The following is a 1,016,420-nucleotide window of genomic DNA, read 5'->3' as shown; positions in this document are numbered from 1 at the left end:
TATTTGAAGAAAATTTGGGCTGTAAAAGACTTACTTAACCCCGATATCTAGAAGTCATTTAGTAATGATTGGTTTTGTCCCTTTTTTATACTTTTTTTTACATAACTACGAGTAGTACTGGTATTAAAAAGCTATTTTCTTCTGTATCTCAAAAACTCACGTGAAAATTTGCGTTTGCAAAAAATGATTTATTATTTTCTTTATGTACATATGAGTATTTTTTGTGATTTTTTTTACAATTCCATACAATAAAATTATTATCAATAATTCAAATAAAAATACATATTAATACTAGTGTTAATAAAATTAAAATATGAAAACATTAATTCTTCAAACTGTCATTCTAAAACAAACGATGCTTAAATAATATTTTGTACAAAAATTTAAAGTCAAAACCAAAGTTCATTAAATGTCCAAAATACGTATTAAACAAAATCTTCTTACGGTAAATACAAAAAATACAAAATCTGAAAAAATCAAAGATAAGTTTCAGTAAAATGTTTATTCCTAAAAAATGGTTAAGCAAAATAAAATAGAAGCAAAATAATTTAACCGACAAATTTCAGTGCTAAAATGTTCAAAAACAAAAGTAGTTTTTGACTATTTTTTTTTGAAATTAGTTGGTTTTATGATTGAACATTTTAATTTTATTAATTTTGTTCGTTCTGTTCTGTTCATGTCATCACAGTACATCTTCCCCTACGTTTTTTAAATTATTATGAATATTTGTTTAAAATTTTAATAAAAAAATATCAAAACAATTTTTTCAAATAAGTGTTACGTTGTCTCAAATTCTAATTATTTAAAACACTCAATTCCTTTTATCGATTTAAAATTGGATTACAAATATCGCCAAAAATAAAAAAGTAAATTTTATTACTACTTGTTTTAGGTAAAACTATTACTTGAAATACTGAGTCTGTTGGCAACACGGAACTTAAATTTTTAAGGATATCAATAGAGTACGCTTTCTGTTAACAACAATTTAACATTCTTGTGGGGTTGTACGTCAAATAATTGTCAAAAAAAATCGAATTCGGTTGCAATTTTGCAAATTACGAGCACAAATACTTTCAAATCTATTGCCAACTGACTCTGTATTTCTGGATCAGTCTATAGTAAAATAAATTTTATTACTACTTGTTTTTTAGCCCAGTCAAATTAGAAAAATCGGTGGAAAAAATTCCTAGAGAGTTGGAGTTTTTTTTTTTTAAAGCTTTCTTTACACTTGGGTAGACATATATCAAAAGTCCCCAAGGTTGGAGGGCGAGCTTGAGGAGGGGGAGGGGGTTAAAGCAGTCTTTTTTTGGTTTTTTGCTTTAACGGAAACTGTTACTTCTATCAATTTTTGTCTTCTGATCAAAATTAAAGCCAATAAAAAGCATTTTTCTTGTAGGACTAACCATAAGCGAGTTATAGAGCTGGAAAAAAATAATCGTATAAAATGTGGGTCATCTTCAGATGCTGAATTGTGGTCTTCATCTGGAGAGCCCGAGGGAAAAAAGTATTTTTCTCCCTTATTTCCCACTCTTAGCTTAGGTGGGAGACCCTTTATACAGCATGCTCAAAAACTGGCGCACCAACTCAGTAGTACGTTGTTGAGAAACATGTGTACATTATGGGAAAAATCTTGAAAAAAATCCTAAAGTCATATTTTAAAAAATCTCAAACCACAAACTTTTTTTGTTAACTTCCTCAATTTTTATTATTTTTTAATGTTTTTATGTTTTACAGTAAGTAATCGTTCCGTAACAAAACGATGAATAATTATTTTTAAATTTACTATCAGATTTTAGCAGTTTTTTTAATTTAAAAAATTAAAATTCATCCAAAAAATCACAATGTGTAGATGTGACAACACTGGGAATTATTTCCTAGGAAACCGTTTCAAAAATAATTTATTTTTATTGTTGCTCAAATTCTATTGCGATCATGGCTGTTAGACAACGTTGCCACATATCATTTATCTAAAATTAGTTATTTATCAATAACTTTAATACAAAAATTTTTTTTACTATGTACCATAAAAATCAAGTATTCCGTATTTAAAATTTCTTAATTAAAACGTGTTCTTTTTCAATTAATAGTGATATTTTAACAATTATTTTTAACTTTTGCTTATTTTTTGGTTAATGAGCTAACGAGAGATAAAGACAACATTTCCAAGGCTAATAAAATTTTACGTTTTTCAAAATTTTCAATTTTTTTAAGGTTCGATTAAATTAAGGTATACATGTGTTATACCATAGAACTCAGAAAAAATGCTCTTTTCAAAAATATTAATTTGACCCTTGTTGTTATTCAAAAAAATCAAGTTATCCTTGTATCCGAAGAACAAATGGAAATATAAATTTAATAAACATCTGAAACGATACAATTTATATACTCTTAAGCATATGCCCAATTTTAATAAATTTTGATTAATAGTTTTTATAATATTTAACTGTATCCATATTTCAGTGATCCTGTATAAATACTTATGGTATACTAATGTTTAGTTATACAATGTCATGTTGATACCAAACTTCAAAAGCTAGTAGCTCGCTTACGGTTAGTCATACAACAATAAGGCTAGGACCATTTTGTAGGAAATTTTATCTACTTTAATTTTGATAAGAAGATAAAAATTGCTAGGGGTGACCGTTTTCGAGATATAAGCAAAAAAAAACAAAAAAAACAGTTTGAACCCCTCCCTTTCCTCGAGCTTGCCCCCCCATCTTCGGGGACTTTTGGTATATGTCTGACGAAATGTAAAGGAAGCTTTTAAAAAAATTACTCTCTAGGAGTTTTTCCACCATTTTTGTCTAATTTGATTGGGCTATTTATCGCACATTGGGTTTAACTCTATTGTCCTCTTTAGCCTTAATGCTCTATCTGCCTATATTTAATTTTGTTTGCCTTGTTTTTATTTTTTCTGAAAACTGCGCACTCTGGTGACAATAACAGAACTATCGTGTACCGAGACAGGCAACCAACAATACACTATTTTTTTAATTTTGATTAAAAAACTATTTTCAATGAAATTACCGTTATGTACGTTCTTTCACTAGTAGAATAATGTAATTGAAACAATGTTACGCTTGATTAATTAATAAATTGTCTGAAAATGTCAAAAAATATATCCCTTTTGACAGATCGTGTGGTGGGGGAATCTTCAATGACTGGAAACTTCTCGAATAAGAATCGTCGAGAAACGTGTTTTTGTGATTATTAAGTGCCGGTCAAAATGGAACAAGTAAGTACACATTTATTTAATGCAAAAATCCTTTTACGATGTTTCGTTTAGGTCGCCGCTTTGAAAGACAAAGGCAATGCCGCACTGGCCGCCAACAAGTTCGAAGAGGCAATCAAACACTACACCGAAGCCATCAAACTCGACCCCTCGAACCACGTCCTGTACTCCAACCGTTCCGCCGCCTTTGCCAAAGCCAACAACCACGAATCGGCTCTCGAAGACGCCAACAAAACGGTCGAACTGAAGCCCGACTGGGCCAAGGGCTACTCGCGGAAGGGGGCTGCCTTGGCCTACCTGGGGCGCCTGGACGAGGCCATCGCCACGTACGAGCGCGGCTTGCAGATCGAGCCCGCCAACCCCCAGCTCCAGGAGGGGCTGCAGGAGGTCAAAGCCCAGAAAACAGCCAAGGGGTTCCCCAATCCTTTCAACCGACCTGACCTCATGGAGAAGCTTCGCGGGGACCCCCGGACCAAGCCCCTGCTCGATGACCCCAACTACGTCGCGACGCTCCACATGCTCAAAACAAACCCCAATCTCCTCGGCCAGAAACTACAAGACCCCAATATTTTGACCACGTTGAGTGTCTTGATTGGAATCGATCCGGGGGAAGAACCGATGGAGACCGAACCGGTGTACACGCCACCGAAGAAGCCCGAACCGAAGAAAGAACCCGAGCCGGACTTACCCGAGAACAAGAAACTGGCGAAAGCGGCGAAGGAACAAGGGAATGAATTTTACAAAAAGAAGAATTTTGAAAAAGCGATCGAGTTTTATAATCAGGCGATTGAACACGATCCCACCGATATCACGTTTTATAATAATTTGGCGGCGGTTTTTTTCGAACAGAAGGATTACGATCGATGTATTAAGGAGTGCGAGAGGGCTATTGATATAGGGAGGGAGAATAGAGCCGATTTTAAATTAATTGCAAAGTCGTTTCTTAGGATTGGGAATGCGTATAAGAGACTAAAGGATTATCAAAATGCGAAAATTTATTACGAAAAGTCAATGTCCGAACATAGGACGCCTGAAATTAAAACTCTGTTGTCCGATGTTGAGAAGATTATCAAAGAAGAGGAACGGAAAGCTTATGTTAATCCAGAATTAGCTGAAAAAGAGAAGGAAATTGGTAAGTTTTAATTTTCGATGGAAAACAAGTTGGTAAAATTGCATAATGTGTGGCTCTATTTATTGAGCAAGTGAACATGCTCAGGTTCCTTGTTAAAATGATCAATTTTTAAATAAAAACACGAATTTCAAAGTAATAAAAAAGTTTACTCAATTACCAAAAATTTTAAATAAAGAAACATCTATTAGCTGTTTCAAAACTATAAAAACACCAACCTCGCATTTTACTAAATTATTTTTAAAAATAAGGTTGATAAAACTGTAAAGTAATTATTAATAATTTGTCATTGAATCCACAAATTACATTATCTATTAACTTTTTGAAGTGCATGAATAATTTATGACAGTTAGTTTTTAAAGAAAATGCGACGTTGGCGTTTTTATAGTTTTGAAACAGTTAATACTTACATTTTTATTCATACAATTTAGAGCATTTACTTGCAAAATTTGAAGTAAAAGCTTTTACTTAATTTTATTCATACGGCCCTTTTTTTATCGGTTTTTATTTTTTCTTCAGCTGTCATTTCGAATTCGTAAGAAAAATCATTGCAAGTTCATATAAACGCGAACTATTTAATTAAAATTCTAATTATTAGAACATTTTTTGATTTTATTTTAGAAATTGTCACCAAAAACTAGAAAATGATTTAACAATTTCTTCACTTTTTACCGATTTCTATTGCTTCTTAGTTATATATATTTTTTGTAAAATTACGTAATTCTTGACTAATTTTACTTAAGAAAAAGTGGTTATGTAATTAACAAATTTAGATCAAATTTTTCTCTGAATGTAATTAAAAAAAATCACAAAGTAGCAAATTTTAAATAAAACAAATGTGCCAATCTTAATTGCAAGAGCAAATAGTTTTTATTTTATCTAAAAGGTTTTTATGTTTTCTTTAGCTGTTGTTACAAATTTGTAAGAAAAACCATTTAAATTCTGATAAACTCGAATTATGAAATTAAAATTTTGTATATTAGAACATTCTTAAATTTTATTTTAGAAATTACCACCAGGAATTTAGAAATTTGCCCAAACCTTTAAACGCTTGGTTTTAAATTAAAAAAAAAAGCGATTTAACAATTTATCTGCATTTTTGGCCGATTTTTGTTGCTTTTTAGTTGTATATATTTTTTTTATTACGTAATTCTTGGCAAATTTTTCTTAAGAAAAGTGTTGTGTAATTAATAAATTTACATCAAACTTTTCCTGCCCGTAAATTAAAAAAATAAACATAAAATAGCAAATTTAAATTAAAAAAATGTACCAATCTTAAACCCAAAAAATACTAATTATGGTATTGCCAACCCGATGGCTATTTGACACTTGATTACAAGAACAAATATCTTTATTTTATCCAAACGGTTTTTATTTTTTCTTCTCCTGTCACTTCCAATTTGTAAGAAAAATCGATTAAATTCGGATAAACGCGGATCATTTAATTAAAAATTTATTTATTAGAACATTTTAAAAAAGAAATTAAAAATTTTTTGAACAAATTATTAGAACGCTTGGTTTTAAAATTAGAAAATCATTTCTATTGCTCCTTAGTTAAAATTGCGAAATTTTTGACATTTTTTCTTAAAAAAAGTGGATATTTAATTATTAAATTCAGGTCAATTTTCCTCTGCCTGTAAGTTAAAAAAATACACATAAAATAGCAAGTTGTTTTAGACAATTTTATACGAAGGGCTTCATCATTCGGTTCCTTAAATAAAAAGCAATTGCTTCTTACAAAATACGGCAAGAACAAAAAAAATGTCAGTAATTTTATTTTATTTTTTATTTTAATTATTTTGCTTTGTCTTTAGTTACATTACTTTTATCTTTTTTAAATTTTGTTTATTTATTTTGTCGAGATCTCTGAAAATATGTGAATTTGTTGCTCCAAAACATTTTTGTTCAAAAGACTCAAACTTTTTCGTTATATAATTGTATTTCCGGCATTCGAATATACAGGTTGAGTCTAGAAAAAGTATTTTTTACAATATCTTAAAAACTAATTTGTGGAAATGTAGAATTTTGGCTTGTGTTGCTTAAATCTCTTGAGTTAAATGAATTTTTGCGTCAAAAACAATCCATTTTTCTTGAAATTATCAAAAAAAAATTGTAATATAGTTCCATTTAAACGATTTGTTTGTTTGTTTCGAAGAAAACTTTCGAATTACGATGACATGCTAACACAATAAATTGATTACTTCATGAATCGCCAGTTATCCGACCCTTTATTTAATTTATTCTCTATAAACAAATTGCTATAATTTGAAAATTACTTAAACAAACTACGGGATTATCCAGGAATTGTTTATTTTTTCATGCACAGTTTTACAAATTTACACCATTTTTTTGTAATCCTTAGTTTTTATGAAAAATTTTTTTTTGTTAAATACAACTCTGTGACAAAATTATTGCATACTTCTAAATTCATAAATATGGACTTATGCTTTTCGCTAATTATTTTTTTTAAGAAGATAAAAGAGAATATGCCCTCTTGTTCTTACCAATCCAATAATAACATAACTAATATGTTTTCTTGTTTAAAAAAAATCCCTAAACTCGTTGTAATTACTATTTTTAGGTTCTACTAAAAATTCTTAGTTAAATATATTTTTTCTAAAATTGCGTAATTCTTGACTAATTTTACTTAAGAAAAAGTGGTTATGTAATTAATAAATTTAGGTCAAATTTTCTCTGACTAATTCTTGACTAATTTTACTTAAGAAAAAGTGGTTATGTAATTAATAAATTTAGGTCAAATTTTCTCTGAATGTAATTAAAAAAAATCACAAAGTAGCAAATTTTAAATAAAAAAAGTGTCAATCTTAATTACAAGAGTAAATAGTTTTTATTTTATCTAAAAGGTTTTTATTTTTTCTTTAGCTGATGTTACAAATTTGTAAAAAAAAACATTTAAATTCATATAAACTCGAATTATGAAATTAAAATTCTATATATTAGAACATTCTTAAATTTTATTTTAGAAATGATCACCAGGAATTTAGAAATTTGACCAAACCCTTAAATGCTTGGTTTTAAAATAAAAAATAACGATTTAACAATTTCTCTGCATTTTTGACCGATTTCTGTTGCTTTTTAGTTGTATATTTTTTTTAATTACGTAATTCTTGGCAAATTTTTCTTAAGAAAAGTGTTATGTAATTAATAAATTTACATCAAACTTTTCCCGTCCGTAAGTTAAAAAAATTAAAATAAAGTAACAAATTTAAATTAAAAAACTGTACCAATCTTAAACCCAAAAATTACTAATGTATTGCCAACCTGACGGCTATTTGACACTTGATTACAAGAACAAATAGTCTTTATTTTATCTAAACGGTTTTTACTTTTTCTTCACCTGATACTTCAAATTTGTAAGAAAAATCGTTTAAATTCAGATAAACGCGGATCATTTAATTAAAATTTTATTTATTACAACATTCTTACACTTTATTTTAGAAATCATCATCAAAAATTTAAAATTTATTTGAACAAATTCTTAAAACGCTTGGTTTTAAAATTAGAAAATCATTTCTATTGCTCCTTGTATTTTTTGTAAAATTGCGTAATTCTTGAATAATTTCTCTTAAAAAAAGTAGATATTCAATTATTAAATTCAGGTCAATTTTCCTCTGCCTGTAAGTTAAAAAAATACACATAAAATAGCAAGTTATTTTAGATAATTTTATACGAAGGGCTTCATCATTTGGTTCCTTAAATAAAAAGCAATTGCTTCTTACAAAATACGGCAAGAACAAAAAAAATTCAGTAATTTTATTTTGATTATTTTGCTTTGTCTTTAGTTATATTACTTTTTTTTTTTTAATTTTGTCTATTTATTTTGTCGAGATCTCTGAAAATATGTGAATTTATGGCTCCAAAACATTTTTGTTCAAAAGACTCAAACTTTTTCGTTATATAATTGTATTTCCGGCATTCGAATATACAGGGTGAGTCTAGAAAAAGTACTTTTTTACAATATCTTAAAAACCAATTTGTGGAAATGTAGAATTTTGGCTTGTTTTGCTTAAATCTTTTAAGTTAAATGGATTTTTGCGTCAAAAACAATCCATTTTTCTTGAAATTATCCAAAAAAATTGTAATATAGTTCCATTTAAACGATTTCTTTGTTTCGAATTACGATGACATGCTAACACAAAAAATTGATTACTTCATGAATTGCCAATTATCCGTCCTTTTATTTAATTTGTTCTCTATAAACAAATTGCTATAATTTGAAAATTATTTAAACAAACTACGGGATCATCCAGGAATTGTTTATTTTTTCATGCAAATTTTTACAAATTTTCACCATTTATTTTACACTTACAAGAAATTATAAGTTATTTCCAAGGCACATCTTACGAAAATTAAAAAAATGTTTTTACGGTTTTCAATTTTTCTTTACAAATTTGTAACCTTTGGTTTTTATGAGATTTTTTTTTTGTTAAATACAATTCTGTGACAAAATTATTGCATACTTCTAAATTCATAAATATGGACCTATGCTTTTCGTTAATTATTTTTTTCAAAAAGATGAAAGAGAAATTTTAGGTTCTACTAAAAATTCTTTTCTAAACATTTATTTTACATTATTTTAGATTTCACTTTACATCTTCTCAAAATTCTTTTTTTTATTCGTTTCAAATTTTACTTGAATATTCTCTTGCTTTGTTTCTGTATTTTCTTTTAGCTTTTGCTTGATTTTTTCCGTTTCTTATTATTTTTTAAAACCATTTCTTTACAATTATTTTATAGATTCTTCAAAATTATTTCATAAACAAATTTTTTACATTTTACACATTTTTCAAATTCTCTTTTAGATTCGACTCTACGTCTATTCTACTTTTTTAATTATTTTTTGGTATTTTTTCTGTATTCTTCTCGAGATTTTTTTAATTTTATTTTAATTTTTTCAATTTAAATTTTTTAACAGTATTTATTTGTATTTGGCCTCCAGTTTTTTTAATAGATTTGTAAGTACATATTTACCTCTACATATTGAATAATTAGATAATTCGATGTTACCAACTTGTTTTCAGTTTCATTCGGATCGGAATGTATTCATTGCTACCAACTTAATTTAACTCAAAATTACAAAAACAAAAAAATTGTTTTCAGGTAATGAATTATTTAAGAAAGGTGATTACGCCACTGCCGTCAAACACTACACCGAAGCCATCAAACGCAACCCAGAAGACGCCAAACTGTACAGTAACCGTGCTGCCTGTTATACAAAACTAGCTGCCTTTGATCTTGGTTTAAAAGACTGCGACAAGTGCGTTGAGCTCGATCCGAAATTCATCAAAGGTTGGATCCGAAAAGCACACATTTTGCAAGGAATGCAACAACCGACCAAAGCCATGTCAGCTTTCCAAAAAGCGCTCGAAATCGATCCGAATAATGCCGAAGCTATTAACGGATATAGAGCATGCAGTATAGAAAATGCGAGCGGTTCAGGTGATCCTGAAAAGATAAGACAACGTGCGATGGCTGATCCTGAAGTTCAGTCGATTTTGAGAGATCCCGCAATGAGGATGATCTTGGAACAGATGCAAAATGATCCAAGAGCTTTGCAAGACCACTTAAAGAATCCTGATATAGCTGCAAAGATACAAAAGTTGCTAGAGTCGGGGCTTATTGCTATTCATTAATTTTTGGTTTAGTGATGAGGAACGTGCGATTATGTTTGTGTTGAATAGCGATCGAAGCGCATTTAGAGTGGTTGCAGTATCCAGCGTTTGATCTTTTTACTTAGCTTAATAACCGTTTAAGTAATAAATTTACGTTTTTAAAGCACATTTCTATTTATTTACTTACCAACAAGTCTGACCACAGTGCCCTCTACTTACTGATTATAACTTATAAGTATTGTATTCATTTCTTTTGTAATCATTAAATTAAGCTTCAAGTCTCTTCAAGTTGATTTTATTTAATGATTCAAGTTCAAGCACTAAAATCTCACACTAATACTACTTGTCTTATTTAAAAAAATATAGCATTTTTTTGTTGGTGTTTTAAATTAATGTTTTCACTATTTTAAAACACGCTTTCCTTAGCAACGTGTTGTAAATTAAACTGTTCTAACAAAAAAAAATTGAATAACACTAAAATTTCTTGGGTATCTAGGTACGAAACTCGCATTCGCTCGTTGCATAACGTCAGCCCTCGAAATATTTAAGCTTGTGTTTTCATATTCGTATTATTAATAGCTATAAAACATATAATAGGGTTTATAGAAAGCTTTGTCAAAATTTAATTCGTTGTTAAAAGTTAACACGAATGGACCAATTACATTTGTTCAATTTGGTCACATGATCACGCATTTAATTGCGAATTAAATTAATAATAATATTAAGTTTGTTGATAAAAAAAATATCAATCAAAAACCAAGGTTGAATTATGAATTCTTGAAAGTGCAATGTAATTTAATATGACTCTCTGGTTGTTATTTATTAATTTTGTTGTGAACTTGGCGTTTGTTCCGTTAGCACCTGGTATTTTTCGCAGTTTTCGATTCACTTATCTTGACAACTGTCAAAATAATAACAAAAATTTGTGGTTATGTTGTGAAAATTTGTAATTTTGGAAGAATTAATGGACAATTGAGTGATGTTTTGCAAAAAATGAAACCAAAAACAATCAGCTGAACTGATTTATACAAGTAAATTTTGTGTTTTGTGAAATAGCTGGAAACGAATTTCTTCCTGCTGTTCCTAGGACCTAGAACCTCAACAAAAGGCAAAAAGTGTATTAAAAACATTTCGTACAGTTTTTATTAATAAAAAAGCTAAAAATAAATAAGCATTGCTAAGGTTTTTGAAAAAATGATAATTATAAATAAACTGTTGAGAAAATGGCAACAGCGCATTTGCATTTTTTGGGGCGAAATAGATCATAAATTTTTAAAGGAAAACAAAATCTGTGTTATAATAGATTCCAGTGCCAAGAAAACCCACCAATTTAAGTAAGCAAAATAATTATCCACGTTTTCATCCTTTTCACATTTATTTTTTTTCTGTTTTGTTTGTTTGTTTTTCTTGGCACTAAATTTGTCAATGGTATTCAACATAACACAGAATTATTTTCTTCTGAATAATGTCTAGTTTTCTGCCCTTTTTGATCTCAAAAATTTTATAAATGCGACGTTGCCTTTTTTGCTAAACGATTGAAATGGATTTCAATTGTTTAATTTTAGACAAGTTTTATTGTTAAGAAGCAGTTTTGTTTACTAGAAAACAAGAAACCCCAAAAAAACTTCTATATTGGCCAAAAAATAGAACAGCAAGGTCATTTCTGGATTGTCAGTGATATACAGACTGATCCAGAAATACTGAGTCTGTTGGCAACACTGGGCTTAAATTTTTAAGGATACCAATAGAGTACGTTTCCAATTACCAACAATTTAACATTCTTGTGGGGTTGTACGTCAAATAATTGTCAAGAAAAATCAAATTCAGTTGCCATGTTGCAAATTACGAGCACAAATTCTTTCAAATCTGTTGCCAACAGACTCAGTATTTCTGAATCAGTCTGTATAACGTTTTGTTGATTTAGAAAAGTGAACTTTGACTGTTCTACAGTGAATTTTTTAATTTATGAAATTTAATTTTTAAAGAATTAGGATTTATAATACGGTTTTTACATTTTTTTACAACTCAATTTTCTAAAACATTTTTTTAACATTAATGATGAACTTCTAGGAACAGCAAGAATTAGAAATGCCAACCAACATCGCATTTTAGCAAATACGTTGTTTAAATAATGTTGATAAAAAATTATGCAATAATAGCCATTCTTCTAAAATTTTTCTCTTTTCTTGCAGTTAGAGAATTTAAATGAAAAATGCGATTTTTGCCGAAAAAAACATCTCGTCGAGGTTGGTATTTCAGAAAGAACAGGTTAGGTTATTGTTTATACATATTTGTTGATTTCCGAAACGTGAAAATTTAAAATCTAATTACTAATAGCAAAAGTTATTATCATATTCCTTTCAGATCAGAAACAATTTCTCTGGTTGTCAATAATACGACGGAAGACTAAGTTTTTCTTCTATATTTGAAGAATATCTAATTGAAGATTTTATGAAAACAGTTTTCATATTTTATTGGTATTATTGGCTTTGTAAGTTTTTATAATGCAAAGAAGAAAAAGATGACCTTGATTATAATTCTTTTCTGAACTTAAAAGTTTTTGGAAATGAGTTCTCAGGCAATGGATAATGAAGCTAAAGGGTAAGTGTTTTTGGCAATAAAAATTCTCAGTTCCTAATAAATAGTTTTCCAACTCATTATTGTTTTTTACAGATACAAAATGCATCATCTTGTCAGAAATTCTAACACCGGACTATTAGAACTACATGAAGAACTGACAGAAGAAATTTTAAAAAATGGAAGCATTATTCGTTCGAGTTGGAGTCAGTTATAACCAACTTTCGTAAAAATTCTAACTATTTAGAATGGTGATTTCAGGTAGAGAATCATTGGTTGAGCATAAAAAACAACTTGAATTAAGCCAAGAAATTAAACCAGAACCTCCTGAACAAAAGGAACCGCAAATAATTCAAACTTACGGTAATTTTGATTGACTTGCAACGTTCGTTCGTGCGCTAAAATGCCATTTCAACTTTTTAGCACAAGATGATTTGCTAACTGAACCATACATAAAAGAAGAAGTTGTGGTTGATGAAGAATCATCATTTGATGCACTTCCGGACGTATTTCCTAAAGAAGAAAACATTGGGCAAGACCCTCTCGAAATCACAAGATACGAAGCGAGCACTAGCGAAAATTTCGACAAAAACAAAACTCTCTTATCGCTATCAAAATTTTTAAAAACCAGTCGTAAAAAAATAACAATGGACGAGTTGGAGCAGTTTTGCATCGAGAAGAAATGTAAAGTGATTGTGTGCAAAAATGATAGAAAGAAACTGGGCCTTGTGAGCAATCACCTAAAAATGCAACAACAAATCATCAAAAAAATGGATAAGAAAAAAGTTGAACGGTTACAACAAGGACCGTTTCGTTTAGATGTTAACGAATCCATGCGAAGTTTACAAGTTTCGGACGCACCAACAAGTCAAGTAAGTGTTCAATTATGATACAAGGTATAAATGGCACATTTTTTCCTCTACTTCATTTTTTAGCCTTGTAATATTTTATTTCCTTCTCCGAAACCAATTAAACGTCTTAAACCTCCAACACGGCCTACTTTAAGTGCCAGAAAAGTGGGAACAGATGTTGTTCTCAAATGGAGAATGCCTCATTGTTCTAGTGATGTTTACGCACCTGTTGCAAGCTATGAAGTTTATTGCTATATATTGACTACAAGTAATAAACGTCACAAGTGGCGGAAATTGTCCAAAATGGAAGCATCTCCCATTTTTACGACTTTAACTTTAAAGGATATTGATGCTGAGGTGATCAATTCTTTTGTAGTGCGTGCGATTGATATTTATCAAAGGCGGGGTTTGTTTAGTAAGGTTGTGTCTGTTTAAAAAATTTCTATTACATGCTTTAAATAAATCATAACTGTGTTTTTATAATTAATCCCTAAAAACAATGAACTTGAATTTATTTCCTTCTAGCCTTTGGAACATGGATTTGTTGCAAGAAAGTTAAAAATATATTAATTAGCACAAGCACATTTTTTACAGAAAAAGATGGACGAAGATACCGATAAGGAAACAGAAGAAAAAAAATCCAATCCTTACGACAGTTTTAAACTAAATGGAGAACCCCGTAAAGGGAAGAAAACTAGCAGTTTTTGTTCGTTTTGTAATCACCATCTTCAGCGCAATCACTTAGACGAACTCGATCTGCAAAAAATTCTTTCATTGCTCACGTTTGAGGAACAAAGGCAACTATTTAATTAGCAAAACTACGAAAACCTATCATCAATCAACAAGTTTTACCGTGCACTAATTGCTTGGGCCTTTTTTCCTGAAAACAACTTTGGAGACGATCGAAAAAATTGTACTTAAAACAAATATTACATAAAACCGAACTAACAATAAGCAAAAAAAATATGATTAGTTTATAACATATATATTCCACTTTATGTAGTGTTATAAAGTTTTTGCTCAGTCTGTTTATAATTTAACTGTTAATACATGGAACATTGACAAGTACATTACAAAAAAATGAAGATATCACAATACATACAATTTTCTTGGAATTCGCAAAATACGAAGAGTTTGTCTTATAACTTTTGTTTAGTTTGAGATAATTTTTACAAAAATTTTCATTCAAAACGTCTTAAATGCGTGGAAATGTAAAAATAGCACGATCTGTTTAACTTTTCCGCCTTTTTACAGAAAAACGTATTAGGCTTGACTACCAGAGAGCGCTGCAATCTTAGTTACATGTTACCAACCGAAGCAAACATTTTGGATCATTCAGTACATAACCAGGCCCCTGAAAGTGTATACAAATTATGTGTTCACGGGGAGGGGTGGGGCAAAGGGGGGAAACGGCTAAAATAGTTCGTGCACTCCAACTTAGAGGTCGCGCCAGTTGCAAAGAAATCTGTAAATTTAAAGGAATCTGTCACACATTTTGCTAGAAGTAAAGAAGATTCACTTAAAAATAATCGACGTGCGCACACTTCTCTTTTTAATTTATAAACAGCCGATTATTTTGCTATCGTTGCGGTTTTTGGCGACATTTTGTTTTAATGTGTTTCAAAGACTTTAGAAAACGATTTAACGTGATTTTTTGGATGTTTTTGTGATCAAACGTCTCTACTTTTATATGGATCTTTTATTTGAATCTAGTGTATAGTGCAATGATCTGAGAGAATGTGTAGATGCAGCGTGAAGAGAGAGACGTTGTTCACTACACTAACATGAGATAGCGAATGCGATCAGCTGGGTATGGTCAAAACACGGTAGTTTGACAGCTAGGTAACTGATTTTGTATGCGCTGGGAGCTTTTCGTTTTACCACGTTTTACAAGATTTTGATTATCCTACTTGCGTTTCGACTTGTGTTTTGTGTTCTTGTGTACGAAATGCCTGCTACTTGTGCAGCATATGGCTGTACAAACCGCCATAAAAAAGGGGGGAACATTTCTTTTCACAGGTAAGTTGTGCCACAGATTCAGGTTATGCGGCACCGATTGCTGCAATTAACTTATATTACACTATGCTATGGATATTCGGAAATAAAATTAACTAGACGCCCTCTGGTGATGACTTTTGAACTATGTCGAAAACAGTAAAGAAATTTTCGTAATGCCACATTTAACTGACATTTAATGAATTGTTCAACAATTTTGAGTGTATAGTGTTAATTACTTACAATAGAAAGAATTACTTTAAAAGTATGTGGTAGTAAATACTAGCGTTGACTTTGGTTCTGTAGTTTTTCGTGGTATAGTGTTTATTGTTGGAACTTGAAAAAGTGGATAAAAAGTGAAAAATATTTAAATTTTGATTACAAAGTGTTATCAAACAGTTGTCTAATTAAAGATTATAAGTAATGGATCACAGCGAACACAAAGTTTGGCTCAAGAAACCAATAAATTAGTGAAGTGTTATGAATTTTAGGTTAGAATTTTCCACTGAAAAAATCATGAAATGCTGCGGTAAATCTACAAAACTACAATAAAGATTAACAACTGCTGATACATTTAAACGTAAATTATGCCAAAAGGTAGGTTCTTCAATGTCTTTGTAATAATTTTCCAATAAAGAAAGTGAACCAAACAGTCATTCGTTATTCGTGTTTTCCTCGTCATCTCTCATTTGTCAACATAAGTTTCTTGCATCAAAGATGCAATTATCATTCCGCATAGGCAATGTAATCATTGTGAAGCCCCAAAATTCGTACAACGCTCAAAATATCCGAATAAACATTTTCCCGCCATTTATGGTTACTGTTTTCGACCTAGCTCAGTGGCGCCCCCAACGGTACTTTTACTTCCGAATACCACTGTATAACAAACATATAAAATCTAATTAACCTCCGTAGTTTTCCAAATGATGAAAGTTTGCGACGAAAATGGGTAATTGCCATGAAAAGGGAACATTTCGAACCGTCAAAATATTCGAAGCTGTGTTCAGATCATTTCAAAGAGGAAGACTTTGTTTTTACTTTTGGCTTAAAAACATTAAAATTGGGCACAGTGCCTACGATTTTTAATTTTCCATCGCATTTATTAAAGAAGGAACCCAAGGAACGCTCCACTAGGCTCCGAAACTTTGAAAATGATGGTAATTCTGTTGAGACATTGGTTGAGACGGTTGTGACCAATGTTGTGACAGAATCAGAAACTGGCGCATCTGAAGTATCTGTGACCAGGTGAACTAAAAATATATTTTTAACAGAAGTTAATAAAACAAATTTCAGTTCTTCCACTTCCCATCAAGAGCAGCAGCCATCAACCTCCACGGTACCGAAAGAGACTTTAGAACCACAATTCGTTTCAAAACAAGAAGGCACAAAAAGGTATATACATTATTAACTTTTTTTATTAAGAGACTAATAAAAAAGTTTAGAAAAAGAAGTCAGCCGATATATGTAGGAGATTTTTCTGAGGCAGATATGGAGAATCCAAAAAAAGCCAAACTTATGTGGAAAATATCTAACAACACCATTGTTAGACAGAAGAAAACAATAGCCTATTTACGTCAAAAGGTTTACAGGCTACTGAAACGAATTAAGTCTTTGGATCAATTACAGCTGAAGAAAAAGCAAATTTGGTGAGGGGTTGCTTGCTTATGCTGCATAAAGCTGGCGTTAAGGTCATCTCGTTAACCTTTGATGGTGCTGCTACTAATTGGACCATGGCATCTTGTTTAGGGGCGGATTTAGAAATTTCAAACATGAAAACTTTTTTCTTGCACCCTCAGACACAGGAAGAAATTTTTATAATTTTTGATCCATGCCATATGGTCAAATTATTGCGCAACGCTTTGGGAGACTGGGGTGCAAAAACCGAAGAATTTTGTGGCAATTTTTTAAAGAGTTGGTAACACTCCAGGCAAGTCAGGAGCTACATTTAGCTACAAAAATAAGATCTCGGCATATTCACTATCATAATGAAAGTGAAATTAGCTGTGCAAGTCTTCAGTACAAGTGTCGCGGATGCGTTGGAGTACTGCAATAAAGATTTACGACTGGCACAGTTTAATGAATTGTAGACCAACTCTTTGATCTCTTTAATACCAGAAATTCTTTGAGCAAGAATATGTTCAAGAAACCCATGACTGAAGGTCGCTTACCTTTTATTACATCGTTTTTCAAAGAGGCGAAATCATACATTGTGGGTCTAAAAACTGTAGAAGGAAGTCAACTTGTTTTATCTGCCCGGAAAAAAGGCTTTCTTGGGTTGATAATTAACATGACTTCTTTCGAAGGAATTGTGCAAAAATATATCATAGAAAAGAAATATTTGTCATACCTGCTTACCTACAAGGTAAGCCAGGATCACATAGAAACTTTTTTCTGTGCCATTAGATCCCGAGGCGGTTTTAACAATAACCCGACAGCTTTGCAGTTTGAAGCAGCTTATAAAAGGCTTTTGATCCATGTCGAAATATCATCAAAAGCAACGGCAAATTGTTTGCAACAAGACGAAACTTATATTTTGAACATTTCGTCAAATAAACAAAGACAAATAACGTCGGTTATTGATAACTTACATGAAGTTGACGATAACATTGACGATGCATGTGACGAAATTATTAATGTGGTCGACCAATCATTGTACATTTCGGACATTATTGGATACATTTCTGGGTTTATTGTTCGCAAATTGAACAATAAGATTAATTGTCAAATATGCTGCTCTGCATTGGAAGACAATTTGATCTGTTATAAATTTTTGAACAGGAAAAATAAGGGGGTTTGATTAAACCTTCTGCAGATGTTTTTTTAATCTGCAGAGCTGTCGAAAATGTATTCAGAAATTATGAGATGATCTCATCAGGAAACGTTATTTTACGGCTAATATATTTAACAAAAAAACAACTGAAAATTTGTGAATTATTTGTTAAACTGAATGACCACATTCTGGATCAAGATCCTCTGAACAATCATTTGTTGCAACTTGTAAATTTAATTTTAAAAACTTTTTTTACGATTCGGTTGCACCACAAAAATATGTCAATCAATGAAACCAAAGAAAGAATTCGGCACAAATATTCAAAATTAATTTTATTTAAAAATCAATGAAAGCCGTTTACTTTGCGTTTTTTCTCCTTGTTGTAATCTTTAAACTGTTTATGCCGCAATAATAAAATTTTAAATTAGAATTCACGTTTTTGTTTTATTTAAATAGTTTTAAAGCTAGAAGTGCTTAGTTTTATTTGTACTATTAACATCTACCAATAATACATGAATTAATAAATCATTCGTTGTGTATAAAGCGTTTTTTTTTTCAATTTTATACGTGTTGCCAATGCAACGCAATGAGAAATTGACCAAACCCACGTGATCTCATTATTGCGTTCTCCGTCTTTGTTGTGAATTTCCCCATCATGTTATCTCTCTCACATGTTGAAGTCAATGTTCAGTTAAGCCGAGATACGCAACGCTTCATCCATACAATTCTAACGTCATTGGTATAGTGTGAATTACAGTGTTTTAATGAAGGATGAATCAACTTAAGGCAAATTAAGGTAAACGTTACTGAAAGGTGTCTATACAACAATTAATTGCGATTTCTAGAGATTAATATAATCATATTACACCAAGAAGGATCACACAAACTTCTCTAATGAGGGAATTTCTTGATGTTTAGAAGATGAAGACCGTCCTTGGAGATGATTGGAAATTGGGATGTAATTGAAAATTCCATGAAGAGGAGTTAAATGTAATGTGCAGTAATTATTATATCATAATAATAAATAAATTTATTGTAGTTGCGAAGCTAGTATTTTGTGAAAGCAGGGAGTTTAGGACTTGCTATGGTTCAAGGTTTTCAAATCCGCCATGTCCCTCTATGTCTTAATCTTTTATGTTGTTTTACACAATCTTATAACGCCTATGCCGGTTAAAAAAACAAGGTTTTTCCTTTTTGTGATTGCTTAATTTAGAAACTAAGTGAAAAAACGTATTCTACAAGTTTTATACAAGTTAAACAATATTAAAGACTCCTATTATAAATTTAAATGATTACATGGTAGTTTTAATCAGTTAACTTTCAGTTATAGTTATGTATATCAGATATGTGGCTTTTTATTTAAAATAATTTTAGCACACTTGTAATTCTCTTGTGTTTGAGTAATTTACTAATAACTATGATGCAATCGAGATTACTTTTAAAAAATTTCAAAACTTATCAAGAACTTTGACATCAAACTCTTATAGTACGTGTTAGGGCCGCTTTTACAAACGTCCGTAAACCTTATAACCGCGAATAAATTTCGAAAAATAGTTGTTTAAATTTAGCCTTAGGGACTTAAAAATTGGACTATTGTCAAAGGTTACAAGCAAACTTTTGATATTTTTTTGCTTTTGTGAACAGTCTGTAGACAAGTAATCGAACCAACAAAACTGATGTATTTATACAGACTGATCCCGAAATACTGTGTCTGTTAGCAATCTGAATTTAAATTTTAAAGGATACCAATAGTGTACACTTCCAGGTAACAATTCATAATTTACTCTGATGCCAACATACTCAGTTTTTCTGGATCATTGTGTATATTTAGACAATGTATTTACATAGATTACTACATCTGAGTATGTTCATGAAGAACAATTCGAGTTAAGTTAATTTTGCCTATACATTTTTTGCACATAATTTTTTTAATAAAAGACTTTCTTTCATTTTATTAAGCGATGTTAAATGTTTTTGTGCTATTGCAACTGTTACAGATGCTTTTTTATTAAAATGTCTCGTAACTGTGCATGTGTACAGAAACATTTAACATTTATAATTCTTTAAATTTGGAAAATAAATAAAATGTTTTGTTTGAATTTCCCGCTATTATCGAATTAGTTCGTTCTCTCAGGGTTAGGTAGCGCTTTCGCGAAAAACGAGGGGTAGACAGAGAGATACGCTTCTCCCTCCCTCTCTCTTATTCTATGGTACATAACCAAAATCCTGATTTTGCCAATTTACAAGTTGGTCGCTTTTCGTAAATTTGCTCTTGTAATTCCAGCATATTCTGTTTTAAGCAATTCGTTTGTAGAAAGTGGTTACAATACAATAAAACAAAGTGAAAGTTTTAATAAAAAATCCAGGTAATTTGGCGGTGGATATTTTTGGCAATTTGGTCGATTGTCATCCTCCCATTTGACAGAGTTGTCAAACTGTTATTATTTATATTATATGTAACAATGGGTCGGAGAAATAAAAAGGCAAATGTGAAAAAATTATGGTGGGACCGTAAAAGGTGAGAATACCTCCAGTTTACAGACAGTCAATTATTACATTAGATATATATTCAATTATAATTAATTCTATAACAAACTAATTAACTTATCAAGTGTTGTAAGTTTATCAACTGTTCGGATAAAGTAACTGTCGGCATAGAGCATAGAATAAGAGAGAGGAAGAAGCGAATCTCTCTGTCTACCCCTCGTTTTTTCGCGAAAGCGCCACCTAACCTGGGGAGAACAAACTAATTCGATAATAGCGGGAAATTCAAACAGGACATTTTATTTATTTTCCAAATTTAAAGAATTATAAATGTTAAATGTTTCTGTACTCATGCACTGTTACGAGACATTTTAATAAAAAAGCATCTGTAACAGTTGCAATAGCACAAAAACATTTAACATCGCTTAATAAAATGAAACAGTCTTTCCAATAAAAATTTATTAAAAAAATAATAACGTGCTGGAATGTATAGACAAAATTAATTTAACTCGAATTGTTGTTCATAAACATACTCAGATGTAATAATATATGTAAATACATTGTCTAAATATACACAATGATCCAGAGAAACTGAGTATGTTGGCATCAGATTAAATTATTGAATTGCTACCTGAAAGTGTACACTATTGGTATCCTTTAAAATTTAAATTCAGATTGCTAACAGACACAGTATTTCGGGATCAGTCTGTATAAATACATCAGTTTTGTTGGTTTGATTACTTGTCTACAGACTGTTCAGAAAAGCAAAAAAATATCAAAATTTTGCTTGTAACCTTTGACAATAGTCCAATTTTTAAGTCCCTTAAGGCTAAATTTAAACAACTATTTTTCGAAATTTATTCGCGGTTATAAGGTTTACGGACGTTTGTAAAAGCGGCCCTAACACGTACTTTAACAGTTTGATGTCAAAGTTCTTGATAAGTTTTGAAATTTTTTAAAAGTAATTTCGATTGCATCATAGTTATTAGTAAATTACTCAAACACAAGAGAATTACAAGTGTGCTAAAATTATTTTAAATAAAAACCCACATATCTGATATACATAACTATCACTGGAAGTTAACTGATTAAAACTACCATGTAATCATTTAAATTTATAATAATAGTAGGCTTTAATATTGATTAACTTGTATGATACTTGTAGAATACGTTTTTTCGCTTAGTTTCTAAATTAAGCAATCACAAAAAGGCCAAACCTTGTTTTTTTAACAGGCATAGGCGTTATAACATTGTGTAAAACAACATAAAAGATTAAGACATAGAGGGACATGGCGAATTTGAAAACCTTGAACCATAGCAAGTCCTAAACTCCCTGCTTTCACAAAATACTAGCTTCGCAACTACAATAAATTTATTTATTATTATGATATACCTATTAATTACTGCACATTATATTTAACTCGTCTTCATGGGATTTTCAATTACATCCCAAGAACCGTTATCATCTCCAAGGACGGTCTTCATCTCCTAAGTTTGTGTGATCCATCTTGGTGTAATATGATTATATTAATATCTAGAAATCGCAATTAATTGTTGTATAGACACCTTTCAATAACGTTTACCTTAATTTGCCTTAAGTTGATTCATCCTTCATTAAAACACTGTCATTCACACTATACACTAGATTCAAATAAAAGATCCATATAAAAGTAGAGATGTTTGATCACAAAAACATCCAAAAAATCACGTTAAATCGTTTTCTGAAGTCTTTAAAACACATTAAAACAAAATGTCGCCAAAAACCGCAACGACAGCAAAATAATCAGGTGTTGATAAATCAAAGAATTAAAAAGAGAAGTGTGCGCACTTTCAGGGGCCTGGCATAGAGTTTTAAAATTTAAAACGATTCACATTGAACTTAAATACTTAACCTAAAAGCGTTTTACAATAAAATGCCAATTGATGCCAACCAAAACCCCCAAAAATCCCTGTCGTGCACAACCTCAAATGAAACGGGTTCTTATCTGTTAAAATTTAAAGGAAAAACCGAGGTGCTTTGTATTAACTTGTCCAAATTATAAAAAAACCGGAATAGCTGTATTGTCCTTTCCAAGTAATAAGCAGCTAAGACAAAAATGACTGGAAGCACTAAAAATGGACTCTTCTTAAAATTTCGATGAGAATCGTTCCTCTTTGAATTAAGTATGTTGTCAATATTGCAATGAAGAAGATATTTTTCGTTTCAATACTACAACTAAACTGAAACCAGTAGTACAGTTAAGTCTTGACTTACTCCAAAGCATCTATTAAGCTCAATATATTGGTTCTTCGAGCCGGATCAAATTATTGAGTTTTTTTGAGTGAAATAAGAGACCGAATATTTTTCTTGTTTTTATTGAACTTATATACAGGCTGGGTCATTGATATGGGCGTGTTCGATTGCTCCTACACTGTCAAAGATATAAAAATTAATCAATGGCACTGCAAATGAGAAGTCAAAGTACGCGTTCCAAAATTATTTCGCCCTATACAGGGTGTTTCATTTTTACCATGCAGCTTTTAACATAGTTTTTTTATATGACACCCTCTGTATATTTGTACATATTTAAATTTGCACTCTTTTGGGCTTTATAAATCAGTTTAGTTTTTGCAATTTACTTAAACCGTTTAGAAATTATTTAATTTTTTCTACAATCTAGTGCGTCTGCCGACACATAATTGAAAAATCGCAGTGCCCTTGATTTTTACGATATCAAGTTGAGACTTTGTCTGTAGGTAAACAAATGTCTGAGAGAGCTTTTGGTGACAAGACCATACATTTGCATTGTAGCTTCACCTTGCTGTGACACATTCATTTTGGTAAACTTTAAAGGACCATAACTTGTTTTTTTTCAATAGCATCTCCTGTATTTTGTTACTAATTATTATTCAGCGTCTCATTCTACATCTTTTCTACCTCTTTAGTTTTTTCCAAAAGTTGATAGTTAAGGAGATAATTCGGTTTTTCTGAAAAATGCACACAAAACCTCTCAGATACTAATGTAGCGTGCTATGAAAAACAATACATTTTGACACACTAATGTCAGAATGGCATTTATAGTACGTCATATTTTGATTTTATTGTGAAAATAAATTTTTCGTGTAGAATGCATACATAGAAATCTCATTTAGTTATAAATTTTAATAAAATTTTGCCAAGAAATTATTAAATAAAAATAACAGAAATTTACAATGGAGAAATAAGGAAATAAAAAAACGAGGTATAACAAATCAACGGCGATAACATATTACTTGCAGTTACAGAACTGATTAAAATGACGGCTTCATTAAGCAATAAAGTAATACATTGGTCTATTTTTTTTAATTTACCACTATATGTATATAGTATAATAGTAATATTTTTTAAATTTTGGTCGAATGTCGTAAAACGTTGTTGTGTTTCTCACTCTTCCGAGAAAGTAGCTAGGAGCAAGTAAGATAAACGATGGGCCGCCCTCGGCTCGAGCCAGGGATATGTTGTCTTTCTCACACTTAGGTCATTTAAAAGAGACAGGAAACTTTCGGAAGCGCAATTCGTCACCCACCCAAAATATATCAGTGATTCTCAACATGTTCACATAATGCAACAAGCGCAGACCACAAGTAAATAAATAAAACAAAAAATATTTACAAATCTATTTACAACTTAATTTATATTTCAATCTCACTTTCACTAGCTGCATCGTTAAATTCGTTGAAGTCACTATCACTATCATCATCTCAATTCACGTTAATTATAATGTCTTTTTGAACCTGGTCAAGACACATTAATTTTTTTATAACTTCCTCTATTAGTTTGTCGTAATGGTTGAAACTTCTGGTGTAACTTGATTTAAAGCACTTTGCCACATTTGTAAAATAGATTAATCAATTCATCATTCATTGTAAAAAAATAACCATTTTCATCTCAACGATATTAAATGTTATTAATATTATTATATCATATTATTGAATGTAACTAGCCATTGTTGCAAAGTAAAAAACACCGCAGTGGGGCAAAGTCCGTCTGGAAATAGCTATCTAAACGCTGTGAGTACAAAAAAGTTTTACCTATCACTTAAACATGTACCCAAGTTTTCGTTTTCAGCTAACAAAACTTAACAACATTTTTTATTAATTCACGACACTGTTTATCACACATTTTTTCGAAGTAACAGACATGTACTATCTATTACCAGACGTAGAAACAACTGACTTTGTGAGAGTGGGATAAGGGTAAAATGACCTTTAAACCCTTAAAACCAACTTTCTAAAGGGAAAAGTCTTATCTACAATCAATAACTTGTGTCTAAGAAACTAATCCTATTTTTATCTTTCATGGTATTAATATCATTATGTGTTAGAAAGTTGCTGCAGCAGTAAATTAAGTAATTACAGATGGAACATAACAATCTTTCAAGAAAATAAGATACAATTCTGTTTACAAATTGTTTACATTAAAAAGTCTTTGGGATTTAAAAGCCACTTTTAAATTGAAATTCATAATTAACATGTATATGTTTGCTGATACTAGTAAACATTTTGTTTATAGCGTTGACCAGGCAAATAAACAAAAGACATATTAATTTATTTAACAACAATAAACATAACAAATAACAAAGTGGCATTCCATAGTTTGGGAACGACTGGTAGATTCTCCCATTTTCTGCTACGCTTGACGGTTTGTATTTTGTTTCACTCATTCGCATAGTAACAACAAAGACAAAACTTTACGACATTCGGCCAAAATTAAAAAAAATTATACTATAGTCTATATATGTAAAATTGCTTTTCCTGACTGAACTATCAACTCACAGCCTAGACGGCTCAGGATAGAAACCTGAAATTTTCACAGTAGATAGCTATTGTAAAGTAGGGGTGTACTAAGAAAGGATTTTTGGAAAATCACCCCCTAAGAGGGTTAAATAGGGTGTTAAAGTTTGAATTAAAATCTGTCATTTTTTAAGTTATATCTTTGAAAATTAGTATTTGGGCTTTGGGTTAAAAATAAAGACGTGTTTCAGGATTTCTGGAAAATCAACCCCTAAAGGGGTTAAATGGGGAGTTGAATTTTGAATTAGAATTTAGAGGATCCGTCATTTTTAAACGTCCATTGAACTTATGTCCTTGAAAATTAGTATTTGGGCTTTTTGTTAAAAATTAAAAAAAACGTGTTTTAGGATTTTCGAAAAATCAACCCTTAAGAGGGTTAAATAACGTATTAAAATTTGTATAAAAATTCGTAACATTTGAATTTACATTGATTAAAGTCGGTATTTGGGTTTTCAGTGAAAAGTGAAAAAACACGTGTTTTAGTTGAAAATACCGACTCCAAGAGGGTTGAGCAGGGGTTGGAATTTGTATAAAAATCCGTAAATTTTACTTTGTATCCATGCAGTTAATATTTGAGTTTCCAGTTAAAGATGAAAAACGTTGTTTAAGAACATTTGGAATTTACACCCCTAAGAGGGTTAAATGTAAAAATCCGTCATTTTTGAACTTATATTTATAAAAATTGGTGTTTGGGCAATCAGTGAAAAATAAAAAAACACAAGTTTTATGATTTTTAGAAATTCCACCCCCAAAGGGTTCAATATCAAAATCCGTCATTTTTTTACCTGATATCTATGAAAATTAGTATTTGGGCTTTCGGTTAATAATGAAGGAAGACATGTTTTAAAATTTTCAAAAAATTAACCCTTAAAGAGGGTAAACGAAGTGGTAAAATTTGAATAAAAATCCGTCATCTTTAAAGTTATATTAAAGTTTTATATTTGAAAATTATTACTTGGGCTTTTATTTAAAAATGAAGACACACATGTTTTTGGATTTTGCAGAAATCAACCCCGAAGGGTTTTAAAAGGAGTAATAAGATTTGGATAAAATTTTGTAACTTTTAAATTTACATTCACAAAAGTTGGTATTTAGGCTTTCGTTGAAAAATGTAGTCTTTTAGTTGTTTTGGTAATTCTACTCACAAGGGGGTTAAATAGGAGATGGAATTTGTATAAAAATTCGGTTTTTTTTTAATTTCTATCTATGCAAAATGGTACTTGCGGTTTCGTTTAAAGATGAAAAATGAGTGGAAATTGGAAATTTCATCCCTAAAACGGTTATTTATAAAAATGCCTCTTTTTTAAGGTATATTAATAAAAATTGGTATTTCTGTCTTCGGTTAAAAATAAGGAAAAGCGTTTTTCAGGATTTTTGGAAATTTTACCTCATATGGAGATTAAACATAAAAATTCGTAATATGTTTATGAAAATTTGTATTTGAGTTTTCGGAATAAAATAAAAAACAAGTGTTTAATAAAAAATTTTAGAAATTCTACCCCTAAAAAAGTTAAACATTAGAATCCATAATTTTTAAAGTTATGTTAATAAAATTTAGTATTTGAGCATTTGGTTAAAATTAAAAAAAGCGTGTTTCTAGATTGTTGGAAGTTCCAGCCCCAAAGTGGTTAAATATAAAAAATCTTCATTTTCGAAATTATAATTATAAAAATTGGTATTTGGGCAATCGGCTAAAAGTAAAAAACGCATGTTTCAGATTTGTTGGAAATTTCACCCCTGAGAAAATTAAACGTAAAAATCTTTTATTGTAATCATAAAATGTGACATTTGGAAAATCCTTGCTTTTTAAAGTTATACTTATGAAAATTGCTTAAAAATGTAGAAGCCCGTGTTGCAAGTTTTTTGGAAACTGTACCCCCAAGAGAGTTGAATATCAATATCATTTTTGAAAATTAATATTTGAACATTCGATGAAAAATTTTGAAAAGAGGCGTGTTTCTGGATTTTTGGAAAAATAGTTTTAACCTTAAAGTTAACATGGCGGATTCAGTTTGTCTACGAACCACAAGTCTCTATGGTGATCAGTTGTATGTTAATGACTTTCATGGTTGATGGTTACAACTTTAGTTTCGTTTATTGAGTAAAAAGTGGTCTTAGTAAGCTGTGTTTTCGGTTTGTATTCGGTTTGAGTATAGTGTGTAGTGGTTTATTATAAGAATAAGTTTTATTTTGTTTGAGTTTACTTTGGGGTAATGATACTAGGTTATGTGGTATATAAAGAGGTTCTTAATTAGGTTAACCTTAACCTTTAATGGAAATAAAATTAATAACTTGAATATTACCTAAGAATTTATATCACTGGTGTTAGGTTATCATCTCTAAAAATACATATTCAGAAAATACAGGGTTATTCATATTTGTGCGACAAAAAATGAACCTCAAAAAGGACCTATAAAATGATGCTAATTGAGATTATAAGTCGTGTCCTATCGAAACTGATAAGAATTTAGGGGTATGGAAAGACGTTTTTGCACCATAACTTTGGAATCATTTGACCAAATATTACAAAACTTGGTAGACTTACTAAAGAGAACATGCCTTTTATTCTGGTAATTTTGAAAACCGGATACATCCATCCAGTTTCCGGTTGCAGCATTTCCGGGTCACATTTTTTGTGTTTTTCTAATTTTTTGACCTCTTAACACTACTTTTTTATTGCCTAAATCGGTAGAGTAATCAATTGCGAATAAAAAAGGTATAACCTTTTACACCGCTAAAATGCACCATTTAATAGTTATTTTAATTTAAACAGAGGCTTGCACTTGACCAAAATCAAAAAAGTATAAATTTTGAGCAAACGATATCCGTAGCAACGAAAGTGCATCTGCACTCAAAGCACTGTCAAGTCCTGTCAGACACTTGTCAACTTTAACTTTGGACAATTTGGGGCTCTAAATTGAAAATATTTAACAAAAGGGTTTAGTTCAGTCTCTTAACCTAACCTACAAAAAAATTAAACCAATCTGGTAGCATTTTTCATTGATTAATTCACCGAAAATTCACAAAAAAAGTCTTAGTCGGTACCTGATTATTTGTTCCATTCTGTACGTTTAATACACCAAATTCCAAATAAAGACATTAAAACTCTTAATTAAAACTCTTAGGTAGTAAATTCTACTGTTTGGAAAGCGATCTTTTAAACGATATGTCATTTCACATACAAAACAGTTACAAATGGCGGTGCATTTCAGAGAGCAGATGAACAATACCCATATGCGCCAAACAGTAGATTTTTACAAAAAACGCCAATATCCAAGTTATCAATTTTATTCCAGTTATAGCTTCCACACTGTGCTGTATGCACCAAAAAAGAAGCAATAAAATATAGTTTATACGAATAATAAAATTATGTGTTCCTATTATTTCTTACAAGGTTTGTCTTTTCGAAATAGTTGTGGACATGCGTGCGAAGCCGCGAGCAACTGCTAGTAAATTATACTCTTTCAAAATTTACCAAAATGAATGTGTCACAGTATGAAAATGTTACAATACAAATGGATAGTTTTGTCGCCAAAAGATACCCCCGACAGTTGTTTATACACAAACAAAATCCCAATTCAATATCTCGAAAACCAAGCGCACTGCGATTTTTCAATTATGTGCTTGCAGACGAACTAAATTGTAGAAAAAATTAAATAATTTTTAAACGGTTAAAGTAAATTGCAAAAACTAAAGTGTTTTATAAAGCCCAAAAAATTGCAAATTTAAATATGTACAAATATACAGGGGGTGCTATTTAAAAAAACTATGTTAAAGGCTGCACTGTAAAAATGGAACACTTTGTATGGGGCAAAATAATTTTGGAACGTGCACTTTGACTTCCTATTTGCAGTGGCACTTGATTTATTTTGATATCTTTGACAGTGTAGGTGCTATCGAGCACGCCCATATCAATGACTCACCCTGTATATCTTTTTATCTTGATTTGTTTTTTACAAAATTAACAACACAGATATGTTATCGTAATTGCAGGTACAAAATGCCTCATCTTATAACGAACTATAGCACCGGACAATTGGAAATACATGAAGGATTGGCAAAAGAAATCACTAAAATTGGAAACATTATTCGTTCTAACTGGAGTTGGTTATAAGCGACTTATACTAAATTGTAACCGTTTAGAACTGACATTTCAGGTAGAGAATCGCTGGTTGAGCATAAAAAACAACTTGAATTGAACCTCTCGACACAAGTGTGGATTGAAGAAACCAAACCACAATTTGCACAAACTTACGGTTAGTGAATTTTTGTTCGTTCGTGTGTTAAAGTAGCCATTTCGAAATTTTAGCAGAAGAAGTTGCTTTTGATGGAATCCCAGACGTATTTCCCAAAGAAGAAAACACTGAGCAAGATCCCCTCGAAATCATAGGACAAGAAGAAGCGAGCACAAGTGAAACCTTCGACAAAAACAAAACTCTCTTATCGCTATCAAAATTTTTAAAAACGAAAAACAATAGTAAAAAAGTAACAATTGAAGACTTGCAGCAGTTTTGCAAAGAGAAGAAATGTAAAGTAATTGTGTGTAAAAATGATACAAGGGAGCTTAGCGCACAGTTAAAAATGCAACAACAAATAATCGAGACAATGGATAAGAAAATTGAACAAATCTCGAAAAAAGTCGATCAGTTAGAGCAACAACAAAATACAACACAAGGACCATTCCGTTTAGATATTTCTCGAACGTTCGATTCACCAACAAGTGAAGTAAGTATTCAATTATATTTTTATCATGGATCACAATTAAAATGTTATATGTTTATTTCAGGCTTGTACTATTTTATTACCCTCTAGGAAGCCAGAACCTGCAAATCAACTTATCAAACCTCCAACACGACCTATACTAAGTGCTAGAAAAGTGGGCAAAGATGTTGTTCTTAAATGGAGAATGCCTTACTGTTCTAGTAAGGTTTACGCACCTGTTGCAAGTTATGAAGTCTATTGTTATATATTGAATGGTAGTAAAAGATGGCGGAGGATGTCTAAAGTGGAATCGTCTGAACTTTCTATGACTTTTACTTTAAAGAATATTGATGATGACTTGATTTATTATTTTGGTGTTCGTGCGATTGATGTTTATAAAAGAAGGGGTTTGTTTAGTACAGAAGTGACTATTAATAATTCCAAGATATCTTCCGGTTGTAGCTAGGGTTTTTTCTATTAAATAAAAGTTAAAAAATTATGACTGCGTTTTATTTAATTTTATTACCACAAACTTTATATTTGAAGGGTTATTAGCAGTGTGAGGAAATTTTATGGGGTGGCCATGAGGCCACAACCGATCAGCCGACTCGTCATTGTGCTCTCGCGATGTTTATATTTATCGATGAAATGGTCCGCTACAGCGTGTGCATTGGCGTAGTTTACTTGGGGTTTATACAATTAATGTTACCGGTCGCTTACAAAAATCTAATTAAAACATAAATATTATTGTTTTATTATAATTACGGAGTACCCAAGAAAAATTGTGGCAATAAAATAGTCGCTAATTTATTAAGACTGCGGTATATTTGTTGAGATTATTTTCTGAACCAATTTTAAAATAGTCGCTAATATCAGCTTCTGATTGGCTAGTTCAAACCCTGACAAGGCACCTAATTTGACATAATCGTTAAAAAATAACTTCATCATTTCCTCAATCTTACATGGACACCAATAAAGATGTTTAATACAGGGGAGCGTAAGTCACTATTACATTTTGAAAATGTTTCGTTTTAATTCAGTGGAAATTAAAATTAAAAACTAAATAAAAATATTTTAATCATTTTCTCTGAGAAATACGCTTGAATAACTGTGATTCTTTCTAAATTCTCGAAAACTGATTCCGTTTTGCGGTTAAAATATCTTTGAATTTCGAAAAGATCTTTCTACATCACAGCTGGTTACAGGAGTAAATAAAAAGTTTGGTGCTAATGCAAAATATGTCGAAGGTGGTACATTATTCGCTATTTGTTTTAAAACTAGAAAATTGGGATTTCTAGTAACTGCGTCAATTTTTGCATTAAATTTATCTTGTAATGGCCATTCTACAGATTTTAACTCTATCAACGTAGACTCAAGTTTCTCAACTGTAATGGATAATTTTAAATTTTACGTTTCTAGAAATTTGATTGAAGTTGGAATATTTGAAAAATTGTTTTCAATAAAATTAAGTTGAGAAACTAAATTTGTGGTTAAAACTAAAGTTTTACATTGTTTAATGCTTTGTGCATCGTCGTTTAAAGCAATAAACAAATGATTTTAATTGATTAAAATTTTTAGAAATTTGCTTCTAACCAAGTACCCCAGCTTGTAACTACAATTGTTGATTCGTCAGAAACGTTACGATTTGTATATTTTTGGACTTTAAAGAAGGATTATTTAGTTATCTACAAAATGTGCTCGAGGTGAAATCGCAGCGTATTTCCCTTTGAAACGTGGTGTGGTTGAAAACACTTCAAGGGCTAAAAATGGTAAATAGATAAAAAAATATTAATGTCACACCAAAGAATACTTCGAAATAAATTACAATTTCGTAATTTAGTTCTACTGGGTCACTTTTATGCTTTTTAAATAAGTACATGAGATAAAAATGTTCTTTTGACTTTTTAGATATTATTAAAATTAACAGAGAGTTAGGGCGGTTAAAAGTAAAGGTATAATATTAATAGATAAGTGACATTAATTATTTTTTAATTATTTACGAATTACGATTTTTAGCTCTCGAAATGTTATCAAAGGCAATGAACACGCTTCAGAGGGAAATACGGTTCGGTTTCACCTCATTTTGCATTTTGCAGTAATTTTAAATTACAATAACTTGGTGAGTCTTACAGATAACGAAATGATTGTTGCACCAAAAATTTATTTCAAGTATTAGCTTTATTTCGTTTCTATGTGGGAGTCTATCTTTTAAATTAAAAAACTTTTTCGCATCTCGAAAATTTCACTACATAATTATGCAACGTTACAAGAAAATGTAATTTTTTTGGTTTCCCTTTATCAAAACTCAACCTTGTTAAACTACGTATAAATCTGCATTTATTGAAAATTTGTTTTAAAAAAAAACGGAGTTTCTAGCTTTATCCAGAAGGAAGATATGAGTATGTAAACGCAAAATGTGTCCAATTTTAGGTGTTTGCAAATTTTTAGCTAAAACGTCTTTTCAGCCCCTTCGCGAGGGTTGAAACAAAAAATTCTTTGTCTAAACATTTTTTATTACTCTTTCCTAACTTATATCAACAATGCAAGCTGTTCCACAACATTTCGATTTAAAGGTTTATCTGACTGCAAGCGCGCGCCCATGCACTAACCTTTGCCCATAAAATTTCCTCACACTGGCTATTAGTGTAAGAAAATGATAAGCCACAAAAACAAATTAATCAGTTCTTGTTAAAATTTTAATAATGCAGAACTATAACTACAAAATCGCAGGATTTTCTGAACCTAAAAAAGTTAGTACGGCTGAGTAAAATGAGGGCGCTTCGAAGCATTTTAAATTAATTGAAATTCAACCAGTTCACTAATTACTTAAAAAAAAATGCAGAAATATTGAGCTTTGCATTCTCAACAGACTGAGGAAAACTGAGGGCTTAAATTTTTATGACAAACTTGAGAAAAAAATTATTTAAAAGTTGCGTATTTTCTCGTATTTTTCAAAACGCTGCGAATACGGTTAAAAGATACAAGAAAAATGTTTATAAGAAAGTTGTAGAGAATTAAATTTCCTTTAGAAGAATCAGCGAGACCATATTTTTATCTTCAACGGTTTAGGCTTTAAAGGCGTTCAAAGACGCTGAAGTAACGGATTTCCTTCATTTTGCCTGTGGTCAAGTAAATTATACCCAAATCGTTGAATATAGAAATATGGTGTCGCGGACTTTTTTGTAGAAAATTTAATTCTCTACAACGTCGTTCCTTACAATTTTTTGTATCTTCAACCGTATTAGCAGCGTTTTAATAAATAGGCGACGGACGGTGCTCAAAAATTATCGTGTTCCACCTTATATTTTTGCAAACGCAGCGAATACAGTTGAAGATACAAAAAAGTGAAAGAAACGAGGTTGTAGAGAATTAAATTTTCTACAAAAAGGTCCCCGACACGATATGTCTATCTTCAACGGTTTAGGTAAAAATTCATTTTCCAATATTTGACCACCGGCAAAATGAAGGAAATCCTTTGCTTGAGCGTCTTTGAATGACTTTGGGGCCTAAATGGTTGAAGATAGGAATATGGTCTCGCGGACTTTTTTAAAGAAAATTTAATTCTCTACAACTTTCTTCTAAACATTTTTCATGAAGCTGTAAGTAGAGTATAAAATGTTACTTCTGGGCCAGGACATTTGGCGTCTTAAAAATCAAAGCAAAATCTTACAAATTTAACTGTTTGCCCAAAAGCAAACAACCGAATAGGGCCTAAAACCTCTCAAAAATCATTAATTTTTATCCACTCCAAAAGTTTTCAAATATATGTAGGCCACCAAAAATTGGGCACACGAAAAACAGGGTAAAATCTTACAAATTTACCGTTTTCCCAAAAGTAACCATCCGAAAAAGATCTAAAAAACTTACAAAATGCCTTGATTTTAGACACCCCAAAAATAGCTTTTTATTTCTGGACCAAGCCAATTGCCGCATGCAAAAATCAATTAAAATTACCTCAAAACTGCTCTAAAACCATTGTCAAATCTCTAGATTTCAGACACCTCAAAACAGCTTTTCATTTCTGGACCAAGCCTATTGGCGCATGGCAAAGGTCTTAAAAATTATTAATAAATAAATTTTGCATACCCCAACTGTATTCAACTATTATATGCACATAAAAAAATACACCTAATTGTTCGAAGTCTACTAAAATATCTGAACACTCCATTATGGATTTTCATTTAGAGATCGCTATTAAAACTTTAATGTTATCGTAAACATGTTCGGTTTGTGTCTTAATTATCAAAAAATATCACACGTATACGACAACGTTAATCAAGCATTGGTAATTTTAACAAAGACGTGAACGTAAACGTTGTCATGGCATGGAAATATTTTATTTGTTTTCAACACCCTGTTGTATGCCGAGCGGAAGAAATACACAGTTGGTTTTTAATTGATTGTATGATTATCGAGATTGCACTACACAAAGTAGGAAGATTTCAAATTACAATAATAATGTCGATATTGACGAAAAATAATAGTACAGTCAGCAGTATAGTCGTTATATTATTATATTATGTTATGTCCGATTTTTGCGATGTGATGGTTCTTATATATCAAAAATGTAACAAAGAAAAGATGAAATATTGGATGATAATGGTACATTAATATTTGCTAATGAATTTGGGGTTGGTAAATACGAGTATGAAAATGAACAGTACAAAGTTATAGATAATTAGTAATGAGTCCAATAAGTGAATGATCTTATATCTAGGGTTAGCACAGATGATTATAATGAATGATATTTAAAGGTGCATTAACATGCAACAACCCCAATATTCGACTATGCCTTCATGATAAATCTTGGATACAGAATATTTACAGAATTAATAAAAATAAGTGCAAAACATTCCCCGTTTTCATTCCGACTACAATCCGATCTATTCTTACAGCATCTCCTCTTTCACGACAGCTTATACCGTTTATAGGTATGTGTCTATCGAGGAGAATCATCGGCACGACCATCAATCCTGAATTCGTCTTCGACTCATAAGCCTTTGGCGAATCAACAGTTTTGTTCAATACGCTAGTTAATTGTCACAATTATATTCAACAAATCAGCATTGCTACATCAATAAAAGTGCAACAAGCCAAGGTATAAAGACAAAAATATGCTTTTTTTTCACAAAATAAATTTATTAAATGAAGAGAAAGCAAACTCTTATCAGTAAATAACTCAGTCTCAATTTCATAACACCATTCTAACCAGTTCTATCATTTTAGATGAGTTGATATTAGTTCTACAACATGCTTTTCAGGATTAACTTGAATTACATTTTCCCATTTGGATGTATCTCGAAAGCATATGAGTAGTATAATCACCATCCACAGCCAGACCTATAAGAACGTAGTTCTCAATTTGAGACTTCAGTACCTCTAAATCTCTGCCAGTGCCAGTTTTACCGCTTGTTCCGTCTTTTGTTTTTTTTTTACCAGGTAGAAGTTCAACTATGTCCTCTGCAGTAGCAAGGGAACTTTTTGTATTACATCCAATTTTGCCAGGTTCACCGGTAGCACCAGAATTGTATTTAACTTCAAAGATAATGGCGAACTTATCCTGATGCCCCCAAACATCAATGTAGACAGATCGCCTCTTATTATTATCATCAATATAGTTTACTGGATATTTCGTCGCACCTTTCTTATATCCAGCATAAAGCGTTAAGATTGCACATATGTGGGCGCATATTGTAGCTTCGTTTATACACTGTAGAAATTCAAAAATACAATTCAAGTGTTCACAGAGGTTATTTAGTTCGTTGCAAAACTCTGTACAGTCTAGCGTTGGTAATGAGTTGAAGATCTGTCCGCAAGAAGTCAATTTTGATTTAATATCTTTTGGAAGATTTCTATAGTAAAGCATGAACATATTTTTGTAGTCTTTTAATTTCCAGATTTGGAATTCTTACATATATATTTCCGCTCTTTGCTACATTTCCTACTGGTTTCTTTAGACTGCGTGCCAAATAACCTCGTTGTAAAAAAAATTGAAAACTGCATTTGGGTTCGGGTCTATTTCCTCACGATACAGCCCGAGAATATGTTGAACATCTACTGCCCGTTGATATTCGATTTCAATGGTACCAGAATCTTCATAAAAGAGTTTTTGAATAGCACTCATAATTTCGACAGATTTCCTGAGTACTGACACAAATTTTCCAGTCAAAAAACCTCCGTCCGACCAAAAACACCAATCTTCAAGATCTCCACCATTTATGTAATTAAGGACGGAGAATAAGCAGTATCTGGCACCTTTCTTGTATTCACCAGAACACGAAGGCTGATAATAACCGTTGTATTTTGCGTTGATGTCGCTAATTATTTCCTCGGTCTTCTTAGCATCTCCCCCTAAGCCACAGAGTCTCTTCACTAAAGTTTCAACGTCTTGAGCAGTCAACCCGTAATATTTAGAAAATCTCTCGTCGCTCAAGAAGTATACCGGCGTTGTGTTGTCCATAGGTGCCAGTCCATTACTTACAAATTTGCAAATGCCAGTGACCAATGCAGCTTGAAGTTTCAACTGTTCATCTCCTGTCTTCAAAATCGAACATATCACATCAGTGATAGTAGTTCCTATCTCACGTACTTGTTCTTCAGAAAGCTTACTCTCCATGGCGGCTACACAAGGCTTGTCAACTTCATCAACCAAAAACACTGGTTTTCTATCCCAATGTATCCTCAAGCTCTTAATCAAATTTTTGAAACCATCCATCACTTTCATCACAGAGAGACTCTCAAGGTTAAGATAACTGTAGTTTGTACATATTTGTTTTACCCAGACATGTTTAGGATCATCAGACTGAAATTCTTTACTATTTTCAAGATACTCGTGTTCCGAATAACCTTTCTGCACTTGCAGAGCACAAAAAATATTGCATCTGATTCATTTTTGGCTCTACAGTCTTTGAAATTGAATAAAACTACGGGATGCCGCCCAAAATGTTGGATGACAAATTGTTCTCGTTCCAAGATCAAACATTTTTTACAGTTTGTGTCCTCAAACTGTCTAAGAAATACTTTCATGTTCTTTGAGGATTGAAGATCTTCCATTGTTGCGGTCTTTACAACATCTTCCTTTGTCTTTGCATTTTTATCTTCAATGTCGCAGAATAAACGAATCATATCAAGGTTTCGAGTTTTGCCAAATTTTGATAATGCAAAAATCATGGCGTACGGTCCCCCCTTCTTTCCCTGTAGTAACTCCTCTATGAGCATTGTTCTATCCACAAATCCGTCCATCTTGACAACATCTTCAAAATTCTGAACATGTATGTCGATGACATTTACCTGTAAAAGAGATACAGTTACCAATTAGCACAAGCCATTCAAGCCATCAGGGAGAATAATTGAAAATTTTATGTTGATAGAAGATGTTACCTCATTGGAAGCTGATACTGGGATTGTTACATCGTCAGTCTGAGTGTAAATGTCTTTCTTTGGTGAAACCTGCATGTGAAAACAAACAAAAGTTAATTACCTTGAACTGGAAAATAGTGTAGTGGTACGTAAAAAATTGCCGCCTTTTTTTATTGAAATTGCAGTTGTTCTTAAATCTGAACTGGTGAGATCTCGAGTGGCCATAGAGATTGAGGACCCACGAAGATTGACGGGCAACTCAAAACATTTCTCGGTTTTAGGACTCTTCCATCTATTCATGACTTACAGTAATATCGAACAACAATGACCTTACCTGTTGATTCGTCAAAGGCTCATGAGTCGAAGACGAATTCAGGATTGGTGGTCGTGCCGATGATTCTCCTCGATAGACACATACCTTTAAACGGTATAAGCTGTCGTGAAAGAGGAGATGCTGTAAGAACAGATCGGATTGTAGTCGGAATGTAAACGGGGAATGTTTTGCACTTATTTTTATTAATTCTGTAAATATTCTGAATCCAAGATTTATCATGAAGGCATAGTCGAATATTGGGGTTGTTGCATGTTAATGCACCTTTTAATATCATTCATTATAATCATCTGTACTAACCCTAGATATAAGATCATTCACTCATTGGACTCATTACTAAATATTTATAACTTTGTACTGTTCATTTTCATACTCGTATTTGCCAACCCCAAATTCATTAGCAAATATTAGTGTACCATTATCATCCAATCTTTCATCTTTTCTTTGTTACATTTTTGATATATAAGAACCATCACATCGCAAAAATCGGACATAACATAATATAATAATATACCGACTATACTGCTGATTGTACTATTATTCTTCGTTAATATCGACATTATTATTGTAATTTGAAATCTTCCTACTTTGTGTTATGTAATCTCGATAATCATTACAATAAATTAAACACCAACTGTGTATTTCTTCCGCTCGGCATACAACAGGGTGTTGAAAACAAATAAAACATTTCCATGCCATGACAATGTTTACGTTCACGTCTTTGTTAAAATTACCAACGCTTGATTAACGTTGTCGTATACGTGTGATATTTTTTGATAATTAAGACACAAACCGAACATGTTTACGATATCATTAAAGTTTTAATAGCGATCTCTAAATGAAAATCCATAATGGAGTGTTCAGATATTTTAGTAGACTTCGAACAATTAGGTGTATTTTTTTATGTGCATATAATAGTTGAATACAGTTGGGGTAATAATTTTTAAGACCTTTGTAACATTGTAAGTTTTTTAGATCTTTTTCGGATGGTTACTTTTGGGAAAACAGTAAATTTGTACGGTTCTACTCTGTTTTTCGTGTGCCCAACTTTTGGTGGCCTACACATATTTGGGAACTTTTGGGGTGGATAAAAATTAATGATTTTTGAGAGGTTTTAGGCCCTATTCGGTTGTTTGCTTTTGGGCAAACAGCTAAATTTGACGCTAAATGTCCTGGCCCAAAAGTAACATTTTATATACTACTGCTGTAACCGTATTCGCAGCGTTTTGAAAAATATGGAATTGGTAAAACTTTGAAAATTTTTTTAAGTATAGTTTTAGATATAATATTTGCACTATTTTTATCTCCTATTATTGAGAATTTAATGCTCTATCTGCCTGTATTTTTTTTATTCGTTTTGTGCTGACCTTTATTAAATTACAACGATTTATATAAATTTATTGCTCTGAAAACTTAGACGGTAATAGAACAACTGCGCCTCTGGCGACATTAATGGAACTATCGAAAACGGGGACGTTTTATTTGTACGGAGTTTCATATTCTTAGTTTTAGATATCCGTATGCAGGACAATTATTATAGAAGACAGTCTTCTAAAATATTAGATCAATGAGCAATACTGTAAGAAGTCACAGCACAAGTAATGTGACAGTCACATTACTTGTGCTGTGGCTTCTTACAGTATTGCTCATCTAATATTTTACCAGAATGTATGACATATATTCTTACACTAAACTCAATTATTTTTCATCAAAATATTTATTATTTATTTTATACTAATTAAAAAAATATGTAAACATCCGTCGAGATCTTCATAACTTTTGTATACATTAGCTTAAAAAAATAAATTTAATAAAAAGTTGCAAAACTATCGTTGCCTGAGGTTCTTATGATTCCTATTGATTTCTCGGAACATTTTACATTTGTAAAACTGCCAAAATATAAATGGTTAACTATAAGCTTCGCTGAAGTTCACAAATTAAATAAAAATGAGAAAAAGAAAAATTACAAAAATGATTTAAAATAATAATTATTATCCACCACAATTTGCAGTTTATTGAAGATTTTACTGTTTTCTTGAAGCTAATTGATTTTTTAGAACATTTTACTTACGTATACCTTAAAAATATTTTTTAAATATCGATATTTAACAAGTTATTACTAATAAGCAATTTTCCAGTATTCTCCGCGCCACTTGACTTCTCTGTACGGTTAGCTCAAAAAAATCAATTGTTTGCGCAAAGTTTGGCAGAAATTAACAATATAGGAAAGAAAAATAGAGTTTCCGGAGATATTTTCAAAAATGTTGATAAGTGTGTAGTTTTTATACTTTTGAAACAGCTTATATTAAATATTTTTTTGATAAAAAACAAAATTTCTTTAAAATGGTATTCTCGACACCAGTCGATTTCTCAGAACATTTTACATAAGTATATAAAAAAGTCTCAATTTTTTATCGTAGTTTTTCAACATTAAAGAATGACAGAACAATCAGTTTCTTCAACCAAAAAATATGGATTCTACATAACGTAAAATTATGTAATTAATGTATTAATTTTTTTGGCTTATTTTTGTATTAAACGTTAGGTGATTTATATTTAAAATATTCTTCGTAGTTGCATTGCAGTCAGTTTTTTAATCAATACATTAAGTAAATACATGGACATGTTTTGAATATTTTTAATTAATAATTAATCATTACATTAGCTGGAAATTAAAAAATAAATTAAATAATTAATACTTAAATTTGTGATTTGTGACAATTAAGACAATTCTTTAAAAACAACAGACCGAATTCAAGAAAGCATGTTAATGAATATTTTTTATAAAAATTAAAGTTTTTTCAGAAATAATAAACTAATATTTTAAACCCTGCAATTTCTAACAAAATACTTATAAACAATTTTTTGAAATTTTTGAAACTTAGTAGAATTGTTTATAATTATTCAAAAATATTTGGGATTACCTTCGAGTATTAATAGAGGGTACATGTGTTAATTTTACCACGTAATAAAACTCTTCAAATAAAACAACTTTTCTGTATAACGTTTTGCAAAATTCTTACTTACAATTTTCACTGCTTGTGTAAACGAACAGATCAGTGTTTAATAATTAGTTTATATTCATTTCAACAATTTTCCTTGTTGTTTTAAATTGTTTAAATTATCCGTTTCTATCACAACGAAATAATTCGGCTCTTTTATTTTTTGTACCCATAGGCGGGTACACGTTTTAGTATGTTATTTTTTTCTAGAGTTAAAGTAAGTTTGCGAATTTTTTATTGAAAATTTACAAATAGAAAAGATGTTTTATTTGTTGAGTTCTATTACCTGTTAAAATTAAGATATATTTTTGATACAGCCTGTATAATTTATCTGGAATTACTATGTACACATTATTTTTAATAAACAACTGGAATTATTTGTCATTTACTGGATTTTTTCTGGAATTACAAAAATTTTTTTGGAATAGGTAACTACAATTCTTACTGAAATATTTCGAAATTACTTTGATTGGAAATTACATTGAAGTTCTTGAAACTATCGGAATTACTTTGGAATTACTTGGAATTATTTGTGAATTTTTCATTGTTACTCGTTTTATAAAATATTTTCTTTTTGTTAATTTAAAGTAAATTAATTAATTAATAATGCAACACAATAAATTTATGGAAATTTGTATACAGGCTGACCCAGGCAGGAGCGTCTAATCGGTCAATAACTTTTTTGCTATTTAAAATATTGCCATGCCATTTTTATTATCCGACAGATTGACTTAAAGTCTACAAACTAAAGATAATTTTATTATACACAGGGTGGTGAACCAAAGTTATATTTTTTAAATGGAACACCCTATATATTTTTGCAAAGTTGAATTCTACGTAAAAAAATAATGTATGAATTATTATAGGTCTATCTTTTTTCGTTTCGGAATTATTTAAATTTGCGTTGTAAAAAATACCAATTTTTGAAAAACTACTGCGAAGTACCTATGAATATTTCTGGCAAATTTACAACAGAAAAATTCAGAATACCTTGTAGTTTTAGCAAATAGTCAACTTTTAGTTAAAGCTCGGAGATAGTATACAGGCTGTAAATATTTATTTAATGCGGCAGTTTTGACAAAATAAGAAGATACGATTTTTTAAATAAATATCGTTATTTTTAAAACTGTAGCGTTAGCTCAAAGAAAATCAATTGTTTCCGCAAAGTTTAGCGGAAATTAACAATATAAGAAAGGAAAATAGAGTTAATTATTTTTTTTAATAAGATTGATAGAATTATAAAATATAATGAAACTATAAATTACATTAGGTATTATTGTTTTGAATTGTATAAATAAAGTTTATAACAGCTAATTTTGAGAGAATTTTTGACCTTGGATTTATAGTTTTGACACAGCTAATTTTAAATTAGAATATATTTTTTTTAATAAAAAACAAAATATTTTTAAAATGGCATTCTCTATACCAATCTATTTCTCAAAACATTTTACATGCGTATATAAAAATGTCTCAATTTTTAATCGTAGTTTTTTCGACATTATAACAAAATGATAGAACATTCAGTTTTTTCAAACAAAAAAATATGGATTCTACGTATCGTAAAATTAATTGAATAAATTTATTTTGGCTTATTTTTGTGTTAACCGTTAGATGATAAACATTTAAAATATCGTAATTGTATTGCAGTCAGTTTTTTAACCAATACTTTGAGTAAATACATGGACTTGTTTTGATTTTTAATTAAAAATTCTATATTATGTTAGCTGGAAATTGGAAAGTAAATTAATAATAAGAAATCAAAGAAAAAACAAATGAAAAAATGCTATTAACTGTTGTTTTCTCATTTGTGACAATTAAGACAATTCTTTTAAAGTTTTTTTCCGAATCCAAGCAGTTCTCATTGGAAATAACAAACTAATGTTTAAAACCTTGCAATTTCTAAAATGTACCTGTTTAACAAAATACTTATAAACAATTTATGTAAAAAAAACTGATTTCAAAGCGTAGAGCCTTAGTCATTTTTAATTAGTTTCACCTACAAATTTTTGAAACTTAATGGAATTGTTTGTAATTATTCAAAAACATTTGGGATTACTTTCGAATAGTATAATAATAATATAATACAATTCATCTGGAATTACTATGTAGATATTATTATTGGAATTTCAAAAGAATATTTGATTTTTTCTGGAATTACTAAAATTTCTTTTTGGAATAATTCGGTTTTTTTTTTCGCCTCTCGTTTTATAAAATCTTTAATTTTTGTTAATGTAATGTTAATTAAGTAACTAATATGTAATAACATACAATGTGTTCAAAAATGGTTGTTCATCAAGTCACCTATGAAATTTTGACAACTTTGCCGGGAAATTCAAAAAGTCTGAAATAACATTTCTCAGAAACTACAATAGTTATTTGGACGAAGCGGCACATTGAATTTGAATTCCATAGTCGACTTGATGAACAACCAATTTTGAACACATTGTAATAAAATTATAGAAATTTATATATGTAATCTAAAAATTGTAAAGTAAGAATAAATTTAAATTACCATTTTTTTTTCCAAAAATTCTGTTAATTATAGATTGGATTTGGAATTTCTGTTAGTGTTTTCCAATCTTTCACCAGTTTCTAGTAACAAAAAGAGGGTCAACACATGATGTCTTGGAATGCCCCATCCACAAACTAATTTTTAACGGATGTTGTTGGTTAAATAAAAAAACTAGGGGATTAACCTTAGTTTAGTACAACTTACAATTATGTGAAAAGTAATTAAAAAAATACAGACTGTGATTTGACAATTATTTAATATTTAAGATAATTAAATATTTAAAAAAGGAATTGGTTACTTAAGGATTTTCCTTAACAAAAATTATATAAACGCACTTAAAAGCTTAGATTATTTTGCAAACATTGACTTTATTAAAAAACCCGACATAAATGTGACTTTACATTCGTTGTTATCAGTTTTTTTCGTAGAAGTCCATTTCGCGTCCATATCAGCAACATAAAACTCTGGAATATCCCATGATGTAAACTTTCTCCATCGATTTTTTTACCATGTTAATTCGTACTGTCGTGGGCACAGAACTTTCCTCATTCCTTTTATGCTGTGGCAGCTCCAAAAATCAGCGTTTCAAAGTTCGCAACAAACCGATGACTAAAAGAAATCCCATAAATTTTTACCAAGTGATGCAATTTATTTAATTTGTGGCGTATTGAGGGTGATTACCAACCTTGATATTTTACGAGGAAGACCAAACAACAAATTCCTTCGTGGTAGTGAAACCGCAAGAATGTTAAATAAACAAATGTTCCGCTTTGTGTTATTATTGATATGTCACGTTTGGGTCAACAACTTTTTGGTCAGATTATTTGGTTTAGAAATTGGCCAATTTTCAAACCTTTCATACTTTTCAGTGGAATTCTTCAATTAACAGTTATACAGGGTGAGGCTACTAAAAGTGCATTTTTACTGTAAGTATCTTAAAAACTAATAATCATACAGAAATTTATTATTTGGAGCTACATGTATACAGCGTGCTCAAAAACTGGCGCACCAACTCAATGGTGTGTGGTAGAGAACTGGTTAGATATAAAGGTAAAAATAGTAAAAAAATTCTTTGTATTAAAGTTATTGATAAATAACGGATTTTAGATAAATGATATGTGGCAACGTTGTCTAACAGTCATGATCGCAATAGAATTTGAGCAACAATAAAAATAAATTATTTTTGAAACGGTTTCCTAGGAAATAATTCCCAGTGTTGGCACATCTACACATTGTGATTTTTTTGATAAATTTTAATTTTTTTTAATTAAAAAAACTGCTAAAATCTGATAGTAAATTCAAAAATAATTATTCATCGTTTTGTTACGGAACGATTACCTGGTATAAAACATAAAAACATAAAAAAATAATGAAAACTAAAGAAGTTAACACAATAAGTTTGTAGCTCCAGATTTTTTAAAATATGACTTTAGGAATTTTTTCAACATTTGTCCCGAAATCTGCACTTGCTTCTTAATAACGTACCACTAAGTTGGTGCGCCAGTTTTTGAGCAGCCTGTATAAAGTGTTCTAAGAAATCTATTTTCGCCGAGAAAACTGCTTTAAAAACATCAGCGGATATTAAGATTTTCTAAAATTAATTTCCTATTTTTATTTCTTTTACCTTGCCAGTGTTAGTAAAACTGTATGTTAAAACTGATATGTTTTAAACCATACATGGTATATACAGGGTGACCCAAGGGTGCATAATCGCTCTATAACTTTTTTGCAATTTGAAATATGGCCATGCTGTTTTAATTATCCGATAAATAAACTTAAAGTCTACGCACTAAAAATATTTTTATTGTACATAGGGTGTTGTATACAAAGTGGTGATCCAAAGTTAAATGGAACACCCTATATATTTTTACGTAGTTAGATTCTACACAAAAAAATAAAGTAACTTTATATAAACTATTATGGGTCTATCACTCTTTGTTTCGGAATTATTTAACTTTTCGTTATAAAAATACGAATTTATGAAAAATCACTACGAAGTCGCCTATGAATATTTTACGATAAATTTGCAATAGAAAAACTTGGAATACTTTGTAGTTTAGCAAATAGTCGACTTTTAATTAAAGCACACGGATAATATACAGGGTGTGTCAAAACGCAAAAAGTTGAATAACTAATTTTTTTCAAATGGAATGCCATGAATTTTTTTATGTTTCCATTTTTTTTTTCGTTAACCTTTCCAATAATATGGGATTTGCATAGAAAATTTAAAATATTTTTCGATATTTTTCAAAAAAAAATTATTTTATTACAAGAAAATTTGTTAGCCTAGAATATGATAGTGAAATGGTAATTATTTTTTTTTATATGTACGTATGTGAGTAATTACATTAGCAATCTAATTATTACTTGATTCAAATGAATTTTACTCATTAAGAATTACTAATAAAATAAGTAAAAAAAGAATTTATTTTTTGAACACATTGAAAAATATTGTAAATGAAAACACGTGGTATTCCATTTAAAAGTTATTCAACTTTTTACCTTTTTACACATGCGTGTTTCACGCAAAAACCGACTACAAGGTATTCCGAATTTGCCGGAAAATTTTCATAAGCAATTTCGCAGTGATTTTTCAAAAATTGTTTTTTTTACAAAAAGTTGAATAATTCCGAAGCGAAAAATAATAAACCCATAATAGTTTATATAAAGTTACATAATTTTTTTACGTACAATCTAATTATGCAAAAATATATAGGGTGTTCCTTTAAAAAATATAACTTTGATTCACCACCCTGTATACAACACCCTGTGTATAATAAAAATATTTTTAGTTTGTGCACTTTAAGTCGATCTAGTGTATAATGAAAACAGCATGGCAGTATTTTAAATGTCAAAAAAATTATAGACCGATTACACACCCCTGGGTCACCTGTATGTAAAATATTCTAACAAACTGACTGACAACGAGCAAACTATCTAAATTAATTTATTCTTATTTCACTTATTTTCGAAAAACTACAAAACAAAAGTGTTGTTTTTAAAATGTAATATGTTCTGAGGAATCAATTGGCACCGACAAAAGTTCGAAGTGGGAGACGGTTTTGAAAACATGGACGACTATTTACATATTTTTATGTTTGTTTTATTTCTCTTACTTCGTTAATTTCGGTCAAACTTTGAGGAAACACTTTTTTGAGTTAAACGTACGTAAAATGTTCAGAGAAGATATTGAATAATTGTAATTACATTTACAATTATTTGGTCACTTAGGACAAAATTGCGGCAAACATTTGATATTTTTAAGCTATACGCATGTAAAGTGTTCTAAGAAATCTATTTTTGTCGAGAAAATTGCTTTAAAAAGATATTAGATATTAAAACATTTTCAAATTAATTTCCAATTTTTGTTCCTTTATCTTGCCAATGTTGGTGAAACTGTACGATTAAAACTGATATGTTTTAAATCAGACACGGTACTGGTACATTATGTATAATATTCTGACTAATTGATTGACTTCGAGAAAACAACAACAGTTTTGAAGATATCTAAATTAATTTATTTTTGTTTTACTTATTTTGACAATTTTGTATTTTCCTTTTTTATTTTATGAATTTCGGTCAAACTTTGGGAAAACAATTAATATTTATTGAGCTAAACGTACGTAAAATGTTCAGAGAACTTAAGTGGTGCGGAGACGGTATCGAATAATTTTACTATATTTTTTAATTTATGTTTTTTTCTTTTTATTTTAAATCATCATTTAAGCATCGTTGTTTAGAATAACACTAGAAATCATAAGATTTTGATTAATTTTATTGATATTAATATTATTCATGAATTAATTTTAATTATAAAGAAAAAAAGCACAGTCGTTGAGAAAAACAATAAATATTTAATAGTAAACGCTAAATTAGTTTTTGAAATACATATAGCGAAATATACTTTTAGTAGGCTCACTCTGTACATTTTTGTAAATATAATAATAATTATTAAAAATTTAGAAAAAGCCATCAGATTTTATATTACTGTATTCACTGTTTCAAAACTATAAAAACGTTAACATAGCATTTTCTCTCGAAATTAGCTATTATAAATTATTCATTCATTTCAAAAAAATAATAGCTAATGTTATTTATACTTTCAGTGAGAGATCATAGAAGAATAGAAGAATAGAAGAATAGAAGAATAGAAGAATAGAAGAATAGAAGAATAGAAGAATAGAAGAATAGAAGAATAGAAGAATAGAAGAATAGAAGAATAGAAGAATAGAAGAATAGAAGAATAGAAGAATAGAAGAATAGAAGAATAGAAGAATAGAAGAATAGAAGAATAGAAGAATAGAAGAATAGAAGAATAGAAGAATAGAAGAATAGAAGAATAGAAGAATAGAAGAATAGAAGAATAGAAGAATAGAAGAATAGAAGAATAGAAGAATAGAAGAATAGAAGAATAGAAGAATAGAAGAATAGAAGAATAGAAGAATAGAAGAATAGAAGAATAGAAGAATAGAAGAATAGAAGAATAGAAGAATAGAAGAATAGAAGAATAGAAGAATAGAAGAATAGAAGAATAGAAGAATAGAAGAATAGAAAAATAGAGGAATAGAAAAATAGAAGCATAGAAGTAGAAGAAAAGAAGAAGAATTTTGTACCCTGAGAATTTATACCCTGAAAAATAATTGGTTTTAATCTGATTTTTTGAATAATTGATTTATTAATGCAGAAACAAAAACTACAAATTTTTTATCAAATCAAGAAATAATTCACAAAAATTATTCCAATAATTCTAAAAAAAATTAGTAAAGAATTCCAGTAGTTTAAAAAAAAATCCAGGAAATCACAAACAATTCAATTAATTCATGAAATATTCTCACAAAGAATGATCACCCAGTAATTTCAGAAAAATTCAATTCTTGTTGTAATTTATTAGATAATTAATTCTTTTAATTTCAAATAAATGTTTGTAATTTCAAGATAACACAAGCAATTCCGAAAGTTCCAAGAATTTTGACAGTTTTCTATTCAAGATATTTCGAATTATTTCAAAATGAACTCTATTAATTCTAAAAGATTTTTTGTAACTTCAGAAAAAATTTCTATTATCAATTCAATATAAATGTAACTAACGGCCTTTTGCTTTTAAATCAGTTTTTTTTTAAATAAATTGTTTACAAGGTTTTGGTTGAATACATTTTTAAAAAATAGTTTATTATTTCTTTGATTTAGAAGAAATATAATAAATGTCCAAAAACATGTTTTCTTGAATTATCTTAATTCTCAGAAATCGCAAAATAACAGACAATAACATTTTATCATTTCTTTTCTTTTGACTTTTATTATTTAATTTATTTTCCAATTAATTTTTGAAAGTTTATAATCTAAACGTGTCCATATATTTACTCGTAAGTTTAATTAAAAAATAGATTGCAATGCAATTACGGAAAATATTGTAAATATTTATTATCTAACTGTTTTTCGTTGATTATAATTGACAACTAAACACAAAAATAAACCAAAAAAAACGAGTTGGATATTTTTAAAGTCATCTACTTACCTAAATCCTGGTTTGCATTTTCTGCGCTTGTTTTTGTTGCATCTCTGATCAAGGTTTATTCGCTTTATTTCCACATCAGTTGTTGTGATAGCGAAAGTCTTTTAAAAATGTTTTAACTAACAAAATTTGCTCAAAAATAAAGCTAAATGCAATTTAAATCACTACAGTTTATAATTTAGTTTTTCTAAAATTTTATATTTTGCCTCAGTGTTTAATTATTTAATCAAAAATTCTGGAATTTGTTTGATTTTTTTTCCTCCACGATTAAGTAATTAGCCTAAGTATAAGTTAATGAACCATTTTGGACAATATCTCTAATTTTCGGTTCCTTGAAGAAATAGAATTCCCAAATTATGTTTATGTACAATCTGCACAAAGTCACGTACGCTTTCAAACCACACAGTAAAGAATTTCAATTAAATTCATTACATTATAACGATGTAATAAATTCCTCACTTCCACACAAGAACACGTAATGTTTTTGCTCCAAAGACTCGAAACAAATTGTTCAATATACTTTGAAAAATTAAGTTTTTTTTAATTTTTTTTTAATTCGTTTCAATTGATATTTCTTTTAAAAATTGTTTTTTATAAATCTGAAACAAATGTTTTTAAGACATTTTTTTTAATAATTACAAGACAAAACAAAAAAATATTTCAGTCAAATTTTTGCTTTCTAAATAATCTTGTTCCGTGAGATTTTAAGTGATGGATTATTGACCCATGGAAAACCCTCCCATATCTCTTGACTTTGAGGAAATGCCCATCAATCTCACACACAATTTGCGGTTAGAAAACCCATGTGCAGAGATCTTACTGCATCCAATCACTCAACCACATTCTGAGAACAAGTGTTATGGTACATTATTGTTAAAAAAAATTACAAATAAAAATTACCAAACTATTACTATTAAAATACTTGTTGAAATGTGTAAGTGCGTTATCATAAGTGTGTTCATTGTTTAACTTGGAAAAACCACCAGAACGTTTCTACACACATGTGATATAATAGCAAAACCTTATCAATTATTATACATAGTGGATCTATTTTTTGATAAGATGTTGTGAAAGTGTAAGCGGCAGTTTACGAGTTTTTTACTAGTATTTTCCACGTATTGGAATTTAGTTATTCCAAGTTGTTACAATAAGTGGTTTTTTTATTCATCAGATTCGGATGATGCTTTGGAAATTTTGTTTGTTTCAAGTGACTATTTTCTTCAATACATACACAATCGGATTCATAAAACATGTATAAACTGGCAACAAAATAAATAAATGCGCAATTATTTCGCACAATTTTGCTAACAAAAAACAATTGACTCGTTTTAAGCAAAATTTATAATTATAAAAAATTACGAAGTACGGCGTTTGATAACCAAGGTATTACATTTATTAAAACTGTTAAGTTTTCAAGCTGCTGTTGGTATGTAACGATAATAATTAAGTGTAAATTGATAAAATACTTTTAAAATATTTTTAATTTTTTATTGTTTTCATTCTACGTTAATTTTGTTCCACAAAATAAAATTTGGAATCTATAACATTATGTAAATGTAAATTTTTTCCCTACTATTATTTTCATATTTGTATTACTTATTCTTATTTGTTAATTTATTCTAGAATTAATTAAGTTATTGTAATAGTAATGGTGTTTATTCTCTTTTTTGGGAATATTTACGAAGTACCGCGTTTGATATTTAACATACTCATAATAATTTTTTTGTAATTTATGAGACTTTTTGCTTTAAAAACAAGTTAGAAACTTGAAAATTTAAAATAATAGTTTTTTTGTATTTTTTTTTTTTTTTTGACGAGAGTTGAAAACAAGACAGAAACCCTAGAATTCAAAGTACTAACAAGGTTTATCTATTTTTTGAGATTTTTTTGTTAGAAATAAAGTAAAAACTTGCCCATTTGGGTCGAAAATTGCATTAAAAACATTCTAGAAATTCAAAATTTATAATATTGTTTTCCAATTTTTCGAATATTTCGTTTTTTATGTCTTCCGAGCTTTTCGTGAAATTTTTAGGTTAATTAATTCAAAATAATAACATGTTTTTTGTATATTGTAAGTTTTTTGTCTTAAAAGTGAGGAAAAAACTTGTCCAATTTGGTCGAAAATTGGGTTATTTTTTCCGTTTTTCGAGTTTGAGATCGAAATAAAAGTAAAAACTAAGTATTGTTTGAGCAATTTTTTTAAAATTGAATGTAAAATTATCAATTTTGATCGAATTCGAAGTTATTTTAGTTTGTTCTATTTTGAGCAAAATATCCCATTATTTAAAAAAATCGAAAAATTTTCAAAAGAAGCATTTTTTCGACATCTTTAGCTAAAACTTATCGGCTAATCAATGACATTCAAATTTGAAAATTAATTTTAATTTGAGCTGTTTAATTCGATTTACTTTGTTTGTAAACCATTTTTAATTAATTATATTTTATAGATTTTGGGTAAATTTTCTTCAAAAAAAAAAATTTTCAAATATTTAGATTTTGTCAAAGATAGACTAAAATATAAAAATTTCCTTTACTTTGTTTGCTAAAAAAATGGATTAATTCCGCAAATTATTGTCAAAAATAAACTAGAAATTTTTAATAAATTGTTTACTTTTCAAGTTTTCGAGTCATTCAGCATGTTTTTGAGGTAAAAATTAAGTTCTTTTCGATAAAATTTGGTAAAATTGGAAAAAATCAAATTTGATCGACATTGATCAAGTCTTAATGTCTTTTGCTTGATTTAGCTTGGTTTTGATTAAAATTATAATAAAAAAACGAAAAATTAACAATTTTGCTATTTTATATTGTGAATTTTTTAATGTGTTTTAAACCAAAATATCTTAGAGTTTTGTGAAACTATGCTAAAACCTAGGTCTGAAACAGCTTAAGCTTACTTTTTCAACCGAAAATACTATTTCGAAAAATAAAATTAAACCAAAGGTTGTTTAAATTTGCCGTTTTTTGAGTGTTTAATTTTAACAAAAAAATTCAGTTTAGAATATATTTGAACCATGTTTATGGTAATTAAACTGTAGCAATAATTGTATATGTCACTTGGCGACATATATACAATGCTATCAATATCATAATATACTACACTTTCTCCTAATATGTCTAACATTTCGTACACTCTTAGCATTTGCAGTTGTAAAAGCAGTTAAGAATATATTGGTATTAAAATCATTTTTTATTTTCATAGACTTAATACCATAGTATTTTGTATCAAGAATTTTTCCAATATAGTTCCGCTTTTCTGTTGTATTAAAAAAAATTGGAAAATAACCTTCTTAAGTTTTTTTAGACCGAATGTTTAGGGGAAGATCCTTGAATAAAATTATTACTATCAATAATTCTTAATTTCACGCTTTATACTAACTTTTATTTATTTATTTTTCATAGAAAATATTATAATGTTCTAAATATGCTGTTATATTAACTCATAACAAAAAATCATGTCACTCCAACATAAACCAATTTTGCAAAATATCTGCAAACTTCGAACCTTCGTAACTCAAGACGAAATCTTTTTTAGATCGAAAGTGATTTATTTTGCAAGAACTTGGCAAAATACACTTTAAAGTAAATGGTAATTAAAATTAGTTTCGTTCGATTTAAAATCGCTTTTGAGCGAAATTTCGTCAAAATAAATAATTTTAGTTTTGTTTTGAGCAAAATATCCCATTATTTAAAAAAATCGAAAAATTTTCAAATGAAGCATTTTTTCGACAACTTTAGCTAAAACTTATCGGCTAATCAATGACATTCAAATTTTAAAATTAACTTTAATTTGAGCTATTTTATTCGATTTACTTTGTTTGCAAACCATTTTTTAATAATTATATTTTATGGATTTTGGGTAAATTTTCTTCAAAAAAAAAAAAATTTTTTTCAAATCTTTAGATTTTGTCAAAGATAGACTAAAAAATAAAAATTTCCTTTATTTTGTTTGCTAAAAAAATGGATTAGTTCCGCAAACTATTGTCAAAAATAAACTAGAAATTTAATAAATTGTTTACTTTTCAAGTTTTCGAGTCATTTAGCATGTTTTTGAGGTAAAAATTACGCTCTTTTCGATAAAATTTGGTAAAATTGGAAAAAATCAAATTAGATTGTCATTGATCTTATCTTAATTTCTTTTGCTGATTTAGCTTGGTTTTGAGTAAAATTATAATAAAAAAAAAGAAAAATTAACAATTTTGCTATTTTATATTGTGAATTTTTTTAATGTGTTTTAAACCAAAATACCTTAGAGTTTTGTGAAAGTATGCTAAAACCTAGGTCTAAAACAGCTTAAGCTTACTTTTTCAACCGAAAATACTATTTCGAAAAATATAATTAAACCAAAGGTTGTTTAAATTTGCCGTTTTTTAAGTGTTTAATTTGAGCTAAAAAATTTAGAGCATTAAAAATTGGTATTTTTTCTACAATTTTAGCAAAAATTCAGTTTAGAATATATTTGAACCATGTTTATGGTAATTAAACTGTAACAATAATTGTACATTTTTTATTTTCATGGAATTAATACCATAGTATTATGTATCAGATATTTTTCCAATATAGTTCCGCTTTTCTGTTGTATTAAAAAAATTGGAAAATAACCTTCTTAAGTTCTTTTAGACCGAATGTTTAGGGGAAGATCCTTGAATAAAATTACTACTATCAATAATTCTTAATTTCACGCTTTATACTAACTTTTATTTATTTATTTTTCAAAGAAAATATTATAATGTTCTAAATATGCTGTTGTATTAACTCATTAACAAAAAACCATGTCACTCCCACATAAACCAATTTTGCAAAATATCTGCAAACTTCGAACCTTCGTAACTCAAAACAAATTTTTTTTAGATCGAAAGTGATTTATTTTGCAAGAACTTGGCAAAATACACTCTAAAGTAAATGGTAATTAAAATTAGTTTTGTTCGATTTAAAATCGTTTTTGAGCGAAATTTCGTCAAAATAAATAAAATAAATAATTTTAGTTTTGTTTTGAGCAAAATATCCCATTATTTAAAAAAATTGAAAAATTTTCAAAAGAAGCATTTTTTTCGACAACTTTAGCTAAAACTTATCGGCTAATCAATGACATTCAAATTTTAAAATTAACTTTAATTTGAGCTATTTTATTCGATTTACTTTGTTTGGAAACCATTTTTAATTAATTATATTTTATAGATTTTGGGTAAATTTCCTTCAAAAAAAAAAGAAAATTTTTTTCAAATCTTTAGATTTTGTCAAAGATAAAAATTTCCTTTATTTTGTTTGCTAAAAAAATGGCTTAGTTCTATTGTCAAAAATAAACTAGAAATTTAATAAATTGTTTACTTTTCAAGTTTACGAGTCATTTAGCATGTTTTTGAGGTAAAAATTACGCTCTTCTCGATAAAATTTGGTAAAATTGGAAAAAATCAAATTAGATTGTCATTGATCTTATCTTAAATTCTTTTGCTGATTTAGCTTGGTTTTGAGTAAAATTATAATAAAAAAAAACGAAAAATTAACAATTTTGCTATTTTATATTGTGATTTTTTTAATGTGTTGTAAACCAAAAAATCTTAGAGTTTTGTGAAACTACGCTAAAACCTAGGTCTAAAACAGCTTAAGCTTACTTTTTCAACCAAAAATACTATTTCGAAAAATAAAATTAAACCAAAGGTTGTTTAAATTTGCCGTTTTTTGAGTGTTTAATTTGAGCAAAAAAAATCAGAGCATTTAAAATTGGTATTTTTTCTAATTTTAACAAAAAAATTCAGTTTAGAATATATTTGAACCATGTTTATGGTAATTAAACTGTAACAATAATTGTATATGTCACTTGGCGACATATATACAATGCTATCAATATCATAATATACTACACTTTCTCCTAATATGTCTAACATTTCGTACACTCTTAGCATTTGCAGTTGTAAAAGCAGTTAAGAATATATTGGTATTAAAATCATTTTTTATTTTCATAGAATTAATACCATAGTATTTTGTATCAGGTATTTTTCCAGTATAGTTCCACTTTTCTGCTGTATTGAAAAAATGTGGAAAATAACATTTTTTAAGTTCTTTTAGACCGAATGTTTAGGGGAAGATCCTTGAATAAAATTACTACTATCAATAATTCTTAATTTCACGCTTTATACTAACTTTTATTTATTTATTTTTCATAGAAAATATTATAATGTTCTAAATATGCTGTTGTATTAACTCATTAACAAAAAACCATGTCACTCCCACATAAACCAATTTTGCAAAATATCTGCAAACTTCGAACCTTCGTAACTCAAAACAAATTTTTTTTAGATCGAAAGTGATTTATTTTGCAAGAACTTGGCAAAATACACTTTAAAGTAAATGGTAATTAAAATTAGTTTCGTTCGATTTAAAATCGCTTTTGAGCGAAATTTCTTCAAAATAAATAAAATAAATAATTTTAGTTTTATTTTGAGCAAAATATCCCATTATTTAAAAAAATCGAAAAATTTTCAAATGAAGCATTTTTTTCAACAACTTTAGCTAAAACTTATCGGCTAATCAATGACATTCAAATTTTAAAATTAACTTTAATTTGAGCTATTTTATTCGATTTACTTTGTTTGTAAACCATTTTTAATTAATTATATTTTATAGATTTTGGGTAAATTTTCTTCAAAAAAAAAAAATTTTAAATCTTTAGATTTTGTCAAAGATAGACTAAAATATAAAAATTTCCTTTATTTTGTTTGCTAAAAAGATGGATTAATTCCGCAAACTATTGTCAAAAAGAAACTAGAAATTTAATAAATTGTTTACTTTTCAAGTTTTCGAGTTATTTAGCATGTTTTTGAGGTAAAAATTACGCTCTTTTCGATAAAATTTGGTAAAATTGGAAAAAATCAAATTAGATTGTCATTGATCTTATCTTAATCTCTTTTGCTTGATTTAGCTTGGTTTTGAGTAAAATTATAATAAAAAAAAAAGAAAAATTAACAATTTTGCTATTTTATATTGTGAATTTTTTTAATGTGTTTTAAACCAAAATATCTTAGAGTTTTGTGAAAGTATGCTAAAACCTAGGTCTAAAACAGCTTAAGCTTACTTTTTCAACCGAAAATACTATTTCGAAAAATAAAATTAAACCAATGGTTGTTTAAATTTGCCGTTTTTTGAGTGTTAATTTGAGCTAAAAAATTTAGTGCATTTAAAATTGGTATTTTTTCTATAATTTTAACAAAAAAATTCAGTTTAGAATATATTTGAATCATGTTTATGGTAATTAAACTGTAACAATAATTGTACATTTTTTATTTTCATGGAATTAATACCATAGTATTTTGTATCAGGTATTTTTCCAATATAGTTCCGCTTTTCTGTTGTATTAAAAAAATTGGAAAATAACCTTCTTAAGTTCTTTTTTTTTATACTAACTTAAGTTCTTTTTCTTTTATACTAACTTTTATTTATTTATTTTTTATAGAAAATATTATAATGTTCTAAATATGCTGTTATATTAACTCATAACAAAAAATCATGTCACTCCAACATAAACCAATTTTGCAAAATATCAGCAAACTTCAAACCTTCGTAACTCAAATCGAAATCTTTTTTAGATCAAAAGTGATTTATTTTGCAAAAGCTTTAAGTAAATAGTAATTAAAGTTAGTTTCGTTCCATTTAAGATCGCTTAAGTACCTACATAATTAAAAAATTGAAAATGAAATAATTTATTTACTGAACTGATTGTAACGTAAGAAACAGATTTTTTTTACATGATTAACTAAACATAAAAATTCAATGCAATTAATTACTACATTTTGTTACAAAATTGCAAATACCAACAAAAACCAAATTCAAATTCCAAAAATGATGGGTAAATTCCAAGGGCAGGTAGGTAGCCAGAAAAACCCGGATTAACCCTTGAACCGTCCGATTTTTGCTAAGGTATGGAATGTTGTGATTCTAATTATCCAAGAAAGAGATTAACTAAAATTCCCCACAATAAAATTTGCAAATAACAGATTAAAGGGTTGGGGATTTCTCACCAGATTCTGACAGACAAAGACAATCAATTTCGAATTTCCCGAGCAAATATTCCAACATCTGCGGGCAATGAAAAATGTGTGTCCGTTGAATGAATCAGTACAAATATTTATGGTTTTACTGGCGTTAAATTTTAAGTTGAACGTGGGAAAACGAAAACTACCCATTCTTAGGACTTTAGTGGTTGGGAACATGAATGAAACGTGCTTTCTCCTTGAGAATCAGGATTATAAATAATAATATAAGCAAATGGCAAAGTTGTGTAACACATACAGGGTGTGCTACGGGTGTGGAAAATCAGTCTATAACTTTTATGTTACTTGAAACATTAACATTCCGTTTTTATTATCCGATAGATCGAATAAAAGTCTACAAACTAAAAATATTTTTATTATACACAGGGTGTTGTATACAGGGTGGTGAACCAAAGTTATGTTTTTTTTTAAATGGAACCACCTACATGTTTTTGCATAATCAGATTCTACACAAAAAAATAATGTAACTTTGTTTAAACTATTAAAGGTCTATCTCTTTTCGTTTTCGGAATGTAACTTTGTTTAAACTATTAAAGGTCTATCTCTTTTCGTTTTCGGAATTATTCAACTTTTCGTTATAAAAAGACCAATTTTTGAAAAACCACTACTAAGTCGCTAATCAATATTTTCCGAAATTTGCCACAAAAAAAATACAGAATACCTTGCAGTTTTAGCAAATAGTCGAACTTTACTTGAAATAGGCAGATAATGTACAGGGTGTCTAATCGCAAAAAAATTAATAACAATTTCCCTGTAAACAACGCTCTTTGTATAATAAAAATATTTTTAGTTTGTAGACTTTAAGTTGATCTATCAGACAATGAAAACAGCATCGCAATATTTCAAATAGCAAAAAAGTTATAGACCGATTACACACCTCTGGGTCACCCTGTATACAGTAAGACGAAATATACATATAAATAATACATCAGTATTTCAACACAACATGAGGGGGAGTGATAATAAAGCTCAAAAAAAGTGAAAATAGCTCAACTTTCTGAAATGTAAAGAATTTTAATCGCCGAATAAATTTGGAACCAACAAAAATTTTAAACAAATATGACCTCTAAGTTTAGTTCTTTTTATTACATTTAGTTAAAATTCGCAAGAACTGCCATAAAAATATAAAAATTCTGCATTGTATTTTTTATGGCGAAGATACCACCTGATAACATTTTATTCCAAAATATTGAGTAGTTTAGAAGATACAAATTTTCAAAATGTGCTGGCATCACTATTTTTGGTTATTTCAAAAACCAAGTTTTGCACAGATAACAAGAAGGTCTAAGTCAAGGCAAAGCGGCATTTTTGTTTAATGTCTGAATTACAGATTTTTGAAACTTGGTATTCCAGAGGGATTATTTTTCTCTTTACTTAAATTTAAAAATTCATATCTTTCGAACCCGACTATTTTCTGAAATGAGATTTTGCACAATTATATAACTGGACAATGGCTACTAGCTCCCAAAGTTTCGTTCGAAAATATCGATTGCAACTTTGCGAAAAAAATTCATGTTTGGTGTAAGATGGCACAAAAGTAATTTTCCTTTAACTTCACTTCAGAAATTTATATCTTACAAACCTGATTTGTTTCAACAATGAAGTTTTGTATAGTTATAGTCCGACATAATGTCTGTCAATTCCTAAAATATCATTAAAAAATATTATCTAGAACAATCTTAAAAAAAATTGTGTGAGGAAACAAAAATCTAATTTTCTCTAAATCCAAATTTACAAATCCATATCTTCCGAACCCTATTTTTTTTCTAAATGAGATTTGGTACAACTACAGATGTGGATAATGACTATTAGCTTCTAAAAATTCGATTAAAAATATAGACTAAGAGTGGACGAAAAAAATTCATGCTTGGTGTAAAAAAGAAAAAATTGAATTTTCCTTCAACTTCACTTCAAAAATTTTTATCTTCGAAACCCGACTTGTTTTAACAATGAAATTATGTACTCTCTTGCGGTTAAAGTACTACTTTATCTGTGCAAAAGAGTTGATAAAGAATAGTTTAAAATCTGCAATAGAAAAAATAAATAAGTTTAAAATAGCATCAAAGGCCTGACTACGGTTTATTTTAGATTAGGATACGAAACGACGTACACATAAAACGTCCCTGTTCCCGATAGTTCCGTTAATGTCGTCAGTCGGCGCAATAGCTGTATTTAAATAATGGGTAGCACAAGGAAAACAAAAAAATACAGGCAGATAGAGCATTAAATTCTCAACAGTAAGAGATAAAAACAATGCAAAAATTTTTATTTTTAGTTTGTAGACTTTAAGTCGACCTATCGGATAATGAAAACGGCATGGCAATATTTCAAATAACAAAAAAGTTATAGATCGATTACACACCCCTGGGTCACCCTGTATACAGTAAGACGAAATATACATATAAATAATACATCAGTATTTTAACACAACATGAGGGGGGAGTGATAATAAAGCTCAAAAAAAGTGAAAATAGCTCTCCTTGCTTTATCCGAATATTTGTAGTTTCTGAAGTATAAAGAATTTTATTCGGCGAATAAATTTGGGACCAACAAAAATTTTTAGCAAATATGATCTCTAAGTTTAGTTCTTTCTATTACATTGAGTTAAAATCAGCAAGAACCGCCATAAAAAATATAAAAATTCTGTATTGTATTTTTTTGGCGAAGATACCTGATAACATTTCATTACAAATTTTCACCACTATTTTTGGTTTTTTCAAAAAACAAGTTTTGCACAGATAACAAGAAGGTCTAAGTCAAGGCAAAGCGGCATTCTTGATTTTTGTTTAATGTCTGAATTACTGATTTTTAAAACTTGGTATTCTAGAGGGATTATTTTTCTCTTTACTTAAATTTAAAAATTTATATCTTTCGAACCCGACTATTTTCTGAAATGAGATTTTGCACAATTATATAACTGGACAATGGCTACTAGCTCCCAAAGTTTCGTTCGAAAATATCGATTGCAATTTTGCGAAAAAAATTCATGTTTAGTGTAAGATGGCACAAAAGTAATTTTCCTTTAAGTTCACTTCAGAAATTTATATCTTACAAACTTGATTTGTTTCAACAATGAAGTTTTGTATAGTTATAGTCCGACATAATGTCTGTCAATTCCTAAAATATCATTAAAAAATATTATCTTGAACAATCTTAAAAAAAATTGTGTGCGGAAACAAAAATCTAATTTTCTCTAAACCCAAATTTACAAATCCATATCTTCCGAACCCGACTTTTTTTCTAAATGAGATTTGGTACAATTACAGATGTGGATAATGACTATTAGCTTCTAAAAATTCGATTAAAAATATAGACTAAGAGTGGACGAAAAAAATTCATGCTTGGTGTAAAAAAGAAAAAATCGAATTTTCCTTCAACTTCACTTCAAAAATTTTTATCTTCGAAACCCGACTTGTTTTAACAATGAAGTTATGTACTCCCTTGCGGTTAAAGTACTACTTTATCTGTGCAAAAGAGTTGATAAAGAATAATTTAAAATCTGCAATAGAAAAAATAAATAAGTTTAAAATAGCATCAAAGGCCAGACTATGGTTTATTTTAGATTAGGATACGAAACGACGTACACATAAAACGTCCCTGTTTCCGATAGTTCCGTTAATGTCGCCAGAGGGCGCAATAGCTGTATTTAAATAATTGGTAGCACACAGAAAACAAAAAAATACAGGCAGATGGAGCATTAAATTCTCAACAGTAAGAGATAAAAATAATGCAAAAAAATTTATTTTTAGTTTGTAGACTTTAAGTCGATCTATCGGATAATGAAAACGGCATGACAATATTTCAAATAACAAAAAAGTTATAAATCGATTACGCACCCTTGGGTCACCCTGTACAGTCCAAGTTTGTCATTTTTCATTAGTTTTCTCCCAATCAGTTTAATAAAAGACACAAATTTGTTGTATCAGATTTGTCAAAAAACTAGTATAGTTAAGTTATTTATGCTCAACGATTTATTGCTATTTATTAATCAACAATGATTAAAAATATTATAAGTCATTGAGGTTTTTTTACAAAATTATTGATTGAAGCGTAGATTGCTTAGATTGATAAATCGCTAAGTAAATGATAGTAGATGCTGAATTGATAAATTGATTAAAGTTGTGCCAATCAAGTAGGTTTATGTCGCAAATTGGTTTGCAAAACCATGTTTGTAATTGAATTTGAGATTTTTTTTTGTGAATTTCGAAAAATCTGTTTGACAACATGCAGCCATTTTGACCCAGAATTATGTAAAACTAAGTTATTATCAACGATTTTAAATTTTATCTATTCTTGTATTTGTTGGGAATTTTCTTAAAAAGTATTAATCGGAGAACAATGATCTTTGTTTTAGATGATAGATAATTAAAAGAGCTTTCCAAAGATAATAAACTTAGTGGGGATACGGCTAATAGTTTTGGAGTTATTACCCGATAAATGTCCCGGAAATCGACCAAAATGTTGGCAAAAATAACTGGAAAAATCAGAAACTAAAAAAAAATTAACGTTTTTGCACGTTTAGAGATTGTAGACGGCTTTAAAGGCATAGAAGAAGTGATGTTTTTGATTTTTTGTGTTGACAACTTAGGCAAAAAATTTCAAAACTTAAAAATGTTTGAAAACCAAGTAATAATACGTAGAATTGGCTAGAATTTGCTCTAAGATATTTTTTCTGAAAAAAATAAAAATGCTTCTGTAGCCGGAACCGTTTCCTGGAGCGGCTCTGGGTTTTTACGAGAAGATAGAGAATTTTAAGCGCATTGTGATGTTTTTTTCGTTTTTACTCTAGATCTTATAGTTTCTGAGAAAAACAATAAAGACTTGTTGAAATTATTTTTTGTTGACAAAATTTTTAATTTGTTTATTTTTTCAATTGCAGCAGAACTATTTCAAAAAGTGTAACTATTTTGGTGGAGGCCTATGTAAAATAATCCGAGAAATAGTTTTTGTTAGGTTTTTTATTTTACTCAATGATTAAGAGAATTTAAGACTCGAAGAAGAGATAATAAAATTTGGAAACGTCGCAAAAAAATTTATCGTTTTTTTCAAATCCCAAACCCACATTTTTAACTTAAAAACTATGAAATAACAAAAATGGGAGAAGAAAACACTTGCTATTGAATAAAACGTTTTCTCTTCGAATAAATAATGTATTTCAACAATTTAACACATTAGTCTAAACTAAAATTTGTTGCTAGTGCACTAAAATTATGTTTAAATTAATTTTTAATTTAACATTTTTTTACGGTTTTTTTTTATTTAGAGGTAGATTTTATTTAGAATTATTGCTTAAAAAGATCAATTATAGAAATAGGAATACTAAAATTAATGTTTTTATATTTTTTATTTTATTGGAATTCATATTCTGTCGGTCACTTAGTTTTAGAGAATCTTAGGGCCGGTTTACAGAAAGCTTTGTTAAAATTTAATTCGTTGTTAAAAGTTAACAACGCGAATGGACCAATCACATTAGGTCAGTTTGGTCACGTGACCAGTTAATCACGCATTTAATTGCAGATTAACTTAATGACGCTTCTTAGTTTTTTGATTTTTTTGAAAGTGAGTTGACCACTAAAATTTTAGATACAAAATTTCAAAATTTATCAAAATACGTACAATAGACCTTAGAATTGCTTTACGACTTTTATTTTTTATTTTACTTAACGATTAAGAGAATTTAATAAGGTCTGAAGAAGAGATATTAAAATTTGGAAACGTCGCCCAAAAATTCATCGTTATTTTTCTTTGAATCCCAATTTTTTATTTTCAATTTTAAAATTATTAAATAACAAAAAATGGGAGAAGAAAACACGTTCCTGGAGCCAATGTGAAAACAAATTAAATAATAATATGCTTCAGTTCCGAGGATTAAATCAAAAACATCTTAAATAAGACACCATGTAACAAGCAAAAAAAGAACTAACAGTCTGTTAAAATTTAAAAAAGTTTTCCAACATTAATGGAGTTTTAATGGAAACAAAGTCACAACTTTCAAAAAAAATATTTTTTTCTATGATTTCGTCATAGAACCGGTTTATAGAAGCGTCATTAATTAATCCGCAATTAAATGCGTGATTAACTGATCACGTGACCAAATTGAAGCAATTTGGTTGGTCCATTCGCGTTATTAATTTTAACAACGAATTAAATTTTAACAGAGCTTAGATTTTTTTGTGAGAGACAATTATTTTAGTTAGACTCCAGTCTAAATCTAAAGTCTAAAGAAAATTTTACCCTAGGAATAATTTTGTTTCTTGTTAGATACTAAGTTCAATTTTTGTCAGAGATCAGAGAAAAACTATACTTTTCAAGTAATTAATTTCAATCATTTAAACATTGTAAACATATCAGAAAAAAATCACTTTTACGTAAAGTTTAAACTAAAAATTGTTGCTATAGTGCACTAAAATTATCTTATTTTTTATGATTTTTTTTTGCACAAAAATTTATTTAAGTACTTATTTATATATTTTATTTTAGAATTTTTGTTCGAGAAGATCATTATGTAAGCATCGTTGTTTTAGAATAACACTAGCAATAAAAAAATTTGGTTAATTAATTAATATTCTCATAATTTTTATTTTATTGGCATTAATATTCTTTCTGTCATTTTTACAGTTCTACAGAATCTTACTATTTTTTAGCTTTTTGAAATTGACCTTTTTAGTGAATTGGTTTTTTAATTAGAATATGATGTTTTAATTTAATACTGTTTTTTTCCAATTTTTTTGTCACTTTGTTCATCAGAATTTCAATCTGTCAATTTTTAAGTTTTTTGTGTTTTAGCTTTTTAGTTTCTCAACGTTAAATTTGCTTACATAGAATATCAGTTTTTTTCAGTAGAAAATACTAATTATTTTTAAGGTTTCACTATTTTTTATTTCTGATGATTCACGAGCCTTTGCAAATGCACAGCATTATTTTACTTAAGATTTTTTGAAAAATGACTTATTTTAGTAAATACTTAGCATAAAAAAATAATGAATAATTAATTAATTAATTAGTTAATGACAAACTAAGATAAACTACACAAAAAATTCTGGATATAAAAATCTTTTGAAAAAAAAAGTTAATTGAATGAAAAAGTATTGGTATTGATTGTAGTACTAGTGTTTTCAAAGAATTTCTAGGTTAATATTTTCTAGGTTTATATTTATTCTTTCAGTGCCATAGAGAATTTAAAATTTTGTACAAAACGTATTTCGTTTTTGTAATAGAATTGCAATAAAAATTATATTTTTAAAAGCTTTTATTTAACTTGCTTTGTTGTCTGTCTGTCTGTTTCATATTTTTGGAGCCAAAGTTGAAAAGGTTCCCGTTGTCCCAATGAATTGAAATTTTGCATACTTACGTAATCTGCGTAACAATACAATCCTAGGGTTAAATTCCCCTCCAATGGGTTAAATGGGGTTTTGAAGTTTTAGGTTATGTTTACAAATGGGTTTTCAATGTGTACATACCGTAACTTATACCAACATTAACGGTATGTTGGTTATTTTTTTAAACTCATTTTTTTAAACTGGTTATTTTTTTTAAACTCGCTATTTTTTTAAACTCATTTATCTTGGACGATAGAGTATAGACACAGAACAGAAATTAGGATGTGCTTTCAATACTAACAGCTGTTTTCTATCACATACTACTCAACAAGTTTGCACAAATCAACAAAATAATGGTGTTACAATAAAACTGCGAAACTAGATCTCAAAGAAAAAGACGTTTAAAATAAGTAAAGACTAAAAAGCAATAAGCAAAATAAAAAAAATGTTTTTTTAGAAAACAGTTTTTATTTAACAGATGCGTTAAAAAGTAAAAAATAATTTCTGTAAAAAATTTGTTATGAAATTCTTGCTACTTAGTACCAAAATTAGGTTTACATAAATTTTCAATTTTTTACTTACTTATTTTTTGAAGTTTATAACATTTTTTACGATTTTTTAGTGCAAACAAAATTTAGTATATCTTGATAATACTTTTCTGCAGCAATTCGCATTAATTAATTGTAGTTTTAATTATAATGAATTAAAAAAAATGTTTTTTAGAAAAATATTTTTATTTAACAGATGCGTTAAAAAGCGAAAAATAATGTTTTTCTATCAGAGGAGAATATTTTTGCTTACAAATTAGAATTTTAAAATGTATAAATGCTTTGGGAACAGTCTACGTCCTAACACTACGGAATTGCAGAATTACTTCTTAAAATTTTAAAATCCTAGTTTATAAACAAAAATATTCTGCTCTGATAGAAAAACATTATTTTTTACTTTTTAGGACATCTGTTAAATAAAAGCTTTTTTCTGAAACAACATTTTTTTTTAATTATCAATTTTCCTGCTGGAGGAATTAATAAAAATATATTTTAATTTACCACCTAAATAAGAAAAAGGAGAAAAAAATGAAAAAAATCACATGAATAAAGAAAAATATAAATTCAGTCGAAAAAATCGGAAAAAGACGGAAGTTTGTGCCCTCACTAAAGAAACAGCAATTTGGAAAAAACTACCGTATGATATCAAAGCGCAAACAGTTTTAATTCAGTGGTTTTTCCACTGATAAGACATTCGCCAAACAATTCGCACAAATCGATCACTTTTTCGGGCGAAACACTTGAACTTAGGTGTATGTTCCAGCCGTGACCCACATTAAAAATTTTGCCTTCCAACCACAACAATCAACCAAATATTTGAAACATAAATTATAGTCCGGGACATTTCTATATGAGATACGTCATAGGGCATACGTTGACGCGAGACTATATAGAGCACAAAAACTAGATAAGAGCTCAAATTTAGGGAACTTGGTTGTTTGATGTGTTTGACAGATTACAAATGTAAACAATAATAAAAATTTAAATATTTCTTTATTGTAGTAAAGTACAGCAAAATGTACCAACTAGAACACTTAAAAACAAATGGAGAAACTTTCAAATGCTTTGAAGTACCGTTGCTGGATTACTGTTGAGGTTATGTTTGACCTTGGTATGACTGTCAGGTTTAAAGTTGAAATTTGCATTAAAAAGGCCATAAAAGCCTCGAAGTGCCTTTTAGGGTAGTCATCGTCATGTTCCAATTGCATGCCCCCTCTCTGCCACATCAGTAAAATTTGCCACAAAAGTTTTAAAAAACGACTTTAAACAACAAAAAAGGCCCTATTTTCATTAACAATGAGACATATCTCGCTGCATGCGGCACGACATAGGCCTCATAGGTCAATCTCATTGTGAGTGGTTTTCGCTGAGATCACTTTGAGAGGGTTTCACTGAGACTGACGTTGGCGGAAGGGTGAAACATGCCTCGCGACAAGTCTTTGCACCAACATTCGAAAACGCTGTCAATGGCTTAAAATGATAAACTGTGTCAGTTTTTTTGTGTCTTTGAGGATTAGTCTTTGAGTCCTGTCGCGCCGCATGTAGCGAAGCAGATTTCATTGTGAATGGGTTCTTTAAGAAACAGTTTCAATGTACACCACAAGACATACACTGAGACGGCCTCATGCCTCATATCATGGCTTGTAATTGACAGCGTTTTATAGAATGATTTGGGATCATAATGCAGAGATTGTTGCGAGACAGGCAGGCAGGTCTCAAGCCTACTGCAGAAGTCGCTCTCAGTGAGTCCATGTCTTAGAGATGCAAGACCAATTTAGACCATTTACAGTGAGATTGGTGTCCGAGACCTACGTCATGCAGGAAGCCAAACTTCATCGTGAATGGACCCTTTTCAATGGGGGTGTGCTTTTTGAATAAATTTGAAATGGCCTTTTTGAAAAAAGCAGTTGTCTCTCTTTTATTCATCTATTCAACACGTTTGTATTCGATGCACTTACACCAATTTCATTATCAGTGTCTTGATTATCAGGCAAGGGCGAAGTGGGATTGGGGGCAACCTAGAAATAAAAACACTTTAATTTCCATTATTAGTAGGCTATATTTTTTCTACAAGAGACTACTCTCAGATAGAGACGTACAAAAATGTAAACAAGAGTAAAAGTTGGTTTGTCGCAATATTTCACACTATTCTTTCACACGTCCACAGTAAAATCAGAAAGCGCTTCTTGTTATAAAGCCCTTATTATGTTTTTCGACGATGGCTGAGACTTTGTGACGTATTTGTTAAACGTAAGTTTTCAAATACCCCATGCCAGTGCAAAGGAGTTATATTAACAATTTTACGGGATTATTTTTAACTTTACACCCACACTGCTTGAAACAAGAGTGGCTGCCAGGAAATAACGAACAAAGTGGACCCAAAAGGCTTCAGCTGCAAATTATAAACACAATCTGTGATTTTTTAAATAAATTTTTTAATAATTAATAAAAAACATGACAATATTAAGCTTTTCGATTTCGTTTGGTTTGAATTTTATATGAAAATAGAAAAGTTAACCCTCTACACCAGAAAAGACAAAAAACATAAAGAAAGTATCTGTAAATGTCGTGAACTTACTTTGAAGTAAACAGGGCTCTCCATCTATAACTCATAATTACTTGAACCGCAATTCCCATCATCAAAATGTGCAAAACTGCGATAAGTGAGGTTATGCAGTGATGCACTTTCTTTTCCAGTTTTTCACACAAAATATATCACAAATTGCACAAATCGTACAACCAGCGATAGTCAGTACTGTCAGTACTTCACAGCAGCTTTCTCCATCACAATCACTGACTGCAATTCTGTATTGTGCCATTCCCGTCTCATCATATAATCTGAGTAATTGTTATATGACAAGTAATGTTTCTACCTTCAAAAATACTTGCGTAAATATGTTATTATCCCGTTAGTACACACTTTTAAAGCAGCCACTGGTTATATAGATTAAAATTATAACATTTCCTTTGTTATTGTGTTATTGTTTACATCAGTCAGCTGTTTACTGTCATTTTCTAATGCTACCAATTTAAAAAATGTCCCTGTTATTAAAGCTCAAGGACCATAGAATGAGAGAGAGAACATTTTTTGTTCACACAGACGCTGAATACACGTATAAATGTCAGAAAATTCAAATTTTTTATGTCCAAATAGAAATGTCCCGGACTGTAGACGAAGCGTTCGTTTGTGATTGGTTGAAAAGCGCTCGGGATTCCCGCTTTGGAAGCGGCGGTGTGTTCAACTGTTCCACCTTCTGTCATTCTAGTCCCGACTACGAAGTGAAATGTTCCGGGAAATTACCGAGTTTGTGGTTATTCAGGAGATTTTCTTGTTGCAGTTACACATTTGAGCCCAAATGTCGCGAGTGGAGTTATACAAAACAATCTTCCTACAACAACATCATTTCAAAGGTAAGAAGTGCAAAATTAATTAACTAATTGTGTAATGAGTTTTTAATTTTTAACTAGTAATCACTGATGTCGTATACATAATAATTTTAACTGTAAACAAAGTCGTACTACTCGGAGCTATAGCTTTGATTGATTGATTTATTTTTTATGATATTTTATTTTTTTTGTTCGTTCATTGTCCCATCTTCACTTTCACTTATTTTTTGTCATTAAATTATTAAGTAATTGTTTTGTCCCTGACTTGGTTTCATGTCATGACTGTTAAAAACCGCAAAATTGGGCTTAAAAGGTATCCTGAGGTTTATTCTTTTCGTTGCAGAAAAAATGTCAAAAATTAGTTTTAAAATCTGGTAGTTTAAAATATTTTTTTTATTAATTCCTAGCAGAAAAGAATTAAAACATAATTAATAAATACGATAGCAAATAAAACGAAACACATTTTATAAAAAAATAATATTCTCTATTGCACAAAAAAACTATTAATTAATCGTTGAAGCTAAATATTATTCTTTGCTGTTGCAAAATTAGTTCGTTTTTTTTTGCAAAAATTCATCTCAACCTAAAAAGTGCATTACCAAAATTTTTTCTGGGGTTCTTGTTACTAAAATTATTCACGAGTTTAACAGCTTGAACAAATGACTAGCCTACTGTTTCTAATTGTGATATACTATTTACTAGAATTAATAAGTGAGAACGTAAGTTCTGATCTAAAAAAAAACTCAGAAACTCAAAAAAACTATAGAAACACTAATTTTAAGTATTACATTCCAAATAAAAATCCAACACAACAAGAGACTGAAAAAAACTTAGAAACTGAAAAGCTGAAATACAAAAACCATAAGATAAGACACAAAAAACTGAAATATTTAGAAGCTTAAAAACTGTGTGATGAAATTAAAACACTGAAAAACTGGCCTAATAAGAAACAAAAATTTTTTAGATATAACAAAAATAAAAAACCCTATAATTGAAAAATTTTATGTAGTTTTTTAAACTGAGTACTAATAAAAAAATTGAAAAAATATCTCATTTAAATTGGGTATTTAAGGTATTTAAAATAACATAGAAAAAATTAAAATTTTGTGAAATATTATTATAGTATATATCATTATATATACATATATATTATAATATATTTTATATATTTATTTATTTATATTATTATAAATGTTATAATAATATATACAATATAATTTTATTTTTTTTATTGTTATATATATTATTATTTGAACAAAAGAAATGCCCTTGAAAATTGCTGATTAGGAATCTGGTCTCTAGGTGGAAAATCAGAATGTTTTTTTATTGTCTATTAAAAAAACTAAAATACAGGGTGGATTTGCTTAACATATTTTTTACTATGTAGTTATATTTCAAGAACTAAACAAAGTAATCAGCGATTAATGTTACATACTTTATTTTTTTCTCTATGTGTGTAATTTTTTTCTGAATTTTTGTCCTCTTTCTTATAATTAAAATTATTAAGAATATTAATCGTGATTTTATGATTTCTAGTCATATTTTAAGACGATGACTAGCATATAACTATGACTAGCACTTGATAGCACTTAAATTATATATATTTTAATTTTTAGTTAATTAATTATTTTTTGGGGCTAGTGACATTTTTTACGATTGTTTGTCCAAACTATATTAAGTATCTGTAGATAATAATTTTATTAGAAGATACTTAATATTAATTAATTGGTTTTAAGTATGTATAAGGAACTGTAAAAATTTTCTGAAACATTGAAAAGAAATTTTTTGTGTGTTATGACTAAGTATCCTTAATTTTCGTTGGAACTAAATATTGTTATTTTGCTGTTGTAAAACTAGTTTTTTTGTATGAATTTATCTCATCCTAGAAAATACGGTACAATACCAATGTTTTTTTATATTATATATTATATATTATATATTATATATTATATATTATATATTATATATTATATATTATATATTATATATTATATATTATATATTATATATTATATATTATATATTATATATTATATATAATACACAATTACTTTGAATAATTACTTCAAATTAGGAACTAAGGGTTTTTAAAACACATTTCGGAATTTAGAAAAAATAAAAAAATTGTCAAATATTTATTTTTGAAAAAAAATATTTTGAGTGCCAAGAAAAATTTTTAAAAACTGCAAACTAAGGAAGTTTAATAAGATCTGGTCTCTTTATGGAAATTCAGAATGTTCTTTTCTATTCCCTACCCAAAAAAAGTAACATATATGGTGAATTTGCTAAACATATTTTTTACTATATAGTTATATCTCAAAAACTAATAGTCGCACTAAAATCAAACTTTTCTACCTTTTCTTATACATAGTTAAAATTATTAAAAATATTAATTGCAATAAAACTAAAAATATGAATTATTAATTATTCAAAATTTCATTATTTCCACTGATATTTAAAAAATGGTTAAATGATGTTTTGGGTAATAATTTTTAATAAATTGTTGCACTTGAATTCTACTTATTTAAATTTTTAATTTTCACTTAATTATTTTTTGGGGCTGGTGACATTTTTTACAATTGTTTGTCCAAAGTACCATAAGTACCTCTGGATAATAATTTTATTAACAGAAATTCAATATTAATTATTGATAAATCCAAAAATATGAAAATATTAAATCAACGATTGTTTAAATGATATTTTCTGTAAAGAATTTGTAATGAAATTCTTGCTACGTAGTACAAAAATTAGGTTTACATAAATTTTCAATTTTTACTTACTTATTTTTTGAAGTTCATAACATTTTTTACGATTTTTTAGCGCAAACAAAATTTAGTATCTCTGGATAATACTTTTTTGCAACAACTTCACGTTAATTAATTGTAGTTTTAATTATGATAAGGAATTAAAAAAATATTCGGAGACATTATAAAATAAGGTATGGAAAAGAATATTTTAATTTATTATTTTTATTATTATTATTATTCTACAGATTTCAACGAAATAATTAATTTCTAAGCAGTGATAGAACTTTGATTGATTTACTATTTATTTTTTAATAATTTCACTTTTTTTCTCTTTCACTTATTTTTTTGTCATTAATTTATTAAGTAATTGCTTTGTCCCTGACTTGGTTTCATGAAAACTATTACAATAAACCGCAAAATTGGGCTTAAAAGGAATCGCGAGGTTTATTCTTTTCATTGCAGGAAAATACGAGTGGTTTGGTAAAAACGTGTAACAAAATCTAAAATTACAAATATTGAATAATTTTTCTTATTATAATTATTTTTTGAGAAATTCTTCCTTCAAATGTATTATCCTAACAAAAATATATCAATTAGGAATGTTTCATAACAAAACAACTAAAAATAATAAAAATTAATTTACTAAATGTATTTAAACCATTTTTTCGTGTAATAAAAAAATATCACTAACCCTAAAAAATAATTAATTTATAATTAAACTGGGCCTAGCGATAATTTTTTACGTACTTTTAATTTTAGTTCTTTTAAATTTGCACTGATAATCTACAGGAAAACTCTTTGATTAAAATGATTTCCTAAGTAAATTTTTAGAAATGCTACTGATTAGGTAATTTAAATGATTTGTTGACTTTAGAAAATGTTTTCCTAAGTAAATTTTTAGAAATGCTACTGATTAGATAATTTAAAAGATTTGTTGACTTTAGACAAACTAAAGCAAGAGGTATTATAAAAAAATCACGATGTGGGAGATTTAATTTGCTCTTTTAACTAAGTAATTAAGTAATTAAGTACGTTTATTACACATTGAAGATACTATTGTTTCTTTTTTAACCAAAATTTGTGCTTTACAGTTTTTATGACTCTATCAAAAAAAATTGCAGTAAATTTAAAAAGTAAGTAAAAACTGAGCAAATAATTTCGGTTAAATTACAAATATCTGGTTCTGACTGTCACAATCACAATTGGCCAAAAGTGACTGAATATTTTATGGACGACACTGTATATTTTTTTGGCAATTATGCTAATATGATTCGTGCCACAAACACAAATGTAAAAACATTATTTTATTAAAAAATATCTTCGAATATGTAATAATTAACAATTTTTTCCTTTGTTTATTTCTCATTCAATAAATTCTAGATTATTTAGTTTCACTAAATTGTGGGAATTCCTACTGGTTTTTATTGATTTTTCTTTCGCAATTTTTTACTTATTTTAACAAGTGTCAAATAGATTATTAATCCGATAATTGATAATAACTGATAAACGGATTAATAAATTAAAATTTTGCAAGATCGATTTTTTAAACTCAAATTAAATATTATACAGGGTGATTCAAAAACAGACAACATTGCTACATATTATTTATTTAAAATTCGTTATTTACTCATAATTTTATTACAATGTATTTTTTTACTATTTCTATCTTTATATGTAAGCCTCTACCACATATCATTGAGTTGGTGTGCTGGTTTTTGAGCACCCGGTAGATAAACAGAAAGTAATAAAAGAATAACACACAGAACTTGAAATGAAAAAATCAAAAAGATGGTTTAATCCTAGAAAACATTAAAGGCAGAACAATAAATAAAAAAAATTAAAAATTCTAAGAACTATAGAAAATAGAAGTAAATTACGAGCAAATAATATAGAGAGAAAAAATAAGAAAAAATCCACAATGTCAAAAGACGAAATTTTCGTTTGTAATTCACAAAAAAATCAATACAATACTGAATTTTTTTATTCTATTTAAAAAATTAACAATTTTTCATTATTATTTTCCAATCGAAAATTTCTTGAAAATTTCCAAGACTAACAAGCTGATTTAAAAGTCACGGACCATCACTGATAGTATATATTCAATTCATTATTACAAAAAAATATTTGAGCTTTTTTCACTTCAAAGTTAGATTTTTGGGTTATACTTTTTTAATCTAGTTGGCGGCAGTGACAGGCCTTACAACTTACAACATTAAGCAGATACCTATTGAATGCGGTTGTTAAAAAAAAAATAAAAGATTTAAAAAATAAGAACAAGTTTCTTGAAATAAAAACCTGATAATTTTTTTATGCTTAGCTTGACTTTTTTTATCACCATGCGGAAGTTAGTTCGACACTCTTGCAGTAGTTTTTTGATAAATTTAAATTAAAGATTACATTAAAATCTGGCAATTCTGTTTCTTATACGCAATTTAAAAAAGTTATTTAGGAGGAAACAAACGACAGGAAGGAAAAGAGAAAATAAAACAAAACAAAAGATAAAACAAAGAAAAATTTATACATATGTAGAATTCATTATAAATTCATTATGAAGTAGGTATAATATCTGAGACGTAGTTTTTGCAATTTATTTAAAACTGGTCGCCAGGAGCCATGGGAATTGTACCTCAACTGATTATTGCAATTCATGTACAATTGCTGACTGAAAAAAGATAGGTGATGAATTGTAAACTGTTTTTTAAGACTCAGAAGCTTCATACAACAGGAATTAAACTTTTAAACGTTAAAATCACTAAATGTTTTTTTTTCAACAGATGGGAATTTTTATGACTTTACCTATTAAAAAAAATCATTATTTTGTATTTTATGATGTATAAAACATTTCACTAACTAACAAATTTGACAGCAAATGAAATCTGACATGGAAAAGAAAAGAGCAACAAAAGAATGCAGTTGTTAAAAAAATGTAAAAAAATCGAAAAATGAAGAAAAGTTGTTTGAAATAAAAATCTGATCATTTTTATTGTTAGCTAAACTTCTTTTATCACCATGCGAAAGTTGGTCCGACACGTTTGAATCAGCCTGTATGAGAAAAGTAGCAATTTTTTGATAAATTTAAATTAAACCGTTGTATATAACAATAATTTCATGCAATTCTGTTCACTTTTTTTATACACAATTATAAAAATGACTGGTTTTAAGCGAAATGAAGTTCTTTAAAAGGAAACGAACGACAGGAAAGAAAATAAACACCAAGGTAAAACAGAGTGAAATGAATACCAAATGAGTTAACAGTTGATAACAATATTTTTTCTTTTTACAGCAAACTCAAAGTTAACTATGAATTAAAATATGTTGTATATGGTGATAAAGTATAATATTTGAGACGCAATTTTCACAATGTTTGAAAAACTGGTCGCCAGGAGCCACAGTAATTTTACTTCAATGGGCCGTTCCAATTTATGTACAATGTGTTTAAAAAATCGTTGTTGATCAAGGTAACTATGACTATTGTAGTTTTTCTGTAAAATCTTTGAATTAGCTTTTCACTCACTTTTTTGCATTTTTTGGTACAGTTGTTTTTTTTATTTTCCGTGATTTTTGTTGTGTATTTTTTCGTTTTGGATTTTTGCATTATTTTGACAGATCTGTCACTTTGACGGTATTCACAATTTAAATTAAGCGGCACATTACGTTCAAATTTCATAGGCGACTTGATGAACAACCATTTTTGAACACATTGTACAATAATTGCTGATTTATTGTAAGTTGTATTTTGGGACTCACAAGCTCTATGAAGCAGGAATTAAATTTTTAAACGTTAAAATCACTAAATTTTTTTTTTAACAGCTGGGAATTTTTAGGACTTTACCTATTGAAAAAAATCATTATTTTGTATTTTATGATGTATAAAACATTTAACTAACTAACAAATTTGACAGCAAATGAAATCTGACATGGAAAAGAAAAGAGCAACAAAAGAATGCAGTTGTTAAAAAAAATAAATAAAAAAAAATCGAAAAATGAAAAAAAGTTGTTTGAAATAAAAATCTGATCATTTTTATTGTTAGCTAAACTTCTTTTATCACCATGCGAAAGTTGGTCCGACACCTTTGAATCAGCCTTTATAAGAAAAGTAGCAATTTTTTGATAAATTTAAATTAAACTGTTGTATATAACAATAATTTCAGGCAATTCTGTTCACTTTTTTTATACACAATTATAAAAATGACTGGTTTTAAGCGAAATGAAGTTCTTTAAAAGGAAACGAACGACAGGAAAGAAAATAAACACCAAGGTAAAGCAGAGTGAAATGAAAAGATATTTAGAATGTATTACCAAATGAGATAACAGTTGATTATAATATTTTTTCTTTTTAGAGCAAACTCAAAATTAACTACGAATTAAAATTTGCAAGAAATAAGTTGTGGATGGTGATAAAGTATAATATTTGAGACGTAATTTTCACAATGTTTTAAAAACTGGTCGCCAGGAGCCACAGTAATTTTACTTCAATGGGCCGTTCCAATTCATGTACAATGTGTTCAAAAATGGTTGTTGATCAAGCTAACTATGACTATTGTAGTTTTTCTGTAAAATCTTTGAATTAGCTTTTCACTCACTTTTTTGCATTTTTTTGCACAGTTGTTTTTTTTATTTTCCGTGATTTTTGTTGTGTATTTTTTCGTTTTGGATTTTTGCATTATTTTGACAGATCTGTCACTTTGACGGTATTCACAATTTAAATTAAGCGGCACATTACGTTCAAATTTCATAGGCGACTTGATGAACAACCATTTTTGAACACATTGTACAATAATTGCTGATTTATTGTAAGTTCTATTTTGGGACTCACAAGCTCTATGAAGCAGGAATTAAATTTTTAAACGTTAAAATCACAAAATGTTGGGAATTCTTTGGACTTTAGACCGCAAAAAATATTCTCCGATCCAACAATTTAACAGTGATTAATATTTCTCGCAAGCTTGACGTCGTTTTTTTCAGTAGCGAGCGATTCAAAGTGAATCACCAGGAAACAACAGAACTGCATCTCTGAGCGTGGTTGTTGCCCTCGTTCGAAATTCCCAACTGAGTGTAATAAAATTCCCAAAAGTGCGCACTTCGAGGTGCTGTTTTTATTTGTTGTAACATCGGGGAAAGTCCACCCACTTATTGCAAATTTTCACTTCAAATAGTCTATGTCGAATATTTGGGGAAAACCTGCTAATCATTAACAATGCTTTTCACTCATATCTAGCTAATACCTGCATATTTGCCGTTTGATAACAACTGATAGGGAAAACGCCAATGCATAAAAATACTACAATGACAGTGTTTTCCCAAGGCGTAATTTAAAAAAATGTGTGACGTTTATCAGTTACCATTTCGTGAAAATTGCTGGCGCCACTTGTCGGGTGACACATTTTGACAATAAAGAGGAATCATCCGGAAATAACAATTCTGATAATGTGAAAAAGTTGAAATAACACGACGTTTTAAACGTTTGAACTCGATCAGGTTCATCATATTCATCAAATCGTATCCTACGTCATGTAATTCAGATTCTGACGCAACTTTTAAAAATTCCAACAAAACAAATACGTTATTTGAGATAAATCCTGTTCTTGCAAAACACAATTACTTGGATTACAAAAATTTGGTTTTTCATGAAGTGATTCGTGGTGAGAGATTTTCATATTATTACAAATAATTATTGTAGACAGAAAGATGATTTTCCAATTTTGTGTTTGTAATTAAATTTGCCTACTAACAAAAATTAATTAAATTTCTAGTGTCATTCTATTAAATTACGTTTTGTGCAAGAAATACACAAAAAAATGTCGCTATAGTCCATAATTACGTTTAGTGTTTTTTACGTACATTTTACACAAATTTGGCTTAGAATGACACAAGAAATATTTTTGCAGTGAGTTAATAATTAATTAATAATTATTATAAAAAAGTGTTAAAGTGTATAAAAAATTCTCAAAAAATTTTAATGCATAGAAAAAAAATAAAGTAAAAAAACTCACCTACTTTTGTTTGTTACTTGAAATATAACCATGCCATTTTTATTACCCGATAGATCGACTTGAAATCAACAAACTAAAAATATTTTTTTTATACACCGGGTGTATACAAGGTGGTGAACCAAAGTATATTTTCTTAAATGGAACACTCTATATATTTTTTGTAATTAGATACTACGTAAAAAAATAATGTAACTGTGTATAAACTATTATGGGCCTATCTCTTCTCGTTTCGGAATTATTCAACCTATTAAAATTTTCTTAAAGCCTATGAATTTTAAAAATTAATTAATTCATGGCTTAATTAATTATACGGTTAATTAGCTGCAAAATGGGTTCATCAGAGAACAAGTAATGCTTAAATGTTTCTAGAATTTTTTACTGAAAACATCGTTGTTTCAGAATTTGGAATAACACTAGAAATCGTTAAATTTCTATTAATCAATATTTTTATAGTTTTGATACTAGTATTGATATATGGTGATTTTTATGCAACTATGAATGTCTGGAATATAGTAAAAAGTACTTTTAAGTGATTCACCCTGTATAGAATTTCTTTCTTTCTTCATCATATTATACGACTTTTTTATTTTTCATTTTGAAATTACAATTTATTGAGTTACACATTTTGAATTGGCTATTATTTATTAATGTTACTACCTTTAAGTTTAATATTAAATATTATTTATCATTTAATATTTGTATTGCACGTGTTATTTTTCATCAAATGTAGGTACACTGATTTTTTTTTCAAAGATAATCCTTTAAATTACTGAAACAACAATAATACTTAGTGAGCAAATATGCGACCATTTTTTTTTTGGCAATGTTAGGGCATTTTATTTGACGTTCAACAAACTTAACCTTAAAAATTTGGATTTGTGAACTTTTGTGGAAATCTCAAAAAAGTAAAGAAAAGAACTAAGCTTTCTCTTTCAAATGCCCTAAAGACGATTTCAAAATCTTTCCAAAATTTTTTCATGGCCTACTATAAAGAAAAAGCGAAATGTTATGTTTTTTAATATTTAAAAATAATGTATTACACAAGTAGACATATCAAATCAGAAAAAATAAGCTTTTCAAAAATATCACAGCCGCCTACAGTTAAACGAATGGTTGAAAAAAATCGCTGATAACATTATTAGATTCTCTGTAAAAAAGTGTCTGGATAGTGTCTTTGTTTCAGATGTGTATCTTTAATAATAAGGAAGCAATGAATTTTTTAAACGGACCCGAAAATGTGCCACTAGTTTTTCTCTAAACCTCTTGGTTTCGGAGATCCCCTATTCGGACATCCAAAATATCACTCTGTACATATTAGTGTTTCCCAAAGGATTCATGTTTTTTTACAATATTGTTATTTTTATTATCTCACATAAAGTAAAAATAACTGCTAAAAAAACACTGATTTTGATGCATTTTCGGAGTTCGTTATAACCGGACTCAAGTGTAGTTTGAGTTTTATCTCTTCCAAAGTTACCAATGGTACCAATTTCGCAAAGTTTAAATTTACCAAATTTACAAATTTTCTCAAAATTTTCTCATCATAAAAATGCTCCCCTGTAAAAGGGTCTTAATCAACTGTCATCTGATATTAGTAGGCTGTGTCAGTTTTGATATTTTAACAAAAATTTGTTGATATACCGAGTTGATAATAAAGACAAGTTACGATAAAGTTTTTCAAAATTTAATGAGTATTTGTGTCGAACAAATTAATTTAAAATTTTGGAACACATTAAAACGAATTGTCAACAAAATGTCAAAAATGACAAACAAACATAATTAAAAAAATGAAAAAAAAACAATTCTTAGTAATGAAATGAACCGTGATTCAATTTTATTTTCTTAATCTAAAAGAAGTTAAATAAATCATTGCGTTTTTTAGGCCATCACATAAATGCTCCTGTGTAAAGTGGGTTTAAACATTTGTCAAATTTGGCATATCTACTTGTCATTTTTGACGGTTTTATAAAACCAATCGTAAAAATAGAAAAAACTCGTCAATTTGTTAGTGTCATTCCACCCTGGCGCTCGAAAATCGGTCAAATCCTCCCCTCTTCTAATTTAAACTGGCGCCACGTCACAGCGCATGTCTGGGGAATCCCGAACTTGTGTTGGGTGTCCACCACACGCGATCGCGTTCATTTCTTCAACCAGTCGCCGAGAATCCATTTTCGCGTGTTGACGTAACGAACCCAACGACCCAAAATCGAAAAAACCATCGTCGAACCATTTCCAACCACCCCTTGGTCCAAGTCCCAAGTGTCTCACGGCTGTCTTTGCAAAAAGTCGCGTGTTGTTTTGGGGGCCGCCATTAGAAAGTAGTGCGTGCGGACTTGTAGCCATTTTGTGTAGACTGCTGTACTTTTAAGTGTGTTCGCTTATTATCGGGAAAATGTCCGGGAAACAGGATAAGAAAATCCCCTCAGTTCCAGATGAAGGCGCTGTGAGCGAAGAGGAAAAGTGCGCCCTTGACAGCGGCTTCATTTCCGGTGAGCTCCGCTCCGAGGAGAAAATCACAGAGGAGTTGCCCCAAATTGAACAACCACAAGAGAACTACATGCGTCTGGACAGTGGCGTCGACTTGTCAGAGAGTTTTTCCGGACTCCATATCAAAAATCCGGACTGGAACGATCTCTCCTGTGCTAAGAGTAAAGTGCAGGAACCACCTGTTGAAACACCAACGACTGCCAAAGACGACCTCTGGAAACAGTATTTCCAACAGGATGAGGATGGCGATACGTAAGTCTTTAGTTTATCGAAGGGAAAAACTAAATGATAGCCGGACGACCTTTGACCCACTTGTTATCGCTTAGTTCATTCAGTCTTCAAACCAGTTGAAATGAATCAAACAGTGGCGCAGCGAAATTTTTTGCTATTTTCATTTTTTACTCCACCATCCAGGTGGTTGTGATTTTGGAAACAAGTTGGCAACACTGATTACCACATTTAAACGTCACAATTTGTGGTTAACTTTCATTTTTTACTCCACCATCCAGGCGGTTATGATTTTGGAAACAAGTTGGCAACACTGATTGCCACATTTAAACGTCACAATTCGTGGTTAACTCATAACAATTTTTTATGACGTTTTAGGAAACGTATCAAAGTTGACAAATTTCAAATTAAGTTGGCAATGTCATAGTTAGATTGGCATTCGTTTACGATCAGTTGTAGCAATAGATTTTTTCATTTGTTTATTAAAAATGAAAAAAGTCTGATCATCATTGTTGCCAATTTAATTTCAATGCTTAGTTTGCTTTTACAAAAAAATTAATCTTGTGTGAAATCATCGAAACGGAAAATTAAGTTGGCAACATTAAATAAGACCTGAAGTTTTAATTTGGCAACATTGTTAAAATTAAGCGGTCCAAGTCGTGAATCAGTGTTGTCTAAGGTTTTTCGGGTTTTTTTCAAAATTATTTAAAATAATTAATATTACCAACTCAATTAACAATAAAGGGTGGCCAATTTAATTTCAGTAGTATTATAGGTCTCTTACTTAGTTGCATTTCACAAACAAGTTAATCTTGATTCTGTAAATAATAAATTTGTCCTCGTAAAGACTTCATTAATTCTATTTGTTTTGACATTTTTTCGTTTAAAATTACAATTTGCATATGGCATGAGTTGACACTGAAAACGCAATTATCCTTAATTAACAAAATGTTTTGTTTGCAACATTGATTAAAATTTAAAGAAAATATGGAAAATTAAGTTGGCAACATTAAATAATAATCGGAAGTTTTGATTTGGCAACATTGTTGAAGTTAAGCGGCACAATTGTGGATCAATGTTGCCAGAAGTTTGTTTTCACAATTATTTAAGAAGGTGGCATTTAAATATTGCCAACTTATTTCATACTAAAATAGAGAGAAACAGGTAAATAGTAGGTATGGTTTGGTAAGTTGTCATTTGTTTTCACAGACATTGTTGCCAATAGTTTTGTGAAAAAATTGCATTTCTCACTCAACACATTGTCTAACGTTTAGAAAAGGTAAAATAAAATAACATTTTAGCCTTATTTTGTGATTTTTTGGCTTGGTTTAGTAAAGTGTTGCATAAAAAAAAATGAATTTTTAGCTCAAAATTTTAATAAATTTTGGTGAAATGATTTTCTATTTACCTATTTTTAACGAAATTTTGGAACATAATTGCGTTTCTATGTGTTAATAAAATCACTTAAAATTAAGTTGGCAATATAATAGACTGTCAGTTTTAATAGTAAATTGACATTTATTTACGATCGGTGTTACCATAGTTTTTTTATTACTTATTTTTAAAAATTTTAAATTTTAAAATTTAAAAAAGTCTCATATCTGTTGTATATTTTTTACATTAATCAGAGTTGCCAATTAAACATAGATTTCTTTTGTAAAAATCGTAAAAAGTAGTTGTATCACGTGTTTAATTATTATTGCAATGAAATTAAGTTGGCAACATTAAGTAATCTAGGAGTTACTGGAAATAATTAGGTTGTCAAGTTAGCCTCAAATCTTCAATTTTTAATTTGGCAACACTGGTCGTAAAATACTGTAATAAGTTGTCATTCATTTGTGACAAATAAATCACTATTGCCAATAAATTTTCTTATTACAGTTTCAAATTTACTTCGAAATTAAGTTGGCAGTATGGTATGTCAAACTCCGTGATGCCAATAGATTTTTTAAAATTATAATAATTTATAGCATGTCTTTGTTTCGACATTGATCAATGATTAGTGTTGCCATTGTAATTTAAAAATCATCATAGGCTCTTTGCATTAAGTTGGCAACATTGAATTTAAATTAACATAACTGTGTTTTTTTGTTAAGAAACTTTTATTTAACAAGAGTGACAATTTTATAGTCAATTGTCATTTATTTGCAACAGACACATAGAAGTTGCCAGTGGTGCCAAAAGATTTTTTATCACAATCATCTGAAAAAATATTAATGTTGCCAACTTAATTTGCACAAAAAATGATTATGAATTTTTTATGCATAATTTTAAAAATGAAGTCTTGAAACTAATCAACTTAAGTTGGCACCACTGAATACAATAGAGGCAGAACATATGAAGTTTGACACATTCTACTTTGAAATTAAGTTGGTAACACTCACTAAGAAACTCAAATAATTGTTCTGGTAAATCATTGTTACCTATCAATTTTTGAACAAATTAAAAATAGTGATTTATTTTTGGTTCAGAGATGTTTGTTGTTTTTTTGATTAATTTCCGTTTCTGACTGAAAAAGTCGAAAAATATGCTTAAAAAATTAGGACAAGACTTTGAACACTTTGAACACTTTAAAATAAAATTAGCAACATTGTTTCTTACAGTTTTCATGATTCTGAAAATTGTATTTGTTCTCTTTATATATTATTCAGTATTCCCAACTTTTTTTTGAGAACGCACTTTGAAATTAAATGCCCACTTTGATCGGGAATAAAATTAAATGCTACGCCACTGTTTAACCACAAACCACACCAAAAAATGTCATCATTGAAGTTCGCAGTATACGTCGTATGACGTCACAAGGTCATCATTTATGTTTTTTTTTTTCGGTGCACTCGTTCGAATTAAACTTTCTTTTCACAATTAAGTATTAGGTAATAATAGCGCGCGGCGATTCGGTTTTTTAACACCCAACTTTCTTTTGAAATTTCGAATAGAAAATTTCAAAGTTGATTGTACTCAATATAGCGTGCAAAAATTGGAAAAACCCTCTTAACTAGGTATATATCATCAACTAAATCGTACTGGGATTTCCTAATCTTCAGAATGCAAGTGTGTGTACCTACTTAAGTGTGATTATCGTTTTTGATTAATCGATGACTAAAACACCTTAAGGCCTTTGAAAATAAAATTAAAAAATTCAAGATTATTTGTTTCGCGACCAAAATAATATACATATCTTTGAATGTGTTTTTCTCGGGATTCCCGATGTCAATAATAATTAAAGGGTTCTAGAATGTTTGTTGTAGTTGTGAAAAATGACAGTTGTGTCCGCTTTTTTGTCTTTCAAAGCCTACAAGGATGACACATTTATTTGGTCATTCGGTATAATTGTGTTTTAGGATGTGTTAAAATTATTCATGCAGGAATAATGACTAAGAGGTGTCTAGTTTTTTTTTGTGTATTTGTTTACAATTGCGTTTTCAGTGTCAACTCGTGCCATATGCAAATTGTAATTAATTTTAAACGGAAAAATCTCAAAACAAAATTGAATGACAAACAGAATTAATGAAGTCTTTTACGAAAGTTTAATGAAAGTAATGATTTAAATTGCACCAACTGTTAGCACGCAACGGGGATTCCCAAACACAGTCTAGCTGATTTCTACTTTTTGTTTTCAAACTGGTTTTTTCTAAAATACTTTTGTCTACTGACGTCGAAATTGCGTTAAGGTGGTATTAATTACTAGATATTAATTTCTTCTACGAATAGTGTTACTGGATAATATTTTAGACATTTTATATACGACATTGAACAGTATTTTTTAATTGGCCTTGAAAAATTCCTTGAAATTAGAATCCTGTTTATTTCCTATTAACCGAATGAAATGTCATCGTTTTATTTAAAATTGGTGATTTTTTTCGTCGTCATTCGATTGATTTGGTTTGGTTTTCTCTTGTCTTGTCGCATAAAAATTAATCATTGAAAGAATGAACCACTCGTAAATATAGTACGTTTTTCCAAGGTCTCCCTACCATGACATAAGCGCAAAGATGCCTCCGAATGTGAACCGTTGAAATCAACAGCCTTTCTCTCGTGTGTAGAGGGGCATTGCCCACATGCAGTGTTGCCACAATAAATAAATAACATTCAGCCAATCTAGCTGTTGGTCCTGTTAAGGTTCACAATATACTCAAAATTTTGGTAACATTTCTGTTAGCAAAGTTTCTAACCGAAAAACTTGCCAAAAGTCAAAATTAATTCGGTATTTTTTATATTTTTGACGAAATTTGAACTAATAATTGCGAAAAAAAAATGTTTTCAATGAAATGTTTCGACTGTTGGTTTTTTTTTGACGAATTTTTGACTGAAAAACGCTTGAAAACAACAAAACCGTTTCCTATCTAATTAGTTCTAACGAAGTTTTTTGCAGTAATTGAAGAATTAATTTTGTAAAGAATTGGGCAAAAATAATGTCATTTTAGACTTATCTTGGTGGAAACTCACAAAAAGTATTGTTTATCTAAAAAACGTGCTTAAATACACATTTTTTTGGCATAATTTGGTGAGTTGGTGACGTTTTGATTGGAAATCGTGTAATAATAATAACGCACCATTTTTGGAATAATTTGGCCTTTTTCAGCTAATTTTTGACGAATTTTTCGAAATTGTTGGGGCTTATATTTTTGGACAAAATGATTTTTTCTGAGACAGTTTATTAATAAACTGAATTTTTGTTCAAAAATGTGCCCGAAGGCATGAGTAATATATTTTTTTTTAAGTTTTGACTGAAAAATTTGCAAAACATTCGAGAAAATAATTTAATTTTTGCTATTATTTGTTAATTGTTTGGTTTATTTTTGATGAAATTTTTAAAGTAATTGCGTTCCTGGCTATTACAGAATAATGACATTTTTGACTTCTTTCGATTTATCAAATATTTGGCAAACGTATTTAGCTTAAAAACTGTTTAGTGAAGACTTGAAAAAGGCACAATTTTAATTTTTCGATTTATTTTTTATTAAACGTAAAACAATTTCATTTCATACCACAATTTTCAACTTCATTAATTTTTTTAAAGTTTATTTTAATGAAATTTCGCAACGTAATTGCAATTATGTCTAAAGAATAGTCTCATTGTTGACCAAATTTAGTGACATTTGCTTTATTTTTGAAACAGTTTTTATAAATAGTTTTTGACGAAAACACAAAATTAATGTAGAGCTTTTTTTAGGCGAAATTTCTCAACTGAATTTTTTGCTAAAAAATGTTCTGAAAGGCTTGAAAGAGACATAAATAATACATTTTTTGACGAAATTTTGTGAAAATCAAAATTCCGATTAAAATGTTTGCTTGAAGACAGAAAAAGTCGAAAATAATCATTAATTACGATTTTTGTAATTTATTTTTGACTGCATTCATTTTCGACCCAATTTGGTGATGTTTGGAATTATATAATTTTTTATTTCTGAGAATAATTAATTTTTCCTTAAAAATAATGACATTTTCGACATTTATTAAACTTCTCGTCTACTTTTCAACTTATTTTTGACGAAAATTTACCAAATAATTGAATTTCACATTAAATTATTTTCGACTTAATTCAGTGATTTTTCGTATCTGGCGAAATATTGGCTTATAGCCAATATAACTCATAGCTAACACTGTTTTAACTTAAATTTAGAAGTTTTGCGAAATAATTGCGTTAAAAAGGCAACAGGAACGATATTTTTGACTTTAGAATATTTTATTTTGTGTTGAAAGTTTAATAAAAAATTTGCACAAAGTATACCATTTTCGTTTTAATTTGATTATTTTTGTGCAATTTCATGAAAAAAATAATTATTTCAAATAAGATTGTGCAGAAAAAGTTCAAATAATCAAAATTCTGATTGAAAAATTTGTAAAGAAAATGCGAAAATAATGTAATTTTAGAAATCGTTTGACAAGTTTGTTGTTAGTTTTTAACTAAATCTTGTAAAATTATTACCATTTTTAAATTGCTTGTCGATTTATTGCAAAAAGTTAAAAAAAGCATGTAGGACACCATTTTCGATCTAATTTGGTTGTTTTTGGATTTTTTTTATCAAATTAGTTTCCAGTCCTAAGAAGTACACTTTTTAACATATTTAGTGACTTTTGGTTTATTTTGGCAATTTTTTTATAGTCACATTTCTGACTGAAAAAGTTAATAAAACACTCATCCAGTGATTTTTCGTATCTGGGGAAATATTGGCTTATAACCAATATAACTCATAGCTAACACCGTTTTAACTTTAATTTAGAAATTTTGCGAAATAATTGCGTTAAAAAGGCAACAGGAACGATATTTTTGACTTTATAAATTTTCGTAACGGAAAGTTTAATAAAATATTTGCAAAAAGTACTATTTTTGTGCAATTTCATGAAAAAATAATGATTTCAAAGAAGATTGAGCTGAAAAAGTTCAAATATAATCTGACTGAAAAATGTGTAAACACCGAGAAAAGGCGAAAATAATTTGATAAGTTTGTTGTTAATTTTTGACCAAATTTTGGAAAATAATTACGTTTTTGGGAAATGAATAATGACATTTTTAAATTGCTCGTTGATTTATTTTAAAAAGCTGAAAAAAATGCAAGTAGAATGTCATTTTCGATGTAATTTGGTTGTTTAGTTTCCTGTCTAAATAATTTAGTGACTGATTTAATTCATGAAACATTCTGATCAAGCAGAAATCAGTGAATGTTCTAAACTAGGTTTGATGTGATTTTGTACGCAGTTTTGAGAAATAGTTGCTAGTATTATTCGAAAATAGCAAATAGTAAGAGTAATTTCGTGCTTTGTTTAATAAAATTTTTTACCTAATTTCGAGACATTTTGGTTAATTTAAAAAAAATTGTATTGTTCAGTGACTAAGTGCAATAATTGAGTTATTGCCACTTTTTCGGTTTAATTTTGACTATGTATTTTCGAATTTCGAGTCATAAAACAATCACTGAACTTTGTGATAAATCGTTAGCGCTGGCAACACTGTCCTGGTACGTTATCGTACTCTTCGTAGTAGTGGGGAGATCGGAACTAAGCACTCAACTCGGAATTTCCAACGTCTGAATTTGACCTTTCTTTCTTTCAGGTTCCTCCACTTGGCGATTGCCGAAGGATTCGTCGAGGTAGTCCTTGCTTTAATCAGGAAAGCTCCCCACCCTTTGTTCCTTGACACCCCCAATGATAACGCCCAAACACCAATCCACCTCGCCGCTGCCAAACAGAACTGGCTAATAGTTCGGTGGTTGGTGGTGGCAGGTGCTAAACCCTGTCCCAGAAACATCCGAGGTGATTCACCCTTACATATAGCAGCACGAAATGGTGATTTACGAACATGCAGAGCCATCACCGATCCAGTACAAGAACAAGAAAGGATATCACTTGGTTTAACTTACCCCAAACAGCCCTATCAGGAGATCAATCTCGACCAATGGAACTACGAAGGTGAGTTGTGTTAATCTCTTGTTTTGGCTTGTGGGTTTTCCTATGATGTAAAGCAACAATGCTGTTATTGCTCACAGGAAAAATAATTCTTGTAATCACATAACGGAACTCGACGAATTATGACAGTTAGAGTTGAGAGAATTAATTTGTTTAACCTTGATTTGCTGGGGTTGTGGTTACTGATTGTACAAATTTGCAGTTGCATTGTTGTGTGATTCAAAAATGGCATTAAGTTACTCATCATAGGCTAATTGCCAAAACAAATTACAAATGTGTCAAGATTACAAACGTCCAGCTGTTTAAAACTGCTTTAAAATAATTGAAATACGTATGTATAGTACAGTCACGATAAAAAAATCTTTTTTGATATGATACGGATAATGTGTACATTTGGATAGTTTACAAAATAACTAACCTGTTTGTTGAAATTATGATTTTAATCGCACTTTTGGTATCCGACCCGGTTGCTAGGGGTGTCATACTTTTTGATGGTGACTGTACATTGTACTTTATTATTATTATTATTTTAAATTCAAATAAATGGTTACGTTTAATATTGCAAATTAAAAAGTTGGGTTCGATCCCTGATACCGCCATTTTTTTTTTATCTGAAATCAAGCGTCTTAAAAGTAGAGTAAAAATAATAAAAAATAAGACCAGTTTACCAAATTTTTTTATCAATTTCATAACAGTTTTTTTTTAATTTTATTGACAACTCAAACTAAATATTTATATTATCGCAAATTGAAAAAGTTGTGATTCGATTACTGATACCGTCAAAAATCTGTTGTGGTTACTGATTGTACAAATTTGCAGTTGCATTGTTGTGTGACTCAAAAATGGCATTAAGTTACTCATCATAGGCTAATTGCCAAAGCAAATTACAAATGTGTCAATATTACAAACGTCCAGCTGTTTAAAACTGCTTTAAAATAACTGAAATACGTATAGTACAGTCACGATCAAAAAGAAAACCGCCGTCACATATCTTTTCGATATGATACGGATAATATGTACATTTGGATAGTTTACAAAATAACTAACTTTTTTGTTTAAATTTTTTGGTATCCGACCCGGTTGGTAGGGGTGTCATTCTTTTTGATGGTGACTGTACATTGCACTTCATTATTATTATTATTAAATTCAAATAAATGGTTACGTTTAATATTGCAAATTAAAAAGTTGGGGTTCGATCCCTGATACCGCCATTTTTTTTTTTCATCTAAAATCAAGCGTGTTAAAAGTAGAGTAAAATAATAAAAAATAAGACCAGTTTACCAATTTTTTTTATCAATTTCATAACAGCTTTTTTTAATTTTATTGACAACTCAAACTAAATATTTATATCATCACAAATTGAAAAAGTTGTGATTTGATTACTGATACCGTCAAAAATCTGTTTGTTTTACCTGTTTTTTTTTTTAATTTTGAAAACTTGTAAGTGTTATTTTCGTTGTAAATTAAACAAGAAATGGGGTGTGATTTCTGATTCAGGCAACCTTATTTTTTTCCTTCATTCCCCCCCAGCCCACTTAACAACACTTTTAAAACCAGAATAAGATAAAAGTAAATAGAGAGTTTGTTTCGTATTTTTTTTTGCGAAAACAGTTGAATTTTTCCTGGATCTTCAGACACTTAATTTATTGCAAAATCATTGTTTTTTAATTTTCAAAACTGTTTAAATGCTTCGTCGTCACAAATTCAAAAAGTTGGGGTTTGATCCCTGATACCTCCACCTTTTTTTTCCTTTATATTAAGCGTTAAAACAACAATTAAAATTGGCATATAATAAATTTGAAATCAGACGGTTTTGCCATTTTTTTTTTTGATAATAAGTCGATTTTATCTAGATATGGAGATATTTGGATTCTTGCAAAAAAAAAATTATTTTGAAAACTTTTATATCGTTGCAAATGGAATCTTTTTTTCGTCTTATATCTTAAAACAACAAATTTAAAACTAGAATAATAATTTTAACTGGATTTCTGTCGCTTTTGTCAACAGAAAAAAAAACTCAAATTGATATTAAATATTATGCCTCGGCTTCGCCTTGGTGAGCCAAAAGCACTCATTTTGTTTAATTACTCTTTCTGAATAATAATTTATTCGAAAATCCAATCAAACACACCGTTCTTATTTTATGTTTAAAATTCTCATACAAGTCAGAAAAATAGTCTCAAAAAAACACTAATTGGTTTTTTGAAAATAACTCAAGTATTGACAAATTTTCTTTGATTTTGTAAATTTTAACTAGCTGTTTTATTGTCACTAATTTGAAAAGTTGGAGTTCAATCCCTGACACCGCCAACTTTTTAAAACAGTTATTTTGAATGTAGACTAAGATAAGTAACAAACCTCTGTTTTACCTTCTTTTTTTGAAAATAAGCACAATGTTACTTGGATTTCTAGAGACTTTTACATATCTATCGTTAAGATGGTTGTAAAACCAGAGTTTTGTGTTTTGAAAACTCAAATTAAATGTTTTTTTGTCACAAATTCTAAAAACTTGGGGTTCGATCCCTGATATCGGCAACTTTTTTTTCTTCATCTGTCAATCATTTAAACAACAGATTTAAAGTCACATAAATAAAATTTAATTTGTGTTACGATTTTTTCTTTTTTTTTTTTTTCATAACATCGAAATTTTCTGGATTTGTAAACATTTATTTATTGTACACATCTTTTAGATTTTTATAATTCACAAAAATCTGTTTTAAAACTAGAGTAAGGTAAAAGAATCACTGTTTCACCAAATTTTTTTTTTTCAAAAAAAGACGAGTTGTTTTAATTAATGTAATTCAGACTAAATGTTTTACGTTGCAAATACATAAAGGTTTGAGCCCTGATACCAATTTTTTCCTATATCGAAAAATGCCCGGTTTTTTTTTCGAAAACAGTAAAATTTTACCTGGATCTGTAGCCATTTGTCCGTAAAATTTCCCGTGATTAATACGAGATTTGTCACTAACACAAAAAATTGTTTTGGTCTTTCATTGCGATTTCTTTTACAAGAATCATTATTTGCGAAATTTCGCTGATTACTTAACTTCGTAGTACATTTCATCACACATCATTAAAGTACAAAATATGTGTATAAAATTAGAACGAATCACGTCAACAATTGAGCAAAAATGATAAATAAAACAATAAAAAAAACAAAAGAGTGATGACCTCTAAGCCGTCTATCACTCAATAAGACATTAGCGTAATTGTTGACCCTCTAAACATTAATTGCCGAAAATGACTTTACTATTTACCGTCAGTCACGTACGCATGCATCATTCGATTTGTGTGACCCCCTCAAAATAAACCACACCGAGTGCAAAAACGCCCACGAAATCACGCGCTCCGATTTTTCGTCAAGTAAAAATAGAACGACGCATTGTTTACAGGCGGGAAATTCCCAAAATTTTGAGACGCTTTGTGAATATTTGACTCGAAGTAGGATAATTTTTATTTACTATTTAAGTATAAATTACGGAGCACTATAACTTAGGAGACGAAACGAGATACAAAATCGCAGGATTTTCTGAACCCAAAAAAATAGTACTGCAGAGTACTAAATGAGGGCGCTTCGAATCTCAGCGCCAAATCGTTTTAAATTAATTTAAATCCAACCAATTCATTTATTATTTGGAAAAAATGCATAAATGTTAAGCTTGGCACTCTTAACAGACTGAGAAAAAGTGCCGACTAAAATTTTTGTAAGAAATATGCGAAAAAAATTATGAAACATTTAAAATTTGGTCCTTGTCCCATATTTTTCAAAACGCTGCGAATACAGTTGAAGATACAAGAAAATTGTTCAAAAGAAAGTTGTAGAGAATCAAATTTCCTTTAAATAAGTCCGCGAGATCAGATCTCTATCGTCAAAGGTTTAGGCCCTAAAGACGCTCAAGCCACGGATTTGTGTCATTTAACCGGTGGTCAAGTAACGGAAAGTCAATTTATACCTAAACCGTTGAAGATAGAAATATGGTGTCGCGGACTTTATTATGGGAAATTTAATTCTCTAAAACTTTGTTCCTTACATCTTTTTTGTATCTTCAGCCGTATTCGCAGCGTTTTGAAAAATATCGGGCAAAGTGCAAATTTGTGAAAGTTTTAAATTTTTAAAAATATAATGTACGATAAAAAATTTGCATTATGTTTATGTCCTACTATTAAGAATTTAATGCTTTAACTGCCTGTAATTTTTTGTTTGCTATTTGTTAACCCTTATACAAATACAACGATTTTTTCAAATTAATTGCTCTGAAAATTTAGAGTAATGCGCTCACTGCGCTCTCTGGTGACATTAAGGGAACTATGGAAGACGGGAACGTTTTATTTGTACCTCGTTTCATGTCCTAACCTTTAGATATCTTTAGTTCAACATAAAGGATATTAAGAATAACAATTGCAAGTTGAATAACTTTTTTTATTTTTTTCTAAAAACAATTCTGCACTCTTTTAGAAACCAGCTTTAACATAAACATTTTTAACATTTTTTTTCAAACATTGTTACTTCTGTTACAAAAATTAGATCCAAGTTTATCCAATGATTTGTTTTTAATAAAAACCAGTTTCTACGAGTGTTTGTCGAACAAAAGACAGTTATTAATTATAATTTTAATTATTTATTTTTAACTTTGTAGCGCATTTATGCTTTATTGTTTTTTTCCTTTTTTATTGATTTTATGTTTGTAATGTTAAAGATAGGACTTATTTATAAAAACATAATTAGCTCAATTCTCAGGCAGTTTGGCCATTTTGTCATCGAGTAGATAAAAACAATTGTAAAAACCAAAATTTTTTATTAGAATTTAAAGAGGGTATTACTGTGGGTTTACTGAATTTATTTTTGTAATAGAATAAGCTTTGTTTTCTGTAAATCTGATAAATTAAACGAATAATTCGCCAAAAGCTGATTCCCCAAGTCATTTAACTTTAAACATTATAAATATTATTAACTGCTGTTATAGTCGAATAGTGAAATTTTAGCTAGTAATAACTTTTTTCTACTTTGGTTTCACAAAATATTCACTTTTGTGCAACTGCTTTTAGTAAATTTTTAAGAGTTGTATCAATGTTGGGCTAGGTGTCAACAGCATCAACTCGTTTATTGTAAAGCCCTAATAATTAACAAAATTAAACTAAAAAAAACTAACAACAAAAATGGAAAGCAGAAAAAATAGTGTATTACACTCGAATTGTGGCACTCCTTTGTCGTGCTCCAAAACCATCTATGCCACAATAGAACGACTTATAAAACTCAACTCAATAAGATTTAAGTTTGAAATTTTCCCTTTAAAATGGAGAAGTTCCTACTCTTCTAGAATTCTTAGTTTTTGTGTAATACAGTTTTTTAAAGAAGCGTGTTTTCGTTAAAAAAATCAATCACAGTTTAGATCAAACTCAGTATTAAAATGCTGCAAAATAAAATGGTAGCTTATTTCTGGACACTCTGTATATTTAACAGGAGATGCAGGGGTATTTGCGGCTTTTGTTAAAAAATATCTCTTTTGTAGTAATTATTTAAAGGTCATTGTATAGAGTGAAAGAGCGCAGGTTATGGAACCGTAAAAAACTTTCCCTAATTCATAATTCAATTTTTTAACACAATAATAACTAAAAACAAACAGGTGACGGTAATCTAGTTTCAAGAAAAATAAAAACATCAAAGAACTCGAAATGTTATTGACACTCCTGTAAGAACCCGCCAAAACATTTAAAACTTGTTTTCGTCAAACGCGACAAAATTTTTATTTTATTTTAATAAATTTTTTTAATGAATTTTCCTTGTGACTTGTGACTGTAAACTGTCGTCATTCACCGCAATGTGTTGGAAAAATCGATCCAATCACTAGGGGATTCCCGAACTGTAATTGAACAATTGGAAAGTTTTAAAAATAATCGCTTTCATATTTTTCAACGTCCCACGTTTTTGAATTTTGTCACTTAACCCCAATTACCGGCGGATTTCCCTGGACATAGCAATGCTGTGAGTTGTTCGTTTCATTCTGAAATGCATTTCTAAAAATATTCGTGTGGATGGCAGCGCGGATTCTTGTGATGTCGGGGAAAACCAGACGCGTCTGGCACAAGCAACGGCATTGAATTCCGCATATTTTACCAAAATAACATCGATTTTATTTCGGGACACAGACGGGACGCAGTGCTTTTTTGGTCTTAAAAACTACAAAAACCAGGAAGTTTCATTGAATCGATCGGTGTTTTCGGCGGTTTAAAGTTGGCAACTTGGACACGGGTTATTTTTAGTAACGAAGGTATGTGCGTTTTTTTTTGAGGGACTCGGACCATTTTAGGTCACAGACGCGCGGTCAAAAAACCTACCGGATTTGTTCGTGGTTTTTTGTCCATAAAAAAAACCTTGAAAATCCCTAAACGAGCCTTCGAGTTTTTGCAATGTCGGGATTCCCCAAACAGCAAACATGCGATCTTGTCACGGAGGCGAAGTTTTCTCTAAAATTCGTACAGTAATGTAACGACACAAAAATGTCAGAAATTATAAAAATAAAAGAAATACTATGTTACGTAACCGGCCTTAATACAACTAACTTTTAGCATTTTTTTCAAAAACTGTTTATTCTCTGACTAAAATAGTTATAAGGACGATGAAATTTTATTTTATCTTCGAGAAATGCTGGAAAAGATAAATTTTATTCCATCCATTATTTCGATTGAATTATTATTTTGTTATTTTTTGATTGTCAAAGAATTCAACAATGAAAAAAACATCAAAAATTTTGTTTTACCATGAAGTAATCAATGGCTAAAATGCCATTTTATTATTTACAATGGAATAAAAGGATTATTTTTTTACTATTCTATTGTCTAATAATTTAGAAAATTCAAGAAATCTTAGTTTAGACCGATTTTGAGTGTCTTTTCTTAAAATTTCGAAAAAAATTTTACTGGCAAGGTTAAAATTATATGTTGTTTTACTCAAAGGACTGTTTAACTCTTCACAACTTCACATTTAAAAGAAACTATTGTCTAGGTATACTAATTTTTTTATTTATTAAAATGTTATTATTTTATTTATTATAATATTATTTATATTATATTATTATTTATTTAGATATTATTTTATTAGAATTAGAAAAAAGTCTCAAATAATGGAATCTTAAGGTATTTCTTGACCTCAAGACGCAAAAAACGCTAAATTGCTCATTCTTTCGTTATTTTATGAATTTTTATTTATTTTGTTGCAACAATTGAAATTATGTTTTTTGAGTTTATTTTTGACTTGTGATTCTAACAATTCCGTTAAAATATCAGGCAGCTGAACCTTGTTTTGGCCATTCTAACGTTGAGTATATAAAAAGACCAAAATTTTTTGTAGGAAATTTGCCAAATTTATCTTTAAATGCCAAAAAAAAAATTAAAAAAAACTGTCCAATGATTCGCCAAAAAAATAGTTCCTGTAAAGACGAACTAATGACAATATACTCGTATTGAAAAAAAAAAAAAACAAAAAATTAAAAGCCCAAGATTCAAGGCCTTTTGAATAAGTTTTGTTTTTTACAAAAATCAGGAAACCATTGAAAGCCTTAATCGCTAGTTTGGCGAAGAAAACGACGATTTATTTATTTTTAACTTATTTTATAAATTTCCATGTAGTGGTCTAGATGGTCTACGATTTTAATAAAAATAAAATAAGGATGATGTTTCTGACGTATTTTCAAGTAATTATCGATTAGAAATTAGACAAAGTGAGTGAGGATTTAAGTATTTTATTTGAAGAGTTTACTTGTAAATTATAATCCGGCTCGAAGGACCATGTAATTGAGTTACTTCGAAAGGCGAAAAAAATTAAATTAAAGGAAACTTGATTTACATCAAAACATATTTCTTTTTTTAACAAGTACATATTTAATATCGATGTGTGTTTTATTTTTGTTTCATAAGAGCAATAACTAACCAAATTTAGAACGTATGACGGTTTTGAATGGTATTGTTTTTCGAAAATTTTGATAAAATTAGCAAATCAACGAAACCGGCTATAAAAAATTGTGAATAAAAGTTTATAAAAATTATTTTCGTTGTCATGTAGCTCTTTTATCTAAAATAATCTATTTTTCAATTTTTTTCCCATTATTTACTATTATTTTGACATGTTTAAAATTGAAGTAAATTTTCTATCAAGTGATGCAAAAAATTAAGTTGACAGTCACCGATTTGACAAATGTCATTATAAAAGCTAAACTGATGATTCTGTCCAATAGATTTTATTTCATCCAAAAATATGTATTGTTTGTATTATTTTTTACAAAAATAAAAAAAGGTAGAAAAGTGTGAATACCAAACTGAAACACCCCGTATAATCTACAATTTTAAGAAAAATTAAATAAAAATGATGTTGACTGTATTTTCCAATAATTATTCTTTGGAAATTCGACAAACTGAGCGATTTATATAATAATAATAATAATAATTTATTCGTTCATCTTCTCTGAATACACAGAAATTAAACATGTCACGTATGGACACTAATTAGGATATTATAATATAATTAAAAATAATAAATATAAACATATCAAGTTAAACAGATAACAAAAGGGAGAAAAATTACATAAAAAAAGGTATAAATTACGAATAGAGAGACCGCTAGATCGCGAGGGAACTAGATAAAAATTCATTTATACTATAATAACATTCATTTATAAGGTACCTTTTAATAACGGTTTTAAAAGCATTTAATTTAAGAGACTTTGTGTTTGGACTAAGCTTATTATAAAGATTGAGGTTTAATGTATTTCTAACGGCATTGCTACTTTTGAAACGGTGTAGCAGAAGTAGTTGTGCAGATCGTGTGTAATGATTATGAAAGTCTGCATGTTTATTGAAATTATGGGATGATTGGTGGATTTCAAGCAAAGAGAAATAAATATATGTTGAAACAAGTGTCATTATGTTAAATTTTATGAACCACGGTCTACAAGAATCATAGCGGCTAATGTTAGCTGTGACCCTAATTGCTCATTTCTGAATTTTAAAGATTTTATTACCATGAGAGGCAAAAAGTCACTCCATAGGTTAAATGTGAGTGACAAATTGAATGGTATGCAGTTAACAACCATTCAAAATTTAAAACTTTCTTTAATTGTCTGATGAGATAAATTTGACCATATAGGTTTTGGCATAGGCTTTCAATGTGAGAACTCCACTTTAGAGCTTCATCCAGAAGTTTAACATGGTGGCCAGTTATATTATTATTGTTAAAAGAAAAGTCAATGTGCTGTGTCTTATCTGAATTTACCACCAAGAAGTTTGATGCGAACCACGACGTTGCTTTGTCTGTCAAAGTTTGCCTGCTTAGTTGAAGGGAAGTTTTATCTTTACCTGATACTATAAAGGTTGTGTCATCAGCATAAAGAACACTTTTAAAAGGAAGTAAATAATTACAAAAGTCATTTAAATATATTATAAATAAAACAGGCCCAAGTACGGAACCCTGAGGTACGCTGTGAGGGTTTATACACATGATTTATTGCCACCTGTTGTAACCATCTGTTTTCTGTTACTTAGATATGATTTAATAAAATTGTTTGGTTTGCTTCTAATTCCGTAAATCTCTAGTTTTTGGATAAGCAGGTCGTGATTCACACTATCAGAAGCCTTACTAAGGTCTAACAATGTTGCAGCCATGAGCTTACCTTCTTCAATACCCTGAATTATCTTATTAACAACGTTGCTGACTGCTTGGATGGTGGAGCAGCCTTTTCTGAATCCAAATTGAGCTTTATGTAGCACATTTAACGAGTCAAAGTAATTCACTAATTTGTTTTTAAAGACAATTTCAATTATCTTACTAAAAATGGGAACAATGGAGATTGGACGATAGTTATGTGGGTTATCAGTGTTGCCTTTTTTAAAAATAGGTGGTGTAAGTGGTGTAACTGAAGGGTTCACCTATAATGCAGGGTGTATCAGAAATATGTTTTGTAATTTTAACAGGTAATAGAGCTCAACAAATAAAACATCTTTTCTATTTGTAGTTTTAAAAAAAATGGCAAATAACTAATTATTTGTCTAAAATAACTTGTAAGGTAGGTTTTACCGGCCTCCTTTTTTGTCCGTTCATATTTTCAATACACAAGTTTATTTGGTTTATTTGATTAGTTGTCCATTCATTTATTTAGGTTTCTTATTAAAATGTGTTATATGAGTGAAGCAGTTTTATGATTGTCTGAACGTCCCTTTTTAGCGACTGAAAGTGCAAATAATGTACTCAATTATCGATAAAATGACTAAGCAGTGTTACTTATAAGCAGAAAACTTGACTGACTTAACGTATTTTGTAGGATTTCTACTTAAAGAATTGTACAATTTGACACTGACATATAACGTAACCTATTTTTTAAAGCCTAAATTCGCGGTAAATGACGCAACTTACAATGCCAAAATTTTCAAGTTGATGCGATTTTGTTTAATATTACAAAAAGAGCTTTTTGTGTACAATCTAAATCAACCATTCTGAGCTCAACTAAATTATTTTCAAAATGGCTGAGCTTAAGGAACTACAAACAATTGGCGCCAAGTTTGAAATGTTAAATTCGGAAGTAAAATTACCGTTGGGGGCGCCACTGAGCTAGGTCGAAAACAGTAACCATAAATGGCGGGAAAATGTTTATTCGGATATTTTGGGGCTTCACAATTATTACATTGCCTATGCGAAATGATTATTGCATCTTTGATGCAAGAAACTTATGTTGACAAATGAGAGATGACGAGGAAAACACGAATAACGAATGACTGTTTGGTTCACTTTCTTTATTGGAAAATTATTACAAAGACATTGAAAAGCCTACCTTTTGGCATAATTTACGTTTAAATGTATCAGCAGTTGTTAATCTTTATTGTAGTTTTGTAGATTTACCGCAGCATTTCATGATTTTTTCAGTGGAAAATTCTAACCTAAAATTTATAACACTTCACTAATTTATTGGTTTCTTGAGCCAAACTTTGTGTTCGCTGTGATCCATTACTTATAATCTTTAATTAGACAACTGTTTGATAACACTTTGTAATCAAAATTTAAATATTTTTCACTTTTTATCCACTTTCAAGTTCCAACAATAAACACTTTATACCACGAAAAACTACAGAACCAAAGTCAACGCTAGTATTTACCACCACGTACTTTTAAAGTGATTCTTTCTATTGTAAGTAATTAACACTATACACGCAAAATTGTTGAACAATTCATTAAATGTCAGTTAAATGTGGCATTACGAAAATTTCTTTACTGTTTTCGACATAGTTCAAAAGTCATCACCAGAGGGCGTCTAGTTAATTTTATTTTCGAATAGTAACCACACATATTTATTCCATATTTGAATTCACCTTCCTAAGCTGAGTAAAATTTACTCAAGTTGTTGGCACTTATCTGTCATACTTTTTGACATATGTCAATTTTTTATAAAATTTTTATTTTCAAGGGTTTATCACAGCCCTCGTATACAAAATTTTAAAGCTCTAGCTTTATTAGAAGTTAAAGTGTTTCTAATGTAGGCTCTAAAAGAATCACCCTATATTGGTAATCTGGTAATTCGGTAATCCGAAAATAAGTAAAAATTGTAATAATTGTCTAAAATTGTTGTAAACCTGACAATAACAATATTATTGTTTTTTTTTTGTAAAAACAATAGCTGGGACAGTTAAATGTTTTTTTTTTTTTCAAAATTCCAAAGAACCAGCAAATCAAAGGAACCGTCATTTATGAAAAAATTGGATAGTTTTAAAAAAATGGGAAGCGGAAATAAAAGTGAATTGCTTGTTCCAGGTCAGACGTGCGTGCATGTGGCTGCCATCGAAGGCCACATCGACGTTCTGCGCCACCTGGTGTGGTACGGCGCCGACATCAACGCCCGAGAAGGTCGCCAGGGTTACACCGCCCTCCACTACTCCATAGTGCGGGGCGATGAACGTCTGGCGCACTTTTTACTCTCCGAATGCACGAAATTGAACGCCGACGCCGTCACCTACGGTGGAAACAGCGCCCTCCAGCTCGGCTTCCCGGTGCCGGCGACCATCGCCGAAGCGCTCCGGTCACGGGGAGCGTCTTCGCCCTTCTCCACCGCCTCAGAGGACGAGTACAGCGACAGCGAAACCGAAAGTAACGCTTACGAGAATGCGATTTTCGTACGAAATTTAGTCGACGCCAGCGCTTAGAACACAGCGATTGAAACGACGAGGAAGAGGAGAACTAATCGAGCCTTCGGAGCGCGCGAAGCGAAGGAGGAATCAGTTGCCAAATATTAGATACTAAAACTGTGATCGATTTCGGCGGTCAAACAACAAGTAACGAAGGAATCGCATCGGTTTATTTTTTTAATTTATGATGTTTTCTTGTATATAATGGTGCGATTTCTTGCAATGGTCGAGACGAAGTATTGTGTTCTTGTGTAAATTATTTTTTTTTTCAAATTTAATCCTGTTGTATTTATTTTTCTTTTTTTGTTGTTGGATTATTTCTGTACATAGGCCACTCTAGCGTTATCTCGATTATTTTTAGTTTAATTTTAGTCCCTAAAACCGACAAATAAAATTAATAGAAAACTAAACCAGTGTTTTATTTCGCCAGTACAGGCTGTCCCAGCGTCATTATTGACCTTTAAATAATTATTAAAATCAACCGAGTTTGGGCGGTTAAAAGTAAAGGGATTATTCGGAAATAAAATTAACTAAACGCCCTCTGGTGATGACTTTTGAACTATGTCGAAAACAGTAAAGAAATTTTCGTAATTCCACATTTAACTGACATTTAATGAATTGTTCAACAATTTTGCGTGTATAGTCTTAATTACTTACAATAGAAAGAATCACTTTAAAAGTACGTGGTGGTAAATACTAGCGTTGACTTTGGTTCTGTGGTTTTTCGTGGTATAAAGTGTTTATTGTTGGAACTTGAAAGTGGATAAATAGTGAAAAATATTTAAATTTTGATTACAAAGTGTTATCAAACAGTTGTCTAATTAAAGATTATAAGTAATGGATCACAGCAAACACAAAGTTTGGCTCAAGAAACCAATAAATTAGTGAAGTGTGTGAATTTTAGGTTAGAATTTTTCACTGAAAAAATCATGAAATGCTGCGGTAAATCTACAAAACTACAATAAAGATTAACAACTGCTGATACATTTAAACGTAAATTATGCCAAAAGGTAGGCTTTTCAATGTCTTTGTAATAATTTTCCAATAAAGAAAGTGAACCAAACAGTCATTCGTTATTCGTGTTTTTCTCGTCATCTCTCATTTGTCAACATAAGTTTCTTGCATCAAAGATACAATAATCATTCCGCATAGGCAATGCAATAATTGTGAAGCCCCAAAATTCGTACAATGCTCAAAATATCCGAATAAACATTTTCCCGCCATTTATGGTTACTGTTTTCGACCTAGCTCAGTGGCGCCCTCAACGGTAATTTTACTTCCGAATAACGGTAAATAAGTACAGTCACGATCAAAAAAAATGACACCACAAATCTTATTATTTTCGATAATGTGTACTTTTAGCTACTTTATAACATTCGTTGAAATTTATGACGTAAAAGATTTTAGTCGGACTTTGCTATCCAGCCCGGTTGGTAGGAGTGTCATTCATTTTGATTGTGACTGTACAACGTAAAAATAGCATAGTTTGTTGGAAAAATGAATATTTCGTGGTGAAAATAGTAGACGAAATTTAAATTAACTGAACAACAGTTTTCAGCCAATAAGTTTTATACGGGTGTCCCCGCGAGTGCATTATTAGTGTCTAAATATTGGAAAAAAAAAATATTTTCTTAAGCCGTAGATACTACCCTCTGCCTGACCTAAAATTATTTTCAAACATACAGAGTGTTTCTGAAATGAGCTATAATACAAACTTATGTTTTTTTTTAATGGAACACCTCTATATTTTTTGCATTTTATGATGTAGGTTTTGAAACTAATGATTTTGACTTAAACCTTTATTGGTCGATTTTGCTTGATTTTTGAAGTATTGTAATTTCTTAACGAAAACACGCTCATTTTAAAAATTTGTTACTCAAAAATTAAGAGTTTTAGAAAAGTGGAACTTTCACCACCTTAAAATAGAATGTTCAAACTTCAAGACTGTATTTTTTCTTAGCTCACTTCGATCAAGAAAATTAAAAAATTAAGAGGTTTGTTTAAAAATTAAATAACTTTAAAGTTTTAAATGGAATTCCCTATTTTTTACTTTTGCATCTAAAAGACCTTTAAATTGACTATCTAAAAACAATAACAGTTAAGTGGCTAAGAATTTTAAGCTAATAATAACTTTAATATTAACAAAAGAGCTTGTTTTTGTTCAGAAAATTAAAATATTTCATAAACTAATTAAAATCAATTAATAAAAGTTTAGGTCAAAATCATTAGTTTTAAAATCTCCATCTAAAAAAAATGTAGGGTGTTTCATTTAAATAAACCTAAGTTTGTATTGTAGCTCATTTCCGAAACACCTTGTATATTTGAAAATAATTTTAGGTGAGGCAGGGGACTAGCATCTGTGGCTTATGAAGTAAAAGTTATTACTTTTCTAACATTTAGACTATTAACTTTATCAACTCACTGGGACACCCTGTATTGTCAAAATTATCTTTGTTCGATTATTTTTGATTGTGGGTTGTTTCTTCCTGGACACCCTTAAATATTAAACAAATTATTAATAAATGCAGTGTGTTTATCTGTATATATTTTTAAGCGTTTATTTCGTTTCTAAATCAGCGTTCAGCAAAAGCTGTTAGCAATGCACTCAATACTTTGCAAATTAAAATTTTAATAACTGGGGATTCCCGAGTTATTCAGACACCACCAACATTGTTGGAATTCCCTAAGTGACGACGTGTAGCACCACAATGAAGGCAGCAATAAGCTGAATACTTTGTTTTATTCCTACAATATAGTAAAACAATCGCCTTTTTTTCAATAGGATGTTCAGTTCGTTAACATCGTGATGTCATCTTAATTTTTCACGAGTTTTTAAATATCTATGGTTTAATTGTATTTTTTTCCAACGACAACCTGAACTTAGGCGCGGAATGTAATAATTAAATTAATAATAAAAAAACAAAAACTTTAAACGAAAATGTATTTATTCGAATGGGGAAAACAGGAATTTATTCACACTGAAAGAAAAAACGGTCGGAGAGAAAATGAAATGTGAGATGAATCAAGGTTGAGTTCGATAAACATGAGGAAAATTAATATTATGGATGTTTTTATGCACTGTTTATCTAAGCAAAAGAAATATTTAAAAACATGTGAGCCCAAAATATTTCACTTATTTATTTAATTATATGCGTATGAGTGGTTTGTGGTAGGCAACAAGTTATACACAGGTGAATAGGTGTTTACCTAAATAAATAGTAGAAATAACGCAAAAATTATCGAAAACAGTTATCGGTTCATAAAAAAAATCTTTAAAGAGTAATGTTTACTCGTCTTTTTCGTAAACTCAAAATATCTAACACTTCATCACAGGTTACTTCAATATCGATGCATGTATAATGCTAAGCCATTTAATCTATTTTGTCCTGTAGTGTTGCGTAAATAAGATTTTAAATACTTAAGGGAAGAAAAAGATCTTTCAGCAGTACTCGTTGTAACAGGAAGCGTCGCAAATATTTGTAAAAACTTTTTTTACATTAGGAAACAATACTGCATTACATTCATTATATAAAGCCATGGTGGTGTTTTCAAATTTCCTATTCCATAATTCAAATTGTGCCTTCAAAATTGTTTCATTTGAAATATCATTTAAAAACCCTTGCTTAGAATAAAACGAATGGAGCGCGAAAAATTCTTGAAAATTTTGTTCAATTTTTTCCAAAGATGGAATTAAACTTTGAAAATTCTGTAGTTTTTCCTTGTGTTTTCTAAATTTAAAGAATCTAAAAGAGGGATGAAAATTGAAATTTTGTAATAAATTTCTGGCTGATCAAATGGTACATTGGTTCGATGTGTTTGCCTTGAAACTAATTAGGGTACCACAATTGGTATGTTGAAAATTTCGTGTAAATGATATTGGACTGTTTTAATTTATTTTTTCAAAATGAGTTTCTGCGTTTTTTTGTAATAATTTTAAAGAATTAATGGTTTGTTCAACAAAGTCAATAGCTGATCAAAGATCTAAACTGGAAGTTAGCAGTAACTTACTTAAAGGAAGAGTATACGAAAATATAGTTTTAAGGCAGTGAAGAGAAGTTAAGAATTTTAATACTGTTTAAAAGAATCCTAGCGTCACTTGATGTAGTTTTTTCTAAGTTTATTTTGTTAACCAACTTGCTTAAAATTATTTCATTTGATGCCTCAATTATTTGATTTTGTATATTCCAACTGGTGTACGTCGCACTTGCACTAGCATTATCTAGGTGATTCTTTAAAATTGTATCACCGGCATCGATCCTAAATCTTAATAGCTTTTTAAAATTTCCTTCACTGTGCTTATTTTCTTCATCAGTGTTTAACGCTAGTTAAACAATTTTCCTTTAGATTTATTTATTTCTAACCTTAAGATTATCTTACCTTAAAAAATGAAATTAAAAGTTTTATATAAATTTTATATAAAAATAAACACACTTAAAACCAAAGCCAGTAGTTATACTAAAGTAACGACACGGACCTTGACAGGGCAACAATAACGATTATTCACTCTACAGATGGCTTCACCATCAAAATTCAAAAACGTACGTCAAAAATGTCAAGATTTTCTCACGTTTGAAAAATTGGTAAATCAGAACAATAAATTCGGTGATTGTCTATAATTCAGAAATAAAATTAACTAGACGCCCTCTGGTGATGACTTTTGAACTGTGTCGAAAACAGTAAAGAAATTTTCGTAATTCCACATTTAACTGACATTTAATGAATTGTTCAACAATTTTGCGTGTATAGTGTTAATTACGTTGTGGTAAATACTAGCGTTGACTTTGGTTCTGTAGTTTTTCGTGGTATAAAGTGTTTATTGTTGGAACTTGAAAGTGGATAAAAAGTGAAAAATATTTAAATTTTGATTACAAAGTGTTATCAAACAGTTGTCTAATTAAAGATTATAAGTAATGGATCACAGCGAACACAAAGTTTGGCTCAAAAAACCAATAAATTAGTGAAGTGTGTGAATTTTAGGTTACAATTTTCCACTGAATAAATCATGAAATGCTGCGGTAAATCTACAAAACCACAATAAAGATTAACAACTGCTGATACATTTAAACGTAAATTATGCCAAAAGGTAGGCTTTTCAATGTCTTTGTAATAAGTTTCCAATAAAGAAAGTGAACCATACAGTCATTCGTTATTCGTGTTTTCCTCGTCATCTCTCATTTGTCAACATAAGTTTCTTGCATCAAAGATGCAATAATCATTCCGCCTAGGCAATGTAATAATTGTGAAGCCCCAAAATCCGTTCAACGCTCAAAATATCCGAATAAACATTTTCCCGCCATTTATGGTTACTGTTTTCGACCTAGCTCAGTGGCGCCCCCAACGGTAATTTTACTTCCGAATTTCACCCTGATTATTACTGTTTATGGGTACAGATACCATAAAACCTTCAAACCTGTGCTTCACTCATGTAAAAATAAATCATATAGTCCCTAAATTCAACTGAACATTGCAATGAGAAAGGCTTTTAGAATGCGCAGAATACATCACCTCTTATGGACATTTCGAAGAAGGTGCTGGCGCTTCAACAGTGAATTCATTTCTTAAAGGAATTTGAACTTTGTATTTAACGAAAAATCCAAGAACACGTTTCTAAATAATAGTTGTTGAACTCAGAAAAGTTTGTTACCTACATTTCTAATTTTAATAAACTGCTCCCTTAGTGTTTTTACAGGTTATCGTATTTAATTACTCCAGGATTTTAAATTGGTCGATTTATTTTTTTTTTAAATTAAATTTAATTTTTTCCCTCAACACTATTAACTACTGCTATGAAACCAAGACATCTTTCGCAACAAGAAAAGTAAATGTTTTCAATATTACCCGAGAGGTAAACCGCAGAGGAAATCAGTGTACAAAATTGAGTAAATCAAGAAATTTTAAGGAAATCACTTTAAAAATTTAGGGAAAATCAGATGGAATCATGATTAAATCACAGGAAACCATCTGGTGTACAAAATTTGGGGTACGGTTTACACCTCGATATTACCTAAGAAATAGAAATAATACAACCTGAATTTCTCTTTATTATTTAAATTTTGTATAACATCGTTGCTGTAAATAAGTGGCTATAAAAAGTCCACTAAACTTCGATGCGCTACAATTCCCAGATTTAGATGCATTAAATTTTGTGAAACGAAGGTCAGTGTAAGCAGAGCGGTCTTAAATTCTTTCTCATCTAATCTAATAATTTTGAATGAATTTTCAAGGAAGTATTGTTTCTACCTGAAATACTTAATGAAAATTTGGTATCTTAGAAATTTCTCTTTCAAGTTGATATCTACCACTTTACATTTCTTAAACAATTTTTGTTTGAATGAGTTTCCAGTATTCTCACACAGACGTGCTTCGTAATGTGGACGACTTGGAACAGTCTGGAGGCTCCTTTGTTTAATGTTTTTGGTGTCGATTTATTATTTACGTGATTGAAGATTGAAAGTTCCATGAAATCTGTTCATAACCAATAACCACAGTAAAACTACAGATGAACACCAGAATCACTGTACTCTTTACCAATTTTTCAAAAGTGAGAGAATCTTGACAGTTTTGACGTATGTTCAAAATTACTGACAATTTGACGAACCTTTAAAATTACAGCGTTATTACAAAAAATGTCGAGCCTTGGAAAAGTAAACTGCCTGTTTAAATACATTCTCGATTTAAATCTATCATCTAATGTGACCTTTAACGAATATCTCTTTTGAGCATCCCCTTTAGCAATTTCATTTAGTGAAGATTAAACGTAGAAACAGAGACAAAACGCACTTACTAAGGCTTTTCAAGGCTAGGCATTTTATGTAAATAATGCGGTATATGTCGAATTTCGATAGTTGCGCCCTCTCTAGAGTATATAATCGTTATTGTTGCCCTGTCAAGGTCCGTGTCGCTACTTTAGTATATCTACTGGCTTTGCTTAAAACAAGAAGATGCATGGGCTAAATGCTAGGTAGCTAGACCTGTGGCTAGACTAAATGAACTGAAGAAAATTAATAAATTTTGCAGCAAGTTTCAAGATAAACAACACAAAACATGTCTTTGAGTGTTTCTCGGAATAACAAAAATCGAAAAGGGTTACGTACTTACACGATGCACATGTTTCACTTTTTTATTTTTTTATAAACAACTTTAAAATTTGAGTCACTCAGATCTTGGGGGGGCAAGGGGCCAGCCACTGCTTCCTAGTGTAATTTCTTTATATTTTGCCTGTGTAAGTTAGTCTTTAAATGTTAGGAAACGCAATTATTTCGTGAAATTTTCTCTACAAGTCAAAAAATCTATAAATTTGGTCGGAAAGGAGTTTATTTTTGTATGTTTCGAGTTTGCTAGAAACGTGATTCCAGATTAATGAAATTTTGGAAAAAAAAACTTACTGATGCGCAATTTTTTTTCGGGCACTTTTAAGTTAAAAATTCAGTTTTTTCGTTAGGCCGAAAGAGAAAATCAATAATTAAACATTTGTTTTTTCGCCAGAAACACATTAATTTACGAAATTATAACAAATTATAAATGTTGCCGAAAATGGTGCATTTTTGAAAATTTGGCAAAAATAAGCTGAAAAATTACTAAATTCCCTATATCGAAAATGACCCTAGTTTTATATTTTTAAGTTACTTTAGGAATTATTTTACAAAATGTGGTCGGAAATCGAGCGCTTTCAGTTTTGCTAAATTAGATCGAATAGCAATATTAGATCAAATACAACATTTTTCGGTAGTGTTTTCGGTAGGAAATATAATTATGGTAGCGCTCAGCTCCATTTGCGTGTGCGTCATCTGACATTTCTGTCACTACGTTTACATAGCAGGGGCATAGCGGTGACAAACTATCAAATATTTTTTGAGGTTACAAAGTGTTTAAATTATGAGTTGTTACAAAAAATACAGATTCACAAAACATAAACTAATAAACGCAGAATCAAAAACCTAACGAAACGCAAATCACAAAACACAATAAACGAACAGAAAATACTTGCGATTAACGCCGATAACACTTTCGACAACCATGCGACGACGTCTATAATTTACTGTCAATGTCAGTTTGACAAATTCGTGACACTTGACGGTGTTGTCGAAGTGCACATGTAAATTAATGTTCAAGGATACCACCCTTAGATACCCCTTAGTTGTATAAATTTGTATTGTTTTTGATAATTTTTTTACAGCTTTGTGTTGGTAATGAAAAAATGAAATTGATGACGCACACGCAAATCGAGCTGACCGCCACTATACAAGAAACTTTTTAAGAAATAGACTTAAAAACAAATTTCGTCCAAAAATGGTATTGAGTATTTTTTTTACGAAATTTTGCAATCTCTTCCAAAATTTAGATGACACTACTCAAAATAATTGCTGTTCTAGGTACAAATATTAAATAAATTAAATTTACTTAATACTGTTTTTAATGTATTTTAATATCCAACTTTTTACATATTTTTGGTTCTTTTTTTTCTAATAAAAATAAAAAATTCAAAATTTATAAATGTAAATGAAAATAACCGCACAATACACAAAAGGTTTTATCTTTCTGCTTTCGCCTTATTGGCTAAGTGGTCGTTGTTGTTGTTTACTTGTTGTTATTTATGTTTTTAATTTTTTAGGGGATAAATAACCCTGCTCTCTGCTTCTCGCGCCATCTACAATTACTCAGAAAAGCGGTAAAATTAAAAAAAGAACACAAAAAACATTAGATATTAAATTTTATTAAATAAAAACCAATATCATCAAATAAAAATTTGTTCAAAAATAATACGTAACGTTCATGAATTTAAACAAAAACCATTTAAAAATGTGGAAAAACTTTTAAATAAAATTGATCACAGAATTTAGCCGCAACCTCAAACTACCCAAATCAATCGTCCACGAAGTGCTAAAATCGGAAAAAATGCACTAAAGTGCAGGCGCTTCGTGATGAAGACTTCCCTAGAAGGAGAACTTATTGTCGATGGCTTCTTCAACAAATAGAAGAAAATTGGGATTTTATGAAAAGTGTTTTGTGGACACATGAGGCAACGTTCACGCACGACAATAATCATTATTGGTGCACTGAAAATCCCAGAGTAATGCGTGTGATGGGACATCAGGACCGCTTTTCAGTTAATGTTTGGGCAGGAATATTAAATAATCACATTCTTGGTCTCTTCATTCTTCTCCCCCGAGTTGACGGAAATGTTTTTCTGAATTTTTTAACGGGCCCTTTCCAAGCAATGTTAGACGAACTTCCTTTGGTAGCTATCCAAGTCCTTCAGTAGTTGCACTTGGATGGAGCTCCAGTACATTTTTTGGTTGAAGTTAGGGAATGGTTAAACCTAAATTTTGAAAATCGTTGGATCGGAAGAGGTGGTTCTATAGCCTGGCCGCCACGCTCTCCTGACCTTACACTATTAGATTTTTTTTTGAGGGGACATTTAAAATATATGGATTTGGTGAACCGAATTCGTGCCACTAGTGCTACAATCACTCCGGAAATATTACAAACGGTGCATGCTTACCTCCAAGCAGATGGACAAAACTTTGAGCATTTGTTGTAATTTTTTAGTGTATTGTTTTAGTTTTGACAAATGTTTTGATTCTATTATTTTTTTCTATTTTGTTTATTCGTGTTTAAAATATTACAATAAATAAAACTATCCACCGCTCTGTTGCATTCAATAACATAAAAAAAATACGATAATGGGCGAACTAATCCGACTAACAACAATACTACAACGGTGTAACCATGGGTTTGAACACTATAAATTAAATGTGTTTAACGTCTTGTAATGGTATCCAAGACTTCAATTATAATTTTTAATTTCAGTTTTTATGTGTATCTTTGAGCAGTGTTGCCTTTTTTCAAAATTTGTGTAGGCTCGGATGTAAAAACGGTGCATGTGGTTTTTTTTTAACATTTTTTCAGTACTTTGGAAGACTATCCAATCACTCTCTTTCAACGAGGTGCGCGACTTTCCGGACACCTGTATATGATTTAAATGTTTTATGAGTTATAAGTGCACTATCTAAAAAATTTATTGCAAATTACAAGTAAACAAGTGTCCGATAAAATTAATTTTTCTTATCGGAATTTGAATTTTAATCCTGTCGCAATAACTGTTTTCCACTTAAACTCTAATTTTATCTAAAAATTATCTAATCTATTGTTTGTTTGCTTGCTTGTTAACCGACATGTTTGTAAAAAAATCAACAGTTATTAGTAGTATTTATTTTGGCCTTCAAAAAGTAGTAAATCAATCTGCAGAGTTCTGTATTTAAATGTTTCATGTCGGAAGAACGATCGTTAATTTCATAATTTTCTAAACGTTTTCGGGCGAAATTTTTGAGATAGCAATCACTTGCACCCTTGAATGATACGAATATCTAGAGAGTCTTTATCTTAGACGGACAGTTTCGCGTAATTATTTTTTTTTAATACAAAGATTTTTATATCAGCAGACGAAACTATAACCCCAACTATGCCCCAACTATTGACTCGGATTTTCGCTGTCTGGAACATAATAAATAATAATTAAACGCAGATTTAGTAAAAAACCTAAAATTTTTACAACATATTTGTTGTATAGGAATATAGGAATAATATAGGAACTCTATGTTTAACGTCTTGTAGAGTTCCTATATTGGTAGGGTTGCCATACGTCCCGTATATACGTCCCATATTCTGTTAGGTCCCGTTTTTGTCCCGATAACTTAACATTTTAATCTAGCTCAAATTTGACGTAACTGGATCAGTCATCACAGAATTTTTTAAATGGAACGATATCATTTTTCTTTTGTAATTAGAAGCTCTACTAATAGAACTTTACAACTGTGCTATTTATTTTAAATATGGACGAACCAAACACGTAAAATTTTTTTTTAAATTATCAGTTTATAAGTGACGTATAAAATTTATATTTCTTTTATTTGTCAAAAATTGAAAAAATACAAAAACAGGTAACTTATCATTATAATTGACCTCAAATTTAACTAGACTTGAAATTATCGGGTTAAACAACAAGATTAAATTTATTGGCTATTTAAAAAATTTGAAAAAACCTCTTAAAATACGTTTTCTAGAAATCCTCAACTTTAGTCAAACTTAATCTACCTTTATTACAGTTTGTAGGTAACCTATCGCAAATCTAAAATGGCCGATAAAAGGAAAAAAATCTCTTTTACATGGTACCAAGTTTATGAAAATAGGTTTGATAGTTTTTGAGGTACAGGGGTAGTCATTTACAATGGAACTCCCATAAGAGATTTCGCTCCGGACGGCTCTTCAATGTGCTAGCAAGGAAAAGTATTTTTAAGAGGCACAAACACAATTTTATTAATAATGTGCAAGTAATAGACTAATAGGGAAAATTATTAAAAAATAAAAATGTTCATGAAAACAAAGCTTAAAATTGTTTTAAATTTGTAAAAAATAATCTGACCTTTCGTATTGAGAAATGCCAATCAGTTGTCAAAACTTTCTTACCACAGGAGAAAACCGTAAACTTGTGTTCCATTTCACTTCAAAAAATTCAAATGCGCAGCTGCAAAATTCTACTATGAACTGACACAGGATATACAGGATGCTCAAAAACTGGTGCACCAACTCAGTGGTACGTTATTGAGAAGCAAGTGCAGATTACGGGAAAAATGTTGAAAAAATTCCTAAAGTCATATTTTAAAAAATCTGGAGCTACAAACTTATTGTGTTAACTTCTTTAGTTTTCATTAATTTTTTATGTTTTTATGTTTCATACCAGGTAATCGTTTTGTAACAAAACGATGAATAATTATTTTTAAATTTACTATCAGATTTTAGCAGTTTTTTTAATTAAAAAAAATTAAAATTCATCAAAAAAATCACAATGTGTAGATGTGCCAACAGTGGGAATTATTTTCTAGGAAACCGTTTCAAAAATAATTTATTTTTATTGTTGCTCAAATTCTATTGCGATCATGACTGTTAGACAACGTTGCCACATATCATTTATCTGAAATCCGTTATTTATCAATAACTTTAATACAAAGATTTTTTTATTATTTTTACCTTTATATGTAACCAGTTCTCTACCACACACCATTGAGTTGGTGCGTCAGTTTTTGAGCACGCTGCATATTAGTTCGTTTTTTTTTCTCTGTGTTAATTTTATATTACTTCGTTTTTTTCGGTGGTATTAAAATATTCATTTCCATATAGCATTAAAAACAATTTTGTACACCTACCCCTGTGTTTTTTGAAATGTCCCGTATGACTACACACGAATTATGGCAACCCTATTAATATTGGGAGAGTTGAGACAGTGAATGTCAATTTTCGAAATTTTGTTTCATATACGTCGGTTGGAATGTGTAAAAAAACAAATTGGGATAGAAATCAGTGGTGTTACACTTGAAATTTGGCGAAAAGTCAAATAAATTTGTCAAAAAATGTTTCCATTTTTCGTCGACTAACTGCGTTTAGAAATGGCAGTCGTCGTCAATTCACTGTTTTTTTTTATATGAACTCCAAATTTTAAAAGAGATATCTTTGTAAGTACAAGAATTTTACGTCTAAACTCTTCATCATAAACATTTTTTCCTTAACTTTAAGAAAAGGTAATCATCGATAAAAGAGAGAGAAATTGAACCTTTCCTGTCAAGTTTTACGTTTATTATTAACAAACATTTGGAAAAGTGGATTGTCTAAATAATGTTATGTACAAAATCTATGAGATTTTGGGAATTTGTCTATGCATTTATAAAATACGTAGGTGCTTGAACCCAAAATTGGTTCTAATTTTTAGGAAAATTGAAGCTGTCGCTGCTTGGCCGCCTTTAGCATCTACGTGAACTTTAGATTCTGTTTCAAATTATAAAGTTATTGGGAATTCACGATTTTGTTACGTTTTTCATACGAGAACACCTTCAATATCATTTTTTAGAAAATTTAAAAAGACGACAGGAAATATGAAGGGTTCTTGATGACCAATTTTTGGGACGAGATGTTTAACTAAAAATTGTGACTGAAAGAAAAGCATTTTTAGCATTGAAGTATGTTTTAAGTTATGTATTTAATATTAAAATAAATATCGAAAAATTTCAGAAATGTGAACATTAATATTGGTAGGTATTCAATTATTTTCTTTTTTTAAATAGTAATCTCAAAATTATGTCATTTTATGCATTTCGAAAGTAAAATTACCGTTGGGGGCGCCACTGAGCTGGGTCGAAAACAGTAACCATAAATGGCGGGAAAATGTTTATTTGGATATTTTGAGCGTTGTACGAATTTTGGGGCTTCACAATTATTGCATTGCCTATGCGGAATGATTATTGTATCTTTGATGCAAGAAACTTATGTTGACAAATGAGAGATGACGAGGAAAACACGAATAACGAATGACTGTTCGGTTCACTTCCTTTATTGGAAAATTATTACAAAGACAGTGAAAAGCCTACCTTTTGGAAGAATTTATGCTTAAATGTATCAGCAGTTGCTAATCTTAATTGGAGTTTTGTAGATTTACCAAAATATTTTATGATTTTTTCAGTGGAAAAATTCTAACCTAAAATTCAGATACTTCACTAATTTATTGGTTTCTTGAGCCCAACATGTGTTTGCTGTGATCTATCACTTATAGTCTTTAATTACACAACTGTTTAATAACACTTTGTAGTCAAAATTTAAAACTTTTTCACTTTTTATCCACTTTCAAATTCCAACAGTAAACACTCTATACCACGAAAAACCGCAGAACCAAAGTCAGAGCTAGTGTTTACCATCATTTATTTTTAAAGTGATTCTCTCTAATGTAAGCAATTAACACTATACACGCAAAATTGTTGAACAATTCATTAAATGTCAATTAAATGTGGAATTACTGAGACTTCGTTACTGTTTTCGACATAGTTCAAAAGTCATCACCAGAGGGCGACAAGTTAATTTTATTTCCGAATTCGGAAGTAAAATTACCGTTGGGGGCGCCACCGGACTGGGTCGAAAACAGTAACCATAAATGGCGGGAAAATTTTTATTCGGATATTTTGAGCGTTGTACCAATTTTGAGGCTTCAAAATTATTACATTGCCTATGCGGAATGACAATTGTATCTTTGGTGCAAGAAACGAATGTTGACAAATTAGAGATGACGAGAAAAACACGAATAACGAATGACTGTTTGGTTCACTTTCTTTATTGGAAAATTATTACAAAGACATTGAAAAGCCTACCTTTTGGCATAATTTACGTTTAAATGTATTAGGAGTTGTTAATCTTTATTGTAGTTTTGTAGATTTACCGAAACATTTCATGAATATTTCAGTGGAAAAATTCTAACCTAAAATTTACACACTTCACTAATTTATTGGTTTCTTGAGCCCAACATGTGTTAGTTGTGATCCATTACTTATGGTCTTTAATTAGACAAGGGTTTGATTAACACTTTGTAATCAAAATTTAAATCTTTTTAACTTTTTATCCACTTTCAAGTTCCAACAATAAACACTTTATACCATGAAAAACCACAGAATCAAAGTCAAAGCTAGTATTTACCACCACGTACTTTTAAAGTGATTCTTTCTAATGTAAGTAATTAACACTATACACGCAAAATTGTTGAACGATTCATTAAATGTCAGTTAAATGTGGAATTTTTACTGTTTTCGACATAGTTCAAAAGTCATCACCAGAGGGCGTCTAGTTAATTTTATTTCTGAATACAAAATTGGCTCGGTTTGACGTTCAGTGTCCCAACTCTCCCAATAAAGGAACTCTAACGTCTTGTAATGGTATCCAAGACTTCAATTATAATTTTTAATTTCAGTTTTTATGTGTATCTTTGAGCAGTGTTGCCTTTTTTCAAAATTTGTGTAGGCTCGGATGTAAAAACGGTGCATGTGGGTTTTTTTTAACATTTTTTCAGTACTTTGGAAGACTATCCAATCACTTTCTTTCAACGAGGTGCCCGACTTTCCGGACACCTGTACAAATTATTGTTTAATCTAGTGACCAGTACAGAGCTATCCTTTAATGTTCCTTCCTACTCAATGAGGAGGGTACCGATGTTTGCACTTCAAAATCAAAAAACTAATTATTTGTTGGGTTTTCCATTTGTAAATCTTTTATCAACTTGTAATTTTTATGCGGGGTTGATTGACTTTTTTAGATTTCCGTCTTATACCTCTTTCCGTAAACATGCTAAATTTGCATTGCAATGTTAATGTTACCTTATTATTACTACCTACTGTAAAAGGCTTTTTATATCGTTAAATACAATATTATTATTATTATTATTATTTACCTGCATTTTAAACGTTTTTCCTTTTTCACTAAATAAGCTTTTCAAATTTAAAATAAAACTGTTCAAATTGGGAACATCTTCTTTCGACATACAAATATCAAATAAGACCAATCTAGGAAATGTTGTAAACCACAAATACATTCTTTGTTGTGACACAAAGAATATAGCGCACAAAAAAAATCACACGGAAAAGTACACACATTAAAAATGCTATCGCCGAATTAACAGTTCAGTTAAATTAAAACATCTTATTTTAAAATGCTTGATAATAAAAACTCAAAGTTCTAAGCAGCTTTAATTTTTTCTCATAATTTATTTTCTTTACTTATAACGTACTTGTTCGATAATTAATAATAGAGGATACGAATTAGGGTCGTCCTTCACCCATCTGCTTACGGAATGAAACTTATTTTTTATCAAATACAGATTGATCCAGAAAAACTGAGTCTGTTGGCAACAGATCTGAAAATATTTTTGTTTATAATTTACCACACTACAACCTGGTACAGTTTTTCTTGACAATAAATTATTTCACGAACAAACCCACAAGATTGTTGAATTGTGTTGCCAACAGACTTAAATTTTTTGGATCAGTCTGTATAATATGCAAAACAATGAGTTGCAAAAAAATATTTTTATGACTATGATTTAGGGAGCTAAAGTGTCAAATTTCAGCCAATTTTTTCAGTGTTTTACAACTGTTTTAACTAACATTTTTGAAACTTATTTTTAGGCTATATATTCTTCTAGAAAGTCTTTTAAAATGTGATCAGTGCTTTCTTTAATTTACTGAGACACTTCTCACGAGCTTTATAATGGCATTTCGATTACGTGTGATATATGACATTTTATCTCATCCTATCTTTGGAAAATCAAATTTCTCTCTTGTGAGTAGAAAAACAGCTTTATCTCTCTTGTGAGAGAAATTTGATTTCTCTCATCGAAAACAGTGGTATAATGTATCTAAAAAAACTGCACCTGTAAGATAAACATATTTTTAAATTTATCGATTAATAATTAAACTACATAAAATTCTGAAACCACCTAAGTTTGCGTTACATAATTCTAAAAATTAGAGTTAAAATTTGATGGTTTTTATTTTCGGTATTTTAAATCTAAGTAAATAAAACAGCAAAGTAAGTGTTAGTTGTATTAAACATAGTCATACATAAGTGTGTTAAAAAATAAAACATCTCAATTTTACAACAAAAAATAAACAACAAAATCTTTTAAACGTGAAACTATCAATTTTCCATGTGCGCTTTTTTCCGGTGCCCTTATTTCCTGTGCGTATATTTCCTAGATTTGACAGCGAGTTCGAGATTCCTTTTAACCTATTGGACCAAATGCTCGAGACGGTGACGACGTTATAATTGCTTTAAATCGAAATAACTTGAGTTAAAGAGCAAATACAGAGAAACAGTTTTCACAACTGTAATAAAAATAGGACGTAATGGAGTAAATGGAAATAGTTTAAAATTATACTAGAAAATATTCCAATTTTGGGGAAAACATTTATTAATTTTTAAGAACTACATTTTATTAATTTTTATTTTGTCTTGGTTCTGAAGCAATAATTTTATTAAGCTTGTTATGAAACTAAAATAATGTGGTTTTTTGTTAAAATCAAACATAGAAAATAAATTTTAGTATGGATTAGGTCTGGAAAAATAAGGTAAATCGGGTAAACATTTATTTAAAAGATAAAATAATGATCTGATAAACTATAAAGAAACACAAGCCCATGGTTTAGTCTGCAGCTTCGTTAGCTCCAAGGTAAAAATCTGTTTAAAATACAAAATGTATTCACTTTAGAAAAACTTAAGATATGCTAACTCACCTCTGTTGGACTTTTGTTCTTTCAAGTTTTCGTAATAGGTGTCAAAATCTTCATCATCTTTTGCAAATTCTTCAAGTTCTTTTCGTGCCAAAGTAACATCAGCTCCTGCTTCGACTAAAAGACTCACAATGGTAATACTTCTTTTATTTGCTGATATCATCAATGCAGTTTTTCCTTCATTATTAGCCAAGTCCACTTTGGCTCCATTGTTTAAAAGCTCTTCTATAATTGCCAAATTTTCACTTTCTACAGCTTTTATCAAGGGTGTGGAACCGTCACGGTACTTTTTATTGACATTGGCTCCTTTTTCTAACAAATATTTAACAATCTCCAAACACTTCAAGTTAATAGCTTCGAGAAAAGCGCTCGGAATCGTTAAATTTGCTTTATAATTTAGCAAAAGTTTCACAGCTTCGAGATTTTTAGACTGCACTGCTGCAAGAAGAGGAGTTTGTTTGTTGGAGTCTGCTTTACAAGGATCTTCTTTTTGTTCTAGAAGCGCTTTAGATTCGTCTAGTTTTCCGGACAAGATGGCTGCAGTTAAAGGTGTACAGCCCTCTAGGTTTTTTGAAATGGATTTCTGTTGAATCGGCTCTTTTTTTGTGAAAGTCTCAGTAGATGTTGAAAGTGATTGATCGTCTGGATTTTTTTTTAAGAAATCTAAATGATTGTATGATTTAGCAAGTGTGAGAGCGCTTGTCCCATCTTCATTTTCTTTGTTAATGTCTGCTCCATTTTCTAACAATAACTGAGCGACTTGCTTATCATTATACAATATTGCCAATGAAAGTGGGGTACATTGTAAAGTATCGGAAGAAAATTTTCCCAATAGATTTACATCCGCTCCATGACTTATCAGCAGTTTGATAATTTCAATTGGACATCTGTAGTATATGGCTACACATAATGGTACTGCACCAAAACTGCTTTTGAAATTCACAACGGCACCGTTATCCAATAACAATTTAATCATTTCCAAGTTTTGAAACTCAATAGCATACGAAAGAAGGCCGAAGCTTGCAGATCTTAATTTATATCCTTTCGCAATAATTTCTTTGACTTGGTTCAGATCACTGGTAATTATTGCCTTTTGTAGTAGCTGGAACACGACACAAAGTCATAATTAAAAATAATAAAGTAACAATAATAAAAACCATTCTTTATTTTCTTAGTTTAAACCAGTTATTGTAAGTTTTCATAATCGTCGACTCTTAGTGGTAGTCATTTTATTTTGCATTTTTTAATCTGTGTATTCATATTTGTAATTAAGGATTTTACGGGGGATTTTGATTCAGACATATTCTTACTTCTTTTGATATTTATTATGAACTCAAAGTGTCAACTTCATGTCACATGTGAATTATTATGTGTCTCAAAATTGACGCTCGTGCTTTTGGAATTTGATTCAGGGGATTAACACAAATCGAAAGTTAAGGGTAAATAATTTTCCAATTGTCCTTCGTTATCGAATTATTAATAAAAATGTAAATAATAAGTATTATGCTGACTTTGCAATTATTTGTGCAACATAATTCATTAGCGATGTTAGCGATGTTAAATTTTTTCTAGTGACAAGTATAATTAATTTCCTTCGGTCCTGTATGTTTAAAATAATACGATACTACTGCATTAGTGCATTCGAGATTTTGTTGATATGTTAAAAGCTTGGTTATAAGTTTTAGATGTGAGTATAGTGGCAATGCCACTGCTGTGGAGGTCCGTAAAGTTGGCCCCACAAATTAAAATTTTCATAATTACGAATACATTTAATTAAAGTGCTCTGCAAGTGCTGGCAAATGCTGTAAATTAAATAAAAAATGCTACGTAAATAAATAAGAAAAATCAAGTATATATTGGGGGGCCAACTTAACGATAGCCCCCACAAAATGTGAAATTTTAAAATCCAACTGCATTTCTAGAAAGTGCTCGACAAGTGCTGAAAGATGCTGTGTAATATTTAGAAAATGCTGTGAAAATAACTCCAAAAATTAAGGTCGTAAATGTGGGGCCAAGTTAACGATAGCCCCACAAAATGTAAAATTTTAAAATCCAACTGCATTTCTAGAAAGTGCTCGACAAGTGCTGAAAGATGCTGTGTAATATTTAGAAAATGCTGTGAAAATAACCCCAAAAATGAAGGTCGTAAATGTGGGGTCAACTAAACGGTAGCCCCACAAAATGTTAAACTGTAAAATCTAACTGCATTTCTAGAAAGTGCTGGACAAGTGCTGAAAGATGCTGTATAATATTTAGAAAATGCTGCAAAAACAACCCCAAAAATGGGGGTCACATATATAGTGGGCGGGGCCAACTAAACAGTATTACCGTAGTACTTTTTTTCTGAAAGTACTTGACAAGTGCTGCAAGATGCTGTACCTATAATATTTAAATAATGCACTGAAAGTAATCTCAAAACCGAGCGTTATAGTATATACAAGTGTGCTAATTGTAAAATTTTCTATCATGGAACAATAATACTAATTACACCTTTAGAAAATTACGAAATTAATTAATGACTGCATTGTTCTCAGTCTTGTCATTTTTTTTATTTATTTTAATTATTATTTAAAAATCAAACTCAGTATCAACCAGGGTTAGTCAAGCGGCATAGGAAAAACGGTTTATTAAATCATACTATCAACATGCGGCGCCACGTGCGTTATCTATGCAGATTTCTGTAAATTTAGAGTACGTGGCACGGTCGTTAATAGAAACTACTCATGCCATCTTTTGGTAGTGTGATTTCAAGTTAAATCCACGAATTTATCCAAAAATCCAAAATATTAAGCAACCTTTGGTGCGCAATGTCACACTACATTCAACGGTGTCAAAAAGTTTTTTCAATTAAATGTTTCAATTTCCAATTTGAATTATTTTGCTACGTGTTGTGTTCGTGGTTTTCTCTCTTTATTTTTATTTGGATTCGTTTGTTGGTGTTATCTACTCCTAAAGTAATCTCAAAAACATTTAAGTTTTGAACTTTCGAAGGCTAAAATTTGGTAAGTCGGGATTTTTTTGCCACCAAAAATACTATGTACTACATATCTCCAGCTCTGGTGTGGACCTATTATACACTTAAAAGGCAACCTACAACGTTTATTAAACAACTTTTGGCTGGCTGGAACACATGATTCTCGAAACAGTGCATCTCTCTACTTGTGAAAGCTATCCAGAAACAAATCGACTTGGGCACCAAAAATAACTTCGAGAATTTAAACCAAATTTCATTTTTCAAGTGGACATCTATGATGGACACCGTTTAAGACTTCTACCTTGCACATAGTGTCTTTTATTTAATACACGCGTTCATTCATTCATTTGTACAAAAGCCACAAAAACGTATCTTAACTCCCTCCTTTTTCCCGTTAAGTTTCAAGGACACTTAGAACTCCTGAATCCACCAAAGTGGAGTCCTTACATTAAAATCAGAAAAACCTCTTACGCATAATAAGTTCATATAAGTAAATTTGTTGTAAAGTCATCTACGTGAGCCTACTACCAACACGAAAACATACAAGAAATGTTTGCACAAACTATTAAAAGCACTATTTTTCTGTGAAAATTGAATTGGGCACATGTCTAAAACTCCAATAGTACCTTATTAGGGTCCGTATTTACTTATTTAGTTCTTTAATTTTTTTCCAAGTTACAAAATAATGTTAAATAACCGTTTTTTGAGGGTGAGGAAGTCGCCAAATTAATATGTGGAAGCCAAACACGACATTTATTTCTTATAATTGATATTTTCATAATTTGTGAAACGTTAATTTATTAATAAATTATTTTCATTCATTGTATTTATTTTTTCTTTATATTTATAATACTAACAAAATTTTGCAATTAAACACATTTAACTGATTTTCAATAAAATCGGTTATGTGTGTTTAAATTGTAAAAAAATAAAAAAATTAAATTAATTGTGTAAATAATAAAATATTTAAATTTGCCGCCAATTTTAGTTCCTCATACTACCAAGATATGGCGCTATTATCGAAATTTTGACGACCAGTGAATTACGTGTTACTTGATTTTCTATAACTACTATATTCTATGGTATCAACTGCTAGGTCGCTAGGTGTAATTATAGTTATTTATTGGATTTAAGGGGCTTACAATGTGTTTTTTTCGCGCAAAGGTTAAACGCATAGAACACATGTAAAACCAGTATGCAATACTAAGTTTTATCCACAGTCAGACAATATTATTATTATTATTATTATTATTATTATGGCTCTGCGATCGGGCAGAGGTCGAAACCTGTTGTGCCCGCGCCAATTAAGGGGTTATAACTAAGAAAACAAATTCAAACGTCTTACTTTTTCCCTAACGAGAACTTCGGTGCACGAAAATACTAGTGTTATGAGGCATAATAAGCGTCGTAGCGAATTTTGAAGACCATGGAAGAAGGGCTTGTGACAACACTGGAGGGGAGGGCGTTCCAGGAATTAAAATCCTATTAGTTATAAAATTCTGCCTGACACTTGTTTTAAAATTAGGCTTTTGCAATTTATACTGGTGCCCTCTAGTACAACTAGAATTGATTCTAAATAATCGATGTATAGGGGATTTTTTGAAAGTAATAGCTTGGAAAGTTGTCAGGAGGTCGCCTCTTACGCGTCTATGGGCCAGGGTTGGTAGGCGCATCAATGTGAGTCTTTCCTCATATGACGGACAATAAGAACTGCGAAAAGGCTGCCTAGTCACCTTTCTCTGGACCTTTTCCAGAAGTCTTATGTCACGTTGTAGCACAGGAGACCACACGGCGTTGCCAAACTCTAAAATAGGACGTATATAAGTCTTGTAAAGCTTGGAAGATGACGATAAATCGGCAAACACAAATGATTTACTAATTAAATAGAAAACCTGATTTGCCCTCTTCACAATTCGGTTAATATGCTCCGTCCATGAAAGGGTAGAAGAAATTGTGACACCTAGGTCAATACAAGAATCGCTATTTGAGAGAGAGACATTATTGATGGTATAAGAAACCTTGGGGTTATTTTTGCCCAAGTGGAGCACAGTACATTTACTAAGATTAAGTGGAATCAACCAGATCTTGGACCATTCATATATTTTAGAAAGGTCATCAGATAGCACGGAGTTATTGCTACTGCAACCGTATAACTTTAAATCATCCGCATACATCATAACGGTTGATGCTAAATTATATCCTATGTCAGCAGTATACAAAACAAAGAGAAGAGGACCTAATACAGAGCCTTGCGGCACTCCGCTCATCACCTGCCTGGAAGTGCTAAGACTGTTGTTAACACACACTTTGAAAGTTCTGTTACTCAGAAACGACTCAATCCAATTAAGCAGTGATCCATTGATTCCATTATGTTTTAATTTGTACAAAAGCCTACGTCTCGGAACCCGATCGAAAGCTTTAGAAAAATCTAAATAGATGATATCTGCTGCTTTATTAGCATCAATAATATTGGTCCAATCCTCCAAACAACAAAGAAGATTTGACACAATTGAACGACCCGGAACAAATCCATGCTGTTCTTCTGGAATCCTATTAGTGGTGACTAAAAAATCTATTAACTTATCAAAAATGAGCGATTCAAGTATTTTAACAATGACCGAAGTGAGACTAATGGGACGATAATTAAGCGGGTCAAATTTGTCACCCCTTTTAAAGATTGGTTTAACAATGGCGGTCTTCCAATCATTTGGCAATTCACCAGACGCTAAAGAATGGTTCATTATAGAACAAAGTGGCTTGGTTAGTGACGAAGAACATTTTTTAATTATCAGAGGACTTAAACCATCAGGCCCAGGAGATTTAGTTACCTTAAGTTTATTTAATTTGTCGCGTAGCTTGGCTTCCGTAATAAATATATTATCGATACACGATTCATTGGGTGCAGTAAGAGGGCAAGGAATTGAGATAGAAGGTTCATCAGTAAAGACTTCGCAAAACTTATCGGCAAACATGTTGGCATTTGTAATGTCGTTCTCACAAATGTCTCCCGACGCGTCTCTAAGTTTTGGTATGGTTACAGGACCATTGAGTTTGGTACGGATGTATTTAAATAGTCTTTTGGAATCGGCAGAGTTAATAATATTTCTCTCGTAACGTGCCCTAGCATCTCTAATGATCTTCGTCAAATTGTTTGAAAAAGCCCTATGATTTTGATAGTCTACTATACTTCCGGTGCGCCTATAAGCTCTCCAAAGCGCTCTCTTTTTATTTATTTGCCTCAATATTTTACTGTTTATCCAAGGCTTCGACGAGGATTGTTTCTTCACAATTTTACGTGAACAGCTCTTTACTAAGGAGTATACCGTATCTTTGAAACTTTCCCACATGCATTCAGTGGACAGATTCAAAAGCACTGCATTCCAATTAATCTTACTGAGTTTCTCATTCAACTCGTCGAAGTTGGTAGACAGTTTAGTTTGACGGTTGACCCGGCCAACTGCAACAAAACACAGCTGAAGATCAACCTTCAGTACGGTATGGTCGGATTTTCCAAGAGGACTGAGATATTCCAAACCACTGACGAGTGATTCGTCAGTAGTCAGTATAAGGTCAAGCACCGAAGGTGATTGATTGACCCGAAAGCGCGTAGGTTCCGATATTATTTGAGAAACCCGAGAATCAGAAAGGATATCCAAAAAGAGCTGGGAGGATGGCTTGGTAGCCTGAGGAGAAACTCGGCTCCATACTATATCTGGCATGTTAAAATCACCAAATATGAGAGAATCATACTGGTCTGAGACCTTAACTAAGGCATCATATAGCTTCAAGTCATCGGTCATATCACAGTTAGGCGGTCTATATATACATATAAGAACTAAAGTACAATTGCTATTAGTAATTTTGAGAAAAATCGCGTCAATTGCACCTAGATCATACTGCAGAGGAGTGATTACAAAACTTTCAGCGATATCATCGGCAACATAAACACACACTCCCCCTCCTCTTTTGTGTAACCTGTCCTTACGATAAAGGCCGTAGCCGCTGAGAGCTACGATAGAATCGCTCAAAGTAGGAGTCAACCACGTTTCCGAAATAAGAAAGAGAGCGGGATGGGTGGATTTAACTAGCACTGACAATTCGTCAAATTTGGCTGTTAGTGAAGCGATGTTTGTATACATTATAGGTCTAACAAGATGATGTGATAGTTTGGTTGATTTTACGGTGTTGAAGATGTTTACCAGAGTTTACGGACTTACTCCGTCTCCAAACCAGTGTATGGGGCGGGCACTCGGTCACGCGGTAAAATCTCATAAGCTTTTTTAATTCTTTTGCGCGTTCTCTTAATTCTATTCTGCATGCTTCGATGTTCAACCAAGGGAAAAATATCAAACAGCATCGCCAGCAATCCTTCGATGTCGTCAGTGTACTTCGAAACCAAGTTAAGTATATCGTTCTCACCAACAACCTTTTCCATTAGTTCTATCAGCTCGCTGAAACTTAGCGGGTACTGGGCATTTTCAACTAATTCCCTGACTGGCTGCAACAATTCCGGTGTAGGCGTCAGACTTTCTGTTGAATCACAGGATTTTTTTTTCTTAGGATGTGGTGTATCAAGGTCGTCATCATCTTCTGCATGGGAATCAGAGGATCTCACGCAATCTGGTATAGGGGAAATATCGTCTGTGGGCGGTCGCTTAGATCCAACGTCGGTGTGCGAGACATTAGGGCAATCTTGGGCAAAATGCCCAAGTTGTCTACATTTAAAGCAGACGTCGTCAAAATTTAGGAAAATGCGATAGTTGGTGTCCTCGTATTTCAGAACAAGAGAGGAGGGGAGATCAAAGGAATCTTCTGGTTGAACGTAAACCTGTCTGCGGAAACTTAAAACATGTTTGTATTCTTCATGGCTCAAAGCCGCTTTGAGAAATGACATTTTAGAGACTAAGGTAAATCCTATTCTTTTAACCATTTCTTCAACAATGGGGTGCGGAATAGACGGGCACACATTGGATAGGATAATACGTCTTGCTGGGTTAATTAAACGCCTTACATTTACCACGTTCTCTTTAACTTTAATTGCAGGGTGCTCAGAAATTATTTGATCGACGAACGATTTATTACTCAAGTATATGCAAATCCGATCATTAGACATTCTGGAAGCAAAACTAACATTCTTAGGAGCAACTATATCACCTATAGCCGCGACGTAATCAACCAATTTTAAATCTTTAACGGCACCTAGCACAATAGCTTGGTCCTTACTTGGGAACAAAGACTCAGAAGTCTCCATTGGGAGTTAAAAGATAATAAGAAAAGAAATAGAGAAATAAGGCATGTATTAGCTGCACTCGCCAACCGGCGAGCGCAAAAAGGGGGCTCGATAACCAGCCTTCCAAAGAAAACTGATATCTCGCGCTGCAAACAATATCAACGAGAAGATAAGCGCCGGCTGAGATACATAAGCAAAGTATGCCAAAATCGGAACAGACTCACCGAGTTGCAAAACGACAGATACGGAGCGCCCAAAAGCGAACCGTTCACCTTCACTTCACAAGTCGAATATAGAAAAAATCTGAGATTAAAATCAATATTTTTAAATTATTTTTCCAAATTTTCATTTGACGTTTTGAAATGACGTTTGTTAAATAATTTTTAAAATCGTAATACTGCATTAGTTCCGACTTCGTTTACAGTAAATCTGTAAACTAAATATACCTTCTCATTTAATATAGGTAAAGGTAAGTACGAGAAATGCAGTTTAATTTCGTTACGGAAGACATGGAGTTTTCATAAAACCTGTAGGTTTTATGGATATCATTAGAGGTTTCCTAATAGCAATACTATGACCTAGTAATAGACTGGCTGTAGATAAAAATACTAATTTATATTTTTAGTTGCCCCAAAAAAATTTCAGGAAAAACCACCCTCTATATGATCTAAATAAACGGCAACCCTACGAAACATCTAGGTAATTATTGGTTTTAGGTAGGTATTATCTGTTTCACAACAATGTGAAAGCCAACGTCGCATTTCACCAAATTATTTTTTTTAAATAAGATTGATAAAAATGTAAAATACTTTTTGTACTCATAGCTCTTAGGGCCGCTTTTACAATCGTCAAATAAACCCCGGATAAGTTATTCCTAGTATAGTTACTATGGTTGCAATTGTTACAACAATGTATTTTTCCAAATTTCTCCCGAGAATAAAATTATCCGACGATTATTATTATAGAAGCGGCCCTAAGACAGTTATTTCCCGGTTATATCCAGCGTGTTTCGTGGTGTTTATCACCTTCCAACAATGGCTATGGACATTTAATTTAATTTAAATTATAAAAAATATTGATTTTTAATTTTTTGTGAGAGATTCGTTACAAAAATGTTGTATCTAACTTGTTTGGGAAGCAATTTCCCATATTTGCACTTCATGCCGCCCTCACTACGCTCGTGCCGCAAACAAAGTGCTCATATGGGAAATTGTATTATCCAAAAATGTTAGGTAAATAACTATATTAATAATAATTAGATCTCTCATTGAAACTATAAATTACATCTGGCTATTAGAATTTAACATTGGTTAAAATCGCAAATCTAGGAATTTTATTGGTTATTGCTATAGCAATAACGATTAACGCCCTTTAAATTAAGAGTGATATAATACAAACAATTGATACAGAAGCAAAAATCAAGCCAAGCAGTTTCTGGAAAAAAGAAGATAAAGAAAACGGACAACAGGAAACTGAGGGGAAACACAATCTCCAGATCGAGGAGGAAAGAGCAGTAGAAAATTGGAGAGGAGAAGGAGTGACGAAACCTAAAAGACCACGAAGGTCGTACCTCGAAAATCAGGAGGAGTGGAAATTTATCGATTTATCTGAAAATAATCCAGTTATTCCAATTGCCATCTTAAGAAATGGGAATTTTACCACTCTAAAACCTATATTAGTTAACAAACAAAAGTTTGTGTTTCTTAACACCTGTTCCTTAGACAGTCTGGTCCAAATCTTAGGTAGTTCATTTTGTGATTCCAAAAAGTTTAAAGAATCTATTAATACTATGTCTAGTCAAAACGACTTGTTCGAGTTATGCATAAAATTAGTTACGGGTCGCATAACTCGAAAAGCTTATACTTTAAGAGGAACGGTAGTAAGTAAAATTTTTGAAGAAAAATTGAATCCATTTAACGTCGTTAGTATATCAGCAGTTTGTACCTTTAACGAACTGCTGCACAAGCTAATGGAAAAAAAATATTTAGATTGGACTAAAACTGAAAACAGCAAATGTGTAACTTGTTCTAATGTTGGAATTTATAATTACTGCTCGTTAAGCGTATCTTCCGATGATTTAGTAAATGGCTTAAACAGCATTTTGTCTCAAAGAACAGATTTTTGTGTTGCTTGTAACCAAAAAAGTTTAATCACTGATATCGTTGTGAATGCTAAATATATTTTTATGGAATGGCTGTCTCCTACAGGAGAAGACAGGTACCTGAAATTGTGTGACATACCACAGCGTTTAAGTGTACAGTCCAATCAAAGTGAATATACATTGGCTGGAGCAGTTGAAATATTGGCACCCGACAGTAATCTAAAAACAGTTGGTCACTTTGTAGCTTACTCCAAAAGATTAAATGGCAAGTGGGAGATTTACAACGATTTAAAAGAAAAAGTTGATACCAAATGTTCTCCCGATAAGAATATAAAGTGTGCAATGTTAATTTATGTTATCAACTAAATGTTTATTATTTATTATATTATTATTGAAGTTCTGTTTTTGTTGTTTTAAGAAGTTTTTATGTTAATTATATTTGTCCTTTTTTAATAAATAGTTTTAATAATGGACTCGTCCCACATTTTGTTTTTATTTTAATTTATAAAAGGATTTTTCAATTGGAGAAAATATATCGTTCTCTTTGACGCAATAAGTGATTAATTTTGCAATTTTCCAGCAATTCGGTACGGTCATAATTAGTATTATTGGTTGCATCCAAATTTTTTTTATAATTAACATCATATACCTATAGTCCGGGACATTTCTATATGAGATACGTCATAGGCATGTCATAGGGCATACGTTGACGCGAGACTATATAGAGCACAAAAACTAGATAAGAGCTCAAATTTAGGGAACTTGATTGTTTGATGTGTTTGACAGATGACAAATGTAAACAATAATAAAAATTTAAATATTTCTTTATTGTAGTAAAGTACAGCAAAATGTACCAACTAGAACACTTAAAAACAAATGGAGAAACTTTCAAATGCTTTGAAGTACCGTTGCTGGATTACTGTTGAGGTTATGTTTGACCTTGGTATGACTGTCAGGTTTAAAGTTGAAATTTGCATTAAAAAGGCCATAAAAGCCTCGAAGTGCCTTTTAGGGTAGTCATCGTCATGTTCCAATTGCATGCCCCCTCTCTGCCACATCAGTAAAATTTGCCACAAAAGTTTTAAAAACGACTTTAAACAACAAAAAAGGCCCTATTTTCATTAACAATGAGACATATCTCGCTGCATGCGGCACGATATAGGCCTCATAGGTCAATCTCATTGTGAGTGGTTTTCGCTGAGATCACTTTGAGAGGGTTTCACTCAGACTGACGTTGGCGGAAGGCTGAAACATGCCTCGCGACAAGTCTTTGCACCAACATTCGAAAACGCTGTCAATGGCTTAAAATGATGAAACTGTGTCAGTTTTTTTGTGTCTTTGAGGATTAGTTTTTGAGTCCTGTCGCGCCGCATGTAGCGAAGCAGATCTCATTGTGAATGGGTTCTTTAAGAAACAGTTTCAATGTACACCACAAGACATACACTGAGACGGCCTCATGCCTCATATCATGGCTTGTAATTGACAGCGTTTTATAGAATGATTTGGAATCATAATGCAGAGATTGTTGCGAGACAGGCAGGCAGGTCTCAAGCCTACTGCAGAAGTCGCTCTCAGTGAGTCCATGTCTTAGAGATGCAAGACCAATTTAGACCATTTACAGTGAGATTGGTGTCCGAGACCTACGTCATGCAGGAAGCCAAACTTCATCGTGAATGGACCCTTTTCAATGGGGGTGTGCTTTTTGAATAAATTTGAAATGGCCTTTTTGAAAAAAGCAGTTGTCTCTCTTTTATTCATCTATTCAACACGTTTGTATTCGATGCACTTACACCAATTTCATTACCAGTGTCTTGATTATCAGGCAAGGGCGAAGTGGAATTGGGGGCAACCCAGAAATAAAAACACTTTAATTTCCTTTATTAGTAGGCTATATTTTTTATACAAGAGACTACTCTCAGATAGAGACGTACAAAAATGTAAACAAGAGTAAAAGTTGGTTTTTCGCAATATTTCACACTATTCTTCCACACGTCCACAGTAAAATCAGAAAGCGCTTCTTGTTATAAAGCCCTTATTATGTTTTTCGACGATGGCTGAGACTTTGTGACGTATTTGTTAAACGTAAGTTTTCAAATACCCCATGCCAGTGCAAAGGAGTTATATTAACAATTTTACGGGATTATTTTTAACTTTACACCCACTCTGCTTGAAACAAGAGTGGCTGCCAGGAACAAAGTGGACCCAAAAGGCTTCAGCTGCAAATTATAAACACTATCTGTGATTTTTTAAATAAATTTTTTAATAATTAATAAAAAACATGACAATATTAAGCTTTTCGATTTCGTTTGGTTTGAATTTTATATGAAAATAGAAAAGTTAACCCTCTACACCAGAAAAGACAAAAAACATAAAGAAAGTATCTGTAAATGTCGTGAACTTACTTTGAAGTAAACAGGGCTCTCCATCTATAACTCATAATTACTTGAACCGCAATTCCCATCATCAAAATGTGCAAAACTGCGATAAGTGAGGTTATGCAGTGATGCACTTTCTTTTCCAGTTTTTCACACAAAATATATCACAAATTGCACAAATCGTACAACCAGCGATAGTCAGTACTGTCAGTACTTCACAGCAGCTTTCTCCATCACAATCACTGACTGCAATTCTGTATTGTGCCATTCCCGTCTCATCATATAATCTGAGTAGTTGTTATATGACAAGTAATGTTTCTACCTTCAAAAATACTTGCGTAAATATGTTATTATCCCGTTAGTACACACTTTTAAAGCAGCCACTGGTTATATAGATTAAAATTATAACATTTCCTTTGTTATTGTGTTATTGTTTACATCAGTCAGCTGTTTACTGTCATTTTCTAATGCTACCAATTTAAAAAATGTCCCTGTTATTAAAGCTCAAGGACCATAGAATGAGAGAGAGAACATTTTTTGTTCACACAGACGCTGAATACACGTATAAATGTCAGAAAATTCAAATTTTTTATGTCCAAATAGAAATGTCCCGGACTGTACATACGATGCCTGGTCTTGAGATTGCTTTCAGTGCATTATTTAAATATTATAGGTACAGCATCTTGCAGCACTTGTCAAGTACTTTCAGAAAAAAAGTACTACGGTAATACTGTTTAGTTGGCCCCGCCCACTATATATGTGACCCCCATTTTTGGGGTTATTTTTGCAGCATTTTCTAAATATTATACAGCATCTTTCAGCACTTGTCCAGCACTTTCTAGAAATGCAGTTAGATTTTACAGTTTAACATTTTGTGGGGCTACCGTTTAGTTGACCCCACATTTACGACCTTCATTTTTGGGGTTATTTTCACAGCATTTTCTAAATATTACACAGCATCTTTCAGCACTTGTCGAGCACTTTCTAGAAATGCAGTTGGATTTTAAAATTTCACATTTTGTGGGGCTATCGTTAAGTTGGCCCCCCAATATATACTTGATTTTTCTTATTTATTTACGTAGCATTTTTTATTTAATTTACAGCATTCGCCAGCACTTGCAGAGCACTTTAATTAAATGTATTCGTAATTATGAAAATTTTAATTTGTGGGGCCAACTTTACGGACCTCTGCTGTGGCTGGGGCATATATGGAAAAGTTTCCAAATCGGATTGTAGCATATTTTGTGACAACAAATATGGTAATGTCGCTTTTAATAAAATTTAATGTTAAGATTTTAAATTTTAGTTTTTTATGAATAGCTCGATAACGAAGTCCAATAGAACAATTTTTCACTCTTAACTTTCGATTTGTTTTAGTTTCCTGAAACAAATCCTAAATGCACAGGCGTCAATTATTTTGAGACAGCCTGTATATTCTTCAGATCAGAAAAAAATAAGCTTTTCGAAAAAGGCGTAGCCAACTATAACTACTATAAGTCCTATTTAAAAAATACAACCTTATGTTATTGCAAAGAATAAAACCATTTATACAGTTTGATTTAAATTTAATTTTATTAAATTTGATTTAATTTAAATTTGAATTTAAAAAATTTCAGCTATGAATAAACCTACTATTATTACTTTATTAATAATTAGGACTGGAAACTTACTAATTCATTGCTATGGAAGTGTGACATTTTCCTTATTTGTGGAATTTGAAACTGTACTGACTCCAGAAACAAGCGAAATAAATTAATGATAAGAAAGATATTACACCTCGCATAAGAGGCACGATTGTGATAACGATAAGATATTAAAAATTTGAAGAAAAACTAAAACAGATTATTTCTAAACACTTTCCCCACAAATTAAGATAAAATATTAATTTATCATTGAGGGAAAAGTAAAAGAAACATAAAGAAAAATAGGACATTAACAAAATAACATACCTAAAAATACAAGAAAAACACGAATGTGTTTGATTAGGATTGCTGATAGTAAGAAGAGAAAAAGTAAAGGGATAAAAGGGAATCAAGTGAGGTACTTTATGCAAAATTCTGCAAATTCTTCTAGCGTCTGTCGGTGTGTTAATTATAACAACAAACAGATGTAAAAAATAAAAGGGATAGCTAACTTTCTAAGACGCAAATAAAATGTAATAATAATTTGGTTAAACAAATCAAATTAAACTAAAAAGCGTATAAACATGTTTTTGAGATTAATTTTTTTTTTGAAATGAAATAGGAAAATGCTCTATGAACAAATTGAGACGTACTTGAGATTTTTTTAAAACACTCCTGAAAATAATAATAAGAATAAATCGAAATGGTGTCAGTTTGTTTGTTTCACCTGATTTAGCTCGTTTATAAGCGAAATTTATCCACCGTTCTGTGAACACACATTTAAAAATAGACATAAAAAAACTGTGTTAAAGACTGCACTGTAAAAATGAAACACTCTGTATAGGGCAAAATAATTTTGGAACGTGCACTTGCCATTTTGATTTATTTCGATATCTTTGACAGTGCAGGAGCAATCAAGCACGCCCATATTAATGACTCACCCTGTATATATTATCGGTTCACATTCATAAAAACCACTTCCTAGTGTAAATTCTTTATATTTGGCTTGTGTAAGTCGGTCTTTAAATGAGCGCCAATGTTTCTATAGTCGATTTTTTTTATAATCATCTGTCTAAGAGCCGTCAGGTTGGCATTATCATCAGTGTGAGGAAATTTTATGGGATGGCCATGAGGCCACAACCGATCAGTTGACTCGTCGTAGCGCTCTCGCGATGTTCATATTTATCGATGAAATGGTCCGTTATAGCGCGTGCATTGGCGTAGTTTACTTGGGGTTTATACAATTAATGTTACCGGTCGCTTACAAAAATCTAATTAAAACATAAATATTATTGTTTTATTATAATTACGGAGTACCCAAGAAAAATTGTGGCAATAAAATAGTCGCTAATCTATTAAGACTGCGGTATATTTGTTGAGATTATTTTCTGAACCAATTTTAAAATAGTCGCTAATATCAGCTTCTGATTGGCTAGTTCAAACCCTGACAAATAACTTCATCATTTCCTCAATCTTACATGGACACCAATAAAGATGTTTAATACAGGGGAGCGTAAGTCACTATTACATTTTGAAAATGTTGCGATTTAATTTAGTGGAAATTAAAATTAAAAACTAAATAAAAATATTTTAATCATTTTCTCTGATAAATACGCTTGAATAACTGTGATTCTTTTTAAATTCTCGAAAACTGATTCCGTTTTGCGGTTAAAATATCTTTGAATTTCGAAAAAGATCTTTCTACATCACAGCTGGTTACAGGAGTAAATAAAAAGTTTGGTGCTAATGCAAAATATGTCGAAGGTGGTACATTATTCGCTATTTGTTTTAAAACTAGAAAATCGGGATTTCTAGTAACTGCGTCAATTTTTGCATTTAATTTATTTTGTAATGACCATTCTACAGAATTTAACTCTATCAACATAGACTCAAATTTCTCAACTGTAATGGGTAATTTAAAATTTTACGTTTCTAGAAATTTGATCGTAGTTGGAATATTTGAAAAATTGTTTTCAATAAAATTAAGTTGAGAAACTAAATTTGTGGTTAAAACTAAAGTTTTACATTATTTAATGCTTTGTGCATCGTCGTTTAAAGCAATAAACAAATGATTTTAATTGATTAAAATTTTTAGACATTTGATTCTAACCAAGTACCCCAGCATGTAACTACAATTGTTGATTCGTCAGAAACGTTACGATTTGTATATTTTTTTAAAAAGGACTTTAAAGAAGGATTATTTAGTTACCTACAAAATGGTGTGGTTGAAAACATTTCAAGGGCTAAAAATGGTAAATAATTAAAAAAATATTAATGTCACACCAAAGAATACTTTGAAATGAATTACAATTTCGTAATTTAGTTCTACTGGGTCACATTTATGCTTTTTAAATAAGTACATGACATAAAAATGTTCTTTTGACTTTTTAGATATTATTAAAATTAACAGAGAGTTAGAGCGGTTAAAAGTAAAGGTATAATATTAATAGATAAGTGACATTAATTATTTTTTAATTATTTACGAATTACGATTTTTAGCTCTAGAAATGTTATCAAAGGCGATGAACACGCTTTAGAGGGAAATACGGTTCGGTTTTACCTCAGGCGCATTTTGCAGTAATTTTAAATTGCAATAACTTGGTGAGTCTTACAGATAACGAAATGATTCTTGCACCAAAAATTTATTTCAAGTATTAGCTTTATTTCGTCTCGATTATGTGGAAGTCTATTTTTTAAATTAAAAAACTTTCTCGCATCTCGAAAATTTCACTACACAATTATGGAACGTTACAAGAAAATATAATTTTTTTGGTTTCCCTTTATCAAAACTCAACCTTGTTAAACTACGTATAAATCTGCATTTATTGAAAATTTGTTTGCAAAAAAAACGGAGCTTCTAGCTTTATCCAGAAGGAAGATATGAGTATGTAAACGCAAAATGTGTCCAATTTTAGGTGTTTGCAAATTTTTAGCTAAAACGTCATTTCAGCCCCTTCGCGAGGGTTGAAACAAAAAATTCTTTGTCTAAACATTTTTTAATACTCTTTACTAACTTTTATCAACAATGCAAGCTGTTCCACAACATTTCGATTTAAAGGTTTATCTGACTGCAAGCGCGCGCCCATGCACTAACCTTCGCCCATAAAATTTCCTCACACTGATTATCATAGATAGTAATTTTTTTGAATAAAGGTTGGTGTAATTTTTTACACCAAATTTTTCAAGTTGTCTCCAGTTTAAAACACGTACAACAACACATCCAGTTATTTTAGACCACCTTTAGACTAACGAATTAACGATTAACACTAACGTCCAATTTTCAAAAATGTCAAAGCCAGTTTAAAAAGTTGTTGGACATGAACTTTTAGGGTGATACAGTCTGGTCGTTAGCAGAATATTGACACTGACAGTTGATTATTTAAAAAATGAACTATTCGGAAATAAAATTAACTAGACGCCCTCTGGTGATGTCTTTTGAATTATGTCGAAAACAGTAAAGAAATTTTCGTAATGCCACATTTAACTGACATTTAATGAATTGTTCAACAATTTTGCGTGTATAGTGTTAATTACTTACAATAGAAAGAATTACTTTAAAAGTACGTGGTGGTAAATACTAGCGTTGACTTTGGTTCTGTAGTTTTTCGTGGTATAAAGTGTTTATTATTGGAACTTGAAAGTGGATAAAAAGTGAAAAATATTTAAATTTTGATTACAAAGTGTTATCAAACAGTTGTCTAATTAAAGATTATAAGTAATGGATCACAGCGAACACAAAGTTTGGCTCAAGAAACCAATAAATTAGTGAAGTGTTATAAATTGTAGGTTAGAATTTTCCACTGAAAAAATCATGAAATGCTGCGGTAAATCTACAAAACTACAATAAAGATTAACAACTGCTGATACATTTAAACGTAAATTATGCCAAAAGGTAGGCTTTTCAATGTCTTTGTAATAATTTTCCAATAAAGAAAGTGAACCAAACAGTCCTTCGTTATTCGTGTTTTCCTCGTCATCTCTCATTTGTCAACATAAGTTTCTTGCATCAAAGATGCAATAATCATTCCGCATAGGCAATGTAATAATTGTGAAGCCCCAAAATTCGTACAACGCTCAAAATATCCGAATAAACATTGTCCCGCTATTTATGGTTACTGTTTTCGACCTAGCTCAGTGGCGCCCCCAACGGTAATTTTACTTCCGAATAGTAATTTATAGTGATAAATTTGTCAGAATTGACAGTGTCTACAAAAGTAGGTTAGAAGCTCTGAAAGTTTTTAAAATCTGCTAATTATTCACTTAAATTAAATTTGTGAGGTTCTGAGAGTGGTCCAAAATCAGGGTATCAGGACTAATATTTTGTGATGACCCAAAGGGCTCCCACTTTATATTTTTGCAAACGCAGCAAATACGGTTGAAGATACAAAAAAGTGTAAGGAACGACGTTGTAGAAAATTAAATTTTCTACAAAAAAGCCTTCGCCACCATATGTCTATCTTCAACGGTTTAGGTATAAATTCATTTTCTAATTCTTGACCACCGGCAAAATGAAATAAATCCATCGTTTGAGCGTCTTTGAATGACTTTGGGGCCTAAATGGTTAAAGATAGGAATAAAGTGTCGCAGACTTTTTTTTAATGAAATTTAATTTCCTACAACTTTCCTCTGAACATTTTTTTTGTATCTGTAACTGCATTCGCAGCGTTTTGTATAATATGGGGCAGAGTGCAGGTTGGTAAAACTTTGATTTTTTTAAATATAGTTTAAGATATAATTTTTGCACTATTTTTATTGAAAATTTGATACTCTGTCTGCCTGTATTTTTGATGTTTTGGAAGTTGCCATTTTTGACTTTTAACATTTAATCTTACAAAAAAAGCCAGAAAAAATCGCAAATGAATATGAGACCCTTAAAACAATATACTTGTTTTATTGTTTAAATCACTTTAAACAGTTTTAGTGACACTTTTATTACCTTCATAATTAAATAACACACTTTTGTCTATTACCTCTTTCAAAACTATAAAAACGCTCAAAATTTCTCTCAAAATTAGCTGCTATTCGGAAATAAAATTAACTAGACGCCCTCTGGTGATGACTTTTGAACTATGTCGAAAACAGTAAAGAAATTTTCGTAATGACACATTTAACTGACATTTAATGAATTGTTCAACAATTTTGCGTGTATAGTGTTAATTACTTACAATAGAAAGAATTACTTTAAAAGTACGTGGTGGTAAATACTAGCGTTGACTTTGGTTCTGTAGTTTTTCGTGGTATAAAGTGTTTATTGTTGGAACTTGAAAGTGGATAAAAAGTAAAAAATATTTAAATTTTGATTACAAAGTGTTATCAAACAGTTGTCTAATTAAAGATTATAAGTAATGGATCACAGCGAACAAAAGTTTGGCTCAAGAAACCAATAAATTAGTGAAGTGTTATGAATTTTAGGTTAGAATTTTCCACTGAAAAAATCATGAAATGCTGCGGTAAATCTACAAAACTACAATAAAGATTAACAACTGCTGATACATTTAAACGTAAATTATGCCAAAAGGTTGGCTTTTCAATGTCTTTGTAATAATTTTCCAATAAAGAAAGTGAACCAAACAGTCCTTCGTTATTCGTGTTTTCCTCGTCATCTCTCATTTGTCAACATAAGTTTCTTGCATCAAAGATACAATAATCATTCCGCATAGGCAATGTAATAATTGTGAAGCCTCAACATTCGCACAACGCTCAAAATATCCGAATAAACATTTTCCCGCCATTTATGGTTACTGTTTTCGACCTAGCTCAGTGGCGCCCCCAACGGTAATTTTACTTCCGAATAAATTACACATGTACATCAAAAAAATAAGAGCTAATATAATTGATAGTTTCAATGAGAGATCTAATCATTAATAACTATTTTACATTTTATTTTGAAAAAAAATTGGTAAAATGCAACGTTGGCGTTTACATGGTTTTGAAACAACTAATATGCACACGAAAAAAAAGGTAAAGAAATAAAAATTAAGATCTGATAAACTAGTTATATTTTCCCTGCTTTTGAAACTGCAGCAAGATTATAACATTCATTGCCGTTGACCCAAACAGCGAATACAAAGTGCCGTAATCAATATTTAAAAATCCACCAACTTTAAACGCGACTTGTCTTTGGCCCATTTGTTCAGCAAAAAGCAACAATTCTTTTCGTAACAATTGTTCGTTTGTAGTTTTCGGGAAAATGCCAAGATTGGATAGCAACTTGTAGCAAATATTTGGCGTGCGTTGAATTAAGTTGCTTGCTGACATGCAAGCTTTCGTTATCATTATTCCAAAGATCTGAATTTTTTTTAATAAATTTCAAAAATGTTACAACTACCAGTTTAGTTACCATGTATAGAAGTGACTCAAGGATGTATAAAATCAAAACGTAGACAACGCTAACGTTATTTTCGGGTGTTGCACTTCCACTTCCAAAAATTAACAACAAAAAGATTGTGTAAGTTGTGTAAATAACACCAACGAAGAGAATTCCCAAAATTTGCAATCCGAAACATTCATTGAACTCATCGATTAAATTGCAGATTTTGTTGTGCAAGTTTTGATGTTCCTTCACAATATCTCCACTTAAATGACTTGAATGAATCAGAGAAGTGTTCAAGTTTGATATTTTGTTTCTTATCAAAACAGTATAACTACAAATGTACAAAACTTCAATAGCTTGGACATATTCATTGACAAAATTTGGAACATCAAATATGTAAGTGTGCCAACCGAAAGTTATACCATTAGCAAATAAATCAAACGAATACAAAAAGGCCAAAACTAAATGAACTGCAACAAGTTCCAAAGTTGAAATTCTTGCCTGTTTTTCGGCAAGTCTCGTATTTTCTTTAATCTCCGATAGTTTAATTAAAAGTGTTCTGATTCGTTTCTCTTTGACAAAAACTGCATTCACAATCAGTAAAATGCTAGTTGATGTTAGGGTTACAATAGTGATGATATCAAACAAAAAGACACTGAAATTGCTGTAGCTTCGGAATTGGTTCCATTTGTTAAAAATGGACCAAATACATAAACACCCAATGGTAATTATCACACCAATGGTATAGCAAATGTACCAACTTGGCACCTCATTGTTTGTGCTTGTGATTTTTGGAACACAAATGGCACAAAATTGCCCAAAACGAAATAATTGATTCGATGCTCTCTTCACTCCAGTTTTACCAACTTCGATCATTCTGACTTGAACTGAACGTTTCTACTAAAATAAAAACTCAAACGTTGTTTATTGACATGGAAATTTGTTTACTCATACGATGAAATGGATTAATTTTCTATTAGATATTTAATAAAAGTAGTAGTAATTTTATTTGTTTGTACAGTTTTTTTTTAAATTAATAATTAGATTTTTGGGCTTAAGGGTGGAAGAAACCATTTTTATTTTTACATTTGAGTGCAGTGTTGCCAGTTATAAAAAATCTTCATACATCTAGTTTTTGGAAGCAAATAATTTGCCGTCAGTAAACAACTCAAAAGTAAAAAAACAATTATTGAAAACAAAAAGGAAGAATAATAAAATAAGATAGGAATGAATTTAAATAAATTGCCACGACAGAAGAGAAATAATAAAGACACTTTCCCCACAAATTAAGATAAAATATTAATTTATAAAAGTAAAAGAAACAAATAAAAATAACCTAAAATTACAAGAAAAACACACATGTATACAGGGTGCTTAGAAACTGGCGCACCAACTCAGTGTACGTTGTTGGGAAACAAGTGCAGATTACAGGAAAAATCTTAAAAAAATTCTTAAAATCATATTTTAAAAAATCTGGAGCTACAAACTTATTGTGTTAACTTCTTCAGTTTTCATAATTTTTTAATGTTTTCATGTTTCACATTAAGTTATCGTTCCCTAACATAACGACGATAATTATTTATAAATTTATTGTCAGACTTTGTTTTTTTTTAATTTAAAAAAATTAAAATTTATCAAAAAAATCGCAATGTGTAAATGTGCCAACACTGGGAATTATTTCCTAGGAAACTGTTTCAAAAATAATCTATTTTTATTGTGGCTCAAATTCTATAGCGATCATGACTGTTAGACAACGTTGCCACATATCATTTACCTAAAATTAGTTATTTATCAATAACTTTAATACAAAAATTTTTTTTACTATTTTTACCTTTATGTGTAAGCAATTCTCTACCACATACCAATGAGTTGGTGCGCCAGTTATTGAGCACCCGGTATGGAAAAAATAGTAACTCTATCAAGTATTAACATTAAAAAAAATATTACCAAAAAAAAGAAGTTTTGAAAAACCGGTCTTTTATTAAGCATAATAAATAATCATGTAGAAAAAAAGTTTCATTGATTTAAAAGTACAATAAAAGTCAATAGGTAAGATTTTTTTATTTTTCCAACTTTTGTGAGATTTTTGTTAACTTTCGGTACGCGGAACATTTATCGAGCAATAACTTCAAAACTGTAAGAGATAACCCAATGAAGTTTACTATCGTTGGAAAGTTCTTTTAATTCTCTATCTTTTTCAAAAAAAGACTACTGTCCTCCGACTGCTAGTTTTCGAGAAAATTGCAGATAAAAAAACAATATGTGAAATTTAAAAAAATTCGTAACTAAGAAACTATTGGTAATTTAGCAATTTTCTCGACGCCAGTCGATTTCCCGAGTCATTTCACATAATTTGAAATCAACACATTTCCATCTTCTCAAATAGTTTTGCCGTAATTGAGAAAATAAAGAAATTGTTTACATGAAAAAAAAATCATAATTCAAAAACTAAAAGTTGTAGAGCAAAACGGTTTGTCCCAGTGAATTCAGCGGCTCGTTTTCCGTATTATCCCAGCTTTGTACAAGATGTAAAATATTTATTTTTTTTTCCAAAATTTCCTGAGTAACATCTTCAAAAATGTGAAAAAAATATTTTTTAAACTCGTTCAAGCATAGTTTTATATACCTTTACATCCCTCTAAAGTTGTTAAAAGTTCAAAAAAAGTCAACACATGTTTGATTTTTTCAATTTTTGTCGCGATTTTGGTCACTTAAACATAATAAATAATCATGTAGAAAAAAAGTTTCATTGATTTAAAATATCGCACAACATTAATATGAAAATTGAATTGTGTTTTTTATCAACAATAATTTCATTGTTAATAAATTTTGAAGGGAAAGTACAGAGTCGCTAAAAATTATGGATACAGTTAAATATTTTCAGAACAATTTAACAGGAATCTTGGTATTTGGTAAATAGTTAAAAGTGTTTAAATCTGAGAGCCTTTTCAAATTTCTATCGTCATTTATTTTAAAAATACAAGGCTAACATGATTTTTTTAAATGACACAATGAGTCAAATTTAATCATTTTTTTCTGAATTCGGTGTTGTTTCATAATACCCACCTTAACTTTTATTAAAAGGAAAAAGTTCAAAAATTTTCTGGAATAGTAAAACTAAGTTAGCTTTGAAAATACTGTTATTAGTAATATATGTCACTCGTATATTAGCCAAAAATTAAACTTGGGTGCAATAATTAGTTTAATAATGGTACATTTAAGTAAAACTGACCGAAAAAAAATCTCCTGTTGATCATCTTTCATAGCATAAAAATCAAGTATTTCGTGTTTAATTTTTTTTTAATTAAAACGTGTTCTTTTTCAGTTGAAAGTGTTATTTTCACAACTTTTTTAACTTTTACTTATTTTTTGGTCAATGTTTAAACAGCAAAGAGCTAACGATAGATAAAGACAACATTTTCAAGGCTACCAAAATTTTACATTTTTCAAAATTTTTAAGTTTCGATTAAATTAAGGTATGCATGTGTTATACCATAGAACTTAGAAAGAAATGCTCTTTTCAAAAATATTAAATTTGACACTAGTTGCTGTTTAAAAAATAATCAAATGAGCCTTGTATCCGAAGAATAAATGAAGATCGACTTAAAGTCCATAAACTAAAAATGTTTTTATTATGCACAGGGTGTTGTATACAGGGTGGTGAAGCAAAGCTATATTTTTTTTAAATGGAACACCCAATATATTTTTGCATAATTAGATTCTACGCAAAAAAATAATGTAACTTTATATAAACTATTATGGGTCTATCTTTTTTTGTTTTGGAATTATTCAACTTTTCGTTATAAATAAAAAACACCTATTTTTGAAAAATTACTGCAAATTTGCCTATGAATATTTTCCGAAAAATTTGCAACAGAAAAACTTAGAATACCTTGTAGTTTTAGTTAATAGTCGACTTTTAGTTAAAACACGCAGATAATATACAGGGTGTGCCAAAACGCAAAAAGTTGAATAACTCATTTTTTTAAATGATGCCAAATTCTAACCTAAAATTTACAAATTTCACTAATTTTAGTTAATGGTCTAAATGTTTTATTAATTAATGTTTTGAAAATGCAAAGTTTGCAAAAGCCACATTCCTTGATTTAGGTAAGACATTTGATTGTGTTTCTCATACCAAATTAGTTCGCAAGATGTTCTACTATAATATTCTTCCAAATAATTGCAAATTATTATCTTCGTATTTAAGTGATCGACAACAAAGTGTCAACTTTAAAAATACTGTGTCTGAGAGTCTTCCTGTTGAGTGTGGTGTCCCTCAAGGATCTGTCTTGGGTCCTTTACTTTTCTTAATATACGTTAATGACTTTCCATATTGTTTAAAGAACACCAAAGTGACATTATTTGCGGATGATACGTCACTACTCAACAGTGGTGAGACCTTGGACACAGCTACAGCAAACAGTGATCAAGCGAAATTGTTGGCCAGCAAATGGTTTTCTTCGAATCAACTGGGCTTGAATACAACAAAAACAGTTGATATGTTGTTTACATTAAAAAACTGCAGTAACATTGATGAAAGTTTCAAAAGGTCTAGTACTAATATTTTAGGTATCACTATAGATGACAAGTTACTATGGGACCATCAAGGTAACACGCTTGCAACGAAACTAAGCAAATTTAAAATTTTTATTTAGACAGTTAGTGAACAATATATCTCTATCCGCTGTTAGAGTTGCATACTTTGCCCTTGTTCAGTCAGTTCTTTTATATAGTAGTAAAAAGATTTTTTATTGTGAATTGTGTCTATGACTTTGATGAATATTTTCGCTGTAATTTTAGTGACTTGTAAGTTTGTTTTTTTTTAGTTTGTACGTTTCTTATTTTATTGACTTGTATTATGACACTGTTTTTAGGTACCAATAAAACTATTTCTATTTCTATTTCTATTTCTACCTTTGTAATGTTTCTAGTTTTTTCTAGTTTATTTAATTTAATTTTATTTTCTGTAATTGGATGATCCGTCTGTTGAAAATAAATAAATTATTATTATTATTATTACTAAAAAATCTGAATAGAATTGATAGGAAAAAAGAAAAACAATAAAAACAAAACACAAAATTATATTTTGATTTGATTTATTATTTTGTAAATACCAGCTTATCAGTAACACTGTTACCTAAGTAACACAAGTTGGTGCCAGCCGGCTCTGGGTGTTGGGCGTGGGTGATCACAAAGAACTATAAACCGAAGTTATTGGGCGCCACTAGTTGTATAACCCCAACTAGAGGGGGAAAAAAAGAAAGGAAAGAAAAAGGGGTTTCCCCGAAATTAAATTTTAATGGATTAAAATATTATATAACAAAGATTTAGAAAATGTAGGAAATTAAAAATTATTAAAGAAATAAAAAAATACTATTCTATCTACGCTGGACAAGTAGACAGGAGAAAAGTGATTCTCTTATACCGATCACGTGCTCGGAATATTGTTCTTTGTCGGCCGCAAACTCATAGATCTATGTTTTGTGACTGATATCGATAAGCGCAAAATTAATAACCGAATCTACCAACCGATATGTCCAGAGACGATTTACAACGAAATTATATATATTAAATTACAAAATGAGATCAGCAATATTACCTTTGATCGTGAGGCGATCAAACAAAAAAAATTGGAAGAAAGAGAACACACGAGACAGCAAAAAGGCTCGAGGTTAGGGGGGTTCCGGCGCATCCGTAATTAACACAGGCTTGCCTGACCGTCTTTTCGATGAGGGGCTCCCTCAGAGGTAGCTGTTGACCTCGCAGATGGCGGGTTTGGTGATAACGGCGAAGGACCACGTCCGGAACGAGAGATGATGGGATGTTAGGTCCCCTCGAAGGCTTTACTCCCCCCAATTTGAAGCCTTTAAATCGAAATACACACTGAACCAAGAAAACAAAGAAAAGGGCTCATCAGAATCAATTCGGTACCTTTGATGTTGGGCGGCTTCCTCGTGTTAGCAAAAGAATTTTGTCCTGCGAATCCGACTATTCGGCTACGGCGATGGTGCGAGCATTTACCACGAAAATCTTAGTGAAGCTGCACTCACAACGAATCACTCCATACGATACTTAAATTTTCACACTCGATGACCGCAAATCTCCACAATAATGTGAGATGATCTAAAATCTGATCACTCGAGATGACTCCCACAACGGAGCTAGGACAAAAGTGCTAGAACGATTTCCGTTCGGAGTTTTAAAGAACGAGACTCAGAAAAAAAGTGAAACGGAAACGAAAATTTAAAATTTACGCGCTAAACAGAAGATAAGAGGAAAACTAGGGAGTTTAGAAAGGTAACTAAGATTGACAATTACAGGTTAGATTCAAATTCAAAACAGATAAGAAAATGTAAACAATGACATGGGCAATTAAACTAAGGCCCCCATAGCCCACATGGGAACCCCTAGGGCAGGCAAAAGGAAATAAGGAGGCTATCCGGCCCTAACGGATAGCATTTCCGACGATTTTCCCAACTAAGTTATCAAGGTACCAACCTACGGTTTTAACCAGAAACATTTTCAGGACAGTGGGCACTAAAAGGCTGCGACATTCAAGTTTGCCCACAACTGAATGCGGGACGCACCGAGCCACATATAAGGAAGAAAAAAACATTTCTTTGTAAGGTTGACAAAAAAGCGGACATCACAGAAGGAACAGGAACATTGACGCTCCGACGTCAGCCGTTCACTCTGACGCCGTTAAGGGCATTAAAATTACACCCTGACCCGCCCTTCTAAGTCAGGGTGGATTTTCCAAACGTAACAACACAAATAAGCAAATTTATTTAAATTGTAAGACAATAACAAGATAGGCAGCAATTGACCCAAAAATCATATACAACATTGTGTGATCAACATCAAAAAGTCCAGCTGCTGAAAATTTGACTCTTCTTTGACTCAAATGTTCGGCAAGAAGCAAAAGTTCACTCTTGTTAATTTCATCGTTTTGTGACTTAGGACGTGAGGGAAAATTCAAAAGAATTTTATAAGACAGTACTGACGTGTTGTTGGCTTCATTTGATACTTGTTGACAACAAATCGATAAAATAATACCAAAAAGCTGAAAATATTAATTTAGTCAAAAAATAGTTAAATAATCAACTAACAATATAAATGATGGAGTTCCAAGTGTCTGCAATAAGTAGAGTAATCGGCCAAACTTCACCAAGAGTTTGAACACGTAGTGCACATTTCATCATCAGATTCAAGCTTTCAATTAGACAAATTATGATAATGAAAGTGACACAAGCAATTTGTATTCCGTACGAATCGCTCACCAAATCAACAATATCACACAACTTGTCGTAAGTTTGAAGAAAAAACTTCATTTTTATTGTTGCCACTTTTGTTGTGGCCAATTGTTCGTTAACAACACTAAAATATTGTTTGATACAAGTGGAGAAAAGTTGCACCTGAGACACGGTTATCGAAACCAGAAAAACATTCAAATGCATAACAACCGAAAGACTGTACAGAAAAAATCCATGTGTCCTTATCTGCGAAACGCAATCAAACGCAACATACGAAAAAAGAAAAGTCTCCAATAATCCAAACACAATTAAAAGACTTTTCTCATTGATTTCACACGAGACTTGAAACTTTTCGTTTAAAACTCGTTCGATTTCTTGCAAGTTTTTAACCAATGACACGATTTTTCGTCGGCGGAAAATGACGGCGAAAAAAATTGACAAAACGTTGGTTAGAGTGACTGAAGCGATTGTAACACTGTCCAAAATCGAAACGGTGGCTAGTAAATTTTTGTAAAAATAAATCACTTTGAAATACAACGTGTAAACGCTTAATGCAACTAAAGTGAAGGCGATTAAAATTGAGTAGAGGATGTAAATTACTGGTAAACCACCATATGTGAATAAATCAGGCACTGATAAGGCTGTTATTGCAGAAATTGTCTGCAAGATTTTTACAAATTTTTTGCTGGTTAATTCTTTGTAACGTTTCATTTTCGTGGCACAAAAGGATGTGCTTGAAAGGATAATCGATAACTAAACCAAACTTAAAGTGGATTAAATGTTGAAAGTTTTATGACAATCCATTACAATTATTGTAAATTGTGACACAAAAAATGATATTTGTAATTTCTTAAAATACAATATGTTCAAAAATGGTTGTTCATCAAGTCGACTATGGAATTTAAATTAGTCTAAGGATTGTTATCTTTGTCAAATCTTTGAATTAGTTTTTTACTCACTTTTTTGCATTTTTCGGCAAAGTTGTTTCAAGTATAGATTTTGCCTTCCTTTGTGTCTTATATTCCCGTGATTTTTGTTGTTCCGTTCTCTTTAGTTTTTAAATTCAAAGCCTTTTTGCATTATATTGACTGATCTGTCACTTTGACGACATTCACAATTTAAATTAAGCGGCACATTACATTCAAATGTCATTGGTGACGTGATTTGCTTACACCTATCAATAGAAATTTTGATAAGCATTCTAATGATGTGCGGTTTGTAAAGCAAATTTAAAAGATTTCTCAAGATTTAAAAAAAATGTATTTTATTACAAAAAAAATCAGTTAAATTTTTGTTTTACAAGAATTACTTTTCTTGGTAGAATTGAGAATAAATAACACAATGTATAACAATATTAATATTCATTATAATTCCTATAGAAGAACAATTAACAATAACAAAAATGAACATTATTATTAAAAAATACTAAATAACAATAAAATAATAAGTAACAAAAATATTAATATTAAAAAATTTAAAGTAGATGTTCAAATAAACCACCGTTTTCCTCGATACAAAATGACTGTCTTGGCGGGTGGACTGAAATGCTTCAGAAATTCTATTCCTTATATCTTCAGCCATCGTTGGTTTAACGCTATAAACTTTGTTCTTTACATTTCCCCATAAAAAAAGTCCATTGCTGTTAAATCGGGCGAGCGAGGTGGCCAAGCAATAGGCCCTCCTCTTCCTATCCATCTATTTGGAAAAGTTTCATTCAAATACTGCCGAACAATTCTATGATAATGCACCGGAGCACCGTCTTGTTGCCACCATAACTCCCTTCTTGTATTCAGATCTGCATTTTCCAATAGGACAAGGAGATTTTCCTGCAGAAATTGTAGGTACTGGGCACCAGTGAGAACATCATCAAAGAAAAATGGACTTATTACATGTGTGCCAATAATTCCCCCCAAACATTTAGTAGTAGTGCATATTATGTCTGTTCACACTTCCATTACTTTTAAATGTCGCTTCATCGGTAAACAGAATTTTGTTAATAAAATTTCTATTTTCGCTAATCAAATTAAGCATAATTTCAGAAGAATTTATCCTTTTCTGAAAATCTTCCACATGTAGTTCTTGATGTAATTCTAAATGATATGGATGAAATTTATGTTTTAATATAATCCTGTTGATGCTGCTTTGTGAAATGTCTGTTTGCCTAGAAATTTCCCGCGTGCTTAAATTCGGGTTTTCTTCTAACATGAGCAGAACATTTAATTCAGTGTCCTGATCAATCCTCCCTCCAAGTATTTCTTTCGTTTCGTACTTAGTGCTGCCAGAGTTCTTAAATCGGTCCTTTAGCTTTTGAAAAGAAAGAACTTGTGGTGTTCTTGCATCAGGATATTTTTGACGATAGATTCTGCTGGCTAACAAAACATTTCGATCGGCTTCACCAATACAGTAATCCATGTTGATTAATTCTTGCTGAGTAAAATCCATTGTTGCATCAAGCAATTAATAACACTAGCGAGATAAAGAACTGTCTTACTTTGAAAACATTGTGCAGGAGCCTACTTGAAAAATTGATTTTTTGTAATAAAATACATTTTTTTTGAAAATCTCAAGAAATCTTTTAAATTTGGTTTACAAACCGCACTTCATTAGAAACCTTTTCAAAATTGCTATTGATAGGTGTAAGCACATACAGGGTGTTCCATTTGACAAAAATGAGTTATTCAACTTTTTGCGTTTTGGCACACCCTGTACATTATCTGTGCGTTATAACGAAAAGTTGACTATATGCTACAACTACAAGATATTCTAAGGTTTTCTGTTGAAAATTTGTCGGGGGCTTCACAGTGAATTTTTAAATGTGGGTTGTTTTTAGCACAAAAAGTTGAATAATTCAAAAACAAAAAAGACAGGCTTATAATAGTTTATACAAAGTACCATAATTTTTTACGTAGAATCTAATTATGCAAAAATATATGGGGTGTTTCATTAAAAAAAACATAACTTTAGATGATCAACATCCTGTATAAAATAAAAGTATTTTTATTTTGTGGACTTTAAGTTGATCTATCAGATAATAAAAACGGCAACGCAATATTTTCAATAGCAAAAAAGTTATAGACCGATTACACACCCCTGGATCAGCCTGTAATAGTCATCTGAAAATTTGTATTCAACCATAATCTCTTAGGTCCTGGTCAATGAAAATATTTTCAAGATGGTGACACTTCCGGTTATACCGGAATTTCAAATAAAAAGTTATATTTTTTAATGCGTTTTTGGATTACTAAAGTTATTTTAAGGTAGTTTTCATAGGCTTTCCCTATATCCAACTTTAGCCATTTACGAAATATTTAGGGCAAAATCTTTCCTTTGGTATTTCTAAATTTATAAAAAAGAATAAGAAACACCAAATGTTTAAAATTGGGTATTCAGAAGTTTAAGCACCCATAACTAATTTTTTTCAAATAAAATGCCAAGTTTTATTTCATTTAATTGTAGAAAATATCATTATGCATCGATCTACAGGCTGGTCCAGCCCAGCTCCCGTCTTCTGTAGCTCAGTTATTATTAAAGTTGGAGTTTCCATATTTTCTAGATATTATTTATACTCTATGATACTATACTAATATAATATACTAAAAGATACTATGATACCTTTTTAGCATCTTACATGTCCCTAAAAACTTGTTTAAATCGGTTCAGGGGTTACTGTTAAAAAAAAATAAAAACCAAAAAAACTTTTTTACATCTTTGCTTTGAAAAATTATTAAAAAATAGAAACAGTGGTTTTTTGATGACATTATTACCAGGTAGGTCTTGAACAAGGTCTAACAGACTTATTAGTTAAGTTCGATTGATTTGAAATACTACAGGGTGTTTATAATTTATTTCCAAACTTTTAAAACTTTAGAGTTTTTTATTTTACTTATTTTAAATGGCAACCCCTATTTATTTTTATACTCTTTGATGCAGAATTAAAAAACGAACAACTTCTTGTATTACAACACTAACGTAAATCCTAATAGAATCGGAGGTATTTGATAAAAACTTGTTTTGTCAAATATTTTAATGACAATTTTAATGAATACATACTATCGAAGATGATTTCAACACCGTTACTTTTTATGTCAATCGATGCAGAATTAAAAAAGATTTTTTTTTATTATCACAAGTCTGTTGCAAATCCTAACGCATTCGAAATTATTTGCTAAAAACTCATTCTGTCGATGACAAATGACTAATAATTAAAAGTCGAACGAGGTTAAGGTTTTTGAGAAATAACTCTAAAAGTGTGATATGCAATATGGTTGTGATAACAAAACATGTTGCTTTTTAAATTCCGAATCGAATGATATAAAAATAAAGAGGGTTAGAGCCATCTTCGATTTTTATTCATTAAATTTGTTAATAAAATAGCAGGCAAAAACAAGTTTTTTGTAAATAACTCCGAATGTTTTAAAATTTACGTTAGGGTTGTAATAAGAAAAAAATGATCGTTTTTTAATTCTGCTTCAAACGTTATAAAAATACACAGGAGTTGCCACTTGAAATAAGCAAAATAAAAAGCACCACAATTTAAAAAGTTTGGAAATAAATTGTAAACACTGTCCAAAATTGAAACGGTGGCTAGTAAATTTTTGTAAAAATAAATCACTTTGAAATACAACGTGTAAACGCTTAATGCAACTAAAGTGAAGGCGATTAAAATTGAGTAGAGGATGTAAATTACTGGTAAACCACCATATGTGAATAAATCAGGCACTGATAAGGCTGTTATTGCAGAAATTGTCTGCAAGATTTTTACAAATTTTTTGCTGGTTAATTCTTTGTAACGTTTCATTTTCGTGGCACAAAAGGATGTGCTTGAAAGGATAATCGATAACTAAACCAAACTTAAAGTGGATTAAATGTTGAAAGTTTTATGACAATCCATTACAATTATTGTAAATTGTGACACAAAAAATGATATTTGTAATTTCTTAAAATACAATGTGTTCAAAAATGGTTGTTCATCAAGTCGACTATGGAATTTAAATTAGTCTAAGGATTGTTATCTTTGTCAAATCTTTGAATTAGTTTTTTTACTCACTTTTTTGCATTTTTCGGCAAAGTTGTTTCAAGTATAGATTTTGCCTTCCTTTGTGTCTTATATTCCCGTGATTTTTGTTGTTCCGTTCTCTTTCGTTTTTAAATTCAAAGCCTTTTTGCATTATACTGACTGATCTGTCACGTTGACGACATTCACAATTTAAATTAAGCGGCACATTACATTCAAATGTCATTGGTGACTTGATTTGCTTACACCTATCAATAGAAATTTTGATAAGCTTTCTAATGATGTGCGGTTTGTAAAGCAAATTTAAAAGATTTCTCAAGATTTTAAAAAAAATGTATTTTATTTCAAAAAAAATCAGTAAAATTTTTGTTTTACAAGAATTACTTTTCTTGGTACAGTTGAGAATTAAAATAACACAATGTTTATAACAATATTATTATTCATTATAATTCCTATAGAAGAACAATTAACAATAGCAAAAATGAACATTATTATTAAAAAATACTAAATAACAATAAAATAATAAGTAACAAAAATATTAATATTAAAAATTTTAAAGTAGATGTTCAAATAAACCACCGGCGGCTGGACTGAAATGCTTCAGAAATTCTATTCCTTATATCTTCAGCCGTCGTTGGTTTAACGCTATAAACTTTGTCCTTTACATTTCCCCATAAAAAAGTCCATTGCTGTTAAATCGGGCGAGCGAGGTGGCCAAGCAATAGGCCCTCCTCTTCCTATCCATCTATTTGGAAATGCTTCATTCAAATACTGCCGAACAATTCTATGATAATGCACTGGAGCACCGTCTTGTTGCAGCCATAACTCCCTTCTTGTATTCAGATCCACATTTTCCATTAGGACAGGGAGATTTTCCTGCAGAAATTGTAGGTACTGGGCACCAGTGAGAACACCATCAAAGAAAAATGGACCTATTACATGTGTGCCAACAATTCCCCCCCAAACATTTAGTAGTAGTGCATATTGTGTCTGTTCACACTTCCATTACTTTTAAATGTCGCTTCATCGGTAAACAGAATTTTGTTAATAAAATTTCTATTTTCGCTAATCAAATTAAGCATAATTTCAGAAGAATTTATCCTTTTTCGAAAATCGTCCCCATGTAGTTGTAATTCTAAATGATATGGATGAAATTTATGTTTTAATATAATCCTGTTGATGCTGCTTTGTGAAATGTCTGTTTGCCTAGAAATTTCCCGCGTGCTTAAATTCGGGTTTTCTTCTAACATGAGCAGAACATTTAATTCACTGTCCTGATCAATCCTCCCTCCAAGTATTTCTTTCGTTTCGTACTTGGTGCTACCAGAGTTCTTAAATCGGTCCTTTAGCTTTTGAAAAGAAAGAACTTGTGGTGTTCTTGCATCAGGATATTTATGACGATAGATTCTGCTGGCTAACAAAACATTTCGATCGGCTTCACCAATACAGTAAACCATGTTGATCAATTCTTGCTGAGTAAAATCCATTGTTGCATCAAGCAATTAATAACACTAGCGAGATAAAGAACTGTCTTACTTTGAAAACATTGTGGCAGGAGCCTACTTGAAAAATTGATTTTTTTGTAATAAAATATTTTTTTTTTGAAAATCTCGAGAAATCTTTTAAATTTGGTTTACAAACCGCACTTCATTAGAAAGCTTTTCAAAAGTACTATTGATAGGTGTAAGCACCTACAGGGTGTTCCATTTGACAAAAATGAGTTATTCAACTTTTTGCGTTTTGGCACACCCTGTACATTATCTGTGCATTATAACGAAAAGTTGACTATATGCTACAACTACAAGATATTCTAAGGTTTTCTGTTGAAAATTTGTCGGGGGCTTCACAGTGAATTTTTAAATGTGGGTTGTTTTTAGCACAAAAAGTTGAATAATTCCATAACAAAAAAGATAGGTCTATAATGGTTTATACAAAGTACCATAATTTTTTTACGTAGAATCTAATTATGCAAAAATATATGGAGTGTTTCATTAAAAAAAACATAACTTTAGATGATCACACTGTATAACAACATCCTGTATAAAATATAAGTATTTTTATTTTGTGGACTTTAAGTTGATCTATCGGATAATAGAAACGGCATCGCAATATTTTCAATAACAAAAAAGTTATAGACCGATTACGCACCCCTGGGTCAGCCTGTAATAGTCATCTGAAAATTTGTATTCAATCATAATCTCTTAGGTCCTGGTCAATGAAAATATTTTCAAGATGGTGACACTTCCGATTATACCGGAAGTCGCTATCAACTTCTTTATTTTAAATAGAAAGCTATATTTTTTAATGCGTTTTTGGATTACTAAAGTTATTTTAAGGTAGTTTTCATAGGCTTTCCCTATATCCAACTTTAGCCATTTACGAAATATTTAGGGCAAAATCTTTCCTTTGGTATTTCTAAATTTATAAAAAAGAATAAGAAACTCCAAATGTTTAAAATTGGGTATTCAGAAGTTTAAGCACCCATAACTAATTTTTTTCTAATAAAATGCCAAGTTTTATTTCATTAAATTGTAGAAAATATCATTATGCATCGATCTACAGGCTGGTCCAGCCCAGCTCCCGTCTTCTGTAGCTCAGTTATTATTAAAGTTGGAGTTTCCATATTTTCTAGATATTATTTATACTCTATGTTACTATACTAATATATAATACTAAAAGGTACTATGATACCTTTTTAGCATCTTACATGTCCCTAAAAACTTGTTTAAATCGGTTCAGGGGTTACTGTTAAAAAAAAATAAAAACCAAAAAAACTTTTTTACATCTTTGCTTTGAAAAATTATTAAAAAATAGAAACAGTATTTTTTTGATGACATTATTACTAGGTAGGTCTTGAACAAGGTCTAACAGACTAATTAGTTAAGTTCGATTGATTTGAATTACTACAGGGTGTTTATAATTTATTTCCAAACTTTTAAAACTTTAGAGTTTTTTATTTTACTTATTTTAAATGGCAACCCCTATTTATTTTTATATCCTTTGATGCAGAATTAAAAAACGAACAACTTCTTGTATTACAACACTAACGTAAATCCTAATAGAATCGGAGTTATTTGATAAAAACTTGTTTAGTCAAATATTTTTATGACAATTTTAATGAATACATACTATCGAAGATGATTTCAACACCGTTACTTTTTATGTCAATCGATGCAGAATTAAAAAAGATTTTTTTTTATTATCACAAGTCTGTTACAAATCCTAACGCATTCGAAATTATTTGCTAAAAGCTCATTCTGTCAATGACAAATGACTAATAATTAAAAGTCGAACGAGGTTAAGGTTTTTGAGAAATAACTCCAAAAGTGTGATATGCAATATGGTTGTGATATTAAAACATGTTGCTTTTTAAATTCCGAATCGAATGATATAAAAATAAAGAGGGTTAGAGCCATCTTCGATTTTTATTCATTAAATTTGTTAATAAAATAGCAGGCAAAAACAAGTTTTTTGTAAATAACTCCGAATGTTTTAAAATTTACGTTAGGGTTGTAATAGGAAAAAAATAATCGTTTTTTAATTCTGCTTCAAACGTTATAAAAATACACAGGAGTTGCCACTTGAAATAAGCAAAATAAAAAGCACCACAATTTAAAAAGTTTGGAAATAAATTGTAAACACTGTCCAAAATTGAAACGGTGGCTAGTAAATTTTTTTTAAAAATAAATCACTTTGAAATGCAACGTGTAAACGCTTAATGCCATTAAAGTGAAGGCGATTAAAATTGAGTAGAGGATGTAAATTACTGGTAAACCACTATATGTGAATAAATCAGGCACTGATAAGGCTGTTATTGCAGAAATTGTCTGCAAGATTTTTACAAATTTTTTGCTGGTTAATTCTTTGTAACGTTTCATTTTCGTGGCACAAAAGGATGTGCTTGAAAGGATAATCGATAACTAAACCAAACTTAAAGTGGATTAAATGTTGAAAGTTTTATGACAATCCATTACAATTATTGTAAATTGTGACACAAAAAATGATATTTGTAATTTCTTAAAATACAATGTGTACAAAAATGGTTGTTCATCAAGTCCGACTATGGAATTCAAATTAGTCTAAGTATTGTTATCTTTGTCAAATCTTTGAATTAGTTTTTTACTCACTTTTTTGCATTTTTCGGCAAAGTTGTTTCAAGTATAGAGTTTGTGTCTTATATTTCCGTGATTTTTGTTGTTCTGTTCTCTTGCGTTTTTAAATTCGAAGCCTTTTTGCATTATATTGACTGATCTGTCACTTTGACGACATTCACAATTTAAATTAAGCGGCACATTACGTTCAAATTTCATAGGTGACTTGATGAACACACAGTGAACACAGTATGTAGATGTGCCAACACTGGGAATTATTTCCTAGGAAACCGTTTCAAAAATAATTTATTTTTAATGTTGATCACACAGCTTTCTTGATTAATAAATTTAATGCACTACTAGTTAGCTGAATAATATGAACTGTAAAGGTCAAACCACTATCGATAACTATGCCTAAGTCCCCTAATTTTACTGCACGTTTCAAGTACGGTACCATTTATATTATAATAAAAGTTAATTAAATTAGTTTTTCTAGCAAATGTGATCTTTTTACATTTTTTAATGTTCAACTCTAATGCCACCAAGAGTTTAAGACATCAATAGACAATTTTCATAAGATTTAATAGTGTGTGCAATTTTTAGGTCATCTGCATGTATAAATCTTTTACAATCTATATATAGTGGCTCAGGATAGAAACCTGAAATTTTCACAGTAGATAGCTATTGTAACGTAGGGGTGTACTATGAAAGGATTTTTGGAAAATCACCCCCTAAGAGGGTTAAATAGGGTGTTAAAGTTTGAATAAAAATCCGTCATTTTTTAAGTTATATCTTTGAAAATTAGTATTTGGGCTTTGGGTTAAAGATAAAGAAAGACGTATTTCAGGATTTTTTGAAAATCAACCCCTAAAGGGGTTAAATGGGGAGTTGAATTTAGAATTAGAGTTTAGAGAATCCGTCATTTTTAAACGTCCATTGAAGTTATGTCCTTGAAAATTAGTATTTGGGTTTTTTGTTAAATTAAAAAAAACTTGTTTCAGGATTTTCGAAAAATCAACCCTTAAGAGGGTTAAATAACGTATTAAAATTTTTATAAAAATTTGTAACATTTGAATTTACATTGGTTAAAGTCGGTATTTGGGTTTTCAGCGAAAAGTGAAAAAACACGTGTTTTAGTTGAAAATACCGACCCCAAGAGGGTTGAGCAGGGGTTGGAATTTGTATAAAAATCCGTAAATTTTACTTTGTATCCATGCAGTTAATATTTGAGTTTCCAGTTAAAGATGAAAAACGTTGTCTAAGAACATTTGGAAATTCCACCCCTAAAAGGGTTATTTATAAAAATGCGTCTTTTTTTAAGGTATATTAATAAAAATTGGTATTTCTGTCTTCGGTTAAAAATAAAGAAAAGCGTTTTTCAGGATTTTTGGAAATTTTACCTCATATGGAGATTAAACATAAAAATTCGTAATAATATGTTTATAAAAATTTGTATTTGAGTTTTCGGAATAAAATAAAAAACAAGTGTTTAATAAAAATTTTTAGAAATTCCACTCCTAAAAAAGTTAAACATCAGAATCCATAATTTTTAAAGTAATGTTGATAAAATTTAGTATTTGAGCATTTGGTTAAAATTAAAAAAAAGCGTGTTTCTAGATTGTTGAAAGTTCCAGCCCCAAAGTGGTTAAATATAAAAAATTTTCATTTTCGAAATTATAGTACCACAAATATGGTATATAAAGAGGTTCTTAATTAGGTTAACCTTAACCTTTAATTGAAATAAAATTAATAACATAAATATTACCTAAGAATTTATATCACTGGTGTTAGGTTTTCATCTCTTAAAATACATATTTAGAAAATAGGTAGTAAATTCTACTGTTTGGAAAGCGATCTTTTAAACGATATGTCATTTCACATACAAAAAAGTTAGAAATGGCTGTGCATTTCATAGAGCAGATGAACAATACCCATATGCGCCAAACAGTAGATTTTTACAAAAAATGCCAATATCCAAGTTATCAATTTTATTCCAGTTAAAGCTTCCACACTGTGTTGTATGCACCAAAAAAGAAGCAATAAAATATAGTTCATACGAATAATAAAATTATGTGTTCCTATTATTTCTTACAAGGTTTGTCTTATTAGCTTTTCAAAATAGTTGTGGACATGCGTGCGAACCCTCGGGCAACTGGCTAGTCCTTCATATTCCTCATATTTTGTTGTATGTATGTAGTCCAGTCAAATCAGTCAAAAAAGATAGTTGGAATTTTTTTAAACGCTTTCTTTTGACTTGGGTAAACATATATCAAAATTCCTCAAGGGTGTGATGTGAGCTCGAGGAGGAAGAGGGGGTTGAAGATGACTTTTTTTGTTATTTTGTTTATTTCGGAAACAATCACTCCTATCAGTTTTTGTCTTCTCACCACAATTAATGCTGATAAAATTTTCTACAAAAAAAGTACTATTCATTTTTCTTGTAGGACTAACCGTAAGCGAGCTATAGGGCTGGAAAAAAATAATCATTAAAAAAATGTACTTTAAAAGAGAATGTCTTATAGTTTGAAAAACTGACAATAAATTGAATTGAGGGACATTGAAGTCTTCAGAGTTGTCTTTAGATGCTGCAGTTTCGTCTTCAGCTCAAACATTGAATACCGAATTATAGTCTTGTTCAGTACGACATTAGTAGACAAATTATTTAATATACATGTTTTGAATAACATACAAGGTGCATTTATTTTTACCAAACTTTTAGGTTCCAACCCTTTATTTCATCAAACAACAACATACAAAAATAATTAAACGAAATCTTGTGAAACTTGAGGCAATTTTCAAATGTGGTACTCGAATGTGGTGAATTTTATTTTTCTGGGATGGCAGCACTGAACATAACATTTAATTTTATTTATTATATCGAAGCTTAACTTACAATAACAATAAAATAACTGTATTAATATTGTCACGATTAATTGTACAATTTATACAAAATTATAACCAATTCTTTCGTAATATAATAATATTATCTTAACCTCAAAATCGGCTGTCATGTGTCAGTCAAATCCAGTTGGGAAAGATGGCAGATACAGAGGTAAGAAAACTCTCACGTGTTGAATAATTTTGTAAAAACAGCAAAAAATGCAATAAATAACACACAACTAACTTGCAGCTTGCAAAAGCCCTGAAGGATCTTCCATACCGCGTCCAAACCGCGAGTTTAAAACAGCGAAAAGAGGTTATAGAGAGTGTGATTGATGTTTTGCAAAATCCCGGTAAGTATTAATATTTAAATGCATCCCCAATTCATCAACAAACATTTCCAGCTATCAATGAGAGTATCATCAAGGGAATTTGTCGGGTGATTCAGTTAACTTTGCCCCGATACCGCGACAGTTCGTCTCAAGTTCTGGTGAGAAATTTAATCGTGGCATTGCTTGAAAAACATTCCGATTTTGCCATAAAATGCCTCACTTTGATGCTTGTGGACATTGCCACCCAACACAAAAATCTGGTCGTGACGTAAGTATTGTTTCAAGAGTCGCTAAAAAGTATGGATACAGTTAAATATTATGAAAGCTATTCATCAAAACTTATTTAATTTTTTTTTATGTTATGCTTAGGACAATCTGTTTCCAGTTTTGTGACATGATTTGTGCTTTTAGAGTTATTGGACGAAATGTGGTTGATTTTAATTTTTTAAATCTTACAAAAAATAAAAATAAAATATACATTAAATAAAAAAATTGAAATTGGTCTAAAATGACTTGTAGTCTTTTTTACTAGTTAGTTATTTATTTATGAGCAAAATTTGGTGGCAATCGAGTGAAAATTGCGCAAATAAATGAATAAAACAACTTGGGCAATTTTTTTACCTATCTACCAACAAACAAAAAATCAACAAAATTACAATGACCGAGAATTTATGTCAAGAGTAGACCTATTTGACGTAAAATTGTCTGAGGATTTCAAATCTGTCTTCATTTTTGTTCTATGATTCGTGCTTTTAGAGTTATTAGACGAAACGTGGTTGATTTTAATTTTTCAAATCTACAAAAAAATAAAAACAAAATAAACATTGAATAATAAAATAGAAATTGGTCTAAAATGACTTGTAGTTTTTTTTACTAGTTAATTATTTATTTATGAGCAAAATTTGGTGGCAATCGAGTGAAAATTGCACAAATAAATGAATAAAACATCTTGGGCAAATTTTTTATCTATCTACCAACCAACAAAAAACCAACAAAATTACAATGACCGCGAATTTATGTCATGAGTAGACCTATTTGACGTAAAATTGCCTGAGGATTCCAAATCTGTTATCATTTTTGTTCCATCATTCGCGTTTCTAGAGTTATTAGACGAAATGTGGTTGAGTTTAATTTTTCAAATCTACCAAAAAATAAAAATAAAATAAACATTGAATAAAATAATTGAAATTGGTCTAAAATGACTTGTAATCTTTATTACTAGTTAATTATCAATTTATGAGCAAAATTTGGTGGCAATCGAGTGAAAATTGCGCAAATAAATTGAATAAAACAACTTGGGCAAATTTTTTATCTATCTACCAACCAACAAAAATCCAACAAAATTACAATGACCGCGAATTTATGTCATGAGTAGACCTATTTGACGTAAAATTGCCTGAGAATTCCAAATCTGTCTTCATTTTTGTTCTATGATTCGTGCTTTTAGAGCTATTAGACGAAATGTGGTTAAATTTAATTTTTCAAATCTACCAAAAAATAAAAATAAAATAAACATTGAATAATAATATAGAAATTGGCCTAAAATGACTTGTAGTCTTTTTTACTAGTTAGTTATTTATTTATGAGCAAAATTTGGTGGCAATCGAGTGAAAATAGCGCAAATAAATTGAATAAAACAACTTGGGCAAATTTTTTACGTATGTACCAACCAAAAAAAAAAAATTGTTAAAATAACAATGACCGAGAATTTATGTCAAGAGTAGATTTATTTGACATAAAATTGCCTGAGGATTCCAAATCTGTCTTCATTTTTGTTCTATAATTTGTGCTTTTAGAGCTATTAGACGAAATGTGGTTAAATTTAATTTTTCAAATCTACCAAAAAATAAAAATAAAATAAACATTGAATAATAATATAGAAATTGGCCTAAAATGACTTGTAGTCTTTTTTACTAGTTAGTTATTTATTTATGAGCAAAATTTGGTGGCAATCGAGTGAAAATAGCGCAAATAAATTGAATAAAACAACTTGGGCAAATTTTTTACCTATCTACCAACAAACAAAAAATCAACAAAATTACAATGACCGAAAATTTATGATTAGAGTAGACCTATTTGACGTAGAATTGCCTTAAGATTTCAAATCTGTTTTCATTTTTGTTCCATAATTCGTGCTTTTAGAGTTATTAGACGAAATGTAGTTGATTTAAATTTTTCAAATATTTCAAAAAATAAAAATAAAATATACATTAAATAAAAAAATTGAAATTTGTTTAAAATTACTTGTAGTCTTTTTTGCTAGTTAGTTATTTATTTATGAGCAAAATTTGGTGGCACTCGAGTGAAAATTGCGCAAATAAATGAATAAAACAACTTGGGTAAATTTTTTACCTATCTACCAACCAACAAAAAATCAACAAAATTACAATGACCGAGAATTTATGTCAAGAGTAGATCTATTTGACGTAAAATTGCCTGAGCATTCCAAATCTGTCTTCATTTTTGTTCTATAATTTGTGCTTTTAGAGCTATTAGACGAAATGTGGTTAAATTTAATTTTTTAAATCTACCAAAAAATAATAAAATAAACATTGAATAAAAAAATTTAAATTGGTCTAAAATAATTTGTAGTCTTTATTACTAGTCAATTATCTATTTCTGAGCAAAATTTGGTGGCAATCGAGTGAAAATTGCGCAAATAAATTAAATAAAACAACTTGGGCAAATTTTTTTATCTATCTACCAACAAACAAAAAATCAACAAAATTACTGTGATCGAGAATTTATGTTTAGAGTAGACCTATTTGACGTAAAATTGTCTGAGGATTTGAAATCTGTCTTCATTTTTGTTCTATGATTCGTGCTTTTAGAGTTATTAGACGAAACGTGGTTGATTTTAATTTTTTAAATCTACCAAAAAATAATAAAATAAACATTGAATAAAAAATTTTTAATTAGTCTAAAATAATTTGTAGTCTTTATTACTAGTCAATTATCTATTTCTGAGCAAAATTTGATAGCAATCGAGTGAAAATTGCGCAAATGAATGAATAAAACAACTTGGGCAAATTTTTTACGTATCTACCAACCAAAAAAAAAAATTGTTAAAATTACAATGACCGAGAATTTATGTCAAGAGTAGACCTATTTGACGTAAAATTGCCTGAGGATTTCAAATCTGTCTTCATTTTTGTTCTATGATTCGTGCTTTTAGAGTTATTGGACGAAATGTAGTTGATTTAAATTTTTCAAATCTTTCAAAAAATAAAAATAAAATATACATTAAATAAAAAAATTGAAATTGGTCTAAAATGACTTGTAGTCTTTTTTACTAGTTAGTTATTTATTTATGAGCAAAATTTGGTGGCAATTGAGTGAAAATTGCGCAAATAAATTGAATAAAACAATTTGGGCAAATTTTTTTCTATTTACAAAGAAGTAGACTTATTTGATGTAAAATTACCTGAGGATTCCAAATATGTGTTTATTTTTGTTTGTATTTTTGGAGATTTTTAGAGATAAAACTATTTTTTTTATCCGTATTCACAGCGTTTTGAAAAATATATGTGATTGATAGCAAACTTTTACTATTGTTTTCTCATGTTTATCGCTTAGTAAACATGTCATACCGAACTTGTTGCGCTTCTCATTATTTTAAATTAATTGAGTGGTGAATTTTAGTACGAACACATGTCAGACAGGGTTGTATGCCCTACACTGGTCATGTCTCTTGGTCACAGTTGGTTGGAGAGTCAACGAAAACATTCTCCAAACCCACTTATCGGAAATCGTCGAAGTTCAAGCCGTTTTTTTGACAACAGTTGTGGCAGCAGGGATTGAAAAACGCTCAACTAAAGCGTTCAATCTTGTGAGTGTTTTTTTTTAATTTAACGATTAAAATAAATTAAAACGTTTATTTTTAGTTAAATAATTCATGGAATTCAATACCAGAAAGTGAAAAATTGTATTTAGATAAATTAAGCAAGTCCGAACAGACCCAATATGTGGTTGTTTTAGCAGCAGCGATAGCTAAACGACTGACTTGTATTAATAAAAATGATTTAATCGCCCCGTACATTAATTCACTTTTGGAGACTTTTATTAAAAATTTTGTCAGTTGTAAAACGAGACCTTTGCCAAATGTTGTAATAGCCACTTATCCGTTATTAAAACAAGTCAGTTTTGATTTATTCAAAACGAATCTTTGGTCCTCACTTCAGAAAGCTATGTTGCGAAACCCCGAAGTGATTTTAGAGTGTGTTGGACTTGTGATTTCAGGTCTTAATCTAGACTTGAGCACTTGTGCTGTTGAAATTGGAAACAGTTTAATTGGTGTGTATTTAATCAAGTCAAAAGTTGTTTTAATTTTTTTCTTTAGCAAATCTATACTCAAAGGACGACCAAGCAAAAAACGAAGCCGCCGATGCGTGCAAACGACTCGCTCAACAAATTAAAGAACCCAAAGCTGTTACAGATTTATTGAAGAAGACTTTTGCCGTTTTTCACGGTTCTGAGGGAAAATTGACTGTTGTCGATCATAAAATAAGTGTTTTGCAAGCCATTGGTTATTTCAGTTATAACAATGTTCCTGAAGATCAGTTGGGGGAAGTACTGGTCAATGTGTCTGATTGTTTCTTGAAGATTTTGGAGAGTGAGGTTCATGAGAAGACGCTTTGTTTCGCTTTGGAGATGTTTGCTTTGTGGGGTTGCAAGTTTGAGAAGGAGGTGCCTGCCAAAGTTGTGGACGCATTTAAGGTAATTTTAAATTTAATATTTGCTTATTAAGCGCAAAAATCTACAAAAATCCGACTTTTTCAACTCGTATCTGCCTTCAAAATAAATAAATAAAATAAAATAAATTGATGCATTAGGCGAAAGCTATTTTAAGTTTGTTTTTTTTTTCGAAGTAATTTTATTGATACTCCAAACATATCGACAAAATCTGTTCCATTTTTTTTAATTGTAGGACTGGACGAAGCCGTTTAAGTGTTTGTTCTTATTTTTTTAGTTAGCAGTTTTGGTGATTTGTTATGGATATTAATGGTTTTGCATCTTATTTTCAGAACAACTCTCCTGCATCTAATAATTGTTTGTTTTAATAATAATGAAATATTGACTTTAAATTTTATTAAAGAATGTGCTTTCTTCTTTAGCAAGTTTAAAGCCTAAGAGGACTGTTGGACCAGATGGAATTCCAACTTTTGTCATACATAGGTGTGCTGATGTATTGTATTATCCTTTTTTTCTAATTGTTAATCTTTCTCTAAGAACCTCGGTTTTTCCTGATGCATTTAAATTATCTTCTGTATTGACAATTTACAAAAAGGGGGACAAAAGTGACATTAGTAACTACCGACCTATTTATTTAATTAATAACTTCAACAAGTGCTTTGAAACGCTTATTTACAATGTAGTTTATGTTAAAAAATACATATGTAATGAACAACACGGTTTTGTATGTGGTAGATCGACTGTAACAAATCTTTCCCGCTTTTCCCAGTTTCTTGCCGAGACTTTAGATCTTGGTATGCAACTTGATGTTTTCTATAAAGGCTTTTGATAGCGTAAACTTTAATTTACTGCTTTTCAAACATTATTATTTTGGTCTTTCAGACTCTCTGATAAATTTTTTTCAATCATATCTTAGCAAAAGAATGTTTTCCTGAATGGTTTTGTATCTGACGTATTTGAAGTTACGTCTGGAGTGCCACAAGGGTCCATACTCGGTCCGCTTCTTTTTGTACTTTTTATCAGTGTTGTTAAGTTAATGACATTAAGTTAATTAAGTTAATGACATATTCAGGTAAATTAACTGTATAAAATAAAATTCACCAAGTCAAATTTTAGTAAATTACCATGTTGCCAGGTGTATTTTGTAGGAAATTGCGGTGTTGGTGGTTCTTTAGTTAAAAAATAGGGTATAGATATTTGTACATCAAATCTTACTATTCTCCATTTATTTAGTCTCTAGTTTTGTAGCTTGTTTTGCTAAGATTTTATAACATAATAACACAACACAAATTGAAATAAAAAAATAACGTAGTGAACCAAAAAGTTGATTTACCTCTGCTGTTTTGTCAATAATATTAAAATTTACGCTAATTTTTATTATTATTATAGTTCAGCGGTTCTCAAAATTTGGGGCTTTAATTTCAGTACGATTTTTTAGGAAAACTATGCATTTCTGATTTACATAAATTTTGCTTAATCGAATTGTCTTGCCATTCTCTATCCACCTTTAAATTTTTGCCAAACCATTCCCTAACACGTTATATACTTATTTTACCTAAAATATTCTTGTCTGGATTAACCTATATTGACAAATTTTTGTAACTTTAAATGCTATAATAACTTTATTTGGGTTATTTCCGTCAATTTTTAGTTCTAAAATGAAATAAATCTGAAATTTTAATATGAATAGTTTGTTTGCTCTAAAACACAAATTACTCACAAATGGCTAAAATATCGTAATTTTTTACGCACTAGCTAAAACTAAAAAAATTAGAAAAACTGCGTTACTTTGCCCGAAAATAATATTTTTAGTCATTTGTTTTGGAAAAATCTCTTCATTTAAGTCGATTTTTAGCTCAAAAACTCACTTGTTAATTTTTATAATTTGTTTGCTTAAAAAAATTGATTCACTCCTTTGCTCCAAAATTAAAAAAATCGCTGACAACTTGATTCGCTGAAAATAAAAAATTGCTTAAAATTTTAAATAGACCTAAAACTTGTAACTTGACTTGATTTGAGTGCTTAAAATTGACTAAAAACATCAATGGTGGTTTGTTTTTAGCTAAAACCTTTTGATTTGAGTAGTTTAACGATGACATTTTAAAAATCAGTAAACTTATCCGTAGTAAAGCAACAATAATAATAAATTATGCATACTCAAATTTTATATTAAATTATTTTTTAATAAAGTGTCAAAATTGCAGTTTTCGCCAATTATCAATTTTGATTTTAAAAATTTATTTATTATAATTTTAATTATCAGTTTTTCCAAACCACCAGTGTAGTTGTGTGAAAGTCATACTTTTCTAGCATTCTTATAGTTTCTGTTGAGTAAATTTAAAAAATGTGATTTTGTCAAAAGAAAATCAGATTATTTCAAAACTTAGGCAAAATCGATCATTTTATCACCATTTAGAAGGCGAATCCCGTTCTGTCAAAGATATCTGCTCTTAAACCGGTTCACTGCTGTCTCATTTGTTACAGGAATGAGTAATTGACCGATAAAAATATAAAAAGCACCTCCTACTTGCTTATCTAATACTCAAAAAATTGCAAGACAATGCTCTGCCAACTATAAAATAGACCAATCCTAAGACGTTCAAAACTGAACAAAAAGTTGTTATTTGATTATTTTGTAAATATCGGTCAAAGCATCTAAAATTTCTCTGTTTTCTAAAAAAAAAATAAGTTTTCCATTACGCTTGTGTGTTTGATAAAGATTGATTCTCGTAATTAGTTCGTCTTTAAACGCAGACAGTTTGCAAGTTTTTCAATCAAAACTCAATTGTTTCGCAAGATGCCCTCAAAACTCAATAATGTACCAAATTAGGTGAAAAATCTTTATATCCTTTTAGTTATTAACTTGGGCATTTAAAAATTTCTAAGTTATGTTTTTATTTAGACAATTTAATAATCATTGAAAAGCAAAAACAAAAAAATGTTCTTTATATTTTCTATGTTCACAATCTTCCAGTTTTTCAATCTCATAGTTTCTTGGTGTTTCTATCACAGTTTTTAAGTTTGTTCTCAATATTTCAACATTTTGGTTTCTTTATTTTCCATATTCTATATTCATTTTCTATATTTTTTAGTTTTTTTGTTTTACTTTCTTATAATTTCAGTTTTCCAATTTGTTAATATTCTTACTCCGTAGTTCACTAGTTTTTTTTAAATTATTACTTTTTCGATCACTTATTAGATCTACAGAATTTTAGTTATTAACTTGGGCATTTTAAAATTTAGGAGTTCTGTTTTTATTTAAACAGTTTAATATTCATTGAGAAGCAAAAACATAAAATTGTTCTTTATATTTTATGTTCACAGGCTTCCAGTTTTTCAATCTCATAGTTTCTTAGTGTTTCAGTTTTCAAGTATGTCCTCAGTGTTTTAGCCTTTTGGATTCCTTATTTTCCATATTAATTTCCTATATTTTTAGTTTTTTTGTTTTACTATCTTATAACTTCAGTTTTCTAATTTCTTAATATTCTAATTTCGCAGTTTTATAGTTTTTTTAATTTATCACTCCTTCAATCACTTAGATCTAATAGTTTTAGTTGTTAACTTGGGCATTTTAAAATTTGTAAGTTATGCTTTTATTTAGACAATTTAATAATCACTGATAAGCAAAAACAAAAAATTGTTCTTTACATTTTTTCTGTTTAAAAGCTTTAATTTTTTCAATCTTATAGTTTCTTGGTGTTTCTATCACAGTTTTCAAGTTTGTCCTCAGGTTTTTAGCATTTTGGTTTCTTTATTTTCCATATTCCATATTCATTTCCTACATTTTTTGTTTCACTATCTTACAACTTCAGTTTTCTAATTTCTTAATATTCTTACTTCGCAGTTCTATAGTTTTTTTAATTTATCACTCTTTCAGTCACTTAGATCTACAGAATTTTAATTATTAACTTGGGCATCAATTCGGAAATAAGCTTCGATAATAAAAGTGTTTTCTTGCACTGTGTAACAGTGCATTTTAACGAAATTTTTAAAATCAATTAATTGAATTTTTCAACTGACAGATTTGGCATTTATTGACAGAAGATTCAGTTGAGCCGAGCGGCAGAAACTTTTTTACATGTAGATTAATTTCAAAGTTAACTTGATGAGAATTATTAAAAAACACATTGTAGAAACAAAATAAAGATTTGAGGCTTCCACACAAAAATACACTGGTTTGAAACTGCTTTCCAGGTGCACTTTGAATTACGTTTTCTTCAAATGCAGGCTAAAACTTTCAGTGGTTTATTATTATATATGATGCAGATTATTGTAGAACTTAACGTAAAACCGTTTTTTTTAAATATTTGATTTTCTTTATTTTGAAGTAAAAAAATCTTCAATTTTAAATAGTACGGCAAATTCCAAAAATCTAAGATTTTTTTACTCTTTGGAGTACAGCTATCCTTTTTAAGAAGTACTTTTACTCTATTCTCCACAATCATTATGGAGAATAAATATTGAAACATTTAGTCTTCATTTGAAGAAAACGTACTTTATAAAGTGATCTTCAAAACAAATTTTTCTTTGTGGGGAAGCCCCCAAACCTTTTTTTTTCCATGTTTGGACTACTGAAGCGATTATCTACAAAGCTCTGAACTCGGAATTCGCCAATTTTGAGATACGCTCAGTAAAAAAATTAAACCGTAAGCATTTTTAATAACTGATCTTTCATTTTAATAAATAAATTACAATTTTTTAGCAACAAAAAGCGATTTTGATTACAACTTTGTTGTTGGTAATGTTGTTGACTGTAATGTTCTACAGAAGAATATTCTTAATCTTTTAGAATGGTGTCAGAAAAATGAGTTAAATCTTAACCCGTCAAAATGTTTTTTAATGCAATTTTCTAACAAATCAGTCATAAAGTTTAATTATTTTATTAATTCTTTTCTCCTAAAAAAACTGTATTGTGTTAAAGATCTAGGTGTTACTTTTGATCCAAAGTTCACGTTTTCCAATCATATTGATAGTGTCATACTAAAAGCTTCTAAGATGTTAGGTTTTGTAATAAGAAATGGTTTTGAATTTTCACAAATTAACACTTTGAAATTACTATATTTTTCATTTGTTAGATCATGTTTGGAATATGCATCAGTTGTGTGGTGTCCTATTTACTTTGCTTGAAAATGTGCAAAGAAGGTTTTTGAAATTTCTGGCTTATAGAGATAATGGAATTTAACCTCCAGTTGGTTTCCCGCAAGAAATATTATTAAATAGGTTTCAAGTATCTAGTCTTAAAATTAGATATAAATTTGCAGCAGTAACGTTTCTTTTTAAAATTATACACAATAAAATTGATTGCCCTCAACTGCTAAAACATCTAAATTTTCGTGTACCTCGTCAAAACTCTAGAAATAAACAATTATTTTACTTGGATGCTAGTCGGACAAACTTCCAAAAAAAATCACCAATTTTTAAGATGTGCCCTGAAATGAACCAAATTAATAACGTAGATATATTTTTTTATGAATTATAATTGTTTTTGTAATATTTTACGTGCTTATTTTACTTTATAAAATGTACTTCTTCTAAATTTTACATAGGCTACACAATAATTGGTTTCGACTGTGGTGTAGCAGAGATCAATAATAATAATAACAATAACCAGTCTGCATGTGCTTAAAAAAATTGGTTGGAAGTTATTTTGGTGTTTTTTGTTTTATTCTTTAATTATGTCATTATTTGGTTATATTTATATTTACTTAATATTTGTTTTTGTGCGCAAAAATCTACAAAAATTGAGCTGTTGCAGCTCATATCTGCTGTTTGTTTTTTTAAGTACGTCATTTATGGTGATATAAATATTAAATATTTTTTGAGTGAAGAAATTTTCACAGGTCGATCAGTTCCAGCTCGTATTTGCTTCGAAAAGAAACAAAAAATATATAAAATAATAACAATAATAAAAAAGATTTCCAGTCTGTATATGATTTTAAAAAATAAATAAGATTTTAAAAGTTGAAGGATAAATAAAAAAGTGGATCTTTGATAGTTTAAAGCCAAAACTATTTTAGAACTTTCCTTTATTTTTTATTTTTCATTTTTGTGATGTTTACATTAGATATTTTTAAACACAGAAATCTACAAAAATAAAAAATGAAGGGTTCTGTTTTCGCTCATCTAGAGTTTTGCTTTATTTTGTTTGTTTTAAGTACGTCATTTATGGTGATATTGATATTAAATATTTTTTGAGTAAAGAAATTTTCACAGATCGAACAGTTCCAGCTCGTATCTGCTACGAAAAGAAACAAAAAATATATAAAATAATAACAATAATAAAAAAGAAGAATAATGTGAAAGCTGTTTCTGTGTTAGTTCTTTGTTGATTTTTTTATTTATGGCAATTTTGCTGATATTCAGACCGTTTTTTACAATATTACGCCGTTTAGCTATATTGAGATTACAATTGGATAAAAATTGTAAATATTTATATTATTATTTTTTATTTAACAGAGTAGAATGTATGGCTACATCCAAGCATGTTTTTAAAATAAGTTGTTTTATCAATCTAAAAATGGTGGATGCGCCGGGGAGTTAGTTATATTTTGAGATTACAATTGAATTAAATTTGTAAATAATTATTTGCGAAAAAAAATTGGTAGTATAGATTAAAAAAAAACAAGTGCTTAGAATTACTTGCTGAAATTACTACCTAGTCTCGCTATTTGTAAATTGGTATTACAGAAGATGATGTTAATGCATTAGGAGAAGTCGCAGTTTTTAGTAAATGGTTGACAAATAGAGCAAAAGTATAGTATGATAGATCAGGGCAGAACTTAAATTCCATACAGTTTCCTCATGTTTTTAACTTTTTATAGAGCAAAAAATATTAGACTCAATAAAATTCAAAGTTATAATTACATTATTATCTAAACGTTCTTCAAAAGGTTATAGTTATTAGATAATATGAAATTGCTTTGAACATAAGAAGCAAAACCATTTGCAATATTTGTAGGAGCACTGTACTACGTTGAAAAACATGAAAGATTGAAGAGTTCCAGTCCGTATATGATTTTAAAAAATTAAATTTGTAAATAATTATTTGCGAAAAAAAAAAGATAATATAGATTAAAAAAAACAAGTGCTTCGAATTACTTGCTGAAATTACTACCTAGTCTCGCTATTTGTAAATTGGCATTACAGAAGATGACTTAAATGCATTAGGAGAAGGCGCAGTTTTTAATAAATGGTTGACAAATAGAGCAAGAGAATAGTTTGAAAGATCAGGGCACAACTTAAATTCCATACAGTTTCCTAATGCTTTTAACTTTTTATTCAGCAAAAAACATTAGACTCAATAAAATTCAAAGTCAAAATTACATTACTACCTAAACGTTCTTCAAAAGGTTATAGTTATTAGATGTTAGATGACATGAAATTGCTTTGAACATAAGAAGCAAAACCTTTTGCAATATGTGTTGTACTGTACTACATAGAAAAACATACACAGATTGAAGAGTTCCAGTCCGTATATGATTTTAAAAATTAAAGTTAAAGGATAAATAAAAAAGTGGATCTTTGATAATTTAAAGCCAAAACTATTTTAGAACTTTCCTGTATTTTTTATTTTTCGTTTTTGTGATGTTTACATTGGATATTAAACACAGAAATTTACTAAAGTTTGTTTTTCTTTATTTTGTTTTTTTAAGTACGTTATATATGGTGATATTAATATTAAATATTTTTTGAGTGAAAAAAATTTCACAGATCGAACAATTCCAGCTCGTATCTGCTTCGAAAAGAAACAAAAAATATATAAAATAATAACAATAATAAAAAAGAAGAATAATGTTTTTAATGCTTTTTGTTTTTTCTCTAATTAGGTGTAGCAATTTTATTATTATTACACATAACAAATTAATATTGCTCAAGCACAGAAACCTACAAAACATAATGGTTTTAGACAGTATCTGTTCTCAACAAAGTATTTTAGTTGTTTGTTTTGTTTTTCTTTAATTATAGCAATTTTGTTGATATTTCAGAATGGCATGGGCTTGAAAACCTCTACTCCTCTAGTCCGTATATCATACATAAAATGCATGCTCACCTGTTTCAACCGAAACACAATTAATCAAGCCACCTGTTTAGTACCAACATTACTAAAATCAGTTGATCGAGCAGTTGCACAACCTGCACAATGTCTTCCTGTAACAGAAGGCTTGTGTGCAAGTTGCATGCTCCTGAAAATAATCGCAGTAAGTGGTGAAAAAGAAACCAACTTTCAAAACCTCTGGAACGTTATTCTCGACATGGATAAGCAGATTTTCGTCTCGGAAAAATTCCTATCAACAACTGGCGACGACGGCTTGATTCACGTTATGCATCTGTGCGAAAAACTACTAATTGATCATTCGAAAATCCTAAATGGGAAAAATTCACCACTACATCGTGCAGTTCTATACTGTGTGATTTTTGGTTCGGCCAAAGTGCGTCGTAAATGTTTGACGATTCTCAAGAGAATGGTTACAAATTCTCCGAAGGCAGCTCTGGCAAGGGCTTTGCTCAGGGAGTTGTTGAGTTTTCTCGAAACTGTTAAAATTCAAGGAGAGAATAATACGGAAATGTCCAGTCATGCACTAGTTGAGTGTATCACTTCCTTGTGTTCGGCACAGGATTTGGCACTTGAAGATGTTCAGTTTTTGGCCTTGGATGCTTTTCTTCCAGCTCATTATCCGACTGTTGTGGCCGTTGCGCCCGATTTGTGGGTCAAAATCACCAAGCATTTGAATGTGAAGCCCAAGGTTTTGATTGCGCAACAAGCTGATTTCTTTAGGAAGGTTCTGGTGCAAGAGTACGTCACTTCGCCGGTAAGTTTTTCAGTTTTTTATCGGTTATGAAAAGACGCTGCGCTCACTCGTTTTGGCAAACATTATGCTCGTTAAACAATAAGGTTTTGTTTGTGAACTTCTATTGTTTGAAAATTTGAAATCGGGGACCTAATGAGTATGATTTCAAAATCTTATTTTACTACTATTTTTTTCAATTAAATTTAATAACCAGAGCAACATTATGTGATTTTAAGATAATTTTTTGGCTTATACAGATCTCAGATTTTTTTTTGTTTTTAGCAATTTTGTTATTTTTTTATTTGTAACTAACAACTTTGAAAAAAAGAGTAAAGTTTTAAAAAACTTCAACGACAAATTTTTGAACACTAATATTTTTAAAGGTTTAAAAAAAACAATAGAAATCTCAGATTTGATGAAATCTCTAACACTTTTTTTTAGATTTTTGAAAGTGATTTTTTTAGAACAAAACTTTTATATCTAAGGAAATTCTAAGACAGTGTTTAGGAAGGTATTGAAATGTATAACTTTTTAAAAATTTTAGTAACAAAATTTAATACTTTAGGTTGTTTCGAAACAAATATTTTTTTGTTTATTTATTGGCTGAGGTTGATTATTACACTATTTTGATAATGAACTAAGATTTTCCAATATTTTTTTAATAACTTGAACACGAAGATAAAGTTAAAAGTTAAGGTAAATTATAATTAGTTTTGGGAAAAAAATAATATTTTTCGATTAACGTCGAAGAAAATAATTTTGAAAAGGAACGTAAGATTCAAATTGAATTTTCAAAAAAAAAAATTTTTTTTTACTTCTTTAATTAACTTAAACCAAAGATTTAGAGGGTCTTCTCAAGTCTTAGGATTGCCAACTGTCAAATTTCAAGTCTACTATGATTTTTTGAAAATGATTAAAAAAATGATTATAAAACACTTTTTTCAAATGGAATGACCCTGTTTTTTCCATGGACATTAAAAGAACAAGTTTTTATGCAAACTTTTATTAACATGTTCTATATTTATCTCTTACAATATTTGAAATAATCGCAAAAAACAGAATTTTGGCTCATTATTTTTATTTATAATCAAGTAAACTTAAAAAAAAAACGATAAAATGGTGCTATTAATTAAAAAAATATCTTATTTGTTCAACATTTTCACTCAAGAAGTTCAAAATTCGATGGCAGACTGACTGAGTTACTGTACATAATTAACTAAGTTATAATAAACTATAATTAAATATGATTGTTTTACTGCTTATTCGATAATGAACCATCTAAAAACTAAATAAAACATTGAAGCTTAACAGTTGTTGATTATTTTGCAAGGTCTACTTGACTAACTATGAAAATTACGAAGTAAAGTCCATTTTTTTGTGATTTTTTTCAAAAACTGTAAGAGGTAGGTATAGGACGTATTGATAACAGTCACCATAAATATCGATATTCTTTCGCTTGCCGTAAGAAAATTGGGTCACTCAATTTAAAAAAACTGGGTTATAGCAGTTTTTTGAAAACCATTTTGAAAAAATCACACTTGCCAAAAATTTTGACAGTTGACATCTTTGAAAATTTTAGAAAACTTAAAAAAAAAACTATTCATTTATCATTATCACAAAAGGTTTAAGGGCTGTGATATTTTAGATAAACTGTTGCAAATGAAAATTGTATCAAAAAAATTGACATATGTCAATAACTATATGATAGATAAGTATCAACAATTTGGCAAAATGTTACTCAGTTTGAGAAGGTGAATTCAAATACGCAATTTTTCATAACTTTTTTTATTATTATTAATTTTTAATACCTTGAATTAAAGCTCAAAAGTTAATTTTAAAAAGCAATTGTATTGTAAATTAGTAATTCTCAAAATTTTAGAAGAATTCTGAAGAACTTAGAACTATTTTATACAGGAGTTTAAGATTTACAATCCAAATAAATTTCAATTCTTTTTTCACATAAGTTAATATTATTATTAAATTAATATTTTTTAAATTGTTGTCTTGAAAAACTTTTAGCTTGGTATTGAAGTTGTTAAATATAGCCTTAGTTTTCTTTCAAAATCGTGTAAATAAAATATCAGTCTCCAAATAGGTATTTATTTCGAAACAAACTAAAAAAGTTTTTTAGCAAGTTTGACAAAAGACAGAACAATTACAGAATGAATAGTAAAATTTAAAAAATATTAGCTTTCGTTTTCTAGTGTTTTTCTCTTCAAAGTTTTGTTTCCTATCATTTTTTTAAACTTTAAATATTAGTACTTACAGATTTGTGTTAATGTTAGCTATTACATGGAAAAAGTTAGTTTTTCTTTAAAATTGTTTATAATTAAAATTTAAAAGAGAAAAAAATAAACAATGAAATAATATAAGTAACAGATTTTAATATTTGTTTTTTTCTTTCGGTTTAAAAACTTTTGTGGTGCAAATGACTAACCTGTTACCATGACAACTCATGTGAAAGTTAATGCCAACTGTATACTAATAAGTGTTTATTTAAAAAAAACTTGTTATGAAATTAAAAAATAAATAACCTTACTTTTTGACAATTAAAAAAAAGATAACAGATTTTTTTATAAATAAATATTTATTTGTTATTTACAAAAAGTGTTGGAAATGTCTTCTTTGTTCAATACACATAACACTATTGATCACTATTCATCAATCTTAGGTTATGAATTCTGGTTTGCTGATTTAGTAGGCAACCAACAATACAATGATAAAAATTGTTCAACCACATCTGTAAAAATATCAGGACATGTTGCGAGTTTTTTTTAATAATAAACACCTGATAATTATTTGCATCACAATGGTTTATATGAAAGTGAACCGAAAATACGTGTTTTTTAAATAAATTTAGGAGGAAATTTTAATGTTTCAATTTTTTTAATTATTCTAAGGATTTATTTTTGTATTTTGTAAAATTTGTGGATGTACATTAATATTTCGACATAAGCTTTTTTTTATATATCTTTATACAAATAGGTATTTGTGTTTTTTTTTCAGACGAATGAAAATGCTTTGGCAACGACTGTATCACTAAACGCCGAAGTAATTTTACCTTCTTTAATCGAAACAATTGCCACTCATTTGAATGACCCACGAATATGTCAAGTATCTAAAGACGATTATTTCACTTTTTTGACTCCTGAAGGAGAACTTTACGACAAAAGTGTTGTTCCAGGGTATTTCTCGTTTATATACTGGAATTTTAAACAGTTATTAGTTGCCAAATTTTAGAAACGAAACGAATGAAACAATGAATTTGAAACGCGAAAGTAAAGTTTACAGTTATAAAGAACAATTGGAAGAATTGCAACTGAGACGCGAAATTGAAGAAAAGAAAAAGAAAGATGGAAAAATTAAACCACCACAGTATACACCTAAACAATTGGAAGCTATCAAAAATCAGAAAATGAAAGAACAAGCGATACGATCACGACTAGCAATGGTAAGTTTTATTATTTATTTTGTTAAGTGAATTTTTACTGTATCTCAAAAACTATAATCACACTGAATTCAGCTTTTGATGTTAAGTACTTATTTGCCAAAATCTTTTTGTTTTAGTGAATTACTTATCAAAAAACGCTATAAATTGATCGAAACAAATATTTTTTGTGTTAATTTTTACATTTTTTTTGTGTTTTTTTTTTTGCAAAGTATTTTTTATTTTGTGAGCTCTTACTGAGATATTTTTTGTTCGGTTTTGATTTGATGAATTTTTTGACGAGAAGCATTCTGAAAACGGCAAAACAAGTTATTTTGGGGTTAATTTTTCACCTTTCTACTGAAAATGTATAGGAAGAATCAAACAACGCATTTTAGACCAAACTAGCAATTTTTTTGCTTTGTTTTGACAAAATCGTTCGATTTTAGTGAATTGCTTATTGAAAAACGCTTGAAATTTATCAAAGTGAATAATTTTGGATTAAAATTTCGTCTTTTTAACAATATATATTCTAATTGAATCATGCTTCCAAATTTATAGCAAATAATTACATTTCACATTTTTTTTTAAATTTTGACAAATTTCTGATTGAGACATGAAAAAAATTGACTGGACTAATACTCCGTTTCTTACTAGAAAACAGTCTAAAACTTTCAAAATAAGCAAATATAACCCAATTTGAATCAAATTTAGGGATTTTTCTTTTTTATTTTACCAAAATCTTTCTATTTATTCTATTTATAATTATTGATTAAAACATGTATTTTTGTGTTAATTTTTACAATTTTTTTTCCTTATTATTATTTCATATTTTGTGAGATCGATCTAACTGAATTTTTTTGTTTTAGTTTAGTTTTTATGAATTCTAATCAAAAAAGTTTTGGAAATTGGCAAAATATGTTATTTTGGGGTTAACTGGTCATTTTTCTAGTAAACAATTGTGAATTCACTCGAAACACATTTTAGATAGAATTTGCCATGTTTTGGCAAAATTGTTTGAATTTTTGTGGGTTTCTTATTGAAAATATTTGAAAATCATCTGAAGAAGCAGATAATGCGCATTTGAGAACTAACTGAGCGCAATTTTTTAATTTGATTTTGTCATGTTCTGATATTTTAGTATTTTAGTGAATTTGTTTCCTATTAGAAAAGCCTCTGGATGAATCGGAAGAAGCAAATATAATACATTTATTTTGAGAAAATCTTTCTGTTTTAATGAATTAGTTATCGAAAAACGCTTGAAATTTATCAAAGCCAGTAATTTTGGATTAAAATTTCATCTTTTTGACGATATATTTCTAAGTAAAAAACGTTTTGGTAAAATCTGTTGAATTCAGTAAGTTTGTCACTAAAAAATGCTTGAAACCTAACAAAGAAGCATTCTTGTTCTGATCGGATTTTTTGGATTCATAGAAATATATTCATTTTAGACTGAATTTAACGTTTTTATTTTCGCATGTTCAGTTGAATATTATAAGATAAGAATATAACCTAATTTCGTTATTTTTTTTGAAAAATTATGTGGATTTTAGTGAAAAATTGAAATTATCTGAAGCAAATATTACGTATTAGTTGTTTCAAACCTATAAAAACGCCAACGTCTCATTTTCTCTTAAAATTAGCTGTTATAAAATTCGTGCACTTTAAAAGAATAATAGCTAATGTAATTTATACTTTCAATGAGAGATCTAATCATTAATAAATATTTTACAATTTAAATCTTATTTAAAAAATTAATTCGGTAAAACGCGACGTTGGCGTTTTTATAGTTTTGAAACAGCTAATACATGTTTAAGACTTTACTGCACTTTGTTTTCATATTTTTTTTTAATTTGACTAATCTTTCGTGAAAAAATGCTAGGAATTAATAAAAACACTTAGTTTTTTTAACTTAAATTTATAAATTCTCACAGAATAGTGTTGCCAAATGTTCAAGTTTTACATAAAATTTAACCCTTTTCTAATCCCTCAAATTTTTTGCAAAAAAATATACTTATGTTAGTAGAAAGTACACATTTTAGATTCAATTTTGTATTTTGTTTTTGTAAACTCCGTTGAATACAGTTATATTCTTATTAACAATAAGCGTTCTAAATGAGAGAAAGGAAGTAAATAAAATATACAAATTTTCAAAATGTGCATTCACTACTATTTTTGGTTATTTCAAGTATTTGACAGTGTTTTCGTTTAAATTTTTAAGTAAAATTTGGCCGGTTTGTAGATAACAAGAAGGTCTGTGTCAGGCCAAAATAGCATTCTTGAATTATGTTTACTTTCTGAATTAGAGATTTTTAAAACTTGGTATTCTAGACGGATTTTTTGTGACTTTACGTAAATTTAAAAATTCGTATCTTTTGAACTCGACTATTTTCTGAAATGAGATTTTGCACAATTATATAACTGGACAATAGCTATTAGCTTCCAAAGTTTCGTTCGAAAATATCGATTGTAACTTTGCGAAAAAAATTCATGTTTGGTGTAAGCTGGCAAAAATCTAATTTTTCTTTAACTTCACTACAGAAATGTATATCTTCAAACCTAATTTATTTCAACAATGAAGTTTTGTATAGTTATAGTCCGAAATAATGTCTATTGATTTGTAAATATTGTTAAAAAATATTTAAAAAAAATGTGTGAGGAAACAAAAATTTAATTTTCCTTCAACTTGACTACAGAAATATTATATCTTTCAAACCTGATTTATTTCAACAATGAAGTTTTGTATAGTTATAGTCCGAAATAATGTCTATTAATTTGCAAAATATTGTTAAAAAATATTGGAAAAAATTTGTGTAAGGAAACAAAAATTTAATTTTCCTTCAACTTAAATTTAAAAATTCATATCTTCTGTACCCGACTTCTTTTCTAAATGAGATTTGGGACAATTGCAGATATGCACAATGACTATTAGCTTCTTGAAATTCGTTTAAAAATATCGACTAAAATTGTGCAACAAAATTCTTATGTGGTATAAAAAAGAGAAAATTTAATTTTCGTTCAACTTCACTTAAAAAAACGATATTTTCGAAACCAGACTTATTTCAACAATGAGATTTAGCACAATTATAGCCCAAAATAATTGGTATTAATTCCCAAATCGTCATTAAAAAATATTGACTACAATAGTCTGAAAAAAGTTTTGTTTGTGTGAATTGGCTTAAATTTAAAATTTAAAAATTTATATTTTTTGAACCCGACTTTTTTTCTAAATGAGATTTGGGACAATTACCGAACTAGACAATGACTATTAGCTCCCAAAATTTCATTAAAAAATAATTGTATTAGTCATGTAAATTTTGAAGAAAATACTCAAGAGAGTTGATATTGCGTTATCTTTGACGAATTTTTAGTTTCAAAAGTTAGACAAAAACGTTTGGATAACTTTTTTCAGCTTTTCTATCATAAAATATTATTTTACACAACTATCAAATTACACTGTAATTATACGTTTTCTCTGATTAGAATGTTTTCAGTTATTTGTTCATTAATTAACACTTCTCTTGCTGATTTGTCATTATCAACCTCCACATATTCCTCAAAGTTCGGTAAAAGGTTTGTTATAAACGGAAAATTTTATCATGTTTTAAGTCAGTTCTAGTTCGTTTTTTCCGGAAGTTCGTTATAAGCGGGTTCGTTATAACCGGACTCCTCTGGTTTTGCATTTTTTTATGTAAAATTTTGTACATTTCTTCTTGCTGAAAATTAATTTCAGACTTAATTTAACTTTTTCAAAATTTGTGAAAATAACACAGTTAATTTATTTATGTTCTATTACGTTTTGGCAAGAAGTTTACTGGCATTTAACCGTGCTAGTAGTGGCGGTGGCGACACTATAAAGGAAAATATGCAGTTTTCACTAAAAAAAATCTAAAAAAAACACAAACTGATTTATGTTTTTTAGTTTTTGAAATACAATAACATTACGTATCGCAGATTATAACAGCAAAACTGTTTTTTTTTTCAGTTGAACACTTCTATCATCAATTGTGTTTCGATGATAAGAGCCGCTGCAAAGGGCAATCCCTTGCAATTATCTTTATATTTCAAAGACTTGCTTCCCTACATTTTGAGCGGTTTGCAATCACCACTTGCCGCTCCTTATTTGTCCAAACTTTACACCGACCTTCGAAGTACAGTTTTCACACACCAGTTGGAAACTTTGGGCGAACTTATTGCGTTCGTTACATTGAGATTATTGAAACCACAATGTGATATTGACGCGAATTGGGAAGCCGAGAATTTAAACAAAGCAATGGTCCGAACTGTATCATTGATACATGAAAAAACCGTTGCGAAAAATGAGACTCAGAATTGTTTTACAGTTCCTGCGTTTTGTTACACTTTTGTGTTGTTGAAATTGAGTCTTTTATCGAATTATGCGAGAAATCACGACGAGTTGGTTCATGATGGCTTACAGATTATTTCCGAACATGCAAGGTTAAGGGCGACGGAACAAAATGGGTTGAAGGATCTTTTTGATCCACAGTATTTGCCCATCAAGCAGATGTTTGAGTTACTGGTGGAAATTATAAGTAAGTAGGATTTTTTTAATTGAGTTGGCAACATTGAATACTGTTGTGGTTACAACGTTTGATGGTCACTGTTGTCAATTTAAAAATGTTTGACTTAATTTTGTGATTTTTTACTTTGTAAATAATCATAATAATTATAATTATAATAATTGTTTTGGAAAATTCTTTTAAATTTCGTAAATTTTTCGTCGAAAAACGTCTTGAAAAAATCTCCGAAATTTTGTGCTGAAAAGTGACACTAATTCTTAGAGTGTAATATAATTTAGACTGAACTTAACGTTTTTGTTTTGGTTAATTTCGTGATTTTTCTACGTGAAATTACCAAAGCAAGTCATGTAGAACAAATTTTGAATTTTTTAAATAATGCCCTAGTAGCACAGTTTTACTGAGTTATCTTTCGGTTATATAACGTTTTATAACCGCAATACACGAATCTAACCATTGGTTATGTTAGACTGAGCTTAAGGCTCTAGACCCTCTGGGAGCTGGCGCATACGTTTTACGTGTAAACTGTTTTTACTGTTTTTAGCCGCAAATTTAGACTTGAAGAGTTTCTTGACATTTGCAGTGTTTCTTTAAAAGTAAATGTAGGTCGAAGAGTCATTTTTGATTGAAATAAATGCCTAGATATTTTTTTATTAAATAAAATGTCTGTTAATGAAGTTGATACGAATTTTTGATAACGGTGCATTGTATTGAGAATTTAAAAAAACCATTTTATAGGAAATTTAAAAATACAGACTTGAGATATTTTAGATTTTTGTTAACTGTTCTTAATTGTTTGATATAAAGCAAAAATTAAATTGTAAGTAGGCAACTTTTAATGCATCCTTCTTCGAATGCGTAGCTAGCTGGAAGAAGATTTATGACGGGTTTAGGACGCACCGCAGGAGGTAACCACCATTGGGGTGACCCACAAGATAATAATTTTATTGCATTTGTTCAAGACAGAGAAATGTATCGGCACAAATAGGAATTTTAGCGATTTCTCTAATAGTGGTATAAAATTAAAGCACATGATTTCGGAATTAATTTTTTTAACAAAATAATTAGGTACCTATAGATTTGCATTACGTTTTTTTTGTAGACACTGCTATCAACGTATCTTATGAGATTTTGAAATACGAGTAATCACGCTCGCTATTTTTTTGAATACTTTTAACAATAAAATTATTCCTGTTTTAAAAAATATATAAAAAAGATGATTAAAACTTTGGTTGTACTTAGCTTCGTTCTGCACAGGTTTTGTGATAGAACTACTGAGCTCCCTCACCACGACAAGGTGTCAACCCACTGAGGAAGTTTTTTTTTACTTTTATTGTTCAAATTAAAAATTATAATTATTATTAAAATGCTTATCATCATATTATGTATTTATGTAAAAATCTCTAAAACTAAACTTGAAATATTATTTACAAATCCTTTTTTATTATGCTGCGTAATGGTAAATTGCGACTATGTCTTGAATCAATTATTTCTGGTAACATGGCATTCATAAAAAAATTTTCAAGACAATCTATCATTCTTCCGTTCCAATATTTACTATCGTCTTTCTCAATATTACAATATTTTAAATCTGTAGATGTGTACACTATAAAATAACAAGTTTGGCGATTAGTAATGTGGAGCTGACCTTGTACTTGATACATGTAATTATCTTTTTCTTTTAAAACTATTTTACTATCATCTTGAGAATCTATTTCTAAGTATTTAATCAATTTTTGTTCTATGGCAGTTTTAATATTTGTGTTTCTTGCGCTAAATGGACATTTAATTTCAACAATAGCATTTGAACCCACTAACCCATCTGGTGTTGCACCTAAAATTTTTTTTTCTTAATCAACAAAAAAGCCGCATGAATCTAGCTTTATACCTGTGATCTGTTCAAACTTCTCCTTTGCTTTCTCTTCATTATCAATTCCCCACTGTAGTGGTTCGGGTAATTTTTTAAATTTAGATAATCCCACACGATACAAGATATCTTTTACAGCATTCGCTGTATTGGTCGTACATTTCATATTAATAATTCTTCCGAAATTACTAGCCGTTAATCTATTATTATATTATATAAATTTAATAAAAAAACGAGAAATAATTCCTAAATTCTAAAATAATACATAATTATAAAAGTATCATTTATTTTACTAGGCGTAACGTAAACAAATTATATCACTAAGATTGGATCTTACAATCTCTCGATACGTTATTTGTACTATAATTATTACTGGGTATAGTTACAATAAATTTTTACAACAATGTATTTTTCAGAATTTATTACCTGGATAAAATTATCAGACGAAAAAGCGGGTTTAAAGAAGTTTTCATCATTTTAATGAGATATTCCTAGTAACTTTTTTAAAGTTAAACTGTTTTCTGAAAGAACAATAATGTTTCACCAATTAATTTTTTTATTTTATATTTTTTCAATGCAAGTGATCCAATTAGAAATGCACATGACACATAATATAGCGAACAGAATTCGGTTAATTAAAACATAAAACCCAATAAATAAATGGTGTAATGGTGTATTATTTTTTACAAAACTATGCTAGTATTTTATTATTCTTTAGTATCAAATTTTTTTAACAAAATAAAAAACGTATTTTTCACTGTATGTTGCTTGAATCTCTGAAATAAGAGAAACTATCGTGGGCGATAGTGGAATTCAGTTTGTTTACATTATTTGCATTTTATGAGAAGGGACAAGACACCCCGAGGCGAAGGTCGGATGCCTATCCGATGATTGACAGCTGTCACTGAAAACAGGTCTAAAAAAAAAGTATGCAACTTGTAGTACACCAATTCTCAACAATCGCTTCGGTACCCTGAAGCCTTAAATAACGGTTATCTAACCATGGTTATGTTTAGCGTCTATAACCATGATTATATTACGATTAGATAACCGTTATGTTTCTTAAGCAATATGGCCCAAGCTAGATTTAGGTTATATATCAGTTATCTAACCATGGTTATGTCTGGCGTATACAGTAAAGGTTATGTGACGGTTACATAACTGCTTTATAAAAGCGTCACATTTGGGAATTGGCGGTTATATTGGAAGGTTTTATCTCGGTTATAAAAGTGTGCTACTAGGGTGCTTTTCAGAGCGTTTTGTTATTTTTTTTGTTTTGAAAAAATTGTTTGGATTTTAGTGAAAAATACTCAACTTATCTCAAGATGCAAATATAACGCGTTTCAGGTTTAACTCAGCTATTTTCTACTTCGTATTGGGAAATTTTTTGTATATAGCAAATTTCTCGGTGAAAAATCACAGAAATTAACCAGAACTAGCAATTACAGTATGTAGTAATTTTTTGTTTATTTTGAAAAAATTAGTGAAACTGTTTTTCCAATAATTTTCTAGAAAGTACGTTTTACACCTACCTTTTTCTATCTCCACTTTCAATTTCTTTGCTGAAAAAATTTTCTACTTTAGTAAATAGAAAAAAATTATTTAGGCTCTAATTTAGGGATTTTTCCGTTTTGTTTTGCTAAATGTTTTATGGAAAAACGCTTTAAATTTATCTAAACAAACGTATACTCATGTTTGCAATTTTCTGTTTTTTTAGTAAATTATTTCTCAGATCACAGATTTACAATTTCTTTTTGAAAAATTATTTGAGATTTCAGATATTTTTGCAATTTTCTGTTCTTTGTAAATTATTTCGCAGATCTCAGATCTAAAATTTCTTCTTGAAAAATGTTTCAGATTCTATTATGTAGCTATTTTTTAATTTTGCTAGGATTTTAATGAGTTTGTTACTGAAAATCCTCTAATTAATGTTTAGACTAACTGCCGGTTTACAGAACATTTTAATCGCGGTTAACTTGACATTTGTCAATGCATTTTAATTGGCAACTTAATTCGAATTAGTTTAATTTTGAATTAAATCTGTATTTCGATTTTTGTAAACCGACCCTTAATATTTAGTGATTTGTTTGGTTTAGCCAAAATATTTAATTTTAGTGAACGATTTCTCTGAATTCTTTAGAAGAACGAACTTTCAATTACATTCTGACTAAGTTGTTTACTGAAAGTAGTTTAAATGTAACGAAAGAAACATTTTAGGCATAATTTAGCAACTTTTCTGTTTTTTTTTCTATAGAATTAAGTAATTTTTTTATTGAAAATAAAACATTTCAGCTATAATTAAATTTGGTTTTAAATACGCATATTGTTTTAAAATCGTGAATTTCTGGAATTCTAAATTTATAAAAACACCACACTTTTACCAGACTCATAAGAATTTTTGTTAAATAAAAAAACAGTCTGAATCTATCGAAAGAAGCAAATATACTGTATTTTTTATCTAATTTACAGAACAAGTGCTTTCGGATCATTTTCCAATGTAATAAGTAATAAGCGAGCGAATTTTTAAATTTTATTTTGGCAAAATTTTTTGGCGGTTGTTTTATTGAAAAATGCCTTAAGTTTTCTAAAAAGGTACTTTCGTTTTTTTAAATAGTATTGGTAAAACTTTTTCGTGAATTGTTTGTCGAAAAACGCTCCAAATTCATCAAAACAAGTAATTTTCGGTTAATTTTTCCAATTTACTTTTTGTTTGTTTTTTTTTTTGGAAAACATCGAATTAAATGATGGTCCAAATGAAAACTGCTTCTTAATTTACAGAACATACCTAAAGCATTTTACTCTTATTTTAACGATTTCTTGTTTTATTTTGGAAAAAAATCCAAATTTATCAAATTTCTTTTTGAAAATTGATATTTTTATGGAAAAAAAACACATTTTAGATTTAGTAATTCGACTATTTTCTGTTTTGTTCGTCAAAATCATTCCAATTCAGTGAAACGTTTTGAATCTATCGAAAGAAGCACATCAGACCTAATTTTTAGATTTTCTATTTTGCTTCAGATTTTGTGATTTGCTCATGAAATTATTTCTAATTTAATGATTATTTCACTTTTTTTTTGACAAAATGTCAAAATTATTTTAGATTTATACATAGAAAGTAGTACATTTTTGGTTTCACAGAAAAACATTGTAAATCAGAAGGAAGTATTTGTATTTCAAATTCTATGAAGTCTTGCTAAAAAACAGTTTTTTATAGAAAGTAATTACATTTTGCAAGTTCTGAATTTTATTTTTTTTTCTTAGTTAAATGAAGCTTTTCGGAAACAGTTTTTACACGGAATTTAGTCAAATTGAAATATGCTCTTAATCTTACAAGGACCATTTTTAGCTGTGTAAAAAATTTCTTCAAAACAAGTTATTCTGAACTTAATTTTGTTGTTTATTTGATTTTTGGAAATTACTTTAATTTGATAAAAAAACTCCAACCAAAAATTCCAATTTTGCTATTTTTTCGTAAAATTTAATCTATTGAAAGTAAGTAAGTAAAATCTACATCTCATTTTTTCTGTTTTAGTAAATCTTCTGAATTTGGATTAGTAAATTATAGAGAGTAATAAATGGATAAAGGTCCAAAATGTTTAATGTATTGAGCACAAAAAAAATTAACTTTCTATATTGAATTAAAAAAATTGACCTAATAAAGTTCAAAAAAAGACCTAAACCTGACGTTAAATTGTCGTTTTTTTTTAATTATTATTTTGTATAAAATCAGCAAATGCCACTAAGAATTTTGTTTTATTTTATTTTGAGTTTACTAAAGTTGGTTCTTTACATATTTTTCTTCAAAAAACTTTTTCGTGAATTGCTTGTCGAAAAACGCTCGAAATTCATCAAAACAAGTAATTTTCGGATAATTTTTTCAATTTATTTTTTGATTTGAGTTTTTTTTTTAACAAGTCCAAGTAAATGAGGGTCTCAATGAAAAATGCTACCAAAATTACAAAACATAACTCATTCATTTTACTCTTCATTTAACGATTTTTTATTTATTTTGAGAAAAAAAAAGGTTCCAAATTTGCCGGATTTCTTTTTGAAAATTGATATTATGGAGAGTAACACATTTTGAGTTTAGTAAACTATTTTCTAAACTATTTTGTTCGTCACAATCATTCAAATTCAGTGAGTTTTTATCTGAAAAACGTTCTGAATCTATCGAAAGTAGGGGAGGGGAGCACCATTATACAATTTTCAGAAAATAGTAAATTTTATTGAAATAGAAGAAGTCGCACAATTCTTTGGTTACGGAATATAACACGGAACATTTTATTTGTTGCTTACAACAAAGTAAAAGTAAAGATTTTATTATGTAACAACTTAAATATTTATTAACTCCCAATTTTCTTTTTGATTTGTTTTTTTTTTGGAAAATTTCTAAGTAAATGAGGGTCTGAAAGAAAAACGCTTTCAAATTTCCAGAACATAACTCATGCATTTTACTCTTAATTTAACGATTTCTTATTTTATTTTGGAAAAAAAGTTCCAATTTTTTATTTTTATATTCTATTTTGTTCATCAAAATCATTCGAATTCAGTGATTTTGTCCTTAAAAAACGTTCTGAATCTATTGAAGAAGCACATTAGGCTTAATTTTTAGATTTTCTATTTTGCTCCAGATATAGATTTGCTCACTGAAAATATTTCTAATTTAATGGTTATTTTGCATTTTTTTTGACAAAATCTCAAAATTATTTTAGATTTATAGAATATAGTACATTTTTAGTTTCACAGAAAAACCTTATAAATCAGAAGAAAGAATTACTTGTGGAGTGTTTCAGACGTAATTTAGCATTTTTTTTTTTTTTTGATGAAATCGTTGACTGATAGAAAATAAAATCTACTATTTTCAAGTAATTCTATTTAAAATTCTATAAAGTCTTGTGAAAACAGTTTTTTATATAAAGTAGTTACATTTTGCAATTTCTGATCTCTGAAATCAGCAAAAGCCACTCAGAAATTTATTTTATTTTGACTTTACTAAAGTTGGTTTCTTAAACATTTTTTTTCAAAAATATTCAAATAGTGTTTATAAAAATGTTTCGATCGGATTGTTTTTGTTTCAAAAAAAAATCTTTTAGGTAGTTCAAGCGGTCGAGTGCAATCGCAAGCCGAAGCTTGTCTTCTGGATGTCGCTCGTTGTGCTAGTGGTGATCCAGGTTGTACAAAAGCAACAATGGACGAAATCGACGTCCTTTTGACCGGTTTACAAAACCCAGCTGTTGTCGTAAGAGATGCAGCTTTACGAAGCTTAACAATAATTGTCTCCTCACTACCGAATTACGAAAGCGATTATGAATACGCAATGAAAATTAGCAAAAGAATATGGATTGCGAAATTTGACGAAAATGAAGATAATCAAATCTTGGCAGAAAAATTATGGGAATTGGCAAAATTACAATTTCCAGCTTGTCTCAGCGAAGAATTAATGCCCGATATTGAACATCCAGTTGAGTGTGTTCAAGTTGCAGCATCGAGAGCTCTTGCTGCTCTCTTGCAAAATAATCAAGAACAAGTGCAGGAAACTTTGCAGAAGCTTTTGAAATTGTACAATCAACGATTACAGGTTAGTAATTTACATATGTGTTTTTTTCCTTAACGTTGAGGCACAATTATTGTGGCTCCTAGCGACCTGTTTTTTTACAACTCATTTTTACCAATAAAAAAATAACAAATAAAAAATATTGTATTAAATTGCAGAAATTGTACAATCAACGATTACAGGTTAGCAATTTACATAAGTGTTTTTTTCGTTAACGTTGAGGCACAATTATTGTGGCTCCTAACGACTCGTTTTTTTTACAATAGATTTTTACCGATTAAAAAATTTAAAATAAAAAAATATTGTATTAAATTGCAGAAATTGTAGAATCAACGATTACAGGTTAGCAATTTACATAAGTGTTTTTTTTGTTAACGTTGAGGCACAATTTTTTGGCTCTTAGCGACCCGTTTTTTTTTACAACTGATTTTTATCAATAAAAAAAATTTAAAATAATTTTTGATAGTACTATGAAAAAATATTGTATTATTGTGGCTCCTAGCGACCCGTTTTTTTACAAATGATTTTTACCAATTAAAAAATTAAAAAATAATATTTGGTGCTATGAAAAAATATTGTATTAAACTAGTTTGTTAATGGGTGATTAATAATCGATACTGTTTAAAGCACGAACGAGCGATAGTGAGTGAGTGCCTTGAATTGTTTATTAAATAATTGTAACTTTGTTTTTTTCTTGTGTGTTTAGATGATTCCGGCAAAATTGGACGAATTTGGTCGTGAATTGGAGAAACCAATCGATACTTGGTTTCCGAGACGTGGTGTGGCTTTAGCTTTAGCTCAGTTGGCACCACTTATAACTCCCGATTTGATTGGTGATTTGGTGCAATTTTTTGTCTCGACGTCATTAAGTGATCGACATGAACAAGTCCGAAAGGAAATGTTAAATGCGGCTTTGAAAATTGTGGATTTGCATGGAAAGGTAAGAAAAAATCGCCTATCTTAAGCAATATAAGCAAAAGTTGTTGAAAGTTGAAGCACAAAATGTTTTTAGCTGTTATTTTACTTCAAATAATTTACAATTTACGAGATAAGGTGTAAAAAAATAATACGAATCACAATTTCTGTGAAATGAGTTCATTATTTTAAAACCAAGCGAAAAATTTGAATTTTATTGCTTAAAAATTGTTTTTTTATTTTTATATTATTTCAACTATTTCAAGTGTGGCTTTATTAGAATTTTAGTTTTGAGTTTAGTTTCAAGTGTATAAATTATAATACTGAAATTGCTACAGAAAGTTTCTCTGCTCTTCTCTTCATTTTTCTTCTCTCATTTTCTCTATATTTGAATTCGTTATTTTTTTTAGATTATATTTTATATTTTTATAAATTCATCTTTCGATTAGTTTATAAATTCTTTTCTTGATTCTTCTTCTATATTCTTTAAATTTTCAGTTGGATGCGTCTTTTAAAATTTTTCTATAATTTTGCGTAAACTTTTTCGAAATTATTATATAGCATGGTTTTTGTAAAATTCGTTTCTGATTCTCTTCCAAAATTGTTTCTGAAATTTGGATCTTCAGACTCATTTATAAATTCTATTGAATCTAGAACTTAGAAGAATTTAGAATTGTTTAGACTCAGTTATATATTCTTTTGAATTCTTTTGTAGGTTATATTAAAAATTATTTTATAAATACATTGGCCGAATTCACTTTTAGATTGTATTCTGTTTTTTTTTTCATAGTTTTGTTTAGAATTTTTTAGATTATTTTGTAACTTTATTTTTCTTAATTTGGAATCTTTTTTGTAAACTTTTCTTAAGATTATTCACTGATTCTTTTGTAAAGTAGTTTCTAAATCCGGACTCTTCTTTAGGTTCCTTGTAAAATTTGCTCTAGATTTTGTGTGGCGGCTAACCTGTAATCACATTTTTTATAAACACTTCTATATTCTTCAAATTCTCTTTTTAGATTCTATTCTGTTTTTTCTAGGTTATTTTTTAATTTTTATTTTTGTTATTTTTTTAATTTCTGGACAAAACTAAGCATTCTAAAAATCAAGCTGACCAATTTTAAAAATAAATTTTCTTCTACTATTATATCAACAGGATATTCAACATTTTTTAAACAATTTTAAAATTCACCATACTTTTAAATAATCTCAAACGGTCTAAAAGTTATTCAAATATTCTTGTATTTACCTAAATTAGCATATTGTATATATTATTTGGATCTGAAAGGTTCATATTTCCGCCAAGCTTACTTATTTAAAAACTAAACGACATCATAAGCTAGAATTTTATTCTTCGCAAAACAAAACAAGACATAGTGATAGAAATTTTACTTGCATATTTAATAGAAGTGTCAAAATCTAATTTGTTGAACAAAATTTTTGACGTTGTTTCTAAAGCACAATTTGCAAAAACGCTTTTTTAATTTTAATCAGCATGTAAGATTTGATCATATCATGTGATATATCATTGTAATCAGGAACAAAAAGACTTCAAAAATACAAGTTTCATATATGGCGTTCATAAGAAAAACCTCAGTGGTGTGATGTAACCCTGACATCAATAACGCTTTGGAAGTGGCGATAAATTTAGATATCTTGTAAAAAAGGGTTTGAAAAATGTTCAACTTAAAAACGTCTAATTCTTTTGGTTTTCGTTTAAAAAAATTAAACCGAAAATTACAAATTTCCGTTTTTTTCTAATAATTCAAAAACTAAAAGCGACACATCAAATTTTCTTGCAGATAATTGTTTGCCCTAATTTGACCGACTTTGCATCTCTTATAATAACCGACATCCCTATGGTGGAGCTCAAAAAACGGACAGCCTGTAGAGTAATTCTAAAATCCAGCATCTTTTATAAATACTTACTTAAATTATGCTTTATAATTTTATAATTACTTCGTTTACATTCTTCTTTTTGTTTGAAATAATATTCTCTAAACGTTTTTTACATAATTTTAGAATTTACCGTGAATTCGAATAATCATAAAACTAGTCTAAAAATAAGTTCTTTAAATATTCTTGGAATTTACCAAAATTGTGATTAATTTATTAGGTTGGTAATATCTCTAACTTTTTTTATTTACATATTTTTTCTTTATTGTTTTTATTTATGTTACTTTTTTTGACTCGTTTTTAGAACATACCTTAAAATACGTTTGAAACAGTTTAAAAATGTAAAAATTTGGAGATATCGAATTCGAAATTTACATTAATTTTGGTCAATTTCTAATATCTTTTTTTTGTTTAGAAGTTTTTCAGGCTGTTTTTTACCATTGTTTGCGGGTTCTTTAGATTCTTCTTAAGGTTCTCTATTTTTTTTAAAGCCGTTTATAGATCTGAAATTTGGATTCGTATTCTTTAGCTTATTTAATAAACCGATGTCAAATATTTTTTTTCTTTAGATGCTTCTTTGTAATTATTTTCTTCAGTCTACTTAAAATTCTTTTATAAACGCTTCTCTTTTTTTACATTCTCCAAATTCTTTTTTATATTCTGTTTTGCGTCTTCACAATTTTTCTATGTAGGTATAATAGTTTCGTTCTTTTTTCAAAATTTTTCTTAAGATTCTTCTCTGATTATTTTCTAAAGTTGTTTCCTGTTCTTATATCCAGCTTTTTTATAAATTCTTATCTAGATTCTGCTTTATATTATTAATTTTCAGACTGTACATTCCCTCTCTATTTAAAATAATAATCTCTAAACATTTTTTACATAATTTTAGAATTCACCATGTTTTCGAATAATTATCAAACGGGTCTAAAAATAGTATTATTCAAATAGTATACTTAGAATTCACAAAAATTGTGATTAATTCATTAGGTTGGTCATATCTCTAATTTTTTTATTTTTTTTTGTTTATGTTACTTTTTTGACTTTTTTCTATAAATATCTTAAAATGCTTTAATTACAACAATCGCCAAACGTAAATTGTTTGAAAATGTGAAAATTTGGAGATATCGATCTCGCAATTTGTTTACAGGAAACTGTCAGTACATTGTGGCCAGTTTTCGATACTTTTATGAGCAAATCGAGCAAATCGGCCCATTTGGACGCCGTCAAGCAAGCTGTGGTTATCCTCATGGGTTCCTTAGCCCGTCATTTAGACAAAGACGATGAAAGAATCAAACCTATAGTTTTACGACTTATACAAGCACTATCAACACCTTCACAAACAGTCCAGGAAGCAGTTGGCAATTGCTTACCACCTCTCATACCATCAGTAAAAGACGAAGCTCCTGGTTACATAAATAAATTACTCCATCAGTTATTAAAAGGCGATAAATACGGCGAACGTAAAGGTGCAGCTTACGGTTTAGCTGGAATAGTAAAAGGAATGGGAATTCTCGCTTTAAAACAACACGATATTATGACAAAACTAACCGAAGCAATCCAAGACAAGAAAAACTACAAGCATCGAGAGGGCGCTTTGTTCGCCTTTGAGATGCTTTTCCACATGTTGGGCAAACTTTTCGAGCCGTATATTATCCACGTTTTGCCGCATTTGTTGCAATGTTTCGGCGATACGAGTCAATATGTTCGTGCAGCTGCTGATGATACGGCCAAAGTTGTGATGAGTAAACTGTCAGGACATGGAGTCAAGTTGGTTTTGCCTTCGTTGCTCGATGGCTTGGAACAGGATTCCTGGAGGACTAAGACAGGTTCGGTTGAGTTATTGGGTGCTATGGCGTATTGTGCACCCAAACAATTGTCCTCGTGTTTGCCGAGTATTGTACCAAAGTTGATTGAAGTGTTGAGCGATTCGCATATGAAAGTACAGGAAGCTGGAGCTGCGGCTTTGAAGGTGATTGGATCGGTTATACGAAATCCGGAAATTCAAGGTGAGTGTTTTGTTAAATTAAGTTAGCAACATTGTTTTATTTATCGCATAAAAAAACAGGATTATTTTGGTGATTTTCGGCGAGTTTTACGTTAAAAAACAAAAATTTACAATTTAGGAACGAATATATTTTTCATGTTTTTTCGCTCTGTTTTACTGAAATTTTATAGAAAATAATTTAACTTTCGAAAAAAGAAAACGATGTATTTTTCTTATGTTGGGCGTGTTTTGCTGAGATCTTACTTTTGACTTTCTGATTTGAAAACGTATTAAACTGGTCGGAACAAGGCAAAAAAATATCTCAAAAATGTGTAAAAACAATACTAAAAAAACGTAGTTTTCATTTCTTACGTTTTTGGCTTATTGTTGATACTATTTTTGTGAAATAATTTCGTTTCTGGTTAGAAAATCAATTTAATTTGGGGGAGAGTGTATCGTTTTAATTCCAAAAACGTGTTATCTTGATTTGGTCAGTCGATTCTTTTATTTTAATTTTTTAATTTTAATTTTGATTTAATAATTGTTGTCTAAAGGTAAACTAGGAAATCGCAAAATTTTATTAATTCGATGCTTTTTCGATCAGTTTTGGCACAAATTCACAAAAGAAGTTTGAAATTTTTGGCATATTTTGTCGAAATTATTCTCAAAATCGAAGTAAATCAAGCAAAACGTAATTGGTGATTTTTCAGAACGTTTTCTTAAACTTTTATCTCAAAAAAAGTACTAAAACACAAACTTTGATTAATTTAAGATCAAACATAATTATTGGCTGACTTAACTTATTCTTTGATATTTTTGGCTCTATTTTACCGAAATTTCTAAAAAAAGTGAGAATTTTATTTTAGAACATATAGAAACGTCTTCGTTTGAAGTTTATAGTTTTTCGAGCAAAAAAACGAGCTTTTTTTGTAATGTTGGTCGTGTTTTGCTAGATCTTGCAGAGTAAATGCGCTTCTGATTTAAAAACGAATTATATTGATCTAAACAAAGCAAAATAATATCAATCTTAATCTATAATTGTAATTTTTAAGCTATTTTTAGTGATTAAAATTTTGCAGTTTAAAGATTTGAAATTGGTAATTTCAGTTTAGACCAATGATTTTTGAAATAATTTTTCTTAAACGGACCTAAATAACACTAAAATTTTGATTTGTGTTGGTTCTTTAGTAAATTTTTGAGAAAATTTTCAAAAAAGTATACAGCTTTAACCTCTAAAACAAATTAAACACTTGAAACAACCTTCTTGATTTAGTAAACCAGTTCTTTTTTAATTTTTAATAAAAAAACTGAGTGATTGCTAAATATATTAAATTTTATGATTTTTTGCAAAATTTTACAATAAAAACTTGGAAATCGTAATTCAAAGACAAAAGTAATAAAAAGCACTATCTTTGACGAAAGTTTACGTTTTTGGCGTATTTTGTCGAAAGTTTTCTCAAAAACGGGCTAAATCAAGTAAAACATGCCAAACTAGTAACATTTAATTTCGGCCTAAATTAGTGATTTTTTAGGTTGTGTTTTTATCTAAAAAATGTGCTAGAACACAATTTTTGGTCTGATTTAGTAAATTTTTGTCTTTTCTTTTGTTTTGTAAAATAATTGTTGCATTTTTAGTTAAGTACGTGTATTGGGTAAAATGTATTTGTGAACTTATTTGATATTTTCCCGCTTGATTTATTTAACAAAATCTTATACAAAAAACCTTGAGATGTTCAAAATACAAAATTCAAAATTTGTTTATTATAAGTTTTAAAGGTGAAAATAACACTTCTTTGACTAAATTTTGAGGGTTTTTGGCTTATTATTGTCGAAATTTTGCTCAAAATCGAGCGATATCAAATAAAACACACTAAAACAACATCTAGTTTAGTGATTTTTTGGGTAGTTTTCTTACAATTTATTAAAAACGTTCACTTTTTATTTCGAAAGTCGATTATTTTATTCTTAAATAAAATTTTGGTCTAATTTTATGAATTTTCGGCTTGTTTTTAACTATATCTAGCGTCATAATTTTATTTCGGCTTAAAAAGCTAATTAAATTTGGAAATTTTTAGCGAATTCTCACTTTAAATTGAAAACTGAAACGATCTAAGCAAAAATAAACAAAATAAATAAGTTTTTAAACTGCTTAAAATGACATAATCTTTGATCTAAATTTTTGATTTTTCCTAAGTTTTGGTGAAAGTTAAATACACTCGAAAAAGGCTTAATTTGATGTATTTTTTATTTTTATAAAATATCCGCGTTTCTGACAGAAAGTCAAAATTAATGTGGTGATTTTTGCGTTTGTATTAACAAATAATTATCACAAAAACATAATATAAAACAAAAATATAATATCGCGGAAAAATTGTTTAGCGTAGGAGGGCTAAAAAACAGGATCATTTTGGTGATTTTCGGCGATTTTTACGTTAAAAAACAAAAATTTACAATTTAGGAACGAGTATATTTTTCATGTTTTTTCGCTCTGTTTTACTGAAATTTTATAGAAAAAAATAAACAAAATTTAATTTAACTTTCGAAAAAAGAAAACGATTTATTTTTCTTATGTTGGACGTGTTTTGCTGAGATCTTACTTTTGACTTTCTGATTTGAAAACGTATTACGTTTTTGGCTTATTGTTATTATTTTTGTGAAATAATTTCGTTTCTGGTTAGAAAATCAATTTAATTTGGGGGAGAGTGTATGGTTTTAATTCCAAAAACGTGTTATCTTGATTTGGTCAGTCGATTCTTTTATTTTAATTTTTTAATTTTAATTTTAATTTAATGATTGCTGTCTAAAGGTAAACTAGGAAATCGCAAAATTTGATTAATTCGATGCTTTTTCGATCAGTTTTGGCACAAATTCACAAAAGAAGTTTGAAATTTTTGGCATAATTTGTCGAAATTATTCTCAAAATCGAAGTAAATCAAGCAAAACGTAATTGGTGATTTTTCAGAACGTTTTCTTAAACTTTTATCTCAAAAAAAGTACTAAAACACAAACTTTGATTAATTTAAGATCAAGCATAATTATTGGCTGACTTAACTTATTCTTTGATATTTTTGGCTCTATTTTACCGAAATTTCTAAAAAAAGAATTTTCTTTTAGAACATATAGTAAACGTCTTCGTTTGAAGTTTATAATTTTTCGAGCAAAACAACAAGCTTTTTTTGTAATGTTGGTCGTGTTTTGCTAGATCTTGCAGAGTAAATGCGCTTCTGATTTAAAAACGAATTATATTGATCTAAACAAAGCAAAATAATATCAATCTTAATCTATAATTGTAATTTTTAAGCCATTTTTAGTCATTAAAAAAATACCTCTAAAAACTTACTACATTGGGAAACCGCAAAAATAATAAACTATTTCAGGTTTAATTTATTTATGAATTTTCGGCTTATTTTAACGTTATTTTGCAGTTTAAAGATTTGAAGTTGGTAATTTCAGTTTAGACCAATGATTTTTGAAATAATTTTTCTTAAACGGACCTAAATAACACTAAAATTTTGATTGTGTTGGTTCTTTAGTAAATTTTTGAGAAAATTTTCAAAAATGTATACAGCTTTAACCTCTAAAACAAATTAAACACTTGAAACAACCTTCTTGATTTAGTGAACCAGTTCTTTTTTAATTTTTAATAAAAAAACTGAGTAAATGCTAAATATGTTAAATTTTCTCAAAAAAAATTTTTTCTCAAAAACAGGCCAAATCAAGTAAAACATGCCAAACTACTAACATTTAATTTCGGTCTAAATTAGTGATTTTTTAGGTTGTGTTTTTTAATTTATGGGGAATAGCTTAGTTTTTATCTAAAAAATGTGCTAGAACACAATTTTTGGTCTGATTTAGTAAATTTTTGTATTTTCTTTTGTTTTGTAAAATAATTGTTGCATTTTTAGTTAAGTAAGTGTATTGGGTAAAATGTATTTGTGAACTTATTTGATATTTTCCCACTTGATTTATTTAACAAAATCTTATACAAAAAACCTTGTGATGTTCAAAATGCAGAATTCAAAATTTGTTTATTATAAGTTTTAAAGGTGAAAATAACACTTCTTTGACTAAATTTTAAGGGTTTTTGGCTTATTATTGTCGAAATTTTGCTCAAAATCGAGCGATATCAAATAAAACAGACTAAAACATCTAGTTTAATGTTTTTTTGGGTATTTTCTTACAATTTATTAAAAACGTTCACTTTTTATTTTAAGTCTTAAATAAAGTTCTGGTCTAATTTTATGAATTTTCGGCTTGTTTTTAACTATATCTAGCGCCATAATTTTATTTCGGCATAAAAAGCTAATTAAATTTGGAAATTTTTAGCGAATTCTCACTTTAAATTGAAAACTGAAACGATCTGAGCAAAAATAAACAAAATAAATAAGTTTTTAAACTGCTTAAAATGACATAATCTTTGATCTAAATTTTTGATTTTTACTAAGTTTTGGTGAAAGTTAAATACAATCGAAAAAGGCTTAATTTGATGTATTTTTTATTTTTGTAAAATATCCGCGTTTCTGAGAGAAAGTCAAAATTAATGTGGTGATTTTTGCGTTTGTATTAACAAATAATTATCACAAAAACATAATATAAAACAATAATATAATATCGCGGAAAAATTAATTGTTTAGCGTGGGAAGGCTAAAAAACAGGATCATTTTGGTGATTTTCGGCGATTTTTACGTTAAAAGACAAAAATTTACAATTTAGGAACGAGCATGTTTTTTTCGCTTTGTTTTACTGAAATTTACAAAAAAATAAGATTTAATTTTAAAACTTTCGAACAAAGAAGATGCTAAGATCTTACTTTTGGCAAAAAATTTCTCAAAAATGTGTAAATACACATCATTTTAATTTGGGGAAGAGTGTATGGTTTTAATCCCAAAAACGTGTTGTTTTGATTTGGTAAATCGTTTTTTTTTAAATTTTTGATAATAATTGCTGTCTAAAGGTAAACTAGGAAATCGCAAAATTTGATAAACTCGATGGTTTTTCGATCAGTTTTGGCACAAATTCACCAAAGAAAATTTGAAATTTTTGGCATATTTTGGCGAAATTATTCTCAAAATCGAACTAAATCAAGAAAAAACGTAATTAGTGATTTTTCACACCGTTTTCTTAAACTTTTATCGCAAAAATATACTAAAACACCATCTTTGGCTAATTTAAGATCGAGCATAATTATTGGCTGATTTATTCTATGATATTTTTGGCTCTATTTTTCCGAAATCTTACAAAAAAAGTGAGAATTTTATTTTAGAACATGTAAACAATGTCTTCGTTTGAAATTTATAGTTTTTCGAGCAAAAAACAGCTTTTTTGTAATGTTGGACCTGTTTGTTTAAACAAAGCAAAATAATATCAATCTTAACCTGTAATTGTAATTTTTAAGCCAATTTTAGTGATTAAAAAAATACCTCTAAAAACGTTGGACAAACGCAAAAATAATAAGCTATTTTAGGTCTAATTTATTCTTGAATTTTCGGCTTATTTTAACGTTATTTTGCAGTTTAAAGATGTGAAGATGATGATTTCAGTTACACAGCTTTAACCTCAAAAACAAATTAAACACTTGAAACAACCTTCTTGATTTAATGAACCGTTTCTTTTTTAATTTTTAATTAAAAAACTGGGTAAATGCTAAATATGTTAAATTTTATGATTTTTTGCAAAATTTTACAATAAAAACTTGGAAATCGTAATTCAAAGACAAAAGTAATAAAAAGCACTATCTTTGACTATCAAGTAAAACATGCCAAACTAGTAACATTTAATTTCATTCTAAATTAGTGATTTTTTTAGACTGTTTTTTTTTTAATTTATGGGAAGAAAGCTTAAGTTTTTATTCGTAAATTTTTGTATTTTCTTTTGTTTTGTGAATAAGAATTGTTGCATTTTTAAATAAATGTTCCATTTTGAAAGTAGGTATTCTGGGAAAAGGCAAAATTTGATATTTTTTCGCCTGATTTAACAAAAATCTTTTACAAAAAATTCTGAGATGTAAGTTTCAAAGGTGAAACAACACTTCTTTGACTAAATGTTGAGGTTTTTTGGTTTATTTTGGTCGAAATTTTCCTTAAAATCGAGCGATATCAAATGAAACGACTAAAACTATATCAATTTTGATCTAGTTATTTTGGTGATTTTTTATATTGTTTTACCAAAATTTATCAAAAAAGTTTGCTTCTTGCTTCCAAAACATGCATAATGCTCGAAAATTTTAAAATTTTGGTCTAGTTTGGTAAGTCTTCGTTCTTTTTTTTGAAATTTCGCACAATTTTTTCGTTTTTTTATTGATGGTAAGTTTGGAAAACACAAAATTAATACTAAAATTATTGACTTCGAATTTTTCAGTTTGTTTTAACAAAATGTCACAAAAAAACCTGAAATCTTATTTAATAATTGTGTTTGGCAAAGTTAAAAAGCACCAACTGTGAATTTTGAATTTTTTGGCTTATTATAACGACGAAATTTTGCTCAAAATCTAGATAAATCAGGTAAACAACCCAAAGTAATATTAATTTCATAAAAAAGAGGTTTTAAATCATCTTAAAATCGAAGAAGGAATAATATTTGTAATTTGGTGATTTTTCATCTAGTTTTACTAAAATTTATTAAACAAAATTTACATTTTACCACGAACTTGACTCAAAAAAATAAATATGTAATTTTTGGCTCAACTCGCCTAAATCTCGCCAACTCGACGAGATTTTATTTTATTTTTGAATTCACTTTTGACAAATTTTTACTTTGTCGCTTCTTTTTTTGTATCTCTTTTTCTTATTCTACTGGCTGGTCCAGCCCAGCTCCCGTCTTTTGTAACTCAGTTATTACTTAAGTTAGACTTTTGATATTTTGTAGACGTCATTTATACTCTGAGACGTATTTCAGGAAAATATTTTTGATTATACTGAGTGTCCCAAAAAAGTATGACGTCATATAATAATAAATTTTTTAATGGCATGCTAAAATTTTTTAGTGCTCATTTGGATGCTGTTCTAGCTTTTTACATGTTCCTAAGTTTTTTTTAATCGGTTTAGGGATTACAGTTAAAAAAAAACAAAAAAAATCGGTTTTATTGTCGATTTTTTTCTATAATCAACTGTGTAAGAGCCGTCAGGTTGGCCTTATCATAAATAGTAATTTTTTTGAATTAAGGTTGGTGTAATTTTTTACCTGGAAAATTCAATTTACAAATTTTTCAAGTTGGCTTTAGTTTAAAACACGTACAACAACATATCTAGTTATTTTAGACCACCTTTAGATTAACGAATTAACGATTAACACTAATGTCCAATTTTCAAAAATGTCAAATTTGTCGAATACAGCCAGTTTCAAAAGTGGTTGAACATGAACTTTTAGGGTAATATAGTCTGGTCTTTATCAGAATTTTGACACTGACAGTTGATTATTTAAAAAAATGAACTACACCTTAAGTTTTTAAAATTAATAAAAAATAGAAACGGTGCTTTTCTAATGACATTATTACTAGGTACGTGATGAACAAGGTCTGACAGACTTATTAATTAAGTTTGATTCATCTGAATTACTACAGAGTGTTTACAATTTTTTTTTCAAAATTTTAAAGTTTAGAGTCTTTTATTTTGCTTATTTCAAATGACAACTCCTATTCGTTTTTATATTATTCGATGCAGAATTAAAAAAGGAACACATTTGGAGTTATTTGCCAAAAACGTTAACCATGAACGACTTTTAATCATTAAAATTAAGTAATTTGGTAGAATGGTAAAAAAATAAACAAATTGAAAATTAATTGTAAACACCCTGTAGTAATTCAGGTGAACCTAACATAATTTATAAATCTTTTAGTACTTGTTCAACACGTTGAAAAAAACGTTGCTTCTATTTTTTATTAATTTTTATAACTAAAGATGTAAACCTTTTTTTTTTGGTTTTTATTTTTTTAAATAATCCCTAAACCGATTTAAAAAAAACTTTAGGGACATGTAAGAAGCTAAAAAGGTATCCTAATGACTACAAAAAATAATAGCATGCTTTTAAAAAAATTATTTTTATGACGTCATATTTTTTGGGACACTGTACAGGGTGCTCAAAAACTGGCGCTCCAACTCAGTGGTATGTTATTGAGAAGCAAGTGCAGATTACGGGAAAAATGTTGAAAAAATTCCTAAAGTCATATTTTAAAAAATCTGGAGCTACAAACTTATTGTGTTAACTTCTTTAGTTTTCATTATTTTATTATGTTCTTATGTTTCATACCAGGTAATCGTTCCGTAACAAAACGATGAATAATTATTTTTAAAATTACTATAAGGTTTTAGCAGTTTTTTTAATTAAAAAAAATTAAAATTTATCCAAAAAATCACAATGTGTAGATGAGCCAACACTGGGAATTATTTCCTAGGAAACCGTTCGGAAATTCGGAAATAAAATTAACTAGATGCCCTCTGGTGATGACTTTTGAACTATGTCGAAAACAGTAATGAAATTTTCGTAATTCCACATTTAATTGACATCTAATAAATTGTTTAACAATTTTGCGTGTATAGTGTTAATTGCTTACATTGGAGAGAATCACTTTAAAAGTACGTGGTGGTAAATACTAGCTTTGACTTTGGTTCTGCGGTTTTTTGTGGTATAAAGTGCTTATTGTTGGAATTTAAAAGTGGATAAAAAGTGAAAAAGATTTAAATTTTCATTACAAAGTGTTATCAAACAGTTGTCTAATTAAAGACTATAATAATGGATCACGGCGAACACAAAGTTGGGCTCAAGAAACCAGTAAATTAGTGAAGTTTGTGAATTTTTGGTTAGAATTTTTCCACTGATAAAATCATGAAATACTTCGATAAATCAACAAAACTACAATTAAGATTAACAACTGCTAATACACTTAAACGTAAATTATGCCAAAAGGTAGACTTTTCAATGTCTTTGTAATAATTTTTCAATAAAGGAAGTGAACCAAAAAGTCATTCGTTATTCGTGTTTTCCTCGTCATCTCTAATTTGTCAACATTCGTTTCTTCCACCAAAGATACAATAGTCATTTCGCATTGGCAATGTAATAATTGTGAAGCCTCAAAATTCGTCCAACGTTTAAAATATCCGAATAAACATTTTCCCGCCATTTATGGTTACTGTTTTCGACCTAGCTCAGTAGCGCCCCCAACGGTAACTTTACTTCCGAATTCTATTACGATCATGACTGTTAAACAACGTTGCCACATATCATTTATCTAAAATCCGTTATTTATCACTAACTTTAATACTAAGAATTTTTTTACTATTTTTACCTTTATATGTAACCAGTTCTCTACCACACACCATTGAGTTGGTGCGCCAGTTTTTGAGCACGCTGTATAATCAAAAATTTTTTCCTGAAATACGTCCTAGAGTGTAAATAACATCTACAAAATATCAAAAGTCCAACTTTACTAATGACTGAGCTACAGAAGACGGGAACTGAACTGGACCAGCCTGTATTTCCCCCAAAATCGAACTAAATACTCTGGATTACAAACTGCTTTTTTCTTACAGCCATCGTTCCCGTACTACTCAAGGCCCTTCAAGACCCCTCAAACAAAACCTCCGTGTGCCTCCAAACCCTCCTTGACACCCAATTTGTCCACTTTATTGACGCCCCATCCTTGGCCCTAATAATGCCAGTAGTCCAACGTGCTTTCATGGACCGTTCGACCGAAACGCGAAAAATGGCCGCCCAAATCATCGGCAACATGTACTCACTGACCGACCAAAAAGACCTCCTTCCCTACCTCCCGACCATTATACCCGGCCTTAAAACCTCTCTCCTGGATCCGGTCCCAGAAGTCCGCAGTGTGAGCGCTCGAGCTTTGGGCGCAATGGTTCGAGGAATGGGCGAGTCGAGCTTTGAGGACTTGCTGCCATGGTTAATGCAAACACTAACGTCTGAAAGTAGTTCAGTTGATCGTTCTGGAGCTGCGCAAGGTCTTTCCGAGGTGGTTGGTGGTTTAGGTGTTGAGAAGTTGCACAAGTTGATGCCGGAAATTATTGCAACGGCTGAGAGGACTGATATTGCACCGCATGTCAAGGATGGATATATCATGATGTTTATTTATATGCCGGTGGTTTTTACCAATGATTTTACGGTGTATATTGGACAGATTATTAATCCGATTTTGAAAGCACTAGCCGATGAGAATGAATATGTGAGGGACACCGCCTTAAAGGCGGGACAAAGGATTGTCACTTTGTATGCGGATTCGGCGATTTTGTTGCTTCTGCCCGAGTTGGAGAAGGGACTGTTTGATGAAAATTGGAGGATTAGATACAGGTAATTATATCAATTCTTCCAATCTAACATCATATCTAGCAGTTGCCCGCGGCTTCGCACACCTGTCCACAACTATTTCGAAAAGCTAATAATTATTCGTATGAACTATATTTTATTGCTTCTTTTTTGGTGCATACAGCACAGTATGGAAGCTTTAACTGGAATAAAATTGATAACTTGGATATTGGCGTTTTTTGTAAAAATCTACTGTTTGGCGCATATCGGTATTGTTCGTTAATGTTAATGTTAATGTTAATGTTTTATTGATGTTATAAATACAAAGTATCTTACATACGTCACCAAGAAAAGAAAAGAAAACAAGAAAATACACTTTAACCGTTTACAAAAGCAGATAATAATAATTATATAAGAAAACTTAGTTAAGATGACATTTTACAAAAATAATTACTGAATTCATCAACAGAGTAAAATGCCTCTTGTAGCAGGAAAGATTTAACACAGTTTTTAAAAGCCTTGAACTCGAGGTTTTTATAGGTGTCAGGTAACATGTTAAATAATTTAATACAGTAATAACTTGTGCTGTTTCTAGTACGTGATAATCGCAGAAAATTTGGTCTGAGTAAATGCCGGAATCTGGTGGAGTATGTATGATCAAACGAATCATATTTGTTTAAGTTTTGATGAGTATATAGAAGACATTGCAAAATATAAGTGCAGGGAACCGTTAAAATTTTGAAGTTTCTGAAATATTGACGACAGTCACTCTGATAGTGACAGCCAGCAATAATTCTGATACATTTTCTTTGTATTTTGAATAATTTAGCTGTATGTGGCGAATGACCCCAAGCAAGGATGGCATATGAAAGAACACTGTGAAATATGGCATGATAAACTGATAATAAAGTTTTAGTCGATAAGGTAGATACCAACTGCCTAAACAAGAACAATTTTTTAGAAAGTTTAGTAACTAAGTAGTCGCAATGAGTTTCCCAAGTCAATCCACAATCCAGAAAAACACCTAACAGCTTAATATAAGAAGGGGTAATAAATGATTTGTTTAAGGAAAAAATAATTTCTTGAGTTTCATCTGCTCTCTGAAATGCACAGCCATTCCTAACTTTTTTGTATGTGAAATGACATATCGTTTAAAAGATCGCTTTCCAAGCAGTAGAATTTACTACCTATTTTCTAAATATATATTTTTAGAAATGAAAACCTAACACCAGTGATATAAATTCTTAGGTATCATTCAAGTTATTAATTTTTTTTCAATTAAAGGTTAAGGTTAACCTAATTAAGAACCTCTTTATATACCACATTGGTGGTACTATAATTTCGAAAATGAAGATTTTTTATATTTAACCACTTTGGGGCTGGAACTTCCAACAATCTAGAAACACGCTTTTTTTTAATTTTAACCAAATGCTCAAATACTAAATTTTATTAACATAACTTTAAAAATTATGGATTCTAATGTTTAACTTTTTTAGGGGTGGAATTCCTAAAAATTTTTATTAAACACTTGTTCTTTATTTTATTCCGAAAATTTAAATACAAATTTTCATAAACATATTATTACGAATTTTTATGTTTAATCTCCATATGAGGTAAAATTTCCAAAAATCCTGAAAAACGCTTTTCTTTATTTTTAACCGAAGACAGATATACCAATTTTTATTAATATACCTTAAAAAAGGACGCATTTTTTTATATAACCCTTTTAGGGGTGGAATTTCCAAAATTTCTAAAACACTCATTTTTCATCTTTAAACGAAACCGCAAGTACCATTTTGCATAAAAATAAAAAAAACAGATTTTTATACAAATTCCATCCCCTGTTTAACCCTCCTGTGAGTAGAATTACCAAAACAACTAAAAGTCTACATTTTTCAACGAAAGCCTAAATATCAGGTAAAAAAATGACGGATTTTGATATTGAACCCTTTGGGGGTGGAATTTCTAAAAATCATAAAACTTGTGTTTTTTTATTTTTCACTGATTGCCCAAACACCAATTTTTATAAATATAAGTTCAAAAATGACGGATTTTTACATTTAACCCCCTTAGGGGTGGAAATTCCAAATGTTCTTAAACAACGTTTTTCATCTTTAACTGGAAACTCAAATATTAACTGCATGGATACAAAGTAAAATTTATGGATTTTTATACAAATTCCAACCCCTGCTCAACCCTCTTGGGGTCGGTATTTTCAACTAAAATACGTGTTTTTTCACTTTTCACTGAAAACCCAAATACCGACTTTAATCAATGTAAATTCAAATGTTACGAATTTTTATACAAATTTTAATACGTTATTTAACCCTCTTAATGGTTGATTTTTCGAAAATCCTGAAACACGTTTTTTTTAATTTTCAACAAAAAGCCCAAATATTAATTTTCAAGGACATAAGTTCAATGGACGTTAAAAAATGACGGATTCTCTAAACTCTAATTCTAAATTCAACTCCCCATTTAACCCCTTTAGGGGTTGATTTTCCAAAAATCCTGAAACACGTCTTTATTTTTAACCCAAAGCCCAAATACTAATTTTCAAAGATATAACATAAAAAATGACGGATTTTTATTCAAACTTTAACACCCTATTTAACACTTAGGGGGTGATTTTCCAAAAATCCTTTCTTAGTACACCCCTACGTTACAATAGCTATCTACTGTGAAAATTTCAGGTTTCTATCCTGAGCCGTCTAGGCTGTGCGTGATAGGTCCGTCAGGAAGAGCAATTTTATATATATATAGATGAGTCTGTTCTTTTCCAACGAACTTAATTAAAATTTTTTTGACAAAAGCTTAGTTTTTATCTCAAACTCTTGAAAATAATTGGATCAATTTATGGCTTATTTCAACGAAGTTTTCGGCTTGTTTTACTAGAGTTCCTTTATTGGGAGAGTTGGGACACTGAACGTCAAACCGAGCCAATTTTGTATTATGTGGATAAGGTATATATTTCTATCCTTTTTTATCAAAAATTTTGTTAGTAACTTATGTCATAGGTTTATGTCGAAAATAATTTCAAGCTTATAATTTTTGTCAAATGCATAAAATGACATAATTAGGTCAAATTTAACCAGGGACGTAGGAAACGTAGAAATTTTGGGATTACTATTTAAAAAAAGAAAATAATTGAATACCTCCCAATATTAATGTTCACATTTCTGAAATTTTTCCATATTTATTTTAATATTAAATACATAACTTAAAACATACTTCAATGCTAAAAATGCTTTTCTTTCAGTCACAATTTTTAGTTAAACATCTCGTCCCAAAAATTGGTCATCAAGAACCCTTCATATTTCTCGTCTTTTTAAATTTTCCAAAAAATGATATTGAAGGTGTTCTCGTATGAAAAACGTAAGAAAATCGTGAATTCCCAATAACTTTATAATTTGAAACAGAATCTAAAGTTCACGTAGATGCTAAAGGCGGCCAAGCAGCGACAGGTTCAACTTTCCTGAAAATGAGAACCAATTTTGGGTTCAAGTACCTACGTATTTTATAAATGCATAGAGAAATTCCCAAAATCTCATAGATTTTCTACATAATATTATTTAGACAATCCACTTTTCTAAATGCTTGTTAATAATAAACGGAAAATTTGGCAGGAAAGGTTCAATTTCTCTCTCTCTTCATCGCTGATTACCATTTCTTAAAGTTAAGGAAAAAATGTTTATGATGAAGAGTTTAGACGTAAAATTCTTGTACTTGCAAAGAAATCTCTTAATTTGGAGTTTATATAAAAAAACAGTGAATTGACGACGACTGCCAGTCTAAACCATTTCTAAACGCAGTTAAAAATTTAAAAAAATTTCACAAATTTATTTGACTTTTCGCCAAATTTCAAATGTAGCACCACTTATTTCTATCCCGATTTGTTTTTTTACTTGCAAAGAAATTTCTTTTAAAATTTGGAGTTCATATAAAAAAAAACAGTGAATTGACGACGACTGCCAGTCTAAACCATTTCTAAACGCAGTTAAAAATTAAAAAAATTTTCACAAATTTATTTGACTTTTCGCCAAATTTCAAATGTAGCACCACTTATTTCTATCCCGATTTATATCTATCCCGATGTATATGAAACAAAATTTCAAAAATTGACATTCAGTGTCCCAACTCTCCCGATATAGGAACTCTAGTTAGTACCAAAATTTGATTAACTTGTTTAAATTAAATTGTTGTAATTATCGACTTGTTTGATGATTTTTCGGTCAGTTTGAACAAAATCTCACCTTCGATTTTTCTTTATAAATTGAATAGTTGTGTGTTTTTGCTTATTTTTGCCGAAATATTTCAGTTCGGTGCAACTTCTCGGCGACTTACTTTACCGCATTTCTGGCGTTACCGGCAAAATGAGCACTGAAACAGCCAGCGAAGACGACAATTTCGGCACCGAACAATCCCACCATGCCATAATCAAAGCCCTAGGTGCTGAACGACGTAATCGTGTCTTGGCCGGTCTTTACATGGGCCGTTCCGACGTTGCACTGATGGTCCGACAAGCGGCTTTGCACGTCTGGAAGGTCGTAGTAACAAACACACCTCGAACTTTGCGAGAAATTTTACCAACATTGTTCGGTTTGTTGCTGGGTTGTCTTGCGAGCGATAGCTACGATAAGCGACAAGTTGCCGCAAGGACACTTGGTGATCTGGTGCGCAAATTGGGCGAGAGGGTACTACCGGAAATTATTCCGATTCTGGAAAGGGGGCTCCAGTCGGATCAAGCCGATCAGAGGCAAGGTGTGTGTATTGGTTTGTCGGAAATTATGGCTTCGACGTCCAAGGAGATGGTTTTGACTTTTGTTAATTCGTTGGTACCGACTGTGAGGAAAGCATTGTGTGATCCTTTGCCAGAAGTGAGGCAAGCCGCAGCCAAAACTTTCGATAGTTTGCATTCGACGGTTGGTGCAAGGGCTTTGGATGATATCTTACCGACGATGCTTAATCAATTGGTGAGTACTTATTTTTTTTTAATATAACAACACTTCGTTATCTTTTAATTTTATTTTAGTTAATTAGTTTATGATGGATTTGTTTATTGATGTTAAAAGTATTTAATTCACGGTTGGTCTGAACATGTTTTATGTTTGTAAAAAATGTCCAAGTCTAATCTCTGTTTTAATTATGCCTGGTACCTTTCTCATAGAATGTAGTAGTTATTCGGAAGTAAAATTACCGTTGGGGGCGCCACTGAGCTAGGTCGAAAACAGTAACCGTAAATGGCGGGAAAATGTTTATTCGGATATTTTGAGCGTTGTACGAATTTTGAGGCTTCACAATTATTACATTGCCTATGCGGAATGATTATTGCACCTTTGATGCAAGAAACTTATGTTGACAAATGAGAGATGACGAGGAAAACACGAATAACGAATGACTGTTTGGTTCACTTTCTTTATTGGAAAATTATTACAAAGACATTGAAAAGCCACCTTTTGGCATAATTTACGTTTAAATGTATTAGGACTTGTTAATCTTTATTGTAGTTTTGTAGATTTACCGAAACATTTCATGATTTTTTCAGTGGAAAAATTCTAACCTAAAATTCACACACTTCACTAATTTATTGGTTTCTTGAGCCCAACATGTGTTGGTTGTGATCCATTACTTATAGTCTTTAATTAGACAACTGTTTGTTACACTTTGTAATCAAAATTTAAATCTCTTTAACTTTTTATCCACTTTCAAGTTCCAACAATAAACACTTTATACCACGAAAAACTACAGAACCAAAGTCAACACTAGTATTTACCACCACGTACTTTTAAAGTGATTCTTTCTAATGTAAGTAATTAACACTATACACGCAAAATTGTTGAACAATTCATTAAATGTCAGTTAAATGTGGAATTACGAAAATTTCTTTACTGTTTTCGACATGGTTCAAAAGTCATCACCAGAGGGCGTCTAGTTAATTTTATTTCTGAATAGTAAAACTAAGTTAGCTTTAAAAATACTGTTACTAGCGATATCTGTCACTTATATATTAGCCAAAAATTAATTTTGGGTGCAATAATTAGTTTAATAATAGCAACATTTAAGTAAATCTAAGCAAACAAATTCTCATGTTGGTGTATCATGGAGACAAAAAGCCAAAAAGTTAGTGGAAATCATTTTGAACATCTTTTGTAGCATCGAGTATTTCGTGTTTATTTTTTTTTTAATTAAAACGTTATTTTTAACTTTTACTTACGTTTTGGTCAATGTTTAAACAGCAAAGAGCTAACGGTAGATAAAGACAACATTTCCAAGACTAACAAAATTTTCGAATTTTTTTTAAGTTTCGATTAAATTAAGGTATGCATGTGTCAAAAAAATTCTCTTCCCAAAAATATTAAATTTGACTCTTGTTGCTATTTAAAAAAATCAAGTTAGCCCTGTAACCGAAGAACAAATGGAGATAGATAGAAATTAAATAAACATCTGAAACGATAGAATTTTATATACTCTTAAGTATACACCAAATTTCAATAAACAGTTTTTATAATATTTAACTGTATCCATACTTTCTCGCGACCCTGTATATAAAAAAACACAGGAAATTCATTTTAACTTAACAACATAACATAACAAACGAAAGAGAAAATTACAGCTTTATGAGTAGTTTACTTATAGTTTTTTGTTTTCGTTTATTTTGTTTTTCATTGTTTGGTTCAAGTACGTATTTTTGTTCCTTTACAAATTTCAATAACAGTAATTTGATTTAATTTCTTGTCCCTTCTATCAAAATCATCTGCCCTTCCTGCATTTAAGAGCTGGCTACGGTCCTGAAATTTTTTACTTTTTGACAGTGAATTCTATTTTGTTGTTATTTGTATTTCTAGAACGACTCTGATCCCAACGTGGTCGAATGGACTTTAGACGGCCTCCGTCAAGTAATGGCAATCAAATCTCGCGTTGTCCTCCCTTACTTAGTACCTCAATTAACCGCCCCTCCCGCCAACACCAAAGCCCTCTCGATTCTGGCATCAGTAGCCGGGGAAGCCCTCAACAAATACCTCCCTCGTATTCTCCCAGCATTACAAACAGCCTTGGCCACATCTCGTGGAACACCAGAGGAAGCCCAACAGTTGGAATACTGTCAAGCTGTCGTTCTATCGGTCAGTGACGAAGTCGGTATTCGAACCGTCATCGACACAATGCTCGAAAACACACGAAACGAAAACGCCGATCAGAGGCGAGCCGCTGCGACACTACTTTGCGGTTTCTGTGCCAATTCAAAAGCACAGTATACAACTCATGTGCCACAATTGTTGAGAGGTTTGATACATTTGTGTACGGATAGTGATAAGGATGTGTTGCAAATGTCATGGGAGGCGTTGAATGCGGTTACGAAGACTTTGGATCCGAAGTTGCAAGCGACTTATGTGTCGGATGTTAGGCAAGCTGTGAGATATGCCATGTCGGATATGAAGGGGGCGCAGTTGTTGCCCGGATTTTGTTTACCCAAAGGTAGGTGGCAACTAATTTTTTTCAGTTTTTAAGTTTCTATTTCGGAAATTAAACCATATGTTCCATTGAGGTAAAATTATCGTGGCTCCTGGCGACCCCAAAAACACTGACAACATAAAAAATTCAAATTACGACAATTGATTATTACATTTATTAATAATACAGTAAATTTTAGAGTGTACGGTCCACGAAAAAATATATATTAAAGGTACTCATTCCCTATCGTTTGTTGGTGCTTTAAACAGTATCAATTAATAGTAGCCTTCATTAACAAATTAGAAAGAAAAGACAAATTTGTTGAATAGAAACTCTTTGACACTTAAAATTTTTAATACTTCAAAACCCTGAAATTAAAATCTTACAATACTTATAAGGAAAGATTTCTAATTTCTTTTTTTTAATTATACGTAACATTGACTTAATTTTGCAAAAGAATTAAAATTTTAAAGTTAAGGTCGATTAACACCTTAAATTTTGAAGCAAAGTTTAAAAAGTAAACTAAAATATTTTTAAAATAAAATGAATATTTTAAATAATTTTATATATAACATTTGAGATTAATATTTTGAACTCAAGACAACGCTAACTAATCGTATTTTCAATGTTTTAATATTGTTCTGAATGTTTTTTTTGTTCAACTTTGAGATAAAAAATTATTAATGCACTTCAAAAAATAATAGCTAATGTAATTTATAGTTTCAATGTGACATCTAATCATTGATAACTGTTTTACAATTTTATCAATTTTATTTAAAAAATAATTCGGTAAAATGCGACGTTGGCGTTTTTATAGTTTTGAAACTGCTAATACAATTTGAATACCAGAACAAAACTCAAAAGAAACCTATAAGAGACGTCAAAAGAAACTTTTAAAATACTAATTTGAAATTAAATAGAAAAGTTTTGAGATGAAATTTTTTTCGAGATGGTAATATTATATTATATCTTCAATGTTGCAAACTTAAATTAGTTACACTACTTTTCAGCACACTATCTAATTCAATATGTAATGTAATTTAATTTCAAATTTCGATGCTAAATTGAAACTTTTAATCACTTGTCTTTCACAGTTGGCAGTTTTGAGATTTTTTTTCACTGTTGCCAACTTAATCTAAGTTAAAACTTTTGATATTAAAACACTAAGTGTCAGTACATTTTTTTGCAAATTGGTCACATTAAACCATATTTTCAATGTTGCCAATTTAATTTAGTTTCAGCAAATTGTCAATACTGTCAATAATTGTCAGTACTTTTTTTGTATGTTGTTCACATTAAACCATATTTTCAATGTTGCCAATTTAATTTAGTTTCAGCAAATTGTTAACTAAATATGGAAGATCTACATCTTTTAATGTTTATATTAAGTCCTTAATTTACACACTTCATGGATAAAATCGCACTCGATATGGAATATTATATGTTTATGTTCACATAAACATTAACAACGAATTTCATAGAAAAAATGTTTTTACAATTTGTCTACATTTCCTTTACATTAAAAAAATAATTAATGAAAACATGGAATCATATTAAATTAAATAATGTGCTGAAAAGTATTGTAACTAATTTAAGTTGGCCATATTGAAAATATGATTCCAATATTGCCAACATAATTTACATAATTTATTTTCAATTTCGATGTTAAAACAAAAGTTTTAATCACTTGTTTCTCACAGTTGGCAACTTCGCAAAATATTTTCAATGTTGCCAACTTAACTTAGTTACAACTTTTGGTCTTAAAACGCTACTTATCCGTAGTTGCTTTAGCAGTTGGCCACATTAATCTACATTTTCAATGTTGCCAACTTAACTCAAACTTTTTAGTAGTCTTTTTTCAGCGAGTTACTTAATTTGAAAGATAAGACATCTTTTGTTTGTGTTAAATCCATAATTTAAGGATAGAATCGCACTCGATATGGAATATTTTATTACAATTATTTACGACGAATGTTTTCATAATTTTTCTACAATTTCTGACAAAAAAATACTTAATTGAATCTTATATTTAATGTTACCAACTTAATTTAGTTTTAGATATCAATATTAAAACTTGAACCGATTTATTCCATCATTTGTTTACGCGAGTTGGTTACACAACATCATTTTTTTTTAATGTTGCCAACTTTAGTTATAGCTGTTTTTTTTTAAATTCATTGTGGTGCATATAGCTAATCTGTTACCATGACAGCTATTATGTTAATGCTAATAACATGCTATTTTCACCACAATGGATTTTTAAATTAAAAAGTAGATATAGAATACTTTAGAATACTTATTTCAGCAAGTCATCAATTCAAGGTTGCCAACTTAATTTCCATGTTGTGAACGTAATTTCGATATTAAAACAAAAGTTTTAATCACTTGTTTCTCAGGATTGGCAACTAGATAATATTTTCACTATTGGCAACTTAATTTAGTTTTAATTTTTGGTCTTAAAATACTACTTTTTAGTACTTAATTTGGCAAGTGGGTCACATTAAACCATGTTTTTGATATTGCCAACTTAAATTAATTGCAGTACTTTTCACCACATTACTTAATTCAATACGGTCATAAATATTCAATGTTGCCAATTTATTTTACATGTTGCCAACTTAATTTAGTGTAGTAAAACGCAACTTTTTTAGCAAATTGGCCATATTATACCATATATTCAATGTTGCCAACTTAACTCAAACTTATCAGTAGTCTTTTGTCAGCAAGTTACTTAATTTAAAAGATAGACAACTTTTGTTTATCTTAAATCCATAATTCAAGGATAGAATTGCATTCGATATGGAAAATTTTAATACAACCACTCACGACGAATTTTGTAGAAAAAAATGTTTTCATAATTTTTCTACAATTACTGACAAAAAAAATTAATTGAATCATATATTTAATGTTGCCAACTTAAGTTAGTTATAGCTGTTTTTCTTTATTTAAAAATTCATTGTGGTGCATATAGCTAATCTGTTACCATGACAACTCATATTCAAGTCATCAATTCAAAGTTGCCAACTTAATTTCCATGTTGTGAAAGTAATTTCGATATTAAAAACGAAACTTTTAATCACTTGTTTCTCGGGATTGGCAACTAGATAATATTTTCACTGTTGTCAACATGGTGTACTTTTAATTTTTGGTATTAAAATGCTCTTTTTGGTACTTAATTTGGCAAGTGGGTCACATTAAACTATATTTTTGATATTGCCAACTTAAATTAATTGCAGTACTTTTTTACCACATTACTTAATTCAATACGGTCATAAATATTCAGTGTTGCCAATTTATTTTACATGTTGCCAACTTAATTTAGTGTAGTAAAATGCAACTTTTTTAGCAAATTGGCCGTATTAAACCATATATTCAATGTTGCCAACTTAACTCAAACTTATCAGTAGTCTTTTCTCAGCAAGTTACTTAATTTAAAAGATAGACAACTTTTGTTTATCTTAAATCCATAATTCAAGGATAGAATCGCATTCGATATGGAAAATTTTAATACAACCATTCACGACGAATTTTGTAGAAATAAATGTTTTCATAATTTTTCTACAATTACTGACAAAAAAAATTAATTGAATCATATATTTAATGTTGCCAACTTAAGTTAGTTATAGCTGTTTTTCTTTATTTAAAAATTCATTGTGGTGCATATAGCTAATCTGTTACCATGACAACTCATATTCAAGTCATCAATTCAAAGTTGCCAACTTAATTTCCATGTTGTGAAAGTAATTTCGATATTAAAAACGAAACTTTTAATCACTTGTTTCTCAGGATTGGCAACTAGATAATATTTTCACTGTTGTCAACATAGTTTACTTTTGATTTTTGGTATTAAAATGCTCTTTTTGGTACTTAATTTGGCAAGTGGATCACATTAAACTATATTTTTGATATTGCCAACTTAAATTAATTGCAGTACTTTTTTACCACATTACTTAATTCAATACGGTCATAAATATTCAGTGTTGCCAATTTATTTTACATGTTGCCAACTTAATTTAGTGTAGTAAAATGCAACTTTTTTAGCAAATTGGCCATATTAAACCATATATTCAATGTTGCCAACTTAACTCAAACTTATCAGTAGTCTTTTCTCAGCAAGTTACTTAATTTAAAAGATAGACAACTTTTGTTTATCTTAAATCCATAATTCAAGGATAGAATCGCATTCGATATGGAAAATTTTAATACAACCATTCACGACGAATTTTGTAGAAAACAATGTTTTCATAATTTTTCTACAATTACTGACAAAAAAAATTAATTGAATCATATATTTAATGTTGCCAACTTAAGTTAGTTATAGCTGTTTTTCTTTATTTAAAAATTCATTGTGGTGCATATAGCTAATCTGTTACCATGACAACTCATATTCAAGTCATCAATTCAAAGTTGCCAACTTAATTTCCATGTTGTGAAAGTAATTTCGATATTAAAAACGAAACTTTTAATCACTTGTTTCTCAGGATTGGCAACTAGATAATATTTTCACTGTTGTCAACATAGTTTACTTTTGATTTTTGGTATTAAAATGCTCTTTTTGGTATTTAATTTGGCAAGTGGATCACATTAAACTATATTTTTGATATTGCCAACTTAAATTAATTGCAGTACTTTTTTACCACATTACTTAATTCAATACGGTCATAAATATTCAGTGTTGCCAATTTATTTTACATGTTGCCAACTTAATTTAGTGTAGTAAAATGCAACTTTTTTAGCAAATTGGCCATATTAAACCATATATTCAATGTTGCCAACTTAACTCAAACTTATCAGTAGTCTTTTCTCAGCAAGTTACTTAATTTAAAAGATAGACAACTTTTGTTTATCTTAAATCCATAATTCAAGGATAGAATCGCATTCGATATGGAAAATTTTAATACAACCATTCACGACGAATTTTGTAGAAAACAATGTTTTCATAATTTTTCTACAATTACTGACAAAAAAAATTAATTGAATCATATATTTAATGTTGCCAACTTAAGTTAGTTATAGCTGTTTTTCTTTATTTAAAAATTCATTGTGGTGCATATAGCTAATCTGTTACCATGACAACTCATATTCAAGTCATCAATTCAAAGTTGCCAACTTAATTTCCATGTTGTGAAAGTAATTTCGATATTAAAATCGAAACTTTTAATCACTTGTTTCTCAGGATTGGCAACTAGATAATATTTTCACTGTTGCCAACTTAATTTAGTTTTAATTTTTGGTGTTAAAATGCTAATTTTTGGTAGGTACTTAATTTGGCAAGTGAGTCACATTAAACTATATTTTTGATATTGCCAACTTAAATTAATTGCAGTACTTTTTTACCACATTACTTAATTCAACACGGTAATTAATATTCAATGTTGCCAATTTAATTTAGTGTAGTAAAACGTAACTTTTTTAGCAAATTGGCCATATTAAACCATATATTCAATGTTGCCAACTTAACTCAAACTTATCAGTAGTCTTTTCTCAGCAAGTTACTTAATTTAAAAGATAGACAACTTTTGTTTATCTTAAATCCATAATTCAAGGATAGAATCGCATTCGAAATGGAAAATTTTAATACAACCATTCATTTTTCTACATTTACTGACAAAAAATAATTAATTGAATCTTATATTTAATGTTGCCAACTTAATTTAGTTTTAAATATCAATATTAAAACTCGAACCGACTTATTTCACGAGTTGGTTACACTTAATCATTTCTTTTAATGTTGCCAACTTACATGTCATATACTAAACCATGTTGCCAACTTAATTTAATGTATTAAAACCCTACTTGTGAGTATTTTTTTAGCAAATTGGCCACATTATTATTAATTCATATTTTTAATGTTGACAACTTAACTGAAACCCTTCAATTCCGTTGTTTCATCGAGTTGGTAATATATATTTTCAACGATGTCGACTTAATTTGAAAGATACACACTTTTAATTTTACGTCAAGTCCTTAATTTAAGGATAGAATCGCGCTCGGTATGGAATACTTTTTAATGTTAAGAACATTCCCGGCAAATTTTGCGCAATACACGAATATTTTTTCAGGTATTGCCCCAATTTTGCCCATTTTCCGTGAGGCAATCCTCAATGGTGATGGCGATGAGAAAGAAACCGCAGCTCAAGGTTTAGGCGAAGTGATTAAAGTAACAAGTGCACAAGCCCTTCAGCCTAGCGTTGTTGCAATCACAGGCCCTTTGATTCGAATACTTGGCGATCGTTTTAGTGCCAACGTTAAAACTGCAGTTCTTGAAACTTTAGCAATTTTGTTAGCTAAAGTTGGTGTTATGTTAAAACAATTTTTACCACAACTTCAAACAACATTCGTCAAAGCTTTAAACGATCCAAATCGAATTGTGCGCTTGAAATCGGCCACAGCTTTGAGTTATTTAATTGTAATCCATCAAAGAGCAGATCCACTTTTTATGGAAATGCACAATACGATTAAACAAAGTGACGATTCAGCAATTAGGGAAACAACATTGCATGCCTTAAGAGGGATTATTACGCCAGCTGGTGATAAAATGTCCGATACAGTTAAAAAACAGATTCATTCGACTTTGTTAACACTTTTGGGGCATCAGGAAGATGTGACTAGGAATTGTGCTGCCGGCTGTTTGGGGGCGATTTGTCGCTGGTTGACACCAGAACAGTTGGAAGTTACTCTAACTGAGCATCTTTTGAGTGAAGATGTGCAAATTGATTGGACTTTGCGGCATGGAAGAGCAGCAGCTTTGTCGGTGGCTTTGAAGGAATTTCCAGCGTGTATATGGCAAGAACAGTACAAAACAAGACTGATTCAGACGATTTTGGGGCAATTGGCTGCTGATAGAGTTGTTATTACGCAAACTGCAGTGCGTTCGTGTGGCTATTTGCTGCAGTTTTTGATGCTGAATGGGGAAGCGCTTCCGACGAATTTGTTGGGACCTTTTGTGAGGGTGAGTTAAAAAAAACAATTTTTTCCTAGACAAAAATTTGTTAAATATTTAAATCCACTTATCATAAAATTAACAACCAAATAAACTTGTAAAATAATGCTACAAACTGTTATTAAGTGATTTGTTTTTTCATTTTTTAGCAACTATCTAAGTTCTAATAAACATCCAACTTTTTTTAGCTCATACTCGGGATTTAGAATATGTTTGCAACCGTTTTTTTTTTTAACAATTCGTCAATTTTGAGCGCTCACTCGTTTTGGCAAACATTATGCTCGTTAAACAATAAGTGATAACGTAAGCTATTTAATTTATTTAAAAAAAATAATAATTTGATTTTAACGAAACGAAATACATTTGGACATTTTTCTGTTTTTTTTTTTTGGCAAATTCATTAAAAAGTGAGAAGTTAGTTAAAACTTGTTTAAAAACTTGATGAAAATTTTAATGATTTATTTATTTTTCAGTAAATTTCAGTAAGTAAAGAGGGAAATATGATTTATATTATTAATTTTTTTGGAAAATTTGTTAATTTTTAACTACGCACACTCGTTTTGGCAAACATTATGCTCGTCAAAAATAACTAATAGCGTAAATAACTATTTAATTTATTAAAAAAATAATAATTGATTTTTACGAAACGAATTAAATTTGGACGTTTTTCTGTGTTTTCTTTGCAAATTTCACTTAAAAAAAGAGAATTTACTTTAAAACGTACGTGTTTAAGGTCTTGAAGAAACTGGTTTGTTTAGTTTTCAGAAAATTTCAGTAAGTAGATAGGGAAATTTAACTTTTATTAAGTGATGGTTAAAATAAATTAAAATTTTTTTCATTTTCATTATTTATCTTTTTTTCCAAAGCAGTTACGTTAATTTCTTTGGCAGTTTTTACTCAGAATTTTAAATATGCAACTTTTTTTTTGAAAACTTGTTAATTTTGAGAGCACACTTGTTTTGGCAAACATTGTGCTCGTTAAACAATAACTAATTACGTAAATAACTATTTAATTTATTACAAAAAAAATATTTGATTTTATTGATGCGAACATTTGAAAAATCTCAAAAAATGTGAATTTACTTTAAAACGTGTTTAACAACTTGATGAAAATTTTAAACTGATTTATTTATTTTTCAGTAAATTTAACTAAATAAAGAAGGAAATTTTATTTATATTATTAATTTTTTTGGAAAATTGTTAATTTTGAACTACGCTCACTCGTTTTGGCAAACATTATGCTCGTTAAACAATAACTGATAACGTAAATAAATATTTAATTTATTAAAAAAAAAATTTGATTTTAACGAAACGAAATAAATTTGGACGTTTTTCTGTTTTTTTTTGCAAATCTCATTAAAAAGTGAGAACTTCTTTAAAACGTACTTACGTTCTCAAACTCTTAAAAAACTTATGATCTGATTTGTTTAGTTTTTAGAAGTTTCAGTAATTAGATCGGGAAATTTAACTTTTATTAAGTGATGGTTAAAATAAATTTAACTTTTTTCATTTTCTTTTTTATAATTTTTTCCAAAGCAGTTACGTTAATTTTTTTAACAGTTTTTACTCAGAATTTTAAATATGGAAGTTTTTTTGAATATTTGTTAATTTTGAGAGAACACTTGGTTTGGCAAACATAATGCTCGTTAAACAATAACTAATTACGTAAATAACTATTTAATTTATTACAAAAAAATATTTGATTTTATTCAAGCGAACATTTGGACGTTTTGCAGACTGTTTTTTTTTGGAAAAATTTCAAAAAGTGAGGATTTAGTTTAAAACTTGTTTAAAAACTTGATGAAAATTTTAAACTGATTTATTTATTTTTCAGTAAATTACACTAAATAAAGAAGGAAATTTAATTTATAATATTATTTTTTTTAGAAAATCTGTTAATTTTAAACTACGCTCACTCGTTTTGGCAAACATTATACTCGTTAAACAATAACTGATAACGTAAATAAATATTTAATTTATTAAAAAAAAAATAATTTGATTTTAACAAAACGAGATAAATTTGGACGTTTTTCTGTTTTTTTTTGCAAATCTCATTAAAAAGTGAGAACTTCTTTAAAACGTACTTACGTTCTCAAACTCTTAAAAAACTTATGATCTGGTTTGTTTAGTTTTTAGAAGTTTAGAAGATCGGGAAATTTAACTTTTATTAAGTGATGATTAAAATAAATTTAACTTTTTTCATTTTCTTTTTTATAATTTTTTCCAAAGCAGTTACGTTAATTTCTTTAGCAGTTTTTACACAGGATTTTAAATATGCAACTTTTTTTTGAAAATTTGTTCATTTTGAGAGCACACTTGTTTTGGCAAATATTATGCTCGTTAATAACTAATTACGTAAATAACTATTTAGTTTATTACAAAAAAATTATTTGATTTTATTGAAGTGAACATTTGGACGTTTTCTAGTCTGTTTTTTTTTGGCAAATCTCATTAAAAAGTTAGAATTTAGTTTAAAACGTGTTTAAAAACTTGAAGAAAATTTTAATTTTTCAGTAAGTAAATAGAGAAATTTAACTTATATTAATTTTTTTTGGAAAATACTTCGCTCACTCGTTTTGGCAAACATTATACCCGTTAAACAATAACTAACTACGTAAATAACTATGTAATTTATTTTTTCCTGCAACAGCTTTGAAATTATTTAACCTCGTCACTCTTGAACTTAACCTTTCAAATAACTATAAAAAAAATTATTTGATTTTAATATTTTTCCAATATTCCGTTTCTGACTAAAAATCGAACTAATATTTTGGACGTTTCCCAGTTTAAAATCCCCTTACAAGGTGTGAATTTGGTTTTAACATGTTTAAAGGCTTGAAAAAAATTTTGATCTAATTATTATTTATTTATTTATTTTAAACTCGTACTAGGGAAATTTTATGTAATGGTTGTCAAGTTATTTCAACATTTTATATCTATTTTAGTAAAATCTCAAGTCCTAGTTCGAAAACTAGCTACAGTTTGACAAAGTAAAAAGTGTTTTTGACGAAATTTAGAATTTTTTGACGAAATCTTACTCTTACAGACTAAAATACAATCAATTTCGGTGTAATTTGACAATTTTTCAACCAAAACTTATTGAAAATGTTTTGCTTTTTGTTAAACATTCAAAAAAAACATTTAGTCTTTGGCCTGTTTTTAACAAATTTCTGTGGTAAATATCAGCATTTTTCCTGAAAAGTTGTTAAAAGGAATTTATTTAGGACATTTTGTGAAAATAAGAAAATTTCAAGAGTTAGATTACGTCAAAATAGCGAAAAACTCGACAAATTCGGTATTTTTTTTCCTACAACAATGATATTTGTATTAAAGTTCTGGTTTAATAGTTATTTACGTAATCAGTTATGAAAAATCGATTTTGTTTGACGAGGATAATGTTTGCCAAAACGAGTGAGCGCAGCGAACAGGTTTCACAAATTAGGTAAGTTAAACTGTAAGCGGCTTTTAATAACGTACAAAATTCTTCCTAATTACGTCGTAAATTAAAATTTTATTCCCGCAATTTTATTTAAATAAAGAAAAAAAACCCTAAACAAGTTAGAAAATGGTCCAAAAATGACCAAATGTAAGCAACTTTTGGTACGGTTTGTAATTAATAAGGCATTTTATAAAAAAAATTGGTCAAAAGTTTTGCGGCATTAAACAAAATAAAAAATTACAGACAATGAACAACAATAACAACGATGTAAAACAACTCTTGGCTCGAGTTTGCATCCATTTGGCTAAAACCGTACCACAGGAGAAGATGTCTTCAGATTTGTTGAAGCTGCTTTTACCAACGTTAGTCAACGGAACTAAAGAGAAAAATGGTTATGTTAAGGCAAACTCAGAACTTGCATTGATTGCGGTTTTGAGGCTAAAAGATGGCGACGCTATGCAACAGGTAAATCTTCATTTTAAATGATTTTGTCTAAGATTTTACCGTTTAAAAATTGAATAATCTGGCTCCTGGCGACCCATTTTTGGACACAATTTACAAAAAAGGCGCATAATATCACTGAATTTCTATAAATTAGTCTATACTAGAGTTCCTTTATTGGGAGAGTTGGGACACTGAACGTCAAACCGAGCCAATTTTGTATTATGTGGATAAGGTATTCGGAAGTAAAATTACCGTTGGGGGCGCCACTGAGCTAGGTCGAAAACAGTAACCATAAATGGCGGGAAAATGTTTATTCGAATATTTTGAGCGTTGTACGAATTTTGGGGCTTCACAATTATTACATTGCCTATGCGGAATGATTATTGCATCTTTGATGCAAGAAACTTATGTTGACAAATGAGAGATGACGAGGAAAACACGAATAACGAATGACTGTTTGGTTCACTTTCTTTATTGGAAAATTATTACAAAGACATTGAAAAGCCTACCTTTTGGCATAATTTACGTTTAAATGTATCAGCAGTTGTTAATCTTTATTGTAGTTTTGTAGATTTACCGCAGCATTTCATGATTTTTTCAGTGGAAAATTCTAACCTAAAATTCACACACTTCACTAATTTATTGATTTCTTGGGCCAAAGTTTGTGTTCGCTGTGATCCATTACTTATAATCTTTAATTAGAGAACTGTTTGATAACACTTTGTAATTAAAATTTAAATATTTTTCACTTTTTATCCACTTTCAATTTCCAACAATAAACACTTTATACCACGAAAAACTACAGAACCAAAGTCAACGCTAGTATTTACCACTACGTACTTTAAAAGTGATAATTTCTATTCTAAGTAATTAACACTATACACGCAAAATTGTTGAACAATTCATTAAATTCAATTAAATGTGGAATTACGAAAATTTCTTTACTGTTTTCGACATAGTTCAAATGTCATCACCAGAGGGAGTCTAGTTAATTTTATTTCTGAATAGGAACTCTAGTCTATACTTGATTTATTTGTCTTTTTAGCGATGTCTGAGTATTCTGGACGTCGGCGCTCGCGAATCCCTCGCTGACGTCGTCAGTAAAGTCCTCAAAAAGATAATGTCGCAGCCTGAGGGAAAGGAAGAGGAGCTCGACGACACTTTACTGACTTGATTATTAGGGTCACGCAACGGAGCAAACAACACGTTGATTTGTTGTATCCCTGCGTTTTTGATCATTTCCGGTGTTCGTTTCTTCATTTTGTTCCCTTTGAGTTTTAATATATACGATTTTGTAAATTTTGTTTTAAATACAATAATAATAAATGAGAAAAAAAATCGTTTTATTTATTTACAATAAATTGTAAACAAAATGACAAACATTTACAAAAACAATTAATAATCGTCACCACGTGACACCACTTCTTTGCAGGTTGGACGAAGCATGATGGTGTGTTCGAATTGAGCTGTGTAACAACCCTTGATGTCACATAGAGGTGGGTATGCGTCTACGACACCTTTGTCACATAAATCCTTCAAAGCCATTTGGTATTTGGTCGCGCCTGCGCGGTCCAACCATCGCTTACAGAACGCCAATGTTCCGAAGTTCTTGTTTATAATGTTTAGAAGGGTTTTTGACGATTGGAGACTGAAAATTGCAAACAATGTTAAAATTAACAAAAATAATTGTTTAATATTATTATTCTTGTGTGTTTATTGAGACAATTTCAACAGGTTAATGAAATTAAAGATATGGTAATTTCTCTACGTTTCGCTCATTTTTTTAGCTTCTTCAGGACAGTACTGTCAAGGGCGTTGGAAATATAGCAAGAAATTACTTATTAGAAATTATATGTTAATTCAAACAAAACATATTAGTAGGTATTTATTACAAAAGACGATAAAATTTTACTTTCTCTTTGAAAAAATAATGGTGAACTTTATTGTCGTATACAATAAAAGACTATTCCACCCTCTATTATTTCGATTAAATTATAAATTAAATTTCTCAATGGTTGTCAACGATATTTCTCTAGACGATAAAATTTAATTTTACCATGAAATACTCATTAGAAAAAAAGCCATTTTACCATTTACGATGGAATTAAAACATTTAATATTTAGCTGAAATTAATAAATACTGTGCTAAAAATAAGAGCAATAATGGAAATATAATAACAAAGAAACACAAGGAAATAGAAATATTTTTAATTGGGTTTATTCTAGATTCTAGAACAATAAATAAGATTGAAACTGAAAGGATTAAATAAGTTATACGACTAGAAGATAGAATCAAGTACAAAGACAGAAGGAACGAAAATAGAAAATGTAAAAAAGAAGAAAAACGCAGAAAACACTCAGGTTTGAGTAAAGGTAAATAAACTAATAAGTTGTCAATTAATTTTAATTAGACATAAAGAGCGGAAAGTATATAAAATTTGACAAAAATTACTTAGAGGAAAAGTAGATATAAATAAAAGAACACAGAGGAAAACATGAATTCAAGAAAACAATAAATTAAAAAAATCAAGGAGCTGTAATAATTTGTACATTTGAAAAAATACAGACTTCGAAGGAAACAAAATGACGGGAAAAAATTACATAAAAGAAAATAAAACAGGCGAAAAGATAAAACCGAGTGAAAAAAATTGATATTATATTATATTTAGAACTTCAAAAAAATTAATCTTTTCGTATTAAGAATGATAAAACTGTTTTTAAAACGGTATATTCTATTCTATTCACACTACACCATTGTGAATAAAAAGACAGTTTGTTTTAAGAAAATGCAGTTAATTTAAAAGAAACGAAATAAGGAACAAACATAATAATAATCAGAAAATACTTGTAAAACAGACAAAAAGAACAAAAAAAATAAGGAATACGAAAAAAAAAACTGTAAAGAATAAAGGAAATTTATAATAGCATGATAAAATTAATTTGAAAAATGAATTTATTTTAATTTCGAAACAAAGGTTTCAGGCTAATCAAATTAACAATACTTTTATTGAGAAATTTGAAAAAAACGTGGGAATTTGTTTCAGGTTCATCTATTCATACTGTAGACGATTTTGAAAAACGACATACTTTGTTTTAGCGGTAAATAAAGTTATACTTCAGAAGGAAGTTTGTGATTAAAAGAAAATTTAAAAGCTAATAGAATACAAAAAATGTACAAAAAAGAAATAAAGTGTAACACAAAAAAAAAGAGATGAATATAGACAAACAATAACATTTTTTTAAGTAATAGATAACGTCATGGTTTATAAACATTTTACCAAAATATGTAAACTAGATATAAAAATCTGAAGATCAGATAATTTTCAAATTATCTGAATTAACAATAAAATTTTCAAAACACTGCAAAGGAGAAAGGAAATGAAATACAGAAATAAGAAGAAAGCAGTAAAACAACTAAAAATTATCACAAAAAACAAAATTTAGCTTATCATTTCAACTTTTTAATCAAGTAAACAAAAAAAATTCAAAAAATACGATAACGTTAATAATAATAAATTGTCTTTATTATGGGCGAAGTTTAGCCGAACCTACTCCAACTTAATCCAAACAAAAAAAAACTGGAAAATAAAATAATTCTATCATACCTGAACAAGAAAAAATAAATGTAATATAATAAGCTATCATAAGTCACCATAAATGTCGATGTTCTTTCGATTGCCGTTAAGATTTGCATTTGAAAAAACTGAGTTATCATTTTGAAAATATCATACTACCCTTGCAATTTGACAGCTGACCATTTAAAATATCAAATTTTGCGCCAATTTCTCACAGTTCCCGAAGTTCAGTGATTTTGAAAATAATTTAGCTAAACTGAGAATCGTCGATTTGGGTTGTGTAGAAATTTCAAATCCTTAACTGCATTATAAGGTAAAGTTTCTAACATAGGCCATAAAAATCAGCCAGTATAATGTCAGAAAATTTACTTTTGAGCTTGTTCGGAAATACTAGATATCGATAATTTTAATAACAATTATAAGTTGAATTAAATATTGTAATTATATGAAGGTTACGTACGCATGCAAAATTTCAGCATATGTGGATCAGTTAATTTAGAGAAACGAAATAAGAAACAAACATAATAATAATAATCAGAAAATACTTCAAATAAAAAGAATTAAAAAATAATGATTACAAAAAAAACTGCAAAGAATAAAAGAAATTTATAACAGCATGATAAAAATTATTTAAAAATTGAATATTTATCTTAATTTCTAATCAAAGGTTTCAGACTAATCAAATTAACAATACTTTTATTGCAAAAATTGAAAAAAAAACGTGGGACATTGTTTCAGGTTAATCTATTCACATTGTAGACGATTTTTAAAAACGACATACTTCGTTTTAGTGAAATGAAGTTGTACTTCGGAAGAAACAAAACAAGAAGAAAATGAAATGAATACAAATTTATAATTTTCAAAAGAAAATAAATGTGATTAAAAGAAAATTTAAAAGCTAATGAAATACAAAAAAATGTACAAAAAAGAAATAAAATGTAATACAAAAAAGTAAATGTAGTATGTCTTAATAACATAATAAAATTGGTTCAAAAATTTTATTTCTCATGGTTTATAAATTACATTTTACCAAAATTTATGTAAACTAGATATAAAAAACTGAAAATCAGCTATTTTTCAAATTATCTAAACTAGCAATTAAATTTAAAAAAAAATGCAAAGAAAAAAGGAAATGAAATACAGAAACAAGAAGAAAGCAGTAAAACAACTAACAATTATCGCAAAAAACAAAATTTAGCTTATTTCCAATTTTTAATCAAGTAAACAACAAAATTTCGAAAAATACGATAAAGTTAATAATAATAAATAAATAGTCTTTATTATGGGCAAAGTTTAGCCGAAACTACTCCAACCTAATACAAACAAAAAAAAATACTGGAAAATAAAATAATTATATGGGAGTAAAAAGAGGAAAGTAAATATTAATAGTAAAAAGAAAACAATAATATTTTAAAATTGTTTTGCTACTTAATAGAAATGTTTAATTTCCCAATAGTTTCATTCGGGAACTTTAAAACTCGATGATAAGAGTAACTGAGTTACTTTACATAATTCACTAAATTATAGTAAGCCATAAGTCACCATAAATGTCGATGTTCTTTCGATTGCCGTTAAGATTTGCATTTGAAAAAACTGAGTTAAGACCATTTTTTGATCATCATTTTGAAAAAATCATACTAGCCTTGCAATTTGACAGCTGACCATTTAAAATATCAAATTTTGCGCCAATTTCTCACAGTTCCCGAAGTTCAGTCATTTTGAAAATAATTTAGCTGAACTAAGAATCGTCGATTTGGGTTGTGTACAAATTTCACATCCTTAACTGCATTATAAGCTAAAGTTTCTAACATAGGCCATAAAAATCACCCTGTATAATGTCACAAAAATTACTTTTGAGCTTGTTTGGAAACACTAGAATCGATAATTTCAATAACAAATACTAGTTGAATTAAATATTGTAATAACATGGAGATTACGTACGTATGCAAAATTTCAGCACATGTGGATCAGTTAATTTAGAGAAACGAAATAAGGAACAAACAATAATAACAATCAGAAAATACTTGTTGTAAATCAGATAAAAAGAATTAAAAAATAATGATTACAAAAAAACTGCAAATAAAAGAAATTTATAATAATAGCATGATAAAATTTATTTAAAAATTGAATTGAACCTTAATTTCTAATTATAATAAGCCATAAGTCACCATAAATGTCGATGTTCTTTCGATTGCCGTTAAGATTTGTATTTGAAAAAACTGAGTTAAAACCATTTTTTGTTCATCATTTTGAAAAAATCATACTAGTCTTGCAATTTGACAGCTGACAATGTGTAGTTAACATTTAGTATTTAAAATTTGGCGCCAATTTCTCACAGTTCCCGAAGTTCAGTCATTTGGGTTGTGTACAAATTTCACATCCTTAATTGCATTGTAAGCTAAAGTTTCTAACATAGGGCATAAAAATCACCCTGTATAATGTCACAAAAATTACTTTTGAGCTTGTTTGGAACGACTAGATATCGATAATTTCAGTAACAATTATTAGTTAAATTAAATATTGTAGTAACATGGACATTACGTACGTATGCAAAATTTCAGCACATGTGGATCAAAATTGTAAGTACTTACCGTAACGGAACATATGAAGATTCAAAATTCTTCATATAGTGTGAACAATCCATATCGTCATGAACAACGCCTCTACCAGTCGATCCAAAAGTTTCAATCGCATAAAACTCATTCTCTTCCATAACAGTAGCTTCACCTCCTTTAACAATCGGAACAGTTTTCCCAGCATGTATTCCTACAATTTTTTAACAATTTAAAAACTTGACAAAAAAGCAACCACCGGAACTTACTATACGGCGAAATCGAATGTCCATTAAGATTCCTAATCGACTTAATCGGATAAGTTTTCCCATCCAATTCCAGCTCATACGACTCCATCACTTCTTGAATTGCAGCTCCAATCTCACACAGCTGTACATCAATCCCTGCAGCTTTAATCCCAGTATTGGTGGCATCACGAACCGCCTCCACCAACTTATCATACTTGGGATTAAAAGTATGCGTGAACGCACAATCAATAATCCGTCCATTGATATGAGTCCCAAAATCAATTTTCACAACATCGTCATATTCCAAAACAGTTGGATCACCAGCATTTGGTGTATAATGTGCAGCGCAATGATTCCTCGAACATCCAGTTGGAAAAGCAAGTCCAGCTTTTAGACCATTTTCGGCGATTAATTTACGAGCTGTATTTTCCAATTCTTCGCAAATTTCGATCATTGTCATGCCGGGTTTGATCCATTTTTGGATATGCTGACGCGTTTGACGGTGTGCTTCAGCAGCTAAACGTACTTCATTGTATATGTCATTGTGCATACGATCTAAAGCACGTTTCTCTTCCGATGTGAAACGATCTTTAGCTGTACGATCGTCTTGTTTCGTGGGATATTCCTGGATTTCACCGATTGGGAAAACTTGGTCGGGGAATAAATCGACGATTGGAACAGTCGGTGGATCGGTTTGAGCGAGTTTACCACCTGAGGAAATTAACATCTAACTGTTGTGTCTAATTAAAAGTTAAATATTTCAAGTTAAACTATCTACAACTTCAACATTTTGGTCCTCCGAGCCGGATCATAATGTTGGATCTGTTTGTCTCTATTTTTTATGGCAAACAATGCTTAGATGTTGTTTTATGTAAAAATTTTCGTAAAAGAGTCGATTTCAAAACAAATTTTTGAAAAAGTCTACTCGTTCTATAGATTACACTAGCGCACAAAGTAAAAGTCAACTAAGATTAATCGAACATACTTATTATTAAACATCAAATTAGAAGCGCATTAAAAATTAGAACTCCTCCGAGCCGGATGAAATGGTTGAGTGTTTGACTTTAAAGTCAATATTTTTTTTATTGGAAATAACGATGAATGTTTTATTTTCGTAAAAGAAATTGTCGCTAGGTCAAAACAATATACAAAAACGATTACTTAAAATATCCACAACTTCAACATTTTGGTCCTCCGAGCCGGATCATGATGTTGGATCTGTTTGACAATTTTTATTTTTTTTTTGGTAAACAATGCTTAAATATTTTGTGTAAAAAATTTCGTGAAAGAAAGAGTCTAGGTGAAAACAAATTTTTAAAAAGTCTACTCGTTGTATAGATCACACTGGCGCACAAAATAAATGTCAACTAAAATTAATCGAACATACTTATTATTAAACTAATTTGAATTAAAATGACATTTACCTGGCAAAGATCACATTAGAAGCACATTAAGAATTAGAACCCCAACATTTTGGTCCTCCGAGACGAATCAAAAGGTGGAGTGTTTGACTCTAAAGTCAATTTTTTTTTATTGGAAATAACGCTTAAATGTTTTATTTTCGAAAAAAAATTGTCGCTAGGTCAAAACAATATACAAAAACGATTACTTAAAATATCTACAACTTCAACATTTTGGTCCTCCGAGCCGGATCATAATGTTTGAGTTTGATCTGTTTATCTCTATTTTTTATAGCAAACAATGCTTAGATGTTGTTTTATGTAAAAATTTTCGTAAAAGAAAAAGTCTAGGTCAAAACAAATTTCCAAAGAAGTCTACTCGTTCTGTAGATTACACTAGCGCACAAAGTAAAAGTCAACTAAAATTAATCGAACATACTTATTATTAAACTATTTGAATTAAATTGACATTTACCTGGCAAAGATCAAATTAGAAGCGCATTAAGTATTAGAACTCCAACATTTTGGTCCTCCGAGCCGGATGACAAGGTTGAGTGTTTGACTCTAAAGTCAATTTTTTTTTTGAAATAACGCTTGAATGTTTTATTTTCGTTAAAGAAATTGTCGCTAGGTCAAAAAAATATACAAACAAATTTACCTAAAATATCTACAACTTCAACATTTTGGTCCTCCGAGCCGGATCATAATGTTGGATCTGTTTCACAATTTTTTTGGTAAACAATGATTAAATGTTTTGTGTAAAAAAATTCGTAAAAGAAAGAGTCTAGGTGAAAACAAAATTTTAAAAAAGTCTACTCGTAGTGTAGATCACACTGGCGCACAAAATGAATGTCAATTAAAATTAAACGAACATACTTATTATAAAACTAATTTGAATTAAATTGACATTTACCTGGCAAAGATCAAATTAGAAGCGCATTAAGAATTAGAACTCCAACATTTTGGTCCTCCGAGCCGGATGACAAGGTTGAGTGTTTGACTCTAAAGTCAATTCTTTTTTTTTTAAATAACGCTTGAATGTTTTATTTTCGTTAAAGAAATTGTCGCTAGGTCAAAAAAATTTACCTAAAATATCTACAACTTTAATATTTTGATCTTCCGAGCCGGATCATAATGTTGGATCTGTTTGACAATTTTTTTTGGCAAACAAGCAATGCTTAAATGTAGTTTTGTGTAAAAAATTTCGTAAAAGAAAGAGTCTAGGTCAAAATAAAATTTTAAAAAAGTTTACTCGTAGTGTAGATCACACTGGCGCACAAAATGAATGTCAACTAAAATTAAACGAACATACTTATTATTAAACTAATTTGAATTAAATTGACATTTACCTGGCAAAGATCAAATTAGAAGCGCATTAAGAATTAGAACTCCAACATTTTGGTCCTCCGAGCCGGATGAAAAGGTTGAGTGTTTGACTCTAAAGTCAATTTTTTTTATTGGAAATAACGCTCAAATGTTTTATTTTCGAAAAAAAATTGTCGCTAGGTCAAAACAATATACAAAAACTATTACTTAAAATATCTACAACTTCAACATTTTGGTCCTCCGAGCCGGATCATAATGTTGGATCTGTTTCACAATTTTTTTGGTAAACAATGATTAAATGTTTTGTTTAAAAAAATTCGCAAAAGAAAGAGTCTAGGTGAAAACAAAATTTTAAAAAAGTTACTCGTAGTGTAGATCACACTGGCGCACAAAATGAATGTCAACTAAAATTAAACGAACACACTTATTATTAAACTAATTTGAATTAAATTGACATTTACCTGGCAAAGATCAAATTAGAAGCGCATTAAGAATTAGAACTCCAACATTTTGGTCCTCCGAGCCGAATCAAAAGGTTGAGTGTTTGAGTCTAAAGTCAATATTTTTTATTGAAAATAACGCTTAAATCTTTCATTTTCATAAAAGACATTGTCGCTAAGTCAAAAAAATATACAAAAAAATTTACCTAAAATATCTACAACTACAACATTTTGGTACTCCGAGCCGGATCATAATGTTGGATGATGTGTTTGACAATTTTTTTTGGCAAACAATGCTTAAATATTGTTTTGTGTAAAAAATTTCATAAAAGAGACAGTCTAGGTCAAAACAAATTTTTATAAAAGTCTACTCGTTGTGTAGATCATACTGGCGCACAAAGTAAATGTCAACTAAAATTAAACGAACATACTTACTAATAAACTAATTTGAATTAAATTGACATTTATCTGGCAAAGATCAAATTAGAAGCGCATTAAGAATTAGAACCCCAACATTTTGGGCCTCCGATCCGAATCAAAAGGTTGAGTGTTTGACTCTTAAAGTCATTTTTTTTATTGGAAACAACGCTTAAATGTTTTATGTTTGGAAAAAAATTGTCGCTAGGTCTAAACAATATACAAAAACGATTACTTAAAATATCTACAACTTCAACATTTTGGTCCTTCGAGCCGGATCATAATGTTGGATCTGTTTGACTATTTTTTATGGCAAACAACGCTTAAATGTTGTTTTGTGTAAATTTTTTCGTAAAAGAAAGAGTCCAAGTCAAAAAAATTTAAATTAAATTGATATTTATCTGGCAAAGATTAAATTCGAAGCGCAGTAATAATTAAAACTCCAATATTTTGGTCCTCCGTGTCGGATCAAAAAGTTAAGTATTTTTTTATTGGAAACAACGCTTAAATGTTTTATTTTCGTAAAAGAAATCGTCGCTAGGTCAAAAAAACATTCAAAAAGATAACTCGATGTGTTAATCACTTTTTGTAGCGCGCATTTAATTTGCAAAGTAAATTTCAACTAAATTTAACAATTAATTTATTATTACTAAACTAAATTGAATTTAAATTGATATTTACTTGGCAAAAATCAAATTAGGAGCAAATTAAAATTAGAAAGTTTGCACAAAACAACACTTACGCATTATATCATTAGATGTATTTTTTCAGCGACAATTTAAATTAAATAACTTTCAGAAATTAAAAAAAAAGTCTAAATATTTAATCACATGCATAGAGAGAAAGTATTTAATATCACACACTGATTTACGATTTATGTTAAGTTTTTCAGTTGCTCGTACAATAGAAATACGTATACTTTTTCTTTAGAAACAAAAAAATTGAATTTAATATCGCTAACTTATTCCCATTTAAAATAGAAAAGAAAATGTCAAAATCATTAATCTTTTGGTCTCATTAAGAGAAAAATAAGAAAAATAACCAATGAAAAGTTCTTTAAATTGTTAGATAAAACATTAACAAATGGAATGTAATGCCAAACGACATGATTTTAAAAGATGGCAATAAATGTTAAATTTAATTGTCGGCACTTGATTAATTTTGAAATTAATATACAGAGTGACCCAGGGGTGCGTATGTGCTCTATAACTTTTTTTCTATGCAAGCTATCAATTTATTTTTTTTAACGATAGGTCTTACAATAAGGCATGTTCTAAAAATATTTTTATGTGTATACAGAGTCTTCTAAAATAAAATACCCAAGTATGTTCTGTTTTTTTAAATGGAAACCCCATTTTTTTATTATATTTTTGAAATCGTGACTAAATTGTCGACATAATGTACCTGGGTTTATAGATTTATCTGTCATAGTTTTTGTCTTTTGACAATTTGTATGAAAATTGCGTCGTACAAAGACCCACAAAAAATTGTAACTTTAAAACCATTTAAGATAATTTAACATTTTTTTTCCAGTCGATTGTCCAAGCTTAGGCGCATCTTCTACAAGAAAACTCGAAGTCGATATTCCAGTGCCAATTACGATTTTCTGAATATAACAAACTAGAAATGACAATAACTCGACTTTTTTAAATGCAACACCCTGTATTTTATTACACCATTGATCATTTACTAGAAGACTAACAGCTTGTGTGAAACAAAATGGTGACCTATTTATGCATTTTTTATAAATAGCTTTTTTAGGAAACCTTTAGATTGTTTTCTGTTTGTCCAACTTCCCTGGTTTTATAAAGACTACTAAAATTGTTTCCTTTATGATGTACTTCTATTTCTATTACACTTCGCAATTTGTTAAAAGATGCTCTTTTTAGAATGGTATTGGAGTGTTAAATTTGACAACTTGATTTTTTTTCTAAAAAATCAATATTTTTTATTTTGCAAAAATCTCATACATTTTTTAAATTAGATCCCACAAACCTTATATCGACAAAAGCTCTTAAAAAATTCCATGCAATGGTGCAATAAAATACATTTGAAAAAATCGAGTTATTGCAATTTGTAGTTTGTCATATTCAGAAAATCGTAGTAGGCACTGAAATATCGACTTCGAGTTCGCTTTTATTGCAAAAGATGCACTGAAGCTTAAGAAATCGACTAGAAAAAAAATGTTAAATTATCTTAAATGGTTCTGAAGTTATAAATTTTTTGAAGGTCTTTGCACGACGCAATTTTCATACATAAATTGACATAAGTCAAAAACTATGACAGATAAGTCTATAAAATCCGACATCATATCGACAATTTAGTCACGATTTCAAAAATACAATAAAAAATTAGAGTTTCCTTAAAAAAAACAGAACTTAGGTATTTTATTTTGGAACACTCTGTAAGCACATAAAAATATTTTTAGAACCTGTCATATTGTAAGACCTATCGTTAATTCGAGATCATTGGAAACAAAAAAGCAAAAATTGATATCGTCGCTAAGGAAAACAAATGAAAAAATATATATGTATGTATTAAAAATTAAATTGCATGAAAAAAATGACTTCATTTCTGTGACTAAATGAACATCTTTTATCACCAAAATAAGTTAAAAGACCCATATTCAAAATAAGAAAATTCATATCTTTTTTTCGTCTACATTATTGATTGTTGCTAACTTAATTTGATCCCTGATTTTGTATTATTATAAAAACTATAAAAACGTCACATTTTCTCTCAAAATTAGCTATTATAAATTATTAATGAACTTCAAAAAAATAATAGCTAATGTAATTTATACTTTCAATGAGAGATCTAATCATTAATAACTATTTTACAATTTTATCAATTTTATTAAAAAAAAATAATTCGGTAAAATGCAACGTTGCGTTTTTATAGTGTTGAAACAGCCAATATAAAAATGTAACATTTGCACACAGCTTCCTTGATTAATGAAGGGACTTTCCCTTCACTAATCAAGGAAGCTGTGCATTTGCAATTGAGAGTTGGCAATTTAAATTTCCAAATTTGTTACCAACTTCCTCATTAAATAAAACAAAATCACCAGATTTGCCTTATCAACTGATAACCTTACTCTAAAACATTACCTTTCTTCCGATTGCGCTTCTTCTTCTTCTTCTCCCCCTCGCCATCCTGTGCCCCATTTTGCCCCTCTTCAATCTTCCCATCTTCCACAACACGTTCTTCGCTATTTTCATTGGCTGAAATCCCCAAAACTTGAGCAAAACCACGCAGTTATGACACCCAACTTACCGGCTTTTTTCTTCTTCTTCTTCTTTTTCTTCTTTTTGGCCGCTTCACCGGGAGCCCCCTCTGCACCTACTTCTTCCACTTCGTTCTCATTTTCATTTTCATCCTCGTTATCTTGAGAATTTATTTCGGTTTTAAGGGCCGCCATTTTACCAGCGACAAAACCAAAATTGTGACACGCATGCGCGAAATGACAAAATGGGGGCGCCACCTTGACTAGGAATTAGTTCAGCGCCACAACACCAGGCGGCCACGACAATTTTTCACACATTTTGAATAAAATTGAAAAATCACAGGAAAACATGGTTTTGAATGGGTACAAATTAAATGTACAGTATTTTATTTAAACGACAAGTATTTTTTATCAGTGAAAATAATAAGTGCACAGTAAAAATCATAAATGCACAGTAAAAATCATAAATGCACAGTAAAAATAATAATTGCACTGATCATTTATTATTTTTTACTGATCGAAATCGAATTTATTACTGATAATAAATAAATAAATAATGATAAATAAATGGAAACAAATAGAATACAATAATAAAGGTGTTGAAAACAACACAAACGCTTATTTTTTTTTCAAGGGGTGTTTGTTCCTACTTGCCATATCAAAAGGCTTGATTTTCTGCGAAAATAAACCAAATAACTGTTTAAGAAGAGGGTGAAAAAAAAGTTTGCAATACCAAAATATTTTGAAATAATTTTAAATACTTAGTCCCAATCTAAGTCCCTATCTAAGGGCTTGATCTCCTGCAAAAATATACCAAATTTCTGTCTAGGAAGACGGTGAAATAAAATAAAGTTTAAAAATTCTTTAACTTTAGATAAACTTAAAAAATTCATTATGGTCTCAAGGTGTCATTGTCTCCATTTGATTTTTTCAGTCAATGGTCTTGTCAAAGGGCTTGCTTTTTTCCAAAAAAAAAATTTCTGTTTAGAAAGAAAGTGAAAAAAATAAGGGTAGCAAATTATGCAAGGGTAGCAAATATTTTGAAACAATTTTAAAAACGTATTAAGGTTCAATGGGCATTTAATTTTTTCACTAGTCCTATCAAAGGGCTTGATCTCATACAAAAACAAACAAAAATGCTTTAAAAAAAGGAGGTGAAAAAAAAACAAGTTTGCAGAATCAAGAAATTTTAGAAAAATTTTAAAAATTCATAACGTCTCAAGGAGTGTTCGTCCCCATTTGACTTATTTAAAATTAAAGGCTCTATCAGAGGACATAATCTCCTGCAAAACTAAATCAAATTTCTATTTATAAAGGAGGTGAAAAAAATTAAGTTTGCAAAATTGAATTATTTTGAAAATATTTTAGAAATTTATTAATGTCCCAAGGGGCGTTTCTTCCCGTTTGATTTTTTCACATTCGAAAGGCCTATTAAAGGGTTTAATCTTTTGCAAAAAAAAATTGCTGTTTTGGAAAAGGCTGAAAAAAAAAGTTTGCAAAACTGTGAAATTTTGGAAAAACTTTAAAAGTTTATTAAGGTTCCAAGGGGTATTTGTTCCCATTTGATTTTTTCACAATCGTTGGCTCTATCAAAAAGTTTAAGTTTTTGCAAAAATAAATAGAAGTGCGGTTAAGGAAATGCGTAAAAAAATAAAATCTGCAAGTTTGCAAAATCGAGAAATTTTAGAAAAATTTTTAAAATCTATTAAGGTCCTAAGGAGTGTTTGTCCCCATTTTTTACAGGTAAAGGCCATATCAAAGGGCTTAATCTCATGCAAAAATAAACAAAAATGCTTTTAACGAAGGAGGTGAAAAAAACCAAGTTTGCAAAATCAAGAAATTTTAGAAAAATTTCAAAAATTCATAACGTTCCAAGGAGTGTTCGTTCCAATTTGACTTATGCACAGTTAAATTCCCTATCAGAAGGCGTAATCTCATGCAAAACTAAACCAAATTTCTATTTATAAAGAAGGTGAAAAAAATTAAGTTTGCAAAATTTAGTTATTTTGAAAAGTGTTTAGAAATTTATTGTCCCAAGGGGCATTTCTTCCCTCTTGATTTTTTCACATTTGAAAAGCTTATTAAAGGATTTAATTTTTTGCAAAAAAACAGATTACTGTTTTGGAATAGGGTGAAAATAAATAAAGTTTGCAAATCTGTGAAATTTTGGAAAAACTAAAAAATTTATTAAGGTTCCAAGGGGTAATTGTCCCTGTTTAATTTTTTCACAGTCGAAGGTCCTATCAAAGGACTGAAAGTCATGTAGTAATAATACCAAATTGCTGTTTAGAAAGGAGGTGAAAAAATTAAATTTGCAAAATCATGATCTTTAGAAGTAAATTAAATATTCATTAAGATCCCAAGGGGTGTTTGTCCCCAGTTAATTTTTTCACAGTCGAAGGCTCTATTAAAGGGCTTAATCTTTTGCAAAAAAACCAAATTGCTGATTAGGAAGGGGTTGAAAAAAATAAAGTGTTCAAATTCGAAAAATTTTAGAAAAACTTCAAAAATTTAGTAAAGTCCCAAGAGCTGTGTGCTCCAAATTGATTTTTTTTATAGCCAAAAGCCCTATCAAAGGGCATAATTTTCTGCTAAAACAATCCGAATTTATGTTTAAGAAGAGGGTGAAAAAAATAAAATTTGTAAAATCGAAAATTTTAGCAAAACTTTAAATTCATTAAGTTCCCTAAGGGTGTATGTTTCCATTTAATTTTTTCACAACCAAAGGGTCTATCGAATAGCTTAATTACCTGCAAAAAAAAGCAAATTGGTTTTTAGGAATGCGATGAAAAAAAAAGTTTGCAAAAGCAAGATATTTTGAAATAATTTTAAAAATTCATTAAGCTCGCCAGGAGTATTTGTCCCCATTTGATTTATTTACAGTCAAAGGCCCAATCAAAAAACTTAATCATTTGCAAAAGCAAACCAAATTGCTGTTTCGAAAGGTGAAAAAAATAAAGTTTACAAAATTGAGAAATTTTAGAAAACATTTAAAAATCCTAAGAAATATTTATCCCCATTTGCTTTTTTACATTCGAAGGCCCTATCAAAAAGCTTGATCTCCTTCAAAAATAAGCCAAATTGCTATTTAGGATAAGGGTGAAAAAATTTGCAAAATGGACAACCGACATTACAATTGTTCCATACCACCAGATGTCGCACGCTCACATTTGACAATTGACATTGAAGCGGTCACCGGGAGGTCATCATAGTCAGCTGTCATTATTATTTAAGAAAATTTATTTAAAAAGATGCAATCGGCCATTCGAAACGTTGTCTCCTCGTCACTTAAGGTGAGTGTGCACATTTGCGTTCAATTAACCCACAGTTCAAGTGTCATTTGGGCGTAATGTAGTTTACGTAATATATAACCTCAAAATTTGGGGGTTTTAATACCGCTTTTAATTTACAATTATTGTGACACAACTGTTTACGTAATTTGGGTAAAATACGTGTCAGAGGTCACTCGATAATGTGAGTTTTGTCACAGATACGGTGCAATCGGGGGGCCCTGACTGTCTTCCACCACCGTCAATACTCCACAACTCACGATGCGGATTTGGTCGTGATTGGGTCGGGACCTGGGGGCTACGTTGCGTCGATTAAAGCCGCCCAACTTGGCTTAAAAGTGTGTAAAAAATGCGATTTTTTTGCCCCTATAATACCAGTTTTTAGACAGTATGTATAGAGAAAGAACCGACTTTGGGGGGCACCTGCCTCAATGTGGGGTGTATACCATCCAAAGCCTTACTCAACAACTCACACTATTACCACATGGCCCATTCCGGTGACCTGGGGGCACGTGGCATAAGCGTGGACAATGTCCGACTTGATTTGGATAAATTAATGGGGCAAAAGGAAAATGCTGTCAAGGCTTTAACTGGGGGCATAGCGCAACTTTTCAAAAAGAATAAAGTCACACTGATCAACGGACATGGGAAAATTACAGGTGTTAATCAAGTGACTGCTTTAAAACCGGATGGATCGTCGGAAGTTGTTAATACGAAAAACGTGCTAATTGCCACTGGGTCAGAAGTTACTCCATTTCCTGGAATTGAAGTAAGTGTGTCATTTGATTTTGATTTTAAGTTGGTGGTAATGCTCAGGTGACGTTTGAATGTCATAGGTAGTGGTGCCAACTTTGTTTCAATGTCACAGGTCACTTTGATCATTTGATAATTTTGATTAAAAAAGTATTAAAAATAAGTGTGATTATTTACAACTTTTTGAATTTTATCGTTACATAATTATAAATATCTGGTCTTCAGATTTTTGTTTCCCGATATAAATAGACATTGATAAAGTTTAGAACCTATAAGAAATTTAATTTGGAAAAGACGATATTTTTTACTTGGAAGATGTAATTACTTGACTGTTTTTATCTTTTCCTTCTTCTTTACACTTTTCATTTTTTCTTTCTGTATTTTTTACTTTTTTACCATTTCAATTTTCTAGTAATCATTTTTTTTATTATTTGCTGTTTTCTTTTTTTATGTGTTTTTTCTGAAATAACTGCATTTTGCGAAAATAAGGTTTTTTAACATCGTCTACAGTGTGAATGAAATTGTTTCACATTTTGCAAATTTTGCAATGAACGTATTGTCACTTTGGGTAGCTTGCAAAGTTTTTGATCTTTAGAAACCCTGAGAGAATGGATTTTTAAATCAATCTTATTATGTTATTATGAAAAGGTATTAGTTTTAACGTAAAATATGTAATTATTTGACTACTCTCTTTATTTTCTTTTTGTATTTCATTTTCTCTCTCCTTTGCAATTTTTTTTGTCGGTTGTTATCAGTCTTTTCATTCTGTTTTATTTTGGGATATTTTTTTATTTTTATTATTTTATTATTCTAGTTTTTTATTTCTCTAAGTAACTGCATTCCGCTAGTTTGTGTTTTTCGTTTGAAACAATTTCCCATGTTTTTGCATTTTTTTTGTATTTTATTTCTTCCCTGCAATTTTTTCAGTTTTTTTGTTTTCTGTATATTTTTATTTTATTTTTCTAATAAATTTACTTCTTATCAGATTATCGTCTTAAAAATTCTTAGTATGTCTTCTTTTCATTCTATTTAATTTTCGAGATGATTTTTTTTGTTATTGTTATTTTTTATATTTTTTGCAAATTATTTTTTTCCTCTTGCAATTTTTTCTTTTTTTTTTCATCTTATTTTTTTGTTAAATTTACTTGTTATCAAATTTTCGCCTTAAAAATTCTTATTATGTCTTCTTTTTATTCTGTTTAATTTTCTGATCATTGTTTTCTAATTTTATTATCCAATTCGTTTATTTCTCTAAAATAAGTGAATTTCGCAAAAAGGAAATTTGCCTCTTTGTTTGAAAGAATTATCCATGTTTTTGCAGATTCATTTTTTTTGTACATATTTCATTTACTCTCTCCTCCTTTTTTTTGTTTTCTTGTGTATTTTTTTATAAAAATTCTTAGTATGTCTTCTTCATTTTTTTTTATTTTAATTTTTTTATTATTGTTATTTTATTATTCAATTTTTCATTTCTCTAAATTAATTGCATTTCGCTAAAACGAAGTTTTCTTTTTATTTGAAACAATTTTTTATATTTTTTACAAATAATTTTTTTTGTACTTAATTTTCTCTCGCATTTTTTTTTATTTTATTTTTTTTGTTAAATTTACTTGTTTTCAAATTATTGTCTTAAAAATTCATAGTATGACTTCTTTTCATTCTGTTTTATTTTCTGATAATTTTTTTTCTAATTTTATTATCCAATTCGTTTATTTCTCTAAATTAAGTGAATTTCGCAAAAAGGAAATTTGCCTCTTTGTTTGAAAGAATTTCCCATGTTTTTGCAGATTCATTTTCTTGTACATATTTCATTTACTCTCTCCTTTTTTGTTTTTTTTGTGTATGTTTTTATAAAAATTCTTAGTATGTTTTCTTTTCATTCTGTTTTATTTTCCGATATTTTTTTGTTATTAGTATTTTCTTCTATTTTTTTATTTCTCTAAATTAACTGCATTTCGCTAAAACGTGGTTTGTCTTTTTGTTTGAAACAATTTCCCGTGTTTTTCCAAATTTTGCAATGAAAATTTTGTTAATTTAGGTAGCTTGAAAAATATCTGGTCTTTAGTAACTATGAGAAAAATAAATGATTACATCAATTTTATCGTGTTTTTACATTTTTACTTGAATAATCTAATTGCTTGACTGCTTTATCTCTATCTATCTAACTAGCTATGACTTCGTATCTCATTTCTTTCCGCTTTTGCACTTTTTTGTTTGTTTTTTTTTTAATTTAATTTGCCTTTTAAATTTTCTTATACTAGGTAATCAGTCACATTTATTTTCACTTAGAAATTCTAAATGGGTATTTTTTTCCACTGGGTTTCTTTTTGTCTGTCAAACAACTGTTTTTTCGCTAAAACAAAATGGCGTACAGTATAATAGAATTGCCTGAAACTATTGATTTGCTAATTTCTTAAGCTTGAAAAATATCTGTTTTTTCAAAACCAAAAGAAATTAAATTTTTAAAATAATTTTATCATGTTATTAAGAATATTTACTTATTTTCTACTTGAAAAAATTTGATTTTAACTGCTTTTTTCCCTTTTTTAGTATATCATATTCTTTTTTTGTTTTTCGTTTCTTTTTCTGTATTTTTTCTTTTAATTACTTTTTAAATTTTCTTGTACTCACCTTTTTTTCTTAAAATTTCTAAATGTGGATTCTTTTCACTCTGTTTCCTTTTGCCTGTTCTTCTTGTCTTCTTTTCTTTTTGTTTTGTTCTAAAATAACTGGATTTCTTTAAAACAAAGTCTGACTATTTTTAAGTTTTTGTCGGGACAGAGATCTCCGCCACCTGGGTATCCATAGAGGTGGTGGTGTGCTTATAGCAGTTAATAACAAATATAACTGTCGTCAACTCGATATATCTAATATTAGTCGTAGAAGTTCTCCTACTATTGATCTGGTTGCAATAAAAATAAATGTAACAAGTTATCAACATCTCTTCGTGTTTGTAGTCTACATTCCTCCTTCTATTTCCTTTAGTGATTTTGACAATTTTTTTGATCTTCTTAATAATTTTGACGAGATTAATAATGACAATGTTTTATTCTTAGGAGACTTTAACACTCCTTTATTCAGTGGATTTTCAAAAAACAATTTTAGTATTTCTCTCAAACACTTCGCTTCTTTTCATAATTTTAATCAATTTAATAACATACGTAATAATAGGAATAATATATTGGATCTCATCTTTTCCAACATGGACTGTGCCGTTAGCAAGTCCTCTTTCTCGTTTGTTCCTGAAGATCCTTTCCATCCGAGTTTGGAGTTTACCCTCGATATTGTAGCAAAAACTCCTGATAAGTTCTATATGAATAGGGACCACGTCGCATTTAATTTTAAAAAAGCAAATTTTGATTGTCTATACACTACTTTACAGGTAGTTGATTGGTCCGAACTGGAGAAGTTTAGCGATGTGAATGAGGCATGTCGAGTTTTTTATGAAACCCTCTACAATTGTTTTGAGTTATCTGTTCCAAAACTATTTTGTCGTAAAAACTACCGCACATTTCCTACTTGGTTCAACACTGACATTATCAATTGTCTACGTCGTAAATCTAACATTTTAAAGAAATATCGTCGAACTAAAAATATGCATTTCTATGAAGAGTTTAAGAAACTTCGATCTCTTTCAAAATCCCTAATAACTACTGCCTATTCTCAATACATCGGCCACATGGAAAACACTATCTCCAAAGATCCAAAGAAATTCTGGTCTTTTGTTCAAGCTAAAAAGCGTAACTCTAGAATTCCGGGTGTGTTGTATCATAATGGTAATGCAATATCAAATCCTAATGATATAGTAAATAGTTTCGCTAAATTCTTCAAAAGTGTTTTTTCTGACATGACTTTGACTTCAGATAGTCCCTCGATGATGACGAATCTAAATAGTTTTGTTACTGTGAACGAGATTAATGAGCATGAAATAATCCGGGTATTAAAGCGATCTAAAGACACACTTACTGCTGGTTGTGATGGTATCCCCAGCTTTTTATTAAGGGATTGTGCACATATTTTTTCTAAACCACTCGTATACATTTTTAATTTAATATTGCAAACTTCGACGTTTCCTAACATATGGAAAATAGCACACGTTTGTCCTGTCTTCAAAACGGGTGATATAACACAAATTCAAAACTACAGGCCAATTTCAATCTTGTGTAATTTCTCGAAAGTTTTTGAGTCAATTATTTACGACCGCATCTACTCTTCTGTAAAAAGATTTATATCACCTTCGCAGCATGGATTTGTTGAAAAAAGATCAACTGTTACAAATCTAGCCTGTTTTACTCAGTTCATATCTGACGCTTTGGACAGAAAAGGTCAGGTTGATGTCATTTATATGGACTTCAAAAAAGCATTTGATCAAATTGATCATCATCTGTTATTGTTAAAACTTGATCAGTATGGTTTCTCCGGTTCTTTGCTATCCCTAATAAAATCTTATCTTGCTAATCGAGAGCAAAGGGTTAAATATCGTAACTACATTTCGGATAGTTACGTTGCAACTTCGGGTGTGCCGCAAGGTTCCAATCTTGGACCCTTATTATTTTTGCTTTTCATTAATGATATATGTGGTTCTTTATCAACATGCGCTAAACTTCTCTTTGCCGATGATCTTAAAATTTACACAGAAATAAAATCTATAGAGGACTGCCTCACTTTACAGAACAATATTAACGCAGTAGTGAAATGGTGTAATGAAAATCGCCTTTATCTAAACCCATCCAAATGTAACGTTATGTCTTACACTAAAAAGCGCGAATTCCTTGAATTTGTATATGATATTTCGTCCGCAACACTGCATCGTACCTTTATTATTAAAGATTTGGGAGTTATTTTCGATACTGAACTCGCATTCAGTGAGCATATTAGGGATGTTACGGCTAGAGCGATTAAGTCATATGGATTCATCTATAGAAATTGTCGAGATTTTAAGAACTTATCAGTTATGAAGACCCTATTCTTCTCGTTAGTTAGAAGCAAACTGGAATACGGCGCACTTATTTGGCACCCGATTTATAAAATCCATATAGATCAACTCGAAAACATACAGCGACGATTCCTAAAATTCCTAGTTTTTATAATAGATGGAAATTATCCTATAAGGGGCTATGACCAGAACTTGCTTTTGAATAGATTCGGTCTCCAATCTTTACAGTTTCGCCGTATTTGTATTATAATTAAATTTCTGTATAATTTAATTAATAATAACATCGACTGTTCTTGGCTATTAAATATGTTAAATTTTGCTGTTCCACGTTTAAACTCCAGACAAGCCATGACATTTTATCCTATAGCGAGAAGGACCAATGTAGCTGATAAGTCTCCTATCGTATTAATGACTACCCTATTTAATAATGTATGTAAAGACGGTGATATCAACTATGATTCGTGGCGGAAGATTGTTTCGTCTATATCATTAGTATAGTATTAGTGTAGTTCTAAGTTTTTGTATATATTTACTGTAAATGGGATTCCTGTAGTAAATAAAGGCTTATTATTATTATTATTATTATTATTATTATTAAGTATCATAACTATTGTGAATATAGTTCCCTAAAATAAACTATTTTATTTTATAAAGAAAAGATTTTATTTTTTACTCGTAATTTAAAGGCTTGTCCGATGTTTTTTTTTGTGTATCATTTTCGTTCTTGTTTGTAGTTTTTTCTTTCTTCTGTATTATTTTATTTTATTTTCTTTGTAATTTTTTTTGTTATCATCTAATTAATTCTAAATATGAACTCTTAATTTATTTATTTTCTGTTTATTTATTCCTCTCATTTTATTTCTTCTAAATTAACTGCATTCTGATGTCTGTCTTTTATTGAAAGTAGTATAGTGTGAATGAATTGACTCATATTTTTGCTATAAATAATTTCACCTTAGATAATATGTTTCTATTAATCAAGTTTATTACTGTTAATCATTTTTTATATTTGAAAACGATAATAGCCTGACTGCTTTTGTATTTTTTAATTTTATTTTGCTTCTTTAGCTAATATTCTTTTTCTTACAAATTTTTAATATGTATTCTTTTTTTCGTCTGTTTCTTTTTTTTTTAATTCTTTTTTGTTTCTGACCTGTCCTCTTAAACGAAATCTATCTGTTTTTCAAAATTGTTTACAAGGTTCTAAAATTATTGCTATAAATGTTTATAGCTTTAGACATTGAATTTTTTTTATTTTTATATTTATGTTATAAATAAACTAATAAGTTGTCAATTAATTTTAATCAGACACAAACGGAATAAAGAGTAATAAAAAAGAGTATTTAGAACTTTCCTAAAATTATGAAGAGGAAAAATAGATAAATAGAAAGAAATAACAGAACATAAAAGAAAAAAATTGTATTTGTTATACAAATATTAAAATGGGGCTTTCACATAACAAAAGATAATTTAATTCAACAATTTATTAAACAAAATTGATTAGTTATTTATTCAAAACTTACTACAACACAAATGAACGCAGTTTTTGTTGTCACAGGAAGAGTTTTTATATTATTGAAATTCAGATTTAATTACATAAAGTATGCGCTCACTCGTTTTGGCAAACATTATGCTCGTTAAACATCTTGCATAATTTACGAAAAAAGGCACTTTTTAACATGCAATTTCAATTCAAATTGAATAATTGAATTGATTTTTATTCAATAGATCGACGAGGAACAAATCGTTTCATCAACTGGCGCTCTTTCATTGAAAGAAGTCCCTAAACGACTAATTGTAATCGGCGCCGGTGTAATCGGCCTTGAATTAGGCTCAGTTTGGTCTCGATTGGGTTCCGAAGTGACCGCTGTAGAATTCTTAAGCAGTATCGGAGGTGTAGGCATCGATGGCGAAGTGGCTAAAACACTACAAAAAGTATTAACCAAACAAGGATTAAAATTCAAATTGGGCACAAAAGTAACAGCCGCCCAAAAATCGGGAGGAGTTGTTAAAGTCAGCATTGAAGATGCGAAAAATCCCGACAAGAAAGAAGAGGTTTGAGAAATTGTAAAGAGAAAGAAAAACTTGAGTTAATATGCAAATTGAATTTTAGTTGGAATGTGAAGTATTGTTAGTTTGTGTTGGACGCAGACCTTACACTCATAATCTTGGTCTTGAAGAGATGGGGATTGAAAGGGACCAGAAAGGAAGGATTCCAGTCAATTCACATTTCCAGACTGTTATTCCTAATATTCATGCGATAGGGGATTGTATTCATGGACCTATGTTGGCACACAAAGCCGAAGATGAAGGTATGTAATTATACAGGGGGTCGCTAAAAAGTACGGATACAGTATTATAAAAATACAGATACAGGGTGACCCAGGGGTGCATAATCGGTCTATAACTTTTTTATTATTTAAAATATTGCGATTCTGTTTTCATTATACGATAGAGCGACTTAAAGTCCACAAACTGAAAATGTTTTTATTATACACAGGGTGGTGAAACAAAGTTACATTTTTTTAATTTTTTTATTGTTATTTAGTTTTTTTATTTCTCTCAATTAATTATATTTCGCTAAAACGAGGTTTTTTTTTATTTGAAACATTTTTTTATATTTTTTACAAATTATTTTTTTTGTACTTCATTTTCTCTCGCAATTTTTTTTCATTTTATTTTTTTTGTTAAATTTACTTGTTTTCAAATTATCGTCTTAAAAATTCTTTGTATGGCTACTTTTCATTCTGTTTTATTTTCTGATAATTTTTTTCTAATTTTATTATCCAATTCGTTTATTTCTCTAAATTAAGTGAATTTTGCAAAAAGGAAATTTGCCTCTTTGTTTGAAAGAATTTCCCATGTTTTTGGGAAATTGATTCATTTTTTTTGTACATATTTCATTTATTCTCTCCTCCTTTTTTTTGTTTTTTTGTGTATTTTTTTATAAAAATTCTTAGTATGTCTTCTTTTTATTCTGCTTTATTTTCAATTTTTTTTATTATTGTTATTTTATTATTCAATTTTTTTATTTCTCTAAATTAATTGCACTTCGCTAAAACTAAGTATTATAAAAATATTATTATTACATTATAAAAAAAGTATTATAAAAATAAAGATACAGGGTGACCCAGGGGTGCATAATCGGTCTATAACTTTTTTATTATTAAAAATATTGCGATTCTGTTTTTGTTATCCGGTAGAGCGACTTAAAGTCCACAAACTAAAAATGATTTTATTATACACAGGGTGTTGTATACAGGGTAGTGAAATAAAGTTACATTTTTTTAATTTTTTTTTTGTTATTGTTATTTTGTTATTCAGTTTTTTTATTTCTCTCAATTAATTGCATTTCGCTAAAACGAGGTTTTTCTTTTTAATTGAAACAATTTTTTATATTTTTTACAAATTATTTTTTTGTACTTCATTTTCTCTCGCAATTTTGTTTTCATTTTATTTTTTTGTTAAATTTACTTGTTTTCAAATTATCGTCTTAAAAATTCTTTGTATGGCTCCTTTTCATTCTGCTTTATTTTCTATTAATTTTTTTCTAATTTTATTATCCAATTCGTTTATTTCTCAAAATTAAGTGAATTTTGCAAAAAGGAAATTTGCCTTAGCCCTAATTTACTGATGTTTTGGTTTATTTTTAACGAAACATTGTGATAACGTTCGAAAAAAAGCAGAAATATTTCAATTCTCTAATTAATTTCGTAATTTTTTGGTGAATTTAACATATAAAATAATCGAAAAAAGACAAAGATCGTGTAATTTTTGGCTTTTTAGTCTATTTCCGCGAAATTTCAGAGAAAAACACAATTATTTAGTTTATAAACGCGTTTAAAAGCTTGAAAAATAAGTTTAGGGTTTTCTGCCTTTTGGGCGAAAATAGCTCAAAAATTAGTTGGTTTTAAGGGAATCAAACGAAAATAACATTATTTTTTTCCAATTTTTTCAGAAAAAAAGTTAAATTTTGTCACAAAATGTGGTTTAACATTGGAGAAACTGCTTAAATTGTTAAACTTTTACCATATTTTTAAAAATTCGATCCAATTTAATGATTTTTTGGGTCTAGCTTAGCGAAATCTTATCAAAATAAGTAATCTTCAGATCTTACGATTTATTTCTAAAGTAATTTTGCAACATAATTCAGATTTTGCCTGAAAAAAAATTCGTTTTTTGAGTAAAAAAGGCGCTCAGATGCTCGAAAAAGGTAAGGATTGCTTCATCTTTGAAGTAATTCGGTGATTTTTGACATGAAATATTGTTCTACAACTGTCCCAGTGTTATTATCAAAGCCAAAAAAAGCACTAAATCTGAACCGTTTTGCTATACTTTTAATAAAAAATTTTATAAAATATTTGCGTTTCCTGCAGTAAAACTTACAAAAACGCACGAAATAGGCAAAGATGATTAAATTTTCAAGTTCATTTCATGATGTAAAATTTCACTGAAAACTACAATTTAATTTAAAAATGTGTTTAAACATTTTTTTTAAATTTCGCCATTATTCGACTTTTTTTCGTGTTTTTTCGTCTCATTTTCACAATCTATCACCAAAATAATTGAGTTTTTAAATAAAAAAAGGCGCTTACATGCTCGAAAAAGGCAAGAATTGCTTCATTTTCGAAGTAACAACTGTCCCACTGTTATTACCAAAGCCAGAAAAAAACACAAAATCTGAGTTTTTTTACTATACTTTTAATAAGAAATTTTATGAAACATTTGCGTTTCCTGTTGTGAAACTTACAAAAAGGCACGTAAAAGGGAAATATGAAATTTTCAAGTTCATTTCGTGATTTACTTCAGCGAAATTTCACATAAAACTACAATTCAGCTTAAAAATGTGTTTTTCTTTTTCAAATTTTTTTGTTTTTTTCGGCTTATTTTTGGCGAAACGAATTCAAAAAATTATAGATTGAGAGAAAACTTAATTTTTACCTCAAATAAACAATGTGCCTAAACACTGCAAAAAAGGCAAATTTTGGTTCAAATAATTTTTGTTATTATTTTTTCACCTATTTTAAACTAATTTTGCGACATAATTATATTTTTGACTGAAATACGAATAGCAAGTTCGAAAACTGCAAATTGTCATTTTCAACTATTTTAGTGTTTTTTGGCTCATTTTGACAAACTTTCACCGAAAAAAAAAGTTTTTTGAGTAAAAAATGCTCGAAAAAGACAAGAATTGCTTAATTTTTGAAGTAATTCGGTGATTTTTAACATAAAATATTGTTTTGTTCTACAACTATCCCAGTGTTATTAGTAAATCCAGAAAAAAATACTATATCTGAGCCATTTTGCTATACTTTTAATAAGAAATTTTATAAAATAATTGCGCTTCCTGCAGTAAAACTTACATAAATGCTCGAAATAGGCAAATATGATGAAATTTTCAAGTTTATTTCGTGATTTACTTTACTAAAATTTCACAAAAAATTGCAATTGAAAAATGTGTTTTTCTTTTTCTAACTTATAGGGTTTTTTGGCTTATTTTTGGCGAAACGAATTCAAAAAATAATAGATTGAGAGAAAACTTAATTTTTAACTCAAAAATGTGCCTAAACACCGAAAGGGGTAAATTCTGGTCAAATTATTTTTCACTATTGATTTTTTGACGTATTTGTTTCAAGCTCATTTCGTAATTTACTTTAGCGAAATTTTACAGATAACTGCAATTTAGTTTATCTTTTATCATTTATCTTTTTTAAAATTTTTTACTTTTTCGACTTATTTCTGGCAAAACGAATTCAAAAAATACTAGATTGAACAAAAACTTAATTTTACCTCAAAAATGTGCCTAAACCCTGGACTTTTTATTTTAATTTTTTCAAATATTTTTTTAAACTAATTTTGCGACATAATTACATTTTTAACTGGAATATTAATAAACAGCAATTCGAAAACTGAAAATTGTCGTTTTTGACTTTTTTAATGTTTTTTCGGCTCATTTTGACAATCTCTCACCAAAAAAATTAAGTTTTTAATTGAAAAAAAGGCTTTCACTTATTTTTTAACATTTTTAACTGAATTACGAACAGTAAGTTCGAATAATGCAAATTGTCATTTTCGACTTTTTTTAAATAATTGAGTTTTTAGATAAAAAAGTGCTTAGATGCTCGAAAAAAAGCAAAAATTGCTCCATTTTCGTGGTAATTGGACGATTTTTTCGCCTAAAACATCCAACATTGCCACTACTTGAAACCAAAAATCACTAAATTTTTTAGGCATCATTTGCGTGGAGGGAATCACCGGTGGTCCCGTCCACATCGACTACAACTGTGTCCCATCTGTAATCTACACTCATCCTGAAGTAGGCTGGGTTGGACGTAGTGAAGAAGACTTAAAAAGCGAAGGAATCGACTACAAAATCGGCAAATTCCCATTCATGGCCAACTCCCGAGCAAAAACCAACAACGAAACCGACGGTTTCGTCAAAGTTCTCGCAGATAAAGCAACCGATCGCATTTTAGGCACTCATATAATCGGGCCCTCTGCCGGCGAATTGATCAACGAAGCGGTGTTAGCACAAGAGTACGGAGCGTCGAGTGAAGATGTCGCTAGAGTGTGTCATGCACATCCCACGTGTGCGGAGGCCTTAAGAGAGGCCAATTTGGCGTCGTACTTCGGAAAACCGATCAACTTTTAAAAGCTGCCCATTTTTTTCCGTTTTGTGTAAATATTTTCTCACTGCGATTAAGGTTAATATCGAACGAAAAAAGAAGTAATAATTTTATTTATAATAAAAAGTTGGTCATCATTTCAGTTAAATTGTGTTGTTGTTGTTTAAATTGACCAAAGTGTCAGTTTTAGAGTAAGTTTTATTAAATAAAGTACATACATTAATTTATCATTTTATTAATCGAAATGAAATTCCCAAGTGAGCAATTTGTTTGCAGCACTTCATCCGATTGTGCTGTAAAGACATTGTTCTTTTTTCCAAGAAAGTAACAAGATTCGAAATATTTAGTGTCATAAAAGGTAAGTTAAATAATTGTTTTTTAAACACTCTGTTTAACAAAAATAACGTGTTTATACACTGAATTTTTTTTGCTGCACTCCATCAGGTTGTGCTGTAAAAAAATTGTTTTCCAAATAAGTTAAGTAAAATATCGTTTTGTTACAAATACAAGTAACTAAAGAAAACAAAAATAAATAATTTTTTATACTTAGGGTTTTTTTTAAGTTTTATTAAATCAAGTATATACATTAATTAATTGTTTTTTATTCACCCTGTATAACAAATTTCCAAAAAAAGTCAACTAAAATAGTTGAATAGTTACTTAATTTGCTCGTTGAATATTAAAAAATATAATATCTTCCAAATTATAAAAAATACAGTATATAGTTTAAACTAGGAAAATGAAAAACAGCCCAAAAAATATACTATAACAGAAAAATTTTAAAAGCATCAGACTATACATTAAAAACAATTTAAATACTTATTTAATTTTTGAAATTGGGCCATAAATAAAAATTCTGCAGTGGCTGCCGTTAATTAAAAATCACCCTGTATAAAATCCAGTTTTTTCAGTCGTTCTAGTGCACCTTTTTGCTCGAAATTTTCACAGTTGGTATATGATTAAAAATATTGACTAATCTCAAAATTACGATTTTTTTGATTTTTTTATTTCATGACATTAGAAACTTTTTACTCGATTTTTATGATTTTTTTTAATATTGTTCTAATGTATTTACTCTTGTAAAATTTGGGCAACTGATGGACCACTACTTAGTTTAAAAAAAACCAAAAGGGCATCAACGAAAATCTTTTAGTTTCAAATTCAAAAAATTGATTTTGACGTTATTTTTATTTTTCATCTCTTTGCGAATTTTTTATTAGAATTGTTGTAAATACAACTCGGAAGGCGAAGTCTAGCAATTGCTATATAACTTAACCCCCTTAACAAAAATAGCTATATATAAAAAACAAAAAAGTAAAAAGGTAAATAATGATTAAATGAACTGAAGAAAAAAAACAAAATAAAACAAGAAGCAAAAGGAATTAAAAAAAACTTGAGATGACAAAAATATGTTTTTATTTTATTGCGAAAATTGTTCACCAAAAGTTTTTCTTTAAACAAACGACAGAAATTGTATTACTTCAAATATTGCTGTTTTAAACTTGGGTAATAAGTAATGAGTGTTATTTCCCTAACATGTTACTTAATTTGTTTGCAGCACTCCCCCAGTTGTGCTGCAAAAATTGCTCGTTATGAAAAAAATAGGAAAATAGGTAAACAGTTTATATCACACTATTCGAAGAATAAATGTTCCAAAGGACGATTAAAAATATTGAGTAAGCTCAAAATTACGATTTTTTTTATTTGACTTTAGAAACTTTTTACTCACATTTACATAAATTTTATGATTTTTGTAATATCGTTCTAATGCATTTACTCTTGTAGAATTTGGGCAACTGATAGACTGCGACTTAGTTTAAGCCAAAAGGTCATCAACGAAAATCTTTTAGTTTCAAATTCAAAAATAGATTTTGACTTTATTTTTATTTTTCATCTGTTTGCGATTTTTTTTATTAGAATTGTGGTAAGTACAAGTTACCCCCTTGATAAAATAACTATATATAAAAAACAGAAAAGCAAAAAAGTAAATAATGATTAAATAAAAATAAGAAATACAACTGAAAAAAAGAACAAAATAAAACAAGAAAAAAATAACAAGTACAAAAAGAATGTTGAAAAAAAACTTGAGATTTTATTGCGAAAATTGTTCACCGAACGTTTTTCTGTAAACAAACGACAGAAAATGTATTACTTCAAATATTGCTGTTTTAAACTTGGGTAATGACACATCAGTAATATTCCGCATAGAAACTTGAATGAAATAGTTCACGGAGTGAAACAGTAACGAACATTTTAGAGATAAACACAAAAAATATATTTTTTTTGGTGAACCGGCAGCCAATCAAAGTCGTTTATTTTTTGTGATACATTATCAATTTTATTTTTTAATTTGAATTGATTTTGAAAAATGGTATGTTGTATTATTAGTCTAACGATTAGCACAAGGTAGACAAAAAAACTGACAGATAGAGCATTAGATTTTCAATAGTTAGAGTCAAACATAATTCAAAAATTTGATCTTAAACTATTTAAAAGTTATAGTCCTCCATAAAAAAGTTGGATACGGTCCTGAAATTAAATTTCTAAATCGTCGAAATTAACTTCAATCCCACTGTTATTTAGACAATGGTAATTGTAATTTAATAGTAATTGAAAAAAAAGTGTAAAAAGGTCCAGGTCTAGCTATTTTGATCAGGCTGTCACAAAGCTTGTGCTGTAAAGACATTGTTCTTTTTTCCAAGATTCGAAATATTTAGTGTCATATGTTGAAAGAATTTAGTGACAAAAGGTAAGTTAAATAATTGTTTTTTTAAACACTCGGTGTAACAAAAATAACGTAATTATACAATGAATTTTTTTTGCTTCACTCCATTCGGTTGTGCTGTAAGAAAATTGGTAATGTGGAAAATTGGTTTCCAAATAAGTTAAGTAAAATATCGTTTTGTTACAAGTAACAAAAAAAAACAAAATTAAATAATTTTTTATACTTACGGTATTTTTGTTGACGAATTGAAATGACCGCTTGTCAGAGTAAGTTTTATTAAATCAAGTATATATATTAATTAATTGCTTTTTAATCACCCTGTATAACAAATTTCCAAAAAAAGGCAACTAAAATAGTTAAATAGTTACTTAAGTAACTATTTAGGTAACTATTTAAGTAACCATTAAGTTACTTAAAAAATTGCTCGTTATATATTAGAAAATATAATATCTTCCAAATTATAAAAAATACAGTATATAATTTAAACTAGGAAAGTGAAAAACAGCCAAAAAATAAACTATGACAGAAAAATTTTAAAAGCATCAGACTATACATTAAAAAGCATTTAAATACTTATTTAATTTTTGAAATTGGGCCATAAATAAAAATTCTGCAGTGGCTGTCGGTAAATAAAAATCACCCTGTATATAATCCAGTTTTTTCAGTCGTTCTAGTGCACCTTTTTGCTCGAAATTTTCACAGTTGGTATATGATTAAAAATATTGACTAATCTCAAAATTACGATTTTTTGATTTTTTTATTTCATGACATTAGAAACTTTTTACTCGATTTTTATGATTTTTTTTTTATTGTTCTAATGTATTTACTCTTGTAAAATTTGGGCAACTGATAGACCACTACTTAGTTTAAAAAGAACCAAAAGGGCATCAACGAAAATCTTTTAGTTTCAAATTCAAAAAATTGATTTTGACGTTATTTTTATTTTTCATCTCTTTGCGAATTTTTTATTAGAATTGTTGTAAATACAACTCGGAAGGCGAAGTCTAGCAATTGCTATATAACTTAACCCCCTTAACAAAAATAACTATATATAAAAAACAAAAAAGTAAAAAGGTAAATAATGATTAAATGAACTGAAGAAAAAAAACAAAATAAAACAAGAAGCAAAAGCAATTAAAAAAAACTTGAGATGACAAAAATATGTTTTTATTTTATTGCGAAAAATGTTCACCAAAAGTTTTTCTTTAAACAAACGACAGAAATTGTATTACTTCAAATATTGCTGTTTTAAACTTGGGTAATAAGTAATAAGTGTTATTTCCCTAACATGTTAATTTGTTTGCAGCACTCCCCCAGTTGTGCTGCAAAAATTGCTCGTTATGAAAAAAAAATTGGAACATTAAAAACAGACCAAAAAATATACTATGACAGAAATTTTTTAAAAGCATCAGATTATACATTAAAAGCCATTTAAATACTTATTTAATTTTTGAAATTGGGCCATAAATAAAAATTCTACAGTGGTTGCTGTTAATTAAAAATCACCCTGTATAAAATTCAGTTATTTTTCAGTCGTTCTAGTAGACCTTTTTTCTCGAAATTTTCACAGTTTATATCACACTATTCGAAGGATAAATGTTCCAAAGGACGATTAAAAATATTGACTAAGCTCAAAATTACGATTTTTTTTATTTGACTTTAGAAACTTTTTACTCACTTTTACATAAATTTTATGATTTTTGTAATATCGTTCTAATGCATTTACTCTTGTAAAATTTGGGCAACTGATAGACTGCGACTTAGTTTAAGCCAAAAGGTCATCAACGAAAATCTTTTAGTTTCAAATTCAAAAATAGATTTTGACTTTATTTTTATTTTTCATCTGTTTGCGATTTTTTTTATTAGAATTGTGGTAAGTACAACTTACCCCCTTAATAAAAATAACTATATATAAAAAACAGAAAAGCAAAAAAGTAAATAATGATTAAATAAAAATAAGAAATACAACTGAAGAAAAAGAACAAAATAAAACAAGAAAAAAATAACAAGTACAAAAAGAATGTTGAAAAAAAACTTGAGATTTTATTGCGAAAATTGTTCACCGAACGTTTTTCTGTAAACAAACGACAGAAATTGTATTACTTCAAATATTGCTGTTTTAAACTTGGGTAATGACATTTATTAGTCTAACGGTTAGCACAAGGCAAACAAAAAAACTGACAGATAGAGCATTAGATTTTCAATAGTTAGAGTCAAACATAATTCAAAAGTTTGATCTTAAACTATTTAAAAGTTATAGTCCTCCATAAAAAAGTTGGATACGGTCCTGAAATTAAATTTCTAAATCGTCGAAATTAACTTCAATCCCACCGTTATTTAGACAATGGTAATTGTAATTTAATAGTAATTGAAAAAAAAGTGTAAAAAGGTCCAGGTCTAGCTATTTTGATCAGGCTGTCACAAAGCTTGTGCTGTAAAGACATTGTACTTTTTTCCAAGATTCGAAATATTTAGTGTCATATGTTGAAAGAATTTAGTGACAAAAGGTAAGTTAAATAATTGTTTTTTTAAACACTCGTTATAACAAAAATAACGTATTTATACAATGAATTTTTTTTGCTTCACTCCATTCGGTTGTGCTGTAAGAAAATTGGTAATGTGGAAAATTGGTTTCCAAATAAGTTAAGTAAAATATCGTTTTGTTACAAGTAACAAAAAAAAACAAAATTAAATAATTTTTACACTTACGGTATTTTTGTTGACGAATTGAAATGGCCGCTTGTCAGAGTAAGTTTTATTAAATCAAGTATATACATTAATTAATTGCTTTTTAATCACCCTGTATAACAAATTTCCAAAAAAAGGCAACTAAAATAGTTAAATAGTTACTTAAGTAACTATTTAGGTAACTATTTAAGTAACTATTAAGTTACTTAAAAAATTGCTCGTTATATATTAGAAAATATAATATCTTCCAAATTATAAAAAATACAGTATATAATTTAAACTAGGAAAGTGAAAAACAGCCAAAAAATAAACTATGACAGAAAAATTTTAAAAGCATCAGACTATACATTAAAAACCATTTAAATACTTATTTAATTTTTAAAATTGGGCCATAAATAAAAATTCTGCAGTGGCTGCCGTTAATTAAAAATCACCCTGTATAAAATCCAGTTTTTTCAGTCGTTCTAGTGCACCTTTTTGCTCGAAATATTTACAGTTGGTATATGACTAAAAATATTGACTAATCTCAAAATTACGATTTTTTTGATTTTTTTATTTCATGACATTAGAAACTTTTTACTCGATTTTTATGATTTTTTTTAATATTATTCTAATGTATTTACTCTTGTAAAATTTGGGCAACTGATAGACCACGACTTGGTGTAAAAAGAACCAAAAGGGCATCAACGAAAATCTTTTAGTTTCAAATTCAAAAAATTGATTTTGACTTTATTTTTATTTTTCATTTCTTTGCGAATTTTTTATTAGAATTGTTGTAAATACAACTCGGAAGGCGAAGTCTAGCAATTGCTATAAAAACTTAACCCTCTTAACAAAAATAGCTATATATAAAAAATAAAAAAGTAAAAAGGTAAATAATGATTAAATGAACTGAAGAAAAAAAAACAAAATAAAACAAGAAACAAAAGGAATTAAAAAAAACTTGAGATGACAAAAATATGTTTTTATTTTATTGCGAAAATTGTTTACCAAAAATTTTTCTTTAAACAAACGACATAAATTGAATTACTTTAAATATTGCTGTTTTAAACTTGGGTAATGAGTAGTGAGTGTTATTTCCCTAACATGTTACTTAATTTGTTTGCAGCACTCCCCCAGTTGTGCTGCAAAAATTGCTCGTTATGAAAAAAAAAATAGGAACATTAAAAACAGACCAAAAAATATACTATGACAAAATTTTTTTAAAAGCATCAGATTATACATTAAAAGCCATTTAAATACTTATTTAATTTTTGAAATTGGGCCATAAATAAAAATTCTACAGTGGCTGCTGTTAATTAAAAATCACCCTGTATAAAATTCAGTTTTTTTCAGTCGTTCTAGTAGACCTTTTTCTCGAAATTTTCACAGTTTATATCACACTATTCGAAGGATAAATGATCCAAAGGACAATTAAAAATATTGACTAAGCTCAAAATTACGATTTTTTTTATTTGACTTTAGAAACTTTTTACTCACTTTTACATAAATTTTATGATTTTTGTAATATCGTTCTAATGCATTTACTCTTGTAAAATTTGGGCAACTGATAGACTGCGACTTAGTTTAAGCCAAAAGGTCATCAACGAAAATCTTTTAGTTTCAAATTCAAAAATAGATTTTGACTTTATTTTTATTTTTCATCTGTTTGCGATTTTTTTTATTAGAATTGTGGTAAGTACAACTTACCCCCTTAATAAAAATAACTATATATAAAAAACAGAGAAGCAAAAAAGTAAATAATGATTAAATAAAAATAAGAAATACAACTGAAAAAAGAACAAAATAAAACAAGAAAAAAATAACAAATACAAAAAGAATGTTGAAAAAAAACTTGAGATTTTATTGCGAAAATTATTCACCGAACGTTTTTCTGTAAACAAACGACAGAAATTGTATTACTTCAAATATTGCTGTTTTAAACTTGGGTAATGACACATCAGTAATATTCCGCACAGAAACTTGAATGAAATAGTTCACGGAGTGAAACAGTAACGAACATTTTAGAGATAAACACAAAAAATATATTTTTTTTGGTGAACCGACAGCCAATCAAAGTCGTTTATTTTTTGTGATACATTATCAATTTTATTTTTTAATTTGAATTGATTTTGAAAAATGGTATGTTGTATTATTAGTCTAACGATTAGCACAAGGTAGACAAAAAAACTGACAGATAGAGCATTAGATTTTCAATAGTTAGAGTCAAACATAATTCAAAAATTTGATCTTAAACTATTTAAAAGTTATAGTCCTCCATAAAAAAGTTGGATACGGTCCTGAAATTAAATTTCTAAATCGTCGAAATTAACTTCAATCCCACCGTTATTTAGACAATGGTAATTGTAATTTAATAGTAATTGAAAAAAAAGTGTAAAAAGGTCCAGGTCTAGCTATTTTGATCAGGCTGTCACAAGGCTCCCACTCCCGGGCGCGATCCCACTACTGAACGACACGGGGACTTTTGGCTGCTGGGTTTCCCCCCTGGCCCGGTTCGCCCCTCCTTAGCCGACCTGGACACCTCAGACTCCTCCAAGGTGTCCATATCGATGCCGATCTTAGTGCGGACGCCCAGTCAACGTGGAATACCAAGCAACAGGACTCCCAACCTCAAACCATCCACTGAACCCGACCTCCAAGAAGCTGGATTACAGGAGTGCGCCACGCTCCCAGTCGATAAACGACTGGCAAATTGGTTTTATAACCTACCGAAAAGTGCATTGACCTTTGGGTTCGAAATGAAATGTAGAACACATTTAAATCAATTAGTAGCATTTGGAGACTTTATTATTACCTTATTTGTACTATTATTTGAATATTTATTAAAAAAATCTATAATGGAATAATTCGGAAGTAAAATTACCGTTGGGGGCGCCACTGAACAGGGCCTAAAACAGTAACCATAAATGGCGGGAAAATTTTTATTCGGAATTTAGGGCTTTACAATTATTGCATTGTCTACACGGAATGACTATTCTATCTTTAGTGCAAGAAACGAATGTTGATAAATTAGAGATGACGAGAAAAAGATGAATAACTTACTTTATTGTAAAATTATTAAAAAAAAGACATTGAAAAGCTTAATTTTTGGAACAATTTAAGCTTAAATGTATCATCAGTTGCTGTTTTGTAGATTGACCGGAATTTTTCATGATTTTTTTTAGTGGAAAAATTTTACCCTCACACACTTCAATAATTTTTTTTGAGTCCAACATGTGTTTGCTATCCGCTATAATCCAATACTTTAGTCTTTGATTACGCAATGGTTTTAATAACACTTTGTAATCAAAAACTAAATCTTTTTCACTTTTTATCCACTTTCAAATTTTAACAAAAAACACTTTATAATCACAAAAAATATCACTAAATACTTTTAAACTAACTCTAATGTGAGCGATAATATATATACACACAGAATTGCTATATAATTCATTAAATGAGGAATTACGAAAATTTCGTTACTGTTTTCGTTCAGTACGATATGTCGACACTAGAGGGCGTTTATTTTTATTCTATATTTTATTCAGGAATAGGTTTCGATCGCAACGTAAGAACCTTGCCTGATGCCACTGTAAAAAGAGATGGGAATTGCGTTTTTATTTTAGCTAGAGTGAGATCGAACCGACAACTTCAACCACGGCCGACTAGAACTATCAAAATTTCAAAAGTAGTGCTTGTAGTGATTTTTTGGTTTAATTTAGCAAAACGTAGCTTTTAGTAGTAGAAAATGAATATTCTTTCGAATAATGTGTTCTTTCGGTTTGGTATTTTTAACACTCGTTAAAAGTGCAAGAAGCTGAAAAAATTGGATAGTCGACTATTTAATTATTGTGGATTTTTTAATCTATTTTGGGTAAACAGTCTACATTACAAATTTTTTAGAATAGAGCTTTAAAATTTTGTTTACGGTCCAAGTCGACCATTTTAAGTTCAACTGACTTATTTTCAAAATAGCTGAGCGTTCGGAACAACAAAAAATTGGCGCCAAGTTTGAAATTTTAAATAGTAACCACATATTTTTATTGCATACTTAAATTCACCTTTACAAGCTGAGTAAATTTACCCAAGTTGTTAATACTTATCTGTTATAGTTTTTAATATATGTCAATTTTTTATTAAAACTTTCATTTGCAAAGATTCATCTAAGATCTCACATCCTTTGAACCTTTTGTGATAAGTGAATAACTTTTCTTGTATTTGATAACCGAAGGTTCGGAAAGTCTTCTAGAATTTCCAAAATTGTCATGTTAAAATTCATGGCTAATATGATTTTTTCAAAAAAAAGTTTATCAAATAACTGCTATAACTTAATTTTTTCAAATGGAACGACCCCTATTTTTAATATCTTATTTAATTTTTAGTTGGTTCATTATCGAATAAGCAGTAAAACAATAATAATTAAGGTTTATTATATCTTAGTAAATTAAGTAAAGTAACTTAGTCAGTGTGCCATCGAATTTTGAACTTCTTGAATGAAAATGGCACAATTTTATCGTATTTTTCAAAAGTTTACTTGATTAAAAATGAAAATAATGAGCTAAAATATAATACTCCGGTGTTTTTAGCAAAATTTTGAAGATTTCGGTTCTAAAATGTGTAAAGGTGAAACAAAACAATTTTCTTGTTAATTTCTGACGATAATACATTACAAACCGCGTAAAATCAAATCAAATGAGATTTAAAATAACTAGTAAAAAAATAAAAACAAGTAGTAACAAAATAATTTATTTTATGTACAATTCGTCTGATGTGTCCTCATTTTATGTTTGCGCACATAGGTCGAATCATGGAAGGCCTTCAAACAGATGTCACACTTGTAGGGTTTTTCCCCCGTATGAAGCCTCACATGACTACCCATATTAAATTTACACCTAAATTTTTTATCACAATATGGACAAGAATAGGGTAATTCACCCGTATGACAAGTCAAATGAAACTTCAAATGATGACTCTGTATAAAACCTTTCCCACAAAAGTTACACTTGAATGGCCTTTCGCCAGTATGCCGAAACATATGTGTTCTGTGCGAATTCACAGTTCTAAATGTTTGGTTACAATGTTTACAAACGAATGGTCTTTCCCCTGTGTGAATCGTTTGGTGTGTCTCTAAACCATGTTTGAAATGAAATTTCTTATCGCAAAACTTGCACGCAAAGCGTTTATCTGCATGTACACACAAGTGTGCTTTCAAGTTGGCTTTGGAAGCGAATTCCTTGTTACAAATGTGACATAATTCGTTGCCTTGGTTTTTAGGTGTAATACCATGAGTTTTTTGATGGTTTGTAAGTCCCATTGTGGTGGTGTATGTATTGGGACAATGTGTACATATGAAGGGTCTTTCCCCTAGATGTTTGACTCGTTTATGTAAATTAAGCGACTTCTTATGCAGGAAAGTTTTCAAGCACACTTCACAATTATATGATTTTGTGTGTGTTAGTTGATGTGCAGTTAGGTGTCTTTTAGCACTGAAACTTTTACCGCAATATTCACATATGTATGGTTTTTCTCCTGTATGTCTTAAGAGATGTTCCTTTAATCTAAACTCTCGGGTAAACCTCTGACCACAGATTTCACAAATGTAGGGTTTTTCCCCCGTGTGTGTCCTTTTATGTAGAAATAATTGTACTTTTGTGAGAAAAATGCGAGGGCAAGTTTCACAAAGGAAACGCTTCTTTTGGGGTTTTTTATGCATACGTCTATGTTGCAACTTTTCTGATATGTCCATAACTTGCTCGCAAGTCTTACATTTGAACTTATTCAGCTTCAGGAGAGTAACTTCTTCTTCTTTATCTTTAGTAACTTTTGAATTGTTTAGGTTTGGAGCAGTTTCTGATTTATTTTTTATTTGTACATGGTATAAGCAAGGAGATGCTCCTTCACAAGTGCAAACGACTGTTTCAACTTGTCCATCTTTTTTCAAGTTGTTTGAAAGGAATCCCTTGTCTTCCAATTCTTTCTTTGCCGTTTTCATATCAACAAATACAATGTTTAAGTCTTTAGGGATCCCATAAGTGTCCCTGAGTGTTTCATCTTCACTGTCACTACTTATTGTGAAAGGTTCATTTTCAATGAGCAGCTTCTCATCTGTTGATAACTCTTCACATGGATCGACAATTGGTATTTGATCATCTTTTTCCCTCAAAACTCTTTGGAACGTGGTTTGGGATTCCATAAATCGTTTTTTAAAAATGTAGAAGCGTACAATTTTTGTGGTGCATTTTTCGCAGATTTTTTTAGGTAATGCATCGTCAACAGCGACCTAAAAAACTCAAATTGAATTAGAAAATTTGGTAAAATTTTACTTTAGCCACACTTAAAGTACCCAAGAGTTAATAATTTTTCAAAACAATAAGCTATGGAACTTCTTCAAAAATAAAATATAACAGAACGTAACTACCATGGGTACAAGATAGACAATTTTATGTCATATTCTGATTTTTGATATGATAACCTGTCTTATGAAAAATGCTATAATAAAATCACTCTATTTTTTATTAGTATATAATAGTCTTATGTATACAGTTAAAATAAAATATAAAATAGGTCCATAATGTATGGTGTCTATTAATGTTAAGTTGATAATTTTAGCAATAAGGACAAAACAAGAAAATACCTAGAGTTCCTATATTAAGTATCTTTTGCTTATTTATCGCCAATTGAGAAAACTGATTATTGGATTGTATTTTATTTCACTCTCATTTATTTTCATTTTCTGAAAAAAATCGTAACAAAAATACTTTTAACAGTTTTACATTCTATACTTCTTTAAATCAATAAGACAACATTTTAATATACATTTTTGTCGAAAATAAAATACAATAAGGGTAACAGATTTTTTTTATGGAAAAATCGTTTGTCTTTGTACAGCTCTGATGAGTTTATTAAATGTAATTTTAATGTCTTTTAATTATATATTTATCTAGTATCTATTGTCACTAAAAAAACGTAATTACAAGAAATTTTGTCAAAAATACGCTAAAAACACAAAACAATTGCGTTATATTTGATTTTTTGAATTGTTCAGCACACTTTTCACTTAAATCCTTATTTCATATTTAGACGCAAAAATATGCAAAACTTGTCACAAATTGGCATAAAAGTTACTACGTAAAGTCGAGAATTACATTATTTTTTAATTTATTAATTTTTTTATTTATGTTTTTTTGTTATTTTTTTACTTTCAGGAAATTTGTAAAAAAATATGCTACAAATAAGTCCAAATTACGCTATTTAAATCCTTCTGAATATTTAAGCAAAAAACGACTGTTTTTATAAATTTTGAAAAACTAAAATAAAAAAGCAAATATTAACAAGAACGTGAATATTTAACATTGCAAATTAAATATTTCTGGAGTGTGATTATGGACGTTTTAAGATTAACTCTAACGGTATTTTATTAAATAATTGTATCAAATTATGATAAAACCCCAACAAAACCTTTTCCTCCTAAACTTAAGGGTTGCTAATACGTTGTACATGTTTTTTCAATTCTTTAAAGTTTAATTTTCAACAAAAAACTTGAATGAACACAATTTTTTGTGTTAAATATAATTTTTGAATGTCTTTGTTACGAAAAAAATTATGCACAATAAAAATGAAGTAAAAACATAAGAATTAAAATAAAATAAAATCGTTTTTATAAAACAAATGAGCTGAATACATTTTCAATTTTTTTTCAGTACCAGATTTTTCTTAATTTTTACTTCCTATGTTAAAACTTCTAGAAATACTTCAAATCGTAATGTGAACTTTTTTCAAAATAATGATTTTCGCACTTAATTTCTTAAAATTTATCGATTACTAAAAAACAACTAAAATTAAAATACCTCTGAAAGTTCTCTATTTAGAAATATATAACTATAATAAATAATACAAACTTACGTTTTTACGTGCACTTTTTATTCAAAATACCTAAGGATAATTTTTAGCACACTTTTAGCCCAAAATTTTAATTTTTATCTCATTGCCTATTTTAGAAATGTTTGGTTCCATATTTTTTACTCACCCTGTATGGGACCGAACTTTTTAAGAATTTCATAAAAACCATGAGAAGGGGGCACCACATTAAACCATTTATGGTTAAGCTCACAAATTGAAAAATTGTAAAACACTGATTTATATAATTAAGATACGTTTAGTGTGGCAAAAGTACAATTTTTTCCAAAAAGGCAACTACTTACTTGAACGTTAAGGATATCCTCCAGTATTGTAGATAAGACAGCCCCCTCAAACTTTACGAAAAAAACGCTCCCAATACAATCTTTAGATAAACAGGAAAGGCAAAGATTGTCGAAATCGCCTTTTCGTATCTCGGGAATCTTCAATTTTGGCTTCATTGTTTTATTTTCTTACATTTGAATTTATTTGAGGTTAAGTTGAAAAATGAGTGAGGTTAGTTTATTCCAGACCATAGAGAAAATAAAACGGTGGAACGAGAACAAACCGCCATTGAATTTGGTCTGAAGCGATGGCTGTGTTTTAAATTAAGTGAAATTACTTATTTTAAGGATTAATGTACCTCATACATTTTTGAAAAAATTTGAAAATCTCAAACAAACCACTGAGAGATCTGAGCCACTAAAAAAAATTACCAAGTCTGCATCCAAGAAAACCACGACTTCTAATTATTTAAATAATTCTAATCAATAAAATTCTTGAAATTTTACACACCTGGCTGTAAACTGATAAGAACCACTTTATTTTTTTTGTTAGTAAATAAGGCCGGATTTTAGGAATCTTTCCCATCATGGAATTTTTAAGTGTTCTTCTAAAAACTCGAAATAAATTTGTTTTGTTAGAAATGGAATTTTTGACACCTTTTTTATTTTTCCTAAATTCCTAAACTGAATTGTATCCTAAATGAATTTTAAACATCCTACAGTTGTGTTTAACCTTTTTAATTTAAAATAGGATATTTTTTTACATTACATCAAAATTTTCAATTTCATTGTTACTTTATTTTACATCAAAATTTTTTTTTGTTTCTCAGGCTTCCAATATTTCAGTTTCAGTTAGTTTCTTAATTTCCCCATAGTATTTCATATTTTTCAATTACTCAAATTTTCAGTTTTTCGTAGTTTTACTATCTTATCTTTAGTTTTTTAGCTTTTCAGTTACTTAGAACTTAGAGTATGTGTTTCAAAACTTCAGTCTTAATATGTCTTAGTTATTTGTATTTTAGTTTTTCAGCGTTAAAATTCCTTTGTCGGTGTTTAAACTTTTAATTTTTGGAAATAACTGTGCATACTTTAATTCCATATTCAATTACTTTTTAATTTTAAATAATTTATGTATCTTATAAAATTAATTTTGGAATCAAAAAATAATTTTGTAGAAGTGTCAAAATTGCAGCGATCGCCAATTGCTAATTTGGATTTTAAAAATTTTAATTACATTATAACTGTAATTATTAATTTTTCCAAAACGACAGTGTAGATTTTAATTAGTTGTGTAAAAGTCCGCTACTATTCTAAGAATCAAAATTTTGTGTAGTAGATTTAAAAAGCGTTTTTTTGACAATCAAATTATATCAAAAACCAAGCAGAATTGACTAGTTTTCCGTTCTATGAAAAAAACCGGCCCCTAAACCGGTTCACTGATTCTCATTTTTCCCTAGAATGAGTGATTGACCAATAAAAATATAAAAATCACATCCTACTTCCTTATCTGGAGCACAAAAAATTGCAAGACAATTGAAGTGATAGACCAATCATGAGGCGTTCAAAATTAAGCAAAAAAATTGTTTGATTATTTTGTAAATGTCGGTTAAACTATCCGGAATTTCGCTGTTTTCTAAGAAAATTTCAGTTATTACACTTGGGTTCAAAATAGTGGATCGATTTGTTTTTGATAAAGATTGATTCTCGCAATTAGTTCGTGTTTAAACTCAATTGGTAAAATTTTCAGCAAAAACTCAATTGTAAATTTATTTTTTAAATGTTCTCAGGCTTTCATCCTCATAAGTTCTAACTTTTTTAATCACACAGTTTTTTAATTTATTCTCAGTATTTCAGCTTTTTACGAAAAACTATTGACTTCTATGATTATTGTGAACGAAATTCCTCAATGTAGGCACATTTCTAACCAAAAAACAACGGTTGAAAAAGAAAAAAACATTAAGTTTTAACTCAGATTAGTAATTTTAAAAAAGTAATTTTTCCGTTTTAACAAAATCACGCTTAAGTGGTTAAAGGAAGCAAAAATCGCACCAATTTCGACATAATTATGCCATTTTTCGGCGTATTTTTGAATAAATTTGGCGAAATATTACGTTACGCCTGAAAATGAGAAGAAACAATATAATTTTTATCTAATTTACCTAGTGCTTTTCAGTACTAAGTGTTTTAAAAAGCCAGAAATAACACCATTTTCACCCAACTCTACGATTTTTAAAGCAATTCGAACGTAAAATGTAAAAATAGCTGTAGCACTTGTGAAAAATCAAAAATTAGTAATTTCGATTTTTAAGAAAATTTAGATCTTCTGAATCATTTCTGAACCCATAACATACAAAAAAATTCTTGAATCAAATTTGAATAATGGAGGTGCTACAAAGGAGACAAAATAAAACAAACAAAACAAAATAAAATTTTATTTCATGTAACATTCCTTTGATGTTCCTTTCTTTTATGTTTTTGGAGATAAACAGGATTCCGGAACTCTTTCGCACAAATATCACATTTAAACGGTTTTTCCTTCGTATGAATCCTAACGTGACATTCCATATCAAATTTGCTTCTAGATTTTTTGTCACAATGTGGACACGAATAGGGTTTTTCACCAGTATGGAGCATCATATGACGTTTTAAATGTTGACTCTGTACAAAAGCTTTATCGCAAATTTTACATTTGTATGGCTTTTCGCCAGTATGGAGAAGCATATGATTTCTGTGCGCTCCCACAGTATTGAACGCTTGATCACAAAATTTGCAAACGTATGGTTTTTCCCCTGTATGGATTCTTTTGTGTACTGTGAGTTGACCTTTAGTGTAAAATTTCTTATCACAAAAGGTACAGGAAAATTGTTTATCTCCGTGTGTCAACATGTGTTTTTTTAAAATGGCTTTTGTGGAAAATTCCTTATCACAAATTTGACATAATGTTCCACTTTGGCGGTTCTCACGTTGAATGCCATGTGTTTCCAGATGATTTGTAAGTGCCAACATGGTGTTATATCTCTCGGTACAATGTGTGCAAGTAAAGGGTTTTTTCTCCCAATGGTTATTTTGTTTGTGGGCATTAAGTGATTTCTCTTGCAGAAAAGTTTTCGAGCAAAATTCACAAATGAACGATTGTGCATTAGAGTGTGTTAATTGATGCAAATCTAACTTTGGTTTAACTCGGAAAGCTTTACCACAATATTCACACACATATGGTTTTTCTCCTGTATGTCTAAGGAGGTGTCCTTTTAAATTAGCCTCTCGTGTGTAACTACGACCACAGAATTCACAAACGTATGGTTTTTCTCCTGTATGTGTTTTTATATGTCTCTCCAAATTCGCTTTTAAATGAAATGCACGAGAACAAGTTTGACAAATGTGAGGTTTCTCTTTCTTTATTGTCATATGTGTACGAAGATGTCGCTTCTTTCCTGTTAAATTCACTACTTTCTCACAAATGTAACATTTGAAATATTTTTTCTTGGGTAAAAGAATTTCTTGCTCTTTAAGATTTAAGTCTAGCGAAGATTCTTTTTCTTGTGGTTTATCTTCAATGTTTGAATGATTTACGTTTAAAGTAGTTTCCATTGTTTTAACTTCTGGATTATGATACAAACACTGAAATGCTCCATCAACTGTTTCAACTTCTCCATCATGTTCCAAATGATTTAAAACGAATCCTTCGCCACTTAAATCTTTCTTTACCGTTTCAATATCGACAAACACAATGTTTAAGTCTTTGGGAATCCCATAAAAGCCCCTAAGTGCATCATCTTCAGTATCACTACTCAACACAAAAACTTCATTTTCCACATCACTGTTTTTAACAAGAAATTCTTCATCACGTAAAAATTGTCCATTAGATGAAACTACTTTATCACCCTTTTCTCTCAAAACCCTTTGTAGCGTTGTTTGAGTTTCGTTAAATCGTTTTTTGAAGACGTAAAACTGGACGATTTCTTCGACGCATTTTTTGCAGATTTTTTTAGGCAACGCGTCGCCTGCTGCGACCTAAACAAAATAAATTAAAACAGTTGGTGAAATTTTGCTTTAGCCACACTTAACGTACGAAATATTAAAGCTTACATTAAAACTTTTCCATTTGCATTTAGTTATAAAATTTTGTTCAAACTAGATTTCTTTTTTTAATTGTTACTAATCTCATGGTGCACATATCTCAAAGTGAGCAATTATAAAAAATTATTTCAAAAAGTTGGCCGAAATACTAAAATATGTGCCAATTTTAAATATTAATAAACAACAATACATAGAAGATATCCGTTTCATTAAACAAACAAGAACGAAATGCCATTGGAGTCAATTCTATTTAAGGTGCTATTATCTATTAAGATTTTTCAAATTTTTGTGACAGTAAGAAATGTCTTATGTCTCTGTCTTCTGTCCTCTATACGTATTTGCTATCACTCTCTGTTTTCTGTTCCTCCTTTTCAATTTGTCTTTTCTTCTCTCTATTCTACATTATCGTTATTTTCTTTCTTTTATTTTCTATTATATGCCTTATTCTCTATCCGACATTAGATATTGGCAAATATTTTTCTATTCTTTATTTATCTTAGGGGTTTCCAATATTTTTTATCACTTGTTTTCTTTAACCTCTGTCTTCTTTCTTTTTTGTTCTTCGTTTGCGTATCAATGTTCTCTTCCTTCCTTTCTCTGTTCATTTTTATCACAGGAAGCTCTTCCGGACATAGAAACTTTTTCCTTATTTTAACATCATTCCCTAAAATCTTTCAATGGTCTTTCCAAATATCAATGTTCAAAGTTATTTCTTTGAAGAATAAATTGCCTTATACATTATAAAAAACTAGACACAACACAGTAACTTTTACTGTTTTTTTTATTACCAGTTTTTGACCAGGACAGAATCTACAAAAAAATAATATTGTCCTGGATACTGCCCTGTACGGTGGGTCACCTTAATGTATATCTTACAGTACCATAATAAATAAAAAAGTAATAATAAATCATGTTTAATTACAGATTTTTAAGAGGTTTAAAAAAATTGGAGATAGATATGTCTGCGATCAAAATGCTATTTTAAGAACAAATTTAAAATAGTAATTAAAAAAAGATAAACACCAAAAGGGCAAAATAAATAGATAGATTCGAAAAATTCTAAACCCCACAACTATTTCTTGCCTCTTGCTCTTGTAAGAATTTTATTCGTGTATTGCTTAAAAATTACATTTTCATTGGAGCACACATCAAGTTGCCATGATTTTTGTTACTAGTGATTTTTTATTTGACGTTTTATTTCTAGAGCAACAGTACAAGCAACGATCTACGGTTTCAAATTCATAGATGATTCGATTACAAAAAATATTTAATCGCTTGATATTCATATTATACAGGTAGAACCAAAAGTCACACATAAAATTCATATCTGTGTTTATGGTCACCATTCAAAAAAAGGTAGATTTTATTATTTCATATGTATATTTTGGCATCATAGTGACATTTGTAATGTCATGAGTTTTTGCGGTGTAACGTCATTGTTATTTTTTTTTAATGACAACTATTTTATTTACTGTTTTAAATACTACAAATCTTTATCTTTCTCGTAATAAGAAAAAAATTTAAAAATAAAATTTAAAATAAATAATTTAATAAAATAAAAAAATATTGACAGTTGAACAGAAGGCTCGATCTTTTTGCTATCATGAAAACACTTAATAAGCTGTTCCAAAACTATAAAAACGAATTATTTAACTATAAAAACGAAATAATTGTAAAATAATTATTAATGATTAGATCTCTTCTTGAAAATATAAATTACGTTAGCTATTATTTTTTTGAAATGCATGAATAATTTATGACAGCTAATTTTGAGAGAAAATGCGACGTTGGCGTTTTTTTAGTTTTGAAACAGCTTATACACACAAAAATATACACAAAAAGCAATCACCTTTTATAAAATAAAGCAAGAACAAAAAGATAAGGCTCTGTATGAAATGTTTAATAACTTTTTTTTTAACTTAATTATTGGCTTTTCTTCTTTTTTTATTATGTATCTATCTAGAACAAAAAAATGTCGTTTGGCATTAAAAAATTACGTCATTACTTAAAAACAAATGAAGTTGTAATTGTCAGTATGGTGTCAAAATTTTTTGAAAAATGACTAATAACAAAGATATGAAATTTGTTCGTTATTTTGGGTTTAGTCTTTATACAGGATGATTCAAAAGTGACGGACAAACTCTCGTATGGTGTTAAAAGACGTTCAGTTAAGCACAAAAATGAAGTCAGATTTTTTTTTACAAACAACATAATTTTGATATTAATATTTTGATTTTGATATATTTTTTAATTTGTTTTCCTTCGCAACGGTATTAATTTTTGCTCTTTTTTTTATTCCTACGATGTGGAATTTAATTTATTGTCGAATTTGCAAGTTTTTTAATTGTTTTGTACATCATAAGATTCATAAGACATTAATTGGTGATTTTTTCAACAGGTATTTGTTTCCGCTAACTAAAGTCAAAAAAATATGACTTGAAGCACCAAAAACTTAAATTAAAAATTCAATTTTGAAGAGCTATATCTCGTGAAAAAAGCTCGAACAATTTTTTGTCATGGGAACTTTTAATTTAATTTGATGTCCTTTATCAGCACTCGAGATATTGACCGATGTTTTTGAATCACCCTGTATTAATTTGTCTGATGTCAGGCAACCAAATATACAATTCATAATTTTAGACTTCTGAATATGGCCATGTGACCTAAATTTTTTAAATGCAAAGAAAATTTCCATTTATTTTGTGGCTAATACCGGGGACAAAAAAAATTAATTCCTATTAACTAAGTTAATAAGACTAAAGAACCGTTTCGAAAATTTGTGTTTTAAAAATTAAATTAAGCGTTAAAAAACACTTAATTTAAGCAAATACGTTGGTGTGGCTAAAGTCAAACTTTACTGTAATAGTAATGGCAATCACTTACGTGAAAATTAAGTAAATCCTCGAGTAGTGAAGTTAAGACAGCCCCCTCGAATGTTAGCACAAAAATGCTCCCGAGACAGTCTTTCGATAAACAGGCGAGACATAAATTGTCAAAATCGGTGGCTTGCAATTTTCCTGGCTTCATTGTTTACATTTTAATTTAGATCTGTGATTTAGGTTAAATTGGGAAATTAGTGAGGTTAGATTTCCACCAGACCACGGAGTTAGAAAGAAGGTGGAGCGGGAATATACATACAGAGTGTATCAGAAATACGTGTGTTAATTTTACCACGTAATAAAACAATTTTTCTATATAAAAAATTCAGTAGTCAATCCATTTTTCATCAGTACAACATGATGAATGATCAGTATTTAATTAATTTAAGCCTCCAAAAGTTACCCAATTACCCAAAAATACAGACTATATTTTTTGTCTTTAAAACTACTTATCCAATTTTTATAAAATTTGGTGTCCAGTCGAGAAAATCTGTTTTTTTGGGTTACTTTTGGAGGCTAATAATTCCATAAGGCAATATTGCATCACTTTATTTTTAATGCTTAATCTATGGTTAAAATATATGCACTACTTTGTAGGACATTCTGTATATTTTGCACAGAAAAAATTAAATACATTTAAATGACAATTAAAGCACGTACAGTATCTATTTTATAAAAATTTGTTCAGTATAAAGTGCCCAGTAAATAATCGTATATGCAGAGTATCTAATCTCTGTTTACACAGTTTAAAAAATAATATTAACATATTGGAGGTGGAACTTCCCAAATCCTAAAACATGTGTTTTTCATCTTTAACCTAAAACCCAACTATCAATTTTCATTAAAATAACTTAAAAAAAATTACAGATTCTTATACAAATTTTAACCCTTGTTTAATCTTCTTGGAGGTGGAATTTTGAAAAGGCGTGAGACACGTCTTTCTTTATTTTTTACCAAAAGCTCACACAACAATTTTTATTAATTTAACTTCAAAAATGGCCAATTTTAATTCGACACATTTAACGCCCCATTTAGGGGATGTTTTTCAAAAACAATCGGATATAATGTAATTAATAAGATAAATTAGATTAATCTGTAAGTCTGGTACTAGTATTGTGGTTTAATGTCAAAAAAACACCCATAAAAATATTTTTTATTTTGTATATTTTATTTTGATGTTTCTTCTTTTTATGTTTTCGGAACGCTTTCGAGTTTTTCCTTCCCATGAATCTTCAATAAGTGACGTTCAAAGGTAAATTTGCTTCTAGGTTTTTTGTCACAATATGGACACGAATAGGGATTTTCATGAAGCTTCAAGTGACGTTTTAAATTACTAGCTTGAACAAAACCTCTAGAACAAATTTTGCACTTGTATGGTTGTTCTCCAGTATGGAGATACATATGATGTTGAAGCGTCCCGTTAGCGGTGAATGTTTGACTACAAATTTTACAAAGGTATGGTTTTTCACCTGTATGGACTCTTTTGTGCACCGTGAGCTGGTGTTGAGTAACAAATTTCTTGTCGCAAAAGGTGCAAGAAAACTGTTTTTCCCCATGAATTAATAAGTGTACTTTTAATTTGGTTCTTGTAAGAAAGATTTTATTACAAATTGGACACATTGTGTCAGTTTGGTTCTTTTCACATTCAATACCATGAGTTTGGAGATGGTTTGTAAGTGCCAACATTGTATTATATCCCTCGTTACAGTATGTACACACAAACGGTTTGTCCTTCGAATGTCTATTTTGTTTGTGGGCATTAAGTGATTTCTCCTTCACGAAAACTTTCGAGCAAAATTCACAAACTAACGATTTAGTGTGGCTGAGTCGATGCACATCTAGGTCTCTTTTACTTATGAAACGTTTACCACAATATTCACACACGTATGGTTTTTCTCCTGTATGTCGAAGGAGGTGGTATTTTATACTGCACTTCTGTGAAAATCTCTGACCACAGAATTCACAAACAAACGGTTTTTCCCCGGTGTGTATCCTCATATGTGCCTCCAAATGCGCTTTTGAATTAAAGGCACGAGAGCAAATTTCACAAACTTTTGTTGTTGGCTTATGTGTGCGAAGATGTTGCTGCTTTACTATTAAATTAAATATCTTGTCACATATGTTACATTTGAACTGCGTTGGTTTGATTAAAGGACATTCTTCTTGTTTCCTATCTTTAATGTTTGATTTATTTAGGCTTGGAGTTGTTGAGACAATTGTTTCAACTTCTGGTTCATTCTTAACACTCAGAGGAGTTTCCACAAAAGTGGAAAGAGTAGTTTCAACTTCTGAAACAGTAGTTGAAACAGTGAAAACAGAAGTTTCAACTTTTGTTTCCTCCTTAATACTTCGGGTAGTTTTCACAGAAGTGGAAACATGAGTTTCAACAGTAGTTTCAACTTCTAGTTCATCCTTAAAACTGGAAACAGTAATTTCAACTTCTGGTTCATCCTTAATTCTTATAGTAGTTTCCACTTGTGGTTCATTCTTAATATGTGGAGTAGTTTCCAACGTAGTAAAAACAGTAGTTTCAACTTCTGGTTCATCCTTAATACTTAAAGTGGTTTCAACTTGTGGCTCATCTTTTATTTTTAAATGATACAAGCACTGAAATGCTCCATTACAAGTGCAAACAATTGTTTCAACTCCTCCATCTTGTTCCAAATGGTTTGAAACGAATCCTTCGTCACTTAATTCTTTCTTTGCCGTTTCAACATCAACAAACACAATGTTCAAGTCTTTGGGAACCCCATGAGTGTTCCTAAGTGCATCATCTTCACTATCACTACTCAACACAAGAGACTCATTTGCAACACCACTGTCTTTAACAATAAATTCTTCATCACTTGAATTCTTCATTAGATAAAACTAATTCACCATCCATTTGTTGAGTTTTGTTAAATCTTTAAAGATGCAAAACTCTATGACTACTTTTTTTCTTCGACAACGAATCCCCAAGAGAGGCCTAAATAAACCTACAACTATTTTTACAAATTAGATCTGAAATTTTAACAATCAAGAGTTAGTAGGATGGTGAATGTTACTCCAGGACCGGGGCATTTGGCGAAAAAGATCTACAAAATACCTTGTTTTTAAACACCCCAAAATGGCTTTTTATTTCTGGACCAAGCAAAGGTAAAAAGGTAATTTTTTCACAAAATAAATTTATTAAGTGAAAAGAAAGCAAGACCTTATCAGTTTAAGCCTCAATATAGTAACACCATTCTCAACAGTTCTATTATCGAGCAACAGCTGAAAAAAATGTTAAATCTTTAGGTTTTAGAACTGTTTTTAAAACGCCACATATGCCTCCTTGATATGGCCTTGTTTTTCCTTTTTTTTACATGCGCTAAATAAAAAGCCATTTTGGGTTGTTTAAGGTTGAACTATACTCAGAACGTCCGAAGAGAAAATTTGAAATTGGATTTTTAAGAAAAGTAATAAACAAAATGTTTTCTTTACAATTATATGTTGTTTCTAAATTCAGTCACTACCTCACAAGTCAGTTTGTATTTCATTTAAAGTATTTGTAACCGAGTTTAAACGGGTTAAAAAGTCGATTTGATTTGTTGTTCTATTAAAAAAACTGTAACTTCAAATTGCTTGAAAAAAATATGATGACTTTCTAAGGGCCTTGGTAACAATATACATAAATTTGAAAAAAATTGATGAGTCATTTAAACATAAAATGAAAAAATCTCAATTTTTAACCATTTTATTTTTTCATTAAAAAATGGTACTATGTTATTTGATAATTTTTTGTATAGGTCTTTTATATGACTTACTTGTAATACTACATTTTTTTCATGCCATTTGAACTCTAGGTTTTTCCATAAAAACATTAAGATTATTACATTGTTTACCCCGTTATAACTTGGTTACAAATATTTAAATCGAGATAAGAACTGATCTGTGAGGTAATAAGAGAACCTAGGAACATCATCCAATTGTAAAAAAAAACGGTCTTGTGTATTATTTTTCTTAAAAATTGAGTTTCAAATTAGTGCATTCGCACGCCCGCCTGGACGGTGAGCCCAGTATAGTTCAACTTTAAAAACAATGTATTTTGTGAGTTTTTAAGATCGTTTTTGGTTCTTTACTTTTAGGAAAAAAAGTAACATTTTACATCCTACTACAATCTAAATAAAAACATGATTAAGAGTGATGTGTCTTATTTAAATTATTATTAAATGAAATGAATTAACAGTACCCTATATCATCAATGGTTTTTGACAATTCTTTAGACAAAATCGTAAACTTGACAAAAAAACTAATTATCAAAATTTAAAAAATTGTGATTCATCAAACAGTTATCTCTTTTATCTACAATCTACATCTACAATATCATTGTTTCACACTTTAATATGTTGTAATTACTTGACTTTTGTTCAAAATAATTCAAAATTTTGAAAAAACCCTTACAGGAATCAACTATTAGATATGAAAAATTAGATAACTAACACAAACGCAAACTGTAGAACTATAAAAAGTAAAAAAAATTATAATAGCAGCAAATGCCAATACATATTGTTAAGAAAAAATTGAATTAAGTGCAAAAACTTATATATAATACTAATTTTAGGATTTTGTTGAAGTTGTATATATATATATATGACGGTTTAAACGTGCTGAATAACTCTTTCAGTTTTTTGCTATCAGGTATAAATTTTAAGATTTTTCTAATTTCTTAAAATATTTTTTTTGTGTAAAGAAATAGTGTAATTTACGTATTTTTTGTACACAAAAACGATGTTTTTTAAGTCAAATAATTTACGGCCCATTCCTGGAATTTTCACAAAAATGGTCTACATCCAAGTTGTAAATGATATTCCATTTAAAAATTCCACTATTAAGATGAGAGACGATATAATAATAATAATAATAATAATAATAATAATAATAATAATAATAATAATAATATGTAATTATAATATGTAATATGTAATAATACATAGGGAAATAATCAGAAGCATGTCAGAAGCAATGATAGCAGATTTTTGCTGGTTGAAACTTTGATGGAGAATAAGAAAAAAAACAACTACAACAAAGCTACTAGTTAGATTTTTATTAATGACTTTGAGTGTTTTAGAACGAATTATAACATTTGTTGCAAAAAAGTAAGCAAAAAAACTACGTTATGTTTATGTGATACATAATTTTCGATACAAAAGCATTAAATTTATAATAATCACGCACAATAATAAGGAGGAACAAAAAATAATTTTTGACAGACCAGTGTAATGCTAATGAAAGAGTGATTGTGATATGTTCTTGTAAATTTTAAACATAACTACTACATGATCCAAATGTAATCTTAAACTCTTTTAAATAAATCATTCCATATACATTTCTAATATGTTTGCTCTAGTTTTAGAAAAAATACAATCAATGTTACCAACCACAGAACCCATAAAAGTCTAGCAACGCTTCAAACCCTAATAAAAGATTCCATTAGAGCACCGACTTGTGGCTCCCTCAACGGCTGTTTATTAACACTGGACAGATTTTTTAGCCTCATACGCTGAAAAACTACACATAACACATGAGAAGTCTTAAAAAATGAAAAAAAATCCCATAACTGATTAACACTATTATTTTATTATTCAAAACATACGTTCATAAAATGTTGAGGGCACTCTTAATCACGTTTTTATTTAGAATTTAGACCGTTTATGACTTACTTCAATGTCTTCAATTATACGGTAGCCCCCTCGAAATTGGCCACAACAAAGCTCGTGTTAAATAAATAAATGGGATAGGGAAAGCTTCTCACAATCGGATTTTCATGTCTTGGGGGTTTGCAATTTTGGAATCACAGTTTCGTTAAAGTTTTTGAGGTTAACTTGTAAAATGAATGAGGTTAGTTTTCCTCAAGGCCATAGAGTAAGTAACAAGGTGGAGCGAGAATAGTTAGGAACTGACTAGTGTTTGGAGCCATTTTTAACAATTATTAGCTGTTTGAAAACTATAAAATGCCAACGTCGCATTTTACCGAATTATTTTTTAAGTAAGATTGATAAAATAGTAAAAAGTTATTAATGATCTAATGATAAAGATCTGTCATTAGTCATTATTCATTAAACTAAATTACATTTTAGATATATTTTTTTTAAAGTGCATAAATAATTTATAACACCCAATTTACAGAAAAAATGTGACGTTGGCGTTTTTATATTTATTAAACAGCTAATACATACTAATTAACAAAAAATGCTACTTTTACAAATATTTAGCCATAATCGGAATTAAGATAACTTACAAACGGAGAGTTTAAAATAAAATTTAAAATGTGGTAATGTCTTCACTAATACACTTCACCAGGATTTCTAGAAAAACCTTCCAATATTTTTTTAAATATGTAAGTACTACTGCTAATTGTTTATACAATTTGAATTGTGTAAAATTTAGTTTCGTTAAGAGAAAGACACTAATAAAATTGTATTATTAATATTATTATTTTATATTTGATACAAAATTACAATGTTTTGAACATTTAATTTTACGTAACACTTAGAATATTTACTGTAAAAAGATTATGCTATATACATTTGTAAGGAGTCATCTTCAGGATAATAGTGTTTTCTGGTGTTCATGTATTATACAGGCTGATTCTTTTAGGGCCTACATTAGAAACATTTCAACTTCTAATATAGCTAATAGAGGTTGAAGATTTTGCATGAGTGAAACTAAATTATTTTAAAAATGGCTGATTTTCCGGAACTACGAGAAATTGGCGCCAACTTTGCAATTTTAAATAGTAACCACCTATTATATTGCATTTTTGAATTCGCCAATGAGTCTTTGAGTAAAATGTACCCTAGTTGTTAGTACGTATCTGTCATAGTTTTTGACTTATGTCAATTTTTTTATACAAATTTTCATTTGCAAAGGTTCATTTAAAATACTTACAGCTTGTGAACTGTTTACAACAAGTAAGTAATTCTTTTTGCATTTAAAACAGCCAAAGGTTCGAAAGGTTTTCTTAAATCTTCAAGATTGTCATATGTCAAATTGCAAGGCTAATACGATTTTTTGAAAGTGACGATTAAAAAATGATTATAAAACAGTTTACCTTGTTTTTTCAATGGCAATCAAAAAAGAACATCAATTTGTATGCAGACTTTTATTAAGACCTTCTATATCTGGCTTTTACGGTTTTTAAAATAATCGCAAAAAACTGAATTTTATCTCATTATTTTCATTTTTAATCAAGTAAACTTTTAAAAATACGATATTGTGCTATTAATTAACAGAAATGTCACATTTCTTCACCATTTTCATTCAAGAAGTTCAAAATTCGATGGCAGACTAACTGAGTTACTTTATATATTTCATTAAGTTATAATAAACCATAATTAAATATTATTGTTTTGCTGCCTATTTGATAATGAACCAGCTAAAAACTAAATAAAATATTGAAGTTTGGCAATTATTGACCATTTTACAAGGTCTACTTAATTAACTATAAAAATTACGAAGTAAAATTCGTTTTTTGTGATTTTTTTCAAAAACTGAAAGAGATAGGTATAGAACGTATTGATAAAAGTCACCATAAATATCGATATTCTTGCGATTGGCGTTAAGGAAATAAGGAGTTATACCAGTTTTTTGAAAATCATTTTGAAAAAATCATATTAGCCATGAATTTTGACTATTGACAATTTCGAAAATTCTAGAAAACTGTTCAAACCTTCAGTTATCGAATGCAAAAAAAAATATTCAAACATGGCAAAGGTTTCAAAGACTGTGATATCTTAGATAAACCTTTGCAAATGAAAATTTTTGCAAAAAAATGACATATGTCAAAAATTATCACAGATAAGTCCCAACAATTTTAAGTTTATTCAGCTTTAGAAGAAAAATTCTCAAAACGTCCAAGCGCCACTATTTTATTTAGGAAAAAATTAACTTCTAATAAACTACCTTAATCCACAGTGGCTCTCAACAGGTGGGTTAATAAAAATAAAAATGCACTTTTTGGAAAAATGATAAGGGTTTTTAACTCGTCTGATCACGAGAAATTGTTTTGTATTGTTTAATTTTTTAAACAAGTGACGTTTTTTCTATATATGGGATGGAAATTCTGTTGGGTTTAATAATAAAACAAACAAAACTAAATAAATGTTTATTTTACGCAATATCCGTTTGATGTTCCTTCTGTTTATGTTTCCGGATATAAAAGGGATTTCGGAACGCTTTCGAGCAAATATCACACTTGAACGGTTTTTCCTTCGTATGAATCCTCACATGACATTCCATGGAAAATTTACATGTAGACTTTTTGTCACAATGTGGACACGAATAGGGTTTTTCACCAGTATGGAGCATCATATGACGCTTTAAATGATGACTCTGTACAAAAGCCTTATCGCAAAATGTACATTTGTGAGGTTTTTCGCCAGTATGGAGATACATATGATATTTAAGCGATACCATAGTGTTGAATGATTTGTTACAAGGTTTGCAAACGTACGGTTTTTCCCCCGTATGGATTCTTGTGTGTACTGTGAGTTGATTTTCAGTACAAAATTTCTTAGTACAAAAGGTGCAGGAAAACTGTTTATCTCCGTGGTACAACAAGTGTGTTTTCAGTATAGCTTTTGTGAAAAACACTTTATTACAAATTGGACACATCGTGTCAATTAGGCTGTTTTCACATTGAATACCGTGTGTTTCCAAATGATTTGTAAGTGCCAACATGGTGTTATATCTTTCGGTACAATGTGTACAAGCAAATGGTTTTTCCTCCGAATGAATATTTTGTTTATGTAAATTAAGTAATTTCTCCTCCCGGAAACTTTTCGAGCAAAATTCACAAACATACGATTGGTTATTGTGTCTTCTGAGTCGATGGATATTTAAATTTGCTTTATTTTTGAAACTTTTACCGCAATATTCACACACGTATGGTTTTTCCCCTGTATGTAGTCGGAGGTGTCCTTTGAAATTGTCCTCTCTTGTATAACTACGACCACAGAATTCACAAACATACGATTTATCTCCCATATGTATCTTTACATGTCTCTCTAGATTCGCTCTTGAATAAAAGGTACGAGAACAAATGTCACAAGTGGGGGGTTTCTCTGTTGTTGAAGTTGTCACATTATGTATACGAAGATGGCGCTGCTTTCCACTTAAACCCAATACTTTGTCACAAATGTCACACTTGAATTGTTTTGGCTTCGGTATGGAAATTTCTTGCTCTTCAACTTTAATATTTAAATGATTTAAGCTTGGAGTAGTTTCAAGTGGAGTGGCAACAATTGTTTCAACTTTTAGTTTATGATACAAGCACTGAGATGTTTCCTCACAAGTGCAAACAACTGTTTCAACTTCTCCATCTTGTTTAAAATGATTTAAAAGGAATCCTTGGTCACTTAATTCTTTCTTTGCCGTTTCAATATCAACAAACTCAAAGGTTAAGTCTTTGGGAATCCCATAAGTGTCCCTGAGTTTTTCATCTTCACTATCACTACTCAACACAAAATGTTCATTTTCAACACCACCGTCTTCATCAATTGAAAATTCTTCATTGGATAAAACTTCTTGTTTAATATCCATTTAAGTGTTTTTTCAGATTTGTTAAATCGCTTTTTGAAAATGTAAAACTGGGCGAGTTCTTTGATGCATTTTCGGCGACCTTCTAATAAAAAACGTTAAAAATTACGAGTCTAATAATACAAATAAAAACATGGTTAAGAGTGGTGTCAATTGTTATGTTTAATCAAAATGACATATACCATGAACCCAATCGAAGATTCGGAAATAAAATTAACTAGACGTCCTCTGGTGATGACTTTTGAACTATGTCGAAAACAGTAAAGAAATTTTCGTAATGCCACATTGAACTGACATTTAATGAATTGTTTAACAATTTTGCGTGTATAGTGTTAATTACTTACAATAGAAAGAATTACTTTAAAAGTACGTGGTGGTAAATACTAGCGTTGACTTTGGTTCTGTAGTTTTTCGTGGTATAAAGTGTTTATTGTTGAAACTTGAAAGTGGATAAAAAGTGAAAAACATTTAAATTTTGATTACAAAGTGTTATCAAACAGTTGTCTAATTAAAGATTATAAGTAATGGATCACAGCGAACACAAAGTTTGGCTCAAGAAACCAATAAATTAGTGAAGTGTTATGAATTTTAGGTTAGAATTTTCCACTAAAAAAATCATGAAATGCTGCGGTAAATCTACAAAACTACAATAAAGATTAACAACTGCTGATACATTTAAACGTAAATTATGCCAAAAGGTAGGTTTTTCAATGTCTTTGTAATAATTTTCCAATAAAGAAAGTGAACCAAACAGTCATTCGTTATTCGTGTTTTCCTCGTCATCTCTCATTTGTCAACATAAGTTTCTTGCATCAAAGATGAAATAATCATTCCGCATAGGCAATGTAATAATTGTGAAGCCCCAAAATTAGTACAACGCTCAAAATATCCGAATAAACATTTTCCCGCCATTTATGGTTACTGTTTTCGACCTAGCTCAGTGGCGCCCCCAACGGTAATTTTACTTCCGAATAGTTAGAATAATATACAGGCTGGTCCAGCTTTTAAACTGAATTGTTAGTGGTCAATTTGGCTTATTTTTGGGAAATAACTTTATTTTATTTGATAAAAATAGGACTTTCACGATTTAAAAAAGGAAAGGTCAAAAGATCAAAGGAAAAGATACAATTTTTTTAGCTCACTGTAGTGAAGAAGATAAAAAGTTAAGTTTGTTGCAAATTTTTAACTGGAACACGCAATTTTTTAACAAGTTAGTTAGTTGCTAACTTCACAGGCATTTGATTTTATGTTTTTAGATAGACCATTTAGCTTTAATAGTCTTTGAGGAGCAAAAACATAAAATAGGGTGTTCCATTTAACTTTTTCAAGTTATTCAACTTTTAACAAAGTTCTTATTGTTTTAAGTTCCTAACTGCAATGCGATATCAATATTCATTCTTTTTTAGAAATCTCAAAACATCAAAGGAAAGTCCTAGGTTTCCTCTTTAAAATTCATAAATGCCAGAGTTATCGATTAATTAACTGGAAGGTGCAAATCTAAAAAAAATAAAAACCCTAAATATTTCGTAAACGGCTAAATTTAGGTGTAGGGAAAACTTATAAAAACTATCTTAAAAAAACTCTAGTATTCCAAAAACGTGTTAAAAAATCTAAAAAAGCTTTCCGTATAACCGGTAGCATCGCCATCTTGAAAATATTTTCGTGGAGTAGAACCTAAGAAATAATGGTCGTATACAAATTTTCAGATGACTATCATTATTAGAACCCCCAGTACGTGTAATGTGGGGTTTAGACGGAACAGACTGTATATTTATTGTACTATTCTTGCAAGAATAGTACAAAAAATATACAGGCAAGAATAATACAGAAAAGAAATATACAGGCTGTTCCGTCTAAACCCCATATTAGAACTATTGGGAGTTCTAATAATGACAGTCATCTGAAAATTTATGTATAACCATAATCTTTTAGGTCCTGCTCAATGAAAATATTTTCAAGATGGCAGCACTTCCGGTTATACCGGAAGTCGATATCAACTTTCTTATTTGAAATAGAATGCTATATTTTTTAATACGTTTTTAAATTAGTAGAGTTATTTTGAGGTAGTTTTCATAATCTTTTCCTATACCCAAATTTAGCCGTTTTCAAATGAAATATTTATGGCTTTTAATTTTTTTTTGGAATGAGGAAGGTTCCAATTTTTCAAAATGTTATTATTTAATTTCAACATAATAGTACTCAAATCAAGAACAAGAAATTAAATGCAAAAAAATAATATTAGCTTTAAAAATAACAAAAATATAAGCTTTTTTGTCTGCCGATTTGACAGCGGACCCGCTTTGAGCCTGATGACGTCACGCGGCATAAACTGTTTACATCGTAGCGGCTATTTATACACTACTACTACTGTATTGTGTTAAGATCTCTGGACAATTTTATTGACTTAAAAGAAATAAATATTGAAAGAAAGTATTATTTGTGATTTGTTTAAGTAGATACTGTAATAAATAAATCACTAATAACTAATAATAATCCATTTTAATAATCACACAAAAATCAGCGTTTGCGAATAATAATAATAATAATAATCTTTATTGTCCAACGAGATCATCAATTACAGGGCAAAAATTAATATTGTAATGTTACAAACAATAAGAAATTATAAATGCAGGTATTCTTACAAATAAAAATAACGAAAATTAACATAAATTTAATAAAACAAACAATAGATTGAATCTAATTTAATCCCATTTACGATTGGCCAGACTTATAAATAATAAATATTAATTAATGAGAAATATTTATATTAATAAAATATTATTTTATTTAAACAAATTAAAAATATTAACTAATGGAAATTTTTATGATATATAGAACAAACAATGCTTGCAAAATGTTTTGTACAAAAAATATGTAAAAAATAAGTGTTCTACAAACTCTTGTATAAACAGAAATACAATTTCTTTATTTGTTGATGCTTTTGAACATACGTTCGATGAATAAGTAGATATGGTTTATAGTTATAAACCTAGAGTTTTCAAATATATGAAATTACGATTTTCTTGTTTTTTTAAAGTTGTAATGTTCTCATTTTTTGATATCAAACAGTTTGATAACGTGAGATTTCTAAATTTTATTTATTTTATTTAGGGCTAATAGTTTATTAAACAGTCATAAAAGATATAGGAATGCAATAGCTAAATGGAAAAAATTGAGGAACAGCGAAGTAATTTTGGAAACATGTTAATTTGAGTCAATTGTGCCGTGTGACGTCACACCTAACGAGACCAGTAAAGCGCGCGATCTGTCAAATTTCGAACTTTGAGGTCTCATAACTTTTTTATTTTTGCGAATATAACGAAATTAAAAGTACCATTGGTTTTACAATTATTAGGACTATTAATGGTATTAATTTAAAAAAAATTATACTTCCTCAAAAATCTTCTAGTTCAAAAATCGATAACTCTGCCATTTATAAAAATTTGGAAATATTTTTCAGCTTATTTGAAAGAGAAATCCTAGATCTTTCCTTTCGTGTTTTCAAATTTCTAAGAAAAAATAACAAACTCAAAGTGTGCAGAACTTTAAGCACCCATAACAATTTTTTTTCAAATGAAATGATGAAAGTTTTATTTCACTAAATGATAGAGAATTTAATTCTGCATCGATCTGTATTTAGATTCCCTATAACCTATAGGTATTTATTTGAAAAAATTTAGTTCAAACTTAACCTTAAAATTTTTTGGTTTATTAACGTCATATTCAATTTTGACTACACTGAAGAACAGATATAGGCCATCTTTTTTAAATCTCCAAATATGATTACGAAATTTCTAAAACTAAGCGAGTTACCGATTTTTTAAGTGACAAGTGTAAATACAAAATTTTTTTAAAAATACTAGATATCTCAAAAACGGTTAAACTTTAAATTTTAAATTTTTTTGAAGCTCTAGGCGCCAGAGGGATGCAGAAAAAACTTTGAAACCAAGATAAAATTTGGTCCTCCTTTAAACTAAAATTGACCTGTTTCAGCATTTTTTCCAAACTTGCATAAGATTGGAGATTTCAGGAGGTGGAAATTTTAGTTGGGACACCCTGTATTGTCTGGCTGTGGATAAAACGTTGTATTGCATACGGGTCTTACATGTGTTTTATCCGCTGAATGAAACGCTCGAACTTTGCGCGGATAAAATACATTATAAAACCCTTATACATGATTTCTATAAATATGCAACCAATAATACCGATTCCAGGTGACCAGATCGGTAATCGTTAAAAAAAAAAATAATAATAAAAGATTACATTGTTCTGTGTAGTGTCAAATTTGTCTTGACAGTTTTGCTAAAATTTCATAATGGATTATTATTATTAATAATAATATCAATCAATTAATGTTTTCAAAAATCAAAGTTCCAGGTGGTAAGTTCAGTTAGTATTTTTGGTTGCATTTTAGGACATGTCAGAAGTGACCCACTATTGACTCACCCTGTACAATAAATAACTATTCAGAAAACTATTGGTTCAAAAACAATATTATTGAATTAGAAGTAATTTCTAGAGTAGTATTTACCAAAAAATCGTCGTGGTAAGGTGCCATTAAAAAAAAATTAATAACCCGTAAACCAAAAGGAATTTCGAAACATTTTATTCTTGAAAAATGATCATATTTTTAAAGTAGTTTTTGTAAGGTATAGTTTAGGCACAAAACGCTTGCTTTTGCCCAACGCTGTAGAATTTTTTCTTTATGTATAAGCCATTTTCTACCACACAGCATTGAGTTGGTGCGCCAGTTTTTGGCCGGATGGTTTATAGTACTTTAATTTCTCCAACAATATTGGGGTAAAATGTGGGTAAATATGACTGCAATATTCTTAGTAAAAATACTATAGAATTGAAAGATCTTTGACAATACTTCTTAAGCTAAAAAGATATAATTACATCTCAAAAAAGTGGTTCAAAATCGTTCACCACAGAGTGCATACATCGTAACTTGAACCACAAATTTGATTTTTCGTTAATACAATGTGTTTCACATAATTTTACGAGAACTACGCCTGTAAAATGCCACCAACAATACATATTCCGATACGAGCTCTAGTTTGTTCACCCCTTCAAAAAAGTGCAACGATTTAAGTCAGTGATTAATATAAAAAGATTAGAATCATATTCATGCTGTCTCTTAATAGTATACATGATAATTGTTTGTGAAGAACACCAATTTGTGACTATTAATAAAACAGTCATTAGTCTGACAATTACTGTCATGGGTTTCCAAAAATTAAAGGTATATTTTTTGTATCAAGTGTTTTGTGACTTTTGTATATTTGACTGCGTATACAGCCTGTATATTGTTATGAAACGAGTAATATTCAACAACTTACATCGGTTAAGAGGTCAATAACACCTGTTTATAAAAAATGATTAATATAATTTGACAGGTCTTAAAAAATCGGAAAATTTGATTGATATTAACATGTCAACAAAATTTTCACAACACTCTTGACCATGTTCTTATTTAGACAGCATTTAACTTACTTGATTATATCCTAGAGTACGGAAGAACAGACAGCCCCCTCAAAATTTATCACAAAAACGGCCTTGAGACAACCTGTCGATCAACAGGAGAGGCAATTGTAGACAAAGTCGTTTTTTTTAATCTTGAGAGTTTGCTTCATTGTTTGGTCTACATAGTATTTTTTACAGGTTAGTTGGAGAAATAAGTGAGGTTAGATTTTCCTCAGACCATGGAGTAAATAACAAGATGGAACGTGGAAAAATAAATTGGCTAGTTCCAGGCAATAAATATGCTAACATTTCTTAGGAAATTGTATGCAAAAAATTATAATTCATTAATTACACAAGTGGTAATAAAAAATTTCTTGATTTTTCAGGCAATTTTAGGAAAATTCTTCGAAAAAAACTTCAAAAATTTGCTTAATACTCAAAAAAGACAGGCTTAGACAAAGGTACCTAACATGTTCGGTTTAATTTTATCATTTTTGACTTGTTTTAATCAAAATTTTGCGAAATTGCTTTTGTGACTGTAGAAAAGACTAAAATTCGCTAAAAAGACAAATCTAATTATTGCCTCGCTTCGACTGAAACAACGAAAATAGCAAATATAAAAAAATAGTTTTTACCAGAAAAATGTGCTAAAAATCTCTAAAAAAAATGATTTTAAGATTTATCTGTATCATTTTTAGTGCATTTTTAATGAAATATTTTTAATGACAAACGTGTTGAAACAACAAAAATAATGAAATTTTTAAATGAATTTAGTAATTTTCCAAGACAAAACAATTTCTAAGAAGATTTTCATCATCGAACTTTCAAGGTTTACTTTTTTACCAAATTTCGACTCAGTCAAATTATATTAAAATGTTCGATAAAGACAAAAAATCAATGTAGTTCATGATCCGATATAATGTTTTCATAAAAAAAATTAAGTTAATGGTTTTTTCAGGCAGTTTTCACAACTGACAATAAAATAAATCTCTGGTACAAAAATAAACACGGTTGCACGAAGTATAAGTAAAAAAATAAGATCAATTTCCGTCCATTTCGAAATTTTTGAGGCAATTTTAACTTAACATTCTGTTTATACCTCAAAACTCAGCTTAAATATACATAAAAAAATTGCGAAATAATTGCGTTTGTGACTGTAGAAGAAACTAAAATGCTCTAAAAAGACAAATGTAATTATTGTCTTGCTTCTAGTGAAACAACGAAAATAACAAATTTAAAAAAAATAGTTTTTACCACAAAAATGTGAGAAAAAATTCTAAAAAAATCATTTTTAGATTTATCTGTATCATTTTTAATGAAATGTTTCTAACGACAAACGTGTTAAAACAAACAAAAATAATGAAAATTTTAATTGAATTTTGTGATTTTCCAAGACAAAACAATTTCTAAGGAGATTTTCATCATCGAACTTTGAAGACTTCCTTTTTTACCAAATTATATTATAAAGACAAAATCAAGTAGTTTGTGATCGATGGTGTTTTTCAAAAAAAAAAAAAAACAAATAAAATTAGGTTAATGGTTATGTATTTTTCAGGCTGTTTTCACAACTGACAATAAAATAAATCTCTGGTACAAAAATAAACAGAGTTGAGTAAAAAATAAGATCAATTTCGAAATTTTTTAAGGCAATTTTAACATTCTGTTTTTATCTCAAAACTCAGCTTAAATACTCACAAAACGCCTTTTTTATTAAAAAATTTGAAAAAATAAAATTTTATGTCTTAATGCAAGTATTGTTTCAGCCAGTTGTGGTAAAATTGTTCAAAAAAAACACATTTTTGCAACAAAGAACGTGCCCAAACACTTTGAAAAGGCAAAATTGCCTTACACGCAAAATTAGAACTATGAATATTTTTACAAGAAACAATTTTAATAAAATTGTATTAGTTATTTCTCGTACAGGAAAGAAATTAGAAACACCCACAAGACAATACATTTTTATTTTATGCAAAATTGTCTTAATGTGCCTTCTTCTTATGCCTTCCGAGATAAATCGGGTTTCGGAACGCTTTGGAACAGGTGTCACATTTAAACGGTTTTTCCCCCGTATGAAGCCTGACATGACATTCCAAGTTAAATTTGCTTCTAAATTGTTTGTCACAATGTGTGCACGCATAGGGTTTTTCATCAGTATGAACCATCATATGATGTTTTAAATGATGACTCTGGACAAAAGCTTTATCGCAAATTTTACATTCGTATGGTTTTTCGCCAGTATGGAGATACATATGCTGTAGAAGTCCATTCCCACTGGTGAATATTTGACCACAATATTTACAAAGGTTTTCTTTTTCTCCTGTATGGACTCTATTATGTATCGTGAGTTGAGCTTGAGTGTAAAACTTCTTATCGCAAGAGGTACAGGAAAACTTCTGGTCTCCGTGAATCAACAACTTTTGGTTTCCGCGAGTTGACAACTTTTGGTTTCCGCGAGTTATGAACTTTTGGTTTCCGTGATTCAACAAGTGTGATTTTAATCTGTGTTTTGAGAAAAATTCCTTATCACAAATTTGACACAAGTTCTCACTTTGCTGGATTTCACGTTGAATACCATGAGTTTTCAGATGGTTTGTAAGTGCCAATATGGTGCAAAATCTATTGTTACAGTGTGTACAAGTAAACGGTTTTTCCTCCGAATGTCTATTTTGTTTGTGTGAATTAAGTGATTTCTCATATCGGAAAGCTTTCGAACAAAATTCACAAACGTACCCTATATTGTGTACAAGTAGATGCTTTTTTAACATTGGATTAGTTATGAAACCGTTACCGCAACATTCACACACATATTGTTTTTTTCCTGTATGGCGATGTAGGTGTTCAGTTAGATAGTCCTTTCGTGAAAAACTGCGACCACAGAATTCACAAACGTACGGCTTTTCTCCTGTATGTAGTAGAAAGTGTGACTTTAGACTACAATTTTGTGTAAATCTCAAACCACAGAATTCACAAACAAACGGTTTTTCCCCCGTGTGTACTCTCATATGTTCCCTTAAATGTTTTCTAAAACGAAATACACGAGAACAAATTTGACAAGTGGGAGGTTTCTCTTTTATGTTATGTGTACGAAGATGTTGCTTCTTTACTCTTAAATTGAATATTTTGTCACAAATGTTACACTTGAATTGTTCCGGAATTTCTTGCTCTTTATCTTCACTGTTTGAATTATTTAAGTTTGGAGAAGATTTCCTAGAGGTGGAGACAATTGTTTCAACTTCTTTTTCTTCTGGTTTATCTTTAATGCTTGAATGATTTAAGTCTAGAATGGGAACAACTGTTTCAACTTCTACTTTGGAAATTTCTTGTTCTTTTACTTTCAAATGATATAAGCACTGAGATGCTCCATCACAGGTACAAACAATTGTCTCAACTTCTCCATCTTGTTCCAAATGCTTTAAAACAAATCCTTCGCTATTTAATTCCTTCTTTGCCGTTTCAATATCGACAAACACAATGTTTAAGTCTTTGGGAATCCCATAAAAGTTCCTAAGTGCATCATCTTCAGTATCACTACTCAACACAAAAACTTCATTTTCTACATCACTGTCTTTAACAATAAATTCTTCATCACGTGAAAGTTGTCCATTAGATGAAACTACTTTATCATCCTTTTCTATCAAAACTCTTTGTAGCTTTGTTTGAGTTTCGTTAAATCGTTTTTTAAAGACGTAAAACTGGATGATTTCTTCGACGCATTTTTTGCAGATTTTTTTAGGCAAGTCATCGCCTGCTGCGACCTAAACAAATTAAATTAGAACAGTTGGTGAAATTTTGATTTAGCCACACTTAACGTACGAAATACTTAAGCTTACATTAAAACTTTTTCATTTGCATTTAGTTATGAAATTAAGTTCAAACTAAATTTCTTTTTGAATTGTTACTAATCTCATCTTAACTGCACTGCCATTAAAAACACCAAAATTAAGGCAAATGATAACATTATAAAATCATCTAAAAACACTTCTGGTGCCACGTGGACTGTAATAAATTCAAAACGTCGTCGGAACATAAACTGTGATAAGAGTGACTGTGATATTACTGCAAATGATTGTAATGTATATTTTACTAATGTTGCGAAAACTGTGATAGATAAAGTTCCAAAATCTGACTGTGATCCTATTGTATTTACAAGTATGTGTTATAACAATAATGTAAAAGTCCCGTATTTTGGTTTTAGTGAGTGGTTTTAGTGAGTGTATTCAAGTAAGAGATGCAATTAATGATCTGAAAAATAGTACGAGTAAAGATTGGTATGGTTTCAGTAGAGATATTGTGAAAACAGTAAAGGACGTTATTTTGTCTCCTCTTACTAAATTAATTAATTACTGTATAAGAACATCTACTTTTCCTAAATGTCTTAAAAAATCTATAATAACACCTGTTCATAAAAAATCTGACAAAAATGATATTAACAATTTTCGACCCATTTCACTAACACCAATATTTTCAAAAATACTAGAAAAAGTCTTAGTCCAGCAATTGACACGGCACTTTGAAGATAACAATTTGTTGTGTCCACATCAGTTTGGTTTCAGAATACAAAGAAACACAGTTGATGCCATTACGGACTTTACGAACGAGATTCATGATTGTTTTGAAAATGCAAAGTTTGCAAAAGCCACATTCCTTGATTTAAATAAGGCATTTGATTGTGTTTCTCATACCATATTAGTTCGCAAGATGTTCTACTATAATATGCTTCCAAATAGTTGCAAATTATTATCTTCGTATTTAAGTGATCGACAACAAAGTGTCAACTTTAAAAATACTGTGTCTGAGAGTCTTCCTGTTGAGTGTGGTGTCCCTCAAGGATCTGTCTTGGGTCCTTTACTTTTCTTAATATACGTTAATGGCTTTCCATATTGTTTAAAGAACACCAAAGGGACATTATTTGCGGATGATACGTCACTACTAAACAGTGGTGAGACCTTGGACACAGCTACAGCAAACAGTGATCAAGCGAAATTGTTGGCCAGCAAATGGTTTTCTTCGAATCAACTGGGCTTGAATACAACAAAAACAGTTGATATGTTGTTTACATTAAAAAATTGCAGTAACATTGATGAAAGTTTCAAATGGTCTACTAATATTTTAGGTATCACTATAGATGACAAGTTACTATGGGACCATCAAGGTAACACGCTTGCAACGAAACTAAGCACATAAACATTTTTATTTAGACAGTTAGTGAACAATATATCTCTATCAACTGTTAGAGTTGCACACTTTGCCCTTGTTCAGTCATATATATATATATATATATATATATATATATATATATATATATATATATATATATATATATATATATATATATATATATATATATACCACTGTCTGCTTTATGTGAAACAAAATACCCAAACTTTTCGATATCATTCTGAAAACCATGCTTATAATACTCGTATTGGTAACAAGCTCATTCCAAAATTCAATAGCCTAAAACGGAACCAAACTGGACCAAGATATTATTGCTCTAAATTTTATAATATGTTGCCAACTAGTTTTTGTAATTTACCTTTATATGTTTTTAAAAGAAAGCTAAAAGATTTTTTTATTGTGAATTGTGTCTATGACTTTGATGAATATTTTCGCTGTAATTTTAGTGACTTGTAAGTTTGTTTTTTTTTAGTTTGTACATTTCTTATTTTATTGACTTGTATTATGACACACTGTTTTTAGATACCAAAAAAAAAGTGAGCAATGATAGAAAAGGTTCAAAAAGTTCGCCGAGATACTAAAATATCTGCCAATTTTAAATATTAATAAACAATATATAAAAGATATCCGTTTCATTAAACAAACAAAAACGAAATGGCATTGGAGTCAATTCTATTTAAGGTGCTATTATCTATTAAGATTTTTCAAATTTTTGTGACAGTAAGAAATGTCTTATGTCTCTGTCTTCTGTCCTCTATACGTATTTGCTATCACTCTCTGTTTTCTGTTCCTCCTTTTCAGTTTGTCTTTTCTTCTCTCTATTCTACATTATCTTTATTTTCTTTCTTTTATTTTCTATTATATGCCTTATTCTCTATCCGACATTGGATATTGGCAAGTATTTTTCTATTCTTTATCTTAGAGGTTTCCAATATCTTTTATCATTTGTTTTCTTTAACCTCTGTCTTTCTTTTCTGTTCTTCGTTTGCGTATCACTGTTCTCTTCCTTCCTTTCTCTGTTCACTTTTATCACAGGAAGCTTTTCCGGACATAGAAACTTTTTCCTTATTTTAACATCAATCCCTAAAATATTTCAACGTTTTTTCCAAATATCATTGTTCAAAGTTATTTCTTTGAAGAATAAATTGTCTTTATGTCTAAAGGACCAAAAAAAATTTATTAAGCAAATGTTTTACTCTTTAACTGAATTTTATAATGAAACCATCGATATGCTGTGACAAATCAACCTGTACTATGTGTTTTAAATATTTTTTAAGTGTGTTTTTCAAATAGTTTATATATACTCAGTTTTATAATTTAGATATAGGATTTAATTTTTTACATGTACCGTTTTATTTTAATTATTTATTTCCCTGTATTATTTTATATTTTTGACTTGTTCTGTGCCACTGTGGAGTATTTTTTGAATAAAGTTTCATTCTATTCATTCTATTCTAAATAAAAAAAACTAATAATAAATCATGTTTAGTTAGGGATTTTTAAACGGTGTAAAAAATTTTAAGAACAAATTTAAAACAGTAATTAAAAAGATAAACGCCAAAAGGACAAAATAAATAAATAGATTCGAAAAATTCTAAGCCCCACCTTGATGATTCTAATTTTTCGTCATTCTTGCCTTTTGCTCTTATAAGAATTTTATTCGTGTACTGTTTAAAAATGACATTTTCATTGGAGCACAAATCAAGTTGCCATGATTTTGTTTCAACTGATGTTTTATTTGACGTTTCTAGAGCAGCTGTACAAGCTGGATATTCGTATTATACAGAATGAACCAAAAGTAACACCAAAAATCCATAGCTGGGTTTCTGGTCATTTTTCAAAAAAATCCTCGAACAGGTAGATTTTATTACTGTCATGCGTTTTTCAGTTGGAAGGTCATTTTTATTTTTTTTTAATTACAACTATATTGTTTACTACACACTTTTATCTTTCTAATAATAATAAAAAAAATTAAAAACGAAATTTAAAATAAAAAATAATTTAATAAAATAAAAAAATATTGGTAATTAAACAAAAGGCTTTATCTCTTTGTTCCTGCATTATTTTATAAAAGATAATTGTTTTTTGTTTTGTTTTTTGTAATAATTATCATGAAAATAATATGAAACATAAGTATAAGCTATTTCAAAACTATAAAAACGCCAACGTGGCATTTTACCGAATTATTTCCTCAAATAAGATTGATAAAATGTAAAATAATTACTAATGATTAAATCTTTCATTGAAAGTATAAATTACATTAGCTTTTTTTTATTACCTTAATATAAAAAGTAGCAATAAATCACGTTTAACTAAGGATTTGGAAATAATATATCTGCGAACAAAATGCTAAAAACTTTTGTACCTACTTTTGAGGACAAACTTAAAAAAATACCAAAAGGGCAAAATGAATAAATAGATTTGCTCTTATAATAATAATATTATCCATTTTTGCACAAATGCTAAGCCGCCACCATTTTTTTTTAAACCGACGTTTTATTTGACGTTATTTGACGACTTACGGTTTTAAATTCATAGATGACTCGATTACAAAATTTTATTTAATTTAATTATTTAAGTCAGTTTGTAAAAATTTGTGTAGCAAAAATATTAAACGAACGCTTAATTTAAGCAGATACGTTTAGTGTGGCTAAAGTAAAACTTTCCTGAAATGGCAGTTACTTACGTGAAAGTTGAGTAAATCCTCGAGTAGTGATATTAAGGCAGCCCCCTCGTATGTTATCACAAAAACATTCCTGAGACAATCTTTGGATAAACAAGCGAGACACAAATTGTCAAAATCGGTTTTTCCAATTTCGGGGGCTTGCAATATTTCTGGCTTCATTGCTTTGGTTAATAATTGTCTCAATATGGCCATCTTGACCTAAATAGTTTTTTTTAAATAAATCACAAATCTTAACAATACAGACTCTAAAGTAAAACATAGTTCAGAGTTATTTTTCAAAAAAAAAAAAAAATAGACTGAGGGCCGCTTTCACTGGTTTCGTCAATAATAGTTAAATTTATTAGTAGAATAAATCCACAGAAACGATTGTTATAATCATATTAACTTTGTTTTTAACTGAGGTTGGTGAAATCGACTATAAGCTAATTTAGTACCACAAAAAAGTTTTTAATTGTCAGGATTTTTAACACATAATAACTACATCGTAAGACAAAAAACTTCAAAGATTTGACATATACAGGGTGAGTCATTGATACGGGCGTGTTCTTGTTTTATTAAAATTTATCTCAAGATGAGATTTGTAGAAATGCATTTTACGCGGATAATTCATTTTCACAATGAAATCAAAACGTGACATACTATAAATGCCATTTTCACATTAGTATGTCAAAATGTTTTGTTTTTCATAGCACGCTACATTAGTATCCAAAAGATTTTGTATGCATTTTTTCAAAAAAGCCGAATTATCTCCTTAATTATCAACTTTTGGAAAAACCTAAAGAGGTAAAAAAGATGTAAAATGAAACGCTGAATAATAATTAGTAATAAAATACAGGAGGAGCTACTTAAAAAAATCAAGCTATGGTCCTTCAAAATTAATCAAAATGAATGTGTCACAGCAAGGTGATGCTACAATGCAGATGTATGGTCTTGTCATCAAAAGATACCTCAGACATTTGTTTACCTACGGACAAAGTCCAAACTCAATATCTCTAAAACCAAGGGCACTGCGATTTTTTTAATAATGTGCCTGCAGACGCACAAAATTGTAGAAAAAATTAAATAACTTCTGAACGGTTAAAGCAAGTTGCAAAAACGAAACTGATTTAGAAAGCCTAAGAAGTGCAAATTTAAATATGTACAAATATACAGAGGGTGCCATTAAAAAAAGTATGTTAAAAGCTGCACTGTAAAAATAAAGCAACCTGTTTAGGGCAAAATAATTTTAGAACGTACACTTTAACTTCCCATTTGCAGTTCCATTTAATTTATTTCGATATCTTTGACAGTGCAGGAGCAATCGAGCATGCCCATATCAATGACTCACCCTGTATAGTATTAATACCAGTTGTTATTAAAATTTTAAGAGCACTCTTGACCATGTTTTTATCTAGACAATCTGTAGACAACTTTCGACTTACTTGATTATATCCTGGAGTATGGAAGACAAGGCAGCCCCCTGGAAATTTATCACAAAAAACACTCTCGAGACAATCTGTAGATGCAATTGATGCAACTCTGCAATAATTGTTTCGTTACAGATTAATATTATTATTAATCAATTAATTTGTGGTTTCGTTTACTGTTTTCGAGGTTAATAGTACAAAAAAGTGAGGTTAGATGCTCCCCAGATCATGGAGTAAATAACAAGGTGGAACGTCGCCATATTGGTCTGAAGCCCAAATTTCCAAGGTTTTTGGGAAACTATTAGCTATTCTAAACAGCTATAAGTATGTATAAAAATGTCGCATCCGTCATAAGTCCTAACTACAGTCCGGATTACATTTTTTGTCGATATGGCAAATTAAACCAAATTTTTTAATGCTTATTTGGCTTTTCTATGCAAAAAACCGTTTTTTTGTGCTCTGTTTTTATCCTAGTTTTGACAATTTTCAAGTTTTTGAAGTCTTTTTATCTTTAACAGCATCTAGTAGTAAATATAGTATATAAACAATGTGTTCAAAAATTGTTTTTCATCAAGTCACCTTTGAAATTTGAACGTAGTGTGGCGCTTATTTTAAATTATGAATGCCGTCAAAGTGACATATCCTTCAAAATAATGCAAAAATACTTCAAATTTAAAAACGAAATAATACACAACAAAAATCACTTAAAAAAACTATGCCGAAAATTGTCAAAAAGTGAGTAAAAAGCTAGTTTTAAGACTTGACAGAAAAATTACGTCAGTCATTTGAACTAAGAGGCACATTGATTTTGAATTCCATAGTCAACTTGATGAACAACCATTTTTGAAAACATTGTATAAGTAAATAGGATTTCGAAAAATGAATTTTTTTAAAATTACTTGATTATGCACTAATTATGTTTTTTATGTCATAAAGGTTTATTTGTTAAACATCTGATAAATAAATCTTGTTTTGAATAGCGCTTAAGTTTTCTTGAAAAAAGTTTTGGGTGTATTTTTACTTTTTGAGCATTTTTATGCGTATTTTGCTTAAATTTTAAGCTTACTTTAATGTTTGTTTCCGTCATTTTTGTGCTAAAAAGTCCGAATTCTAGTCTTAACGTTTAATTTAATAAGTAATCATTACTCACAAGTTTAAATTAACATTCACGTTCCACTTTTATTGTCTAATTTTTTTATTCAGATGAGATCAGAGATTTGTCGTCATAACATAAATCTGAGAAACTTAGAAAAATCCAGCTAACTCCGAACAGCTATACAGAGTCGCTAAAGAGTATGGATACAGTTAAATACTTTCAAAACGGTTAAACAGATTAAATTTAATCGATTAAATTAAGGTCTGCATGTATTATCCCATAGAACTCAGAAAAAAATGCTCTTCTCAAAAATATTAAATTTGACCCTTGGTGCTATTTAAATAAAATCAAGTTAGCCTTGTATCCGAAGAACAAATGGTGATAGAAATTTAATAAACATCTGAAAGGATACAATTTATATACTCTTAAGCATATACCATCATTAACGAATAGTTTTTATAATATTTAACTGTATCCATACTTTTTAGCGACCCTGTATTAAAATTTCCTAAGGAAGCCTGCTAAGTAACAACAATGCTCATAAAAAATTAAATATTGATATTTTTTTATACATAATTATATAAAATAGTATAAACAAGCAATGCATATAAATTTTATGAAGTTTTTGGTTTGTCCAGGAAATTTTCTTAAGATGAAGTTAGCAGGTTTACACTCTAAACCAACGGTATGTTTTTTGTGACAATAAAATTGGTAAAGGAAGGAAATTTAAAACACCCACAAGACAATACATTTTTATTTTATGCAAAATAGTCTTAATGTGCCTTCTTTTTATGACTTTTGAGATATCTCGGGTTCCGGAACGCTTTCGAACAGGTGTCACATTTGAACGGTTTTTCCCCCGTATGAATCCTAATGTGGCATTCCATGTCAAATTTGCTCCTAGATTTTTTATCACAATGTGGACACGAATATGGTTTTTCACCAGTATGAACCATCATATGATATTTTAAATTTTCAGCCAGGACATAAGCTTTATCGCACATTTTACATTCGTACGGTTTTTCTCCAGTGTGGAAATACATATGATGTTGGAGTCCCGGCACAGAGTTGAATGTTCGTCCACAAGACTTACAAACGTTTTGTTTTTCTCCTGTATGGACTCTGTTGTGCACCATAAGTCGAGCTTTAGTGTTAAATGCCTTAGCGCAAAAGCTACAGGAAAACTTTTGGTCTCCGTGAGTCAACAAGTGTGATTTTAATCTGTTTTTTGTCAAAAATTCTTTATCACAAATTTGACATAATAATGGGCCACTTTCGTGGATTTTACGTTTAATACCATGAGTTTCCAGATGATTTGTAAATGCCAATAAGGTGCAATATCTTTGGTTGCAATGTGTACAAACAAACGGTTTTTCCTCCGAATGTATATTTTGTTTGTGTGAATTAAGTGATTTCTCATATCGGAAAACTTTCGAACAAAATTCACAACCGTACCCTATATTGTGTACAAGTAGATGTGTTTTTAAAACTGGCTTAGTTCTGAAACTTTTACCACAATGTTCACACACAATTGGTTTTTTTCCTGTATGGCGATGTAGGTGTTCAGTTAGATAGTCCTTTCGTGAAAAACTGCGACCACAGAATTCACAAACGTGCGGTTTTTCTCCTGTATGTTGTAGAAGGTGTGCCTTTAGACTACCTTTTAGTGAAAATCTCAAACCACAGAATTCACAAACAAACGGTTTTTTGTGGGTACGTAGATGATGATACTTTCCTGATAAGTTTAATATTTTGTCACAAATCTTACACTTGTATTGTTTTCGCTTCAGTTTCGGATTTTTTTGGTCTTTATCTTTGATATTTGAATTATTTAATTTTGGAGAAGATATCCTAGAGGTGGAGGCAATTGTTTCAATTTTTTTTTCTTCTGGTTCATTTTTAAGTTTAAGTTTCATTTTAGTTTTAAGTTCATTTAAGCTTGTTGTTTCAACTTCTATTTTGGGAATTTCTGGCTCTTCTTCTTTAATGTTTAATGGCTCTTCTATTTTGATATGATATAAGCACTGAAATGCTCCATCACAAGTGCAAACAATTCTCTCAACCTCTCCATCTTGTTCCAAATGCTTTAAAACGAATCCTTTGCTATTTAGTTCTTTCTTTGCCGTTTCAATATCGACAAACACAATGTTTAAGTCTTTGGGAATCCCATAAATGTCCCTAATTGCATCATCTTCACTATCACTACTCAACACAAAAGGTTCATCTTCAACTTCACTTTCTTCATCACTTGAATATTCATATTCTTCGTTGCATGAAACTATTCTATTATCCATTTCGGTTAAACACTTTGTAGTGTTGAAATCGCTACTTGAAGATGTAAAACTGGACGACTTCACAAATTTTCTTCGGCAACGCATCAACAGCGACCTAAAATTAAATTAAATCACAAATCTTAACAATTCAGAATCTAAATTAAAACATGGTTCAGAGTGTTGTGCATTTTCTAAATTGTTAAGTTTAAACATATAGGTACTATGTGGTCATTTGAGTTTATATTTATCCTATCTTTTATTAGTTTTTTAATTTGTGTGCTGCTTATTGTCATAATTAACCAAGCTGAAGAGTCAAATAATAAAGTTTTGAATAATAATATTTAATTATAATGCATTTTTTTACCTCAGTTTGCTCTAGTTTATCAATCACAAAGAATAGAAACCGCCTACTCTAATTACACTGGTCTGCAAAAAATCTTTTTTTTTCTCCATTGTGGTATGTGTAACATTATAAATTAGTGCTCCTGAATCGAAATTTAATAACAAAAATTCTGCATCACATATACTTTTTTTGTAATATGTATTTTTCTTTCTCAAAATTTGGTGCTCTTCAAAAAAACTAATAGCTAATTTAGTTTACAATTTCAATGAGAGACCTAATTATTAATAATAATTTTACAATGTTTTAAAAAAAATAATTCGGTAAAATGCGACGTTGGCGTTTTTATAATTTTGAAACAAATAATAGGTATATTTTGTATACAGGCTAATCCAGAGTACTTTTATTATACACAGGGTGGTGAATTAAAGTTATATTTTTATATGGAACAGCCTGTATATTTTTGCATAATTAGATTCTATGCAAAAAATAACGTTACTTTATATAAACTATTATGGGTCGATCTCTTTTAGTTTCTAAATTATTAAACTTTTTTTTTATAAAAAGACCAATTTTTGAAAAAGCCACCTATGAATATTTTCCGGTAAATTTGCAACAGAAAAATTCAGAATACCTTGTCGTTTTAGGAAATAACTTGAAACACGGAAATAATGTACAGGGTGTGCCAAAACGCAAAAGTTGAATAACTCATGTTTTTTAAACTACTTAAAGTGTTTAAAAAAATAAAAAAAATTATTTATTTTAGTGATAATTCTTGATGAGTGAAATTCATTAATGTATCAAGTAATAATTAGATAACTAATGTAATTAGTCACAGTAGAACATACCAAAAAATTAATTACCATTTGACTATCAGATTCTATAGGTTAACAATTTATTTTATAAAAAAATAATTTTTTTGGAAAATTTTGAAAAACAATTTAAATTTTCTTTGCAAACCTGATATCATTTGAAAGCTTATCAAAAATGCTATCGATACATAGAAAAATCATGGTGTTCCATTTGAAAAAAAAAATGAGTTATTCAACTTTTTGCGTTTTGACACAGCCTGTATATTAACTAAAAGTCGACTATTTGCTAAAAGTACAAGGTATTCTAAGTTCTTCTGTTGCAAATTTATTGGAAAATACTCATAAGCGACTTCGCAGTGATTTTTCACTTTTTTATAACGAAAAGTTGAATAATTACGAAACGAAAAGAGTTATAGACCTATAATAGTTTACATAAAGTTACATTATTTTTTTGCGTAAAATTTAATTAAACCTTGAAATAATTAGAAATTTGTTTTTTCGTCACATTGCTATGAAATGAATAAAATTAACATTTAACTCTATCTCCCTATCATAACAGCGGTTTTAGATACCTAACAACCTTCAAAAATGAATATTAAAAAAAATGGAACAAGATAATTTAGTACCAGGCAAAACGTTTTTAATTATGTGACGGTTTTTACACATTTGTAAGGCTTAATATTGGCCTTATAACATTAATAACAAGAACTTAAAGGCAAAATATTTATACATGTGTCTCAGAATGGTAAAGAAATGATCCAACGGTAATTTGGCGTAATTTTAAATAAAAGAAATGTGTTTTAAAATTCCATTTTTTAACTTGAGGGCATTTAATTGAAAGACCACCTCCTAAAATATGTGCATTCTAAATTTCATAACAATCCGTTGACAAATAACTGAGATATTAAGCTCGAAAGTCTTAGCTGAGACACCCTGTATAGTATTAATATCAGCTTTTCATACGAATTTTTAGGAACACTCTTGACCATGTTTATATTTAGACACTTTTCAACTTACTTGAATAATGTTTGTATCCTGGAGTATGGAAGACAAGTCAGCCCCCCTGAAATTTATCACAAAAACGCACACGAGACAATCTCTAGCTATATAAATTGGAGAAGTAAAAGTAGACAATGTCAGTTTTTCGAATCTTGAGAGTGCAACTTTGAATTAATAGTTTTACGTTTTTTTTGAGGTTTATTGGAGAAATAAGTGAGGTTAGAGTGCCTCTAAACCATAGAGTAATAAAAATGTGGAGCGGGATTTGGGGCAAAGTCAGTTTTTCGAATCTTGAGAGTTTGTAACTATGAATTAATTGTTTTATGTTTGTTTGATTATGTTACGAATGCCCCGAATTTCGTATAATAATAAGTTTTTGGGCAATAATAATAATAATATGCCAAAAATAAGAATTGCTTAATTATTAATAATTATATATCCTCTTACAAATTCACATTTTGCATTATGTACTGTAAGTTTATATATAACTGTCACTCCATTTATATCATACAAAAAAAGTAAAATTAATAGTATATTAGGATACGAGTTTTATAAGACGCATTTTGTCGCACGCACAAATTTAGCGCACGACGAGCGCAGCGAGGAGTGCCATAATAGAGTAAGTGCGACAAAATTCCTTATAAACGAGATATCATACAGTATTTTTTCTACTGCGCACTTTTTGTACCAAAAAAATTAATTTCGAAATTTAGGGAATTAAAAAAAGATTAGAAAACGGTTTTCTTCAAATGGAATGACCATGTTTTTTCAATGGTAGTCAAAAGAACATCAATTTTTATGCAGACTTTTATTAACATCTTCTATATCTATCTCTTACAGTTAAAAACTGAATTTTAGCTCATTATTTTCATTTTTAATCAAGTAAACTTTCGATATGAAAAAATTGTGCTATTAATTAAAAAAAATGTTCGATTTGTTTACCATTTTCATTCAGGAAGTTCAAAATGCCATGCCAGACTGATTGAGTTACCTTACATAATTCACTAAGTTATAATAAACCATAATTAAATGTTAATAGTTTTACTGCTTGTTCGATAATAAACCAGCAAAAAACTAAAAAAAATATTGAAGTTTAACATTATTGTTGACCATTTTGCAAGGTCTACTTGATTAACTATCAAAATTATGAAGTAAAATCTCTTTTTTGTGATTTTGTTCAAAAACAGTAAGAGATAGGAAAGAAAAATTGATAGAGAAAATAAGAAAATAATAAATAACTAATAAAGACCAATAAAGAATAATGAAAGAATAAAAAATTGAAAAAAATGTGGCCGCAGAAGACAGTATTGAAAATAGAAAGAAAGGAAGATAAAAAACTATTAAAAAATAGAAAAATATTATACTCCATTAGATATTACGATACGCAAATCGCGTATCGTAATGACCTCAGTAGTTACACAACTTTTGACTCACTTGATTATATCCTTGAGTATGGAAGACAAGGCAGCCCCCTCGAAATTTATCATAAAAACAGTTGCGGGACAATTTCTAGATAAACAGGAGAAGCAAATGTCGTCAAAGTCGATTTTATAAATCTTGAAAGTTTTTTTTGTAATATTACCGCCATCGTTTTGTTTACATTTATTTAGAGGTTAGATTTTCTGCACGAAGTCATTTTCATTTAACACGACATGATTGTAACAATTTATTATAAAACTGGTCGTTTTAACGTAAAAATACACATAAAAATCAAGCTCTTGTCACTCTAGGTCCACTCATCATTTTTTCTCTAATAGCCCACCTCAAGTCGGTTCTGTTGTCTTCACCTGGAATTTTTTGTCGCTTCCAACACTTTTGATATTGGTGGTAGAGTGCGACAGGGTCACTCTTATTAATATTTGTTTGAATTCCCGGTCTTATGACTACAAGCTTAAACGTAAAAAAACTTACAAACACTTTAAAATACTTACAGGAACTTTTAGGTTTGCTAGAATTAATCATTTTTTTCCAAGGCACATCTTTAACGGGCACAAAGTCAAGCGTGTCTTCTTGACCCTTTTCAGGGGCTGTTTGTGCCTCCAACGTGTTTTCGTGACAATGGTGTTGTGGTCCTTTACTTGTCTTGATTTTTAACGAAATTACACTTTCTTTCTTTGAAACTGTTTTGGCTCTTGAAGAGTGAGTCCCTTGTGAATGTAAAACTAGAAACACATCATCTTTATTTTTTTCGTTTTCGTTCGGCACATCTGTTTCATTTCCAAGGCTTTGTTTGCTTCTCTTGCGTTCTTCATACTTTATCAATTTTTTCAAGTCTGAAAACCAAACTTTTGTTCAATTAAAGTAACAAAAAATGACTCACCAACCGTAAACAAATTCTTTCAATTGTTGTGGGTTAATGTTGTGATAACCCAAGTCATTTAAATACGCTAATACTTCCCTAGGGCTTATTTTTGTGGTCATTTTTAAGAAAAAAAATAAGAAAACGTTGAAACAAAACCTTAAATTTCTAGGCAACATACGAAAATCAAATTCCCTAAAAGTGGGGACATAAAATAAGTGTTACAAAACCTCGCAGTTGGTTAATTTCACAATAACGTTGATTTTATTAAACACTGCTAATCACAAAATCATTTTTATCAACAAAATTGGTATTTCTTTGCAAAAAATTGCTTTCCACCCAGTCAGTTACTTTCACGAGGGTTGGTGTCCCTGCCTGTCAGCGTGACAAACATCTGATTGTCAAAAAAATGTCACGCGGAAGTGTAAGTAAACAAAAACAATCCTCTCCAAGTGTAAAAAATGATATGGACAAGTATGAAGTTATTAAATTATTGGGCGAAGGATCGTTTGGACGAGTTTACAAAGCGAAAGTAATCGCAGATTCATCTTTTGTTGCCTTAAAAGTTATCTGTAAAGTGAGTTAAAAACTGAGGCTCGAACTCGTTCAAATTTATTTCATTTAGGGTCGAAGATCGAACAAGGAAATAATTGGTCTACGAAGGGAATGTGAAATTCAAAGACATTTGCATCATCCCAATATTATACAAATGCTTGATTCGTTTGAAACTCCAAATGAGGTGAGACAATTTTTCCCAAGTTCTTTTCGTTTTTTAAACAGATTTTCAATGTACCGTACAAATGTTAGGCAACCAACACCAAATCTGGTGATTTTCGTGTTAATTTGGTGAAAACTGTATAAACATTTTGTTTAGTGATTTTAGAAAAATGCTTTTTATACAAACAATCACATTTACAAAAATTTTGATTCACTGTTCAACGTCTGTTGTTATTTTTATTTAAGTATGATTTAACAAATTAAATGGGATAGTAGAGACAAGATGGAGTTTATTTTTTTTTTAATAAATAAAAAACCAATGTAAATTAGTCTGCTATCCCAGTAATGATTTAAATCATACTTAAATTTACAAAAATTGTAAAAAGTTGTGGTGACACCAGAAATCTAACAGTATTCCTCCAACATATGTTAAATTATTTTTATGTTTAATTATTTGTAGAATTTGTGTTCGCAATGAAATTACATTTTTTCATGTTATTTTTTATTATTTTTTCAGTTTTCTTTTATTTTCGTATCGTTTAACTGCTTGTCTCATAATTTTTTCTTTCTATCTTCGTTTAATTTTGTGTGTTTTCTTTTATGCCTTTTTTGCATTTTTTTATTTTGTTTTTTTTTAATTTTGTGGGTTTATTTCTCCTGCGACATTATTCTATTCGTTGCTTTAGCATTTCTTTTTCATATTACCATTGCTTTACTTTTTGTTTTTTTTTACCTTTTGCTATATTTCTTTCATATTATATTGTCTTCAGTTTATGGCTTCGTCTTTTGTAGTTTGTCGTTTGTGGTTTATTCTGTTCTTTTTTTTCTATTCTACCGAGTGCTCAAAAACCGACGCACCAACTTATTGGAATATGGTAGAGAATTGCTTACATATAACGGTAAAATTAGTAAAAAAATTCTTTGTATTAAAATTATTGATAAATAATTATATTAATTATATTATATATAATATATATATATATATATATTATAAATATATATATATATTATAAAAAATATATATAATTATAAATATTAATTATATTTAATTAGATGATATGTGGCAACGTTGTCTAACAGTGATGATCGCAATAGAACTTAATCAACAATAAAAATAAATTATTTTTGAAACGGTTTCCTAAGTAATAATTCCCAATGTTGACACATCTACAAATTGTGATTTTTTTGACGAATTTTATTTTTTTTAATTAAAAAATCTGCTAAAGTCTGATAGGAAATTTAAAAATAATTATTCATTGTTGTGTTAGGGAACGATTACTTAGTGTGAAACATAAAACTATTAAAAAATAATGAAAACTGAAGAAGTTTACAAAATAAGTTTGTAGCTCCATATTTTTTAAAATATGACATTAGGAATTTTTTCAAGATTTTTTCCGTGATCTACACATGCTTCTCAACAGCGTACCACTGAGTTGGTGCGCCAGTTTTTGAGCATCCTGTATAGTTCTATACAGTTTTATTCTATTCTATATAGTTTTTTCTTAATCATCCTTTTTTTACATTTTCAATAATGTTTTTTGAGGCCATCTTTTCCAATTTTTTATTTTTTTATTTAAAATTTAGATTTTTTGTCTTTATTGGTTATTCTTTATTTTCTTATTTTCTCTTTCAAGTAATTTCGTAAAACAATTTTTATTTCCTTGTACTGTTTTTTCCTTATTATTTTTGCCTATTATCTATTAATGATCTTGTTGCTAAATTAAATTGTTGTAATCAGTTGATCAGACGATCTAAAAATTTTTGTTTGAAACACCAAATAAAGAGAGACAATTTTTCCTTATATTTTACTAAGTTCTTTTCGTTTTTTAAACAAAGATTTTCAATATAGTGTATAAATGTTAGGCAACCAACACCAAATCTTGTGATTTTCGTGTTAATTTGATGAAAACTGTGCAAAAATTTTGTTTGGTGATTTTAGAAAAATGCTTTTTATACCAACAATCACATTTACAAAAAATTGTATTCACTGTTCAACGTCTGTTGTTATTTTTATTTAAGTATGATTTAATAAATTAAATGGGATAGCAGAGACAAGATGCAGTTAATTTTTTTATATAAATAAAAAATCAAAGTAAATTGCTCCTTGTCGGCTATTCTAGTAGTGAATCAAATTATCCTTAAATTTACAAAAATTGAAAAATAATGTTTGTGAATTACGCAGGACTGAGTTGTGGTGACACCAGAAATCTAACACAATTTGAAATCAGGAAACCAGTTACAATCTGAGTATTCCCCCAACATATTTAAAATTATTTTTATGTTTAATTATTTGTAGAATTTTTGTTCGCAATGAAGTTATTATTTTTTCAGTTTTCTTCTATTTTCGTATCGTTTGACTGCTTGTCTCACCATTTTTTTCCTTCTGTCTGTTAAGTGAAGGGGGCGCTGCTGTTGAAATTGGCGGGAAATGATGACGCGTGAGGCGCGTACGGGCAACGCCTAGTTAGTTGGAAGGACACTGTGGAAGTGTCAATGTCGTTGTTGAATCTAATTTGCTAATAAATTAGTTTTTGGGTGAATTCCGAGTTTCATTTACAGAGCAGCGGTAGGATATTGCTCAAATAATCGTTTCCGATAGAGAGTGGTGAATTGTGGTGATTTTGTGAGGAATTTGTGGGTCGCCAAGGCAAGGGCCAAAAATTGAAGTTTTGGGAATCTGTACCGTTTCATTCGTAACAAAATTGTGTTTTACTACTTGAAATCGAACAAATCAATCGGGTGCTAGCCGAATTTATCTGATTTTTCTGATTTCTGACGAGTTCTAGGAGTTACGCAACCACACGCTGTCAATTTTCATTTGGGTGTGGCTCAAAAGGCGCGAAAAGTTTTCTGATGAGATTTTCGCAATGGGGCGTCACAGGTACCGAGGAAATGTGGACTCGGACGACTCGGACTCAAGTGACGATGAGCCACGGCCGAAAAGGTCCGCGCCTGGGGTCTCCACTACAGTAAATTCACCCCCAGTTTCGGCCGAGTCCGCTAGAATCGCGAGACTTGAGCAACTTGTGGAAAACTTGAATCGACGTTTGCTAAACCGCAATTTTGAGCACACATCAGGACAAGTTGGCATTAAAAGTGACCTGATTCCTGAATTCGCTCCAGGAAACCCCAATTTTAGTACCACTAAGTGGTTGCATAAAATTGACCAGTTGGCTCTCGTGAACGGTTGGGACGAACGTACAACGATTTACGGCATGATAAGTCGACTCAAGGGGTTGGCCAAGGAGTGGTACGACAATCTCGATCCCTCAGCATACGACCGGAGCTGGGATGAATGGAAACGTTTGTTACAAGCCACCTTCCCCGATCACCACGATTATGCTTCCACACTTCGTAAGCTAGTGAATAGGGTGAAGGAAGATGGTGAAACCTGGGCACAATATTATTTTGGGAAATTAAATCTGTTGCAGGCTTGTGACATAACAGGAACGAATGCAGTCTCCTGTCTTATTGATGGAATCACTGACGTGACTCTCAGAAATGGGGCTAGAGCAGGGCGTTACGTTACACCCGAAAGCTTGTACGCTGAGTATTTGTCGACTCTGAGATCCGAAGGTGACAAGCGGGATACGCTCGCAAAGCAGGCGCCTCGGGAAAGGAGGAGGTTCCTTCCAAGTCGAGTCGAAACACAAAAACTGTATTCGTCAGTTCGGTGTTACAATTGTCGTAATCGAGGACATGTTGCGACAAAGTGCCCGAAACCAAGAATTGAGTGCAAGAAATGTGGTCGCATTGGACATGTGGATGCTGAGTGCCGACGTGGTAACGTAGTAAAAGAAAACATGTCTAAGCAGGCACTAACGACAAGTGTAGCTGACGCAAGTAATAATAAGAATTATTACATAGACATTAAGGTTAATGGTAAGCCGACGCGAGCTTACATTGACTCAGGAGCTGAACCGGTCCTTGTCAAGCAAAGTGTTGCTAGAGAATTGGGACTGATGTGGCAGCCAAGTTTACATTTGATTCGTGGTTATGGCCAGGGAATCACCAAAGTGCATGGGGAAGTCGAAGTAGAGCTAGAAGTGGATCTTGTCAAGGCAAACGTAAAAGCTTTGATCGTCGAAGACAGTGCACAACGTGTGCCTGTCATAGTGGGACAGACCTTCCTGAATGCGGGTGCTAATACGATTATAGCAAATGAGGAAGCTGTGAGAGTAGTTGACGGAAACAACGAATCGATCCAAGCATTTCTAGGCCAACTTCCGACACGAAAAGTTGCACTTTGGGCGGAAGAGGAAACAGTGATCCCTCCTCAATCCATTGGTTGCATACGAATCAAGGCAAAAGACGATGGGTGGAAAGGAGCTTATTACGTTGAAGGGTGTCAACGTCCGAGACCAGGGTTCGAACACGTTGTTCATCGGTGTGTCACATGTGATGGAGGCCTAGTGACCGTTCGCAATCTATCGCACCAAGATCTGGTCTATCGAAAGGCGCAAATCGTTGCGAGAGCTGAGCCTTGCGAGCAGGAAAGGACAGCTACGACGGTGAGTGTGTTTTCTGTGGGGAAGGTTGAGGTAAAGAGTTTTCAACGGTGGGAACTTCTTACACAAGTCAATAAGAATCTAGACCCGGCTCAGTTCGAGCAATTGTTACAACTCGTTAACGAATTTCGAGATTGTTTTGCACGAAATGTAGCGGAAATAGGTGCCACAACTGCGGCAGAAATGAAGCTAACTTTGACTGATGATAAACCTGTAATTTATCGTCCTTATCGGTTATCGCATCACGAAAGAAGAATTGTTCGAGACATAGTAAATGACTTGTTAGGTAGCGGAGTCATACGAGAATCAGACTCGCCATATTCGAGTCCCATACTGTTGGTGCGGAAGAAAGATGGGCAACACCGTATGTGTGTTGATTATCGACAATTAAATTCGAAAACAATCAAAGATCGCTTTCCGTTACCACGAGTAGATGAACATTTGGATAAACTAAAAGGTGCAAAGTTTTTCACCACACTAGATCTCGCGAGTGGGTACTATCAGATCCCAATGGCCACCGAATCGATTCCAAAGACAGCATTTGTTACGCCTGATGGGCATTACGAGTTTGTCCGCATGCCTTTTGGTCTAGCCAACGCTCCGGCAGTGTTTCAGCGAGCTATGAATAAGGTGTTGGGTCCATTACGGTTTCAGACCGCTTTTTGTTACATAGATGATCTTCTGATACCTTCCAAAGACTTTGAAACAGGTCTTAACAATTTACGAACGGTGTTTCAATTGCTTCGACAGTTCGGATTGACTCTAAAGCTGAGTAAATGTTGCTTCTTTGGAAGTCAAATAGAGTATTTAGGGCATGAGATCAGTGCGGAAGGCATTAAGCCAGGCGAGACAAAAATCAAAGCGGTGACAGCTTTTCCCAAACCAACAGACGTACACAAACTTAGGCAATTCTTAGGTTTGTGTGGGTACTTTCGAAAGTACGTGAAAGATTACGCAACAATAGCAAGTAGTTTGACGAGTCTCCTAAAGAAAGGCAGTGCATTTGTTTGGGAAGAAGCACAAGAGCGGGCTTTTCAGACTTTAAAAGACATCTTGACGAGCAGACCAGTTCTTGCAATTTACGACGCGGAAGCTGAAACGGAGTTACACACTGACGCTTCTAAAGTTGGAATTGGTGGCATTCTGTTGCAACGACAAGGTGATGGATCTTTGCGTCCAGTTATGTTTTTCAGCCGACAGACGACCAAAGAGGAACAAAGGTACCACTCGTACGAGCTAGAAACGCTAGCGGTGGTCTGTTCTCTCAAACATTATCGAGTATACTTGTTGGGGCTTCAATTCAAGGTGATCACAGACTGTAATGCTTTACGAACAACCCTTACCAAGAGAGATTTGATTCCACGAATTGGGAGATGGTGGTTGTTGACTTCTGAGTTCGACTTTACTGTAGAATACAGACCTGGCAGTAAAATGAGTCACGTTGACGCTTTGAGTAGAAATACGCTGTTCAAATGAAGGATGCGAGATGCGCATTGTTGAAGGAAATATTGGAAAAATCACCGACTAACGCTGAAGAGCGTGCCATTCACAAAGAGTATAAACTAAAAGATGGTCGAGTATTCAAACAGACTGAGTCAGGATTAAAATGGGTCGTACCAAAAGCGGTAAGACGCCAGATTTTATTAGCACACCACGATGGAATTGGCCATTTATCGAATGAGAAAACTTTGGCATCTGTGTCGAAATCTTATTGGTTTCCTTCAATGCGGAGGTATGTTCATAAATATATTTCTAGCTGCTTGGAGTGTCTCTACAATAAGGAAGCCGGAGGAAAACAGCCAGGATTTTTGAATCCCATACCTAAGAATTCGCAACCATTTGACACATTGCACATGGATCATTTGGGACCATTTGTAAAGAGCAAATCACATAATTCTTATCTTTTAGCTATTATCGATGCATTTACTAAATTTGTCTTTCTCAGGGCCGTGCCTAATACTAAGGTGGGCCCTGTTTTATCATTTTTAGCTTCTCTTACAGGAATGTTTGGTGTACCTAAACGTATAATAGCCGATCGTGGGGCTTGTTTTTCTAGCAAAAAGTTTAAGACACATTGTACCGATTTAAACGTTAAATTAGTACTAACCGCGACTGCCACACCACGGGCTAATGGCCAGGTGGAGCGATTAAATCGTACGATTTTATCTCAGCTTGCTGCTAGCTCGAGAGAAGAAGAGAAATGGGATGACTTTGTGAGTAGAATTAGTTGGGGTATTAATTCTACGCCGAATTCGACTACGGGCAAAAGTCCATACGAATTGTTGTTGGGGTATACACCTCGACATGCTAATGACTCAATCCTCACCAACGTGGTGACAGAGGGTGTTCATGATGGTGATTTGCCACGGACACGAGCAGACGTTGCTCAGCGTGTCGAAAAGGAACAGCAGAAGCAAAAAGAGCGTTATGACAAGCGACGCTGTGCCCCAAAGAGATTTAATGTAGGTGATCTCGTGTTGGTACGCACCACGCGAGCTTCAAACGAGGGCAAAAGTCGGAAGCTGTTACCTAAATATTCGGGACCGTACCGAATTCAGAAAGTGCTCGACTACGATAGGTATGTCGTGACGGACATGCCGGGGGCGACGCGTTCCCAAAAACGATATGAGGGTGTTCACTCAGTGGACAAATTGAGACATTACGTTGTCGCCACGACGAGTGGAGACGAAACAATAGGCGATGTCAGTGACGAATGACTGAGTTCGCTGTGAAGCTGAGTGAAGTTCAACGTGAACTCACGATTTTGGGCCCAAATGTTGTTTTTAAGCGCTTTACGTTGAAACTCATGAGTTAATGATTTGTTGTTGTTGTTATTGTTCTTGTTCTTGTTATTGTTCTTCTACTTATTCTTGAGGTTACTGATCTTGTTGGTGTTGGTGTTCTTATTGTTGTTGTTGTTGGTGTTCTTATTGTTGTTGTTCTTAATTAATTCTCAACGTGAGAAACACGATTATGATTATTTTCAGATTCATTCTCAACGTGAGAAACACGATTATGATTATTTTCAGATTCATTCTCAACGTGAGAAAAACGATTATGATTATTTTCAGGTTGTTTATAAATAGTTCTTAAGTGGGACTCGGGCTGTAGATGTATACTACGGCTCGGATACATGGTATTGGTTAATTACTTGTTTTAGAAACACCGGTGGTTCCCCGAGGACGTGGAACACGGAAGCGTGGCCGACTGTTAAGTGAAGGGGGCGCTGCTGTTGAAATTGGCGGGAAATGATGACGCGTGAGGCGCGTACGGGCAACGCCTAGTTAGTTGGAAGGACACTGTGGAAGTGTCAATGTCGTTGTTGAATCTAATTTGCTAATAAATTAGTTTTTGGGTGAATTCCGAGTTTCATTTACATGTCTTCGTTTTTTTGTGTGTTTTTATGTCTTTTTGCATTTTTATATTTTATTTTTTTTAATTTTGTGGGCTTATTTCTCTTGCGACATTATTCTATTCTTTGCTTTAGCATTTCTTTTTCATATTATTATTGCTTTATTATTTTATTTTTTTACCTTTTGCTATATTTCTTTCATATATATTGTCTTCAATTTTTGGCTTCGTCTTTTGTAGTTAGTTGTTTGTGGTTTCTTCTGTTCTTTTTCTTCTATTTTATAATTCTATATAGTTTTTTCTTAATCATCCTTTCTTTACATTTCCAATAATGTCTTTTGCGGCCATCTTTTTTCCAATTTTTATTTTTTTATTCGATTTTTTGTCTTTATTGGATACTCTTTATTTTCTTATTTTCTCTTTCAAGTAAAGTTTTTCTTTCCTTATACTTATTTATATTGTTCAATTTTTTCCTATTATCTATTAGCGATCTTGTCGCTGAATTAAATTGTCGTAATCTGTTGTATGCGGACGATCTAAACATTTTTGTTTTAAACACCAAATGAGGTGAGACAATTTTTCTTTTCGTTCTTTTCGTTTTTTAAACAAAGATTTTCAATATAGTGTACAAATATTTGACAACCAACACCAAATCTGGTTATTTTCGTGTTAATTTGGTGGAAACTGTGTAAAAATTTTGTTTGGTGATTTTAGAAAAATGCTTTTTGTACCAACAAACACATTTTCAAAAATTTTGATTCACTGTTCAACGTCTGTTGTTATTTTTATTTAAGTGTGATTTAATTGTCTGGTATAGCAGACAAGACGCTGTTTATTTTTTTCTGCTAGCCCAGTAATTAATTAAATCATACTTAAATTTACAATTGTAATAATGTTTGTGAATTATTTACACGTCTGAGTTGTGGTAACACCAGAAATCTAACACAATTTAGAATCAGGAAACTACAATTTCTCGAACATATTTTACATAATTTTTGTATTTAAGTTTTTGCAGAATTTGTCTTCGCCATGTAATGTTTTCTTCTATTTTCTTAGCCTTTAATTGTTTGTCTTACCATTTTTTTCCTTATGTCCTCGTTTCATTCCGTATGTTTTCTTTATGTCTTTTTTGCATTTTTTAATTTTTTTTTTTAATTTTGTGGGTTTATCTCTCCGGCGACATTTTGCTTTGTCATTTCTTTTTTATATTATCATTATTATTTGCGTTTTTTTATTTTGCTATATAATTTTTTATACAGTCTTTAATTTTTGGCTTCGTCTTTTGTCTAGTTCGTTTTTGTGGTTTCTTATGGTCCTTTTCTATATATCCTTTATCTCGTCTTTTCTTTTTTACTATTTTTTTATAGTTTTTTATCTTCCTTTCTTTCCATTTTCAATACTGTCTTCTGCGGCCACATTTTTTCCAATGTTTTATTAATCCAATTGTTTTTAGATTGTTTTGTCTTTATTGGTTACTTTTTATTTTCTTATTTTCTGTATCAAGTAATTTTGTAAAACAATTTTTCTTTCATATCTCTTACAGTTTTTGAAAAAATCACAAAAAAGAGATTTTACTTCGTAATTTTCATAGCTAATCAAGTAGACTTTGCAAAGTGGTCAACAATAATGTTAAACTTCAATATTTTCTTTAGTTTTTATCTGGTTTATTATCGAATAAGCAATAAAACTATTAATATTTAATTATGGTTTATTATAACATATTGAATTATGTAAAGTAACTCAATCAGTCTGGCATGGCATTTTGAACTTCCTGAATGAAAATGGTAAACAAATCGAGCATTTCTTTTAATTAATAGCACAATTTTATCGTATTTTTCGAAAGTTTACTTGTTTAAAAATGAAAATAATAAGCCAAAATTCAGTTTTTAACTCTAAGAGATAGATATAGAAGATGTTAATAAAAGTCATAGTAGCCTTGCAACTTGACAGTTGACAATCCTGAAGATTTGAGAAGATCCTTCGAAGCTTTGGCTATCAAATGCAAAAAGAATTTTTCACTTACTGTAAACGGTTCACGAGCTGTGATATTTTAAATGAACCCCTGCAAATGAAAATTTGTTTAAAAAAAATGACATACGTTAAAAACCATGACAGTAGTAACAACGAAAGTACATACATTTTACTCAGATTTACGAAGCGAATTCAAATATGTAATTAAACTAATGTGGTTACTATTTAAAATTTTAAAGTTGGCGCCAGTTTCTCGTAGTTTCGGAAATACAGCAATTTTGAAAATAATTTAGTTGTATTCAGGATGGTCGATTTAGATCGTATACAAAATTTTTTCTACTTCGGTTTCGTACTCAGGTCATTACGATACGCTATTTGCGTATCGTAATATCTAACGGAGTGCTATAATAATTACACTAAAAACTAGGGTAATTTAGTTGGATAATGTTGACATCCTAGTTTTTTGACATTTTTCTGAGAGAACTGTCAGTGTCAATCGGCAAACTCGTATCATAATATATAGTTCATTTTTTTAATAAATCAACTGTCAGTGTCAAAATTCTGATAAAGACCAGACTATATCACCATCAAAGTTCATGTCCAACCACTTTTGAAACTGGCTGTATTCTGTATTTGATATTTTGAACACCAGATTTGACATTTTTGAAAATTGGACGTCAGTTTTAGTCGTTAATTCCTTGAGTCTAAAAGAGAAATTGAATTTTTCAGGTAAAAAATTACACCAACCTTAATTCAAAAAAATTCCTATTTATGATAATGCCAACCTGACGGCTTTTAGACAGACTATACTATAATTTCTCAATTTTTTTCTTTTGTTTCCATGGAAACCTATGAGATAAGGCCTATGACTACTGAATTTCTCAAAACAAAAAGTTATTGTGACTTGAAAACTATTAAACATAAGTATAGGAAATGTTAATACAGATCAATGCAAAATTAAATTCTGTACCATTTAATGAAATAAAACTTGTGGCATTACATTTAAAAAAAAATAGTTATGGGTGCTTCAAGTTCTAAAAACTAAACTTTAAGGGCTGGTTTACAGTTTAAGATTTAATTTAGAATTAAGCTAATTCTATTTAAAATGCATTGACAAATGTTTAGTTAATCTTGAATTAAAATGTGATTGCAATTAAAATGTTCTGTAAACCGGCTCTAAACATTTGGGATTTGTTATTATTTTTTAGAAATATGAAAACACCAGAGGAAAGACATAGGCATCCTATTTCAACTGAGCTGAAAAATATTTCCTAATTAAAAAAAAATAATTTCAGACTATAATTATTATTGTGGGGTTTAGACGGAACATCTTGTAGATCTCACCCAAACTAAAATTCGTTGCAGTTTTTTATTTTTTTTTACTTTTTGTTCCCTTTTCTTTAAATTTGTATGAACACTGACCACTAATACACCTCCAATTCTTGTTTCAGATTGTAGTCGTGACCGAATTCGCCCAAAAAGAACTAAATACAGTTCTGGGCAAAGAAGGTTATTTGACAGAAGAACGTGCAAGTCCAATTATTTGGGACTTAGTATCAGCTCTCAATTATTTACATTCTCATCGTGTTTTACATCGGTGACAAAACACAATAATTTATGCCAGTTTTTTTAACACGCAGTTTTAGCGACCTGAAACCGCAAAACATTCTAATTGATTCAAAAAACCGCGCGAAATTATGCGACTTTGGTTTTGCGCGAAATATGAGCACTGGAACTCACGTCTTAACCTCAATTAAAGGAACGCCTCTTTATATGGCACCAGAATTGATTGAAGAACAACCGTATGATTATAAAGCTGACTTGTGGTCACTTGGTTGTATTATGTACGAGTTGTTAGTGGGAGCGCCGCCATTTTGTACGGCGTCCATTTTGCATTTGATTCGATTGATTCGACACGAACAGATCCGATGGCCTACTTTGGTTTCGGAAAGTTGTGTCTCTTTCCTCAAAGGGCTTTTACAGAAAGATCCCTTGAAGAGAATCAATTGGGAGCAAATTTTGAATCATGATTTTGTCAAAGGACACATTTTGATTTGTAATGACTCGACTAACATGCCCTTGACTCGAGCCCTGTCTGAAAATACGCTACAAGTGCAAGAACAGCAAAGAAAAGAGCGAATGACTAACAAGGTGAAATCAAGCGAATCGAAAGTTTCAACACAAGACTTGAAAAACAATAATTTATCATCATCGGTTCGAAATGACACTTTTATTGAAGAAAATCATCCGATTGAAACTGAAGAATGGATTGTTTTTTTGCAAAAATCAATGGAGGAAGTTATCGGAGGTGAACTCACTTCGTTGACACAAACATACCTAACTAACATAATTGTGTCACCGTTACGTAACACTAACACAAGTCCGAAAGTGTTGGTTTATGTCGCTAAACTTTTATCGTTACCTTTCGCTCTTCGAGGAATTTCACACGAGACCAAGGAACAAATCAAAAAAGTGTTTCTCGAAGTGAAGTTGGTTCCAAATTTGATTTACTCCTCCAAAAAAATAATGAAAGTCTTGGACAGTTCCAATGATGAAACGACTTACAAAAATATAGCTGATTTAACAGAGGAAGATTTTGAAGCACTTGAATGTGTCTATATGTTGATTACACATTTGGTGCATTTGGATAACGAGTTTTTGAGTCAATTGTGTGATTCCATCGCTGTTTTGAATGTGTATGCGATTTTGAAATCGTTTCTTTTGATTTGCAAAAATCGATTACAACTGGTTATGGATTTGTTGGCGATTTTGACGCATGTTTTGCGCGTTTTTCCCGAACATTTTGAACTAGTCGATCGAATTGTTTTGAGTGAAGGGAAAAGTGTAAATTTTGTGGAATTGTTGCGACATAATAATCCCCTGATGCAAGAACGGACGTGTTTTTTTCTTTTGTTTTTAGGCAAACATTTGCCAACCAATAAGGTGGAAGTTTTTTGGAATGAAACTGTGAGAGAGACTTTGGAAGCTCTAATGTACGATTCAATTGGAAGTGTTAGGAATGTAAGTTTAGTTCGAATGCAGAATTTGAATTTTAATCATTTTTATTCTAGGCTGCTGATCGCACTGTTGAAGAACTTAGGTGTAAAGATTTTTATAAACTGTCTATTGTGAAACCAACTTGATTTTAATAAAAACTTATTATTTTTTGTTATGGTTTTTTATTTACCTTTTTGTGTTTTTTTTTATCAATGTAGCTTTATTTACACATTACTAAAAAAAACAGATTTTTGTTTGAAAAAATCTTATAAAATTTGGCATAAAATAGGAGTAAAGCCACAAGTTACTATTTTTTTAATTACAAATCCAGTCAATAGGAAAAATTTATCGTTCGAAAACTACCGACAAAACAAAAATGGTGGATGCGTCGGGGAAAATATTTTCTTTAAAAAATTATAAATCATTGATTGATATAAAGAAATGTTTAAAATTTACTTTAACTTGTTCGAAAACTACCGACAAAAAAAATGCAATTAAATTAGAATTAAAAATATTTTACAAAAATGGTGGATGCACCGGGAAAATATTTTCTGTAAAACATTATAAATCACTGATTGATATAAAAAATTTTTGAATTTTACTTTAATTTGTATGAAAACTACCGACAAACAAGATGCAGTTAAATTAGGTTTAAAAATATTAAAAAAAAATGGTGGATGCGCCGGGAAAAATATTTTCTGTAAAAAATTATAAATCATTGATTGATATAAAGAAATGTTTAAAATTTATATTTACTTATTCGAAAACTACCAACAAATAAGGTGCAGTTAAATTAGAATTAAAAATATTTTACAAAAATGGTGTATGCACCGGGAAAATTTTTTGTAAAAAAAATAATTTACTGATTGATATAAAAAAATGTTTGAAATTTACATTAACGTGTACGAAAACTACCGACAAACAAGATGCAGTTAAATTAGAACTAAAAATATTTTACAAAAATGGTGGATGCACCGGGAAAATATTTTCTGTAAAAAATTATAAATCACTGATTGATATAAAAAATTTTTGAATTTTACTTTAACTTGTACAAAAACTACCGACAAACAAGATGCAGTTAAATTAGGTTTTAAAATATTTAAAAAAAAATGGTGGATGCGCCGAGAAAAATATATTCAGTAAAAAATTAATAAATCACTGATTGATATGAAAATGTTTGAATTTTATTTGAACTTGTACGAAAACTACCGACAAATAAGATGCAGTTAAATTAGAATTAAAAATGATTTACAAAAATGGTGGATGCGCCGGGAAAATATTTTCTGTAAAAAATTATAAATCATTGATTGATATAAAGAAATGTTTAAAATTTATATTCACTTATTCGAAAACTATCAACAAACAAGATGCAGTTAAATTAGAATTAAAAATATTTTGCAAAAATGGTATGCGCCGGGAAAATTTTTTGTAAAAAAAATAATTTACTGATTGATATAAAAAAATGTTTGAAATTTACATTAACGTGTGCGAAAACTACCGACAAACAAGATGCAGGTAAATTAGGATTCAAAATATTTTACAAAAATGGTGGATACGACAGGAAAAATATTTTTTGTAAAAAATGTAAATCACTGATTGATTTAATCTTTGAAATTTACTTTAACTTTTACGAAAACTACCGACAAATAAGATGCAGTTAAATTAGGTTTAAAAATATTTGACAAAAATGGTGGATGCGCCGGGGAAAATATTTTCTGTAAAAAATTAATAAATCTCTGATTGATATCAAAAATGCTTGAGTTTTATTTTAACTTGTATGAAAACTACCGACAAATAAGATGTAGTTAAATTAATTAGTATTGAAAATATTTTACAAAAAGAGTGGATGAGCCGAAAAAAAAATGTGCTGTAAAAAATTATATATCATTAATTGATATAAAAAATGTCTGAAAATTTCTTTTACTTGTACGAAAACTAGCGATAAACAAGATGCAGTTAAATTAGGGTTATAAATATTTTAGAAAAATAATGGATGCGCCAGGAAAAATATTTTTTGTAGAAAATTTATATATTACTGATTAATATAAAAAATTTTTGAATTTTACCTTAACTTGTACAAAAACTACCGATAAACAAGATCAGTTAAATTAGGATTGAAAATATTTTACAAAAATGGTGGATGCGCCGGGGAAAATATTTTCTGTAAAAATTTATTAATTACTGATTGATATAAAAAATGTTTGAAAAATACTTTAACTTGTATGAAAACTACCGACAAACAAAATGCAGTTAAATTGGGATTAAAATATTTCACAAAAAGTGTGGACGCGTCGTGAAAAATGTTTTCTGTAAAAAATTTATAAATTACTGATTGATATAAAAAAAGTTTGAAATTTACTTTAACTTGTTCGAAAACTACCGACAAACAAGATCCAGCTAAATTTGGATTACAACTATTTTACAAAAAGGGTGGATTCGCCGGAAAAATATTTTCTGTACAAAAATTAAAATTATTTATTTATCTATCCTGTTCAAAAATATAAGAAAACAGAATTAAATAAAACAACAATTAATTGAAAATGATTGATATAAAAAATGATGCAGTTAAATTGGGATTATTTTTTTACAAAATTGGTGGATGCGTCGAGGAAAATATTTTCTGTAAAAAATTTATAAATTACAGGTTGATATAAAAAATGTTTGAAATTTACTTTAACTTGTTCGAAAACTATCGATAACTAAGATGCAACTAAATTAGGATTAAAAAAATATTTTAAAAATGGTGGATGCGCCGGGGAAAATATTTTTTGTAAAATAGTTATAAATCACTGATTGATATAAAAAATGTTTGAAATTTACTTTAACCACCAACAAACAAGATGCAGTTAAATTAGGATTAAAAATATTTTACAAAGATGGTGGATGTGCCGGGAAATATATTTTCCGTAAAAAATTTTAAATCACTGATTAATATACAATTTATTTTTCAAAAATGGTGGACCGAAAGTTTCAACACAAGACTTAAAAAACAATGATTTATCATTATCCGTTCGAAATGACTTTTTTATTGTAGAAAATCATTCGATTAAAACTGAAGAATGGATCGTTTTTTTGCAAAAATCAATGGAGAAAGTTATCGGAGGTGAACTCACTTCGTTGACACAAACATACCTGACTAACATAATTGTGTCACCATTACGTAACACTAATACAAGTCCAAAAGTGTTGGTTTATGTCGCTAAACTTTTATTGTTACCTTTCGCTCTTCGAGGAATTTCACACGAGACCAAGGAACAAATCAAAAAAGTGTTTCTCGAAGTGAAGTTGGTTCCAAATTTGATTTACTCCTCCAAAAAAATAATGAAAGTCTTGGACAGTTCCAGTGATGAAACGACTTACAAAAATATAGCTGAATGTGTCTATATGTTGATTACACATTTGGTGCATTTGGATAACGAGTTTTTGAGTCAATTGTGTGATTCCATCGCTGTTTTGAATGTGTATGCGATTTTGAAATCGTTTCTTTTGATTTGCAAAAGTCGATTACAACTGGTTATGGATTTGTTGGCGATTTTGACGCATGTTTTGCGCGTTTTTCCCGAACATTTTGAACTAGTCGATCGAATTGTTTTGAGTGAAGGGAAAAGTGTTAATTTTGTGGAATTATTGCGACATAATAATCCCTTGATGCAAGAACGGACGTGTTTTTTTCTTTTGTTTTTAGGCAAACATTTGCCAGCCAATAAGGTGGAAGTTTTTTGGAATGAAACGGTGAGAGAGACTTTGGAAGCTCTAATGTATGATTCGATTGGAAGTGTTAGGAATGTAAGTTTGGTTCGAATACAGAATTTGGATTTTAATTATTTTTATTCTAGGCTGATGATCGCACCGTTGAAGAACTTAGGTGTAAAGATTTTTATAAACTGTCTATTGTGAAACCAACTTGATTTTAATAAAAACTTATTATTCTTATGTTATGGTTTTTATTTACCTTTTTGTGTTTTTTTTATCAATTTAGCTTTATTTACACATTACTAAAAAAAACAGATTTTTGTTTGAAAAAATCTTATAAAATTTAGCATAAAATAGGAGTAAAGCCACAAGTCATTATTACATTACATTACATTACATTAATTACAAATCCAGTCAATAGGAGAAATTTATCGTTCGAAAACTACCGACAAAACAAAAATGGTGGATGCGCCGGGGAAAATATTTTCTGTAAAAAAATATAAATCACTGATTGATATAAAAAAAATTTGAATTTTACTTTAACTTGTACAAAAACTACCGACAAACAAGATGCAGTTAAATTAGGTTTAAAAATATTTAAAAAAATGGTAAATGTGCCGGGAAAAATATAATCAGTAAAAAATTAATAAATCACTGATTGATATAAAAATGTTTGAATTTTATTTGAACTTGTACGAAAACTACCGACAAATAAGATGCAGTTGAATTAATTAGTGTCGAAAATATTTTACAAAAAGAGTGGATGAGCCGAAAAAAAAATTGCTGTAAAAATATTATATATTATTGATTGATATAAAAAATGTCTGAAATTTTCTTTAACGTGTACAAAAACTATCGATAAACAAGATGAAGTTAAATTAGGATTCAAAATATTTTACAAAAATGGTGGATGCGCCTTGGAAAATATTTATATCTGAAATTTACTTTAACTTTTACGAAAACTACCGACAAATAAGATGCAGTTAAATTAGGTTTAAAAATATTTGACAAAAATGGTGGATGCGCCGGGGAAAATATTTTCTGTAAAAAATTAATAAATCTCTGAGTGATATCAAAAATGCTTGAATTTTATTTTAACTTCTATGAAAACTACCTTCAAATAAGATGTAGTTAAATTAATGAGGATTGAAAATATTTTACAAAAAGAGTGGATGAGCCGAAAAAAAAAGTGCTGTAAAAAAATTATATATCATTAATTGATATAAAAAATGTCTGAAAATTTCTTTAACTTGTACGAAAACTAGCGATAAACAAGATGCAGTTAAATTAGGATTATAAATATTTTAGAAAAATAATGGATGCGCCAGGAAAAATATTTTTTGTAAAAAATTTATATATTACTGATTAATATAAAAAAATGTTTGAATTTTACCTTAACTTGTACAAAAACTACCGATAAACAAGATCAGTTAAATTAGGATTGAAAATATTTTACAAAAATGGTGGATGCGCCGGGAAAAATATTTTTTGTACAAAAATTAAAATTATTTATTTATCTATCCTGTTCAAAAATATAAAAAAACAGAATTAAATAAAACAACAATTAATTGAAAATGATTGATATAAAAAATGATGCAGTTAAATTGGGATTATTTTTTTACAAAATTGGTGGATGCGTCGAGGAAAATATTTTCTGTAAAAAATTTAGAAATTACTGATTGATATAAAAAATGTTTGAAATTTACTTTAACTTGTTCGAAAACTATCGATAACTAAGATGCAACTAAATTAGGATTAAAAAATGTTTTAAAAATGGTGGATGCGCCGGGGAAAATATTGTTTGTAAAATAGTTATAAATCACTGATTGATATAAAAAATGTTTGAAATTTACTTTAACCACCAACAAACAAGATGCAGTTAAATTAGAATTAAAAATATTTTACAAAGATGGTAGATGTGCCGGGAAATATATTTTCCATAAAAAATTCTAAATCACTGATTGATATACAATTTATTTTTCAAAAATGGTGGACCGAAAGTTTCAACACAAGACTTAAAAAACAATGATTTATCATTATCCGTTCGAAATGACTTTTTTATTGTAGAAAATCATTCGATTGAAACTGAAGAATGGATCGTTTTTTTGCAAAAATCAATGGAGGAAGTTATCGGAGGTGAACTCACTTCGTTGACACAAACATACCTGACTAACATAATTGTGTCACCGTTACGTAACACTAATACAAGTCCAAAAGTGTTGATTTATGTCGCTAAGCTTTTATCGTTACCTTTCGCTCTTCGAGGAATTTCACACGAGATCAAGGAACAAATCAAAAAAGTGTTCGTCTTAGTGAAGTTGGTTCCAAATTTGATTTACTCCTTCAAAAAAATAATGAAAGTCTTGAAAAGTTCCAGTGATGAAACGACTTACAAGAATATAGCTGATTTAACAGAGGAAGATTTTGAAGCACTTGAATGTGTCTATATGTTGATTACACATTTGGTGCATTTGGATAACGAGTTTTTGAGTCAATTGTGTGATTCCATCGCTGTTTTGAATGTGTATGCGATTTTGAAATCGTTTCTTTTGATTTGCAAAAGTCGATTACAACTGGTTATGGATTTGTTGGCGATTTTGACGCATGTTTTGCGCGTTTTTCCCGAACATTTTGAACTAGTCGATCGAATTGTTTTGAATGAAGGGAAAAGTGTTAATTTTGTGGAATTATTGCGACATAATAATCCCCTGATGCAAGAACGGACGTGTTTTTTTCTTTTGTTTTTAGGCAAACATTTGCCAGCCAATAAGGTGGAAGTTTTTTGGAATGAAACTGTGAGAGAGACTTTGGAAGCTCTAATGTATGATTCGATTGGAAGTGTTAGGAATGTAAGTTTTGTTTGAATGCAGAATTTGCATTTTAATTGTCTTTATTCTAGGCTGCTGATCGCACCGTTAAAGAACTTAGGTGTAAAGATTTTTATAAACTGTCTATTGTGAAACCAACTTGATTTTAATAAAAACTTATTATTTTTATGTTATGGTTTTTTATTTACCTTTTTGTGTTTTTTTATCAATGTAGCTTTATTTACACATTACTAAAAAAAACAGATTTTTGTTTGAAAAAATCTTATAAAATTTGGCATAAAATAGGAGTAAAGTCACAAGTTATTATTTTTTTAATTACAAATCCATTCAACAGGAGAAATTTATTGTTCGAAAACTACCGACAAAGAAGATGCAGCTAAATTAGGAATAAAAATATTTTACAAAAATGGTGGAGGCGCCGGGGAAAATATTTTTTGTAAAAAATGTATAAATTGCTGATTGATATAAAAAAATGTTTGAAATTTACTTTAACTTGTACGAAAACTACCGACAAACAAGATGCAGGTAAAATAGGATTAAAAATATTTTACAAAAATGGTGGTTGCGCCGTGGAAAATATTTTCTGTAGAAAATGATAAATCTTTGATGGATAGAAAAAATATATGAATTTTATTTTAACTTGTACGAAACCTACCTGCTGTTAAATTAAGATTAAAAATATTTTACAAAAATGGTGGTTGCGCCGGTGAAAATTTTTTTTGGAGAAAATGTATAAATTGCTGATTGATATGAAAAAATATTTGAAATTTACTTTTACATATTCGAAAACTACCGACAAATAAGATGCAGTTAAATTAGGATTGAAAATATTTTACAAAAATAGGGGATGAGTCGAAAAAAATTGCTGTAAAAAATTATATATTATTGATTGATATAAAAAATGTCTGGAAAGTACTTTAACTTGTGTACGAAAACCACCGATAAACAAGATGCAGTTAAATTAGGATTATAAATATTTTACAAAAATGGTGGATGCGCCAGGAAATATATTTTCTGTAAAAAATTATAAATCACTGATTGATATAAAAAATGTTTGAAATTTACTTTAACTTGTACGAAAGCTACCGACAAATAAGATGCAGTTAAGTTAGGATTAAAAATATTTTACAAAAATGGTGGATGCGCCAGAGAAAATATTTTCTGTAAAAAATGATAAATTTTTCCGAGTCAGATGTTAGAATTAGTCGTTAAAATTTGCAAACAAATACTACAAAGATTTCCCCTAAAAGAGAATATTTTACAGAAATTAATTTGTTTAGACCCGAAAACAATTAAATTAGGTACAATACCATGTTGTAGTATTTTTTCCAAGTTTAATTGAAGATAAAAATTTACAAAATTTAGACAGTGAGTGGCGACTGTTAAGAAATACGCCACAAATTTCTTGTTTTCCAGACGACGTTCTGTTATTCTGACAAGAAGTTAAAGAATTAAAAATGGGTGACGAAACACTGTTATTTAGCATTTTATGATAACTTATGTTTTTAAGTTATTAATATTTTTTATACTACCTCATTCTTCTGTGATTAATTTAATGAATAAAGGTGAGAATTCTCACCTGAGGATGACCACTTTGTGGTTGAAACGCGTAGTGTTTGTGTGTCGGGTTTTTTTAAAGTTTGTTTTATTTAGTTTCCACGCCAAGGAAATCCAACAAGAAGTAATTTAATGAAGACAAACCAAAGAAATAAATTAGATTCAAGTACAATTTCTGGATTTCTGCATACCAAAAGTTTTATTGGCAGAAAAAATTGTCACAATTTTGAAATCATGAAAAATTAATTCAGTCTATGAACAGCCACAATTTGTACAAATTCAAATTTCGCCATATTTGAAATGTAACACCACTGATTTCTATCCCAATTTGTTTCCAACGGACGTATATGAAACAAAATTTCGAAAATTGACGTTCAATATCCCAACTTTCCCAATTCGGAAATAAAATTAACTAGACGCCCTCTGGTGATGACTTTTGAACTATGTCGAAAACAGTAAAGAAATTTTCGTGATGCCACATTTAACTGACATTTAATGAATTGTTCAACAATTTTGCGTGTATAGTGTTAATTACTTACAATAGAAAGAATTAGTTTAAAAGTACGTGGTGGTAAATACTAGCGTTGACTTTGGTTCTGTAGTTTTTCGTGGTATAAAGTGTTTATTGTTTGAACTTGAAAGTGGATAGAAAGTGAAAAATATTTAAATTTTGATTACAAAGTGTTATCAAACAGTTGTCTAATTAAAGATTATAAGTAATGGATCACAGCGAACACAAAGTTTGGCTCAAGAAACCAATAAATTAGTGAAGTGTTATGAATTTTAGGTTAGAATTTTCCACTGAAAAAATCATGAAATGCTGCGGTAAATCTACAAAACTACAATAAAGATCAACAACTGCTGATACATTTAAACGTAAATTATGCCAAAAGGTAGGCTTTTCAATGTATTTTTAATAGTTTTCCAATAAAGAAAGTGAACCAAACAGTCATTCGTTATTCGTGTTTTCCTCGTCATCTCTCATTTGTCAACATAAGTTTCTTGCATCAAAGATGCAATAATCGTTCCGCATAGGCAATGTAATAATTGTGAAGCCCCAAAATTCGACAACGCTCAAAATATCCGAATAAACATTTTCCCGCCATTTATGCTTACTGTTTTCGACCTAGCTCAGTGGCGCCCCCAACGGTAATTTTACTTCCGAATATGGGAACACTAGTCACAGATTAGAGGTTACCACAAATTTGCCGCTCTTTTCTCGCGCGCTGTGAGGCTTGTTGACCTTGGACATGTATATTAATAAATAATATCACTATATTAGTCACATTTGCTGTAACGACAAAAATATTTTTATTAATATATTTAATCGCATTTTTTTTGTCGGTAGTTTTCGAACAAGTTAAAGTAAATTTTAAACATTTCTTTATATCAATCAATGATTTATAATTTTTTAAAGAAAATATTTTTCCTGACGCATCCACCATTTTTGTTTTGTCGGTAGTTTTCGAACGATAAATTTCTCCTATTGACTGGATTTGTAATTAAAAAAATAATAACTTGTGGCTTTACTCCTATTTTATGCCAAATTTTATAAGATATATATATATATATATATATATATATATATATATATATATATATATATATACAAAGTTAATACATAACATCACATTTAAAATCATTAAAATACTCATCATATGAGTAAAAAGCTTTTTTAGAGAGGTATCTTTTTATAACCTTTTTAAATTTATTTGTCTTTAGCTTGGCAATATCATCAGGCAACGCATTAAAAAATTTTATTCCTAGGTTTCCGGTGCCGTTTTCGGAGCTTTTTAAGCGAACACTGTGTAGGCAAATTTTATCTCTGTGACGTGTACTATATTCGTGAATGTTACTATGTGATTTAAAATTCTCTATGTTAGATTTTATATAATTTAAACACTGATAAATATACATACAAGGAACAGTAAGTATATTAAAATTCCTGAAAACATATTTGCAGTCTTCTCTATATTTTAGACCTCCTACTATACGGATAGCTCGACGTTGTAATCTGAAAATTGTAGAAATGGAAGCAGAATGACCCCATACTAATAGTCCATAACTGATGTGACACTGGCATAATGAATAAAATGCAGTTTTTAGAGTTTCAGAAGGAACTTGATCTTTTAAATTGCGAAGTGCAAAAATACCACTACAACGTAATTTTGCAACCTTTTCTGAATGTGTATTAAACCTCAATGAGGAGTCAAGAAAGATTCCTAAAAATTTTGTAGATCCTTCCACAAAATGTATTTTTTTCTTTAATGAAAAAACCAATGTATTTGTTTTATTTTTGTTTAATGTTAATTTATTGGATTCGAACCAAGACAAAGCCTTTGACTGTGCATCATCTACGATTTTTAACGCTGTAGACAGATTTTCGTTTTTTTCCATTAGAGTTGTATCATCTGCAAAATGTATACTTTTATTTTCCATATATGAAGAAAAATCATTTATATAAATAATAAAAAGAAGTGGCCCAAGTACAGAGCCTTGGGGCACTCCTAATTCAACACTATTTTTGCCTGAGTCAATTCCTTTGTGTCTTACAAGCTGTGATCTGTTGCTTAAAAATGATGCTATCATTTTACAACTACTAGGTAGCAAGTTATAAAAATATAATTTTCGTAATAAAATGTGGTGATGAACGCAGTCAAAAGCCTTGGAGAGGTCAAGAAAAGTTCCTATACCATAGCTTCCTTCTTCCAAACAATCTGTCATATATTTTACAAATTTGGTAACTGCACCAATTGTATTTCGGCCCTGTCTAAATCCAAATTGACTGTCTGTGAATAGATTATTGACTTCAAAATGATGAACTAATTGCAAGTATAAGACTTTTTCAAGTACTTTGGAAAAAATTGGAAGTAAAGATATTGGTCTATAGTTATTAACAACGTTAACGTCCCCTTGTTTCAAGAGTGGTATTACCACAGCTATTTTTAGACAGTCTGGAAAAATAGAAGTAGTAATACAAAAATTAATTAAACGAGTTAAAGGAGACACTATAAGATCTTTAATATACTTAATAATACGAGTGTTTAAGTTATATATATCCATAGAGTTACTAGATTTCAGCGCAGGAAACCTCAGAGAATGCAAAATTTACTCTAGAATCTAAATCTGAACAATGAAACATCATTATATTTATGGGATCTATTGCTTTATCTGGTAGTCCCTTTGCCAGTTCTGAAGCAATAGAAGAAAAAAAGTCGTTAAAAGCGTCGCTACTAATGTTGCTGTCTTTACTATTCTCGTCAACATGTTTCCTTGACGCACAAGAATTATTTATAATATTGTCATCTAAAATCCGTAATTTATTTTTTAAAAGTAGTAAATCTTTGTCAAACCAATTCACAACCATACTGTTTTTAGATTTATATTTCACCTTAATTTCCGGGAAGGCACGATCACACTTCTCACTTATAACATCAATAAATTTTTCAAACTTACAATTTATATCTAAAGAAGCGTCATGAATAAAATCCCAGTCAGCAAATTCCAGCAATGAGAATAATATTCCTTTACCATTATCCGTTATTGGTCTAATTTTTTTTACAGTGTTACAGTTATTCAACGAACTGGGTAAACTAGCTTTTAGGACAATACCTAAGTGATCTGACAACAAAGTATTTGTGGATTCTACATGACAAGTAGTAATATTTAAATTAGTAAATACATTATCAATACAATTAGAACCTCTAGTTGGAAATTTGACGAGAGGCTCTAAACCATATTCATAGAATAAATTACATAAGTGGGTTTTTTGAGAACAATCACTATTAAAAAGAATATTAAAATCACCGGATAAAATTACATAATTATTTAAAAAGTTAATGTTATCCAACATTTCGTCCATTATTTCTATAAACATATTAAAATCACCAGAAGGAGGCCTATAAATGTTAACAAAAATGGTACTCAACGATTTTGCTTCAAGTGCTGAGTTCCAAAGTCGTGAAATTTTTTCTGGTCAGGAGCATTGAGCCACCGTGTGAACTGGTTTTTCTACTGAAAGTAGATTTTATAGAAAAGTTACTGAAGTTTAGCCCCACCACTTCTTCTTCTTTTAACCAATGCTCACTGACTGCTACTATGGAGTACATCTCATCTTCAATCAACAGTTCAAATTCGGATATCTTCGATCGCAGAGACTGAGCATTTATGACCAACATCTTCAAGTCTTCCCGCCTAGGAACTATGAAGTTTTCCTTGCATGTTGCTTCTTCTGAAAAAACTCTCGAATATGGACACCACTAGGCCACAGGGATGGATCCAAAACATTCGTTTTGTTTGTCGAATAAACGGAAACCTTGAATGAAGAATATTCTTCCGGATGTTTGGAAGGCAGAGCTTCACATTGGATTTCGGGAAAATCTGCTTTCAAGAAATCTACGATGTCATTTATTTCTGTGTCAGGATGCAGTCTATACACATGCAGATGATGCATTTTTGGAGCCAATCGGAGTTGTCCGTTTTGTTGCTGCTCACCAACAATTGTCAATTTTCTCCTTGGTTTTCTAACGACCGAAGTCCCTTCTTGGCTGGTTTCCTTGTCCCCCGTCACCGCAGTCACCAAAACCTTCTTCTGTAATTTTTTTTTTTTTCGGTAACCAAATGTCCTTTGTTCACCACTGTCGCAAAAGTTTCAGCGTCATCACCAAGTGTAGACTTGGTTGCTCTATGTTTATTTTGAGCATTTCTTTTGGGTTTATCCATGGGCACCTTGTTATTATTTACCGGCTCAGCTGATGTCGATGCCGTAGCTATCACTGCTTCTATCGCTGTTTCTTTCTCTTTATTATCATGGTTGCTGACATTGGAAGATGGGTTTTTTAGCCATTCAATGTGTTCGTTCAATAAATTGATTTTACCGTGCAATTCTTTGATTAGAGCATTCTTTTGTTTAATTACGAAGTGAAAGATGCGAATGTCAATGGCTTTCTCAGTGGCTAACTCGCTAATTGCGTCCAAAAATTCATGGTCTTCGTCATCAGCATTGACTTCGTTATCACATAAAACATTGTCACAACACGACACAGTTGCTTCGTCAATAACTGTTATCCCCTTATACAACTGGGCACAACTAGTGTGGAACACACATAAGCAATTTACACATTTTGCAATACTATTTGTTGCTGGTTTCTTGCATCTTTTGCAAGAGTTCGGCTCACATGTATGCATAGCAGTAGGCGCCATCTTTTCTTTTATACAGAGTGGCCTAGCACTGCTCCCGTCTTCTATAGCTCAGTTATTAGTAAAGTTACACTTTTGATATTTTGTAGACGTTATTTATACCTTAAGACGTATTTCAGAATAATATTTTTGATTATACAGAGTGTCCCAAAAAAAACATGACGTCATAATAATAATTTTTAATGCTTTTCTAACTTCTTACATGTCCCGAAAGTTTCTTTAATCAGTTCAGAGATTACTGATAAAAAAATAAAAACCAAAAAAAAAATAGAAACGGTGCTTTCTTGATGACCATATTAGTACGTACGTCACGGCCAAGGTCTAACAGACTTATTAATTATGTTTGATTGTCTGAATGATTACAGGTTGTTTACAATTTATTTTCAAACTTCTTAAATTTTAAAGCCTTTTATTTTGCTTATTTCAAATGGCAACAAAGAAACGTACAAATGAATGACAAATTTTTAATGATTTTTTTATTATGACAATCAGTTCCAAAGACAAAAGACAATATCCACTTATACTCTAATATACTATTAAATTTACGAAATTAGAAGAAAAATTGTACGTAATTTGTTTCCTGTGCTCACTCGTTTTGATAAAGAAATCGGTCATTTTATAACTTAGGTAATCAGTAATTTTTATTCTTTTCGTAACTGATTACGTATACAGAGTGATTCAAAAGTACCGATCAATCTCTTGGGTGCTGATAAAGAACATCAAACTGAATCAAAGTTCCTATGACAAAAAATTGTTTCAACATTTTTTCACAAGATATAGCCGTCTAACGTTTTATTTTTTAATAAAGTTTTCGTTGCTTCAAATCATATTTTACGTTGGTTGAAAACAATTTTACTTCATTTTTGTGCGTAAATGAACGTCTTACATCACGATACAAAAGTTTGTCCGTTACTTTTAAGTCACTCTGTATAACTATTAGTTCAAAAAATTCACTTTATGTCAGTTTAGTTAGTTAGATTCAAAACAAAACAATGTCAAATGAGTATAGCAAGATTAGGGAAAAAATTACCACAAAAACGTGCTTACATATTCATGAAAAAAATAATTGAACTTTTATTATCTTTTATTTTGTAAATTAATTGCATTTTCATACTATTTGTGGCACAAAAATTCTTAATTCACAAACAGGCAAAAAAACACCATTTTTAATATTGTAAAATAAATTGTAAAAAATATTTTAAAAATATATAAAAAATCTTTCATCACACAAATGCACTGAAATAATCGAATAATACACAAATGATACAATTTTTGTAATAATTAATATTTTTTCGTATTATTTCAAATAAATTTCGTAAAATAACCATTATTGTACTTTAAAATTATTTTTTTACCAACAAAAAAACTAGAATGTGGCATAATTTCAGCCTTTTTTTAAATATAAGTTAGTCTGTTAACATTAATATTTCGACAAACTAATCTATATTTAACAAAAAGAAAAAATAAAGAAAATTATAATCGAAAACAGATCGTTTCAGCAAATAAACTGGAGCATGAGAAAGGCTAATTTTAGTTAGTAATATGTTAGATAAAAACATTAAGTACCGTGAAAAGTTATCGGTTTAAATAAATCGAACGCCGTACTTCGTGAAAAGATCGACAAGTAAATCAGAAAAATTGAAAAATACAACAATTATTTTAATTTTCAGGAGAACTGAAACACTTCCTAACAATTTGTAACCCAACTTTAATCATTTGCACAACCAAATCGTTAACCAACGTCCAGAAACTAGCAAACGAGCTCGAACTCCCTCAAATTTTGCTCTTTTCTGACCTAAACAACACACCAAATAATTACAACGAGGAATTAACTCCAATTGACTTGAACCCCACCAAAAAAGTTGCCCTCATTTTAACATCTTCTGGTACCACAGGCTTCCCAAAATGCGTCCAACTAACCCATTTAAACCTACGCACAACAATGTTATATGCCATGGACCCAAACTTCCTCGACTTGAACCAGAACGAATCAACCATCGCTTTTTTACCATATTTCTACGTTTTTGGTTGTGCTGTCTCTCTTGCTTCGATTCTAAGTGGTTGCAAATCAATAGTTATGGAAAAATTTATCCCCGATTTGTTTTTGGCCAACATACAGAAGCACAAAGTTACCAAATTGTTTGTGGTTCCTCCGATTTTGCAATTTTTGGTTAAAAATCCAATGGTTGGGAAATTTGATATTTCCTCAGTTGTTGATATTTTGTGTGGGGCTGCTGTTGTTGGTAAAGAATTGGAAGAAATGGTTCAGGAACGGTTCAAGGTCAAGTCGGTTAGGCAAGTTTATGGTATGACAGAATTATGTGGTGCTGCGGCCATGATTCCCAAAAATTTTCAAAAATATGGGTCTTCCGGTAAAGTGGTTTCCTGTACCCAGATCAAAGTTTGTGACGTTGCAAATGGAAAAACACTGGCAGCTCAAGAAATTGGGGAAATACGGGTTAAAGGCGATGGAACCATGAAGAGTTATTTGAAGAATGAAGAAGAAACGAAGAAAGCGTTTGATGAAGAAGGGTTTTTGAAGACTGGTGATTTGGGTTATTATGATGAGGAAGGTTATTTCTACATCGTTGACCGTTTGAAGGAAATTATCAAATATAAAGGGTTTCAGGTACGATCATTTCGTATTTTGCTTGCTTTCAAACGACAATTTTTAGGTATCACCAGCTGAGTTGGAGAATTTGTTGATACAACATCCTGCTGTTAAAGATGCAGCTGTTGTTGGACTTCCTGATGAAAGAGCCGGAGAGTTACCTTTGGCATTTGTTGTTAAACAGGATCAAAATGTGACGGAAAAAGAATTGATTCGATTCATTTCAGGTAAAAATAACCAAGAAATTTGCATTGATTTATAGTATTTTTTAGAGAATGTTTCTGTCCAGAAACATTTGTATGGTGGAGTTAGATTTATTGAAAACATTCCGAAAAATTCCAGTGAGAAAATTCTAAGACTAAAACTACAAGAGCTGCTATGACGTGGATTATTAATAAATATTTCTTATATGTGTTTATTTAAGTAATAAAATAATAATCATTGGCTATTTGCTTTTAAACTAAACTTTTATTTTGCAAGAAAAAACATCCCTAAAATGACAAAAATAAATCATAATCCAACTTCTATCTAATGTTTATTTTAATAATTATAATAAAAATAAAAAAATAATAATAATAACAATAATAATAAAAATAATAATAAAAATAAAAACATTTTAAATTATGAAGAAAAATATTCTAGTAGTTTGATCTGTACAGTTTAGTTTTATTGAAGAAAATATCTAAATCTATTTCAGTATTATTATAATTATATAATATATTAATAAAACCTTTAAAAAATGGAGAATTCAAATGACGAATTTAATTTAAACTTAATTTAAAAGTAATATTTATTATTATATTAAGTTCTTGATCACCAATTTTAACACAAAGATAATTTTTCCAAACTAATTTGTCGAAAAATAATTTCAAAATTTTTCTTTAAATTCACGATTTTCAGTCAAAACTTCCAAAAAATACCCAGAATGAAATAAAATCAAAGATTATACTTTTGTTGATTTTTGAGACGTTTTAATAGGTTATAGCCAAAAATACAATTATTTTGCAAAATTGTCAAAAACAAACAAGAAAATCATCAAATAAGACTAAATAAACCATTTAGAACTAATAGAAATTGATTGTATTATGTTTGTTTCACTCAGTTTAGTTAATTTCTTATGCAAAATTTCATCGAAATAAGAGGCAAATGGTAGAAAAATTTTTACACTAAAATATAAAATCAAAGGTTTTTTGCGAGATTTTGTAATTTTACTGTATTAAAGCATAAAACAATCATTATTTTTGCCCTTTTCACCCGTTTTATGCCACGTTGTTCAACCATAAAACAATTCTTTCGAATGAATTTGTAAAAAGTAAGCTTAAAATTAGCGAATTTAGGTTAGTTGTTTTTTTGTTTCTAAAAAATTGTCTAAAACTGATAAAAAACTAACTAAACAAATTAAATTGAAACAAAAGGTATGTTATTTTAACTCGATTTATTAAAATCTCTTTTATAGATAACTTCTACAGCCAAAAATAATCCAAAAGAAGCAAAAATAACTCAAAATTGGTCAAAAATGTTCATACTTTAGGTTTTTTAATGTTACATAACGCATAACAATTAAAAAAGAATCAATAAAGTTTTCAAGCCCCTAAACAGATTTTTTTGCAAAAGCGTGGATTTCTTGGAAGATATAATCGAAATTAACAATATTTTGCATTTTTTACTAAATTCGGGTTCTAAACAACTTTTTGGCAAAATTAAGCAAAAAGCACACGTTTTTTAACCGGACACTCAATCACTTCAAAAATTTTACTTAAAAGCACTCCAGAATTAAGTCAGATGCAGGTGTGCGATTATCGCAAAATCGCACGCTCCTCGAGGGGACTGTAATCTAATCTTTTTCACGCCGGGACGGACCTGTCTTGTTCACGATGTGAAGAGAAGATGAAGAGGTGCAGGAAATTGCGTGTGTGTGTGACCGCGAAAACAACACCATTTACAGATCTAGATGCAGAAAAGTCACTGTTTTTCAAATCTTGTTTTTTAGATCTAATTTTGGGAAGTTGTGGTGTCGACCTCTTAAAAAACCTAATTCACTGAGAAAAAGTCTAATATGGGTTTTAAGATCTAAAGATCTAATTTTAAGTTTAAGAAAAAAAAGTGTTAATTTGTGATTATCTGTGTATATAAGCAAGTTTATCGTTGATTTAGCAAAAACCAAGTTTTTCTTTCGAAAATTGTCTTTCAAACTGACTGAAATTGACCAAATTATACCAAAACTCTAATTGTTTTAGCCAGTTTTGGATCGAAATTTCGTCAAAAATGATCCTTACAAAGGGAAAACTATGTCAAACATGGTAAAATTTTGGCTTATTTTGGCACATTTTTAACCAAATACCCAGATTTTAAAAAAACAAACAACAAGCAAAAATTATTAAAATAAATTAAAACTAATGTTTATTATTAAGATAAGTTAAAAATATTCGTTATCTTTGTTGTTCTCATTCGTTTTACTACGTGTTTCAACCACAAAGATAATTTTTACATAATAATTTGTCGAAAAATAAGTTCATACTTCTTCTTTAAATTTACGAATTTAAGTCAAAAATGGAAAAAAATAACCAAATTAAATACATACCATGAATAATATGTTTTACAGCCAGAAACACAACTATTTCGCTAAATGAATCAAAAACAAACAAGAAAATCACCAAATAAACTATTTTTTGAATATTTCGAGTCCTTAAGTACGTTTTTGAGATTAAAATACGCAAAAAAACAAAAATAAATAAAAATTGATAGTTTTTTTTTCATTCAGTTTAGTTTGTTTCTTGAGCAACATTTCATCGAAATAAACGGTAAATGCTTAAAAAGTTTTCAAACACTTGTTCGAGCTAAAATCTCAGTTTTTTTGCAACATTCTGATATCTGTTTTAAAGCAAAAGAAACCTAAATTGACCTAAACTTTTGGTTTCAAAGAATTTGTCAAAAAAACTGGTAAAGAAGAAGAAGTAAAGAACTGAACAAATTACGTTAAAACAAAACGTATGTTAACTCGATTTGTTTCAAAATTAAAATTATGCCCAAAAAACACGAAACAGAAAGATTTAATAATGATTTTAATAAAAATTACGACAGTGTTTACATTTACAGTAAATCTATATTCTAAACTTGAAGACAAAAAATTAGTGAAAAATATAATTTTTCGCCACGAATCACAGTTAAAATTAAATTTTTCTACTTCAAGTGCAAGTGCAAGTAAGTAATTTGGCCTTAAGGCAATTTTCAAATTCCACGTATTTGCCACAAAAGCCCGTATTTGTTAAGAGCTACATTGCAAAACGTCTTGGACACTTTCAGAATACATTTGTACAAATAATATTTCGCCGGGGTTTTGCTTATAATATCTATTCATTCTACAATGAAGTTCCTTTGACGTTAAAAAACTCTAAAATCAGCAATTTTAAACACAAATATAAAATGTTTTTTTCAAAATGATTTTTCTGTTTTTCTTATTTTCTTATTTTTCCTCTCTGTAATTTTGTTAAATAGAATTACATTATATTTTTTTATTATAATTTTTATCTTTCATTATTCACATTGTTTATTTTTATTTTTTATTATTTTTCATTTATTGTCTGGACCAAAACCTTAATATTATTATTATTATTATCATTATTATTATTATTATTATTATTATCATTATCATTATTATTATTATTATCATCATTATCATTATTATTATTATTATTATCATTATCATTATTATCATTATCATTATTATTATTATTACTATTATTATTATTATTAAACTAATGACGGTCCAAATTATTAATTTCTTTTCACTGTCTGTTGTCAACTGCCACAAAATTCCCTAAATTTCGAAATTAATTTTTTTGTAAAAAAGTGCGAAGAAGAAAAAATACTGTATGATATCTCATTTACAAGACATTTTGTCACACTTACTCTATTATGGCCTTCCTCGGTGCGCTCGTCGTGCCCTAAATTCGTGCGTGGGGCAAAATGCTTTTGACAGTTTGTAGACGTTATTTATACTCTAGAACGTATTTCAAGAAAACATTTTTGATTTTACAGTGTCACAAAAAAGTATGACGTCATAATAATAATTTTTTTAATGTCAAGCAATTATTTTTAGTGCTCATTAGGATGACTTTTTACCTTCTGACATCTTCCTAAAGATTGTTTTAAGTCGATTTAGAGATTACTGTTAAAGAAAAATAAAAACCAAAAAAGTCGATGCTACAATTTTAGCTAAAAATTAATAAAAAAGAGAAATGGTGCTTTCTTGACGATATTACTAGTACGTACGTCTTGAACAAGTTTTAACAGACTTATTAATTAATTATTATTATATTAATTTATTTTTAAACTTCTTAGACTTTAAAGCCTTTTCTTTTGCTTATTTCAAATGGCAACCTCTGTTCTTTTTTATATCGTTCAACTTAAAAAGTTTGGAAGTAAATTGTAAACACTCTGTAGTAATCCGTGAAACTGTTAGACCCTCCCCAACTCTCACCTAGTAACAATGTTATCAAAAAACATTGTTTCTATTTTTTAATAATTTTTAAAACTAAAAGTGTAAAACCGATTTTATTGGTTTTTATATATTTTTTTAAGTTATCACTGAAACGATATAAAAAAACTTAAGTGACATGTAAAAAACCAAAAATGTATTCGAGCACAAAAAAGTAATAGCATGCCATAAAAAAAATATTATGTTAACGTCATACTTTTAAGGACACCTGTATAATCAAAAATATTTTCCTGAAATACGTCCTAAAGTATAAATAACGTATACAAAATATCAAAAGTCCAACTTATTAATAACTGAAAAGAAAGTTAAGCTGGATCACCCTGTACTATGAAATAAATTAGCCATTATTAAAGAGATAAGAAATTAATGCGCTGGATTAAACTGGCAAAGAACTTAAAAATTGGATCAAAACTGATGTTGTTTTAACCTATTTCACTCAATTTTGTTTTTTCAGTCACTGTTTTAGCACAAAATTTCTTGAAGGATAAGGTGTAAATAAAGTATAAAAATGCAGTAAAATTTAATCAATATAAAAATACAATGATACAATATACCGGGTGCTCAAAAATCGGCGCACCAATTCAATGGAGTGTGGTAGAGATTTGCTTACACATAAAGGTAAAAATAGTAAAAAAATTCTTTGTATTAAAGTTATTGATAAATAACAAATTTTAAATAAATGATATGTGGCAACGTTGCCTAACAGTCGTGATCGCAATAGAATTTGATCAACAATAAAAATAAATTATTTTTAAAACGGTTTCCTAGGAAATAGTTCCCAGTGTTGGCACATCTACAAACTACGATTTTTTGATAAATTTAATTTTTTTTAAATTAAAAAAACTGCTAAGATCTCATAGTAAATTTAAAAATAATTATTCATCGTTTTGTTAGAGAACGATTACTAAGTGCGAAACATAGAAACATTAAAAAATAATAAAAAATGAGGAAGTTAGCAAAATAAGTTTGTTATTCCAGATTTTTTAAAATATAACATTAAGAATTTTTTCGAGATTTTTCCCGTGATCTGCACATGCTTCTCAACAACGTACCACTGAGTTGGTGCGCCAGTTTTTGAGCACCCTGTAGATACAATAAAAATACACAATTCAAGCATGTAGTTCGCATCTTCTTAGCCTCCAAGACAAAAATCTGTTTCAATCTAAAATTTAAAATGTATTCACTGCATACAAACTCAAGATAATAAAACTTACAACTGTTGGAGTTGTTCATCTGCAAATTTTGATAATAGGTGTAAAAATCTTCATCATCTTCTGCAAATTCTTCTAGATCTTCACGAGCCAAATCCATATCAGCGCCTTTCTCGACTAAGAGATACACAATAAAAATACTTCTTTTATTAGTTGCAATCCTTAAAGGAGTCTCCCCTTCATCATTAGCCAAATTCACATCAGCCCCACTGTTCAAAAGCACTTTTACTATTTTCACATTTCCATTGTCTATAGCTTTGGTCAAGGGTGTGAAACCGTCTCGATACTGTTTATTGACGTCAGCTCCGTTTTCTATAAAATATTTAACAATTTCCGAACAATTCAAGTTAATAGCTTCCAGAAAAGCAGTCGGAATCGTTAAATTTGCACCGTAATGTAACAAAAGTCTCACAGCTTCAAGACTTTTAGATCGCACTGCTGCAAGAAGAGGAGTTTGTTGGTTGGAGTCTGCTTTGCAAGAATCTGTTCCTTCTTCTAAAAGCACCTTGGCTTCGTCTAACTTTCCAGATAAGATAGCAGCAGTTAAAGGTGTAGTTTCATTCCGGTCAAATCTTCCAGTGGTTATTACATTCTTATTTAGTTTACGAATCTTTGCGACTTGCACAAGCTCGTCAGATCGATTTAGTTCTTCACTGTTTTCTTGCGCTAAAAGTTCTATACGATTCCATTGAATTGCGAGTGTTTCAGCGATTATTTTATCAACTTGGTTTAGATTACCGTTAAATATTGCCTCTTGTAATTGCTAGAACAAAACAGTCTTAATTAAAAATTATTTTCAATTCAGAAGCTGTTTCAGAAATGAACTACTATCCAAACTTATGTTTTGTTTTAAGTACAACACCCTAACTTTTATTGCACTTTTGGTAGCTTTTAAGACTAACGATATTTGATCTAAACTTGCATTGGTCAATACTGCATAATAAATTAATAAACATAAACATAAACATAATTTATGAATTTTTTTGCGTTTTAAGATCGAATAAAACGTGTACGAGACACGTAATGTTATCAGTGTTATCACTTATCAGTAGAGGGCGATCTAAGAAAAACTAAAAATACTTGTTATACACGGAGGGGTGAACCAAAGTTATTCTTTTAATAGAACACCCTATACAGAGTGTCTGTTTTTCAAACTCCACCATGGAGATCTCATGAAAATTTGTAATTTACGTTTTTATTTTTTCAAGAAAAAACCAAAAAAACTGGACGTTTTTACCGTTCTTCAGGCACTTATTTACAAGAAATCTGAATCTGTCATCATATTTTCCAAGGCGTTCTTGATTTCAGACTTACAACACTCAACTCTGGTTTTTTTTAAAAAAAGAGAGTGACAATAAGTAGAAAGTTAAGTGACCTAATTTTTCAAAAATATTTTGTCAGGTAATTTTCAAGAGATCCGTAAAACTTGAATTAAAATTGCTAACGACAACACGTTTGAGGAAAGTTCTGAAAAATAAATAATACAACACTCTGTTGTAAATAGTGTTTTTGATTATTCTTAAATCGCGTCATAAGACTGTGTCACAAATACGTGCTTAAACCTTAGAAAATAATGCAAACAATTGTTATTGTTTTCAGGTTCGACTATTCCATGGGTAAGTTATGTTGGCAACAATTACAAGTAGGTATATCTTTCGAGAAAACTGCGTTTTTATCTCAAAAACGTATTCAAAGGCTTCAATTAAAATTTTTCTGGGCGTTTTTGACGAAATTTTGATAGAAAACGTGCTAAACCAACATATTAGCTTACATACATCAATTTTGAAACAAATAATTAAATACGTTTTGTTTTAATTTTATTCGTTCAGTTCTTTACCAATTTTTTTGGCAAATTCTTTGAAACAAAAAGTTTAGGTCAATTTAGGTTAATAATGCTTTTGCTATAAAACAGATACCAAAATGTTGCAAAAAACTGAGATTTCAGTTCGAACAAGTGTTTAAAAAAACTTTTCAAGTATTTATATTTTATTTCGATGAAATTTCACTCAAGAAATAAACTAAACTGAATAAACAAAAGAAAAACTATCAGTTTCCATTTATTTTTGTTTTTTGGGTATTTTAATCCCAAAAACGAACTTAAAAACTCGAAATATTAAAAAAAATAGTTTAATTGGCGATTTTTTTGTTTGTTTTTGATTCATTTTGCGAAATAATTGTGTTTCTGGCTGTAAAACATATTATTTATGTTTTGTATTTAATTTGGTTCTTTTTCGCATTTTTGACTTAAATTCGTGAATTTAAAGAAGAAGTTTGAACTTATTTTTCGACAAATTATTTAAAAAAATTTCTTTGTGGTTGAAAAACGTAGTAAAACGGGTGAAAAGAATAAAGATAACAATTATTTTTGACCTAATTTATTAATGAACATTACTTTTAATTTACTTTAATAATTTTTCGGCTTTCCTAACAGAATTTCACAAAAAACCTGAGATTTTATTTCAAACATTTCAGAAATTTTAATTTTTTGATTTTGATTTCAATTCTGAATCTAAACTCCTTTACAAAAAATTTCTAACTCTGCGTTTGGAAGATAGTTACCATTTAAAAGTAGCCAATCACAAAAGGTTTATTTGCGGAAGAGTGCGAAAACAAAACACGTTACCATACCAAAAAAAGTGGCATAAGTAGAAAGTTAATTGACCTGACTTTTCGAAAATATTTTGTCAAGCAATTTTCAGGAGATCTGTAAAACTTGAATGGAAATTGGAAATTTCTAATTTATTCTCATTCTTGTGAGATATTCGAAAAACTAATTTTTGATGTTTCGTTCGAATTTTCCGTTAAATTTATCGTACTTAGAATGTCCGTTTTGTTCAACCGTGATGGTTTTGTTCCACAGACATCAAATTAAAATAAAATTTCACTCAAAAAAAACATCATACTTACAACAAAAATTACTGGTATATGTTAAGTAGAAAATTACCAGTACAATATTGATTTAATAAATAAGTATATGGACTATACGAAGAGACAGATAATTTGTTGGTTGATTATCCATAATATGTAATGTCCACAAATGTGCGGACGGCTAACACAAAGTTATAGTCGTCCGCACAAATGTGACGGCAAACCACAGCCTTAATTTTAACTGTGATTCGTGGAACTGGAAATGTTGAAAATAATGATTTTTATTATTCCTAAAAACTTGATAAAACTGTGTTGTAGCAACACATGCGTTCTCCGAATTTTTAATCTTATTGTTTTCAGTTTCAACTATTCCATGTGTAAGTGATGTTGGCAACTATTACAAGTAGGTAAATCTTCCGACAAAACTGCGCTTTTATCTCAAAAACGTATTCAAAGGCTTCAATTGAAATTTTTTTAGGCGTTTTTGACGAAATTTTGATAGAAAACAAGCTAAATCAACATATTAGCTTACATACATCAATTTTGAAACAAATCACGTTAAAATACGTTTTGTTTTAATGTAATTTGTTCAGTTCTTTACCAATTTTTTTGGCAAATTCTTTGAAACAAAAAGTTTAGGTCAATTTAGGTTAATAATGGTTTCTTTTGCCATAAAACACATATCAGAATGTTGCAAAAAACTGAGATTTCAAATCGAACAAGTGTTTGAAAACTTTTCAATCATTTACGTTTTATTTCAATGATTTTCAATTTTCAATTTTAAATTTTAAATTTTAAATTTTAAATTTTAAATTTTAAATTTTCAATTTTTAATTTTCAATTTTCAATTTTCAATTTTCAATTTTCAATTTTCAATTTTCAATTTTCAATTTTCAATTTTCAATTTTCAATTTTCAATTTTCAATTTTCAATTTTCAATTTTCAATTTTCAATTTTCAATTTTCAATTTTCAATTTTCAATTTTCAATTTTCAATTTTCAATTTTCAATTTTCAATTTTCAATTTTCAATTTTCAATTTTCAATTTTCAATTTTCAATTTTCAATTTTCAATTTTCAATTTTCAATTTTCAATTTTCAATTTTCAATTTTCAATTTTCAATTTTCAATTTTCAATTTTCAATTTTCAATTTTCAATTTTCAATTTTCAATTTTCAATTTTCAATTTTCAATTTTCAATTTTCAATTTTCAATTTTCAATTTTCAATTTTCAATTTTCAATTTTCAATTTTCAATTTTCAATTTTCAATTTTCAATTTTCAATTTTCAATTTTCAATTTTCAATTTTCAATTTTCAATTTTCAATTTTCAATTTTCAATTTTCAATTTTCAATTTTCAATTTTCAATTTTCAATTTTCAATTTTCAATTTTCAATTTTCAATTTTCAATTTTCAATTTTCAATTTTCAATTTTCAATTTTCAATTTTCAATTTTCAATTTTCAATTTTCAATTTTCAATTTTCAATTTTCAATTTGCAATTTGCAATTTGCAATTTTCAATTTGCAATTTTCAATTTGCAATTTTCAATTTGCAATTTTCAATTTTCAATTTTCAATTTTCAATTTTCAATTTTCAATTTTCAATTTTCAATTTTCAATTTTCAATTTTCAATTTTCAATTTTCAATTTTCAATTTTCAATTTTCAATTTTCAATTTTCAATTTTCAATTTTCAATTTTCAATTTTCAATTTTCAATTTTCAATTTTCAATTTTCAATTTTCAATTTTCAATTTTCAATTTTCAATTTTCAATTTTCAATTTTCAATTTTCAATTTTCAATTTTCAATTTTCAATTTTCAATTTTCAATTTTCAATTTTCAATTTTCAATTTTCAATTTTCAATTTTCAATTTTCAATTTTCAATTTTCAATTTTCAATTTTCAATTTTCAATTTTCAATTTTCAATTTTCAATTTTCAATTTTCAATTTTCAATTTTCAATTTTCAATTTTCAATTTGCAATTTGCAATTTGCAATTTTCAATTTTCAATTTTCAATTTTCAATTTTCAATTTTCAATTTTCAATTTTCAATTTTCAATTTTCAATTTTCAATTTTCAATTTTCAATTTTCAATTTTCAATTTTCAATTTTCAATTTTCAATTTTCAATTTTCAATTTTCAATTTTCAATTTTCAATTTTCAATTTTCAATTTGCAATTTGCAATTTGCAATTTTCAATTTTCAATTTTCAATTTGCAATTTTCAATTTTCAATTTTCAATTTTCAATTTTCAATTTTCAATTTTCAATTTTCAATTTTCAATTTTCAATTTTCAATTTTCAATTTTCAATTTTCAATTTTCAATTTTCAATTTTCAATTTTCAATTTTCAATTTTCAATTTTCAATTTTCAATTTTCAATTTTCAATTTTCAATTTTCAATTTTCAATTTTCAATTTTCAATTTTCAATTTTCAATTTTCAATTTTCAATTTTCAATTTTCAATTTTCAATTTTCAATTTTCAATTTTCAATTTTCAATTTTCAATTTTCAATTTTCAATTTTCAATTTTCAATTTTCAATTTTCAATTTTCAATTTTCAATTTTCAATTTTCAATTTTCAATTTTCAATTTTCAATTTTCAATTTTCAATTTTCAATTTTCAATTTTCAATTTTCAATTTTCAATTTTCAATTTTCAATTTTCAATTTTCAATTTTCAATTTTCAATTTTCAATTTTCAATTTTCAATTTTCAATTTTCAATTTTCAATTTTCAATTTTCAATTTTCAATTTTCAATTTTCAATTTTCAATTTTCAATTTTCAATTTTCAATTTTCAATTTTCAATTTTCAATTTTCAATTTTCAATTTTCAATTTTCAATTTTCAATTTTCAATTTTCAATTTTCAATTTTCAATTTTCAATTTTCAATTTTCAATTTTCAATTTTCAATTTTCAATTTTCAATTTTCAATTTTCAATTTTCAATTTTCAATTTTCAATTTTCAATTTTCAATTTTCAATTTTCAATTTTCAATTTTCAATTTTCAATTTATTTATATTTCATTAAAATGTGTAATTTTAACTAATTTCAAGGAATTTAGTTAGTAAGTAAACTGTTCTTTGACGTGAAAATTATTTATTATTTTATTATTTACCGTTTTTGACATGTTTGTAATTGAAAAAAATTGACTAAAAACTAAGAAAAGTGGAACGACACAGCTCGACATTTCACCTAGCGAGCTTGGTAATTATTACAGATATCGAAATGATTCTTGCAGAAAAAACTTACATATATGAACTATTGGCATCATTTCATTTCGCTTATGTAAGGGTCTATCTTTTAAAATAAAAAAATTCTCGCATCTCGAAAATTCCACTACACAAATATGACACGTTATAAGAAAATTATAAAATATGAAGATTGTTTATATACGTTAGAATCTACATATACTGAGGAATCTAGTGCAAAAAATTAATTTTCAATCTTTATTCAGAAGGAAAATATGACGATGTAAACACAAAATTTGAGCAATTTTAGTTTTTCAAAATTTTTTAGAAAAACGTCTTTTTCATAATGAAGGCAATTCCAAATCAAAAAGCGACCTACAGATTAGAATTCAACAGAAAATTCTACATAAGAATCACTTTTAAGTGCGATAAAGGCGAAATAGATCACTACAAGTTTGTGACAAACTTTGCAGTGGATGTTGTTAGTGGTGAGTTATGTTTTTTGTATTTTTTTTTTTAGTTTTTTGATCAGAAACCATTTTTGAGGTTCCCCTGAATGGGCAAATCACGAACGCAAATTACAGTCGCACCTTTGACAAGATAATGGAAGTGGTTCTTATGCGAATTTTCCGCGTGGATTATCACTCTCTTCTCCTGGACGAAGGAATACAAGGCGGAGCAGGAAAATGTGAAGCTGGTTAAGGAAACAACGCGTGATTTGATCGAGCGGAAAAAAGAGCAAATTACGTGTCAATTAGAAGTCGAAGGTTTGTGTGATTGATTTATTTCTGATTCTAGTAGAATTCTGGTTGTAGAGGAAAAAAAGCGGCCGTTTCTTGACGTCCTTGTTGAGAAATATTTGAATGAGGAACTGAGTTATCAGGAATTGGAGGATGAAGTTAACACGTTTCTCTTGGCTGTAATTTTTTGTAATGTTTTTGGTTCTGACACGAATGCGATGGCGGGTTGTTTCGTTTTGACGCTTTTAGGGATGCACCAAGACGTTCAGGTACTGAAATCGCAATTACACAAATTTTTATTTTTTTGATTTTTTCAATTACGGCAAAACTATTCGAAAACGTGGAGCTATTTTAATTCTATCGTATGTAAAATGATCCGGGGAATCGACTGGCGTCGAGAAAATTGCCAAATTCCCAATAATTTTTTAGTTATGAATTTTTAGTTAGTTATGAATTTTTTAAAATTTTACCTATTTTTGCCTTTATTTGCAATTTTCTCAATAACTATTACTCGGAGACCAATAATCTTTTTTGAAAAAAATAGATAATTTAAAAAGCTTTCCAAGATAATACACTTTATGGGGTTATCTCTAATAGTTCCGGAGCTATTGCTCGGGAAATGTTCCGAGTACCCAAAATTGACAAAAATTGCGACAAAAATTGAAAAAATCAAACATCAAAAAATCGATCAAATGGACTATTTGTGGACTTTTAACAACTTTAGTGAGATGTAAAGACACATATAAGTCCAAACAACTATGATAGAACGAATGTAAAAAAAATATTCAAATCATTTTGTGTATTACTCAGAAAATTTTGGCAAAAAAATCAAAATTTTAAATCTCGTGAAAAATTAGTATAATGCACAAAATGAGCCGCTGAATTCAATGGAACAAACCGCATTGCTCTTGGACTTTTAGTTTTTAAGTTATGAATTTTTTTGTTGAATAAAATTTTACAATATAAAAGATACCTATCTTAATTTTTAGCAAAAAATTTTAAAATGTTAGATCTCATTAAAAGTTGGTATAATACAAAAAATAAGCCACTGAATCCAATAGAATAAATCGCATTGCTCAACGACTTTTAGTTTGTGAGTTATGAATTTTTTGTTGAATAAAATTTTCCAATATAGAAATTGCCTATGTTAATTTTTAGCAAAAAATTTTAAAATGTTAGATCTTGTTAAAAGTTAGTAAAATACAAAAAATGAGCCGCTAAATCCAATAGAACAAACCGCATTGCTCTACGACTTTTAATTTTTTAGTTATGAATTTTTTAATTGAAAATCGCCTTTGTAGCCGGAACCGTTGCCCGGAGCGGCTCCGGGTTTGAACGAAAAAATAGATAAAATCAAGCGCTATCAGAGGAATTTTTGCTCATTGCTCTAAATCTTACAGTTTCCGAAAAAAACGCAAAAAAAGTTGCCATTTTCACTTTTTTTCAATTTTTGACCACCGATTACGACGAAACTATTATAGTTATCAAAATTCGAAAAAAAAAACAACCTTTTCATTAATCTATTTTTAATTGTTTGCTTAGGACAAACACTACGAAGAAATAATCAAAGTTATAGGCCCCGAAAAATCCCCAACCCTTGACGATTTACCAAAACTCCAGAGTCCGGACCAACTTTTGAGATGCCTACTCCCGGACTAAGATGTATATCGCCACACGTATAAAGGTTGGAACAGAAATTAACTGCGACAAACTAACACAATCTATAACTCTTCCAAATCAAAATATCAGGGCACAAAAAATCAAACTACCTTGTCATTGTAAATTAGAAATTAACAACGAAATTTTAATTCCAACTAGATTCCCTTGCTTTACTAATAACTCCCAAGAAGCAAAAATTAAACATATTATACCAGCGACGTGGTCAAATTTAAAATCATTTAAACTTAATCCTGTTCACAAAACTAACTTACCGACTTACAAAAATCTTTCTGAATGTATTACTCAAAATTGGATTTTAAATATCCCACACATCAAATTAATTTTTCTGATTTTCAAATATAAAAACCTCGTAATATAAAAATATAAAAAAAACCTCAAATATAAAAACCACAATGCCAGCATCAACAAATGCTTAAAATATTAGTGTACCCGGACATTATAACGTGGTGTTTGTCTTAATTTGCACCATGTTTAGCATATTTTTGTTGTATTCACCTTATTTCTGTTACTAACATTTTTATTTTTTAGGTGTTTAAGAAGCTCCGTTACAATTTTATAAGATAACAATTTTATCAGATAAGACATTGCCACCTTGGGGGAAAAATTATGTAAGAACATAGATTATTTTTTTCTATAAATTTATTTGCTACCGCTTTTGTTTTGTTTTACATTCAATATATTAAAATTTTGTTAGTCTAAAAGTTGTTTTTTCGTAACACCAGGTCCCTTCTGAAGTCCGACCAAGAGTTTGGTAGCAAAAGAAAACGCTCTACGAAACTAGGTCGTGACAATAGTTTATTTGGTAATTTTCTTGTTTGTTTTTGATTCATTTTGCAAAATAACTGTGTTTCTGGTTGTAAAACACATTATTCATGTTATGTATTTACTTTGGTTATTTTTTTGCATTTTTGACTTAAATTCGTGAATTTAAAGAAGAAGTTTGAACTTATTTTTCGACAAATTATTTTAGAAAAATTATCTTTGTGGTTGAAAAACGTAGTAAAACGGGTGAAAAGAATAAAGATAATAACTATTTCTGACTTAATTTAATAATGAACATTACTTTTAATTTACTTTTGTAATTTTTCGGCTTTCCTAACAAAATTTCACAAAAAAAACTAAGAATGTATTTCAAACATTTCAGAAATTTTAATTTTTTGATTTTGATTTCAATTCTGAAGCTAAAATTCCTTTACAAAAAAATTCTAACTCTGCGTTTGGAAGATAGTTACCATTAAAAGCAGCCATTCACAATAGATTTATTTGCGGAAGAGTTCGAAAACAAAACACGTTACCATACCAAAAAAAATGGCAATAAGTAGAAAGTTAATTGACCTAACTTTTTGAAAATATTTTGTCAGGCAATTTTCAGGAGATCTATAAAACTTGAATGGAAATTGGAAATTGTCAACACGTTTGAGATCGGTTTTTGAAAATAAATTTCTAATTTATTTTCAGTCTTGTGAAATATTCGAAAAACTAATTTTTGATGTTTCGTTCAAATTTTCTGTTAAATTTATCGTACTTAGAATGTCCGTTTTGTTCGAATTTGATGGTTTTGTTCCACAGACATCGAATTAAAATAAAACTTTCACTAAAAAGAACATCATATTTACAACAAAAAGTACTGGTATACGTTAAGTAGAAAATTACCAGTATATTATTGATTTAATTAGTAAGTATATGGACTAAATAAAGGGACAGATAATTTGTTCGTTGATTATCTATGGTATGTAATGTACACCTTCTACAATGAAATCAAATGGGATATCGATAAATAAATTTTGCTCCTCAAGAATTATTAATATAATAAAAAAAATATTTCAAATTTTTATGTAACAAATACCCATGTAAAAAATACATGATGTTCCCTCTACATGATCTGCGTGTTTGAAGTAAAAGTCGCATATAGCCAAAACTACAAGTTATTCTAAGTTTTTCTGTTGCAAATTTGTCCGAAATGAAAAAAGATAGACCCATAATAGTTTATACAAAGTTACATTATTTTTTTGCGAAAAATCTAATCATGCAAAAAATATAGTGTTCCATTTAATAAATATAATTTTGGTTCACCATCCTGAATACAACAAGGTAGTTGCATTACCGGTAGTTGGTAGTATTCCCGCCGATTTTGCTCCTGCCATGTATTATGGCCCTGTCAAATCAGAATTCAAAACGTATTGTGCTAAAGATTTACGATTAAAATCGTTTAACGACGTTTGTAAAGTGTTATTAATAGTGGATTGCTTTTGGTCATTTAAAAACATTCACAAGACAAAGATTTTTCAAATTTTTCTCGAGTAAATGTAAATATATGTGGCACCTTACAGGAAGATCATATGTAGTACCCCCCGTTTGTGGTCATGTCACACAATTTAAAGTATACAAAAAACGCGCCAATGCACGCTCACCAACAGTCCCTATGCCATGTTCCACCGATTTGTCTAAATTGACTGGGGTAATAATCATATTAATAACAATAATAATAATAATAGTTCTAAATTTGCTTATAAGCAAGCGCCTAATTTTTCTAAGCTACAATACCTTTTTATGTGTTTTATGGGTGTTTTTTTATTTAAATGCAAAGGTTCATCTGTGAGCAGATAATCTCGGCATTTTTTAGTTTTAAAGCGAGAAATTGCCTAAGAAAAAGAATAAATTTTCTCCCAAAAATAATTTGGGTAGAATATATAAAAATCAGAATAATTTTATTAATTATTATTAATTAATTAATCCAATTAATAATGTTTAAATTATTAAGATTAAACCGATTGAGAGAGGTTGGTAAATGAAAATAAAGATTATTGACAAAATTATATTTGAAGATTTAATTAAGGTTACAGTTTTTTTTGTTTTTTGCTTATATCTCGAAAACTGTTACTTCCATCAATTTTTATCTTTTTACCAAAATTAAAGCTGATAAAATTTTCTACAAAATGAATATATAGAATTTTTCCTGTTGACATGTAGGTTCTTCCTATTGTAGAAGATTTTAGAAAAAAAAATTATATGCCTTGTCATGAACAAAACAACTTAGATTTTTCATGAATACTGACTATGACTCTAATCTGCCTGATTGCTATCAGAATGTCAGCCAAACTTTATTGCTCTAAGTTCAACATTCCAAGAAACGTGAAGGAGGAACTCCTCCTGAGACACTTGTAGTTGTAGTCACAGCACAACAACTCGGTTGAAATGATTTGTTATTGTAAACACATTTACGATCATTCCTAACTAGAAAAGAAAAGACCGCCTTCGTAAGACAAACCTCGTTTGTCTCAGTTGGTTTCAGCTTCTGAGTCCAATGTTTGAGAATATCTTAACAAAGGATCTGCTAAAAAGCTGCTTGGAGTCATTCCGCCTCCACTTTTTCATCTCAAACTCAGACACCTACTAATATCACTTCCTCCCCCCCTTCTTATTCTTGTTTTCCAAAAAAACATCATCAAGGCCTAATCAGTTTTTGACGAACAAGCTTAACACAAGTCTTAATGGTGGTATTCTCTAACTATCTCTGTTGTACTGTTACGTTTATAGAATGTTAGCAACAGTGACACCGCCCTATAGAGCTGTCTAATTTGCGATTCTTAACTCTCTCTGTTAAAATAAGAGTAACAGAGTTCGAAAATGTAATTTTAGAGATATTAGAAGTCGATTTTGACATATGACGTACTACTTGATTCAAATATTTTTTCGAAAAGGTCAAGAAGTTTCCATAAAATTATCATTTCGAATTTGGCATCGCAAAAAGTTTCACTAAAATGTTAAAAAAAGTGAATGCAGAAGACGATTGCAGATCAAGGCAAAGAATATCCTTGTTTATTGAAAAAAAAATCACATTTTTTGTTTTGAGACAATTTCTTAAGTAATCAAGTTGAAATCAGATTATTTTATTCTGTGCTGTACAAAACTTATACGCAAAATAAAAAAAAACAGAATTTTCAAGAAAGGAAATAACTATTGAAAGACAAAAATGTTATTTTAAATAAATAACAGAAATTTAAAAATCTATGTTTTATTTTCACGGAATACTATTTCCACTATGAAGAGTACACAGTGTTAAAATTTTTATTTATACAAATTTTGGTTCCTGACGAATTTTATGTTGTGTTTTTTGCCACTTAGGATTGCTACTGATTACCTTTACAACATTATGGATAATTTACCAGTTGATTTTTTTCCAATCTTCGTTTCCTATACTTCAAAAACCAAAGGTCGAACTGTTCTGCGTGATTCTAAGCTTCTAGTTTTCTCCACTTATCACATTTTTAATGCAATTTCTTGTTAATTTGGTGAAACATCGTAAAAATTCACGATCTTTCACTGTCACTGTTAGTTTATGGCGAGATTTTTGCCGTTGTTATTTAACAGAAAATGTTACTATAGAAATGTTGCTAACAGAGGGTAACACAGTTTACGGTGTAATTTTTACAGTAATGGGGCAATAACATAGTAACAGAAGTTGGAGCATAGCACCATTTTTAACTCCTGCTTACAGCCAGGATTTTTCAGACACGCTTTAGGTTTCAAACTTTTTCTTTTCGTCATTTATGAGGGATATCCTTACGAAACCACTGGTTTGAGAAAAAAAGCAGAGTGAGCAAAAGCAAGTAAGCAATTATGAAGGGTCCAGTAGGCAACACGTTTCCAAAAAGGTGACTAAAGAACCTTTCATAAAAGTAATTTGTACATCCGACCAGCGGTGCTACTTTTTAATTGGGCCACTCGATGAGGATGAGTAGTTTAAATCCCTTTTTCAAATTTGTTTCAAGAACTATTAACAAAAAAGAGAAAGGTCCACCGGATCCTTTGTACCGACTCATTTGATACGAGAAAACCTTTCTGCAACTCTATGGTTGGCTTTTCTAGATTGCTCTTTAAGAGAGTTATGGTTTCTATGAGAGTTGTTGACCAGAAAGAGACCCTGGGCAGAACGCAACTCCTGAGATGGACTCCATCTTTAAAAAAAAACCTTCAAAATCAATTAAGCTTTGATTGATGACTGACTACCAATCTAGTTTCGGACCATTTAAAAGATCCAATGGAGCTCAAGACTTTTGCAAAAAGACGCTCCAGACCCTAAGAATTGTTTCAGAAGAGTCACCATTTAAGTCTAGTTTTTAGATAATAAACGTACGCCCACTGAGCGATCCTTAAAAAATAGACAAAATTTCACAACCATGTCTGAAGAATTAAAAAAAAAGGTTGGTCCACTGGACCCTCTAAAAAAATTTTTTACAAGTTATCCTGACGTCAAATGCTTCTAATCCAACATTAGATCTTGAAGATTTTTAGACTTCAATATGGGTTTTTGGCAACAACCAGACGTCCACTGGATGATTTGTAAAAAAAAATAAAAATTGTTTAGGAAAAAACATAGGTCGACCAGAACATCTCAATGCACTCATCTCACGCGTCTATCTTCTGTGTTTTATTTTTAGACCAACTCAGTAGATTCTGTTCAAAATCTTAATGAGGATTGTTGACAACGAGCTACCACCCACCAGACTATTTAAAAAATGGACTCCATTTCATAAAAAGCAATGCTCTAACCTAGATGCTCTGCTCAACATTTTTTGCTGTTCTTTAAGCGATGACAACAGAAGCTTGTCCTTATCCATCTCTTGTGTTCACGGAGCTGCCAATTTTTAGAACTGAAACTTTGGAATAGATACAAGAAACCTCTCAAGATTCCAGAACAGGCTGTAGAAACAATCAACAGGACACCCAATAGGCTATTTGGAAAAAACAATCAAATGTCTCAGTCAAATGACTGGAAAGATTAGATCCACTGGAGAGTTTCTGTAGAGTACAGGATTTCACTGACTGAAAAATTAGGTCCACCAAACCTTTTAAATAGCTCCTTCCTTTGTAGACAATAACCAGCCGCCTACCGAACCAATTGTGATAATGAACCTCATTTCACAAAACATTTACAAGTTTTCATTGGATCCAAAACTTTATTGACTTAAACGTTAGGTCCACCGGACAGTTTTTTGAGAGTCAAGAAAATTTTTGAGAGACTGAAAGATTGTATCCACCGGACTGTTTGAACAGATCCTTCAGAGTCTAGAGGTTCCTTCGGTTGTAAGCAAGTGTAAAGTAAAGTAAAGTGTTTATATCTGTAAAGAAAAATGCAATAAAAAAATTTTAAAAAATGAAGTCAAGAACTTTCAAGATCATACTTTTCGAAAAGGGAGCATTTGCACAAATTTTCAAGATCATATTTGCAAACTAGAGGTTTTTTAAAGAAAAATGCAAAAAAAAATTAAGAAATTCTAGAAGCAGCTAAAGTAAAAATTTACCCAAATTGCTAATGAAACTGATTTTGGGTGAAAGCAAACCACGCTGTTACGTGAAAAATGCCAGTTTTCTAGAAGAATTTTTTATGACCACGCCCGTCTTGTCCTAACCTCGTAAAAATTTTTGTTCAAGAAACGCACCTCCACGATTAATTTTCAATTGCCTGTGTTTTTCGAGAACAGTGGAAATTACTGACCTTTTTGGATCAAAAAAACTTTAATTTTCACTGCAAAATTATCTTTTTATTTTCCGAACATCTGTGACATGTAACACACATGTCAAAAGAATGACATATTGGGCGGGAATATTGACATGACCACAAACGGGGGGTACTACATATGATTTGACGGCAAGGTGCAAAAATATAATTAGGGGCTTTTTGATTCATCAAAACAAAAAAATAAAACGTTTTAAAGGTAAAACTACAATTTGGTTCAGAACTATACTTGAATCGTGGTGTGTTAGTCACTTATTAGTAATACTAAAAAAATGATAATTTTTATATGGATAGCCAACAACAAAATAGACGACCCATATTTTTTATTTTAACCAAAGCTCTACCGTTTTTGAGAAAAATAATTGAAAAGGTGAAAATTCCTGGCCTGACGTCAACAATGTTCCATTGTTCCAATAACGTCAGCCAGTCACAGAACTAGAACAATAACAAGAATGGGAACTAACTTACATTACTCAGAGGATCCGAAAAATACATAATCGACATTTTACTGCTTTGTTTTGTTAAATTTCTAACTGTCAACACTACACAAACTTCAAGTTGCGCGAAGTTCGAGAAAATGGAAGCTCTGTGTTATAGTTGGTATGGTACTTCGACCATATATGGTCGAAGGTATGGTAGCGCTCAGCTCCATTTGCGTGTGCGTTATCTGACATTTCTGTCACTACGTTTACATAGCAGGCGCATAGCTTCGACCATATATCATATAGACTCGCCGTAAAGCGAGTTTGTAGGCAGGTTGTTTGAAGCCAACATGTATGGGTGCGAGGAGTGAGGGGCAAGAGGAAGCTTACTCCTTGTTCAATGGCAGCTCGTAGTCAAGGGGCAAACAATTGAAAAAACATTACAAGTTTCAGAAATAATTTAAGTTTTCGAGTTTCAAAAAAAAATGCCTTAGTTAAAATACTTCTAATTCTATCTTATGACATGTCGTCAGAGTTGTAATATTCAAAAATATTCAGTATCAAAGCGGAAAATCAGAATACGTTACGACGCCACTGGTGTGTTTCCAGATTTAGGTTAACACCTGTATTTTCTTACTTACGGATGACATTACGGATGAATACCCCTTGTGAATACTTTCTCCTGTATATTTCGACGCAAGAACCAGATTTTACCCATTCACAAGTAAATTTAAGCCCAAAATTCACAATTTTATCCTTTAATCACAATCGTGAAGCACGAAGTTTGACGAATATTAACGAAACACTTGGAAATATTTTGAATGGACCAATCAGAGAAGGGGTACCTAAGAGTCAAATTCGCGTACCAAGCCTTATTTCCCCTTGCCCCACCTGCACATGTTGGCTTCAAAACAAATCTCACCTTGCCCAGTCTATATGATATATGGTCGAAGGCGCATAGCGGTGACAAACTATCAAATATTTTTTGAGGTTACGAAGTGTTTAAATTATGAGTTGTTACAAAAAATACAGATTTACAAAACAAGAACTAATAAACGCAGAATCAGAAACCTAACGAAACGCAAATCACAAAACACAATAAACGAACGGAAAATACTTGCGATTAACACCGATAACACTTTCGACAACCATGCGACAACGACTATAATTTACTGTTAATGTCAGTTTGACAAATTCGTGACACTTGACGGTGTTGTCGAAGTGCACATGTAAATTAATGTTCAAGGATACCACCCTTAGATACCCCTTAGTTGTTTAAATTTGCATTGTTTTTGATAATTTTTTTATAGCTTTGTGTTGGTAATGAAAAAATGAGATTGATGACGCACACGCAAATCGAGCTGACCGCCACTATAACAATGTTGGCAGTGTTGCCCACAATCGGTAGATTAGTTCGTGGCTTTTCGGTCGATTCGAAAAAAATGGGAAGATTGACAATTTTGGTAATTTTGCGCTAGGGCAGTTAAGACTAGAGCACAGATTAAGGCAATATTTAATTACATTATTAGAACAAAGAAATTGAAATCTGCTGCGTTTAAAACAATTTCCAGTACAAATATGGTAAAACTGTGTCCATCTTTAATTTGATCACAATTTTGCTGGTCGAAACTGTTTTCATTGTATTCCCTAGTATTAATTTGATCGTCTTTCTACAGAGAAACATTGATTATGTAAAAAATGTATTACGAATACTCATATTTAATGAAGAAAAGGTCTGATATCAAAAATTGTAACTTGTTGACCTGAATTTTTTTTATTTTATTTATTTTTTGGAGTTACAATTTTATGTTGTAGCTACTTTGGATAAATCAGGTTCATTTCTATTGTTTTCTGCTGCTTTCTGCTAAAAATAAATAAATAATACGAATGTGTAAAAAAGTGATACTTAATACTTATCTTTAAAAAACTGAACTTTTATCTCGCCATTGTTGATCTGAAATTTTTGAATTAGGTAATAAAAAAATGGTAAATGTATGAAAACTTATCTTTGGTGTTGGTGTTGATTTTCCACTCCATTCTTTTCGGATTATAATAAAAATAAACAAACAATGATTACGTACAAAAATTATACCAATACTTATCATTAAAAACTGTAAAAATGGTCTTCTCTCTGTGCTCAACGATGTGAAAGAATAATCAGTTTTTAATTTTTCACCGACTAGTCTGTAAAGTTCCTATTGGCATATTTGAGGATTTATCTTCGGTCAAGAAATAATAATAATAATAATAATAATAATAATAATAATAATAATAATAATAATAATAATAATAATAATAATAATAATAATAATAATAATAGTAATAATAATAATAATAATAGTAATAGTAATAGTAATAATAATAATAATAATTAATAATAATAATAATAAATAATAAAACAGTTGTTGCCAAATTGAATCATCTAATGTATATGGATGATATTAAATTATATGCTGCAACCGAGAAACAATTGAATTTATTACTTAAACTAACAGAAAATTTTTCATTAGATATCGGTATGTCATTTAGAGTAGATAAATGCAAAATTCTAGCAATTAATGAAGGAAATTTAAAAAAAAATAAATTTTATGACTGAGTGTTAAGAAAAAATTGAAAGCTTCAATAATGGTGGTATAAATATTTAGGATTCAAACAATCAAATAGAATATCACATAGTAATACAAAAGAAAAACTAGTTGATAGTTTTATCACGATATGTAGACAATTAGTTAAAACACATTTAAATTCAAAGAATCTTATGAAGGCAATAAATCTATTTGTACCTGTTTTAGTTTATTCATTTGAGATTATTAATTGGACGAATACTAATATTATTAATATTAATATTAAAATCAGAACACTATTTACTCGTTTTAGGAAACACCATCCAAAATCAGCCATTGAAAGATTTTCTTTATCTAGAGAATATGGAGGTCGAGGCTTTTTGAATCTACAAAATTTGCATACAAGGCAAATTTCTTCTCTTAAAAAATACTTTTTAAATCGTAGTAGCAAAAATATTCTATTCAAAGCCATTTGCTTAAGTGACCATAATTTTACTCCATTAAATTTAAGTAATCCCAATATAAATGAAATAATTTCTGATGAAAATTCAATTATTGAAACTTTAAAAGAAAAACCTTTACATGGTAGATTTTTCAAAGAGTTAGATAACAGTAATTATATAGACAAAAAAGCTTCACACTTATGGTTAACAAAAACTAATATTTTCTCAGAAACTGAAGGTTTTATTTTTGCAATTCAAGATCAAGTAATTAATACAAAAAATTACCAAAAATTTATTTAAAAAAAAAATAATGATGATGTACATCTAATTTCTTCTTGTCAAGTTCTAGTTGCATCAAATTATAAAGTAAGACATGATAATGTAGCTAAAATAATTCATTCAGAGTTAGCTTTTAATTCGGGTTTAATTCAAACCAATCTCGTTATTATAAATAAGAGCCTTACTCATTTATAGAAAATGACAATTTTAAACTCTATTGGGATAGATCAGCTTTAACTAATCTAACTATTACAGCTAATAGACCAGATATTATCTTTATTTCTAAATTAGAAAGACATGCATTTATCATAGATATTGCTGTTCCAAATACACACAACATACAAGAAACGTACAATACAAAAATATCTAAATACATGATTTTAGTTAGTGAGATAAAGAATATTTGGAATCTTGAAAAAATAAAAATTGTGCCAATAATTATTTCTGCAGTAGGAGTGGTGCCAAAAAATTTAAAACAAAATCTTGAAATTTTAAAATTAAGTTCAAATTTAATTGTTGAAATTCAAAAATCAGTTCTTTTAAAAACGTGTAATATTGCTAGAAAAGTTCTAAATAATAACGAAAGTCAGTTTAGGAATTGCAATACAATAAACAATAATTCAATAAATAATTTATCTTGTTGCGAGGCGGACGATCAGTAGTCAGGCAAGAGAATAATAATAGTAATAATAATAATAATAATAATTTATTCGTTCATCTTATCTGAATACACAGAAATTAAACACGTCACGTATGGATACTAATTAGGATATTATAATATAATCAAAAATAATAAATATAAATATAAACATATCAAGTTAAACAGAACAAAAAAAAGAAAAATTACATAAAAAAGTATAAATTACGAATAGAGAGACAGCTAGATCGCGAGGGAACTAGATAAAAATTTATTTATACTATAATAACATTCATTTATAAGGTACCTTTTAGTAACGGTTTTAAAAGCATTTAATTTAAGAGACTGTGTTTGGACTAAGCTTATTATAAAGATGAAGGTTTAATGTATTTCTAACGGCACTGCTACTCTTGAAACGGGGTGGCAGAAGTAGTTGTGCTATTACTATTACTATTACTATTACTATTATTATTATTATTATTGTTATTATTATTATTATTATTATTATTATTATTATTATTATTATTATTATTATTATTATTATTATTATTATTATTATTATTATTATTATTATTATTATTATTATTGTTACTAGTATTGTTATTATTACAATGATACAATATACCGGGTGCTCAAAAATCGGCGCACCAATTCAATTGAGTGTGGTAGAGAATTGCTTACACATAAAGGTAAAAATAGTAAAAAAATTCTTTGTATTAAAGTTATTGATAAATAACAAATTTTAAATAAATGATATGTGGCAACGTTGCCTAACAGTCGTGATCGCAATAGAATTTAAGCAACAATAAAATAAACTATTTTTGAAACGGTTTCCTAGGAAATAGTTCCCAGTGTTGGCACATCTACAAACTACGATTTTTTGATAAATTTGATTTTTTTTAAATTAAAAAAACTGCTAAGATCTCATAGTAAATTTAAAACTAATTATTAATCGTTTTGTTAGAGAACGATTACTTAGTGCGAAACATAGAAACATTAAAAAAAAAATAAAAAATGAGGAAGTTAGCAAAAGAAGTTTGTTATTCCAGATTTTTTAAAACATAACATTAAGAATTTTTCCAAGATTTTTCCCGTGAGAAGCACATGCTTCTCAACAACGTACCACTGAGTTGGTGCGTCAGTTTTTGACCACCCTGTAAATACAATAAAAATACACAATTCAAGCATGTAGTTCGCATCTTCTTAGCCTCCAAGACAAAAATCTGTTTCAATCTATAATTTAAAATGTATTCACTGCATAAAAACTCAAGATAATAAAACTTACAACTGTTGGAGTTTATCATCTGCAAATTTTGATTTAGTTCTTCACTGTTTTTTTGCGCTAAAAGTTCGAAACGATTCCATTGAATTGCGAGTGTTTCAGCGTTTGTTCCATTTTCATTCGCTGTACTGATATCTGCTCCATTTTCTAACAACAACCCAACGACTTTTACATTATAATTCATTATTGCCCAAGAAAGTGGAGTCCATTTTCGAGAAAATGAAGATCCTTTTCCAATTCGATTCACATTTGCTCCCCTTTTTATCAATAGTTCAATTATTTCTATCATACAGTTACAATAAATGGCAACACATAATGGTACCAAACCATCTCTGCTTTCGAAATTTACATCGGCACCGTTGTCCAATAGCAATTTAATTATTTCCAAGTTCTTACGCTGAATAGCATACGAAAGTACGCCAAAGTTGAGACAATTTAGATTATATCCATTCGCGATTATTTCTTCAACTTGGTTTAGATTACCGTTAAATATTGCCTCTTGTAATTGCTAGAACAAAACAGTCTTAATTAAAAATTATTTTCAATTCAGAAGCTGTTTCAGAAATGAACTACTATCCAAACTTATGTTTTGTTTTAAGTACAACACCCTAACTTTTATTGGATTTTTGGTAGCTTTTAAGACTAACGATATTTGATCTAAACTTGCATTGGTCAATACTGCATAATAAATTAATAAACATAAACATAAACATAATTTATGAATTTTTTTGAGTTTTAAGATCGAATAAAACGTGTACGAGACACCTAATGTTATCAGTGTTATCACTTATCAGTAGAGGGCGATCTAAAAAAAACTAAAAATACTTGTTATACACGGAGTGGTGAACCAAAGTTATTCTTTTAATAGAACACCCTATACAGAGTGTCTGTTTTTCAAACTCCACCATGGAGATCTCACGAAAATTTGTAATTTACGTTTTTGTTTTTTCAAGAAAAAACCAAAAAAAACTAGACGTTTTTACCGTTCTTCAGGCACTTATTTACAAGATATCTGAATCTGTCATCATATTTTCCAAGGCGTTCTTAATTTCAGACTTACAACACTCAACTCTGGTTTTTTTAAAAAAAGAGAGTGACAATAAGTAGAAAGTTAAGTGACCTAATTTTTCAAAAATATTTTGTCAGGCAATTTTCAAGAGATCCGTAAAACTTGAATTAAAATTGCTAACGATAACACGTTTGAGGAAAGTTCTGAAAAATAAATAATACAACACTCTGTTGTAAATAGTGTTTTTGTTATTGTTATTGTTTTCAGGTTCGACTATTCCATGGGTAAGTTATGTTGGCAACAATTACAAGTAGGTATATCTTTCGAGAAAACTGCGTTTTTATCTCAAAAACGTATTCAAAGGCTTCAATTAAAATTTTTCTGGGCGTTTTTGACGAAATTTTGATAGAAAACGTGCTAAACCAACATATTAGCTTACATACATCAATTTTGAAACAAATAATTAAATACGTTTTGTTTTAATGTTATTCGTTCAGGTCTTTACCAATTTTTATGGCAAATTCTTTGAAACAAGAAGTTTATGTCAATTTAGGTTAATAATGCTTTTGCTATAAAACAGATACCAAAATGTTGCAAAAAACTGAGATTTCAGTTCGAACAAGTATTTACATTTTATTTCGATGAAATTTCACTCAAGAAATAAACTAAACTGAATGAACAAGAGAAAAACTATCAGTTTTCATTTATTTCTGTTTTTTGCGTATATTAATCCCAAAAACGAACTTAAAAACTCGAAATATTAAAAAAATAGTTTATTTGGCGATTTTTTTGTTTGTTTTTGATTCATTTTGCGAAATAATTGTGTTTCTGGCTGTAAAACATATTATTCATGTTATGTATTTAATTTGGTTCTTTTTCGCATTTTTGACTTAAGTTCGTGAATTTAAAGAAGAAGTTTGAACTTATTTTTCGACAAATTATTTTGGAAAAAATATCTTTGTGGTTGAAAAACGTAGTAAAACGGGTGAAAAGAATAAAGATAACAATTATTTTTGACCTAATTTATTAATGAACATTACTTTTAATTTACTTTAATAATTTTTCGGCTTTCCTAACAGAATTTCACAAAAAACCTGAGATTTTATTTCAAACATTTTAGAAATTTTAATTTTTTGATTTTGATTTCAATTCTGAATCTAAACTCCTTTACAAAAAATTTCTAACTCTGCGTTTGGAAGATAGTTACCATTTAAAAGTAGCCAATCACAAAAGGTTTATTTGCGGAAGAGTGCGAAATCAAAACACGTTACCATACCAAAAAAAGTGGCATAAGTTAATTGACCTGACTTTTCGAAAATATTTTGTCAAGCAATTTTCAGGAGATCTGTAAAACTTGAATAGAAATTGGAAATTTCTAATTTATTCTCATTCTTGTGTGATATTCGAAAAACTAATTTTTGATGTTTCGTTCAAATTTTCCGTTAAATTTATCGTACTTAGAATGTCCGTTTTGTTCAACCGTGATGGTTTTGTTCCACAGACATCAAATTAAAATAAAATTTCACTCAAAAAAAACATCATACTTACAACAAAAATTACTGGTATATGTTAAGTAGAAAATTACCAGTACAATATTGATTTAATAAATAAGTATATGGACTATACGAAGAGACAGATAATTTGTTGGTTGATTATCCATAATATGTAATGTCCACAAATGTGCGGACGGCTAACACAAAGTTATAGTCGTCCGCACAAATGTGACGGCAAACCACAGCCTTAATTTTAACTGTGATTCGTGGAACTGGAAATGTTGAAAATAATGATTTTTATTATTCCTAAAAACTTGATAAAACTGTGTTTTTATCACAAACACGTTCTTAAACTTTAGAAAAAAATGTTGTAGCAACGCATGCGTTCTCCGAATTTTTAATCTTATTGTTTTCAGTTTCAACTATTCCATGTGTAAGTGATGTTGGCAACTATTACAAGTAGGTAAATCTTCCGACAAAACTGCGCTTTTATCTCAAAAACGTATTCAAAGGCTTCAATTGAAATTTTTTTAGGCGTTTTTGACGAAATTTTGATAGAAAACAAGCTAAATCAACATATTAGCTTACATACATCAATTTTGAAACAAATCACGTTAAAATACGTTTTGTTTTAATGTAATTTGTTCAGTTCTTTACCAATTTTTTTGGCAAATTCTTTGAAACAAAAAGTTTAGGTCAATTTAGGTTAATAATGGTTTCTTTTGCCATAAAACACATATCAGAATGTTGCAAAAAACTGAGATTTCAAATCGAACAAGTGTTTGAAAACTTTTCAATCATTTACGTTTTATTTCAATGATTTTCAATTTTAAATTTTAAATTTTAAATTTTAAATTTTAAATTTTCAATTTTCAATTTTAAATTTTTAATTTTTAATTTTTAATTTTTAATTTTTAATTTTTAATTTTTAATTTTCAATTTTCAATTTTCAATTTTCAATTTTCAATTTTCAATTTTCAATTTTCAATTTTCAATTTTCAATTTTCAATTTTCAATTTTCAATTTTCAATTTTCAATTTTCAATTTTCAATTTTCAATTTTCAATTTTCAATTTTCAATTTTCAATTTTCAATTTTCAATTTTCAATTTTCAATTTTCAATTTTCAATTTTCAATTTTCAATTTTCAATTTTCAATTTTCAATTTTCAATTTTCAATTTTCAATTTTCAATTTTCAATTTTCAATTTTCAATTTTCAATTTTCAATTTTCAATTTTCAATTTTCAATTTTCAATTTTCAATTTTCAATTTTCAATTTTCAATTTTCAATTTTCAATTTTCAATTTTCAATTTTCAATTTTCAATTTTCAATTTTCAATTTTCAATTTTCAATTTTCAATTTTCAATTTTCAATTTTCAATTTTCAATTTTCAATTTTCAATTTTCAATTTTCAATTTTCAATTTTCAATTTTCAATTTTCAATTTTCAATTTTCAATTTTCAATTTTCAATTTTCAATTTTCAATTTTCAATTTTCAATTTTCAATTTTCAATTTTCAATTTTCAATTTTCAATTTTCAATTTTCAATTTTCAATTTTCAATTTTCAATTTTCAATTTTCAATTTTCAATTTTCAATTTTCAATTTTCAATTTTCAATTTTCAATTTTCAATTTTCAATTTTCAATTTTCAATTTTCAATTTTCAATTTTCAATTTTCAATTTTCAATTTTCAATTTTCAATTTTCAATTTTCAATTTTCAATTTTCAATTTTCAATTTTCAATTTTCAATTTTCAATTTTCAATTTTCAATTTTCAATTTTCAATTTTCAATTTTCAATTTTCAATTTTCAATTTTCAATTTTCAATTTTCAATTTTCAATTTTCAATTTTCAATTTTTAATTTTCAATTTTCAATTTTCAATTTATTTATATTTCATTAAAATGTGTAATTTTATCTAATTTCAAGGAATTTAGTTAGTAAGTAAACTGTTCTTTGACGTGAAAATTATTTATTATTTTATTATTTACCGTTTTTGACATGTTTGTAATTGAAAAAAATTGACTAAAAACTAAGAAAAGTAGAACGACACAGCTCGACATTTCACCTTGCGAGCTTGGTAATTATTACAGATATCGAAATGATTCTTGCAGAAAAAACTTATATGAACTATTGGCATCATTTCATTTCGCTTATGTAAAATAAAAAAAATCTCGCATCTCGAAAATTCCACTACACAAATATGGCACGTTATAAGAAAATTATAAAATATGAAGATTGTTTATATACGTTAGAATCTACATATACTGAGGAATCTAGTGCAAAAAATTAATTTTCAATCTTTATTCAGAAGGAAAATATGACGATGTAAACACAAAATTTGAGCAGTTTTAGTTTTTCAAAATTTTTTAGAAAAACGTCTTCCTTCTGGACGAAGGAATACAAGGCGGAGCAGGAAAATGTGAAGCTGGTTAAGGAAACAACGCGTGATTTGATCGAGCGGAAAAAAGAGCAAATTACGTGTCAATTAGAAGTCTAAGGTTTGTGTGATTGATTTATTTCTGATTCTAGTAGAATTCTGGTTGTAGAGGAAAAAAAGCGGCCGTTTCTTGACGTCCTTGTTGAGAAATATTTGAATAAGGAACTGAGTTATCAGGAATTGGAGGATGAAGTTAACACGTTTCTCTTGGGTGTAATTTTTTGTAATGTTTTTGGTTCTGACACGAATGCGACGGCGGGTTGTTTCGTTTTGACGCTTTTAGGGATGCACCAAGACGTTCAGGTACTGAAATCGCAATTATACTAATTTTTATTTTTTTAATTTTTTCAATTACGGCAAAACTATTCGAAAACGTGGAGCTATCTTAATTCTATCGTATGTAAAATGATCCGGGGAATCGACTGGCGTCGAGAAAATTGCCAAATTCCCAATAATTTTTTAGTTATGAATTTTTTAAAATTTTACCTATTTTTACTTTTATTTGCAATTTTCTCAAAAACTATTACTCGGAGACCAATGATCTGTTTTAAAGAAGATAGATAATTTAAAAAGCTTTCCAAGATAATACACTTTATGGGGTTATCTCTAATAGTTCCGGAGCTATTGCTCGGGAAATGTTCCGAGTACCCAAAATTGACAAAAATTGCGACAAAAATTGAAAAAATCAAACATCAAAAAATCGATCAAATGGACTTTTTGTGGACTTTTAACAACTTTAGTGAGATGTAAAGACACATATAAGTCCAAACAACTATGATAGAACGAATGTAAAAAAAATAATAAAATCATTTTGTGTATATCATTGTGATCAATGCTCGTACTGTAACCAATAATCCAATTTTGTGCTACTTTTTATGAACATTAGTTTTTACATGTAAATTTCATATCAGAGGCGTACGCTTCTAGAATTGCTGATAATAATTATTATTCTATCCTCTGTTCCTTTTGTGTCCTTTCCGTGGCCTACCTGTGCTTGTTTTTTTATTTTGAGTCACTACGAACGGCCGCGTAGTGTGAAGCGTGTGTCCTTGTCTTTATTCCCTTGCCTGATTGTATTTATCAACTCACTCATAATGAGCGTCTGCTATAAATGCAAAAGTAGCGTCGTGAATTCTATCGCTTGCTTAAATTGCAAAAAAGCGTATCACCCCAGTTGCTTAAGAGCCTTTAAAAACTATTCTGCGATTGGTCAAGATCTGACATCAATAAGTGCATGCCCTTGTTGCGATAAATCAAAATCTTTACAAAATCCCACTTCTCCGACTCTAAATATCTCTACTAATACTATATTTGAAGACCTTGGTATCCTAAAGCAAGAAACCGACTTAATAAAAAAAACTCTTGATGATTTAAAAACGTTTATAACTGAATCACCGACTACTGTTTGTACTTTTGATAAAATAGATGAATATGTACGCAAAAGTTTTGATGATCTTGAAAGCAAATTAATTTCTTTGTTAAAAGATACCCTTAATCGTGAAATTGTGAAATTAAAAAATTCAATAAAAAACGAAGTAATAGCAGAAATCTCTACTAATTTGAACCGTACCAATGATAATATTAAAACTGCCAACTCTTCTGATTTAACTTTGAAATCTACAAATTCAAAGAATGTAAGTACCCAGTCCGTGTCTAAGACGAACAGATATAAAGTTCGTATATTTGCTGATCAAAAAGGACGTCATTGTATAGACTTATTAGAAACTTATATTCCAGTTAGCAAATATGTGATCCAATCCGTAGTAAAACCTTATTCCTCGTTACAAGAGCTTCTTAAAACTGAAAACAACAACGAGCAACTTGGCAATAATGATTTTGTTGTAATATACGCTGGAAATCATGAAGCACAAAAAGGAAAAATCCCTGATGAAAATACTCTAAATGAACTTATCAATCATAAATTTTTAAATACTAATATCATTCTTATCGGATGTCCATATTTTGTTAATCGTCCCATTTTGAATAATTTTGTTTATGAATTGAATTGTAATTTTTATAATGTGGCTAAAAATAATAAGAACATATATTACTTAGACTCAAACGATAAAATTTTTGATCAATTCAAGACGGATAACTTTGTAATAAATAAAGCTATTAAAAGGTGCATTATAAAAAACCTGGGCGACCTAATCACTGAGTGCCAAGACCATACAAATAGATCTGCAGTTGAACAAAATCCAGTAGCAACGTTTCTTGACACATCTCTGCCATCAGTTGATAAATCTGACTCTCAGTCTTTTTAAATCGCTTCGTCTGTTTACAGCCCTCACATTCTAAAATATCTATATCAATCAATAAAAAAACTGTCAATAGTTTTCATGGCATCTACCAAAATGTTAGGGGATTAAAATCAAAATCAGTTACATTTTTTAATTCATTTTTATCTACGTCTGATGAATTTGATTTAATTGTTATTACTGAGTCTTGGTTAGATGACACCGTCTTGGATGGTGAATTGTTTTCTGATAATTATTATGTTTTTCGTCGGGACAGAGATCTCCGCCACCTGGGTATCCGTAGAGGTGGTGGTGTGCTTATAGCAGTTAATAACAAATATAACTGTCGTCAACTCGATATATCTAATATTAGTCGTAGAAGTTCTCCTGCTATTGATCTGGTTGCAATAAAAATAAATGTAACAAGTTATCAACATCTCTTCGTGTTTGTAGTCTACATTCCTCCTTCTATTTCCTTTAGTGATTTTGACAATTTTTTTGATCTTCTTAATAATTTTGACGAGATTAATAATGACAATGTTTTATTCTTAGGAGACTTTAACACTCCTTTATTCAGTGGATTTTCAAAAAACAATTTTAGTATTTCTCTCAAACACTTCGCTTCTTTTCATAATTTTAATCAATTTAATAACATACGTAATAATAGGAATAATATATTGGATCTCATCTTTTCCAACATGGACTGTGCCGTTAGCAAGTCCTCTTTCTCGTTTGTTCCTGAAGATCCTTTCCATCCGAGTTTGGAGTTTACCCTCGATATTGTAGCAAAAACTCCTGATAAGTTCTATATGAATAGGGACCACGTCGCATTTAATTTTAAAAAAGCAAATTTTGATTGTCTATACACTACTTTACAGGTAGTTGATTGGTCCGAACTGGAGAAGTTTAGCGATGTGAATGAGGCATGTCGAGTTTTTTATGAAACCCTCTACAATTGTTTTGAGTTATCTGTTCCAAAACTATTTTGTCGTAAAAACTACCGCACATTTCCTACTTGGTTCAACACTGACATTATCAATTGTCTACGTCGTAAATCTAACATTTTAAAGAAATATCGTCGAACTAAAAATATGCATTTCTATGAGGAGTTTAAGAAACTTCGATCTCTTTCAAAATCCCTAATAACTACTGCCTATTCTCAATACATCGGCCACATGGAAAACACTATCTCCAAAGATCCAAAGAAATTCTGGTCTTTTGTTCAAGCTAAAAAGCGTAACTCTAGAATTCCGGGTGTGTTGTATCATAATGGTAATGCAATATCAAATCCTAATGATATAGTAAATAGTTTCGCTAAATTCTTCAAAAGTGTTTTTTCTGACATGGCATTGACTTCAGATAGTCCCTCGATGATGACGAATCTAAATAGTTTTATTACTGTAAACGAGATTTATGAGCATGAAATAATCCGGGTATTAAAGCGATCTAAAGACACACTTACTGCTGGTTGTGATGGTATCCCCAGCTTTTTATTAAGGGATTGTGCACACATTTTTAATTTAATATTGCAAACTTCGACGTTTCCTAACATATGGAAAATAGCACACGTTTGTCCTGTCTTCAAAACGGGTGATATAACACAAATTCAAAACTACAGGCCAATTTCAATCTTGTGTAATTTCTCGAAAGTTTTTGAGTCAATTATTTACGACCGCATCTACACTTCTGTAAAAAGATTTATATCACCTTCGCAGCATGGATTTGTTGAAAAAAGATCAACTGTTACAAATCTAGCCTGTTTTACTCAGTTCATATCTGACGCTTTGGACAGAAAAGGTCAGGTTGATGTCATTTATATGGACTTCAAAAAAGCATTTGATCAAATTGATCATCATCTGTTATTGTTAAAACTTGATCAGTATGGTTTCTCCGGTTCTTTGCTATCCCTAATAAAATCTTATCTTGCTAATCGAGAGCAAAGGGTTAAATATCGTAACTACATTTCGGATAGTTACGTTCCAACTTCGGGTGTGCCGCAAGGTTCCAATCTTGGACCCTTATTATTTTTGCTTTTCATTAATGATATATGTGGTTCTTTATCAACATGCGCTAAACTTCTCTTTGCCGATGATCTTAAAATTTACACAGAAATAAAATCTATAGAGGACTGCCTCACTTTACAGAACAATATTAACGCAGTAGTGAAATGGTGTAATGAAAATCGCCTTTATCTAAACCCATCCAAATGTAACGTTATGTCTTACACTAAAAAGCGCGAATTCCTTGAATTTGTATATGATATTTCGTCCGTAACACTGCATCGTACCTTTATTATTAAAGATTTGGGAATTATTTTCGATACTGAACTCGCATTCAGTGAGCATATTAGGGATGTTACGGCTAGAGCGATTAAGTCATATGGATTCATCTATAGAAATTGTCGAGATTTTAAGAACTTATCAGTTATGAAGACCCTATTCTTCTCGTTAGTTAGAAGCAAACTGGAATACGGCGCACTTATTTGGCACCCGATTTATAAAATCCATATAGATCAACTCGAAAACATACAGCGACGATTCCTAAAATTCATAGTTTTTTTAATAGATGGCAATTATCCTATAAGGGGCTATGACCAGAACTTGCTTTTGAATAGATTCGGTCTCCAATCTTTACAGTTTCGCCGTATTTGTATTATAATTAAATTTCTGTATAATTTAATTAATAATAACATCGACTGTTCTTGGCTATTAAATATGTTAAATTTTGCTGTTCCACGTTTAAACTCCAGACAAGCCATGACATTTTATCCTATAGCGAGAAGGACCAATGTAGCTGATATGTCTCCTATCGTATTAATGACTACCCTATTTAATAATGTATGTAAAGACGGTGATATCAACTATGATTCGTGGCGGAAGATTGTTTCATCTTTATCATTAGTATATGATAATGATAATGATAATGTTTTATTGATGTTATAAATACAAAGTATCTTACATACGTCACCAAGAAAAGAAAAGAAAACAAGAAAATACACTTTAACCGTATACAAAAGCAGATAATAATAATTATATAAGAAAACTTAGTTAAGATGACATTTTACAAAAATAATTACTGAATTCATCAACAGAGTAAAATGCCTCTTGTAGCAGGAAAGATTTAACACAGTTTTTAAAAGCCTTGAACTCGAGGTTTTTATAGGTGTCAGGTAACATGTTAAATAATTTAATACAGTAATAACTTGTGCTGTTTCTAGTACGTGATAATCGCAGAAAATTTGGTCTGAGTAAATGCCGGAATCTGGTGGAGTATGTATGATCAAACGAATCATATTTGTTTAAGTTTTGATGAGTATATAGAAGACATTGCAAAATATAAGTGCAGGGAACCGTTAAAATTTTGAAGTTTCTGAAATATTGACGACAGTCACTCTGATAGTGACAGCCAGCAATAATTCTGATACATTTTCTTTGTATTTTGAATAATTTAGCTGTATGTGGCGAATGACCCCAAGCAAGGATGGCATATGAAAGAACACTGTGAAATATGGCATGATAAACTGATAATAAAGTTTTAGTCGATAAGGTAGATACCAACTGCCTAAACAAGAACAATTTTTTAGAAAGTTTAGTAACTAAGTAGTCGCAATGAGTTTCCCAAGTCAATCCACAATCCAGAAAAACACCTAACAGCTTAATATAAGAAGGGGTAATAAATGATTTGTTTAAGGAAAAAATAATTTCTTGAGTTTTGGCACAATTAACGGTAAGTTTGTTACCAATAAACCAGTCTTTAATTTTGGTTTCAACACAAGTTTTTATGTGATCCAGAGCCTCTTTTGAATCAAAAGCGCCATAGATAGTGGTGTCGTCAGCAAACAGTAAGAAATTAGTATCTTTAATAGAAAGTGGCAGGTCATTTATAAAGATGAGAAATAGAGTCGGTCCTAGGACCGATCCTTGCGGTACACCAAATTTAATTTCCATTTTATTGGAATTAATATTGTGAGCAGAAACGAACTGACATCTATTTATTAAGTATGAATTCATCAAACTAATACTTCTGACACAGAATCCATATGATTTTAATTTTTGTAACAATATACCATGCTCAACACAATCAAATGCTTTTGTTAAGTCCAAACAGCAAACATAGGTATTTTCCTTATTTTCAAAACTAGACAAAATTTTTTCACTAAGGTAGTTAATAGCTAGGGATGTTGAGTGATTGCATCTAAAACCAAATTGGAACTGCGAGTAGAGACTATTATTCTCAAAATACGAGTTGATTTGCTTTTTTAAAATAAACTCAAAAACCTTTGCTAAGATAGGCACTAGAGAAATAGGTCTATAATTACTGATGTCATTCGGATCTCCTTTCTTAAAAACCGGTACAACTTTGGAAGTTTTTAGAACTGCTGGAAATATACTTTCTCTAATACACCTATTAATGATTTTAGTCAAAGGAATAACTATAAGATTTACTAACGATTTTAGAATTTTTGAACTAATATTGTAGGCATCACAACTATTAGATTTCTTCAAATGATTAATGGCATCCCTAACTTCATTATAAGTAACTTCATGGAAAGAAAATCGAGAGTCAGTTTCAAACGATGTTAAAATATTTGATGTTTTGGGTAACGCGTTAATTGTATTGGCAGCAATGTTAGTGAAATAGTTATTGATAGTGTCAGGCGACAGATTCGTAGGCAATTTAACAGAATTTTTTCTCTTTGTGTTGACAATATCCCACAATGCTTTTTGTTTGTTAGGGACGTTGTTGATCATGTTATCATGAAATTTAACTATAGCTTTTGCAATTTCACTGCGATAGAATTTTCTGAAATCAGTGTAAACCTCTTTATCAATAATCTGTTTGTTTTGAAGTTGAAAAAGCAGAGTTTGCATGTTACGTAAAGATCGCAAATTGTCATTAAACCAATTTTTTGATGCTCGAGTGGATAAAATTTTTTCAGGAAAACAAATAGATACATAATGTACTAGAATACTGTTAAATTGAGTAAATAAGTCTTCAACATCATTGTTAGTATTGTTGATAAAATCCCAGTTGATATTTTCAATAAAGTTATATAGGTGGAATAATCCTAAAGCAGTTATAGGTCTATATTTGGTATTAGAACTTTCATTTGCCACTAGAGACGAAGTAGGAACAAAGACACTCATACATACACCACAATGATCAGATAATCCTGGATCATGAGTTGTTACTTGATAATCATTGATTTGAAAGTTAGTGAAAATGTTATCTAGGCAGGAATTTCCTCGAGTTGGAGTAAAAACAGTTGAGTATAAACCATATGAAAGAAAAGTATTAACCAAAGCAACAGCAAGCTTATCCGAAGTGCCAAATTTCACATTGAAATCGCCTGTTACAATAACTTTATTATTGGTTTTGGTTAAAGACGAAAGCATTAAATTTAATTTTTTCAGAAAAACATCAAAATTCCCCGAAGGTGAACGATACAATGTAACTACATTTAAGTTGTCATTTAATAAACATCCAGAAACTTCAAAATCAAACTCAATACTATCAAAACTCAAAGATTTGCAATGAGTCATGGAATTATGAACAAAAATACTTACTCCACCATGATAGCGCAAAGTTCTGCAAAAGCTAGAAACTGTACAATAATTTCCTAATTTAAGAACCTCGATTTCATTAGCCGTCATCCAATGCTCATTGATACATAGTACTTCAAAAGGGCCATCGGACAGCAAAAAGGCTTCTAGATCTAAAATTTTGTTTTTTAAGCTTTGAATATTAAGGTGATATAAATTTAACACAGTTACGCCACTACACTCTGGTTTGGTGGATTGTTGTTTTGGGGGCGCCTGAAGAAAAAACGATTTATAGTAACTCCACAGTATTAGTGTAGTTCTAAGTTTTTGTATATATTTACCGTAAATGGGTCTCCTGTAGTAAATAAAGGCTTATTATTATTATTATTACTATTATTATTATTATTAAACTTTTATCGTTACCTTTCGCTCTTCGAGAAATTTCACACGAGACCAAGGAACAAATCAAAAAAGTGTTTCTCGAAGTGAAGTTGGTTTCAAATTTGATTTACTCCTCCAAAAAAATAATGAAAGTCCTGGACAGTTTCAGTGATGAAACGACTTACAAAAATATAGCTGATTTAACAGAGAAAGATTTTGAAGCACTTGAATGTGTCTATATGTTGATTACACATTTGGTGCATTTGGATAACGAGTTTTTGAGCCAATTGTGTGATTCCATCGCTGTTTTGAATGTGTATGCAATTTTGAAATCGTTTCTTTTGATTTGCAAAAGTCGATTACAACTGGTTATGGATTTGTTGGCGATTTTGACGCATGTTTTGCTCGTTTTTCCCGAACATTTTGAATTAGTCGATCGAATTGTTTTGAGTGAAGGGAAAAGTGTTAATTTTGTGGAATTGTTGCGACATAATAATCCCTTGATGCAAGAACGGACGTGTTTTTTTCTTTTGTTTTTAGGCAAACATTTGCCAACTAATAAGGTGGAAGTTTTTTGGAATGAAACTGTGAGAGAGACTTTGGAAGCTCTAATGTACGATTCGATTGGAAGTGTTAGGAATGTAAGTTTGGTTCGAATGCAGAATTTGCATTTTAATTATTTTTATTCTAGGCTGCTGATCGCACTGTTGAAGAACTTCGGTGTAAAGATTTTTGTCTATTGTGAAACCAACTTAATTTTAATAAAAAATAATTATTTTTATGTTGTGGTTTTTTATTTACCTTTTTGTGTTTTGTTTTATCAATTTAGCAAACTTTATTTACACATTACTAGAAAAAACAGATTTTTTGAAAAAATCTTATAAAACCTGGCATAACATAAAATAGGTGTAAAGCCACAAGTCATAATGTTTTTAATTACAAATCCATTCAACAGGAGAAATTTATTGTTCGAGAACTACCGACAAACAAGATGCAGGTAAAATAGGATTAAATTTTCTACAAAAATGGTGGATGCGCCGGGGAAACATTTTCTGTAAAAAATTTATAAATCACTGATTAATATAAAAAATGTTTGAAATTTGTTTTTACTCAATGGAAAACTACCGACAAACAAGATGCAGCTAAATTAGGATTAAAAATATTTTACAAAAATGGTGGTTGCGCAGTGGAAAATATTTTCTGTAGAAAATGATAAATTTTTGATGGATAGAAAAAATATATGAATTTTACTTTAACTTGTACGAAACCTACCGACAAAGAAGATGCTGTTAAATTAAGATTAAAAATATTTTACAAAAATGGTGGATGCGCCGATAAAAATTTTTTTTTGGAGAAAATGTATAAATTGCTGATTGATATGAAAAAATATTTGAAATTTACTTTTACTTATTTGAAAACTACCGACAAATAAGATGCAGTTAAATTAGGATTGAAAATATTTTACAAAAATAGGGGATGAGTCGAAAAAAAATGCTGTAAAAAATTATATATTATTGATTGATATAAAAAATGTCTGGAAAGTACTTTAACTTGTGTACGAAAACTACCGATAAACAAGATGCAGTTAAATTAGGATTATAAATATTTTACAAAAATGGTGGATGCGCCGGGAAATATATTTTCTGTAAAAAATTATAAATCACTGATTGATATAAAAAATGTTTGAAATTTACTTTAACTTGTACGAAAGCTACCGACAAATAAGATGCAGTTAAGTTAGGATTAAAAATATTTTACAAAAATGGTGAATGCGCCAGAGAAAATATTTTCTGTAAAAAATGATAAATTTTTCCGAGTCAGATGTTAGAATTAGTCGTTAAAATTTGCAAACAAATACTACAAAGATTTCCCCTAAAAGAGAATATTTTACAGAAATTAATTTGAAAACAATTAAATTAGGTACAATACCATGTTGTAGTATTTTTTCCAAGTTTAATTGTTTAATTAATTTAACAGTTAGTTATCTGTAGTAACTAAGTAATACAGACTGATCCAAAAATACTGAATCTGTTGGCAACACTGGGCTTAAATTTTTAAGGATACCAATAGAGTACGCTTCTAGTTAACAACAATTTAACATTTTTGTGGGGTTGTACGTCAAATAATTGTCAAGAAAATGCGAATTTGGTTGCAATGTGGCAAATTACGAGCACAAATACTTTCAACTGTGTTTCCAACAGACTTAATATTTCTGGAAAATTCTGTATTGTTTTCAAAAAATGGGTAAGGGCAAAGAAATGCAATGTGCAGTGAAAAATTGCGCTTCACGTTATTACGGAAGTAACGTTAGTTTTTTTAGATTCCCATTGGACGATTTGGACAGTTTGGAAAAATGAAAAGTTGCTTGTGGGCAGGAGGAACTCATACTGAAGAGTCCTACGAAACTTCACACCAATTTAAGGGTTTGTGGATTGCATTTTCACAAAAAATTCATCCACAATTACAGGTTAATATCTAGCTCTGTGCGTACAATAAATTAAAAAGAAAGCTGAAGACAAAAATAAGATCCAAATGAGAAGAAATGAAGAAGTTGAGGAAGAAACTGGACACAGCGAACAAGTCGGATTCCACGACATTGGGAAAGGCAATAGTAATAATAATAATAATGCATTTATTAATGGGGAAAAAAAGGCCCTTTTACAAAAAACAAATGAAAGTAAACATGCAGTACTAAAAACAAAAGCAAGATATACAATAATGCAGAATTACGTATTATAAATTCAGCTGTACACGTGCAAAACTTCTGCCAGAGACTTAAAACTAAAAAAGTCCAGTTCCGAACTACACAAATTGCAAACCTGAGTACAGTGTTTATAGGAGAATTAAATAAATAATTATTTTGTGCAAACGTAGTTCTAAATAGATTGACTGTTCTGCTATTATATTGGGGAACATGAAAACCAACTAAAGTAAGGGAGAGAATATCATTAATCAAATTATTCAGTAACTTATAAACAAAACATAAAGCAAAATATTTTGTTCTATTTTCTAGCGTAGTAAGCGACATGTAATTAAGAGACAACATATTATCTTGTTGAACAAGATGTGGAGGCAACCATTTTATAAAATTAACAAACTTAAGCTGAACTGCCTCAAGCCTCTTGACGTGAATTTTATAGTGAGGATTCCAAATCAAAGATCCATATTCGAGGATTGAACGAACATGAGATATAAACAGAATTTTTAAAGAGTTAAAATTTCTGAAATCTTTGGCGTATCGCTTTATACAACCAAGTGCCTTGTTAGCTCTGCAAATAATGTGCTCCAGATGCTGAATAATAGTCAGTTTACTATCATTAATAATACCTAGATCCTTTACAGTTTGTTTAATTGGTATATTTGTGTTATTAAAAAATAGTTCGGAGGTGTTGGACAGATTTTTCTACTAAAAACAATAGCCTGACACTTTTCTACGTTTGATGACATTTTATTTTTTTCGTACCAGTCTTACAACTTATTCAAATCCGATTGCAATACAATGAATTCAAACAAGCACAAAACGCGTTGGTTTTGATGGCACGAAGAATTGAAGAAAATTGGAAGCAGCCACTCGCATTTTTCTTCGTCAATTCGACTTGCAAAGCCCAGGATTGAATGTTGAATCAGTGTTAAGGCCGTTGTGTCTGAAATGGGATCCAATTTTATTCAACTTTTTTGTCATTTGGGTATCACGATTAAACTTAATGATTTTTAGGTGCAAGGATAAACCATCCGCTACACCTACACCTTTTGAAGTGCATGAGGAATCTTCTCTTGCAGAACACCGTTTACTTTGGAAGTTCGTCGAGCAGTTGTTCAACCTGGAGAAGAACAAGGACCTCAGGATGGCACCAAAGTTGAGTGAAGCTCACATTCACCCAACAAATTTCCAGAAGATGAAGGCGCAAGTTCTTAGTTCTACAGTTTCGTCTGGTTCTTACAAAACTAAAAAAAATATTAATACTATTGTCAACAGTATAGCCGTTTCAACGTACGGCCGGGTGATTTGAAAATGTCATGCCAATAAACTCCAGCACTTGGGATCGGTAGGTACTCCAACCGCAACCATCGGTGGCAATAAACTATATTTAGTCGTAAACTTGAGGACACAAAATAATTTTAGTTTTCAACTTGAATACAATCACTTAAAATAAGATTTCATTTGATGTTTTTAGTAAATTTCAAAGTCATTATGTTGACGAAATTCGTACTCAATGCAACTAATAATAAAGCTGATTCCAATTACAATTGTCATTAAATTCGTATTGAGAATCAAATTAATCAAAAATGGAAATTTTATTATTTGTTGATTCCAACAGTTGACTTGAATACAATTGCCTTAAAAGATCTGATGTTTCTAGTAAATTTAATCGTCAAAACCTTTGGCCGATGAAACCAATTTCAATAAAGATGTTGTTTAATTCGCGTTGCTAAATAAATTTGTTCTCCCTATGATATTCAGCGAAAACAAATTGCATCTTTTTTTGTAACAAAAATCCAAACACGATTACCAAAGTGACAAACTGTAAACAAAGTTCTGATAAAAATTTGCAAATAAAAAAACATAGTTTTGTTTTTAACTGGAGCCATCTTGTCTTTTAATATATTCTATTCCTTGTTAAAGAAATAGTAGTAATCATTGAACAAGTATCAAAATAGGTAAAATTCTTAAAACGCATAATTCACAAAGAGGCCTTTAGAGGCAATAAATTTTTTTAATTCATTAATATTTTTTTTATTTCGAAATCAATTTTATTTCACATTGAGAATTAAACAACAACTTCTTTAGAATCGGAAAAGGGAATAGAATTATTGGATTAACGGGTTTATTAACATAGTGATTTTTAAAATTACTAAGAACAATATAAAACTAAATCTTATTTTAAGCAGTTGGATTCAAATTAAAAAGTAAAATTATATCGTGTACTCAAGTTTAGTTTATTGCCACAGATGTTTGCGGTCCTAGTACCTACCGATACCAAACCGGGGTTTATTGGCATGACATTTTCAAATCACCCTACTGTACAGCTTGCACGAGAAGTAATGGCACAAACTTGAGAGCCAAGCGACCCGATAGTATTCACAGCAGAGTCGATAGATACCAACTATAACACAGAGCTTCCATTTTCTCGAACTTCGCGCAACTTGAAGTTTGTGTAGTGTTGACAGTTAGAAATTTAACAAAACAAAGCAGTAAAATGTCGATTATGTATTTTTCGGATCCTCTGAGTAATGTAAGTTAGTTCCCATTCTTGTTATTGTTCTAGTTCTGTGACTGGCTGACGTTATTGGAACAATGGAACATTGTTGACGTCAGGCCAGGAATTTTCACCTTTTCAATTATTTTTCTCAAAAACGGTAGAGCTTTGGTTAAAATAAAAAATATGGGTCGTCTATTTTGTTGTTGGCTATCCATATAAAAATTATCATTTTTTTAGTATTACTAATAAGTGACTAACACACCACGATTCAAGTATAGTTCTGAACCAAATTGTAGTTTTACCTTTAAAACGTTTTATTTTTTTGTTTTGATGAATCAAAAAGCCCCTAATTATATTTTTGCACCTGGCCGTCAAATCATATATAGTACCCCCCGTTTGTGGTCATGTCAATATTCCCGCCCAATATGTCATTCTTTTGACATGTGTGTTACATGTCACAGATGTTCGGAAAATAAAAAGATAATTTTGCAGTGAAAATTAAAGTTTTTTTGATCCAAAAAGGTCAGTAATTTCCACTGTTCTCGAAAAACACAGGCAATTGAAAATTAATCGTGGAGGTGCGTTTCTTGAACAAAAATTTTTACGAGGTTAGGACAAGACGGGCGTGGTCATAAAAAATTCTTCTAGAAAACTGGCATTTTTCACGTAACAGCGTGGTTTGCTTTCACCCAAAATCAGTTTCATTAGCAATTTGGGTAAATTTTTACTTTAGCTGCTTCTAGAGTTTTTTAATTTTTTTTTGCATTTTTCTTTAAAAAACTTCTAGATTGCAAATATGATCTTGAAAATTTGTGCAAATGCTCCCTTTTCGAAAAGTATGATCTTGAAAGTTCTTGACTTCATTTTTTAAAATTTTTTTATTGAATTTTTCTTTACAGATATAAACACTTTACTTTACTTTACACTTGCTTACAACCGAAGGAACCTCTAGACTCTGAAGGATCTGTTCAAACAGTCCGGTGGATACAATCTTTCAGTCTCTCAAAAATTTTCTTGACTCTCAAAAAACTGTCCGGTGGACCTAACGTTTAAGTCAATAATGTTTTGGATCCTATGAAAACTTGTAAATGTTTTGTGAAATGAGGTTCATTATCACAATTGGTTCGGTAGGCGGCTGGTTATTGTCTACAAACGAAGGAGCTATTTAAAAGGTTTGGTGGACCTAATTTTTCAGTCAGTGAGATCCTGTACTCTACAGAAACTCTCCAGTGGATCTAATCTTTCCAGTCAGTTGACTGAGACATTTGATTGTTTTTTTCCAAATAGCCTATTGGGTGTCCTGTTGATTGTTTCTACAGCCTGTTCTGGAATCTTGAGAAGTTTCTTGTATCTATTCCAAAGCTTCAGTTCAAAAAATTGGCAGCTTCGTGAACACAAGAAATGGATAAGGACAATCTTCTGTTGTCATCGCTTAAAGAACATCAACAAATGTTGAGCAGAGCATCTAGGTTAGAGCATTGCTTTTTATGAAATGGAGTCCATTTTTTAAATAGTCTGGTGGGTGGTAGCTCGGTCGGATGTACAAATTACTTTTATGAAAGGTTCTTTAGTCACCTTTTTGGAAACGTGTTGCCTACTGGTCTCTTCATAATTGCTTACTTGCTTTTGCTCACTCTGCTTTTTTTCTCAAACCAGTGGTTTTGTAAGGATATCCCTCATAAATGATGAAAAGAAAAAGTTTGAAACCTAAAGCGTGTCTGAAAAATCCTGGCTGTAAGCAGGAGTTAAAAATGGTGCTATGCTCCAACTTCTGTTACTATGTTATTGCCCCATTACTGTAAAAATTACACCGTAAACTCTGTTACCCTCTGTTAGCAACATTTCTATAGTAACATTTTCTGTTAAATAACAGCGGCAAAAATCTCGCCATAAACTAACAGTGACAGTGAAAGATCGTGAATTTTTACGATGTTTCACCAAATTAACAAGAAATTGCATTAAAAATGTGATAAGTGGAGAAAACTAGAAGCTTAGAATCACGCAAACAGTTCGACCATTGGTTTTTGAAGTATAGGAAATGAAGATTGGAAAAAAAATCAACTGGTAAATTATCCATAATGTTGCAAAGGTAATCAGTAGCAATCTTAAGTGGCAAAAAACACAACATAAAATTCGTCAGGAACCAAAATTTGTATAAATAAAAATTTTAACACTGTGTACTCTTCATAGTGGAAATAGTATTCCGTGAAAATAAAACATAGATTTTTAAATTTGTGTTATTTATTTAAAATAACATTTTTGTCTTTCAATAGTTATTTCCTTTCTTGAAAATTTAGTTTTTTTCTTTTATTTTGCGTATAAGTTTTGTACAGCACAGAATAAAATAATCTGATTTCAACTTGATTACTTAAGAAATTGTCTCAAAACAAAAAATGTGATTTTTTTTTCAATAAACAAGGATATTCTTTGCCTTGATCTGCACTCGTCTTCTGCATTCACTTTTTTTAACATTTTAGTAAAACTTTTTGCGATGCCAAATTCAAAATGATAATTTTATGAAAACTTTTTGACATTTTCGAAAAAATATTTGAATCAAGTAGTACGTCATATGTCAAAATCGACTTCCAATATCTCTAAAATTACATTTTCGAACAAATGGGAACTCTGTTACCCTTATTTTAACAGAGAGAGTTAAGAATCGCAAATTAGACAGCTCTATAGGGCGGTGTCACTGTTGCTAACATTCTATAAACGTAACAGTACAACAGAGATAGTTAGAGAATACCACCATTAAGACTTGTGTTAAGCTTGTTCGTCAAAAACTGATTAGGCCTTGATGATGTTTTTTTGGAAAACAAGAATAAGAAGGGGGGGAGGAAGTGATATTAGTAGGTGTCTGAGTTTGAGATGAAAAAGTGGAGGCGGAATGACTCCAAGCAGCTTTTTAGCAGATCCTTTGTTAAGATATTCTCAAACATTGGACTCAGAAGCTGAAACCAACTGAGACAAACGAGGTTTGTCTTACGAAGGCGGTCTTTTCTTTTCTAGTTAGGAATGATCGTAAAGGTGTTTACAATAACAAATCATTTCAACCGAGTTGTTGTGCTGTGACTACAACTACAAGTGTCTCAGGAGGAGTTCCTCCTTCACGTTTCTTGGAATGTTGAACTTAGAGCAATAAAGTTTGGCTGACATTCTGATAGCAATCAGGCAGATTAGAGTCATAGTCAGTATTCATGAAAAATCTAAGTTGTTTTGTTCATGACAAGGCATATAATTTTTTTTTCTAAAATTTTCTACAATAGGAAGAACCTACATGTCAACAGGAAAAATTCATATATATTCATTTTGTAGAAAATTTTATCAGCTTTAATTTTGGTAAAAAGATAAAAATTGATGGGAGTAACAGTTTTCGAGATATAAGCAAAAAACAAAAAAAACTGTAACCTTAATTAAATCTTCAAATATAATTTTATTAATAATCTTTATTTTCATTTACCAACCTCTCTCAATCGGTTTAATCTTATTAATTTAAACATTAATAATTGGATTAATTAATTAATAATAATTAATAAAATTATTCTGATTTTTATATATTCTACCCAAATTATTTTTGGGAGAAAATTTATTCTTTTTCTTAGGCAATTTCTCGCTTTAAAACTAAAAAATGCCGAGATTATCTGCTCACAGATGAACCTTTGCTTATAAATAAAAAAACACTCATAAAACACATAAAAAGGTATTGTAGCTTAGAAAAATTAGGCGCTTGCTTATAAGCAAATTTAGAACTATTATTATTATTATTGTTATTGTTATTAATATGATATAATCGGTGGAACATGGCATAGGGACTGTTGGTGAGCGTGCATTGGCGCGTTTTTTGTATACTTTAAATTGTGTGACATGACCACAAACGGGGGGTACTATATATGATCTTCCTGTAAGGTGCTACATATAATAAAGATCGAACTTCTGATAATAATCGACTAGGGATATTTACATTTACTCGAGAAAAATTTGAAAAATCTTTGTCTTGTGAATGTTTTTAAATGACCAAAAGCAATCCACTATTAATAACACTTTACAAACGTCGTTAAACGACTTTGATCCTAAATCTTTAGCACAATACGTTTTGAATTCTGATTTGACAGGACCATAATATATGGCAGGAGCAAAGTCGGCGGGAATACAACCAACTACCGGTAATGCAACTACCTTGTTGTATACAGGATGGTGAACCAAAATTATATTTATTAAATGGAACACTCTATATTTTTTGCATGATTAGATTTTTCGCAAAAAAATAATGTAACTTTGTATAAACTATTATGGGTCTATCTTTTTTCATTTCGGACAAATTTGCAACAGAAAAACTTAGAATACCTTGTAGTTTTGGCTATATTCGACTTTTACTTCAAACACGCAGATCATGTAGAGGGAACATCATGTATTTTTTACATGGGTATTTGTTACATAAAAATTTGAAATATATTAATAATTCTTGAGGAGCAAAATTTATTTATCGATATCCCATTTCATTTCATTGTAGAAGGTGTACATTACATACCATAGATAATTCACGAACAAATTATCTGTCCCTTCATATACTTACTAATTAAATCAATAATATACTGGTAATTTTCTACTTAACGTATACCAGTACTTTTTGTTGTAAGTATGATGTACTTTTTAGTGAAAGTTTTATTCTAATTTGATGTCTGTGGAACAAAACCATCAAATTCGAACAAAACGGACATTCTAAGTACGATAAATTTAACAGAAAATTTGAACGAAACATCAAAAATTAGTTTTTCGAATATCTCACAAGAGTGAAAATAAATTAGAAATTTATTTTCAAAAACCGATCTCAAACGTGTTGACAATTTCCAATTTCCATTCAAGTTTTATAGATCTCCTGAAAATTGCCTGACAAAATATTTTCAAAAAGTTAGGTCAATTAACTTTCTACTTATTGCCATTTTTTTTGGTATGGTAACGTGTTTTGTTTTCGCACTCTTCCGCAAATAAATCTATTGTGATTGGCTGCTTTTAATGGTAACTATCTTCCAAACGCAGAGTTAGAATTTTTTTGTAAAGGAATTTTAGCTTCAGAATTGAAATCAAAATCAAAAAATTAAAATTTCTGAAATGTTTGAAATACAATCTCAGTTTTTTGTGAAATTATGTTAGGAAAGCCGAAAAATTACAAAAGTAAATCAAAAGTAATGTTCATTATTAAATTAAGTCAGAAATAGTTACTATCTTTATTCTTTTCACCCGTTTTACTACGTTTTTCAACCACAAAGATATTTTTTCCAAAATAATTTGTCGAAAAATAAGTTCAAACTTCTTCTTTAAATTCACGAATTTAAGTCAAAAATGCAAAAAATAACCAAATTAAATACATAACATGATTAATATGTTTTACAGCCAGAAACACAGTTATTTTGCAAAATGAATCAAAAACAAACAAGAAAATTACCAAATAAACTATTGCCACGACCTAGTTTCGTAGAGCGTTTTCTTTTGCTATCAAACTCTTGGTCGGACTTCAGAAGGGACCTGGTGTTACGAAAAAACAACTTTTAGACTAACAAAATTTTAATATATTGAATTTAAAACAAAACAAAAGCGGTAGCAAATAAATTTATAGAAAAAAATAATCTATGTTCTTACATCACTTTTCCCCCAAGGTGGCAATGTTTTATCTTATAAAATTGTTATCTTATAAAATTGTAACGGAGCTTCTTAAACACCTAAAAAATAAAAATGTTAGAAACAGAAATAAGGTAAATACAACAAAAATATGCTAAACATGGTGCAAATTAAGGCAAACACCACGTTATAATGTCCGGGTACACTAATATTTTAAGCATTTGTTGATGCTGGCATTGTGGTTAGAACTACGAGGTTTTTATATTTGAAAATCGGAAAAATTGATCCGATGTGTGGGATATTTAAAATCCAATTTTGAGTAATACATTCAGAAAGATTTTTGTAAGTCGGTAAGTTAGTCTTGTGAACAGGATTAAGTTTAAATGATTTTAAATTTGACCACGTCGCTGGTATAATATGTTTAATTTTTGCTTCTTGGGAGTTATTAGTAAAGCAAGGGAATCTAGTTGGAATTAAAATTTCGTTGTTAGTTTCTAATTTACAATGACAAGGTAGTTTGATTTTTTGTGCCCTGATATTTTGATTTGGAAGAGTTATAGATTGTGTTAGTTTGTCGCAGTTAATTTCTGTACCAACCTTTATACGTGTGGCGATATACATTTTAGTCCGGGAGTAGGCATCTCGGAACATTTCCCGAGCAATAGCTCCGGAACTATTAGAGATAACCCCATAAAGTGTATTATCTTGGAAAGCTTTTTAAATTATCTATTTTTTTCAAAAAAGATTATTGGTCTCCGAGTAATAGTTATTGAGAAAATTGCAAATAAAGGCAAAAATAGGTGAAATTTTAAAAAATTCATAACTAAAAAATTATTGGGAATTTGGCAATTTTCTCGACGCCAGTCGATTCCCCGGATCATTTTACATACGATAGAATTAAGATAGCTCCACGTTTTCGAATAGTTTTGCCGTAATTGAAAAAATCAAAAAAATAAAAATTAGTGTAATTGCGATTTCAGTACCTGAACGTCTTGGTGCATCCCTAAAAGCGTCAAAACGAAACAACCCGCCGTCGCATTCGTGTCAGAACCAAAAACATTACAAAAAATTACAGCCAAGAGAAACGTGTTAACTTCATCCTCCAATTCCTGATAACTCAGTTCCTCATTCAAATATTTCTCAACAAGGACGTCAAGAAACGGCCGCTTTTTTTCCTCTACAACCAGAATTCTACTAGAATCAGAAATAAATCAATCACACAAACCTTCGACTTCTAATTGACACGTAATTTGCTCTTTTTTCCGCTCGATCAAATCACGCGTTGTTTCCTTAACCAGCTTCACATTTTCCTGCTCCGCCTTGTATTCCTTCGTCCAGGAGAAGAGAGTGATAATCCACGCGGAAAATTCGCATAAAAACCACTTCCATTATCTTGTCAAAGGTGCGACTGTAATTTGCGTTCGTGATTTGCCCATTCAGGGGAACCTCAAAAATGGTTTCTGATCAAAAAACTAAAAAAAAAAATACAAAAAACATAACTCACCACTAACAACATCCACTGCAAAGTTTGTCACAAACTTGTAGTGTTCTATTTCGCCTTTATCGCACTTAAAAGTGATTCTTATGTAGAATTTTCTGTTGAATTCTAATCTGTAGGTCGCTTTTTGATTTGGAATTGCCTTCATTATGAAAAAGACGTTTTTCTAAAAAATTTTGAAAAACTAAAATTGCTCAAATTTTGTGTTTACATCGTCATATTTTCCTTCTGAATAAAGATTGAAAATTAATTTTTTGCACTAGATTCCTCAGTATATGTAGATTCTAACGTATATAAACAATCTTCATATTTTATAATTTTCTTATAACGTGCCATATTTGTGTAGTGGAATTTTCGAGATGCGAGAATTTTTTTATTTTACATAAGCGAAATGAAATGATGCCAATAGTTCATATAAGTTTTTTCTGCAAGAATCATTTCGATATCTGTAATAATTACCAAGCTCGCTAGGTGAAATGTCAAGCTGTGTCGTTCCACTTTTCTTAGTTTTTAGTCAATTTTTTTCAATTACAAACATGTCAAAAACGGTAAATAATAAAATAATAAATAATTTTCACGTCAAAGAACAGTTTACTTACTAACTAAATTCCTTGAAATTAGTTAAAATTACACATTTTAATGAAATATAATTAAATTGAAAATTGAAAATTGAAAATTGAAAATTGAAGATTGAAAATTGAAAATTGAAAATTGAAAATTGAAAATTGAAAATTGAAAATTGAAAATTGAAAATTGAAAATTGAAAATTGAAAATTGAAAATTGAAAATTGAAAATTGAAAATCGAAAATTGAAAATTGAAAATTGAAAATTGAAAATTGAAAATTGAAAATTGAAAATTGAAAATTGAAAATTGAAAATTGAAAATTGAAAATTGAAAATTGAAAATTGAAAATTGAAAATTGAAAATTGAAAATTGAAAATTGAAAATCGAAAATTGAAAATTGAAAATTGAAAATTGAAAATTGAAAATTGAAAATTGAAAATTGAAAATTGAAAATTGAAAATTGAAAATTGAAAATTGAAAATTGAAAATTGAAAATTGAAAATTGAAAATTGAAAATTGAAAATTGAAAATTGAAAATTGAAAATTGAAAATTGAAAATTGAAAATTGAAAATTGAAAATTGAAAATTGAAAATTGAAAATTGAAAATTGAAAATTGAAAATTGAAAATTGAAAATTGAAAATTGAAAATTGAAAATTGAAAATTGAAAATTGAAAATTGAAAATTGAAAATTGAAAATTGAAAATTGAAAATTGAAAATTGAAAATTGAAAATTGAAAATTGAAAATTGAAAATTGAAAATTGAAAATTGAAAATTGAAAATTGAAAATTGAAAATTGAAAATTGAAAATTGAAAATTGAAAATTGAAAATTGAAAATTGAAAATTGAAAATTGAAAATTGAAAATTGAAAATTGAAAATTGAAAATTGAAAATTGAAAATTGAAAATTGAAAATTGAAAATTGAAAATTGAAAATTGAAAATTGAAAATTGAAAATTGAAAATTGAAAATTGAAAATTGAAAATTGAAAATTGAAAATTGAAAATTGAAAATTGAAAATTGAAAATTGAAAATTGAAAATTGAAAATTGAAAATTGAAAATTGAAAATTGAAAATTGAAAATTGAAAATTGAAAATTGAAAATTGAAAATTGAAAATTGAAAATTGAAAATTGAAAATTGAAAATTGAAAATTGAAAATTGAAAATTGAAAATTGAAAATTGAAAATTGAAAATTGAAAATTGAAAATTGAAAATTGAAAATTGAAAATTGAAAATTGAAAATTGAAAATTGAAAATTGAAAATTGAAAATTGAAAATTGAAAATTGAAAATTGAAAATTGAAAATTGAAAATTGAAAATTGAAAATTGAAAATTGAAAATTGAAAATTGAAAATTGAAAATTGAAAATTGAAAATTGAAAATTGAAAATTGAAAATTGAAAATTGAAAATTGAAAATTGAAAATTGAAAATTGAAAATTGAAAATTGAAAATTGAAAATTGAAAATTGAAAATTGAAAATTGAAAATTGAAAATTGAAAATTGAAAATTGAAAATTGAAAATTGAAAATTGAAAATTGAAAATTGAAAATTGAAAATTGAAAATTGAAAATTGAAAATTGAAAATTGAAAATTGAAAATTGAAAATTGAAAATTGAAAATTGAAAATTGAAAATTGAAAATTGAAAATTGAAAATTGAAAATTTAAAATTGAAAATTGAAATTCATTGAAATAAAACGTAAATGATTGAAAAGTTTTCAAACACTTGTTCGATTTGAAATCTCAGTTTTTTGCAACATTCTGATATGTGTTTTATGGCAAAAGAAACCATTATTAACCTAAATTGACCTAAACTTTTTGTTTCAAAGAATTTGCCAAAAAAATTGGTAGAGAACTGAACAAATTACATTAAAACAAAATGTATTTTAACGTGATTTGTTTCAAAATTGATGTATGTAAGCTAATATGTTGATTTAGCTTGTTTTCTATCAAAATTTCGTCAAAAACGCTCAAAAAAATTTTAATTGAAGCCTTTGAATACGTTTAATATTATATTATATTTAATAATATCAAGTTGTGATGCCGGGATGGTTATCGCTAGCCCATGCATTATTTCTTCCAATACATAATCATGTCTTTTACTATTATCATCAAGAAATAACCAAAATTTACTTTGGATTAAATGAAATTGACATCAAATATGACAGCATTGACAGCTGTGTCATTCGTAGTGAACTGTTTCCAAGGTAATGGTACGCTCAAAATTTATACTTTTCTATTCTGCAGTGCCGTGTAGAGTTTAGTTTAATCCCAAATAACTAGAGAACGGTATAGTTTGACGACATGAAGCAAGAGTACCTTTTTTATTAAAAAATAATTGGGCTTTTGAATTTTGATATCAAAAATACGTGTTTATAGGCCGAAAAATTGAGTTATCACCTAAAAACTGGAAGGGCCCCCTTGTCACCGTTAATGTATAGCTTTTACAAGATTTCCGTTTACACCATATCAAAGAGCGTCTTTGTATCTCTTGGCATGCAAAATTTCATAATAATCGCGTGAACGGTAACAAAAATATTTTCAAAAAACCATTTTTCTATACCAATATCTGAAAAATTGTAATTTTCCTATTTTTTGAGGTGGGTCAGTAAATACTATCCCTACTATTTTCATTTTTAGAGGGGTATTCGTGGTTAAAATTATGCCACATATTTTTGAATCACCCGATATAATATAATAATAATAATAATAATAATAATAATAATAATAAAAAATTGTGACACTAAAATAATTACAATGTAATTAGTTACAACAAGAATAAAAAAATACGATAACAAATTAAAATTTTCTACAAGTTGTTCCTACCACAAATTGGACCAAAAGGCAGCAAAGCCGCTCAAGGTTTTGGCCCAGACAATAAATGAAAAATAATAAAAAATAAAAATAAACAATGTGATTAATGAAAGATAAAAATTATAATAAAAAAATATAATGTAATTCTATTTAACAAAATTACAGAGAGGAAAAATAAGAAAATAAGAAAAACAGAAAAATCATTTTTTAAGAAACATTTTATATTTGTGTTTAAAATTGCTGATTTTAGAGTTTTTTAACGTCAAAGGAACTTCATTGTAGAATGAATAGATATTATAAGCAAAACCCCGGCGAAATATTATTTGTACAAATGTATTCTGAAAGTGTCCAAGACGTTTTGCAATGTATTTCTTAACAAATACGGGCTTTTGTGGCAAAAACGTGGAATTTGAAAATTGCCTTAAAGCCAAATTACTTACTTGCACTTGCACTTGATGTAGAAAAATTTAATTGTAACTGTGATTCGTGGCGAAAAATTATATTTTTCACTAATTTTTTGTCTTCAAGTTTAGAATATAGATTTTCTGTAATAAATAATTTTGAAACAAATCGAGTTAACATATGTTTTGTTTTAACGTAATTTGTTCAGTTCTTTACTTCTTCTTCTTTACCAGTTTTTTTGACAAATTCTTTGAAACCAAAAGTTTAGGTCAATTTAGGTTTCTTTTGCTTTAAAACAGATATCAGAATGTTGCAAAAAAACTGAAATCTTAGCTCGAACAAGTGTTTGAAAACTTTTTAAACATTTACCGTTTATTTCGATGAAATGTTGCTCAAGAAATAAACTAAACTGAATGAAAAAAAAATATCAATTTTTATTTATTTTTGTTTTTTTTGCGTATTTTAATCTCAAAAACGTACTTATGGACTCGAAATATTCAAAAAATAGTTTATTTGGTGATTTTCTTGTTTGTTTTTGATTCATTTAGCGAAATAGTTGTGTTTCTGGCTGTAAAACATATTATTCATGGTATGTATTTAATTTGGTTATTTTTTTGCATTTTTGACTTAAATTTGTGAATTTAAAGAAGAAGTATGAACTTATTTTTCGACAAATTATTATGTAAAAATTATCTTTGTGGTTGAAACACGTAGTAAAACGAATGAGAACAACAAAGATAACGAATATTTTTAACTTATCTTAATAATAAACATTACTTTTAATTTATTTTAATAATTTTTGCTTGTTGTTTGTTTTTTTAAAATCTGGGTATTTGGTTAAAAATGTGCCAAAATAAGCCAAAATTTTACCATGTTTGACATAGTTTTCTCTTTGTAAGGATCATTTTTGACGGAATTTCGATCCAAAACTGGCTAAAACAATTAGAGTTTTCGTATAATTTGGTCAATTTCAGTCAGTTTGAAAGACAATTTTCGAAAGAAAAACTTGGTTTTTGCTAAATCAACGATAAACTTGCTTATATACACAGATAATCTCAAATTAACACTTTTTTTTTCTTAAACTTTTCTGGAGTGCTTTTAAGTAAAATTTTTGAAGTGATTGTGTGTCCGGTTAAAAAACGTGTGCTTTTTGCTTAATTTTGCCAAAAAGTTGTTTAGAACCCGAATTTAGTAAAAAATGCAAAATATTGTTAATTTCGATTATATCTTCCAAGAAATCCACGCTTTTGCAAAAAAATCTGTTTAGGGGCTTGAAAACTTTATTGATTTTTTTTTAATTGTTATGCGTTATGTAACATTAAAAAACCTAAAGTTTGAACATTTTTAACCAATTTTGAGTTATTTTTGCTTCTTTTGGATTATTTTTTGTTGTATAAGTTATTTATATAACAGATTTTAATAAATCGAGTTACTATAACATACCTTTTGTTTCAATTTAATTTGTTTAGTATTTTTATAAGGTTTAGACAATTTTTTCGAAACAAAAAAACAACTAACCTAAATTCGCTAATTTTAAGCTTACTTTTTACAAATTCATTCGAAAGAATTGTTTTATGGTTGAACAACGTGGCATAAAACGGGTGAAAAGGGCAAAAATAATGATTGCTTTATGCTTTAATACAATAATATTACAAAATCTCACATAAAACCTTTGATTTTATATTTTAGTGTAAAATTTTTTCTACCATTTGCCTCTTATTTCGATGAAATTTTGCATAAGAAATTAACTAAACTGAGTGAAACAAACATAATACAATCAATTTCTATTTGTTCTAAATGGTTTATTTAGTCTTATTTGATGATTTTCTTGTTTGTTTTTGACAATTTTGCAAAATAATTGTATTTTTGGCTAAAACCTATTAAAACGTCTCAAAAATCAACAAAAGTATAGTCTTTGATCTTATTTCATTCTGGGTATTTTTTGGAAGTTTTGACTGAAAATCGTGAATTTAAAGAAAAATTTTGAAATTTTTTTCGACAAATTAGTTTGGAAAAATTATCTTTGTGTTAAAATTGGTGATCAAGAACTTAATTTAATAATAAATATTACTTTTAAATTAAGTTTAAATTTAAATTCATCATTTAAATTCTCCACTTTTTAAAGGTTTTATTAATATATTATATAATTATAATAATATTGCAATAGATTTAGATATTTTCTTCAATAATTTCCAAACTAAACTGTAAAGATCAAATTACTAGAATATTTTTCTTCATAATTTAAAATGTTTTTATTTTTATTATTATTTTTATTATTATTATTATTTTTATTTTTATTATAATTATTAAAATAAACATTAGATAAAAGTTGGATTATGATTTATTTTTGTCATTTTAGGGATGTTTTTTCTTGCAAAATAAAAGTTTAGTTTAAAAGCAAATAACCAATGATTATTATTTTAGTACTTAAATAAACACACATAAGAAATATTTATTAATAATCCACGTCATAGCAGCTCTTGTAGTTTTAGTCTTAGAATTTTCCCACTGGAATTTTTCGGAATGTTTTCAATAAATCTAACTCCACCATACAAATGTTTTTGGACGGAAACATTCTCTAAAAAAATATTATAAGTCAATGCAACTTTCTTGGTCATTTTTACCTGAAATGAATCGAATCAATTCTTTTTCTGTCACATTTTGATCCTGTTTAACAACAAATGCCAAAGGTAACTCTCCGGCTCTTTCATCAGGAAGTCCAACAACAGCTGCATCTTTAACAGCAGGATGTTGTATCAACAAATTCTCCAACTCAGCTGGTGATACCTAAAAATTGTCGTTTGAAAGCAAGCAAAATACGAAATGATCGTACCTGAAATCCTTTATATTTGATAATTTCCTTCAAACGGTCAACAATGTAGAAATAACCTTCCTCATCATAATAACCCAAATCACCAGTCTTCAAAAACCCTTCTTCATCAAACGCTTTCTTCGTTTCTTCTTCATTCTTCAAATAACCCTTCATGGTTCCATCCCCTTTAACTCGTATTTCCCCAATTTCTTGAGCTGCCAGTGTTTTTCCACTTGCAACGTCACAAACTTTGATCTGGGTACAAGAAATCACTTTCCCAGAAGACCCATATTTTTGAAAATTTTTGGGAATCATGGTCGCAGCACCACATAATTCTGTCATACCATAAACTTGCCTAACCGACTTGACCTTGAACCGTTCCTGAACCATTTCCTCCAATTCTTTACCAACAACAGCAGCCCCACACAAAATATCAACAACTGAGGAAATATCAAATTTCCCAACCATTGGATTTTTAACCAAAAATTGCAAAATTGGAGGAACCACAAACAATTTGGTAACTTTGTGCTTCTGTATATTGGTCAAAAACAAATCGGGGATAAATTTTTCCATAACTATTGATTTGCAACCACTTAGAATCGAAGCAAGAGAGACAGCACAACCAAAAACGTGGAAATATGGTAAAAAAGCGATGGTTGATTCGTTCTGGTTCAAGTCGAGGAAGTTTGGGTCCATTGCATATAACATTGTTGTGCGTAGGTTTAAATGGGTTAGTTGGACGCATTTTGGGAAGCCTGTGGTACCAGAAGATGTTAAAATGAGGGCAACTTCTTTGGTGGGGTTCAAGTCAATTGGAGTTAATTCCTCGTTGTAATTATTTGGTGTGTTGTTTAGATCAGAAAAGAGCAAAATTTGAGGGAGTTCGAGCTCGTTTGCTAGTTTCTGGACGTTGGTTAACGATTTGGTTGTGCAAATGATCAAACTTGGGTTACAAATTGTTAGGAAGTGTTTCAGTTCTCCTGAAAATTAAAATAATTGTTGTATTTTTCAATTTTTCTGATTTACTTGTCGATCTTTTCACGAAGTACGGCGTTCGATTTCTTTAAACCGATAACTTTTCACCTTACTTAATGTTTTTATCTAACATATTACTAACTAAAATTAGCCTTTCTCATGCTTCAGTTTATTTGCTGAAACGATCTGTTTTCGATTATAATTTTCTTTATTTTTTCATTTTGTTAAATATAGAGTTTGTCGAAATATTAATGTTAACAGACTAACTTATATTTAAAAAAAGGCTGAAATTATGCCACATTCTAGTTTTTTTGTTGGTAAAAAAATAATTTTAAAGTACAATAATGGTTATTTTACGAAATTTATTTGAAATAATACGAAAAAATATTAATTATTACGAAAATTGTATCATTTGTGCATTGTTCGATTATTTCAGTGCATTTGTGAGATGAAAGATTTTTTATATATTTTTAAAATATTTTTTACAATTTATTTTACAATATTAAAAATGGTGTTTTTTTGCCTGTTTGTGAATTAAGAATTTTTGTGCCACAAATAGTATGAAAATGCAATTAATTTACAAAATAAAAGATAATAAAAGTTCAATTATTTTTTTCATGAATATGTAAGCACGTTTTTGTGGTAATTTTTTCTCTAATCTTGCTAAACTCATTTGACATTGTTTTGTTTTGAATCCAACTAACTAAACTGACATAAAGTAAATTTGTGAACTAATAGTTATACAGAGTGACTTTAAAGTAACGGACAAACTTTTGTATCGTCATATAAAAAAACGTTTATTTACGCACAAAAATGAAGTAAGATTGTTTTCAACTAACTGAAGCAACAAAAACTTTATTAAAAAATAAGACGTTAGACAGCTATATCTTGGGAAAAAATGTTGAAAAAATTTTTTGTCATAGGAACTTTGATTCAGTTTGATGTTTTTTATCAGCACCCAAGAGATTGATCGGTACTTTTGAATCACCCTGTATACGTAATCAGTTATGAAAAGAGTAAAAATAACTGCTTACGTAAGTTATGAAATGACCGATTTTGTTTAACGAACATAATGTTTATCAAAACGAGTGAGCACAGGAAATAAATTACGTACAATTTTTCTTCTAGTTTTGTAAATTTAATAGTATATTAGAGTATAAGTGGATATTGAAGTCTTTTGTCATGGAACTGATTGCCATAATAAAAAATCATTAAAAATTTGTAATTCATTTGTACGTTTCTTGGTTGCCATTTGAAATAAGCAAAATAAAAGGCTTTAAAATTTAAGAAGTTTGGAAATAAATTGTAAACAACCTATAGTCATTCAGAACAATAAAACATAATTAATAAGTCTGTTGGACCTTGGCCGTGACGTACGTACTAATATTGTCATCAAGAAAGCACCGCTTCTATTTTTTTTTTTTGGTTTTTATTTTTTTAACAGTAATCTCTGAACTGATTAAAAAAAACTTTTGGGACATGTAAGAAGGTAGAAAGGCATTAAAAAATTATTATTATGACGTCATTCTTTTTTGGGACAACCCTGTATAATCAAAAATATTTTTCTGAAATACGTCTTAGGGTATAAATAACGTCTACAAAATTTCAAAAGTGTAACTTTACTAATAACTGAGCTACAGAAGACGGGAGCTGTGCTGGGCCATCCTGTATATTTAATATACAGCGTTAGGCAAAAGTATGGAACCAAGCGTTTTGTGCCAAAAAAGGTAATTGGTACATTATTAACTACTTTAAAAATGTGATCATTTTTTGAGAATAATCTTAGTAAAAAAAATTTTTGCATCGTTTTTGCAGAATCTTTGGAAATTGATAGTGAATTTTTCTTCGAAAAATATGTTGAATCACATTTGTGATGAAATTTAGCAATCTTCTACTTTCGCTAATGTAATAAATAAATGATAAATACAAATAAGTAAATACTTAAGTATAAAACTCTTTCCTTTAAAAATGTTCCTAAATGTGGATTTCTGTAAAGGAGTAACACATTCTAAACCTAATCTAACAATTTTAAACTATAATTACTTTAACTCAAAATTTTTATTTTCTTTGGCAAAATGTCTCGAATTTAGCGAACTTTTCGTCAAAAGAAACACATTGCGGAGTTATTTTGTTTTATTATTTTTTTTGCTTTAGAGCTAATCAATCTTTTACTGAAAAATGTTCTAGAATTGACAAAAAAGTTCCACTTTGTTTAGACAAATTCTCGAAAAATTTTAAGTTTTTTTTTTAAAATCCATTTCTGAGAATTAATCAATTTCTACATTAATATTTTTTTAATTTCTTTAGTTTAATTAGGACTTTATTTCTTGATCAAAATATTTCTGTTTTAGTGTGATTCAGTTTTTGCCGAAAATTGTTCTTAAATTAACAAAAAAATACAACTGATTTTCGATTTTTTTTGGTAAAATATTTGTAACTTAATAAATCAGAAAAAAGGTTCTTACATAATAAATTAGGCTTAATTTTGCAATGGTCTTGTCACCAAAGATACCTTTGGTGAAAAAGATACATTTGTCTACCTACGGACAAAGTCTCAACTTGATATCCCTAAAACCAAGGGCACTGCGATTTTTTAATAATGTGCTTGCAGATGTACAAAATTGTAAAAGAAATTAAATAACTTTTTAACGATTAAAGTAAATTGCAAAAACTAAACTGATTTATAAAGCCTAAAAAGTGCACATTAAATATGTACAAATATACAGGGGGTGCCATTTAAAAAAATTATTTTAAAAGCTGCACTGTAAAAATGAAACACCCTGTATAGGCTAAAATAATTTTAGAATGTACATTTTGACTTCCCATTGCAGTGCCATTTGATTTGTTTTGATATCCTTTACAGTGTAGAAGCAATCAAGCACGCCCATATCAATGACTCACCCTGTATATTCAAACATATTTTAGACGTAATTAAGCAATTTTTTACAAACCCGTAAATAATTTAGTAAAAAACTTTTTTATCTAAAAATGAAGATGTAACTCATTTTAAACTATAATTATTATAACTCAAAAATTTAATTTTTTGTCAAAATGTTTCGAATTCAGCGAACTTTTTGTCAAAAAAAAACATTTATAATTTTTTGCTTTGTTTTTACAAAATCTTTTAAATTAGTAATGAATTTTGCTATTAAAAAAACGCTCTTTAACAGTTTTTTTTAATGACTTACCTGAAGTGTAGTCAGGATTGAGCAAATTGATTGTGGCTCCAATATAAAAACCGGCAACAATTGCCAAAACATATTTCCAATGGTTTGGTGAAATTATCGTAATAACATCACCTTTTTTCACCCCCAAATGTTGAAATTCTTTGGCTAACTGTACCGAAAGTTGACGAAACTTTCCATAAGTTATTTCTTCTTCTGAATCGATCTATAATAATTTGTATGATAATTGTGTTACGAATTGTAATCCAAATTATGTTTTTTCTTACCAAAGTGATTCGTTCGGAATCCCATTGCTTGATTTTTTCGTAGAAAATTTGCCCCAATGACTTTAAAGGAAGGCAGTTTTTAGTGTAAGTAGGTCCAACTTGTACCAGTGCACTCATGATGATAACTAATTGAGGGTTTCTGGTGATGTTTCTTATAAAGGTTGACCTTTACTTATCTCTCCTAATAATAAAGTACGAATAACAGAATAATAGCCAGTTCCTCAAGTATTTTTCTATGTTTGAAAAAACTGCGACTAATTTAATGATAAGAAGCGACTAATAAACACGAGTTTTGTTTACTTATAATATTAATTGAGAGATTCTGATCCGTTAAATTAGTCGCACATTTATCAGTGTTTTATCAGTGGAGTCAACGGACTAAAACTATTACTATTGCTTGGGAAAAAAAAGAAGGAAGTGGAACTTTTGTTGAACAAATAAGGAAATTGCAAACTCATGCTTATTTTATATTGCTTATTAATTTTGGTTTCAGTTGTTTCGGCGTTTCATTTTTTGAAGCATTTAATGTTATTTTACTTTTTTATTAAATTCGTTTTTAAATCAAAGACAAACTTTATTTTGTCAAAAAATAACAAGATAATTAAAATAGATGTTACACAGTTTGTACGTTTTATTTAATTTAGATCGTGTTTGAACAAAGTAACGTCTGAATTTTTTTTTCTAAACTGAGGCTGAAATTTTATTAAATTAAAAAATACTATTATTTTAAAAGGTTTTATAAAGAATGTAAAAAAAACTATCAGCAACTTTACTTCAGCTTACTGTGTTGGAATTTTGTTGTTTGAAAAAAGTTTGAAAATAACTTTTACTTTTGTTGGCTTTATTACTATTACTGCACTGAATTAAAGACTTAACTTTAATTTAATTAACTTAACATAAATTAACTTTATGTACTTTTGTAACCTAAAAATTTTACTTTGTTTTTAACCTCGTTGAAATAATTTATATTTGCAATTTTAAACATGCTGTGCAAGTCTTTGACTTTATTATTGAATGCAAAACAAATATAAATTTTGTTTTTCGATAATAAATGAAAAGGAAAATTTTTAATTACTTTATTTTATTTATTGTTGCTCTGTCATTTGTGATTTTCTTATTTAATGTCTTTACAGTTTTTTCTCACTTTTGATTTTTCTTTATTTCTATTCCCACTTATCTTTTTTTAATAACCATGTTTTTCTCTTCTAACTTGCTTCTTTTTTTTATTTTTTTTATTTTATTGTTCGTTTCTCTCCTTTTTCGTCTTTGCATATTCTCAGTTTTTTCTTGTTTTTTTTTGTATTTCATTATGATTGTTTTTCTTCTCTTTTAATTTATCTTTTTTTCTCATCTTCTATTTTTAAAATTTGTTTTTTGATAATAAACATAAACGAAAATTTTTATTTACTTTATTTTATTTATTGTTACTCTGTCATTTGAGATTTTCTTATTTAATGTTTTTACAGTATTTTCTCGCTTTTGATTTTTTCTTATTTCTATTTCCACTTATCTTTTTTTAATTACCATGTTTTTCTCTCTCTACTTGCTTCTCTTTTTATTTTTTATTTTTATTTTATTGTTCGTTTCTCTCCTCTTTCGTCTTTGCTTATTCTCAATTTTTTTTTTGTTTTTTTGTATTTCTTTATGCTTATTTTTCTTTTTTTTTAGTTTATCTTTTTTTCATCTTCCTTTTATTTTTAAAATTTGTTTTTTGATAATATACATAAACGAAAATTTTTAATTACTTTATTTTATTTAGTGCTACTCTGTCAATTGTAATTTTGTTATTTAATGTTTCTACAGTTTTTTCTCGCCTTTGATTTTTTCTTATTTCTACTCACACTTATCTTTTTTTAATTATCATGTTTTTGCGCTTTACTTTCTCTCTCTATCCACTTGCTTTTTTCTTTTATTTTTTATTTTTTCCTTCTTTATTTTATTGCTCGTTTCTCTCCTCTTTCGTCTTTGCTTATTCTCAGTTTTTTCTTGTTTTTTGTATTTTTTTATGCTTGTTTCTCTTCTCTTTTAGTTTATATTTTTTTCGTCTAATTTTTATTTCTTGTTTCGCTTCTTTATTGGCTTTCTTATCACTCATTATTAAATTAAATTCTTGTTCACACTGTATTGAAAATTTAAAAAAATATGTAATGAACATATAAAGTCATTAATGATCATTATATCTAATTAGTTAAAACAATAATAATGGAATATTCATTTAAAGCAAAATACAATTTTGTCTATTTTTAACAATATTTTGGGAACTAATTGCTTGAAAAAGCCCAAAACAATGTAATTATTAACTTATTGGCTTACTTTTATAATAAAATAGGAAAATCCAAACTAAGCAAGTAAGAAAAGCGTAACAGTTTTTACCAACAGAAAGTATTTTATGGAAGCTGAAAAAATGTAGGTGCATACATAACTACATATAAGGGTTTTATCAAGAGAATTCTTCTAAAATAAATGATAACATAAAACTATTTTAGAAAAATATAAGAACTGATAACGTTCTACATAAATGAAAGAGTTTGAGTCATGATTTTATTTAATTTTTTTCTTTAATGTAACAACACCCTGTATAAAATAATCGTCTTTGTTTTGCTACGTTTTATTAGGACTATTTACTTTATTAGTCATTATCTGATAAATTTGATTAACAAAAATAGATCATTAAAATGCATTTAAAATTTTGTAGTAACTTTATCGACATATTTTAGAATGATCGAAATCTCCAAATTTCTTAAAAAATAAAAATTAAAATAATAAAAAATATATAATAATAAAAAATAAAATAAAAGAATTGTATGAATTTACATCGATGTAATTATCTGGTTATTTTTCGATTTGTTTAAAAAATATCTTATAATCTGTTTTTAATTTACGTAAATATCAAATAACAAGGACGTTATTAATGTTTTAGTACTAACTAATTTGAAAACTAAACAATGCTTATCAAAAGTAGGTACATTGTTTGTTTATCTTATAAAATAGAAATAGGTATTTGCGTACAATGTTTTTTTATTAGCAAAACAAATAAATAAACTGAATAAAAATGTGAACATGTACTTTCTGTTAGTGTACTATCGTGTTTTTTGGAAACTGAAAATATGTCTGAAATTTTACTATTAAATTAAATATTTGAGAGTTGATTTGGAAAAAAATATTAATTTAAAATTTTAAGGACCATATTCATATTAATATATAATTTATTAGCACTGAAATTTTGTTTTAAAAAGTAGATTTAGTCTGTTTAACAAATTATCAACAACCTTACTTGTGCTTATTGTGTGGGAATTTTCAGTTTGAAAATGACTTTCACTCTTGTTGGCTTTTTCTCCACTACTGCACTGAATTAAAGTTTTTGCATTTTATGTACTTGTTTGTATATAAAAATTTTACTTTCTTTTTGACCTTGTTGAAGTAATTTATATTTGCAATTTTTAACATACTGTGTAAGTCTTTGACTTTATTATTGAATGCAAAGCAAATATAAATTTTGTTTTCTGAAAAAAGGAAAATTTTTAATTACTTTATTCGTTTGCGTTTTTCTTTTTTTTATTTAATGTTTTTTCTCACCTTTGTTATTTCTGTTCTCACTTATCTCTTTTTGTTTATCATATTTTTGCTTTTTACTTTCGTCCTCAACTTTCTTTTCATCTCTTCTTTTTTCGTTTTCCTTTTCTATTTTTTTCTTTTTTGTTCTTTGCTTATTCTCAGATTTTTTTGGGTTTTCTTTTTTCGTATCTTTTGTTGCTTGCCTTTATTTTTTCTTTTATTTTTTTTAGTTAATTTTTATTTCTTGTTCCGCTTCTCCATCGTCTTTCTTTGCTCATTGTATCTTTCTTCTTCTTTTTGTTGTTAAAATTTTTCATGTCTTTTTTTTCGTCTCTTCTTTATCATTGTCAGATTTAAGCTTTCCAGACGTTATTATTAACTATTTTGTTTATTTATTATATTCAGTGTAATATTCTAATTCGATAAATTAGTTACAAATTCGTCAATGTTTATTTTTTTTTGACCATTTTTATTCATGTTTGTTTAGTTATTTCTAAAGCACAGCCAAATTTTTATTTAATAATAATAATATTAATAATAATAACAATAAGAAGAATAAGAATAATAATAAAGTGTATTGTTGTAAGTCTTGTAGACATCAATATGGTCAAAAAAATTAAAACATTGAAAAATAAAATACAAAACAAATTAAGACACATTTGTTAGTTAAAAAATTCGTTGTTAGTTTTTGGGTTTTCTTTTTTTTTGCAAAAGACTTACTTTATTTTGTAAAATTTTGTTAATACATGTAGAAAAAAATCACAAAAAATAATAATTGATGTTTTATTTAATGTTTTGTTTAATGTTTTATTTAATTTATATTGTTTCTGTACTAAGAGCCGTCAGAAGTATATATTTTTTTATATTTTTGCTTACCTGGTACCGAAATTTAATTCAATTAAAAAAAATTATACCTCGAGCAACGGTTTTGTAAAGAAATATAATATTGTTTCACAGAAAAGAAAAGGTTTGAATCATTGTTTTATTTTATTTTATTTTATCAAGATTGTTTACTTCATTAGTCATTGGTTATTATACGATAAATTTAGTGATAAAGAAAAATGTAACAAATAAGTACATTTAAAATTTTGTAGCGCAATAATACATATTTTTCAAAACCTTGTTGAAATAATTTATATCATGCTGACTTTGACTTTATTAATGAATGCAAAACAAATAGTAGAAATTTTGTTTTTTTTTATAAAAAAAACGAAAATTATTAATTATTTTTTCCTATTCTATTCTATTTTAATCGATTTTTTTCATTTGATATTTTTACAGTATTTTTTCGTTTTTGTTTTTTTATCTATATTTTCACTCATCTTGTTTTATTCGTTTCTCTTCTCTTTCGTTTTTGCTTATTCTTAGTTTTTCTTTTCTTTTCTTTTTTAGTTTAACTTTTTTATCTAATTTTTACTTTTTATTTCGCTTCTCTATCGTTTTTATTATATTTTTTATTTTTTGTCCCTTTTTTTTGTCATTAAAATGTTTTTGTTTTTTTCCTTTTTCGTCTTTTTTATCATTGTCAGATTTGGGCCTTGCAGTTGTTATTATTAACTATTTTGTTTATTTATAATATTAATTGTGATATTCTGTTCTGTTAAATTAGTTACACACTTATCAATGTTTATTTTTTGGATCATTTTTGTTCAGGTTTGTTTGGTTAATTTTAAAACAATGCCGAATTTTGATTTAGTTTTTATTTTTTTTATATATTTTGTATTGTCTTTAAGTTTGAATGTTGTTTCACTCTTTTAAATATAATTGGATTTTGATTAAAAGACTCAGTTTACTTTGTTAAATTTATTTGTTAAAACTTACAAAACAATTAAAATTGATATAATTCTGTATGTTTCATTTAATTTTGATCATTGTTGGACGAAACGTCTTCAGATTTGTTTATCTAACTTTTGAGGTAAAAACTCAAAAATGTCTAAACTGGTGCCGAAATTTTCTTAAATTAAAAAAATACTATTAGCTACAAAGGCTTCATAAAGAAATTTCTAATATAAATAAATAAATAAAAGACAAAAAAAGAACATAAATGGATAGGTTTGACTCATGATTTTATATCATTTTATTTCTTTAAGGTAACAGCAAAATTTATTATTAATTTAATTTATTATTAATACTGTCTGCTTGGCATATAAAGATTATGTATAAAATGTGTATTTTAGGTTGTTTTTGCAATTGTAACTAGTGTTTATTGTATTTTAGTTTTAATTGTATTTTAATTTTTTTTTCCTGTAATTGGGTTATGTACCTGTTGGAAAAATAAACTTATTATTATTATCATTATTATTATTATTATTATTATTATTATTAAAATTTGTTCTTTTGTTTTGTTTTTTTAACCGGAAAATGTAATATTTTTTTACTTTGTCTCTGTTTTTCTTCCTTTTGTCTTATTTTTTTTTAGTTTTTTTCTCTGGTTTTTAAATAAAGAAATCAACTGTTGGTCTAAATGGATCAATAATAATTATTTTTTTACTTTCGATTTACTTATTAGTTGTTTGTTCTATTCTATAAACTATATTTAACTTTTGTTAGTTAATCTTTTCTATTGTATCTCTTGTTTGTTTTATTTTATGTTTGTCTCTATTCACCGCTGTCTTTGTTCTTGTTCATTTTTTGGTTTTATCTTTTTTTGGTTAGCATTATTGGATTCATTGAAACGTTAATCAGTGCCCTCTGTTCTCAAAAAGTATTACTAACTTGTGTTTAAACAGTTTGTCAAGTATGGGACAGAGGCCGCGTTAGAAATTTCGTTACAGATTCCTATACTTTTCCGTTATTCTATGGTTATGTTTAATTATAGTCCGGGACATTTCAATATGAGATACGTCATACCGCATACCTTGACGCGAGACTATATAGAGCACAAAAACTAGATAAGAGCTCAAATTTAGGGAACTTGGTTGTTTGATGTGTTTGATAGATGACAAATGTAAACAATAATAAAAATTTAAATATTTCTTTATTGTAGTAAAGTACAGCAAAATGTACCAACTAGAACACTTAAAAACAAATGGAGAAACTTTCAAATGCTTTGAAGTACCGTTGCTGGAGTACTGTTGAGGTTATGTTTGACCTTGGTATGACTGTCAGGTTTAAAGTTGAAATTTGCATTAAAAAGGCCATAAAACTCTCGAAGTGCCTTTTAGGGTAGTCATCGTCATGTTCCAATTGCATGCCCCCTCTCTGCCACATCAGTAAAATTTGCCACAAAAGTTTTAAAAAACGACTTTAAACAACAAAAAAGGCCCTATTTTCATTAACAATGAGACATATCTCGCTGCATGCGGCACGACATAGGCCTCATAGACCAATCTCATTGTGAATGGTTTTCGCTGAGATCACTTTGAGAGGGTTTCACTGAGACTGACGTTGGCGGAAGGCTGAAACCTGCCTCGCGACAAGTCTTTGCACCAACATTCGAAAACGCTGTCAATGGCTTAAAATGATGAAACTGTCAGTTTTTTTGTGTCTTTTGGGATTAGTCTTTGAGTCCTGTCGCGCCGCATGTAGCGAAGCAGATCTCATTGTGAATGGGTTCTTTAAGAAACAGTTTTAATGTACACCACAAGACATACACTGAGACGGCCTCATGCCTCATATCATGGCTTGTAATTGACAGCATTTTATAAAATAATTTGGAATCATAATGCAGAGATTGTTGCGAGACAGGCAGGCAGGTCTCAAGCCTACTGCAGAAGTCGCTCTCAGTGAGTCCATGTCTTAGAGATGCAAGACCAATTTAGACCATTTACAGTGAGATTGGTGCCCGAGACCTATGTCATGCAGGAAGCCAAACTTCATCGTGAATGGACCCTTTTCAATGGGGGTGTGCTTTTTGAATAAATTTGAAATGGCCTTTTTGAAAAAAGCAGTTGTCTCTCTTTTATTCATCTATTCAACACGTTTGTATTCGATGCACTTACACCAATTTCATTATCAGTGTCTTGATTATCAGGCAAGGGCGAAGTGGAATTGGGGGCAACCCAGAAATAAAAACACTTTAATTTCCTTTATTAGTAGGCTATATTTTTTGTAAAAGACGACTACTCTCAGATAGAGACGTACAAAAATTTAAACAAGAGTAAAAGTTGGTTTTTCGCAATATTTCACACTATTCTTCCACACGTCCACAGTAAAATCAGAAAGCGCTTGTTGTTATAAAGCCCTTATTATGTTTTTCGACGATGGATGAGACTTTGTGACGTATTTGTTAAACGTAAGTTTTCAAATACCCCATGCCAGTGCAACGGAGTTATATTAACAATTTTATGGGATTATTTTTAACTTTACACCCATTCTGCTTGAAACAAGAGTCGCTACCAGGAAATAACAACGAAAAAAGTGGACCCAAAAGGCTTCAGCTGCAAATTATAAACACTATCTGTGATTTTTTTAATATTTTTTTTAATAATTAATTAATAAATGTCGTGAACTTACTTTGAAGTAAACAGTGAGCTCCATCTATAACTCATAATTACTTGAACCGCAATTCCCATCATCAAAATGTGCAAAACTGCGATAAGTGAGGTTATGCAGGTATGCACTTTGTTTTCCAGTTTTTCACACAAAATATATCACAAATTGCGCAAACCATACAACCACCGACAGTCAGTACTGTCAGTACGTCACAGCAGCTTTCTCCAGCACAATCACTGACTGCAATTCTGTATTGTGCCATTCCCGTCTCATCATATAATCTATAATTGTTATATGACAAGTAATGTTTCTACCTTCAAAAATACTTGCGTAAATATTTTATTATCCCGTTAGTACACACTTTTAAAGCAGCCACTGGTTATATAGATTAAAATTATAACATTTCCTTTGTTATTGTGTTATTGTTTACATCAGTCAGCTGTTTACTGTCATTTTCTAATGCTACCAATTTAAAAAATGTCCCTGTTATTAAAGCTCAAGGACCATAGAATGAGAGAGAGAACATTTTTTGTTCACATAGACGCTGAATATACGTATAAATGTCAGAAAATTCAAATTTTTTATGTCCAAATAGAAATGTCCCGGACTGTACAATATTTATGATCCTGTTTGTGTAAATCGTGAATATGTGAATATGTGTATGGAAATAGTCAGATAAGTTTTATTCCATCATTGATTAACTTGTGTATAAGAAATTAAACATTATTTAAATTCGTAGGTGACTTAAATCCTCAATTCAAAAGACGCAAATTTGAGGTTATAAAAAATAATTAAGGCAACGGATTACAAAAAACTCACCAGATATTGATGTAACTGTGAACACGAAATAAAAATTTAATCAAAAATTAATGGTTTTATTGATTGGCTTTAATAAATTATTAAAAGTAATCAAATGTGTTGTTATTCTTTATTTTGTATTTGAATTTGCTTACTATAAACTTTATTTATTATAGGTTGGTGCAGCGTAATTATCATATGTTTGGGGTAACATTTAACTATTTTCTTTTCTTTGCTTATTACGTGTTTACCATTTCTTTATATTTACACATTTTTACTTGTAGAATCAATCAATATAAATACGCAAATTCAGAGTGGAAGTGATTCATCAGATTCATCTAAAAAACAATTAAGAAAACGAACAATTTATACTTACCAAGCTTTAGACCGTTTGAATGCTTTCTTTGAACAAAATCAACGACCTTCAGGTAAAAAGAATGTTGCTTTAATGAGAAAAAATGATTAAAATTGTATTTATTGCAGGTGTGGAATTCACAAGATTGGCTAAAGAACTGGGTTATGATAGAAGAGTGATAAGAAATTGGTTTTGTAACAAGAGACAAGCACTGAAGAGAGTAATGCAGTAAAAATGTATTTTCTTAATTTAGGATAGAAATAAATAATTTGTGTCAAAATAAACTTTATTATATTAATGATCATAATATACAGGTGTAATGTGTTAGATTCACAGAATCCTTTCTTAATATCGAACTTAATTTAAAACCTAATAATAATAATAAATCACAGACTAATAACTACTTATTCGGCAATTTCGGCCGAGTTAATGTTATTGTGGACAAGTTCAAATTTTCCTTTGACTCTTTGATCCTTTTCTGCGTGTTTCTTTTTGTACTGTTTGTATTCAACGGCTGTATAACCTGAAGCTCCAATCAGCAGAAGTCCAAGAAGTAGATAGAGTTTTACGTCCGTACATAAATATGGACTATAAACGTATGTTATGACAGATCCGGTTGATTCCCACAAACGGAAGTTACTATAAGATGCTTCCTCTTTGCCAGGGAAGAGGATACCACTCAAGGCTGCAACAGAAATAGTTGTTTTATTAAATTATTAGTTAGGATTCACTATAAATATGAGAAATCTTAATTGAATTAGGTAATTAGAACAGATGAGAAAATAACAGAACATTCGAAGGAATCTGGAAATGTTCACCTAAATAAATGTGCAAAGAGAATATTTTCACAAATTAGTGTAAAGCTTGAGCACACAAAATTGCTGCTTAATTAATGCAAACTCTAAAGGAAATAAGTAAAAATCACCAAAAAAAATAGGAAAAATTGGGAAATCTAGAGTAAGAAATAGTTTGATCTTGAAAAATCATTTTGTGAAAAAATGATTTTTTTCACAAAAAAAAAAAAATGCAGCAAAATTAAAATTAAAATATTTGAAATTAATATCATTTTGTAGAATCTTGAAGGAATCGTAAGGAAATGAGGAAATATAGTTAAATTTTAATAGAGTTAAAAGAATACTTAAGGAATTCATGAAACAACTAAATTGTAGCAAGATTGAAAAAAAAACTGTGGTAACTTAAAATATAATAAGATTTTTGGGCAATCATTTTTAGAAATTTGGGGAAGTCTTAGGGAAATCATCTAATTAAAATTGGGAAGCAAGAAGGAAAAATTGCAAAATTCGGACAAATTTTTTTCTAAAATTATGGGAAAATAAAATAAAGTCAAGACAATACAATATCTAATTATCTAAATCGTGGCAAAATTAAGAGAAATCTATTAATTTATGGGAAATTATTTAAAATTACGAGAAAAATATTTTATAAATATATTTTAGAATTAGGGAAACTGTTGATGAAATTAGAAGAAATGAAGAGGAATTTGAGAACATTAATTAAATTGTGCTAATATCAGGAAAAATGAATAAGAACTAGAAGAAAACGCTTTTTTCCATCTTAAAGAGCACCTCAAAATCTTTCAGATAAAATAGATTTTAATTGGTTATAAAACACTTTTAAAATTGACCAAATTCGATTTTTTTTTATTTTCTCAATTACGGCTAAAGTATTCGAAAAAGTGGAACTATTTTAATGCCTACCTATGCAAAATGATCTGGGGAATCGACTGGAATCAAGAAAAGTGCCAAATTCCCAATAGTTTTTTAGTTATGAATTTTTGCTTATATGATCTAATTTTTGCTTTTATTTGCATTTTCTCGAAAACTATAAGTCGGACAACAATAATCTTTTTTGCAATTGATAGAAACTTAAAATAGCTTTCCGAAGATAGTACACATCATAGGGTTATCTCTAATAGTTCCGGAGTTATTGCTAAATGATCCGGGTACCGGAAATCAACAAAATTCGTGACAAAAATTGAAAAAATCAAACATCAAAAATTCGAACATTTGAACTTTTTTAGACTTTTAACAACTGTAGAGGAATGTAAGGGCATATACAAGTCCAAAAACCTACGATAGAACGAGTTTTAAAAAAATTAATTTTTTAATTTTTTTGAAGGTAAGTAACTCAGGAAGTTTTAGCAAAAAAAATTCAAAATTTTAAATCTCGTGAAAAGTTGGTACTATAATACAGAAAATGAGCCGCTGAATTCACTGGAACAAACCGCATCGCTCTACGACTTTTAGTTTTTGAGTTATGAATTTTTTTGTTGAAAAAGTATTAGGCAAAAAAATTAAAAATTTTTAATTCTTGTGAAAAATTGATATAATATGTAAAATGAGCCGTAGAATTCAATGGAACAAACCACATTGCTCTGCGACTTTTAGTTTTTTTTATGAATTTTTTTTGTGTAAAACTTTCATCGCTTCTGTAGCCGGAACCGTTGCCCGGAGCGGCACCGGATTTAATCGAAAAAATAGTTTAGTCTTTTAGTTTCTAAAGTATTCTAAAAATCATTAAAAATGAGGATTGAAATTCTGACAGAGATGAGAAATATTTTGTGCAGGAAAATCAGTTTCTAGGGAAAAATTCTTTGATAAAAGAGAAATCTGGAGAAAATTATAAACATAACCAACTTCTTATAAAATTAACAGAAATCTCTAGTAATTAATTTACGAGAAATATTTTTTATATCGTTTTTTGGAAATTAAGAGGAACTAGGGAAAGCAGATAAATTCTGATAATGAGAAATCTAGAATAAATTATTTGATGACGCAAATAAATTTTCTGAAATTACGTAAAACCTTAGAGAAATCACAAGAAATAATGAGAAAATCAGAAAGAATAACTAAACTAAATCAGTTTTAACAGTTTGGGAAAGTTTTGAAGAAATCAGTGAAAATCACTGAAGATTACGAGGAAATTAGAAGAAATATCTAAAATTTAAAAATCATAAAAAATAACTTAATTGTAATAAAATTAAAGGAACAAAGAACATTGTGGCAAATAATTAAAAATTTAGAGAACTTATTTATAAGAATTATAAAAAAATAACTAAACTGGTACAAAAGAAAAAAAAGAGTTACAAAAGAGAAATTATGAAAAATCTGTGATCACGGAAAACTTAATTGTGATAAAGTTAAGAAAAATTTACAGTAAATGATAATGGAAAATAATTTTAAAAAATCGACAGGAAATCAAAATAAATACAAGTAACTTCTCTCAGCATTAAGAGAAATCTTTGGTAGGTAATTATTAAAATCATGGCAAATTGTTTTTAAGAATTCGAGAAAATCCTTAGGAAATTAGGGGAATAACCCAGCCCAGTATGACAAAATTGAAAAATCTAGATTGAATATATACTTTGATGACAATCTTATCTGAATTAAATAAAATCTTAACTCTACATGACGAAATCATGAAAAATAATCTAGAGGAATAAATTATAAAAAATAACTAAATTGTAACAACATTAAGGGAAATAGTAACTATTTTAGTTGGGAAATCATTTTTTAGTTTTATTGAAGAAATCAGTAGAAATCACTGGCACTTAAGAGGAAATCAGGAAAGTAAGCAATTTATAACAAAAAAAGAGAAATTATTTTAAAGAATTATAAAAAACAAATAACTTGTTCCAAAAAATCATGGGAAGTAATTTGAGATTTTTAAATCAGAAGTAGCTAAATTGTGAAATAAATATTTTGATGAAAAAATTTTATGATTAAATCGGGAATATACTTAATTAATTAAAATTAATAAATAAAATGAAAATGTGATAAAGTTAACAGAAATCTATTGTAAGTGTTAAGTTAAGGGACAAGAATTTTCAAAAATTAGGATAACTTTTAAGAAAGTTAAAGGAAATTGTTAGGAAATCGGAGAAAATAACTATCTTCTTTCAACATCAGGAGGAAACCTTAGTATTTATTCAAATAATCCAAAATTACTAATAAGAATTCGAGGAAATCTTTAAAAAATCAGTAGAAGTAGGTAAATAGTGACAAAATTGTGAAATTTTGGTGAATTTATACTTTGATAACAGACAATCTTATGTGATTTAGGTAAAATCTTAACGAAATCATCAGGAATTAACGAAAAATAATTAAATAGTTTAAGAAATCTGGAGGAATAAACTATTATTGTTGCAAAAACAACTAACAGCAACTATTTTAGTTATGGTACATTATTTTTTAGTTTTATTGAAGAAATCAATTGAAATTACTGGCTTTTAAGAGGAAATCAGGAAAGTATTGTCAAATTATGACAAAAAAGCGAAATTATTATTTTATTACACGTATTATATTATTAAACTGTTGCAAAAATTGTAATAAGTATATCAATCACGGGAAATCGTTTTTTAATTTGGAGAGATTTTAAAGAAATGTCTAGAAATCACTAAAGATTAGAAAATAACTAATCTGCTACAAAAGATAAATTATGACAAAACTGAAAAATTTAAAACAAATACTTTGATTACGGGAAATCATGAGGAGATCAGAAAATATTGTGATAAAGATAAAAGGAACGTTCAAAACTTTTAAAAAATTCTTAGAATATTAAAGGAAATTCATATGAAATCAGGAAAAATTTCTTTCAAAATTAAAAGCAATTATCTTTAGTAATTATTTAAAGAAAGTAAAATTATTCTTAAGATGTCGAGGAAATCATTCCGAGATTTATAAAATTTGTCAGAAATTAGGAGAAATAGGTAAATAATGACAAAATTTAGAAATACTCTGCAGTGAATATAATATAGGTATACTTTGGTGACAAGGAATCTTATTTGAATTCGGTAAAATTTTAAAGAAATCATGAGAAAATCACGTCAAATAATTAAATGTGACATCTGGGGGTATAAATTATAAAAAATAACTTTACTAATAAAATCAGTAGAAATCATTAAAAATGAAGAGGAAATTAGGAAAGTTGATAAATTATAACAAAAATTGAAATATTTTTTAAGAACAAACTTTCAAACAAAATCATACGAAATCTTGAAATCAGAAATAGCTATGTTGCGAAAAAATTGAAAAATTTTGATTAATTACACGTAGCAGTAGTTTTTTGGATTAGAGTAAATCTTGACGAGATTAAAAGAAATCGCGAGGAATGAAGAAAGCGTAAAAATAACTACATTTTAATAAAATTAAAGGAAACATGGAATAAATAATTCTTAGGCCAAGGAAACAACAGCAAACTCTTGAGGAAATAAGCGAAAAAATTTACTTTTTGCAAAAGACATCTATAGTAGGTAATTATTTAAATTATGGGAAATGATTTTTAAGAAGCTAAAAAAAAATAAGTTTAAGAAGCTAAATTGTTACAAAATAAAGAACTAAAGAAATGAATTTTTTGGAATACATTTTTTAAATATTTTCTTCTTGATAAAAAATACTCACAGTTGATTTGCACAAGCCAGACGGCATCACAAATCCCCCACAAGGCAGCAATGGCAAAATAAACCAGTTTATTCGAATAAGCCGGTTGCCAAACAAGCAGAGTCACAATAAGCGCCACATGTAGAGACAAGGCAAAACATATGACAGGACTCCTTCCGGTTATTTTGATCAAATTTCCGATAAAGATGGCGGCAATTCCGTTACAAATGCCGAAACAGATCATCACGAAGCCAATGTTGCTGATTCCCCAGCCGCAGGAAACGTAGGCCTGGAACATTAAATAGCCCAAATAAGGATTAGGTTACATGGGAGAAATTTATGTGATCGCGTCTAGCTATAATTTCGGGGATGTCCCGACTACAACAAAAAATCGTTTTTTATATCAACCTACGCCTGCCTCTTCCGCATTTTATTATCTTTCTAGGTCCTACACACACACATGATGGCGTGACGTAAATAACTGCCCTTACTTCGGAATGAATTAATTTCAGGATTAAGAGAAAATGGGGGAAAAATATTCATAAATCGGTGCGGTTTTTTCATATTTCTGGTTGAAAAGTGGAAGCTGGGATTATCATTATTTAATTCAATTTTATATTAAATGAAAAGATTACAAATATGTTTGTTTTATTTTAATATTAATTTATCACATTATTAATTATTCTCTTATATAAATAATATTGTTTTTCTTTTTATAACACAAATTTTCAATAAAATTACAATTTTAAAGCAATATGAGCAGAAGAAATTTTAAAAAGATATTAATAAAATTTATACTTCGGTCTTTTTCAATATAATAATATTGCAAACGATAATGGTACTTTTTTGGATTTGACATTTTGTAATAATAGGCTTTTAGTAAGTAATGTTGAACCCATTCCTGCTATTGATAAACATCATCCACCTTTATGTGTTAATATCTGTGATATTATTGTACCTGATATACAACCAGAAATTGATATTTTTTATTTAGATTATAAGAATGCACCATATGATGTTATTAAAAGTTATTTATCTTCTATTGATTGGTCTGTTTTAGATAATTTTGTTGATATCAATAACTCTGTAGAATATTTTTATTCTCACATTTATTATATCCTAGATAACTTTATTACGATCAAATGTAAAAATGCGTCTAAAAATTTTCCTTCCTGGATTAACAAATCAACAAGATCTTTAATTGTAAAGAAGAGAATTGCTCACAAAAAATATAAGCGTAGTAGTCTGTTAAGTGATTATGAACAATTTTGTGTACTGAGAGATAAATGTAAAAATGCTACAAAGAACTGTAAAAAACAATTCCTTAATCAGGTAGAACATAATATTATAACTAACAGTAGAGCATTTTGGTCATATGTTAAATCTAAAAATACTGTACAGGGTTATCCTAAAAAAATGTCGCTAAATGAAAATTCATGTGATTCTCCTAATGGTATTGTAAACCTTTTTGCCCATCATTTTGAATCTGTATATCTTGATCAACCGAAGTTATCTGATTTAAATTTTTCTAAAAATGATCAAAATGCTGTATTTTTAAATAGCGTTGAAATTTCTGCTGATGTTATTTTTTCAAAATTGATACATCTAGATGACAACTATACAACCGGCCCTGATGGTATATCTCAAATGTTTTTAAAAAATTGTGCTTATGAATTGACATTGCCATTACAAATGCTGTTCAATAAATCTCTTGATCAGTCTCAATTTCCGGATATTTGGAAAATCTCATATATCAGACCTGTCTTTAAAAATGGTAGTCGTGTAAATATTTCCAACTATAGACCGATATGTACCCCATCGTATATATCAAAAGTTTTTGACTCCATTATGGCTGACATTATATCATTTTCTGTAAAACAATCTGTTATTGAAGAACAACATGGTTTTTTCAAGGGTCGCTCTACGATGACCAATCTTTTTCTGTTTACTGAATATATAACGTCAAATCTTGAAAATGGATTCCAAATTGATTGTATATATACTGATATGTCAAAACCTTTGGATCGCATTTCCATTGAGTTATTAATATCAAAATTAGATAATTTAGGTTTTGGGGATCCAGTCCTTAGTTGGATTTATTCTTTTTTATCTAATCGTGTACAGTATGTAACTATAAATGGTGTTAAGTCTCGCGCAATTCACCCATCCACAGGTGTGCCTCAGGGGTCACATTTAGGCCCTATTCTTTTTTCTCTATATATAAATGATGTCAAAACAGCGATCGAAAGCTCTGAAATCCTTCTTTTTGCCGACGATGTAAAGATTTTTAAAGTTATTATAAATCCAAACGACTGTGATATATTACAACGTGATTTAAATAGTTTTTGTATGTGGTGTAAAAAAATTTTTTAGAACTGAACATAAATAAATGTAAATCACTAAGATTTTCTAGAAAATTATATTACAATCTACCATCGTACTTTATATCAGGCAATCAACTTGAATGTGTCACTCATATTCGCGATTTAGGAGTTATTGTAGACAGCCAGTTAAGTTTTGACTATCACGTTAACCACATTTTGTCGAAAGCAAACAAAACATTAGGATTTATAATAAGACAGTGCTCTGATTTTTCAAGTTTGCGTGTTGTAATGTTATTATATAATTGTCATGTTCGTCCAATTTTGGAATACTGCACAATTATTTGGCAACCTTGTTATAATGTTCATATTAATCGAATTGAAAATGTTCAGAAAAAATTTGTTAGATTTGTATGTTACAAATTTAACATATTTTATGACAAAAATAATTATATAAACATTTTAAGTTATTTAGGACTATCCTTACTATCTTCTCGTAGAATATTTTATGACGCGTCGTTCGTATATCGTATATTGTCTAGTAATGTAAATTGTAATCCTATTCTTCCGCTATTTTCAATAAATATACCCGTTTGTAACGTTAGAGAGCCTAGAATGCTTGTAGTGCCTTACCACCGTACCAATTATGGGAAAAATTTTGTATCTTCTAGGCTGTCTAAAACATGCAACGTACTTTCTGGTAAATTAGATTTTATAGGTTTACCTAAAAATAGATTTCTAAAAGATTTAAAAACTGTTATTGAACATAGTGAACTTAGCTCTTTTAATAATTAACACTTTATTTTATATTAACTGTATTGTACCTATCTGTGTTTGTATTTATCTTTGTATTTTATATATCACTTGTACTTGGCGTGGCCGTTAATAAACATTATTATTATTATTATTATTATTGTTGATGATTATTAAAAAAAATTGGAAGAAATTTGGAAATGTAGGAAAATTAGTCAAAAGTAAACATTTGGATCTTGGGATATTATTTTCAAATAATTTTGAAGAAATCAGGAAAAATCGGGGGAAATAATGAAAATGTTAGACGAAATCAAGAGAAAGTTATGGAGTAATTTGGAAAATAGCAAAATTATTGTGACAAAATTAAAAAAAAATTTGGGATAAATACTCAGATTATGGGAATCGTTTTTAGAATTTAGGAGAAAATCAGAACAAATTTGGAAAGATTTATAGGCGATTACGGCCAAAATTAAGAGACGTCTAGAATAATTATAATAATGGAATAATTCAAGGAAGACCATTTTCAAAATTTGGAGGAACTTTTGAGGAAATTAGAAGAAGAAATTATTACATTATGTCTAAATGGAGAGGAGGAGAGATGCTGTAGAACAAGGGCAATCATAAAGAAATCAGAAAAAATCATGGTAAAATATATATGACACAATTTGTGTGAAGTAAGGATTTAGGTGATAAAAGACCTTTTTTAGAAATTAGGAAAACTTTTAAGGGAATAATAAAGAAATTAGAGAATCTAATATGAAAAATCCTAAAGAAATTCGAGTAATAAAGCAAGAATCAAGCAAAATCAGAAAAAAATTCCAAAAATCTAGGTCTAAATTTTGGTAGAATTAAGAGAAAACTAGATTAAATGAATAGGTAGATCAAGGGAAATCGTTTTCAGTAATTTGATAAAAGAAGAAATTAGAAGAAAAATGACTAGGATCTTGAGAGGAGTCTGAAGAAAAGCTGATTATTTGCAGAAGAAATTATAACGAAATCATAAATTAAAGAAATTAATCCTAAAAAATCTGAAAAATAATACGTGAAATAATCACGAGGAAATGATGAGAAAATCAGGAAAGATTTGTAAATTGTTACAATAATTAAAACAAATGAAATAAGGATTAAAGATATATGTAGTTCATAAGAGATCTTTTTCAAGAATTATAGAACATTTTAAGAAAATTAGAGGTAATTGACAATTGACTATTGTCTGTAGGAAAATCATCTTCAAGAATTTGCGAAAATTAGAAGGAAATTATGAAAAATTCTAAAAATGCGCTAAACTGTGAAAGAATTAAAACAAATTAATCTCAAGCATCTTAAAAATAGTGCGAGAAATAATCAGGAAGAAATAAGAAGGAATTTGTAAGTTGAGACAAAATCAGGAGTACTTTAAAGGAAATAGGTAATCAAATCATGAGAAATCGTACTTAATAACTATGAGAAATCTTAAGGAAATCGGAGAAAACCTGGAATGATTTAGGCATAGATTTTGCCAAAAATAAATCAAGGGTATTGATTCCTGATGAAATTAGAAGGAAAATTATATTAAACTTCAGGGAAATCATTTTCCAAAGTTAAAATAGAATAGAAATAGAATAGAAATAGAATAGAAATAGAATAGAAATAGAATAGAAATAGAATAGAAATAGAATAGAAATAGAATAGAAATAGAATAGAAATAGAATAGAAATAGAATAGAAATAGAATAGAAATAGAATAGAAATAGAATAGAAATAGAATAGAAATAGAATAGAAATAGAATAGAAATAAAATAGAAATAGAATAGAAATAAAATAGAAATAGAATAGAAATAGAATAGAAATAGAATAGAAATAGAATAGAAATAGAATAGAAATAGAATAGAAATAGAATAGAAATAGAATAGAAATAGAATAGAAATAGAATAGAAATAGAATAGAAATAGAATAGAAATAGAATAGAAATAGAATAGAAATAGAATAGAAATATAAATAAAATAATATTAAAAAATTAAAAATTTACGAGCTACTGAAATAGCTGCGAAAATAAAGTTACAGGAAATCATCAAGGAATCTGAAGAAACCAAAAAGAAATGTGCTAATTTAAATTACTAAAGAGTAATAGAAACGAGATATAAATTAAGAGTACATAGATATTTTGATCACGGAAAATCATTGTCAAGCAATAGGAAATATTTTAAAGAAATTTGAGAAGTAATATGATAATCGGGGAAAATCCTGAAGGATCCTGAATTTTGAAAATATTAAATTAAATAACTGCATCAGGAGAAAAAATTTGAAGAAAAAATGTTGGGAGTAATAACGAAATTATAAGATAATTGAGAAATTCTGGAGATAAAATATAGAGAAATTGTTTTCAAGAATTAGGGGAAACACGAAGCAATCAGAGGAAATTAGCAGAATTTTCGAAAATGTAACAGAATTAAAAGAAATCAATCTTAACAAGCAGAGAAATAATGCGGGAAATAGTCAAAAGGAAATCATGAAAAAGTAAGGATAAATCTGTAAGATGTTACAAAATAAAATATAAATATGAGGAAAGCAAGAAAAACAACTCAATTATGGCACAATTAAGAGAAATCTGGAGAAAATATTTAAGTTGGGAGAAATTAGACGAAATCAGGAAAAATCACTAATCAGGATGAATTATGTGAAATCAAGGAAACAGGAGAAATTAAAAAAAATTCTTGTAAAAAGAAAATAATTTTTAAAATGGCAATCTTACCGAATTGAAGTCGGCAGCAATGAAAGCTTGTTCAGCCCCAATAAACATTGTAATTGGAAGTATTAAAATTTGATAAGGATGAGCAAGTTGTTTTAAAGTAACTGCCAACAATTTAATACCAGAGAGCCCACTCCCACTGCCTTTGCGCCCTTTTCCATATCTACAAAAAAATAAATATTAAATAAACATGAACATAATTATTAAAAACACACTTTACCTATTCATCGGATCAACAAAAATCGCCACAACTAGACAGGCACCAACCATACAAGCCAAATAAATTCCAGTGATTAGATGAATTTTTGATGTTTCAGGAGGGTGCAGATTAGGGTTTGCCACTTCGGTTACTGTTCCTGGACAGAAATTGGCGCCACATAAATCATTTGGTCTTTCATCCTGCAAGGATGTAACCACGGTTTCGGCGGATAACAATGACGTTAGGTTTGAGACCGTTGTGTTGGTCAGAAGTGCGGTCGGTTCAGAGATACCTCCAGAAGAGAGAACTGGAACAAAAAAGAGGCGTCAGATGATGGAAGTTTTATGTTTGGGGTTAAAGGTAAAAGGGGTGTGTTTCCTTCTTTTACACAAAAAAAACGATTCTTCAAGAAAATGCTTTTTAATCTTAATAAATTTTAATAAAAAAAAACACAGAAAATTGAAATCGTTATTGACTTATTTTGTTCGTCAACACGAATAATAATCGTTAATGAGCTAATTCGTTTTCGTAATGATGTGCTCATCTTTTTGGTTTTCTTTCGAATACTTAGGTACGCCAGGAAAATATTCATCTAATGACTATTTTAATTGCAATTGTCCATTTGTTTTATAACCGTGGCTGTTTCCACTGTGGTGGTGATAAAAACCTAAATGACGCAAATATTTTCAGGTATGTCTGCAGTGTTTGCACTGCTTTTGCGAATTATAGCGTGGGATAGAATTTACTTTGGACTAAAAGGAAAACGTAAAAACTAGTTTTTATTGTAGACTAGCTGGAGTTGAGTTTCTTTTTCTAAAGATTATTTGCAGCGTCATGTTTCAGTTCTGAAAATCTACAAGTATTTATTGACTTTAGTTATATCTTTATATCTTTAAATAATTAAAGGAAAAAACAATAAGAATAATAATAATTATTATTATAATTAATTTTTAAATTGAGTTAGGATTATTCAGAAAAGATAACTTAAGTTGTGACAAAATAAAAAAAAATTGATGAAATCAGATAAAATACTTAAATTATAATAAAATTTACAGATGTATTGAATAAATACTTGTATTAGGGGAAATCAGTCACGAGATCGAAAAGAAATCTTAAGATATCAACAAAAATCAGGGGGAGATTATGAAAAAATTGAAGGAAATGGAAAAAGTAACTTAGTTATGATTGGGAACACGAGGAATCATTAAAGTTTCTCAAAAAAAATTAAATTGTGAGCAAATTAAAAACAGCTAGAATAAACACTTGGCTTCCGAAAAATCAGTCTTGAGATTGAAAAGAAATCAGAAAAAATCAGGAAGAAAACATGAAAAAATTGAAAAGGAAATCGGAAAAGAAACTTAGTTCTGATTGAGGTCACAAAAAATCTGTTTTAAAAATTTTAATAAACATTGCAAAAATCAAAAAAATTATAAAAAAATCAGAATGAAATCTTGAGGTAATTATGGAAAATATTTAAATTGTCATAAAATCAGAAGACAGCAAGGATAAGCACTTGGCTTGGAAAAAATCAGTCTTGAGATTCAAAAGAAAACTTGAGATATCAGAAAAAATCAGTAACAAATCATAAAATATTAAAAAAGAAATCTGAAAAGAAACTTAGTTGTGATTGTGATCGCAAGAAATTAGTTTTAAAAATTTGAGTAAATCTTGAAAAAATAAAAAATATGAAAAAATCAGAATGAGATTTTGAGTAATCAAGAAAAAGATCCAAATTGTTATAAAATTAAAAGATTGCAAGAATAAACACTTGGCTCACTAAAAATCAGTCTTGAGATTGAAAAAAAGTTTGATTTTAAAAATCTGAGTAAATTTCGAAGAAATAAACAAAATATCAATAATAACAGAATGAGATTTTGAGGTAATTAAGGGAAATGTTTAAAAGTTGATAAAATCGGAAGACAGCAAGAATAAACACTTGGCTTGGAAAAAATCAGTCTTGAGATTCAAAAGAAAACTTGAGTTATCAGAAAAAGTCAGGTAGAAATCATAAAAAATTAAAAAAGAAATCTGGAAAGAAACTTAGTTGTGACTGTGATCGCAAGAAATTAGTTTTAAAAATTTGAGTAAATCTTGAAAAAATAAAAAATATGAAAAAATCAGAATGAGATTTTGAGTAATCAAGAAAAAGATCCAAATTGTTATAAAATTAAAAGATTGCAAGAATAAACATTTAGCTCACGAAAAATCAGTCTTCAGATTGAAAAAAAGTTTGATTTTAAAAATCTGAGTAAATTTCGAAGAAATAAACAAAGTATCAAAAATAACAGAATGAGATTTTGAGGTAATTAAGGGAAATGTTTAAAAGTTGATAAAATGGGAAGACAGCAAGAATAAACACTTGGCTTGGAAAAAATCAGTCTTGAGATACAAAAGAAAACTTGAGTTATCAGAAAAAGTCAGGTAGAAATCATAAAAAAGAAATCTGGAAAGAAACTTAGTTGTGATTGTGATCGCAAGAAATTAGTTTTAATAATTTGAGTAAATCTTGAAGAAACAAAAAATATGAAAAAATCAGAATGAGATTATGAGTAATCAAGAAAAATATCTAAGTTGTAATAAAATTAAAAAACAGCTTGAAAAAACACTTGGCTCACGAAAAATCAGTCTTGAGATTGAAAAAAAGTTTTAAGGAAATCAGGAAAGTTACTTGATTGTGACAAAGTGTAAAAAAGTCCGAACTAAATTATTTACCTTACGGGAAAAAAGAATGTAATATTGAGAAAATCAGGTAAAACATCTGAATTATGTGATGAAATGAAATGGATAATTTAATTACAAAACTTGAAATTGAAAAGAAATTTTCAGAATAGTAAAAAAATGTAAGGTATCATGAGGAATTATAACTCCTTAGGGTCAAAATTAAAGAAAACCGGATTAAGTATTCAAATATTTTGATCACGGTGGAAATTATTCGCTAGAATTTAGATAACTTACAAAAAAATCTGAAAAATTCATCATGAAATCTAGCCTTCTTGAATCTTGTATTCAATATTTAAATATTAGTGCCCTATGTCTTTCGAAATTAGAAATCAGCCAGAAATATTGAGTAAATTATAATTATAAATTTATTAATCTAAACGGACTAAAAATAAGCGTCAAAAAATGTTCAATCTGAATCAAATTCTGTATAGACTTGATTAGTTTCTTCATTTTACTTTCATAAGAAATAAATTAAAGAAAAAAATTAAAAAAAAACATTGTTTCAAAAATTGCTTTTTTTCCTTCCTTCCATTTACCACCTGCTATAAAAAAGTTTCACTTCTTTGCATTAATATTAAAGATTGTCGAAAAACCTAGGTCAATCACCAACAAGTGTGTTAATGAAAAGTTTAGGAAAACATGGACATTATTATTTATCTGATAAACAGCTTCGAACTTTGGCAATTACTTGTTTTCAATATCAAAAGCACAAACTGTTGTTAGAATGAATGAGAAACAGTTTGTTTCTGTATAGGAATAAAAGCATAAGACATGCAGTTTGTAGAAGAAAACATAATTGAAGGTTTAGCTCGTTCCAAAATTTTTTTATTTAATTATTTTTTTTTACAGATGATCCGTTGCGGATCCTTCGTTTCTGTGCCATTGACATTTTCCAAAATGTTTTCGTCGATTTTGTACTTAAAGTTATATTTGTGTGTATTTGTGGCACAATTATGGTACAAGGCTACTACACACTGCATTACTTCGATGGGGCTACGTTTCTCAAATTTGCGCCTTTTTATTTTATCCAGTTTTATGTAAGTAACAATAGTTATATTTTCGAAAAAATAGCTATGAACAAAATTTAATCTGATAAAATGTGCTATAAAAGGGAGTTTTTATTTTTTTTATAATTTTTTGGATTCTTTTAATATATTTTACTTTCTTTTTTAGAATTTTTTAATTAAACTTTGGACGTTTACATCCGTTATATCTTTTATCCAAGTTCTTTAAGTTTTCTAGATTTTTTAAATGTACGTAATTTTGATTTTTTATTATAATATTGCTTGAGTTTCTTTTTTAAATAGTTTCTAATATTTTCTCTAGGGTTTTAGTATTTTTTATTTTCTATTAATTTTAGTTTGTGTATTTTCTTAACTTCGTTGATGTCTTAAATTTTACGCTTATTTGCTAATTTTTTATAAATCATCTTTTGGGTTGGTTGTTACGATTTATTTTTATTTTTTTTCTAGTATTTTAAAATTTGTTTTAATACTTTTTTTTTGATTAACCATTATATTAATTATTAATCTTTACATTCTTTCCTTTTTTTGTTCCTAAATTTTCGGTTTAGCACTAAATTTTAAAGTCTTGTATTTTTCAATTACGTTTTAGGTTTTCCACTTTTTTCGTGTTTTTATTTCGTCTTGTTTTTAGGTTGTTTGGTAATTTGCTTAGAAATTATTTATTTCTTAGAAATAAGTTTTGAATTATCGTTCTCCACAATGTTTTTTTGCTACTTTTATTATTTTTATTAACCATTTTAGTTTGTTGTATTGTTTTAATTATTTTTTTTGTCTTAAAATTAGCTCTTTTTTCAAATTTTTATTATTTATGTTTTTATGGATTTCTTGTTTTAATTGTATGAATTATTATTAATCTTTGTATGTTTACATTTTTGCATCAATCGACATAACATTTCAGTAAATTTAATCAAAAATAATGATAGGATAACAACAAAAAATACAAAAGCAATATTGTTTTCCTTATTTCACTGAACTTTTTTTGTACTTTTCTACGACATATTTTGAATTTCTTGTAATAGAGTCTCTTATTATGCTTTTTTTTTGTTAGCTATCTATTTTTATTAAGCTGTTTTTATGCTGATTTTAAAATTTGTTATTAATTACATTGTGGATTATTTAGATACGATTTTTTTCGTAAATTTTTCTTATTTTTTATTTTTTACTAGTATTTTTTTAGATTTTATTTTATTTATTTTTAGAATTATTTTTATATAATTCTTGATTTTTCTTGAGCACGTTGTTACCTAAGTAACACAAGTTGGTGTCAGCCGGCTCTGGGTGTTGGGCGTGGGTGATCACAAAGAACTATAAACCGAAGTTATTGGGCGCCACTAGTTGTATAACCCCAACTAGAGGGAAAAAAAAAGAAAGGAAAGAAAAAGGGGTTTCCCCGAAATTAAATTTTAATGGATTAAAATATTATATAACAAAGATTTAAAAAAATGTAGGAAATTAAAAATTATTAAAGAAATAAAAAAATACTATTCTATCTACGCTGGACAAGTAGACAGGAGAAAAGTGATTCTCTTATACCGATCACGTGCTCGGAATATTATTCTTTGTCGGCCGCAAACTCATAGATCTATGTTTTGTGACTGATATCGATAAGCGCAAAATTAATAACCGAATCTACCAACCGATATGTCCAGAGACGATTTACAACGAAATTATATATATTAAATTACAAAATGAGATCAGCAATATTACCTTTGATCGTGAGGCGATCAAACAAAAAAAAATTGGAAGAAAGAGAACACACGAGACAGCAAAAAGGCTCGAGGTTAGGGGGTTCCGGCGCGTCCGTAATTAACAAAGGCTTGCCTGACCGTCTTTTCGATGAGGGGCTCCCTCAGAGGTAGCTGTTGACCTCGCAGATGGCGGGTTTGGTGATAACGGCGAAGGACCACGTCCGGAACGAGAGATGATGGGATGTTAGGTCCCCTCGAAGGTTTTACTCCCCCCCAATTTGAAGCCTTTGATGTTGGGCGGCTTCCTCGCGTTAGCAAAAGAGTTTTATCCTGCGAATCCGACTATTCGGCTACGGCGATGGTGCGAGCATTTACCACGAAAATCTTAGTGAAGCTGCACTCACAACGAATCACTCCATACGATACTTAAATTTTCACACTCGATGACCGCAAATCTCCACAATAATGTGAGATGATCTAAAATCTGATCACTCGAGATGACTCCCACAACGGAGCTAGGACAAAAGTGCTAGAACGATTTCCGTTCGGAGTTTTAAAGAACGAGACTCAGAAAAAAAGTGAAACGGAAACGAAAATTTAAAATTTACGCGCTAAACAGAAGATAAGAGGAAAACTAGGGAGTTTAGAAAGGTAACTAAGATTGACAATTACAGGTTAGATTCAAATTCAAAACAGATAAGAAAATGTAAACAATGACATGGGCAATTAAACTAAGGCCCCCATAGCCCACATGGGAACCCCTAGGGCAGGCAAAAAGGAAATAAGGAGGCTATCCGGCCCTAACGGATAGCATTTCCGACGATTTTCCCAACTAAGTTATCAAGGTACCAACCTACGGTTTTAACCAGAAACATTTTCAGGACAGTGGGCACTAAAAGGCTGCGACATTCAAGTTTGCCCACAACTGAATGCGGGACGCACCGAGCCACATATAAGGAAGAAAAAACATTTCTTTGTAAGGTTGACAAAAAAGCGGACATCACAGAAGGAACAGGAACATTGCCGCTCCGACGTCAGCCGTTCACTCTGACGCCGTTAAGGGCATTAAAATTACACCCTGACCCGCCCTTCTAAGTCAGGGTGGATTTTCCAAACGTAACAACGTTTTCTTTGCTAATTTTAGAATATAACATTTTCTATATTGCAGTTTGTTATTTAAATTTTCTTCTAGATTTTTTTAATTTATAACATCGGATCTTTGTGCAGATTAATTTTCTTAATTTTCTTTTTCTTATATTTTTTTAGTATTTACTTTAGATTTTATTCTAATAATGTTTAAAGTTATATGTTTATGATTTTCTTAGATTTTTCTTAAGCATTGCGCGTTAAGCTGTTTATTGTTTTTTATTTGTTTATCTGTATTTGTAAAAAAATTGTTTTTTATTAAACATTTTAGTTTTTGTAGCCATTTAGGCTTTTAATTTCGTTAACTATTTGTATTGTAGATTGTTATTAATATTTCATTCTAGATTTTTTAAATCCACAACATAAAATATTTTTGTAGATTCTTTTAATTTTCTTTTTTTATAGTTTTCTTTAACAGTTTCTTTTTTTTTGTTTAATTATTGAAATCTCTAGACATCTTTTAGATTTTTTAATCGGTTTTATGTTATATATTGCACATTCATCTCTTTATTTTATTAACTATTTTAGTTTGTTTATTTCTTAGTTTTTAAATTTCGTTGATTTTTTGCTAATTCCGGAATTATTTTATCATTATATATATTGTAAACTGTTACTTGCTTATATATTCTTCTAGATTTTTTAAAATTCACGCCATCAGAATTTTTAGTAAATTTTCTTATCTTTGTTTTTTATATTTTTCACTGGTATTTTCTTGGGATTTTGCTTTATTTATCCCTAAAATTTTCTTTAGATATTTCTATCTATTTTTCCTTTATCCTTGTCTTATTTAAAAAAATATTTTTATTTTTCAAAAGATAATTTTAACCTAGGTTGTTATTTTGCATTTTTGGTTATGTTTTATTTTTAATAACAATTTTATTATAGTTTATCTATTTTCTTTTTTTTTGTTCTTTTGTATGTCTTTTTCTATTTTTTTTTTAGAATATTGTATTGTATATTTTAGATACTAGTACTTTATTTTTGTATTTTTTCTCCTAATACTCTTAAATATGTTTTATATTTTCCACTATTATATATTTTTGGATGCTTTTGTTTTTGTTTTTTTGTATTAATATTTTGTTTTTGTGCTAGTGTTTTATTTTTTTAATTACCATTTTCGTTTATTTTTTTAAACTTGTTGATGCTGTTCTAGTTGTTTTATATGTTTGTTTTAATTTTTTCTTCTTTTAGTACTTTATTTTTGTTTTTTGTTTTGTGTTTTAATTGTTATCAAACTTTTTAATTTATTACTAAATCTTGAAAATTTTGTTCGTTGTTAGATACTGTAGTTAAAAAATTTGCATTTTCAGATAATTGTGTGCATAATATTCGTTTTATACTTTGTCAACATAATCTACAAGCTCCAAGAAACCATCCCTCAATGGAAACCGAACGTTGACCCAACTTCATATCATCACAACATTCGAAAAATCTCCTTCCGAATAACAATATTTCAACTATCTTTGATCCTAGTTTGTTGCTGTGGCACTATTGTAAATCTAATTTCAACCGAACGTGACGGTGAGCTATACTTTATGATTGGATGGGTGGAAGAAAATATCCTCATAATGCAACAAATGTTCATCTACTGTCTCCGAATCACATTCGTGGTGTGTGCGTTGATTCTGCCTTTTCCATGTGCTCAGATTTGCTACATCTTGCAACATCATCGCTTTCAAATCTACTTTTTGCTACACCACTTGAACCACATCAATTCCAACTATGAGGATTTTAACGACGATTATCTCTATTGTAACAAGAATTATCAAATTACGATTCGACAAAGATTGGTGTTTTGTATTAAAAGGCACACAGATTTGTTGAGTTTGGGTCAGCGAATGACACCGAATTCAGGGATTTTTATTTTTCTGTTTGCCATCACTGGAGGATTTGTGATGATCAGTATTTTGTTGTTTGTGACTTCGGTAAGTTAATAATATTCATTAGAGACCGGATTTTAAGACATTTGTTAAAAATTTATTTTTGACTTGTACTCTAAATGTGTTCAAAACATTCTATAGTTGTGTTTAACCTTCCTAATTTGAAATAGGTATTTTAAAAAAATTATTAATTTTTAACTCAAAAAAATAACACATTAGATTTTTAGTCCAATCTTTATTCACTCTTATAGTTTTGTGTTTCGATTACATAGTTTTTAAGTTTCTCAGTATTTTAGCTTTTTAGTTTTTTATTTTCAGCATATGTCGTATTGATTTCCTAAATTTTTTAGTTTTTCCGTTTTTATTTTGCAGTTCTGCATTTTTTTATTATATTTTAATGTTGCTGTTTTTTAGTATTTTTGTTTATCAACTTTTTAGTTTCTTAGCGTTAAAGTTACCATCTTTGAAAGTCAGTGTTTGAATTTAAATTTTTTTTTGCTTGGATATTTTGGTATTTATTATTATTTATATTGTAGATTTTCAGAGATTATGTAGATTCTCTTAATTTTCGCTTTTATTATTTCTGAATAGTGTATGCTTTAGATTTTGTTTTATTTATTTTTACAATTATCTCTACAAATTTTTTAGGTTATTCTTTCATTATTTTTTGTTACGTATTACACGTTTATCTGTTCATTTTGTTTACTTTTTCTTCTTTTAATTTTGTTGCTTTTTTGCTAATTTTGTAATTATTTTATCATTATATATGTTGTAGATTATTATTTACATTTTCTTCTAGAATTTTTTTACTATTAAATTTTTCGAGTTAATTTCGATGATTCTTTGCGGATTTTAGAATTTATTATTTCTCGGATTGTAGATTGTTACTTATATGTTTTTTGAAACGTTTTTTAATCTCTAATTTTATGTTATTTTATAAAGTCAGGTTTTTTGTAGATTCTTTTAATTTTTTATATATTTTACACAAGTGTTTTTTGGAGTTTGTTTTATTTATTTTTAAAATTATTTCTATACTTTTTCTAGACTTTCCTTAATCAGTTTTTTGTTATGTATTACACTTTAATCTGTTCATTTTATTAAGAATTATAATTTGTTTTTTAATCTTTAACTTCCGTTGATCTTCTGCTAAGCTTGGAATGCACCATTATTTATATTGTAGACTTTTATTCAAATTTTTTTCAGTTCATAAATATTGAGTTTTTGTAAATTTTTGTTTAAATTTTTTCTTTTAACATTTTTTACAATTAAGTATTTTCTTTTATTTTTTTTATTGTTAATTTTTATTAACTAGTTTAATTTGTTTACTTTTTTACTTTCTTGTTTTGTTTACTTTTAATGTTCATTTATTTATTCAGAATTTTAATTTGTTTTTTTAATTTTTTAATATCGTTTTTTTTTTAATTTTGTAATTATTATATCATTATTTGTCTTGTAGACTGTTATCTACACTTTTTCTAGACTTTTCTATTTCGTAACATCTAATTATTTGCAGATTCTTTAATTTTTTTATTATCTTTAAATATTTTTTTCTTAATCAGTTTTTTGTTACGTTTTACGCGTTCTTTATCGTTCATTATATTTGTCATTTTAGAAATGCTTAAATTTTTATCTTTGCTATTTATTTTTTTAATCTCGTTGATGTTTTTAAAGTCAAAGTTTTCTATTTATTTAATTTTGATTATTATTAGACCAATATTTAGGTCTATCTTTTTTTTTAGTTTTCTTCTAGAATTTTGCAATTTTTAACTTTTTGCAAAACATATGTCATTTTATTTGTTTTTGTAATAAATGTTATTGTTGCAAAAATTATGTTTTTATTTTTTCTTCTGTAGGAATTAATAAAAAATGTTAACCTAAATAAAGTTTTTAACCTTTTAAAAATCTGGACTCTAATAATTATTGTTACAATTAATATTTTTTTATCAGGTACAAGATATGCCTTTAATTGTGTACATTCGTTTGTATTACGTTACGTTCAGTTCGGTTTTTATTTTGTATGCTTATTACAAGGAAGGTCAAGCCATCGAGAATGCAGTAAGTTGTTTGATTTATTTGTTTTATTATGACTTTATTGCTTCATTTACTAGTATGAGGAAATAATAGCGGCTTTGAGAAACACAAATTGGTATTGTTGGAATAATGCTAATCAGAAATATTACTTCAATATTTATACAATGGCTTCGAAGGCTTCGAAAATTAAGATTACCGAAAATGTTTCATTCAATTATCAATTAGGAGCGAGTGTAAGTTTTATTTTTTTAGTGACTTAATTCCAATTATTTTTTGTTGTAGGTTGTCAAAGGAATCTATTCCGGGTTTTGCCTCTTGTACCATATGAATATGTCAAATATTTAAAAATAATGAAAAACAATTACAATTATAATAATTGCAGACAACTACTTATAAATTGTTAGTTATAGAATAAATATCTTAGAATTTTCTTTGAGCTCATGAAATTTTCCAGATTTTTTTAATGTTAATGTTAAGTCGCCGCATAAAATATTATTTACTATCTCATTTTAGAACAACCGAGATTTAAGTGTTGTTTTATGTAAAAAAATTCATAAAAAATGTTTACTAATACTCCAAAAGGATCTACATGATTATGTAAAAATTAAAAATTTTAATTCTAACGATGATTTCTGTGCAGTTAATCAGATATAGTATAAAACATTTTTACAGACTCACCCTGTATTTTTAAATCGAAAACTTTTTTAGATAAAAATTAATTAAATAAAAAAAGAAAAAACACTAAATTGATTTTGCTTGTGTTGAAATAAAAAATTTTTTAAAAACCGACATATTTTGATGAAGTAAGAGTGAAATTATTATTATTTGTTTGATTTTTAAACGAGGAACCGTTGAAAATTAACAAATTTTGACAAACGAAGAAGAATGTAAGAAAAACTAGAATTACGTTTATTTACAACTTGAAAAAAGAGTGTCTTCTATGTAAATTACTTTTTTATTTTTTAAAATTTTTGTTTAAGTTCAAAATTATACCAAACTGCTAAATATGTATTTTTTCTCTATTATTTTTGTGAGAAAAGCCTATAATACGTCCTACGTAAAACAATTAATACAATAAAATAAGTGCAAAACAACTTGGTTTTTGTCCAAATTATTTTGATTTGAGATTATTTCAAGCGAGAAGTACTTGAAAATCTACATATTTTGAAGAAGCAAATTCGAAAAAAGTTATTTCTGGTATGTTTTTTAGATTTTAATTTATTGGTCTGTTCATCTGTTCATTTTTATTAATTATTTTAGTTTGGTTAGTTTATAGTTTTTTAATGTCATTCTTTTTTTACTAATTTTGTAATTATTTTATTATTATTTATATTGTAGATTGTTATTTATTGATTTTTTAATCAGTTTTTTGTTATGCTGTTATATATTACGCGTTTGTCTGTTTCTTTTTATTCATCATATTTGTTTGTTTATTTTGTAATATCAGATTTTTTTGTAGATTTACTAAATTTTCTCTTATTACTTATTTGATTTTGTTTTATTTATTTCAAAAATTATTTTTAGATAGTTGAAAATCTACATAATTTGAAGAAGCAAATACGAAAAAAGTCATTTCTAGTATTTTCTTTAGAATGTAATTTATTTATTTTTAAATTTCTTACATTTTTCTTTCAGTTTTTTATTACGTATTACGTGTATGCGTTTATCTGTTCATTTTTATTAACTATTTTAGTTTGTTTACTTTATAGTTTTTTATTATCATTGCTTTTTTGATAATTTTTGTAATTATTTTATCATTATTTATATTGTAGATTGTTTCTTATTAATTTTTTAATCAGTTTTTTGTTATGCTGTTATGTATGTTTCTTTTTATTCATTATATTTGTTTGTTTATATTTTAGACATATAGTTTTATTGATTACTTTTTGATTTTGGAATTTATCATTATTCATATTTTAGATTTTATATTTGCATTTATTCTACACTTTTTTTTCTAGATTCACTAAATTTCCTCTTTGTACTTATTTTGTTTTATTTATTTTTAAAATTATCTTTAGATATTTCTTAGATTTTTCATAACTACGTTTTTGTTATGTATTACTCTTTTATCGATTCATTTTTATTAACTCTTTTAGATTTTTTAATCTTTTAAGTTTGTTGATTTTTTGCCAGTTTTGGAATTTATTATTACTTATAAAGTAGATTTTTATTTATATATTTTTTTGCTTATTTTGCGATAATTTTATTGGTTTTAAAACGAGCAATTGTTGAAAATTAAGCTATTTTAATCAAAAAATCGTTAAAAATCGATTTGATTTTGAAGAAATTTCAGAAAACGACTTTTTTCAAAGTACTACAGTTTCTACTAATACTGTTTTTAATTGTTCTAAAAAAATTAAATAGGAATAAAAATCATCAGTGTTTGGCTAAATAAGTTAGTTAATTAAAACATTTTTAACGAAATAAATTCAAAAATAGTTGTTGAATAAATTTAAACGATTTCGATGGTTTTTAAGCGAAGAATCGTTGAAATTCAACGAAATAAAACGGAAATACACATTTAAATAATAAAATTTTATGAAGTACGAAAAAAAATGAAAATTTATTTACTTATTAGTATTACTTTTTATGTTCTTTATACCTTTCGTTTTAATTTTATTTTTATCTTGTCTCACCTTTTTTGATAAATTTTAAAGAACATGTGTGAAAAGTTTTTCATAAGAGAGAAAGTATGAAAAATAAAGTTATTTAATTTGCATTCTGATTGTTTTTTTTTTTAAGTAAAGAATTGTTGAAGGTCTACAGATTTTAACAATAATTTAAAAAATAAAAATAATTACTGAAAAAAAGAAAGGTTTGTAATGCTTGAAGGGTGAATTTCAAGTCATTGTTTTTGAATAATAAATGAAGTATTTTCGATAATGAGAATTCTTTTATTATTATTATTAAATATAACGATATTAAAAGCACAATAAGAAACATTACTGCATAAAGGGAAAAGTTTATGTCATTACAATACTTCCAAGTATCGATTGCTGTTTTATCAAAAATTGTGTCCAATATTTCTAAACTTGTTTGTATTTTTTTTTTTGAAATTTGTTCTTACCTGCTGAACTGATGAGGTTTCCCCACACTTGTGAGAACTGATAGAACATGAAAAATACACCGAAGAAACGTGTGACTGCAATTTCGGGCGAAGTTCCGGTAAGTTGTCCATAAGCTTCGGAAATAACCGTCAAATATGTACACTTTGCACACCATAAAGGACCTCCTCCAAAACCAACCGCTAAACCAGCTGGGATCATTGTGTAGAATTTTGGGTAAAACTGGGCTATGATGAAGGGCATGTAAGTGATGAAGGATAAAGCGATGGTCCATTTGCATCCAAACCATCTGAAAAATAATTAAATTAAGATGTTAATTTAATTTTTCGTGTGTCTTAAACGTGAAATTTTGTTAATTGTTCAAACGGATTAAATATTTGTGATGTCATTCCCAACCTTGGGCTGGAATGCATTTTTGTTTCCAGGCATATGTATGTAGAAAGATATGGTTCATTTAGTAGTCTGAAGGACAATATAGTGCAAGTGTGACTCAAACAAGTTAAGAGTTGTACTTGATTTGCACTATCTTACTGAAAATAAAATTTTCGATTGTTTTGTTAAAAACGGCAAAAATTATTTTATTGGTTAAAATAACGGTGACCAAAAAAACAATTTTTACAATTAGGAATGACATACAATGATAAATTTATCTACTTATTAGTTGAGAAAATAATTAGTCAATGAAAATTGATAATTCAACACTTGCTTGATATTTCTAATTATTTTTTTAACACAAAATACTTAACTAAAGCCTATTTATAAACTTTCTGGATAAGGTATGTCTGTAATTTGCTTTTTTTAGTTGAACAAACTATTTTTAGAAAATGTTGTTTTTAAAAATATTATATTTATAATCAGTAATTACCCTCTGGTCATTAATGACTTCGTGGGTAGAAATGATAAAATATAAGACTTAAGATACTTAAGTATTTTTTTTTAAACCTCGACAAAAATTAGAAATTTCTAAAAAAATTTTAATTTTTTGTTGTTTTTTTGTTGTATTTTTAGCAGACTCACCTTGTACATATACTATTTTTTAGTAATATATTTTTTCATTATTACTTTCTGATTTTCGCTTCAAATACCAAAAATCATCTAAATTTAAATTTAAGAAAGTTTTTCCAGTTGTTGGTAAATTTTTAACTTGGAGAAGCTTGTGAGAAATTTCCAAACCTATTTCTGTAATTTACATTTTTTAAAGTTTTTTGTGGTACTATTTTTTTTACTTCGCTTTCCTAGTTTGGATTTTAGAAATGTGCTTTTCGTGTTCCTTTTATTAAGCGTCGATTACGGCGAAACTGTTATAGAGCAGCTAAGCCAAAACAACCGCAAGTATTTTTTAGTTTTTTATTATAGTATTTTCGATTATTTTAAAGTAAAGTAAATCAAAACTACTGCAAATAGTTTATAACTAGTTTAGTTCTTTTCTTTGTGACGCGTTTTATTTGTTGATTCAATATTTTTTTAACATTGTATTGTATTGTAAATTAGTATCCCAACTTTTCGTATTTTTTTTTAATGTAATTACTTCAGCATCTTTTCTCTCAGGATTTAGACCGAAAACGGTTAGTTTAGAAAAACCTTTCAAGATTTCGGAAAATTGTTTCTAATACAAAATCTAATGCAAATATCACAAAAAGTTCAACTCCAATGTAATCGCCGTTCAAACGCCGATTACGGCGAAACTGAGTGTTTTATTATTTATATTTTCAGATATTTTATATTTATGTTAAACGTTCAGGAAAGTCGATTGGCCAAAAGAAAACCGCAAAATTTGTTATTCGTTTTTAACTTATTAACTGATGTTACATTTTTATTTATACAGGGTGAGTCTGCTAAAAGTATATTTTTACTGTAACTCAAAAACTGATAATAACACCGGTACCTATTTAATTCTTGACTGTTTTTAGACAAAATATAATAAGACATTTACATATTATTAAATTATTATTAATGTAGAACTAGTTACGTTTACTGTTTACTTGTAATATTGTTTTGATATCTGAAACCAAAATGGATGTAGGTATTTTATTACATCTAGGTAAAATTTTACGTATAATTAAATAAATTAAATAAATTCGTATTGGTTTTCGTCGCTTATTAAATTATCATCAATTGTAAAGCAATGATCTTTTTTAAAAGTATGGAGTCGAAAGTATTTTAAAATTTCGTCACTATTAGTAATTTACATTTTTTTACAAATTTTACAAATTCCTATCTTATTGGAGTAAGTTTGATCTGATCTAACTTTACCCCAGTTTTTTTTGCCCTGACCTGACCTAACCTGAAATAACCTAAGACTGGTTTTCTCGGGTCGCTGTAAATTTTTCTACGAATTTTTGCTAGTTCTTATGTTTTGAACTTGACTTAACTAAGCTTAACTACAGTTTTTTTTGGGTTCCTTCATTTTTTTTGTCTTTCAGCTAGTTCTTAAACGTTAAATTTATCTTGACCTAACCATATCCCAGTTTCTTTCAAAGTTATTTTTGACCAGATCTAATGTTTCACTGATTTTTTGGGTTTCTGTAATTTTTTTACCAATTTTTGCTAGATCTTAAATCTTCAATCCAACCTTAGTTTTTTTGATTTTTTTGTTTCTTTGTGGTTTTGTAAGTATTTTCAAAATTTGACCTGACCTGATCTAACTCAACACCGTTTTTTTTTCGGGTCTCTGCTAGTTCTTTCGATTTTTTTTTGTTTCTTTCTTGTTTTGTAAATACTTTTTAAGCTTTGACCTGACCTGACCTGACCTGACCTGAAATAACCTAACACCGGTTTTTTGGGTTTATCTAAAAGTTTTTTTAAGCTTTGACCTGACCTGACCTGAAATAACCAAACACCGGTTTTTTGGGTTTTTCTAGATTTTTTTTGTATTGCAACTATTGCTTTATTATTTTTTGTAAGTCTTTCCCTACTTTTCTGAGTTTCTCTGATTGTATTTGAGTTTTTCCAATTTTTAATTAATTGAGCACAAATTACTAACCAAAAATCGATGTTTTTTCGTTTTTTTTCTCAGATTTGAGCAAAGCTTCAGGTTTTTTTCGTGTTTATGCTAGTTCTTAAATCTTATACTTGACTTGACCTAACCATTCCTTAGTTTCTTTTGAATTTTTTTTTGGTTTTTAATGGTTTTTATATGTTTTTTTTTAAACTTATACCTGACTTGACCAAATCTAATGTTCCACTGATTTTTTGGGGTTTCTGTAAATTGTTTTACTTATTTTTGCTAGATCTGAAATCTTGAATCTAACCTCAGTTTGTTCGATTTTTTTGTTTCTTTCTGGTTTTGTAAGTATTTTTGTAGTTTTGACCAGTTCTGACCTGACCTGATCTGAGTTCTTAAATCATAAACTTGACCAGAACCCATTTAAAAAAATTCTTATTGGTTTTTGTAAGTTTTTCTCAAGCTTTGACATGACTTGACTAGAATCTATAACACTGTTTTAATTTGATTTTTTTAAATTGTTTTACGTATTTTTGCTATATCTTAAATCTTGAATTTGACCTGACTTAACTCCAGTTTTTCGATTTTTTTTCGTTTTTTTTTTGGTTTTGTAAATATTTTTCAATTTCTGACCTGACTTGACCTGAAATAACCTAACACCGTTTTTTTTGTTTCATTTAATTTTTTTCGTATTGTTTTTTGTAAGTTTTTTTCTACTTTTTTGAGTTACTCTGATTGCATTTTGGTTTTCCCAATTTTTAATTAATTGAGCTCAGATTACTAACCCAAAATAGATGTTTTTCTGTTTTTTTTCCGATTTGAGCAAAACTTTTGTTTTTTTTTCGTGTTTCTGTTATTTCTTAAACCTTAAACTTGACTTGACGTAACCATTCCTCAGTTTTTTCGAAGTTTTTGTTGGTTTTTTCATGCTATTTGTATGTTTTTTTAAACTTTTACCTGACTTGACCGGATCAAATGTTCCACTGAATTTTTGGGGTTTCTGTTAATTGTTTTACTTATTTTTGCTAGATTCTAAATCTTGAATTTGTCTTGATCTACCCCAGTTTCTCCCTGGTTTTGTAAGTATTTTTCAAGCTTTGACCTGACATGACTTGACTTAAACTAAAATAACCCAACATCAGTTTTTTCAGATCTCTCTAGATTTTTTTACAAATTTTTACTAGTTCTTAAATTTTGAACTTGATCTGACCAAACCTAACTCACTTTTTTCGTATGTCTCCAGGTTTTTTCGTGTTTGTGCGAATTCTTGAATCTTAAACTTGACCTGACCTAACCTATTCCCAGTTTTATTTCAGATTTTTTTAAATGTTTTTCAAACTTTAGCCTGACTTGATCACATCTAATGTAACATGGGTTTCTCCAAATAGTTTTATATAAGGTGCCCCAGCTAAGAATTTCGAGCTTAATATCTCAGTTATTTGTCAACGGATTGTTATGAAATTTAAAATGCACATATTTTAGGAGGTGGTCTTTTAGTTAGGGACAAAAAATGATTTCAAATTTTAATCTTTATCTTCTAAAATATCTACATTTTACATTTCATAAAAATCCGTTGACAAATATCTGAGATATCAGGCTCGAAAGTCTTAGCTGAGACACCCTGTATATTTTTGCTAGTTCTTAAATCTTGGACTTAGTCTGACCTAACCTAACTCCAATTTTTTAAGTTTTTTTTCGTCTAGTAGTATTTTTCAAACTTTAACTTGACCTGACCTGACCTGAAATAACCTAATCTTGTTTGTTGGGTTTATCTAATTTTTTTTACGAATTTCTGCTAGTTCTTAAATTTTGAACTAGTCCTTACTTACCCTAAATAAATTTTTTTGGGTTCCTTCAGATTTTTTTGTAATTTTTTTAGTTTTTAAATCTTAAACTTGACCTGACCTAACTTATTCTTAGTTTTTTCCGAGATTTTTTCTTTGTTTATGGTTTTGTAAGTATTTTTCAAGTTTTGACATGATTTGAAATAACACCGCTTTTTTTGGATTTCTTTATTTTTTTTTGCTAGTTCTTAAATTTTGAACTTTTGTCATATTATTTTTTGTAAGTTTCTCTGATAACATTGCTTTCAGGATTTACAAAATCGTTGTTTTTTTGTTTTTCCTCAGGTTTGAGCAAAATATCTTCTCCTTTGCATAAAATTTCCCAAAGCAGTCATTGTCCCAGACGAGTTCTCAAACTTTGTAACAATTGTGTATGCAAACTGCGTGTCACCTCTCGCTAATACGTATGACAAGCACGCATATTAATTGAGTTTCTCACCTGATTACGATAGTTGGAAGGAACACGTTGGATAATATTAGAGATGCGTAGATTGCAGCCAAAGTAAACGTTCCCAGAGCATCGTCCGCATTAATGGAGCTTTGCAAATTCGAAGTGCCCCAAAATGCGGTGAAATGTATCATGAAAGCAAATCCAATCACAAGAACATTTTTCCAAATTCGGTAAACTTCACTCGGTGCAAATTCTTCCTCTTCATCGGTATCTTTGGTTTTAACACGGTGGAATTTTGCATCCATGACCTCTTGACTTCTAAAACGGATGAAAAAAAACTTCTTAGTTTTCCGCATATTTTATGTAATCGATGGGAAAAACAGAACGAATTTTTTGTTTGTGGCTTTCCTGACGTTGTTTTTGCAAGCGCGTGGAACAATTTTTACAATTACGCAAGAATAGTAATTGTTCAATTTTGATAACCTTCAAAACACATACTTATATTTTTATAAATTATAATTAACCCCTACTACATTTTATTTAGTTTTGTTTAAGCATCCAAACATTAAAAATTGTTACATATTTTTCAAGTACTGAGTGCAAGGTTAATTAAAAAATTTACATTTCTGTGGTTGAGTTTCTTTAAATTGTTACCGCAAACACACAAAGATGATTAATTCGGTAAAAATACAGGAAATAAATATTCAGTAGACGATTAAAAAATGGTAAATAAATTTTTCCATAGTATTACTCAGATTTTGGGATTTTTCTGCACAATCTGGACTAATTACTATCTATGTTTGGTGTATTAGTTCAGTGTTGCATTTTTTCATTTCTAGTTTTCTGACGTTCTCGAAAAAATTATTTGACATGAGATAGTTATTTGGACCTAATTTGTTTACTTTTAATTAGTTAATTTTTTATGCATTTTTTTAATCAATAAAACACAACGATTTTTATATATGGTTGCAATTTTTGTTCTTATAGCACAAATAAGACATTTTTAAGGTGATAATAACCTAATATAATTTTTTTTAATTTGTTACTTCCAGGTTTTGTATTTTTTTGGAAATGATTTTTTGACCTACTGAAATTTGTTTTTGCAAAACTTTACAGCTTAAAACGTAATTTTAATGAGTGTAAAAGTTGCCTTATTTACCCCACTTTTTGATTTGTAAACCTTTAAGTTAGATATTTTTTAGAATTTGTCTTTTTCTTTAGGCTAATGAGAGGGTTTAGACATTTTCCACAATTATTGCATCTTGACATATTCTATTCACTATAATATGATTAACCAAATAGTTTATTTTTTCATTAAAAATTTATAAAATTAATGAAAAAGATGCAGATAATTATGGTTTTTCTTTCAAAATTTATATCAGAACAATAAATTCCTAGAATTGAAATATATAAAAAAAATGGATTATGTTATGTTAATTTAAATAATAGTACTTAATCAAAAATTTTTTGTTTTAAAATATAAAATAAGTTACGAGTTATTAACTCAAAGAAATACAGAAGATAATTTATTTGTAGTTTTATTATATTATTAGCTTTTTTGCTTTTTTATTTTGTCAGTTGATTACCAAACAAATTAATGAAAACATGAAACGAAATACAAATTTTGCAATAGTAAAGAGTTATTACTAATAATAAAATCACAGATTTATTGTTATTTTTTATTTTTTTACAATTTTTTTGGTTTATTTAAATTTTTTGAAAGAATTCTTGTAATGGCTTGAGTACGAATTCTTATTTTTTTTACTAAATTTAATCAGTTGTTTGTTAATGTTAACTAGAACCTTTTCCTAGTGATTTATTTTGTATTTCTCAAATTTGGATCCAATTTTTATTTTTCTTTCTCGATGGTTACATTTTTAAGGTCATAAGTAATTGTGGATTTTTATTTTCTTTTTATTCTTAGATTACCTATAAAGTTCTTAGACGTAACACTAATTTTTTGCAAAACCTATGATTTTTTAGGTTAATTAGAGGCTTTAGACATTTGAATATTATTAAATTATGAATTGTAGTAAATTTTTTGTTTTTTTTTTTAAACTAGATCTAATTTTTGGTCTTCTCTCTCAAATGTTACATAGTTTACTTCTGCATAATTATACATTTTTTTTCTTTTTCTAAATTTTTACGCAGATAAGTATTTGTTGGCATTGTGTCTCTTATATTATTCTTTAAATGTGTTTTTTTATGCTGATTTTCACTAGTTTCTGGAAAAGTTCAAAGTTTTTAAGTCAGTTCTGAAAAGAGAAAGAATTTTGACTTTACTAAGTCAAAATAAAACACAACTTTTTGTACCTATTAATCTATACTTTTTTTGATTAAATTTTTACACTAATGTCTAATTTTAAACGTCATGTAGTTTATTACTATTACAGTTTTTTATAATTTTTTTATTTCTAGATTTTCACGTACTTTTTTAAAGAATTTGTTTGGTCTTTTATATTTTATGTTACATTTCGTTTCATTTTCAGGTTTTTAAGAGTTTTTATATTGATATAATTTTATTGACACTTTTGAGTGGAATAATTGATTTGTTTGGTTTTGTTCTAAATTCCACAATTTTTTGTAGAATCGGATTGGGTTGGTTAGAGGATTTAGTTTAATTAGTTGATTTAACTAGAAATGTCTTAAACTCACTAAAAATGTATAGTTGTATTTATTCGCGGTTAAAATTATGTCACATATTTTTGAATCGTCAGGTATCTTGATATATTCGAGCTTTAATTATTGTATTATCAAGCTAATGTGATTAACCATTTCATTAAGCAGTTATTTTATTACAACAAACTTTCTGTATACCCTGAATAGGTACAAAATTTTCTATTTAAAATACGAGTTTTCACTTTTTTATAATCATTTGTTGGTGAATGTTGATTAGGTACTTTAGACATTTAATGAAAAATTAATTAAATTTTTTTAGTAATTTTCTTGTATTTCATATTTGAATTCAATTTTTGCCATTCTCTCTCAAAGGTCATTTTCAAAGTTATTCTATGTATATGTGATTTGGTTTTACATTTTCTAAATCGGTAGTTTTTTAAATGAAACTAAAGTGAACTAAATTTTTGCAAAATCAATACTTAGTTAGTGGTTTGGTTTCAGACCTTTGAATACCATTAAAATTAAAGTTTTTTAGTAAATTTTTTGCATTTTATAAAACACCTATTTTTGTTCTTTTATTTCAAATATCAAATAATTTATTTGACATTATTATCGAATTTTTTATTGTTTTTGTATTTTTTTAAAAGAGTATTTTTTTAGACCAAATTTTTGCTCTAACTCTTGAAGGTGGTACACTTTTTTACTATTGCAGTTTTTTATCTCTAAATTTTGACTTAACTTTCAAGAGTAATTTTTTATTTGTATTTTTTTAATTTTACTATGTTTGATAGAAGGTTTATTTTGTTTAACTGTTTTAAAGGCATTAAAAAATATATTCTTTAAGTGACAAAAAAGCAAGATTTACTGTTTTGATTTTAAAATTTTTGGTAAAAATGCCAACTTTTTAACTTTATTCCTTTGTTTTTTTTTTCAAATTCGAGTGGCCAACTGAATAATAGATTTCCAGAAAACAAAGAACAACCAAAACTTCTATTAACTGCCACATTTTGCTGACTTTTGTGGTGAGAAATTTAGTGGATATTAATTAACAAAATTTCCTAAAAAATGACAAAAGAGGTGGAAATTTATTAGTACTTGTTAAATAAAACTGAGTTTTATGTGTTTTTGTTAAGTAGATGTGTAGGTGTGTGTGATTTCCATAGTGTGGTTTTAAATATTGTTGCATTTGAATTTCATCCAATCATTTAGTTTTTTGTATAAATCAACTGGTTTATACAGTGTTTAAAATCTAAAACGGGTTTTTAAAGTGTCCATTTTCCAGAAACTTTTTTATTTTATTGGCAAATGACCAAAATTAGAAGTCCTGATAAATAGGTAGTTAGCATAGTTCAAGGTTATTTTTGAGTGCTAGATATTTTTTCTTTTTCTTTTTTAAAAAAGAGGAAACGAAAAAATCCTTCAATAGTACTTGAAAAAGAAGGCGCTCCAAAATCAGGGTATGAGACCTTGTTTGCAATTGATTTTAATCAGCAATGTTAAATGATTAGAAAGAAATGCAATTAATCACTGAATGAAAGTGTCTATATTGCAACACCGACCTTAAAAAAATAAAAAAGTAAGTTGAGATTTGGTTCCTTAAATTTTTGGTTTAGTTTTTTTACATTTTTTTAAATGTAATTTTTAATTTAATTTTCTTTTTATTTTCAAAAAAAAATGTTCTCTCAAGTAATCTCACTCATTTAAAGATATTTCTTCGTATTTATTGCAACAGAAAATCAGAAATAAGTCGATTTGAGTGAAAAAAAAGTTGTTTAATTTAATAATTTGCATGATTATACACTGTTCAAATATTTACGAAAGTTGAATCCCAATTAGAAAAACGAGCCTATTTAATTAATGACATAATTGTCTTTGCATTGTTAAATACGGATTGAATGTTTAAAAAAACATTGTTGTTAACCTTGAACTAGCTCGAGATTTACATGAGACTAGTATAAACTTTCATTTTTTCGATATTGATAACAATAACCTCATTCAAACAAATGCATTTTCAAGGACACATTAATTTAACTTAGCCCTTTTGTCATTTTTTGTGTGGTTTGTAAAGTTTAATTAGCGTGACGGTGTTAATTATTCAACACAATGAAACAATAAAAAACAAAAAACAAGAAAAAATAACGAAAGTGAGAAAATTTTTCACTCAAGTTTGAAAGGTTTTGCAAGAGTCAAGTTCATGGCTGCTTTATAGCAAATAAAGGTTACCTATATTCTAATTTATTCGCAATAAATTATTTAAAATAATTACACAGCTGTATTACTAAGTGTTTCCATAATGTATAAAAGGCGTAACCGGAAAAATTATTCAATTTTTTTAAATTATTTTTCAAAGATGAAAATTAAAAATTAATTACCTTAGGAAAATCGAAATAAGAGACCAAATTGGCACTAACTAACACTAAACTATTTGATAAACCGCCACTTGTGCCGACTGGAACTGGAATGGACACCTTCTAGTCGAAGACCATTGGGAAATGATGCGTGCTTCTGGTGAATGTTTGTATATATTTATTCTTATTTTAATTTTTGACGTAGGAATAACCCAGCACAGTCGTTCGTATTTTATTTCACAGTAATAAGATTTAAATATTTTAGTTGAAAGTTTCCTCGTGTTTTTATTTAATAAGAATTAATCAAATTCGAAATAGAATGATAACACAGCCAGAGCGAATTTTTATTTATAATTAAGCGTTGCATTTTAAAATTTTGTTTATGTTTGATTTCCAATTCAATTCGGTCTCGTACCGAGATTTTTATTATTTTAAAGCTGAATAGATTTTCAATTTAAATAGTTGTACACCTTGTTGTGTTCTTATACTTTAATTTTTGGTTTTTTAGTAATTTAATTACCTAACGAGAACAAATTACGTTAAAAACAAAATTGCTTAGTATTTAATATTAATAGTAAAAAACAAAAAAATTAAGCATTTGGCGTACGAATGCATTTAAAAACTTTATTTATGTTTCATTCCAATTCAATTCAATTGCGTTTTATTATTTTTATGCTAAATAGACTTCATTTTTATTGATAGTTTTGTAAAAAATTTGGACAAATATTTAATAAACTTTTTTCGTAGTGAAAACAAATTTTTATCTATTGTAAGCCTTACAATTTTTGGTAAAAAAACTTAAAAATCAAATAGCAAAGAAGAAATTTAATTTTCTAGCGTATTTTTGTTTATTTTTAAAATTTTGTTTATGTTTTATCTACAATTCAGTTCAATTTTGTTTTGATTTTAAACTTAATTTTGTTGAGTAGAATGCAATTTTTTTTTAATTTGCAACAGATAATTTGATTGGATTCCCGGTTTAATTTTTAATTCATTTTTGAGTATTAAAATTTTGATACGATTACAAATCAGTTAAAAAAATGTAAAATATATCCTAATTAAAATAATAATAATAAATTTTTAAACACTTGACGTTAAAATTCATTTCCAATATTCATTTATGATTTTATTACTTTTATGCTAAATAGATTTACACACCAATCTTAATTTGTTTTTGTTTTTTTAATTATTAATTAAAAACAATATTGTTAAATATCTAAAATTAATAAAAAAAAAACAAATCTTTAAACATTTGACGTACGAATGCATTTCAAAATTTTATTTATGTTTCATTATCAATTTAATTTAATCTCTTTTTATTATTTCTATGCTAAATAAAGATTTATTTTAACCGAATCAAATTTTGTCGGTAATTTTTTAAAAATTCAAATAAAAATTTAGTAAATTAGTGAGTATGTATTTTTTTGTAACTTTGATATTTCTAAAGGCCGAATACAAAGGTGAAATCACTGGAGCTTGCGCACCGTTGTAATCGACGTCTCAACCAAAAAAATGAGTACAAGTTTATTTAAAATCTAATTTTTCAATTTTTTTTCATTGAGAGTTTTACAATTTTTGCTAAAAATTTTTGTTATTTTTTTTTTGTATTTTTACATACCACTTACATTGGTGAAACTATTAGAGGTAGCGGTACCGTTGTAATCGGCGTCTAAATTCGATAAAATTTTATTTTTAATCAAAATTTTTAGATTTTACGTAGAGTGTTGACAAATTTAGCTAATTATTGCTAAACAGTGTAACAAAATGAAATATTTTAATGTATTTCTTTGTAAAATGTTCCAGAAAGTCGATTAGTGTCAAGCATACTTCAGCGTTTTATATAGTTTTTAAGTTATTGATGATTATATGTTTTGCCTATTTTTGCTTATTTTAGAAATTTTTTCTTTAATTGTAGGTACTATTTGTAGTCGAAGGGCAGTAATCTTTTTTTCAAAACATAACTAAATAAATAAAAGTGTTTCTAAGTCAAAGCAAATCAATAATTTATTAATCAATGAATCTTATTAAATGTGGATATTTGAATATTTGATTAACAAACTTTTGTTTTGTTACACTTTAAGATACTTACTTAGGATTTATTGTTTAATAATTATAATTTTGAAAATATTTTAGCTATACCTTATTTTTCAGAAATTGTAACACAATTTTTCTTAAAACTTTGAATTTTTAAGTTTTTTCAGAAACATTTTTTAACGTAGTTATAAAATATTCCAACACATATTACTTATAATAATTGTATTTAATGTGCTGCATATTTTTTTGATTTGTAGTCGTCATATTTTTTTAAAATTTTTTAATACAAATGTCAAACAGAATAAAATAGCACAAATTTTTAAAAGAGCCTATTACTAGTCTATTAAGAATTGTTTTTCTAAGAAAATTATTTTTAATAATCTTAAATTTTTAGACTTAACAAAACATTTTGATAAATACTATCTATCTAATCTTCTTATCGATACCAATAATAAAGTAGAAATTTAATTTTTTTCGTATTTTTATTTATTGGTTAAACGAGTGCATTTAAAAATTTTATTAATGGATGGCTCCATTGCCAATTTAATCTTATTTTTGTATTGTTTTGGTACTAAAAATATTTTAACTGTAAAAAAGTTCAACTCTAAATGAACAGTTATTGTGTATAAAATTTAATTAAAAATGTAGCCACTAATCGTGTTTCTAGTGTAGTGAAAGACACAAATTTTATTTCTAATTTGAAAACAATAAATTCAGAAATTTTTAAATTTCTTATCAATGAATCTTTTTAATTTAACAAAATTTTGCTTTGTTTTTTTATCTTTTAAACCACTTTAAAAATTTTATTGTTTCGTTATATTTTAAATTATTCTTTTAATAATTTTTTAACTAACAGGTTTACTGCCGTTTTTACGATTCATATTTACAAAAATAATTAAAACCGTTTATTCTTAAAACTGATTTCGAGTTTTTTTTATTTACTTATCAAAAATTTAAATAAAATTTTTCATATTTTACATAGGATGTTAACAAGTTGGTGCAAAAAGTGGATGACAAAATTGAAATATTTTAATTTATTTCTGTGTAAAATGTTTCAGGAAGTCGATTGGTCTGTAAAGCAAACTTTCAAAATTCAAAAGTTTTTAAGTTGTCGATAGTTATATATTTTATTAATTATTACTTGCAAGGATCTTACCTGCAAAATAGTGTTTTTCAACTTATTAATTCAATTAATAGTGATTATTTGATTAATCAAAATTTTGTTTAGTTTTGCTACACTTTAAGCTACTTGAAAAAATCGTTTCCATTTTGTAAAATGTATTATTTGGAAAATATTATTTTCAGGTAAAACTTATGTATTGTTCAAAAATCATAGATTAAAATTAATATTAAAAAACTTTGTTTTCATTTTTTCTCGAAAAAATATTTTAATTTTTTTTTGAGATGTGTATAAAATATTTTATGAAATGTTATTTAAAAAAATTATGTAGAATGGAATTAAATTTTTATTTAATTTAATGTTGCGTTTTGTATAATTTTTAAAACTCAAATGCCTGACAAAAGAAAGTTTGCAAAAATTTTTAAAATAACTGCTACACACCATATATTTAATTTCTTTAAATGTATTTTCTTATTATAAGGTTTTTGTCTCGTAATAATATTACCAAAAAACTGTAAATTATTGATTATTGATTTATTGTAAGCAATTGAAAATTAATTATTTAACGAATTTCTATTCATTTTCAAAATTTTGTTTATCTTTCAATTTGGTTTCTTTTCCAGATTTTTCTTATTTCTGTGTTTAATTGACTTTTAATTTTAATAGATTTATTTAAAATTTTTTTAAATTTTAAAATTTAAAAACTAATAATTATGTATATTTCTTGATTTACTGTTTTAAATAATTCGAATGGAATTTTTATTTTTGAAAGTTATAATTTTGATATGTATACAAATCAATTAAAAAAATATATCTGATTTAACAATAATAAATTTTTACACATTTGGCGTAGGAGTGTAATTAAAAATTCTATTTATGTTTTATTTCCACTTTAATTTATCTGTTTTTTAATATTCTTATGCTAAATAGATTTGACTACAACCAAATCATATTTTGTCAGTAACTTTTAAAAAAAGTTGCTAAAAGTTAGTATTTTTTTTGGACAAATACTAGTCTATTAAAAAAAGAATCTATTAAAAGTACAGTTACGATCAATCAAAAAGAATGACACCCCTACCATCTGGACTGGATAGCAATAGTTCTTAAACCTTTTAGGTCATAAATTCCAACAAACAGGTTAGGTTACACAATATCCAGCTAGTTTATAAACCATTAACATTAATCTTATCACACCAATTTGAGGCTGCAATTTTAGAGGTGTCATTATTTTTTTTCCTGACTGTACCTTCTTGTATTTTTACTATATCTTAAAAACAGAATTTTAATTAAACAGAATTTAGTGTTTATTATTATTAACTACTGTATTTTTTTCTATATGAATTAATTATTATTAAGTTAGCAAAAAATGATTTTTAACTGTAATAATTTTATTTCAATCAAACATAAAACATAAGTTATTGGATTTAAACAAATGTACTAAAGCAAAAATTTTTTTTTTGACTTATTCTTAATCTGAAAATAAAAAATCTGTATTTTTTAATAATGTAGTTTTATTTATTTTAACAAAATTTTGTTTTTTTTACATTCTGACTCTTGAGTGCACTTTAAAATTTATTCTTCTTTACTTATTACAAAATCAATTTTGGTTAAAACGGACTTTAATTATAATATAATTTTAAGTAGATTTTTTTTGGTTTACTGTACATTTTTTGTGGAAAAATATATCTTGCTTTATTTTTAATAAATAGATTTTTTTAACAATGTATCTTAAATGTGACTACATATTAATTATGTTTTTTCATAGTCTTTAATTTTTTTTGGACCAGAAAATGAAGAAAAAAAAAGAAAACTAGTTGTGAAACACAAATTTAAATTTTTCCTTCCTTGGTAACAAAAAATTTAAGCATTTTTATGTAGTTTTAATGCGAATTCGGAATTTTACATAAAAAGCAGTGTGAATAATGAATTTATCACAAAGTGTAATATTACCATGAAGTCTGCCACAGCTTACGTAACAAGCTTGTATACATTTGTATCCTTCCGAATTAAATTCTATTATTTTTCGTTACCTAATTCTGGTTGCAAATTAAAGGAATATTAATCATCCTATTATGCTGTTGTTCAGTTCAACAAAATGTTTTGTGCTCTTTGTATGCATTTAATTAATTCGCGGCACACACGTAAGGTCGCAAATTATTTGAAAAAAAAAATCACAACAATAAAACATTTTAACCCAATTTTCCCGATTCTTGCTAGTTTCCATAAAAAAGTCGTTCTCTATTATTCTTGTGAAAGATTATAATTCACGGCCACAAAAATGTTTGTTTAGTGATTTTCCAAACTATTGAGAGTAGTTCTGCTTGGGTAAATTTATCTGTAAAAATTTGTTAGTCCTGCAAGGTCTCATTAGTCAGTGCTTAATGATCATGCGTACGCCCAAAAATTAATTACAACTACACTTCCATTAATTTTAAAATCATCTTAAATTATTCGACGCTGCGCTGCTGAAAAAAAATCCCAAAGGATTTCATTAAAACACAAACTGGCTTTTATGAATAATTTATCGTATTTATACGATACTTAACACATCAAAGCCACGATAAAAATTTTCGTTCAATATTTAAATTGCAAATGACGGAATCGCAGCTTGCTGTAATTAATAAAGAGTTCGGTATTTACAAAATTGACAAAATTGTTTTTAATAGAAAGTTTGCGACCTACGCCAAAACTATTATATGTTCTTTCCGTTACTTTACAATGAGTCAGGAAACGAGAATTTGCGGGATTTCCATTCGCCATATGCTTGAAAAATCAAGTTTAAGGTAAATCTCGAACAGGTTGTTAACTCACTGCTAGTTTCACAGAAAATTACCCGAAGAGAATTTCCAACACAGATTTGGAAACTATCTACGTACGCACATGTCAAGTTGTGAGATGTATGACGTCAAAAACTTTAATTTATTGTTTGTTGTTAAGTGGCGACACAAATATTTTGTAACTTATGTTGATTTGTTTACTATAATGAGCAATGTGCAATGTTTGGGTTTTATGTACTATTTGTTTTTGTCGCCACTATTAAAATGTACAGGGTGTCTAAAATATTTATTAATATAAAAACTACTATTATTGGCTCCTTTGTGATGTGTTTCTATTTCGATTAGAATTTTTATTACACAATTTGTTAAAATATACTCTTTTCAGAATGGTGTGGGAGTGTTAAATTTAACGTCAACGGCCTACTTGATTTTTTTCCGGAAAAAAAACAATATTTTTATTCTGCAAAAATTTTACAAATTTGATTGTACAAACCTTATATCAATTATGCAATGAAATATAGTGTGTTGCGTTTGAAAAAACCTAGTAATTGCCATTTGTAGTTTATCATTTTCAGAATATCGTAGTAGGCACAAAAAAAAATAACTTCATAGCCATTTATAATTTATAGATAATTTATAGATAATAGATAATTTAACAATTTTTTTCCAGTCGATTCCTTAAGCTTTGGCGCATCTTTTGCAATAAAAGAGAACTCGAAGTCAATATTTCAGCGCCTACTACGATATATTTATGTTTAAACATAAATTGACATAAGTCAAAAATTATGATACATAAGTCTATAAATCGATATCAGAAATATAATAAAAAATTGGGGTTTCCAATTAAAAAAAAACAGAACTTAGTTGGGTATTTTATTTTGGAATAGCCTGTATATTGATTAAAATATTTTTAGAACGTGGCGTGTTGTAAGACCTATCGTTCAACAAAAACTTTCAACTGATAGCTTGCATAAAAATCGTAGTAGGGAATTTATAAAAATTGCGTCGTGCAAAGACCAAAAAAAAAATTATTACTTCAGAACAATTTATAATTTATAGATAATTTATAGATACTAGATAATTTAACAATTTTTTTCCAGTCGGTTCCTTAAGCTTTGGCGCATCTTTTGCAATAAAAGAGAACTCGAAGTCAATACTCCAGCGCCTACTACGATATATTTGTGTTTAAACATAAACTGACATAAGTCAAAAACTATGATAGATAAGTCTATAAATCGATTACAAAAATATAATAAAAAATTGGGGTTTCCAATTAAAAAAAACAGAACTTAGTTGGGTATTTTATTTTGGAACACTCTGTATACAGATTAAAGTATTTTTAGAACGTGGCGTATTGAAAGACCTATCATTTAACAAAAACTTTAAATTGATAGCTTGCATAGAGATCGTAGTAGGCAATTTATAAAAATTGCGGCATGCAAAGACCAAAAAAAAATTATTACTTCAGAACAATTTATAATTTATAGATAATTTATAGATACTAGATAATTTAACAATTTTTTTTCAGTCGGTTCCTTAAGCTTTGGCGCATCTTTTGCAATAAAAGAGAACTCGAAGTCAATACTCCAGCGCCTACTACGATATATTTGTGTTTAAACATAAACTGACATAAGTCAAAAACTATGATAGATAAGTCTATAAATCGATTACAAAAATATAATAAAAAATTGGAGTTTCCAATTAAAAAAAACAAAACTTAGTTGGGTATTTTATTTTGGAACACTCTGTATACAGATTAAAGTATTTTTAGAACGTGGCGTATTGTAAGACCTATCATTTAACAAAAACTTTAAATTGATAGCTTGCATAGAAATCGTAGTAGGCAATTTATAAAAATTGCGTCGTGCAAAGACCCACAAAAAAATTATAACTTCAGAACCATTTATAATTTATAGATAATTTATAGATACAAGATAATTTAACAATTTTATTCCTGTCGATTCTTTAAGCTTTGGCGCATCTTTTGCAATAAAAAAAAACTCGAAGTCAATATTCCAGCGCCTACTACGATATATTTATGTTTAAACATAAATTGACATAAGTCAAAAACTATGATAGATAAGTCTGTAAATCGATATCAAAAATATAATAAAAAATTGGGGTTTCCAATTGAAAAAAAACAGAACTTAGTTGGGTATAATATTTTGGAACATCCTGTATGTGGATTAAAATATTTTTAGATCGTGGCGTATTGTAAGACCTATTGTTTAACAAAAACTTAAATTAATTAATATGTTAATTAATATGTCAATTAATTAATTGCTTGCATAAAAAAAAATTATGGAGCATGCACGCACTCTTGGGTCACCCTGTATACCTACTATATCAGTGTTTAACGCTACACCTAAAGATGCAAATAAATATAGGGTGTTTTATTTAAAAAATCTCAAAAAGAAAAGTAAATTTTAAATCTATTGAAATAACTTTATAATTAAAAACGTATTTAATACAAAAATAATAAAAACCTTTATTGGATATGATTGCTAATAACAGTAATAATGACACAATTTTGAAATGCACTTAAGGTGTAATTGAAAACAAAGTGAAATGTGTTCACTTATTAAAAAATAGTCATATTTAATAAGTATTTTTTTCAAATTACATTTAGATTAGGTGTAAAACAAGAAAATAACATGTTTGCTTTTTATAACAATTTAGGTAAAAAAATCACAATGTTAAAAAAAATTTGTTTAATACGTAAAATAAACCGTAATTGTTTTACGATTTTTAGTTTTTATGTTATATTATTTTGTATGGAGATTTAGATAATTTAAATTAAATTCTGATGCTTTTTTGACTTTTGCTTTAAGTATTTTATTCACTCACTTTTTAGGCGTTAATGACGGCGAAACTATACATAAAGGTGGAACTATTTTAATAGAAACCTATGTAAAATGATCCGAGGAATCGATTGACGTCGAGAAAATTTTCAAATTCTTAAAAGTTTTTAATTTAATTTTTTTATCTGTTTTTGTTTTTGGACAATGTTTTTTTCTAATAAAAATGAGCTATTAAACTAGCTTTCTAACGATAATAAACTTAATAATTTCTGAGTTATTGTTTGATGAATGACAAAAATGTGATGAAATATTTACACACTCACTTTTCAAACTTTGACTACGGCAAAACCATTTGACAAAGTGAATTGTTTTAATGTAAACTTATGTAAAAGGGTCCGAGGAATCGACTGGCGTTGGAAAAATAGCCAAATTACTAATAGTTTTTAAGTTATGATTTTTTTTTAATCTGTAGTTGTGTTTGTAATTTTTCGTAAACTATTAATCGAAGTACAGTAAAAAAAAATGATAATTGAACGAGCTATCCAAACATAACAAACCTATTGATTAAAAAAAATCAAAAAATCAATGCAGTTGTTTTTGCTTTCATCTTTATAACTTGATAGGGTTGTTCTAAGAGCGTAGATGAGTCCATAGAACTTTGCTAAAGCTCTAAAACTTCCAAATTTTTTTCAAAAATTTTAAGTTTAAAAAAATACGTAAAATGAACTGTAGAATTCGCTGGAACAAACTTTTTTCTCTATGGCTTTTAGTTTTCGAGTTATAAAATTTTTGAGTATTCTTCATGAAAACGTTTGGATTCTAGCTATTTTTGCTTTTATAAGCAAAATATTAGTCGAAAGAAATTTTTCAAAAGTTAAAGAATTACAAAGTTTTTGAAAGTCTCATCAATCCAAACATTTCAAAATTGCACTTTTGCACTTTTAGGGGCTTTAGAGGGTTGTAACAAAAAGTGCATAAAGTTTTGCATGAACGAGTTTTCCAAAAAAAATATGTTTTGAATACCACTGTTTTTAAGCAAACAATTTCTGAAAAGTTTTAGTTTAATGTAAAAAATTTATGTACTAAAAATAATCCGTGTTATAAGTTTTATGTTTCAACTTAGATTGCTATCCGAAATGCGATTATACAATTAGCTACAATGTCAAGTTCAAGTGAAAGTTCTGAATTATGTTTTGGTGGCGCCAGTGTGATAGACAACCAAACGTTCAACATAATCTCAACCTTCTACAATCTAAAAATATACACTCGGAATACTCACTTGTTTTACAGGTTGCCTCCTAATAAATTAATAACAAATAAGCTGGAAAATCAATTTTTTTAAAATTTTTTCATAATGCAAACAATTAAAAAAAATGAATTTAATACTTCTCGTTTACTTTTTTGTTTGAAAAGAGATTTTATAAAAAGTGTTGGTGAATTGAAAAATGAAAATCTTTATTTTTATTTCATGTTCTTTAAATGTATTTAATTTGGTACTTGACTGTTAATGTTTTTAAAGAGACAATCTAAAGTTTTTTAAATGCGAACATAAAAAATAGGTGTTTTATTTTAAATTTTAACGTTATTAATTGCCACAAAACTTTTTTTTATCTTCTTGATTTCAGTTTACCTAAAAAACAATATTCTTTAAGTTTGAACTTTTTTCTTTAAAGTGATAAAAATTCTAGTTGTTTAAATGTTTTAGACAGAAAAATTAAACTGCATATTTTAAAACTAGCCAAAATCGACCAATAACCATTTAGCTTAATCAACAATGTTGAAAGCTACATTCGAAAATGCAAAAAATATAGACTGTTCTATTTGCAAAACATGTTTGTGTTGTAGCTAACTTGAAAATAATTTAGGGTGATTTAGAGAAAAAGTATTTACGGTTTTTTTGTAAAACCAAGATTAATTTTCTAACATTTAAATCGCTAGAACACCCTGTAGATTTTTCGTCAATAGAAGTACATTGTAATTTAATAAATAAATTAAAAAAAAACAATATTATCTTTCTACCAAATATCAGCTCAAAATTACAAAAACTTATAAAGAAAAGTAATAACCAAAATGTAGGTTAATAAAATTCTTTTCACGTTGAAAAAAATTAAATAACAAAACAAGTTGAGCATATTTTCAAGTAAATTTTATACAAAATAACTGACTTGAGTTTTATACCAAGTGAAATAAAGTTGTTAAAGTTAAAAACCTACTTAGTACGGAAGTAATAAAAATTTACACTGGATTCACTTACTGATAAAACAACAATAAAGAACCTTAATGCACTCAAGATGTAAAAGAAAACAAAGCGAAATTTGTTTTATTATTAAGAAACTAACCATATTTAGGTATTTAAAATGTATTGTTTTCATATTAGATTTAATTATGATTTACGGATTACGTGTAAAAATAAGAAAATATAATTTTTTGCTAACCTATATTAAATACACATAGTTACAGTAGATAAATAAAATGACCACAACAATTTATAGCAAAAAACGTCGAAAATATTCTGTTGTTGTAAAAAGTAAAATGAACCGTAGAATTGTTCTTGGATTTTTAGTTTTATGAATTTTTTTAGTGAAAAAGTGGAAATGCCTTTGTAATCGGATCTATTGACTGGAGTGGCTCTAGGTTTTAACGAATAGATGGACAGTTTTTTTTTAATTTAACTATAAATGTTATAGTTTCCGAGAAAAACGCCAAAAACGAGTCAAAATATTTACTATTTTGCACTCAGTTTTTAAGCGTTGATTAAGGCCAAACTATTCGAAAAAGTGGAATTATTTTAATACAAGCTTGTGTAGAATGATTCGAGGAATCGATTGGCGTCGAGAAAATCGCCAAATTTTTAAAAGTTTTTAAGTTATGACTTTTTTTTATTTTTTACCAGTCTATGCTTTTATCTGCAATTTTCTCGAAAACTGCTCTTGAATAAGGTATATAATTTAAAGAGCTTCCCAACAATAATAAACTCAATAGAGTTACGTCTAATAGTTCCAAAGTTGTCAGACGAATGAATGAAAAAAACTTATATTCACGCGATCACTTTTCAAACTTCAATTACGGCAAAACAATTTTAAAACATGATACTATTTTGATGTAAATATATGTAAAATAATTTTGGGAAACGACTGGCGTTGAGAAAATTGACAAATTCTTAATAGTTTTAATGTTATGATTTTTATTAATTTTTGCATTTTTTTTTTCGAATGCTAATAGTCGGAAATTTTTTTTGAAGGAAATAGACTATTAAAAGATTTTCCCAACGATAATAAAGTTAATGTTAATTAAAGTTAATACTTTTGGAGTTATTATTCTTCAATAAATGTTCCAGGTACTGAAAATCGATCATAATCTTGACAAAAATTTGATAAAATCAAACGCTAAAAAATCGAAGCAATTGTCATTCTTTGCAGTTTTAATAATTCGTAAGGGTTATTTTAAAGGTATAAAAGACTCCATAAAACCTTGCTAGAGCGTGCTTATTAATTTTTTAACGTACTGTTTGATTTAAGATTTAACTTAGGATTTTAACGAAAAAATTTCAAAATTTTTAATTTTGTAATTAAGTGATACATAAAATAACCACAGAATTCAATGGAACAAATCATTTTGCTTTAGGACTTTTAGTTTCCGGGTTATGAATTTTTTTATTGAAGAGTTAGGAATTTCCTTTGAAACGCCTGGAAAATTTTAATTTTTTTGTTTTTTTAATTACAGCAAAACTTTTTTAAAAAATGTGACTATTTCAAGCAAACTGCAAAATTCATAATAGTTTTCATTTTTATTGTTTTACTTCAAATTTTTTCGAAAACTATTATTCAAAGGAAAATGATTTTTTTTTAAAGACAGATAACAGAAATCTAAAATCTCAACAAACCTAACATTTTAAGTTCGAATTTTTGCACTTCTAAAGGTTTTAGAGGGTTTAGCATAAACATTTGCTAGAATAAGCTTTTAGAAAAAATATATTTTTTGAAGATCATTATTTTTGAGCAAACAATTTCAATGATTTAAATGTTGTAAAAACTATTATATCACGTAAAATAAATTGTAAAACTTTTTTTTGATCTAGGAGTCTAGGACTTTGCCAAAAAATGCAAAAAGTGAGTGAAAAGCTAATTCAAATATTTGACAGAGAAACTACAATATTTAGAGGAAGCAGCACAATGAATTTTAATTCCATAGTCAACTTGATGAACAACCATTTTTGAACACATTGAATAAAGTTTCTCGAAAGAAAGTAAAAGAAACATTGATATGTTTGTAATAAGTGTCATCAGTGATTTACAGATTTTTTAATTTTTGCAACACATTTTTACCAGTAAGACATAACTATTGATTTAAGATAATTTTAATAATCACATGTTCATTCGTATTTAATTTTTTATCTAAACTAATATAAAATGTTACAGTGTTATATTGATTATTTTAACCAAGTAATCTTACGGTAGATACAGGAGATCCATGGTCCATTAATTTTTGAGCTATGTTTGATCCTTTACTTTACTAGTTATTGAGTGGTTCCTTCGTCTAAGATTTTCTGAAAGGTTTATCAGGAAGCAGTTTTTAAGCTTGTATAAAAATACGGAAACGTTTTAGTTTAATGTAAGAAAATTTGGTACTAAAAATAATTCGTAAATAATTCATGTACTATTAGTTTCAATGTCAAGTTCAAGAGAAAGTTCTGAATTATGTTTTGGTAACACCAGTGTTTTACAGGTTGCCTCCTAATAATTTAATAACAAAGAATTTGGAAAATCATATTTTTTTAAATTATTTTAACAGTGCAAATAATTTTTTTTTTAAAATAAATTAGAAAAATTATTTAAGAAGAAATGTAATGAAAAATGTTGGTGAATCGAAAAATAAAAATCTTTATTTTTATTTCATGTTTCTTTAACTGTATTAAATTTGACAGGAATGGATTACGTATGTAGCTATACTTTGTAACTTTGTATAAAAGAATTTACATTTCAGTAAAGAAACACCGGTTCAAAAGATTACGTGATCTGATCCGTCAAACTGGCCCCACTGAAAGAACTTCAAAGAGTTGCAATGCAGATTAGTTTAAGAATGTGCTTACATACGTTTGCAAGAAATTTTCTATCTTTTGCAAATAAAGAAAGACTAAACAAAATTAAATGTATTAAATTGTACAAAAGTACCTAGCCTTCGCTACAAATTATTTCATTAAAAGCTTGTTTCTTGTTGACTCAAAAAATTGTTTTTACTTAAATTTAAGAATGGTTCAGTATATGCAAAATGTGTCTTTTGTTTTGTTCAATTTGGTTTAGTATTGAATTTTCTTAACTTTGTCGAGTTAAAGGCAAAAAAAATCACGACTGAAAGCATAACAGGAATATCTGTATTGAAAGTTTTCGGCTTATTTTTTTAAACTTTTAACTAGAATCAGTCCCATTAAAGACGTTAAAATTTATAATTAAACATTGCAAAATAAAAGGTTTTAATGTTTTAATAGCTTTCTTTACAAGTTTTAAGATTATTTTGCAGATTGATTGATTAAAAATAAATTAAGAATAAATAGAAATTAATTTAATTTGCATTTTTGATTTTTGCTGTTTTCAGTAAAATATTAATTTTGTTGTTTGCATTTTTCGCTTTTATTATGTTTCTACCTTTAAGTTCATCAAAAACAAGCTATAACATAGATTAACCTTCTACAAATAGAGAAAATATACAGAGTGACTGTATTATTTCAGTTTTGGTAGGTGTCTGGAATTTAACAGATAAAGAATAAATAAAGAATAAAGAAATTTGTTACATGGTTTTTTAAAGTGTTTTTTTGCAATGTTTTTATTAGTTTGTTAAGGCTAAAATAAAAAATTAACTTTAGGACCTTTAACCCATTAAAGATGAGTTATTTGTTCTTTTGCAAATTTAGTAATTTTTTCCTAATTTCTTTATAAGTTATTCAGGTTTTATTGTAATTTCCTTTAATTTATTCAAAATTTTCATCACAATAAAATCTCTTTTAACGGACATCTCCGAATAACGGATACCTCTTTACAACGGACATTTATGTTGGAACGTAATAGAACCTATATTAAAATTTCCTTCTCTCATTAGCGGACACCCTTTCACAACGGATAATTAAAGGTTCCCTTTCGGTGTCCGTTGTTGAGAGGTTTTGCTGTAATTTTAAAAAATATTTTTTGTGATCAAAATACATATTCGTTTTTTCTTTTCTCATAAGTTCTTGTTCTCTAACTGTTGATAATGAGTTGATTTTCTTTTTTTATTTTTCTCTGTTTTGCCTTTATTAATTTTCTTGTTTTTGTTTTCTTATTTATGATGATTAATTTTTGTTTTCACACAATTCTTGAGAATTTTTTTTTTATCTAAATAGTTAGGTATTTATTTAAGACTTTTTACAATTTTGTCACAATTTTAAATTGTTTTAGTTTTGCTCTAATTTTTTTTGTTTACGGCATTATTTCTTTTTTTTTTAAGATTTACTCCAATTTTTTAAAATATTTTTTTTCTTTTCTAACTGTTGACAATGAGTTGATCTACTTTTTTTCATCAGACATCTTCTTGTTTTGCTTTTACAAATTTAGTTTCTTGTTCTAATTTTTTTGAGTTTATTTTTATTTATTTTTGATTCCACCCAACTCTTGCGAATGATCTTCCTTGAACCAATAGTTAGGTATTTACTTAAGATTTTTTATAATTTTACCACAATTTTACATTGTTCTAGATTTTCTCTGTTTTCGTTTTGTTTGCGCTATTATTTCTTTGTTTGCCCAATTTATGAGAATGATTATTTTAATTTTTCTTTACAATATGATATTTTTTTATTAATTTTTATTAGGCTCTTCTTTAAGCCAGAAACGTATTATTGTCGAAAATAAACCAAAAAGTTAAAAAAAGAATTCATAACATAAACAGACAAAAATAAAAAATAGAAAAAAGAAATTTTGTGCAAAAATATATTTTAAACTGAGTCAATATGGCTTGTTTTGTTCAATTTGGCTTCTTTATGTATTTATATAATTATTAAGTCACAAATGAAGAGATAATTATTTAATTTCAAGAATATTTAGATTAACATTTTTCTGCTTTTTTTATTCGATTTAACTAACGTTTTAATTAGAAGTGTTTTTATTAAAGAAACTTAAATTAATAAGAATGTTGAGTTTATTTAGTTACGCATTCGGATTTGCGGAAAGCAATACTCCTAGTTATATAAATTTGTTCAATTAACGACATAAAACAATAATTTGATAGAATAAAGTAGTCATTTAGTGATTTTTTTATTCTATTGGTGAAAAAATTTAACAAAAATATTCTCCTTATAAGAGAAAACATATTATACACGTAAAGAAAAGTCGACAATATCTGCTCGTGCTCCGCACTCCTTTCAGCAACCCACTCACTCACTCATAGCTAACGAACAACTTTTCTTTACTTGTATAAAAAACTACTAATACTTTTCCTCGGTTTATTTTTTTGAAAAGTAATTTAATTTTTGCGAAAATATGCTTTGAAATGACTTAGTATTTTGGCTTATTTGTTTTTTTTTAGTTTGTTAAGTATATTTTATTGAATAAATGCCAGATTTTTTAAATTTTTTATTTAAGTCAATTATTTTTATTTTTAAATGATAGTGTTGAAAAGATCTTTTATGAAATAAATAAAAAAATAAAAAAATGCAAAAATATGCTTAATTCGAGCTCAAACTGTGTGGTTTGAAATTGGCCTAACTTTAATGAAAACTAATTACACACGAAAATGGGAAATAACATTTATAATAAAAATTATTTTATGTGAATAAATGAAAAATATTTCAAGATACTTTTGACATTGAGTGATTTTATGGTGAGTAGTGTTAGTTTTTCTAAAAAAAAAAAAATTGCTAAATAGGACATAGGTAGAGGATAAACAAAGTAATAATTTCAGAAATACAGTAATTTTGCATCCAATATAATAATTGGAACCCCTTTGTTGTAAGTATAATAATAATATTAATAAATTAAAAATAAAAACACCTTATAAGTATTCAGGAAAACATTAATTTTTTTGTGAGATAAGCATGTGCACGTTGCAATCCTTGAGATAATCCCTTCACAGTCACAAATCCTGGAGATTTGAACATTCGTATGTTTTTACTGGCAACTCATCTGGAACTTGTTTGTTTTGGTTAAGTTTTTGTATTATTACACAGACTGATCGGAAAAAGTTAGGGATATTAGATATTATTGATTTTTAAAAAAAATTTCAAAAGGCATAATAATTAAATATTTTGTTTACATTTTTGCACCCAGAAACGTAGAATCTTAAACTTTTTTCAGTCAGTTTATTTTATAAATGTTTACAACTGTTTTACAATTTTTATTGCAACGGAATTTTATGTTTTATCTATAATTTAACGAAAACCTCCGCTTGAACTTCAAGTTTGTTTTATTTTTAGTAAAATAGCCCAGTGTTTGTTTTTCTTACTGTTCCAACAGTTTAGAAATAAAGTAAAACACACAGCATTGTCCTTAACTATTGACTGTCTTTAAAACATAAATAACCATTAAAACATTCGCTTGACTGCTTGGTTGCCTATCCAGTTTTATTAGAACAATCTCCGCTTCCGAAGTTGTATTTTGTTGCGAATCGGAATGGAGCATGCGAGCGTATTCGGTACACGAACAGCCGGCACCGTTAATAAACCTCAGGTCGCAATGTTGTAATAAATACTCGTTGGAAAAATATTGTTTGTTATTGTACAACTCGAGCAAAGGTGGTAGCGATAGTGAATTAAATCAAAACAAATTATGAATCCAATGGATTTGTTATAGCTTTTCGTTCGTAATTTTAAATTTTAAGTTTGTTTTTTTTTTTGTATCGTATTTTAATCAGTCAATTAAAACATTTTTTATATGGTTTTCTAAAGTGTTTTTGCAAGTTTTTTTTATTAATTTGTTATAGCTAAAATTATTAACTTTAGGACCTTTAACTTTTGTAAAACTAGTAATTTTTTCTGTATTCTTTATGACTTATTTTGATTTGATTGTAATTTTCCTCGTTTTTTTAAATATATATCAATTTTAAAAAATATTTTTTGTGTTTATGGCCTGTAACATGAATTTTAAATTGATTTTATTCAAAAACGGTGAGTTGTATCGAAAAAATGCAAGAGGCATTTTTTGTGTAGACATTTATGAAATTTAAGGTTTTGTTGTTAAAAATGCAAAAAACTAAAGCCAAGAATAATTTATGTCTTATGCCCCCACTATTTAAGACGCCCCTGATTAAAAATTTTTACATTTGATTCTCGAATTCGATTAGGCATACAAAGATTATCGACTGTGGCAAATTTTGTAACTTTATCTGTAATGGTCTCTGAATTATTGGAAAAAAAAACACTAAAAAACACTGCCTTACGAAGGATTTTTCGATACATGGTTATAGGAAACTTTTGTCTTAGAATTAAATGTTCTAACACCTGTTTAAATTTGTAACAATAAAGACGGAACATCCTGTATATTCACTTCTACTTTTTCATAAGTTCTTCTCTAGCTGTTGGCAGCTGCTGTTTTTCACCAGACTTTTGCCATTATTTAGTTTCCTGTTCATTCTTTTTTGTTTATTATTATTTGTTCTTGTAATAGTTATGTATTTATTTCAGACTTTTTATAATTTCACCACAATATTAAATTGTTTCTTTTTGTTTACGGCATTATTTCTTTAATTGTTAAATTGTTAAAGAAATGCTTTATTCTTCCATTTTTCAATATTTATTACTTTTTTATTCCTCATAATGTTCTCTGATTATTGTATGATCTTTTACACTAAATATTTTTACTTAATTGCCTCATGATTTAGTTAATTTTAGATTTTGGTGATTTAAAAGTAGTCTGTTTTAATTAATTTCAGGTAAGATAATTCACCAAAACTTGTGGTTTACAAAAAATAACTTAATAAGTGAGTTTTTCGATTGATTTTTTTTTCTTCAAACTTTTTGACTACAATTCGTGTAATTAAATAATTATTAATTAAGGTTCAAAAATAGTTCAATAATATTTTAGAGTAGTTTATTCAGCGCTTAATTTATTTTGTACAGGAGTGGATTTAGTTGAAATATAAAAAAACAATTCCAACATAAAAATAAAAAATATTTCATGAGTTTTGATCAGAACTGTTATTTTTCCGGAAACACTTAGTATCTACGGAATGTTTTAAATACGTGGGACTTAAAAATTATTATTTTTGCTCTATAATTTCACTTAAATTAGCAAAATATAAATTTATAAAAACAATTCGCAGAAAAAAAATTTAATTTACGCAAGTACTATTTTAAAGTTTTACGTACGAATTATAGATTAAAATAAGGAAGATCTTAAAATTAGCAAAATAAATAAAATAAAAGAAAATTAGCAAAACATCTAAAAGAAATTAAAATGTTTTTGATATTCCAAGAGAATAAAATAAGAAGATTATTAAAACAATTTTTAAACAGTCATAAGATTCAAATTGTTAAAAACTATTAAAACTGTTGCTATTTTGTTGACAGCGGTTGATTCTTGGGAACATTCTATATACATACAGTTAAGTAAATATTAATATTGTCTCACAGTTTGGCCGAAATTGCTCAAATAACAAAAAAATACAAATAAATATTAGGCGATATTTGCATATTTCGGACATTTTTCACACCAATAGCTAAATTGAATCTTAAAAAAAACAAATAATGAATAATTTTCTGCTTAAAAATACTCCTTCCTAGACCAAACAAAATTGAGAAAAAAAATTCTTAAGCTGAAATATTACTTAATTTTTAAACAGTTTATTTGTACAATTGTTTTTTAAATTTTGCCTACCTACTTAAATCTTTTTCTAATCGAAAATAAAAATACAAAATATACTTATATTTTTTGTCATTGAATTTTGAAAAAGAACATATTAATAGGAAAGGATGGCCTTATATCACATAAAAAACACAAAATACGTCTGCTTTGTGGAGCCTACAAATAAAATGTTCATCTCAAAAAGAATTACTTTTTAATATTGTACATGACCTTTATTACTTGATTAATTAATTAACAAATAAAAGCACTTTTACGGTTGCCCTTCTAATTACTCGCTCACCGTGAACCAACAATTAAACCATATTAAAGTAAGTCTTGAGATGGTGAAAATAAATTCTCTTTTAAGCAGATTCTTTCTGAGAAATTTGAAAACTATTTTTCAAATAGTTGAAATAGAAATAGTCTTATAAAAGTATTTTTTATTGCATAACTAAACCAGAGTTTTTTCGCAATGTTTCGACATTTTTTATAATTAAAATTAATTAATTAAAAAGGTCAATAAAATTAAAACTAATAATTAAGCGAAATTTTATGATTTCCGGTGTCATTCTAAGACAACGATGCTTAAAGAAGGTAACAAACAAATATTTTTTGATATACTTGCGAGCACAAAAATGACATTATTAGAATTTTTATTTTTTTTACATAATTAATTAATTTTAAGGGCTAGTGACATCGATTGTTCTGAAATGATATAAAAAGTAATAATTTTTTGCACCCAATTAGAATTAATAAAATTTTTAATAATGAAAAATTTTAAATTTTGTTTTGTTAAAAATGTAATTCCTAAATTGATTTGTTGTATTTTTATTTAGAAAAGAAAATTTTTGCAATTTTATTTAATTTTGAAGTTTTTGAAATTCAGATTCAGAGATTTTTGTTTCTTGGGCTTCCAACCTTTCAATCTCATAGTTTCTTAACGTTACACTTACACAGTTTTTACGTTTTTTACTATTTTAGCTTTTTGGTTGCTTAGTTTTCCCATATTTTATATTTATTTGTTAAATTTTTCAGTTTTTTATGGTTTTATTATCTTAAAATTTTAGTTTTTCAATTTTTTACTGTTTTTGCTTTGGAGTTCTGTAGTTTTGTAATTTCTCACTCTTTTAGTTACTTCTACAGCATATCAATATCACTGTATTTATTTATTTTTTTTGTTTTAGTATTTATATTTTATTTTTAATATATGTTTATTCATAATTTTTTGAAATATTTTTGTCTACCGTTTTGAGTTACATTAATACATGATATCACGAATAATTCCCTAATTTTGTTTACTTTTAGATTAAATAATAAACTAAAAAATTGAAATTATCATGGCGAAGGTTTTTTTCAGAAGGGATATTTGATTTGACATCGTTTTTTAATAGTATTGCTACATTCTATAAAAAATATTTTGCAAAAATTGCATTTATGTTTATTTTTCAATCATATAGTTCTCTCTCAACAACAAGTCGTAATAGGATTTTAGCTTTTTTTCTGAAATGCAAAAAACATTTCTATCTTCTTGAATTAAATTAGATAAAAAATATAAAATAATAATCTTCAAATCAAATAAAATATGAAAACACTTGGTCCCAAATCTTTTGCTCATTTTAAGCCACATCTCAAAACAATTTAAAAACTATAAAAAAGCTACCAAACAATTATTTGTTGTATTAGATGCTCTACAATCTTGATGAGCACTTATTTATTAATTAATTAATTATGTTTATTATATTTATATTTATTATTTGTACCTAAACTGTAGAAGATTTGGTGTTGCGGACTTTTTTTGTAGGAAATTCAATTCTCTACAACCTTGTCGTCTACACTTTTTTGTATCTTTAACCGTATACCCAGCGTTTTGATAAATATGCGACGGTGCGAAAAAATTATCGCTTAGAATTATCAATTTGCGTTCTACTTTACTGCAGATGAATGTACAAAAAAAAGTGTAAAAAACAAAATTGTAGAGAATTTAATTTTCTATAAAAAAGTTTGCAACATCATGTTTCTATACCCAACAGTTTAGCTATAAATTAACTTTACAATACTTGACCAGTGGAAAATAAAGCAAATCGTCCCTTGAACGTTTTTGATCGACTTTTAGGCCTAAATGGTTGGGGACACATATATGGTTTCGCGACTTTTTTTATATGAAATTTAATTCTCTATAACTTTTTTTAACATCTGTAATCTCATTCGTAGCGTTTTGAAAAATATGAAGCAGAGTACGAAATGGTAAAAGCTTGAAATTGGTTTAAAAAAAGTTTACGATAACATTTTTGCATTGTGTTTATGTCTTACTATTGAGACTTTAATGATTTATCTGTCTGCATTTCTTTGTTTGCTTTGTGTTAACCGTTACACAAATGCAACCATTTTATCTGAACATTTAGACAGTGATGGATCAACTGCGCTCTCTGGCGACATTAATGGAACTATTAAAGACGGGAAAGTTTTATTTGTATGTCGTTTCGTATCCTAACCTTTAGATATCCGTAGTTTTTATCCTTCTTTACAATTGAAATTTATTAATTAAAAATGTCAGTAAAATTGTTATTACTATTATTATTACTATTATTATTATTATTATTATTATTATTATTACTATTATTATTACTATTATTATTATTATTATTATTATTATTATTATTATTATTATTATTATTATTATTATTATTATTATTAATATTAATCATTATTATTATTACTATTATTAAATAATGACTTGAGCAAACATTTATTGGTATAAATTTTTGAAGCTTCAAAATTACACGATTATTTAAACTTTTAATTTTGTTAATTAATTTTTGGGGCTAGTGGAGGATAATGTAATAAAATAGTTTTTTGTTTTTTTGAGAAACAAGATTTGATTATTTTGGGCCATAATTCTATAATATTTTTACAATAATCAAAATTTAAAATAAAATATTTTTGTTCGAAACATTCCAAAACTATTAAAAATCCACCAATCGATTATTGGTATTTGCTAAATACTACAACCTTGATGAGCTCTTTGGAGGCAATCTTAAACTAATTCAGAATTTCTCAAGACCAACCTTTCATTTCCATTACAAAGGATCTTAAAGTTCAAATTTATTTAAACTGTCACTATAGTAATTTACCAGAAAATTACAATTTTTCCTAATTTGGATCAAAATATCAATGACGAATTTTAATTTTAATTGGAAACCAAAATAAAGTAAAAATTTTCGTCGCAGTACATTTTTTGCAAAATTATGCTTGAAGTTTTCCGATTAACTTTTGTGCTTTTCGTGAAAAAAAACCGTTTTTTTAAATTTGCAGTAAATTGACAAAATATTCGCTTTGCTGTTTGTTTTATTTATTATTTTATTAGTGAAACAAATTTCTAAATGTTATTATTATTAAACACATCAATGTTTTCTAGCCAATGTATGGCTGTTTTTAATTAGAGTTAATGGAATAACTCGGTAAAAATTACTTCACGTGCATCACGAATAAAAAAAAAATAAAAAAAAAATGTAATAAATTAATTATTCACAAATGCGAGTATAAAAATACTTGTTTTAATAGTTGATGTGATATAAATATCTTATGTAAGAAGTTCAATTAATCAGATTTAACTTTCCGATCAAAGAATTAATTTTGCTAAAAAAATACCAAAAAGCGATTAATTTGTTCCAAAATTTAAACGAATTTGTTTTTTGTGTTTTGTGACATTTTGAATAAAAATTGTGTTTACAAACAATGTAAACAAATAACAATGTACGCATAATTTACTTTGAATACCTTGGTATTGGAAATTTGTAATTTCTGTAATAATATCATTGACCTGGAAATGTAATTACAAGTAGAAATATATTGCAAATTAGCTGAGTTATTTCAAACGAAGTAGTAGCTATTATAATGTAAACGATTTGTATTTTTTTTCATATTATTTTATTAAAATCAAACAATATAATGCAACAAATTTCGGTGACATTTAGTCAATTATTATTAAGTAGAGTGTTGGTGCAAGGACGTTCATTGATCCACTTCAAGTGTTTTGAAATTTTTGGGGACACCGTTCCAGATTTAACAAAAAAAAATCATAAAATAACTTACGCGTCTATGGTCTTATTATCCACCCTATCCGATATCGTATAAACCATTTTGGTCATTTGATCGATTGGTTTTCACACACTATCACTCACGCAACGAACCACTTAAACCGTTAAGTTTTGTAATCAATCTAACTCTTGCGAGATGTACTACAGATACAACCTGTGTTGGTTGTCCTTGCTATCAGCAGGTAAGCAAGCAATAGGATAATCTAATCTTAAAATGTATTGCGAATTAAGGTAACATTCTTCAGCGGAATAAACTGAGTAAACAATTCGCGGTTAATTTTATTTTCAGATAATACCCCACCTTCAAAAATTACAAAGTCACGTACTTATGTATTGTTCCAAATGTTTTTAATAATCAGCTTTAATTTTTATTGGCTTTTTAAAACAATGCATACTTAAAAGACATTAGGAAAAAAAAACTAAAAAAGACATATCTTTTTATTTTACGCAATTGTTGATACTTTTTTTATGCAATAATGTAATAAATTTGATGTAATAAAATCCTGCTCTAATTGAACAATAGAACAAATCATTCATTAATCACACTGCATATAATAAATAAAAAAATTTAATTATTAAGTTTGTTGTTTTTTGATACAAATTCCGTTAAAAATGTTTTTGGAACCACTACTGACTAATATAATAACATACAGAATGATTCAGGGAAGGTGACAATTCTGATAAATAAAATGAATAAATTATTTAGACTAAGTTATTGTTTATAACAAAACTTTATCTCAGTTTTTTTATTTAGATATATTTTTCTGAGTAACTCAGGGAGGTTGAGAGTTCTTGAAATCAAAGTGAACAATAAACGAAAAAAATATTTAAGCTAAATTAGCATTTAATGGAAAAAATGTTTATTATGTTGTTTTCTGTATTTAAATATTAAAGACGACAATCCTTACTAACATAAATAGTTTTGGAATTAAATATTTAACCTTTTTTGTCGGAAAATGTTGATTTAATTTAGACAATTTTTCGCTTGGTTTTCGTTAAGTATGTCTATTATTGTAAATTTTTTGTCAAAAAAAGCTAATGATTTTTAAAATTTTTGGAAAATTATGTATTGTAATGTAAATGATTTTGTTAATTTCAATTTTCTGTTATAATTTGGAGAATTTCTTACTAAGAAATGTTTTTCTTTTTAGACATTTAAGACCTAATTTGACTACGGTTTGTTTGGATGTAGTAAAACTATTCAAACAATGAAGTTTTTGTCCGAAAACATTTAAAATTTATTAAAGTAAGTTATTGTAAATTAAATTTTTCAGTTTTTTGGGAAAAATGATCGATTCTTCTGCTGATTATTTTTTAAACTTTACTGAAAAAAAATTCTAAATTTACTTAAAAAATTTTTTTCAAAACATATTTCCACTACAATTTAGCGGTTTTTGAATTTGGATTGCAATTTATTTTAGTAAATTTATTGTTGCTTGAAAAACGCCCTAAATTTGCCAAGGAAATATTTTTTTTGTACTTCTTGGTATACTATTTTTAATGTAGTAAACTATCAAAAAATCATTAGCGCTCTAATGATAGTGTTTTAATAGAAAAAAAGAAATAGTTCATTAATTTATTATTTTTTTACTTTTTAATCAAATAACGTACTGTCGAACAAAATGAAAATGACGCTTCAATAAACCAGCATCTCTTGTAAATACCGACTTTTCTAGCTACAAGCAAACAAAAGCGTAAATTTATCGGATTTTAAACTAGACATAGTTACAATCTAACATAAACTGATTTAAATCTTACTTGTTTTGATGTCAAATCTAAAAAAATGTTTAAGTTGTTGCTACATAAGCGTAAATAAATCGGAACTATTAACAATTTGTTCTGATTTGCATTCTAAAAGTTTAAGAAAATTAAAATAAGTTTGTTATCTATTATTTACAGTATTACTGATTTACGTTTTAAATTTACTAAATTATTACTTTGATAATTTTCAAAGAATAAATTTTGTAGAAGAACTAAAAAATTTCATATAATTTTTCGTATATTTTTCTGGTTAAATTAAATAAATAATTGTAGCTAATTTTAAATGACAATTACAAAACCTATAGAATATTGAAGCCTAGCTTACAGAACGTGTTAATCGCAACTAAATTTTTATTCTCGATTAACTTGACTATCGTCAATGCAAGATAAATAGATAAATGGCAACTTAATTCAAATTAGTTTAATTCTGAATTAAATTTCTTGTAAACCGTTTCTTATTGAAATCTATGTTGAAACTGCGTCAAGTTTGCAATTCGATAATCAGCAGGAGGTAGTTTATTGAGGCGTCATTTTCACTTTGTTTGACTGTACTTCAGACTTGATTTAACAATTTTGTAAAATCTTTCGAATTTAGTGAATTTTTCACTAAAAAACTTTTTAAATGCACAGAAAATTAAAAATCTAGGATATTAATTTATTTGGTATGAAATGTATTATTTTCTAATATTTCATATTTTGTGAACTTCTTTTATACAGGGTCGCTAAAAAGTATGGATACAATTAAATATTTTAAAAACTATTTATTAAAACTTATTGAAATTTGGTATATGCTTAAGAGTATATAAATTTTATCGATTCAAATGTTTATTAAATTTCTATCTACATTTGTTCTTCGGATACAAGGCTAACTTGATTTTTTTAAGAGTAACAATGGTCAAATTTTATATTATTGAAAAAAGCATTGTTTTTGAGTTCTCTGGTATAATACGTGCATACCTTAATTGAATCGAAACTTAAAAAAAATTCGAAAATTTTGAAAAATATAAAATTTTGTTAGCCTTCGAAATGTTGTCTTTATCTACCGTTAGCTCTTTGTTATTTAAACATTGACCAAAAATAAGTAAAAGTTGAAAATATTTGTTAAAATAACACTTTCAACTGAAAAAGAACACGTTTTAATTAAAAAAAATTAAACACAAAATACTTGATTTTTATGCTACAAAAAATGTTCAAAATGATTTCCACTAACTTTTTGGCTTTCTGTTTTTATGATAAACCAACATGAGAATTTCTTTGCTTTACTTAAATGTACCATTATTAATCTAATTATTGTTTAATTTCTTACTAATACACAAGTTTTTCAAAGCTAACTTAGTTTTATTATTATGTATATTATGTTATATAACAGAATTCAGAAAAAAAATTTCTTTTAAAAATGATCAAATTTTACCTTTCGTGCTATTTAAAAAAATCAAGTTAGCCTTGTATTTTCAAAATAAATGACGATAAAAATTTGAAAAAGCTCTCAGATGATAGATTAAACACTTTTAACTGTTCCCAAATTTCATGGTTAAACCATTCTGAATATATTTAACTGTATCCATACTTTTCAGCGACTATGTATATTTGGATAGTTTTTTTATTGTTCGTCAATTTTAATTAGTTTTTTGTACGAACTTGTAAAGTGAAAATCATATTTCCATAAATCATGACAAACTTTATAAAAATAATTGCAATCTATAAGGTAAAAAAAGAAACGGAGGTATAAGAAAAAATCTTCTCGATTTTTTAAATGAACTAAATCTTGTTAACATGATGGACAAAAGTTATATTATAAGTTAAATGCTCGAGAAATTGTTCCAAAATATTAGGAAAATTGACACTGAACCTTAATTAATGAATTCCAGTGAACTGGAGTAAAGAAACTAGTTTGATAGTCCTGTAATTAATAAGAGTTAATTACTTTCACATTTTACAAAAATCTAAAATTTTAAAAAATTCATCTAATGTGGAGTTTATTTTAGTGAAAAAACTTGTATTACTGTTTTTTATTACAACAAAAATGCAAATGTATAAGCACAAACACAAAGTTGTTTAAGGGTTTCAACAGCTGTTCCCTTGTATATTCTAAAGCTTTTCAACAGTTTTAACTCCTGGAAAACACACTTCGCTAATATAATGGAAATGAAACTGAAATTATACTTACCAGCCTGCTGCACATATTTATATAAAACCTTTACGATGATTTTGTATAATGAAGAAAAGAGAGTCAAAAAAAATTATAAACATTATTAATTTTGTTCACTTTTAGTGTCGAATATTTGAATAATGCATAACGAATTAATTAATTTGCAATCGGGCCGCAGCTATTCTCTTTTAATCCGCACTTTCACTGAATTATTGAAAAAAATGAAAAAGCCGCGTTGCATATTTTCCCGCCCTTTAACCTCCTAATGAATTAACAAAGTTTAACAAGTTTAATTCCAACTTCAAGCCGTGTTTATTAGTCAAATTAAAGTTTCACGGATCGACGCTTTCCAGACTAACTTTACAGCGTTAGGCGGATAAGAAAAGATCACTTAGAAATGATAATTGTGGTAAATAAACCGCGAGACTGCACTTTGATTACGGTATTAATGAGAGATTAAGCGTAGTAGGTTGTAATTATCACAGGAACTGTTTCCAGAATTATGTTATTTATTCAATGTCACAAAAGATGAGCGATTGCTGAAACAAGACGTGACAAATCGACAACATTTGTATGCACGGCCAGAAAAGTTTCACAATACTTCTTGTCATAAGATCGGAAAATTTTACAATTTATCAAATCAAAACTGTAATTTTTTCAAGTTTTTGCACAAATTGCTTTATGGAATACTTTGCAGGTTTTATCGCATAGGATCTGTTATGCTTAGCGACGATCGTTGCACATTTTACATTTTCCAAAACATTTTCTAATCCAAAATAGAAAAATGTATTTTTTATTGATTTTATATTTTACCTTAAAATAAAAGACAGCTGTAACTTTACGTCATTTATAAGATATTCTATTGAAAATGAAACACAAAACTGTAACCATTTACAGGGAAATTACAAATTTGAAAAAAGGACCAATAAAAGAAAATAGAAAAAATTGTCAAAATTCCTAAATATGTTCAGGATATATCTTAGAAATATTTTGCGTATTTTATGACAAAACCTTTAAACGGTTAAACAATTACAATGCAATGAATAAATGCATAAATAAATATTTGCCTATACGTATATTTTTAAAAGGACCAAAGAGCTCTGGGCAACAATTATCTTTTGTGGACATAAAATTATCTATATTTTTTTATAAAGTTTTAACGAAATTATTAACAAAATGTGAAAAATAGAATTTTAAATAACATAAATGCTTGTCGGTTTCTTCAAACGACTTGGTTGCTTATTTAGCAGTCAATCGATTTCTCAGAACATTTTACTTACGTACAGTTCAAGAAATTGCCAATCAATAAAATAATTACTTTCTTTTCAAAAAATTAAATATTGGTGGATTTTTTCAACATTTTTAAGAGTTTTGTGTTTTTTTGCGCTAATTAGCTTTTCGGAACACTTTACATATGTAATATGTTTTGTAGTTTATTTGAAATTAAATTTATTAATATTTTTATTTATTTCTTAAATATTCTTAAATATTTTACGAATTTTTCGACTCCAAGTGAATTTTTGTAAATAATACTATTTTGTTCTATATTTTTTTTAAATTTAATGAAATATCAAAATAAGTTTTATAAACAATGAAAAAAATTTGTCGCTTATATTGAAATAGGTTCAGAAATTTGTAGTTTTTTTTGACGCTGAACCTTCTTCCAAGCACTGTAGCTACTCACTTAATGCAGTTTAAAAAACATCAATTTTATTTTATAGTTTAAGCAAAAATTACAAAATAAGAAGTTATACTTGAACGGTTAAACAGTTACAATGAAATGAATAAATGCATAAATAAATATTTGTCTATTCATATATTTTTAAAAGGACCAAAGAGCTTTGGGCATCAATTATTTTTTGTGGTCATAAAATTACCTATATTCTTTTATAAAGTTTTATCGAAATTATTCAAAATGTGAGAAATAGAATTTTAAATAACATAAATATTTGTCGGTTTCTTCAAACGTTTTGGTTGCCCATTTAGCAGTCAATCGATTTCTCAGAACATTTTACTTACGTACAGTTTAAGAAATTGCCTTTTCCAATCAATAAAATAATTACTTTCTTTTAAAAAATTTAAATATTTGTTGATTTCTTTAACATTTTTAAAAGTTTTGTGTTTTTTTACGCTAATTAGCTTCTCGGAACACTTTACATATGTAATATGGTTTGAAGTTTATTTGAAGTTAAATTTATTAATATTTTTATTTATTTATTAACCAACAGACAAAAGCCCAAATTTGCTTACAAACTGAAATTACTTGAAAGTTCTTAAATATTTTACGAATTTTTCGACCCTAAGCAAATTTCTGTAAATAATACTATTTTGTTCTATAATTTTTCCAAATTTAGTAAAATATCAAAATAAGTTTTATAAACAATGAGAAAAATTTGTCGATCATATTGAAATCGTTTCAGGAATTTGTAGCCTTTTTGACGCTGAATCTTCTTCCAAGCACTGTAACTACTCACTTAATGCAGTTTAAAAAACATCAATTTTATTTTATAGTTTAAGCAAAAATTACAAAATAAGAAGTTATACTGGAACGCCTAAACAGTTACAATGAAATGAATAAATGCATAAATAAATATTTGCCTATACATATATTTTTAAAAGGACCAAAGAGCTTTGGGCATCAATTATTTTTTGTGGACATAAAATTACCTATATTCTTTTATAAAGTTTTATCGAAATTATTAACAAAATGTGAAAAATAGAATTTTAAATAACATAAATGTTTGTCGGTTTCTTCAAACGTTTTGGTTGCCCATTTAGCAGTCATTCGATTTCTCAGAACTTTTTATATACGTACAGTTCAAGAAATTGCCAATCAATAAAATAATTACTTTCTTTTAAAAAATTTAAATATTTGTTGATTTCTTCAACATTTTTAAGAGTTTTGTGTTTTTTTACGCCAATTAGCTTCTTGGAACACTTTACATATGTAATATGTTTTGTAGTGTATTTGAAGTTAAATTTATTAATATTTTTATTTATTTATTAACCAACAGACAAAAGCCCAAATTTGGTTACAAACTGAAATTACTTGAAAGTTTTTAAATATTTTACGAATTTTTCGACTCCAAGCGAATTTTTGTAAATAATACTATTTTGTTTTATATTTTTTTTAAATTTAGTAAAATATCAAAATAAGTTTTATAAACAATAAAAAAAAATTGTCGCTTATTTTGAAATCGGTTCAGGATTTTGTAGTTTTTTTGACGCTAAACCTTTTTCCAAGCATTGTAACCATGCAGTTTAAAAAACATCAATTTTATTTTATAGTTTAAACAAAAATTACAAAATAAGAAGGATGATAAAACCACAAAAATATAATATATTTGTATATATTTTAAAAATCGTTAAAATTTTTGTGATTTTGTTTATACCTATTTATTCTTCGGGACATTATTACATATAGTCCAAAAATACCGATTTTGTTTCTATGGAATACTTAAAAAAATAAAAAACAGGCTTTTAAAAAATATTAAACGTTGGACACTTTAAGTAATTTTTCTGTTTTCATGACGCCAGTCGAGTCTTCTACATATGTAATTGTTTAAACAATATAACAAATGCCAAAATTGCCAAAATAACAAAGAAAAATGAAAATAGTGCCCAAAAAATGTCAAAAGGGTTTTCTCGACACCAATCAAGTCTCATGAACATTTTACATTTGTATAGTTTAAAAAAATCAATAATGTTTTATAGTTTGGCGGAAACTGCCAATATAACAAAAAAAATGTTCTTGATAATGGAAATGCGTCAAAAGTTTTTAACACTAATAATTGGTTGTTAAGAACATTTAACACTCGTGTTGCTAAAAGCGTATATTTTTTTAAATATTCTTACCAGAATTATTAAGAAAATTAAGAAAATAATATTTTTAATAACATAAATGTTCGTCCTTATTTGAAATTGTGGATGATTTAATAATCAATCGATTTCTCGGAACATTTTACGTACGTATACTTGAATACATACTATATTTATTGTAATTCACAAAAAATATTGTATCGTAATAATATTTTGAATTTGGTGCCTATTTATGTTGGAAATATGCGTAGCATATTTTCCAAACAATGTGAAAAAATATTATGTGTAATTTATTTTGAATAAATAATTTGTAGGGGGTGTGTTTTATTTAACAAAAAAAGTTAGAAGTTGTTTGTATAGTTTGTTTATCTTACTTTTTGTTTTGTTACTGTTGTTACTGAATAAATTTCTCTTATTAATCATACTTGTGTTTAATTTTACAATTCTTCTCAATTCTGAAAGATAGCCGTAAAGGTACTCAAAAGAGTCAAATAATATGAAGTTTTGTGGTCAGAAAACCACAATTTTTTTCTTTTGGACATTTTATACTTCTCAGGTTAAAAAATACAATTTTGTTTATTTATTTTTACCGACATTATTGACAAGATAGGAAAAATAATATTTTTAACAACACAAACATTAAGTGGGTGATTTAATAGTCAATCGATTTCTCGGAGCATCACTTTACAAAACAATGAAATAATCTTTGAAAAAATTTAAACATTTATGAATATCTTTAAAACAGGTTTTTTTTGAGGCTACATGAAGTATCAATATTGTTTTAAGTAATTAATTGTTAAATTCATAAATATGAATTAAGATACAAAATTAAAATATTGGTTGTTATTTCCAAAGGCGTATTATAGAGTTTTCTGAACACTAATCGTTTCTTATAAACCTTTAAACCTTAAACATTTGTATAGTAAAAAAGTAATATTTTTGTCACAAAATTTTGCCAAAATTATTGAAAAAACAAAATATAACTTAAATTTAAAACATAAATATTTAGTGATTCTTTCAAAACTGTGTAGGTGATTTAACAGTCAATCGACTTCTCGGAGCATTTTACGTATGGTTAGTGCAAAGAATTACCACCACTGCAAAAAATAAAATAGTTTTTTAAAAATTTACATTAAGGGAATTTTTAAGAGCAATAAGAATTTTGCGATTTTCTTTCGGAACAGTTTACATATGTATGACAAAAAATATCAAATTCGGTTCGTAATTTATTCGAAATTAACTAAGTATACAACCTGTAAAATTTACATCAGAAGTATTTAAGTTAAAGGTATTTATTTAAAAGGTAGTATTCAGCCATAATCCGTTAAGTTCTGCTCAATGAAAATATTTTCAAGATTGCGGCACTTTCTGATATACCGGAAGCCGTTATCAACTTTCTTATATTAAATTGTAAACTATGTTTTTTCACTGCATTTTGGGATTAGTTGAGTTATTTTAAGGGAGTTTTTATCAGCTTTCCCTATACCTAAATTTACTCATTTTCGGGATATTTAAGATTTTTTGAAAATTTTTGGATTTGCACCTGTCATTTAAAAAATCGAAAATTAGAGATTTCGAAATAATATTTGGTAAATTAAAAAAAGAAAACCTATATCTGTTCTCCAGTGTGTTTAAAATTGAAAAAGAATTTATTAAACCAAAAAATTTTAAGGTTTACTTTGAACATATTCAAGTACCCTTAACTTAAATTTTTTAAATAGGATGTCCCAATTTTTATTTTACTAGAAGTAGGAGAATTTACTACGTATTTATGACATTTACGTTTTTATGACATTGTGGAAAATTTCTTAATAACCACAGCTTTTTTTGCATAGTTTGTCATAATAACAGTTCTGATTAAACAAGAAGAAGAAGAAGAATTTTATTAATTATTAGGAAACCTAGTTACAATAGTTAAAAATAAATAAAAAATTACATTAGTGGATAAAAGTCACACTTATTGCACATTTATCTTCACATAATCTTTGATTTTTGATTTAAATATAGGTAGAGTACCTGCATTTCTAATATTGTTTGGTAACTTATTATATTCATTAATACCCTTAAAAAATAAAGATAACATTGATAACAGTGAATTTCCCTTTCCGCATCAGCAGTTTGCTTAAATTTGCGATATTGCAGGTCTCTAGCTTGCGCGATTTTGGAGACTTCACTATCATACCATGGCAATTTTGTATTAAGCCTTTTACAACATATTGGAGCTACTTCATCAACAATATTTTTACAAACAGTAAATAAATTATTGTACAATAAATTAACATCTACTGAACTTTGATCCCAATTGTGTTTTATTATTTCATCACATATTTTTATAATGTTAATTTCGCTAAAATTTCTGTAATAACGGTAGTTTATTAATTTTTCACAGCATTTATCTTTACTATATAACAGTGTAATGAAAATTATATTATGATCACTAATTTTAGGAGTGACAAGTACATGTGAATTTAAATCAACATCATTATAAAACACTAAGTCAATTAATGAACTACTGTTTAGTGTGCATCTAGTTGGATCTTTTACAATTTGCTCCATGCCATATACTCGCGCAATGTTTTTTAATTGATTTACATAGTAACTATCTGATAAGAAATTAATATTAAAATCACCTAATATGATGCATCTATCGTTGCTAAATAAATCACAGTATTCTTCAAATAATTCAATAAATTGACGACAGTTACCACTTGGCGACCTATAGACACAGCAGATCTTAATTTTCTTGTTTTTAAGATCAAGATCAAATTTCAAGCTCCAATAATTTCCTTCACAAACTCTGGTATCAATAGACGAAACCTTCACATCATTTCTCACATACACCATCACACCTCCAGTGTACCTATTTGAAGAATCACACCTTAACACATTGTAGTTTTGTATTTGAATTTCAACGTCCTTAATATCTTCTGTCACTCTTGTTTCACTTAATATTAGTAGTTTTGGCTTCACTTGATTCACTAGAACAACTAACTGATCCTTATGCGGCAGGAAACTCTGAACATTCAGGTACAATATGCAAGGTTCTTCATTTGTCTCTGGAGATACTTTCTGATTCGTGTAGGTTATTCTGCTTTTTGGGAAAAAACTGATATCTTTTAATCAACACATCTTCCGGCCAGTTGTCTGGATTGTACAGGTGTTCCAGAAGCCGACGATCTGTGATAATTTTAAACGATATGCTCCTAGCATCATCTCTTCTAGTAAGTTTCTCTACTTCAATAGTCTCATTAGGGAATATTTTGCTTAAATAGTCTTTAACATCTTCTTCTTTAGTTGAGTTTTCGAAATTTCCAGCGTAAATATATGCCTTCCTATTTGCTGCTGTAAGACCTGAAGATTTCTCTGTATTAGCCTTACCACGCACACCGGACCATTTTTTGTTTATTCGTTTTTTTGACTGTACTTGTATCCAGCCATTAGATGAGCGGTCATTGTCCCTTTCTACTTTTTCTATATCGAAATCAGCTGTCTTCACTGTTGAATTATTATCGCGTAGTTTTTTTGGTCCTACATCGATTAGATCTTTTTGCTGTTCTCTCCTCGTTGTTAAATTTTTACTAGGAATAGTTGTCTTCAATTTACTGCTGTTGGTGTTGCTGTAACCACCATCATCCCTAGATCGTTGAATTTTAATTTCCTGCGTTAACGTATGAGTATGGTTAGGTCTTATTTCTACTCCCGAAGAAGGAGTGAGCAGCTTAATAAGATCTATATTAGATGACTTCAATACATCAACTTCATTACGTAGTTTTTGGATCTCATCTTGAAGTCCCATAGTTGCATTTGTTACAATTCCTCTTACCAGTTCAGAGAACTCTTCACTTTTTAGAAATTCAAGGACATCGTCCGATTTTTCTCCCATTCCAGTACAACATATAACTTGTTCATCATCAATCACTTCAATATTCAGTCTTTCGACACACTTAGGGTGAAATACCCTGTCACACTTGATACATTTTGGCCCTTTACTTGCTTTATTTCGGAAATATAAACAAAACAAATCAGGACGCGACATGTTGCGTTCAAGTTGTATACATATTGACGTAAACTCTGTTCAAAATTCTGATGTTCGCCCTGTGAAATCAAAATAAATTTATTAAATGTTGGTTTAAAAACTTACAATTTTTCTTTTGTTTTTATAGCAACCTATGAGAAAAAGCCTGTGACTAATGAATTTCTCAATCTCAACAAAAAGTTATTGTAACTTGAAAACTATTAAACATTAGTTAATACAGGTCGATGCAGAATTAAATTCGCTACAATTTAATGAAACAAATTGTGGCATTTTATTAAAAAAAATGAGTTTTGTGTGCTTAAAGTTTTGAAAACTTAACTTTAAACATTTGGGGTTTGTTATTTTTTTTTTAGCAATTTGACACCAACGGAAATATCAAGACTTCCTCTTTTAAATAAGCTAAAAATATTTTAAAATTTTTAGAAATGGCAGAGTTATCTAATCTTGAACTGGAAGGTGCAAATTCAAAAAATAAATAAATATTTCGTAAACAGCTAAATTTAGGTATAGGAAAAGCTTATGAAAACTACATAAAAAAAACTCTAGTAATTCAAAAACGCATTAAAAATATAGCTTTCTATTTTAAATAAGGAAGTTGATAGCGAAAGTGTCACCATCTTAAAAATATTTTCATTGAGCAGAACCTAAGAAATTATGGTTGTATGCAAATTGTCAGATGACTGTCATTATTAGAACTTCCAATACTTCTAATGTGGGCTTTAGACCAAACATCCTGTAAAATAAAAATAATGCTTTAAATCATAATGTAATTATTTGTTGATATTTTAACAATTCTCAGATATGTTGCAATTTTTTTGATATAGCAATAGTTTTGACGGAACATTTTAAACAAGTTTTGTCTTGTAGATTCGCCGATGAATTTAGCATTTGAAAATTGTAAATAATATAAAAATGCAATTGGAGAAATAGATTAAATTGGAATTGGATGGTGTCTGCATTTGGTTAACAAAATTTTAAGGTCGAACGAACGGTCAGCCAACTCTTAAATGCAGATAGATCCAAGTCGAATAATTCCCTTCGGAACCCAAAAGTTCCAAACTGACCGAAACGATCAAGTAATGAAATTAGGCTATTCGAGAGCACACCGACTGAATTAAGTTCATAACAATAAAACACGACATCAGCAACAGTTGTGTCGCAGTGGATACTTAAATCAGCAGAAAGTTGAGAGGTGAGCCCAAATCTAATGGTTTGTCCGAACTGACCCTCATAAATAATGCAAACGTTAATTTTGTATGCAAAAGTCATTTCTCCTGTGACCTAGTTGCTCTGTGCTGCTTGCTGCGGGTGATGATGCCTTTATTTTTACAAATTCAATTCATATTTTGTTGTGTAAGAACATTCTCTTTCAGTCGTCAAAACAAATTTTAAATCAATGATATCGGATGTTGTAAAAAATGACAACTTTCAAGGCGTTTGAGTCCAATAATCAACACTAAAACTCATCAAGACATAATAAAAAACATTCCAATGGTCTCATTAAGTGCTGGTGAAATATTATTGATATTTGCATGGCCCTGAACATGTTATTTCCTCTAAAATATCTAAAGTAACGTACCTACGCCATGTAAATTTCCATTCAATTAACTATTTATTTTAAGGTCAGAGCGTCATTTTGTTTTTGTATAAATATAAAAATTGTCTGATGTAATATAGGCACTGCTTTCATGATTATTTTGCATCAAGTGTTACACTTTGTGCAGAGCTAAACGGGCATCAAGAGTTGGGTAAAAGCTAAATAATGAAAACAACTTTACATAATAATGCAAGGCGAGGTTTTGTGCTGTTGAAAACTAATTTTTAAATTTTTAAAGACGTTGTGAATTGCAGTTCCAGATTTAGAAAAGTTTCCAAGCAGACACATTTTAATTATTTATTTGAAGTGCAAATATTTTAATCATAGGTTAAGCATTAAAAATAAATTGATTTGTACCTTTAAACAGAGCAAATTGCTGTAAAACATTATTAAAGGTGGTGACGTAAATTGTTTAATAACTTTATAGCACAAATTACTTTGACATTGGCGTTAGAATTTGAAAGCTTTTTCAATTTAAGATTTTTTCCATGTTTTCGAGTATGCATTTATATCAGCACAGTGTAAAAAAAGCTTTTGGAAAAAAAATTGAATTAAATTTTTTCTATTGCTTACTCTGTATTATGAGATTATTTCTCCATGTTTACAAAATTTCCAACGATTGATTTTGCGAAACATTTTACATACGTGTAACCCAAAAAACATCAAATTGGTTCCAAAATTTTTTTGAAATTTGCTTATGATTTCAAAATTGTCACAGATTTTGTAGACACCAATAGATTTTTCGGAACATTTTACGTTCTTATGAATTTATTTTTGCAAAAATTGACAAAGTAATGAAAAAGTACAAAAAACTGTCGATATTATGTAAAATAATAACTAAAAAAATAAATTTCAGATTTTTTGACACCCATCAATTTTCTAGAATGGTCTACGTACGTAATACACGTACCTTGAAAATTTTAAGGTTGGCTTACAGTTTGCCGAAATTAACAAAAAAAAATGGGATTAAATATAAACATTTCTCAGTATTTTGACATCTGTTAAGAATATTTTACGTATGTATAATACAAAAGAACATAAATCTTATTTCATAGTCATGACTGTCAAAACTGCCATCATGAGAAAAACATATTATAAAAACATATATTAATATTTGTGGATATTTACAAAATTATTCACTATTTTGACATTTTTGTGATCTGGAGAATATGTAACCTAAGAAATATTAAGCTAGTTTTAAAGTTTCGTTAAAGTTTGCATATGACTTCAAAACTGTCACAGTTTTTAGTCACGTATATTATCAACATCAATTACATTTAACTGTAAAAATTTTGCACATTTTTTGATACCCATTGATTTCTTAGATTAGTTTATGCAAACTAATCATATGTATACTCGTATTCATAACTATCAATTTAAAAATTTCAATTTTGTTTTACAGTTTTTTCGAAATTGGCGAAATAAAAAAAAACGAAAATAGAAAACAAACTTTTGTTAATACCATTTGATGTTGTAGAACATTTTACATACGTGTAATTCAAAAAATTAATTCCACTGAAAAGTTTACGTATGTATAATACAAGAATCATATTCTCTCATGATTTAGTTGATTTATAACAAAAGTAAACCTTATAAAAAACGTATAAAAATTCTTACATGTTTCTAAAATGATCAAGATTATTGAGGTTTTTGATTTTTTCGATACCAATCAATATTGCAAAACATTTACATAGTTCTAAAATTTTGTTGAAATGCGCCAATGATTTCAAAACCGTCACAGATTTTTATGATTTTATCGACACCAATAGATTTTCCCGAACATTTTACACACTTATGTGTCGCTTAAAATTTATCACTTCAGGTATTTTCGCCAAAAATGACTTTTTTATAATCTTTTCAACACCAATTTACTTTGTAGGATATTTTAAATATGTAAATTTAATGAAAGATTAATTTAGTCTCATAGCATAACCGAAATTGGTAAATTAGTGAAAATAAACGTGTAGCTGTAATTTTCAAAACCATGTGCAAAGCCAAATAGTTTGTCGTTTTCTTGGCACCAATTGATTTCGCAGAATATTTTATATATGTGTAATACAATAGTGCCAAAATTTTGTTAAAATTTGCTTACGATCTTAAAACTCTCACGGATTTATTCGATTTTATGACACCAATAGATTTTCCTGAACATTTTACGCACTTTATCAACAACAAATATCTTAATATCGTCTCAGACGTTCGCTACAAATTGACAAAACACTGAAATTTAGAATCAAAATTAACCGAAATTGGTAAAATAACAAAAATAAATATGTTGATGTCATTTTTAAAACCGTCAAACAATTTGTAATTTTCTTTTAACTTTAATTGATTTCCTAGAACACTTTACGTATGTATTACACAAGAAATCTGATAGTTTTGCCAAGATGTGAATAATAACAAAAGCAAAGCTTATAAAAAATGTATATAAACATTTGTCCATGTTTTCAAACTTATCAAGGATTTTGTCATTTTTTCGATACCAGTCGATGTTGCTGAAGTTTTTACATATGTGTAACCTATAAAATATGAAACTAATTTTAAAATTTTGTTGAAATTTGCCAATGACTTTTAAACTGTCACAGATAATTATTTCCGATCTTGTGGACACTAATTGAATTTTAGGTGCATTTTACGTGTTTATAGGTAGATAAGAAATATTAACTTAGTTTCTCTAAAATTGACAAAATAACGCAAAAACTTGAATTTTGGTAATCTTTAAAATTGTCGATTTTTTATGATCATTTGTGACCCATCGACTCTTCGGAACAGTCTACATAAGCATAGTTTTTTATAAAACAAGAAAATTCAGAAACAAAATTCATAATATCTAAGTACTCTTTCATATCTTTATATCTGTCAAGAATTTTATAATTTTTTTGACACCAGTTGACTCTGCAGGATATTTTACATATGTATATTCAAAAAGTATTATTTTGGTCTCATAGCATAATCAAAATTGGTAAAACAAGTTGGTAAAATAAACTGTGATTTTTTTTAACTCCAATCGATTGCTTAGAACATTTTACTTATGTATAACACAAGAAACAATAATTTTATCTTATAGTTTTGCCAAAATTTAATTAATAACAAAGGCAAATCTTATAAATAGTGTATATAAACAATTGTTGATGTTTTCAAACCTATCAAATATTTTGTTATTTTTTTGATACTAATCGATGTGGCAGAACTTTCTACATATGAGTAACACAAAAAAAATTCAAACTAGTTTGAAACTTTCATTGAAATTAACCAATGACTTCAAAACTGTCACAGATAATTTTTTCGATCTGTTTAACACAACAGAATTTTCGTAGCATTTTACGTCTTTATAGGAAGCTTAAAAGATATTAACTTAGTTTTTGGGAAATTAAAATTATTAAAATGGTCAAAAATTTTTAGGATTTTTTGTGACCCATCGATTCTTTGGAACAGTCTACATAAGCATAGTTTAACAGCTTCACCGAAAAGGATTAAACAAGAAAATTTAGAAACCAAATTTATATCTAAATTTTATTCCTTAATATCTTTATATCTGTTAAGAATTTTATAATTTCTTTGACACCAATCGACTCTGCAGCACATTTTACTTTTTACATTTTACGTATATATATAACACAAAAAATTATAATTTTATTTTAGACTTTTGCCAAAATTTCATTAATACCAAAATTAAAACTTATAAAATATGTATATAAACATTTGTTCATTTTTCCAAACTTATCAAAGATTTTCTCATCGTTTCGATTTTGCATTTTACTTACTATAGGTAGCTTAAAAAACATTAACTTAATTTCTTCGAAATTGACAAAATAATGCAAAGATGTTGGATATTCTTAAAAAACTGTAAAAAAATAAGGATTTTTTGTCACCCATCGCCTTTTCGGAACAGTTTACATAAGTATAGTTTAGCAGTTTTAGCGAAATTGATACAACAAGTAAATTTAACGACAGAATTAAGGTATCTAAATATTCCTAAATGTAAATTGATATCTTTATATCATACAGGGTGTCTCAGCTAAGACTTTCGAGCTTAATATTTCAATTATTTGTCAACGGATTGTTATGAAATTTAGAATGCACATAATTTCGGAGGTGGTCTTTCAATTAGGGGCAAAAAATGACCTCAAGTTAAAAAATGAAATTTTGAAACACATTTCCTTTTTTTAAAATTAGGCCAAATTACCGTTGAATCATTAAACCCAGAAAAATAAATGGCTACACAAAAAAAAACAAATCGCTCGGCTGATCCAAGAAAAAAGTTAAATTTTGTTGTTAAAAACTTAATGCAAATTTTGATAGTCACCTTTTGAAACAATTGATGAAGCATTTCTATGCGGCATTTTGTGTACCACTGAAAAAAACTGTCAAAAGGGTGCGCGCTGTCAGAAAAGTAAAATTGTTTTAATTTGGTGAAATTACTTTAAAAACCAACAACAGTGGCTGAAATTTCTGTGTTGTTGAAAAAGGAATCTCAGAACAATTAAAACGAGCGCAAGTTCTTCCTATATACAAAAAAGGTGACCCAACATTAATATCAAATTATAGGCCAATAAGTCTGCTGTCATCGTTTTCTAAAACTTTTGAAACTGTTATATCTTCCAGAATTACTAACTTTTTAATGAAATTTCAGCTACTGAATTCATCCCAACACGGGTACATTAAAGGCAAATCTGTTGACTCAGCTATATTTAGCTTCACTAATGCTCTGTTAGATAAATTAGAACAAAAAAAGGTGGTTCTTGGAATTTTCTTAGATTTCTCCAAAGCCTTCGATTGCCTAGATTATAACATACTAATAAGTAAATTAAAGAAATACGGCATAAGAGGAATTATGTTAAAGTTGATCACATCTTATCTTAATAATAGGTATCAGCAGGTCACAATAACAAAAAACAGTACTGTATATACATCAAGTAAACTTCTAATTAAACAAGGTGTAACACAAGGTAGTATACTAGGGTCTTTATTTTTCGTAATTTATATAAACGACCTATTAAACATTTTAACAGTCTCAGACAACAATAGTGCAGTTAACTTTGCTGATGACACAAACATATTAATTTGGGGTGAAAATATGACAGATACAATGAAAGAAGCACAGATTTGCATGAATAAGGTAATAAACTGGAGTAATGAAAATAAATTAGTGTTAAATTTTGAAAAAACCTACGGCATTCATTTTGCAATATGTAATCACACGAATATGTAATCACAAGAATACAGAGAAACCGAATAAAATTGTAATATCATCTAAAGAAATTGAATTAATAGAGAAAACTAATTTTCTGGGAATATGCATTGACCATAACTTAAGCTGGATTAATCATATAGATAATTTATTAAAATAATTAAACTCAGTACATTTTACAATACGTGTTTTAAAAAAATACATTAACATTGAACAACTAAGAGTAATATACTTCGCAAATTTTCAATCATTACTAAGCTACGGTATAATATTTTGGGGGCAAAGTGGTCAGATGTCAAAAGTATTTGATGCTCAAAAACAAGTCATGAGAACTATGTTTAACTTAAAATATAATGAAACTTGTAGGAACATCGTTAAAAGCAATAACTTTTTGACAGTAACTGGTTTATACATGTATAGATTACTTTTATTTTTCTTTAAACAGAATCCACTATTTAATGTCACTAACGACCATAAGTACAACACTCGCAAAGTAGACTTAGAGTATCCAAGACACAAACTTACGCTGACGAAAAAAAATTCTCATTATGCAGGAATAAAACTATACAATAGTTTACCTGTACACACCTTGCAATTTAAATTTATTTAAAAAGAAAATATTTGATTACATTTTGGATCTCGAACCATATACTTTAAATGAATTTTATAATAGACAGGTTTTTTGACTTATATCATAAAATTATTTTTATGTTATTGATATTTCTGTGTATAATACTGACGTTTTTCGTATCAATTTTGTTACTACATCTGTATAAATTGATAGAAATAAATTATTATTATTATAATTAATGAATCAATATTCGCCTATGGAATGTGTCGTTGGACTTTTTGTGAAATGTTATTTATGAAATTTAAAGCTCAAAGAATCGTCAATAATTTGAAGACACAGGAAGCGTTCCTGAACTAAATCAAGTGAGGACAAAACACGTCACTGGAAACGAAGCAATAGTTGGGCTGTAATTCAAGCTTTTGAAGAGAATCCAATCAGCAGTGTATGAAACATTTCCAAAGTCCTGAATGTTCAAGTGTCTAGAATTTTTCAGTTGCTGTTCAGTCTTTTAGTTTTTTTTGAAAGAATTAAAGCATTTAGTACCAAAAGTAAGTCAAACATATTGTTTTTTAACTTTGTATGGGTGAGAGATAATTGTGAAATGTCTCTTGCATGACGGTTACGTTTCGGGGAGTAGGAGTGACCAAAATTCAATAGTAGTGCTCATTTGTCTCATAGAGATCTACGCTTTTTAACAGTTTGTTTCTCATTTTTCTAGCGAAACAAACGTCTTCCACGAACGCGTTTTTTCTGACAGCATTTTTCACTGACGATAAATTTTTTAATATAAGTCTTAAAAGGCTTATCATTTTAAAAAGGCATGTAAAAATTAGGTTTTTAAAACTTGAGGTTTTGCATTAATTGGATTTTAATCTGTATCTTCTAAAATATCTGCATTTTAAATTTCATTGACAAATTTCTGAGATATCAGGCTCGAAAGTCTTAGCTGAGACACCCTGTATAAGGATTTTATAATTTAGTCGGCAACAATCGACTCCGCAGAACATTGTACATGCTTGCAACATGTTTCCAAACAGTGTAATATTTTTATTAAGGTTCTAATCGAAAGTTTAGTGTGACAACACATCATCCAATAAAAGGCTGTTACCGCAGAACCTTGAGTAAACCTCTTAACAAGCTGTAGGGCACAATTCAAGCCGAACGACCCTACTATCTAAATGTGTGTTCAGAACTTAACATAATGCAAACAGATTAAGTTCCAAGGAACCGTCAATAGCATGAACTCTTCTAAAATTGAAATTTCCAACAGTGGAGATTTGATTCGCTTATGTTATAGCACCGAAGTGAATAAAGCTGGAAATTATTTCCGTCTCAAGAGAGTTTTTTTATCGAAGGGTTATCGACAGATAAATGTGCCTCGTGAAAACATTTTTCCCAATTTACTGACGACTGCAACAATTTTATGGAGTAATTAACCAAGGGAGACGGATTTTTATAGTTTGCAGAAAATCCCTAAAGTGATGGTAATTTTATCTCCTGAATTATGCATCGCCTTGTGATATTTTCGCATATTCGACACGCAGCTCAACGATAAAGAACGATTTGTCGAATTCGAAAAAACTGTAATATCATAAATAAAACATCCATTAATTTTATGTAAAGACACACTGAATGTAAAATAAAATAATAAAAATTTCGCGGAAAAAACTCCAATCGAATCGAACGTGTTTAAACTTTGCACAATGTGGAAAAGTTGTGTCGCTGTGCGAAAGCCGCAAAATGTATTGTGATATATGGCAGCTACGTGTCGGAATATAAATCTTCGGCATTTCCTTTGAAAGTTGGCCACGTTCTAAAAAAAATCAATCGAGTTAAATGAACTTCCTCTTAATTAACTTTCAAAGTTTTCCTTGCAAACTTTTTTGCCAATAAAACCTGTTCACAAATTCGGAATGTTTAATGTTTCACTTGAAACTTTTATGTGTATTTATTGCTGAACAGTGTTGAAATATTGGAAGAAAAACCGTCCACCTACGACTTTCTGCTTCCGGCGTGTTAATGAACATAAATAATTACTGTATTTGCATATTGATGAATTTTGATGAGGCTGAAGAATATTTTAAGAGCTGAAGCGGTATTATAACACTTTGAATATGTTATTTATATTAATCTTAAAGGGAAAATCTGAGAAAATTATAAGAAAAGAACGGATCTTTCACAAGTAGCAAAGCACTGACGACGGATATTTAAAGGTTAGGATGGAGAACGTCATACAAATAAAACGTTCCCGTTTTTAATAGTTCCGTAAATGACGCCAGAGAGCGCATTTGTGTCATTATGGTCATGTTTTCAGAGCAATTTAAAAAAAATGGATGTACTTTTATAACGGTTAATGCAGACAGATAGAGCATTAAATTCTCAATAGTAAGACATAAACAAATACAAAAATTTGATCGTTGACTTGATTTTAAGACATTTCAAATTTTCACCGATTTGCACACTGCCCTATATTTTCCAAAACTCTGCAAATACGGTTACAGATGCAAGAAAAATGTTAGAAAAAAAGTTGTAGAGAATTAAATTTGCTGCAAAAAAGTCCGCAAGATCATATTTCTATCTTCTCCAAAGTTGTTCAAAGACGCTCGTTTTAAAATACGCTTCCCATAGCAACGTGTTTTAAATTAAAATGTTCCAACAAAAAAAAATTTGAAAACGCTTAAAGTTCTGGGATGTCGAGGTGTGTAACTAGCATACGCTCGTTGCATAACGACAGCCCTAGAACTTCAAGCTTAACTATATATTTGATTCATATTTCACTTATTTACAGCACTGGAAATATTACTTCTACCGACTCCAAAGCTGACAAAAGAAGAGAAATATAAAGGGAAAAATAAATATTTATAAATATCTTACGATACCTTTAAATCAATAACTAATTTTGAGATTTTTTTATTCCAAGCAAATCTTTAGATTTATATAGCACAAAACATTTTTGCTTCATAGTTTCGCCAAAATTAATAAATTAATAAAAGTAAAAATATTTAAATAATAATTAGTCAAAATTTTTTAAAACCTTTTATCTACTCTTGAGGTTCAAGTGCTATTTTATCTATTTAGGAGACTTGATAAATAAATAGTTTAACATCTGGTGACAGAAGAAATAAATAAATCTTAGTAATTAATTAATTAACTAAAAACTCAATTAATTTTAATTGTAATGAATTGTAGAAAAACTTTGAAATAATTTACAGGCACTAAATTATAAGTGTAATTATTAGTTTTAGAAACATACAAGGTGAGTTTACTAAAAGTACCTTTTCATAATACCTCGACAACTAATAATCGCTAAGAAATCAGCGTTTACTGTTAAATTTTTTGACTTATTCAACGTCTGTGATTTTTTCAGATTTTTCCTACAATTTGTTGTAATTAAAATTAATGAATTAATTAATTTCTATTAACTAGCTGCAAAACATTGGGACATTTAAGAGCAAGCGATGCCTAAATAAAGATGTTTTGTGAAAGATATCCGTAAAAAATTGATTAATTACTTAAATAATCAGACAAATTGTGGATTTAAAACAACTTCCACAAACAAAAACACAAGAAATATGAAAAAAGTTAATCAAAAGACTTGACAGAGTTGAAAGTACACATAAACTATACAATCATTTGGACGAAGTGGCACAGTGTATGTTAAATCCGTAATTAACTAATGAAAAAAGATTAGGGTGAAAGTATACCTTCCATATTCGGAGAACTCACTCTACATAATAGTCGGAATTAAAGTGGATAAGAAATAATTATGAAAGAAAGATACTAAAATAACGAAAAGCCAAATGATTGAAAAATAAAAATAAAAAAATCTTGTAACGGTTATTTAATAAGTAAAGCTATAGCAAAATAGAAAACGAAGGAAATGAGGAGTTCTAACAGAGAAGGACGAAAAAAAGAAGAAGTAACAAAAGTTGCAGAATGTTACAAAAATTATTAAAAATCCAGAAAAATTAAAGTAAAGTAAAGAATACAGAAACTGAAGGATCTAGGTAAGAAGCATGAAATGTACAACATAGTAAACATGTTGTTCATCTTGTTTCTGTCAAGACTTTTAAGAATTCAGGCTGTAAATTATATCGAAGATAAGAAATCTAAATTTATTGAGTGACAGAAAGCATAAATAATAGAAAGGGAAAACCAAGAAAAGAAATAAAAATGAGTAAAACTAAATAAGTGCAAAAACAAAAAAAGAATTAAAAAACTAACAGACAAGTCAAACAATGATAGGTCGACAAAAAATTACATTATAAAGCATATTGCTTAAATTATTTCTCTTAAGTTGTTTCCAGTACTTCAGGCCTAAGTATTGAAAAGAGCATAAATAACTAAGACATACGAAAAGTCACTAAAAATGATAAATTGTTTTTAATTATATTGATATGCTTATTTTTAATTAATTAAAGGAGGGGTAAAAAAATTCTGAAAAATTACACATATAATAATAAATTTTAAATATTTAATAGTGGTCTATTACATTTTGAGATATTAGGAAAGATACATTTAACAGACTCACACTGTTCAGTGACAAAATAAGATAATGTAAAAAATAGACTTTGGGAAAGAATATTGCGGTTTTTGTAAATTAAAAAATAACCATTGAAAAGGAATTGAATTCGGAAAGTACACATTAAAGAATTTGTTTGATGTGTTTTTGTTGATATACAGTAAGATCAGGATTATGCTCACTTACATTAATGTAATTCTCTCGGTATACAAAAAACAACTCTGTTGTTTGTAGGTCTGTATTTTAAATAACATTTTTATAAACATAAATCAAATAGATATGGCAAAAATGAGAAAATATGATTTTTGTTTTTGTATAATTTTGTAGAAAAATTTTATCTGAACAAAAAAAAGACATTCGTATACTACTCAATTAGTTCGGATTATTACAATCTAACTGTACCAATTTTTGTTTGTTGCAATAATGTTTAAAATTTGTTTTGTCATAATCACTACCACAAATTGATATTTTCAGTGAAATCTTTAACTACGAGTATTTTGAATTATTAAGCGCTTTCATTATTTCACGAGAGATTAAACAATATGAATGTATAAATTTATTTTTTTTGCCACGACAAAAATTGATAACGTACCTAAAATATTTGGCTAATTTATTTGGAGTCAAGGAATCTATAAAGTGTTTTACAGATTTAGAGATATGAAAGAATATTTTGTTGATTATTCTTAAATCTTCTTTATTTAACTACATATTTTCTATTGTGTCGATTATTCTTGTACATACGTATATGAAAAATGTTTCGAAAAAATCGATTGATGTCGAGAAAGCTGCAAATGTTTTAGTTTTTTTATTATTTTGTCAATTTTTGTAAAACTTTGTGACAAAATGGTTGTTGTAAATAACTATTAAATATATGTAAAATATTTCGCAAATTCAATTGGTATCGAAGATATCACAAATTTTTTAATTTTGTGAAAGTTTATTCTTTTATCTTTGAATCTTGGAGAAAAAAAATACAGAATATTATTACAAAATATTTATTTGCATATTTTATGTTATAAATAAATATAAAAGTACAAACACAATAAATTAATATAAATAAATACGACACTTCAAACAAACAATTCTTTTTTATCGTGAGAAATTTTGACCGGTTTTTTGAACAACATTTTCTCTAACACAATAATCGGAGATTCAAAGATGAGTGTCCACACTATTGCTATTGCAAGCGAGAAGGTCAAGTCGCCCCAAAATTTATGAAACTGTGAAAAAGAATTATTTATTATTATTTTTCTTAAAACAAAAAAATTACGAATAACTCACCGCGTAATAATCGCTGAAATGAAGTGGTGATCTCGTGGTAAAATTTGTCATAAAAATGAAAGAATAGTGCACCAAGTAAATACTGTACGATAATCTTGATAGAATTTGGAAAATTGGCAGTGAAAGGAATTTGTTAATGGGATTACTTAAGCCCATCACACATCCAAAAATAACCCAACAGACGGCAAATGACCAAGTTGGTCGCATCAAAGCAATGTAGAATGAATTGGCCAACCTGTCGTATTCTGTAAATTGGAGAGTATGTCCTGCATATAGACAAACCGCCATTAACACAAGTGAGAACACCCATGCCAGAAGTACCAACATCTGCAATTAAAAAAATTAAATAAACAGTTTTTTTTTATTATTCTACTATGTTTGTAATTTTGAGTCATAAAAATCGCTTTACTATTAAATATTAGCGAAATTGGCCTTGAATTGTCTCTCATACCAAGAAATAATTGAGGATTTTTTGTTGGAAGATATTTATTAAGACAAAATCATAAAAGTAAAATTGTTAGATTAATGCTAATGTTAAGTATTTTAGGTTGTATCGCTAGGTTGCATTTAAATTTGAATTAATTACTTATTTATTTTAGACGATTTAGTCAAAAATGGTGCTAGTTTTATCTTTTCAAAAATCAAGAAATAAAATTATTTTAGCTTATTTTGCTTGATTCTGCTTGTTTATAAACAATAAATATATTGTACAAAAATTTTTTCAAAACAAATTTTGATCAATAACTCACTTTTTTGCGAGATTTTGCTAGAGAAGACCTAAAAAGCACCAAGTTAAGTCTGGCACTACATTATTTTTACTTTTTTAAGTGTTTTCTAGCTTGAAATCGAAGTATTTTGCAAAATAGTTGAAAAATTGTCTTTTTTGAGAACGCAAGCAAATTTTTTGGGTTGATAAAGATTGGTCGAATGATGGTTTTATATTTTATTTTATTATGAAAAATAGAGTGAAAAATCTGAAAATTTAAACGAATAAACCACTTTTTTTTTCAAATGTTGTAATACGATTTACCGTCCATAAAACAATACTATCTCTCAAAATTTTGTAAAAGACAAACTAAAATCTTATCAAGTTTAACCAAAAATTGAGTAAATTTTTAATCAGAGATGCATTTATTGTAGAAGAACACTTTACAGCAACAAGTTTTGGTTTAAAGTAATATTATTTCTAAAGTTAATAAATTTTTAGCAAGTTTTAGAGCTCAAATCTTAGTTTTTTCGCGGGAATTCGCTACAAGAAACTTAAAAATATTTGCTTTAAATCTTAAAGTATTTTTGTTTTGGCTTTTCTTCAGTTAGAAAGACAATTATTTTTCAAAATTTTGATAAAACAGTTGAAAATTTTTTTCTTATGACTTTTAAGTCTGGAATGATTGATTTTTCAAGAACTTGTTAAATCATACCAAAAAAATTGCTTTAATTTTGTTCAGATTTTTGACCGAAATTTTATTAAAATAAACCGAAACACCACATCATTTGGTCGAAAATCACATCTTTAAGTTAAAATTTTATATTTAGAGTCGAAACTAAGTAAAAAATCTGCAAATTAAATAAAAATTACATGCTTTGTTTTTTTGTGTGTTTTTATGTTTTTCAGCCAGAAAACGCCTAAAATTACAAAAATGGAATGAATCGGATGTTAGGCGTTTAATTCATTTTGTGTTTTGGGCAAAATTTTGTCAAGAACAAGCTGAAAAATGACAAAATTTGTTCAAAAAGGACTTTTTCCAACTTTTTTTAACTCTTAAAGCACGTTTTTTTTCCTATCTAAATCCACTGAAGTCAAAACTTGGAAAGAATAATAAATTTTTGTGTTTCATTATAGCATTAGTCTTTATTGCAGATATGTAATTAATTCACAAAAATTGTTAAGGATAAACCAAAAAACGCCGAAGATTTTAATTAATTATCTATTTTGTTTAATTATTGATAAATTTTAAGCACGTTTTAGAACTCTAATCTCAGTTTTTTACGAGAAAAAATCTAACAAAAAAGAACTTTAATTTTGTTTTTTTAGTTAGAAAAACAATTATTTTTCAAAATTTTGAAAAACATTCTAAATTATATGAAAATTGATGTTTTTTTAGCTCTCTTTGTGTCTAATTAAGGTGAAATTAATGATAATGTTGTCTTATGGTTTTTCAGTGGGACTGATCCATTTTTCAAAAACTTGTTAAAACACACCAAAAAAACACAAAGTAAATGAAAATTGATTTTAGTTCCTCTAGATTAACTTATTTTTAAGCGAAATTTTGCCAAAATAAACCGAAACACTTTTGGTCGAAAATCACATTTTTAAATTAAAATTGTATATTTAGAACTGAAACTAATCGAAAAATCTGAAAATTAAATAAAAATTACATGTTTTTGTCTTTTTTTGTGTGTTTTCCATCTTTTTCCCATCTTTTGGAAATTGATGTTTTTTAGCTCTCTTTGTGTATAATTAAGGTGAAAATTATATTTTTTTAAACAATTTACTTAAAATTAGATGAGAAATTACTTCTTCATGTTATCTTATGGTTTTTCAGTGGGCCTGATTCATTTTTCAAAAATATTGTCAAAACACACCAAACAAATGTACAAAATAAATGAAAACTGATTTGAGTTTCTTTAGATTTACCTTACTTTTAAGCGAAATTTTGCCAAAATAATCCGAAACACCACAAAATGTGGTCGAAAATCACATTTTTAAGTTAAAATTTTATATTTCGTGCTGAAACTAATCAAAAAATCTGCAAATTAAATACAATTACATACATTTGTGATTTTTTTTAGTTTTTAGTGTATTCCATGTTTTTCAGCCAGAAAACGCCTAAAATTACAAAAATGTAATGAATCCGAGGTTAGCCGTTTAATTGATTTTGTGTTTTAGGGCGAACTTTTATTACAACAACTGAAAAATAACAAAATTTGTTTAAAAAATGAGTTATTCCTACGTTTTTCAAGCCCTAAATTATTTTTTTGAGTTTTTGTCTAAACCCACTCGATCAAAACTCAAAAACATTTATTATTCTTTAAGTTTTATTATAGCATTAGTTAATAATTAGTAATATTTAATTCACAAAAATTGTCAAGAATAAGCCAAAAAAGTGCCGAAGAATTTATTAAGTATAAATTTTAATCATTCATTAGAAGTGGTGGAAATTATTACCAAATTTTTACTGTCTTTCTTGCTTTAATGGCAGCTGTTAAATTAGTTTCAATTCTACGATTAATAACGTTACTCACTCGCTTTGCTTGTTCGTGTTTTAAAATACTATTTCGACTATCAATCACAATTATCAAACGCGTACGTGTTTTAATTACCTTATGAATTTTGATTTTCTTTCCTGTTGTTTTTAATTTCGAAATGGCATAACCCAGCATCAGTCCCATTAAATATGGGGTCATTCTGGTATGAGTTGGCATGTAGTAATATTTCATGTAGTCGCTCAAATTTCCACTGATATTTCCAGTCATTTGACCATTAAGTTCAAAAAACCATCCGATCAGAAAACTGCTCAGAATTGAAAGAAGGGAGAGAACTGATGTCGTAATAAAACCCCAAATTGGCCATTGGCGCATCAAAATTAGGAGTAGAGGTGATACTAGAAATAGTTGCATGTCGACTGAAAGGTACCAACTTTGAGGAATGCACTAAAATATCGAATTATTAAATTTTTAAATTGAAAGTTTGGTTAGTATTTTTTTTACTTACGATTCCATTCGGATTGTTATAATTTTGGATGTAGAGCAAAGTGGACCACCAATATTCTTTGCAAGCTTTTGATAAATATAGATCGGTGTTTTCCCAAAGTGGTCCGGACCCAAAATAATTAAAAAGGGCCGCATGTGCTAATAACATTGCTGCCAGAGATGGGGTAAGTCTTAGAAAACGGTGAAGGTAGTAGAGTGTAACGTTAAATTTTGTGCCTTTGTTCAATGTTGCTTCAAAAGTGTACATTGTTAAAAATCCTCCAATTACTAGAAATGTGTCGACTGAAACTGTTGCTCCTGTGATGTATTGGCTGTAAGTTGAGTCGAGCCACTGAAAAAGAAATGTTTTAATAAAAAAAAATTTTTTGGTGTTTTTTATTTGTTTGTTTTCCTAAACAATTTGTCAAGTGTACTAAAATCTTACAAAAATATACAAGGTGTTGTTTAATTAATTAATTAAAAAATTATCAATATTATTATTTCGAGTTATTTTAGTTATTTTTGAGCCAAAAATTTACAAAACTTGTAACTAGTTTCAAAAAATAATTAATACAAATTTACGTAATTTTCGCACTAGCAAATTTTTTATTTTTATAAAGAATTTGTTGCCAAATTATTTGTGTTATAATCAGTGCAAATCCTTATATTTCATAAGGTTTAACTATGCTAAGAATGTACGAAGAAGAGCTGTTAAAGCAACAGTGTGAGCGAAAAATTTGAAAGAAAATGTTTTCCTCACAATTAGACGCTGTTTCTAAATTGAGTCATTAGCTTACAGGTTTGTTTGTACCTCATTTTAATTATTTGTAACCGAGTCTTAACAGGTTAAAAAGTTCGATTAATTTATTTTTCTATTAAAAAAATTGAACGTCCAAATCGCATGAAGAAAATATGGTAACTTTCTAAGAACTTTAGCAACAATATACATAAATTTGAAAAAAATTTAGTGTCCTTTAAAAATAAAATAAAAAACCTCATTTTTTGGACATTTTGTTTGATAATTATTTTATGGTTCTTGTATGTCACTTATTACTTGGACGTTATTTTTTTCTATAAAAACATTAAAATCACTGCACTCTTTACTCCGTTATATGATTAGTTACAAATATTTAAATCGAAATAAAAACTCTCCTGTGAGGTAATAAGTTAACTTAGGAACAACATACAATTGTAAAAAAATGTTTTTATTTATTGTTTTCTTTTAAATTGAGTTTCAAATTAGTAAATTTGCACGGCTGTGTGGGCGGTGTGACTAGTATAGTTTAACCTTAATTTTAATTATGAGGAAAGGTAAAAAATATAAATAATTAAAAACCAAAGTAGTTTTGAAGTTTAAATAAAAAATAAGAAATCGTTTTTCTTTAGAATACAAAACTATAAAAATCATAAAATTTGGTTTTATAAATTTATTACTTTAATATTTATTATAAGAAATTGAAGAAAATTTTGAAAAAAATTACATACTTGTAAATACAGATTTCTGTGCGACTATTTGTTTTTATATGTTAAGTAGAATGAAAAAATACTTTTAGGAGACTCACTTTGTATGTCCCAAAAAACATAAACATTTAAATGTTCTTTTTTGTTACACAAACATATTTAACCATAAACAATTTTGAGGTGTTCTGTTGCGAAAGTTGCAAATAAATATTTATATTTAATATTTTTTCTTGTTCGTATTAGGTACGCTTATAACTTTCAACATCTTTAATATTTATGGCGGGTTTTGCATGTAGCTACTATTTTTAGTACTTAAAGTAATTTTGTACTTATAAACTCTAGACAATTATAACTATGTTTAAAGAATCTATTTAATGAATTTTTTAGATGCAGAAAAAATTCGAGTAGGATGTTCTTTTGATTTTTTTTACTTGTTAGTGCATTTTTATTTCCTTGTTTATATTTTTCTTTATTTTTATAGTATTTCGAGTTTTTCTATTTGTTTAAGTAAAAAATATACTAAGAAAGCAAATTTAAATTTGGAACAAACTTAAATTTGACAAAAAAAATGTTCACAATTTTTCAAATTGTTTTAAAATAGTTGTGTTACTCGTATGCATGTATAAGTACAAATTTTTCGATTATTTTATATTGTGGATTGTAGTCAAAGTGATTTTTAAAGATGGCAGACGCAGTAGAATTTTCAATTATTGCCCGATTTCATAAAAAATTAAAAAAAAATAATAAATAGTTATACAATGTGCTCAAAAATGGTTGTTCATCAAGGTGACTATGGAATTCAAATTTAATTTGCCGTTTCGTCCAAATGACTAACGTAGTTTGTGGGTCAAATCTTTGAAATAACTTTTCACTCACTTTTTCGGCAAAGTGTCGGCTTGTCTTGATTTGTGTTTTTTATATTTACGTGATTTTTGTTGTTGTGTATTATTTCGTTATTAGATTCGAAGCCTTTTTGCATTATTTTGACGGATCTGTTACTTTGACGGCATTCACAATTTAAATTAAGCGGCACATTACGTTTAAATTTCATAGGTGACTTGATGAACAACCATTTTTGAACACATTGTATAATCTTGTCATGTGGTATCATGACATATAATCATAAGAGAATGCCATTATTGTTATGTTAAAAAGCAGCAAATTTAAGATAATATTGCCAACATGTTTTTTTAATATAGCTAGGTAACATGCAACGTATCTGTTAAGAAATTAAAATCATTCATTTCTAGAAAGAGTTTACTTATAATAAAATTATTTTTAATGTCAATATTTCTTATTTTGAGATGAAGCAATTAGGTTTTACTGACGTTTTCTATTTTCTATTTTCTATTTTCTATAGATTTTATATTTATTTTATGAGTGTTACACTTCATAAAATAAAATTAAAAGTAGTTTTAAATAACTTAAAAGTCTGTTTTACACACTTCTTTTTTCAAAAACTAATAATCACACAGAATTTAGCGCTTGTTTTTAAATAGTTAATATCTTTCTTTATTTATGTGAATTTTTTCAGAAACTTTCTTCAATTTGTTATGATTAGCATTTAACTATTGTCATGTCGCAGCAAAAAAATTAATCAAATTTAATAAAAAAAAATTTTTACAGTGTGTTAGTACAAGAAACTTACTTTGGATCTAGTAAATTAAAAAAAATGTTTGTTTTGTTTCGAACATAACAAATTGTTTGTTTTAAATTTGTCGAACAATCATAAATTTTTTGGAATGATTTATATTATTTTAATCTTTTTAGATATACCAGCTTAACGTAGTTTTTTATTTGTTAACATTACACCATTAGGTGAAAATTAATAAAAGACATAGATGTTTTATTAGTTTTTTTAGTTATTCGAGATTTAACAATTCTTTTCTTTTTTTTAATTTTTTTTGGAAACGTTCTGTATATTTGAATATAATTTCAAGCATTGTAAAGGGTGATTATTGGCAAACATGAATAATATCTAATACTTTGTAAACCAAATTTTATTTGTTTAAGATTTGAAAGTTACGAATGAAAAGAAGCCAAAATCACTAAACTTGAATTTTCGAAATTTGGATAAATTCTTTTTAAGAGGTCAAATTTAAATTTGTAATTGATTTAAATTTATGTGAAAAACATTGATGACAATTGTGTTATTTATTTATTTTTTCGATTATTTTGTTCTGCACTACGAAATGCATTTTTTCAGGCCTTGATCTTGGAATAATTCATCAATATTTTAATGATCGGAAATAAATTATCTTTCGCAAAATTGAGTGTTTTATTTTCTTGTCAAGTTATAATTTTGTAAGTGTATTATTAATTTTTCTAGCCTCGGGTTCTTACCATTCTATTTAATTTACCTTAAGAAATATTTTGAAAGCTCTTTTTTTGAACTTATAAATAAAGAAATTATTTCCAAAAAAGGTTTCTTAGTACGTAATACGTTCAGACAAATTAAATGACGTCGAGAAAGCAGGATAATTTTGGTTAGTAATTGATTATTTAATTTACTTAGTAACTCGTAAAACATCGACCTAAAAAAATGGCTTTCCGGAATTAAGAATATTACAGGAAAATACTTGTTTGAATTCTTTTACCGTTAAAAATTTTTTACCCTTTACATAGCAATATCTAATGGAGTTATTGTTTTTTCAGACAAAATTCTGTGGATTAGATTCAAATACTTGATTGAATTCTTTTACCGTTAAAAAATTTTTACTTTTTACACAGCAATATCTAATGGAGTTATTGTTTTTTTAGACAAAATTCTGTGGATTAGATTCTGTATTAATGCAATTTATTAAATGTTAAATGCGTTAAGGAGTGGAAAGGCGCCGAAAAAACTTATAAATTTTGAGTAGTTTAGAAGTTTTATCGGTTCAATTTTTAATCAATATCTATAAGTTACAAAAAGGTGATTTGATTTTATTTGACGGAAAATGAAAAGTTCCGTTTAACGATATTAAAGCAGCTATGACCAATAATTTTGGAGTTATATTGGCGAATTTCCATTCCGGAATCGTCAAACTTTACTCGTTATTTTTTCGCTTGTGCAAGTTTTAGCAATTTTGTGTCCAAGTTGAATTACTTACATTATAAACATCCAAATAATTATCCAAAGGAACAAAAACATAGGCCATGTAAACATGCCCTAACACCACCCATAACATACTTAATGCCTTAATACCATTCAGACATGGAAGTTCCTGAGCATTGCCTAAACGAAACAATTTTTTCCCATTTGTATAAAACGAAAATGCTGTTGCAATCGGATGGACTACATCTATAAAGTACAAGTGTTTTATTTGTATATAGATTACAGAGGAAAATACTCACTTTTCTTCTTATATTGTACAAACACATCGTAAGTGGTAGACGTTATAGTGATTAACCCAATTATCGCAAAGATAACACTGAAATATAAACACAGTTTAAGATTTTTTTCTCAAAAATTATAATATTTTTACTAACATTGCTGCTATTGCTAAGGCGTCTAAAGCAGGACCTGAATCCTTAGTCAAACACAAATCGTCGTCAAAAGTTAGAAACTTGTCAAAAATTTCATTTAAATCCTGGGCATTGCAAGATCTTAACACACAAAACAGTGCTTCCACGTTCTGGAAAATGAAATTAAAATTTGGATTTGTTGCAGTTTGTTTACTTACAATTTTTTCGCTAATATTATTGTTGGAAGGAAAATCAAGTGTAACATAAGTCTTACAAAATTTCGTTTCAATATCTGTTATACTCAAACATTCGTCGTAATTTCCCATTGGTCTAAAATTACCCATAGCTACGCCAGACGGTATTCTAGAGCTAGAATCGATCACTGGGAAAAATAATTAAATTAGTTATGTATTATAAAAGAGGATAAAATTTTATTTTATCTACGAGAGCGGTTGAGAAGATAATGGTGAGTTTTATCGTCGTGTACAACACAAAATTTTATTTCTTTATTTAAATACAGAACCAATGATGGACGATAAAATTTTATTTTAGCATGAAAAAAATTGTAGATAAAATATCATTTTATCGTTTACGATGGAATAAAACTAATTACTTACAAAGTAGAAGGAGATGGGGTGTATTTACAAGACGAGAAACATCTTGTTGGCATTTTGATGATAATTTTAGGTTTGTGTCTGGGGTAATTGTTTTGAAAATGTCTTCATAAGGCACTTGACTGTTACTATTTTTTATTAGTAACAGAATTGTTATTACAATCAGTTCAATATACTTCATTTTTCACTCACTCTTATTCCAAATAAACAGTTGGAATAAGTGGGTGATTTATATTTATATTGTTGATAAAAATTTATCAAATGTTACATGGAATGAACTCTCAGGAGATTCCAGGTTAGCACCTAAGTATTTGATCTTGTTTGTACTTTTATCTTGTTCCTTTTTTCGAAAAATGCTCTTAAAATCAAATTTGTGTAATTTACTATGACGATGAACTATATCATTTTATCAGTAGATAAGTTCTTGTAAAAAACTAGATTATTTAAAAAAATGATACAAATATTGTTTTAGTGGAAGCAAGGTTTAAGATTTTTTAATTACTTTAAAAGGATAGTAAAACCTACAAAAACATTTTTTTTTAAAGTCTTTAAAAACGCAAAAACAGCATTATTCAGTCTTATTTGTATTATTTTTAGCAAAATCTGTTAAATAAAAGATTATTTTTTTTTAGTTTTTATTTAATTCACTGTTTTTTTGGTTCGTTTGAACAAAATTTTACAAAATGACTGAAACGTAAGTTCAAGAACAAATTTAAAGATTTAAAAATGATAAAAACGCTAAAATTTTTGAATTCACTTTTGAATTGTTGGCTAAATTTAAAATAATTTGAGTAAACCAGGTAGAGTTTTATTAATTAAATTGTTTGGTTTTTAAGATTTTTGGTTCAAATATTATAATTAAATCAAGCAAAATAAGTTTAATTACCATTTTTTCTTAATTTCTGTACCAAATTTTTCCGATACAAAGTTATTGTTTTTATGAAAAAGGTAAAAATTGTACTAATTGTGACTTTATTCGGCATATTCTAAACGAGCAAAATAATAATTATATTTCTATAGCTAACAAATTTTATCACACAAAAAGAGCAAAAAAACTTATTGTCTTACCAAATTTTGGAATTTTTTGCCACAGTTTAGCAAAATGTTTTAAATATTTGGTCTAAAAACATCTAAAAGTTAAATATTAAGCGTAATTTTTTGATTAAAATTAAAATGTTAGAATTTCTTGCCACTGTTTAGCAAAATTTTCTGAAATAAACTCAGTATTTGGTTTAAAAACGCCTAAAGGCTAAATATTAAGCATAATTTGCAAATTTTTTTATTTATGTTAAGCTAATTTAGCTATAAAGTTTAATAAAAAATTGTTTTCATTAATGTATTTTAAATTTTCATCTCACTTTGAGCAAAATTGTTCGAAAAAAACAACAGATTGTGACTCAAAAATTTGTTAAAAAAATTCTATAAAATAACAATTTACTAATGTTTAGGCATATTTTTAATTAAATTTTGTGAACTAACCTTGCAAAAGTGCTAAAACGCATAAACAAAATTGTCATTTTTTAAGTAAGTACTTTACTCAATTTTGCTAATTACTGTATTGATTAGATTTTTGCAAATAATTGAATGTTTGATTGAAAAAGACGGAATGTAAATGTAATTTTTCAATTTATTTCGAGTTTATTGGCAAATATGTGTCATTTTTAAACAATTAAAACGTACTGTATTTAAAATGATAACACTTTTTTTTTTAGGTTTTTATTGATGTCCAACGAAATCTCATCAGCAAACAAAATCACTGGATTAAAACTAAAAAAAATTTATATTTTCTATTTTTCAGTCTATTTTAAATGAAGTGTTTTAACAAACAGCATTTATTTAATTAAGATTTAAAAACAGTTCTTGATTTTCCAAAATGTTTTTCATTACAAATACATAAAAAAACACTTAATGTTATTACTCGATTCAGTCTAAGATGCAAAAATATAGCAAATTCAACAATTTTTTTTGTACTTATTTTATAAGTTAATGTCTGACTGAAAAATCTGGAAGGCAATTGAAAAGTCTAAAAAATTATTTTCGAGTTTAGTGTTTTTCGATTTATTAGTGTTTTTTTGAACAATTATTTGTTAGCTGTACTGCAATTAATTTGAATAAATGTAGAAATACAAGTTTATTAACCTACTTATGTTTTATTTTTGCCACAGTTAATTTTAAATTATTAATAAAAGTGAAATAATTCACAAAAATAGGTATGCCTAGTTCAATTTGATTTTTTAATTTTTTTCTTCATATCTCTAATGGAAATTAATTATTGTTTTTTCTCTTACAAAGATACTAAATCACGCAATAAAACAAACCAAAACTTAATTTAATGATTTTTTGGCTCTGTATAGGTAATTTTGCACAAAAAAAACATAACTTTTTTTAACCGATTTTATGAAAATAAAATCGAAAAAAACGTGCCAACTAAATTTAGTTGACATTTTTTAGCCAGGTTTACAAGGATTTATTAAACTGGAGTATATGAAGAAATGCAAGTTACTTATCTCCGATAAAGTTAATTTTAAAGCAATAGAAATCAAATCAAGTCAAACAAATATTTTTTGCATCGTATGCGTCAAAATTTTGAAATAACTATTAATTACAGATAATAATGTATTGTATTGTATGTATTCAGTATCATTGTAAAATTCCACTTAGGATATTTGTAACCAGTTTTAAAAACTGATTTTTATTAATCGAATAATCTAGACTGATAATAACGATTGCACTTTTTATTATAGTATATATTGTGTTTGAAAACTAATTTATTTACGTGTTTTGTCGTGAATTTCAGTTTAATTTAAATTCCATACTGTGTTTAGCTAAACAAGTTCGTTCGTTTCATAGAGATTTCAGATAGCAGATTCATCTTCGATTCAATTCCCAAGTCGCTTCAATTGCATAATTAAGCCATCGATTCCCCAATAATAGGGAGTGAAACACAATTCACAAGGCATTCTAATACGAAAACACCTTAAAAGCCACACAATCAATCTCGCTCTTACAATAGGTGCACCCTCTTATCTTCACTGGAAAGATGCGATAACTCGATGAGAAAACCGGATCTCATTACTCACCACTCCGAAAAATCGACAGAAAAATGACTCAATGCAAACAAATTACAAATATTATTTATGTCAACCGTCCCTTGCCGAAATATTAAAAAAAATGGGTTTTTTACAAAAGATGTACATACAACCCCTTAACTCACCTGAAATTATTTTCAAGTATACAGAGTGTTTCCGAAATTAACTACAATATAAACTTATGCTTTTTTTTATGGAACAGTCTATATTTTTTGCATTTTTGGATGTAACTTTCTACATGGATGTTTTTAAGCTAAATTGTTATTCCTTGGGGAAGTTGAGGGAGTTGACCATCTCAAAGTTAGGTTAAATTTATTCAAAATGAATAAATGGATAACTTAAAGTCGAAGCCTAACCAAAGTGGAAATAAAAAGAAGGAATTGGACTAGTTTCGGTATTTATTTATACCATCATCAGCAGTCAAAACATTCTAAAAACACAGGATAAAACTACGAAAGGATTTACATTTACGTGTTTTTTAAGAACAAAACAATAAAAATGTTACAAATTATTAAACTTTTTTCAAAAAGAAAGAAGGTTAAATCTTGCCGAGTTGAAAAGTGAAAAAAAAATTATTACACAGTACATTGCAACCAACTTGGATTTTGGTCGTCAGGTAAATGTGATATACACCGATTTTACTAAAGCCTTTGATTTAGTTAGTCATGATATCCTGCTTCATAAGTTAACTTTCTTCGGCTTTTCTTCTTCTTCCCTTCTCCTCCTTCAATCGTACCTATCAAATAGAGTTTCCTATGTTTCCTTTAATGGTTTTTCTTCTTTCAATTACTGTGTGAAATCTGGAGTCCCTCAAGAATCAAATTTGGGGCCACTTTTATTTATTCTGTTTATTAATGATTTGTTACTGTCTTTATCCTGTCCTGTTCTTGCGTATGCGGATGATTTAAAAATATTTAATTCTATCACAAATCAAAATGATGCTGACTTGTTACAACTGAACTTAAGTAAAATTGCAGACTGGTGTAACAAATATAAATTACATTTGAATATTAGTAAATGTTGCACAGTTTCTTTCTCTCGATGTCGTTCTCCTTTTCCATCTTCATATTCTATTAACAATTTTACCCTTGAAAAAAAGGATGCCATTAAAGATCTCGGTATAACTTTTGACTCAGCTATGACATTCATTATCCATATACATGTCTAATATGGTTTCCAATTTATATCTCTCACTCTATGCTTCTAGACTCAATCCACCTCAGATTTTAGAAATTTTTGTCGTTTAAACTGGATGGAACTTATCCAGAAGTGGGCACCAGCCAGGATGAGCTGCTTGCAAGACATAACATAGTTGCACTTAACATTAGAAGATAGCACATTTGTCTCAATTTTTTAGATAAATTACTCAGCAATAGAATCGACTGCTCTAACTTATTGGCTCAGATTCCGTTCAATGTCCCACGCATATGTTCAAGATATGAAATTATGTTCCGGCTCCCAACACCTAAAACTAACATTTTGAGTCGTTCACCACTCTTCATAATATGCAGTCTGGCCAATTATAAATGGGATTAAATTGGATTAAATCTATTATTTGTATTATTACATTTTAAATTTATATTAATTTTCGTTATTTTTAGTGTAAGAATACCTACATTTATAATTTCTTATTATTTCTTATTTTTTGTAACAATATTTATTTTTGTCCTGTAACTGATAACCTCGTTGGACAATAAAAATTATTATTATTATTATTATTATTACTACAATCACAAAAAGTTGAATAAATAAAAAAAATTAAATGGAACACTTGATTATTTTATTTTTGCATATAAACTTAACATAACATAACAGTTAAATGTTCTTTGCTAATTACTTATAAGGTATTTAACTTTAAACAGTAGGTACAAATTTTTTTAACTATTGTACTTGAAAAGAGAAAATTTCAGTTAATAATAATATTAATGTTACCTGTAGGCTTTTTTGCTTTACAGTTGTGAAAGTTTTGCGTTTCTAGGATTCTGTGTTTTTGTGTAATATATTTTTAAAAAAAAATTGTTTTTGCCAAAAAATTCAAATTATATAAAAAAATAAGTAGAATTGACTAATACAGTTTAAATCAATATCATCAGTATTAAAAGATGCGTCCATAAATGCTTCGGCAATAAAATCTACTTGAGTGTTCTATTTGAAAAAACAAATTTAGTGTTTTTTTAATAACTATTGAGACACTCTTTATCTAAACCCCTATATTTTGAAAATATTTAGCTGAAACGCGGCTATAATGTAGAAAAAAGAAAAAGTTACAATCTCTAACAATAAACAATTTATGGAGCTTTTTTGGATTAGGACAACCTGTATTTAAAAATTTTTTGGAAGTTTAATTTTATTTGTCCTGTAAAATTTTGTCAAAAATCAAGTAAATAAGTTCAAAAATAAAGTAATTTTTTACGTTTTTTTTGCTACACAGTAGTTAAGCTGTGCCGATTCAGATTCACTTTGTCTGCGTATGTGCGATTTTAGGAATTATTTTTTTATGCAAATTGTGGGTATCCCCCGATGTTTATGCTATTTTTAGATTATGATGTCATGGCTTGTCTTTGTATGCGCATGTGTTACCTTGGGGAATCCCAATTATGTAAATCTCCCTAAAATATCATGACGTCATAGTTATTTTTGGGTCTAAAGTAACACATGCGCATACAAAGACAAGCTATGACATCATGATCCAAAAATAGCTTTCACATCAGGGGAATCCCACGTTTTGCACTGGAGAATCCCTGAAATGGCGCATGTGCAGACGAAGAGAATCTGAATCGGCACAGCTCAACACCACATCGAAAAGTCATTAACTTGGGTTCAACTTTTGGGTATGTGTTGATTCGTTTACATATTTTTCATTTACAATGTCAATTATTTTTGAAAATTTTGTTAAAAAATCACCAAATAGAGTAAAAATCGTGCTGTACTTGCTTTAACGGAAAATGCGCTTTTAATATTGATTTATAGATTTTTTACTTCGTAGTCTTTTTCAAAGAGCTGATAAAAAAATTATAACGCAAAAACTAAAAAAAAATTATATGTTCACATTTTAATAGTGCTTTAATGATTAACCATTTAATGATTGCATCAAATTCTAACGAAACAGCTAACTCCTTCTTGCAGTTGTGACAGAGTGAAATTTTAAAAAAGTGTAGCTGTATTTTTAGTTAGTGTTATTGATTGTTAAAATTTACTTTCTTAATTGTTATTAGTATAATAATCAAATTATACAGGGTGTTTCAAAATTGGCAAACTCCAAGTTCAAAGCATTGTAGAGAATTACTTCGGTAGTCCAAACATACAAAAAAACGTAGAGTTTCGGAGCTTCCCCAAACTGCGTTTGCTTCAAAGTTTAAAAATTTCAGCGTTTATTTATATTTACAGTGATGATGAGTGTGGAGAATAATAATGTAAAACAATCTCTCAAAAAAACAGCTTTATTTTGGAGTAAAAAATTTGGAGTATTTTTTTTAAATTGCTGGTTTATTTTTTTAAAAATCACAAAAATGAAAGATTATTTGACTACAAAATGAAGCAAATTTTTTGAAAAATTGTTTCACATTATTATTTTCCACAACTATCTACATTATAAATAACAATGAACACTGAAAGTTTTAGCCTGCATTTGAAGAAAACGTAATTCAGACCTTATATATTTTTGTTGAAATGCCCCGAATTTTCATTTTGTGTCTAGAGTTGGCCTTACAGTGATTTTCTACAACGCTCTAAACTCGGAATTCGCCATTTTGAAACATCCTGTATTTCCATTATTAGAAGAAATTTTACTGGGTTTTGTAAAATAATCAAAATAATTGTTACGAACTTATTTAATTACAATACTTATTTACTACGTAATAAGTACTTGTGTGGAGACACGGAGTTAATTATTATCATCAAAGGCTAAAGATAGCGATCATTATATTAGCACATAATGAACGACACAATTAATCAAACCATTTTAGTTTTTAATTTATGTAGATTTTTTTTGCCTGTTATTAATATTTAAACTACGCGTATTCGTGATTTAAAACGGCTTTACAATGAGAAACATTGCTTTATTTAATGTATGGTTAGGATTATTTAGCCTAGTATTCATCTGATTCGTTCTCATTGTAATTGTACAAAATGGTTTAATTACATATTTATCTGAATATAAATTATTTATTAAGCTCATGAAGAGCTCATGTACAATTTTAATCGGTCCGTTTTTGTTTTTCTTCTCAGACTTTCCTCGTAGTTACTTTAGCTGTAAACTTATAGATAATTCGACTCATGATAGAGTTGTGTAGTTTCAATTGACCGGAGAGTTCTTTCTGTTTTAGATGCTCCTCAAATTTTTAAAAGCATTTCCAACTTGTTTTATTCTCTGATTGTTCCTTCCATATTTTGCGATTCAACTTTAAATCGGTTTCTTATTATTTATCCGAACTGGTTGAAATTTTGCATACATACGTAATATTTATGACATTACAATAATACAAGGTTATTTACGGAAGAACCCAAACCGACCTTAATTAATACTTAAATAATAAAAAAATTAAAAAAATGTTTTTTTTAGAAAAAAGCGTTTATTTAAAAGTTGCACTAAATAGTAAAAATTGATGTTTTTCTATCAGAGGAAAATATTTTTGCTTACGAATTAGGATTTTAAAATTAATAACGGCTTTGGGAACTGCGCTCAATTTAAGAAAGTAATTCTGTAATGCCGTATTGTTATGACTTATGACCGTTCCTCTGATGAAAAAACATTATTTTTTACTTTTTAGTGCAACTTTTAAATAAAAACTTTTTTCTAAAAAAAAAACTTTTTTTATTTTTTTAATTGGTGATTTTTAGTCTTTACTTATTCTAAACTTCTTTCTCGCTGGGATTTAGTTTCGCCCTATTATTGTAACATCATTATTTTGCTGATTTATGCAAACTTGTTTAGTGGTAGGTGACAGAAAACAGCTGTTAGCATTGAAAACAAATCCTACATTTTGATCTGTGTCTATACTCCATCGTCCAAGATAAATAAATTTAAAAAATAGCGACATTTGTTTATAACGAAGCGTAATGAAAATGATTAGGTATTAATCTATTTCCCAATGACCAACATACCGTTAATGTTGGTATAAGTTACGGTATGTACACATCGAAAACCCATTTGTGAACATAACCTAAATCTTCAAAACCCCATTAACCCCTTTGGGGGGTATTTAACCACATGGGATTGCATTGTCACACAGATTAAGTAAATATGCAAAATTTCAATTTATTGGGACAACGGGAACCCTTTCAAATTAATTTGGCTCCAAAAATATGAAACAGACAGACAAACAACAAAGCAAGTTAAATAAAAGCTTTAAAAAATGTAAAAAATATATTTAAAAAATATACTAAAATAAAAATTACTGTCTTTTATTTAGCTAGATGCAACACTTAGTATTTTCCTAGATCAATGACCTAAAAATTTTTAGTTCGGCAGGATATCAAAAAGATTAAGCAAAATTCGCCGTTTCATATGATTCCAGTTATCCAATTTTTAAAAATGATAACAGAAATACGATTGGTAGGTGACAAAATGATGATTCATTGTTCTAGTTTTATTAAATGTTTTTGACTATGACATATTTTAACAATTTTTAAATAATTTGCCACATTTTTGTTTGTTTGTATGCGTTAAAAAACATTAACCTGTGTCTAATAAAATAATAAATGTACACTATTTTTTTTATTTGATTTGTCACTGAATTTTTGAGACGGTTTGAATTTAATCAAAAATTTGTATGTTGTTTTCATTGAAGCTTTATTATTATTATTATTTTTTAATTAAAAAAGCCAAAATATGCGAAACCAGAAAACTATTTATTAATTTGTCTTGCGTCCACGTATGCGTCATTGTTTAATATTGAGGTGATCGGTGAACTATGTTCGATGATATAATCTATTCGCGTTCCAAATTTACGGTAATGTGAATCATAGTTTGAATAAAGTGGAACAAGTACTAGAGATTTACGATGTTCTAGAAATCGATCATAAATTTATATCATGTACTTGATACCTAAATAATTGACTCTATGATAAAGTTCGTTTTGAAATTAAAATTGTCATACAAGAGATTATTAATTACAACAATTTTTTTACAATTAGAACAAAATGTTGTAAATCGAGTTAAAAACAAAATTTTTAATTCAGGTAAAACTAGCGACTAGCAATTAATTAATTGAATGAGATATAGTGTAATTAACCCCAAGCTATGTAACTTCGAATACAATATTATTGCTTGTATGCCGATAAATTTAATCTAGAGTTAAAAGCAATTGTTACTAGAGTTGTAATAACAGTGTTTACGGAAATAAATTGCTTCCATTATAAAATTGCATGCAGATTTTTATCTACAGGGTTAGTCTGATGCTAAATGCATTTTTACATACATCTAGAAAAAAATAATTAATTGAGAAAAAATTGTAAAAAAAAAGAAAAAAATCACAAGTATTGAGAAAAATATCAAGTATTTAATAAATAAAAATATTTAATACTTTTACTAGACTAACTCTGTATATCCTTCAATTGTGTTTGTAAATGGTGGGATCATGAAATAACAAATACATTTACTTAAAAGTAACTTTATTTTTATGTGACCCTGAAATAACACTATTACAGATAATATTAAATGGAACAGATGAAGACTTACATTTTTCAGTCAGTAATTTTTCAATTACGATCATTGGAGATTCAAACGTTAAATAAAGAGCAACAGCTAATCCAACACTGCACATAAAATCGCCCCAAAAATTAAAAAACTGTAACGGAAAACATTACCACTATTTATGTGTTTGTTGTATTATAAAATCGATACTTAACTGTATAGAATTGCTCCAACATAATTTCAGTCTTGTAACTTGCAGCTCTGAGAATGATAAACGCATAGTGAACCAAATAGAGGGAATAAGAAATTTTCGACAAAAACTGGAATATGGAAGCTGACAAGAAGTTATTAACAGGTCCTGGAAACTGCAAAGTAACTATCATTTACATAGAAATGGCCGTAATTATCTTGCCTCCGTATCCTGAGACACATAAAAAAATTATGCCACTAATGGCCAAAGCCCAAGCTGGGCGATTGAAGGCGATGTAGAGAGAATGAGACCATCTATTGTAAGGAGCAACCATTGTGTCATGGCCTGCATAAACACACGCCAGACCACTGGCGAGACACAACGACCAAAGCAGCAAAATCATTACCTGCAGAAAAAAGTCTTTGCAATTAATTCAATAATTTTAGTAAAAAAACTATTAAGTGAAAACACTCACTTATTATCGACGCTCGTGCTTTAAACATTATTTTAAAAATTGTGTTTATTAACAATTTCCTTTATTAATTGTTATATACTATACAAGACGATAAAAAAACATATAAACAAGTTGAACTAAAATATTGTTCTAAACTTTCTGTTGTAAAATTAACTCGTTTTTCCGTTAGGATTTTAAATACAAAAATGCTTGATTTTATTACTAAAGGTATTTTTATTGAATGAGTTTATTTGCTAGGTGGAGATAAATTCTAACGGATAAACGAATTAATTTTACAGAAAGTTTAGAACAATATGTGTAATAACACAAAATTATTTTTTTATTCAATTGACAATTTTTATTTTCAGAATGTTGTGTATAATTTGCCACTAATTTTTCCACAATGTCTAGAGTACATCTACATCTTATTTACCAATTTATTGCTTCAATTAGTGACAGCTCTACTGTGTCTTATGAAACATGACATTCTGAATAAAAAACCAATACACTAAGAGATTATGAAAAGCTAAAAAAATAAAACTGGTATACAAAAAAATAAAAAAACAGTAAGAATAAATCCAAGTGATCGGAAGAGTGATAAATTAAAAAAAATATAAAACTGCAAAGTAAGGAAATTAAGAAATTAGAAAACTGAAATCATAAGATAGTGAAACAAAAAAACTAAAAAATGCAGGAGTGGAATATAAAATATGCGAAATAAAGAAATACCGACGCAAACTTAAAAACTGTGACTATGAGATTGAAAAACTGGAAGCCTGTGAACATAAAAAAGATAAAGAACAATTTTTGTTTTTGCTTCTCACTCATTATTAAATTGTCTAAATAAAAACATAACTCACAAATTTTAAAATGCCCAAGTCAATAACTAAAATAATAATAAAAAAACTATAAAACTGCGAAGTAAGAACATTAGAAAATTGAAAAACTGAAACTATAAGACAGTAAAACAACAAAAAACTGAAAAATTTAGGAAATGAATATGAAATATGGGAAATAAAGAATCCAAAATGCTGAAATACTGAAAACAAACTGTGATAGAAACACCAAGAAACTATGAGTTTGAAAAACTGGAAGCTAGTAAACATAAAAAATATAAAGAACATTTTTTTGTTTTTGCTTTTCAACGACTATTAAATTGTCTAAATAAAAACATAACTTACAAATTTTTAAATGCCCAAGTTAATAATTAAAATTCTGTAGATTTAAGTGACTGAAAGAGTGATAAATTAAAAAAAACTATAGAACTGCGAAGTTAGAATATTAAGAAATTAGAAAACTGAAGTTATAAGATAGTGAAACAATAAATGTAGGAAATGAATATGGAATATGGAAAATAAAGAAACCAAAATGCTAAAAACCTGAGGACAAACTTGAAAACTGTGATAGAAACATCAAGAAACTATAAGATTGAAAAAATTAAAGCCTTTAAACAGAAAAAATGTAAAAAACAATTTTTTGTTTTTGCTTATCAGTGATTATTAAATTGTCTAAATAAAAGCATAACTTACAAATTTTAAAATGCCCAAGTTAACAACTAAAACTATTAGATCTAAGTGATTGAAAGAGTGATAAATTAAAAAATCTATAAAACTGCGAAGTAAGAATATTAAGAAATTAGAAAACTGAAGTTATAAGATAGTAAAACAAAAAAACTAAAAATATAGGAAATTAATATGGAAAATAAGGAAACCAAAAGGCTAAAACACTGAGGACATACTTGAAAACTGAAACACTAAGAAACTATGAGATTGAACAACTGGAAGCCTGTGAACATAAAAAATATAAAAAACATTTTTTTGTTTTTGCTTTTCAATGACTATTAAATTGTCTAAATAAAAACATAACTTACAAATTTTTAAATGCCCAAGTTAATAATTACAATTCTGTAGATCTAAGTGACTGAAAGAGTGATAAATTAAAAAAACTATAGAACTGCGAAGTAAGAAAATTAAGAAATTAGAAATCTGAAATCATAAGATAGTGAAACAAAAAAACTAAAAAATGCAGGAGTGGAATATAAAATATGCGAAATAAAGAAATACCGACGCAAACTTAAAAACTGTGACTATGAGATTGAAAAACTGGAAGCCTGTGAACATAAAAAAAAAGAACAATTTTTGTTTTTGCTTCTCACTCATTATTAAATTGTCTAAATAAAAACATAACTCACAAATTTTAAAATGCCCAAGTCAATAACTAAAATAATAATAAAAAAACTATAAAACTGCGAAGTAAGAACATTAGGAAATTGAAAAACTGAAACTATAAGACTGTAAAACAACAAAAAACTGAAAAATTTAGGAAATGAATATGAAATATGGGAAATAAAGAAGCCAAAATGCTGAAATACTGAAAACAAACTGTGATAGAAACACCAAGAAACTATGAGTTTGAAAAACTGGAAGCTTATAAACATAAAAAATATAAAGAACATTTTTTTGTTTTTGCTTTTCAACGACTATTAAATTGTCTAAATAAAAACATAACTTACAAATTTTTAAATGCCCAAGTTAATAATTAAAATTCTGTAGATCTAAGTGACTGAAAGAGTGATAAATTAAAAAAACTATAGAACTGCGAAGTAAGAATATTAAGAAATTAGAAAACTGAAGTTATAAGATAGTGAAACAAAAAATGTAGGAAATCAATATGGAATATGGAAAATAAAGAAACCAAAATGCTAAAAAACTGAGGACAAACTTGAAAACTGATACAAACACCAAGAAACTATAAGATTAAAAAAATTAAAGCCTTTAAACAGAAAAAATGTAAAGAACAATTTTTTGTTTGTTTTTTGCTTATCAGTGATTATTAAATTGTCTAAATAAATGCATAACTTACAAATTTTAAAATGCCCAAGTTAAAAACTAAAACTATTAGATTGAAAGAGTGATAAATAAAAAAAACTTTAAAACTGCGAAGTAAGAATATTAAAAAATTAGAAAACTGTTATAAGATAGTAAAACAAAAAAACAAAAAATGTAGGAAATCAATATGGAATATGGAAAATAAAGTAACCAAAATGTTGAAATATAGAGAACAAACTTAAAAACTGTGATAGAAACACCAAGAAACTATGAGATTGAAAAACTGGAAGATTGTGAACATAGAAAATATAAAGAACATTTTTTTGTTTTTGCTTTTCAATGATTATTAAATTGTCTAAATAAAAACATAACTTAGAAATTTTTAAATGCCCAAGTTAATAACTAAAAGGATATAAAGATTTTTCACCTAATTTGGTACATTATTGAGTTTTGAGGGCATCTTGCGAAACAATTGAGTTTTGACTGAAAAACTTGCAAACTGTCTGCGTTTAAAGACGAACTAATTACGAGAATCAATCTTTATCAAATACACAAGCGTAATGGAAAACTTATTTTTTTTTTTTTGAAAACAGAGAAATTTTAGATGCTTTGGCCGATATTTACAAAATAATCAAATAACAACTTTTTGTTCAGTTTTGAACGTTTTAGGATTGGTCTGTTTTATAGTTGGCAGAGCATTGTCTTGCAATTTTTTGAGCATTGGATAAGGAAGTAGGAGGTGCTTTTTATATTTTTATCGGTCAATTACTCATTTCTGTAACAAATGAGACAGCAGTGAACCGGTTTAAGAGCAGATATCTTTGACAGAACGGGATTCGCCTTCTAAATGGTGATAAAATGTGATTTTCTTTTGACAAAATCACATTTTTTAAATTTATTCAACAGAAACTATAAGAATGCTAGAAAAGTATGACTTTCACACAACTACACTGGTGGTTTGGAAAAACTGATAATTAAAATTATAATAAATAAATTTTTAAAATCAAAATTGACAATTGGCGAAAACTGCAATTTTGACAGTTTATTAAAAAATAATTTAATATAAAATTTGAGTATGCATAATTTATTACTATTGTTGTTTTACTACGGATAAGTTTACTGACTTTTAAAATGTCATCGTTAAACTACTCAAATCAAAAGGTTTTAGCTAAAAACAAACCACCATTGATGTTTTTAGTCAATTTTAAGCACTCAAATCAAGTCAAGTTACAAGTTATAGGTCTATTTAAAATTTTACGCAATTTTTTATTTTCAGCGAATCAAGTTGTCAGCGATTTTTTAAATTTTACAACAAAGGAGTGAATAAATTTTTTTAAGCAAACAAATTATAAAAATTAGCAAGTGAGTGTTTGAGCTAAAAATCAACTTAAATGAAGAGATTTTTCCAAAACAAATTACAAAAAGTATTTTTTCCGGGCAAAGTAACGCAGTTTTTCGAAAATTTTTAGTTTTAGCTTGTGCGTAAAAAATTACGATATTTTAGCCATTTGTGAGTAATTTGTGTTTTAGAGCAAAAAAACCATTCATATTAAAATTTCAGATTTATTTCATTTTAGAACTAAAAATTGACGGAAATAACCCAAATAAAGTTATCATAGCATATAAAGTTACAAAAATTTGTCAATATAGGTTAATCCAGACAAGAATATTTTAGGTATAATAAGTATACAACGTGTTAGGGAAAAATTTAAAGGTGGATTCTATTAAGCAAAATTTATGTAAATCAAAAATGCATAGTTTTCCTAAAAAATCGTACTGAAATTAAAGCCCCAAATTTTGAGAACCGCTGAACTAGAATAATAAAAATTAGCGTAAATTTTAATATTATTGACAAAACAGCAGAGGTAAATCAACTTTTTGGTTCATTACGTTATTTTTTGATTTCAATTTGTGTTGTGTTATTATGTTATGAGATCTTAGTAAAACAAGCTACAAAAGTCGTCCATATAAAGCAAAATAACACTGTCTAATAATTATTATTAATTCGTTGAAGCGTGTTTAATTAATTAAAAAATTAGCTCAAATTATTGGCCTTTACTAAAACAAACTTCAAATATTCCGGGCAAAGTAATGCACTTTTTGCTAATGACTTGGATTTAGTTTGTTTTGGATCTAGAAATTAATTCTAAAGCTTAAAGAAATCAAAAGATTTTAGATAAAAAGTTACAAATATTGCCGTTTCATTTCAACTTCTTATAAATAAAAATATTGTGCTAAAACAAGTTAAAAAATCAACGTTTTTAGTCATGATATGTTTACACCTGTTTAGCAAAAATTTTCATTTCAGAGCAAAATAACGCTATCCACTAGTTCTTTAGTTTTAATTTGTTTTGGAGTTTTATTTGATTCAAATTATGAAATAAAAGTCAAAAGAAAACTATTTCACCCAGTTGTTGGCAATTAGAACAAGAAATTCTTTCATAAAAAATATTTAATAAATAGAGAATATACATAAAAAAAATAAAATTTGTAATAGTTGTGACTAAATGAAGAGATTTTATTGAAATCCTTACCTTCTTTAATTTAATTTTTATTTCGCCACTTTTAATTTTAAAAATGAAATAACCCAAAATCATGCCGATGACATACGGACCAAATCGCCCATACGTTTGCTCATAGTAAAAAAATATATAATTTTCTGTATCACTCCTACAATAAAAATTATCACCATATTATTATCTCCTAAGTTTATCATTTGTTTTCACTCACTTTCCTCCAACCATAAATCCAGTAAATTGTTTATTGTAAGCAACTCCAAATGGTATAACAATGCTAATAATAATAAGAATCACTAAACCAATCAAAGTCCATTTTGGCTTTCTTTTCAATGGGAGAAGAACAAGTGGTGATAAAACAAATAGCTGCATGTCAATGGATAAATACCATGAGTGTGGTACACACTAAAATGAAATAAGTAAAAAATTGCAATAAAAAAAATACAGTAAAGTTTACAATTTGATCGTCGTGTACATAGTTCTGAATGTATAATAAAGCTGCCCACCAGCGTTTTCTACAAGGTATTACTAAGTGTTCATCAAATGAATTCCATAGAGGACCACTTCCTAAATATTTCAGTGTTGTTGCATAAACTAGAATTATAACTCCTAAAGCTGGAGTTAACCTGAAATTCAATGATGAAATTAGTAAACAAATAACGCAAAAGTTGTTAAAAAATACATATGTGGAAAAATAAAGAAGAAAAACTAAAAGTCCCTCAAAAGTGAACTAAAAACAAATAAAAGATCACAAAAATTAGATCAGTGCAAATAGCAGGTCAATGAAGAAAGTATGGAATATATAAAACAATTGTATTTATGTTAAAAAATGTATAAAACAATTATTTACCCTTAACTTTTTTTTGTAAAATCACAATTTTTTCGAAATTTTTGTTAGTCTATATAAAAGCATGAGGTAACGAAAATTATCATTTTTATTGTTCAGTTGTACATTATTAATTATTATTTCCTTTAATAAACATTCATAAATGGTATAAATAAGAAACATATACTGAAACAATAAAAATTAAATAGGACCGTTTGTAAGAACTTTAAAAAAACGAATAAAAGTAAATAAAATAATGTGATATCAAGAAACATTTCAGACAGTATCAGAAAAAGTTTCAAATTCGAAAAATTTAAAAGGACAAAAATAAAAATATGAAAAAACCACAAAGTCGATAAAAGTAAGTAAAATAAGGAATAAATATTATAATGAATATTAATTAAAACAATATCAAATCACAAAAGAAAAATAAAAAAATGTAGAAGATAAAAAAATTATTATTTAACGTAAATATTAAAAAAAGATATAATATTTATGAGAAACAAATAGAATAAATAATTGCAACACAAAAATAAGAGCAGAAGCCTAAAAAATGAGAGATTTATAACAATCAAAACTAAAAAATTATAAAACATAAAAGAGCAGAACATAATAATAAAAAAATATAAGAAGAAAAGATTTTGGAAATAATAACAAACAGAATTTAAACAAAAAATAGTATTAAAATAAGACAAAAAAACTTTAAGAATTATTAAAAACAGAACTTATCAAAGACAAAAATTAATCGTACATTGGAGCACAGAACATAAATAACAACAAAATACCAAAAGTCTTTACAAAGTTAACAGACCAGATCACATAATAAAAATTAAAAAACGGAAAGTAGATAAAAAAATGCAAAAATCTAATGAACTTAGACTAATGCAAACCATAGGTTAATAAAAGCAGTATGAAATACATAAAACAATTATTTAGCAGCAACTTTTTTCTGAATTCGCTTTTTTTTCATCACTTTTTTCTAACAATAGAACAATGTCATAGCTGAAATAACCAATTTCGTCACAATGGAAGTTTCTAAAACCAATAACTGAAGTTTTTTTAACTTTTAAAACAAAACTTGTGTTAATTAAGAAACAAAAATATTTTTTTCACAGAAACCAATGTTACAATTCCTGACAAAATAAATAAGGTCATTAAGAAAAACACACTGGAACAATGAAATGCAGAATTTATCAAAGTTAAGAGAATGAAACAAAAGAACGCAAAACATCAACGAAAAAAGTGAGAAAACGGAACATCTTTATAAGATAAATTTAAAATAGTTATAGATACAGAGATTAATAAAATCGCAAAATAAAAATTAAAATGAAAAATTTGAAGAGAGTAAAATAAAAGTGAAAATGAGATAAAGTCGACAATGACAATAGCAAGTAAGAATAAAACAAAAAAAAAATACAAAAATATTGATGAATGTAAGAAATGAGGGTAAAACGAAAACTAAAAAAATTAGACTACCAAACATCAAGTTAAGAAAAACAAAAAAAATAAAAAAAAGTAAAAAAACTAAAATAAATTCAACAAGAATTATTTTTTTGTTACAAAATTTGAGCAACACTTTGGAATTTTTGTTACTCACATTTATTACACAACAAAATCAATCCCAGAGAGTTTTAATTACATATTATCATGATTTTTGGATAGAAAATAGAAAAAAATAGAAAAAACACAGATAAAAAACGAAAACAAAATGTAGAAACTGTTAAAAAATGCAAACACATGAATTTATAACATTCAAAACTATAGAAGTAAAACAAAAAGGAGCAAAACGACGAAAAAGTGAGTAAACGGCATTTTTTATGAGATAAATTTAAAATAGGGACACAGAAATTTAAAAAACACAAAATGGAAGGAAAAAGAAATAAAGTCGTTAATATTAAGTAAAAATAAAACAATTAATGAAAAACAAAAATATTGGAAAATGTGAGAAATTAGGAAAAAACAAAAAGTTACAAAACAGAAAAAAAATATAAAAAATTGAAATAAATACAACAAGAATTAATTTTTTGTTACAAAATTTGAACAACACGTTGGAATTTTTGTTGGTCACATTTATTACACAACAAAATCAGTCCCAGAAAGTTTAAATTACATATTTTCATAATTTTTGGATAAAAAATAGAAAGTAGAAAACACAGATAAATAAGGAAAACAAAATACAAAAACTGTTAAAATATGCAAACATATGAATTTATAACATTCAAAACTATAGAAATAAAACAGAAAGGAGCAAAACAATACCGAAAAAGTGAGTAAACGGAATTTTTTTGTGAGATAAATCTGAAATAGTTATGGACACAGAAATTAAAAAAAAGCAAAATGGAAAATAATGAGGGTGGAAGAAGAAATAAAATCGTTAATATTAAGTAAAGATAAAACAATTCTTGAAAAACAACAATATTGGGCATGTAAAAAATTAGGAAAAAACAAAAAGTTAAAAAACAAAAAAAAAGATTAAAATAAAAACAACAAAAATCAATTTTTTGTTGCAAAATTTGAGCAAAACGTTAGAGTTTTTGCACTTACTTCAATCACACAACAAAATTAATCCTTGAGAGTTTTAATTACTTATTCTTATAATTTTTGTAAAAAAATAGAAAAGTTTTAATCGCTTCAAACTGGTAACATACCGTATGTACCGATGAACGTAGAACAAAACCATATTAAATTTTTTCCCTTTCGCTTCATATTTCAGAAACGTGTACACAATTACCAATCCTCCAATTAAAAAAAAAGTGTCCACTGATACAGACGATCCCACAACAAACATGTTTGCAGTATCTTTAATAAACTACACATTTTTTTAATAAAATATTATAAGTAAGTAACTAATTGATTCACCTCCGAAATTGCAAAATAATTAGCAATTGGTGCCATAGCTCCATTCACATGTTCATGAGCTGTTACAATCCACATCATTGTGAGTGCTTTCATTCCATTTAAGCACAGCAGTTGATCTTTATTTTTTGTTGTTGCCATCAGTTTTTTCCCATTTGTGAAGTAAGAAAATGCAATTGTGAGCTCATTACCAGGCTCTTCAAATAAACAATTCGATTATTTCTTGCTACAAATACTCACAACAACTCACTGTATTTTTTGTAATATAGGTAGACATCATAACAGGTTGAGAGAAAGCAAAGTAATAGAAAAATGCCTAGAATTGCTCTAAAATTGTACAATTAGTTCAAATAATTTTTACTTTAAAAAATACATTGTTGCCGTAGTTCCAGGTGCCATTTGCGAGTTGTTTCGTGTGTAACAATAATTATTGTCAAAAATATAAAGTTTGTGTAAAATGGTTAAGTCTTCAGTGCTACACTCATTTGGGACACAAAATGCAGAATAACGATAAATTTGATCTGAAATTATTTTTGCTTGTCCACCTTTTGTGATACCAAGTGAGATGTTTTTGCCTGTAATTGGAATTTTCCCCAAACAGTATTTACCAGTCAATTCGCCATTTTTCACACCCAAACATTCGTCAAAATTTCCCAAATCGTAAAAATTCCCAGCTAAAACTCCAGTTGGAAATTTGGCTTTGGCATCAAACACTGAGAATTAAAAATATGAACAACTTTCAAAAACCAAGATAAAAACTTACTTTGCAAAGCCCATTGTTCCATTTTTAGAAGTCCATTGTAATAGAGGTCGAATTGTTTTGAACACTCTACTGAAATATTTTTCATTTCATTAGCTGAACTTGGAATAATTCTGAGAAAAATCACAAATATACCAACTGTAGACAACATAACTGAAATGTTGATGTAATAACAGGTATAGTGTATATTCACTTATCTTAATTGAGTGTCAAAAATTTTATCTGAATGAAGTATCTAAGTAATTCGTTATTGTTAGGTGTGTTTAAAGAGCGTTATCTCTATACTGAACACGTGAATGTGCACTACCATATTTCAAAAAATATTTGATAGAAATCAATCAAATTCAAGCTAATGTTAACAGGAATATGATAAAAAATTAAGGAAATGGGAGGATAGAAGCTAGAATCCTGTTCGTATAATACATTCATAAAGGTTACTTGTATCATAAGGTTTTATCTGGAATTGGATATTAACTGACGGAGTCTTTGATCATGGTTGAAAGTTGACTTGACAGATTTACACACCTTTAGTGTCGACAGAGGAAAAGGATAAGCCGCTTTCGGTGCATTTTAGAAAATTGCACGAAGGAAATTAAAGCGTTCTGTATAAATACTGGCGCTCGAAATCTTTGGAAGGTTTCAAATAATTGTAGATTAGTCAGATTGCACTTATTGACTACATTTAAGTTTTGATGAATTATATACTTGTTTACACAATGTATCATTATTTTTTTTGGAGAACTTCTTTTATCTAAAGAAAAATCCTAGTATTAAAAAAACATTGAAGGAATTTTTAACTGTAATAAAATTCATAACTTGGATGTAGGCAATTTTTGTAATAATTCCAGAAACAGGTCGCTTTTTGTTTTATCTTATCCATCATTTGTTGAATATGGTTTTTGATTGTCTGCTGTTAAAACTGCACAGCCACTTCCAACTTTTTTTTCAAATGTAACGGTGTGACATCTCATGTGAAAGAGCACTTTGCAAGGAATACAACGCAATTTTTGTTTTCTGAAGATTTTCAAAGCCTACGCGATAAAAAAATGAAAACCAATTTTTATAACTTGAAATTAGGCAAATTACATTAGAAATGAAATAACTAACTAAATAACTAGAAATAACTAACGTTATGTTATATTCCAAGAGAAGAACGGTGCCCATTTTGAACAATTGTTGCATTAAATAATGTTCAACTTATAAAATTGGTTTTTATTTTATTATTACGTAGACTTTGTAAAGATTTAAAAAACAAATAGTGCATTGTAATGCTTGCAAAAAGGGGCATTTATACGAGGTGTCACTTGATATACCATTACATTTGAAAAAAAAGTTATAGGTGGCTGTGCATTTTTAACAACAGATAAACAAAAACCATATGCACCAAAGAGTAGGCAAGAAAAATTAAAAATAGACCTGTTTTAGAAATTTTTACCAAAATCGTCTAGATCAAGCTTATGAATATTATTCCAGTTAAAAATTCGCTGTATGTTAATTGAAACAATTTCGAAAACAATACATAAAATACTCATTTTAAAAAACTGTCTTAGAAATTATTTTTTCGAAAAAACAATAAAAAAAATTTTTAATTTGAAAATGAACGTTACATCGTAGTCTACTTAAATCGATGTGTATTTTTATTATTTGTTTTATTATAACTTGATTTTTTTCACATTTATAATTTAAAATTATTTAAAATAGTTGAAGTAAAAACTTGGTTTTCACTCCATTACAGATCAGTTCTATTGAAAAATAAATGAAATGTGACTGAAAATCTGAAATTTACTGTTCAAACTAATCTGCAAAAAAAGTTGATTAATAAAACATTTTGAACGAAACTTAATCAAATGGTAGATGAGACAGGTTAAGAAACAAAAATAAAAAAAAATAAATAAGAAATGAAAGAAATAACTTTGAATCATATCTCCTACATATTCACACACCTAAAATTGATTTGTTTTTTATTACATTTGTTTGAATTGTTATACTCCACATTTATTTTTATAGTTAAATTATTTATTGTCTGCCACTAGTTAACAAGAAAAACATGGTCTTTAAACATGGTTTTTAACAAGTTGAATTGGCGCAGACGGTAGGTTGAAAAATATATTCTTAATTTTTCTTTTAGTGAAAAATATTAGACGATTGAATTGGAAACGAAAAAAATAAAAATCCAGGAAGAGGTTTAAGTTACTACACTAGCAAAGAAAATTTGCATGCGTTTCATATTGAATAATAAAAATTTTTTAAGTAAAAACTTTGTTTGTTTTCACCCCATTACAAATAACAGTTCTAATAAAAATTAATATAGGTAATTGAAAAACTGTAACGTAATTTAATGTTCAAACTCTTCTTGAGAAAAAAGTTTTTGACCGAAATATAATCAATTGGTAAAAGAGAAAGGTTGTAAAGCAAAAATTAAAATCAGACGTAAAGGATTAATTTATTTAATGTATTGAATAATGTTTTTTTAGTTAAAAAAGGCGATAAAAAATTAATTCAAGTGAAACAACCAATAAAGAAGCCAAAAATTAAAAAAACAGTAATTTGAACAGCGAAATTAAAGACTTAAAAACAAGGCTTTATTTTTTAGATCATCTTCTCTGTAAAAAAAATTTTAAAGGCTTTAGCAAGTCGACAGAAGCTTATTCATTAAATGAGAAATATTGAGAAACTAAAATTTAAATTAGGAAAAAAATTAACAAAGTTTAACAAAAATTAATTTAGAATAGATATCACTAATAGATATTTTGAAGAAACTTTTTTAGCTAAAGAAGGCTAATAAATATAAACTGAAAATGATAAATAAATTAACTTTTTTCCGGTGTGTTAAATTTACAATGTAGTCATAATTTCAAAAATGTAACAAAAAGTTGGAGTCTTTATTTAATTGCGTATTTTATTTTGGAACACTCTGTATACAAATTAAAATATTCCTAGAAAGTGTCTGATGTAACACATGTTGTTTCAAAAGATCAAATTGGTAGCATGCACAGAAAAAACGTTTTGGGGTTATGGAGCATGCACGCACTTCTAGGACAGTCTGTTTTTGTCCCAAGAAATCTTCAAAAAAAATAACAGTAACAAATAATTCCAGTAATCTTTTAATACCAACGATACAATTAATTATTCCAGAAACTTTCAAATAATTTCAAGAAATTACAAATAATTATAGATCTAATTTTTGTGTTAACAGTGAATATAGGAAAACTTTATGAACCCAGATAATTGCAATTTCCAGGCTATAAAGTAAAAATTTTGCCAAACTTGAAATATAAAATATAGGTATTTTAAAAACTTGTAGAGAGACCACAATTTTTTTGTAAGTACTTTAAAATTCACCAAGTAATTACTTCGTTAAGTAACTACTTTAATATTTAAGAGATTTTGGTTGTATTTTTCAAAAAAACTTAATTATTTTTTAAACTATCAACTTTTAGGAATAAATTTAAGAAGTAAAAAAAATTAGAATAAGGCGCTGAATAATACGTAGTTATAAAATACAGGGGGTCTTATTTAAAAATATCTAGTTTTTCTAATACAGCGTGATTCTTAAATAGACCGCCAAATTCTACCCATGATAGTATCAAAGGAGTACATGCTCAGAAAAATAGTAAAAAAAATACAACTAATTTAAACTCATGAGCGCCGTACATGACACGGATTAACGCAATAAAAAGGTAAATATGCTACAGATCGACTCTATTTATTCTTGGAAAGCTGTAATAAAATTTTGACGGTCTATTTAAGAATCATCCTGTATAATCATTTAATCTAATAATGTGCTTGCAGACGCACTCAATTGTTAAAAATATGAGATAACTTCCGATTGGTTAAAGCAAATTGCAAAAACTAAATGGATTTGTAAAGCATAAGTGCAATTTTAAATATGTTTAAATATACAGGGTGATTCAGATAAGATAAAGAGCCTGACAAAGTAAATGAAAATAGTTTTTTGTGTTGCATCGCCAGAAAGTCAGGCTCTTTATTTTATCTGAATTATCCTATATATAAGGTGGTGATTAAAAAAACTATGTTGTAGACTGCACTGTAAAAATAGAATATTCTGTATAGAACTGTATAGGACAATTTTAAAATCTGCACTTTGGCCTTTGACTCATTTCGATAGATGTAATCGAGCTTGCCCTTATAACTGACTCGCCCAGTATGTAACTATTTCTGAATTCGGAAATAAAATTAACTAGACGCCCTCTGGTGATGACTTTTGAACTATGTCGAAAACAGTAAAGAAATTTTCGTAATGCCACATTTAACTGACATTTAATGAATTGTTCAATAATTTTGCGTGTATAGTGTTAATTACTTACAATAGAAAGAATTACTTGAAAAGTACGTGGTGGTAAATACTAGCGTTGACTTTGGTTCTGTAGTTTTTCGTGGTATAAAGTGTTTATTGTTGGAACTTGAAAGTGGATAAAAAGTGAAAAATATTTAAATTTTGATTACAAAGTGTTATCAAACAGTTATCTAATTAAAGATTATAAGTAATGGATCACAGCGAACACAAAGTTTGGCTCAAGAAACCAATAAATTAGTGAAGTGTTATGAATTTTAGGTTAGAATTTTACACTGAAAAAATCATGAAATGCTGCGGTAAATCTACAAAACTACAATAAAGATTAACAAATGCTGATACATTTAAACGTAAATTATGCCAAAAGGTAGGCTTTTCAATGTCTTTGTAATAATTTTCCAATAAAGAAAGTGAACCAAACAGTCATTCGTTATTCGTGTTTTCCTCGTCATCTCTCATTTGGCAACATAAGTTTCTTGCATCAAAGATGCAATAATCATTCCGCATAGGCAATGTAATAATTGTGAAGCCCCAAAATTCGTACAACGCTCAAAATATCCGAATAAACATTTTCCCCCATTTATGGTTACTGTTTTCGACCTAGCTCAGTGGCGCCCCCAACGGTAATTTTACTTCCGAATACAACGCGACATCAGGTGATCCATCAAGTTGTCAAAAAATTTTTCACAATTTTGAAATGTCCTGTTTCATACTTTGCTAGTTATCAATTATTATCAATTTTTGTTCCTTGAAAATGTAGGTACATAACAATTTTTTAGCCACGTCTCCAGTTTCAGGATTAGCTTCCCCAAACCCATTATCAGATACTAATAATATTAACGCCTACAATATGTTTGCATAGGACCTCGGTGGTTCTTGCTTAATTGTCTTCAATTAACATTTTTTGTCCGCACAGCATTTAACGTGAAACTAAATTTCCTTACAGAGTTAGCTTCGAAACCAATTTACTTCATTATTATCTTTGTAATTATTATTGTTTACCTGGCTGTAGGTAGAATATAGAGACACAAAAAGATTTGGTTTAATCACATCCTTGTGATATATCGTCTCTGTTTATGGCTTAAAAGCCTCGAGGCGCTTTGTGAAATTCATTGCGGTCCGAAACAATGGTTTTGACACCGTGCTTAACCCAATATTGGCCGCTACAGCATATTTCACTTTTAATACTAAATGGATGGAGCTCGGTTCGTCTATGTTTATTAAATTACCATCGAAGAGCCGGTGATATTTAATATACGTATTAATTTGCCAACGAGATGACTTTTCAAAGGTGAAATATTAAAAACACCCTGTACAGGGTGCTGCATTTTAGGGGATCTCCGAAACTAAGAGGTTTAGAGAAAAACGAGTGACATATTCTTTTGAAAAAATAACTTTAGTCAAAATCACAAATGTTTACAAAAAGTTAACATTTTAGCGAAATCTTAAAAAAAATATATTTTTTTTATTATAAAACATACACACTTGAAACAAAGACATTACAGGCACTTTTTCACAGTGAATTTAATAATGCTATTAGCTTTCTTTTAACCATTTGTTTAGCTGGAATAACGTAATGTTTAATTTTTTAATCATAGGCGGCTGTGATATTTTTGAAAAATTAATTTTTTTCTGATTTGTTATGTTTATTTGTGTAATACATTATTTTTAAATTAAAAAAAAACAAAACATATCGCTTTTTCTTTATAGTAGGCCATGAATACGTTTTGGAGTTTCAAATGAAACTATGAAAATTGTATTAGCCAACAAGTACTTATTATTTATTGATTTATTAAATCTTAATTAATTCAAAAAACAGCATAATAAATTATTATTAGATCAAATTTTTGCAATTATCAGAAATTATTTGTTTTTTGATTTAAAATGGCAAGCTTACATTGTCATTCTATTTTCTAATTTTAAATATAAAATGTCGGATGAAGAAACATCTTATTAATTGTATGATTGTGTGTCAATAAAATTTTATTTTACAAAAATGTCAATCCAAACACCAAAATCAAATCCCATCTGCGGTAAAAAAATACTTAACATTGTCAACGTCACCTACATTGCACTTCACTAAATCATAAAAAAGTGTTAATAAATGGTAGTGACACAACGTTTTCAATTTTCTGCACATTTTTTATGTTATTAAAATCTACGACGATCGTAAATTCAATTGAGAATAACTTTAACATAGCTTATTTTTATAATTTCAAATTTTTCACTTTAATAACCGTTCATAAAATTCCTAGATTATTCACACCTTTTATGTGAAATAATTTTTCCATGGCCAACTACACAGTGATTCTACTAATAAAAGTAAAAAAATAATAAGCACAAAAAACAAATACAATATTTTTCATAAATTTTCAAGAATTTTTATACTCCCAAAAGTAATTAATTACGTGAAAATTGAAATTTACAGTAAACGTACCCTAATTTACCCAAATTAGTACCAAAGCTACAATTTTTCATAACAACAAATACAATGAACGTCTAACACAAAATTATAAGTTAGTATGGGTATTTTCAGATCTAAAGAGTTTATAATTTATGGTTAAAAATTTGCTAGTTTGTTAATGATAAAGGCATTCAACAGCGATATTTACACTTTATTTACTCGTTAATTCTACCTGTTACGATCACGTGCAAAACGTCAGCCATATCTTATTGTTTATTATGTAAATATAAATAACTTATATTCACTTGATAACTAAAAAAAAAGCTTATCTATACCAATCAGCTGTTTCAAAAATCAAAAATGATTTAAAAGCTGAGCGCTACCATAGGCTTGTGCTAATGTGCTATAAATAAGGTGTTACAATTTTGTGCTGTAAATAAGGTGTTGTGCATTTTGTGCTATAAACGACAGTTTTTTAATTTTTCGTTAATTATTTGTGGTAATACCTTAATAAGTAACTAAGGTTTAAGGTTATGTTAAACTGTAGTCAATAGCGTTTTGCATTTCTTTTGGACTTTCAAACATTTATACTTTACACAAAGAGTTATACTGATATAAATGACGTGATCAATGCTCGTACTATAACCAATAATCCAATTTTGTGCTACTTTTTATGAACATTAGTTTTTACATGTAAATTTCATATCAGAGGCGTACGCTTCTAGAATTGCTGATAATAATTATTATTCTATCCTCTGTTCCTTTTGTGTCCTTTCCGTGGCCTACCTGTGCTTGTTTTTTTATTTTGAGTCACTACGAACGGCCGCGTAGTGTGAAGCGTGTGTCCTTGTCTTTATTCCCTTGCCTGATTGTATTTATCAACTCACTCATAATGAGTGTCTGCTATAAATGCAAAAGTAGCGTCGTGAATTCTATCGCTTGCTTAAATTGCAAAAAAGCGTATCACCCCAGTTGCTTAAGAGCCTTTAAAAACTATTCTGCGATTGGTCAAGATCTGACATCAATAAGTGCATGCCCTTGTTGCGATAAATTAAAATCTTTACAAAATCCCACTTCTCCGACTCTAAATATCTCTACTAATACTATATTTGAAGACCTTGGTATCCTAAAGCAAGAAACCGACTTAATAAAAAAAACTCTTGATGATTTAAAAACGTTTATAACTGAATCACCGACTACTGTTTGTACTTTTGATAAAATAGATGAATATGTACGCAAAAGTTTTGATGATCTTGAAAGCAAATTAATTTCTTTGTTAAAGGATACCCTTAATCGTGAAATTGAGAAATTAAAAAAATCAATAAAAAACGAAGTAATAGCAGAAATCTCTACTAATTTGAACCGTACCAATGATAATATTAAAACTGCCAACTCTTCTGATTTAACTTTGAAATCTACAAATTCAAAGAATGTAAGTACCCAGTCCGTGTCTAAGACGAACAGATATAAAGTTCGTATATATGCTGATCAAAAAGGACGTCATTGTATAGACTTATTAGAAACTTATATTCCAGTTAGCAAATATGTGATCCAATCCGTAGTAAAACCTTATTCCTCGTTACAAGAGCTTCTTAAAACTGAAAACAACAACGAGCAACTTGGCAATAATGATTTTGTTGTAATATACGCTGGAAATCATGAAGCACAAAAAGGAAAAATCCCTGATGAAAATACTCTAAATGAACTTATCAATCATAAATTTTTAAATACTAATATCATTCTTATCGGCTGTCCATATTTTGTTAATCGTCCCATTTTGAATAATTTTGTTTATGAATTGAATTGTAATTTTTATAATGTGGCTAAAAATAATAAGAACATATATTACTTAGACTCAAACGATAAAATTTTTGATCAATTCAAGACGGATAACTTTGTAATAAATAAAGCTGTTAAAAGGTGCATTATAAAAAACCTGGGCGACCTAATCACTGAGTGCCAAGACCATACAAATAGATCTGCAGTTGAACAAAATCCAGTAGCAACGTTTCTTGACACATCTCTGCCATCAGTTGATAAATCTGACTCTCAGTCTTTTTAAATCGCTTCGTCTGTTTACAGCCCTCACATTCTAAAATATCTATATCAATCAATAAAAAAACTGTCAATAGTTTTCATGGCATCTACCAAAATGTTAGGGGATTAAAATCAAAATCAGTTACATTTTTTAATTCATTTTTATCTACGTCTGATGAATTTGATTTAATTGTTATTACTGAGTCTTGGTTAGATGACACCGTCTTGGATGGTGAATTGTTTTCTGATAATTATTATGTTTTTCGTCGGGACAGAGATCTCCGCCACCTGGGTATCCATAGAGGTGGTGGTGTGCTTATAGCAGTTAATAACAAATATAACTGTCGTCAACTCGATATATCTAATATTGGTCGTAGAAGTTCTCCTGCTATTGATCTGGTTGCAATAAAAATAAATGTAACAAGTTATCAACATCTCTTCGTGTTTGTAGTCTACATTCCTCCTTCTATTTCCTTTAGTGATTTTGACAATTTTTTTGATCTTCTTAATAATTTTGACGAGATTAATAATGACAATGTTTTATTCTTAGGAGACTTTAACACTCCTTTATTCAGTGGATTTTCAAAAAACAATTTTAGTATTTCTCTTAAACACTTCGCTTCTTTTCATAATTTTAATCAATTCAATAACATACGTAATAATAGGAATAATATATTGGATCTCATCTTTTCCAACATGGACTGTGCCGTTAGCAAGTCCTCTTTCTCGTTTGTTCCTGAAGATCCTTTCCATCCGAGTTTGGAGTTTACCCTCGATATTGTAGCAAAAACTCCTGATAAGTTCTATATGAATAGGGACCACGTCGCATTTAATTTTAAAAAAGCAAATTTTGATTGTCTATACACTACTTTACAGGTAGTTGATTGGTCCGAACTGGAGAAGTTTAGCGATGTGAATGAGGCATGTCGAGTTTTTTATGAAACCCTCTACAATTGTTTTGAGTTATTTGTTCCAAAACTATTTTGTCGTAAAAACTACCGCACATTTCCTACTTGGTTCAACACTGACATTATCAATTGTCTACGTCGTAAATCTAACATTTTAAAGAAATATCGTCGAACTAAAAATATGCATTTCTATGAGGAGTTTAAGAAACTTCGATCTCTTTCAAAATCCCTAATAACTACTGCCTATTCTCAATACATCGGCCACATGGAAAACACTATCTCCAAAGATCCAAAGAAATTCTGGTCTTTTGTTCAAGCTAAAAAGCGTAACTCTAGAATTCCGGGTGTGTTGTATCATAATGGTAATGCAATATCAAATCCTAATGATATAGTAAATAGTTTCGCTAAATTCTTCAAAAGTGTTTTTTCTGACATGACATTGACTTCAGATAGTCCCTCGATGATGACGAATCTAAATAGTTTTATTACTGTTAACGAGATTAATGAGCATGAAATAATCCGGGTATTAAAGCGATCTAAAGACACACTTACTGCTGGTTGTGATGGTATCCCCAGCTTTTTATTAAGGGATTGTGCACATATTTTTTCTAAACCACTCGTATACATTTTTAATTTAATATTGCAAACTTCGACGTTTCCTAACATATGGAAAATAGCACACGTTTGTCCTGTCTTCAAAACGGGTGATATAACACAAATTCAAAACTACAGGCCAATTTCAATCTTGTGTAATTTCTCGAAAGTTTTTGAGTCAATTATTTACGACCGCATCTACACTTCTGTAAAAAGATTTATATCACCTTCGCAGCATGGATTTGTTGAAAAAAGATCAACTGTTACAAATCTAGCCTGTTTTACTCAGTTCATATCTGACGCTTTGGACAGAAAAGGTCAGGTTGATGTCATTTATATGGACTTCAAAAAAGCATTTGATCAAATTGATCATCATCTGTTATTGTTAAAACTTGATCAGTATGGTTTCTCCGGTTCTTTGCTATCCCTAATAAAATCTTATCTTGCTAATCGAGAGCAAAGGGTTAAATATCGTAACTACATTTCGGATAGTTACGTTGCAACTTCGGGTGTGCCGCAAGGTTCCAATCTTGGACCCTTATTATTTTTGCTTTTCATTAATGATATATGTGGTTCTTTATCAACATGCGCTAAACTTCTCTTTGCCGATGATCTTAAAATTTACACAGAAATAAAATCTATAGAGGACTGCCTCACTTTACAGAACAATATTAACGCAGTAGTGAAATGGTGTAATGAAAATCGCCTTTATCTAAACCCATCCAAATGTAACGTTATGTCTTACACTAAAAAGCGCGAATTCCTTGAATTTGTATATGATATTTCGTCCGTAACACTGCATCGTACCTTTATTATTAAAGATTTGGGAGTTATTTTCGATACTGAACTCGCATTCAGTGAGCATATTAGGGATGTTACGGCTAGAGCGATTAAGTCATATGGATTCATCTATAGAAATTGTCGAGATTTTAAGAACTTATCAGTTATGAAGACCCTATTCTTCTCGTTAGTTAGAAGCAAACTGGAATACGGCGCACTTAGTTGGCACCCGATTTATAAAATCCATATAGATCAACTCGAAAACATACAGCGACGATTCCTAAAATTCCTAGTTTTTATAATAGATGGAAATTATCCTATAAGGGGCTATGACCAGAACTTGCTTTTGAATAGATTCGGTCTCCAATCTTTACAGTTTCGCCGTATTTGTATTATAATTAAATTTCTGTATAATTTAATTAATAATAACATCGACTGTTCTTGGCTATTAAATATGTTAAATTTTGCTGTTCCACGTTTAAACTCCAGACAAGCCATGACATTTTATCCTATAGCGAGAAGGACCAATGTAGCTGATAAGTCTCCTATCGTATTAATGACTACCCTATTTAATAATGTATGTAAAGACGGTGATATCAACTATGATTCGTGGCGGAAGATTGTTTCGTCTTTATCATTAGTATAGTATTAGTGTAGTTCTAAGTTTTTGTATATATTTACTGTAAATGGGTTTCCTGTAGTAAATAAAGGCTTATTATTATTATTATTATTATTATTATTATTAAAAAACTCTAAAAATGCCAACAGCGCATTTTATTATTATTATAATTTTTTTAAATATGATTAGTAAAATTGTAAAATAGTTATTACTGATTAGATCTCTTATTGAAAGTATAAATTATATTAGCTATTATTTTTTTAAAGTGCATAAATAATTTATAACAGCTAAATTTGAATGAAAATGCGACGTTGGCGTTTTTTTAGTTTTGAAACAGCAAATAGGCAGATTCTTTTATTACACTTTTTTTTTCAATGGAACTTAAAACAACATTTTTTATGCAGACTTTTATTAACATCTTCTATATCTTTCTCTTACAGTTTTTGAAATAATCGCAAAAAAACAGAATTGTATTTCATTATTTTTATTATTAATTAAGTAAATTTTCGAAAAATACGATAAAATTGTGCCACTGATTAAAAGAAATGCTAGATTTGTCTACCATTTTTGCTCAAGAAGTTCAAAATTCGATGGCAAACTGACTGAGTTACTTTACATAATTTACTAAGTTAGCATAAACCATAATTGAATATAGATAGATAGGTATAGGACATATTGATAAAAGTCACTATAAATATTGATGTTCTTTCGCTTGCCGTTGAGAAAATGGTGTCATCCTATTTAAAAAAACTGAGTTATTGCCGATTTTTGATAACCATTTTGAAAAAATCATACCAACTTTGACAGTCGACAATTTTGAAAATTCTAAAAGGCTCTTCGAACCTTTCGTTATGGAACGCAAAAAAAATTATTCCCTTATTGCAAACGGTTCAGGGGCTGTGAAATTTTAAATAAACCCTTGCAAATAAAAGTTTGGTTACTGTTTAAAATTTTAAACTGAGATGATTGGTTAAGAAGAAAAAAAAATAAGTTGTATATATTTCATACAGAAATCAGGTAGGAATGGCATCATTTGAATACTTTAAATATAATTGGTAAATATTTTCACCGATTGGAAATAACTATTTAAACTGCACCGGTTAGCTACGTTAGAAGTTTTGCCGTAAGATGACAACTCATTGTTTCTTTAATATACATAAACTCAGAAATAAATTTCCGTTACAGTCGGATACACATGATTATAATATTATTATTATTAAATATTATTTCATAATATTATATATTATAATATTATTATTATTAAATATTATTATTATTAAAATTAAATTATTATTATTATTATAAATAGTTCTATGTTTGTTCGGTTCTTCAGACAGTTTGGTTATAGAACTTGTTATTTCTGAAATTTTAGTGTTGTGAATAAACAACTATTAGAATGTCTTCTGAAAATTCTTGTGTAATGGGATTTATTGCAATAAAAATTATGTTATGTTATTTTTTCTGTAGTAGGAATTAATAAAAAATACATCCAGAATTACCAGAGCTTAATACCAAATTTCCAACTTTTTTTGACACTTAACTTCCTGACAATCCGGTCTCTACTTTTTAGTTATTACAACAAGAAGCTCCATCACTAAATAAATTTTTTTGTAAAAACTAATAGCTTTTTTGTTGCCTTCTCCTAAACTTGCAAAACGGAGTAATTAATTTCTTTAAGATTCTGAAATGTTCTGGTCATTTAAACTTCAATCTCATGAAGCAAACCATACCTACATACCTACAATAGTTTTATTCATAATCTTTTATCCTAACCAATTTTTTTAACTTAACAATAATTCTCCCATTTTCAGTAATGCCTAGCTTTAACCAACGATGAAGTTTAGCTGCAATGAAGGCCACTTTTGTCAGCAACCCCCTTGACGTTTTTAAAACTAGAATACAACTCCAAGGAGAACTGAAACTTTGAGGACAACATGAAATCCACTACAAACACGCACTGCATGCTGCTTATGTTATAATAAAACAGGAACGAATTTTTGCATTGCATAAAGGACTTGGAACTGTACTTGATGACAATACTTACAGTGCACTTCAAAGAGGCAGGATAAAAACACCAATTTTGTTTACTCTAAACATTTATAAGTTTAATTTGTAATAAATTGTATGACGTATAGGTTTTTTAAATAAATCTTAGCAAAATGTCGGACATAATTAAAAGAGATCGCCCCTTTTCTGAAACCGCTCACCGTATAATAAATGTTTCAGTCAAGGAATATTTCCAGATATGTTCAAAAAATCTAAAATTATTCTTGTACCTAAAAAAAATTGTGTTAACAACCCAGATAACTATAGGCCTATTGCACTGACACCTACATTAGGAAAGTTTTTCGAAAAACTAGTAAAAAAGCGCTTAGTAATTACTTTGAAAAATTTTCTTTATTTCATAGCTCGCAGCATGGCTTTAGAACTAAACATTCAACGAGTGAAGTGGTTCGAAAGATTGTTGATTATACTACTGAAGCCCTTGATAATGGACACCTGGCCGCTATAACTCTTGGTGATTTAAGCAAAGCTTTTGATTGCCTCAACCACGATTGCTTACTGAATAAATTAGAGCATTATGGAATTAGAGGACTATCTCTATCGTTTTTTAAGTCCTATTTGTCAAATAGACCACTATGTGTTTTGCTGAATCACGAATTATCTTCGTTTAAAGAATCTGCAAGGGGAGTCCCTCAAGGATCGGTGCTGGAGCCGGTTCTGTTTATTATTTATGTGAATGACATGTTCTATAATATGAGCCTTTCGGGTTTATTGATGTATGCTGATGATGCCTCCATTACTAATATTAGCACAAATATAGAAAATTTAAAAGATTTAACGAAAGTTTCATTGAATAAAGCGGAAGATTGGTACAATGGCAACAGTTTACAGATAAATCGAGATAAAACTCAACAACTAATAATATCTAAAAAAATTAAAAACAAAAAGATCAATAGTATAAAGCTCCTGGAAATTCACATAGATAATAGACTCAACTGGTCTCACCACGTAGATGCCCTTACCTCTAAGCTTGCCACTTATGTGTTTTTATTTAATAAATTTAAAAAATCAGTATACGTCAACACTGTTAATAGCATACGGAGTAACTTTGTGAGGGAACTGTGAAAATTCCATAAAAATTTTTATAATGCAGAAAAAAATTATGCGCATCATTGCAGGCTGTTCTTGCGATACTCACTGTCGGCCAATATTCAAGATGTACCGAGTTCTGCCTCTTCCATGTTTATTTATATTGTACACAGTTGTAGAAATACATAAACTATCAGAAATAAATTTCCTTTACAGTCGGATACACATGATTATAATACTAGATCAGCCAATCTAATGAAACTTCCGTATTGTCGTTTGGAAACTAGTAAAAAAATACACTTGACGTGAAAATGTATGCATAAAAAATTTGACCGCAATGAAATTTAAGTATATTGTTAAAAATATCTGTTACACTTTTATTTGTATTCATTAGAAGAATATATAAATACGCTTTTAGAATGATATTTCCTATCTTGTGTTATGTATTTACATGTAAATTATTGTTTTATACTCTTTCTTTCCTTTTTCTAACGATCTACACAGTATGTTTATATTTTTGTAGCAAATAAAGATTATTATTATTATTATTATACAAGTAAGAATGATTATACAGTAAAACCTCTTAACAACGGACACTGATGAGAAATCTTTAATTGTCCGTTGTTAAAAAGTGTTCACTAATGGAAGGTAGGCAATTTTAATATAATTTTTTTTCTTAAATAAATAAATGGGTGTAACTGTGACATAGCAGTGTGACAAAGTGACCACAAAGAGGTATACAGGATTTGTTAATTACTCAACATAACACCACAAAATTTGAAATAAAGCACTTTTTATAGGACTAGGAAGGCATTCAAGAAACTGCATACCAAAGGTATTCAAATTTAAAACATCAGCAAAAATTTTTTTTACAAAAAAGCTTCAAAATTTTCCGACAGCCTGAGTTTACTGTGGTGCTAAGGCAAGTTGTTTCGTTATCACTAGTGTCTTTTTCAATTTTTTCATCATTTTTTTTTAATTTTTGTATCCATTCATCGATATTTAATTCTGGATTTTTGGTATATACTTTTTCATCCATTTCTACATAATCCATCAAACAAATATTTGTTCTTTGCACCACTATTTTTTCGGTTTGTCCGTTGTAAGAGATAAATTTATATGACATTATGGTAATTAGGGATTTTTTTTGTCTGCGACCCTTATACGCAAGGAATGTTGTAGAGGGGTTATTTTACTTTCCGTTCTTACAAAAATGTCCGTTGTGGAGAGGTGTCCGTTATCGGGAGGTGTCCATTAAAGGAGGTTTTACTGTATAAGCGCAATGCAAGGATAACGAAACATAACAGTACTATAAGCAAGACATAAGGGCACTTGTTTAACTGCAATTTAACCACGCATATATGTATAAAGGTTACCTAAAGAAACATAATCGCATTATAAAAGATATACAGGCTCGCTAAAAAGTATGGATGCAGTTAAATATTTTCAGAACGATTTAACAGAAAATCTTGAAATTTGGTACAAGTGTTTAAATTCTATCATCTGAGAGAGCTTGTTTAAATTTCTATCGTCATTTATTTTGAAAATACAAGGCTAACTTGATTTTTTTTAAATAGCACGAAGGGTCAAATTTAATCATTTTTAAAAAAGCTTTTTTCCTGAATTTAGTGATGTTACATAATATCCATTTTTACTTTTATTAAAAGGTAAAAAAATTAAAATTCAAACATTTTCTGGAATAATAAAACTAAGTTAGCTTTGAAAATACTGTTATTAGCGATATTTGTCACTAGTATATTAGCCAAAAATTAAACTTAGGTGCAATAATTAGTTTAATAATGGTACATTTAAGTAAAACTGAGCGAAAAAAAATCGCATATTGATCATGTTTTATAGCATAAAAATCAAGTATTTCGTGTTTAATTTTTTTTAATTAAAACGTTTTCTTTTTCAGTTAAAAGTATTATTTTCACAATATTTTTTACTTTTACTTATTTTTTGGTCAATGTTTAAACAGCAAAGAGCTGACGATAGATATTAAAGACAACATTTTCAAGGCTAAAAAATTTTTACATTTTTAAAAATTTTTAAGTTTCGATTAAATTAAGGTATGCATGTGTTATACCATAGAATGTTATACTCCTTTCAAAAATATTAAATTTGACTCTAGTTGCTATTTAAAAAAAATCAAGTTAGCCTTGTATCCGAAGAACAAATGGAGATAGAAATGTAATAAACATCTGAAACGATAGAATTTATATACTCTTAAGCATACATCAAATTTTAATAAGTTTTGATGAATTGTTTTTATAATATTTAACTGTATCCATACTTTCTAGCGACTCTGTATAATATATAATCGATATATGAAACCACAGTTGTTTAGTCTTAATATAATCACAAGTAGATAATGCATAATTAAAATGGTTATGTAATAGTTATATCTCGGTTATAGTACAGTGCGTTCAAAAAATCTTTAGATCAACTCTTGCTGTGAAATTTTAAACGTATGTTGTTTGAAATACTGGCGTTGGAGAAAAATCGCAAGTAGCGCGTTTAACACTTCAACAGAATAAAATGATAATCTGTCAAAGACAATAATAATCTGTCAATCTAAATTCCACAGCAAGAGTTGATCTTAAGACTTTTTGATCTCACCGTATCAGTATGCTTAATTTTAAAGCTAGCAATATTTTTATAAAAAAATTTGACTTAAAGTTTTAATAAGGAATTATAATAACAACAAATTCTGAAAAGATTTACGTACTTAGAGAAAAACAATTAATATTTAGTGGCAAACGCGACTGTTTGTTTAAGAGATGTGCTAAAAACACATTTTGGAGCCGCACCCTGTATATCAATGCAGGATGCGTAAATGATCTCGAAGTTTATCTCTCCTTGTAGTACGTGATGTGGTCTGTTATTGTGTGCTGTTTTCTATTGCTTTCATGATGTATGAGTCTTAAAAAATTTCATCTAGTCCAAGCTAGAAAAAGTTCAAGGTGAGCACAGTCGGTCATAAAAATTATTTGCCCTAGATCTAATTTATTAAACTGCTTGTTTCGTAGAGAGGGATTCTATGGCAAGAGTGATGGATCAGAAAAACGCGACTTCACTTTTTGTTCTCGAGAGCAATTCATTACTTTGACAAATATTTCATAACAGCTTAGAACTTCACTAACTGTAATAAATTGGAGATATTCTAAAATTTTTTTACATTCATTTCAAAGGATTATGATTTTTAATTTAAATATAACTATTAGTGGCATTGGGTTAGATAGTGTTTTACGTATAAATTTTACATTTTTTTGTTGATCGCTTATCTCTTGGTGTATGTGAAAATACATTGTTTACGCAGACAATGTCCTTTGGGGTCCTGTGTCATTTCGATAAAGTGAATGTAAACTTTTCAACTTCTGGCAAAGTACTGTTGTTTTAAAAGTTGGGGTGTTTTCCCTCTGAAAACATTAAGATGCAAAAAATGAGCATATTTAATTGTGCTCCTTCCTTAGAGAGTTGTAAGTTTTTTGAACACAATAGATAAGAAAATATACAAAAATATTATTAATTTAAGTTTACAACATTAAATAAACACATGTTGTCACCAATCATCATTTTCTTTTGGACGATTTAATGTTTACACAAAAAATTTCAATTTCCATCGTTTTCCCAAATTTTTATTGTGATCTTTAAATATGGAAAAAATCATTTGATAAAATTAAAAAGTTTTGGTTCAAAAGAAGGAAAATCTCCCAATTTCTAACAAAAACTGCATTTTCTGTCTTATCAGAAATTTTATGGCTAGAAAATCATGTTTTAAATATTTGATGATCAAAAGTTAATTTAATTTTTTAAAACTGTGAATAGTTTAAATTTCTAAATAATTTTCAAATAAATTTTAAAATCGAATTTTTTTGAAATTTATTTATTACCTGGTCTATTATTTCTTAACTAAATCCCATAACAAATATGTTTTAAACAACTGACAAACTATAAAATTTGCTAAATACATATTTAGTTTGATTTTTCGGAATTTTCCAGTTTTAATTTTCACTTTTCAAAACAAGACGGGGTCCTTTATTTAAAATATTTTTTTTATTTCTCGTCTCACATTACTTACTGTTGGAATCTTATTTTAAAAGTTGATTAAAATTTAATCGAACTAAAGTTTTTTACGATTTTTCTAGTTGTCAAAATTATGAAAAGAAAAAAATTACTTAAAAACAAGAAAAAAACTTGAATTTTTTTGTTTTTCTGCTGCCACATAATAAACTTTTATTTTTCAACTGCAATTTTAGTTTCAGAAAATTATATTATTATATACTTTTTACACTGTTTTACTATTTAGAAAAATAAAAACACTACTTAAAAAAATGGTAGTAAATAATTATAGGTCTCTTGGATTAACTTTTGCTAGAAACTCAAAATTTTGCAATTTTGTGTGTTTATTGTTGCTAATGAAATTTTAAGTAACAAGCTAAATACTAGTTAACTGAGAATCATTTTATTAAATCTGTCTGTTTTGAGGACCGGTTTACAAATTTAGAACTCTTTAGAAATTTAAATGTTTTTTTTTTGTTTTTTTTTAAATTGTGAACAAATTTTATTTAAATCAATACAAAATTACGGAATACATAACAGTTTATCGTACTTTTTTTAATTTAATCAAACTGAGAGAAACAATTTGTGATTTTAAATGAATATTTTTAAAAAATACGACAATAAAAAAGATTTTGTTTAAATGTCAGTTTTTAAATTAAAAAAAATGCGATTAGTTCAAAAAAAATAAAGATGGGTTAACACGACAAGATATTGTGCAAAATTTTATTTTGATTCATCTTTACTGTAGGTATTTGTGAGATATAGAGCCAAACATCGTTTCTAAAATAAATTTCAAAAGTTTTTAAATGTTTCTTAGCTCTCAGCTAGCAAATTATAAGGTTTCTATTTTCCTTTTTTTCAATTTTTTTTAAACACAAACGTCAGTCAAAATCAGTGAAAAACGCATTGGTACAAACAAAAAACCCAAACATATCCATTTTTAAGTTTTGTTTCTGGAATTACACCAAAACAAAAAATTTTAATTTGTTTTAATTTATTTGTTCGGTGGCAACTTAGTTTTAAAGTTACGGACAAATTTAGTAAAGTAAAAAAAAATACAAAATTAGTGATAAAAACAATAATTCAGCAGAACAAAACATCAAAACAAAACAATTTATTTACTGTTGCCAACGAAGTTGAAAACCACATTTCCTAGACGTTTAATTGAACTTTTCTTAGTAAATAACCGAAGAACGTTTTATTTTAATTTTTATTGTTTTGAACATTTTCTGAAACAATTCATTTATCGAAAAATGAACTAAACTAAGCTAAAGAATTCTAGATTTTGCATTTTTTTTTTTTCTTGAACCGTTAGATTGCCAAATTAAATTTCTCAAAAATTTAAATGAAAGTAATACAATTTAAACATTTATTTTAAACAAATGGTAAAACTTAAAAAACTAAGTTAATTACTTTATAAAAATTACTTGTTGGCTAATCCGGCGCATGCACCATTTTTAGCTTTTTAGTTTTATAATATTTGTTTTTATTTTCTTGAACATTTTCAAAAACCACTTTGTTTAATAAAAAATGAAACTAACTAAACTAAACTATTCGAGTTTTTGCAATTTTCCGTATTCCTTCTTTGAATTGTTTTGTTTAAGTTTATCCTTCTCATAGCTTTCCCAACTCAAGTTTTTCAGATATTACATGAAAACACTTTAGACACACTAATGTAAGCTACATGTACTGTATTAAAATAAAAAAAATAACAAAAGTAAATAACTAAGTTAATTTATAAAAAAATTTGCTTGTCGACTATCCCGGCGCATCCACCAATTTTGTTTTTTGTTTTAACTCTAAATTATATTGAAATAGTTACCTAACGAGTTTGGAAATTGCTTTCCAATCAAGTTAAGTACAATATTTTTTGTTACGAATCTCTCAAAAAAGTTTAAGTTATTTTTTTATAATTTAGTGTTTTTTGTTAATGGGTTGGTAACAGAACAAACAATTAAAAATTTGAGTAAAACTGTCACTTATCCTAAAAAAACAACCGTTTGCATCTAAACGATAGCGATACTAATCAATTAAAAATGTTCCATTGTTGCAAAGTAAAAAACACCGCAGGAATGTCCAGTTTCCACACGCTGCTTTTAATATAAATACGTATTCATACGTATTCAACATATGGTGTTAAAAGTTGATGATTCTGCTTAAAAAGAAATTTTAAATATAACTGAAAATCTAATAAACACACAGAATACAGAGTTATTCCACAATTCGTATTAATTAATTAAGTCGCTACAAAAAATTATTAATTAAGTACAAATTAAAACTAAACACAAATTTTGGTCTCACGTACAATTTTATTACGAATAATTTTATGTGCAAAAGATTATTTAAGAATCATTGTTTTAGAACAGGAGTAGATCTTTTGATAATGATAACATTTATTATATTTCATTTAATGAAAAGAAATAAAAATTTGGGAACAACTCCTGTGCAATTTTAAGCCACAAACTAATTAAGTCATAAAACCCCCAAGACCGGTATAAGAATTTAAAAAACGTCACTACTTTTTTAGATTAAAAAAATTCAAGAAAGCATAATAAAACAGGGAAAAGTTAAGGAATACATAATAAATTATATTAAGTTTTAAATGTGTTTTTATTTTTTTATTGAAAAAAAGTTTAATTTGGCCAAAAGAACCGGAAATTTTGCATTTTTTTGAAGCGTTCCTACTATAAGTATTTGTGTGAAATAACATAAACAGCTTTAAAAAAACTGCTAAAGTTTTAAAGCTTTTCTTAGCTCTTAGTTGAGAAATTATAAAGATTTATGTAACAAATACAAATTGGTTCAAACAAGAAACCTCAACATTTTGCATATTTATGTGTTGTTTTTGGAAGTGCAATATCTTAAAAAAAAATTTTTTTTAAATCTATTTGAGTTCATTCGTTAATTTTAAAGTCACGGACCAGTAATTTATTTCAACTTCATTCGGTTCCAGTAAAAAATACAAAATTAGACTTTTACGAATTGAATTTTTTATTTTTTTATTTTTTTTTACATTTTAGAAACATTTATTTATTAAAGAACAAATCAAACTAAGGTTTTTTTTGAATTGATTAGTAAAATTTTATATTTCTCATTGTTTTGCCAACTCAATTTTTTCTGTAAATTAAATGGTAGGTAACAATTTAGACGAAGTATTACAAACTATACGTGAAATTAGTAAAGTTTTATTAAAAAAATTAATTGAATACCAAAAATTTCCAATCTATTTGCCCACTAACCCGGCGCATCCACCATTTTTCTCTTGAGGCAATATAAAAGTATTGAACACATTATGTAAATATTAGGTAAATACGATTAGTACATCAAATATAAATAATAATAGACTACCTAGACAATTAAATAAAAACAATTTTCTTTTACTTCATTTTCAGTATATTGATTGGATTAGTGTAGATGAGTGAACAAAAGTATTACTTAAGCTTTGTTGTTTTAGAACAGGACTAGAAATAGAAAAAATTATGGAAAAATTCTTCTGCAAAGAAAGTATTTAATAGCAATACTTTAATCATTCCTTGTTCGTATTCTTGAATTTTTGTCACATGAACGACACGAAAAGATAATGATGATCCATGCATTGTTCTTTAGAAACGAAGACAATGCGTATTTTTTTCTTTGTAGTCGTACTTTAGAGTAACCCGCTGAAACAATAATTTTTCCGGAAATGTGACGAACTTTGCTAAGTATTCACGTCCTTGTAAATCAGACCTTGAGCGCAGAATCCCGTTCTGTACCAACCGGCGTCTGTAAGCGTCGCGACGCTCCAGTGTGCGTGTCCGTGTTACAGCTTGCACAAGTTCAAGCTTCGGGTTATCGTTTCGCGAAACTTTTCCGATTGCAAAAACTTTAATAATTGAGTGAAAGTGATTCGAATGTGGTGAAGTGTCACGATGAATTATTAAGTGTAAGTTTTTGGTTACAAAAAAGTTGATTTTGTTGCCCCATAATAATGAAAAGATAATATTTGGCGCAACTATAATTAACTTAATGTAGAATAACATTTCTTGCTGTGTTATTATGAAAATAAATGTTCGGTGGTGGTAACGTTGTTTTAAGGCTTGTTGAGGTAAAAGCATTTTCCGCTTTTAAACTGGATAATTACATTCGCTAGGTAATTTTCGAGAGATGAATTTTTCACTCCCTAATAAAATTATTTCAAGTATGTAATATCAAGGATTCAGAATGTGAAACTTTTTCATATAAGGATGGAATCGGTCCCGCTTTTTTTTTAATATCTCAAAGTAATATATTTCCAACTGAATCTTTATTACGTTAGTATTAAATTATTTCTCATATTTAGATGACAAATAGAGTTTTTTGTGGCCTAGTGACAATTCACTGCTAGTCCATTAAACCGTAACTGTATCCTTGTAAATAAAACTTTCTTATCTCAAGAAAGGCTGCTTTATTATTGGAAGAATAAATAGCGCTCTGTCATTTCGCTTCCTCAGCCACATTTCGTACATTTTTCTGATTGAATTTTTTTATTAATAAATGCAAAAACAAATAAATAAGAAACGTACGTGCTCAAGATGTTTTGTGTCACATTATTCGAACCCTTGAGGATGAGAACGTATCGAAGAGCATTTTGTTTGAACGAAAGCACTTCCAAGTGACAACTTTAAAACTCTGTCTTAGTTTAGATGCCCTGAGTACATGTACACAACGGTGATAACCACGTTCTTATATCTGCTTTTAACTCAAGATATGTCGTTTCGCTTGTGATGTTGTAACCGTGCCTTGAAGGGATTTTTGTTCAGTTTAAAAATCAACTTGTGGTAAAATGTAAAATGATATTTATTTGGCAAGCATTACAAAAACTATACTTTTTACAACCGTGTTTCAGATAATGTCAGATTTCAGATTTTGATCTGTAGATCAGAAGTTAGGTAATTTTATTTCAGGAAAAATCAGCTTTGATTCAGTCTAGCAAAAATTTAAGAAGACAACACATGAACCTACAAAATAAAATTAAAAATAACTTTTATTTACAAGTCAACTATGATCTATGGGAAGACGGGTTATATTTAACGAGCATAATGTTTGCCAAAACGAGTGAGCGCAACAGACCTGTATTACATTTAATGTTTTCTAAAATAAGTTTACTAATTTGACTTACATCTAACATTTTCTGGAATATACATAACCCTCTTTGAGATACAATTGCATAAGATGTAGAAAACTTAACTGTTTAATTAAAAAAATTTAGAGATAGTTAAAAAATTATACTTAAAATAAAGATTGTCTAATTTAAGATTTGTGCATTACAACAATATGTATTTATTTTTTCATGTTTCGTAATATTCCGTTTTATATTTTTTTCTCTTTGTATCGTTTATTATAAATGCTTTTTTTAATTTGTTTATCATGTTTCATCTAGATTTTGTAGACTGTATTTTGAGTTTTAAGATTTTTACAGATTATTCTTTAGCATTTTTTTACACTCTTCTTTACATACGTTTCTTTACATTTTACTTTGATTCTTTACTACAATCATTTTTAGATCTCAAATTTGGTGTTTTTTTCTATTTTTCTATTATTTTATAAATCGACTTTTATCTTCTTTTATAAAATTTTTTCTAGATTCTCGTCTAAAAGTATTTTGCAGATTTTATTTAAGTTCTTTTATAAATACATGTTCTTGTTTTTAAATTTGACTCCGCTTTTTTCAAAGTCTGTGGTAGATCAGAAATCTGGACCTTCTTTAAATTATTTCAAAATTATATCTTTACATATTCATATATAAAATCAATTCTTGATTTTTCTTGAGAATTATTTTAGGATTATTCTAAATATCTAGATATTCTTTTCGATTCCACACTGCGTCTTTTTAAACTTCTTCAATTTTGTTTAGATTCCTTTTCGATTATATTTTTTAGTAACATTTTTCTTCTCTTCTCTTCTCTTCTCATCTCTTCTCTTCTCTTCTCTTCTCTTCTCTTCTCTTCTCTTCTCTTCTCTTCTCTTCTCTTCTCTTCTCTTCTCTTCTCTTCTCTTCTCTTCTCTTCTCTTCTCTTCTCTTCTCTTCTCTTCTCTTTTCTTCTCTTCTCTTCTCTTCTCTTCTCTTCGCTTCTCTTCTCTTCTTTTCTCTTCTCTTCTCTTCTCTTTCTTTTTTTTTAAATCATCTGTAGAACTAAAATTTGAACTCATCTCCAAATTCTTTTATAGTTTTTTGTTTGAAATTTTATTACGCTATCTTTTAGCATTAATTTGCCACTCTTCTTTAAATTGTCTCAATATTCTTCTTTTCTTTTTATTTATTTATATTATGTTATAATTTTTTTTCTATATTTTTCAAATTATGATTTAAACTTCACTTACAATGAGTTTTCTGTTATAGTTTTTTGTTTAGAATATTTTGAGATTATTCTTTAGCATTGTTTTAGCATTCTTTTTAGACTTTTTTAATTAAATTGCTGTTCATCATTTGTTTTTACTTCGATTAAGGTGTGGTTAATTATTCAGGAATGCAGACACGTTTATTTTTGGTAGGTGATTTATTGTCTACGTTTCGCTTGGTTATTGATGCTTCTTCAGGAGAAGAACTTTGTGTAGTCTGACGGGGAACCATTTTATTAAATACGATAGAAAGATTTTTTTAATATTCTTTTTTGAAGACTTCCTAAAGCTGTTTTTAGATCTGATATCAGAAATCTTTTCTAGATTATTTTATAAATACTTTTTCTACACTTCCCAAGTTATGTTTTGAATCACTTTGAGTTTTTCCAATTTATTCTATAGAATGTTTTGAGATTATTCTTTGGCATTAGTTTGGCACTCTTTTCTAGGTTTTGCTTAAGGTATTTCTCCTTTGCTGTTCTAAAGCTATTTCTAGATTGAAGTTTGGATTTTTTTTAATAGTTATTTATTTAATGAGTTTGAGTGTAAATCGGACGCTTTATCGAGTGGTTTATCATCCACGAGGCGAAATAAATGAACCGATTTGCACAAAAACGAAATGAATACAACATTTCATTCTTCGAAATAGACTCAGCAAGGCTTAAAATTGCTTTAAATTTGTTAAAAATAATTTGACGTTTCGTACTGAGAAATGCCAAACAGTTGTCAAAACTTCTTTACACAGGAGAAAAACCGTAAATTTTAACAGTGTCGAAGAATAAAAGTATTTTATAAATACAGTATTTTTTCTATAGCTTTCAAAATAATTCTTGAAAAATTATTTTGCGTCGATTCAATAGTGTTCTATAGTTTCGTTTCGAAGTTTTCCTGATTATTCTCTAGCCTTTTTCTGTTTTCTTTTCTAAATTTTTATTAAAATTTTTTTTTTATTCTGTTCTAAAGCTTTTTCTAGATTTAAAATCTGCACTTTTTTACGGTTTATTTTAAAAATACATCTGAATTATTTTTTATAAATTCTACTCTAGACTCTTCTTTAGAAAAATATTGTAGACTACACCCAAAATAAATTTATAAACACATTTTTTCTACATTCTCCAAATTATTTTTTCCAATCTACTCTAAATTTCCTTCTTTAGTTTCGTTTAAAGAAAGATCTTTTACATTAATGTATTAACAGTGTTTCTTTTCTTATTTTTCTCTATAGTTTTTTCACGATATTTTTCTTATTTTTTACTAAAGCCATTTCTAGATTTATAATTTATACATTACTCTAAGTCTTATCAAAAGTTTTTTTTATAGTATGGTTTTAAATTTTTCAAATATATTTTTTATTATTTTTTCTGTTCTTATTTCAAAATTTTGTTTAAAAGTTGCATTCTTTGTAAGGCCTCTTCTGGATCTAAAATCTGCAATTTCCATTAGATTATTTCCGTTTGTTTTACTCATCAGTAGATTCTTTTTTAAAATACTCAAAATTGTTTTGTATGCATTTTTTTCTAAATTTTCCAAATTCTTTATTCAGTTCCACTTTGCGACTTTTTTTATTTTTGTTCTTTCAATTCTATTTTCTAGTTTCGTTTGGAATTCTTCCAGATTATTTTTTAGCAATGTTTGTTCTTCTTTTTAATTTTTTTTATTTTTTGACTTCTTAATTTTTTTTAAGCCATTTCTCGATTTTAAATCGGAACTTTTTTTCAAATTATTTTAAAAATCCGTATTCACTTTCTTTTATAATTACTTGTCTACATTTTTTTTAGAATACACAGTACTTAGAATAATTTTATAAACACTTGTACAACATCCATCAATTTTTTTTTAGATTCGACTGCTTTGTTTTCTGTTATGATTTCGTTTAGAATTGTTTTAGATTATTTTTTGGCACTGTTTCAAAATTTAAGAATTCTCAGTAAACTGATAAAAAAAAATTAATAATAACTTATTTAACGGCCCAAGCCCCAAGCACCTTTATCTCATATACAAATGTATAATACAAAAAAAAACACGAATACAAAATAAATACAAAATATTTTTCGATTTTGCATTGTTGAAACAATATGTTGTAAAAGTTGTTTTACATATTTTGAGATGACAAATTGTGTTGTTGAAAAACTGAGTATGACTCTTAGATTTGTCAGTTATTAAGGGCATGAAATAATTAAAATTTATTTTTTTGTGATGTTTCGATCTTTATTACATCTTCATCAGTCTGCAATATTAAAACATGTTGCTTAAATTGACTTGGCTCAAATACTCCTTTTTTTTTTCAAAAAAAAAACCGAAAAAATATAAATTATTCTCTGCTCTCAATAAGCAGTGACTCTTCAAGTCGTTTTTTACATGTTGTAGAATCCACCGAGTTTTTGAATAAGTAGGCATCACTGGAGTGAAGACTTAATTATAATAAAAAACGACTTAAACTGAAAACTGCTAGTTTTTTAATTAAATTAAAAGTTAATTAAGTTTATTAAAGAAGTTAATTAAATATTTTTGTTTGAAATTTTTTCTTCATATTTAGGTGGATCACACACAAATCTTCTCTCGTAAATCAACGATCAACGAGTAAAAAGTAATTTTCGTCAAAATTATCAGTTTACGTAACACCATCAACACGAGTTGATTTATTAAAGTGCCGATTTGATAAATGTAACTAATCCAGCCAATCCAAAAATAACAAAACGTACAGGAAAGTATTAAATTATCCCAAAAAGGAAATCCATTTTTGTTTCAAGCGAAAATTAAATTTTTGTAATTGGTTTATAGCTACATTTAATTTTTGTTTTATTTCTCTTTCTCCACATTGATAAAAATGTTTTTAAAACGCCCAACTTAGAAATTTTATGCAAATATGATTAAATTGTGTTTCGTTGTCTTTCTTATAACGTTTAATTTAATCTTACGTATGCATGACACTGTTTATCCACAAATGAAATTTTCTTAATGTGGGAATGAGCAACTTCCACAAATTGCAAGCATCAACCCGAATCTAAATGGATCAAGAAAAGCATTTCTAGATTGAATACTTCAATTCCACTTGAAATAGTTTAAAAATTAAGTTGGCAATATCAAGATTTATGGTCATTACTTAATTTCTCTCAGGACAGCAAATCAATGAAATCAAAAAGTCGCGTTTCAGATGAATCATTAATTCCTCTGTCATTAAAATTCTCCTCCACTTGAATTTGCATAAGTTCTCGAAATATTTGAAACGGGGACGCTTAAAATTATGCCGGTTTATTTTAATGCGTTCTCTCGTAAAAATCTGTGTAATGAAATTATTTTCTAAACGAAACCGGTTGCTACATATGAATTTCAAGTATGCAAATAACGAGTGGAAACACTTCAAAAAATATTAACAAAATATGGTTTACATTTTTGAGCTCGGTTTCGTAAACACATACTTTTGGATTTAATTTGTATTTGATTTAAATTACTTTACATTTAATCTGAGCGATATTATTTGCCCGAGGTGGTGTTTGAACTCATCAGCATAACATGTCTAAAACACGTTTATTTACGCGATATTAAGCGTATTTACGACAGCTTCCAATGAGATACGTGGTATAATTGCTTTCTATTTTTGTTCCAATTATGTTTCTAATATTAGTATGAAAAATGGTGGATGCGCCGGGTAACAGCAAATAAAAATTAAATTTTTTCCGCAAATAAATGACGCTATTTGTTCAAGTTTTTGCCCAAAAATTAATTCTATTTTATTTTAGTTAAATGAGCTTATTCACATACTCGCGTGGGTGTTTCAGTGTAGGCTTATAAAAACAAAGCCCACAAAAACATAAAAATGCGAGTATTATTATAATTGCTTTTGTTGTTGCGACATTTAGGCACGCAACTTGTTTCTTATATTTTTAACATTCTTTTAAAAAACTGTATTGTATGCAAATCTGCCGACAAGCCAACTTTATCGTATTAATAGCTTTGTTTCTTATAATTAAATTACTAAAAAATTGCGAAAAAATCTATTACAAAGTTTTGCTAGTTGGCATTAAGAATTTTTTATTAAGTGTGCAAGAAGTTTTTAAGTCAAAACATGAATACAAAACATTGTGCTTTAAAATATAATTTAAGACGTGTTAGTAGTTAATTAATTTATAAGGTTATAGAAGAAACGTCTCAAACTTTTTTGCATTTTTTACTCGCTTTTAAGAAAATTAGTTAAAAATTTTGTCAGTTTTTTGAATTTTGCTAATTTCTTGATGGAAACTGGTTGCGTAATATTAGTGTTGAGGATTTTTTTAGAACTATACAACTTTTTTAAATAAAAAGTTGCTTTGTTCTACAGTTTTTAGTACAATTCAAAAACAGCACAATTGTTTTAAATTCACAAGATGATTTAATCAAAGTGGTCAGATCTGCTTATATCTAATAAATTTTAATGATGAGGAACAACAAACTGCAGAAGTCAGAGAAAAAAATTTAATTAAAATTTCTCAGCTTTTTCCACTGCATTCATTAGTTGTAAAAATGGTGGATGCGCCGGGTAACAGCACTAAAAAAATTAATTTTTTGTCCGAAGATATGACGTTATTTGTTCAAGTTTTTACCATCAGGCCAAAAAATAAATTCCATTTTATTTTAGTTAAATGGGGTTATTCATGTACTCGTTTGGGAGACAAAGAACAAAAAATATTAAATGAGAATATCATACTACAGGGTGACACAATAGTGAGTTATTTCTGATTATTGTAATATGCAAGCAGCTGATCAGATCAGTAATCATTAAAAATTTCACAATTAATTAATAGTTTGCCTTATAACTAAATTAAAAAAACTAATTTGAAAGAAAACCTATTACAAAGTTTTGTTTGTTGGTATTATGAATTTTTGGTAAAAAGTACACGATAATCTTTTTAAATCAAAACATGTGTACAACACATAGTTTGCCTTATAACTAAATTAAAAATACAAATTTGAAAGAAAACCTATCACAAAGTTTTGTTTGTTGGTATTATGAATTTTTGGTAAAAAGTACACGATAATCTTTTTAAATCAAAACATGAGTACAACACATTATGCTGTACTCTGTGGACAAAACTGATTAATTTTTTATGTTTTAGTTAAGTTCATACTGATTTTATTAGAAAAAGAATTCGAATATATACACTCAGTTTCATAAATTTTACGAGACTTTCGTCTGTGAAATGCCACTAAGAATACATATCACAATAGAAACTCGATTACAAATTTTGAAAAATTGGATAGTTTTCTGTACAGTTTGTCTACCTCTTGAAAAAATTACAACAGTTTTGAGTAGTTAGTGATTAAAATAGGTAGTTTAGAATCATAGTCATTCCGTTTCTTGGTAAAACAGATGATAACTGTTGCTGAAAAAAAGCAATTTCTAAGTATTAACAATTAAATACTGTCATGTGTTTCCAAAAATTAAATAATTAAATGTGAATGTGAATCTAGAGATCTGTGACTTTTGGGTGCGTACATTTGGTGCAGGTCTCGTTGTGTGAAACACTCTGTATAAAATTTGATTACAAACTAAAACAGTAAATTTAAACTAAATTTAATGTAATTACAAAAATTATTTTGTCATTTAAATTTAAAAAATGTTCTTGTTATTGTTTAGTTGTCGCTGGTCAAGTGACCCAGTTAAGACATTTCGCTGATCATTATTGTTGTCGTGAAAATGGTTGCATAAGTCACTCAACCGTTGCGACTTTTACGAAAAATTCTCAAATTAAAAAAAAAATTGTGAAACACCCTGTATAAAATTTGCTTACAAACTAAAACAGTAAATTTAAACCAAATTTAATGTAATTACAAAAATTATTATGTTATTTAAATTTAATTTTTTTTATTGTAATTGTTTAGTTGTTGCTGGTCAAGTAACCCAGTTAAGACATTTCGCTGATCTTTACTGATGTCGTGGAAATGATTGCATAAGTCACTCAACCGTTGCGACTTTTACGAAAAATTCTAAAATTTAAAGATAAATTTTGTGAAACACCCAGTATAAAATTTGCCTACAAACTAAAACAGTGAATTTAAATCAAATATAATGTAATTACAAAAATTATTTTGTCATTTAAATTTAAAAAATGTTATTGTTATAGTTTAGTTGTCGCTGGTCAAGTGACCCGGTTAAGACATTTCGCTAATCTTTACTGTTGTCGTGAAAATGATTGCATAAGTCACTCAACCGTTGCGACTTTTACAAAAAATTCTCAAATTTAAAGATAAATTTTGTGAAACACCCAGTATAAAATTTGCCTACAAACTAAAACAGTGAATTTAAATCAAATATAATGTAATTACAAAAATTATTTTGTCATTTAAATTTAAAAAATGTTATTGTTATAGTTTAGTTGTCGCTGGTCAAGTGACCCAGTTAAGACATTTCGCTAATCTTTACTGTTGTCGTGAAAATGGTTGCATAAGTCACTCAACCGTTGCGACTTTTACCAAAAATTCTCAAATTTAAAAAAAAAATTGTGAAACACCCTGTATAAAGTTTGCTTACAAACTAAAACAGTAAATTTAAACCAAATTTAATGTAATTACAAAAATTATTATGTTATTTAAATTTAATTTTTTTTATTGTAATTGTTTAGTTGTTGCTGGTCAAGTAACCCACTTAAGACATTTCGCTGATCTTTACTGATGTCGTGGAAATGATTGCATAAGTCACTCAACCGTAGCGACTTTTACGAAAAATTCTCAAATTTAAAGATAAATTTTGTGAAACACCCTGTATAAAATTTGCTTACAAACTAAAACAGTGAATTTAAATCAAATATATTGTAATTACAAAAATTAGTTTGTCATTTAAATTTAAAAAATATTATTGTTATTGTTTAGTTGTCGCTGGTCAAGTGACCCAGTTAAGACATTTTATTGATCTTTACTGATGTCACGGAAACGACTGCATAAGTCACTTAACCGTTGCGACAATTTTTAAAGAAAAATTTTGTGAAACACCTTGTATAAAATTTGCTTAGAAATTGAAACAGTTAATTTAAACCATAGTTAATGTAATTACAAAAAATGTTTTGTTTTTTAAATTTTAAAAATGTTATTGTTATTGTTTAGATGTCGCGGGTCAAGTGATCCAGTTAAGACATTTTGCTGATCTTTACTGTTGTCGCGGAAATGATTGTATAAGTCACTCAACCGTTGCGACAAAATTTACGAAAAATTCTCAAATTTAAAGAAAAATGTTGTTTCATCCCATGGTTAAATACTTTATATTTATATTTTTACCTTACTTCTAAGAAATACTCCATGCATATTAAATTATAAAATCAACAAGAAAATATTTTGGACTACGCATTAGGAGTTATTAATTAAAAATAACTAGGTGATAACTGACTTAGAACACTGTGAATATTGGATGAAATGTGTTACAAATGGTATTAAAATATCTTTCAACTTCCCAAAGTTTGCAAGAACCGTATGTGTGAACAAATGATCGATGTTATCAGTGTTGTCTTAATGTTTTATGGCAAAGAAGTCAAAGATTTTTGTCAGGATTGTCAAGTGACGAACAAAGCAGTTACAAACTGATAAACCAAACATTTACGCAAGCGATAATATATTATGTTAAAAAATATTTTATAATTAGTTTACAAAAGTAACATTTTTGATGGGAATTTTTGCAAATTAACTTAACATTTATTTAATTTTATATACGTAAAGTAAATACAAGTTTAAAAAATTGTAGAAACAATTCGTTTATGGTTTAGTTACATTTTTTAACCTTTATAATTTAATAATAAATCTTATACACGTGAGGGATCTGTAAGATCTCTTCTTTCTTTACAACTTTTTATTAATTATTTCATTTAAATTAATTAATTATTTTATTAAAATACACTTTATGGTAAAAAAAGAAAAAAACATTTCTGCAATATATACTGTTTTGAATCTTTTTATTTATTTATTTAGTCATCAGAGCAACATTATTTTGTATGAGAAGAAGTTTGATGTGTCTGTATAATCAGCACAAAATGTCCCAGATGGCTATGGTTACATTAATTTAATTGTGTTTACAAAATATTTTAATAAAATTTGTTTTTTCTGCATTTAGCTAGTTATAAAAATGGTGGATGCGCCGGGTTGGTTGCCGATAAATAATTATTTTATGAAAAATTAGTTTTGTACTAAGGTTTTATTATATTAATTTTAATCGTTTTTAATTGTTTTATGAATGCGCTAATCCCGGATTAAAATAGTTCGGAATTAAGTTGCTATTTATTTAACATTAATAAAAGACAAGTTAATAGCTAATTAAAATGTAAAGGCAAATTAGCTGTTTCTCAAACCAACATTATATTATACACGATGATAAATATTGTATATATAAATTTCTTCATCGTCTTGTATAATCAATAACTATTAACGTTAAATAGTTTTGGTTTAAAAAATTAGGGCATGCACATAAATTGTTTTGTTTGTTAAGTTTAAAATTTAATTCAACAGTTTACGGTTTCATTTATTGATAAAAATTGTGAATATTAGATGAAATGTGTTACAAATTGGATTAAAATTGCCCTTACAACCCTCAAAGTTTGAAAAGTTTGCAGTTTTTCCAAGAACCGTCGTATGTGAGAAAAAGGATCGATAGTTATCAGTGCTATCTCAATGTTTTATGGCAAAGAAGTCAAAGGTTTTTGTCAGGATTGTCACTTTACGAACAAAGCAGTTTGAAACTGACAAATCTAACAAATACGCAAAACTAGTTTACGCCGAAACGTTAATAAAAATTCTAAAACTGAAAAATTCATTTTGTTATTTTCTTCAGAGCGTTGCGTTTCCATAGACATTCCTTAATTTTAAGGTAAAGTGTCCTCTTAGCACATGTAAAGCACCACTAGATGAAGCTGCTTTTTTGTATTAAATAGGTCTATTTCGCACTCAACTCTCAACTCCAACAGTTCCAAGTTTTGCTTCGACCGATGTCTCGGCTGTGGATGGCATTTCTCTTTGAGATAAGTACAACAGTACCTACGGAGCTTGAAGCTGTGGCAAATTGCTACAAAGTGGTGTCGTATAAAATAATCCTCAAGTTAATATTATTCAAAAACGACAAAATAAATATCGGTTCAAAAAAATATACGGCAGAGCAAAAATTAATTTATGTTTAACCAATTTAGTCAGAAATGCTGAGTTTTAATCGATTAAAAGATAACTAATTATACAGGGAGTTCTAACTTCATATTTGAACCATTGGTAGTTCTAACAATGATAGTCATTTGAAAATTTGTATACAACCATAATCGCTCAATTAGCGTTCCCTATATTTATGTTTAATAGTTTTCAAAATGCATTAAATTTTTGTTTTGATTGAGAAATTTATTAGGTTTTTTCTCATAGGATGCTATGGAAACGAGGGAAAAAATGTGAGAAATTGAGGTTTTTTACACCAACATTCAATGAATTTATTTTGAGTTCATAAGACAGAAAACACAATTTTGATCAAAGTTTGTCGTTTGTTTAATTAGAAATGTTTATGGTAAACTTACCAAAATAACTGTAGTCATTAAGAAATTTTGTACAAAGTCAAAAAAAACAACTTAATTTTAAAATTATTACAAATATGTATAGAAAATGCTTATACAGATCATTGCAGAAAAAATATTCTCCTCCATCTAGTAAAATAAAAATAAGGACATTTGATTTTAAAAACTTAAGTTATGAGTACTTGAAGTGGTTCAAACTTAAACTTAAAATTTCTAATTTTAAACACGCAGGAGAACACAAATAGGCTTTCTTTTTGAATTTTCCAAATATGATTTTAATCTCTAAAACTAAAGAGTTACCGATTTTTTAAGTGACAGGTGCAAATCTAAAAATTTTAATTATCTCTAAAACAGTTAAACTTAGGTATGGGGAAAGCTGATAAAAATGGCCTTAAAATATCTCAACTAATCGAAAAACGCAGTGAAAAACATTTAGCTTTCGATTGAAAATAAGAAAGTTGACATCGACTTCCTGTATAACCGAAAGTGTCACCATTTTGAAAATATTTTTGTTGAGTAGAACTTAACGGATTATAACTGAGTACCAAATTTTAATAAAATAAAATAAAATTTTTATTAGAACTTTCAATACTTTATTCTGGGGTTTAGACGGAACACACTGTATATAAAAATTGCTCGAAAAATGAATCTGACTTTATTTTTGTGCTTATTTGAACTTTTTTTATCGCCAAATACATACGAAAAACATTTTGAGATTTCGAAACAATTAATTAGTTACTTTTATTTAAATTAATTTACTTAATTAATTAATTTAATTAATGGCCTATAAATGGATACTTTTGTTGGTCATCCTATGTGTTAACGTTAGACAGTGTCATAAAAACCAAATTTAGTTCTTTTTAAATGTTAATTGTAACAATTAAAACAAATATTAAAGTTTATTTACAATTTTTACGTAAAGACAATTTTATGTTAAAACCCATTTTAACCGTTAAAAATTGGTAAAACCAACAAATTTTAAATTACGTAACATAAACGCTAAAAGAACACGTAATCATTTAACCAAATAATAACGTTGCAAAATTTCAACGTAAAACGTTGTAACGTTAAAAGATCGTTAGACTTACGTCTGTGTACTTACTAGGACAAATGTTAAAATTAGTATAATAATAATTACTATTCAAATTTTATTATAGGTTAAATTAACGTTAGACAGTGCCATAAAAATCAAATTCAGTGTTTTTAACGTTAATTGTACGTTTAAAACAAATGTTAAAGTTCCTTTATGTTTTTTACGTATCTACAACTTTATGTTAAAACGTTAAAACGCATTTTAAACGTAAAATTAGTAAAAGTAATAAAGATGGTTTTTAAACCACGTAACATAAACGCTAAAAGAAAACGTATTCATACAACCAAATAACAACATTGTAAATTTTAATGTGAAACGTTATAACAACCGTTGTAACGTTAAAACAATGTTATATTTATGTCTCTGTGCTTACTAGGACAAAGGTTAACATTAGTATAAAAATTTGTTTTTTTAAGAAGGTGTTTACATGAAAATTGGTATTTGGGCTTTCGGTAAATAGTGACGGAACACGTGTTTTATGTTTTTTAAAAACTTCACCCCCATGGGGTTAAGTATAAAAGTTTGATCTTTTAATAGGGAATTTCCTGTTGCATTGCATTTTTTAACTTTAACCAAAAACCCATATATACAAATTTTCATTGATGTAACCTAAAAAAATTACATTTTTTATGAAAACATTTAACGCCCCATTCAACTTCCTCAGAAAATGATTTATTTAAATAAATGCAAAGTAATCGATTAGTTTTCAATTTAGTGAATATGTAACTTATTACAGCTAATAAAAAAAATAAATTACAATGTATTCAATACGTAATCAGATTAAATTGTAATTAGATTAATTTAGAGGTGTCCCGCGAGGTAGCGCACATACTTTTTATTTTTTACCAGTATTGCCTAATAATACTGCTTATATTTTTTATCTTTTTTATATTATATATTTACTTTTTTATTTTTTTTATTTTTATAAAATTACATCAATAACTTTTTTTTATTACATTTTAGTCTGCGTTAAAATAGTTGAATTTTTTCGTAACGAAAATAAGAAAATCAAAAAATTTCTGAGCACAATGTCTCAAAATCGATTGAAAAAAATTGGAAAATTTTTCGAACGCCAGGTTTTTCTGATGGAAATAACCTTAAAATCAACAAATAACTTTCAGCATGGCAATAGAATAAAACATTTTCGCATATTTTAAGCCAAAATTGCAATTATTACGAGATTTTTTTTACAAAATAATTAAATTCCTTAAATTAGTTAAACAGTTGTCAAGTTAATTAGGAAAATATTTAAATGCGCTAGTGGGTAGTGTTTTTTGCGTTATTTAAAGATTATAGCTTTTCTGAACTAAAAATTCTGTTTTTAGCTGATATGCTTATCTGAAGCTACAATAATTTTTGCTCATTTTTCAGCTAGAAACGCAATTGTCGACAAGTTTCATAAAAAATATATCAAAACTTACTACATTATATTAAAAATTTCTTGGTTCTTTTTAAATGAAACATTAATGTTGTGTAAGTTTTTACTGGAACAGACCAAAACAAATACCCTATTTTAAAATCAACTATTTTAAACTTATTAGTTGTTTCAAAATTATAAAAACGCAAACGTCGCATTTTATCAAATATAAGATTGATAAAATTATAAAGTACTTATTAATGATTAGATCTGTCATTGAAAATATAAATTACAATAACTATTAATTTTTTGGAGTGCATGAATAATTTAGAACAGCAAATTTTAAGAAAAAATGCAACGTTGGCGTTTTTATAGTTTTGAAACAGCTAACAGTTTTCAAAAATACAAAACTGAGATTTATTTTCTTATATGAATATCTTGGTGTAGAAGTTAAGTAAAACATGCATACGTTAATATGAATTTTTGCTGCATTTTGAGTGAAATAAATTACACTAATTGCTGAAATTGAGAGCACCTGGACAAATTAAACTCCAGCTGTGAATTAACCGATAATTTGTGATGACCGTTCCTGATTACGGTGCTGTTTCCACAGGAACCCTACTATTCCGGGCCTTCCGGAAAAGCATTCGTCTCGAGTCTAACGGGAGCCCCAATGTCTCAGTTTATGGAAAATCATTATAAATCTTGTATATCCACCATAAACAGATCAGCTAGATACAGAAAAGGATTGCCGCATCACAGACTGAAACTTGTTCGAGCTTTATTTCCTCTCTGCTTCTCTGGGCAAAAGCATAAAAGCTAATTGTATTTGATAAAGCGGTCACTCACAAGCCGGCTCATTTTTCTTTTTGTCGGAGTTTAAAATATATGCAAGGAGGAGTTATCGAAGAAGCGGGCACTAATGATTCGGAAAAAATTTTAATTAAAAAGAAATTTTTTGTTCACCTAATTATGTATTTCCGGCAAAGTAACTAATTTGCCTCTTTTTTGCAAGCTCAATCTTTGTTTCACTTCTAATTAATCTTTCAATTTAGCTAAGTAGGGAAATAATTCATGTTTGTGTAACGATATTAGTGCCTTCTCTTGTTAGCGCAAGCAACCACAACAACGACCCAAACTTTAAAATTAAACTAAAAGTGAATTAACGAATCAAGACTAGAGTATCCACTAGAAGAATCAAATGAGAAGAAAACTGTTTTTTATGTATTTAAACTTTTATCCTAAACATTACAATCAGCGTCTATTTTATCTACCAAAAAAATTAATAACGACTTTAATAAATGTTACAACAATGTAATATGTTAACAACGCACATTAATTGTACAATGTGTTCAAAAATGGTTGTTCATCAAGTCACCTATGAACTGAACCTAACTTGCCGTTTAGTTTAAATTATGAATGTCCTCAAATTGACAGATCCGTCAAAATAATGCAAAAAATTTTGAATCCAAAAACAAAAGAAAAGAACAAAAGTCAAAGATTTGACAGAGAAATTAAAACAGTTATGCAGATAAAGCGGCACACTTCAATTCAAACCATTTCAGTCCATGAACAATCATCTTTGAACAAATTGTATTACTTATACAAGTTCAGCGTCTTCTGTAGCTCGTTACTATTTAAGTTAGAGCTCTGATAGTTTGTGGATATTATTAATTTGTACTCTAGGACAAAAATATTTTTGTTTATACTGAGTGTCCCAGAAAACATTATGTCATAATAATATTTTTTAATGATTTGTTGTTAGGTTTTTGTACTCATTAGAATGCCTTTCTGGCTTTTTTCAAATCGGTTTAGGGATTACTGTTAAAAATAAAACAAAAAAATTAATTTTATAAACTTTAAATTTTAAATATTAGTAAAAAATAGGAACAGTGCCTTTTTATGCCATAATTAGTACAAACATGTTATATACAAGCTCTAACAGTCTTAGTAATTAAGTTTGACCTATTGATTGATTTATTACATGTGTTTTCAAATCATTTACAAACATTTTTAACATTGAAGTTTTTTATTTTGCTTATTTCAAATCGCAATTCCCGTTTATTTTTATATTATTTGATGCAGAATTAAAAAAAGAACATTACTTTATTACAATTCTAACGTAAATTCTAACACATACGAAGTTATTTGCCTAAAACTTTAACCATGTTCGACTTTTATTCCTTATTTTAATTAAAGTGGTTTGTTTTTGATAGAATGTGTTTTTAGCATATAATTGTGAATTTGTTAGGATTTACGGTAGGGTTGTAATAAAAAAAAAACCTTCATTTTCAAATTTTTCATCAAATGGTATAAAAATAAACAGGAATTGCTGTTTAAAATAAACAAAATAAAAGGCTCTAAATTTTAAAAAGTTTGGAAGTCATTTGTAAACATTAACATTAATAAGTCTACTAGACCTTGTTCAACATGTGCAAAAAAAGCATTGTTTCTATTTTTTATTAATTTTTACAACTAGAGGTAGAAAGCTATTATTTTTTTTGGTTTTTATTTGTTTTAACTAATTTTAACACTTTAGAAACATGTAAGAAGCAAAAAAGGTATCTTAATAAACAGAAAAAATGAAAACATTTCATTAAAAATAGTATTTTATGTTTGGGACACTTTGTATAATCAAAAATATTTTTCTGAAATGCGTTTTAGAGTATACAGTATCCATTAAAGTCTAATTTTTCAGAGTTTTTCCAGTTGGAAACGTTTTATTTGAACAGTCACAATCACAAAGAATGACATCCTCACCAACCGGGTCGGATAGCGAAAGTCCGACTCAAAACTTCAGGGTATTAAATTGTAACAAACAGGTTTGTTTACAAACTCTCCATCTAGTTGACACAATATCCAGCTAATTTGTAAATTATCCGTATCATATAGAAAAGATTTGTGGATGGGGTATTAAAGGGTGTCATTTTTTTGATAGTGACTGTACGTCGTTTTACATGCTAAACATTAGATATGTGTTGTCTTAATAAAACAGGCAAAATAGCATCGAATTAATTTTAATTTTGACAAGATCTTACAAAATAAATGTGCTTCAGGTTCAAAAACGAATTAAATTTGTAGGTAAAATTAGTATCAACGGCAATCGATTTTGTTCAACCAGTTTTACCCAAATTTTTCGGGAGAAAAACTTTAGTGTGTTAACAACTAAAAAAAAAATATAAACTATTTTGGTTAATTTTGTTCATTCTTTCATTAAATATGAATAAAATTTTGCAAATAATTTTGCTTTTTTTTGAAAAACTTTCTAAATACTCAATTAAGGTTAAAATTAAGTAATTGTTTATTTACTTTGGTGGCTATTAGTTTTTGTGTTACATTTGCAAACCTAAAATTTTGATTTCTAAACATCAATAATTTCTTTTGGTTCGGTTTGACGAAATTTTGGTCAAAAACAAATTAAAATTGGTGTTTTCTAGCAAAATTATTGTGGGAACAAAACTGAAGATTTTAGCGTTAGAACGTTCTTAAATACTCTAGATAGGCAGAAAAACATTATTGATGACCAAAATTTATTGCTATAACATGTTCTTGTACAATAATGAAACTTTGGTTGCGAGCAACATTATACAGAGGAGTCATTGATATGGGCGTGCTCGATTGCTCCTGTACTGTCAAAGATATCGAAATAAATCAAATAACACTGGAAATGGAAAGTCAAAGTGAACGTTCTAAAGTTATATACAGGGCACCATTCCGGGTTTTTCGTTTTTGCAGTGCAGTCTTTAACATAGTTTTTTCAAAAGGCACCCCCTGTATATTTGTGCATATTAAACTTTGCACTTTTTTGGGCTTTATAAATCTGCAATGTACTTTACCCGTTTAGAAATTATTGAATTTTTTCTACAATTTAGTGCGTCTGTAGGCACATTATTAAAAATTGCAGTGGCCGTGGTTTTTGAAATATCAGGTTGGGACTTTGTTCGTAGGTAAACAATGGCTGAGGTATTTTTACTTCTTTAATTTTTTTCCAAAAGTTGATAGTTAAGGAGATAATTCGGTTTTTATGAAAAATGTGCACAAAATTTCTTGGACACAAATGTAGCGTGCTATGAAAAACAATAGATTTTGACATCCTAATGTCAAAATGGCATTTGTAGTACGTAACGTGCATACCTTTAAATCTCATCTAGACATAAATTTTAATAAAATTTTGACAAGAAATTGTTAAATAAAAATGAGAAATTTACAATGAAGAAATAAGGAAATAAAGAATACCAGGTATAAAAAATCAACAGCGATAACATATTACTTACAGTTACAAAATTGTTGAAAATGACGGCATTCTTAAGCAATAAAGTAATACACTGGTCAATTCTTTTAAAAATTTACGATTTCTAATGTGGCATGATCAATTCTACAAAAAGCTTTTTTAATTCTTTCTTGTATATTTTCTCTAGTATTGCCGTCGTTTTTTTTCATTTTTATTTAAAATATCAAAATTAAAGTTTAGATCTCGATGAGATGTGTATGCAATTTATATGAAAAATGCATTTTCACAACAAAACAAAACGTCACGTACAAAAAACGTCTGTCTGATCTTTTTATGTCAGAATGTATTGTTTTGCATGGCACACTACGTTGGTATCCAAGGAATTTTATGCGCATTTTTCAGAAAAACCGAGTTATCTCTAAAACTATCAACTTTTTAAAAAAGAAGTAAATTGAGTGTCTTATGGTCCTTTAAAGTTTACCAAAATAAATGTGTCACAGCATGGTAACGGTACAATGCAAATGGACAATCTTGTCCCCGAGAGATACCCCCGACAGTTGTTCACACACAGACAAAATCCCAACTCAATCTCTTGAAAACCAAGCACACTGCGTTTTTTTAAATATGTGCCTGCATACGCACAACATTGTAGAAAAAAATTAAATAACTTGTGAATAGTTTAAGCAAATTGCAAAAACTAAACTAAGCCTAAAAAGGTGCACGTTTAAATATATACAAATATACAGGGAGTGTCATGTATATAACTATGTTAAATGCTGCACTGTAAAAATTAAACACCCGGTATAAAACAAAATAATTTTAGAACGTGCACTTTGACTTCTCATTTGCAGTGTTATTTAATTCATTTCGATATCTTTGACAGTGTAGGTGCAATCGAGCATGTCTGTATCAATGAACTCACCCTGTATTTCTTTCTTCTACAATTTAGCTATAAATTAAGTTTCCGTTACTTGAGCACCGGTAATGTTTCTACGAAAATTTTAGTTGTCAGTTTTTCTCAGTCTGTTAAGAATGCAAAGCTTAACATTTCTGCAATTTTTCTCAAGTAATTAGTAAATTGGTTGGATTTAACTTAATTTAAAACGATTTGGCACCGAGACGGTGTAACGCTCAAAGCGCCCTTATTTTTATTCTGCTGTACTATTTTTTAGTTTTTGTCTCCTAAGTAAAGACAAATATTAAAAAATAACAACTTTACATAAAAAATTGAATTTTAAACTCTTTTACAAAAATCAAACAATTGCCGAGTTGGAATTTAAATGTCTGGCAGCTTCATAGTTGAAAGTTTAGAGAAATGAGCAGTATTTTTAATTTTATGATTCTTGTAAAATAAAACCCAAAGTCACGTCTCTACTAATGAAATTTTTTCATTTTACTTATCCTTGAAATTGTTAACCGACAAAACCCATCCCACTAATTTAAATTAGATTAGAACAGAGTGTTTAAGTTTGATTCACCCTTTAATGTTTTGTTTCTCTCCCAACTATTCACATTTGCTCAACTATTTACTCGATCATTTGTTTGCACTGGTCTCGCTTTTCCTCTCAAATACTTACTTAACAAACGTAAATAGGTAACTTACCTTTTCATATTTTTTTACACAAATTATTATTTTTGCACCGTAATTTAGACGTTTACAATTTGTCATTGTTGTGGTTAACGAATCTGGAAAAACAAACCAAAAAGAATTAACTTTAATTGCTGAAAGTTAATAATGAGTGCGGCGACCCTCGGCTGTTATCCAAGCTCTAATTCTTTCAGCCATTTGAATTAGGACAACAAGTTCTCTTAGTAAATTGCTTTCTTGAGGTCTTATAGACAATTCTTGTAATGTTTTGGCTTTGTGGTCGTGGCCTCTATTTTAATTGTTGTTGTTTCATAAACAGAGACCGAAGGTTAAAAAAAACTTCTCCAAACCTGCAATTTTTTTAAATCTGTAAATAAATCTGTTTTGCTCAAAAAATAATTTTTATTTTTCCTAAACTTCTAAATTGGCTTGTTGTATCTTAAGTGTATTTTAAACATCCAAAACTTGTATTTAATTTTTTTAATAAAAGATTGGAAATTTTTCCATTTTTAATAGTTTTCTCATTTTACAACTAGAGATTTTTTGTTTCTTAGGCTTCCAATCTTTTAATCTCTAAGGACCGCTTTTTAGAAACTTCATTAGTTCAATCTGCAATTAAATGCGTGAATAACTAATTATGTGACCTAACTGACGCAATTTGATTAATCCATTCGTGTTGTTAACGTTTAACAACGAATTAAATTTTAACAGAACTTTAGAACCTTAGTGATTTAGTTTCACGGTTTTTCAGTATTTCGTCTTTTTAGTTTCTTGGTTTCTTCATATTTTATATTTAGTTTTAAATTTTTTCAGTTCCTTGTGGTTTCAGTATCTTATAATTTCGGTTTTCCAATTTCATACTTTCTTAATGTTTCAGTTACACAGTATTTAAGTTTTTCAATTTTTTAAATTTTCAGTTTTTTGTGGATTTTCTTATTTCTAAGGTCTAAGTTTTTTAAACATTTGGTGACTTAATTACTTACTTACTAATAAACTGATAAGTAAATAATATTTATTTTTAAGTAAAATATTGTAAATACTTGGTAAAATAATTCAATTGGTAAGTGGTAATGAATTTTTAGATAAGATAAGTAGGAAAAAAATAAAAATAATATTTATAAAACGCTATACTTACGAGATATTTAACAATTACTAGCTAAGGTTTTTTTAAAGATAAATGATCTGTAGTAACTGGTGCTTAGTGTTTTTACAGAGTGGAATTTTTACCTAGCGTTTACAATTTTTTACCAAGCATTTATTATGCACCTAGCGTTTATTATTTTACCAAGCGTTTACGATTTACAGTTAGAAAGTGTACTTAAAGCGTTTAATGAAAATAACTAAATAACTTTGCGTTTAATTTTTTTAGCGTATTTTTGAGTTTCTGCTTATTAGTTTCTCAGCGTCATTTAGTGAGTTCATGTTCAAGGTTGAAAAAAATTCTTACCAAAAAAACAAAAAAATTACAAAAACAATTTTTGAACAATATTTAGGTTCAACAATACATTAACTTCTTCATCGCTTTTTTGTGCAACAGAGAATTTTAAGTTTTTTAGATAAGGTATTTATTTTGTTTTTTTGCAATTTGTTGCAATAGAAACTGTTTTTATTCTTCGTAGTGTAGAAATTAATTAAAAAATATATGCTGTAAACATAGTTGGGCATAATAAGCTTATAATAAAACTATAGAGATTAATCCACAGTCATATCAATTTCTTTTTAGAATTATGATGTAATAAATAAAATTTTTGGTAGCATTTTGTTTAAACGAATTGTTATTTCTAAGTGTAAATTGTATGGTTGTAAAGATTAAAAAAAAATTATCAAGAGTTATTCGCAGGTGTACAGCATGAAAGGAAATCTTCCAAGAAAAATTTAACAAATATGCTAGGGCGATGTTGAGCTGTAGTTACCAGTAGGAGAAGACACACTGCATTAGTTACCAAAAATATTATTTTATTTTTGTTTCGGTTTTTTAATTGTTAGAACAACAAACAACAAACAACAGTTATAGAATCTAAAAAATATAGGTTAATAAATAAAAATTCGTATCAAAAAATTGACAAAAATTGCATTTACGAGACATTCTTGTTTAAGAAAATTACTAATATCCCTTGACTATTCTTGTGTGTGTTATTAATTAAAATGTAATCTTGTAATTTACAAATAAGTTAGATTACATTGTAATTACATTATTTTGTAATTAGGTACATATTAATCGATAACTTTGGGTAACTAATTTTTTACAAAGTTTGGAATTACAAATTAACATGGTTAGTTAAAATTATGAATTATTAATTAGATTACATTTTGTCTAATACGGTCTAAAAATTTAATTTCAGATTTTGCATAATTTGACACTCAACTTCACAAAAATCTTATGGAGTCTCTATTCAAAAATACAATTGTATTTTAAATGTACCAAAATTTTATGATTTATTGTACAGGGTGCTGTATTTTGGATGTCCGAATAGGCGATCTCCGAAACTAAAAGAAAAACGATTGACACATTCTCGGGTTCGTTTTTTAAGAAAATAATTTTGGTCAAAACCGCACCGCACTATCGTCTTTTGTTTTCGACGTATAAACAAAAGTTGTCTTTTTAGTGAAATCTTAAAAAATCATATCTTCCTTATTATAAAAGATACACATTTGAAACAAAGATATTATGCAAGCACTTTTTTACAGAAAATTTAATAATGGTATCAGCGTTTTTTTTTCAATCATTTGTTTAGCTGTAATGACATAAAGTTGTTTTTTTTAATGAGAATCATGGTTGGCTATGACATTTTCGAAAAGCTTATTTTTCAAATAATTTTTATTAACTGCAAATGCAAATGCAAATTTGATCTAATAATAATTTATTATGCTGTTTTTGAATTAATTAGGATTTAATAAAATATTTATTTAAAAACAGTAATACATTTTTCATAGTTTGAATTGAGAATCCAAAATTTTTTCATGGTCTGCTATAAAGAAAAAGCGAAATGTTTTGTTTTACCTTAAATATTTTAAAAAGTGTATTACACAAATGGACGTATCACATCAGAAAAAATCAGCTTTTCAAAAAAATCACAGCCGCCTATGATTCCTATTTAAAAAAATATAACTTTATGTTATTCCAACTAAACGAATGGTTGAAAAAAATCGTTGATAGCATTGTTAAATTCTCTGTAAAAAGTGCTTGCATATTGTCTTTGTTTCAAATATGTATCTTTTATTATAAGGCAGATACGAATTTTTTTAAGATTTCGCTAAAATGTCAATTTTTGTTTATAAGTCGACGAAAACAAAAGACGATAGCGGAATGTGGTTTTGACCAAAATTATTTTTTCAAAAAACGGACTTCACTTTACTTGTTTTTCTCTAAACCGCTTAGTTTCGGATGATAGTATATTATATTATAAGTGATAGAAATGCATCATTATATGCGAGTGAGAATTTTGACAATTCTCACAAGTTTTATTGTAAAAAAATCCAAGAAATTTAAGTAAATATCCGCCTGTAACATTAGCATAGTTTTATGTATCAGTTTTCGTAGTGACCTGTGTTGCTATAGTTATGAAATAAACAGTCTCATTGCTTTCCCCAATTTTCCCCAGATTTACTCATTTGTGAGTAGAACTGACAGCTTTATCTTCTTGTAACAGAAAACAATGGTATAATGTACCTAAAAAACTGCACTTGTAAGATAAAAATTGTTCAATGCTCATCATCTGTAATTCGTACTTCAAACATTAATAAAAAAACAAACACCAAATGTTTTTTGAAAAAGGGTTTTATTTAAAAAATGCACTAAAAAGTAAAAAACAATGTTTTTCAATCACAGGAAAATATTTTTTCTTTGGGAGTTGTCTACCGAATAAAGTAATCCTGTAAAGCTTTTATAAATTTTAGAATTTTAACCAGTAAGAATAAATACCCTCCTGTTATTGAAAAATATTATTATTTACTTTTTAGTGCATTTTTTAAATAAAAGCTTTCTTAAAAATAATTTTTTTTAATTTTTTATTTAAATATATCGATCGTGTTTATATTCGAGTGAAAAGAAGGTGTCCCCACTGATCATAAAGCCACTTTTAACACGTAAGGATCCACCAGGCTATGAACATATTTTCATAAGAAAGAGGCTTAAACTTGAGATAAAAGCGTCGGTTGGAGAGCGTGAGAATTACCATGACAATGGCGGAGTGGATGAAGAGAATCGTAAATATCTATTATTTTGAAATTAACAAACCTTAACGTTTTTGCAGAAACAAATTTATAAACTTTGTGGGATTACATAAATTTAATGGATATTTATAACAAACAATTGTAATAAATTTCTATTCAAAGTCTTGTCAAAGTGATAGCGTAAGCAGAACAAATACGGAACGTCAAACTTTCAATCGAAACGGGTCGGAATCAAATTTACTACGAGAGACCTTAGAAAGATGGAGGAGAAAAGCCTATTATCGTACAAAGCCGAATTTTTCGAAGCGAAGGGTGATAGCAACTATTGTGGCAAACCAAAAAATATATAACAGTTTTACATTACAAAAAATAATTGTAACGAGTATTTTATTTTGAGTGCGATTTATTCAACTTTTATTTGAGTAAATTATGACAGATTTGAGTGTAATGCAAAAGGTCGTGCGGATGCTACAGGCGACCATAATCTTTTCAGTACATGAGCCGCATTCGTGTTTCATAAAACAAATTCTTTCAGCGGCACGTGCTTGGAAAGAAAATCTGAAAAAGTTTTAAATTTTTCTCCTACTGTTGAAATGAGCACAAAACTTGTAACTCTGCAGCGAAAATCCAGCAATATTTGTACGATACAGGGTGTGACAAGTCTAGCATGCCCATATTAATGACACATCTTGTATACAAGGTGAATTTAGAAGTTGTACATGTATTTAAAGGAGTGATAGTGATATTTTTTAATTTGATTTGAACAAATATTTCTTGCAAATCAAAAGTTGTAAATTACATTTCTGAATGAGAAAGTTGTAATTTACATTTCAGTTCAGAAATCAAAGTGAATAAACTGCTATATTTATTTACGTAATCAGTTATGAAAAGACTTATTTTGTTTAACAAGCAGAATGTTTGCCAAAACGAGTGAGCGCAGTGTTTTCCGAAAAACAATTTATGATTCTGAGTTACATTAGATTACAACTAACATTCTATAAGATGCAGCACATTTATATAACCGAGATATGAGTATTTAATATAACCGCAAGCTCTCAAATGTGACGCTTTTATAAGCTAACTGTTACATAACTTTCTTATCTAACCATAATCTACGCGTGATTATACTGCGGTTATGTAACTGCCCTTATAAGCATGGTTATTATATAAGCGCAATATAAAGGTTATTTAACAATACATAAACGCATAACAACCGAGAAATAAGAATAGTTACATAACCAAAAACTTTTCAGATCACTTAATTTGTTTTGTTATTGTTTCTACAAAAAGCCGGCGACATATCAAATAAAACACTTAACAGCATACGCTATTTTGCATGACAAATATAACAGTTATATAACTACCACATAACCTTATAACCTTATACGCCAGACATAACCATGGTTAGATAACTGATATATACACTCAATCTAACATGGGCTATATTGATTAAGAAATTTAACGGCTATATAACCGTAATATAACCATGATTATATACGTTAAACATAACCATGGTTAGATAACCATTATATAAGCTGGGTCTAATATAACCAATGGCTAAAATTTGTGAATTGCGGTTATAAAACTTTAGATAACTGCTAGATAACGCAGCAAATTGTGCTACTACGGACTGTTTAAATAACAAATAGTTAGAAATGGTTTCAAAAATATACTGAAAAAAGAATGCCTTAATTTGAGACTTTTATTTCATATGTTCGGCTAAAATATTGCTTTAAACTATTTCGTTAAAAGTCTATTGAAAATGATCCAAAATCTAACAAGTTGTAAAAATTTGGCGTTTAAAAATTAATATTTGATCTTTAGAAAGTAACTACCTAAAACGTTAATAACATATACAGCGTGGTTCACAATTCAATCCCCAGCGGAAATGTACTAACAGTAAAAAATTTTTAAAAATTGATTTTTCTCTAGTTTTGTTTAGAATTCTGAGAGATTATTCTTGAAGAATGTTTTTATATTTAGGTGTTTCTGGATTTTTTTTAATATTCAGTCTCACATTTTTTCTTTATTTTAGTATATTCTATAAATACATTTTTCGATTTGTCTATAATATTTTTTCTAGATTTTATGTTGACTGTATTTAATTTTTTTTTAAAATACTTCTACATATTTTCCAAATACAGTTTAAATTCAACTCTGCGTCATATCAAAATTTTTCGATCGTTTCGTTTAGAATTATTTCAGATTACTTTTTACCAGTGTTTTATACTTCTTTATGCATATTCCTTCACAGTTTTCTTCGATTGTTTTTAAAACCCTTACTAGAGCTAAAATTTAGAAGTTCATCCGATTATTTTATAAATCCACTTTTATATCTTTTAAATCTTTTCGCCATTTTTCATCCTCCAGGTTTTCTTTTAGATTCAAATCAGTTTTTTTTTCAAAATTCTGTCGTAGATATGAAATCTGGCCCTTCTTAAGATTACTTGAAAAATGTATCTTCAAATTCTTTTATAAAATCTACTCTAGATTCTTCTTTAGAATTATTTTGTGGGTAGTATTAAAAATAACCCTAGTAGCACAAATTAACTGAGTTAGACCCAGTTTGTATAATGGTTATCCAACTTTGGTTATATCTATTACATTAAGGTAACAATCAGGTTTCTGATGCAATATGCAGAATGCGAGATTCAGGGTATATATCGGTTATCTAACCATGGTTATATCTAACGTAGGTATGTTAACAAAAGTAACATGACAGTTAATTAACTGCTATGTTTGTGATGCAATACAGCGTTTGCTAGATTTAGTTAATATATTGGTTATTAAAATATGGTTATACGTTACCTAACTGTTAAACCCATTTTGTATAACTGTTACCTAACCTTGGTTATATTGCAGTTATGTAACAATTAGATTTCTGATGCAATATGCCGAAAGCTAGTTTGAATGTATATACCGGTTATCTAACCATGGTTATATCTACCGTAGGTATGTTAACAAAAGTTACATGACACTTAATTAACTGCTATGTTTGTGATTCAATACAGCGTTTGCTAGATTTAGTTAAAATATTGGTTATTAAAATATGGTTGTAAGTTACCTAACTGTTAAGACCCAGTTTGTATAACGGTTACCTAACCTTAGTTATATTGCAGTTATGTAACAATTAGGTTTCTGATGCAATATGCCGAAAGCTAGTTTCAATGTATATACCGGTTATCTAACCATGGTTATATCTACCGTAGGTATGTTAACAAAAGTTACATGACACTTAATTAACTGCTATGTTTGTGATTCAATACAGCGTTTGCTAGATTTAGTTAAAATATTGGTTATTAAAATATGGTTGTAAGTTACCTAACTGTTAGACCCAGTTTGTATAACGGTTACCTAACCTTAGTTATATTGCAGTTATGTAACAATTAGGTTTCTGATGCAATATGCCGAAAGCTAGTTTCAATGTATATACCGGTTATCTAACCATGGTTATATCTACCGTAGGTATGTTAACAAAAGTTACATGACACTTAATTAACTGCTATGTTTGTGATTCAATACAGCATTTGCTAGATTTAGTTAAAATATTGGTTATTAAAATATGGTTGTAAGTTACCTAACTGTTAGACCCAGTTTGTATAACGGTTACCTAACCTTAGTTATATTGCAGTTATGTAACAATTAGGTTTCTGATGCAATATGCCGAAAGCTAGATTCAATGTATATACCGGTTATCTAACCATGGTTATATTTACCGTAGGTATATTAACAAAGGTTATATGACACTTATTTATCTGCTATGTTTGTGATGCCATACAGCGTTTGCTAGATTTAGCTAATATACTGATGATCTAAATATGGTTATAATTTACAATATTGCGGTCGGTACATTTGAGTTACTGAGGTATTTAAACATTTAGAAGTTTAATTTGTAATAAAATTTAGAAGCTATATTTTTTTAAGAAATCCTGAGCAAAATGTCATAAAAGAGAAATATCAGATTAGTTAGATAAGCGCAATGTAAGCGAGATATATGAATAGTTATTTAACCCCAGTATGTGTATATAACCACGCCTATACGAATACAATGGTTAGCTAAACCGCAAAATAACGCGTAGATAAAGGTTTGATAACAAAACATAACCGCGATAAAACCGAGATATGAGGGCAATTATATCAGTAAGATAACCGTGCAAAGATAACGATTAGATAAGGCCTGCGGTTATATTGAATGGTTATATCTCGGTGTTATGTGTTTTACTAGGGTGAAAAAATCTTCGGCAAAAAAATTGATGTACAATTTTAACCTTTTTATATTTTTCTATTGTGAGGACACATTTTTCTATGACTGTTTATGTTAATTTTAACGCAATTTCTTCAATGCAATTTAACAGCTCAGAAATCGCATTTCATTAAATTTAAGTTAATTTTAACTTTTTTTGAGCTCTATTATCACCTCTTAAAATATATTTACAACCTCCAAATTTACCTTGTATAGTGAAATAAAATGGTTTCGTATTGGACAAGTCGTAGTTTTAAAAATTTAATAACTATTTAGCAAATGCGTTCGTTTTTATGGAAAACGTGAATAAAAAAGAACGTTATTTCAAAGTTGGTTGCCATAAATATGTATTTTACATCGAGTGCTGAAAACTTTGGTAATAAAACAGATACAAATGGTTTCGGTTTTAAATTATGGAGGAACACATTATGCTCAACAGTACACAGTAAAGTTTATTTAGTTTGATAAATAATTTAGTTACACAAAACTGCAAAATCTTTATAAAATTTAAATGAAATTGTAATAGTCGTGTGTGGAACATAATTTATCGACTTGTTTACTATTTTCAGAATTATTGTCGTACAAAATTTAACTAAATATCGTCATTCCGACGACTAGAATTTTTACGAGACACTTAAATATTCTATCTTGCGTTTCATTTTTAAATATCAAACACCATTCCAGGCCAGTCAATACAACACAGTAGATAAAATGTACGGAATGTGTGCATTTTGTGGTATCATGTTGCTGTAAACTGTTATCAGAAAATATGACAATGTAAAAACAGGTTCGAACATCACTGGAAATGCATTACAGAGAAAAACTAACTAGCTTTTAAATTTTTTATTTAATCTCAGTCAAAAGATGAGCTAGGTAATAATATAGAGAGTTCCGTATAAACACCACATTAGAAGTATTGAAAGTTTTAATAAAGATATCTATTTAAAAGTTGGTTCTCAGCCATAATTCGTTGAGTTCTGTGCAATGAAAATATATTCGAGATGACGGCACTTTCGGTTATACAAAAAGTCACTATCAACTTTCTTATTTTAAACTGAAAGTTATGTTTCACTGCGTTTTTGGTTTAGTTGAGTTATTTTAAGAAAGCTTTTATGAGCTTTTCCTATAAGTATTTGAGTTATTTAAGAATTTTTGAAAATTTTTAAATTATATATTTAAATTATATATTAAAATTAAATTATAATTATATATTTATATTATATATTTAAAAAATAAGAAACTTGATAGCGACTTCCGATATAACCGGAAATATCACCACCTTGAAAATAATTTGTTGTATACAAATTTTCAGATTACTGTCATTATTAGAACTTGCAATACTTGTAATGTGGGGCTTAGACGAAACACCCTGTAGAACATTCGTTGCAGATTTTAGCTCACAGGTAGCAAACCCTTTAATCATTTTATAATGATTTTAGTTTTGTTCCAAGTAAATTGCAACAAAATACAATCATTTAATTATAATTCTCCCAACGATTAATATTTATTAAAACGAGTGTTTGAACACAGCATCCGTTGAGCTAAATTGATATAATTTTAATTGCCTTCCTTCCAATTTGAATCGAAGTTGAAAAATGTTTGCAAGAATTTCAGCTTCAACATTGTTAGGTAAGGAAGTCATCTTTAATTTAAATTCTTGTAAATAATTAAATTTCTGTGTTGTTGAACATTGTTTGAACAATTTATTACATTTTATCGAACTAATAACTAACTGATAAAAGTAGTAATTTCCGGACAATTAGACGATTTTTACAATTACGTTCTATGCTAGTAAGTTAGAGCCGTCTCTGCTGATTTATTCACAAAGAATTATTACAGCGCTCGAAATCGCTCGAATTCACCCTTAATCGTTGCAGTAAATTTTGAAAGTTGTAGCTATTTTATTGAGTTGCTGACAGATTCATTGAGGGATTCGATGTCATAAACAAACAAGTTAGGCGTGGATTCAATGGGACATGGAAAAAGGTGTTGAAAAACTTTTTACGTTTCTTAAATTTAAAATAATTTTTTGAAGCAACAAGTAAAAATAGATAAAACTCTAGAACAGACAAAGCAGCATGAAAATGATTAATACTGACTTACAAAGGGTTCAATAATCCGCTTAAATACAATCTTTGTTGGGGAACAAGTAATTGGCGGTTTTATGGAAATTTAAATGAAGAATCTGATACAGGGAGTTGATTTTGCACAAATTAGTTAGGTAATATGCTTACATTTTTTTTAAGATTATCGAGTTTTAATTGAATAATAATAATAATAATTTACAATGTAATACAAAAGACCGTGACTAAATGAAACAATTATAACGGTTATACAAAACATTGTTCAATACGAAGAAAAATATTTAAAGATTATTTAAAACAATAATAATAATAATAATTAAAATAACAAATTAAATTAAAAAAAAATAAAAAATGATAGAGAGAGTCAAATTTGTTTAAATTTAAAATAAAGCTAAAAAACACAATTTTATTTGTAAGATTAGAAGACAATTTAATGAATAGAGATCCCCAAATATTCATTAAAATCCACACGTAACAGCTTTTTAAAATCATTGAAAAATACGTATAATTTGAACGTAAAAAATTAAACTACGAGATCAGGTATGTTTCTGCATCTTGGAGGCTGAAAATTATTTATTTGCTTTGATTACTAAATTTATAAATGTGTACTGTTTGAAACTAACTGCCAATTTCTACATAAAAAATGTCTTGAATTTTTTTTCAGAATAATATTTTATTCTGAATAAAATATAAAATATATAATATAAAATATAATATAAAATAAATATTTTTAGAGAAAAGTTCTTTTTGAAACACCTCTTTTTATTTTTTTGCAAAATCCTATTAAGTGAGTTGATTTTTTAATTTTAGATTTTACTTTTTTGTCGTGAAACATAGTCATTTTAACTGAAAGTTTTATATATTTAACATTTTTGCTGCTATTTTTTAAGAATAGTAACTGAAATCTGTTTTTCAATACTTGTCTGAAATAAAAAAAACATATACAGGATTAGTCTTTTAAAAGTATTCTTCACTGTTCAGAGTGAACTAAAAGTAATGTACAAAATTCATATCTTTGTTACTGCTATTATTTTTCAAAAAAAATTTAAACAGGTCGATTTCATTTTTTTAAATACTACGTTATGAAGTCATCCGTTTTTGAGTTATGACGTCATTATTAATTTTTTGAAAGACAGCCGACATTTTTATTTACTGAATTAATTTACTAAATTAATAAAATAAAATAATATCTTCTTGAGTTGAAGCAAAAAATTAACAAAAAAAATCAACCCTTTTAAAATAAAGGAAAATTAAAAAATAGCTATTTACACTCGAATGCGGTAAGTCACATTTTACAGCGCGACAACTTTGTTTGAGGCACGAGCCTGAAAGGCGAGTGCCTTATTAGTTGAAGCGCTGTAAAATGACTTAACGCATGAGATTTGTATAAAACTTTTTGGCCGACAAACTTTTAATATTATTCTTTATAAAATATTATGCATAGAATCAATGACATTTGCGGTTCCCAAACGTATGTATAGGTGGCGCTGTTCCGGGGGGATTTATATTTTCACTAATTAAATATACACCATGGTCGATTGAATTAAATAATTATAGGTAACAAGTATTTCGTTATACGAACTTAATTATGGTAAGCACGGTTTGTATCTTAAACATGTCTAATCGTCCAGTGTTTTGTGGTTACTTTACCTAATTGTTTGCTACCAGTTTACAGCATCGTGTTTAAAGGTCAAGTTACCTTTCATGAATGGGCAACTGTCATTCACGTTTTACAGTACTGGAGGCCAAAAAAAATTTTTGTGTAATACTTTCAGTAAAGTTCGAAAATTTATTTAATTTCATTTTCTTCATTTTTTGGTTTATGTTTTTTTATACTTTTTTTGAAAAATTACTCAAAACTAAAATATCAATTTTGACCGTTACTTTTGGTTCAGTCTGAATCTCAAAAACTAATAATCACCAGAACTTAATGGTTGCTAATTAAAAACTAATGTTTTTTTCGACGTATGTGTTTTTTTTCAGAATTTTTTGACAATTGTTTCAAATTAAAACTAATTAATTACTAATATTAATATCAAAAACATGAAACACATGAAAACATTAATTAATCGAAATTTTGTTATTTCCAGTGCTATTCTACAACAACCATGCTTAAGTAATGTATTTGTGAAATTTTTTTTACCCAAATTACGTTTATTTGAATTTCTAGTTTATACTTAATTCATTTTTTCGACAACATTCAACCATCGCTTGTTCTCAGATGATACAAGGAATAGGAATATTTGCAGCTACTTAATAGTTAATAGTAATTAATAGTACTTAATAGTAATTAATTAATTAATTAATTAATTTTAGTTCTAAGTAATTGTAAAAATTTCTAAAATAAATCACAAGCGTTAAGAAATATTCAAACTCTTATTTATAAGCCAAGGCTGATGTCATTTGCGATCATTAGCTTTTGAGATATACAGAGTGTCTCAGTGAATTAGTAAAGTCCATTATTTCCTTTTAAATGTTAGAAAAGTAAAAAAATTTTTACCTCAGCCGTAAATACTAATCCCTTGCCTCACCTAAAATTATTTTCAAATATACAGACTGTTTCTGAAATGAGTTACAATACAAACTTGATTTTTTTAAATGGAACACCCTACGCTTTTTTGCATTTTTTGATGTAGTTTTTAGAACAAATAACTTTGATCTAAACTTTTATTGGTCGACTTTGCTCAGTTTTTGAAAAATTCTAATTTTTCTAACAAAAACACGCTTTTTTTAAAAATTTATCACTCAAAAACTGGGATTCCTAGAAATGTGGGACTTTCAAAACTTAAAGAAGAAGGTTCAAACTTTAATCATTTAACATTTGAAAAAGACATGTAAAAATTGTGTTGTTGCATTAATTGGATTTTAATCTATGCCATCTAAAATATTTACATTTTAAATTTCATAAAAATCCGTTGACAAATTTCTGAGATATCAGGCTCGAAATTCTTAGGTAAGACTTAGTCTTAGGTACTATATGTAAATTTGTTTATTTTTTTCTATTTCCTTATAATTAATGTTAAGTATTTAATTTAAAAAATTATACCAAGCAATTTATATTTTGATCAAGTTATTCATGACAGTTACCTCAGCAGTGAAATGTATTGCGTAAATAACTTCAGCTTTGCTTTATCTGTCAATATGTCTAAAATCTGTCACCACAAAACATAAAAAAATTGTGTTGAAACCTTTTTTCTGTATTGGACATCGAATTAATGTAACTTACTTCATAACTAGATCATAATTTTAGAAAATCGCACGGTAATACAAAAATAAAGTAAGTATATAGATTATTTCTTTTTTAAAGCAGATGATAAACTATTTTTGTATTTTTTTATTAACTGTTATCAATAACTAACATAGAACTTTAACTGCAAAAATAGAGGAATTGTGTTTTAAATTTATTTTATTTAATTAGCAAATTTCATCATATTAATTTGAAGCCTAAATTTTTTTGCGTAAATTTGAAATTTTGCAATAGAAAAAGAATATTATACACGACGATAAAGACACTTAAATATTCTCTTTATTGTCTTGTATAATAAATAACTATATTTTTTGCTCTTTTTCAATTTTGTTAATTTAATTTTTCGTGAGTTTTATTGGATAAATTAGAAAATGAATCAACCTTTGAACTGTGTTAATACAACATAAATAAAGGTAATGACTATTGATTAGCAATTTAATCAGAGATTCGAAGATAGGCGAAAGATAAAAAAAACAATAATTCTCAGGGCATAAACATAAATTTTACTGAATTGCTTTGTGAATTCTTATAAACAAGTAAAAAGGCTGCTGTTTTGTCAACAAAATATATTTTTTTTTTATTGGTGTTTTTATTACTAAAATCCAATAGCATGGAAACATCGCAAATTGTAAGCAACGTATTTCCACCTGATTTAACTGATGCTTTTTGAACAAAACTACACTCTAATCCGAAATTTGATAAGATAATAATTATGCTAAAAGAAAAAATCGACATTTTGTGTAATTAGTTAGATTGAACAGTCGTCATCTGAGATCTAGAAAGCAAATTTAAAGGAATGGAAGCTTGTGGTCGCTGATCCATTAACTTCTTTTTCCGTCCCGAAATGATCACAAAAAAGCATGAGTTGGTAGAAAGCGAACAACTTCATTTCATCGCAAAACCTAAAATGATAAAATGAGCTGTCATTAAAATCATGATGGCTGGAATTCGTTTTGTATTTGTGTTAGTGTCAAACAAAATATCGAAGGTTTGATGAAAATTATTAGATTTTATTTGGAGCTTTCTTGTGTTCTCTAATAATCCATTTGAACGTTCGAATTAAAGGGTATTTTTTCAAATTACTTTTTTTAATGCAAGGTTTTTAAAAGCTAGCAAGACTGGGTTTAATGTTTCATTTCAAAAATGTACAAAAAATAAATTGCTTTCGACTGATTAAAACTATCGTGTTTACCAGTTTATTTTCTACCAAAGTTGGAAATTTCAAATGTTTTAATAAACATTTTGTATTATGTGGCTGTGATTTTAAATTTTCAATTGCAACATTCAATGCATTACATACAATGAATATCATAATCACTGTAAACAATTTCTCTAAATAATTACAATGAATTATGGAAACTACGTAAACAAATCTAATTTTATTAGCACGTATTTGCTAAATATTTTAGGTTATGTCGGTTCATAATTGATTTTCTGCCACACACTGTACAAATACACTGAATTTATACATAAGGGCCTAAAGATAGATGCGATAACAAATCCAATGCGAAGCACGACTTAGGGATTGAGATGCTATAAAATTTATTATTAATTACTCCTACTAAGCTAAAGCAGGGGTAATTATCGATTATAAACACAAGCAACTTTAACGTGTGATTATATTCATTGGCACGTATGTATTTAATACCACATGATAAGGTTTTGACAGTTTTGTGGCAAATAAATGACGAAGACAAAACGACATCAATATTTTAAAAAATAACCTGTTAAGTAATAAATTACCATAACAATATTAACTACAATGCTAAAAAAATTTAGTTCCAAATTATTCGAATTCTTTGGCTTTGTTATTAAATCTTTGAAAAGAAAAAATACATACGGGTAAATGTACAGAAAAATAATGGAAGTCTCCTCACAGGATGAGTAAAAAACAAAGAGCAGTTACAATTTTATTTGAGTGAAGTTTGAAATTATTATTGTAACTGATACTAAATTTTTTTGTACTTCAGGAATTTTTAATGAAATTGCTTGAAATAATTTAAAACACTACATAAATATGTATATATATATATATTTTGAATTACCAAAATTATTTCTAGAATATTAAATTACTGGATTTTTTTTGATGTGCTGGAATTTTTCTGAAATTATGAATTCATTTTGAAATAAATAAAATTTATTTTGAAGTTCCTATCCAAGATTACTTTGGATGGAAATAACCTTGAATTTTTTGAAACTATCTAAATTGATTAGAATTCTATAAAATTTCTATGGAATTACAAAGATTAAGTTAGAATTTAAAAAATTATTAAAAACTATTTAGAGATACTATGGATTATTATTGAAATTACTGTCATTTCCGTGAAACTTTTTTGAAATTGAAATTATGAATAGACATTTTTGGAAATTACTTCAATTGCTTAGCAGTTTTTGTAATTACAAAATTATTTTTTAAATCATGGAATTATAGGAATTGTTTGTAAATTACTGAAATTTTGGATATCACTCTGGAATTACCTTAGAACTGGTTTGGAAATGGTATTGATTATACATTTTAAAATTTAGTGATTAATCTGGAGATAATCTGGATCATTGAAATAACTGGAATTTTGGTTGTTTTTTGTTGTAATTAATAGAATTTTCCTGGATTTTTTTTGGAATTGGAATTATTTGTATGTATTTGCTGTTTCAAATCTATAAAAACGCCAACGTCGCATTTTCTCTCAAAATAAGTTGTTATAAATTGTTCATGCACTTCAAAAAATTAATAACTAATGTAATTTATACTTTCAATGAGAGATCTAATCATTAATAACAATTTTTTTTATAGTTTTGAAACAGCTAAAATTCGGAAGTATATTTGAAACTATCAAAAATATTGTTTGAAATTTATGAAATTACTGGAATATTACTGAATTTTGGAATACTACTAAATTTTTCTCAAACTATTAGAAATAATTTGGAATTAGAAGAATTATTTTAGAATACGAAAATTAAGTTGGAATTACAGATATAATTTGAAATTATAATTGTAATTTGTATTATCGCAATTTTTTTGAATTTTTAATTATTCGAGTTTACTTGGAATAGAAAATACGTTTACTTTTTAGTTATTTTGTATTGTTTTGTAATTACAAAAATTATTCTTCTTATTATTATTAATTAATTATTAATTAATTTGGAATGGCGGAAATTAAGTTGGAATTAGAACTTGTAGGAAATTACTGTAATTCCGTGGATTTTTTTTTGAATTGGAATTAGTTGTGTACATTTTTGGAAATTATTTAAATTGCTTAGAATTATATGAAAGTGTTATTATAACAATTATAAATATAAAATAATCATTACAATTTATGGAATTGAAATATTTGTATATTACTTGATTTTTTAGAACTGTCGGAATTAATATTGAATTACAAGAATTTTTCTTGAAATTACAAAAATTAAGTTGGATTTCAAGAAAAATTGTTGGAACTACAGAATTCGATTTAGAAATATTAGAATTAATCTAAAGATAATATGATTTTTTGCAATTACTGTAATTTTGGTATATTATAATTTTGTAATTACTAGAATTTTAGTAAAACTGTTTGAATTGGAATTATTTGTAATTATAAATATGTTTTTTGGGAATTTATGTAGCTACTGGAATACGAGTATTCTTTGGAATTACTTAATCACCTGAAATTTTGATGAAATTACCTACTGGAACTTCAGTACGTAGAACTCCTTTAAAACTGGACTTAGATGTAATTTTGAAATTTAATGAAATTGCTTGAATTATTTGGAAGCCGTAAAATTATTTAAATTAATTTTAGAATCATAAAAATTTCATTTAAAAATCATTGCAATCTTTTGCGAAATTATTCGAAATTACTTTAAATAGAAACTTTGTAATTTTTGTTGAACTATCGCAATTAAATTGGAATTATAAATAATTTTTTTGGATTAACAAGAATTTATTAGGAATAATAATTACGATAATTAATCAATATTTGTTAAAATTATTATTATTTTTAGAAATCTCGAATTTATATAAAATTTAATGATTTTTAAAAAATTAGAATAATTAACAAATGACGTGAATTTATGGTTTAATGTGAATTACTGGAAATAATGTTGAATTTCTTAGAAGTATTGGGATTATTTTGAAACTACAAAAATTTGGGCCGATGTTACTAAAATACAATTGAAGTTAATTTGAAATTACAGCAATTAATTTAGAATTATATAATTATTAATTAATTAATTAATTAATTACTAAACTATTAAAATTTTGGTGAACTTCTTAGAACAACTGCAATTTCTTGCAATTTCTTGAAATAAAAATTATTGATACAAATGTATGTTTTTAAACTATTTTTCTTTAGAAAATAATAATTGGTGAGGAATGCAGTGCTATAATTATGTGATGGTAAAGAAGCAAAATTTCGTGAAATTTATGTTTTGTTCGAAATTGAATTTAATATACGAGTTGACAGATGTAAAAAGTTTATGGTGGTACTGAAAAAAAGTACACTAAAATGGAAACAAAATCAAGTGTTTTTCTTGTAAAAAAATTTCTTATTAAGTTTTACATTTTCAAGAGATAGTAGATTTTTCTAGTTGATAGTACTAACAATATAACTTCATAATTTATTTTTAAATATTTATTTGTAATTTGTACAAGTATCTTGCATTGTAGAAACACAATACTACTACAACTCATTGTAAGTATATTGCACACATATTTTTTAGAGCGTTTCTGATACGTTTGTGGTTTGAAGGATAAATGGCCACTGAAACAAAGACCTTGATTATGTGGTGTCTTTCTCGTTAGCAAAGCAGACAACCAGTCGTTAATCCTGTTATGCAAATTGTTAAGAAATTTTGAACTAGTCTGAAATCATTGCTTGTTCTCGTAGAAAAAATTCCACTGTTATGTATTTATGTATGACCCTTACTACAGTAGGGGTGTTGTTCTAAAGACTGGTGTAATAATTGAATCAATTTATATGCGCTCCAAGTCGGTCCGAAATTTAGCACGGTCCTAAATAATTAATCCTACATAAAGGATATTTGTCAGAATAATGAAAACATACTTGTACTAATAGCTATTACTTAGCGAAAACTTTTCAATTTGAACAAACAGTAAAAAGTAATAATTATAATTTTAAAAATTGTGTGCATTATTGACTAATTCTGTTATGTAAATAAAGCTTGTTTGATTGTCATAATAAACATTTTTGTTTACTATTGTTCCAAAATTGTTTAAAAAAACAAAGCTTAGATTAAACATAAAAAAATACAAAAATGTTATTTTAGAAAAAAGCTTTTATTTAAAAGTTGCACTAAAAAAAATTAAGTTTTTTCTATCAGAAAAAAATATTTATGCTTACAAATTAGGATTTTGAAATTTATAAGAGCTTTGGAAACGATGCTCAATTTAAGAAAGTAATTCTGTAATACCGTAGTGTTATAACTTATGACCGTTCCCAAAGCATTTATAAATTTTAAAATCCTAATTTGTAAGCAAAAATATTCTCCTCTGATAAAAAACATTATTTTTTACCTTTTAATGCAACTTTTTTAATAAATGCTTTTTTCGAAAAAAAAAACATTTTCTTCAATTTTTTTATTTATTGCTTTTTAGTCTTTACTTATTCTAAACGTGTTTATCTCTGAGTTTTGCAGTGTTATTATAACACTATTAATTTGCTGTTTTGTACAAACTTGTTTAGTGGTATGTGATACAAAATAACTGTTAGCATAGAAAGCACATCCTTCACTTTGTTCTGTGTCTATACTCTATCGTCCAAAGTAAATGAATTAAAAAAAAGCGACGTTTGTTTGTAACGAAACGTAATTAAAATGATTAGGAAAAAATATATTTCCCAATGACCAACATACCGTTAATGTTGGTATAAGTTACGGTATATACACATCAATAACCCATATGTAAACATAAACCAAAATTTTAAAATCCTATTTAACCCCGTTAGGGGGTATTTAACACACATAGGATTGCATTGTCACGCAAATTACGAAAGTATCAAAATTTCAATTCATTGGGACAACGGGAACTCTTTCAAATTTGGCTCCAAATAATGAAACAGACAGACAGACAACAAAGCAAGTTAAATAACAGCTTTTAATAAATTTGTTCAATCCTCTTAATAAAATCTCTGAAGTATCCAATACTTAGTCGAAATATTCGTGTAATGCATTATGCATTTATATCCGGTATTTAATGGTGGTTTAAGGTTTTGCTCAAAAAGGGATATTTAGAGCGAAATTATACATGTAATCTCAAAGAATAATTGCAAAAGCGGTCCGTACAAGTATTAATTTTTTAGGCAGGAAGCCGCGTTGTAATTCTAATCTCAGACTTTAACAGAGCAGTAAATTCATTAGCCATTTTAATGAATTTTCACATAACCTACTTGTACATGTACCTGAATACACTTCACTAAAACAGAAATGTGCAAGTCTTGAATATTTGATGCAATAAATTATTATCGGTCTCTAAGCCGGTAAAAGTTACAAATCAATAACTGCGGATTAGGTGAAGAACCATATGACTGTAAACAATTTATTACCAAATGAGCAACACAGTTTCCGTCCTAGCCAATCTGTTGAGTGAAATATGTTAATGTGTTTGATCGATCGATTTTCTAATTTAAATTCTGGTATTTTTATTCTATTTTATTTTGTCTTCCAAAAAGCAATAAATATTGTTATGTTGTAACGTGAAAATACAAGCAAAAATGGAACCTTATTGTCAAAAGTCAATTATTTTTCTAACATCACAATTAATGTCATTATACGTTAAAAAGAATGTTTTTTTTAAATTTGTCGTTTGGATTGATTGATTGATTGTTTTTGATATTTATGTATTTTTAAAATGAGGAAATAAAATTATGTTATGAAACGGGAGAGAAATTTTGTTGAACGGGAAAGCCAATGTTGAAAATGAAAAGATTGTTAGAAATAACTAACGTAAAACAGTAATAAAACCAAAGCACTAACATATCTTTGAAGATAAAAAAATAATTAAATGAAAAATAAAAAAGGTGGAAAAGTTATGAAAAAAGAGGGACACTTATGAAAAGTAAATTTCATTTTATAATAATTTGCCCAAATAAAGCAAAATATAACAACAAGAAAAAGAAAGCTAAAGACATTAATCAAAGAAAATTGAAAAATGTAACTAGAAAAATAAGAAAAATAATGGTTGTTCAACGAGGAAAATTAAAATGAAAAAATACAAGATCAAAACTAACTAAAACAAAAACAAAACGGGAAAGCTGAAGTTTTGTTAAAACAATATCATAGAAAAAGAATAAAACAAAAACAAGAAAATTCTTAAGCATCAAAACTTATTTATAAAAAGAGGAAACGAAAAAAACATAGAGATGTGAAGATATGAACAATTTCAAAAAAGTGCATGAAGAGTTACATTTACATATTTCTCTACTAACTTTTATAGAGATTTACAAAATAACGTTGGAATTCTAATTTAAGATTGCAAGAAAATTGAGTGCAATTTTCTGTCTGTTGAAAGATATGTTTAAAAATGAGATTTTTATTGTAAAATTGTCTTTACTTTTATTTATTGGATAAAATATGATATTTTTGTGTAAATTTTGACATTTCTTTATTTTCTGCATCGATAATAAAGCAGATAAAGGTAGTTAAAGAAATCAAGGTATATTTTCATATAAATTACTTCACAGGATTAAGCTTACAATATTTTGTGCGTTGATGGTTTAAGGTAAAATAAAAAAGAATAAACAAGAATAAGAAAAAGAAACTGGAAAAAGCCGGACTTACCAAAAAATATAAAATGGCAAAAAAGGAGTAGGTAAAATAAAAATAAAAAAAATAACTTCAAGTTTTAATTCAAAATAGTGTACACTTAGAAATAATACACAAAGTAAAGATGTTATAAAACCAAAAAAATACAATAAAAAACAGTAAAAATAATAATTACAATTGTATAATGAATTAACCAAAATTGAGAAAACGGAAGAAAATATTTTTTTAATAGAATCATGAAAAAATTGAAATAAAAGCTATTTGGGTAATTATTCAAATTAATACTTATTATGTTGTTCACATTGTCCTATAATCGGCAAAGTATCTCAAAATTTTCTGTCTTTTCTGCATCGATAAAATCTAGATTTCTAAACTTTTAATAAAAGAAATTACACTTTACTATTACATAAATTAAACCTCTGGTCTGAGCTTATGTGTTAAAATAGTTTAAGAAAAACTAAAAATGTATAAATAAGAGATCAACGGAAGTAACATTTTAATCAAAGAAAACAGAAATCAACCTAAAACAAAACTAAATAAATAAAACAATAACGAAAAAATAATATGGAACAAAAACAGAATTACTAGAAAAAAATTAATTGGCAAAAAAGGATTATAATAAAAATAAAAACTAAATTACTTTTATCCTAAATTTTAAATATAAGATACTTCTCTTCTCACAATACAAGGATATATGTAATATAAAGCAAATAAGAGCAAAATAAAAATTTTTAGGATTTATGATAAAAAAATTAAATAAAGAAAATCTTTTAATCAATCAACAAAGAAAATATTTAGAAGAAATACAATATCAATAAAAAATATATTTATTGACAAAAAAAGTAGAATACAATACATGCAAGATAACAATAGGAACGTTAAAAGTAGTGAAAATAAATAAAGAATCAAAATTACAAAAGCAGGAGAACGATCGAAAAAAACAGAAATGAAGTAAAAAAAGAGTATACAAATGTTTGAGAAAGAGAAGTTAAAAATAAAAGAAACATTTTCTTAAATACTGGAAAAAGAATAAGTATTAATTTAACCATCCAAGCTTACCACAAGTGATACCAATATTAAATGTTTGAAAAATTCGTTTATTTATTTTATTAATCATTATGTAGCTAGTCTTAGTCCAGTTATTATTTTGTTATAAAATTTATAACAAAATGTTTATATTTTAGTGTAAAAAACATTTAAACATTCCTAAGTCGCTATGTAAGAAAGTTGATTGAAATGTTCAGCAATGCTTCCTTTTTATGTACTATTATTATTACTAATTTTATTATTATTATTATTATTATTATTGTTATTATTATTATTATTATTATTACTTTGAGTTACATAATCTTGGTCATCTCAAAAAAGCATATTTCTGTAAAAATTCACCTTAATTGTATTAAAATTCAGTTTAGGTACAGTTTATCATTTTAATTGTTTTAAAAGCTGTTCTTTATTGCTATTTATTTAATTTTTATAGATGGATGTAATTTAATAATTTCTGCTAAGCAAAAATTGTAATTAATCAAAATGTTTTTCTCCAGAATTACAATATTTGTTAATAAGTAAATTATTGGTTTTTAGTTGTATTTTATCTTTTTTTTAAATTAGTTATAAATTAATATTCTTTTACTGTTTACTACGTCTTTGTAACCCGCATAAAATTTGATATAAATTACTACATTGGAAAATTACCAAAAAATTCGACTACCGAAATATTTTGACTCAAACGAAAAAAAAAATATTTATGAGATTCGACTAATTAGAGATTTTTACTGTACTTGTACTAATTTTAATCAAAAGAAAGTCTAGAAAAAATTCACATGCAATAGAATAAAGATAAAGTAAGAAGAAATTATCTCATAAGATTGTATGTTCTTTATTGTTTTCCATTTTCTCACAAATTCTGAATCTAAATAAATCTTTGAAAATGGAAGTATTATCTCATCATTTCTGGCTCTGAAACAGCCTCTACTACTTTGTGCAAAGTTGCGACAATGGAGGAAGCTATTCGAGAAGTTTTCATCTTGTTAGCATGTCAAACCCATTTTTCATCCCTTCAAATTTAACAATACCGAGTTAACAAGCAACAAAAAAATGCTCATATTACACTAAAATTCACAATTACTTTATTACAAACTGAGAGAACAAACGTGGCGATTTGACTCCTAATGTTCATCTGATAATTAAGATTGTGCCTGTTGTTTACTAAAACTGCTTTAGAACAGTTTCAGAACTCGACATAAATACGAAACATTTAATCTCCGTCATAATAGAAATATTTGGCGACCCAATAAAGTTAGAACTGAAACGCGCTTAAGTTTCTTGAGTAAACTATATCAAGAACGATTTAATAAATCTATAATAATCCGGTTGTCTCGAGTTTATTTATTGTCTTCCTTTTCCTTTCTTTTTTGTACGGGTTTTTATTACTCGCTTCAAAAGTTTTGTCTCGTAAATAAAATTTAATTTCATTTCGGTTTTTTCTCTACAGAAAAGTTGTTTATTTGATAAGTTATTATTAGCGGTTTTCACTTTCTAACAAAGAAAATTATAATTAAAAAAGCTAAGCTCTAATCTATATATATATATATATATATACAAAATTGCTTTTCCTGACCTATTAACGCACAGCCTAGACGGCTCAGGATAGAAACCTGAAATTTTCACAGTAGATAGCTATTATAACGTAGGGGTGTACTAAGAAAAGATTTTTGGAAAATCACCCCCTAAGAAGGTTAAATAGGGTGTTAAAGTTTGAATAAAAATCTGTCATTTTGTAAGTTATATCTTTGAAAATTAGTATTTGGGCTTTGGGTTACCAATAAAGAAAGACGTGTTTCAAGATTTTTAGAAAATCAACCCCTAAAGGGGTTAAATGGGGAGTTGAATTTAAAATTAGAGTTTAGAGAATCCGTCATTTTTAAACGTCCATTGAACTTATGTCCTTGAAAATCAGTATTTGGGCTTTTTGTTAAAAATTAAAAGAAACGTGTTTTAGGATTTTCGAAAAATCAACCCTTAAGAGGGTTAAATAACGTATTAAAATTTGTATAAATATTCGTAACTTTTGAATTTACATTAATTAAAGTCGGTATTTGGGTTTTCAGTGAAAAGTGAAAAAACACGTGTTTTAGTTGAAAATACCGACCCCAAGAGGGTTGAGCAGAGGTTGGAATTTGTATAAAAATCCGTAAATTTTACTTTGTATCCATGCAGTTAATATTGGAGTTTCCAGTTAAAGATGAAAAACATTGTTTAAGAACATTTGGAATTTCCACCCCTAAGGGGGTTAAATGTAAACATCCGTCATTTTTGAACATATATTTATAAAAATTGGTATTTGGGCAATCAGTGAAAAATAAAAAAAACAAGTTTTATGATTTTTAGAAGTTCCACGCTCAAAGGGTTCAATATCAAAATTCGTCATTTTTTTACCTGATATCTATAAAAATTAGTATTTGGGCTTTCGGTTAATTATGAAGGAAAACATGTTTTAAAATTTTCGAAAAATTAACCCTTAAAGAGGGTAAACGAAGTGTTAAAATTTGAATAAAAATCCGTCATCTTTAAAGTTGTATTAAAGTTTTATATTTGAAAATTATTATTTGGGCTTTTATTTAAAAATGAAGAAACACATGTTTTTAGATTTTGCAGAAATCAACCCCGAAGGGTTTTAAAAGGAGTAATAAGATTTGGATAAAATTCTGTAACTTTTAAATTTATATTCACAAAAGTTGGTATTTAGGCTTTCGTTGAAAAATGTAGTCTTTTAGTTGTTTTGGTAATTCTACTCACAGGGGGGTTATTAAACAGGGGATGGAATTTGTATAAAAATCCGTTTTTTTTAATTTTTATTTATGCAAAATGGTACTTGCGGTTTCGTTTAAAGATGAAAAATGAGTGTTTTAGAAATTTTGGAAATTCCACCCCTAAAAGGGTTATATATAAAAATGCGTCTTTTTTTAAGGTATATTAATAAAAATTTGTATTTTTGTCTTCGGTTAAAAATAAGGAAAAGCGTTTTTCAGGATTTTTGGAAATTTTACCTCATATGGAGATTAAACATAAAAATTCGTAATAATATGTTTATGAAAATTTGTATTTAAGTTTTCGGAATAAAATAAAAAACAAGTGTTTAATAACAATTTTTAGAAATTCTAAAATTAATAACTTGAATTTTACCTAAGATTTATATCACTGGTGTTAGATTTTTATCTCTAAAAATACATATTTAGAAAATAAGTAGTAAATTCTACGCTTAGAAAGCGTTCTTTTAAACGATATGTCATTTCACATACAAAACAGTTAGAAATGGCTGTGTTTCTATTATTTCTTACAAGGTGTGTCTTATTAGCTTTTCGAAATAGTTGTGGACATGCGTGCGAAGCCGCGGGCAACTGCTAGTAATGAATAAAATTGTTCACTAAAAGTCGGTTGGTTTTTCTTTTTTCTCTCTGGGCAAAGATATTTGGTTTATGTATTTTACTTTAATACAAAGCTGTCATAAATCTTGAAAGGCCGAAGGAAGTTATGATTAATGTGTTATGTGTTTGATAATGTGAAAGAAGTAGGGCTTTCCTAACGTGTTGAAAGATGGGAAATTATGTAAACAATTTGCACACCCATTTATTTTTTAAACTAACTTTAATTTTGATTAATTCTGTGTACATTTTTCCATTTCGTGGTAAGATTAGGTTGATATAAAATCAGAAAAGCAGAAGAAACGAGTTTATGATTAAAATTTCAACCTCTGCAAACATTTCATACTTGTCGTTTTTCTGTAATAAATATGAAAATACTTAATAAGTTTCAAGTCGCATCGTATTAAAGTTTATTTTAATTTGATTTCTCATATAAAGACATCTCTGTAACGAAATATGTTATTACTTTGTTTGTACGATACCAAGTGATTCACATAAGATGATGAGCTTTATTTAAATGAAATTAACATTAAAAATAATAAATTTAAACAAAAAGTTAATTATAAAAAAATGTATAAAGTGTTCTATTAAAAACAATGTAACTTTGCTTCACCACAACACCCTGCAACACCCTGTGTATAATAAAAATACTTTTAGTTTGTAGACTTTGTCAATATTTCAAATAGCAAAAAATTTATGGATCATTACAAACTCCTGGGTCACCCTGTAGTTTAGGTATATTGTGTTGCATTTTATTTTCGATCTTACGTGAAACAGCTGGTATATGAGTATGCACTAATCATAAGTTACTTTTCGTATTTTTTGTGTTTTATGTATTTTTAATTAAATTTTTATTTGTTAATAAAACTTTTATTATTATAGTGTTGTTTAAAGTCTGTCTAATCGCACATGATCCTAACATGTTTGCATAAATTTACAAAATATTGTAGTTGCTTCGTCTGGTTTAATCAGAAATTATTTCCGTTTATTTCTATGAGAAATAGTTTTTTTATTTAAACTGAATACTTTTATAATAGAAATGTCTTCAGTTATCAGTTTTCGTCATTTTCTGTGATTCTAACTTAAACTAAAGCTATGATAAATCAGTTTTTACTGCGAGGTCGCTATGGGTTTAAACCAGGATTATAAAGAATTAGTTTTTACACAACAGGATGTAACTGTAATAATCTCCCTATTTAAAAAAATAAGTTAGGAAATTATCGCTTTCAATGTTTGTGACATTTTTAAAAAATTTTGCGTTTCTAACTAAATAACTTTGTATAAAATGCACAAAAAAAGCTATAACAACGTAATTTTCTATTCAATTTGACCATTTGTAGCACTTAAATTAAGAATTTGGTTTACAAGCGTGAAAAAAGTAAAGATAACATCGGTTTTAAACGTTTTTTAAAATCTTGTTTTTGTTGAAATTTTGTTCCAAGTTATTTTGTCAAAAGTTTCTTTTATTATATCTCAAAAACTATTAAGAATTTAACGACTTTCTCGATGCCAGTCAATTTTCCAGAACATTTTACATAGGTTTACACTAAAAGAGTTCTAATTTTGCTAATAGTTTTGGCGTAATATAGAAAATAAAAATATTGATATTTTTTGCATAATCGGATGTTGATGAGTCAAAAAAAAATTATAACAGGTGAGAAAAAGCGAAAAAATGCGCTTGCAATTAACTATCTTTTCGAAAAAATCCGGAGCCGCTCCGGGCAACAGTTCCAGCTACAAAAACACTTTTCGTTTTTACTTTTTAATTTAACCGTTTAGAAGTTATTTATTTTATACAGTTATGGATAGACTTGTCGTCAAAAGTTATCCCTGACAATTGTTTTTTTTTATTATGTGCCTGTAGACACCCTGTATATGGTAAAATAATTTTAGGACGTACATTTTGACTTTCCGTTTGCAATGCCTTTTGATTTATTTTGATATCTTTGACAGTGGAAGTGCAAACGTGCTCGCTCATTTCAATGAATCACCCTGTACACGGGTTTTTTTATAACATTTTGAAAATTTGTAATTTATTTCAAAAAAAATTGTCATCAGTCGAGGTAGCCTTAGATTTTAGGTGACTTTTCCTTGAAATTTGTTTGTCCTAGAGCATTTTAACCTGTTAACATTGTGTTAACTATGTGATTTTACGTCTAGAATAATGAAATATTTTTGGTGATCTAAAATATATTGAGAATTTTTTAGATTTTTGAAAAAAAATTACAAACGTGATCCAAGCGCTGCTATGTTTTTAAAATTCTATAGAATTTTGAAATTGGAAAAAACCCTGACAAGGATTAAGAATTGAACTAATTTATTAAAAGCTTTTATTTAACTTGCTTTGTTGTATGTCTGTCTGATTTATATTTTTAGGGCCAAATTTGAAAGGGTTCCCGTTGTCCCAACGAACTGAAATAATAATAATAATAATGTTTATTAACGGCCACGCCAATTACAAGTGATATATAAAATATCAAGATAAATTGATATATAAAACACAGATAGGTACAATACAGTTAATATAAAATAAAGTGTTAATTATTAAAAGAGCCAAGTTCACTATGTTCAATAACAGTTTTTAAATCTTTGAGAAATCTATTTTTAGGTAAACCTATAAAATCTAAATTACCAGAAAGTACGTTGCATGTTTTAGACAGCCTAGAAGATACAGAATTTTTCCCATAATTGGTACGGTGGTAAGGCACTACAAGCATTCTAGGCTCTCTAACGTTACAAACGGGTATATTTATTGAAAATAGCGGAAGAATAGGATTACAATTTACATTACCAGACAATATACGATATACGAACGACGCGTCATAAAATATTCTACGAGAAGATAGTAAGGATAGTCCTAAATAACTTAAAATGTTTATATATTTATTTTTATCATAAAATATGTTAAATTTGTAACATACAAATTTAACAAATTTTTTCTGAACATTTTCAATTCGATTAATATGAACATTATAACAAGGTTGCCAAATAATTGTGCAGTATTCCAAAATTGGACGAACATAACAATTATATAATAACATTACAACACGCAAACTTGAAAAATCAGAGCACTGTCTTTTTATAAATCCTATTGTTTTGTTTGCTTTCGACAATATGTGGTTAACGTGATAGTCAAAACTTAACTGGCTGTCTACAATAACTCCTAAATCGCGAATATGAGTGACACATTCAAGTTGATTGCCTGATATAAAGTAAGATGGTAAATTGTAATATAATTTTCTAGAAAATCTTAGTGATTTACATTTATTTATGTTCAGTTCTAAAAAGTTTTTTTTACACCACATACAAAAACTATTTAAATCACGTTGTAATATATCACAGTCGTTTGGATTTATAATAACTTTAAAAATCTTTACATCGTCGGCAAAAAGAAGGATTTCAGAGCTTTCGATCGCTGTTTTGACATCATTTATATATAGAGAAAAAAGAATAGGGCCTAGATGTGACCCCTGAGGCACACCTGTGGATGGGTGAATTGCGCGAGACTTAACACCATTTATAGTTACATACTCTACACGATTAGATAAAAAAGAATAAATCCAACTAAGGACTGGATCCCCAAAACCTAAATTATCTAATTTTGATATTAATAACTCAGTGGAAATGCGATCAAAAGCTTTTGACATAACAGTATATATACAATCAATTTGGAATCCATTTTCAAGATTTGACGTTATATATAGTAAACAGAAAAAGATTGGTCATCGTAGAGCGACCCTTGAAAAAACCATGTTGTTTTTCAATAACAGATTGTTTTACAGAAAATGATATAATGTCAGCCATAATGGAGTCAAAAACTTTTGATATATACGATGGGGTACATATCGGTCTATAGTTGGAAATATTTCCACGACTACCATTTTTAAAGACAGGTCTGATATATGAGATTTTCCAAATATCCGGAAATTGAGACTGATCAAGAGATTTATTGAACAGCATTTGTAATGGCAATGTTAATTCATAAGCACAATTTTTTAAAAACATTTGAGATATACCATCAGGGCCGGTTGTATAGTTGTCATCTAGATGTATCAATTTCGAAAAAATAACATCAGCAGAAATTTCAACGTTATTTAAAAATACAGCATTTTGATCATTTTTAGAAAAATTTAAATCTGATAACTTTGGTTGATCAAGATAAACAGATTCAAAATGATGGGCAAAAAGGTTTACAATACCATCAGAAGAATTTTGCGTACTTACGTAATCTGCGTGACAATATAATCCTATGTAGTTAAATACACCCTAAAGGAGTTAAATGGGGTTTTTAAGTTTTAGGTTATGTTTACAAATCAGTTTTAGATGTGTACATAACGGAATTTTGGTCATTGAGAAATATATTAATACCTTATCATTTTCATTACGTTTCGTTACAAACAAATCTCACTATTTTTTTAATTCATTTATCTTGTAGGATAGAGTATAGACACAGAACAGAGGTTAGGATGTTCTTTTAACAGCTGTTTTTTATCACATACTACTAAACAAGTTTGCACAAATCAGCAAAATAATGGTGTTATAATAATGCATCGAAACTAAATCTCAGAGAAAATGACGTTTAGAATAAGTAAAGACTAAAAAGCAATAAATAAAAAATATGTGTTTTTTTAAAAAAAACTTTTATTTAAAAAAACATTTTTTTGTTAATTTTTTTTATTTTGTATCATTTTCAAACCTGTATCTACACAATTTCATAGATTTTAATCAATTAAAATTCGTACTACGAGTAACAAAAAAGCAGTGACCTAGAGATAAATTTCCATCAAATCAGGGCACTGTGGGCAGACAACACAGCCAATAATAGCATCTGCATCACATTAGTTCGCATGAACACCTCCACACCACTAATTACAACTGTTCATAAACGACGTTATGCTTGAATGCATGTCTACGCATTTAAACAATTCCGTAACCGAATTACCAAGCATCAAATTGTCGTCTGACGAGCTTTTCGATTCGCCAATTTGAACAACTAATTTGTACATAATCCGCAACGAGACAACATTGCAACAACTCAGAGCGTTGGAAATGATAATTTATTTACCGGTTAATACTTGCCCTGTTGGATCTGCAGGGAGATGTTTGTGGATCTGTGTGCTGTGTTAAACAACACCACTGCACGAAAATTATTAAGCTTATGAGGAGTTTCTAAATGAAAAAGAAAGAGTTCCATGGCACGCTCTGGTTTCATAGACTGAAAATTCTAGTAAAATTATTAGTTTTAGAGTGAAGCTTTCAAACAAAATCTCTTTCCACTGGCATAGACGTATTATATTTCCGTAACAGATTTTCCAGTCACTAACTTTTTTTAATCAATTCTATTCTCTACAATGAAACTTTAGTTCATTAAAACATAAATCAGTTCAAAGGTATTAAGAATTGCATTACGTCAAAGTATTAAATTACATAGTGAGGCTAAATTAAACATTTATTCAGAAACATGACATGGAACTACTGTAACACAAAGCTTTTCAAACAATCACTAAACCTTGCAGATTTTAATTTACTTCTGCTACTAGAAATTAAATATTCTGCAATATTTAAAAAAGTTAAATTTTTTCAACTTTTGTGTTTTGTTTTTTTTTTCTAAACAATAATACGTAAATAAAATATATAAAAAACATTGTTTCAGTTTTCAAAAAAAATCTCGATAAATTTTAGTTAATAAAAATTGTTTTTGGACTTAATATCGCATATGGAATACCATGGTATAAGTTAAAATGCTTATGGAGTTACAGATAAATACTTTTTGAAAAAAAAAAACAGAAAAAAACTTATATTTTATTTTTTCTTCTCCTCTTATTCTATTCTCTTTTATGGATCACAACTTTAAAATTGCTCATGTGAATGCTAGATCCTTATTTACTGGCTTTGATGCTTTTAGAGATAGTATTCTAGAGAATGATTTTGATATAATGGGTGTGTCAGAAACTTGGTTGACAAGTCAGTTGCCGTCGCAAGCGGTTGACGTACCGGGTTTCAAATTATTAAGACAGGACCGTGTCGCTAGACGGGGTTGTGGCGTAGCTGCATATATTAGAGAAAATATTTCAACTAAAATAGTTGAAAATATAAAAAGTCCTACAGAAATTGAATGTTTATTAGTAGAAATTAAAACCACATTTTGTCATTTTCTTTTGGGGGTTATCTATCGCAGCCCCTCAACTAATATTGGTGTTCTCACGGAGTTTCTAGAAGAGTTATTACCTACTTTACTTCTAAAATATGAAAAATTAATTTTCTTAGGTGGCATAAATATTGACCATACTTTTGAAAACAATGTAATAGATATTTTTGGGTCTTACGATTTTACTCAAATTATTAGTGAACCGACACGTATCTCCAAAACTAGTCAAAAAAAAAAAAAATTCTAGATGTCATTTATACCAATTTTCCAGATAAGATTATTGCTTCTGGAACTTTAAATGCAGACATTTTTTCCGATCACTGCATCATACACTGTACCTTAAAAATAAAAGTCACTTTAAACTCCTTAACTTATGTTACCTACAGAGATTACAAATATTTTTTACAATCCAGCTTCCTCCAAGATTTACAAAATTTAAACTGGGATGATATTTTTTATATAAATGATATTGACTCCAAGTTATACCTTTTTAATTACAATGTTATAAAATTGTTTGACAAACATGCTCCTCTGGTTACTAAAAAACTTACAAAAAAATTCTCACCCTGGTTAACAGAAAATATTAAGAAACTTATGAAAAAAAGAGATGTATCTTTAACCAAATTTAAACTAACTAAACTCGATGCTGATTGGGAAGCATATCGCCAACTTCGAAATTTTTGTGTCTCTGCAATTAAAAAAGAAAAAGCAGCCTTTCTAAATAAAATTAACAATAATAATAAAATGTTATGGAAAACATTAAATAAATTTGGTTTAAGATCTCGCGAGAACACCCATATTCCTTCACATTTAAACGATGTAAACAAAATCAATGACTATTTCTTATCTGTTTTTAATTCAAATCCTCCCCATGATCAAACACTTAATTATTACCTTCAAAACACTTATAGTAAGGAATTTAAATTTTCACTTCAGCTACCTACCGTAAATGAAATCCATGATATAATTTTTGACCTTCAGTCAAACGCTACAGGTTTTGATGGAATAAATGCCAAGATGCTAAAGTTTTGCAATCCATTTATCGATAAATATATAACTCACATTCTTAACTGTTGTTTAGAATCTGGTTACTATCCTGTTCATTGGAAAATTACTCTCGTAAAGCCGTTACCAAAAGTAAGCGAACCTCAAAATTATAGTGACCTCAGACCTATTAGTATTATTTCAACCTTATCGAAAATACTAGAAAAAGTAATTTTTAAACAACTTTATACTTTCGTCACTTCCCATAATATTCTTCCACCTTCACAATCTGGTTTTAGAAAAGGTTTTAGTACTAATACATCATTGACAAATATTTTAGACAATATAATCAGAAATACGGATAATGGCTTAAATACAGCATTGATATCACTTGATTTTTCAAAAGCTTTTGACACCATAAATCATGCATTGCTATGTGCTAAACTAAAATTTTTAGGCTTTGATGCAAGTTGTTTAAGATTTTTTTTTTCATTACTTAAATGGACGTACCCAAATGGTTCAACTTAATAATTTATTATCATACCGCGGAGCAGTTACATCAGGTGTACCCCAAGGCTCTGTTTTAGGACCCTTATTGTATCTGCTATATACTTTTGACATAGCTAACTCTATTCAACATTCAACCATTCATGCATTTGCTGATGATACGCAATTAGAGTACTCTTTTAAGCGCAGCACAGTTGTTGAGGCAAATCGTTGTCTCAATTTTGATCTGGAAGGTATTCAGACTTATTCATTTACTCACAATCTGAAGCTTAATGATGAAAAGTGTTCCTTTATAGTTTTCGGACCTAAATTTGATGATAGTAATCTCGTATCGACTCTCAACATACATTGCGGAAAATCTAAATTAAAGCTTGTCAAAAGTATAAAACTACTGGGGGTAGTCTTTGATCAAGACTTACGTTTTAAAAATCATGTCTCTCTCTTAGTGAAAAAAAGTTATGTGTGTCTAAGACAGCTTTATCAGAATTATAATATAATAAATTTCAAATTAAGAAAAAAACTGTGTGAAATGCTTGTTTCACCGATTATAAATTACTGTCTCACTGTTTTTTATCCTTGTCTTGACTCTAGTTATAAATACCGCTTACAAAAAATTCAAAATAATTGCTGTAGATTCATTTTCAAATTAAAAAAATATGATCATATTTCTGTTAAAATTAAACAAATAAATTGGTTAAAACTTGACCTTCATTTTCAATACCTGATGGCTGTCTTGGTTCACTCTACTCTGTCTACGTCAACACCTCCTTATCTAAAGAAAAAACTTGTACATCGCCGATCTCTGCACAGTGCTAATTTACGTCATGTTTCTCGCTTGTCCATGCCCTGTTTTCGTACAGCCTTGTTCCAGAGGTCTTTTAGTTATAATGCTGTTGTTATTTATAACAATATAGAAAATATTTTTAAATCAAAGCCAGTAAACTTCTTTAAAAAACAAATCAAATTTGAATTTCTGTTACTTTAATAATTATTTTTCTTTTGCTAATACTGTTTTTTTCTCTTTTTCACAATCTTATTTTTTGTCTATATTAAGAATGTTTCTATTACTTTTATAACTGTTAATTTACATTTTAAGAATTTTTTTTGTTATTTTCTCTTTGCCTCTATTTGTATTTTTTTTTGTTATGTAACTTTAAACTTTTTGTTATATGCGAGGTTAAGTGGAGTAGCATTAGCTAGACTTCGCCTCCTCCGTTTTTTACTTAAATAAAGGCATTTATTATTATTATTATTATTAAAATCTAAAAAGTTAGAAAACGTTATAAAAACTAATAAATTATGCAAAATGGAGCGAGGAATTTGCACCAAGTCTCTTAGTTTTTAAGAACAACGCAAAAAACAAATCGAAGAATTTATGTTATTCCAACTATCTGAAGAATCGACTGGCATCCAAAAAAATTTACAAATTTTAAATAATTTTTAAGTTATGGAGTTTTTTTCAATTTGTGTCTTTGTTTGCAATTTTAAAAATGACAATATTTTTGCAAATTTTGAAGATTTAGACACATTTTTAAACCAAAAATTCAATTTTTTCCTGTTTTTATTAAACTAGACCCAAAAAATTACTAAATTTGGTCAAAAGTGACCAAATTATCTTTTCTAAGCGTTAATGATTCAGCAAAAACTCAATTATTATGCAAAATTTTTATAAATAAGTAAGTCACTAAATACAAAATAATGTAAAAAATGACAAGTTCTGAGGATTTTAACCAAGTTTTTAGACCAAAAATCAAGTTATTTCCTGTTTGTAATAAACTACTACGAAGAAATCAACAAATTTGGTCAAAAATTTATCTTTTCGAAGCGTTTATACAGCAAAAACTTACTTTTTGCACAAAATTTTATACAAAGTAAGCGAATAAATCACAGAACTATGTCAAAAATTACAATATTTTTGCAGTTCTGAAGATTTAAACACACTTTTAGACAAAAAAATCAAGTATTTCTTCTTGTTTTTATTAAACTAGAACGGAAAAATTACCAAATTTGTTCGAAAGTGACCAAAAATTTAGATTTTCCAAGCGTTTGTTTAGCAAAAATTCGATTATTACTCAATATTTTTATAAAGTAAGCCAATAAATTACAGAATTATGTCAAAAATTACATTATTTTTCCAAATTCTGAGGATTTACAAACAAAAGTGTTTTTTTTTTGTTTTGGTTAAACTAAAACCCAAAAATTACTAAGTTTGCTTATAAAATGATCAAAAAATTACCTTTTTTGAGCGTTTATTCTACAAAAACTCAATTATTGCGCCAAATTCTTTAATGAGTAGACCAAAATAACATTATTTTTGCAAGCTCTGAGAATTTAAACAAGTTGTAAAACCAAAAATCTAGTTTTTTTCTGTTTTCATTATTAAACTAAAACAAAACAATTACCACATTTGGTCGAAAATGACAACAAATTTACATTTTTTAAAAATTTGTTCAGTAAAAATTCATTTATTGCGCAAAATTTCTTATAAAGTAAGCCAACGAATCACAGAAATATGTTAAAAGTGACATTATTTTTGCAAGTTCTTAGGATTTAAACACGTTTTTAATTCGAAAATCAAGTTTTTTACTAATTTTATTAAACTAGAACGAAAAAATCATTACACTTGGTTGAAAATGACCAAAAAATTACCTTTTCTAACGTTTATTCAGCAAATTTATTTATTCCGCAAAATTTCTTTAAAAATAAACTAACAAATTACAGAATTATGAAAAAATGAGTTTTTCCGTTATTTTTATTGAACTAGAACAAAAAAATCACCAAATTTGAACAAAAATGACCAGAAATTTACCTTTTCTAAGAGTTTTTTCAAAAAAACTTAATATTGGCGCCCATTTTCTTAAAAAGTAGGCCAATAAATCACAGAATTATATCAAAAATTACATTATTTTTGCAAATTCTGGAATTTATACACATTTTTAACTCAAAATTCAGGATTTTTTTCTGATTATTAACCTAGAACGACAAAAATCATTAAATTTTGTTGAAAATGATCAAAAAATTACTTTTTCTAAGCAAAAACTTAATTATTGCGCATTTTTTTTTAAATTAAGCAATTAAATCACAGAACTGCTTTTGCTTAACTAGAGCAAAAGAAATCACCATCTTTGATCAAAAATGACCATAAATTTTCCTTTTTGAAGCATTTACTCAGCAAAAACTTAATTATTACGCAAAATTTCTTAGAAAAAATTTTGAAGTTATTGCCCAATTAATGAGAAAAATATATTGAAATATTTACACACTCACTTTACAAACATTGAGTACGGCAAAATTATTTAAAAAAAAGTATATTGACAAGAATTTAGGTAAAATGATCTGGGAAATTAATTGGCGTCAAAAAATAGCCAAACTTTCGACATATTCGAAGTTAGAAATTTGTTTGAATCATTTTCTTGAAAACTATTAATCGGAGAACAATGATCTGTTTTTTTAATTGGTAATTAAAAACCCGTTTAGTGATGCTAATTTGATGAAGCAAATGCTAACAATTTCCAAAGTTATCATCCGATGAATAAAAAGCAATGTGCAAAAATGGTGGATGCGCCGGGTACACGCTGTATTAACCGCACATGACATATTATCTTTATTAATTTTTTGTGCAAAGCTTGTATCATTTATGAATATCTCATTTGTGAAAATGAACGAGCGAATTCATCGCCCAACGCATATCATAAATTTTAATGAACGTTTAAAACTAATGAGAGAGTTTTTATCAAGCGTAAACTAATTAAATTCGAACGAAATTAATTTTTATATCAAATATGCATACATCTACAGTTGTAAATCATTGAAATTTATGCTCTAACAACTGGGTACTTGTGACTTGTGAAAAAAACTTTTGGCTTCCAACGAGCGAGAAAATGTACCCGAAGGTATATTTTCCAAGTACATGTGGTGGAAGCTTTACGGCCACTTTGCTTAAGGATAACGACAATCAATAAACTTGAACAGAGTTGGCACTAAAGACTAGAGTAACTATAACAGTCTTAAAGATATTGAATTATAAACGACACTGTTGCACCCAAGTGTAAGTTTTATTTCAGTGATCAATTTTAATAAAGAAGAAATATTGGAAACAGACCGGACGCATCAAATCATATTAGCGTCTTCATTTGGATAATGTGCTTAATTTTAATTTAGGTAAGTAACCGGTTTTAAAAGGAAAAGAAAGAGAATTTGATTCAAATTGGGTTGGAGCTCCAAATAATGTTGAACGCAAATGGATGAAGTCTATTGTAAATTTCAGTGATTAAAAATAAAAGGAAACGCTTCAGTTAAACAACGATATTTTTATCATTTTTGTAAATGGGAAAGCAATCAAGATACAAAGGTATTGTTTCCACTACATTGTGTATTCACTAGCAGGTAATTAATTAAATGCTCGGGCGTAGTTAAACTTTTTAATCAAAAACAAATCAACTTGTTCAAACAAATTTTTCAATGAAAGATCTAGGTTTGAGTACAATAAATTTTTCTATAATATCCGGTAAATTATTGTCTAAGAATAATATAAAATATATTTAACTTGAAAGTATTTTTAATTATTTTTGTCTTCCTGTACTCACCTACTTTTGTTCTTAATGTTAATTAAGTTCACATATTTCATTTACTATTTATTTTTTTGTATGTTGATTTTTTATGTAATTCTTTGTTTCTTTACTTTTGTCAAAAACAAACTTTAAATTTTTTTACAAAATCTTACTTTTTAAACAACTACCTCTTTATTTTGGTTTGAACATAAATATTGCCACGCTTGTAATCTTACCTGAAGCACAATGTATTGTCATTAAACAAGACATTATCTTTGAAACTTACCATCAAATTGTTGTAATTTAATTTTTTTTATTTGTTTTTGTCTTTTCAGCTCTTTTATTTTATTGTTGTTTTTTTCTTCACCTTTTCTGCTTACCTTTTTTTTACTCATTATTTAAGAGAAACATTTTTTTTTCATTATTTTTGTCAGTTTTTTCTTTTATTCGTTGTTTTTACTTTTTTTTTCTAAATCTTTTGTTTCTAATTTATTTTCTGGTATTCTATTTTTGCTTGCATTGTTAAGATAAGTACATATTGTTTTTTTTTAATTGTTAGGTTTTTTTTGTTCAGACGTTTTGATTACTCAATAAATTGTTATATTTTTCTATTATCTTCGGTTATTTATTACTTCGACTGTTCCAAATCGAAATATACTCAACAATTTTGTTACTTGAATTTTTTATTACAACAGTGTTTTATTTTTGTTCTAAAAGTCTGTCTAGGTTCATATGTTTTATTTAGTCGTATTTGCTTAGTATTTCCTTTTTTGTTATTATGATTTTCTCTTAAAAAAACATCAAAATTATTAAGACAATGTTATTAGAGAAAGTATTTATGAAAATTTCTAGTGGATTTTTTTAAATAGTGTTTATCTTTTTTTTTTACTAAATCTTTACAACCATTTTTTAATTAAAAGCGAGTCACCAAACTGTCTGAAGGTATTTTAATTTTTTTTTGCCAGACTGTGTTTTTCTTCTTCGTTTTCAATTTATTTCTTTTATACATTTTTATTGCTAGGCGTTTTAATTTACGCAATAATTCCCATGTTTTCTCAATAATATGCGGTAAATTATTACCTCTTATGACTATTTCTAATTACAATATATGTAAAAATTTTTGTTTTCATCTTTCTTCTTAAAATTTACTTTAGTCTGCATTTCTTATTTAGTCGTATTTGCTTAGCATTTCCTTTTTTGTTGCTTTGGTTTTGTCTTAAAAAAACCTCAAAATTTTAATCTTATATTTTGTGAAATCTGCCTTATGAACCTAGTTTATATTTTGGGTTGCACATAATGTTTGTTATGTTTGCAGTCTTACAAGAATCACTCTGTATTGTTATTAAGGCAATGTAATCAAACAAAGCATTATTAAAAAAAATAATTGATTAAATTTTTTAATCTATTGTGTTGTTTCTATTTCTTTGTTTGTTTTGTTTGTTCCTTATTTTCCAGGTCTTCATATTTTATTGTTTTGAATTTTTTTACCTATTTTGATTCTCCTTTTTATGCATATTTTCAAAAAATAAACATTTTTTATACCATACACTGTTTATTTCTATTAATTTTTAATCAGATTTTTCTTTTTTTAAAGAAGTTTATTTTTAACAATTTTTTACGTAAAAATGAATCAATAAATTGCCTGGGAATATTTTAAAACGTTTTAACATCTTTCTATTACACCGTGTTTTTCTGCTTCGTTTTGAGATATTTTTTTTGTATATTGTTGATTTCTTTTTTAATAGTTAGTTATTTAAAGAGTTTGAGTGTAAATCAAACCTTTTATTTTACAAGTGGATAATCAAACGTGATTTATCATCCACGAACCGATTTACACGAAAACGAGTTGAATACAATATTTTATTCCGCGAATTAGACTCAACAAGTTTTAAAATTGCTTTAAATCTGTTAAAAATCATCTGACGTTTTGTATTCCAGAAATACCAAACTGTTGTCAAAACTGCCTTACACAGAAGGAAAAGCGGAAATTTGGACAGTGTCAAAGAATAAAATGTATTATTTATTTTGATTGCATTGCGGCAAAATTTGTTTAATTTTTTTAGGTTTATATTTTTTTGTTTTTAAAATTGACTTTAGTCCACATTTCTCATTTATTTATTTTTAGAATTTTCATCTTTGTTGCTTTGGTTTTGTCTTAAAAAAAAGCGTCAAAATCTATTTTTTTTTATTTGTAAAATTTGCTTTATAATCTAGTCTATATTTTAGAATGCACAACATAATGATTGTTACGTTTGGAGTTTTACATGAATTACTCTGTACCGTTATTAACACATGTATTTTTTAATCAATTTTTTATGTTTCTATTTTTTTGTTTTTGTTTGTTCTTCTTTTTCCAGCTTTTTAATTCCTATTTTGATTCATTTTTTTAACCCTAGTGTATATTTCTGTCAGTCTTTTTTAATCTTTTTTTAACTATTGACTACTTTGCTTCGATAGGTGTTCGTTTATTTTTTGGGTTTTTACTTAATTTATATTTCCATTTTTTAATTTACTCAAAAAATCTCATATTTTTTCTAGAATATTAGGTTAATTATTATAACCTTTAAAGACTAAGGTCCGGTTTATAGAAAGCTTCATCAAATTTTAATTCGTTGTTAAAGTTAACAACACGAATAGACCAATCAAATTGGCTCAATATCGTCACGTGATCCGTTAATCACACATTTAATTGCGAATTAAATTAATGACGCTTCTATAAACCGGTCTTAAATATTGTAAAATGTCTAAGAATTTCTAAATTTTTTATTAGAAACTGTTTCTTTTTACAAAAGTACTTCTTTTTATTTGTGCTTCTGTGCTTACCTAATTTCTTTTTGGTTTTTACATATATTTTCCTCTTTGTTTTTGATCTTGATGTTTATTAAGTCAATATTTTTTCAGTTTTTTGTATTTTGTATCTAAATTTAAACTTTGAAATATTTTCTAAAATCTGACATTTAAACTTAGTATTTATTTTGGGTTGCACATAATGTCACGTTCTTGTAATAATTTCTTAGTTTTGTAAAAACAAATAGATATTGTCATTACTCATTAGGCAAAGTATTAAGTTTTACAATGTTTTTGTCTATTTTGTTTTTTTGTCATCCAATCCCTAAACTTCAAAATTTTTAAACTTTTTGGTGTTTACTTAAAAACAATCTGTTTTTTGACATTTTGGCTATTTTTTTTCGCCTTTCTTTTTTATTTTTACACCAATGAAAAAGAAGAAAAATCTGTATTTTTTCAGTTTTAAGTATTTATTTTAATTATACTGTAATCTTCTCATTTGTTATATTTCCTTTTAGTGCATTAATCTTTTCCAATAGCTTGCAGAAATTGGGTTTGAAATCACTTGTTCTTGTTTCCAATATTATAATGAACATGTATGTTAAGGAGAGCGATTAATAATTGCTACATGCCGTGATTGCAGCAAGCGCATTAGTTAATTGTCGACTTGCTTGCTCATTAACTCACAACTTAGTTACAATGCTTTTCCGCTGATCGTCTAGACTCTAGACCAAAGCTTTCTATAGGTCGTGGCCTCTTAATGGATCAAAAATGAACAAAATAAATTCCTTAAGCGAACTGCGGAAATTACACGTCTTTATTATTATTTTTATTTGTTATCGATTTTTTAAACTAATGACCCATTCGTTTTGCAGGGAATTATTGGAGTGGCCGTTAGGATTCAAGTGAAGTACTCTCAAGGTAGGAATAACTATAATTAAATTACGTAAATGCACATTTACTAACTAACTATAAAGAGTTACTTACAAAAATATTTAGTTTCAACTTCCACTTTTAATGTCTAAATATTTTATTTATGGTAATTATCGTAGCAGAATCTCAACTTGTTTAAGAGATTTATTTACCATCAGTTTAGTTTTCTCTGAAAAATTCAATAATTCGAAACAGAATGAGATTTGTTTTGAAATTAATAAATATTGCGGCACGTGAAATTTCAATTTAACAAACTTTTATAAATGCAAGTTTTCTAAAAACACTGAATTGATTTGTTCTACAACTTGCGCATGAGAAACGAAGGAAAAACTTAAGCTTGAATTAACAATATAAAAAATCTAGTGTAACAATATAAGTGTGTTAATAGGTAACTAGCGGTATGCCTTTTTATGATTTTTAATTGAACTAAATAGCGTTTTAATTATTTTACAACAAAGAAGGTTACTTTTACAAAATTTGATTTATTAAACTCAAATTAGAGAAAAATTTTAATCAAAATTTTTTCGGCGCATCCACCATTTTTATCAACATTTATTAAAAGATTGATATTTTGTTCTTTTATCTGCAGTTTTGTTTTGCCAAGACATAGTAAACAAAATTAATTTCTACAATTTATTTTGACAAACAATTAGATTTATTTCATAAAATTTAAAGAAAATTTTAAATAGAAAAATTTTCCGGCGCATCCACCATTTTTCCCAAATAACGGTTACATTAATGTGTTGTTTCTGTTTTTGTGATTACTTTTTTGTAAAATCATAATTAAAAAAGTCACTTTCAACAATAAATTTTCAAACACAATATTCGAAATTAAAAAAACTGAAAGTACATATTTTTTCGCGCCAATATACCATTTTTATAAAATACTTGTTAAAAGATTAATGTCTTCTTCTGTTTTTTTTTTGTCAGAATATACTAAACAAAGTGAATTTTTACTATATATTTTCAAACATTTCGGTTTATAAATAGTTATTATGAAATTAAAGTCTTTTATCTGTATCTTCAGTTATCTACATAAAATTTAAAGTCTGTTTTTATATGTTTTTGAACAATTTAAATTTTGTTCATTTAATCAAATCTAAAAAATTCAATTAAAGTTTTCTAGCGCATCCACCTTTCTACCAGCTATTTTTTAAACGATTAATCATTGTTTCTGCTATTATTTGGTTATTTTATTACTATAACATAATAATCAAAGCCACTTTTTACGAACACTTAACTTAATTTAACTGGAAGTAAATGAAATATTGAATGAACATTATGTCAGGCGCATTCGCCATTTTTAGAAAATACTTATTCTTGTATCTTTAGTCAATTTCTTTAAAAGTTTTTATTCAAACTTTGAACAATATATTTACATTTTGTACAGTTAATAAAATAATATATTTCGCATAATAATCAAATTCAATTTTTTACCCAAAGCCATCACCAAAGTTAGTTTTTCTCTGTACAATTATTTTTCTTTTATAGAAACCAAAGAAAAGTTTGAATAAAAAATTTGGCGCATCTACCCTTTTTATAAAATTTTTGTTAAAAACTAATACCACGTTTGTGTTTCTTCGCAGTTATGTTTTTTACAAAACATAATAAGCACAGCCAATTTTTACAATATATTTCCATACAGTTAGTTTTATTTAATCTAAACTAAAAAAAATTGCTTGAAATTATTTTCTGGCGATGCTTATCAAACTCATGTTTAAAAGTTAATCTCATAGTTTGGTTTATTTAGTTGTTTTTCCCAAAACATAAGAGATTAATTTGTGCGTTATATCTTAGAAAAATTTGGTCTATGTAATGGAAAATAGAAAGTTTAAATTAAAATGTTTTTGGCTCATCTACCATTTTTTACCAATTAATACCAATTATTGCCTTTTTTCTGTATCTTCAATTATTTTTTCGCAAAATATAACAAAGTCAGTTACATTCATTATGCCTTTGAACAACTTGATTTCTTGAACAGCAACTAAAAATATGTTCAATTATGTTTGGCGCATCCACCAGTTTCGGTTTGTGTTTTTTTTTGTCTAAACATAATAATCAAATTCAATATTTGCAATATATCTTTATACAATTAAATTTATTTTTTTTAATTAAAAAAAATAATAATAAAATACCTGACCCATCCACCATTTTCAGGCCAAATTATTTTTTAAATAATAATGTTTGTTGCTGTTTCTTGAGTTTTTTTACCAGAACATTATAAACAATGTCAATTTTTATAATGTGTCTTTGAATAATATTGTTTATTTAATTGAAATTAAAGACATAATTAAATAATTTTTTTTCAGGGCTCCTTTCCTTTTTATAAAATATAAAGCGATCGAAAAGTCCTTCTATTAAGTAAGCTTATAAATGTCTGCAGAACTCAAGTCTAAAGTCAAAAAAAAAATGTCAAAAAATTAAGCAAATTAAATTATCGTTGAGATCGAGTTTTGCTTTGTAGTTTTAACAAGAATAATATCCTGTTTCTGTATTTTCTGCTGTGTCATAACTTAATAATTAAGGTGAGCTTTTATAATATATCTTTAAACAATTATTTACAATTTGTACAATTAATAAATGAATGTATTTCGTATAAGTTTTATTTTTTACCCAAACGAATAATCAAAGTCAGTCTTTGTGCAATCACTTTTTTTAGGAGAAACTAAAGAAAATGTGTGAGTTAAAAATTTTATTGGCGCATCCACCAATTTTATCTTATTCTTGTTAGAAGGTTAACGTGATGTTTTTGTTTCTTTAATTTTTTTATTTCAGCTTTTTATTTATTTATTTTTATTTCAGCATAGTACACAAAACTAATTTCTACAAATATATTTTCATACAATTAAATTTATTTAATCGAAACTAAAAAAATTCTAATATTTGTATCGGCGCATCCACCATTTTTATGAAATACTTGTTTAAAAATTAGTGTCTCGTTTCTGCTTCTTTAGTTACTTTAGTGGCAATACATAGGATATTAACTCAATTTTTACATTTAATGGAAACTAGAAAAAATTAAATGTTTTCCTGAGCATCCACCAATTTTTTTACTAACTATTAAAAAGTTATTGCTTTGTTTGATTTCCTCAGTTTGTTTTTTGCAAGACATAACAAAGTCAGTTTTGACAAAACATCTTCGAATTTCAAACAATTTCATATATTTTAACAATAACTAAAGAAAAATCGTTTCAATTATTTTTGGCACATCCACCATTTTTATCAAATTTTTGTTAAAATATTAGCGTGATGTATTTCTTTTTTCTGTTATTTTTTGGCAAAAGATAATAAACAAAGTCAATTTTTACAATTTTAGATTTATTTAATTAAAAAAACCTGGCGCATCCACCATTTTTACAAGTTATTTGATTAGATAATAATTTAGCTAAATTCGGCAAGTAGTTTCAGTAGTTTTATTCAAAAACATGGTGAATTGCAGCTTACACTTGACCAGTCTTGAACTAGCCTTGTTTGTCATGTTTTCAGAAAACTTTCAGACAATGACCAAATGGTTTGCGTTTAGTTGGTCTTACAAGTTTGGAATGTTTATTCAAACTTTGTCCATTATTTCGAGAAATTGATTTCAACAGTTAAACTTGGAAAATTTATGCGCACTCACTTTTAAGAAATTCTGTAAAATGTGCGATGTACATATTGTCTAACATTACATTATTTTCGTAGCCTTCATTCATTATGAATTTTGTAGCATTTGCACTTCCAACGCGATTTTGCGCGATCGTAAAAAATGCAGCGTTAAAAGTTTTCGTGAAGTTTTGATGCAAAACATAATTTCTGTATACGAACCTATTAATCACTTGGTCACAAAAAGCTCCCCTAGTTCAGTTTATGTAAAAGCTCGTACGATAATTAATTTGTTGAAAGAATTTTCTAGCCCTCACATATCACTGGTTCATTATAATGAACTAATGAATTACATGCCTTTCATAGTGAAAATAATGCATTAGCTTTGGACTAATGCGACATTTTAAAAAGTTAAAACAAAACTTGTAGCTTCTGGGAAAAAGAAATTGTGTTTGGATAATCCCTGAAAATTAATGAGTGGAAGGATAAAAAGTACGTACATTTAGGTTCTAATTTGTTTAACTACTATTTAAATATTGTTAGTACTAATAATTTGTCATTCTTAAATAAACATAAACAGTGTTACACAATTTTAATTTGAAAATTTAGTGTGGTCGTTGTAGACATTTTAGTAATACGTTAGGTGGTGCCACAATGCCTGGGAAATATATCATCCATGTGACTGCAATATTTCATCGAACGTTTCAAGTATTCTGCAAACAATTTTAGATACCGGACACCTTACTCGCATCCAATATTTTATAGCTTGTAATAATTAGAGACCGGATATTTAGAAAGGTTGTAGAAAAACTTCCAACAGGAAAAATAAAAACATAATTTTTATTGCAGTAAATTCCATTACAAAAACAAACAAACAGCACGAGCCACGTTTTGTCAAAAACTTAAAATTATCTGTTACGCAAAAAAGCTATAATGAAGTTAATTAATTGTTGAACCTAAATAAAATTAGTATGTTTTTCCGTTAAAATTTATTTTAATTTAGAAAATGAACTCACTGAATGGAAATACATATTAATACTAAAATCGGGCACCTCTATATTATCAATATTGTTCATCCAATTAACATTTTTATTTTCAGAATTTTTTGTATAGTTTGGCACTGAGTAATTTTTTCACAACTCCTGGAGTACACTTTACAAAAAATTTCACATTATTTACTAGTTTAGTTACTCCAGTAAGTGATAGGTTTACTGTTTCTGATTTTGTTATATATATATATATATATATAATTTTTTATATTATATAAATATAAATATAAATACAAGGGCTTGTGAATCGTTAGATGAAGATAAACACTTCTAAATAATAAACCAACACACTAAAAAAATTAAAACAGTATACAAAAAATTAAACAAACAGTAAGATTAAAATTTTGTAAATCTATAGGTAAATAAAAGTGTGATAAATTAAAAACCTATAGAAATGCAGTATAAAAACATTGAGAAAACAAAATAAAAAACAAAAAATAAACAGAAAGACAAAAGCAAAAACTGAAAAATTTAGGAAATGAATATGAAAAATGGAAAATTAAGAAACTAAAAAGTTGAAATATTGAGAATAAACTTAAAAACTGTGTGACTAAAACAATATGAAACTATGATATTGAAAAACTGGAAGCCTGAGATCATACTGGGACAAACGAGACACCAGTAAACCGGATTTAGGGCCAGTCTTTCACAAAATGGTCGATTTTGCTTAGTTTTTTAAATAACTTGATTTTTGGGACAAAAAGACACTTTTTTTATTACACAAAAATTACAAATGCTAGAAAAGTTGCACTTTCATACAACTAATTAAAATCTACACTGTCGGTTTGGAAAAATTAATAGTTACTATTATAACAATTAATTAATAATGAATTAATTAAATAAATAAATATATAAATTTTTAAAATGAAAATTAGTACAGCAATTTTGACACTTTAACGTAAATTAGTTTTTTATTCTAAAATTAAAGCTGATACAAGAACTTTATAGAAACAAAAATTGTTTAAAACTACAAAATAATTTAATATTAGAATCAGAGTATGCATTATTTCAAAAATTAAATTATCAACTTTGACGCTGAAAAACGAAAACACAAAAAACTAAAAAAACTTGAAACTGAAATTATAATGAACTAAGCTATTGATAAACTGAGAAACTAAAAAAATTAAAAAACTGGGAAAAAAGAAGTTTATAGTTTAAAACTACAAAATAATTTAATATTAGAATTACAGTATGTACATTTTTAAAAATTAAATGTTGAAACACTGTCACAGCAACTTTAACGGCGAGAAACTAAGAACTCAAAAAATTAAAAATACTGAGACTGAAATTACAACGAACTAAGGGACTGATGAACTGAGAAAGTGAAAAAAATATAGAACAGAAAAAGAGAATCTTTAATAAATGAAACATTAAAATCAAATGGTAAATGAATAATATGAAATACTATGGGAAAATTAAGAAGCTAAAAAGCTGAAATACTGGAAATCTAACAAAAAAAATCTTTAGATGTAAAATAAAATAACTACGAGATGGAAAAATTTGATGTAATGATTTTATTCTAAATAACAGTAAAAAATTTAAAAATTAGGAAGGTTAAACAACTGTAGGATGATTAAAACTCACTTGGGATATAACAATTTAGCAAAAAAGGGTGTCAAATATTTTCAGTTTTAACAAAAGAATTTTATTTTGAGTTGTAAGAAAAGTCCTTAAAAATTGCGTGTTAGGAAAGTTTCCTAAAATTCCGTCTTTAGTAATAACCTAAATCTGGAAAATAACTAGCTAAAAAACAAGACATTAAAAATGAGGACTCTAATATAAAAGACAACGCGACAAAGTTTGTTATTCCATCCACTTTCCAACTTTTATTAGTTTACAAGTGCAATGATTTAATGAGTTTATTACTGTCTTAAGTTCCACAAAACAAAGTAAAAACGAGCAAACACAATTTTTAATAAATTTGTTTCATTTGATCTAGTTATACGCGTATTGATTTTAAATTTAATTGGAGAACTGAAGGAGTACGTCATAAAAAGCGAGTTAAAAATTTAACTTGAATCAAGTTGTCATTTACTTTTACTTTGCGCTGCCAAACGTCGAATTAATTATGGGTTCGTGATCACCAAATTAAAATTTGATTTCAATTAAATATTCTGTAAACGGGCTCTGGCTGTATGTTTGTGGAATTTTATCCAGAAAGAAAAACCGGAATACTATTTGCTTAAACCTAAAGTCAGATTTATTAAACAGGTTGTTTAAAGTCGTTAGGTGCTTTAATTATATTAAAACTTTTACGGACTGGTTTACAGAAGAGTGATTAATTTAATCTGCAATTAAATGCGTGATCACATGACCAAAGTTGAGCAATTTGGTTGGTCCATTCGCGTTGTTAACTTTTAACAACGAATCAAATTTTAATAGAGCTATCTTTAAACCGGCTAGAACATTCAATGAAATAAGTAGTTTCTGAGAAACTGGAAATCATTTGGGTCATTGTTCTCTTTGTTTATATAAAACCATTATATTTTTTTATTTTTTATTTTTATTGTTTATTATTTTTATTACCATAAAAGTGTTTAATGGTTTAGTCTATATTTTTGTTCTTATTTGGATACTCAGAATCATTATTACTTCGAAAAGCAAATCGTAAATATAAAATAAGATATAACATAGAAAAATGATTCCACATTCTTGATATATAAACCTACGTCGTATGAAAAACATCACCTATATTAATACAAAGTGTAAACATTACGATAAAATTGTCCATTTCTCACTTTTTGTAAATGTAAACAATTTTTTTATGGTAAAATTATTCATTTCTAAATTTACTTTACGAGTTTCAAATAAATTTTACTTAAATGAGCATTTTCATATAAAATTATAAAATAGGATTATGTGATTATGGCTTCAAATATGTTTATTGTTTTAAAAATAAATTTAAAAATTTAATCTGGGCAGCTGGGATTGCTACTTAAGTTTCCGTTAATTGATAAAATAGTCGTTACACCTAATATTAACGAATGTAAAATTTTGTATAAATTTTGAACATAGTAAAGTCTCTATTATCATATAGTACTGAAAAATATTATATTAATACAAAACGTAGACATTTCTTTAAGAATAAATTTCTCATTCTACACTGTTTTTTTCAAATAAATTTGTATTAAATGCTTATACAAAACAATAAAAAAATTGCCATAAAACCATTTATGAGCAAAAACACGCATTTCGACCGATTTTAATCACTTGTTGTAATATAAAATAAGTTCTAGATATTTTAAGCGTTTTAATGGCACTTAAAACATTAGAAATAGAGTCATTAAAAAATAAAATTTAAAATTATATTAAAAGTTAAAAATTCAGTTTTAAGTAATAATAATAATAATGATGATAATAATATTTTTTTCAGAATTAAATGAAGCAGTGATCGTATTTTAAAAGACTTTTTACCCTAGAGCCCTAGTGAAAGAATGTATTCTGTAAAATATTTTCAAAAATGTTACTGAAAACCGCTGTAAATCACTGCGGAAAATAACTAGAATTTAATTTTTTAATCCCCTTTAATCATCTATTGGTTTACTTTTTAAGAAATTGAGAGCAATAGAATTAAGCTTTTGCTTACTTAGAAAAGGTAAATTTTTGGTCATTTTCGACCAAATTTTGTAATTTCTTCGTTCTATCTTAATTAAAACAGAAAAAAACTTGATTTTTGGTTTAACAACATGTTTGAATCTTCAGAACTTGCAAACAGTATGTCATTTTTGACATAATTATGTGATTTACTGGCTAACCTTATATGAAATTTTGCGCAAAAATATTGTTTTTGCTGATTAAACACTTATAAAAGTTAAATTTTTAGTCATTTTTTACCTGACCTGACCTGACTTGACCAAAAGAAGTAATATTTTGGTTCTAGTTTAATAAAAATAGGAAAAAAACGTGTTTAAATCCACACGATTTGCAAAAAAAATGTCACTTTTGGCATATTTCTGTCATTTATTGGCTTAATTTTTAAGAAAATTTGCGCAATAAATAAGTTTTTGCTAAACAAGTGCATAGAAAATGTAAATTTTTGGTCATTTTCGACCAAATTTTGTAATTTCTTCGTTCTATCTTAATTAAAACAGAAAAAAACTTAATTTTTGGTTTAACAACATGTTTGAATCTTCAGAACTTGCAAACAGTATGTCATTTTTGACATAATTATGTGATTTACTGGCTAACCTTATATGAAGTTTTGCGCAAAAATATTGTTTTTGCTGATTAAACACTTATAAAAGTTAAATTTTTAGTCATTTTTCACCTGACCTGACCTGACTTGACCAAAAGAAGTAATATTTTGGTTCTAGTTTAATAAAAATTGGAAAAAGAACTTGTTTAAATCCACACGATTTGCAAAAATAATATCACTTTTGGCATATTTCTGTCATTTATTGGCTTAATTTTTAAGAAAATTTGCGCAATAAATAAGTTTTTGCTAAACAAGTGCATAGAAAATGTAAATTTTTGGTCATTTTCGACCAAATTTTGTAATTTCTTCGTTCTATCTTAATTAAAACAGAAAAAAACTTGATTTTTGGTTTAACAACATGTTTGAATCTTCAGAACTTGCAAACATTATGTCATTTTTGACATAATTATGTGATTTACTGGCTAACCTTATATGAAATTTTGCGCAAAAATATTGTTTTTGCTGATTAAACACTTATAAAAGTTAAATTTTTAGTCATTTTTCACCTGACCTGACCTGACTTGACCAAAAGAAGTAATATTTTGGTTCTAGTTTAATAAAAATAGGAAAAAAACGTGTTTAAATCCACACGATTTGCAAAAAAAATGTCACTTTTGGCATATTTCTGTCATTTATTGGCTTAATTTTTAAGAAAATTTGCGCAATAAATAAGTTTTTGCTAAACAAGTGCATAGAAAATGTAAATTTTTGGTCATTTTCGACCAAATTTTGTAATTTCTTCGTTCTATCTTAATTAAAACAGAAAAAAACTTGATTTTTGGTTTAACAACATGTTTGAATCTTCAGAACTTGCAAACAGTATGTCATTTTTGACATAATTATGTGATTTACTGGCTAACCTTATATGAAATTTTGCGCAAAAATATTGTTTTTGCTGATTAAACACTTATAAAAGTTAAATTTTTAGTCATTTTTCACCTGACCTGACCTGACTTGACCAAAAGAAGTAATATTTTGGTTCTAGTTTAATAAAAATAGGAAAAAAACGTGTTTAAATCCACACGATTTGCAAAAAAAATGTCACTTTTGGCATATTTCTGTCATTTATTGGCTTAATTTTTAAGAAAATTTGCGCAATAAATAAGTTTTTGCTAAACAAGTGCATAGAAAATGTAAATTTTTGGTCATTTTCGACCAAATTTTGTAATTTCTTCGTTCTATCTTAATTAAAACAGAAAAAAACTTGATTTTTGGTTTAACAACATGTTTGAATCTTCAGAACTTGCAAACAGTATGTCATTTTTGACATAATTATGTGATTTACTGGCTAACCTTATATGAAATTTTGCGCAAAAATATTGTTTTTGCTGATTAAACACTTATAAAAGTTAAATTTTTAGTCATTTTTTACCTGACCTGACCTGACTTGACCAAAAGAAGTAATATTTTGGTTCTAGTTTAATTAAAATAGGAAAAAGAACTTGTTTAAATCCACACGATTTGCAAAAATAATATCACTTTTGGCATATTTCTGTCATTTATTGGCTTAATTTTTAAGAAAATTTGCGCAATAAATAAGTTTTTGCTAAACAAGTGTATAGAAAATGTAAAGTTTTGGTCATTTTCGACCAAATTTTGTAATTTCTTCGTTCTATCTTAATTAAAACAGAAAAAAACTTGATTTTTGGTTTAACAACATGTTTAAATCTTCAGAACTTGCAAACAGTGTCATTTTTGACATAATTATGTGATTTACTGGCTAACCTTATATGAAATTTTGCGCAAAAATATTGTTTTTGCTGATTAAACACTTATAAAAGTTAAATTTTTAGTCATTTTTCACCTGACCTGACCTGACTTGACCAAAAGAAGTAATATTTTGGTTCTAGTTTAATAAAAATAGGAAAAAAACGTGTTTAAATCCACACGATTTGCAAAAAAATTGTCACTTTTGGCATATTTCTGTCATTTATTGGCTTAATTTTTAAGAAAATTTGCGCAATAAATAAGTTTTTGCTAAACAAGTGCATAGAAAATGTAAATTTTTGGTCATTTTCGACCAAATTTTGTAATTTCTTCGTTCTATCTTAATTAAAACAGAAAAAAACTTGATTTTTGGTTTAACAACATGTTTGAATCTTCAGAACTTGCAAACAGTGTCATTTTTGACATAATTATGTGATTTACTGGCTAACCTTATATAAAATTTTGCGCAAAAATATTGTTTTTGCTGATTAAACACTTATAAAAGTTAAATTTTTAGTCATTTTTCACCTGACCTGACCTGACTTGACCAAAAGAAGTAATATTTTGGTTCTAGTTTAATAAAAATAGGAAAAAAACGTGTTTAAATCCACACGATTTGCAAAAAAAATGTCACTTTTGGCATATTTCTGTCATTTATTGGCTTAATTTTTAAGAAAATTTGCGCAATAAATAAGTTTTTACTAAACAAGTGCATAGAAAATGTAAATTTTTGGTCATTTTCGACCAAATTTTGTAATTTTTTCGTTCTATCTTAATTAAAACAGAAAAAGACTTGATTTTTGGTTTAACAACATGTTTGAATCTTCAGAACTTGCAAACAGTATGTCATTTTTGACATAATTATGTGATTTACTGGCTAACCTTATATGAAATTTTGCGCAAAAATATTGTTTTTGCTGATTAAACACTTATAAAAGTTAAATTTTTAGTCATTTTTCACCTGACCTGACCTGACTTTACCAAAAGAAGTAATATTTTGGTTCTAGTTTAATAAAAATAGGAAAAAGAACTTGTTTAAATCCACACGATTTGCAAAAATAATATCACTTTTGGCATATTTCTGTCATTTATTGGCTTAATTTTTAAGAAAATTTGCGCAATAAATAAGTTTTTGCTAAACAAGTGCATAGAAAATGTAAATTTTTGGTCATTTTCGACCAAATTTTGTAATTTCTTCGTTCTATCTTAATTAAAACCGAAAAAAACTTGATTTTTGGTTTAACAACATGTTTGATTCTTCAGAAGTTGCAAACAGTGTCATTTTTGACATAATTATGTGATTTACTGGCTAACCTTATATGAAATTTTGCGCAAAAATATTGTTTTTGCTGATTAAACACTTATAAAAGTTAAATTTTTAGTCATTTTTTACCTGATCTGACCTGACTTGACCAAAAGAAGTAATATTTTGGTTCTAGTTTAATAAAAATAGGAAAAAAACGTCTTTAAATCCACACGATTTGCAAAAAAAATGTCACTTTTGGCATATTTCTGTCATTTATTGGCTTAATTTTTAAGAAAATTTGCGCAATAAATAAGTTTTTGCTAAACAAGTGCATAGAAAATGTAAATTTTTGGTCATTTTCGACCAAATTTTGTAATTTCTTCGTTCTATCTTAATTAAAACAGAAAAAAACTTGATTTTTGGTTTAACAACATGTTTGAATCTTCAGAACTTGCAAACAGTGTCATTTTTGACATAATTATGTGATTTACTGGCTAACCTTATATGAAATTTTGCGCAAAAATATTGTTTTTGCTGATTAAACACTTATAAAAGTTAAATTTTTAGTCATTTTTTACCTGACCTGACCTGACTTGACCAAAAGAAGTAATATTTTGGTTCTAGTTTAATAAAAATAGGAAAAAAACGTCTTTAAATCCACACGATTTGCAAAAAAAATGTCACTTTTGGCATATTTCTGTCATTTATTGGCTTAATTTTTAAGAAAATTTGCGCAATAAATAAGTTTTTGCTAAACAAGTGCATAGAAAATGTAAATTTTTGGTCATTTTCGACCAAATTTTGTAATTTCTTCGTTCTATCTTAATTAAAACAGAAAAAAACTTGATTTTTGGTTTAACAACATGTTTGAATCTTCAGAACTTGCAAACAGTGTCATTTTTGACATAATTATGTGATTTACTGGCTAACCTTATATGAAATTTTGCGCAAAAATATTGTTTTTGCTGATTAAACACTTATAAAAGTTAAATTTTTAGTCATTTTTCACCTGACCTGACCTGACTTTACCAAAAGAAGTAATATTTTGGTTCTAGTTTAATAAAAATAGGAAAAAAACGTGTTTAAATCCACACGATTTGCAAAAAAATTGTCACTTTTGGCATATTTCTGTCATTTATTGGCTTAATTTTTAAGAAAATTTGCGCAATAAATAAGTTTTTGCTAAACAAGTGCATAGAAAATGTAAATTTTTGGTCATTTTCGACCAAATTTTGTAATTTCTTCGTTCTATCTTAATTAAAACAGAAAAAAACTTGATTTTTGGTTTAACAACATGTTTGAATCTTCAGAACTTGCAAACAGTGTCATTTTTGACATAATTATGTGATTTACTGGCTAACCTTATATAAAATTTTGCGCAAAAATATTGTTTTTGCTGATTAAACACTTATAAAAGTTAAATTTTTAGTCATTTTTCACCTGACCTGACCTGACTTGACCAAAAGAAGTAATATTTTGGTTCTAGTTTAATAAAAATAGGAAAAAAACGTGTTTAAATCCACACGATTTGCAAAAAAAATGTCACTTTTGGCATATTTCTGTCATTTATTGGCTTAATTTTTAAGAAAATTTGCGCAATAAATAAGTTTTTACTAAACAAGTGCATAGAAAATGTAAATTTTTGGTCATTTTCGACCAAATTTTGTAATTTTTTCGTTCTATCTTAATTAAAACAGAAAAAGACTTGATTTTTGGTTTAACAACATGTTTGAATCTTCAGAACTTGCAAACAGTATGTCATTTTTGACATAATTATGTGATTTACTGGCTAACCTTATATGAAATTTTGCGCAAAAATATTGTTTTTGCTGATTAAACACTTATAAAAGTTAAATTTTTAGTCATTTTTCACCTGACCTGACCTGACTTTACCAAAAGAAGTAATATTTTGGTTCTAGTTTAATAAAAATAGGAAAAAGAACTTGTTTAAATCCACACGATTTGCAAAAATAATATCACTTTTGGCATATTTCTGTCATTTATTGGCTTAATTTTTAAGAAAATTTGCGCAATAAATAAGTTTTTGCTAAACAAGTGCATAGAAAATGTAAATTTTTGGTCATTTTCGACCAAATTTTGTAATTTCTTCGTTCTATCTTAATTAAAACCGAAAAAAACTTGATTTTTGGTTTAACAACATGTTTGAATCTTCAGAAGTTGCAAACAGTGTCATTTTTGACATAATTATGTGATTTACTGGCTAACCTTATATGAAATTTTGCGCAAAAATATTGTTTTTGCTGATTAAACACTTATAAAAGTTAAATTTTTAGTCATTTTTTACCTGATCTGACCTGACTTGACCAAAAGAAGTAATATTTTGGTTCTAGTTTAATAAAAATAGGAAAAAAACGTCTTTAAATCCACACGATTTGCAAAAAAAATGTCACTTTTGGCATATTTCTGTCATTTATTGGCTTAATTTTTAAGAAAATTTGCGCAATAAATAAGTTTTTGCTAAACAAGTGCATAGAAAATGTAAATTTTTGGTCATTTTCGACCAAATTTTGTAATTTCTTCGTTCTATCTTAATTAAAACAGAAAAAAACTTGATTTTTGGTTTAACAACATGTTTGAATCTTCAGAACTTGCAAACAGTGTCATTTTTGACATAATTATGTGATTTACTGGCTAACCTTATATGAAATTTTGCGCAAAAATATTGTTTTTGCTGATTAAACACTTATAAAAGTTAAATTTTTAGTCATTTTTTACCTGACCTGACCTGACTTGACCAAAAGAAGTAATATTTTGGTTCTAGTTTAATAAAAATAGGAAAAAAACGTCTTTAAATCCACACGATTTGCAAAAAAAATGTCACTTTTGGCATATTTCTGTCATTTATTGGCTTAATTTTTAAGAAAATTTGCGCAATAAATAAGTTTTTGCTAAACAAGTGCATAGAAAATGTAAATTTTTGGTCATTTTCGACCAAATTTTGTAATTTCTTCGTTCTATCTTAATTAAAACAGAAAAAAACTTGATTTTTGGTTTAACAACATGTTTGAATCTTCAGAACTTGCAAACAGTGTCATTTTTGACATAATTATGTGATTTACTGGCTAACCTTATATGAAATTTTGCGCAAAAATATTGTTTTTGCTGATTAAACACTTATAAAAGTTAAATTTTTAGTCATTTTTCACCTGACCTGACCTGACTTTACCAAAAGAAGTAATATTTTGGTTCTAGTTTAATAAAAATAGGAAAAAGAACTTGTTTAAATCCACACGATTTGCAAAAATAATATCACTTTTGGCATATTTCTGTCATTTATTGGCTTAATTTTTAAGAAAATTTGCGCAATAAATAAGTTTTTGCTAAACAAGTGCATAGAAAATGTAAATTTTTGGTCATTTTCGACCAAATTTTGTAATTTCTTCGTTCTATCTTAATTAAAACCGAAAAAAACTTGATTTTTGGTTTAACAACATGTTTGAATCTTCAGAAGTTGCAAACAGTGTCATTTTTGACATAATTATGTGATTTACTGGCTAACCTTATATGAAATTTTGCGCAAAAATATTGTTTTTGCTGATTAAACACTTATAAAAGTTAAATTTTTAGTCATTTTTTACCTGACCTGACCTGACTTGACCAAAAGAAGTAATATTTTGGTTCTAGTTTAATAAAAATAGGAAAAAAACTTGTTTAAATCCACACGATTTGCAAAAATAATGTCACTTTTGGCATATTTCTGTCATTTACTGGCTTAATTTTTAAGAAAATTTGCGCAATAAATAAGTTTTTGCTGAACAAGTGCATAGAAAATGTAAATTTTTGGTCATTTTTGACCAAATTTGGTTATTGTTGTGTTTTAGTTTTATAAAAGCAAAAATTAAACTTAATTTTTGGTCTTAAATCCTGGTTAAATCCTCAGAAATTGCAAAAATAATGTTATTTTTGATATAATTTTGTGACTTCTTGGCTTACATTTTAAGGAATTGAGCGCAATGAAAAAGTTTTTGCTAAATCAACGCTTAGAGAAGGTAATTTTTTGGTCATCTTCAACCAAAGTTAATGATTTTTTTTATTCTAGTTTAATAAAAACAAAAAAAACTTGATTTTTGGTCTTAAAACTTTGTTAAATCCTTAGAACATGCAAAAATAATGTCATTTTTACATAATTTTGTGAATTCTTGGTTTAGAGTTTAAGAAGTTGGACGCCATAATTAAGTTTTTGCTGAATTGTTGCTTAGAAAGGATAAATTTTTTTGGTAATTTTATGATTTTTGTGATATATTTCTTTGGATATTACATTTGATAAAAAATAAGTTCTATCTGGTAAGCAGATAAAGCCAGGACAACATTAATTTGGATCTTAAACAAATACTTAACAATAAAAAATGAGCATCAAATCTGTTTATTAAACAAAAATAAAGTTAAAAATCTTAAAATTTGAACTGGTGTCCTTTCATATAATCTATTATAAACTAGTCAATCAAGAGATGCAACATGTATTATGAAAATCGAAAATTAAGAAAAATATAAAGTGAGATACTTACCTAAAAAAGATTTTTCCGAATTCTTGATACACATTAGGTAATATAAAACGCAAACACAAGGACATTTACAAGTTTTCTCACCAAAAATTTTTGATTGATGATTTTTAGTATTAAATAAGTCCTACTAAATATTTTGTGCGTTTTAAAATAAATTTTGAAAAAATTAACACAGAAAGAAAAAAATCTAGAATTAAGGAGCTAATTTTTGTAAAACAAAAAATAAATTTTTTTATGAATAAAGTCAAAAAAAATCTGTAATCTGGGGTCTTGTGTCTTTGTTGGCATTAATACTTAAGCTTCTTGACTTAATCTGTGCCATGTTTCTTTTGTGCTTAACGACATATTTATTCAAAGTTACTGATTTGAACACTATCTGGAGGGTTTGTTAACTACCACATTGTCCTTATTTGCATTATCCTTTAATTAAAATACCCGTTTTAATCCAACCCTTGAGTCGTAAATATAGAGAATAAATGTGCACACGGTCTGATTTGTCGCATCGAAGATACAGTCATGGTTCCGGTCATTCAGAAAAATTCAAATGTAAAACTTCGGCGTTCACTCAACAACATACTGAAGAGAAAAAAACCTGAATAAAAGCGTTCTTTTATAGGTGGTACAAGTTTACGAGGGAAAACTTTTACTACAGCCTTTGACATACTTGAATTCGACGTAAAAGTTGAGTTGAAAAAGTTTCACCCTTTGCTTTTAGAAATGTATGGTGTGACGACATCCATTATTTTAAATGCTTTATGTTAGTTGCAACATTTGAGCACTTGTAAAGTTTGTACCCACTCAATTTTCAAATAAAGGGAAAATGATGTCGTTAAGTAAAATCCCTCGTTTGGTAAAAAACACAATTCGACACAGTCCACATTTCGTTACAGCCATAACGTCGCCTTTTACGTGATATCATCACTTAAACGATACCACCCTCGGAACATCCCCCATTAACCGACAAAGGGGCGCCCTCGAACTGCCTCATACATAAAAATATAAGGCACGATTTGCCTTCTGATACGCACGATAACAGATCACAATTTGTTCGCGTTTTTTACAAATATTAACAATACAATTCAATTTTTAATTGAAGGATAATTGAGAACATTGTTCCAAGCAGAACCGCAAGAACTTTGAATAAGACCTGCATTAACAGTTTACGAAAACTATATTGGCAGTAACTAACTCAAGAGTAATTTACAAACAGGGAGACTGAAGCCCAGGTGTAGCCCTGGATTAAACATTGACTAATACCACAGAAGTTGGACTAAAAAGTTTAAAGCCAATACCACTTACCATAAATATTGAAAAAAATGTGCCTAAACTATTTTGTTCTGTAGCAAATGTTAAAGTATTTTGTTATCAACTTGTTTGAGGAGATAAAATAAAAATAATAATAATAATGTTTATTAATGTTTAAAGACTACACTGGTCATAACACAAGTCAATAAGAGGGCTTACAAAGAACATAAATGACATAAAATACAATCATCATACATAATATATATATACAAAGTTAATACATAACATCACATTTAAAATCATTAAAATACTCCTCATATGAGTAAAAAGCTTTTTTACAAAGGTAGCTTTTTATAAACTTTTTAAATTTATTTGTCTTTAGCTTAGCAATATCGTCAGGCAACGCATTAAAAAATTTTATTCCTAGGTTTCCGGTGCCGTTTTCGGAGCTTTTTAAGCGAATACTGTGTAAGCAAATTTTATCTCTGTGACGTGTACTATATTCGTGAATGTTACTATGCGATTTAAAATTCTCTATGTTAGATTTTATATAATTTAAACACTGATAAATATACGTACAAGGAACAGTAAGTATATTAAAATTCCTGAAAACATATTTGCAGTCTTCTCTATATTTTAGACCTCCTACTATTCGGATAGCTCGACGTTGTAATCTGAAAATTGTAGAAATGGAAGCAGAATAACCCCATACTAATAGTCCATAACTGATGTGACACTGGCATAATGAATAAAATGCAGTTTTTAGAGTTTTAGGAAGAACTTGATCTTTTAAATTGCGAAGTGCAAAAATACCACTGCAAAGTAATTTTGCAACCTTTTCTGAATGTGTATTAAACCTCAATGAGGAGTCAAGAAAGATTCCTAAAAATTTTGTAAATCCTTAAACAAAATCTATTTTTTGATGATGAATGAATGAATGAAAAAACCAGTGTATTTGTTTTATTTTTGTTTAATGTTAATTTATTGGATTCGAACCAAGACAAAGCCGTTGACTGTGCATCATCTACGATTTTTAACGCTGTAGACAGATTTTCGTTTTTTTTCCATTAGAGTTGTATCATCTGCAAAATGTATACTGTTATTTTCCATATATGAAGAAAAATCATTTATATAAATAATAAAAAAAAGTGGCCCAAGTACAGAGCCTTGGGGCACTCCTAATTCAACACGATTTTTGCCTGAGTCAATTCCTTTGTGTCTTACAAGCTGTGATCTGTTGCTTAAAAATGATGCTATCATTTTACAACTACTAGGTAGCAAGTTATAAAAATATAATTTTCGTAATAAAATGTGGTGATAAACGCAGTCAAAAGCCTTGGAGAGGTCAAGAAAAGTTCCTATACCATAGCTTCCTTCTTCCAAACAATCTGTCATATATTTTACAAATTCGGTAACTGCACTAATTGTATTTCGGCCCTGTCTAAATCCAAATTGACTGTCTGTGAATAGATTATTGACTTCAAAATGATGAACTAATTGCAAGTATAAAACTTTTTCAAGTATTTTGGAAAAAATTGGAAGTAAAGATATTGGTCTATAGTTATTAACAACGTTAACGTCCCCTTGTTTCAAGAGTGGTATTACCACAGCTATTTTTAGACAGTCTGGAAAAATCGAAGTAGTAATACAAAAATTAATTAAACGAGTTAAAGGAGACACTATAAGATCTTTAATATACTTAATAATACGAGTGTTTAAGTTATATATATATCCATAGAGTTACTAGATTTCATGTTATTTATAATATCGCGAACTGTAGCGCAGGAAACCTTAGATAATGCAAAATTTACTCTAGAATCTAAATCTGAACAATGAAACATTCAACCGCGTGATGTCGAGCGGTAAAGACGCTCACATGAGTCTCTCGGTAACTCAATCCAAAAAGTGTAAAAAGTGTAAATATCCCATAACATCGGGGATCAGCTGTGTAAATTGTGGGTCACTTAGCCACCCTAGCTGCTCTAAGTTATTGAAAAACGTAAAAATTATTAGTGATTCTCAGTTAATCTGTTGCGATAAGCCACCCGACGACCCTCAAACAAGTGAGGTTGCCGATACGGACGTTTCTTTGGAGGATGTCATCAATGCCGCTCTTCTGCCAATGCTAGAAGAAATCAAACAACTTAGACATGAGGTCGAAACATTGAAGCAATCTAACATCGACTTAATTAGACTGTTGTCAACTAAAAACAATGAATCGTCTCATCCTGGTAGATTAATAAATCGTTCCAATGAACTAACCATCAAAAAATCCACGGTAAAAAATAATCAACAACAAAATGTTCAGTTCCAAAAACCTTCAATTTCATCTGGGGTTCCTCGGCAAAATTCTGTAGACCTGCCGGATACAGATGCTGAAAAAGATACAGGAGGCTGGGAAATTCCGACTCAGCGTAATAGGCGTCAGCGTACATAAAAGACCCAAAATGTGGTGTACGGAAACGCCAAAATGAATCTTGAACAGAACTTTGCGGCAAAACCCAACAAGAAAGCTTGGATTTACCTAGGCAAAGTTAAACCGGAAACGGATGAAGATGTCATAAGAAACTATATTTCAAGAAAACTCCCGGAAGCAGATGAGCTTATTGTAGAAAAATTAAATTCAGCTGGAAAGAATGAATCCTTATTAATCCCAATTTTGTTTTTAAAGACAATATCTCTTCAGCGAGATTCTGGCCGGACGGTGTCTTGATTAGAAGATTCCACTTTGGCAAGAAACCTTTTTTAGGGGAAACTGGCGAACCAACAAACGAGAATTCTCAAGCACTACTAGAAGGAACTTCTTAAACAATTCCAAGGTAAAGAAACATTCAAAAAAAAGTCACATAAGTCCAGATATCTACAATCTCCGGGTATATTACCAAAATGTAAGAGGACTACGGACTAAATTAAAATCCTGTCTGTTATCCTGTCTAAGTGCAAGTTATGATGTTATCATTCTCACAGAAACTTGGCTTCATCCGGGCATCAATGATAAAGAATTTATTGATATGCGATATGTTGTTTATCGTACAGACAGAGCTTCGAATAATAGTAACAAATCAATTGGTGGCGGTGTGTTAATTGCTGTGAATAAGAACTATGTGTCGTGCAAATTAAATATTGTTTCGAATATTGAAGATATCTGGGTGTCAGTTCTCGTTGCGGAAAAATGTTTCATATTTGGTGCAGTGTATCTTCCACCAGATGCAACAGTAGACGTTTATATTAAGCACACTGAAATCGTCAAAGATGTTATTACTAATAACTTGTCTAGTTTAATATATATTCTCGGCGATTACAATCTTCCAAATATCAAATGGATACAAGATGATGAAATTCCGGGTTACATACCCACATGTATTAAATCTGATAAAGAAACTGTTATATTTGATGCATTTTTTAAATAAGATCTTTGTCAGTTTAATGTTTTTGATAATCCCATTGGTCATGTACTTGATTTATGCTTTTCTAATAGTGATAGCATTGTTATTGAAAGGCCCAATACAGTCATTGTCAAAGAGGATCTGCATCATCCTTCATATGAATTTGTGATATACAGCTGTGATGAAACCACTAATTATTTCTGTGATATTTATTACGATTTTAGAAACTGTGATTATCTACTTGTAAATAATTTTGTATCCTCTATTGACTGGTCTTTTATTGATAATTTATGTGATATTAATGCTAGTGTAGAATTGTTTTATAATTATTTATATTTTATATGTGATATTTTTGTACCCACAAAACGTAGACGTAAAAATAACTTTCCAATATGGTTTAATGATGAGGCTAGGCGCTTAGTAATTCTAAAAAAGTCATTACATCGTGAGTATAAACTGAGTAATGATCCTAATATCTACGCTACATTTGCAAAGGTTAGGAAACAGTGTAAAGATGAAATAAACAGTTGCTACAACAGTTATATTGGACAGACAGAAGATCAAATAACTTCTGATCCAAAGCATTTTTGGAAATTTATAAATCACTTAAAAAGTAGTAATGATCTCCCTAATATAATGTTTTTCAGAGGTCAGTCTATCATGGGTGTTAGCAATATTTCTAATACATTTGCGATTTATTTTGCCTCAATATACAAAGACTGCCAAGTTTCACTTACTGGTACAAATTACTTCAATATTACTAAATACAGTGTAGATATAAATAATATTTTTATATCTGAAAACACTGTACATAAAGAACTTTGCAGTCTAAACATCAGGAAAGGAGCAGGACCTGATGGGTTTCCTCCTCTGTTCTACAGAAACTGTGCTAACTCCCTTGCAGAGCCTTTGACTCACATTTTTCGTAATTCACTTGTATCTGGTATTTTTCCAAATTTATGGAAAATGTCTAATATAACTCCTGTTTTTAAGTCGGGTCTTAAGCACAAGATAGAGAACTATAGACCTATCAGTTTACTATCTGTCCCCGCCAAGTTATTTGAGAGCATTGTATCCAGTCAGTTGTTTTGTTTATTTAAAAATGTTATTAGCCCATCGCAGCATGGATTCTTTACTGGCAGATCTACTCAGTCTAATCTTTTTGTGTTTGTTAATGACATATTAGACGCTTTCGAGTCCGGGTTTGAGGTGCATTGCGTCTACACCGACTTCAAGAAAGCGTTTGATTCGGTTAGCCACTCTGTATTATTACATAAGTTAAATTTATATGGTATAAGCGATCCATTTTTATCTTGGATCAGAAACTATCTTACTCATCGAACGCAAACTGTTTCAATAAAAGGCTTTAAATCTTTTGTCATTAAAGTAACCTCTGGTGTGCCTCAGGGCTCCATACTTGGCCCTTTACTTTTTAACATATTTATTAACGATGTTGGCAGTGTTATAAAATCTAAGTACCTATTGTATGCTGACGATCTAAAGATGTATAGGGTAATAAAATCTTATAAAGATATAAAGATCTTACAAGAAGATATCAAAGCTCTTGAAGGTTGGTGTAGAAGCAATGGCATGGAGTTTAACACCGATAAATGTAAGGCAATGTGCTTTAGCCGTAAAATACATCCCAATAGACACTCGTATATGCTAAATTCAATCGAATTAAAAGAAATTAATTTTATAAAAGATCTTGGAGTATTTTTGGATACAAAACTTTTATTTACATATCATTATGATTACATCCTATCTAAAAGCAGAAAAATGTTGGGGTGTATAAAAAGATGGACGGCTGATTTTCGCAATATTAGGTCAGTCACAATACTCTATAACACTATGGTCCGTTCTATTCTTGAATATAGCTGCAATGTTTGGTCGCCTATATATCGGGTGATTCAAAAATATGTGGCATAATTTTAACCACGAATACCCCTCTACAATTAAGAATAGATAAGATAGTATTTACTGACCCACCTCAAAAAATAGGAAAATTACAATTTTTCAGAAATTGGTATGGAAAAATGATTTTTTGAAAACATTTTTGTTACCGTTCATGCGATTATTATGAAATTTTGTATGCCAAGAGACACAAAGACGCTCTTTGATATGGTGTAAATGGAAATCTTGTAAAAGCTATACATTTCCGGTGACAAGGGGGCCCTTCCAGTTTTTAGGTGATAACTCAATTTTTCGGCCTATAAACACGTATTTTTGATATCAAAAATCAAAAGCCCAGTTATTTTTTAATAATAAAGGTACTCTTGCTTCATGTCGTCAAACTGTACCGTTCTCTAGTTATTTGGGATTAAACTAAACTCTACACTGCACTGCAGAATAGAAAAGTATAAATTTTGAGCGTACCATTACTTTGGAAACAGTTCACTACGAATGACACAGCTGTCAATGCTGTCACATTTGATGTCAATTTCATTTAATCCAAAGTAAATTTTGATTATTTCTTGATGATAATAGTAAAAGACATGATTATGTGTAGGAAGAAATAATGCATGAGCTAGCGATAGCCATCGCGGCATCACAACTTGAAAACCACAAGGTTTTCACACCGTAAAACGATTTTCCCCCCAAATTGCTGATTTTATCAATACTTCACTACTTGCATTATAAAACTATAATCCAAATGAAGAATTAAAACGATCAGAGACCAAAACACAACCTCAACTGTAACAAATCACAAAATAAAATCTTATCAACTATTTGTAATGCCATTGTTGCAATTTTTCTTTAATAGGAAGTTAATTTGATCCACAAAAGAATAATGCACAGCTTAATGTTTATTTACATTTTTGAAAATTACAAGAGCATCGACAACAATGAGCACAAAAGCAACAAATGCCGCCAGCGTGCTAATTGGCGCCAGTGCTATTTTTCATAAGCGCGAATATCAAAGAAAATATGAATGATGAAGTCAATGTTCTTTTTTTAAACAACAATAATAACCTGGATCATTTTTTTAACTAGACTTACCAGTATGGGCTGATCAGGGCATCATTTCCAAAAACTAAAAGAATTTTTTTATCGTTATGACTTTATGATTTGTTTTTCGCGCTTACGAAAAATAGCACAGACGCCAGCTAGCGCGCTAGCGGCATTTATTGCTTTCATGCTTATTGTTGTTGAAGTTCTTGTAATTTTTAAAAATGTAAATAAACATTAAACCGTGCGTTATTCTTTACAGGTTTCAACAACCTGTGGATTAAATTAACTTACTATTAAAGAAAAATTGCAATAATGGTACTATAAATGGTTGATAAGATTTTATTTTGTGATTTGTTACAGTTGAGGTTATGTTCTTGGTCTCTGATCGTTTTAATCCTTTATTTGGGTTGTAGATAGTTTTATAATGCAATTATTGAAATGTTAATAAAAACAGCGATTTGGAGGGATAATCGTTTTCTGGTGGCTGGCATCAGATCAAGTTGTGATGCCGGGACGGCTACCGCTAGCTCATGCATTATTTCTTCCAACACATAATCGTGTCTTTAACTATTATTATCAAGAAATAATCAAACTTTATTTTAGATTAAATGAAATTGACAGAAATAACAGCTGTGTCATTCTTAGTCGACAGTTTCCAAGGTAATGGTACGCTCAAAATTTATACTTTTTTATTCTGCACTGCGGTGTAGAGTTTAGTTTAATCCCAAATAACTCGAGAACGGTACATTTTGGCGATATGAAGCAAGAGTTCCTTTTTTATTAAATAGTAATTGAGCTTTTGATTTTTGGTATCAAAAATACGTGTTGATAGGCCGAAAAATTGAGTTATCACCTAAAAACTGGAAGGGCCCCCTTGTCACCGGAAATGTATAGCTTTTACAAAATTTCCATTTACACCACATCAAAGAGCGTCTTTGTGTCTCTTGACATGCAAAATTTCATAATAATCGCATGAGCGGTAACAAAAATATTTTCAAAAAACCATTTTTCCATACTAATTTTTGAAAAATTGTAATTTTCCAATCTTTTGAGGTGGGTCAGTAAATACTATCTTATCTATTCTTAATTGTAGAGGGGTATTCGTGGTTAAAATTATGCCACATATTTTTGAATCACCCGATATATTACTTATGCAGATCAATTAGAGGCTGTGCAGACTAGTTTTCTAAAATATGCTAAATACAAACTGTCTACTAATAATGTTATTTTGAATAGCTTAGATGATGTGTCATCCTATCTATCTATTATACCCCTAGAAAAAAGGCGTACGCTACATAAACTTTGTTTTATGTTTAAATTGGTTAACAGCCAATTAGATTTACCAGACATATTATGTAAAATTAATTTTAATGTATCATTGGTAAACGTTAGATATCCAGAATTATTTTTTGTTTACAAGAATAAACCCAATTATTTCTATAATTCACCACTTAATAGTTTATTCTTGGAAGCAAATAAATATGCCAGCAAAATAGATTTTTTTGGTTCCTCCTTGTACAGATTTAGAGCAGATTGTGTTATGAATATGAAAGTGTAATTATTGTTTTTTTTTTGCGTTACTTATGTTATTGTAAATGCTTCTTAGCGTCAATAAAGTTATTATTATTATTATTATCAATTTTATGTATGTCATCTAAAATCCGTAATTTATTTTTTAAAAGTAGTAAATCTTTGTCAAACCAATTCACAACCATACTGTTTTTAGATTTATATTTTACCTTAATTTCCGGGAAGGCACGATCACACTTCTCACTTATAACATCAATAAATTTTTCAAACTGACAATTTATATCTAAAGAAGCGTCATGAATAAAATCCCAGTCAGCAAATTCCAGTAATGAGAATAATATTCCTTTACCATTATCCGTTATTGGTCTAATTTTTTTACAGTGTTACAGTTATTCAACGAACTGGGTAAACTAGCTTTTAGGACAATACCTAAGTGATCTGACAACAAAGTATTTGTGGATTCTACATGACAAGTAGTAATATTTAAATTAGTAAATACATTATCAATACAATTAGAACCTCTAGTTGGAAATTCGACGAGAGGCTCTAAACCATATTCATAGAATAAATTACATAAGTGGGTTTTTTGAGAACAATCACTATTAAAAAGAATATTAAAATCACCGGATAAAATTACGTAATTATTTAAAAAGTTAATGTTATCTAACATTTCGTCCATTATTTCTATAAACATATTAAAATCACCAAATAGCACATTAACCGCAATAGCAGATAAAATCTTTCAAATCTTGTTTATCCAACTAAATTAACAAATTACACCAACTTGAAATCCTACTATAGAATCATATACACGACGATGAATATTGTTTATAAAGTGTGTTAGGGAATGGTTTAGCATAAATTTAAAGATAGATAGAGAATAGCAGGACAAATCTATTAAGCAAAATTTATATAAATCAAAAATGAATTTTCCCAAAAAATGGTTCTGAAAAAAGTCCCAAGTTTTGAGAACCGCTGAAATAGAATTATAAAAATTAGCGTAAATTTTAATAATATTGAAAAAATTAAACACACTAATTTCTTTTATTGTATTTTGTTATTACATTACGAGTATTACATTGTAATTACATTTTACGAAAAAAACCAACACTTTTTTGCCTAGACTGGAATTCCGAATGTTAAAGTATTTTGTTATCAACTTGTTTGAGGAGATAAAATAGCACATTAACCGAAGGGTGTAGACTTCTTTTATCGATAAATACATAACACACGTAATAAACTCTTATTTAGAATCTTTGTATTTTTCACACTCTGGTGAAGCCGTTACTGAAAGTAAGTAAAGCACAAAATTATAGTTACCAAAGGCCTATTAGTAATATTTCAACTCTGTCTCAAATAATAGAAAAGTTATTTGCAAACAAATTTATACTTTTGTAAATTTTCATAGCATTCTTCCTTCTTCACAATCGGGGTTTAGAAAAGTTTCAGTACAAATGTTTTACTAACCAATATTTTAGATAACATAATCAGAAACGCTCATAAAAAGATAATATTACTGCTAAAATATTACAATTTTGTATGCCAGCGTTAGGACCACATATAATACATTTAATAAATTGTGGTTTAGAAGTAGAGTATTTTTCCTCACTTGTAACTACCTTTCCTAAAATAGGTTTTCAGGCTTGAGACCGATTAGCATCATACCAACTTTAGCAAAATATTAGAAAAATGTATTGCAAAAAAATTATTCGTATATTACCGGAAATGACTGTATTTAAAAAAAAAAAGTACGTCAACGGTTTTATTAAACTTAGACAATATCATAAGAGAAAAAAATGTAAGAAGATGCACTGCGTTTGTTTTATTAGATTTTTCCAAGACATTTGACACTATAGAAATAGATCATTGTCTTCTATGACTTAAGTAGTCTTTTTGTGGCCTCGACGATGTTTCACTATAATTCTTTAAGATCTGTTTAGCAAATCGCACTCAAAAAGTAAAATTAAACAATGTTCTATCTGACAGTAAAGCGGTATCAAGTGGAGTGCCACAAGGGTCTGTGCTAGGGCCTTTATTATTTTTACTTTATACTTTTGATATTTTCACGGTTGCAAAATATTTAAGAGTAACTAGTTTTGCAGATGATACGTAAGTTTCTATATCTTTTAAATTATCAAAGATAAAAAATGCTTACAACAACTTAAATGATGATTTCAAGTCAATTTTCAAATTTAGCGAAGGACATAACCTTAAACAGAACCCAAGCAAATGCAAAATAATATGTTTTGCCCTCAAAAAAGTTAAAAATACATTTGAAGTTAAAATAAGTAACAAGACATTAAAATTATTAGTGAAATCTAATGTTTGGGTCTAATCCTTGAGGAAGAAATTAGATTTGTGGGCAATTTATTTTAAATATCATATTTAATGCTTAACTGACGTCATCTCCAAATTACTTCAGAGAAAAACTTGTGTTCAGAAAGACTCTTCAAGTGGAATCCTTAAATTTACATGACACCTCTACACTGTTGGCCTTACCAAGATTCCATACTGCCTTGTCGCGGAGATGTATTACATAATTATAATGTGGTCATTCTTTAAGCTGCCAAAAAAAGTTATTTCGATTTTGGTGAGCAAAGTTCGTGCTTTTGTAAAAAATTTCTACTTTGCTGTACAAAAAAATTTTTAGTGTTAAAAAAACATTTATGATTTTTCGATAATGTACTCTCTCTTTTATTCTTTTACTGTTTCTTACTTTTTTATATGAAATTTGACTGAGTTTTATGTGTACTTAGGTTAAGTTGAAATAACCTATTGGCTAGACTTACGAAATAAAACCTGTATTATTATTATTATTATTATTATTATTATTATTACTATTACTATTATTATTACTATTACTACCATTATTACTATTACTATTATTACTATTACTACCATTATTACTATTACTATTATTACTATTATTATTATTATTACTATGTGCTAAACTTAAGTTTCTGAGCTTTAAGGAAAACTACTTATTTTTTTTTCATGATTTAAATGAAAATAACACACATTTTAAACTAAAAACAAATTTTTTTATTTTGTACCTCACATTTCTCTCAAAATTTTATTCGACTAGACCAAATAACGATTAACAAGGAAGGTCAAAAAATCGTTGACTTTGCGTTTTTCGACACGTTTTAGCACATCAAAAATATACTTGTTAAATAATTTCGCTAAAACGTGCCAAAAATAAATCGCCATATAAAGTCAAAACGGTTTTATTTTGCTTTTTTCAATATAATAAACTGTTTTTTAAATGAGGTATTTACTTATTTGGCAAAATAACGTCAAAAAATGATGAAATTACTAAAAGTAAGGTCATTTAGATTTGTTTCTGATATAACACTTCCAAAATTCCGAAATTACGTCGAAATCTGCGTAACTACGAGCAAAAGATTCGCTGCAGTTCTAGTGAAGGTCAAAAACGACGTTGTGATCTGTTCTTTACACTTCAGGATGCCAAATAGCCCATTTTTACACCACAAAAAAACTCACTTTGTTTCGCATAGTTTTGTTAAAAAGAGGTTACATAATTAACAAAATAAGTAAAAACTCTATTATCGGACCTTTTTCCCTAGCTTTAGCTGATTTTTAAATAATATAAGTACTCACATAATTTGCACAATTTCGTCAAAAAGGAACCCAATTTGTTGAAAATTACTGTCATTTTTGTTCTGTTTACAGTAAATTAGTTAATTTTTCGTAAAATTCTTTGAAATATTTTGAAATATCATCCAATTAAATCAAAAATTAGGTTATTTAATGCTGGAAACTCATCTAATTTTTATTTAAATAATTTTATTTAAATATTTTTAAGATGGCGGCACTTTCGTTTATACTGGAAATCGTTATCAACTTTCTTATTTTAAATGGAAAATTATGTTTTTTGTTACGTTATTGTATTAGCTGAATACGTTTTTATTAGCTTTCTTTACTTCTAAGTTTAACTCTTTTCGAGATAATTAAGATTTTGTGAAAATTTTTGGATTTGCATCTGTCACTTAAAAAATTATTAACTCTCAGTAGTATTAAAAATTTTAAAATCATATTTAAAAAATTAAAAAAGAATTATTATGTTCAGAATTGGAAAAGAACTTAATAAACCCAAAAATTTTAAGATTAAGTTTGGACAACTTCAAATACCCATAACTTAATTTTTTCAAATAGAATGTCCTAGTTTTTATTTCACCAGAGAGAGGTGATTTTTTTTCTGCATCGATTTGTATTAACATTTTTTTTACCTATCTGTGATGATTCGTTACTAACCACATTTTTGCATAGTTTGTGATATAAACATTTCTGATTAAACAAACGACAAACTGTGTTCAAAACTGTATTATCCGTTCTGTGAAAACAAAATAAATTATTTGTTATTTTTTTTAGAAACTTTAAAACACCAAAGATAGGATCTGGACTTCCTCTTTCAAATACACTAAAAATATTTCCCAATTTTACAAAATGGGAGAGTTATCGATTTTGGAACTGGAAGGTGCACATTCAAAAAAAAATCAAAACTTTAAATATTTCGTAAACGGTTAAATTTAAGTATAAATCCGAGTTCATTTAATAGTAGAATTTTTTAACAGTGCATTTAAATTTTTTGGAGTGAAATAAAGTACAAATTGAGATAATTATGTATAAGAAAAGAACTCTGTGTTAAGCTAAATCCTAGCGACAAATTTTCAGTCACGAAAACCCACCAGAAACTCTAAAAAATGCAAATGGGTTTTTGCAAAACTATAATGAACTGAAACTACCTTAAAATAACTCTAGTAATCAAAGACATTTAAAAAATATAGCTTTTAATTTAAAATAACGTGATTATGATTGTATACAAATCTTCAGATAACTGTCATTGTTAGAACTACGAATACTTTAATGTGAAGTTTATACGGAACACCCTGTAATGTCGTAATGAGAGACGTTGAGCATTCTTATAAAATACAATCTGACAACATTTACTTAAGGAAAAAGACAACAAGGAAGAGGAATGAATATGTTTTCAAATCTAATGTGCGTGATAGAGTTCCTTTCTCATTTCGTAGAGTGCAAAAATAAAATGTGTCCCGTGTGGCGGTGGTTCATTTCAAACAAGCCAAGCTAGAACAAACTGAATACTTTATTTAAATTGGCAATAAAATTAAGAATAAAAATATGACCACAACGAACAGGAATTAATCAAACTGATTAATTAAAAGACTGTAGATTCATCTACATACGAAAATAAGTGGAAGTCGTGTTTTGTTTGACGAAACTTTTGCTCTAATCAGCTGATTTGCAAGTACAGCCAACGTTATGTGTAAAATGCAATTTATTCGTAAATAGGAGTTTGCTTTACATGCATAGTAGGTGACATATTTTCCCTGCTTACCTAAGTTATTTTAATAATGTCCTGCAGAGTTACTGCTCTATTTTCTCCATGTTAATATCGCGTAGTGCACTACTGCAATATTATACTCACTATATTTGCTGTGCAACAAAATACAAACGCCTTGATGTTTCCTTAAGGCATTGTTTACTACATATTTGACGATTCTAGTGTCGTTTATGTTATATTTATGTAAAACGTATAAGCATGTTTTTATTTAAACGAAAAGTACGAAGCTAAAGTATTGGTGAAATAGGTAGTAAATATTGAAATTTCCAAAAACTGCTCTTATTATTGGTTCTTCGAGCCGGATATTCCACGATATGTCATTGTTTGACGATTGGTTGGTTTAATTATTTAGTTATAATCGTTCAAATGGCTTTAGTTCTGGCCTAAAAAGAAGACAAGCAAACCAATAAGTCGTTAAAGATCCGGCTCGAAGGACCAAAATAGGAGAGTCTTAATGGAACGAAAATTACAGTTAATTTTTTTGTTTGAAATTGATAATAACAGCTATTTTTTTAATATATTAGTTGACCACGTTGTTAACAAGTGTCATTTATGTGTGAATAATTAATAGGTTTTGCATAGTCGACTATTAATTAGTGGGCGAAGACAATTTGCAAATAACAGAAAAGCCAAGTTTTGCACGTTCTTGTAATTATGACCAACTCTAACAAACGTTTGATACAATTTGAGGAAAGGGATGCTTTTAGCAACCACATATTTCCAACCTTTGTGTCTCAATCGATAATTTCATGAATTCTCGACCTGTTGCACGTAATCAAATTGTGGTAATGCTAATGTTGATGTCAATATGTATAAGCAAATGACGTAGCTTATACCCAAGATTGTGCTATCAATATTGTAATTAAAAAAATGAGAGGCACTTTAATGTTATAGCATCACGCTTATAAGCTGCACGAAACTTTTAACTTTTAATAAAGAATAAAAAAATCAAAGTAAATTCCAAATTTGTAAAACAAAATATCAAGGGTTCTAGAACTGCATGGAATTTAATTAATAATCAGAAACAAATAGAGTTATTCTCCAGATAAAATTTTGCTCCCAACCTCTCCATTTAATCCCATTTATTCCATATAATCCCATTCATATCATGAAAAGTGTTCACAAAATCTTTATTTTTTGTTTTTGAAACAGTATCTCCTACTCAAGTTAGAAAAGCTTCCGATTTCTAAACAAGTTCCAACAGCAACATACAGGGTGTTATGTCTTTAGTACAAAATGTTATTCTATGCTTAAAGTTCGAAGGCAACGAGCACCTGAGAACTTTAAGGGTTTCCTATGAGTGTTATTAATTTTTTTTGTTGGAACATTTTAATTTAAAACACGTAGGGGAAGCGTAATTAAAAGTAAAATTTAAAAAGTAAAGTTTCTTCTGAGTGGTTAATGAAGTACCCCAAGGTTCAACCTTAGGACCAGTACTTTTATATCTTTTATATCTAAGTTACCTTCCTTATTTTATGACCAAAACTGCCGTTGAGATAACTGGAACAACAAAAGAAATCGTTAATGTCAAACAACAATAATGTATGGAATTAGCTGAAAAATTGTTTCTTAGTAATAAACTAACATCAATAAAGAAAAAAACTGTAATAATGCAATTTTCACTAAAAAAGCGCTAATGTAATAAATTACTCAAAAACTACAAGCTATCTATGATTCTATGTAGCTACAGAATTCACATGAAATCAGCATGGCTTCTTGCTGGAATTCTACATTCTAATTTCTACTTGGAAATTTGAATAAAAATCTAGCTTTAGATTATTTCTTCTATAGGACATCGTAACGACTGCAGAAATAATTTTAGTAATCCAAAAATTCCTACGTTACCTTCCATGTATAATATTTAAATGCTTGCAATTTATAAAAAACAATGAACTCATTTCAAACTTACGACATCAGAAGCTATACCAGGAGTCGAAACTTTACCTGGTAATAGAAGAGTGTAGAAATAAGTTAACTGCGCAAAAAACTCAGGAAATTGTTATTTTTAAAAATGTTATGTAATTTAAAATTGCTACATGATTTGAGGGTCCCTGGAATAAATTCTCTGTTAAAATATAATTTAATTGTTGTAACAAATAAGAATATTGTAACCACGGCAGTAAAAAACGTCACTTCATAAAAACACTCTGTATAATTTTATTCGAAAATACTATAAGACTATCTAAATTAAAAAAGTTTTACATATTGTTGAATAACAGATTGTCTTGTTCTTCTAATTCTTCTAAACTTCTAATATAGCTAAGGTTTTCAAATTTTTTATACAATCCAAATTAAGCATTCTAAGTTCAACTACATTATTTTTAAAATGGCTGAATTTCCGGAACTACGACAAATTGGCGCCAATTTTTAAATTTTAAACAGTAACTACCTATTTTTATTACATTTTTAATTCACTTTCTCAAATTAAGTAAAATATCTCTTAGTTATTAGTACTTTTCTGTCATAGTTGTTGACGTATGTTAATTTTTTTATGCAAATTTTTATTTGCAGGGGTTCATTTAAAATATCATGGCTCATAAACCCTTGATAAACAGAATAATTCTTTTTACATTTGATACCCAAAGTTTGAAGGGTCTTTTCAAATCTCCAGGATTGTCAACTGTCAAATTGCAAAGCTACTATGATTTTTTGCAAGTGATGATTAACAAATGATTATAAAACAGGTTTTTTAAATAAACTTTCATTTTTAATTAAGTAAACTTTCTAAAAACACAATAAAATTGTTCTATTAATTAAAAGAAACCTTAGATTTGTTCACCATTTTCATTCAAGAAGTTCAAAATTCGATGGCAGACTAACTGAGTTACTACTTTACATAAGTCATTAAGTTATAATAAACTATAATTAAATATTATTGTTTTATTGCTTATTTAGTAAGAAACCTGCTAAATACTAAATACAATATTAAAGTTTGATAATTGTTTACTATTTCACAAGGTCTATTTGATTAACTATGAAAATTACGGAGTAAAATCTGATTTTTGTGATTTTTTTCAAAAACTGTAAGAGGACATATTGATAAAAGTTATTATAAACATTATTATTCTTTCAACTGCCATTAGAAAATAAGGTCGTTCCATTTGAAGAAAGAATTGTAACAGTTTTATGAAAACCATTTTGGAAAAATCATACTACTCGTGAATTTTGACAGTTGACAATTTCGAAAATTCTAAAAAAACTCTTTAAATCTTCGGTTATCGAAAAAAATTACTCACTCATTATCGCAAAGATTTAAGGGTTGTGATATCTTAGATAAAACCATGCAAATAAAAATTTTAACAAACAAATTGATATGTCAAAAACTATGACAGATAAGTACCAACAACTTAAGTAAATTTTATTTAGCTAAAAAAGGTGAATTCAAATATGCAATAAAAATATGTGGTTACTATTTAAAATTTTAAACTTGGCGCCAATTTTTTGTAGTTTTGAAAGCTTATCCATCGTGAAAATAAGTTAGATGGACTCAGAATGGTTGACTTGGATCATACACTCCAGCTATATTAGGAGTTAAAAATTTTCTAATGTAGGCCCCAAAAAAATTACATTTAATAACAAGGTTTAAATTCATATTCACAAATAGCATCTTCTAGAAAATATACCAGTTTCACATGTGCATAGTATATTGTGTTTACACAAAGAATTATTATTACTATTATTATTAATATTAATATGTTCCACTGAGTCCATTGTTTTTCGTTGGACTTATTGAATATTAAATCAAATTAAGAATTCTAAAAATAGGTTTAAAATGGCTTAACAAAATTAACTGATAAGTTATAACATCTAACATGTTGGTCTTTCTACCTATCTTTGACAAGTATTGATTTTAATAAGAATGTTCAAAGACCACTGCAAACTCAAATCTATTTTCCCAAGAAGTGTTTCAATGGGTGAGCCAGTTATGATGAATGACACTTACATTCATTACTCACAAGAAATCCAACCGAATGAATGGTAATTGTACAAAAACCATCATAACGTGTCATTAATCATCCTCTGGGTTATTATAAGTCCACAGTGAATGTTTTAATTAGAGGTTTTATTAAAATGTTGTTATAATTAAATGTGATTTAAGCATCAGTAATAAATTTTAATTTAAACTTCAATATTGCTACTATTCTTAACAAAAAAATCATTCTGTTTTTGACTTGACTTTTTATCCATGATCTTGCTCTTCATTTTCTTCGTTTTTTTCAGAAAAAACGAGCATAGAACAAGCTTCAATATAAATAATTTTTTTTCAGACTGCATGTATAATAAATATCTCACAAGGATTACATGTTATTTGAAGGCAAACATGTAAGTGCAGTTAATGTAAATAATATTTAATAATGCAGCAGAGGAGAATACAAAGACAATTACTGTAAATTTCTGGAAAGTGCATTCTAGATGTAAGTTTTAATGCAACAAGTGGAACTACAATTTGAAACGTTATTTAACGAGTGACATTCTACCAACTGTAATTAATATAATTATTCTGATTCAAAACCTTGTGCACTTGCTAATTGCAATTGGATAAAACTAAAAATTAGCTCAAATTAATTACGTTGTGATTAATTCGTAGAAAGCTGAAGCAGCTTTACATCTAATTTAATTCTTATTGACAAGGATCACAAAATATCACAAGTTTACAACGTTTTTAACCAATAGATAAGTCTAATACTAAAGTCGAAAAAAATTTAGATCGGAAAGTTTTTCAAACATTTATTCTAAAGTATCAGTACTTGACAATTTTTGCAACATCAAAAATGCTACAGACTGCGTCTTCTGCTGTATTATCAGAGTCAGTAACATATTTTTATCTCAAAAACCTTATTAAATTTCTTTATTATACTTTAAATCTTGCTGGAAACATTCACCATGTTCTTCAGTTAAACTTTCTAGGTTTTGTTAGGATAATTTAAACACAAACATAAAAAAAAAATTTTTGGCCTTAATTTACATTTACCTGGGGATATCTTGAAGCAAATAAAATATTTAACAATTAGTGTATCACAGAAACAAAAAATGCCAAAGTGGACACCAGAAACTAAAACCTATATAAATTTTAGTGAATATTTTAAAAAAACTTGACGTAATAGACAAAAATGTGGCTGTTCCGTCTAAACTCCACATTAGAAGAATTTGGAAATATTTTTAACACATCTGAAAGAGGAAGTTGAGTTGAGTTTGCAGAAATTTAAGCACCCATAACTCATTTTTTTAAAATTAAATGCTAAAAGTTATTAATATTCCCTATACTTATGTTTAATAGTTTTCAAGTTTTCAAGTTACAATAACTTTTCGTTGGCACTGAAAAATGCATTAGCCTTAGGTCAGTTTTTAAACTTTGCCATGGAAATGAATGAAAAAATCTGAGAAATTAAAGTTTTTTAAACTACCACTCAGTGCATTTGTTTTGTTTTTGGGGGATGGGTAACACAATTTTGAACAGAGTTTATCGTTTAACTTTAATCAGAAATATTTTTATGAGAAACTATTCAAAAATAACTGTGGTTAGTAAGAAATTTCTTACAATGACAAAAAAAAACAACATAACTTAAAAATTATTACTGATAAGTATAGGGAATACTAATTCAGATCAATGCAGGACAAACTTGTCATCGATCTAGTAAAATACAAATTAGGACATCCCATTTGAAGAAATTAGTGGATATTTGAAAATGTCTAAATTTAACCTTAAAATTTTTGGGTTAATTAACTTCATTCTCAATTTTAAACACACTGACAAGCAGATATATGCCTTCTTTTTTCATTTTTCAAATATGATTTCGAAATTTCTAAAATCAACCGAGCTACCGATTAAGTGACAGGAACATTTTCAAAAAATCTAAATTACACAAAGACGGTTAAACTTAGGTATAGTGAAAGCTCCCTTAAAATAACTCAACTAATCCGAAAACGCAGTAAAAAATATAGCTCTCTATTTAAAATAACAAAGTTAATAGCGACTTCCGGTATAACCGAAAGTGCTGCCAACTTGAAAATATTTTTATTGAACAGAGCTCAACAGATTATGATTATGAGTACCAACTTTACAACAAATATCTATTAGAATCTTCAATTCTTCTCATGTGGGATTTAAACGGAACACTCTGTATATTAGCTATCAGTAAGTAAACAGAAAAAAAATCAGTATAAATCTCTTGGTACAAAAAATCTTTGTAAACTCGTGAGATGATTAATTGTCTTAATCTTAGTTATTTGTTTAGTAGATTTTGCTTCTTTGATTTTGACAATTTCGACTTTTTTAATCGGTTTTATTTTAATGTGGACCTATGTAGAGTGTTTCGAGTGAAAATCGAATAATTTTAACCAGTTTTTAAGTTATCACCAATTTTTAATTGTACTTAATTTGGTAATTTTCTCGAAAACTATAAGTCACAGGGCAATAATCTTTTGTTTAAAAGATACACAATTAAAAAAACTTTCCAAAAATAATACACTTTTTTGTTAGAAACATTTAAAGCTTTCTTTTTAATACCTGAATCTTAGATTATAGACTCAAATTTAAAACACGCTTTGTTTTAAATTAAAATGTTCCAACCAAAAAAGATTTAATAACATTTATGCGAAAACGCTTAAAGTTCTCGCATATGCTCGTTGCATAACGACATCTCTCGAACTTTAAGCTTGTCATTTCGCGCTCGTATTATTAATAACTATAATAGGGTTTTCTCGCCAAACCAAAAAAACCCAAAAAACACTTTTTTTCAATTACAGATATTTTTTTGAGTTTGACAAATACGTTATCCATGTCAGTAAGTTCAGTCCCGAATTACATACGTTATGAGGTAGCGCATTTGATTTGCAAATGGTGATGTAGATCGTCAATAATCCTAGCTAATTATAACTAGATGCATTTCCATTGTCAGTTTGCTCAAATTACTAATCAGTATGTATGCTGTAACACAGTCATTAACTTGTCGAAAAACCACGTAAATGTTTGTAAAAATAAATTTATGAGCACCTACTTTTCAATCTCTTTAAAGTAGTAGAGACATGAAAGTTTCGTTTCGTTGTAAATTAATTATACTACTCAGTGAAGACTATTTTTAGATGCTTTTATGGGAAAAGTTCTCAGATCAGTGACTAATGCAATGTCATCACAAATTCAAAGGAAATGTCGGTACGTAGATCCAACTTAAGCAAAAACTAACCAAGATTAGATTTCAGACATACTGTCTGTCACCAAGCAACATTCAGATTTATTTCTTTAGTTTAGTACTAGTATTCGGAAATAAAATTAACTAGACGCCCTCTGGTAATGACTTTTGAACTATGTCGAAAACAGTAAAGAAATTTTCGTAATGCCACATTTAACTGACATTTAATGAATTGTTCAACAATTTTGCGTGTGTAGTGTTAATTACTTACAATAGAAAGAATTACTTTAAAAGTACGTGGTGGTAAATACTAGCGTTGACTTTGGTTCTGTAGTTTTTCGTGGTATAAAGTGTTTATTGTTGGAACTTGAAAGTGGATAAAAAGTGAAAAATATTTAAATTTTGATTACAAAGTGTTATCAAACAGTTGTCTAATTAAAGATTATAAGTAATGGATCACAGCGAACACAAAGTTTGGCTCAAGAAACCAATAAATTAGTGAAAGTGTTATGAATTTTAGGTTAGAATTTTCCACTGAAAAAATCATGAAATGCTGCAGTAAATCTACAAAACTACAATAAAGAGTAACAACTGCTGATACATTTAAACGTAAATTATGCCAAAAGGTAGGCTTTTCAATGTCTTTGTAATAATTTTCCAATAAAGAAAGTGAACCAAACAGTCATTCGTTATTCGTGTTTTCCTCGTCATCTCTCATTTGTCAACATAAGTTTCTTGCATCAAAGGTGCAATAATCATTCCGCATAGGCAATGTAATAATTGTGAAGCCCCAAAATTCGTACAACGCTCAAAATATCCGAATAAACATTTTCCCGCCATTTTATGGTTACTGTTTTCGACCTAGCTCAGTGGCGCCTCCAACGGTAATTTTACTTCCGAATTAAAACTACGTAAACATCAGAATTAATTATAAAAATAAAATTGCAGCTCAAAAGAATTATAGTCACACGAATTATACTTTTGTGTTAATCTGTTTTTTGATATTGTAAACAAAAAGCTTAATGAATTAAATATTTATAACATTTTTAAAAAATAACTATAAAACAGCTTTTTCCAATGAAATGGCTCTGTTTTTTAATGATTATCAAAACGACATCAATTTTTATGCAGACTTTTATTAACATTTTCTATATCTATCTTTTACAGTTTTTGAAATACTTATTAGAGCCGGTTTACAGAACATTTTAATTGCAATTAAATTTTAATCGCGATTAACTTGACATTTGACAATGCTTTTTAAATGGCAACTTAATTCGAATTAGTTTAATTTTGAATTAAATCTTAATTTCGCTTTCTGTAAACCGGCCCTTAATCGGATATAACAGAATTTTAGCTTGTTATTTTCGTTTTTAATCAAGTAGATAAATGAAATGTCTTATTTGCTCACAATTTTCATTCAAGAAGTTAAAAATTCTATGGCAGACTGACTGAGTAACTTTACATAATTCATTAAGTTAATAAACTATAATTAAATATTATTGTTTTGCTGCTTATTCGACAATAAACAGGCTTACAACTAAATAACATGTTGGAGTTCGGCAATTGTTGACCAATTAGCTAGGTCTACTTGATTAACAAAAAAATTACAAAGTAAAATCCGTTTTTTGTATTTTTTTCAAAAACTGAAAGAAAGGTATAGGACCTGTTGATAAAAATTACCATAAATATTATTGTTCTTTCGATGGCCGTTAAGAAAATAGATTTAAAAACCATTTAAAAAACTGAGTTATAGCCGATTTTTATTAACCATTTTAAAAAAAATCATACTACCCTTAAGTTTTGACAATTAACAATTTTGAAAATTCTAGAAGGCTCTTAGAAACTTCGGTGATCGAATGCGAAAAAAATATTCATTTACCGCAAACGGTACATGGGTTGTGATTTTGTAAATTAACCATTGCAAATAAAAATTTTTATAAAAATGATATATGTCAAAAACTATGACACTAAAAAAATTAAAAAATTTAAGTTAAATTTAAATAAAACACAATGTTTTTAAATTTATTATAATAAAATTAAGATTTCTAGAGAAGTCTTCAAAACTTAAAAGTTTAAACACTGACAAAAGAATTTCAACGCTGAGAAACTAAAAACACAAATAACTAAGAAATATTGAGACTGAAATTCTAAAGAACTAAACAACTAAAAATCTAAAAAACTTAAAAACTTGAATACAAGAAAACTAAAAAACATTATGATTAAAATTTTGTAGTTCTAAGTTACTGAAAGAGTGTTAATTAAAAAAATTATGAAACTGCAAAGTAAAACCATTAATAAGATAATATAGTATAACCACGAAAAACAGAAAAATTGAGAAAACGAATAATATGAGATACTATAGGGAAATCAAAAAACTAAAAAACTGAAATAGTAAAAGCCTCAAAAAAAAACTTTTGATGTACAATAAAACAGTTATGGAATTGAAGTGATTTTAAACTAATTTGAATTAGAAAGATTAAACACAACTGAAAGATCTTTTAAACTCATTTAGAATAGAAAAATTCAATTTTGGAACCTAAGAAAAATTAAAAGGGTGTCAAATGTTTCCATTTTTAACGAAATAAATTTATTTCGAGTTTAAGAAAAAACTCTTAAAAATTGCGTGTTAGAAAAGTTTCCTAAAATTCGGTCTCATCAAATAGACAAAAACAAAATAGATTGTAAATTCAGATGATTGGTAACAAACTTTTGCTACAAGTTCGTTTATTAATAGAATCTCAAACTATGCTCCAGCAAGTTTTTTACTTTCGATTATTACATATTAACGGTTTTTACTTAACAACCTCCTTTTTAGAGAATAAAAATTTACAATTGTCTTGTCAATTATCTTTGTGCAAGTGTACAACCTTACCTATTTGTATTTTAATTCCTCCATTTAAAATTTTACAAACGCTTTTACATGCAGGGTGTTCTGTCTAAGCTCCAGACTAGAAGTATTGAAGGTTCTAATAAAGATATTCATCTAAAAGTTGGTACGCACCTAAAATTCGTTAAGTTCTGCTCTATGAAAATTCTTATTTTAAATAGAAAACCATGTTTTTCATTGCGTTTTCAGATAAAGTGAGTTATTCTAAGGCCGCTTCCATCAGCTTTTGCTATACCAAAGTTTAACGGTTTCGAGATATTTAAGATTTTTGGAAATTTTTTAATTTACATCTGTTAGTTAAAAAATCGGTAACAAAGTTTAAAGATTTCTTAAATCATATTTGGAAAAGAAAAAACTCATATTTGTACTCCAGTGTGTTCAAAATTGAAAAAGAAGTTAACAAACCCAAAAATTTAAAGGTTAAGTTTTGACAATTTAAAATACTTAATTTTTGCAATGAGATTCCCCAAATTTTATTTTACTAGATGGAGAAGATTTTTTTTCTGCATCGATCTGTATTAGCATTTCCTCCTATACCTTATCTATGATAATTTTGAAGCTATGTTGATTTTTTTAACATTGAAGAAGATTTCTAACTAACCGCAGCTATTTTTGCATAAAAACATTTCTGAACTTTGTTCAAAATTGTATTATCCGTCCTGTTAAAACAAAATAAATTGGCTTAAAAACTTTAATTTCTCACATTTTTTCTCGTTTCCATGGTAACTTATGAGAAAAAGCCTATGGCTAATGAATTTCTCAATCCCAACAAAAAGTTGTTGTAACTTGAAAACTATTAAACATAAATATAGGATAAGCTAATACAGATCCATGCAGAATAAAATTTTTTACGATTTAATGAAATAAAACTTGTGGCATTTTGTTTGAAAAAAAATAGTTTAGGGTGCTTAAGCTTTGAAAAAATAACTTTAAACATTTAGGGTTTGCTATCCATTTTCAGAAAATTAAATACACCAAAGAAAAAAATCTAGGATTTTTCTTTAAAATGAGCTCGAAAATATTTCCAAATGGCAGAGTTATCGATTTTTGAACTGAAACTTGCAAATCCAAAAAAAAAATTTAAAACTCTAAATATTTCCTAAACGGCTAAATTTAGGTATAGGGAAAACTTATGAATACTAGTTTATAATTACTCTACTAATCTAAAAACGCATAAAAAATATAGCATTTCATTTAATAGCGACTTCCGGTATAACCGGAAGTGTCACCATCTTATAAATATTTTCATTGAGCAGGAAATACGAGATTATGATTACGGTTTTATTAATAGATTATTCTTTTAATGTGGGATTTAGACGGAACATTCTACATTCATCGAAAGTTAGATAAAATTTTTCTAGCTAATTAATTTTTTTGGTAATGGGTTTAGTGACCCAAACTTATAGAAGCATATCACTTACACGGTTAAACGTGTACTCAAACTTTCAAAGTTGCAGTATCTCATTTCATACGTAGTTAAGGAACAATTGACTTTTTGGTAATTATCCCGGCGCATCCACCAAATTTGTTGCAAAAACAGTCTGATTTTTCGTGATGTGTTACCTCTTGGCTAGCTTTTTGTTTTTAAAGAGTGTGTCACTTTTTGATGCATTTTCATGTTTCTACTAACGTTTTATTCTTTCCTTTGCCAATCATCTCAGCTCAAGCGTACCAATTCACTGTTTTTTAAACTTTCGAATCTCTTATCGGATTTCTGTCATATGCAAATTCCGTTTGTTTCTTTGGTTTAAAAGATGGTAACAGACGTTTGAATTGATTTAAAAGTGGAGAAGTAAACATTGTGTTCTAGTAACAATAATTATAATTATAACGCGACCTAATTATCATTGGTGTGTTTACAACAAAAGCGTTCATCAACGTCACCGGTTAGTTAGAGTAGAGTTAATAACTTATGTCACTGTGGTGGTGTTGAATTTGTTTCACGTTTCTTAGTTGAAACATGGTTTGTCAGACCTAATTAATTATTAATACACCAGTAAATTGTGATAAACTGCCTGGCTCCAAATAATATTTAAGTACCAATGAGTAGTTACACATTTATTAAAATTACAACCACACACTTTACCATAAATCATTTCAAGCGGCAATATGTGCCATACATAAGATTTATTAAACACGGTTTCGCTGGAATTTGTTCGCGTCTTTTCTACGCATAAATTACAATGTAATACCTTGAGGCGTAACAATTTACAAAAATATTGCTCTTTTTATTAGTTGATCAATCAATCAAACGGTTACATTGGTTAGAAGAATGATTTTTTCTCAACTCGAGCGGCAAACAGTTTATAAATGAATCGCAAGATAAAACGCCTCGTAAAGTTCGAACGCTTGATGTCTCCTGTGATATGAGCTAGATGCAGGATCAACATGGATTTGCTACTGACAGGTGATTGGCCTTTTTTCGTAATGCGGCAATCAGCTAAATAGTATTAGGCAACGTTGTGACGAATGAGCAGAGACAAACAAAAAAATAACTCCAAAAAATTGCAATTTCTTGGTCTGTGGTTAAAGAAATAAAAGTTCAAATTAACTTGATTTTATTAACGTTTCAATTGTAGAATTTTCTTATTTCGCAAAATTAAAACAAAACGATTAAAAATCACTGTTACTTGTGTGATGAAAAAAAGATTAATGGTTGAATTAAAACTCAAATATACAGGGTGTCACAACTAAGACTTTCGATCTTAATATCTCAATTATTTGACAACAGATTGTTATAAAATTTACAATGCACATAATTTAGAAGGTGGTCTTTCAACTAGGGTAAAAAAAGGTACTAAAGTAAAAAATAAAATTTTAAAACACATTTTTTTATTTAAAATTAAGCCGAGTTACCGTTGGATCATTAAATTCCAAAAAATAAATGGCCACACAAAAAATTAACCAAATCGCTCGGCTGGTCAAAACAAAATTAAATTTTGTTGATAAAAACTTAATCCAAATTTTGATAGTAATTTGGGCAGTCACCCTTTGAAACAATTGATAAAGCATTTCTATGCGGCATTTTGTGTACCACTGAAAAAAACTATCAAAAGTGTGCGCGCTGTCAGAAAAGTAAAATTGTTTTAATTTGGTGAAATTGCTTTAAAAACCAACAACAGTGGCTGAAGTTTCTGTGTTCTTGAAAAAGGAACCAATATTCGCTTATGGAAAGTGTCGTTGGACTTTTTATGAAATCTTATTTATGAAATTTAAAGTTCAAAGAATCGTCAATAATTTGAACTAAATCGAGTGAGGACAAAAAACGTCACTGGAAACAAAGCAATAGTTAGGGCTGTAATTCAAGCTTTTGAAGAGAATCCAATCAGCAGTGTACGAAACATTTCCAAAGTCCTAAAGGTTCAAGTGTCGAGAATTTTTCAGTTGTTGTTCAGTCTTTTAGTCCTTCTTGAAAGAATTCAGGCATCCAGTACCAAAAGAAAGTCAAAAATATTGTTTTTTAACTTTGTATGGGTGAGAGATAATTGTGAAATGTTTCGTTTCTGGGAGTAGGATTGACCAAAATTCAATAGTAGTGCTCATTTGTCTCATAGAGATCTACGCTTTTGCATCTGTACCCACGTTTAACAGTTTGTTTCTCATTTTTCTCGCGAAACAGACGTCTTCCACGAACGAGTTGTTTCTGACAGCATTTTTCAATGTCGATAATTTTTTTAATATAAGTCTTAAAAGGCTTAACATTTTAAAAAGGCATGTAAAAATTACCTTTTTAAGACTTGAGTTTTTGCATTAATTAAATTGTAATCTTTTCTTTATCTTCTAAAATATCTGCCTTTTAAATTTCATTAAAATCCGTTAACAATTATCTGAGATATCAGGCTTGAAAGTCTTTGATGAGACACCCAGAAGAAAATTATGATCCTTCCGCTACACAAATAAACCGCAAAATTTTAATAATAAAATTAGTAAACTAGTTACAAACTAATGGTCAAAGCAATACAGGTGTCTAAAAATTGACGCCCGTGCTTTGAGAATTTGATTCAAGAGACTAATACAAATCGAAAGTTAAGAGTAAAAGACTTTTCAATTGTCCTTCGTTATCGACTTGTAAGATAGAATAAAATAGAATAAAGCTTTATTCACAAAAAAAACAAGTGGCGTAGAACATGTCAATAAAAAAATATAAAACATGACAACATAAATTATACCTACTTAAAAAAATACAGTTATAAAATACATTTACAAATACAGATTATATAAATATAAAATTAACTAAAACAAATTTAGACAATATTTTACAATACATCAATTAATTCTAGATAAAATTCATTTAAAGTATAAAAGCATTTGCTTAACAAATATAAATTTAGACTCCGTTTAAATTTTTTTAAAGAGTAAAATGAGTAGACTTTGGATGATGGTTAAAAAATTTAATACTTTTTTTGTGCTTTCTAGAACTAGTTTGATTTTTTTTATTTTGAAGCAAATGATGTTTATTTCGGGTAGGATGCTTATACAGCGTGCTCAAAAACTGGCGCACCAACTCAATGGTGTGTGGTAGAGAACTGGTTACATATAAAGGTAAAAATAGTAAAAAAATTCTTTGTATTAAACTTATTGATAAATAACGGATTTTAGATAAATGATATGTGGCAACGTTGTCTAACAGTCATGATCGCAATAGAATTTGAGCAACAATTCGGAAGTAAAGTTACCGTTGGGGGCGCCACTGAGCTAGGTCAAAAACAGTAACCATAAATGGCGGGAAAATGTTTATTCGGATATTTTGAGTGTTGTACGAATTTTGGGGCTTCACAATTATTACATTGCCTATGCGGAATAACTATTGTATCTTTGGTAGAAGAAACGAATGTTGACAAATTAGAGATGACGAGGAAAACACGAATAACGAATGACTGTTTGGTTCACTTTCTTTATTGGAAAATTATTACAAAAACATTGAAAAGCCTACCTTTTGGCACAATTTACGTTTAAGTGTATTAGCAGTTGTTAATCTTAATTGTAGTTTTGTTGATTTATCGAAGTATTTCATGATCTTATCAGTGGAAAAATTCTAACCTAAAATTCACAAACTTCACTAATTTATTGGTTTCTTGAGCCCAACTTTATGTTCGCTGTGATCCATTACTTATAGTCTTTAATTAGACAACTGTTTGATAACACTTTGTAATGAAAATTAAAATCTTTTTCACTTTTAATCCACTTTCAAATTCCAACAATAAACACTTTATACCACGAAAAACCGCAGAACCAAAGTGAACGCTAGTATTTACCACCACGTATTTTTAAAGTGATTCTCTCTAATGTAAGTAATAACACTATACACGCAAAATTGTTAAACAATTCATTAAATGTCAATTGAATGTGGAATTACCAAGATTTCCTTACTGTTTTCGACATAGTTCAAAAGTCATCACCAGAGGGCGTATAGTTAATTTTATTTCCGAATAAAAATAAATTATTTTTGAAACGGTTTCCTAGGAAATAATTCCCAGTGTTGGCACATCTACACATAGTGATTTTTTGGATGAATTTTAATTTTTTTAAATTAAAATGACTGGTAAAACTTGATAGTAAATTTAAAAATAATTATTCATTGTTACGGAACGATTACCTGGTATGAAACATAAAAACATAAAAAAATAATGAAAACCACAATAAGTTTGTAGCTCCAGATTTTAAAAAATATGACTTTAGGAATTTTTTCAACATTTTTCCCGTAATCTGCACTTGCTTCTCAATAACTTACCATTGAGTTGGTGCGCCAGTTTTTGAGCATCCTGTATAGAAATTGCTTTTCTTTAAAAAAAAATCGGATTTTTTTATAAATAGTGCACATTCGAGAATGTATAATAAGGTTACAGTTGAATTTTTTAAATAATGGCCTACAGGATGTTTGCGGGCTCACTTTGAACATTGTTCTAAAAACATCTTTTCTGTAACACTGTAACTTTGTTTATTTCTGTGGCGTTTCAAATGCCATATTTGCCATATTTGAATTTGCGTAAGCATGATATGCATTTATAAGAGTCGGGATGTTAACACTGTTTTTTTAAACTAGCATAGAGAGCTTAATTTTGCCACAATTTTTTCAATATGTGAACTCCAGGTTAGTTTTTAATCCAGACGTACGCCTAAGAACTTTACTGTGTCTCTAGCATTTATGACATTATCATTTATTGTGTTTATATAAAATACATTGTCTAGAGTGTGTGCGGAGTGAAACTCTACCAGCTTTGTTTTATTATTGCTCCAACGTATGCAGTGCCACTTCTGTTTTGTTTTTTATAAAGTTATAATCCTCACTGCTAGCTACCAAAGAGGTATCGTCAGCATAAGAAATGACATCATAATTTACATCTGTAGGAAGATCATTTGTATAAAGAATAAACAATAAAGGACCCAATATGGAACCTTGAGAAACTCCTCTTATGTTGGGACGTCACTTCGATGTTAAATTCATTTTTAACTTTTAAACAATGTTGGTTATGAAGTAGAATGTTATGGTCAAAAGCATCAAACGCCTTTGACAGATATACAAATAAAACGACTGTTTTTTTATTAGCATTAATTAAGTCTTTTATATTGTCAATTACTTGGAAAATGGCTCTTTCAGTAGAGCGATCATTCAAGAACCCATTTGTTTTTTTTAATATGCTGTTTAAAATTGAAATAGGTCTATAATTATTTAAAATACTTTTGTCTCCTTTTTTGTGTGGTAATATTAAAAAATTCTCTTTTAATTTTGAAAGAAACATAAGTTACAAATATGTGCAACTAGTTCTGAAAAGAATTCGTTAACAATGTTGTGATTTTTTATTTTTTTTGTAATGTTTATTATTTTAGTGTTATCTGTAGCAAGTAGATACATGGATCTGTTAACACTTAGAGGAACTAGTGTACCTGTTATAATGTCTATTGTTGTGTTCGATTATGTTAATAAAGTGCTTATTAATTTGATTTACTGTTTCATGGTCACTTTTTTTGCAATTTTTAAACTTTTTAATGCTGATTCCGTTTTACTGATATCAACATTATTTTCCACGCTGCATTGCTTTTATTTACAGCACTTTGTATTTGATTTTCATTAAAAAGGCGTTTGGCATTTTTTATAGTTAGTTTTAATATTTTTGTGTATTCATCAAAACGTTCTTTAGGTATTAAATTATTTTTATATTTGTAGTAAAGTTCTTTTTTTGTTTGACACGAAATTTTTTTTCCTGTAGTGATCCTATTTTTAGAATTTTTACTTTTAGTATAGATGGTTTTAGATAGAAAATGTTTAATGAGTTAATATTGTAACACAGGATTAAATTTAAAATAGGCCTCCTCTACGTTAACAGTGGCAGTGACTTCATCCCAAAAAAGGATTAAAAAAGTTATTGTGTAACATATTTATATTAAAATCACCTGTTAAAATAAATTTATATTTGTTAAGCTTATTAGATAATGACTGTAGAATAATGAATAATGTATCAAACAATTTAATCATAGTACCTGTGGGTGAACGATATATTACCATAATTATAGTGAGTACCGCAGCGAATTCCAAACTTCTTTGCATCAGTTCATCCAGCTCTATATAATTAATCCCATTACGAGTAAAAATGAATACTCCACCATGATTTCCAACTTGTCTCGAAAAGCAAGATGCATTTGTGCAGCCTAGTGGTTTAATCGATTGAAATCCACCATTCTTTTTCCAGGGTTCTGTGAATGTTTGAACGTCGTATTTGTTTGAAGGTAGTTTTAGGAAGACTTCAATTTCTTCAGTTTTATTACGAATACACTGGATGTTTTGATGGAGTATCTTGAACTTTTTTTATAATTTTTTTTCACTGTTTGATTTGTTTTTAGTTGTTCTTTTCTTCTTGGCGATAATGTTTGTGTTTATTAAAAAAGAAACGTTTTACTCCAACTTTTAAAATTTAGTGTCGTACATTTTTTGCTTTTTTTTGAAAATAGTGCCGTGACCACAAAACATTTTTTTCTCGAAGCTTCAGTCGGCAACTCTTTTGCAGTTACGTTTAAGTCTTCGAAACCTTCTTTCTTCAGTGACGTGTCTCTGTACTCTATACAAATTCAGCCAAACTTTTTTTCTCTTGTCCAGTGAAACCTGTGTTTTCTTCTGCTTCAGCTGTTCAAATATATTTTGTAAATTGTTTTTTTCTGATCCCAACTGGTGTTTACTTTGCTGAATTTTATTCTTATTAATTGTAATTCTTAGAATTTTCTTGATGTTACTACTGTTCTTGTTTTCCTTGTTATCCTTTTGTAAAGTTTCTCTTTCTATCAGATGTTCTTCTGACGTAGAATGAATTGTGGACTGTTTATTTTTTCTCGTAGCAAAGCATTATTTTTTAGAATAAAACTATTTACTTTAAGAAGTTCATTTTTTCTTCCACTTTTTTTAGCAACTGTTTCAACAAGTTATTTTCAATATATAATTTTTTATATAGTTCATTGATGTTATTGGTATTTTCCGGATCCGCTTTTCCTTGGCAACAAATCATCAATTAATACGTAGTTTTTCTTTTCGGCACTACATTGTACACAAAAAGTAGATGTTAGTTTTGATTTGCAGCATTTCCGCTTTCGGTTGATTTTCGGATCACCTTCACCACCACCCATAATGATTTGACAAGAGACAAGTCTTCTGTAAATAAGCAAGGAATGAGCAGTCTCAAGCAAAAAGACGATAAGACGACGATTTTCAAATAAATAAACAGTTACTGATTTCTCATTTGAGACAGAATTTGCTTTGTTTATAACAGCTTATACATTATCTTATTTATTTATATCACCATTTACCTTAGTAAAAATCACAATTAAACACACATGTTCCCACAGAAGATAAAAATGTTGCATGTTGGCAATACTGAGTCTAGGGCATATGCGGAAAAGTTTCTAAATCGCATTGTGGCATATTTTGTGACAACATATATAATAAATTCGCTATTAAGAAATTTAAATGTTTAAATTTTAAATTCTAGTTTTTTATCAATAGCTCGAGAATATAATTGTCTAATCGGACAATTTTCCACTCTTATCTTTAGATTTGTTTCAGTCTTTTGAAACAGACTCTAAAAGCACGGACGTCAATTTTAAGAGACTCAAAACGATTTTTGTAGTCTAGGAACATATTTATTACATAATCAAATATTGAGACTGACGTTTGCAAGATTTCTGCTGTTTTTCGAAAAAATCTGAAAGTTATAAATTGTATTAGAAGAAAAAACTGACATGATATTTAAAATGATGAAAATTTGCTGTGGATTTGATTTGTTAATAAACAAAGCAATAAATTTACTATAAATATGGTGGATGCGCCGGGATAATTGCACTCAAAGTTTTTAATGCAATTTGTTTTATTAAAAATTTTTTGTTATCAATTTTTTTTGTAAACAGTAAACATATTTTACATTCCTGGTTTTTTCATAACAAACCTATTAATTAATTACTACAGCTGACGAAGCTTTAAAAATGATCTACATTTAATTGCTTGCAGTTTCATAGTAATTAGCAGTTTTCTCGAAAATTAAGGGTCGTAAGGGTCGTCAATTTTTTAAAATACAAAAATTAATTTTTAAGGGCTTTCCAACGATATTATACTTTTAGGGTTGCGGCAAACAAGTTTAGAATTATTGGCGGATATTTCAGATAACATTATGGTATTTAAAATGATAAAAATTTGCTGTAAATTTGTGTTATCAATGAGCAGACAAGAATATTTATTTAAAGGAGCATTTACATTTGAGAGATACAAAAAAATTTACGATAAATATGGTGGATGCGCATTCAAAAGTTTTTTCAAAGCTCTTGTTTTAAAACTGTGTTACCATTTTTTTGTAGAGGGTAAATATATTTAAAATTCTTCCTCTTTTTCCTAATTAATTCGGTAATTAATTTCTACAGTTGAAGGAACTTTAAAAATTAGCTAATTTTAACTGTAGGTGGTTACATAGTTTTCTCGAAAACTAAGGAACGTTAAACAGTGCTGTTCTTTAAAAAATAAAAAATTTCATGGGCTTTCTAACGATATTAAATTTTTTGGGTTTCCGCGAAGGTATTGGCGGACATTCACTCTACAGAGGGATCCGAAAAATCACAAAATCCAAAAGTTACAAATTTTATTAGAAAAAAAAACAAACATGATGTTTAGAGTGATGAAAATTTGCGTTAACAACAAACAGCTAATTTTGACATTATACTTAATTTACTCTAGATTTATCTCAATTTTAAGACAATTTCTCAGGATTTTTTTATGATTTCAGCTAATACGTGTATCTTCATAATTTCTTTCTATTTCCTCATTGTTGCTCCAATCGCACTTACTTTTAACACTATACTTAAATTTCTAAGAATAAGTTTTTGTGGCCTAGATACAGTCACGATCAAAAAGTATGACACTACTAAAATCGTAGCTCCAATTTTTTTCGATATGGCAGAGTTGTACTTTTGGCTAGTTTATATACTAGGTAAACAGTTTTTAAACTAACCTGTTCATTGAAATTTATGACCTAGAATATTTTAGTCGGACTTTTGCTAGCCATCCCAGTGCCATTCTTGTTAATTGTGACTGTACATATTTACTACATACACAAATATTTAGTCTGATTTTTGCAAGATTTCTTTTATTTTGTTTCGAAAATTGTCAAATTTATTGAAAATTTGTACTCACAATAAAAATAACAATATTTCATTTCGGATTCTTAACATACTTTTGTAGATGAAGATGTAAAAATTATTTTTTTTAAATTTGGTTTCACAAATTATTTATTGTAAATTTGAAAGTAGTTGTGCAACGCCTTTTAGTAAATTTTTAGAATTTGTATTGGCAGTGCTGGGCTGAATGTCATCAGTCTTCACTGTCATTTAGTATGTGATTTGTCAACAGCGTCGAGTAGTTTATGGATAACGCCCGAATAATTAACAAAATTAAGGGGAAATAGTTTGAACAGATTTTGATAAGTTAAAGTAAACAAAAACAAACAACAAAAATAGAAAGTAGAAAAATTAGTATATTACACTCGTTTTATAAGACTTAATTGTGACACTCCTTCGTCGTGCTCCAAAACCATTCAGGCCCCAATAGAACATGTTATAAAACTCGTATAATGATGTACAATTAGGATTTACTTTGACGATTTTATTTTATTATTGCAACAGAACACAAGAATTAACATTGTTGGTTAATTTTCTAGATTTGACGGCGGCTGTTTCCACCATAAACAAGTAAAAGCAAACAACAAGTCGTAAATGTAATGTAGGTTTAGCTCTTAACTCCCATTTCCAGGTAGGAGTACACTTAAGTTCATATCATCCCAACTCTTTGAACGATTTAAATTGTCGTCGAAGCAAATTCCAGAAAATGTGTTGACGATGATATTAGGTGCCGTTTGCATATTTATGAAATATTACTACAACGCTGAGGAAACGTAGCGGAAAATATCATACCTCTCACCGTAAACGAAATCCGTTTGCAATTAAAGGAGGAATGCAGTCATAAAGTCTGCGACAAAAACCATAATGCATTCAAAGAGATTAAAAATCAAATAACGACGACGAGTTGTGCGCATACCACTAATTTAATTAAAATTATGCCGTCAAACTCAAAGGAATGATAATTTGGGATTTGTATGCCCGACAAGTGGTGATATTTTTTTTCGTTTAGTTTCAGGAAAATTTTCACGTTTGTTGTTCCCAATTATTTTTTGTGTGTCAACAGCTTTAATGAAATTTGTTTTTTGAGTAGAGAAAGTTAAAAAGACTACTAATAATAGCGTTGCTAAATTGTAGTGACAAGTAGGAAAGAGAATTGGAAAGAGATAAATTATTATTGGGGAAGCGCTGGCAAGGGGAGTTGGTAAACACAAACAATGCGAAGCTGATTGAAATGGATTTGTGAAGAGAAGCGACAGTTTCATGTCATCAAATCTTTCCAAAATGTGTGTGTGTAAGAACTTAAACACACGTGAATTCATCTAAACAAACTGTTATTTGTGCGAAAAATTATCACATATTCAAGAGTTATCACAACTTTAAATGAAGTTATTATTTTAACTACAAATTATTAAAATTGTTGTTCAAGTGAAAAAAATATTCAAATAGTATAATAAATACCGAAACATTAATAAGAATTAAAAAAAAATATATATTTCAATTCATAATTACAAAAATTTTTCACTAAAACGGATCAAGATAAACTAATTAAGTAAAAAATATTTACAAAAATCAGGATAAATAACTCAATTGATAAAACTACGAGAATTCCGGAATAATTATATAGACAAATTCTTAATAATTAAGGTTAAACATGACAAAATTATAAAGAAATCGTGATATAAATTTAATTAAATAAAACAAAATTACTCAAATGTGATAAAAGTGAGGTTCGGAAAAAATGTGCAAATTAAAAAATATAGGCGGAAATTATCAAGAACAATAAAAAAATTGTCAGTGTATTAAAAAACCAGCGCTTATAAGAAATTATCTTCAAAATGTCTTTGGAAATTTTATAGATTTTAAAAAAGCTCGTCTATTATTTACACTAATTTTTTTTTAATAATTAATTTCACAAGTTGATTCAAAAGTGACGGACACACTCTCGTTTGGTGATAAAAGTTAAGTACAAAAATAAAGTCGGATTTTTTTCTACTAATTTAATTTTTATATATTTTTTTAATTGTTTTCATTAGCAAGAGTGCCAATTTTTGCTGTTTTGTTTCATATGATGTCGAATTTAATTTGTTATCTAATTTGAAATTTTTATAATCCTTTTGTACATCATAAGACATTAATTGTTGATTGTTGAAACAGGCATTTGTTTAGTGTTGCAAGAGCTATCGTTTCCTCTAACTAAAGTAAAAAATATGATCTCCAGTACCAAAAACTTAACTTCAAAATTTAACTTTGAAGAGCTATACTTCGTAAAAAAAAGCTCAAACAACTTTTTGTCATAGAAACATTTAATTTAGATCTCGAGACATTGTACGGTACTTTTGAATTACCCTGTATGTTTTATTTTTAATGTAGATTGTCTAGTTTTGTTTTTTTTTCGTTTGAATGACATTATTAAATTAAAGAACAATAAAATTTTCTAAAAAAATATTTTGTTTTCTAGGTAAGTTCTTTTTTTAAGTGCTCTATTTATAATAAAATCTGAAGAAAACAAAAAAAGAAGAATTCATTTATATATAGTTTTTTAGTTAATTCTTATTATTTCAAAATAATACATTTTTCTTAAAACTCAAAATACGAGTCCACCACTTACTTTTATACTTTAAAACCTTTCTCTTTTTTCACAATAATAAAAGCAACAAAGTTAAAAAAACCTTAATCATACAAAGTTAAATAAAAAAATAATATTTGAAGAAGAAAACGTCATAAGAAAATTCGACCCAATTCAGTAAATTTTTAAATCTGTTTCATAGTCTGTCTCAAAACTGTAGTTTTGTTCTAAAAGCACAGTGTTTAACAATGTTAAAAATACGAAAAATGCAATAACTACTAAATTATTTTAAGCGAACATTTCGACTAGACACTAATTTTTTATCCAATTATTAAAAAGTCGAAAAAATGGGGCATTTTTTTAATGTACAGTCACCCAAAATGAAAATGACGCTTTTTTTATAAACGAAATTGGAAAATGTTAATTGTGGGTTTGAGCCCAGTTAGGTTAATTTTTCAGTTGGGATTATAAGGTAAGAAACTTAAAAATGTGTTTAAAAACTAAGAATAACTCTTTTTTCGACCAAATTTTCTCATTTTTCGCGCTAAACATTTTTTTGTTTATTTTTATGTTTCCATTTATTTTGCTTTTTGTGTTTTGACAAGTTAAAGATAAGATAACAGCAATTTCGATCTTATTCGGTGATTTTTCATTCAATTTTAGCTGATCTTTTCGAAAAAAAATCGTTTTTAACACAAAATAGTTATTTATGTTACAAGGCCGTGAACTTTTATGAGAATGAATATTCTCATTCAAATAAAAATAGAATAAATAAAAGTAATTAATTAAACAAGTTTTGTTCTGACCTCAAAAAATGTGTTCAAACAGATGATTTGTGACAGGAGCTGGCCGCCTCTTTTGCAATTTAAGTGACTGTACTATATCTTCTAAAACATTTTCTTTTGTTTTTATCAAAAACCATCTCGATGCAATTATGTTTTCTAAGAACTAAAGATATAATATCAAGAACGGTACTTTAAAGTAAATTTTCAGAAAATTTTGCACAATAATTGCGTTTGTGAATGCAGACAGTGTTAAAAAGTGGCAAAATAATTTCATTTATAAAAAAAAATAAATTCGAAAATTTTTAGATTAGTTTAATAAAATTTCGCGGTTTTATTTCAAAAACAAAGTTCAATGCACAAAAAGAGCAAAAACTGTTGTGTTTTCATAAAATCTTGGAAAAAAAAACACGCTTTTAGCTTGAAAACGCTTCTAAATCTGAAAATAATATAACTCTAACTCACATTAGTGATTTTTCTTTTCAATTAGACTATTACATTAAAGGGAAGAAATCCAATTTTTTCAAAGTTGGAAGTAAAACATTTCCTTTTACAATATTTTTCCTGATTTTTAATAAAAACTTATTCAAACAATCAGAAAAAACTAGATGAAAAAATTAAAGTTTTTAGAAGTGATTAAGAAGAATTCAGTGTAACGTAATATAACGTAATTTGTTTCAGGATGTCATTACAAAAAATTCAGAAATACAGGGACTCACTATCAATGAATTGATTATGATTTAAAGGAATTGCAGAAAAATTCAGAAAAAAAAATCACACGCATAGAGAATAGAGTATTATTATACGAGTTTTATAAGACTTTCCATTGTGGCTCGAATGATTTTGGAGCACGACAAAGGAGTGCCACAAACGTGCACTGCAATGTGCAATTTGTTTTACTTTCTATTTTTGTTGTTTGTTTATGTTTAGTTTAACTTATCAAAAACTGTTCAAACAATTTTCTCTTAATTTTGTTTACATACACTAAATTACAGTGACATACTTTTAGCTGACTCATTCTGTATTTTTTAAGACATAAAAATATTGTACAGGGTGTTCGGTCTAAACCCCACCTTAGAAGTATTGGTAGTTTTAATAGTGATAGTCATCTGAAAATTTGTATACAACCATAATCTCTTAAGTCCCACTCAACAAAAATGTTTCCAAGATGGTGACAGTTTCGGTTATATTGGAAGTTCCTTTCAACTTTTTTAATGCGTTTTTGGATTACTTGAGTTACTTTAAGTTAGTCTTCATAAGCGTTCTCTATATCTAAATTTAGCAGTTTACAAAATATTTAGGGTTTTTAATTTTTTTTTTGGATTCGTCACTACCTGTTCAAAAATAGATAACTCTGCCATTTTTAAAAATATAAAAATATTTTTTAGCTCATTTGAAAGAGAATGCCCAGGCCTTTCCTTTGGTGTTTTCAAATTTCTAAAAAAGAAAAACAAACTCCAAATGTTTAAAGTTAAGTTTTCAGTTTAAGCACCCATATCTAATTTTTTTCAAATGAAATGCCACAATTTTTATTTTATTAAATCGTAGAGAATTTAAATCTACTGATGTTTAATAGTTTTTAAGTTACAGTAACCTTTTGTTGGGATTGGGAAATTCATTCGCCATAAGCCTTTAGGTTAATTTTTTTTGAGTAATTTTGTACGCGGATGTTAAAATAGAATCGAATCTCGCTCGAAAATTATTTATGAAGTTATAAACCCTGTGAGAGTAAATACGAAGTGTGAAAATTTGATTTACCTTTAATAAGCCTAATCCTCGCCTTCCAGCTGTGAAATCTGAGTTCAGCATTATGCGTTATTAAAATATAGATGGAATAGAGTTTTCGCGTTTAAAATTTACTAAAATGCCATTATCTGCTGCTGGCAAATTGTGTAAAAAATTCCGAACAATCCAAACTAGATGTGAATTCCTATTCAAATTTCAGGTTAAATGTTAACACACTTTCAGCAGTTCCGACACTGCCTCTGAGCTATATTTATTATTCCAATTTCTGCAATAGGAAGTTTAGTACCCGGTTTCAGTAAACTAAATTTACATAACGAATTCAGTATTGGGGATAAGGATTTAACGATACTTCCAAATAGAATTTTCAATGGTTTTTGCACTAAAAACAACGATTGAATTTGTATCCGACGTTAAATTAAGTGCTTCAGAATGGGATAATAATTTAATTTCGTTTTTTTTGTATTAAAATATTTCATATTTAAACCAACTGTTTCAGTAAGGACTGGAATTTAATAAGTTCTTATGAAAGAAACTTCCACTTCTGCTCAGTGAAAATCGCTGAAATATTTTTCGGATATTGCTTAGCATCTTATCACAACGTCCTGTTATTTGAAACAGCAAATCAAAACTAAGTGGCACTTAATTAAGTAATATTATTTCAACGAAAAAAGACATTCTACAAGTTTTTAAATTCCAAACTTAGCTTTTATGTTTGAAAAGAAATTGATAAGAGTTAAAGTAAACAAAATCAAAGCAAATCAAACGTTAAAAATATGTTTAGTATAAACAACTTTACTTTCCTTACAAGTAACTGTTAGTCAAGTTTGACATTTTAAAAGTTAACAAAATAATTTTGTCAAACTTGATTAAAAGTTACTTGTAAGGTAAATAAAGTTGTTTATACTAAATATATCTTTAACGTTTTTGGTGATTTTTCAGTTGCATTTATCTAAACTAGCTATTAATTAGCTACTAATTACTGATTCTACTAATTTCTTAAATAATTTTTTAATGTCAGTAAAATTTATAAAACTTTTTAAATGTAAAAATGGATATGTACAAATGTAATTTCACAGTAACTTTTTTCAGTGTGTTGTTCTTTTAATATTTTCAATTGCAGTAAAATTTCTCCCGATCTCAAGAAAATTTTTCCAGATTCTAATATTTAGTATTTGCTTCAGTTTCCTTTTCTGACTTGACCTGATCTGAGTTCCATTGATTTCCTTTTGCCACAAACTTACAAATTTTCAGAATTTACTTATTATTTCCTTTGATTTATTTAAAATTTTATGACAGTTTAGTACTTTTGACAATTTTTTTTAAGATTTTCATTAATCCCTTCATAATTTTTCCATGGTTTTCCTTAATTCTTCAGTACAATTTTCTGTGTTTTAAATACAATGCGTTTTTAAATGATTCTTATCTAGTTAACTTTGAAATTAGTTTACAAGTAAAAAAATTTTTGCCGCTCTGCTCAATTGAATCCTGTGTCAATAAATGTCACACTTGTCAGTTGAGAAATTCAATTAATTTCTTTTGAAAATTTCGTTAAAATGCAACTAAATTGTTACATCGGGCAAGAAAACACTTTTATCTACGATCATCAAATAATATAACCATTACTGTTGTGAAAGTTCCACTGTAAATTTTCATTTTATCCATCGACAAATTAAAAGAAGTCTCTGATTGGTTTTCACCCATGGGTAAAATTGGCAGAATTTTTTATCCATTGGGATTGGGACCAATCAAAATTGAAAATATTGGAATTTTATCTTTTCCACCACTTTTATGTTGGCAATTGTGTGCCGTAACCGCAGCAATATAACCAAACAAGCCAAATCAGCTGACAACAAAAACAAACAGCTAATTATTTAGACGGAACTAGTAGTGAAATCTGTGATTGTTCAAGCAGTTTTTTGTGACAGAAAGTTATTTAAAATGTTGGAAGAAGAGAATGAAATGACCTGCACGCCACCTGACATTCGCAATATCGCAACGAGTGCAATAGAAAATCTTCTACCACAAAAATCGCGGCACAAATATGAGTGTGTTTATGAAAGGTTTTTAAAATTTTTTTTTTTTGGTTATTTGATCGTAGATAAAGTATAGTATTATACTCGCAAGTAGAGGTTTTTATCCACTCAAATGATTACATGCACTCGCCTTCGGCTCGTGCAGCAAACTTCATTTTTGTGGATAAAAACCTTCTTTACTTGCTCGTGTAATAATATACTATTTTCTACTCCCATAGCAGTAAGTAGGCAATAACGCAATCGTTTGTTGACTAGTAACCATGGCATTATGAAACATGCACGTAATGAAGAAAAAACCAGCACGTAATAATATTACGTATCAATTATTCCGACAAAGCATCAATTAAGTAGCTTAGACAAATTAATTTGACATTTATCAATTATTATTGTTGAATGAATGCACAAGGCATTACATTGGTGTTATTTTGGTCTAATTACTATTAATAATTAATTTATTCATTGTTAAAATGAGCGAAAGTGACTCCACACAACTCGTATTGTAAGTCACTTAGGTACTAGCTGCTCATGCGCAACTTCTTTCATTTCTACGTTGAGCTTGTAAACTCTGTATACGACCACGATAGGTGGAGCCAATGCGTACTTGATCGAGTGGAAAGATTGAGCAGTGGCGTACCAAAAAACTATTCTATGATCACGAAGGGTTTGAGATTTATAATTTGTATTATTAACTATTTCCTGTATTATAGCAAGATGAAATAATAAAAATCATGTCTAATGCTAATACATGTTGACTTCCTAGAAACACTAAGCAGAGATGTCAAATAAATAAAAATATACACAGTGAGTAACGAGTAAAAACGCGTTTATTGCAAAAAATGTTTCTACTGTTATCTTTACCATAACAGTTAATGTTGAAAAACATTTCAACATGTGTAAGTCTTAGAGTTTATCAAAACTTTAAGACAAATTTCGTACACATGTAAATACACGCCACGCCACTGCTTTATGCCAACACCTCTAATTTAAAGATTAGACTCGTCTGTGACGAGTTGCTCTCTCTAATATGTTGCTTACAACTCTCGTTATGTAGTCTACTATTCTATACTTTGGTTTCAAATTGTTGTAATAGAACTTGATAATTATCAATTTTGACAATTCCAATACAACAAAGCTACCATACATTGGTTTGTTTAATTTTATTTTTGATTTTTTTATATACTAGTATCTACGTTTTCTTTATCTATTGCATCTCCACATTCAAACTCTTTGCATCTGTCAAGTTGTTCATATTCATTAGAGCTTATTCCAAACCTAGGAGCGAATTGACATTGTCAAAAATGACTAAATTCTGACATTAAACATGTGTTTACTATTAAAAAAATATTGCCCATAGGCGTCGTAATAAAATGTTGGTCAAGCCTACTTTAAAAAATTATAATAAGATAAGTAAGATGAAGAATAATGAACAAATTATTAATAATAATAGGAACATTTCTATATATCTTTGCCTACAAAATTTATAATGTTAAAATGACAACTAAGTAAATTTTGGAGAGAAAAATGCACGCCCATGTATTTCATTATCTTAATCAAGTGGGTGCATTTCAAGAGTCTTTTATGTTTCTATGTCAGTTCGCCACCAGATATGAAACAACCTTCCATGTTCAATGTATTTTTTTTTACAAAAACCACAGATTCACTTTTTACGTCTGGCTCACATTTTTAAGAGATCATAAAAAACGGTTGGTTTTTCTTATTTTTGGCAAAAAAGTCTGGCTCACATTTTTAAAAAGGCTATAAAAAGTAAAGTAGTTTCCATAAAAAAAGCTGTTTCAATAAACAAAAGGGGCATAAAAATAGGTCATTTTCTCTTTTTTTGTGTTTTTGAACTAACCTCAATGGGCTGTTCTTCAAACTCAACAAACTTCAACGACCAAAACTTGAAAATCGACTCATTTTCCTAAAAAGAATGATGATTTGAGAAAATCTGAGTTAGAATGTAGGATTAAAAATCAGGGTAAACAGTCAAATTTACGTTTTTGTTAAAAAAAATGCATAGAACATAAGAAACTGACCAAGAAAACTAGACATAATAATCTATCTGAGTTAGAACATTACACATATTAGACTACCTACTTTAACCGCAAGGGTACATAGAAATTAGAATGTATAAAAGTTATTTAATTCAATTAAATTTAATAAAAAATCTGGATGTTTTTAATACCAGTAAAATTAAGACAAATCTGAAATAAATTACTTGTAATTGCAAGAAATAATTTTCAAACCGAGAGAGACATTTTGGAGACATTAAGAAAAATAAATATTTGACGACAATACAGTAAAACCTCTTAACAATGGACACCGATGGGGAATCTTTAATTGTCCGTTGTGGAAAGTGTCCACTAATGGGAGGTTAAAAATTTTAATACAAGTTTTGTTAAGTTCCTACAAAAATGTCCGTTGTGAAGAGGTGTCCGTTATTCGGAGGTGGCTATTAAGGGAGGTTTTACTGTATTAATTTATATGTATTACGGATAATATTCAAAAAGCTAATTAAAATAATAAAGTAATAAGAAGAAAACTTTAAAGATAGTAGAATAAAACATGAGGAAATAAAAACAAATCGAGAAAAGTATTTAATAGGAAAATGACTAAGAAAACTAGACATAATAATCGGAGTTAGAACATTATATATATTAGACTACTAAAGTACTATTTTAACCATTGAAAGGAAAAGACTAAGAATTAGTTTAACATTTGTAACAGAAAGATAGCTGTTTATTATACATTAAAACAGTTTATCTACCCTTGCGGATAAAGTGTTACTTTTACAAGTAAACAAAGAATCTTTATCGTTGTATATCTTACAAGGTTTTTTTAAATTAAAAAAAAACTTATTGTTATTCCTTCAAATGAATAAATTATTTCAAAATATTTTTTTAACACTAAATTGCTACAAAAAAAGGAAACTTGTTTGCTAAGATTGTTGAAAGGTAAGTATTTCATTGCAGAGAGAAGTGACTCAAGTTTGGTGTGTTTGTGAAATATATAAATTTCACGTAGAACTGCAAATGTAAATTAAATTTTCAATAGAAACTCCGCTCCGAGTACGGAACTCCATTTACGTGTGACTTGTAAACTTCTAAATTACGTTTTTGTACAATCCATTTTTATTATGATCGCGTTGTTTCGAATTTCTTCGTGTGTTTGTTGGCTGATAATAATAAAAGCGCAAAAGTTCATAATTTCAACAACTCTATAACAAGCTTAAGCATTCAAGCAGAATATTCCGGTAGAAGCAATTTCAAGCTTTTATTTACCTGAAATCAATGTATTGATTATTTACGGGTACGAGTTGTTCGCTTGCTGAAACTTCCGCTTAATTGTTATTAAAAGACAAATTTACCAGCAAAAAAGTGTCGGTTCAATATCGGGTGATATTTTTTAACTCATAGCTTTCGGTGTGATGATTCCATTTGTAGCCTGGAAGTTCAAACAATTTTTTTCGCTTTTATGCCTCTAAGAAGACTGAAAAGCAGAGGATAAGGTTTTACAGCTTTGCAGATTTTCAGCTTGCACGTAGTCGGGTTTAAGAGACACTTTACTAGATTTTTAAAGTGCTCGTCTATTATTTACAGAAAAATGTTTTTAATAATTAATTGGAAACAACTGGAATTTTATTCATAAATCATCTTGATTTGTTTATTTTCCTTTGCTTTGTTTGAATGCATTTATTTGACTGAACAAAGGGATTATTGGGAGAAATAATTCAAACTTTATGCAAAAGGAAATTAAATTTCCTAAATTTTTCATAGCACGAATTTCTTACAAGAAATTGTTTTCTAGTTACACTTTTACATTTAGTTAGAAACTTATTTTAGAATCTTTGCGGCAAATATTGGTTACAACAACGTTTGAAACCATAAAAAGTTTGGATACAAAGCAGAAAACTAAATAATGGAGAAGTCGATCAATTACATTGCAAGCAAGTTTATTTGCAACAGTAGGAAGCACTTTTCAGTTTATAAAAGAAAAATTGTTTAATTTGATGAAATGCCATAACGTTCAAATGAGCAATTATGTTTGTTGTTTGACAAATCCAAGATTTTTTATTGGCAAAGTTTGATAAAGTAATTGCCTTTTGGGGAATTCATGACATTCTTAAATAAAAATTGTGTCACTAAAACGCAGCAGTGGCAAAATAATTTAATTTTTGTCCTAGTTTAATAAATTTTTAACTACGGTTTACAAAAATTCTGTTTCAAAAACTTGATAAAATCTATAAAATGCTCTTTTTTTGCCAAATTTGGGTAAACTTAATTTTTTATCTAAATTAACTATTTTTGGGTTAAAATCTATTTCAATTTGAAAAAAAATCTAATTTTTTTAGACGTGAAAATACATTAACTTTTATAATAATATAATTTATTTCCAACAGACTTATTAGTCTAAAGTGGACAAGTAACAATACAATATACCAAAAAAGAACAAATTTGAGACAATTAAATTACACAAAACATTATAAATTACAAAGAAAAATATTCTAGAAGCTTGACCTTTACAGTTTTAGTTTAAAAATTATTGAAGAAAATATCTAAAGCTATTGTAATATTATTATATAAATTAAAACATTTAAAAAATGAAGAATTCATATGATGGAGTGGAAAAATAAAATATAACGTATAAATAAAAAATGTATACAATATACATTAAAACTCTTTTTCAAAATAAAAAATACAAAAAAAAATATTTTTTTATTTTTTTAGAAGTTTGAACTTGAATTTTAATTAGGTAAAACTAGATAAAAAAAGTAAGGAAAACAAAGAATGTCAAAAAATAAATAGACTTTCCAAATTTGACGTTCGAAACTGTGCAATAAAAATGTAGATGAAAAACAAGTCTAAAAACAAAAATAAAACAACAAAACTAAAAAAACGATTGTGTTAAGTAAAATTCCATTAAAAAAACTAAAAATATTAACTAGTCGAAAAATGTGATAAAATATAGTAAAAATAATTTCATGACTGTAACGAATTTAGTAATTTTTTATTCGCTTTAACAAAATTTCACTGAAAAACGTTTTTCCACAAATGAAAAATGCAAAATTGCTTTACTTCGACAAAAACTTAAGAAGTAATGATGTTTTTAATTGTCAGAAAAATTTAATATGATTAAATTTTTGAATTAAGTCACAGTAATTTTTTGGTTCACTTTAATTCATCGAAGAAGAGAAAATTGCAATTTTTGAATTATCATCTGAAACCTTCACTTGTTTTTTTAATAAAAACTTCTCTAAAAATGCCCAAAGACAAAAAATTGAACTTAGATAAAACGAGTTATGAACAAGAAATAATTGTTTGTTAATAAAGACTGTGTCAAGAAAACCCAAAAATAGCAAAATAATGTCATTTACGACCAAATTTCAAAAAATTTTGACAGTAAACATTTTTTTTGTTATAAAATCTTGCTTTTAAGGAAAGTGCAAGTTTTGACAAAATCTGGTTAAGCAAAAAATAATATAATTTTTGGTTCAAATTATTTTTTTGGGTTTGTTCATTTAAGAAAAAATGGTAAATATACTAGGCCAACATTTACTTTTGTACTTTAAAATATTTCCTTGGTTCCACAATAAAAACTACTTCAAAACAAATCATTGTTTTAATTTTAGGAAAAAATATAAAACTTAAGAAATAATATTTTTAATTGTCGAACGTTTGAAAAATACAGGATAATAAAATTTTTGACTTAAGCCCCAGTAATTTTTTATTCCAGTTTAATTCATCAAAGAATATAAAATTTGAATTTTTGAATTATCCTGTATCTTCTGAGACCTTTCTTTCTCCAAAAATGTACAATAGAAGCCCAAACACAAAAATAAAGCAAAAGGAATTGAAAAATCTTTCTAAGATTCAATGAGTTAAGAAAATAAAAAAGAAAAAAATTGCGAAATAATAATTTTTAATAAAGTTTGGGTCAAGAAAACCCAAAAATGGCAAAGTTATTTTATTTACGACCGATTTTTAAAAATGTCTAACTTATCAGTTCACAAAATTTCGACAGAAAACATGTTTCTTTGTTTCAAAATCTTGCTTCAAACAACGAAAAATAAATAAAGTGCAGATTTTGACAAAATCTGGTTAAGAAAAAACTCCAAAAACGAAAAATAATATAATTTTAGGTCTAAATTATTTTTTTGGGATAAAATCTTATTCATTAATCATATGTATTTACTTTTTTACTTTAAAATATTTCCCTGGACCTACAATATAAACTACTTCAAAACAATTTATTTTTTAAATGTACTTTAAAACGAAAAGTCCTGAAAACAACCATGATCAGAAAAAACTACATAAAAGAGGAAAAATTTAAAAGGGAAAATACAACCCAGTATAGTAATTTTTTAACTCAATTTAACAAAAATTTGGCCAAAAACATTCTTTAACATCTGAAAATTACAAAATTACTTTATTTTTAATGAAAATTCAGAAAACAATCAAGTTTTTAACTAAAAAACGCCCGAGAAATGCAAAATAATAAAATTTTCGAATAGTCAGTAATTTTTAGTTTAATTATATATAATTCTTTAAAAGAAAACAAAAATTAAGCAATTGTTTTTATACTTTATCTGCCAAAATTGTTTGTTAAAAAAATCTACGGCAAATCAAATCAATTTTCAGTGCATAAAACCAAAAATAAAGCTAAATAAAAAACGAAAAAACCTAATTAGGTAAAATGAGTTAATGAAACTAACATTCCATGATGGAAATTAATTATTTCATAGAGTCAAAAAATGTAATGCAAAAGTAAAAAAATTGATAAATATTTGTTTTGGTATTTTTAATCAAAAAGACGCAAAATTAGCGAACTAATGTCATATACAACTGTCGTATTTTATAATTTTTTAACGCAGGTTAAAAGCAAAATAATTATGATTTTGGCTTGAAAACGCTTGAAAAAAACTAGATAAGAAAAATAAAAGTCAAAGTCATTATTAATTATTATAATTATTTAAAAAATATTAATTAGAGCTATCGATATTTTAAACGTAATTTTTACACAAAACATCCTTAGTTTCAAAAAGTTATTATTAATATTATATTATTTAATCAATTTTGGTTAAAATTAATTATAAAAATTCACATTGAGATGAAGTAGTCTCACTTTATATTTTACGATCCATCCCGATCTGCAATAGATTGAATTCAAGACAAAAAAATGTGCCGCCTATTTCCTTTCATGACAAATTGATTAAAACCACGCCCGATTTGTGGAAAACGATTCGTTTCATAAATTCTTTATCGAGAGCCAAAATTGAAGGGTCATAAATAAATAAAAGAGACAAGAGCTGTTGAACTAAAGGTTAATACAAAATTCCGCATACAGATCGGGTTTAATTGAAGAACGTTTTTCTCTTTTTCACGCCGGAATTCGACACTTTTTTTCTAAAAGCGTTTAATCTAATTATTTGTAATTAATATCCTGTGAAAGTATTCATAGGGGAAACATTTACTTGATAGAAAAAAAAGGTAATTTGTGAAGTGAAGAGGTCAGTTTTTGGACATGACAAGAATTAATAACTGCAATATATCACCTACAAATCGGAATCATTTGGAACTCTCTGTGTCATCATCACACCGTGCTTTGATTAAACTCTTTTGTAGCACTAGGTTGGACGATATTTCACTTTTATTACGACGAGTCTTTTAATTTTTAGGCACGATCTGTGTACGTCTCAAGGGCACAATTTAGTTGTTTAATTAAATAAAATTCAATTAAAACACTTTTCTATAAAATCGTTGTATAAAATACCTACATGAAAAAAACTGAAAAAAAACTCGATAAAGTAGACACATTCACATTGTAAATTATATTTTTATTTCATTGAGATACATTTTATTAAAAAAATATCTCTAAATAGGAATTAAAAAAATTAGAGACTTTTTTTAAACATTTATTAAAATATTTAGTAAATTTATACTTTGTATGAGTATTGATGAGTTTGTTATAAAATATACATCGAATATCAAACGCCGAACTTCGTAAAACTTTCTAACAGTGAATTTAGTCTTACTTGAGGCTGTAAAAACAATACTAATACAATAATAACTTTAATTCTTGATTAATTAACAAATAAATGCGAACAGAAAAATGAAAAAAAAATTAAAAATTGTAATTAGACTGTGATTGATAATTGAAACGGTTATAAGTTATAATGACGTTTCAGTTTTTACATTTTGTTCAAATTTAAAACATGTCTACAACTTTAAAAATTAATACAAGAAACAACTATAAATAAAACAGACCTAATAAAACGATACTTGTATGGTGGGAGAGACACAAAATAAAGACAAATAAAGAAAAGAATTACAATCAAATATTTTGTGAAATTTGATTAATAAATTTAGTAGTAAAATAAATAAAATAGAAAATAAAAAACACATAAAAAGCATATAAGCGAATAAAAACACCGACAAAATTGTAAAAAATTACATAAAGAAATTTCTTTTTGACTTTTTTTAAAAGTTTTTATTTAATTTGCTTTGTTGTCTGTCTGTGTGTTTTGTATTTTTGGAGCCAGGTTTAAAAAAATTTTCGTTGTTTATTAATTTTAAAATTTTAATATGTAAGCAAAAATATTCTCTTCTTATAGAGAAACATTATTTTTTACTTTTTTGTGCATCTTTTAAATATAAGCTTTTTTGCAAAAAACATTTTTTTATTATAACTGTGATTTATATTATCTACATCGGTTTGAACAATGACACTGTTAAAAGATTAGAAGGTTGAAATAAAATCAAGTAAAAAAGAGAGATACTTACAAATATACAGTGAAATTTGAATAATAAAATTAGTAAAATAAATTAACTGTATAAATTAAATGGAAAATAAACAAAAATATTAAAACATGCTAAAACCACAAGGTATTCAACAAATGAAGGATAAAACAACGTAAATAAAAAATTAAATTAAAAAAATGTACATAAATAAATATAAACTAATGAACAATAGCAATTTTTTTAACTACAGGGTGTTTCAAGTTTTAGTGCCAAACAAAAGATACTTCTAGTTGTCTAAAAGAAAAAACTTATATCGCAAACGATAAAGTTTCAAATATTCTGCAATTTGATGCTTTAACTTTATACTAAATTTTTATAGTATGAGCGTGAAATGCAAAAACTACATTAAAAATTTTTTGTTTTACAATTATTGGAATGTTTTTTTTATAATAAGGAAAAATTTCTTCTATTTTTCAAGTAAGAATTCCGGAATTGAAATAGTAAAAAATCCAAGACGTTTTGAACAAATTAATTTTTGATTTGATCTATACTAAATAAATGTTTTATCTTAGTCACATCTGAAAGTACAGCGCTCGTGTCTGCATGATTCACAAAAATTTTTACTGTTATTACTTGACAAACTAAAAGCAATGATATGTCACTCAAAAAATGCCCTGGAACTATATCGTTTGAAATATAATTTTTTTCTTGGGGCAACTGGATGTATTTTTCACTGAAACTAAAATTTGAAACACCGTGTATAGCTTTATAACTGTGATCTAATATATCAACATCGACATTGTTAAAACATAAGAAATTTAAATAAAGAAGAGAATTACACACAAATATATACAGTAAAATTTGAATAATAATAGAAAAAAAATATAATAGAAAATAAACAAAACATGTTAAAACCACAAAATATTCAACCAACGAAGGACAAAACAACATAAATAAAAAATTAAAATTAAAAAAATATACATAAATAAATATAAAATGAACAATAACATTTTTTTAAATTTCATAATTGTGATCTAATTTATCTAAATCGGTTTAAACATCGACATTGTTAAAACATAACAAATTCAAATAAAGAAGAGAAGTACACACAAATTTACTGTAAAATTTGAAACGCAGTGAGAAACATAGGTGTAACCGGAAGTGCCTCCACTTGAAAATATTTTTATTGAGCAGAACGGATTATGGCTGAATACCAACTTTAAGATATTTTTTTTATTATATTAGCAGTTTCAAAAATATAAAAACACCAACGTCGCATTTTACTGAATTAGTTTTTTAAATAAAATTGATAAATAGTTATTAATGATTAGATCTCTTATTGAAAGCATATACTACATTGGCTATCAATCTTTTGAAGTACAATCTTTTGAAGTATTTAATCAGAAACTATCTTACTCATCGAACGCAAACTGTTTCAATAAAAGGCTTTAAATCTTTTGTCATTAAAGTAACCTCTGGTGTGCCTCAGGGCTCCATACTTGGCCCTTTACTTTTTAACATATTTATTAACGATGTTGGCAGTGTTATAAAATCTAAGTACCTATTGTATGCTGACGATCTAAAGATGTATAGGGTAATAAAATCTTATAAAGATATAAAGATCTTACAAGAAGATATCAAAGCTCTTGAAGGTTGGTGTAAAAGCAATGGCATGAAGTTTAACACCGATAAATGTAAGACAATGTGCTTTAGCCGTAAAATACATCCCAATAGACACTCATATATGCTAAATTCAATCGAACTAAATGAAATTAATTTTATAAAAGATCTTGGAGTATTTTTGGATACAAAACTTTCATTTACATATCATTATGATTACATCCTATCTAAAAGCAGAAAAATGTTGGGGTGTATAAAAAGATGGACGGCTGATTTTCGAAATATTAGGTCAGTCACAATACTCTATAACTCTATGGTCCGTTCTATTCTTGAATATAGCTGCATCGTTTGGTCGCCTATATATATTACTTATACAGATCAATTAGAGGCTGTGCAGACTAGTTTTCTAAAATATGCTAAATACAAACTGTCTACTAATAATGTTATTTTGAATAGCTTAGATGATGTGTCATCCTATCTATCTATTATACCCCTAGAAAAAAGGCGTACGCTACATAAACTTTGTTTTATGTTTAAATTGGTTAACAGCCAGTTAGTTTTACCAGACATAATGTGTAAAATTAATTATAATGTATCATTGGTAAATGTTAGATGTCCGGAATTATTTTTTGTTTATAAGAATAAACACAATTATTCCTATAATTCACCACTTAATAGTTTATTCTTGGAAGCAAATAAATATGCCAGCAAAATAGATTTTTTTGGTTCCTCCTTGTACAGATTTAGAGCAGATTGTGTTATGAATATGAAAGTGTAATTGTTTTTTTTTGCGTTACTTATGTTATTGTAAATGCTTCTTAGCGTCAATAAAGTTATTATTATTATTATTATTATTATTACATGAATAATTTATAATAGCTAATTTTGAGAGAAAATGCGACGTTGGCGTTTTTATAGTTTTGAAACAACTAATAACTTTCAATACTTTAATGTGGGGTTTAGTCACAACAGCCCACTTAACTTGCTGGTTAAGCAATACTTTAGAACAAACTTTGTTTAAAAATTTTCTTATTATCAGTATTAATTTTGATCTAATTTTATAATTTTTTATGATTTATTATTGATGCAATTTTCCATTACGAGGGTTATATGCAACATCACCAACTTGGTCTATAAATAATTAAAATGAGTAAATATTTCTTAAATTATAGTCATTGTCAATAAATAATTTATGGAGGGGTGTAATTTTAAAAAAAGACAGTTTATTTATTTTTGTAGTTTATCATCCAGTTTTTGAAGAAAGTAATTAGTTTAAGGAATTGTATCAGAGACAGACGTTACAAATAATTTTAATATAGGCTTAAAATAATTACGGTTATGGTCTTAACAATAGTATCACGCAAGTAAATCCCTATAAATTTTAAATCGACACGGAATATAGGGCTATTAGAATGTTGTCTTAATTTAATGGATAGATAAAGCACGGAACCGTTGATCAATACGATCAGAAGCTTTCGAGAATTTAGTGTACACCACTACATTTATCTCTTATCGGTTAGATGTGATTCAAACAACATTAGAGAATTTCGTGTATGTTCAAATAAGTTAGTGGATTAGATGGGAAAGTATTTTATTCGCTGCTTTAGAAGAGCAGTTATTAAAGACGTTTCCATTCACATAATAGGCAAAAAAATATGTTGCTAAAGTAGATTTCAAGATATCCATCTGGAAATATTTTTCTTCTGAAAGGAACTAGCGACTTGAATTATCTAAGAGACAGTATTAAAGATTGAGAATGCAATTTATATTTAAATGAGGCACATAAGTGCCGAGCCCAATTATTTCTCAAGTAACGAAATTGCATTTTCAAACACCTGATTGAGTTCGAAAAATTGTTTACCCAAAAATGCTAATTAGGAATGCACTTTTCATATTTTTGTTCTTGCTAAAAGCTTTCAAATCCCACTCAAACGACAATGGGCACACGTGCGTGGACTTTAAAAACCGTCATTACCTTAACGAATTTGTCGGCTTTATGCAAGTTAGCAAATCTAATTACGTGTCGACCGGCAAATGGAGCTCTTAAAACCTCATCTTACATAATATTTTCTATAGTATGTTTGAAAATGTTTCATCAAACGAACACAATTTTCCGATTTAATTCGCTGGCGAAGGATTAAGTTTTACAATTCAAATTTTCCTCCAGAATGGATCGCTTCAAAGCTTCATAATTTCCTGACAGTTTGTGTTGTAATTTAAGTGAATTTTTTGAGCAATTTCTGCTTCACCGGTCGGCATTGTGTGTTGTTAGAGGTATTCATTCAATTATTCAATACATAAACGAATTGGGTTGCGACCTCGAGAAAACAAAATCAATCCAACAATAAATCCATGTTCATCCAATACTAAACTGAGCTTCCGAGGTCGGTGTTGGCTCCAGTTCAACAAGGAAAAGGATTATGCGATGCAATAAATCTTACATTTTTTCACAACAGTCTTACTTTTCAAATCTATGCATTACGTAAGCTTTAACACGAAAAAATCGTTTTAGTTTAAATAGTTTAAATTTTAATAGACATGAAGTCCAACTTAAGTTTATTGCTAAATGAATTGTAATTATTAGCTGTTTCAAAACTATAAAAACGCCAACGTCGCATTTTCTCTCAAAATTAGCTATTATAAATTATTCGCGCACTTCAAAAAAATAATAGCCAATGTTATTTATACGTTCAATGATTAATAACTAGTTTGCAGTTTTATCTTATTTCAAATAATAATTCAGTAAAATGCAACGCTGGCGTTTTTATAGTTTTGAAACAGCTAATACGGAAGCTACAAAAGTTAATTAGAAATTAGTCAATAAATATCAGGCGCCTTACTTTATAAAGATTTTTAAAAGTGCGGCTGTAGAAACCTAAATACTATAACCTTCTGATTACTATTAAACTTCTTAAAAAAAAGAAAACAAAAAATCGAAGTTAAATGCTGTACATTTGATCGGAACATTTTTCCAAATTTTCTGTAAAGCTAAACTATTGTAAACTTAGAATTAAAAAAAAATATATTATTTGATAAAACTGCTGGGGTTTATCTAAAACATCACACCTTTTAAAATAAGTGAATAATTCTATTTGTATTTGGTAGGTTTAAGGGGCCTTTTCAAGGCTTTAGGATTGTCAGTTGTCAAATTGCAAGTCTACTATGATTTTTTGAAAATGATCATTAAAAAATGATTATAAATCAGTTTTTTCAAATGGGATGATCCTGTTTTTTTTTTTCAATGGCAATCAAAAAACATTTTTACGCAGACTTTTATTATCATCTTCTACATCTACCTCTTACAGTTTTTGAAATAATCGCAAAAAACTGAATTTTGGCCCATTATTTTCATTTTTAATTACGTAAACTGTGAAAAATGCGATAAAATTGTGCTATCAACTAAAAAAATATTCTATTTGTTCACCATTTTCATTCAAGAAGTTCAAAATTCGATGGCAGACTGACTGATTAATTTTACATAATTCACTAAATTATAAAAAACTATAATAAAATATGATTGTTTTACTGCTTATTCGATAATGAACCAGCTAAAAATTAAATAAAGTATTAAAGTTTAGCAGTTGCTGATCATTTCACAAGGTCTACTTGACTATGAAAATTTTTAAGTAAAATCCGTTTTTGTGATTTTTTCAAAAACTGTAGAGATAAGGTATAGGACGTATTGACAAAAGTTCTTTTAAATGCCGTTAAGAAAATGGTGTCATTTTATTTGAAAAAACTGAGTTATAGCAGTTTTTTGAAAACCATTTTGAAAAAAATCATACTATTTATGAATTTTGACAGTTGCTAATTTTGAAAAATTTGGAAAACTTTTCAAACGTTTAGTTATGAATGTAAAAAAATATTCACTTATCGCAAAAGGTTCAAGGAATGTAATATTTTTGATAAAATCTTGCAAAAAAATGTAAACAAAAAAATTGACATACGTCAAAATTTATGACAGATAAAAAATCCATGACAGTTAAAAAGTTTCTGTGTAGGCCCTAAAAGAATCAATTTGTTTTATAATTGCTAAATTTATTAAAAAATATATTAAACCTATATCTCATGTCAGTTTGTCGAGTCAACTGTAAAATATTACCTAATGATCAAGCGCCGTATTTTGTAAAAATTTCTGAGTGAGGCTGCAGAAACGTAACCATTATAATAGTCTGCTAACTATTACACTTGATTACAAAAAACATGCAGTAATTGAAAAAATTTTGACTATAAGTTGAAATTAATGCTAAAGATTTGCTCGGAATATTTTTTGTTGATCGATTTGGCATAATAATTTGAAGAAAATATCTTATAAAAATTAAAGAAGAAAGTTCAAACTTTATCCATACATTTTCCTTAACTAACTGACTGCAATCTCGAAGATAAAAATAATGAAAAAGCTTGTTGCAAGTTGAATAACTTTTAAGTAGAACACCCCATTTTTCATTTTCGCATCTAATATACTTTTTTATTGGTAATCAATTTTGCTTATTTAAAAATAGCTGCAGAGTGTTAAAAGAAAGAACGTAAAGTATTCGTGGATAACTGGTCTTTAATACACTTGTTCTATTTCAAGGACTTTAAAATGATTTTCGATACAATGGCGTGTCTTTTTCTTTTATTGTGACAAAATTGTGCTCAAAAGGAGCGAAACCAACATATTTTTTTTTATTTTTTAGGTTTGTTTTGACATGTTCTTGTGAATAAATCAGTCTAATTTTAAGTAAATGTATTAAAATAACTTTGGTTTTAGCTATAAAATGCGCCTAAAAGTTCAAGAAAAGCAGAAATGACAAAATGACAAAGTTATGAAAAATATCCAAATTTTTAAGTGTGACATTTGATTTTTTTGGGCAATTTGAGCAAAATTATTCGAGGTAAAAACCTTAACTATTCAAAATAAGAGTAAAATCATGTAATTTGGCGATATTTCAGTAGTTTCTTAGATCAAAAGTAGAACATGATCTTCGACAAAATGCTGTTTCTTTGGCTTTTTTTTACAAAGTTTTACTAAAAATCGAGTTAGATGGAAAGAAGCTAACACCCATTTTTATTTATTTTGTCGTTATTAGGTGTGTTTTGACAAGTTCTGAAAAAATAAATTGGTCGACCTAAAAAATCAAAAACAATTTCAATTTCTAACACATTCGGTGATTTTTATCCAAATATACGTAAATGTTTTTACAAAATATATAAAAACATGCTAATTTTAGATTTGAGTAGAGGATTTTTTTTTGTATTTCTTTGCGATTTTGCGATTTTATTTTTTAAACATTTTTAAAAGCTCCAAGAAGGCAGAAATAACATTATTTTTGAATAAAATGTATTATTGTAAAATTTCCTCGTACAATAAATGAATTTTCTGATGAAAAGTGGTTGAAATACTTAATTTTCACCTACTTTAAGCAATTTTTTAAACTTAGTTTTTATCTCCAAAACGTCGTTAAAAATGCAAAATACACAAAATTTACTCAATTTGGAAAAGTCAACTGTTGACTTTCAGTAAATGATACAAAAATTACCTTTTTTACAAAAGCGAGTGACTTTCCCAGATTTGCTACCATATATTTTTGTATTTTTTAATGTAGATTTTAACACTCATAACGCTTTTAAATTGTTACTGAATTATTTTGCTGAGTTTTTAGAATAATTTGATTTTTTACACAAAAAATAAAAAATAAAAAAATTATTTTTAAAATATTTAGTACATGAAAACTAAAAATTCGGGAAAATAAAACCTTTACCACTTAAAAACAAAATCATGTTTTAACAAATATTTCTTAAAATTTGCAATGACAAAGATAAAAATAAAGAAGTTTGTTGCGAATTAAATAACGTAATAATTTTAAATGGTTAACTGTGATAACATGCCCATGAATAATGTATATTGTTGTTGAAATTAACCTTTAAATTTTTTTTTATTATTTTTTGGCAAATAACATCATATTTTTAGATAGCCAGTTTTATAAATTTTGAGATACAAAAACAAAAAATAGATTGTTTCATTTAACATTTTCAAGTTATTGAATTTTTACTAACTTGTATGTTAAATTCTTTATTTTGCAATACGCTAAATAATCGGTACAGATTTAACTTTAAATTTTTCTCTTTAAAGTGGTGAAGTAAAAGCCCAGTTTTCCAAGAATTCCTAGTTTTATGTCATAAATTTAAAAAAAACTGCTAGAATAAAAACTTTGGAAGAATTTGGAGTCAAAACACTTAACTTAATGCACTAATCTGGACGTTAAAAAATTTTTTTTAATGTTTTCTTACATTTTTTTGAAGCTTAAAAAAGCATAACCCCATTTACCTTTTCAGGTAAATTGTGTTATTTTTTAGTTTATTCTGGACAAAAGTTTGCTAAAAATAAACAAAATTGAGTAAAACAAGCACTTTTAGGCATGATGACAATATTATTAAACAAAAGAAATAAGTTGCAGCTTCAAAAACAAATAACTGGATTTATCAATTTCAATAAGATTTGGTAACTTTTTAACTAGTTTTAACAAAAACAAAATGAATGTAGACTAATACAATAAAACGATTAAAAAACTTTTGCTTTTTATCATTGAATATTTCAATAAATAAACTTGGTTTAATCCTGACCTGACCAGGAACGATATTTTGGCATACAAATTAGTAATTTGATTGTTTTAACCTGAATAGTTAAACACTGCTTTACTTAATTACTTACTTTTTGTGCCCCTTTTAAATGCACGCCACTGGCGGTAATCGTCCAGCTCCAAATGAGATTTTTTCGGTATAATTTCGTATCCAAGCTCACCATCAGATTGCGTTTGTTCCCTTAAGATTTTCCAGAACGGATCTAATATAGTTTTTTCGTTTGGTCGATATAAAAATATGTCGGTCCATTCGTTGTAAACAAGAATAAAATGAGTCCCGAAATCAGCAGTTGGGGGCTTCCCTTGGGAAATTCTTATGTAGGAATAAAACCGGTTTAATTTTATAATTATTAATCAAATTCATTTTGGCAACTCGACGCTAATTAGCTTGAAATAGTTTAATGAAACGAAATAATTAATTATGAAGCTGGTGCTGCTGTTTCGTTATTACTAATATCTGAGTGCTTTCGCATTCTCTGACGACAATTGAATCAAAATATAGTGCTTCGCTCTGTAATGCCACTAACTCAAATTTGTGAATTTCTCGTATAATTTAATTTTCTTTTAAACAAAGTTTTTCGCGACTTGAAATCCACGAATTCACGTAACAATTTTTCCACCTCAATGCTTTGAAAAGGAGCATTTATGCTCATTAGGTGGAAATAGGTGTTTTGTATCGAAATTGCTCCGTACCCACGCTTACATACATTACGTAGGTGTAGGTGGATCAATTGCTCGCTTGAACACTTCATAATTTGTTTTTTTTTTAAATAAAATTATTATTAAATTGTAAAACGAGTATGAACAAAACTCGTTTAGGAGGAAATGATTTTTTGCACTCTTTGTCGTTGTAAACCACTCTCGCTTATTAGCTTTTGTTAAAGTTAAACACCGGTGATCCACTTGACAAAAAATACAGCCCAACTTGTGGAAATCATCTGAATTGGAAAAACATCAAAGTCCTTTTTATTACGTTTTTATGTCGTTTTAATTTTACGGTTATTTGCTACATTCGGGACTATAAAGCAGACATTCAAACTTTTGACAAGTCGAGAAAGAATGATTCCATTACAACATGTATTTTTTTTATTTATGTACGAGGGGAGATTCTTATAATAATCGATCTTGCCATCCTAATTTTCAAGTAGAAAAAATACTTAAAAACAAAAATAAAACCAAAAACGTATTTTTTGTATAGGGTGCTGCATTTGGATGTCCGAATACAGGATCTTCGAAATTAAGAGGTTTAGAGAAAAACGAGTGACACATTCTCGGGTCCGTTTTTTGAGAAAACAATTTTAGTCAAAACCGCAACTCGCTATCGTTTTTTGTTTTCGACTTATAAATAAAAGTTGATATCTTAGCAGAATCTTAAAAAAATCATAACTTTCTTATTATAAAAGATACACATTTGAAACAAAGACATTATAAGACATTTTTTTTGGAAAATCTAATAATGTTATCAGCGATTTTTTTCAACCATTCGTTTAATTGTAATAACATAAAGTTGTATTTTTTTTAAATAGGAATCATAGTTGGCAATGACATTTTCGAAAAGTTGATTTTTTCTGATTTGATATGTGCTATTTGTGTAATACATTAATTTTAAATATTTTAGAAAAAACAAAACATTTTGCTTTTTCTTTATAGTAGGCTATGAAAAAATTTTGGATTTTTAATTGAAGCTATAAAAATTGTATTACGCAACAAGTATTTATAATTTAATGGTTTCTTAAACCGTAATTAATAAATTAATAAATAATGAATTTTTATTAGATCAAATTTTTGCAATTAATAAAAATTATTGGTTTTTATATTTAAAATGACAAGCTCACGTTGTTATTCTATTTTCCAATTTTAAACATGAAATGTCGGAAGAAGAAATATCTTATTAATTGTATGATTGCGTATCAATAAAATTTTATTTTAGAAAAAGATGTCAATACAAACACCAAAACCAAATTTCATCTGCGGTAAAAAAAATACACAACATTATCAACGTCACCTTCATTGACCTTCACTAAATCATAAAAATGTGTCATCAAATGGTAGTGACACATCATTTGCAATTTTCTGCACATTTCTTATGTAATTAAAATTTGCGACGCTCTTATATTTGTTCAATTGAACATATCTTTACACAGCTTATTTTTATAATTTCACATTTTTTACTTTAATAACCGTTTACATAATTTCTAGATTATTTACACCTTTTATGTGAAATGGAAAACTACTTTCAAATATTTTAAATATATTTTTTATCAAAAATATATAAAAAATCAAACTATACAGGGTGCTCAAAAATTGGCGCACCAACTCAGTGGTACGTTATTGAGAAGCAAGTGCAGGTTACGGAAAAAATGTTGAAAAAATTCCTGAAGTCATATTTCAAAAAATCTGGAGCTACAAACTTATTGTGTTAACTTCTTCAGTTTTCATTATTTGTTTATATTTTTATGTTTCATACCAGGTAATCGTTCCGTAACAAAACGATGAGTAATTATTTTTAAATTTACTATCAGATTTTAGCAGTTTTTTTAATTTAGAAAAAATTAAATTCATCCAAAAAATCAGAGTTTGTAGATGTGGCAACGCTGGGAACTATTTCCTAGGAAACCGTTTCAAAAATAATTTATTTTTATTGTTGATCAAATTAAACAGTCAAACGAGAACTTACCGAAGTTCGACTATAATTGTCCTAGCAGCCTCATCCGAAGAGATAACTTACAGGTAGTTTCACTTGTATCTAGGAATGACCACAAATTTTAAAGAACTCTGTGTTACCGACTCCTACTGGGCTCTATCCAATCCTCTGCTGCTAATGTCATTAAGTTGGAAGAACAAGTCACAACCGACCTATATACGGGGTTTCAAATTTGGGATGGGTGGGAGTTATCTCTTCGGATGAGGCTGCTAGGACAATTATAGTCGAACTTCGGTAAGTTCTCGTTTGACTGTTTAATTGTCCAGCGCAGCCTCATCCTCAAGATAACTTACAGGTAGAAGTTTAAAGAGAAAGGTTGTGACAACGTAGAAAAGGGGCCCAATAACATCAAAAGTTTATTTGAGCGTCTACATTGTAAAATTAAAGATAAACAAAACATATATTCTTTTAATAACGAAAAGGAAAAAAGGCACATGACTCATTGCATAATTGCCTTGGGAAAATCGGTCTCTGCAGCTAGAGGCAGATTGTAGGTTTTGGCAAAAGTTTGTGACTTTTCGGACCAATCTGCAGTCTTATGGATTACATCCAATGAAATGCCTTTGCGTAAAGCTGCAGATGATGACGCATGTCTAGTTGAATGAGCTGAGAAAATACTAGTATTAATTCCAGCCATAGATAATGTGGTTTTTATCCATTTACTTAATGTTTGTTTATTAGCTGCTTTATGAGGTGATTTTATTGTCAGGAACAGAGAGTCAACATCTTTACGAATCTGAGCAGTCCTCTGGATATAGTCTGATAAGGTTAGAGCAGCACAAACTCCAGGTTGTTCGTTAAAGAAAGGGATTTGAAGGCACGGTTCGTTTTTTGTCAGTAAAGACGTTTTAATGTTTTCTGTTATTCGGATCTGAATTTTGGTATCCATCTTAAGAATATTTGATAATTTAATCAAGGATAGTGTTTGAACACGATGTCCAGTGATCAGTGCTAACAGCGTGATCAATTTGTACGTGAGTTTTTGCAATGAAAGGTTGGTCTTAGGAAACAAGTTATTCAAAAAATCTAAGACCTTACTGGGATCCCAAGTAAAGTCGTATTTGCGACGTACCGGGCGAAGTCGCGCTATCCCCTTCAAAAATCGTTTTATGTAAATATTAGTTCCAATATCAGGAATGATTAAAGATAAAGCTGAGCGATGGGAATTAAACGTCCCATAACTATAATTTTTTGAGGTAAATATGTCCTGCAAAAATTGTAGTACCTCATTGGAAGTAGCAGTATAAGGACATAGATTGAACTTTGAACAGAAAAGCCACCAGCTGCTGTATGTGCAGTCATACTGCTTTAAAGTCCCGGTCGACAAAGACTGCAACATTATGAGGATTGATTGTTCGGGTATTTTTCTTCTGAGAAAAAACTTCCCTGACAAAAGTGTGGCAACCAGAGTAAGCCTCAGAGGGTGTTGTTCGTAACTATAAGGAGAAGAAAGTAGATGAGGATTTGCTTCTAAATTTAAAAGAGCTTGAACCAGCAATTTAGATAGTAAGGGATACCACGGCTGCGATGACCATTTGGGAACAATTACTATCCCCACTGCTTTATCACATGATTTTTGTTTAAAACTCTTAAAATGAGACTGAATGGCGGAAAAGCATAAAAGTAATAATCACTCCAAGAAATAGTAAACGAATCAGTTGCAATGTGTTTCCAAGACACATATGTGTCACATTTGGTGTTATAAAAGGAAGCAAATAGATCAATTTCAGGTTGACCAAATTTATTTACCACTTTGGTAAATGCCTCTTGTGATAGCGACCACTCTGTTTCTACAGGCAACTTTCGAGATTCCTTGTCTGCTATATCATTACATTCTGAACGAATGTACGAGGCGTGTAACCATAAGTTACGATGTTTGCATCACTGCCAAATGTCACGAGCAAGAGAACTTAATTTTGGATATTGTACACTACCCATTTTATTTATATACGACAAAGCTGTAGTGTTATCAGTACGAATAAGAATATTCAGATTCGAACAATTTCTCGCAAAACATCTTAGTCCATGAAAGATTGCTAAAAGTTATAAAAAATTAATATGTTCCCGCTGTAAGTCCATTGGCCAGTTGCCACTAGCAGATGTGCCCTTACAGTGTGCTCCCCACCCTGTCAAAGAACTATCCGTAAATATTTCTAAATGAAATTCATCATTCCTTATTCTGTTCTTAGATGAAGGAATCGTGTTAGTCCACCAATCGAGATCCTTCAAAGACTGGATGGAAAGCTGCATATATGATTCATAGTTGCCCTTAGAGTTGCTTAAGGCAAGGAATTTATCCCGTTCGAGATGTTTGGTGTATAACCAGCCATACGTCACTGCCGGACAAGCAGATGTTAAAGTACCTAAAAGTTGAGCCATTTTCCTAATTTTAATTTCTTACAAACTTTAATCTGTAAAATTGTCTGTACAATAGCTTGCTTCTTGTCATGCGGTAATTCTACTGTTAGTTCACTTGAGTTAAACAAAAAACCTAGAAATTTGCAATTTGTGTTTGGTATTATACAACTTTACATTAATAATGAATCCTAGAGATTTTAGTAAAGATAATACTAGGTGAGTATTTCTTAGACCAACTTTATAGTTTTCTGATAAAATTAAAAAATCGTCTAAATAGTTCACACAAAAAACTCCCTCCATACGTAACCAGTTTACAACTGGTTTGATAATTTTTGTGAAAACATAGGGAGCAATCGACAATGCAAAGGGCATGCACACAAACTCAAATAGGTGATTTCTAAATTCAAACCTAAGATATTTCCTAGAGTTTTCGTCAATAGAAATAAGAAAATAAGCATTTTTCAAATCAATGGATGTCATGACCCAGTTCTTTTTTATGAGTTTGGTAACTGTTCGCATATCCTCCATCTTAAAATGGAAAGGATCCAGGTGTTTATTTAAATTTTTTAAATTCAAGATAAAGCGGTTCTTGCCATTCGATTTTTTGACCAAGAAATAATTTGATATAAATTGGTCAGTGCAAGGGTGACACTTACGAATCACTCCTTCACCTAAAAGTGCATCTATGGAAACCGACATTGCATCCATTTCCTCCTTGTTTAATTTCGCAGGAGATGGTGGTCGATTCTGAATTGGCTCGACTACAAAATGGATTTTAAAAGATTTAACCCATTCAAGAACTTTGTGATTATTAGTGATTTTTCGCCATTCAGTCCTGAAGTATGACAATCTACCTGCTATTACCTCTAACGTTTGTTGGAGCGTGAGGGACTGCGACTCCGGTAATTTTTGTAACTCTGATACGGTCGAGGATCTCGCCCTTTTTGTTTCAGGTCCCTCGTTGACCGAAACGAGCTCCTCGAGTTTAAAGACCTGGAGGTGGATGGGTAATTAGTTGTTCCTCCCCCCCCCCTCTTTTTTGACTGATTTTAGGGGTTTTTACTATTAATTTATCTGGTACCGCTTTGAGGTCCTGACTTGACTTTTGTAAAGTCTTTGCAGATTTAATGCGTTCACTTAAGTCCTCTCCAAACAGAAAGTGACCTGGTGTATCTTTCTGGATTATGTCCTTCATAGACTTATTAAGATTTTGAGCAATGTTGGCTCTTCTAGATCGGGACATATTAAAGAAAAGATCTGTCAAAATTTTTCCGGAATCTATTAATAATTTCAATAATTCCTCATTTCGGGAACCACTCTCCTTCAGAAGAAGGGTCAAAGCTTCACCTAGTGAGGTGAGACCCACGCCCAATTGAGATTGACCTAAACGTTGATACTTATCCTTCTTGATTTGTATATCGGCTAATGCAGGTAGAATTTCTGGTGCTTTGAGTAATTCGCAATTGATTGGTGTTTGGTATTTCCCCAATAATGCTGTTTTTACCTGAGCATCCAAACCTCGTGTGAGGTTATAGTTCCAACGCACAGTTAGTGCTTCATGAAGGTGAATCTCCTCAGATTTTTCTGATGGGTCATCCCCTAACAAGGCTAAAACCTCTTTTTCGAGGTCGGGTTCCAAGCAAACAAGTACATCAGGCTCGCCACCGTTGGTTGGCAGAGAAATAGGGGTCGGGCATCGAGAAAATGTGCCGCGATCAAACCCTTCTGACTCCTTGCTGCTGTGAAGAGGACTTGTTCTTTCCCCACGTTCATGTGTATGACGTGGAGAAAGAGATGTGGAACGACTACGCCTGGTGTGATGTTTCCGGGCGTGACGAGATTTGCGGACTTTCCGTTCCAAATGGCGTAAACGCCTTTCGAGGTCGGATTTGTCTCGATGGCTTCGTCTATGAGCGTCCGTGCTGGAGACAGAACTAGATCGAGAGGAAGATCTGTGCGATTTTCCCATTTTCACACTATGATTGCATAACGTGATCTAACCTCCAAATTTTTCCAGTACCTATATCTATAAACCGAGTACTTACTGCAACCTAATGTCTATGACTGTAAAAATAGACCTAAAGCAATTAGGAGAGTAAGAAATTGAACGATATTTTACCTTTTATAAGGGGAAACCGAACGAAAATTAGCAACGCGTGGTCAATTTCCAAGCACAAGGAAACGAATGACATTAGCAGCAGAGGATTGGATAGAGCCCAGTAGGAGTCGGTAACACAGAGTTCTTTAAAATTTGTGGTCATTCCTAGATACAAGTGAAACTACCTGTAAGTTATCTTGAGGATGAGGCTGCGCTGGACAATTCTGTTGCGATCATGACTGTTAGACAACGTTGCCACATATCATTTATCTAAAATCCGTTATTTATCAATAACTTTAATACAAAGAATTTTTTTACTATTTTTACTTTTATATGTAACCAGTTCTCTACCACACACCATTGAGTTGGTGCGCCAGTTTTTGAGCACGCTGTATTTATATTGTTTTGAGTTCAGAAAAAAATAAGCTTTTCGCAAATGTCATAGCCAACTATGATTCTGATTTAAAAAATTACAACTTTATGTTATTACAGCTAAACAAATGATTAAAAAAAATCGCTGATAACATTATAAAATTCTCTGTAAAAAAGTGCCTCTATAATGTCTGTGTTTCAAATGTGTATCTTTTATAATATGGAAGATATAAATTTTTTAATATTTCACTAAAATGTCAATTTTTGATTATGTCGAAAACAAAAGACGATAGCGAAATGCGGTTTTGACCAAAATTATTCTCTCAAAAAACGGACCCATGAATGTGTCACTCGTTTTTCTCTAAATCTCCTAGTTTCGGAGATTCCCTATTCGGATATCCAAAATGCAGCGCCCTGTACAGTGAAGATGCAATACAATTTTTGGTATTTAGTAAATTTAGTAATTTAGTACATTGTGTTATTATAAGATTTAACCGAATTTTGTTTTAAAAAATTTAATTGGCGCAGTCAGTAGGAATGGCAAAATTATATGTATTACAGTAACTTTTTTTTCTTTTTAAATGCTTAAGATTGTTTCTAATTTATTGTCGTTTATATGAGCAGCGGACTACTGTTTTTACAATATTTTTTATATTACTATTTATTTTAGATATGTTTATTATTCTTTAATACAATTCATTCTAGACTTAAATTTACAGTTGAAGTTTGACAGTAGCTTAATTTTTATTTTTAATACTAATTTTATAGGTTTTGATTTTTACAAAAATAAATAAATTAATAAATATTAAAATTTTATGTCCAAACATCAGAAAATGTTGATTATAATAAAATTGTTCGTTGAGTTTCTCATCCTGATTGTAGAGATACAGACTTTACCTACAGTGTAACTTTTCAACATATATTAAAAGTATAATTAAACAACAAAAATAATATATATAATTAATTTATAAGGAATTGTACAGGGTGAGTCAATAGTGTATATCCAACCAATAATAATACAAATAATACTGATTCCGCTGACCAGATCAGTAATCATTAAACAATTTCAAAACTAATCCACGATTACATTGACTTGAGTATTGTCAATTTTGTCTTGACAGTTTTTGATTAAATTTCATTAGGAACTAAAGAAATATCATCTTCAAGCAAGACCTATCAATAGTGCAGCCTGATGATGATTTAATTAAAATCAAAACGTCGCTTAACGTATAAACTTTAATTACATCTCTGCCCTAAACAACCAAAAACAATTTTTTTCCGTCAAAAATTTTTCAAGGGCACAAATGTCATTTTAAAATTATGAACAATTTTTTTGAAAAAGGAGGTTTATATCATTATTGTTTTAAAAATCACACGAAGTATTTACGTGGTAAGTCCAATTAGTATTTTTGGTTGCATCTGAGGACATGTCAGAAATAACAAACTATTGACTCACCCTGTATAAACATTCTGAAATTTGTTAAAATAGCTTGCAAAGGTAATTATAATTATTATGATTTTACCCTTATTTAAGCACGAAGAAACAATTGTTACTTAATCTAATATTTAACTTAAGCAAACGGAAAATTGGTCTATAGTCGAAAGTTACTACAACACAGTTTTTACACTAGCATATCTGTTTCTTTTCTACTATATACCCCCATTGCTGGAACGATGTGACAAATATTTTGGTGTGCTTAAAATTTTAATGTGTTTTAAGTCAAATTCAGTTTGTAATATTTGGAAGTCCGTTACAAGCGGACTCCACTGTATGTTAATTAACCGCCATTTTATGATTTCTGATATTATTATAACACCAAGGATGCTTAAGTGATGTTTTGAACAAAAATTATTGTAATTATTTATAAGGAATTGTACAGGGTGAGTCAATAGTAGGTTATTTCCGATATCTTTTATATGCAACCAATAATAATAATACGAATAGCTGACCAACATCGGTAATCATTAAAAAATTTCAAAATTAATCCACGATTACACTCACTTAGGTATTATCAACTTTGTCTTAAATGTTTTTTCTAAAATATTATTGTGAACTCTTTAAAAAGAAACAAAGTTGATTTTATAATTATTTTAAAAATCAAACGAAGTATTCACATGGTAAGTACAATTAGTATTTTGGGATGCATCTGAAACATGGCAGAAATAACTCACTATTGACTCACCCTGTAGAAACATTCTAATATTTGTTAAAATAATTTGGATACGTAATTATAATTATTATGATTTTATCCTTACTTGAGCACGTAGAAACAATTGTTACTTAATCTAATACTTAAGCAACCGAAAAAATCGTCTTAATACGAAAGTCGAAAATTACTCCAACACGCTTTTTACACTTGCATATCTGTTTCTTTTCTATCTGATACTTTCATGATACTTTTATCGCTGGAAGGAAGAGAAGAATATTTTTCTGTGCTTTACATTTTAATGTCTTTTAAGTCAAATTTAGTTTGTTATATCTGGAAGTTTGCTACAAGCGGACTCCACTGTATATTAATTAATCGATATTTTATCATTTCTGATATTATTATAGCACCAAGGATGCTTAAGTGATGTTTTGAGCAAAAAATATTATAAGGAATTGTACAGGGTGAGTCATTAGTGGATTATTTCTGATTTATATTTTATATGCAACCAATGAACAATAGCTGACCAGATCGGTAATCGTTAAAAAAACTCACAATTAATCCACGATTATACTAACTTGAGTATCATCAACTTTGTCTTGACAGTTTTTTCTAAAATTTTATTGTGGATTATTTTTTTGAAAAAAAAAACAAAGTTGTTTGTTTTATTATTTTAAAAATCAAACGAAGTATCCACACGGTAAGTACAATTAGTACTTTTTGTTGAATCTGAAACATGTCAGAAATAACCCTCTATTGACTCACTCTGTAGAAACATTCTAAAATTTGTTAAAATAACTTGGATACGTACATACAAGTATAATGATTTTATCCTTATTTGAGCACTTAGAAACAACTGTTACTTAAGCTATTACTTAACTTAAGCTGAAACGAAGAGACAAATATTTATCTGTGCTTTAAATTTTAATGTGTTTTAAGTCAAATTTAGTTTGTAATATCTGGAAGTTCCTTATAGGCGGATTCCACTGTATACTAATTAACCGCCATTTTATGATTTCTGATATTATTATAACACCAAGGATGCTTAAGTGATGTTTTGAACAAAAATTATTGTAATTATTTTATCAGGAATTGTACAGGCTAAGTCAATGGTATAGTGGGTTATTTCTGATTTTTTTTATGCAACCATCAATAATAATACGAATAATACTAATTCTAGCGGACCAAATCGGTAATTGTTAAAAAATTTCAAAATTAATCCACGATTACACTGACTTAGGTATTATCAACTTTGTCTTAAATGTTTTTTCTAAAATATTATTGTGAACTCTTTAAAAAGAAACAAAGTTGATTTTATAATTATTTTAAAAATCAAACGAAGTATTCACATGGTAAGTACAATTAGTATTTTGGGATGCATCTGAAACATGTCAGAAATAACTCACTATTGACTCACCCTGTAGAACCATTCTAATATTTGTTAAAATAATTTGGATACGTAATTATAATTATTATGATTTTATCCTTACTTGAGCACGTAGAAACAATTGTTACTTAATCTAATACTTAACTTAAGCAAACGAAAAAATCCTCTTAATACGAAAGTCGAAAATTACTCCAACACGCTTTTTACACTTGCATATCTGTTTCTTTTCTATCTGATACTTTCATCGCTGGAAGGAAGAGAAGAATATTTTTCTGTGCTTTACATTTTAATGTCTTTTAAGTCAAATTTAGTTTGTTATAACTGGAAGTTTGCTATAAGCGGACTCCACTGTATATTAATTAATCGATATTTTATCATTTTTGATATTATTATAGCACCAAGGATGCTTAAGTGATGTTTTGAGCAAAAAAATATTATAAGGAATTGTACAGGGTGAGTCATTAGTGAGTTATTTCTGATTTATTTTTTATATGCAATCAATGAACAATAGCTGACCAGGTCGGTAATCGTTCAAAAAATTCACAATTATTCCACGATTATACTAACTTGAGTATTATCAACTTTGTCTTGACAGTTTTTTCTAAAATTTCATTGTGGATTATTTTTTTGAAAAAAAAACAAAGGTGTTTGTTTTATTATTTTAAAAATCAAACGAAGTATCCACGTGGTAAGTACAATTAGTACTTTTTGTTGAATCTGAAACATGTCAGAAATAACCCTCTATTGACTCACTCTGTAGAAACATTCTAAAATTTGTTAAAATAATTTGGATACAAGTATAATGATTTTATCCTTATTTGAGCACTTAGAAACATCTGTTACTTAAGCTATTACTTAACTTAAGCTGTTTCTGTTTCTTCTCTATCTGATAGAGTAATTGCTGAAACGAAGAGACAAATATTTATATGTGCTTTAAATTTTAATGTGTTTTAAGTCAAATTTAGTTTGTAATTTCTGGAAGTTCCTTATAGGCGGATTCCACTGTATACTAATTAACCGACATTTTATGATTTCTGATATTATTATAACACCAAAGATGCTTAAGTGATGTTTTGAACAAAAATTATTGTAATTATTTTATCAGGAATTGTACAGGCTAAGTCAATAGTATAGTGGGTTATTTTTGATTTTTTTATGCAACCATTAATAATAATACGAATAATACTGATTCTAGCGGACCAGATCGGTAATTGTTAAAGAATTTAAAAATTAATTCTCGATTATACTGACTTGAGCGTTATCAACTTTGTCATATTGACAGTTTTTTCTAAAATTTTATTATGGACGGTTTTTATTTAAAAGAAAAAAAAACAAAGTTGATTTTGATTCTGAAATTGTTTTAAAAATCAAACAAAATATTCACGTTGTAAGTACAATTAGTACTTTGTCGCATGTGAAACATGTCAGAAATAACCCACTATTGACTCACCCTGTAGAAACATTCTAAAATTTGTTAAAACAACTTGGATACGTAACTATAATTATTACGATTTTACAGATAGAAACAATAGTTACTTAAGCTATTACTTAACTTTAGCAAACGGAAAAACACGTTTTTTACACTCGCATATCTGTTTCTTTTCTATCTGATACAGTCATTGCTGAAACGAAGAGCCAAATATTTATCTGTGCTTTAAATTTTAATGTGTTTGATTTAGTGGTAACAAACCACAGAATACCAAATAAACTTTCAGTAAACGCATTCGAAAAAACAGTTTCCGACTCCCTGTAATTCGGTTACTAAATAGATTCGGTATCCCTTTGTGCGTTCTTACAGAAAATTGAGTGTAGATTTTATCTCGTTATCACAATAAACCGTCGGAATTTGGGGACGGTTACACCAATTAATTTAATAATGTACAAACCTCTGTAAATTATTCATATAATGTATGTATGTCACACGGATTTTGTGACGTAATTGTGTTAGGTCCTCGTCAAGGATCTATTAGTGAGCACGTTTTACATATTAGGATGTAAGCGGGAATCAGTGGTGCGCATTTAACATCACGGAAACGTAACAATTGTGCTAAATATAATCAACTAATTTGAGGTGATCCCCACGCTGCAGCACAATTGTTGTCATCTTTTATCGCTGAGCCACCCCAGCAGGATAAACAATTTTTATCACTTCATAAATCACCCTTTAAAATAACAGTCATAATATTTTCAGATAACTACCAGCATAGAGATACTCTTGATACTAAGCCAAATTTATGCGCTATTGACATAAACGGCAAAAGCATGTGTGATACTGACGATATACACAAACCTGGAAAATATGTAGTTGCCTGTTTGCAGGCAGCATGAACGGGCATGAAATTTAATCATAATAAAAGAGATTGCGGAGTGTTATTAATTTCCTAACACGTCCTAAAAATAATTATACCGCTTGAAGAAGGAAGGGTAAATTAAATCGATAGCAGGGATCTGCAAACACCAGAAAATTCCGCTTTAGTTGTTGTACAAAAAAAATCTAATGTGACATGTATTAATGATTGAACTGCATGTATTGTTACTGCCTTAAAGATCAAAATACCATCTGGTGTAGTTCCAGTCTAATGGATCTGAAACGGCTGGGTGGTTTCGAAATATATCATCGATTAACTGCAGCTTAAACAAATAATTAATCATAAGCAAAAATACGAACATTTAGACAACTCAAACATGGAGTATTTGTAAGAAATAAATAAAATCAAGTTACCACAATTATTATCATTAATTATGAGCTTAATTAAAATTTTGCTTCAGTAACTAATTTACACGTTTTAATAAATATACAGGCTGATCCAAAAGTAACGCACTAAATTTATGTCTTTGTATTAGTAATTTTTCAGAACAATCACTTAACAGGTAGATTTAATTTTTTTGGTAGTAGTTAAAAAATAATGGCTATAAAAATTTAAAAAAATATTTAATGAATTAAAAAAATATTTACAATTAAATACAGGGTGGTTGAGAAGTGACGGACAAACTTCGTATGGTGATAAAAAACGTTCAGTTAAGCACAAAAATGTAGTCAACATTTTTTTTGAAGTAAGTTAATTTTGATTTATTTTTAATTAGTTTTTCTTAGCAACGGTATCGATTTTTTTTCATTTGTTTTCTATGATGTCGAATTTTCAAGTTTTGTAATTGTTTTGTACATCAAAAAATATTAATTGTTGACTTTTTCAACTGAAATTTATTTAATGTTCCAAGAGCAGTCGTTTCCGCTAACTAAAGTCAAAAAATATGAAAACAAAAAACTTAACTTAAAGATTTTACTTTAAAGAGCTATATCTCGTGAAAAAAGGCTCGAACAACTTTTTGTCATAGATGTTTTTTCAATTTTTTTAATAATTAGCATTAAAAATGAAATGAAACATTTAGACTTAAACACAAAAAACGAAAAAAACAATTATCGCTTTTTGTAAAATGAACCAAGAACGAAAAAATAAAATATGATTATACAAGTTTTATAAGACTATCTATTATGGCACAAATGGTCTTGGAGCACGACAAAGTAGTGTTCCAATAAAATGAGTGCCACAATTAAGTTCTATAAAACGAGTGTAATGTACTATTTTTTCTACTTTCTATTTTTGTTATTTGTCTTTGTTTAGTTTAACTTATCAAAATCTGTTCAAACTATTTCTTTTTAATTTTGTTAATTATTCGGGCTTTATCAAAAAACAAATTGACGCTGTAGACAGATCACACACTAAATTACAGTTTTGACTGATGACACCCAGCCCAGCACTGCCAATACAACTCCTAAAAATTTACTAAAAGTAGTTGCATAAAAGTTCTCTTTGTAAAACTACTTTCGGTTTTACAATAAACATTTTGTGAAACCAGAAAAAAGCTATTTGTGTAATAGTCTCAATAACTTTTATAACTTTTTTCTTTAGTTTTCTTCTTTTTTGTTTTCTACTTTTTATTTTTTTCTCATTATTTTTTTAATACGTAAACTATGTAAAACACTAATGGAAAATAACAATTGTTATAAAAAAATAAAAATGACATCACATTACTCAAAAATGCAGGGCGTCAAAATTGTGTCAAATTGTAGCAGTAAAAAAAATTAAATTGATTTGTGAAGGATTTTTTTTAAATGACTCGTAACAAAAATTCGAATTCTGTGCCTTACTTTAAGTTCAATTTGCACACTAATTAGTTATACAATAATATAGTTACTTTTGTATCATTTGAGACAAAAAGTACAACAGAATTTTTCAAATTTTTGCAATATTGCTATTCCTAGAATTCCTAGAATTAGGGCAATATTACAACTATGTAATTAGATTTTTTTACGATGTACGGCGTTCAATATTTTATTACATTGAAATCAGTAACTTTTTAAGTTATTGTTTATAACTTTTTTTATTTGACGCCAAAATACAAGAAATTTGCTTTCTAAATATTTTTATTATAGTTTTGAATATTTGTCTCTTTGTATTACAAGGCAAATTCTTTGTTTTAAATTAAAAAATAAAGACTGTGCTCGGAATTAACAAGAATATCATTTAATAAACACATCGTAGGAAATGAAATACATAAAAATTATAGCCTAATAAAAACAATAGTATGTAAAAAAATCATGATAACTTCTAAAATGTATTTATGTACATCAATAAAACATTATCATTATCATTATCATAAACATTTGGCAAAATAAATTATAAACAGAAATTGTATCAGAATTAAACGGTTGTTGAAATCTTGACTTTAAATAAATATGAGTAGAGAACATAAAATCTATACAATTGTTTTTGGTATTGACAGTTTCAACATTTTGTCAATAAAAACAGACAAAAATTGTTGGAATTTTCGTCAACCTGTGTTTTGTATTTTTCTCTCTTAAAAATTAATAATAATTTTTTGAAGGATTAGGTTTTTTATTTATTATTAAAAATATTTTTAAAAAAAATATAGCAGAATTTAAAAATTATTGTGAACTCAGAAATATAATAATTTTTTTTTTAATTTTTTTTGCTTGAAGGTAAAATCTGCTGAACTAATATTAGTGAATTTGTGGACTTGAGAAACGAAATGAATATCACGTCAATTTCGAGTCATTTTGGCATTTATTCAAGTGCATTAAAAATTTCGCCATACAGATTTGAAAAATTTATTACGTGTTTATGATTCCGGTTCTCGAAAGATAGCTAGCCTGGGTCTTGCAATAATTTAGGAAGTGCTCGTACGAGTTAGTCTCGGATGATGTATTCACAAGTCGATTTTTCCACCCGCTCTTGGAAAGCGACTACATAAAACTTAGTACACATTTCATTTTGGATTTAACTTTTTTATATTTAACTCGTGAAAAAAACAAACAAATATTTTTTAAACGTAAAAAAACTGCATTGACAAATCACTATTGACTAAATTTTAATCAAACAATAAAAGTTTAAAAAAAAATTATATTCTTGTTTTGCAATTTGTTATTATAACTGTTTTCTCTTACGTAAAGATTTTTTCTTTATCATTTTTTTTTAAATTTAAGAACAACGATCGTAATGTTGTCGTGTTTTGAATGTGTCTGTATCAGAATCTTGTACACTAAAGTTGGCAAAATAAGCAAGAGAGAAAGAAGTTCTTTATTTCTGCGGCTCGAGGTTTATATATCGAGTCTTCCAATGTGTGGAATTTGTGATCCGGTGACGGTAGTTTCCGGTAAAATTCGTTTCGATATTGCTCCGGTTGACTAGTTTATTTCCATCACCGACGAAAACTTTTGAGGTCAAGAATAAATACAAGATGGAAAGTCCCATATTTACTTCTGCGGTCGCACCTGGGTCTACCTTGAAAGCTTCTAAGTTTAGGCTTTTTGGCAATTATTAGCTTTTTGAAATTTATTAAAAATGTACATATTTGTTTTAATTTGACTTTTTAATTCTCAACGGCTCTTTTTAAAAGCTTTTATTTAACTTGCTTTGTTGTCCGTCTGTCTGTTGCATATTTTTGGAGTCAAATTTTAATGAGTTCCCGTTGTCCCAATTAATTGAAATTTTGCATACTTACTTAATCGGCAAGACAATGCAAGCCTTTGTGGTTAAATACTTTTTAAAGAGGTTAAATGGGGTAAAAAAAGTAATAAAAAAAAATAAAAAAAAAATTTATATATTTTTTTCTTAGATACGTTGATATTTGTTGTGTTTCTTTTTATTAATTTGATGTGTTTTTCTTTTTGTTTGTAAGGTTTAAATGAAAGACCAGAGAACTGCTTTGCTGTTCATCTGAACTCTGGCTGTTTGTTCGTACAAATAAAGTGTTATTAATATAATTATTAAGTTTTTCTAAAGTACGTAAAATACGTATATTCAGGATAACAATAAATATACACAAATTTTGAAACTTTAGAAATTATGAATCTTTATTTATTTTCATGTCGAAAAAAATTTTTGTTTCTTAAAAATGTAAGACAAATGTCACAAAAATAATAATAAAAAAACAGAGCTGATGGAAACAAAGTTCATTTATAATTCTTGGTGAATTTTGAAATCGACTGCATTTAAAAAAAGTTGATTTAATTACATTTTAGTAGTTTTTAGTCATTAAATACAAAACAAAAAAACGGGTTCAATAAAAATAAAAAATGCTAAAATATTTAATAAAAAATTGAGGTTTGTGTGTGTAATCAAAATTCTCGGTGTATTAGTTTGATCATTAGATAATACGTCTAATATAAAAAATTAATCCTTCACTTTCGTATATTAGTTTGGTAAATTATGGTTTTTTATGTTAAGATAATTAATCTTAAAATTTTTATATACAGGGTGATCATTGATATGGGCGTGCTCGATTGCACTTACACTGTCAAAGATATCAAAATGAAACAAATGGCACTGCAAATGGGAAGTTAAAAAGTACGTTCTAAAATTATTTCGACCTATACAGGGTTTTATTTTATTTTTTCAGTGCAGCCTTTAACATAGTTTTTTTAAATGGCACCCTGTGTATATTTGTACATTTTTAAACGTGCACTTATAATTAGTGACTTTTGTGTTTCTACATTCATTTTTGGGGTGCGTTTTTTGAAAACAAAATCGACATCTATATGATTTTTTAAATTTTATTTTAATTTTTTTCTAATTCTTAGTTTTACTGAATACAATTTACAAACAAACAATGACAAACTTTAAAAATATATTTTTTTTAAAAACAAGTAAATTTATACAAACTTTAGATGCCAAGAAAAATCAAATAAATAAATAATCAAATTATCTTTTAATTTAGCGGCAAAATGTAAGTTCTCGAGTAAGCTAGTGTTGTAAAAAGCTGGTACAATACACAAAACAATCCGCAGAATTTACAAAATAAAACCGTTTTGCTTTAAAATTTCTAGTTCTTGAAATAAGTATTTTTTAATAAATAACCCGGCGCATCCACCATTTTTCAGTTTTAAATAATTTTATAAATATGTTCTCAAATGTGCTAGTTGTGTAAAAAGTTGGTATAATACGTAAATTAAGCTGCAAAATTTGTAAGAACAAATCGCTTTTCTCAGTGCTCTCTAGTTTTTGAGTTATGATTTTTTTGGTTGTAGAATTACCTATTTCTCTATAAAATGGTTATCCAAATTTTAAACAAAAAAAATAAAGTTTTTGATTTTGAAAATATCGTCAAAACGCAAAATGAGTCGCAAAATTTATTGGAACTAACTATTTTGCTCTACAATTTTTAGTTTTTGTGTTATGTGGTTTTTATTAAATAACCGACTATTTTCAAATTTTTATTAATTGCATAAATATTTTCAAGTAAGCGGTGTACAATACTCACGATAAGCTGCAAAATTTACAGAAACAAACCGTTTTGCTCTAGGTCTAAAAATTTCGGCGTAATCGCCGTTTAAAAATTGTAAAAAGTGAAATAGCAACTTTCTTTCAAGGTACCAAAAAATCAATTTTTTTTAACCTTGTTCCACCAAAGTTGCATAGTTTTTCTATACCTTTACGTTCCTCCTGAGGTGTTAAAAATGCAAAAGAGGGAATTGCATTATGTTTTTAATCTTCATTTTTTCACTTTACTTTAGGATTTTTGTCAAGATTTTCGGTACCTGGAAAATTTATCGAGCAATAACTCCGAAAGTAGTAGAAATAAGCCTATGAAGTTTAGTATTGTTGGAAAGTCCTTCTAATATCTGCCTTTATCAAAAAAAAAATTGTTTTCCGACCAACAGTTTTCGTGAAAATTGCATACGAAACACGCATCAATGACCCATTCTGTATATTTCTAAGTTGAAATTTAATTTTTCAATGCTTTTAATCCGAAACAGAATGAGATAAGACAGACAGAGCTAGTTTGGCGCCAATGAGAAGATCATATCAAAATATACGACTATTTGCCTTCTTATTATTGCTTATGCTTATGATCCAGAACATAAAATGTCTCGTCACACAGACAAGAAAAACCTTTTTGCTTTTTTATACCTAAATACACCACTGCTTCTCTTTTAATACTGTGATGCAATTTGGTGCAAAAACAAACAATTTTATTTGTTCTATTTTTACGACGTTAACATGCACAGAATAGAGTACGACGTTTTCAAAACCTGAAACATTAACACAATGTTATTTTTTTCTGTTGTTTATAATTACCGTCACAAAAAGTGGAAAGCACAAAATTCCAAACGGTCCAGCCTTGATTGTGAGTTCTTTCTGCGATCTTGCCAACATAAAAAGTAAAGTTTTTTGGGTTCGCAAATCAGCGTGATACCATTTAGCCGCCCAGAGTGCGTTAGGAATGATCTCACTCTACAATATCGAAAAATAATAACAGTAAAATTGTAGAAAATGAAAGCTTCACTGCATTAAGAAGACATTGCCCTGCCACACAACCCACAAACAAAGCTATAATCCAGCCGATAAAATGCAAAGTCCCTGCTACAATATTCACACCCTGGAAAGGAATTAAAACTATCGTTAAATTCAAATAAATTACCAAAACTATTTGTTTTTCCAAACAGGCGCAAATTGCGCCAGTTAGGGCAAAGTGGCCAAACATTGTATTAAAAAAATTCTTATCCAACCTTGCTGCCATACTACAAATTTTTAACTTATACACTTGTTTCAGTAACAAATTGAAACATACTCAAGTATTTCAATGTGATACAAAATACAAACTCTTAGTTTTTTTTGCACGATTGTTTGGTTCCTCTCGTTAAAACAACTCAAAATCATTTCTTTTAAATGCTCAATCCTTAACACAATATGATTGACGATTTCGTAAGCATTGAACGAAATGTGCATACAGAGCTTGATCAACGTATGGGCCAACAAAAATGTGATAACCAGAACTATGTAAAAAACAGGGAAATAATCAACTCGAAAAGGGAACATAAAAGTGGCAATTAATCCACAATGGTTATCACTTAAACCCTTCTCTTGGCTGTTCTTTTTACATTCCTCTCTTAGTAGCATCTTTGTTCCGTTGTAGACAAAAGTCCCCAGAAACGAATAAATTATTAAAACCTTGACTGCAAAATTTAATTGACTGTTGAGTTGTTCAAATCCTGGAGGTTTCCCAAATTTGTAAAATTGAGACAAATCACGTTCCAATAAAGCTATCTGGTGTTGGTTGTTTAAATAAGCAGAAACCATGTAATAAGTGCCATAAACTGCAATAAGAATTGCCACATCTTCGACGTCTATATCGTAACCCTCTGAAAAGTTTAAATAAAAAAAATATTTTTCTTAAAGTAGATGTTTCAAATAATACGTTTGATTTCCAAAACTGAGTAAACTGATATTGAGAAAACAAGTATTCCAGTGATTGAGAAAAAGGCTAAAATCGTAAGTTTGTATCTAATTCCAGGACTTAATTCGTCGTTTTCAACTGGCCATAACAAGCTGTATCTTAAAACTTTTCGTGTGATTCCACAAATTTTTATTTTATCTTTTGGCGACATTTTCCTAAAACAAAAATTGACTTATTTGAATTTAAAAAATGATCATTGTTACTTGTTGAGACAAACTTGTCGAATGATCGATTTTTAAATATTCGAAGATATTATACACATGAGTGCTTTCTGGTAATTTTGCATGTTATGTCAGGCAACTCAATCTATTATTATGTAATTATTGGAAAATTTTAAAACATTATTATTATTTTTTTGCTTATTTTATATTTGCGTAATAAGATAACTTCTACATATACTTCATTTTAAAGTGAAATTATTTTTGCCTTTGTGAAAAGGTGATTTTATAACAAGATTTAATAAACTTGCAAATGGCAAAAGCACAGAAGTTTTTTATAAATGTATTCCGGCACATCCACCATTTTTGTTAAATTTAAAAATTTAATTTATAAACGCGAGGATGGAAATCGAAACTTAAAAATAAAAAAAAATACAAGAAAATTTTATAGCAGAGATATTTTGAAACTCAAAATTATTTTTACACATAAGGGTTTTAATTTGTTTGCATTTTCTCATCCAATCTCTCAAAGATAGGAGTATTCTATCTAATACAAATTTAAAATTCATTTGTTTTCATCAGCTTTACTTTTTTATAATAAAGTTTTTGACATTTATTTTATCTTCTAAAAGTTTAAAAAGTCAGACAGAGAAAACATGGAAATAAGTAAGAATTTATTGTTTCTAATGATTAAAAATTTGTGTAATTTTATAATAATATAATAAATGTATAATAATAATAACACTTTATTTGTACGAACAAACAGGCGAAGTTCAGATGAAAAACAAAATTTCTGTTTTTTGCTCTTAAGCTCAAATCTTACAAACAAGATAAAAAATACATCAAACGAAAAGAAAACACAATAAAGTAGCATAACGAAGAAGTATAAAATAACCAGTAGTTTCTTATAACCGTCCTTGTCGTTTCCAAAATAATTTATTAAACATCGCAAGCTAGAAAAGATTTACATAATTATAATAAATATTTTTATAATATTTATATCCACCATTTTTGTTAAATATAATGTTCGAAAAATTTAATTTATAAACGAGAGCATGCAAATGAAAACTTAAAAATTATAAAAAAATACAAGAAAATTTTATTAGCAGAGATATTTTGAAAATTAAAATTATTTTTTCAATTTTTTGCATTTTCTCATCCTATGAGAGTTCAAGTAAAAGTACAAAAATTCAGTCAGAGTAAACATAGAAATAAGTAAGAATTTATTGTTTCTAAAGATTAAAAATTTGTGTAATTTTATAATAATATAATAAATGTAAAGTAGTAATAATAATAATTATAATAACACTTTATTTGTACGAACAAGCAAGCGAAGTTCAGATGAAGAACAAAACTGCTGTTCTCTGCTCTTAAACTCAAATCTTACAAATAAGAAGAAAATACGTCAAACGAAAAAAAGAGAAAACACAAAAAATTAACATAACGAAGAAGTACAAATTAACCAGTAGATTTTTATGAACGGCCTTGTCATTCTGACAAAAGTTTATTAAACATCGCAAACTTGAAATAATTTTGTTCTTTGAGGAAGTTTGTAAACTTATAGACAACGATTTAAATCTTTACTAGTCCGTTTCCACTATCCAAATATATATTTAATTATATTACTGATAATAATGAATAAAATAGATTGGTTTTACAAATTAAGTGTGTAAACAAACACACTTAATTAATTCTAAATCAAATTAGAATCAAAAATATTTTAAAATTTATCCCGGCGCCTCCACCATTTTTTTATGAAAAGTTTTTTCAATTAGGTTTTCATATGTACTTTAGAAAGAAGAAATGTTGTTTTAAAAAAAATAGGAGACGATTTTTCTTATACGCTTTTAATAAAAAAATTGCAAATAAAATTTTCGAATAAACTTTTGTGTTGAGCTTTTATTGGCACATGAATAAACAATAAACAAGTTATTTACTTTGTTACAAAATCACATTTTTAAGTCGATGCTATCTTACAAGTAATTGAGCTGTGTGAATAAAGTTAAGTAAATGCTTGTAAACTTAAAGCTTGTAAAATAGTCGTAATTAAAGAAAAAAAAAGAGATAAAGACTAAACAACAAATAAAACATAAAACAAGTAAAAACTTTTGCGATCTTGTCTCAATACTAACTAATGTCTTTCTCTGCCACCATATACATTTACTACAACATAATACTGTCGCACAAAGTGAAAATGACGCCTCAATAACTTTGTTTCATTTGTTACATTTTCACTTTGTTCGACTGTGCATAAAAAAAATTTTTAACTGAATTCTGTAAAACAGTAATCTGTTTTAGTCCATATTTAACGTATTTTGTGGTGCAGTACCTACAACCCAGGAATGCCTAAATTTTCGTAAAAAAATGTATTATTTATCAAATGTTGCAAAAGCTTTGACTATAGTTTTATCTCTTTCTCTCTCATAAAATACAAATTACGTCTATCTTTTACTATTACAAGTAAAAGCATTTACTTTACTTAGTTCGTACGACCCAAGGTACTTGAAAAACGATATTGTAAAAGGCCGTGAGAAAAAAAACCCAGAAGCAAACGAAAACTACTTTCTTCCAAAATTTGTCAAGTATAAGACCATAAATAAAAAATATTCTGATTTTTTTAAAAAATTGTTGTTAACAATTACTAATTATTTATACACGTGTCTTTATGCAAAATATTAAGCTTAAAACTTTCAGACGTTAAAATCTTTTGTGGGTAGTAAGAGGTTATTTTCACCGTTACAAATTTCAGTAGCCCGTAAAAAATCTGCCTTATCGAATAGCTTTAGCTTCATCTTTGTTCTGGTAAAAAGAGCTGAGATAATTGTAATTATAATATATTGTTAGTTGTTTTAAAATTATTAATTAAACAAAATTTCACTGTATTGTCATAAAAATTACGTGTACAACTTTTCTTGGCTGTTTTTTTACATTTGTCTCTTTGCAGCAACTTTATTCCATTGTAGACAACAGCTGCAAGAAAATTATAAATTATTATAAAGCTTTGTTGTAAAATTTAATTGACGCTGTTGAGTTTTTCAAATCCTGGAGGTTTCCCAAATTTGTAAAATTGAGACAAATCACGTTACAATAATGCTATCTGGTGTTAGTTGTTTAAATACACACACACCATGTAACAAATGCCATAAATTGCAATACAAATTTCCAGATCTTCGACATTTATATCGTAACCATGTGAAATTTTTTAAACAATATAATATTTATTTTTAAGAGCTTTTACAAAACTGAGTAAAGTGTTATTGAGAAAACAAGTATTCCAGTGATTGAGAAAAAGGCTACAATCATGAGTTTGTATCTAATTCCAGGTCTTAATTCCTCGTTTTCAACTGGCCATAAAACTTTTCGTGTGATTTCAAAAAAATTTGTTTTATTTTTTGTCGACATTTTTCTAAAACAAAAATTGACTTACTTGAAATTAAAAAATGATCGTTGTTACTAGTTGAGACAAACTTGTCGAATGATTGATTTTCAAATCTTCGAAGATGTTATACAGGTGAGTGCTTTCCGGGAATTTTACATGTTATGTCAGGCAACATCAATTTTCTGGCAACTCAATCCATTATTACGTAATCAAGTGTATACTTATCTTTTATTTTTATTGGAGAATTTTTAAATTATTGTTATTATTTTTCAGCTTACTGCAAGTTTGCATAATAAGATAACAACTACTCCATGTTTGTCATTTTAAATTGAGAAGATTTGTGTGATTTTATAAGGAGATTTAATAGATTATTCACTAAATTAAGAAAAAATCAAACACACATTATACAAAAATACAGGAATTTGTAAAATTTTTGTTAAAGTAGAATGTTCGAAAAAGTTAAAAATAAAAAAATGAAGTGGGTATGTCTTAAAAATTGGATAATAATTCTACTGAAAACGGCCAAAGTATTCGATTTTTTAGTTTTAGTTTTGATTGAAAAACATGCTTAAATAATCAGAGAATACAAAAGTAACAAATTTTTTACATTTACTAGTAGTTTTTTTTCTTCTACTTAAATAAAAATTTCGCAATAAAAATAATCTTGCAAAGCAAAAATGAGCTAAAAATTTAATTAAACGCAAATATAATCGTGAGTATTTAGGGAAAATTTTGTAAAAGTTTGTCACAAAATTAAGTCCAGCAAAAAAAAAGATTCAAGGTTTTTTGGTAAATTTTTGTCGAGTAAATAAATTTCTCGCTTGTAAACAAAATTCCGCAAACTGTATTTTAGATTCTTGTTTTGTGATATCTTTTTATTTAAATCTATGCAAAACATTACAAGAACTGTTGTTGTTTTGATTTCTAGATTTGCGTTTTTTAGGTTATTTGTTGGATTAATCTTAGTTTGCAACAAAAATTGTTCTAGAATAAGTTAAATATAAGGTGAATCAGCTTTATTATCTTTTTTTTAAAAGACAGTTTAGACTTTATTTTATATTTTGTTTGCAACTTTGTATACAAGCTAAATATTTTGCATAAAAACACGTGTATAAATAATTAGTAATTGTTGACAACAGTTTAAAAAAAAAATCAGAATATTTTCCTCCTATGGTCTTATACTTGACAAACTTTGGAAAAAAGTAGTTTTTGTTTGCTTGTTTCTTCTTCTCTCGGCCTTTTACAATATTGTTTTTCAAGTACCTTAGGTCGTATGAACTACGTAAAGTAAATGCTTTTACTTGTAATAGTAAAAGATAGACGTAATTTGTATTTTATGAGAGAGAAAGAGATAAAACTATAGTAAAAGCTTTTTTTATTAGATAGTTTAGACTTTATTTTACAATTTTTCTGCAACTTTGTAACAAAATTTTATAATGAAACAAACGATGATTTGTGCAAAAATTAATTAGCGCTTATTTGAAAATTATGCTTGATTCAATGATTTAAAATTTTTATTTTATTAATTATTTACGTATTTTTTACATAATTTATTTGTTTTTGAGCTACAGTGGAATTATACAAGGAAAATCATGTAAAAACCTAACCAAGAATTGTTTACAGTTTCTTAAAAAAGTTACATTTTCTTGCTAACAAAAATTTATTTGATATTTAGTTTTTCATTTTATGCAATTTATCGCATTTTGTACTTAAAAAAATGAGCAAATGTACACAAGTTTTACCTTTTTGTTCGAAAATTGATCACATTTTGTTAAAGTAATCTCAGAAATTGTAAAATTATCAATCATATTTATATTAACCGATTCAGGAAACTGCAAAAACTGGCTTTTAGAACTGAATTAATGTGAGTTTCTTAAAAATTTGACGATACGGCAAAACCTCCCTTAATGGACACCCTCAAATGACGGACACTTCTTCACAAGAAACATATTAAACTTTCTACCTCTTATTAGCGGACATCTCTCTACAACGGACAATTAACAGTTTCCTATTGGTGTCCGTTGTCTTTTTTGACCATAATTAAGAACATTAAGTAACCGGTCATAGCATTTAATTAAAATTCATTTTTATTTCGACATTTTTTTTGACAATGTCAAGTTTAATCTTGATTTGACTATTAATTCGTTTTCTGTTTGTGCAAAATTTTGAAGTTTTTAAATTTGGCTGGTGTTAAATCGTGATACAATGGGCGAAACGTGTAAACCGATGTTGCGCCAACAAAGTTAAACCACTATCAAAACAGACAGCTTGTTACTGCATGTTTACATAACCCTCTCCAAAGCACCACATCTTTTGTACTTATACATTTAATTCTGTGGGTCGTGTTTGAAACAGTTATAATGTGGAATATCTAATTGGGGAAAAAGAGCAAAAAGGAACGATGTTATTTGTGTTGTAAATAAATTAAAGCGATCAACTCTAATAGGTAATAGGAATAATAGGTTTAGATTTTTTGCGATTCTATTTATCATCTCCAGCAGAGCAGTCAGTGGTAAACATCCGATGCAGCTTGAATAACTTCGTAATAACTAGAAACGTCTAATTTTACAGTTTGTTGTTTGCAAAACACGATAATTTATACGAAATCGTTCTCAGGTAATGTAGCAGAAAATGATCATTTTTAAACCTTATGCAATTTCAGATAATACAACATGTCGCCTAAAAATAACCTGCCAACGACAGATGAAGAGTGTTTTTTCAACGCGTTTAATTAATTTCAACTTGGCAGCTAAAAATTAAGCAAGTTTTACTTTGATTTTGTATTTGTCGCCTGTGCTGTCAGCATGGTTAAGCTTGTTTTAGTCAACAACGATTAAAATATCCTCGCTAATATTACTCAATTACAAAGGCGTGAAACAGACGTGTTTATACAAAAACTTGAAGCGAGATTTTGAAACAAATAGCCGATTTTTTTCTAATAATTTAGTCGACAGACTGATCATGGTCAGCATTGTACCTAAAGTATATAAATTCAATGAAGTAGAAGAGAACTTATCTTGAATGACGAGTTATTCGCTTGCTATTATTCCCAAAATGGCCATGTTATAATAGCATAGCTATTTGTAATCAGTGTTCTATACGAGTATTGATCACGAAAGCACATTGAATCGGTAGCAAAAATGGAAAAAGTGATAGGTTTTAAAAATGGTGGATGCGCCGGGAAAAATCACCAAAGATTAACATTTGCTCAGTTGAATAAAAATCACAAAACATTAGAATTTTTTAACTTCTAATAAAGCTAGAGCTTTGAAATCTTGTATATTCTCTAAATCGACTATTCTGAGATCAACTAAATTATGTTAAGTGGCTGAATTTCTGAAACTACGTGGTTCCCAACTTTAAAATTTTAAATTCAAACCATCTGTTTTTATTGCACTTTTGAATTTGCCACCTTGAAACAGAGTTACCCTAGTCGTTAGTACTTATCTGTTATACTTTTCGACATATATCAATTTTTTGTAAATTTTTAATTGCAAGGGTGTATTTAAAATATTACAGCTCGTAAACCCTTTACAACAAGTAAACATTTTTTTGCATTTGTTAAGGTTCAGGTCTTTAAGATTGTCAACTTTGCAATTTTACAAAGCTAATATAATTTTTTTTAAATAAATAGTTATATAACAGTTTTTTTTAATAGAATGACCATGTTTTTTCAATGGCAATTAAAAGAATATTAATGTTTGTGCAGACTTTTATTAACATTTACTATGTCGTCTATGTCTTACAGTTTTTAAAATAATTGCAAAAACAAAATTTTAGCTCATTATTTTCATTTTTAATCAAGTAAACTTTTGAAAAATACGATAAAATTGTGCTATTAATTAAAAGAAATGTTCGATTTCTTCTTCATTTTTATTCAAAAAGTTTAAAATTTGATGGCAGACTGACAGAGTTACTTTAGATAATTCATTAGGTTATAATAAACTATAATTAAATTTTATTGTTTTATTGCTGCTTCGATAATGAACAAGCTAAAAACTGAATATATATTAAAGTTTAACAATTGTTTACCATTTTGCAAGGTCTACTTGATTAACTATAAAAATTACGAAGTAAATTCTTTTTTGTGATTTTTTTCAAAAACTGTAAGAGGTAGGTAGGACGTAATTGTAATAATTACCATAAATATCGATATACTTTCGACTGCCGTTAAAAAATAGGGTCGTTCTATTTGAAAAAAGAGTAATAGCAGTTTTTTTAAAACCATTTTAAAAAAATCATACTAGCCATGAATTTTGCCCGTTGACAATTTCGAAAATTCTAAAAAACTCTCTGAACCTTTGGTTATCGAAAAAAATTACTCACTTATCAAGAGCTGTGATATCTTAGATAAAACCATGCAAATAAATGAACTCATATATGCAACAAAAGTATGTGGTTACTATTTACAATTTCAAACTTGGCGATAATTTTTTGTAGATTGGAAAGCTTAGCCATTTTGAATATAATTTAGTTGCACTCAAAATGGTCGATTAGAAGTTAAAAAGTTTCAAATACAAGCCCTAAAAGAATCACCCTGTATACAACGTGATTTTGGAACGATTTCTATTTTTTTAGCTGCAAGGTAGATGTTTTTGAGTAGGTGAGTGAAATGCCTTGTACCAAAGCAACTAAACTTAAATTTATTTTCAAAGAATTTTTAAATTGTTTATTCAATTAACCAGTATCAGAGCAAAAACAAAGTTTCTTTAGAAATCGAATTGTTTGAAAATTTGATTGTTTCAAATTACACTCATTATTTTCAAATTAAACTTGTAAACCTATTGTAACAAATATTGTTGGGAGCAGCAAAATATTTTTTTGTACTTTGGTTTTACAAAATGTTCATTGTGCATTTGAAAGGTAGATGTTTTTGAGTAGGTGAGTGAAATGCCTTGTACCAAAGCAACTAAACTTAAATTTATTTTCAAAGAATTTTTAAATTGTTTATTCAATTAACCAGTATCAGAGCAAAAACAAAGTTTCTTTAGAAATCGAATTGTTTGAAAATTTGATTGTTTCAAATTACACTCATTATTTTCAAATTAAACTTGTAAATCTATTGTAACAAATATTGTTGGGAGCAGCAAAATATTTTTTTGTACTTTGGTTTTACAAAATGTTCATTGTGCATTTGAAAGGTAGATGTTTTTGAGTAGGTGAGTGAAATGCCTTGTACCAAAGCAACTAAACTTAAATTTATTTTCAAAGAATTTTTAAATTGTTTATTCAATTAACCAGTATCAGAGCAAAAACAAAGTTTCTTTAGAAATCGAATTGTTTGAAAATTTGATTGTTTCAAATTACACTCATTATTTTCAAATTAAACTTGTAAATCTATTGTAACAAATATTGTTGGGAGCAGCAAAATATTTTTTTGTACTTTGGTTTTACAAAATGTTCATTGTGCATTTGAAAGTAGTTTCAGATAGGGAACTTTTGAGCAACTTATGAGTTGTATTGGCAGCGTTGTGCTGGGTGTCATGAGTCATCACTGTAATTTTTACATTTCCTTAGAATTAAAATTAATTAATTAAAGAATTACTAAATTAACAAATTTTTATTTTATCCACGAATATGACTTGGATGATTCGATGCGCCCTTCAAACTGTTTCCTAACACAGAGTAAATAAATAAATAAATAAATTATTTATTTCTGATAAGTATCTTTGAAGCAGATGTGTTTTACAAATTTGGTGGCACAGCGTTTGTACTGTAAATATACCTATTATTGGTTACCAATCAAATCTTTTTAACATCTTAAAATTTATCCCGGCGCCTCCACCATTTCTAAAAATACATTGAGGAAAAAATGAATAAAAAATCACATAACTATAGAAATTAACAGAATTGCAAACAACCACTTAATTTTTTCGTACACTTTTTATAGACTACACGAAAAATAACATAAGATCGAAAATATTCTGTTAGAGCAAGCTGTGCTTGAGAAACTTTAGTCACATTCTAGCTGTTTATTTACGGCCGCACTTATGAAGTTATGTTGTCTTATGCTGAATTTACATGACTTATGGTTGGCTAAAGTTACACTTTACTTTTAAGGCTTGCTCCAATTGAGTACAATTTCGATCTTATGTTAGTAACATTGCACCACATTTTAAAAAAAGAAAATGGGTATTAAATATTTGGCTCAGTACATGCATCATTTTTTGTTTTAAAATTTTTAAAAAATTTAGTCGGTTTAGTATAAATGAAAGCCCAAATAATCTTTTACAACTAAAAATGCAGAAATTTTTAACAGGATTTTATGTCACTAATTTTTAAATTTTCAAATCTAAATTTATACTTAATTTTTTTGTCATTTTCTGGTTTAAAAAGCATTTTATAACCGCCATCAAAAATAATACCATTATTAATTATTTTTCAACTTAGTACATACATAATTTCTATTGAATACAAGTTGAATACAAGACTTTGTCAATTTCAATTTTTTAATTGAAATTTTTCATTTGAATTAAATAAATAAGAGTAAGGATGGAAATAAACGAAAATTGATTTGTTCTAGAATTTGTCAGGTAGCAGATTTTAACTTAAAAAAAATCTGTTTCTGAGTCAAAAATATTTGCTTTTTTATTATTATTAACAACTAATTTATGTAAATTTATTTTTATTTTTAATATACTGCTAGTATGTTTATTGATATTTGTTGTTCTACTGTAGAAAATGATAACAATTGATTGCAATTTTCTTTACCAATAATTATAAGTAGAAAATGATGATTTTTTACATTTTACATTACAGTATTAAATTATTGATAATGATAATGTTGCTTGAAATAAATTTGTTTTTCAGTTTTCCGGTCGTAAACGAACTCAATAGCAATAAACAACATTTTAAATAAAAAAAGAAAATAAAAGAAGTAAATAAAAATGTATTTTTTTGTACTCGAAATGTGTTAACATTGTTTCATTCACTAAATATTTTAAAGACAGTAGGTTTTTATTAAATACAAATTTAAAGCCTTTTTGTTTTTGTCAGCTGTTGTTGTGTGATATTTATCATCTAATTGATAAGAAATTAACAAAAATAAGAGTACAGCATAATGTTTACTAATTTTGTTAAGAAACAATAATTTTGTCAATAAAACATGGAAATAATTTTTTTAAGTCAAATAATTGTGACTCTTTGACCGTTGTTAACAATAAATTTGTGAATATACTCGTAGATTTTTCGAAATTTTATATTCTACTGTAGAAAAGGTAAAAAGTTATTTTGTTTCTATGAAACATTGTCTACCTGTAGATAAAACGGTTTATAATGTTTGAAATAATTTAGTGTTTCAAATTGGGTGAAAGATTGTTCGTTCTGTGAATAATTCAAAAATGGCTTGTAATTTATCCCGGCGCCTCCAACATTATTATTCTAGAAAGTTTTTCAATTACATTTCGAAATACTTTATAAAAAACAAGTTATATTGCAAGTTTTAAAACCTTTATGAGAACTAAGAGAGTTTTTTCTTAAACGATTTTCTATGTTGAGCTTTTTGTAGAGAAAAAATTGTCTGCAAGTAGGTAGACGTTATTGATTTTTAATACAAAATCCAAATTCATGCTTTTTATATCAATCATCCTTTTTAGCGACACTTTTTAACAAAAGAACAATACTAAATATGTTAATAGCAAATGTGTTAATGGCAAATAAAAATGTAAAATTTAAAAATAAAAAAATATTACCTCAGAAAAACACCTGTTAAAATTTTTCGTTGAGTTATAGCAATTTAAAAAAAAATATCAGAATTTTGTGACACAGGATAATAGATTTAAATAGAAATTGAATTACAACTAGTCCAAAATGTAATTTTCTCCACACTACAATACATAAATAAAAATTAAGCTTTGTCTGTTTTCCTTCAAGATCAGCACATTTTTAAACAAAAATTTTCCAAGCGAGTTCGTGCCAAGTGTTTCTCTTTGATTAAATGTACGTTCTTACTTTGCAACATTTGCATCAGTGAACCGTAAACATTACCACACACACGTACGTATTTATTATTTAAAATAACTCCATCAAATTAATACAAGAATCTATTTTCGCTTGATAAAATTACGTCGTGTAAAAAGTGCTGAATATCTCAATAAGTGAAATATTTCAGATGCCAATATATAGGAGTGCTTTTCCCCGACGCATTTTTTACAGCCAGTCGATCGTTTTCACAAACGTTTGCATCGCTATATTAAAATATTGAAGTGTCCGAATAGACGTTCAACTAGAAATTGAAAAATAAAAGCTGAAACTGCAAAACTAATTTCACCTAGTTTAACTTAATATAGCCTGAGTCCCTTGTTCGACCCTTGTCTGAAATTTTTTGAATATTGCTGTGATGATAGCCGTATCAACTCTTGTGCGGAACTTGCAATAATTTTGACCCTCTTTCGATTTCTGACAAATTTTATTGTCCCTAAGAAGATGGGCACAGATACGAAAGGAAATGTTAGTAGACTGCGAAAATCACAAAGAATGTTCCTTCTTCTGGGAGGAATAAATAACGGATCGATGCAGATTCACATGAATTAAAGATTAAGATATTATTTACGTCTATTGATTAGCCAAATACTATAGAAGCAACTTAATATAATATTCATAAGCTTGACTTGCATTGTTATGTTTACATTATTTGAATTATTCAAAGAATGGGAAATTTGGAGCCATAAACAAGTGGGATAATGCGTTTTATGACGTCATTTTATCTTATTTTTAAAAATATTTTGATGAATAGACAATCAATAAAATGATTGCCTCTTATTAACGGAATTTATTAAAAATCTATTGAAATTTTTTCATATTTTTTTTTTTTTTGATTATCGATAGTGAAAGGAGAGAACGGTTGTACTGAAAAAAGTAGATTAATTTTTTGGAGAAAAAAGGAAAAGAATTACTGGACGTAGTTCGTAACCGCAACTCTCAATTGCTTTTTGGTTACTCCATTAACTCGCTACCAGCTGAACACGGGTGTTTGGCTTGATATGCTTCTGTCTGCCTCATGAATTCAAGATAAACTCGTTCGAGACTTTAACATACATACATACATCTATCAGTGGCGGTTCGTCGATTGAAAATAGGATAAAAAAAACAGAAAAATAAGAAAACAACATAAATACATCGAGTTTTGTGGTTTCATTGCCAAATGGAATTTTTATCTACCGCAAAATTAAAGAAAGACTTTCTTAAACTAAGCGAAAAATTTAATATCACTTTCTTTGAGATTTAAAATTAGCTTATACAGGTTGTTCAAACTCCACATTAGAAGTATTAAAGGTTCTAATAAATTTATTTATCTGAATGTTGCCACTCGGTCATGATCTGTTAAGTTCTGCTTAGTGAAAATATTTTTAAGAAGGCGGTACTTACTATACAGTAAGTCGCTTTCAACTTTCTTGTTTTAAATAAAAAGCTATGATTTTTACTGCGTTTTTGGTTAAGTTGTTTTTTTTTAAGAGAGTTTTTATCAGCTTTCTTATCTTTGTTTAACCGTTTTTGAAATATTTAGGATTTTTTGAAAATTTTTGGATTTACATGTCTCTTAAAAAAATTGTAACTCGCTTACTTTTAAAGATTTCGAAATCATCTTTACATTAAAATAACTCTAGTAATCAAAAACGCATTAAAAAATATAGCTTTCAATTTAAATTATTAAAGTTGATAGCGACTTCCGGTATAACCGGAAGTACCACCATCTTGAAAATATTTTCATTGAGTAGGACCTTAAAGATTATAGTAGTATACAAATTTTTAGATAAATATCATGATTAGAACTACTAGTAATTCTAATGTGGGGTTTAGATAGAACACCCTGTATATTTCGAAATTTAAGCTTATTTTAAAGTTAAATATTTACTCAATTTTTTCAATATTGCTTAAACAGACCTAAACATAATTTATGAAAGTCGAAAATTAAGTTACTTTTTATCTTTTTAGAGATTTTTTACGTGTTTGAAAGTAAGTTTATTTATTTCGTATAAATTATTAGTGGATCTATCTTGTTTCTGGCCGAGAAATTTATTTACTCTACAAGAATTTATCAAAAATGACTAAGTGAAATTGAAACAATTATTGCTTTTTTACAGTTATTTTTTTTAAACATGCTAATAGATAACTACAAAATAAATTACATAAAATTAAAAACTAAAACTAAAACTTACTGATTTGTCGAAATTTTCTTTTAATATGGTGAAAATTTTAGTATTTTGCTTAAAGTAAGTATTTTGCAGAAACGACTTCAATAGCTTAAGCATAATTTTTTAATAAATTTATGATTTTTGGGAAAAGTTGTAACAATGGTCAAGAATTAGTTAGTTTTGCAATTTTTAAAGTGTTTTTGAATGTTTTTAACGTCACTTATTTCTAATTTTTCTCGTACAGAGCAAAAAAATTGACCATTTTTAAAAAATTATCGTGCTTTTAAGCCAGATACTTACTTATTTTGCGTATTTAGATAAACAAATTTGATCTAAATTGGTCTCCTTGACCTCTTAAAACACATTAAACTTTTAAAACCAAATTTCGATACAATTGTCGAAAGAAGTATTAAAGCAGATCTGAAAGATCATTGACAAACCATTGAATTTTCCTGATTTCTGAGTGAGAAAAAATGAAACTTTTTATCAAAATTTACTAAAGTTAAACGAAATTGACGTTTTCAACATGTTAGAGTGTCTTTACTTAAACACTCTTATTGATATTGAAAATTATTTGATTTCAAGTTAAAACTCGCTAATTTGCGAAAATTTCCTTCTAAGGTGGCGAAAAAAAATTGTATTTTAAAAAACCTAAAATCAAGTATTTATTTATGTTTTATAAGCACATAGGCATATTTTTTAAAATGTGGGGATGTTGACAAATGTTTTACTTTTTTATTTTCTCAATTACGACAAAAATATTCACAAGAAGTGGAATCGATTGGCGTTAAGAAAACGGCCAATAGATTTGTAGTTATAAAGTTTTGTTTATTTGACCTATTTTTGCTTTTATTTGTAATTTTTTTAATAATTATTAATTGGAAAACAATTAGTTTTTTCGAAATAGAGCTTTCCCACGAGAAATATCGACAAAGATCTTGACACAAAGTGAAAAAAATAAAATTCAAAAAATAGAAGCAATAGACTTTTTGCACTTTTAACAACTCGAGAGGATTGTTTAGATGTAGAAAAGTACATAAAACTGTGATAGAACGAGTTAAAAAAAATATTTTTTGGTAAATGCAAATTCACTTTTTGGAATTTTTAGGCGAGTACGGCGAAACTATTAGACCTGGGGTAAAGTGGCTTGTTTCCGTGAATTTTGCAGCTTATTGCAAGTATAATACACCAGCATTTTTACAACACTAATTTACTAGAAAAGATTTATCAAATTATTTAAAATTGAAAAATGGTGGACGCGCTGGGTTATTTAATAAAAAACTTCATAAGTCAAACATTTAAAACTCGTATAGAAAAACGGTTTGTTTCAGTAAATTTTGCGGCTCATTTTGCATTTGCAACCATAAATTTTTAATTTTTAATTTTCTTGGTTAAAATTTGGATACCACTTTGTAGAGAAGCACCTAATTCTACAACCAAAAAAATCATAATTTGAAAAGTAAAGGCCGGTTTATAGAAAGCTTTTTAAAATTTAATTCGTTGTTAAAAGGTAATAACGCCAATGGACCAATCACATTTGTTAAATTATTAATTGCGAATTAAATTAATGATGTTTTCATAAGCCGGTCTTAAAAGTCATAGAAAAAAAAAGGTTTGTTTTTGTAGTTTCTGTAAATTTGGCAGTTTAATGTACGTATTATACCAGCTTTTTACAAAACTAGCTCATTTGAGAACATATTTGTAACATTATTTAAAATTGAAAAATGGTGGATGCGCCGGGTTATTTATTAAAAGCCTACTTATCTCAAAAACCAAACGTTTTAGAAAAAAAAGATGTATTTCTGTAAAATCTGCGGCTTGTTTTGCGTATTGTACCAGCTTTTTACAACACTAGCTTACACGAGAACATACACTTCGCCGCAAAATAAAGGGATAATCAATATTTTATCCTGTCATAAAAGATTTGTAGAAAATACAAAATTTTTAGAAAAAATAATCTTCTTTTTATCATTTCTTATTAGTTTTTTTATTTTTTATTTTCAATTAGAAACTTACTGATTTGGTAAAATTTTCGCTTAATATGGTGAAAAATTTGGTATATTTTGTTTATTACATTTAATTCTGTTAATGTTTTATATGTTAATTTAAGGTTTTTTGCCAAATTGGTGCACAATTAAATTAAAAATAACTTATTTTACACATTACTTCTCTAAAGTAGGACAAAATTATAAACGATGTATTTCAAACTTTTTTGATAAAATATTATTTATTTTGATGGAAACAGATCCAAATAAGATTAAAGTTTGCAATTTATTTACATGTTAAGAATAAGTAGGCTCGTTTTTTCAAATCGTAAGTCATCTTATTTTAAGCTGAAAGCTTTCTTATTTCGTAAGTACTTTACTGTTTTTTAAATAGTTATTCTATTTTTTTTTCTTTTTTTACTTTTTGTTGTTTAAGAAGTTTGAGAGCTCAGTGCTCAATGAGTTGGGTTATACAGGGTGTTTCATTTATACAGTGCAGCCTTTAACATAGTTTTTTAAATAACACCTTTGTATATATGTACATATTTAATTGAGCACTCTTTCAGACTTTATAAATCAGTTTAGTTTTTGCAATTTACTAACCATTTAGAAATTATTTAAATTTTTGTACAATTTAGTGCGCCTGCAGTGCCACTTGGTTTATTTCGATGTCTTTAAGAGAGTAGGTTCAAAACATAATTTCTTTTAGTTTTTTTTAATTCCAGCAAGGTCATGTCTCATTTTTTGAAAAATAGTTTATTCAAAAACACATTTAGAGTCTGCCTGTCACTAGAATTGGTTTCCTTTGATTCCAGATCATGAGTTTAAGGAGACTCCTGGAGGAAATTGCGCTTCGAACTTAACCAACTCTTAAGATGTTATCACTCCTTTTAGTGACCTTGGCGATCGCTTCCTTGGCGACGAATCTCGATATGAAAGCAAACTTTGTTAATTACACAATACCGGAAACAGAAAAGATAATAGGCTTGAGTGGTGTCACATCTATTCAAGGCGAAACCAACCTTGGAAGCAAATCAATCGAAAGAGATAAAGGAGACTCAGAATGTGGAGGTCAGCAGCTTTGCGATAGTAATCTATTAAATATATCAAGCGTTGCCAACACGTCCGAAAAATTATTTATCGAAACGCAAATTCCACCAAACTATCACAGAAAGTTCAATTTTTCTGAAAAGACCGGAGATAATTTGGTTACGTCATCTGGTAATTTGGTAAAAGAGAACAGTAAAAAAATTAACTTGGATGAAGGAAAAGTGGGCGAGAGATCAACCGAAGAACCTCCTCAAACAAATCAACATAAATCCTTTTATTCGGACGATTTTTCGGAACGAAAAGCTCCAGCTGAAAGGAATACGATCGGTAAGTTACACCTACTGGACTATTTCATTTGTCTACAATCACACTAAATTATTGCTAAAACCGTAGCTAATAGTAGATTAAAATTGACTAATCGTGGTGTAAAATAATCACAATTAAATTACCTACACATAGTTTATTGATTACGGGATTTTCGATGAAATTATCGCATTTGCCTAAGGCTTCATTTAAACGAGTACATTAATTAATTAGCCACATCTAATTTACAATTTTAAATGAATTACACTAAAGTCAACATTAAAAACCTTTTTGTTCAAAATGGGATAATGAAACTGGAACTTTTATTCAAACATTTTAGCACACTTTTTCTGGCTGAAAACTATAACCACATTAGGTCAAAACCTGATTCTTGGAAGATTAAAAACCAACTTTAATTAAGTGTTAAAAAATGTAAAATAAAAGCGAAAAATTACACAGTACTTGTATTAAACATTTTTCATTCAATTTATGTTTTGATTTAAAAAAAATGATTATATTCCAAATTTGTTTGTACAGTTTGTCTTAGTTGGTCACTAATTTTTCCACAGTTCTTGGAGTGCTTTTTACAAAAATTTATTTTGTTTTAATTTTGTTATGCTATTTACTAAAGTTTCAAACATTTCCAAAGTCATTTCTCAAAGTGGTTTAATCAAAACAATACTGTGCTTTTGCAATTACTCATAAAACTCCTAAAGAATAAAAAACAGTGCAATTTTAAAAATAGTATCATATGCAACTTGTATTTCCAACTCAAAAGTAGAAAAATTCAAAATTCAAGTGAGTAACTTTAAACATTGGTAAATTCAAAAAAATATTGAGATTAAAATTGTGAAGAAGTAAAAGAACAACTGAAAAAAAACTGTAGAACTTAATAAGAAAAACACTAAAAATTGAAAAACTTACATCTTAAATAAAACCTACATACACTAAGAGACTCAAAAGCTGAAAAACTTTGAAATCAAAAGTTGAAATACAGAAAAAAATTTAACGAACCGTGGAACTCTGTAGAACTACTTGAGCAAAAGAGTAAAAAATAAAAAAATAAAAATAATATATTTGAAAACGAATAAACTAAAAGCTTGAGAATAAGAAACTTAGGTACTGTATAACTGAAACAATGAGAAACTGTGAGACTGCAAATCTGAGAAACAAAAAAACAAGATGTAAAATTAAAAAAACATTAAATTGAAAAAATTTATTTATTGTTTTTCTAAAGTACATGCTAATAAAATACTAAAAAAATATCTTATTTAAAATTTGGAAGGTGAAACTCAACTTTAAGATTTTTAAATCATATTTAGAATACAACAAATCAATTTCGGCATTTGGAAAAAATAAAAATAATGTTAAATATTTACGTTGCTAACAAAACCGATTTATTTGAGATTTTAAAAAAATTTCTTAAAAATTACGTGTTAAGTATGTTCCCTAAAATCCGATCCTTAATAAGAAGTCTTTTTATTTCAGTTTTTCGGATTTTCATAAAGAAATTTTATTAAGACGGACAAATAATTGCATAATTAGATCGAAAATAAAATAATTTTGAAAGTTTTTTAAAATCAATGTTTTAGTGAAATTTTGTTAAAAGTTTTATCACGTTTTTAAGCTAAACACACAGTTTTATATAAAGATTTTACCTCGGATAACATAATTATTTCGCAAAATTTTCTTAGAAATAAGGCGAAAAATTTTAAGTTGACTTGTAAATTGTTTTTGTTTTTGCCAAAATGTGGTCATAAATCGTTAAGAATTTTTTCCTTTTCTTCGATAGTTTTGGATGCGTTTTTCAGCCAAAAATCATTAATTTTGATAATTTTGATCGAAAACGTATAACAAAACTGGTCAACCAAAATTGCAATTTTTTTTCGATCACAAAAGACGAATTTTTCTTCTTAATATAAAAATATTTTTTCAGAATTTTGTCTAAAATTAGCAGAGAAATAGGCAAATTTGATCAAAAATGATATAATTTTATTTTTTTTGAGGCGTTCAGAGCACGTATTTTAAGTAATATCTTTTTTTGCAAGCTTTTCTTAAAGTTGGTGCAAAATGACACTATTTTTTTTTCCAAATGTTTTATCACGTCACTCATCCAAAATCGCTCCTATTTTGTGGAATATTGGAAAAATTAGCCAGAAGATAACAATACAAAATTAAAGGTTCTAAAATTCAGTTTGACTTCAGGGTTTATTTGAGATTAAAATTATTTAAAATATTTTGTTAAACAGTGTAAAAAAATTCTAAAAGGTTTTATATACTTGTTTTTATTTGTTAACCAGAAGTTTAATCTAAGGTATGCCAAAAATAATGTACCGAACTTTAGCCTTTTTTAAATATTTAAGAACGTTTTTGTGTTAAAAAAACAGTTTCTGGATCTTGTAAAGATTTTTAGCATTTTTATCATTTTTTAGAGCTAGCAACACAATTATTTCCTTAAATTTGTTCAAAAGTAATTAAAAAGTTCTATTATGGGTTTCACAAAAGGGCAATGTTTTTTTTTCGAGACTTGAATTCATGATTTTGCGAGCAACGTAAATGTTTCAGCAATTCTTTTTAAAATAAGTCAAAACAATTCCTGATTGGTTCTAGAAATGCTGTTATTTTTTCCTCTTTTTGATTGTTTAAGAAGTGTTTTTGGTCTGAAAAATCACAATATTCTTTTAGATATTTCTGCAAATATACACATAAAAATTAACCAAAAACAACCAAATTAAATAAAAAACTTTATTTTTTATTTTTGTTATTTTTTGCAAAAATTTTCTAAAACATGTTAAGCCAAATCAAAAATTATCTTAAAATTGTTGCTTCAACATTTTGGCTGGTATCTATGTTTTTAGAGCTAGAAAATTTAGACAAAAGTAAGCTAAAAAATTATTATTTTGTTGGGCCAAAGATAGTGTATAATTCTAATCTTTGACGTAGGTTAGTTAATAGTACGTGTTTTTATAAGAAACAAAACTTATTTGAAAAAATAAATCAAAGATTGTCCGTTTGGATTCAAAAATGCTGTTTGTTTCTTTCTCGAGCGTTTTGATCCAAAAGATAGCTGATAACTAAAAAATTTTCTTAAAAATAAGCTTCAAAGATAACATAATTTTATCTCTTTCGAGACTTAAAGCAAACATTCAAACAATCCAAAAATGCTTTTAATTTGGCTTTTCTCTAGCGTTTAAATAGGTTTTGAATTTGAAAAATAATAGTTTGTCCAGAAAATTGCTAAAACGGAAAGTAAAATAATAAAATAAATATCTTTAATTAAAATAGTTTCTTTTTGCAATTTTTTTAACATTTAGAATAGGTTTTTGCAATTTTGCCTTTTGCAGAACATTTAAGCTGAAAAAGAAAACAGTTTTGTGGATTAATTCTGTTTAGGAAAATGTATCTAATATGTTAACTTTAGTTTCAGGAAAAAATCAACGACAAAGCCGGACGACAAAACTTTTATCGCAAAATCAATCAATTACTACTGAAGGGTCCACAGTTGATACGGTAAGTTTGAACATCCTTTGAATTATGAGAAGACTTGAAGCGTCACTACTAAGGAATATAAGCTCAAGGCTGACCTTATTTATCTAGACTACACATTTTCATCTTGAAAAGACAGATAAGTGATAAGGTAGAGAGAGGAACATGGTTATTTTATATCTGAAAGTTTAGAAAATTGCACTTGTCCTCGAATTTGCTCCATTTATTTCAAGTTTCAACAATAAGGTTTTACATTTTTCTTAACCCAAAATTATGCTGCGCTCACTAGTTTTGGCAAACTCGTTGAACAAAATAAATATTTTGCTGTAATGATTTAAATTAGCAATTTCAATTAAAAGCATTATCTAAATTAAGCTATTAGACAGACTAGTGCAACAAGCGGACCACATTACACGCACGAGTAATTAAAATTATTGACCTATGGCATCATTAAGCTGATTGCTTTGTCCCTATGTATGTTGGAAGACAATAATTTGCTTTGCTTTGCTTTGTCTCCAATACTGAGACAACAATAGACACGGAAATAAAAGTACTAAAACCGTTAAATTTTTCTGCATTGCTTTATCTGCAAACTGATGTCATGAAATAAAGCAACCGTAACCGTAAAACACAACAATAGATTCAGGATTTGAGTTTTTGGGTCATGCAGATGCGTTCTCGTCACAATATTTGTTTGAAAATTTTAGTTTTATTTTTGTAATTTCTAACTTGAAAACTAGCACTTAATTTATGATGCAGTGTGAAATATGGGGATACGGCGAATGTGGAAATCCGTCTCATAAACATTAGGTGACAGTTATACACTGAAAAAATTACCTCTACTTTTCTCTAAATCCACCTGTCACCAACGTTAGCCAACTCACTTGTACGTCATCATCTATCTGTATTTTGTAGACTTTGTTTCCACGCTTGGAGTAATCAGTAAAAGTCGGATTTTTTATGCAAAACCTCCCTCTTTCTAAATTATACAATACATACAGGGTGGCCCAGGGGTGCGTCATCGTTCTCTAACTTTTTTGCTATTTGAAATTTTGCCATGCCGTTTTTATTATCCGATAGATCGACTTAAAGTACACACAAGCTAAAAATATTTTTATTATGCACAAGGTATTGTATACACAGTAGTGAACCAAAGCTATATTTTTTAAACGAAACACCCTATATATTTTTGCATAATTATATTCTACGCAAAAAAGTAATGTAATATTATAGAAATTATTATGAGTCTATCTCTTTTCGTTTCGGAATTATTCAACTTTTCGTTATAAAAAAAACAATTTTTGAAAAATCGCTGCCTACGAATATTTTCTGATAAAAATGTTCAAAAAAATTTTATATATCAAGTAATAATTAAATTACTAATGAATTTTGTCACGTTAGTACATATTAAATAATAAACTACCATTTGACTTATCAGATTCTAGGATAACAAATTTGCTAGTACATAATAATTTTTTTTGAAAAATTCTGAAAGATGTTTTAAATTTCCCATGCAAACCCTACGCCATTAGAAAGCTTATGCAAAATGCTGTCTAAACGTGCTAAAAATACTTGGTGTTTCATTTGAAAAAAATGAGCTACTCAACTTTTTGCGTTTTGGCACACCCTGTACATTACCTGGATGTTTCAAGCAAAAGAAAACCATTTTAAAAAATATAACTTTGGTTTACAACCTTGTATACAACACCCTGTATATTTTTAGTTTGTGCACTTTAAGACGATGTATGATATAATGAAACCAACTTGGCAATACTTTAAATAGCAAAAAAATTATACATCGATTACACTTCCCTGAGTCACCCTGTAGTAGCTAAAAGTTCTTTAAACTAGACAATAATAATAACTAATCAATAAATAATTAATTTCATTACTTCAGTAAATTGTTTAAGGTTGATTTAAGCAAATTTTTTACATTCGTAAAAAAGACCAAAAACAAAAAATCAGGTCAAAAAAAATTAGATTTTAAAAAATAGAATTGATTTTTTAGTTATAAAGTGACACAGGCAACATTATTTCAGTGTTATGAATAAGCGCAATGTTAACCATTAAATAAACGTAGAATACACTTTTGAAAATAAATCAATAAAAAATTCTTGTGATTTAAAAAGCAATTAAAACAATTTAGATGTTTCACGTTATTTCTGGCTAAGTGGATTTGTGGATAATGGTAAAATGGTAAAAGTTTGTAATCAAAGTTGTATTTTCCTTTTAGAACTTCTTCAACTGTATGAAATGGTCTAACTAATTTTTTAAATCATCGAACATTGTGAACAAAAGTTGTTTGAAAACCAGGCTAGTCTATAGTGTTTTGTGTTTTATTCTTGCCATTAAGAAAGTGAGTTCTTTTTATAATTTTACTGTAGGTATTTTAAAAACTAGTCATCACACAAAATTTAGTGTCTAATGTTTAATTTTATTTTCTATGCATTTGATTTTTTAGAAATTGTTTACAATTCCCTATAATTTATGTTTTAATGGTTTACACAAAGAGAAATAATTTTATTTTTTAACTAGTTTATAGCACAATATTTAGTACTCCATATTATTAATTAATTAATTAACTCGCTGCAAAAAAGTAGTGGTAGGTATTCATAGTTCCTAAGTCATTCTTAAACTAAAGATGTTTAAATGTTGTTTTGTGCAAGAAATACGTAACAAATGTTGCTAGCACCAAAAAATAAATTTGTTTTTGAATTTATTTAATTATTCGGTTAATGCAAAATAAATTTTAATTTGCTGTTTAACAAATACTGCAAAACACATTCTTATGTAAATAAAAATATTTGACGATTTTGTGACTTTATTCTATCATAATATTTGCAAAATAACTACATTTGTGCATTAAAAACGTGTTTTGAATTGCTGAGTTTTAACTCAATTTGGTTTGAGCTTAGCAACGTGTTTTGAAGCCTGAAAAATGTGAAGATAACTCATTTTTCGACCAAATTTTGTAATTTTTTCATTTACAAATAAAATTTTAGTCAAAAACAATCAAAATCATAAAACAGGTAAACTAACATCCATTTCATTTTATTTTTAAAGTTTTGACCTGATTTTATGAAAAAAAGCATTTTATGTCTTCAGATTATTAATTACTAATTATTATCAATTTCAGGCACATTTTGTAATTCTTTAGCCTGTTACTGCGAAATAGTTCGGACTAAAAAAATGTGTGTTAACCACTCGAAAAAAAAGCAAAAATTGCAATTTCTTTATTTACGATTAATTTTGTTGATTCTTCGGTATAGTTCGAACAAAATCAAAAATCCAATTTTACTAATAATTGATCTACAGAAGAGCGGATATGAGCTGGGTCATCCCTGTATAATCAAGTTACGTGATAAGGGATGTAAATAAACTTTACACAATGTGTTCACAAATGGTTGTTCATCAAGCCATCTATGAAATTTGAACGTAATGTGCCGCTTAATTTAATTGTGAATGCCGTCAAAGTGACAGATCCGTCAAAATATAAGATACAAATGATTTAATTAAAATCGAAACGTCGCTAAATATAAAGTTTATTTACATCCCTGCCCTAAACAACCAACAACAATTTCTTCCGTCAAATTTTTCAAGAGCAAAAATGTCATTTCAAAAGTTACGTGATAAGGATAAATTAATTAAACGTCATGTGAATTAGACACAATCAATTTTATAATTTAAAACTTATAAATGTTGCAAATTCAAAATATTACGGATTTTTATGAAAGCATTGTGTATACCATAGCACTTCGTTAACAAAGGGGGGGAGTGTTAAATATTTATGTAGTATAAAGCACATCAGTAAGTTAATAATTTTTTTTAAACTAAATTTTTATCTCAACAAAACTTAAAGAAAATTAAATACACATTTTTGCATAATTGGACGAACTTTTGAAATGTTTCTTACAAAATTTTAGAAAAATTTGTTGTTGTGAAAAGTCTCTGTACGTTACGATGAATTTTTGGTTAAAAGTTAATCGTATTATAATTTTCGCCTACTTTTATTGAATTTTTTCGAAAAATAAAACGTAATAAACGTTACTAAAAATTTGAAAAACGTAGAATTGATAATTGATAAAATTTTGGTTTGTTTCTTACAAAATTTTGACAGATAATTTCTTTATTGTTTGTAAACTATATCAAAGCATTAAGAAAAATAAAATAAAATAGTTTTACTTGTATACACATTTTATAATTTACTGATTTTTTTCAAATAAGTTTTGTTTTTTATCAAAAGTATGATAAATCGTAAAAAACAAATAAAATAAAGCTTTGGCACGATAGTGCTGAATAAAATGAGTGAAAAGTGGCATTACTTTGAATTACATTTTGTAATTTTCTAGCCAGATTAGCGAAATTAACCGAAAAACCATTAAAAAATATTCATAAACTTCAAAAAAAGACAAAATAATAATATTTTTGTTGTTTTTTGTGATTTTTTTGTTTACTTATAACAAAATTTTGTAAAATTATAATTTAAAAAAAACTGAGTTTAACAACTTTTGTGACAATTTTTTAAAAAATGATGGCGATTTAAATTTCTTAAAAACTAGTTCAATCCAACAAAATTATCAGTCATTTCGATTTAATTTTGTGATTTTTAGATTTTGATCAACTTTTTTAAAATAAAATGAGTATGTAAGAAAATAAATTAAATGGAGTGGAAGAGGCTAACTTTATTCTAATTTTGTGAAATAAATATACAAAGATATAAACAAATTGTACTTTGACCTCTCAAATTGTCGAAACTTGGAGACAAATTTGAAAATTGTTTTATTTGTCTTTTGTACTAATTAATAATTTTCAAAAAAAATTCCGTAATTATCTTAAAGAATGATAAACGAAATCGCGAACTTTCCTCAAAATTAGTTTACGATTTATATGATTTTAAATTTATGCCTAAAAGTTATATGTTTGTTTCATTTAAATTAAGTTCTGATCAGTCAGAGACTTCGTAAATTATGTCTTTTGAAGAATTTTAAAGTTAAAACCGCATTACGATCATAGGATTTATCTTGCGACTTTCGACTAGCTCTTTACATTGCTCTGATTCACCAAAACACAATTAAAGTGCATGCTGTGAACCAGGAAACAGATTTCAAGCAGTTCAAAGTTTTCGCATTAAACGAAAGGCGAAAAAAAGTTATTTATGGTTTTAGAATTGAGTGAGGCAAAAGACAATCAACAAAAAAAAACTAAAGAATGAGATCATGCGATAGCGCACATTTTTCTCCCTCAAAACGATGTGTTCATAAATCTGATAACAACAAGCAACAAACACAATAAGATTGAGTATCCTGATTATAAATATTAAAATATCCTTTTCAGATAAAAGCATCTTCTCAGGCGCTTAGCACAACGACTCACAAATACACTACTTCACCTCTGCGGTCTGACGACCCTTTTGAAAGCATTGTACTTTCACGGAAAAATCCAAGCAATACTACAAGCGACTTTTCCGACAGTTCTTTACGACCAACGTGGGACACAGTTCCACCACCCAAACCGGTTGCTGTCTCTAATTCACTCGGAAAAACTCGGAATTTCATCAAAGTTTCGACAATTACTTCGCATTCAACGGAAAGTGTTACTCAAGGTGAGCGCTTTTGCTGCATTTCCTTTCATGTAAAATACGCCTCTCAAGTGGGTTTTTAACGTCATTTATCATGGAACAAGTGCTCAAGGGAGCTCGGATGACGATAAGTCTGCAAGACTAAAATCAAACACAAAAACAACTCTACTTCACTCTAGCTCTATAGTTTTACTTAGAGCGTTTTTTAAACAATTTCTAAACTGAAATTGAAATTTTCTTTGTTTTTGGACATATTTTATCAATAGTTAGTAATTATTCGTATAATCCTGCTTCTATTATTTTATTATTCATTAATATTGCATTTTTAAGGGTTTATCAAAGTGATAATTTTTCTACATGCTCAAATACTTTCAAATTTTACAAACAAACCAAATTTGCCGTTCTGAATTCAGCTAAATTATTTTCTTGATATTTTTTCAAAAGAGCTGAACTTTGAAAACTCTGAAACATTGGCGCCAATTTATTTGAAATTTTAAAAATAATCATCTACTTTTACTATAATTTTGAATTCGTATTTTGACAAGTTCTTGCATAAAATAATTTATTAGTTTTGACCTAAAAAAGATGAGTTAACATTTTCTTTAATAAAAAACTTTATTTTTGTCACAACAGAACTGGAAGAAAATTAGAGTAATACCTATTTTAGTATAATTGGGTGAATAATTAAAATAATTTTAACTTTGCCTGAAAAGCGTTCTTAATAATGAGAAAAATAAGAAATTTTGGGATTGTGATTACTGATTTTTTTTTAGAAAAATCCATAAAAAACTTGAGAATTTAATTCTAAAACTAACATAATTTTTGGCCATTTGATGATAAAATTGGATTAACAGCTGATTGGAATAATATACTTTTTCTACTTTTTCAATAAAAAGTTTTATTTAAAATATGTTATAAGAAAACTTAAAAAACGCAAGATTCACACAATTTTTGGTATAACTTGGTAAAGTTTTAAATTGCTTTTTAGAGTTAATTCCTTTATTAAATGTAAACCATATCAAAACATTAAAAAAAAGATTTTACGCGACTAATTTAATGACTTTTAAAAACTTTTATTTAACTCACTCTGTTGTGTGTCTGTCTGTTTTCATATTTTCAGAGCTAAATTTGAAAGGGTTCCAGTTGTCATAATGATTTGAAATTTTGTACACTTAATCTGCAAGACAATGCAATTCTATATAGTTAATTTACTCGCTAAAGGAGTTAAATGGGGCTTTAAAATTTTAGAGGTTATGTTTACAAAGGTGTTCTCTATTTGTACATACCGTAAGTTATACCGACATAGACGATATGTTGGTCAATTGCACGTAATCGTAGATGCACAGTGCACAGTTTACTCACTTAATATAAAAATATTCAATTTCTAAATATTTGTTGTAAACAAATGTCGCTTATTAATAAAAGTATTAAGTTACGAGTGCTCATTATTTTTAAAAAATTATACAAATATTTTTAAAAATTCTATAAAACTCTCCGAACTTACGGTTATCGAATTCAAAAAAATTATTCACTATTCGCACAGTGTACAAGAATTTTGATGTTTTAAATAAAAAAGTTGAGTAAAAATGTTTGGTTAGCATTTAAATTTTTTAAGTCGGCGCCAGTTTTTCATAGTTTCGTAAATTCAATTATTTTGAAAATAATTTAGTTGAACTCCGAATGATTAACTTGGGTTGTGTTCAAAATTATAAAGCTATAGCTACATAAAAAGATAAATCTCTTTTAATATTGTGCCTAAATTTAGTGCTTGAGACTGATAACTTTGCAAGTTGCTCTTCATAATTTTTTAACATTAGAGTAAATTTACCAACAACAAAGTTGTAATTGAAATCGCTTTTGTCGCTAAATACTTCTAATTTATTTGTTGAAATCAAGGATTTAGAAAAATTCTTACTGATTTATTTTCTCTTTTCATAAATTGTGAAGATCCAGTTTTTTCTATTACTTTCGATTTTTTGTTAATTATAGTGTCGAATTAATTATATCTCTAGAGATACAAACATAGCTAGAATTATTTTTAGAAATCTTTACGAAGTACGGTCGTTTGATTTTTTATTTCTAACTAATTTATTGTGGAGTTTCTTTAGAGTTAGAGCTTATCTCTTATAATTTTTGACGTTTGTCCATTTTTTCGTTTAAATTTCATTCAGTTGAATTATTCAAAAAATATCACAGCTCTTAAACATTTGAAATAAGTGATTTTTTTGACCACATGCTCGATGAAAATTAAAAAGTAAAATCTTTTTTTGTAATTGTTTTTAAACCTATAAGAGAAAGTTATAGCACATCTTGATAAAAGTCACCAAAATTTCGATAAAAAAATAGGGTCGTTCCATTGGTTCTAAATTGTGATGTTTTAAATAAACACTTGCTAATAAAAATTGAATCGTTTGCAGTAAGAGAATATTTTTTTTGCATTCGATAACCGAACGTTTAGAGAGTTTTTTTTAATTATTGAAATTGTAAACTGTCAAAATTCAGGGTTAGTATGATTTTTTCAAAATGGTTATCAAAAATTTGTTATTGGAACGGTTCTATTTTCTTAACATCAATCGAAAGAATATCGATATTTATAGTGATTTTATCAAAACGGTGTACCTATCTTTTGCAGATTAAAAAAAATACAAAAACGGTATTATTTCGTAATTTTCATAGTTAATCAAGTAGACCTTGCAAAATGTCAAAATTGTCAAACATTAATATTTTATTTAGTTTTTAAAAAGAGCAAAATAATTTTAGAACGTACACTTTAACTTCCCGTTTGCAGTGCCATTTAATTTATTTCGATATCTTTGACAGTGCAAGAACAATCGAGCACGTCCATATCAATGACTCACCCTGTATACAAAATCTTAAAGCTCTAGCTATTCAGAAGTAAAATTACCGTTGTGGGCGCCACTGAGCTAGGTCGAAAACAGTAACCATAAATGGCGGGAAAATGTTTATTCGGATATTTTGAGCGTTGTACGAATTTTGGGGTTTCGCAATTATTGCATTGCCTATGCGGAATGATTATTGCATCTTTGATGCAAGAAACTTATGTTGACAAATGAGAGATGACGAGGAAAACACGAATAACGAATGACTGTTTGGTTCACTTTCTTTATTGGAAAATTATTACAAAGACATTGAAAAGCCTACCTTTTGGCATAGTTTACGTTTAAGTGTATTAGCAGTTGTTAATCTTAATTGTAGTTTTGTTGATTTATCGAAGTATTTCATGATTTTATCAGTGGAAAAATTCTAACCTAAAATTCACAAATTTCACTAATTTATTGGTTTCTTGAGCCCAACTTTGTACTCGCTGTGATCCATTACTTATATTCTTTAATTAGACAACTGTTTGATAACACTTTGTAATGAAAATTTAACTATTTTTCACTTTTCATCAATAAACACTTTATACCACGAAAAACAGCAGAACCAAAGTCAAAGCTAGTATTTACCACCACGTACTTTTAAAGTGATTCTCTCTAATGTAAGCAATTAACACTATACACGCAAAATTGTTAAACAATTTATTAGATGTCAATTAAATGTGGAATTACGAAAATTTCGTTACTGTTTTCGACATAGTTCAAAAGTCATCACCAGAGGGCGTCTAGTTAATTTTATTTCCGAATATTAGAAGTTAAAAAGTTTCTAATATTTTGTATTCAATACAAACTCACACAAATGAAACAAGTTTTTTATATGAAACTATATTTCCGTCCAATTTCTCTATCCTAAAGCCCACTAAAACAAAATCCAGCAATTTTTCAGGCGCAATTTTAAATCGGTTTGCTTATAATCGTGTAGCGTCTTGCTTACGCTTTTAAAATTCAAATTAAGTAATTTTATATTTCCATATTCGTATAAACTTTTCTCAATTTCCAGCTACAATAAAAGAAGCGAAAACCTTCGGTGTGTTAAAATACGCCAACGGATCTCGTCGTAACTCCATGACAGACTTGAAACAGCATTTTTTAAGCACCGAAGCCAATCTCGTTGATCTCATAACCGGCGAGATAAAATCAGTGTTCGATAATTTAACTTCAAGTGATAGTGTTAGTAAAGTGATCCAACAGGAAATTCCGTGGCCTGTGAAGAAGGAGGCGGTTGTTGAGGGTGATTTGGTGTTGGGTGGGTTAATGATGGTGCATGAGAGGGAGGACACCATCACGTGCGGACCCGTGATGCCACAGGGTGGTATACAAGCCCTGGAAGCGATGCTTTACACCCTTGATAGGTTGAATTTTGGATCCGAGGCGATTCTGCCTAATATTACGTTGGGAGCGCATATTTTGGATGACTGCGATAAAGACACGTATGGCTTGGAAATGGCTGTGGACTTTATAAAAGGTAGGAATGCGAATAAATGTGTAATAACTAGAGACTGGATTTTACGACACTTTTCTTACTCGCAAGTTTTAAGGACTTTTCTTAAAACTAGAAATAAATGTGTTTTGTTAAAAATGGACACCATTTTATATTTCCTACATTCCAAAAATGATTGTATATTAAATGAGTTTTAAATATCCTACCGGTGTGTAACTTTTAATTAATTTAAAACAACATAATTTTTGGAATAGTTTTTTAGTATTTAGTTTAAAATCATTAAATCAAATTTTTCAGTTTTGTTGTAATTTATAAGTTTCAGTTTTTTAGTTTCTTAATTTTCCTATAGTATATCATATTTTTAATTTTTTTAATTTTTTGTCTTTCGTGGTCTTATTATTTTATTTTGTTAATGTTTTTACTTTACAGTTTCATAGTTTCTTAATTCTCTTCACTTCTTCAGTCACTTAGATCTACAGAATTTTAATCTGACTGTTTTTTAGTTTTCTTAGATTTCAGTTTTTAAGTTTTTTAGCTTTTCATTCTCTTAATTTATTGTTTTTTAATTCAAATTCAAATCTTTTAATTTATTAGTGTTTTTCTTTTTCGGTTTTATAGTTTTTTCAGTTTTCTGGCGCTTAGTTCTTCAGAATTTTAGTCTCACTATTTTTTAATTATTTGTATTTCTAGTTTCCCAGCGTTAAAGTTGATTTTTTCAGTGCTTGAACTTTTACTTTTTGAAAGAATGCTTACCCCAATTCTATACAATCAGCCTTGATTTTGAAATAAAAAAATAATGTACGTAGAAGTGTCAAAATTGCGCAAATTGTTAATTTTAATTTCAAAATCTTATTTATTTTAATTAATAACATATAATAATAATAATAATAATAATAATAATAATAATGATAATAATAATAATGATATTTAATGATAAACTGACAGTGCAGATTGTAATTAGTTGTGTCACTGTCCTACTTTTCTAGGATTCTTAGTTTTTGTGTAATAAATTTAAGTGTTTTTACCAAAAAACCATTTTATTTGCATTTAACGCGAAATAACGTTTTGTGAAAAAGACCGGTTCTGAAACCAGCTCACTGGTGTTTTATTTGTCCTAAGAATGATTAACTGACCAATAAAAACGTAGAAATTACTTATTTGTATATCTACTAATCCGTCGGTCAAAAAACAGTTATAGTCTTAGCTTTACCAATAAATTCAATGTTAAATATGTATCTTCTCGTGTTATTTGTTTTTGTATTATTTTTGCTTTTATATTGTTATTTAAAATTACTTTGTTTGTGCTAAAATTACATTTTGTACATGTAATTATCTACTATAGACATTTTTGTGTGTTGGAAATAAATTTACTATTATTATTACTATTATTATCTGGTACATAAAAAATATCAAGATTGAAGCGTTTGTCATTGGATCTCGAAGGCATATTGCACTCCCAACTGTAAAGCAGAGCAATAAGGCGTTTAAAACTGACCAAAAAATTGTTTGATAATTTTGTAAAAATCAGCCAAACCATCTGGAATTATTTTGCTGCTTTCTAAGAATCTTTCGAGTTTTCTATTAGACTTGGGTTCCAAAATCGTGGATAAATTGTGAATCAATTTGTTTTTGAAGAAGATTGATTCTCTCCATTACTTTGTGTTTTTACTCAAACATTTCGCAACTTTTCAACAAAAATCACAAAAATAAAAAAATACCAAATTAGGTCAAAAATCATTATAACTTTTTAGTTATTAACTTGGGTACTTGAATTTTAATAGTTATGTTTTTATTTAGTCAATTTAATGATCTTTGAGAAATACAGTTTTTTAATTTCACTCACAGTTTTATTCTCAGTATTTCAGCTTTTTATTTTTTTAATTTTTTATATTTCATACTCATTTCCTAAGTTTTTTACTTTTTTGTTGTTTCACTTTCTTATAATTTCAGTTTTCTAATTTTTTTATGTTCTTACTTTGCTATTCTATATTTGTTTTATCTATCACTTTGTTTTTGGTTTTTGTAATGTTACAAAATGAAAAAAATTTTCAGTTTTTTAATTTCATAGTTTCTTAATGTTTTATTCACAGTTTTATTCTCAGTAGTTCAGCTTTTTATTGTTTTAATTTCTCGTATTTCATACTTATTTTCTAAATTTTTTACTTTTTTGTTGTTTCACTTTCTTATAATTTCAGTTCTTCAACTTCTTAATGTTCTTACGTTGCAGTTCTATATTTTTTTTAATTTATTACTTTGTTTTTAGTTTTTGGAATGATAAAAAATGAAAAAAGGGAGTAAGGTCAATCTTAGCAAAAAATCAACTAATATTGCAAGGTAATCTGTGTCAATAAACACCACTTAAAAGTCGCCAGTAACACAAAATTTGTATAAATAAAAAATTTAACACTGTGTACTTTTCATTTTGGTTCTATTTTTGTCTTTCAATAATAATTTTCTTTCTTCCAAATTGTGTTGTTTCCTTTTATTTTATAAGTTCTCTCCAGTGCTGAATAAAATAATTCGATCAAAATCAATAATATGATTTTCTTCCAATAAAGTAAGATATTTTTTGTTTTATTTGTTACACTCGTTTTTTACGTACACCTTTTTTACGTTTTAGTGGAACTTTTTATGTTACTAAACTTAAAATAATAATTTTTGGAAAAATTCTTGAAATTTTTCAATAAAATATTTAAATTAATCAAGAAGCCTTATGACAAAACTGAGTTCCGTTATTCCAAAAAATACATTTTCGAACAAATGAGAACACAGTTACCCTTATTTTAACTGAAGGAGTTAGAAAATAGCAATTTGACAGTTCTGTTAAGCGGTGTCACAACTGAGCACTGTTTAGTTTTTTTGTTGTAAACAAAACATATTATAGTTCGTGTTTTTTGTGTGGAATTTATTGTAATACATAAGAATTGTTTGTATTTTTCCTGTAGTAGAAATTAATTAAAAATGTATCTTAAATTACCAGATTTTAATACCTAATTTATGTTTTTGTTCAACTTTTTTGAAACCTAAATAAGATTTTTAAATTCCTAAAAATCCGGTCTCTAGTAATAACATAAAATGTTGCTTTACGTTCGATAGAAATTTTCCTTACACAACTCATGTTACATGCCGTCTGCAAGCGTTAAGACTTTCACAAAGCGATTTGTTTCGTTAATATCTCTCTCTCACGTTTTACGTTACACGCAATGTACGACCTCAGGGAATTGCAAATTTGATCCGTCTAGCTTTCAACGAAAAACGATTCAAATATTACGGCACTGTGGTTTTTCACTGAGTACATCAAGAGCCACTCAAATGTTAGAAATATACAGATATTTGATTGATGATGATATATCATCTAGGAATGTTTCCTCAACTTGAACAGCTTATTGTAAATCAAAAGGAAAAATCATTATTTAGGAAATATACAAGAAATCTACAAAGCTGGCGGTAATTGTTACTTCCTAATAATTATTATTTATTGCTATCCTGTTTCTATTCGTGTTATTATTTCTATTCCTACTCTAAAGTCAAAAATAATGTTCAATTTGCCGTTTTATTATTATTATTATTAAAATTAAAAAAAAATAAACAGAGTAACCCAAACTTGATTGAAAAAAAAGTTTTTAGACTAAAAAATTTTGTAAAAAAAGCCATTAAATCAATGAGTATTAGTGCAACAATACCTAGTGATTTTATTTTGATAGATCACTAAGTTTTGTTAGAAATTATTATTTTGGCTTTTTTGTGTGTTTTACCCAACTTGTGAGTTATGTAAAAATTATATAGATTTTATTTTCTTGCAATTACTTTCTTACAAATCACTTTCTCGGGTGATTTTTCGAGTAAAATAGGCAATTTTCTCTTGAATGTTTTTAAGAAATCTATAAATAGTTCAAAAACAGTTTTATTTTAAAACATTACCTTTGCATTTTTGCCTTTATCGTGCGTTATAACTTTATAAGTCATAACATAATTAACACATGTGTGAGTTAAAAGCACACAATTATTTCAAAAAATAATGAAAATGATAACTAAAAACAAAATATATTAAATTAATGTTAAATTTACCATTTACGGTGTTTAAACATGATTTTAAAGTAAAAACTAAAATAAAAAAAAGTCATTAAAAGAACTGATTGAAAATGATGTTTCCAAACAAAATTCTTAATTTCAGTTTAAAATTTTGCTAGCACAGACTAAAAAATTACAGAACTAAGACAATAACTACACAAATTACACATTTTTTTCGAGTTTTCGAGCGTTTTACAGTCAGAAACGTTCGTTTAAAACCATGCGAAAATAACAAGATTAAGCAAAAGATATATTTTTAATTTTTTGATAATTAATTAAACTTTTTTTCGAAAATTGCCCAAAAAATAAAATAAGATCGACATTGATGTTATTTTGTTTATGTCATTCGATTTGAATTGTTTTTTAATGTAAATTTTGTTAACGAATTACACAAAAAACATAAAATGAGGTAGGAACATGTCTTTTCCAAAGTGTAAGCACATGTGTAGTTTTGGGTAAAATTTTGCAAGGTTATGGTAAAAGGTCACCAAAATAGTAGAAATATAATTGATAAATCATTAAAAAAATAGGAACTTTTATTTAAATTTCAAATTCTGTTGAACCGTTTGTTTTTTTACCTTTTTTGCTTGTTGTAATGTTTGTGAGTAAAAAACATAAATTCAAAATTTTGAAAAAAAATTGTCGAAAATGTAGACATTTAGGACAAAAATTATGTTAAATTTGCTTTTTTACGACGATTAATGTTAGAATAAAAACAAAGGCATTTTAACAGTATTTTTAAAGAAACCAAAAATTAGTCGAAAATGTTTGAGATTTTGCTAAATCACTAAATAAAGAATTATATTTGCATAGTTTTTGATATTTTTGAAGCAAATTATTTATTATTAATGATTTCTTAAAAATATGCAAAAATTACAATAATAAGCTATTCATGTCGTTACTTTTGTTTTTTAAAATTCTTATTTAGGGATTTTTTTTTAATTTTGCAAAAATTGGCCAAAAAACACGATACTAGATCGATATTGATGTTATCACAAACGTTATTTCAACAGTTTTACTGGTTGTTATTTGATTATTAATCAGAACTCAGTAAACAAATAAGTCGAAAAAACGTAAAATTTGATCGAAAATTGTCCCATCATCAAAAGGGTTAAGAACTTATGTTTAAATTGTTTTGGTGACTTTTTTTGAGCGTTTTAGCGATTTTTTCTCGAAAGTTTGTTAAAAATTAAGCCTCAACCTCAAAATCAATAAATTATTAAAAATGTTGTAGTTTTCACTTCTTCTTGTTTTAACACGTTCGTTTGCTCGCAAATTTTTTGTAAAAATAGGCCGAAAATTATCAGATCAAACGAAAAATTATGTGCACTTTCAAGTACCTAAGCACATGAAAAAAAAACGTTTTGACGAAAATTGTTTTAAATTAAATTATTAATTTTTGTTTAAAGTTTTGCTAAAACAGACCTACTCGTAATAATGATCTAATCAATTATATGTTTCATATTGTTTTGGTTTTTTTTAAGCCAGAAACGCAATCATTTTGCAAGTTTTTGTTAAAAACAAGTCAAAAATGGCAAGATTATGCTATACATGTATTCAGTTTTGGCTTTTTTAAGTGTTGAAGCAAGTTTTTAAAAAAAACACTTTTTTTGGAAAATTTTATTAACAGTGTGTCCAGTTTTGACTAGGTTTAATATTGTTTTGTTTATTTTATTCGATATATTAGAAATTTGTTTTTATTTTAAGATCATTCAAAAAATGATTATATACACCACACAATAAAGAAAAAAAAAGAAAAAACAAAAAAAAAATGCATGGTAAGAAAAATTAAAAAAAAATAATCTGATAAGTCAAATTGGAATTTATTTTTTGCTATAAATTTATTATTATTATTTTAGAAATTTTATTATTACTTAATACATAAATGAATTTTACTCATGACGAAATAATACTAAAATAAATAAAAAAATATTTAATTTGCTATACAAACCACATATCGTTAGAAAGCTTATAAAAAATGTTATCGATACGTTTAAAAAAATACATTGTTCTATTTGAAAAAAATGAGTTATTTAATTTTTTACGTTTTGGCACACCCAGTACATTACCTGCGTCATTCATGAAAAAGTCGACCATTTGCTAAAACTGCAAAGCATCCTGAGTTTTTCGGTTGCAAATTTATCGGAAAATATTCATTGGCCACATTGTAGTCATTTTTGAAAAATTGATCTTTTTTATAACAAAGATTGTTTTTTTTTGCCTAAAATCTAATTATACAAAAATATATAGGATGTTTTATCAAAAATATGTAACTTTAGTTCACCACCCTGTATACAACTCCTAAAAACAATATTTTAGTTTGTAGATTTTAAGTCGATCTATCGGATAATAAAAACGGAATGGCAATATTTCAAGTAATACAAAATTTATAGAGCGATTACGCACCCTGTATGTAAGCCTACCAGTCGGTGCTAAATTTAATTGAATTCAATAAATAAAATCAATGTTAATTCAAAACTAACTTTCTCTGTAACGCGTCCTTTCCTGTCTTGCGATAAATTTCTGATTTTAGCAAAACTATAATCGTTAAAAATGTAAAATAAAAGAGAAGAGCTTAACAAGAAGTTGCATTTGCATCATTGTATTCGTAGAATAAAGCACTAGAAATCTTTAATGAAATCTATTATAGCTTTGTAATTGTTTTCCTCGTTTCTAGTTATTAATGCTCGAGATAGGAGAGTATCTACTTACATTTGGTCGTTTGTCAATCGGACACGATCAGTTGTATTCGTTCCAGAAGTTTACGATTTATATCTTTTCTTTGTCGGAATAAAAGGAATGGGAATTTCCCTAGAATGTGTTAAACTTCTGGCATTGAAAAGTCTAAAGTGACAGATTAAGCTTTAACCGTAATTTGAACATATTTATCATCGTGGCTTCGTTTCAAAATATAGAAATGAAATTTTTCTGGCTAAGCTTGCAGCTTTTAAATCAATTTTAAAAGCTTTGTCTCAGGTCGATGAAATATTGAAGCGATTGATTGAAAATTAAAAACTGATGCTCTTTGTGTGAAAGTTTCAAGTCGTCCAACATTAAAGGATGTGTGTTTCCGAAAGGCTTTGTTCCGCACCTAACTTAGTTTATAAATTTATAACAAGTTTCTGTAATGACTAGGTCGAACAATAAATAACCAAGTTTACATGTAGACACTTATTTTGCACCAAATCTACGCGTTTCCTGAAAAATGAAACAAACCGAACTCGGTGAACTTTTTAATTGAATATTTGATGTATTAAGTAGTAATAAAGCTTAAAGAAATTTTCAAACAAGTTTTTGAAAAAAAAAGTTTCTACATCATATTTTACACAGCCGCTGATGGAATAATAAATCATTTTGAAAGTTTTATAAAATCAGATTGACTTGGTATATTGGAGTGATAGAAAGTTTAAAATTTAACTTTCCCTTCGGCATACAAGTGGTTTCTCGGAATGCCTCCCTTAGGAGTAACAGATTAAAGTTGGGATACTTTCCAGTAGTTTTTATAAACTGGCCCAGACTAAATAATTGGCAAAAAAACAAATATTTTTCATTTACGCAAAAATATCATTTCTAATTTGTAATGAAAACGTTGTTTTCGTTTCGTCAAAATTTTATTCGTTTTATCGCACTATCTTTGACTTAAATTTAACAGCTGTCACTAAAATTTACTGTGAATTAAATTAAAGAAAATCGTTAATATTCAGTTATTGGTGATTCAAAAGTGATAACGTTTAATATGTAAAATGTAATTTTTGTACTTTTAAGTACTTTTTATAAATTGTCTTCAAGAATGATGGTCGCCATCAGCCATAATAATTATACCTCAACAAATATTAGCTAAGTAGCACGAATAAGCACCGCAGAATTTGTACAATAAATCTGCTTTCTGAAAATAACTTTGCCACCAAAGAAGTTGTTTTAGTTAATGACTGATGAATGATTACATTATTTAAAAATCATACCATATTTTTCAGAACGATTAAATATTTAGTGAGTTTTGACAATTTTTTGAGAAAAAATCAAGTTTTTTTAGAACAATCTCGGCAAAACTGACTCCAAGACAAGTCAAGTCAGATCATATTAATATAAATTAAATATTAGTAGTATTAACATTAAAGTTGCCTTTGGTGTTTTTTTAGTACAACCTTGACAAAACTGACTGCAAAACACACAAATTTCATATACAATGGTGTTTTAAAAAATAATGTTTAGTTTTTGTGTGAGATTTTGCTCAAAATAATCAAAAAAATCACTAAATTAAACAATAATTACTCAATTTTTTGTCTTTTTTGAGCGAATCTTGACCAGAAATTACGATCTTTACATCAAATTTTAAGTTACTTAGTCTGCTTTATTTGATTTATTTGGTTTATGATTGCAATTTCTTAAAAAAAGTTTTGTATTATCAGGCCCTATAAATTACCTATAAATTACCCTATAAATTAAAATTTGAATAAATTGCTAAATTATATTATTTTTGCTTTTTCAGTTGCTTTAACACGTTTGCAAATTAAAAACACAATTATTATTTCTCAAATATTTAATAAAAATAGCTAAAAGCTTAGCTTCCCCCAATGTTTAAGAGAGTTTTTGAAGTATAAAAATCAATTTTTTTTAACAATGTCGCCAAAGAATAAAAAAAAATCGATCACAAAAGGTGTTATTAAACACCACTTTTAGTATTAGTTAAATTAAATTTAAAGTTTGCTTTATTTGATTTTAATTGGTTTTTGATCGCAGTTTTCTAAAAAATCCTATAAAAAGTGATATTTTGCATGATCAGGTCAAAAAATTACCAAAGAGAATCAAAAATGAGCTGGAATATAATGAATTTGTTTTGAACTATCACTAAATTCTGTTGAAAATTACAAATTCGTTAGTTAGAAACGCAATTACATTTTGAAAATTGACAATCAATCAGTCTAAAATTTTTTAGAAATGCAATTTTTGTCCAAAAATTACAAAATTAGATAAAGTTTGATGTTGTGATGTTCCTTTGTCTAATTCATTTGATTTTAGTAGGTTTTTAAGCAAAATTCCTTTAAAAGCTAAAAGCATAAAAGGTTAAATTTTGTAAGATTAGGTGAAAAAATTACTACAAAGTTTCAAAAATGGCAATTTTTTTTGAGAAAAAATCAATGAGCTGAAAAATACTGATTTTGTTTTGAAAAATCGTAATTTTTTTTTTGAAAACTATGTTATTTTTGCTTTTTCGATTGTTAGAACTTTTACCGTTTTCGAGTTAAAAAAAATTATCTAATTCTCACATTTGTAGTTAAGATAATGCGCCAAAAATGTAGCTAAAAATTTACCTCTAATGTTCAGGACAGTTTTTGAAGTAAAACCCAAGAATTTTTTATCAATATCGTCAAAGAAACAAAAAAAATTGGTCGAAACTGACGTTTGTAATCAATATCTTTAGCTTTTGTATAAGATTTTGTTAAAAAAAAATCTCAATAATCAATGAATTAAATCAGTAATTACATATTTTTCGTCTTTTCTAAAGATTTTTTTATGAGATCTTTTTTATAAAACTGATCTTATTTTACTCGAATTTTGTTGGTTTTTGATTGAAATTTTGTTAAAAATAAATTGAAAAAACATAAAATTTGGTAGAAAATTGTATTATTTATTTATTGTCAAAGCTGATTTTAAAACTATCAGTTTTATGAGACATTTTTCAAAACTAGTAGACTTAAACAAACAATTGATTTTGTCCTCTTCGAGCGTTTTAACATTTTTTTCTCAAGATTTTATAAAAAATAAGCCAAAAAAACAACGAAGTAGTTCAAAAATAGTAAACTAAATTTTGTTGAAAATTACATTATTTGTGATTTTTTCTTGTATTTTAACACATTCGTTAGTTAGAAGTGCCATTATATTTTAAAAGTGTTCTTAAAGTTAAGACTAAAATGTATCAAATTAAGCTAACAATGACGTCACCAAATGAGTTCTCACATTATTTTATTTACTTGTTAATTTATTAAGAATTGGAAACAGAACTATCATTCTTAGAACAAATGCAAGTAGTTGATAATAAATTGAATTGGTGAAACCCTAAAACTCTTGATTCTAAATTAAAATTTTAATTTCACCTTTCAGCTTTCACGAGCGCACTGAACTTGAAAATTTCAGTATCTTTTCAGGACGTTAAGCCTGGTATAAAAATAAATATTCTAATGAATATCTGCTAAAGACTTGCTCCGAAACGTTTTCCTTTCATTCAGCTGTCTGAAAATAATTTTCCGAATTAAAAGCAACCGTTATTGTAATTATTGTGCTTAAATCAGCAGCTCAGCAACTTTGCCAAAAACCCATACACAATTCAGTGTTTTCGTCCAACGTTAAATAACGGTTTTGAGGCGATATTAACGACTCGTAAACTTAGTTTATGTACAATCATAAAAGCCAATTCTCATATTTCTTAGATTCGCTTTGAAAGTGTAGCGGAACGTGTAATTCGTTTTGCACTCCATATACTAAGAGGATAATTTATATGACGGTATACTGGAAATAAATCGACTTAATGGGATTGTGTAGCGCAACCTTTCTGGCCAGATAAGGTCGCAAGTTTTTCTTATTTTTGCCAAACAAATTGGGCAGCTAATGATTTGGATCATATTCTTGGAAGTTTAGGGAGAACTATAAATTAGGAGGCGAAACGAATTAAAAAATCGTACCAAAATTAAATTAACTGAAATTCAACCAATTCACTAATTACTTCGAAAAAATGGACAAATGTTGAGCTTTGCATTTTTAACAGGTGAGTAAAACTGCTTAAAATATTCACAACAACCATGTGAAAAAATATATAATTTTAAAATTTGCATTTTGTCTCATATTTTTCAAAACGCTGCAAATACCGTTAAAGATACTTGAAAAATGCTGGGAAAAAATTGTAGAGAATTAAAGCTTCTACAAAAAAGTTTGCGAGGCCATGTTTCTAGTGTCAATGGTTTAGGCCTTAATGACGCTGAAGCGACGGATTCGTGTCATTTTTCCGGTGGTCTTGAAACGAAAAATTAATTTAAACCAAAACCGTTAGAAATAGAAATATGGTGTCACGGACTTTTTTGTAGGAAATTAAATTCTCTACAACTTTGTTCCTTACACTTTTTTTGTATCTTCAAGCGTATTCGCAGCATTTTCATAAATTTGGAACATAGTTGAGCTTTCATGAGCTTTAAACTCGGGGCGCCACCTATCCGACTGTAGCGCAACTTTACAGCTGAGCTTTGAACCAAAACTCCAATAATTCGTGCACTCTTGACGAGATGGCTGCGTGAGGGTGAATTTCAATTTTACTGAAAAATCAATGATAATTTTTTATTACAGTCATCGTTTAATAAACTACATAAATAAATAATGGAAAGATGAGATCAGATTGTTTTATTGATTGTTTGGAAGCGAAAACAAGTTTTTTAACATGTTTTTTCTCAGACTTTAAATAGTGACACCGCCCATACAATTAACAATTTAATTAAAATACAATAACGAAAACAAAAAGATTTTTTTCCAATTATGTGAAATAAAAATTGGTAAAAAAGTTTCTTGTCTTTTGCACTTTATCCCCTAGTGAGTTCACAACTCTCCTGTAGCTGTCATCTTCTGAGACACCAAATTGACTACTTTACATAACTAAGCAAAGTGGCAGAAATTTTACCAATAATATTGTTGTTTGAATTCTCTCAAGAAAACTCGCTATTGCAGAAAATGCGAAAAAATGGTAGAATTGTAGTTTTCGCTTAATTAATTAAAAATCATTTCGTAATTAGGTTTGAGTGGTCTGAATGTGAAAACTTTAACAATGAACACCTTTTTCCAACTGAATAAAATTGAAAAGAATAAAGTATTAAAAAAGTGGACGATTTAATGAAACCTCAGAAATGAACTCTCCTTCAATTGCAAGTAAGAAAAGAAATTTAAAACATTCCATTCAGCAAAATCCGCTAAAACACTCATTTCCATATTGTTAATTTCCGCATTGCGCTGTTTCGCACTTAATCTTAGATGCCAGATACATAATTTCAAGTTTTTTGCTTTTATTGTAAGAGCACTTTACTCAAAAACGTATTATGTACTCGTATTATACGGAGGTAAAGCCACCCTTCTCATATCAATTAAACTAACAATTACAACTTATAATCACTACTTCACTACCCTTTATGTTAAAAGCTAAAACATTGAGAGACCGAAATGTTAAGAAACTTAGTAACTGAAAAGCTGAGAGAATAAAAAGCTGAAAAATTAAATTAGAGGTCAAGAAAATAAAACTTTTTCTATTGTCGTCAAACTGACTGAAAAAGCTGAAATACTGAGTACTTACTAATTCAAGAATGCTGAGTTTAAAAAACTATAAAACTAATAACTTGGATTAAACTGTATAACAGTGAACCTACGAGAAAATAAAGCATCAAGACTGAATAATTAAAAATGTGAAAGTAAATAATTGAAAAATTAGGAAACTAAGACACTAGAAAACAGACACTATGAGACTTTAATAATAATAAACTGCAAAACAAAAATGCTGTAAAACTAAGAAAAAAACTAAAAAATTAAAATGTGCGTATGGAACTGGATACTGACAAAAATCGTAAACTTAAAACACAAAGAGACTGAAAAGTTGAGAAATTAGTAAGTGAAAATTTGAACTGAGGAACTGAAACAAAACAATTAGAAAACTGACATATAAGAATGGAAAGTTAAAAAGCTAAGTAGGTGAAAGGCTGAGAATCTTAACAACCATATAAAAATTATTAAAAAAGTGTCTTGAAAAACTTTAAAAAAAAACTGAGATACTGTGTAACAAACAAACTAAGATGCAGTAGAATTGAAACACTCAAAAACTACAAAAACTATAGAACTGAAAATTTTAAACACTAATAAGTTGAAAAACTCAGAGACTGAAACTGAGAGGGAATTAAAAACTGAAATACAGAAAACTTTAAGAAATTTAGAAATTAAATGAAAGAGGAAAAATTTTACAACTAACAAGTTAAGAAAATAATAAATTGAAAAACGAAGAAACCGAGAAACTAAAACTATAAATAACCTTTATAAACATTCATCAATAATGTGTCTTCTTTGTTGTCTGTGAGATCTATTGAACTAGTGACTGAGAAATTAAGCAAAAGATAAACTTAGAAACTGAAAAATTGAAAAACTAAGACTATAAGAAAATAAGAAAATGATGTTTCCAGAACCTAAGAGTGACTATGACTGTAAGATTGTGAAACTAAAAAACAATGGAATAAATAAGTGACTACACTAATAAACTAAAAAATTTAAATTTAAATATTAGTTAATGTACAGATAGGTTGAAAAATTAAGAAAGTCATAATGTAATAATCTGAAATACTGAAGAAACTAACTGAAAACTGAAATTCGTAATAACTTTAAATAGTTTTTTCACTGATGTGTGTTAAATTTTTGTTTTTTACAACTAGTAGCCTATTATTTTCTCTTAAATTAAAAAAAATCATGAAAATAAAATTCTCTTCATTGATAACAAAATTAGCGTTCTAAATACTAACTGCAACAATTATGTTTCAGTAAAACATAGCAAGAAAAGCAAACACTGATGAATTATAAATTTTATGAAGTGTTGTTTTTTTCTTAAATTTTTTCTAAGACGATTATTTTGATACTGAAATATCTTTGTCAGGACTACGGATATCTAAAGGTTAGGATATGAAACTACGTACAAATAAAACGCGCCTGTTCTGAATAGTTCTGGTAATGCCACCAGAGAGCGCAGTTGCTCCATTATCGAATAAGTTTTTATAAAAAATGGCTGTATTTAAATAACGGTTAGAACATAGCAAACAAAAAAATACAGTTCGACAATGCACAATAAATTTCTATTAGTAAAACTTAAACATATTGCAAAAATTTTATCGTAATCTAAATTAAAAAAAATATCAAACTTTTACCAAATTGTACAATACCCCATATTTTTCAAAACGCTGCGAATCTGGTTACAGATAAAGGAAAAATGTTAGAAAGAAAGTTGTAGAGAATTAAATTTTCTATAACAAAATGTGTAAGGTTATATCTATATATTTGACCACTTAGGCCCCAAAGTCGTTCAAATATGCTTAGACGATATTTTGCCGTTGGTCAAGTATTGGAAATTTGATTTACACCTAAACCGTTGAAGATAGAAATATGGTGTGGCGGATTTTTTTGTAGGAAATTTAATTCTCTACAACTTTGGTTTTTACACTTTTTTTTGTATTCTTAACCGTATTGCCAGCGTTTTGATAATATGCGACGATGCGCAAAAATGATCGCTTAGAATTTTCAATTTGCGTTCCACCTTATATTTTTGCGAACGCTGCGAATACGGTTGAAGGTACAAAAAAAATGTAATGAACAAAGTTGTAGAGAATTAAATTTTCTACAAGAAAATCTGCGACGCTATATTTCTATCTTAATGGTTTAGGTATAATTTAACTTTTTGATACTTGACCACCGGTGAAATGAAACAAATCCGTCACTTCAGCGTCTTTGAAAGTCTTTGGGGCCTAAGTGGTTGAACATAGGGATATGGTCTTGCTAACTGTTTTAAAGAAAATTTAATTCTCTACAAATTTTATCCTAACATTTTTCTTATATTTTTAACCGTATTCGCAGCGTTTTGAACTGCAAATTTTAAATTATAAATATTTTTTTCTCATGTTGAACACACGTGTGAATAATACAGGATTTAACATTTTTACATTTTTTTCAAGTTATTACTGAAATGGTTTAACTTAAATTAATTTCAAACCATTTAGCACGGAGATGGTTTAATGCTTGAGACGTCCTCATATTTACTTTGCAGTACTATTTTTCTGCGTTTCGTCTCCTAACTTATAGCCCTCCATGGTTAAGAAATTATTGTTTCGTTAAAATGTTGGCTAATTAAAATTAATATGAAATTCCAATTCCTTCCATATTTTTTAATATCTGACTTTGTCACGAACAGTCTCGGGATGCTAAATCATACATTAAATCTCCCAGTGAATAAAAAGCAGAACATAAAGAAACTTGAAAGAGCGTTCTGTTGTAGTAGAGGAAGGAAATCAATATTATTTATCACCAATAACGTTGAATTGTTTGCTCCTTGAAAATAGAGCTTGAAAAGAAAGCTTGCACCCTTTTTTGTGGTTTTGACTGTTGTCACAATGTTTTCAACATAATTAAAAAAAGTAAGGAAATTGGGAAAGGTAACCGTTTCACAGGTGTTGGCAATTTTAATTAGGGTTAGAGGTAAGGTGCTACTTCTCAGTTCGTTTCTCTTTCGAGATTAAACGGATTAATTTAATCAAATAAGCTCCATGCAACAAAATTAACTCGGAATAATTTTGAGTTTGATTTTTTCAAAGTAAGTTTATCTGCTTTTATAAGAGTTGTTGCCAATTTATTTTTACTTGGACTGATAATAAATTTCTTAAGAATTTTCCGATGAATTTTAAAATGCATTTTCTGATGTTTTGCAAGTGTTCAAAAACAAGTAAAAATATAATTTTATGAAAAAGGCTTGTTTACATAAAATGCTTATCGACAGAAATCTTACCAAGGAAAAGCAATCTCCTGCGGCGACATTAGCTGAACAGCACAGCTCCAACAAACACAGTTTCATCAATAAAATGAAGGTGAACATGATATAAATATAAATCTCATCAACAAAGATTATTTACCTTTGAGCAACTTGAAATCTCAACAAGAAAGAAATTTAATTTGGCTAACCCCTCTAATTTCATCCTCAAACATTCATCTAATCAACATTTACTCATCGCTTTAAATATCGATTTCTGTTAAGTGTTATCATTGTGGTGGTGGACTGGAATTAATTTGTTGGTGAATTATTCGCAATATTTTTGAGAACTCGTTTGAGATTATTCGGAGACTTGGTGCTTTTCAATTTCATGTAAACAACCTTTAGATTTAAAATATTTTGCTAGTTGTTATAAGGAAATTGTGGAAGAATTATTTAAATTTATTTCCAGAATGTTGATGTACATTATACAATGCAAAACAAAATCTAGCAAAATTCTAAACAAAATTATAGAAAATTTGCTTAAGACTTATATGACGGAATCTAAAAAAATGTAGAAAAAATGTAAGAGTAAGTTTATGAAATAATTTTTGAGGTCAGCCTATAAAGTAGACGGTAGAAAAAATTTAGAAGTGAGTTTCTAAATTAATTTTTGAGGACAATCTGCACAATCATACTAAAGAAGAATCGAGATGGACTAAAGATGGGTTTATAAAATAATCAGAAAAGATTTAGGATTTTAAATCTTACAACAAATCTACGAAACAGAACGGAAGAAGTCTTAAAAGTCAAACGAAACCAAATTCAAAAAAGTGGAATCATATACCAGAAAATTTGGAGAATTCTAAATATTCTAAATAAGAGTATAGAAATAATATTTAAAAATTATCAAAAGTAATTTTTAATTCTTAATTTAGAAAAAATATAGATGAAGTGTTATAAAACAATAATTTTGAGTAGCGTCTAGAAAATTATTGTAAAGACGGACTTAAAAGATAATCTAAAAATGAATCTGGATTTTTTTATCTAAAAACGGTTTTAGAAAATTTGAGAGGAGTCTTTAAAAATATCTACAGAATAATCAAGAGAATTTTAAAAAGTGAGTGAAAACTAAAAGAAAGTATGAATAAATGCAGAAAGGATGTTGAAAAATATTGAATTGCGCTTCTAGAAAATATTTGTAAAGGGTCTAAAAAACACATTATAAAATAATCCTGATTTAGATCTACAAAGGGCTATAGAGAATAAAAACAGAAAAATCTAGACCAAATTACAGTATAAATGCCAGAGCTGGTAAAAACCATTTAAAACGAAACGGTAGCTTAAAAACAAGATACGCAAAAGTAGAATATAATACAAGTAGAGAACTTGGAGTATAAAAAAACTGTTTATAAAAAAATTTGAATACCCAAAATGTACAAAATATAAAAAATCTAGAGAACAGTATAAACAATACTAAAAAATAACCAGAAAGAATTCTTAACGAAACTACTGAAAAATGTTGAAAAGGCGCAGAGTAAAATCCGAAAGAATTTGGAAAATGTAGAAAAGATGTAGAAATATTTCTAAACTATTTTTGAGTATAAAAAAAATATTGATGAAAAAATTATAAAATAATGAAGAAAATTTGTTTATCACAAATTTTGCTAAGACTAAATTTTTGACGATATTTTCGAAACAGTTAGTAGTAGCGACTTGATTCTTGCAGATTTGGATTCCGATGGTAATTTTACGTTAGAAACACTCAATGCTAAGAAAATAGCTGAAAAATACTGAAAAATAATGAAGAAAGTTTGTTTAGCACAAATTCTGGAAAGTTTAAATTTTAGACGATATTTTCCAAACGGTTAGTAGTAGCGACTTAATCTTGCAGATTTGGATTTCGCCGGTTATTTTACGTTGGAAATACTTAATGCGAAGGAAATAACTGTGAAATAGTGGAAAATAATGAAGAAAGTTTGTTTATCACAAATTCTGGAAAGATTACTTTTTGACGATATTTTCTCTAAATAATGCTAAAATGTAATTAAAAAATATTAAAAATAACTTCTAAAAGATGCACAGTGAAAGAACGAAGAAAAAAATTTGCATAATGCTGAAAGAATATAAAAAAAGTTTTTATAAAAATATTAAATTGCGCTTAGTAAATAATTTAAAAATTGATTTATAAAATATTAAAATATTATTTCGATGTTAGACCTCCAGAGAGCTCTAGAAAATAATATACGTCGAACTTTAAGAAACATCTAGAAAAAATCACAGAAACAATGTCAGAGAATATTGAAATAAAATTTAAATAAAAGATAAATCTAGAGAAGAGTAAAGAAAAAATTCCTATCAAAATTAATTTTAAACGAAATTATAAAAAATTTCTAAAAAAACGCTGATAAAGATAAAGAATTCTCAACAAAACTAGTAACAAAATAAAAAAAAGTAAAAAAGACGAACAGTTAAATGTAAAGGAATTTGGAAAAAATGTCGAAGAAGCATTTATAAAATAATTTAAGTAGCGTCTAGAAAGAAGACTCAGTTGAGGAAATTATAAAATAATCTGAACTTGTATTTAAATTAAAAGATAAGCTAAAGACGGTTTTAGAAAATAATTTGAGAGAAGTCTTACGGAAAATATAGAGAAGGGTTAAGAAAAAATGCTAAAAAATATAAGGATACAATCAAAAATAATTTTGAAAAGATGCAGAGTGCATTGGAAGGGAATTTGGATAATGCAGAAAATATGTGTTTATAAAAAATATTGAATTGCTTCTAAAAAAATATTGTAAAGAAGCATCTGGAGGAACATTTATACAATAATTTAAAGAAGATTGCAGATTTTAGATCTCAGGTACGAGAGCTATACTATAAAAAGATAAAAATAGAACTTTAGGAGAAATATATATAAAAATATAGAAACCATGTTACATAATATTAAAAAAAATCTTGAAAAAAAACTATAAAAAATCTAGAGAAAAGTAAATAAAAATGCCAATAAAAAATTATTCTATATAAATCTATAAAAGAATCTAATACTAATAGAAAATTTGAAATTAGGAAAAAGATCTATAGATAAATAGATTTATAGATGATAATAGTATCATGAAGCATAAGTGGATATTGAGGTGGCTTTCAAACACGTATGATATTTTGAGGACAACAGCGTAGCTTTTACACTTTTAACTCATAAATACTGATATGAATATTACAAAAATTGAAAGTGAGAGATCAGTATACCTTTCCTTGCCATGAAACTCATTGTTATTATAATAAAAAAAAATCAATAAAAAGTTGCCATTTATCTTCACGTTTCTTGGGTTATTGATGTTGACATAGATACTTTTAAAAACTTGTGTTTTTAAAAGTTGGACTTCGTGCTTTAAATAAGCAAAATAAATTACCAAGAAAAAATTAAGAGGCGCAGAGTAGGATCTAAAAGAATTTGGAGACGTTGAAAAAATGCAGATTAAATATTGTGATAATAATTTTCAGTAGCGACTTGAAAATAATTGTAAAGAAGCTTTTGGTGAAGAAAAAAAATTTATCTGAAGAATAATTTAAAAGATAATTTAAACAAGAGTCCGGATTAGATTATAATTACAATAATTTAAAATTAGGAGTAATAAAATATTAAGTACTCATTGAATTTTTTTAAATACAGGTCAAGTGTGGGCAAGTTGAAACGTTTGCCAATAAATTCCAGCTGGTTTTTTTGTTAGCACCTTGTGTTGAAGTACCAGTGGCCTAGCATCATGTGCCGGTAGTGAAGTAATTTAGCGTTTCATTACACTGCGGTTAGTGCGCAGCTGTGTAAGTTCCTTACATCCTTCCATCTCATCCACCTGTCTGATTCTATCAACATCTACCGGAAAGCCACTTATCGATCACGTGTCGTCGCTGCCACCCTTAAAATGCTAATATACTATACGCGAGACTCTCCCATATTTCATTGCGTATTGTTTGGACGAGCTAATCTCGCAGATCCACAATTATTCTTAATTAGTCGTGCAACGAGGGAATACGCTGCGACGCTTTTGTCAATAAATAAAACAAAGAGCTGGACGAAATATATCACTTACAAAAGATTCGATTTGTGCGCAAATGGGCCAAATATATCCACGTAACGAAGTGGTGGCACAATTGGAAAATTTATGTGCTAATGAATAGTTAGAAAATGTTTCAAAATTGTCCAAACATTTACTAAAGAAAACTAAAGTTTTTGGTACTGTTCTGTCAGCAAATAAAGACTTTTTAATTACAAATTTATTATATATAAACTAATATGTGATGTTTAAGTGGCTGGCATATATAAGGGTCTACATTAGAAACTTTTTAACTTCTAATGAATGTAGGTAGAGCTTTTGAGTTCAACTAATTTTTTTTTAATGGTAACTATAAGAAATCGTCGCCAACTTTGAAATTTTAAATAGTGACCACCCATTTTTATTGTATTTTTGAATTTGCTTCTTGAAACTGAGTAAAATTTACCCTAATTGTTAGTACTTCTCTAATATAGTTTTTAACATACAGGGATTTTTTTTATTAGTATACATAGCCCTATGTATACAGTTAAAAAAAACCGAGTCAATTTCATTGCTACTATGACTACAGCGATTGGGCCGTAGGTCTAGGTTAGCCTAGGTGCAGGCAACCAAAATTACAATTTACAAAGGGCAAAAAGGTTTTAGACAAACAACACCTCTAAGGTCAAATTTTTGCCTGGAATAAGGCCAGATCAGTAGCCTCAAGTGCCATACAACAGAGCCGCTCAAGATCTAGTAAATTTAAACCGCACTCGTTGAAACAATTAGGGACCACTGTAAAAACTTTATGGTGGCTAGAAATTTCGTAGATAAACTTATACTAGATAGTGAAAAGTATTATTCGTGCTAAATTGGTCAAAGTATCAGATTAGAGCTACTGTTTAGAAGTTCAAGGAGGGCCTCTTTAGCACTTTTTTGATTATATTTGATAACATTTTCCTTGATTTGATGCGTCGTTTAATTACATTTATTTTGTTGTTTTGCAAAGTTTATTCTTTGTTTTTGGATATTAAAGTTTTTGTAATATTGGTTTGCCTGCACCTAGAGCTACAGCCTAATCGTAATCGTCATAGTAACATTGAATTGACCGGTTTTTTTAACAGTATACTTAGGGCTATGTATACTAATAAAAAATCCCTGTATGTCAATCTTTTATACAAATTTTCATTTGAACCCTTTAAAATCAATGAATATTTATCTTGCAGTTGATATCCAAAAGTTTGAAGAGTTTTCTCAAATTTTCAGGATTGTCAACTGTCAAATTGCAAGGCTACTATGATTTCTTGAAAATGATTAAAAAATAATTATAAAACAATTTTTTTTCAAATGGAATATTCCCGTTTTTTAATCAATATTTATGCAGAATTTTATTATCATCTTCTATATCTATCTCTTGTAGTTTTTGAAATAATCGCAAAAAACTGAATTTTAACTCAATATTTAAATTTTTAATAAATTACACTTTGGAAAAATAAGATAAAATTGTGCTATTAATTAAAAGAAATGTTTGATTTGTTTATCATTTTCATTCAAGAAGTTTAAAATCCGATGGCAGACTGAGTGAGTTCCTTTACATAATTCACTAAGTTATAATAAACTATAATTACATATTATTATTGTTTTGCTGCCTATTTGATAATGAACCAGCTAAAAACTAAATAAAATATTGAAGTTTGACAATTGTTGACCATTTTGCAAGGTCTACTTGATTAACTATGAAAATTATGAAGTAAAATAAGTTTTTGTGATTTTTTTCAAAAAGTGAAAGAGATTAGAACGTGTTAATAATAGTCACCATAAATATCGATGTTCTTTCGATTGCCGTTAAGAAAATAGAGTAGTCCCATTTGAAAAAATTGAGTTATAGCAGATTTTTAATAACCGTTTTGAAAGAATCATGCTAGACATGAATTTTAATAGTTGACTATTTTGGGAATTCTAAAAATTTTTCAAACTTTCGATTATCGAATGCCAAAAAAAATATTCACTTATTGCAAATGGTTCAAGAGCTGTGATATTGTAAATAAATCTTTGCAAATTAAAGTTTAAAAAAACAGACACATGTCGAAAATAATAACAGATAAGTACCAACAACGTGGGTACAGTTTGCTCAGCTTGGGAAAATGAATTTAAACTTGTAATTAAAATTTATGGTTACTATTTAAAATTTCAAACTTGGCGCCAACTTTTTCTAGTTTCGGAAGCTCAACCATTTTGAAAATAATTTAGTTGGACTCAGAATGGTCGATTTGAATCGTATTAAAAATTTTAAAGCTCTAGCTATATTAAAAATTATTTTTTTTTAATGTAGGCTCTAAAAAAATTGCCCTGTATAATAGTTATTAATGTAAAGTGTTGTTACAAACAATATTTTGTGCAACGAATATCTTAAAAAACAACTAAAAATTTTATTTAACAACTAAGTTCTTTTTGCTGATGGGTTGGTAACAAGCCAAGCAATCAAACTGTCACTTGTCATAAAAAAATTATCGTTTCTATGTCATCGGTAGCAATGTCAACGTTTTAAATGTCCCTAACCATTATTGCAAAGTAAAAAACACCGCAGTGCTGAATAATGTGTTTTCCTCACGCTGGAGTTAACCGGGAAATAGCTATCTAAAAGCTATGAGTACAAAAAGATTATAAAGCCTGTTCCCTCTAAACCCCCACTAGAAGTATTGAAAGTTCTAATGAAGATATTTATTCAAAAATATCTTTAGCTATTTAGTTCTGCTCAATGAAAATATTTTCAAGATGGCGGCACTTTCGCTTATATCAGAAGTCGCTATTAACTGTCTTATTTTAAATAGAAAGCTATGGTTATACTGTGTTTTAGCTAAGTTATTTTTAGGGCCGTTTTATCAGCTTTCCCTATACCTAAGTTTAATTATTTTTGAGATATTTAAAATTTTTTGAAAATTTTTGGATTTGCACCTGTCACTAAAATCGGTAACTCTCTTAGTTTTAGAAAATCCGAAATAATTTTTAGAGAATTAAAAAGGAAAGCTCATATGTGTTCTCCAGCGTGTTCAAATTAAAAAAAAAGGTTAATAAACCCAAAAATGTCAAGGTTAACTTTGGGTAATTTCAAGTACTCATAACTTAATTTTTTCAAACGGGATGTCCCAACTTTTATTTTATTAGATGGAAGAAAATTTTTTTCTGCATGGTTCTGTGTTAGTATATTTGTGATAATTTTCAAGTTATGTTGGTTTTTGTGACATAATAGAAAATTTCTTATAAACCACAGTTATTTTTGCATAGTTGGCCATAAAAACATTTTTGATTAAACAAACGACAAACTGTGCAAAACTGTGTTATTCGTTCTGCGGAAACCAAATAAATTCTTTAAATGTTGCTTTCAAAAACTTTAATTTCACTCATTTTTTCAGTCGTTTCTATGGCAACCTATAAGAAAAGGCCTATAGCAGCTAAATTTCTCAATCCTAACAACAAGATCTTGTAACTTGAAAACTCTTAAACATAAGTATAGAGAATGCAGATTGTAAATTGGTATCAGTAGAAAATAACCTGCCGCATTTCATTTGAAAAAAAATGAGTTATAGGTGTTTAAAGTCTTGAAGACTTAATTTTAAAAATTTGGGATTTCTTATTCTTTTTTAAAAATTTGAAAACATCGAAAGAAAGATTTAGGCTTCCCCTTTCAAATGAACTACAAAATATTTCCAAATTTTTAAAAATGGCAGAGTTATCGATTTTTCAACTGAAAGGTGCAAATTCAGAAAATAAATTAAAAACCATAGATAGTTTGTAAACGGATAAATTTAGGTATCGGAAAAGCTTATCAAAACTATCTTAAAACTCTAGTAATCCAAAAACTCATTAAAAAAATATTGCTTGAAGTTAATAGCGACTTCCGGTATAACCGAAAGTGTCGCCATCTTGAAAATGTTTTCATTGGACTTAAGAGATTATGGTTGTATACAAATTTTTAGATGACTATCGTTATTAGAACCCCCAATAATTCCTATGTGAGGTTTATACGGAACATACTGTATACTTCACATCCATTTAAAAAAAAAACTTTTAAATTTTATGTTATCGTTAAAATAATTATATATTCCTGGTTGCCTCTGGTTTTTTCTACATCTATTTAGATCGTTAGACAACCTAAATGGATCATTAACTACATAACCCGGATCGTTGTGCTGTTTAAAATGCTAAATTTATTCGTAGACATCGTCCTCTATAAAAATGCGAATAAATCACAAGTTGTGGTGTCTGGTCTATGAACGTTACGCAACGGAGAGCTCGCTTCGAGTCTGGACTCTGTTTGTAATCAGTTTTATTGTAAAATTATAAGATTGTTATTAGTATTTTTAAAAATTGAACACCAACAGAGTATAAACCTTTTAACTCGAAATGAAATAAAATTTTGTCATTATAGACATATCGAGCGCTTCGACTGTAGCACAGCTCCCTTAAGGGAATTAACTCGTATTCAATATAAATGCTTATGAGTTCACAATTGCTCTCTTGACTTCGAAACATTCTCTTCGTAAAAACACAATTTACTTGTTTGTTGTAATTCAGTATAACAAAGTTACAATTTTTAATTTATCAGATTCGTTTACCAAGTTTCATGCAATTAGAATATTTGCATGAACCTCACCCTTCAAAGATATCTTTCAAAGTTGGGTTGAAGCCTCCTCAAAGAAACATATTAAAGTTTCTCAAATTCTTGGGTTTCAGTAAATTAACTTGAACTGCGGTGTTTCTACAGCGATGCAAGTAGATACCATTAAGTTTTATGAAATATTCGAAAGAACATATCACCAAAGAAAATTGCTTTTGGCGAATTTGCATAATTTTTGACACAACGACATAAATATTGTGTGCAGAAAATACGTAAAAAAAGTCGCTAGCCAAAAAAAATATATAATGATTAGAATAAACATAATTTCAGGGCTAACAACAACTTATTTACGTATTTGCGTGTTTAATTAGAATATTAGTACTATCTCAAAAACTAATAGTAACACAAATATTGGCGTTTTCTATTAAAAACTTTATACTTTTTTCTATACATGTGATTTTTTTAAATTTTTCTAATGTTTATTATTAAAATTAATCAATAAAATTAAAAATATTGAAATATGAGTTAATCGAAGTAATTAATTCTAACTTATAATGTTTGACTTAAGCTACATCTACTTATGGGTACTGAATTAAACAATATAAAAAAGGCCAAAAAAGGTCTCAACTAAACTAATAAAAAAATTTGAAAAGATGCGCACTGAAATCTAAAAGAATTCGAAAAATGTACGAAAAATTTAATGCTTATTAAATTATTTAGTGCTTATAAAATAATTTTGAAAAGACGCAGAGTGTATTCTGAAAGAGAATTAGATAATGCAGTAAAAATGTAGAAGTGCTTATAAAAAATATTAAATTGAGTCTAGAAAATAATTGTAAAAAGGCATCTGGAGAAAAAATGATCAAAAATCAAGAGTGCGGATTTTAAATCTATTGAGGGCTACGGGGTGAATTTGATAGTTTTGCATATATTTTAAGTGGTGATAGTAGAGTTTAAAAAAGTTAAAATCACTCAGCTTGCCTTATCTGAATGTTTATAATTAGCGAATAAAGTTATTTAATAAAAACTATACAAGAGTAGGCACAAAAAAATGTTAAAAAATATGCTGGAGGGATTTTAAATTATAAAATTTAGAAAACTTTTGAAAAGAATTAATAAAAAAACTAGACTAGATTTTAGAGAAGAACAAAAAAACCTTAAAAAAAGAATACAAAAATATATCAAGTGATCGAAAATAAACTGAATTAGAGCAGGCGGTGTCTGCAGAATTTTAGCCACGTGTCAAAAATTGACAGATCAGAATTTTTCAAAAACTGATTTTTTGCTTGACCTGTTACCAACCCATTAGTACAAAACACGCTAAATTATAAAAAATATTAATTAGTAATTTTTTTTGAGAAATTTATTACAAAATATATTGTACCTAACTGGCTGCGCTCGTGCTGCAAACGAGGTGCTCATGTAGAAAATTTTACTTTCCAAACTCTTTAGGTAAATAACTATTTCTTCTTAAAGTATTTTAGATTACAATAGATTTAACCACAGACTAGATCAGTATTTTGTGAAAAAATAAAACGCAAACATCTTGATTTTCTATTTTAATTATTAGTTTTCGTTAATTTTTTTTTTTTTGGAATTACATTGGTAGTATTTTTTTGTATTGAAATCTCGTAAATCATGAAAAAATTTAAGCCAAACCTGATGTGCTTTTCTCGAGAATCTGCGTCCTTTGAAAAGAACAAGACTTTCATCTTTGTAAAGATTTTCGTAAGTAGTAAAGTTATTATGAAAAGATGAATTCAATTGAGAATTTATAATCGGTCTGATTTTATGCAACTTTTCCCGACGTTGTACATTTTCATTGTTCGCAAAATGTAATACCTGCTTTGAGAATTAACAAACAGGTAACGATCTGTTGCCGTAATCTCTTATAAGTTTTAAACCATACAGCAGGGACAGATTTTCGCTGTTCTTTTATTCAAAATATAATATGTAATAATACATCTTGCGATTTTACAAAATTCCTTACACTTTGACTTGAAGGTCGAACTTCCGGTGCTATTTTAATCACCTCTAATTATTTTCCGCTGTAATTGTAAATTCAAATTGCTTTTTTTGAAAGAGTTCATAGCCTATAATTTACATGCTTAGGAGACGTTACATGTCACAGGTTTAATCACGTCAGGTGAAAATTACATTTAATGACTCTTTTAAATTTTTGCATAAACGTGTTTTGTAACGGATGACATTTTGTGGAAGACGACCTAATTTTATTCCCGCCTCAACACGTTTGCTAAATTATATTTAAGCAAAATGTGAATATATTAGACTTGAAATTGTGGTGGAAAATTCCACAATTTTCGCGTCTTGTTGGCTGAATTAATGACCACAACAAAAACAGTATACAGAGTGTTACGTATACGAGAATTTGTCATGATTTGTTTCTTGGACCAAGAAGTTAATTTACCTCTGCTGTTTTGTCAACAAAATTAAAATTTACGCTAATTTTTATTAAGCTAATTCGGATGATCTTAAAATTTGGAACGATATTTTCGAAAACTTTGTATTTTCCATTTACATAAATTTTGCTTAATCGATTTGTTTTGCCATTCTCTATCTACCTTTTAAAAACTTTTATTAAAACTCAAAATAAAATGAAAATTTTGATTCACTCTTTGTTTTTCCTAAGTTTTTTAAATTAAATAGTTGTTTTCAATTTTTTTATTAGTATTTACATAACAATTATTACATCAAGATTTTCAGTTTAATAGTTATTTTTCATCTAAAGTTTTTTATTTGTTGAGATTCTAAATTTCCCCATATCTCATATTCATTTCCAATGTTTTTCAGCTTCTTCTGGCTTATCTTAATAATGTTCTTACTTTGCAGTTTTATTTTTTTTACTTATCACTCTTGCAATCACTTAGATCTACAGAATTTTAATCATTTTTTTTGTGTTTTAGTTTTAAAGAATTTAAGCTTTTCAGTTTCGTGAGTGTATTAGTATTTTATTTAGAATCAATGTTTCAGTTTATTATTGTTTCTCTTTTCCAGTTCTACATATAGTTTTTTCAGTCTCTCAATACTTCAAAATTTCAGTCTCAATAATTACTAGTTTTTTGTGTTTTTAGGTTCTCAGGGTTAAAGTTCCTTTGTCAGTTTTTCAACTTTAAATTTTACAAAATCTACATACCTACTTTCGTTGAATATTAAATTATTTTTTAATTTGCAACAATTTTTGTGTCATCTTTAATTTTGGAATAAAAAAAGTGTTCGCCAATTGCTGTTGGTTTCAAAACATTATTTATTTAAATTATTTTAACAGTAGTTATAAATTTTTCTTAAACAATAGTAGATTTTAATTAGTTTGTGAAAGTCTTACTTTCCAAAGATTCTTAATTTTTGAGCGTATAATAAAAAAGTTGTTTTCTTAAAAAAAATAAAACATTTCAAAAACTAAGCAAAATCGTCGACAATTATATTCGCATTTATGGCGAAATTCTGTTCGGTGAAAAAAAACCGGCCCTAAAACTGGTTCACTGGTGTCTCTAGTATTTCAGCTTTTTAGTTTCTTAATTTTCCATATTTTCTATTTATTTCCTAAATTTTTCAGTTTTACGATGTTTCACTGTCCTATAATTTTATAACAGTAGTTATGAACTCTCCCAAAACAACAATGTATATTTTCCTAAGATTTTTAGTTTTTATGTGTAATATTAATAATAAAAAAATGTTTTCTTCAAAAATAATTAAATTATTCTTCAAAACCTAAGCAAAATCAACCAAAATCGTCTAAGGCGAAATCCTGTTCTGTGAGAAAAACTGGCTCTAAAACCGATTCACTGGTGTCTCCCAGGAATGAGTAATTGACCAATAAAAATTTAAAAATCACCGCCTACTTGTTTATTTGGTGCACAATATATTTCAACACGATTAAAGCGTTTATCATTGGAGTTTGGAGGAATAATGCACTCCCAACTGTAAAATAGACCAACCAAAGGTGTTCAAAATTGAACAAAAACTTTGTTTAATTATTTTATAAATGTCGGCCAAATCAGGAATTTTTAAAAAAAAATTAAGTTTTTTGTTACACTTGGGTACAAAAATCGTGGATAATTGTGGATTCATTTGTTTTTGATAAAAATTAGTTCGTGTTCAAATTCAAACATTTTGCAAGATATTCAGCAAAAACTCAATTGTTTCTTTAGATTCTCCTAGAAAATTCAAAAATATACAAAATTTGGTCAATTGTTTATATTTTTTTAATTAATTACTTGGGGATTTGAAATGTATGAGTTATGCTATTATTTAGACTATTTAATAATTTTTGAGAAGCTAAAAAATGAGTGTCCCACTTAACTTTTTCAAGTTACTTAACTTCTTTTTTTTTGTTCTCACATTCAATTTTATAGTTTCTTTCATTCACACACTTTTTAAGTATTCTCAGTATTTGAGCTTATTAGTTTCTTAATTTCTCATATTTCATAATTTCTTAAATTTTTTAATTTTACAGTTTTATAATTTTAATTTTTCCATTATTTTAATGTTTTTAATTCTATAGTTTTTTAATTTATCACTCTTTCGCTTAATTAGATCTACAAAATTTTTATCTTACGGTTTGTTTTTAATTTTTTTATATGTGTTTAATTTTTTTAGTGTTTTTTTCTTCAGAAGATTCACAAGCATCACAAGCACTTTGAAAAATGATTTACTCTAGTAAATAGCTTAACAAAATTAGAAACTGTGAACCAGACACTTGTTGAAGAAATTAAACTTATGAATAAAGTGTAAATGATTGTAAAAGTACACAAGACTTATGGAAAAATTAATTAGGGACAAATTATACATGATATTCTAAAAATAAATATATTAATTAAATTAGGAAATATTAATAATGCGGAGCTGCGTGATAGTATGTATTTCCATACTGTAAGTACATTTTTTAGGTTGAGAAGAATCATTTCAGAAAAAGCAAGCTAATTTTATAGTAGCAAATTTAGAACAATATTTAGATTATTTAGATATTTTTTTTGTAATTAAATTTATTGCAATAAGGTTTATGTTTTTATTTTTTCTGTAGTGTAAGAATTAATATAAAGTGTATCCTAAAGTAACAGAATGTAATATCTAATTTCCGTTTTTGTACAACCTTTTTTAAACCTAAGTAACCTAAGTAAGGTTTATAATTATAGTTTTGAGACACGAACCGAAGCCGAGTGTCACCGCTCAAAATTTTGAATTTTTGTTAAAACAAAAACAAAAAGCTGAAAATTGGTTAGTGTATCGTCTTTGATATAATATTTGTGTTCCGATAAAATAGCTCTAGTGCGGGTTGTGGACATAAATCCGCCAACAAAGGCAATTGGGCCAATTCGAACCAAAAAGGCGTGCGCAAAGTCAGTTTGATGAATGTGATACAACGATATAATAAATTTCAGTGTAGTCGGCCGCCATCAATTTGTTGAGATATTTCTGTGAAATATGTCCGAGATGACCCTTGCTGAAAAAAACCGATTGATTTTCAAGCCGGATTTATTTTGTCGTAGATGGAAAAAAATTTGAAACCGTCGCTTCTAATTACCGTATTTGTTTTCGAATCACTTCCTCCGATGCGTTAGATTTATATTTTCAGCTTCACGTGTTCACACGTTTGACATACGTGAGGTTTCTGCAGATTTTCTAATTTTCTGCGTTTCCGACTCGCTGATCTTTGAGCAGATGGGGTGAAAGAAAAAATAGCTAGATGGCTTTCCAAAGACGTCCCATTTCACAATGCCTTAATATACTGAGAGGAAAGTCATCCTTGACTTCACTTTAACTAATTAAAGTATTTGTATGTGCAGAAAATTTTTTACTTTGACTTCCGTTCAAAACAAAACTATTTTTTTGATAATATACATTTTAATAATTTGTAATCAAGAGTAATATTACAATTGGACAAGGTGTTTATCTTATCAAAATCGAAAAAGAAAACATTAAGTGTAGACCTTGTACTTTTGTTCTAAATTTTAATTACCTTTCTGGACTACCAGAATAAACACATAAAAAATATAAATCAAAGTTTAAAAATAAAATTTAATAAAATAGAAAAAATCTACTAAACATAATGAGCTTTGTCTCTTTCCTGAAATCTTTAAATATGTTATCTAAATAGATCTAAATAGATTTTTTGATTTTTTAGCTTTATGTTTTTAGTTAAAACTAAAAAATAAAATCAAAACCAAATTATTTTTTTAAATAAAATTTATAAAACAGTAAAATAGTTATTAATGATTAGATCTCTCATTAAAACAATAAATTGCATCGTCTGTTATTTCCTTGAAGTGTGTGAATAATTTATTACAGCTAATTTTGAGAGACAATGCGAAGTTGGCGTTTTTATAGTATTGAAACAGCTAATACTATCGAAAACACCAATGAAGAATGTTACTTGTCGTTAAAAAAATAATACTGACATTATAGTTATTACTCAAAACCGCATGACGTCAGAATTGTCAATATAGTGTCCAAATGTAACGTTAATAAAAAGATAAGATTGATCTGTTCGAGAATTTTTTTTAACAATGAAATTAATTTTATGCGTTACTTTTGGTTCAGTCTATATATTAAAAAAATTCACCACGTCATCCTAAAGAAATATGTAATTAATAAAATACAAAACAGTAATCACCTAACAACAAATAAAATAATAGTTATTTTATTTTGGGTTTTTAGATCAGTTTCCATTCAATTTTAAATTAATTTTTCGCTAAAAAATACCCTAAATTTTTACTTTTGGATTTTTTTCTAATTTAATGAAATTTTTACTTGAAACTTCAACAATTTTTCCTTAGTAGATATTGATAAAACCTTTAACGTTTATCGTTGAAATAAACAGAGCGTAAATCGAAATGTACATAATTTGTACTTTTTTTGAATGGTTAACACTCTAAGTTCTCTCAAAAATTTCGCTAAAAAATTACCAAAATTGATAATGATTTATTTTATTTTAGCTAATTCAGTTTATTTGTGATCCTAAAACTTACTTATTTTGTAAGATATTGTTAAAACACGCCTCAAAATTACAAAGATAAATTGAAATTGTGTTTGTTTTTAAGCGAAATTTTGTCATCTTAGATTTAAAAAATTCATTACGTTTAAAAAAGTACATATTTAAAAAATACAAAAGTATTATTTAAAAACCACCTACAAATTAAATATGAGTTGTTTCGTTTATATTTTTTAGTAAGTAGTGAATTTATTGTCGAAAAATGGCCTAAACATAATCTCAAAAATTACATACCTAATGTATATACTTCTGGAATTTCCTTTTAATTCAGTAAGTCTTTTACTGAAAAATGCTCTCATATTAGCAACAAATTAGTCATACAGTCCGAATTAATTTCAAAATTTTATAAATGTTTGCAACGTAATTTCGTAAAAGTATAAATAATAATGAATAAATAAGTCAGAAAAAACACATGTAACGAATATACGCTTCGTTTTGATTCAAAAGTTTCTCTTTCTTTTGTTTAACATATCTTCATAAAAATTCTTGAGTCTCTGATCTAATAAGTTGAGGAATTTTCAAAATAAGCTAAAAAATGTGAAATGTGTGAATACAAAGTTTTAAATTGCTTCTCAATATTGCGGCGTGGAATAAAGAATTTTGTAACTTGAAAAAAAATTAAATATACAAACAAAGCACCAAATTAGATCGAAATTAATGTTAATTTTTTTTTTCAATTTTGTTCGTTTCTGGGCAAAATAGTTAACTTACTAAGTTCGAAAAATTTCTATAAAATCACAAAGGTAATTGAATCTGGTATTTATTTTATTTTATTTTAATCAGAAAACGGAAACGCAATTATTTCAAAAATATTTGTTAAAACAAACTGAATATACACCCAGTTATAGAAAAATAGGCGTTTTTTTAGACTTTAGTCACCAAATTTAATCAAACTTGACATTGTCTTGTAAGGACAAATTTTTTTTTGAACAAATAATAGTCAAAACAACGCGAAAATTATGTTTTGTTTTTGAGCTAAATTTTTAAAACAATCCTAAAACACACCAAATTAAGAAAAAAATTAAATAATTTTTGCACTTTTTGCGTTTTTCACCTAGAAACATAAATATTTGCAAAATTTTGTTCAAACCAATCCGAAGAATGTGTTGAAATTATGTTGTGTTTTGGAATTACAATTTTAAGTGTAAAAATATTGATAAAACAAATCAAAAAATCATCAAATTAAAACGAAATTTTTTGCCTTTTTTGGGGTTTCTTATTAAATTTTACAACCAAAACGAAAATACTTGCAAACCGGGGAATTATGAAGCAACAAAAATCACCATCAATATTGATGTTTTTTCAATTACCGTTAAAAAATATTTTGAAAAATCTAGAAAACTTCTTAAACCTTCGGTTACCGATTGAAAAAAAAATTATTCACTTATTACAAAGGGTTCAAGGGCTGTGATATCTAAGATAAATAAAAATTTTAACAATAACAGTCAAAACTATGACTGATAAGTACCAGCAACTTTAGTAACTTTTACTCAGCTTGAGAAGGTGAATTCAAATGTGGAATAAAAATTTGTGGTTACAATTTAAAATATCAGACTTGACGCCAATTTTTTGCAGTTCCTGAAGCTCAACTATTTTGAAAATAATTTCGTTAAACTCAGAATAGTCAATTTGAATCGTATACAAATTTTTGAGGCTTTAGTTATGTTAGAAGTTAAAAAGTTTTTAATATAGGTCCAAAAAGAATCTCCCTGTATTTTAGCCTACTTTCCTCTGTAAGCAAAATGTCTGCAAAACTTACGATTTATTAGGCCATTTATAATACAAGAACTTAATTATTTTGGAAAAATTGTCACAAATAAGCTAAAGAATTGTCAAAGAATTTAATTAATATTTAATTTCGTTCATTAATAACTATAGATGATATTCTCAAAATGAAATGAGTATAAGTAACACTTAGGCATAGATGATATCTTACTCAAAAAAGTCACAACTCACTGTAGAAAGCCTAAAATCGCTTAGACTGTCTGAAAAAACAAGCCGATTCTTGCATAGTTTTGTTAAAATACTCAGAAGTTGATTTTGAACGATTTCTTGCCAAAATAAAACAATACTCGTTGTAGAAAATCTGAAATAGCTTTATTTGGTTATCAGAACTAAAAAATTTGTGCACAAATTATATTGAAACCAATTGATTTTAGATGATTTCTTGTACAAAAATGTAATAACTCACCATCGAAAAACTGAAATCGCTAAAATGTCTGGGTAAAAATGACAAAGAAATTCGCTTTAGGCTACCTGAAAAAAAAATGATGCAATCGTTTGATGGAATCATTAGACTTTGAATTACTATCTTTTGTTCTAACATTTGTAACAAAAAATTCGCAGTCATTTAAAAAAATAATAGACGAAAAGTCGATTTTTAGTTTACGACCTCTAAGTTTGCGTTCATTTATGAAACCATCATTTGTTCATTAACTTAAGGTTTATGTTATTTCTCGTAAATGTTTTCTTTCTTATTGATTTATTTGATGCACAGCCAGGGCTGTTAAGACGAGAGTCTTACAGACTTGTCACGTGGTTTTATATTTAATAATAATTTACGACATTCATAACGTTCCCTTATTGTCAAAACGGCCCTCTTCCACTGACAAAACATTTGCATTTGCAAGATGTGATTTATAGGTTTTATGATCAAACCTCTTATCACCAGTATAACAGTATAGCAAAGAAAAATCTCCATGCTTAGGTTTTATTGATTTTTCTTGTGAACTGGAATAAACTAGCGACGTTCTAACAAAGAATACTATCAATAACGAGAAAACGCTTAGACTTAAAGACTTCATAATGTTTGTATCGATCGAGTGTTGTCAAAGGAGGATTTTGCAAGGCAACACAACACAACAAAAAATATGAGTCCGAAATATATTTCAAGCAAGGTGGCGTCTAGGGAAATGACTAATTAAAGTCAGACGTGTTCGGACTTGGAGTTCACTGTAAGACAATACGTAATCATCGCCTGACACGTGTTACGGTTAGACAAAGCTGCTGTCAGTGGGATTGATGATAAGTAGTTTACAATAGACGACAACGAAGACCCGAGTTTATTTAGTAGAGGTTCTCCTAGCACCAAAGTTGGACAACTTTAATCATCAGAAATAGTTGTCTACCACAAGTCTGCAAAAAATTACTTTTTTCCTCCTTCTTATCATTATATGTGATTATTATTATTATTTTTTTGTTGATAACATTTTAAGCCTTCATTCTAACATTTGAATCCTAGATTATAAACACTATTTTAAAACACATTTCCGATAGCAACGTGTTTTCACTATTTTATAACACTTATGCGAAAACGCTTAAAGTTCTCAGCTGTATAGGTATGCAACTCGCATACGCTCGTTGCATAACAACACCCTTCGAATTTACCATTTGACTTACCAGATAGTAAGATAGCAAACTTTCTTGTAACTTTTTTTAATTTTAAAAAATATTTTAAATTTGCTATGCAAACCCTATACCATTAGAAAGCTTACGTCTACAGGGTTATTCATATTTGTGCGACAAAAAATGAACCTCAAAAAGGACCTATAAAATGATGCAAATTGAGATTATAAGTCGTGTCCTATCGAAACTGATAAGAATTTTACAGCCCTGGGAAGTAGAGGTATGGAAAGACGTTTTTGCACCATAACTTTGGAATCATTTGACCAAATATTACAAAACTAAAGAGAACATGCCTTTTAATCTGGTAATTATGAAAACCGGTTACATCCACCCAGTTTCCGGTTGCAGCATTTCCGGGTCACATTTTTTGTGTTTTTCTAATTTTTTGCCCTCTTAACACTACTTTTTTATTGCCTAAATCGATAGAGTAATCAAATGCGAATAAAAAAGGTACAACCTTTTACACCGCTAAAATGCACCATTTAATAGTTATTTTAATTTAAACAGAGGCATGCACTTGACCAAAATCAAAAAAGTATAAATTTTGAGCAGACGATATCCGTAGCAACGAAAGTGCATCTGCACTCAAAGCGCTGTCAAGTACTGTCACACACTTGTCAACTTTAACTTTGGACAATTTGGGGCTCTAAATTGAAAATATTTAATAAAAAGGTTTAGTTCAGTCTCTTAATCTAACCTACAAAAAATTTAAACCAATCTGGTAGCATTTTTCATTGATTAATTCACCGAAAATTCACAAAAAAAGTCTTAGTCGGTACCTGATTATTTGTTCCATTCTGTACGTTTAATACACCAAATTCCGAATAAAGACATTAAAACTCTTGAAAGCGTACCCCTACTAAGTGGGTGCACCTACTCGCTTGTCTTCCAGACACTAAATGAACAACACTCAGTTCACTACTAATTTGCATTATTTTGTAATAAAAGCAGCGGTATTTTCGACTGAATTTGTATTGTTTTCTTCTAGAAATTCAGCTAACGATGTCTACGGACGCCTGCGCCGGTCTTACGGGCGACATAACCTGTAAAGACTCAAACATGATCTTGATCATTTTTACAGGTTATTTTGTATGTACGTACGACCAGCGCAGGTGTTTGAAGACAACGCGGAAATTTTAGAAAAAAACAATACAAAATGCAAACAATCCAGTCAAAAATAACGGTGCTTTTTTACAATGTAATGTGAACTGAGTGGTTCATTTAGCGATATTGTAGTGTCTGGAAGACAAGCGAGTAGATGCACCCACGTAGTAGGGGTGCACTTTTAAGAATCTTAATGTCTTTATTCGGAATTTGGTGATTTAAACGTACCGAATAGAACAAATAATCAGGTAACGACTTATGACTTTTTTGTGAATTTTCGATGAATTAATCAATCAAAAATGCTACCAGAATAGTTTAAATTTTCGTAGGTTAGATTAAGAGACTGAACTAAACCCTTTTATTAAATATTTTCAATTTAGAGCCCCAAATTGTCCAAAGTTAAAGTTGACAAGTGTGTGACAGTACTTGACAGCGCTTTGAGTGCAGATGCACTTTCGTTGCTACGGATATCGTCTGCTCAAAATTTATACTTTTTTGATTTTGGTCAAGTGCATGCCTCTGTTTAAATTAAAATAACTATTAAATGGTGCATTTTAGCGGTGTAAAAGGTTGTACCTTTTTTATTCGCATTTGATTACTCTATCGATTTAGGCAATAAAAAAGTAGTGTTAAGAGGGCAAAAAATTAGAAAAACACAAAAAATGTGACCCAGAAATGCTGCAACCGGAAACTGGGTGGATGTATCCGGTTTTCATAATTACCAGATTAAAAGGCATGTTCTCTTTAGTAAGTCTCCCAAGTTTTGTGATATTTGGTCAAATGATTCCAAAGTTATGGTGCAAAAACGTCTTTCCATACCTCTACTTCCCAGGCCTGTAAAATTCTTATCAGTTTCGATAGAACACGACTTATAATCTCAATTAGCATCATTTTGTAGGTCCTTTTTGAGGTTCATTTTTTGTCTCACAAATATGAATAACCCTGTATGAGTCGATCTATCGTATAATGAAAACGGCATGGCAATATTTTAAATAGCAAAAAAATTATAAACCCACTACACACACCTCTAGGTCACCCTGAATAATAATAATATAATTAATATAATATAGGACTTAAATAAAAACAAATTCGAAGTTCAAATTCGTATTTGTACAGTAACGATCAAAAAGAATTAATTCTTGAAATGTACGTACTTGGTTAAATAGTAGTAAATATATAAAATAATATAAAATAAATGAATACATGGGCCTGCATTTGTTTTTCTGCAATTACTTTGTGGTCGTTTTACCTTTAATAAATTTTGAGGAAAAAGATACATAAAAATATTACTATTATTATTACTAATTTGTTCATTATTCTTAACTTTACTAATTTTATAATAATTTTTAAGGATAAACAGTGTGTTTGAAAAACATTTTATTATAACACCAACGGGCACTTTTTATTTCATTAGTAAACATATGTTTAATGCCAATATTCAGTGATTTTTGACAATGTCAGTTCGCCACCAGATTTGGAATAAACTCTACTATCCGGCCCGGTTGGAAGGTGTGTCATTCTTTTTGTTCGTGACTGTACGTACATGTAAAAACGATTTCATTTGATGAAAATATAAAAAAGACTGCGGACTACCAGAAAGTTATTCAAAAATTTTTTCTTCTCATAAAGGAACGAAATATGCGACATGTTCTTTCGAAAAAATTTTTTTTAGATTTACCAAAACTTTTGGCTTAAAAAAGAGTTTCATGAAAAACTATTACACAAAAATCAAAGACGATGCAAAAAGAAACAGAAGATGGTCAGAGGCAATAATAAAGCATTTGTGTTGGTTGAAACTTTAATGGAAAATATAATAGGAGTAAAACTACAAAAAGCTTTTAGAGTTTTGAAACATATTATAACATTTGTTGTAAATTAGTGTCGCAGTTATTAAACTTACACTTATAGTTTTAAATAAAACCAAATATTTACTTAAAAAACCTATTACAAAAAGTTGTGTTCTTTACTATGGAATAAACCGCTTTCTCCTAACTCCTTAAAAAAATAAAAATTGCATTTTCTTCGGAAACTATAAGACTTAGAGCAAAACAGTTTGTTTCAGTGAATTCTGCAGTTTATTTCATGTATTATACTAGCATTCAAAAATTATTTTATTATTATTATAATATAGGATTTAAATAAAAACAAATTCGAAAATTACTATAAAACTAAAAACTAAAATAAAAAACCTCAAGAACATAAGGAACAAGAAAAAATTTTTTTGACACTTGGGTGATGGCATTACCACCATACGCATATTTATTTACTTTAACTAACTCAGTGTAGAAAAGTTAATAATTAAAAAGCAAAATGTGTATTTGTCATCTGCTCTAATTACATTATATGTGAATGATCTTTAGTACGAAACTGTGATATCGAGAACTCATTTAAATTACAAAAGTTGGTTTTGACAGTGAGAAAGCGATTTCAAGAACAAAACTTACTCCTAAAGTGTCGATGTTAAGAATAAGCGATAAATAAATACAGACAAATGACACAAAAAAGCTTATTAATTTTTAACCGTTCCAGCCGTCTTTAATTTTTTCTGATACATGAGCATGTTTTTGTAAACCAGAAATTTGTATCTTAAAGATAGTAAAGATAGTAAATAATGAGTCCATAATTTCTAAACGAAGGCACAAGGATTTTAGAATGTTTTTTTCAATGTTTAAAATTTAAGAAATTATAATAATTATTGATGAACAGATGTTTAAGTGCAACATAACATTATTTAATAACAGACGACACCTAATTAATAAATCTTATATCTTTGTCAATTATTAATACAAATCATAGGTTGCACAATGGGAAGACTTTGGATATTAATTCTCACAATCACTGAATGCTTCTGCACCGAAAATTATGTGTCACATAATTACGGCGATTACGGCGAAACAATAAGACTTAGAGCAAAACGGTTTGTTCCATTGTATCAGATGGCATGGGTGTTAGCAATTTTTTTTAATTTCTTTTTCACGATACAATGAATGCTTTTCAATTTTTTTCTCAATTACGGCAACACTATTCGAGAAATTGGAACTATTTTGACTCCAGCCTATCTAGAATGACCCGGGGCAGCGACAGACGTTGAGAAAATTATCAAATTTTTTATATTTTTTGGTTATGATTTTTTTCTTGCATTTTTTTAGAAAACTGTTATTCGTAGAACAACTATCTTTCTTTGCAAAGAGAGATAATTAAATAAGCTTTTTTACGTTAATAAACTTATAGTTTTGGAGTTACTGCTCGTTAAATGTTTTGGTACCAAAAGTCGACGAAAATTTTGCAAAAATTGTTAAAGCCAAAGATCAAAAAATCGAACTTATTGATTTTTTTTGTACTTTTAACAACATGAAAAAGTTGCAAAAGGATGGAAAAGTTCATAGAACTTCTCTAGAACTTACTTAAAAAATATTTTTTAATTTTTTGAAGGTAATTGTTGATAATTTCTTAGTGAAATTTTTTAGATAAAAAAATTCAAAATTTATTTTTTTATTGCGGTTTATTTGCACTATGTGTTATAGTTTTTGAAGAAAATGCAACTTTTGCTTTTTTAATTTTTAAACGGCGATTAGGGCGAAATTAAAAAAGCTGGGTGAAAACGGTTTATTCCATCGTAAAAAGCACAACTTTTTGTAATGTTTTTTTTTAAATAAATAATAGTTTATTTTGTTTAAAACTACAAGTGTAAGTTTGATGATTGCGACAATAATTTACAACAAATGTTATCATATGTTCCAAAGAAAGTAAAAAAAAAGAATTTTTGAAAGAACATGTCGCATATTTCGGTTTTTTATAAGAGCAAAAAATTCTTAAATGACTTTCTGGTCGTCCACAGTCTTTTTTATATTTCCATTAAATGAAATCGTTTTTACATGTACGTACAGTCACGACCAAAAAGAATGATACGCCTTCCAACCGGGGCGCATAGTACAGTTTATCCCAAATCTGATGGCGAATTGACAATGTCAAAAATGACTGAATATTGGCATTAAGCATATGTTTACTAATGAAATAAAAACTGCTCATAGGCGTTATAATAAAATGTTTTTCAAACCCACTGTTTGCCCTTAAAAAAATAATAAGATAAGTAAGATAAAAAATAATAAACAAATTAGTAATAATAATAGTAATATTTCTATGAAACCTTCTCCTCAAAATCTATTAAAGTTAAAACGGCAACCAAGTAATTTTAGAGAAACGAATGCACGCCCATGTGTTTCATTACTTAACCAAGTGGGTATGTTTTAAGGATCAATTCTTTTTGATTGTGACTGTACAAATACGAATTTAAAAGTATTAAATTAACATAAATGCAATAACAAAACAAAAAAAAATGTTTTAACAGTTTCACCATATTTCGGTATTTTATAAGAAAAAAATTCTTCTCAGCCTTTTTTGTTTTTCTATGAAATAAAATTGTTTTTATATGTACGTATAGTCACGATAAAAAAAATGAGACGTCTTCCAACTGGGGCAAATAGTAAAAGTCTGACTTTTACTTTTAAGTTAAAACTTTAATAAATTGGTTAATTTATAAACTTTTCATTTATCCTACAAAATATCGAGGTGGCTTATAAAGTTATAAACCAGCAGATTATATACACTTGTGACTGCGGTTTTAAGAGTGCCGTTCCTTTTGATCGTGACTGTACAGATACGCTTTAAATCTATTAAAGTAATGTGATGCAATAACGAAACACTAAAAAAGCATTATTTTAGAGCCTTTAAAAAAATTGTTAAAAAATATCTATGTGATAACAAAAAACTGAAAGACATACAGATAAAGCACGTTTACATCTATACATTTAAATTATTTTATGCCCAGTGTGGATTTTTGGGAGGTTAAAAACTTGATTTACTGATAAAAAAATGTTTGTAAAAAAACAGGAATTGAAAAACAATTAGACATAAAATTAAAAAACTTTTATTTAAAAATTTATGTATTATTTGTTTAATTTCACATTAAGGGCTTTAAACCCAACTTCACTATGTTTAAAACACATTTAATAGTAATAATAATAATAATAAAATAATAGTAATAATCAATACGAATCTAACAAACAGAAGAAAGATACATCAAATGAATAGAAAAGAAATTACAGAAAGAAAATAAATTAACATTACAAAATAATTTAGGAATCTAGATATAATAAAAATTGTGTCAAATAATCACATTTTTAATAAAACAGTTTGAAGTTTGAAGAAAAGCCTTTAAAAAATACGGGTTTGGGAAGTTTCCTACTAATAAACCACTACGGAATTTTATTCAAACTCGAGTGGAAGCTTGAACTCAAATTTAAGTTTTCATAAAACACTCACATCGGAGATTTGAAACTACATAAATTCCATTTGCTTCATGCTTTCGTTTCCACCTCATTACGCTTCACGTTAAGGTCACAGACACACTCTCGTTTATGTAAAATTTTACTGTTGTTTTAAAGTCGGACAAAAAAAAAACAAAAGCAACATGAAACTGCTAAAACCTTTTCGTTAGCTGGAAATTGTTAGAAAATAATTTCTAGTTTTACATTTGAAATAAAATTTTACTTAAAATAACTCACAATGCATTTGAAACTCTTCTATGATTTATTTTAATGAAGTGAGACACTATTTGTGCTATTTTAGTCACAAAAAATTAATAGAAACTTGCAATTTTTTTTAGCAAAATGATTAGAACTAGAATCCCGTCTCCAATAAGCGTAGAATCGATTATTGCTGTTGGCAACTTCAAGATATATCTATAAAATAGTATATCAATTTTTGCTCATAGAAGGATGAAGCCTTAAGTTGGTCCCACATGTTCCAATTGTGTTAGGACGTGTGTCGGAGTAGCCCTTAGGCAACAAGTTTTATTAAAAAACGTGCTAACATCCATTATTACAGCTTACTGCATTAACGCCATTAACTTATTGTCTAAAAACGCTTACTGAAGTTTAAAGCCGGACAATAACTGAATAATAACCAAGTCTTTAGTTTTGTTTTTAATCCACTAATTCTGGTGTTAACCAAGTTTCAGAGAACAATAAGTGGATAATTCTGAGCTCAAACGTTAGAAAATACGTCTTTTAGTCCTCTTATGAGACTGCAAACATTCTGACAGTAAAGTGTTATTTCTCGATTGATTAAAGTGACGATGAATTCTGTAGTTTCTGTAGTTTATACAAGGTGTTTCATTTAAACCCCACATTGGAAGTATTGGTAGTTTCTTTATTAATGATTGTGATGTGAAAATTTGTATACAACCATAATCTCTTAGGTCTTGCTCAATGAAAATATATTCAAGATGGTAACGCTTTCGTTTATACCGGAAGTCGCTATCAACTTCCTTATTTTAAATAACTAGAATTATTTTAAGATAGTTTTCATAATCTTCTTTTATACCTAAATTTTGCCGTTTACGAAATATTTAGGATTTTTAAATTTTTTTGGATTTGCATCTTCCAGTTCAAAAATCGATAACTCTGCCATTTTTAAGGTGAGTAGTTTGTCGTTTGTTTAATCAGAAATGTTTTTATGGCAAATTATTCAAAAATAGCTCTGGTTAGTAAGCAATTTTCCACAATATCAGAAAAAACAACATAATTTGAAAATTATCACAAGTAAGTATCTCTAAAACTAAGAGAGTTACCAAATTTTTAAGTGACACGTGCAAATGAAATTTTTTTTTAATCCTAAATATCTCAATAACGGTTAAACTTGGGTATAGAAAAAACTGATAAAAACTTTCAACTAAATCAAAAACGTAGTAAAAAACATGTCTTTTTATTTAAAAAAACAAGTCAATAGGAACTTTCGGTATAACCAGAAGTGCCGCCATTTTGAAAATATTTTCACTTAGCAGAATTCAGCGAATTATGGCCGAGTACCAACTTTTACATAAATATGTTTATTAGAAATTTCAAAACTTCTAATGTGGGGTTTGAAGGGAACACCCTTTTGATAACTGTGAAAATAGTAATTCACTTACACAGGTGTTTCAGCAAATTGGTCTTATTGACTTTAAATGTTGAATCTTTTTTCTTATAGAAAATCTCTTAAAAAATTATAAGTTACATGATTTAAAATTTTTCAAAAACGTTTATTTTTGTTTTTTTTTGTGACGTTTTTTAGTCAGACACGCAATTACTTTTCCTAATTTCGTCTAAAAATGTCGAAAATTTATTGAAAATTGTCGAACTTGTGTTACATTTACTTTTTGGTGCACTCTTTATTAAAAATTCAGTTTATGTTAAATCGCCAAATTAACTTCAACATTATTTTATATTTGCTTTTTTTAGTCTAAAATGAAACTCTTGATTAAAAATAAGCTGAAATGTAATTAAATAAGATTGACATTGTAGTAATTTTTGCTTTCTTGAGGGTTTCAAATTGTTTTCAAACTCACTGCTAACCTTTTTATACGAGATTTTAATAAATCGTCACAAAGTTTTATAAAATAATTTTTAAAATGTAATTATTTTGCTAAAATTTGCTTATAAAAATCACATAAATAAATATATATTGAGTCAAAATTGTATGTCGTTTTTGTTTTGGAGTATGTTTTAGAACGTATTTAATACAGTTATTTTTCTAGGGACAAAAAAGTACAAATTCATTAAATTTAATGACTTTATTTTTCTCAGTGCATGTAAATTTTCAAATTTTTATTTTTTTTAAGATTACATTTATATTAGTTGTTTATCACATTACAATTAAGAACGCTAAAATTATATTAAGATAAAATAATTAAGTAGAACACCTTAGAAAGACAATGCATGTAAAACCTTTTTATGTACAGAAATACAAAATTTACGTTATTCAGTTTATAACAAACTTCTTCATTTTTTATCTTCCTAGCACCAGTGGGCTAAAAAATTGTACCTTTAAAATTTAAATTTCGTTGTATTATTCGTGAAAATACTATTTTTCTACGGTTTTTATTTATAATTAAAATTATTTATTTTTTCTACAGCCGTCAAAAAATCGTGACATTTATGCATGGTTACCTATGCGCGAAGTTTGACGTTTTTTCACTGTGAAAAAATATTATTTTTTCACGGTTTCACAGTGAAAAAATAATATTTTTTAACTGTGCAGGCAACTCGATTTTTCAGATCATTTTGTTCCAACTTATTTCTGTTACAATTTTAGTAACACGAAAAGACATCAACAGCAACCGAAATGAAGAGACGGATCGATAATGAGAGGTAGTTTTAAAGGTTTTATAATTATACAGAACAATATTACAAAACAATAATAATAGATATTTACTTTGACATATGAAAATTAAATGTGCATGACGAAAACGTGCCCCCGTTTATCCCCAGAGGCCTGAGTGAAGACGCTTGTAAATGAAAGTTATTTTCGCCATTAAAAGAAGCCGATGTAGAAGGTTGAGTGATTTTGTTTTCTTCTGTGGAGGAAGAAGGTTGAATTTTATTGGCAATTTCAATTTTATTATTCAAAGAGTCCTCGATGTAACTTTCTGCCACTGTGCTGCTTCTCCAGCCCCCATGACGTTTAATTGAAATTAGATCACCTCCAGCATTCGCCAAAAGAGTGGCAGAGCTTCTTCTGAAGCAGTGACCAGTATATTTTTTAGGTTCGTCTTTGTTAAGCCACTTTGCAATCAAACTTGGTATCTCTCCGATTTTGTTAATTCCAACATTTTGATTCACACATTTTCCGTTGGTATACTTTAAAAATAAACGGTCACTAGTCGCCCGTGGAGGCCGCAAAGCTCTATATTTTCTGACAATTTCTATATTTTCTAAATTTGAAACAGTAAATATTCGTTCGCAGTGGGTTTTTGTATCAGGCACCTTCACAATTAAGACAGACTGTTTATCTTCTATGTCAGTTAGCTTCATTTTAACTAATTCTTCACGTCGAAGGGCTCCCGATATACCCAAAATTAGCACAGTCTATAAATAAAACGAGTTGTTTTGATTTGTATTACACTAATATGATAAGTTTACCTTCATCAGTAAATATATCTTGTCATCTGCTTCATTAATAAACTTGCTAATGTCTTCTTTGTCTAAAATTTGCGACTTCTTGCTTCTGTAACCTACGCTTTTGCTTTTCAGGTAGGGCACTAACTTCGGAAACTTACGTGTATCGATATTCTCTTTAACGTTTAAGGTGGCTTTCAACATCGCATAAAGGGCCCAGAGTGTTGGTGGCTTTAAGGTGGTAGACTTTTCTTCCAAATACGCCAACAAAACATTTTCCGTTACTTGATCAATCTTTTTCATAGAACACCACTGCCGAAACTGAAGATACGTTTTTTCGTACTGCGGTCTTGATTTAGCAGGCAAAAGATTCGACACTGCCGCGCTTGCAATTGCATCTATTTCGTTTTCGCTGCTAAAATCCATCACACTTCTTCAACAAAAATACCTATTGTGACAAATTTTTCGCAACTATCACTTTTATTTATCATCGTAACCATGCAAGCAACTCGATTTATCAGACCATTTTGTTCCAACTAATTTCTGTTACTTTTTTCTTCATCTGGAGGCTGTAGAAAAAACGTTGTTTGTATTTCGTGGCGAAATTCATGTTTTAATGGCGCCTTCGAATGTCTTTTAGGTCTCGACCTGGCGGTCTCGACTAAAATAACATTCTCAGGCGCCATTAAAAAAACACTCATTTCGCGCACTTAATACAAAAATTACTATTTTTTAGCGTAATTGTTAAATTGTAGTAATTTTTGTTTTTTTTTGACTACCTGCTAACCGTTTTACACAAAATTTTACTAAATCAAGCAAAAATATTACATATTAAATTTTGATACGTAATTTTTTGCAAAAAATTGTCTATTTTTTAAGACGAAATCGTATGTTTAATGAGTATTTTACAACGTTTGTAATTAAGATTTTTTCGAAATATGTTGCTCATGTGAGACAAAAAAGAATTAAATTTAATGTCTTCACTTTTTTCTTTGTATTTTCAAAATTTTTCTTAATTTTTTTTAAGATTAAATTTACCCTTGTGTTAATTGTTTAGCACATTACAATAAGAACGTAAAAAAGGCTGTTCAGTTAAAATAATTAAATAGTTTACTTTTAGAGAGACTATCTAAAATTTTTTAGGTGCGAAAATACGAAAGTGGGAGAACTTATTTAACTTTATTAAATTATTCAACTAACAAACTTCATTTCTTTTTATCTTTCTGACTGCAGTGGGCAAAAAATTGTATTTTTAAAGTTTAAACTTCTTTGTAAATTGGTTAACATCATATTTCTTTAGCAATTATTTATTTATTTATTTATAATTAAAACTTTTTCGTTTTTTTTAGTCTAAGGCGTAATTATTTTGCCAAATTTTAGAAAAAATTAGCCAAAAAATCATTAATAATTTCCAAATTGTAGTAACTTTTGTTGTTTTTTTTTTTGATTAGCTGTTGACCTTTTTACACGAGATGATACTAATTCAAACCAAAATAATTTAAAATAAATATTGAAACGTAATTATTTTGCAAAAATTTGTCTATCTATTTAAGTCGAAATAGTATGTTTTTTGGGTACTTTACAACATTTTTAATTCTGTTGCTCAAGTCGAACTACAGCGTGCTCAAAAACTGGCGCACCAACTCAATGGTGTGTGGTAGAGAACTGGTTACATATAAAGGTAAAAATAGTAAAAAAATTCTTTGTATTAAAGTTATTGATAAATATCGTGTTTTAGATAAATAATATGTGGCAACGTTGTCTAACAGTCATGATCGCAATAGAATTTGAGCAACAATAAAAATAAATGATTTTGGAAACGGTTTCCTAGGAAATAATTGCCAGTGTTGGCACATCTACACATTGTGATTTTTTTGATGAATCTTAATTTTTTTAAATTAAAAAAACTGCTAAAATCTGATAGTAAATTAAAAAATAATTATTCATCGTTTTGTTACGGAACGATTACCTGGTATGAAACATAAAAACATAAAAAAATAATGAAAACTAAAGAAGTTAACACAATAAGTTTGTAGCTCCAGATTTTTTAAAATATGACTTTAGGAATTTTTTCAACATTTTTCCCGTAATCTGTACTTGCTTCTCAATAACGTACCACTGAGTTGGTGCGCCAGTTTTTGAGCACCCTGTATATTTTTATCTGTGCATATGAATTTTCAAAATTTTTTCTACCATTTGTTTTTATAAACTTACGTTTTTATTAATTGTTTAGCACATTACAATTGAGACACTAAAAATATCTGTTATTAAGTTGAAATAATTAATTGATCACCTTTTGAACGACAATGTAAAAGGTAAAAAATCGTATCTTTAAGGTCTGAACTTCCTTCTATGTATTATTGGTGAAAAACCGATTTTATTTGTTTATAATTAAAATGAATTAGTTTATTATCAATAATTTCTTGTTAATTGTTTTAACTGTATAGTGTTTTTTCACGCTTCTTTACATTTAGTTCACACAAAATTTTGATGTAATATTACGTTCTATAGCTGGAAACGTCATAAAAATCAGTTAATTTGTGCCTCTTTTTTAATTAATCGACTGCTACATACATTTCTATAAAGTTAGCCGGAAATTAAATCTCCGAAACATTGTATCTGTTACATTTTTAGCAACGAGGTGAACACTTTCTATATTACAGATGAAACAGCTATGAAAGAGGGTTGTTTTTTCATGGTCCAATTGATTCGCAAAAAATGAATACATAAAAGTAGTGACGACTTTCGATTATATTTTTTTAACCACTTCATTTTACCAGTTATTACATTCCTGATAATTCCTGAAAAAATAGCCAGCCGTAAACTTATTCATTTTGGATTAATTGATGAGGTATTTCCCATACCACGAATAAATCATTGATCGTTTGCCCCAACAAAAGTCAACACGAAATCGTGTTTTTAAATTTCAGTTTTGAAATTGTTTTAGGGGTTGAGTTGAAAGCGAACATAGTCCGAATTATTATGGGAAAGACACATGGGATATTTGTGGCTTCGTCACATCTGTGTTGTTTTAATTTAGTTTGCAGTTGATTGTTTTTGAACACAAATTTTAGTGGCGGTTAATTAATGTTTTTTTTCTTCATCTTTAATTTTAATCAGACATTCTTTCGCAACATTACTTTGCAAAATAATCGCTCATCGTCTTATAATCTCTCTTAGATATCCAGTCACATTTACGCTCCATTGTTTTTGTCATGCTCTCAAAATTTCTTCCACACTATTGAATCATCTTTTAGGCGATTTGCCACTTCCTGCTTTTCAGGCATTCGACCTTCGTAAATTATCATTCTCAATCTGCTTTCATTCATTTTTTACGGATGCCTTAGCAACACACTTGGCTTTTTCAATTCTCTTAACGTTGTTTGCGCATCACATTCATCTCCGATCCATTTATTTGACACTTAATCTTTCGCTAAGAAACCTGGTTCATAAAATAGGTGGGTTTACAAACAACAACTTATTAACTTTTTTTTATTTTTTCTATTTTCGTAGTTACGCCAAAACTGTTCGGAAAAGTGGAACTATTTTGCTCCTTACCTACGCAAAACGATCTGGGGAATCCATTGCCACCAAGAAAATCGCCAAATTTCCGATAGTTTTTTAGTTATGAATGTTTGTTTATATGACCGAAGTTTGCTTTTATTTGCAATTTTTTCAAAAACTAAAAGTCAGAGAACAATAATCTTTTTTGCAAATGATAGATAATTAAAAGACCCTTACAACGAACTTTATTGGGTTATTTCTAATAATTCCGGAGTTATGGCGCGATAAATGTTTCGGGTACCAGAAATCGACCAAAATCACGACAAAAATTGGAAAAATCAAACATCAAATAATCGAACAAATGGACTTTTTAACAACTCCAGAGAAATGTAATAGATAGAAAAGTTCATAAAGCTATGCTAGAACGTATTTAAAAAAATATTTTTTCACTTTTTTTACGTCCAGGGGGGTGTCAACTTTTTTTAAGTTGTATTTTTTTTCTTAGTTACGGCAAAACTGTTCGAAGAAGTGGAACTATTTTGATCCTTACCAATGCAAAACGATCTGGGGAATCGACTGGCACCAAGAAAACCACTAAATTTTTAATAGTTTTTTAGTTATGAATATTTGTTTATTCCACCAAATTTTACTTTTATTTGCAATTTTCTCGAAAACTATAAGCTAGATAACAATAGTCTTTTTTGCAAATGATAGATAATTAAATGAGCTTTCCAACGATAGTAAACTTTATTGGGTTGTCTCTAACAGTTCTTGAGTTATTGCTCGGTAAATGTTCCGGGTACCGGAAATCGACCAAAATCGCCACAAAAATTGGAAAAATCAAACATCAAAAAATCGAGCAAATGGACTTTTTTTGGACTTTTAACAACTCGAGTGCGTTATGAAAAAAAAATACTGGTACACTCAGCATGCAAATTACACTCCGAATAACATTAATAACAACGAATTTATTGTCTAACATTTTTAATGTATTTCAATGTATGAAGTATTTCAGAACGTAGTAAAATTGCATTTCAGATGATTTTTAGATCTGGTTGTGGCAACACTACGGAATTCTTATTTCAGAGAAAAACTTAAGATCAGGAAAAATCAAAAAACATAAAAGCAATACCATTTTCAACGTAATTTATTAATTCTTTTGATAATTTTTACAGATATCTAGGTCAAATGTTCAAAAAAGCTAAAAATAATATAATTTTCTACTTACATTAATGATTATTTGCATTTTTTGACGATGTTTGCGAAATAATTGTTTTTTTTTTTGATAAAACATTATTAAAAGGCAACAATTTAGAACGAATGTTTTGATTTTAAGGTCTGTTTGTAAAAAAAGTACTTCACTGCCTAATTTAAAGTTTTCTATTTTGATGTGATTGCGTATAATAATTGAATTTCTAATTGAAAAATATTACATATGAAAATTTTAAAAAATCATTAGAAAAAGTTTACGAAATAAAGAAAATATACTATTATACGCAAAAACTTTATTTCTAAGCTCAGTCAACGATGTAGTGTATAATGTCACTTTGAAACTAAATTGTAAATTGTGAGGTCATGTATAGTAAAATGTTTCAAAAAAAATGAATTTTTAGTTCAAACGTTCAACATAAAGCAAAATACCACTAATAATTTTAATTTATTGGGTTTCCGAAAATTCTTTAAAAATTGGTTAAAACAGCTGAAAAGCTTATAAATTATATCGTTTTTAACTAAATTTGTTAAACTTTGCGTTTTTTTCAGATGAACTTAACAAAATAGCTGAGGTTTCAGCTGACCCAAGTGGGTTTTTAATGTATTTTTTTATAGAATTTCGGGAAATAATTAATGCTGACAAATTTGTTAAAACGCTTTAAAAATTAAAAAAATAACATAATTTATTGTTTTATAGGCTTTTATTTATTTAACTCAGAAACAAGCGTAAATTCTAGGAACCTTAGAAATTTTTTGCTTATTTTTCATAGAGATCTTGAATAAATGAGTTTTAAAACTGTATCTTTTGGATTATTTAGTTGCAAAAACATTACGTTTTATTTAAAAACATCATTATCTTTCTAACGAAGCAAAAGTAATACCAATTTCGATCTAATTTTAATGACATTTAATGAATTATATAAAAAAACGAAATAATTTTAAGGATTGTTTATTTAATTAATTAATTTAATAGTTTTTCAAAAAGAATGCGACATAATTGCATTTCAAACTTATTCAAATGTGCGAGAATATTTTAAAAACTTTTACCATGTTGGAAGTAATTTGTTGACTTTAAAATTATTTTGAGCAAAAGAAAACTCGAGTTGGAAATTTTTTCTCATTTTTTTCGATCGATATAGATACACTGTGTTCGGAAAATGTTTGATTTTTAATTGTTTATTATTAGCAATTTTTGGAAAACTATTAGTCGGAGGACAATGATTTTTTTTAATAGGTAGATAATTAATTAATTAAAAAAGTTATCCAAAGATAGTAAACGTAAGAGGTTTATCTCCGGAATTAGCGCCAGATAAATTCTCCGAGTTCCAGATATTGTAAAAATTTGAACAAAAAAATTAGGCAGTTTAAAATCAGATCTATTGGTTAACAAGTTTAGAGGGTTTGAAAACGTATAGTGTTTAAAACATTTCCGTAGCAATTAAAAATTTTTTTTTGTTGTTGTTTGAAGCTGAGTGAAATGACTACTACAATTTTAGGTAAAAAAAATAAAAAAATCATACTTTGAAGATATAAAAGTGTACATTAAATACCTTTATTTGTAAATGTTTTCTTATAAATGAATTTTAATCTAAAGCAAATTTTTGTTTACTTTACAAACACTTTCTTGTAAAAATCACAATTTATTTACTTTTAGAAGTTCGTTAATTTTTGTAAACTTATTTGGTGTTTTTGCATTGTCCTTGAATAAAATCTAAACGTAAAGCCATGTGTTTGTAACTTATTGCAATTTTTGCTGTGAAATTTGTCACAAACGTAAAATGAAACTGTGTACATTTTTTACCAAACCGTTTCTTTGTCGCTATCGCGAGCAAAGTATTGAATTCTGCCTTCTTTGCCAAATCGCAACAGGAGACTTCTTTTCTTCCACAATCTGAATATTAAAAAATGTATTGAATTTTTAATAAAAAATTGAGGTTTGAACTTAATCTAAGACTCTAACACCTCTTAATTGGTGAGCAACTAAACAGTACTGCATTTTCTCGCCGATTACGTAAGTATGCAAAATTACAGTTCATTTGGACAATAGGCACTGCCTTATATTTGACTCGGAAAATATGAAATAGACTATTAGAAATGTGTTTAAAAAAGCATTATGAGGTCGTCGACCTAAATACGTCCTAATGTAACATGACCAGGGTTTGTTTGTCTTTTTTTTCAACAAAAATTTAAGCCTCCAGCTCTATTTTGCTTTCGTAATGCTTTTATAAGAGCAACAAAAACAATACTTTCAACTAACGCAACAAAAATGTTATGTTTTGTTGACTATTGTCTTGATAAAAAAGTTTGAAATTAAACAACTTCAATAAGAGCCCTTGAACTCTCTCCCAAAACCAACAAGAAGCCAAGCTTGAGCTTAACGTGGCGTTATGATGAGTTTAAAAGAGAGCTTTGAAGATGTGTTATTAGTTTGAATGTTTTCACCACCACCAGCACAAGCAATGATTTGTTTTGGTGTCCACGCCCGGAGTGGCTCCGCGCAGTCTACCGGAGCGCAAGCTCTACACTTGAAACTCCGGTTGGTATTTTATGCGTAGTTCTTCGTGATCTGCCTCCGCGAAAATACGTTCAAATCGGTTCTCTAAACTGCAATTCGTGAACTTTACAAGTTTTTACGGAATGTACAACAATTTGCACATTTTTTGATTATTAAGCGAGAGATTAAAGGGTATGTCGTGCGCCCTTTTGGCACTTATTTTCATTTGTTTTAATGAAACAACAAGAGAAAAATGGAATTTTTTGTACTGTTTTACTCATTTGTGCCGGCTTGACTTAAAGTAGGTCGAAGGGAATTAATTATTTATTAGCGTATCAACTAAGGTAATTGTCAAAATGGAGGGCATGGTCATTAAATGGTAATGACTATTGCATATGGCACGTTGGGATAATTACACTTTAGTTAGCGAAATGTTATATCATGATGCGATTAAATTGTTAAGACGTTCAAAACTTTATTTAGAGATTATAAAAACCCATTATTTATTAATTCCAACAACAGGAAAAATAGCATTTATTTATTATGTAAGACGATAAAGAAATTTTTAATAGTGACAAAATCATAAGTAGATAAACAATCTTTATTGTCATGTATAGTACATTTTTTTCTATTGCAGAATTTGTAATTTGAGAGAAAAAAGTTATTGTTAACCTTTACAATTAAATACAATGAAATTGTTGTTCACTTAACCTTAAGTTAAAAACTTTATTTAGAAATTAAAAAGACACATTATTTATTAATCCCAACAACAGGAAATATAATAGTTTTTATTATAGAAGACGATAAAGAGATTGTTAATAGAGACAAAATCATGAATAGGTAAACAATCATCATCGTCGTGTATAATTTTTTTTTCTATTGCAGAACTTGTAATCTGAGAGAAAAAAGTTATTGTTAACCTTTACAATTAAATACAATTAAATTATTGTTTACTTTAACTAAAGTAAAAAAACTTTAGTTAGAAATTAAAAAAAACATTATAATAAAGAGATTGTTAATAGTGACAAAATCATGAGTAGATAAACAATCTTTATCATCGTGTATAATACATTTTTTTCTATTGCATAACTTCTAATCTGAGGGAAAAAAGTTATTGTTAACCTTTACAGTTAAATACAATACTTTATTAATTCCAACAATAAGAAATGTAATAGTTTTTATTATACAAGACGATAAAGAGATTGTTAATAGTGACAAAGTCACGAGTAGATAAACAACCTTTATCGTCGTGTATAATACAATTTTTTTATAGGACTCTTAATTTGAGAGAAGAAAGTTATTGTTAACCTTTCAAATTAATATGTTGGAGTTTGTAAAATTAATTGAATAAATTGCTATTTTATCTACTCAAAAGGAGCAAAACAGAACTTTGTTTTATCTTTTTTATTTGTTTTATTTACTCAAAAGAGTTGATGAAGAACTAGTTTAGTATCTGCTGTAGGAAAAAAATATATTTTCTATTGCAATATCTCATTATAAAAAAACAAGTTGAAAAACTTTTTGTAAAAAGAAGATAAAATTTTTCATAGCAACATAAAAAAACAAAAAAATATAAAAAGTGGTATTAAAATTTTGTAGAACTGTGAGAATGAGAAATTAAAAAATTATAGACTGCAAAATAAAAAAAAAGAAAAATATCCCAAATAAATATAAAATATAAATAAGCTAAAAAACTAAAAAGCTGAAATACTGAAAAACTTAATTTGTAATTGAAACATTAAGAAATTAATAACATTAGGAAAATCTGATGTATTGTTTTTTTAAACTAAATACTAAAAAATTGAAAAAAAAACTTAATTTTAGTTTTAAGAAAAGCTCTTAAAAATTGCGACTAAGATCTGGTCTCTGTTAATAAGCAAACAAGCAAGTGATTAACGTATTATATAGGTTTAGTATGAATATTTATGTTTGTCGTAATAATTTTTCTACTGACTAGACACCCAATGCAATTTTTGCTTTCGTTTTAATTTTTTAGGGAGTTGTGGCAAAATAAAATGAGAAATTCCTTATTTCAAAGATATTGAATGAAACCAATAAAAGTCTAAAATTAGATCACATGAAGCAAGACGAGAAGATGAAAATATGTTGTGTAATATATTTTTTAAGGAAAGAGATAAGTTCTATTTTTAGTATTACGTTGGACTTGTCCTTGTGGACATCCAGACATAATTAGTGACAGAAAAACTGTAATAGATCTAGACTGATGAGTGAAAGCAATTTTTAAAATAAGAGACTAAATTATTTAGTATTTTGTTAAACCACAAGGAAATGAACCAATTTAGAAAATTTTCTGATGTAAAAATAATACAGTGTTAAGGCATGAATTAAAATTCGTATTTGAGTCTTTAGACGTTTTATGTTTAAAACTTTTTTTTATATAATTAAACATAAAAATTGTATTAATCGATTTCTCAAATTAATTTTAACTTGGAACACTGAATACTCTAAAAACAGAAAAATGTGCTCTAGTTACAAAAAAATATGATTCAAAAAATGTTGTAGTTATTTACGTCAGACTAAGTAAGTAATGTAAAGTAAATCCAATCATAATATTTTTTTGTTACTTGAATTATACAATGTGTTTTTAAATGATTCTCATCTAGTTGTTTGTAAAATCATGGGCCGCTTCATATAACTAACGATAGGCATTTAACATCAAATATTACCATTCTACATTTATTAAGCCTCCAATTCGAAAACAAGTTTTGATAATAAAAGTGTTTTCTTGCACGGTGTAACAATTTTGTTGCATTTTAACGAAATTAAAAAAATAATTCAATTTCTCAACTGACAGATTTGACATTCAATTGAGCAGAGCGGCACAAATTTTTTTACATGTAAACCAATTTCAAAGTTAATTACATGAGAATCATTTAAAAACACATTGTACTTGTACATACATAGTACATATACTAGCATTTTCAGTTAATGGGTAAGATAAAAAAGCTGAAAACTACCAGGAAGTCATTCGAGAATTTATTTTCTTCATAAAAATCTGAAATATGAGAAATGCTCTTTCAAGAATCTATTTTTTTAGCTCTTACTTAAATTTATTGACTAAGAATTTTAACGCAGTATTGATAAACATACAAAAAAAATTCTCCAAGATGTTACACATAGGTAAAAGACAATAATAACAAAAAAATGCTTTTAATTCCCAAAATTACAAAAAAATATGTTACACGTAATTTTTGTTATTATAGATTATTTCAGAAACATTAAATTTAAATAATTATAAACAATAACAAAAAGTGGATAAAACTAATTAATTGCAACTTTAAGATATGTTCTGAAGATTTTGATTCATTTTAATTATTCAACTTTTCAAATAAAACCTTGTACTTGCAAGCATACCTACGATGTATGAACGTATTTTAACATTGATTTCTATACGTTTTGCTTTGTTTATCACAACCGCAACGATGTTCGTTTCTGTTTGTTTTCGTCTCTTCGTGTAATCAAGACAAATGTTCAGAAAAAATTAACCTGTGCATATACACACAGTATGGCCTTCTGAACACAGTTTGGTTGATGCGGTAACAAACACACACTGTTTGTATTTGCTTACTTTGTTAAAAGAATTCTTGGTGGTCGAGCAAATATTTTTCAAGCTCAGAAACAATTTTTGAGCTTGTAGGTTAATATGTTACTGTTCCTTTTACAACAAAATGGAAAAATTTTATTTTTACCATAAATAATATTTCTTTTTTTTAATATCATACACATGAATGAAAACTAGTGAAATTAGAGATTAATTCAAAAACGATGTAAAAATCGTATTTTAGAGTTATATTTGAAATAAATAAATTAAGTGGCAAGTGCACAAATGTTTTCAAGAACAAAAAAAATATGATAGAAACTTAAATACAAAATGTAGTTAAACTTTAAGAAAAAAATAATTAGGAAATGGGGGAAGTTCTATGTTTTTCCCATCGGTTTTATAGTGTCAAAGAAAACAGTAACACTAATTAGAAAATTCAAAAATTTTTTAACAATTTTTTTCAAAGTATAAGTTGTTTAAATATCCTATATTTTTTGAACTGTATGTGCTTTTAAATAGCTCTTTAAATTTGGAAAATGTAATTTGAACTGTTTAAGAAGTTTGATTAGACAAAAAATTTAAAAGCTTCAACTCTTAATTTACTTTTCTATTAATAAATGTTCCACCTTAAAGTGCCTCACAATTTAATTAAAATTTGTCGATCGTAAATAAAAATGATAAATAATTCACTTTAATTTTTTTTAATTTCTCCTAGTTTGTAATTACTTTAATTTTTTTTTCAAAGATAAGTTATTTAAACACTCTGTATGTATAATATAGATTACTTGATTTACTCCTATCTAATTTGGACAATGTAATATTAATTGTTTAAAAATTTTCGACAAAATAATTTTAAAGCTTCAACTCTTAATTTGCTTTTCTATTGATAAATGTTCCATCTTGAGGTGTCTTACAATTTAACATAAATTTGTCGGCCGTAAATAAATGATAAATAATTAAATACATTTTTTTTTAATTTTTCCTAGTTTCTGATTACTTTTTTTTTTAATAAGTTGTTTAAACACTGTGCATGTATAACTGATTGCTTGATTTATTCGTATCTGCATAGACTACAATTTTTTTGAGCTGTGCCTGTAAATTAGAACAATGTAATATTAATTGTTTAAGAAATTTTGCCAAAATAATTTCAAAATTTGAACTCTTAATTTGCTTTTCCATTGATAAATGTTTCATCCTAATTAAAATTTGCCGTCCGTAAATAAAAATGATAAATAATTCAATACAATTGTTGACCCAAATGATCAAAAGGTAATTAGCAAAAAGCATCACCCCCACAAATATTTTTTCAATTCATTCCGGCTAATTGGGTTCTCCATTGTTTTTCCCGTAAAAAATCAGTTTTATTTTGGTTCAAACAATGCATTATTTAGTCTTTCTAAATGGAGATCGTTAATTAAAAAAAATCCTCCACTGTATTTATGTTTAGAGCAATTTTCCACAGTTTAAACAACTTAATGGAAACCGAAAGTACCATCTGGCGTTTCCGTGGGCTATACAAGAAAACTTGTTGGTTGGCAAATTTAAACTTGGAAAGACACTTTGTTTAATTCACACAAAAGACGCGATGAAATCGAATCGATCACTTGGAGTTAGGCAACTAATAAACGAGCTCTAATCCCAACAAAGTCAAGAGACTTAATCCTTAAAGCTCACACCTTTTAATCGTTTAACGCAAATAATTACATTTTTCTCTTGATGTTTCATAGATCGGAGAAACAACAATTAAAAATGTAAAAGCAACAATCTAGCAAAACCAAGAACATGAACATATTCTTCGTCTATTTTAACTTTGTGATTCATATGACGTTCAGCAAGCGCTATTTTTTCGATAATAACAGTAATAAACACCACCATGTGATGCCACGGCACTTTTTCGATTCGTTTACGTACAAAGAAAGTGAATTATCGGACGTTTCGACGCATCATCGTCTAAGACATCATCATGATGTTCTCGGAGATATTTTGTGGCCGGTTAAAAAAGAAGCGGTGGTGGAAGGCGATATAGTGTTGGGTGGGTTAATGATGGTACATGAACGTGAAGATACAATTACTTGCGGGCCTGTGATGCCTCAAGGTGGAGTTCAAGCCTTGGAAGCAATGTTGTATACGTTAGATAGGTTGAACTCGGCATCGGAACCACTTTTACCGAATATTAGTCTGGGGGCACATATTTTGGACGACTGCGATAAGGATACGTATGGGCTGGAGATGGCTGTGGATTTTATCAAAGGTACGGTTTAAATTTTTTTAAAACGCATAATAATGAATACTTCTTCATTGATTTTTTACAAAAGACTTGATCAATGTAGACTGAAATGGTGGAGGCGCCGGGATAGGAAATGTTATATTTGTTTTTATTAGTTAATTTGGCCGAAATTGTTTGACTCTAATAAATTTTGCTATTAAAGAAAGTTGTAAAATAATAAATTTTGACAAAAATATTTATTTCCTTTTTGAGTAGTTTCTTTTATTTGTTTTCTAATCATCTGGTGGATAAGTGAATACGTTTTCAATAATTATTTTAATGTTCTCTATAAAAAAAATATCAACACACTACTAAATTGAATAACTTACAATTTAAAGATTTTTAAAAATGGTGGAGGCGCCGGGATAGAAAATGTTTTATTAATTTTTGTTTGTAAATTTTGCCGAAATTGTTTAACACTTATAAATTTTGCTGGCAAAGTAAGTTACAAAATAATAAATTATGTCAAAACTATCTGTTTTCTTTTTTAGATAGTTTCTTTTATGTTTTCTAATCGTCTGCAGGATGAGTGAATTAAGACATAATCAACACACTACTAAATTGATTAAATTTCAAATTAATATTTGATTGATTTTTAAAAAAAGGTGAAAGCGCCGAGATAGAAAATGTTACATTAATTTTTATTTGTAAATTTTGCCACTAATAAATTTTGCTGTCAAAGTAAGTGGTAAAATTAAAAATTATGACAAAAATATTTGTTCTCTTTTTCGCAGTTTCTTATAACTGTTTTTTAATCGTCTAGAAGATGAGTAAATTAATTTTCGGTAATTTGTTTAATTTTGACTGTTAAAAGATATTTAACACACTACTCAGTTGACAAAAGTATAAATTAAAGTTTGATTGACTTTGAAAAAATGGTGGAGGCGCCGAGATAGAAAATTAATTTTTATTAGTAAGGTTTGCCAAAATTGTTTAAGTTTATTAAATTTTGCTGTCAAATTAAGTTATAAAATAAAAAATTATGAAAAAAATTTTAATGACTTTGAAGAGATGGTGGAGGCGCCGGGATAGAAAATGTTATATTAATTTTTATTTGTAAATTTTGCCGAAATTGTTTGACAAATGTTGCTAATAAAGAGTAAAGTAATAAATTATGACAAAGATATTTATTTCCTTTTTGAATAGTCTCTTTTATCTGTTTTCTAATCATCTGGTGGATAAATGAATATATTTTTATTAATTATTTTAATGTTCTCTATAAAGAGAATAATCAACACACTACTAAATTGAATAAATTACAAGTTAAAGTTTGATTGATTTTGAAAAAAATGATGGAGGCGCTAGGATAGAAAATGGAATATTAAATTTAGCTTGTAAATTTTGCCGAAATTGTTTAACACTAATAAATTTTGCTGTCAAAGTAAATTATAAAATAATAAATTATGACAAAAATATATGTTCTTTTTTCAACAGTTTTTTAATCTGGTATCTAATTGTCTGGAGGATGAGTGAATAAATTTTGATTGATTTGTTTATCTATAAAAAAATATTCAACATACCAGTCAGTTGACCCAATTACGAATTAAAGTTTGATTGGCTTTGAAAAAAATGGTGGAGGCGCCGGAGAAAAAAAAAATGTTATATTGACTTTAATTTGTTAATTTTGCCAAAATTGTTTACCACTAATCTATTTTCCTATTAAAATAAATAAAGTAAAATAATAAATTGTGATAAGAATATCTATTTTCTTTTCAAAAGTTCCTTCTGTAATGAATAATTTTGGATTAATTTTATAATGTTATTTACAAAGAAATAATCAACACACTACTCAATTAAATAAATTTACAAATTAAACAGAATAATTTTAGATAAATTTTATAATGTTCTCTATAAAGAAATAATCAACAAACTACTCAATTAAAATAGAATTGGTAAGTTTACGAATTAAGTTTTAATTAAATTAGGCTAAAAATGGTGGAGGCGATGAGATAGAAAATGTTTTATTGTTTTTTGTTTGTTTATTCAGCTAAAATTTTGCTGTTTAAATAAATAAAGTAAATTTTTAAATCGTGGCAAAGCACATTTTCTCTTTTTTTTCTTTTTTCTTTTTTCTAATCAACTGAATGATAATGAATACAAAGAAGAAAATTGACTCATTTTATCCCATTCCATTTGTTGTTTAGCGACAGATAATGACAAGCTTATCTCAAGCAAAATTCGGTTTTTATCAAGCGTTTATAGTAATTAATTTATTCATTAAAAATTACGGAAGCAGTGGAATAGAAAGTGTTATTTATCTATATTATTTTCAGCAAAATTTAGCAAACACTAAGAAATATTGATGTTAAAATGATTAAATTAAATGTGTAAATTGTGACAAAGATGTTTATTATTACCTATTCATTTTCTTTTGTGCTGTTTTCTATCCAACTGGATGATGAATACAAAGTAAGAAATCATAGAATTGGGTTTTATTATTAATTTTTGTGTTGTTGTTTAGTAAATGGTACTAAAAAGTATTCCTTACCAAAGTACGATATTAATTTTAGTAATTATGTTCTTTAACAATTGCCTGTTTTATTTATCTTTTACCTATAGTTTTTTCCGTATTATTTACTGTTTACATTTGTTATATAAATATGACAATACTATACTTTTGTAATAACTAATAATAATAAAATAAAACTGTTAAAATTGCACCTTTCCAGATCTGTAATCATTAGAAAATTACCAAATTAATTCACGATTGCATTGTTCTGAATATTTTCAGCTTGACTGTTTTCCTAAAACGGCATCATAAACTAAATATTATTAATTAGTGCATTGGGTAACAAACTAAGTATAATTAATATTTTTGGTTGCATCTACGATAATTTCCGAAATCAGCCAAATTCGCATTGTACGCTTTTACTCAACAAAATTAACAGAATATTATTAAAACACTTTCTAAATACGTTTGTTAATAAATCATTATGCAATTTGTTGCATTACTTCTACCTAAGAAATCAAAATTGGGAAACAAAAAAAATAAAAAATAAATTTAAAATGGTGGAGGCGCCGGGACAGAACGTAATTTATTTAGGTACAGTCCTTTTTTAATTTACTAAAAATGTGTAAATAATTGAAATAAAATGCTCAATTATAACAAAAATGATGATATTTACATTGTATATGACGACTTTCATGCAAAAATTTGCTAAATACTCGTTGTTCCGACAACATGGTGTAATAAAACATAAAATAAATATTTATTTCAAATTATATTTGTAGTACGGCAGGTGGGTCTCTAATTCAGAATTTGATATTTTCTTTATTAGTCAGTAGGACGATGATTGACTTTAACCTTACGTTTATATTTTATTGAATTTTAAATTCGTTTTCAATCAAAACATAAACAATCAACCAATGAAAACATTGTAAAATAAAAAAGCACAAAAGCACAAGCGACGTTTGATGCATTTAATTTTCTGCTTTGCTTATTTACGATGAATTTGTAAAAGTAGAAGTCAATATTTATTATACTTTTCTCCTATAAACAGTTATTTTAACAAACAAGCTATGAAAGCAGTCTCTAATTAAATAGTGCTAAATGGTTAGGTTCTTTTACAAACAAATAACCGTTACTCTTTTCTTAAAAAAATAACAAAATCGAGTTTTCATTTTTGTTGTTTTTCAATAGTTTTTTGATGTTACCTATAAATAAACTACTAGTTCTAAATTCTTTGTAAAAAGAATTCAATTTCGGTAAACCGTTATTGAAATAACCCCGGTGGAAGCATTGTGATTGAAGTTTCCAAATTTTATTACGCATTTATTTTATCAATTCCGAGAAACTTAAATTAAAAGGTGTTTAACTATAGAGTTGAAATCAGTTAACGTCTTTTCTAGAAAAAATAAACAAAATATGTAATTTTAAATACTTTAGAAGCGTTTGAAATACTTATTAAAATCATTTGTGAATGATCTTGTTACTAAATAACTGCAGTTCTTGAAACTTTTGAGAAAAAAAATTATATATTATATTATCTTAATAAATAAATGAACAAATAATTTTTTATTTTTTTTTATTTATTTTTTGTTTTAGCTGAATTGTTTAAATTTGCACATTTTGTTGCATTTAATTAAAAAAGGTAAATGGTAACAGATGTAAGAGGACTGTTCCAGTTAAAATAATTGATTTAATTAAAAATTGTGAAGGTGCCAGTATAGTACTTGCTTTTTTAAATTCCTCTTTTATTTTATCAGGAAGCTACAAATAACTAAACCAAACAAATTACACCGAAAATTTGCTTTACTCACTATTATTTGACGAGTTATATCAATGTTTATAAATATATAGTTTATTATTAACTTTTTTATTATTTCTGTTATATTTTGATCAATTTTAACAGTTAGTCATTTATTAGGTACTTAACTGTTTTGTTATTTGTGATCTTTGAAAAATTTTGATTTTGTTCATTATTTTTTTCTCATCTTTTCGATTCTTTGATTAGAAAAAAACATTTATTGTATGTGTTTGTTGTGAATTGCTTGTTTAATGTGTTATCATTTATCAAATTTTAACTAGTTTTTAGTCGAATTATATTTATGATACACAGATTCCGAAAATACATATCTTGATTTTTACAGTTTAAGCCTTGGCCAAAAAAAAAACGCAAATTAAATTGTAAAACTTCGTCTTATGTAATTTTCAAGGAAATACTTAATACAGATAAGACCAATTTATAATAAAATAAAAACATCGCTAAAAAATGAAAGAAAACCAGTAATTCATTATGTTGAGAGGTTTCATAAAATCGATTAGATATAATCAAATTATAAAACCAACTGATAAAATAAATTTAAAATAAGAGTCGGGACCATAATTTAATACTGCGGTAATAAGAGATTCTCTTAACTTTTTATGAACTGAAGTTTCTTATACGCTTCTTTTTTAAACTTCACTTTTATCAAATATTATCTTAAAATTTTTGCCCCAAAACTGTCACCCTAAGATGATGATTCATTGAAAATTTTATATTAGATTTGATGAATAACTTCAATTTCAGGTTCGTATTTTACTGCATTTTAGTTTTTGGTAAATTATGTTTGAAAATTAACGTTTGATGCATTTAATTTCATTATCTGCTTATTTGCGATTAGTATGTAAAAGCCAATGCAAACATTTTACTTTCCTTCTATTAAGCTCATAAATGAGGGCAATCAGTAATTAAATTATAGTGATTAGATTATTAGTAATATTATTACTTGTTAATTTATAAACCAGTAGCTGTTACTTCAATTGTAAAATCGCTTATTAACAATTAATTAATTAAAATGATTCAGTTTTGTTGAGTCGTTAATAATATAATTCCAGTCAAGTTTATTTAAAAAAAATGGTGGAGGCGCCGGGTAAGTTAGTTTTGCAATTGGAAAAATATTACAATTTTAACTTTTTCCTTTTTAAAATAGACTTTGGATGTGATGACGCTCATTAAAGCGTTTGTTAGTAAATAATATTGTAGCAAAATTCATTAAAATGACCCGATTTCAGTCAAAATAATTAATGTAAACTACATTTATTTTTAAGCTCTCTTTCAAAGTATATTTTGCCTAACAACCCATTAATTAGTGTGCCAACGAATGAAATAAACCAATTTTTCATAATGTTATGCCTCGCATTGAAAATACCGAATGATAGTCAAGCAACACAAGAATAATTAACTTAATGCACAATGCTTTGTTAGAATTACAGCATTGTCGATTGTAGTCGTAAATTGTGAAGTTAATCTTGATTCTAATGCTAATGTGTTGAAATAAATGGCAACGTCACTTTTATTCAAAGAAAGGCAAGCTATAATTTAAACCGTGTTAAAATTAACTAGCAGTTTAGTAAACATGTTCATTATTGAGCTTTGTTATGAAATTATAAAAAAACACTGCCTAGAAAACATCAGTTTTATGTTCATTATTAAGCTGTGTTATGAACAGAGACCGGATTTTAGGGAATTTTTCTAGCACCAGATTTTTAAAGTACTTAAAACTCGAAATACATTTGTTATTAATTTTTCCTAAATTTTCAAATTGTTGGTAATACAGTTGTGTTTAACTTTCCTAATTTAAAATACGATTTTTTTAATTTCTTTTATCAGTATTTAGTTTTAGGTTATTACATCATCAATTTAAAGATTGTTTGTTCCTCAGGCTTCCAGAAGTTTAGATTTTAGTTTTGTAATTTCTCCAGTATTTCATATTATTTATTTCTTTAAAGTTTTTCATGGTTTTACTATCTTATTTTATAAATGTTCTTACTTTGCAGTTTCATAGTTTTTAATTATTACACTTAAAAATTTATTTATTTTAATTATTATAATATTGTAATGATGAATTTTTTCCTCTCAACAGTGTAGATTTTATTTAGTTGAGTGAGTCATGCTATTCAAGGGTTCTTAGTTTTTGTGTAACAAATTTAAAAAAGTGTGTTTTTATTAAAAATTACTTCAAAAAGTTTAGCAGAATCGCCCATTTTATAAGCATCTAAGACAAAATTCTGTTCTGTAGGAAAGTCCAGCTCTTAAACCAGTTCACTGGTGTCTCATTTGTCCCAGGAATGATTAATTGACCAATAGAAATATAAAATCCGTCTCCTACTTGACCTGACCTGACCTGACCTGACCTGACCTGACCTGACCTGACCAATAGAAATATAAAAACCGTCTCCTACTTGATTAATTGCAAGACGATTGGATATCGGAGAAATTTTGCACTCCCAACTGTAAAACAGGCCAGTCAGAAGACGTTAAAAATTGAACAAAAAATTGTTGTGTGATTATTTTGTAAATGTCTAAGAAATGTCTAATCTAAGAAAATTTTAAGTTTTCTATTACACTTTGGTTTAAAAATCTTGGATAAACGTTGTATCAATCTGTTTTTGATAAAAATTCTCGAAATTAGCTCGTCTTCAAACTCAAACACTTTGCAAGTTTTGCAAGATTCCCTCACAAAATTAAAAAATCACCAAATTTGGACAACATTTTTATATCTTTTTAATTATTAACCTGGGCATCTAAAATTTATGAGTGATGTCTTTATTTAGACAATTTAATCATAATTTGGTGCCTCATTTAACTTTTTCAAGTTATTCAACTTTTAACAAACTTTTTATTTTTTATTCTTTTAATCTTATAGTTTTTTAGTGCTTCAATCACTCAGTTTTTAAGTTTATTTTCAGCATTTCAGCTTTTTGTTTTTTTAATTTTTGATATTTCTTATTCATTTTGTAATTTTTGACTGTCTTGTTATTGCAGTTTTAAAATTTCTTAGTGTTTTTACTTTGCAGTTCTATAAATTTTTAATTTATAACGTTTTCAGTCACTTACTACGGAATTTTAATCTTACAGTTATTTTAATTCTTTGAATTTTTTTGAGTCTCTTAGTTTATTGATTATTTATTCAGAATGTCACGTTTCAATTTATTAGTATTTCTTTTCTAAAACAGCGTTTGAGTTAAAATAATAGACTAAATTAAAAATGGTGGAAGTGCCAAGACAGCACATGTCTTATTTAAATATCTTTTTCATTTTGTCAAAAAGGTATAAATAAATAAACCAAACTGCCAAATTATAACAAAAATTAGCTTTACACATTAATACTTTACAAGTTATTTGCAAAAATTTGCTAAACAAATTCGTTATCTCGATGACCAAGTGCAAAAACCCAATTTATTTTGAATCGGCATAAACATTGATTGTGTCAAATATTTATTTATTATCAACTTTTCTGTTATCATTGTTATATTTTTATTGCTTTAACATGTTATGTATTATTTTTAATGATAAATAATTATTTAACAATGAGAAAGCTATGATATTAAATTGTTTATAAGGTACTTTTATTCATTTTAATTATTATAATTGTAATTATTAATTTTTCCAAAGCGACAGTATAGACTAGAATTAGTTGTGTGAAAGTCCTACTTATTTGTGCAACAAATTAAAAAAGTGTTTTTGTCATAAAAAATCAAATTATTTTAAAAACTAAGCAAAATCAACCATTTTATTCGCATCTAAGGTGAAATCCTGTTCTGTGAAATAGACCGATCTAAAATCAATTCACTGGTGTCTCATTTGTCCCAGAAATAAGTAACTAACCAATAAAAATATAAAACTCACCTACTACTTGTTTATCTAGTGCCCAATTTAATAAGCTTTAATACTTCAGCTTTTTAATTTCTTAATTTCCTTTATTTATTATTTATTTTTCGAATTTTTTAGTTTTTTGTTGTTTCACTGTCTTATAATTGCAGTTTTACAATTTTTTAGTGTTCTTACTTTGCGGGTCTATAAATTTTTAATTTATTACATTTTCAGTCACTTATATCTACGGAATTTTATTCTTACTGTTTTTTTAGTTCTTTTATATACCACTTTATAATTTTTTCAGCTTTTCAGTCTTTAGTGTATTGAATTTTTATTTTATGTGAAGAAGACCGTTCTAAAACCGGTTCTTTGTTGTCTCATTTGGCTCAGGAATGAGTAATTGGCCAATAAAAATATAAAAATTACCTCTTATTTATTTATCTGGTACCCAAATTTTTTTAAGACGATTGATGCTTCAGCATTTCAGCATTTTTGGTTTTAATTTATAACTTTTTGAGTCACTTAGATCTACGGAATTTTAATTTTACTGTTTTTTTTAGATCTTTTGTAAACCAGTTTTTAATTTTTTCAGCTTTTTAGTTTCTTAGTGTATGGAATTTTTATTTAGAATATCATTTTTTAATTTATTAATGTTTTTCTTCTTCTGAAGATTCTGAAAATAAAAATCAATTGAAAATAAGAATGTTAATTTAATGTAAAAATATTGATAATATGATTTCTTACGTCAAAACGAACTAATTTTACAAAACAGCAAATTTAGAACAAAATTTAGGTTCAAGAGTTAATTAACATCTTAATAGCTTTTTTGTGTAATAGATAATATTATGTTTTTGACAGAACGTAATTCGTGTTAATTTTTTGTTTTTCTTGTTGTAGCAATTAATAAAAAATGTTTTGTTCAATTTTTTTTGACACCTAAATAAGGTTTTCAACCTTAATCCCATCTACAATTATGAAATTAAAAAAAAACAGTGTCTAGAAAGTAAGATCAGTTTCATTCAATATCAGTGTGTTGTATTTATATTTGGTATCTAGAGTGCTTTACGGAAAGAAATCCAATCTATCGTTGACTCTTTCAGGAAAAAGTTATGCTCTCAAATACTCGTATGTGCAATCTTGAAATTGCTGACATTTCCAACTATGAAGTTTCAGCTAACAAATATTTGCTTTGCCATGTACGAGGACAACTGTTCAAGAAAAATTTTGCAGAATATTTAAGTTTTTCACTTGAGTTGCTTTAATTAAAATTCCCTGCTTTGCAACCAATTTTCACAATTTTATAATGTTAATAACTACATACTTACTACATGCATAATAGATGGAATGCAGTTAGCGAAATTTACCACACTTGTCTCTTTGATCGTCATGCGAATACTAACTACTTAACGTTTATTAAATATACCAAGCCTTGATACATCTCGTACATAAAATTAAATTTGTGCTAAGCACATGAAGCTGAATTTCAGAACTTGTGTATTAATTGAAATGCTGGTAAAAAACCAACCGTAAAATTTTGACTTGTTGTAATATCCATCAAAGGCGGAAACTTTGAATATTTAAACGCGCTAATTTGTTTACGGTACACAAACTTTCGAAATAAACAGCGGCGTTAATGCAATTCCGTATTATTATAAACGAATGTAACTGGAAGCTCTTTAATTCATTTAATTGGAGTTTCAACTTTCAAACAAATTATTGGCCAAATTAGATTTTTCGACAACATTCTTGTGCGTGCTTGAAATGTGGCGTTAATTTATTATCCTCCTGTGTTACTAACATGATGAATATTCAACGTAGATGGTATTTATAGTATTTGTTCTAATTTAGCAAAGATTAGTTTTCTTCGAAATTAATCAATAATCACATAATGTTGTCATACGATAAGTAAACTGCATTTAATAATCTCCAAATTAAAACACACTTCAATCAATGAATTCGTCTCTAAAACAAATACAGAGTGTTTGTTGATCAAGCTAATCGCGAAATTCAAATTTAATATCAATATACTTTAAATAAATTTACTGTTAATGCTAAATTGTCTGCAAATATATTTGGAGTATTTTCATATGATAATTACGTTCCTATTTATTTAGGGACCCCCTGATTTTCAGTGTTATTTTAGGTCCGGATTCAGATTATTATTTATAAAAACGTGTTCAAAATTTCCATTTTTTAGTTCTTATTGTATATGCAAATAATAGGGTTTGCTTATAACTTCGTTATTTGAAAGTTTACGCATTTTTTGAGCGTAAGTAGACGTTTTTTTAGTTTTAATATAAATCATTAAAAAAAAAACATCCAAATTAAAAAAAATGTATTAGTAACAAGTTCATTCTAACAAAAGGACCAAAATAATGCCGCTTTTGACATTTATTTCAGAATTTTGGCATGTTCTAACAAAACTTATTGGAATTACTAAGGATCTTTTACATTAAAATTTAAAAGATTTTTATTACTTTGTCGGAAATCTTTTGCTCCATTTGAGGAAGATTTTGAAAAAAAAATTAAAATAAGAAACTGAACTATACTGAAGCATTTTCCAAAGACAAATATAATTTTGAACTAATTGTGTGATTGTTTAGAACTTTTAAAACAATTCTGCAAAAATATGGTTTCTCATTTAGAAACAACTTCAATTTAGCAAGAGATTCAACATTTGCCATATTAAATAAAAATTCTTAAAATTAACAGTCTTAGATTGAAATAAAAGTTACCTGCTTTTTCAGTTTATTTTAATAAAATTTTGCGTTTTCATCTTTTCTAATAAATTTGTGTAAAAATAGTTAAGCTTGTGTTTACAAAACATTTAGAAAAGACAAAAAACCTTATTTATCACCTTCCCTAAATAATTTTTTTGACATGGTTGAGCAAAAAACGACGTAAACGAATCTAAGCAATCCTAAAAAAGTAAATTCTTGATAAAATTTGGACTTGTTTAAAAAAATGACTTTCTGGTTCAAAAACAAAATAAATTCAACTTAAATATGTGGTACTTGTGTAATGACTAATGAGTTTAAAATTTTTGAGCAAATTATATTTTTATTGTAAAGCCTTAAACATATTTTATTTCATTAATGCTACATTTTTTTAACCGCCATTTTTGATTAGTTTTAAATAAAAATATCGTTATTTTCCTGAAAAGTATAAAAACATTAAAAAATAGAAGATAAATAAGTTAAACACCTTATTGAAAGTTTCATACAAAGAGCTTTATCTTTTTTTCTTGTTTTATTTGATAACTGATACAGTTTTTTGATAATTTTTTTGTGTTTAGCTTTCATCATATTAATAAGTGTTTTCATGCTAATTATTTAAATAAACATAAAATAAGGCAAGAACAAAAAGATATAACGTTTTGTGATTAATTGACAATAATTTTTTTATTTTATTAATATTTATTTTTTTAATTTTTAATGTCATAAAGATATCAATGTGAATTTTGAGCGTTACTTTTCCTTTAAGTTTGTCAGCTAATTACGTGATCCATTAGCATTTTAAAGGATGACTTAATAATTGATTGTAATGAACTATAAAGTTTTATCTTCTTTTTTAAAGTGGTTTAATTTTTAATCAACAAATATCGGTTGTTTTAAAGAGATTAAAAATGACGTTAAAACTCAAAAACGAATGTCATAATAATGTCAAAAATCATCTTAAAAGCAAAACCGATCTGTTTGGCGATTTTTTGAACAGTGACCAATAACAAAAATGATTTTTTTAAGAACAGTCTGCTTTTGAAATGTGCTAATGAAATATCACCGTAAACTTTTTAATTTTAGTATCTGATTTTTCAATTCATTATAATTAAATTTCGCGTTTTCACCTTTTCTAATAAATTTTTGCAAAAGTGGTAAGTTTTGATTTACAAAAAACGTATTTATCAACTTTCCTAAATATTTTTTTTTAATATGATTGTGCAAAAAACGACGTAAATAACTGTATTTTTGATAAAATTTAGACTGTTTTTTACAAAATTTTAAAGAATAAATGTGTTTCTGGTTCCCAATCAAAAAAAGCTTGTGATTTTCAAATTTTTGACATAATTAATATCTTTCGTATGAATCATTTTTCAAAAAACACGTTTTATAGTTTAAACGCTACATTTTTATTTTTTTTTAATTTGAATTAAAATTTTTAATTAGTCTTACATAGTTCACATCGTTATCATTCTGATAAGATAACATTATTAAGAAAAAAAAATTAAATAAATAAGCAAAAAAAGTTATAGAAAGTATAATATTAAAAGATTTATCTTTTTGTTCTTGCTTTATTTTATAATTGCAATTAATTTTTGTTAATTTTTGTGTGTTTAGATTTTATATCTATAAGTGTTTTCATGCTAATTATTTAATAAATAATAATTAATCATAATTATCTTTTATAAAATAAAGCAAAATCAAAAACTGTTTAACTTTTAATATTTTTTCATTTTATTACACTTATTCTAATTTTGTTTTTTTTTCTTATAATTAGAAAGATGTGGGAAGTTTAAAATAAAATATGTCATGTCTAAAACAGTAAACAAAAATGTCAGTAGTCATTTAAAAAAATTAAGAATAACATTATAACTCAAAAATGAATGACACTATGACACGATGATTTTTTGAAAGTAAACATCAACAAAAATGAATTTTTTGCGATCTTTTTGATTCGAGTCTGTATAATTTTAAACTATGCGATTTTCTAGCATTGTGTTGAATTATAAAATTTTTAGATTTACTAACTTCATCATCATTTAACATATTCTGGTAACATGTAAAAGAAATATTACAGTAAACTTTCTATTCTAAAGTAGTGAGATTTTATTCTTCCTTACTTACAATTTTTCTCTAATGAACAGGTGTGACATTGATATTGGACTTTACCAACTCGTATATTTTTCAAAAAGTAGAATTTGGAAAAACCCTTTGGCAATATCAAGTAGTTTTTGCTTCAGTAACTAGAATATTAACTTAAACTTTACATTTACATTTATTTCTGAGAAAGACAATTCAATAAATTATTGCATCAGAAAAAAACAAAAGGGTGTTTTGTTTGTTTTTTCTACTTGTTTAATTTTTAGCTAACTTTAAAAGCCGTATTTAAAATGTGCTATAAGAATATCAGCGTAAAGTTTTAGATTTTATATTTTTTAGTTAAAGTTGGTATAATAAATTTTTAAACATTTTAATGGACTTTACTACAAACTCGCTGTAAATGTGTAATTTGAAAAAAATGCAATACAGTAACTACACTTTGTTATACGTAAAATAAAACAAAGAGATAATTGGGTTTGGGTCCTGTTATTACGTTTCGACTACTTTTGGACTACAAAACAGTTAATTAAAAGTTCAATACATGAACACAAACAATGATCAATACGTACAAGTTTATTAACGTTATGTAGTGCACGTAATCTAATTATCCCAGTTTTGTAAGTGCACTTAAAGTTGTGAGACAAGTTGAGAGAAAAGAATTTTCAAGTAAATAAAATTATTTGTGCTGGCTGTTTTATTGTCAATGGATAGTCTAGTAGCACATCACAAATTGCACTCTACAATGCAAGAGAGTCCTCTGATTTGATTAAAGCACTACAAGCTATCTTTTGTAAGCTCCTTCTTTCATAAAAATGGAAACACACGATCGATACTTGCGGTTGTTATGATTAACTAACTACTTTATTAACATCAATCGTTATCCTTTTATCGCGTGTGGAGCATCGTTTAGGAGACTATTACATTAAAACTAAAATACATTATTACTAATACGATTATCCCCCACCAGAAAACCGAAAAAAAAACACACAAGAAATTTCGCTCGTTTGCATTTTCCACACCTCACGTTTGAATAATTTACGTCCGTCTGGAATATTTAATCTGGAGGATTCAGGATCGTCCGCCCTAATCAGGAGGATATAGGATTGGATTTCCTGTCGGAAGTAACTTTCCTGAAGGGACATATCAGATTAAACTGACGCTTGTATTTCGATTTAGGACCGTCTTGATTACAGGATGAAACAATTCGCAATTTTTTGTTGAAACTTTCCAACCATAAACCCACTCTAAGCACTAAAATAACTTCATTAAAGCGGGAATTTTAATTAACAGGATTTTATTTAGCAATGCGGCGCCACCTCAGAAGGCAAGAAATATTTTCGTCAAAGTAATTTATGTAGAAAGATTTTTAAACAGTAATTACTGTTTTTATCGCCGCTTTCTAATTGGTTTATTAACGGACTGGTGAAAACGGCGACAAATTAAAGCGACAAAAATTTTAAGTAAAATAAAATTTCAATTTACGCTGTCCGTAATTTGCTGCGCTCACTCGTTTTGGCAAACATTGAGCTTGTTAAACAAAATCCGTCGTAATAATTTTTTTTACGAAACATTTAAATCTGTCAGATCTTTTTATTAAAATGTGTAAGTTTTAGATTTTTAAACAGTAATTACTGTTTTTGTCTCAGCTCTCTAATTGATTATTAAAGCACTGGTGAAAGTAGCGACAAATTAGAGCTACAAAATGTTAAATAAATTAAAACTTCGGAAATAAATTTTTAATTTACGTTATACGTAATTCGCTGCGCTCACTCGATTTGGGAAAGATTGTGCTTGTTAAACAAAATCGTTTTTTACAACGGCTTACATTACGTATTTTTTTTTTAAATTCTAACTCTACAAACTCTATATAGTGACAAATTACAGAGATAAAATGGTAAATCAAATTAAATTTTAAGGATAAAGTTTTAATTTCCGCTATAAATAATTAGTTATGCACTCACTCGTTTTGGCAAACATCATGCTTGTTAACCAAAATTGATTTTCTCACAATTAATTACGTAATATAAGTATTTCTCAAAAAAAATTTAACTTTGCAAATTCTTCAATAAAATGTGTAATTTTTAGAATTTGAAACAGTAATTACTGTTTTTATGGTCGCTCTTTAATTGATTACTAATGGATCGGAGAAAATAGTGGACAAATTATAGTGATAAAATGGTAAATAAAATAAAATTTTAGAATTTTTTTTATTTACGCTATACATAATTAGTTGTGCGCTCACTCGTTTTGGCAAACATTACGCTTGTTAAACAAAATAGGTTTTTTACAACTGATTGCGTAATAACTATTTTTTTAACAAAATTTGTAATTCTGTAAAGTCCCTTCGATAAATTGTGAAATTTTTTAATTTTTAAACAGTAATTACCGTTTTTATTGCTGCTCTCTAATCGGTTATTAAAGGGCTACTGAAAATTGCGACAAATTAGAGCAACAATTTGGTTAAATAAAATAAAATTTCGGAAATAAATTTTCGAATTACGCTATACGTAATTCGTTGCACTCACTCGATTTGGCAAAGATTGTGCTTGTTAAACAAAATCAGTTTTTTTACAACTGCTGACGCAGTAACTATTTTTTAACAAAATTTTTCATTCTTAAGGCTTCTTCAATAAAATTTGTTATTTTTAGGTTATTTAAAACAGTATTACTGTTTTTATGGCTGCTCATTAATTGGTTATTAAAGGATTAGAGAAAATAGTGACAAATTATGGCGACAAAATATAGATAAAATAAAATTTCAGAAATACAATTTTAATTTACGTTATACGTAATTCGCTGCGCTCACTCGGTTTGGCAAACATTGTGCTTGTTAAACAAAATCGTTTCTTACAACTGCTTACGTAATAACTATTTTTTAACAAAATTTCTAACTCTGCAAAAACTCTTCATTAAAATGTGTAAACAGAAACTGTGATAGTCAGTCTTCAAAACCTCCATGTTTGTGCTTGTAGTAAATACCCACCGAAACAAAGGTAAACACAAGTTACAATTTATTTTTTAATGGAACGCTCGATGTAATAAATTTGTTCGTTCAAAGGTTCGCATTTACAAATTTCATTCGTAAAAATAAAACAATGGAGACTTTTCATCTGCGTTCTAATTGCGGTCATATTTTTTATGTTTCTACCGGAGAGTGTGAGCTATAAAAACGTTATCTAATTCATCATAATTCTAAAGAGAATAAAACCACAAATTGCGGTCTGTGAGAAATTTATACTCGCTTCTAAAAAATATGTGCAAAAATAGATACAATAATAATTAATTAAAGTAAAGTTTCAAAACCAGTTTCCCTCGTTTAACCAACACATTAGCAACAATAGCGCCAACACATCCGACAGATCCTTTATAAAAGGGTCATACAAAATCGGACGCAGTTTGTTTTCATTACTCAACATTTAATTTCACTAAACCTTTAAAAGCTTTTTGTCCGACGACCAAATTAATTTTATAAATCGGCCTTCATAATTAACCACACTCTTGGCTCGTTAGTCTCAGGTTTTATTCAATTTACAGATTTTTACACAAACTTGTTTCTCCAAGAATTCACTGCTTTTCTAGTTGATTTTTTTTTAAACATTTACAACAGTTTACAGCGTTTTTTTACATGTGTATCGGTAAAATAATTAACCCTAAGTCGAAAAAAGAATAAGATAATTAGTTTATCACAGAAACAACGAATGCCAAACTTGACACCAGAAACTAGTTTTTAAAATTTTTGGTCAATATATTAAAAAAACTAGACGTGATAGACAACTATCACATAAATCTTAGTTATCTGAAAACAAACAAAACAGAAAACAAAATCAGTATAAAACATCACTTGGTAAAAGAAAAAAATTGTAAACTAGTGTTATTAGCAAATTTTGACTTATCCTTGTTATGAGTATGCAGCAATTTTTAGTGTTTTTTTTAATTTGTTGAGACATCACCCTCTTTTAATTAAAAATCTAAAAAATAAAAACTTTAAAATTGATGGTAACATTGTATTAAAATACTGCTTGTTTCGTCTAAACTCTACATTAGAAGTATAAAATATAAAATATAAAATATAAAATATATAAAATATAAAATATAAAATATAAAATATAAAATATAAAATATAAAATATAAAATATAAAATATAAAATATAAAATATAAAATATAAAATATAAAATATAAAATATAAAATATAAAATATAAAATATAAAATATAAAATATAAAATATAAAATATAACATATAAAATATAAAATATAAAATATAAAATATAAAATATAAAATATAAAATATAAAATATAAAATATAAAATATAAAATATAAAATATAAAATATAAAATATAAAATATAAAATATAAAATATAAAATATAAAATATAAAATATAAAATATAAAATATAAAATATAAAATATAAAATATAAAATATAAAATATAAAATATAAAATATAAAATATAAAATATAAAATATAAAATATAAAATATAAAATATAAAATATAAAATATAAAATATAAAATATAAAATATAAAATATAAAATGTAAAATATAAAATATAAAATATAAAATATAAAATATAAAATATAAAATATAAAATATAAAATATAAAATATAAAATAATACAAAATATAAAATTATTTATTTGGAAGTTGGTACTAATAACTTAACTTTAAACATTTGGCGTTTGTTTAAAAACAGCAAAGGAAAGATCTAGGTTTCCATTTCCAAATGAACAAAATAATATTTCCAAATTTAAAAAAAATGTCGAAGTTATTGATTTTTGAACTGGAATGTGTAAATTAAAAAAAAATAAATATTTTGTAAACGGCTTTACATTGAGCTTTACCTAATAGATTATGTTATTAGACTATCATTATTACAACTACCAATACATCTAGTGTGGAGTTTAGACGAAACAGCCTGTATAAAATACACTAGACTTTATTCTAAGCTTGAACAATGATTAAAATTGATTTAAAAAATTGCTAAAAGAAACCAGTAACATTTTTTTCTATGTAGGCAAAAAGGGGATTAATTTTCTTGGCTTTAGAGAGGAACAAAAAAATTTAAGCTTCGAAATGTATAAAAATAAATTCAAATATTGTACACAACCGACTCACTTTCACTATATTAAAAAACCCTGCTAAGGTTCACCCCAAAGACCCCAGTGTCTTTGTGCAATACTCGTACTATTTAATAACCAAAAGGGAAGTAAAACCTCTCAGGCTATTGATCGTCAAGTATCAAACGTTCAAAATAAACCAAAATGATGTGGAGTTCAAAGAACAAAAAGTTTATTTTCGATCGATTGTTATGTAGAGTATGTAAATTACTATTATGGGGTATTATTGTATTTACTAACTTTCTCAAGAAAACAGTAAAATTTTTGAGATCGTTAGAAACATTTATACTTTAGGTGCGCGATAAGGTTGCCCCACCTAGTATGTAATTATGGTTGATTATGACTTAGTGAATTATGTAAAGTTACTCAGTCTGCCACCGAATTTTAAACTTCTTGAGTGAAAATGGTGAACAAATAGGACATTTTTTTTAATTAATAGAACAGCTTTATTCTATTTTTTGAAAGTTTACTTAATTAAAATTAAAAATTATGAGCTAAAATTCTGTTTTTTGCGATTATATCATAAACTGTAAGAGGTAGGTATAGGAGATGTTAATAAAAGTCTGCATAAAAATTGATGATCTTTTGATTCTTATTGAAAAACAAGGTTATTTCATTTCAAAAAATTGTTTTATATTTATTTTTTAAACATTATTTTAAAAAAATCATAGTAGCCTTGCCAATTAAAGTTTGTACACAAAATTGACATACGTCAAAAACTATGACAAATAACTACTAACAATTAGGTACATATTACTCAGTTTTAAGTGGCGAATTAAAAATACAATAAAAATAGGTGACTACTATTTAAAATTTCAAAGTTGACGCCAATTTCTCGTAGTCCTGAAAATTCAGCCATTGTGAAAATAATTTAGTTGAACTTAGAATGGTCGATTTAGATTGTATACAAAATCTTAAAGCACTAGCTTTAGAACTTATAAAGTTTCTAATGTAGGTCCTACAATAATCATCCTGTATAAATTACTTTTAAAGACAAAAAGCGTTTTTCATTGTTTGTTGCCAATTAGTAAGAGTCGCATTAAACTAGACACTAATAATAAATTTTATTTTATAAAGTTAGTTAAAATATCAAACTAGTTGTACATTCACTGTTAATTAACTAATTTATGATGTCCATTTAGGTGGACATAAAAAATTAAATGTTCGTATTTGAACAATGTTTTTGTGCTAATTTCATTGTTTTCTGGCGATAGTTGATTGCTATTTATGCAATTCTGTGCTAGTTTTATGATTACATGATTGCATTTTAAATATAATGGATTGCTTTATTGTGCAAAAGCTGAAAAATTAAAGTAGTAAATCTGTAATCACATTCAGAATTGCACATTTAAGACCTAATAGGCCATAAATACAATTTTGTATTTATTTTGTGTCATGAATAATTAACTATGGTATGAATTATTTAGAATCCACTGAAACTTAAAGGAAAATAAGCTGCACAGTTTTAAAACAGAAAATGGAATCGAAGCGATGCTATGATTAAAAATAATAAATTCAGAAAAGACAGCCATTACAATTTTTCATTGCTTGCACATACTTGTCTAATAAAAATTAAAACCAATGAAGGATGATAAAGTAGGTAGTTTTGACACATCGTTCAGTAATTTTATATAATATTTCTTCGTGTACGAGTACTTATTTATATTTTAAAATATTGTTATAATTATTTTCCTTTGCAAAAACTTGTACAGTAATGTTTTTCCTTGACGAAAACGGCTACGTTGGGTAATATGTTGAGCGATAAGGAGTTGTAAAATGAAGCTGCGTACAAACGTTTGTGTAAACTGCCGTGGGCAGTTTATGTTGGGTAGATAAGAATACAAACATCTGAGAGAAATTACATGATTTATCTTTGTGCAAGTTATATTTTCCGGCAAGTAATTTCTTTCCAGACTTTTTCAAGTACCTACTGTCTATAATTTATTTGCAGAACTCAAAGAGTGGATAATTCAAGCAACTCATTGAAGCAAGTAGTGTGTTAGCGTTTAGAAATCTTGTTGGATTTGGTTGTGATGTAATTTATTTACAAGAAAAAAATAATATTGTGTATTTTGTTTACAAATTAATTAAAAACAATCATAAAATTACAGGTTTTAAATGTAAGTGATTTAGTGGCATTTATTATTCGTTTTTGAAATCGTTTGTAGTTTTTCAAATTTTTACTTATGATTTTAAAAAAAATGTAACATCTTAGTAGTTCTGAATCTTAAAAAAATTATATTAGGTGTGTTAAAAAGCGCGTATAGGCTCTTAAGAGCAGCTAGATAGAGCTGTACAGATATATTTGATGAAAAAAATTCAACGACCTGCTGTATCTTAAATAAGGACGAATGATATTTTGTATTATTTTTTTAGCGGTCAATAAGGCCACTAGTATCTACACTCGATATAAATTGCAACTTAAACTACTCGTTGAGGCACAATAGCTGTGGCTCCTGGCGACTCGTTCTTGAACACAATTTACAAAAAACACCTTCAGTACTCAGAAGAATGCAAAAATTTAAACAGTTTTTTTTAACTAAGTTAATTTTAATGCTAGATACTTAAGGAATGATAGCATTTGCTAAATAATAACGTAAGCTGAAAAAAAAACTAGGTATTGCGTTACAAAAACTGTACTAATAAGCTTTTCACTTTTAAATAATACCAATATACTTATTATTTTAACCAAGTTTGGTATACTTGTACTGACAATTAATAGTTATAGAGGAAAAAAGCTCTTATCTCGAATATGATGAAAATTAAATGTAAAATAACAAGAAGAAAACATTTTTGTCTACGGAGGTAAACTGAAAGGTTCAGTGTTTTTCCAAATAGATAATTAATTAATTATTTAAATTAATTAATTAATTAATAATTAATTGTTTAGTATCTTTAGAGTTATATTTTTTCTTATTTTACAATTTATTCATTTTGCATTATCCAATGTCAAATTATGAGAGTAGATGTGTACTAAGCATATCGAGGTTATTAAAAATAATGCTATTTCTGGTATTACTTACAAGCTTAGTAGTGTAAAATTACCCAAATCCCGGTAACTATTTTTTTTTCATTATTTTACAAAATATTTATGATGTGATGAAGAAGGTAAGAAGATGATTTTGATTTGATGTTAATTACATAAAAATTTCCAGATTACAAAAACATAAACTTGTTTGGTAATGGAGATTCATAATCTCAACTATTAAAGGCACTCGCTCGTTATTGCTCGTATGTGCTCTAAACAATATCGACTATTAATTGACTTTATTGACAAATTAATTTCGTAAATAAGCATACCTACATTCATAAAAAAAAAATAACTATACATTTTTGTGACTTTAAAAGCATTAAAAAAATGGTGGATGCGCCGGGATAGAAAAATTTCTTTTGCTTCCAACTTTCTACCGCTTAATCGTAAATAAAGTGTCTGGCTTACGTTTAAATATTGATTATTTATTAGCAAACTAAATAAAAACTATTATACAGGGTGAGTCTTTGATATGGGGGTGCTCGATTGCTCTTACACTGTCAGATAGCGAGGTGATGCTACAATGCAAATGTATGGTCTTGTACTAATATTCAGGGGGTGTATTCTAAAAAACTATATTAAAAGTTGCACTGTGAAAATGAAACACTCTGTATAAGGTAAAATAATTTTGAAACGTGCACTATGATTTCTTATTTTGATTTATTTCGATAGCTTGACAGTGTAGCTGCAATCGAGCACGCCCGTATCAATGACTCACCCTGTATTTTTTGCGATTATGTATCTCGTTTCGTTTTCTAAGTTATAGTCTTCCGTAACATTTATGAGTACAAAAAATAACGTATTTAATAGCAGACGTTGATTTCTGCTTGATTTATTAGTGTTTGAGAGATACAATAAATAAACTTATAGTATTTAAAGCAGATGGACAACTTGCAAATTTTTCTGAATGTATATTTTCTACAAAGTATTTATTTTTTATCGTCAAGTCTCTGCGTGACCATTTACATTGTTTACAATTTATGTTGGTCAAGTTCAGTGTTGTGCGTTGAGCTACCTTGAAATTTAATATTTTGTCTTCTTTTGGTTACAAATTTTTTACACAAACTTAAATCCTATAAACGACAAAAGGTAAAAACGCAAAAAGCCATTCGATCGTGAAATTTATTGATTTGGTTCTTACAAAAGACCAGTAGATCGCAAATCTTAAAACATTTGGAGATAGAGAGTGATATGTCTGAAAACACGTTACCGTCACGAAAAGAAATGTGAAATCCGAATGAAAGCACGCTGACATGTCATTGTGAGCCTTTTACACTTTGTTGACAATTCTCTGTCACAAGCGGAAATTGATGATTTACCAAAAATGCTAATACAACAGATAAATCATTCCAGTTCCGCATTATACGCATTCATGACTTTTATTATGTGCAGTGAGCATTTATTTTTTATTCTGTTTACTATTCACTGCATTTAATTAATTAAATTAGTCGTAAAAGAGGACAAGTCTGATCCAGGGACTACAAGTAGTAATTAGAGGATTACCATTCGCTACTACAATTCAGTCCATATTTGTGTGGTCGTACATCGATCTGGACATTTCTAGTTTCCGATTCTCTACCCGGACGATGTAGTAACCGGATGTTTCCGGTGGACGGAACATTCGTTACATTTTCCGGCCAAACACACCCCTCACGTTTTAAAAAGCTTGACACTGATGATAAAAAACGAATTTATCGCATCGAAATTGCTTGTTGAAAATGCGAATCGATGACCGAGAAAATAAAAAACGACCGTTCTAATAATTAAATCCCTAAATGTCAGGGTGGTAATAGGAGGGGGTGACACGACCCACATTTGTCACATTGTCGTATCAGAATCGTTTATTATATAAACCACCTGCCGGTGTCATGTCCCAAGGCGTTCAACAGTCAATATTAATATTGGAAATTACGACGGAAATATCTACTGTGTTTCGGACGGCGCTTATTTAATACCTACCTGGAACACTAATATTATCTCTTCCTTTGTGATGGACTTTGTTTCGACAAATCAGCGGTTACTGTATCACATCAAATCTAATTACGAATAGAACAGACAGAGCCAAACAAATTGTTAGGCAAGTTACTGGCGTATACAGAAGTGCATTATTAAACATCTAAATATTAGAAAATTATTTTTTCTTTTAGGTATTAATAACGTTGCAGCTTAGTCTATAGATACAAGTAGAGGTAGTACACCTTTATTCTACAAATGGTTACTAAGGTACATTATTTGATTTAGTTATTTTTTTTATCTTTCCAGAAAAATAAAGTGGCCATTTGGTGATTTTTTTATTCTATCGGTGAAAAAATTTAACAAAAATTTGTCAATATACCTACAAAAAACTAAAAATATTTGTAGTTTACGCTACACAAACTAAAAATATTTTTATTGTACACAGGGTGGTGAACCAAAATTACGTTTTTTAAATGGAACACCTTATATACAGCTTATACAGCTTAGCTCCCGTTTTCTGTATCTCAGATACTATAAAAGTTGGAGTTTTGATATTTTGTAGATGTTATTTATACTCTAGGACACATTTCAGAAAAATATTTTGGACTATACTGAGTGTCAAACAATTTTTTTGTATGGCATGCTTAATAGCATGCAAAAAACAAAAAATAATTTTTTTGTGCTTATTATGATACTTTTTTAGCTTTTTACATGTCCCTAAAGATTTGTTTAAATCGGTTCAGAAATTATTGTTAGAAAAAAATATAAACCAAAAAAAATATTTTACACTTTTAGGTTTAAAAATTACTAAAAAATAGAAAGTGTTTTTTTGATGATATTACGTGTTGAACAAGGTCTAACAGGCTTATTAATTAAGTTTGATTGATTTGGATTACTACAAGGTGTTTGCAATTTTATTTCAAAATTAAAAAATTTTGAGCTTTTTATTTTGACTATTTTAGGCAACCCCTATTTATTATTATATTATTCAATGCAGAATTAAAAATCAAACAACTTTTTATATTACAACCCAAACGTAAATTCTAATAAATTCGGAGTTATTTGATAAAAACTTGTTTTGTCAATGACATCTGACTAATGATTAAAAGTCGAACATGGTTACTGTTTTTGGGAAATAACTGCGAAAGTGTTAGGATTTGCAATATGGTTGTGATAACAAAAAATGTTGTTTTTTTAATATCGCATCCAACGATACAAAACTAAACAAGATTGGAGCCATCTTCGACTTTTATTCATTAAATACGTTAACAAAATAGCAGACAAAAACAGTTTTTTGTAAATAACTCCGAATGTGTTAGAATTTATGTTATGGTTGTAATGAAAAAAAATGTTCGTTGTTTAATTCTGCATCGAACGATATAAAAATCCACAGGGGTTGCCACTTGACATAAGCAAAATAAAAAGCTCTAAAATTTGAAAAGTTTGGGAATAAATTGTGAACAACCTGTAGTAATTCAAATTAATCAAACTTATTTAGTAAGGCTGTTGAACCTTGTCTAACACTTACGTGGTAAGAATGTCGTCAAAAAGCACTGTTTCTACTTTTTAATGATCTTTAAAACTAAAGATGTAAAACCGATTTTTTTGGCTTTTGTTTTTTCAAACAGTAATCCTAGAACCGATTTGAAAACAAATTTGGAGACATGTAAGAAGCTAAAAAGGTATCATAATAACCACAAAAAAATAATAGCATGTCGTACAAAAAACTGATAATTATGACATCATACCTTTTTTGAGACTCTCTGTATAATCAAAAGTATTTTCCTGAAATGTGTATAAATAACAAAAAATCATCAAACTCCAACTTTAATAATAACTGAGCTACAGAAGACGTGAGCTGGGCTGGACCATCCTGTATATATTTTTGCATAATTGGATCTTACGCAAAAAATAATGTAACTGTATACAATGTGTCGTTTAACAAGTCGACTATAGAATTGTGTGCCGCTTTGCTCAAATGATTATTGTAGTTTTAGTACTGTCATCTCTGTCAAAGCAGTGGATTAACTTTTTCTCATTTTTTAGGAAAAGTTGTTTCAACTGTAGGGTTTGTTCTGATTTGTGTTTTGTATTTCCGTGATATTTGCTAAAACTACAATGTATTCTCAATTTTTCTGTTGCAAATTTGCTGGAAAATATTTATAGGCGACTTTGTAGAAATTTTTCAAAAATTGTTTTTTTATTACGAAAAGTTGAATAATTCTACAACGTAAAAAGATAGACCCATAATAGTTTATATAAAGTTGAATAATTCTAAAACGTAAAAAGAGAGACCCATAATAGTTTATATAAAGTTACATTATTTTTTGTGTTTTACTCTTTGATATTGGCAATGACAACCAACTCAAGTATTTATGTGTGATACAGTATACATTGTCTTAATTTTCTTCGTTGAAGTTCGTTACACTCTAAATCAAAGCATCTCACAATCTACAACGTGCTATATTTAAAGTCTTTCCCTGTCATATTTTCACACTCTCCTTCATGACTTGCAGTAATATCAAACAACAATGACCTGTCCTGTTAATTCAGGATTGATGGTCGTGCCGATAGTTCCCTTCGATAGACACATTCCTGTAAACGGTATAAGCTGTCGTGAAAAAGGAGATTCAGTATGAAATAGATCGGATTGTGTTCAGAACGAAAACGGGGAATGTTTTTCACTTATTTTTATTAACTCGGTAAATATTGGAGTGTTGAACGCCGAGGGAGTTGAATAAAAGTTTACTAGGTTTTAAAAGTGTTTAATTGTCCTGTCTAAACTAAGATATTGTAAAAAAACAGATAAAGCTTTGAGAATCGATGTAGACAAAGAAGACAAAGTACTATGGAAAAATTTAAATCCCCCAATTTTTTGAATGGTAATAAAAAAATAAGCACAAATTATTATTTTTGAAGAATTTTATGTATTCTTCGGTTGTTTGCTTTTAAAAAAGCATGTACATTTTTAGGATTTTGCCTTGTTTTTTAAGACGTCAAATATCGTAGTGCCCACCCTTCTTGATTTAGTGTTGTTTTGGGGTGTGTAATAACACGGTATTTTGTTAGTTTTTTTAGGGCGTTCTTAAAGACATTGGCAACTTAAAAAACAACTTTGTCTTAAATAAAAGCACTGAAAACGCTTATTACAGAAGTGAAAACCGTTTCTTTGTATCAGTTATCTAAATCAAGTTATTTCGATTTAAAGTTAAAATTATGACGTCGTAACCGCCTAGCGAGCATTTGGTCCAATTTTAAAATTAAATGTTTTATTTCCTTAAGAAGTTCAAGACAAAATTAAGGACAGAAAGAAGCCGAGAAAGTGGCTAATTTTTGAAATTAAAAAGATTTGTAAAAAATGTTCAAATATTTGTCAAGTTTTTAGTTATTGTGACGATTCACTGATAAGAGGCGGTTGTGACGTCATAATTTCTTCCTTTCGAAGGGATTATCTTTCTTATTTTTGACTACAGGAAATTTTAAAAAAGATCTACCGACATGAAATTATCCATATTTTAATGTTCCGTTAAAACTTATAAGAGGTAAAATAAATTGCCAATACCTTTAAAGTAGTTTTAAAGGTTTTTTCGTGTGCCCAATTTTTGATGGTCTACAACAGATATTTGGTACTTTTGGGGCCCATAGAAATTATTTCTTTTTAAAAGGGTTTGAGGCCATCTTCAGTTGTTGACTTTTGGAAAAACAGCAATTTTTTTAGGGTTTTGTCTTGTTTTTGACGACGCCAAATATCCTGGTCTAGAAAAAAAGCATTTTGTAGGTTTTTTAAATGTTCTCCGAAACACTAGATTTGTAGGACTTTAACCTGTTTTTTCATGTGCCCAATTTTTGTTGGTCTACAGATATTTGGGTACTTTTGGAGTCAATAAAATATTTTCGAGTTATTTAAAATATTCGGTTGCCTTTAATGTAATTATGATTTATTTTGAGTTGTTTCCAATAATTTTTTCGCAAGCCACATACCCTGGTCCAGAAGTAAAATGTAAAAAAAAGGTTGTGTTTCTGCTTTTCTGTTTTACTTTTGAAAATCGGAAGGTAAAATGCTTAAAAAGTGCATTGTACTAAAGGGGATTATAACTACTAATTAAGTTTTTCATGTAAAAATGTTTCTACATTTAAAGGAAATAACATATTTTATACCTAATTTAAGTACAGTTTTCTACTTTGTATTAATTCACAATTTATTGTGAAATTTTAGAAACTAACATGTTTAGACTTCATACAGGGTAAGCTTACTAAAAGCATATTTTTACCATATCTCAAAAACCAATAATCAAACTGAATTCAGCATTTGGTATTGAATTGTTTGTATTTTTCTTATTATTTGCGATTTTTTTCAATTTTTTTGTCCTTCTAATTAAAATTAATTAATTAATGGCTTTATTAATTCCTATTACTTAATGGTATAATAGTAATACTTTGTATAAGCCACTTAGCTGCACAAAATTGTTATTTCTTGTCTTCTCACTGTTAATGTAGTTTTTTTGATTAAAAAAGGTAAAAAAACCACTAGCCTCAAAAATAATTAATTATGTGAAAGTAATACAAAAATTCAAATAATCTTAATTTTGATGATAGCAAAAACTTTTTGCTCGAAAACATCATTTTAGCATCGTTGTTTCAGAATAATACTAATCAATTGATTTCAATTGTAAGGAAAAGTAAAAAATTCTGAAAAAAAACATATACAAAAGAATATTACGTATTTAATAGCAAACTTTGAATTCGGTGCTACTATTAATTCTTGAGATATTGTGAAATATATTTTCGTAGACTCACCCTGTATAATATAAAATAGATGAACGTAAGCAAATTTACACGATTTAATTCACGCTTTTAATAGAGACAGTAAATTAATTTGATTGCAAGAAGACGAAACAATATTTGTCAACCAGTGGCGAAAACATATTGTTTTAAAAATGCAGTAGAGCTAAGGCATAGGTCCTGTTAATCTAAATTTAAAATTCAGGTTTGCTTGCTTCATTGCTTTGATGGCGGATTTACATACTGAACATATGCGAATGCTCGTTTTCGTCATAAAAAACTCATTAACGCGATCTGTGTTATTAACGAAGAGAGTTTTTTCTCGGCAATTGACTGGCTTCAAAGGCACAAAGTTGAAAGTGCTCTTCACTTATACCTACCTCTGCTCATTTCAACCTAATTTTAAAAATTGCTCATCGCCGTAAAACAAGTTAAAAATATGAAATAGTGATGATGATAAAATTCCATCCTGTTTCCTCAATCCGCTTTAACACTGTTATTCGTAACAACATAATTGAAACGACACGAACTGTCATTTTATTTCGGTTTATAATCGATAATGTGTCATGTTGAACATCTCAATTCTAGGCAGGTAATTATTAATTAGTCGTTGATTTGAAAGATGACTGACTAGACAAATTATAGTCTACAAATTGTTGTATATTTATTCAAAATTTAGAAAATTCCATTGCATTTCTTGTATTAGAGGGTATAAGAAAGATGCAGGGTGTGAAATTGTTTCTGATACAGACGGGATTAATCGATATCATCTTTCCTTTGTTCCCACTAGGATGGGATAATCCACTTTTTTAGAGTGTGATGGTGTCGAAAATGACATATTACTTTCCAGAAAAACACAGTTTTTTAATCAACCAATCACTTGATTAACTGTAATTGCACTTTACGTAATGTAATTTAATGGCCTAGCGTTGAAAAACATTTTTTTCAAGCAACGGAAAACATCTGACCATATTAATTACAAAGCAATATTCTGAAAAGTGATCCTTTATTAATTTTTTTTTAAATAAATTACGATGACTTTATATTATTTAAAGGAGTTAATTTTGAAAAAATAGATTGAATCTAATCAAATATTTTTATAATTTAATTTAATTAAGTTTCTTATTATGATATACAATGTGATTTTAAATGATTGTCATCTAGTCAAATTTGAAATTGGTTTACATGTAAAAACAAATTTGCCGTTCTGCTCAATTCGATTTTTTGTCACTAAAGGTCAAAACTGTCAGTTGTCAAATTTCGTTAAAATGCAACTAAATTGTCACTCTGTGCAAGTAAACACTTTTATTGTTGAAGCTTATTTCCCAATTGGAGACCTAATAAATGGAAAATGGTAATATTCGGTGTCTAAATGCCGGTCATCATTTCTATAAAGCGGGATGTCTGTTTTTCATGAGAAATTCACAGACGACAAGATGACAATCATTTAAAAACACATTGTACTTAAGAATAAATAAATTGATCAGAGTTATTTATTTTGGGTGTTAAAAGCACACAAAGATAAGAGCATGGCATTACAAAAATATTTTTACAACGTCAAACTTTAAAAAAATACTATATACAAAATATCAAAAGTTTAAATTTAATAATAATTGAGCTGAAGAAAATTGGACATTCTGTATTTCTGAGACATTATTTCTATTTCGTAAAGAAGTCTTTTATTTAAAAAACTTCGTAGGTTTTTATAAAACGGCATATTTTAGACTTTATTTAAGAACCATTTGTTGAATTAAAAGTTACCCCGAAATTTTGAAATTATTTTTATACTGGGTGAGTCTGCTAAAAATATATTTTTACCATATCTCAAAAAATAAGAATAGCACAAAATTCAGCGTTTGGTATTAAATACTTTGTATATTTTTTGATGGCCAATTTTTTTAGAATTATTACTTAAAATTTATACAGTAGCTCCAACGAATTGGATTTCTTTGTGTCATCTGTGTACAAGCGATATTTAAATTTTGTTTTATAATAGAATATAAAAAAATTTCGCTAACTTTAAAGAATAATAAGTAATTAAAAGTAAAAATAAAAATTGAAATAGACGTAATTTTGATACTAGGAAAAATTTTTCTTGTATTTTGTGGATAACGCATCTACAAAAGTATTTGCTGGAAAATATCATTTAATAATCGTTGCTTTAGAGTAACATTAGAAATCATAAAAGCGCATTAACTAATATTTTTATATTTTTATTGATAATAGAATCGTTAATAATCGTTGCTTTAGAGTAACATTAGAAATCATAAAAGCGCATTAACTAATATTTTTATATTTTTATTGATAATAGAATCGTTAATAATCGTTGCTTTAGAGTAACATTAGAAATCATAAAAGCGCATTAACTAATATTTTTATATTTTTATTGATAATAGAAAATCCTTTCAACAACGGACATTGTCCATTGTGGAGAGGTGACTACTAATGGAAAGTGGAAATTTTATTATAGTTTTTATTACGTTTATTCCAAAAATGTACAAAAATTTTGAAAAAATTTACATGCATAGAAAAAGATACTTTTACCAAACTGACCCCGTAGATAATGAGTCATTAATAATCTAAAAATAGTTATTAAAAATACGAGTGCAAAAACACAAGGTTAAAGTCCGAGGGAAGTCATTATGTAACAATCGTATGCGAGTTGCACACCTTGACACCTAAGTGTTATTCAAATTTATTTTGTTGGAACATTTTAATTTAAAACACGTTGCTATGGGAAATGAGTTTAAAATAGTGAAAACACGTTTCTAGCGGAAACGTGTTTTAAAATAGTGTTTATAATGTAGGATTCAGATACTGAAATGTTACCAAGAAGAAACGATAATAATAATAATTAATAATAATTCTTTATTCGTGCTATAAATAAAGTAGTTTTGTCAAACTTAAAATATTTTATACATGTAGATTTAGTTTGTAAATACAATAACTTCAACATAAACTCCTAGTAGCAATGTTATGACCTTATAATAGACTGACTGTGGATAAAAGAATTAAATAAACCCACTGTCATAATCATCATATTTCGACGTAAAATCACTTGTCAATTATAAATAAGAACCTTAATTTCCGTTGAAAATTGTTTTGATGTTTCAATTTAGTTTTACTTTACCAACTTCCGATTGCATGTCAAGTTTTTTCAATTCAAATTAAACGAATGCATTTTGTATTGTCGGACGGGATTCTGTAAATAGAATCTTTCGTTTATTCAATGAAAAATATTTGAAAAAAAAAATGAAAAAAAATTAAAATTGGAACATCCCATTTGAAAAAATTAAGTAGTAGGTACTTGAACTAGATGATAAACTGAGATGATTTCTTTTAGGCTGAAAACAACGACTAAATAATCCAAAAAGTTAGGAATATTACTGATTTGAAAGAGAGCAAGAAAAATAATTCTTAACTTTTTTTTCAATTTATTTATTTAAGGACTCCAACTCGAGCTAATGATGATAAAAATAAGCATCTTTCACGTTTGAACTTTGGCTGAAAATCGCTTGATGTATTTTTATAACATGTTGGCGTAGGTGTTATTCAAGATTTCCATTTATTTTTAATTAAGTTCTTGAAACACAATACAAAACCGGCAATTAATCCGAAATTCTGTCCTAAGGTTTCGGTTTCGATAATCTATTGCTCATGTTAATCGAGCGTGGACTTAATAAAGGAGTTTGGAATGAAGAGATCAAATTTCTTGCACTGATTGAATGCAAAGTTGGTGCTTTTATGTGCAAATCGTACGAAGTTAACTTTCTTTTCAACTGTTAATTAAGACATTAACTTTAACACAAAGTGTTCACCGTTTGTGTCAATTAGCCATTTCAGGTAATCAATATTTTCGATGAAAACTGTCACTTTTCATTATACATAGCTTGTATTTATTTTCTCGGCGCGTTTGAGCAGTTCCTGAAAAAATTCATTATTAATTCCGCTTGAGCTGTTAATGCTTCTGAAACCTGAACTTTGTTGCCGTTTGAATATTAATGCTTCAAGGTTGTAGCAGGTGAATTACAGTGGTAAATACGAGACTTGACTGTTGAAATATTTAGGAAAACTTTAAATTTTTTTAAGTTTGTTCACAATATAACATTTTTTGCCCACATGCAATTAAAAAACTTTTTCAGGGAAAAAAGATTTATTCTTTTTGGAAAGGAGAGCAGTCGAAAGTTTTAATTTTGTTATAAATGCATAAAAAATGATTTCTGTAATTTATTTTATCCCAATCTGCCACCTTTCAAACACGTCCTATTAAAAATGGATCAGAAGGATTCGAGATTGAGTTTGAGTTGCTATTCCATAAATCAATTTGATTGAAATTTAATATTTAGCTAGGTCTGCACTGTCCAGCATTTGTATTTTAAGTTATTTTCTTCGTGTTCATTTTTTTTAGACTAAGGATTATTATGTGTTAGGGTACAAAAAGTCCCCGTTCACGATAGTTCCGTTAATGACACCAGAGGGCGCAGTTATTGCATTACCGAAATAGTTTTCAAAACAATGACCATTTTTAAGCATCGGTTAGTACAAAGCGAACAAAAAATACAGACACATAGAGCATTAAATCCTCAATAGATAAACATCTATCGAATTTAAATAAACCGGATAATAGACAATTAGATTTTGCCAACCATCTCAATCTACTGATATCTCCTGATACTGCTCGTAAAAACTGAAAATAAAATTAAAAAATGTGTGCAAAAGTGTCCGTTAAAATGAAATGGCTGAGCTATTAAAATGATCGCATTATTCAGGCTTTTCTGAATAGGCTCGTACATAAAATAATATAAAAAGTTATAATGCAAACAAAGTTAAATTACACTTTTTAAAATTGTATTTTTTTATTAAACCTTTCTTTAACTTAGTTTTTTTCTAGTTTTGTTTGTGATTTTCATTTACAATTTACCAAAAAAAATATGTCAATGTCAAGGATTTGAAAAGCTATTAACAAATATTATTTTATTTGAGATGCTTTTAGATCCATTTACCCTATTTGTTGTAAATTTGATGTTAAGAACGCTGTTTCCAGTTTGCCAATAAGGTGATAATCTTTTTATAAAAATGAAGATTTTTGTATTTAGAGTTTTGTTAAATCTTAAAGTTGTTTAGCCAAATTTTGTTCCAATAAGATAAATGAAATTACCTACTTGATTATTTGAGCATATAAAGAAATGTTTTAATTCTGTTAAAACACATGCTATTAAGAAAATAATTTACAATCAGACAAGTCTGTTAAATTCAGTAATTCTTGAAAAATAATTATTAAATTTTTTATAAAAGTTAAATTTTAGTTTTTTTTAACTAAAAAATATTTGAAAATAGTTCTAAACAGAAAAAACAGAGCTAAAAACTTAAAAAGAATTATTGTAGTAGCACTTTAGGGTTTTATTAAGAATGTAAAAGTAAAAATGTTAAATAAAAACTTGAAACATAAGTTATAAGGATTGAGAAAATTATGTAAAAAAAATATTAAAGAGAAGAGTTACTACAATTTTGTTTTTGGGTCAACTATAAAAAGCTTTTTAGAAATGAACTTTTTATTTAGCTTGTAGTATTAATTACACGTATAATTTTAGTAACAGTCTTATATTGTTATTAATAAACTAGATACATACAGTCCGGGACATTTCTATTTGGACATAAAAAATTTGAATTTTCTGACATTTATACGTATATGTAGCGTCTATGTGAACAAAAAATGTTCTCTCTCTCATTCTATGGTCCTTGAGCTTTAATAACAGGGACATTTTTTAAATTGGTAGCATTAGAAAATGACAGTAAACAGCTGACTGATGTAAACAATAACACAATAACAAAGGAAATGTTATAATTTTAATCTATATAACCAGTGGCTGCTTTAAAAGTGTGTACTAACGGGATAATAAAATATTTACGCAAGTATTTTTGAAGGTAGAAACATTACTTGTCATGTAACAATTATAGATTATATGATGAGACGGGAATGGCACAACACAGAATTGCAGTCAGTGATTGTGCTGGAGAAAGCTGCTGTGACGTACTGACAGTACTGACTGTCGCTGGTTGTATGATTTGCGCAATTTGTGATATATTTTGTGTGAAAAACTGGAAAACAAAGTGCATACCTGCATAACCTCACTTATCGCAGTTTTGCACATTTTGACGATGGGAATTGCGGTTCAAGTAATTATGAGTTATAGATGGAGCTCACTGTTTACTTCAAAGTAAGTTCACGACATTTATTAATTAATTATTAAAAAAATCACAGATAGTGTTTATAATTTGCAGCTGAAGCCTTTTGGGTCCACTTTTTTCGTTGTTATTTCCTGGTAGCGACTCTTGTTTCAAGCAGAATGGGTGTAAAGTTAAAAATAATCCCATAAAATTGTTAATATAACTCCGTTGCACTGGCATGGGGTATTTGAAAACTTACGTTTAACAAATACGTCACAAAGTCTCAGCCATCGTCGAAAAACATAAAAAGGGCTTTATAACAAGAAGCGCTTTCTGATTTTACTGTGGACGTGTGGAAGAATAGTGTGAAATATTGCAAAAAACCAACTTTTACTCTTGTTTACATTTTTGTACGTCTCTATCTGAGAGTAGTCGTCTTGTATAAAAAATATAGCCTACTAATAAAGGAAATTAAAGTGTTTTTATTTCTGGGTTGCCCCCAATTCCACTTTGCCCTTGCCTGATAATCAAGACACTGATAATGAAATTGGTGTAAGTGCATCGAATACAAACGTGTTGAATAGATGAATAAAAGAGAGACAACTGCTTTTTTCAAAAAGGCCATTTCAAATTTATTCAAAAAGCACACCCCCATTAAAAAGGGTCCATTCACGACGAAGTTTGGCTTCCTGCATGACATAGGTTTCGGGCACCAATCTCACTGTAAATGGTCTAAATTGGTCTTGCATCTCTAAGACATGGACTCACTGAGAGCGACTTCTGCAGTAGGCTTGAGACCTGCCTGCCTGTCTCGCAACAATCTCTGCATTATGATTCCAAATCATTTTATAAAATGCTGTCAATTACAAGCCATGATATGAGGCATGAGGCCGTCTCACTGTATGTCTTGTGGTGTACATTGAAACTGTTTCTTAAAGAACCCATTCACAATGAGATCTGCTTCGCTACATGCGGCGCGACAGAACTCAAAGACTAATCCCAAAAGACACAAAAAAACTGACACAGTTTATCATTTTACGCCATTGACAGCGTTTTCGAATGTTGGTGCAAAGACTTGTCGCGAGGCAGGTTTCAGCCTTCCGCCAACGTCAGTCTCAGTGAAACCCTCTCAAAGTGATCTCAGCGAAAACCATTCACAATGAGATTGGTCTATGAGGCCTATGTCGTGCCGCATGCAGCGAAATATGTCTGATTGTTAATGAAAATAGGGCCTTTTTTGTTGTTTAAAGTCGTTTTTTAAAACTTTTGTGGCAAATTTTACTGATGTGTCAGAGAGGGGGCATGCAATTGGAACATGACGATAACTACCCTAAAAGTCACTTCGAGGCTTTTATGGCCTTTTTAATGCAAATTTCAACTTTAAACCTGACAGTCATACAAAGGTCAAACATAACCTCAACAGTACTCCAGCAACGGTACTTCAAAGCATTTGAAAGTTTCTCCATTTGTTTTTAAGTGTTCTAGTTTGTACATTTTGCTGTACTTTACTACAATAAAGAAATGTTTAAATTTTTATTATTGTTTACATTTGTCATCTGTCAAACACATCAAACAACCAAGTTCCCTAAATTTGAGCTCTTATCTAGTTTTTGTGCTCTATATAGTCTCGCGTCAAGGTATGCGGTATGACGTATCTCATATAGAAATGTCCCGGACTATATTAATTATTAAAATTGAGCATTATACAAAATTGCATTTTTGGCACTAAATAAGGCACAAAGATGGGCTATAGATATAATCTTTATTATACAGGATGTTTTACACAACTTTACGAGACCTGCGCCTAATGTGTGCAATCAAATATACAAAAGTCACAAAACACTAGATTTAAAAAATACGCATTTCATTATTCAAATTTTGGAAAAACGTTGTAATTTTTTAAAGGGGTAAATAAACTAGAGATTACTATCCAATTTTTCAAAATTTGTAATCGAGTTCGTATCGGTGCTATTTTGCAGGCGCATGCCTAGTAAAATTATGTGAAATACCCTGTATTTTAAGAAAATAACAAAATTAAATGTTTATCTTGTGTTTTTATCTTTTATGGCAAGTGGTTCGTTGTCTGAATCAAAGTGGTTATCACCTTCATTATTACTAGTTTTTGTTTTTTTATTTTTTCGGTTCTTTCCTTTTCCCTGGATATTTGTCTTTAGTTTTTATATCTTTTTGAATTATCTTCTCACATTTCTCAATAAGAGGTTATTTTATAAGGACACGAAGTTTTAACAGAGATCTCGGCAGCTTTTTTATTTTAAATATTTCTGATTAAACTTAAACGGTAAACTCTGTTCAAAATTGTGTTATTCATGCTCTAAAAAGAAAATAAATTCATTGAATGTTGGTTTAAAAAACTTTAATTTCTCAAATTTTTTCATTCGTTTTCATGGCAAAGTATGGCTAATGAATTTTTCAATCCCAACAATAAGTTATTGTAACTTGAAAACTATTAAACATAAGTATAGGGAATGTTAATACATACCGATGCAGAATTAAATTCTCTACCATTTAGTCAAACAAAACTTTGAGCATTTCGTTTGAAAAAAATGAGTTATGGGTGCTTAACGTTCAGTAAACTTAACTCTAAAAATATGGAGTTTGTTATTCTTTTTTAGGAATTTAAAAACACCACAGGAATGATCTAGACTTTCTCTTTCAAATGAGCTGAAAAATATTTAAATTTTTTTTAAATTGGAAAGTGCAAATCCAAAAAAAAATTTAAAACCATAAATATTTCGTAAACAGCTAAATTTAGGTACAGGGAGAGCTTATGAAAACTACCTTAAAATAACTCTAGTAATTCAAAAACGCATTAAAAAATATAGCTTTCTATTTAAAAAAAAGAAGTTGATAGCCACATTCGGAATAACCGAAAGTGCTGACTATCATTATTAGAACTCCCAATACTTCTAATGTGGGGTTTAGACGGAACAGCCTGTAATTTGGACAAAAGTCGCTCTAATGATTTGTTAGTCATTATTATTTTATAAACAATTTTGCAAGGTTTTGGTTTGTCCTCTCTAATAATTTTTCTGCTTCAACAAGGCCGATTATTATTTATTACCCTCGTGAAAATACGATTTCCCGAAGGTGATTTGTTTTAGGTTCGATGATGAAACAAATTGATGCTTGTCGTGCGTCTTTGTGGCGTTATTGGTCGACTTTTATAAAGTTTCTCAGTCGAGTGGATGCACACAAGTGACAGGGTGTTATCTAGAGAGAGCAGGACTCCTTCAAGGACACACCTTCTTAGTTTCATCAAGGTTAATAATAATAAAATTGTGACACAAGATTTTCACTGAAATTGAATCAAACTGACTCAATTTGAGTGTGATGCTAGTTTTACGAATGCGTGTAAACAAACTGATGGAGGAAATAAAATTGATGCAGTCTGTTGCGGTTTCAAAGATAATCCCAACCTTTATAAAAAAAAGGAGGGAAACGGCTTTAGATTATTCCTTTTCCTTTGTATCCACTCGCAAAGTAGATTTGCAATTTATATTTATTGAATACACTTTTTCCATCATAGACTATACAAAATGTCAATTTCACTATACCGGGTGTTTCAGTTTGGTATTCGCGCCCTTGTAATTTTTTTATGTTATATACAGGATGGTTTAGTCTAGCTCCCGTCTTCTGTAATTCAGTTATTAATAAAGTTGGACTTTTGATATTTTGTAGATATTATTTATACTCTAGGACACACTTCAGGAAAGTATTTTTGGTTATACAGTTATAACCCTACTATTTTTTTAAACGGCATGATTTTATTTTTTCTGCTGATTAAAATACTTTTCTAGCTTTTTACATATTCCTAAAAAAACTTCAAATCGGTTCAAGGATTACTGTTAAAAAAAATAAAAAACAAAAACAAATCCTTTTATACAGACTGACCTAGAAGTGTATAACTTTTTTGCTATTAGAATATGACCATGTTGTTTACAAACTAAAAATATTTTTTATACACACGGGGTGTATACAGGATGGTACCCAAAGTTATATTTTTTGAATAAAATTTTCCGATAAATTTGCAACAAAAAAACATAAAATACCTTGTAGTTTTAACAAATAGTTGACTTTTTGTTAAAGCACGCAGATATATACAGGGTGTGGCAAAACGCAAAAAATTTAATGACTAATTTTTATCAAATAAAACACCATGTATTTTTTTTCATGCTTCGATTGCATTTTTGATAAGTTTTCTAATGCTATTAGGTTCCTAAAAAAAATTTTATATTTTTCAATTTTTCAAAAAAAAATGAATTACAAGAAACATTGTTATTAGCCTAGAATCTGATAAGTCAAATGATAATTTAATTATTAAAATGGTTAAATATTTAAAAACAATATATTACACACATCATATCAGAAAATAATAAGTAAGTCAAAAATATCAGAGCCGCCTATTCAAACATCCAAAATGAAGCACCCTGTACACTATCTGCGTGTTTCAAGTAATAGTCAACTATTTGCTAAAACTACAAGGTTTTCTGAGTTTTCCTGTTGCAAATTTGGAGAAAAATATTTTTAGGCGATTTTGCAGTGATTTTTTAAAAGTCTTTTTTATAACGAAAAGTTAAATAATTCCGAAACCAAAAGAGATGGACTCATAATACTTTATAAAGTTACATTACTTTTGCGTAGAATCTAATTATTCAAAAATATATAGGGTGTTTAATATGAAAAAATGTAACTTTGGTTCACCACCCTGTCAGATACAACACACTGTATATAATAAAAATATTTTTAGTTTGTAGAATTTAAGTCGAGCTATCGGATTATAAGAATGCCATGACAATATTTTAAATACCAAAAAAGTTTTATACCCATTACACACTTTTGGGACAGCCTGTATCTTTAGTTTTAAGAATTAATTTTTAAAATTAAAGATGTAAAACCAATTCTTTAACAATAAATTTTAAACCGATTTGAAAAAAAATAGGAATATGTAAGAAACCAAAAACGTAAACTAATAAACACAACAAAGTAAAATAGCATGCCATTAAAAAATCACTATTACGACGTCACACTTTTTTGGAATTTTCTGAATAATTAAAAATATTTTCCTAAAATGCGTCTAAGATAAATAACTTCTACAAATTATCAAATGTCCAAATTTATAAATAACTGAGGTGGATTGGGACCACCCTGTATAAATAAAAATAGTTACAAAGCTCAAAATACCAAATTAAAACACTCCGTATAAAATAGATGTGTTTTTAAGTCGCTTAATACAATTAGCAGTTTCGTAAACTTTAGTGTTACAAGTTATGGTCGTGTAGTTAGAAAAACATCGAGGGTCAGGACTGGAGCGTTTATTCTTCCTAGCTAACCATTATAAATTCTGATTAAACTTCAATGGATTAAATTAACTCTCTAGCGGCCGCTAAATTAAAAACTTTGAAACTTTTAATGCAAAAACTCACCCATGGGAGGCTCGATTTGCACCTTTCTCAATAATTTTAATTAAGTCGAAAGTTTAGTCATCAAAAACATGTCAAAATATAACCACATTTGTCGCTTTCAGCAATAAATGGACAAATTATGCGATATTTCAGTCAGCGCTTTTATTAAATTCCGTGGATTATCTCATTTCTTTTTAATGAACCGTCGCGACAAAATTAAAAAATATATCTTTTTGTTCTTTTTTAATACCGCAACATGAATTGTTTTCGAGTTAAAACTGGAATGATAATTAAATTCAGCTGTAATCTGCACGAAATGACTCCGCCAGAACAACTCAATTATTTACACTGAGTCGAAACAAGGATTTGCTCTAAAATGTTCGTCTTTTATCTTTCACCAGCGTTAATATTTTTTCAAGAGGATCGAAGCATTTTTCTGGGTAATGACCTTTTTGAAGGATCACCAAGTCGCTTGAGATGCGATGCCAATTATGTCGAAAATCCTTCGAATTGATTTCGCTCTTTTCTCGGAACGCCTTCGTCAATTGTAAACATTTTAAGCGCGAGAGGGCAATTTAAAATCCGTTTAAGTTTAAATTAAAACGGCCAATACCTACAGTTAAGTAAATTTCACTCTTGGCTTGAAGCCAAATTTTAATACGTGTTCCTGACAAAGTTCCATGATTGTTTTTACTTTTTGATTCTGTAAATTATTTTGTACAATTGAGAAAGAAACAATCAATAAATCTAGAAAATCTTATGAGAAAAATTTAATTACTTTTGGCGTAAAAATTAGTAAATCAAAATTTATTTTTTAGGCCGTAAATGTGTAACTTGATCGAAAAACATTTTAATCAGCAAAAAATGTACAAAAAAATTTTTTGTTCTTAAAAAATTCTTTACTAACTTATCTTACACTGATTTATCTGGCATTTACCATTTATACTGTAAACTTGCAATTTCAGATTGATTAGAAGATTAGAAGACTTTTAAGCTGCTAAAAAATTCTAGAAAAAATTATATATTTTTGGCAATAAAAGATTTTTTTCAGAAATTAAAAATTTAGTTTTTAAACTGTAAGAACATAATTCGATGTTGATCAATTTATTTGGAAATAAAGTCATTTGGAAGACCAAAAAATTATGCAAAAAGAATCACTTTTTGAAAACACATTCTACGATAATTTATGTAAAATTTATGATTTTAAAATGTAAAATACTTGAAATTTGATTTGATTTGCTTTTATAGAAAACAAAGTCACTAGAAATACTTTTGGATTGCTAAAATTTTTTAAAAAAGTATTCAAATTTTCGGCATTAATACAATTTTTTCTTTGAAACACTCTAGTACAGTCACGATCAAAAAAGTGACACCCATAAATCCTTTCGAAATGTTACTGTTAATTATACATTTGGCTAGTTTATAAAATAGCTCCGATATTTTGTAAGTTAACTGAAGAGTTTGTCAACTAACCGTTTTGTTGAAATTTTGATCTAAAAAATTTTTAGCAGGTTTTTACTATCCAACCGGCTTTGTAGAGGTGTCTCTCTTTTGATCATGACCGTATATGTCAAGTGGTTCAAATTTGTCATTTGAAAGACCAAAAGGTTCGTGCGAAAAAAAAAGATCTTTTAACATTTTTTTGGTTTTCGTAAATGTCTTTATTGTAACCATTTTTAATAGAAAACGATCTTTAAATTCCTAAACAAATCTTAAAGAAAAAAAATATTATATCTATCTACTTTGGAATTTCGACAGTAAAACTAAAAAAACACCTTAGTAGATAGTAACCATAAATTTATTTCTATTTTGTATTTTTATTCGAGTAAGAATTTGTTTTGCATTGTGACTATTTTTTTAAATGATGCCTCAACAAAGACCTTTAAAAACCCTAAACGATTTTTTTCGACAAAAAAACTTTTTTTTCGAAACAGATACAGTATAATCTTCCTTAAGAGACACCTCGCCACAACGGACATTTCCACCGCCCACCATGTCCGTTGTTGAGAGGTTTTACTGTAATAACCTAAAATTTGTTTTTTACATTGTGAGTACTTAATTAGATTTTAATGATTTTCGGTAAAACAAAGTCCCTCGGAGAACATCTTAACCATTAAAAAATCGTACATAAAGAACAAATATTTTCGAACTTAAAACTTTTTTTTGGAATCATATATTAGGATAATTTATTTAAAATTTATAAATTGTGATTCTGCATCCGTAATTTAATTTAAATTAATAATTTTTATAAAAAAGTCACTGAAATCTTTTGAACTACTAAAATATTGTGAGGGAAATAACACTTTATTATTAAATCACTCCCTAGGGCGTAATAACTCAAATTTATTTTTTAGACTGTGGGTAGGTAATTTGATTTTTTATCATTTTTATACGAAATCAAGTCAGACTGTGGACATTTCAACTACCAAAAAATCTAAAAGCCAAAAGATAAACATCTCCCACAAATTTATTTAAATTTTATTTTAAAATTAATTTATTTTTTACTGATCTTATGATTTGACTTTTAGAGGAAATAAAGCCAAAAGAAAGCCCGTTGAACTTATAAAACATTCTATAGGAAAAATTTATATAAATATTTTCGACATTAAAACTTTTTTTAAACACATGCTAGTATGTAATCTGTTTTTGATAATTTTCATAGTAAACCAAATCAAACAGAAAACATTTTCATAGACAAAAAATCATGGGAAAAGAGACAATATTTTCGTTTTTAAAAATTTTTTTCAAAACATCTTACGGTAATTTATTTATTTTTGAATTCTTAAAATTATAGGATGAACTTTTAAAAAGATTCTGCTTCTTGCATAAAATTATGTAATTTATTATTTTTCGTGATTCTGATATTTAATATTTAAGGGTTTTGTTACAAATTTATCTGTAACGAATAAAAGAACTTTTCAATGTCTGCTATTAATAACTGACAGGCAGTCAGGTAGGTTTTATACAAGAGAACTTCCAATATTTTATAAAAGGTTTGCGCATTTTGATTATTTTTAAATAAAGTAAACTTAAGACATCTTAACCACTAATCTTAACTAAAAAGGGTCAATTTTTTTTCAAAAACATTTTACACTAATTTAATGTCCAATTTTTATTTTAAAATTAATTATTTTTTTAACTGTTATTTCAGAAAACAAAACCACAAGAAAGACTTTTAAACTGGTAAAACAACTTAGAGAAAAAAATTATATTAATATATTCGGCATTAATTTGTTTTAACACATTCTAGTATATAATTCATTTTTGATAATTTTCATAATAAACAAAGTCACATAGAATATTTTAATAACCAAAAAATTATGCGGTGAGAAGTAATTTTATCGATATTAAAACGTCTGACACTAATTTATTTGTTTGTGAAATCGTAAAATTATAGAAAAAAGTTTTTAAAAGAATCTACTTCTTAACAAAAATAATTTTATTAATATTTTTTTTTGTGTTATAGATATTTAATACTGAAAGTTTTGTTAAAGAACTTATTTAGAATGTATTTGTAACGTATAAAAGAACTTTTCAATGTCTGCTAATAACTGACAATCATCTATAACGTAGCTATAGAAGAGAGCTTCAAATATATTATAAAAGGTTTGCGTATTTTATTATAGACAACATTATTATGACAATGTTGATGAAAACTTTAAATATTGTATCGTATAAAGAAAATTGATATGAATTTTTAAGTTAAAGGATCAACAATGGATATTTTTTGTAAGTAATTTTAAAAATTATCCCTCGAAATTAAAACAATATTTGCGTATGAAATTGTGATTCACTGTTAGGATAAGGGGCTTTTAAAATTAGCATTTTGACTATCTAAGAGGCGAATTTACTCTCATTTTCTCGGACTAAATTCATATTAAAACTTCAACATCAGCAACCTAAATGAAATGATGCTAATTAAGTTAATTAAAAGCAGAGCACCTATTCGTAGATGTTATTGTTATCGTGTAATTAACACCGGTTTTCCTAATTAATTATTTAATCGAGGTCAAGATGTTTAGCATGTTTCACCACAAAACTTATCGGAGCCTAAAACTGCCTTTTATAAATCCCTTGAAACTTGTTTAACCTCAAAACAAGCTCACGCTTGTCCATAAATAAACGGATTTGAGCTAGTTCAAGAAGTCGGTTAGTTAACGCTATTGCCTTTTCTTTCGAATTAGATCCTGAAAGTACTATTAGCTTAAAGGTTTAGACAGCTTAATGGAAGCCACTTTGTCTGATATTTAATTTGGGTTTGAAGAAAATTTTATAATAAAGGTTGTATTTTTATTATTATAACATGAAGAAGGAAACGGGAAAGTAATTTCGAATTCGAATGTAAATGGTACAAATAATTAACTCTTGATTGTTATTATTGATTGGAGGCCAAGAAAATGGTAAACAACCATTAACCTAATAAATAATTGTGCGTAAAAACACAAAAATTTCGGTATAGTTTATATGCCATTACTTATTGCTACTAATGATTGGACGTCAAGGTATACCATTGTCGAGACGTTTCGATTTTTTTTTTTTTGATGGATTAAACATGTAATCGTTTAAAGGTGTCAATGTTACAAATACAATTTCGATTAAACATCGACTATAAATATTTGTAGTACTGCAACGTTAAAACTTGTGTTCGTGAGCTGAATGATTTATTCAGACGTTGTAATATCTTATTCATAATGAACCTTAAGCTTAGACACAACAGGACCTGTGCTTTTTGCTTCGTATTTCAAGATTCTTCAATTCTTATTCGTTAGATGAGGCGGTTTCTGAGTGGTTTTTATGCCGGCACTTTTAAGATATTGTTAGTGTTCAAATTTTTTTGATATTGTTTCCAATTTTTTTTAATTTACGAAAAACTCTAATTTTTTTATCCAATGTTCTGCAAACATCAGACTTTAACTTGCAAAAAAAATATTGTAATCTTTGTAACAGTTCACCTTTAAATTTTTGTAATTTAGTGCTTAAAATTAAATAGATATCTTTAAAAAAAAGAAATAGTTTTTGCAAACTTGCTTTAGCAACTTATTTGCCTCTGTCTATGCCTTTTTTGAATTTTTAAGAGTTAGTTGGTTCGATTTCAAATTTTTGTTTTTTCAATTTTTTGTGCTCGATATCGAATTGAAAAAAAATCATAACTTAAAAACTGTTAAGAATTTCACGATGTTCTCGCCGCCAGTCGATTTCCTAGGCCATTTTACATAGGTTTGCATCAAAATAGTTTGACTTTATTGAATGGTTTAACAGTAATCGACGTTTAAAAGACGGGTGTGTGAAAATTTCAACATGTATTTGACATTCATCGTACAATAACTTCGGAATCGTTAAACGTAATCCTATCAAGTTTATTATCGTTAGAAAGCTTTTTTGATGGTCTACTTTTTTCAAAAAAGATAATTGTTTTCCAATTGATAGTTTTCGAGAAAATTGTAAGCAAATACAAAATTAAAAAAAAACAACATAAAAACTATTACGAATTTGTTGATTTTCTTGACGCCAATCGATTTTCTTGATGATTTTACTTAGGCACACATCACAATAGTTTTCTTTTTTAAAAAGTATTCCCGTAATCGACGTTTGAAAAGTGAGTGCGTGAATATTTTAACATGTATTTGACATTCATCGGGCAATAACTCTGGAATTATTAACCGTAACCCCATTAGGTGTATTAGCGTTGGAAAGTTTTTTTAATTATCTATCTTTTTGAAAAAATTTGATTTTCTTGACATTAATAGTTTTCGAGAAAATTGCTTACATTAGCAAAAATTGATAATATTTATACAGGGTGACCCAAGGGTACATAACTTTTTTGTTACTTGAAATATTGTCATGTCGTTTTCATTATCCGATAGATCGACTTAAAGTCTACGAACTAATTTTTTTTATTATACACAGCGTGTATACTGAAAATTAGAAATATTTCTAATAATTCTAATGTTCAATTTTTTTTCCTTTTTTATTTATTTACTATTAATTTTTAATGAGTAAAATTTATCTATGTATCAAGTAACAACTAAATTGCTAATGTAATTAGTCACATTAAAACATATCAAAAAAAAATTACCATTTGACTTCTTAGATTCTTGGATAACAAATTTTCTTGTAATAAAATAATTTCTGGGCAACTTCGGAAATATTAAATTTTCTATGCAAACCCCATATCATTAAAAAAGTTATTAAAAATGCTATTTATATGTGTAAAAAAATACATGGTGTTGCATTTGAAAACAATGACTTTTGTATTTTAGCATCTGCGTGTTTCAAGTAAAAGTCGACTATTTGCTAAAACTGCAAGGTATTTTGAGATTGTCTGTGAAAAATTTGCCGAAAAATATGCATTGGCGACTTCGTAGTGATTTGTAACGAATTAACATGTAACATTACCTATAATAATTTATACAAGGTTACATAATTTTTTTGTGTAGAGACTTATTATGCAAAAATATATGAGGTGTTGTCTTGAAAAAAATGTAACTTTTGTTACCACCCTGTATACAACACGCTGTGTATAATAATAAAAATATTTTTAGTTTGTGTACTTTAAGTCAATCTATCGTATAATAAGAACGACGTAACAATATTTTAAAGAGCAAAAAAGATATTGACTGATTACACACCTTTGGGTCATCCTGTATGTATAATAACTTGAAAACAATTATGAATTTGACTGTTTTTTAGAGTTTGCGTCAAAATAGTTCCATTTTATCAAATAGTTTTATGATGACTAAAATAAAAAAGAATAATTTTGAAAAATATTCGATTTTGAATGTGTCTCAAAATCGATTGAGAAAAGCACTTTGACACATTTTAAGTCGGAAATGTACTTCGAACAATTGTTAAAATTAAGTCGAAAATGTTATTCTTATTTATGGAACGTTGAAACTTTTTTTTAGACTAAACATTAGTTAAACATATTTAAAACCAGTTAAGAACTGGGTAATGATTTAACCTAAGAACAACATCCGCTTGTAAAAAAAAACAAATTTGTCTAATATTTTTCTTAAAAATTAAAATTAAAAATTGTGCATATGCACAACAGCTTAACAGGATGTCAATTATAGTGCTCTTGAGTACAGTCACGATCGAAAGGAATGAGACTCCTACCAACCGGGCCGAATCGCAAAACTCCGATTAATGTTTTTAAGGTCATACATTTCAACAAACAATTTAGTTTGTTTACAAACTGTCGAAAAGATTTGTTGCTGCATTTTTTATCGTGACTGTACTTATAACAAACGCTGAATTCAGTGAGTCTAAATAAAATATACTTTCTGTACACTTTTTGGTAAGAATAAGAAAATTGCAAGAACTAGTATTCAGTCGAACAAAGTTAATAAAACAAGTAAGAGTAGTTTTTTGTGTATTATTTTTCTTAAAAATTGAGTTTCAAATCTGTGCATTTGCACAATTGCTTAGAGATGGTGCCAATTATAGTGCTATCTTAGGTACAGTCACAAACGAAAAGAATGACACTCCTACCTAAACCAACCGGGCCGAATCCCAAAACTCTGTCAAATGTTTTTAAGGTTATAAATTTTAACAAAAAAGTTAGTTTACAAACTGTCGAGAAGATTTGTTGCTGCGGTTTTAAGGGTGCCAATCTTTTTGATCGTGACTGTACTTATCAAACGTTGAATAAAAGATACTTTTAGAAGACTTTTTAATAAGAATAAGAAAATTGCAAGAACTAGTATACAGACGAACAAAATTAATAAAACAAATAAAGAACATCATAAAGAGTAGTTTTCACAACTTTAATGTAAGTTTCATCGACTAACTTATCTCAGCTTTATTTTGTTGCAATAGCAATTTTTTAATTAACCAACTTTTTGTGCCGTAGTTTCACTAAGTTTGTTTTATGTATCTTTTGTGCCACATAATTTCTTTCCCACCAACTAAGTACTTTTAAAGCTAATGAATTCATTATTGAAACCCATTGTCTTGTGAAGTTTAGACTGGAGATAACGTAAGTAGGTTTTATTACGGCAGTATAGGGCTAAAACACGCAGGTATCATCACTTAAATAAAAATCAATAACCTCCGAGAAAAATAATTATGAAACTGAAACAGAGTGAGAAATACAAAGTCGATAAAAAAGTCCTGTAGGCCATTAATTGTCCATTTATATCCCCAACAATTTGGGTTTCCCTTCTTTACTAAAACCACGCCTCGGATTGTTTCGGAGTTTCTGCAAGCGTTTCAAACGTTTTTGTCTCATTCCGATTCAGTAAAATTTAACGCTTACAACCACGAACAAATTCTGATGTTATGATTTGTCGAAATAAACACAAGTTTCAATTAATTTTTTCCTTAACATTAAGCTCCTTGTTTTGAAGTGGGAAACAAAATTTTTTTATTTGTTCAAAGCTGACCGACTATAAGCCGTAGAAATTACTTTGAATGTTACATTTTGCTCGAAACGAAACAGTTCCAGTTCAGGGAAAGCTCAAAGAAATTCATTAAAAGCACTGCTGGTGCAGTCCCTGTCCACCAAATAACGTTCAGTCAATCAACCTGATTGATTAAAACCCAAGGGGCTTGTACTGACAAATTAGTTCTTGAAAAGACGACCATTGATCTTGGCTTTTTTGTAATCAATCCTTGCATGATTAATACAGATTAATACAGTTAAGGTACAAGCTTTTTGCTCCAATCAAGCACATCCAGCTCGACATGAACAGGAAAGTTTAAAATTTACAGTTGTTTTATGGTTTTTCTCACAATAGTGGCATAAATTAACTAATTTTTCGACAACTTACAAGTAAAAAAAAAAATTAAAACACAAATATAATAATAATTTAATAAAAACAAAATAGATTTTGTAACTTGTAACATGATAAAGAACCAACTATACTAATTTATACAATTTATGTACAGTCACTTGAAATGAAAATGACTTGTCAAATTTAATTCACTAAATTAGGTTTAAATTAGTCTGTTTCACTTGGTTTAGTTCTTTTTTTGGAATCAGACACTCATTTATTTAGCAAAATTTGGACACGAACGCCTAAAAATTCACTAAAACAAATAGAAATTTATGGTGTCTCACTCGATTTAGTATATTATTGTGCAAAGTTGCATAAGAGATAAACCAAAACAACAGAAAAGTTTGTTATTGTTAAGAATGGTGTTATATGGTGTTATCCATACTTTTTTAAGTATTCTATGTGGTTGAAAATAACGCAATTAATTCAATTTTTTTTTAATTTATTGCATGTTTTTGAACAATATATTCATTGTACAAAACAAATTTTAAGAAAACAAATAAACAAAAAAAATTTTTTTTTAAGAAATGTTAAGCTATTTTATTACCAACCTTTTTGAGTAGACAAAGTAGCACTTTAACTTTTTTCTCTTAAACTTGAAGTCTATGGAAAATGTTCTATAGAAAAGACAAATTTCTCTTTATTAAAAAAAAACAATAACGAAAAAAAATAGATTTTGTAACTTTTAAAATGACAAAGAACCAACTACACTAATTTACACGATTTATGTACAGATACTTAAAATGAAACCCACTCGTTAAATTTAATTCACTAAACTAGATTAATGTTAGCCTGTTTCACTCGATTTAGTTCTTTTTTCGAATAAGCCACTCTTTTATTAGCAGAATTTAGAAAAAAAATGCCGAAGAATTTATTGTAATGTTTTCGAATTATCTCCCAAAATTTTTTTCAAAAACAAATTGAAATTTCACCAAGTTTGTCTAAATATTTTGAGTTCAGCGTTTTCTGGATTTTTAAACATAATTTCTGTTACTGCATTTTTTGTTAATTAGTGTAGAAATAATCAGTTTATTGTAATTGTTATGTTTCTACCAATTCAAAGAAGTCCATTTGATAATTTCAGCACTCTTTCAAATATTATTTATGTCTGTCTTAAAACACTGAGTTTTATGTTAGCGTAGCTTGCTTGATTTAACTCGTTTCTGAACAAGATATTTATTGTAAAAAAAGTATTCTAAATAAACTTTAGTTAAAAGTGTTGCTATACATAATTTAGGTATTTTTAAGTGTTTTAGCGCATTTTTCAGCCAAAACCCTATTTATTTCACAAATAAAAATAAAAAAAATTATAAAATAGGCTTAAAGTAATCGTACTTTTATCTTTTTTGCCTTTTTTGTAAGAAACAGTGAAAAATCAATAGTCGAATCCTTTGTCCTTTTCTGAATGTTTCCAAATTATCTCCCAAAATTTTATCTAAAAAAAACAAAAACCGAAATTTAACCAAATTTGTCTAAAAATTGGGTTATTCTTGCGTTTCTAGATATTTTCAACAATTTTTGCAACAAACACTTTTTGAGGAACTTCTGTAGATTGAAGAATTTTTTGGTTCTTTTTAATAATGAATTTCTCGTTGAAAAATGCTTTAAATCTTTTAACACAATCACACATAACGAATACATTTCGTTTTTTTTAGTTTTCGGAAAACCTTTCTAATTTTTTGACCGAAATTTTTTGCTTCTGTCAAAACATTTCTGCTTCATTGTTGTCCAACAATAATTCCTAAATATATGTTGATCACAACAAACCTTTGTGCGGATCTTAGATATCATAAATGTTCAAAAGCTAGTTTACAAGATCTATTAGTAATTTTGTAATATTTAGCATTTTTTTCTGATACTAGATGTAGTATGAACAAAATGTAGCAAAATGTTTTTAGTATAGTTTTATCTCTTTCTTACTGCTGAAATATAAATTGGGCTATCTTTTAAAGGCTTTTATTTAACTTGCTTTGTTGTCTGTCTGTCTGTTTCATGTTTTTGGAGCCAAATTTGAAAAGGTTCCCGTTGTCCCAATGAATTCAAATTTTGCCTACTTACTTAATCTGCGTGACAATGCAATCCTTTGTGGTTAAATACCTATAAAAGGGTTAAATGGGGTTTTGAAGTTTTAGGTTATGATTACAAAAGGGTTTTCGATGTTTACATACCGTAACTTATACCAACATTAACGGTATGTTGGTCAATGGTCAATATATTAATACCTAATCATTTTCATTACGTTTCGTTGCAAACAAGTGTCGCTATTTTTTTAATTCATTTACTTTGAACGATAGAGTATAGACACAGAACCACTAAACCACTATCCAAGTTTGCACAATTCAGCAAAATTATGGTGTTACAATAATACGGCGAAACTAAATATCAGAGAAAAAGAGGTTTAGCAATAAAGCAATAAACTTGCTTTCAAATTTTATTAGATTTTATTATTTTTAAAGCAAGAAATTTGTAAACTAGTGCAAATTTAACGCCTGGTTTGACCATTTGTTAGCTTTTTAGCGTAACACATGTTGAAGACTTTTAAAAATAAGTTGGAAAAATTTGTGTGAACACTGAATTTTAAATTGTGTCTCAATATTGCAGAGTTAGATGAGGAACATTGTAACTTGAAAAAAGTTTTTAAATTTAAACGTCAGTTCCAAGCTTGTCGTAAAATTTTGTTGGAAAAAGTAATAAATTAGTAGTTTGAAAACCTCAACAGTCGATTGACTTTGGTTGAAGTTTTTTCTACCGAAATGTTTATTACAAAATTTATGTTAAATTTTCCAGTAATTACAAATATTAACTTTTGTTCGGTAAATGCACGTTTCATATATTTGATAATGAAATTAAATTTCGTATTCCATTTCTATCACAACTATTGTTGAATTTAATAGAGCAATCTGTTACATACAGAAGATCAATAATTATGATTGGGGAATTAAATATAAATACCTAGGAGGCATGTCGAAAACATAATGTGCAAGTATTGTTTCCAAACGAAATTTTGACATTGCAATTATCTTATAACAAAAAAATTGGATGTTGTTTAAGTAATTTTGATTTCCTTAGATACAATCTCCACCTGTGTTAATTTTTAATTAGTTTTTTGCTGACACTAAAGTGGCAGAAAATACCACTTAATTCTTGTGTAAAACATACGCCGACGTTTTCAGAGCCTGTCCCTTGATGTTACCAATATAACTTTTGTACAGCAATTTAAATTTTTAAAAGCTGAAATACACTTACCTGCCTTAATTAGACATAATGTGAGCAGTGGAAACAAAAATAGGTCGACTGTAAAGTTATATAAAACAGATTTTTCCATGTGCAATATTTTCGTTATCATTATCAATAATATTTGTGAATATAATAATTCATCATTTACATCTAAAAATTTACTGTTATTATAAAAACTAGACATTTGATTGAATTTTGTTTTTCAAATAACTTAGTTAAAACTCAAAAAATTGTTTTGAAACGTGTATAGAAATAAAATAAGTTAAGAGAATTGAATAACATAAGAGAAGAGGAAAAAAATTACTAAAAAAAAAGAATGTTGAAGAAACATGATTAAAAAAGAAAAAGATAGAAAACCAAAACGTTTACAGTTGTTTGTGAATAAAGACGTTAAACGAGATAAATTATTGGGAAAAAAACGTGTTTATCGAAAATAAATAAAATATAGGAAAACATTGCTTGTAAGTTCAAATTTAGTGGAATCTTATCATTTCAACCAAAATTCACTGTAATTAAAAGAAATAAAATTTAGACAGAATTTTCTTTATCAAATAACATAGTTAAAGCTCAAAAAATTGCTTTAAAACGTGAATTGAAGTGATAGAATAAATTAAAGAAGTTGAATGAAAGAAGAAAAGGAAAAAAAATGACTAAGAAAAAGAAAGAAGTTTAATGAAACAAAATTAAAGAAGAAAAAGATAGAAAACAAAAACGTACACAGTTATTTGTAAATGAAGACGCAAAAATGAAACAGACAATAAATTTAAAAAAAGTGTACCACAAATAAGAAAACAGAAAAGAATGCTGCTAAATTTGAATGCAGTGTAATTTTCTCATTACAACCGATTATAAGTTGTTTGTCAAACAACGTAGTTGAAGCTCAAGAAATTGCTTCAGAACGTGAATAAAAATAAAATAGGTTAAGATAGTTGAATGAAAAAAAAAAGAAAAACAAAAGTTAATTAACTAAGAAAAAGAAGAAAGTTAAAGAAACCAGATTAAAGAACAAAAAGATGAAAAATCAAAACTTCTACAGATGTTTGTAAATAAAAACGTTAAGTTAAAATAAAATAAAGTTAAGCATTAAAATTAAATAAAAATATAGAAAAAAATAAAATTTTAACATGCAACTAAAACTTACTGCAATTTATAAAAGGAAAATTTTGATTGTTTTTGAAATAACGTAGTTAAAGCTCAAAAAAATATTTTTAAAGATGAATAAAAATAGAATAAGTTAAAAGCGTTAAATGAAAAAAGTAAACAGAAAAGAAGTTTGACAAAAAAAAGAATGTTTAAGAAACAAGATCAAACAAGCAAAAGTCAGAAAACCAAATTGTCCTCAAATAAATGTTTGTGGAATAAAACGTTAAAATGTAGTAGACAATATGATTTTGTCATTAAAATAAAATAAAAACTTTTGATCAAAGTTTGTTTTTCAAATAACGTAGCTAAAGCCCAAAAATTGCTTTAAAACATGAATAGAAATAAAAAAGAAACAGAAATAGAAGAAGTTAAGAAAGTTGTATAAAAGAAGAGAAAAGAATTGACAACAAAAGAAAAAATATTAAAGAAACACAATTAAAAAACAAAAAGAAACAATGAAGACGCTGAAATAAAATATGAAACGGAGTGATTTCGGACCGAACGGTTGGCAGTTTTGACGAGAGCGAAAAGTGACAAGCAGTACCTGGGGCATTGTGGGTACGATGGCGAGCTAGGCAGTTAGGCCCGAAAGACCAATTAAATTATTGCAGTTTATTGTGAATAAATCGTGTTGTTTTGAAATGTGAGTTTAATTCTCCAGTGCCTCTAGTGATCCGTTACAAATAGAAAATTAGTTTTTGAAACAAAACTCGTTTATCTAAAATAAAAAATATAGAAAAAACTTGCTTCGATATCGAAGTCAGTGGATTCCTTTCATTTACCAAAATTTACAGTAATTATAAGTAGTATACTATTGATTGACATATTTGCTTTAAAACGTGGATAGAAATAAATTAAGAAGAGAAAAAATGACCAAAAAAGAAGAGAGGGTCAACGAAACAAAATAAAAAAAATAAAAAAACAAAACATTTGCAAAAGTAGATAAAGTAAGATAAAAAAAATAAATATGCGTATGGTGGTAATGCCATCACCCAAGTGCCAGAGTTTTCAGGTCGCATCTACAGCCTCTGACCTGACCTAACGACCACTAGTAGTGACCGGGACCGACGGCTTAACGTCTCCTCCGAAAGACGAGTTAGTTGCGATGTTTTTGGCATTACATTATCCGGTCACCCATCCAAGGAATGACCGGGGTCAGAGCTGCTTAACTTCATAGATTAATTATAATCAATGAAATCAGCAAAGCTATGCAACTAACTTAAAGTGAAATTAAAAATATATATAGAAAAAAGTGACTTCGAAATTCATACTTAATGAAACCTTGCAATTAGAGCTAAAATTCACTATAATTATAAGAAGTAAACTTTTGATTTAGTTTTTTTTTTTCAAATAACGTAGTTAAAGCGCAAAAAATTGCCTTAAAACGTGAATAGAAATAGAATACGTTAAGAAGGATGAATAAAAGAAGAGAAGAAAAAATAACTAAAAAAAGAATGAATATTAAAGAACCGATATTAAAGAAGAAAAAGATAGAAAACCAAAACGTTCACAAATTTATGTAGATGAAGACGTTAAAATAAAATAGACAATAATTTTTTGAAAAAAAACGTGTTTATCATTAAAATAGAAATCACTGAAAAAATTGCTTCTAAATTTTAATTCAGTGGACTAACTTCACAACTAAAATTTACTGTAATAATAGGAAGTAAACTTTTGAGTAAATTTTGTTTTTCAAATAACGTAGAAATAAGTCAAAAGAGTAGAATGGAAGAAAAAAAAATTGACCAAAAAAATGTTAAAGAAGCAAGATAAAAAAAATGGAAAATCGAAATGTTTACAGATGTTTATATAGATGAAGATGCAAAATTGAAATAGGAAATAGGGTTTAAGGAAAAAACGAGTTTATCAAAAATAAAAAAAAATTGAAAATTTTTTCAATTCGAATTTAGTCAAATTTTTTCGTTACAACCCAAATTTACTGTAATTATAAAAAGTTAACTTTTGAAGAAATTGAAATAACTTAGTTAAACCAAAAAAATGTTTAATGTAGAGAGAAATAGAAATAATAAAAATAAACAGAAATAATAATTTAAGAGAGTTGAATCAAAAACGAGAAAAAAAATTGACTCAAAAAAGAATGTTATAGAAACAAGAATAAAGAAAAAAAAGATAGACAATCAAAACGTTTACAGATGTTTGTCGCTGGGAAAATATATGTCTTCGTTAAAAATAACAAGAATAGAAAAAAGTTGCTTCTAATTACTGTTTTTATTTTCTTTTTTGTACAAATGCGTATATGGATAGTGTATTCAGTGAAAATCTCAAAAATGTATTCGTATCTAAGAATGCATAGCTTTTATTTGTATTTTAGTACAGGACCAAAGCCTGTCAAGCTTTGTAGGCTGTTTTAAATTGCCTTTTTCCCTCATATTCCGACTATCATAAAAAGTTCCGGAAACTTCAATACAAACGGAACAACAATGAAAATTTACGTCTTCACTGTATCATCGGCTATTCTTAAAGAACCCATAAACTTGTGTAATATTTTACTTTTTATGTTTACTTTGTTCTCATATTCGGCTTTTATACGATGCGGTTGTCGCATTAAAGTCTTTACTCAGCATCGATTTACCACCAACCTATTAATTAATCAATTTACTCCTACTATTAATAAATAAACTGCCAATACCGCCAACTACATATTTCAACATCTCTGGAGATCAAAACAGTAAATATTTGGATATTTAAAATGGACCACAGTTGAAACCGCAAATATCATAATTTCCCAGGGGTTCGTGTTGGTAGCTCTCCGAGTTAGAGCGGTTTCATGAATTGTTTTCAGTTTGAATTAGGTGAACATTTGAGAAATATAATTTGACATTTTCAGCGTTGTTGTTTGTGTGGTGCCAAATGCTTGTAAATATCAGTTTACCGACTGAAATTATCTTGTAACTGTCGACTGGTATTTCAGGCAATTTTCCACCTAGATATTTGTAAAAAAAATAAATAGCTACAATTACTAAATATAATTCTAGGTGAAAAACTTGCCAATGAAACACAAACGACCCAATGTTGTAAATTTTCAAAACAATTTAACAAGATTTAAAAAAAAGACACAACTTATGTCTTATTTCATCGCAAAAAGCAAATTAAAATCCATCAGACAGAAAAAGCTATAATTTTTGAAACACTTTCAAATTCACTATTTTGTGAGAGGTAATGCAAAATTTTCAATTTTTTTTTCAATTACGGCAAAACTATTTAAAAAAAAATATGCTTTAATGTAAATCTAGTTAAAATGATCCGGTAGATAGACTGGCGTTGGGATAATTGACAAATTCTCAATAATGTTTGAGCTATATATTTTTTTCTCAAAGAACAATGGTTTTTGTTGAAAAAAATTGATAATCAAAAAGGCTTTTTAATGATAATAAAATGAATGGGGTTATTGCCTGATAAATATCACCAAACACTATAGTAAAATCAAAATCTCGTTATAATAAATAGTTTTCAAGAAACAATTGTTGTATTTAGCTTTTTACTAGTTTTAGAGGTTTCCTTGAAAAATTAATTAAATCGAAAATGCAAAAACTCCCATCCACTTAATTTTTCTTTCCATAATCTAGCGTGACTATAGAACATTCTCTTCCCCTAGACAATGATTGATTTTCTTGTGTCACATGTCAATGTTGGTAATTTTTTTTAATAAAATGAGACTTACAAAACACAAGAAGAAGTAAAAACTTGCATAAGCGGAGTGCAGCTTTAAATTTATATTTTTGTTTTTGAGCAGTTTACTGTCGTTAAGTGTTAACATTTAACAAATTACAAAATGTAAATTAAAAGAAAACAAATTAATTATGAAATAGAAAAAATATAAAAAAATTGATTACTATTTTTCCATTTTTACTTTGAGTTAATAGAATCTACAATTTAATTAATTTAATTAAATTAAAAATTGAGGCGAGAGATTTTTTCTGTACAAAATTATTTAAGTTGGTAATTGTCATTGTTAGCATATTTTATGAAAAGAAACGGAACATTAGGAAACTTTCTTGACACACAATTTTTAAGAGCTTTTCGTAAAACTCGAATTTTTTTTTGTTAAAAATTAAAATATCTGACACCTTTTTTACTTTTCCTCAAAATTCAAAATTAATTTCATATATCCTAAAAATGAATTATAAACATCCTACAGTTATGCTTAATTGTAATAGTATTTAGTTTAAAATCATTACATCGAATTTTTTAATTTCATAGTTATTTTATTTTTCATTTAAAGATTTTTTCTCAAGCTTCCAATTTTAAGCTTAGTCTTTTTTAGTTTTTTATATTCCAGTTTTTCAGTTTCGTAGTGTAATGGTTTTTAAACCTATTAGTGTTTTTCTTTTCCAGTTCTATAGTTTTTTCAATTTCTCAATTTTTTAGTCACACAGTTCTACAAAATGTCTGTTTCAATATTTTTTAGTTTTTGGTGTTTCTTCTTTCTTAGCGTTAAAGTTTCTTTATCAGTGTTTGAACATTTAATTTATAAAAATGTGCGTTCTCTAATTAAATTCTACATTAAATTATTTTCATTTTAAGCAATTTTTAATATGTTATTTGTATTTGTTGTATTTGTAGAAAGTTGTTAATCAATAAATTAACGAAAAGAAAAGTTTTTTTTTCATTATTTTCGATATAAATGGTACTTTGAGCTAGCATAAAATTTAGGTATTAGCCTTGAGTTTGGAATAAAAAAAAATTACGTAGATGTATATTTTATCAGTTGTTATAATTCTAATTATAAATTTCTTCAAACTAAAAGTGTAGTTTTTAATTAGTTGTGTGAAAGTCCTAGATTTTTCTACGTTTCTTAGTTTTTGTGTAATAAATAAAAAAATAGAAAGATATAAAAATAGAACACTTTTTAAGTTCAATAGTTAATTAACTTCAAACGAAAAGTGTAGTTTTTAATTAGTTGTGTGAAAGTCCCAGACTTTTCTACGTTTCTTAGTTTTTGTGTAATAAAGAAAGAAAGTGTGTTTTTGTCAAAAAAAAAACAAATTGTTAGAAAAACAAAGCAGAACCGATTGATTTACTCGCATTTAATAAAGTGAAATACTGTTCTGTGGAAAAGGCCGGTCCTAAAACCGGTTCACTGGTGTCTCATTGGGTTAAAAAATCGTGAATAAATTGCAAATCGATTTGTTTTTGATAAAAATTAATTCTTTTAATTTAAACTCAAACATTATTTAACTTTTCTAGCTTTTAACAAATTTTTTATTTTTTATGTTCTCATAGCTTTTTAGAGTTCAAACAGTTTTTAAGTTTATTCTCAATATTTTAGCTTCTTCTTCTTCTTAAGTGTAGATTTTTGTAAAATGTACTCTAGGGGATGTGGAAAAATTATACAAAAAGTTATATAATAAATTCTAAAAATAAAAATCTACAGAAAATAAAAATGATAATTGAATAAAAAATATTTGATAATGCAACGGTGTCCGATCTTAGTACTAATACAATGTGTTCAAAAATGATTGTTTATCAAGTTGACTCTGGAATTCAAAATTAATGTGCCGCTTAGTCCAAATGATCATTGTAATTTATCTGTCAAATTTTGAATTAGCTTTTTGTTCACTTTCTGGCATTTTTCGTAAAAGTTGTTTCAAGTATAGGGTTTGTCTTGATTTGAGTTTTATATTTCCGTGTTTTTTTGTGTATTCTTTTGTTTTTGAATTTAAAGCATTTTTGCATTATTTTGACGGATCTGTAAGTTTGACGGCATTCACAATTTAACTTAAGTGGCACATTACGTTCAAATTTCACAGGTGGTTGAACAACTAATTTTAAACACATTGTATGTATTTTATTCATTGAGTTATTTTCCAGGTTAAGATGGATTCTTACGAAAAAGAACTAATTTTACAACAGCAAAGATAGAATAATTTTTAAGTTCAATAGATAATTAACTTCTTTCTAGCTTTTTTGTGTAATAGATAATTTTAAGTTTTTGACAAAACGTAGGTCGTGTTGTTTATTTATGCTTGTAATAAAATTTATTGCAATAAAAATATGTTTTACTTTTTCCGGTGGCAGGAGTTGATGAAAAATGTATCACAAATACATTGTACAACATTTTTAACGCCTAAATAAGGTTTTTAATTCCCTAAAAAATCCGGTTTCTGGTATTTAATTTAATTAATGTGAACTGCAGGTGCAAAAAAACGCCAACAGCCCGTTTAAGTAGTTGTGCGAAATTGCAATGCTACCGCAATAAATTAGGTCTGATTAATACGAAACCTCCCCGCTTTCTCATATTTAACTCAATTCCCGTTTCAATACGACTAATTTCCGCAAGATCCAAACTCCGCTTGCTTCACTCCAGTATCGCGCAAATTTTATTCAAACCAACCGAAAATACGCCTTGAGAAAATACAAGTTAGAGGAATCAGAAAAGCTTTTTTCAAAGCAAAAATTATTTTACATAATCCTATTATTTTACATAGTCACATTCGAAAAAAGCCGGGAGATTGATTTTTCACTGCCAGAAATAACATCTGGTGTTGTTTTTTCGCATTGAAACGGTATTTTTTCTTATAAATATGCATATTTCGTAGCGAATTCTTTACTTAAAAGATTGAATCTAGCAAAAGCTTATTGTGTGTGTAATATTTTTTCACATTATTTGCATATTTTTATTTACAAGCTGCGTGCATTTTTCAAACAAAATATCTTTTAGCGGAAATTCAATTTAAGTTTCCTCATCCACAAAAGCGATCAATAATTGATACAATATGTAACAGGTTTACATAAACCGCAAAGTAATTATCTTGACAAGGTCATGAAAACTTTTAAAAGTGACAAATTTCTTCAGTTTGTTTCAAGGTCTTTAAATTATACGAAAAGCTATCTAGTGGAAAATTTAGGACAAACTATTATTACTTTACTAGCAACTCACTAACAAGCAGTTGTAATAAACGCTTATTTGCTAAGTGTACGACCCAAAGAGGGACAGCAGAACCCAATATGCATTTTCCGGAAGGGTCTTTGTAATCAGGCTCTTGTGTATACAAATGACAAAATTAACATTGAAACAAATATAATATTATCCAATGTCTTACGAACCGATTCTAACGCCACAAACGAGAGGAACAATTGCATTGTAATTTCAGTTTGAATTGAACGACTCTAACAAAGTACAATGGCTGAAATTGAGTAAAAATGTTTTTTTTATTTTTGGAAAAATATTAAATAACCCAAACACTTTTAATTTAAGGATGCAAAAATGGTGGAGGCGCCGAGATAATTCTTTGATACAATTAAAGTACTTTAGATAAGAAGATTATCAATTTTAATTAAACATACTTGTTAGAAGACACCAGTTAAAGCTTTTTTTCAAAAAACGTTAATTATTTTTATTGTAAATGGCTAATAAATTGCATTTAAGAAAATGTTAAAAGAAAAAGCTTTCTATAATTTCACAACGGACTAAATCCTTTTTTTAATTTAAAGAAATTGTAACATTTTTATAATTGTATGATTAACTAAGTATATAATAGAAAAAAATAAAAAAAAACAGTTCCCACTTCGAATAACTATATTTTTGCTTTAGCTTTTTATCCGCTTTCTCATCAAATATACAATTTTTGTAAAAAATGTACTAAACAATTTATAACAAAAATTGGGGAAGCGCCAAAATAATTCCAAACTACATAAAACTTTTAGTTTAGTTTTTTAAACTTTAAAATTTTTTTGGAAATTGGTAAAGAGACTTTTCAGATACTAACTATAGAAATTTTGTAAATTCAAATGTTAGAAATAGCTTGAGAATAATTTTTCTTTTTTTTAAACTATAGCTTAATTGTGCTACAATAGAAATTATTTAAAAAAACAATTCTCACTTGGAATAATGAAAGTAAAAAATTGCAATAGCCAAAAATATGAAAAATGATGAATGCGCCGGAATTCTTAAATACATTTGCTTTTTATTCTAGTATTCACATTTTTCTCTTGCTTTTTATCCGCTCTCTCTTAAAACTCACAATATCTCGTGACAAAAGTACTAAATAATTTATGTTAAAAATGGTGGAGACGCCGAGATAATTGATTTAGTATTTTTTTGATAAATTGGTACAGTGAGGTTTCAGATACTAATTGGTGGTAATCTAAAATTTAAATGTTTGAGAAAAATAAATGTGTTCTAAGAATTTTCAATAAAAAAAAGTATAATTTGTTACCGTATAATTTAAAACCAAAATCAACAGCAAAATATCGAGAAACCGAAAAAAACCCTAATTTTTTATGGAAAACCACAAATATCTTTAAACATGAGATAAACTTATAACAAAACTGTGCATTTTCAAGCTGAAGAAACATTACAAATTAATCGTTTAGTAGCAAAATTGTCTTTATAAATTTCTGAAAAAAAAAATCCAAACTTAAGTCTAGCTTCTGTTTCTTGAACAAGAAATTACATTTAATTGACTTAAATACATTACAAATACAATTTTGTTTAAAACTGCAAAAATGGTGGATGCGCCGAGTGGTTGTTTTTCATTATTATTTCTTTATTTTAAATAAAATTTTTTAAATCTTTTTGTAACAAGATTAAGGGCCGGTTTACAGAAAGCGGTATTAAGATTTAATTCAGAATTAAGTTGCCATTTAAAATACATTGACAAATGTCAAGTTAATCGCAATTAATATTTAATTTACTATCAATGCATTTTGCCAATGCAAAATAAATGGCAACATAATTCGAATTAGCCTGAAATAAAATTTAGTTTTGCTTCAGAACACACAGATAATGTTAACTGTTTATATTTGAGAATTATATTTCAAACAATACAATTATTGTAATTTAGGTTAACAAACTGCGTTAATTGAAACCCTTATTTTGAGTTTACAAATTAAACTATAACATGAGATCGAACGTATACTCAATTATTGCTTTGAAGGCTTAAAAGTGAAGTGTGACTTTAGGCACATCATATGCTGTGTAAAACCAACATAAGACAACGTAACTTCAAAAGTGCGGCCGTAAATAAACGACTAAAATATGGCTACATTGCGGCAGGTACAACTAATTGAGTATATTTTCAATTCTATGTTATAATATCAATGCCCTTTTTAAGAATTGTAAAATTCATAGTACATATAAGTGTTTAAGAAAAACAAAACTATATTTTTATTATGATATTAGTTTTCTTAGCATAATTGAGTTACTAAGAAAAAATTAAAAAAACAATTTACATGTGCAGCAAGTTTATTAGAGTTATCGCTTTTAATCTGCTTTCTCACCATATTTACCTTTACCGTGAGATATGTATTAAATAATTGAGTGCAAAAATGGTGGATGCGCCGGTATAATTTTTAAATTAATAAAATCTTCTCTCACTTTAAGCATTGAGTACATAACAAAATGTTTGTTTGTAGAAAACAGGTGCAGAGACTTTGCACGTAATAATTGTTGGTATATTACAACTTTATATGTTTGGAATATTCTATATCTGTCAAAAATAACGCTTTTAAAATATTTCAAAAATAAGAGAGATAATTTGTGCGCTCAATTTTTTTTATTTCTCTTTACCCTGTGCTAAAAACATCAAAAACTATTGTAAATCTATAGTTATTTTGAGAAAAACTGTAAATTTACAAGCCAAAAAACACTACAAATTAATTAACCGTTTTATTTGTTCAGAGAGTTTGAATGTAATTTATTAAAAAAAACTTTAGCTTCTGTTTCTTGAATATCAGTATACTAAATTACTAACATATTTATGCGTAGATTAGAAAATAGTAAATGCGCCGGGCTGCTCTTTAATAAGCCTTATTTTACTGATTCATTTCAAGTTTCAAAATTAAATATTATAAAGTTTCATCTGTACCTTTAATAATCAGAAAATATTAATAAAAAATATGCCACTTATTTAATGAGTTTGAGTGTAAATTGGACGTTTTATTTCACAGTGGATAATTGAACCAAGAGTAAAAACGAGTGGTTTATCATTCATGAGGTGAAATAAATAAGCCGATTTACACGAAAACGAGCTGAATACTATATTTTATTCTTCGAATTAGAGTCAAGGCTTAAAATTGCTTAAAATCTGTTAAAAATAATCAGACGTTTCATATTAAGAAATGCCAAACAGTTGTCCAAACTGTCTTACACAGGAGAAAAACAGGCAATTTTGACAGTGTTGAAGAATAAGTGTAATTCAAAATTATTTTTTGTTTATGTTTTACAGAAAACTTTGCTTGTAATATCATAATATCACTAAAAAGCAAAGCCCATTTAAAATGTTTTTAAAAAAAAAACAATATTTGTATAGAATGCGATATTTAAAAAAGCTTTATGTTTTTTAATTGGGTTTACTTAGCTTAATTGTTTACTACTTGTACAAAAATTTAGAAAACCCAATTTACATTTGCCATAACTTTGTTTTAGTTTCCGCTTTTTATCTACTTTTACACCAAATGTACAATTCTCGTAAATAATTTGGAGTAAAAATGGCGGATGCGCCGGGATAATTATTTTTAGACTTAATCCCAAGCAAACACAACGAGGTAGAATAACGCATTTAAATAATAATTTGCTATTTTTATTTTTTGTCTCATCTTAAAGCAACCTTTTAAAATAAGCAGTAAGCATTTTCAGTTTAATTAAATAGTTTTTATAACGGAACAACCACAATTAATTAAATCCTACAAAAATATTTGTTTTCTTTTAGTGTTAATTTTTATTGATTGAAATAAAGTTAGCAACACTGGATAGTATTGCTAATCTTTGTTAATTTGCAAGATTTAGTAAAATTTCAATATTTTAAAAATCCTAAAATATCGACAATGTAAGAATTGTAATCTTACCCAGTTATTAAATTTTTTTTACAAATCATTAAATTAAATCTAAATTGTTATTATTTTAGTCTGTTTTCGTAAGAGTTTCAAAAATAATTCATGCCTTTTCGATTATTTGAACAGAAACACAATTGTTTTGCAAAATTTCAAACCCTGGGAAAAATTCGAAATAATTTGCTCTTGTGAGATAAAAATTTACAAAATTAAATCGAAATTTATGTTATTTGAGTGTGTTTGATTCGATTTGATTTAATAAAAAGTGCTTGGTTTTGAAATAAATAACAATAATACAATTTATTTCCAAACAAAAATAATAACAGAGAATTTATTTGACTTTTGTTGCGATTTATGAATGCATTTTATGTTGCAATTTTATTTCGGAGTTTTACATAAAAAAGCAATTAACAGAGTTATAAATGAATTAAATTATAGAGTTGTTTTAATTATGTTTGGTTATTTAAATTATCAAAAAAGGCATCAATGCTACAAAGCTAAATAAATATCTCATCTTGCTGCACAGTCTGTAATTGCGCTAGCGCTCTAAATCGTGTAATTATTGATATCTGAGATAAAGGCAAAGTCGATACTGGCGTTAGCTGGAGCGTAAGTGCATCAATAAATTAAAAATTAAAAAATAAATTTGCCCAAATTTGGAGCATAATTAATAACGGAGATATTGATCGAGAAAGCCTTCGCTGAAACATACTGTATCCATGAATGCACAAGGGAAAAGCATGGTTATGTAAACATATTAAACCAAATTATACGCGACAGATTTAATCCAGTCGCAGTTATTAATATGTATTCAGAAAGGGTTAAATTTTCCTAACTATAAAATAATACCGAGGAGACGAAATTAGCTGGCAATATCTCTAAATTTCACCTCTGTTATCTACTATTCACACATGGGGGTATTTTGCCGGACCTGAAATTTGCATTATTTTATTTACTCGAATAATATTTGATCATTACATGAAATTCCAATAACGAAGCATTCAGGTGCTGATGTAATAATGCTGCAATACTGACGGTTTATTGTTCGTAAATTTAATAAATTTTCTTGTTTGAATAAGAATTTAATTTGCAAATAACATTTGTTCAATTAAGTGGCCGATGAATTTGAAATAATGTTGGCAACAATGAACAACTCACAGTGGCCAGCCAGCTTAGTTCGGAACTTTTGCTTTGATTTATAATTACAAAAACTTAAAGACAAATTAAGTCAACGTCATAATATTTTATTCTCATTGTATTTCGTATTCAATCCGATTCTATTATTATTTTCTAAATATACTAAAAAATTATCTTTTGTTTCTAGATTTTTGATGTAATTTTGCCAAGCAATTAAAAAAAATCGAAACTTTGATTATAAATATAATTTTGACATAAATTCTTATAGAAACGCTATTGACAAATGGAGAGTAAAATTTTGCTTTTTGGTCGACTTTAAGTAAAAGTAAATAAAATTCCTTATTTAATTTTCAACTAACATGTGTTCAATTAAGTGGCCAACAAATTAAAATAACGTTGGCAACAATAAAAAACTTAAAGTAGCCAACTGACTTCTAAACTCTTGTTTGTTTTATAACTAAAAAAAACTGTGTCAATTTTTTTTAACAAAAATATATTTTATTCTTTTATTTCTATTGTAATTCCTATTCTGTTCCTGTTGTGTTCTCATTGTATCCTATTCTACTCCTTTTTTATTCCTATTTTTTCTTATTCTATTCCTATTCTATTTCTGTTCTATTATTATTTGCCTTGCTAATACTAAAAAAACATCTTTTGCATTTGGATTTTGGATGCAACTTTGACAAATTATTAAAAAAAATCTAAACTTTCATAATAAACATTTTGTCACAAATTATTCTATTTCCATTCTATTCCTATTCTATTGTTATTTATATTACTAATAGTAAAAATAAATCATTTTTTGTTTTTGGATTTCGGTTGCAACTTTGCCAAGTTTAAAAAGATATATCAAAACTTTGACAATAAACAATTTGGTTTAAATGCTTCTAAAAACATTATTAACACAACTAACATTTGCTTGTTAGTCGGTTTTAACTAATAGTAAATAATGTTTCTACCTCAATTTGCAACAAACAAGTGAATTAAGTAGCCAACAAATAAAAATAACGTAGCAACAATGAATTATTTAGTGTGGCCAACTTAGTTGTAAAATTTTACTTTGTTTTATAGTTAGAAAAACTGTGTCAATTTTTATTAAACACAAGTCAAGTAGTAATTATTCTACTTTATTTTTATTTTAATGCATGTTCTAGTACTTTTCTATTCGTATTTTACTTTTATACTATTCTTGTTCTATTCCTATTCTATTCTTGTTCTATTCCCATTCTGTTCCTATTAAATTATTATTTGCATTGCTTTATTGCTTGTTAGTCGGCATTAACTAATAGTATATAATGTTTCTAATGCAATTTGCAGCAAACAAGTGTTCAATTGAGTAGCCAACAAATAAAAATAACGTTGGCAACAATGAATTATTTAGTGTGGCCAGCTAAGTTGTACAATTCTGCATTGTTTTATAATGAAAAAATACCGTAATTTTTTTTAAACACAAATAAAGGATATTCTACTCTATTTCTAATTTAATTCTTATTCTTTTACTATTTTATTCCTATTCTATTACTTTTCTATTCTTATTCTATTTCTAGTCTATTTCCATTTTTATTTTAATTCTACTACTTTCCTATTCTTATTTAATTTATATTTTATTTGTATTCTATTTCAATTCAATTTCCATTGTATTCTATTTCTATTCTATTTTCATAGTATTTTTATTCTATTTCTATCCTATTTCTATTCTATTTCTATTCTATTTCTATTCTATTTCTATTCTATTTCTATTCTATTCTATTTCTATTCTATTTCTATTCTATTTCTATTCTATTTCTATTCTATTTCTATTCTATTTCTATTCTATTTCTATTCTATTTCTATTCTATTTCTATTCTATTTCTATTCTATTTCTATTCTATTTCTATTCTATTTCTATTCTATTTCTATTCTATTTCTATTCTATTTCTATTCTATTTCTATTCTATTTCTATTCTATTTCTATTCTATTTCTATTCTATTTCTATTCTATTTCTATTCTATTTCTATTCTATTTCTATTCTATTCTATTTCTATTCTATTTCTATTCTATTCTATTTCTATTCTATTTCTATTCTATTTCTATTCTATTTCTATTCTATTTCTATTCTATTTCTATTCTATTTCTATTCTATTTCTATTCTATTTCTATTCTATTTCTATTCTATTTCTATTCTATTTCTATTCTATTTCTATTCTATTTCTATTCTATTTCTATTCTATTTCTATTCTATTTCTATTCTATTTCTATTCTATTTCTATTCTATTTCTATTCTATTTCTATTCTATTTCTATTCTATTTATATTCTATTTATATTCTATTTCTATTCTATTTCTATTCTATTTCTATTCTATTTCTATTCTATTTCTATTCTATTTCTATTCTATTTCTATTCTATTTATATTCTATTTCTATTCTATTTCTATTCTATTTCTATTCTATTTCTATTCTATTTCTATTCTATTTCTATTCTATTTCTATTCTATTTCTATTCTATTTCTATTCTATTTCTATTCTATTTCTATTCTATTTCTATTCTATTTCTATTCTATTTCTATTCTATTTCTATTCTATTTCTATTCTATTTCTATTCTATTTCTATTCTATTCTATTTCTATTCTATTTCTATTCTATTCTATTTCTATTCTATTTCTATTCTATTTCTATTCTATTTCTATTCTATTTCTATTCTATTTCTATTCTATTTCTATTCTATTTCTATTTCTACTCCACAAATCAAAAATGCGAAATTGTGCTTGTTAGTTGAGATAGTAATATTAATAGAAAAAATTTGGTTTTATGTGCTAAGGTTTGCAGTTTTTGTTTGTAAAAACTAAAATGAAAAGATATTGTGCTTCATCCAAACAAGAACGTACTTTTTATAGAATGTGTTTTTAAATGATTCTCATCTAGTTAACTTTGAAATTGGTTTACGTGTAAAAAGATTTGTAACGCTCTGCTCAATTGAATTCTCTGTCAATAAATGTCAAATCTGTCAGTTGTAAAATTGTATTAATTTTTTTTTAATTTCGTTAAAATGTAACTAAATTGTTACACTGTGCAAGAAAATACTTTTATTGTCGAAACTTATTTCCCGATTGGAGACCTAACAGATGGAAAATGGTAATATTCGGTGTCTAAATGCCTGTTATTAATTCTATAAAGCGGCACTTTTCATTTTGCATGAGAAATCCACAGACGACTAGATGAGAATCACATTGAACTTTATAATATTAATTAATAGCCAATAATTTTACTACTTTTATTTTCTGAATTTAATAAAGTGATGGTTACGAAAAAAAAAAAGATCAAACTAAAGCTGAAGTGTATAATTTCGGAGCTTCGTTTTGGAATTTTGCAACAAGGTCGACTAATGACAGTGCTTTGTAATGTGAAACCGATACCACGAATAAACGCGCTAATGACCAAAGATACTGTAACATAGCTGTGCCAGTTATCACGTGTCAGGCATTTAGCAAAAAAATGAAATTTGGTCGTCGCTTCGAACATTGATCAATGTGCTTCACACAAATAATTCTTATTCAAGTCAACAATTCAGCGACATGTAACAAAACGTTTCATTATTACTTCTTGAACTCGTGCGGACTTCCTTCATTATAATAAAGTTCGTATTTTTCACGAAAAGCTGAATAATTCATGTTTCATGAACAGGTAACGTGTCTCTTCCGCAAATAAAAACACAGCGGAAATTGTGTCTCAACTGTAGAAACGTGCTGGATGATTTGATTTTAAAGTTATGCCTTACACACAAAAAAAAGTTTCAGTTGCACACAATTCTTTTATTGAATTACAAAACCAACATTTCCGCAGCCAACGAATTGATTTTCCTTGCGCTTACTTAAATTTCAGATTGCTATTTGGAAACACTTACCGCAAGATTTATAAGTTATTGTTAACTTCCTTAACCAAACTTTAATCACGGAATAACTTCAAACCACTTGCAATATGAAGTAAATGAATTAACCCCAACAAAGAACCGGTTCGATTCAAACTTTTAAAACTTAAACCTAAAACCCAAGATCTGGACAGGGTGATTCTTTTAGGGCTTATATTAGAAACTTACCAACTTTTAACATAACTAGAACTTTAAAATTTTGTATATCATCCCAATCAGGCATTGTGAGTTTAATTCAATTTTTTTCTAATTGGCTGAACGTTTGGATCTACAAAAAATTGACGCCAAGTTTGAAATTTTTAAAAGTTACCAAACATTTTCATTGCATTTTTTAATTCACCTTTTCAAGCTGAGTAAAATTTACCTATCTGTCATAGAATAGAATAGACTAGAATGAAGCTTTATTCACAAAAAGAACAAAATGGCGTAGAACATGTCAACAAAAAATATAAAAACATAAATTATACAAACTTAAAATTATACAGTTATAAAATATAGTTATAAAAATATAAAAACTAACTAAAACAAATCTAAATAACATATTACGATACATCATAAGTTCTAGGAAAAATTCGCTTAAGGTATAAAAGCACTTGCTTAATAAATAAAACTTTAGACTCCGTTTAAATTGTTTCAAGTAGTACAAATAGACTTTGGAAGATGGTTAAAAATTTTAATAATATAGTTTTTGACATGTCATTTTTTTGTTAAAATATTTATTTGCAAAGGTTTATCTAAAATATCACAGCCCTTGAACGCTTTGCAATAAGTGATTTTTTTTCATTCAATAGCCGAAGGTTTGAAAAAATTTCTAAAATTTTCAGAATTGTTAACTGTCACAATTCATGGCTAGTATGATTTTTTCAAAAGGATTATCAAAAAAATTGCTATAACTCAGTTTTTTCAAATGGAACGACTTTATTTACTTAACGGCAATCGAAAGATTGATAAATCGATATTCATGTTGACTTTTATCAATACATCCTATACCAATCTCTTACAGTTTTTGGAAAAATCACACAAAATGCATTTTATCTCTAACAATCATCAAACTTCAATTTTTCATTAAGTTTTTAGCTGGTTTCTTATTGAATAAGCAGTAAAACAATAATATTTAATTATGGTTTATTATAATTCAATGAATGGAGGTTTCCAATGAATGCTAGAATAAAGATTTGTTAATAGATATTCAAAGTATATAACCCATAACCTATGAATCTAAAAAAATAAATGAGAAAAAGTTATAAACAGTCGCTACAAAAAATTATGATAAAGCAAATTTTCAACTAACCATTTTAAACTTAACTGTTTCGGCGGCAAAGACACTAACCTATAAAATTAAAGAAACATGCCACGTTGTCAAATCTCAACTTGTTATGAACGAATATTTGCCCAAGAAAATGAAGTTAAAAATAAATGACTATGGTCAATGCCTAGTATTAGGTGTAAAATATAAAAGCGTATATGTTAAGCTAATTTTACGTCGTTTTCTTTAATTTTTTTCAAGCTCTTAAAAAATAATTCAATCAAGAAATTTTGCAACAAGCCTTTGTACCGCGCAAACTCAACCAGGACTTAAGTCTGCATAAGACATCGCTTTGAATTTGCCACTTTCCTGTCTTACACTTTTTGAGCATTTAGAAAACGTTTTGACCGCTCAAATCCTACATTTCGAATAGAATTGCATTAAACTTTAATTTAAAAAAAATACATTGAAAACCTCCATTATGTAAAGTAACTCAGTCAGACTGCCATATAATTTTGAATTTCTTGAATGAAAATAGTGAACAAATAGGACAATTTTTTTAATTAATAACACAATTTTGTCGTATTTTTTAAAAGTTTACTTGACTAAAAATGAAAATAATGTTCTTTTGATTGCCATTGAAAAATCAAGGTTATTCCATAAGAAAAAACTGTTTTACAATCATTTTTTAATCATCATTTTCCAAAAATCATAGTAGGCTTGCAGCTAGACAGTTGACAATTCTAAGAATTTAAGAGAACCCTTTGAACCTTTGGCTATCAAATGCAAAAAGAATTATTCTCTTATTGTAAAGGGTTCAGACGCTGTAATATTTTAAATAAACCTCTGCTCGTGAAAATTTGTATAAAAAAATTGACATACGCCAAAACTATACTAACAAATTTTACTCAGTTTCAAAAGGCGAATTTAAAAGTATAATAAAAATAGGTGGTTTTTATTTAAAATTTTAAACTTGGTACCAATTTTTTGTATTTCCGAAAACTCAGCCATTTTGAAAATATACTCAATGTCATAAAAATTGCAACACCAAGAAGGAATTTGAATTTTTTGACGAAACTTGGCACAAATGGTCGACTATTAGCGAGTAATAAATGATTAAAATTTGAACTCTTCTAATCAAGTTGTGAGGGAGTTTTTTATATTTAAGTTCTTTTACCAGCACTGCAAGTGTGATTCTTCAAATTTTTTGCTTTTCTGACTATTTTTTATGTGTTTTTCTCTAAATTCTTTTAAGCTTAAGTGTTCTAAAAGTGCAATTAAGCCTGGAGACGACAAAACTAAAACTACTAACAATTAGCAGTTTTGAAAGAGACATAATTTTTGGACTACAAATAGGAGATTTTCATTTAGAGAAATTGCTAGTCGTTTGGATAGAAATCGAATTACCATTAAGCAATGTTATTAGTCATAGACTGGAAAAGGCTCAGGACAGCGCAAAAAAAAAAATGAAGTCCAAAATAGTCGTCTTCGGAGTATGGCTATAATTTAATTACAAGACTTTGCCCAAGGGGTGGGCTTAAAGGTCGTTTTTTATCACTTTGGAGTGTTTACCATCGAAATTGGTCATTTGGACTGTTTTCTTTTGGTTTTTCTTTTTCGCTTTCATAACACTTAAAACTAAACGAATTTAGAAAAAAACACTTCAAAAATTGTCAGAAACGCAAAACCACATTTGCTGGTAAAAGAGTTTAATTGTTAAAAACTTCTTTATTACTTGATTAAAAACGTTCAGATTTTAATAATTTAACTTCTCCTAATAGTGTAACATTTGTGCCAAGTTTCATCAAAAAATTTCTATTTCTTCTTGGTGTTGTAATTTTGATGATATTGAGTATAATTTAGTCGATTTAGATTGTATACAGAATCTTCAGGCTCTAGCTATTATGTAAGAAAACAAAAAGTTTCTAATGTAGGCCCTTAAAGAATCAGCCTGTATAACGTATTATTGAATAAAAGTTAAAAGGAACAAAAACCTTTTAAAAGCATTTAGAAACACTTTGAGGGAGCAAAAGGGTCTGACTTCCAGACGTGCCTTGAAGTAATTTAACTAATCAAAATGCCTGTGGGTTGTTGACCCGATACCATACCGTATGTCAAGGTGTGTCAACAGGTGTGACCGTAATCCGCTCCACTTTTACGTAATTACCTAATTTGATCTGAATTATGAATAATAAAGACTGTGATAAAGATGTGTAATATCGAGGGACTATTTAATCACTTTGAGACCTCGATTAAAAATTATGTTGTTGTAATATTCACCGATCATTGAGCAAATATTTAGCTTGTCAACGTTTGAAAATAAGCTTTTTGCAAATTTAACAGCATCGGTTTTAAAAGCGTTAAGGTTTTTGAATAATTATTATGTATGCAGGCGGTATAGGCAAATATTTGCTTTAGGGGTGTCGTATTAAATATATTTACCTTCAGCTCTCGCTATACAGAAGGTTATGTCAAAATTATTCTTCGATGACGTGACAACAACATTAACATGATGTATTAGCAAACGAATATTTTATGTCAGCTAAACTAAAACAAAATTTTTCACTTTATACGTTTCCAAACTATTTTTATACTAATGTTTTTCTCGATATTTATCAATTTTTTTCGAAATATTCTTTCACACGTTTTATAATAATGTTTATTTGTTTAAATTAAAAATGCAAGAAGTATTTGTGCATAATAAAATTAAATCAGATTTTTAGACAGTTGGCTCGAGTAGTAAAAGTAGTAAACTCAAATGTTGTATTGAATTATTTATTAATAACTAACATTTACATTAACGTTAACGTTAGAATCCTTGTTCTTTTTATCAGATTTCATTTTGCTGCTGTTGATAACGATCTTATTGTCACGCTTTGCGTGATTGGAGTTAACTTGTGAAAATGTAATAGAGTCATGTTAAAAGTAACTCCAATTTAATAATAAAACAGACATTTACTTCAGTATTGTCAGTAATTGTAACTTAATAAACTAGTTTTTAAGGCGGTTAATAGTTAACTGATAATAGTCAATTACAAAAATTAAAACCAATTTTGTCACTTTTATCCCTGTAACTTTAAATCGTAGAAACGGTATAAATTCGGAAATAATCAATTATAGGTGATTTAAAAGTGTCAGATTATTGTTTTAAGGGTTCAAGGGTCGCCAGGTGCCACTATAATTTTACGTCAACGGATTGTCTTGTGTACAAATAATAAGTGATGAAATATGTAAAGCATTTGTTAAAGACTTACATAACAGGAATTAAATCGATAATAAAATTAATAACGTCCACATTACATCCCTTTTCAGGCAAACTCGTTCATTTGTATTGACATTAAATACGGTTACCGAAGTATTTTTTATACCTCAACAAATAATTCACAAAACATATTTACACGATGATAATTTAAATCTAGCATTATATTTAATAAAAAAAAGTTATAAAGGCTACAGACAAATTACTCATAACAATTAAAAAACAATTCCGGTTTTTCTTCTGTGTAAGACAATTTTTACAACTGTTTGGCATTTCTCAGTACGCAATGTTAGATTATTTTTAACAAATTTGAACAAATATTAAGTCTTATTAAGTCTAATTTGAAGAACAAAATGTTGTATCCAACTTGTTTTCATGTAAATCGGTTTATTTATTTCACCTCGTGGATGATAAACCACTCGTTTTAACTCTTGGTTTGTAGAACTATTATTGGTTTGTAGATCTATCATTTTATAGTTCAATTAATATTTTCTAAAATACAGTAATTAAAGTTGTAAAGGTCTGATAAGAATACAAAATTACGTATAAAAGTTTTAAAGTATTAAAAAACTTGAAATTGATCAAAGGAATAAGGCCCTATATTTATATTATTAAGAAGCAACCCGGCGCATCCACCATTTTTTATCTACGCAAAAATATCTTTATAATCTAATTAACTGATATTCAAGAAACTTGTTTTTTTAAAAGAACTACTTTTAAACTTTTGGTACTAATACAGTTAATTAATCTGTAGTGTTTTTTGGCTTGTAATTTCGCTGAACGCAAGCACAAAGTATCTTTCTTATTTTTGAAATATTTTAAAAGCATCGTTTTTGACACACATTGAATTACCACTTGACATTTTTTTATTAAATTGGATCGTTTACAGGTAAATATAGAAAACATTTTTTTATAATTATATCACTTTTAAAAAAATTGATAATAAAATAGAACATAAAACCACACAAAAAAATTATGGTTATAATAACTTTCTGGTCTTTGAAATGTGTTTTAGACAATTTAATTGGGAAACTTGTACAAAAAAGCTTGTTGTGAGCAAAATCCGTTGAGGTACATTTAAAGTGGCTCCTGGCGACCTGTTTTTAGACCTAATTTACAGAAAACATCTCCGACACTTTAAGAAAATCACACATTACAATAAAACATTATACAATGTGTTTTTAAATGATTCTCATTTAGTAGTCTGTAAATTTTCTATGCAAAATCAGATATGCCGCTTTATAGAATTAATGACAGGCATTTAAACACCAAATATTACTATTCTCCATGTATTAAGTCTCCAGTTCAGAAATAAGCTTCGACAATAAAAGTGTTTTCTTGCACAATGTATCAATTTAGTTGCATTTTAACAAAATTTTTAAAATTATTTAATTGACAATTTGTAAATTTCAGACCTGACAGTTTAGACATTTATTGACAGAAAATTCAATTGATCAGAGCGGCACAAATTTTTTTACATTTCAAAGTTAACTAGATGAGAATCAGTTAAAAACTGTACTTTTCACTTTTGAATAAACCGAAACCCTAAAATTAGAATTTTTACTGTTTGTTTTTTATTTAATTTACAGTAAATTTTAATGACAGTTCTCAAAATTAAATTCGAAGTTAAAATAATGCGATGATAAAGAAGAAATGGGTTTTAATCTGATATTACAGTCAACAATACAACAACAAAAATATAATAAATGTTACTGCTAATGATATAACCTTGATTATATTGTTTGTAAACTAACCAAACCGTTGGCTATTTTAATACAAATCGCTGTTTCTACTAAAATAGCGGGTAGTTTGTAAATTTCTTGGTTAATTTATTTCAAAAGGTATTACCTTTTAAAAATAATATATTATCTATTTTGTTTTTTCGCTTTCTTTATACTACATAAATACCTAACAATTATAAAAAATACGAGGTTGGTTAAATAAGGGCAAAGTGGCGCATTTCTATACTAAACAAGTATCTGAAAAAAATTGATGTGTAATTTTTAGTTTAAATGCTTTAAATTTTTGAGTAAATAATGAACCGTCCCGTTCCGTTAAATGTCGAAATTTTTTTTTATTCCTAAATGTTTTTTTTTAAGAAATTATAAAGTACAGAAATCCAAAAACAATTAGCGACGAAATAAATATTTATTATCCTCTTTTTATAAATACAAATATTAAATCCTGACACTATCTTATAAAGAAAACTTCCACTAATACACTACAAAAATATTTTATATACCACATTGACAGCGATATTTCTATTTCCACCATTCGCACGAATCAAGTTATTAATTTGTTGGTGTTCATTTACTGACAACTTGGATTGATTAATTTATTGGATGAAAAAATTAACACTTGTTGCTTTTTATTACTCGATACAGAAATGTTCCGAAAAGCAATTTCCTGTGTCCGGTAATTATAAATTGAATTGAATTATTTTATATTCTTTATTTGGGACGAATCTAAAGTACAAAAAAACAGTAAAAACAAAATTCGTGATTTTCCAAAGATCAGTTCAATTCCTTTAATTTTCGTGCGAAAACATTGACTTTACATTTGTATGTGTTTTTAAAGGTAACATCAGAGAAAACTCAGACAAGTTAAATTATTCTAGACACGACGGGCCGAGGTGTTCTTTTTTCGTTTCGCTCCAAGTCTAATATATTATTCCGGCTACATATCACCGGCATGGTGTCTGAAGTAGCAAGGATTGCGGATGAACCTCTCTTCCGTTACAACATCCGGCTTTAATATCTGAATACATATGTATGGCACTGCAAAGCACAAACTTTACTCGTTAACCTTTTAATGATCAATTGGTGAATACTTTTTCGGACGATGCCAATTATTTATAATTTGGTTGCATGAAGTATCTTCTTTAGTTAATTACTTTTTCTATTTCTCTATTCTGCGCTCACTCGTTATGACAAACATTATGGTCATTAAAACATTAAAGTTAATATCTATTTTCATCTTCAGCTTGCTTCTATTGATGACAAGTAACTGATAATTTTTAAATCCTGCATTGAGGTTGTGGAAAATTACTGTACAAAATTAAAAATACCAATACATGCTTTGACTTGAGACCCATTAATTGGCATATTACCAGTTTATCGAAAAAATCATAGTATTGTTACAGCCTTAGAAAAAATTCTTAATGATTGTTTCAGAGTTTTGATAAAGATAAAGTCCCCACTGTGAATTTCAGAAATTTTTTTCATTCATATCTGACTAAAAAAAAAAACAAATTATTACTACATATATGCACCACGCAATCATTAATTAATTAACTAATCTCAAAAGTGGCTCTAATACGTACGAGTTTTCAATAACGTCAAAAATCTTGGAACTAATTCGGAATTACGATTTAAGAAGATATTATCTTAATTGAAAAAAATCATACATTTGCTGAAAATGTTATTCTAACTATTTTAGAGGCCTGATTTTAGGAAACTTTCCTAATACGCAATTTTAAAAACTTTTCTTAAAACTTCAGACACATTTGTTTTGTAAAAATTTGAAATATTTAACACCTTTTTTATTTTTCCTAAATTTTTGAACCAAATTGTAATATATTAAATGAGTTTTAACATCCTACAGTTTAACCGAGTTAATTAAAAAAAATTTTATTCAATTTTTTCAATTAGTAATTTTTAGTATTTATTTTAAAATCATCACATCAAAGTTTTCAATTTCATAGTTATTTTATTTTACATCTAAATATTTTATGTTTCTTAGGTTTCCAGTAGTTCAGCTTTTTTCAAATTTCATTTCAAATTATTCACTTTCTTAATTTTTTAGGTTTTTGTGGTTTTACTGTTTTATGTTTTAATGTTCTTAATTTGCAGTGTCACAGTCTTTTTAATTGTCATTCTTTCAGTCACTTAGATCTACAGAATTTAAATCTTAGTGTTTTGTAGTTTTTTGTTTTCCACTTTCTAAGTTTTTTTTATATTTTTTATTCAGAATCTCATGTTTCAATTTATTAGTGATTTTTTCCAGTTTTGGTTTTTTTTCAGTTTCTTAATTTTCCGTCATACTGTTCTTCAGAATTTCAGTGTCAATATTTTTTGTTTTTAAATTTTTAGCGTTAAAGTTCCATTGACAGTGTTTGAATTTTTAGTTTTTGGAAATATACATATGATTCTACTTTCAATTATTTTTTAATTTTAAACCTTGTTTTTGCAATAAAAAAATAATTGACGTAGAATAGTCGAATCAAAATTGCAATATTCAGCAATTGCTAATTTTTATTTTAAACATTTATTTATTTTACATATTATAATAGTAATTATAATTTTTCTGTAATAAATTAAAAAAGTGTATTTTCGTCAAAAATTTAATTATTTCAAAAAATAAGCATATAAAGCAAAAGAAATGCAGTTTTGTGAAAAAGACCGGTCCCAAAACCAGTTCACTGGTGTCTCATTTTTCCCAGAAAATGTCAAGTAGTCTATTACTCTTATGTTCAAAAATAGTGGACAAATTATGAATCGATTTGTTTTTCATAAATTAATTCGTGTTTAAACTCAAACTTTTCGCAAGTTATTCAGCAAAATAATAGGTCATCTTTTTAGTTATTAACTTACCAAGTTATTCAATTTTTAACAAACCTATTATATTTTATGTTCTCAGGCGTCTAGACTTTTTAATTTCTTAGTTTCTTGGTACTTCGATTACACAGTTTTTAAGTTTATTTTTAGTAAGCACTTCAGCTTTTTAATTTCATTTTATTTCTCATTTTTTTTAAATTTTCTAACTTGTTAAGTTTTTCTTGGATTGACTGTCTTAAAATTTTCTAATTTCTTAATGTTTTTACTTTGCAGTTCTTTAGTTTCAGATTCACTTTCAGTCTTCTAAACTTAGAAATTTTTTTGTATCAGTTTTTAATCTTTTTAGCTTTCCAATCTCTTAGTATATTCGTTTTTCATTCAAAATATCAGTGTTCAATTTACTAGTGTTTTTCTTCTTTTGAAAATTTGCAAGCTCTTGCAAATGCAAAAGATTATCTTAGTCAAGCCTCTTTACAAAATGAGTTACATTTTCACTCTGAAATTTTAGTAAATAAGATAACAAAATTAGACACAATACTTAAGCTCATAAATAAATTGTAAATGTTTGTAAAACATACTCCAGGAGTTGTAGAAAAATTTGTTAGTGACAAACTATACAAAAATTCGGAAAATAAAAATCTATTGAAAATAAAAATGTTAATTGAATGAAAAAATACTGATAATACAGATGTACCTGTTTCTATTACTAATATGTATTTCCATTCAGAGTGTTAATTTGCTAGGTTTAGATGAATTCTTACGGAAAGTCGAACTAATTTTACTACAGCAAATTTAGGACAAAATTCAACAGCAACAACAGTTCAACAGCAAATTAACTGCTTTTTAGCTTTTTTGTGTAATCGACGTTTTTAAGTTTTTGACAAAAAGTTACCATCATGTTTTTGTGCTTAATATTGTTGGTTTTTGGAAAAACACTCTCTTATATTATAACAAACTTATACAGTTCCGGTCATTTTCTTAAAGAAAAACTTTTAGTGAAGAATTTTCGCAATAAAATACAAACATATTTTTCTAATTTCTTGTTTTTTTTTTCAAGATATTCCTTTTGCTTTTTATTATTTTCTTATTGGTTATTCTTCTATTATTTTTCGTCAGGTTATTATTATTATTATTATTGTTGGTCATTTCACGCAGAACAATGGAAATCGTTCTAATGAAAATATTAGCGGTTTCTATTAAACCAACACATTCCAGATGCAGCGCCTCATCAAAGATGCGCAATTTCCTGAACCACGAGCCTCCTTCTTGCGGTTTTAAGCCCGATTTGAGTTATTTGATATTAGTCTGTTCTCTATCTACAATTTCCAGCTACCAACAGAACCGTTTATCTTCTTCATATAATTTTTAAATAAAACTTGATAAAATTGCTTTAGGTGTAAAGTCCTTGACGGTGGCGTAATGAGGACGACCCGAACTGTCTCAAGCTTTCATTGTCTTTCACTCGAATTCTCTCAAGACTGCTGACTAACCCGTTAATCACTAAAACTATACAACTATGTCCGAAGTGGTCATAAACCTTCATGAAGATAACTTATCGATGAGTTTCAGAAAGTTTATTGGCGGCCCGTGCATTTAAAGCTTCAAGTTTATGGCAATAATATTCCATAAAGGCAAGGTCTCTAAAGAGCACTTAAAATTATTATTCTGGATTAAAGTATTCAATTAGGCTTAAAACTGGGAAAATGAGTTGGCAATCGAGAAAATAATATGAAACTTGTCAGTAGTATCTTAAAAATCTTAAACTAATAACCACATGGAATTTTGTGTTTTTTTTTTAGTAATTATTTAACCGATTTTGTAACGCAATAACAGAACGTATAATTATAGAAAATTTAAAACCAGTAATCAACGTCAACAAGCAACGTTTTAAAAAAGCTCTTTTTATTTCAAAAAGTATGATTTTAACTACTTTTTCTTTATTTGCGATTTATTTTTTGTATGTCTTTATATTTTATAATGATTGTCAAAAATAGATACAAGAGTAGTTATTACTATACTGAGTGTATTAAAAATACGTGCTTTAATTTTAACAGCTAACAGAGCTCAACAAATAAAATATTTTTCTATTTGTAATTTTTTTATAAAAATATAGAAATATATAGGAAAATTTTTGTATTTCTGATACATCCTGTATATTCTGCGTTTTTTATTCAATTTTCAACTGTTGTAACGTTAAAAACGTTAGGTCTACGAATCCAATCAGTGTTTTTAAACATTTTTTAAATTTGGTTAGTTGACGATTGGCTTCCAAACCCGGTAATTAATTAATTAAGAAATTAATTAATATTAAATTAATTATCAGTAGATACAAAAATTAAATTAAGTTGTGTAGCTTTGATTTTCAGCTTACGTTTAATCGTAATAGTTTTGCCAAGTAAATTTAATTAAACACTAATAAATTGATTACTTAATTACAAATTAAACTAGTTTGAAGTTGATACGTTGTCATGTGTTTCCGAAAGTTAAAACAAAAAATAATGCAATAAAGAATTTTATGAGTTTTACGAAACGTATGCCGTTTTATTTGTTTCTGTAATGGATTTTTTTGCAATAAATATTATGTTTTTATTTTCAATACTTAGAAATATTTACAAAGTATGGCGTTCGATATTCAGGCCATTATCATATTGATTGAAACTTGTAACTTTTCAGGTCGTTGTTTATAACTTTCTTATTTTACATTAAAGTACAATTTAATGCAGCAAATTATTAATCGAAATCGCTTTAGGTACTAATAATAAACTTTGTATATCAAAATATTTTAATTGTTTTGGCAGCAGTTAATTAAACTTTGTTTGTTGAAATTAACAGTTAATCAATCAGTGTTGTAAAATTCCTTTAATATATTTTTTTCTTATTCTACACTAACTGATGGTGAATATATTTTTATAAATTTTGTTTACGATTTATCTATTACCTGCATTTTTTATTAACTTACCTAAACTAGTTAATTAGTTTATGGTGAATTTCTGTCAAGTATTTGTATTATGAGCAAAACTAATTTATTATTGGTAATTTCCTTGGCGGAAAATAATATATATACGATTAGTATATATCGTATGTATTTCAGCTAAATCAAAATATGTAATTTACTACCTACTTATGTACTAAAAGCTCTGGAATGTATGTTGATTTTATAAACATACATTTTAAAAAACAACGTTTTTTATACATTTGTGTGCATTCCGTTGGTAATGAAATAAAAAATAAGCTAAACAAAAAACCCGTTTGATTAATGTGCTCAAAAAAACGAATTTTATGTGTTTGGATGTTTTTATAAAGAATAAATTCATTCTTATAAATAAATACAAATTATTTTTGTTTTATACAGGCTGTTCCGTCTAAAGTATTGGTAGTTGTAATTAAATAGTCATCTGAAAAATTTTATATAACTATAATCTCTTAGGTCTTACTCAATAAAAATATCAATTTTCTTATTTTAATAGAAAACTATATTTTTTAATGCGTTTTTGGATTACTAGAGTTATTTTACAATAACTACAATTACAATAATTTTTTGTTGAAACTGAGAAATTCATTAGCCATCGGCCTTCTCGTATAGGTTTGTCATAGAAACAAGAAAAAGAAATGTAAAAAATTTAAGTTTTTTAAACCAATAATCAATGAATTTATTTTGTTTTCACAGAACGGACAACACAGTTTTGAGCAGACTTTGTCATTTGTTTAATCAAAAATGGTTTTATGAAAAACTATGGACAATTAATTAGCTGTGGTTAGTACGAAATTTCCTACAATGTCATAACAAACAACAGTACTCCAAAATTACCACAGGTAGGTTTTGGAAATGCTAATAGAGATTGATGCAGAATACAATTTTCCTCTATCTAGTAAAAAACAATTGAGACTTCCCATTTGAAAAAATTAAGTTATGAGTACTTGAAGTTGTCCAAACTTAACCTTAAAACTTTTGGGTTTGTTAACTTTTTTTCCAATTTTGAACAGACTGAAGAACAGATATAAGCTTTCTCTTTTAATTTTCCAAATATGAAAACTCTAAAACTAAGTTACCGATTTTTTAAGTGACAGGTGCGAATCTAAAAAATTTTTAAAAATCTTAAACCTCGAAAATGGTTATACTCAGGTATAGAGTAAGCTGATAAAAACGACGTTAAAATAACTCAACTAATGCAAAAACGCAGTAAAAAACATAGTTTTCCATTTAAAATAAGAAAGTTGATAGCGACTTCCGGTATAACCGGAAGTGCCGCCATCTTGAAAATATTTTCATTGAGCAGGACCTAAAAAATTATAGTCCTATACACAATTTCAGATTACTATCATTATTAGAACTCCCAATATTTCTAATGTGGGGTTTAGATGGACCATCCTGTATAAATAAACTTACAAATATTCTTCCTTCAATAATGGAGCTAAAACATAAAGTTAACTTTAAACATACAAATTACGGAAATTTGATTTTTCATACGTATTTAAATAATCTAATCTAATAATCAAATAATTACAAATATATTACAAAAATAAAACCAAACTTACAAATACAATTAATGACATGTGGAGGCTCTCGGAAAGTTACTCCCTAAATAAATATTGCAATTTGTCTCTTACTAAAACATAATACAACTAAAATTAAAAAAATATTTCGAAACTGTTTTCACGAAACCATTTTTTTGTCTGTGTAACAAAATTTTGCATAAAAGTACGCTTTAATCTCAAGAATATTTTTAAACACCCAAAAAGTTTCTCCTGGTTGATTTATTTTTCACAAAATTTTATTGTGCATTTTTCGAACCACAATATTTGTCCCTGTTTTCAAATTTGTGTTAAATTAGATTAAATGTTTCAAAAGTGTTGTTTTCTCCCATTTTTTATTTAATAAGTTTAACGTTGAAATAAAATTGTGTAAAAGAATTATTAAAAATGTTCAAGCATCGTTTCAGTATTTTATTATTCCTTCTTCAGGCACAATTTTTTTAAGTTCTATCGTATCTTAAATTAATCTAAATAATGTTTAAGAGATAATAAAATCTTAAAACGTTGCAAATATAATAATGTTTTTTTTTAATTTTAAAAAAACCTACTCAGTATTTCGCAATTTAAAACTCCGCAACTTTGTTGCTTGATTGTTTGTGTGTTGGTTTCAGGTTCGATCAGTAACATCGATGGGGCGGAGTATCATTGCAACAAAACCCAAGTTCGAAAGGTGATATCAGGAGTTGTTGGGGCGGCTTCCAGTGTGACATCTATACAAGTAGCAAATCTCCTAAGACTTTTTAAAATACCCCAGGTAAAGTTTATGTTTGTTGAACGTAGCTGTTGTATCAGCAAACACTTGAAAACGGATTTTGTGTGTAGAAACTAAATATTTTACTTGAATCCAATTTTCCAATCTCTGATTCTAGAGTTTATAGTTGTACTTACTGCTCTTACAATATTCTAGCTTTTATTACCTCAACCAATCATTTTAACAAAAGCTATCTCACTAAATTTTATATATACGTATTATATTATTCAGCTGTGTAAGTCTTAAATCAATAGCTGAAACAAGTGTAAAACTATTATAGAGACGTATCAGTAGATTGTTACTTAATAGTTTCAGCAAACATTATAAATTTTCTTTAACATGAAACACTTCTATTTCAGCGGCAAGATCTAATTATTCATTAATGCGTGTGGCGATAAATCATGTTTATCTTCGTCATTAGCATTACATGTTCATGCATGATTTTTCACTTGAATTACTTGCAATGAATGTTATTCATTGCTTAAAGTGATTAGCATAAAAAATGGAAAGGCACTTATTATCGCACGACTAAAAGAAAACTGAAGAATGACAGTGAATAATGCTTTAAGAAAAAAAATTAATACCCAGTTTGTTGCCTCTTAAAAACCTCTACTAAAATATTGCATTAATTGTCAATCATTTTATGTTTGTTTTCAAAATTAAGTCTTTTGTGCCTAAATGTCTAACATTACAACAAAAGACGAAAATTACATATTGATCGAAACCCACATGGCACTCCTTTTTTAATTGAAAACTTATCTTTTAATAGATTTGAAGGAAAAACTCAAAAATTAATAATTTAAAAAAATTAAAGAAATACGTTAAACAATTCTAAGAATATGTTTAACAATTTTTTTTTTAAATAAAAACAGTATTTTCAAGATTCACACTTTTCTAGGAAATAAAAAATTGTCAAGTATTTACATTATTAAATAAAATTATTCGAAGTATATTGAACTATATTTTTTTTTAAATCATTTAAAATAATTTAATACCTCTCTATATTTAAAACAAGCAAACGATAAAAATAAAACAAACAAATATTCGACCTTTGTTGTCTTTCAATATATACATATTAAACAATTATTTTATTAAAATATTGCATCGATTTTTCATAGTTTTTAGTGTTTGAACGTTTAGCGAGAAAACGTTTTATGCCGAAAAAAGGTGGATGCGCCGGGATAAATTTAAGCTATGAATATCTTAACTCAGATATAGTCGTAATAATAAAAGATTTATTACTGGAAAACATTCTTTTTCAGCATGTGTTATTTTATCAGATAGTTACTCAATCAAAAATTTTTTTAAAGCAGTTGGCATTTGGAAGATACTACAACAATAAATTTTCTCTATCAAGTCACCAAAAATTAACATCAGCTACTAAATTGTTTATTTTTGTAAAAAGGAAAAAACAGACTTGCAAGGACTGCTTTCAATATTGAAAAATAAGTTAATTAATTCCAAAAAACTGTTTAATAAAATTTATTCAGTACACGTCTATTTTCAAAATAAGCAAACGATCGGATATTAATAAACTGTATCTTTATTACAGTGGAGTATCAAATTTTCACAATTTTTAACGCTGTGAAAAACACTGCTAAAACTTCTGCTATTTTAAAAAATGATGGTTTTCAGTATCTCATATTATAAAAATTTATAGAGTTGGAAAATTAATGTAATTATATACTATTATATAATAACTTGTTCTTCAGTCTGATAATGTCTTATGTAATAAGGCGAAACGCGGCATAACTCTCTTAATGGTCCTTTCGCAGTAATTCTTCAACTCTATAAATTTCAATTTTTGGAGGTCAGGTCAGGTCACTTCAAATGTTTATTTAAAAAAAGAAAAAAAGACTAGAAAAAAGCAATGCCTTGTACACAAAAGTTTTGGTACCTGCTAGAAAAACTGACAATCTTATGTTGTTCAAAATATAACAATGTTGCAAATTGATTAAAAGCCACTTTGCACTCTTTCTTTGTAATTGGAAATTTATGTTTTAATGATTTAAAGCTAAAACTTTAAAACCTAATTTATACATCAATGTGGAAGATAATACTAAAATTCTCTTTAGTAATTATTTCTTTTATTTTGACTTTTATTTTCATAAAAAACGAAAGTCAAAAATTAAAATTAAAAAAAGAAATAGTTTCGTAAAAATCTTATTTTAAAGAAATGTAAAAATTTTTATTAAGAGGTGTGTAAATCTACCCGTTTTTAAAAAATTATTTAAAATAACTAAACATATGTATATTCTCGAAATTCTCGAAGCAAAACATGGAATAAAAAATACGAATAATATGTGAAGTATGTTGCCATTTAGTTTACACTCAACGTTTTTTATTAAAATTTTACATCTACATTACATTATTTTTAACGTTTTGTTATTGTTTAGTGGGGAAACTTTTCTAATGCCAAAAATGGTGGATGCGCCGGGCTAACTTTTAGCTTTGAGTATCCTATGTTATAACCGCGTCTTAAATTTAACTATTTTATTACTACAAACGTCTTTTTTTCCTGTCTAATTTTACCACATGATAAAGTAACCAAAAAAAGCCGTTACCATTTGGAAAATACTAACTACAACAATATTTTTTTTTGTTAAATCACCAAAAATTACCTAGTATCAGTTACCAAATTGTTTATTTTTCCAAAAGGGAAAAAAATAAACGCTACAAAAGACAAATTCAAAAAGACTGTTTAATAACTCATGTTTTATTTTAACGTTTGTCTTTGTAAGAAGTAAAAACCAGAAATAAAATAAATGTGTTTTCAAGTCTATTCCCTTTTCTATAGAACATAATTTTATAAACAATTTTACTGACTTTTACTGACGAAATAAAAAAGTTTTTAATTTGAAAAACATTGCTCTACCTTTAATCGAAAGTTTTTTTTTAATAAACACGTGTTTATTTTTAAAATAAGCAAACGATATGTGTATATTAAACGATCTTTTTATAAAAATATGGCATCAAATTTTTATAATGTTTAACTTTTATTATTTACTGAAAAAACTATTACCATTTAACAAAAACAGTGGATGTGCCGAAATTAACTTTATATTTGCTTATCTCAAATTATAAGTCATTATATTAAATTGTTTTTTTTTTCAAAAGCTTGATTTTTCCATTTCGTTAAGCAATAAATAGTAGTTTATTACATAAGTAAAAAAAAATTGTTCATTATCTGTATGTGATGTGTTCACGAGCAGATAATGCCAACTTTTCTATACGCGTATAATACAAAATTTTTTCTTATATACACATTGAGAAATTTTTGTTAAATTTTTTTACCGATAGTTGTACTACCTCTACTCGTATCTATGAAATAACCAACAACATTATTAATACCTATAACAGAAAAAATCTTAAAAGCAGTAACCATTTGGAAAAAACTAAAACAGTAATCTTTTTCGATTAGATTACCTTAAATTACTATCAGGTCAAATCAAGTCAGTAAAATATTCAAGAAGATGAACTAGAAAAAAGAAATGAATAGCACAAAAAATTTTTGATGTGCAAAAAATAAAAAAAAATGCTTTGGAATTTTCTCTTTTACTGGTTTTAAAGGTAAAACTTTAAAATACAAATCATTTTCATTGTTTTGGATGCTCTATTTTTGGCATTAATTTTAAATGTGATTAATAATAATAACTTAAAAAACTGTTTAGTAATCATTTATTTATTTAACAAGTTTTAGTGTAAATCGGACATTTTATTTTACGAGTGGATAGAAAACGAGTGGTTTATCATTCACGAGGTGAAATAAATGAACAGATTTACACGAAAACGAGTTGAGTACAACTTTTTATTTATCAAATTAGACTCAAAAAAGCTTAAAATTGCTTTAAATCCATTAAAAATAAGTTTATTATTTAAATATTTGCTTGTCGTTATACGCAATATTTTCCATGAGGTTAAGATTTCAATTTAAAAAGGTGTTTTTAAAGTGAATGATAGTAATAAAATTTTAATTATACGTAGTTGTTTGCCTATTGATTATATAAACAATCTTTTTAAAATATTGTACCAGTTTCCTGTAATTTTTAACGTTGTAGTTGTAATTTTTAATAATAAAAATGGTGGATGCGCCGGGTAAATTTCAACTTCAACCGAAAAGTAGTTCTAAACTCAATTGTTCATTATTGTAAGAAAGTTTTTTTAAGATTTAAAGTTAATATGATAAATAATGGTCGAATAGCAAATTTTCTCAAGTATAAAGTCGCTTATCTAAGACAAAGAAAAACAACACAAAAACTTGCAAATAAAAAAATCAATAGCTGGACGAATTAAATTCTCGATGTTCAAAAAAACAAAAATTTGTTTAATGTTGGGTTATATCAATATGTTTAAAAAAAATAAAACAGAGCTTTTCAACTGTGAGAAAGATGTGACAAAAACTTTTACTGCGAGATTTTTCCAAGTTACAGGTACTTTCCTAAAAACTTATAAAATAATGAGGCATAATTGTTTACGCAACACTAAGTTATGCAGTTCCTTTTATTATTTTCCTCGTTTTTAAAGTTTGTCAAGACGTCGCGAATATTTATCTAAAGGACTAAACCGTCTGGCTAAGAGATGTGTCATTTGATATAATATAAACTTTGTACATAAATTTATAGCAGTAGTTAGATTTATTGGTGTCAGAGAATGTCAAAATTCTACCACGGGATTTCCGTATCAGTTGGGAGCAGGTGTTAGATTTAGAACTGAACTAAAGAAATAACTTGTAAGTAGTCGAGCATTATGTAATTTACAAAATTCATCCACCTCTCTAATTCATTTTTCAATCAAAACTTTTTAATTCTGACAAAGTGATAGTTAAAATTGAGGTCACAATCGTTTCTAACTTGGGAAAGCATAATTTGTACACTTTCGTGAAAGTATTTGCCATTATTTTTCTCATTATATTTGCGTATTTAATGACACAAAATAACGGTACGTGTATACGTATGGGATCATTTGAATTTATAATCAGAGTATGAGGCGTATTTTATGTGTAGTTGCTTAATTTGACCGAAGTTATAGTTAAAATAATAATCAGTAATAACACAATTTTTCAGGACTTTTCTTAAAACTCGAAGTAAATTTGTTTTGTTAAATATATTTAACACACTTTTTATTTTTCTAATCCGTAAATTGAATTAATTGTGAGTTCAAAACATCGTACAATTGTGTATGACCTTCCTAATTTAAAATGAGATATTTTTTCAATTTTTTTTAGTATTTTTTAGCTATTTTAAAACTATAAAAACGCCAACGTTGCATTTTCTCTTAAAATTAGTTATAAATTATTCAAGAACTTCAAAAAAATTATAGGTACAGTAATTTACACTTTCAATGAAGGCTCTAATCATTATTAACTATTTTACAATTTTATCAATCTTACTTAAAAAAATAATTTGGTAAAATGCGACGTTGCCGTTTTTATAGTTTTGAAACCGCTAATAGTTTAAAATCATTACATTAAAATTTTTACTTTTTAAGTTTCATTTTACATTTAAAGATTTTTTATTTCTCAGGCTTCTAGTGTTTTAGCCTTCTTAATATTCTCATAGTATTTCATATTGTTTATTTCCAGAATTTTTTAGTTTGTCGTGATTTTACTATCTTATCTTATTAATGTCCGTACTTTGCAGTTACATAGTTTTTTAATTATCACTCTTTCAGTCACTTATTAGACCTACAAAGTTTTTTTGAATTTCTTTTTTGAAATTTTTTAACTTTTTAGTTTCTTAGTTTATTTGTTTTATTTAATTTATTAGAGTTTTGCTTTTCTAGTTCTATTTTTTTAGTTTCTCAGAATTCCGTACGTAATATTTTTTAGTTTTTTGTGTTTTTAGTTTCTCATCGTTAAAGTTTCTTTGTCAGTATTAGAATTTAAGTGTTAATTTTTGAAAATATGCATACATATATATTCTTATTCTATATTAAAATATTTTTTAATTTTTAACAATCAACCATAATTGTAAAAAAATACATTAAAGTGTAAAAATTTGCAGTGTTCGTCAATTAATGTTGGTATTAAAAATTTATTTATTTTAATTATTTCATTTATTGTAATTAAAGTTTTTTCTAAGCCGACAACATTTATTTGAATTATTGTGTGAAAGTCTTATTTTTCTAGGATTCATAGTTTTTGTTTGTTAATTTGTTGTTTGTTAGTTTTTTAATAATAAAAAAATTGTTTTTATAAAAAAAACTTTTCAAAAATTAAGCCAAATCGACTATTTTGTCTACATTTAAAGCAAAATCCCTTCTGCGAGAAAAACCGGCTCTTAAACCGATTCACTGGTGTCTCACTTGTCCCTGGAATTGACCAATAGAAATTACCTCCTATTTGTTTATCTGGCGCACAAAAAATTTCAATACGATTGAAGCGTTTGTCATTAGATTTTTCTGAAATATTTCACTCCCAACTGTAAAACTAAGTACTTGCGTATACCATTTAACATTTTTAAGTTATTCAACTTTTAACAAACTTCTTATTGTTTATGTTCTCAGACATTATTTTGTGTTTTGATCACACAGTTTTTTAATTTGTTCTTAGTATATCAGCTTCATAGTTTCTTAATTTCCCATATTTCATATTTATTTCCAAAATTTTTCAGTTTTTCGTTGTTTTACTGTCTTGTATTTCAATTTCTTGATATTCTTATTTTGCAGTTTAATAGTCTTTTAATTTATCACTTTTTCAGTGACTTAGATCAATAGAATAAAATGTAAATTTTTGTAAACTGTATCAATAAGTTGTAGAAAAATTCGTGACAAACTATGCAAAAATTCTGAAATTGAAAATGTTAAATGAATAAAAAATGTAAAATACAGAGATGTCTAATTTTAGTACAAATATCTATTTCCGTTCTAGGTTAAAGTAAATTTTTACGAAAAAAGAAAATAATTTTATATTAGCAAATATAGAACAATATTTAAGTTCAATAGTTAATTAATTTCTTAATAGGTTTTTTCGTGTAATAGATACTTATAAGTTTTTGACAAAATGTAGTTCGTGTTATTTATTTTTGTAATGAAACTTAATAATAAAATTATGTTTTTATTTATCTTGTAGTAGGAATTAATAAAAAATGTATCCTAAATCACAAGACTTGAACACAGCCAATTTAATTCCAAGAGGAAAACTCATGTTAAATGGTAGTTTAATTGTACTTGGCGCAAGTTATGTTTATTTGTTGATATTTAATCGGTGAATAAAACAGAAATGATGCCTGGAGTTATTGTTGCAAACAATGGTTTCGTAAACATGTTGATTTTCTCACATTTTATTTTAAATAGAAAGGACAAATGCTACAATACTTTTACATTGACATAATTCACTCATATTTAAATATTTTTTTATAAAGAATTGAGGAAGTTAAAGATGAAGTCACGTTGTCTCCGTTATTGGCTTTTGAACGTAAACAGGTTAGAGCAGAGTAATCCAATACCTTCCGCAGGTAATTTAGCAAGTGCCTTTTTAAATGTAGATGTTTCGAAGTTGCTCACTTGAAACGTAAACAATGCAATTATAGCGAAAGAAAGAAAAGCGAACCACTAAAACCAGCTATAAATTATTCGGAAAGCTCATTTGGCTTGGAAAAGTATGCCCCGAATAATTTACAGAAATGGAAATTCGGTCATGACAAAGAGATAAATCGACTAAAGAGACTTTATTTAATCGAAAAGAAAGAAGTGAAACGCGACCATTACAACTGAACAGGTAAATGTTAGGTCAGGGAGTGCAACAGTCAGTGATGAATGAAGGAAGAAAGCTTTAAGGATAAATTAAAACTAGGGACATGGCAATTTTTAGAGGATTACACAGAAATATAAAACCGATTTGCTCGTTTCTGACTTTTATTCCTTAGTCTTCAGATATTCTCCTAAGTAAACATACAGGGTGACTCCTGTAATCGGTCCATAACTTTTTTGGTAATTGAAATATCGCTATGCTGTTTTTATTATCAGATAGATCCACAAACTAAAAATATTTTTATTATACACAGAGTGTTGTGTACAGAGTGGAACTCTAAAACCGTGTTTGTGAAAATCGTTTTGGCACACCCTGTACATTACTTACATGTTTCAAGTAGCAGTCGACTATTGCTAAAACTACTAAGTATTATAAGTTTTTCTGTTGCAAATTTTTCAGAAAATGTTTATAGATGACTTTGCAGTGATTTTTCGAAAACTAGGTCTTTTTTATAACGAAAAGTTGAATAGCTTCGAAATGAAAAGAAATAGACCCATAATAGTTTAAATAAAGTTATGTTGTTTTTTAAGTAGAACCTAATTATGGAAAAATATATAGGGTATTTGATTTAAAAAAATATAACTTTCGTTCACCACCCTGCATACACCCTTTGTACAATACAAATATTTTCAGTTTGTGGACTTTAAGCTGATCTATCGGATAGTGAAAACGGCATGGCAACATTTCAAATTACAAAAAAGTTGTAGACCGATAACTGAGTCACCCTGTATAATATATTTTTGGTTTTTCTTATTTCTATTATAAAAACTATCTATTATAAAATTTTCTCATACTTTGTTTGGGTAAAAAACACTAGTAAAATAGTAGAAAAAAAACATTTTCAATTTAGTGTTGGCATTTTCAGTTTTGCTTTGGCGTTTTTATTAAAAAAGTTCTACAAAGAAAATAACAAATTGATTTGTTTGCGTGGTTTCTAACTTTGGTTTGCAAAAAGTGCAAATTTAATAGAAAACAAGACATTTTCAATGTAAATGTAACCATTTTACATTTTATTTTTAACCAAATTTCTCGAATTCAGTGTAAAATGTAAAAACACGATTAAAAAAACAAACTTAAATTTATTGCAATTTTCTACTTTATTTTAGAACTGTTTGAACTGTTGAACAGAAGAAAATAATACACTTTAGAGCAGGTTTATGGAAAGTCTTTTGCAAAATTCCTGAAAACTATTTAATTAATTAAATTTTAATTAAAACCGTATTCTTAAGTTAGATTTTTCAATGTTCAGCTTTGTTTTGTCACGGTTTTTGAATTCCGAATATTACTCGTAGTCTGTTTAAAGAAAATAACGCAGTTTTTCTTGCTGTTTTTTTGCTTGGATGAAATGACTCAAATTCAGTTTTTTGTTTTAAAAAGAAACGTATTAAAGTTGTAAAGACAAGAAAAAAGAATGCACTGCCAGGTTAAATTGTTCTATTTCTCAATTTTCTTCATGAAAAATTTTTTCTTGAAGAATCGATAATTTCAATGTAATTTTGTACGTTTTCTTAAAAAAAGCTCCGATTATAACATTAATTAAAAATAAATAAAAATAATAAATGCGTTCCAGGCCAACTGCTGGCAATGTCTACCTCCTTTTAGAAAAAAATTGTAAATTCATTCACTTTTTCGTTAAATATTTTGTATATTTCTCTGTCTACAAAAAATAACGCATTAGAAAATGTGATAGAGTTGTAAAAACAATCAAAAACAATTCATTTGCAGAGACAATTTTGCATTTTTCTTCTTCATTTTGCCAAAACTTCCAAAATGTGAATGTTACTCGTTAAAATTTTCTATAAAATTCATAAAAATAAAAACGTTTTTATTATAATTTTGTAATTTGTGCTTTCGAATTTAAAGATGTTTTATAAATACACAAAAACAAAACTAAATAACGCATTTTCAATTCTAATTGTGCAATTTTTCACTATGTTGTAAATTTTAAATAATACATTTCAGACCTACTTTATCAATTTTTTCGTTGAAATGTTTTAGTGTTTCGTTAATAGATTTTACAAAAACAAACAAAAATAATACATTTCCCATACAAAGAACAACAACCACCAATTTATAGACAATAAAGTCTTTCAATGTAATTTCATCAATTGTCTTTTAAAGAAATATTTCGAATTCAGTGTTTTTTTTTTGTAAAAAATACATAAAAGCAAGCAGAAATAATGTTTATAGTTTAACTAGATACGATTTGCTACCAAATTTGGCACAATTTTTTTAGATTTATTTAGTTTTTCTTAAATAAACCAACTTTATAAAACAAAAAAATTCTAGAACAATTTTTCTATTTTCTGCAATGTTCTGGCAGAATTTTTCGAATTACGTAAGTTACTTCTTGAAAAACATTTAAAAACTTATATAACTGAACATATTTTCGATGTTGTAATTTAGTCACTTTGTAATATTTTTAGACCCAATGTTTATAGATATGTATTTAAAAATTTTCCAATTTGTAAAAGCACAGGAAAATTTTGCATTTCCAAAATTAGTTGTGCAATTTTGCACATTATTAACAATTATTAAAATTTGTGGGTGAATTTGTGGGGTTTCCCAAAAAAAGAAAAAATAATCTAAGTTCAACAATCTTGAGCAGTTTTATCAAAGTTTTATGTCTTTTTTTGCAAACTTTATGTATATTTTTTTTGTTAAAATACGTTGCGATACCTTAACTAACACAAGTGACAAAAACTGTAATTTCACACTGATTTTCTTCTTTCTTCTAAAAAAGTTTTTCTACTTGTAAAAGATTTTTAATTTGTTGAAAATAACGAACGTATTTTTTTATGTATCTGAACGATTTTTTGACAAAATGCTTTAAATTTTATGTGTTTTTGATTAAAAGAACGTTCTGAGGTTGTAAAAACTAGGGGGGAATGCATTTGCAAGGCACATTTTATAATTTTTTTATTTTTAGTTTAGCAATTTTCCATTTTGTTGCAAATTTTGTGCGTTTCTTGGTAAAAATCGTTCTTAATCTATGGAAACATGCGGAAATAATACACTTCAGACCTTTTTTTTATCGATTTGCTGTTTGAAGTTTGTTTAGTGTCTCGTTACAAAAGTTCTAATTTTATCACAACAAGCAAATATTATTAAATGAATTCCGGAATAATTTTTCTGCTTTTTGTAAAGTTTTATCACAATTTCTCAACTTAAAACATTTTAAAATTTTTAGAAAAGAATACGTTTTTTATGTAATTTTGTTATTTTGTTGGCAAAAGGCAACACACTTATAAAAGTTTCAAATAATAATAATAATGTTATGATGTATTCAGAAAATCTATTATAATACAAATTATTTACCTCTAAGTAATATTACTTAGAATTAAAATGTTCAAAATTAGGCTTGTTATCTCCATAACTTTGCAATTTTCTACTTTGTTGTGAATTGTAGGCGATCTTAATCCATCAGAACAAGCAAAAAATGCATTTTAAACCTCACGTGAGCGATTTTGTGCATTGTGTGGTAAAATTATTCAAATGTATAAATAAAAAACATAACAATAAGCAAAAATAACGCATTTCTAGGTCAATTCTTGTCATTTTCTTTCACCCTTTAGAGTAAAATTTGACGAGATTCAAAAGTGTAAGGGCGTATTTTATCATTTTAATATTTTGGCCTTGGTGTTTGCCAGCTCCAGTCGTGTGGTAATGTGGAGCATTAAATCAGCTTGACTTACGCACTCCATGATATGGAAATATAGAGCTCCTTATCAGAATCACACACGCTTACTACAAGTATACACATATAACTTTCATTACCCTCAAACTCAGTTTATTTGTCAGACAACTACAAACTTGAAGGAGTACCTAAAAGAGGAGTAATAAATCGATGGAGAGGTTTCTAAGTTCTAAGGGATGAAATTAGCGTTTGTGGTTGTCCGAAGTTTGGGCGTTTGTTGGACTAACTTTTGGGTGGATCGTGTTGTTGCAATAAATTCTGACACAATTTGCTTATAACTATAAAAACCTTATTTAGGTGTCAAAAAAGGTTGTACAAACACAGAATATTACTTTCTATAGAGAGAAAATAAAAACATAATTTTTATTGGACTTACTTCATTACAAAAATAAACAAACACCACGAAATACGTTTTGTCAAAAACTTAAAAGTATCTATTATACAAAAAAAGCTGTAAAGAAGTTAATAAACAGTTCAACTTAAATATTGTTCTAAAATTGTAAAATTAGTTCGTTTTTCCGTCAAAATTCATCTCAACCTAAAAAATGAACTTATTGAATGGAAATACATATTAGTACTAAAATTTGACACCTCTGCATTATCAATAGTTTTTTATTCAATTAACATTTTTATTTTCAGTTAACTTTTTTTCAGAATTTTTTGTTTAATTCGTCACTAACTAATTTTTTCACGACCCTTAGACTACATTTTACAAAAATTTACATTTTTTTACGAGTTTAATTGCTTCGATTGTTTCTAATTTTGTTATACTAGTTACAAAAATTTCAGAGTAAGAAAGTAAGTCATTTATTAAATGGCTTGACCAAATTAATGATTTGCATTTGTAAAGGCTTGTAAATCTTCACAAGAAGAAAAACACTAATAAATAGAAGCATAACATTCTGTATAAAAAACCAGTACACTAACAGACTGAAAAACTAAAGAAATTAAAACTTGATAAAATAAAAAAAATAATAACAGTAAAATGAAATAAACTATAAACCTTCAAAGTAAGAGCTTTAAGAAATTGGAAAACTAAAATTAAGACTCACTGAAAATACCAGAAAAAAATGCGGGAAATTAAAAAACTAAAAAGCTTATATACTGAAAATAAACTTGAAAACTGTGTGATTAAAACACCAAAAAACTATCAGATTAAAAGACTGGAAGCCTAAAAACATAAAAAGTAAGAAATTTTTTGCTTTTCAAAGACCATTGAATTTTATAATCCAAACATATAACTCATAAATTTCAAATGCACACGTTAATAACTCCAAAGATATAAACATTTGGTACATTTTTGAGTTATGTGAGAAAACCACAAATCGATCCACAATTATTTATCCACGATTTTTGGACCTAAGTGTAATAGAAAACTTGAAATTTTCTTAGAAAACAGCAAAATTTCAGACGGTTTAGCCGACATTTATAAAATAATCAAACAACAATTTTTTGACAAACTTTGAACGTTTTATTATTGGTCTGTTTTACAGTTGAGAATGCAATATTTGTGCAATATTAAGTGACAAACGCTTCAATTATCTTGCAATTTTTTGTGCACCAGATAAACACGTAGGAGGTGATTTTTAGATTTTTATTGATCAATTACTCATTCCTGGGACAAATGAGACACCAGTGAACCGGTTTTAGGGCAGGTCTTTGTCACAGAACGGAATTTCACTTTAGATGCAAATAAAATGGTCGATTCTGCTTAGTTTTCGATATAAAAAGTCTCAGAAAACTAGAACAGCTAGCTAATTATGATCTACACCGTTGGTTTATAAAAAATAATCATTACAATTATAATAATTAAAATAAATAAATTTTTAAAATCAATTAATCAAATTAACAATTTTGAATAAAAAACCAACACACTAGGAGACTGAAAAGATAAAATACAAAAAAATAAAACATAGTAAGATTCAAATTCTGTAAATAAGCAAACAAAAATTTGGGAAATAAATAATATTAAACACTATGGGGAATTTAAGAAACTAAAAAACTGTAACACTGGAAGCATGAGATGAAAAATAAAATAACTATAAAATCAAAAAATTTGATATAAAGATTTTAAACGTAATACTAATAAAAATATTAAAAAATATCTTAGTTTAAATTAGGAACGTTAAACAAAACTGTAGTAGTTCTAGAAAATTGGATTTTTTTAAACGCTTCCTTTACACTTTAGTAGATACACAGGCTGTAAATGAAGTAAGTACATTTATTTTAACTGGTAATAAAACTCGTCAAGACAACCAGTTTTTCAAAACGTTTTAGATTATGGGTTGAAATTATTTTAAAATCTTATACAATTTTCTCACACGTCACTGGAAGCAAAATTTCCGAATGAAACGGTTACCGTTGTTTTTTTTCGAAGAACATAAATTTCTACACAATTACACAACACGCAGCAAATATCTCCTAATTCCAGATCAAACAAAATTAAAAATAGTACATAAAAGCTCTAAAAATTAAATAATAAGAATATTCAACCATCTTTCCAAAATATCTCTCATACAGACATAACAAGTTAAAAAAAACGTCTCGAGATTTATTTATTAAGCAAATGTTTTTACTCTTTAATTGAATTTTATCATGAAACCATCGATATGCTGTGATAAATCAACCTGTACTATTATGTGTTTTAAATATTTTTAAGTGTGATTTCCAGATAGTTTATGTAGTGTTAGGTTTTATATCTTTAGTTTTATAATTTAATATAGAATTTAATTTTTAAATGTGTTGTTTTATTTTAATTATTTATTTCTTTTTATTATTTTATATTTTTGACATGTTCTGTGTCATTGTGGAGTATTTTTTGAATAAAGTTTCATTCTATTCTATTCTATTTTAAAGCACATTTTTATCAATGATTATTTATTTTCAGCCCTATAACTCGCTTATGATTAGTTCTACAAGACTTCTACAAGACTTTTTTGTAGGAAGCTTTCATAAGATGATAAGATGATAAGAAAAAAAAAACAAAAAATGTCATTTTCAACTCTCTCCCCCTCCTTAAGCTCTCTCCCCATTCTCGGAAACTTTTGATTATTTGTTTGCCCAAAAAAAAATACAACTTACACAACTGCCTAGAAATTTTTTCCACCAATCGCCTTATTTTTGTCTAATTTGACAAGGCAATAGAATGTTTAAAATTCATTTATTTAGGATAAATAAAAAGGGTGCCAAATATTTTCATATTTAAAAAACCAATTTATTTCGTGTTTTAAGAAAATTCTTTTGCGTGTTAGGAAAATTTCCTAAAAACCAGTCTCTCCTTATAACAAGCTTCAATTCGATTTTTTTTATAATTTAGCACTAAGAAGTTAGTGACAGTTTGCAGAACTTTGTTATAGAACAATGTGACATAAGAGCATAACGCATGTATAGTACGCTGAATCCATTATCCGAAGTAATATTCATTATTCAAATTAGTCTAACCTGCTGTTAACATTCAACTGCGATATGTTAGATCTAATCACATGACGAGCAATAATGACAAACTCTGATACCGTGTCACATTTTAATATATCTCTAAACCGACACACTTTCATTTCGTTTTCAACTTTCATCCCCTTTTTTAATAATACGACTGCAAGCTTTTGACAGATATCATACCAGCATATTCTTTCTCTGAACATCTAATAATATTATATCATACACGTGCTGTAATTTCAGTGAATATTGATCTGCAGAATTGCAATTTGTGTGTGTTATTGTTGCCAAGTATGATTCCAACGGAAGGCAATTGTAACATTGTTAACACTAGAAGTGCATGAGTTACGTCGATTGAATGGAATCATGGCAGAATACGACACAAGTAGGTGGAATTTGTCCGGATAATACATGATTTACTGATGATCCCAACAACAAACTTCAAGTTTTGCTACAATGACACTTTATCATTGTTACGAGCCAAAATTCATAAAAATACAAACACGCAATTTTTTTTGAGAAAATTAAATATCATCTTCATTGAAAACCAAAAATAGGTAACACCATCTTTTTGAATTTTTTTGGTTTGTTTTTATAAAATTTCGCTTCAAAATTGACTGAAACAAATAAAATAAGATCAACTGCGATCTAATTTAGTGAGTTTGTTCGCAAACAGTTCTTCTTAACTCAAAAACGTATTTAAGGGCTTTAAAAATAAACGTTGTGTCCTAATTTTCTGACTATTTGAGTGTTTTTTTAGTTAATGTTTCGGCTTTGTTTTAGAACAAGTAGATATTCAAAGGTTAGGATGTGAAACAACGTACAAATAAGACGTTCCTGTACTCGATAGTTCCGTTAATGTCACCAGAGAGCGCTGTTGTTCCATTACCGTCAATATTTTCAGAGTAATTAATTTGAAAAAAAGGGTTGAATTTGTGTAAAGTTTAACACATAGGAAATAAAAACATTAAATTTTTAATCGCAGGACCTATACATTAAGTTGTAGAGAATTAATTTAAAAAAAAGTCTGGAAGACTATATCTCCAACCATTTAGGCCACAAAGTTTCAGAGACACTCAAGCAACAGATTTGCTTCATTTTGCCGGTGGTCATGTATTGAAAATTTATGCCTAAAACGTTGAAAATAAAACTATGTTGTCGAAGACTTTTTTATAGAAAATTTAATTCTCTATAACTTTTTTTGTATCTACAACCGTATTCGCAGCATTCGCAAAAATGTAAAGTGGATCGCAAATTGATATTTCAAAGCAATAATTTTTTGCGCACCGTCGCATATTTATCAAAACGCTGGAAATACGGTTAAGGGTAGAAAAAAATTGTAAGGAACTGAGTTATAGAGAATTTAATTTCCCATAAAAAAGTTCGCGACTCCATATTTCTATTTTTTACAGTTCAGGTATAAATTAACTTTTCCTTACTTGACCACCAGTAAAATGAATCCGTCGCATTTGTGTCTTTGAACGTTTTTGAGACCGATTCTGTTGACGATAGAAATATGGTCTCGCGGACTTTTTGAAAAAAAATTTAATTTACTACAAACTTCTTTCAAACAATTTTCTTGTATCTTTAACCGTATTTGCAGCGTCTTGAAAAATACGAGACGAAGAGCAAATTTTAAATTTTAAATAATTTTTTCTCATGTTTATTATGAAAATCGTAGTCGTCGGTTTTCCCAGTCTGTTAAAAGTGCAAAAATCAACATTTCTACATTTTTTTCCAAGTAATACATGAATTGGTTGAATTTAAATTAATCAAAGATTTAACTAAGCGCCCTCACTTTTACTCTGCCGTACTTGTTTTTTTGGTGCAGAAAATTTCGGGATTTTGTGTTTCATTTTGCCTCCTAAGTTATAATCCTCCGTAGTTTCACCTATCTCACAAAAATCTAACCAAAACATATTAATCTTTAATTTAAATACGGAATAAACGAGTAAAAAAAATTGTAATTTACTTATTTTTTACTGTTCAATTTACGTTTTACCGTAACGTTAGCTTGTCTGTTGTTATGTTATTTTCGACCTTATTTGATCATTTTTCAGCCTGGTTTAGCAAACTTGCAAAAAATAGTTTTAGCTCGAAAATACATTAAATGTTTTAGTTTGGTTTTCTGTTTTATTAACTAAAATTTGAAATTTGTTTATGATTGCAAAAACAAAAATAAGTTAATTTTGGTAAATGTTTGAAAAAATACTCAACTTTTATACAAAGTACATTTTTACAACACCTTTAAAAGTAATAATAATTAATCAGTAATTACACAGATTTCAGCGTTTGCTATTAAATATTAATTTTACTACTTCCTCTACGTTTGTAAATATTTTCAAAATTTTGATAAAATTCCTTATAATTAAAATTAAATTGTCTTAAAATATATTATTCTTTATGCCATCTTAAAGCAAGCGCTGCTTACGTATTGTTTTGTGCAAAATATCAGTAAAAAATAATTAATTACAAAAAAAATAAAAATTTAAATAAACGCAATTTTTTAAATTAGCAACAATAATTTCGTTTACGTATTTTTTCTCTAAAACATAAAATAAGATTGTTTATTTAAATTTTGCTTAATTATGGTTTTACAATTTTAAAATTTAATAATATTACGGTTTTAATTAATTAATATTTATGTAGTATAAAAAACTGTAAAAAAAATAAAAAATAGAAGAAGCATAGAGAAATAAAACAAAGTTTTGCAAACGCTGATTTTTATGCGACTAACAAATAATAATAAAAGTTAAAAACATTTCTCATTATAACTAATAGTCGCGCCGAAATCAGCGATTGTTATTGAATGCTTATAGTTTTTCTTTACGTATGTGAATTTTTACGGTATTTTTGCAATTTTCCTTTTAATAAAAATTAATCGAGAATATTAATGGCAATAACATAAAAAACATGAAATATTAATTAATTAAAAGTTTATGATTTCTAGTCTTAGTCTGAGGGTTAGTTTCATAATCGGATTTAAAGGAGCATTAAATTAACTGTAGATTATGGTGTACAATAGATTTGTTAACTAAACTTTCATTTTCGTTTTCTATTCCGATTGTAAAAATGGCCCTAAAGTAACGATGTTTTAGAAAAAAAATTAATAAAACTTACACCCAAAATTACATTTATTTCAATTTTTAATCTTTACTTTATTAGTTATTGTTTGGGGCTAGCAACAATTTTTTTACGTATTTTGTTACAAAACAACATTTTCCTTCAATTGTCAAAATATTAGACTTGAGATTCTAATTTTGTTATTAATTAAAAATTCTAATATTAGAAATTTTCGCTAGAGTTTTCACTAAATCATCTAATTAATACCATAATTACAAAAACTGATAAAACGCATTGGTAAAACTGTTTCAAAAACTAATTTTGCTAAAATAATCCAAATAATTTGAAATGATTGGTTATCAAAAAATATTCAGCTTTAGCGTCATGTCATAAGTACATAAATTTTCCATTCTAAAAGATAATAAGTTAAAACCACTCTTCTTCAGCTTGATAACGTTTAATATACATTAAAAATTGGAAACTCATTATCAGAAAATTACTCAAAAATTGCTATAGCATTTAAAAATTATTTTTATTTTTATTTTTTTTTACTCTGGAAGATGTCTAACAATTGTTTACCAGAAATTCTTAGTGATCTGTTGTATTACTGGCTGTAATTTGACTTTTTATCTACCAAATATCCGCAAAGTGGTCAGAGAGCCTACGTTCAAATAATTGTATTTCTTCTAAAATAAGACAATTTAAAACTCCAAAATCAAAATCTGTCACATTATTGAAATTTGATGATACGTTAGCGACTTATAAAACCATAAAAAAACTAGTTTTAGTTCGTGCTTTGCACACTTGATCAATCTTCATCAATTTTATCATCGTCAAAGATAACCTTGCGACAGTATCATTACCAAGGACCGGACGTGTCGTCAATAAATGGATCAAACAGCTGTCAGCAACGTATTTCACCAGCTTTCAGATAACTCCTCGTGAATAAAACACGAATCCTCACGCCTGAGAATGACCGCAACTGATGGCAATAGTTTGTTTCATGCAATAAACACAGAATGTGACAAAAACAGCAAACAAAAATTTGAAAAATAATAACTAATTGTTTTTATTTTTAGGAAGTTAAAAACTTTATTAAAGTATTAAAATCTAGTCATTTAGGATACATTTTTTATCAGTTCCTGTTACAGGAAGAATAAAAACATAAAAATGTCTGCTTTATTATTTACGACTTAATTGCTTCAACAAGTGACAGGTCTACTGTCTACAAAATATTCTGAATAAAAAAACTATACACTAAGAAACTGAAGTGGAAAAAAAAAACTGGTACACAAAAAATAAATTTAAAATATAACAGAGAGATTAAAATTCTGTAGATCTAAGTGAGTGAAGTGATAAACTAAAAAACTAAATTATAAGACAATAAAATAACAAAAACAACTGAAAAATTTAAGAAATTAATATGAAATATGACAAACTAAGAAACTATAAAGCTCAAATACTGTGAGTAAACTTAAAAAATGTGTGAATAAAAAACTAAGAAACAATGAGATTGAAAGACTGAAACCTTGGAAATATAAAAAAATAAAAGTTTGTTAAAATTTGAATATTTCTAAAAAGTTAAAAGAACATCCAATTTTTTGTTTTTGCTTCTCAATGATCATTAAATTGTATAAATAAAAACATAGTTCATAAATTTCAAATGCCCAAAATAATAAATGAAAAGATATAAAAAATTTTGACCAAATTTGATACATTTCTGAATATTATTAGAGTTTTATTATCTTGCTAAAAATTTTGCAAAATGTTTGAGTTTAAAAAATAAACTAATTTTGAGAATTAATAATCTTTATTAAAAACAAATCAATCGATAATTTATTCAGGATTATTGAACCAAAGTATAAAAAAAAATTTAAAATTTTCTTTAAAAACTGCGAAATTCCAGATGGTTTGGTCAACAATTACAAAATAATCAAACAACAAATTTTTATTCAGTTGTGGATGCATTATGATTAATCTGTTTTACAGTTGGAAATGTAATATTTCTCCAATATCCAATGATACTCGCTTCAATCGTCTTACAATTTTTTGTAATTGTTATATTTTTGTTAGTCACTTACTCATTCCTAGAACAAATGACACACCAGTGAACCGGTTTTAGAGCGTAATTTTGCCTTAGATGTAAATACAATGGTCAGAATTTACCATTTTTTCCATTAGTTTTCAATATAATTTGATTATTTTAAAGAAAACACATTTTTTAAATTTATTGTTAAAAACTATTACTATTAACTATTATTTTTAAAAACAATGAATCCTAGAAAACTGTGACATTCACACAGCTAATTAAGATCTACACTGCAGTTGTGACCCTTACGTTAGACCTACGTAAATTATTTTTTTAATTCCAAAATCAAGGATGAATCAAAAAAATTATAAGACAAGTTTTAAATTAAAAAATATTTTAATATAGAATAAATTAAAGAATGCATACTTTCCAAAATTAAGTACCAACACTGAAGAAATTGAAGAACTAGAGACGACTCAACAGCCGAAAAACTGAAAAAACTATAGAATTGGAAAAGGAAAACACTAATAAATTGAAACATTAGATTCTGAATAAAAAACCATCACATTAGAAGATTGAAATACTGGAAGCCTTAAAAACAAAAAACTTTTAGATTCAGGTCTCTATTTATTATACAGGACATTATATAGTTATTTTACAATTATTATTATACAAGACATAAAAAAATTAGACTTTTTACGTGTAGATTAATAATCTAGATCGTCGTGGATAATACAATATTTTTTCTACAGCAGGACAAGTTTAAAAGAAAAAAACGTATTCATAATTATTATAAATTTAAGTAAATTAAATAATTTCAAAACAATTTATCTACCCTTGCGGTTAAAGTCTTAATGAAGAAATAGTTAAAATGCGGCTTAATCTACAATTTTGAGTAGAATAAAACATTCTTTAACATCTGCTACACTTGTTTCTAAAACATTTGTTCAAATGAAGCATTTTGACAACAATAAAATTCATCAATCATCAAGCTCTTGCCACCTATTTTTCTTTCCAATTAGTTTTGATCGAGCGTTATAAATATGTAACAAAACAAAGTTTGGTAATTTATGTAATCTCGACGAAAGTTGGCGAAAGTTTAAGCGCGAGTTTGCCTTTCTTAATTAAAATATCATAAATGTGGCAAACCTTTTATGCTGAATAAGTTAACGGCGGTGAATTTGAAAGCTCTTAATAAGATTGTTTTTAATTGGTTTTTAGTAATGAAGCGATTTTGGAAACGCTATACTCAGTTTTTGATGTATTTTATCAGGAAGTAAGTTCAAAATTTTCGTCGCCCTTTCAAATGCTCATAGCAAGTCGGAAAGTTTATTAATAGTCGCAAAATCAATACTATTTTAATTTCCAAATGGTAGTGTAGGTAATAAATAACATTGTTACCACTAGGATTTACTAATTTTGATAATGACTGCACTATAAAATGAAATCTGTTGTGTAGTAGTCGTTTTACGAATTAGCTAATTCCTCATAAAACTTTTACAAAATTGTGCTTTTTCTACTCAAGTGCACTTTATTCTAATAATAAACACATTTACATTTTATTTGCAATTACGAAATTACATTCTATGTTTCATTATTTCATAAATCTGATAAAATTGTGTGCTATTAAATAGTTTCTTGTTTCAGGTGTCCTTTTTCTCAACAAGTCCAGAACTTAGTAACAAGCAAAGATTCGAGTTTTTTACTCGAACTATTCCATCTGACCATTACCAAGTGAAGGCAATGGTCAATATTGTTATCTTGATGGGATGGAGCTACATATCTATAATTTACGAAGAATCTAATTACGGAATTAAGGTAAGATGACTACATTACTAAAACGAAATTGTATTCCAATAAACATAAAGAACAATTTCAAAGTGAAAGTTATATAAATGCCTTGTCCAATAAAGATAATTACAATTTATAAGCACAGGAACTTCTAATATAATCTAGCGTGACTACATTTAATTAATTGTGGAGAAAGCTTAGTCCAATATTATATACAGGGTAATTCACCTTAAATGTTGAGTTTTGCAAGTTCAATGTTTTAAACAAAATCATTCAGCATATTAATTAAATAAATTACTTCCAATTTGTAAATATTAATAAAGGTTAAGTTAGGTCTGGCAAAGCATAATATTTTATTTGAATAACCCTGTATTTATAAAGCATAAAATGTTGTTATTGTTAAAAATGATACTCTGACATTTTCAGACCTCCTAGCTGAAAAATAACGGAACTATAACCAACTTAAATTAATTTAGCTTATTTTGTTTGTTTTTGAATAAAAAAAATATTACAGAAACTTTTTTTAAACAAATTTTGGTCGAAAGTATCAATAAACATTGTTTTTTCTTACGAGATTTTGCTAGAAAAGGTTGACAAAGCGCAAAGTTGAGTCTTACACTACATAATTCTTATCTTTTTAAGTGTTTTAGCACATTTTCCAGACAAAAATCCAATTAGCTGATTTTGCAAGGTCATACCAAAGCTTTGATTTATTTAGTGGATTTAGCTCTTTTTAAACTACCTTTCTTTTTCAAGCAAATAAAAAAGTAAAACAATTCTTTTGCCTGTTCCCAATGTTATGATTCATCTTTATAAATTAAAAAAAAACAAAATAAATTTCCTTAAATTTGACCGAAGGTCAAGTAAGTTCTAGATTTTTAGGGTCGGTTTATAGGAGCGTCATTAGGTTAATTAGCAATTAAATGCGTGATTAGCTAATCACGTGACCAAATTAAACAAAGCTTTCAATAAACCGGCTCTTAGAATTAGATTGATTCGAATAGTTTCCAACTACAGCTTTATTTATTGTCTAAATTTTTTGGAGCAATAAATTTTGGGTGAAAATAATGTTCTTTCTACTTTTTTGAGCATTTAAAGAAGTTTTAGATCTAAAACCTAAGTTTCTTTAATGATATTTTGCTACATGAGACCAAAAAACCACCAATTTTTTTCAAGCAGGTTATGTAATTTTGGTGCATTTTTATTCGAGATTTTTCTCTAGACATTTATGTCAAAAAGTGTCGAACACAAAATTTGCGACAGAAAATTTTGCATTTTCTTTTTGATGGATTTCTATCGGACGCTGTTCAAAATGTCTTTTCAGCAATAAATATACATTTTCCAACCACTTTTCTAGTCATTCATTCACAAAAATAAACAACTCAACTCTTGCAAATAATGTCTGAACTTTCAAATCCGTGGTGTTTACATCTGTCACTAAAAAATGCCTGACATATTTTGCTAAAAACAGACACCCAGTTATACTGAAACTAAGTTTATTCGAAAAATTTTCCCAAAATTGGATACAAATTACCGAATTCGATTGAAATAATATTAGGTCGATGTATTACGACTAAGATCAATTTTTTTATGTACTTTCTTTCGATTTAACAAGTTTTTAGGCAAAATTTTGTCAAAATATCTCAAAAAATTACACTATTTGGTCAAAAGTCTAGTTCTGTTTTGGGGTCAAAAGTTTAGAGATGTCGCGAATCCAAAAAATCACTAAATTATATCAAACAGTACATGATTTTTGTCTTTTTTGTGCCAAAAACAGAAACATTCGTAACATTTTAATCAAACCAAAGCAACAACATAAGAGTGAAATAAAATATAATTCGTTGTTCACAAAAATAGACCAATCACATTTCTTCAATTTGGGTTAATCATGCATTTAATTGCAGATTAACTTAATGACGCTTCTATAAACCAGTTTTAAGTTTTTTAAGAAACTATCTCAAAATCACAAAAATTAAATAAATATGTTGTTATTTTGCCTGTTTCACCCAAATCCGTTTATTTTAAGCAAAAGTTTGTCCAGAAAAAAGGTAAAAAATGACAGAAGGGAGTTATTCCTACTTTTAAAATCTTCTAAACACATTTTTGCGTTTCTCACCTAAATAAATCTAATTGGGCCAAATTAAAAAAACTATTGTATGTCTTGCCAGCACTTTTCTAATGCAAAAACGTCATTAATTCCCAAAAATGTGAAAAATATGCCAAAAAATCGTCGAAAAAATTGTGTTTTGTAAGTTACTAAGTTTTTTCTAAATAGTGTCTAAAACAGTGCGCCAGGAGCCACCGTAATTGTACCTCAAGCCTCAAAATTACGAAACAAGTACCGTAAAATCTATCAAGTGCTGCTGATAAAGGACAATAAACTGAATTAAAAGTTCCTATTACAAAAAATTGTTTAAGCCATTTTTCACGAGATACAATTCTTCAAATTTAATTTTTTTTAATAATGTTTTGATGCTTCAGAGTATATTTTTTTGACTAGCTACCGGAAACAACAGTTCTTACAACATTAATCAAAAAATTGTTGAAAATATCAACAATTAATGTCTAATGCTGTGCAAAACAATTGAAAAATTATATATTCGACAATAAATTAAATTAGACATCATAGGAAACTAAAGAGCAATTCGGAAGTAAAATTACCGTTGAGGGCGCCACTGAGCTAGGTCGAAAACAGTAACCATAAATGGCGGGAAAATGTTTATTCCGATATTTTGAGCGTTGTACGAATTTTGAGCCTTCACAATTATTGCATTGCCTATGCGGAATGACTATTGTATCTTTGGTGGAAGAAAAGAATGTTGACAAATGAGAGATGACGAGGAAAACACGAATAACGAATGACTGTTTGGTTCACTTTCTTTATTGGAAAATTATTACAAAGACATTGAAAAGCTCATCTTTTGGCATAATTTACGTTTAAATGTATCGGCAGTTGTTTTTCTTTATTGTAGTTTTGTAGATTTACCGCAGCATTTCATGATTTTTTCAGTGGAAAATTCTAACCTAAAATTCATAACACTTCACTAATTTATTGGTTTCTTGAGCCAAACTTTGTGTTCGCTGTGATCCATTACTTATAATCTTTAATTAGACAACTGTTTGATAACACTTTGTAATCAAAATTTAAATATTTTTCACTTTTTATCCACTTTCAAGTTCCAACAATAAACACTTTATACCACGAAAAATTACAGAACCAAAGTCAACGCTAGTATTTACCACCACGTACTTTTAAAGTAATTCTTTCTATTGTAAGTAATTAACACTATACACGCAAAATTGTTGAACAATTCATTAAATGTCAGTTAAATGTGGCATTACGAAAATTTCTTTACTGTTTTCGACATAGTTCAAAAGTCATCACCAGAGGGCGTCTAGTTAATTTTATTTCCGAATAAACGATACCGTTGGCAAGTAAAACAAATTAAAAGATATTTAAAAAAATTGCTTAAAAAATCTGACTTTATTTTTGTCCTTAACTAAACGTCTTTTATCACGTCTTTTATATCAAGAGTTTGTCCGAGACTTTTGAATCACCCTATACAGGGTGAGTCATTGATATAGGCATGCTTGATTGCACCTACACTGTCAAAGATATCGAAATGAATCAAATGGCACTGCAAATGGAAAGTCAAAGTGCTTGTTCTAAAATTATTTTGCCTTATACAGGGTGTCTCATTTTTACAGTGCTGCCTTTAACATAAATTTTTAAAAGGCTCCCCCTTTGAACTTTGTAGGACCATAACTTGATTTTTTCAAATAAATAGCACTCTCTGTATTTTGTTACTGAGTATTATTCAGCATCTTATTTTACATCTTTGTCACCTCTTACATTTTTTTTCAAAAGTTGATAGTTTCGGAAATTACTCGGTTTTTCTAAAAAATGCACATAAAATCTCTTGGATACCAACGTAGTGTAAAACAATAAATTCATAAAAATCATTAAATAAAAATGGAAAAAACGACGGCGCTACCAGAGAAAATATGCAAGAAAGAATTATAAAAGCTTTTTGTAGAATTAATTATGCTACATTAAAAGCGGTGATTTTTTAAAAAGAATTGACTAATGTATTACTTTATGGCTTAAAAAAGCGTCATTTTATTTTTAATTATAATTTTTATAATATTACACTTTTTTATTTTATTTTATTTCTTTATTTCTTCATTGTAAATTGCTGTCATTTTTATTTTTTGTCAAAATTTTATTAAAATTTGTGTCTAGATGAAATTTGTAGGTATGCATTTTAAGCGAAAAATACACAATATAATCAAAACGTGACCATTATGACATTAGAAAGTCAAAATGTATTGTTTTTCATAGCACGCTACATTAGTATCCAAAAGATTTTGTGTGCATTTTTCAGAAAAATCGAACTATCAACTTTTGGAAAAAAACTAAAGAGGTAAACATGAAGTAAAATAAGACGCTGAATAATAATTAGTAATAAAATACAGAAGGTGCTATTTAAAAATATTAAGTTATGGTCCTTCAAAATTTACCAAAATGAATGTGTCACAGCAAGGTGATGCTGCAGTGCAAATGTATGTTTTTATCACCAAAAGATACCTCAGACATTTGTTTACCTACGGACAAAGTCCCAACTTGATAAAAACCAAGGGCACTGCGATTTTTTAATAATGTGCCTGTAAACGCACTAAATTGTAGAAAAAATTAAATAACTTCTAAACGGTCAAAGGAAATTGAAAAAACTAAACTGATTTATACAGCCTAAAAGGTGCACATTTAACTATGTACAAAAATACAAGGAATGCCATTTAAAAAAACTACGTTAAAAGATGCAATGTAAAAATGAAACATCCTGTATAGGACAAAATAATTTTAGAACGTGCAATTTGACATTCCATTTGCAGTTCCGTTTAATTAATTTCGATATCTTTGACAGTGTAGGTGCAATCGAGCACGCCCATATCAATGACTCACCCTGTATAATTAATGATTTAAACTATCAACGAAACAATTCATACCTGTAACCAATAGTCATAAAAGGAACACCCTTTATTTAAATGTTGCATATTTGGTAAATTTACACAATCGCAAAACTAAAAATCAGCTGATAATAAAATAAATCGTTTGTAGAGCGAAATGTTCTGTAATTTAGTAAAGCTTGCAAGTCTGAATTCCCCTCGCCCCTTGTCCTTTTCCTACCTAGTTATAAAATCGTCGAGTGTTAAAAATTCGCTACTGTGGGTTTTGCCACCATATGTTCACACTAACTTTGTTGACAGTTTCAATTATCCTGATGAACTGCTGGTTCAATTTTCAAGTTTGGGTCGGAAAATGTCGCTAGAATATAAATTAATATAAAAAATGTTTGTGTCACTTTGTAACCAATTATTAATTTTTTGAATGATTTATAACCTGTCAAAAGAGTAAGTAAGCGATCGAATAAATGCGGGTGCCAATTTACTTTCTTTCTTTCTTTTCAATTCATCAAACACAAAGTTTTTCAAACGGAAAAAGAGCGATTTATTTGGAAAATAACTGCAGATTTAATGGATTTTCAACGATTACAACAAACGTATAGCTTAATGAAGCGAATACGAATCTATTTTAGCAAAATTAGGAAATAATTAGGTGCACTGTGACGTTTCAGTATTTAACTTTAATTAGTCGTATCGTAATGGCCTTTTTATCGCTACTATCAAAAAGCCGGTTAATGAAGCACTCGCAATATAAATAAGGTTGTTTTTTGAAAAAAATCGCACAAACTGTAACACCTAAAGCAACATGAAATTTGTGCACACTTTTCATTTTTCATTAATTTTCTGTGTGAATGCAATAACTTACGAAAATAATGCTTGCACTAAATTAGACTCCTATCCTGTGAAAGACATAAGTTCGGATTGTTTTTACAACCCCAACGTTTTGGCAACAACGGTGAACACTCCTCAAGGTTACGAAACCTTAAACCAACCATTTTAGCCAATTATGATACTTCAAGATGGTTATGAAGTGTTCACTTATTACGTTGTAACTCCAGATGGTTACGTCTTGGAAATATTTCGCATACCACCAAAGGAAGATGATAATAGAAAAAATAAGCAACCTGTTGTTTTAGAACATGGAATTTTTGTCGATTCAGGTACTTGGGTTTTTACGGGGAATAAATCATTAGGTAAAAAAATTGTGTAACAATTCGCTTTGTCACGTTTTGGAAATGTAGCAATAACACTCGCATCAATGGGTTATGATGTTTGGTTAAGTAATCAACGGGGAACTCGTTATTCGCGCACCCATAAAACACTTAACTCCGCAGGGTATGATTATTGGCTTTACAGGTATGTATTTTCAACATGTTTGAAAAGCAAACAGTTTTTTTTAATAATCTAGAACTGCAGAGATATTGCAGACTGTCGAAATTTTTTATTTATGTGACAAAACGTAGTTTCAAGTCTTTTGCGTCCTAAACTAAAACTAAAAATCTATAACAGAATTTATATTTTTGTGCCGAATTCTTTACACAAAAAATACTTGGACGAGTTGATTTTATTTCTTTTAATTGATGTCCTCTTTTCCATTGGCGATTATTTATTGTCAATGTGTTATTTTGTTTATGTGTATTTATGTTAATTAAAAAAAACGTCAAAATGCAATGTAACAAATATCATAATTACACAAAGAGCTAATAAAATAATTAATAAAAAAATAATTAAAAAGAGCGACACATAAACTAAAAAAATGCTCGTTTTTGCTCAAATTTTTGAATTTGAATGCATTACCATTACATCAAAACGAGAAATAACAAGAAAATTATAAGTCATCTTATTCGTAACAGAAGGAATATGCTTTTGTGCTTTAACATTTTTTTGAAGAGATGCTGTCGACAAGTTAATATAATGAAAACGAAAGAAAAAAGCTATTATTGTTAAAATTTTCAGATAATCTTGCATCAAAAAAGTTAGTAATTGAATTGTTTAAACTTCTTCCTTTTCAATTTCCAAAAAAATTTAAAAATATTTGAATTTGGACAAACTAAATTTTAACCAATGCTCTAACTATAACTCTTAGATAAAGAATTAAAACAGATTCAAAATTCTTGAATAATTTTGCAACAGAAAAGCTCAATTTAAATTGTCTAGACTGTCTAACTTTAACAAAAAATTATGAAAAAGCCTCCTCTTTTACGCGAACTAATTTGTGTCTTGAGGCACCACATTTTCACCGATATATCTAAAATTATCGGTCACAGGTAAAAAGCATAGTCAGATTTGAAATTCCCAAATAATTGTACGTTAGAAAGGTTAGTGATTAAGTTGTTTAAACTTTTTCCTTCTCCAAAAAAATTTAAAATATTTGGATTTTGACAAACTAATTTTTAACCAATGCTCAAATTTTGACTGATATCTCAAAAACTATAACTTGTAGATAAAAATCTAAAACAGATTCAAAATCCTTGAATAATTTTGCAAAAAAGCTGAATTTCAATTGTCTCGACTATCTAACTTTAACAAAAAAATTTGAGAAAGCCTCCTCTTTTACGCGAACTAATTTGTTTCTTGTGGCACCATATTTTCACCGATATATCAAAAATTATCGGTCGTAGGTAAACAGCAAAATCAGATTTGAAATTCTCAGATAATTTTACGTAAGAAAAGTTAGTAATGAAGTTGTATAAACTTCTTCCTTTTCCAAAAAAAATTAAAAATATTTGGAATTTGACAAACTAAATTTTAACCAATGCTCAAACTTTGACTGATATCTCAAAAACTATAACTCATAGATAAAAAATAAAAACAGATTTAAAACCCTTAAATAACTTTGCAAGAGAAAAGCTAAATTTCAATTGCCTAGACTGTCTAACTTTAACAAAAAAAAAATGAGAAAGCCTCCTCTTTTACGCGAACTAATTTTTGTCTTGAGGCACCACATTTTCACCGATATATCAAAAATTATCGGTCATAGGTAAACAAAAAATTTAGATATGAAATTCTCAGATAATTTTAAGTAAAAAAAGTTAGTAATTAAGTTGTTTAAACTTCTTCCTTCTCCAAAAAAAAATTAAAATATTTGGATTCTGCCAAACTAAATTTTAACCAATGCTCAAATTTTGACTGATATCTCAAAAACTATAGCTCGTTGATAAAAAATTAAAACAAATTCAAAATCCTTAAATAATTTTGCAAAGGAGAGGCTTAATTTCAATTGTCTAGACTGTCTAACTTTAACAAAAAAAATATGAGAAAGCCTTCTCTTTTACTCGAACTAATTTGTGTCTTGAGGCATCACATTTTCACCGATATATCACAAATTATTGGTCATAGGTAAACAGCAAATTAAGATTTGAAATTCTCAGATAATTTTACATAAGAAAAGTTAGTAATTGAGTTGTTTAAACTTTACCTTTTCGATTTCCAAAAAAATTAGTTATATTTGGATTTTGACCAATTGAATTTTAACTAATGCGCCAAATTTTGACTGGTATCTCAAAAACTATAACTCGTAAATAAAAAATTAAAACAGATTCAAAATCCTGGAATAATTTCGCAAAAGAAAAGCTAAATTTTAATTGTCTAGACTGTCTAACTTTGACAAAAAATATATGAGAAAGCCTCGTCTTTTATTCTAATTTCTGTTCTAAGGAACCAAATTTTCACTTCAAAAACTATCGATCATAGGTAAACTGAAAACTCCGATTTGAAATGCTCAGACAATTTACGCAAGAAAAGTTAAAAGTTAAGATGTTTACACTTTTTACTACTTTTTTACACTCCTTTTACAAAAAAAATAGAATTATTTGAATTTCGACAAATTAAATTTTATTTAAAGTCCCAAACTTTAATTAGTATCTTAAATCCTACAGCTTGTAAATGAAAAATAAAAACAAATATATAATCCCTAAATAATTTTGCATAAGAAAGGCTAAATTTCAATTTTCTAGACTCCCTAACCCCAACTAATGTGTCTTGAGGCCTAATTTTCATCGATATCTCATAAACTGTCAGTCGTAATTAAAAAACAAAGTCAGGTTTGTAATTTTCAGATACTTTTGCGTAAGAAAACTTAAAGATTAAATTGTTGAGACTTCTCGCTTCACAAAAAAATATTAGAATTGTTTGGATTTTGACAAACTAAATTTCAATCAATGCCTGTAACTTTAATTGATAACCTGAAAACTACAGCTCGTAAAAAAATGGAAACAGATCCAAAATTTTTTAATAATTTTGCAAAAGAAATGCTACCTTTCAATTGTTTGGACTGCCTAACTTTAACAAAACAATATTAGAATGCTTTCTCTTTTACTCTAACTAATTTGTGTCTTGAGGCACCAAGTTTTCTCTGATACCACAAAAACTAGGAGTCGTAGATAAAAACCAAAGGCAGATTTAAAATCTTCAGATAATTTTGCCTAAAAAAAATAAAAATTAAAGTGTTTGAACTTATTCTTTTGCAAAAAAAATAAAAGACTAACAAAGTAAATTTTAATCAAAATGCATCAAACTGTGATTGATATCTTAATAACTATAAACCATAGATAAAAATTAAAAACATATTTAAAACCTGAATAGAAAAAGCTAAATTTCAATTGCCTAGACTGCCTAACTTTAACAGAAAAAATATTAGTAGCACTCCTCTTTTACTTTAACTTTGTATTTTGAAGCATCAAATTTTCACTGATGTTTCAAAATTTGTTGATTGTAGGTAAAAAACAAACACAGATTTGGAATCCTCAGAAAGTTTTGCGTATGGGAACTTAAAAATTAAATTGTTTAAGCTTTTCTTTTTACAAAAAAAGCGAACTTACAAAACAATATTATAAGATCTCCTTTTTGTTTGGTGTCCTAAAAAATTCTAGTTACTCTCAGTAATTTGTGTCATGAGGCACCACATTTTTGCCGATACCTCAAAACCTATCAGTCGTATTTAAAAACTTAAAAATGAAATTGTTTGGTTTTATTTTTTTACAGAAAAAATTAAAAGTGTTTCGATTTTAATCAACTAAATTTTAATCAAAATGCGTCAAACTTTAATGGATATGTTAAAAACTATAGATTGTAGCTGAATAGTGAAAACAGATGTGGACTTCTTGAACCATTCTGCATAGGCAAAACTAAATTTAATTGTTCAATAGTTTAGTTAAAAAATAATAGAAGCACTTTTCTTTTAATTTAATAACTTTGTGTTTTGAGGAACCAAATTTTCAGTGTTCCATAACAAAAACAAAAACAGATTTAAAATTTTAAGATAGTTCTGTATAAGAAGACTTAAAAACTAAATTGTTTCAACTTCTTTTTTACAAAACTAAATCAAATTATTTATTTATGGTCAATGCCTTAAACTATAATTGATATTTTAAAACCTACAGTTCGTAAATAAAAAATAAAACACATTAAGAATCCCGAAATACTTTTGCACAATAAAAGCGAAATTTCAATTGTATAGACTGCCTAACTTTAACAAAAAAAATATTAGAATGCTTTCTCTTTTACTCTTTCTTTTTTTTTACTTTGTGTATAGTCACCAAATTTTCAACGATATCTCAAAAACTATTGGTTGCAGGTTCATAAAAAAATGTTTAAACATCTCTCTTTTCAATAAAACAATTACAATTGACAAACTAAAATTCAACCAATGGAGTGTTATACTCGAAAGTAAAAGTTTTTGGAAATTGTAGATTCTGAAACTAGATATAGTAATATTGGTCCGAGTTTTAATAAATGCATCGAAAAATGTCAAATTTACATTAAGATTAAAATTTAAGTGCAATTAAATTGTTTTGTAAACCGACCATTAAGTAGTATCTCTTACTAAATTACTCAGAAGCTATTTGGTTTTAAATACTAAAAAAATTCCAATAGTATAGGCCATTATTCGTCATTATTACTGTTATTTTTTTATACTAAAATGTCAAACTTTTCGTAAAAAAATAAATTAGTCTTAAATAAATTTAAAAAGGTAAATGCAAAAAGCGATAATAGTTTTATATTCATAACTATAGTTTTTTTACAAGTTACTTAAGTGTAAGTGAATAATTTATTATATTTTACTTAAAAACTAAAACTACAAAAAATAACCCTCATATTTGTAGTTACTTTTTTTTCAAAAAACTTCTAGCTTTTGTGCTTTATTTACTATTGCAAATTGCTTCCGATTATTTTTTATTCCTTTTTTTTTAGTATAGATCAGGTTGCAGCTAACGACATACCCACGATTTTAGAAAAAGTTGCACTAGAAACTAAGAAATCTGGTTCCATTATTTACATCGGACATTCAAGAGGAACCACCTTGATTTTTATGTATGCTTCAACATTTCCGGAAAAAACACAAAAATTACTAAAAGGCATCGTTGCTTTAAGTCCTATAGCTTATTTAGATTTGGTTTGGTATCTTAAACTATTGGGCAAATTGGGACCTCTGATTGGTGTAAACTTAAATCTAGCTAAAATATCTCCCAGGATATTTATTTAATCCTTTACAGAACATTCTCTTAAAACTTGGACTCCCAGTTATTAACAGATATGCAGAAATAACAATAAATTTGTTGCAGCATATTTGCAGGTGGGTTCCACGTTTGTGTAAGTTTGCGGCAACATTAGGTTCAGGCAGAAGTAATCACCTATCTCCGGTAAAATCTATTTTTACGAAACGCAAAATGATAATTAATTGTTACTCAGGAAGATTTATTAGCTTTCTTTTCCCTTTATCCCTATAGTATCGCAGTCATGCAGTTAATACAGTATGCACAAATGTATAAAGCTGGAAAAGTACAAAAATACGACTATGGTCTGAAAAATCAAGAAATATACCAACAAGCAACACCACCGCTTTATGATTTATCGAAAATTAAAACACCGGTTTATATGTTTTATGGTAAACACGATATTTTATTCAAAACTAAGGTATTAAATTTATTTTTGAGTTTTATTATTTATTTTTGACTTTGTAGCATGTTGAAAAATTGTATAATGAACTTGGAAGCGAAAAGAAAAATTTTACAAGCATTCCCACTTTTACTGATGAAGATGACGAACAGTTTGGTCACAATGATTTTATTTGGACAAAGGATTTGGATAAGTATTTCTACAAAGACCTGTTTGCTGTGTTGGAAACTGAACTAAGTACTTAACTCTTTAAACTAATTTACAATGCAATGTTTACCAATGTACAAAATATATTATACTCATAACTTTGTCTTTTTTTACCCTGTTTTAAATCCATATATAAATTTTAGATCTAGATTGCCATTTTAAACAAAGTTTAATTTTAAACGTTAATAAGTTACAGAATAAGGACTATTATTTGTTTATTGAAAATAGAGAGTTTATGTTGATAACTTTTTTTTGATTAACTTTGTTGACATTTGGTAAAGTTGTTTGAATTAACCTGATTTTAGTCATGCAGTTTCAGTGGTTTCCAGCATTGTCCAGAAACAATATAAAAAATATTGAATTTATGCGCTTGAAACAAGAATCAGAGAAGAAATTTATAGAAATGATGCTAAAAAATGATCTAAAAATATTCAAAATACAACAAAACTTTTTTTAAATCGCACAGTAAAATCCAGAGGAGGCTTTGGTGACTATAGAAATAATTTTGAGTCAAGTCTAACAAACAATTACAAAGAAGCAGTGACAAAAATTTCTAAAAGTTTCCGAAGAAAAATATCTAAGATGATCTAAATAAAAATTAAGCAAAAACATTAGGATAGTACAAAAGTAACGCTAATAGATCAGCTGGAAAAATTCTAAACGAAAATGTAGAATTCTGAAAAACTGCAGAATGGAATGTAATAGAGAATTTGAAGGTGTGAAAAAAATGTTTACAAAAAATGTTGGATACATTATTTAAATTAATTCTAAGGAAAAATGTAGAAAAAAAATTATAAATGAATCTAATAAAAGATATCTAAACTAATCTAAAAAAGGGTCCGAATTCTAAATCTACTGACCGCTTTAGAAAAAAATTAAAGAAAAATCTAAACAAGAAACCAGAAGCATTGTTATAGGTTATTATTAAAAAATTTAAAAAAACTCTATACAAAACAAAGTATTTTAAACAGACGTAGTGTTGAACGTAAAAGAAAATTCTTTAAGAATGCTAAAGAAGTGTTTATTAACTAATTTATTAATTGTATGTAGCACAGTAGATAATTAAATGTGAAGATTAAACTGTCCTTCATTTAAAAATATACGATTTGATAAAAATTAATATTTTTGGGTTATTGAAGTCGTGGGAAAAAGTGTACAAAACTGATGGAAAGTCTATCGTTTGCACGTAAGCTTCCCTCACTCGGCTAGCGCCTCGTGCGTCAAGATTCTCACTCGCACGATAGCACTCACTTTCCACACACGTTATGTAATAAACTATTAAATGCAGTCTACAAAATAACAGATATAAATAAACAAATAAATGTGAAACTCTCTTAGCAGTTCGGCATTTTTTTATTTAAACTAAGAAAATTAAGGTGATTTTTACCAAAGAACACGGTATTTTTGGATCCGTTTATAAAGAACGTTAAAATCTACACTTATTGAGGAATATTTAGAAATATTTATTTAGAAAATATGTAAATTTTCATAAAAAGGTAATTTTTCTACAATTTACCAAAAAACACGATTTTGTTTTGGAGACTTTTGGGGAGCTTAAGGTCTCGATAAAAAACCTAACATTCTCAAGCTCAATAAACCGTTTCTTAGGGCACTTAATATAAAAATAATTATGTCATAATCAAGACTGTTTCAAATCAAAAAACGACGTTTACATTTGAATTTAGCAGAAAATTTTACACAAAAATCAGTTTGCAGCAAACGTTTGCAAAAAACAGCGTATTACATATATAGTGTATATAGTATAAGAATAATAGTATTATTCCTTTAATATTATAATAATTATAATTCTTATAATATTATTATTGCCTTTGTATTTTATAAAAGGTTCCAAAAAGCTAGATTTTTCCAATTATGTAAAGGTAAAAGTCCAGATTTTAAATTTACAAAGGTTTTTAGATAAGAATCAGAGAAGTTACAGAAACAATGCTAAAAAATATTCTAAAAACATATACAACAAAACTTTTTTGAAAAACGCATAGTAAAGGGGAGTTGGGAACTGTAGAAATATAAAAAAGTGTTTATGAAATACATAATTATGAATACAGTCTATAACATAGTTATAAATGAGCTCTGAGGTGAATTTCTAAAACAATCAGATTTATAAAGTAATCTAAAGAAGAGTTCCGATTGTAGGTCTATATAAATGAATCAAAAAAGAAATTGAACAAAAATAATAGTATGGTACGAAAGTAATGCTAAGAAATAGTCTGGAAGAATGCTAAACAAAAACGTAGACTATAAGAGAATGCAAAATCTAATAAAGACGTTCTGAGGAAGAATCTAGAAAAATCTAGAATCGCGATATCTCAGTAACAATGAATCGTAGAGAAAAAAGTATAAGAACATTTTTTGTAGACAATTGCATGGTCTACAACTTTCGTCTGATTTACTTTAATGATAATATTTACCGTCTACGAGAAAAATTGCAATAACAGATACATTTGACCTTTAACTTTGAATATTTTTGCACACATGGGATTGATTGGAACTTTTGTTATTTTATTTATAATCGTGTCCTAAAGATCTGTACTAATTTTCAGCTCTATGCGAATTTTTGTAAATTGAAATGTCTATTTTGTCTGGACTAGCTTTTTGATTGGTTCACTAATCTGACGTAACAAAATATAGCGTATGTTAGATTCAAGGCCAAAAACAAGCGCAGATCAAACGTTAGGTTATGTTCATGTTCATATAACGTTTAGCATGTTTTTTTTAGTGGTGTGTGTAAACAATTATGTGATGACAATAGGCAAACACAACATAAGAAATAAAGGTAATTTTTTACTTTAACTACTTCTGGATTTTCAAGCTGAAACTTACGCCAAACGATTCCTCTGAGTGCCCTGATGACCGTACACGAATTTTCTTGTGCAAATTGAAAATAACATTAGAAAAATAATTTTTATTTTCACTCATTTCACTTGAATCGCCATTTTTGTTGATTTTAAGGGATACAACGTTTGCCACCAGGGTGTGCATGCGTTGCGTGTGCTTATTTCTGATTGGTTGTTATTGTTTAGCTTCAACAGGTAAGAATCGCACCTGCGTGTTTGTTATGATTATAACACCTTTGGGTATTCCCAGAATGAATTTAAATGACGTATTATACCTTTTTCATTAAAAAGTAGGTGTATTTTTTCATATTTTGCAATTTGAATTTATGTCTCTGTGCTCTGATTGGCTGATTGACGGAAGTGGGGATGCGTTGTTGCATTCCCGCATTTCCCTTCATGCAATTTACCAACAACACCACTCCATTACTATTTTACTTACTAGTGGTGATCAAGGTATTTTTTTGTGAGTGCTACGTTCTCGAGGATAATTTACCAATCGTGGTGTATATTTCCTTTTAGTTAGCTGGGGCGCAGCCCCAGCCTCCGGCCCCGAACTGTACGGCACCCTAGCTCCATAAAAAACACTATTCCACGTGTCGAGTTCCACGTTTTCGTGTTTAATTGGTCGTGGGGTATGTTTATTTTTAGTTCGCTGGGGCGAAGCCCCAGCCTGTACCCTACGACCTGTACGCGCTGTAGCTCCATAAAAATCACTATTCCACGTTTCGAGTTTAATCGTCCGTGGGGTATGTTTATTTTTAGGTCGCTGGGGCGAAGCCCCAGCCTGCGGGCTATCATCTGTAGGCGCTTTGCCTCATTTATAGTTACATTTACGGTTAATATCATTTATTAGAGTGTTAATAAAATTTAAAAAGTCTAGGTCAAGGTCATTCAAAGTCGAATTTTTCGAAAACGGGGCATTTGCACAAACTTTCATGGTCATATCTTTGATCTAGAGGCTTTTTAAAGTAGAATGCAAAAAAAAATTTTCAAAAATCCAGAAGTAGCTAAAGTAAAAATTTACCGAAATAAAAAACTTAACCTAAATCAGTTTATACAAATTATAAAAACCAGCACCCAGAATAGGAAGGTCGAAATTCGTCGAAATACTCGAAATAGTCGTATGCATTTACATTGAAGGCGCATGCGCGCTTTGAAATAGGAGTAGCTCGGCCTACTACGTCACGCTATCAAAAATTGCTTTTTTGGCCTTAATACTGTAAATCTTTTAAAATAAAAAAAGGAGTAATTAATTTTTTTATGAATTATCCAAAAATGCAGTTAAAAAAATTGCTGGTTTGATAATTCTAAGCGATAATTCTTTATATTTATCAAAACGCTGGGAACAAGATTGAAAAAAAATTTTAGTCTAAGACACATCTTATTTTCTATAGTTTAAGTATAATCTAATTTTCCGTTACTTGACCACCGCTAAAATGAAACGAATCCGTCGCGCGAGCATCTTTGAACGTCTTTGAGGCGTAAACCGTTGACGATAAAGCTATGATCTCGCGGACTTTTTTTTTAAGAAAATTTAATTTTTTACAAATTTCTTTGAAAAATACGGCTCAAAGTTTGAATTTTAAATAATTTTTTTCAAAGCTGAACAAATTTGCACTGTAATTAGAAAAGAATTTACATTTAGTAATTATAAAAGAAAAACTAGCAAAAAAATGAAAACACTAATCTGATAAGTAGAAATTAATACGACCAGAATTTAACCTTATTAAGTTCTTTTTTTATGCTTATCGTTGCTGAAACCCAGGAATTTTATAAATTACTCATGTAACTACGTAATTTATGATTTTGGAATTAATTGGTTTGATTATCAGGTAGGTAACACAATTTGTCACTCTGTATGGTGGACAGGTTTGATAAGCTATTATTTAGAAACGAAAAAGAATAATTTAAAGAATTTTTATTATATTCTCGTCTATTTTTGCAAAACGTGATGGATTTAAATCGATAAATTCAAAGGCGTAATGAGTGTAATAACGTTATCGAAGACGTCAACCCACTAACATCATCAATAAGTTAGGTGATAATTTCTCCGGAAACTCTTGAGCAAGTCGCACTTTATTAGATTGTTCTTGACGTAAACATTTTTCTTATCATAATTTCCCTCAAGTCTCACCAATTTGTTTATTGTTGCAGGCATTCGAAGAGCTGGAAGACCTCTTAGCCGAACACAATATATGCATAGCTGTAAAGGAAAAGCTTGTTAAAGATTCAGGAGTGGCGGATGAGTCGGCATACGACAACATCGTGCAAAAACTTTTAACGAAGCCAAGAGCTAGAGGTAAACTGCTCTTAAACTGGTCTTTATCCTGACACATAAAACACTGAAACTTCCACTTGGATGGCCTCTTTCAGGTGATCCGGTAACAATCGCATTTAAACTATAATACTAAACTTTACGACGGCTATAATAATTTTCAGCGTGACAAACTTTTTTGGTTACAAAGTGAGCAACTTGACAACATCCGATTAAGTTTGATTTGTGCGAGAAACTTGCCTTCTACAAACTGAACAAGGGAGATTTTAAATAAACAACTTTTAAAGTTAAATTGTTGGTGGAGCGCAAAAAGTTGCCTTTTTATTAAACACTATAATTCTTACAATATTTTATTTGATATCTGAAGAGAGTTTTATTGTTAGAAGATTTAATTTTATCTGGTGTATGGGATTTAAGTTCTCTCAACTTCTTACGTTTTTATCGTACGTGATCCTTTTTGAAATGAACAGACTTTACTCCCAAATCTGATAAAAAGAACTATAATATTGTGTTACGGAAATTCGAGTCAATTTTTACAGCGTCAAAAGTATAGCTCTTAAAACATTTCCAGCACAGGAAAAAAAAAGTTAAAAGTAAAGTATTGTACGGTTTGACGAAATTTGTATTAAAGTAGGTATATTTCCCATTTTTTTTATGTTTTTTGTCTATTTTTGTAAATATTGTACGCTCAAACAATTCAAAAATAAATCTTTATTTATTTTAATTATGTTTGTTTTATTTACGACTTACAGAATTTAAAATTCTGAATAAATTTGTGTTATTTTTTATTTTTTATAAATTCCTAAATTGGAATGTTGTTTCCTAAATGAGTTCCAAACATTCTACAGTTGTGTTTAACCTTCATTATTTGAAATTAGATATTTGTTCTATTTTTTTAGTATTTAAATTAATACATAAAATTTTTCAGTTTCATAGTAATTTTATTTTTTAATACTTAAATATTTTTTTATTAGGCTTCTAGTATTTCAACTTTTAAGTTCTTTGATTTTCCCATAGTATTTCATATTATTTTTTTTAATATTTCATTTTTTTATGGTTTTACTATTTTATCATATTAATGTTCTTATTTTGCAGTTTCAAATTATGTTTACTCTAATTTTATACAAATTATTTTTTAATTTTAAACACTTTTTATGTTTTCTGAAATTTTTTTCAACTTTGACTCTTGAAGTAAAAAAAAACTATTTATGTAGAAGTGTCAAAATTGCAGTGTTCGTCAATTGTTATAATTTTGACTTTAAAAATTTATTTATTAAATATTATAATAATTGTAATTATTAATCTTTCTAAACCAACAACGTAGATTGTAATTAGTAGTTTAAAAGTACTACTTTTTCTGAATTTTTGCGAAATACATTTAAAAAAAAAGTGTGTTTTCATCAAAAAAAAGTCAAATTATTTAAAAAACTAAACGTAATCAACCATTTTATTCGCATCTAAGATAAAATCCCGTTTTGTGAGTAAGATCGGTTCTGAAACCAGTTCACTGGTGTTTCACTTGTCCCCGGAAAAAATAATTGACCAATAAAGATATAAAAATCTGTCAAACCATCTGGAATTTAGCTGTTTCTAAGACAATTTCAAGTTTTCTTTTATACTTTGGTTCAAAAAATGTGAATAAATTGTGGATCAATTTGTTTTTGACATAGATTGATTCTCGAAATTAGTTCGTGTTTAAACTCAAACATTTCGCAAGTTTTTTGGCAAAAACTTAATTGTTTGGGAAATTTACTCACAAAACTCAAAAATGTACCAAGTTAGATCAAAAATTTTTAAACTTTATTCACTTTTGCATTTAAAATTTATGAAATTTATGAGTTATGTTTCTGTTTAAACAATTTAATAATTTTTGAGAAACAAAGACAAAAAATTGGGTGTTCCATTTAACTTATTCAAGTTATTTAAATTTTAACAAACTTCTTTTTTTTTGATATTCTCAGGCTTTTAGTCTTTCAATTTCATAGATTTTAACGTTTGTTCTCAGTAAGTCAGCTTTTTAGTTTCTCAATTTCCCGTATTTTATATTCTTTTCCTAATTTTTTTATTTTTTTGTTGTTTCACTGTCTTATAATTCCAGTTTTTTCATTTCGTAATGTCTTTACGTTGCAGTTCTGTAGTTTTTTAATTTTTCAACTCTTTCAGTTAATTTTACTGTTTTTTATGTTCCAGTTTTTAATTTTTTTGGCTTTCTAGTCTTTTTGAGTATAGCATATCATGTATCAATTTATTGGTATTTTTTTTCTTCAAAAAATTCACAAACCCTTGCAAATACAAAGCATTATTTTAGTCTACTTTGAAAAATATGTTTTTCCATGCAATGAGCTTATTTTCTAGTTTGAGATAAATTCTGTTAAAAAAATGAACTAATTTTACAAAATTAAATTTAGAATAATATTTAAAGTTAATTTATTAACTTATTTGTAGCTTTTTTGTGTTAAAAATAATTTTAAGTTTTCGACAAAATCTCGTTTTTGTAATAAAATTTATTGCAATAAAAATTAAATTTTTATTTTTCTTCCATTAAAAATTAACAAAAGTGTATCCTACCTAAATTACTGTAATTTAATTTAATTCTAAATTCGGTCTCTAGTTATAACAATGACGAGTAAAAACCGAAAAATGTTATAAATAACCGCATCAACTCTGCATCGAACGTGAAATGATAAGTATAACAGCAGTGTTTGCAAGTTATGACGCTTTCAGGCGTCTGTAAAAGTGTTTTTCAAGAACGTTTACTTTCCCTATTTGATCTTATTTTCGCTTGTTTTGCTTGTTAATGGTGTGCAATAGAGAAACAGCGAGCGTGAGAGATGTTAAGGATTGTTCAAATTCGTAAAACTGATGTAGCTTTTTTTTGTAATGGAAAAGAAACGAAAGATCGTTCTTATCACATTCTTAAGCTTTCTCGTCTTTTTTGTTTTATTAATTTGTACGACGGACAAGAAAGTGGCGGGTTTTGGACGGAAATTGTGTTTTAAAGTGACTGATGTTTGCACATTTTACACACAAATACTCGTTGAAAACAGATGTTGTTTCAGAAAATTATTCTAAAAGTTAATCGATAAATGTGTTAGTATAATAAAGTTGATTAGTGATTAGCTATCAAACAAGCACAGATTATTTGGAAAACGCTTTAAATAATCACTCAAAACTAACTAATGATAGAAGAAACGGGTATAAATAATTATATCTTGGCGCATCCACCATCTTTATAGCGATTTCAAAAACAAAACACTGAATTTATTATTTATATTGTAAATGAAAAGTTGTTTTCTCTTTTTAGTGCTAAAGTATAAATTACGGTCTTTCAGACATCGTAGTTATTTAAATAATACAATATTTTTTTAAATTAATACAAGCGACACAAATAACACTTTACGGACTATCCTCTCAACTTTATGGACTATTTTCTTAACATAAAAAATGATTTTAATAATGCACACATAAAAGTACCACTTTGGGATACATCATCGAATATCTCGTTTATTTTACAAAAGATTTACGTTAAAATTAAATTCTAATAAAAAATTTCAAAAAATTGAATTAAAAAAGTTTGCATCAAATTTCAAAAATAAATTTGTCAACTTATACTAAGTATAAATATATATAATTTAGGAAAAAAAGCTTTTTTTAAAATGTAAATTTTAATCCATTTGTGTTATTTTAGATGATATCTGTTATACTCTGAAATCGGGATCAAAGTCAACTATTGTGTTTTTAAATTCTTATTTTTGTGTCTTAATGTATTTAACAAATAAGACTTAAGAACAAAAATCAATAAAAAAATACTAGCCCGGCGCATCCACCATTTTTTTCACTAACATTTTGCAATCTTATAACAGAATTTCTGTAAATATTTGTACAATGTACGTACAGTCGTACACCCACACACCCAAAGCACTTTTATGTATTTTCCAACAGTTTTTATAAGTGCTTTAATTACATAAACCCCCATGTGTGTAATTAAAGGTTATTGCTTTTAGGCATTCAAAAGTCCCCCGCTTTGCGTCAGTTTTTAAAACCTCCCTCGGGCTCTAGTCGTTTAGAATATAATATATTTTATACACCAATGGTTTTACTTTAAAGTTTGATGTACGAAAAAATTTTAAATGCATTTTAAGTTACTACATAAATTTACAAACTAAAATCAATCGAAAAATTTTATTTTTGAAACACGATTACACTTTTATTGTAGTACTTTATAGCGCAGGAATTATTTTTTTGTAGAAGTTGTGAACAGGACTTTTGAGAGATTAAAACCTTATTTAGATGTTCAACAAATTACCTACTAGAATCCCGTAACTTCAGGACACATTTTATTATTAGTTCTTGTAGCAAGAATGACAACTTGATTTTTAAATTTCATTATAAAAACAAACCAAACATTTTGTAAAAAACTTAACATTTTCGTTTATCTGTAAGAATTCATCTCAATCTAGAAAATAAACTTCGGCATTATTAATATTTTTTATTCAATTTACAATTTTATTTTCATTAGATTTTTGTATCAAGAATTTTTTTGAAACAATTATCCTTATTTGTCACTTTATTTGTAATGTAAATTTAATTTTTCCACAACTACTCATAAAATCTCTTTAGTAGTTCTAACTGAAAAACTAGTAGAAAAATTAAAAATTGAAAAACTCACATTCTGTACTGAAAAACTAAAAACTAAAACACAAAAAAACTAAAAAATAGTGAGATCAAAGTTTTGACGAAGAACTAAAAGTGACTGAAAAACATGCACACTGAAAGAACTATAGAAAAATCGGAAAAGAGAAGCTTATCTGATAAATCAAGACATTACATTTTAAGTAAAAAACCAATGCACTAAGAGTTAAAATAACTAAAAAACTTAGAAACGCTGAAAAGCTCAAATACAAACAATATCAACTAACAAACAGTGAGATTAAAATTCTGCCGTACCAAGTGACTAAAAAAAAGAAAAGTTAACATAAAAAAATTGGAAAATTAACATTGTAAGTAATGAAACAAATAAAAACTGAGAAATTTAGAAAATGAATATGAAATATGCAGAATGAGTTTAAAGTAAAACTTAAAATTTATATTCATAAGACAAAAAAGCCTTTATTATGAAATTATAAATATTTTTTTACCTTCTCTACTTTATTTTTATTTTTTTAATGTATTTAAAATTAATATTTCAATTTTTTGTACTTACTGGAAAGATAAAAGAATATACTATCAAAAACAATACCCAAACATATCGGTTGCCATATGAAAAAATTAAAAATGGTGTCATTATTAACCGGTGACGTAACAAATCTTAGCATGGTGTTAAAATGCAGCATTTAGAAAAATAAAATCGAAATGTCCGAGAATGTTTTTTGAAAAATGTCTCATAACAAAAAAAATAATTTTATGCGTTACCTTAAACTCACTATATGTTTCAGGCAACTAAAGAAACTGTGTAATCGAAACATTAAAAAAAACTATGAAATTGAAAAACTGGAAGCCTAAAAACAAATAATCTTTATTTCTAAAATTACAATTGAAAAATTTCCTGTACTGTCTTTTAATTGTTGTATTTTTCAAAAATTAAATAATTAAATGTGTATTTTTTGTATTTAGTGTTTTGTGTCTTTTGTATACAGGCTGTTCCCTCTAAAAGTTGGTACTCAGCCATAATCTGTTAAGTTCTGCTCAACGAAAATATTTTTAACATGGCGGCACGTCCAATTTTACCGGAAGTCGCTATCACCTTTCATATCTTAAATAGAAAGTTATGTTTTTCATTGCGGTTTTGGATTAGTTGAGTTATTTTAAGAGTGTTTTTATCAGTTTTTCCTATACCGAAGTTTAACCATTTTTCAAATATTTAGGATTTTTTAAAATTTTTGGATTTGCACCTGTCAACTCACAATAAATCGGTAACCCTCAGCTTTAAAAATTCCGAAATCATATTTGCAGAAATTAAAGAGAAAGCATATATCTATTCTCCAATCTGTTCAAAACATTGACATTGCAGAAATTTTCAATTTTTGTATAGTATAGCAAAAAAAACATTTCTGATTAAACAAACGACAAACTCTGTTCAAAATTGGCCAATGAAAACAAAATAAATTCATGGAATGTTGGTTTAAAAAACTTTAATTTCTCATATTTTTTCTCTCGTTTCTATGGCAATCTCAATCTCAACAAAAAGTTACTGTAACTTCAAAACTATTAAAAATAAGTATAGTAATGCTAATACAAATCGATGCAGAATTCAGTTTTCTACGATCTAATAAAATAAAACTTGTGCCATTTTATTTGAAAAAATTAAGTTATGGGCCCTTAAAGTTCTAAAAACTTAACTTTAAACATTTGGGATTTGTTATACTTTTTTAGAGATTTAAGAACACCAAAGGAATGATCTAGGCTATCTCTTTTAAATGTGCGAAAAACTATTACCAAATTTTTAAAAATTGTAGTTATCGATTTTTGAACTGGCAGGTGCAAATTCAAAAAAAAAACCTAAATATTTCGTAAACGGCTAAATTTAAGTATAGAGAATGCTTATGAAAACTACCTTAAAATAATAAAATTATGATCGTAAACAAATTTTCAGATGACTATCATTATTAGAACTACCAATAATTCCAATGTAGTGTTCAAACGGAACAGCCTGTATTTGGGGCGTACATTAAGCGCAGACCTCATAAAGTTGTGTGTAACTCCCTGTACTATTTAAAGATAATAAAAAAAAATTGTCATTTTGAATTAAGAACGTTTGGGAACGTTAAACAAACTTGTCAATTTAAAAAATATAAATATAAATTAAAAAATAGTTGTTATAAAGATGTTTTAAATCAAAACAATAATAATTTTAATTTGTATAATGTCTAAGATGAGACTTGTTAACTTTCCAGGATGTATTATTTTCGGTTCTGACCAAGAAGTGGCTGGTGTAATGCGTGCCGTCCGTCGTAGTAACGCAACTGGGAGCTTTTCCTGGATAGGATCAGATGGATGGAGCGCTCGTTCATTGGTCTCCGATGGTAACGAAGCCGAAGTGGAAGGCACTTTATCTGTGCAGCCACAAGCAAATCCCGTGCGTGGATTCGAAGAATATTTCTTATCTTTAAACGTTGAGAATAATTCAAGAAATCCTTGGTTCGTAGGTAAGAATTAAGCTTAACATAATTAGTAGAAACTCATCATAAAAGATGAAATCAACTCATTTGCACTTCTTATACGTATTGCTTAATGAAATTGTGCGCAATTTTCGAGCTACTCTCGAGAGAAGGAGAGAGCATTACTAAATCTCCAATTAAAACGAATCCACAAAGCGGCATAGACTCAGCCCTGAGGGAAACAATTTCCCAATTACTTTTTTATCTGCGACATTTTAATATTAATGAAATTAATGTTAATAGCCTCCTGGGAAAAGTTGGTTGCTAAAGTTGCATATTTTAGATCCCAATTCGGGAGATAAATTGACTAATTTACCTCAAACTTTACGACAAAGTTGTAAGAACAAATCTTTCACCAAGAGCAATAACAACGATAGATATGTTAAGCATATAATAATTTCGAAAAAATATGTATATATAGGAAACTAAAAATTATAAAATCGTAATAAATAAGTGCTCGAAGTTAATACTTCAACTTTAATAAATTTGTTCGTAAATATATGTACACAAGGTAACTTTATGAATTTGTTTTTTTTTTAATTTTTTTATAAATTCCTTAAAATTAAAATTAATTACTTAATGCACAAAAAATATTGTTTCTTATGTCATTCCGACACAAGCAATGCTTAAATGTTGTTTTGAGTAAAAAAATTTTTGCTAACCACGAAAACATTCAATTGAATGAACAATTAAAACGTAATTTTTTAAATGTTAGGCCATATCTGTTATTCTTAAAGGCACAAAGTGTAGGTTTTAAAGTCATATCCCTTAGATAAATTAAAATACATCAAGTTATTATAAACAATTTGATTTTAAACCATGAAAATTAAGTCTTAGAAAGATTTTCTTTACTAATGTAATGCATTATTATTTATTTTTCTCTCATGGGTATTAGACTTTTTTGTCAAACTTCAAAGTACTATTTACCTACGAGTAAGTAATTGAAATCGAAAAAAAATTGTAGAGAAAAACCGATTATGGAACTGAATTTATTATTACACTTAAGAAATGTTCTTAAATTTTTATTTATTACACAAAACCAATTATTGTAGTTAAAAAAAAATACTGCGTACGCTTTTATATTTTACTAGAAATGATTAAAATTATACTCATTGCATTAAAGTATTGAACCCTTATTAAGTTATGTTTACCTTTATGTTAGCTTTTAAGTTAAGTTTATTTGGCCAAACCATGTGTTGAATAAACACTTTTTTCATAAAAATTTACTTTTTGTGTAAATACAAGTGACCTTTTCAATCCCATGGAAAAATATCTCTATCCAATCCTGCTCCAATGCTTTTATTTTTTTTTTATTTTTTAATACTGCATGTATTATGGTTAATTAGTTAATTTTTATTAGATCTACTTATCACAAAATTGTTATTATAGTAATTAGAAATATTTACAAGGTACGGTGTTTGGTACCCATGCTATTATACAGAGTCGCTAAAAAGTATGGATTCTTGAAATATGCAAACAGTTAAACGTGTTTAAATTCCATCACCTGAGATCTTTTTTAATTTCTCTCAGCATTTATTTGGAAAATACAATGTTAACTTGAGTGTTTTAAATTGCAATAAAGGGTCAAATTTCATAATCTTCAAAAAAGCATTTTTTTCTGAATACAGTGGTGTAATATATTATCCACCTTTATTTTTATTAAAAGATAAAAAAAACAAAAATTTAAAAATCTTTAGCAAATCTAAACTAAGTCAGCTTTGAAAACAGTGTCACTAGCGATCTGTAACTTCTATATTAGCCAAAAATTAAATTTGAGTGCAATAATTAGTTTAACAGTAGTACATCTAAATGAAACTGAGCAAAAAAAAATCTTATGTTGGTTGGTCATGACGACACACAAAGTCAAGAAGTCAGTGGAAATCATTTTGAACATTTTATGTAGCATAATAATCATGTATTTCTTGCTTCAAGTTTTTATGTTAAAATTTTTAAATTTTAAATTAGAAATATAAAATTATAATTATGAATATTAAAAGAAAAATTATAAAATTATTAAATTTTTCAAAATTTTTCGAATTTTGCTTAAATTATAAGGTATGCATGTCTTACGCCGTGGAACTCAGAAAAAAATCTGTTACTAAAAATATTAAATTTGTTGCCATTAAAAAAATCAAGTTAACTTGTATCCTAAAGACAAACTGAAATTTAAATTTGATGAACATTTGAAACGATAGAAGTTATATACTTTTAAGCATATACCAACTTTAATAAAGTTAGCGATGTTTGTAATTAAAATTTCTTTCTCCTTTTTTTATCAACATGAGTAAATACTTACTTACGTTAACTTTGATCTACAAAAAAATTGAAAAAAATGCCTTAACAAGATCTGTACCATTTATTTCCAACTCATTTCCTAAAATTCTGTAAAATTCTATCCCTATTTTTTTAATTTTCTATTTCTCTATTGTTCTGTTAAATGCTCATTAATCATACATAGTGTGTTAAAATGATTTGCATCCAGTTAATTTTAAAATTGGTTAACATGCTAAAAATTTGTGCCATTCTACTCAAATAAATCCGCTGTCCATAAATGCCAAAATTGTCAGTTGTGAATTTACGAATTGTCAATTAATTATATTTAAAATTTTTGAGAAATAGCAACTAAAATGATATACTGTGCAAGAAAATACTTTGACTATCGAAGCTCATTTCTGAATTCAACAGTCAATAAATGGACAATGGTTATATATATATTTGAAGTCTGAATGCCTGCCATTATTTCTATAAAGCTGCATTAATGATTTTACATCAGAAATTCACAGGCGACTAGATGAAAATCATTCTTATACACCCTGTATTATTTTATTAGTTATGTTCTACAAACCCAAATAAGACATAAAATATTTTTAGTATAGTCATATTCAATACAAAGTAGTTTAATTTCAAAAATATAGACCCTCAGGTAGATTAGAATCGAAAGAGAGAAATTCATTACCAACATTAGTAAAATTTTAGGTTCATCTCTAGTCGTTACTTAAAAATTAATATTACCTAATATTAATTACAATGTGTTTAAAAATAATTGTTCATCAAGTCATCTTTGAAATTTGAACGTAATGTGCCGCTTAATTTTATTGTGAATGCCGTCAAGGTGACTGATCCGTCAAAATAATGCAAAAGGACTTCGAAACTAAAAACTAAAGAGGACACATTAAGACACAAATGAAGACAAACCTTACAGTACAGTACAGTAACAACTTTGTCAAAAAATGCAAAATAGTGAGTAAAAAGCTAAGTCAAAAATTTGACAAAGATGACAATGTATTTTTAACGAAGCGGCACATTGTCAAGCATAGTCGGCTTGATGAACATTCATTTTTGAACACATTGTATGATACAATAAGGAAAAAAAAATTAGAAATTTGTTGTAGAGTTAAAATTTTAAACAAGTTGATTTCAAGATTATTAAAAACATATTTCGTAATTTTGAAAAAAAAAACGTTTTTTTTTATTATAGAATTCTGGGAGCACCACTTCCAGTGCCGCTACCCCAACAGCTCAAAAACCCCCTATAATCAAAAACACAGCCACCTCTGTACAGGAAAAGAAAAACTAACTCGTCAAAACACAGTCTTTGAAGACCAATTACAGTTCGTATCAGACGCTGTAATGGCATTTGCCTACGCAATACGGTAAGTGTTTTAATAAAATTTTTCTCGAAAGTACAATAAATTGACTTAGTTTTCGTTATTGACGCTCTAAATAAATACTCTTTGTTATTTCTCTGTTTACGCACATCACTTTGTATCTCTTTGTTTCTAGGGACAAGCTCCATTAAATCTCTGAATTTAACGAGAGAATAAAATCTTTGTTGTTGGTAGCGAGAATCGATCGTGATGTTGTTGTAGCTTCCATTGACAATGTTATCCTCTAAGGAAACAAGTTTTGTTCTTTGAATAACCAAAATTACGTTCGGAATCAATTTATTTAAATTTATGTAGATCAGTGAGACAATGTACGAGATTAAATGGCGATCTTTTATTTGCAAATAAAATTTATATTGCAAAATTTGAATATAATGTAATTTCAGGGATATGCACAGAGATCTCTGCCATGGAAGACCGGGGCTCTGTGATGCCATGAAACCAACAAAGGGAACAGAACTCTTGAAGTATCTCAGAAAAGTTGATTTTGAAGGTAGGTATATTAAATAAACTAGCAATCACCCGCGACTTCGTCCGCGTAAATTTTAATACAATCTGGTTTTAGATGGTTTTTTATCTAGTCGATGATGGAATTTCTTGTAGTTGTGTAGTCTCCATCATATACAAATTTGATTATTAATAAAGCCTTTTTCTCTTGGTGTGAATGCATAAGGATGTTTTAATTTTTTTTAACGACAGGAACATTCAACAACAAAAATGTAAAATACGAATCGAGACAAACCTTAAATTCTTCAGATAACGCAGTAAAAATTGGATTGTTCGTAAAATTTTTGATCACCAGAGTTAAATTTTAAGTTAAAACACGTTTTGAAAATGTACAATAAAAATTTTATTTTAACAAATCAATTATTTACTAATTTTTTGTGGATATTATATTTCTTTACAAATAATACATTTTCATATAAATTTTAACACCTTTTTTAACTACAAATTTTGAAATACATGTTTCTGCAGCATTAATTGAAAGCTTAAATATTAATATTCATAACCAAAGCTTCCAAAATTAAAGATTTTTGAATTTAACCCCCCTTAGGGGTGGAATTTTTAAAAATCATAAAAAACAGGTTTCTTTTATAGTACATGCTGCAAAAAGTGGTCTGGAAAAAACGCCAAAAATTTTATTTTACAAACTTAATTTTGACAGTTCCATAAATAAAGGAGCAAAATTTTTATAACTTGATCTTGTTTTGTTTTGCGAAGAATAAACTTCTAGGTTAGCATGTTGTTTAGTTTTTAAATTAGTAAGCTTGGAGAAAGATTCCAGATCTAAATTCAGTTAAACTTTGAAAATCTAGTTTGTTGGCGTTTTTTCCAAAGCACTCTTCGCAAAAATGTTTTTTTCTCAATTTTGATCAGCATGTAAGATTTGATCATATCATGTAATACATCGTTGTAATCAGGAATAAAAACATTTTTCAAAAATACAAAAAGCAAATATGGCCTTCATAAGAAAGCCCAAAATTTTGTGATGCAACTTTTTCTTGAGGTTTTCTCTTCTATAGCTTTTCTTTTCTCTAGCATTTTGTTTGTCTAGCTTTTCGCTTTTCTAGCTGTTCCTACCTCTTCTAAATTTTCTCATCTCTTTTACTTTTCCTCTTTCTTCTTTGTTAGGTTTTCTTTCCTCTACTTGTTTTTCTTCTAACGCGATTCTCTTCTTTTTCTAATACGATCCTCCTTTTCTGCTTCTCATCTTCTCTAGATCTTTTCTTCTTTAGCTTTTAAACTTTTCTCTAGCTCTGCTCTAGGTTTCCTCTTGTCTAAATCTTCTTTTCTAACTCTGTTCTTCTAGCTTTTTCCTTCTTTTTCAGCTAGGTCTACTACGTTCTAACTCGTCTCTTCTTTTGTAGCTCTTGTCTTCTCTAATATTTCCTTTCTCTTCCAAATTTTCTCATCTCTTCTATCTCTTATTTTAGTACGTTACTTTTTTCCTAGGTCTTCTCTTCTATATCTCTTTTCTTCTAGCCTATCCCTTTTCTCTGCTTTTTTCTAGCCCTTCGCTCCTCTTTTAACTTTTGTCTTCTATAGCTTTTTTCTACTCTTTTAAATTCTATTTTCTAGAGCGTTACTTCTTTACTTCTTTTCTAGTTCTCCTTTTTAACACCTTTGCAAGTACAAAGACAGATTTAGATTCTCTGTAAAAAAGTGACTCAAGAACGTCCTAGTTAAAAACGTCTATTTCTTTTGGTTTTCGCATGAAAAAGTAAAAACAAAAATTACAAAATTCAAAAATTTAAAATGACATCAAATTTTCTTTCAGATAATTGTTCAGCATAAAAATAACTGAGATCGCCATAGTGGAGCTCAAAACACGAACACCCTGTATATAGAGATTGGTTTATAACGTTAAGAGTTTTTTTTTGATTAAATTTCGTTGACTGGCTCATTGTGAAAGTTTTATGACACAACTATAAGCTAAACGATTAGGATATAAATCACCATGTGTTAAAATTCTGCTCAGCGGGTAAACGTCCTGCATTAGTCTGGAAATCCATCTCCGGTAAGAAATTTCAGCCGAGATAAGAACGTGAAAAGTACGTAGTTGGGATCCCTACTAGTTCCATAAATTATTTCGTTTCTCCTCCAATCTGTGAAGCGTGCACTGAATGATTGAACTAAAAAATTTAAGATAGTAAGTGACTTTTCGTTTCCGAAACAAATTTTTTGCGCATCACTCTGTTACCATAAAGCTTCCAATCAATCGGAAATTCACAATAACTGGGAAGACGCACGATATATTCATGGAACAAACTCCCGAGCACAAATTGGATTCTTAAAAAAAATTCTATCAAACTCACTGCCTCGTCTTATAACCTTATATACAAAAATATTTAATCTAGAGCTTATTTTTGGAGAATCAATAACTTGTTTATACTTTAGTCAGATTTACTGTCAGCGAAAGACAATGCATTTTGAACTTATTATTTATTGCAAAGGATACCATTACTAAAGATTACTACAAACTAAATTTTGGATTCAACTTAAATTCTGGTTCGAAAATCCATTTAAAGTGACTCTAAATTAATTACGGATTAAACTTGTGATTTCACATTTAAAAGTGTCTTAAAAACCTCTTACAATTGTTCATCACTAGAAACCAGGATTTTTCGAAAGTTAGGTGCAAAAAAGAAATTATCTATTAAAATCTGGTATTTTATGATACATTTTCTATTTCAGGAAAAAACGTAATTTCTAACTCCTTTTTTATTCTATGCACATGTTTTATTTAGGAGAAAAAATCAGAATATATTAGTTAACCTGGCGCTTCCACAACTACATGTTGTCTTTATAACCAAAAATGTATAAAATTAAAAGTGTGAAAAGCTGTTTAAAAATAAAGAAAAAATTTTTTTCGAAAGGTTTCTATTAGAGTAATTTAACGAAAATTAAAATAAAAATTTTGAAAATATTTTCTCAGTTTGGTGACAGATCCTTTATTCTCTACCAAAACCTATTATTATTTTGTGATCAATTAATAGTATATTATTATACGAGTTTTATAATAGAAAAACTTATAGAAAAACATTATTTTTTACTTTTAACTAAAATCTTTTAACATCTTTTAACATCTTTTAGCATCTTTTAACTAATAAAACTGTTTCTAAAAAAACATTTTTTTAATTTAATATCTTTTAATCTTCACTTATTCTGAGCGTCTTTTTCTCTGAGATTTAGTTTCGCCGTATTATTGTAACACCATTATATTGCTGATTTGTGCAAACTTGTTTAATGGTATATGATAGAAAACAGCTGTTAGTATTGAAAGCACATCTTAACCTCTGTTCTGTGTCTATCTTTTTTATTATAAAAATTACACATTTGAAACAATGACATTGTACATGCACTTTTTACAGAAAATTTCATGTTATTAGCGGTTTTTTTAGTCATTCGCTAAGCTAATTTTAATAAAAATACATTTAAAATATTTATTTAGCCATGAAAAAATTATTTCAAATAATCTAGAAATTTTGTGAACGTTCATTAAAGTAAAAAATGTGAAATTATTAAAATAAACTATGTTAAAGTTATTTTCAATCTATATCTATTATATTATTTTCAATTGAACAAATATATGATTGTTGCAGATTTTAATTACATAAAAAATGTGCTGAAAATTTAAAATGGTGTGTCACAACTGTTTGATGACACTTTTTTATGATATAGTAAAGTGCAATGAAGGTGACGTTGATAATGTTATGTATTTTTCACCGTATGTTTTTTTGTAAAATAAAATTTTATTGACAGTCAATCATTCTTTTAATAAATTTTTTTTTGCGACATTTAATGTTTATTTAGAAAAAGGATGACAATGTGAGTTTGACATTTTAAATCTAAAAATAAATAATTTCTGTTAATCGCAAAATTTTTTTAATTAATTAGTATTTAAAATATCATTACATTATAAAAACTTGTTGGGTGATATATTTTTTTAGTTTTAATTGAATATCAAAAAAAAATGTATGGCCTACTTTAAAGAAAAATCAGAATGTTATGTGTTTTCTCAAATATTTAAGAATAATATATTACACAAATAGACACATCAAATCAGAAAAAATACGTTTTTCAAAAATATTACTGCTGCCTATTTCTATTAAATTCCTATTAATAAAATAAAACTTTATATATTTGTTTCAAATGTGTATCTTCTATAATAAGGAGGATATAAATTTTTTAAGATTTTGTTAAAATGTCAACTTTTATTTATAAGTCGAAAACAAAAGACGATAGCGAGATGCGGTTTTGACCAAAATTATTTTTTTCAAAAAACTCAAGAATGTGTCACTCGTGTTTTTCTGTAAACCTCTTAGTTTCGGAGATCCCCTTTCGGTCATCCAAAATGCAACACCCTGTACAATGCATAAAAGCGTTTTGTCGTTGAAACGTATTCTCGCTCTTATTTTACTCTCATCATAGCATCGCCGTAAAAATTGTGCTTCTCTTGTGCATATTTAGCCACACAAGTGCATATCAAAGAACTTTTACAAGCACTTTTGATGTTGGTCTAGGGCCGATACGTTATCCTTTTATTACACTGTAAAATTTTTAGCAGCGCCACAATAAAGTATAGATTTTCGTATTCTCGACGTATCTAAGGTCTTGTTTTGAGTATCTCTCTTGAAAACCCTTGAAAGTAGAATATCTAACACCTATCGATGTAATATTCTCTGAGGGAATCCCAAATTTTTCCCCTTCGTGCTACAAGGAATCAGGAGTTATGTAGATACAAGTATTTCAGCGTTTAGGTCAAGTGGTTGCCCACAAATGCTCGTAATAGATAAAATTTCAGTCATTCATGTGACAATATTTTTTCGCAAACAAAAACTTATTGCACGTGCTACAAAATAGAATATAAGTTATGTTTAATAATAATAATCAATTTTTAAGAGGTTAAAACCTTTATTTAAAGTTGTGAAAGAAGAGAAATTTTGTACAAAGTTCAGTAATTTATGTTATATTTATTATTAATTTCTACTGCAGGAAAATTTAAAACATAATGAAATATTATATTAATTGATTAATTAATAATAGTAATAATTTATTTTCTTCTAAAGACACAAGAGTTGTCATGAAACAATCTCAAAATTTACCGTTTAAATATGTTGCGTTCTTTAATTTGTTTTATTTTTCCTGGCAGTTTATTATCAATGTTTGTACCATTATATACACGTAAGTTTTTATTTATTTAAGATCTAAGAAATTAAATAGTTGAAATATTTTAAAACCTAAAAACTAAGAACACTAAGAAACTAGGAATAAAAGACTGGATGCTGAAAAAATCTATAGATGTAAAATTAAAAATTTACTAAACTGAAAAATTTCATGTGGTTTTTTTCTAAGCTAAAAACTAATAAACTAAATGTAAAATAATCTAATTTAAAATAGAACGGTTAAACACAACTTTTGGATGTTTAAAACACATTTAGGATAAAAATAATATCGAAATGTTATTGAAAATTATTTCCAACATTGCTATAAGAAAAATGGTGGAAGCGCCGGAATTAAGAAAATTGTGATTGAAAATTTATTAAGTTCTGTTGTAAAACTGACATTTTCAGATACAAATACCTTCTTAAATTTAAAATTTAGAAATGAATAATTTATAATACACCGGAATGATTTGCAAATTGTGATTTTTATTTTATTATTTTATTAGTTAATTTACTTTTGTCGTAAAATCCACTACTTTATATCCAGTTTTCTTAAATCTAAATTGAAAACATGAAAAAATTATCCCTTTTTGTTAAACTGACTAAAGGTAAGTCTTCTATCTCATCATTGAATCTAATTTAACTGTTCACCAAAAAAAGGTTTGTTTATAGAACAAAAAATCGGTCACCTAAATGCAAAGATTTCAAATTTTAATTTCGTTTTGAGTTTTATAAAACCCTACAACAAAAATCTTCTAGAAAGTCATTTTTTCATACAAGTTTTCAAGCCTCCAGTAAAAAAATTCTTTGGTTATAAATAATATGAAAATGTTATTGAAAGTAGTTTCTAACATTGCTATAAAAAATGGTGGATAGAAAAATGATTGAAAATTTATTAGGTTTTGTTGCAAAAGATTTTTTTAGACACAAGTACTTTTTTAAATTTAAAATCTAGACAAGGGGAAAATATGATGCTCCTAAATAAAATTCCGATTATTTGCAGATTGGGACTATTGTTTTATTATTCTATTAGTTTATTAATGTTTGTTCTAAAATCTACTATTTTATATGCAGAAACTTTCTTACATTTAAATTGAAGATTTAGAACAATTATCTTCTTTTTTATTAAACTAACAAGGGATAAGTCCTATGTTTCATCATTAAATCTAATTTAACTGTTTGCCGAAAAGAGATTTTATAGAACAGGAATCTGTCACCTAATTGCAAAAATTTGAAATTGTGATTTCGATTTCAAGTTTTATAAAATCCTACAACAAAAATCTTCTAGAAATTCTTTTTTAAACAGGTTTTTAAGCTTTCATAAATAAAACTTTTCGGTTATAAATAATATCGAATTGATATTAAAAATGGTTTCTAACATTACTATAAGAAAAATGGTGGAGGCGCCGGGATTAAAATTTATGATAGAAAATTTAGTAAGTTCTGTTGTAAAAATGACTTTTCCAGATACAACTACTTTATTAAATTTAAAATTTAGACCTGGGGAAGTTATAATTCCCCTAAATAAAATTAAGATTATTTGCAGATTGTGAATTTTGTTTATTTATTTCATTAACTTTTAACTTTTTTTTATTAACTTTTTTGTTGTAAAATCGACCATTATACATCCAGAAGCTTTCGTCAATTAAAACAAGAAAAAATTATCACTTTTTTCTTAAACTGACTAGAGATGAGTCCTATGTCTCATTATTGAATCTAAAAGAGGTTTGTTCATAGAACAAATAATCTGTCACCTAAATGCAAGAATTTTAAAATTTTAATTTCGATTTCAAATTTTATAAAATCCTACAACAAAAAATCTTCTAGATAGTCGTTTTCTCAAACAAGTTTTCAAACTTATAATGATAAAATTTTTTGGTTATAAATAACATCGATTTGTAGCTGCAAATTGTTTCTAACATTGCTTTAAAAAATAGTGAAGGCGCTGGGATTAAAAATTGTGATTGAAAATTTACTGATCTCTGTTGAAAAATTGACTTTTTTAGATGCAAATACTTTCTCAAATTTAAAATTTAAACACAGAATATTCATTGATCTACCGGAATAAAATTTGATTATTTATAGTTTGTGATTATTATTTTATTATTTTATTAATTTATTAACTTTTGTTGAAAAATCGAATATTTTACATCCAAAAACTTTCTTAAATTTAAATTGAAGACATGGAATAATTATCACTTTCATCTTAAAATGACTAAAGATAAGTCCTATATCTCATCATGGAATCTAATTAAACTGTCCATCAAAAAAAGGTTTGCAAAATTTTAAATTTTGCTATCGATTTCAAGTTTTATAAAATCCGACAACAAAAATCTTCCAGAAAGACTTTTTTATACAAGTTTTCAAGCTTGTAATGACCAAACTTTTTGGTAATAAATAATATCGAAATGTTATTGAAAATTGTTTTTAACATTGCTATAAGAAAAATGGTGGAAGCGCCGGGATTAAAAATTATTATAAGTTCTGATGTAAAATCGTCTATTTTATATCCAGAAACTTTCTTACATTTAAATCGAAGACATAGAACAATTATCATTAAACTGATAAGGGATAAGTCCTGTCTCATCATTAAATCCAATTTAACTGTTCACCAGCGATGGTGATTTGTTTATAGATCCAAAATCTGTCACTTATTGTAAAAATTTTTAATTTTAATTTCGATTGCAAGGTTTAAAAAAAGCCTACAACAAAAGGCTTCTAGAAAGTTGTTTTCTCAAACAAGTTTTCAAACTCTTAATGATAAACTTTCTTGGTTATAAATAACATCAAATTGTAGTTGAAAATTGTTTCTAACATTGCTTTGAGAAAAATGGTGGAGGCGCCGGAATTAAAAATTATGATTGAAAATTTATTAAATTCTGTTGTAAAATTGAGTTGTTTCGATAACAAAACTTTACTGAATCAAACATTAAGATATGGCATAGTGAGGATCCTTTTATTATTATTAGACTAACTAAATAAATGTACAAAAAATAATTATTATAGTATAAATTATCTCGAATAAAAACAAAAATAATTATTTGATTCCATTCAGTTCTTAATTTGAGACGCTACAATCATCGAAAACAACGGTTCAAATCGTTAGCAAACAAGTGCATTGATCGAATTTTCTCTACCTTCCCGACAACATTTCTAAGATTCCTTTTAAGTTGATGAAATTACGTTTCTTTTTGTGATTAGTGATTCTTCTTGTGTACGAAACTTGTGTGCGTTTTGTTAGGTTGTTTAACTCGATAAAGCCCTGATCAGCTGTTTTCTTGCGTCTCAATGGATTAAAAGGAATTGTTTTGATTCGTTAATTGCGTTTTTTTCGCAACTCAACACGAAACAAAACAGAATTTGAGCGTTTTACTGTATTATTTAATAAAAAAAAACGGTGAAAGCTATCAACACGCTCGGATGCGTTCAAGTCAGCAGAGTCACGTTTATACAGGATTTAGGGAATCTAGAATACATGTTACATCACGTTTCGTGAATTTTTCTACACTTCATGTACTTTGCCGTTTAGACTTCTGAATCATTAATTTTCACCTCATCCACACTGAAACAAATCCTTCGTGACGCTGAAAACTTGATTCGAATTTATCTTTGGAACGCTCTCTAATACCATGTTTCTAAGTTTATCGCTTACGTTTCCAAGCTCTTCTGTCAATAGATATAACACGTAGAGATATGGCTTAATTGTCGTTCAACTCGAACTTTATCGAAAAATGCTCGCCATTTATATTGGTTCAACAAGTTCGCTCAACCTACAATATTACAAAAGGCGGAAACATTTTATATTACGACAGTTTTCATATTATATTCTCATTTCTTTATTGCACTTTATTTTTGCCAATTAATTTCTTTTTCGCTTTGTTCCTTCTCCTGTATATTTCGGAGCTACTGATGTAGTTTTATTTGCAGGCAAACATAACAAGAAGTAACCGACAATCCATAATATTACATGTACTCATTTGTTTGCCTAGGGTGAGCTCGTTAAAGCTAACTAAGGATTTAGATCTCTGTTGTAACAAACTGCCGTGTTAATAATGGCTTGATTTTATTATCCTGTTGTATAATTAATGGATGAATAAAAATGTAAAACGAAACAGATGCAGATTAAGCCACAAGTGCCCAAGGGGTCCAAAAACTCAAAAGATGCAATATTATTATGTAGGTAAAAAGTTATCTATGTCAAAAAATTCAACAAGTATTTTCCAAATCTCGTAGGCAAATATCATTTTTTTTGTTGCGCTCACTCGTTTTGGCAAACAATATGGTCGTTAAACAAAATCGGTTCTTAGTAACTGATTACGTAATAACTGAAAGGTATACTTCAATTTGATGCTTTATTTTATAAAAACTTTTATATATTTTTCTCACTTTTTTCAAAATTTTTCAATTAAAATTAATTAATCATTCTATTAGTATTAGGTAGTAATTACCATTTCTAATTTCCTTAAAAACATTAATGTTTTTTGTGCAAAAAATCGGTAAAAAATTGTCGCTTATCCAAAAAAATTATTGCATCATTTTTGTATTAAAAATTTTTACTCAAATTGCAATAACACTAAAAAATTACATAATTTCGAGCAAAATTTTTGCATTATTTTTGCTGGTTTTGCTTATAAAAGCTATTTTTGCAATACTAAGTACATTTGAAGCAAAAAATTAATAAACTAGGGCTGAAGAGTATTACATTTTCAACTGTTTCAATTTTTACAGAAAAACACAATAGATTCGAAGAAGAAGAAGAAGAAGAATTTATTAATTAATAGGAAACCTAGTTACAATAGTTAAAAATAAATAAAAAATTACATTAGTGGATAAAAGTCACACTTATTGCACATTTTTCTTCACATAATCTTTGATTTTTGATTTAAATATAGATAGAGTACCTGCATTTCTAATATTGTTTGGTAACTTATTATATTCATTAATACCCTTAAAAAATAAAGATAACATTGTTTGTCGGTAATTTACACTTTGAACATTAATTTTGGAAGAATCCCTAGTCTGGTAATTGTGTACACTATTTCTGCAAATAAGATATTCACTGAAATACTCTGGTACTCCAAGCTTAATTATTTTATATACAAAAATCATGGTAGAATAATACAGTCGTTGCGTCACAGAAAACCACATTAGAGCCGATAACATACATTTTATAGGTGTTAAGCGGTTACATCTTAAAATTATACGCATTCCTCTATTCTGAAGCTTTTGCAGTTGTACAACATGACTAGGCCGTAGCAGGTACATAAGTGTGGCACAATAATCAAAATGTGGTTGGACAATACAATTGTAAATTAAAATTCTTGTTTGCATTGACACATGCGTAGATATTCTTAAGAAAAAAAACAATTTCGTCCTAATTTTTATACAAACATAATCGAGATGACTCTCAAAATCGAGCAAGCTATCTAGGTAAAATCCTAAATACTTACATTTATTAACAAACTCTACAGTTATGTTATATATGCTTAAATTAATGTTGGCAAAATCAATTTGGTTGTATTTATATTTAGTTGTAAAAATTATAGCTTTAGTTTTGGACACGTTTACTTTAAGTTTATTTGTGTTAAAATATTTTTCAAGTATTTCGAGAGCCTTGTTCATTTTTTGAATACATTTATCAAGATCAGTGTCATAGCATGCTACCAATGTGTCATCGGCAAACAAATTAACAAAATCACAATCACAATAGTTTACAATGTCATTAAGATAAATTAAAAATAAAAGAGGGCCAAGAACGCTACCTTGTGGTACACCAAATTCACTAGACACTTCATCAGACAAAACGTTATTATATTTAACTTTTTGTTTCCTGTCTGTTAGATAACTTTCAAACCATTTAATGACATTACCCCCAATACCATAGCACCGCAATTTAGTTAATAAAATATTTCTATCGATAGTTTCGAATGCTCTTTTAAGATCTAAAAAAACTGCTACTACATATCTACCACCGTCAATTTCTCTTTTAAATTTGGTAACAGTTAACTGCAGGGCTGATTCACAAGAGTGATTTTTTCTAAAACCTGACTGATTTGTAAACAGTAATTTATTTTTATCAAAATATTCTACTAACTGATCATATACTGCTCTTTCAATCAATTTTTCAAATGTGGGTAATGTATTAATAGGTCTAAATTCTTCAGCTTTTGAAGTATTAGCAATTTTTGGTATTGGAATTATCGTACTAGTTTTTAAAGCATCAGGGAATTCACCCTTATCAAGTGATGTATTAACAAAATGTAATAGGACATGACCAATGACATAAAAAAAATGTTTTAATAATGTGGGATTAAAAAAATCATATATATTAATTTTATTTTCGAAAGATAAAATTATACTTTTGAGCTCTTTCATTTCCAAAAGTTTAAAATTACAAAACTTACTATTTACATGTATGTTAAGTTGAAGATCAGTTGTCGGCATAACATTATTGCAAGTAATACTATTGGCTATGTCCTTAATACTATTTACAAAATATAAATTAAAATTATCACAGATTTTTTTATCACAGCTATATGTTTTGTTCTGATTATCTATGGGAAATATCACAGACTTTGGTGCATCACAGGTAGGTTTACTAATGAGTTGTTTTAACGTTTTCCACATTTTTTTTGGTGAATGTTTATTATTGTCGATTTTCTCGTGGTAATATTTATCTTTTTTACATTTTATCAAATTGACAACTTCGTTTCTTAACTTTTTAAAATTTAACCAGTGAATTTCCCTTTCCGCATCAGCAGTTTGCTTAAATTTGCGATATTGCAGGTCTCTAGCTTGCGCGATTTTGGAGACTTCACTATCATACCATGGCAATTTTGTATTAAGCCTTTTACAACATATTGGAGCTACTTCATCAACAATATTTTTACAAACAGTAAATAAATTATTGTACAATAAATTAACATCTACTGAACTTTGATCCCAATTGTGTTTCATTATTTTATCACATATTTTTATAATGTTAATTTCGCTAAAATTTCTGTAATAACGGTAGTTTATTAATTTTTCAAAGCATTTATCTTTACTATATAACATTGTAATGAAAATTATATTATGATCACTAATTTTAGGAGTGACAAGTACATGTGAATTTAAATGAACATCATTATAAAACACTAAGTCAATTAATGAACTACTGTTTAGTGTGCATCTAGTTGGATCTTTTACAATTTGCTCCATGCCATATACTCGCGCAATGTTTTTTAATTGATTTACATAGTAACTATCTGATAAGAAATTAATATTAAAATCACCTAATATGATACATCTATCGTTGCTAAATAAATCACAGTATTCTTCAAATAATTCAATAAATTGACGACAGTTACCACTTGGCGACCTATAGACACAGCAGATCTTAATTTTCTTGTTTTTAAGATCAAGATCAAATTTCAAGCTCCAATAATTTCCTTCACAAACTCTGGTATCAATAGACGAAACCTTCACATCATTTCTCACATACACCATCACACCTCCAGTGTACCTATTTGAAGAATCACACCTTAACACACTGTAGTTTTGTATTTGAATTTCAACGTCCTTAATATCTTCTGTCACTCTTGTTTCACTTAATATTAGTAGTTTTGGCTTCACTTGATTCACTAGAACAACTAACTGATCCTTATGCGGCAGGAAACTCTGAACATTCAGATACAATATGCAAGGTTCTTCATTTGTCTCTGGAGATACTTTCTGATTCGTGTAGGTTATTCTGCTTTTTGGGAAAAAACTGATATCTTTTAATCAACACATCTTCCGGCCAGTTGTCTGGATTGTACAGGTGTTCCAGAAGCCGACGATCTGTGATAATTTTAAACGATATGCTCCTAGCATCATCTCTTCTAGTAAGTTTCTCTACTTCAATAGTCTCATTAGGGAATATTTTGCTTAAATAGTCTTTAACATCTTCTTCTTTAGTTGAGTTTTCGAAATTTCCAGCGTAAATATATGCCTTCCTATTTGCTGCTGTAAGACCTGAAGATTTCTCTGTATTAGCCTTACCACGCACACCGGACCATTTTTTGTTTATTCGTCTTTTTGACTGTATTTGTATCCAGCCATTAGATGAGCGGTCATTGTCTCTTTCTACTTTTTCTATATCGAAATCAGCTGTCTTCACTGTTGAATTATTATCGCGTAGTTTTTTTGGTCCTACATCGATTAGATCTTTTTGCTGTTCTCTCCTCGTTGTTAAATTTTTACTAGGAATAGTTGTCTTCAATTTACTGCTGTTGGTGTTGCTGTAACCACTATCATCCCTAGATCGTTGAATTTTAATTTCCTGCGTTAACGTATGAGTATGGTTAGGTCTTATCTCTACTCCCGAAGAAGGAGTGAGCAGCTTAATAAGATCTATATTAGATGACTTCAATACATCAACTTCATTACGTAGTTTTTGGATCTCATCTTGAAGTCCCATAGTTGCATTTGTTACAATTCCTCTTACCAGTTCAGAGAACTCTTCACTTTTTAGAAATTCAAGGACATCGTCCGATTTTTCTTCCATTCCAGTACAACATATTACTTGTTCATCATCAATCACTTCAATATTCAGTCTTTCGACACACTTAGGGTGAAATACCCTGTCACACTTGATACATTTTGGCCCTTTATTTGCTTTATTTCGGCAATATAAACAAAACAAATCAGGACGCGACATGTTGCGTTCAAGTAGGCAACCAACCGAGAAAATTTGGAAAAACTCTTTCTCATTATATGAAGTGTTCTTCAACTAGATAAATTTGACAAAATACAATTTTTACAGAAAAACACAATAGATTCGAGAAAATTTGGAAAAACTCATTCTCATTATTTGAAGTGTTCTTCAACTAGATAAATTTGACAAAATACAACAAAAAAATTTAAAATTATACATGGAATCGTATATCTGAGACACTCTTACCTCAATTTAAAATTTTATTGCGTTTTTTTTTCTAGAAATTCATTTAAGATGTTACCAAAAAAATTCTTATAATATGTTTGTAAAGTCAATTGTTCAAAAATTAATTGTTTAATTATGTAGTTGCAGAAAATTACTACTTCTTACCTCATCTAAGAACAAAGAATGTTTAAATGTTGTTCTGTGATAAAAATCCTTAAAAAATTCAAATTAACGTATCTTTGAGGCTATCAACAATTATATTAATATTTTCAAGTCTTCAATTATATTTCTAGTTTATATTCTTAATTAATAAATTTCAATTAAAAAAAATATAGAAAAATTCTAAAAAATTCGGTACATAGAAAAAATATTAAGTATTTATTAGCGAATCATATTCATATAATAACCATTAAATGTTCAATTTTATATAAAAAAAGATTTGTTGCTATGTAAAAAAAACATTTTTTGGTACAAAACAAGACTTGGAATAGCTTTTTGTTTACCTCAATAAGAAAAATGTAATCAACTTTTGCAACTTTTCAAAGAGTTTGAAACGTTTTTTAACAATACCGATGTGAAGAGCAATAATTGAAAGTTTTTTTCAGTTTTAAAATTTGTTAACAATTATTTAAGAAACACAGTGGAAGAAAACTCATCTACACGATATTTCAAACGAAGGAAAACAGTGGAAAATACCTAGTTGACAAATTTTCTAAAGAAAATTCAGTAATTTTGTACATCTATTTCATTTTTTAATTTCTTGAATAAAATTAAGCATTCTTGAAAAAATTTGTTTTTTTATATAACACATTATTTGCAATCGAAACGGCGAGGGCGGCAGTCCATAACCATTTAAAAAAAAAACATAAGTTTGTATTGTTGTAGCTCATTTCTGGAACATAATGTATATTTAAAAATAAGTTTACATAAAGCTGTGGGTTAATATTTACATGTTGTAGAACAAAAATAATTTTCTAACATTTGAAACCAGAAATGGACTTTTTCAACTCGCTGTATACTTGGTTAAAAAATTATAACTATAAAAAAAGTTTGGGTTGAAGGTTTTTGCTTCAAATATTAATTTCAAAAATATTTTTTTATGTTCTGAAGACGAATAATTTCAGAAAAAAATAAAGTCGCAACTAAAGCAACAGTATACAGGCTGTCCCGTTTTTATTATCCGATAAATCTACTTAAAGGCCACAAACTAAAAATATTTTTATTACACACAGGGTGCGGTATACAGGGTGGTGAATCAAAGTTATATTTATTTAAATAGAACACCCTATATATTTTTGAATAATTAGAAAAATAATAATGTATTTTTTTATAAAAAGACCACTTTTTGAAAAATCACTGCAAGTCGCCTATTAATGTTTTTCGGAAAATTTGCAAAAGAAAAATTCAAAATACCTTGTACTTTTAGGAAATAGTCGAATTTTACTAGAAACACGGAAATAATGCACAAAATGTACAAATGCCAAAATGCAAAAAATTGAATAATTATTTTTTTTTAATAGAACACCATGTATTTCCTTAGACATATCGAAAGCATTTTAATGTAATTAGTCACAGTACATATCACAAAATTAATTATCATTTGACTATCAGATCCTCTTGTAATAAAATACATTTATTTAAAAAGTCTCGAAAAATCTTTTAAATTTGCTATGCACATCATTAGAAAGCTTATTAAAAATGCTACAAATGCATAAAAAAATCATGATGTTCGATTTGAAAAAAAAATTGTTATTTAACTTTTTGCGTTTTGGCACACCCTGTATATTATCTGCGTGCCTTAAGGTATTATAAATTTTTCTGTTGCAAATTTATCGGAAAATATTCATGAGCGGCTTCGCAGTGATTTTTTAAATATTGGTCTTTTTTATAACAAAAAGTTGAATAATTTTGAAACAAAAAGAGAAACCTATAATAGTTTATAAAAAGATACATTATTTTTTTGCCTAGAATCTAATTATGCAAAAATATTTATACTGTATACAACACCCTATGTATAATAAAAATATTTTTAAATTGTGGATTTTAAGTCAGTCTATCAGAAAATAAAAACGGCATGGTAATATTTTAAATAACAAAAAAGTTATAGACCGATTACACACTCCTGGTTCACCACTGAATTCCGCAGATGATAAAAATTAAACTTTTCAAACGGCGATCAAATGTAATTTTATTGTAAAACCCAATGCATTGCAGATGTAATTCTCCCACACGTATGTATGTAGTAACAAACTCTATCTAGCAGAATAAAATGCATATGTAGTTGGGAAATATGTCACATTCCTAACAGATGTTATACACGGTTTTCACATCTTCGTGTTCATTGAAAAGTTGTTTCTTTATTTTCAGGTTTGAGCGGTGACAGGTTCCATTTTGACAGCAATGGAGATGGTCCCGCACGCTACAACATCATCCACTTCAAGCAAGTATCCAAAGGGAAATATCAGTGGGTGAGAGTTGGGGAATATGTTGAAGGAGAACTAAGACTGAACATGTCAGGTAAAAATTTCTTATTGTTAAGATAAATAAATAATTAAGACAACAAAAGTGATACAATTTTACTGAAAATTTGTTTGGAAATTTTAAACATTTGACGCCAGTTTTCAATGGCTTTATGTTTTATGTTTCCGCTCGCTCTTTGTGCTTTAGAAATATTGAGCATATCACAATTCGTTCTCCCTTGCTGTTTAAAATCTTTTACAGTGAACTCTTTGCCCTCCCATTTGTATTTCACACATGCGACAAAAGCAGAATAAACCGAACTTTGTGGAAATTTTTAGTTGCCACCATTCACATGTTTGTCTTTGAAGTGTTTGTAAGATAAAAGCTTGAAATTTGAAAATAGCTACATACGGGTGAATAATTATTAGAAACCGTAAATTATTATTTATTTAGGTATTAAAATCTGAAAATCTAGGATATATTTTTTCTTAATTCTTACTACAGGAAAAATAAAAAATTTATTGTTGAACCTAAAGATTGTTCTAAATTGCTGTTGTAAACTTTGATTGTTTTTTCGTAGAAATTACCACCTCAGCATTATCACTATTTTTTTATTCAATTAACATTTTTATTTTCAGTACATTTTTTGTACAGTTTGTCACCAACGAATTTTTCCGAAACTCTTGCAAAACATTTTACAAGCATTTACACTTTTTTCACAAGTTTAATTGCTTCAACAAATAACAGGTCTACTGTTCACTGTTTCTAATTTTATTATGTTATTTACTAACATTCACAGTGAGAAAGTTATTCATTTTTTAAAGTGAGTTGACTAAAATAATGCTTTGCATTTGCCAAGGCTTGTGAGTTTTCAGAAGGAAAGAAACGCAAATAAATTAAAACATGACATTCTAAATAAAAAACCAATACCTGAAAATGAAAAGATAAAAAAAAATTAAACTGGTATAAAAATAATAAGATTAAAATTTTGTAGATGTGATTTGTAGACTGAAAGAATGATAAATTAAAAAACTATAAAACTGCAAAATAAGAACATTCAGAAATTAGAAATTTGAAATATAAAATTATAACAACTAAAATCTGAAAAATTTAGGAAAGGAATATGGAAAATGAGAAATTAAGAAAGTATAAAAAGCTGAAATACTGAAAATAAACCTAAAAACTGTGTGATGAAACGCTAAAAAACTATAAAATTAAAAGACCAGAAACCTAAAAATATAAAAAATAAGATGTTAGCTCAAAAAAGTAAAATATAACACCCACTTTTTTGTTTTAAAAAAGAACATAACTCATAAACTTTAAATGCCCAAGTTACTAACTAAAAAGTTATAAAGATATAAAGATTTTTCACTTAATTTGGTACATTTTTAAGTTTTGTGAGAGGATCTTGCAAGCGAATTGAGTTTTTGCTGAATTATTGATCGATTATTCATTTCTGGGACAAATGAAACACCAGTACACCGGTTTAAGGAGCAGTCTTTCTCACTGGACGGAATTTCGCTTTAGATGCAAATAAAATGATCAATTCTGTAATTTACGTAAATAATTTTTTTCTTCCAAAGTCAAGGCGGCTTCAGAAATTTTATGAGACTAAAATTGTTTAAATTAAAATAATAATTCAAAATAAAATTAGAGCATGCATATTTTTAAAAATTAAAAGTTCAAACACTGGCAAAAAAACTTTAGCGCTGACAAACTAAAAACACAAAAAACGAAAATATATTGAGACTGAAATTCTAAAAAACTAAGCGACTAAAAGACTAGGAAACTGGAAAGAAAAAACACTAATAAATTGAAACATTAGATTTTGAATACAAAAATCAATCCTCTAAAAGACTGAAAAGTAAAAAAAAATAAAAATGGGAATAAAAAAACAAGTGATTGAAAGCGTGATAGTAAAATTAGAATAGTAAAATCACGAGAAACTGAAAAACTGAAGAAATCAATAAAATAACACATTATAGGCAAAAGAGAAAACTAAAGGGCTGAAATACTGAAAGCCTAAAAAACAAAAAAACTTTAGATGCGAAATAAAATAACTATAAAATTGGAAATTTTAATGCCATGATTTTAAATTAAATAATGATTAAAAAGATTTTAAAAAAATCTTATTTTAATCACAACTGTAGGATGTTTATTAAAACTATTTAGGATTCAAATATTTAAAGTAGAAATTTAGGAAAAATTAAAAATATTTTCGAGTTTTAAAAAAAGCCCTTAAAAATTGCGTGTTAGAAGTGTTTCAGAAACTCCGGTCTCTAATAATAATTACACATCAAGGGTCGATCTATTTTCAGAGATACAATTCAAACTTGGTCATCCCAAACCTCCAGAGTCCGTGTGTAGTTTTCCATGTGATTTGGGTCAAGCTAAGAAATACGTCGAGGGTGAAAGCTGCTGTTGGCACTGTTTCAATTGCACACAATATCAGGTGAGTAACAAATTTCGCAATTTTTGTGATTTAAATATTGTTTGTTATCTGCTGCTTGTTAATTACGAGCTAATTTGTAAAAATTGGAATATTTTGTTACATTTAAAACTATCTAAATAGTTTTGCATCGCTGCACGTCAAAGTAAAATGTTAGCAAAAATTGATCATATTAAATTGAATTTTCTTTGTTACCTGTTCAACTGTAACAAATTAAAATTTTATTACATTTATCCCCGTTTTGTTTCATTTCCCTGCTCTGGTCCAATTGTACCAGTTTAACAAATCTCGATGTCACTGACTCAAACAGCCAAAAGCGTTTATTAAAAAGCTCAAATTTTTATATTTACTATTTTCATGTTACAACTTTTCCACCTAAATTCCACCTACATTTTTTAGATAATGTAGAAAATTGAAACAACGTTTTTTTCCATAAAAGGAGTGTTTTCGAATTTAAAATATATGCCAAAGCAAAGCAGAATTTATCAAAAATTAACATGAAAATGCATTATTTTTGCTTATTGCTCTGAAACCAGAGTTATACAAGGTGAGTCTTTAATATGGGCGTACTCGATTGCACCAAGTCTTTAACAAGCCACTAAATAAATTTAAAAATGCTTTTACCAAAGCAAAGCAGAAAATTGCTCAAATTATCTCGTTTACTCCTAGAATGCATTCTTTTCGCTTGTTCTGGTGGATTAAAAACGTTTTTTTATCGAGAACTTCCTCAAAATTTTGCAAATTCAAATAACTTGTTAAAAAAGCGTACAAAATGGCAAAGTTCTTTGCATTTTGAAATGTTTTCCAAAAATAAACTTACACAATATAAAAAAAATCTATAAAAACATTGCAATATAACAATTTTTTGTTTTCACAAAATCAGAGCCTTTTTCACTAAAAACAAAATAAATTTAACAAATTTTGCCAAAATATGGGAGAAAAAACAAAATCTGACGTTAAAATGCATTACTTTACTCGTTTTTGAATTATTTTTTTTTAACCGAGAACACACTGAATATCGTGATTTCGTCAAGTCAAAGAAAACATGATAATATTAAATTAAAACGACGCTATTTTTAAATACTGAAATTAATACAGTTTCTTTTTTCTGAAAAAAATTGATAAATTCGCAAAACTTTGCCAATATGAGGCAAAAATTCGCAACATTAAGCCTGAAAACGTATTACTTTTACTTGTTATGTTATCAGAACTTTTCTAACGAGAGAAATTAAGGTAGGTCTGATTTGAAATGCATTATTTATGGTTATTTGGATGCGCTGAGAACGATTTTTACCAAAAAACTTACAACAAAATGTTAAGTTGCACAGTTGTTATTGGAAAATTTTTTCCTTATTTTTATGAGCTTTAAACGTTACTAAATTTAAAAAAATCGACAAGAGAAAATACAAATAGTATAGCTATTGCATCTAAAAGGCCATCATTTTTGTGGATTTTTCAAGAAATTTTGAGGGAAAAATTGAAACAGAAAATAGCAAAATTGTTTTCGGTTAGGAAATGACTAAACATTGAATTTGGAACATTTTATCAAAAACACAAAATGGAAAATTACAAAGTTACGTACAAAATGTGCTATTCTATACAGATACATAAATAAAATTGGAAAAATTTGCAAAACCAAGCAAAACATTCCAACATACAAACAAAAACAAAAATACGTTTTTTTTGTACATTTTTATTAAAGAGAAGCGTTTCTGAACCAAAAACAAAATATAATTTAAAACTTTTTTAAAAGCAAAAGGAAATGCATTTTTCTTGTTCGAATGATCTGAGACCGTTTCTACCGAGAAGATTTTGGTAAAATCAAGTAGAAATTTAGTTTTGTTTTTGTAAAATAAATAAAAAACATTATGAAAATTTCATCAAAATTACATCGCAAATGCATTATCTAAAAATTTTGGAGTATTTTATAATTTCAAAAAATTGTGCCAAAATATGGAAACCACTAAATTATTTTTTTTATCAAAAATCATCAAACTAAATCTGCGTTAAGTCAAAACAGAAAATAACAACAATGCATCCGAAAATGCGTCTTTTTTCCAAATAACTTCCAAAATCAAAAATTTTGCAAGGGAGAATATCAAAAAGTTAGACCTAGAAAAATGAACGTTGTTGTCACTTATTTTTATGATTTTATAATTTTTTTAGAGAAACTGGTAGACTAAATTACATAAAAAATATGTCATTTTCTATTCGTTTTCAAATATTTTTTAACAAAAAAATTACAAAATTTGATAACTTTAGCCCATATCGGAGAAATAGACCTGAAGTCCTTAAAATGCGCTTTGAAAACTATTGGCAAGCAGTTGTACACTAACAAATAATCAATAATATAGAATTTTACCAAAAAAAATTGTTCGGTTTGTTTAATATTAGTTTGTTACAAAATGTTTCATTAAATCAATTTAAAAAAGTTTTGCATTATTTTTTATTTGTTTATGTATTGTTCTTACACAAAATGTTGTCATTACGGTACATTTTATTTTAGAATAAAAATTTAAAATCTAAAATAATAAAATCTGTTTTTAATTAAGTAAAAGTAGAAAACACAAAAATAACGGTACAAGTTAATCAATCTAATAAAATCTATGGGGTGAGTCCGCTAAACGTATCTTTCACTGTATCTCAAAAACCTTTCTTGTTTATTAAAGAATAATAAATTAATAAAATTATGATAATAAAAATATTATTGATCGAAAACTTATGTTTTCTAATGTTATTTTACAATATCGATACTTAAGTAATATTTTTGAGCAAAAATTTCGTACTAACATTACGTTGATTTGATTTTTTAATTTTTACTTTAGGTAATAATTTTTTGAGACTAACGTCAACTTTTACAAATTTTTATCACAAAACAACATTCAAGCATCGCTTGTTCTTGTTCTTGTAGCTACTTCAGAGTAATTAATTAACTCAATAATTAATTAATTTTAATTATAAAAAGTAAGAGCAAACGTCTGAAAAAATTCACAGACATAGAAAAATGGCAAATGGGATTATTGGTTTTCAAGATATAGTAAAATTATGCACAAAAATGACTACTAGTAATTAAGAATCTTTTTGATTTCAAACTCGTCTGCTTTAAATGAAATAGTGCAAACAGAGATTAACCTGTCATTCTAATTGTAATTAAAAGACTAGTAGATAAATTATCGAATTAAATTGTTTATCCATGTTTTAACAAACATAATTAAGTTTTTAATTATTTTGTCGGTTGTCATTAGAGCCTTACAAAACATGATTAGTTCTAGATGAGACATGTTTACTGCCTAAACCTGTCACCTAATTATCCAATCCAATTCCCAGCTATAATTGAACTCGATACGGCAAAGTTGTTTAATTCAATTCCAATTATCTGATAAGATTTGAGTGTGACTCTATTCGTTCAATTTCATTAGTTGCCGCTTTTCACTAATTCAATATATTTATTAAGGGCATAAATATTTTAGGTTTCCTATAATTACTCTAGTTTACAGCGATTTTTACCAGCTGATGAAACCAATGTGTAAATTAACCCTAAGTCTAACACTGAAGTCGAAAAAAATTAGAACCTCAAGTTTTTTACACATTAATTATAAAGTATCGGTAATGGGTCAGACTATCTCTATTTTTGCACTGATTAGTGTCAGTTTCTCTTATTGTAATCGGCTAACGTATACTCAGTGTCATAAAAATTACAACACCAAGAAAGTACAGGAATTTTTTGATGAAACTTGACACAAATGTTAGACTATTGGCGGGTATTAAATAATTAAAATTTGAATGTTTTTAATCAGGTGATAAAAGAGTTTTTACCACTTAAACTCTTTTACCAGCAAAAGTTGTTCTTCCAATTTTTTGCGTTCCTAACAATTTTTAAAGTGTTTTTTTAATTCGTTTAGTTTTAAGTGTTATGAAAACAAAAATATGCCTAAAGTAAGACAAAAAAAACTCACAACAATTAAACAAACTTTAAAGAAGCACAATTTTTGGGCTACAAATAGGGTTTTTTCATTTAGAAAAATTGCTACTTGTTTGTATAGTAATTCAAATACCATTAGGCGATGTTATCAGTCGTTGGTTAGGAAGGTTCAAGAGAAAGCAGAAGAGGAAACAGACTTAAAAAAAAAACAAATAAAGTCCAAAATGGTCATTTTCAGATTATGGCAATAATTCAAGTACAAGAAAAATTTCTGACCAATGTTTAAATTCGAAGGTCGTCATACTTCACTTCTGACTGTTTAACATCGAATTAAGTCATTTGGACTGATTTTTGTTGGATTTCCTAAGTATGGAAGGAATGAGCAAAAACACAGCTTAAACCTGACACACCAAACCTTTTATTTGGAAAGACGTGTTTAAACCACAAAGTGGTCATCCTTATGTGAAAATATACACTGTATACAAAAGTATATAAAAGTATGATGGGTCAGGCTTAGATATGCGTTTTTGCCCATTCCTCCCATACCAACTAAATCCCATAGGAAAGAGTCCAAATGACCAATTTCGGTGCTAAACAGTCTGAAGTGATAAAAGACGACCTTTAAACCCACCCATTAGGCAAAAATTTGTATTGTAATTAAATTATAGCCATACTCCGAAGACGACCATTTTGGACTTCATTTGTTTTTTTAAATGGTATGCTTTCTCTTTCGCGCTGTCATGGGCCTTGTCCAGTCTGTGACTGATAACATTGCTTAATGATGCTTCCATTTCTATTCAAACGATTAGCAATTTCTCCAAATGAAAAACTTCTACTTGTAGTCTAAAAATCATGCCTCTTTCAAAACTGCTTAAATTGTTAGTAATTTTGATTTTGTCGTTTCCAGTATTAATGGCGCTTTTAGAACACTTAAACCTAAACGGATTTAAAAAAAAACACATAAAAAGATAGTCAAAAAAGCAAACAATTAGAAAAATAACATTTCCTGGTAAAAGAACTTAAATGTTAAAAACTCCCTTACCACTTGATTAAAATCGTTCAAATTTTAACACACAAAAAGATAGTCAAAAAAGCAAACAATTAGAAAAATAACATTTCCTGGTAAAAGAACTTAAATGTTAAAAACTCCCTTACCACTTGATTAAAATCGTTCAAATTTTAACCATTTATTACTCGCTAATAGTCGAGCATTTTGTGCCAAGTTTCGTCAAAAAATTCTAATTCCTTCTTAGTGTTGCATTTTTTATGACTTTGGGTATGTTTTTACCCAAAAACCTTGGTATACAAAACAAAGGTTGTTAGCGCTTAATCAACATTCACTTGACGATATTCTAAAACAAATAAAATGTTTAATAATTAGTTTATCACAGAAACAACGAATGCCACACTTGACACCAGAAGACCTGGTAGACAAATGTAACATAATTCAGGGTGTCCCTGTGAGTTGGGAAAGTCCATTATTGTCAATTATTAAATGTTAGAAAGTTATTAATTAGTAATTATTAAAAACTAATGTTTTTTTTAATGAAACACTTTTTTGCATTTTTGGTAGCTTTTAAAACTAAGAATTTTAATCCTAAACTTATACACTTATTTATTTATTTTTTTTATTTTTAATTAAATGTTAAAGTCAAATATCTTATTAGTAATTAACTTTAAGTATTTAAAACTCGATGTTCTTGGGTAGACAATTTAATAATCTTTGAAAAGAAAAAAAATTGGGTGTTCTATTTAAGTTTTTCAAACTATTCAACTTTTAACAAACTTCCTAATTTTTTTACGCTCCTAAACGCAAAGCACCAATTAATTTCAACTTCATGTTTTCTCTTTAAAGTCTCGCTTTTTTGGGAGTCTTAGTTTTTGAGTAATACATTTCCAGAAAAAGCTTTTTTTGTTTAAAAATAAGATATTTCAAAAACTAAGCCAACTCGGCCAATAATGTTTAGATTAACTAAAATCATCAACTAAAAAAACTACATAAAAAAATGAAAAACAAATATGGGTTGTTCAATTTAAAAAAACAAATCCTGTATAGTTTTAAAAATAATTTTATACAAGATGTCCCAGCGATGCAAAAAAGTCCATTACTGACCTTTAAATGTTAGAAATTTAATCTATTCTTACAAGATCCATAAATACTAACCCCCCTGACTCACCTAAAGTTATTTTCAATATGTTTCTGAAATTAGCTAGAACCTATATTTTCTTGCATTTTTGCCACTGATATTTTTAAGTTAAATTGATATTGGTCGATTTTGCATTATTTTTTAAATAATTTAATTTTTTCGACGAAAACACGCTTTTTAAACAAAAACATTACGAAAAAATAAGAATCTCAGAAAAGTAGAACTTTTACCACTTTAAAGATAAAAGTTCAAACTTTATATCTATTATATCTATTGTTTCCGTAGTCGAAAAGTGAAATTTTAAGCTAACAATAACTTTATTGTAACCCTTAGGCCATTATTCCTCATTTATTACAGTAAAAAAACTAAAATTTCTATATTTTTTTAGTTATTAACTTTGGGCATTTGCAACTTCATGTTTTTAAAAAAGACACCTTTATAATCTTTAAAAACTAAAAACATAAAATAGGGTGTTCTTTTTAGCTTTTTCAAATAATTTAACTTTTAACAAACTTCTTAATTTCTGTATGTTTTTCATTACAATGCGCTAAACAATTGGAACAGACTTAAGTTTGAACTTTTCCCTTTAAAGTCCAACTTTTCCGCAATTTTTCGTTTTTATTTAATAAATTTTTAAAACGTGTTTTTGTCAAAAAAATCAAATTATTTTAAAAACTAAGCAGATTCAACCAACACAAGTTTAGATTAAAATCATTAGTATTAAAGGTAAGATTAGCAATACATGCAATAAAATTTAAAAATTTCCATAAGACATAACTTTCGTCTTTTTTTAATATTGTCACACTCTGTATATATACCGCAATATTTTAGTAAAATGAAGCAAAAACGCAGCTATAATTAAAAAAAAGAAGAAACCATTATCTCCAATAACAAACAAGTTCTGGAGCTTTTTCGTTGGGGTAGCCTGTATGAGGAAGAGGGTTAGTACAATGTGTTTTTAAATGATTCTCATCTAGTCAACTTTGAAATTGGTTTACATGTAAAAAAAATTGTGCCGCTCTGCTTAATTAAATTCTCTGTCAATAAATGTCAAAACTGTCAATTGAAAAATTTACAAATTGTCAATTAATTTATTTTAAAAATTTCGTTAAATTGCAACTAAAATATTACACTGTGAAACAAACGAAGCTTATTTCTGAATTAGAGACTTAATAAATGGAGAATGGTAACATTCGGTGTTTAAATGCCTGTCATTAATTGTATAAAGCGGCATTTCTGATTTTACATGGGAAATTCACAGACCACTAGATGAGAATCATTTAAAAACACATTGTATTTACGGTTCTTGGAACGAAAATAATGAACTGACTAACATTTAACAGTCAATAATAGATTTCGCTGGGAAAACAGAAAACAAAATCAATATAAATTATATAAAGTCTTTTGGTACAAGAAAAAAAAATGTTAACTAGTGTTATTTATCATTTTTTCAGATTCTTCACCCAAAAGATCCAACTCAGTGCATCGCATGTCCCCAAGGAACGGTCCCTGATCCACATCATGTCCGTTGCGAGGATATTCCTGAAGAGTATCTGCGACCAGACAGCGGTTGGGCAATCGGTGCAATGGCATTCAGTTCCACAGGAATTCTTATTACTATGTTCGTTTGTGGGGTTTTTATCCGACACAATGATACTCCAGTTGTGAGAGCATCAGGAAGGGAATTAAGCTACGTTTTATTGGCAGGAATTCTTATGTGCTACAGTGTAACTTATGCTTTAGTTTTACGACCAAACGACGTTGTCTGTGGAATTCAGAGGTAATTAAATTAACCAAGCTTTTAGCTTTTTTTTACTATTTTCCATTTATTACCAGAGAAACTTTTCTTGTTACAATTCACTCTTTTAAAAGCAAGTAAATCGCTTTGCTTGTGGCAGTTTCCAGACAAACTACGAAGAGAGTTTTGCAGTCTTATTATATCTGATTCTGTCATAATTTTTTTTTAAATAGTGTATTGTATTTTCCTCAAGTCACTATTTGGAAAACAATTTTCTTAAAAATATATAAATCGAAAATTACAAAATTTACATTTCACAAAATTCGTTTTAAACTTTGTAATAAATTTATATCTTGTACTAATTATAAAATACAGGGTGTATCAAATATACCTGTGTTAATTTTACCTCGTAATAAAACTCATCAAATACAACAACTTTTCTATAAATTGTGCAAAATTCCTATAATTTTCACTGTTTTACTCCCTTCTTTTGTGCAAATGAATCAGTCAGTGTTTATTAATTAGTCTGTATTCATAGCAACAATTATCATATTACTATCATAACAAAAATAGTTCGGCTCTTTTAATTTTGTAGCCATAGGGGGGTACACGTTTCAGCATGATATCGTTTTCCAAATTTTAAGTAAGTTTAAAACATAATCAAATCTAAAACAAATTGGTAAAAATTTACATTAACATAATTTCAGAAAATAAATACTACACATTAGTTTGTGATTTTTTCCAAATCTTCTGTAGAGTAAAATTAATGTGAAAAAAAATTAACACGTAACTGTTATTTTTACATCACTGATTAATTTACAATTGATTTCAAGAGATAAACGTGAAATTCATAATGTCAAAACAAAGATATTTTGATAAACAAATTTTCTTTGCAGCTAAAGCGATTTTGATTGTACCTTAAAGTTAAATAAGTAAGTAAAACATTAATAAAGACACTATTTTTGGAATGCTAAAAACTTTATTAGGTGTCAAAAAAGATTACAAAAAGCGAAATTAGGTAGTTTAGGGTACATATTTGATTAATTCCTGCAGCAGCAAGAATAAAAACTTAATTTTTATTGCAACTTTTTTTATTTCATAGAATATTTTATTGCAATACATTTCATTACAAAAACAAACAAATAAAACAAAACGTTAAAAAACGACACCTTAAAATCTCTACTGCACAAAAAAATTATCACAAAGTTAATTAATCATTGAATTTAAATAATGATCTAAATATACGCTTAAAATTAGTTTATTTTTCTGTAAGAATATACAGGGTGTATCAGAAATACCTGTGTTAATTACAGCATTCATCAAATACAACACCTTTTCTGTATAACATTTTGTTCAATTTTTATTCATAATTTTTACTGTTTTCCTCCAACAATTGTCATTGTTGTTTTAAATTGTTTAAACTGTCCGTTTTAATCAAAACAAAAATAGTTCAACTTTTTTATTTTTGTACCTATAGACTGGTACACGTTTCAGTATGTTGTCTTTTCCAAATTTTAAGTAAATTTGCTTTTTTTACTGACAAATTACAAATAGAAAAAAAATTATTATTTGTTGAGCTCTGTTCCCTGTTAAAGACATACGCATTTCTGATACACCCTGTATTTCAACATAGAAATTGAACATGGTATATATGGAAATATATACTAATATTAAAATCTGCCACTTCTGCATTATCAATATTATTTCATTTAATTAATTGCTTTTAAATTTTTTTTTGCTTTAGTCGAAAAAAAAGAAAAAAATTTGAAATAAAATATTCTTGAAAAAAACACATTTTGTAAAGTACCCTTAATGAGGTTGGTACTAATTAGATTTTTCGTAAAATATTAACTGTATAAATAAATTTTTATCTAGTTAGCTGTCTCTCTATTCGTAATTTTATACCTATTTTATGTCATTTTTCTCCTTTTTGTTATCTGTTTAAAGTGATATGTTTATATTTATATTTATTATTTATAATTTATAATTAGTTGCATTGGTTAGCTGATTTCATAGATTATAATTAATCTGTGAAGTTAAGCAGCTCTGACCCCGGTCATTCCTTGGATGGGTGACCGGATAATGTAATGCCAAAAACATCGCAACTAACTCGTCTTTCGGAGGAGACGCTAAAACTCCTCGTTCTGACATAAATATAAAAACTTTTTTGCGCAACAATTATTTAAAATTTAGAACCGCAATTGTTTCAGCGATAAAATACAGAAAAAACGAAAACTGTACTTTCGATCAAAAAGCAGAAAACCTGAAAAATGATATTTTAAATGGACCTGCACATATTTTTGGTAATCATTCAAAGTGCGCTACGTATTTTTGTAAAACAGTTGGTCAAATAACAAATGCAGTTGCATATTCTGACTTTAAAAATAGTTCCTTGTTTGAGTTGTTCATGCAGGCATTAAAACGAGTTGCAAATTTATCTTCAAGTCTATTGTATGATGTCGATAATAATTCTGTTGAGTCATTTAATTCAGTAGTTAACAAACTTGTTGGGGGTAAAAGAATAAATTTTTCAGAACGCGGTTCTTATCATGGAAGATGCTTTGCGGCAGTCGTAAATATAAATAACAAAAACAAATTTGTATTTAAAATTATGGAGAAAATATCAGGGAATAGTGGCATTTACACCACAAAATTTTTAAATCGCTTATTAAAAACCAAAGAACTTCAAGCTACAAAATTAAATAAAAGAAAAATTCGTATTCAAAGTGCAGATTCGGATTATGGTGCGACTAATGACATAATAGACATGCCAACAGAAACATATGACAAAATAAAAAATGAGTTCTTGAATGATTTGGCTGCTTGCGATATTTTAAAAATTCCTTTGTTAACAATTGGTCAACGTAATAATGAGCAGTGGGATAAAGAAAGAAATAATAGAATAACGGCTAGTAATTTCGGAAGAATTATTAATATGAAATGTACGACCAATACAGCGAATGCTGTAAAAGATATCTTGTATCGTGTGGGATTATCTAAATTTAAAAAATTACCCGAACCACTACAGTGGGGAATTGATAATGAAGAGAAAGCAAAGGAGAAGTTTGAACAGATCACAGGTATAAAGGTAGATTCATGCGGCTTTTTTGTTGATAAAGAAAAAAAATTTTTAGGTGCAACACCAGATGGGTTAGTGGGTTCAAATGCTATTGTTGAAATTAAATATCCATTTAGCGCAAGAAACACAAATATTAAAACTGCCATAGAACAAAAATTGATTAAATACTTAGAAATAGATTCTCAAGATGATAGTAAAATAGTTTTAAAAGAAAAAGATAATTACATGTATCAAGTACAAGGTCAGCTCCACATTACTAATCGCCAAACTTGTTATTTTATAGTGTACACCTCTACAGATTTAAAATATTGTATTATTGAGAAAGACGATAGTAAAATCTTGAAAATTTTTATATGAATGCCATGTTACCAGAAATAATTGATTCAAGACATAGTCGCAATTTACCATTATAATAGAGCATAATAAAAAAGGATTTGTAAATAATATTTCAAGTTTAGTTTTAGAGATTTTTACATAAATACATAATATGATGATAAGCATTTTAATAATAATTATAATTTTTAATTTGAACAATAAAAGTAAAAAAAAACTTCCTCAGTGGGTTGACACCTTGTCGTGGTGAGGGGGGAGCTCAGTAGTTCTATCACAAAACCTGTGCAGAACGAAGCTAAGTACAACCAAAGTTTTAATCATCTTTTTTTATATTTTTTTTAAAACAGGAATAATTTTATTATTAAAAGTATTCAAAAAAATAGCGAGCGTGATTACTCGTATTTCAAAATCTCATAAGATACGTTGATAGCAGTGTCTACAAAAAAAACGTAATGCAAATCTATAGGTACGTAATTATTTTGTTAAAAAAATTAATTCTGAAATCATGTGCTTTAATTTTATACCACTATTAGAGAAATCGCTAAAATTCCTATTTGTGCCGATACATTTCTCTGTCTTGAACAAATGCAATAAAATTATTATCTTGTGGGTCACCCCAATGGTGGTTACCTCCAGCGGTGCGTCCTAAACCCGTCATAAATCTTCTTCCAGCTAGCTAGGCATTCGAAGAAGGATGCATTAAAAGTTGCCTACTTACAATTTAATTTTTGCTTTATATCTAACAATTAAGAACAGTTAACAAAAATCTAAAATATCTCAGGTCTGTATTTTTAAATTTCCTATAAAATGGTTTTTTTAAATTCTCAATACAATGCACCGTTATCAAAAATTCGTATCAACTTCATTAACAGACATTTTATTTAATAAAAAAATATCTAGGCATTTATTTCAATCAAAAATGAATCTTCGACCTACATTTACTTATAAAGAAACACTGCAAATGTCAAGAAACTCTTCAAGTCTAAATTTGCGGCTAAAAACAGTGAAAACAGTTTACACGTAAAACGTATGCGCCAGCTCCCAGAGGGTCTAGAGCCTTATTAAGCCGTCGGTCCCGGTCACTACTAGTGGTCGTTAGGTCAGGTCAGAGGCTGTAGATGCGACCTGAAAACTCTGGCACTTGGGTGATGGCGTTACCACCATACGCATATTTATATTTATATTTATTTTTTATTTATAATTATATTATATATCCTAATTTCCAACAATACTTGACGTGTTTAAGCTATGTGTATTCAGATAAGATGAACGAATAAATTATTATTATTATTACTATTCTAATTATTATTATAGAATTGCAACAAAGTAAAAAAATTAGAAAATTGGAAAACTGACACTATAAGACAGTAAATCCACCAAAAAGTAGAAAATTTTGGAAATAAATATGAAAAAAAAAAATTAAGAAAGCTGAAATACAGAAAAACTTAAAAACTGTAAGACTGAAACATAAAACACTAAATATTAAAAATATATTCTGTTTTAAATTAGAAAAGTTAATCACATCTTTAATAAAGGAAAAATACAAAGTATATATAAATATTTACTAGCCAACGTTGATTTTCGTATAATTTCTAGTTTTGTAGTTTTAGTAATTGTAACACAAATCAATGAGAGTTTTTTTCATTTCAGATTTGGTGCTGGCTTTTGTTTTACTGTAGTTTATGCTGCACTTTTGACAAAAACCAACCGCATTTCTCGTATTTTCAATGCCGGAAAGCACTCGGCAAAAAGGCCAAGCTTTATTTCACCCAGATCCCAACTGATCATCTGTTCCGGACTGGTTGGAGTCCAGGTAACTAAAAGCACTTACATTGAAAATTATGCTCTCTTTGTCGTCTGTCTCTTGCAGGTTCTCATAAATGGAGTGTGGATGGTGATTTCGCCGGCTAAAGCCATACATCACTACCCTACGAGAGAGGATAACCTTTTGGTGTGCTCCTCTTACATTGACGCCTCGTATATGATTGCGTTCACTTACCCGATCTTCCTCATCGTCATCTGCACCGTTTATGCAGTGCTGACGAGAAAAATTCCAGAAGCGTTCAACGAGTCCAAACACATAGGTAAAGTAATGTCATTCCATTTTGCAAAGTTAAAAGGTACAAAGTTTGCAGAATACTACCGACTGCACCAATTTAGTTTGTAACATATTTTACACAATTTTTAATCTTCCTAAATTGATTTCTAATTTAAAATAAGATTAGCAATTTTAGTATTTATTTAGTATTTAATAGTTTTTTTAATTTTTTCAACCTTATAGTTTCTCACTATTTCAGTTAACAGTATTTAATTTTTCTAATGTTTTGTAATTGGCCCCTATTTTAATGCTTTAATAGGCATATTAACGAACACACTATCATAATATAATAAGTCCAATCATAATGGTCATTATTTAAAGAAACATTTTTCGAAAATATTTAGGTTGTCAAAAAGCGAATCTGCGTCCGTATTTTTGCAAATTGACGTATTTCAACTAAAAAAAAAATAAAAAGATAATTTCTATTGCAATAAATTATATAACAAAGACAAACAAACAACTACACGAACTACGTTTTGTCAAAAACTTATGTTTAATTAGTTAACTGAACGTAAAAAATATTGTATTAAATTTGTTGTTGTGAAATTATTTTATTTTATTTATAGTTTCGTTTTTATTAGTTTTAATTCCGTAAGAATCCGTCTCAACCTAGAAAATAAACTCACTGAATGGCAATACATATTAGTACTAAAATCAGACACTTCTCTATTATCAATATTTTTTTCATTGAATTAACTTTTTAAATTTTAGTAGATTTTAATTTTCAGAATTTTTTGAATAGTTTGTCACTAACTAATTTTTCCACTAATCCTGAAGTATACTTTACAAAAATTTCCACTTTATTTAATTGCTTTAACAACTGACAGATCTACTGCTTTTAATTTTGTTATGCAATTTATAAAAATTTATTAAAAAAAAAAATTTAATTTGGCTTTACTAAAATAAGGCTTTGCATTTTGAAGGGCTTGTGAATCTTCAAGAGAAAAGAAACACTAATAAATTGAAACACAACATTCTAAATAAAAATGCAATACAATAAAAAAACTGAAAAATTAAAAAAAAATAAACTGGTAAACAAAAAAATTAAAAAAACAGTAACTAAGTGACTTAAGAGTGATAAATTATAAAACTATAGAATTGCAAAGTAAGAACATTAAGAAATTGGAAAACTGAATATAGTGGTATAAGACAGTGAAACAACGAAAAATTGAAAAATTTAGAAAATATGAATATGAAACGTTTAGAAAGTAAAAAGCTGAATAAACTTGGAAACTGTACCTGAAACATTGAGAAACTATGAGATTGAAAAACTGAAAGCCTGCTAATATAAAAAATAAGAAGTTTTTTAAAAGTTGAATAACTTGGAAAAGTTAAATAAAACACTATTTTTTTTGTTTTTGCTTCTCAGAAATCGTTAAATTGTCTAAATGAAAACATAATTCATAAATTTCAAATGTCCAATTTAATAATTAAAAGGATATAAAAAAATTTCACCTAATTTACTACATTTTGCAATTTTGACAATTCTACTTAGATTATATTTTTAGTCCAAAATCAAAATTGATTCAAAAATTATTTACAATTAAGAAATAATTCAATTTAGTGAATTATTTAGAATTAGTGTATGAATGTTTTCAAAAATTAAAATTTCAAACACTGACCAAAGAACTTTAACGCTGAGAAACTAAAAACACACAACAGTAAAAAACATTGGGACTAAAATTTTAAAGAACTAAGCGACTAAAAAAACTGAAAGACTGAAAAAACTATAAAACTGGAAAAAAGAAACACTTATATATTAAAACATTAGATACTGAATAAAAAAGCAATACACTAAGTGACTGAACACTAAAAAATAGAATACAAAAAAACTAAAAAACAGTAAGATTAAAATTCTGACCTGATATAATATGGAGAAATTAAAAAACTAGAAAGCTGAAATACTGGATGACGTAGAAACAAAAATCTTTATATGTTATGATTCTAAACCAAATACTAAAAAAAATAGGAAGGTTAAACACAACTGTAGGATCTTTAAAATTCATTTAGGAATTTAAGAAAAATAAGAAAAACTTAAATATTTCCATTTTTAACAAAACAAATTTATTTCGAGTTTTAAGAAAAATCTTCAAAAATTGCTTGTTAGGAAAGTTTCCTAAAATCCGGTCTCTACAAATTATATTTCCATACAGTGATTTCTTTGTGATTACTACAAAAAATGAAATAATTTTACAACTTCATATTTTGGGTCGACTTCTTTTTAGCTCATCTGTACGATAGAACATTTTTAGTTTTTTACAGAACGCGTTTTGTTTGTTTTTGAAATGGAATTTGTTGCAATAAGAATCATGTTTCTATTTTTCCTGGTGTAGGAATTAAAAATTATAATGTCTCCTTTTCTGCCACTTAAATTTTATAACAATAACAATAATAATATGTTTCGCTACAAGTGCAAATTTTTGCCAAAGTTTAAAAATTGTTGTTTTTTGTTTTAGGTTTTACAATGTATACAACTTGTGTCATCTGGCTGGCTTTCGTACCTCTGTACTTTGGAACAGCCAATCACGTAGCTCTTAGAATAACAAGCATGTCGGTTACTATAAGCTTGTCTGCAAGTGTTACTGTGGCTTGTTTATTTTCACCAAAGGTAAGATTTGTTGTTAATAAAATAATTATAAACAGTGTTTTAATATAAAATAATTGTGTTTTTCAGCTTTATATTATTTTGATAAGACCAGAACGTAACGTCCGCCAAAGTATGATGCCAATGCGTTACAGTGCTATCAATAAAAGTTCAGCTACAACTGGTTCTGGTAGTATGATGGCTGCAGTCATGGTAACGGCAGCTACTTGTGATCAAAAGCAACAAATCCAAAAACATGTACCTCCAGTAGAACAAGATGAAGGTTTGTATTTTTTACACAGAAATATAAACTCACTTTCGAAAATTTTGCATTTATGTTGTCATTTACATGAAAACTGTACATTCACAATGTCTCAAAAAAGAAACAGTAGTTTTCGAAGCAATTTTTTTTATATAAAATAAAAGAACACATTTAAAATAATAATTACTGTTTTCTCTTCTTCCACTTTTCAAAAGCCGATTACGGCGAACCTACTAATATTTTACATAAAATTGTATGTAGGGTTTTACTATGATTAGGATAGTGTTGTAAAAACCTACATAAAATTTTTAAGAGAAATGAAATCTTACACATTTTCCCGGTTCAAAGACTAATCTTGACAAAACTAAAAGAACTACCTCAAAAGTCTAACATGACCGAAAGACACTCTAGGACTAGCAGTCGAAATTTCGTACGTACAATGTTGAAACAATTTGCCTGTTTTAAATTTTGTTAAATGACTTGTTTTTAATTTTCATCAGTTTTTTAAAAAGGTATATGGTAGAACAATTCACTTTGAGAAAAAACATACATAATTAAAAAAGCTTTCAAATATAGTATATTTTGAGTCAAAAATCGGAAAAATTCTCAGTCATGTGTAGATTAGATAAACGTGAGGATGAACTTTTTAATTGAGTTTTCTAGGCGTAAATAATATGCTAAGTACTTGATATACACCTATAGGCTCTACGCTGAAGTTAGAAAATCTAATATTGGGCAAAAAATTTAACAATTTTAAAAAATGTAAAGAAAACAAATGTGTTACACAGAAAATTAATCTAGGAATTCATTGGAATCAACCGCTTTGCTTTAGGACTTTTGGTTTTTGGATTATAATTTTTTAAATGAAAAACTGAAATTGCCTCTGTAACCAGAAACGCTACCCGAAGTGGCTCCAGATATTCACAATAAAATAATAGAATAATTTTCAACCGTCGATTACAGCAAAACTATTTGGAAAAAGTGAAACTATTTTCCTGTAAACCCCAGGTTGGCGTCGAAAAAATCGCAAAATTCTCGATAGTTTTAATGTTATGATTTTTTTTCAATTTTTTCAATAATCAAACCTTTTCACACGTCGGTTACGAACGACAAAACTATTTTAAAAAGTGAAACTATTAATGTAAACCTATGTAAAATAATCTGTGGAATCAACTGGTGTCAAGAAAATCGCCAAATTTTTAATAGTTTTTAAGTTTAATAATTTTTTATTCAATTTTTGCCTTTCTATACAATTTCCTCGGAAACAGTATTAAACTTTGTCACTAATAATTCCGCAATTATTGCTCCATCAATTCAAATCGACCAAAATCTCAAGCCTCTGTTTCTCTTAGCGGCTATGGGTTTTCACTAGATAATAGATAATTTTAATACCTTTTCGATTTTTGATCAAAGTCTCATAGTTTCCGAGAAAAACGCCTAAAGTAGAAAGAAATTTTCACTTTTCAAGTGCTGATTTTGACGAAACTATTAGAGCTAGCGAAAAATGTGAAATGCCATTAAAACTGGCTTAAAAAACGTCAACAAAATGACATAGATTTTAAGGTTTCCCAACCCCGATTACGGCGACACAAAAAGGGTTAAGAGAAAAAGTTTTATCAGATAGATTAAGTTTTAGATGATTTTAAGACACTGAAAACCCATGTAAAATAATCCGGAGAATCGATTAGTGTCAAACAAATTACCGTCAAACAAATTACCAAATTTCCTATAGTTTTTTTGATTTTACTTTTTTTACTTTTTTATTTTACTTATTTTTACATTTATAAACAATTACTTCGAAATCTACTAGTCATAAGACATTAGCCTTTTTTGAGAATGGTAGATAATTAAAAGAAATTTCCAAAGATAACACACTTAATATAATAATAAAGTCTAATAGTTTCGGAGTTCTTACAAGATAAATGCTCCGGAAACCGGAAATCGACCAAAATCTCTACAAAAATCGGAAAAACCAAATCTTATGAAAAGGAACCTTTTTAAGACCTCGAGAGGTTTCTAATAAAGATGTGAAAAAGAGTATAAAATTTTGCTACACAAGTTAAAACAAGTAAACACTATAATTTTTGACAAAAAAATTGTATAACAACTACATAGTCGGTTTAATACATAAAATGAAATGAAAATTTGCCTGAATAAATAGTTTTGCTCTAGGTCAAACAATTTTCCATCAATATTTTTTTTTTATATTACAAAAAGGCTCATGGTTTTTACCCAAACATAGATAATCTAAAGCCTATTTCAATGTTTCATTTTTTTATTTTTACTTTAACTTCTATAATTTCCGAGAAAAAATAAAAAATATGTTATTTTTCAAACGCCGATTACTAGCAAGTAAGACCGGTGCCAACAAAACAGACCCAAAAAAAATTTTAAGACAATATCTCTTACAAAATACAACTTTTAATCGCCGATTATGGCAAAAGTATTCAAAAATATAAAACCATTTTGATGGAGACCTGGTGTAGAATGATATGTGCAATCGCCAAATTGTTAATAGTTTTTAGGTTGTGAGTCTTTTCTCCACTTTTTGCTTTTGTTTTAGAAAGATGAATAATTAAAAGAGCTTTCCAACGATAATAAACTTAATCAGATTATCTCTAATAGTTCCAGAGTTATTGCCCGCTAAATGTTCCAGATACAGAAAATGAACTAAAATTTCGACATAAATTTGGAGAAAAAGTAAGAGTTTTGCTTCTGGCGAGTCCAGGTTTTATGAGAAAATAGATAATTTTTCGCTTGTTGTAATTCTGCTTTTGGTCTTTACTCCTAGTCGTATAGTTTCCGAGAAAAACGCCTAGAACATGTAGAAATTTTCACTTTCTAAGCGCCGATTACGGCGAAATTATTGGAGACGGAAAAATGTCAAATTTCGTTGGAACCGGCTTAAAAATAACTTTTAAGACAATATGTCGCAAAAACAATTTTCAATTTCCAAACGCCGATTACGAGGAAACTAAAAGGGCTAAGAAAAAAACGTTTTATTCCACTCAAAAGAATCCATCAGAATAAGTTCTAATGATCTTGGGACACTGGAACCCAATGTAAAATAATCTGGGATTTTTTTTATTTTACCTAAATTTAAACTTATTAGCAATTGTCTCAAACGCCCATTACGGCAAAACTATCAAAGCTAGCGAAAAATTGTTCAGTACCATTAAACTCAGCGTAAAAAAATTTCAAGATAATACTTCTAAAAAAAAGTTTTCAATCGCCGATTACGGCGAAACTAAAGTGCAAGACCACTGTAATGAGCGCAATAAAATCAGATCCCATTCTAATGAGCTTGAGACACTAGAAACCAATGATAAATAATCTGGGAAAATTTTTGTTTTACCTAAATTTAAACTTATAAGCAATTATCTCAAACGCTGATTACGGCGAAACTGTTAAATCTAGTGAGAAAATCTCCCGTTCCATTATAATCAGCGAAAAAAATTTCAAGACAATACTTCTAAAAAAAGTTTTCAATCGCCGATTACAGCGGAACGAAAGTACAAGACCATTGTAATCAGCGCAATAAAATCAGATCCCATTCTAATTATCTTGGGACACTAGAAACCAATGTGAAATAATCTGGGGAAATTTTTATTTTACCTATATTTAAACTTATAATCAATTATCTCAAACGTCGATTACGGCGAAACTATTAAAGCTAGCAAAATAGCAAAAAAATGTTCAGTGCCATTAAAAACAGCGTAAAAAAATTCAAGAAAATACTTCTAAAAAAAGTTTTCAATCGCCGATTACGGAGGAACTAAAGTACAAGACCATTGTAATCAGCGCAATAAAATCAGATCTCATACCTTTAATAAATTAAATTGGTGACATTTTGTGTGTTAATCGGAATTTTTGATTAATTATTTTATTTTCTAAAATACACTTGATAAAGTTCCAATGATTGTTTTTTTTTGATAGATTTAAGTGAGTCGAAAGCGAAGCCCGAAACAAAAGATACCAGCACACAGACATCGCCTGCTATAAGCAACAATATGCTCAACAGCTCTCAAGAGCACCTTCCGAAAATTAACAACAACTGTAACGTCGGAAACGGCCCAATAGGAATTCTTCCTTGCGTACAAACTAAAGATTTTCCTTTATAGCAACAGCAAGCAGTCCTAAGGACGTCTAGTCTTAAATGTCGGAGAAATCCCGTTCAAGTCTAATAAAATATGTACTACTCATATACTTAAAGATTTATACGATATACTACTAATTTTATACGAAACCTGTACTTGCGTAAATTGTATGTATTAAGTATTTATTAACGGTAAATGTTTGACATTGATTCTGGTAGCTGACTGGTGTAAGCCAAGCTTTAACTTAATGATACAATTAAATAATTGTTGATTATTTAGAGTGTTAATACAGGGTAACCCGGATATTATTATTATTACTGTAGTGTGTAATTCTATACTGTATAAAGTCTTCAGGTGGGCAAGACCACGTTGTATTTTTATCGGTGCTGTGAATAAGAGATTTGTACAATTTCTTGAATTAATATTAAGTGTCTGCGACTGTGCTCACGACACTCACTTCACTTAATATTAATCTAATGTACTATATTTAATGTAATGATATTACTGAACGCTTCTTACTGTAAGGACGTTTACTGAACGCGTTTATAATTAAATCGCACAAAATTAGATTAATCCGTTCAGTTTTTTAAACTTAAATATAAATAATTTGGTGTGTCAACAGTCGCCATTACTGAGCCCAGTGTCGCCTGCTGTTACACTTAATTTTCTACTATTTAACTAATAAAAACCTGTCATGATAATAATTACATCTAATAGTAATTATTGTCATGTGTTGTACTTTTTTCGCAAAGTGCAATATTCGTTGTTTAATGAAATAAAGAATTGCAAACATGACGTACCTGTAAGCATGTTTAATGTTTTCAAATATAATGTACCATGTATCGACCATGGAGTTATACTCGTAATAATGTGTAACAGAGTGTACCTACAGTTATGTTTTTAAATGTATAATATAATATTGAATAAATTGTTCGGGAACAAATGGTGTTTTTTTAAATAATACTAGGAATAACTTTGTTTAAAAAATATGTCCTAAAAAACAAACTTGCTTTGTTCCGCTACTGGATGAAAGGTGGCGCCAGAGTCATCAAACCATTTAAAATTGTCGTTACTCTCTATAAGAAGAAAGAAATCAGTAATAACACTTTTACAGATTTCTTTCTCTTAATAGTAAATAGCTTTGGTAACGAGTTCTTTAAGGGTGCGTTATTTAGTCGCTACATCAAAAATTGCTAGAGGACAGTTTAGTCGAAATTGTGTATTTTTTTAAACCCTTCCAATAAGCAATAAAGTAATAAATTCTTGTATTTCAATACTTCATTACTGAAGAGCCGAGAATTTTTCCAACAATCTTTCAGTGTTTAATGTCGTGAAAGTTTCATTACTGATGGTTGGTTTTTTCAGCTGAAGTGGAATTTATAAAATGATATAAATATTTATTTTAGTTCAAACTATTATAGTTTCACAATAAGTGCGAAAGACAAAGGTTTTATCAAGAGGGTTAAAAAAATATAATTTCTGAAGATCAGAAGTTATACTAGATTAAAAAAAAACGTAAATGTTGTTTAATGCGTATTTTGCCATAACATAAACTTTGTTACATATTAAGAGAAGACTTTTATCATTAAAAATTATTGTAAATCTTTGGTAGCTGAAACTTTTATAAACGAAGAATCATGTACAGACTGATCCAGAAATACTGAGTCTGTTGGCAACAGATTTGAAAGTATTTGTGCTTGTAATTTGCAACATTGCAACCGAATTCGATTTTTCTTGACAATTAGTTGACGTGCAACCCCACAAGAATGTTAAATTGTCGTTATCTGGAAGCATACTCCATTGGTATCCTTAAAAATTTAAGTCCAGTGTTGCCAAAAGACTCAGTATTTTTGGATCAGCCTGTAGTAACAATAATTGTTCTGGTCGTGGTTTGCTGTGGTTTTCTCTTTGTAGCATGAACGTATGTTGCGTGATAGGTTCATATGGTTTGCTGTCAACTGTTTAAATGTTGTCTTATTTTTGGATTTAGGATTTTTTGACAAAAATCACATTGCAAACCATGATAATTGTATGCAAACGTTCAAGAATTTACTCTGCAAGCTCAGTTGAACGTGTGAATTTTTGGCTGCATTTTTGGCCTGACGCTGACAGCTGTCATCTGTCATTGTTTTGTAATGTTAACCCTGACATACGTTGTTTGTGACAATTGCCACACATAGGCGATGTGACCAGAACAATTATTGAACACTTGTTATAAAGTAAGTTAAAATTGTGAATATTAAACTATTGTTTACAACTGTTCTTTAAATAAATTAAAACTTCATGGAAAGCAATAATAAATAAAAGTCAAAGACAAAATTTAAAAAAAATTAAAAAAAGAAAAGGACAATGAAGTTGACTGCAGGAGAAGACATTTTCTACAGTGGCAGCTACAGTAGAAAAAAAATAAAAGAAAAATATGATTATGACGTGAATGCGGCCGAAACCATATTGAACAGCGGATAGCTGTTACTGAAAAAAAAACTATTTTTGCCTAATTCAATGAGAAACTCTGATAATCGAGGATCTACTGTACTTGGTTTTACTGTAAAGCCACTTTAATATTGAAATTTCACTCGCTGGAATTTACTTTAATCTTAATCAAAATTAAATTCGGAGATGACTAATTAAGATTAATTATTTAAATTATCTGCGACTCAAATTTCATAAAAATTCATTGAAAAATATCTGAGATATGATGCTCGAAAGTCTTAGGTGAGACACTCTGTATAACTACATAAAGAAGTTTTTTTCTAATCTTTTTTTTTCTCCCGAAATCTTTTTGCTATTTTCTTCTCGTTTTATTTTTTGTTATTTTTCTTTAGATCTCAGTACAGTCAATTTTTGTAAATTTCATTTCTTTTACTTATTCATTTAGTTCTTAGTTTTTAAGGAGGTTAAATTCGAATAGCAACTGCTAGATTTCGCCGTCCGAGTCGTATTTACCAAAGCCAGTAGATATACTAGAATTAAGGAAACAGAATTATCCTATTCCATGTATTAGGACTCTACAAAGAAAAATCAAAAGTTTTAAGTGTTTACCGGAACTTCACACCGAAATTTTTGAATTGTTAAAAACTAAATCAGATGTATTATTACCTGAAGAAAGACATGCTCTTTTGTTGATGGATGAAATGGCCATTAAACCTGGATTTCAATACGACAATAATAGTGGTGAAATTATAGGTATTTATAAATCTTCAAAAGTATATAAGTATCTAGTTAAACTTTTTTTTTCAATATCTCATTTATTAGACGACAAAAAAAAACGATATAGGGAGCATTTTGTTTATTGTGCAGAAAATGTATGATTTTGGGTGAACTTCTCGAATAATTATTCGAGAAAACATCAACATATGTATTTTTGTACAAATAAACCATATATTTTTTTAACACTTAAAAGCAGTCCTTGTTATAATTGTTTTAGGAAAACCTACACTGAGCAATTCTAAAGAAAATCACAGTGAACAATATGCGAGTCATGCTCTTGTGTTCATGATTGCTGGTATAACAAGGTGGAAGCAGACTATTGGTTATCATTTTACAGGAAATTCGTACAGTGCAACTGAAGTAAATAGTTTTATCCATGAGATAATTAGAAAATGTCATAGAATAAACATCGATATTTGTGCAGTAATTTCGGATATGGGTCCTCAAAACCAAGCTGTTTGGAAAATTAATCAAAGCGGGAAGATTTTCAAAAACTCAAAATTTTCAAAATTTTTGCATGAACGATAACGATAAAATCTATTTTATGCCAGATGTTACTCATCTGTTAAAAAATATTAGAACAACGCTCACGGATAAAAACGAAATTCTTGTCAGTGAAGAGATTGTCAAGGAATATAAATTAACGAACAACAAAATTACAATTGAAAGTGTCAAAGCCGTAGTGGAAGAAGAAAAAAAAGTTGAAATAAAAATTGCACCTTACCTGAAAGAAAAGTATTTAGACCCAAATCATTTTGACAAAATGAAGGTACAGGGCGCAATGGCTATATTAAACCACGATACTTTGGCCGCCATTAAATACTATATATCAAGAGGTAAAATTAGTCAAGAACATTCCACTACATCTTGGTTTATAGAGATAATACACAAGTGGTTTAGTATAATGAGTTCAAGGTATATCAAAGATGGATTAAGTAAACGGAACAGTGACGAATATCTCCAAACATTGGACTTCTTGAACGAAGTTATCCATGTCACTAACCACCTCTACGTAGGAACAAGAGGGTATTGGAAACCCATACAAACGGGAATTACGTTGACTACGCAAAGTGTTATAGACTTGCAAGAAAAATTTTTGTGTTACCAAAATTTTAATTATTTATTATTAAGTAGATTTACACAAGACGCCCTCGAAAATTTATTTTCAACCATTAGGTCCCGCAACCCGGTTCCTAATGCGAAGAAGTTTAAAACCGCACTTAGATTGGTTTCGGTTTCTCAATATTTGGCTCATACAAAATATGGAAATTATAATGCATCTGACGAAATTCCTTTAGTCGACATTTTAAATGATCAAACACATAATGACAATGATAATGATAATGATTTTGAAACCATTACTTCTGACAGCCAGTTTAGCAATGTTGTTACCCAAAATTTAAATTGTGAAGAGCAACATGCATTATATTATTTATTAGGTTCAATTATTAAAAAAATTAAAGTAAATTACATTTATTGTGAAAGATGTTTTGGTTTCATAACAGTTACTAACAGTGCCGAAATACAAAATTTAAACACGTTGGTCAACTTGAAATCTTATAAGGAAGGATTACTAATTTATCCTTCAAGAGAAATTTATTTTGTAATTTTGGACGCCGAAATATTTTTTAGGCAAAATGTTAGGCAGTTAATAGCAGGTTCCATAAAATTAGAAAATTTGATGTCACAATTCCTTAATTTGAAAAATTACAACGTTCCAAATTGTCGTTTTATTTTAAAACGTGTTATTAGTTTATTTTTTAAATCCAGAATTTACATTTGCCTAAAAAATGAGTACACTATTGAGAAACCCGCAACTTCTCTCAAATGTTCAAGCAAAAGTGTCGGTATGAGAGTTGCTGTATTAAACTTTTCTTAATGAAAACCGTCTTTTATTTCAAAATATACATTTTGGACAATCTAAATGGTTCTTCTGTAGAATGCACAACTGTATTGCATACTGCTTTTGATATCGATTTAATTATTATTTACGTGATTTAAGTACCGGTTTGAAGATTTCGGGCTATCAATGCATGTAAAAAGTATCAAGTCGAGTGAATCCACAGATGATCAATGCTCTCACTGTGTTGATTTTCTAATTTCGCAAAGGTGAAGAAATCTTGACAGTTTTGACGGACTTCAAAAGTATAATTTTAAATTCGATAGTAGCGCCTTCTCTAGAGTGTATAATCGTTATTGTTGCCCTGTCAAGGTCCGTGTCGCTACTTTAGTATATCTACTGGCTTTGGTATTTACAACTCTAATAAAGACGGGTTATTATTAAGTTTGTGTCACCTTTATTTAAACTTTTATAAATCAGCAGTAAATCTCGAAAAAAAAATTATAATAAATTTTAAGCTCTTTGTTTTTATTTTTGAAATCATTACCAGTCAAAAAACCTGGTACACAGCCATATTTTCAAGATGGAGGCACTTCTGGATATATTTTTTATTTTAAGCAGTAAGCCATGTGTTTTGAAAACTTCCTTTTATAACTCGAGTAATTCACAATATAGCCGGGAAAGCCGCCATCTTGATTAAAACATAACGGGTTACAGCTGCATTCAAATTCTCAAAAGAATATCGTTATTAGATCTCCCAATATTTTAGATGTAAGGTTTAAAAAAAAACAGTAAGGTAAGAAAAAATTTTTTATTAACCACAAATACAAATTTACAAGAAAATCAGCAATTAAACATTATTTGTGTACCAACTGGCGGTGTGATCCCAACTTGGAAGACATCACTAACGAAGAAGTTTTAATCCTAGAAAATACAATGTTCCATTTTAACTTCCACAAAAACATTACACACGTTTCAAAATTAAAAAAAAACGAACCCAAACTCATTATTATTACAAAGGATTTTGGATGGGTTATCTATATTAAACTGCTAGAATTTCACAGAGATTTTATTTTGTACCAAAGGTACAAACAATAATTAAATAACACTTACGATCTCATTAAAATTGTTACATGTTAATATATTAGAAAAAAATTATTAAGATTTAAGCCAAAACTTACTGCTATGCCTTATACCTTTGATTTTAGTTGACTTTTTTCCTTTTTCGCTAATTGCTGCAGCTTCCCTGTTATCAGTAGCCATAGCCTCGTCAGTTCCATCAGAGCGTTCTTGTAATTGAGTTTTCAGAGTCTTTTTAATGTTACTAATCTACAAAAAAAATGCATATCTAAAACAAAGTAATGATACAAACTCGAAAAAAATACCTCTTGCTCCACTTCAGCTTTTCTCAACATTGATTTATTTTTTTCATTATTTGCTCTATGTATTTGTGTTTCAACACAAGCCAAAACACCTTCACAGGCCGAACACCAGTCTTGGAGACAATTCACAATTACATTAATGTCTTCAGGACGAATATCACGACCTATGGCATAATCAACCTCCAATTGACTATTTTTCTGGTCCAATTTTCCATGAATAATGTCAGCGTAAATCGCCTCAATTATTAAGTCCTCCAAATCACGAACATTTGTTATGCCTAGCTCTTCCAGAAGGGTGTTGTACGGAATACACTAAAAAAACATTGTTTTTATTATTACTTGCTCTAAGAAAAATCAATCAAATTTTGTTAAATTAGTAGATAGGCTGATTCTTTTAGAGCCTACATTAGAAACTTTAACTTCTAACATAGCTAGAGGTATGATTTGTTGAAAATGATGATTAAAAAATGATTATAAAACAGTTTTTCAAATGGAATTACCCAGTTTTTTAAATAGCAATCAAAAGAACATCAATTTTTATGCATACTTTTAATAACATCTTCTATATATCTATTTCTTACAGTATTTGAAATAATCGCAAAAAACAGAATTTTAGCTCATTATTTTCATTTTTAATCAAGTAAACTTTTGAAAAATACGATAAAATTGTACTGTTAACAAAAAGAAATGTCCTATTTATTTACCATTTTCATTCAAGAAGTTCAAGGATCAATGGCAAACTGACTGAGTTACTTTACATAATTCACTAACTTATAATAAACTATAATTAAATGTGATTATTTTACTGATTATTCGATAATGAAACAGCTAAAAACTAAATAAAAAATTGAAGTTTGATAATTGTTGACCATTTTGCAAGGTATACTTGATTAACTATGAAAACTACCAAGTAAAATCCGTTTTTTGTGATTTTTTTCAAAAACTGTAAGAGATTGGTATAGGACGTATTGATAAAAGTCACCATAAATATCGATATTCTTTCCATTGCCGTTAAGAAAATAGAGTCGTTCTATTAAAAAAAAGTTGTAGAGAAAAATGCAATGCAACTTTTTTACAAAGTTAAAAAATAGTACAATTTTGAACTGAATAGTTTTTGTGCAAAAATGCTTGAAAATGACGTAAATTTGTCGATAGTTTAATTATTTTTGACAAAAAATAAAAAAAAATTGCAGACTTTTTAGAAGATTTATTATAAAGTACGGTAAAAATTTCTAGTTTTTGGATCAAAAAGAAGCTTAAAATGTTTTTAATTTTTTTGTTTTCACTTTCAAAAAAATCACTCGTATTAGATACTGATAAATTCATTGTAGTAACAAAAACCGAGCAGAAAAGTTTGATTATCGCTAGGCAAAAATGGTTAAAAAATCTTTTTTTAATTTTTTTATATTTGTTTTTTTTGTTAACTTGAACATGTAACATGGTACAAATTTATGTCCCTTTTATGAATTTTAGGAATATACTCGATTATCTTTAGATTGTTATAGTAGTCAAAACAATGTACTGGGTGGCCGTTTTTTCAGCTCCACCATGGGAATCTCAGTTATTATACGAGATACGAGGTGGTTAAAATTTGGGTTTTAATTTTTTTCGAGTGAAAACCAAAAGAACTAGACGTTTTTAACTAGAACGTTCTTTAGGTACATTTTTACAAGAAATCTAAATCTGTCGTCCCATTTTCCAAGGCGTTCTTGATGTCAGTGTTACAACACTAAATTTTGTTTTTTCTTATGGAAGCCATATTTGCTTTTTGTATTTTTGAAGTGTTTTCATTTCCGATTACATCTATGTATCACATGATATAATCGAATCTTAAATGCTCATCAAAATGGAGAAAAAAGCATTTTTACAAAGAGTGCTTTGGAAAGAACGCCAACAATTTTTTTGTTTTTAAACAAACTAGATTAAACAAAATCATTAAGAGCTGATGACATTTTTATGCCGAAACATTCGCAAATTGCAATAACTTGTATTTTTTTTAATAAAAAATGATAGCCAAAAGCTGCATTAACATGCTTTTTTTGGATACCATGTGCTAACTGCTATTAAAACCATTGATAAATTTTAATACAATAATGTGCTCCGCCATCTACACAACACTATCGAAACTATCGAGAACGAGGACTTTTTATTTGTAGGTCGTGTCGTTTCCTAATCTATAGTTATCCATATTAAAAACTTAATTTCACTAAAGTGGAATTACTTTAACTACCTTTGATTTGGTGGCCAACGTAACAATGGTTAAATGTTGAAGCTTTTTCTTCTGAGCTGGGCTTAATTCAATTAAATCCTTCTTATTTGCTAGATAATCCTTGTAGGTTCCGTAAGCAAACAAGTTGAGAGTGTTGTAGAAATTTTTCTGTGGTGTATTACTCAACTACAAAACACTTAGTTAATGTATAAATGTAAAAATATGTTTGATTACCTCTTCAATGTTTTGCATGTGAAGTAATTCACCAAAAACGTAAACACCGGGGGCTTCCAACACTTGCTTGATCAGTTCGGAACAAGCAGCCCCTTTTGTTGACTTTGACAATAAAACAAATTGTTCCAAGGCATTGCCAGGGAAAGGATTTTTTTCAATAACCATTTTTTTAGTTTTTATTAGTTAATTTGTTGTTTTTGAAGCACTTTTTAAACACAACAACCGATCAGCTGTCACACGCTGCTGTCAAATGTCAAAGAAACATAATTGCGCCTGCGCAGCTTTTGACATAAAGCGGTAAATTTAAATTTGTTTAAAATTTAACAACATTGATTAAAGAAAGTAAGAAATAGTAGAAAATAGATACAATAGTTTTAATTATATAATATTTTTAACCCGGCTATATTTATGTTTGTGTTTGCTGCAATCCGTTGCTAATTACATTGTAAAATTTGTTTGATCAATACTTAAATTACAAACAAAACAAACGTAACTTCGTCTTCGGCTACAATGTTTCGAAATGAGGTAATAAAATATTTATACTTTAGTTTATTTATACTTTGTATTATTAGTTACAAGATGATGGAGATTTGCGGACTGAAATTTTTCATCTGAAGAAAAATTTATCCAACATTAGCACCGAAAATCGTATGCTAAAGGTGAAAATACGCAAATTGCAGAATGAAATTATTAAAAAGGATAAACAAATTGATGCTATATTGGATCCAAAAAAGGTAAAAAACTCTATTAAAAGTTTCAAGTTTTTAAACAATTTTAGTGTTTCGCTTTCTTTCGGAGAATTTGTTCTTTTATTTCTTTTAAGTTTTTCACAAAACATCATTGACACTATTTGTTTGTAATTTTATCCTTATATGACAATAAATAAATGATTTTCTTAGTAATTGAAGGTAAAACAATTAAATTTAGCTGTTATTATTAGGTTTATGTATAAAAAGTTTTGCTAAAATTACAACAAATTGGCGTCTATAAAACTTGTACAAATTTATTCAAATAAGTATAGTCAAATAAGGCAACAAATAAATCATACCGATAAATTAAATAGTAAATAAAAACCGAGCTTTAAAATTTAACCATCCTTAGGTAAGAAATGTCAAAGATTCCTTATTTTTATTTTTTTAATTCTCGGAGCCAAAAAAAACAGTTATATTAAATATACTAATAAATTAATTGAAGTAACAAAAGCCCAGCTTAAAAATTGTAAAAAATTCCACATAATTATTTTTTACTTTTGTTTTAATTTTGCTGTCTTACAGATAACTAATTGTGGTTATAAAAAACGAACGTTAAAATTATTTTTTTTTGGCAATAATTGTTAAAAATTCTTATTTAATTTTTTATTTTGATTTTCTTTTTAATTTTCGGTATCTAAAAAAGACGATCAATTGGAACAAAAACTAAGCTTAAAAAAGTATAATTATATAAGATATAAAAACTGTTAAGAATTCTTTATTTTTATTCTTTCTTTTTTATTTTTAGGATCAAAAAAGATAAGTCTTACTAATAAATTAATTGTAGTAATAAAATCACACTTAAAAATTTTATTGTCTTAAGGAAAGAAGTTTTAAAAATTTCTATTTTTATTTTACTTATTTTTTTTTCGTCAAAAAAATCTATTTTACTGATAAATTCATTGTAGTAACAAAAATACAATCGGAAAAATTTTATCATTTTCAGGCAACAATTGTTAAAAAAAAACATATTCATATGTATATGTATTTTTTTATTTTTGTTAAAAAAACAGTCTAACTCAAAAAGTAATTAGAGCAAAACCGAGCATAATAGTTTGATTGTCTTTGAACAAAAATTCCTTATTCTTATTTTTTATTTTTCTTTCTTTTTTAATTTTCAGTGTCAAAGAATAATCGATCTAACTCATAAATCAAAAGTATGATTATTATCTTTGAACAAAAAATGTTAAATAATTCTTTAATTTTATATTTCATTGTATTTTCTTTTTAATTTTTGGTGCCAAAAAAACAATCTTACTGATCATACCGAGCTTTAAAATCTCATTTACTTTCTTAAGATTTGTTAAAAAGTCCTTATTTTTATTTTGTTAAATTTCCAGTGTTAAACAAAAACAATCTGATTTATAAATTAATTTGGATAAAAAAACAGTTAAAAACTTGACTATCTTATACAAAAAATGATAAAAATCTTGTATTTAATTTTTATTTTCATTTTCAAATAAATTCATCTTATTGATAAATCACCTGATTGTAACAAAAAATGTTTGTCTTATCAAAATCTTTTTTTTAACTTTTATAACACTTTTTAATAAGAAATTACTCCAACAGTTAATAAAAAAACTCTGTTTTAACGTTATTTTTAGGTAAAAGTTGTTTATTTTATTTTATTTTGTGTAAAATTTTTGGTGTCATTTATCTTACTATTAAATTAATTGCAGCATAGACGTTTGATTTTGTTATTATCTATCGAATTTAAAAAAAAAACATTTTTTTTTATTGTAGCCCATAGAAGTCTCTAAAATTCTGTACGAACGGAGCGCCTCCTTTGTCTTAAATATGAAAGAAAAAAATGACGAACTTTTACAAATACTTCATGAAAAAGACATCATCATACGACGTTTGCAAAATCAACTTGGTGCAGCCAAATTATATTCCCAACCTCTCCAAAAACAATTCCAGAATAAATATTCGGATGATTTAAACTGGGACAATGAAATTGGACAAATTCAAATTAAAGTCCCTACTTTGAAAAATGTTAAACATACAATATTTAATGATGAAATAAAGAAAAAAACAAACAGGAGCTTATCATGGACTTGTGAAGCTGAATCTTCAGTCGAATTTAATAAAAAACATCAAAATGAAAGAAGTAAAAGTGGAGGAAAAGGTAAGTAAACATTTAAATCAATTGTTACCACTTATAGTCGTGTTTTAGATCAATACAAAAATTTTCTTTCAACAATTAAAGATTCAAATTCTCGACAAACAAGTTCTCGGAAATCAAGTCCGGAAAGTGATCTTGAACGAATTGAACTTCTTTGTGAAAGTCCACATGAAGAAATTCAACAACTGCATTCATATTTTCTCGACATTATTGCAGAACTAGGTCACTTAAAAAATACAGTGACTGAATTACAAATTGATAAAAATAAAACTGACTCTGCGATAAAAAAAGAAAAGTAAGTTTTACCCAATTTTTTATTATTTATGACAAGTATGATGTTAATATTTTTCTAGTTTTACAATCGATATGTTAGCCAAAGAACTAAAAAACTTGAGACTCAATAAACCAAAACCAAACAGAAATTATAGTAGAAGATTCCACAGTGCAGATCTAGTTGCAAAAGTGTATACGGCAAATAAGGTGACCAACAAAAGTGTAAAAGAAAATAAAAGCAAAGATAAAACCAAAGGGAAGAAAACAGGATCTGAGGGCACAAATGGCCCAAAATTCAAGTTCAAAAATAATAAGACTCAAGGAACCAAAAGTGTTATGGTTCAAGTAGACGATTTAAATGACAATACGGAATTTTCCAATCAGTGTCTTTACATTGAAAGAGATAATATTACAATAAAGGAAAAATCAAAATCACCTGATGACAGAGAAGATGAGTATGATAATGAAGTGTTTGAAGAATATGAAGCAGTTGAAACACCAAATTGAAGCACTTTCATTTTTAGATTTATTTTTCTAGTATACTTAGTTTTATTATTGTGAATTTTAATAAGTGAAAATAAAGCTCGATCGATTATGAATAAGAATTAGCCATTCGTTAACATGCATGTAAATTACTACCACTGGTGAATTATTTATGACTTGTTTTCTATCCAATTTTACAGATGTTGTTGTTCCAATATTATTTATTCATTTTTTGTATTGATTTGAATTCTACAAATCCAACATGATTGCAGACTTTATAATTTTTTGATGCTTATAAAATAATCATACCACATGTGGAGAGTTTCCCTTGAGATTGATTGCTAATAAAAAATTTGTTTAATTGTGTAGGTAGGTATACAAGTACAAACAAATTCGTCCAAATATCTGGCTTGTAAACAATGCAATATTAAACGTTCTCTGCTGATGGTGTAACAAGGAAATAATTTTATTTTTTTTTAGGTTTGTTTATCACAACTTTGAAAAAAATGTGTTTGGAGAAATGAAAAAATAAAATTTAATTTTTTTGAAAAATGAAGTTAAACGAATATTCCTTTATCATTATAAAAAAATATTGCCTAATTTAATAATAAATATCCTCCTACAGTAGTAAAAAATTATTTGAAGGATATTCGCTAATTATAAATTGTGTCCATACGAAGGTGGTAATTGTTAACATCTTTATTTATTTACAAAATAATTTCTAATACATTCTGTTCCATCATGTTGGAAAAATAGTGAATTCAACTCGTGTTTAGTTTGTATTAAGACATTTGTCAACTGCCAAATGACAATTTCGAAACTATAGCTAAATAAAAATTTAGAAATTGCGTTAAATTTGAGCTCATTTTAAATGAATTTAAAATTTTTTATCTTTTAATTTTTAGTTATGAATTTTTTAAAATTATACTTATTTTTCCATTTATTTACAATTTTCTCAAAAACTATTAATCAGAGAACACTTTTAAAAGAGCTTTCGATCGCTAACACACTTCATAGGGTTATCTCTAATACTTCCGAAATTATTGCTCAATAAATGTTCCGGAATCGACCAAAATCGCCACAAAAATTGCAAAAATCAAAACTTTAAAAATCGAACATATAAACTCCAGCGCGTTGTAAAAGGACTCTGAAAAGTTCCTAAAACTTTGCTAGAATGAGTTAAAAAAATAATTTATGAAAGTAAGTGCCTTGGCCATTATGATTTTAAGCAAATAGTTTCAAAAGTTTAAATCCCGTTATAAGCTGGTATAATACGTACAATGAATCGCAGAATTTAATGTAACAAGCTGTTTTGCTCTAAGTCTTATAGTTTCCGAGAAAAACTCAAAAAAGTTGTAATTTTCACTGTTTGCAATTTTAAACGGCGATTACGGAGAAAATACAGGGTGTATCAGAAGTACGTTAATTTTAACACGTAATAAAACTCATTAAATACACCAACTTTTCTATATAACATTTTGCAAAATTCTTATCTATAATTTTCTCCTTTCTTTTCTGCAAACGAACAGGTCAGCGTTTAATAATTAGTTTGTATTCATAGCAACAATTTTCATTGTTGTTTTAAATAGTTTAAATTGTCTGTTTCCATCACAACGAAAATATTTCGGTTCTTTTATTTTTGTACCCATAGGCGGGTTTCAGTACGTTATCTTTTTCCCAATTTTAAGTAAATTTGCGAATTTTTTCTTGAAAAATTACAAATAAAAAAGATGTTTTATTTGTTGAGCTCTATTACCTGTTAAAATTAAGACACGTATTTCTGATACCCTGTATAAGACTTAGAGCAAGACGGTTTGTTCTATTGTAAAGAGCACATTAAAATCTATAAAATAAAATGAGTTTTTGCAATATTTTTTTCTCAAAATTTTCAGCAAACTTTTGAGTTTTTTATTTTCTCAATTTACGGCAAAACTATTCGAAAAAAAGGAATTATTTGAATCCTTACTCATGCAAAATAAACAGGAAAATCGATTGGCGTCGAGAAAATCGCCAAGATCTTAATAGTTTTTTACTTATAAATTTTTTAATATATTACTTATTTTTCCATTTATTTGCAATTTTCTCGAAAACTATTATTCGTAGAACTCTGATCTTTTTTTGGAAAGATAAATAATTTAAAGACCTTTGCAACGATAATACACTTCATAGCGTTACAAAATTTCTAATAGTTCCGAAATTATTACTCAATAAATGTTCTCAATAATTTAAGAATCATGTATAGCTAGATCTCTCTCACTGAACTGTACAAATCACTGCAATGGTCCACTAGCCCAACTCTCTCATGACGCCAGCATCCAACCTGATCTTGTACCTCCTTAATAACACAGTTCATTACAATATAAACTTTTTTCTACTTTTAACAACTCCAGAGGGTTCTAAAAGCATAGAAAAGTTCCTAGAACATTCCTAGAGTGAGTTAAATTTTTTTTTTCATTTTTTGAAGGTAAGTAAGTGCCTTGATAAATATAAATTTAAACAAAAAATTTTACAATTTCAAACTCTATGATAAGCTGGTATAATACGTAGAATGAGCCGCAGAATTTTATAGAATCTAGGTCTCAAAAACTCAAAATTTCCACTTTTTTAATTTTTAAACAGCGATTACAGCAAAATTATAAGACTTAGAGCAAAACGGTTTGTTCCGTTGTAAAGAACACCTCAAAATTTATTAAATAGAATAGGTTTTAGCAATTTTGTTCTCAAAATTTTTCGTTCTTTTTTGGGTTTTTTTATTTTTTTTGTTTTCTCTATATACGGCAAAACTATTCTTAAAAGAGGAACTATTTAAACCCTTACCCATGCAGAATAATCCGGGAAATCGATTAGTGTCGAGAAAATCGCCAAATTCCGAATAGTTTTTCTGTTATAAAGTTTTAAAATTTTACTTATTTCTCCTTTTCTTTTTATTTTATTTTATTTGCAATTTTCTCGAAAACTATTAAACAAAGAACACTGATCTTTTTTTAGAAAGATACACAATTAAAAGGGTTTTTCAATGATAGTACACTTTATAGGGTTATCTCTAATAGTTCCAGAGGTATTGCTCAATAAATGTTACGGGTATCCGGAATCGACCAAAATCGCGATAAAAATTGCAAAATCAAAACTTTGAAAATCGAATATATTAACTTTTAACTCCCAAGGGTTCTAAAAGCATAAATAATTTCCTAAAACTTTGCGAGAGTAAATTTAAAAAAAGATTAAAAAAAAATCAAAAAATTTCAAAATTTTAAATCTCATAAAAAGCAAAAATGAAGCTTATTTTGTGTTATATGACCGTTTTCTCAGTTCTATGCAAGAGATCATCTGTGATCTGTGTTTTTAGACAATGTAAGCCATTTTATAGTTTTTAGGCAAGAAATTGTCTAAATTTAACCACTCATTTTAAAACTGGTATAAAAACCAAAAAACTGTTACCTTAATTAAGCGCTTGCATATAAGCAAATTTAGTACTATTAGTATTATTATTATTAATGTTATTATTATTAATATAACGACTAAAGACGACTCTAAAGACTTTAGTGACTTTTATGTCTCCTCCTTTTACCTCTACTAAAGTGTTAGACCCAATTAATTTAGTGTAATTTCAGTTTTTCAAACATTTTATTTTAATTCAAATTTTTGTTAAAGATTATTTATATCCAACTCTAAAAATTCGTAGAATGAGACGCAGAGTTCAATGAAACAAACTGTTTTGTTATTTACAATTTTGTCGAAAACTATTAATCGAAAAACACTGATTTTTTTGAAAAGATAAAAAGATAAATAATTAAAAAAGCTTTGTAACGATAATTTGATAATACACTTCATAGGGTATTCTATAGTTATTGCTCGATAAAAGTTCCGGGTATCAAAAATCGACAAAAATCTTGACGTAAAACGAAAAAATTAAAATTAAAAAATTGAAACAATTGACTTTTTTGCTTTTTTTAGAAACTCAAGAGGCTTGTAAAGGCGTTGATACATCACAAGATAAGTTTTTATTGTGACTTTTTAATATACAAATTTCTCAAGAACTCTTTAAATATGCCCCTTTTATGGTTAGTAAAGAAGTAAATTTACTTAGTATCATTTTTACCTCCACTTTGCGTCACACTAAATAATTAATTCCCTAATACTATGTTGGGAATAAAAATTACAACTTTGCGATTTACTTAATAAAAAAAAACAAATAAAATAAGCACGTCTAGTCATAATTAATAATTACGAAATAATTCTAAAATAATACGGTAACACAACCATCTCCAGTTTTCCCAGAAAATTGTCTTGCGTTCTATTAAACTCTAATTGATATAAAACATTTTTCACTAGTGTTTTCTTTCAAATTGCTAAAAAAATGTCAGTCGGTGAAATACGAATATGTCGTGTAACACGAAAAATACTTCAGTATAGCCAAATATGGCCCTCTGATAATTATGAAATGAATTCTGGCAAATGGTACTATTTCAGAGTCTTGACCTTAATGTTGACAACAAGTGTTTGGTTTTTTTGCATCATTATGCACATAATTATGTCAACACGAAGTATTATATTACGATGAATTTGCTTCAAATATTTTAACTAATTTTCAGGTCATCTTGATTTACATGTTAGCGAAGATGTTGCGTACATTGTTGTTTTTTGCGGTCTTTATTACATCACCTTCAACTATGTTAAAAACCAACACAAAATTGCATTACTACTTCGGGATTTATCAAATTTTGACAAATTTGGAGTCCCACCTGGTTATGAAAATGTCGAAACGAAGTTGGGTTTCTATTCGAAATTTCTCTTCGCTTATGTGACTGTAGCTGGAGTTGTTTATAATTTTATGCGATTTATTGAGAAAGGAGAGTGTGAAAATATGACAGGGAAAGACTTTAATGAAGTTTGTGGTTTAATGTCACCACTTTGGATACCGATAAGTTTGAACAACAATTCCCTAGTTTATTGTGCCATTTTTTTGTATGTCTTGATTTGCTCGCAGATGGTTATCAAAGTTGGTTTAATGATATCGTATCATGCGACAGAAATGGCACATCATATTATCTTAAGAATCGATCATTTGAAATTAATGATTGTGAAATGTTTTGATTTAGAGTATAACGAACTTCAACGAAGAAAATTGAGACAATGTATACTGTATCACACAGAAATACTTGAGTTAGTTGACATTACTAATAACAAAGAGTAAAATACCCAGAGATATGTAATCGGTCTATAATTTTTTCTCTATTTAAAATATTGCCACGCCGTTTTTATTATACGATGACACAATTTAAAGTACACATAGTAAAAATATTTGTATTATATACACAGAGTGTTCTGTACAAAGTGGTTAACCAAAGTTATATTTCTTTAAATGCAACACCTTATATATTTTTGCACAAAAAGGTAATGCAACTTTGTATAAACTAATAGATGTCTATTTCTTTTCATTTCGGAAAAAATCACTTTTCGTTATAAAAAAAACAATTTTTGAAAAATCGCAATGAAGTCGCCAAGGAATATTTTTTGACAAATTTTTCGTAGAAAAACTCAGAATATCTGGAGTTTAGCAAATAGTGTACATTTACTTGCAACACGCAGATACAGGGTGTGCCAAAACGCAAAACGTTTGTTCGTTGAATAATTCATTTTTTTCAAACACCATATATGCTTTCACACGAATAGATAGCATTTTTGATAACCTTTTTAATATTATAAAGTTTGCATAAAAAATTTATAAATATTTTTTGAGATTTTAAAAAAAAAATTATTACAAAAAAATTTGTTATCCAAGACTGAAAAGTCAAATAGTAATTTATTTTGTGATATGTACTAATGTGACTAATTAAGTTAGTAATCTAATTATTACTTGATACATAAATAAATTTTACTTAAGAATTAATAATAAAATAAATAAAAAAAGAAAACAAAATTGAATGCTTTATGAAATATTTATAATTTGCTGAACAAACCTCATATCGTTAAAAAGTTTATAAATAATGCTAGTAGATAGAGATAGCCGGTTCAAAAACCACCTCCACCTCCCTCTACTGCGCATGTGTGAAAATTGTGTCAGTCAGCCGCAGACGCAAGCGCGTAATCGCAGCTCGCTGGCCTGCGACCAGCTGGTCAGCCGGCCTGCGGCCGACTGACGCCATTTGTGATGATGCAAATATATTTATGTAGTATAATAATAATAATAATAATAATAATCGTCGCCATCTTGGAAGTTTGAAAGTCGGCGGCGGTCATTTTTGTTTAATGGTAAATTGGCGCCAAATTTAAATTATTTCAAAATTAATATTTGAAATTAGTCGGCCATGTTTGTTTGTTAAAAAAAATGGCGCCAAAATTTTAATTTATTTAAAAATTAATATTGGGTGTAATGTTGGTAGCGCCGATGTCGTCACAAATTCCGCCTAAATTCTCACGTTAGATGGCGCCACGGTCTGCAAACTTTTCGCTAGATGGCGCTGCCGTCAGCGCAGCCGTCAATCAAAGATGGCGCTGGCCTCCATTTTTTTTTTTAAACACACCCCCCGCCCGTTTGCGAATATGCAACCAAGAAAACAAGTAGTAGTAGTAGTAGTAGCTTTTTGGGGTTGTGAAATTTTTGGTTTTTGGGGTTGTGAAATTTTGAATATATGATTTTTGAAATGTGCAATTGTGAATACATGAAGTATATATACAATACATGCTGTATTGAGTTAAGCAAAATATCAGAAAATCATCGCGCTTGTCACTAATAACTAATAAAGGAAAGTCATTATTTTATCGATAAGGAAAAAAAACCTAGTATATGTAGTTTTTTATTTTTGTAATGTTGTTTGCCTAACTTGTCTGTTGCGCACCAAGTTTATTTTGTTATTTGTTTAAAATATAATGCAAAAAAAGTTGTTGTTGTTGTTGTTCCTTCCATGGGGAGTCGAACCTCAGGTAGGTAGAGTGGATAGTGCTGTCTATTTTGGAAACCTGAAAAAAATCATAAATTAGTTTTTTAAATAGAGGTGAACATGACACTTACCAAAAAATTTTACATTAATCTTCGTGAACAATACGTTCGAAATTAAAAATGTGGGCATCATGTTCCTGATTTCCATTAGCTTGCTTACGTCCCATATAAATCAAATAAGATCCGAGTCCTTCCATTAGTGTCGTAATTATGGTATCATTCATAACTGCTGTTAGTCGTTTAGGTAAAAAAACTTTACCGACGTTGTCCAGATATGCTACCATCATAACCCCATGTTGTGTGTTTGCCTTGGTTAAATTGATGATTTTATATTTCTTGTTCACTTCCAAATCGTTGGCACTGACATATGTATCAGTATATTCACAGGCAGCAATTTTATTCAGATTTAATAGTTGATCAGCCATTACAGAATCCTTTGAAATTTAAATGCAAAAATACACAGCGGAGCACATACAACTTCTCACAAAGATAGTTTTAATAAAACTGGTGAAATGTGTAAAAAACGGAACTTTTATAATCAATTTTTGCGGTTAACAGATAACACGCTTTCCTAAAAAATAAAAATGAAATAAAATATGATTTAATACTAATTTTGTGGTTTACCTTATCGTAGGAATTTTGTGACGCACTTTTTGTTTGATAAAAATTTGATAAAAATTTTCCTAAAAAATTAAACACATTTTTAGCAATCAAATGTGGTAAACAAATTTAAAAAATTAAAGAATTTACCAAAAAAAGATTATTTATGTTGGTTTTAGAGAAGAATTCAGTAGTCTGAATCGGAAGAATTTGTGGATGAAGAACTTGTGCCGAAGTCAATATTTTCGATAAACTTACGATGCGTCTTTTTGGCACAACTTTTGTAGGTCTGAAGCTGAAATTAGATGTTTAAATTAGATGTTTAGAAAGAACGTTTTATTAAGTTGTAATATAAACTTACTGTAAACAAACACTGATGAATACACCAACTACACCAACTATCTTCTTCACGAGTATAATCTGTTAAATTTTCAACCAGGACTGCATTGTGTGTAATAATCTTTTTAAAAGATAATTTTTTCAATTGAATTAAGATGGGTTCTCGCGGACAATTAATGTTAAATATAGATAAAGTTTTAGGTCCCGCTTGTATGACACTCTTAGTAAACTCATCATATTCAAAGTAATTATTTTCATTAAAAAAGTACAGCTTTCCGTTTAAATATCTAAATGTCCTTGTTATTTTATTAGGAACACCTTCAAATAATTCGTTTGTTAAACCAGGAACATTATATCCAGAGATGCAACTAGATAATGTAATATATGTATTATCTCTGAGAAAAAGATAAATACCACCTGAGTAAGTTGTTATCGCTGCCGAAATTGGACTTGATATTTTAAATTCTTCGCTTATAGATTTCGGATAATTAGTTTTAAATCTAAAAGTAGATAATGAAAAAAATATAAACTTCAGCTTTTACAATAATTACTATATCATCTGTTGAGGGTTTATGATAAATTGTTGTAAATTCTTCAAAATCTTTTGGTAAAAAATGTTAACCGCCCAGTAATTAATTAAGGTTTTGGATATGAATTTTTACCTATTTCAATTAAACAAATCCACTTTTTTTATAAAAGATGTATAAATGTGTTTTAACTATTAGAAATGTATATATTGTTTGTAAACTATTGGATATAAATTTTTTGGGGAAAATGATTGTAACGATAAATTAATAATCAAATACAACTGGATATTTATAAAATTTTTGATTCATAAATTTACAAGAAAAAAACGTTAGACAGGAAATAAGATCACAAAAATAATCAGAATGAATATTATTTTTTATTATACATAAAACAAACTACATACTTAAACTAAAAAAGTCATACACCTAAATAAATTTTTAATTGCAGTTTTTAAGCCAAACCTAACGCTATGAACATCATAAAAAACGCTATGAACATCATAAAACGATCCAACATGTATGAGGTTTAATGTACCCATACCCAAATGTCAATTATACCCCGCTCCTCATCGGTGTCTATCGCGGCGGTCAAGCGCCCCACGGTAAAAATATCAAAATAACCTCCAAGGGATGGGGGCGGTTCCAGTCGCAGATAGATGTTAATAAGGGAAACCCACTCGAAGGTGCCCGCGGGAATTTGGGTGAGGAGATGGTCCACCTCCTCTTCGGTTAACCCAGCGTGGTTAACAACCAAATCTGGGTTATAGTCCCCATAGTAACCTGCGGGATGTTCTGTAACAAAAGAAAGAGAAATTTAATAAATAGATTACATTAATTTATTAAGACTGATGATGAAGTGTTGTAATTAAATTTCAAACAATTGATTCGGAAAAAATTTAAAATAAAATAATGTAAAAATTATTTCTACTTACTAGACATGATGGTTGTGTTGACTGTTGATATTTCAATAAAAATTATTTCACACACTAAAAGTTGATCCCTTTATACTTTTTGTAATCTTAACTAGAGTGGAGAGGGCAGGTTAATGAAGTAGGAGAAGGAAACGAGATTAAAACTTTAAACGTTTATTTCGGTAAATTCTGAATTACATAATTATAAATAAACCGTACATTATTAAGACTACAGATACATATTTTAGTTTTTAAGTAATGATGCATACATAACGGAAGTTGTGGTTGCAATTTTGGACAAGAGTTTGCTTCCTCCAAATTGATGATCCTAGGGTAAAAGTCCTTTGAATCGAAAAATTGTCTTAAAAAATCCTCTTTAACGCTTCCTTTTACGTAAATAATATCGATAACATCATCGATAATATTTTCTTCTAGTATGTTATAAATATTTTCATAGTCGATATTTCCACTGTTGTAACGTAATAGATGATGATTTAATTCTAAATATTTCACTTGTTTTTTTACATCTGCACTTAGTTGACGAAACGGCACCGGTGATTTAAACAAATAGTGACCAGTTCGATGTCCATCAAATATTGTTAATTCTTTAACGATGAATTCAGGTATATAAAATCCTTGAACATCAATCACTACTACCTTCATGTTGAACACTTAAATCTAGACTGAAAAATTTGTTCACGATGAGCAGAATTTAAGATCTCCTTTAAAATATTTTTCATTTGATTAATTCTAAACTTAAACCTTTCTCTGTCTGCAGCGCATTGTATCCAATAGTTTCCTTTTCTAGCATCTTGATAAGCATATGACCAAACTATTAGATTATGTACTTCCGGAGCACTATCACTTATAGTAACACTTTTTTTCATCCTTATATCAGTTGTCTAATTATTCCTGTTAACGGATAGTACTGCATTATTCTATCATGAATGATAATACAATAAGCTCTTGTATCGGCTGGGAAATTATTATCGCTTTCAAATTCTAAGCTGATATCAATGGTGGAACTTCGAATTGCTTCGTTTTGCTTGGAACAGTCTAATACAAATATCGGTCTTTTTGTATAATCTGTATAGCTTAATATAGGTTCAGCACGATCTTTTCCATTAAATTCCTTATAAAAATCAACGTAAGCTTGATATGCTTCTAAATATTTATTTTTAGCAAATTGTAGTTTCCATGTTTCATATGGATAAACATTTGAATTCAACCATAAACGTACGCTTCTTACATCACAATGATCAAATAGAGTAACATCAGACTTTGGATTATTTTTTCGGTTTGTTTGAAAGCAAACGATAATAAATCTTGGTCTTTCTAATTGAGTAGATGTTTTAACTCTCCAGATGTCGTTATTAGTTTGTCGAACTGATGGAAGTTCATGAATTTCCCATTTTCTGAACGGTAACGATATAACACGATCTTTGTTGATCCCTTCTAATATAGTTAATTTAATTTCATCATTTGGGTAAACATGTTTTGCTTTTAATTCAATATTGTTAATCTTAAGTGTCGCTTTTCTCGTTCCGGTAGAAATGAAACAATTAGCATCGTTACGACTTCGTATTAATCGAAGTTTTTGATGACCGCTAACTATCCGATGATAATCAAATGGTAAATTTAACAGATAAGATAAAGGGATTCTAAATGAAAACGTATTATCAGTTTCATTAAATGTCTTCAGTTGTTGACTTTCTTGATCATTCCATCCAGCGAGAGTTAATGCTCTTACTTCATCTTTGCCATAACATAGAAAAGTTTTGATTGTAGATACTGTTCCGACTTCACGTACACTATCTAACTCAACATTATTCAATTCATAGCTTACATTCTCAAATAAATATGCTGCTGCATTATTAGTCAAGGTTACATTTCCACCGCCAGTTTCCGGTACCGGATCTGGTATGAACTCACCGTCCACTTGTATAAATGATTCAAAGAGAGAAATCCAAATATCTCTCTGATTAATTATAATTTCGATTTCATCATTGTTATCGAAAGATCTTACTTGCGGACTATATGTATGTTCTTCCTCTTTACTTATGCTGTCGTCTATTTCCGGTGAACTGTAAACCTGAAGTTTGCTGGCGGACATTATATCCTAACGATTTAAGAATCTGCACGCTCTGATGTGATAATGTCGACTGATGACAAGATACTGACTGATAATTTGATGGATTGTATGATTTTTTATATTGATTTTGAAACACTAAACCCATGTTTATGCTTCTTTTTTCAGAGCAAGACGAATATTGATTGTTTGACCGTTAAAATCTATAGGACAATGGTCTTGATCAACAATATCAATAGTTAGGTTAGGTATATTGGATCTATTAATGATAGGTAAATAAATAGGATTTAATGGTTCCACAAAAATCTGTTCGGCTGGACTAACACTTAAAGCAGTTTCATAAAGAGTATGAGATTCTTTGTTTTTGTAGAAAGAACCTCTTACAATATTACACTCGATACGTATTGTATTAACCTTAATTATGTTAACAGGTAAATCACTTTCATGTAATTGTCTTGCTTTAAGTTTCCTTTTAGAAAAACCTAACAATTTACCAATACTATCTTCGTGAGCGAAATTAATGTCGTAAATACTAAATATCTCACACTTTAATGTGTTTTCGTTAGCCTTCAATGAAAATGTATTCTGTTTTTGAGCATCAGTTGCAGATCGTCCACTAAGAATAATTTGTATATATTTTTCTATAGCAGCTATTTCATAAGCACCTTTCGGAAATGTTATCACTTTTTCTTCAGTAGTGTTCGGAGCAAAATAATAAAATTTATTTGTACCCTCTTCTATATTTGGTATATTATTGTTAGTATAAAAACCGATTAAAGCTATAGAATAATTCGAATTTTCTTCAAGGTCAATGGGTGGCTCATAGTGTTCAGACAGCGTACTTTCAACACCTGTTAGGGAGAATGTCTTATACATGACTGAATAAAATACATGATTATCTCATCTTTTATTATGTAAAAACATCAAACATAAATGTCCGCAATTATATGATAAAAATTGATAACGATCATGATTAAAGTAAATATTACAATTTCCTAAGTATCGTACTAATTCTAGAGGTGGCTTTAGATTTCCATAACTATCAAAATAATCAACCTGTTTATTTGTTTTTCTATAACAAACCCAATGAGTTCCGGATCCTTTTTTAGAGTCCAAATTAATGATAGCACATTCTGTCTTATCAGGTTTCATATGAATTAATTCATCTCTCATAAAAACGCCTTTAAATTTGGGTAGTTTTAATAATTTAGCATATCTTCTTAAATCATTATCAGTTAGTGCCCTATTAGGCAGTTTTATTGGTAGTTTTTTGGAAATTTACGTAAATACAATCCATAACCTCGTGGTTGCTTTCGAAGATATAAACCACTTCCCGCCTTCCCGATAGCGATATCTTCCAGTACTTTATTATGACGTTTATTCTCATCTAATTTCTGTTTCGCTGCTTTAGCATCATTTACAGCTTTAGTTATAGCAGCAGCACCTCCGCCCATAGCCCCTAAGGCACTAAGTCCTCCAAAAATTAATGGTAACAATGGTAAAAATCCTCCTGTTTTTATAGGTATAATACGAGGAATTTTTATACGCTTACGACCTCCAGATTTTCTAACTGCTATACGAGCAGCTGATAATGCAGATTTTATATTATCATATCCCTTATTTTCTAAATTTGATAAAAGAGCTTTATGAAAAGGTTGTTGTTTTTTCTGTGTCCTCTTTCTAGATTTCTTTGTCTTCCTTTTCGATTTTTTCCTTTGGATTCCCATACCTAATTTCCTTTTGACTTTCATTGCGTTAGTTACAAACCAGGCACTTGCTTTTTCACCAAATGAAGCGTCTTTAGACTTAACACGTGACCATGCACTATCTTCTAAAATTCGATCCGCTTGATGTCTATCTTTTAAATCGTTGGAATTAGCGTAAGCTATATCGTGCGTTTTACAAAAGCTGTCAAGCTTGTTTATTCCAGGATCACCTCGTTCTAACCGTTTCTTAAGTTTTGTACCAGGTCCGCAATATTGATATCCTGGTAAATGTAATTCAAAAGGTAATTTATTGATTGCAGTATTTAATAGTCCTTCCCCTTTGAAAGACAACATTTAACTGAACTTTTTTCCCTATATAAACCTTCTTATAAATGTTTTTAATTTAGTATGAAAATGAAAGTGTTAAAGCAAAAATTACAATTACCTATCATAAATCATGATTATAATAATGTTGATAATAAACATAAAATGTCTCATCGACATGGTACACTTTTACCCGAATCAATACGTTGTATAATTTGTGGACCTTCTGGTGGAGGAAAAACTAACATATTATTGTCTTTATTGTTTGATCCCAACGGATTGAAATTTGAAAACATATATATTTATTGTAAATCATTATATCAACCGAAGTATAAACTGCTTAGTGATGTGCTACAAAAAATTAAAGGAATGGAATATAACCAGTATGAACATAATGAAGACGTGCTAGATCCAAAAGATGCAAAAAATAACTCTATTTTTATATTTGATGATGTCATAATGTGTAATCAAGCTAAGATAAGGGATTACTTTTGCATGGGCCGGCATAAAAATATTGATAGTTTCTATCTCTGTCAAACATATACAAAAATACCGAAACATTTAATTCGAGATAATGCAAATTTATTGGTAATATTAAAACAAGATCTGTTAAATTTAAAACATGTATATGAAGATCATGTTGGTGCTGATATGAAATTCGAACAATTCTGTGAAATATGTCAGGAATGTTGGAAAAACCAATATGGTTTTTTGGTTATATGTAAAGATAATGAATTAAATAAGGGTCGATATAGAAAAGGGTTTGATCATTTTATTCAAGTGTAGAGTGATATCTATTTGAGAACGTTTCCAGACCGGTTAATATCAGTTTCACAGCGGTTAGTATCGGTGCGATATCGGTTAATACCGGTTCCAAAGCGGTTAGTATCGGTTAGATACCGGTTAGAGACCGGTTAATATCGGTCTCAGACCGGTTAGTATCGGTGTGATATTGGTTAATACCGGTTCCAGAGCGGTTATTATCGGATAGAGACCGGTTAATATCGGTTTCAGACCGGTTAATGTCTGTTAAAAAGCAGTTCCTGATCGGTTTGAGATCGGTTAATATCAGTTTGAGACCCGTTATAATAGCAGTCGAATAAGAAGTTATATAAACAATAATTCTGATTTGTTCGGTTAGTTTATAACATTAAGCGGTAATGATGGGTACCAAACCAGATCAAAACCTTAAAAGACATATATTAAAAGCAGCTGATTCAATTCGAAAGAAGTATAAAGCCATAAAGTTAAACAGCAGTGAAGCGGATGAGTCAATTAAAAAGCTTTTTCAGCCTGTTATAAATCCTTTAGAAGAAATTTCAATAAAATTGGAGAAGCAATCTCCACCACCACAGCAACAACAACAAAAACAACACAAAAGACCAAAACATCATATTCAAAAGCAAAGGAAACAATTTCTTAAACTACCAAAAAAAGAAAAGATTAAACAAGAACTTGAACTACCAGTTGAAGAAACATATGAACCTAGTACATCACTGCGACAACCAGAAGAAATATATGAGTCATTACCAGAAATAAAAGAAGAAGATGAAGAAACCAAATCTGACACTATGGATGATTTAATTAATAGCAGACATATTTTAGATGAATTTTTAGAACAATATCCTCCAGTTGCGAGAAATGCAATAGAAGCAGTTTTAGAGAAAACCAGTGATCAGACATTTGGTCCTAGATATAATTCAAAAGAGAATAAACTATTTATGGGTAAACATGAATTAATAATCAGTCAAAATGGTGATTTAATTTTAGATAATGAATCATTTCCTGGTACTCCTGGTTTATACAGACTAATATTTTTTAAAAACCCTGAAGATAAATACACTCAAATTACAAAAGAGGATCGGTCAGCATACAAAAAAATACTTGAAATTTCTAATACACATAGAAAAAATAATGATCCCACAAAACAACTAAAAGGTCATAGAGGTGTAAAATATACTCAAATTGTGCAACCAATGTTTACTTCATTTCCTAAATCTCCGTTTATTGGTGAAGGATTATTCACTAATAAACGTGTAGAATATGTTTACTGGGATGACATAAATGAATTAGTGTCACGTCTAGCATTATTACATGCAGCGACAAAAGCGGGTAACAATTCCCATCTGAATGAAATTTTATCAATAGAAGAAGAATTAAAGGAATGTGGTGTAATATATTAGGCTTAAGTTTTTTTCTGGTTAATCCTCAGTGTTGAAATGCCCATTGATCTATTCGGACGTAAAGTGTTATCAGCATCAAGTGCATTTTTTAAATCTACACCATCACCTTTTGTTTTCACTGCTGATGGTGACCTTGATTTAAAACATCATAGAATCTGTAACATTAATGATCCAACAGAAGACAAAGATTGTGCGAATAAGGTATATATTGATTTAGTAAGTAAACAAATATACCAAAAGATGGAAGGAGTAATAGCTGCTTTAACGGATTTAAATAATAATGTTCATAAAGCAGATGCTATATGGATGGATAAATTTAATCAGTTAAACTTAACCATGAATGTTAAGTACAAAATACTTGATGAAAAAATTGATAATATAATTGCTACAATTCCTCACACGATTGAATCAGAATTGCATAACAAACATTTAAGTATAAATTATGAAATCGATAACAAGTGGAAAAAATTTATGAATAATTCAAATGAGATAACCAGACGAATAAAAAAACTTGAAGAACGCTTTGAAGGAATCGATAGTATTAAGATAAAACCAGAAACCATTTCCAAACGTTCTAAAGCAGGTGATACAGATCAACTTGAAAATGTACCTATATCAAAGAAAAGGAAAGTAACAGATTCATATGAAAATAGTGAAAGATAGAACCCATGCCTCATAATAAAAACAAGTGTCCTCCAGGTCAAATGTCAGATCGTCATGGAAATTGTAGAGAAGTGTACCGTAAATAAGCAATGGTTCGACTAAAGCAAGTTAGTGATGTAAAGCAAAAATTGGTAAACGAGATATTTAAACCTGCACGCAGGAATTTTAAACGAAGACGTACTATAATTAAAGGATTGGATGATTTATGGCAAGTAGATTTAGCAGAAATGCAAAATTTATCTTATCATAATAATGGATTTAAATATATTTTAGTCGTAATCGACTGTTTTTCTAAATTTTTATGGACCAGACCACTGAAATCGAAATCAGCTAATGAGGTTAGCAGAGCTATGGAATCAATACTGAAGAATGAAAAAGAACGAATACCAAAGAATTTACAGTCAGATCAAGGAAAGGAATTTTATAATACCACTTTTCAGGATTTGATGAGACGTTATAATATTAATCACTATAGTACGTACAGCGTTAAAAAAGCAGCAATTGCTGAACGAGTTATACGTACTTTAAAATCCAAAATTTATCGATATTTTACGTTATTTGCGACACATAAATGGATAAATAAATTGCAAGAGATAACCAAAAATTATAATACTACAATACATCGAACAACAGGAAGGAAACCCACAGAGATAAACGCTTCGAATCAAGGAGACATAACAGCATATGATCATCTAAAGATTGTTGATAAAAACAGAAAAAAATTTAAAGTCGGAGATTTCGTAAGAATTAGCAAAGAAAAGATGTTATTTGAAAAAGGATATACACCCAATTGGTCAACGGAAATTTTTAAAATCAGTAAGATTAATCTAACCAATCCTGTAACATTTCTGCTAGAAGATAAAGAAGGTCAACCAATCAAAGGAGCTTTTTATATTTGGGAATTATCAAAAACTCAATATCCTGACGTCTATTTAGTTGAGAAAGTGATTCGACGTAAAGGAACTAAATTATTTGTGAAATGGTTAGGTTTACCAGATAATCAGAATAGTTGGATTGAAATGAAAGATATTACCTAATAAATAAGAAATATATATACGATATAATTATTTAACGTCTAATTTAGTTCCATTTAAGATGGCAACGAGTGTAGAACCTGTTATAAAAAAAGTGCTGCATTTTGAAAAAACCATAAGCGATATTCGATTACTAATGAAACTGGAACTACTGAAATTAGGACCGTGCCAGTTGATGGATATATTTCATAAATTACCGGAAACATATCAACAAGATCATGATATAAAGCTGAATCTACCATGTTTACAACATTATTATAACAGTTTTGACGAAGATCAGTTTGATGGTCCTCCTTCATCAATAAATAATTGTGTTTCGTGTATTTTAGATGATACAGGAAGCCAACAACAACAACAACAACAACAACAACAACAACAACAACCCACTGCGTTTCAAGTGTAATGCCTCTTTTGAACTCATCACTCATCTTGTTTGTTACTCTTATACAAAATGTGTTGTACGTGCAAAAACCGTTAGATGTTGTAGATATGTACATCGTCTTCACTAGTGAAAGTCCTAACAACACAAGATGGTCTCCTCTCTGGAAAAGTTTATTTTTCAACGATGTTGATTACCAATGGAAGAAGATGAATCTGGGTTATTTGAGCAATACTGCAATAGAAATATTTAAATATGAAAATGTTTCTATAGCAAACTCTGTAATATATTTTAAATTAAGACTAGTTTTTACCAATAGTAATTATATTGATACTGACTGGAAGAGACTTATACTTAATGATCATGATGTAGTTTCAATAAAAAATTGTTTTAATCATGTTCCTACCTTTTTAGCAATGTTTGGAATTGTTTGTACATGTTGGATCGTTTTTATGATGTTCATAGCGTTAGGTTTGGCTTAAAAACTGCAATTAAAAATTTATTTAGGTGTATGACTTTGTTAGTTTAAGTATGTAGTTTGTTTTATGTCTAATAAAAAATAATATTCATTCTGATTATTTTTGTTATCATATTTCCTGTCTAACGTTTTTTTCCTTAAAAACGTTAAATTTTTATCAGTTATATTTTGAATTTTTTGAATTTTTACGTAAGGAACCACAATATCCGGTTGCAAAGTTTATGGAATATAAAATCATATCGCATCAATGATTAATTCATTTCTACTTCGACTGTCCGTGTATGAAAGTAATCATGTTCAAGTGCTCTCAATGCGATAACAAGTTTACTCGCAAAGATGCTTTAACACGTCATGTAAAAAAACATAGTAAGTAAATACATTTTACGTTATAGAAATTGTTTTAATTAAGAGCATTTTTAAGGTGATAAATTATCTAAACTCACTTGCACCGGATGTAAAACGTCATTTACGAGATTTGATAACTATAGGCGTCATATTACAAATTCATCATTGTGTTCAATGGATTCGGATGATATGACTCCTAAAAAAGCCCGCCTGACAACTAGAACACCTTTACAAGGTATTTTTGTAAATATTCTTTATATTATTATTATTATAACTTGTTTTTGTTTTTAGAAGTTACTACTAACGCTCCATCATGTTCATTTCATCAATTTTGTGAAATATGCAATAGTCACTACAGAGGATCCAGATTAAACCATTTACGTTCTTTAAAACATAAAAGTGTCATCTCCGCCAAAATTAATGATGATGATGATTTCGTTGAAGAATATCAAGTTGCCTTCAAATCAAGAATTACCTCATACCGATTGAAAAATTCACAACTAGATGACTTGGAAGTGTGCAATTTTTTTGAAAGAAATCAAGATAAACTTATCACTTTAATAACTAGAAAACTGAGAGAATTTAACCAACTTAAAATTAATTTCGAACTTTTTGCTAAATATATTTTACCTTCTAAAGACATTATCGAAATCAAATCATTCAACACTAAAAATATCATCATTTCAATATCGACAAATATTAAGGTAGAACTGGAAGAAATATGTGGCGTCATAAAAAACAAAATGAGTGAATTCTTGGAAAAAGATAGTGGTAAGTAATATCAATTTTATTTATAAACATATTATTGTATTAAATTTTTTAGGTTGGATTTTAATGGAAATTTTGTTTTTGGAACTTAATATCAACAAATTCAATCCACTACGTGCATCAACATATATACCATTACCGAAGGACATAGCGAAGCGGAGAGCGGTTATCAATATTCATAATGATGATAATGAATGTTTCAAATGGTCTGTTTTGGCACACCTTCATTCAACTGAAGTAAATGTTAATCGACATCGAGTTGATGCTTATCGTGAGTTTGAAGAGGAATTAGATTTTACAGATATTTCATTTCCGGTTAAATTAACTGATATTTTTAAATTTGAAGCACTTAATAATATTAGTGTAAATGTCTATGGAACAGAGCAGCGTTTTGATCATGAAAAAGGTAAATGGGTATCAGATATTATAGGTCCCTTTTATTTAACTTCTAAGAAACGAGACATTCATGTAAATTTATTACTTATCGTAGACGATGAAAGAATGATCAAACATTACTGTCTGATAAGCAACATTTCTCGATTAATAAGTTCACAACTTTCCAAACATAATCATGCTAAATTTATATGTAACGGTTGTCTATTATTTTTTTCGAGTGAACAAAAATTAGTTAAACATCGTAAGTATGCTTGTAATGAAGTTGTCACTACATTACCAACTTCTGATCTGATTATAAATAAATTTGGTAAAGAAGTGCCTGGTAATGAATTAACATTTCAAAATTTTGATAAATCTCTTAAAGTTCCTTTTGTATTTTATTTCGATTTTGAATCTATTTTAAAACCTTTACGCAATGATAATTCAGCCGATAATATCCGTACAATTGTTACACATTTACATGAACCATATAGTTTCGGATATTACATAAAATGTGCATATAATGATAATTTATCAATTTATCGGACTTATCGAGGAAAAGATGCTCCTAAAATTTTTGTGAAATGGTTGCAAGATGATGTAAATAGACTTTATCACGATCACCTCAAACATATCGTACCACTTGAAATGACTCCGTTAGATGAATTGGTTTTTCAAATATCTACCCATTGTCATTTATGTAAAGAACCTTTCAAAACAGATTACGGAAGTCTAAATTGTGATAGAGTTCGTAATCATTGTCACTTAACAGGTGAATTTTTAGGACCTGCACATTCTATTTGTAATTTAAATTATAAGATTCCAAAATATATCCCTGTTTTTTGTCATAATTTAACTAATTATGATAGTCATTTATTTATTAAAGCTTTAGCAACAGAAAAGACCATCATTAATTGCATTGCTCAAACTAAAGAAAAGTATATTACATTTTCAAAAAAAATTTTAGTTGATAAGGTCATGAACACGACTACAAATACAGTTGACAATATTTTTATAACGCTTAGATTCGTAGATTCGTTCCGTTTCCTTTCTTTTTCATTAGATAAATTATCTCAGACTTTAACTTCTAATGAATGTCTAACCATTCGGAAACACTTTCCGGACGATAACCAATTTAATTTGATAAGACAAAAAGGTGTTTTTCCATATTCATATTTGGATTGTTTTAATAAGTTAGATGATACCAGTTTACCATTGATTCAACAATTTTATGATAATCTTAATAAAACTGATATCAGTGAACATGATTATGAGCGAGCACAGGAAGTCTGGAATCTATTTGATTGCAAAACGTTAGGTGATTATTCCGACATTTATTTAAAGTCTGATGTTTTGTTACTAACAGACATTTTTGAAAATTTCAGAAAGGTTTGTCTCAAAATTTATGAACTAGATCCAGCTCATTACTTAACAGCACCTTCATTAGGCTGGGATGCTATGTTAAAAATGACTGGAATTAAATTCGAATTGTTAACTGATATAGACATGGTACATTTCTTTCGAAAATCTATTAGAGGAGGACTTTGTCAATGTTCAAAACGTAAAGCAGTAGCAAATAATAAGTTTTTATCAAATCATGATCCTTCTAAACCAACTTCTTTTATAATGTACCTTGATGCAACCAACTTGTATGGAGCAGCAATGTCTGAATATTTACCTTATAGCGGTTTTCGATGGGAAGATCCTAATGAATTCAATGATAACCTAATTCTCAATTTGACAGATAACGCTGATGTAGGTTATATATTCGAAGTTGATTTAGAATATCCTTCTGAATTACATAATCTTCACAACGATTTACCATTTTGTCCTGAAAAATTTATTCCTCCCTCTAGTAAAACTGAGAAACTTTGCGCAACCTTGAACAATAAAGTACACTATGTTTTACATTATCGAAATTTAAGACAAGCTATACAAGGTGGTTTAAAATTAATTAATATTCACCGTGTTTTAAGTTTTAATCAATCACCATGGTTGAAAACATATATTGATTTAAATACAGAAATGCGTAACAAATCAAAAAACGCGTTAGAAAAAGATGTATTTAAATTAATGAATAATTCAGTTTTTGGTAAAACCATGGAATCAATTGATAAAAGAGTAAACGTGAAATTGGTAACATCATGGAATAATATAGGTAGAAAACCAGGTGCTGAAAGTTTAATTGCACGACCAAATTTTAAAAATTCATCTATCTTTACACCAAATTTTGTAGCTATTCAATTAGAGAACGAAAAAGTTTTCTACAATAAACCTCTGTATGTAGGTTTTACTATTCTAGATATCAGTAAAACTATTATGTATGATTTTTATTATAATTTCATAAAACTTAAATACGGTAACAATGCAACGCTTTTGTATACCGATACTGATAGTTTAGTAATTGAAATTTTTTGTGAAAATATTTATGATGATATTAAATCTAATATAGAGCGTTTTGATACTTCAAATTATAAAGCAGAAAATATTCATGGAATACCTGTATCGTCTTCTGTCATCGGGAAGATGAAAGATGAATATAAAGGACGTGTAATATCAGAATTTTTAGGAACAGGTGCTAAAGCATATTGTGTGGATGTTGAAGGTGAATTATCTAAAAAAGCTAAGGGTATTAAACACAATGTAATTACAAGTGAATTACATAAAATTGACTACCAAAACGCAGTTACTGTTCCAAACACTGAAATTATTAAAGAAATGAATATCTTTCGTTCGAAGCTTCATAACATTTACACAGAATTAAAGAAAAAAATTGCTTTATCTTTCAAAGATGATAAACGTTACATCTTAAACAATTCTGAAGGTAGAACATTATCTTGGGGTCATAAAAATATTCTTCCTCAAACTCAGGAATAATATTTAATTTGTATTGTAGTTATTGTATTATAATGTTTATGTATTATAATATGTATGTATGTATGTACTTATATTTAGATGTAATAAACAATTAAAGTAATTTATTGTTTTTATTATTATCCATTAACCAAATAGCTTATGTGAATTTGTTTCAGGTTTCCAAAATAGACAGCACTATCCACTCTACCTACCTGAGGTTCGACTCCCCATGGAAGGAACAACAACAACAACAACTTTTTTTGCATTATATTTTAAACAAATAACAAAATAAACTTGGTGCGCAACAGACAAGTTAGGCAAACAACATTACAAAAATAAAAAACTACATATACTAGGTTTTTTTTCCTTATCGATAAAATAATGACTTTCCTTTATTAGTTATTAGTGACAAGCGCGATGATTTTCTGATATTTTGCTTAACTCAATACAGCATGTATTGTATATATACTTCATGTATTCACAATTGCACATTTCAAAAATCATATATTCAAAATTTCACAACCCCAAAAACCAAAAATTTCACAACCCCAAAAAGCTACTACTACTACTACTACTACTTGTTTTCTTGGTTGCATATTCGCAAACGGGCGGGGGGTGTGTTTAAAAAAAAAAAATGGAGGCCAGCGCCATCTTTGATTGACGGCTGCGCTGACGGCAGCGCCATCTAGCGAAAAGTTTGCAGACCGTGGCGCCATCTAACGTGAGAATTTAGGCGGAATTTGTGACGACATCGGCGCTACCAACATTACACCCAATATTAATTTTTAAATAAATTAAAATTTTGGCGCCATTTTTTTTAACAAACAAACATGGCCGACTAATTTCAAATATTAATTTTGAAATAATTTAAATTTGGCGCCAATTTACCATTAAACAAAAATGACCGCCGCCGACTTTCAAACTTCCAAGATGGCGACGATTATTATTATTATTATTATTATTATACTACATAAATATATTTGCATCATCACAAATGGCGTCAGTCGGCCGCAGGCCGGCTGACCAGCTGGTCGCAGGCCAGCGAGCTGCGATTACGCGCTTGCGTCTGCGGCTGACTGACACAATTTTCACACATGCGCAGTAGAGGGAGGTGGAGGTGGTTTTTGAACCGGCTATCTCTATCTACTAATGCTATCGATACGTGTAAAAAATTACATGGTGTTCAACTTAAAAAAAAATAATTATTCAAATTTTTGCGTTTTGGCACACCCTGTATATTATCTGGGTGTTTCAAGTTTGTGGTCTATGTGCTAGAATTACAGAATAATCTGAGTTTTTGTGTAGCAAATTTATTAAAAAATATTCATAGGCGACTTTGTAGTCGCGTAGAAACAAATTATGCAGAAATATATAAGGTGTACCTTGGTTCACCACCCCGTATACAGCACCCTGTGTACAATTTTTTTTTGAATTTGCGGACTTTATGTCGACCTGTAGGACAATAAAAACATTGCAATATTTCAAGTAACAAAAAAGTTATAGAGCGATTACGCACTCTTGGGTCACCCTGTATGTAGCTAAAAATAACAATTTCAGTTTTGCTTCGAGGTTAGATGAATGTTTTTCAACTGGAATGTTCACACATATTTTCATGACTGGAGCAATTTTTGCATGCATTGAAAAACAGTTTATTGATGTACTAAATTTTATTCTTAAATTTTCTTGTGCTTATTTTTTTTAAATTTTAGGGTGAACATCAATTTTGCGCCGCTGTACATTTTATTGGATGGGTTTTGACGCTATTTGTTGCTTGTCTTGGAGGGCAACATCTAATCAATGCTGTCTGTTTTTTTTAGAATGCTTCTTTACATAAGTATAAATAATTGTTATTATTTTGCAAAGCGAGTCAATTCCTGAGTCTATTTGGTTTTCACAGTGGTATAAAGCTGATAAAGAACTACGTAAAGATTTATTATTTATGCTTATGAGGTGTCAAAAAAGTTTAAAAATTAGAGCTGGACCATTTGGTGTTTTATCGTATCCACTTCTAGTGTCGGTAATGATTTGGTTTTAGTTTTTTTGTAAATTTAAGGTATTTTTTAGGTGCTAAAAATGTCCTACTCTATGCTTTGTATGCTTACGTCTTAAATCTAGTTGCAAGTTTGGCTAATAAAAATTTATCTGCACTAATTATACTTTATTTCAATGTAATAATTAAAACACAACAAATAAAAACCATCCACCATAAATTTGTATTTTTTCTGTTTGTTTTAATGACTTAAAGTATTTTTATAATAAACGGAAGGTGAGATATACTGAAAGAGACTTCTAAAAGTACATTTTCACTATAACTCGAAAACTAATAATAGCATAGAATTAAGCGTTTGCTAATAAATACATTGCATTTTGAATTAAAATTGCATTAAAATTAATTAATAAATTATTTAATCACTATTAAGAATAACTGCAAAATATTGTTATTTTCTTTAATATCTGCGAGTAAGAGATGTTTAAACGTTAAATAAAAATTCAAAATGCAACTAAATACGCAACATTGGCCCTAATCTTAATTATAAGAGAAAGTAAAAAAATTCTGAAAAAAATTATTTACTAGAAAAAAACATGAAACATTTAGTAGAAAACACTGATTTGATGCAACTATGAATTTTTAAAATATTACAAGGTAATTCAAAAGTTGCAGAGCATCTCTTAGGCACTGACATTAGACTGAGTTCAAAATTCCTGTAACAAAAAATTTGGTTTTTTTTAAATGTTACAAAAAGTTTCTAAATTTTTAGATTGTTTCCTCAAATTTAGGTAGTGAAAATCGTAGACGTGTAATGAAGAAAATCACTACATTGTATTTTATGTGGTGTTTAACACATTTACCAATCTAGCAAATTCGACAATAAATATGTAAAATTCGACAACGTGGAAAAATAAAGAACAGATACAGTTGCTACAAAAATTAAAAAATAAAAAAAAAGTTGGTTGAAACATATCATTTTTATGCCTATCTGAACTTCATTTATCACTATATGCGAAAATTGGTCCGACATTTTTCAATGACCCTGTAGTGACTTTTAGCAGATTCACCGTGTGACCACTAAGATCACCAGATCTGACACTACTAGAATTTTTTTCATAAACTAGATTAAATTTAATGTTTCTTTGATTAAAAAATACCAGTTTTAACAATTAATAGTTTAAAAAAACTAGCTCTTGCCAAAATTTTAGAGAAACAGAAACATTTTGTAATTCGCGACCACAATGGGTGGTATGAAAAAACTTGAAATAAAATTTAACGACGTTAGGACAGCTTCTTAAAATATTCTAAATAAAACGACCAGTTGCAACGTTTTGTTTATACAGAATGTTACGTTTTTATTGTTACAAATTTAAACAGGTGATAGAACATTCAACTTTATGATAAATGTTTTTTATAAACATGTATCGAAAAATACTTTGGAAAAGAGCTACACCTCCTGAAAGAAGTGCTTCTTTTAGTGAGTTTTTCTTAATATTTCAGAAACCATTATAGATAAAATTACAAAATTTAGTACAGATAGTAACCTTTATATGCATAATCTAATTCTAAAATCGAATGTAAAAATTTTTAATCAAGGGCGTCCCAAACTGGAAGGTAGTTGGGTAAAAAATACCCTAACAATTTTAACTTTAATTTTTTTTAAATTTCGCACAAAATCGCAAATTCTATAGTTTTCTACACAAAAATGGCCTCTTGTATTGTTTCGATACAACTCATTGTTTTTGAGTAAAATCGATTTAAATTTTATGCTACAGGCCATAAACCTCACGAGAATTAGAAAAGATGACCAGAAGCAAATTAAAATCTAAGTCTTTTGGGGTTAGATATCATGAAATTGTAAAAAAATGTCGACATTTTGCCAGTTCTTGTAAGGGACGTCTTCAGGATAGGTTGACTTCAAAAGCCTCTGTTTATCCCTGATTTTCATTCTGTTTATGGTCTGTTAGACAACGTTTAAATTAATTTTACTCAAAAACAGTGAGTTGTATCGAAACAACACAAGAGACCATTTTTGTGTAAAAAACTATGGAATTTATGATTTAGTTGCTGAAAGTGTCAAAAAACTGAAGCCAAAATAGTTTGAGTAATTTTTACCCTACACCCTTCCAGTTTAGGACACCTCTGTTTAAAAATGTCTACATTTGGTCCTCAAATTCGCTTAGGCGTATAAAGATTATTATTTGTACCAATTTTGTAATTTTGAATAGTTTCTGAAATATTAAAAAAAACTAACTAAAAAAGCACTTTTTTCAGGAGGTGTGGCTCCCTTACGAAGTATTTTTCGATAAATGTTTATAGGAAATTTTTGTCTTATAATTGAATGTTCTATCATCTGTTTATTTGTAACAATAAAAACGGAACAGCCTGTATAATAAACTTCATCAGGCTTTTAACTCGTTCAATTTCTTAGAAGCGACATTGAAGGATAGAATTGACAATAACTAAAAAACAACAACACAAACACATAAAAAATAAATAAATGCTTGTACTTGGAATTGTAAAAGATGTAATTTAAATTTAAATATTAATTCCTGCCGCCCTATCGTCCATATTGATTATAAATAATTATCAATATATTTATAATTAAAGAAAAAGATAAAACTATAGTAAAAGGTTTTGCCACATTTTATTTGTACTACCTATTAATGTATAAATGCTTTAATGTTTTACAAAAAACGTTTGATAAAACGATATATTTAGTGAAATATTGTTATCAAACAACTTTCTGTGTCTGAAATCAGAAAAAAGAAACACAAAATATTTCCTCCTAATGTTAGGAAATTTCCAATAAATTAGAAAAAAAATATTTTAGATTAATAAGCAAAAACCAAAAAACTCTATAACTATTAAATGGAAAAAAAAGTTATTGCAGATCAACAAACACAGAACAATGATTAATTCATAGAATAATTAACCAACCAGAATGTAATACTTGAATGAATATAGAAAAAAAACATTTTTTAATTGCGATAACTAAGACTACAGTAACTTTAATTAAGACTAAAACGTCACAAAATTATTATTGAGTATAATTATTCTCGCATTGCAGGTCACATTTTAATAAATAATGAGATTGTAAGAAACAAACAGGTGTAAAATGCAAGCTTATATAATTATTCTAAAGTTTCTCGATGCTATCTTATTAATAATTAAATATTACCAATAACCAAATGTCCAAGTATAATATCTTTATTAGATGTTGACAAAAAATAACCACGCTTTAATTATTGGTTAATTAACTTTGATTATCTTTTTACACTATAAAAATTATAACAAAACGACACTCTTGTACATCAATTATCCACAAAATGTTTGTTACATAACTATAAAATGTTACCCAAATTTTATTAATAATTTATTAAGTATCAGAAAGACAGTAATTTGTTTTATTAACAGCACACGTTACCGACTTATTTCAAGTATTTATTTGTTTTTTGATCAAATCTACTTTTAAAGCAAAATTGTGAACGCATGAGTATTTCTTTGGCAGTAAAAAAGATTCAAAATAGCATTTTAATATTGTTGAAAATGTGTTATTTATTTGCTGAAACAACACAAAAGCCAAAAATTATTTTTGATAATACTGCAAAAGCAAATGTCATAAAAATGTTCATAAATTGCATTGATTAAAAAAAAAAGTTTTAACTTTGAATTACCAATCCCTATAAGAGTCCTATAAGAGTCCGAGATACGCCGTTCATTTAAAATTAGGCATTTTCCCGGCGCATCCACCATTTATTAACGTTACATTATTTCAGTCAGTTTCGCGTTTGGCTGTTCTTGTATAAAAGTTTTGCGTTTAAAAAACCTTGGAAACCATTGCAAAATTATATAATATACTCTCTTATTCTTTTAGAATAAATCAAAACCAAAAATAAACACAGACACAATCATATAACGTAGAAAATAAAATAATGTGTTAGATCATGTGCTAGATCTAGCACATACTTTTAAAAAAACATTTTTGGCTCAAAATTCAGAAATAATTTAGAATCTTTTTTAACTTAAAAATACATTAAAGTATTGATTTATGCACGTAGGAAAAAAGAAGATATAATTTTATGTAAGTAAGTGGCAGAACACTTGTTAAAGCAAGCGCAATGAGATACGAGTTGACCAATAAATATACACCAATGCATAAAACAACTGCATTTTCTGTAAAAGTATTATTTCCTTAAGAAGTATTCACCACACTTTACGCAAACAAAGCAAAGTTTTTATCAGGTGTGTACTTAACTTTACGGTATTTCTGTTGTTTGTTACTTTTTTATTCAACACTTGAGACACAAATAGTTTTTACAAAATAATAAACTGATAAAAAAATCGAAAAAAAATGCCTTCTTTTTGAAACAATTAGGTAGGAATATTTGCAGAGTGAATTTGGAGTGTTTTTACCAATAGTTAAAACTTCAAGTTTTGGTAGATAATAGAAATAAAATTATTTATAAAAAATGAATTCCAAAGCAACTTTTGCATTAATTGTTTTTTGTTAGACTTGGTAATTTATGAAAAATGGTGAAAAAAGAATCCGAAATAAAAATATCTCGGGTAACTCGAAAACTTCTTCAATACAGCTTACTATGGCCTACTGAAGGAGAGGAATTAAATCCAGGCAAATGGTTTTATTTCCGAATTTTTGCATTTTTGTCATTTACAAGTTTATGGTGTATTGCCATATGTATGCACTTTATATTTGTGATGAAAGGTAAGTGGTAAGTTCATCTTGGACCAAAAATATAAGTACAATATTAAAAGACAAACCTGACTGGGATCCAACTGAAGAAATCGCTATCATTATTGCCATTTATGGAACTTACTACATAGTATTGGCTTATGTGAAAAATCAAAGAAAAGCAGCTGGAATTCTTCGAGATCTATCAAACTTTGACAAGTTTGGTGTGCCTCCTGGTTTTGAAGAAGAAGAACAACGCTTAAGAGTCTACATTATCTGTGTTTTTATTTACGGATTTATCACAATAACGTTTTACAATTTTTATAAAATGTCGCAAAAAAAGTCGTGTGAACGATTTAATATCGAACACAATTTGCACGAAAATTGTGGCTTGTTGTCTCCGGTTTGGATTCCATTCAGAATTGATAAGTTTCCAAGATATGAATTGGTTTTCTTGTATTTGCTTACCTGCTGTCATCTACTCATGAAACTGCCTCTAATCGTGTCTTATAATGCCTTGGAGATGGTCCATCACATTATCTTAAGAATCAATCACTTAAAAATAATGATTACTGAATGCTTTGATGATCCTGATTACGAGATAAGTCGTCGGAAGTTAACACAGTGCATTTTATATCACACTGAAATATTGGAGTAAGTGTTTTGAATCGAAATTTTTGCCTTTCTAAAGGAGAAAATTTGCAGATTTGCAACAAGAGTCGATGACTGCTTTTCAAATTGTATGTTTGCACATCTTACACTAACTGGAACAATTTGCGCCTGTTTGGAAAAGCAAATAGTGGCTGTAAGTTTACTTACACAAAAATTGAAAGTAATACAGTAAAACCTCTCAACAACGGACATCGATTCATTGTCCGCTGTAGAGAGATGTCCGCTACAAAAATGTCCGTTGTGAAGAGGTGTCCGTTAGGAAAGATTCGTCACTAAAATTTCATCACTACTTTAGGGATTTAGCAGATTTGGCGCAATTCTACACTTTTTTGGCTGGATTTTAGCCTTATTTATTGCTTGTTTGGGAGGTCAACAATTTATTAATGCTGTGAGTATTTTTCGACCAAAATTGCATAATAAACCGATTAATATTATTTGCAGAGCGATACAATTCCGGAGGCTCTTTGGGCATCAAAATGGTATAATGCTGATTTACGGTTAAGAGGAGATTTATTACTGATGATGATGAGATCACAAAGAGATCTTCATATTACTGCTGGACCTTTTGGAGTTGTTTCATATGCTTTATTTGTTTCGGTTAGAAATGAGAAATATGTGTCCTTTCTTATAATTTTCTTAAAATTTTAGGTTCTAAAAGCGTCGTATTCCATCCTATGCGTTTTAACCTCGTAAAGGTTTTGGAAAACAAAAATTAGATACAACACGACTTTTAAGCTTTTAAACAATCTGCACAAAAATAACATCTCCTTCAAAAATACAGTATAAAGATCACTCAATCACTGCTTTTAATTTTATCATTCTAGTAATAGTCTAGTATATTCTAAAAGCCAGGTTATTAGCACATTTCTAGAAAAATTAGTAGTACGTTGTTAAAAGTTTTACTCAAAGACTTGATAAAAAAATAATTTTACTTGAAATTTACTTTAAACTAAAAAGTGCTCGAAACCAAAGTAAAAAAGAATAAATTTTAACAGAAACGAAATGAGTTCCAGAACACTCTCAATCTAGGTTTGCAACTTCAAATAAAAAAAAATGAAATATTTATGTTTTAACCCCTCCATTTGTGTTTTATCAAATAAGTTAATAAAACAAAAAATAAAACCACATTTTAAAGCTTGAGTGTTTTATTGTACCACTAGTAATAAAATTATATTTAGTTTTAAATCATTACATCAAAATTTTCAATTTTATAGTTGTTTTATATTACATCTAAAAAGTTTTTGTCCTTCAGGTTTCCAGTACTTCAGCTTTTTAGTTTCTTAATTTTTCCATAGTATTTTACATTATTCATTTTTCTAATCTTTCAGTTTTTCGTGGAATTATTTTTCTTATGGTAGCGCTCAGCTCCATTTGCGTGTGCGTCATCTGACATTTCTGTCACTACGTTTACATAGCAGGGGCATGGCGGTGACAAACTACCAAATATTTTTTGAGGTTACGAAGTGTTTAAATTATGAGTTGTTACAAAAAATACAGATTCACAAAACAAGAACTAATAAACGCAGAATCAAAAACCTAACGAAACGCAAATCACAAAACACAATAAACGAACAGAAAATACTTGCGATTAACACCGATAACACTTTCGACAACCATGCAACGACGTCTATAATTTACTGTCAATGTCAGTTTGACAAATTCGTGACACTTGACGGTGTTGTCGAAGTGCATATGTAAATTAATGTTCAAGGATGCCACCCTTAAATAGCCCTTAGCTGTTTAAATTTGCATTGTTTTTGATAATTTTTTATAGCTTTGTGTTGGTAATGAAAAAATGAAATTGATGACGCACACGCAAATCGAGCTGACCGCCACTATATCAATGTTCTTATAATTTGCAGTTTTATAGTTTTATAATTATTACTCTTTCAGTCGCTTTTAGATCTACAGAATTTTAATCTTACTTTTTTGGTTTTTTTTGCATTTTGTTTTTAAGTTTTTAGCTTTTCAGTCTTTTTTATTTTCTCAGTGTTTGAACTTTTAATTTTTAAAAACAATCTTTGTATTTTGTAATTTTTTGTATTTGCCTTGATTTGACAATAAAATATAATTTACGTAAAAGTTTAAAAATTACAGTATTCGACAATTGTTAACTTTGATGTTATCTTTTTTTTAATTTTAATTACTATTAGCTGTTTCAAAACTATAAAAACGCCAACGTCGCATTTTCTCTCAAAATTAGCTGTTATAAATTCTTTACGCACTTCAAAAAATAATACCTTGCAATTTATACTTTTAATAAAAGATCTAACTATTGATAACAATTTTTCAATTTTATCAACTTTTTTATAAAATAATTTGGTGAAATACGACTTTAGTGTTTTTATAGTTTTGAAACAGCTAATGTAATAATTTAATTGTAATTATTAAATTTTACAACAGTGTAGATTTTAATTAGTTGAGTAAAAGTCCTACTTTTCTAAGATTTTTAGTTTTTGGGTAATAAATTAGATAATCGTTTTTGTCAAAAAATCAAATTATTTAAAAAATTAACCGACTATTTTATTCGCATCGAAGACAAAATCCCGTTTTGTGAAAACGCCCGGCCCTTAAACCGGTTCAGTGATGTCTCATTTGTCCCAGATACCCAGAAATGAGTAATTAACCAATAAAAATACAAAAAATTGCAACATGATTGAAGTGTTTGTCACTGAAAATCAGAAAATTATTGCACTCCCAACTGTAAAACAAACCAATCATAAGGCGTTCAAAACTGGACAAAAAATTGCTTAATAATTTTGTAAATGTCGGTCAAATCATCAAGAATTTTGCCTTTTTTAAAAAAAATTTCAAGTTTTCTATTACACTTGGGTTCAAAAATCGTAGATAAATTGTGGATCGAATTGTTTTTAATAAATATAATTCATAATAAATTAGGTCAAAAATGTGTACATCTTTTCAGTTATTAACTTAAGTTGTGTTTTTATTTAGACAATTTATTGATCTTTGAGAAGCAAAATCACACAATTTGGTGTTCCATTTAACTTTTTCAAGTTAGTCAACTGTTAACAAACTTCTTATTTTTTTACGCTCTCAGGCTTCCACTCTTTCAAACTCATAATTTTCTAGAGTTGCAATCATAGAGTTTTTAAGTTTATTTTCAATATTTCAGCTTTTTTAATTTGTATATTAATTCCATATGGCTTATTCATTTCCTAAATTTCTCAGTTTTTTATGGTTTGACTGTCTTATAATTTCAGTTTTTTAATGTATTATGTTTTTACTTTGCAGTTTTATAGTTTTAAATTTATCATTTTTCTAGTCACGTCTATAGAGTTTTAGTCTTACCGTTTTTGTGATACATTGTGTTTTAAAAACCCTAAATATTTCGTAAACGGCAGAATTTAGGTATATAGAAACAAGGAGGTTAGATGAAAAGAAGAAAATTCATTCCAAACTAAAATAGAAAAAAACAGTACATATGTTATACCAGATCCGGTACATATGATAAAATTAATTAGAAACACCTTTAGCGAAAAAAATTATAAATGGTAAAGAACAAGTAATTGACTTTAAATATATTGAATTCTTAAACGAATTACAGAAAAATGAAAGTATTTATTTGTGTAATAAACTAAGAAGACGGCATATTCAATTCTTTAAATAAAAAATGAAAGTCAAATTAGCCACTCAATTACTAAGCAGGTCAGTAGCTGAAGCACTTATTTTTTGTTAAGATACACAAAAACTAAAAAAAATAAAAATTGCGATGCTACAGTTGAAATTATTTTGTTTGTTAACAATGCCTTTAAGGTTTTAAATTCAAAAAACTTTAATTCATATGATTTCAAAAAACCAATAAACAAAACTAAATTTTCGAATATAATTACATTTAATTTCTATAATATTATAGAATATTTTAAGAGATTAAAAATTGACAACAAATTTTTACTGAAATCAAAAAGAAAAACTGGCTTTTTAGCTTTCATAATAGGTTTAGATTCAGTAATTATTATATACAAAACTTTTTCAAATTTAAAATTTTTGCCTGTATACAAATAAAGCCAAGATCACTTGGAAATGTTTTTTAGCTGTGTACGAGGATAGGTGGATGCAACGATAATTCAACCTATAGACAATTTAAAACGGCGTATAAAAAGTTGTAAGTTCACGCTGAAGTGAGAGGGATGGGGGTTTAGGAAATTGTATTTCCTTCGAACAAATATCAATATTAAACTCCTCATCAACTAAAAAAACTTCTCTTGAAATAATTAATTGTGACAGTTTAGTTTACGACAATAATTCTTTTTATTTAGAAAATGAAAATGAGTTAGAAAGTAACTTTGTAACAATATAATTATTTTATAAAACAAATTAACTTTTCTAATTTTGTCAATGAAATCATAATGATTACATAGCGAGTTTTGTGGCTTTCAAATTAGAAAAAAGTTTAAAATATGAAGACTGCATTTCTGCGCTTTTTGAAGTAAGAGAAAATTTAGTAGAAAGTTTTTTGGATTTAAAAAACAGAAAGGAATGAAGTTACCCCTGTGATGAGGTAATTAAAATATGTAAAAAAAGTGAATCAGTTTATAGGTCTTACCAAAAAATAATCAATTTAATGTTAACAAAGGAAAAATAATTATTGAAGTATTAGAATGTTTTATAGAAAAAAATTGTTTAAATTAAGATGTGACACACATACTTTTTTCTAATTAAAGCCATAATTGATTCATTCCTTAATATACGTATAAAACATACTTGTAGAACCTTATGTATAAGCGATGTATATGTTAAGAATAATTATAAAAAATTGTGCATTTTAAGAGTCAATATTATTTCAACCCCTTCCTTACATATTCTAGTGGGTACGCCACTGGTTGCCTAAACTAAGTCATGCGCAGAACTGTTGGGGTACCAACAGTGGCGTGCTTTTCATTTATTTGAATTGATGCTCCGCCCTCTCCATATAACGTCCTTGTTTAAAAAGCTTATAGAACTACCTTAAAATAGCTCTAGTAATCCAAAAACGCATTAAAAAATATACTTTTCCATTCAAAAAAAAAGTTCATAGCAACTTCCGATATAACCGAAGGGGTTATGTTTGTATACAAATTTTCGGATGACTATCATTATTAGAACTCCAAATACTTCTAATGTGGGGTATAGACGGAGCACCCTGTATAACTCCAAATCAAAAACCAATATCACCTTTATCACCATTTAAACTTTAATTTCAACTTTGAAAGCGTTGTTAAAATTTACTGTGACTTAAACAGTAATAACTAATTATGCTTTATCAAAAGTGATAAAGTGTAATATGTAAGACGCAATTTTTGCATTTTTTAATTATTTTCTGTAATTTATTCTAGAACGAGTCGCCAGAAGCCGCAGTAATTATATCTCAACACATTATTTAAAAATGTACACTAGTTAATTTGAAAAAAGTAAGTAATTGATAAACTGTACAGCGCTTTTTAAAAAGCAGGGAGTTAATTTTTAAATGTCTAAATCACAAAAGAAGTATGTTATGAATAAAATGCATTAATAACGTCAATAATTTTTTTGTCTAAGACAAAACCACTATTCGTATTAATATTAAAAAACGGTCAACGAGAATAAAAATTACATATTTTTTACTTTTTGTGATTTTTGCATGTGCACATTAATTAAGTTATAAATAAATAAATAAGAAACAGGCAAAAATTTAACCATTTACGTGAGCAAACAATAGATTAACAAAACATATCTAAGTAAAATCGTGTACGTCAACAGTAATTTCCAAAAGGTGAGCACAAATAACAATGCAAGTTTCCAAAGATATTCAAATAATAGTTCATGGCCATTATTTTAGGCTGATAAATAATACAAACTTTCAATGACTGAGTTTTATTACAGAACACAACTTCTTAACCAAAAACATCCCACTCACATAATCATAGTTTGAAAATTGTATGTTACATTGTACAGATAAAGTTCTTAGAAATCGCTCATGCGCTCATAATAATCAATTACCTTTAAAAGAATCTTCTAGTTGAGTAAAACACATCATACAATGAACAATCAAAAAATCCAAATTTCTAACATGACCCGAAAAGTTTTAAGATACAGTCTTCTATGGCCTAAGACAAACGAAGAATTAAATCCAGGAATTGAATACCAATTCTCTGTCCTTGGATTTTTTCTAGTAACTGGTGTGTTAGTTTTATGTATAACAATTCGTTTTTTTATAACAATTAAAGGCATATTTACTACTTGAAGTAGGTAAGCAATCTAAAGTCAAAATTTGCAGCTGTTCATGAAGTGGATGCGGAAGTTCTTGCGATTCTCATTGCTAGTTATGGCTCCTATTACATGATATGTGCTCATTTGAAAAATCAACATAAAGTGGCACTCTTGATGCGAGACCTCTCAGTTTTCAACAATTTTGGAAAACCTCCAAATTTTGATAAACGTAACAACCAACTGAATTTTGTAGCAAAACTTTTGGCCTTGTATTCATTTCTTGCCACAATTTTCTACAACGGTGAACAACTTATAAACAAGACGGAATGTAAGAGAATTAACAAGGAGAAAGGATTAAGTGATCATTATTGTGGTTTACTTGCCCCATGTTGGTTACCATTTGAGATTGATTATTTCCCAGTGTTTCATTTGATTTTAATTTATGCTTTTACCAGTGGTTATCTATTAATTAAGATGGCAATACACATTTCTTACAACGCTTTTGAAATTGTAAGCAACATTGTGTTGAGAATTGAACACTTAAAAGCCATGATTTTGGAAACTTTCGAAAATCGAAACAAACAAGTTTGCCACAAAAAATTCCTACAATGTATATTGTATCACATCGAAATTTTGGAGTTAGTTATAATTTTAAAAGTATCAAATTTAATTAAATCAATGATTTAGTTTTGCAGCAAGACTTGATGACAGTTTTTTTAATTCAATGTTTGGTCACTTGGCTTTGACTGGAGGTATTTGCGCTTGTTTGGAGAAACAAATTGTTTCGGTACGTTTTTTACAAAGTTACAACCAATCTACGATTTTTAGGGAGTTAATGTTGTTGCAGGCACTTTGCATTTTATTGGCTGGATTCTTGCCTTATTTATCGGTTGTGTTGCTGGACAGTATCTTATTAATGCAGTAAGTTTGTAAGTGTAGTTACATTTATGATTTCATTTTTTTCTCAGAGCGAAATTTTACCAAGTGCTATTTGGACCGCAAAATGGTATGATGCAGACTTGGAGTTGAAAAAAAAAGTGCTTTTTATGCTTGCAAGATCGCAAAAATCGCTTTTTATCAGAGCTGGACCTTTTGGAATTCTTTGTTATCCACTTTTTGTTACGGTAATAACTATCGTAAATCGTAAATTTTTATGACAACTTGGATTGTTTCAGGTTTTAAAAACTTCATACTCTATTTTATGTATGCTAACGTCTTAAAATTAATTCGTAATTAGCACTTTTAAACTCTATAATATAATGCTAATTAAGTTTTTACTAAAACGACCAATTTTGTTTAACAAGCCTAATGTTTGCCAAAACGAGTGAGCGCAGCGAATAAGTTTTGCAAATTGTGCAAGTTAAACAACATCAAGCTTTTTATTCGTACAATTTTTTTTCTAATTCTGAGATTTTATATTTATTTTTAAGTAAAAAAATCAATTGGAGTTTCGACCGACAACGAATTTGCTTCTTACAAAAATCGCTTTTTAAAAGAGCTACTATTTGTTACAGCACAAAGTAGTTAAAATCTAAATTTTTACGACAAATTGGTTTAAAAAATTTCTTTTAAAAAGGTACTGTAATGTTAATATAATTTCATCAACTGTATATTAATAGTTGTTTGCGTAATCAGTTATATAAAGACTGGTTTTGTTTAACGAGCATCATGTTTGTCAAAACGAATGAGCGCAGAAAATAATTTTTGCAAGTTATGCGAGTTAAACAAAATCAGGCTATTCATACGTACAAAATTTTTACTAATCCCGATGTAAATTGAAAATTAATTCTAGCGAATTTCGTTTTTCTTCTAAAGAGAAAAAAAACCAGTTAGTTTGGACCGTTAATAAATGTGGTTGTTATACATATAAGATCGCAAAAGATTGCTTTTATAAAAGCTGGACCTTTCAAAATTCTTGGTCAATCAATTTTTGTTATGGTATTAACTAGATAAAAAAATTTATAACAAATTATTGGTATTTTTTTATACTTTATACTCTATTATTGTATGTACTATTTTTGCAATGTATTCAAATAGCAATTAGCACATTAAAAAATATAATGTAAAAATTATGTTCTTAAATTTTCAACTTTTTACTTTATAGTTCTATTTTTTAGGGTTCTTAATTTTTATGCAACATGTTTTTAAAAAGTGCGTGTTATAGTTAAAAATTAAGTTATTTCGAAAAAATTAGACATAAGAAAATTGTCCAATAAAAATTTAAAAACTTAGTATTAAATGCTACACATTTAAAAACGCATAAAAAGAGAGAGTTTTATTAAAAAAATTGACTGTAATAATAAACAACAAAAGAATACAGAAAATGTAGCATTAAATTTTTAATAGTAAAATAATAAAATTATTATCAAAAACTATACATGGTGATTCTGCTAAAAGTTTTTTTACCGTATTTTAACAAATACAAATCACACAAAAATTTGCATATGTGTATCCTTTTATTAATACTTTATTTTTTTCTCTATCCATGTGATTTTTTAGAGTTTTTCCATTTTAAAATTATTTATGAAGTAAACAATCTTGGTCATATTTTTAAAACAAACGATGTTTAATCGATATTACAAGTATGAGCAACGAATAAATAAAAAAATGCCGATGCCCAAAATTACGTTTATTTAAAATTTTAGTCATTATTTAATTAAAAATTTTGTTAAACTAGCGACAATTTTTTCCACGAAACATTTAAGAACTTTACTGTAAAAAATATAAAAAGAATATATGCATACGTAGAAAAAAATATGAAGTACTCATTTTAACAGCAAACGCTAAATTTTGTGTTTTTGAAATAAAGTAATAAAAAAAATGTTTACAAAAAAATACGCACTCTCCTGACAAAAGTGTTAAGATACAGACATATATACAATTATTTTTTTATAATGTGCGCAAAGCCATATATCCTTTATTCAGCCGTTTTGGAGACCAAACTATTATATTTACAACGACCGCCTTTGTTTAACAAACATAAAGTTTGCAAAACAAGTGAGCGCAGCGAATAAGTTTTGCTAGTTATGCGACTAAAGCAATAATAAGCTTCTAACATGATTGTAAAAAAATTTCGGCGTAAATTGAAAATTTGTTCTTGTAATTTTATTCTTTTTAAGGGTAAAGAAATCAGTTATAGCCTCGACCGTTAATAAATGTGATTTACTGCTTTTTATGTTTCCAAGATAGCAAAAATGACGTTTTATAAAAGCTGGACTTTTTTGTTACGGTATTATAACTAATTCAAACTTAAATTTTTATAACAAATTGTATTGTTTTAGGTTTTAAAAACTTTATTTAAAAGATGTTGTAATGTAGATATAATTTCCTAAACTAATTATATTAATATATAGTATATTAATAGCTAGCGGTTTATACAATCAGTTGTAAAAAAATTATTTTGTTAAACGAGCATAATGTTTGCCAAAACGAGTGTGCGCAGCGAGCAAAGTTTGCATATTAAATCTCCAAACATATTCATTTTAAAAAAATTACTTATCCGAAAATATATTGTATAGTTTAGATGAGTTTTTCTTATAATTTGCACGTGCTTGTTCCAAATGTCTGTTTTAAATACCTGTTTTTGTTTTACATTATTTGTACTTATGTCCCTCGAAATAATTTTTCTTACATACACATAATTTTTTGACTTATCTAGTGTAACTAAGTTTACATTTGTAATAGTCATTCTTACACTAAATAAATAAATATTATTATTACTTTTAGATAGTATTATTGATATTATTATTGCGCGAGTTAAACGATAATAGGCTTTTCGATACGTTATACATACAACTTTTTTCTAATTCTGTCGTAAATAAAAAATTTATTTCCGCAATTTTACTTAAAAAAACAGGAAAATAATTTGCTGTGACCGTAACGAGTTACGTTACTAGTGACTTAATAAATAACAGTACATTACGCAAAATTAGACGTAAAATCAAACATTTAGTAACAAGATATAAAAAAATGATAATATTTATATTTGTATATTAGAACAGCATTTCTAATACATTTATAGCCCTATCTGATTTTCAAAACTAAGAAATATTTTAATCAAAAAATAAAAAAATACGTTAATCGAAATATTAAATTCAACAATTATTTTCAGAAATCATTTACTTTCTTATATTTTGCTAATATAAGTACAAAAAAATCCAAATCTAAAAACGAATTTACAATATTTTTTCTAACTAATCGATAAATACAAAACAATGAGTGTTTTGCAGCGGAACTCTTCTTTAGAACCAAAATTATATGTGATATTTTACATAAAAATTACCTAGAAATAGGTCATGCGTATATATATAATAATAACTTACTGTTAAAGAATCTTCTTTAGTCAGAAAGAAAGTTAGAAAGAGCTAACTTACTTTAGAAAAAAAAATTCAACAAGAACATGAACGAAAATGTAAAAATAAAAATTTCTTCGATAAACCGAAAAGTTTTATAGTATAGTCTTTTATGGCCTGATGAAAAAATCGAATTAAATCCGGGATTAAAATACAAAATCTCTGTTCTTGGATTTTTTCTAATAACTGGTTTGTTGGTTTTATCAGTCACTATCCATTTTTGTATTACAATTAAAGGCATATTTTTTTTTAAGTTAACTAGACAATTTTTAGTAAAAATTTATTGCAGCTGGGTACAGTATGGATGTGGAAGAATTTTATTGCTGGTTACGATTCCTATTACACCATAAGCGCCTATTTAAATAAACCAACACAAAAAGGCAATTCTGATGCGAGAGATCTTATAGTTTTTAAAAATTTTGAAAAACCGCCAAATTTTGAAAAACAAAACAACCAATTAAATTTTGTAGCCAAAATTTTGGTCTTGTATTCACTTCTTGCCACAGTATTTTACAATGGTGAACAAGTAATCAAGAAAAAAGAATGTAAGAAAATAAATAGTGAAAGGATTAAGTGACCATTATTGCAGATTACTTGCACCATGTTGGTTACCATTTGAGATTGATTTTCCTGTGTTTCAACTAGTTTTAATTTATGTTTCTATAAGTGGTTACTTTTTAGTTAAAATAGCCATGCACGTTTCTTACAACGCTTTCGAAATTGTGAGTCATTATGTTTTGAGAACTGAACATTTAAAAAGCATGATTTTGGAAACTTTTAATGAAAATCAACGAGATATTTGCCACCAAAAATTTTTACGTTGCGTCTTATACCACATCGAAATTTTGGAGTAAGTTTAAACAAATTGTTCAAATATTTTTATTAAAATAACTAACTTAGTTTTGCGGCAAGACTTGATAAAAGTTTTTTTTATACAATGTTTGGACACTACTTTAATTGGAGGAATGTGTGGCTGATTGGAAACACAAATAATTTTGGTAAGGAAATAATTATTTATAATTTTCTGATTTTTAGGGAGTTAATGTAGTAGCACGCACTTTGCATTTTATTGGCTGGATTCTTGCTTTATTTATGGGTTGCGTTGGGGACAATATCTTATCAATGCAGTTCATTTGATAAGTTTGAGTTAACACTTTTAAAAATTATTTTTCTAGAGTAAAATTTTACCAAGTGTTATCTGGGTCTTAAAATAGTACCAGGCTGACTTGAAATTAAAGAAGCAAGTATTTTTATGCCTGCAAGATCGCAAAAATCGCTTTTTATTCGAGCTGGTCCTTTTGGAATTCTTTGTTATTCTCTTTTTCTCACAATACATAATACATAAGTTTTTATGATAAATTTTTCTTTAAAAATGTTGTAGGTTTTAAAAACTTCCTACTCCATTCTCGGTGTGCTGACATCATAGAATAATGCTTTAGAAAAAGTTTTCCAAGGGCAAATGACAACTAACACCTTTTAAAAGTGTCTAGTGTATTAATGAAACAATTAATATTCGTACTAGAACTAGAACAGTAATACTTAAATGTGTTGCACATAAATAGACCCAATTATTTCACTTAGGTAAATCAACACTTAGTTGTATCTATTTGAAGGAATATTGAAATAAAAAAACTCGTCACATCAAGTAAATTAGGCGATTACATATTAATCAAATTTTATCTTCTATGAGTTTTTTAAGTTTTAAGATAAGTATGGTGTTCTATATAGAACATCCATATTAAGTAAGTCTTTAATTTAAAAAAAGGATTTTGATTTAATTTTTAAATTGTCGTACATCGCAAAACTTAAAAAAAATCATTCAATTATAATAAAAAAAATAGCCCCCAAATTAAAAATTTATTTGTAAGAGTTGAAACTAACAAAGGGCATCACATTTGTTCAAAAACTTAAAAAAATTCTGCTCAGATAATATAAAAATTAAACCAAATAAACAAAAATATATTATATATAAAAATTAATATAAAATTAAAAATTGTTGGGTACAAATTTCACAACACATCACATTTATCCCAAAATTAAAAAAAATCAGTTCATATAAATTAATTTCTAAATTAAAGCAAAGACCACCCCTTAAAATTACAAATTTATCAGAAAGAGATGAAATTTAAAACAGACCATCACATTATTCCTGACACTTAAAAAAATATTCATATAAAATAATTGTAAATATTAATTAAAATCCATTCCTTACATTGTAAAATTTATTTAATGGAGATGAAATTAAGAACAGAGCTAGAACTTAGCCAAAAATTAATTATGCAGAAACCTTTTCAAAAATTCTTAGAGATATAAAAGGTAAGCTATTGAATGAAACTTGTTGGTATATCAAAATATTTAAATGAGTTTGGAAAAAAATAATTCCCAAAAAATTCAAATGAGTTTCAGTAATAAAAAAAATTCTAATCATAAAATACTACTTTCTTGTTTTACCTTTTTTTAATTTCATATTATTTTAATATACTTTCTTTCAATTAAATTAAAAATGATACATTGTTTCAGAATAATGATTTTAACATTTACTGCAGACCAAAAATCCAAAAATTATCGGTTTACAAATTTTTTTAATATTAATTTGCGAATAAATAAGCATACAAATTTAGTTACAAATTCGAAGTAGTTTTAAGCAGTAATTCATATTTTAGAAAACAAAAATATAAATTTTTTATTGACCACAAATTTAGTACCAAAAATGAAAATACGAAGAAACTGGAAAAGCATTTCAACGAAACTAGTAAGAAAGTAGTCATAGTTTCCTTTTGTTTTCGAAGTCAGTACATTGCATTGTATTTATTTGCAAACTAGATTCCTTCAGAATAATAACTAGAAAGCAATCACAAATTTGAACTGGTTTAAGACAATGATTAATATCTTAGAAAAAAAATTATTTTTTACAGTTCACCAAAAATAAAAATATGAAAACATCTTGCAACTAGAGAAGCACTTTTACGAAACTAGTACGAAAGGCTTCATAGTTAACTCATAATATTTATATTTTAATATTTCCTTATTAACAGGCCATTTTATTTTATAATTATAACGCATTTGTTTTACCTAACAAAATTATTTTAGATACAAAATCAGAACACTTTATTACAATAATAGTTTAGTGCAGAGCGAAAAAAAAAGAAGTAACAAAATTGTAATAATTTTACATTTTTTATTTGCAAATTTTTTTATAATCGAGACATTTAAAAAAAATATATAATAAAAAATTAACATTATTTTACAAAATCGGTAGACTCTATCACAATAAAGGTTAGAGCATTTAGTGCAGATCAGAAATAAAGAAGTAAAAAAATGAGAAAGAAACTTGTCATAATTAATTAAAAAAATTTAAAACGCATAAAAAAATTCGACTTAACATTTGTTTACGAAATCAGTACACTGTTTCACGATAATGAATAACACATTACATAATGAAAGTGTTTATTCCAGTAAATAATTATTTATTAAACCCACCCTAGTCATATTAATTATTATTTTAAATGTGTATTGATGCATTAATTCTAAAACTTAATTATTTATGTAGTTTTCTCTTGCTCAACTGTATTTATTCATCAACGTAAACGTGATTTCAATATTTTGTGCGGCAATAAGCAGGCATCAGTACTGAAATATTTTTTTCATAAAATAAAAAATAATGGTTGTGAAAGAGTCTGAAATAAAAGTATCCCGAGTAACTAGAAAGATTCTTCAGTACAGTTTAATATGGCCAAAGGAAGGAGATGAAATAAATCCAGGAAAGTGGTATTACATTAGAATATTCACATTTTTGTCGTTTACAAGTTTATGGTGCATAGCCATTTGTATGCATTTTATAATTGTTTTAAAAGGTAATTGCAGAATTAAATTAAAAGTATAATTTATCTACGGCACATTTGTAGATAAAATTGATTGGGATGTTACTGAAGAAATCGCCATAATCATTGCAATTTACGGCACTTATTACATGGTCCTAGCTTACGTAAAAAACCAAAAGAAAGCAGCTAGAATTCTTCGTGATTTATCAAACTTTGAAAGGTTTGGTGTTCCTCCTGGTTTCGAGGAAGAAGAAAAACGGTTAAAAGTTTACATTATTGGCATTTTTATTTACGCATTTTTAACAATAACCTTTTACAATTTCTTTAAACTGTCTCAAAAAGGTGCATGTGAACGGTTTAACGAAGAACACCACTTGGATGAAAACTGTGGTTTGTTATCTCCAGTATGGATACCGTTCAAAGTTGATCGTTTTCCACAATTTGAACTGGTCTTTTTGTATTTGTTTACGTGCTGTCATTTACTTATGAAACTACCATTGGTGGTGTCTTACAATGCCCTTGAGATGGTTCATCATATAATTTTAAGGATAAATCATTTGAAAATAATGATCACTGAATGTTTTGATGAGCCCGAGTATGAAATATCACGAAGGAAATTAACACAATGTATTTTATATCACATTGAAATTTTAGAGTAATAAGTATTTGAACTTAAATTTTGTTTAGATAACAACTAAAATTTTCAGATTTGCAACAAGAGTTGATGACTGCTTTTCAAACTGTATGTTTGCACATCTTACACTGACTGGAGCTATTTGTGCCTGTTTGGAAAAACAAATAGTCGCGGTATGATTTTGTAATGAAATAAGAGATATTTAACGGTTTACTAAATTTTTTGTCTGTTCTTATTTTTTTACTATCGCGTGCAATGTTTGTGTTTTTTTTTAAATTTTAAGCAGGATTTTAATCTTGCTTAAAAGGTGATATCATTTTTAGTACATCTTTTGCAATTATTTTAGGAATTGAATTTACAAATTAATCGAATTACGTCAAAAATAAGAATATTTCATGTTGCAAGATTTTAACAAAACTGTCCATAAAATCACTAAGTTTGGTCAAATATAACACATTCTTTCCTTTTCCAAAACTTCGATTCCAAAAATCACTGAATTAAGTTGTATCATCAGCTAAAAATCCTAATTTCTAGAATTAGATCAATAATTAGATTTTCAAAAATTTTCTTTAAAATAATTTCCGAAAACCTACCATGATATGTATGTGACTTTTTTTAACATGGAAGCAGACTTAAGCTAAAAATTCTTAACTTGCGTTTATTTATAGCCATTTTTTATTTTTTCGAACAGTTTAACAAATTTTAGCTTTCAACGTCTTGAACTTTCTATGTAAAATCAGTTATAAACTCACCAAATGTAGTAAAAGTTAGTCTCATTGTATTTTTTGGAATGGTTAAGCCGTGAGCTAAAAACTCTATTTTAATTGGTTTTAAAGTAGCATTATTTTTGTCTTTCGAGTACTTTAGCACATTTTTCAGTAAAAATACAAAGTTATTTCATAAAAAATAATAATACGAAACATCATTAATTATACCGAAAAAAGAATCACATGTGCATTTGTACAATTATTTCAAAAGTTCAAAATTAATTTAATTACGTCCAAAAGTGTTTCATTTTTGCCTTTTTCAAGCGTTTAAGTATGTTTTTGATTGCAAGATTTTGCTAAAATAAGTCATAAAATCACAATGTTTTTTTTGTTTCTAAAAAAATATTATTCAAAAATTAATTCACAAAATTAATTCAAAAATAGTATTGATGGTTTCCTTTTCGAGCGATTTTATCACACTTTTTAGCTAAAATCTCAGTCGTTTAGCAAGATCTCATTTTAAACAGAGATATACTTCAAGACATATCATTTAAAAAATCACCCAAAAACTTGCCGTATTAAATAAAACAAAATTTTATTTTTGGGTTCGTTAACGTTGAAGCAAGTTTTTGAGCTTAAAATCTCAATGAACGTTTTTTTAAGCGTTTTTTTCGCGTTTAACCAACATTTTAACAAACTTAACAACATTTCATGTAAGCTCAGCTAAAATAAATTACGTTTGGTTAAAGTTGGTGTTATTGAGCTTTTTTCAAACGTTTAGGCATAATTTTTAACAAAAAACATTGCTTTTTTAAGTTTTACTAAATTTGCTCTCAAAATCTGGCAAAATCAAGTTTTAAAATATTATTTTTTTGAACTTTTAGTATTTAAAAAAGCAGTAAGAAAAGTCCTTAATTTAACAAATATAGTATTGTTTTTGCATTTGCGCAATTATTTCGAAACTTTTAATTACAAATTAATTGAATTAAGTCGAAAGTCTTACTATTTTTGATTTTTTTTAAACACTGAAGTCTGTTCTAGACTGCAAAATTTTGCTAAAACATACTATTACTTACATAAAAAAACATTTTGCAAAAAATTGCATACTTACCCAAAAATTGAGTTGCTTTTTACCCTTTAAAACATTTAATCACATGTTTAAGCTAAAAATTCAGTCACTAAACCCAAATTAAGTTTGAGTTAAAAACAACTAGATAAATCATGGCACCATTTTTGCGTTTTCGAGAAATTCTATTTAAAATAATTAGCCGAAAACATGTCATGTTACGTCAATAATTTTATTATCTTTGGCTTTTTTAACGATGAAGCTAATTTTTAATCTAAAAATAACATTTACCATTATTACGTTTTGTGTGTCGAGCGTTTTTTAGAACATTTTTCAGTAAGAAGCGCAGTTACTATATCATGAAAAATTACCTAATTATATTAAAAAATAGTGTTACTTTTGTCCTTTTGGAAGTTTAACAAAATTTTGAGCTAAATTTTGTTCTTTTGCAAAATTATTTTCCTAAAATTTCAACAAATTAACTTAATACAACTCAGTTATAACGGCATGCATAAAAAATAAGCCAAAAACTTTTAAATTTTTAAGGTTAAACTTTAGTTCTTCTGCAATTTTATAAAAGCCGAAGTCATGTAAAAAATGTCGAGTAAGTTTTAGATTTTTATTTTTAAAAATCACTAAATTTGGTTAAACTTGGTGTTATTCTGAATTTTTTAAACGTTTAAGCAGATTTTTGAGTTAATTACTCAGACTTATTCTTAAAGTTTTTACGGAATTTTGCTTCAGAATCCACTAATTAGTTTTAAAGTATCATTAGTTTTGTCTTCTAAGCACTTTAGAATGTTTAAACAAAAAAAATGTTTTTTCAAGAAATGGTAAGGAATGGGAATTTTTAGATTAATTCAGCGCGCTTCTGAGATAACAATTCTAAAAATTCACCAACAAACCGAAAAACTTAAAATAAACTCAAAAAATTAATTTTTCGAACGCATAGTAGAGTTTTGCAGTCACAAAGCATTCAAGAAGTATTTATATTTTTTGATTTTTATTATTTTTTTTATGTTAATATTATTTTGTTTATGATTATTTATTGTTATTTATTATTTATTATTAAGTTACTTAAAAACTGTTAAATGTCTCTCATCCAGCGCTAATTTTTACAATTAATATCTTCGGCGTTGACAGGGAATCAGTAGATTTGGTGCTATTCTGCACTTTATTGGCTGGATTTTGGCATTATTTATTGGGTGTCTGGGA

At 28.3% G+C, this 1,016,420-nt stretch overlaps 33 protein-coding genes and 10 long non-coding RNA genes across 66 annotated transcripts; 23 read left to right on the top strand and 20 right to left on the bottom strand.

Moving 5' to 3' along the window:
• The first annotated feature begins 3,128 nt into the window (after window positions 1–3,128).
• On the top strand, window positions 3,129–10,160 carry Stip1 (Stress induced phosphoprotein 1). Its single transcript, XM_015984573.2, has 3 exons — window positions 3,129–3,235; window positions 3,287–4,364; window positions 9,483–10,160. Exons 1-3 carry the CDS (start codon window positions 3,227–3,229, stop codon window positions 10,013–10,015), a joined length of 1,620 nt encoding a protein of 539 aa, XP_015840059.1. The 5' UTR covers window positions 3,129–3,226; the 3' UTR covers window positions 10,016–10,160.
• Window positions 10,161–10,868: 708 nt separating this feature from the next.
• Window positions 10,869–13,891, top strand: LOC657056 (hypothetical protein). Its single transcript, XM_015984580.2, has 6 exons — window positions 10,869–11,025; window positions 12,187–12,595; window positions 12,668–12,777; window positions 12,833–12,934; window positions 12,995–13,443; window positions 13,507–13,891. Exons 2-6 carry the CDS (start codon window positions 12,561–12,563, stop codon window positions 13,855–13,857), a joined length of 1,047 nt encoding a protein of 348 aa, XP_015840066.2. The 5' UTR covers window positions 10,869–11,025; window positions 12,187–12,560; the 3' UTR covers window positions 13,858–13,891.
• Window positions 13,892–14,986: 1,095 nt separating this feature from the next.
• On the top strand, window positions 14,987–19,622 carry LOC103314722 (THAP domain-containing protein 1-like). The gene is made up of 6 exons (XM_064355121.1): window positions 14,987–15,441; window positions 16,333–16,662; window positions 16,711–16,809; window positions 16,860–18,983; window positions 19,033–19,177; window positions 19,227–19,622. The coding sequence occupies exons 1-4, from the start codon at window positions 15,371–15,373 to the stop codon at window positions 17,065–17,067; spliced, it is 708 nt and encodes a 235-aa protein (XP_064211191.1). The 5' UTR covers window positions 14,987–15,370; the 3' UTR covers window positions 17,068–18,983; window positions 19,033–19,177; window positions 19,227–19,622.
• A 940-nt stretch (window positions 19,623–20,562) lies between these two features.
• On the top strand, window positions 20,563–30,683 carry LOC135265225 (activating transcription factor 7-interacting protein 2-like). Of its 2 annotated transcripts, none has more exons than XR_010333201.1 (5): window positions 20,563–20,705; window positions 29,477–29,586; window positions 29,627–29,739; window positions 29,793–30,208; window positions 30,270–30,683. XR_010333201.1 is itself a non-coding variant. In XM_008201435.3 (5 exons), exons 1-5 carry the CDS (start codon window positions 20,650–20,652, stop codon window positions 30,648–30,650), a joined length of 1,062 nt encoding a protein of 353 aa, XP_008199657.2. In that variant the 5' UTR covers window positions 20,563–20,649; the 3' UTR covers window positions 30,651–30,683. The 2 variants fall into 2 exon arrangements, 1 of the variants encoding a protein (XP_008199657.2); XM_008201435.3 differs by having other exon boundaries at window positions 29,641–29,739.
• A 13,040-nt stretch (window positions 30,684–43,723) lies between these two features.
• On the bottom strand, window positions 43,724–45,115 carry LOC107398982 (uncharacterized). Its single transcript, XR_010333072.1, has 2 exons — window positions 44,074–45,115; window positions 43,724–43,997 (listed from the first exon to the last, which is right to left on the bottom strand). It is a non-coding gene; the product is annotated as an uncharacterized LOC107398982 (long non-coding RNA).
• A 22,976-nt stretch (window positions 45,116–68,091) lies between these two features.
• On the top strand, window positions 68,092–99,633 carry cact (cactus). 2 transcript variants are annotated; one of them, NM_001163711.1, is given in 4 exon segments: window positions 68,092–68,223; window positions 79,366–79,678; window positions 86,709–87,064; window positions 98,856–99,633. In NM_001163711.1, coding segments are annotated over 4 exon segments (1,113 nt in total). In that variant the 5' UTR covers window positions 68,092–68,168; the 3' UTR covers window positions 99,245–99,633.
• Window positions 99,634–116,161: 16,528 nt separating this feature from the next.
• LOC135265419 (putative ankyrin repeat protein RF_0381) lies at window positions 116,162–117,445 on the bottom strand. The gene is made up of 2 exons (XM_064354896.1): window positions 116,326–117,445; window positions 116,162–116,269 (listed from the first exon to the last, which is right to left on the bottom strand). Exons 1-2 carry the CDS (start codon window positions 117,296–117,298, stop codon window positions 116,235–116,237), a joined length of 1,008 nt encoding a protein of 335 aa, XP_064210966.1. The 5' UTR covers window positions 117,299–117,445; the 3' UTR covers window positions 116,162–116,234.
• Window positions 117,446–128,489: 11,044 nt separating this feature from the next.
• On the bottom strand, window positions 128,490–130,552 carry LOC135265427 (uncharacterized). Its single transcript, XR_010333083.1, has 2 exons — window positions 129,030–130,552; window positions 128,490–128,843 (listed from the first exon to the last, which is right to left on the bottom strand). It is a non-coding gene; the product is annotated as an uncharacterized LOC135265427 (long non-coding RNA).
• Window positions 130,553–156,195: 25,643 nt separating this feature from the next.
• LOC103314725 (stalled ribosome sensor GCN1) lies at window positions 156,196–220,041 on the top strand. The gene is made up of 19 exons (XM_064355226.1): window positions 156,196–156,350; window positions 156,429–156,531; window positions 156,583–156,778; window positions 160,153–160,339; window positions 160,395–160,803; window positions 160,850–161,226; window positions 169,188–170,012; window positions 172,998–173,176; window positions 173,232–173,442; window positions 177,404–177,971; window positions 184,920–185,404; window positions 186,087–186,320; window positions 189,336–190,194; window positions 199,697–200,471; window positions 204,745–205,399; window positions 207,272–207,899; window positions 213,938–214,827; window positions 218,501–218,722; window positions 219,747–220,041. Exons 1-19 carry the CDS (start codon window positions 156,336–156,338, stop codon window positions 219,873–219,875), a joined length of 7,947 nt encoding a protein of 2,648 aa, XP_064211296.1. The 5' UTR covers window positions 156,196–156,335; the 3' UTR covers window positions 219,876–220,041.
• Window positions 220,028–232,125, bottom strand: und (uninitiated). The gene is made up of 5 exons (XM_964057.4): window positions 231,936–232,125; window positions 231,770–231,883; window positions 225,098–225,787; window positions 224,868–225,042; window positions 220,028–220,349 (listed from the first exon to the last, which is right to left on the bottom strand). The coding sequence occupies exons 1-5, from the start codon at window positions 232,078–232,080 to the stop codon at window positions 220,097–220,099; spliced, it is 1,377 nt and encodes a 458-aa protein (XP_969150.2). The 5' UTR covers window positions 232,081–232,125; the 3' UTR covers window positions 220,028–220,096.
• A 2,992-nt stretch (window positions 232,126–235,117) lies between these two features.
• Window positions 235,118–247,536, top strand: LOC657528 (dihydrolipoyl dehydrogenase, mitochondrial). The gene is given in 6 exon segments (NM_001293595.1): window positions 235,118–235,178; window positions 235,376–235,513; window positions 235,561–235,944; window positions 242,593–242,919; window positions 242,978–243,176; window positions 247,095–247,536. Coding segments are annotated over 6 exon segments (1,512 nt in total). The 5' UTR covers window positions 235,118–235,136; the 3' UTR covers window positions 247,517–247,536.
• A 10,076-nt stretch (window positions 247,537–257,612) lies between these two features.
• On the bottom strand, window positions 257,613–261,351 carry LOC103313120 (zinc finger protein OZF). 2 transcript variants are annotated; one of them, XM_008195545.3, is made up of 2 exons: window positions 261,084–261,351; window positions 257,613–259,162 (listed from the first exon to the last, which is right to left on the bottom strand). In XM_008195545.3, the coding sequence occupies exons 1-2, from the start codon at window positions 261,237–261,239 to the stop codon at window positions 257,633–257,635; spliced, it is 1,686 nt and encodes a 561-aa protein (XP_008193767.2). In that variant the 5' UTR covers window positions 261,240–261,351; the 3' UTR covers window positions 257,613–257,632. The 2 variants fall into 2 exon arrangements, with proteins under 2 accessions (XP_008193767.2, XP_015839941.2); XM_015984455.2 differs by having other exon boundaries at window positions 257,613–259,170; window positions 261,084–261,212.
• Window positions 261,352–263,480: 2,129 nt separating this feature from the next.
• Window positions 263,481–268,234, bottom strand: LOC103313119 (zinc finger protein ZFP2). Its single transcript, XM_008195544.3, has 2 exons — window positions 268,023–268,234; window positions 263,481–265,073 (listed from the first exon to the last, which is right to left on the bottom strand). The coding sequence occupies exons 1-2, from the start codon at window positions 268,164–268,166 to the stop codon at window positions 263,499–263,501; spliced, it is 1,719 nt and encodes a 572-aa protein (XP_008193766.2). The 5' UTR covers window positions 268,167–268,234; the 3' UTR covers window positions 263,481–263,498.
• A 374-nt stretch (window positions 268,235–268,608) lies between these two features.
• Window positions 268,609–273,921, bottom strand: LOC103313117 (zinc finger protein 470). 2 transcript variants are annotated; one of them, XR_001575625.2, is made up of 3 exons: window positions 273,700–273,921; window positions 268,884–270,999; window positions 268,609–268,835 (listed from the first exon to the last, which is right to left on the bottom strand). XR_001575625.2 is itself a non-coding variant. In XM_008195540.3 (2 exons), exon 2 carries the CDS (start codon window positions 270,875–270,877, stop codon window positions 269,207–269,209), a length of 1,671 nt encoding a protein of 556 aa, XP_008193762.2. In that variant the 5' UTR covers window positions 270,878–270,999; window positions 273,700–273,921; the 3' UTR covers window positions 268,609–269,206. The 2 variants fall into 2 exon arrangements, 1 of the variants encoding a protein (XP_008193762.2); XM_008195540.3 differs by having other exon boundaries at window positions 268,609–270,999.
• Window positions 273,922–276,130: 2,209 nt separating this feature from the next.
• Window positions 276,131–283,214, bottom strand: LOC103313118 (gastrula zinc finger protein XlCGF57.1). Its single transcript, XM_008195541.3, has 2 exons — window positions 283,073–283,214; window positions 276,131–277,661 (listed from the first exon to the last, which is right to left on the bottom strand). The coding sequence occupies exon 2, from the start codon at window positions 277,577–277,579 to the stop codon at window positions 276,149–276,151; it is 1,431 nt and encodes a 476-aa protein (XP_008193763.1). The 5' UTR covers window positions 277,580–277,661; window positions 283,073–283,214; the 3' UTR covers window positions 276,131–276,148.
• Window positions 282,826–284,851, top strand: LOC135265301 (uncharacterized). The gene is made up of 3 exons (XR_010332903.1): window positions 282,826–282,930; window positions 282,976–283,364; window positions 283,429–284,851. It is a non-coding gene; the product is annotated as an uncharacterized LOC135265301 (long non-coding RNA).
• Window positions 284,852–284,927: 76 nt separating this feature from the next.
• Window positions 284,928–292,551, bottom strand: LOC135265300 (gastrula zinc finger protein XlCGF58.1-like). The gene is made up of 3 exons (XM_064354623.1): window positions 292,328–292,551; window positions 290,907–291,104; window positions 284,928–286,797 (listed from the first exon to the last, which is right to left on the bottom strand). The coding sequence occupies exons 2-3, from the start codon at window positions 291,096–291,098 to the stop codon at window positions 285,022–285,024; spliced, it is 1,968 nt and encodes a 655-aa protein (XP_064210693.1). The 5' UTR covers window positions 291,099–291,104; window positions 292,328–292,551; the 3' UTR covers window positions 284,928–285,021.
• Window positions 292,552–294,144: 1,593 nt separating this feature from the next.
• Window positions 294,145–298,090, bottom strand: LOC103313116 (gastrula zinc finger protein XlCGF26.1). Its single transcript, XM_008195539.3, has 2 exons — window positions 297,851–298,090; window positions 294,145–295,796 (listed from the first exon to the last, which is right to left on the bottom strand). The coding sequence occupies exon 2, from the start codon at window positions 295,784–295,786 to the stop codon at window positions 294,182–294,184; it is 1,605 nt and encodes a 534-aa protein (XP_008193761.2). The 5' UTR covers window positions 295,787–295,796; window positions 297,851–298,090; the 3' UTR covers window positions 294,145–294,181.
• A 1,395-nt stretch (window positions 298,091–299,485) lies between these two features.
• Window positions 299,486–300,310, bottom strand: Hyls1 (Hyls1 centriolar and ciliogenesis associated). The gene is made up of 3 exons (XM_008195538.3): window positions 300,157–300,310; window positions 299,764–300,105; window positions 299,486–299,715 (listed from the first exon to the last, which is right to left on the bottom strand). Exons 1-3 carry the CDS (start codon window positions 300,308–300,310, stop codon window positions 299,543–299,545), a joined length of 669 nt encoding a protein of 222 aa, XP_008193760.2. The 3' UTR covers window positions 299,486–299,542.
• Window positions 300,311–300,540: 230 nt separating this feature from the next.
• Window positions 300,541–320,364, top strand: fu (fused). The gene is made up of 7 exons (XM_064354724.1): window positions 300,541–300,708; window positions 300,757–300,870; window positions 312,130–312,275; window positions 312,325–313,699; window positions 313,750–313,780; window positions 319,382–320,217; window positions 320,268–320,364. Exons 1-7 carry the CDS (start codon window positions 300,541–300,543, stop codon window positions 320,337–320,339), a joined length of 2,742 nt encoding a protein of 913 aa, XP_064210794.1. The 3' UTR covers window positions 320,340–320,364.
• Window positions 316,538–317,608, top strand: LOC135265303 (uncharacterized). The gene is made up of 2 exons (XR_010332905.1): window positions 316,538–317,461; window positions 317,512–317,608. It is a non-coding gene; the product is annotated as an uncharacterized LOC135265303 (long non-coding RNA).
• Window positions 320,365–328,762: 8,398 nt separating the features above from the next.
• On the top strand, window positions 328,763–330,022 carry LOC656890 (luciferin 4-monooxygenase). The gene is made up of 3 exons (XM_008195547.3): window positions 328,763–329,581; window positions 329,628–329,790; window positions 329,836–330,022. Exons 1-3 carry the CDS (start codon window positions 328,895–328,897, stop codon window positions 329,943–329,945), a joined length of 960 nt encoding a protein of 319 aa, XP_008193769.2. The 5' UTR covers window positions 328,763–328,894; the 3' UTR covers window positions 329,946–330,022.
• Window positions 330,023–334,568: 4,546 nt separating this feature from the next.
• LOC107398895 (putative ankyrin repeat protein RF_0381) lies at window positions 334,569–351,793 on the bottom strand. The gene is made up of 3 exons (XM_064355073.1): window positions 350,740–351,793; window positions 335,276–336,035; window positions 334,569–335,223 (listed from the first exon to the last, which is right to left on the bottom strand). Exons 1-3 carry the CDS (start codon window positions 350,773–350,775, stop codon window positions 335,219–335,221), a joined length of 801 nt encoding a protein of 266 aa, XP_064211143.1. The 5' UTR covers window positions 350,776–351,793; the 3' UTR covers window positions 334,569–335,218.
• Window positions 338,088–344,521, top strand: LOC135265393 (uncharacterized). Of its 3 annotated transcripts, none has more exons than XR_010333040.1 (6): window positions 338,088–338,543; window positions 341,660–341,819; window positions 341,878–342,098; window positions 342,147–342,340; window positions 343,614–343,755; window positions 344,280–344,521. It is a non-coding gene; the product is annotated as an uncharacterized LOC135265393 (long non-coding RNA). The 3 variants fall into 3 exon arrangements; XR_010333038.1 differs by having other exon boundaries at window positions 338,091–338,543; window positions 341,864–342,098; window positions 344,280–344,520; XR_010333039.1 differs by lacking the exon at window positions 341,660–341,819 and having other exon boundaries at window positions 338,104–338,543; window positions 341,852–342,098; window positions 344,280–344,516.
• A 6,956-nt stretch (window positions 351,794–358,749) lies between the features above and the next one.
• Window positions 358,750–361,138, top strand: LOC135265511 (uncharacterized). The gene is made up of 3 exons (XR_010333243.1): window positions 358,750–358,859; window positions 360,774–360,901; window positions 360,950–361,138. It is a non-coding gene; the product is annotated as an uncharacterized LOC135265511 (long non-coding RNA).
• A 26,363-nt stretch (window positions 361,139–387,501) lies between these two features.
• Window positions 387,502–395,702, bottom strand: LOC656466 (uncharacterized). The gene is made up of 6 exons (XM_064354897.1): window positions 395,612–395,702; window positions 392,338–392,518; window positions 392,075–392,276; window positions 387,933–388,891; window positions 387,724–387,886; window positions 387,502–387,677 (listed from the first exon to the last, which is right to left on the bottom strand). The coding sequence occupies exons 2-6, from the start codon at window positions 392,452–392,454 to the stop codon at window positions 387,568–387,570; spliced, it is 1,551 nt and encodes a 516-aa protein (XP_064210967.1). The 5' UTR covers window positions 392,455–392,518; window positions 395,612–395,702; the 3' UTR covers window positions 387,502–387,567.
• A 3,168-nt stretch (window positions 395,703–398,870) lies between these two features.
• Window positions 398,871–401,763, top strand: LOC103314966 (uncharacterized). Of its 2 annotated transcripts, none has more exons than XR_010332943.1 (3): window positions 398,871–399,000; window positions 399,057–401,552; window positions 401,608–401,763. It is a non-coding gene; the product is annotated as an uncharacterized LOC103314966 (long non-coding RNA). The 2 variants fall into 2 exon arrangements; XR_010332944.1 differs by lacking the exon at window positions 398,871–399,000 and having other exon boundaries at window positions 399,508–399,617; window positions 399,665–401,552.
• LOC659055 (uncharacterized protein) lies at window positions 401,748–460,401 on the bottom strand. Of its 2 annotated transcripts, none has more exons than XM_064354690.1 (7): window positions 460,207–460,401; window positions 431,662–431,931; window positions 426,437–426,723; window positions 412,900–413,185; window positions 412,683–412,842; window positions 406,900–407,167; window positions 401,748–402,164 (listed from the first exon to the last, which is right to left on the bottom strand). In XM_064354690.1, exons 1-7 carry the CDS (start codon window positions 460,260–460,262, stop codon window positions 401,884–401,886), a joined length of 1,608 nt encoding a protein of 535 aa, XP_064210760.1. In that variant the 5' UTR covers window positions 460,263–460,401; the 3' UTR covers window positions 401,748–401,883. The 2 variants fall into 2 exon arrangements, with proteins under 2 accessions (XP_064210760.1, XP_064210761.1); XM_064354691.1 differs by lacking the exon at window positions 460,207–460,401 and adding an exon at window positions 436,605–436,750.
• On the top strand, window positions 419,916–425,548 carry LOC107398952 (uncharacterized). Its single transcript, XM_015984532.2, has 4 exons — window positions 419,916–421,383; window positions 423,286–423,393; window positions 423,447–423,602; window positions 423,652–425,548. The coding sequence occupies exons 1-4, from the start codon at window positions 420,994–420,996 to the stop codon at window positions 423,712–423,714; spliced, it is 717 nt and encodes a 238-aa protein (XP_015840018.1). The 5' UTR covers window positions 419,916–420,993; the 3' UTR covers window positions 423,715–425,548.
• A 24,435-nt stretch (window positions 460,402–484,836) lies between the features above and the next one.
• LOC103314988 (uncharacterized) lies at window positions 484,837–514,708 on the bottom strand. The gene is made up of 21 exons (XM_064354723.1): window positions 514,510–514,708; window positions 514,120–514,459; window positions 513,997–514,073; window positions 513,750–513,943; window positions 513,539–513,699; window positions 510,522–510,690; window positions 510,279–510,469; window positions 510,083–510,218; window positions 504,489–504,672; window positions 504,292–504,434; window positions 504,122–504,230; window positions 504,043–504,070; window positions 494,357–494,535; window positions 493,958–494,121; window positions 493,764–493,909; window positions 493,629–493,705; window positions 493,385–493,575; window positions 488,854–489,183; window positions 488,463–488,792; window positions 485,139–485,465; window positions 484,837–485,077 (listed from the first exon to the last, which is right to left on the bottom strand). Exons 1-21 carry the CDS (start codon window positions 514,655–514,657, stop codon window positions 484,928–484,930), a joined length of 3,774 nt encoding a protein of 1,257 aa, XP_064210793.1. The 5' UTR covers window positions 514,658–514,708; the 3' UTR covers window positions 484,837–484,927.
• A 22,384-nt stretch (window positions 514,709–537,092) lies between these two features.
• LOC656715 (metabotropic glutamate receptor 2) lies at window positions 537,093–957,005 on the top strand. Of its 6 annotated transcripts, XM_064354797.1 has the most exons (20): window positions 537,093–537,240; window positions 599,231–599,276; window positions 712,157–712,718; window positions 716,116–716,204; window positions 721,515–721,782; window positions 725,656–726,120; window positions 866,400–866,542; window positions 888,161–888,331; window positions 905,383–905,527; window positions 912,397–912,648; window positions 916,139–916,313; window positions 916,712–916,818; window positions 933,261–933,410; window positions 935,672–935,805; window positions 943,326–943,651; window positions 948,672–948,834; window positions 948,892–949,105; window positions 951,576–951,727; window positions 951,794–951,986; window positions 955,902–957,005. In XM_064354797.1, exons 3-20 carry the CDS (start codon window positions 712,217–712,219, stop codon window positions 956,084–956,086), a joined length of 3,834 nt encoding a protein of 1,277 aa, XP_064210867.1. In that variant the 5' UTR covers window positions 537,093–537,240; window positions 599,231–599,276; window positions 712,157–712,216; the 3' UTR covers window positions 956,087–957,005. The 6 variants fall into 6 exon arrangements, with proteins under 6 accessions (XP_064210867.1, XP_064210868.1, XP_064210869.1 ...); XM_064354798.1 differs by lacking the exon at window positions 599,231–599,276; XM_064354799.1 differs by lacking the exons at window positions 537,093–537,240; window positions 599,231–599,276; window positions 712,157–712,718; ... (1 more) ...; window positions 721,515–721,782; window positions 725,656–726,120 and adding exons at window positions 778,061–778,196; window positions 783,294–783,817.
• On the bottom strand, window positions 677,909–682,228 carry LOC103314487 (uncharacterized). Of its 3 annotated transcripts, none has more exons than XM_064355013.1 (3): window positions 680,788–682,228; window positions 678,229–679,001; window positions 677,909–678,171 (listed from the first exon to the last, which is right to left on the bottom strand). In XM_064355013.1, the coding sequence occupies exon 1, from the start codon at window positions 681,890–681,892 to the stop codon at window positions 680,909–680,911; it is 984 nt and encodes a 327-aa protein (XP_064211083.1). In that variant the 5' UTR covers window positions 681,893–682,228; the 3' UTR covers window positions 677,909–678,171; window positions 678,229–679,001; window positions 680,788–680,908. The 3 variants fall into 3 exon arrangements, with proteins under 3 accessions (XP_064211083.1, XP_064211084.1, XP_064211082.1); XM_064355014.1 differs by having other exon boundaries at window positions 677,909–678,746; window positions 678,791–679,001; XM_064355012.1 differs by having other exon boundaries at window positions 677,909–679,001.
• LOC107399182 (uncharacterized) lies at window positions 693,650–695,835 on the bottom strand. The gene is made up of 6 exons (XM_015984938.2): window positions 695,648–695,835; window positions 695,021–695,591; window positions 694,871–694,970; window positions 694,736–694,828; window positions 694,528–694,683; window positions 693,650–694,481 (listed from the first exon to the last, which is right to left on the bottom strand). Exons 2-6 carry the CDS (start codon window positions 695,527–695,529, stop codon window positions 694,437–694,439), a joined length of 903 nt encoding a protein of 300 aa, XP_015840424.2. The 5' UTR covers window positions 695,530–695,591; window positions 695,648–695,835; the 3' UTR covers window positions 693,650–694,436.
• Window positions 770,049–771,490, bottom strand: LOC135265360 (uncharacterized). 4 transcript variants are annotated; one of them, XR_010332990.1, is made up of 3 exons: window positions 770,956–771,490; window positions 770,819–770,903; window positions 770,049–770,764 (listed from the first exon to the last, which is right to left on the bottom strand). XR_010332990.1 is itself a non-coding variant. In XM_064354804.1 (3 exons), exons 1-3 carry the CDS (start codon window positions 771,218–771,220, stop codon window positions 770,108–770,110), a joined length of 1,014 nt encoding a protein of 337 aa, XP_064210874.1. In that variant the 5' UTR covers window positions 771,221–771,490; the 3' UTR covers window positions 770,049–770,107. The 4 variants fall into 4 exon arrangements, 2 of the variants coding, with proteins under 2 accessions (XP_064210874.1, XP_064210873.1); XM_064354804.1 differs by having other exon boundaries at window positions 770,819–770,910; XR_010332989.1 differs by having other exon boundaries at window positions 770,049–770,903.
• On the top strand, window positions 817,283–819,197 carry LOC135265361 (uncharacterized). Its single transcript, XR_010332991.1, has 3 exons — window positions 817,283–817,519; window positions 817,569–817,828; window positions 817,893–819,197. It is a non-coding gene; the product is annotated as an uncharacterized LOC135265361 (long non-coding RNA).
• On the top strand, window positions 894,036–900,471 carry LOC103313052 (gastric triacylglycerol lipase-like). Its single transcript, XM_015983099.2, has 7 exons — window positions 894,036–894,224; window positions 894,270–894,462; window positions 894,511–894,625; window positions 899,462–899,708; window positions 899,764–899,910; window positions 899,960–900,184; window positions 900,232–900,471. The coding sequence occupies exons 1-7, from the start codon at window positions 894,075–894,077 to the stop codon at window positions 900,409–900,411; spliced, it is 1,257 nt and encodes a 418-aa protein (XP_015838585.1). The 5' UTR covers window positions 894,036–894,074; the 3' UTR covers window positions 900,412–900,471.
• A 1,019-nt stretch (window positions 957,006–958,024) lies between the features above and the next one.
• LOC107398584 (IQ domain-containing protein E-like) lies at window positions 958,025–968,708 on the top strand. 2 transcript variants are annotated; one of them, XM_064354890.1, is made up of 5 exons: window positions 965,278–965,462; window positions 965,510–965,671; window positions 967,430–967,814; window positions 967,863–968,106; window positions 968,165–968,708. In XM_064354890.1, exons 1-5 carry the CDS (start codon window positions 965,448–965,450, stop codon window positions 968,589–968,591), a joined length of 1,233 nt encoding a protein of 410 aa, XP_064210960.1. In that variant the 5' UTR covers window positions 965,278–965,447; the 3' UTR covers window positions 968,592–968,708. The 2 variants fall into 2 exon arrangements, with proteins under 2 accessions (XP_064210961.1, XP_064210960.1); XM_064354891.1 differs by lacking the exons at window positions 965,278–965,462; window positions 965,510–965,671 and adding an exon at window positions 958,025–958,281.
• On the bottom strand, window positions 961,910–965,199 carry CSN7 (COP9 signalosome subunit 7). 2 transcript variants are annotated; one of them, XM_008198673.3, is made up of 5 exons: window positions 964,938–965,199; window positions 964,725–964,889; window positions 962,498–962,806; window positions 962,309–962,441; window positions 961,910–962,036 (listed from the first exon to the last, which is right to left on the bottom strand). In XM_008198673.3, exons 1-5 carry the CDS (start codon window positions 965,100–965,102, stop codon window positions 962,017–962,019), a joined length of 792 nt encoding a protein of 263 aa, XP_008196895.1. In that variant the 5' UTR covers window positions 965,103–965,199; the 3' UTR covers window positions 961,910–962,016. The 2 variants fall into 2 exon arrangements, with proteins under 2 accessions (XP_008196895.1, XP_968242.1); XM_963149.4 differs by lacking the exon at window positions 961,910–962,036 and having other exon boundaries at window positions 962,164–962,441.
• Window positions 968,709–972,808: 4,100 nt separating the features above from the next.
• LOC107398582 (uncharacterized) lies at window positions 972,809–993,276 on the top strand. The gene is made up of 5 exons (XM_064354722.1): window positions 972,809–973,111; window positions 973,160–973,730; window positions 992,642–992,741; window positions 992,937–993,101; window positions 993,149–993,276. The coding sequence occupies exons 1-5, from the start codon at window positions 972,925–972,927 to the stop codon at window positions 993,191–993,193; spliced, it is 1,068 nt and encodes a 355-aa protein (XP_064210792.1). The 5' UTR covers window positions 972,809–972,924; the 3' UTR covers window positions 993,194–993,276.
• On the bottom strand, window positions 975,349–977,920 carry LOC135265350 (uncharacterized). Of its 3 annotated transcripts, none has more exons than XR_010332974.1 (5): window positions 977,906–977,920; window positions 976,258–977,765; window positions 976,132–976,190; window positions 975,580–976,078; window positions 975,349–975,527 (listed from the first exon to the last, which is right to left on the bottom strand). It is a non-coding gene; the product is annotated as an uncharacterized LOC135265350 (long non-coding RNA). The 3 variants fall into 3 exon arrangements; XR_010332975.1 differs by having other exon boundaries at window positions 976,132–976,402; window positions 976,469–977,765; XR_010332973.1 differs by having other exon boundaries at window positions 976,132–977,765.
• On the top strand, window positions 985,342–991,439 carry LOC135265351 (uncharacterized). Of its 2 annotated transcripts, none has more exons than XR_010332976.1 (5): window positions 985,342–986,314; window positions 986,371–987,106; window positions 987,162–987,320; window positions 987,377–987,856; window positions 987,909–991,439. It is a non-coding gene; the product is annotated as an uncharacterized LOC135265351 (long non-coding RNA). The 2 variants fall into 2 exon arrangements; XR_010332977.1 differs by lacking the exon at window positions 985,342–986,314 and having other exon boundaries at window positions 986,816–987,106; window positions 987,909–988,124; window positions 991,261–991,439.
• Window positions 993,277–997,165: 3,889 nt separating the features above from the next.
• On the top strand, window positions 997,166–999,549 carry LOC107398583 (odorant receptor 63a). The gene is made up of 7 exons (XM_015983102.2): window positions 997,166–997,319; window positions 997,589–997,800; window positions 997,851–998,421; window positions 998,473–998,572; window positions 998,735–998,827; window positions 998,881–999,036; window positions 999,088–999,549. The coding sequence occupies exons 2-7, from the start codon at window positions 997,608–997,610 to the stop codon at window positions 999,130–999,132; spliced, it is 1,158 nt and encodes a 385-aa protein (XP_015838588.2). The 5' UTR covers window positions 997,166–997,319; window positions 997,589–997,607; the 3' UTR covers window positions 999,133–999,549.
• A 4,672-nt stretch (window positions 999,550–1,004,221) lies between these two features.
• LOC107398581 (uncharacterized) lies at window positions 1,004,222–1,006,572 on the top strand. Its single transcript, XM_015983072.2, has 6 exons — window positions 1,004,222–1,004,594; window positions 1,004,693–1,005,263; window positions 1,005,313–1,005,412; window positions 1,005,454–1,005,546; window positions 1,005,594–1,005,749; window positions 1,005,801–1,006,572. The coding sequence occupies exons 1-6, from the start codon at window positions 1,004,456–1,004,458 to the stop codon at window positions 1,005,843–1,005,845; spliced, it is 1,104 nt and encodes a 367-aa protein (XP_015838558.2). The 5' UTR covers window positions 1,004,222–1,004,455; the 3' UTR covers window positions 1,005,846–1,006,572.
• The last annotated feature ends 9,848 nt before the right edge of the window (window positions 1,006,573–1,016,420 follow it).

Source organism: Tribolium castaneum, chromosome 2 (genome assembly GCF_031307605.1).
Source record: "Tribolium castaneum strain GA2 chromosome 2, icTriCast1.1, whole genome shotgun sequence".
In the NCBI taxonomy this organism is placed as follows: Eukaryota; Metazoa; Arthropoda; class Insecta; order Coleoptera; family Tenebrionidae; genus Tribolium; species Tribolium castaneum.
The sequence above is the reverse complement of the archived record's forward strand: the minus strand, read 5'-3'. Positions and strand labels throughout refer to the sequence as shown.

Excerpts from the sequence above, each read along its gene's own strand:
- LOC103313119 (XM_008195544.3), bottom strand. The coding sequence starts at position 268,166 with ATGAAGCCAGGAAAATTGCAAGCCACCGATTTTGACAATTTATGTCTC. Across the intron at positions 265,074-268,022 it reads AGGATTTACTTAATTTTCAC|GTCGCAGCAGGCGACGCGTT; the intron begins GTAAGTGATTGC and ends TATTTTGTTTAG.
- LOC107398584 (XM_064354890.1), top strand. Across the intron at positions 965,672-967,429 it reads CTATATTGGATCCAAAAAAG|CCCATAGAAGTCTCTAAAAT; the intron begins GTAAAAAACTCT and ends TTTTTATTGTAG. Across the intron at positions 967,815-967,862 it reads AAGTAAAAGTGGAGGAAAAG|ATCAATACAAAAATTTTCTT; the intron begins GTAAGTAAACAT and ends GTCGTGTTTTAG.
- LOC107398952 (XM_015984532.2), top strand. The coding sequence starts at position 420,994 with ATGATTGGATGGGTGGAAGAAAATATCCTCATAATGCAACAAATGTTC. Across the intron at positions 421,384-423,285 it reads TTTTGTTGTTTGTGACTTCG|GTACAAGATATGCCTTTAAT; the intron begins GTAAGTTAATAA and ends TTTTTTTATCAG. Across the intron at positions 423,394-423,446 it reads GTCAAGCCATCGAGAATGCA|TATGAGGAAATAATAGCGGC; the intron begins GTAAGTTGTTTG and ends TTCATTTACTAG.
- LOC656890 (XM_008195547.3), top strand. The coding sequence starts at position 328,895 with ATGTTATATGCCATGGACCCAAACTTCCTCGACTTGAACCAGAACGAA. Across the intron at positions 329,582-329,627 it reads TCAAATATAAAGGGTTTCAG|GTATCACCAGCTGAGTTGGA; the intron begins GTACGATCATTT and ends GACAATTTTTAG. Across the intron at positions 329,791-329,835 it reads ATTGATTCGATTCATTTCAG|AGAATGTTTCTGTCCAGAAA; the intron begins GTAAAAATAACC and ends AGTATTTTTTAG.
- LOC103313117 (XM_008195540.3), bottom strand. The coding sequence starts at position 270,877 with ATGAAGAATTCAAGTGATGAAGAATTTATTGTTAAAGACAGTGGTGTT.
- LOC107398583 (XM_015983102.2), top strand. The coding sequence starts at position 997,608 with ATGGTGAAAAAAGAATCCGAAATAAAAATATCTCGGGTAACTCGAAAA. Across the intron at positions 997,801-997,850 it reads CTTTATATTTGTGATGAAAG|ACAAACCTGACTGGGATCCA; the intron begins GTAAGTGGTAAG and ends CAATATTAAAAG. Across the intron at positions 998,573-998,734 it reads TGGAAAAGCAAATAGTGGCT|GGATTTAGCAGATTTGGCGC; the intron begins GTAAGTTTACTT and ends TCACTACTTTAG.
- LOC107398582 (XM_064354722.1), top strand. The coding sequence starts at position 972,925 with ATGTCAGTCGGTGAAATACGAATATGTCGTGTAACACGAAAAATACTT. Across the intron at positions 973,112-973,159 it reads CATAATTATGTCAACACGAA|GTCATCTTGATTTACATGTT; the intron begins GTATTATATTAC and ends ACTAATTTTCAG. Across the intron at positions 992,742-992,936 it reads TTGAAAAACAGTTTATTGAT|ATTTTGCAAAGCGAGTCAAT; the intron begins GTACTAAATTTT and ends ATAATTGTTATT.
- LOC103313116 (XM_008195539.3), bottom strand. The coding sequence starts at position 295,786 with ATGCGTTGCCGAAGAAAATTTGTGAAGTCGTCCAGTTTTACATCTTCA.
- LOC103313118 (XM_008195541.3), bottom strand. The coding sequence starts at position 277,579 with ATGGATATTAAACAAGAAGTTTTATCCAATGAAGAATTTTCAATTGAT.
- LOC656715 (XM_064354798.1), top strand. The coding sequence starts at position 712,217 with ATGTTATCACTCCTTTTAGTGACCTTGGCGATCGCTTCCTTGGCGACG. Across the intron at positions 888,332-905,382 it reads AATCTAATTACGGAATTAAG|GCATTCGAAGAGCTGGAAGA; the intron begins GTAAGATGACTA and ends TTATTGTTGCAG. Across the intron at positions 905,528-912,396 it reads AACGAAGCCAAGAGCTAGAG|GATGTATTATTTTCGGTTCT; the intron begins GTAAACTGCTCT and ends TTAACTTTCCAG.
- LOC103314722 (XM_064355121.1), top strand. The coding sequence starts at position 15,371 with ATGCCTGCTACTTGTGCAGCATATGGCTGTACAAACCGCCATAAAAAA. Across the intron at positions 15,442-16,332 it reads GGGAACATTTCTTTTCACAG|TTTTCCAAATGATGAAAGTT; the intron begins GTAAGTTGTGCC and ends TAACCTCCGTAG. Across the intron at positions 16,810-16,859 it reads AAACAAGAAGGCACAAAAAG|AAAAAGAAGTCAGCCGATAT; the intron begins GTATATACATTA and ends AAAAAAGTTTAG.
- LOC107398581 (XM_015983072.2), top strand. The coding sequence starts at position 1,004,456 with ATGAACAATCAAAAAATCCAAATTTCTAACATGACCCGAAAAGTTTTA. Across the intron at positions 1,004,595-1,004,692 it reads TGGATTTTTTCTAGTAACTG|CTGTTCATGAAGTGGATGCG; the intron begins GTGTGTTAGTTT and ends CAAAATTTGCAG. Across the intron at positions 1,005,547-1,005,593 it reads GACAGTATCTTATTAATGCA|AGCGAAATTTTACCAAGTGC; the intron begins GTAAGTTTGTAA and ends TTTTTTTCTCAG.
- LOC657056 (XM_015984580.2), top strand. The coding sequence starts at position 12,561 with ATGAGTTCTCAGGCAATGGATAATGAAGCTAAAGG. Across the intron at positions 12,596-12,667 it reads ATGGATAATGAAGCTAAAGG|ATACAAAATGCATCATCTTG; the intron begins GTAAGTGTTTTT and ends TGTTTTTTACAG. Across the intron at positions 12,778-12,832 it reads CATTATTCGTTCGAGTTGGA|GTAGAGAATCATTGGTTGAG; the intron begins GTCAGTTATAAC and ends TGGTGATTTCAG.
- LOC103313052 (XM_015983099.2), top strand. The coding sequence starts at position 894,075 with ATGAAATTTGTGCACACTTTTCATTTTTCATTAATTTTCTGTGTGAAT. Across the intron at positions 894,463-894,510 it reads TACGGGGAATAAATCATTAG|CAATAACACTCGCATCAATG; the intron begins GTAAAAAAATTG and ends TTGGAAATGTAG. Across the intron at positions 899,911-899,959 it reads GAAGTAATCACCTATCTCCG|GAAGATTTATTAGCTTTCTT; the intron begins GTAAAATCTATT and ends ATTGTTACTCAG.
- LOC656466 (XM_064354897.1), bottom strand. The coding sequence starts at position 392,454 with ATGAGTGCACTGGTACAAGTTGGACCTACTTACACTAAAAACTGCCTT. Across the intron at positions 392,277-392,337 it reads ATTCCGAACGAATCACTTTG|ATCGATTCAGAAGAAGAAAT; the intron begins GTAAGAAAAAAC and ends AAATTATTATAG. Across the intron at positions 387,887-387,932 it reads TCAAATATAAAGGATTTCAG|GTATCACCAGCTGAGTTGGA; the intron begins GTACGATCATTT and ends GACAATTTTTAG.
- LOC659055 (XM_064354690.1), bottom strand. The coding sequence starts at position 460,262 with ATGACCAAAATGGTTTATACGATATCGGATAGGGTGGATAATAAGACC. Across the intron at positions 431,932-460,206 it reads GATAATAAGACCATAGACGC|AAGTCAAGAGGTCATGGATG; the intron begins GTAAGTTATTTT and ends CATCCGTTTTAG. Across the intron at positions 426,724-431,661 it reads CTTCCAACTATCGTAATCAG|ATGGTTTGGATGCAAATGGA; the intron begins GTGAGAAACTCA and ends ATTATTTTTCAG.
- CSN7 (XM_963149.4), bottom strand. The coding sequence starts at position 965,102 with ATGGTTATTGAAAAAAATCCTTTCCCTGGCAATGCCTTGGAACAATTT. Across the intron at positions 964,890-964,937 it reads ACATGCAAAACATTGAAGAG|TTGAGTAATACACCACAGAA; the intron begins GTAATCAAACAT and ends AGTGTTTTGTAG. Across the intron at positions 962,807-964,724 it reads CGTTGGCCACCAAATCAAAG|TGTATTCCGTACAACACCCT; the intron begins GTAGTTAAAGTA and ends ATGTTTTTTTAG.
- LOC103314487 (XM_064355012.1), bottom strand. The coding sequence starts at position 681,892 with ATGGGAAAATCGCACAGATCTTCCTCTCGATCTAGTTCTGTCTCCAGC.
- LOC135265225 (XM_008201435.3), top strand. The coding sequence starts at position 20,650 with ATGGGTCGGAGAAATAAAAAGGCAAATGTGAAAAAATTATGGTGGGAC. Across the intron at positions 29,587-29,640 it reads CATTATTCGTTCTAACTGGA|GTAGAGAATCGCTGGTTGAG; the intron begins GTTGGTTATAAG and ends CTGACATTTCAG. Across the intron at positions 29,740-29,792 it reads ACAATTTGCACAAACTTACG|CAGAAGAAGTTGCTTTTGAT; the intron begins GTTAGTGAATTT and ends TCGAAATTTTAG.
- LOC103313120 (XM_008195545.3), bottom strand. The coding sequence starts at position 261,239 with ATGAAGCCAAAATTGAAGATTCCCGAGATACGAAAAGGCGATTTCGAC. Across the intron at positions 259,163-261,083 it reads AGGATATCCTTAACGTTCAA|GTCGCTGTTGACGATGCATT; the intron begins GTAAGTAGTTGC and ends TGAGTTTTTTAG.
- Stip1 (XM_015984573.2), top strand. Across the intron at positions 4,365-9,482 it reads TGAAAAAGAGAAGGAAATTG|GTAATGAATTATTTAAGAAA; the intron begins GTAAGTTTTAAT and ends AATTGTTTTCAG.
- LOC135265419 (XM_064354896.1), bottom strand. The coding sequence starts at position 117,298 with ATGATTAAATTGTTATTGGATAACGGTGCCGTTGTGAATTTCAAAAGC. Across the intron at positions 116,270-116,325 it reads AGAACAAAAGTCCAACAGAG|ATTTTTACCTTGGAGCTAAC; the intron begins GTGAGTTAGCAT and ends TATTTTAAACAG.
- LOC107399182 (XM_015984938.2), bottom strand. The coding sequence starts at position 695,529 with ATGGTTTCTGCTTATTTAAACAACCAACACCAGATAGCTTTATTGGAA. Across the intron at positions 694,971-695,020 it reads TATCACATTGAAATACTTGA|TATGGCAGCAAGGTTGGATA; the intron begins GTATGTTTCAAT and ends AAAAATTTGTAG. Across the intron at positions 694,829-694,870 it reads TGGAAAAACAAATAGTTTTG|GGTGTGAATATTGTAGCAGG; the intron begins GTAATTTATTTG and ends ATTCCTTTCCAG.
- und (XM_964057.4), bottom strand. The coding sequence starts at position 232,080 with ATGGCGGCCCTTAAAACCGAAATAAATTCTCAAGATAACGAGGATGAA. Across the intron at positions 231,884-231,935 it reads GAAGAAGAAGAAAAAAGCCG|CCAATGAAAATAGCGAAGAA; the intron begins GTAAGTTGGGTG and ends TGGGGATTTCAG. Across the intron at positions 225,043-225,097 it reads ACATTCGATTTCGCCGTATA|GAATACATGCTGGGAAAACT; the intron begins GTAAGTTCCGGT and ends AAAAAATTGTAG.
- LOC107398895 (XM_064355073.1), bottom strand. The coding sequence starts at position 350,775 with ATGTCGATTATGTATTTTTCGGATCCTCTGAGTAAT. Across the intron at positions 336,036-350,739 it reads TTTCGGATCCTCTGAGTAAT|CAATTACAAGAGGCAATATT; the intron begins GTAAGTTAGTTC and ends GTTTTGTTCTAG.
- LOC103314725 (XM_064355226.1), top strand. Across the intron at positions 156,532-156,582 it reads TGATGTTTTGCAAAATCCCG|CTATCAATGAGAGTATCATC; the intron begins GTAAGTATTAAT and ends AAACATTTCCAG. Across the intron at positions 173,443-177,403 it reads TACGATCACGACTAGCAATG|TTGAACACTTCTATCATCAA; the intron begins GTAAGTTTTATT and ends TTTTTTTTTCAG.
- fu (XM_064354724.1), top strand. The coding sequence starts at position 300,541 with ATGTCACGCGGAAGTGTAAGTAAACAAAAACAATCCTCTCCAAGTGTA. Across the intron at positions 312,276-312,324 it reads TCTCATCGTGTTTTACATCG|CGACCTGAAACCGCAAAACA; the intron begins GTGACAAAACAC and ends ACGCAGTTTTAG. Across the intron at positions 320,218-320,267 it reads CGATTGGAAGTGTTAGGAAT|GCTGCTGATCGCACCGTTAA; the intron begins GTAAGTTTTGTT and ends TCTTTATTCTAG.
- Hyls1 (XM_008195538.3), bottom strand. The coding sequence starts at position 300,310 with ATGTTGCCTAGAAATTTAAGGTTTTGTTTCAACGTTTTCTTATTTTTT. Across the intron at positions 300,106-300,156 it reads ATTGAAAGAATTTGTTTACG|ACTTGAAAAAATTGATAAAG; the intron begins GTTGGTGAGTCA and ends TTTGGTTTTCAG. Across the intron at positions 299,716-299,763 it reads TAGCAAACCTAAAAGTTCCT|TCATAAGACCGGGAATTCAA; the intron begins GTAAGTATTTTA and ends TTAAGCTTGTAG.
- LOC135265300 (XM_064354623.1), bottom strand. The coding sequence starts at position 291,098 with ATGGCCATATTGAGACAATTATTAACCAAAGCAATGAAGCCAGAAATA. Across the intron at positions 286,798-290,906 it reads AGGATTTACTCAACTTTCAC|GTCGCAGCAGGCGATGACTT; the intron begins GTAAGTAACTGC and ends TAATTTGTTTAG.
- LOC103314988 (XM_064354723.1), bottom strand. The coding sequence starts at position 514,657 with ATGTTGTCTACAGTTGGTATATTTGTGATTTTTCTCAGAATTATTCCA. Across the intron at positions 513,944-513,996 it reads CCTATATTACAAAAAATACA|AGCCTGGTAATGAGCTCACA; the intron begins GTGAGTTGTTGT and ends GTTTATTTGAAG. Across the intron at positions 493,576-493,628 it reads TGTACAATATAAGAAGAAAA|ATGTAGTCCATCCGATTGCA; the intron begins GTGAGTATTTTC and ends TGTACTTTATAG.
- LOC135265360 (XM_064354803.1), bottom strand. The coding sequence starts at position 771,220 with ATGGATTTTAGCAGCGAAAACGAAATAGATGCAATTGCAAGCGCGGCA. Across the intron at positions 770,765-770,818 it reads AGATATATTTACTGATGAAG|ACTGTGCTAATTTTGGGTAT; the intron begins GTAAACTTATCA and ends TTTTATTTATAG.